We start from the raw sequence: 1,153,433 nt of genomic DNA, 5'->3' as shown, positions 1-1,153,433 counted from the left end.
TTAATATCTCTTAGAACACAAAACCATTATATAACTTTTATACAACCACTATAAATAAAGTATATGCTAAAGCTAAATTTGTTAATATATGAATTTTTAATTGCCAAACATGCTGTTAATTGAACAATCTATTGTTCAACATAGGGGTGTGTAAAAAACTGCAAGATTTGACTGCATATTTTTCTCTTTTTTTGAAAAAAATATATATCAAACCTTAATAATGCAGCTTACTGAGTATCCAATTTTTAACGTGTTCCGAAATGTAGTTTCGTCACAAGAATTTTTCAAAGTTGGGTCATTTTGTCTATATGAATGTCGGTAAATTCGTATGATCGAGCACACCGACAAGTGTATCGTTAGGACAACTCGATATAATGTAATCAATATACGTGACAAATAACCTAATGTGAAGTTTATTAAAATCATCATAACATAATTGATCAACACATTATATTTGAAAACCATGAGTCCTATAATATAAGACTTTAAAGGTTCATATCATTTACATTCAACGTTTTTATTGGATTTGTTTTACTACAATGTAACCTCGAGGTTAAACGTTGGTAGTAAAAAAAAATCCCAGAAAAATGTTGATTGATATTGTCAATGATATGAACCTTCGAATTCTTATAATATCGGAATAGAAAATATGTGATCCGAATTAACCATGCACGTGTATTGAAGAAAACTTTGCACTTTTATGAAGTACAGGTAGTAAGGTGTTTTTCTTAAACAATATCATGATCCCAAATTTGACACATTCCGAATCTGTCTATGACTACTGACATCACACTGCATCACAAACTACAATGATATATTATAAAATTTCAAACCTGGTATATATGGTTTAGTTATTATAACAAACATTATTGCTGTTATTGTTATTTCAATGAAATGACTTTGATTTTAACCAACAGTTCATGTATTTTGTCGTTTAACACAATATATAGACGAGTTAACCAACGTCCCACAAATGTATAATAATACTTCATGGAGAATGATATGAATAATTTTGCATTTTCTGCAATGAGAAAAAAATGAAAATATACTTTATCCTAAAATTTAGAATTAAAGTTAAAATTCAAGGATGCTGTAACATCTATCTCTTAAAATGACAGTATTTCATTTTATCTGTCTATGAATAATTTACACCTCGCAGATCAAAGCAAAGGCAAAATATATGTTTAATTGTATGATAGATTAACAATTACAAAAAATCTCCGTGTCTGACATAATCAATCTGTTTTGATTGATTTGTTTAATTATTTGTATACATCTAAAAAGGTAACTAATGAAAGGAAATAATTAGATCCTATCTAATATAAATGAAAAGTACACCACACAATAATACCAAAATACTAGGCTTGCGGAGAAAATTAAATTCATAAATAATTTGTGCGGAATAACTTTTAGATATGAAAATCTCGTTCTGTTTAAACAAGAATTTTAATTGGTGAAACAGATAAAGTAAAACGGCATCCAAATATCAAACAGTATCATTAGAATCATAATTGTTTTTAAGATAAAGAACAAAGGAGTATTTCAAAAGTTGCGTAACAGAGAAAAGGGTCATAAAGTTGCATCGAAGGACAGCTGGCAGTCACCTCAATCGGCCAATCAACCCGACTGTCATTTTTTATGAAATGTCTGCAAATCCGTACTTTATGTGTGCCGAAACATATACAGTATTAAATATGATCCCAAACGGTTTTTTAAAATCTGATATATTATAATTAAGTCAATAAAATATATAGACATCTGCATACAGAAGCCAATTGTTTAGAAACGTGCACATGGGTTCTTCGAAAGGGAACGCATAGATAAATGCATTGTTAAAAAGTTATGTCAAAATGTGATTGAATAAATCAAAAGAACAATAAATTAAATTCCAAGTCAAAGAGGAAAAGCTACTAATCTAAAATAAAGTAACAACAATATCGAACTCCATGGAAAATTCAAAATGAAAAATCCTTTATCAAATGGTAAAATCTACAGCTTAAACAACCTTAAAAAATTGGAAAACATCTATCAAATTCTTGACTAGGTACGGGCATTTCCTTTTAAAAAAAAATGTTGGATAAATCCTGGATTTATAGCCAGCTAAACAGTGACATAGAAAAAAAAACGTACAGGCAAACAATTAAAGTCCAATTAACGACAATGCAAGCATTTTTATAATCGTTATCTTTATAAAAAAAAAAAAAAAAAAAAAAAACTATTTGCTGGTCCTCAACCCATACATTGCCTTTTTCAGTCAATTTGTATATAGTTATCAAAGGTACCAGGGTATGTGTATGTTTTGCGAAATAACAATTAATCATGTCAATAGTAGGTTTCGTATAATAGCGTTGGAAAATAAGAAGGGTACAAGTACAATATGTCTTGTTTATTTATTCTAATATATTCAAATTATTCTTAAATGAACTTAGCTTACATAATCATACTGGCCTAGTATTTTAAAATATTAAATTTGTTTTAAACGAATATAAGTGAAAATAAATGTATTCTGACATCACAAAGACTTTTTCATACTATTACATCAATCTTCAATTCCGCATCTGAACAGTAAGTTTTCAGGTTGATAACAAATAGTATTAATATATGCCCAAATTATATGCTTTGTTAAAAACAAACATTTAATAAAAAAACTTCAAAGAAATTATCACTATACGCTAAAATGGGTCATTCTGTATTTTGTTAAAATTAATTAATGTTGAAATTGTTTGCTGTGGTTTTTCTTATTGTGTTGAATATCGTCTCATGGACTATTTAATAGAATTATTTTTCTACTCCGAACACTAGTTGTAAAATGGTATGTTAAAGGGTTAATCGTTTCAGTGAGAAATTTTTAATTGATGTTTTCATATTTTTAAAGATACATATATAGTTCAATCTTGTTATATTCGTACTTTTGAATTTTGTTTAGTGAGTAAAATTTCCTCTTTTATTTGTTCACTATTTAAGTCCTAAATAGTCAAAAATAACATTAGTCAATAATTGTATAATGATTCTGCGTAAGTGGAAAAATAACAAAATGCTTAACCTACCACTTATCTCATCAGCTATTGTAGTATACCATTGGAAAGTGGTATAGTGGGAGTAGGGTCAGGTCTGTAACTAAGTTCCTAATAATATTAACCTCTTAATAGTTTTGTTTGTGTGCTACTCTTTGCCTTTTCAAATTTAACTTGTAAAGTTGCTATAGTGGCATCGTGCTATCACCGAGTTTGAGCGGTTAATGGTTAGATTGTCTACAGGGTTAAACCAAAGATGTGCTTGTTCTCCTCTAAGCACACGGCATCTCGGAGTAAGTCAAGTCAGAATAAGGAAATATTTCCGTGAACAGTGTGTGAATTCTAATAACCTGTATACAAGCACGTCAAAAATTCCAGCTGAAAGAATTGGTCTAGCAATAAGAAGTATTCGTATTTTATTTCTTAATTACATAACGTAAGGGTACCCAAATAGCACCGAGAACCCAAATTGCACCTATTTAGAAAAAATAGCAACGGAAATCTTGCAACATTTCCTAGAGACTAAACCATTTGTATTTTTTTGATTTGATACTATGCACGTCTTTCAACATAGGTAAACATATTTAGATATACACAAAACGTTCACAGTATTTATCAACAGATGGACTGTTTACTGAAAAAGCAAAATGTTCGAAAACGTCACCGTACGACGTCATCAAAACGTCATCTTTTTAAAATTAGCAAAAACAATATATTATAAGCATCCATTTTGTAACATATGAAGAGTAAGCATGGACTAATATCCAATTGTTCAAAATATTTGAAGAAATTAAACAAAAGCTCGGTTATTAGACTTTTGACGATGTGAATTTAAGCATGGATGCAATTTGGGTACTCCTCATTACAGAATCCTGGATAGTTTGGAGGTTGATTCAAACCCATTTTTTTTATGGACTCAGTATGGATTAAAAATCAAATTAGTGTACCTATACAATGAAGAAGGATAGGGCTACAAAATAAACACAGTATGGACATATTTTACTTGATCATAAAAAAACGTAGATGAAAAAACTGTCAAAATAGGTGCAACTTTGGTACCGTCACGTTATACACACATGCGTTTCTATAACACTTTGCTTTTTCAGTTGATTTGTAAAGTTAGCTTACTAAGTGTTACTGCTCTCGCCTCGAGTGATTTGTAAAGTTCGCTTTACTAAGTGTTAGTGTTCTTGCCTCAAATGATTTGTAAAGTTAGCTTTAATAAGTGTTAGTGTTCTCGCCTCGAGTGATTTGTAAAGTTCGCTTTACTAAGTGTTAGTGTTCTCGCCTCGAGTGATTTGTAAAGTTCGCTTTACTAAGTGTTAGTGTTCTCGCCTCGAGTGATTTGTAAAGTTCGCTTTACTAAGTGTTAGTGTTCTCGCCTCGAGTGATTTGTAAAGTTCGCTTTACTAAGTATTAGTGTTCTCGCCTCGAGTGATTTGTAAAGTTAGCTTTACTAAGTGTTAGTGTTCTCGTCTCAAGTGATTTGTAAAGTTAGCTTTACTAAGTGTTAGTGTTCTCGTCTCAAGTGATTTGTAAAGTTAGCTTTACTAAGTGTTAGTGTTCTCGCCTCGAGTGATTTGTAAAGTTCGCTTTACTAAGTGTTAGTGTTCTCGCCTCGAGTGATTTGTAAAGTTCGCTTTACTAAGTGTTAGTGTTCTCGCCTCGAGTGATTTGTAAAGTTAGCTTTACTAAGTGTTACTGTTCTCGCCTCGAGTGATTTGTAAAGTTAGCTTTACTAAGTGTTAGTGTTCTTGCCTCAAGTGATTTGTAAAGTTCGCTTTACTAAGTGTTTGTGTTCTCGCCTCGAGTGATTTGTAAAGTTCGCTTTACTAAGTGTTAGTGTTCTCGCCTCGAGTGATTTGTAAAGTTAGCTTTACTAAGTGTTAGTGTTCTCGTCTCAAGTGATTTGTAAAGTTCGCTTTACTAAGTGTTAGTGTTCTCGTCTCAAGTGATTTGTAAAGTTAGCTTTACTAAGTGTTAGTGTTCTCGTCTCAAGTGATTTGTAAAGTTAGCTTTACTAAGTGTTAGTGTTCTCGTCTCAAGTGATTTGTAAAGTTCGCTTTACTAAGTGTTACTCTTCTCGCCTCGAGTGATTTGTAAAGTTAGCTTTACTAAGTATTAGTGTTCTCGCCTCGAGTGATTTGTAAAGTTAGCTTTACTAAGTATTAGTGTTCTCGCCTCAAGTGATTTGTAAAGTTAGCTTTACTAAGTGTTAGTGTTCTCGCCTCAAGTGATTTGTAAAGTTAGCTTTACTAAGTGTTAGTGTTCTCGCCTCGAGTGATTTGTAAAGTTAGCTTTAATAAGTGTTAGTGTTCTCGCCTCGAGTGATTTGTAAAGTTCGCTTTACTAAGTGTTAGTGTTCTCGTCTCAAGTGATTTGTAAAGTTCGCTTTACTAAGTGTTAGTGTTCTCGTCTCAAGTGATTTGTAAAGTTCGCTTTACTAAGTGTTAGTGTTCTCGCCTCGAGTGATTTGTAAAGTTAGCTTTACTAAGTGTTAGTGTTCTCGCCTCAAGTGATTTGTAAAGTTCGCTTTACTAAGTGTTAGTGTTCTCGTCTCAAGTGATTTTCAAAGTTAGCTTTACTAAGTGTTAGTGTTCTCGTCTGAGTGATTTGTAAAGTTAGCTTTACTAAGTGTTAGTGTTCTCGCCTCAAGTGATTTGTAAAGTTCGCTTTACTAAGTGTTAGTGTTCTCGCCTCGAGTGATTTGTAAAGTTAGCTTTACTAAGTGTTAGTGTTCTCGCCTCAAGTGATTTGTAAAGTTCGCTTTACTAAGTGTTAGTGTTCTCGTCTCAAGTGATTTTCAAAGTTAGCTTTACTAAGTGTTAGTGTTCTCGCCTCGAGTGATTTGTAAAGTTAGCTTTAATAAGTGTTAGTGTTCTCGCCTCGAGTGATTTGTAAAGTTCGCTTTACTAAGTGTTAGTGTTCTCGCCTCGAGTGATTTGTAAAGTTCGCTTTACTAAGTGTTAGTGTTCTCGTCTCAAGTGATTTGTAAAGTTAGCTTTACTAAGTGTTACTCTTCTCGCCTCGAGTGATTTGTAAAGTTAGCTTTATTAAGTGTTAGTGTTCTCGCCTCGAGTGATTTGTAAAGTTCGCTTTACTAAGTGTTAGTGTTCTCGTCTCAAGTGATTTGTAAAGTTAGCTTTACTAAGTGTTACTCTTCTCGCCTCGAGTGATTTGTAAAGTTAGCTTTATTAAGTGTTAGTGTTCTCGCCTCGAGTGATTTGTAAAGTTAGCTTTATTAAGTGTTTGTGTTCTCGCCTCAAATGATTTGTAAAGTTAGCTTTACTAAGTGTTAGTGTTCTCGCCTCGAGTGATTTGTAAAGTTAGCTTTAATAAGTGTTAGTGTTCTCGCCTCAAGTGATTTGTAAAGTTAGCTTTACTAAGTGTTTGTGTTCTCGCCTCGAGTGATTTGTAAAGTTAGCTTTAATAAGTGTTAGTGTTCTCGTCTCAAGTGATTTTCAAAGTTAGCTTTACTAAGTGTTACTGTTCTCGCCTCGAGTGATTTGTAAAGTTAGCTTTACTAAGTGTTACTGTTCTCGCCTCGAGTGATTTGTAAAGTTCGCTTTACTAAGTGTTAGTGTTCTCGCCTCAAGTGATTTGTAAAGTTAGCCTTACTAAGTGTTAGTGTTCTCGTCTCAAGTGATTTTCAAAGTTAGCTTTACTAAGTGTTACTGTTCTCGCCTCGAGTGATTTGTAAAGTTAGCTTTACTAAGTGTAAGTGTTCTCGTCTGAGTGATTGTAAAGTTCGCTTTACTAAGTGTTAGTGTTCTCGCCTCGAGTGATTTGTAAAGTTAGCTTTACTAAGTGTTAGTGTTCTCGTCTGAGTGATTTGTAAAGTTAGCTTTACTAAGTGTTAGTGTTCTCGTCTGAGTGATTGTAAAGTTAGCTTTACTAAGTATTAGTGTTCTCGCCTCGAGTGATTTGTAAAGTTAGCTTTACTAAGTGTTAGTGTTCTCGTCTCAAGTGATTTGTAAAGTTAGCTTTAATAAGTGTTAGTGTTCTCGCCTCGAGTGATTTGTAAAGTTCGCTTTACTAAGTGTTAGTGTTCTCGCCTCGAGTGATTTGTAAAGTTAGCTTTACTAAGTATTAGTGTTCTCGCCTCGAGTGATTTGTAAAGTTAGCTTTACTAAGTGTTAGTGTTCTCGCCTCGAGTGATTTGTAAAGTTAGCTTTACTAAGTATTAGTGTTCTCGCCTCGAGTGATTTGTAAAGTTAGCTTTACTAAGTATTAGTGTTCTCGCCTCGAGTGATTTGTAAAGTTAGCTTTACTAAGTGTTAGTGTTCTCGCCTGGAGTGATTTGTAAAGTTAGCTTTACTAAGTGTTACTGTTCTCGCCTCAAGTGATTTGTAAAGTTAGCTTTATCAAGTGTTAGTGTTCTCGTCTCAAGTGATTTGTAAAGTTAGCTTTACTAAGTATTAGTGTTCTCGCCTCGAGTGATTTGTAAAGTTAGCTTTACTAAGTGTTACTGTTCTCGCCTCGAGTGATTTGTAAAGTTAGCTTTACTAAGTGTTAGTGTTCTCGCCTCGAGTGATTTGTAAAGTTAGCTTTACTAAGTATTAGTGTTCTCGCCTCAAGTGATTTGTAAAGTTAGCTTTACTAAGTGTTAGTGTTCTCGCCTCAAGTGATTTGTAAAGTTAGCTTTATCAAGTGTTAGTGTTCTCGCCTGGAGTGTGGAGGGTTATGAGTTCGGTCCTTATTCAGGTCAAACCAAAGTCATAAAATTGATATTTGACGCTTTTGAACTGAGCACAAGACTATAAGGAGTAAAAGGAAAGAGTGGTCGACTCGATCGGAGTTCACGGTTGAGGTTTGGGGACAAAGTGCCGTTATTTCTTCTAAAATTGAGAATGGAAATGGGCAATGTGTCAAAGAGCAGACAACTGCCGGATGCCACCAATGGGTTTCAACACAGCGAGAAAATAATACCGCACCCGGAGGCGGGCTTGGGCTGGCCCCTTAAAAAATGTGTACTAGTTCAATAAAAATGGACGTCATACTTAACTCCAAAGCATAATGAATTAAAAATTGAAAAAAAACATACAAGACAAACAAAGGCTAGCAGCACTTGACTCTGGACATGCGCTAAAACGGGACAGGGTAAAACGTTTTTCGTAAGTACTCACAACTACAATTTTTAAAGTAGCACGTTAAAAGTCTTGCTCAGTGGTCGGTCTATAACAACCAAGGTTTCATATCGCATTGACATGTTTTCGTTCTGAAATGTATGTAATACTTTTCACATTTGACGTTTAACACATTTTCCATATTCATTTATGTATCCATTTAAAGCTAGTTCATATTTCTCATTACTTCTTTCACAATTTACCTACATTTGTAACATTTGGTCCATTTGAAGTCTATTTGTAGAATAACCAAATTGAAAGAAACTGTATCGGTTTTGGAATTTTGGGTCCTCAATGCTCTTAAACTTTGTAATTGTTTGGCTTTATAACTAGTTAGATCTGAGCGTCAATGTAAGTCTTATGTAGACGAAACTTACGTCTGGCGTATTGAATTATAATCTTCGTATTTTTGATAACTTTTAGCACTTCCTAGAAGTCGTGCAATCAGCCCTCATAATCCAAGTATATAATTTCATAACAAAATTAAAAGTACAAAAAATATGACGATTTTGGGTAATACTGAATATATTTGTAACGCATACATTTTTTCTAATATTAGTTTTATTATTGTACGCCAAAATGTTTAATTATGATGTTATCTAAGTAAAATACTTCATGCTGCAATTGATTCGACCACCAACAATCAATAAACGTAGATATTGCACAAGATATGCTTTATAACGACTGCCTATCTACGTATAACATCTTTATGAAATCTAATGTTATTAAATTTCCAAAGGAAATTGTAAAAAATAATCAATATGATTTGAAAAAGCATGTGTAATCTTCCTTTGAAGATCAATTATTTGAAACCGGATGGAATTTATAAATAGGAAAAGCATTACTAGGAATGAACTTTTGTGTAATCTTCACCATTTTCCTAGTACTGAAAATTCTGTTGCAAACCATTTCGCTACTTGGTGGGATAGCATATAAGACAGGCGGAAGATGTCAAAAGAATAGTCATACTCATGAGTCGAAGACAAACTGACAATGCAATCAGTCAAACCGAAAATGACCAAAAGACAAACATCAGAATACAAAAAACAATCAAAGAAAATAAAGAAGGAGACTCACGAACCACACTTAAATACGAGGTGGTGTCATGTGCGCCGGAAGGGTAACCACCACATATGGCACTTTTCGGGTTGATCACTTCTGGACACTTTTAAATCTCGGTCTGTTTCTGAAATTAATTCTAACATAAATATTGATTTTTGAACCTTGTATACCACCAAATATATTGTTTAATAAACATTGAACGGCAAACTTTCTTCCTGTGTGACGTTTACATTTTCTCACATCAGACATGTGAAGCAATAAAAATATGTTTTTTAATTTGATAGATGCTTTTGTGGTTTTATGTAAATGATTGTTTTTGAAATTGTAACACAGGGATGACTGCTGTACCAATATTTTGACTATTTTACCTATTACATCTATATGTTAGCGACAATAAGTGAAATTAGGCATAAAGCTTAATTCCTAGGCAATAAGCTAACGCCTAGGCATTAAGTTATTGCCTGAAATTTTCAGGCATTAAGATTATTTCCTGAATTTTGATAGTTATTATCCATCCTATTGCCGAATATAATTTTAGGCAATAAGTAAAGCCATATCTTCATTATATTTCAAATATTACATGTATAAATATACATTAATTTGCCAAATCTTCAAAAGTATGTTTAAATTAGTAATTTTAACAGTAAAAAAAACAGAATTAACTCATACTTTTTTCATGTTTTTGTGGTATTACAAAATATTAAAAAGATTTAAAATCAATAAAAGCGATTGTATCCAATTAAAAGAGGGACGAAAGATACCGAAGGCACAGTCAAACTCATAAATCGAAAATAAACTGACAACGCCATGGCTAAAAATAAAAAGGACAAACAGAAAAACAAAAGTACACATGACACAACATAGAAAACTAAAGAATAAACAACTCGAACCCCACCAAACATAAGGGTTGATCTCAGGTGCTCCGGAAGGGTAATCAGATCCTGCTCTACATGTGGCACCCGTCGTGTTACTTATGAGATAAAACAAAATCCGGTAAATAGTCTAATTCGGTAGGTCACATTTATGATAGGGAAGGGGAGTGTAGTTACGACGTTAGAAACATATCCGATATCATTTGTGAAAAAGTTATTCCCTAACGGTCAGCCAACTCATGATGGCGTCCGTAAAATTTACAAAGAGATGATTTCAACTTAACCATTTGGAATTCTTGATTAAATAGCTTCCTTTTGAGCAACAACCCTCTTTCAAGACAATCACGATAGGAAATGCATTCACGGGAATATCGTATCAATTGGGAGATATGTACACCGTATGCAGGTGCTGCTGGAATGTTGCTACCTATAAATGGAAAGTTCACAATCGGAAAGCTGAAATCGTCTCTTTTGTCGTAAAGTTTTGTTTTCAATCGACCCTCATTGTCAATTTCTAGATGTGAGTCAAGATATGAGGCCGACTTAACTGTATCTGTTGTATCCTTTATCTCTAGTTCAAGGGGATAGATGCGTTCGACATAGTCACCAAATTTTGAATTATTTAGTGAAAGAACATCATCTATATAGCGGAAAGTAGGATATTGCGAACTTCTTATCTTTCTTCCTAAGAAGTTCCTGTATGAAGTCAGCCTCATAATAATAAAGAAACAAGTCGGCAAGAAGAGGGGCACAATTCGTTCCCATTGGAATGCCGATTGTCTGTTGAAAAACACGTCCTCCGAACGTAACAAATATGTTGTCAATCAAGAAATCAAGCATCTTGATAATGTCAGTTTCAGAGATTTTTTTGTTTGAATCAGAGTGATCCTTTACAAAGTAGGATTTGTCCCTTCCTAAGACGAGATACTTGTATCTTCGTGTGCCATTCTTTTTAATGAAACAGAGCAAAACCAACTCTTTCAATTTGTCTTTTAGTTTGGAATTTGGAATACTTGTAAATTTTAAAGTTGTATTTCCAATTGATGGATTTCGGCTCACGACATTTTGGACCTTTCGATAACACATTTCGAATGTTGAGGTCACCGGTACTAACGTGGTCAAAGGGGGCAATTCTATAGAATAATTATAATATTTATTTGAAAATGAGTACACTTCCCTAGTCGAGCTGGTTTGAACTGCTCAAAAGGAGACAAAATTAAGATATGATTTTTTGCTCACACCATTTTCCAATTTTTTTTTTATTGGATAAGTAAATTTTCTTTGTTAACATAACTTGTGATAACAAAATGATTTCAGCACAAATTTCTATCAAGTTTTCATATTTTTAAATTATTATTTGATGCGTTTTAAAATAAATAACATGTTTTATTAGGGATTCTATTTCCTGTCTCTTGTGGACAGTTGTCTCATAGGCAAGCATACCCATCTTCTTTTTTTATATTAAGGATGAAACTTGGCCCTGTAGTTTTGCATCAGTAAACTATTTTTGTTCTTTTGCAGTAATAAAATAAAATATTTGAAGTACTCAGTATTTATATGAAAGATGTCCGATTATATATTTAATTTAACTATTTACAATTCAGTTCTAATATAAAACGTAGTTATTTTGTTTTGGCTTATTTTTTGTTTCAAAGAGTTTAAATGTACAATTATAGTAACAAAAGTATTTATTACCCTTAAATTTAAAATTAATAAGTATTTTCTAATAAATAACCAGTTTTTAAATTAAAGTTTTTGGTTAACTTGGTTAAATTTGATACAATATTTCATTTTTTTCATTTGCTATTTTCTTTAACGCTTATACTTAGGACAGCGGTTAGAACATCCTAGCTAAGATTATCCTCAAAGATAAAGCTCAGATAGCTTCGATGTACATGCTGAGACATGTCGTAATTCGGTCCTTACTTTATCATCATTTCTGTCCTAAGAATATAACTTTAAAGGACCAATCTTAGGACAGTTTCGACAAACCTAGTTAGCTGATTGCCTAGGATTTTAAGTTTAATGCCTAATTTCACTTATTGCCGCTAACATATATATAAAAAGAGAAGATGTGGTGTGATTGCGAATGACTCAACTCTCCACAAGAGACCAAAATTACACAAAAAATAACAACTATAGGTCAACGTACGGCATTCAACAATGAGAAAAACCAATACCGCATAGTCAGCTATAATAAACCCAAAATGACAAAGTGAAATAATTCAAACTAGAAAACTAAAATCCTTATTTATATAGAAAATTGTCTGTTTTGTTCACGCATCGTTGTAAATATAACGTAATTTGATGTGACTGTCACACATTTGAGAGGGTTAGCGCTATAAAACCAGGTTCAATCAACCATTTTCTAGATTTGAAAATGACTGTACCAAGTCAGAAATATGACAGTTGTTGTCCATTCTTTCGATGTGTTTCGTCATTTGATTTTGCCATTTTATTAGGACTTTCCGATTGAATTTTCCTTGGAGTTCAGTATTTTTGTGATTTTACTTTTTTATTTTATGAAGTAGACAACACGGTTACCTAATATATGTTATATCAATATCCGTGGGTTTTTTTTTAAATAAGTTGTTTCACTTAAATGATATGTTTCAATGGAGTATACCTAAAATTTCGAGCGTGATAAACAATAAATTAATATGTTTCTTTTTAAAAATAAAATGGAAAGACCGCGCGATTGGGTTACTGTGGAATTTATCATATGTAACAATTCTAATAATGAATATGTAATCGATCGGTTGAATGAAGAACATTTATTACAACTTTGGAAAAAAAGTATGTATAAATATAGTTTTCTACACTTTTATTACAACACGACAAATAACACTTACTTTTATGATTTAATTGTTTATTTGTCAATTAATAAAAAATAATATAAACTTTTCCACATTTTCAAAGGAACAAAAATCCATAACGTTGGCTATAAACACATATTTACACATTTGCATGAAATTTTCTAATAAATCACAGTGAAATTGATTCAATGGTTAGAGCAATTTTAAATAACATAATTCCATTTAATTGAACAACTTCAAAGAGTTAAAAGGCAAATCAAACAACAAATGTTTCCTTATTTACTTGATAGAGAGATTGAACAAAAGTGAAAATCCAATTTCTGATATAATAGTGGGTAATAAGATTTGGTTTGTAACATTACCTATTGAGGACGTTGATTAATTCACATTAACCTTGTAGTGTATAGAGAAGGAAACCTTCGGAGAGCAAGAGTTGTTAAATTGAACAGAACGGAATTCTACTTCGTGTTCGGTATATAACAACACAATCGAATTGTAAAAACTATCGGAATGTATATGGCTTTTTTTAATGCGATGACATTATTAAAATATCCATCTGCGAATAATAGGATATTACCTAACAGTTTCAATCTTTGACAATCTTTTCTGATATACAGAGACGGACATTTTGCAAATAGTGTCGTCCCGAATGTACTTTTGTCTCTAGAAGGTGAACTAAGATCAACAGAATAGTGGTCAACAGATCTAGAACATTGGAAGGGACATATTTACACTCAATTTTCTATTAGCAAAATGGTCTGTCCTCAAATGTACGACCGGCTTTTGTCACCTTATCGATTTAGATGGTTGTCATTTTATTAAACAGATCTTATAGTCTTTTTTTTTAATTTATTCACTTTTTTTTTCTAAAAGATAAATGATATTGTATAGACACGTGTCAATTGCTGAAGGTCGTATGTTGACCTTAACATGGTTTTTTTGCGTTCTTGTATTGTTGAGATGCAGTCTCCTTTTATTCATATTTAGTCCTTTAAATAGATTTTGATAATTCAAATTTAATGATACAAGAAATTAATGTTAATATGAGCATTTTTATCTCTTTTAAGACCTCTCAATAGAACATCTCGTTAATAAAGGTGCATAGTATACCTATCATACTTATAACGTTGTGTTATTTCGATTTACTGTAATTTATCAGAATCTAAATTTCAATGCATGCAAGCTGTTTGTTATACTATTTACTTCCAAAACCAAATCCGCTTCGTACTATGACTTTTAACATTTGCTTGGAAATAGTACAATTGTCTTTTATATTTGATTTTCTTATTTTTCATGAGAGTAATACAAAACCATCCTTCTTTTTGTTACTACATGTAATATGTTCAAATATCTAACATACAAACAATCTTGAAATATTAAACGTATTTAAAAAATGTGAAATATAATTGTAAGACGCAAGACCACCAGCCAACAGTAAAAGCAACCTGTGTTTGTCGAGCCTGCGACAATTTGTCGCATAAGTGAGAAAGATGTGATCTTACATTCCATTGTCGTCGACGGCGTCAATATTTAAGATTCAGTCGGTGGTTGAAGATGGGTATTTTCCTTCATAAACAACTTTATCAAATCGTCATGGAGTTTTATGAAACATGAACAGAATGCCTTTTTCTGATCTAAAGGCAGTTTTCAGAGCAAAATGTTTGAAAATATATTTTTTTCTTTCATTTTCCATATTTTACTTGAAAAAAAGTTGAATACAAATATGAAATACTGTAAAGAAAGCATACAAGAAACTTTATTTAAGGTTACAGAAAAAGAAGTTTACAGTTGTAATTGATTATTTCCAAACACCCTTTACATTCATCCCAATACCTATCTCTATTTTAATCGCTGTCAAAATATCTAACGATGGCAAATATTGATAAAGATTGACAATTAAAGGACTATTTTTATCAAATTTACATTGTATTTTACATCATATATATTGCTCCGTAGTCTGCTTACGGTCATACAGAATAATTCGGTTGTAAAGTCAAAACACAAAAGGCAAAATGATCTTATAAATTATCTCTATGTTCATCAGTCCGTGCTTGTGATAAATTGAAGCAATTTCAAAACGATTTGTATTAAATTGTTTGCAGAGCGACGCGTTTAAATAGAAACATTGTAACGGAAAATCTGATATGCTTTATTGTTATATTAGTAGTAGTCTGAACCATTTATTTGTCTACATTTACAAGTAATATACATACCACATATTTATTTATTTTTTTGGAATTTATAAGAGGTAACAAATTTTTTTTATTTTTTTTTAACAAGTAGGTATTTTATTTAAAAAGTTAATTAAAAAGGTATTATAAAATCAGTTAACAACGCGATAAAACAAGGTATTTGTATTATAGCCTCTCTTTGCTTTACAAGAATTATTACATCACAAATAGAATTTAGACACACATAAAATTAAATCTATAAAATAGGTAAATTGTGATCAGTAATTGTTTAATTTCCTCATATTCAAATGGACTTGATTGAAAATATTGTTACCTCCCAGGGAGAAGTCTTATTTGTATACAATGGAAAAATACCATAAAATTATTGTTGACTTTTAAAAAAAAAGAATAAAAGTACATTGTAAGCCAGCCATTTTGTTACATAGTTACGTAGATTTGAGAAAATCATTTTATACTCGTGCTGAATATACTTGAGAACAGTCAAACGAAATAGCTAGTTAAATGTTTAAATAACATTTAGCAATACATTGGTGCATAAAGTATATTCGTTGCAAGATTTATCTGTTCTGAAGTGTTGAGTCCTTCCCCTAATTTGAGACAGCCAAAAAATGGAAGAAACTATATGTAAACTCATCATAGATACCAGAATTATATTTGTGCCAGACGTGCGTTTCGTCTACAAAAGACTCATCAGTGATGCTCGAATTCAAAAATAATAAAAAGGCCAAATAAAGTACTAATTTGAAGAGCATTGAGGTCTACAAATTCCTACAAAGTTCGCAAAATACAGAAAATGCAATCCATTCCTGAGGTAGAAAAAGGCAATTGAGACGGACTAGACTTCCCTCTAATTTGAAAAAAATAGAATCACATCCTTTAAACCCCAACTGTGTCTCTCATATAAAAGCTTTAGACAATATATTTTCAAGCAAAAATGTTTTGAGAGTTTTTTTTTCCAGAAATTTACCAAACATTCTAATAACTTTGAAAACATTTGTTTTCAGACAATTATCGAGGATCAGTTAATGACACAGAGTCAGAAAAATCGAGAATATACAGAAGAATAATTAGAAACAGACCAAAAACTTAGTTTTGGAGACTTACTATCATCCTAATTCCAATTTTAACTCATCAACTCAGAGACAAAGGGGAAGACATGTTACTGGCCATATATTTGCCACAACAAAAAATAAGTTAAATATACCAGGCTAATATTTCTGTTCGCCTGACGCGCGTTTTATCTACATAAAACTTAAAATTCATCAGTGACACTTTGAATCATATTAAGAATTAAAAAGGTTAAAATGACAGAATTTGATGATCTATTTCGGACCAAAAATTCAGAAAAGTTTTGCAAAATACAGCGAAGGTAATCTATTCCTGAGGTAGATACCAAATGACGTCAATGTATGGGCTTCAATAATGAACAAACCCCATCAAATGAAGAAGGTCCGACATGACGAAATGTCAAACAGAATAAAAGGAAAACTATTATCTACAAAAATAATAAACGAACAAAAAAGGTTATACATTAATTTCCTGCATGAGATTTATAATAGAACTATAATTTAATCTATAAGTTAAATAGTGTAACATGCTGCAGAACAGACACTTTGTCAAACGTTTAAAAATTCTAAGATGAAATGACAAATTGATTTATACATGTTTTAGTGTTTAATTAAATGTAGTGATCTTCTTTTTTCAATGTTACAATAAATAAGGATTTTTGAATTATTGGCTGTCGTTTTTGTAAAAAAAGGTATCTCATCAATTTTAGAGACAAAAATAAAGATGTTTAGATGACATGAGTTTTTCTTTGAATTTACAATATTACAATATAACATAGGTCGTGTAGGTATAGCATACACTGCACAAGTTCACTTGGTTCAAAAGGTAAAAAAATAACAAAAACACAGAACTCCGACGAAAATTCAAAACGGTCCGTATTAAAAGGCAAAATCAAAAGCTATAACACATCAAACTAATGGATAGAAATTGTCATATTTCTGACTTTGTACTTGGTACCTGTTAAAAAATTGTAAATGAAACATGGTTTTATAGATAGATAAACCCCTCACTTGTATGATAGTCGCATTAAGTTCCTTAATATTGACAACGATGTGTGAACAAAACAAACTGACATAATAGGTAGAAATATCAAAACTTTGCGTACAGCAGTCAGCATTATTTTATAACCTTTATCACTATAAAACAAAATATATAAAAACAAATATGAAACAAAAAAACACAAAAAGGCATATAGTGGTACTTTTGAAACACAGATATCAAGTTTTTATCCATATGCGCATGTGCAAAATTTTCTTTGGATTAAAAATTTTGACAAGAATGGTCTATTTTTCATAGTAATTCAAAATTTAGTAGTTAAAGAATCACGACAAAAGCAAAGATTTAATGAAAAACATGGCTATTTACCAGAAAGCGTCAAATTATTGAATACTTTTGTATAAATAATTATATCTACCTCAAATATAAGCTCTTGTTTTATTCTGAACTCAAAACTGTTTGCTCTGATATCATAATACTTATTACAGTTGCTGCTGAAAATATCTACCAATAATACTCATAACTTTTATGATTTTAACCGAATTCTTGAAAACAATACGACTTCGGCTTCGAAATATTTTTTCTACCTCAGGAATAGATCATCTTAGCTGTTTTTGGCAAAACTTTTCAGAATATTGGGTTTTCAATGCTCTGCGACTTCGTTCTTTATTTAAACCTGTTTGATTCAGTCGTTAATTGTGATTATTTTGTAGGCTGAACACGTGTTTTGTGTATTTTTTTTTAGCCTGGTATCCTGATAGTTTATCTTTATCGAAATTAGGAAAGACGATAAAACTAATTCAATCAAGTCTACCTCGTAGAATGACATATCTAGAAATTGACAATGAAGGTTGGTATAGCACAAAACAAACGTTATGATAAAAAAGATGATTTCAGCTTTCTCATTGTGAACTTTCCATTTCTATGAAGCACATTCCAAAAGCGACTGCGTAATCAGTATACATCTACCGTTTGGTACGATGTTCCAGAGATTATATTTCTTAGAATTATTTCATTGATATACTAGGATTGATGTATACATGGAGATGTCTGTTCCAAGCGGTGAGTTGAAGTCATCCATTCAAACATTTACGAGTTTATGGACCGTTATTGAATATCTGTTTCACAGATAACGAAGTTAATTTTCCAATTGTCATAACAACAATCACGTTCATTTATCCTCGAATGAAACACGAACCCATCAAAAATCAAAATGAAGGTGATACCAGGCGCTCCAGAAGGGTGAGAATATCCTGCTTCACATGTGGTACATGTTGTGTTGCTCCTAAATTATCAATTTGTAACCTGTGAGACAAACTTTCCATCTGCACAAATACACATCCAGTGGTAGAATATCAAAGTAAACTGTTCCATATAGTTTTAATCATTTGAATCATTTATATTTTGTTATTTTACACTTTTAGTCTTCAACTGATTAATGAGATTCATTATTGAAATTTTGTATTTGTATTTTTAAACTTATAATTAAAAGAACAAGGTTAACATATAAGAAGATTGGATAGTATGAGTCTCTATTTAACTTTTAGATTTTATCGCAAAAATTTATTAAATTATAAAAACTTGTAATTTTTTTGAACACCGAGACCATGCTTTTTAGTTTTTAATTTTTCTTAGAATCATCCTTAAAGTTTGCATCTTTATAACGTTAATTCTTGTCCCCTTACTTTTGATGTTCATTGTAAAAGCATTTCTTTTAGAAATCACAAGACTCATCCTGATTATCTTTTTGTATTTAAATGAAACTAATCATCTGTAACAGATAATAAACGTAATAAACTCAAAATTACCAACCACTATAATTGAATATAATTTGTCTCAAACTTGCTCTTGATAAAATAATCAATTGTTAATCTACTTTTTAAGATGACATAAATAATCAAATTAATTTCGTCTGCATTTAAAGTGGCCCAATTGATGCTTTATAGCCATTACAGGGTCCAAAACAAAAATTAAGATGGAAGACATTATCATAAAGGAAGGAATGATGTGCGCTTAGCCTAATGTAACAATAATTAATTAATCGAACATTAAGAAGGTGCCCGAACTTGAAGAACTAATCACACGAAATCTTAACATTAAATTGTAAACCTATAACGTTAGGATGTGTTCCCTCGGATTGAAATTCAATTAATCACGCAAACTAAGAAAATGATATTATTTCAGCTATATTAGATTGACAATATTTATAGATCAATTGATCAAACGGAATGTCCTTATTGTAACTTCGAATAGATTAGGATCATAGATTGTTTTTGTTCAATTTTAGAAACACGCAATGCACACAGACAATTATAACTTGCTAAACTTAATAATGGACGGTGTACAATCAACAATATTTCTGTTGCTTTTTCTCTCGGTTTTGTAAAACATCAACTGTTATTTACAAAATTAATTATAAGTCAAAGTTCATTAAAGAATGGACTTGAAATATTCTATGAAATCTAATTATTGTTCTGTTACTTTGTCTGGGACTAGTATCTTACCAAGTCAGTAGGTTTTCGATTTGTTAGTTTTCTTCTGTTTTCTTGTCGCTTTGCATGCTCCAAATTATGACCAAGATTATGACAACATAACGTTGGATCATTTGTGGTTTTGTTTACTAGTGTATGGTTTTGAGAGTTCTGTATATGGCTTTTAATGTCTACATAATTAGAATAAATAGTATGATGATTATTGAATATCGTGTAGATGTAAATTAAGTGATTTTTTTATACATATCATAACATGTTACCAGTAGCTTCTTTTTTTCTATCTTATATAGAAAAAAAAGAAGGTGCACGATTGACACTGAGAATACTCTCCACAGAGGACAAAATGACACAGAAATTAACAACTAAAGGTCACAGTACGGCCTACAACAATGAGAAAATCATATACCGCATAGTCAGCTTTTAAAGGCCCCGAAAAGACAATTATGAAAAAATTCAAACTAGAAAACTAACGGCCTAGTAATTTATGTGCAAAAAATGAACGCAAAAAAAATATGTAACACAGCAACAAACGAAAACCACTGCTTAACAATGTTCTGACTTGGGAGAGACACGCACATCTTATATATAATGTGGCCGGGTTAAACATGTTAGTTGTGGTACCCCAAACCCTCCCCTAACCTGGGACAATGGTGTAACAGGAGAACTAACCATAAAAATCAGTTGAAAAGGCTTAACAAATCGGATTTAAACAAATAGAATGTGTCGTACATGTTTGGTCATTTGTTTGTCCATAGCATTGATAAGTATATTTTGCTGCTTCGTTTTTAGTTTGCTATGTTGTGTTTTGTATACTGTTGTTTGTATGTTTGTATGTTTGTCGTTTTTTTGTTGTTTTCTTTCCGGTGACAGTGTGTCGCCGACTTGTATCTTCTGCTATTATTGAATAAAAATACATTAGCCTGACTAATTGCCAATTCGATTAAAGTAATCATCTTTTTAATACCGGAAAAAACGAGACTACAACAAAGAAATAGGCTGGTGACTTTAGTGGAATTTCTTGCTTTTTTATCTTTATTTCTGTTTGACTATTTACTGGAACAATGAATTTATTGCAATGATAACATTTTATTATGCAGAACTTTAAAGATACAAAGGTATTTCAAAGATACAAATAGATAAACGTCAGTCATCAATCTTTTATCGCTATTTTTTACGGATGCTTCAGAAATAGAAATAATCTCTTTTTTCTTCTTTTTTTTCTTAAATTGATCAACTACTGTCGATTCATTATAACAAAAAAGTAAAACAAAGGTTTTTTTAGCAAAGAACAAGGTTTAAAAAAATTCATAATTACTACCTCGCGGGTAAATGAACCTGAGACGTAATGAGTGTTTAAACGAACGATAGCTGACGAAGTGTTCTGGTATTTTTATTTGCGTTCACGCAAACCCTGTTTATTCAGTTTTCAGAATTTCAGCACTTTCTTTCAGAACTTTGATATTTCTGCTGAACGATATAAAATGGATTTATTCTATTTGTTTGACAACAATGCCAGATCGAGATTAAATATAAGGTTTGCATTTACTATCGTCCAGTCTGAATTGATATAAATAAAACTTTTAAACAATATTTCTGTGTTTCCTTAAAAATGTATTTCATAATTTATTTTGTGACAAATTTTGAAAAGCATCTTTTACGTATTCTAATTATTAACCTTACTTTTGTTCATACTTGTCTGAACTCAAAACTTTATTTTGTAGGTATTTTTTCTATTCATTAATTTCTTTCTCATGGGAACTATAAACTTTTTTCAATCATGACTAGCATATAGTTACCGTTAAGATGATCTTGATGTTAGATAACAATGTAAATAATTGTGGGTTGATATCAGTTTACTTTATAAATAAACGTACACTTAATATCTACATTTTAAGTTTTATTTTTATGCTGTTTCACAACCGATATTGTTCTTAGTATACTTATGTTTAATTTAAATATGCAATTTCAAGAGGAAAACTATTTCAAAAATGTTTTCCTTGTATCGATTACTAGTAATTCATATATGTAAACCATTCAATTTAAAGACGTGTTACAAACAGAAAAATATTGATTGGTCTGGCTTATTCTCATCGGAAACGATTTTCAATCATTCGGAAAACTTATATGGGATAATAAGAAAAAAACTCATCAAAAATACAATCATACGCTTTTCTATCTTTTAGCCTATTACTTTGCACTTGTTAAGTTCTGTTCAGAGCCATATTTCATAATTTTAAACGGCGGTATTTGAAATTCAGATGTAAAATTTCGTAAACTAAATATTTAAGGGATTTAAGTGCTACTTTTATCAGTTTTGAAACAACCACCTTTATTGAGTTTGTGTGTTCCTTCTATCTACAGCAAAGTATAAGGGGGTCGGAACATTCTTTTTGAAATGGCTCAAATAGTGTTTTTTTTTATTATGTCGAAGTTGCATCCAGTTTTTAGCTTGTGTCTGCTATCATGGATATTACCTTAAACTTACGTGCAAATTTTACCTCAAATTACTTCAACCAATCATTCCGAGACTCTCTTTGTAAAACAAACATTCCTGTATACTTATCATTATGTTGAATAGTGACGCATACATTGCAATTGACTCGTAAAGTCAGCTTCAAATTAATTGATCGGAATCAAAGTTTTATCGTGCGTGCAGATTATTGTCTTTTCAGCCATAAACAAATATTTATTATTGTGTTTACCAAAACAGACAATTGGAAGACTATCGTCCAAAAAAAACGATAACAGACATATTGGCTTACTGAATCGGAGATGTTTTTACAGACAAAAGATGCAGCTTAGAAATTTTCAGTTTGAAAACTTGATACAACTCATCTTCTAATTTTTTAAAGATATAACATACTTATTATACTAGGGGACAATCAAAACATAATTATGTACTTTGAAGAAAATATTATAGCAAAACAAAAAAACAGTACAAATAAGTCCAAAACAACTTTAAAGAATGGTTTAAACACTACTCATTTTGGCACCCTTTATAGCTTGCTGTTTGGTGTGAGACAAGACTCCGTGTTAAAGACCGTAATAAGTTTAATAATGGTTTAATCTAACAAATTGTCACTTGGATGGAGAGTTGTCTCATTGGCACCCATACCAAATCTTCTTATATACAATAACCAAAATCTGGTGTTGATATCTAGTGCTCCGAAAAAAGAAAAAAAAATTTGTTCCACCAATGAACTTTTTCTGAAGTGGGAATACTGATACTTTTGATATTCAAACGTTTACATGAATATTAAACAGTGTTACGTACTGAAAATGGTTAAATGATACCTATCAAAGATTTTAATCCCCATAGGCAACGGAAAATACCTTGGAGTGAAGGGTCATTCCATGTTTTAAACAAGAAACTGTAAGATTCTATCAAAAAAAAATTATTTATTTTTCGTCGATTTGTTTTATCTGTGCCATGGCTTTGTTAGACTATTTTCGACTTTGAGTCCTACTAATCCCTTTATTATCTAACGCCTCTTTTATCATTTTTTATGTGATTGTTAAAAAGACTCTCTTCTTCCTCTCGCTCCCCAGTCAATATATTCGTTAATTTAAATCTCTAAAGATGGCTTTCACGGTGTCAGTTTTGAACGGAAAATGTGAAATAAATAAGTTCTGCGGTAACTTACAGTTAGACAGCGGAATAAATGGGTCAAAGAAAAAATACTATTTTCCGTAAACCTCTGGAAGTCCCTTTACAACGCATCGCTAGTATATTTTTTACTAGACTTTATAGATTCCAAGCTGATGTTAGTGATAAAATTTAAGCATTTTAATAAGTGATGTTTCAAATATGTTCAATTTCCTCTTGTGTTAATTCACTTGAAATTTTTTTATTATTATTATTTCTCATCATTACAGGGGAGGTAATGACGTTGCTAACGTAAATTGTTATTTTCGCGACGTCAAACTATGACTTTTCGGGAAAAGATTCAGTTTTGGACTGATTTTTATCCTTCAAACTTATTTAACTTAAGAACGAGTTCATGGACCCCAATTTTTTAAAATGCCATTTGGTTTGATAATGATGTTTTTTTCTACATTCATGAACATTTGATAAATATGAGTTATTTCTGAATAAAAAATGTATAAATTTTCAGGATACTCATAAAATACAGAAATTAAAAATTATGTAACAAAAAACAATTTGTGTTTATCTTTTAAAACAAAAAAGTTATGTTGTTCTTTCGAAAGGGAAACTAGGGCCACAAATCCGAATTTTAAGCAAATATAAAAAAATTCGACCTCATTTAACTCAAAAAGTAGCACATGAAGGTATATTTTTTATTGCATATTTGATTTCATCAGGTAAAAAATAGTCTATATGGAAATGTTTATCAAAATGTAAATACGGGATCAATACTGTATCGTATGCCCTTAACGTCTTACATAGTCTGGAGGAATTTCTTTACAGAGGTACAAATTATTAAAGCCCGATGGCTATATAGTTTTCCAGATGCTTATTTATTCGTTTTGTTTAGCAACATCCTTCGATGCCATATGTTACAGATTTTTCTTTTTTTAATTTTGTATCAAAATGTCGTTACCTAACACATGCAAAGCAGAATATGATTTTACAATATCTGTTTGAAAGACTTCAAAGTAACGTCAAACCGTACATGTATATTGATGCTACATCATAGTACACGAAGCAGAAAACTTGTCTTCCATTGTGTTGTCGACCAATGAAAAACGAGATATTGCCAGAAGCGGATGCTGATTCAATATTGCAATGATTAGAATTAAGAAGACTTTTAGACAAATAAAACTTAGGAAAGCAAATTTATTTTTCCCTTTTGTTTGGTATATACGTGAAAATAATTATCATATTTCAATGCATTACTGTGACAAAAATGTTTATGTTACATTGAACAAATACTCTCTATTGGTTTTATTATTTTATTCGCCTTTTAAAAGACTGTAACGCCCAAACTGTTTTATCCGAAAATTTATTCCATTAAATTGAAAGAGCCTTTCAATTGGTTTATCAAAAATGTGTTGAAAGTGATTAATTGCGTCATTACAATTATTAAAAGGATGAAATAAAAGACATTTCAGCACATCAAACAAACAGCGCCTTTCCATGTGTAAAGCTACTATCGACTTCCGGTTTAAAAACATGTTGAGTGGCAGTGAAATGCCAAAGTTCAATGAATTGTTGTACCGGCTTTGAAAAGAGTTTACCATAGAGTCAAACATAAAGAAAAATCTATATTATTATATTAATTTATATCACACATCGGAAAATAGTTGGTACATTACAAATGTCACCCGTTCATTTGTAAATATATACACGGTAATAAGAATAAAAGTAATTGATCCATCTATGTTTCATGTGGATTTCTATAAAATTCACATTTGACATTTGAACGTTGGGTTTATGTATGTATCATTGGGATTTTTTTTTTCAAATGCGACATGTTCTTCACCCAAGAACAGATCACAGCGGAATACAAATATTTACTTTTATTTCAACCTTTGGATAGCATTCGGTTGATGATTTGTTTTTGCCACAAGTCATAAAGGCCCAAATTATAAAAAATGATGACGCGACATGAAATTGACTTTGCACGAAACACTTGTTACTATATTTGGTAAGCACAACATGAAGTGCTCTAGCTGCAGAGTAGACTATATTATTTTCCCCAGCAGACGACAAACAAGCACTTGTATTAGCAGTATATTTTTATAATTTTGTATATTTATATGCACGAACAGAGACAGTGGTCGGGTTTACGTAACCGAATTAAAATTCAATATCTTAAAATGTTGATACATGTTTGCATAACAATAACATCAATTGCAGACTTTACATGAAATCTAACAACGACAAGTTTTCATTTAAACCACGACGGACCAGGTCTTTGTGTTTACCATCTGATTAGGTAGTATCCTGGTGTGGCGTCAAATTAGTTGGAATGTGAAATCAAGTTCGATGAATAATTTTTACAACTCAATTTCTTCTTGTATTAATTTTTAATTTGGCCAGCTACAGTTGTTGTGGATTGATGTCTTGGTATACGATGAATAATTCATAGATTTTCCGCCGTTGTCAATTCTAAAGTATCTATTTTCATACAGTGTATGTATCTTTATTGACAAAAGAATAACGAATTTGATGTAAGCTTCGTTTCATCTAGTAGTAGGAAGTAATATGATCAACCTTTAAACGAGACTAGAAATTGTCTGAATAATTGAATACATTCCATAAGCTGCATTGTTTTTCCTCGCTTTGCATTTCCTAAACTTTACGTAGGCCAAAACAGTTTGATATAAGCAACTAAGCAATAATGAATATAAAAAAGAAGATGTGGTATGATTGACAATGAGAATACTCTCCACAAGAGACCAAAATTACACAAAAACTAACAATTATTAATGTCTATATAATTAGAATAAAGCCCATACCGCATAGTCAGTATAAAAGTCAGCTACATTTTTCTACACTAAGATATTGCAATTGGGTAATAAACGCATGGCTTTATTTGTCCATGTTTTCATTAATTGCATGATTTAGAAATATATTGTTCATTTCTCTCTCCTGAGGTCGAGGGTAAGGGGATATGCCAGTATGTTCATGAGTGTTATTTCTGACATGTATTTAATGATACATATAAGTAATTTGTGAAGTATCACTTTATGAAGTATGAAACCGTTTTACAATTACTCTTGCACGCAAAAGCCAACCTTGACGTATATTCTGTTCATATCCTTTCGGTTTGGTATTTCCAAAACAATATGTAGTAGTGTGTGCAGTAAATCATCCTTCCCATAGACAGTTTTCTAGTATTTTGTATCATGGATGATGATGGAAGTTCTTATAAAGACCTTGATAGTCGGCTACTATAGGGACATCACCGCTAATGGTAGACTATTAGTAACAGAGGGTGGCATTTATCCAGTGGTCAGGCGCTTTCGTTTAGAAATTTGATACGCATGTAATGTAAACTTGTATTGTCCGTTAATGATTAATTCTGGGCCCAGTTTCACGAAGCTGTCTTAGGACTAAGACATGTCTTAGGATGGTCTTACGACATATCTTAGTCCTAAGTGGGTTTCACAAAGCGGTCCTAAATTAGGACATCTCTTAAAGTTGGTCATAAAGTTAGGACAACGCGAGAGGTGTCTTATGATGGTCTTAGGATAGTTATACGTTTATTTATATAAATTACACTCGTTTTTTATATTAATTTTGAAAAAAAATATCTTATTATTATCTAATTATCTATTCTCCTGTTCCTGCTTAAAACATATATACATTGACGGATTATCAGGATTTGTCAACAATGAAAATTCGATGTATTGATACAAAAATTTCACGATTTTATCTCTTAACCTTTTATAACCAATAAAGTCGAAATTGAATTCAACTCACTTGTACCAAAACAATGTCATAATTTTATATTATTTTTTCTTAATTTTGCAAAATTTAAAGAACTTGCGACAGGTTTAGGATGTCTTAGCTAAGATGATCCTAAGACAGCTTCGAGACGAGGTCTGAGATATGTCCTAGGATAGTCATAAGAGGATCATAAGACATGTCCTAAGATATGTCTTATGACATGTCTTAGGATAGCTTCGTGAAACCGGCCCCTGATATATAAAGCCCCATTTAATTTTGATACCGTCCAAAACTAAAAACTGTATATAGTTTCTTGTTCTTGTTGAACCTTGTTTCTGAATGCATGATATTGCACCAGAGATCGGCGGAATACCGTCATATTTATAATGATATTAAAATAAATTAAGATGTCGGCACACTTAATTTAAGTAATCCTCAAGATCGAAACCTTTCGACAATATTTGATATATTTATGTTAAAGTAACATTAATGATTTTTTAATATTTAAAAATATTGACTGGTGGTAATTTCACCCTTTTTTGTCCATGTCTAAATATTGACATAATGACAGGTATATTGTGACATTTTAACATAAATCAATTTTACATTGCATGTCTTGAGTGTAGACTAAAGCGTCTTAAGTGATCTCGGATGGAAGTTCTATTAAAAGCACTTTACGTAAACAATACGAATTTAATACCTATTTTACCAGCGACTTATTACACATTCGCGCTACATGAAAAATTGTCGTAAATAATTCTAGTGATAAATTTGTTCTTTAAATCATTAAAAGAGTACTTATTTCCCAAGACGTTGCTGAACAACAAAAGCAAATTATGTTCAATCAATTCCTGATTCTTGTCAAAATATGAAGTCATAAGACGAAAAAATTGTTTATTGCGGTCCACTCATGGTAATGTGATGAACATGGATCATCTGTTTTATTTTACTAGGGTTCATCTTATTTCTTTTATCAAGCTGAAACATTGTTATACGAACTCGTTATGTTTGAAAGTTGAACAGTTGTCTACTTTCGGTTTTGTTTTGTTTACATTGCTATGGATATTTATAATATTTAGAATCAGTAACGGACCGGTCGTGGTTAGAATACCCGGAAATATTCCGATCGGTAGTCGTATACATAAGGGCCGTCATTCAAACGTTTTAGCATTAAGGGTTAGGTAATTATAAACACTCATATGAATAAGACATATGGTATCGTCCAAATTAAATGGTATGGTCCAAAACCTTAGTATATAAGCTGATGTGCTGTCAGAACAGGGTCGCTTGATGGATAATCCAGACGCCTTAAAGAAGGGAAAAGGTAATTATTTACACTTTATAAAAGAATTAATAGAATCTGAATAAGAATCTATCTGCGTACCTGAATAAGGTTGCAGGAGTATTAAAGTTGTATTTACGCACCGGGTAATAGGTGCATAGGCGACTGTGCGGAAATACGTGCACTGGTTAGGCAGTGCACAGGCTGAATAAGCCAGATAGTGCACAGGATAGCGGTGCACAGGATAGTAGCGCATAGGTAGACATTAGCAAGGTTTGGAATAGTGCACAGGTTAGCACTGGTTGTTGCTTAACACAAGGTCTGTTCAAAGACAGCAACACGTCCCACAAATTGTTATTGTGTGTCAGAGACAAAAGTTAACAAATTAAAGATAAAAATATAAGAAACGGTGCAGCTTCCAATATCCAGGGGTGAACTTTGGTACGATACCCAGAAGTCACTACCCCGAGTACGTGACATAATTTTGGTGGCAGCGGTGGGATATTGGCAAGTGCACCTATACTTGATTAAACATGGACGATTTACAACAGCATATAAGTACGTTAGAGGAAGATGTAAAGCAAAAGATAGAAAAGTTGAGACAAACTCAAAATCCTAGGTTTTTGACACCAAAACACTCTACCCCAAAAGAACAACCTAGAAACCTGACAGATTCTGGTATTGCTCAGACGAGGCGCACGGATTTCGGCTATGTCAAAGAGCGCACAGTCCAAACACAGCTTCAACGAGCTGATGATGCACCAACATTGTTTGGACCTTACGTAAGTGAGCACGAACAGGGAGCCCGCTCTAAGCAAGGGCATTACAAAACAACTAGCGCAACGCCCGGCACCAGTAGCGGAGGTTCAGTGGAGATTTCTCCTATCTTAAGACCTAGCCAAAGGAATGCAAAACAGGCTGTCAATAACCAGGAAAAAGTACGCACGCCTGGAAAGAATACGAGAAGAGAAATCAAACTGGCCAATTATGATGGGTCTGGCGAGTGGGTTGATTTTAAATCGCACTTTGAAGCATGTGCTATCATCAATAACTGGGACGAATATGAACAGGGGCTTAACCTTGCCGCTGCCCTTCGCGGGCACGCACAGAGTGTCTTCAGCGATTTACCAACTGATAAGAAAATGAATTATGAGACCTTAGTTAAATCATTAGAAGAGCGATTTGCTCCTCCAAATCAGACCGAACTTTACAGAGTTCAGTTGAAGGAGACACGCCAGCGCGCAAGTGAAACCTTGCCAGAACTAGGACAAACTATACGGAGATTAGTTAACAGAGCATACCCACTAGCACCCACTGAAGTAAAAGAAACATTATCAAAGGAATATTTCTTAGATGCATTGCACGATAGTGAGATGAGGATAAAAATTAAACAATCCAGACCGCAAAACTTAAACCAAGCAATCTGTTTAGCTGTCGAACTTGAGGCGTTCTACAAAGCAGAGAAAAGACAAGATTTTGTAAAACCTCAGATGCGGGCTACGCATGCAGATACTAGTGGACAGGAATTATCTAAGGACGATAAGTTCACAGAAATGATGAATTCTTTCAATAAGCAACCAGAATCACTTCGAATGGAGTTAAATGAATTTAAAAACAGCGGACAAAGAAACACTGCCGATCCGGAATGGAAACGGAATCAGCAATGTTACAATTGCGGTAAATATGGACATTTTAAGCGAGAATGTAGGCTACGAAAGCAAGGTGGCAACGGGAACGGTCAATACAGGAACCACGAGAATGGCTCTGCAAGGCCAGTACATTCTCGAACAAGAAGACAGCGGAGAAAACAAATCAAGCTCAATGTTCAAAATAACTCGACGAAAGAAGCAGGGGCATATATAGACGTAGCTATAGGAAATATAAAAGCCAGTTTTCTCGTTGACACAGGCGCAACTGTCACTCTTATATCAAATAAACTATTCAATAGTTTGAGAAAAGAAGAGATGCCAAACCTCAATCAAGTGGTTCAAACTATTATGTCAGCAAACGGCTCTGAACTAAACGTTACGGGAAAAGGTGAATTTCACATCTGGATTGATCATAAGGTATATTTAGCAGAGGCAGTAGTAGCGGATCTTGCTTTAGATGGCATAATTGGTTTAGATTTTCTCAAGAAAAATAGATGTCTGATTAATTTACAAGAAGAACATATGGTTTGCAATAACCAGGTGATACCACTGAACTTCACTGGACAGCTTGGTTGCTATAGAGTGTCTGTAGTTGAAGATACATGCGTACAGCCAGGCACAGAAGCTTTGGTCCGGGGTCACATTAACGAATATCCGTCAACAAAGAATGAAGTAGGCTTAGGAATCATTGAACCCTGTGACAAATTTGTAGCAAAGGACAGTGCCTTAATGGCAAGAACTTTAGTTAAAGCCTCAGAAACCGTACCACTGCGCTTTATGAATGTATCAAATGTAGTGAAGATAATAAGAGCTGGGACAATTGTAGGAAATATAAGCCCTATCCAGGACGTGATAAGCGACGACAAAAATATTACTGATATACATAAGGATCAGAACCTAAGAATTGAATTGCAAAAATTACTGAGTAATTGCAGCGAAAATCTTAACCAGGAGCAAAAACGTGGAGTTGAAAATCTTCTCAATGAATACAAAGATCTTTTTGCAGCATCCGACAGGGACTTAGGTAGAACTAATTTGGTGCGCCACACCATAAATACAGGAAATAATGCACCAGTAAAACAACCGCCTCGCCGCACCCCCATTCATATGCGAGAGGAAGTCGATAGACATATCGATGACATGCTTGAACGTGGAGTAATTGAGTCAGCCGATGGTCCATGGTCGTCTGGGATAGTACTGGTAAAGAAAAAGGATGGTACTACACGCTTTTGCGTTGATTATCGCAAGGTCAACGATTTAACAGTAAAAGACGCATATCCATTACCCCGCATCGACGACTCATTGGAGCAATTGTCCGGAAATAAATGGTTCTCTACTTTAGACCTTTGTTCGGGATACTGGCAGGTGGAAATGGCAGAGAAAGATCGCCCGAAAACTGCATTTGCCAGCCGAAGGGGACTGTTTCAATTTCGACAGATGCCATTCGGCCTTGCCTGTGCACCAGCAACCTTTGAAAGATTGATGGAAAGGGTATTAGCGGGACTACAGTGGAGTATATGTCTAGTTTATCTAGACGATATAATTGTGGTTGGAAAATCGTTTGAGGAAATGCTCGAAAATCTGCGATCGGTTTTTGATCGACTAAAGGGAGCTGGCCTAAAGCTCAAACCCAAGAAGTGCACACTGTTTTCAAAGAAAGTTAACTTTCTTGGACATGTCGTCACTGCGGAAGGTGAAGCCACGGATCCAGAAAAGATAAAGAGCATAAAGGATTGGCCCATTCCAGTTGACGCGAGCGAATTACGTTCATTCTTGGGTCTCTGTGGATATTACCGGAGGTACATAGAACATTTTGCAAAAATCGCCAAATGTCTCCATCAACTAACAGAAAAAGGACGGAAGTACTTATGGACAGAAGAATGCCAGGAAGCTTTTGGAGCCTTGAAAGGAAAACTAACTAAAGCACCCATTCTTGCGCATCCAGACTTATCTAGACCATTCATCCTAGACACTGACGCGAGTAATAACGCTATCGGAGCTGTGCTATCACAGGAAATTGATGGTAAAGAGAGATTCATTGCTTTTGGAAGCAGAACATTATCAAAAACAGAACGGAAATATTGTGTCACTAGAAAGGAACTCTTATCAGTAGTACACTTCGTCAAAAGTTTTCGTCATTTTCTGTATGGCCGAGCATTCATCGTTCGAACGGACCACAGCTCATTGCAATGGTTGTTAAACTTCAAAAACGCAGAAGGACAATTAGCAAGATGGCTTGAAGTGTTGAGTACATATGACATGAAAATTAAACACAGGCCAGGAAGTCAGCACCAGAATGCAGACGCGTTAAGTAGGATACCTTGTAGACAGTGTGGATATAGCTCTGATTGGAAGGCACAACAACTTGTACAGACAATGTCATCAAAGCCCGATGAATGTGAAAGAGACAAGGAGGACGACACAGAAATATCCCTCAAACATCTTCAAGACAATGACAAAAATTTGCAAATTGTAAGACAATGGGTACAAGATGGGCACAAGCCTAACTTGAAAAATCTAGGAGAGTACAATTATGTTATTAAAAGCTTATGATCGCAGTTTGATGACCTGAAGATTCAAGATGGAGTACTTTGCAAAGTGCACAGAGACGACCACAAAAGTAGAGTGATAGTGCCCCTTACAGAAAGACGTCGAATACTTCAGCAGTGCCATGATAACAAGACGTCAGGCCACCTTGGCATCAAGAAAACGCAATCTAGAATCAAAGATAGGTTCTACTGGCCTGGTGTACGACATGACATAGTAGCCTATATAGCCGGTTGTGAAATCTGTGCCAAGAGAAAAGGTCCAAATAAACGGCAAAGGGCTCCTATGCAGTTGCAAAAATCGGGTTACCCAATGGAAAGAATTGCTATGGATATATTGGGAGAACTACCCGAAACCGAGAGAGGGCACAAGTATATCCTAGTCATTAGTGATTATTACAGCAAATGGACGGAAAGCTTTCCAATGCCTAACATGCTTGCATCAACTGTAGCCAATATATTAGTAGCAGAGGTTATTACGCGTTTCGGCGTGCCTACTGTAGTTCACTCTGACCAAGGCTCGCAGTTTGAGAGCGAATTATTTCAGGAAATGTGTCACTTATTACAGATAGACAAGACTAGAACCACACCCTACCATCCGCAGTGTGACGGAATGGTAGAGAGATTTAATGGAACATTGGCCAAAATGTTGACGGCTTATGTTGACGAACACCATTCGAATTGGGATTGTTTATTGCCCTACGTTATGATGGCATATAGATCAGCTCAACATGAGACCACAGGATGTACGCCTAATCGCATGATGTTAGGTCGCGAAGTTGCTACACCTGTGGACCTCATGTACGATGTACCTGATTATTTAAAGAAAATTCCACAAAACAGATGGGCATGGGAACTTCAAGAACGAATGGAAGAAGCTCACCACTTTGTTAGAAAACACGTAGGACAGGACATGGTGCGTCAGAAAAAGTATTATGACAAACAGTTAAACTGGTGCAAATTTAGGAAAGACGATCAAGTATATGTCTTCTTTCCAATTCGAAAAGCTGGTCATTCTCCCAAATTCACATCTTACTGGCGTGGCCCTTTTCGAGTACTCAAAGAATACTCGGATGTGAATTATCTCATTAATTGTGGTAGACGTGGTCGACCACAGGTTATACATGTCGATAGAATGAGGTTGTGCAAGGGCCAAAATCTGAGAGGAGAAACAGAGATGAATGAACTCGAAATTCAAGATGATGCTTTTGTGCCGGAAAGTGTGTTGCCTGAAATTTTCAATGAGGAGCTTGATAGTGCTGACAACATTGTTGATCAGAGTGATTCAAGGGATGAATCAGTATACACAGGGCGTCCACGCAGGGTTACCAAACAGCCAACATGGCTTCATGATTTTGTTCGATAATTTGGATCTCATTGTTGTATATATATTCCTATCATGTATATAAATATAAAAAAAGTAGTAATGGAAAAGTGAAGGAATCGCTATCTAAATGTTATTTTGTTGTATATTTTAATATGTATGTCCGTCGGATGGGGACGTTAAATCCGAGGTCCCGTGTTCATGGAGTACCACGCTTTGTGCACGTTAAAGATCCCTCTCAACAAGCTCTTTGAGTGGTCCATCAGTGGCCGGTTGTTAGGCAAAATTATTTCATACCGGTTTTGGCTTTGATATTTTCAGTGGTTTTCAAATGTAACATTTGGCTTGTTGGTTTTAAAGGTTAAAAAATGGTGGCTCTAAAATATGTCAGCATACATGTTTCAAATAAAGATGTAAAACGATGTACTTATGATTAAGTTGACGTGTTTAACGTTTCCTCCAGTGTAAAGACAATAGTATACAGTTGAGTGGGAATCTTGTCATGTCGGGTAGATCATACATCTACGAGTTGTTCTAGTGGTAAGCTACTGAAGAAGTAACGGTTATAATTGTGGTTTTTAAATGGCATGGCTCGAGGCAATACCCGGATAGAGTTTGGGACTGAAAAATGTCCACTTGATGTAGATGTGCTCAATTGATTTCGATAAATGCGGGGACGCATTTTTGGAGGCGTGGGTAATTTGATGAACATGGATCATCTGTTTTATTTTACTAGGGTTCATCTTATTTCTTTTATCAAGCTGAAACATTGTTATACGAACTCGTTATGTTTGAAAGTTGAACAGTTGTCTACTTTCGGTTTTGTTTTGTTTACATTGCTATGGATATTTATAATATTTAGAATCAGTAACGGACCGGTCGTGGTTAGAATACCCGGAAATATTCCGATCGGTAGTCGTATACATAAGGGCCGTCATTCAAACGTTTTAGCATTAAGGGTTAGGTAATTATAAACACTCATATGAATAAGACATATGGTATCGTCCAAATTAAATGGTATGGTCCAAAACCTTAGTATATAAGCTGATGTGCTGTCAGAACAGGGTCGCTTGATGGATAATCCAGACGCCTTAAAGAAGGGAAAAGGTAATTATTTACACTTTATAAAAGAATTAATAGAATCTGAATAAGAATCTATCTGCGTACCTGAATAAGGTTGCAGGAGTATTAAAGTTGTATTTACGCACCGGGTAATAGGTGCATAGGCGACTGTGCGGAAATACGTGCACTGGTTAGGCAGTGCACAGGCTGAATAAGCCAGATAGTGCACAGGATAGCGGTGCACAGGATAGTAGCGCATAGGTAGACATTAGCAAGGTTTGGAATAGTGCACAGGTTAGCACTGGTTGTTGCTTAACACAAGGTCTGTTCAAAGACAGCAACACGTCCCACAAATTGTTATTGTGTGTCAGAGACAAAAGTTAACAAATTAAAGATAAAAATATAAGAAACGGTGCAGCTTCCAATATCCAGGGGTGAACTTTGGTACGATACCCAGAAGTCACTACCCCGAGTACGTGACAGTCCTACAAAAGCCAACTTAAGTGTGAATCAAAAATAAGAATTAAATTCGGAAATTTGAAATAAAGTGTCGCATTCAAAATGTTTTATTTTTGACCTTTTGAAGCACACGATTTTGATATAAAATTGAAAAATGGAAATGGGGAGTGTGTCAAAGAGACAACAACCCGACCATAGAACAGACAACAGCAGAAGGTCACCAACAGGTCTTCAATGCAGCGAGAAATTCCCGCACCCGGAGGTTTCCTTAAGCTGGCCTCTTTTAGCTTTCATTATATGTTAATCCAATTGAGCAATTTGTTTGTTAGCTGTTCATCTAGTGTTGCTTGTCCGTATATCTTTCTCTTTGTCTCTAGTTAAGCTCGTATTCTATTATATGATTCCATCTTTAACATGGCTTGTTTTTGGCATCTTATGCCTGTTGCTTTATTAATTGTTTTAAAGTCTTCTAAAAAAGAATGCCAATTATATTAACGAAACGAAACCGGGAAGGAGATACAAAAGAGACAATGCAAAATTGTCAGTAAAAATAGACTGACACTACCGTTACACAAAGAAAGACGCACAAACATAAACTTAATATTTACTAACACGAATCCAATCAAAATCCGTGGTGAACTTCGTGATGGTCAGTTGTTTTTTATCCACTGATGACATCCGTCGAGTTTATGACATGTGTTCAGTGAAAGTATGAGATTCAACTTTCATGCTAGAAAGATGTAATACCATTGTATTGATATTTATATAGAAGTGTTATCATTTATTAGCAAAAAGTTCAGATTTTGGCAATTAAACCACAAAAAGGCAAGATAGTACAGCCTTTCATGTTGCCATACAAAAGCGGTGATAAGGTATTAATTTGATGACAGAAAAATCGTTGCAATTACAAATTCATTCCTAATCCATAGCTATGAAACATCACATGAAAGCGTTACTGCACCTGGAAATTTAAGATAATAACTCTTTTCCTGTTTCATCAAAGCCAATCGCCCTTTTTTAGAGAAAAGAGAAAATAATTATTTATTACTGCTATGTAAATCAGATATAGACGCCCCTTAGATATGAGAAGCCTACATCCCATACATGTCTCTAGTTATACCAATGTATGTGCTTTTATGACTATAGATGTTTATCTGATCCGATATCATACTGTGTGGTCTAGTTACTAAATTGCACCATTCCATAGTAATAATTAAATTAATTTGCAAGTAGTTTCGTATATCATTTTTAAATTATTGTTAAAAGTGCATTGTATAACATGTTTTCACAATAGTTTGCTAAACCATAATTGTAACTGATATATCTTTAACAAACCTTAAAAAAAAACAAGAATGGACCAAGTTCAGTATATAAATGACACATTAGATATACAAGAAAACGGTAAACAAAAATATGTTAACAAATCGTTAAAAAAATTGTACATGTATATTATATAACATGAATAACATTGACCGACTTGTACTTGTATGTATCTGATATCATAGTTTCAGGCTGAAATTGCTGACTCAGTAATATACATCACAAATGATTGATATGGTTAACAAAAAATGTCAATGTTTTCTCAATTTTTCTCAATGAGTTCAATAGAAGAGTATGTTTGAAAATTGAAAGTAATGTTTTAGCAACTATTAGAAAACATATGAATAGTCATATTAAGTGACTAAGTGATATTATTCAATATATATTTGATGTACAAAATGTACAAAATGTAATATGTATTTTACAACCAATCACTACGCTGAGTGATTAGTGGATTGTAACAGGGAACATCAAGAGGAGCTTGGACTCCTAAAGGATATTGTAACAAGCCAATATTTAAAATAAATAGTTATTTATGTTGTTAAAAAAAAAGGAAAATATAGATATGGTTAACTGCTGTTTTCTTATCGTCCAACGTGGATTATTTCCAATAATACAATAAGTAGGTTCTGTAAGGAAGGCCGTCCAGCATGAAAGACATATGATGGATACGGGGAAGGAATTTTGCCTTGTAACAGGGCACAGATAGATCTTATACCAGTACTTTGTCTTTTGGTTAGTTGTCTTTTTTACTCTTTGTAGATCTGAAGAGTTGAGTCTTTTTTCAACTGAATGTTATTGTTTGTTCTTATGTTGTGTTCTTATACCACGGTTATATATTCAGTTATGGTACTGAACGTTTGATAGAACTGCTAACCCCATTTCATTCTATGGCAATGTGACAACTCAAGCGTCTCTTATTCTGTCGTTTGTTGTTGTATGTCGTATTTGTTTTTTGTCAATTGCTTTGTACACAAATCAGGTCGTTTATTTTTTTGTTTGAATTGTAACAATTTTACATTTGGGTTCTAGTTGATAGTTGTTTCATATCGCATCCTCTCAAATTGTTTTTGCCTCTGTTATATTTCATTAAGTACATAATATCCTTTTACATGGTTTATAACTTTTGCTTATTTTGTCAGTTACGGTACGTACATTTTCAATAAAGATATGTTATGAATGAAAAATATGCAAATTCGAACACATATTATCAGTATTTATTGCATTCTTTAGTAATACGACTATTACATGTACTCTTATCTATTTTTGGTAGAATTGGTTGTACTTGATATATTAGCTCTTGCATACTTTTGTTAAATTGTAACATTTTAATATACCGGTATTCGATCCTGATCCTGATCAGGATCAGTACGGAAATAAAGATCAAATACGAGCAGATATATCATATGACAATAAAAGACTGTTTATTTAAAGAAAGCAATCTTTATCAAAAAGACAGCAAACTTAAGATCTAGCAACATGAACCCAACGAACTCTACCAAAACAATTTGGTGAGCCTAGATGCTTGGAATGGTAAGCAGTCTATACCACTTTACATACAAGGTAGAAAATCGGTTATAAGTGATATTCGGCGTCACAACCGAAGAGAAGAATACGGGACTGTTCCTACGACCAGTGAAACAAATATGTAGTCCTCTGTCATACAAATATTCTATTACAGTTGACAAAATCTTAGTTAGGTCAGTTATTATCAATGGAATTACGTCAATTTAACCTTCGAGGCCTTTGTTGATAGCTTCCATTCATGTAAGCAGCAATCATTGTAGTTCATAGGAAACGCGAGGCCTTGTTTATCGAATCAGACGGGAGATATATGGCGGTGCGTGAAAGCTGCTGCTTATAGATAGAAAGATCACAAATTGAATGAGAAACCTACCAGCCGTCTAAAAGCTTGCATTTAAACTACTTACTATATCGCAAATTAAATCGAAGCCGTGATCGAAGTCCTTGTAAAACTATACTAAGGAGTTGTGATATGATTACCAAATGCATGTCCTATTCTCTATTCTTTATTTATTATCTCATCATTCTGTGATTAAATACCCCTTTTCTCGTTATTCTTGTCCGTTTTTTCTTTATTCTTCATTATTTTTTGGCCTTTATTCTGCAATGTTTGTCCATTATTATCTTTTTTGTAAAACCCATAACTTCGTGTAGTATCCAGAAGACTAACAAGTTCTTATTTGTCATCAACTTTGCAGAATGCATACATTAATTTTAATAACTCCAGACACTGAGGATTTTTGGGAGAACATGTACTACATGTAGTATCATTTTGTAATGAAGTTGTTTTTTTCAAACCCAAGACATTGAGGCACATATACTTCATGTAGTAAAATTTCGTACTACCAGTTGTTTTAAATGTACAGTGCCTTACCTCTTTTCTCAAATTGAGAAAATATGCAACAAAGATATTCCATGTGTTAAGACTATTTCATCAAACTTTAATAATACTTTTTGATATGTGTTTGGTTTTTTTTTTGTGTATTGTGTTAGTTTCAGTATACTTGATTTGTTTTTATTTTTTGTTTATAATGAGAAAAAAAGTTAGGGGGGATGGGGGATGGGGTGACTTATTGTAAAAAAAAAGTGGCTGCGTATTTTTTATAAATACCGTGATGGTATTTTTTCTTCATTTGTGTACAATTCAATGGAAATATTCTACTTGGTGTTCAGTTTCGTCTGATTCTTGAGATACCTGATTTAGGTATAACATAAAGTATTTATGGTAATTTTAACGTTAGTGATACAAATTTTATCTTTAAATTTAATACTGAAAAAAATAGTCTACAGCTCTAGAATTTGAAATCTATATTTTCACCTTTTATATTAAATGACTAATCATATAGAAACAGAATACAGATCCGTTGTCATCACTTTTTTTAATTCTTTTATCTATTTACTAATTTTGGAATGTTTAAACAACATTCTATTCTTTATGACATCTTTAGATACAAAGAAAAACGAGAAAATTCACACCAAACAGTTTAAGACATGTTTTTCTCTCTCTTTTGCGACTAAAATTATACAGTTAATTATACCCTTTGTCGTTCTGTATAAAAATGACAAATTTGGACAGCAATTGACAAATTTGTGCTTTCTTTGATAACAAGCCATCCATTTATCGTGACAATTACATAGTGATGTAGGTGTGCTAAAGAACATATTATCCGTCATTTCAGTAATTACAATGTTCAGGTAATTTCTTTCAACTTGTAAGGAAAATGCTTTCTATTTAAATCATCTTTTATTGATCGGGTTTGTTTGTTGTAATTTTAGAGTTATGTTATTATCGTCTTTAATCTTTTTCCCAGTGAGTGAGAAATAAATTTCACGAACAATATAAAATTAAAACCCGTAGGATACAAACAATCTCAATGTGAAAATTGTCAAATAAAAATATTTTAAAGCGCCCTTTAGTTTTTATATAGTGAGAACATTGACCATTAAAGGGAAGAATGAATTCGCATTTTTTAAATATGTTTTCAGGTGGGAAACTTTTAGCTTTGACTTTTTAATAATAAAAAAAAATGTCAGTTTACTTCTTTTGAAAATTGCGAAAGGAAACAAGGGATGGAAACTTGTTAGTTCATCCGTATAGTTGTGCTTTTCAATTCATAGACATCTTAAACCATAAACAATAAAACATGCACTGTAAGTGAGATACATGCATTAGTGATTGAACCATGTTAAGGTTTTAAACTAACTTACTTAAAAACAAAAACTTTTATTTTTTCTTGGTATATAACTGTAACAATCTTTTAAACACAATTTTATTGCATAATCGGGTATATAAAATGTACTTAGCTTTCAGCATTTTTAAATTTATATTTTTTTTTTCATTTTTTATTGTGTTTTTGTAGATGTCCGGATTCTCTTTGATGGAGTATGTTTTTTATTTTTATTGTGTGTTCAAAGTATAATGTAAAATTAATCATCTGTTAGATAAATCACACGTTACAAAGACTTATATAGATGTTTAAAGAACTTTTGATATATGCGAAATTCGTTTTACAACCACTTCACCAGTCGTAATTAATTGAAAAAGAGTACAGTGCCTTCTAATTAAATCTACTTTTAACATTTTATAGTTTAAATAACTGACTTTAGTGAGAAATTACATAACACTTTCAAAATACAAAAACGATAGTCAAAAAAAGAAATAATATTTATCAGATTTGTTTAGATTGCTTTAGTGTCCTTATTTATAATAGGTTTGTCAGAAAAGTTCCGAGTGTGTTGAGATTATTGTCAATAATTCCGAACGGCTAAACAATCGAAAGGTTCACAATCATAAAGTAGACTCTTATTATAAAATAGAAGATATGGAATATTTGCCAATGAGACAACTCTCAATAAAAGACAATATGACACAGAAATTAACAACTATATAGTGTACCGTACGGCATTCATCATTGCACATAGCCTATACCATATAGCCCCGAATTGACCATAGCCTATACCATATAGCCCCGAATTGACCATAGCCTATACAATATAGCCCCGAATTGACCATAGCCTATACCATATAGCCCCAAATTGACCATAGCCTATACCATATAGCCCCGAATTGACCATAGTCTATACAATATAGCCCCGAATTGACCATAGCCTAAACAATAAAGCCCCGAATTGACCATAGCCTAAACAATAAAGCCCCGAATTGACCATAGCCTATACCATATAGCCCCGAATTGACCATAGCCTATACCATATAGCCCCGAATTGACCATAGCCTATACCATATAGCCCCGAATTGACCATAGCCTATACCATATAGCCCCGAATTGACCATAGCCTATACCATATAGCCCCGAATTGACCATAGCCTATACCATATAGCCCCGAATTGACCATAGCCTATACCATATAGCCCCGAATTGACCATAGCCTATACCATATAGCCCCGAATTGACCATAGCCTATACCATATAGCCCCGAATTGACCATAGCCTATACCATATAGCCCCGAATTGACCATAGCCTATACCATATAGCCCCGAATTGACCATAGCCTATACCATATAGCCCCGAATTGACCATAGCCTATACCATATAGCCCCGAATTGACCATAGCCTATACCATATAGCCCCGAATTGACCATAGCCTATACCATATAGCCCCGAATTGACCATAGCCTATACCATATAGCCCCGAATTGACCATAGCCTATACCATAAAGCCCCGAATTGACAACTGTAAAACAATTTAAACAGAAAATAACGGCCGTATTTGTATAAAATAAAATGAACGGAAGATATATATGTTAAACATAATTGTGCTATTGGTTTCACTACGTTTGGACTGTTCTAATCAGTTGACGTTTAGCTTTGCTCATCATAAATTATAATAAAACGATTTGAAATTTAAACCGACATAGTATTTTGACTTATGACCGGTTTAAAAATGTACCCATTTCTACTGAACTTATAATATACCTGTGATTCATATTTACATAAAATGTTTTAATAATTACTTACTAATCAGCAGGTGTGCGTATCATGTAACTTATTCATTCAATTTTATCCTTTTATTCTTTAGAAATAGAGAGGTTAATCTTATGAGTAAAAAACAACCCAAACTGCAATACACCTTATAACACCTGGATCCAAAGATAAAAATCGGATGAAAGAATAAAAATAGCGTACCTAATACCATTGACGCTCAGTGTGAATACAAAATCGGTTTTAAAGGTATGAGCAAACTCAAAATTCATTTTCTGGTTTATAATTTACTTGAAAAAGAGATGTTAATGTACTGACATTGCACACAATATTAGTTAATTCACAAAATAATCCTGATGATATACCCGTTAAAGGTACACAGATTCTTTAAAACACGACTGATATTTACAATGTGTTTTCTTATCGTCTCCGTCACTCTTTTGATTCTGATAAATGATTCGGGAAGCATCATTTGTTTGACTACGCACTTCACTTCTTTCAGTTCTATGAGAAGATTTATTCCCTGACAAACTTACATTATTAATGTTATAATGTATTTTTTTGTTATTTTCTGACACTTGTTGCTCTGCTTCACTGAACCACAAGTCGCTGTCAGAAAACCTCCCGGAATCGTAACTGTCCGAGGAACTCCGACAAGTTTTATAATCCTCTAAGATGTTTTTCACTGCAGACATTGCACTTAATCCAGGCGGAGTCTGTCTCTGTGTAACCGGGTCCGTTTTCAGTTGTATTTTATTTCCGTCTGGATCACAAACATTGTATGTAATATCATCAAGTTGTGTAATAACACACTGCACTGAAGCTTTGATACTTTTCATACATTGTACTTTAAAGACTAGAATCACATTCTCTATAGGTACGGGGTCGATGTGTTTTGAGTATTTTAAAGCCAGCTGACAATCTAATCCTGGCTGTGTATACATTGGAAAGATACAAAATCCTGGTTTTGAACTTTCCATTTCAGCATTTGTGATTATGCGATAAAATTCCACCATTTCTTTAAATTTCCTCACATGAAGTAAGAATCTGAGATGTTCGTTGCCACAATGAATTGGACATACTGACCATAGCGGCATATCGTCTGCTAACCCATAAAACTCCTGACAACCAATAGTTCGATCGGGGGATATTTTACTTTTTAATTCCATTTTATGATGAAGTTTCCAAGGTCGTTTCTTTAAAACTGCCTTTAGTTCATCGTATGTGACGGCTCCACTTTCTGACAAAAACATCATAATGCTGAGTGCTGGAGTTATTAGCATTTCATCGTCACTATTTTCATCATTGCATGTCATTTTTTCAGTGTTGATATGACTTCCTTCAGAGATCTTTAGTATCTGAAACGATGGATCTATCCATTTAGTCAGAGGCGATATAATCTTACATAGAACTTTCGACTTTCCTTTTGGTGCCATAATTCGGACTGTACAAGTATACGGATCGGCAAGATTGGCGTTTTCCATTGTCATACACGCAAATAAATTGTGATCAAACAACTCATTTAATGTTTAAGATCGGATAGATAATATCGTAAAAAATATTTTCACATTTTATCAGATTAAATTGCGTGTCACAAAAATGTTGATGTAGCATTCCTTCTCTCCTGTGAAAAGAGTTGATTAATCCAAATAAGAAATTCCAATATTATCGTATGTTGCTAAAGAATCCAATTTCCTGGTAAATATAGTCAAGTTCTGTCGTTCGCTTGATTCAGGTAATTTCAGGTGATCAGCTTCTTAAATCATATTTTTTCTCGTTTATTGACATCAAACTCCACGTGTTATCCGTGTTAAAAATAAATGTATGAATGAAGTTAATGGTATTTTGTAGGTCTTTTGTAGAGATCCACCCCTATGTTCAGTAGCGTAAAATCTCTTCTATCTGATTGGATTAAAATTTGTTCATTTAAATCTGATTTATAATGGATACTAACACCATACTGTGATGTGTAAGTTCACAATATCCTATGATAGCTTTGATAATAAAACCTGTTCAAAAATTGACATTTTAACTATTTTATAATAAAAACCTCTCGCAACGTTACGGATGGATGAACCGAAATGGGTGAATCAAAATAATCAACATTTAATATCTAGTACGGTTCCGTTTGATTAGGAAATAAATGTGGAATTTAAGAGAGCAATACATCACGGGTAAATTATACAAACGTAAAGGTTTTAAGAGATTTAATTGATTGAAATGCTATTTCTATGCTTGTTTGTATAGAAGTTTATATAACGATGGAAGTATATATACAGGTGGTCGATGATGGATTACAATCAATAATACACCTTGCAGACGTAAACAACAACTAAAATAATAATAATAATACTTTATTCCGTAAGCAAGTATAATAAAGAAATAAAAAATATCTGCATATCCATAAAGATAGATGGAGATCTTGGATCATCGGTAAAGATAAAATCAAAGACACAAACCTAAAAAGACATTTCGATTGGTTTTCCTGTTTGAATGCTTTGACACTAGTCATTGGGCTCTTTATCGCTTGATGTTCGATGTAAGCCAAGGATCCGTGTTGAAGGCCGTACTTTGACCTATAGTGGTTTACTTTTTTAAAAGTTGTGACTTGGATGGAGAGTTGTCTCATTGGAACTCATACCACATTGTAAGGAGAGTTGTCTCATTGGAACTCATACCACATCTCCGTGAGTTGTCTCATTGGAACTCATACCACATCTCCGTGAGTTGTCTCATTGGAACTCATACCACATCTCCGTGAGTTGTCTCATTGGAACTCATACCACATTGTAAGGAGAGTTGTCTCATTGGAACTCATACCACATCTCCTTGAGTTGTCTCATTGGAACTCATACCACATCTCCGTGAGTTGTCTCATTGGAACTCATACCACGTCTCCGTGAGTTGTCTCATTGGAACTCATACCACATTGTAAGGAGAGTTGTCTCATTGGAACTCATACCACATCTCCGTGAGTTGTCTCATTGGAACTCATACCACATCTCCGTATTTCTATCTAGATGTTACTTAATTGGAATGAATACGTATTCCTGATTTGAAACCAATTAAATTGCGTCTACATTGAATACGTATTCCTGATTTGAAACCAACTATATTGCGTCTACATTGAATACGTATTTCTGATTTGAAACCAATTAAATTGCGTCTACATTGAATACGTATTCCTGATTTGAAACCAACTATATTGCGTCTACATTGAATACGTATTCCTGATTTGAAACAAACTATATTGCGTCTACATTGAATACGTATTCCTGATTTGAAACCAACTATATTGCGTCTACATTGAATACGTATTCCTGATTTGAAACCAACTATATTGCGTCTACGTTAAACTAGGTTTTGTCATCTCAACACTTGCCGTTTTAATGTCGACTGTCACCATTGGAAAAACAAAAGGTACAAGTACATTTAAAGTCGTACAATGCAATTCAGCTCCGACAAGCACCGACTCTTTAATACCAACATAAACAGCAAAATATATACAGAAACCAACAAAACAATAAGTTCATATCAAGGATGATCACAAGCTCTAAAAATAACCTGTCCTTTTCCCTCTGCATAACTAGAAGCAAGTTCATAGATTTTATCCTGCTGATGTTCAATCACACCGTCTTTCACTCGAGTCATTTCGGTGTATATTGTTATGATTGATTTCATAGAGAGAACTTTCATTAACAATGCATGAAGACGCCCTGACTCGCTTGCATGGAGTATAATTTTACAGAATTCCAATGATGAAAGAAAATAAAGAAACTTTGTATTTGAAAATTGATTATAAAAATGTCACGCACACATCGAATCAAATAAGAAATGTACAGTCCATCAAAAAAGAAAATTTGACATAATAGAAATGAGCTTATATCCCCTGTGAACAAAGAGGAAGAACAGAATGGAAAATTGAGGTGAAAATAGGATACTCCAGTATAATCAAATTACTATTCCGACCTCATATATAATAAAGGTGTCATACCACCAATTACTCCCTCAAATTTAGAACGTATGTGAAAGTAGGCCTACTCGGACAAAAAAAAGTGCATTTGATGTCATTGTTCACCTAAACTAACTGACAAATTTGCAGAAATGAAAGTTTTGTTGATAGAGAAATATATTAAGACCATTTTGAGCTAAAATTTACCTGTCTATGAGTTTGCATTAAAAATTGAGGATTAATGCGCTCCATAGTATACTAATTTAAGATTTCCAGAAAACCAGGGGTTATTTTTAGTGGTACCTCCTTTCGGAAGCTCTCTGCTTTCTTATATGATTTTGAATGTATGTTGAAAATTGGCATGCAGAAAGGTGACACCTGTACAATTCAGGATATACCTAGTTTCTATGAAGTTAAACTTAAGGTAAAATATTTAGAAAGCTGTGAAAATTGCAATATTTGGTTGAACAGATAGGGACTTTTAATTGGTGGTATGACACCATTTAAAGGCTCATATTTCCGGGTAGTGCCCTGTGTCCCATGAGACATCTTACAATTGCATTATAGTATCCAAACAACATAATTCGTTGATTTGTCTAGATCCAGACATTATAATCGTACTTTAGATGGATCCATATTGAGTGTTTCAGTCAAATTAATAGTGTATTAAAAATATTAAAGGAATAAAGGGTTATTATTAATAATTCACACACAAAACTAAAAAAATGCAGTTCAATAATGAATACATAAAGTTAGTCCATTATTCCTTGAATCTAATTTACCTAGTAATATACATTTATTCACGAAGCCATTATCAAATTAATTAAAAATTGAAATCTTAATTTTCTCTTCACTGGGTCTTATAACTTACTCATACAAATCACCTGCTTAAAACTTATTTACATTTTCTGCATGTAAATCATTTATACATCGAGCTATTAATGTGCAACTACTGAGATATCATAACTTAAAAAGTATAAATTATTAATAAATAACTTGCATGGTTCTCCGCATTCCCTGAATACATTAACTATTGAGAGTACATCAAAGTAAGTGCACGACCATAAGACATATACTCGGTATCACACTTTCGAGATGGTTTCATTTTTTATGCAGTTTCAGTTTAACATCATAATCAGTTTAATAAAAGTACAATTTTCGAAAAGTTTTAGCAACATTTCGCAGAAATGTCGGTAGCTTTGAGAATTTGACAGACAAGTTTTATATAGTTTTACATTACTTCTGGATATCCTCCAACGGCATTACACTTACATCACCATATTTGTAATCACACAACTTGATAGCAGATTGGCAATGTATTTCTTGGTCAAAATAAAACTTAAAATTTAAGAGAAAAATCTCTCTTGATATATATTTTGCAATTTTGGTGCCAGAATAATAGGAACAATAACAAATAAAGGCTACAGTAGTATACCGCTGTTCAAAACTCATAAATCCATTGACAAAAACAAAATCGGGGTTACAAACTAAAACTGAGGGAAACGCATTAAATATAGAATGAAATTCAAAACAGTGTGGCTGTGGCCATTGATTGACACATTAAATTCATCCATTGACTGGGACAATTTAGGTGAACGTTTGTATGTTACGACCACTGATCACTATGTACTTTTTAAAGACACTTAAACTATGGGGTCACCAAAGGTTCTCAACACCTCAATAAAGTAAGTCGAAAAAAATAATCAGAAATAACACGATGTTTTGATTTATACCAATTATATAAATCAAAACATAAAGGTTATTCCTGATTATTTTTTCGAATTACTTTATAATTAAAGGCGTTTAGAAACCTTTGGTGACCCCGCAGTTTAAATGTCTATCGTAGGTAAGTCGTGAACAGTGGTCGTTACAGACAAACGTTCACGTAAATTGTCCCAGTCAATGGATGAATTTAATGTGTCAATCAATGGCCACAGCCACACTGTTTTGAATTTCATACTAAGAGGAGAACAACGACACAACATTAAAATGTAACACACACAGAAACGGACTAAGCATTAGACAAAATCCTATGAGAATAACAAATATAACATCAAAACCAAATACATGAATTTGGGATAGATAAGTACCGTGACACGTCTAATAGTAATGTGAATTCACACTAAAATATAAGAGAAAACAAACGACATGACAGAACGTTCAAATGTAACACACAGAGAAACTAACTATACTGAACACTGTGCGGGACAAATTTGCCATTCCGGTATCGGCAAATCTGACTTTGTCGGTTTACAAGATATCCAACAAAAAAATTTGCCCAGTGATAGATTATTGAAAAATTAAAAAAATGCCATATGTCCCAACTTGTCACTGTTGTCACTCTTGTCACTGCAGCTGATTAAAAGTACATTTCCCATGGGAAATTTGATAATTCCCATGGGAATATTAGAATTTCCCATGGGAACATTGGAAGTTCCCATGGGAAAAATTACTTTTCCCATGGGAAGTTTAGAGTTCCCATAGGAACTTTAAAGTTCCCATGGGAAAAGATGAATACAAAAAGTTCCCATGGGAATTAATTCTTCCCATGGGAACAAATTTTCTTCCCATGGGAACAATTTTTCTTCCCATGGGAACAATATTTCTTCCCATGGGAACAAATCTTCTTCCCATGGGAACAATTTTTCTTCCCATGGGAACAATTTTTTTTCACATAGGAACAATTTTTCTTCCCATGGGAACATACTATATTACAACATGTACAATACAAACATTATTTTCCATTTGAATTTTTTTCTTCAGAAAAATTACAATTTGTTGCAAATACTGGATATATGAGAATAAAAGAGAATATACTTCTGCCTTAGCTGGATGGAAAGCTGTAGAGGATAACACATTTTTGGAACCTTGTAAAACATCTCAGAAAAGCAGATTTGTCTCCGGGACAAGTTTGCAATTCCGCTGAGTGCAAAAGTTGTTCACCTCAATTTTTGGAGTTAAGTCAAAATGAAGTTGATAACTTGGTTGGTATTGGTTCCCTGATATTTGTCCTAAAATTGTTTGGCTCTAGCACCACTGTTGAAAAAGTTATGCCCCTTTTTCAACAATTTCCTTAGAGGAATAGTTGTTTTCCTCAAGGGAAATCAAATTTCCCTAAAGGAAAAAGATTTTTCCTCAAAGGGAAATTGTTTTTTCCTCAAGGGAAATTGTTTTTTCAAGGGAAAAAGATTTCCTTCAAGACAACAAATTTCCTCTAATGAAATCATTGTTCTTCAAATTTCCTCTAAAGAAATTTCTGAACATCAAATTTCCCTTATTTGTTCTTGTTAAACATTTCTTCGCTATACCATGTATACAAACAGTATGAATATAATTATTACAAGACTGTATAGTTGATGCAAATGATATTCAAAACTTTCATAAATGTTTGACTCAACATTTTAATGACATTGAAAATTGATAAAGTCTGACTGTTTATATCTAGGTATTGTTCATACTTTTTATAAAATTTAACTATGATTTATAACAAAAATTTGTAGCAAATGATTCTGTTTTCTTTGTAATTCATGTAATTGTTTCAATGCAATACATTAATAAGCAACCAATTTGAATGTTATACCATTTGTGGTGTTCTAAAGAATTTGTTTATATATTTGCAGATTAAATAATAAAATATACACTTTTCGTGTTATTTTAAATTAAAATTTTCTTCTGTTTCAGCTTGTGTACAGTTTTCAATCCACTACGTAAGAATTCAGTGAATACATTATTCCATTCACTTAACATTTTCCTTCAATTCTAAGAGAAAACATTTTTGCAAATTGTTCTTCAATGATCTTCTTCCGTATATTTGATATGAGGGAGCGATGTAAATGAGTGGATAAAACTGGTGTTCCTTTTTTCAACAACAAAATAGTATTTGTTCTGCATTCTCCTTTCTTTCGAATAATATATATAATATGTTGTTGCTTTTATGCAATAGTGTTTTTGTGTATCTATGATAGAACTCCATTTTGTTTATTGGCATTATCATGTGATAATGATGAAATTTCCTGTTTCTTTTTTGCAGGAAAGCACACATTCCAGTTCAAATTAATCCAATTATGCACTTTGTAAATAAATTTCAACTTTAAGTTTCCTCTTCAGTAATGACCTATTGATCGTGAAAACCAAGATGTCTGATCACCTATAAATACACAAAATAAACAAATAAAATGTTATAAATGGAGAGAGAAACAGCAATAAATGTTTTTCATATGTAGCTTTCTTTATTAAAATTCATTAAGTAAACTTGAACCTTGCGAAAAATAATTAGCTGTGATGTAGACTAGAAAGTATAAAACGCAAAATAAAGTAGTCGCGAAAAATTAGTTGATTTACATTAGTCCAGTCTGTGTTTGCAGGAAATTTACATCATAGGTTGCCATATTCCTATTGTGCCTGTCCAAAGTTCAGAGCCTGTAGTTTTTGTAAGTTTAGTCTGACACTAAAATTTAGTGGTTGTTGTTGTTGTTGTTTCATACTGGTTATATTTATTTTTTGTAATTTATTTTGTAATAAACTAGGCAATTAGTTTTACACTTTGGACATGTTGGATTGTTTCAATTTTTCATCTTTGGGTCTTTTATAGCTGCCTACTTTGACTATAGGGTATGGATTTTCTCATTATTGAAGGTCGTCACAGGCCTACAATTGCTTTCTTAAAGCCATGATAGTTTTCATATTTAATATACCACATCTTTTAATTTTTATAGTAATCATGATTATCATCTTTCAAGTTCAACAACTTTAAAAAAATAAATAAAAGTGGCCTTACCATTTAGGTTTAGTTTGCTTCTGCAAATTTTAAATTGCCTATCATTTCTGCTGTTTATAATTTCTCTGTATCTTCTATAGTTCTTGTCCTATACATAAAAGAGTAAAAGTTATTATTGAATGGCATCTTGCATCAATATTTTTTTTTGCTGTTTAATGTACATGATGTATATTAATGTGTGTTTAATAAGAAGAGTGCACATGCTGAAATGTCTCGCCTTCTTTTACTAATCATTGATAATATGTTGATAGTCCTAAGTATAAAGCTTTATCACAACTGTCACATAAACTTAACATTAACCAAGATAAATAAATAAAGACTAATGAACCATGGGAATGAGGTCAGGCCTAAATTAAAATATTGTTTGTTTGCCCTTTTCCGACCCTATTTTTTGAAACAAGGTAGGTAGGTAGGTAAAATATTTTATTTTTCTTTCCCATAAAATAACTTGGCTCGGTACATTTTTTGTCATGGGTAGGCAGGTAGGTATAATATTTTATTTTATAGATACAATATCTGAATGATATCATTTTTGTCTGTATTTGCTCTTGTTTTAAGAATGATCGATTTTACTAATCTTTACTTTTATTAAAGTTTCTAAATAGTCCCAGGAAGTTATGAAAAAAAATTATCATGTATAATGTGAAGTTAATTTATATGCACTTCTATTTGTTTTTAAATATCAAAATATAGGGCTCGAGCATATTTTCAACAATAATATGCCTGGAACTTTTAAAGAGTTTTAACTTGCACTGATATTCTGTACTACGTACATGTACCTTGTACGCTTAACTTGACCGAAAGATTTATTAATATCATATATATCTCCCTAGCATGGTTTGTGAAACAGCTTTACTATGTGCAATCTATTAGGGGGTAGGACCTTTATCGGGACTTCGGGATTGGGTGTTTTTAAGCTCAGGATTTCAGGATTTCCAGGAATTGTTTTTTTTTTTAATTTTTGGGATGCAGAATTTAAATTTATTTAAATTCGGGAGCTCAGGATTTCATGTTTTAAAGCCCGGGATTTCAGGATCCGGACCCTCCAACCCCTATCTATAGTATGTGTCATTCCGACATTCTACCAATTTTATCAAAATTTGAACTGAAATTATCAGAGATGATATCTGTGAAATAAAAAAAAAAATATTTGACTAGAATATAAAGCCACTGCCCAGCAGTGCATTTCCCACCATCGTCATCATGCAACCAGTTAAAAAAGCTAAAACTAAGCATTTATCTTACTTTATTTACAACCCTAGAGACTGAGTGTGTCCGGGTGTTATAAAAAAAAAGCTAAAAGACTTGAAACTCAAATGTCACATATTTTACATCGCATTTATAAATGGTCTGCAAGGAAAACTTGGCGATTTTACTGCCAATTATTCTCCAATTTACAGGACTTCGGTTCATTTCAGATATAAATAAAATGTCAAAGCTGGTAATAGGCAGCAATAACATAATCATCCGGATATACGAATCACTAAACGTCATCCTTATACATGTTATATAGGATACAACATCCGTTAACAAAATATTTTGTACACACGTTGATAATTTTGTATTGGACAAACTTTTTTGAATGAACCCTGCTCTTCAAGTATAAAGGGCAACGTTGGTTATACTTTCAACATCGACTTCAATCAAAAGCTTTGAATCTCTAAATGCAAGTGTTCATGCCAAACGCTGACGTGATACCAAATGGACTTAACCTTATACGGGGAAGATAAAACCTGTGGATTCCGGTAAAAAAGTTTTGAGCAGGAAATACAAATATAAGATTTTCGGGAGGAACAAAAAATAATTAAAACAAAATATTGCTGGTAAATACAAATAAAAGATTTTCAGTCGGAACGAATTTATAGAGTCGGTCGGTAAAGGGCAAACAAATAATATTTTAATTTAAGCCTCAATGTCAGATGAACCATGCCAGGCAGACATATACAGCTAACAAGGCTTCAATGCAACAATTATAGTTGACCTATTACTTATAGTTTAAGAAAAATAGACCAAATCACAAAAACACTGATCAATGAACCGTGAAAATGAGATCAAGGTCAAATAAAACCTGTGCCACTGACATATAGATCATAAAATATTTCTATACACCAAATACAGTTGACCTATGGCTTATAGTATTTAATAGATAAAGACCAAAACTCAAAAACTTAATTTTGACCACTGAACCATGAAAATGAGGTCAAGGTCAGATGACATCATCCCACTAGACATGTTCACCTTACAATCATTTCATACAACAAATATAGTAGACCTATTGCATAAAGTATGAGAAAAACAGACCAAAACACAAAAACTTAACTATAACCACTGAACCATGAAAATTGTCATAAATAGCATAGACACCTCTTAGTTTTGAGAACAACATGCGTTAATTGTGCAAGTATAATCATTGATAAATCATGCACAAGATTGGCTTTTTTTAAAAAGCCTATATATTGAAATTTTCTGAAAATATTGCATGCATTTATTAATATGACCAATTTCAAGAAATGCGCAAAGATGTGAGATGATTTATATAATTGTAATTTCAGGAATTTACAGTAAAGGCTTTCATCCCCACTGCATTTTGCACTTTTCCCACGTCAGGAGCCAGATTATGGCCTTTGTGACCTTTGTATGATTTTTATTTTAGTTTCTTTTTTAATATCAAAGAGTTTAATATGACGTCCATTATCAGTCTACTAGTATACATTAATGGCAAGCTAAAGCATGCCTCACAGGCAGGGATCCAGGAGGGTCTGAGGGTTGGACATGTTGGAACCCCCCTTTCTACATTGTTCTTTATTGGACGATCAATGCATTTGAATTTTTAAATTAACACCATTCGAACGTAAATATATTTCAAAATTAAGATGCTGCAATGTAAAATCCCAGTAGAGCTGGGAAGATGGTATAAGTCATTCCAAAAGAAGAAAGGACATGCAATCTGTGTTTGACTGCAATTGGCAATGAATTCCATTATTTATTTGAATGCAATTCTTTATTAGTTAAAAAATATCAGAAATCAGCATATTCCAGAGTACTATGTGAAATATCAGAATTAAGCAAAAATGAAAGGACTAACTGTCATTGACAAATATTAACTTATTATTTTAAAATGTGTCTATATTCATTTCAAAGTTAACTAAAATATTATAATGTTAAAATATTATAATATAAAGTAATTTTCCATATATAATTATTTCTAAGTTTTTTTTTTTTTTTTTTTAACTGTATGTGATTGTATTTTGTAATTTACCTCTTGTTTCACATGTCAATGTGACGGAGTGTTTTTCAAATAAAGCATATTGTATTGTATTGAATGGGGACATGTAGTTGGACCCCCCCCCCCCCTCCCATTTGTCTTTGGTTAGGAACCCCTTCTCGGGTTGTGGGATTTTCTCGTTGCATTGAAGACCCATTGGTGCCCTTTGGCTGCTATCTGCTCTTTGGTCTTTTGATACATTCCCCATTTACATTTCGATTTTATATTCAGTTCTATTATAGATGTTAGACTTCTTGTTGATTTGGTTTCACATTTCGGCTTCGTCAGAGGAAAGCGTTCCAGAAATAAAATAGCCTTGCAAGACGTAATAATTATTTGGACTAGATTTTCACCACCATCAACATTGTAAAGCTTGTCTCACTGTGGAAGAAATGAGTTTGGCGCGTTTACAAAAATATAATTGTCTGTGCTGACAGGGGAGTGTGTGTGCATACCATTATTTAAATTTTCTAAACCTTCTTTTTCAATATTTTGTGCATTTCTTGGTAATATACTGTCAAACCTCGAGTGCTGCTTTACAAAAACGACCAACTTACAAGTAATGTAGAGGAAGGAAACTAGCTAAAAAGACCAAAAATAAGCCACAACTAATGGGGTCTCATTTGGGGTTCTGTTCACGGATCTCGCTTTATAGTTACTATTTAATTTTTTTAGATTCCCGTATCCCGCTTACACTATGTAAGTAAACAATTCTAATATTTTTGTAATTTCCTATGTCCCGCTAAACTTCATTTCCAGTTTTCACGGCACAATATTTTGACTATTAGTGACACTAACACTGTGGTATTTTCACGTGGGTATTTTACCAATAAGGCCATATATTTCGGTGTGTAGAAATACCGCAAAGGAATTCTTAAAGGCGCTGACTAAGAAGAAAGTTTTTGCATTAAGGACACTAAAACGATGTTTTAAGATCACAGAGAATATGGATATATAGGAGGATATGATTAAATACCTCATATCTGTAAAGTTAGGTATCAATAGATATTGTAAATCAGAAAATTAGTTAGATACTCTAAAATATATCAAAATTATCTCCCCTTGACCACTGATCCTTTCTTCATGCATTTGAATTTCAATTATTATTTTATGTTTCTTTAATCACTCTGTAATGTTTATGTCATGTTGTAATTAATGTTATGCTCTTAATGGGCCCTTTAATTTGGAAAATAAAAATATTGTATTGTATTGTATTGTATTGTATTGTAATTTTGAAGTTAAATGACTTTTTAATCAACGCGTGCCACTCGGCACGTGACCAACGGCTTATTGCAAATTCAATAATCATCATGTTCAATCAACCTAATCCAATACACAATTGTCTTTTTATCGTTACTTATTGATTAATTAATGGTTGTTGTTGAATAAACTTAACGGTTTAGCGTGGTAAATTTTCAAGTTTATGAAAGAAAAATTAAAAAAAAAATGAATTTTGTGTTTTAAAACTTTGCCTTTGTTATATTTTGTTTTAAGGAAATTGCTATGCAAGCTTTTTTTTAAATTAAAGAACCCTATTTTGAGATACAAATTGAGACAAAAATGCTTTTGAGATTTCGTTTCCTTGTTAACAACACAAGAGTTTACATATATTATCATTATACCTTGAATGAGTGACATATGCATGAGAGTATGTGGTGTCCGTGGGGTTTTTCAAAATCCGATTACAGAAGTAATGTAGAAAAACTCCAAGAGGTAAAATTATATTACGTTTTTAAAAGAGACTATAAATCATAACTGTCTCCTATGAACAATAACTTTAAAACTGATGTCAATGCTTTTTTTTAGCAATTCATCTTTATTTCAACAATTGAAGATGAATACCATTTTATTTTATAATGTAATAAGCATCGTGATGTAAGAAATATAATTCACAATGTGCAGGCGCGAATCTAGAGCTTGAAGCGGAGGTTTGGGGGAGGGGGTACGTGATAAATGTTTAGAATACTAGAGAAGTTTTCTTGTTATATAAAACCATATGTTTTTCAATAAATGGCAAACTTTTTGTTCATCCGGCATATGGTTACTCTAAATAAACTTTTGATTAGTTTAATTATTTGATTACAGATCGTATCTACCCGTTTTGCAATTGCTGTATCACCCTAAATGAGGCTAATAAAGATATGTATAATAAAATATAGAGGTAGCAGTCTTGGATTGTCTTAATTAAATCCTTTGATCCTCTAATTATCAAGTTACCCTCTGGCCAATGTAATTATGACTTGTGTATATTTAAAGAAGTTACTTATATATCTTTATTCTCATAAAGCAAATGCATTACATCGGTACAGAGATAACAAATACAATTTGTATTTTTTTTTTGATAATTGTATTCTTAAAGAAAATATTATTTGTATTGATTTAGATAAGGAAATTACTATTGATGAGGTTCATAAAGTTGTAATGAATGCAAAAAATTGTAAAAGTGCAGGAATTGACCTTATTCAAGCTGAGTTTTGTAAAAATATCTCTATTATTTCTATTTTACATAAATTATTTAACTTATGTTTCAGTTCTGGTAATGTACCAAATATATGGAATAAGGGAATTATAACCCCAATACCAAAATGTTCTACATCAGATCCTAGAGACCCCTTATCTTATAGAGGCATAACTCTAGCTCCATTCACATACAAGATGTATTGTAGTATTTTAAATGAAAGATTAGTCAAATGGTTAGATGAAAGGGAGATAATTAACGACGAGCAAAACGGTTTTATGAAAGGCAAAAGTACAATTGATCATATAAGCACTATAACATCAATAATAGAAACCAGGAAAAAGTGTAAATTATCAACATATGTAGCTTTTATAGACTTTAAGAAAGCATATGACTCAATTAATAGAGTTTTTTTGTTCAACAAACTAGAAAATCTAGGTATAAGTTCAAAGTTTATGTATTCTTTAAAAGCTTTATACTCTAATGTAGAATGTAGTGTACGTATTAATGGTAATATGACTGACTGGTTTAATGTTGATTCTGGATTGAAACAAGGTTGTGTTTTATCATCTATAATGTTTAATATATATATAAATAATTTGGTTGATGACATTAATGCTTTGAATATTGGTATTAACATAGATGAAGAAAAATTAGCTATATTGTTATATGCTGATGATGTTATTTTAATGGCAGAGAATGAAGAAGATTTACAAAAAATGTTGAATGTGCTTAATACATGGTGTCTCAATAATGAGCTGACAGTTAATATAAATAAATCTAAGATCATGCATTTTAGAAATCCAGCTGTTTTACAAACTAAATGTATTTTTTCTATTGGTGGTAATAGTATAGAATGTGTAAAGAGTTATCAATATTTAGGCTTATTACTTACTGAATATTTAGATTATCAGTTAATGGCTAAGGCAGTAGCGAAGTCAGCCAGTAGAGCATTAGGATTATTAATTGTAAAGAGTAAAATGCATGGTGGTTTCCAGCACAAAATTTTTTCAAAACTGTATGATACAATGGTATGGTCAGTTATTAGTTATGGCGCAGGTATTTGGGGAACAAGAGACTTTTCCTGCATAAATGCAGTCCAAAACAGGGCCATGAGATTTTTCATGGGTGTTGGCAAATACACACCAAATGATGCCATAGCTGGTGATATGGGCTGGAAACCTCCATGCGTTAAACAATGGTCAAGTGTCTTGAGACATTGGGCTAGGTGTTCCATAATGGACCCACACAGGATAAATTTTAAAATTTTTAAGTGGTCTATACGAAAGTGTAATACTAGAATTAAAAACTGGAGTTTTAGAGTTATAGAAATGTTAAAATTGTATAATTATGAGCAATATTGTAATTTTGAATCAAATGTATTAAACAAAAATTGTATTAAACAAATTGAGGAGGATGTATTTGATAATTTTAAATCAAACTGGTGTACAAGAGTTGCTGCATATGCAGAGGGAAGTAAATTAAGAACTTACAAATTGTTTAAAAATAACTATTGTACTGAAAATTATTTGCAAAATATTATATCTTTAAAGAACAGAAGTTCATTTGCTAAATTTAGATGTGGGGTAGCTCCACTAAAACTAGAAACTGGAAGATATGAAAAGAAAGAAGTCCACGAGAGGACATGTTTTAACTGTAGCTCTATTGTTGAAGATGAAATGCATGTCATTTTAAAATGCCCATTATATGTGGATCTAAGACAAATCATGATACATGAAGCTTTACATTTTAATGAACATTTTAACCTTTTATCAGATAATGAAAAATTTATATTTTTATTTAGTAATGACAATGTTGCTGCTATAGTTGCCAAAACCTGCAACAACATTTTATTAAGAAGAAATAGTATTTTATTTCACTAGTTTTTAAAGAAACAAATGTTTTAATATCATTTAGTAAAAATGTATATTATGTCAGAATTTTTAATTCTAAATGTGTAAAAATAAGTTTATATGTATATAGTATATCTTAAAAGTCTCTCATAAATCTTTTTAAGATTGGTACATGCAATGCAAATGTTTTAATGTTTTAAATCTATGTATGTGAATCTCATTTTATGTTTGTATGTGGTGAGACTATAATAAAATATTGAATCTGAATCTACAACAATAAATATTTACAATATGTACAAAACAAGCGAGAGAGGTTACAAAAGTTACAAGCCAGGAGTACAAGCACGGGCCGACAAATACAAGTATTTATATTTTCTACTATAAAAAAAAACAAAGCTTCTTCAGAACTGGTTTTCTTGTACTTGACATAACTTCAGAGAATTTAACTGTATTTTGCCGTTTTGTAAAATATGCAGTTAAAAACTCTTTTCGTTTTTGATTGAAAAATTTGCATTCATAATATAAAATGATATTCGTCCCCTATTTGTCGATTGTTACATAGACGGCAAAAGCGGTTTTCTCTGATTACGTTTTGCCATCTTCCTGTTTCAATCGGCAACTTAGTATTAGTCGTTTGAAATCGACAAAAAACAAAAGCGTCTTTGAAGTCCAAAATATTAAAATATTCTTCAATTTCAAGTTTTTTTTTTTAAATTTTTATAGTTTATACCTTTTGACGAATTTTGAATGAGGGAATTCCAGTTCTGAATATATTGATATAGCAATCTCTGCTTTATGACAGTTTTTAACCATTCTTTATTAACAAAATTTTGTGACTCCCATATGTTTGAGAAACCACAATCTTGAAAGATTTTTTGTATAAACAAGATCCATTTTATCTGGTTATTATGTAGCGACAACGTGTCACCCTATTCAATATATATATATAGTAAAGATAACATTAAAAAATATTTTAAGATTTTCAAGCGGTGTGGTTGGGTGTCATGTTGACAGGGGGGGTGGGGGGGGGGTGGGGGGGGGGTTCACCTTAATTATGATTAAAACATGTTTTTTGTACTGCCTCTAATCAACAGAAACTAAAATCTCATTAAAAATGAAAAATCAGAATATATTTTAATATAAAATTTGTAGAACAGAAGTTAAGTATCCCATAAAACATAATGAATCATTATACATGCAGAGACCAAAGCAGCAAAGATATAGTCAATAGAATCTATTTGCATTTGCCTATGTTCTATCCTTATAAAACCTTGCTGTGAGGCATGGTCCCTGACATCAGAAAAATGAATGAAGTATTGGCAACTGGACGTTAAGCAACCAAATATAAATCCTCACTTTTCCGTGAAGTGTTCACAATTATTTGTCTTTTTAAAATTAAAAGGATTAAAAATTCCCAAACTGAAAAGAGTTGAAAATACTTTATTACTTTAGAAGTAAAAATTATAACAGACAGAATAAATACGGCAGAAACAAACAAATGGGAAAAAAATAAAGAACAATTTGAAATACCATATATACATGTTTAAACAGTTTACTAGCAGATTATGAACGGGTCAAGGTTGAGCGAACGTGAATTTCTACCTATTACACTAAAAAGGTGACAATCAATTTTTTGCGGAGGCACGTGTCGAATACACATTAGATAACTTTCTAATTAAAAAAGGTATAATTGTAAAATTTAAAATAATGAATTTTTACAAAGTCTATTTTATATGCCATGTCCTTTGTAACAGTTGTATCATTCCATCAGGTCCTTAGTGCACATTTTTGTTCTTAGTGCACTAAGGAGGTCCTTTGCGGTATTACTACGGACCCCATATATTTGAAGCTGTTCAAAATATTGTACATTAATATAGGTACGTGTATCAGATTAAACAATAATTGTCATATATATAAAAAGAATAAGTAATCTGGTATGAAATATGTCCACTGGAACGACCGTGCAAGTGCTATATATATATTATAGCCAGTCAAGGTCGTTAAAAACTCCCATTTGTTGTTGTCCACTGAAAATAAGCTTTGAATACACGAATCCCCGTTTTATTAATGCCAAATTTATTTGTTAGTATTTCTTATTCTTTTTCTTATGATTTTATCATATTTTTTGTGTGAAATTTTCTGTGTGGTTGAACATGAAATTGCCTCCGATGCTACAAAGAAAATTTGTTTAATGTCAAATGTTGCAATATATGCCAAGTATTACACGTGGACAGGATGTTCCCCAAAAAATAAGTTATACACACCCCGAGGGTACACGCTAGTGTCATATGGAAAATTACTGGGTCACCTGTAAGATGGTAATCAGCCATGCAACTAATCAGGTTACTTAACTGACCATGTCACTTCAATTTAAAGTTTATCGGTAGATCAAAATGATAAATTCGTTTTAATTAAACATTTCAGATCTAAAGGATTTATCATTATAATGAAGTGAAATAATTAAACCATATCGTATTATTTTCAAAAGATTATTTATTTTCATATTTTTTTTTTATCTATGCCGGGAAAGAATTGAAAACTGTATATAATTTTATCTTTATAATTTTTAAATTTATTTTATAAAAAATCCGTGTAGGTCTCATCAGAGACATATAATACAAGAGATTGGCAACTCGGCGAAATCCCGTTATATCACACGGCCAGATTTGAACCTCGCGAGATCTCTTTGGGTAATAGAGTCATTATCAAAGTATTAAAAGTACTCGAGGTAATGGTGAATGTTTAAGCATAAATTAACTGTTTCAATCAGTGTTAAATTTAACATAATTAATTAAATAATTGAGTTCATACATTCATAATTATTTATTTCAATGTCCTTTTAATTTTGATTTGTATTATTGAAAAAGAGACATAATTTGATATTGAATTAAAAAAAAAAACCGATATTAAATAATTAACACTTCATAAATTGTATCAGAGTTCATTTTATTTGATACTTTCACAATGGGTTTCTATTAAATATACACCTGTCTCGGAGACATAATTTCACAGTGTAACATGTATATTAGGCTTGAATTATTCGATGGTCAGGTAAATCACAACATGCTAAAGAGTTTTATTTGACACCTGGTACACAAGAAGTTGTTACACCACAGGTGTCCACACTATTTCCGAAAATACTATTTACAAAATATATAAAATTAATTAATGTGTAGAAGAAAAAAAATTAATTTGTTTGTTTATTTATCGTTAATCATGTTCGACTTCGTCTTATATTCATAATTTGTATAGATCATTAAAAATTGAATACTTATTGTGTTCATTATTAATTGGGCTTGTATTAAGTTTTTGTCTATGATTGTCGGTAAATTGTTTTCTAAGTGTTTTTTTTTCTTCAAAATTTACATTATGAGCTTGCATTGAGTTTTTTTTTTATGATTGTCGGTAAATTTATGGTTTCTCCTTTTCACGGATTGTGTATTTAGGACTTACATTTAATGATCATTTAATAGAAAATGGCAATATAAGTCTCACTTTTGAACTCGAATAGAAAGAGATTAAACCATATTTTAAGTGTAAGGAACTGCCAAATATACGATAAAAACTCACAGCAGCAGGTATTGCTGCCTTTTCATGTAACAATTTTTGTAAGAAGAAACATTTTACTATCTTATACTTCTGTCAGCTTGGCAAGTTGACTTCAAAGCATACACCAGTTTTAATGCCATATTGATATCTAAATGTTTCGAAATGTACACGTTTCCCTTCTTTCTTTTTTTTTTTACTTTTGAACTAGTTAAAATCTCCTTTAAGTTTTGAAACGGACATGCACATGTGTAAATAGTTTTACAACTATTTGACTTGATTTGTAAGTTAAAACCTTTTTGTTTTACTTTATACAAACTGCACGAAAATGTGTCTACCTTTGTTATTGATCAGGCTGATTTAATTGATGGTTGCCTAACGTCCAGTGGAAAATATTTCATATTTTTAATATATTGATGTGCGAGTGTATGCATTTCTTTTCTGTACAGTATATGCAATATAATATTGAACTCTCCACAAGAAACCAAATGATACAAACATTAACAACTGTAGGTAACCATAAGGCTCTTAGCAATGAGTAAAATTCATACGGCACTGCGAACTATACAAGGTCTATTTATGAAAAAGGTTTAACAATTCAAACAAGAAAACTAACCGCCCGATTTATGTACAAAAGAATCCAAATATGATATACAGCAACAAACCACAAGTGAATTACAGGCTTCTTACTTTGGAAAGACACAAAGATAATAAAGGCATGATAATATATTTCACCATTATCACATGCTGTACAATTTTATGTTCTTGTTTTTTTTTTTTTTTTTATGTCCTCCCCCCCGCCCCCCACACACAGTAAGCATATCTATAAAGCATATAAACCAATTAATTTGGTGTGGCTTTTGGATAAACCAAATTGCATCATTCTGTGAAAAAACACCGGCATACATCCCATTATTCTGAAATGAAAAGGACCAGTCGGACTGAGAATCAGAACAAGTATTTATGTATACAATATATCTAGACTATCACTACACATCATTCCATCCTTTTTCAATAATTAAACTAAGATATAAGAGAACAAAACTCATTCCAGGTATAAATAATATTTTTATTATCAAACTTTCACTTATAATGTTACTGTCAATGATAACTGAGAGCTTCATGCTAATTTCCCTGCAACTGATCTGGTACAGTTCAACTGTATGCAAATTTCGGTATCTGTACAGCTAAGGATATATGTACATGTATCATTGATGCTAACTTGTAATAAATTGCATAAAGTCTGAAACTCAAAGGGAGAATGGGAGAAAGGCAAGATTCTTCATGTTCATTGTGTGTCTCATTCACTGCAAATATCTCAATTATTGTGTAATCAGTTGCTCTGTGCCTTCCAGTGGTGCAAGAAAAAAATCAGCATGACAATCAAATTCAAGTGTACATATTTTTTCATTCTCAAATGGCTGTTCTTTTGCTGCATAAGTGTGGTCAGAGTGTTCATCTAACAAGAGTTCTCCTTTGTCTTCTTCTGATGTAATAGAAATTTCCTCAGAACGTACAAACTCGACCAGAGATGTGTCATAATTGGATGATCCTTTTCATCTTCAGTGTGGATTGAAACTGCAACAGATATCTCCTCCATAATGGTACCAACAGCTGTCCATGGTCGAGGATTACTTTTCTTTTTAACTCCTTTTGTTAATTTCTACTTATTTTCCTCTTTGGCATTCTAAATGAAAAAAAAAATATTTTAGAGTTGAAAAGAAATTTGAATTTGTAGAGCCTATTATACAACATCTAGTTGTCTTACTTTTAAACTTTACTTCCTACATGTATGTCATACAACATTCTGCAAGTTTTTATTATGCTAAATCTATTTTAAATTTCATTTTGTCATGTATGGCCCTTTCAAGCTTGCTATTAGGTACAAATATTTGATATATTTGTCAATTGTTAAACATCGTACAGTTAACATACAATGTAAGTTGCTGACATCAACTTTACTTAGTCTCTGCTTCTATCTCATGAGGGTCTGGAAGCAGGGGCGGATCAACCCAGGATAAAGGAGGGTTCCAACCACATGTCCCCATTCAAATTCATTGATCGTCCAAAAAAAGGGGCTGGATCCGCCAATGGGAAGGTGTTTACAAAAGGTAAACGGACAGAAAGTCACAGGACATAAAGTCACAAATTTGGTAGGACAAAAAGTCACAAATAATCTGTTGACAATTGTTTGTATATATAAGAGAAATATCTTTAAATATTTACTTTTTAATACATATATTCATATTAAAGTTTAATAAATGTGTCATTATATTTGAAAAATGAAAATTTATTTAATTTTAAGCATGCAAAAGAAAGATTTCTTGGCACCATGAAGCCATTTAAGTGCCAAACCAGTTTGACATTTTGTTTTTTCAACAATTATTTGATCATTTTTTAATTGTTTTTGATAATTTTTGTTTACAAAGTTGGTTTATATACAATAGTTCAAGAATAGAAATAAACGTTCTTTGTTCAAAGAAATAATCAGAAAAAATGAATTGTGACTTTTTTGTCCTGTGACTTTCTGACACTGTCCTACATTCATACAATAGGAGTATTGGAATAACTGCATAAATTGAAATCAGAATAGTAAAGACAAGAGACATTTGATCAAAATATCAAGATTGGAGAATGATGGGGTGCTAAAATAAATTAAGAATAGAGAATAATGGGCAAAATTTATAAAGAAAAGAGGAATATATTGGGAATGTGTACATGTCCATGGTATACACATATATGCCCCGCTGATCTTATTTTAACAAGATAACATTTGGAATTAATACAGGCTCATTAAATTGCATATTTATTCGATAATTTCTAAGTTTTACGAAAAAAAGGTAATTCTCGCATAGCTGGATTTGGGTATCAATGTGAAAAAAATAAATCACCTTCGATGGTATTTTATGAAAACACTATTTGATCAAAATATACGAAAATAGTATCATTTTAACGGGATAACAATCGGGAGTAGAATAACACTTTAAAATTGTATATATAATCGTAAATTTTAAAGTTTTATGAAAAAAAAATGAGGGGCCACACCGGTTCTACAGCAATAAAGAGGGGAAGCTGAATGGACCGAATTTAAATCGGTCTGCATTTGATTATTATCATCATCTCAGCACATTATAGTATAAACAAATTGATAGAACTAGTTAGATGTATCTTTTGAATATACTTACATGCTTTAGCTGTGAAAGCAATCGACATAAACGAGAAAACAAATCTGTAAGCGTATCGTCTCTCTTAACAACAATGGCGGAATTTTCTCATCTCGATCCTCCTTCATCCCAGGTCACATCATAATCCCAAGCACTTCCGGTAGCCAAGTGATTTCATTGGCCGTTATATAGACTCTACTGGAGTTGCCAATCTCTTGTATTATATGTCTCTGGTCTCATGAAATGGAACCCACGCATTCCTACTTGAGATTTATAAAGGAGTAGGTTCAGTAAGACCCCTTTTCGGCCCCAAAATATAGCAGTTTTACTAAATTGTATAGTACTAGAACCGAACACCTGTTTTGGGATATATATAACGTTACATATAGTTAATTTACCGTAAATAACTGCGAGAAAATGAATAATACGCAAGTTGATAATTGTCTCTTCTCTGCTTATTAACTTGCATGCAATATTTTCTCTGATTTACTTGTGAGATCACCGACACTAATAATAATTACCTAAAAAAATAGGTGCTCCTTACTGGGAAGATCATATCGGATCCTATCAATTTATTGGTTCCATTCCCCCAATTAAATGAGTCTACACGTCTCCTTAGAAAAAATGCCTTGCAATGCGTCTGAACTACTAAGTACTTCCATATAATTTCGAAAACAGATAATAATCTATTTCACTGGATGAGATTGGGCTGACGGATTTTTAAATGGAAATGTATTAATTTTTATTTATAGCACAAGTTTTACAAGGCAAGATTATTCACCCTTTTCGCCCTACAAATCAAATGGTTGCCTCCTTACACCTACACGAGCTAAAACATATACATAAGAACATTTGATATAATTTATTTTGTGTGACAACTCTTCACCAATGACCTGAGTGAAAGGTTGACATGGGCAGATCCAGAAATTTCCATTTTTTAATTATTTTTTTTTTGGGGGGGGGGGGCAGAGGGGGATGCTTGCTCCAGTCATGCTTCAGTGATTCCCTATATAATCAACAAAATATTTCACACCAAAAAGGGGGGGCGGGGCTTTCTCCTTAATAAGAAATCTCTGTTTTCAGGCATAGGCTATGAAAACGGCTAATGAGTTTTCAGATGCTTTACATTAAAATACATCATGTACATACATGTGACATACACAATTATATATAAATGTAGAATCAAATCTTGATAAATGTATGTAGTTGAAATTGTTAGCTTTAAACATTAAAAAAATGAACTCCCAAAGTTTAAACACAATTAAGAATGACCATGTACATGATGTAGTCTGTAATGTATGCCATTGCCATGAAGCTAGATCATTGTAGGTAAACTGTCATCTATTTCCTTAAATCTTTGTCGCCAGTCACCTCAAGTTTGATTTAAATTAGGGAGCTACCATTTGATTTTTATGGGGGGCTAGGATGAAATTTGAAAAAAATAGGCAGAACAGGAGTTTTGACAGTCAGGGGACTTACTGAAATAGGTGATTTTTAAATCACTTATTCGAGTAGCAAAATTGTGGTTTTGTCACAAATTGAAATTTTGTATTTTTTTCCAAATTTTAAACACATCTGGTTTAAATAATATCTTTTAATTAGTAAAATTAAAAAAAAATAAACTTTTTGCTTCTTTTAAGTAGAAAGGTTTCTGCCTTTGATGCAATCATTTAGCTGAAAATTCTATTTTAGTTGAAAAAATGCTATAATAATGGCTTTACATAATGAACTGATACTTTCTTCAAAGATTTTTCCCAGCAGTGGGAGTATTTTTCCTGTGAAGTTCAAGGTTTCATCTTTCAGATTATGTAATAAAATTCTACTGTTGCGATAAAAATCTCACTGTTCGGGGGTGTTGAAATTAGTAGGGATAATTAAAAGAATGATACTTAAAGAAGTGATTTTTGGGAAGGAAATTGAGGTCTGATACTTAAACAAGTGATTTTTATGTCATTATCCTAGATTCAGTACAAGGTCATCACCTGAAATGACCTGGTCATCCTAGACAACACAGATGTTGGTTCTGATAAGTTTAGAAACATAATTAGTCCCTGGATCATTAGTATTCTATATTTAAAGCTACAATAAAATTAAATCACTTCTTCTAGTGATTAATTTGTACTACTTAAATAGGTGATTATTAAAGAAAGACAACTCTAACTTCCAACCTTTATGGAAATAATGTTACTTAAATCAGTGATTTAGAAAATCACTCATTTAAGTAAGTCCCCTGACTGTTTGAGAAAAAAAAAAGGCAGGATGAGACACTAGCAAAAAAGTCAGGACTACAATTTAGGTAAAAAAAGTCAGGATAAACTAAAAAAAAAAAAAAAGGCAGGAACGAACAGAGTGAAAAATAAAAAGGCAGGACAGAGATTACAGCTAAAAAAAAATGCAGGATAAATTTTTTATCCTAGCCCCCCCAGGGCCGTAACTACCTATGAGGCAGGGGAGGGAGGCTTTGCCTCCCCTGAATTTTGTGCACCAATTTTTTTTTTTTAAAGTAATAAAATGAAATATTGACAATATGTACAAGAAGAACTTGAATTTATATCATAAACAACACAAGTTTACAGTTTTAACAGTGTTATCACGATACATGATAAATCTGTCATTGTCTGGATTTTTGATCGATAGTGAACCGTTTCAGTATTTGTTTTATCTTTATATTTTCGTGTGGCCGTCCGTCTGTTATTCAGTATTCGTACGAGAACACATATGAAACTTTGCTTCCGACAATTTTGAATAAAACCTTACTATTCACATTTATTTAGGGGCTCAATTAAGCAGAGGAAGTTCTCTTTGTATTGAGATTCTTTTATGATATCGGAAATTCGTTACCGGCTGAATCAGCTGTTGGATCATTTTTTTTTATCATACTAGAACATTATGGTCAATGCCTTAGTTACTTAGTTAAACACTCCCATTCGTTGTAGCAGGGACTTTCTATACTAAGTATATACTAGTAAAGAAAGTCCCTGGTTGTAGTTTATACATGTCTGTTCAGCTTTCGACAATATTGAAGTTCGAGGTCCTCGATAAAAAAAATCTTGCGTTCTATGATCTTGCTTTATATGTTTGGTTTTTTTTACTTACCAGTTTGATTTCTTACAAAAAAATATCTTTAAATACAGATAATAATTGTTTGCATAAAAATTGCTTCAATAATCCACCAATACTGATGTTTCTTAAAGTAAGTAAATTGAAGGAAAACGGGTATAATTTTTTTTAAGAAATAAATCCGCGGTCACATTGTATTTAATGTTAATAATTATAGGTCAAAGTACGGCCGGCCTTCAAGACGGAGCATTGGCTCACCCCGAACAGCAATATCAGCTTGTTTTTGCATAAAATTGCTTCAGGTTCAAGCAATACTGATGTTTCTGAAAGTAAGGAAATCGAAGGAAAACGGGTAATTTTTAGCCATTTTACTGAGAGAGAAAAAATCGGCGGTTCTAGGGGGCCTCAATCGGCGGCCCCCAAACCCCTGCCTCCCCTGAATTCGAACCCTAGTTACGGCCCTGCCCCCCCCCCCCCATAAAAATCAAATGGTAGCTCCCTTAGTCAAGTATATATCTACTCTATTAGGTCTCTAGTTTGGATAGTGTATAACTTGCAAATTAAAATCATACTCCTTCCAAATTTCTTTCTTTAAAATATTATGGATGAAATAGCAAGTAAAGAATGAATTAAATTGGATGAAATGTGTCAATTTTTTTGGTAAAGTAGTATGTCTGAAGTTGTCAAACTTAATGATAGACCCTTCAGGGGCGGATCCAGTCATTTTAAAAAGGGGTTTCCTAACCCAGGACAAAAAGGGGGGGGGGGGGGGGTAATTACATGTCCCCATTCAAATGCATTGATAGTCCAAAAAAGGGGGGTCTTTGACACATTCCCCATTCCCATTCTTAATTATATCATGTAGTCGTCGTAGTCCGAAGACACTTGGTTTTCGCATAATTACTTTTAGTATAAGTTAACAGAAATCTATGAAACTCAAACACAGGGTTTGTGACCAGAGTTTTTGTCCAGAGTTTAGAAATTACATGAATTAGGGGCCAAAAGGGGCCAATATTAAACTTTGTTTGATTTTATAGAAAATTGAATTATTGGCCTGGGGTTCTTTGATATATATATTCCAAATCTAACTGTGTATTAAGCTTCCTAGTTTTTTGGTCCTGTTTTGTTTAAATTGGTCTATCTTAAGGTTCAAAGGGTCCAAAATTAAACTTATTTTGATTTTAATAATATTTAAATTCTTGGTGTTCTTTAATCATGTTAATATGCTGAATCTGAATATTTACTTAGATTTTTAGTATGGGCCCAAATTTCAAGTTGGTCCAAATTGGGGTCCAATATTTTACTTTGTTTGATTTCCAAAAAATTGAATATATGGGGTTCTTTGATATGCTGAATCTAACCATTCATTTAGATTTTTGATATTTTGGCCCGTTAACAAATTGGTCCACATTGAGATCTAAAGGGTCCAAAATTGAACTTTATTTGATTTCATCAAATAATGAATTATTTGGGTTCTTTGATCATGTTGATATGCTGAATCTAACCATGTATTAAGATTTTGAATATTGGACCATTTTAGAGGTTAATTGTCAATTTAAAATTTTTAAGTACTTCAATGTCAGAAACCTATGCTGCATCAACTATTGAATCACAATCCAAATTTACAATTCAGAGTTGTATCCATAAAATTGAGAATGGAAATGGGGAATTTGTCAAAGAGACAACAATCCGACCAAATAAAAAAACAACAGCAGAAGGTCACCAACTGGTCTTCAATGTAGCAAGAAATTCCCGCACCCGGAAGCGTCCTTCAGCTGGCCCCTAAACAAATATATACTAGTTCAGTGATAATGAACGCCGTACTAATTTCCAAAGTGTACACAAGAAACTAAAATTAAAATAAAACAAGACTTACAAAGGCCAGAGGCTCCTAACTTGGGCCAGGCGCAAAATGCGGCGGGGTTAAACATGTTTGTGAGATCTCCCCCTCCCCCTATACCTCTAACCAATGGAGAAAAGTTTGAATTGAATGTTGTGTCCATACTTGCTCCAACTGTTCAGGGTTTAAAGTGTACGTTTGTATCAAGCTGAGCCATGCATAGCATTCTTATTCATGTTATTGGTTATTTATATATTAATTTGAAATTTTGACGAGTGAGACACATACAGATTATACAGTGTAAACAATATTTCAGAGTTTAAGGTGGTTTAGCAAAACAAATCATAGAAGAATAGTTGAATCATGTTTTTGTTGTCCAATGAAAAATTAGTACGAACACCAAGAAAAAGTATGGGAATGTTTGTTTTTTAAACTATTGACCAGGGTGAAAGTCTTTGAAAGTCATGACTGACAAAAAGTTTGTGAAATGAAATAGCACAAATATTCCATTCTTATTAAATATTATTGTATATAAAGAAAATACTGATGTTTTATAATAGTTTTTACCCTTTTTATGTTTTATAGGACAAGAAATATAGAAAAATAATGAAAAATATAAACAGTTTCAATAGAAATGAGCGACAAAACAAGATAAACAGAATACAACAAGGCCTAAATGGTAAGACCACTTCTATATACTGTAAATTCAGAAATTATTGCTTGCCTTTATTATTGTGATTTTTCAGGGAATGGACAACTTATTGTGATTACAAAAAAAATCTGCATCAATTATATATATCATGTATATATACATGATATATATATGTTTCTGTTATCAAAATATGATTTCTTATTTTTGCGATACTCACCCAGTCACATTAATCGCATTACTAAAAACCTCTGGATAATTTCTGAATTACAGTAATAAACATGATAAAAGTAATTGCCTTTAAATGATGACTCTTATAAAAATAAGAAGATGTGGTATGGTAAATGAGTGACTTATCCACCAGAGTTCAAAGAAGTGGATGCAAGAAATTAAAGGCCAATGATGGGCTGGCCTTCAATAATGAGATAACACTTCCTTTATAGGTCAGCCAATAAAGATCCCAACATGAAAAGATTTAAACAATCCAATTTAGTTCAACATGTTCAAAAACAATAACAATTAATAAAAAAATATCATGTCTGTGAGCACTCAACCTCTTACCTGACCATAATATAGGACAGTGGTTCAAATAAACCAGCATATGAACATTCTATAACAACTTTTGCAAGTGGCTAAACTTTAAATATCACTGCAAGGCACTAAACAACGAATATTAAATCTTGGACACAAAGCACTGAAATAAGAGAACTCATATAAAGCATGACAAGTAAGAATATCAAATGAAAGTTTCTCAAATGTTAAAGTCATATGAAACGAGTGAGTGATGAAAAATAAAGTTTGTCCAACTTTTGAACCAATGCATGTATACATCATAAACTTAGTCCTCTGTGCACGATTTTATCATTATTTTCACAAGTATATCATATAAATCGTCAATTTTTTTTTCTCTCTGTTTGTTATGATTTAACAAATAATGCTGCTCATTAAATGCCGTGTTTTGAAGCTGAGTTTTACCGATTGCCACCTTATAGTAAACAAATCACAAAAAGCATGGGTATTGAGCACGTGTTTAACATGTATAATCAGCTATTTGTTTATTTCAATGACAGATCCTTGCATATTGTGGTCACCGGATTTTTACGAGGAGGGTTACGCTCGGGTCACTATGTATATGGAAAATATGTATCGGCGAATTGCTTCCTGGAAGCAAGCAATTAAAAATAAGTAAAAAAACAATTATTATACATATTTTTTTTTAATTTGAGGTTTCTTATGACTTTAATTAAAACATGATAAAATAAGCCTATTTATATTGCTGTTTTTTTCTCCATTTATCATGTTTATAACTTTTTATTTTTATTTTGTGTATTTATAGGTCAGATATCTTGGTTTTTATGATCATCGTCAGGTCCTGCAAGTCTATACTGAAGAGGAAACTTATTTGTTAATACTTTTCTACATAATGTGCTAATTGGATTAATTAATGTGAAATGAACTCAATTGTGTGTTTTTCTGGAAAAAGAAATAGAAAAAATTCTACAAAATTGCTATAAACAAAATGGAGTACTATCAAAGATGCACAAGGACACAATGGTGTAAAATGTAACAACCTACATATTCACTGATGGATTATGGAGAAATTAAGAAAAAAAATAGTGTCTTTGTCATGTTTGTTGTCGAAATAAACACATGCGTTATCCATTTATGTACATAATATTATGTACATGGCTCTCCATCATATCAAATATACAGAGAAGATGTTTGAAGAACAAGTTGCCAAAATTTATTCAACCAATTGAAGGAAGATGTCTTGTGAATGGAATTATTTATGCACTGAACTGTTATGTAGGGGGTAGAATAATTATACACAGCAGCTGAAACAGAAGACAAGTTAATTTGACATGAAAAGTGTTTATTTTATATAATCTTTTGTATCAACATGATCAATAATTCAGTCTAGGAGAAAATATATTTATACTGTTTGTCAATGTTTGTACTGTTATGAAATTTTTATAGAGGAAAAACATTTCCTTAAGGGAAATTTGATGTTCAGAAATTTCCTTAGAGGAAATTTGAAGAACAATGATTTCCTTAGAGGAAATTTCCTCAAAGGAAAATTTGAAGCGGCAAATTTCCTCAAAAGAAAAAGAATTTCCTCAAAGGAAATAATTATGCAGCAAATTCCCTAAGGGAAATCTTTTTCCCTTGAGGAAAACTCTTTCCTCTGAGGAAATTGTTGAAAAAAAGGGGCATTACTTTTTCAACAGTGGTGCTAGAGCCAAACATTTTTAGGACAAATATCAGAGAACCTTAGATATATTATTGCTGTATGTTTATGCTTATGAAATTAGATATATTATTGCTGCATGTTTATACTTTTGACCTTAGATACATTATTGCTGTATGTTGATTGTCACTTGCTTATGACCTTAGATATATTATTGCTGCATGGTTTTTTTTAAATGCTTATGACCTTAGATACATTATTGCTGTATGTTGATTGTCACTTGCTTATGACCTTAGATATATTATTGCTGCATGTTTATGCTTATGACCTTAGATATACTATTGCTGTATGTTGATTGTCTTTTGCTTATGACCTTAGATATACAATGTATTATATTGCTGCATGTTTATGCTTATGACCTTAGATATATTATTGCTGTATGTTTTATTGTCACTTGCTTATGACCTTAGATATGTTATTCATGTTATTTGTGCAGGTTTATTGACACTTGCTTGAGTTATTTTATTGCTGTTTGTTTAATTTTCTGTTTTTGTTTTACACATTTTACTTGATGGTGTTATCTCAGTGAAAGATGAAATATTAAAACACAAGTGCCTTATTTGTTATACCAATTGTAATGTTTTGTCTTTTTGAAAATGATATTCTCAAATGTATATAACTTAAATTAAGAAGTGTTGAAATTAAGTAAGGATATGGTATGTGATTGCCAATGAGACAACTAAAAACCAGAGATAAAGGTATTTTCAGCCAGTGACTGAACAGCCGTCAACAATGAGCAAGACCTATCAACATTTAAATGTCTGCATGAAAAAAACACAAAAACATTCAAATGGATAAACATAAGACACTGTGTGCAATGGTGTGAAAGCTATATATGCAAAACTATATACTGAAAATTCAGAAATTATTGCTAGCAATTGTAAGTGCGATTTTTCTCAATTTCATCATTTTTTTGTGTGCAAAATTTAGAATAATCCTGTTTAGTTCATAAAAAATTTCAATATGCAAGTGTATATTATTGTCACTATTTTCACAATAATAAAAACAGCAATAATTTCTGAACTTATAGTAGTTAAATTTTTGACACGTAGTGATTTACTTTCAATTAAGCATGCCAAGACAAAAATCGTAGAACACACAATTATATATTTCTACAATTAAGATTCAAAGAAATACTTGTACCCATAATAACTTAGTCCGTTTTGTGAAATTGCTTCACTCATGCAATTAGAGGATTTTTTTTATGTTTTCTTTTTAGTTATATCACTTCCCATGTGAACAATTATTGTTCCCATGGGAAAACATATTGTTCCCAAGGGAAAAATTATTGTTCCCAAGGAAAAAATTATTGTTCCCATGGGAAAAATTATTGTTCCCATGGGAAAAAATATTGTTCCCATGGGAAAAAATATTGTTCCCATGGGAAAAGTATTTTCCCATGGGAAGAAAAGGAGTTCCCTTGGGAAGAAAAGTTCCCTTGGGAAATTTAAAGTTTCCCTTGGGAAATTTAGAACTTCCCATGGGAACAAACAATTTACTTATGTTCCCATGGGAACTTTAAAGTTCCTATGGGAACTCTAAACTTCCCATGGGAAAAGTAATTTTTCCCATGGGAACTTTCAATGTTCCCATGGGAAATTCTAATATTCCCATGGGAATTATCAAATTTCCCATGGGAAATGTACTTTTAATCAGCTGCAGTGACAAGAGTGACAACAGTGACAAGTTGGGACATATGGCATTTTTTTAATTTTTCAATAATCTATCACTGGACAAAATTTTTTTTTTGATATCTTGTAAACCGACAAAGTCAGATTTGCCGATACCGGAATGGCAAATTTGTCCCGCACAGTGTTATAATATAACCATGGCCATATTCCTGACTTGGTACAGGACATTTTTAAAGGAAACTAGAGGCTCTCAAGAGGTCACCTTGGTCTATGTGCATATTATCAATGGACACAGATAAATTCATGACAAAATGGTGTTTTTGTGATGGTGATGTGTTTGTAGATCTTTCTTTATTGAACATTCTTGTTGCTACAAATATTTCTCTCTATAATGAACTTGGCCCAGTAATTACAGTGGAAAATATTTCTCAAAAACATGACGAAAAAGTTGTTAACAATTGACTATAAAGGGCAATAACTCCTTAAGGGGTCAACTGATAATTTTGGTCATGTCGACTTATTTGTAGATCTTACTTTGCTGAACATTATTGCTGTTTACAGTTTATCTCTTTCTATAATAATATTCAAGATAATAACCAAAATCTGCAAAATTTCCATCAAATTACTTATTTCGGGGCAGCAACCCAAAACCGGTTGTCCTATTCATTTGAAAGTTTCAGGGCTGATAGATTTTCACTTGATGAACAATTTTACCGCGTCAGATTTGCTCTAAATGCTTTGATTTCAGAGTTATAAGCCAAAATCTATATTTCACCCCTATGTTCTATTTTTAGCCATGGTGGCCATCTTGGTTGGTTGGCCGGGTCACGCCACACATTTTTTAAACTAGATACCCCAAAGATGATTGTGGGAAGTTTGGATTAATTTGGCCATGTAGTTTCAGAGAAGAAGATTTTTGTAATAGATTACTAAGATTTACGAAAAATGGTTAAAAATTGACTATAAAGGGCAATAACTCCTAAAGGGGTCAACTGACCATTTCGGTCATGTTGACTTATTTGTAAATCTTACTTTGCTGAACATTATTGCTGTTTACAGTTTATCTTTATCTATAATAATATTCAAGATAATAACCAAAAACAGCAAAATTTCCTTAAAATTACATATTCGGGGGCAGCAACCCAACAACGGGTTGTCTGATTCATCTGAAAATTTCAGGGCAGATAGATCTTGACCTGATAAATAATTTTACCCCCGTCAGATTTGCTCTTAATGCTTTGGTTTTTGAGTTATAAGCCAAAAACTGCATTTTACCACTTTGTTCTATTTTTAGCCATGGCGGCCATCTTGGTTGGTAGGCGGGGTCACGCCATACAGTTTTTAAACTAGATACCCCAATGATGATTGTGGTTAAGTTTGGGTTAATTTGGCCCAGCAGTTTCAGAGAAGAAGATTTTTGTAAAAGTTAACGACGACGGACGACGACGACGGACGCCGGACGCAAAGTGATGGAAAAAGCTCACTTGGCCCTTCGGGCCAGGTGAGCTCAAAATGGGTCGAACCTGGTTTTGTGGCATGCCAAACCTCTCTCTTTTATGGCCATGTGAAATATAACATTAGCTAACAAAGGGCAACAAGTTTAAAAATTTTATACGCCAGAAGTGCATTTTGTCCACACAAGACTTACTAGTGACGCCCAGATACAAAAGTTTGAAAGCCGAAACAAGAACAAAGTTGAACAGCATCAAGGACCAAAAGTTCAAAAAAAGTTGTGCCAAAAACGACCAGGGTTTTCTGTTAGGTACCAGCTAGAACATCCCTATTATTTAGAATAATTTATACTTTTGCAAACAGTAAATTTTATAAAATGACTATACAAAAGATATATGATAAAACTGAAGTATTAACTAATTACAGGAAACAACCGAAATACATTACATAACCCGATAAAATGCATCACAAAAAATAGACACAACCGAATAAGTTAAAACCGCAACGCCAAGTGACGTCATACAAAACTTACATTTTCTGAAAAGTTAACATTAAAAATAAATAAGACTATTGTAGAAACTAGTTTGCTTGTTTCGTTACTAAATGGTCCCGAATCGTTCGTTGGTATTATAATAATGTAATGAACTGTATAGAACTGCTGTCTGCAGGAAAGCTATACTATATACATATATTAGTGATTGATAGCAGGACTTTTCGTGACAAAATTGGAACGAAACATCTTATGACATGGAACGATGCTGCATTCTTCGTGATGATATGTTTAACATATTTACAGATAATTTCTTATTCCTCTGAAAAGTTACATATATAATTTAATTGTTCCAAAACTTTGCATATCAAATATATACACAAAGCGAAGTCTGACAAACTCCATACCAAAGACAAAAGCTGCTGTGCTTCGCTCATTAGAAAGAAAAAAAAAACTTTCCTCAACATATAAGGTTCTGTCTGAGTGAGATGAATTGTCTAATTATCAAACGTTTTATAAATAACAGACGTATATCGGATTCAAAGCGACGTCGTTCAATATTATTTGAAGCAAATTAAAGGAAAATATACATTTTTAGATTCGTTTACGCGGTTTTCTGGAATGTTGTTCATCTTCAACAGGACCGCTTTGAACAAAGCGTGTAGAAATAGTTAAAATACCTTCTGACTTTTTTCCTCAACCTTTATCTTTGACATGGACATTAATCATATTTACCTCACATCTTTCAAAATTCAACATTCTCTGAAGATTATCTCTGAACATGAAAAAAATGATTTTTTTTTTAATATCCCAAATTAACGATAATTGATTACTTTTAAACTTGAAAAGTTACTACCAGGGCAATGCAGATGATTCATACGGTTACAGAAGCATACGGTTAAGACTGACAATATCGTATCTTAAACATAACATATAGATCATGATGTGTTATTCTTCCACAGTACCGGATCATGATATTTATGATTTTTTTATGGGTTCGTCTTACTTAGTCTCTAGTTTTTTTGTGTTTTGTTTTGTTTTTACCACAGCGTTGTCCTCGCTAGTTTCATCGACTCTCCTTGATTATCTTCAACCTCGCTCTTAAATTAATAAATGAAAGAAGAAAATCTGTAACACGCCTGGTAAACCATCTAATCTCAACCAAAATGTTGAGACGGAAAAAAGTATTCTGACACTTCCTGTTGAGTCTTTCTGGTTCAAAATATCCAAAATAAACACAGGGTAGGTCGACTGTTCGTCAATATACTGAAAATCGAAGAGTTTTTTGTAAAATAGGAGAATGTCATGCCATAGATAATTGAATTAGGATTTGTTTCGTGTATAACACGGATCAATATGATTTAAAATGACATTGAAATGACTTTTCTCCTGCAGGTAAATGTGGCCAGTGCAGTCAGCTATTGACAAAATGACAGTGAAATCATTGATAAACTACGTATATATCAGTAAATTAGTATTTTTCTAAAACCTTATAAACATAAAATTACAGTTTGCTTCTTTTCTTTACTAATATAATTTAATTAAGCTAAATATGTAATGAAGTAGATCATGTTGAGATTTTCTGGTATCGGTTGAGATATTCTGGAACAATGTTGAGATCTTCTGGTGATTGAAATTTTCAACTAGCTTAGTATCAATTATTATACATACAAATGTACAACCGCCAAAATTCATAAACTTGCCGTATATTGTTTGACATTTCAACTGTCATTTTAATTAATCTTATCTTTTTCAACTGTCATTTTATTCGTGTCTGTATAGTTATGACAGGCAGCTTCTAAAGAGACCTTTGGTTGTAATAAAGTGAATAGTTAATAGTGAATAGCTGTGTTTTTTCTGGCGCTGGAGATTAATAGTCTAGCGCTGAAGATTAATAGTCTAGCGCTGGAGATTAATAGTCTAGCGTTTGAGAAGCAGTTTTGCACAGAAGCTATAAAGTCAATAATGTTATTATTCATATCTCCAGCGCTAGAATGTATTCCTACATCGCTTAACTTGACATCGCAATAGCTAGCTTTTCGAAATCTACATCGCTATACTTTACATTTGCAGTGCTGGGGGTTAACATCAGCACTAAACTTTATCTATTCACAGCTACTTTTGCATAGGTACTATTTCTAGCAATTTCACAAAGTAAAATGTCAGTGGGTCAGATATTTTTCTATAACGTTTTTTTCTATGTTTATAATCAACATGAACAGGAGTAAAACTGCGCAGATTGTAGTATTGATGTTTTAATGAGTCATTAAAATACTCATTTTCTAACTAAATACATATTCAGGACGAGTACATGAAATGTAAACATGAATGTTATATGAACATAAACCCTCCTTTGTACTAGATTGACACGCCGTGTGTGCTTTTGAAAATGAAATTGATATATACATCCACTTGTATTTTTGTCCATCTGATGAATTAAGCATTTTCCAGCTGATTTTTATAGTTCGTTCCTATGTTGTACTGTTATTCTACTGTCCAATGTTAGGGGAGGGTTGGAATCTCGCTAAAATGTTTAACCCCGCAATATTATGTATGTATGTGTCTGTACCAAGTTAAGAGCCTGTTCAGTGGTTGTCGTTTGTTTATGTGTTACATATTTGTTTTTCGTTCATTTTTTTTTTTTATATAAATAAGGTCGTTAGTTTTCTCGTTACTATTGTCATTTCGGGGCCTTTTATAGCTGACTATGCAGTATGGGCTTTGCTCATTGTTGGAAGGCCGTACGTTGACCTATAATTGTTAATCTCTGTGTCATTTTGGTCTCTTGTGAAGAGTTGTCTCATTGGCAATCATACTTCATTTATATATATATTTATAGTATACAAGGTATTATCCCGCAGTTAAGATTTGTCACTCTTTAAGAACGCATGCACATCAATAAAAAAACGGACGACTACCGGATGTACAATTGAATGTCCGTTTATTCAAAATATTGAACATGCTCGAAATTCTCTACCGGACAGAAGGGACATTGATGGATATTACGGATTTTGAACGGACATGAAACGAAAATTAACGGACGTCTTACGGACATGAACGGATTGTAAAAAGTAATCCGTTTGCGCTATCCGTTAAGGTGTAACATGCAATAAAATAGTTGTTATCGTTAAAAAAAAAAAAGGTGTAATATGTGCTTAAATCTCCGGTCACACCTTACCAGATAGCGCGAACGGACGCCGCACGGATAACTTTTTTTAAATTCGTTCGTTCCGTGAAACGAGTGTTGTTATCCGTTAGGCGTCCGTACATATCTGTTTCATTCCGTTCAGTATAAACTTTATCAGTCGACGTCCGGTTGGTACGGTGGAAAAAATTTTAGCATTTTTGTTTGTTTGTCCTAAATCTATGATAGTAATATGTGACTTCAGCCTGGTCTTTGTGGAAAAAGATTTGCAACAAGTATCACAATCAAACCGTTGCCTGTTCATTATAGGTGTATCTAAAATAAATATTAACTACGTAATCTTAAAAAATGAATCGGAATTGACAATCAGCATCATGGTAGAATGATTAAGTTATTGCAACGACGGTTGTTTGGAAAAACGAGGTGGACATCCACGAATAAATAACCTATGTTTCGCCCTTTAAGGTGGTACGAGAGTCTAAAATAAAAATGATAGAATTTGTTCATACTTTGCCAAAACGTAGTATCTATTGATATATGTTGAAAAATATAATAAAAATGATAGGTCACCGTGCATTTTCTCAAGCTACAGGACGTGACAAAATGACACATTTTGTATGGATTATACAGGAAAAAACACCATTTTGGGATTAGAAACTAAACAAAATGATAGAATTGTTAAAAACTTAAGAAAAAGATTGCTTTCAGAATTTCAAAAGAAAAGATAAGGTCACCGTACGTTTTCCCAGCTAAAATACAAAATAGGAAATTCCAGGTAGATTCCTTCAGAAAGTGCACTGTTTTAGAGTTACCTCCCCTTAAAATGCCAATTTAATTTTTTTTTTAAAACAACCAAAAATAATCAACAATTGCAAAAATATTAATATTTATAAGTTATAGTCTTATAAATTGGTTCTTTAAAATGAAAATTCACATTAAATATCTGCATTCCTGTATCAAATTTTGCTGACTTGATAGAAAGTCTGGACCTTTGGTTCTCTGTTTTTTACGATCCAAGATGGAGTAAGACACCCATACCACCTTAAAATCGTTTTGAGTTACTCTTAAATTTCCTAGCTGTTTGTTCCCTTTTTTAATAAATGTCGGGCGGATATTGAGAATACCCTCGGCACACTAGACCACGATCGCACAACGCTCACGGCGATCTAAAATAAATTCAAATCGTGTTGAGGTCGTGGTATAAGTGGCATAAAATGTCACGGAAAATTCGTTATTTGCATGGTTTTTTTCTGCTACAACGCCCTCATTACGCTTCTATACAACGATCCTGCTACGATTATACCACGTTCTCTTCTCACCACTTTTATTCTGCGCATAAGTTCTTGTGGACAGGCCCCCCTTTTTTCAACCAAAATCCGGTATTTTTTTCGTTTTGTATTGATTTCAATAATTTTATCGTTTTTCTGTTTCATTGGAACAAAAACATACTAGTAGAAGTAGTAGATATATATATATAGTGGTAGAGACAGAGGTCCTCGGGCGTTATCCTGATCCAGTAAAAATGTTGGACCGACCAATCCAACCTGAATCACAACATATTGCTGGTCAATGTAGATCAAATAACGATGTTTTAATGAAAGATAGTGGAAATGACACAATGAAATGTGTCATTCATGGTTGAGCCCGTTGGAAAAAAGAGACATGAGGTCCAAAATACATACATACAAAACCTAGAGAGCTTTTATATCTTTATGTGAAAATGACAATGAGCACGACTATAGAGCTGGAAATCGTCGTAGTAATATGATCGTAGTCAGGTCTTAAGAATAGCGTGATGAGGACACCGGGCTTGATCGTACTAGAATCGACTTTTGTAAAGGATACTGTCTTGAACTGCTAAGCATAACCGTAGAATAGTCGTAGTGGTTGGGTCGCATTAATACGGTATAGTCTAGTGGTTGTATTAAGGTAGTAGTAACATCGACGTTAGATCGTTTAGCGCAGTAAATGTATCTGCGACTTGAATCGCGCTCACTTAGCGTTCTTTGTGGACTACGACCTTTACGCGCTCCTACTTAGACATGATTTCGCAACGACATATCACGATTTTTTTTAACATGTTGGCTACTCTCAATACGATCTTCAAGACCTCAAGACCGTACCACGACAATACTGTGATCTACACAATCGTAGTACAATCGTCAAAAGCATTATTTTTTATAGAGATCGAAGTGCGATCATGGCCTAGTGTGACGGGGCCTGGGGTATACTATAAATGTTGCTGAATATTACCAAATATGAAGGATGTGCCCTGAATACAGTTGTAAACAAACAATGTAAGTTATAATCATTTCAATACAACACGTGTTATTACGCTAAGTTGGACTGCATAAAGCAGTTTCAAAATCGATAATTTGTTTTGTGATAAGTAATATAATGACAAAAATGACATATTTTACTAACAAATAGATTATCACCACCATTATGAAGTCATCCTGTATGAAAAATTAAACCTAGAAAAGGGGGTCTGTTCGATTGAATAGTTTTTAACTATTTTATTTCTTTATGAATGTAAGCATTTTCGACATTAAATAAAGTCTTTTAGAAATCGAAATCATCTAAAACATAATAATAAATAAAATTGTAAAATAATCTTATTTATACTTGTAAAGCATGCATTTTTCTATCGGCAATTCTTGAAATTGTATAAGTATTTAGATTTTTTAAACTTACCACAGACAGAAAACATATATATCAGGTTAACCGCAAAAAGGTAAACTCGAATAGTACCGCTCACTGATAAAGTTTCCAGTTGTTCATTTTGGGAAATAACTTTATTTTTACAACAGAAATTACATTTAATTATTTAAATTAAACTTTAGCATAGCTATTTTAGCAGTTTTTGTCTTTATATAGTAATAATCCATGCGTTTAGGATTGCTAGTCGTAGTTAATTTGAACTTTGAAACCTCAGCGCCAATATTTTAACAATAATATACTTTATGACACAAAGTCACCAGAAAGTCTCAACATTGTGACAGAAAGACTCAACCAGTACCTTTATATCTCAACCATTTAGAATTTTTCATTTTTCTGCTTAGAATAGGCTTGACAAAAAGTATTTTTGCAATTTACAGACGTGGTTATCGTAAAGCATAAAAAAAACACAAATAATTGACATATTTTCTTGCTATGTCATTAATATCATAGCAGTTTTATCGGATTCAAAGAAAGTAAACATGATAATCCGTAGGAGAAAAGTGATTGTGACTTCAATTTCAGATATTTTGAACCAAACAGAGACATATTAGCTACAATTATCATTTATCTATGGCATGACATTCTCCTATTTTACAAAAAAGTCATTGATTTTCAGTAAATTGACGAAAAGTCGACCTACCCTTTGTTTATTTTGAATATTTTGAACCAGAAAGACTCAACAGGAAGTGCCAGAATACTTTTTTCCGTCTCAACATTTGGTTGAGATTAGATGGTTTACCAGGCGTGTGTAAGATATCGATCTTTTAGTACTTAAATATTTGTCTTAATCTTCTAATGAAAGCGGTGGTAATACATATATTCGGAATTCTCATGCGAGCGTTGGCACATGTGCCATTGCTTCTTTTAAATTGACAAACGATCTATAAATCAGGTTAAATGTTGTTGTTTTTTTTTTTTTGGTTTTTTTTTCAGAATGAAAAATTAACATTCTAAGGACTTGGCAAGAAGCCCTTCATTTTCATGAAATATTCTTCTAGTCTCATAGTGATAGTTACATGTGTCAGTTGGATCATCAAAGTAAATTTTACGCGTGCCAAATCAGGCAAATGTTTTACGATTTTTTACAATCATTAATTTATTTATAAATGTTAATTATTTAGCGGTAAGACCTAGGGGAAATTTAGTTTATTGTTATATATACGTTTATCAAATATTTTTATAAATGCAATTTATTATGATAGATATTTGTTTTAGTTAAATCTACTGCATTTTTATAAAAAAAAAATAAAAAAAATACATGTTGACCGAGTTAAAAATCGGTTTATGGATTGTCTATGTTTTGTTATTATATATATAAAAAAAAAGATGTGTTAGGATTGCCAATGTGACAACTCTCCACCAGAGACAAAGTAGTATAGTATATAAAATTCTTCTTATATGAATGATATTTTTCTTAATTGATTATTTTAATACTGCACCACATAATAAATATTTGAACTATATGCAGTATACATTTGCGAATAATTTACTCACAAACATGAGAAATTCCATTTTTACACCATCTCATAGCAATTGTACCACGCCTTAGAACCCCGTTTGACGATCAATGGTTACGTAGATACCTACAAAATCCTTTTCAATATTGTAATAATCCAGATAATAAAAATTTTATAAGAATACTCATTTATGATTAGGAGATAACTGTATTGTATTTTAAGCTCCGACGGCATCAATTGGGGATTTGATGGTTGCAAATTAACTTTACTGGCGACGCGTTAGGCGTTGACTCCGTGTTGAAGGCCTTAATTTAACCTATAATGGTTTACTTTTACAATTTGTGACTTGGATGGATGGTTGTTTCATCGGCACTCAAACCACATCTTCTTATATCAATATAAACTATTTGTTTTGCTCCACACTTACTGTTTCTCTCTTAACAAAATGTTTTTATTCGTTACTGATGGTCGAACATTGACCCATTGTTGTTAACTTCTACGTCACTTAGGGTTTAAATTCATACAACTGTGTTCAGTGCTCGGAGCACAAAACCCATGCTCGAAACAAGAAATCCAACGTTTTGATTGGTTTATTTTGGAGTATGAATACACAAAACTGACTCGAAAGTCTCATGTAGATAATTGTTTCCTTGGTAATCATAAAACATAAATTTGTATATATAAACAACAGATTGTGCAGACACATTATTATTTTACTATGACAAAATAATAATAAACAGTGATATTGATAAAGATATTGATAACCTGCGAGCGTAAACAATATCAGATGAACGGACGAACTCCGTTGTCCCTAGCGTGCCTTATTAATTGGGTACACTAAACAGTTATTCAAAATAAAAGAAGTTAACAAATATTGAAGCAGCAACGAAATGTCGTGTCCGATTGATAAAGTTTTGTACAATAAAATACAAGGCTTGGAAGTTGTTAAATTAGCCAATAATCGCTATGGGTATATTTTCATCACTTAGTCTGTCAAAATGTTTTACTGAAACAAAAAAATTACATGACTGATTATTGACAAAAGAATTGAGATAAAATGCTTGGAAACATTACATTTCCCGTCTACGTAATAATTTATTTAGAATAGGATATTGAATAATTAAAAGAAAAATACTTTTTATGAATCAGTGATAGAAGTTGATCCAAAATCTAAGTAATCTAATACATCCCCTGCAAAGTTTAAGCACGATAGTTAATCATTTGATTTCTATGACTGGTTATATTCTGAGAAAGCCTTTTCTTACATAACAAATCTAAAAATATATATCAAGCATTTTTTTCCTCGACACTGTTTGAAGTTTTACAATTATTGTAAAAGTACTGTAATTTTGTTAAAATGATTTGGTAATAATTAGCCTTATCTAATCAGAATATGTTATTATATAAGATACTAGTACATGACTATTTACTACATTAGGTGTTTCCACTTTTCGACGAAAAACCTAGTTTTTCTTCTGATTAGGTCTTTCCACTTTTCCACTTTTTGTGGAAAGACCTTTTGTTTTTCTTCTGATTATTTTTTTAAGACATCTTATGGGAGTCATTTCCCTTTGAAAATTTAAGATAAGCGATATGTTGGATAAATTCATACGTCATAAGACGTAGAGGCCTACAGTCTTTTGATATGAAGTCGTCCTTGGTCCATTTGAACGAAATTGAGGTCATGGTCAAAGGTCAAGGTCATGTTCTAAATTTTGTATTTTGCTTGTTATCGTTATTCAAAAGAAACTGTAACAGTTAATGATATGAAGTGTTTGCCAAATAACTGTTTACAATAAGGCGCAACTTCAGCATATTTAAGTCGGAGTGTTTTTGTTAACCCTTACAGGAGTTTTCTCCCCTTATGTATTTGAAATCAGTATTTCTCCACAACCACACAAGTGATTGACTTTAGGTCTTTCGATTTGAGTTCATTGACCTTGAAATTGAGGTCAAGGTTGAAGTTCAAGGTCATATTGTAAATTTGGATATTTTTTTTGTTATCTATATTCAAAAGAAACTGTAATATGTAATGATATGATGTGTTTTCCAAATAGTTGTTTACGATAAGGCGCAACTTCAACCCATTTAAGTCGAAGTGTTTTGGTTAACCCTTATAGGAGTTTTCTCCCCTTATGTATTTGAAATCGGTATTTCTCTACAAACATACAAGTAATTGTCTTTTGATTTTTGGTCAATTTGACGTTCTTGATTTTGACCTTTGCATTTTGACCAAAGCATTTTTTTCCTCGACACTGTTTGAAGTTTTACAATTATTGTAAAAGTACTGTAATTTTGTTAAAATGATTTGGTAATAATTAGCCTTATCTAATCAGAATATGTTATTATATAAGATACTAGTACATGACTATTTACTACATTAGGTGTTTCCACTTTTCGACGAAAAACCTAGTTTTTCTTCTGATTAGGTCTTTCCACTTTTCCACTTTTTGTGGAAAGACCTTTTGTTTTTCTTCTGATTATTTTTTTAAGACATCTTATGGGAGTCATTTCCCTTTGAAAATTTAAGATAAGCGATATGTTGGATAAATTCATACGTCATAAGACGTAGAGGCCTACAGTCTTTTGATATGAAGTCGTCCTTGGTCCATTTGAACGAAATTGAGGTCATGGTCAAAGGTCAAGGTCATGTTCTAAATTTTGTATTTTGCTTGTTATCGTTATTCAAAAGAAACTGTAACAGTTAATGATATGAAGTGTTTGCCAAATAACTGTTTACAATAAGGCGCAACTTCAGCATATTTAAGTCGGAGTGTTTTTGTTAACCCTTACAGGAGTTTTCTCCCCTTATGTATTTGAAATCAGTATTTCTCCACAACCACACAAGTGATTGACTTTAGGTCTTTCGATTTGAGTTCATTGACCTTGAAATTGAGGTCAAGGTTGAAGTTCAAGGTCATATTGTAAATTTGGATATTTTTTTTGTTATCTATATTCAAAAGAAACTGTAATATGTAATGATATGATGTGTTTTCCAAATAGTTGTTTACGATAAGGCGCAACTTCAACCCATTTAAGTCGAAGTGTTTTGGTTAACCCTTATAGGAGTTTTCTCCCCTTATGTATTTGAAATCGGTATTTCTCTACAAACATACAAGTAATTGTCTTTTGATTTTTGGTCAATTTGACGTTCTTGATTTTGACCTTTGCTAAAAATTCTTTCTTGTTCATTATAAAAATAATAAGTCTTCTGCATATACCTATTAATCTTATTTTTTTAAATCAATTTGATGTACCAAATTACATCAACAAGGAGTGACATTCTCTAACATCGTTTTTTAAATTTCATTCTTATTATCGAGGTGGAAAGACCTTCAATTGTTCTCTAAAGAATTGGTTTTTAATTGTTTTTAATTCTCTTTTTCAAGTTGACGGTTAAAACCATTGGGACGCCCAAAAGATTGCAATCACATGAAATATCGGGAAATTTGGAAACTTTTCCTCAGTACTACGCTGGTTATTTCACCTTGATACTCGAGGGAATGTCTTAGATGTAAAATGCAAGGAGGCAGGGGTGGTGTCAATCTCACATTTGAAGATGAAATGCCAACATTATGGTCAGAAGAGAAAAATATAAAGAAACAGTGTAAACAACAATGTAAAGAAAATAAAAAAAATAATAATTAACAAGAGCCCCAGAAAAAACGGAAGTTAAAATTATGCAGTCCGGAATGGTTATGGTAAACCGTTTCTTATCATTAGAGCAAATGAGTAACCTGTAAATATCTAAAAAGTAAAGTCACAAAAATACTGAACTCCGAGGAAAATTTAAAACGAAAAGTCCCTAATCAAATGGCAATAGAAAAGCCCAAACACATCAAACGAATGGATGTAAAAGAGGGGCCAAAAATAACTGAGGGACAGTTCAACTCATAGATTGAAAATAAACCGACAAAGCCATGGCTGAAAATTAATAAAAGACAAACAGACAAATAATAGTACACATGACACAACATAGAAAACTAAAGACTCAATACTTAGTAACTTACAAATGTATATAGTGTAAAGTGTGGGTCAAATGCATTATGTTATTTTTAAGCACTACATCAAATAATTTTGTAAAGTTACTCATGACTCATGGCTTTAGAGTATCACATTCACCCTATGAAAATTTGAATCATTTAGATATATTTCCAAATATTGTTACAACTACAATCCCCTTCCCTTTACTGAATGTGACCTACCGAATTAGACTATTTACCGGATTTGTTTTCACATAAGCAACACGACGGGTGCCGCATGTGGAACAGGATCTGCTTACCCTTCCGGAGCACTTGAGATCACCCCTAGTTTTTTGGTGGGGTTCGTGTTGTTTATTCTTCTGTTTTTCTATGTTGTGTCGTGTGTGCTGTTGTTTGTTTGTCTTTTTCATTTTTAGCCATGGCGTTGTCAGTTTGTTTTAGATTTATGAGTTTGACTGTCCCTTTGGTATCTTTCGTCCCTCTTTTACTCTTGTAACAACTGATTTGTGCTGAATTTCCAACAAGTCCGATATATTTTGTTATCATTAACCTTTGACATACAAAAAATAGAAAAGTTAAATCCAGAAAAGTGTTCATACAATGTGCAAGAGAGCCTATTATATTAATTTAAATGCAATATTCAAACAGCACTGATATTTATATCATTCATTATATTGTTGATCATACAGTTCATACATTAAGACATGAGAACTGTAGGCTGTTATACAAGGTTGATATTTTGTTTGATTGACAAACTTTATGCAATAAAATGTGGGAATTGTAAGTTGTAAAAATTAAATAACAGAGACATCAATCTCTAAGGAAAATTTAAAACGGAAAGTTCTCTACCAAATAGCAAACTCAAAAGCTTAAACACATCAAACGAATGGAAAACAACTGTCACATTCCTGGCATGGTACAAACATTCCTTATGAGAAAATTGGTGGATTAGACTTGATTTTATAGGTAGCTTAACTTCACTGGTGGTAAGCGGATGGTCGTAACCTAAAGTTACGACCATCTGAAGATGGGAGACAACTCTAGGGATACATTTTTCTTTTCCGATTTTCGTGCAGTAAAACAATGTTTCAGTAAAACCGCTTGTTTCATACATACTAATCGTCAGTGCGTTGATATTGAAACAAAATTGGATACATAAAAATATTCCAATTTTCGTAAAATGATCATTCAATAATTCGAGCATGATGGTCGTAACTAAAAAAACAAAAATGTTCAGGATGGTCGTAACTTAAAATTGTGATGGTCGTAACTCTTTATTAAATAGGACATAATAAGACAAGTCAATAGTTTTAAACGTGTCTTTTGTTATATGAATATATTATATGATATATTTGTGAAGTTGATTTCACTAAATGATAAAAACTAAAAGAGGTGAAGAGAGGGATACCTGTAAAGTGCGAAAGGAAAGAAAATTGGAACGAATCGAAAAAAAAACAACAATACAAAATGAAATGACCAGTCACTGTTGCTTAAAATATAATGTATAAAATCAACCAAGAGGCAACTAATTATAAGCTGTTAAGTTTAATAACAATATAAATTCTCAAAAGTGGAGAATTCATTTTAACACACAGCTCTGGTTATGATCATTCTTAGTTACGAATTAAGAAAAGGCGATTTTAACAAATTTGACATCACATGAAATAACAGTATCCTGATTTATTTTCTTCATATTTTGCATGTATTGAAAAGATAAACTTTTTTAAAAACTAGTATGTACCTACTAGGTAGAATTTAAAAGAAAAATCTACAATTTAAAATTGATACTTTAAGACGAAAGAGCATAAGTAAGGAGTCAAAATAATCTTATGTGGATCGTTATCGAGACAAGACCATATCCGCGAATTCGCAGGTCCGTAATCGAATTTAACAACATACATCTTATTCTTAGCCTGGATTTTGAGAAGTCGTATTGTCATTTGGTATATAGTCAAGCTGATTATAAGGTGCAAATTCGAAGTTCAGGTATAATTATTACCCGTGGTTTTAGAAAATACTGAAAACGCCTATTGGTACCATGCTATCCGTTATACATCTTTGTCTTTCTTATGGAAAATACCATGAACCCTGGACCATACGTTTTTTATTCCCAATTCATAAAGGGAATGATGCATCCGATCTTAATAACTATCAAGGAATTGATGAGAGCCAAATTTGGTTTACCAAAAAAAAAAAAAAAAAAAAAAAAAAAAAAAAAAAAAAAAAAGCACGACCATCTGACCATATGTTCATTCAAAAAACTATTATAAATAAGTATTGTAATACAAAAGAAGGTAGGATGTTTGCCTGCTTTCTTGATTTCCAGAAGGCTTTTGATACTGTCATTCTCCCAGGGATAAAACTTAAGCTATTGAATATAGTTAGAGTATGGTAAGAGATCTCTTTAGAACTTGGAGTAAAATAGGGAGACAATTTTAGTCCGAATTTTTTTAATTTTTTTATAAATGAACTTCCTGATTGTGTTAAAAGTTCCCCTGATCCAGCTGTTGTTTATTCACGACCAGCCTATTCTTTACTTTACATATGCTGATGATCTTGCCATTTTTTTAACTTCAGCAAAAAAATGTAGATCAGGCATACCCTAAGATTCTTTCAGAAAGACTACGCATTGAATTTTGTAAACATTTACTTGGTGTTACCAAAAGAGAAACACATTTTGCCAATCTTTCTTAGCTCGGTAGATTCACTCTGTATTTTGTCATTGCAAAGTCTATGATCAGATACTGGCACAGGCTTGACATTTTGGGATCATCTTTCCACTACTAGAGGAGGCATATTTAGAGTCAAAATTTCTACACGAGTTAAAAAAAATTCCTTCACAGTATGGATCCTTAAACTTCTTTCTAAGGAATATGGGGGTCAGCAATTCACATTGTTTACTATGTGCTGATGATAATGTTTTTTTTTTTAATTTCAGCAAAAGGACTTCAGTAAACAGTATTCATACATAGCTTGTAGCCAGGGTAATATTTAAAATATAGATCTTTATGCTTCAACTCAGCGTGCTGGTCTTTTAAATCTGAGTACATTCATACAATATAAACATATAACATAAATATTATTTTCAACCTGCATATGTATGTGATAGTTGCCGCAGTACATTTAGTTCTACCTTGTAATATTATCTTAGCTACAAGGCTGGCTATTAACTACTAATATTTGATCTTACTCTTAAATTCAAAGCGTGTATCATTGTAAAATATATACCTGCATATATGTATGTAATATTTGCCGCAGTACATTTAGTTCTACCTTGTAATATTATCCTGTCTACAAACTACTGATATTTGATCTTACTCTTAAATTCAACGCGTGTAGCATTGTAAAATATCTCAACCTTATTCATACTTTCTAGGTTAACACAATGTTCATTGCGACACCATGGATTAAGTTTTTATTCTGAACCAATACTTAGAACAATTATCAATGATATACCGCAAGATCGTCATGCAATCGATAAAAAATAAAGACAACACGATAAAAACACCAGGCATTTGTGGATTTTCATTAATCATGATTCACCAAAAGCCGAATATTTGAAAGCCAATGGTTTATAAAAGCTGCAATAGCTGATTAAAAATTAAAGAAGATTGTTCAAAATTGTACGGTCAATAATTTCATCTGCCGACATGATCGCAGAAAGTAAATAGTCGTAAATAAAAAAAAATCTGAAGGCAATTATTCAACAATTTTATGCCTTAACGTACAGTAAAAATATATTAATACTCAACCCTAACATATTATTTGGCTTAATGCGAGTTGATTAGTTTTCACTGTTTCTCCTAAATGATGGTCGTTTGGAACATATCAAAAATGTATGATTGATATTTCTTTAACTTAATTTCTGCATACCATTATCAGAGTAACAAATGAAATAATATTTTTTGTAGTAAACTTTATATAACAACTGAGTTTATTAACATGGTTATGCATGAGCACAGTACTTTTAAAATAGCTTGATAAAAGTTCGTCTAAATACTTGAGTTACGGTCATCTTTCAAAGTTACGACCATCTTGTGTCGGTTACGACCATCATCCAAATTACTACAGTTGACATTACGACCATCACAAGTTAAAGTTACGACCATCATTCTCGAATTTTTGAATGACTATTTTACGAAAATTGGAATGATTTTATGTGTCAAATTTGGTTTCAATAAGACAATATTTTTTTGTAGTAAACTTTATATAACAACTGAGTTTATTAACATGGTTATGCATGAGCACAGTACTTTTAAAATAGCTTGATAAAAGTTCGTCTAAATACTTGAGTTACGGTCATCTTTCAAAGTTACGACCATCTTGTGTCGGTTACGACCATCATCCAAATTACTACAGTTGACATTACGACCATCACAAGTTAAAGTTACGACCATCATTCTCGAATTTTTGAATGACTATTTTACGAAAATTGGAATGATTTTATGTGTCAAATTTGGTTTCAATAAGAATGCACTCACGATATGTGTATATGAGACAAGCGGTTTGACTCAAATGAACCTTTTACTGCACGAAAATCGGAAAAGAAAAACTTATCCCTAGAGTTGTCTCCCATATTCAGATGGTCGTAACTTTTAGTTTCGACCATCCGCTTACCACCAGTGAACTTGTATGACAATCGCTCTACATTTAATAACATTGACAACCATGTGTCAAAAGTGTCCAAAACTGGGACACTGCAGTCAAAACTGTGTTACAATCCTAATCATTATCAAAACAAACTACACCACAAATAAACAAAGACAAAAAGGCTTGAAACACTCCACATACAAATCACATACGCAAAGACGAAAAATAAGAATATCAAAAATTCTGATGTTTATTGCATCAATTCCTTTGTTTGAAAACAGAACCGGTACGAATTTTCATTGTCATCATGCAAGGTTTCTGATCCTTGGTTTGAATGGACGAGAAAAAACAACATTACTAAATTATACTGACCCGTCTGTTTTTTGGAGAAAATGTATTGATGCATCCTTTGTCATAATCTCTCAAACAATTGAGAAAATTAAAATGCAGTAAAAAAAAGAATGATTACATACATTTTAGATAGATTGATGATATGTTTAACTTATTATTATGAAGATTAATTCTGCTTATTATGATAATATAACATATATCAACATGACAAATCTTCTTTTTAACAATCATTAACAATCAGTTAAAGGGGCAGTAGTTACAAGATATATTAAAAAAAACTAAAGTAAGATTTTTTTTTGTGCAATCAATAATGAAAGTGAAATAGTGAAATAATAATTCGCTTTTAGCAGCCAAAATGGTTCAATTTTGTCAAATTAAGCGAAGAAACATTGCTAATTACTCATTCACTTGCAAGTAAATTAGTCGACCTCATTAAATCCGTATTCATGTGAACTTCAATTTAACCCCTTGCTAGAGATTGACAACGCATGCATTGTACGTGTACTGGTTATTTAAAGAAAAAGAATGTCAACAATGAAAGTGAAACTACGGTAAATCATTTGATTACTGATTCGATCCATATAAAATCATTCTTAGACGGTTAAAACAATGAGAAACATATATTTTTACTCAATAAAATAAACTCAAACAGACCTAAAAAAAAATCCAATTGCACGTGTTGGTTTAATCTATTCATATCTTCATTCATGTTTACATCGCTTATATGGTCATCTGAGGTCAAATCGATAGTTAATTAGATGGTGTCTGGACTAAAATACACACGAAACGAACCTTCATATTATCTACCCCATGCTCTGTAAACTGTTTATTTTAGACTTTAAAAAATTTGGTAGTTTGGATACATGTTTTACACTATTATAAATCAAATATGAGAATTTGAGTCAAATCGGTGACCACGAATTTGACAGCTAGTGCCCCTTTAAAAAAGTAAATAATTGAATAACACACTTTTAACAAGAGGTCACATTTGTTCTAGTAGCACAGTAATTCAAATATGAAATCATCATTTAATAGTGGAAAAATGACAATTTCATTGAGAAAAACAAATTTTACGATTCAAAATACATAATACACAATGAGTAAAGATGACATGTAGAAATCAACAAACATCAGATAACCTAAGCACAAAACAATAGTAAGATGAAGACTAAAAGCCCAGAGGGAAATGAAAGTAACTGTAAAAAATTATCACTAAAGGGTACCAAATTAACTGCATCAATATTTTGTCAATCATGTTTCATCAGTTATGCCAAAATGTTTGAAATCCAAAACCCAAAAAACAATTGTTGAAAAGCCGATGAAACTGAGAAGGACTAAAAGTAAGACAAAACATGAAAGCTATGCACGATGGTAAGATATTCCTAATTTTATAAAGGATTTGAAGTCGCAGTAAACTCAAATATCCGTATTTGTATGGCATTAAAGAAGTTCTTGCTACTTAGCTGGGGTTACTTTCGGAGAGTTACAGTCAACTAGCAGAGGTATTGACTTTACGGTATTATTAACATTTATCTAAAAAATTCAAACAATAGATTTACATATTAAGTATTCATTAAAACTTGCTAGATACAAAACTCATCAAGATTCGAAGCTTATTTTGTGTAACCTAAAAACTGTTGCCATGTTTATCATTGTCCTTAATTAAGACTAGTCATTGATAAACATATATTTTAATTGAAAATAACGTTGGCGATATTAATATTTAAAAAATTCTGCAGAAATTTATTGCTGAGATACATGGTGGGATTTTTAGAAATAAGGTTTGGCTAGCCATTCAACCAGGTTCAATCAACCATTTGTTCTTAAAATGTCCTGTACTATCTCAGGAATATGGCAGTTGTTATCAAATAGTTCGTTTCTATGTATATTGGCGAGTTTTTTGGGTTTTTTTTTCACTTCGGTCTTCCCTCTTATAGTTAATGTGTTTCCCTAGGTTTTATTTTGCAGCCCTAATTTGTTTTCTCTCATCTTTTTATGACTTTTGAACAACGGTATACTACTGTGGCCTCATTTAGTGCGTACCGATATTTTAAATATACCAGAGGAGTTGTCGATCTATAAATTAAGATTACCGATTTTGTATGTTATAATTTTACCCCATGGTTACAATGTGAGTAGTCTTAATTGGGATGGTAGGTTCCTCTCAAAGACATGTGTACTGTTCCGTTTGAAGTTTATTCGATTCACCGAATTTTTTTTTATCTTTATTTATGTATTTAATTTAAATGTATAAGTGAGAGGAGATTTAGCTAGCTTTAAAACAAGATTTGATCCACCATTTTCCTACAACAGAAAATACATGCCTGATGAATTCTCCTCGGAGTATAGTATTTTTTGTGATTTTACTTTCTAATAAAACTTTAACACCTGTAAACGACTGTTAATTTTGCTTTCTCTTGTTGTTTAACTTCTAGAAACGAAATACATAGGAAATAACTGAAATAAAACACTTAGTCTAAACAACAACAAAACTGTAGCAAGTTTTTTTTTATTGTATGCGTTTAAAAAATATGTGAGTAGAGAGAGACTACTGCATAGGAAATATTTACCCAACATAGAAATATTGCATTGAGCTCAAGGGAGATACTGTTCATGGAATATGATTCCGTTAATTATCTGCAACCTGTTTTCCATTTATATAATGTCATCGCATTTTTAGGTATCAATGGTCTAGTCTAAATATTCCATTGAAATTTCGGCAATTTTACGATTTCTTCTTCAAATTCTATTTTTAAGATTCACCACTTGGTACCTACTATTCATAGATCGAAAATAAAAAACGAAAATAAAAAAAGACAAACAGACAAATATAGATGCCAAATGATGCAGGAAAATTGTAAACTAAATACGGTAATTACAATTGTATTTATAATGAAAAATCCATTAAGTAATTGTCGCTTGTTCCCTTTTAAATTGAATACAATATTCAATGCAATTTTTATTTTTTCTTATATTCTTTTACATTTTTAATAATGACTTTTTTGGAACCATAAGGGCGTTTTACTGCGCCTATTCTTTTGTCATTTTAAAATACTACTTTAAACAATTATTTCATGTTATTGCATGATACTAGTCGACTTCAACAATGTGTCGTCTTAGATCTCCTGGTGGTTACTTCAAGTGTAGTCAACGCATTAGCTAAATATTTGAAAGTTATATCTTGAAGTGACATACTCTTAGAACTGAAAATTAGACAGAGTTTGCAGTTTGTGTTCCTGGAAAGGAACTTTGTAAAGACTTAAAATTTCCCACAAAGTGCAAATAGAAAGAATGTATATAAATGACTTATAATAGTATATCAATGACAAAATACAAACAAAAAAAACATGTAGAGGTCAACAAAAGGATTTTTTTAAAAGAAAACTCATCATAAATTTGTCATAATCACACAAAGTATAAAAATTGTTCCAACTAATCTATGAATCATCTACAAGTCTGTTTTCAAATAGGAAATAATATCTATTCTATTTAAATCTCGTCAATTTATTTGAATAAACTAACAAAACGAAAATAATTATGGAAACTCCAAAGTGAATCAAGACTTAGTGAAAATGAGAAAAATCAGATGACTGTTGCGCTGTTTAAAGATCTTTGGACATACATACCTTAGCAGTGAACCATCTTGAGATGATGGACTGTCAATTGCAGTCGTTCAGATTTTTCTGCTTCTATAATCAGAAAAACTGACATCACGATATAGCCAAGTGTGCTTATATAACCATCAGCAATTCTGACTCAATCAATTAATAAATATCATAATCCTCAGTTGCACATGACAAGAAAAAATATAGTGACAAGTCATATTTTGTATTCTTATAAACTAGGAAGAAGGTACGTATAGAAATGCAACCTTTAAAATAAAGTAGATAATGATTGAATATAACAAGGCAAAACTTCTATATAAGAATATAATATAGACACTGATGATTGGTCACTAGAAAAACATTGACTACTAACTATCTAAATCATTTAGAATTATCTTCCTCATTGGTACAGTTCTTGTTTCTTGTTTCTTAATCTTTATTTTTTTATAGTCTTTTATTACCTTTTTCACCTTTTTCTTTCTGCCATAGTGTGACGTGTATAGAATTTAACAGAAATATAATGGATTAATTAATTATGAAGAACTAAAACTAATGAGAGAAAGCGTATATTTGAAAAACAAGAAAACAAGTGACAAAACTTGGTACAAAACAAACATATTTTATTAATCAAATGCAGACTTGTTTAAGACCTGTTTTTAGCCCACCTGACCTGAAGGGTCAAGTGAGCTTTTTTCATCACTTGGCGACCGTCTTTTGTCTTCCTTCGTTATCGTCGTTGATGTTATCTTTAATAGTATTATAGATATAGATAAACTGTGACCAGCGATAATGTTCAGCAAAGTAATATCTATAAATAAGTCAACATGATCAAAATTGCCAGACGACCACAAAAAGTTATTGCCCTTTATAGTAATTTTTTGGCAATTTTTCGTAAATTTTTGTGATATTTTACAAAACCTTCTCTGAAACTACTGAGATACATTTAACAAAACTTGGCCATCATCATCATTAGGGTATCTAGTTTAAAAAATGTGTCCGATGGATCTGCCTTTCAACCAACATGGCCGACATAGCTAAAAAAAAATAGCACATAGGGGTAAAATGCAGTTTTTGGTTTATATCTGAAACTTAAGCATTTAGAGCTAATCTGATGGATGGCAAAAATGTTCATCAGATTTGAATTTCTCTGCTCTGATGTTATCACGTATCTGACAACCCACTGTTAGGTTACTGCCCCATAGTTAGTACTTCACGAAAATTTTGCAGTTAATTGTTACTATCTTGGATATTATTATGGTTTCTAATAATATTTCATATCTAATACTATTAATTATGTTTTGACCTTATTTTTCATGATTTCCAAAGCATCCGTAAATACAGGTGAGCGACACAGGCTAGTTTAACTTTATTGTTCATATTGAATTTAATACAATGGACTGTTGTCATGAATGTGACAGTTGTTTTCCATTCGTATGAGCTTTTGATTTTGCTATTTGATATGGAACTTCCCCTTTCGAATTTACTTTGGAGTTTAGTATTTTTGTCACTTGATATTTTACACAAACGTTTATTTGGGTCATTCGCTATTAGTACTACCTTGGACTTGGGCTTCTTTTGTGGTAACAACCTAACATGGCACTACTTCTAGAATGTGTTTCTTCTCAAGTAGTTCTTGTAGTTTTGAGAACAGGTGGATAATATATAATTTTATAATTTTTCTCTTAATTTATACACATATTTTTACGACTAATAGTTTTCAAATAAATACATTAAAATAGCTTAAAATCAAATTTATAGCTTAATGATGAAACTAAAACCAGTGTCAACTTTTAATTTGAATAGAAAAAAGATGACCATACTTAATACAGAGTGTCTATTTGTCTGGCCATACGTAATTTTCAATATAAATAAAAGTGTCATGTTGCGCGGAAAGTGTCCTGGATGAGGTGTCGACTAACAAACGCGCGTATGCAATGGACGTTTTGAGAATTTGAGAGGTTGATTTATATTTAAAGATGACATAAAGAAAGCTAGAGAGAATGTGAGTGACTCCAGGACAATAGCGTAGACATGTTAACTGAGAGGATTAAGCCTGAAATCAAACTGAAATTGCTGATTTACCCACAAGTACCTTATGCTAGCATAGCGCATTCGGAAAAATAAAAATTGAGAATGGAAATGGGGAATATGCCAAATATGCTTGGATGCATTATTTCTAAGTTCTACTACAACGGAGATCTATGAACATGCACTGATATGCTTGGACTATACTATAAATAGGATACCAGGGTTGGGGTAACCCCTTTCTTATTCTGTTTTATCCAATACACAGTTCTTTTTCATAAAACGGTATAAGACAATATTTTTTATAACTACTCGGCCTTTATTTATCTCCATAAAATCACCATAATTACATTTATGACCGGACTATTAAAGATGCTATTTGTCTGGCTTAACGGAATAATAGACATGTTTTACTATTGAATAGCATCATCCTTACTTCCAATACAACATCACTATCATTGTTTGTGAATCTGGAAATTTCCATAGTTATTATTTCATGATCCTGTTCTTATCATGCGTATGGTTCATGGGGTGGTTTTTACATTTGAAACAGATTTTGCTATTTATTGATCAGATTAATCGGGAATAGCGTTTTGATTTATTTCTGAAATAATTGCCTTTATGTTAATTTTCGAATCACAAATTGGCATATTTTCATAAATTATTTCCTAATAATCTGCTCTTTCAAAAACATCTGTAATATTGATTTCCTTACGCTTTCTGGAATAGCCTTTGATGAAGTGGTTTGCCGGTTATAAAACGAATTGAAACCTTATAAGATTATCAATATCGTGCTAGAGTATTGAACGAGCACCATGATTTTTAACACCGGTTACTCGTTGAAATCAGCGTGAGATTTGGTACAATTTATAAGAACAGGGTTACAATAAGGTTTGTAGTATTTTCTTTTTATATATAGGATCACAAATCTATCGTTTTTTTATTAACTATTGTGAAGATAACAGCTCCTGGTACTAGGAAAATACATAAATAAACAACTTGATCAATAAAAGGAGAAGTGTAGCTGTCTATATGTAAATAACAAGATAACCAGTTAAAATAGAATTTCGAACGTTTCATTAGTTTTGAACCTTAGTAATACATCTTTATAGATTGGGTTATGCGCCCTTAGAAAGCTAGTCGGTGTTTATATCGGTGAGTGAAAAATTGCAAAAAACTGTAATTTAAAAGCATTTCATCAATTTATTCTTTCATGAACTACTACAAGTGTCTCTCCGGATTATTAATATCAGCTGAAATATTTAATATGTGACTCCGAAAAGACTTTTGATGATTGAATATGTTTTCAATACTTAACAATGATAGTGAAGGTTGAAATCTACTCACATTATATACTGTAGTATTATATGTACAAACGTGTAAATAATGAGTACTTCATCAAATACGACAGATCTAACGGTCATTCATGAAGATATTCAAGCCAATGATGACTTATTTGCAGATGAAATCGAAAATCAAAATAATATAAATAACATTAATTTAACACAATCAATAACCTATAGTCAATTCAATGATGACGACATGTATAGAATTATTCAGACAAAGTTTGGTCAATTAGATCGATATAATTTTAAGAGCGAATTATAACAAAATACTGACACAGATAATTTAAAACCTATCAGAAGCTCCCTATTTGAATTAACAAAGAAAAAAGAACATGCACTATTAGAATCTAGACTCATCGAACGCACTCATCGTGAAAACGGACCGTCAATAGAAGAAAAGCTTTCTGATGACATTTACACCTTGCTTAATTTCTTGAGGGCAATCTCACAAGTAATGAACTAAAACCTTTAATTTCTCGAGACAGACGGAATACGAATGCTCATTTCGATACTGGCGATAACAGTGTACATGAGGTTCTCAACAAAATGACAAACCGTGAAACAAGCACCCAAGGCAATTCATATATACTTGCAACACTTCTCGAAATCAAACAAAGTTTCAATGAAAATCTAAAAACTAATTAAACGATAAAATTGAAACAATAACTGAGAAATTCGAATGTGAGATCAAGCGTCTTGTTAATGTGGTTCATGACAAAGATAGACAAATTTATTCAATAGAAACAGAATTGTATGATGAAAAAGAAAAAGTAACTCGCCTTAGGTCAGAAATCAAACTGCAATCTCAAGATTTGAAAGACCAAGAAGATAAGATACGCACGAGTGACGAACAAAGACAAAATGTTTTCAATAAAATAGTTAACCGACTAGAATCAATAGATGGGAAATGTAAAACACTTGGAAAAAATACAATGTCTTATAGTGAGGCTTTAAATCGAAGTGCTGGTGAAAAAATACATTCACAGACGAAAACTGCTAACTCTGAACTTGATAATCATCAGAGTTTACATTACGAAAACAATAGTATAAATAGCACAAACAGGGATCATGTATATAATCAGGAAAACACAATGACAAAAAACACTTACGTACATAAATACGCACGACCAAATACAGTGGAGATACAAGTGTATTTCGTGGTGTTGTAAGGAAACGTTCCAGAAGAATCGTACTTTACAATGTAACTGCTGATAAACCTTTCGAACTAGTTGATACTGCAATTAGAAACTTTGCGTCAAGTAAAGGGGTTAATATAACTTTTGTAAAACTGCTAATAAAGCGACAATACAAAGACATTGCAACATATACTCTTCGTGCTAACATCAATGAGAGGGACTTTGCTGCAGTAGAAAACGATGACTTCTTTTGGCCAGAAGGCGTGTACTGGCGAGACTATATCCCACAAAACAAACATCAATAATATTCATGTTCAATCTGTTATATATTGTATATTTTATTTTTCTCATGTTGTTACGAATAACAACATAGAATATGAGAGGCGCTATGTATGGCACCTCATATTTTAAAAACTTGCTTAAAGACTCTGATATATGTATTGTAACTGAGCACTGGTTAAATAGAACTAATATTACATTTTTATATGAGTTAGCAAATAATTTTCGAGTATTTTCATGCTTTAGTTCTAGTTCAGTAAATTCAAACAGAGGCTTTGGTGGAGTAGCTATTCTTGTAAGGAAAAAATTTAGTTTTAAGACTTATAATTTATTAGTTGATAATGACAGAATTTGTGCTGTCAAATTATCCAAAAATGGTTATGAAAGTTTATGTATCATAGGTACTTTACTACCATCAACAAATCATTCAGCTGAAGAGTATTTACAATATTTTCAAACTGTGTGCAGTATTTATGATAGAATGTCAGTTGATTGTGTAAAAGTAATTGATGGTGATTTTAATACTGATATTGCAGTAACAAGTTTAAGTAGTAAATCAAAAAGTGTCATAGACTTCATTACAAAAAATAATTCATCTCCAGTCCCATTGATGTCCGGTCGTAAAGGCCCTGATTTTACATTTAGGTCTAAAGACATGACACGTAAAACTATGATTGATTATATTTTCATTGCAGAATTCTTTTGTAACGGCTTTACAAATTTAGAAGTCAGAAATGACTGTCCATTTAATGTTTCAGATCATTATCCTGTTTTGATTTTCTTAGATATGAATTTGTTATGTAAAACATCAAATAAATTTCATCTTTATCGTAAAGTTCTAATGTGGTCGAGATGTGATGAATGGGAGAAGAAATATTATCAAAAAAACTAGACAAATTACTAAATTTTTTTAAGTAAAAAATGTTTTATCTTTGAGCTCGTGTGAAATAAACGAAAATTACATAGAACATATAAACTCAAATATTGTAAATATTGTGCATATCGCTGCAAATTCTTGTATTCCCACTGGAAAATTTAGACACTATCTAAAACCGTACTGGAAAAGTAACAGCTTAGATTATTACCATAATGAGCAACGACAAGCTCGTAAAACGTGGCTGTCAATGGGACAGACACGAAACAACGACAATAATTTTTATAAACAGTATAAAGATAAGAAAAGAGAATTTCGAAAGCATAAACGTAATGCAGAGCGATTATGGGAATCTGAAATATTTGCTGATGTGCAAAAAGCAGCCGAAATGGACATAGGGCTATTTTATCGTGTAGTGCGAAAGCATAGACAACAAAAATCGCCAGCAACTTGTTTAAATTATGATGGAAATACAGCTACTAATAACGGGGATATTTGCAAGTTGTGGAGTACTTATTTTAGTGATTTGTATACTCCTAATGAACATGAAAATGACAATTTTGATCAATCTTTTTATATGGATGTCACAGAAAAAATTCGTGAATATAGCAGTCAAATTAGAAAACCGTTTAATGCTTTTTTCGATGTGCCCTACACTGAAGATTAAATATATGAGCAAATTAAAACTTTAAAATGGGTAAGGCTCCAAGACCGGACTATGTATGCAACGAACACATAATATACGGTGGTAATACCTTGTTGAAATGGATTTGTTATATTTTCAATATTATACTTAAATGCGAATATATTCAATTACTATATCGACATGGCATAATTATTCCGTTATATAAAGGAAATAACAAAGACAAGAGTAATCCGAATAGTTACAGAGTTATTGTCCTTACATCCGTATTTGGAAAATTACACGACAAAACAGTCCTTCATCGAATAAATAAAATGCTTACTGCACTTGATAAGACTTTTCCTGATCCTTTACAGTTTGGATTTGTTCCTGAACATAGTTCTATTCCCGCTTTATACACACTCAAAGAATGTATTAACGTGTTCATGAAAAGTAAATCTAAACTCTATGTTGGTTTTCTAGATAACGAGAAAGCGTTTGACAAGATCTGGCACGACGGACTTTTTCTGAAATTGAAAGAAATCGGTGTAACCGGTAAACTATGGAACATACTTTTTATGTCTTACAAATCTGCTAGTGCACATGTGCAATATAATGGACTTACTAGTGACAATTTTTCCATTTTGCAGGGTGTAGTGCAAGGGAGAGTACTCTCATCTTGGCTATTCTCTTTGAACATAAATGACTTAATATTACAGCTGATTTCGACAAATTGTGGAATACGAATTGGTTATTTAAACATTCCTGCCATTCTTCTTGCGGACGACACAACCCTTCTTAGTGCTTCGCCAAAAGGTCTACAAGGTCTTCTCGACTGTGTACAAATTTATGCTTGTAAATGGAGACTTAAATATAACGGAACAAAAAGTTGTGTCTTGGCTTTTAATAATAATACAGATGTTGACATTAAGCTTGGAAATACAAAAATAGCGTGTAAAACTGATACAATTTATGCTGGTACATTGATAACTAACAATAACAAAACGTTTGAAAGGACACAAAATGCGGCTAAGAAGTTAAAGAAAAATCTACACTCATTGTATAGTGCTGGAGAAAACCCGAAAGGCCTTACGCCGATTACAAACACTTTAATATGGAAACGTTTTGTTCTGCCTACAGCATTGTACTCTTGCAAAGTATGGGGACAACTCTCAAATTCTGAAATAGAACTTTTAGAAAGAACACAACGATATGCTGCGCGATATATACAGTGTATGGACAAATATTCACCAACTGACTCAACTACAAACCACCTTGGTTTATGGTCATTGGAAGCTGTAATTGACAAATTCAAACTTTTATTCTTTGGGCGATTATGTAGGAGTAAATCGGGCACAACTCATAAAAAATTGTTCAACATGTGCATCAGTCAATTTATTCTGGATGAAAATGCCGAACACTCTATAAACTATAATCTTATAACAACTCTGGTTAAATACGATCTATTTTCTTTCCTTGAAACCTATGTAAATGAGGATTACATACCAGAAAAAGTGCTGTGGTCGAAAATTGTCCGTCAGTCTATTGAAATTTATGAAGAGAACAGATGGAAAAGTAATTTAGAAAATAGAAATGAACTCAAAAGGTATTCCAAAATTCATCCTACCCTCTGTGAACATAGATTAATTCGGTTGACAGTTTTATATCCCGACGCAAAACTCGAACTGCTAGTACTTGTGGCTTTAGGATCGGCAGCCATTAAGAAAGCTACATGTACTCTATGTAACAAACAGTCTTTTGATATCGTTAAACATTTAATTATGGTGTGTCATGTTCTATTAACAGAGAGAAATGTTATGTTTTATAAAATTGTAGATGAACTTCCCATTCAAAAATCTGTGGACATTTTCAATTTAGACGACGATGATCTTCTTGAAGTACTATTAGGAGCTGTTAATGATATAGTATACGATCTCGATCCTATAGATTGGTCTAGAATGATGTATTACATAGCAAAAAATGTGTACCCCATGTTTAAGAAATTCAGACATGTATTATTTGAAAACAGGTTTAATTTTGATTTTTGAATAGACTTTGATTGAAAAACATTGTGTTTTTGTTGTGTATACTAGAATATGTGTATTGTGTGGTTATCTAAATATGTTTTTGTTTTTCATTTGGTATTTATCTCAAAATGTATGATATTTTGTTTATTGTGTAAATAATTATTAATTTCTTTTTGTATGCAAAATCTTCATAAACATGGAGGAAATAAAGATTCATTCATTCATTCATTCATTCATTCATTCATTCATCTTTAGATATTGTTATCATTTTCTGTTTTTCGCATTTACTATTTTTTTATCTGCTACATTATTAACATTAGTATAAACATTTTTTTAGCATTAATAATAAAAAAATCCTGTACAATAAAAATGAAATCATACACTACTAGTTCTTCTATTAATATGTCTTCTTATTCAAATATGTTGTAATGAAATGGCAATAAAACATATGTTTGTCTGCTAAGTACCGAACGTGACCTATTTCCGAATATGACTGTTTTACTGTGTGTTAATTTGCATTGCGATACGACGTGTCTCGGTATTTTAAACATTCAAAATTTATGTACCCGGTATTTATTTTTGATTTTTCTGTTATGGTTTCGATTGAATAATGTTTTATGTCTTGTAGTCCAAATAATTACAAAATACCCATTTAATACCGTCATTGTCATTATAATTATTTGGATTGGTATTGTGAAAATAATTGTATGAAGTCCAAGATTACATATTCGTTGCATAAGTGTGTCACTGTTTGTGATGTCCTGTGCTGTCTGTTGTTGATGGAAGATGTTCGTTGAATTTCTGCGGTTTGCATGTTGTGTCGACTTTTAGAGTGTGTGTTTCTGTTGTACTTCTGTCACGTAGTGTTGTTATTTTAGATAAACGCGCGTCTGGCGTATATACTAAACTTAGTCCTGGTATCTATGATGAGTTTATTTTCAGCATTGCCATATAAGCGTGAGGGTTGGCTAGCCATAAAATCAAGTTCCACCCACCATTTTTTTCTTAAAATGACATATACCAAGTTAGAAATATGGCGGTTGTTATCAAATTAATAGTTCGTTTATATGTATGTTGGCGTTTGTTCTAATCTCACCTGACACCAAAGTGACAGTAAGCTTTTCTAATTACTTGGCGTCCGTCGCCGTCGTCCGTTAATTTTTTACAAAATCTTCTTCTCTGAAACTACTGGGCCAAATAAACAAAACTTGGCCTTAATCATCATTAGAGTATCAAGTATTTAAAATGTATACATCAACCAAGACAGCTGTCATACTTTTAAATAGAACAAACGAGTAATATGCAGTTTTTGGCTTATACATGTTTCTCTGAAACTAAACCATTTAGAGCAAATTTGACATGGTGTAAAAATGTTCATCAGGTCTGCCCTAAAATTTTCAGACGCATCAGACAACCCGTTATTGGTCTGCTGCCCCTGAATTGTGTAAATTTAATTCTGCAGTTTTTGGTAATAATCTTGAATATTATAATAGATAGAGTATTACTGTAAACGACAAAATCGTTCGCAAAATAAGATCAACAAATAAGTCAAATAACCAAAAATTGTAATTGACCCCAATATTTGAATTATTTGTGTTGAAAATTTGCAAAAATTTTGAAACTGCTAGTCTCCAACATACTAAGATGAATATTTAAACTTCATACAAATATAAGAAAAAAAATTGAAATATATGAGTAATTGGTTTTTTTTTTATTAGATACACTATAGATTTAATACATAATATATAAATGTTTATCAAAAATTTGGACCAAATGAAGCTTAAATTAATAAATATTGTTGACCGTATATTCTTCTTGGCTTGAGAACTTACGGATACGAACCGTAAGAATTATGTCTTGGAACATAGTTGTTGTGCTTCGATTTTCGTTTTTATATACATATAGTCTCTGGTGTGGACATATAATAGGTTATATAAGGTTCATGTGAAGTAATATCCGTTGGGTCAGGTTTATATGCATGTTTACATTTTTCAAAGTAGCAGAATATTTTATACGAATTGCAGTAAATACCCTTTTGTAAACAAATTGTTTTGAACTGAAAGTTTTTGAATTGTAATGAGAAAATGTTTGTTTAATAAAACTGTGTGATAAAAGAGAGGCAAAAGATGACCAAGGAGACATTCAAACTCATAAATCAAATATAAACTGACAAAGTCATGACTAAAAAAGAAAAACAACAGTACACAATACATAATACACATCGTATAAGTAAGACTGAGCAACACAAACCCCACCAATAACTGAGAGTGATCAAATGTGCTCCAGAAGAGTAATCGGATCATGGTCCACATGTTGGGGTGTAGTGTACAGGGTCGATAAATCATAACTACCCTCAGAATTGAAAGGAGCATCAAAATTGTTTGGTATATTTGTGATTTAACTTTTAGGTAAGGAGTCTGAAAGGCCTGAATTTTGCCAAAAATAGGCAATATTAAAAAACAATCTCAATAATCTTAAATATGCAAATTGATTCTAGACAAAAGGTGTTGTTTGTTTGCTTTTCATTTCAGGGATACTTGCTGTTCTCGTTTTATTCATGCAGTGCAATTAAAAATTGGCCAGCCTACATTTACTATTCTTTTTATAACTTATATTGATTAAAATCTGTTGTTCAAAATCTTATTGAATCCTTCTTATTTTGTTCATAACTTTGAAAGAAAAATGGTATCGATGTTAAGTTGAATCTAAGAGATTTATTTCCCGCCAAATATTCAATTCCTTATATCTTAAAATTAAGGACACATACCTATATGTATAGCCAGTCAAGGTCGTTAAAAACTTCCATTTGTTGTATTTTTTTTTCTGCGTCTTTAGATCTGTTATTTATATACTACAAGAACCGTCGGTCCGTGACTGAATCAAAGTACCTATGCCTTATTTTTAGTCCAGACTTTAAGAATTCGCATTGTCATCCGGAAAGATTATTAATGCTGATTCTAAGGTATACAGCTTTCTCTCCTTTTAAAATCTTTCTATTTGAATACAACGACCTGGAGCATTACCAAACTGGTTTATTGCATTGTTTCGTGCTTTGAAAAGTACTTTTAACTAGTTGAACTTTTTCAATGTTTTTTTGGAATTAAATGTACTGGCGTTTTACATTTTAAACCATTAAAATTAAACAAGGACGCACTTGAAAAAAAAAACACGATCTTTCTCGAAAAAAACACAGACATTTAAAAAAATGATGTTTTGTCCAAAATGTAATTTTAATTTCAAAAAACAAGAATTTTAATACTAGTACTATGTTTGTTTATCTTATTTAAAGTGTACATGTATTCCATTTGGAAGTTTCAGTTTTGTCCTTTTCATATATGTTTCTGTTTTTTCATTCTTTAATAGGCAGATATATTTTAAACTTGCATATTTTTCCAAAAAGATAGATCAAGATTCAAAACAGTTTTGTAATAATCTGATAGCATCAGTACTTAAAAAAAATTAGTATGTACCTATGATTTGGAGCTATATGGTTCTTAAATTATTTTAGAATGTTTAGACATATATCATTTTTCGATTGCCAATAAGTGAAACATATCTTTTTATTATCATATGATTGTACATACTATTAATATTTTCGTAGGACACTAACATCCATACAGAACATTTCAATGGATCTTTGACAATCTTCTGTATGCTGTTGAACAATTTGACATTAAGCAATGATTTATAATTAATAAAATGAAAACAATCCAAGAATAAATTAAGACGGTATTAATTCTGGAGACAAGCCATCTATAATTGTACATTTTGTTGTAAATGGACATTCTTTTCTGTTTTCTTCAGGGCAATATGAGTGATTACTGCAATATGTCATTTCCATTGTACGACTATTTATGTTAGCATATTCACAATGGTTAATAATTGGACTGGATCAAATCTGTTTTTTATAAGATTGTTTTTGCTTATGAAATAATTAGGAAGAATTTCAAAGTTTTTATTGTATTTGGGTATGAATCAGATGTAAAAACAAGGAGACTATGTTATGTGATATCAGAGTTTTTAAGCCCAGTGAAGGGACTTATTCCTAGTGGTAGAAAAGCTGAAGGGCTCGATTATTTTAAAGGAAGCGATATGATATAATGTTTGTGAAACACTATATAAACGTATCAGAACATCCCACAAATGAACTTCTATTTAACTCTTTTGATATATCTACAACTGAAACAACACCAGGTTATGTTCGTTTAATATCATATGGTAAAATTGAACCTGATGTTCGTTTATTGTGTGTAGAAAAAGACAATAACTATCTATTGTTATCCAACAAACTTCTTAAACTTGATTGGTTATTCCATGTCCCGGTACCAGCTGGTGTAATTCATGGGCCTTGTATTACAGATCCACAGGTACTAGTGGACAGTGCTTTTTGTTTGAGATATGCGTCTTGAATACAACAGGCTCATCAATGGGTCCACAGGAATCGAACATGCATGTGGCCCTCTCCAGAATTGATCAATGAAATAGGTAAATATGGTATTTTGCTTGTGCCTATCGGCTGTAAAGGTTCTCCAAATGAGGATATTGATTGGCGAGTTTCATTCTCAGTTGCAGAGAAACAGCTTATATATTTATTTTCTCATACGCAACTTTTATGTTATGCACTAATGAAACTATTATTGAAAGAAGTGATTGATTTGCGCCAAGATTGCAAAGATTTGTTGTGCTCTTATTTTATGAAAACTGTAGTATTCTGGGCATCTGATGAATTTCCGGTCCATGTTTGGAAACCAGAAAATATGATTTCCTGTTTTCAGCAAGTATTGAAACGTCTGATTTTTTTCATGAACTTTGAAATTCTTCCTAATTATTTCATAAGCAAAAACAATCTTATAAAACACAGGTTTGATCCAGTCGAGTTATTAACCATTGTGAATATGCTAACTGAACTATATGAAAGAGGTATTTACTGTTTCCATCTGTTAAAAACAATGTCGAAATTTTTTCAGACCAACTCTTTCCATTGGAATTTCATAAGAGTTTCCAAGATGGATCAAGTAAACAGCCAACTAAGAATAATTTTTTGTAATAGTATTTTCAAAGGAAGTCAGTTGGTCACTACTTTAGATAAACCACTTCGACTTTCAAACCGGTTCAAACTGAAATCGCACCGATTCTTCTACTCAATTTTAATAGCAAGGATATCGATGCATATGAGTATGCGGAGTATAGATATTAGGGAATTTACGAATAAAAATCTTTACAAAAGACATAAGCATAATGTGCCCTACTTTATAATTGGGCTACAAAGTGATGCTATGTCTGGTTGGCTTAATCTAATTTTAATGCTTGAAACAGTATAGATTTTCGTTGTATATAACCGTGAATACGTTAAGTAAATGCCATTCAAATGGAATATTATCCTTGCATTGTATGGATGTTTGTTTAAATAGTACATTGAGTAACATTGAACATGAAGCACTACACCATTGTGTAATAAATGATTCTCATGTTTGTAAACGACATTGCACGAACCAGTTATTTTTTTCTATTATTTCATACGTTTATCCGTTGGAAATGCAAAGGGAAATTCAAATGAGATTATCATGTTTCAAATCACCGGTCCTGTACGGTTTCTTTTTACGCTTTCTGTCTTTACACCACCTCAATGAACATACCGAAGTTATATATGCTTTACAAGATTTATATGTTCTAAGGAACTATTTGATCCGAATGTTAGATCTTTTAGATTTGAATATTTTCATGGGTCAAGCAAACTGTACGCTTGGAAATTTCAGATCCGCTTTACAATTTTTCACAACAGTTGCAGAACTAGCGCAATCTGACTATTCATTTAAACTTTTAAGATACAATAAATATGCAGAAACAGTGATACATGAAATACAACAGAAATTATGATGATGGAATTGATTCAAAAACTGTTAAGTAATATATATATTTTGAAAAATTCTACTAAAGGGTTTCATTTTGTTAAGCTCTCAGAATAATTGAGACAAAAACGTACCTTTGTGTACCTCATAACATCATCTGTGTGCACTTAAAGTGAAACCTTTTTATAATGTGTAAGTCATGACAAAGGTACATTACTGTACTTGTAACTAGACAATATGCATATGCATCAATCACTGCTTAATGATTCCTATTTGATATGACACTTTAAGGCCTTAAAATTTAATTTTAGACTTCCATAGAGTCTAACTATCTTACCAATTGGAGCTACATACATAGTAATAACATACATATCGGGGACTGATGGGTTTCCATTCAGGCTTGTTCTTAAAAAATGAAATATATTTTGTTTTTTATTTTTTATTTGACATAAATAATACAATTATATCTCCATATATTACTGTTAATTAACTATTTACTAAGTGTCATCACTTCATGTTTACCAGAGTAGTTTATTTTTATCTTGTTTTTAAAGTATAAGTCACATTTTATAAAAGGAAGGGCAAAATATACCAAAGGGATATTCATACTTATAAATGGAAAATAAACATACAACGACATGGCTAAAACAAACGACAAACAGACTAACAACAGTATACAAAACTCAACATAAAAAAGAAAATCTGAACACCAACAAAAACCGAGAATGATCACAGGTGCCCTGGAATGGTAAAAAGATCCTGCTCCACATGTGACAACCGTCGTGATATGTCGTAATTTTGTTCTCATCCGACCCTCATTGTTAATGTCTAGCTGTCATCACGATATGAAGCATACAAGAGGTGTGATATAGGTTTACGTGATTGTAATGGTCTGATCTTTTAAGCAGGTGAATCATCTATTGCCAATAGAACAAGGCCGTTTTGGGGGTGTTGAACGTGGGGACCGCATCTGTTTCTTATAATACTACAAATTATGTAAAATTAGTGATAAATTTCACTATCTGTTTAAATGTTCATTTTTCCCCAAGGACGCATAAATATATATGTTATATTTGTTATTCTCGTGGGATTTTGTCTATGTGTGTTACATTTTAGTGTTATGTCGTTGTTCTCCTCTTATATTTAATGCGTTTCCCTCGGTTTTAGTTTGTTATCCCGATTTTGTTTTTTGTCCATGGATTTATGAGTTTTGAACAGCGGTATACTACTGTTGCCTTTATAAATAACATACGTCCTCGATTATTTCCCGAATCAAAAAGACGTTTCACTTATAAAGTAAAAAAAGCCCAATACTATAAATATTTTGATTTTAATTGTCAAACTGGATTGTTTGAATCAAACTTGCCTTCCACTACATATTCCATTAAACTATATACCAGTGCTGATGTGATCATGTCTTTGCATAAATTTCATTGTCTTTTATATATGTAATTATTGTTACTGTTCTCATATCCCTGATGAGGTCTCGAAAATTTCACCTTTCGAGTTTCAAGTAAGCATTGTCGATTGAATTCATTTAGGATAAATAAAATATTCGCTTAATTAATAGCATCATAACATTTGCTAGAATAGGTATTTGTGGTAGAAACGGCTGTAAGTGTTTCTCTGTTTCTTCTTTCTCCCATTACAACTGTCTGAAAATTCTATGACGGACAGTATCAGAGATGGTTGCAGTTATTTTTAAAATTATGCTGTAGGGTGTGGTTATCTAACCCAATAAATTAAGAAACTGATAAAATCGAAAACCATGTTGTCCTCGTGTAATACATTTACGCAGTGTTTTGTAAACACCTCCATTCATTATCGCAGAGGACAAGAACGTGCTGCTACTATAAAGAATTTTCAGTGAAATAATTTTGGATATTCATTTTATTAAAACCAACGCAAAGAATTACATGTAGTACTAGTGGATGTACATAGCTTTTAAACTGTCCGTCTATCAGTCAGTCAGTTTCTCGGTCATTTTCGTTTCCCGGAGCTAATTAACTTCTGAATACAACCTTATATATGATATATGGTCTTCATAATGAGAAGATTGCTATTAAGACTTGGGTCTCTTTTCAAAGGCCAATGTTAATTGGAAGATCCTTATTCGTCTTAAAATTAAGTGACCAGAAGTCAAGGTCATCGTTGCCAAGCCAGATTTGTGTAAGGCAGTATAAATCAACACAGAAATTAGTTATATTAGTATCCTCAAAAGAGAAAAAAAGCTATGCCACCATATTATCATAAAATTACATGTTTATAGGATTGATAGCGCTTAGTATTGCTCAAAAACATTTTTTTTTCATTTTAAGATTTGACTAGGATGTCAAGTATATTTTCGATAAATAAATTCAGGCAGACTGAAGGAAAAGATCTGAAAAGGACAAATAAACCAGTCTTGTTTTCTTGTTTTCTTCTAAAGACATATATTTCAAAACTTTTAAATCCATCAGATTTAAGAGTCATAACTTCTGAAGATGTGCATTATCCTTTTAAAGGGTATCATAAAATAGTTTATTTTGTCTATATTAAACTTCAAAGATGACTTTATCAAGAACAGATAATACATTGTTATGCTTTTAATTCCAGGAAAGATCTATTTTATTTCACATTTTGAATTTATCCGATTCCAAAACGCTACTTGCAGTATACTGCAGGACTATGTAATCATGTAGTATCTGGTTATAACTTAGCAATTGGGGAAATCAGATTCAAGGTGGGTTTTTTTCAGAAAATTAGCGTGAAAATCCCAATTGTTACATTATACTTCCGTATTTCAGATACGTCATTTGAGATTTGTGGGAATTTTTCATATTTCATATGTTTGATACAACATTATAGAGATCTGACAGACTTATGCCCACTGAAATTCTGTTTAAACTATATGAATTTCAAGGCAGGTCCTTAAAAGAATCCTTAGTTTTGTTATCGTTTTCTCGAAAATGTAAAAAAAAAAAAAAAAAAAAAAAAAAAAAAAATGGTAACAGAAACTCCTGTTCACATCACGAATTCAAGTTTATAACCCTTATACCTCTAAATTTTATGGAAAGGATATCTTTGCTGCTAACGATCGGAACTTTATCTGGCCCATGACAAGTTCAAAGTTTATTGACAATAAATTATTTGGATGCAAACAAAATTTAATGTTATGAAATAAATTTAGTTATATCATTTTTTTTTTTGGGGGGGGGGGGGGAATTTCAAGATTTCACTATTTGGCCCCCTGCTGAAAAGGTAAGCAAGCAGAGTTTGGCGATAAGAATTACAAAAGCAAGAACGATACCAAATAATATAAAAATACTAAAAATATATTGTAATCCATAATAGTGCGCTCGTGAAGAAAATTAAAAGATGGAAGAAAGTGCATTTCGTAAAAACATATAGTTAAAAATAGATTACACAATGATAAAATAATTTCCTTTTAGAGATATCGTAGCAAAAGATACAATGTACGCGCGATTGCAAAAAGAGATCTCAAAAAGATAATCATAAAAGTCAATAAAACTCTTTACACGCTACCAAAGACAGTAGCATATAACACCACCTGCTAATGGTGGTTTATCATGAGCTCTGTACGTCTAGTTCTACGAGGATCTTATAGTAGCTGCGACGTAGTTTGAAACTATAGCTGCGTACATCAATGACATATATGAAAAAATGTCATACACAATTGGGATAAACATTCTGTGACAACTCGGAATCGGCCATGCCAATTCGATGAACATAATATTGGATTGTGGTTTACAATTTATAGAACATAACTTTAGTGGTCATCTTTGACATCAGTTTTCGATAATGGTCTGCAACATTGTAATCATGATAAGGTCTTTACGATGACTTCAAATTTAGTGTAACGAGTTCCTGACCCCACAGCTCCATCATAAGCAGCAAACCGCGATTAAGAAAATGATGGTCAGAAAAGTTTTTATATTTTAAATTTCAAAAATTATTCTTTTGACTTTTGATTATGAAACTCTTCAATTGATGAAGCATATATACAATCTTGAGGACATACGAAAATGCTATTAAAGTGCAAGAAGGTTAACAGAAATACTGCGATACTGTTTACTTTCAAAGTGGCATTAAATAAATGTGTATTCTGAAGAACTTAAATGCATTTCTGAAAAAAATTAAAACCTCGGTTTGTCCATCTTTTACACCACCATACCACATGTAATTTAAATAGATGTAAGAAGATGTGGTATGAGTGCCAATGAGATAACTCTTTATCCAAGTCACAATTTGTGAAAGTAAACCATTATAGGTCAAAGTACGGTCTTCAACAAGGTGCATAAGATCTAACCGAACAGCAAGCTATAAATGGCCCCAAATAAGACTAATGCAAAACCATTTCAACAGGACAACAAACGGTCTAATCTATACAAAAAATATCTTAAAGAAATAATCCAAAATGCTTTCATTCATAAAACAGGTGTCAAAGACTACAAATTTATTGTTTTGGGGTATAATTCTACATATTTTGATAAAAATAAGGCCGAAAATAAAATATTCTTCACCAACAAACAAGTGATCAGTATCTTAGAGGTTCACATTGACCAGATATTCATTGAATTGAACACCATTCTTGGTCGTCCTTTTCTTATGTTCAAGTTCCCTCAGTCCCTTGAAGAAAAAAAAAGATCTAAGTAGCTAAATTATTTAATTTCATATATGGTATATTGCCACATGTGAAGCAGGATCAGCTTACCCTTTCGGAGCACATGAGATCAACCCCAATTTTTGCTGGGGTTCGTGTTGCTTAGTCTTTAGATTTCTATGTTGTGTCTTCTGTACTATTATTTTTCTGTTAGTCTTTTTATTTTAAGCCATGGCATTGTCAGTTTATTTTCAATCTATGAGTTTGACTGTCCCTCTGGTATCTTTTGTCCCTCTTTTTAAAGATATTCTTTCCTTTAACTATCAAACTTTTCAGAGTACGTCCCATTAATATATATTATCCTGAAGTAGATATAGCTTCCGTCGCACGATTTTTAAACATTTCCAGAATCTATAACAAAGGAGATGATTTTACTTTTGAAATTAAATATTTTCCTCACCTTACCATGCAATATACCAACTTCTCCACGTGAATAGTAGACCTTTCTCAACACATACGATATTGAATAACTTGCAGCTGCTAATCACGCTTTAAAAATCGTATTCGGAGTCTGAGTAAAACATTTTTAAAACAAACCAGGATTTTGGCAAACAACGGTTCGTCCTTTTTCTCCAAAAAACTCATCGGTAAGTAGCAATACCTAATAGATATATATTCAGTGCTACTTCAAAAACAATATAAAAGAGGCGAAAGATACCAAAGGGAAATTGAAACTCATTAGATTAAAATAAACGGACAACGTCAAGGCTGAAAATGAAAAAGACCAAAAGACAAACAATAATACACAAAACAGAACAACTAAGAACTGAGTAACAGAAACCCTACCGAAATTCGGGATGATATCAGGTGCTCTGGAAGGGTAAGCAGATCCTGCTCCATATGTGACAACCGTCGTGTTGCTCATGTTAGAACTAACATAATAAATCTAATTCGGTAGGTCATCTTCGGGAAATTCGGATGGGATTGTAGTTAGGGACATATTATTAGTTACATAGTGTGCTAGTGACCTTATACGGTATATGGAATTTACTTACCCTGTATATATCATATTAAGTCACTAACACACTATGTAACTAATATTATCTTATAGATTTATGGATACATGATTGGTTAATAGACTACATGACTATACATATTTGATATATGGTGCCCACAAAAAACGGTTAGTTACTATATAGGGTTAGCAACCGTATGGGGTTAGTAAGGAGTTACCTCCCTTTCAAAACAAAAATGAAATCTAAAAGGTTTAAACAGACGAAAACACTGATAATGAACGATTGAAATACATTCATGATACAAATTTAAGGCAAACATGTTGTTATTGTTGTCATTTGGTTTTTGCAATAGAAGTAGGTTCTTAAAACTAATTATTGAAGACTTAATTGATTTCATATGCCGCTAGTATGAATACCATATGTGAAGATAGTCGGTAGGATAAATTCGTTACACGGTGTAGTAGTGACCTAATACGATATATATGTAAGTTAAAAGATACTGATAACTTCTTTCCTTTCTTCCTAAGAAGTTCCTTATGAAGTCAGCCTCATATGAATAAAGGACAAAGTCGACAAGAATAGAGGAACGGTTGGTTCCCATGGGAATACCGATTGTTTGTTGAAAAACACGTCTTCCAAACACTACAAATATATTGTCAATCAAGAAATCAAGCATCTTGATTATGTCAGTTTCAGAGATGTTTTTGTCAGAATCAGATTTTTTTTTACAAAATAGGATTTATCCCTCCCTAATGCAAGATACTTATACCTACGTTTAACTTAATGTAACGATGAGTGTCAAAGGGAATACAAAACAAATTCCAGATAAACGATACAAGAATAAGTCAAATGTAGCAAGAGTGGATAACAAGGGCGATGCGAGAGTATAACGACTTTGGCTATCCATGATGTTATCGTATGGTCGGTATTGGAAAATGAAAATTAATAGCAAGATATGATTTATATATACAGAAATTCTTAAACTTAATTTGCAGGTCATATAAATTCTACCGAAAAAAAGAGTTATTTTATTTAGTCTAAATAGGGAAAATGTCTTTTCGACAGGGTTACTAGCAGGTTGAAAAAAGACGATAATTTTTGTTGTCGACTATTATTAGGTGGTACACTCATAATTATAATTACGAGTCAAATATTGATTCCAATAAATATAATGTGAAAAGTTATCAGTTAATCAATGATACCATTTACCACTGAGTATTCTGGTAAAAATGTACTGGCTATGTAAACACTCAAACAACATATAACATGATGTGCTAAATAATTCTAAATAGCTCATTCTCATTTTTCTTCTTTTTTGAAACTTGCGAGGAGTTTGAAAGTGGTCAAGAACAATTCCCATATGCGTTTGTCAAAATAGAATCACATGTTTGCGTTCAAACTTTTTACAGAACAATTATACTAGTTAACTTTGATGATATAATCGTTGGGTTGCTACACCACATCATCTTAAATTCACATTCGGAAATAAATGTTCAGGTATTAAGCTGAGAAAAATATACCAATCGGTTCTTTAAATTGCTAGTTTGACATTTAAAAAATGTAGGTTTACGAATGGAGAATCATCAAAGTCTAAATCTGATATTCTCAGTTACCAACTATGAGAAATAAATCTCTCTTTCATCTACATTGTATTTCAGCTAACTATATCATGAGGTTATCAACAAAGCATTTGTTGCCTAATCCTATAAGTAAGACTTAAAAATAAACTTATAATGATCTCATTAAACATTATCAATGACTAACAACTTTGGTTTTTCTTGCATAAAACATTTTAAAATTCCATATTAGTGCATATCTTAATGATTAATATAAAAGTGTGATGTAATCTTGAAATAACTATAACCATGATAACTGCAAATGTATTTCTTACATTTAATGTTTTAAATATATATATAAAAAAGCTAAGACCCAACTTTATGTCTTTACACGGTATATGTTCTCCAGCCAAAGTTTTCAATGCAATCAGTTTATAAGTAAGTTATAAACAAAATCTTGTATACATCAGGCCTTGTAATCCTTTAATTAATACAATGTGTTACAGCGATAACATTTATCGGTTTGTCAAGGATTTAATACGAACGCACACATTTTGCTCTTCTAAAAATTGTGTAACAACGCCAATCTAGACACACTCGCCCACATATAGTATAATGTAGATAACTATTTCGAAGTTATATGACATGATTTTAAGGATCTTCATGGTCACAGCTCAGGTTTTGAGTTTGAACACCGCACGTGGCATGTGCATAGACTCCAATCTTGATTGACTAGTATTGTCAGGTTTCCTACTGAAGGTTGGTTCGTTCTTTCTGGGGACTCCGGCTTCCTCTGTCACTCAAAACTGGACACCCTGAAAAAGCTAATAATATTAAAAATGGCCTTATGTAAAAAAAAACGGTCAATGACATGTTTCTTTTTATCGATAAAATCTATGATGTCGAAATTCGTATATATATATATATATATATATAACATTATTTGTCCATTTTAAAAGCGCAGACTTGTTTCTGCGTCACAGTTTATAGCGGAAATTTGTGTAAAGGAACTAAATAAATTAATTTGACAGCAATAGTCGTCTTTTTATTTTTTATGATTTTTTAATTATAAAATAATTGAGAATGAAGGCAGGGAATGTGTCAAAGTGACAACAACCCAATCAAAAAAACAAAAACAACCCAAGGCCACCAACGAAGCAAATCTCGCACCCTGATAGGGCTTTAGATGACCCTTAAACAAAAAGTTAAATCACAAAAATACCATACTTCGAGGAAAATTCAAACGAAAAGTCCCTTATGAAATGACAAAATCAAAAGCTCCAACACATCAGACGAATGGATAACATTTGTCAATGTATACTACTAGTATTTCAGCCAATCAAGACTTACAGCGGTTAGAGGTCCATGACATAGGACTTTTGTACAAACGCAGCAGGGTTAAACATGTTTTGTGAGATTTCAACCCTCCCATATACCTCATGAATACTTTCATATTTTGTCATCTCGGGGCTCTTTATTACAAAATAATAACTCGTGCGCACAAATTGTGTACGCACAAGACAGTAACTCGTGCTCAAAGTTGTAATTGTATTTTTGCGTGGCACGCTCGGGTTTTCGTACTTTATAACCTTATAATCCGTAATAGATTTTCCTCATTATTTAAGGCTATACGGGGAAATTATTCACACAGTCATTTTCTATTTAACCATAAAGTGCAAACATATATTGCATTGTTTATTAGTTGTTGATTTTACCCATATACAACCATACTAATATTGATTCACTTATAGGGTCTTTGCATCGGAACTAAACACATTTATTTAAAAAAAAAACAGTTGTTGGCATGACACGGGTTATGTTCTTCTCATATATTTTATGATAGTATGGTACTAAACCCCTAACGGGAGGGATTGTGCCTGATATTCATATGATGAAGACATAATCATTCAATCAGTTTAATTGAGATCTGGAGCTGGCATGTCAGTTAACTGCTAGTAGTCTGTTGTTATTTATGTATTATTGTCATTTTATTTATTTTCTTTTGTTACATCTTTTGACATCGGACTCGGACTTCTCTTGAACTGAATTTTAAATGTGCGTATTGTTATGCGTTTACTTTTCTACATAGGCTAGAGGTATAGGGGGAGGGTTGAGATATCATAAACATGTTTAACCCCGCCGCAATTTTGCGCCTGTTCCAAGTCAGGAGCCTCTGGCCTTTGTTAGTCTTGTATAATTTTTAATTTTAGTTTCTTGTGTATAATTCGGAGTTTAGTATGACGTCCATTATCACTGTACTAGTATACATATTTAGGGGACAGCTGAAGGACATCTACGGGTGCGGGAATTCTCGCTACATTGAAGACCCACTGGTGGCCTTCGGCTGTTGTCTGCTCTATGGTCGGGTTGTTGTCGCTTTGACACATTCCCCATTTCCTTTCTCAATTTTATAATGCATGATAACTGTAATTTCCTCTTCGGGAAGGGGTTGTTGCATATGTCATAGTTGTCATTAAAGCCCCAGTCCCACTAGACCACGAGCGCACCACGCTCACCGTGATCTAAAATAAATTTAGATCGTGGTGAGGTCGCGGTATAAGCGTCATAAAAATGTAAATTTTCGTTGCTTTCACGATGCTACTACGTCCTCATTAGGCTTCTACAACGATCCCGCTACGATTATACCACGTTCTCACCGCGCTTATTCTGCGATCTTTCTACGCTCTTCATGTTCTCACAACGACCATACCATGAGTTATCCGATTGCAACACGATCTAACTGCGATTATAGCACGTTCTTACCACGATTATACTACGTTCATACCGCGATCTTACTACGTTCTCAGCAATAACGTCAACACCGTGTTTCATATCAAAACAGTTCCATTCCTTCTATTTCTGATTAATACTCGTAAACAATACCAAAATCTACTAGAACACGTGGGCGTGGTGGTAGGGGTTGATGTAGAGGCAGAGGGAGCAAAGTAACAAATCCTGATCAAGCAGAGATATCGGACCGACCAATCCAACCTAAATTACAACTTATTGCTGGTCCATTAAGCTCAAATGACTATATTTTAGTGAACGATAGCAAAGATGACAGCAGATGTGTCTATAGATATAGGAAGATGTGGTATGAGTGCCAATGAGACAACTCTCCATTCAAGTAACAATTTATAAAAGTAAACCATTATATGCCAAGGTAAGGCCTTTAACACGGAACCTTGGCTTACACCGAACAGCACACTATAAAGGGCCTCAAAAACATACTAGTGTAAAACCATTTAAACGGGAAAACCAACAGTCTAATCTATATAAAAAAGAGAAGCATGGTTGAGCCGTTTGAGCAAATAGATACATTGTACATCAAAATCTAGGGAGCTTTTTAAATATGTTATGTGAAAATGACAATGAGAATGATGGTAGTAGTGTGAACGTAGTCAGGTCGTAAGAAGAGCGTGATGAGGACGGCAAGGGCGTGCTAGAATAGTACTATGATCGTGAACAGCGTGGTATAGTCGTAGTGGAAGCGTAGTTGGGTCGCGGTGAGAACGTGATGGTCGTAGTGAGGTCGTTATAACGTCGCTGTGAGATCGTAACGCAGCCTCTCCGAATAGAATCACGCTTTTGCTACGATTGTACAGCGACCTTTGCGATCTTGCTACGATCACGATTCTACTACGACCTGATTTCGCCACGACCGCACCACGATTGTTTTCAAAGTTGGCCACGCTCTTCACGATCTTGAAACCTCACCACGACTATGATACGACCTTACTGTGATCTACACGATCGTACTATGATCATCAAAATTTTCATTTGTTTTTTCACAGATCGTAATGCGATCGTGGCCTAGTGGGACTGCGGTATAACTAACCAACAGTACATTTTTTTTGTTAATGTACACAAATTTGAATTCTCTATTTTCAAATGTAAAAGATAGAGAAAAAAAGGACAAATATGAAGTGTATACCCCCCAAAAAAATAAAATCACAAAAAAAAAATGAACTAAAAAAAAGAGAAAACAAAAAAAAATACTGAACTCCGAAGAAATATCAAAACGGAAAGTCCCTAATTATAAGGCAAAATTAAAAGCTCAAACACACCAAACGAATGGATCGCAACAGCCATAACCAGACTTGAAACATGCATGTTCTAACGTAGAAAACGGTGGATTAAACCTGGTTTTATAGCTCGATAAACCACGAACTTATACAACAGTCGCATAAGATTCCATTATATTGACAACGACGTGTGAACAAATCAGAAAGACATAATAGGTAAAAATGTCAAAAAAGGGATACAGCAGTAAACACTGAGTTATAAGCTGTATCAATATGAAAACAAACAAATATTTAAACAAATAATTACATTTTTGATGTAACACGTCTTTCAATTGGCTGAGAAAAAATTGTTAATTAGCTTATAGACATAATTTTATCATGTGATGGTGACGTTATCAACGTTTTTTATGATTTACTTCTCAAAAAGGGATTATATAATTAAGTTATAAGGCATTCTTGTGAAAAAAATCTGTAATTTTCGAAATAACATAAAAATGCGGTGCATAATGTTAAATAACCCGCTACGGGCTCAATTCAGTGTACACCACATTTGTTATGTTAATTCTTCATAGACAGAAAAATATTAAAATCATTTCTAAAAGAAAAACGAAAGGGCATATAGACAAAAGCACATTAGTAAAAACGAAAGACAAGAATACAAAACTCCATAACATAATAACAGAATGACATGGTGAATAAGTACAGAGCCATCTCAACCATTACATCATAATTAAAACTAAAAACACCCTTATTTCTTCTTATAATTTTGGTTAAATATTAAAAAGAATAAAATGACTGACTGACCTCAAAATAGCTCTTTAAACGGAACAGTTAGAGTACTTTTCCTCCTTGTTAATAAAATCTGTCGATCATTAGCTTGATAATACTTTTGTGTTTTACCTTATCTTCAGTAGAAATAAGAAGAACAGGGTGTGATGGTATTATAATATCTAAACTACTGAATATTTAAAATTTATTGGTGACATTTAACATTAAAACAGAACATGATTTTTTTTTCCACTGACATTTAAACGAAATTGTATATGAAGCGACTTTAATCAGAACATTCTTGTTTAAGTAACCAACTGCTTACTAGTCTATTAAACAATTCATTATTTTTTGCCTAATCTTCCGTACAAAAACGAACAACAAGCTTTATGACCAATGATTATTTAAGCATACCATAGTATTAATAATGACCTTTTGAAATGCAAGTACAATTAAATTGAATACTACCTTGTTCATATATAAATGAGTATATGAACAGTTACAGATATCAAAGATACAATAAACGTTTGAGGATTTATAAAATATTTATTTTTTACTTAAGCATAAAAGGTAGGAAACACTTTTCTTTTAAGTTAAATCTTAAACTTCATTTGGAATAAGGCTAATGTCTTTTAACAAGACGAAAAGAGAAATGACGAGAAAAAGTTTGACCAGTACTGACGCTACATGTAGAGTGTATGTACCTGAATTTGAAGGGAGTGCTTCCTTTCAATATGAGTTTCTGCGTCAGTCGTCTGCGGTTGAGTTAAAGAAGTACGTCTTTAGCTCAGTTGGTTAATGCGCGGCCTTGAAGCACCGAGGTCCTGTTAAAGTCGAAACAATAGGGTCAAAATTCTTTTTTCGACCCTTTCTAACGTTTTAGTCGGTTGAGTTGGGAAGGGGGGCTTGATTGATTTGTAATATAAAGACAGTTTAATTTTTTCTCTTTGTTTAAATTTAAATAGAATAAAAGCATAAATTATCTGCAAGAAAAAAAAGTAAAATCACAAAAATACTGAACTCCAAGAAAAATTCAAAACGGAAGTCCTTTATCAAATGGCAAAATCAAAGCTCAAGCACATCAAACGAATTGACAACAACTTTCATATTCCTGACTTGGAACAGGCATATAATAAGTAGAAAATGGTAGATTGAACCTCGTTTTATAGCTAGATAAACCTCACGCTTGTTACACGTTCTTACTGGGTGTTGTCTATATTATCAGATTTTCTACGCTTGTAAATCATGAGTTTTTGGTATGTTTTGAATACTTTCCTTCCATATACAAATAAAGATATAATGCTTGAATGCCATCAGAGGCGAAATTACGCAGAAGTAAGTAACCACATATACCAGTACGTCCCTCAGCATTAGAAAGACCAAGTGCATTCTATTTTTGTATTCTATAAAATTGACAATGGAAACGGGGAATGTGTAAAAGAGACAACAACCCGACCATAGAGAAGGTCACCAACAGGTCTTCAATGCAGCGAGAAATTCCCGCACCCAGAAGCGTCCTTCAGCTGGCCCTATAGAAAAATTTTTAAAAAAATGCTTACAATATTGGAAAGCTGAAGTATGTACCTTAGTAAACATACATCAAACAATACATTAATGGGATTGAACTGTGCTCAGGCCATCGATTTCAAATTTATTGTTCCTGATAAAAGATTTACTTCAAGGTATCTGTAGATTGGTTTGATTGTCTGTTACATTTTATCATCTTTTTAAATGAAATTGAAATGACCATAAAAGAGGGACGAAAGATACCAGAGGGACAGTCAAACTCGTAAATCAAAAATAAACTGACAACGCCATGGCTAAAAATGTAAAAGACAAACAGACAAACGAAAGTACACATGACACAACATAGAAAACTTAAGAATAAGGAACACGAACCCCTCCAAAAAGTAGGGGTGATATCAGGTGCTCCGGAAGGGCAAGCAGATTCTGCTCAACATCTGGCACCCGTCGTGTGGCTTATGTAGATTATTGCGTTGCGTTGTGTATTTGATCGTAAGCTAACTAAGGCGTTAAAGATAGAACTACGTCTGCCATTATACGTTTCTATTCAATACAACATAAAGTATTACAATTACGCGACGTCACAAAGATAGTGGCCGTACCGCAAAAAGGTACGTTAATATTAGCGCAATTCTTTACATTCTGGGGCCGCAGAAAATGATATTTAACTCAAATTTGAAATACAATATGAAAAATTCGTAAATTTGAAATTAAATGTCTGATCAATTGTGAAATAAAATGAAATAAAATCATAGTTAAAGTCTCTCAATATTTTTTAACAGTTCACGTCTGAATAATTTAACACTACAAGTCTATCTAATAACCGTAGTTAATTGAACAGTCTATACATCCACTAATTTCTCCAGGGCAGAAAAGTTCATTTACTGTCATCATTTGTACTGCGAATTTCCAACGGATAGAGCTTCACAATCGGACGGTTGGTGATTCCTGTGTCGGTCTTGATAACAGCTGATCGAATGAGTCCATCCTTTCCACGAACTAAATCTTGTACAACTGCTAATTTCCACATTATACGATTTGTGTCATTGTGTACTTGTACAATGTCACCTATTTGTATTGTTTGTTCGTTTCTTCCAGATGTACGGTGGAATTCACGGAGTGACGTCAGATATTCGTGTTTCCATCTTGAGCGAAAATGGTTGATTATTTCATTATTTCTCTGTAGATTTTTATTCAGTTTCACGTGCAAATCTTCGGTAGTAACACTGTCAATATTCTGATCCGATCGGTTGTCAAGTCGACGACCATATAAGAGGTGCGCTGGCGTCTGCGGTTCGGGATCTTTAATATCAGTAGAAATGTGAGTTATAGGACGATTGTTTAGAGTTCCCTCGATTTCGATTATAATTGTATTCAACATTTCCGTAGAGACACATGACTTTCCTAGTATTGCTTTAATTGACTTTTTCGTGAGTCCAATTAGGCGTTCCCAAAAGCCTCCAAACCACGGTGCACGGTTGGGTATGAATTTCCACTCAGTTCCTTGATCGGCAAGTTTTTCTTGTATTCGGTTGTCTTGGCTTGATCTTGTAATCTTTTCGGCGGCTGCCTTGAAGGTTGTTGCATTATCGGACAACATAATCCTTGGTGTAGATCTCCTAGCGACAAATCTTTTAAAAGCAAGCATGAAAGACTCCTCGGTTAAGTCTGTGACTATCTCCAAGTGTATGGCTCGTGTAGCGGCGCAAGTGAATAAACAAATATATGTTTTGCTTAATTCGTTGTGTTTTCCTTTTGTATACAAAGCTCCTGTGAAATCAACGCCGGTTACTGAAAAAGGATAATCGTAGTTGACTCGATCTTTAGGTAGCGGTGGCGGATCGGGTGCACTATAAGGCATTCCTGATATTTTAATGCATTGAACGCATTTACGAATTTGTGATTTTACGCACTGCCTTATTCTCGGTATCCAATATTTCTGTTGAATATATGCGATTGTACTGTTAAGTCCGGCATGTAAAGTCTTTGTGTGTGCATCCATTACGATTAAGGACGTAAGACTGTGGTGTGTTGGTAATAACAACGGATATTTAGTACTCTCCTTCACAGGTGCGTTTTGTATTCTCCCGGTAGAACGTAGTAATCCATTTTTGTCTGTATATAGTTTAAGTTGTCGAACAAGTGGCACTTTTTTCTGTGACGATGAATTCAAGCTTTCAATTTCATCCTTAAATGTTTCCTGTTGTACTGTTACTATTAGAACTTTTAATGCTTTACATCGCTCCTCAACACTGATAAATCCGATTGACCGTTTATCTTTTGAATTCCGTAAATTCTGTATAAAACGCAAGACGTATGCTGTTACTCTAATTGCTTTTTCTAAACATCTGTATCGTTGTATATCTATACATGAAATTGTATGTGTTGAAGCATTTGTACTTTCATCGTCTGTATAGTCATCACTAACAGTTACCATCGTGCTGCAGTCTTCAATTTTCCTCGTCCATGTTGGCCAATTTTCACGATTTAAAATCCATTGTGGACCGTTCATCCATAAGCTGTTATTATAAAGGTGTTTAGCGTAAATTCCGCGAGTTAAGTAATCAGCTGGATTGTCATCTGTTGGACAATAATTCCATTCAGCATTCTCTGTTAATTTTCTTATTTCTTTAAGTCGATTTGCTACGAACGGTTTTAAGTTTTTTGACGATTTAATCCAACTCAAAACAATTTGACTATCGCTCCACATATACACATGTTCTGTTGTTATGACTTTAAGAAGATGTCTTGCTAATCTGGCGCCGATAAGCGCGCCCATAAGTTCTAAACGTGGTAATGAAATCGGTTTTACGGGTACTACTCTGTTTTTAGCCATGACGATGACCGATGAATTTGCTGTAACTAAGTAAGCACAAGCTCCGTATGCTAACTGACTGGCGTCTGTAAAAATATGTAGCGACGTTTTCTCGTTAATAACTCCTTCCGTTAACATTCGTGGAAATACTATTTTGGTAGCCTCCTCGATATCTAAAGTTATTACCTGCCATTTACTTCTCAGTTCGTCGATAACAAATCCGGTAAATAGTCTAAGTCGGTAGGTCACATTCATGAAGGGAAGGGGATTGTAGTAAGGAACATATCCGATATCATTTGGAAAACGGTTATTCCATAACGGTCAACCAACTCGTGATGGCGTCTGTAAAATTTTCAAAAGGATGATTTCAACTTCATCATTTGGAACTCTTGGTTTAATAGCTTCCTTGTGAGCAGCAATCCTCTATCAAGAAAATCATGATAGGAAATGCAAGCACGGGACTATCGTATCAATTGGGAGATATATACCCCGTATACAGGTGCTGCTGGAATGTTGCTACTTATGGAAATGGAAAGTTCACAATTGGAAAGCTGAAATTATTTCTTTTGTCGTAAAGTTTTGTTATCAACCAACCTTCATTGTCAATTTCTAGATGTAAGTCAAGATATTAGGCCGACTTAACTGTATCTGTAGTATCCTTTATCTCTAGATCGATGGGATAGATGCGTTCAACAATAACGTATTACATACCTTCACCAATTTAACTTTGAACCCATATTGAATCATAGACAAATTGGTTTGAAACTATCCACGATTCTGTAATGAGGAGCACCCAAATTATATTCATGCTTATATTCTTATTCGTAAAATTCAGATAACTGATGTTTTGCTTTATTTCTCCAAATATTTAAAATTTGACAATAGTCCATGCTTACTATTCATTTTTTACTGAATTGATGCCTGCAACATATTTTAATTGCTCAATATCAACGTTTGACTGTTGTGTGCGTTGTATGGCGTCGTTTCCGTCGATTTTACTTTTATCAGTGAATTCTCCATCAGTTGATGTCTACTTTGAACGTTTAGTATTTATTTAAATGAATTAAGCTATGGTGAAAGACGTGCGTTATTTCAATTTATGAAAATACAAATTGTTAAGTCTAATAAAACGTTTTGCTAAACAGACTGCCCCTTTGGTATCTTTCGTCCCTCTTTTATACTAATTGTTCTAAATTTTCTACTTGATCATACACATCCTTTATCACTCTGAATTAGAATACCTGAATATGCTGATAAGGTTAATGATTGCATCAGCCCTCTCTTCTAGCCACATGCATCACTCCCTATACAATGATGTTGAACATGAGAGGTACCAGGAGAGGCCACCAGAGATCATTAACAGATAACATGTTGGAAAACATGTTGGACAGAGTCACATAATAAATGTCAACCTAGGTCAAGGGGAGATAATTCAAATACAATCAAACAAAAACTAGTATATCAATATATATATATAACAATAAACATAGATAGTACTTTTAAGATGCACACAAATCACTGTCCAGTAGTGATGTGCATCAACATATTATTAATTCTACATGAACTATTATAAAGCCTTAAGTAAGTACATAAATAGAAAGATCTCTCCTCACATGTGAACTAAGTTTTTAATTAATTCCCATTTACTATCAAATTTCTCTCTTGCTCTAGGGGATCTGTAAAAGGAGGTAGATATTTTTTCTATTTGGTAGGAATTTTTAATCATAGCTATGACACCTGTAAGAGTCGGTAATGCAGTATTAAAGCGACATGTATAAATGTAATATTTAACCAGAATAGTGAATAAGTTTAGGGAAATATCCCAAGACTGACCCAAGAACAATATTTTCCACATTAAGATTTAAAGGTAAATTATTTTCAACTAGAAAAAGTGCTGCAATTTCTAACCACAAATTTCTAACTAGGATACATTCCCAGAAAAGGTGACTTATAGTTTCTTTAGTTTCATTACAGAAACTACATAAGTTAGTTTCTTTTAACCCGTATTTCTGCAATAATGCATTTGTAGCGAGAGTTCTATGTAAAATCTTAAACTGGAACATACTAAATTTGTTGTTTTTAGTGCAACAAAAGGGTAAACTATAAATTAAATTCCAACTATATGAGTGCCTAGTTCCTTACACATTTTGTCGTCTTGTTTTGTAGGACGTTCTGTATACATTGACAAGAATTTTTTATAAAAGAACTGACATGACTTTTTATTGTTTTTTATAAATTCAAATTTATCGTTAGATATGTGAGTAATTTTCTCTGAAGTAGCGATTAAATTTTTCCAGTCTTTTGGTATCATATGCAGCAAAGAATGGTATTCAAAGAAATTAATATTAAGATTATGTTTTTCGCGGAATTCTTTTAAAGTAAAAAAGTTACTGTTTTCATCAAGTAAATCACCTATAAAGAAAACTCCTGATTCAACCCACCTCTGGTAAAAGACAGTTTTATTATTAATTTTCAAACTCTTGTTTAGCCAAATGGATTGTTTCATGATCCCTTCAGCAGTGCCATTAGTGACAGTGTTTAGGGTATTCCAGTTAAGTAAAATATCTTTCCAGAAATTATTAAAATTTGAAGAAATTTTTTGGATACCATCAGGGGTCATCAACCATATTTTGTCTGCTCCTAATCTGTTGCATTGATCTATTAACAATGTTTTCCATGGGGATATATTTAAGGGGTCTAAAAGTTTATTTATCCATGTCATCTTTAATGAATAACAAAAGGATCTTATATCTGGCATTTTCAACCCCCCATTTTCAAATAACCCTATCATAATTTTTCTTTTAATCTTGTCTGGTTTTCATGACCACAAGAAACTAAAAAAAATATTTAGAATTTCTTTTATTTTATCATCCGGCGGATTTGGCAAAACTGTCAATGATTGAATTAGAATAGGTAGAGCTAGTGATTTAATGACAGTGATCTTTCCCATATATGTTAAATCTCTATAAACCCAGAAATTTAGCAGGCTCTGTATTTTTTTTTTTTTTTCTTCAAAATTTACAAGCGTTTTATTTTCACTGAACAGATCAAATTTTATTCCTAAAAGTTTAAATTTTCCTGAATGATTCCAGTTCGAATTTCTTGTAGTTGTTAGTTTATCCCTTGAGTGAATCTTTGAACCAATCCATATGGCTTCCGTTTTATCAAAATTAGCCCTAAGTCCCGCACACTCAGAAAAAATTTCTAAAGTATATAAACATTTATCTAAAGATTGCTCATCCTCATCTAATAAGAGACATGAGTCATCTGCATACTGGCTTAGTAGATACTCAGAATCATTTATTTTCATACCATTTATATCTGGGTTTTTTTTAAGTGCAGCACTCATAAGTTCTAAAGATAATATAAAGAGATATGGAGATAGAGGACAGCTTTTCTAACACCCCGACCAATATTAAACAATTGAGAGCAATGTCCATTACTTATAATACAGCTCTGAGATTCTGAATATAAGGTCTTGACCCATCTACAAAAAATAAGACCAAATCCTAGAAAAGACAAAGCCAAGTCTATAAATGACCACTCAAGAGTATCAAAAGCTTTCTCAAAGTCTAATAAAAGTAAAAGACCTGGTAGATTATCATCTTCTGCCTTTTCCATAATTTCAAAAATAAGCCTGGTACATTTTCCAATATACCTTCCCTTTATGAAACCTTGCTGTGTTTCACTAATTATAACCCCAAGAAATGGTTTTATTCTATTTGCTAATGCAGCTGATGCAATTTTTGTATCAACATTTAATAAAGTGATAGGTCTCCAGTTTTTTTAATTGAAATTTTGATTTACCCTCTTTTGGAATGCATATCTGACTAACCGAAAAAGATCCAGTTTCTAAGCTATAATTAAAAGATTTTATAATAAACTCATGGAGGTCTATCCAAAAAAATTTATAAAATTCTGTTGTAAATCCATTCTGTTGTAAAACCATTTTTCATATTTTTCAATGTTTTTAAGCATTCATTAGTATTCAAATTACCCTCTGCCTGTAACCTCTGTTCATCAGAAAGTTTGCGGATAAAAGGATTATTTTCATCAAAAAATAGATTTTTATGTTCTTGATGAAGAATAGGATTTGTTGAGGAGTACAGTTTTTCATAAAATGATTTTTGTTCTTCTAAAATTTCACTTTGGTTGAAAATTTCCTCCCCATTATTATTAATTAATTTTGGAATTATCTTTTCATTATAATTTCTTTTTTCAAGATTACAAAAATAGTTAGTACATTTTTCACCTTCTGCTACCCATCTTGCCTTTGCTCTGGCCATTATACCTGTTACTATTTTCTCTCTGTGTTGAACAAGTTCATTTTCTAAAATTTTATTTCTGAATTTAATAATTCTGAGGGGTCTATTTCATAATTTTCAAGTAATTTAGCTAGCTTGAGTTCTAAATCATTTTCAGTTTTTGTGTTTTACTTTTTTATATAATTGGCATATAAGATTGTTTTCCCTCTTATCATACATTTTAAGAATTCCCAAAACATGTGTGGGTTTACTGATAGTTCTGTTTCCAGGTCATTCCCAGGCAGAGAGTATTGATTTATAGTTTCCCTAATGCAATTTTTTATTTCAGTTACATATACCATATCATGTAGTAAGCTATTATTAAAATTCCATGTGCCTTTACCTTTAATTTGATTGTAAAACTGTACGGTCAGGTACACTGGAGAATGATCAGACCTGTAACTTATATCTATGTCTACATTTTTTACAAATGGTTCAAGATCAGATGAAATCAAAAAGTAATCCAAACGGCTTTGCTTAAGCCCAGGACCACGCCATGTAAATCTTTTTGTATCTGGATTTAATGCTCGCCATATATCAACAAGGTCCAGGGACTCTATCATATCTAAAATTTCATCATGTGCTCTTATATTGTTTTTAGCTCTATAATTTGAGGTGTCCTTATCAAAGTCTTGCACCACATTCCAGTCTCCAGCCATAATTATGGAGCTATTTTTTATACCAGATACTAGCCCTTTTATATTTTCAAAAAAAAGTTGTGGAGAGTCCCCATTGGGACCATATATTGCAACAAGAGAATCTTGAATGGTCATATCTAGAATGATAAAATTGCCTTCCTGGTCCTTTTTTTCTTGGTGAATAGTAAATGTAAACTATTTTTTATCAGAATTGCTACCCCTCTTGAGCGGCTGGAACCAGAGCTAAAGAATGCCTTATACCCCACTCATGTGCACCTGCTTTTCTTTTTCGTTAGTACAATGTGTATCTGTTAATATAATTATATCATATCTTTTCCTATATCTTGAAAAAAAATCTCTTCTCTTCACCTCCTCTGACAGACCCCTACAGTTAAGAGATCCTATTTTCAAACTTGTCATTTATCAAACAGTTCAATAGGTGTGATATTTAACTCTATCCAACAGTCAAAGGTTTTAAGTATACTATGATGGTATGTCATTCCTGATTTTTTAACATACTGACAAATAAACAATATCATATATTTAGACATCTGTAAAAAATATATAAAGTAAATAAGATCACAATAAGCTTGGTAGCAATTCAGGGTTTTCAAAATAATAACTCCCCACCCTTTTGAATTCCCTCCCTTTTTACTCCCCCCTTCCGGGTCATTATAAATAGTAACCAAATTTGCAAGACCATGAATAATTTGTTTAAATTCATTAAGTAATAGTTATGGTCCTGGTATAGTAAGAAGTTTGATAACAGATCTGCAGGTAAATAATTTTCTCCTCATAAACTGTAGAAAACTATATAGCCAAAATTAATTAAACATATATACAATTCCCCTAAATCCCTACTATTGTTGGTATAACATAGTACAAAATTCACTTTATAATGAATGTGCAAATTTTACAAGCCCCTTAAGCATTTGTTAAGGTATGATTTAATAACTTTTAAACTAAACAGTCAATTTTAGACAAAGCAAATACATGTAAAATATGGACAATACACACATGTAAACAGAACTTTACTACTACTCGTCATGCATGAGCAACAAACAGTTAAATAAATCATAAGCATAACATGCAGCAAGCAAATAAACATATCAAGCAACATGCTATCACAAAAACAAAGCTTAAACTAAAGCAGCAGAAGCAGAATGCAGTAAACAGCTCAGCATTTTGTCAACATGAAAACACAAGATAAATAATGCATTTAAGCACCAAAAGCAAAACCAAAGTTGAGCATGCTGACTGTTAATTATAAAATTCATGAAGTATATCGCTGGAGTTTGTAAAGTACATTTCCTTCCACTGTGCCATGGATTGCCATCTCAATTTTTCTCTAAACAAAGTATGCTTGGTTACATGTTATGAATTTACCGGCTTAGAATTTCGGGATTTTTTTTTTCAAAACAAATTTAACTGAAAAAAAAATCACGCTATCCTTAGTCGAATACCTAAAACTTGCGAAATAAATAAAAAGGCACGATGAGCAACTTGTCAAAAAAAGGCAGGATGACGATCCATTTTTTTTTAATCCGGACAAAAATTGTGTTCTGCAAATGTTGCACAACAAGTTACATTGTATTCAGATAATATCTAGAAAGGGGGTCTGGGGTTTATAACTGGTTTAGAGTATGTGACCTTGTTTTTGATTATTTGATATATATAATTCGTTTAATGACACTATAATAAGACAAACTAACACCTTTAATAAATTTGTATATTTTTTACACAAATAGGGTTTCCTGGCTTTTTGTCAGACTGAATATACTTTACTAAATGAATAATTGCTAACTTTTTATAAATTGTCACTTGGATGGAGAGTTATCTCATTGGCACTCATACCACATCTTCCTTTATCTATATTACACTTTTTTGCTAAGCAACCTTGTCAGATGTTTGATTAAGTATAAATAAAAATATAATGCTGGACTTACTGCTGGAGACGTTTAGTGCTATAAAACCAGGTACAATCCATCATTTTCTACGTGAGAAAATGACTGTACCAAGTCAGGAATGTGATAGTTGTTATTCATTCGTTTGATGTGTTCAAGCTTTTGATTTTGACATTTCATTAGATCAAGAAATTGACTATGATGGTCGATTGAAAACGCCTTTACCAAGTCAGGTTCATTCATGACAGTTGTTGTCCATTCGTTTGATGTGTTTTATCATTTGATTTTGGTTAGTGACTTTCCGTTATGAATTTTCCTCGGAGTTCAGTATTTTTGTGATTTTACTATATATCTTTATAGAACTCTTTGAACGGACTAAAAGTCGAACCGGTTAAAGTATTTGTCCTTCTTGTTATTTACGTCTGTCGAGCTTGATGCTTCTTTTGTGCTTTGCCTCATCTTAAAACCAAAATAAAGAAGAGGAACGTGGTGTAATTAATTTGAATACTCCTAAATAATTGAAATTTATTTGGGACTTTTAATATTTAAAACCATGGTCAGAACATGAATTTTGTTTCACTGATATTTAAACGAAATTGTATATGAAGCGACTTTAATCAGAACAGTCTTGTTTACGTTACCAACTGCTTTCAAGTCTATTAAACTGTTCATTATTTTTTGTGTAATCTTCCGTACAAAAAAGTAAAACAAGCTCCATGGGCCATGCTTAACTTGGCGCATCAATAGTATTAAAATAGACCTTTTTGAATGCATGAATAATCAAATTTGATACTACCTTGTTCATATAAAATTAGTACATGAACAGATTTGATACCAAAGAAACAATAAACGTGTTATTTAGGGAACTGGAGTTTAGAAGTATAAAATATTGCTTTTTACTAAAGCATAAAATGGAGGAAATTCTTTTCTATATATTAGAATCTTTTAACTTCATTTGGTATAAGGTTAATTACTTTTTTAATTAAATGAAAAAGGAAAGAGAAAAGAGGAAAAGAAATGTAGAGATTTATTTTAACCACAATTAAAAGTTCTAAAATGTATTAACCTACATTTTAAGAAGTAAAATATAATTAAAATGCAAATATAAGTTCAAAAAAGAGGGGCGAAAGATACCAGAGTGTCTTTTAAACTCGTAGATCGAAATAAACCGACAACGCCATGGCTAAAAATAAAAAAGACAAACAGACAAAAAAAACCTAAAGACTGAGCAACACGAACCCCACAAAAAACTGGGGGGATCTCGTGTGCTCTGGAAGGGTAACCAGATCCTGATCCTCATGTGGCACCCGTAGCGTTGCTACAGTTATTACAAACCCGGTAAAAAGTATAATTCGGTACATCACATTCGTGAAAAGAGAACTGGGTTGTAGTTCCGACATAAGGAACATATCCGATATAATCTTTGAAACGAATATTTTATAACGGTTAACCAACTGGTTTAGCGTCCGGAAGATTTGGACTATTTGCGATTAGAAATAAATTAAATAAATAAAATTTTAAGTGCTATAGTGACAATTTATTAATCCTTTTATTAAACCTTTTACATTTCTTTATGTCTAATTAATTCTATTGTTAAATATATGTTTGTCGTGATGGAAGTCACTCTGACCATGACAAGTTAATCCGTTGGACACTAATCCTTTTCTATAGTAACTGTTTTTGTATATGCTTTTGTATGTTATTTTGTAGTCAGTTAAGGTTTTAGGTCTGGTACTGTCCGGACCTTGCTAATAAAGTTTAAAGTATTGGTATTCCGTCTTTGAATCACTATAACACGGAAAACGCCCGGTTATAGAATCACAAGCATATCACATCAATCAATTTGATTGAATCAGTAGACCTTTAAGAACGATCAAACAATGAGTACAATACTATACTATCAGCTTTTTTTCATATTGCTGTAGGTTAGTAATCTATAACGATGCTATTTTCGTTACTGGCGAATGTTATGTCTCAATAATAAATACAAGGTGACAGTCCAAGTTTGAGTGATGTGTAATAATCATTCAGCTAAGTGTTAGTAATTTTATTCAATTCGACCATTCTAACGTTTCAGTCGGTTGAGTGAGGATGGTTTAATAGATTTGTAATACATTTGTATGACGACTGCTTTGATTTTTTCCTTGTCTAAATTTTAACAAAATAGAAGCATAAATTAGCTGGTAGATAGTTTTGATTGCAAAGAAAAAAGTAAAATCACAAAAATACTGAACTTCAAGGAAAAGTCAAAACGGAAAGTCCCTAAGCAAATGTCAAAATCAAAAACTCAAACACATCAAAAGAATAGACTACAACTGTCATATCCCTGACTTGATGTGGTACTTGGCAGGCATTTCCTTACTAGAAAATGGTAGGTTGAACCTGTTTTTTATAGCCAGCTAAACCCCTAACCTGTATTACAGTCGCATAAAATTTCATCATATTGACAACGATGTGTTAACAAAAACAAACAGACAAAATAGGTAGAAATGTACAAAATAGAGGAACTGCAGAACCCCTTGTTCATCATCTCTCTGCTCAGACACTGGAAGAAAGAAATGCACTGCAATAGTAATTGTGGTACAGACTATCAAAACACAAAAATCAGAACAAAATATAGCTAAAATTATAAGGTACCATATCAAAGAAGCCTATCAGTTATTGTAAACAAGTTCAATGATCTGAATTTTGATAGTGTTGATTTGTGATTTATTGTTTACATTCCTTCTGAAATGGTTCTACTTGGGTAATGTTTTTAATAGATTATCTACGCTCGTAAATTTTATGTGTTGGTGTTGGTATGATTTGAATACTATCTTCCATATACAAATAAAAATATGAATGTAAAAAAAGAAGATGTGGTATGATTGCCAATGAGACAACTCTCCACAAGAGACCAAAATGACACAGAAATAAACAACTATAGGTCACCGTACTGCCTTCAAAGATATGAAGGATTAATGACAACTTGAGACGAAATGACGCATACGTTATCAGCCCCATATACCCATACGTCCCACAACATATGGAAGACCAACTGCATGTTATTTTTACATTCTACATAACATTTTTAAAAAATTGCTGACAATATTGAAAAGTGGAAGTATGAAGCTTAGTTAAAAAACATCAAACAAAATATTAATAGGGTTTCACCATGCTCAGACCATCGATTTAAAATCTATTGGTTAAGGTAACATACTTGACCTTTGGGTCGATGCCACTGCTGGTGGACGTTTCGTCCCCGAGGGTATCACTAGCCCAGACGTCAACATTTCGGTGTTGACATGAATATCAGTAATGTGGTCATTTTTATAAATTTCCTGTTTACAAAACTTTAAATTTTTCGAAAAACTAAAAATTTTCTTATCCCAGGCATAGATTACCTTAGCCGTATTTGGCAAAACTTTTTGGAATTTTGGATCCTCAATGCTCTTCAACTTTGTACTTGTTTGGCTTTATAAATATTTTGATATGAGAGTCACTGATGAGTCTTATGTAGACGAAACGCGAGTATGGCGTACTAAATTATAATCCTGGTACCTTTGATAACTATTATGATGAGCATATTTGTATTGTCCTTTTGGTGATGAAATCATTAAAATTAATTTGAAATCATGCGTACTTACTAAAACGGCGATTCCTTGGGTGACGTCGCAGCATAGGAACGGAAAAGCAAACAATGACGTTTCGAATGTTTACGAGCAAAGGATTGTATCAAAGAGCCGTGTTTATACACACAGATGAATGCATTCTTTTTCCACGTGAAGTCACATAGGCTTGACATGGTTTTATTATTTATTCGTCATTAACTGCCCTTGTGTGTGGAACTATTCAATGTACAGCCCAGTAGACATGAATATCAATTATATGGAGAGTTTGTCTGAAAATTTTAGATGAATCAGACAACCTGTTGTTAGGTTGCTGCCCCTGAATTGGTAATTTTAAGGAAATTGTGCCGTTTTTTGTTATTATCTTGAATATTGTTATAGATAGAGAGGAAAACTGTAAACTGCAATAATGTTCAACAAAATAAGATTTAAAAATAAGTCAACATGACCAAAATGATCAGTTGACCCCTTTAGGAGTTATTGCCCTTTACAGTAAATTTTTAACCATTTTTCATAAATCTTAGTAATCTTTTAGAAAAATCTTCTCCTCTGAAACTACTGGGCCAAATTAAACCAAACTTGGCCACAATCATCATTGGTGTATCTAGTTTAAAAAATGTGTCCAGTGACCCCGCCAACCAACTAAGATGGCCGCCATGGCTAAAAATAGAACATAGGGGTAAAATGCAGTTTTTGGCTTATAACTCAAAAACAAAAGCATTTAGAGCAAATCTGACAGTGGTGAAATTGTTTATCAGGTGAAGATCTATCTGTCCCGGAATGTTCAGATGAATCTGATAACCGGTTGTTAGGTTGCTGCCACTGAATTGGTAATTTTAAGGAAATTTTGCCGTTTTTTGTTATTACCTTGAATATTATCGTAGATAGAGATAAACTGTAACAGCAATAATGTACATCAAAGTAAGACCTAAAAATAAGTCAATATGACAAAAATGGTCAATTGATCCCCTAAGGAGTTATTGCCCTTTGTAGTCAATTTTTAACAATTTTCATAAATTTTGTAAATTTTCACTAACTTTTTCCACTGAAACTACTGTGCCAAGTTCATTATAGAGAGATAATTGTAAGCAGCAAGAATGTTAAGTAAAGTAAGATCTGCAAGCACATCACCAAAACACAATTTAGTCATGAATCCATCTGTGTCCTTCGTTTAATATTCACATAGACCAAGGTGAGCGACACAGGCTCTTTAGAGCCTCTAGTTTTTGTTTTTTATCCTATTTAGATATAAAACAATATGAATATACTGAGTTTAATAGATATAAGAAGATGTTGTATGAGTGCCAATGAGACAACTCTCCATCCAAGTCACGATTTGTAAAAGTATTTTGTACATTAATATCCAGAGTATTTCTTTTACAATGTAGTTTAAGCATAAATTATAACAATATCCTGAAATTTATTTACTTTCAATCCCTTTTCTTCTCCACTTTGGTCGACATACAGTAACAAAAATTGAATGAAATTATTAACACTAGTATAAATGATGTAGTAATCTTAATACATGCATAAAAAAGCACCCTAACAACAGAAAAGCATGAGGCGATAATTTAATTATGAATGAATAATTTTAAGTGCTCACGTAATTTTTCATGCCTGTTTATGTTAAATGTTTAATAATGTATTAAACTCGTTCCAGAATCGTAGCTAGTTTACAGTTTACCTCTCTATCTATAACAATATTCAAGATAATAACAAAAAACGGCACAATTTCCTTAAAATTACCAATTCAGGGGCAGCAACCTAACAACAGGTTGTCTGATTCATCTAAAATTTTCAGGGCAGATAGATCTTCGCCTGATAAACAATTTCACCACCTCTCAGATTTGCTCTAAATGCTTTGGTTTTTAAGTTATAAGGCAAAAACTGCATTTTACCCCTATGTTCTATTTTTAGCCATGGCGGCCATCTTTGTTGGTTGGCGGGGTCACCGGACACATTTTTTTAAATAGATACCCAATGATGATTGTGGCCAAGTTTGGTTAAATTTGGCCCAGTAGTTTCAGAGGAGAAGATTTTTGTAAAAGTTAACGACGACGGACGACGACGAACGACGGACGCCAAGTGATGATAAAAGCTCACTTGGCCCTTTGGGCCAGGTGAGCTAAAAATAACATCTTTGAAACATAACGGTTAGTCATAAGTGTAAAAACCCCAATTTGCTCGATTGATAATGAAAGTAATACAATTTTAATGTAAATATCTGATATGATACGATAACGCATTTTATTAATAAGTCTATTGAAAATGTACTATTTGTTCTATCATAGGTTCGAGAAATAAAATTGTCATATCATAATTATCCAAATATCCAAATTGTGTCGAGTACCCAACTTGCACCCATTTAGTAAAAACAGGCAGCAGGGATCTAAGTTTTCTCAGAGACTAAACGAATTGGTTTTATTTATGATTGACATTATACAAACCTTTTAACATATGGAATTATATTTAGATTTACACGTTCAAAGTATATATCAACAGAAGAAGGATTCACTGGAAAATGTAAAATCGTCGGAAATGAAAAGTGTGAGCATGGGTTATTGTCAATTGTTTTGAAATATTTGATGAAATAAAACAAAACATCAGTTATTAAATTTTTACTTTCAATATTATAATTGATCGCTGTTTGACGAAATTTTCTTTTAATCTTACTGACTGATGATTTCTTTTCTCAGAGCACAGTAGAGTGATATAAAAAATTATCGCTAGAAACTAAGGGCATCCGGCCGTTGTCAATGAAACTTAAAACGTCGCTATCTATACTACTAAAGGAATAGACCGATTTCATTGATCTACAACTCCTCTGAAACCATACAAAGTGGGAATGTTTGTAATGTGATGTCACGGTGGGTATGGTTGTCCTGCGAGAGAATGTTCTGTGCTGGTGATTCGGTCCTGACGGGTGCTGGTGATCAATGAAAAAATGTAAACAAAGACGAAAATGATGATTTTTGACGTTTTCACTCATAAAAAATAGAAGAAAACAGTTGAGATTTTTCAATTTTGTTTCTAATGGGTTCATATGTAAAGCATTAAAAAGTTGACCCTCTAAACTGTTTCAGTAAGCGTAACACAAAAATGCTCATTTTCAGAAAATCTCGAACTGAAAAAATAAAACAAAAATGCTCATAGAGTCCGCTTTCTATACCGCAATCCACACGACAAAACTATTTTGTGAAAAAAACATTGCAATTTATTAAAATTTAGCATTTTTTCAATTTATTCATGTCCTGATACTGTGCTGGTGGGTCCTGTCATTGTGCTGGTGGGTCCTGATACGGTGCTGGTGATTTTGGATAAGAAGTTGCTCATATTTGAAACAAATGTTACAAAATCAATAAAATTGGGCAGATAATTATTGTCAATAGGATCTATGACTCCTATTTTAGCTCTTGTGCATCCATTTGGCTGTTTAATATGTGTTTTCAAATGATCGTTACTTATATTACACAATTACATAACAGGGCAACCTCTTTCGTCCAATATCATTAACAAGTTTTATTAAGATATTAAATGCCCCTTACATTGATGCTTCAACAATGATCAAAGCCCATGCTGTATAGACATGTTTGTTAGCGCTCCGCATACCCCTCCCCACTTACTCAAACACCCCCCCCCCCCCCCCCCCCCCATTTCCTCCTTCATTGTTACAGTGGTGTAGCAACACAACAATTTATCACAAAAATAATAACACAAAGACACACATTATTGAACAACAAATGCTCACAGGGTACTGAAAGCTAGTTCAAAGCCGCATTTTCAACTTATAGATAAACCATGTTCTCATATGCAAAAATCCCAATCGTGTCGATTAAAAAAGTCTCAAAACTTAAGTTCACATTTTAAAAGTGTGCAGTGAATCTTGTGCTCACAAAAGTTATTGTCATAATTATGTTTACATAAGACTTATAAAGGAATTAAGAAGGTACCAAGAAATATTTTACAGTTCAATTTAATGATCATGACTGGAAGGAAATGGTACGGAAGTTTACATAGGACAAAAAGAAATTGATAGTATTTTTTGGCGAAAGACTTAAACGCTTCTTTGCATTATATAGTAAACTCTTCTTTAAAAGCATGCAAAAAATAACTTTGATTGACTTGCTTGCTATGTTTGCTCCAAGGATATTTTCAAACAATAGGTAGGCGGAGTTTCAATACATACTGGGATTTGATTGGACAAATACAAACTGACAGGAATTGAAGTTAATGTTTATTGTCCAAACAAATTCTAGTATATAGTAAACATACTACTTACCTGTCGTTTACAACCATCCAAACAATCATAGCAAGCAATTTAATCAAGGTTTGCTTTGCATGTATTTATAGAAGAGCTGTAAATTCTAAAAAAAAAATCTTGTTGTCGTAGACGGTTAAATCCTCAACAAAATATCATTAACTTTGTTGGAACGAATAAAGGTTTTAAATCAAATTTTCGTGGACTTTTTAGCTTCCACCCTGACGAGGCATGTTAGCTGTTCGTATGCTGTTGCACCTGACGCACCGAAACTTTCACATTTCCATCTTTTTTTCTGAAATATTTTACCCAGCTCATACTTGACAGGATTGTTATTCTAGTAAAAGGTGTAACCAATGAATTGAACACAAGTTAAAAATTCCACAATACTATATAATTCATTTTATGTGAAAATTTGTTCGAAAAAAATCGAAAAGAAGAGAGTTTTTTTAATGTCATGGTTATCTGTCGCTATCTAGATATATGCTTAGCATTTATTTCAGATGACATGAACTCCTCACCCAGGTGACCCTGCTGCCTTTCATAACTTTATTCGTATACAATTATTTTAAAATAGATAACCAAAGGCTGCAACTCGTATTTTTGTATTAAATGATTCGTTGTAACGAGAATATTTGTGGTGAATGGAAACTGTGAGGGTCAAAATCTTAGATTGCTTATAAATGTTGCTGAACCCAGTTTCGTTATCTGATCTGAATTTTCTAAAATGTGCAAGGTAGATAGACATTTTGATTTTTTTTACTCGGTAAGTTTGCCCCAATCGCTTGAACTTTTGCAATATTACAGCCAATTTCAATGAGTGTGTAGACAAAGGGATTACTTTGGTTATCTTGCTTGCTGAACAGAAAAGTCATTGTAAGTTATGTAAACTACCCTACTTTAAGAATAGACTAGTCCGACAAATGACACATCTTTCTGTCTGTAGGACCAGGCTACTTCGAAAGGAGGGTACTTTACCTTACCTAACAATGACCTCACGGTTTAGCTAACAAGCTATTTTGGAATTTTGAAATGAAAAAGCTAAGAAATCTTAGTTTTGTTAGTGTGTACTAGGTTTTCGAAAAAAAATACCTGATAACCCTTCAGACAAAAAAAAATGTTGAAAATATCTTACAGATACAGCAAGCTATAAGATACATTTTTCTTTTAAAATACAACTTTTAAATCTTACGGGAAACTATTCCAAGCTTAAAACTTTCACTGTAACCTCGCTTTAACTTATCCCCCATCCCCCCCCCCCCCGAAAAAAAAACCAAAACAAGCAAACCCGCAATACTATTGTCATTCTTATAGTCAGCACTCAATTGTTCACAAACAAATGTGTTTAAAGCTGCTAAAGACATATGATTCAAACGCTCAGTAAGTCCTTTGTTCTATATTTTTGCTCTCCAATTTTATGCAAAACCTTTTACATTTTTATTTTATCGGTTATTGTTGAAGGTCGTACGATGACGTATGGTTGTTAACACATACTTTCTTTGGTTTCTTATGGAAATTTTTCCATTGACAACAAACATACCACATCATCTGCATTTAAGTATTGTATAAATTACAACGTATTTTGGTAATCTTGCAAAATGATCGTAATCCCGAAAATCGTTAACATATTTTCTTATCTTAAAAGGGGCAAGAAGGGTTCCATCAACAGGCCAATAAATAAAATTACAGTTAATTTAAAAAAAAATAAAAAAAAATAGGTGTATTTTTTCTCTCATAATAACAGTAAACAGATTCACAACAATGTCAATTTCAAGAAAGCAGACAACAGTTAATTAGTCAATAACAATGCAGCATCAATGATCTTGAATATATGCTTCTTTTAACTTAAATATAAACGCACAGAACCAGGACATTGGAGCACAGTACCAGGACCGTTTTTCTTATCACCAGCACAGCGTCAGGACAATTCCGTTTAACGAACTTGTACGACTTTTGCAATATAATATTGTTGTAATATACTTTGCATAGTACTTATGACGCATCAGAGAAAAATTAAGCAACAAAACAGTCGTTTTATTGCCGTTCTGATACAATGTAAACAAACCCACCAGCACAGAATCAGGACCCACCAGCACCTGACAGGACCAAATCACCAGCACAGTACGTTCTCTCGCAGGACAACCATACCCACCGTGGATGTATAAATGAAGTGTTTTTTACTTCCTTAATTTGTCTTTGAAACAATCTTGTTTTCCAAAGAAAACGTCAACTTTTAGAAATTATCTAAATCCATAAACCATTATAGATCCGCGTCTTATACGCTTTCGCGCATGCTCAGTCGGCGTACTTCCTACAAAATTTCAAAACTCTTTGTCTCTAACTCGTCTAATTGTACCGCGATTTCGCGGGAATCTACTAGTTGGTCAAATATATAGCAATAAACAGCTATCATTGGTCATCTCAACTCGATTGCTTTTCTTCCTTTCGCTGACTCAAGCGAGGAAACCAATCTAGTTGTAATGAGATGACCAACGATAATTTATAAGTATATATGCAAATGCAGGTTACAAAGATTTGTTTTTCGGAAAAGGATTTTCAATTTGTTGTAATTTAAAAAGGAAACGAGAAGCCTTTTTGTAATTTAGTTTCAACCATTTACATTGTATAGCTTACTTTAAGGTTTGTGTTTTGCTCATGATTGAGGACCGTGTTCTCACAAATATTTTCTGCGTTCAATGATTTGAAAAAGTCGAAAATTAACATATTGTTTTATTGTCCTATGGGGAACATTTAACCGAATTCCACAGGTATTTTAACCGTTATATGTACTAAGTATTTAAAATAAACAGCTTTCTTTTTTATAAATTGAATCAAATTTATTTCTCAATGACTTTTCATTTATTGAGAGCCCTTTTAAATTCATCAAATGGGGCTTTAGCTGCACTGATAAATCGTCATTATTTAGTTATTTTGCAATGCACACTTGTAATACTCGAAACTTTGAGTAATTATATTTCCCAAACTGCATACACATTTAATAGCCGTTCATTCAACCTTTTTTACAAGTTTGATTGTAAAAAAAACACCTCAGAAAAATGTTGATGAAGGCTTTCTGAACAAAGATTTTTATTGTTATTGATGCATTGAATGCAAGTGGGACCTTAATTACATATTTTTTATCGGTTTTTTATTAACTTTTCATCATAATAAATATCCCACTGTTTGTATCATTAGTCAAAGGTAGACATTTAATTTGTCATTTCTTTTAATCAGTTGCCTTGAAGTAAAACGAATTAGAAAAATCATCAATAACCTAAGTTTTATTTATAGAATTTAATTCAATAATTTATTAGAATTCAAGTCTTATATAATTTGAACCAAAATTGGAATTTCAGCAGATACGTTAGCCGTAACCATGAAGGTATGATGTTTTTACTGTAATTTCACCAACTTTTTGGCATTGGGCATTATGTTTCAATAATTGTTGTTCTTAATTTATTCCCTCTTTTATGTACATGAAAAAGGGATACAAGATTAAAGTAAATGTAAAAGCTTCCTGATAATGCAACAAAAGCACAATTACTAGAGAGCAACATCTAGTCTTTGAAGTAAAACAAGTCAGTCTTTTAATGTATTTATTAGATATTTCTAGTCTTGAAGTTGAATGTTGATTGGACATCGCTATTTTTTTTTTCACTTTAGTAGTTGGTAATTATTTGGTGCAGCTGAATTAAGTACTAGAATAAATGATTGTAGGAATTGTGGAAAATTGGTAATGACTTTACAATATCTGATGTATTATTTCTTCGGACTTGGTTTAGCATCATCAAAAATCGTGCAGTCATACAATACTTTGTCTATCTTTTACCGTAGCTTTATTTGGCAAAACTTTTAGGAATTATGGTCCTTAATGCTCTTCAACTTCGTACTTTATTTGGCCTTTTTAACTTTTTTGGATTCGATTGTCACTGTTGAGTCTTTTGTTGAGCGCTGTTGACGAAACGCGCGTCTGACGTAAAAACAAAATTTAATCTGTGATGAGTTTATTTATTTACTAATGTCTTGATATTTTTCACTTGACATCGGTCTTCCAAATTGTTTTAAAATATCTTATTTTTATCATTTCTGTTAAATTGTAGGCAATGGTATATCTCCAAGTTGCAGTTTCTCTTGCTTTGGCTTTCCAGTCACATGCCTGGATGAATGGAGGCGATTTTTCAAAGCAATTTGAAGAATGCACTGGTGTCTACAATAAGCCTTCCGACGTAAATGCTCTCTCCATGGGAGGTTATGAAAGACAGTGCACCGACCTTCTAATCCCATTGGACTCATCACACCAACGTATTGGAAACTTCACTGATGATCAGATGGGCTATATCAAAAGCCTGGTCAGGAAGTCTTTTATGGAAATGTTAAACAATATGGGAAATAGAATTAAACGTACTACCAAATCTGTATGGAGAGTAAGAGAAGAAATAAAAGCACGTAATGGTGCACCTTTCCAAAGGTACGCTGAAGCAGTGCGTCGTCTCAAAAAGGTAAGAAGGAAATATTTAACAAACTAAGTTATATGTCAGTTATTTCGTGTACAAAATTTTTTTCCAATAGTATTAATTTTTTTTTTATATTACGAACTTATAACATAGTTTTAAATAATAGTGGCTTACTCCAATGGTAATGTGTTATACATTTTATACATGTGAGTATTTGGACTGTACGCGTACGGTCCGGACCTATGTGTATACTCGTTTTGTCCGACCATACGCGTACGGTCGGACCGTATGAGTATACTTGTACGCTCTAGTACGAGCTGGGTCATTTTCATAGATTCGGGGTTTTTTTCATAATTTCCAGTATTTTTGTCTGTTTTTGTAGTAAATTAAATATTCTCTACAAAAATTTTCCAACATTATGATTACTTCCAATAACTTTAATTTCAATGAGTGAAGGTTTATTCCATGTAATTTGCTAAATACAGGAGATAAACAGATTAAAATAACATGTCTTTTTTAAATAGTTAAAATAATATTTTTTTATTTAATTTACAATTTAACTGTTAAAATTGATTCGATATTTCAGTTATTTTGGTCCGTAATATATATTCGCATCTAATCAGTAAGCTTGACCAACTTCATAAAAATATCCAGACGGTATGAGTATTTTGACGCGCACGGTCCAAATACTCATATAGTCCGGTTCATGTCTAATACATTCTAAAACGAAATGCTATTCATACTTTAAAGAATTACCGTTGCATATGTTACATATTTCAGCGAATATTCTGGGTATATTCAAAAACTTTTAAGTTATGTACATATAAACGATACTTGCCAAATTAATGGTTTAGATCTAAGATTAATGGGTATACTAAGAAAAAACTGCAAACCATGACCGTCATGAGTGTATTTCAAAAGCTGACATGTGGAAGACCTTTTAGACTAGCTACGAGATATATAAAAAATCTAAAGTTTGATTTTTTTTTTTGTTCAATCAATAATGAAAGTGAAATAGTGAAATAACAATTCGCTTTTTGCAGCCAAAAAGGTTCAATTTTGTCAAATGACGCTAAGAAACATTGATAATTAATTATTCACTTGCAAGTGAATGAGTCGACCTCTTTAAATCCGTATTTATGTGAACTTCAATTTAACCCCTAGCTAGAGATTGACAACGCATGCATTGTACGTGTACTGGTTATTTAAAGAAAAAAAATGTCAACAATGAAAGTGAAACCACGATAAATCATTTGATTACTAATTCGATGCACACAAAATCATTTTTTATATGGTTAAAAGCAATGAGAAACATCTATTTTTAATCTATAAAATAAAATCAAACAGACCTATAAAAATCCAATTGCACGTGTTGGTGTAATCTATTCATATCTTTATTTATGTTTACATCGCTTATATGATCATATGAGATCAAATCGATAGTTAATTAGATGGCGTCTGGACTAAAATACACGAAATTAACCTATATATATACACAGGCAAATTTCACTCACATCAATTTCACGTGAAATTTAATTCATGTGAATCTCACGTGAAATTCACATGAATTTCACCTCAAACGAGCTTATACGTGAAACTCATGTGAAATCAGTTTTTGTGAGTTTCAAGTGAATCTCGTGTAAAACTCATGTGAATTTCACATGAAAATCACGTAAAATTTTTTCACGTGAAATTCACATGAATTTTTAAAATAAAGTATTTCAAAAAACATCTAAATTTTTAAATTTAATCAAAATCATGAAAAATATTAAATTTTTTTGTTGTAAATTTCACGTGAAATTCATGTGAAAAATTTCACATCAGATTCATGTGAATCTCAATTCACGTGAAATTCACATGAACATTTTCACGTGAGTTTCATGTATAAGCTCGATTGAGGTGAATCTCACGTGAAATTTTTCATGTGAATTTCATGTGAGATTCATGTGAAATTCATGTGAGCAAATTTTGCCTGTGTATTATCTACCCCATGCTCTGTAAACTGTTTATTATAGACTTTTGATAGTTTGGATAAATGTTTAACATTGTTATAAATCAAATATGAGAATTTGAGTCAAATCGGTGACCATGAATTTGACAGCTAGTGCCCCTTTAATTAACGTTATCAATATATCGGTATCACTCAGACAGCTATAAACCATCTTCATCTAAAACACACGTTGTGTCAACTAATTTAAAACATTACGTTCGCCCTAATTACATAATAAAATCTTATTTTTCATCACCAATTCAATCTGCAAAATGTATTTTTACTTTTTAGCTAGCCCCCAGCATTTATACATAACTGTTTTTTTTTTTTTTTTTTTGGTTGTTTCAAATCAGTCGGGAATGTTTTACAATTTACCAATATTTAACCATTTTACTATACTTCTGTACAAACAATAAACAGGACGCTGTCTAGTTCAAAAACACTATGTAAATTGTAGTACCCTTTTCAAAACAGTCTTTTAAAAATATTTATAAATAGTTTCAGTTTAGTATTTTGGTGTTTATATTTCTATTTTATCTGGCTACACAATCAAATTTTGTTGTCTTTTAAAAGTTCATTAGGTGTACTTATTTAATTACCTTTCGCTCAAGGTATTAATTGGTTAAAGACGTCGGTTTCATTTGATCAAAATGACTTAGCCTGACCTTAAATGCATGATCATAGATGTATAAAATGTCGAGCGTATCATGGTCAAGTTCTACCTAAGTAAAGTAAACATTACTGTACAATGCTTCGGATTTGAGAACTCGATGAACTGACTATAGAAAAAACGGATATGTAGAAATAAATATTAGTATCCACTATCCCTTCATGAAATTATTTTTTTAAAAAGCCATTAAAAAAATTTGGGAGTATAATAAGCAAACTTATGAGTGTGTTATGGTACTGTGTAATGTATAGTCACTTGATCGGTCAATGTGTAAATACAAGTTATGGTACTGTGTAATGTATAGTCACTTGATCGGTCAATGTGTAAATACAAGTTATGGTACTGTGTAATGTATAGTCACATGATCGGTCAATGTGTAAATACAAGTTATGGTACTGTGTAATGTATAGTCACATGATCGGTCAATGTGTAAATACAAGTTATGGTACTGTGTAATGTATAGTCACATGATCGGTCAATGTGTAAATACAAGTTATGGTACTGTGTAATGTATAGTCACTTGATCGGTAAATGTGTAAATACAATGTTATTGTTTTTGTTGTTGTCTTCATTACACAAAATAGATAGATCATATGACGAAACAGGTTGACTAGTTAAATGAAACTAGTTAAATTTCATTTAACCTGTCATTTAAAACAAAAAAATCTGTTTATCCTACATTTTAGTTTTTATACATTCTTTTGTAGTCCGGTGAATATGATGTGATAGCACAGATACACATAACAGTTGTTCCTACAGCACATTTTGGACCAAATTTCCTTCGCTGGCACAGACTTTATCTTTTTATGTAAGTTTTTATAATTCACAACTTTCTATACTTTACGGACGTGCTTCACTTTTATGCAGATAATTTTAACGTAACTGTACTACATTTCAATTTTCTATTTTCAAATAAGATGGCTTGTAAATGCATAAATAGAAAATGTTGACATTGAAGGAAACATTAGCTGTTCCTTTTCTTTGGTATTTTTGGTGTGCATGTACTGATTGTGTGTCATTGATGGATATCCTTGACTTTTCTATAGAAATTTATTTTTGATAATGTTTTGTATACCACAATGTATTTCAGCTTGGAGACAGCTTTAGGATGTCCAATACCATACTGGGATTCATCTGAAGATTACGTCATGAAGAAACCACAAGACTCTGTTGTCTGGTCACCTAAATACTTCGGCAACGGATATGGACCCGTAGTCACAGGCCCTTTTGCAAACTTCCAAACACCAATTGGCCCTTTATTCCGAAAGATCAATGCAGATGGCTCACTTATGGATCGTTATGCTATAATCAAATATGTTCTTTCCAAACGTCGCGTGGGGGATGTTTCTTCTCCAACAGCAAAACCAATCTCCAACATGGAAGGTTACCACAATAATATGCATGCCTGGATTAATGGGTTAATGGCTAACCTTGCCTACAGTGCCTACGATCCAGTATTCTTTTGTCTTCATTCAATGATTGATAATGTCTACGAGATATTCCGAAGGCAGCAAGTAAAAGCTGGTATCGACCCGGCTACAGATTTTGTCAAAACTGGCCAGAAGGGTCAATCTCCAGGCGATTTGTCCAAAATTAATGGCTTTATTAACCGCTATGGACAGTCCCACAAATTAGCCCTCCAAGTCCAATATCAACCATTGTCCCAATGTCCAGTCTGCCACGGAAGTAAAGATAAATATTGTGACAATTACAGAGGTGTTTGTGTCTCACGTGCAGCAGCACCACATACTAATGCAATGGAAGGCATACTAATTGCTGATTTAATGGCTAAGAAGTCCGGCTTGGCAGAGGGAGCGTTTGGTGATGCTTTCCCTATCTTCTCACGTGATCCTCGAACCAGAGGCGATCCAGTGCAACCGGTCATGGAGAAAAAATATAAATATTAAAAGTGCCTTATTAAAGTTATAGTTACGCTTTGTATTGTGTTTATTTTATTCGATAGTACGTATACACTTCAAGAAATATTATAACGAAAAAGTTAAATCACAAAAATACTGAACTCCAAGGAAAGTTCGAAACGGAAAGTTCCTACTCAAATGACAAAATCAAAAGCTCAAACACATCAAACGAATGGATAATAGTAACAACTGTCATATTCCTGACTTGGTACAGGCATTTTCTTAGGTAAAAAATGATGGATTGAAGAAAGGAGATATAATATTCATATGTTAAATGCAATATGCTTTATAGAAAATCAAAGGATATTGTTTATTTTTGATGAATAAAATAACTACTTCAACATAAAAAAAGAAGATGTGGTATGATTGCCAATGAGATAACTCTCCACAAGAGACCAAAAGAGACAACAACCCAACCAAAGAGCAGACAACAGCCAAAGGCCACCAATGGGTCTTCAACGCAGCGAGAAACTCCCGCACCCGGAGGCGTGCCCCAGCTGGCCCCCGAACAAAATTGTACACTAGTTCAGTGATAATGGACGGCACACTAAACTCCGAAGTATACACAAAAAACTAAAATTAAAAACCATACAAGATTGAGAAAGACGAAAGGCTCCATTTACATGTGACGTCACTTTTGTGGCGTTGATACTGTCATGTGACGGACAGTGGTTCTGTGACCCCCTTCTGTTGTGCAGTAATTGTGTGCTGTAATATGTTGTTTAACGTGTTCATTGTTATTCTGGTTAGCATGACGAAATGTACTATTGTAGTGTTTATTTGTGTATTTCTCTGTCCTAAATGTTGTTGCATTTATCAAATCAGGAAAATGGAAGTTGTTATCTTATAGTTCGTTTCTGTGTGTGTTGGTCAGTGTAACACTTATCAATTCAAAGTTTTAAAAAGTTTTGACATTTTAGATTTTCGGAATTTTGATTAAAGTTTTAAAATATCAAAATTCCAAATTGTGTAAAAGTTTTGAAATTTTGAAATTTTAACCAAATAATTAAAATATTAAAATTCTAAATATCGTTTTTAAATTTGATAGTTTAGACATTTGATCAAACTTTAAAAATACTAAACCTAACGTGCAATTTTGATTATTTCACTTTTGAATTTTTGATTTTTAAACTTTTGATTAAAATATCAAAAATATAAAAGGGGCAAAAAGAGGGGTAAATGTACCTGTAAACTGCGAAACGAAACGAAACAGAATGAAATGAAAACATGCTGATACATAAAAGTTAATGTATAAAATAAAACCATAGGTACGGACAGTTCTATGAGGTGAAAAATAGGATGACAAAATATTTCTCAAAAGAAGAGAATTCATTTTGAAATAAGACACACGGCTCTGATAATGACCATTTTACATGATGGTTTACCCAGCACAAATATTTTAGGAGTAAAAGTAACTAGAGGCTCTAAAGAGCCTGTGTCGCTCACCTTGGTCTATGTGCATATTAAACAAAGGACACAAATGGATTCATGACAAAATTGTATTTTGGTGATGGTGATGTGTTTGAAGTTCTTACTTTCTGAACGATTTTGCTTCTTACAATATTATCTATAATGAACTTTGCCCATTAGTAACAGAGAACTATATTTGGTAAAAATTTACATAAATTTACCAAATTAATGAAAATTGTTAAAAATTGACTTTAAAGGGCAATAACTCCTTAAGGGGTCAATTGACCATTAAGGTCATGTTGACTTATTTGTAGATCTTACTTTGCTGAACATTATTGCTGTTTACAGTTTATCGCTATCTATAATAGTATTCAAGATAACCAAAAACGGCAAAATTTCTTTAAAAATTACCATTTGGAGGGCAGCAACCCAACAACCAGTTGTCCAATTCATCTGAAAAATTCAGGGCAGATAGATATTGACTTGATTAACAAATTAACTTCATGTCAGATTTGCTCTAAATGCTTTGGTTTCATAGTTATAAGCCAAAAACTGCATTTTACCCCTATGTTCTATTTTTAGCTGTGGCGGCCATCTTAGTTGGTTGACCAAGTCATGCCACACATTTTTAAAACTAGATACCCCAAAGATGATTGTGGCCAAGTTTGGATTAGTTTGGCCCAGTAGTTTCAGAGGAGAAGATTTTTGTAAAAGATTACTTTAATTTACAAAAAATGGTTAAAAATTGACTATAAAGGGCAATAACTCCTAAACGGGTCAACTGACCATTTTCGTCATGTTGACCTTTTTGTAGATCTTACTTTGCTGAACATTATTGATGTTTACAGTTTATCTCTATCTATAATAATATTCAAGATAATAACCAAAAACAGCAAAATTTTCTCAAAATTACCAATTCAGGGGCAGCAACCCAACAACGGGTTGACTGATTCAACTGAAAATTTCAGGGCAGATAGATATTGACTTGATTAACAATTTAACTTCTTGTCAGATTTGCTCTAAATGCTTTGGTTTCATAGTTATAAGCCAAAAACTGCATTTTACCCCTATGTTCTATTTTTAGCCGTGGCGGCCATCTTAGTTGGTTGACCAGGTCACGCCACACATTTTTTAAACTAGATACCCCAAAGATGATTGTGGCCAAGTTTGGATTAATTTGGCCCAGTAGTTTCAGAGGAGAAGATTTTTGTAAAAGATTACTTTAATTTACAAAAAATGGTTAAAAATTGACTATAAAGGGCAATAACTCCTACACGGGTCAACTGACCATTTTGGTCATGTTGACTTATTTGTAGATCTTACTGTGCTGAACAATATTGCTGTTTACAGTTTATCTCTATCTATAATAATATTCAAGATAATAACCAAAAACAGCAAAATTTCCTCAAAATTACCAATTCAGGGGCAGCAACCCAACAACCGATTGACCGATTCATCTGAAATTTCAGGGCAGATAGATCTTGACCTAATAAACATTTTTATCCCATGTCAGATTTCCTCAAAATGCTTTGGTTTTTGAGTTATAAGCCAAAAACTGCATTTTACCCCTATGTTCTATTTTTAGCCGTGGCGGCCATCTTAGTCGGTTGACCAGGTCACGCCACACATTTTTTTAACTAGATACCCCAAAGATGATTGTGGCCAAGTTTGGATTAATTTGGCCCAGTAGTTTCAGAGGAGAAGATTTTTGTAAAAGATTACTTTAATTTACGAAAAATGGTTAAAAATTGACTATAAAGGGCAATAACTCCTAAACGGGTCAACTGACCATTTTGGTCATGTTGACTTATTTGTAGATCTTACTTTGCTGAACATTATTGTTGTTTACAGTTTATCTCTATCTATAATAATATTCAAGATAATAACCAAAAACAGCAAAATTTCCTCAAAATTACCAATTCAGGGGCAGTAACCCAAAAACCGATTGACCGATTCATCTGAAAATTTCAGGGCAGATAGATCTTGACCTGATAAACATTTTTACCCCATGTCAGATTTGCTCTAAATGCTTTGGTTTTTGAGTTATAAGCCAAAAACTGCATTTTACCCCTATGTTCTATTTTTAGCCGTGGCGGCCATCTTGGTTGGTTGACCGGGTCACGCCACACATTTTTTAAACTAGATACCCCAATGATGATTGTGGCCATGTTTGGTTTGATTTGGCCCAGTAGTTTCAGAGGAGAAGATTTTTGTAAAAGCTAACGCCGGACGACGACGGACGACGGACGACGGACGACGGACGACGGACGCCGGACGCAAAGTGATGAGAAAAGCTCACTTGGCCCTTTGGGCCAGGTGAGCTAAAAACTGACCAACTTGCAGTAGGTCAAACAGTATGGTTAGGTTGAGTATATATATGTGTTTTCTGTTGGACTTTAAGCAATACAATGGTTCAATACACGTTGTATTATCTCATTTGATTTCAACTTTTTTTGTTTTGCTCTACGATTTCTTACTTTCTGCAATCATGTCGGTAGATGAATAAATCTTTAACGATCATCTTTAACGTTTTAATCAACAACAATTTCCTTTCTATATTAATTATTGGCCTTAGATATTCAGCTTTGGGCGTTCCTGATCCAGAAAAGCGCTTCGGTCGTAACTTTAAACGTTTTGTATTCATTTTTTTTATCGTTTGAATGACGATCGTATATTGCCTTGTATCAATGATTTCAGTTCTAAGTATTGGTACGGTAGGAAATCTGAATTCATGGTGTCCCAATGAACGTTGTGCTAGTCTGGAATGTGGGAGGTTTTCGATATCTTTTTACGCCGAAATTAAGAGTAAGATCAATTATTGTTAGCCTGGAGTCAGGAAATTTTTATAAGGTATCTACATAAACTCTTCATAGATAGTTACCCAGGTGTAAATTTTGTATTTGCGCCTGACGCGCTTTTCGTCTACAAAAGACTAATCAAAGACGCTTGAATCAAAGTAAGTTTAAAAAAGCCAATAAAGTCAAATTAAATTAAAAAGGCAAAAAAAAAAAAAAAAAAACGTTAACATTCAACTTATCGTTCTGGTTTTGTAAAAGCTGAACACATTCATCATATTTATTATAAATGTATACCATAAACATTATTTCCAGCCTTCATATTTCTGTAAAAGTTGCCGCTGTACATTATGCCCCATCTATCCATCTGTAGGCGTCGGCATTTTGAAAATTAAAAAAATATTGTGAATAGTTTATATCAGCGATAAATGGTAATCTTATTTGGGAATCAGATATATAAATATTGTCACTAAGGTGTCACTTTTTTGTATTTATTTATTTTACTTGGATACTTCCACGAGGGGCTTCAATAAAGGTACATAAAAATATTCTGAACCCCAGTTTGATGGGAAAAAAATCTGCAAGCAGAGGACAAAACAAATATCTGAATCCAGATTTCCCCCATACCTTATAGTGTTAAATTTTGAACCAAATAATTTGATCAATAGCGATGAAAAACTTAATAAATAAAACTAGAGGCTCTAAAGAGCCTGTGTCGCTCACCTTGGTCTATGTGACTATTAAACAAAGGAAGCAGATGGATTCATGACAAAATTGTATTTTGGTGATGGTGATGTGTTTGTACATCTTACTTTACTGAACATCCTTGCTGCTTACAATTATCTCTATCTATAATGAACTTGGCCCAGTAGTTTCAGTGGAAAATGTTAGTAAAAATTTACAAATTTTATAAAAATTGTTGAAAATTGACTATAAAGGACAATAACTCCTTAGGGGGTCAACTGACCATTTCGTTCATGTTGACTTATTTGTAAATCTTACTTTGCTGAACATTATTGCTGTTTACAGTTTATCTCTATCTATAATAATATTCAAGACAATAACCAAAAACAGCAAAATTTCCTTAAAATTACCAATTCAGGGGCAGCAACCCAACAACGGGTTGTTCGATTCATCTGAAAATTTCAGGGTAGATGGATCTTGACCTGATAAATAGTTTAACCCCATGTCAGATTTGCTCTTACGGCTTTGGTTTTTGAGTTATAAGCCAAAAACTGCATTTTACCCCTATGTTCTATTTTTAGCCATGGTGGCCATCTTGGTTGAATGGCCAGGTCATCGGACACATTTTTTAAACTAGATACCCCAAAGATGATTGTGGATAAGTTTGGATTAATTTGGCCCAGTAGTTTCAGAGGAGAAGATTTTTGTAAAAGATTACTAAGATTTACGAAAAATGGTTAAAAATTGACTATAAAGGGCAATAACTCCTAAAGGGGTCAACTGACCATTTCGGTCATGTTGACTTATTTGTAAATCTTACTTTGCTGAACATAATGGCTGTTTACAGTTTATCTCTATCTATAATAATATACAAGATAATAACCAAAAACAGAAAAATTTCCTTAAAATTACCAATTCAGGGGCAGCAACCCAACAACAGGTTGTCAGATTCATCTGAAAATTTCAGGGTAGATAGATCTTGACCTGATAAACAATTTTACCAATGTCAGATTTGCTCTAAATGCTTTGGTTTTTGAGTTATAAGCCAAAAACTGCATTTTACCCCTATGTTCTATTTTTAGCCGTGGCGGCCATCTTGGTTGGTTGGCCGGGTCACCCTACACATTTTTTAAACAAAATACCCCAAAGATAATTGTGGCCAAGTTTGGATAAATTTGGCCCAGTAGTTTCAGGAGAAGATTTTTGTAAAAGATTACTAAGATTTACGAAAAATGGTTAAAAATTGACTATAAAGGGCAATAACTCCTAAAGTGGTCAATTGACCATTTCGGTCATGTTGACTTATTTGTAAATCTTACTTTGATGAACATTATTGCTGTTTACAGTTTATCTCTATCTATAATAATATTCAAGATAATAAGCAAAAACTGCAAAATTTCCATAAAATAACTAATTCAGGGGCAGCAACCCAACAACGGGTTATCCGATTTGTCTGAAAATTTCAGGGCAGATAGATCTTGACCTGATAAACAGTTTTACCCCATGTCAGATTTGCTCTAGATGCTTTGGTTTTTGAGTTATAAGCCAAAAACTGCATTTTACCCCTATGTTCTATTTTTAGCCATGGCGGCCATCTTGGTTGGTTGGCCGGGTCACCAGACACAATTTTTAAACTAGATACCCCAATGATGATTGTAACCAAGTTTGGTTGAAATTAGCCCAGTAGTTTCAGAGGAGAAGATTTTTGTAAAAGTTAACGACGGACGACGACGACGGACGACGGACGACGGACGACGGACGCCGGACGACGGACGCCAAGTGATGAGAAAAGCTCACTTGGCCCTTCGGGCCAGGTGAGCTAAAAATTAAGCTCTTAGCGCGATTTTTTTTCCACTTCAATAAAACAACTTTTGAAGGTAAATGGTTGCTCACTAAGACAACGTTTGGACTAGCTGATGCTTGTAAAAAGTATACGCATTTATCATATACGTACATGTAGCTCCATTAGGGGCTCTAAATCAACCTCTGTTTTTAAATAGCAAATAAAAGGAAAAGGTTGTTTTTTTTTGTATCAAGGGATATCATTTTTCCGTATTTGTTATTTATGCATTTTTAAGTTATCGTACGATAATCAACTTTGATCAAAGTAAAAGAACACAGGTACGTCCAATCAGGATGAGACGTGTAAAGAGAGTGCCACGCTGTCAGCTGCATGCTGGATTTTTCCATTTTTGGCCATACACTAATGTTGCTCTCGAAAAACCAGTACTTGTAAAATGCTGAATTTCAAGTCAAGCATTCACCTACAGAACGCTGAAAACTAAATATTTGAAAGTGAAGTATATATAAGAACCGAATCAATTGAAGAGGTGTTTCGCCAAATTGAAGTTAATCTGATGTACAGTGGTTAACAGATGTAGTTCATACGTGTTTCTCGTTTCTCGTTTTGATATAGATAAGACCGTTGGTTTTCCCGTTTGAATGGTTTAAACTAGTAATTTTTGGGGCCCTTTATAGCTTGATGTTCGGTGTGAGCCAACGCTCCGTGTTGAAGGCCTTACCTTAACCTATAATGGTTTACTTATATAAATTGTTATTTGGATGTCGAGTGTCTCATTAGCACTCATACAACATCTTCCTCTATCTATTAAACATATCAAAATCCATCTATAAGGGCTACTTTGCCCGAGCGAGCTGAATCCTAAGTTTCTTTGAAATTTGTTTGTAAAGAACCTATTTTGAATTATCGATTTTTGGTTGTCAGTGACAAATATTTCATGAATGATAGCAATAAATACAACAGGGAGTATTTGTGTTTGTTCTTTATTTGATGAAGACATTATCTTTCAATTAGTTTAATTAAAGTCTGAAGCTGGCTTTATATATATATGGTAGTCCTTTGTTAATTTATTATCATTGTCATTTTGATTAGTTTCTTTTGTTTCCTATTCTGACATAGGACTTGTATTTCTTTTAAAGTGTGTTTAACTGTGTGAATGTTAGTTCATTCTACATTTGTAAGGTAGAGGGGAGGGTTGTGATCTCACGAAACATGTTTAACCCTGTCGCATTTGTAGACCTGCATCTATCCCAATTCAGGAGCCTCTGGCCTTTTTGATGCCGGTTTAAATAGGTTTGAATATTTTTTTTAATAGATGCACAATCTTATAATTTCAATACTGTTATCCCATGTGATGTTTAAAATGTTAAAATAAAAAAAAACAGATTTCTTCTTTTTATTTTTATTTTGTATTTAAAAATGATTTGATATATTTCGTGCTATTTATTCCTAACTAAGAATGATTATAATCAGTGCCGTGTTTATATGTTTCCCTATTTTCGTCCCTTTTCTATTTTTGATATTTCAATCAAAAATTTAAAATATCAAACTTTCAAAAAGTGAAATAATCAAAATTGCACGTTCATTTCAGTATTTTAAAAGTTTGATCAAATTTCTAAACTATCAAATTTAAAAACTTTATTTAGAATTATAATATTTTAATTATTTGGTTAAAATTTCAAAATTTCAAAACTTTTACACAATTTGGAATTTTGATATTTTCAAACTTTGATCAAAATTCCAAAAATCTAAAATTTCAAAACTTTTTAAAACTTTGAATTGATAAGTGTTACACGGACCGTGTTGCATTGTCGTTTGTTTTTTGTTGCACTTCAGTGTTTTGTTGTTTCGTTGTTTTCTCTTATAAATGATGTTTTTCCCTCGGTTTTAGTTTGTAACCCGGATTTTTTTCTCTCAATCGATTTATGACTTTATCAACAGCGGTAAACTACTGTTGCCTTTATATAACATGATAAGATCAGATAACTTTATTAACCAATTTTGGTGCCCAAAATTTGAGGTTTACAATTGCAATCAAATGAACACAGTAAATAATAAAAATGATAAGATTGATTCAAGTATATTTAAACTAAGTAACACAATTATGAACATGTAATGGACGAAACATTAAAATTGAGAAAGGAAATGTGTAAAAGCGACAACAACCCGACCATAGAGTAGACAACAGCCGAAGGCCACCAATGGGTCTTCAATGTAGCGATAAACTCCCGCACCCGGAGGCGTCATTCAGCTGGCCCCTTTAAAAATATGTATACTAGTACAGTGATAATGGACGTCATACTAAACTCCGAATTATACACAAGAAACTAAAATAAAAAATTATACAAGACTTACAAAGGCCAGAGGCTCCTGACTTGGGACAGGCGCAAAATTGCGGCGGGTTTAAACATGTTTATGAGATCTCAACCCTCCCCCTATACATCTAGCCAATGTAGAAAAGTAAACGCATACCAATACGCACATTAAATTCAGTTCAAGAGAAGTCCGAGTCCGATATCAGAAGATGTAACATAAGAAAATAAATAAAATGAAATTAATACATAAATAACTACAGACTATAGCTACTAGCAGTTAACTGACATTACAGCTCCAGACCTCAATTAATCTGATTGAAAGATTATGTCTTCATCATATGAATATCAGGCACAATCCCTCCCGTTAGGGGTTTAGTATCATACTATCATAAAATATACGAGAAGAACATAACCCGTGTCATGCCAACAACTTTTTTTTTAAATAAATGTGTTTAGTTCCGATGCAAAGACCCTATAAGTGAATCAATATTAAAGCCAAAATATGCAATCTTTAATGACCTGACAACAGTATCGTAACTTTATCCCTTCTTAATAAGTCTGTTTGAAGGTTTTGTAAGCGTTTGAGATGAATACTGACATTTTTGTGCTTTGTAAAGAATATTACCATAAAAGATTGGATGTGAAATACCTGAACGTTTAAGATGTCAGCATGTTTAGTTATATTTACGAATTATTTCCTTATACCGATGATAAAATTTAGTAAATGTTTTGACTAGTTTGTGATATCGAAAACCCTGGTGTAATAATTTTTCAGTAATACATAAATTTCTCTCGCTAAAATCTAATACGTTGTTACATACACGAGCGAATCGTACAAGTTGAGATATATAAACACCATAAGATGGTGACAAGGGAACGTCACCATCTAAAAATGAATAACTAAGGATAGGAAATGAAAAATCATCTCTTTTATCATAAATTTTTGTATTCAGCATCCCGTTAATGATATAGATATCAAGATCGAGGAAAGGGCAGTGATCATTGTTAGTATTAGCTTTATTTAAAGTAGGTTCAACAGGATAGATTTCTTTAGTATACATACTGAAGTCGTCATTATTGAAGGTCAATATATCATCCAAATATCTAAAAGTATTGTTTAATTTTTGTTCAAATGTTGTTTCGATGGGTCTTTGCTAATTTTAGTCATAAATTGTAACTCATAACAATACAAAAAAAAGTCCGCAATAAGTGGTGCACAGTTAGTCCTCATTAGAATTCCAATTAACTTATTTTGGAAGCCACTGTGACTTGGAGAAATTACATTTATTTATCAATTTATAGCCCAAGGCCTTTTGGAGACAACTCCTAATAGTTACATTAGATGTATGTTTCATTATAATACGTGATTCTGATTGGCTACTCTGCAATCTCGCGTTATTCCTTAAGCAATTTCATTACACAATAAAATTTATCATTCACGATGACACGGTCGATGACACGTGGAACCACAATATAGTGCACAGGAAAATTAAACAAAAACTTGATAAAAATCGTGTTTTCATGATCCTAGCTAAAAAATGTAATTATAAATATTGGATGCTTCTTTTTGTTTCTTCATAGGGTTGTAAAGGCGTTGACCGTGCGCACTTTTTTAGAATGAAGCGCTTCCGCGCTTCATACAAAATGTACTTCGGTCAACGCTTTTACACCCCAATGAAGAAACAAAAAGAAGCATTCAAGTCATAAATGAAAATATACAGCGTTTACAAATAGCAACAGCTAACACCAGTTATCTAGATGTGGATAAAGGTAATATTTATTGATTTGATAAAGACATCGAAATAAAATTATATAGATGTCTAAAATGTTACTTTATTACGCAAACGAATTTTATAAAATTAATTGTGAAAAACTTTCTATAAATGCATGCAAATATTGCTAGACAAACTAGATTTGCCAAACGTGTTTAATTGGCACTCATACCACATTCTCTTATATCTAAGGCACAGGATTGGGAGGATTCTATTTTGCTGTGCATGATGTATTGATAGATATGATCAGAATTTGGAGGTTAACTCTGATGACTGGTGTTGGATAAAGGTCACCCTCACTCACGCCAAAGAGATCTAGCAACAATTCCTTGAGGGTATGCAAGTGGCCTATTGCTAAATGTTACCCTTTTCAAACATACGCCTTTTCTATATAAAGTCGTTCTAAAAGAAGAGAGACGATAGATACCAAAGTGATATTCAAACTCATAAGTCAATGAAAAACTAACAACGCCATGACAAAACAAAAAAAGCAGAAATAAAAATAAATAGTAAACGTATACAACACACAGCATCGTAGTCCACTAATTTGAAAGAACCTTCTTATTTAATTTATTGTATAGTCCGTTTTTTGTCTTCATATGGACATATTATATGCCACTGGACGTTACGAAATAAAGTTACTGGAGAATGCCGTTGGTGGAGAAAATGGTACATATTGTGCATACAGATGCACTTTCCTAAACATTCGTCATTAAGGTCACCAAAAGAACTATTTAATGTTTTGCAATGTGATCTTCCAAATTCTAGAATGTTAGGTTTCTTTGTGACCTCAAATGTTTTAGTGAGTTTATGTAGCCATTTCACAAACGCCTCTATAGGAGAGATATATCTAAGAAATTAATAGAATTTATGTAATATACATGAATTCGCTTATTCTAGTGGAAAGTTTTAATCTCGTCCGTTGTAGTGCATTCTTTTATAAATTCATATATTGTCGTTAAGATGTATAGTTGTGACGTCAATTTGACGTTAACGTTCTTTTTAACTTTGAGCTGCAAGAGGGCAGACGTGTATAATTATAGAGAGAAGTATTTCGAAAATACCCGCCCTCCCTCCACTATGTATCGTTAAACCCTGTTTTTTGTTTTGGGTACTGCTCTTTTGTTCTGTACATTTTCAGTTATCTATTTACTAGTTGTCTTCCCCAATGATGATTTACCATTTGGATAAATAATAATAACATCTCCATGCCTAATATCATGTACTGTAGTACGACGCTAGATTAAAACTGACGTGGAAAGGTAACCTCCGACCACCGAAAGCTTCATTTTAATGAAGCCCAGGTGGTCGTGTGGTCTAGCGGGACGGCTACAGAGCAGGCGATTTGGTGTCACGATATCTCAGTAGCATGGGTTCGAATCCCGGCGAGGGAAGAACAAAAGTTTGCGAAAGCAAATTTACAGATCTAACATTGTTGGGTTGATGTTTAGACGCGTTGTATATACATAATATACACAGCCATGTATCACTATCACTGCTGGTGATCCGATGGATAAATCTGTTGTAGAGTTGTCATTGTATGCTTCTAAAAATAGATTAGCATCCTGTAATTATACTGAAGAGATGAGTAGATGGTCATTTCTGTACACAAAAAGGAATACTTCGTGTATTGTATCAGAGATCCTTGTTTAATTCCTACGACAAGATAACACCTCCCGAAACGAAAGCTTATTTTTATAAGCTAGAGTTAGAGGAGGGGATAAGATCTCTGCGCAATATATGCTAGGCGGTGTTGTAGAAGTTAGAAATAAAAAGTACAGGTTCCAGCCCCGGCGCCGGGGAGGAAGTTACGAATCAAATCTGGGCACTTTATATATAACATAATCGGTTTGTGGCCTCCAATATGTTGGCGAGTCAAAGCAGCCTTTCCACAAACGCTTCAATGGCCATAGGAGTGATATCTCTAAGAAGCTACTTCTCCCAGTTTCTCAGCACTTCAGACAGTCGGGTCACAAACCTGGTGACTTTAACCGCATGAAAATTCTTGTGATTGAACAGAACATTCACTGGAGTGATGCCCAGCGACAGGTTCGGGAAAGCTTTTGGATAAAGGAACTTAATGTACATCATCCAAACGGCATCAATAAGAAATACTAACAGTTTTGTTTTTCACTCATTTTTATTGTTAATATACACAGTTACGTATATTGAATTATAGTGTTTTGTTTATATTATAATATTCAGGATTTTGGATTAAAATCAATCGACCAAAACTTACCTGTATTATTACTGATCTATTTTTACACCTTATACATTATGTATCAGTATAGTTAAAACTTGTGACACTTGAAGAAGGCCATTTGTTGAGCCGAAAATATTGTTCACACGATTTAATAACAACATTTTCGTATTATAACATCTTATATCAGTGCCGTTGTGCAAATCTTTAGACTGATATATATATATATATACATATATACAACTCGTCTAAACATCAACCCAACAATGTTAGATCTGTAAATTTGCTTTCGCAAATTTTTGGTTCTTCCCTCGCCGGGATTCGAACCCACGCTACTGTGATATCGTGACACCAAATCGCCTGCACTGCAGCCGTCCCGCTAGACCACACGACCACCTGGGCTCTCAAAAAAGAGCTTTTGGTGGGCATGTGTTACCTTTCCACGTCAGTTTTAATCTAGCGGCGTACTACAGTACATGATATATAAGGCATGAAGATGTTATTGTTACAGATCAGCTAAATTATCTATAGTAAAGGATCCTACAAATTAATGTAAGATACAGTCACAGAAAATAATTATATTCATAAGTACGTCTGAGTCAGTGACAACCCTACAACAGATGTATCCATCGGATCGCCATCAATGATGGTGATACATGGCTGTGTACATAATGTATATACAACTCGTCTAAACATCAACCCAACAATGTTAGATCTGTAAATTTGCTTTCGCAAATTTTTGGTTCTTCCCTCGCCGGGATTCGAACCCACGCTACTGTGATATCGTGACACCAAATCGCCTGCACTGCAGCCGTCCCGCTAGACCACACGACCACCTGGGCTCTCAAAAAAGAGCTTTCGGTGGGCATGTGTTACCTTTCCACGTCAGTTTTAATCTAGCGGCGTACTACAGTACATGATATATAAGGCATGAAGATGTTATTGTTACAGATCAGCTAAATTATCTATAGTAAAGGATCCTACAAATTAATGTAAGATACAGTCACAGAAAATAATTATATTCATAAGTACGTCTGAGTCAGTGACAACCCTACAACAGATGTATCCATCGGATCGCCATCAATGATGGTGATACATGGCTGTGTACATAATGTATATACAACTCGTCTAAACATCAACCCAACAATGTTAGATCTGTAAATTTGCTTTCGCAAATTTTTGGTTCTTCCCTCGCCGGGATTCGAACCCACGCTACTGTGATATCGTGACACCAAATCGCCTGCACTGCAGCCGTCCCGCTAGACCACACGACCACCTGGAACCATTGTTCATCGTACAAAACGAACAAAAACTGTCCTCTTACAAGACATCTTCGTTCAACGAAACATCCTTTTGATAATGTCACTTTCCAAATTATAGAAGTCAACACCGAATGGGACACCACGGCGAGAAGGAGAAGAGAAAACTTTTGGATCCACCAACTCCACACTTTAGAACCTGATGGTCTTAACGAAAAAGACGAAAAAAGATACAGGAAAGATAAAGAATAATTTAAAACAAAGCATCGTCCTTTTTATCCCGTAATATTGGCCAATGGACGTTGCTAACTTCAACTACCAATTATGTATTTTTAAGGTAGCTAAATCCAAGTGCAACATGTACATTGAGCTGCAAAATTTTCTTATTTTCAAAGCAGCTAAATGCAAGAGGTCATAGACATTGAGCTGCAAAATTTTCTTATTTAAAAGGCAGTTCAGTGCAACATAGACGTTGAGCTGCAAAAGTTTCTTATCATCTACATCCGATTTCACCTGGATAGATGCACGCTTGATAAAGCTAGTTGGTCTAGCGAAATATTGCGTTTATTTTCATCATTTTGTAAATATTTTAAACATTCTTATATTTACATACTAAATAGTGTGTTAAAATTACATTGTTAGGCAATCTATAATTTTATTTGTGTAATTGAATTAATCTCTGTACTGATTAATCCACACTCCCATAGATTTGTATGTCATGTGCTGCTATTTATAGGCACTTATATATAATATATATATATATATATAGCTAACTGCAGGTTGTCAGAGGTAACATACAAATGATCTATACAAAAAATTAGTTATCTTTGAATCTTAGTTATCTTTGAATCTGTCTAGTTGAACAACATATATCGTTGAATCTATATGTGTGTAAATATTTAAATTTTAGTTTAATTATAAAAAAGCTGTGGTCAATACTGGCAATTAATCTTAGTTTTACAAGCCATCTCGAATAATCTCCAACATTTTAATCAGACAGTCGGAATACAAAGCTGACGACTTAAACCGCATGAAAGATCTAGTAATCAAGTTGAACGAAATGGTACCAACCAAGAGGCTCGAGAAAGTTTTTGGGTAATAGAACTTATATATTTGCAATTCAAATGGTTATGTATGAAAGTTATTGTTCGCAATGAAAAATCATAGCAATCTCTTTTATAATAAATCCTAGTATTCAATCGATAATTATTGAAAATTCCGATTTCATTTTGTTAAAGTTCAGGTAAAAAATAAGATCAGCATGGTCATAGAAATGTATTCTTCATCTGTCAATTAAAGGATTTTATTTTCATAGCGGAACGTATAATAGTAGTCAAAAGACAAAACTTCTTTTTCTCCTTCAAAATTGAAAATTTTGCGATTTAATATTATAATCATTAATACTAAAACAGGGAGATAAGGTATGATTGCCAATGAGACAAATATCCACAAAAGTTAAATTTAAGTGGATGGAACAAATTATAGGCAATCTTACGGCCTTCAATAATGAGAAAACCCCATACGGTATAGTCGGCTAAAAAAGGCCTTTGAATATAAGAAACAATTCTAGTGACAAAAACAATGGCTTAATTCATAATAAAACAATTTATGTAAATCAAATATGACAGACATGAACCAACAACGACCACTTAACTACATGCTGCTGACTTGGAACAGGCGTACAAGCAACCTGTCTTATAAATTGTTTTTGTTTGTTGTACTTTTATCTAATGGGTAACTGTATTGAACAATACAGGGTAGCCATAGGGTTATTAGGTCATGTAAATTTCATTTTTCCGGATCAGATAATTTTTGTTTCAACGGAGAAACTTTCTCGGAAATTCTACTTACCAATTGTCGTTGTTCATTTCTCGTCGTCTCCTTGTCGCTTCTCCAAAGCCTTGATCTAAATATAAATGTTTTATTCCTTCTATTTGTGTTACATTTCATCCTTATAATTGGAAACATTGAACAAAATCCTGGTCCAAATGAACATGAAAACGATTTTTCTCGTAAAACTGATAACTCCATATCAATATTAGCATTCGTAGTTTACGAAATAAGATTGAGTTCATTCAAAATTTCGCAGAAGAGTTTGATATTGTAACAGTCACTGAAACGCACTTAGATCCAAACATAAATAACGAAGAATTAATGATAGATTCATTTTCACAAAATATATTCCGTAAAGATCGTAATAACGCCGGAGGAGGCTTACTCATTTATACAAAAGATGATATTATATCAGTCACAAGAAAAGGTGTACTCGAAAGCCACATTGACGAAACTATCTGGGTGGAGATCAGAGGTAAAGGTCAAACTTTTTTATTATGTTGTACTTATCGACCGGAATGGTCAGGTGTTGAATATTGGACATGGGTAAATCATGCTATTGAACTTGGTTATCAGTATACAGAAAACATTGTGATTTCTGGAGACTTGAATGTACCTGCTAACATCAGTGATCACGATGCCTCTGTTATTTTTTTACAATGTTCATAGTCCGAAACAAAGTCGTTTAAACGGGAAATATGGTTAATATGAAAAAACAGATGTTGATAAGTTTTCAAATATGTTGAATGCAATTGAATGGAATGAACTCTTGTCCAATGTTGAGGAAGTAGACGAAATGGTCACTATATTCACTGGAAAAATCCTCAGCATTGCAAGAGAGAGCATTCCAACCAAAATAGTAACTATACGTGGCAATGACAAACACTGGTTTAACAGTAATATCAGAAAAGCAATTCGAATAAGGGGTAGATTACGAAAAAAATCAATTAAATCTAAAAAAGAAACGGATATTAATAAATATAAGAAACAGAGGAATAAAGTGAATAATATGAAAAAAGAAGCGAAAGAAATTTTAAGAAAAACTTGGAAAATATAATACTAGATAACGCTTCAGATTCTAAGACTTATTGGAAAATTATGAAGATGCTGATTAAGCCAAATATATATCTTTATTCTCAATTACATAGGTATAGAGAAGACATGCAATTTAATTATGTACAATATTTACAACAAGACAGAACAAACAAAGTAGTTGCTAAGACAATATATGAAGTCCATTTTAGCCAGGAGCACATACACCTGTGTTAATAATCTTTATGAATTTACATAATTTAATCAATACAGATTTGTTTTTTGCAGACATAATCTGTTTGTATTTGACAATATTTGCATTTTTTAAATAATAATGTGACAGACAATGCTTCCTGTTTTCTTCAAAGTATTTACATTTTAATATATAATGCAATTCATCACCAATATCATTTTTGTTACATAGAAGACAAATTCTATTGTTTCTAACTATATTGTTCCATCTACCCTGTTCAATAGAGGATCTAATAACATACCCCCATTAAAAAATATTCTTAATGATGATCGTTTCGAGGAGTTCGCCGATAGAGACGACGGGAAATGCGACATTCTAAATAATTATTTTTGTTTCATTTCATCGCTAGCAGATGTTGATGCTCAATTACCCGATTTCGACAAAAAAAACTAACAATATATTGAATGATATAGTGATTAGTACTAGTGAAATTGTTGACATCATAAAAACTATAAATCCTAAAAAAAAAAAGCGTCAGGCCAGGATGTCATTAGTCATAAGATGCTTAAAATTTGTCCCGAAAAATTGCAATTCCATTATGTATTCTATTTAATAAATCCTTGCAGCAGTGCAAATATCCATCCAGCTGGAAAATTGCAAATGTTATAGCCTTATTTAAAAAGGGGGATAGTTCATTATCTTCCAATTATAGACCTATATCACTCATAAGTTGCATAGGCAAAGTCATGGAACGTGTTGTATATAAATATGTTTACAACCACCTACAAAGATTTAAATTAATTTATGAGTATCAATCGGGTTTTCTTCCTAAATGTAGCATATTAATCTATTGTAATAAAAATTCATAATATCTAATAAAATTTGTAGATTTAGCTAACAAGGTCCTTATATTTGTATAAAGTAACATTTGTTTATAGTGGAAAGTTGTTTTAACGTTAAATAAGCTACAATTAAAAATGTAATCATTTTAAACGTTTCAAATTTATAAAATTATATTCGTACATCAATGTTTTTGATACACCAATAACAAAAACTGAAATATATTGAATAGATACATTTTGTAACTATTCAAATTTATATCAGAAACCTAAACTTAATTATAAAATAATGAACCTGTTAAAGGGAGACAATACTCGCATAACTTTTTTCGAATTGGCACATAATACAACGGAATGTCACTCTTGCATACAAATGGCACATCAATATAATTAATTAACTCTGCAATCGCGCTCCACCTTCAATGATGATTCTAAATTATAAATATAACCAAAAGTTGTTAATCTATAGATAGTAAAGACTAATGAAATCTGACCCACTGTTAAAATATTTCTTTGCATTTTTTTAAAACTTCCTCAGTAAAATGCTTGAGCCACTTGACCTTATAGCTCATAATTAACGTTTTTACACAATTTTTAAATAAAGTAGCTAAAGATTATTCGCTTCTCAAAGTGTAAGACGCAATAAAAATCGTATGCTTGCACCATCTTACCCAAAAACAGATTAAATTAAGTTCTGAACATTTCGACATTTCTTCGTTAAGGTTCATCATAACAGATAGTCCGAGATTACTCTGACGTCCAACGGCTGTTTTGCCAGACAAGCTGGGGCCGTGGCACGTCAGAGCTCGTCCCATATCAAAAAGTGGATATTTGCCCACCAAAAATAGATGCGCTGCTTCGTCGCTTCTGGTGCCGACTGACGGCCTTGGAATTATATAAATCGGGCATCAATCTGTTCATTTTTCATTTATCTTTTCATTTATGTAAGTTTCCCCTTACCAAATGGACGTCAAGTTACGAGAGAGTTCGTGGCCTCGATACTCAAATATGCAAATTTTGTAGGAGATCGATGTTTAACATTTAGTAGCCAACCACGATTTTTCACCTCCTTTACAGGAGATCGGTATTAAGCATTTAGTTCCGACCACGAGAACAATCGGAAGCTCTCAGACATTTAGATAACTTGCATCGTAAATGAACGAGGTGTTACATTATGGTCATTTGCATAAATCATCACTGTTTTCTCGTGGTCACGTGATAATCTTTGAAAATGAAAGGCAAAATGCAGAAATGGATGGGTCTCTGTGAAAACTGTTAAAATATGGAAAAATAAAGGTTGGCAGGTGGGTGAAACTTACATAAATGAAAAGATAAATGAAAAATGAACAGATTGATGCCCGATTTATATAATTCCAAGGCCGTCAGTCGGCACCAGAATCGACGAAGCAGCGCATCTATTTTGGGTGGGCAAATATCCACTTTTTGATATGGGACGAGCTCTGACGTCCCACGGCCCCAGCTTGTCTGGCAAAACAGCCGTTGGACGTCAGAGTAATCTCGGACTACATAACAGATGGACAAATATGGCCGTATTTTCACCTTAAAAACTACTCTGTGTACAGACTTACCTGTGCTGTTTGGAAAGTTTAATGCCTAGCATCCACTAGATATATAAAAGTTAAATGCATTTTATGTTAAAGAAAGATAAAATCTGTTTTGGTTTTTGCTGGGCATTTTTTTTCCTTTCTGCAGAAGGTGTATAGCATATTAATCCTGAATACACCGTTTGGTGGTGCGCCTGTCAGATGCGGAACGTACAGATAAGGTAATAGGTAACAGGTGAATATACTATTGGTATCGGTATCGGACTCGACCCGGAACTTCTTAATTATTGGCAATATTGATTACGTGGAAAACAAAAGGGCCTGGAGTGGTGTAATTTTTAATCTACAACTTTGTACTATATTAGTTATATATTAAGTTGAATTCTGTGATTCGTCGTTTTTACGTGATGACGGCTGACAAATTGGACCTCGTAATTTTAGTATTATAGATGCTAAGGAAGTTGAAATATAAACTGAGCAGGAAAAATTTAGAAAAACTCTATTTAGTTTTTATAAGACCTTTATTTGAGTATGCAAGTGAGGTTTGGGATAATATTGGGGTAGGTTATGTCAATAAACTGGAGCAATTACAGCTCCAAGCTGCTAGGATAGTTACGGGGTTACCTATATTCACAAGCTCAAGGGTTATTTATTAAGAACTTGGATGGGAAACATTAGCTGAAAGAAGAGAGAAAAGAAAAATTCAAATGTTTTATAATATTCAAAATAATAATGTTCCAGAATATTTGTCAAATTTAATTCCCCAAAAAATACAAAGTATGACGGTCTATCCTCTCCGCAATGGAAATGACATCATTATTCCATTCTGCAGACTAGCATTAACTAATGATTCTTTTATTCCATCAACCATACGTCTTAGGAATAATCTTGATGATTCAACTCGTGATGTGGAATCAATTAATAAATTTAAAACTGAACTAAAAAAACCGTTATCCTCAGAGTAATATACTTGTACCGAAGCAATATGAATTTGGAAATGAAAAATTAAATATAATTCTCACCCAACTTCGATGTTTTGCATCATCCTTAAACTATGATCTATATAGGGTCAATATTATTTCTGACCCTTCTTGCCGCTGTGGTGTTAATCGTGAAGATTCCTATTATTTCTTTTTTAAATGTATATTATATTCAGACATACGAAATAAAATATTTGAAAGTCTGCGCTGGCTTCCAAAAGATTGTAAAATTAACATATAACTACTAACCTCGGGTAGTTGTCTTCTTTCTCTAGAGCAAAACCAAACCATTTTCAAAAATGTCTGAGTTTATTAAAAGTTCGGAAAGATTTTAAATTGTCTAGATAGCAAACCATGATCGCACACGCATCATTTATCTAAGTAAAATTCTCCCCCCCCCCCTTTTTTTTTCTTTTTTTTCTTTTTTTTAATTTTGTATTTAATTTTTTTGTGTTTCTGTTTTCTAATTATTCATTTATTTATTTATATTTTTTTTTCTCTGTATTATTATTATTTTCTTTTTCTTCAATTTTTCGTCTTTTGATCCATATTTATATATATATATATATAGAAAAAAGGGATTATTAGGGTGGTAATGAAAACAGAAAAAGAGGAATATTTTTCAAATATATTTATTCGCCCTAAGAAAGACAATACAATTCGAATGATTTTGAACTTGAAAAACTTCAATGAAAGTGTGTCAAAAATTCATTTCAAAATGGAAACATTGGTACGAGCTTTAACAAACATACAACAAAATGATCATTTTGCATCGATTGATTTAAAAGACAGTTATTTTAGTGTACCAGTTCATGAACAGGACTGCAAATATTTAAAATTTATGTGGAATGATATCGCTTATCAATTTTGTGTATTACCACAAGGATTATCAACCAGTCCAAGAATTTTTACAAAATTACTTAAACCAGTATACTCTTTTTTGAGAAAAATGGATCATATAAATGTTCCTTATATAGACGATAGCTTACTTATAGCACGCTCTTATGAAGACTGTCAGAACAATGTAAAACATACTGTGGAATTAGTTGATAGTTTAGGCTTTACAGTACACCCAAAGAAATCTGTCTTTACACCAACTAAAGAAATAACTTTTTTAGGATTTATAATTAATTCTGAAAATATGACAGTTAGATTGACACAAGAAAGGATTTTAAATTTACAAGATTTATGTGTTAATGCATTGCATTCGAAGGAAATAACAATTCGAAGTTTTGCTACAATTATAGGAAAAATGGTTGCCAGTGAACCAGGTGTACTATATGCTCAATTGTATTACAAAGATTTAGAAATATATAAAGAGAAAGTGTTAAAAAAGTTTTATGGGAATTATGATAGAAGTATTTGTTTACCAATTCATGTGAAAACAATATTTAATTGGTGGATAAAAAATCTTCCTTCTAGTTACAAACCAATAATTCAAAATGATCCTGATATTATAATGTTCAGTGATTCAAGTAAAACTGGCTGGGGTGGAATTAATAAAACCACTGGGAAGAAAACAGAAGGTTTTTGGTCAGCAGAAGAAAGAGAAATGCATATTAATGTTTTAGAATTAAAGGCAGCTTTCTTAACTTTACAATCATTGGCTGGGAATATTTCACAAAAACATATTCGAATGAACTTAGATAATACAGTAGCTATTTCTTATATTGAAAATTTTGGAGGAAAAATTACAAATTTACATATTCTAGCAAAAGAAATATGGTTCTGGTGTTTAGAACGAAAATTATGGATTAGTGTGGCACATATAGCTGGAAAGCTAAATATAGAAGCCGATAAACTATCTAGAAAATTAAATGACGACATGGAATGGACATTAAAAACAGAATTATTTGAAAAATTACAGAGTACTGTAGGGACAATGCATATAGATTTATTCGCTAGTAGGCTTAATAATAGGACAACTCAGTATGTTTCATATAAGCCAGACCCACATGCAATAGCAATTGATGCTTTTACTATAAAGTGGACTAATAATAATTTTTATTATATCTTTCCTCCTTTCAGTGTCATAGGACAGGTGCTTCAGAAAATCATCAAGGACAAGTTAGACAAAGTAGTATTGATAGCACCACTTTGGCCAACACAAATATGGTTTCCGCAATTATTACATCAGATCAGTCAACAATCATACATCCTGCCGAAAAAACAGTCTCTTTCTACCACAGGATCTGAAACGAATTCATCCAATTTCAAACCTCCGCCTGGGAGTTTTTATCTTGTCCGGGAAAGCTTGGAAAATAAAGGACTTTCAACACTCACTGCCGACATCATTTTACAATCTTGGAGGCAATCCACAGGAAAACAATATGGGACTTATTTCAAAAGATGGATGTGTTTTTCAAATAAAAGACAAACTGATCCACTTGATCCATCTATAAACACTGTGCTGTCCTTCTTATCATCACTTTATGATAGTGGATTAAGTTACAGTGCAATCAACACTGCTAAATCAGCAATATCTTCAATTTGTTCTGTGACAAGTGGGATAGACATTGGGAAACATAAACTAGTAACTCGATATATGAGGGGAATTTTCAATGCTAGACCGTCTCTTCCCAAATATACAGAAACATGGGATGTAAATATAGTTTTAGATTATTTGAAAACATTACCTGCAAATGAGGAATTAACATTATTACAACTATCACAAAAGCTAGCATTATTGCTTATGCTGCTTAGTGCGCAACGCTGTCAAACTGTTCATTTGATAAAACTGAATAATATTACTATTTCTAATGACAACATGAAAGTGTACATAGTAGACTTAGTTAAACAATCCAAACCAGGGAAGCACATTGGACCATTGGAATTTAATAGACATGATGATAATAAACTATGTGTTATTGTAGCAATGGAAGAATATTTGAAAAGAACTTCAAAACTCAGGGGACAGGAAAAATCCCTTTTCATTTCATGTGTTAAACCTTTTAAAACTGTAACAAAAAGTACAATATCACGTTGGATAAAACATTTATTAGGAAAAGCAGGAATTGATATAAAAGTGTATGGGACACATAGCTGTCGATCAGCTTCATCGTCTAGCGCTGCAGCACATGGGATTCCATTAAACAATATACTGAAAACAGCCGGTTGGAGCTCAGCACAAACTTTTTACAAATTTTATTTTAAACCTATTCAAACACAAACATTAAGTGATAGCTTATTGGAAAACAAATAATAACATTTATTATGTTTTTGTTATAAATGTATATTCATGTACATATATATAGTTGGAATAATAGAATAGTACATAATTAGAATTTTTATTAGTATCCAGAATAGCCTACACATACATCCTGGTGTGAATGATCTAAAATGTAGAACTCTAAAGTCTCGTGGAAGCCTCTAAGTCATCTATTGTTCAATAAAATTTCCAAATTAATCGAAACTTGTTGAAGATTGATTATAATTTTATTGAGCAATAGATGACTTAGGGCAGTATGTACTGTAGGTTTTTATGGCTTTATGAGATGTGGAGAATTTAATGTCTTGAAAGCCAACCAATTTGACCCATCTGTTAATTTATGTATTGGAGATATTATTTTGCATAAAGATATGATAATTTTGAAATTGATAACATTTATCATCTATTGCTCAATAAAATTATAATCAATCTTCAACAAGTTTCGATTAATTTGGAAATTTTATTGAACAATAGATGACTTAGAGGCTTCCACGAGACTTTAGAGTTCTACATTTTAGATCATTCACACCAGGATGTATGTGTAGGCAATTCTGGATACTAATAAAAATTCTAATTATGTACTATTCTATTATTCCAACTATATATATGTACATGAATATACATTTATAACAAAAACATAATAAATGTTATTATTTGTTTTCCAATAAGCTATCACTTAATGTTTGTGTTTGAATAGGTTCAAAACAAAATTTTAGACCATCTCCAATAGTTTTTAATGAACAAGAAAACAATTTGATTACAATGGAAGTTAATAAATTCTTGAAAAAAGGGATTACACCCATCCCTCAAATCTTGTATAGATTAAGCTACAAAAATATTTTTCTGTCATGCATCCGATTTCACCTTGAGAGATGCACACGCCTGATGAAGCTAATTTGTTTAGCGAAATATTGCGTATTTCTATTTAACATCTAATAGAACTTTTTAATGTATCAATTAGTGTGTTTTAGTTATATTCTTAGACATTTATATAATTTTAATTCAGTAACTGTATCAGTTTATTTTCACAAACTGATCCACGCTTAATTAGATTGAATGTTGATTGTTGCTATTTTTAGACATTATATATTATTCTCGCAGGCAACACGCATTACACATATTTTTGTGTGTAATCCTTTCATATCTATTTCCTGTTAAGATCATGGAACAAAGAACTTATTTTAACAAACTACGAAGTTTAACAAAACAGAAAATACAAGTTGAACATCATGTTTCAAACATTAAATCATATATTTATAACAACAAAATACCAAACGGGTTAAATATTAAATTGACACCACAAACACCGGGTGTAAAGTCCTTCAGATTTCTGAAACGTTGGGACGAAACTTTATTCAATTGTTCTTTTCGGCTTCTCCAACTTTTACTCTCCTTTTCTATCTATTCATATAAACAAATCAACTCTGGAATAAATGAAATGATTTCTACACCACCAATGTCCATTACTAACGGAGACATGGATTTAATCAAGAAAAGATTATCCGATATTGAAAGAATAGAAAGTCAAAATTACAAAACCAAGCAACAAAATAAATTTGCCAGAGATGGTCTTAAACAATTTTCAAATTTTGATACAAATAATATTTTAAAAGAGAGTAAGTTAAAACAACCAAGAAAAAGACGTTTTAAAAAACGGACACGACCTGCGGAGAATAATTTAGTTGTTAATCTATCGTCAACAGAATTAACCAACTCCGAAGAAAAATTATTAAGTAGAGGTCTTAACTTCTGTCCTATACCAGCAAACATTAACAGCCTACAACTGGAGACAGATGTGGATCAATTTGCTAGACGCCTTCGCCTAAAAGAACATTTTAATAGGCAACACAAAAAACCTTACAAGAAGCCGGAATGAATGATTCGGAATATGAGAGTGATAAAGAGGACAAGTGCATCCCAAGATTTAAAAAGAAAAGCGAATGGAATCCACCAAGGAGTAAGAACGACAATTTAGAAACCTTTATATCATCAATTAAAACTGAAGTAAAATCATCAGTCAGTGGCAAACGTTTAAGGAATCTCTCTGAACAAGAAAGCCAGGCCATAAATAATTTAAAAAGCCGTGATGATATTGTTATTAAACAAGCAGACAAAGGAAGTGCAGTTGTAGTGATCAACAAAACCGACTACATTGAAGAAGGGAATCGTCAGCTTTCAAATACAAAATTTTACAAACGTTTAGAAAGTGATCCTACAAAAGAAATAAGTAAACAAATTAATGAGGTCCTTTCAGACATGAACAGCAAAAAACATATTGATGACGACACGTACGACTATCTACGACCTGATGAAACCTGCACAGCCGGTCGATTTTACTTGCTCCCAAAACTCCATAAAGAAGGGATTCCGGGAAGACCGATAGTATCTGCAAATGGCCATCCAACCGAAAAAATATCTGAATTCGTGGATTACCATCTCAGACCACATGTTAGAACAATGCCATCTTACATTCAAGATACTACAGATTATTTGAAGAAAATGGATTCATTAAACCCCTTACCAAACAACACAATTTTGGTATCGATGGATGTGTCTTCTTTGTACACAAATATTCCCAAAAATGAAGGAATAGTCGCTTGTGAACAGGTATGGAACAATCGTAAGGATAAACATCCCCCAACAGACTGTCTGGTTCAGTTGCTGAGACTAGTGCTTGAAAACAACAATTTTGTATTCAACGACCAGCACTACTTGCAGGTTGACGGTACCAGTATGGGAACCAAAATGGCACCTTCTTTTGCCAACATTTTCATGGGGAGTCTCGAAGAACGCATCCTTTCGAATGTACCATACAAACCCTTGTCTTGGCTCCGTTATATTGATGACATCGACATCAAATGGAACGAAACTGCAGAACGCCTGCAAGAATTTCTCGATTTCTGTAACAACTTTCATCAATCGATCAAGTTCACATCTGAAGTTTCAAATGAGAAAATTGCGTTTCTCGACACCACCATAACTTTAGAAAACGGAGTCATGACAACAGACCTTCACACCAAAAAAACTGATAAACACCAATTTCTCTCTCCGAAGAGTTGTCACCCGAAACACTGCTCCCGGAGCATTCCGTACAGCCAAGCCATCAGGTTAAAACGGATTTGTTCATCGGAATCAAAGTTAAACCATCGTTTAGGGCAACTCAGACAGCAACTCAAATCAAGAGGTTATAAGAACAAAAGTATTTCAGAAGCTTTCGGAAAAGCAAACGAAAAAGAACGAACAAACCTACTTGAATACAAAGAAAAGACGGCCCAGACAAATAAAATCCCGTTTGTTGTTAGCTTTCATCCTCATCTGACAAATATTTCATCAATTGTCCACAAACACTGGCGTCTTATTGAAAATGATCCTTCCTTAAGCGAGATTTTTCCATCACCTCCCGTTATGGCTTACCGCAGACCAAAAAACCTCAAAGATATTCTAGTATCATCCAAAGTATCTAAACGGGAGATATCAACAATCGGAGGTTATAAACAATGCGGAAGGGGCAATTGTAAGTGCTGCAAAGTCGCCAATATAGAAACCCAGTTCATCAGCACAGTCACAAAGAAAAATTACAACATATTTATAACATCAAATTGCAAAACGCAAAATTGCATTTATGTTCTAACGTGTGGAACTTGCAAATTACAATATGTTGGTGAAACAGAAACCCCATTTAACATCCGACTAAATAACCATCGGTCATTTTATACAAAAAAAAAGGAACTGCCCAATTACAAGACACCTTTTAAGAGCAGGACATGATTTTGAAAACATCACATTTCAAATCATTGAGAAAAATCAAAATTGGGATACACAAGGAAGACAAAAAAGAGAGAGATTTTGGATGCACCAGTTACGAACTCTTGAACCTGATGGACTCAATGAGAGAGACGAAAAAAGATTTCAAAGCAAATCAAAACCATAGTTATCTTGAAATCATACAAATTAATTTATAAAAATTCATACAATTAATCGAACATCTATAAATGTGTTAAACTTTTATTCCAACTTCATGTAGTTGTAGCTACAAACATATTTTATGACCGAATTAATATGTTACACCCATCCCTCAAATCTTGTATAGATTAAGCTACAAAAATATTTTTCTGTCATGCATCCGATTTCACCTTGAGAGATGCACACGCCTGATGAAGCTAATTTGTTTAGCGAAATATTGCGTATTTCTATTTAACATCTAATAGAACTTTTTAATGTATCAATTAGTGTGTTTTAGTTATATTCTTAGACATTTATATAATTTTAATTCAGTAACTGTATCAGTTTATTTTCACAAACTGATTCACGCTTAATTAGATTGAATGTTGATTGTTGCTATTTTTAGACATTATATATATATATATATATATATAGGTATAATTTGCAGTTGTCACTACACACAGGCAGACATATAGATAAAGATAAAGATAAATTTATTTTATTATAGTGTCACATATTGATTGTCATAATAAAGTACACAATATACATATCATCACATAAAACATTCAATCAATACCCAGCCATAAAATTGACTTATGAGACACTTTTAAAACTCTATATTTACACTAAATTCTTATAAAAATTCTTATAAAAATCTGTATTAACACTAATTTACAAATACGTTATAAAAATAAACTTGCGATTAAAAAGTAATGAATAAAAATAAAGTAAAATAATGTTACTACTAGATCTATCACAGTTAATAAAATTGCAATCCATTAAATAAAAATACTTCAGTATAAAGTTATAAATTAAAATTAAAGAAAAAATCAGGTTAACCTTAATCTTGTTTTAACACTAGTTAAAAGTGAAAAGTTTTCGACGTAAAAAGAATTTATGCAGACTCTTACAAAAATAATGCTGTATTTCTTCGCAGTTCATGATATTAACAAATTGATCATTTAAACTCATACTGTTAAAATTTTCAATATATTTAACGCATTCGAGTAAAAAGTCATATCTCAAATCTGAATATAATGGACATGTCATTAGAAAATGTTTTTCTGTTTCTATTTCATCTAGTTCACAGTATCTACAAAGTCTATGTTCAAGCGGAGTAGGCGGCCTGGATTAACGCCCGGTCTCCAGGGCTAGCGGCAACGAGCCAGCGCGAAACATTGCCATGCATCGTCTCTGATATTTTGGAATGTTTATTCTGGTATATGTTTCAACATTAACATTGTCTTTATAAAGTCGATAGGTACGAAGTTTGTTTCCATTTACTTGGTTGCCTTTATCATTTAAAAGTTCATTTCGCCATTCTACATTGTCCAAGTTGATGAGTTTTTTATGGACCACTTGCATTGCATTGTTCACAGAAACGCCAATGTCCTGTACAACAATATTACTATCCACCTTGTCCACAATTTTATTCACCTCAAAAGTCCAACCTTTTCTTCTTCTGGATGACCATCTCCAAATCTTACTTAGGAGACGATTCTCATCAAGTCTATAACGTTTACATAGTAAGCGTACACACGATTTTTTTAGTTTAGTCTTGGTCGAGGTCCAGCCCATATCTTCGCGCGTCGCTATATTCGAAGTGTGTTTTCCTACACCCAAGAAGAGTTTACATGCTTTATTTTTCACGGTCGAGATTTGGCTAAAGTTTTTAAAGCCCCAAATTCCACTTCCGTAGAGGAGTATAGGCTCTACCATAGTTGAATAAAGTTTGCTAAATACACTGTGGGTCACACCACCGGCTGATATCACTTTTCCATATACCGCTCCAAGAGCTCGACTAGCTGACTTTGCGAGCTTATTTGCATTCTTTTGAAACGTTATATGCTCATCAAGCCACACACCTAGATATTTGTACGAGTCTGTGAACTGTATCGATTGACCACCACAAGAAAATGTACTTCGTGAGATTGTCATTGTAGAAGGTCTGAAATGGACAACTTTTGTCTTATCACCATTTATAGTTAACTTCCAATTTTCACACCATTCGGTAACCGTATCCATCATTCGCTGTAAACTAATTTCATCAGGAGCCAGCAACATTATGTCGTCTGCATATAATAAAACACTGAGCATAGAGTTGTCCATCTGTAAACCACATTTTAGATCGTTGATTTTGCTGGCTAAATCGTTTATGAAAATAGAAAACAACGTGGGAGACAATATACAGCCCTGTTTCACACCGCTAGAAACGTCAAACCACGGGGTATTGTCACTGTTAACCCGTACAGTACATTGTACATCTGTATAAAGAGATATACATATATTTATTTACAGTGATTGTATGCTTCTAAAAATAGATTAGCATCCTGCAATTATACTGAAGAGATGAGTAGACTGATGATCATTTCTGTACACAAAAAATAAATACTTCGTGTATTGTATCAGAGATCCTTGTTTAATTCCTACAAGAAGGTAACACCTCCCGAAACGAAAGCTTATTTTCATAAGCTAGAGTTAGAGGAGGGGATAAGGTATCTGCGCAATGCTAGGCGGTGTTGTCGTAGAAGTTTGAAAATAAAGTACAGGTTCCAGCCCCGGCGCCGGGGAGGAAGTTACGAATCAAATCTACTCTAACATCGTTAGGTTGATTTTCTAGGCACTTTATATATATATATATATATAACAAGTCTAAAAGGGTACAACATCACCAAAAACACAATAAAACGAACAATATGTTAGATATTTAGGATAACAGATATCCTTCCTCGGTAATTGCACGATGAAAAATGAATCATGTCAATTCAAATTAAGACTCTATCAAAATCTTGAAATTTATACAATTTGAGCGAACTCTGGAACAATTTTAAAATTTTCAAACACGGCGCAAAGACTACAAAGATATGCCAAAATAAAAATAGTTATTTACGATTTGAACTGGCACAACTCTAAATTCCCAAAGGTGGTGACAGTTGAGATGTTAAACAACTGCGTTGAAATACAGTCCCAATAAACAGTCCTGACAGATGTAAGCTGGTATAATATTTAGAATATGACAACGGTGGAGCAATTGCAACAGAGACTGCGTTTTTAAACATCCCAAAAATATAGTAATTAAATGATAAGAAAAATGAGTAATACATTTTTACCAAGGTTAAGTAATAGAACGTGGCTGCGTATTTACACATCCCTGCCAACTGTAATTAAAACTGGAAGAATTCAAAAATTCCTGAAAAGTGTAAGAGTCCAGTACGGAAGCCGGAGTTACTGGACACAAGTGATGGCAGGAAATTAGTGATGGTAGGGAAAATGAGTGACTCTTCTATGTTTTTTCGTTAATGCCCTCTGTCCTGAGCTTTCTTATCCAAAAACTTTCCCGAGCAAGTCTGTCGGCCTTTGACCAGGCCTCGTTGTGATCTATGATGGTGATGGTAAGTTTTTTAAGATCAGCTTGGGCGTGCCCATGTGATCTTAAATGACGACTTACGGGGAGGTCGGGCTTGCAGGTGTAGTCACTACGATGACCATTCATGCGTTTGTTGACTGGCTGTTCTGTCTCGCCAACATACTGCATGCCACATTGACACTGAAGAATGTATACAACATTCTGGGTTTTGCAAGTTACATTACAAAATATTGTGTACACAGACCCAGTGGAGTGGCAAGTAAATGTTCGAGTATTCAGTATTTGTTGGCAAGTCAGACATCGTTTGTTACCACATGACTTGCACCAATGCTGTAGTTGAACAGCTTTTATTAGAGGAGACGGCAGCTTTCACAAATAAGTCTTTTAGACTTGCTGGTCTCCGAAAAGCTAAGACAGGAGGATCGGGAAAGATTGATGTATTTGGTTTTGATGTTATATTTGTTATTCTCGTGGGATTTTGTCTGTTGCTTGGTCCGTTTCTGTGTGTGTTACATTGTAGTGTTGTGTCGTTGTTCTCCTCTTATATTTAATGCGTTTCCCTCAGTTTTAGTTTGTTACCCCGATTTTTTTTTCCATGGATTTATGAGTTTGAACATCGGTATACTACTGTTGCCTTTATTTGTAGTCTTTGCGCCGTGTTTGAAAATTTTAAAATTGTTCCAGCGTTCGCTCAAATTGTATAAATTTCAAGATTTTGATAGAGTCTTAATTTGAATTGACATGATTCATTTTTCATCGTGCAATTACCGAGGAAGGATATCTGTGATCCGAAATATCTAACATATTGTTCGTTTTATTGTGTTTTTGGTGATGTTGTACCCTTTTAGACTTGTTATATATTATATTTTGTAGTGTACTGAATCGTTTTTATGATCCATCGCCCCGTAAGATTTATCGTTGACTATTTATTCAGTCATTTAATATATATATAAAATATGTTTAAACTAAAACTTGGAACAGGCACATACCGAATCATGGAACGGTGGTGTTGCAGTAAAACATGAGAACTAAACGTAAAAATCAGTTGAAAATGGTTTAACTCATTAGATCTATACAAAGCAGAAAAAAACATAACAAAACACAGACCGAACGTGGCAGAGTATTTAGACATCCATCATAGTACAAAAATTAAGGTTGTTTTGTCTGATTCGTTATCAACGGTCCTTACTTCTTCGCAAAACAAAGTTGTCCTGGCATACATTTAAAGTTGTCATTACCTCATTGAAATGATGGTGCATTCAGTATATTCAGTACGGTTATTTTTTTATATGTACTATACTACTGATTTCTAATAAACCTTTTTCTACAGACAATTTAAATTCGAAAATACTCAGTGGCCTCGCGCACATGCTTTTGGAGAATGTATCTCCTTTTATTTTTGTCTTGCTTATAAAAAATTTCAATCTAGACGCTTGTAGAACCAATCGTGGATGAAGGAGGAAAATAGTTCTGTAACTTTTAGCCAAGAAAGGAGCCTTGTTCATAAATACTAATAATTTATCAAGTTGTTTTATTATGACAAAACTGAGAATTAAGTGCTTCTTGTTGCATTCGGTAAGTTTATATACAATGTGCAATTTGTTTAATTAATGCGTTATTTGATTGATTTCAAAAAGAAATAACTTGTACAAAGTCACATTTATCTGCAGTGCATCAGTAAATATGATTTAACTTTGGGCATATCTCTTAGATCAAACGCATGTTGGTTATAGTTAATGAGACATGTACCTTCAATTACTTAGAAAAGTCAGACATAAAGACTTTCAAAACAGAAAAAAAACAATTGTGTGATTTATAACACTCCTTGAAGAAATGTATGTGCCAGTAAGTACAAAAGTCTACCAGGTCAGGACGGAATAATTTACAGTCCGAATGAATGTTCAGGTAAATGTTTTATTTCAGATTTATAGCCATGCAATTTATTACCAACAAATTGTAATGAGATTTCTTTTACATAAAAGACACAAAAACTTGTCAAATCAATACTCATTGGCAAGTTGATGCTGTGACTGCGCGTGCGGTTGTGATTTCTTGTGATGTTGTGACTGCTAGTGCTGTTATGACTGCTCGTGCTGTTGTGACTGCTAGTAGTGTTGTGACTGCTCGTGCTGTTGTAACTGTGCGTGCTGTTGTGACTGCTCGTGCTGCTGTGACTGCTCGTGCTGCTGTGACTGCTTTTGTTGTCATGACTGCTCGTGCTGTTGTGACTGCTCGTGCTATTGTGACTGCTCGTGCTGTTGTGATTGCTCGTGCTGTTGTGATTGCTCGTGCTGTTGTGACTGTGCGTGGTGTTGTGACTGCTCGTGCTGATTTGATTGCGCGTGTTTTTGTGACTGTGTGTGCTGTTGTTAATGCTCGTGTTGTTGTGATTGCTCGTGCTGTTATGACTGTGCGTGGTGTTGTGACTGCTCGTGCTGATTTGACTGCGCGTGCTTTTGTGACTGTGTGTGCTGTTGTTAATGCTCGTGTTGTTGAGACTGTTCGTGCTGTTGTCACTGATTATGCTGTTGTGTATAATACAATAATATGTAGAAATAATGAAAAACATGTGACTTTTTTTTAATATCAAAATACGTAAGACAAACATTTCAATATTTGCATTTTAATGAAAACGTGTACCTCTGAACTGTAAAAACAGTTCCATATGGACACAATTTCATGATTCTTTTGATTTTAAAAATAAATGAACTTTTAAACTCGAATTAAACCAGTATTGCAGCAGAAACATATTCGAAAGTATTAGTTTGACAAAAAATTGAAATTGGAATTTTGTTATTTGATTTGAAAATATGTTTTGTTTTCTAATTCTAAATCAATTCTGCATTGTTCTTGTTTGTCCAGAATACATTTGCCGAAAGTTCAGATTAAAATGAGAAAAAGATAGCTTTGGAAACATGATTTGTTTATTAATTGTTATTGGCTTTGAACTAGCCTTTAGTAACTCTTAGATCGTTATTTTGTTTCTTTTCTTATTTTTTAAGCTGTTTTGTGCTTTTTGACAATCTTATGAGTCAAGTCATTTCCAACGGAGTTTTACAGTCTGCACATATGTTCTATAGGTTTAAGAGGGAGGAGTTATACGCCAACACATATGTTATACCCACCGCAATTACAGATGTGCTGGTCCCTAATCAGAAGCCTGTAATACAGCAGTTGCCGTTGGTTGCTATGTGATATATTTGGTTTTCGTTTTTTGGTTGTTTTATTATAAATCATGCTGTAGTATTTTATATTTTTATTTTCTTGTTGTTTGTTTTTTTTTGTTTTTTTTAATGTTACAATTTTTGTTATATCGGGGTCCTTTATTGCTGAATATACGATATGGACTTTGCTCATTGTTTAAGACCATACGATGACTTAAAGTTGCTAAAATCCATATCGTTTTGGACTTTGTTGGACAGTTGTTCCATTGGCGATTATACCATTTATACTTAATTCATATATATTTTTTGTCATAATCTACGGACAGTACTTCGAAAAGGATATACAGTAAAATCTTCAAAATTATATTGAAATTTAGATAAACTGGTATTTATTAATTAAATTTTAAGAATCAGAGGAGGTTAATTGAATAAATGGTCCGAGAACACAATTATTTCGTAGTGCATTTCTTTTAGAACATAAATGAAAATAAAAAAAATCCCACCTGCGCTTTCTCAAAGAAACTTTTACAGTGTGTTGTACTACTTTTGGGACAAATTATATCAAAATTATAGAAAACTTCATCGGCTCTAACTCAAAATATGGACAATTTTATGTTTAGGGCGTCTTGAAATCTTTTGACAGCTTCCGAAGTGCTAATTTTCAACCTTTTTCAGCTGGACCAAATCACTACTTTCCTTTAAAATTCTGGACCCAAATTTTTTTACAGTGTAATTTCGCCCCCCTACTTGCAATTTGAGGCATTAAACATGGAGAAATAAATTTGGAAGGGGTATAAAAATTAATGGCAAATAACCCACTGTCAACACTAGGGACTATATTTGTGAACAACGAAAATCAAGGGACGACAATTGTGAACAACGAAAATCAAGGCACGACAATTGTGAACAACGAAAATCAAGGGACGACAATTGTGGTCTCGGACCAAATAAATACATATTATAATGCAATAAATTTTGCTTAAATTTTATCAGATATTAAATTAACAAGTGAGAACGAAACATCTGAGATCTACAGAGAAGATGGAACGAAAATTGATTTAATGAGATCAAAAACTCTTGAGTAGAGGGTGATAAAAATCATGACCTTACCACAAGAATCATGTGCTTTGTAAGATTTAGACACTTTGTCTAGTGGTCACTGATGTAACTATAAGACTATACTTTTGATCATATTAAAAAAAAAGTATATATATTTTAAATGATACAAAGAACTCGGGCTTTAGGATTTATTATTTTAAGTTATCTTATCTGTTATTTAAACTACTTTGAAAACTTAAGGTTTTTAGTATGAAAATAAATGTGGTATGATTGACAATGAGACAACTATCCATCAGGGTTCAAATGAAGTGAATGTACGGCCTTCAACAATGAGAAAAATCCTTACCGTATAGTCGGTTTTTAAAGGGCCCGACATGGGAAATATGAAGCAATTACATTGAGAAAACTAACAACTTAATTTATAACAAAACAATTTGAAAAAGAAAGTATGACATAAATGAACCAATGACAACCACTGAGCTACATGTTCCTTGCTTAGGATAGGAACATACAGAATGTGGCGGGGTAGTCTATCTTGTTGGCTATCATGACATTGCTATGGGGAAACATCAACTAAAAAGGATGAAGGCACATTTATTTTCTTCTTTTTTTTCTATAATAAATTACATGTTCTTTGTTTTCAATTGTATAGATGTCAGGTTGGCTATTTCTGGTGACTCTCTCATTGCTTGCATTGAACACAGTTGCCTGGATACAGGAAAGTTTAGACAGATCGAATGATTTTGAGGAATGTTACGGAGTACATGCATCAAATATAAGTGGAAAACAACATTTGGCAGGCAATTCATTCGAGAAAAGATGCACAGATTTATTAATTCCTTTCGACTCATCTCGTGAACGTATAGGCAATTTTACCGCAAAAGAGATCAATTATATTCAGAGTATATTTAGGAAAATAAACAGCGAAAATTATAAAATTCAACGAAACCGAGTCCGAAGGCAAGTTCCTCTTGTACCAAACAATCCAAATAATGTTTGGAGGTATAGACAGGAAGTAAGAACCAATAATGGATATCATTTCAATTTATATGCAACCAGAGTCAGGGAATTGAAAGCGGTAAGTATATATTTGATATGTGAAGCGGAATTGGACAATTGAATTTCTTAAACGCAGAGAGATGTAGAGTTGAAAAGGCTTAGTCTTTATTCCCGTATACACAGCTACTTTTGCATAGGTACTATTTCTGTACCACAAATATGTAGTATTGGAAATCTACTTTTAAAAATTAGGACTATGTTGTTACTTTAAAATTATTTTAATATTTAGGTACCTGTATTATACAGTACTACAGGTTTTTGGTTACACCGTTACAATTTCTGCATTTTTGCATTTTTTCTATTTCAAATCTTTCAAAGTTATAGTTTCCAAACATGGAATATTGTTGGTATTAATTCTGTACCAAAATTTTAGGTACAACCAGGTACTGTAAAGTACAGGTACCTAAATATTACAATAATTTTAAAGTAAACAATTAGCACAAAATATTAAAAGTAAATTTCTAGTACTACACATTTTAGGTACAGAAATAGTACCTTTGCAAAAGTAGCTGTGTCCTTCCAAAAAAAATATATATGCTGTTTATAGGGATTATTTATATACTACCACCTTACGGAACTGGTTTCAATTTACTTTTTTAATATATCCCAAAATAATTCGAAAATCAAAAAAAAAAATGGAATATGAGTTTTGTTCATTGTCGAATGCGTACAGTGCCCTAAAGTAATTTTGTTGTTAACATCATTGTTTTGTGGGTTGTTTTGGCCATTGGTGAATAGGTATCTGATATACATATGTGATAATACAACACATACTTATTTTTATAAATTTACTAAAACTATCTACGGAAGCGTATTAGGGACATGGAAAAAATAAAATTGGCAGTGAACTTTTTTTTCAAAGTCGAAATTTTGACTTTTCAAATCTCGAAATTTTGACTTTAACTTGAAATTTTGACTTTTCAAATCCCGAAATTTTGACATAAACTTGAAATTTTGACTTTCAAAAATCTTGAAATTTCGACTTTTTGAAAAGTCGAAATATTGACTTTTTTGAAACTCGAAATTTTGACTTATGAAAAGTCGATATTTTAACTTTAAACTCGAAATTTCTACTTTTTTAAACTCAAAATTTCGACTTTTATAAAACTCAAAATTTCGACTTATTTTAAACTCGAAATTTCAACTTATTTTAAATTCAAAATTTCAACTTTTTTAAAACTCGAAATTTTGACTTATTTTAAACTCGAAATTTCACCTTTTTTTAAATTCAAAATTTCGACTTTTTGTAAACTCAAAATTTCGACTTTTTTAAAACTCGAAATTTTGACTTATTTTAAACTCGAAATTTCAACTTATTTTAAACTCAAAATTTCGATTTTTTTTTACAATCGAAATTTCGACTTTGACCTCTTTTAAAACTTTGATGTTAGTATTCAAACACAGTTATTACAATTTTAGAAGGAGTAGACATGGACGCAAATTATTAAAGCGTCATCAACACATTTTGGCAATTTATATTTTGAAATAGGTTTTGTTCCATGTTTTAGTTCCCACGACACAGTCATAGAATCGTCATATCTGAGAACATATAGCATCGCAGTTTCAAAGGCCTGTTTGGTTTCCCAATAGCAAGTTACTGACTTTGCCTTGTTTAAACAATGGTAAATCAAGTAGCAAAAAATGCCATGCATATTCAGAACGACAACTGAGCAGCTCGGTTTTCTAGTTTTGGAATTTTGAAATACATAAATGGTTCTTTTTTCTGGAATATTGATTAAACTCTACAAGTTGACATTCTTATGACACAACTATTAACCCTTGTCTTTATATATCAGACTGTTGAATAAAAATAAGTCGTAACATGGGTGTATCGGAATAACGGGGTTGTCTTGATACACATATCTGAAGTCCAGACTTGAACGTGAAACATATTTTATTTATTCTTCGGCAAGAACAAGATTTTCTATCTAGAATAACCTCTTTAAAATGGTTTAGTTTATTAAAATGTGCTTATTAAGTTGATGATGTATATGGCTCTCCGCTTGCTGATATAAATGACTGTGAATGTGGAAATCGCAAACGTATAAATACTTAGGAAAATTCGAAATTTTGAGTTTAAAACAAGTCGAAATTTTGAGTTTAAAACAAGTCGAAATTTTGAGTTAAAAAGAAGTCGAAATTTCGAGTTTAGAAAAAAACGAAATTTCCAGTTTTAAAAAAGGTCGAAATTTTGAGTTTAAGTCGAAATTTCGACTTTTTATAAAGGCAACATTTCGAATTCTAAAAAAGTCAAAATTTCGACTCTTTGAAAAGTCGAAATTTCAAGATTTTAGAAAGTCAAAATTTCAAGATAAGAAAAGTTAAAATTTCGAGTTAAAGTCGAAATTTTAAGATTTGAAATGTCAAAATTTCTACTTTGAAAAAAAAGTTCACTACTACTTTTATTTTTTCTATGTCCCTAATACGCTTCCGTAACTATCATATTTATTATTTTTATAAATCCCAGACTTGTCACTCAAGAGTTAAGGGTAATCTCACCTCACCTCACATATCATCTTCATGCCGATCGGCATTTAAGGCCCTGACTTAGGGGTCATCTATTGCTAAATATTCGAAAAGTTCCCCCAAAAATTACCCACTGTTCAGTTTTGTAAAAACTTGGGTATTATGTTCCTTTATGTATAATAATTTACTTAAAATAAAAATAAAAAGTAAAACGATACTGTGGCAATATTGTATCGTTCACAATACCAAGGGGACATGCGATACTCATAAGTTGACAATATCGAGCATGTTTCTTGGTTCAAGTTTTTTTCTTTTTGTCTTATTTCTTTGGGAGAGGGAGATAAGATAAGATAAATAATAGTTTATTAAAGTGTCACATATTGATCTACATTAAAATACATAAAAACGTTAACATCATAAAAAAAAGGATCAATACCCAGCCTATAAAGACTTACGAGACACTGTATATACAAATAAAAGCTATAACAGTTATACTGAAGGAAAATGTTTTAATAAAAAGGCATAGTCATGCATTACATGATTTAAAACTCATTAAATATGTACACACAATTATAAAATATCTATTCATGAATGCTTCAAAATAATAATATAGAACTTACTAATAAAAATCAACAATAAATACAAAAGAAGTATAATTACAGTTTAGTTCGCTTAAAAACGCCACTTGGGTAAAAGTTTTAAAAAAAATCAGTAAGAATTCAGTTGTAGTTCAGTAAAAATTTTAGTAAAATTTACAGTAAAAATTTAACGATTAGTTCAAAATAAATTCGTTTGGTAAAGATTTACAAAGTAAAAATACAAAAAAGGAAATTTAAATCATTTAAAGCATTTCTTTGGGAGAGGGAGTAAATGGTTTTACAAAAAAAGTTATTCTAATTAATTTTTATTCGTCACATAAATAGTTTTAAAAAGAGCAAAGTGTAAATTTACATTTCTTTCACTTTATCACTTGAGGTAATGTGTAAGAAAAGATTGACATGTAAAATGAAATCAAGTTTAAATAATCTTTTTGTTTTCGATATTCCAATATTAATCATTTATAACAGGAGATCAAGGATGATTTATATTTTACAAACATATTGTATTTGCGTTGTTTTTTCAAATCTTAAAATAGATTCTGCAATGGTACATTTTAATTTTTTGCAATGATTTCAATTATTTGCCATGAGTGCTTCTTATGCCAATTGGTTTGAACAGCATATATTTGGTGTTTATATTTGTGTGTTAGACATTCGACATAAACATACAGACACACTTGCGTTCTGACTTCAAATGTTTAAATATAAATTTATTTTCACTTTAACAGTATTCTATTCCCTTTCAGACAGGTCAATATGATATTATAGCCAATATCAACCGAGTGTCAGTATCAAAGGCTTACGTCGGCATCAATTTCCTTCCATGGCATAGACTTATACTGCTCGTGTAAGTAAACTAAAATAAACTTTTGAAAAAATATATGGAACCAACGTTAGATTTTTTTTATTCCAAATGAAACCATAAATGAACTTTATTCATTTGAAATGTTTCACACATTGTTATTTATTATTTTTCCTTGATCTAACCAAAAACAAAGTTACATGAGATTGCTTTTTTTTGCTTTTTCATTAGTTTGTAGGAGATTGTTACAGTAGCATTTTGTGTTCCTACGAGCGTATTTCCCAAACAAAATGTAAACGTGGAACGACATTATTTATAACTATATTAAGCTATGCTCGAACAGCTCAATTTCGATGGCCTTCAGTATAGTTTTTTTTAATCCGTTTGTTGTGGATAGGTGTCACATTGATAATCATACTACTTCTCCATACAGGTGGATAGGTGTCACATTGATAACCATACTACTTCTCCATACAGGTGGATAGGTGTCACATTGATAACCATACTACTTCTCCATACAGGTGGATAGGTGTCACATTGATAACCATACCACTTCTCCATACAGGTAACCATACTACTTCTCCATACAGGTGGATAGGTGTCACATTGATAACCATACTACTTCTCCATACAGGTGGATAGGTGTCACATTGATAACCATACTACTTCTCCATACAGGTGGATAGGTGTCACATTGATAACCATACTACTTCTCCATACGGGTGGATAGGTGTCACATTGATAACCATACTACTTCTCCATACAGGTGGATAGGTGTCACATTGATAACCATACTACTTCTCCATACAGGTGGATAGGTGTCACATTGATAACCATACTACTTCTCCATACAGGTGGATAGGTGTCACATTGATAACCATACTACTTCTCCATACAGATGGATAGGTGTCACATTGATAACCATACTACTTCTCCATACAGGTGGATAGGTGTCACATTGATAACCATACTACTTCTCCATACAGGTGGATAGGTGTCACATTGATAACCATACTACTTCTCCATACAGGTGATAACCATACTACTTCTCCATACAGATGGATAGGTGTCACATTGATAATCATACTACTTCTTCATAGTTTAGATGTATTTAACATTTATGGGTTTTATTTATTCTGTCGAAGTTCATCAAAAAAAGTACCACAAAAACTTATTTTTTTTAAATATATCATACTTATAATGATAATTGAAAATAGAAATATCTATTTGTTGCGATTGTAATTTTATATATCTGTAAATGTTTGTTTTCTTCAGATTAGAAACTGCTCTTGGTGTTCCTATTCCATACTATGATTCATCCTTAGACCATGAGATGGAAGATCCGACCAATTCTTGTGTGTGGGAACCAAGATATTTTGGAGAGGGCATTGGTCCCGTACTTCAAGGGAGGTTTGCCAACTTTATAACTCCCGCAGGACCACTGTTCAGAAAGATTAACGCCGGTGGTGTTCTCATATCTAGGCCAATGATTATTAGGCATGTGTGGTCACAGAGATACCTAACCGAAATATCAACACCAACTGCAAGATACAAATCTAACTTAGAAGGTCAAAGCAATAATGTCCATTACTGGATTAACGGTATTATATCAAACTTGGCGTTAAGTGCTTACGATCCAATCTTCTTTTGCCATTATGCCTTTATCGATTATATATGGGATATTTTTAGAACAGTTCAAAGTTCAAAAGGAATAAACTCGGAAACAGATACTGGGAAAAAGTATCCACCAGGTCAGAACCCAAGCGATTCGTCCGATTTAAATGGTCTTCTAAACTCCGAAGGGTACAGTTTTAAGACGTCCAATTTGGTATCATATCGTCGTTGGGCTCAGTGTCCTTCATGTGATGTTTCCGACGATGTCTATTGTGATAAAGTCAGATGGGTCTGTGTTTCTCGACAAAAGCCTATTCCATCTGCAATTCCACAACAAATTGCAATCCACCAAACCGACAGACTAGCAAGTATATCCGCATTAAAGGATGGCAAATTCGGACCACCGTTTACGCCATTTGCTAACGATTCTCGAACAAGGGGAGATGCTGTGCAAGCCTCGCAAATGGAGAAGGATATGGTTAAGAAAAATCAGAAATTTAGAGTGTCTTAATTATGACCATCTGACCTTAAGTTTAATAGGAGATGGGCTTATGTTTGTCTTTGAAGAACAAAATTTTCATTTTTATTAACAAACCTTATTAAAGTAACTGTCAATGTATTCATCTTGAATTGTTTTATCGATAACAATAAAATCATAATCTGTTCAAATCCAAAGTGTTGATTCGGGTGAAGTTATGATTTCAAACCTTGACTTCCTGTACCCGTCTGAACACGTGCAAAAGAGGAACATTTGTATGGCTCCGAGGAATGTATAGATATACAGCTACATCCCATCAAAATGGAGAATTTGATTTCGATGCCTCGAGTAGGGCCACTTCCTTTCTTTCTAGAAGTATAAAAACCCTTTGATTAACTCTTGGAGGGAATTGTTTCAACTGGTTGCAGGCAAACACATCTGTCCATATCCAACATACCGTCATCTTCCAGTTATGGTCTTAAATCATGACACACTGTGTTAAACATACTTATTGAATTAATTGTTAACTTGTTCTCGTCCTAAATATTAATGAAATATCGACACTGAACGTTTATGTTCAACAACCAATCTCTCATTTTCAGCTTATTTCACTGTCATATTATGAACAAACAAGTTTATTACCGACATTATAATGACCGAAAATAAAGATAAGACGTTCCAAAAAAAAACTATTACATACATGTATATGTTTAATATTACATTCATGTATATATAAAAAAATCTAATGCTGCAAAATAAGGATTGATTATTAACATAAAATTCCATCAAATACATACTTCAAATGAAAAGAATGTGAGTTGTATAGATAAAAGTAAAACAAAATACCGAACCCCAAGGCTGATCCAATAAAGGATGTTCATAAAAACTGAAATTTTGATATTAAGTAAATTACATTGTAAACATTGAATGTAATTTGATAAGACCGCAATTACTTGTATAATAACCAAACAGGTTTATTACCCTTTAAATTGTAAAAAATCAGTATATTTTTTAACAGATAACCCACTATGTAAACATATTTATCTTCAATTTTTTAATCAGCACGTGCAAATCTTTTAAATGGTTATATTCACGAAAAAGCAATCTTTCTACATTAAAGTACACGAAAACTTAGATATGGAAAATAAGTACATTTAAGGAAGTAGTAGCATGCTAAGGACCATGAGGAAAGCTTCGAAATTTGATGGCTTGAAAGATCTATAGATAGATTGTGAATATGCATCACCATGATTGATTTTTCTATATCATATGCAGCATAGATTAACATTTTTTTGTATGTAAGTTTCACAAGCTTTTAATGCAATTATCATGATAAAGGATGACAATATCACTGCCTTTATTTGGATGTATTTTTCTCATAACAAGGTTTTACAAACCGTTTCTTTAAAATATATTTTTTTTCTTATTTTTAATCAGTATCGTTACCGGTATGGTCTTACCGTTGACTTTTGTCGATTTTTCATAAGAGAAGTGACCTTTCTATGTAGTGTCATCGGTTTTGCCACTCTGATTTGGATCAGATACTTAAAAATGTGCCGGAGTTCACTTATTTTTTTAAGAGATTTCATCCCTTCGTTTTTTCTTGAGGAGTTCAATCATAACATGGAAAAGTGAATATAAAAAAGAAGATGTGGTATGATTGCCGATGAGACAACTCTACACAAGAGACCAAAATAACACAGAAATTAACAACTATAGGTCACCGTACGGCAATGAGCAAAGCCCTTACCGCATAGTCAGCTATAAAAGGCCCCGAAATGACAATGTAAAACAATTCAAACGAAAAAACTAACGGCCTTATTTCATAAAAATAAAATGAACGAAAAACAATTATGTAACACATAAACAAACAACAACCACTGAATTACATGCTCCTTACTTGGGACAGGCACATACATACATAATGTAGCGCGGTACAGTGGTATTACAGTACAACATAAGAATGAAGCATGTAAGAACAATAACACCTATTTGAATTAAAATATTCGACGTCATAGTTTTTATTGCACGAATTTACGTGTTCGAGTAAATCTATTTTTTTTGTTATAATGTATACTAATATTCCATAAAACTGGCTTCACCAAGTGTGTTATATATCATTCTGCTCTACTAAAAATATCGACGTGTTGAATTCTAAAAATCTTCACCAGTCTTTTATTTCGTAAAACAACAAAATTTGGTTAACATGTGCTCTTTTTTTTTAGTAAGGTACATGCATAAAGTTACGAATTGGTCGCTGAAATAAATTTTGCTATAGTCTATTTACAAATTAATCCTTAGAAATCATAGATGTCATGCATATTTATTTTTTTTCAACTCTAGTCGAAAGAAAAATTTTACATAAAAATGCCAGGAAACATCATGGAGCACAAGCGTGCACCCAAAAAAAAGACACCGTTATCTTAGATCTATTTACATTCGTCTTGGGGATTTAGTGATAGTAATTGCGATGGGTACTGATTGTTTCCTTATCGTCTCAGAGTTGTACCTTTACTGATACGAATCGTTGTCTATTGCTTCCCAACGACACACAGGTTGATGGAAATGTTATCACAAACCCTGTAAGTGTTTAAAAGATCTGAATTCTATGAAAAATTCCGTTTTCTATAAATCTAATATATATTTTTATACGTCCGTTCAAAAACCTTTAGGAATTCATAATATTAGAACTAAATTATACTCCATTCCATTGTCAAAACTTTCTTTACTATTTCAAGAAGCCCAAAATACTTCCGTTACTGATTCTCGTTCTGTTTTGTATAGATTAGTTGCAATAAACATGGACATTGCTAACCATACTATTCAAACCCGTATCGACTACATCCAATAGTGAGAAATAAAGGCAACAGTAGTATACCGCTGTTCACAACTCATAAATCCATGGACAAGAAACAAAATCGGGGTAACAAACTAAAACTTAGGGAAACGCATTAAATATAAGAGGAGAACAACGACACAACATTCAAATGTAACACACACAGAAACGGACTAAGAAAACCGTTATTTTTGTAAGGTAGAGTTCGCCAATAAAGGTTTAGATGCTGTAAATATTAGCAATATTTTCCATCAAAAATCTGTACAAAAAACTATACCCGATTACTTCAAAAATAAAGCTACACCTGTTATTTCTTATACTTACACCAGGTCTATTGCATCCAAGATTTTCAACCACAAGAGAGTTTTAGAGGCTTATAACCTCAAAGATACAAAATCCAAGCCTCCGGATTGCTCGTGTGCATCGTCACAATACAATTATAGTCCAGCTGGTCATGTAACTACTGGTGACCTTGGCATCGTTACCAATGAACAACTAAGAGAGTTGTTAGCCAAGGGACAAACATATATAGAATCCCCCGGCCCATCAACTGGAAAAAGAATTTCAAGTTACTGATGGATGCAGTTGAGGACTATGCAATAAAATGGGTAAAGAGCGAACCAGACGAACCGGAACTGGACACTTTGTCTGAATGGATCAAAGCTATTCGATCATGGATTCAGAGGCGCATACAAAAACTACGATGTTATATGAGTACAAGAATTACTAACCCTTTCAAGAATCCGGATGTTGTGGATGCTTTATCCTCTTTGCATATACAAATACAAATATGTCGTTGTTCCAGCAGATAAAGCCTCCAATAATATTGTCTCCATAAGTAAAAAACATTATTTGCAATGTTTCACAACAGAGCTTGGAATAAATCAAATTACTGGTAATCCTACATATTCTTTAACATCATTTACCAAGGACAAACATTTTACAAAATCATAAATCTGTCCTTCTTTCTTTTGGTATCAACATCAAATAAAACGAAGAAAACTTACCTTCATTATACTGGATACCTAAATTACACAAAACTCCATATAAAGAACGATACATAGCTGGGTCTTCAAAATGTTCGACGAAACATCTGTCTAAAGTACTGACTACTATTCTTTCTACAGTTAAAGATGGGCTTCAAAAATATTGTGATGAGATATATTCTACCAGTGGTTTTAACCAGATGTGGATTCTCAAAAATTCGAAAGATCTACTGCTTAATTTTCGATCACAATCTTTGCAATTTTGCAGCAACATAAAAACGTTTGATTTGTCTACGCTATATACTACTATTCCCCATGCTCAGTTGAAGATCGACTTCACCATCTCATAAAACAGAGCTTTTTCTATAAAAATGGGAATCATAGATACAAATTTCTTGTTATGGGTTACCATAATTCATATTTTGTGAAGAATCACACTGAATCTTCCAGAAAATATACTGAAGATGATATTATCAAAATGTTGGACTTTTTGATCAACAATATATTTGTTGAGATGGAGGATTTATATTTCAACAGACAGTCGGTATTCCAATGGGTACTAATTGTACACCCCTGCTGGCGATTTGTTTGTGTACTCGTATGAAGCAGAATTCATTCAGAAAATTCTAAAATACAAAAAGAAAAAGAACCTTGCGAATATCTTTAATTTTACTTTCCGATATATTGATGATGTTCTATCATTGAATAACCCATATTTCAGCCAATACTTACATCTCATATATCCCGGTGAACTTGAAATTAAGGATACTACTAGAAGGACTGCTTCATACCTTGATCTTTTCCTCAATATTGACGCAGATGGACGACTTCACACGAAAATCTATGATAAAAAGGACGATTTCAACTTCCCAATTATCAATTTCCCATTTCTCAGCAGTAACATACCCTCTGCTCCTTCGTATGATGTTTACATATCACAATTGATACGTTATTCTCGTGCTTGTTCACACTATACGGACTTCATATACAGGAGTGTGCTCCTTACGCAGAAACTGCTCCAACAAAGTTATGAGGAGGACAGATTAAAATTGACACTCCGTAAATTTTATGGACACCATCACGAATTGGTGGATCCATACGATGTGTCTTTGACCAAACTAGTTAAGGACATTTTTACCCGACGGTAGATTGTGGTTTGTCATTACGTCGTCTAATCTTTTAATTACCAAACGTGACTTATTACCGATTGTGACTGTTTTGCTGAATGTGAATTCGCATTCCTATAAGACGTGTTACGGTACTTATCTATCACAAATTCATGTATTTTGTTTAAATGTTTAATGTTATATTTGTAATTCTCATCGTATTTTGTCAAATGTGTTCACGTCTTTTCTATTATATTCATGTGTTATGGTATAGAACATTAATCACCGCCTTCATTAATTAGATTTCATTTTGTTCAACGTAATCTGTACGATGGTTTACGTTTGAAGTTAGATTCAAAACAAACCGGACATATCATATATTTAATTGATACCTTAGTTTGCTATCAATAAGTATTGAAATGTGCATTGTTATTAAATGTAATATCAGTATCTAGTTCAAATATAATCTTAAGTCAATCCTTATTCTATCTTATTCATTCAAATGTGACGTCATTTTTCATTTTTTGATAATCTGTTTTACAAATTCAAATGTGACGTAATTTTTTTGTCATTTTTTACAATTTCAAATATAACGTCACTTGGCGTGGAGGTTTAAACTTATTCGGATGTGCTGCATTTCTTCGGGTTATGTAGTGTATTTCGGTTGTTTCCTGTAATTAGTTAATACTTCAGTTTTATCATATATCTTTTGTATAGTCATTTTATAAATTTACTGTTTGCAAAAGTATAAATTATTCTAAATAACCCTGGCCGTTTTTGGCACAACTTTTTTGAACTTTTCGTCCTCGATGCTGTTCAACTTTGTACTTGTTTCGGCTTTCAAACTTTTGTATCTGGTCGTCACTAGTAAGTCTTGTGTGGAAAAATGCACTTCTGGCGTATAAAATTTTTAAACTTTGCCTTTTGTTAGCTATTATTCGTGTGTTTCTTTGTCAATTATGTTCTCTTATTTATTTTTATTGTAGTCCTGTAATTTTGTGTTGTCATTTTAATGTTATATTTCACATGGCCATAAAGGAGGGAGGTTTGGCATGCCACAAAACCAGGTTCAACCTACCATTTTTTTCCTTTAAAAATGTCCTGTACCAAGTCAGGAATATGGCCATTGCTATATTATAGTTCGTTTCTGTGTGTGTTACATTTCAACGTTGTGTTTCCGTTGTGTCGTTTGTTTTCTCTTATTTTTGAGTGTGAATTCACATTACTATAAGACGTGTCACTGTACTTATCTATCACAAATTCATGTATTTGGTTTTGATGTTATATTAGTTATTTTCATAGGATTTTGTCTAATGCTTAGTCCGTTTCTGTGTATGTTACATTTTAATGTTGTGTCTTTGTTCTCCTCTTATGTTTAATGCGTTTCCTTCAGTTTTAGTTTGTTACCCCCGATTTTGTTTTTTGTACATGGATTTACTACTGTTGCCTTTATATATAGGGCATTTACACACCTCAAAAACCTTTTTTCTAGTTTGTAATACAATTTCCCTTGATATGCAGTTTTGTTGTAGATTTATGAGACTGAAATTTTATATGTTAGGTTTTTAAATTGTACTACGTTCATTACATTATATTGTTTTAGAAAAGCCAGAATAGATTGATAGGATTCGTTTTACATCATTCTGATGCAGAGTATTTGTTGTCTGAAATATTTATAGATACTTTTATTTTTAATATTAGAGTTGATTTGTACTTTTTAGCCGTAGGGTTTTTCTTGCCGTATAGCACACACTTAGGTGTTAGGATTGCACAAAGAAATAGTTTGATTCATTATGACACTCTTCGGTTTGTTATACTATAACATAATTCATGTATATTTCTTAAAATACAAAAGTTTAATGCAATATACATTTATCATTTATCTATTCAAAACCACCTTTTTAATAACTCCAACTCATTTGAATCATTGTTTTCTTATCAAATATTTGGACTATGGTTCCACTATGTGATGTATATCACGTTTATATTTCATTTTCTTAACCCAGACTATTATTTTTTTCTTCTTTGGCTGAGTGACAGAGTCATGACGAACTCGTTTGTCCCATCTAAAACGTTTAAATACTGGACCGAATTTGCCTTCAGCGAGACCATTTTCCCTGGCAATTTTTCCTGCTAACATTCGATTTCCTTGATAGGTTCCTGAAGGTTGTTCTCGTGATACACAATACCCAGTGTTCCCGTTACAATACAAATCTGTACTAAACCCACAATATGGACATTTTGGCGTTGGGTCGTATTGTACAAGACGTGCAATGCTATTTAGATATCCATCTCTGTTAGTGTATCCTTCAATTCCAAATGCTTCTTCATCTACACCGTGTCCTGTCCTGTTTGACGGAACGAAATCAAATGCTGGATTAATGCCACGTGACATCTGAAGCATTCGAAAAACTTCCCAAATATAATCAACAAAACAGTGATGTAGCCAGAATATCGGATCGTGAGGGGCCAGAACGAGACTGTCCATGGTACCATCGACCCATATATGTACACCATTATGTTGCTCCTCCAAACCGTCATCGGGTGCAGATGTTGGATCTGATATTTCTCTCAGCCTTGTTTTTGACCAAATTCTTGGAATAAGCCTTTTATCGTACAACATTCCGTCAGAACCAATATTTCGGATGAGAGCGCCACCTGGAGTTTGAAATCCTGCAAACGGTCCAGTTTCAAGTGCACCAAATCCATTTCCAAAATATTTTGATGTCCATAAAATAGATTTAGTCGGGTCCGCCATTTCTTGGTCAAGTGACGAGTCCCAATAAGGAATCGGTACACCCAATGCAGTTTCGTATCTAAACAAAGACAGAACGAAGGACTATATTGTGTGGTAAAAGAAAAGTGATATCGACATATAAACTGGACACAGCTGCGGTACTCTTATGTCAGTATTTTGCATCTATTGTCTTTAAGGTAGATTTTTTTGTGATTCGTGTCGATCTGAAGGGTAAAACCATGTTTCTAAATTTTCAACTTTCTAAATGTGAATGAAGTCATGCTCCTGTGTTTAGTGTTTTTTGTTGGTTACGACTGTCTGTCATGTTTTTTTTTCGTTTATTGTTTTGCCATAAGTCAGGCCGTTGTTTGTTTTCTTTTTTCACTTTGTGTTATGGCTACCAATATGGTATGTTTTTTTATATTATTGAAGGCCGTGCTGTTACATAAAATTGCTTAATATTGATTCATTTTGGACCGTGTTGGACAATTGTCTAATCGGCTACCATGCCTCATCTCCTTATTATACAATGACAAAAAATCATTACTAATTCAGAGGTTAAATATAATCGTTCATCGTTCCCTCTGCTGCAACGCTTTTTCAAAAGGATTAAGTATTCAAAAAGAGTTCAGCTGTCATTGTGCATGCTCTTTTACTTACATTAACAGGTAAAGTCTATGCCATGGCAAGAAGTTTGGTCCACTGTGAGCCTGTATCATCGCAAGTCCATGTATATCTGCTATTGTATCGTAACGGCTTCTTCCCCCACCGCCACTCTGAAATACCATAAGGTTTATTACACAAAAGATGTTATGGATTATCTGGTAATAGAGAATGCTTATCAACGTACATAATTGAACAAAAAGAACATATATTTAAAGTTCACTATAAAATAAGCTAACTGCGTGTCTTCGACATTTTAGTGTAAACTAGAACCTTACGTATAGCCAATAAAATGTTCCATAAAGTAAAGCATAAAATATTATATGAAAAAGGCAAAATATTCAAATTATATTTAGATTTTTATAAACAAATAATGAAAAAAGTAAAATAGAAAAAAAAACGACCTCCGAGGAAATTCAGAACGGGAAGTCCTTTATCAAATGGCAAAATCAAAGCTCAAATACATCGAACAAGTGAAAATAGATGTCAGGTTCCTGACTTGGTACAAGCATTTCTTTTAAGTTGAAAAAAAGGGTTGTTAAAACCTGGTTTTATAGATAAATTGACCTCTCACTTGTACGACTTGTAGTTCATTAAAACATGTGTTTAAACATTAATTTATGATTTTTTGCGTTAGAACAATAATGTGGTTGGAATACTGTGGATTCTTTTATTTTTCGTTGATTGAGGAAAATATGTATTTTCGCATTCAAAGCCTAGAAAATTTGCAATTCGTTTAACATTTGAACTTGTGATTCACCTGTACACACGAAACCCTCAAAAGTTAGTATCAAACGAGCATTAATGAAGCAACAATAGCAGATTGGCAAATTTCCCGTTACTTACTGAAAAATATCATTTAATTTCTTCTTTTTTTCTTAATTTCTCTACATATTCTTCTTCTCAAAATTGTATTATATTTATTTTCATAAATCAAATTATATAAAATACATTAATTTTATAGCGTCTGACTCTATAAAATTAAAGCCTATGCGTTATATTTACTAGTCCAAAATGTACGGTACAACACGGAGAAATAAATTGGGAATTAGTCATAGTTTATGATCCTGAACATTCTTTTTTCCAATTGAAATACTAGTAATGAAATATGATTTTTATTAGCCAATTAAATGATTTTGAAATGTATTCAAATAATATTTCTACAGTACTGAATAGGTACAAATTCTACCCATGAAAGTAGACATTGCAAGAGGATAAAATACAACCACTGACGCAGGACACAAAGTAGCAATGTACAAACAACATTTTTCCCAATCACAGCCCTCCCTCTTTCTCGATCAAAAAGGTTTGTAAAAGAGCAAGAAAAATATTCAACACTGGAAAATAATACCGCCCATAATATTCATTGAAAGATACCAACATAACCTTCTGTTGAGACAATATTAAGTATGCTGTTTCATTTATTTTTATTATTATTATGTATTTACCATGTCGAACTTAAGTCTTCTGACTCCAGCGGCGTATCTCTCCCAATGACGATATGGGGCACTTCGGACTTCTCTTCTGTATCGAGCACGATACTTGCCATGTCTTTTGAACCTGTTTGAATGTTGCTTATTTTCGGTATAAGTCCACGTTTCTGCTGTTAACTGCCGAAATAAAGAAGAGATATAAAGTCTCTCTTCGGCAGTAAAGTTACTTGGTGTATGATGAGTTGGTTTCATTCTGAGCAGTTGTTCTTCACAATCATTTTGCAAATCTTTTAATGCAATACCGCTATCTTTTCCACTCAATCCATAAAAGTCGGAACAGTCTTGTATACTGGTTGGTTTTTGTTTCCCAAAAATTGAGACAACAAACAGTTGTAATGTGATAAACACAAATAGCTTATTCGATACAATTAAGTCTGCAAATCGTTTTTCTGGTTTCATTATTGCTAAAATAAAATAAAGATATTAGGGTTAGTACCTTCGCGTGTATGTTCGAAATAATACTATTTAAGTCTGATAATATCATTTTGTATTTAAAACATTATTTTGATTGTCTTCTAATTCTATAAAGGCAATGAATCATTTTATAAAACTAATTCCTGCAACATGACTACATCAAATTATTTACAGTGAATTGTAGAATTTTAAGTCGTCACAAATCACGTTTTGAGCACACATGAACTTAAACATATGTTCCTCGTGCTTAGTTTGCTAGGATGTAACATTTTAATTACAACTAAAACTAAGATAATGATTAGTTAATTGATGTTAGTGAATATTTAAAAACTTAAAATGACGCTGGTTCAAGATTTTTTTTTCTCTGAAATTATTATTCATTTAAAACTCACCAATATTGTTCTCTATGATAGTTAGTTACTGTCTTTTTATATGAATGGAAGTTTCATTTTTAGTTCTTTATTTTATTTAAACGTATGTAGTACCCAATGCGATAATTTACATGTTCGGTCAAAGGTTAGTCTTTAATATCAGAATTTTTCTTATGTCAAAATTTGTAAATAAAAAATCTATATCACATGAAAGCGTAGTAACAAGATGTGTTTTGTTTGAATTCGTGTTAAAGAGTGTAAACCTAACAATTTACATACAAAGGGAAATGTAATCAGTGCTTGACATCTAAGAGGATTAGGTCAAATTGTGATCATAACCATAAACGATTAATTGTTTAATTCATTTTATTGCTATTTTCCTTTTGGAGAAATAATCACCAATATTACGAATACATATTCTTGTTACATCGTGACTTAAACGTCGATACGTCATAATGGATATTGTATCGGTACCTCTCCATAGCATCTACGGGAACAGAAAGGGAGTAGCATTCACAAAAATCACTTGTCGGCTGAAATGTCAAAATGCTTTGATGTCAACTTGAACATTTAATTTTATGAATAATAATTTAAGGTATTTATAGCAATGAAAATGGTTTCTGTATATCAACTTTTCGCAAAGATTTTAATTCTATAGATAGTAGACGAAATTGTAATAATTAGCACCTGCAAGTATTTGTTAAAAAGTTAATTGTTAATGCAACACATAAAGAAAAGCATCTGAATATATTACAAATTAAAAGTCCTGCGCTTGACGATAACAATTGTTGATAACGAACTAAAAAGTAAAATAACAAATATACCTAACTCCGAGGTAAATTAAAAAACAAAAAAATATTCAAATGACAAAATCAAAGCTCAAACACATCAAAACGAATGGATAACAACTGTCTGATTTTCTACAGATATTTTACTGTGTAGAAAATGGTGAATTAAACCTGGTCTTGTATGTAGCTAAACCTCTCACTTGTATGACAGTCGCATAAAAATCCTATTAACGTAGGTTTTGCATGAGTCTTGTCCTGATTTGGCTCTTATTTCAGTTTTTTTTAACGTTTGTATTGTAGATTTTTAATTTTCAAATATTTTGATCCGAACATCACTGAAGAGACGTTATATGTCGAAATGTGTATCCGATGCATAATATTGACATCTGTATCGTAATTGACACGTTTTTGTTTTTTGTTTTTTTATTATAACAATAGTTTCGGCCAGCGTGATGTAGATGAAATTCATATTAACGTTCATTAAAATATTAAAATATTTTATCATTTTATTTAAAAGGAAAATAATCCTGAATTTGTTTTATGTTAGAGTGTATGATAATTATCAAGAAAATTTTTCAGATATTTCGATTTAGTGAAAACATTAAAAGTTATGAGCAGTAAAGTACTGCAACGGTACAAAATATACATTTATATCAAATGTTTGACTATAGATGTATGTTGAATAAGATATTGTATTGTCTTTTATTTAAAAGTAGTTAGTGTTCTCTAGCATCATAATATAGACACATCGCTATAGAGGGAAATCTAAAGTGAAAAATATGCAAACACTTACAACTTGATATTTAATTTGTTTGAAACATTTTAGGAAGGACGACATCAATTATATTTACAAAACTTTGAATTTTTCGAAAAACTAAGGATTTTCTTATCCCAGACATAGATTACCTTAGTCGTATTTGGTACAACTTTTTGGAATTTTGGATCCTCAATGCTCTTCAACTTTGTATTTGTTTGGCTTTATAAATATTTTGACATGAGCGTCACTGATGAGTCTTATGTAGACGAAACGCGCGTCTGGCGTACTAAATTATAATCCTGGTACCTTTGATAACTATAAAGATTCCCAATTAAATGTACTGATAAATAGTATGTATGACTAAAATTAAATTGAAGGAAAAATACTTCAGCCATATAATTGTATTATTTCCCTCCTAATAAAGCAAACGAAGAGGCCAAAGGAGCTTTGTGTAAAATCATTTTTAAATATTTCTTCGAGTACCAACTAAGGTATATTTTTCGACTGCGTCTGTGCACATATCTTGAACATGCAAATTATCAATAGATGCATGTAACTAGATCAGAGAAGTTCAGTAAATTATATTTTCGAAATGGATTGATATGCACCAAAGATTAACAAATTTATAATAATGTTGATAAGCAAAATTAAACACAAGTGATCCCAATCTAAACATTTATTGCGAAAACATCAAAAAGAGTACAAAACAATCATTTACAATAATCGAGACGATCTTCTCTATAAATTGTCAAAACAATAAGTAAAAAAAATTAAACGAGTTACCTACTTTTAAAAAAATATATACTTGCACAGCCACAACTTTTGAGTATAAATATTTAAGAAAAGACAAAATATGAAAAATTCACGTGTCAAAGACGACGGAATTTAGTTTTGGTATGTCTTGCTCCAACAAATTGTTTCGAAGATTCGACGAAAAAATAAATAAAAGAATTTCGTATCATTAAGAAAATGGTTACATAATAGCAACCTAATAAATTGGATGCCAGATGCTTAAAAGATGCGTTTACATAAACCATCAGAGACGCTCCCATCAAAATAAATGTAGGTAAAATCGAATGCATACCAACTAATTTTCACGATTTAGGAATGAAATACGCGATTTTGACCCCATGTTACTTACACGATCGTGATTGTGGGGGAAAAAAGCTCTAAAACACGATTTTGTAATATTCTACACGAAAACATTATTCACGATTTCAAACTTTTTTTCCAATCGTGATCATTCATAGTAAAAAATTCAAACTTATTTGGAATTTTTGAGTCTTATTCCTCTGTCTGTACGTTAGAACTGTAAACCTCGTGATCAAGGCAGTTGACTTTCATCTGTAAATAGGTTCATACACATTTCAAGAATAAAAACATGGTCGAAAAATATCAAAGATGCATGATACATAAAATATTATAGACCATGAACTTCTTGTAAAAAAATGCAGTGTTGTCATTCTTGATATTAAATTATCAAATCATTTTAAGTCAATGTTATGTCCTCTAATCAAGGACTGAGGAATCAGATAATAAACAAAAAAAAATTTTGTTTAGTGAACCAAATAAAAACACGGTAAACAATCCAGCAATATTTTTACTTTTGAAGTTGTTGTTGCACATTTTCAATCTTCAAAAGTTGACAGGTATGCAAATTCTTGAAGTTAAAGTGCATGAAAAAAAACAATATTTTTATAATGGTGTGTAAATAACGACTAAGGTAATCCAACTATCTTTCACACATGGATGTCATAAAGTGTTTTTTATTGGTACCTCTAATATGTTCCATTTACATTTACAGTCAATGAAAAAATGTCCACTGCACTAAGTAATATAACAGTATATGTTAGTTTTAGTTATAAAATATACCAAACATTTACTATTGATAAACCGTCGAAATTGATTCAAAAATGTGTCCTAAAATTACCTTAAAGTAATTCATTACTTTAAAACGAATGTTATTATTCAAATAAGCATAAATTTTTACCAACCTTCCCTATTTGAAGGTTTAAATTCAATGCATTATTGACACGAAAAAAAAATTGAAACAAAAAGAATATTAATTACTTCCTAAATGTGTGCTGCCAAGAGCTATGTTGTAGGTCGACATCATGTTTTCAACATCCTTTCTGTCGTTAATTAAAGAATATATGAAAAAGTAGTTATGAATAGAAGTAAATAAATTTGGAAGTCAACATTATTCTTTTTCTTTCCCTTTTTGTTAGTCTGTCATACTGTCATAGAAATAAAGTCAAATATTTTAGTGTAGACATGTATGCATCAATTAGATACAAAAGAACAGGATGAGAAAAAAAAAAACAGCAGTCGCAAAAACGTTACACAAGAAAATAAAGATTCAGCAAGACGAACCTCACCAAACATACCGAAGGAGGGGACTCATGTTATATTCTTTTTGTACTAGTTACAAAAGACATCAATAAAATGATGGATCATTTTTATCAACAAAACAATCGTCATGCTTGGAGGACATGGTTTCTAACAGACAAATTGCCATGCCTATATTAACTGACGGTACATAGTGTTCTATATTTTACGATGCACAACCCATTAACTAGTTTTTAAAGAAAAAGAATCTAGTAGTGTTCTTTAATTTCCTATTATGTCCTTTCACGGAATATTTCAAAGTGTATTTACTATGAGAATCGCGTATATCCCCATGAAATTGTAATAAAGGATGCAACAGAAACAGTTACGTCTGCTACATATCTTGAATTACATCTAGGCATAAACGTTTGCGTCGGTTTATAACACTAATAAACGATAAAAGAGATGATTCCCATAGGAAACTCTCCATTACTGTATAGTATTCTTCCAGCTTCGCATGTAATATGTGGAGTTTGAATTGGGTTTATCAATGTTATTATTGGATAATTCCTATCAAAACATTAACAAATGATTTGTTACGGATGTTTGTGAACGATCGATCCTGTTTGCTTCCTCCATACTGTCTTTTCTACCTGCTTTAATTGAGAACACGAATGAAACACATCTAAGCGTCATATTCTCTTTTCATTTTTTTATATTTACTCTGTTAAGCAATAGCCCACATTTCAAACATAGATTTTGCTACTTCTTCCCTTCCCTTTGTGTTACTATTTTCAGAAATTAAAAGAAATAGTTCAATGAAGTCACATGACAGACTTGCGTAGTCATTATTAAGTTGCTTAATCATACCGTCTAACCACGACGATTTGTTTCGTTATGTGCCTTTTCCAATACATCATACAGATCAAATAGAAAACTTTATTTTTTAAATTTTCCTTATTATTTACTTTAGTTAACAACCTCTCAAAGCGTCCAACGGTAAAACTTTCGGACATTTTTTAATGGTATTTGTCTTCTTTGCTTAGGGTTCTAAAAGTCAAGTCTTTGCCAGAAGATAATTGTACGTCTGTTTTGGTAATATGTTCTTTGTTTTCCCTGATTCAAATCGAGACCTCAAAGATTTAAAAAGTAGACTTGCTGTCACTTAAATAATAATAATCCAGTTTAAGAATTGAAAAAGTTGTGTTTAATTAAGAAATTTTCACCCTCAATCTTTTTCTATTATATACAATCAATTGTTTATGACTATTAACGTTTGTAATACCACAAAGAAGTACGAGTTCATTCTGTTTAGCATATAAGAAATATAATAGAATTGAAACGAAATTCAATGTATTCGAAACATGCAACGAAAATTTCAGTTCACTAGTTGCCAGAAATAATGTTCGATAAAAGCTCGCAAAAAGCTTAATTCCTCAAATATAAGGTAATAAGTGTATGTCTATGCGTTAGCTTATTGCTTAGGATTTAAGCTAAAACCTAATTCAAATTATTGCCGCTACCATATACAAAATATTCATCTTTTTTCTTAAACCTGAAGGAGCATTGGACTTTAAATAAATCTGTTTAAAAAGCTCGATAACCAAATGCCGCTTGTTAACTGTTCTTATATATCCTAGGCTTTCGAATAATCGACTTTGGGCCGATTCTTATGTAATAAAATTCAGCAAAACCCTTCGAACGCTTGAACATTTTTTAATATTTATATCAGATTTTGTAAAGCGAAATCTTGACATCTAACGCATATAATGGTATATGGTTTACATATATTACATCGTGTAAATATACATTTCATAATTTCGTTTTGTATATCATATACGCACATTCCAATTGCAAAATGGAGACCTCAATTTATATATTAACATGTAACACATGTGACATTCAAATGTGGGAGAAACAATGGACAATATTAACATTCGGCTTAATTACATCGATCAACTATTCAAGATAAAGTTACTTTTCAAATTAAAAGAAATGAACACTGAGTCAGACACTTTGACGAAAAATGAATTAAAAAGGTAAAGGTCAAGTTTAGTATGTTGCAGCGTCCTTAATATCACTATTATGGTGGAAAATGGACGTTAGAAATTTGCATCCTTTAAACAGATTTTGTAAATTAGACAATCCTAGGCTTTGTTAAAAACTGTGTTATAATTATTATTTGTTTTAATGTTTCACTGGATTTTATATGAGAAGAAAGACAACTTTAATTTCATAAGAATTGTTTATATCCTTATTCACTTCTTAATCATAATACATTTTCTCGCGTGTGTGCATGTTTTCTTTAATACCTTCATAAATGGTAATTTAATAACTCTTGAAAATGTATTCTGTTAAATTGAATTTCTTCATTTTCTTAAGTAACTGATACTCAAAAGATATGTTTAGAAATACTGATGAGGTTTCCTTTTTTTCAAATTTGACTCTGAGTGAATTTTCTGATATGCATGATAATCTCATGAATAAACCCAATATCGTTGATTGTTGTTTGCTGAAACGTTCAGTGGCAAAATTAATTACATCGATCAACTATTCGAGATAAAGTTACTTTTCAAATTAAAAGAAATGAACACTGAGTCAGACACTTCGACGAAAAATGAATTAAAAAGGTAAAGGTCAAGTTTAGTATGTTGCAGCGTCCTTAATATCACTATTATGGTGGAAAATGGACGTTAAAAATTTGCATCCTTTAAACAGATTTTGTAAATTAGACAAAAAAATAGTCATCCATTCATTCTTTTTTATCGAGCGTCAAACGCATCAACAATCACCTGTATAGACGCATGTTCGATAAATCTAGTTTATTTATTATCACAAAGTAATTTTGTTTTTTAACATTTAAATATCTGCATACTACAAACTGTGTTATAATTATTATTTATTTTAATGTTTCACTGGATTTTATATGAGAAGAAAGACAACTTTAATTTCATAAGAATTGTTTATATCCTTATTCACTTCTTAAAGTCATATGAAATGAGTGAGTGGTGAAAAATAATGTTTATCCAATTCTTGAACCAATGCATGTATATATCATAAACTTAGTCCTCTGTGCACGATTTTCTCTTTTTTTACGCAAATATATCGTATAATCGTCAATTGTTTTTCTCTCTGTCTGTTTTGAATTAACAAATATGGCTGCTCATTAAATGACGTGTTTTGAAGCCGAAAGTTACCGATTGTCACCTTATAGTAAACAAATAACAAAAAGCACGGGTATACAGCACGTGTTTAACATTTACAATCAGATAGTTGTTTATTTTAATGACAGATCCATGAGTATTGCGATCACAAGAGGGTTACGCTCAGGTCACTATGAATACGGAAAATGTGTCGGCGAATTGCTTCCTGCTTCCTGGAAGGAAGCAATTAAAAATAAGTAAACTTCTTTTAAATGTGGACAAATTAAAGAATTTTCCTCAGAAAAAAGTATACGTACATAAGTTGTATAATGACTATCCTTTTAGTAATTAAAAAACATATGGATATTTTTTTTTAATTTGAGGTTTCTTATGACTTTAATCATAATATATTTTCTCGCGTGTGTGCATGTTTTCTCTAATACCTTCATAAATGGTAATTTAACAACTTTTGAAAATATATTCTGTTAAATTGAATTTCTTCATTTTCTTAAGTAACTGATACTCAAAAGATATGTTTAGAAATACTGATGATGGTTTCTTTTTTTTTCAAATTTGACTCTGAGTGAATTTTCTGATATGCATGATACTCTCATGAATTAACCCAACATCGTTGATTGCTGTTTGCTGAAACGTTCAGTGGCAAATATCAAATATCCTTGGTCGTATTCAGACTATGAGTATGTATTGTCCACCATTGTAAATAATTTGTTTAAACTGTATCGAATTAACTCATCATAGATTTCAGGATTAAATTTTGAACTAACGCCGCTCACGCGTTTCGTCTACAAAAGACTCATCAGTGACGCTCGAATCCAAAAAAGTAAAAAGGCCATATAAAGTACGAGGTAGAAGAGCACTGAGGATCAAAATTCCTAAAAGTTTTGCCGAATACAGCTACGGGTTTTTATTCCTGAGGTAGAAAAGCCTTAGTATTTCAAAAATTCAAAAGTTTTGTAAACATTTAATTTATAAATATAACCATATCATTGATAATTCATGTCGACAGCACCTATAACAATATCTGGAGATGGCTTTCTTTAATGTCAGAAATTATTGATAAAATGGTAGAAAAAGGATCTGGGTGGTGTATTGCGCAGATTAAACATTTATAAAAATTAAAATAACTAAAATACCGTAAAAACTCCGAGAAAATTCAACACAGAAATCCCCTAATCAAATGGCAAAATTAAAAGCTCAAACACATCAATCGGAACGATAACTACCGTCATTGTCCTGACTTGGCACATTCATAAAACACAACTGGATAATTTTTCATAACTTTGAACCTGTTAGGTTTGTGACATCGATGATTTCAGAAACGAAAGTTTTAAATTCAATTCTAACACTACTTTTAAAATGCATTTGTAAATCAACGCAACATATTAATTGTTTGACGACATTAACAGTACCCAATTAGTAATGGTCATTGCCAAATTGTTATAAAATCAAAAACCTAGTACATCGTTAATGAGCTGGATAATACAAAAAGCAAAACAAATAAAAAAAATCATAGCCATTTTGTATTGTATATGGAATATGTTTTATTTCCTTGCTTCGTAAATATATTCATAATTAACTTTAAAAAACCTGTCTTTTTAAGAACAAGTCCTCGAAATTTTATATTTTTTCAGAATTTAAAAGTAGCTTTACAAATTATCATTTAACAAAAAAAAGTATATAAATACTGACGTTTCTTCAGGTTAATTTCAAATTGTATAAGTTACAATAATTAATTACCAGTAATTTTCTGTCACACACTTTCACAAATAAATGATTAAAAACCAATTCCTGACTGTCTAATATTTAAACTTCCATTTTGCAACTCAAACATCTTAGCTATTGTCTCATAAAATTTCTGTATCGAGTCAGGAATATGACAGTTGATATCCATTCGTTTGATGTGAGCGTTTGATTTTGTCATATGGCTAGGGACTTTCTGTTTTGAATTTTCCTCAAAGTTCGTATTTTTTTTTTTTTTTGTTATTTTACTATTGTCTTTACTTTTTAATCGTTTATACTAAAATGGAGAAGACATCATTGAGGCAATATCGCTGTTGCATAATTTTTCGCTAAATAGTTCAAATACTATTTTTAAAAACTCACCATTTCTTTTGTCTTTACTTAATTAAATAGATACTGTCTGTTCTGGATGAATGAAGCAATCTGTGGATATTCTTTATTTTATTTTGAAAAATGCCTTACCTCATCGTTAAAATTTTTCACGTTCGGTCAGAGGTTGTCCTTTTTTATTTCAATTTACTTTTATAAAAACTTGTAAATATAATTCCACATCACATTAAAGCGTAATAACACGATGTAGTTTGTTTGAATGCGTGTTCAGGAGTGTTAAACTTTCAGTATTACATAACAAGGGAAATGAAATCATACATTAACATCACAGAGATTTCGTTCGAACCCTGTTATTAACTATAAAATGTTTACTGTTTATGATATTTTACAAATATTATCCTATAACTGATGTTTTCAACAATATTACGAGATACATTCCTCTGTGACGTTGCAACTAAAGAACACATTTTTAATTACGTCAGTATCATAATTATGAGCAAAATATAACAAAAAATTCTTTTCAACTTCATCTAATACATCTCCTTAAACACAAACTCTATCATCTTAAAATCTTAAAAAGAAAATGTCACTTTTGACATTATTTTCAATCTGAACACTGAATTTAATTTAATAAAGGTTTGGATATTCGATTGCATTAACACGGATTTTATATGAAAACCCTTGTATAGTGGGGCGGCTTAGTACCAAAATTTCACAAAATCATGCAAATGGTGATACAATATTTATCATATGAGGGAGGTAGCCAACATGTTTTTGATTTTTTTCCCAGCGGCCATCTTGAATTTAAAATGGACATCATTTTGCTCAATCGTGGAGATTGAAAAACTGTCCTAACCATTTTCAACGCTATATATGTCATGAAAACTATTTGAAATACAATAAAATGATATGAAAATATGTCAAATAGACAACAATTGTAAAAAAAAATCACAACTTCCGGTTTGGGTCGAAAAAGTTCGTACACTCGAGTGAAATAATAGTGGTATATATATACGATAAAAATATCCGTTTGATATATCGGTAATTATGTTAGACATGCTGGAGGATTGATCAGTGTAATAATCTACGATATTTTCCGTTTTAACAGCTACATGAACACAATGTTGTACAGGTCAAGCCAGCTTTGTAACACTTACATCTACCAGAACAAGTTTTCTTCCAGCCACATTTGTGTAACTCCTGGCAAGATGCAGCAATTGCTGCTAATTGTGTCCAATGATGAATCAACATTCCATCTGCGTTCTCCTTAACCCATCCCCAATCACCAGAACTAGGTAGATGTTGATCTTGTGTGACTGTCTGTCCCAATACATGGCCACCTTTGTATGTAGCTCGTTTGGTATGCTCAAGCAGTGCAGCTCTAGTGAGTGGAATGGTGTCATACTGTCTTTGTTTGCGTGCAAACAGTTCAAGTCTGAATTCGTTGATGTCAAATGGTGCTGTAGTTATGTTAAGAAGGGATATAGTTACTATACTGTTGTCAGGTCATTAAAGATTGCATATTTTGGCTTAAATATTGATTCACTTATAGGGTCTTTGCATCGGAACTAAACACATTTATTTAAAAAAAAAACAGTTATTGGCATGACACAACGGGTTATGTTCTTCTCATATATGTTATGATAGTATGATACTTAACCCCTAACGGGAGGGATTGTGCCTGATATTCATATAATGAAGACATAATCTTTCAATCAGTTTAATTGAGGTCTGGAGCTGGCATGTCAGTTAACTGCTAGTAGTCTGTTGTTATTTATGTATTATTGTCATTTTATTTATTTTCTTTTGTTACATCTTTTGACATCGGACTCGGACTTCTCTTGAACTAAATTTTAATGTGCGTATTGTTATGCGTTTACTTTTATACATTTTAACAATAGTGTTCTTCTGTTTGGTCATGAGCCTGGTCTATCGCAATATTTGAGAAAACACGATTTTATTTTTTGACAGTGAAATGCCCTTTAATAAATTCTCTGAAAATATATGGGATTTTTTTGTTTCTAATGAAGCCATATCGCCAAGATGAATAGAAGCCATCCAGCTTACTTGATATGATCTAGTCCAAAAAAATATGGGATCAAGGAAGACAACGTTTGTTTGTAAAGCTCAAAATCCGCTTCTCGTTATGATCGAATGTACGAAAAAAACAACAGCTGAATTTCAAGAACCGAATACCAAAACTCAAAATGAGGTCTACCAACTTTTCTTTCTTCACACCATTGTATAAAATTGTCAAATTCTATTGATCCTCAGGATCTTCGTTATTAGAAGATTCATAAGCAGACATCGGTAAATCAAACAATACACATGCGGTTACTTGGTGTGCTACTCTAGTTTTAGGAGTATTAGAACTTGACAAGAACGATTCTGCAGTCCAAGAGGATACAACATCTGCTTCTGATAAAGCCTCTATCCAACCGCTATCCCGCAATAGATCACCCAAAACCTTAAAACATGCCATCTCAATATGTAATCCACCAAACATAACAACGAATTTGTTTTCACCGTATTCATTTGGCCATTCCCATTGAATTTGCTTTGCCAATATAAATAGCGGTTGGTCTGCTGTAATCACTAGAGTTTGACCAGGATTCAAAATCGACACAACATTCCTGACCTTATCCATTGAATGTTTTATGGTTGAAACTGAGTGATCTTTTTCTTGAAATAATGGCATTAAGAAGCTAAGACTCACTTCAACAGTTGGTCCACGTTTCTCTGAAGAAGAAATGATAACCATGAAATATTTTCGGACGTAATATCTTCACTCGTTAACCTGACCGTATTTAACCACTCAAAATCATTTTGCAAACTCATGAATGATAATCGTGGTTAAGTATATTATTAATATCGTCAGGCAGAATGAGAGGTTCTGGTTTTGTTTTAAGATATGCAGTTTTCATATTCATAAAAGCAGCAGGAAGTTCAGGTACTACCTTTTTAGATTTTGTTTTATGTGTAAGTAATATTAACTCATCCCTTCTAACGCTGATATTATCTTTCATTGGATGTTGAAAAATAGAGATTCCGGTCCCATGAAAAGATGATCTTGATGTTGTTGAGCTTGGATTGTGATCTATGTGGTCGAATGCAGCTGTGGTAAACACTTTGCCCTTGTCGCCATTTTAAAAACTATGTAACTATTATATAAACAAAAGTAATCAACAATGAACTTATAGAACAATAACGCAAATATTATCTGAGCAATAAATAAATGCAACAGCAAACTAGAACCGAGTGAAACTAATCAACTATTAGAGAAGTGCACGAAGAGTGTGTGTCTGTAACATTAATAAATTTACGCAACATAGAGTAACGTCACAGGTAAAAATCTAGAAATTGTATAATATTCAAGATTACTTTTCTAATTATGTTATTTGATGTATTAACAACAATATTATTATAGAATTGTGTTAGTAATAGGAATAGAATTTCTTCAAATCAATATCCGATCAGAATTCCAAATAACACTTTGTAACTAAAAATATGAACGGTGGATAGACAAGTACCGAGACACGTCTTATAACAATGAGAACACACACTCTCAAAAAGATTAACTAGAATAAAATTTCGCCCTCTATTGCCCTATAACCTATTGAACCTAATGTAGCAATCGAAGATTTGTGGAATATAACGACTGACATTATTCGGGTTATAAAACAGTCATATTCAGGATATTCATAAAACCAGGAGTGGGTTATCGTCCGATAAATGACCGAAAGTGAAACGTTATCGTGTATAACAATGATTTACTCCATTTTGTAACATTTTGGATACAATACCAGCAAAACGGACCATACATTTTCGAAAATCCAAGATGGCCGCCATAATCGGATGATTTATTTTTCGTGGCTACCCCCCATAATATGATTACATACACCTAAAGGCATGTTCTTACAAAGTTTCATGTTTGTATCACTATTTGCATGATTTGTGTGGTAAGCTGCTATCTATGTAGTAACGATTGTAGAAATCGGATAGCTAGCAAGTTACTTGAGTAATTAATTATATCATTATTATGATAAGAAATGATTCTATTAAATAAAGGACCCAGTAGTATACTGCTGTTAAAAAGTCATCAATCGATTAAGAGAAATCAAATCAAGGACTTAGGTTACAAACAAAAACCGAGGGAAACACATAATATATAAAAGAACATCCTAGGAACAACAGAAACACTGACCTGCAACAAAAACAAACGCCAACATAAATAGAAACGGACTATTTTATTACAACTGCTTTATTCCTGACTTGGTACAGAGCATTTTAAAAACAAAATCGTGGGGTGAACCTTGTTAAATGGCTAGCCAAACCTCTCGCTTATATGACAATGTTAAAACATACCGCTAAAATAACAATACCAGTCAGGAGTCTACTTCGTCAAAATTATTTCCCCATTACGCCAGTTAATTTTCACAATCGTAGAAATGGAAGCCATTGTAGGGATGACGCGCTACCAATTTTGCTCTTTGAAACCGATAAATTTATCCACATTGCACCATTACGATCCGTATATGTCAGTTGTATTTTAAAAGACAAATGTATAAACTAGCTAATGAGCATCAGTTAATGATCTTGTCTGCATTGATTCAACTTAAAACTATTGTCTAATCGGTTGTCAGGTGGAATTTTCGAAAATTAATAAACATTTAAAAAAATTCTAATTAAATATTTCGTGGAAGAGCAGACTAGATTTTTTTAGTGGTTGAAGACTATAAACCCTAGGTATCACACACAAAAAATTATAATTTTTCGAAGATATGCATTTTCATCATCCAACTTGAAAGACTGTCGTCAAGTACTTAGAGTAAAAAAAATAGCTATTCGAACCCACCTACTCTATTTTTGTGATTCATTAGATAGGTATTTCACTTGACCCATATATTGCATCTTTTAGTACTGTGATTTTTTTATGTTATAAAGTCAGCCTGTAGCTTTCATATAGAAAAATAGTAGAATCTGAAGCGAGACGATGTATGAAATATTCTTGATTTGTACGATATCAAGACAAAATATTCAACTCAAACACGCTCTAACATAAAAAGGTGCACTCGAGTTTCCTCTTTCGATACTATTGTTACTCATTTTTTGGAATTTTTTCTTGAGTCACATAATGGAAGGGCAGACACGAAAATACTGAACTGATAGATTGATATGTTTTCCGTCCGTGGTAAAAAAAAATAAAAATCGGAGGTTATGCATTTTTTTCATCCAACTTGAAAGATACCCATGTCGTCGACTTGATATCTAATTGTTCTACTTAACTATGTACTAGATAAGTGGAAAACTTATGCAAATGGTGTTTTTAAAATAAAACACTTCGTAATTGAGAAGAAAATTGTAATTTTGTTTGTTTCTATTAACTTTTAAATTTTTTGTCACTATAGTAAACATTACAGTACACATTTATCGCCTTCTCTAACAAAGAGCTTCGATTCTTTTGTTCTATTTCAACCTGGTTTTCGACTGAATACTACGTGACATGAATAATGTATAAACAAATGCAGAACACTCAGCACAGATAAATACATAAATAGATAATATATTAGTATATTACAACTTGTAAACCGCAGAATGATTAAGGACATTTGCATGAATAAACGAGAGCAGGACAACACAAACTGCATATGAATGGACCAACACCACAATAGGTGACCTTTATCTAATAAAACGTCATCTTGAAATTCATAGAATTATATGGAACGTGATTAAAAAAAATAACAATTATATTCACAATACTTACTCTAGTCCAAATAATTATCATGATAATGATTATCTTAAAAGGCTATTTTAAATTAATGCTGCAATAACGTCATAATTATTTGGACTAACACAATTTTATATCCATTAAAAATGGAAATTAACCCGACTATACTGAAAATAAAACATATGTGAAATGTCAGAAAATACAGAATTCAAACCACAAACGATAAGACATATAACACAATGTCAAACCGTATTTACAAAAGAAACATCATAACTTAAAACATGAAATGATGAATGTTGGATGTATAAACACCGAGACCCGTTGTATAGCAATGCGAATTCATCCTTAGGCTTGGCAAAACAGTCATTCTCGGGAATAGGTCGAGTTGAATACCACGTGATTAGAACAATAAGTTTAACGCGAATATAAATCGTCGCGAATATGTAAAACTTAGATCTTTCCTTATCAAAATACATCAAGTTAGTTAGAAAAAACGCGAAATTAAAAGCCGCGAACGGACTAGAAAGGATAAAACGCGAAATAACGTATCCGAGAAAATATGTTGGTTCACAGTAAAACAGTCGTGTTTTGAGCTTATAATTACAATATTGAAACTAAGTGGCTGCTAATAGCCGATTTTTATTTCCGTATTTCGCTTTCAATAGTGTTTGAAACCAAATAAATATCAATGTTTTATTGCATCGTCAAAACGTGTCAATTTAAATGTACTTTCGTTAGTTTGTATAAATAACATACAGAATGAAAATAGATTTGAACTTAAAAAACAAGCTGAAAGGCGCCATCAAACTTGTACTTGCTAGGTGCAACAGAGCCAAAGGTGGGCTTCTTTATAGAGAAGGATAAAAAATGCAGTGAGGTGTTTGCAGTAGTCAGCACTTCTTGGAATTTTGAGTCATCCATGTTCTACAACTTTTTTCTTGTTTGGCCTTATAACTATTTTGATCTGAGCGTCACTGATAAGTCTTATGTAGACGAAACGTGCGTATGACATACTAAGTTATAAGTCTGGTACCTTTGATATCTATCATGGAATGTTTTTTTAGACCGAGAATTTTTGTTTTCGTCTGTCGTACAAAATTAATCAGGCTGGTGTATATGTGACAAGGGACCGCATTTTTATACTTTTATATCCTTCTCATCGTACTCCAGATTTAAATCTTGAACATAAAGTGGACTTTCCTTCATGAAAAGAAAAACAACTCTGGACTAAAACCTGAACTAGCTACCCGAGCTTTCATCAGAGGCGTAAATCGATTTTAGGTTTAAGTAGTATAAGCGACCCTGACATGATTCTTAAAATTGCGCCACTTCAAAACAAAGGCTTCTTTAAAACCAAAAGCTAAAGGAATACCAATATTTTGAATGCTGCCTTACATCCAATACTTGTAAGCTTAAAGAGCATAATTGGCACTCACACCACATCTTCTTATATCTATATAATTCACAGCATCATTATGATGCATTCCGATCAACAATATATACATATTAGGCCGATAGACATAAACAAGATTATTATTTTTAAAAAGTCGAGGAAGACGAATCTACCCGTGAAAATAATGTCAATATCTATAATCTATATCTATAATTATTTAAACCAAATATTGTTGACCAATTAATTTTAAAAGTCAAGTTAGTTGATTTTCCAAAACACAAAACATTATAGAGAAACACTTAACTTAACAAAGTACATAAACGATGAACACGAGGTCAAGGATGACCTTCAACTTTCTTAATACAGATAATGTAACGTGTATAGTCGTCAACAGACTATATATTATAAATTCCTTGAAGTTTTAAAGAGGAGTGTACATGCTGAAAGGTCTCGCTTACTTTATTTGCAATTGATGTTGTGTAAAAAGTAAATGAGAAAGGTTTTTATTCAACTCGTATAACATAAACATAACATTCTTAAAGACTTGTGACAATGAGGTTAAGGTCGGCTAGCACTCACTCAATTACACCGTATAATTATTCAATACAGTTGACCTATTGCTAATAACACTTGATAAACTGACAAAAACACAATTACCTTACAGGGAAAGATCCAGACATTTTAAAAAGATGGGTTTCCAACCCAGGATAAAGGGGGGGGGGGGGTCCAACTATATGTCCCCATTCAAAAACATTGTTTGGCCTAAAAAAAATGGGGGGTTGCACAATTTTTATGTCTTCAAGGTAGAAGGGCAATAACTAAAACGAATCTTTTTGTTCGTTGCGACACTGAGAAATGAAGGCTTCATAAAAAATGCAATGTGATTTCCATTATAATTGATATTTCCAAGGGGCATAATTCTAAATCTATTTTATCAGCACTTATAATCGTAAGGGTCAAAGGCCTTGCTGATATAAACCTATCATAAAATACGGAAAGAGTTGTACACGTGAGACCTCTAACAAGACTATACAGGCGGACGGAATGTATGTATATGTCACCCACAACTTCTTGATTCAGCAAGAAATCAGCATGAATTTAGTATAGAATGAAATTCAAAACAGTGTGGCTGTGGCCATTGATTGACACATTAAATTCATCCATTGACTGGGACAATTTAGGTGAACGTTTGTATGTAACGACCATTGCTCACTGTGTACTTTTTAAAGACACTTAAACTATGGGGTCACCAAAGGTTCTCAACACCTTAATAAAGTAATTCGAAAAATTTAATCAGAAATAACACGATGTTTTGATTTATATCAATTATATAAATCAAAACATTAAGGTTATTTCTAAATAATTTTTCGAATTATTTTATAATTAAAGGCGTTAAGAAACCTTGGTGGCCCCACAGTTTAAATGTCTATCGTAGGTACGTCGTGAACAGTGGTCGTTACAGACAAACGTTCACGTAAATTGTCCCAGTCAATGGATGAATTTAATGTGTCAATCAATGGCCACAGCCACACTGTTTTGAATTTCATTCTATCTAGGTCACCATAAAAAGATGTTTTTTTTCCTAAAATCTGCCTTAAAATATATATATGTATTCACATTGTTAATGACTTAATGCAAAATCAGAACTTTTCGTTTCCCTATAAAAGTTTAAATGGTAAATATTATCTTACCTGGATTCCTTTGAACCAAGGATATCAATACTTGCTATGTCAACAAAATTTATCATTCTGTTTTAAATCACAGGAAGTTCTATTTTGTTTTCCTAAATATGGCCGTATCCAACCCCCAGTTAGGAATACAATCTCCAATTCAATGCCAGTTATGTGTACAGGATAAACAAATATCCTTTAAGTGTTTAAAATGTGACTTACTGATGTGTAGTGCATGTAAGAACGATATTCATCCTAAAATCAAAACTGCTACGGAGCATTGGATTATACATATAAAGGATATTGGGAAAACATCAATATCCAGAATAATTACACCTTATGTAAGAATCCGGGTTTTTGATTGGTTAATAGCCAGTGTATTTTTCACCAATTTACTGTTATCAAATGAATATCGTTCATTTTTAACGCCGCCGGGGTATTTGCTAAAAGGATATGCCTTTTTTACCCTCTCTGCCGTGGTATTAGTCTCGATCATCCAGCCGCTTTATTTTTCAAAGTAGAGCGTCTGGATGACAAGTGATATAAAAATGGTAATTTATGACATTCGGAATAGTATCGGCTTTTTTAGCTAGTTTTTAAAGATAATGTCCAAGACGAATAACCAAGAAGTTGGTTATTGACTTCGGAAGAAATTATATTACGATAATACTATTGAAAAGCCCGAGTGTACCGATTGTTGTTTAAAGCTATTTATATTTTGTTTGTGACGACATACAAGTCGTGGAAAACACCAGACAGCATGGCTTCCATGACCGCGAAGGAAAATAACAGCACATCAAACCTTGGTAAGATGATATAACACCACAAACTGTTACATAAATTTTAATGCAAACTGAAACAACGAGTAGTTATATATTCTTTCATGCATGTCCGTGCTACGTAAGCAAGTTAATAATCATACAATAAATGGCAATTTTTGTATTGACTGGGACCACTCGAACAGTCGTGTGTACGCTATAAATACATTTTGGGGTTGTTAACTTTAAAAATACTTGATGGAAAAGTAATATGACGCCGAAATATGAACTTCATCCAAGATAAGGTTGTTGTATTTATATGTAGTGTATAAAGGAGTTTGCATTTTGATATGTGTAAAAAAAAGGGGGGGGGGGGGGAAGGAGAGATGCGCAATGTTGTACACATTTGAAGGAGGGAACGCAATTCAAAAACATAAGCAGACGAAAAACAAACAAAGTATATCTAGAAGATGCCACTGATTTTGTACATACACCAAACGGTCAAAATGATTTATGCTCGATTTTTTTTTTAAACAAATGCATTTAGCTTATACAAACATTTAAGAAGTGCGACACGTTGTTATGAAAAGTAATTTAAATATACTGTTAGTAAACAAAGTCTGGACTGGTCAACTTAAAAACGAAAAATATTTTTTTGCACTTTTAAGAGGCATTTTTTTCACACTAAAAAAAGTCCTTAAAAGAATACAAATGTTGTCAGTGAATATATACCAATTGGCTATCTAAACCTTGAAACAAAACCATGGCATGAGGAATACACTGTAAATTTGTTTTTGATGTAAAACAAGACAGTAAAACAATAGATGCAGCATCAATGAAAGGAGGTGTCAATGAGGCAGCAACCGGTGAACCCAATGACATACATTACCAAAAGTAGACATCAACATGATTAAGAGGACATCTTGTTGACTTAAACAAAAATTGAGAATAAAAGTACCAAAAGGTCAACATTATACAAGCAAGAACATGCGGTATGAATACCAATGAGACAACTATCCACCCCAAGTTCAAAGGAGGTGGATGAGAGCAAGTATAGGCAACTGCATGTATGGCCTTTAACAATGATAAAAATTCATGCATAATTTTGATAGAGAATACAGACAGGGAATGTGTCAAAGAGACATTAACCCGACAAGAGAGCAGGAAACAACCCAATGCCACCAATGGGTCGTGTCATCACCACAGCGAGATAATCTCGTATCCCGTAGCGGAATTCAGCTTGCACCAAGACATTTCTAAATGTATATTTCTATATGATTTATGTTTTTTTCCTAACATTTTGTTTTTCATATATGCTATGCTGGTGACCAAAAATTAATATGATTTTAACATTTACTTTATTTTGTAGAAAAACCAATGATGATTTCGGGACACAGTTGTTATGTGTAAAATGTGAAGAATTAAAAAAAACTATATAAATATTCGAATTTTCATTGTATCATAAACAGCTTCAATTTTATAAGAAAAAAGATTCAAAGATTTTTTTTTAATTACTGCAGCAGCAATCATTATAAATAAATCACAGTATCAAAAATGTTGGGTTAACATTATTTTGACAGCAACCACAAAGCGAAAAAAGGTACATAGACATATATTAAGTAAATGAAACAAACATCAAGAAACACATTGTTGTCAGATATGTCGGAGAATTTTAAAGATTTGTATTAACAAATTAAAAATCATATAAACAATTTAACAGTTTTCATGTTTGCGTTGTATCTCATTGACATGTCTGGCCCTTCTCAGTTAACTATATGGTATGGAGTTTTCTTAATATTGGAGGCCGAGCAGTGATTCTATTTGCGAATATCTATGTCATTTGAACTCTGCTGGGTTGTTGCCTCATTAGCAATCTCCTTATTTTATATAAAGGTTCACATGTACAGGAGAATTCGAAGTTGTTGTTTTTGTGAAGCTGCCCTTTTATACAAAAGTCATGATGGATATTATAATAGTTTGTAGTAGGAGAATACACTTTTCAGTTATTTTTTGTATAAGTTATCATGCAGTATGGGATAAATCCCATTCCACCTTTTCAATGTGATTGATTCAAACATGCATTCAAAGAGTATTGGGTTTCATGAATGACTGGTTAACTTCTGTATTTCTTCATAGACACGGAGACTGGCAAAGTGGTATTGTGTGAAGGTTGGTCCCCAAATGTTTTCTTCCCAAAAGGATTAGGCGATATAGATTATTGGTGAAACATTCAGACTATTCTGTCGTTAGCAATTTTAAGATCAGTTAATTTTGTAAATACAAATTGAGTTGACTCATTGTGTGATCTCACTGATCTGCCAGTGATAAGTTGTTAAACAGGGTTTTTAAATTTTACATTGTAATCTTAGAGTTGTTTTTCTTTCCATAAACGTAACTTGATGTGTGCTTTTCGAGTAAGGTCAGTGCGTCAGATATTTGAAAGATTATTATAAAATGGAAAGCATAAATTATAACAAGAATTTACAGAAATAAGAATGAGACAAAACTAAGAAAAATGGATAAAAATTAAAATTAAGGAATACAGACTAACGTGGCTACAATATACCGACTGTTGGTTGCTTAACGTCAAGTGGCAAATATTTCATGCATGTTCAGGACGATGTGATACAATATAAAGAATAGAGAATATATATAGTGGTGTGCTATAATATGAAAATAGAGAAAAATGGTAGTTTATAGTATGAAGATAAGAGAATATTAAACGTGGTGTGTTAAAATATAAAAATAGATCTTCAAGTTGGGTTGCTTGGTTATCGTCTTGTGGTAAATAATGGTAATGTTCAGGACGAAAAAAAAATAACAATAATTATAAAGATGAGGTCCTAAATTATAGCCCGTTGGGGATACATGTTCGAGAAATTATAACTCGCCAGAAAATTAAGGTATATTGGATTATGTACAACGGTCCACCTACAGATCCCTCTCTTAGCGCACAGAGAGCGTGGTATCCTCTATACACGACCAGTGGCGGATCCAGAACTTGTTATAAGGAGGGCACTATACAGTCATGCTACAGTGTTTCCTTATATGATATAATCAACCAAATTTTTCCCACGAAAAAAAATCATGTCTTTAATTTTTTTTTACATGTGACAAAAATTCAGAAAAAAAGATCGCCGCTAATTACAGTATTTTTTATCGTTCTTTTAAGATTGCCCATCTGCAAGTTGGGCAACAGGATCAGCCACAAGAATGTCAGTTTTAATAGATATACATGTAACGTTACACTGTTTACTGATCTTTACTGTTGTTATTATTTTTTTTAAAAATATAATGGGGATAACGGAAGTGCTATTTATAGATATGTTCTATATTTAATTATTTGTTACGCCCCCTATAAATTTCTGACCAGTCCGGTTAATCACCCCAGACGCTATATATATATGCGTCTGGGTTATCGAGACTACCGTGGTATTTGCCAAAAAATACTCTATCCGACTGGACGCTTGTAACGTCACGATCATCAATGCGTTTTAGTACATTAACATTCGGTGTAATTAAACAGATATATCATGTTATTGAGGGGTATTTGCGAAAAATACCAGTCTTGAGAATGAATTTCCCTCGCCTTACGGCTCGTGAAATTTAACATTCTCTCGACTGGTATTTTTCGCAAATACCCCCCCTTAACATGATATATCTGTTCACAAATATAGGTAGTGCATCATCCTCCAACAAGGATAATAACCAAACCTCAGACCCCAGCAAGGAGTGTACCAATGTTCATGTAACTGTTGTTGAAGAATATCAAACTAAAATTAAAGAAGTTTCTCAACTGGCACTAGGTTTAGATGATTCATTTTGGCTTGGTGATGGAGACCATCAAAAGGGTATGAGATTATTTACTTCTCATACAGGATTGCAGAAAGTAAAATGCGAAAGAAATAAACTAAAGGTATTATCTAGTTTTAATATTGATATTTGTGGCCTGGCAGTTACTCATGGTAATGACTTACTTATAGCTACTGATGGGCCAATACTGAAACAGATAAAAAATGGAAAAACTAAAATTGAAGACACTGCTTATAATCTGAATCCATATAATCCACAATCAATTTATATAACCAGAAAGAACAAGGTTATAGTAGGAGCTAGGAATAATACGAAAAACAAAGGTGTGGTGATTGTAATGGACAATTTGGGGAATCATGAGAGGGTGTATGGTAAGGACAAGACTAAAGATATTTCATTTACTCTACCATGGAATATAACTGCAACTAACAATGATAATATTTTTGTGATTGATGTTATAAATGATAAAATGGAAGGACGAGTAGTTTTGCTAGGCCAAGTTGACATTGTTAATACCTATTCTGGACATCCAGACATCAACAGTAAAGCTATACCGTTTACACCAATAGATTTAACAACAACACCAACAGACAATGTCATTGTGGTAGAAATGATCAACAATACTCTGCATATCATTAATAATTCAGGACAGCTAATAACCTACATTAGCACTAAATACAAAGGTATATTACTTCCATGTTCCATAAGCCTTGCAATGGTAGGACATTTTTGTATGCTATACATTGGAACTTATACTGATGAAAATAATAAAGACAAAGCCAAACTTTATAAACTGAATTTGATAGGTTGTTAATCATCAAGATTAAGTTGTTTATACCATATATATAGTTTCTTTATTGACATTGTCATATATTCAATGATCATCTGTACTTAAAGCCGATAAGTGCTTTGATGTGTTAACTATACATTCGTTTGATGTGTTTGAGCTTTTGGTTTTGTCATTTTATAAGGGACTTTCCTTTTTGAATTTTCCTCCGAGGAGTTGAGTATTTTTGTGATTTTACTCTTTACCAACCAAAAATTAAGCAAAAAGTTAGGTTTTACTGTCAATTTCTGCTTGATTTATATTATTTTGTTTATTTTGTTTATTTTTATATTCAGACATTATACTGCAGATAACAAATCAATACAATCATTCTTTGAACTTTGAATTCTACAAAAATAATATCACCTGATAAATTAGAGTAATTTTCAGATCTTTCAGACATATAAAACTATAGATACATTCAATACTAGTCAGAGGAATCTGTCAACCTTATATTCAAGAGAAAATGTATTCTCTTACACTTGAAATCTTTAATTTTATCAAATCTGATGTTTAAAGATTTTGTCCCCTGACATTATAATTGGATTTGTAATATTCTTAGCTTTGTTACTTACAAATTAGTAATATGGATTGTTTGATGTGTTACTCATGACAAGCAATGTATTCTTACCACATGGGCATCTACTAATAACCATTTGTGTGGTGACCATATGTTTTTATGCCCCACCTACGATAGTAGAGGGGCATTATGTTTTCTGGTCTGTGCATCCGTCTGTTCGTTCGTTCGTCCGTCCGTCTGTACCGTTGCAGGTTAAAGTTTTTGGTCAAGGTGGTTTTTTAACCGGATTTTTGTGACAAAAACGTCGGTTATTGATTTGGGGATGTACGGCGGGCGGCAACCAAATGTTGTCCGTGCATTTACTCATGAACCGTTCATCAAAAGCTTTTAAAATTTTAATATGTTGTTACTGATGACAAAATAGAGGTCAAGTTTAAGAATGACGATTTTGACTTTTACCGTTCAGGAGTTATGGTTCTTGAAAGATTGAAAAATGGCGTTTCCAGTCGTGTCCATGCATTTACGCATGAACTGTTCAACCAAAGCTTCCCAAATTTTAATATGTTGTTACTGATGACAAAATGGAGGTCAAGTTCAAGAATGACAATTTTGACTTTTACCGTTCAGGAGTTATGGTTCTTGAAAGATTGAAAAATGATGTTTCTAGTCGTGTCCGTGCATTTACTCATGAACTGTTCAACCAAAGCTTTTCAAATTTTAATATGTTGTTACTGATGACAAAATGGAGGTCAAGTTCAATAATGTCGATTTTGACTTTTACCGTTCAGGAGCTATGGTTCTTGAAAGATAAAAAAAATGACGTTGCCATTCATGTTATTGCATTTACTCATGAACCATTCAACCTAAGCTCTTTCAAATTTTAATATGTTGATACTGATGACAAAATGGAGGTCAAATCTGATATTGACGATTTTCACTTTCACCGTTCATCAGTTATGGTTCTTGTGATATTGCCAGGACACAAATAAATGTCAATAAATCCGGTTTGCTGTCGTTGTGACAGTCTCTTGTGATGAAGTTGAAGTCCAATAAACTTCTAACTTAGTACACATGTTCCCTTTGATATAATATTCCTAATTCTAATGCAAAATTAGATTTTTAACCCCAATTTCACGGTCCACTGAACATAGAAAATGAAAGTGCAAGTTTCAGGTTAAAGTTTTTAGTCGTAGTTTTTGAGGAAGTTGAAGTCCAATCAACTTGAAACTTGTTCCTTATGATATGATCTTTCTAATTTAAATGCCAAATTAGATTTTTATCCCTCTTTCACGGTACACTGAACATAAAAAATTATAGTGCGAGTGGGGCATCCGTGTACTGTGGACACATTCTTGTTATTTTGTAATAAAACATTTGTACCAGATATCTTTTTTTGACTGAAACAGTACATAAAGTTTATAAATAGGATGTCATGTTCTCTGGCACCCAACAACACAATTATCTATCACCTCCAGTTTTGATTTAATATAGTCTCTCAATAAAGTTTGTGCTATATAGAATGTATTTCTCCCTTATTTCGCCAAGAGAATCAAGAAAACACAACACATCTGGTGCCAAAAAAATAGGTATACCGTTAATGTTATACTATCAAAAGTAACTTAGCTTTGTTTCCCATCTGATTCAACCGAATTGCAGAAGGACACCTGGCATTAATTATTCCTGTCTTATCTTATTCACATATTGCAAGAATTCTCTAAATCATTAGAAGTGTATTTTTTGTAGTCTTATTCCTAAAAGGTAATCATAAGTAAAATTGAGAAAGGAAATGGGGAATGCGTCAAAGCGACAACAACCCGACCATAGAGCAGACAACAGCCGAAGGCCACCAATGGGTCTTCACTGTAGCGAGAATTCCCGCACCCGTAGGTGTCCTTCAGCTGGCCCCTAAAATATGTATACTAGTACAGTGATAATGGACGTCATACTAAACTCCGAATTATACACAAGAAACTAAAATTAAAAATCATACAAGACGAACAAAGGCCAGAGCCTCCTGACTTGGGACAGGCGTAAAATTGCGGCGGGGTTAAACATGTTTATGAGATCTCAACCCTCCCCCTATACCTCTAGCCAATGTAGAAAAGTAAACGCATAACAATACGCACATTAAAATTCAGTTCAAGAGAAGTCCGAGTCCGATGTCAAAAGATGTAACGATTTTTACAATGTTGAGTCAATATAGTTTCAGTTGAGATCATTATTATTTCAAGAATAAAAGTTAAACTTCCCTTTTTTATTCATTTTGTTTAAAACGATGTTTTTGTTATTTTGCTCTGCATTTATTATTTACTTTTCCCGGGCATTGGGGAGAAATTTTACTGCAAAAGATGTGTCAATAATTGGGGAAACAAGCTTTCAGAAACAATTTTTAAAATTTTATTTTAATTTAGTCTGTTAATCTCATTACAATTTAATTTTAATTTAATTTAATTTAATCTCATTACAAGCTACATTTTGCACAATGAATGCCAATTCAGAGAGACAATGTTTGATATGTCAGCCGATTATTAGGAAAACTGGTAGTTTCAATAATTTAAGACGAAAGTTATCAACTCCAAAAGATCATTGTTGCAAGTTTAATCCGTATTCAGTTATTCACACATGACCATTATCAGGTATACAATAGTTTTCTCACGTTTCCGATATCCTTATGTGGATTTATTTCCCTCTAAGCACGGTACCTTTATTTTTAGTTTCAGTTGGTACATAAACAAAATGCTGATATTTTACTAAAATAGGAACTTTTCATTCGCGAGTGTATTTAAACTTAAGTGGTTTACATGCTTATTTATTGATTTTGGTGCCCTTTGGTGCTTAACATTAGATGTCATTATTGATGCCAAGATGATGACTGTTAACACAGAGAAATGTCTCGCTTGTTATTTTGCTTATGCAAGTGTTGAAATTAAAATAGCAATACTTTAATATGCAAGTTATACAAATATTCCCAATAAATGAACCATGAGTGAAGGTACAAAGATAAACAATCTCCACGGAAAACGGATGTGATAATGCTGATATAACTGCATACCAAATACCATTGACTTTCCATAAGTTATTCCCTTTAAACAAACCTAAACACAAACATTTACTTGTAATCTATGTAAAAGTTTCAGTCAATGAACCATAATGTGTAGTTTTGTCTGTATTGGTATGTCGTAGTGACCAATACTGGCTTTTATACAACTGGGTGAAGGCGGGAGATGATTTAAAGCTCTCCGCACTTCTTGTGCGCACAATAGTGTCTTCTATGTGGTTCACTTATTTATTGTGAACACAAAGAATGAGTTGGGATGATATTGTGATTTACTGGTGGGAATGTCAAAATACCTAGTACTGTTTCTCTATTATGCTAGTTGCTTGATAATTGTCAAACTTTTTCGCCGTGATGGTTCGTCTTAAACTTTCTGATTTTAAGAAGTCGTTTTGATTAATAACAGGAACTAGCCCTCAACCACCTTGTCCAAAAGTATAAGTTTTTAGCTTGTACGTCTAAGTTGTAATTCTTGAAGTTCTAATTTGGTAAGCATGTTTGTTATGCAGCCATATTCTCTTGTTTTGTAGTCACCTCTTATAAAGCGTGCATGCATGCTGCTTGTTGTATTCGTTCCAAAAGGTTTGAATCTGTTACTGATGGGGTAATAAAAATCAAATAGAAGCATGTAGTGATGATTTGATGTGTGCGTCAGGTCATTAATATGACATAAAAAGAGTAATGGTCCAAGTACTGTACCTGTGGAACTCCCGAGTCCACTGTTACTTCTTCCGGCTGCTATTCTTCCTTTACTACTACTTTCAGTTTCCTCTGTCTGTGTTAGAAACATATTAAGCCAGTTGTTTAGGTGCTACACCACCAATTACTCACTCCAATTTAGAACGTAGGCCTACTCGGACAAAAAATAGTGCATTTGATGTCATTGTTTACTTAAACTAACCAACAAATTAGCAGAAATGAAACTTTTGGTGAAAGAGAAATATATTGAGACCATTTTGAGCTAAAATTTACTTGTTTATGAGTTTGCATTAACAATTGAGGATTAATGCACTCCTTAGTATACTTATTTAAGATTTCCAGAAAACCAGGGGTTATTTATAGTGGTACCTCTATTCAGAAGACCTCTTCTTTCTTATATGATTTTAAACATCTGTTGAAAATTGGCATGTAGAAAGCTGTTACATGTACGATTCGGGATATACCTGGTTTCTATGAAGTAAACTTAAGGTAAAATATTAAGAAAGCTGTGAAAATTGCAAAATTTGGTTGAACAGATAGGGACTTTTAATTATGACACCTTTAGTTGTCCTTGAATTCCGTATTCTCCAATTTATTATAGTAATTTCGGTAGTGTCAAAAAAATTTGAAAAATCAAGAATTGCTATGACAGTTTATAGCCCGGCGTCGAATGCGTTCATTAAGTCATAGGGTGGACTAGCAGTTGTGTTTCACATGAATGGCAATATCTAAATCCGTGGTTGTGATGTTAGGACTCAGTGCTTTTCAAGATGTTTAAGGATGTGCTTCCATGTGTTCTAAAAGTTTGCAAGGTATCGTTGTTAATGAGACTGGTATTTAGTTCTCTTTAGCATGTCTCCTTTTTTGAAAACACATGTAATGTTTGCGTTGTGCCAGTCTTCAGGTATTCCAGTGTCTATTGGTGTTTGGAGGATCAAATGGCAGTTAGTTCTGGTGCAATTTCGGTTGCATTATTTAGTATTGTTTGGAATACCATCTTGTCCAGATGCTATATATAGATGGGTTTATATCTTTTGAAGTTTTTCGATGACTTAGTGGTTATAAATAGTTCTGGTATTGTTTTTTTATGTATTTTGGGGTTATTTAATCTCCGTGGAAATGCATACTAAATATTAATGACTACATTAGTGGTTCATCTGAAACTGACCAAATTACAAACTATTGCATGAAAACTACAAGTTTTAAAGTAAACACACCATAACTAAGGGGGTGGGGCTAAATTATCTCCCATGTAAATGAAAGATGCCAATGTCAATAAAACTGCATACCAAAGATCATTGGCCTATCACTAGTGGTTTCCCATAAAATTGACCTGATCCCAAACTAATTCATGTAAACTAATCAGTGAGCTGGTAATTCATTGGTCGTCATTGCTACTGTGTAACCTCTGTTTATCATTAAAAAAAAATGTCCTTTAAATAGGCTGTTAGTTTTTCTCATTTGCAGCTTTCATTTGTGATATTTTGGTGCCTTTAATAGTGTACTATGTGGGTTGGCTTTGCTCATTGTTGGAGGTTGTACAGTAAACTATAGCTGTTAATTTTTGTGTCATTTGATCTCCTGTGGATACAAGTCTCATTGGCAATCATACCACATCTTTTTTATAAGTAAAGTTTCAATGTCAATAGTTCATGACTTAGAGGGCAGGGCCAAATAATCTCCATGGTAATGTGATGTACAAATGCTAATACAACTGTAAGCCAAATATTATTGACCTACCAATATTGGTTTACCATAACCTAAACCTAATCACAAACTTATACATTTTTACTGCTGACGGAAACAAAATTCGTCTGGCTTTTTGACTCCATCAATGAAGGACAAACATCACCCAATTCATGATTGATGGACATTTGAGGTAAAACCTTTACAAGAATACAAGCCTTCAGGACATATTGTGTGAGTATCAATATTCACAAACTTACTTCTCAACTTAACATTACTTTCATGAATGCAAATCATAGAATAAAGCACACAATGAAAAGCCTTTGTAATTTTTAATTCATTTGCTTATAGAGGCATGATATATGAAATTGATAAACATGAAATGACAATGATATAATGTAGAAGCAATGAATTGAGTGCCAGGTTATAGTTGAAACCTGATTTACAAAATACATTTCAAAATGTTACAAAGGGGTAAAATGTATAAATTTTACCTTTAATTATTCTATGCAGGTTTTGTTTTGTAAAGAACTGACAATTTTGTAGTGAGCATTATCCATTACCCAGAATTTTGAAGATCATCAGTGTCAACGGTTGTTGGTCAGTTTTCCATGACAATCGGTAGTTAGAAACTACACCAAGTGAGTATTACACTTGTTTTCTGATTTACTCACATGTATGTCTAAATTTAAGCAAAATGTCATAATATATATAATGATACAGATCTACATTTGCACATCAACAGCCCAGTGTCTTTCCTGCAATCTGCTACAAATACACTCAGGATTTCTCTAGTACATGTACATGCAATTTGTTCAAAGTTATAACACAATACTGACATATTCAAACTAAGTAAATAAACAAGTATGATTATATAACACAGTTACCGGTACTATTTTCAATATAACAGTACAAACATACTGTGAAGTCATTGTCATTTTAATGTCACATCATTTAAGTTAATGCACTGAATCAAAATAATGTTGAACAGGGATTCCAAAACATTAACTCCTGAATGACTGTTTTTATCACAAAACTATGTCACATCCACTGTTACATCCGGACAGATCAAATTCAGGAATTACTTGCATAATTCATCATATTTATTTCATATATGATGCAACATTTGAAGTTTGACTGACAGGGTTACAATAAAAGCCCTTTTAGACCAGTGAATTTGTTCAGGGTCAGAAAATGGGTCAGCAATCACCCTTTTGAACAGGAAGGCAAGAAATTTCAACTGGTCTACAGAGCAAATTCAAAGTAATTCCTTGTTTAGGACTCTTGAACCGACATATATGCAACTAACTGGTTAATTTCGATCATGATATTCACAAAATAAGAGCGCTTTGTCTAACACAACCTTTGAAAGTATACATACATTTACAAGAAAATCCATTAACAAGCAAAACATATTATTTCAGTGCTGACATAAAATATAAAATTATTTTTTTTCATAATTTTTTCATCGTTTCATAAAACAAGAACTGTTGATGTAAAAAATTAAGAGTATACAATATTAAAAATATTCTAGTTTTTGTTTCTACATTTGAGCTGGTGATCTGGCTCTTTGTATTGATGTTCAAACACACATTCCAGTAACTTTTGTTCCTGCTCAACAAGAACACAAAGGGACCACGCAGAGTTCAGCACGGCCGTGATTTTATCAGCCGTAGGTTCACTCCTTACTGTTTATCTCATTTTGTAGACCATTGACTCCTTCATTGCTGAGATTTCTCCCTTGAAGTCAACATCTATTTCAAAATCAAGATCTCTCTGAAAAATACAAAACATTCCTTAATTAAACATCATATAAAATTAAAGGCATGTTAAAAGTTAACAGGATTTTTTTAACAATTTAATACAAATAAATATTGACCATAGCACTGTTCAATACCAAAAATATACTGAAACTTATTTATAACCAAGGCATATTCAAATCATCCCTCCAACTTGCTATATTTATATCACTGACATTTCGCGATTTAATAATTTCAGTTTTAAAACGTACGTAATTCAAACTCTTAAAATGCTCACTGATAACTATATTTGTTCTTACAGTTGTCTATAGTTGCTTACATCTACTTTATTTGAACTTTGGTGGATGGTTGTCTCAATGGCAATCGTACCAAATATCCTTAATTTTATATATTTAAAAAAATTTATTTAAATATTGTTTCAGACTGTATTGAGATGAGCCCCATGAAAAGAGACTAACCTCACCCACAATCTGATCTTGTATTTACTTCTTGTTGATAGCGGCCATAGCTGTTATAAATTTAACAGTATGGTGCTTTTGAGAAGAATCACTGAAAACTCTATTTGCAAAACAATGAAATGAACATCATGTTTTAGATACTGACGTTTTAGATGTTGAAGGTCGTAGAGTTGCTATAATTGCTTTCATCCACTTTATTTGAACTTTGGTGAATACTTGTCTCATACCATACCATACCACGTAACCTTAATTTATATATTTTTTTAAAAATATGGAAAACCTCATTCTAATAAAAATATAACAACAGACAAATCTTACTTACCACATTATTTTTATTTGGTTTCACACTTAATGTTCCATATAATTCTTCTCCTTTCTTAACGGTCAGATCTAACTGGTCAAAATAAAATACTGTCTGTTTCCAATGGGTGTATGGTGCTTCTGGTGCTAAAAAAATATATATACCTTTTGTTTTAGTTTCACACAATCATAAAGAGGATAAAGTAACTTAATTATTCTAAATTGCAAATAAATTGTATATATTTTGCAAGAGCTATTCTAGGAGTTGTATGGAGCACAAGGATTGTTATTGAAACTATTCTTTTCTTGTTTTATTTGAATTTCTTATCTGTTAATTTCATAATTTTCTGAAATTTGAACTAAGCAATTGAGAGGTCACTTTTAATATGTTCAGTATAAGATTTTCCACTCATTCATCAAACAGTTTATATTCATATAATTCATCTTTAGCTCATGCATATTAAACAACAATATGGTTTTAAGAAGACTCGAGTTGCAGTTCCTGATTTAATAACTTCCTGTTTTAAAATACAATTTAAAATCTTAGAACACTCATTGAAAACTGTTTGCAAAACCATGTCTCATGACTGTATTGAGATAGGCATCATGTTCTAGATACCAACCTCACCCACAATCTGATTGATATTATACTTCTCGTTGACGGCCATAGCTGTTATGATATTAACAGTACGGTGCTTTTGAGAAGAAATTTAATAGAATAAGATAGAATTTGATTATTTACATCTGTAGTTCACAGGAGGGCCAAGACAAAATCACAAGTCACAGGTTTTAAAGAAAAGTTTAAGACCAGAAAAATAATTTACTTGATGTTCAACTATTCTTATGTAATATATTACATTTAAACTTATTTCCACAAAAAGAAGCTGAGTCAATTACAAACAAATAGCATATGTATAAGGTAAAACGAAAGAAGGTCTTGTTTTTGTCTAGGTTTAATCATATTCACTACAGATCATAATTTTTACTTCTGTAGTTATATTTATCCTAAAAGACACAAAATGTAACTTTTTTATAATAGCATCATTCTTAATTCTTAAATGGGACTTGCAGCTTTACTTTATTATCACAAGAAGACTTTGTAAACATTATATCCTGATATTAGAATAAAGTAAATATGGCATGTATAGGGAGTGAAAGTTAACTTTTAATTTAAAATATTGTTTCAGACTGTATTGAGATGAGCCCCATGGAAAGAAACTGACCTCACCCACAATCTGATTGTTGTTTTACTTCTCGTTGACGGCCATAGCTGATATAATTACAACAGTACGGTGCTTTTGAGAAGAATCTGCAAATTAAATTTAATTTTTATGACTTTTCTCCATCTTTATATCTTGCAGTTGTTTCGAAACAGACTTACTGTGAATTTAGAAGCCAAACTGTGAATAATACCCATTAAAGATACACAAAATTATTTAGTACAAAACAGCAAACAAAGTTTTGAATCCATAACTTAATTTAATGTTGCTAAAATAACTATACCTGTTGAGAAGCCAGTTCGTTTGTGACATTTCGTAAATTCAATGTTGAAATATGTGACAAGAGCATGAATATAATCACTTCTACGGCACTGAAGGTGAAAAGGAGCTGTGAATGACAGGTCATCTAACTGTACTGTATATATGTCAACCTCCTGAAAAATTAATAGAATTTTAATTGGTTTCCTAATAGACAATCGATCAACCTTGTTTTTTGGCATTTTCATTTGTAGGCATAGTCGGTTACAATACACTTTAAATTCAGAGATAGCTGGCGCATTTAGAATTGTGATTGCTGAATAACAGACCAATATGCGAGTCTTTTTCAGAGATTTATTATAACAATATCAAGAAAAGCTGCATACCAATTCTTTCTAATTTTTTATTTTTCAAGTGTAACCAATCTTGTTGGATTCTTTTTAAGTTTTTAAAAAACACAACGAAACTTTCTTTTGAGGTAAATTGGTTTAATAGTGAAATTTGCATGCTAAAAAAATATATTTACAAAGTCTTAAAATATTGTTTCAGACTGTATTGAGATGAGCCCCATGGAAAGACACTAACCTCACCCACAATCTGACCTTGTATTTACTTCTCGTTCAAAGCGGCCATAGCGGTTATAAGTTTAACAGTATGATGCTTTTAAGAAGAATCTGCCAAGGATAAATCTTATTAAAGACTGTTTTGCTTACTTTGACAAGACAGGCATTGGTAACAACCATATTAGGGTCAACTACATCTACCAAAGGTTCTGCAATGGCAGTCTTTCTGATACAACTCATATCAAAGCCATATACGTTGTCCCACCCTGAAAAATAAAGATAGGACTCATGAGGGGAGCCATTATACATACAGAAGGTCAAAATCACACTATGTATTGTGCGTATCTTTTAGAATGTATACTTGATTGAAGTCTGTAGCTGGCATGTCAGTTAACTGCTAGTAGTCTGTTATTTATGTATTATTGTCATTTTGTTTATTTTCTTTGGTTACATCTTCTGACATCAGACTCAGACTTCTCTTGAACTGAATTTTAATGTACGTATTGTTATACGTTTACTTTTCTACATTGGCTAGAGGTATAGAGGAAGGACGCCTCCGGGTGCGGGAATTTCTCGCTACATTGAAGACCTGTTGGTGACCTTCTGCTTTGTTTTTGTCTATGGTCGGGTTGTTGTCTCTTTGGCACATTCCCCATTTCCATTCTCAATTTTATTGATTGAAGTAACATTTTTTTCCCACTTTTTCAATTGTATGTGTGTTCTAAGGTTGCTTTATCAACACAACAGTGCCCACATGTTTCATTTGCTTTATTGGTCATAGTCAAGTTGATGTTGAAAGTCTATGTTGAAATCTTTTAAGGTCAAGGTTTTACTGAAGGCAACTAACTACCTCTGTTGGATAGTTGTTTCATAAGCAATTATACCACATCTACTTGTTTTATATCACATAAACTAAACATTATAATGATTCTATACACCAAATTATAAACTGACTTATTGTTTAAATAATTTACTTAAGAACCATGAAAACTTAAATCACTCAATGAATATTAACTTTATTTGCAAAACCATGTCTCATGACTGTATTGAGATGAGCATCATGTTTTAGATACTGACCTCACCCACAATCTGATTGTTATTATACTTCTCGTTGACGGCCATAGCTGCTATAATTATAACAGTACGGTGCTTTTGAGAAGAAATTGAAAACATAGTACCTCCAGTTGAATTTGATCAAGACAAATTTACAAAATGATACGCCAAGACGATTGATTTTGTAAGAAACACTGCTAGCAAAAATAAAACTGCACAGGCTAAAATGTCTTGCATGCTTTACTGATTAGAATAGTGTTAGAAGGCTATAAAGTTTTGCTACATGTATTATATAACCTTAACATTATCAATGATACAAGAAAATTTGTTCAATGTCCTATAACCCTACTATCATCCTGACCATGCATGAAATATTTGCCACACAGTATATTAAGCAAACAACAATCAATATGATCCTTCTGGACAGACAAACTCACCATACAAACAATCAATATGATCCTTCTGGACAGACGAACTCACCATACAAACAATCAATATGATCCTATTGACAGACAAACTCACCATACAAACAATCAATATGATCCTTCTGGACAGACGAACTCACCATACAAACAATCAATATGATCCTTCTGGACAGACGAACTCACCATACAAACAATCAATATGATCCTTCTGGACAGACGAACTCACCATACAAACAATCAATATGATCCTTCTGGACAGACGAACTCACCATACAAACAATCAATATGATCCTTCTGGACAGAGGAACTCACCATACAAACAATCAATATGATCCTTCTGGACAGAGGAACTCACCATACAAACAATCAATATGATCCTTCTGGACAGAGGAACTCACCATACAAACAATCAATATGATCCTTCTGGACAGACGAACTCACCATACAAACAATCAATATGATCCTTCTGGACAGACGAACTCACCATACAAACAATCAATATGATCCTTCTGGACAGACGAACTCACCATACAAACAATCAATATGATCCTTCTAGACAGACGAACTCACCATACAAACAATCAATATGTCCTTCTGGACAGACAAATAATCATTACACATACCAAATGAAGTCCACAGATTGCCTATGATATTTGAGAAACAGGGCTTAGCCACAAACATTTTGATCAATGCACCAGAAAGTGATGTCTAGTTCATTGACTGATTGATTGATGGTTGGTATTTTTACACCACTTTCAACACTATTGGCAATATCATGGTGGCTACTTTTATAAGTGGAGGGAGCTGGAATGCCTAGAGAGAACAATCTACCTTTGATGGCCAAGTGGTCCAACTAGTTATCTACTGGTATTGTGAGTTCAACTCATGCGCATGCAGCAGTTGCATTCAAATAATTGACTAGGATTTACCTTCCTACCAACATACCACTAAAAACTTACTATTGACCAATGAAACATGAGAATTAGATCAAGATCAGATGAACATTTAAAACTTCCACAAAAACTGTATTTGTAATTAAATGTTTCTAGACTGTATTGAGATAAGTATCATGTTTTAGATACTGACCTCACCCACAATCTGATTATTATTATACTTCTCGTTGACGGCCATAGCTGATATAATTAAAACAGTACGGTGCTTTTGAGAAGAAAATGAATAAGTGTTAAGTTCAGTGAATTACCAAAATGTTTTGATAAGAGTAACTGCTATCATAAACAAAAGGGCACATGTTGAAATTTCTCCCTCGCTGGACTGATTATAAGGCCATGGAAAATTAATTGTTGGTTTCCCCTAACATGGGAAAATTTAAAAGCCCCGGCAGGCAGGCTTTTTTTCTTCTTTTTTTTTCTTGTAACCATGCATAATTTTATATCTATATGTTTTGTTTCTACAGTGGAACTTTAATCTTGCATATTTCCAACACTTTTTGTTGTCTCTGCAAAAATAAAAAAAAACATTTTTGGTTTTTTTTCCAGAAAAATTGAATGACCTGGTCGGGTTAGGGGAAACCATGAATTATTTTTCCATGACCTAATTGAATTTTATGAAGGTTTTTTTACATCGGTTAAAACAAAATTAAACATTATCAATGATTCATGAAATAAAGTTCTGATGATCTTTGGAAACAGAGCTTTCAATATTATAATGCAAAGAAACCAATGAACCATGAAAAGAAGTAGTCAGTGATTTTGCTAGCGCTCGTCACTTTCGTATTTTACGAAAGGGTTTTCTCATTGACGAAAGTATTTCAAATCAATTTCGTCACTTTAATTTTGAAAGTGTAAAAAAAATTCGCAATAAAAACTATAAATCTACCTGTCTTCATGTTTTTGACAAGTTTATGACCTCCAGGTAATTAACATTTTTAACAGGTGTTACAAGTTGTGATTACAACTAATCCGCTTATCGCCATCGGATGGGTCACTAATCCGTTAATTATTATTAAACCCCATAATTGAATGACCATCATAATTATTTCCCCAGGAAAACCAGTCAGTCGGCAAGTCATTTCAACAACCAGCTAGGAGTTTAGTTTCGTCAATTAATCAAAAATGTAACAACCCGGTCAGTTCGCATTTGAATTTCAATATTTTTCCAACGATCTGAAGTTCATTTGTCGTAGATTCGTCATTCGAAGGCATTTTCGCATATTTGATTTAAATTTTCATCAAAAAACTTTCGACAATTTCCATTTAAAATAAAGAAATTAATGTGTTTATTCAAAACTTTCACGAGTTAAACAGGTGCTTCCTGTATTGTGTTCTACGCATGCGTGAAAGTATTCCTTTGACTATTTATAGACTTTAAAAAAACGTAAAATACGAAATCATTTAATTTAGAATCATTAAACGAGAGAGACAAATATCTCTTACTAAAGGAATTTAAATCAAAAAATGATAATTTCCTGATGAATCCGGACTCGTTTTGAACTTATTGTCCACGTGTCACTTCCCGTTTTCGTTTCATTTTAAAACCGAAAGTAGTAAACGTGATCTATTGTTGATTTGTTTACAACCTACTTTCAGTCATTATTATAGTTCCAAAAAGGATTTTACACATTTCCAACTTGAAAGAAATGATTCCAAATATCGATTTAGACCTTTTATATGGATAATGATTATGCAGTGAAATAATCATTGCAAGTTAATTTCTGCTGTGATTCCTTGTTTAAAAAAAATAGAATCCAACTTTTGTTGATCAGGAAGGACCCCTGGAACAAACTGAAGAGAAATTGTGAACTAAATTTCTGGATTCCATGTCAGAATCTTTCATAATAATGGCCAATACAGTCAAATCATACAATAACTGCCAATCATGCTGGTGCCTCAATCCCTTAAAATCTGACAAAGTCAAAAGATGAAGCTAGTAATATACATCATTGGCTCCTTGCTTTTACTCAAAATAAGGTTGATTTTAATAGCGCGCAAAAGTGACTAAAGCCCTCAAAATCCTAGCTTAAACCCTGGTAGTTAATATCATATGAATCCTGCCAGACAAACCAAAATCATCATACAATCATTCCATACATAGTTGACCTACATGTATTACTTGAAAGAAGTGTTGACCAATGGACCATGAAAACAAGAACAGGTCAGATGAACCCTTCCAGTTTCAAATACTCATATCACATTAATCCCATACACCAAATATGTGTACCTTTGGGGGCTTTGCTAAAGAACCAAGAGAAGTAGATCGGAGGATCAAGGTCAGATGATCAATTAAAACACTCACTAATTCTTTATTTGTAATGAAATGTTTCATGACTGTATTGAGATAAGCATCATGTTCTAGATACTGACCTCACCCACAATCTGATTGTTATTCTACTTCTCGTTGACGGCCATAGCTGATATAATTAAAACAGTACGGTGCTTTTGAGAAGAAATACTTATTGGGAAATTAGATTTGTTAAAGTCAAGGAAGCAATTCAACCAAAAGGAGATTCCAGAAACAAACAACAAGAAGTCACAGTATCAGTAAAATGGAAAATCTTATAAGAATAACAGTACGGAGCTTTTGAGAAGTAAATGAATACATAGCAATTATAAATGAATTCATTTAAACAGACAGAAACCCTTTAATACCACCTTTTACACCAAATATATTTGACATATTGAATAATCTAATGAATCCGAGATACCGACCTCACTCCTTAAAACATTTAAGTGGCAATTGATCAATGATCAACGGTCTTACAAATATTCTAGATGGACTGGTACAACTAAATAATTCATATACAAAATGTACATTTACCCATTACAGTCATTAAATACACCAAATATATGTGACAAATTGCTTACAGAATCTGAAAACCTAAAGATTGGCTTATCACAAAATCTTAACATACATGACATAGAATCATGATATCAAGATGAAGTTCAGATGAAAACTTAAATTAAACTTAATAAGAAAATGAGTCCATAGTAAACTGATGCCCCACTGAAGCCAAAGCAGAACAGACAAACGAACGTATGAAGGAACAGGCTGAAAAAACATAATGCTCTTAAGTTGGGCATAAAAACTTTATTTGCAATAAAATGTCTCATGACTGTATTGAGATAAGCATCATGTTCTAGATACTGACCTCACCCACAATCTGATTGTTACTATACTTCTCGTTGACGGCCATAGCTGCTAAAATCATAACAGAACAGTGCTTTTGAGAAGATTATTACAGAATACATTTAGTCAAGTTGATCATATACTTTTGGAATTCAGACATGTGCAGTAATAAAATTTTTCAAGTATCTGTTGTTCCTGCCGGACACACTGACTCACCTTCCCATCATTATATACACCATATGAAGTTGACTTGTTGATTATAGTATTTGAAAAACGAACCTTTCACATGAACTTAACATCGAACGATGAACCATGAAATGAGGTCAAAGTTAGATAAACCCTGCATGCTCTGAAAAACTAACCCAACAGAATTATTCATATGAAACCAACCTTTACTGTGGACTATTCAAATGAACCTTGCCAGACAGACATGTTAATCTTAAAATCATTCCATCACAGACCAGGATTTTGTACAAAAGTTGTCTTATTCAGACATTGACTTCATATATATATATGAGAGTCATATTTTTTTAATAAAGCATATTGTATGTATTGTATACAAAAACCAGGATTGTTTAGTATATTTCATGCCACTCATCAACTTGAGGTAGAAGAGTACAAATGTCATATATATTACTCAGGACTTCATTAAATGTTTTAAGTATATTTTTTATTTCTATATATTTTTTACAACTGCAGTCTCCTTGATCATACTAATTTCTCAAGCTACAGAAACATTTATTAGTAATATAAATCCAACATTGTCAAAGCTACACATCAAGCAGGTTGTATGTATCCATAGCAACCTATCAAGCAAGTTCTATGTACCCATAGCAACACTTACAATTGATTTTCTCATCTTTGTATTGCCTATCTTCAATGGCACATACATACAATGTAGCTCTGTCTGGGAAAATCATACCACCTGGATTCTACGGAAACAGAAAGAAAGAGGAGTGTTATAGACGACTTACAGTTAATTTTAGTATCCTTATATTGTCTGTCTTCTATTGCAGTTACATACATAGTGGCTCTGTCCGGGAAGATCAATCCACCAGGTGCCTAACAAAATAATTTAAGGTCACAAGGTCATGAAGGTAGTGGATGCAGATTTTACTGAAAGCACTTACATTATAGTTTGCAAGGTTTTCAGGGAAAGCACTTGTAAATTGTTAGTACATTTGTGATGTATAGCTATAGGTGTTTAGATCAAAACATAACATCAGGTATATATTGCTTTTTTTAATTATTAATGTAATTTTTTATTACTGGACAAAAACAGGAGGCTTTCAAATGCAATTTCAGGAAAAGGAGTTTTAAATAAGTGCTATATAACAATTCAAAATATTGGTGATGCTTTTTGATATTGTGTCTGACACACTTTTTCTGAACTAACATGTACAGTATACAATGTAACCATAAAGAATGTGAAATTACTTCTATGAGTGGTTTGTTTTATATGGGTGACTTGCTTGCATGTTTTAAAGGTGAAAAGACACACACTTGTACTTTATTCTTGTCTCTAGACTGTATTGAGATCAGTATCATGTTCTAGATACTAACCTCACCCACAATCTGATTGTTATTTTACTTCTCGTTGACGGCCATAGCTGATATAATTAAAACAGTACGGTGCTTTTGAGAAGATTTTTTTCTCTCTCCGACATTCAACGTGAGGTAAACAAACAATTCTACTAAAAGCAGCTTCCAGTAACAACAAGTAACAGTATCAGTAAAGAAACAAATGTAAGTAGTTATATAAAACCATTACTTGTTGCATCATGGAAAGATAATGTAGATATCGGATTTGTTCTTGGTAAATCTAAATTTCCAAACCACGTAATCAAGGATGAGAAGGTCAAATATATTTCAAACTATGTAGGAATCTTATGATATGAGCTTATGTAATTGTTTCATGTATTGCCATAATCACAAGAACAGAATAGTTCAAAGAGTACATTTATGAAACTGTTAAGGACAAGTAAATTTAAAACATTTCTTAAGTGTAGGTGTATTAAGTGCATTTTCTCAAATTAAAACTTTGGTTTTCTTCATTCCCCCATCGTAATAATGTAAAATGCATGTATGAAATTGCAGGTATTTATATAGAACATGCTGTTTCTTTTAACTTGGCTATATTTGACATTTGAACAATTTTAATATATCATTTCAACTGTTTACAGCATGGCAACTTCATAAAATTTGCTCAGTTCTACTTTGTCAAGTGAACATAATTATTTTGTTTCAGTAAATTGTCAACATGATTATATAATTAATGCACTTTGGGCTTGTGACTATTTCATGGATTTTATTTAATGCTCATTTGGGATTGTGACCATATCATGAATTTTTTTATTGAAAATATTCAATTATTGTTTTTGAAGTAGGGTTATATTCTCTATGAAAAGTTTTACATATTTCATTGCTGTCTCTAGACTGTATTGAGATAAGCATCATGTTTTAGATACTGACCTCACCCACAATCTGATTGTTATTCTACTTCTCGTTGACGGCCATAGCTGATATTAATACAACAGTAAGGTGCTTTTGAGAAGAAATAATTATTCAGATATCAGATTGGTAAACATCAAAGTATTTTAGGTTTCTTTAGGGAACATCAATTGTTATTGTACAGAGTATTACTTGGCCTAAATTAATATATTGTTTGTTACCCCAATCCCGACCCTGACAAGCCAGGTGTGGCTAGGTAGGTAGGGAAATGATTTTATTTTTCCAAAAAGCTTGAACATTATCGGACGATCTGGTAATCCTGAAAATCCAAAATGAATAAAATAATACTTGACTTGGTTTTGACAATAAAATTTTATGAGTAGCACCATTTTTGTGGGGTCGGTTGGGATTGGGGAAACAAACAATATTTTACTTTAGGTCCTATCCACAATGAAATATCTCAGTAAAGATGAGTGTGTCTATAAATGAATTCTTACCAGCCATTTGTCCCTGGCAAAGATAACTGTGTTTAACATAGATTCATAGAAGAGACAATAGCCCATCCATTCACTGATGATGATGTCTACTTTTTCAATACCATCAGGTAATTGCACCTCTTCCACCTTTCCTTTGATCAAAGTTACCACTGAAAAGTATGACAATTGTCAAAATATATAAATGTATGTATATTCAATGACTTAATCAAAGTGCTGGATAGCACCTGTGGAAAGTTTGCAACTGTAGATTGTAAATGTGTAGATTGCGTGGTTAACTTTTTGAAAAAAAACTTTATCAAGAAATAATTGTAACAGGTGGATGCTGCTTGGAAGTCTCCAAAAAAAAAGCTCTCAAAATTAGTATTTCCAACAGTCGCTGGACATTTGGCAGAGTCCAACAGAGATGCAAACAGTTTTTTTTTCCTGTCAGACATTGGGGCCTACAGGGTACGAAGTTTTGCCAGACCCATCACATTTCTGCCAGACCTATATTTTCACTCAAAATAATCTATGTAAAAACTTTGTAATATGTCTATAAATAACAATGAAATGTAACTGTTTCCTGTTAAGGGGTTTCCCGAATTTTCCCGCTAAAAAGCACATGGCTTTCAACAATTGTAAACAAAGCATTCAATTTGTGATCATGGATTTACAGCTTTAATTAATTGAATTTGGATATAGATATTCAACTTAAGGTACAGTCAGGCAATGTTTTTACCTTTTTCTGGATTAAAACTTATTTGAAAGAAAAGTTTAAAAAATAAATATATTGTGAATATTCAGTGACCCATAGATTTTTTTAACTCTGCTACGGAGGTTAAAGTTACGTCATTTTTCAAACCAATGGTGTGTATTCTCTGTTACAACTAAATAACTGCGTTTGATATAAATATTTCAATAAATTAACGATGTCAAACATACAATTTCAAAACTGAAATTTATACTGCAAAAGGTTTTATTTTTATTTTTTAAGGAAGGATATTTGGAAGGTGTCAGGCTATAATAGTTATCATTAAAACAGTTTGAACTCCCGATTTCTATTATGTAATCGAAGCCTTGAATGTTGTTCTATCTAAGGCCAAAAAAAAATATGTCTGTTTCCTGTTTCCCGACCGACCCTGACTCAAAGCCCCCGACCCTAGAACTTTTTATTCAATTCCGGAAAAAAAATCGTTTCCGGTCCGATCCAGATCCGTATTTTACTATACCCAAACAATCAAAATGGCTGCTCCCAGCACAAATGTGCTACAATTAAGGTTTAAAAAATGTCGGCACTGGGAGGATTATTCAATTAAAGCTTCTTTAAAGAGATTAAATGATTTTAGGGTACAGGACCCTAACCAAAAATGACATTTAACCATCTGCAAATCTGACAGGGAGTGCAAAAATAATAATAAAAAAAAAAAAAAAAAAAAAAATCCCGACCTACCGACCCTGATTTTTTTGCCTTGGCAGCAGGAAACAGACATATATTTTTTTTTGGCCTAATCATGCAACGTGGTTGTAAATTCACAATTTTATAAACAAAATACTCTGCCAGGACCGACGGGGAATTAAGTTTTGGCTGACCCAAGCAGACTAAATTATTGACGGCCATCAGGTCCTGCACAGCAACGAGTTTTGCCGGACCTGCATAAATTCTGCCCCTTAGGTCTGACAGGTCCGACGATTAGTTGCATCTCTGGTCCAATACAAATTGGTCTGGTCTAGTAAAGTGATATGCACAAGTGAGGAGTGATATGCACAAGTGAGGTATAGGTATTACACCTGTATGTCATTCAATCTTCTTAAAATCATGTACAGTAATATTCATGACCGTTTACTAGTTTTCAAAAAGGAGGGGGGGGGGGGGGGGGGGGGGGGGGGGGGGGGTATCACCCTGGTGGACTTCTATATTTGATTTGATTTATTTATTGTCCCATACAAAAAAATATATATATGGTTTATGGGTGGGTATCTCAACCGTTTAAAAGTTCTCAAACAAGGGGGTGGGGGGACTCACCTTCAATTTCATTTGATTTGTTTTATTGTTCAGTACAAGAAAATATATGGTTATGGGATGGGGATCTTGACCATTTCCAAGTTCTCAAATAGGAGGGGGTGGGGCTGACCCAAAAGGACTTCCAATTTATTACATTTGATTTGAATTGTTGCCACATACAACAAGATGCTCCACAGGGCGCAGCTTTATACGACAGCAGAGGTTGAACCCTGAACGGTTGGGGCAAGTATGGACACAACCTTCAAGCTGGATTCAGCTCTAAATTTGGACTGTGGGCCGAGATTAGATGAGATACTATGATACTTTCGATACTCTAGGGCTTTTACGTATTGAATAAATATTTGTAAAAATCGTAGTCGGCGTCGAAAAATGTTCATTCATGAAATATTTTAAACACGGTATAAAGGATAACGTAGAAACTGCTGTCTAGTGTGTGTATTGATTTTACTTTCCGCGAAGCGCAGATCTGCGAAGTATTGTATGTTCGCCATTTTCAAAATGAAGTTGAGTTATTTGATTTATTGATAAAGTTTCAGTATATTTTAATTCAAGCTGTATGCCATCAAAATAGGAAAGCTCAAAATTTCAAAAGTAAGAAAGTTTATTGCTATAGCAAACTTTCCAAAAAATATGGTGATGTTCAGGAAATGAATAAAGTGAAATTACCCATATAATACATTATATTACAAGTGGTCATGCATTTTAAGACTTTCTAAAACAAAACCAATTTATTATGTTTAACCCCCAACATTCTTAAAGTTAAAGTCAGCGGTTGTCGTTGGTTCATTTGTAGTAATCCTGATAAGTGTAATACCGCCAAATCATTGTACATCACCTCCGGTTGTATACGAAAATAGGTTGAAAAAAATATTGCCTTGAATTCGACAGTTGTAGGTAACTAATCCTACATTTTATTGCAGTTAAACATTTCTGTGACATAAACATATGTCTTGGGTATTTCAAAGCACCATTATTTTTTCATTAGGGGTTTCTATAGAATATTTTGTAAACTTGAGGGTACATGGTTACTAAAGCTTGTACACAGGTTAAATAGGGGAGAAATTTGATTGGTTAACTTTCAGTGATGGTTGTTTTCTCATATACAATGAAATGTTATGTGAAATTTTTTCTATAGTACTGGACAGGATAAAACTTTACTCATGCCAAGTATTTCTTCATTTGAAACAAAGATAAATTTTTTGAAAAGTGCAAATTTAACAAAGACTAATAGGGGAAAATCAATGAAGGTATTACACCTGATGTACATGTAGTACAAAGATTGAACTTTATGTTGTAGGGTATGTTTAACATTTTCTATACACATTTACTATTTATGTTTACTTCAATATCCAGGAAATGTTTTAAAAGAAATTGATATGTGGCAAAGTTTTCTTATGCTGCATGCTACAAAAGTGCCTACATTTAATTTCTTTCTATTTAAGTTGTCCTTTATAAAATCTTACCATCAGAAAACTTGTTAGCATCCACAATTTTCTGTGCATACTCTATAATGCCAGAGCATTCAATCTGAAATGAGATAAATTCACTTATAATATTATAATACTACAACTTCATGATCATTGTTCTACAAAAATTAGAGGGTTTATCAGCACTCGGGGGGGATAAAGATTTATTTTGTTCTATCTGTATTGTGAACTTAATTATCAAGCAAAGATTAATTTTATATCAATTATAAAGCTTAAACTATTTATACATCCAACTTGGGTTTGATTAATTAAAATCCTTTCTATGTGACTTTGTGTACTTACACCAATAACCTTTGAAGCCCCTGCTTTAGCTGCAAACATGCAGAGTATTCCAGTTCCACAGCCAACATCCAATACTACTTTTCCTTTGAACAAATGTTTGTTGTGGATCATGGAGTTTCTGTACGTCAAAGTTCTTACTTCATCTTTCAACATTTCCTGTAGGTCAAAAAATATAGCTGTATAAAAGAAACTAATACTTTGTCTTTACAAAATGCATGGTATACTATTTTATCCAAACTCCACCAAAAACAAAGAGAGTGCACTTTACTGTTTATGTTTTATTAGTGTAAAATTGTATATCCAAATTTCCCCCCATATATTTATAAGTCAAAAAATTGTAGTCTTTTAATTGAGATAAACAGACAGCACAACCTTTTTTTTCTTTGTGTGTTACTGCTTAACTTTCAATTGTTTTGCAAAAAAGGAGTCTGTGTATTCGATCTGTTCTTAGTGAAATGAAATGTTCTAAAAGTCAGCTATAGATATATAAAGTTGTGCTTGATACTAATTTTCCCAACCTTTTTACATTGATACAATGCATTTCTTGTGTGCAACAAATAAACAATTGTAAGTTCAATAATTATAAATACCTCATGGATGCCAAAATGTGCATAGGAATCAAAATAATAATCTTTTGATGTCATCTCCTCTGGTGCAACATTTCCATTAGGCGTTTTGGTGGCACTGGCCGTGTCTGAACTTGTCTGTGTGGTCTGCAAGTAAAATAAAATTTCAAACTGTGTTTAATAGTACAAAAATTGATTTAACTGAATTAAGGGTAGAAGCTCATAGTTTGATATATATGTGAAAAGAATAAAAATATATATTCCATTCTATTCATAATACCAAGCCACTTTCATGATATCTGTATTCATCTTGTGTTTTAAAAAAAAGATAAAAACTTTTGTGGATTTAGCCTAACATTTTCTTTCCTTGCCACAGGTGGTGTAAAAATAAACCAAGTCTGGTAAAATCTTTGAGATGGTCCCCCTCAGGTAATGATTGTAATTTAACATATTGATTGAATTGGATAACAGAAACCAACACAACAAAGGTTATTTGAATTCATTGTAGTATAATATAAATGTCAGAGTGGACTGTCTCAAATAAAACTCAGCTGTTTGTTTATTTTACCATTTTCAGTGGCAATGAAAGAAAATGTTCATCAAAATCTAGTCCAAATAATTATGACGTCTGGCAAGGCTATTTTAATTTTTTTCTGGGACGCCTTCGTCCCAGAAAAAAAATAAAATAGCCTTGCCAGACGTCATAATTATTTGGACTAATCAAAATCCATAAGGGTTTAAAACCTTTTAAAACATAAAATGAATGTAACATTTATTAATCTAGGTGTTGTCAGGCTTTGAAACTTTTCAAATTGCAGTTTTATCTGTACTCAGAGAAAATTTCATGATGTAAACACATCTGTGTTCAATCTGGGATTTATCTAGTCCAAAAAGTTATGATGTCTTGAAAAGCTTTATTTATCTTTCTGTGAGGCCTTCCTTTTTAAGACAAGGACTTATCACAACAAATGTATGCAACCACATAATTCTGAACCGGGGCCATAAAAAGAATGTTTGTTTGCCCTTACCTTACCTACCTAGAAAATGACTCAAAAGCTTTCATTGTCCTGATGTAAAAAGTTTTCGCATAATCAGATATATTAAAGACTTAAACAGTTAAAACATCACACTTCAATTTCCCTTTATCTAGATGACATTATCCACAGCTTCTTCTCAAGAAAATTCTTCCGCAATGGAGGACCCGTGTCACACGGTATAAAAAAATCCCTTATTTTTATTTATTGCTGTTTAAAAACATGGAGCAGACTAGATTAGAATATATACAATCCTTAAAAGATTATTGTTGACCTAAAACCAAAGCACGAATGAAAAAAGTTATGAATAGAAATAATAGAATGGCAGTAAAACATTCTTTATCAAGTAAAATAAATAATTGGAACTAAATACATATTTTCCTGTAGCAATGAGACATATTTAGTATATGTTTCCTTGCCTATAAACTGTAACCATAAAATGATGTGCGACACCGCGAGGGAATTTGCAAAAAGTTCACAAATCAATGAAAATAAATTTCCTGGCTACCTATCGTTTTAAATATTTGTACATAGCATTAACATCGACATTTTCTAATTAACTGGTGTTGTTATTTTTTCCTAGTTTCATCACTAATGTGATTAATACAGAAAAAAATTCACAATGAACATTACCTCCATGTGTTCCGCCATTTGCTATTGTGCGTGTGAGCACATGGTTGTGTAGAACGTCACGAAAATCTGAGTAGGTTGTTCAACATGAATAAAGGTAAGATTTTTTCAAATGAATGTTGGAATGTCCATTGCTTTAGTGCTTTTCTAATGTTTTCTATATGATCTCACATCGCTGCAACGCGGTGCGACATATAAATAGCGGGCATGGATACAAGTCAAATCGGTACCTATTTAAAGTCATTTCGGCCAGGGACTTTCTATACTAACGGGACTGATCACTTATTAGTATAGAAAGTCCCTGTTTCGACATTTGGTTTATAATAAACTGGCACCTAATAATATTTTTTTGTTCTTCAAGTCAAGTTCCATTTCGCTGGAGTATATAAGTAACAAAAAATTTGTTCCGGCGTGACATTTGTTCCACTGGAACAAATTTCATAGGAAATATGTCACAGAAAATATGTTCCAGCACTATAAAATTTGTTCCGGAACTAATTTTTTAAACAAGTGTGAAATAAGTTCCGGAACAAAAATCACAGCACCATGAGTTTTGTTCCAATATTAAAATTTAAAAAAAAGTGAAATAAGTTCTTTTGATATTAGTTTTAAACGAAGGTATTTTATAGAAATCAATGAAAATGTTCTGCGCGAAACCTATTTCACAGAAAATAAGTTCTGTGCTTGCATAGGGTACATTTGCAATTGAAGGAATGACTGTAGGATGAAGATAAGAAAATGATGCGATGATAATGTATCTGTGTTTTATCGTTTATGTGGTATTCAACCTCCTTGTTCCTAATGACCTGTCATGGGTGTTCTAATCATACATGTACTTAGCTATGGTCATTGCACATTTTTAAAAGATTGTGTCTTTTGTTTCTTTATGTCTTTTAATAAAATTGATCAGTCACTTTGTCCTTTTTAAAAAAGTACAAATGTTCATCTTTAACTATAATACTTTTTTTCGGAGTGACTTTTATTATTATTTCTTATTCTACTTTTTCCTGGCTTATAAGTGCCATTTTTAGTATTATTAATTGAGCATGTTATTAAAATTTTGCTTTACTCCACATGATCCAATTGGATGTTTACACTTTTTATTTATTACATTATCAATATAATACATGTTTTTTATAATGAATTTAAACTCACTGATGACAAGTGCTCAGTATATATAAGATAACTTGTTTAACCAGTGGAACACATTTCACAGACAAGGAACTTATTTCACCAGGTGAGGAACAAATTTCACAAATCCAGAACTTATTTCACCAGGTAAGGAACAAATCTCACAAACATGGAACTTATTTCACTAGGTAAGGAACAAATTTCACCAACCCAGAACTTATTTCACCAAATAAAGTGTGGAACTTATTTCATAGAGATGGAACAAATTATATAGAAATTGTCTGTGAAAAAAGTTCTCCCAGAACATATTTCCTGTGAAATTAGTTCCACTGGAACTTTTTTCACAGGAACAAATTTTGGCTCACATAGACACTCAAAAAAACGAGTCCACTCCTTGACGGGAAGATAGATAGATAGATTAGGTTTTCAGGGTTTTTTGTTAAAGAAATAATTCTATATCCTGCCATGCTCTATGCTCATTTTAACATGGGTAGGCATTATATTTGTTAATATCTTAATACCGAGCGTTAGCGAGGTATTAAATGTTTACAAATATAATGCCTACCCATGTTATTTAAAAATGAACATAGAGCATGGCAGGATAGAATTATTTCGATTCTAATAGGAATATTTGAACTTTTTCACTTCGAAGCGGACCTATAGTAGACACTCGGAATGTCGCCATTTTGATTACATGAACCAAAAACGTTATAGAAAATCAGCAGTTTATCAATAAAAAAAGAACAGAAACATTTAAACTTACTTTTAGAATGTTTTTATTTAATTTCCTAGCGAGCAACACCAACAAAAATGTCCATTTTGATCTCTGGGGTTGTTCAAAATTCATCTGACGTTGCAATTTCTATTGTGACGTCAATCACGTGCAGCCCATGTTCTATTTGAATTAGAACATGGCTTTGTACCCAAAGCTTAAAAAAAGAACGTCATATTAGAATAAAATATATGCATTTATATTTTTTGGCCAAAATTACAATTTCAGAGGTTTATTTCTTAAAACGTTAATAAATCAACACCCGTATTCACAGTATTTCTGTCATAGTTTGTCATATATGTAGGGGAGAATGGGGTAAGTGGACACATTAAGCGTATACACACGTTTCAGCTCGCTGGGACATGGATGATATTTTCCACCTCCGTTCCAATAAATTATGTGTAGACCTTTCTTCATATTTTTAGGCATTTTTTTCAGTTCCTACCACGGGCTTGTTGGAAATCAAGGACTAGATCAAACAGCGAAAAAGGACCACTTACCCCATGTATTGGGGTAACTGGTCATATATGAGTAAATGTAAAAGAAGTGCTCTAAGTCCATTTTCTTGGGTTAATCGCCTCGATTCCACCTTTTATTCCGACCTCCGAACTCTGTCAGATTGATTGATCATAAAAAAATGTATTTGCGCCCAACTTCCGACTGCCAACTGCATGATACTAATATTAGCCAATATATTAGCTTTTCATACACCATGTTACGTTTTATCAATTCAGTGTCTATCTCTCCCTTTCAGAAATTTTCTGCAAATTTAGCAAGAAGAAATTCAGAAATTTTGCTTTCATATTTCAGTCATTGTCGGTTTTTTTGAAAGGGTATGTGTGGGATGATTTTCGAATATTGCAAATTTTGATTGGTTTGGGAATTTTTTTTGTGTGTTTTGGATGGAAATTTAATCATGGTTATTTTTGTTTTTTTGTGACTTCTTGAAATATCCCAATGGGAACAATGGTTTCGTCATGAAACTCTTCCCTTTTATTGGTATGCTATTCTGTTCTGTTTAATTTGTGTTTTCGTCCTGATTATGCATGACACGTTTGTAACTAGATGTCAATCAATCAATCTTACAAATACATGTATGTATAGTTACAAGGGAAAATTTAAAGCCCTTCTGGAGAACCTGAAGTCGCCTATTAAAGTGTTTTCGGGTCCGTGTTTCTCATTTGTTTTTAGTTTCGATGTTATATGTTGTTGTTTGTCCTTGTGTGTCTTGTCTTATTTGTTCCCGGGTTTGTCTGTTTAGTGTTATCCACTTTTTTTGGATAGTGCTTCAGAACTTCTTTTTTTTTTATGAATGTTTTGATTTGGTAAATCTCTTAATTAATATTCAACGATATTAAGAGGATATAACATATTTAATGATCATGATAACTATTGACAACACAATCCACTATATTAATTGGTCATATTTTGAAACATGTCAATGTTTGTTACACACGAAGTGTGAATGTTCATGCCCAAACTTTCCAGTACACGACTCATGATACCAATCGCTACATCTCGTACATTTAACCCAGTCTTCATCGTCAGAGTTGTCATCCATGTAGTTCCCGTTACAATAAGTACAGGTGGAGTCAGACTGGTCTTTAGCTAATGACCTGTCATTCTCCTTGTTTTTAGCCAAACGCTTCATTGTATTCTTATTTGCCTTAATTCTCTTCTTCAATGTTTGATCCAGTTCTTTTTTCTTCTTCTTTTCCTCCCTCTCCATTTTCCTTTGATCCTTTCCCTCTTGAACTCTGTTTTTCTCTTCTTCTTTTCGTTTCAGTTCATTTAAAAAATCTCTTTCTGTTAGACATCTAGCCTCTGTTACTCGTCTAGTCTTTTTCTCCGTTCTTTGTTTGACGACTTCAGGGGGTCTTAGAATTTCTCTCAAATAAGTTTTTTCGGATGAAGTTGATGGAACTTGCGGGTTTACGGCAGAGACAGATTGCTCTTCATTGGCGGTTGTAGTTAGTCGCGACTGGTTCTGGTCTTTGCTAACATCATGGCCAGTCTCTATTGATGCTTCAACCTCGACTTGGAGCACAGACGTCTTTGATGGTCCATATGCCTCTATTGGGATAGCATTCGGTTTAAATGGAAATATCCCAGTAGCTCTGAAGCCACTGAATATATTCACTAGATTCATTTTTTCATTAAAGGCTTGCTTGAATAAGCCACAAAAATCGTAGCGCGTGACTATTCTTCCTGGATTCTGCCTAAGAAATGCCTCACAGCATAGATTGTACGACCTTTTCAGCGGTCCAAATACGCTTCTATCGAGTGGCTGTGTCCAGTGCGTTGTATGGGGAGGAAGACAGAACATTTCTATCTGATTGGATACGGCTGTTTCCAACAGATCCACTGTTATGTGTGAAGAATGTCCATCCAGTATGAGCAGCACAGGTCTCTGAGGAGGAAGATTAGGTATAAACAGCTTTTTAAACCAATTATTGAATAAATCTGAATCAATAAATGAACTCTTACTGCATGCAAATAATGTGTTTGCTGGTGCATTGTCCATCAATGCTTGGCTTACTCTTTGTCCCTTAAAGATGAGCATTGGTGGTAGAACTCTTGCCTCTGCGTTCACACAGCATAACGCGGTTACATTTTCGCCTCGTTCTCCGCTTGTTTTGGAATGCACACTCTTTTTGCCTCTTTTCCCTACAACCTTTGATGGATCATGTACAGTACTCACGCCAGTCTCATCCGCATTGAAAATTTGCTGGGGTTTATCCTTAATGTTCAGTTTATCCATAAAACTTCCAAGCTTTTGAAAGTAAGCTGAAATGACATTTGGATTCAGCATTGAACTTCGTGCTGCGCTTAGACCCTCTGGTATGCGTACAGATAAACATGGATATCGATCTCTAAACCCTTGCCACCAATCATAACCGGCACTTTTCTTATCATTGTTAAAACAATGCTTTCTCCCCGACCTTACGGCTATCTCGTAGGCTAGCTTTCGGACATCTGTGATAGTTAAACCAAACCCTCTTTCCTCCATTCTTAGTATATGCCCGACCAAAGCTTCTTCATCCTTTATGGCAAGTACTGTGGGTTTTGTTGCTGGTGAATCCAGATCCATAGTTTTCAGTCTCCGAAGTAGTGTTGTTCTTGGTATATTATACAACTTTGATGCTTTCAATTTAGACATGCCCCCACTCTTTACATGGCGAACCGCTTCTTTCAGACCCTCTTTTGACCACTTTCCTTGCTTTGGAGTCCATCCTTTTTTCTTTCTAGCCATTTTGCTGAAATAAAAAAGATGTAGGTTGTATTGCTGCCGTATATGAGTGTTTTATACACTACTAGTATATATATACATATTTAACAATTGAGACTGCCGTCGATATACAAAATTGCGAGAAACACATATTGTTTACAAACATTGGCTAGTATTTGTAACTTTTTATCAGATTCTCGAGCTCTTTGAGATGTATCCAATTAAACATGTTATTTAACCCCCCCCCCTTTTTTTTCTTTTATGATTTGTTCATATGTACCTAAAAATCCTCTGGAAAACCTTTTATAACCTTTTTGTAAGTTTTCATAAATTTTGATGCACAACACAAAACAATAGAAAAGTAAAGACACATACCAAGTATGTTTATTTTTTTTAACAATACGAGTTGTCCACTTTCACCATGGTAATGGGGTAAGTGGACACCTCGGTTGTTATCGTGTTTTTCAAGAAACGGAAACAAATTTATTCCTTGTCGACCATTTAAAGTGATACATTTTATCATGATGCATTTGTTGTGGCTATTGAATTATAACTAAGCATAAAGGGGGATTGTGTGCACTGATCTGCTTTAGGATATGTTTTATGCAAATTTCTGGCTTTTTTAATGAATGCTATGACGTCATATTGAAAGCTACTTGCAACACGGCACCGCTTCTTCTATTTTACTCAAAGCAGCAATTTTCCGCACAGATAAATAAGTTTTTGGGTTTGAATCGTATTCCTTGATATCCAAGTTAGATCATGTCAAGTTATTTTCAACGGAATCCCACATACATTTATTGTAAAAGACAATTTTGAGAACGTACATATTCGGCGGGTATACGACATGTACGCCGCCATATTGCAGAAGCAGGATGTTTTTATTTAGCTAGTTGTGTATTTTTTATGTCATTGTACTATCAAAAGAATCATTGAAAGTCTCATTTTAAGGCCATATTTGTCGTTTTAAGAATCTCAAGTATGCATTCACGAACGTTTGTCGCCGAACGGGACAGATTTCTGTGTGTTATGTTATAAAAACAAACGTATCGTCGTGTCATATGTTTTCGTATGTCATATGTTTTCGTATCAACCACATTTCGTCGGTTTCGACTGCATACGCGTACATTGTGGTATGTTTTTCTGTTTCTATATTTAGAACAACAACACCACTACAACTTGATATATTTAAAACATATTCAACGTCGCTTTTTAAAGACGTTAGAACAAATTAAATAAAACTGACCTATTTAGCCATTTTTATTTAATGTCAAAAATACGCATCACTAGAATAGTTGTGGAAAAAAATTCTGAAGGGTTAAAATAAAGTCCAGATATGTTTTTTGCAAGTCAGACACCGGATCTTCAAGACATATGACTGTCATGTGTTTTTTTGACCGTTTTAATTACAAACCATCGAGTTAAAATTAGCAGGGTTCTTATATAAAATGGTTGTTCAAAATCCAACTATTCAATATTTCATTGACAATTTTTTTTTTTATACATCCTTGATACATGAAGATGAAAACAGTCTTAACTTTTTATATTTAATCATAAATTTTGAAAACTGCATTTTATTTTAGAAAAAAATAATGTATTTTGTACAAACCAGGTGCCAATCTGAAAATTAATCAAAATCTAAAAATTTCATCACACGAAACACCAACCTTACACTATTTACTAGTAATTTTTAGTACTGAAAAGTATTTAATAACTTTTTTTATGATTCAAGCGATCACCAGAACCACGACTTTAGAAAAAAATTATTTCCGGATTTTGTAGTCATTTCCTGTCCGTGTACTGATCCAATTTTTATTTCATACGAAAACATATGACGCCGGTTTTATGACATACAAAAATCGCAAAGTAATCGGAAACAGTAAAAACTCGTAGAAATCATTGACAAAAAAACTAGATACCTAAAATCAATCTACAGGACATGCTTTTTAAATCTGAGTAAACACCTAAATAAAAACTCAACAGTAAAAACCGTAAGCAGTGAAAATTGTTATTAGTACGAAAACACATTACACGATGATATGATTCATTAGAACTACTAATTATCTCTCACTTCCATTATCGCAACCAGCAAAAAAAATAATATGCCTGAATATTTACTGCTAATGTCCATTGACCTTCAATTTACCTTTTAACTTTTCTTTGACTTTGTCCGTTGTGTTGATAAGCTACGTGTCCGACGGGAGACAACTCGCATTAAGACACCTACCGTAAATAACTAACGCGGTGACCACTTACCCCACATGTCCACTTACCCCAATCTCCCCTATATGAATTCTAAAAATATTATGCCGATTTGACTATAACTTCGCACGGTAGTGCCGATTTGACCAGATGCTAATTTAACCAGGTGCCGATTTGACTAGTACCCATGTATATACCTTGCTATTTTGCTAAAGCAATGTTGTTATTCAGTAAGTCAGTCGGTCAATTAAGAATTGAATGCTTCTTTTTGTAAATTTATTGGGATGTAAAAGCGTTGACCGAAGTACATTTTGTATGAAGCGCGGAAGCGCTTCATTCTAAAAATGTACGCACGGTCAACGCTTTTACAACCCTATAAAGTTGCAAAAAGAAGCATTCAATACTTATAATTACATTTTTTAGCTATGATTATGAAAACACGAATTTTATATATTTTATTATTTAATTCACCTGTGCACTTTATTGTTGGAGCACGTGTTATCATGAATGAAAAGTTGTATTGAGCATTGCAATTGCTTACTTCTTCTTTGGTATGTATTATCCACCACTATATTGGTGCACCCCATAAATGGGTAAATGTTCATTAATGATATGTATAGTCACATTAAAGGGATTATCTTATCAATACTATTTACATAGAAATTCAATATAAATTCAATATAAACATTTGGGTTAAGAGCCTTAGAATATGTACACCCTTGATGTCTCTTGAGTTTAAAGTCAATGTTCTGAGCTTACGGAATAACACGTGATGTGCAGTTAGCCAATCAGAATAAAATATTATAATGAAACATACATCCAATGTAATTATTTACTAACAATAACCTGTTTGTTGTTTTATCAACTTTGATGTAGATCATGCCAAGAAATCCTCGCTAAAAATTCGGTTTATTCCCGATTGTCCCACTTTTAATTTTTAGAGTTCTGATTGTCCCACATGAAAAGTTCCCACATTATTTTTTTATGTGAAATGTTCTTAAATAAACAGATGACTTTGTGTTTATTATGTTAAAATAACAAGAATTAATTAGTAACTTTTATATAGTATTATTTTTGGATTATATTCATTTTATTAAGACTTTAGTATAAGATATGATTTTTTTTTAAATTATGAAATTAATGCGCTTTTCATTAAACATGATAATATAACATGTCGTATCTAAAAACATATCTAAAATATTATTTTCAATTATAAAACATATACAAATAACAACATTTATAATTTTTGTTTTGTTAAGATTCTAAATAAATATCAATATAAATAAATGCATACATTTAACATGTTTAAAAAAAAAAAGAGTATAAATAAATTTAATATTTTTTTGTTAAAATTCTAAATAGGTATTAAAATAATGCACACAATCATAATGTATTTGGCGTAAAGTGTAATTAATAGGGCTTGTCACAAACTACAAAGGGGAACCAGACATCCACCAACTGATATGCAGGGCAGCAGTTCTCCCACTCGTACCAACAGCAGAAGTAGAAGACGTCTGGTTTCATGCACTAGAAGAGTTGGAAAACTCAGACTCAACTGCAAATACTACCCCTTTTACAGATTATGTCACTACTTACTGGGTTGAAGCAAACAGACAGCTGTGGAATCACTACCAAACAGAAGGACCAAGAACAACAAACCACCTAGAAGGTTGAAACAGCGGCTTGAAGAAAATGATCCAAATGCCACCCCCAATTATATATACACTACTAAATTACCTCAAAGAAGAACAGGCCTTTAACGAGATAACTCTTATCCAGTACCATGCCGGGGGAGTAAGACCTACAAAAAGAAGGAAATATACCCAACTCAACCAGCGCCTTCAACAACTAAAAGATCAACTACAGAATGGTGATATTACTGTATTTCAGTTTGCAGACACTGCCTCCTATTTGTTACATTTGGACAAGATTTGTTTAATGATATTTTGTGCTATGTATGATTAAGCTTTAATGGTATAATTATGTATTGTGTATGCTTTTTTGTTGAACCTTCTACATTATGTGTGCTTTATATTATCAATTGTGTTCCAAAATGCTTGATTGAAACCCATTATCATACATTAATGAAGAAATGAGTAGTGCTTGATGTATTATATTTTATGACTTTGCATTACCTACTTCACACTATAAAACAGATTAATCACAATCAAAACAATTCCCTATTGTCCCACAATTAAACTTCCCAATTGTCCCACAAACATCTTCCCGATTGTCCCACAAAAATTCACTACCTTTTTTCGTGTAATTTCAAAAAGTGGGACAATCGGGAAGACACCATTTATAGTTGGTTAATAAAATGAAGGAAATTAGTGTGCTATAGATATATGAAAGTATAAACTTATGCGATTTTTTCAACAAACCTATCAAATACAAAATGAATACTAATTGGAAATTAAAAAAAAGAATTGATGACCCCAAAGGATACCTAACCTTACAATATATGGACCACAGATAAAACATAAGATCTATACATGCCCATCCTTCAAAGTTTGATCAATTTTGGTCAGTGTAAACCTAAAAAATAAAATAAAATTTCCAGTGCGTCTCAAAATTGCAACTAGGAACTATAATACAACAATATAAAAACAAGAATATGTGGTATGATTTCCAATGATACAACTCTCCGAAAGAGACCAAATAACACAGAAATTAACTACTATAAGTCATCGTATGGCCTTCAACGATGAGTAAAACCCATACCACATAGTCAGCTATAAAGGATCCAAAATGCCGGACAAATGTGAAGCAAATTCAAACGAGAAAACTAACAGCCTGATTTATGCAAAAAATGAAGAACAAAAACGACAACCATACTGAAAAACAGGCTCTTGTCGACTTTGGACAGGAACATATAGAATGTTGCGGGGTTGGTCATGTTGGTAGTCACCCAATATCCCCCCTAACCTGGGAAACGCCTTATTAAATATATAAAGTACATATCTGAGAGTACTTACACGAGTAACTGACAGCTAGTCAGTCTGACAAAGCCAATAACTACATCAAAGACTAAATTATTAATCAGTATTAGCATAGGCGGATCCAGGGAGGGGGGGCCTGGGGGGCGGGCCTTTTTTGGGAAAAAATTGGTTGATTATATAGGGAATCATTGAAGCATGACTGGAGCGGGCCCCCCTTAGGGAAAGTTCTGGATCCGCCACTGATTAGTATATGGCAGTGAATATGGGGAATGTTTCGTACTGATTCAGATGCATGTAGAAAAGATAATTACTATACATAAGAAACAGTTTTTTGGTGAGGAATCTTCTGAAAATGCTCACAATAAATTTACGAAATTCTTGGTATGAGCCAGTTACAGGTGACGTGGAAGATGAAGTTATTTTTTATTTAATTGTGACAACCATTTATTTAAAAGAGAGGAATTGATGCCTAGTGGTCCGGAACATAAGCATAAACAATTCGAATTGAGACGTACATACATATCTATAATACTAAAATTACGAGGTCCAATTTGTCAGCCGTCATCACGTAAAAACGACGAATCAAAGAATTCAACTTTATATATAACTAATATAGTACAAAGGTGTAGATTAAAAATTACACCACTCCAGACCTTTTTGTTTTCCACGTAATTAATATTGCCAATAATTAAGAAGTTCCGGATCGAGTCCGATACCGATACCAATAGTATATTCACCTGTTACCTATTACCTTATCTGTACGTTCCGCATCTGACAGGCGCACCACCAAACGGTGTATTCAGGATTAATATGCTATATACACGGGTCATAATCACAGGGTTGACACTACTAAATTGTCAAATTGATACCTATTGTAGTATTTTACTCAGTAAGACTTTCTAAGATAACAATACGAATACTAAAAATCTGTGACTAAAAATAAGGCGTATAGGTACCTGCGCATAGTTATTCACGGACCCGCGATATCACGGGTGTGTTCTAGTATTGTATGAGATGATATGTATGTTTGTTCTTAAAAGAGTATACATCTTAGATATTTCATTATCTATTTGTCTTGTATCTTGTATTATTTATTTTATTGTTTAAGAAATGGAAACCGGGAATGACTAAATGCTACAACTGTGAGGAGGAGCCTGATTATACAAATATAATAATTGGTCATACAGCAACTAAACACCATGATAACTTCCTTTCCGTGAATAAAAGAAAAGTGTCTAAAAAGTGGAAAATATGAATATTAATCAAGACATTACAATGTTGTTCCTGTTGTCGTTCGAAGCACTGGACAATCTAGCTGGTGATATAGCATATAATATACACATTTTGTATTTGTCTATCATTGCTAAAGCATCATATTTAGGCTAATGAATTATTCATTTCATTGTTGATTTTATCTGAAATGAGTTCACCACAAGAAATATTATTAACTGTAAAATCAAAAGTAGCATGAAATGAAGTTAAAATGAATATGAGTGCTAGACACCGTTTTGTTAAGGATCAAGTTATTTCTAAATATTCACTGAAAAGTAGTTGTATAACGCTCTCCAAACAGAATATTTGCATTAAATTGAAAAAAATATTCATTTTGATATGTTTTTGATGACTTATTGGGAATATATGATATTGTCCTTCACTTAATTACAGTTATAAACTAGAAAAAAGACATTTTTTAACGTCTACGTTTACCTTCAAATTTTCTGTCAAAAACCCGGACCATTTGTCTAAAAACCCGGACGATTTCACAGTTGCTCTCGAAAAAACCCGGACAATAACAAGCACTGATTGTTTTGATTAAATAAAGGGAAATTTAGCCTCTTTATTGATCAACACATATATAGTATTCAATATATATTTTGTAAGATGAGTAGAAATGTTAAAAGCTGTTATAATTACGAAATATCCGTTAATTAAATTTATCGCATGTTTTATCACTCGAAAAAGCCCGAACTACACTCGAAAAAAATGGACCAAATCACCCGAAAAACCACGATCCTAGTCGGACACTATACACCTTATCGCTATTTGTCCGCAATTACTGGATATCACACAGGTTCCCGTAAAATTTTGACGTCACAATACAAAATATCTGACGCCACAATGGAAAAGTGATTGTTGTTTGCGTAAAAAGTTCAAGCGGCCGGGTCAGCCGGGATTAGCGATAAGGTGTATACCTACCGTGAAGTAGATTATAAAAAATATCTCCTCGTAGTTGATATTTAAATTCTCAGTACAGTTCATCGTTCTTCCTATCAAACAAAGCTGTTTTTTTCCATTTATCAAGACTAGTTTACAAATTCTGACAATTCTTACACAACCTATAGATTATAATGTAAATTATTAACTGCATTTTTGCAAGTTATAAAAAAATTAGATTGATCTTAATTTAAAAGGAGGGGGGTTCCCCAACCTAGGATAAACATATATGTCCCCTTTCAAATGCAATGATCATCAAAAAAAGGGTATTCCAACCCCATACCCCAACCCCTTGGATCCGCCACTGACCTAAGATTTAAGACTAATATCATATGCATTGCAAGGGATACAAACCAATACTTTTTTTTAACGTAGTTAGATCATATTCCAGATGTCATTTGCCAACAAATGAATATGTGTTCAAAGGAAAACAATGTTATCAGAAATTTGTCCCAAATGGCTGTATGACTTGGACAGAAATGTTCACAGGGAACTGTCTTGCAAGTGTAACTGATGATGGATGGGTATTGGCTGCTTAAAATTCAGCTGCAAATAAATATGCATATTTAAGGATGAGAACACGTGTTAATCTAATATGACTATTAACCCTGCTTTGTACTAGACAAATATGTTGAAAAATGATGTAAATTAAATTCTATGTTGAAAGTCTAAGAACAATAATGCAGGTTTTAATCTAGGTATAACAGAACATTTACGATATCAATGACCCATGAAAATATAAGGTCAATTTCAGATAAACCCTGTCTGATGCAACTTTAAACCAAATTAATTTAAATTTTGAAGTTTTATTTTGGACCCTTTGGACCTCAATGTGGACCTGTTTGATAACGGGGCCCTATATCCAAAAGATTCAGCATATCAAAGAACCACAAGAATTCAATTTTTGGTTTGAAACAAAGTTTATTTTTTTAACCCTTTGGACCTCAATGTGAACCAGTTTAAGAACAGGGCCAGAATTCCAAAATCCAACATTTTAACAAAAAAATCAAACTAAGATTAATTTTGTACCCTTTGGACCCAATTGTGGACCATTTCTAAAACAAGACCCAAAATCTAAAATCTAAATACACAAAACATGGTAACAAATTCAGCATATTAAAAAACCCAAAGAATACAAGACTATTCTCATTAAAATTTAAAATGGTCGAGAGGTTAGTAATTTATACAAAGTATTGGTGCATGTTTGGTTCTTAATTCCTAAATGGTTTGGGCAATAACCACCAACTGAATCAATTCCAACATTGCTTTTTTGGTTTGAAATCTTGTATGACAATTTGATAGAAGTCAATGAATATAAAAAAATTATTCTAAAGTTATCGTCTGGAAACAGGAAAATCCTTTTTTTTTGGCCTTTTATTGCTAAACTGTTAATCAATCCATACCATTTTATTGGGTATGGAAACTTGTGGTTCTATTTCATTCAGATATATAAAATTATACTCAAGTAACTGTCTGGAAAACATGTGTCTACAGACCACAATGACGACATAGCTATATAATTATAAGACAGCAAAAGTTTTGCAGTCATATAAAAAGTAAATGTTGACAATACATCAAAATAAGGCCAAGGTCAGAGGTTACTCATTAGGAAATCATATTCACATTACAATCATTCTGTACACCATCTCAGAGTACACCATACATTGTTGACCTAAAGAATCTGATAAACAGACAGAGAACAGAACAAATCATGAAATAGAAATGTTGATCAAATGGTGCAGGAAACTCAAATTATCAAACGTTTCATATAATTTTTTCTTATTTAGATCCATGCAATGTGATAAATAGATCACAGACAAGAACCATTAGAAAATTGTCCTTACAACATACAAAAAATCATCTGATAAAATAAATCAAAATGTACAAAAAACCTTAACTATATAGCGTATAAAATGTTCCTCTCGACGAGCTCTACATTTTATATAATAAACCCAAAAATGTCCGACCGTCTGTACAACGGGATGATTCTTCTATATAGAGGCTCTTAAGAGCCTGTGTCGCTCATCTTGGTCAATGTGCATATTAAACAAAAGACACAGATGGATTAATGACAAAATTGTGTTTTGGTGATGGTGATGTGTTTTTAGATCTTACTTTACTGAACATTCTTGCTACTTACAATTATCTCTATCTATAATGAACTTGGCCCATTAGTTACAGAGGAAAATATTTTGTTAAAATTTTCAAAAATTTACTGTAAAAGGCAATAACTCCTTAAGGGCTCAACTGACCATTTTTCTCATGTTGACTTATTTGTAGATCTTATTTTGCTGAACATTATTGCTGTTTATCTCTATAATAATATTCAAGATAACAACCAAAAACAGCAAAATTTCCTTTAAATTACAAATTTCAGGGCAACTAGATCTTGACTTGATAAACAAATTAACCCATTTGTCCAATTTGCTCTAAATGCTAATTTGGTTTCAGAGATATAAGCCAAAATCTACATTTTACCCCTATGTTCTATTTTTAGCCATGGCGGGTTTGCTGCCCCTGAATTGGTAATTTTTACCAAAAATGGCAACAAACAGTTTTCCGATTTATCTGAAGATTTCAGGGCAACGAATTCTTGACTTGATAAACAAATTAACCCATTTGTCCAATTTGCTCTAAATGCTTTGGTTTCAAAGTTTTAAGCCAAAATCTTCATTTTACCCCTATGTTCTATTTTTAGCCATGGCGGCCATCTTGGTTGGTTGGCCGGGTCACCCCCACCCCCCCCCCCCCCATCCCCCATATTTTTAAAACTAAATACCTCAATGATAATTGTGGACAAGTATGGTTAAATTTGGCCCAGTAGTTTCAGAGGAGAAAATTTTTGTAAAAGTTACAAAAATTTACGTAAAATTGGTAAAAAATGACTATAAAGAGCAATAACTCCTTACGGGGTCAACTGACCCTTTTGGTCATGCTGACTTATTTGTAGATCTTACTTTGCGAACATTATTGCTGTGTACAGTTTATCTCTATCTATAATAATATTCAAGATAATAACCAAAAACGGCAAAATTTCCTTAAATGCCAATTTAGGGGAAGCAACCCAACAATCCGGTGTCCAATTCGTCTAAAAACTTCATGGCAGATAGATCTTAACTTGATAAACAAATTAACTCCTTGTCAGATTTGCTCTTAATGCTTCGGTTTCAGAGTTATAAAGCCAAATCTACATTTTACCCCTATGTTCTATTTTTAGCCATGGCGGCCATCTTGGTTGATTGGCCAGGTCGACTGACACATCAATATTTTCATACATTTAATTTTTTAAAACTTATTCAAACTTTTGAGTGAAAATGATAAATTTTGTGCAAATTGATTATGTATAAGATGAAGAACAGCAATTAAAGCACTGTTCCTTTCTTTTGTTCGTTTATTTATGCTGTCTATGTACTGATTTTGTGTTCTGGATGGATATTCCTGTGTTCATATTCTTTGTTTACCTAGTAGTCAAATATGAGAAAAGTTTATCAAAAAGAATTTTTTGAGAAATTCATCATAAAAAAACTAATCCAGAAGCTTTCGGTCTCAAACAATTATGAAACAAAAATTTAGGCATATTTAGTTTAGATCACCACAGTTAACAAAAATACTAAGTTCAAGTTGATTACACTTCAACTTCTTCAAAAACTACCTTGACCAAAAACTTTAACCTGAAGCGAACGGACGCACAGACGGACAAACGGACGCACAGACGGACGGACGAACGGAGGCACAGACCAGAAAACATAATGCCCCTCTACTATCGTAGGTGGGGCATAAAAAGTTATACATTATACTTTAAACTGCATAATAATTATCAGTATAAGATGTGCAAAAATGCAACATAATAGAAAATCATGAAAGTCTTCTTACAGGAATTATTGTCCTTAATGATGATATTTGTCTCTTTTAGGATTTTGCAGAGTCATTTGAAAAACTATGATAGATAGCTATAAACTATATGCAACAAAATGATCAGCAAATCAAAAATATCAAAAAAGACTACAACTTGTTAGAGGTTGTTGCCCTAAATTCAGATTTGACCAAAATTAGCAATTTTTTTAGATATTCAAATAAAATTCTTATAGATAGAAGTAAAACTATACACAGCAAAATGATGAATTAATGCCCTGAAAAGACAATTTTTAACAAATTCTGATGGTTTAATAATATCTTTAAAAGACACACAACATTCAACAAACCGCTACACAGAAGGCTAAAGAGACACATTACCTAATTATTTATACATTTGTATTTGTTTACAGGGTTGGGGTGCAGGATCTCAGCTTCCATTCACATCCAGAATACCTGTAAATGGTGGTTGGTCAAGCTGGTCAGCATTTAAGGAATGTTCCGTCACATGTGGAGGTATTGATAGCTTCTTATGATAGAAATTATTTGAGATCAGAAAATCATATTGAACATAGCTTGTTGAAGTTGAAAAGAAAGTATTAATAGAATAATTAATTTTTCATCATAATTCTAATCACTTTGTTCTTGTAAAGCAAGGTGTCAAATGTTGTACATTTATACATGGTAAACCAAATTTGCATAACAACTTTACCATGATATATATATATATGATCTATGAACAAACCAGAGTAAGATAAATCAGTTTTGTTAGTTACTTGACTGAACATATTTACCATAATGATTTTTGCACTGCAGAAAACAGCCCAAGGTCACCACAGCTAAAAAACATCCTGCAACCCAAGGCTGGCTTCATTGTCTACTCTAAATTCATACTTGTCTACTTTATATTTATTCAATGTTACAGGTGGAAAGCAATCTCAGTACAGAAGTTGTAATAATCCTGCCACTGCAATTGGCGGCACAGACTGTGTTGGAGATGGTGTGAATTCTGTCAGTTGTAATGAGCATCCTTGTCGTAAGTATATTGAAATATAAAAATGTGTCATACCACTTAAATGTTCATAGATGGAAATAAAAGTTTTGTTCTTTTAGACTTCTTGTTTAAAGAGGTTTTTTTTATCACTTGAAAGAAATTGAAAATGTTGCCAGACATTTAAAAATAATGTTTAAATAAACCACGAGCAAAAGATACAGGAACCATATTGTGGATTATATTTGTTTACATACAACTCAAATAAATAATTGCTTTTTTCTTGACAGCTGTCAATGGAAAATTTAGTGATTGGGGACAATGGTCATCATGTATCGTCAATTCTGGTTGTCAAGGTTACAGAGAAAGGAAAAGGTCATGCAATATTCCAGCTCCTCAACATGGGGGAATACACTGCACTGGTTCAGTAGAGGATCAAGAAGCTTGCAACAATTGCACCTGACCAGCAAAAAATGACCAAGGACTATTATAATCCTTTTTAGCATTTAGTTTAATGACATTGATTTTAAAAGTTGAATGAATAAAAAAACTTTCAATATCAACCTTGTGTCAGTTCTAATTTTTTAAGAAAATGTAAAAATGATTTAGCATTTCCAGTGACATAGCTACAACTTCTAGCTGCAACAAATTATGGAAATCTGATATATAACATTAAGAAGATGTGGTACGATTGTCAATGAGACAACTCTCCACCAGAGTCACTAAAGGACACAAATTAACAACTATAGGTCACTGAATGGCCTTTAACAATGAGCAAATCCCATACCCCAAAGTCAGCCCAGAAATGACAAATGTAAAACTGATTTAAACGAGAAAACTTGCCGCCTAATCCTAATATGTACAAAATAATGAATGAAAAACAAATATACTACACAACAACATACAACAACCACTGAATTACACTCTTGACTTCGGACAGGCACATACAGAATGTGGCAGGGTTAAAAATTAATCAGAAAGTATGAGTAAGGCAGCAACCATTTGATTTTCTGGGGGGGGGGGGGGGGGGGGGCTATGGGTTTTTTTTCTGGACAAATTTTTTTTTCCGCCTGCGGCGAAAAACAATCTATTTTTTTCACGACAAGTCGAAAACAATTTTTTTCTTTCAATTTTAGCATTACATATAGTGGCAGCTGAGGGTGAAACAAACAATTTTTTTTTCTCAGAATCAAAAACAAATTATTTTTTTCTCCAAAAACTGGAAACAAACTTTTTTTTCCAAAAAAAACCATAGCCCCCCCCCAGAAAATCAAATGGTTGCTGCCTAAGGCAAAAGGTTGGACATGAATGAGGCAGAAAATAAAAAAAATGAAAATGAAAAAATGTAGAGTAGTCTAAAATGGAAAATAGTATTCATCTCTAAATCACTCCAAAGACTTAACAAGCTATAAATGATTAGACCATAGTAAGTATTTTAAAAAGGTCGGGTCCATCTGTCCACCCTTGGTTCCATGGATATTTTTTGTCCTATCTTTCTCAGGAACTAAATTACAATGATTTCTGAAATTTGGGTTCAAGGTTTTATGAGTCAGCTATACCCATGCGTTTTCAGATTCATCAATCAACAACTTCCTGTTTACCAAACAATTACATCTTTTTATACTATTGATATAATGCAGTCACAGCAGGGGTATCATCAGACTGAGTGAGCAGTAGCTCATAGTTTTACTTGTTTATTCTTTGCCATCAATATCAAAATTATAAGTGAACAAAAACCAAAGGAATAGCAAAAGGGATGCCCCACTTGCACTGTCGTGGTAAGAAGTTTCAAGTTGATTGGACTTCAACTTCATCAAACACTACCTTGACCAAAAACTTAAACCTAAAGTGGGACAGACTGGCAGATGAGCGAACTAATGGACGCACAGTCCGGAAATCATAAAAACAGCTATTTCTGAAGAAAATTCTTCTAAAAAGGAAAACGATCAGAATAAGATCTACAAATATGTCAACATGACTGAAATTGCAGTTAACTCATAAATACAAATATTTGGTGTGCAAGTTTTACTGGTCTTGTAGAAAACTTATTTCAAATAAAATGGAACATCCTAAATTTTACATTGTTGTTAATCAAGCCTGGAAATTTAAATACAATTTGAATAAAAAAATCTAAAAGGTTTACCTATAATTCAACACAGTAGTTAAATCTTTGGATAATGATTTTGTTGGTATAAGTATTGATTTTTTTATTAGTAAATTAAAACCATATAAAATATAACACATATGTACTTTCAGGGTACTACAATCTGTAGATACCTATATTTTGGCTGTGCAACAAGGTCATATTTTTCTATGACTGGTAATGGTGTCTTTATATTTAATTCTTTGGATGTTGAATGTGTACCGATTGATATTTTAGTCTTAGATACATAATTTTTTTTATTAATTGTTTTGTCACTTAAACTGTGAGTACTCTCTGATCTGTACTGTTTATCTCACAAGGCCATAAGGGCCAAGCGAGCTCTTCTTGGTCACTTGGTATCCGTCTAATAGTTGAAAGTCTTTAAAAAGAAATAAGGTATAAAACAGGCAACATTATCAATTGCAATGACCTATGAAAAAAACAGAAATTTTAGATAAACCACCTTACAATAATCTGATACTCACATTAGTTAATTGGAACCGTGTCATGAAAAGTCAATGCAGACCAAAACAAATGAAAATAAGGTCAAGGTCAGATGTACCTCATCAGACAAACATGTTAACTTCAATCATTCTGTATACCAAATACAGTTAACCTATTTTTGAATATCTTTTATAACTTTTTTTTACTTCTAAGAGAGTGCACACGCTGAAATGTCTCGCCTTCTTTACCAATCATTAATAGTATGTTGATAGTCCTAAATATAAAGCTTTGTTACAACTGTCATATAAACTTAACATTAACCAAGGAAATTAAACATTGACCAATGAACCATGAAAATGAGATCAAGGTCAAATGAACCATGCCAGACAGACATGTACAGCTAACAATTCTTCCATACAACAAATATAGTTGACCTATTGCTTATAGTTTAAGAAAAACACACCAAAACACAAAAAAACTAAACACTGAGCAATGAACCGTCAAGGTCAAATAAAACCTATGTGACTGACCAAATATAGTTGACCTATTGCATATAGTGTTAGAAAAAAAGACCAAAACACAAAAACTTAACTTTGACCACTGAACCATGAAACTGAGGTCAAGGTCAGATGACACCTGCACGCTAGACATGTACACCTTACAATTATTCCAAACAACAAATATAGTAGACCTATTGCATACAATATAAGTAAAACAGACCAAAATACAAACACTTAACTATAACCACTGAACCATGAAAATGAGGTCAAGGTCAGATGACACTGCCAGTTGGACATGTACACCTTATAGTCCTTCCACATATCGAATATACAAGACCTATTGCTTATAATATCTAAGATATGGACTTGACCACCAATCCTTAACCTTGTTCAGTGATCCATTAAATGAGGTCAAGGTCAAGTGAAAACTGTCGACAGGCATGAGGACCTTGCAAGGTACGCACATACAAAATATAGTTATCCTATTACTAATAATAAGAGAGAATTTAACATTACAAGAAATCTTAACTTTTTTTCAAGTAGTCACTGAACCATGAAAATGAGGTCAAGGACATTGGACATGTGACTGACGTAAACTTGGTAACATGAGGCATCTATATACAAAGTATGAAGCATCCAGGTCTTCAACCTTCTAAAATATAAAGCTTTTAAGAAGTTAGCTAACACCGCTGCCGCCACCAGATCACTATCCCTCTGTCGAGCTTTTTGTGACAAAAGTCGCAGGCTCAACAAAAAAAAAAACTATGGACTAAAATATCCATGAAAATAAGGTCAAGGTCAGATGAACCTTGTTAGATGTGTGAACCTTACAATTATTCTATTCATTGAATAAACATAATGAATTACTTAGTTTCAGAGAAACAAATACCTAATCCCAAAACTGAACATTAATCACTGAACCATGACTGTAAGGCTAGGCGATCTCTCATGATGGTAATGATGGACAGCTGTTAAAAGTCCTGTGGCAATTAAATGCATATTCAGGATAGGTACATGAATATTAACCCTGCTTTGTGCAATCCACAAGAAGAGCAGCAGCAAATACCAATTTTTGAGTCTTTAGGTTTTAACATGCAAGAGTTCCAACTTGAGGCGAACACACTGATGTTATTGTATAAAAGACTCCTTAGTTGTGTCATTTGGTCTCTTGTGAAGAGTTGTCTCATTAGGAATCGCACCACTTCTTTTTTATATGTATACCTAGCAATGAATCCATATACATTTGTACCAAATATAGTTGTCCATATTACACATAAAAATGGGGTAACTAGTCAAATAAAAAGACCATTTGGCATCTTCATACAAATATGGAGCTATCCAGCACCTTTAAAGTTTGGACAATAAAGTTTTAAAAAAGACAACCCTGTTAAGTATCCCTAAGTTCTGCTGATGATACACTGCCAAGCCAATGATGATGATAGATCTCAATGTGTCATCCCCTCGATCACAGAAACCTCTTCCCCCTTTACTTGTCATCCAGATACAATATAAGATAAGATGATTTTCCAAATAAATTTTAATTACCAATTATTATGATCCTACATGATACAAAATAACCAAATGAAACCAAACACAATCTGCTTCTTTTAAGATGTGTGTAAATATCAAACAAACAGTTACTTGTGATATGCTTTTGATCACGGTTGTAAATTATCTTTAAATAAAAAGGAGGAAAAGGATCTGCATCATGGGTTTGGTATCAGTAGAAAAATATTACAATAATGCAAAATAAATGACAGTACTGAGGATACTATCTATTTTCCTAGTTGTTTTTATTATAGGGGAAATAATCCTAATGTAATTTCTTTGTCTATATTATTACGTATAAAAGTTTATGAATTAAAATAAAATCATGTAAATTTTTTGATACATGTAATAAATTTTGTAATCATTTAGTGACCATTCTTTGTTTAATATATAAACTAAAGGCAATCTAGTCCTTACTTAACTTATAAATAAATAATAGAATTCCATATAAAATAAGAATCCTCAGTTTGTCTCAACTTTTAAAATGACATCCAAAAACTATACAATTCTTATAAAAAGTAAAACTGTGGTAAAAGCTATAATATAAAAATATCAAAACATGCATGTACAAATTATTTTTTGAGAATTACTCAACTTATTTACTGGGAAATTAAAACAAACTAAATATCTTGATCGGTGCAAAAATGATTAGATTACCAATGAAATAGCAGAGGTGGGAAAAATTTGGTTGATTATTTAGGAAATCACTGAAGTACCACTGGAAGAGGCCCCTCTAACAATCGGTGAGCACCCCCTTTTTTTTTCCTTTATGAAAATTTCTGGATCCTCCAGTGAACCGATTACATTTCATTCATTCACATTTTTAACCTCAAGCTGTTTTAAACTATATAGTTTCTTTACTCCTTCCAAATTTCTAAGCTGTTTGTTTTTAAAATTAAGTAGTATATATTTTGATATTTATTTATGGAACCCAGGAAGGGAGATAACTAGTGGTCAGTTAATATTTTATAGCCTGATTTATGCCTTAGGCCGGAATGTGGTATAGTGATTCAGTGTATGATATGTTTGCTCATCCATCTACAACTTTAACCCACAATTATCAAGATTAAATGGGACTTTCCCTATACTTTCAAATAATCTTCAGTCTCTGCCGACATTGTGTACTATTTTTTATAACTTCTAAAGGTTCTCTAATCAAAGAATGGATTTTTTCTTTTTTTATATCTTATTACTCATATTGAAGGATAGGTTAGTTCAGCTGATATCAACATAAATTTAGTTAGAGCAGATTCTCAACTTGCATCCACAAATCTAACAATTTGATCAATCTTCCAAGGACTGCATCAATAGTTGAAGGGTGAAATAGAATGGTTATGAATTTAACAGAGTTAAAAGCATAAAAATGTCAGATCTCATTATGAAAATAAATATCTGCATGTGAAAGTATTTTTTTTTTAGTTCTGAACAAACCCAATCAAATTAAGGCTTGGTATAACAAGATTTTACTGTTACTTTTTCAACCCATAAAAAATGGCCATCAAGATATTACAAATTGGGCTGAAAGTGGCATTATACACCAAAATTCAATCAATCAATCTTTTTTTCACCTGAATATGTTCCTTTACTCTGCTTATTGTGAAATAATTGTAATTTGTTTAGCTAAAAGCACTGCAAAAAAATAACAAAAAGTTTTAAAAATATCTAACAATTCAGGAAACTCCAAAAACACAATACATTTTGTTTTTCTTTCTTTTTTTGTTTTTAGATTCTCCATTCTGAACTGACTGGAAGCCATTTGGACTGAACAGACCATTATTAAGTTTACAAGTAAAATTGGTCCGTTTCATTTCATTTCATTTTCAAAGTAAAAATGAAATACAGTTACAGGGGGTGGGGAATAACAAATAAGATCTAAATTATGAAACAGTCTCCATAAGCACGATAAGAAAAGTAAGAGTAATTTTGAAATTTCAAATACAAGCCTCCAATCTAGTTGAAAATGGAGAATCTTTACACATTTTTTTTTTTGTGTAAAAAATTACATTTTTTGAAACATACACAAAAAAATTCTGAATAACATTCTTCACTATCACATAATCAATGTATGCGGCAGCCAGAGTTTCCTGTAAAAGAAATTAACATTCTTAAACAAATGATCAAACCTATATAAAAATTTAAACATCATCTGATACAATTATTAGCAAATAAGGATGAAAAAGTAATCAATGTGTGTCTTAATTTTCGTTTATTCTTTTTTATGAATCATTGCGTTGGTTTTCTTGTTTGAAATTGTTTCACATTTTGTCATATTCAGGGCCTCTTACTGCTTACTTTAAAACTGATACTGTAAAATCAGAATTATTGCATGCATCTATTCTTGATTTTTTAATAAATGGATAAATATGCAAGATTAATAATCCCGATTTCAGAAAAATCTACCTTCAAAGTTATGCATCAGGGATTAGAGTGATGAATATGAGTACCTATTGTGATATTCAACCTGTTGTATTATTAAAATTCATAACGATTTTGCTCATTGCTGAATGTCTTATTCAGACTGTAAGTTGATTCTCTTATTGATAGTTGTGTAGTTGGCAATCTTATTACCTCTCTTTATTCTTATATACCCTTATGATTACCGGTATCATTAAAACTTTTAATTTGGAAAACATTTAAAAAATGTTAGATCTTCATGTGTACATAATAAAATCCATGGTGCATTTACATATTCTTGGATGAATAGTTCAATCTGTTTTTTAGTTCTTACCATAAAATTCAGCTCCAATGGCCCTTTCCCAGCTTCAATCCTTACAGACAAGCTGTAGTGCTAATCTGAAATATAAAATGCTGAGTCAATCAAAATTGTTTTAAAGGATCACTTGGTATCATTATTGATACAAAATAACCACATCATCTGTTTGGCACCTCACAATATAAACTACTAAGTTATGACCTGTTGAGTATGCAATTCTATTGTTTTCGCAAAAGCCCCAATGAAGGCCTAATTTTTCACAATTCAGAACTTTTTTTAGCATAATTCACTTTCCCTGATCCAGAAATAGTTTATGTCTTGTAATTTAAATATTACCCTTAGCACCTTTAGTTTATTAAACATTTTGGACCAAAGGTATTCTTAAAGCTTTTAGGTCAGAAAATCCATAAAATCATCGCATTTTGATGATATCTCCCAATATAAAATCATGAAAAACGTTGCTGACGTCACGGTCACATGACTAAATTATGTCTATGGGCTGATAACAAAATAATGTCAGCCAATCAGAAGACGCGTTACATCCAAAATTAAATTATTTCCAAATAATATTATTTATAGAATTATTTTCTTTTAAACAGGATTTAAATATTACTGGTACCTACCTACATATTAGCTGTATTTGACCACCAAGTCTTATTCCCACACCATGAAAACATGCCACATAAAGTATCTAAAAAGAAATTAATACATTTATTAATTTTACAAACTAATTTATACATCAACCTAGATTACTTTACAAATTGTTCTGATTTCTTACTTCATGTACTAATTATGTTTAACATTCACATATTTTGTAATATTTATATAAAAGATTGAAAAACAAACAAAAATAGTCAAAGGTTTATGATTTGAATTCTGCACTCAACTACTTTGAATAATGAAAATGAGTTGTCTCCCATTGAATAAACAAATCTTGCTGTTAATTAAACTAGTCTCCCCTTGAAAGTGGATTCCTATCTCAGGATTCACTCTCTTAATTGTTATAGAAATTCTTGTTAATGTACCTGCTTTCTCAAAATATTAAACTTGTAAATAAATTCTTCAAAGATGATTTTCTGCAAGAAAGATGAAAATGTACTTTTTCACCATTATACACATGTATTTCTAGGAAATGTATAGAAATTGTTTGACTTCAAAAAACTTGCCTTCTCAATTTCATGGTTAAGCCTCAGACTTGGTTGAAGATTTTATTGACCATCTTCCTTTGAGCTGCTGTCCTGGCTGCCAGGATGGCTGTCATCATTATCTTAATTGCAATCTTTCAGTTTCTGGTCCATATAAATCCTTCTAATATAAACCAAGTGAAAAAAAAAAACAGGTTCCTTTATAAAACAGTCTTTAGAGCTGAGGACAGGGGACTCTTAGTTAGTTTTACTTGTATATATATAAATATGTGTGTGTTCAACTCAGTTATTTTATTGTTGTTGTTACTTTTGTTTATGTCACAAGTATAATGTTACTTATATGACAAATAAAGATTATTATTATTTATAGAAATAAATAAAAAATATCAGATGCACTCTCAATTAATCACATATCTTAAAAATTTCACGAAATCAATTCTACCCGTAATGACCCATGATTTCTCCCACCCTCAAAACTATTATTTAGACCTCTGTTTACATTTTTTTATTTACAGAACTCTGAATAACAGTCAATACATGTTTTTGTATTAGCTAGTATGCATCTGATATCAAAGCAAAAACAAATGTGAAAATCAAGTAAATAGTTATATATTCCCACTATGAGGAAATTTTAAGAATGAGGAGTTAAACAGGGGAATGATTTATTACCTCCCATTGCCAAAAAATTTCACCTGTTGGGACTCCACATCATTGCTATATCTAACAAAAATTACAAAATGGTAGAGCTATAATTAAAAATAAATAATTTGATATAAAATATTCAAACATTTACAAAAAATATTTAGCACCTTGGTGGTTCTCTCCCATTACTCTGACTTTCTCAACCATGAAAAAAATGGTCACCAAGATATAATCAATATTGCTGAAAGTGGTGGTTAACATTTCCAACCAATCAATCTTTTTTCACCAGGATGTTTCTTTACTATTATTTTGAAATAATTTGTTTGAGCTAAAAACAATGCTAAAAATAACAAAACATTGGAAAAATATTTATATCATACAAATAAGAAAAATACATTTCTTTTTTTTTTTTTTTTTTTTTTAGATTCTCCATTCTTAACCTACTGGAAATGTTTTGAATACACTACATGTACCATTATTAAGATAGTCTCAAGTAGGTCTACAAGTAATATTGTAAAATTCTGAAGTATCAATTTAGCATACAACTTCCAGTCTTGCTGAAAATAAAGAATCTTTACATATTATTTTTGTTTTTTATTTTTAATAAAAATTATCAACATTTTTTCAAACAACATTACACAAAAATAGTCTGAATTACATTCTTTTTTGTTTCAGTCGTATTGCACAATAATTTCCTGCAGCCACAGTTGAAGTCACCTGAAAAAGAAATATGCATTCTAACATCTGTCAGAGCAATATTGGAATCAGTAACTGGTTATTGCACTGATGATGCATAGAAAATTGATTTACTTTGTTTTAAAGTGATGTGTCCACATGAATTTACAAACAACCAGTCTTCTTTAGCAAACAAGGGATGACAAGTAGTTGGTTGTTGTCCAACATATTTGTTATTATTTCATTGTTTTATCATAAATCTAGCTGTTGATGTTCTTGTTTGAATTGTTTCACATTTTTTCAGGTGGCCTACTTTCTGTTTCATAGTTAATTGTAAAGTATATGTTTTGCTCATTGTTGTAGGCCATACAGTGACCATTAGTTGCTTACATCCATGTCATTTAGTCTCTGGGAGAGTTATTTCATTGACAATGATCTTCTTTACTTTTTATATGGGGACAATTTTAGAAAACAGATTTTCTAAGTAACAGTATAATTTTTTATTTCCTTTATTTATCTTCGTACCTCCTAATGTCCTCCTTCCAGATTATATATACGATTATAGTTTTAAGAAAATTTAAAGTATACTACTTCTCTGCATAATTAAAATATAATACTTCTTAGCATAATGAAGAACTAGGTTTGGACATGCTCTTTGCTGAATAATTCATTAATTTAAGTACTGATTCTTACCATAAAAGCCAGCTCCAATGCCCATTCCCAACTTCAATCCTTACAGACAAGCTGTGAAGCTAATCTGAAATATAAAATGTTGTCATATTATTAATAAAATGGTTAAAAAGGATCACTTGTTACTGTATTAAAATTAAAAAGAAATGGGTTATATTCATGTACTAGATGTTGAGAACATATAGTCTAGACAGCAATCCAACAACATAACAAACCAAATAATCATGTTAGATCCTTCAATTTACACTATACATTGTATTTGTACTGATATCAAAAGAGGGGGTAGAAATAAATAACAGAAATTTAGTGTTTGATTATTTCAAGGCAAGGAAAGAAAAAAATGGAACTAATTATTTTTATACATGTACTACATTTATCTTTTTTTTCTTTCTGCTTTTCGAAACTGTATACTGGTACCTACCTACCTATATATTAAGCTGTATTAGACCACCAAGTCTTATTCCCACACCATGAAAACATCTTACAGAAAGAACCTAAAATATAAAAATTGATAATTTATATACTTTATATTTCCATTTCCTCTACATTCACCAATATGGTTCAGATTTCTGTACACAAAAGTATAACATCAATAACTGTAAAATCAATGTAAAAGATGAAAAATTTTAAAAAAAGTCTTATAAATTTACTTAGGGTTTCAACTCCTCAAAAATAATGGTTTAAACATATTTTATTGTTCATAAAGGTAAATCATCTGCACATTTTACAATGAGTTATCTCCCATTGAAAGGCAAAAAATAACATTTTACGTTAGCAACATCACTTTCTGCACTGTAACTGCATTGTAAGCTCTAAATATATACTTTTTATCAAATAATGTATAAAATGTATAGAACTTGTTTGACTTAATTAAACTTGCCTTCTTATTTTCTTTGTAAAGCCTCAGACTTGGTTGAAGATTTATTTAACCATCTTCCTTGGAGCTGCTACCATGGTTACTTTTTCATGCTTTTCAACATAATTCTTTGTGCTGGTCAGTTCACTGAATCTAATTTATGCACTTAACGAAATGTCCTTTCCATTGTATTTTATCAAGTGTACAATTGTCCCAAGAATGTTCCAAAGCATCTCACAATATTTTCTTTTTCCATTCATTCCAGTTGAGGTCATTCTCAATGTAATATACAAATAATATTTTTAATTCATACATAAAATACAGTAAAAATACCAGATGTGCTTTTAAATTGGTAACCTGTATTTTCTTTTATTTAGAGAGCTCTAAATAATAGCTCTTATATTAGTTTAAAGACATCTAATATGTAAAGACCTAAAATAAGGAGTTATAAAAAAAGAACAGAATAGTAATTGGCTAACACCTGTAAATCACAAACATTTTCTAATATTTTGAAGCATAGTTTAATAAAATATCTCTTCTTTTAAGTTTATCATCATGCACATCATACGCATGAAAATTATACTCCAAAAATTGACCATAGCCTGAAGTAGCTCAGTTGCGCAAATTCATATTTTTGCTTTAACAATGGAGAATGGTCTTTTAAATACTGAAATTTAAATACAGTATATGGAATTTTAAAAGTTCAAAAATTGGTGATGACAATTAATCTTAATCAATTTGCATGCTCATTATGAGAGTTCTAAAGATGTGAGTTCGAAACAAAATTTTTTACCTTCTTAAAAAGATTTTAGATAAAAAGCTCCCAATTCAAGAAAAAATAGAAAAATTATAAACATTTCAAACTGCAGTAGTTATAATTACACAAAACTGGTACCGTCTGTAAATTTTAATAAAAGTGGGGAAAATTCCTCAAACAATTTCATACTAGGAGTCACACAACTTCAACATGAGTGCAATCTTTCATTGTAGTTTTGATTGTACAAAAAACACTGAAAATATAAAATACAAATTTATAAAATGCAAAACAGTGGTATGAAGTAGAAAATCTTTTTATGAACTAAAGAAATGGTAAAAAAATGCTGATTCTTTAGAATAAAAAAACAATTTTCCAAATTCAAATTGCATGTGATAAAAATCATTAAATTTTAAACTTTAATAACTGAAGAAAAAAGTTCCAAAATTTACAATTCAAAAGAAACATTTTTGTTCCCAAATCAAGTTTGATACATGTATCATATTAATTGGTGATGTCAAAATTTTGTTTTTCATAAGACTGCTTCCAAAAACCTGTTTGAAAAGAAGAGAAATCACTGATATCTTGACATTAATAAAGATAGACTAGCACAAGGTAATTCTTGGAATGACTGGTTCCTTAAATGGAGGTTAACAGTCAGAACTAGCTCCAGTCAATACACAGACAGGGAACAGCTCTTTTTGGTCATTTGTAGAGGAAACAAATCCCATGTAATAATGTAAATAGTTATTTTTCCATCTTCAAATGATAAAAAAGCAATTATTTAAACCCCAAGGGGTGGTTTAAGCCATTACTAAAGAGAGGGGACTCCGATCCAAGATAAAAGGCAGGGTTCAAACTAGTTTATGTTCTGATTCTATTGCATTGATCATCAAAAAAATTGTAAGGGTTCCCCAGAACCTAGTGTCTCAATGACTTTTGCTGTTAATCCCAGGCTCAACAAAAATGAGGGGATAAAAATCAATAAAAATATTCCTCTAGATATTATCTTTTGATTGTAAGAAGCTTCTGTCCAAGTTTGGTAAAAATCCAGGATAGTTTATGAATCTAATAAATGTTTTAAAACTTTAACTTCAGATTGAATTTAAGGTTAACTAAGTCCATTTATAAGTAAAATACGGAAAAACAGGAACAAAGTTTTGAATATTTTTCCTTCTAGATACTAGATTTTGATCGTAAACAAGCTTCTGTCGAAGTTTGTTACAAATCCAGAATATTTTAAGAAGTTATTAAAATTTTAAAAACTTTATTAAACCACAGAGTGAATGTATTGTATCCTGGCATTTATAAGTAAAATATGGAAAAATTGATTGGTTTTATTTACAAAATTTACTTGTGGATACTATCTTATGATCATAAACAAGCTTCTGTCGAAGTTTGGTAGAAATTCAGAATAGTTTTAGAAAGTTATTAAAATTTCAAAAACTTTAAGCAGAGTGAATATTTGTGATCGCCACTGACGACGCTGCTGACAGAATGTAGGATGGCTAGGTCTCATTTTTTTCAACTAAAGTTGAAGGCTGGACAAAAAGTATTAATGGTATTTTACATTTACAGTTACATTAAGTGAAATTCCCAGAAAAATATATAACCAGCAAAATGCACAGTATTTTTTTTATTTGAATTGTCTATAAAAGATTCACTTATGATAATTCTTTTAACAATACTTCAGGGATTGTTGGAGTAATAAAACTATATATTGGCATGTTTCTACGGCACCTTCATCAGAATAAAAACTAAAGAGTACAAAATGGTGAAGTGATAATTTGTACTTCATTATGTCAACAGGAAGAAAAATAATAAATAAAAAATAAAAGAAGGTAATAATGGGAGTAAAGTTTAAAAAGAATGTTAAATAAAATTTGTTGAATAGTGTTTAATCAAATTTTGGAGAGGTACATGCTTCCAGTTGGCTTCGCTCAGAGTTACTGCCTCTAATTGGGACCACTCTGCCGGGGGTACTGCTTCTAATTAGCTTTAGCAGACAGTGGTATATATGTACTGCTTCCAATCCGGCAATGGACATTTGAGCGCATTGACAGGACATTTGAGCGAAAAAAAAAGGACGTTTGAGCGCCAAAGTATAGGACATTTGAGCGCCTAAATTTTAGGACATTTGAGCGAAAATAAGAATAAGCGTAGGACATTTGAGCGAAAACAAGTCTTGGATAGAGAATTGTCTTATTGGCAATCATACCACATTTTCTTACGAATATAGTTCATTAAATGAGGAGTTTACCAACAAAAAGATTAAAACATATTTTAATTGTAAAAAACAAAGCACTAAAAACAAAGCACAGTCATAAAACAGGAGTTTACCAACAAAAAGATTAAAACATCTTTTAATTGTAAACAAAGCACTAAAAACAAAGCACTGTCATAAAACATAAAACTCGGCAACGGCATTATTTACAAGTCTGTTCGGGCTTGGAACTTATATCCCAGGCTTCTGACATAAAAATCCCTCGTAATTTCCTGCTGGCAGTATTTCGAATGCAAATCCCGGAGATTCTGTTCCTTCTCCTTTTCTGTTCGGCTCTGCGGTGCATCAATGTTCAAACTCCGAATTTTTATGTAAGTCACAGATTGCAATTTGATAATAGTGTCAAGGAAAGTATAAATTGATGGATGACTGTGATAGAACTGCTCGTTATAATGGGCATGAAATGATTCGGGCCCATTGTTAGTACGTTTTAACGAGGATGGAACTTCGGCCCAGAGATGAGGGGGAAATAACGATTCATCTGTTATATAAGTATCAGTCAGGTAATCTGCAAATTCTATACAAGGCTTGTCGTTAGGTACAACGGCCATAAAATCTTCTACGAAACAGTCGGCTACTTCGTCTGGAGCTAAAAAGGCTATCCCAAAAATCCCTTTAAGCCATTTACTAATGTCTGAATCAAGCTCTTTGTATTGTTGACTAAGTCCAACTTTCTGGATTTTTCGCCACCAGGCTTGGCCTAAGTGAAACCTACAGCATTTGATCTCTATAGACGGGAAAAAATCCTTCATAACTTTCATTACCCGTTCTTCAAAATCGACGTGTACTGCTTTCGGTTGAAGTGTGTGACCTTGATCGGAACATAGCTTGACAATTGAGGAAAAGCAATTCACGTAAATTTCTTCAGACTTTCCAGGAAGTAAGCAGAATACAAGAGGGACATAATTTCCTTTGTTATAGCCATGAATAGTATATAACTGTTTAAAGAACTTTGGGCAATATTTGTAAGTACCATCCATAAAAATTTCCGGCACACTGCATAAACATTCAAGATTGGTTGGACACGTAAGAATAATTATACCAGTTTGTTCATCATTAAACTGCACAAAATTTTCAAATTTATTTGACTGAATATTAATCTTCTTTAATGATTGGTGTGTTTCCTCTCTAGATTTAGGAAGTGCAGGGTGAGATTTACGCCTCTTTCTATATATAGCCTTTGAAACGCTGCCAATGTCTTCAGACTTTAGATTTGCTTCATCCATGTTCTGTAACTCTGTACGGATAATTTTTGAAGGACGTTGAGCAATATCATCATCCGCTTTTCTTTTTGATCGTACCCGCAGCAAGTGACGTTCATTGTCACGATCACTGGTATCATGGTTATGAGTATTTTTCTGTTGAATTATAACGGTTCCGGTACAATCCGTCCTCAGTCTTGCTTTGCAACCTTTTGCCTGAAAAATATTGAAAGGACAAATACAATTGAAGTGTTTAAATGCTTTTTCATTTGCTATTGCAAGACATAAAAATAAGATGTAGTATGAATCCTAAAAAGACAACTCCTCATCCAAGACACAATATAATTAAAACAAGCAATTATATATTGTATATATACACTGTAAAAATTGTGTTTAGGGCCTAAACACTTTTCTATACACATTTCAACAGACGAACAAGTAGTTTACATTAACATTAAATTTGTAAAAAAAGGTACTTACTGTACATCTCCAGGATATTTCTTCTCCTTTTAGTGTTTTGTCCACTCTATATCGGAAACTGTCACAAACAAGGCTTCTTTTTCCCTTATTAGTCTCGGTCAAAATAATATCCATTTTAACACGTACATGTATTATTAGTATTAAGATTTCAAGTGCCAAGGGACATTTCACTTAATAGATATATATATAAGAATTTTAGAACAAAGAAAATTTGCATAGCCAATGAATTATAGTAGAATTGATTGGTAAATAGAGATCAACTTAGGATTTCACTTACATAAACCAGCCAGAACCGGTCGAATTACTCGGGTGTGAAATAAAATAAAAAATATTTATAACTAAATCTTACTTTTTTTTCTTACTTTTAAAAAAAAATCTTAATTCGTGTAAAATTATCAGGGAAAATTTCGCTCAAATGTCCTGTCTGAAAACTCAGGTAAGGTTAATATCCCGGCGCTCAAATGTCCTATGAAGTCGGCGCTCAAATGACCCTATGTGCTTTTTTCTTTTTCGCTCAAATGTCCTATGCCCTTCCAATCAGCTTCGCAACAAGACAGAGGGTATGGCTCCCAATTAGCTTCACTAAGAGGTACGTGCTTCCAATTGGCTTCGCTCAGACAAACATACTTCTTCCAGTGTTGAAATAGTATGGTAAGCAAGTCTGTACTACATCCAGTATCGTAAATGGTACATAATTGCAAGTCAAATGTCGTCCAAATTTATAAAAACATATTTTATTTAACATTCTTGATCCAGTTAAAGTTCACATCTACGTTCACTCCATATTTCTAATTTATCCTGATGGTGTCAATGTGAAATGCAAATTATCATTACAGAATTCTGTACTCTCCTTTAGTTTCAATCCTGTTGAAGGACCCATATGAACCAAAATATGTCTATCTTATTGATTCACTGTAGCAATGCCTAGTATTTTTTTATCTTTTGATTGAAAGAAGCATCTGTTCATGTTTGGTAAAAATCCAGAATAGTTTATGAATCTAATAAATGTTTAAAAAACAGCAGACTGTATGTAATGTTAACTTGAAGAAAAACTAAGTCCATATATAAGTGAAAAACAGAATAATGGAATTTTATTTTTACTTCTGGATACTATCTTATGATCATAAACAAGCTTTTGTCCAAACTTGGTACAAATCCAGGAGAATTTAAGTAAGTTATTATAAATTTTAAAACTTTAACCACAGAGTGAATGTAATGTTTCCCAGGAGAAAGCTTTTGTCCAAACTTGATACAAATCAAGGAGAGTTTTTAAGAAAGTTATTAAAATTTCAAACTTTCAAACAAAGAGTGAATATTTCATGATGCTGCCAAGGACGACGCCAATGACGGAATGTAGAACTGCTATGTCTCACTTTTTCAACTAAAGTCAAAGGCTCGACAAAAAGGGGGATCCAACACCAAAACTCCCACCCTCTGAATCTGCCACTGCCCTCAAAGTATGGTACATGATCCAATTGGAACCTGCTTGGTTAATATAACTGATTGTGTGCAATTTTTGAAAGAAATTTATGGGGAATTTCGAAAAGAAATGTCAAAATCTTATCTACAAATCATGATGAGCCATTGTTAAATGTGATGAAAAGGTTTAAATTAAAAATAGTTGTCAATTATGTACTGATAATTATAAACCAAATAGTTACTAAATATTTTTAAATCGAATACAAATTACACTGATTTTAGAAAAATATGATGTTGAATGGACAAAGAAGACATAAACAAATAGCCTGTTCCCAGAAATTATTTTTAGAATTTTCATCATAAAATTAAAATTTGTTATCTCCCTTGCTTAAAAGTAATGGATTTAAATTGTGTAAAGACAAAGAAACAAACAAGAAATGTTGCTTATATACAACATTTGAGGATTAATGATAAAACTTGATTACAAATTTTTTCAAGCAAAAAGTGAATACTGTGGATTCATTATTATTGACAGTTTTTTTTAAATTTTTTTTGAGAACCACAAATTTTAGTTTTTCACAAGATTATTTTTTTGGGATTTGTATGGATAATTTGTAATATGTCTGAATGAAAGCATATTATTGGGGATTAGAGTTGAAATGTTAACCCAAGAATGAGATATCTGAAGTAAAATAGATTTTACTACTATTTAATGCGAGGGATGATTATTTAAATTTCTCTGGGAAATGATGATAGTTTTAGATAACTCAGAATGAATTTTTTTTTTAGGGGGTTGTGAAATGATTTAATTGCTTTCCAATTTGGTTAAAGATTTAAGTGATTTTTATAGATAAGAGATACATCCAATTAGTTTATAATTTTGAAATGTTACTTTTACTTCACCTTTGCCTTGTTCGTAATAAGTGCTTTAAAGAAACAGATACCCTGAAATAATTTTGTTGACGTTCAAGTAAATAACATTTTGGGACATTTTTCACAATACTGTATTGGAATTCAATCTAAGATACAAATATACATTTAATTTTTTGGTTTCCAAAACATCATAATATGTCAAATACAATATAGAATTTTATTTAAGACATTTGCTTTTGACATTGTTTCAAAAATTATATAAAGTTCAAAGTAGCTTTAAGCTTTGATAGATTTAAATGACCTTACAAATATCAAATACTTTCATTTCAGAATTACATATGAAGATTCCTTTGAAAGCAGAACACTTGAAAACCATAACACTATCCAAAGAACAAATGAAAAAACAGAAGTAATAACCAGACCCTAGCTACTACAAGCTACACCAAAAAGAAACTATGTTATATGTTAGTAAGAGACGCAGCGCTCAAAGCTCAATGTATTTCTGAAATGATAATTTGATATTTATTTAATCTTCAAAAACAACTTTCAAGATGAACATTAATGTTCAGCTATGAAACTTTAAATGCAGATGACTTTGACTTAAATTTAGTTTCAAGTACAAATGTACTATGTTATTCTCCAATTTGACAATCAAGATGTATTGAAAACAGTAAAAAAATTGGGGAAATTGTTTAATTACAAATCTGAAATTTCAGTTTTTATCCTTTTAAACTGGTGTACCAGCAAAAATTGCATGAATTGCTATGCAAACCCAATTTCAACCACCCAAAAGCACTGGCAATGCAAACAAGACAATGTTTAAAAATGTTTTATTAATATCAGTTGATCATTGGACCCAACGACCTAAAATGTTTTACAACTTAATAAACCTCATCTAAAGTTATTTCAACTATCACCATTTCTACATTAATCAATTTGACAAAATATTATAAACAAATCAAATAAGCGGGCTTTCCACTCTGGGTTAATCTCCAACCTCTTTTTTTAGCTTCGACTGTTGTTGCATATTAAAGTATGCCAAATTGAACTACTGAAATTGATGGGCAAATCATTTTACTGCATTCCGGAAGAAATTTTTGTTTAATGTATTAATAAACGGGGACGCTTTTTGTGTATGTTGTAATCAAATCAAATCTATCTTCTTTCTGAGTTTTTTATTTGATTTCCATTTTTATAGTACTTTCTAAATTGTATCTATACATCACTATTGAATGCCCGAATTTTTTTTATTCATTTTTACGGTCAAAATTCTAACTACGTTGTTCTCATGAAATGCTTACTAAAAATACTGTCATTTATGTATTCAAACTGAATATGTTCTAATTGCTTCTGTATAAAAATGGCTCATCATAATCCAGAAACATTGTTAAAAATTTTGATGGTGAATATTTGTGAAAATCATAAATGATTTTGTTTTATATATAAATATTAACTAATTTCAGAAAATCAGAAATCAAATTCAATCACATTTTCCCAATAACTAAATGCTTCTACCATAAAATAGTGGAGGAGGCTTTTTCACCTGGGCAAACTGATTTCAATTCAGATAGCATCACATTTAAGCAGTATATTGTATATATTAATAATAAAATACCCTAGGTTTAATAATGTAACCCCTCAACTTTCTCAAGAGTAAAATATACATGAATTTTGATCATGGCATAGTGTACCTGAATTTTAGTTCACAAATTTAGAGCAAAATTGCATCTATTAGTTGAATTACGATATTGTATTGAAACCCTCATTTCATACGAGTTACCTCCCCTTCTAATTTAGTGAATTTTTATTTCACTACTCAGTGGCGAATCCAAATCTTTTCATGAGGGGGCCCGCTCCAGCCATTCTACAGTGATTCCTTATATAATCTTCCCACAAAAGGGGGGGGGGCAAGGCTCCCTGGATCCACCTATGCTACTGTCATTCAAGATATCAGTGTTTTCATGTAAACCCGAGTCATTATTTGTTATTTTACCTTATATTTTCTGTAAAAAAAAGATACATTATTAAATTTTGGAACAGTTCAATTGTAAAAATTCTTAGAAGCATATCTTAACTTTTTTACTCCAAAAAATATAGAAATTTGTTATTTATAATCTTTTATTTAACACATTTAATAATTTGGTTATGCATGAAAAAGGTTTGAACATTTCTTTTTTCATTCATTGATTAAAGTAAATTAACATTTCCAATTTTTTTTCTATTCAAGAAATTATTTACCTATTATATTAAGTAAAATATTTTGAAGAAAGAGATGAAAAAACACATAAAAAATTCATGTTGCATTTTGACAATTTTTGATAGAAAAAATAGAGCAAAGAATGAAAAAAAAAAGACATTTAACTTAAACAATAAGTATATAAGTTAACATATCAAATACTTGCTACCATTCTTTGGTGCCTGGGATCACCCTTTTTTTTGTTGGTGCTTGGTGTCTGAGATCATTCCTGGTCTTTGGTAAGGTTGGTGTGTTATGCCTGAAATCATCACTGCTCTTTGTAAAGGTTGGTGCTTGGTGCTTGAAATCATCCCTGGCTCTTTAGTTTGGTTGGTGCATGGTGTCTGAAAACCTCTTAGGTCTTTGGTTGGGTTGGTGCTATTTGCCCTAGTTCATGCCTGTTCTTTGTTTTGGTTGGTGCTCGGTGCTGGAGATCATCCCTGGTCTTTGGTTGGATTGGTGCTTGATGCCTGAGAACCTCTCAGGTCTTTGGTTGGGTTGTTGCTGTACAATATTTTGTTATCAGTGTAGACAATTTTCCGTCACTTCTTTTGTTTATGTTGTCATGTCTTTTTTCACCACATGGTTTTAGATTGGCCCTTTGGTATCTTCCTTTTTTTATGTATGATCTTGTTAATCATTATACCTCACTGTTTGAATTTTGAGGATTATATTATGGAAATACCATTAGAGATATGCTATTCCAAGATGTTCCAGGATATGGATACCTTCTTGATTACATTGTGTGTGCTGCTTCATTGAAAAAAGGTGAAAATTAAGATGTCTGGTGTGTTAAATTTTGTGAGGTAGGATATTTCTTGTGTTCCTTCTCAAATTTGTACACCAGTTAATACTTCTGATTGATTTTTTCTGTGTGTTTTATCTCATTGACAAAAATACACAAAAAGACAAAAATAATAAATACTGTATACCTATACATCTTTGTAAGAACTCTGAAATGGATAATTAAGTAATTAATTAATTAATAATTAGTAATTTATCACTTCCATCAAAGAAATGGACATACAGAAATCTATATGCCACTTTTCTTCATCTGCTACAACATAGCCATACTCTAGGGTCTATGACTGAGGTTGCATCTACAACAAAAAAAAAATGTAAATTATTAGTGTTGGAGAACGTTGGTGTCACTTCCATCAAATGGGTCCATGACTGAAACATCCTCTCAGCTGCATCTGTAAAAAAAAATCTGTAGTGTGTTGGAGAACGTTGGTGTCACTTTCATCAAACGGGCCCTTTAACAAGCTCATGGTAGAGTGATCTTGTTACTATTGTATAGTGCTGCGGAAACTATGCGCTACCCTCCCTGGTCTAGTACAACGGAGTCTATTCAAGGTCTATGACTGTAACATCCCCCTGCTGCAATCTGCAAAATCAAAATTTTAGAATTAAACATCTGTTGGTGAACTCTGAAATGAAATATAAATACATATACATCATTACACATATATAAGAATAAAATCAATTAAACTTTATTTTCTTTTCTCTGAGGTAAATTTCAAAAATTAAATATATATTTTTTTCAAATTAACTTTTTTTACTTTATTTTTAGTGTAGATCTAGTTGATCATTATACCGGACTGTTTACTATTAGAGATATTCATTTCTAGATGTTCAAGGACATGCATACATTCTTGATTACACTGTGTGTGCTGCTTCAATGAAAAAAGGTGAACATAAGATGTTGTGTTAAATTTTGTGAGGTAGGATATTTTTTGTGCTCCAGGGTTTTCTGTCTCAAATTACACCAGTTTTAAAATACTTTGGATTGATTTGTTCTGTATGTTTTCTCTCATTGACAAAAACACACAAAAAGACAAAAATAATAAATATTGTATACCTATACATCTTTGTAAGAACTCTGAAATGGATATAAATAAGAAAGATTAGTAATTTGTCACTTTTATACAAAGAAATGGACATACAGAAATCTATATGCCACTTTTCTTCATCTGTTACAACATAGCCATACTCTGGGTCTAAGACTGAGGTTGCATCTAAAACAAAAACAAATTTGTAAATTATTAGTGTTGGAGAATGTTGGTGTCACATCCATCAAATGGATCCATGACTGAAACATCCCCTCGGCTGCATCTGCAAAAACAAATCTGTAGTGTTGTGGAGAACGTTGGTGTCACTTTCATCAAACGGGCCCTTTAACAAGCTCATGGTAGAGTGATCTTGTTACTATTGTATAGTGCTGCGGAAACTATGCGCTACCCTCCCTGGTCTAGTACAACGGAGTCTATTCAAGGTCTATGACTGTAACATCTCCCTGCTGCAATCTGCAAAAATCAAAATTTTAGAATTAAACATCTGTTGGTGAACTCTGAAATGAAACATAAATAAATATACAAAATTACATACGGATATATAAGAATAAAATCAATTAAACTTTATTTTGTTTTCTTTAAAGTAAAATCAAAATTTAATTTTTTTTTTTAATCAACGTTTTTTACTTTATTTTTCCATGAAATTTAGCATTGTAACTGCTGTAAAAATACCAAAACTATTGCCATTTGGCTTAGTTAGTCTGTTTATTATGTTACCTTTTCTGACATGGGACATAGACTTCTTTTTAAATGAGTTTTACTGTGTGAATTGCTGTGTGTTTGTTTTTTCTACATTGGCTCCTAGCGGTATAGGTGTGGGTTGAGATCTCAAACCTGTTTAACTCACTGTATTTATGCACCTGTCTCTAGTTAGAAGCCTCTGGCCTTTGTATTAGTCTTGTATGTTTTTTAATTTTAGTTCATTTATGTTTTTGAGTTTAGTATGACATCCACTTTTACCGAACTAGTACACATTTTTGTGTAGGGCCTGCTGAAGCCTGCCTCCTGATGCTGAATTTTCTGGTTGAATTGAAGAGCCATAAGTGGCCTTTGGCTGTTTTCTGCTCTTTGGTTGGGTTGTTTTCTCTGACATTATTTTCAATTTTGTGTAAGATTCATATTTTTTGTTGGAAAAACCAGTCACCAAACCTGTTGTGTGCGGTGGCTCCCCTGTTTCATTTTTTTATTTTGACATTCTGTTCTTTTTATTATCTGACCAAGCTGAGCAACCTTCTACTACAATGGTACCTATTGAATGTTGCATGCATCCAGACCAAAATGAGGTTAAATTATAGTCTTGGAAAAAAATAATAAATATGCAAAGTTTTTAGCTCATTTTTACAAAATTTAACTAAACAGACTGCTACCCGTTGTTTTTCCTGTTTAAATGGTTTTACACTAGTAATTTTGGGGCCCTTTATAGCTTGTTGTTTGGTGTGAGCCAAGGCTCCGTGTTGAAGGACGTTCATTGACCTATAATGGTTTACTTTCATAAATTGATATTTGGATGGAGAGTTGTCTCAATGGCACTCGACACACCACATCTTCCTATATCTACTTGCTAATTGCAGGTCGTTACTTCATTATTCCGCTTTAATTTATGTTTATCAAAAATGAAGTGCTGTTATTGTATTTTTTTTTTTTTATAGCAAATGCCTCTTTAAGTAATAAATTATATTAATGTATTTTTTCAGACTTTTAAAAAGTGAATGGAAGCTGACTAAAATACACAAAATAATTCAGTAATTTTTTTTTAACAATTTCAAGCTCCTATGCGTGTAACATATCAAACCTTAAGCTTATCTTTACAAATTTGATGGATTCTTTAATGTTTTTGAGTGAAAGTGACAAGCTCCTTGTGAAAAAAAGCATATTCTAGTATTTCATAAACCATAAGCCATGCTATCAACAGTAAATTTGGTGAAAATATTAAAATCAAATCTTCTTATCATGTAGAAAAAGTTATGCTGCATTTTGTTCAAACTCATTTATACTCTTCAGAAACTTAAAAAAAATCAGTCAAAGTCAATCAAATGTTTAGCATTGACAATGCCTTGAACATTTCAATGGAACTAACATACATAAGGTCTTTATGACTCAAGAGGTCAAAGCCCATAAAACAACCAACAATGACAAAATGCTTTCCATGTCCTCAACCAAGTCATCACTAAGGCCATTCAACTTCAATAAACATTTTGCTTGTCTTAGTCAAAGTCAAAGTCAAAGTGCAGTGCTAGTGAAATAGTCTCAACAGAGTAGAAATGAGTAAAAAAAAAAAATGTTTTTGAAGATATTTGAACATTTATAAAATAATATTTTTTTCAAGATGTAGGACACACATTGGACATTTTAGTGTGCTGATTTGGGTCTCCATGCTGTGGTATTTTGTTAGAAAAATGGCATCCTACATCTTAGCCTTGGAATTTATTTTGGAAAATGAAAAAAAAAATCTTTTGTTGATGCAAGCATGGCAAAAGGCAATTTAATGTAAACAATTTCTGTATTTCTTTTATCTTAGTTATCAATTATAGATATGAGGGTAGATAGGACTTTTATCAGGACTCCAGGATTGGGTGTTTTTAAGCTCCGGATTTCGGGATTGACCCTTTCAAGATCCGGGAATTAATTTTTTGAATTTCGGGATGTCCGGATTTAAATTTATTTAAATTCGGGACCTCAGGATTTCAAGTTTTTAAGCCCAGGATTTCAGGATAAGTTTTCAGAATTATGACCCATGTGGTCACAGTTATCTCCCATTGATTAAAGGTAAGCTTCATCAAAACAACTCCATTCACTTGTTAAATTTTGAAAAATGACCAGAGCAACTGAATTAATTTTAAAGACCATTGAGGTAGTGGCCATTTTCCTCAATAATAAGAGTGACATTTTTCTCTTGCGGGGCAGTCAAGATTTCCAAATAGTTTGTTGTTTGTTGTATAGTTGAAGACCTGTAGATGTCTTTGGTTATTTATTTTCATTGGGTAGCTGCCTTGTTGATTTATACCCTACATCCCCCTTTTTTCATAATGATGCATAATATCTAACCTGAACAAAAAGAATACTCACCAAGTTTGATTAAAGATGAGGTTCTTACCATAATATTTGGTAACCCCAGATATACTTAACAGCTGTCTAACTGTTCACATTGCTTACTCTTCAAGGTCATCAATCTCTCTTCTGCTCTCTGCTCAGTTGTTGGCTCCTCTAAAACATCATTTCTTTTTAATAAATATGAAAGAATGGAACTTAAAACTCTATATTATTTATCATTCTTTATAAATCTTGGTTGGTTGGCCTGGTCACCGGGTGGAAACTTTATAATTTATATTATTTTTGTTTTTTTATAAAATGTTTTGTTTTTTTTGTTGATCTAAGAGAGTCATCATGGTCATATGTTTTCTTTAATGCATCTTTAATCATTGCTATAAACCAACCGTATCACAAACTAATACATGCAAACTAAGCAAAAGTTTAAAAGTCAATAGACTATGACTGAGGGGGCAGGTCCAAATAATCTCCATGGAAATGATATATGCTGATACTTATACAACTGCAGACCTATTATCATTAACCAACCACTAGTGGTTTCCCATTACTGACCTAATCAAACTAATACATAACTAAGCAAAAATTTAAGTCAATAAACCATAACTGAGGGGGCGGGGCCAAATAATCCCCATGGTAATAAGAGGTGCTAATGCCTATAAAACTACATACCAATCATCGTTAACCTACCACTAGTGGTGCCCCATAAACTTACAGTCACAAGCTAATACATGAAAACTAAGCAAAAGTTTAAAAGTCAATATAAAACCACAACTGAGGGGGCAGGGCCAAATAATCTCCATGGTAATGAAATGTGCTAGTGCTAATACAGCTGTGTACTAAATATCTTTGACTGATCAGTTCACCATCAACTTACATAATCACAAACTAATACATTGTTGACGCCGCCGTCAACAGCATACCTATGTCTCGCTTTTTGACTCCAACAACAAAAATAATGAGGGGAAATGTAATATTCAACCAATACAAACCTTATAGATGAACGTGACTAGCCAATTCTTTTATACTGGTGTATATACTCTACAGCCTAGGTTTTCTGTAGGTCTTTTTTAAGTTTCTGTGGTTTAACAATTCATCAAAATGTGAATGTTGTGGATAGTCTTGTAAATTCTCTGAAATACAAAATTCAATGTACTTTTCCATATCTATATATGCCTTTTTCAGCTGCACTGTTTTTTTTGTTATCAATATGCTGTGATATTTTTCAAAAGCATACACAAAACATTATGATTGGTTTAAAAAAATCTTAAAAATGGAAATTAACCAATGATGTAACTTTATTTTTATTGTGGTGTACAACCAATGAGATTACCCGTAGTCCTTGGATTTTGAAAATTAAGGAAAATTATATTTGTTGTGTAAACACAGCCAAGTTTGCAATATGATTATGATGAACTAAAACCAAAGGTACATATAATAAGAATGTGTCCATAGTACACTGATGCCCCTCTCGCACCATCATTTTCTATGTTCAGTGGACTGTGAAATTGGGTTCAAAACTCAAATTGGCTTTACAGTTGGAAAGACAATATCATAGGGAACATCTGTACAAAGTTTCAAGTTGATTGAATTTCAACTTCATCAATTAAGAGCTGTGCCATGGGGGCATGATACGCCCGTCGCTTTTTCAACGAATAAAGTTTGATTACTCCTCAATGTTATATCAGAAATTTATAAAAAAAACTAAAGGGAGGTTATTTTTATAGATATAAACTAGTCACCAAAGTTTCATGAAATCTGTTCAAAGCACTTTTGAGTTATTGTCCGAAAACTGGAAAATCCCACCTTTTTTATGAATAAAATCTCATAAACTTGGAAACTTAAAATCAAAAATTTATAAAAATCGAAGGGGAGCTTAAGTCAATAAAAATAAACAATTCTACAAATTTTCATGAAATCTGCTCAAAGCACTTGTGACTTATTGTCCGAAAACTGGAAAATCCTCCCTTTTTATAGCACGGAAACGTAAAATTTAAAATTTATAAAAATTGAAAGGGAGCTAGGACTGTGACAGACTGATGGATGAACGAACGGACGGACAAACGAAAGTATGAATGGAAGAATGAACGGACAGACGAACAAACAGACACACAGAACAGGAAACATAATGGCCCTCTACTATCGTAGTTTGGGAATAATAAGCTTTCAAAATAAATACATGGTCCAAATTTATTAGTAAATTGAAGCAGATGATGCATATAACCTCCTTGTTTAACTTAATGTCTTTTACTGACTTTTGTGGCATTTTAAATAGCTACAGAAAGTACAAGTTTATATTAACATTTTTTAAACTTCATGCTTTTTTTGTTGATGTTTCTCTGGCTTAGGTCCACCCCTGCAATATCATTTGGATAGACATACAAACTATAATACATAGCAAATATTTGTAACTCAAAATCATAGTAGAGAAACAGGCAGATATTATTCAGTTATTCATTTAGGTCTCTGAAAGGTAATATAACAGGGTTTGCATCATTTTTGTTTTTAATTTACTATTGACTATCATACCTATATGCTCTGCGTCTTTCATTGTTTAAAATCTATATAATAGTGTTTAGTGTCTGGTTTTCCTAAATTATACCAATTTAGATGATATAACTGTATAATTTCCTAGAAGCCAAGAACTGAAAAGAAACATTTAACATTAAAACAAGTCAATGAAAAAATGTTATACATCTCAAATAAATAAATTAGCATGAAGAAATGGTTAAGAGTTATCATTGTGTTTCACATCCATCCTTATTATGTATAAAAAATTTGTGAAAGTTTTAATTCTTTAAAAGTAATTTTCTGGAACTTAAATAAAGTTTGAAATCCAAAATAGATATTTACATTGATGTAATTTTTACTGCTTCCTTACCTTAAACTCCTCATGAAACTTTAAACTTTTTCATGTCTTCAAAACAATTTCAGGAAAAAATGCAAGTCTTTGTCCATGTAAAGATCAAACTAATTTTCAAAATTCAAATTTTCACCTGTAAATCACATGATCATATGTACAGGTAAAAAACTTTTTACTTGAAATCTACTCACTTCACACTTGAGTAACTGACTGGGTAGAAAAATATAATAAATGTAACCTATTTCACAAAATATGTAACATAATTTGGTTCAGATAATAAAGAATTCCCCTAAGAGGAAAAGTATTAATTTAACAAAGAGTAAAACCTAAAAACATGAGGCTCCAAGAACCTGCATAAATTTTGTAAACTTATGCATGAGGGGGGGAAAGGGGGGGGGGGGGGGTTCTAATAACAGCAAAACAATATGGATCTGGTTAGGCTTTAACAGAGTCATATATATTCACTTATTTAAAGGATATTTTATCGAGGAATTAAACTTCTGAAGCTGTTAAAGACACATCTTTAAATGTAGCAACAGTTTCTGAGCTTCACTTTTCACTAAGTGAACCAGTTAAAAAGCATTTGAAAAATTTATAGTCAGGGTTCTATTTCATGTAAATACAAAGTTAAGGAGTAGAACTTCTAAATATGAATGCTAAAAGCAAAAGATGTTGTGTAATTCCCAAAGGCAATATTTTACTCATATGCTCAAACAAATGATACATATATACTATTTCTCCAAAAGAGACAAAAAGACAAAGAAATTAAGAACTATAGCTCATCATACCACCTTCGACTATGAGCAAACCAAAACTGCATAGTCAGATATAAAAGGCCTTGAAATGACAAACGATAAACAATTCAAACGAGAAATTAACAGCGGCGAGCCTGATTTATCTGCAAAATAATAAACGAAAACAACCACTGAATTACAGGCTCCTGACTTGGGACAGGCACATACAGAATGTGGCGGGGTTAAACATGTTAGTTGGTGCCTAACCTTGGACAGTAGTGTAACAGTACAACATAACGTTTATTGTTTGGTCATTGAATTAAAATTATATACGGTGTATCAATGCTTTTTTTTATAACAAAATCCACATGATAAATTATTGTAATAGTTATAAGTGAATTTTAGTCAAATTTTATACAAATTGTTATTTTTACAAATTATAATTTGTACAAAAAATGTGTACAAAGTCAAAATACAAATTATAATTTGTAAGAAAAATGTGTACAAAGTCAAAAAAACAAACTATAATTTGTTCCTATTTTTGTACAAATATATAAGTTGTACAACATTATTTATTACAAAGAATAATAATTTATTCTGGAATGGTCCTGGACCCGACTGTTTTTATGTCAAGTTGTTACTGGAATCCTTCTGCAAATACGTGGCCTCCATATCACCAGTGGAAAGACCCCAATAGTGATAATAAGAAGATGTGGTATGAGTGCCTATGAGACAACTCTCCATCCAAATCACAATGTTAAATTTTCTTCAATTTCTATTTAAGATTCAATGTGGCTGTCAAAATGCTAACATTCCAATTTTCAATAACAGTTAACAGCAAATACAATCTCACAATAACAGATAACAATAAAAATAATAGTCCTATAACAGCTAACAAGGAATAAGACAATAACAGCTAACAGTAAATATATTTTCAGAATAACAAATATTTGTTTGGCTTGCTTGCTTTGTTTGTATCAGTGATTGCTCAAGCATGGTAATTAAGATAGGCGGGGCTTCAGCTTGTATACATCATACTTAGATTTTATTGGACGTTATGTCTGAGGTTAATATTAAGGACACTTACTTTTAAAACATCACATGACAAATACACTTTTTTCTTGTATGAGGCTGAGAAACTGGCCTTCAACATTAATTGACTTAATATTGTTTTTATAACATATCAATCTATTAGTACAGTCAGTTATTTCCATGTCTGTCCTTAGATTATGCAACTCCAGAAAATATTCTAAAAAATTGTATTGAAAAGAAAATCGAGTGCACCTTTTTTATGTTAGGGTGTGTTTGAGATGAATATTTTGTCTTGAAAATGTACAAAACAAGAGTATTTGATACATCATCTCGCTTCAGACTCTATCATTTTATATAGCAAAGCTACAGGTTGACTTTATAACATAAAAAAAAATCACAGTACTAAAAGATGAAATATAGGGGTCAAGTGAAATACCTATCCAATGGATCACAAAATCAGAGTAGGTGTGTTCGAATAGCTATTTTACTAAAAGTGCTTGACGACAGTCTTTAAGTTGGATCTCTGAGAAAAAAAAATTGGCTTCCGTTTCTACGATTGTGAAAATGAACAGATAATTTCGACGAAGTAGAATCCGGTCTGTATTGTATATTTACAGGTAAGGAAACATGTGAGAATATGTGTCACGTGAAGTTTTAAAATGTAGTGTCCTTAACCTCCAACATAACGTCCAATAAAATTTAAGTATGATGTATACAAGCTGAAGCCCCGCCTATCTTAATTACCATAATTGAGCAAACATTGATACAAACAAAGCAAGCAAGCCAAACAAAGATTTGTCTTGCTAGCATTAATGTAAAAGCTGTAATACGTTAAACTGTTTAAACAATGATATTTATTATTTATCATTATAACAAGTATTATTTAGTACATATGAAAGAATTAAGCAACAAAACTATAGAAGATTTAAGTTTAATAAATCTAGCGTACATTGCTGTTTTTCATGTAACAATAACGCAATGTAACTGTAGCCTCAATAATTATTGTTACATTCGTAATTAATCAGTTCCTTACCCAACTTTGCATTTCGGCAATTAGTCGGCAATGTAACAATAATATTTTTATTATTGTTACATTTCCATGTAACCGTAGCCAGTGCCAAATATATATGCAATATGGAGGCTTGTATAGGGTATATTGGGATACGGGATATTTGCCATTTTAATTTTAGGGATATGGGATATTTGTCCTTAAAGTAAATGGGATATGGGATATTGATGCATTTATAAGGATATTGAATTTTTAACATGAAAAGAAATAAGTGGAATTTAAAAGTTCAGTACAGAAATATTAACATCTCACTTGATAAAATTGCCCAAAAAAGTTTAATATTAAAGGTCATTTTAGTGCTTTGTTGATTTATTTGAGTTTATTGTTGTTTTATTTTAAATTATCCTAACCCAAGTGAAAAGTATTGATCTATTTTTGATATTTATATGCTCATATGTACTGATAATATTAAAAGTATTTGTTTTGCTTTCTATGGCAAGCCGTTCTCGTCAAAACTATGTTTAAACCATTTTTCGAGAAATTTACACACTGAGAATTATAAAAAAACACACTGAGATTTAAAAACTTCAAAACACACACTGAGAATTAAAAATTACACACTGAGAATTAAAAATTACACACTGAGATTTCATAACGACGCACTGAGATTACAAAAATGAAAAACACACACTGAGAATTGAAAATTACACACTGAGAATTGAAAATTACACACTGAGAATTGAAAATAACACACTGAGATTTCAAAAAGACACACTGAGAATAAATAAATTGAAAACACACACTGAGAATTTGAAATTACACACTGAGAATTTAAAATGACACACTGAGATTTGTACGCACTTTTTATGCGCACATATCTAATTAGCATACTTATGATACTAAACCCCTAACGGGAGGGATTGTACCTGATATTCATATGATGAAGACATAATCTTTCAATCAGTTTAATTGAGGTCTGGAGCTGGCATGTCAGTTAACTGCTAGTAGTCTGTTGTTATTTATGTATTATTGTCATTTTATTTATTTTCTTTTGTTACATCTTTTGACATCAGACTCGGACTTCTCTTGAACTGAATTTTAATGTGCGTATTGTTATTCTTTTACTTTTCTACATTGGCTAGAGGTATAGGGGGAGGGTTGAGATCTCATAAACATGTTTAACCCCGCCGCAATTTTGCGCCTGTCCCAAGTCAGGAGCCTCTGGCCTTTGTTAGTCTTGTATGATTTTAAATTTTAGTTTCTTGTGTATAATTCGGAGTTTAGTATGACGTCCATTATCACTGTACTATTATGCATATTTTAGGGGCCAGCTGAAGGACACCTACGGGTGCGGGAATTCTCGCTACATTGAAGACCCATTGGTTGCCTTCGGCTGTTGTTTGCTCTATGGTCGGGTGGTTGTCGCTTTGACATATTCACCATTTCCTTTCTCAATTTTATTTTTTACAGAGTTTGTCTTTAGTGCCGTGTGGAGACAGTAGAGTGCCTCCCCGTGCTTAAGGTTTATGCTCTTATATTATACTAGATTATGGAGTGTGTGTCCGAGCGAGAACTTCTCTATGTTCATTACTTTAGGAATATCTATCAAAAAGTAGTATTTTAATATTCAGCCCCATTCATCTATTTAGTCAGACGTCATTCGCTACCTTGATATACCCTATCTTTTGTTAAATTTGTCGGGTAACTTATGACAATAAGCATTTGACGTCTTGAGCCGAACAGTTTTATCATTTTTACACAATTTAATCTACTGTGTGATGGTTCATATTCTGGACGCCAGTCTTTGCTCCTTTGTAATAAATCTACATACCAAAAAACAAATATGAAGCTTAGAAATGGAAAAATATTAAATACTAAACTCGTTCAAAGGGTATCTACACGTCTCAATCTTCAGAATCGCTTATCTAAAAATACTACCATAGCTAACGTTTTTAACAATAAAAATCGTGGTTACCCTTCTATCGATAAGTGTCATGCCAAAAAATGACTTACGTGTCCCCGTCTTTCCACCAACAATACAGTAAGGTCCACATTTAATGGTCGCACATTTTCTCTAAATTTTGAAACTGATATTACTTGAAAAACAAACAGTATTATTTATTTACTCACATGAAACAAACCGGGATGCGGTATTCAGTACGTAGGTGAAACTGGGCGATATTTATCTAAACGCACGCAAGAACACCTGTATCGTTTTAAAAGACCCAATAAATTCAAAAGTATCATTTATCAACATCTTAAGAAGCACAGTCATCCTATTAAATATTTAACAGTTCAACCTTTAGAAGTAGTAAATAAGCAACCTGGTGAATCTCATTCCAAGTTTGTACGATCACGAAAAATAAATGAATTAAATTGGATTAAAAAATTACAGACAATCTACCCTCTCGGTCTTAATGATAATATCATGGGAATTGGCAATATATCAAGAACCGATTCTGTTAACATTTTGGATATAGTTTCTAAAACTGTTCGTAAAAATCGTTCTCATGGACGCAGAAAAAATCGCAATCAAAGAAAATTTCGGACCAACCATACAAATATTTCGGACCTAATTTCCATTTCAAAAAACAACGGCAGACATTATCTGTTAACCAAGCTTTGTTCTTTACCTATAAATAAATTAAATAAAATTTTAGAGGATTGCAACACAATTTCATATTACAGTCCTAAGTATGAAATTGTCCAAATTATAATGGCATATTGTTATTCTAAACTGTTTCCAAAAATTGATCGCCCTGAAGATCATAAAAAACATTTTATTAAAATAAAGTATGTCAATAAAGGTTTTGATTTTGTAAATATTGCCGGTATTTTTAACGACCATTCTGTTAAAGACCAAATTCCTGGATATTATGATAATACTGAACTCCCTCTCATTTGTTATATTTACAAGAAATCTACCCGAAAATATGTGTTTAATTATAGCCAATTGTGTAAAGATGTAAATATCACTGAAAATACACCTATGTCGTGTAATTGCAGTAATTCAGAATACACCTATGGACCAATTTCCCATGTTATAACAGGAGACCTTAACATCGTTCGCGACCGAGAGTTAAAATCATTCCTCAGTAAAGGACCTAAATATCGTCCCCCGTCAACTATTAACTGGAATGAGTGTCGTAATATCATCAACGACTCACTCCGCGCCTACTGTTTGAAATGGGTAAAACGGGAAAAAGCTGACAAAAAATCTTTGGACTCTTTTTTTAATTCAGTAATGAAGATAGTTGATATTCGAATACAACATTTTAAAGAACATTTTACCCTCAACAAAAACAATAAAAACCCTATTTCGCGTATCAAAAATAAACTAACAGAACTAGCCAAGGAATTTGTTTTTGTCCCGGCTGATAAAGCTGCGAATAATATCATTATTGTTTGACGTAAATTTTATATAGAGGTTCTGCAAAAGGAAATCACGAATTCACCAACATTCCAACTTACTTCATTTTCAGAAAACGACATCTGTAACAAACATAAACTTTTAGCTACTTCTTTACAAGCAGAACCAAACACAATGAAAGTCCCAACTATGTACTGGCTTCCGAAGCTGCACAAAAAACCTTACAAATATAGATTTATTTCATCTTCCAGCCATTGTTCAACTACTAAATTGTCTGTTTTACTTACTAGTACACTTGGTACAATAAAAAACCTGATAATAAATTGTTCAAATAAGGCCTTTGAAAATAGTGGAATTAATTACTTTTGGAGTGTCAAAAACTCGTTGGAAGTACTTGATAAATTGCATGCATATATTGGTGATTTTGAATCTGTTCAAAGTTTTGATTTTTCTACCCTATATACCACTTTGCCTCATATTCTTATTAAGAAAAAATTCACATCCCTAATTAACTGGGCATTTAAAAAGTCGGAATGCGAGTACATATGTTCAAACTCTTTTAGATCATTTTTTAGTAGCAATAAACAAAAGAACTATGTCAATTGGACATGCTTTGATACTATTTATGCACTTGAATTTTTACTTGATAACATTTTTGTTCGCTTTGGAGATTCCGTATATCGTCAAGTTATTGGAATTCCAATGGGGACTAACTGTGCACCACTTATTGCGGACCTGTTTTTGTATTGTTATGAGTTACAATTTATGACTAAAATTAGCAAAGACCCATCAAAACAACATTTGATACAAAAATTTAACAATACTTTTAGATATTTGGATGATATATTGGCTCTAAATAATGACGACTTCAGTATGTATACTAAAGAAATTTATCCTGTAGAACTTACTTTAAATAAAGCTAATGATAACAATGACCACTGCCCTTTCCTCGATCTTGATATCTATATCATAAACGGGAAGCTTAATACAAAAATTTATGATAAAAGAGATGATTTTTCATTTCCTATTGTTAATTATCCATTTTTAGATGGTGACGTTCCCTTGTCACCATCTTATGGTGTTTATATATCTCAACTTGTACGATTCGCTCGTGTATGTAACAATGTATTAGATTTTAGCGAGAGAAATTTATGTATTACTGAAAAATTATTACACCAGGGTTTTCGATATCACAAACTGGTCAAAACATTTACTAAATTTTATCACCGGTATAAGGAGATAATTCGTAAATATAACTCAACATGCAGACATCTTATACGTTCAGGTATTTCACATCCAAAATTTTATGGAAATATTCTTTATAAAGCACAAAAATGTCAGTATTCTCCTCAGAAACTAACAAAACCTTTAAATAGACTTATTAAAAGGGGATATAGTTACGATACTGTTGTCAGGTCATTAAAGATTGCATATTTTGGCTTTAACATTGATTCACTGATAGGGTCTTTGCATCGGAACTAAACACATTTATTTCTAAAAAAACAGTTGTTGGCATGACACGGGTTATGTTCTTCTCATATATTTTATGATAGTATGATACTAAACCCCTAACGGGAGGGATTGTACCTGATATTCATATGATGAAGACATAATCTTTCAATCAGTTTAATTGAGGTCTGGAGCTGGCATGTCAGTTAACTGCTAGTAGTCTGTTGTTATTTATGTATTATTGTCATTTTATTTATTTTCTTTTGTTACATCTTTTGACATCAGACTCGGACTTCTCTTGAACTGAATTTTAATGTGCGTATTGTTATTCTTTTACTTTTCTACATTGGCTAGAGGTATAGGGGGAGGGTTGAGATCTCATAAACATGTTTAACCCCGCCGCAATTTTGCGCCTGTCCCAAGTCAGGAGCCTCTGGCCTTTGTTAGTCTTGTATGATTTTAAATTTTAGTTTCTTGTGTATAATTCGGAGTTTAGTATGACGTCCATTATCACTGTACTATTATGCATATTTTAGGGGCCAGCTGAAGGACACCTACGGGTGCGGGAATTCTCGCTACATTGAAGACCCATTGGTTGCCTTCGGCTGTTGTTTGCTCTATGGTCGGGTGGTTGTCGCTTTGACATATTCACCATTTCCTTTCTCAATTTTATTAATCTGAATCTATTACAAGCTTAAAGCAACTAGGGGACAGAACTCGTTAGTCCTTCGATTTGGTTCCAAATTATTCATAAAAAAAACTTTAGAAATACAAGGACAAGAAAAATACCCGCTTATTCTTATTACAAAATATTTATACCAAATGGTGAAAACTTTATATTAAAATTATAAGAAAACTTGGACCAATTTGCACTGAAAAACAAATAATGCAGTGAAGTTTTTACTCAAGTGTCTATAATAGCATATAAACGTAACAAAAATATAAAAGATTAACTTGCGAAATCAGGGTAACAGTTGGAAGACTTTTTAAAAGGGACCCATGCTATTTAAAACGGTTTTAAGTCCCGATACACTGGTAGTAATGATATGAATTATAGGCAACAAACTTGTGAATATGAGCGATGTTAATAAGTCATGAAATTTATTACGAATGTTAATCGGTTGAAGGAATCTCATTTCACTATAATGACAAGAGTTTTTGAGATCAAGATATTAATCTGTTGAATTATTCATCTCATGAATATTCATTAGTAATTTGCATATTAATCTCAGTGTTTTTTTTTTTGAAATCTCAGTGTGTAATTAACAATTCTCAGTGTGTGTTTTTCAGTTTATTTATTCTCAGTGTGTCTTTTTGAAATCTCAGTGTGTTATTTTCAATTCTCAGTGTGTAATTTTCAATTCTCAGTGTGTAATTTTCAATTCTCAGTGTGTGTTTTTCATTTTTGTAATCTCAGTGCGTCTTTATGAAATCTCAGTGTGTAATTTTTAATTCTCAGTGTGTAATTTTTAATTCTCAGTGTGTGTTTTGAAGTTTTTAAATCTCAGTGTGTTTTTTTGTAATTCTCAGTGTGTAAATTTCTCGAAAAATGGTTTAAACATAGTTTTGACGAGAACGGCTTGCCATAGCTTTCCATACTTCGTTCCTTATTGTTGATTTTCCTTTTTTTGATAGTGATGTTCTTTTGGCACTATCTTATGGTGTTTGTATATCACAACTCCTCCGCTATGCCCTAGTCTGTTGTAACGTTTTGGATTTTAATGAACGAAATCTATGTATTCTTGGTAAATTATTAAGTCATGGATTTCGTTACCACAAATCACTTAAAATATTTACTAAATTCTAGATTTGGTTTTGAAGTTTGGTTCTACCTGTAGAAAACTTATTTCAAACGGGATAGCACATCCTCATTTTTTTACGGAGATGTTGTTTAATGTGCCATTGGATGCTGGATGTGTAATGATTGATAATTTAGTCTCAGATGCATTACTTTTTATTAGTTGTAATTGGCTTTGAACTAGCTGTCAGTAACTGCGAGTACTCTCAGATCTGTACTTAGTGTCTTTTTGTTGATGGGATGTACAAGTACTCGGTCACGTCCACTCTCTGTTTTTGTTAGATGTATTTCTATTTGTATCCATCTGATGAGTTAAGCCTTTTTCAACTGATTTGTATAGTTCGTTCTTATGTTGTACTGTTACACCACTGTCCCAGGTTAAGGGGAGGGTTGGGATCCCGCTAACATGTTTAACCTCGCCACATTCTGTATGTATGTGCCTGTCCAAAGTCAGAAGTCTTTAATTCAGTGGTTGTCGTTTGTCAGTGCTGTGTTACATATTTGTTTTTTGTTCATTTTTTTATACATAAATTAGGCCGTTAGTTTTCTCGTTTGAATTGTTCTACATTTGTCATTTCAGAACCTTTTATAGCTAACTATGCGGTATGAGCTTTACTTATTGTTGAAGGTCGTACGGTGACCTATAGTTGTTAATTTCTGTGTCACATGGTCTCTTGTGAAGAGTTGTCTCATTGGCAATCATAGCACATCTTTTTTATAGTATATGCTCATATGCATTGATAATTTTCTTGAAATAATCATAGATTTTTGTTAGATGTACAAAATGTATCCATCTGATGAGTTTTGGCAGCAACCATTTGATTTTCTGGGTGGGGGCTATGGTTATTTTTTCTGGACAAATCTTAAGAGGTCTCCACGTTTCACAGATTGCTCTGATGTACAACGGCTGTTTTGCCAGACAAGCTGGGGCCGAGGGACGTCAGAGCACGTCCCATATCAAAAAGTAGATATTTCGCGATATAAACTATGTTAATAACGAATAATTACTAAATAATCAATGTAAATTAATATATGTTCTTTCTATTACTGGTGTTGTGAGGAAGGAAATTAAAAAAAAAGTAACAAAAATATTGGGATCTATGTAATTCATAAAGTTCAAGATCACAGAGTCAAATGTTGTGTTATTTCTTTGCAAAACAAGGGCTGTGCAAATTTTGCCTGCTGTAAAAATATTGCAACAGTTAAGTGTAATGTAGGTACATTAGCAGAAAGCTTTCTTGTGTTTATTTTGAGTTATTAAACTTGCATGCTAAATATCCACTTTTTGATATGGACGTACTCTGACGTCCCACAGTCTCAGCTTGTCTGGCAAAACAGCCGTTGGATGTCAGAGCAATCTCGGACAAGAGACAGGTTTGAGTCCTTCTGTTCTTTCCAACATAGGTTAACGTGTAGGATGAAGTTTCTTATCAATGAAAGAAGAATGCTATCAAAATGAAATTTTACAGTCATAAGCATCACGGTTTGAACAATTAAAAAAAAAGTCTGAAATTAGACCCCTTACACTAAATTTGTCGTTTAAGATCACATAAAAAGATATTGTTATACAAGGCTCTAAGATGGAACACTTCATCTTTTGGACACATATATTCTTATTTAACACAGGAAGTATGCACTGTAAATTTCCTTTAACACCATGAACACAGTTTGTTTTCCCAGTCAAAATTGTTGACGTTGTGATGATGAGGAAAAAAATGGGCTTGGGAATGAATTCATAATGATTTTTTTGGATATTTCAAAATAGTTTAAGGGATATGGGATATTTGTAAAAATTATTTATTGGGATATTAGGGGTAAACATTATAGGGATACGGGATATTGGGATAAAAACTTAATAGGATATGGGATATTGATACCCCCCCTAAACAAGCCTCAATATGAACAAAACTTAACTTTGGACCTTTTGGACCTTTAATAATGTGGACCAATTTAAATACTATGTTCCAAAATCAAAAAAACTAAATACAGTTAAATTAAGCTTATTAAAATACATCAATAATTCAATTTGGCTAAAATCAAACAAATTTTAATTTTGGACCTATTAGACACAAATGTGGGCCGATTTAAAAATGAGACCCCAAAAAAATGCACAGTTAGATTCAGCATTTTAAAGAACCCAAAGAATTCAAGACTTATTGAAATCATTGATAACAATTTCATTTGCTTCAATTAGAGGTGGAAGTTATGCTCGCTCGTTTATCTTTTTGTCTCTTAAAAGTTAGAATACATATGCAGTGGGTGTTGCTAAACGGCGGAAACGGAAAACGGAACGGAAACGGAAAGAAATATTTATATGGACGGAATTTCATCGGGAGAAGAACTACGAAAATCAATAACGACTGAAATAACGAAATGACACAACAATTATGTTGACAATAGGATAGTAGCTAGATATCAAAGAAAATAGTAAACAGTTTTTTAAATAAATAGCAGCTAAAAAATACAAGAGGCTATATAAGCACGTGCCACTAATCTAGGTCTATGTGCATCTTAAACAATAGGAAATCTCCAACATTATAGACTTGAATAGTTGATGAAAACCCTAAACACAAGAGAGGATAAAAAAAAGTCGTCCTTTAAAGGCAATCGATCTTTACTTTAAAAAGACTACTTATTTTTATTTTGACTCGTTTGTAGATCTTGTCTTGCTGATTATTTATGTTTTAAAATTTTCTAGCTATCGCTTAAGAGTATGACAAATAGATTGGTTCGCTGTCGGACTAGTCTACTCTTAAAGGAAAGTAATTGACCTTATCTAAATAATGACTTCGTGGTTCAGCTAGCAAGTAAGCTAACCAAAGTTATTAAATTTGCCTATACACACTCAATACAATCGGCTGTAATAGTTTATATACTATTATACATAATAGGTTTTTGTCATTGTTGAAGGCGTTTGTGAATTGTGAATTCTTACTGCTTGACGTAATCATTTTGTAAAGGTGAGTGATTTCAGAGACCGATATAATACCGATTAGTTATTTTAAAAAGTCTTGCAAAAAAAATAAACCCCCTCTAAAAAAAACAAAAAACTTGTACGAAAATCATTATTCTCCATATACCCCAAATAAAAAGGATAGAAAAGGTTAATAATATAATAAATATGTATTGATTTGATTTTTTTCCATAAGTGCCGAATTGACCAGGTGTCGATTTGACTTATTCTCAAATAAACCCAATTTACCCAAAACCATACAAGTTCGGCCATGAAATGCATAATACATGTTTTTTGTTTGTTTGTTTATTCAATTTCTTTCTGAATATATAGTTGTTCTCAAAGTACAGAGGCCTTATTATATAGAACTTCTGAATTTCAAAGAAACATTAAACATCTTTCCTTTATTCATCTCCTTAAGGTGAAGGGTTAAGTCAGGTGAATTGGTGACACAGGTAAATAATGAAATTTTAACTGAAAAATTAGAGATACTTGCATTACCAAAGTGGAATTGAAATTGCAAGTTCAATTTTTATAAACGTTTTTGTGAAGTGATGAATATTTGCGCTTCGTAAACAAAATAAACGTGCCTTTTAACCACGTGCATGACATGTGGAACACCTGAGTACAAGTCAAATGAATGACAAGATCTGCTGTGCCCTTCTCCGCTCCTCTGCATGAGAGAAACACAGATACAACAACCAAAACCCCTCTCTTCTCTTCTCAAAGTGAACAGAAAAGAGCAGATAACGAGGACACAGCTGTTTTTAAATATTTACATTATATTCAATTCAATTCAAAGTTTTATTGCCATTTAAACTATACAGTTTGTGACATATAACAACAACAAAAACAAATAAAGACCATAACTAAGTAACTCATTATATATACACAAATTCAGGTAAATATTAAAGGGTCCCCTGTCCTCAGTTCCATTGACTTTTTTTATAAAGGATCCTAGTTTATTCACTTGTGTTGGTGTTGATGGGTTAAGTATATCTATAACTTTGTCATTGTCAGTGAGATTAGCAAATGAATTACTTTCTCTGTTAATGCAATTAAAATATGTTAATCTAATATTTGAATTATGAGAACAATTTATTATAGTTATTTATTTACATCTCTAAAACTACACCAATTATATAGACAAAAACTGAAAAAAGTCAGCTTAGTAGTTCTATCTACCATAAAAAATATGTAAAAATTTGAACAATTAGAAGTTATTGACCCTTAATCAGCTAAAAATGTTGATTTGTATCTTTAATTGTTAGATACACAGACTAGAAAACATAATGCTCATAAATGATTCATTGTTGAAAGTGAAAGTAGTGATTTGGCAAAAATGAAAGTAGGGTAGAGATTAGGGGGAGGCAGGACCTTTTTTCGGGACTTCAGGATCGGGTGTTTTTAAGCTCGGGATTTGGGGATTGATCCTTATGGGATTTTTCAATTTCGTGATTTCGGGATATGAATTTCTTTATATTCTGCATTTCGGGATTTCATGTTTTTAAGCCCGGGATTTCGGGATCAGGACCCCTCCGACCACCCCTCAAATTAGCCTAAGTCGGACTTAGTCATTTATACAAGATTCATATCCTACCATTGGCATGTTAATAAGTCTCTCAAAAGTAAAAGCACTGATGGATTGTCATTGAAGAATATTTCATTAGACTAATAATGGTCTATATACATGTTATATATAAGCAGTTACATTTATTTCATGTTTGAAGCGGTGCAAATTTTTATCGGACACAATACATAAAATATTTTACAAAAAATCATCCTACAATAGTTCACAAGCTGTATATGCCCGCAATTTCGCAGGTGTGTTCTAGTATTTTTTATAACTGTTACAGTAATTATTTGAGACCTCTTACTAATCAATTCAAAATGATGCGTTCATATGTAAGGAATATATCTGTTCTAAAAAAATATCAATGATGTCACTGCAAGTTTTAAATAATATTTGAAATTGGAGTTATTTACCTTTGTTCATAATTGTAGTTTAGTTGAACAACTACAATTATGGACTAAGGAAGATATCTCCAATTCAAAATATTGCCTTCCAATGCCTAATTCCTATACAATGCAATGTTCGAAATTTAAATTTCTTCTGATAAATGCATGCACTTTACCCGTCAGTGCTCTCTAGGACTTTGATTTAATTTCCTTTAAAATTATAATGGAAATATTGATACTAGACAGAATTTTTTTATATACATATTATTCACTTTAGCTTTGGCTTATATCATCTTGGTGGATGTTATTTGACTCTTCACCTAAGTGACCTTTAATTATGGCTGATTGATAATGAATGTTTTACATACATGTATATAGTTTACATGATCAAGTAATGCCATTTAATTTCAACATTTGATATTACTATAGTAACAAAATTACATTATACAGACAAGCCATACATGTATCTCTGTATCAAAGGTAATAATTCAAACGTACATTAATATGAGCATGCACTTATACAACAAAGGGTTTTGAGGCTAAAGTTTTTCAAACATCATATTAAGCATGCACTTATATACCAAAGGTTTTTGTACACTTATTTAATGTCTGGAATATTATAATACACAAGATGACTGAAAATCATACGGTACGTTTTATGTAATATTCATAAAGTTTTACTGTCGTCTTCAAAGGATATTTCCCTGTGTTTTTTTCTTGATGAGAGCTATATGGCAACAGATTACAATCAGGGCAAGATCCAGCCATTTTAAAAGGGGGGTTCCTTGCCCAGGACAAAGGGGGTGGTCCAACTACATGTACATGTCCCCATTCAAATGCATTGATTGTTCAAAAAAGTGGTTGGTTCCAATCCCGGAACCCCCCTGGATCCAACACTGATAATTTCCAACATTTTAGCAAGTTATTACAGATCAATGGACTGAAATCAAACATACTGGTAATAGGTGCTTAATATAAAATTGATCAGTGAAATCCTGTTATAATAAGTGTTGAGCATAATACTATATCCACACTTGCTTTTAATGAGCTCTTGTTGAGCTTTCCTTTGTTGACATTCTAAATGATACAAGTATAGTCTGTTATCAATTTACTCTTAAGTTCTTATCAGGTCTTTATTGCTCACTAGTATATTTTTGGTTTTAAGATCTTTATTGATCAGTTTATTCCAGGTGATATTATGTAATACTGCTTTGAACAATGATATACTTCAAACAGAGGTAAACAGTTACTATGATAAGTTTTTATTGAATTCAGGTAATGATACATGATAATAGGTGACATAAGGTCTCCTTGTGTCATTTAAATTGTCCTGGGAAAATTTTCACTGCTGGAGATAATTAGGCTGAAAGCAGGTAAAAGTTTTGTTATCAGTTTTCATTTTATACTAACATACATGTACATGTAGTTTTTCTGAATGCTGAAGTAAAATGTACATGTAAGCTTTCTGGAAATGAGAAATATTAATAAAAATCATGAATTAATGTTTTCGATATTTGTTTTTCATTTATAAATCATGTTAACATTGAAGGGTGGTGTAAATCAGGCCATCGATTTTTGCTTTGAAATGGTTTCAATTTTTTTAAGTGGTTTCTTAATGTTTAAGGTTTTACTCGTTGTGTCCTTCAGTTGTTTGTTTCCTGGTAATTTTGGATAGTCGTCTCATTTTCAATTATACCACATCATCTTATTTTTATATTTAATCAAGAATATGTACCCACTTAAATATATATTACGGTAATCCACAGTTTTACATGTAACTGTTTGTTCTTTCATGTACAAGGATCATCATTTTTCCTCTTTAAATATTGAAGTTAAATTATCAGATGTGATATCTAATTTAACACATATATTGGACTGAAAAGAAATCTGTTCAACTTTGATTATGGCTATGATACATGTATACTAAGTGGATTGTAAGTACTAAGTGCAATAGTTCTTTTGAAGAACATAGTTTTATTAAGTTTTAGCAAATTGCTTTTCTAAAGTAAAGTATGTTTTTAATTAATGCATATGTTCAATGGAAATCATAATACTGTACTTTTAAAGAGGCTCAGAAATGTTTTAGGTGGAAGTAACATTCAGTTTAGAAGGGACAGCAGGCCTTCTCCCACCCTCTTGTAGAGCTACATATTATCAGATGTGGATTCAGGAATAAGGAAAAGTGGAGGAGGGGTAGGCTAAAAAACAAGCAACCTTTGGACATGTGAAAAATCTTTGGTTAAACCAATGAATGTTGCTCCTTGAGGTGGTGGCCTGGCTCCCCTAAAATCTGCCTCTGTATATGGTTGTGTAGAAAGTTTCAATACATATTTTTGTCTTCAAACACTTTAAGATTATGAGCAGAGCCAGAAGCATCCTTAGCATTTTTATTCTCAAATGTACAGGGGCAGATGCAGGAATTTTCGAAAGGGGGGGTGCTAACCCAGGGCACCCAGGGCAAAGGGGGGGGGGGGGGGGTGCAAAACATATGTCCCGATACAAATGCATTGATCGGCAAAAATAAAGGGGGGGTGCGCACCCCCGGAACCCCCCCCCCCTGGATCCGCCACTGAATGTACATCAGTATATATATACTGAAGTTTGAAAAAAAAATGTTATCGTAACAATAAGTATATGGGTCAAATTGTGAGAGTTGTTTTCCCCTAGACCTAAGCCCTCAAGAAAAACAAACCTTTTAAAGTTACAACTTTGGATATCCACTGGCTAAGAAGGCCCTAGTTGTATATTATGTTCAGAATAAAACATACTAATTTACTTGCATTGGATTGACATAATTCGGACCCAACGATAGCTATTATAGATAATTGGATTAAAAGTAAGAATTTCACTTTATGGAACTGTTTTCAGGGTTTTTTTTAACCACTAGCTTCAAGTTCCATAAACTGAAGAATAATTATTTCGCTCTGGCTTTCAATTACTTTTCCAATAGCTGTTATAGTTAGTTGACCTTTTACCCTACTGATCTATGCTAACATTAAATTGAAATGAAATTGGTCTTGAGAGACTTGGTCATTGATATGGTAATTAACATCCTTCTAAGGGCGAGTAATTACCGCCATAATAACACGGACTGGTGTATTAATCAGGAAACGTACAAATGATGTCCAGGTCTAATGATGAAATGAACATCTGTCTGTTGTATGAAGATGTATTGGCCTCTAGGCTTTGTCAATGTACACGTGATGATTCACCAAACAATTAAGATTTAAAGTCAAACTAATGTCACTTTTTGGTTGATTTTAGAGGATGTACTGTGAAGGTTGACAGATTACTATAGGATATAATACAGGTAAGACAGTCATCATATTTATCATCAAAACAGTTTGTACTTTTATAGATAAAGTGAAAATAGCTTAATATCATGTTTGTAGTTCCTTGATTTATAAGATTTCATCTGTTACAGTATTTTGAAAATATGTTGTCTTCAATATTTCGATAAGCTTTATCTGTCTATCGGTATATGTTTCTGTTTTCTTCAAATAGATTATTTTAAGTGCAGTTATAAATTATTTTAAGTATCAGTGTATGTTTAAAGTAAAAAAAATAAATATGTTCGTTATTAGTTTAACAAAAAAATAAAGTGTGAACAAAAAGATACACTAGAGGCTGCTTTTATACATAAAAAAATGAATGTGTTAAGATATTGTGCAAAAAATCTGGTTATTTTGAATATTTTCAATTAATACAATGTAATATATCATATGCACTGTAGTGCATTTGTAATATATATATATTTGAATGCATAAATTGAAGTTTTGTCAAATCGCTTAGATTAGTGGAAAAGGTATATTGTAGAAACATATTATAGTTTGGCTTTTCTTTCCAGTGTCTAGACTGAATGGATATATTATGATTTACACCCACAATATTTAAACATTTTAATTCATTTTATTTTATTTTATTTTTTGAATATACAGATATTGCATGTAGACTGATTGAACTTTATGTTTAGGAATTTAATTCAAAACTTGATTCCCATATAAATAACCTATATCACTGTAGATTTGAGCAATTAACTATATGTACAATACAGAAAGTATTTGATATTAAATTCTCATGAACATTCTTTTTACTTAAAAATGTTTCTTTTATATCTTATTTATTTCTCCTGTGGGGTGGACATAAAAGGCAACACAGGTATATTATCTATTGATAGGACAACTCGTTAAAGGTATGAGATTCTTTCTTTTATCTAGATGTACACTATAATGATAAGGTATAACTCCCTTAAGCAACCAATGGATCATTGCTCTTTGTAAGGATGAGACAGCTCAAATTTTATTTGGGATTTTTTTTTCTATTTGGTAATTACATGGTTTGAGTAATCGTTTATATTTGTGCAAATAGTTGTTTTAAGTAGGTTGAAAAATGTTCTAATGTTTTTATAGTTTTTTATATAATTGATTAAAAACCGGGATATGTTGATTTGTCACACTGTACAGTAAGCAATATCCAGTCTAGACACTTGAAAGTTATTTCTAACAACAAACACTGACATTTTCACTTATCCCAGTAATTAGAATAAAATCTGCATATTGTGCATTAAATAGTTTGACAAAACTTCTATAAATATGTAATATCTGGCTCATATTCTGTCCTGTTACAAAATTGGGTACTGGAAAATTACTGGGAAACCACTCACTGTGACAGTAAAAAATACAGATATATGTTTGCAAGTATTCTAATAAAAAATAACAATATTTTTTATATGATTTTGTAGACTCTACTGGTATTTACAATCTGTTCATGTATTTTTAGCCTACACTTATTTTTATTTTTTGATGAAATTAGTTATCTTCAATTTAGTTCTGAAGTTTCAAAATAAGTTGATGTACTTTATTATCAGACAAAGTAAAGGAAAGTAATCTTTATATAGACAGGTGTGACAGCCAGTAATCAGTCATAAACTATTTCTCTTATCAGGATTATGTTGTAATTGATTTTCCTAGGTAATAAAAGGAAATAAAAAACTACATATCTTATTGAGTCAGGAAAATTTATGGGTATTATTTTTTACTTTATGTTTACATCAATATTTGAAGATTTGAAGGAATCAAAGGGGAAACCAGGCATTATCTTGCATAATATAAAAAAGAAGATGTGGTTCGATATCCAATGAGACAACTAGCCACAAGAGAGCAAATAACACAGAAAGTAAAAGCTATAGGTCACCTTATGGCCTTCAACAATGGGAGCAAAGCCGATACATATATGTTCTTTTAGTCATTGAACATGGCCTAAATACCTGCGCTTACCATGATAAAAAGATAAATAAAGGAGATAAGGGGTATATGTCAATGAAACAGCAACCTTAAATGACACAAAAAGTAAAAAGACATTTAAATATCAACATCAAAGTCCCCTTGAATTGTACGAAAAAGCCACAGGGTTAAGATTTTAAATACCTGGTTAAACTGTTGTATAACATTTCGAATACTAGTGATACAGAAATTATTGTATGGTTTTGTCAAGCCTTTGACTTTAGTCTAAAAAGCAAGACATAGCGATCCTTCATTCCGTCATCAGCGCCTTCCACAAATATTCACTCTGTGGTTAAAGTTTTTGAAATTTTAATAATTTTCTTAAACTATCCTGGATTTCTACCAAACTTGGACAGAAGCTTGTTTATGATCATTATATAGAATTCAGAAGTAAATTTTGTAAAAAAATCCTGTTTTTCCGTATTTTACTTATAAATAGACTTATTTTTTCTTCCAGGAAACATTACATTCATATTTTGATAACTTTCTTAAACTATCCTAGATTTGTACCAATCTTAAGCATAAGCTTGTTTATGATCAAAAGCAAGTATCTAGAAGGAATTTTGTTAAAATTTTGTTCCTGTTTTTCCGTATTTTACTTAGTTTTTCTTCCAGTTGACATAACATAGTCTGCAGTTCAAGTTTTTAAAACATTTATTTGATTCATAAACTATCCTGGATTTTTACCAAACTTGGACAGAAGCTTCTTACAATCAAAAGGTAGTATAGAGAGGAATTTGTCAACAGTTTATTACATGATATTTAATCATGTTGAAAACTTCCATAGCTTGAGTATCTTATGAATTAGACCGAGTTGTAATTATGATTCTTGTGCTCAGTAATTAGAGTGAATTTGATTACTCAATTGAAGTGCTAACAACTTGCCTAGGAGATATGATATAAATTTATTGTAAAAATGAAAAGAAATTAAAGAAATAAAGTAACATTAGTAACTTAAGAGACATACTAGTATATCTACTTAAAGCATTGGACTTGGCTGAGAAGAAAACATAAAATCCTAATAGGAGTTTGGTACATTTAGTTCACAAATTTTTGACCCCTAAACAAAACATCCAGTGGCCTCTTTGTTACATGAACAATAGCTTTTCATTGTGTTGGATTGACAAATATGAAACTTCTTTTCTGGACGTGTGCACATTATTGATTCATAGCTATAGATGGCAATAATGTTAGGTTGTCTATTGACAAAACTGATATTGGAAACAGTTTCAAGTCCATGTAATATCTTAATTTTGCCAAAAAGTGTTTCCCATGTCAGAATTGCTAGGTAGGCCTGGAATATATGAGGCTCCCAATGAAAGAGTTAGATATGTAGGTACGACTTATATTTACTAGAAAAGATCTGTTAGGTACTGGTAAGGAAAACATTCCATTTAAAGTCCTTAATGCCATAATGGAAGGTAGGATAAAAATTGAAGAACACACATGGTGCTTTGTTTGACAAAAACCTTAATCTATAATGAATAAAAAGTAGTTAATGTACACCATATAGGCATTAGTTGTAGCATTTAAATAGTATACAAATAGAATTTTAAAAGAAGAAATTGTTCAATTTAGCATTGCCAGTTTTATTTAATGTGTAGTCTTCAAAATATTTTGATTTTTAAATTAGACCAATAGAATAAATTGGTATAATTTCAAAACATAATATTGAATAATTCTTTAATTCACCTATCTGAAGAATCTTGAATGACAAGTCCATGAATATAAAGCAGTTTCAATAAGGAAGAATCGATTATAAAGGAAAGTTAATAGGATTTGATATAATGACATTACTTGGTCTGGTTATTGGGAGGAATTTAAAGCCCTGCATTATAAGTCTGTTATAGTCATTATTTATTATCTGACCAGGTAGGCAATGTCAATTAATAAAAAAACTGGTATCAGCCCTCTTACCCCTGGAATTCACAGTTATTAATAGGTTATATGTGGTTATTGAATGTATCTGAACATGTATCTTTCTGTATGTAATTAATCTTAGCCCTTTCATGTTCTTTGATGCAGACAATTTGCTCATCTAATTGCAGGAACACTTGGTAGAAGCTGTGAAGATAATTGTAGATGTCACATTACTGCCATGTGACTTGTCAATCAAACTGTCAGGTGATCACCTCTAAAACACCAGCCTAGTTATTACTGAATGAAGTAGATACTGCACAAGAATAAAACAGCAGAAAATTGAAAAATAAATGAATTTGTCTGGTTTTTGGATAGTATTTCATATGTTTTAATGCACTCTAAGTGAAGCCAAGAAAATTTAAGTTTTTAATAGGTAATAACACAGACAAGATCTTATGTAGTTATTAGCTTTCTCAGGACTATAGCATTTCATTACATCTGGAAATAATATACAGATTCAAATTGTGAGATGAAGCATAGCCAGACAACTGCAGTTTATTACGTTTATTATATGCATTAAATTATAATTACTTTTTCATGTGATGGTGAAAACTTTATAAAGTCATGAAGTAAAGATTATGTGAAATTATCTAATTGGTTTAGTCAGGAAAGTGACTAAAGTTAACTTTAAGTGCAGTATATCTGTGGACATTGTTTGTTCTGATATTAATATTTTCTTTCTCTTTCACAATAGATGGATGGTAACTGAATCGATACAAATAGCCACATTAAATTTGAAAATAGCTGCAAATGATATCTGTAACAAAAGATTGTTAGTGTGCAGTGTGCAGACAGTAGTCGAACAGATTTTATATTCTATTAGTTTGGGGATATTACAATCAAAGCCAAAATGAATCATAATGCTAGAGGAATAAATAGGAGAAAAAGGGACATGTGTGGTAAAAACTTCCTAAAAGTCGTCCTTTATGTGTTCAACTTTTTCTTTTGGGTAAGTGTATTATATATGATTAATTATAGAAAAGGCAACTTATAAATATTACTATTTAAATGATTTATTGATTATGGGTTGTTTTAAATCCAGTGGCAAATATTTCATGCATGTTCAGAAGGAACTACAATGTATTTAAAGTATAAAATTTGTAAATGTAATAAGATACAAGAGAAGAGGTAGATACATGTTAATTGAATTATCTCATTTTGTTCTTTGTTCAGATTAAATGAAATTTTTGTTTCTTTGTTTACTGTATTATAGTTTTTGCAAGTATGTTTATAGTTTGGCACTGTCAAAGTGTCTTTTTTTCTCTCGCGCCTTAATATATTAATAAAATGAGATATTGGGTAAACACCAAAGTTTATTTCATTATATTTGCATCAACTTTTGTTTTACCATTTTTATGCCCCACCTACGATAGTAGAGGGGCATTAGGTTTTCTGGTCTGTGCCTCTGTGCATCCATCCGTTCGCTTCAGGTTAAAGTGTTTGGTCGAGGTAGTTTTTGAAGAATTTGAAGTCCAATCAACTTGAAACTTAGTACACATGTTCCCCATGATATGATCTTTCTAATTTTAATGCCAAATTATAGTTTTGACCCCAATTTCATGGTCCACTGAACATCGAAAATGAAAGTGCGACGTTCAGGTTAAAGTTTTTGGTCAAGGTATAGTTTTTGATGAAGTTAAAGTTACATCAACTTGAAACTTAGTACACATGTTCCCTATGATATGATTTTTCTAATTTTGATTCCAAATTAAGGTTTGACCCCAATTTCACGGTCCACTGAACATAGAAAATGATAGTGCAAGTGGGGCATCCGTGTACTATGGACATATTCTTGTTGTTTATACTTAGTGAATAGACATCTTTCAAGAAAGTTCATTTTCCCATCACAATACTTTAATATGTTATAAATTCACAGTAAGAACCTATACTTCAATAAGGCTATACATGCTGATTGACCTAAGGTCAAACTGTGTAACTCGTTTATAAAAAAAAAACTTGAGATCATTCTGTTTTAAAATAATCTAAAATTGTCATTATGATGCATGTAATTGAGAGAAATTTTGTTATTCTTTATGCAGCTTCTTCTTACTGTGGTTTCCTAAATCCCAGGGTTTTTTTCAAAACAGTTTGACATTCAGAGATTTGCCAATTTAAATATCAACAGAAATGTCAAAATAAAACATTTATTTATGTCTAGTAAATATGTAACATGATTTTCTAATATGACATTTTAATCTAATAATATTAGTGATAGGGCATCATTATATAAAAGGAGCATGGGAAAATTCTATCAAAATATTCAGAAAAAAAGTACAAATATTTATATTGCAGACAATCTTTAAAAGCTAGAGCAAACAAATGACATTTTCTTTCTACAAAATATACTGTCTGTTCTGTTGTCGGGTTATTGTCTCTTTGACACATTCCCCATTTCCATTCTCAATTTTATTTGACATCCAAAAGGATTAAAGATCCCATATTTTAAATTATTTTTTCAGCCGACAATGGTAGCTAACTTCAAATTACAAAAATAATCTGTTCCCGGACATTTCTGAAGCATGTTCTGTCAATTGATTAAATGTTTCTTTTTAAATTCAATTGGGTATTTATGCATAATAAATTTTATTTGTCTTTTCTAGCTGACAGGGTTAGCTTTCCTGGCATTAGGATTGTATATCAAGTTCCAGAAGCATACCTATATCAGTCTGCTAGGGAGCAGTACTTTCCCTTTATCAACATACTTGTTACTAGGAACAGGAGCCTTTATTATCTTGTCAGGAATCATTGGTTGTACAGGGACATGTATAGAAAATAGATGTTTTATGGTTATGGTGAGTTATTTCCCTTTGTTGACTAAGATTACATCCCATCTTTTATCTTCACTAGCAAAATCAACAACAAACTAAAAAAAATTTGATTGCTGCTAATTCCAATTACATTTTATATTATTGCCAAACTTATGATGTCCTAATTTTATACATCTTTCAAATGAGGCAAAATTTGTTTGGTTATTTACTAATGAAAATTTGTCTATACTTAAATATTTAGGGAGCTATATTATTACATGTCTAGAAGTTAGACAAAATGTTAATTAATGTATGTAATAACAATGATAATTGTAATGATTTTATGGTTCTCATCCTGCCTGGAACTAAATGTATTTGATTTTTATAGAATGAAGATAATAACACCTATCTGAACTTTTTTAATGTTTCCTTTTATTATATGAAAATGTTTTTCTGTTACAAATCATGATGTATTGTTCTATGTGTACATGTTATGCTGCCCATCAAGGGCCCTTGATTGGAATAATAAAATATTCTTATTCTTCTTATTCTTATATGATCGTAATGGGTATTATGTTTTATGGTCTGTTTGTCTGTCAGTCCAATATCAGATTCTTTTTTTGTTTACAATGAAGTTGTGGTCTTAAATAGAAAATAAGGCCACATTATGTGAAATTACTATGGTATTTAGGCATATTCTACGGTTCACTAAACATTGAAATCATTACATTCTCAAGTTTAAGTTTTCTTGTTATGAATAATGAAACCATGAAATTGTAGTCACATAAACTCGAAACTTGTTCATTTATGATTTGAAATGTTTAACCTATATGCTTAATTACAATGTTTACCGTAATTTTGTGGTTTAATGAACATATTTTTGTTTTTATTTGAATCACTAAAGTTTGGTTGAATTCTTAAGATCATGATTACCTAATGTTGTGATCTATTAATGACACTCTGGTGTAATGTTTTTAGTTGACCGTTACTTTCATTCTTGCTTAAATTAACTTTTATTTTCATTGTTTTCAAAATTCCAATAGGGAACATACCTTTTATAATTGTATAAATAAACCAATTGTTCAGACGTTTCGGCCATTGGCCTTCTTCAGTTATTTATTATTCCTCTAAACTACATGGCTGACATTTCTTTTTTCAAACATTGAAAAGATGTTATAGATAAATGTCCTTGGAAACATCATGACGTCATAATACTCTAACGTCATAATAACATGACGTCACAATACTTTTGTATGAATGAAAGTTAAATTATATAAGTTTTGATCAATTAAAGTCATTCCTTTTTAACGTTAATTCCAAATGGTCTAATTGTATTTAATTTTTGCATCCATTGTGCCTCAATATATCTCCTGTAATTTGCGGATTTATCGTAAATCTGTTGCAGAACCTGAACTGTGATGTCCTCTTTACAATGATCCTCTTGGTTAAAATGTTCTGCCACAGCTGTATCTCTATCATGTCTGATATCTGCTAGATGCTCTTTTATTCTTTCGTTGAGTGATCTTTCTGTTTCTCCAACATAGACATAGTGGTTACATTTTTCACAGTGAAGTCCATAAATAAGGTTCACCAGTTGACATCCATGAATGTTCTTTTTGAGGTTGAATGTTTTATCTCCGAGTATAATTTTTTCTTCATGTCTTTCAATATCGCAAACTTCACATTCTTCTTTACATGTTTTGTTGCTGTTGTAGTTAGTACATTTTTTGGTGATCTTATTTAGTTTTCCATGTACAATTATGTCTGCTAAGTTTCTATCTCTTCGATAAGCTACTAGTGGTGGTTCTGGAAATATTTCTTTCATCAAGTTACAGTTATGTAAAATATTAATTCTTTTTTTCACAATGTCATGAATATCAGGTAGTAAATCAGTAAAGGTTACAACAAGAGGTATGCGTTCTGATGTTTTTTTAATTTTATTTTTTCTCTGTAATAACTCTTTTCTATTTAAGTCGTCTGCTCTTTTTAGTTGGTTTTCAATAAATTTTCCATTATAGCCTCTTTTTCGCAGTTGTAATTTTAGTTCTTGTCTATGTTTTTGATAGTCATCTTCATTTTCACAAATTCTTCTTAATCGTAATGCTAAACCATAAGGAATTGCCTTTTTTACATTTTTTGGATGGCATGATTTGCTGTGAACATATATATGTTTATCAGTTGGCTTTGTATAAAGGTCTGTTGTTAATTTACTATTTTTTATTTTCACAAGTGTATCTAAGAATTCAATCTGATTGCTGTTGTACCTAAGTTCCACCTTTATTTTGTCTTTTATTGAGTTTGCAAAGTCCATAAATTCTTTGAGTTTTTGTTCGCCATGAGTCCAAATTCCAAAACCATCATCAATGAAGCGTTTATAAAACAATGGTTTCTCTTTGAATTTTTCCAGTGCTTTGTCCCATTGTCGCACAACAAGTTTTATTTGGGTTTTTTAAGACATCCCCTGGCAAAAACGTTTTGTGAGAGATTTTTGAAACTGTGAAGATTGAAAGTTTTAATTTTTATATATATTGATTTCTGTTATTGATACTGTAAATTCTTATTGAATAAACTTTATTCCGTAAGATCTAATTAATAGATATAAGTAGATGTGGTATGAGTGCTAATGATACAACTCTCCATCCAAGTCACAATTTGTAAAAGTAAACAATTATAGGTCAAAGTACAATCATCTATCTGACTGTGATAATTTTCTTACACTTTTCAGTGTCTTTACTTTAAGTTTACATATCTTTTTCTACATTTATATCTTTATATTTCTGTTTTATTTTCAGTATGCCTTATTTTTGTTGATAATTTTCCTGACAGAAGCAATATCAGGAGTACTAGCTTATATGTATGAAGGCACTGTAAGTATTAACATTTCCAGTGTATGGTACTTCAGATTATTTGCTATTAGTAGATACTTATATACAAGACTTATGTATAGTGGTACTTATACTCTCTATATCTGATGTATTCTGACCCTGTTAAGTATATACATGCTCTAACACACTTGAATACTACAAAAGATGGATGTTAATTGAAACAATTAAAATGGTTATTTAACATGTTTAAATTTTCAAAGATGAATAACTTAAAATTAATGTTTGAGAGTATTGGTTTGCTTAGGTTGTAACTTGTATATACTACTATATGGATATCATTTTTCAAGGATTGAGGAAAGTAAGTGTTTTCTTACATGTCTTATGCCAAAGTCTACATTCAAGCCTTTAAAAAAAAGCACTTCATAGAACATTATACATTCATCTATACACACGAAATCCATCAAAATTGGTATCCCTAAAAAAAAACATGAATTTATAGTAATCTGGTTACATAAATGTGCATTGCACTTTTTTTTGCATTTTCACATTTAGTTGCAAATGTTGTTGGGATTGATTTGACAATACCTTATTATATTTTAGGATTCAAACCCTTTACCCTTTTTGGTTGACAGTTTAAGAAATTGCTTCACCCAAAATCTAGAAAATATATTAATTTAAAAAAAAATAAACAACACTTTATGTATGTATTTCTCAAATCGCACTTCATCATGTTCATAATACATACCAGTTTCACTTGTCAGTTTGAATAATTAAAGGGAAACTTTGCAAAAAAATCAAAAATTGATATTATGTTCATTCTGTATAAAAATGTTCAAATTCATAGATATTAAAGTTTTATTCCGCTAGATAAGCGATCACCATCGATTTTAAATTTAGAGTATCAATTCTCCGAGATCCGCCATCTTGTCTTCTTTCCCGATGAATAAAAACGATATGTCTATAAACCACAAAGAAACAAAACTACAGTAACCGATGTAGTCGTAATTGCGTGTCGATATCTTGTCAATTGTACGGTTGTTTAATACGACTAACTAACTTGATACGGAAAATATTCTTACTTTTTTTAAATTACCATGGTCTGTTGTTTTTAAACTGTTGATATTGGAATTAGGTGAAAAGTCAAAGTTGAAATCATAAATAAGTGTTCTGTGAAAATTGTTTTCGAAAATCTAATTTGTTCATAATTCTTTAAAGTAATAAACTTTTTTCAAATATATTTTGATCTTCCCTTATCTGATCACCAGCATGGCTAAAGGTATTACTTCCAAAGGTATTGTGAGGGGTGTGAGGTGACACGTCCAGGTATTCAAGCGATTTCCTGTCGGGCTTGCAAGTTCATGCATCGTTTCACTTCTGCAGGTATTGATCAGTGTACACGGCTGATAACTTATAACTTATAACTTTCCATTTTGAACTATCAGATGTATAATATACAACTCTGTCTTACTTGTCATTACTAAACTCATACGCTTGTTTATAAATAACATTTCTGGTGTAAAGAATATAATTCATAATATATAAATAATACCCAAAAAATAAGATTTGATGAAATTAAAATCTATTTAAATATTTTTTCCAAGGGTGAATTTGGGAAAATGTAATATATAGTCATTGTCAATAGTGAAGGACAGATTGGAACAGACCAGAAATATTGATTTAAAAAAATGTACGCACTTGCCGACGATTCATTTATACGACTGGATATAAAGTTACGGAACTATAGCGCAATTTAAAATATATACGTGTATACATTGAACATAAGAAAAAAACATATATTTTGAATAAATAGGGGTAAAAGTGTTGTAAATAGACTAGCCAACGTATGCCAACAGTATGTAATCATCGAATGTCGATAGACTACAGTTGTATACCAAAAGAAGAAGAGAACCAATTTGATTTAAATACAGGTCGATGTATAACTTTTGCTTTGGTTCATTGAAGCTGTGGACCTAGGAAAATCACAGATTTATATTTCAATAAGATTGTTCTCAAACAAAGGAAGGAATTCGTCATCACAATTGTTATATATGCCACTGGACGAACACTAATTATCCCCAGGGGATGTGAATATTTTGCTGGGAAACTTTTGAGTATCAAAGTTTCAAATTAATTTCGGGATTTATTTTCTTTCTTGGTATTCAATAACCGAAAAAAGAATAAATTACTTGTTCGCTAAATAGGGATATTCTTGTCAGATAAAAGAATTTTAGTTATATTTAAAAAATAGGGAAATATGACATTAAATTGGTTCTGTCTTTTTTTAAACATCGTTAAAACGATGTGTGTCTAAGGTGAACGCCACAAGAACCCTGTAATACTAGTACGAGAGTATAGCATGTAAACATTCCTTCTCAATAATATGGTTGTATTGGAAAACTTTTCATACAGATTGACAACTCATTGTCCGATATGCATGTAATATTTGCCACATGACGCCCATAGTTCTTTCTACCATCATCACCTTATTCCTTGATATTGCTGTAAACATCGATGGTTCACACCCAAACAAAATGGGAGTAATGAACCTTCAGAGCTTCTCCGTGTTATACACTTGTGAAATATATAGACGAAATTTCTGTATTGAAATGAATCTACATCTCACAAACAGGATTTTCAAATAACGATTTTGAGTAATCACCTTACAAACCAATATAAACGTATGGCAAGATATAACCATGAAGGAATTTAGTTTTTGTCAGAACTCATCACTATATCATAAACGTATACGTATATATATGCATACAGTTTCAAATATCAAGAACAAGCGTTCGATGTCGATAGTCTGTTCTCTAACTGTTCAGAGTTAGACATGTCACTTGTTCATTCTTGGAAGCCTTCATATTCCCCGTCTAACGATGGGAACTCTTTCTGATTGTGTTGACTATAAATGCTTGTATGGTAATTCTGTCGTTTATCTGTACAAGCGGTTGCATTTCCTCTCCTTTCCCAACAAACAAACGAACGAAACGCAACTAGTCTGATTTCTCTGGAGCTCATCCTCAATGGCTCTTATACGTCAGGAAACTTACATGTATACTAATAATGATTGTTTCATGAACAACGATGTATGAACGAACTGTTATAAATTCATCAATATCTGTAATGCATGACTAAAGTATAACTTTTATTACAACTACTGTATTACTTATTTGGATTAATGACGGCTATCATGTTCAACATTGCACAACTATTATCATAGAATTTTAAAAAAAATCCTCAAAAATCCTCAAAAGATATAATGTCTTAGCTTAGATAATTAGTATTCTTTTCACAAAAAGTTCGTGTAAATGATTGTTAAATGAATTTAATTATGTAAGAATAAAATGTTAAAAAGAAACAAAAAAAAATTATGCATGTTTTATGTTGTATTTTTTTGTCAATTAAAAACTTTAAAATTGCAATAGTTTTATTAGCATTTAAACACAGCCAGATTTGAATACAAGTTAAGAAATTCCGGTAAAGTCAATGATATCAAACAGATGTACAATGGTATATCAAATTGGGTAATATTGCATTTAGTTTTTATTAAAGATTAAAACTACTATTTTTTGCTTCATATTTGAATCTTTACGCCAATTGCCGCTAAGAAAGTAATAAAAAATTGTTTCCTTTTATTTTTATACTCTTTCGGAATTACGAATCTGAATTTTATTTTCAATTAATTTACACAATTTAATTATTGTATCTTTATTCTCATCGTGTATTTAATCTTAGTGTATTAACATCATGACAGCATATACTCTAATCCTTTCTATTTATCCTTTCCAAATAACAACATTTATACCTGTGTACGCTTGAACTCACACCTGCGGCTAAATAGCTACAAGGTAAACGAATTGACCTCAAGCCGAGAAATATACAGTGACCTTTACAAAATAATATACACACTCTGCTCACACATTAGTTGCATTGAAATGATTATCAAAACAATAACGGTAATTTTCAGTTCAATATCAGTAAAAATGTTCAATAAATATTTTATGAAAAAAATCTCAACAATAATTAATTAAATTTATTCAAAAACATTTACTAGAGATAATTTTATAGGAGTTTAATTCAATCAATACAAAACGGTATATATATGCATATTTTTACTTTCGTTCATTCTTATATTGTGGTTTATAACTTCGACCATTCGTCAGCTGTGCGCTTTTAATTACGTATATTGTCGATAAGCTATAAGAGTTAAACAGATTTTATTTTTTCCCAGAATTCAATAAATCGGGCTAATACGTCACGACCCACTCGAGAATTCAACCAAAAAAGTTACAAATACTTGATTTTCTCCGTTATTAGAAGGAATATAAATTTAAAACTTTGCAAATGTGTTTTTTATGTTAAGATGAACATAATTAGATGATAAGTAAAAAATCGCGGAATTTCCCTTTAAGACTTTTGGAAAGGATTTTGTTAATGGGTTTTAAGCGTTTAGCATATATGTTTCTGTTTTTCAGATAAAAGAAGAATTATCACGAAATTTAAATTCTACAATGATGAATAATTATCATTATGATGCAGTCATTACCAAAGCAATAGATGATATGCAGAAAGAGGTAATTGTCATAAGCATATTCCACATATTTTTTGTCTTATCTAGGAAGATTGGCCCTTGCAATAATATCAACCTGTAGATTTTTCAACAAAAATTGAAAATAATTGGATAGTTAATAATAATGTTTAAAAAGAAAAATAATTTCAAAAAAGATTGACAAAATATACAATTACAAAATACAAAACAAAAGTAGATAAACCAGTCAAACATGATATACCTGTAGTTATTAGTTGGTTTTTTTTTTGGACTAGCTTTCAGTAACTCAGATAATACCCATAGATCAATGCTTTGGTATCATTTTGGGATTCATGTCCATAAAATTGAAAATGTCTGATGACCTAAGCGACTGAAAGCGAGTAACGTAAACAACAGGGTGACTTGTTTTCGCTTTCGGGGGTCTGGGAAAGCGAAGTGATGGTCAGTTATACCATTTCAAAATTCAAACTTAATGCAACCATAAAAATTATTGGTTATTTCTTTGTTTCTGAGCACTCATAGCCTGTAGAGTCAATTATTTACATTTATTTCACAGTTTGAATGCTGTGGTGCAACAGAATATGAGAACTGGGAGAGATCTAAATGGATACAAGAAATGATAACAGGAGATCCTTCAAAGAAAAATAGGGTACCAGATTCCTGTTGTCTGACTGTTTCTACGAATTGTTCCACATTTGGTAACGGTCCATCAAATATAAATCCAGAGGTATTTATCTGATAGTTTCTAATATAAAGAACTTTATGATGCTACCATATCAGTTGGTGATGTTTTAAGTGAACTTGTTAAAGAAAGGTGATTCTAGTTCATTGGCTGGGCTAAATCATTAGTTACACGTCTTAGGCTTAGAATGGCCAGAAAAATGTTCACAATGCCTTTTATTTTGCATTTGTAAATATAAAAAAAAGAAGACTATAGGTCACGGTACAGCCTTCAACAATGAGCAAAGCCCATATCACATAGTCAGCTATAAAAGGACCCAATATGACAATTGTTAAACAATTCAAAAGGGAAAACTAGCGGCCTAATTTATATACAAATAAAAGGAACGAAAAACAAATATTTAATGCATCAACAAGCGGCAACCATTGAATTACAGGCTCCTGACTTGACAGGCACATACATAAAGAATGTGGTGGGTAAACTTGTTAGTGGGTTCACAATCCTCCCATAACCTGGGACATCTGGTGTAACAGTACAACATAAGAACAAACTATAAAAACCAGTTGAATCAGTTGTAAAGCTTCTTGTTAATCTATCATCAATATCAGTATATAGAATTGAAATTATATTCTGCTGTGAAAATATAAAATGTGATAACAATAGATTTATATCATTGCATTATTTTTAGGGTTGTACAAAAGCATTGGAAAAGAATACAAAAGATTCTCTAATTCTAATAGGAGGAATTGGTTTAGGACTTTGTTGTATACAGGTATGTATCATATAGCAGGTTATTTTCATGGGTGTAAGATTTTCATTCAATAAGGTATACAAAATATTTTGGTGGTTATTATTTTTGCGGATTCAAAACTATTAGCCAAACCTTTGCATGTGCACCATTAAATTGGCAGAATTTATTTTAGCGATTTTGTTCTATCTGTGAAAATTTACAACCTGCGAAAATAACCCGCTATACAGTATAATATATTGACAGGGGTAACTTCATAAGTCAAAGTCAATAGTACTTCACTTCACTAAATTATTTGGAGGTCTCAAGTTGCATCATGATTTTCAGTGTATTTTTTTTTACAGGAGTCTCATTGGAAAAAAAATCTTTGGAAAATTGCATTGTAACTACTCACAAGCCTTTGCTGTCAGATTTATATATAAGTTTTATATCAAGTTCTTGGATGAGTTCAATAATCAGCTCTGATCAAAAATTTAAACATAAGTTATGACCTTGTGAACTGTCTTAAGCCAACATTTCTTTTTATATCTATATTTTGTTTATATCATCAATGTCTAGAACTGATGAGTGTTTTGTCGAAATTTAACGTGCGTCTTAGGCAAATACAATTTTAATCTAGCTATCTATGATGAGTTTATAGATACACATCAAACTTATAAAACATTTTCTGTTGCCATTTAATTAACCAAATTTGTAGGACATTACAATTTTCATTACAAGGAGATAGTTGATAGCTATTTGTACCAATACATTTATGCTAACAAATTAATGTTCTGTAATACTATATAAATGAAGAAAACCATGTAAAAAAACCTTTACAGATATCAGGAACATATATATTGACAGGAGTTGACACTACCTAATTGAAGCCAATTTTATCCTCGTGGACATAGGTGATAAAGATAAGATACAGAAACAGACATGTGTTAAAAACCTACTCACTCCCATCAGAATAATTTCTGATAATATCATGCCATTCAAACTAGTTTAACAGTGATGCCAGTGTATCAAACTTGTATTCTGTCACTTCAAATTTGTCATAATCATATTCATTTTATCATAGATTGTTTGTTACAGATTACAAACAGGGTAATAAAAAAACGAAATTTCAAAACATTATATAACACTTCACATTGAATAAATCAAACTTACTTTAGTCATTTATATGACAAAATATATCTACTTTCTGATAAAACATGTATTAATTTATGATTAGGCTTATTTGGTGAATTTATTGAGCCGTCCCGATAGTTTTTCAGTCAGATTCCACCAAATTCCACAAAAATCATGAATTTTACACTGAAAAGTCTATCAGATTCATTTCCTGTTAGATATACTGTTCCCAGCATTGTATTAATTGTCACAAATGATTATTTAACATTGTCATCTTGTTCTTTTTCAGTTGCTGGGGATTATATTCTCTTGTTGTTTAGTAAGAAAATTCAAAGGACGAAAAGCCTCATCATATCTTTGAAACAAAGACATTTACATTTGTGTATGAGAAAGTTTGTTGGTTTCATATCCATGACATTCTCTTTCTGGGACCAATAACAGTTTCTTGCCATAGACCAAAAGTACATTTACCGTTTTACAATGAAGATGATTGTGTTATTGAGCTGCAGAATAAAATGATGAAGGATTTTTGCCTGAACGTGATAGTAATGTTTTTGACATAAAACATCTGTATTGTATGATTATCGTATGTATGTGCCATGAAGTGAATATTGACTAATTTTATGATGTTATGTAAAACAAAAATGTTTTTTTGAAATTCTGTATTTGACATGTTGAAAAAATCATATTCATATTTTTCATTGCACTTTTATTTTGTTTTTTAAATTTTCATATATTTGTGAGTAAATCGTTGCCAGTGTATTTTTTAATCAAAGGCTAGCACACTTTTTCTAATTTCTGCAAATGAATGAAATAATCTTGACTTCGTAGGTTAATTATTTTTCAAACTGGTTTAAAAAAATTAATAGTAGATTTGACTACAAGATTAACACTAGTAGAAATTATTTATTTTTGTATAATGGGACCAATCTAATTTAATTGATCATTTGTTAGAAATTTGTTACAGCACTTATTCAATTTTTATTTTTTTTATATTTATTGCACCAATGGTATGGCTTTGAACCCCCATTCATAAATTTCTATGCTTATTCTGTCAACAGCGGCAGCTCAAAGAGAATGTCTTCTGTTCAGAAAAATTGGAATTTTAGAAATATCAACACATTTTATGAATAATTTTTTTCAGATATTATAATTTACTTGTAACAGATCATGTATAACTATTATTTAAACAAAACAAGCAGTTTTACAGAAAGCATTTTTGTCTTTTTTTTTTTAAAGAAATGTAGTGTTGATCAGTGCTTGTCTATCAGTAACAATCTATATGGTAGCTATGTGTACATTAACTTACAGTTAGGTTGCTGTCTCATTGAGATCTCTATTTTTATATTAGATTATTTGTATTGATATCAAAAGTCAGTTGTTGAAATATAACTTCATTTTGTTGTTATTTTCACTAATTTTTACTAATCTGAGGATAACTAGTCAATTTAATGCATATGAAAGATTTCACTAATGTAAATTGTGTTTTTTTTGTGTGTGGATATTAAAGCTGTTTATCTACACGTCTCTTATCCTAATTTGTTTTATCTTGTTTTATAATTTTATTGTTTAGCCTGAAAGCAAAGCTTTAAAGACAAAATAGGGTCACTGCTGTCTTTTGGGATATCAGTGTCACAAAACTTATTCCTAAATTCCTTGGAAGACCAATATGTAACCAAAAAAAATATGAACTTTGCCAGTATGATTACATTTTGATTTTAACATATATTATTATTAAGTTTTTTATTTACCTCATTAAAAGCATTAAATTACAAACAATCCATTATCATTCATCATCAGTATTATATATTTTTTTTATCATGTATAAAGCTTTTTATTGAATGTGAATTTTAAATGTTCAATTGAATTCAATTTTAAAATATTGTGTTGAATAAACTTTATTATAGGCATGAATTTGTTTAAAGGTTGTCTTATGTTTATTTTAAATTTGATGAAAATAAAAAAGAAAGAAAGAATTTTGTTTTATTAATGTAATGGCCAATAAGTATTTTTATATGCCTTCAGTTCCATTTGAAAATATATATGGTTGCCAGACAGAATCATTGTTTCTGATCATGATTAGCCATTTTCAAAAATCTTCTGAAATGAAAGAGGAAATTTTTGAAAACTTAAAAAGTAAAATCACAAAAATACTGAACTCAGAGAAAAATCCAATCTGAAAGTCCATAATCAAATGGCAAAATCAAATAACGAAACACAGCAAAAACGAATGGACAAGAACTGTCATATTCCTGACTTAGTACAGGCATTTTCAAATGTAGAAAATGGTGGATTAAACCTGGTTTTATAGCGCTAACCCTTGTCACTTTGATGACAGTCTCATCAAATTCCGTTATATTTACAATGATGTGTGAACTAAACAGAATAGTCAAAATATGGGTACAGCAGTCATCTTCGTCTCACAATTTTAAAAGGAACAATTTAATAGAACACAAAAACATCTATCTACAAACACATTCATTGATTCGTGTGTCTGACGTCAGTAAATTTTATGTATCGCATGTTTTTGTCTTTCAATGTATATACAAACAATTTCAAAATATCACATAGGCAATGTTAGCATACAGGGTTAAAAAATCTAAAATATGTAAGAATTAATTTCAGAAATAGACTGAGATTTAAAATAGTCCAAAAGTTATATAGAAATTTATAAGAATTAAGGTGGACCTCTACAAATAATTCCATCACTTTTGACTAGCAACTTTTAGAAAGACCCAATTGTAAATTTCATGTTGTTCTCTTCATCCATACAACGTGGAAAAATTTAACCAACTTTGCAGAATAAGGTATGGAAAGTCAAATACAAAAGATCCTCATTTGGTAAATTGGATGAAAACATAGCTGCAATTGACAATTTTTGGTTCTGATTAACCAAATTTCAATTTTTTTTTCTCTGTAACTACAAGGCTAAATACAGAATGTTTTCTACAACAGAAAGTGAAACAGAGTGTTGTTGAATCCTTGTAAGAGGCATGGACAAAGAAACTTCATTTTAAACAAGTTGCTATCCTGGAAACAAAATCTGTTAACAAGTACATGTCCTACTAAAACTTGGTCCTCCATTTCAGATTTTTCTGATTATTATCTCATTCAAGGTTCGATTCTAAATTTAAAGAGGACCTCATAAAAAATGAAGGCAATGTCCTGGCAACAACAAAACAATAAGATTGATCGAAAATGTAAATTCCATCAGGTATTAAAATGGCTATCATAAGCAACCCTTTTTTTATTTACCGGATTTTCAAAGGAAAAATCCGTGATTGATTTGAGGATGTATAGCTGGCTTGCGGCTACAAAACAATGTAACATGCAAACATTATTTAAAAGATGTTGTTTCTGGTGACTAAATGAAGGTCAAGTTCAAGTTTCATAACTTCAGCTTTTCTCTTGGTTCAGTTTTAGACCTTTTCAGTAGCCAACATTGATACTTATTATTTAATTGAGTTATTTCCCTTTCAATAGACATTTTAATTTTTTTGTAGATATTATCTCAGGAGTTGTCAAAAAATAGTCATGTGTGTTTTGAAGGTTGAAGTCACAGTTGTTATGTGGTATTTTATATTTCTTGTGTTCCTTAATGTAAGATTTTTACTTGATCCTGTTTGGGTCCAGATTTGCAAATATTGGACCATAATAAAATAATAAAATGTCCAATTTCAAATTTTTCAGTTCTTTGACCACATTTATTTTTTGTCTCAAACCTATGCTGTATCAAATATTCAATCACAATCCAAATTCAGAGCTGTTCAAAGCTAAAGTGTTGTACTCAACTGTTCAGTGTTCAACCTGTGCAGAAAAAACTGGTTTACTGTCACTTTGACACCTGTTGTTTCAATTACAACAAGCCTTGACTTTTATGGTGCTAGTTCACAAACTTAAGATTCAAGGGGAAGAGATGTCACCCTCTCTAGTCACATTTAAACTTTCAGTCAATCAGTCTTTGGGTTTGCTCCTTTAATTGCCTTTCAAATGCAAAGTAGCAGCCAAGTCCAATCTTAAAAGTTTTCAGTTCGACAAGACAAGTTATAAACCAAAGACATCATGCACTATGACAAGTATTGAAGTCAGCTTTATTTATCTGAATCAATTAAAAAGGATACTGTACCGAATATCGTTTAAAAAAGGAAGCAAGGACAAAAAAAGATTTTAAAACAATAAGTATATTGTAACTTGAATTTTAAAGCTCATCTGATCAGGAAAAATAACTTGATTTGATGTTATTAATCACTAAAATTTCAGCGTAATATGACGGCAGAGTGAGTTTTAACCATCTCTTGGAAATGATACTTTCACATGCTAACTGTGGAACATCCTAAAAATCAATGACATTATCATGATTTTTTTAAGAAGATCGAACCATATAGTTCTCTGACAAAGAAGACGACTGCAACATTCTGTATTAAACTAAAATACATGCTTACGCAACAACATACCAACTATCAATGACCTATTGTAAAATCATTATTATGACTAAGTGGTAAATATGTTTACAGTATAGGAAATCAATGTCAAACATTTCATTGAAATTATTAGTGATAAGTGTTATTTTTTTCATTGTTATTGATGTATTAAGCTATTAATTCTGCCTTTCAATTGGTTTAGTCTGTCAAGTTTACACATCAATATAAATCCTGAAATAACCTTGACTTGGATGTTGATAGGCAAAATTAATAGCTGTAGCTGAAATAGCCCCCTTTTGCCTAAACTGACTATCTCCTCTCAGTGTTACATGAACAGGTTTCTTTGTCATCAAATCCTTTGGCAAGCCTGTTCTGTTGTGGTGGACAGTTCCACATGCTCCAGTGTCAAAATTTTCAAACAAACTGGTGAACAATGCAGGACATAAAAAATAATTATCCATGTAAACATGGTAATCTTGTCTGGATAAATTGGCTCCTTCAAGACAAGAGATAACAATAGTTCTGGCCAACTCTACATATGTTTGATCTGTCTTACCCTGGTAGGTCTCACAATATGACATATATCCAGTGTCAGACTCAGCCAATGCCCAATGTTTTATGCCCCATTTTGTTGGTTTAGCAGGCATGTATTGTTATGGTTAGAAAGTAAGGTCCTCTAACACTGAACTAGATACCAAAACGATTACTAGGGCCAAGTTTGGTTTAGTTTGGCCCAGTAGTTTCAAAGGAGAAGATTTGTGTAAAAGTAAACCAAGAAGATCAATGTCATGTGATAAGAAAAGATCACTGGGCTTTGAGTAATTTATATTCCAGTTGTATTTAGTTATATATGCAAGTTCATGCATCTCTATAACAATACCTAACTGTTATTTAAGTCTTGGAAACCTTAAACTCAACTTATTCATTAGTTGTAGAGTAATTTGCTTTGTTCCAGTTTTTTAAAAACTATTTCAGTTGTATTTTAGTACTTGTGTAATTGTTTTCGCAATCGTATGTTGGTATTACTTTGTACGAAGACATTTGGTTTTCACACAATTACTTTAGTAAAACTAAATAGAAATCTATGAAATTTAAACACTAGGTTTGTGACAACAAAAGGAAGGTTGCAATTGATTTTCGGAGTTTTGGTCCCAACAGTTTAGGAATTAGGGTCCAAAATTAAACTGTTTGATTTCAACAGAAATTGAATATATGGGGTTCTTTGATATGCTGAATCTAACCATGTATTTAGATTTTTTATATTTGAGCCTGTTATCAAATTGGTCCACATTGAGGTCTAAAGGGTCCAAAATTGAACTTTATTTGATTTCATCAAAAATTGAATCCTTGGGGTTCTTTGATATGCTGAATCTAACCATGTATTTAGATTTTGGATATTGGACCATAAAAGGTAAATGTCCCATTTAAAATTTTATAAAGTTCTTAGACCACATTCATTCTGTGTCATACACCTATGCTGTGTTAACTATTCAATCACAATCCAAATTTAAAGCTGTAGCAAGCTTGAATATTGTGTCCATACTTGCCCCAACTGTTCAGGGTTCGACCTTTGCGGTCCTATCAAGCTGCGCACTGCAGAGCATTTTATTGTATTATGTTGTTACACCATTGTCCCAGATTTATAGGATTCAGCATTTCCAATAATATTCATTCAGCCATATTGTGTATGTGTCTAACCAAATCTAATTCACTAAATGACGTTTGATATTGTTTACCATATATGTTTTTTTGTTCATTTGTTGTTTTGTATATAAATCATGATTTTGGTCATCTTGAGTTTTTCTTTTTTTTAATTTTGTAACAGCCCTTTAACAACTAATCATGGTACATATTAGTATGGGTTTTGTACATTTTTAAATGACCATATGGTTACCAGATTGTTACCTTTAGTTTCTTACATCTATATATTTCATCTTGTTTCTGATGGATAATTATCTGATTGGCAATCATACATTTGAGGACATTCTTGAATGATGTATGGTCACATATTATATGGTTTCTTACATTTATGGCATCTTGTCTTTGGCTGAAAAGTTATCTCATTTGCAATCATACATTTGAAGACATTATCGTGTTGTAAGGTTACACCTATAGTTCCTTACATCTATGGCATCTTGTCTGTTGAATAATTATCTCATTGGCAACCATACACTTGAACCACATTTTTTATATAATGCAAAATGCAAAAATCCAGTCAATTTTATAAAAGTTCTGCAGGAGTCAAAAGCAAAATTTTAGTAATGGCTGAATATGTACATGGACAAACTCCTAATACTGGTAATTATAATTTGAAACCACTGAAATAAACTCTTATCACAGAGATACAATGTATGTCTCACTTTAAAAAAAATTAAAACAGCAACACAAGAACATGCAAGTTTTGCAAATATACAAAGTCAATAAACCATGACTGAAGGTACATGGCGACAAAATCCCCATGGAAATGAGATGTTAGAATGCTAATACAACTGCATACCAAATACCATTGACTTATCAAACCTAAACACAAACTAATACATGTAAACTAAACAAATACAACTGCATACCAAATTTCAAAGACCTACCACTAGTGGTTCTACATAAACCAACCTAATCACAAACAAATACATGGCAAAAGTTTCAAAGTCAATAGACCATGACTGAGGGGGTTGGGCCAAATAATCTCTATGGAAACGAGATATGACAATTCTTATACAACTGCATACCAATTACCATTAACCTACCACTAGTGGTTCCCAATAAACTGACCTAATCACAAACTAATACATGAAAACTAAGCAAACGTTTCAAAGCCAATAGACCATAACTGAGGGGGCGGGGCCAAATAATATCCATGGTAATGAGATGTGCCAATACTAATACAACTGCATACCAATTATCTTTGACTTACCACTAGTGATTTACCATAAACTAACCTAATCACAAACTAAAACATTATAGTAGCCTCGGCCGGAAACAGCATACCTACATGTATTTCGTGCTTTTGACTTCGTTAAGGGAGACAATGACTTCTTGATTAATTTTAGTCATTTGGTATGAATATTGTATGTTCTAACTTAACCTATTAGATCTAACCTGTATTTCCATACTACATGTAGTCGAAAATAATACAATTAAAAGTAAACATTTTTATTATTAATTGGTGAATGTTAAATTAACACAATAAAATCTTGCATTACAATATGTACACTCATAATTAAGTATAAACATTACCAAAGCTATGGATTTCAGAAAATATTAACTTGACTTAAATACAAACAATATTTGTTGAATTTTTTTTTCAAAGACAATTAAATTGCAAGGCATAATAGCAATGTTTAAAGTTAATACAATCTGACTAAATTTAGATCCTATGGTGACACTATGTTTACAAGGATCCCACAACACCTGTTTTACTTTCTATTCTAGTTATTATTGTATCAAAAGCCAATGAAATTGCAGCCCTCAATTTTTGAATGTGTATACTAATCTGAGGATCCCAAAATGACTTTAAAACAGAAAGTAGAACAGGTTTTTTTCAGATCCCTGTAAGCAAAGCTTGGGACACAGGCTGTAAAACAAGACAAGACATTTTAATTTTTAACACTCGAAAAAAATAATTATATATATATCCTAATTTAGAGGTATATTATTTATGATTTTAATTTACTTGTATGAACTTAATCAAATGTTCAGGTATTGTAGTTATTTCAAAAATTAAGACCATTTTGATAAATGTAAATTGATCTCATGATTAAATAAATATTTTACCAGGCATATCCAGGTATAAGTACTGTATATTACAGTATAACCATCTAGTTAGGCCATAAAACCAAGCATGTTACATTTTTTTTCCTTTTATGATACATGTAAAAAAAATTAAATCAGGAAGAGAACAAATCAAAGGCATCGGCAAAAGCTGTGACTTTTTTTGGTCAAATAATCAACATTATATTAGATCCCCACCCCATTATAAAGAGTCAAATTGAATGTGTACAGTTGTATTTATGTAAATTTACTGTTGCTGTGACTGAAGAAAAAGATACAATATTTTTGTTAGCTATGCAGAAATGTATGCCCCCATGATAACAAATTCAGAGGGAAGATTGGATGTTTGGAACATCAACATTGAATGAGAAAGCAAACAAAAAAAGAAAGATTCAAAACATGCTTGTTACTGATGTCGATTTATGTACATTTGTACTTATCTCTTTACAATAAATAAGTACTATAATTTATCATGAACATTGTCAAATTCTGTTAGTTTACTGAAAAATGTTACATTCACAAATGTACAATATACCGGTAGTAATTAACAGGTACATAAAAAGTCATAAGAAATATTTTCTAAAGGATCACTCAGAGGTAAAATTCTCTGATACATGTAGTTTATTTCCCAGTACAGTGTACTAAAAAAATTAACCATTACAATTAATTAAGGAGAAAAGGTTTTAACATTCTTAAATTTTGAAGATAAAAATAAACATTCAAAACTTTGGTCTATATCTTTATAATTAACATTTATTTAACAAAAACATATGTACATGTTAATTCATTAATAATATAAATACAGAACTCTTTTAACATGCTAAATATACTGCCCCTTTTAATTCATAGAAATGAACATAAGATTACAAGATGTTGTTCACAAGTCAATGAGCCAGCAACTAAACCACAAAAAAATCAAGACATCAAGAGGTCAATACATGGTCATCAAAGTGTTAGTAAATAGCAGGCCGAAGGACAAGTGCCTGCTTGGCATGTTTAATTTTGAAATAAATCTAGAAACCCCACTTCTTCCCACTAAAAAATGAATTAAAGCTAAGTATGTCTACAAGTTTAATCTTAAAGGTTATATCCTTATGACAGTTGGACTCTAAGTGTTATTAGACTTTTTATGCCTTACTATAAACAGTAATGTTTAGAACTCGTGAGATGGTGTCATTAAAATGGACATGGAAAACTGATTAACCCTTTTTCAAAGTTTTCAAAAAAGAAATTTACTACACAATGTAAATGTATATCAATTATATGTATATTTTAATAAGAAATTAATTGTTGATTTACTTTTGTGAAGTTGGCAGAATTAACAGTGATTTTAAAGCATTATTGCAACTGTATTTGGAGTGCTTTTGAAACAAAATTTCCATACTATTTTTATTCTAAATATAAAATGTTTCTGCACAAATTTTTTTCAATTTCGAGTAATTTCCTATTTAAAAAAAGTCTTAAATATATTAATAAATTTTTGACATTAGACACCTTGATAGTTAATTGTTCCTCTACTCATTCTACTTCCATCCCGTATGGATTCCCTTTACTGTTCCTCTACTTATTCTACTTCTATGACATTTCTATCCCTTTTACTGTTGCTCTACATATTCTACTTCCATGACATAAGTATTGCCATCCACATACTGTCCAGTAACACTGTCAATGACTTGTTCTGTGGTTACCTGAGTATCTCCCATGGATGTGATGACTACATTCTCGTTACTAGTGCCAATTTCTCTGCCATGTTCATCAACAAAGATGGTTTTAACTTCTTGCATACTTCCATCCTCCATGACCGTATCTTGCTGCTGAATCTGTGTTCCGTCTGAAGTAGTTATGATGATATTTTGCCTCTGTGACGGGTCATCGATCTGTACATTAGAAAGATCGACATGAGAATTGCCATTGGCAGAAGTAGTTGTGTGAGCATCTTGATTAGAACTAGTGATCATTTCTACGAGAGTCAAGAGACTATTTGCAATGGAATTTTCATCTTGTCCGTCAGTAACGACTTCAGCCACTTGTTCTTCTTTGATGTGATGATCTTCAACATTCTGTACTTGTATAATTTGTCCTGCCTGTTCAGCTTCGTGGATGTGTGTTTCCACCTCGGCAATTGTTTCTTCAGTGATTATGTCAGTTTCTATGTTGGAATTGTCAAACGACTGATTAGATTCTGCTTCAATTTCTTCCATTAATTTCTTCTTCATCAACAGTTTACGTTTATACTTCGGAAGATCATCAGAGTGCACACACATGTGGACATCTAAATTCTGGGATCGAAGAAAACCTTTCCCACAGATGGTACAAATATATGGCATACCATTCTCATGGATAAGTTTATGTTTCTTTAATGTCTTACTCTCTTTAAATGCTTTCTCACACAAGTCACATTTGTAAGGTTTCTCACCCGTATGTATTCTCATGTGAGCCATCAAGTGTGCATTCTGGGAGAAAGCTCTACCACATTCCTCACAAGGATAAGGACGTTCACCGCTATGTGTCCTATAATGCTTCTCCAGATGAGGTTTTGTACGGAAACATTTGTGACAGATCTCACATTCATAAGGCTTTTCACCAGTGTGTGTTCTACGATGTTTAGGAAGCTGGTTTTGTGTTGTGAAGGCTTTTCCACAAATGTCACAAACATACGGACGTTCACCTGTGTGTGTTCTCATGTGGACCTGTAAGTCATCTTTTCTACGGAATGTCTTCTGGCACTCGGTACAGTGGAATGGTCTTTCCCCAGAGTGGATTGTCATGTGAGAGATTAGATTGTGCTTGTAGAGGAATTCTTTCCCACATACGTTACATTTAGGTAATGTTTCCCCATTGTGATATCTTACATGAGCAACAACATGAGATTTTTTGCGAAAATGTTTACCACAATGTTCACATTTGTATGGTCGATTTTCAGCACTGTTATTGACATTGTATATTTTTGGTGCTACAGATTGAGGTACTCTAGTTTCTGTACCAACACTGTTTGTTGTGACAATCTCTGTCTTGACTGGAGGAGGGGGTGCAGCCTGTTTTGCCACTGTCATTGCATTACCTACGTATACAATTTTTTTCCCATGAGCGTCTTGTACTTGAATTATAGTTGGCTGATTCTGCTGTGAGTCACCTGTATCACTCATCTCACCATTTTCTTCCTCGTTAGTTTCATCCAGTAAAGCCTCAGCATTTTCAATGGCTTTTTGGCAGATGTGGCATGTTGGAGGATCATCTCCACCATTTATACCTATCCCACAATTCTCACACTTTTTGGCAATTTCTGAAAGCAAAGCAAATCAAATTCAGTCAAAAAATACTGTGCTACAAAACAAATTTTAGGTTTCAAAATATGAATGCCTCCTATGATATCATGTATATGTATTATAATTATGTACCCAGTACAAGACATACAATATATTTTTAATAGGGAGTCAGTTAATTGTTTCACTGATTTTCACTTTGTCGATTTTGTATTGATGATCATATTTACTGTTTGCTGGTTCTGTCTATCTACAATAGGTTTTAAGATCCAATACAGAAATTATAATTTATCATTAGCTGTCGTATCAAGACAATAACTCCTCCAACATGTCCAATGGATCAATTAATGGTTTCAGTCATATCAGCATTTTTGAAGGTTTGTTTTGATTATGATACATATTTATATATTTTTGCTGTTTACAGTTCTGTCCATTAATAACAATTTTTATGTCAACAGGTAAAATATTAAATTGGCTTAAAATTGTTATTCAATGAAAAATTAACTCTTATGAGGACATGTGTCCTCATCAGAATACATGTATCTTCATCTGTTACAATATCAGAATAAGAAGATGTACATGTAGGATTATTTCCAATGAGACAACTCTCCACCAGAGATCAAATGACATATAAAGAAGTAATTGTATGGTTTTCAAGATTTTAGACAATTTCTTGTACATATTGTACATATACATTAATACCCTCTATGTTCTTTTTAAACTATGATAGTCATGTCGGTTGATGGACCACATTACAAATTCTAATGCAGAAGCTAGTATCTAGACACCTTTAGGATCAATATTTGGTTCAGTAGTTCTGAGGAAAATATCTATGATTTTTTTTATAACAGATCACTTCACAGATACAGTACATGTACCAAACCATGCTGATGGCAAAGCCTTTTGCCAAGATGAAGTAAAAATGTACATGTATAATTCTCTTTAATAGGAAACACATGTGTACCTTCTGTAACTATTGTCCAACCATTTATCTGGAAAAAGGCATAAATGGCAATCTCTTGCTCTGGGGTCACTCGAAGGGCAAGTAATCTGGTGTCGCCACCTACAGGAGCAGTAATCTCTACAGTTGTCATTATTATCCAGGGTTAAAGTTCAATTCTGAAAGATATATAAGATAAATAATACTTATAATATAAATATATAAAATAAATAATCTGTACACAACTTATCACTTGCATTTCTATTATTTCTTTAAAAAATTCAAAGAAACATGATATAAAAAAGAAAATGTGGGATGATTGCCAATGATGCATGTTTTATTGAATTTTAATGACTAAACATGAAATGTTAATTTCTGTGTCATCATGTCTCTTCTGTCTCATTGGCAATCATACCTCATATTTTTGTTATGTACAAGTTGGTTTGTGCAAAAAAGGTCAAGAATGTCGTCTTTCCAACTACGAAAATCAACCACATGATATGATCAATGGCTTAGTTAATTAATGTTATTCAACATGTCTGTAAATACTTCAGTTTGTACAGCTTCTAAGTTTACAATGAGCCAGATATAATTTGCATAGGCCATTTTATATGTATACCTGGAATGTTAAATAAATAATTTAACCACCCAACCAGATGGTGGATTTTTCAATTTTAAATAAACTTAAAGCTTGAGTTCATTATTTTCAATGATGATTAATATTGTACAAGATAGTCAATATCAGTTTTATTTGGTGGTCTTTATGCAGAAACAATAATTTAGAATTTAGCATCAGTTATATAAATGGGCAGCAATAGGTTTCAGTGACGGATCAAAAACTTTTCCAAAGGGGGGCCCGCTCCAGTCATGCTTCAGTGATTTCCTATATAATCAACCAAATTTTTCCCACGAAAAGGAGGGCCGGGCCGGCCACAAACAACTAGTGGGCAGGATTCCCACAACCTCAGGATATTATTTTTTTAAGTCTGGGATTTCAGGACCAGGACTCCTCCTCTTTTATTTCAAAATAAAAAAAAAATCTTTATTTCATATACAACTTCATAATTTATACTTAAATTAAGGTTCATCATAACAAACGGACAAATATGGCTGTATTTACAAGCCAAAAATTACTCGGAGTACAGACTTACCTGTGAAGTTGGAAAAGTTTTAATGCCTGGCATCCACTAGATATAATAAAGTTACATGCATTTTGTGTTTCAGAAAGATAAAATCTCTTTTGGATTTTGATGGGCATTTTTTTTCCTTCATGCAAAAGTGTGAAAATTAACTAAGTTGTGGAACAACTATGAGATGCTCCCTCAGGTAAAAAACCGGTTTGTATTGTTTTGATTGTCCTTAATTGACATGGACAAGAGTTATCTTTACAACTACAGGTGAGTTAAAGAGTTTGCTGTAACTGAGTCAGTGAGTGGACAGTATCAAAGTAATTCAGGTGTTTGTTTATTTTTACACCTTCTGCAGAAAGGAAAAAAAAGGCACATCAAAAACTAAGAAAGATTTTATCTTTCTTAAACACAAAATGCATTTAACTTTTATATATCTATGGATGCTAGGCATTAAAACTTTCCAAACAGCACAGGTAAGTCTGTACACAGAGTAGTTTTTGGGGTATCCGGTCGTTCCGGCCCCAAACCGATCCGGCCCCAAGTCAATCCGGCCCAAAGTTGATCTGGCCCACGTCGATCCGGCCCCATAATAAAATATGAATTAACTAGATTTTGGAGGAATTTGTCACAAACTTTAACAGTATAAATAGAATTTGAAAAAGTGTCCGATCGATGATGGATGACAACAGGTCAGTGAAGTATTAGAGTACCAGTTAACGAACTATTTGAAATCCATACGAAAATTAGTGTTATTGTGTCTGTTTGTATCGCAGTTTCTACAATTTTAAATTATGAAGTTATTTTCCATGATAACTTTTACTTTGAATTTCATGGCGATTTTTATTTTATTCAGTTCACACACAGAATAGCTAAATAAATATTTACAGTCCAATGGACCTATAAAATTTAATGCATAATAATGACTTATTTAATCAAATCATTATTCTATAATTGGTTTGTATATTCAACAGTTGTCTGATGATTGTGAACTAATGTAATGCCACTCGTAATCACTTAATTCAATCCAATGCTGATTTTTTAAAGTTACGCAATCTGTTCTTCAACAAGGTCTTTATAGTTTGATCTTCTGGTTGGTGTATATTATAATAATTATTTGTATTTTTTTTCAGGTTACATCATAGGCTTCTATAACATATAAAAATATTCTATTCTATAACACTTTTTTTTTTGTAACATCGGATATAGTCAATATATTTTTCTTATTTTGACAATATTTTGAATAGTGTAGATAAAAAAAAGTCATATGAGTATCCATTATTCTTTATTGCAAGAAAACAACAAAACAATGACATTGAATGCACGTTTTCACTCTCTAAAATATAATATCAGCACTCTTTTATAGAAAGGATCCGGCAAATCAAACAACATTTCTCAATTTTAGAAATTTTAAGAACTTAAAAAGAAAAACAAAGTTTATATGTATCAGCTTGGGGATCGGCTTGTACCGTTCATGTATGTAACTATTTGTTATTATATGTTACACAAGATGAAAGACTTGTTAGGATCACAGTCAATTGAAAGAAAATGCTAATTACTGCTGATTTATGTTGATGTATGAATTCTTTTATATACGTTTTAATATAATTATACCCAATAATCTTGAAAACTTGTTATAAAGACATAATCAACCTAGTTGTTTTATACTCATTTAAAGAAAATATTTTTCAAAGGCCTTTTTTACTTTTTTTACCGAACACCTTTAACATTATTTAGACAATATACGTATAGTGTCTTGAAATATGAAATTTATTTGTATGAGGCTTTGAAACGGGAAAATGCGAGGTTCTACCGAGCATTTTCCCCTTTTGGGCCGAATACAAATAAATTTCATATTTCAAGACACTATACGTATATTGTCTTTATACTGAAATCGAAAAAAAAATTTAAAAATGAAAAAAATATGTAACAAAAATTGTTAAAAAAAGTGTTTGGAATTTCCCTCTTGGGGTACCATTTTGGGGTATTTCCCTATGAGCGTAGTCCAGGCGGTAAGACATTGACATGTTAAGGAATTAGAAAGGGAAAATGAACTTAATTAATAACATTTGATAAACATTGTATATCAATAACCAATTTGAAGACATAAAAGTTTAAATTCATAAAAGTTTGACCATTGTTACTTTACGTTGTCATGGTCGTGACGTGACGTTGTTGATGAAATACAATAGTTCCGGTAAGGAGGCGGGGCTTATAGGTTAGTTGAGGTCATTGACGTATAAAGCTAACGTTTATACGTATAGCTTTATCTGTGTAGTAAAATAGCTGATTGCAGTATAAAATAAAAATAATGAACATTTATGAATTACAATTAATATATATTTATTTTTATTCCTTAGAAATATTTTTTTTTGTTGGGGCCGGATCGACTTTACATATGGGCTGGATCGACGTGGGACGGATAGACTTGGGCCGGATCGACGTGGGGACGGATCGGTGAAAATACGGCCATATTTGTCCATTTGTTATGATGAACCTTAAGTTGCTGCAACTGAATTTCCCTTTTTTATCCTTTTTGTTATTTTTGAATAATTTGTAGAACCAAGGATTTGTATAGTTTTACAACTATATACAAATCCTTGGTACAACTAAATAGTAAAATTAGTAAAAACAAGGATTTGTATAGTAACTATACAAATCCTTGGTAAAAACAAAACCGAAGCATTTTCTCATTTCCATTTCACAATTTATGTTGACTCAAGATGGGAATCGTTGAGAAACCTTTGTTTCAACCCTTGTAGATTTATATTAATAAATATCAAAAGAAAATTAAAACGTAAAAGTTGAGAATTCCCGCTTTAAGAGGACAATAGTTGTACTCTGGACATTATGGACGCGGGAAGAAGTGTGACGCCCACCATTTTGATTTCCTTCTTTCAAGGACATGATGTTGCAGTGTTTATACGTCATTTTTTCTGTTGTTTTCAGAAAAAAAATACAAGATCAAAACGAGAAAAGTGAAACAGCTAATCGGCATCACTCGGAATACCTACATAAAGTGGAGTCCGAAAGCCACGCACTTTGAAATTTTGAGTTATCTTCTTTCTGGGGTCTTCAGTCACGGAAAGCACCGAGGCAGCCCGGCCAAAGAAATCTTTGTTGGAAAGATGCTTGTATTGCATGTAAACCACCAAAAGACCAAGCGCAAGAATGATAAAGACCTAAAAATTGGGGCACCTTGCAGGGATCACAGTTTTACAATTAATTAATAATTTTTTGTCAGAGTTATCTCCATAAATTATAATGCAATAGTTATGAGAAAAAACACCAGAAAACTCATGCATTTTGTACTTCAGTTTTGATAGTAATTCAAAGCTTCAGGAATAACAACGAATCAACAAGTGAGACTACCTGTTACTATTTTTAGTCAAAATAATTTCTATTTATAGAAAGGTAACCCCCTTGAAAACCGTTGAACAGAATGCTGTTGAATTCCATTTTTGTTTAGATGAATAAACTTGATTTTTCAAAGGTTTAAATTTATAGTCATAATAAATATAACCAGATCTAGAAAACAGATTAATGAATATTCTTGCATTTTAAGAAAGACGACAAGATTTAATTTCGGAAATGACAAATATCCCTTACGTTTCTAAATAATTTTGGGGTATATATAATGCGACTGACAAAAATTGGGTCATCAATGCCTGTTTAGTGCCTCGCTTCAAAGAACGGAGGGTCACTGGGTTAAAAATCTTTGTGTGTGGTGAACATTTGTAATATTTGTGCATCTTATTTTGAGTGGATTTATGAACTGGTCTTTCAAATGACAGAATACAAGCTTGTGGTTGTTGGAGGTTTGTATTTTTAATAAATTTAAGGGACGAAATGGGTGACAAACTGATACTTGATGTGTGTCAGCTGTTAAATTTTTGTTGTATCTCAGAAGACACCAAAACAGACATCGCCCATGAGAGCATTGTTTACTTCGCAATAAAATTCATGACTAATTTTCCTCACATTATCAGTAGAGGGACTAAATCATTTCGAGCATTTAGTGATAGGGAAATTACAATATCTTGATCAAATGTTGTAGAAGCAACACATATTAACCATTGTCATGATGACAAAACATTTACACTGAGTATTATAAGAATGCAACCTGTTGAATATTATGCATATATTTCACAAAAAATTGTACTACCAGAAGACATACAAAAGATATATGGGCAGGAATTCACTAATGCTACTTTAGTGTGACATTGTAAGAAAAAAATAAAAATCATTATAAGCTTCTAAATTTTTTACAAATTATTGCTACAAATGGTGTCCTTCTATTTGTAACCAAAAAAATCATTTTTAAACTTGCGTCAGTTTGAAATCAAAGCAAATAACGTATTTGGAGCATGTAACATAGACACTTTTTCCAAATTGAGATTAATGATTCCTTAACTTATTCAACATTTAATATCATATATATTGATCACAAAACCTTGTCTATCATCAAAACTCTAAAATGTATATTTTCATTTCTTTCAGAAATTTTGTGAAAACAAGTTTCCTCTTCTTTTCTGTCAATGTTACATGCAATGTTTAAGAGATAAATACAGTAAGAATCATTTTCTTTCTGAACATGTAAAGGCTCTTTTTCATTGTGTTACCCTCACATTAAAAAATTGTATTAATATTTTTGCAATTATCTCATTTCTGTCATAAAATAGTGACTTAAATGTTGCATGTAACGTGGACACAAAAAATATGAATAATGAACCATGCCAGAATTGACCTTATAAGATATAAAAAGCCTCCAAACAACCATCTGAATGTAAATTATACAATTATACTGCCACATTTCTCATATATGATATTATTTAAATAGTGGTTAATACCAAAACCATTCACCTAAATTTCAGACAGCAGACATATTTTTTTTTAACTATACCAGTAGTTATGCTTGTTCATGGTGGTACACTATGGAAGGCTAAATTAAAAGATATTCAAATGTCAAAATAACCAGAAAAATAAAATTAAGACCAAAGATAGATCAATTGATGAAGGAGTCATCCAAAATTTCCACAACATGAAACATTTTTATATCAGTAAGTAAGCAACCTGTTTTTTTTATGCACGGGGATGAGATTGATAAGAAGACAACCACACAACCATCAGCATCCACAAAGTTTCTCACTCAATAACTAATACTGACAAAGTAAGGGTACAAAATGATTACATGTATCCCTCATTCATGTGACACAGTTACACTTAAAACTAATAGTATGAAAAACCAAGACAAAATATGGACAAATCTACGAGAGGTTGATACAGCTGCATTTATTGAGAATCTTATTTTCAATCGATTACATAACTTCTATAAAGAACAATTTGGGTTTCATTTTTGAGGTTGTTGTCTGATAGACATATTACCCAATATCTCGTTTTATTTCTGCTGGTTAATCTTACATTTATGATAACTTTTTAAGGTTTAAACAATAAATTTTATTTCAAACATTCAAAACAAGTTTCTTGTTTCTTGTTTCCTGTCTCCAACATCTTCAACTATCTATCTGAAAAAAAGAAAAAAACAAAACAACAATTAATCTACCCTCAATCAGAACCAAAATCCATGCATAGATTATAAAATTTACAATAATATAGAAACTCTCAAATATCTTGCTTCGATTTTTCAATGCCATTTCATCTTGAAAACTTGTTACCTAAACTACAGGAAGCCACAATTTAAAGGGCTCCATAATGACCAGTGTAAAACAATTCAGAAGAGAAAACCAACACCCACTAGACCATAGTCCTGTTTTCATCTTTATTTGGCCTTCTTTTACTTTTTTGTTTCATTAGCGTCACTGAAGAGTCTTTTGTAAACGAAAAGCGTTTCTGGCCTACAAAATTTCAATTCTGGTATCCATGATGAGTTTATTATTATTATTTTGAAATCAGAAGGAGCCTGAACCTCTTATAATGCAAAGATATTCTGGAATGTCATTATTGGCATAACAATTAAAAAAAAATGTTACAAATTGAATTCCTCATGATTTCTATAATGAGCATCAGTAAATACACATGATACATGTGTTGACTGGTGATTGAAAATGGATAGATAAACAAGATTTTGAAATAACTATCTTCTACACTGCTGTAGAATGGTCAAATTGGAGATCACTAGTATGTCTGCATACACAGTCACCATCATCTGGTTTTCTGACACAGACAAACACTACTATCTGACTGGCTGAAAGGACCGTCACCACCTGACTCACTAATAGGGACCTAATCAGACTGGCTAACACAGACATCATAATCTGCCAGGCTGATAGGGTTATGACCATCTGACAGGCTGAAAGGGATATCACCATCTGACTGGCTGACAGGGACATCACCATCTGACTGGCTGACAGGGACATCACCATCTGACTGGCTGACAGGGACATCACCATCTGACTGGCTGACAGGAACATCACCATATGACTGACTGACAGGAACATCACCAACTGACTGACTAATATGAACATCACCATCTGCCAGGCTGACTAGGACATCACCATCTGTTGGCTGACAGGGACATTACCCTCTGACTGGCTTACAAGAACATCACAGACTGACTGACTGACAGGAACATCACCAACTTACTGATTGACTGATATGTACATCACCATCCTCCAGGCTGACAGGGACATCACCATCTGTCTGGCTGCCAGGGACATCACCATCTGACTGGTTGACAGGGACAGTATCTTTTTGCAGCATCTTCCTGAGAGTTTTCTTCATCACATTTATTGCTGATCATTTTTTTCTTTCTTAGGTTTATATTGCCTGTAGATTTTTTTTATTAAAAATTGCATGTAAATTTTCAAGACTGACACCAATTTTGTTGTCAATGAAGAAAATACACTTCTAAAAAGAATATCTATATTTAGAAATAAAGATGAAGTTTGATGGTGGTAAAACAAGTTAAATTATCAATAATCTCTTTATAGAGCAAATAAAGGAGTTAGTAAATGTTATCAGTTCTGTTCATGCGTGTAACATTGACAGAAAAGTAAAAGGTTGTATGTCAATGTTACATACATGAAGACCATAAGATGAAAGTGGTGTGCTTAATAGTCAACTTTGGAGAAATAATATAATTGCTGCCCAGTAATATCTAATTAATCATTTAGGTTATAAAATGTTATATAAATGTCTGACTTTAAGGAAGTAATACCTTTGCATGTAACATAAAAAAATCTTGACACAAAATATTGTTGTCAATGTTACTAACTAGTGTTAAAAGACAAATTAAACAGGAAAACATGAAAACGCTTTAATTTTGTAAAATAAAAATAAGATAATAGCTCCATATGGCAGTAAGTTTTGCTTACGCATGTAACACTGGCCTGAACATGTAAAATTCTAAATAATAGACTCTGTCAATGTTACATACACAATTTCTTAATGAAAAAAAAGTTTAATTTGGGTTTACTTTATACATTATTTTTTAAAATAAGTATCATAATAATAACTTTGAATATTAAAAATTAGATTAACTGTTGATTTCAACACAGTAAAATCTTCTCATGTAACACAAAAAAGACCTGATACAAAAATCGTAGTCCATGTTACTCATAAAGTTATCATAGGAGCATCAAAGAAATTGTGTGATGACAATATTCCAGATGTTAGTCATTTATAAACTCAGATAAACTCATTTTAAAGCTCATAAAAGAGGTTTGGAAATCAATGCTTTTAAAACATTATAATTCTGGGTTATGTATGTAACATTGACAGGAACACCAACAAATGATGAGGAAAAATTGCTAGTCAATCAGGAAAAAAATAAACACAAATAATTAAAACTCATTTATTTCTTTAATATCATTTTAATGAAGCAAATTTAAATTTCAACAAGATTTTATTGATTGAATAATTGTATGCACATTTATTAGGTTGTAGCATGTAACCTGGACGCAGAAGATGTGTCAATGTTACATGCCTTTAAACGATAAGAATTACAAGGAAATATTGTAAAGTCTAGAAATCAAGAAAGATCAACAACTTCTCAGTGTTAAGAATTCAGCATAAATTTACATTTGATTTAATATTATGCACTGGCCAATTATGCTTTAAGTGTAATAAAGTAATATTGTTTTTATTCTGGTGTCAATGTTACATTTTATGTTTTCAAATTAAGTGGCCAGTTATCTTTATAATGCTGAGAATGAATACAAGTACTAGTTAATCAAATTGGCAATTAATCTGTGGTATTTCATGTAAAAAATTAGATTGATAAGGCAAACCGTACAAAAAAAAGCTTTTGCATGTATCATAGACACCTTTCCTTGGTAAATATTTTCGTGTCAATGTTATGTACAGAAATCTCTCCAGCAATAAAATGAATATCGTAAGGGTCAAACCTGTTTAAATACAAGATAAACTTATATTTTTTGACAAAATTGCAAAGCAAGTCACACATCATTATCAAAGAACCTAATTTACACAAAAAGTGCATGTAACACTTCATTGTGAGGTCAAATTAACCTGGTCCCACTCTCTTATCATCTGCTTGATCACTGGTAGATGCCAAGTGTGAAAGATGACAAAGCCACATTTTAATGTAATTGTCATTGGGTTGAAATGTGAAAAAAATAATTAGGTTAATACTTACTATAAAAAGTATACAACTGTTATAAAAAGATGAGTATTATTGGGCAGTATTGACACGAAAATGAAATAAATTTTCTTACCTTCTATATTTTTCAAACTTCAGTTGATTGATAAAAATCATGAAATCCAAATTGTAACCATTGTTGACACCTTTCAAAATTTGCCATGCTGGACCAATAACTTGTTTCCAAAGCTAATCAGCTAATGAAAAGGTGCATGTAACATTTGTTGACGGGAAAAGTTACATGCACTTGTTCATTTTCAAACGTATTTTATTTGCAGCAATAATCGGATTCTGTACAAAATGGGGTTTCTAAATGATAGACTGATCATTTTGCAGTTGATTTTCAACTATTATAGTAGAACAATTCTTCAGGCATATTCTAAATATGACTAGGGGTTTTGCCACTGCAGAAATGTCACACTTTTTGTCTACAGTTTTCAACTGCCAGCACATAACAAGTGCTGATTTTTTGTTGATTTTTTTAATTGGATCCATTTTTTTTGCATGTGGCAATAAAGACTAACCCACTTTGATATTTAAACAATGTTTATTCTCCATATTTGCATGATTTCTTTATTTTTGAATTGGATAAACACTATTGACCCTAAAATTTCACTAGCGAATTCCTGCCCATATGTAATAAATGATCCAGCTGTTATGGGGTTTAATTAACATAATTGTAAAATCCCCTGTGTACCTATGGCTAGTGATATAATTATTGCACTTAAAAACCGATTCCTTCATATCCACAATGTAACTTAATAGGATTTTTTTTTACTTGTTTTTAAGTCTTTTGCATGCATAGAATTGTAAGACATAAAATTTGAAAAAGCCCTGTCAAACCAGGGGTTTGGTTAATTTGAAACACACATTATACATGTTATATAAATCTTCAGAGTGAAGTTGTACCTATAGAAGATGTCATGATTCTGAAATATATGTATTTGTCACAAAACATAATCCTATTATTGGAAGCTTTAAGACATTATGACCAAACAATCCAATATAAGTACATGTATTGGTGATATACATGTAACTATGACCCTAAGGACTTCATGTTTCAATCAAATCAATAGAATAGCTCAGAGATAGTTGTTGTTTCTATTTCTAGGTAGACAAAGTCCAATGACATTTGTCTATGCATCTACTTATTAAAGTTTTCAAACAGCCAACTTAAGCACATTTAAGTATTCTATCACCGTTTACTTGTTATAACCCTTGCCTTGTCGGAACCTTATATATAATAGTAAGCTGCAGGGTTTTCAATAAGGACTGTTGAAGCCGAGTTCAGGGACTCCTCTTTTTTTGCCACAGTAGGACAAACAGTAAGAAGAAGATATTTTATTGCAATATGATTTATTATTTTAGTCTCCTTGACCTATATATTAATTAATAGAGCAATGAAATGACATTAAATTTTGATTACTTTTAAACTTTTGCTATAAAATGATATGTGGTTTACTTTTAAAAATCGTGACTTGGATGGAGAGTGGTCTCATTGGCACTTATACCACATCTTTCTATATCTATGCGGGTTCAGTTAATACAAAATTTTACATTCTTGATGCATCTTTGAAAATGGTGAGTCCAGACATATTTGCAGGAGTCCAGGACTCAGGACTCATGGACTCACCTAAAGGAGAACCCTAGTAAGGTGACATTACACAAATCCTAACACTGCATCTGCCATCATGTGAATACATGTAGATACATGTGCATATAAATGATATATATATGTTTATAACATTATCAAATGACTGGAGTGCGTAAAATGAGATCAGACTGTACATTTGTAACACTACAAAATTATATTACCATCTTTGAACTAAACTATACATGTATGTCATGTATGTGTAAACAAATTTTGAATTCATAGATATACATTTTAGGAAGATGTGGTATGCGTGCCAATGAGACAACTCTCCATCCAAGTAACAATATATAAAAGTAAACCATTATAGGTCAAGGTATAGCCTTCAACACGAAGCTTTGGTTCACACGGAACAACAAGCTACTGTATAAAGGGTCCCAAAAATTACTAGTGTAAAAACATTCAACCAGGAAAACCAATTGTCTAATCTACATGTATATAAAAACGAAAAATGAGAAACACTCACGAACCACATAAACAGATGACAACCACTGAACATCAGATTCCTGATCACTTACATGTAGGACAGGTGCAAACAATTGCAGCAGGATTAACATGATTAAATGTTTTAATGGTACCAAACCTTCTCCCTTTTCTGAAACAACAATATAACATCACACTATAAAATATCAATTGGAATGACTTACATCAATAAAAAACTGTAGTAAATCTTTATTTTCCTGAACATTCCAATCCCAAACTTACATGTTGGTCTAAACAAGAAATACATTTGTACCTGTGTTTCAGTGTTTCAGATAACATGTTATTGATAATATGAGACAGCTTCTATAAAAGTATTCACCATCATGACCATTCCAAATTAAAGAACAATTGAAAGAATTTTTCCTGCTTTGTTCCTTAGAAAAGAATGGTCAACATAGATACAAGATAGATACTTTTTTGTCTTAATAGGGAAGAGATAATACATGTAAATTACATGTACATGTACAGTTACAATGTACTGTCGTGTCAGACTGTTCTTTGTACAAAAAATACTGATTTAAAAAAAAAATCTGTAAAACTGACATTATCAGGAAGTTTGATTTCCTGACTGAAAACATATTTGTTAACTTTGGGGACAGACAAATCCATGAGAACTAACTGTGCTCCTCATCTTGTCAACTTTTTTCTTTATTCATATAACATGTATAAGGCAGACTTCATCATGTTCATAGTTCATATACATGTACATGTAGGAGCATCTTAAGTAAAAGAATGAAAAGAAGCTAGCATTATCCTTTAACTTCACTTTTAGCTATAAATGTATGTAGATGATGCATGTCCTCTCACTATGAAAAATAATTCAAAGTTTGGAGAATATGTTTAACACATCTGTAGTTAACTACATGTAACAGTGGCGGATCCAGAAATTTCCTAAGTACAGGCCCTCTGACTAACTTGTTCCATTGTAAGCCAATTCACACTTTCATTACATGTGGGTTTGAAGCTTATTTTATTTATATACGGTAGTTTATGTGTAGCTTTAAAGTTTAACTGTGCTCAATATCAGGTAATTTCTATTTTTCTTTTAGCTGGTGGTGTTGGTAAAAGTGCCCTGACCATACAACTTATTCAAAATCAGTAAGTCTATTTTCTCTCTTTCAGCTGGTGGCGTAGGCAAAAGTGCATTAACCATCCAACTTATACAGAATCAGTGAGTTTATAAAATAACAGATGTGGTATGATTACCAATGAGAGAACTATCCAACAGAGTAAAAATAACATGTATTTAAGCAACTACAGTACGTTACTGTATGTTCTTCAACAATGAGTAAAATGATTTACCCATACACTTTATGTGTAGTCACCTATTAAAACCTAGACAAGAAGAAATGCGAAAAAGAAAAATCCAACGACCTGATTTATGCAAAACAAAAAAATGAAAAACAAATATATTAACAGAAACCAGCAAAAACCAGTGATCATGAATGAACACTCTTGAGTCGACTTGGCACAGCCACATACAAAATGTGGAAGTGTTAATCGGGCCCGTGAGCGCTGATCTCTCCCCTAATCTGCGACAGTGGTGTAATAGTTGTACATAAAAACAAACTGTAAACATCCAATGGTATGAAGTAAAAAATAACTAACTTAAAAGTACTCAGTTAATAGTTTAAGCTAACTCAAAGCTAATAACACATGTAACAGTTAAAGGATAAATTTTTTTTTTCAATTCTAAGTTCTAGTCTTATTTAGTCTAGTTTAATGGTTAATCTCAATACTGTGATCAGCATGGGTGCCGCTGTTTCATTTTAAAATTTAATGTGAAAAAAGGTTTACTGTAGTACAGTGCTGTCTTGAACACCCAATGTTACATACCTACATGTACAGTAATACTGTGTCAATTTGAGTATAAAAGGTGACAATGCGTTTAAATTTTACACAAAATCATGCATCTTTGGGCCCAAATAAACCAAAATAAGTTGTCAAAAAATCATGATATATTTGTACATACAGCTTTAATTTAGAGCTTAACTTTTTAGTCCACAAGCTGAGGAGCTCAATTTTTTGAAAATTTTAGTTGGATTTTATAAGCCTGAAAGCAAAATTACAAGCAATGGCCTTAGGAGTTGTTGTTAAGCGTGAACAGTGAAGACTGTACTGTACATACATTTGTGTACACACACATTTAAGAATATCACAAAAAGAATTAAAATTATAAATTTTAAACAGTTACATGTAAAACTATTATTTTATAAGCTCAACTCTTGAATTATATTGTGCTGATCCCTATAAAATACATCAAAATCAAAGTAAGAATTAGATTTGTCGTATACAGATGGAAATAAGCCATCAATGATGAAAACTAACAAATAGGGTTCCTTGTAGACAATGGTAGAAGCTGTCCATAATTTGATTAGTAATACTACATGTACTTTTATTTATACCCAGACATAAACTTTTATACCTAGTCTTATACTTTTATACCCAGACTTAACCTATAGATCAGATTAAGATACCTACTACAATGTACTAGATCAATATTACGTTCACCAAGTTGACATTCAATTTTGTTTGCCTAAATGATAACTGAAATGGTCTGTTAAAAAAAGGTGGTGTGTATCAATGTTGTTAGGTAGATGACCTTTCTATAGTATGAGCTATCATACATTGAAAACAATTACCATGATTAATAACAGCCCATGGAATGCTCAACTTATAGATATAGTTTATATTAACACATATTTTCTGACAGCTATATATACACATACAATATTAGGTCAATGTTGGAAAAATATAAAAAAAAAAAAAAAAAAATGGGTGAAGCTGAGAAACTAAGGAAGGGCAAGGTTTTAGCGGATCCCTTCCCTGGTTTTGTGCGCAATAAAAAAAAATAATTGTTTTAGAAGTATTCCATGATGAAAAACTACATTGTAACCTATGATATTACACAGAAATAAAAGAGGATGGAGAATAATACAGTTTTACTGCCATTTCCTGATTGACTCTAGTGACAGAGGTTCCAAGAAACAGTTCTAAAATAAGACTTTTAGTTGCTTTCTTCTATAGTCAGTGAAAGAAAACATATCCAATCTGTTTTACTGTCTCGAAAAAAAGAGAAATCTAATGTATAACCTGACAAAGGAAGACTTTTCATAAATGATAAGAATACATGCATCCCTTTTGAAAGATGATGGATTTTTTGATAAATGAAATTGAAAAAAATTAAAATACCATTGGTGTGGAGGTACAAAAAATGTACATGTAAATTAATGATGTAATCAGGAGCCCAAAAGAAATTCCTATCTGGTCTGGCATTTATTCTTTTATTTTATATGATAAAATCCTGTTAATTATTGTAAAATTAATTTCAACCTGAACATGCTGAAAGTATCTGGTGTTATCTATAGAAATCCTAAAGTCTTCATTTGATGGATTTGAATTTGTACCCTTTAGAAAAGTTGTGTAGGGCCTAAAATAAAATATTGTTTGTTTCCCCAATCCCGACCGACCCTGCAAAAACAGTGCTACTCATAAAATTTTATTGTCAAATTTAAGTCAAATATTATTTTATTCATTTCCGATTTTCAGGCTTGCAGGATCATCCAATGTTCTTTAAGCTTTTTGGAAAAAATAAAATTATTTCCCTACCTTCCGACCCACACCTGGCTTGGCAGGGTCGGGATTGGGGAAACAAACAATATATTAATTTAGGCCTAGGAGCAAGTAGATATAACCTCCTTGATTGGACCTTTACAATGCCAGTCAAAATGTTCTTTAATGGCCTTTATCACAGATTTAGGTTTGATTTTGCATACTCCATTGGATTGTTGAACTCGGTGGCGGATCTAGAAATTTTCATAAGTGGGGACGCCAACTGACTGCCTAAGAGGGGGCCCCTCCCGCCAGGCTTCAGTGATTCCCTATATAACCAACCAAAATTTTTCCAGAAAAGTGTCATTTTTATTTGTCCTTTTGAAGACTGTTGCCTATCTGTTTTCTGAATATGCCCGTACGAAGTCTGGCACCTATTTATCAGTCTTACATTAACCACAGTAGAAGATCCAGAGGAGGTGTTATGGGGTTGGGACAATCAATGCATTTGAATGGGGACATATAGTTGGACCCCCCCCCCTTTTTTTATTCTTGGTTGGGCACCCCCCCCCCTTTTTAAAATGGCTGGATCTGATCTCGAACCACTAATGGTGAATCAATGATATTTTGTTAGTAATTGCATTAGTATATATTTATATATTGGCACATCTCATTTCCATTTTAATAATTCAAGTGTTGTTTGCACTTTAAACCTGGAAGTAAACAACTTTTAAATAATTGCTTGCCAATGAGGGATGACATGCACTCATTGTATAGTTGTTTGTTTAAAGATCTTACGATATAACACTTGTCTTGTCCTTGTTAGTACGTAGTAGTCAAGTCCTTAGATCATTTAAAAAATTATAAAGAATTGAAAAATTGCATTAATTTCATGGCAACTAGCCACATGATTTCATTTATAACTCGTGTTTGAAAGGAGTAAAAAAAGGCATATCAATAATGTTAACACATTCTCCATTTTCTCTCAATTTAATGTCAATAAGGGTCTTGATGGGGTTGACAGACGAGAGAATAATGAGCTAATGGTGCAGAATAAAGCCAAAAAAACAAAAAATACACAATTCCAAATAGACCACAAAAAAGGACAGAGAATAATGGGGTGTTAAAATAAAAAGAATAAAGTATAATTGGCAAAACAGATAAAAAAATAGAGAGAAACCGTCTGAAATAATAAAGAACAAAGAAACAGGGGATGATGCCCCCTCCCATTCAAACGACCAATGAGATACTAGCAAACCAAAAACTCAAAACCATGGAAATAAAATGAGTGGTCAAAAATGGTCTTTAAACAAAACAAAAACATGTGTCTATAGATAGTGTTGAAATTTTGAAAATGTGCAATATAATAATAACAGATACTAATGTCAAATTTAATAAAAAGAAAAAAAACATAATATATAACTAGAGAAAACTAGTGACAAAGTCAGCATGTTAACCTGTGGTTGTGGTCAAATTTGTTCTATTAGTACATGTACATCTAAATCTGTTAAGCAGATTTATCTGACAAAAAGGTGGATATTATAAACATTTCCAGAGGGTAGGATATATACTAGTAATAAATGTTTGGTAACAAAATAAAACAAAACGTGATAAAGCTAACAAATTATGATACCATTCTTGATTTAATATTGAAATTCAATAAGTTGCCCACTCTTATATCAATATTTATATAAAAAAAAATCTTAGTTGTGAAAACATGACGAGTCAATCCCAATGAAATTGGATAAAAAACAGAAAAAATCTCCCACTGTTTTTTAGTGATTTATTTTCTGTGTAATGAGGGTATTTGATAACAGATTTATAAGCTTCAAGTTTTAATGAACTGAAATTACTGGTGTGTCAAATATGTTTACACTTGAGTTTTAATGGAGAAAAACAGGCTTTGCAGGAAACACTTTTATACTAAATAGAAATATGTGTTTGGAAGAAAAAAAAATAATTATAAAAGCAAAAATGTAAAAATTGATTTATGAACTAATTTTAAGATCTAAACAAATAAGAGACGTTTGATAAGCATATGCTACATGTAAGTATCTAATTCGCAAAAAAAATAGTTTCATGCATTTGTAGAATTTGAATAAAAGTGGGCTATTGTACATCAATGAGAAAGCAAAATAAAGACAACAAATATAACCATACATTGCCATAAGACAGGGCAACATAAAGTCTTAAACAAAACATCTACAAGGCAACATAAAGTCTTAAACAAAACATCTACAGGGAAACACACAGTCTGCAACATGTACATGGTCAGATGTGGATCCAGAATTTTGAATGCTTTAATTTATTATCATACTTTTAGATCCTAATTTGTGTTGCAATGCACTTACAATTACATTTGTATTTGTACATTCAAATCTAAGTAAATAAAATGGCAAAACAAAATCCATAGATTCAGAGATGAAAATTTATAGTAAGAATGAATGAGATTAATTTCTAACAAAACATGCTAAACACCTCAATACTTAAGATTTTAATGATAAATACATTGACCTTTTTATTTGCTGATGTCAAGAAACAACTGCTAGTCTAGATTATAAATATGTGATATAGGTATGTCTTATACTAGGTAGGGTAGTTGTTTACTTGTAGTATTTTGTTTTTATCTTTTTGCTACTAATATTGAATGAAGAAATTTCCATTCATCAGACACATATTGTGATTACATTTTGAAATACATGATTTATTTATTTATTTACAGTACTGTAACATGTGGTTCTTAGTCATTGATCTGGTTTATTTCTCTTTTCAGTTTTGTAGAAGAATATGATCCTACAATAGGTATGTAGCAGATATAGGTACCAGTCATTATTTAGTCTGCTCCATGTTACATTAGTCTGAAACAGGAACAATGAAAGATATCATCTGATTTTCTTAAAGTTCAAGCAGTTCTTCATTGCAATTTGAATCTCTGTACTCTATTCCATTCTAGATGAGACTTTTAACAGTTTATCATTCTTAAATAAACTTTAATATTCAAATTTTAACTTTTGCTAATTTATTCATATATCACTCAGTATTTAAAAATATTAAGGTATACTTATTTACATTGAGAGAACACATGTTCGTGTTGATATCTTTTATATAATAATGTTTATTGATTTTGAAAGATCATATTACTGTTTACATTTGTCATGCTTATGGAGTTTAATATCAATAGAATTTGATGAATGGGTATTGCTAAACAAGATTTACCTCCCCTTACTCAATAAATGTTTGTCTAATTATAGAGGATTCCTACAGAAAACAAGTGGTAATTGATGGAGAAACATGTCTACTAGATATCCTAGATACTGCAGGTCAAGAAGAATACAGGTACAAAAATAATATACAAGTAAGGCAATGAGGTATGATTGCCATCGAGGCAACTGTCCACCAGATTCCAAATGACAAAAATACATGTATAAGTAATTCTAGATAACTGTTGGGCCTTCACCAATGATTAAAAACTATACTGTACATGCTGTATAGTTTCTTATATTATTTATATATATATATGTCGTATTATGTCCAGATAATGGTAATGCATGTCAGCTACATGTATAGCACTACCTCAGAAATCTTAAAACAAAATGATATTTTATGCATTATTTAGGTTTGTTGATGTGTAAGACTAAGATAATTCCTTGTTGGAAAGAAAACTTGTTTAATCAAACCAAATTTTTGCTTCAGCTGTGAATAAAGCCAGGTTATCATGGACCATGGATCTCTCATGGTTTTTGTAAAAGTTTTTTTTCCATTATGTCATTAAGTACTATATTCATATTTGTTATTCTAAATCTAGAAGTATGAACCAATTTGGAGTTTATTTGACAATGAATACATTAAAATATTTATCATAACTTTTTGTGTGTCATAATAGAAAACTTTTTTGACACAACTCAGAAGTGATTGTTTTAAGGAAAACACCATTGGTCAATCAATTGTAACGAAAGTAGATAGATACATGTATCAGTTGCAGTAAAATTCTTTAACTCTAAAGTGGTGTTTTTGTCTCGCTTGACGGAGTCAAACTAGACATAGGTATGCTTCAGTCACAACAGTGTCAACAATGTATTAGTTTGTGATTAGGTGTAGTTTATGGTGAACCACTAGTGGTAAGTCAAAGATATTTTGTATGCAGTTGTATTAATATTTGGCCCGCCCCCTCAGTTATGGTCTATTGACTTTGAAACATTTGCTTAGTTTTCATGTATTAGTTTGTGATTAGGTCAGTTTATGGGGAACCACTAGTGGTAAGTTAATGTTAATCGGTATGCAGTTGTATAAGCATCATTCATGTCCAGTGCACAATGTTTATTCAATATAGTCAACATCGCGATATCTACCATGTTAACACGATATCGTGTCAATATTCGTTTACATTGTTTGAACCTTAATATATTGTTTACATCATTGACATTGTTAACATTGCAATGTATACAATGTTGAAAAAAAATTGTGTTTACATCGTTCACATTGCGACGTTTACAATGTTAACACAATGTCGTGTCAATATCGTTTACATTGTTTGAACCTTAATGTATTGTTTACATCGTTGACATTGTTAACATTGCGATGTATACAATGTTGAAAAGATATTGTGTTTACATCGTTCACATTGGGACGTTTACAATGTTAACACAATGTCGTGTCAACATCGTTTACATTGTTAAGGCCCCGCCTTTAGGTGGGTACCCTATAGTGATCAGTCTGTCTGTCCGTCCGTCCGTAACACTTTTGTGTCTGCTCCATATCTAGAGAACCATTATGATTTCATATTTTATACTTTACATGTTTATTAACCACCATTAGAGGGCGTGTCATGATATATGTGCAACTTCCTAGGTCAAAGGTCAAGGTAAAAAAACTTTGGTTTCAGTTGACAACCCTGTGTCCTGTGGTGAAGATCGTGTCCGCTCTATATCTTGAGAACCGTTATGATTTCAAAGTTTATACTTGACATGTATATGAACCAACACCAGAGGGTGTGTCATAATTTATGAACGACTGCCTAGGGCAAAGTTCAAGGTCAAAAACCTTGGTTTCAGTTGACAACCCCATGTCCTATGGTAAAGATTGTGTCCGCTCTATATCTTGAGAACCGTTATCATTTTGAAGTTTATACCTGAAATGTATATAAACCAATATCAGAGGGTATGTCATAATTTATGTACAACTTCCTAGGTGAAAGGTCAAGGTCAAAAACTTTGGTTTCAGTTGACAATCCCATGTCCTATGGTAAAGATCGTGTCCACTCTATATCTTGAGAACCGTTATCATTTCAAAGTTTATACTTGACATGTATATAAACCAACACCAAAGGGTGTGTCATAATTTATGTGCAACTTCCTAGGTCAAAGGTCAAGGTCAAAAACTTTGGTTTCAGTTGACAACCCCATGTCCTATGGTAAAGATCGTGTCCGCTCTATATCTTGAGAACCGTTATCATTTCAAAGTTTATACTTGACATGATAATGAACCAACACCAAAGGGTGTGTCATAATTTATTTACAACTTCCTAGGTCAAAGGTCAAGGTCAAAAACTTTGATTTCAGTTGACAAACCCATGTCCTATGGTAAAGATACAATTTTTTAATGCACATTATTCACAGCGGGGCCCACAGAGATGGCTCCCAACTCAATGATATCTAGTTTGAACTCTTATATATTGTTTACATCGTTGACATTGTTAACATCGTGATGTATACATTGTTGAAAAGATATCATGTTTACACAATACTGTAATCATCATGATGTATACGATGTAACCAATGTTAACAGAAAGGTAGAGAGTCGATATACAACATAAACACGATGTTGACACGATATTGTTTACATTGCGATGTATACAAGTGAACGATGTAAACAGAAAAGTATAGACTATGAATAAAACATAAAGACGATGCTTATTGACACAATATTGTCAACATTACATCACAATGTATACAGTGTGAACGATGTACACACAAAGGTAAAGACTAGGTTCACAAAATTTATACGATATTGACGATGTAAACACGATATTGTCAACATCACGATGTTAACGATGTAAACAGAAACGTAGAGAGTTGATATACAACATAAACACAATGTTGACACGACATTGTTAACATCACAATGTATACGATGTGAACGATATAAACAGAAAGGTATAGACTACATGTATACAACATACACACGATGTTGACACGATATTGTCAACATCATGGTGTATACAATATGAACGGTGTAAACACAAAGGTATAGAACACATAGATAGGATACAATGTAAATATCGAAATGACAATATAAAGTTGACTTTGCGATGTTGACAATATCGACAAAACATTGTGTACTGGACATACTTTATAAGCATTGGCATATCTCATTTCCGTGGAGATTATTTGGCCCTGTCACTCAGTCATGGTCTTTTAATTTGAAAGTTTCGCTTAGTTTTCATGTATTAGTTTGAGATTAGGTCAATTTATGGGGAACCACTAGTGGTAGGTCAATGATATTTGGTATGTGTTGTATTAGCATTGGCATATCTCATTACCATGGAGATTATTTGACCCCGCCCCCTCAGTTATGGTTTATTGACTTCAAATGAAATTTTGCTTAGTTTACATGTATAAGTTTGTGTTTAGGTTTGTTTACCTTCAGTCATTGTTTGTTGACTTTGAATATTTGCAAAACTTACATGTTAAAGTCTCCAACATTTGCGTTATCGAAATTACAAAAAAGCGAGACATATCTCTGTGATAACAGTTTATTACAGGTTATTACATAAATGGTTGGATTAAGAAAGAAGGTTTATCATGCTTTTATGGTGAAGCTTATTATTTATATCATACTTTCTGAATTACATAAACCTTTATTAGAAATTAAAAGAAAATTATTTCACAAGAATGATGTTTGTGTAATGTTTCATTATCTTTTTTTCAGTGCTATGAGAGATCAGTATATGAGAACGGGAGAAGGATTTCTTTGTGTGTTTGCTGTAAATAATACAAAATCGTTTGAAGACATTAATCAGTATAGAGAACAGGTAGATTATATTACTATTAAATTAAGGTAGCTGAGATTTTGTCAAACTTTGATTAAAAATGGATATAAGTTTTGAATAAAAGACATGATTGATGCTAATGTATCATCTTTAACTTACTTAACTGTGAGTAATGCATTTAACACCTTGCCCTTACTGTCAAGATACAAACCAACAATTCATTCTTTATTTAATAATATACTGTCATGCAAAGAATTTCATTAGTTTGTGTTATGTAAGTTAACCTTTTAATTTTTTCTCTGACTTTTGCAAATAAATGATGGCCACATTATCATTTACAACACAAAAGAAAAAATGCAGTTTACTCATAATTAAAAATGTTCATGATTATTGTAATTTATTTAGGTCCTAACATATAATGAGTGTTTTGATATGATGTTGTTTGTTACTTTTCTGTTACAACTAAGGAGTAAAAGCTTACAATGTGTTTTCTACCTTAAACTTAAAATAATGTGTGGTGTTTAGTTGATACCGTTTAGTTTCCTAATGAAGTCCAAACACTAAGAAACTATTTATGAGTCATATGTTGTGAAAAAAATAACAAATGTTAGTATTAAGTAAATGTACTTCCCAAGAATTAAGAGACTGTTTATTAGTCTATCATGGCATTGACAAGTACTCTATTGAAGCATTAACTACCACCTTAACTAAATAAATGATATAAAAAAAAATTAAGAGAAAAAATACTCATAATTTATAGAATGGAAATGGGGAATGTGTCAAAGAGACAACAACCCGATCAAAAAGCAGAAGACAGCTCATTTGTATATTTATATTTAATATAATATGATTATTATATGGTATTTTTACATTATAGCAACCACACATATATTTTATTTGTTGTCTAGTTGCATTGTGATGAATACATATAGTTTCTCATGCAGACAATGTTAAAATACATGGACATGAAATGAAGTTTTGAAATCTTCAGTTATTAAAGTTCAAATATTTTTATTGAGGAATAGCTTTATATATTTTTTTTTTTACAGATCAAAAGAGTTAAAGATGCAGATGAAGTGCCAATGGTCTGTAAGTACATTTCATAATAACTGTAAACCCACTTTATTTAATGTGTGATTGTGTTATTACAAAACTAGGGTCTTGGAGGCCTAGTGGTCTTAGTAGTAGAACCACTGTATCAGAGTTGAATATACCTGTATTGTGCCAGATTCGAACTCACAAAGTAGTGTTAATAGGCTACAATACAGGTATATTCAACTCTAATCTTCATTGACTAGAATTGTCAGATTTCATACTGAAAGGTTTCCTCCACCAATAAAAACTTAATTTTCACAAAATAGTGCAATAGTGGAGAAAATGGTGTCAATCAATATATTAGAAAAACTAGTGGCAGACAAATAAGAAAGAATTCAGTTTTCATGACAGTTTGTGCATTCTTAGAGAAAAAGAAACGAGGAATTATTAATTATTTTCTTTTAATTTTCAGTGGTAGGAAATAAAGTGGATTTACCGACACGGACAGTAGATGCAAAGCAAGCAAGGCCAGTAGCAGATAGTTATAATATACCGTATGTAGAGACCTCAGCCAAAACAAGACAGGGTGTTGATGATGCTTTTTATACTCTAGTGAGAGAAATTAGAAAATATGTAAGTCAGCTTATTTAAGAACTATTTATAACTTGAAAATAAATGCCGACTTTTAATAGAAAAACAAAGGATACAGGGTATCCATCCATGACACAAATTCAGTGCATGCACAACAACAAAAATACACAAAAAGCAAAGGAACAGTGGTTATACTGCTATTAAAGCAAAGGAACAGTGGTTATACTGCTATTAAAGCAAAGGAACAGTGGTTATACTGCTATTACCATTTTCAAGATAGTCAATGTAAAAGGCTTAAAATCATATTCTAAAATTTATAAGCAATTATTTATGTTGTATACAGAAATTTGCTGTTTGTCTGTTTGTGGAAGAAGATTTTATAAGTTTGATTATCTTGAGTCTCAACCCCTTAGCATATTTCAGCAAGTAAAATATGTGTAGCCTCATCATGTTGTCTTAGCTCCTTCTTACTTCTGTGAACTAACCATACAAAGGAATGCACAAGGAAATGGTTTTGATCTATGATATGATATACAAAGCATCTATTGTACTTCAATCAGTATGATGAAAAGCTTGATAAGGTGAAATGCATCTTGAATAATCTATCTAATAGGAGATATAACGTAATACATCAATTTGTGATGTCAGTGTTATTTGCGTTGTAAAAAGCAAAATGTTCAGAGGATTTGTATGAAGCTACACACCTAACATACTAAACCATGTAGAGGTATGCATGACGGACTGACCCTGAAAATAAATTGGATAATTCATTTTCTCTAATTCTTCATCAATGTATCCTTTTCTGCGCCCATTGTATAAAAAAATTTAATCAGTGTGTGGTTCGTTTGATCTCAGTTCTTCATTGGTTAAAATTCGATTATGAGGTCGAATATTCTTGATTTCCGCTGAATTTCCTATTGTGACGGCATGAAAAAAGGTGACCATGCCTGATGACGTCACATAGAAAGAACACATCTTTTTGCAGATCAGTCACAAAAAAGCAATAAGTTTGCCTGCGTATTGTTTGAAAACCATTAGAGAAACAGATTCCACCACCAAATCTCGTGTAATACAATATTTATCCACTCTCGACAGTTAAACTTTAAATATTTAAAACGCTCGGCAAGCCTCGCGTTCTCAAGTGGATAAATATCGTATTACACACGATGCAGTAGTAGAATCTATATGCATGATAGAATGAAGGCATATTGATAAAGTTCACAGAGATTTATCTTTCAATTAAATTATATTTTCCCCTCTATTTTACAGAAAGAAAGAAAAGGTCCTAAGAAAGGGAAAAAGAAGCCAAGGTGCTTATTAATATGAAGACAAGAACATTTTAAATTTTTTCTGTCATTTATGTAACATTTTTTTGTAATATTATGTTTAAACAGCTGTAATCTGTTCCTCAATGTTGATTTGAGGGATTTTGATTTTTATCAGAGAAAAATATTTATTTCGGGGGCATTTTTAAGTAAAAAATAACAATTTTGTCTGCAGGCACTGTACTCAGTTTTCAATATTACTGTTATTTCATAGCATAATATCATTTGCACATTTATGTATATATGTTTTATACATTTTGTGTTATTTTTCTTAAGGAAACATAGGTGCCTCGTTGGATGGGTGGTCTAAGTAGTTCATCTACACCAATCACTAACCTGTCAACACTGAGGTTGTCAGTAAGAACCCTGACACATCAGGTGCTGTCAACTCTGACCTTTATTGACTAGGGTGATTCTTACTGAATGTCCATGGTTTTCTCTGGACACTCAAGCTTCCTCCACCAATTATGGTTTTTTTCTTGATGTTTTACTCCTTTGTGAATATTTATAAAAGAGCACCTTTTTACACTAGTCCCTACTGTGTAACTAGTCATGTGTCTGTAGTGACGTCCTGTGTCCCTCATTTGTAAATCGTCACTTCATCTTTTAAGTTTTGAAAATTTGTATGGAAAATCATTACATATATTAAAGTGAGATCTTGTAAACGTCAAAATAGGCGATTGAAGGAAAATAATTTGGTCAAAGTAAACACATTTTTGTTAAACTATAATAGGATAGGACATAATCTGCAGCAGCATATGTATGGTCAACATTTTAAATTTTTATTGCTTATTTGTATATGCAATAGGTCTCAAATTTAGATGCATTGCTGCTTTTATGAATGAACTACACAAGTTAAAATCATAACTTGTGTACGACTTTGTAGTTGAATGTTGCACATTCATCAAGAAAATAATATTTGACGTACATGTTCCTGTTAATTTTCAGCTAAGGTATATAAAATTCCAGTTATACATACAAATCATTAACATTGACTTATTATAAGGCAAAAAAACTTAGGTGAACAATGGCAAATATTTTTCATGTATTTTGTTTTTTTGTTTTTGGGTTTTAATATGCGAATGATTTCAAAATGATTCAATATTATGAACTTTAGTATGTTCATTTTTTACTCCTGATCATTAGAATATCAGACAAATTATTGAATTTTCTTTAATTTTATATTTATATAACTTATATTTACATCAGATAGTTCTTAAATTAGAAACATATTAATCTAGACTCATTATCGCACAAAAAAGTTTTTTTCTATCTGCTTCAATAGCATTTCTTAATTAAGTAGTATATATTTTGATATGAATTATTCTTATGTTAAGTAGCTGTTTCAATATATTGTTATATAGAAGTAGAATTTTGATACAGTTATTATTTTACAATAGTTAACTTGAATGAGCCCTAGGTTATTAGATGTGGGTTTGGGTTTTTTTTGCCCTGTAAACTTTTTAAGTTTGAAAAGAAAAAGATATTTGAAATATTTTCTGTTTTTTTAAAGGACTAGGTCCGGTAAGGACCGATTTTGGCCTCAAATTTCAGGTTTATCTAACGAAAGTTTTTGGCCACTTTTTAAACACTTAAGTGTCTATTTCAATTGATTCGATTAGTTAATGTGCAAGATTTTAACTGATTTAGTCCTTAAAAACGCTCTGATCCAAGCGTAAATAAGAAAAATCTATCAAATATGCCAAAATACGTCACTTTTTAGATGGTTTTTGTCAAAAATGAAAGTGGCCGCATCCGTGTTCATCCTCAACCTTTATATATGTTGTGTATTATCATCAAATACAACTTACATTTCAATATTATGAATGAACACGAATGCGGCCACTTTCGTTTTAGACGGAGACGGAAACCGTCTAAAAATTAACCAAAAGTTACAATTTTGAAGATTTCAGTAATTTAGCACGACTTAATGATGCTAGAACGCAATATTTGTGCATTGTATTGTCAAAAACAGCTCATATTTATGTAGCAGAAGCATTTTGCTTTCCAAAATATAGCTTAAAGATTACATTTTCACAATTTTCTAAAACTGCTATATTTTGGGGCCAAAAAGGGGTCTTACTGAACCTACTCCTTTGGCAATATTGAAAATATGAATGAGTTATTCAATAATATACATTTAAAATGTTTTAATTGTTTTAGTAATATTTCTCCTTCTTTTTTTGGTTCGGGTTCTTATATTGTATGTGAAAATGAACAAGATAATGACATTTCTATAATTACTTGGTAGGTAGGCCAATTAGCACCTGTTGATTGTTAGAATATAGTTTTCTTTCTAATGATGCGGTAATAACAAAACGTAAACCTTTTGACCATGTGCAACCTTAAACGTGTTAGCTGTTTTTTTGTTAAGAGTAGTTCATTGGACTCATAAATGACCAATTATCACTTAGCTTACATTACCTGCTATGCAGCTGTTGTTAGCTTATTATAATATAGAAAGAGTTTATTACAGCTCAGTGGGCCTCATGTTTTTTTTGTAGAATTTGATTTATATTTATATTCAATTTGTATTTTTCTAAGACTGACCTTCTTAACTAAATTTTACAACCTTTTTTTTTTTACATTTGTTTTCATGTATTTTATATTTTGTATATATTGGATCAAATTTCAAAATTTCTTTAAATTTTAAAATTTAGAATAAATACAGATGGAATAATATTAATATTTAGTACATTACAAAATTCACAAGAAATAGATTAACAATAGAGAGGTACGCTGTAATCAGATAACTTATGTACTAAAATTTTCATTTTTATGATTGAAGAGGTTGATTTTTGATTTTTCAACTTTAATGCCTCGTGTTAATAAACATTGAAATTAGATGATGGGTGAAATCTGTTAAAATACCAGTATTCTGTATATATCTGTTGAAATAAGGTCAATTGAAAAAGAAAATCAGAGGAAATGTACATCATGATTTTAATGTTAATCATGATTTTTATGTTAATCATGATTTTTATGTTAACTTGTTGGATATGGTTTGTGGTTACATTTTAGTGTTATGTTGGCACATATTATATTTGTGGATGCACTGATATTTAAATGTGAAAGTATTTGTTATTATACTTGTACTTTTTTTTAATTCGTCTATTTATCAGATGAAATCATATTTATTGATTTATTTAGCTTTTGTATAGTGAAATGGTCATAGGTGTATTAATAATCTAATATCACTTTTGATAGTAACAACCCATAATTACGGGAAGAAAGTCTGTAGGTTAAGGTCACATCAAATTAATTTACCATTCTTACCTATCCTCATTCCAATGGTCAAGTCCCAATCTTTATCAATTTTTTTTTTTATCGTTTTAAAACCATTTGTATGCATCTACATTCGCATTTTCACTTGTCTCTTTGTTCATTCATTGGTCGGTTCTCTTTATCCCTAAAATATCTAATTCTACTTGTTGTACACTAAACAGAACTTCGTCAAATTTATGTCATTTTTTCGAAGTGATAATTATTGTGATTTAAATTGTATGAAATTTGTGATTACTGGCTAAATTTTGGAATTTCTTCATTACTGGCTAAATTGCATGGGGAAAAAAGCATTTTTTAACTTAGCTTCCAGTTATTTAATTGAGAATTATTCACAAATAAAAAACTGAAAGGAGTTTATTTAAGATAAAATGTTTTGTCCTAATTCCCTACAAAGGAAAATCCTTACAATTCCCGAAATTTTTCTGGTGATGGGAGACTGAAAATCTACAAATTATTTTAATGTGGCCTTAATGAATTTGCTTTTAATTAAGTATTACTTTGTTAAAAGTAGCACAGATGAAAGAAAGAAAAACAAAAATATTAAAACTGTTCATTTTTTCACGATACTGTAACAAGCATTTATTTCGACAATTTTACTTCAATTTTTTTCCTTAAGATTGAAGAGAAGAAATAGAAAGATAAATTAGATCCCAACATTTATATTCTTATCTATTATCTTAATGTTGTCTTACTTATAAACTTTATAATTCATTTATATTAACTGAGAATACCTTTAAAAGATGATGACATCAGTACGGCTGATTTGAGTGTTTTTGATATATTGTATATTTATGATCTGATTTGAGGATGTTCTATTACAGCTCAAATAAACATTCCTCATCATTACATCACTGTCAAGTTTTATTTTGTTCACAAGTTCATGTTCAGTTGCAATTCAGTTAACTTTTGAGTTAGATGCATTTCCGTCAAAAATATGGTTGGAGTGAACATCATTCATGCATTTAGGGGCGTCGTCATTTCCGTTCCAATGTTGAGCAAGTGGTTGGAAAATTATGATGCTATTATGAACAAATTATTCAGCAAATTGAATTCTCATAATTGAAAATCAGCACTGCTGTTATTAGGAAATTGTGATTAAGTACATACGGATCAAACATTATTTCTAGTTTATCCTGCACAATGACGATCACTAAGACGCTTGATGAAGGTTAATAGTGCAGGGAAACAGGTGATTACCTCTATCTGTTAAATTTGTCATAAAGGTACGCATAATTGACGAGTTTTTTCCGGTGAAGGACAAACTCGAAAGTGGTCCAGTGGAAAACAGGAAACAGTAGTTGAATGACAGAAGAATTGAGGTATAATCAGTCAGACAGCAAACAAACGATACACATGCCTAAAGGAAACACCAAAAAATAAGAGTGGACAAGTGAAATGTATAGCCTGTTTTACTGACCATTATTTTATGTTGATAGTCCTAAATATAAAGTTTTACTTCAAGAATTTCATAACTGAACATGATCCAAGAAAGTGAGATCAAGGTCAGATAAACCAACCGGAAATACATGTACACTTTACAATCAGTCCATATACCAAATATATTTCAGTGACCTAATGTATATAGTTTCTAAGAAACAAACGAACAAGAAAAGCTTATTTTTGTGCAGTTCTGCAGAACTTTTATTCAGATTTATAAACAAGAAGAAACATGCTGAAGTGCTTCACATGCTTTACTGATCATAATTGAATGTTAGGTTGAAAGTTAATAAAATAAGGTTTTACTTAAGTGTGGCTCCTTCATGTCAAATCCAACCTGGAACCTTTCACAATGAACCATGAAGTTGAGGTCAGGGTCAGATGAAATCTGCTTTACAGAACACCTTACAAGCCTTCCAAACACCGATTGTTTATAGTACTCTTATCTGAAAAACAGACCAAACTATACTGTAACTCACCATTGACCAATGAACCACTAAAGTGCAGTCAAGCTCATATGAACACTTCCAGACAGACAATACACCTTACAATCAATCTTTGCATTACATATAGTTGACCTATTACTTAAAGTATGAAAGAAACAATCTTAACCATGAAAATGTGGTCAAGGTCATACACTGAGTGAGACATGATACACATGACAATCAATAGTTGATCTATTACTTATAGTATCCTAGAAACAAACTTAACCATGAAAACTTAACATTGAACAATGCACCATGATAATGAGGTCAAGGTTAGATGAAAAATACACCTTACAATCATTCCATACAGTTGACCTCTTGCTTCTAATTAAAAAAAAAAACAAAAAAAAACAAACTAAACACTAAGCAATGTATCTTGAAAATCAGGTCAAGGTCAAATAAAACTAGCCAGACTTACATATACATCGTAAAATATTACCGGTACCATACAATCATTTCATACACCGAATGTAGTTGACTTATAGTATATAGTATTAGAAAAAAGACCAAAACACAAAAACTTCCCATGAAATTAAGGTCAATGTCAGATGACATTTGCCAGTTTGACATGTACACCTTACAATCAATCCATGCACTCTATTGCTAATAGTATCTGATATATGGACTTGACCATGCAAACTTAACCTTGTTCACTGATCCATGAAGTGATGTTTGGACAAATGAAGACTGCCTGGCGTGCATCAGGGCATTGCAAGGTACGCACATATTAAATATTGTTATCTTAAATAATGGTTATTAGTCTTTATAAGAAAGAAATTAAAATTACAAAAAAACATTTTTTTTAATAGTTACTGAACCAGGGTTCAGAACACTGCTGCGCGAGTAGTTACAAGAAAAAAGAAATACGAACACTTTACTTCGACACTTGAGTCTCTTCACTGGCTGCCTGTGCGATACAGGGTGCAATACAAAATATTATTATATGTATTCAAGTCTGTGAAACATGAAGCGCCATTATATCTTAGTGAACTTGTAAATTTATACAGGCCATCAAGATCATTAAGGTCTGAAAACAACTTAACACTCGTAACTCCTATTGTGCGAACCAAAACCTACGGCAATTGAAGATTTGATCAAGCAGCGGCCATCCTTTGGAATGCATTACCAAAAAAACTTCAAAATGCAAAGTCGGTGCCTGTATTCAAAAAGAACTTAAAAACTCACTTTTTTCGACAAGCATTTTTAATCCCTTAAATTCGTTTCTGTGATACATTGTGCCATAGACGTACGTTAGCCTGCTTTTGGTTTATCGAACCTTTCTTTTAACTGGAGATATGTTTTATTTATAATATGTACATTGTATGTTTTTTTTAGTAGCACACATATTTTTCATTTCAGTAATTATATTTTTACATGGTAATATTCCTTTTTCATCTTTTGAATACGTTTTCAAATTTTTAACTTATATTTGATAATTTGTAATAGCAATCTTATTTTAAACTTTTTTGGCTATTTATTTTACCAATTTTATTCAGTATAATTTTTTACTCGTTTTTTATTTTGATTCATTGATATATATATTCCACTTTTTTGAAGAAAAAAAAATTCCACATTATTAATCCTTTTATCTAGAAAAGTTGTAACACTTAAATATTTATTTTGTGGGTTCATGTTTTATATTTTTATCACTGTCTGTGTGTATATTTCGTTTAACATGTGATGTAAAGCGCTTTGAGTAATATTGTTTTAGATTTAGCGCTATAGAAAAATTGTAATAATAATAATAATAAATAATAATAACCATTACCTTGTGTTTACGCTAGGTTTGGGACATCATATATACATGCAGTTGTCATCTTACATGGCTAATTCAATTCTAAAAAATCCGCCATGGTAAAAAGTAAATCACAAAAATACTGAACTCGGAGGAAAATTCAAAACAGATGGTCCCCGAACAAATGGCAAAATGAAACACTCAAACACATCAAATGAATGGACAACAACTTACTGTCATATTTCTGACTTGGTACAGGCATTTTCAAATGCAGAAAATAGTGGATTGAACCTGGTTTCATAGCGCCAAACCTCTAACTTGTACCACAGTCGCATCATTGCAAAATGCCAAATGACCTTTTATTGAATTCATAAAAAACAAGATCTGGGTTCAATAATAACATTAACTTTATTTGGAAATAGACTACATTGTTATGATTTACATATTTTTCTCGAATCAATTTTTAATTTTTTTATTATAGATAGTTTACATATTTTTTAAAGGTTTAATTAATCTCGGAATTGCAGGGAATACTGGAGTTGACGCTGTGCGATCGATCTTCTTATTCATCTCACGTGAGCGCGTGAAGTTTGTATTGCGAGGAATGCTCACGTGTCTTTTACCCAAATTTGGGTTGTTATCCGGTAAGTTATAAACAAGCCCTAAATTTCCAACTGCACATTCGAACTGTTGATACAATTTATCATTTTGAACGTCAGGTTGTTGCGACTTAGTTTTCTTTTGAAGTGTTCCAGGGAGCCCCTTCCTTTTATATACTATTTTTAGCGGTCCAAGTAAACTTTGATAAGCAGGCTCGAAAATCTTGTTTAATGGTCTACATTTGGAATGTATTCCCTTTTTGTTTGGCAAATATAACTGCAAATATCGCGCTACTTTTGCCACAGAATATTCCATATCGGGAGTGTTGACAGATTGTATTGGTCTGTGCTCCGAAGACGGATTTCGCGTTAACGGTGAACCTCGCAACGGAGAAGGAGTAGGAGTTGTGGAAATTTTGCACTTCTTTTGTAAATCCTTCTTCTTACTTAGCTGTATATTTGATGACGTATCTTCTTCTTGTTTCCGTTCTCCATTTTTGGTAAATTTGTTGTAATAATCATGTGAATATGCCAATCTGCTGACAACTCGATCATAGTTATTGTAAGCATTTTGGTCCACTTTAATTGGCTTTGTAGTTGCTTTCTGGATTTTACATATAAGACATTTCCTCTTTTCATTTTCATCAACAATTCCTTTTCTCCATTTAATAACACGCTGAAAGTACTCTCTTCTAGAATGAGAACCTATTCCAGGACAATGTTTACACAACACATTCCAAGCAGCATCTCGTTTCAATAGTTCTGGAGATAATTCCCGCCAGTCTTGTATAGTTGCAATGGGGGGCAAACGCTTTTCTGCTGGAATCTTCTCAAATTTCATATTAGGTGTTACACTTAAACGTCCACATCCTCCTTGAACCCCAGTCTGAGAAGAAGGACGAGCATGGTTTTCAATATTTGAGGTTGAATTGCTTTTCAATATTGGAAATTTCCGCCAAAGCACTGATTCTGGACGTTCGTAGCCATTTTCGCGTGGTGTATTTTGTGGAACGATGCATTCTTCGGGAAATGTACCACGGAATTCTGGTGTTTGACGTCTGTTGGCCTTGTAGTTAGGCGACTGAACTATTTTCTGCCGACTAGGTAAGCTGCTCATCTTGTCGTCTTTAGTTGCATGATCCTAAAATCACTGTAGGTTACATTTGTGACGTCGTTGTCGAAGACGTTACTTTGACTGAACACGTTTTTAACGTGACTAAAATTTTGAAGTCTTGTCTTTGAAGTCAGATACAATACTAGCTTGCAGTCTTCCCCGTCAAAATAAAAGAGATCATTCGGTTGAAGTTTGTGTACCATGTTTAATACGATAAAAGGTAAAGTTGATTATTTCAAATTACGGTAATACTTGTAATTCAGAAAAATTGGCGTTTCTATGGAAGCGTATTAGCGCCACACATTTTTCCCCCTATCTTTGCGTTATATTTGCGATATAACGCAAATATCTTGATTTCAATATTCATTAAGTTTTGTATAAATGTCATTCATTTCGGTTGTGATTTACTAGTAGATAAAAAAAGAAACATACATACAAGGCCAAATCATTATAATAAATATGCATAGGAATAATGGAATACTTGAAGTGCAATTATAAATAAATTAAGACTGATTTGTGCATCAGAAAAGTATATAATTTAAGAAGAAAATAGATATAGCGTAGTATATAGGCATATTTAAATTGAAAGATCAAAAATAATGTCATACAATTGTGAAACTTCAAAGTCAAATAGACAAAATGATCTTTCTGCTTTAAAATGAATTATTAATAAGGAAAACTTTTTTTTTTTAATTTTGATGCAAGAAATCGGGTTTTTTCTTTCAAATCTCAGAATACGATAAAGATTCTTTGATAGAAAGTCATTGAATTTCATTTCAATATAGAAGAGTCTTTTTAAGATGCTTGGGTAGCAATTTCAATGGAGAGAACATAATTTTATTAATAAAACATCTTCATTCTATACATTTATTGCCAAAGGGTAGCTTGTTTGAATCTAATCAGCTTTACACAGTTCTCAAACGAGAGCTTACTTTGGAAGTATATTTTTATTCGGTTATAGCTATATTAGCAGGGTTGATTTTTTTCTTCGGTATAACCTCAATTTACTCAATTTTCTTTGTAATATATATACTAGTAGTAACATGGATATCGTTTTTGGGGGCCTTTATAGATTGCTGTTAGGTGAGAGCCAATGCTCCGCGTTGAATACCGTACTTTGGCCTATGATGGTTTACTTTTACGAATAGTGACTTAGATGGAGAGTTTTCTTATTGGCACTCATACCACATCTTCTTATATTATTCTGCTCATTATTAGTCAATGATATGTTCTAATTATTCAAGCATTTTACTTTGCAATGACTACAAAGGTAATAAATTTTAATATATACAGCCTCCTCCATTAATAACTGCTGTTTCCTTTGAATCTTAAATAAGAAATAAGATAAAACAAAAGTTTGCGTTATAACGCAAATGTTTGCGTTATATAGCAAAGGTTTGCGTTAAACGCAAAAGGTATGCGTTATATCGCAAAGGTTTGCGTTATAACGCAAAGATAGGGGGATGTGTGGCGCTAATACGCTTCCGTACGTTTCACTTATTCCGGAATTTCTTCTACAATTTTGAACAACGTCACCGATTTGAGCTAGACATATTGCCTTCCTTTCTATTATATGATATAATGTCAGAAAGAAACGAAAAACTTCAAATATTTGAAAAATGAGGAATTAACTTTGTCCTTTACTGGATGTATTCAATCTCTCTCACTCGCTCACTTTTTAATGCAGCGACCAATCATTAAGGAATGAGCGAGTGAGAGATTTAATTTTAATTAGATTGTGGATGTATTAGAACTACCGAATGTGCAGGTACTACGCTAGCTTCAAACCAGGCGGCGATTCAAAATCGAAACGCAGTAAACGTCAATACACTGTATAAATCAATCTACTTCTAAACAGAACTGTAAAGCAACTGTATAGATTATCCAATAAAAAATGACATATAAGACAAAAAGTCAGTACAATAACCGCGAGATAAGCGCTAGAAAAAAACTACCAACAAACGTATTACTTCTACACAGAGCTCATGACCATGCAATCATACAGAGACCCAAATTGTGTAACCACAAATGATTGGTAGATATTGACACACACATTTTGTTATTATTTACGACAAAGTGTAAACATATTTCAATTCCAATATATAAACGTGTATAAATCCTGAACGTGAAATACGATGTTATAATTGATAGATTGATTGGTTGTTTAACGTCCAGTGGCAAATATTTCATGTATGTCCATGACGATAACAAATTGACAATTACTACACTAGGTAGGTAGATGCCATCCGGGATGAAGATTGGGGAAATTTGGACTGGCACGGGAAAAAGAAGGTATAATGGAGAGGGACATGAAGAAATTTAGCCTTGCAACATGCCACCTATGGATCCCTCGAAGAGCCGTGGCCAGGGTTCTTAACGTTCAAAAAGCGTGGCACTCACTTTACACGAGGCAATAGATTTAACGTCCCTACTATGTTATAAAATATGTATCAATCATCGTTAACACTGTACTAACTTTTTTTCATAATTATTGGAAAATAAGGATACAACACTTGTGGTAATGTACGCAGGAGTAATGAATAACCGGCGGGAGTCAGTATTACATTATATTATTATTATTCAATATTGCGTTTTATATCTATTTTGAAGTCATATAAGTGAGGTTATTATTAAGGTCACTATTAACATGCGACAGATGGATGATTTCGAAAAACAATATCCAACATATGCTGTAAATCAAAGGATAATAGTGATCCATGTCGAGGATACATTATATTTATTTTTTGTGTAAATATCTATATCTTATTCTTATATTGGATTTTAATTTCTACTTCAAATTCTATGATCCTTATGAGTAAAAAAGTGTCGAAATATTCAAAAGTAATAGTATTTTTGCATTGTTTTGTATTGTTGGTTATAGGATCAATATAAAGCATGAAAAGAAAAAAACTGTGTTCTCCCGAAGGCAATGTAAGAAACGGAGAAGTGCTGTATACCTTCTTAGATTGACAGTCCCATCTTTTTGAAAATCATATTTTCACTTCAGTTAAAAGTATTCATATACCATTTATTGATTAAAATCTTTAAACAAACATTTGCCCCCTGTTCCTTAAAAATCCAAAAATCTGCCTACACCAATGCTAAACAAAAAGTACAAATTCGAAAATAGAAAGTATAGATTGAGCGAGCGACACTTCTTTGCCGTCAAAACTTAACTTCATCTACGAGAAATGGCTTAGCATGTGACATACGTTTCCAAATAGTGAATGCTTTATCCGTTGATTTTGTGTAAGTAAACAGTAGGGCACATGGGTGTAACTGGTTTATGTGTGCTTAAACACCTCCCTTATTTACCGTTGATTCTGCTTGAAGACCAATGCTGCTACCGGCAATGTAGAAAACCCAGTAATATTTAATAATGTAAATTAAATAGAACTTTCTGATTTGATTCCTTTACATCATATTGAGACAACATATGTGCATTTGTACATGTACAATACAGCTTTGATCACTTGAGTATATCTTGACTTCTGCATGCCAGATTAAACTTTTTATCAATAATTAAGATACACGCGGGAAAGACTTGAACTGTTTGATGCCAACACCAAATGTAGCTTATCACCGGATTCATAATCGTTTTGATCAGCACGACAGTCTGGTATCTCTACTCACTAGAGGATGGCCTTCCGCGGGACATGAGTCTCAGACCTGTCTGACGTTTGTTTTGTACTAGAGGATGGCCTCGGAAGTTCCGCGGGAGTCTCAGACCTGAGTTCACTAACGTTTGTTTTGTACAAGAGGATGGCCTTCCGCGGGACATGAGTCTCAGACCTGAGTTCACTAACGTTTGTTTTGTACAAGAGTATGGCCTTCCGCGGGACATGAGTCTCAGACCTGAGTTCACTAACGTTTGTTTTGTACAAGAGGATGGCCTTCCGCGGGACATGAGTCTCAGACCTGAGTTCACTAACGTTTGTTTTGTACAAGAGGATGGCCTTCCGCGGGACATGAGTCTCAGACCTGAGTTCACTAACGTTTGTTTTGTACAAGAGGATGGCCTTCCGCGGGACATGAGTGTCAGACCTGAGTTCACTTACGTTTGTTTTGTACAAGAGGATGGCCTTCCGCGGGACATGAGTCTCAGACCTGAGTTCACTAACGTTTGTTTTGTACAAGAGGATGGCCTTCCGCGGGACATGAGTCTCAGACCTGAGTTCACTAACGTTTGTTTTGTACAAGAGGATGGCCTTCTGCGGGACATGAGTCTCAGACCTGAGTTCACTTACGTTTGTTTTGTAATAGAGGATGGCCTTCCGCGGGACATGAGTCTCAGACCTGAGTACACTAACGTTTGTTTTGTACAAGAGGATGGCCTTCCGCGGGACATGAGTCTCAGACCTGAGTTCACTAACGTTTGTTTTGTACTAGAGGATGGCGGGACATGAGTCTCAGACCTGAGTTCACTAACGTTTGTTTTGTACAAGAGGATGGCGGGACATGAGTCCCAGACCTGAGTCCGCTAACGTTTGTTTTGTGGGGTTCGTGTTGCTCAATCTTTTATAGTTTTATGTGTAATATGGTATGTGGACTTTTGTTAGTCTTTAAATCCTTACCGCTTTTAATCAAAGACCTCTTTCCGAATAGTGATTTTTATTTTTTTCGACAAAATTTCAAGTTGGATACTAGTAAGCTATAGATTTTATTACAATTTTGTAAATGTTTTTAAGGATTTTTCTACTTTAGTTATGGCAGCAATCTTGGTTGGATCCATACTAATAATATGGTGTACTCGAGTGGATAGTATTGTCTCATCGGCAATCATACCACATCTCTACATTTTCATACCAAGTGATGACAAAACATCACTTGTCCACAATATACTAGTCATGACTAGGTGAGCTAAAAAAAAAAACAGAGTTATTTGTCTTTAACACTGATGAGTGAAAATAAGAAATAAAACACTATTTTTTTAAAAATTTTTTTATTAATAATAACATTTTAACTTTGGCCGAAGTTTTATCACAGTAACTTGACACTGAGAGATTTCTTTATAGTAGACATATTCTTTTACTTAAAACTTTGATTATTACTATTAAGAAAGACAAAATCGTTTATTAACTCTAGATATATCAATACATAACAGGGGACATGAAATTCTTTCTAGGTTAATTTCTTCTTTTTCAAGAAAAACACCTAACTCTCTCTTTATAAACATAAACATTTTGCTTTGTATACTATACACAATTCCTTGGTTTGACGTAAGACTAGTATGACCATACTCGTATGTTACTTATTTTTGACCCAAAAAAACTTGACCATACTCGTATGTTACTTATTTTTGACCCAAAAAAACTTATCACTGAAAATAAAAAACAATAGATACATTGTACAATTTATTGAGGGGATACCGGTAATGACTCATATTGTGTACAATTTATTGAGGGGATACCGGTAATGACTCATATTGCCGGTATTATTTTTCTTTTGAGTACCAAATGTTCAACTTATGCATACATTGTAGAATTAATTTAACTCATATTACATACTCTTGCTTGGAGTATCAAATGTTCCAACTAAAACAGATACATGCAGTTTACATGTACGCAGTCAAACCTGTATATTAAAGTCACTCATGGTACAAGTGAAAACTGGCCTTATATGAAAGATCTGAAAGGTGACTTTTGAATTGATGTTCAAAATGCATAGGTATTACTACAGCTGTAAAATCAGACGTTTATTGTACAGGACTTGTTTTGTTTCATAAATTTGACTGATAAAGATGGGTTTCTGCTGAATAGAGGTGATCTTTATGACAGGTTTGACTGTATTTGATTTAATCAACTATCTTTTTTGATTTCTTCAGCTGAAAGTTGTTCTGTCAGTCTATCTACAAGTTCATGGATTTTATCATCTTTTTGTTGAGCTTTGCCATCTATTGATTCTGCTTGCAGGATGTCTTTGGTATCAGCTGATTTTTGTTGAACAAATGTCTTATATGGCTTTCTGGCAAGAGGGTCGATTTTCTGTACCAACTTAATATTAGAGGGTGGTCTAGCCCATGGCTGCTCATTACCTTAAAATGTGAAGAATACTTCTTATTTGTTTATGTTATGCTACTTTTTAAAGATGTTGATTCATAAATGTTCGAAAAAGTTACGTATACAATTCATGATTTTAAGAGTCTGTTCGATCATAATTTCTGGTGATTAAATATACAATTTAGGTAAAGATTCTTTTTTTTGTAATTCCATTATATAACACATGAAACATTTTTAACATAATTCCGGTCAAAATATTGAAACAGTGTTGTTCCTAAGTAATATTTACTACCAAAACCTTACCAGATCCAAAAATAACAAACACCAGTGCACTGAATAAAAATATTGCCATGGTAACGTAGAAAATGTCATCCCATCCATCAAGAGTCTACAAATAAATATATAAACTGTTTCAGTATAAACAAAAGAAGATGTTGATTTAAAACAACAAAAACCAATGAAATCCCTTAAAATAAAATATAAGATACAATGAAGATACCCGGGTCCAATCCAGAACATTACAAACAATTATACACTTCACATTTCCAAAGAACATATGTTACTGATATCAACTACACCATTACAATGTCCATCCAACAACTCAAAATAAAAAAAAAAATTAGGCAAGAGCGCTGTCATTTAAAGTTCATCACAACCTCAAATACTGGGACATCTCGTATCATAAATGAAATACTTACTCTATCTTTCGTTAACTCTCCTGTTACCAAAGGAACGGCAATAGCACCAAGTGTACCAAAAGCTGAGGTGACGCTCACCAGAATACCTGCATATCTAGCTGAGAGATCATAGTGATTAATTTGCCATCCTAGATAAAAAATAAAATTAAAATAAAAGAGAATAAAACAAGAGTAAATAAATACAAATCATTTACTGTTATCATTTAGCTAAAACCATATTATGCTTCTATATTTTTTCCTCCATAAAAATGGTTTCTGTAGAATATTATGACACCGTTTATTGCAGCGATTATTATGATAAGTATATGGTCTCACAAAACTTGTTCAACCCCGCCACATTTTTGCGCCTGTTCCAAGTCAGGAACCTCTGGCCATTATTAGTCTTGTATGATTTTTTAATTTTAGTTCATTTATATATTTTAGAGAGTAATGACGTCCATTATCAATTAATTGGTACACATTTTTGTTTAGGGGCCAGCTGAGGCACGCATCCGGGTGTGGAATTTTCTTACTGTATTAAATACTCATTGGTGGTAATCAGCTGTTTTCTAGTATCATGTTGGGTCGTTGTCTCTTTGACATACATTGTATAATCATTTAAGTCAAAATTGAAATTTGGGTCACAAATGATAAATTATACTAAACAACGTTTTACCTGAAATGGAAACAGCAAAAAATCCAGCAGCTATACAAAGAACCAAAATAGCACTAACTCCTGTCTCACAAAATGTCAGGATAAAGAAACTCAAGGCTACAATACTGAACCCTGTAAAATTAATATAACTTGCTTGAGAAACATAGTTAAATACAATTAAAAGCAATGTCTAGCTAAATAAAATCTATGAAAGGTTGGTACAGATCTAAAGTAATGTCTCCTTCATGACAGTCTTGAACATTAAAACTCAATATTAAATAAATAACGCTGCTATGTTTAGTGTTTAGTACAGGTTGGCTGTCACTGTGCACAACATAGAACCCTATGGGGAAAACTAGAGAACTTTTTTAGTCAGAAAACACTGTCAAACATCCAAACATACTATCCACACTGATCTGTGTCCACACTTGTTAATTATAACAAATAAACATCTCAAACTGTCAAGTAAAACGGTATAGAATATTTGTCATATTAAGAAAAAATAATATGGCATGGTCTATAACAAAGATTCAAGGAGAACTTTTGTTAGGCGGAACTAATGTACATTGACAAAAGATTTATTATCACTACCTTTATTGCTCGTGATATACTTAAATAGATCTACAGAGATTCATATTGAATACAACTAGAGGCATTAAAGATACTGTGTCGCTCACCTTGGTCTATGTACATATTCAACAAAGGAAACTCTCCAACATTACAGATATGAATAGCTAGATACCCCAATGATGAATGTGGTCAAGTTTGACTAAATTTAACCGAGAGGTTTCAGAGAAGAAGTTATTTGTTGTAAAAGTTAACAGACAACGACGGACGTCAAATGATGAGAAAAACTACAAGTAACAAGATCTAGTATGACTGCCAAAGAATCAACTAGCCACACACGTCCAAATTCGTGGATGTCGGCAATTATAAGCTTTCAATAATTAGAAGAAATAAAATACCGGTATACCTTTTAATCGACTATACAAGACCCGACATGAAAAATATGAAACAATTCATTGAGAAAAATAACAGCACAAGTCATAACAAAACAATTTATTAGCGTACATAATTCGAACAGGAAAACCAACGATCTAATTTATAGTATGAAATTCAAAACAGTGTAGCTGTGGCCATTGATTGACCCATCAAAATCATCCATTGACTGGGACAATTTACGTGAACGTTTGTCTGTAACAACCACTGTTCATGACGTACCTACGATAGACATTTTAACTGTGGGGTCAACAAAGGTTTCTTAACGCCTTTAATTATAAAATAATTCGAAAAATTAATCAGGAATAACCTTTGTGTTTTGATTTATATAATTGATATAAATCAAAATATCGTGTTATTTCTGATTAATTTTTCGAATTACTTTATTTAGGTGTTGAGAACCTTTGGTGACCCCATAGTTTAAGTGTCTTTAAAAAGTACATAGTGAGCATTGGTCGTTACATACAAACGTTCACCTAAATTGTCCCAGTCAATGAATGATTTTAATGTGTCAATCAATGGCCACAGCTACACTGTTTTGAATTTCATACTATATCCAAACGGGAAAATACCAATGAACAACATCAACAAACGATAACTGCTGAACGACAGGCCCCTGAATCAATCAGGACAGGTGCATAAACATGCAGCGGCTATAGATAGTTTTGTTTTGCCAGCATACAATATAATTGCAGTTGAAGGCAAATCCTTCAGAAGTTCTTTGTACTTTATTCTAACAACAAACATGTTTTGATAGGGAATATAAGTAAGGGGGAAAGAAACCAATGTTGATATCTTTTTATAATATTTACAAAAAAAAACGGTGCGGGAAATAGACATGATTACAGATCATTTTGCTTTTTGTCCGACACTTTTGCTTTTTTGGCCAGTGAATCTAATGGCGAATGGTCACTATGTCTAATGGCGAATGGTCACTATGTCCAACGGCAAATGGTCACCATGTCTAATGGCGAATTGCCAGTGAACCTTATGGCAAAATGTCACTATGTCTAATGGCAATTGGTCACCAAGTCTTGTGGCAAATGGTCAGTGGACCTAATGGCAAATGGTCAGTGGATCTAATGGAGAATGGTCACTATGTCTAATGGCAAATGGCCCGTGAATCAGATGGCAAATGGTCACTATGTCTAATGGCGAATTGCCAGTGAATCTAATGGCAAATGGTCACTATGTCTAATGGCAAATGGCCAGTGAATCTAATTGCAAATGGTCACTCGTGCATTAACTTTTTTTTTGCCACACAAAACTGTTTTTAAAAAGCATTCTACATCTGAACTAGTAGAATTCGCTTAATTATGATTTGACGAAAGGTTTATTTTTTGTATTCAAAGTATGGTGGGCAATGAAATTATTTATTAGCTTAAAAAAACTTAATCCGTGCTATACATTAACTTGTAATTTTGATCAAGTAGGCCATAGATCTCTAGCTTACGTTTTCACCTAGTGCAGATAAAAGTATTGCCACAGAATATTTTTAATTAACTGTTACGGTTGGGTTGGGTGGGGTATCCGACCTCAACTTAGACCTACTTTAGAAAAAAACACTAAGCATAACAACACCCTGTATTTTTTCTACTGTAGACCTCAGCTACCTACCTTCCCTTTGCACCTAGTGCGGACAAATTTTATTACATTTTCGGTAAGGGTGGGGCTGGGTGTCCGATCCCAACTTTGGACCTATATTAAAAAAAAAAAAGCTGAACAGCAACCTTGGTTTTTTTTCTCTAGTAGACATCAGCTATCCAACCCCCCTTTACACATTGTGTGGACAAAAGTATTGCCGTAAAAATTTGTTTATTAACTTTTCTGTAATGATGGGGTAGGGTGGGTAGCTGAGGTCAACTTGGAAAAAAAAAAAATACAGGGACTCCAATGTGGTTTTATGCAGAACAATTACCAGAAATCTATGGTAGTTTGCAAAATAATAGTCTTTTTTATAATGTGATATGTAATATGTTGTCAAATAATGAAAGCTCGCATCTTAATTAATATACATAGAAATAAAGAGAAACCGTATGATAACCAATAAAAATCTCTCAGAGACAAACTAACGTTCATTAAGGCAACTAGTATGATGGTCTGGATTCGGGGTTCTTAATTTCTGCATTATTTGATATTTTAGGCCATATTTCTCTATTCTTTATACTTTTTTATCCTCTTCTCGTTATATTTTATAACACCAATATTCTCGCTATTTTATTTATTTCTTGGTCCATTATTTATATTTTTGTCCACTATTCCCAATTCCATAATCCCCCATCAACGCCCCAGCTCTAGTTAAAGTCACCATATAGCCTTCACAAATAAGCAAAACTTATACCGAATAGGCTCCGAATGGCAAAATAATTGAATGCTTATCCCAGTTTGAATTGTGAAATCGCGGAAATTTGTTTTTTTATCTATTGATCAAGCAAAATTGTTCGTAAAATACTGGCAGATGCATAGGCGGATCCAGGGGGGGGGGGGGGGGGGGGGGGGGTCTGCGGGCCCCTTTTCGTGTGAAAAATTTGGTTGATTATATAGGGAATCATTGAAGCATGACTGGAGTGCCCCCCCCCCCCTGTTTAGGTTAGTCAGCGGCCCCCCTTAGATAAAGTTCTGGATCCGCCACTGAGATGGACCTTGGTCATCAATTCTAATAATCTTAGATCAACCTTTCTAAACTTAAAAGTAAAGTTCACGCACCCTTATTGTTCAGATTGTTAAAGATTTTTGCATTCGTCGACATTTTCTTCGATTAAAGTAGTATTGATCTGACAACCGCTGTTCGTGTATACTTTAAGGATATAAAGTACTAAATGGTGGCCCCATTGCCGGCAATGCTATTTTTAGCAATTATCTCCTTAAAAGGCGCTTTTAATAAACTTATTATGGAAAAACTACTGTTGTCTAATTGAAGCTCGATATCTATTCGCGATTTTACCGCACTCAAATATATATGGTCCCATGGCTTTTCTTGGTGAATTTTGGGGTTTTTCACGATACCTGACGATTTCGCAGAAACATTTCCCTAATTTTGAGCAACATAAATAAAATATTTCCGGCCCTTCATACCATACATTTAAGGACAAATTTGTGCTTGCATGAAACTTCATTCATAATGCTTTCCAGAAGAAAAATATATAAAAGATATAACAACCAATCACAGAGAGCCATCTATTTTTATCTCTATGTCATGTCCCTTCATAAAATGGCTGCGCCCATGTAATTGTATTTAGTACATTGTAACCTATACGGTAATAATTTTTTTTTGAAATTTGATTTTTTTTTGCCGCATTAGTTACTTGAACATTGCTTGACTTCATTCTACTATGCAAAATATCTCATTGAAAACTGTATAATACACAGAAATTAATTTCTGGAGCCTACCCCTGTTTAAAAATTGGTTAAAAATGTCACTGATTTTTATAGACATTACGGTACTGTTTGTTGCAGGTGTAATATTTTGTCTCTTTGTTAGTATTGCCTTTTCGAAGTAATCATGTGCTTCTGATATTGATCAACAGAAAATTTAATTTGAGTGACGCTGTGCCGAAAACCAAATTAAAAATTCGGACCAGTTCAATATGAAATAAATTCACTATTTTGAAACGGACTATGGCTTTATAAATCAGATACATGTGCACACTTTAGCTTCTTTTCGTAAAAAACAGCTTCTGGTGGCCTATATTAGCTATACAAGTAGTCTGGTAAATGTTTTGAATGATGCGAAATCGTTTAGCGTATGCATATACCCTTGGAGCCGTTTTTACCAAAAAAGGGGAGGGTTAAATCCGAAGATTTCTGTGTCATGTGATGTGACAAGATCTAACAAGTATCGCCAAAAGTTAGGCCCATATATGGCTATCAAGCCTGTAAGACAAATTTTAGATAAAAACAGAAAAGACACATCAAGGCGATGTAATCCTGTACTTACCCGTATTTTGAATGCAAATAAGAAACAGACTATACTAAGCATGAAAACGGAATTATTCACACATATCACAACATTAGTTAAGCGTTTTTGATGTCTAAATCTTTCTTTAAATACAATTTTTGACATATTTTGAGACCATTATAGGATATAAAGTACTAAATGGTGGCCCCATTGCCGGCAATGCTATTTTTAGCAATTATCTCCTTAAAAGGCGCTTTTAATAAACTAATTATGGAAAAACTACTGTTGTCTAATTGAAGCTCGATATCTATTCGCGATTTTACCGCACTCAAATATATATGGTCCCATGGTTTTTCTTGGTGAATTTTGGGGTTTTTCACGATACCTGACGATTTCGCAGAAACATTTCCCTAATTTTGAGCAACATAAAAAAAATATTTCCGGCCCTTCATACTATACACGGATGGACAATAGTATCATTTTATTATAGATAGCCTATAACCTATTAGAAGATACAATCAACAACTCATGTTACTTCATTTAATTTACTGATGATTATGTATAACATATCAAAAAAATATACATACAAGTTTTTTTTGTTTTTTTTTTTATTTTGATACAATCATCAATCTTTAAGTGTAATTATTGTCAATTTTTTTAATATATCTTGTGCGTAAACAACACAACCTGTTTCGCCAATTCTTTTAAAACCTTTTTTTTTCAAATTGGAAGGATAATATTAAATTGACTTCGATTGACAAATACGTACCCGAATTCGTCAATATATCTGATCAATGTACGTGTCCACACGTGGGTTTATTAAGGGTATATAAGCAACTTTGCATCACATGAGACTCAAACAGCCGGAATCATGGATGCAGGACTGGGAGTTTTCCTTTTCTTGCTTGTGACAGTCCTACAGACAGTAGTAATGTTGGTAAGTTGAAATTTTAAAGATGTTATGTAAATATTATCTGTATGTAGATATCCGAAAGGTTTGTTAGTTTTACTTCCTTTTTAAAATTAAATACTTTTGAAAATTTGTTGATGGAAGAGTCTACACAAATACTGTACACTTATACACAGCGAACATAGAAATAGGAGCTATGTCATGTGACAAATGGAGGACGGCAGTGTTTTTCCATGAGAGAAAGAAAATGTGAAAATTTTATGGTAAAATGCCTCGCAGAGGTGTCAAAAGAACAAATAACAGTAACAGTAATAGCAACACAAGTGATAATACTGCATTTGATGAATCAGATACGAAAAAACTGTCTAAAAAGGAAAGAAAACAAAGGAAAAAAAACAAGTTATCAAACGTAAACAAAGGTGAACACATAAGTGAACACTTGAGTGGTTCAGGTGAAGTTCGGAATGTAAACAATGAAACCTCTTCTACAGTAGACAAAGGGAATGTAATGTCTAGCTCTAATCAACCACGGTACTTTAACGATACAAATTTAATGTATTCACAAAGCCCCAGTCCGATGTTCCAAATGCAGAACCAGAGTCAACATCTTTGCTCTACACGGTACACCTATTAACGGTAACCCCGGTATGATGTCGTATCCTTATCCTATACACCAAGTCCATCACACATCACCGCACGCCCAACAATTTCCAGAACAAAGGCCAGGGTGGGTTGACGAAATGTTCCAAAGAATGGATAGATTTGAAATTAAGTTGGGTAAGCTCGAACAAATTGACTCGGTAGTTACGTCTATAAATTCTAAAATAAATAAAATTGGAACATAATGCCAAATCGATAGACGATCGAATGGACCAGGTAGAAAGAAGCGCCCAGCTTATAAGCAACGATTTTGATAAACAGAAAGTTGTTTTTTCTAAATTTAAAACTGAACTTGACACGATTTCGAAGCAAATTAAATCTGGAGGAACACATTCTGTAGATGGAATAGGGGAAACCTTAGATGTTATTCGTAAGAAAAATACCAAACTGAAGAGCGAGTTAATTGACGTTCAAATGAGGTCCATGCGGAATAATTTGATATTTTACAATATACCGGAATCGGAAGGTGAACAATGTACCCACATTATATTGCGTTAAAAATCTGAAAATAGAAAATGTGGACACAAAGTTATCTATTGCTGAGGCCTATCGTCTAGGAAAGCATGGTGAGAAGACTCGTCCGATACTAGTGAAGTTTTCAAATTTTGAAAGCCGGGATTTGGTGAAAAAAAGCGCAAACAATCTAAAAGATACTTGTTTCGGTATTTCAGAACAATTACCTTTGGACATCCAGAAACGAAGAAAAGAAAAGCTGCCGATTCTAAAGGACTTACGCGAACGGGACATTAAGGCTTACTTTGTGAAAGACCGTATATTTGTAAATGGGAAGGTATATTTGCCATAGGACAAATCCAGAGAACAATTTTGTAAATTAAAATGTCTATGTTGGAATGATCATGGTTTAACTTCAGTCTACAAAGATAATGACTTTTTGAACTTAATAAATGATTATAATATTTTATTTCTCAGTGAGACTTGGTTAAAAGATAATAACTTGTTAGTTATAGATGGTTTTGACAGAATTTCTTGTGTATTTCGTAATAAAAATATAGGTACTAGAAATGAAGGAGGTATTGCTGTTTTTTGTAAGAGTTTTTTATGTAACGGTATTATTGTTGAAAAAGAATTAAATGATGGTATTATTCTGTTAAAACTTGACCATAGTTTCTTTGACACTGATAAAGATATTTTTATTTGTTTTTCTTATGTACCACACGAAAGATCTAATTATTACCAATTATGTGATATAGATTTTCACGATATTATTGAAAGTATTGTAAATAACTATAGTGATAAAGGTATTGTTTTGGTATGTGGAGATTTAAATAGCCGCATAGGTGAATTAAGTGATTTTTACATCAGAGGCCCCTGAGGGGCCTCGGGTGTATTGCCATCGCCTACTTTTCAAAGATCAAAGAGGTGCATATATAATTAGTTTTGGAATGATAACCGACATTATAGACCCGCGGACCTATATAGTGCAGAATAAAATTCCGTATCGCTTCTTCATAGCCAGAAATTAGTAGTGGTTTTGCTAATTAATATTCATTATATGTAAATGAGAATTGTACCACGTGATAGTACTTTGAACTGGACTGGCTTGATAGGCTTGATATCATTAAAATCTTTAAAACACGGATATTATAAGTTGCCCGTCACAGAGTCCTTATTTACAATCACTTTGATATTTCCGTAAAGTTGTCAGGCGGTCAAAATCAAAACAATGAACACGAATTTAGTGAATTTTTCGTGCTTTCGTGAGTTTATTCTTTTTGAAATAGTGACATTTTAATTTTACGTGGGAACCTAGAGTTCAACGACTACACATACAAGGTTTGGACTTGCTCATTCTTTGGAAATTCAAGTTTTATATTTCACCGCGGCAACCTGTTTTTGTAATGACCATGTAAGCCAATTTTCAACACGAAGTTTGCAAATTTGACGTTTCAGCCATTTTAGCCTGTATTTTACACTGCAATGTTAAAAGCCTCTCGTTTCGATTTTTAAAATAGCTCAGGAACCTGTATTTTTGCAACAACAGTCATTATGTTTCGTTTAAATGGTGCATATTGTTGTGTATATTAATTTTCTGCCCCGGCAACCTGTCTATCACTTAAATTAAAATTAAAACAGACCTTTTTCATAATTCCCTATCATTTTAATGTAATTTCCGTGACCCGTATCCGATTTCTTTAGTATAATATTCAAATAAGCAAAGTGGCGTTGATTTCTGGATATGTTTAAATTCATGTTTTCAATGGATACTCAGTTTTTTTTAATTTTTCTTAATGCAAAATTTATAATATGAAAATGTTTTGTCGTTAGAAATATTTTTATATTAATCAAACGATCTTCAATACCAATGACGTGTCGAAAAATTGTTGTTGCGGATGAATACCACGAGTGCGCAAGAGGGCAAAAGCGAGCGTGTAGAAAATCGAGAGGAAATCAATTCACACATTTATACACAGAAAGGTAATTATATTTCAATTATTTGATAAGGAGTAACCTTTTTAAACCGTTTGTAGCATATTTGTCTATAATATTAACGTAGCAAAACCAGGAAAATTTAATCTGTCATAATATTAAAATAAATTATCAGGTCACGTCCCCCGCAGCCATTTTGAAAATACCAGCAGATTGGGTAGGAGTAACAAGAACCTGCAAGGCCTTTAAAGATAAGGTTACTATTTGTGTATATTTTATAACAACAATTTGTTTTCATAAAGATCTCAACAATTTTTGGAGTTAAATTTGTTTTCTTCGTAAATTACAAGTAGATTGATCACTTTGACACACACACGGGACTATTTTTTGTTTTTTAAGATACTGTTTCGGATTTTCGCTCCTTCTCCGACTTAGTTAGTTGGAAGGCAAACGCCTGAATCTGACAGATAGAGGTCAATTTGTCGACAAAAAAAGAACCCGTATGTAAAATGTTTACGCCCACAAACAGCGCCACCTATAATTTTTTCTACGGCATCTTTGAGAACGATGTCCCATTCTGTAGTAAATTAAAACATTAAATTAACTAAAACATAGAAAAGTAATTGTAAAACACAAATTAAAAGATATATTTGCAGATGACTGTTTATGCATGATACGCTGGCAATGTGCGCAATGTCCTTTAATCCAAGACTGAAAATTAGTTTGTTTCCTACGTCAAGATGGCGGATTTCAATGTTTACATTTTTTCACCTATTTATAATCTGACACAAATTCGTATCCAATCATTTATTAGCAATTTTATTATTGATCTTTAAATATCATCCAATTACATTTGCCGTTAGAAAGTGGCTACACGTTACCAGCCGTCGTTACAAAGTAGCCATGTGTTTTGTGGGGATACCTTGGGAATGTTGTGTATTCAAAAGTTACGGTAAAAATCAATGTTATCTTCCTTATATTTCCATGCATACACAATTTATAACAGCAAATTCATTCTTAACAGACCCCACAAGGTAAACGGACATATTTAACTGTCTGATTGAGCAACAATTCGTGTAAATAAGCCTGATGGGTCGTTTTGAATTCAAGCACAGCAGACAAACACGTGGTAGATTGTTTATGTTTGACAGTTTGTTTACCTGAATTACACGTTGATGTTACTATATACTTACCAATAACCTTTATCGTGTTATACTTTCAAGAGTAATATAATAAATCTTACTCAAGAAATACGTCTAGGTAGGCGCAGGGACTTCCTTTTCTTGGTCCTTAACTAATGAGAGTGTAATGATACATTACAGCATTTTTTTGCATTTGATATATTTCATGTACATGTACATTTTATGTACACAAAGAACAATAAAGTAAAAGAACGTACATGGGTTTAATTCCCACCCTAGGTATACGTTTTGACTCTCATAACAGGTTGGAACAAATAGAGCAGATAGCAATTGACAATAATGTAATGCTAAAATGCTGATTGATGGGGTCAAATCATCAACATCATTTTTTCTAGTATACATCAACTCCCCTAAGGATAAGTCATACTTTACTAAGAGTCCAGTGGCTAAGTCCTGTCTTTTTTGCCTCTGATATTTACTTATTTATATTTTAATTTCTAATATTCTCTTGTGCATGCAGTAAGGCAAAAGCTATTGTTACTCTTATTTTCCTCATTTGCCTTAAAACAATGGAATGTATTGATTGTTGATGTATGTAAAGTGACTTGTAATTTAACTGTCACTGCTAAAAGAGACTTGGACTCTGATGATAAGTGTCCAGACTGTTATCTCATTGGCAACTATATCATAAATGTCAGTTTCCCCTTTATAAGTTAAATTTTTTAAGAAAAGAATTTAATAATAATATAGTAACAAGTTGTAAAAAATTTTGAAAAGTTCAGCACAAGGGCCAAATCTTATTGGCTTTTCATTCAAGAAAACCTAGAGGCATTGAAAAGTGTTGCAATTTAAAATAAATGGTTTGAACTCAGAAAACTATCAATATATAGAGTACAGATATTGTTTTAATTGGGCTTTTGGGAATATTTGCCAGTTAATTGAAGATATAATTGTTATATGCCTTTTCAAATACATGTGTGGCTCTGCACTGGCTGTGGTTAAAAATCTAAGAATGAAGTTGGTTATCTTCATATTTATCTGATTAATATCAACATAATTGTTCCATTATATAATACATATACTATATATAAATCATTGTAATACATGTACATTACTTTGCTCTTCATATGCCCTATAACAGTGTTTAATTTGAATAAAGTATCTTGTCTTAACCACATTTCTTTATTTTAGTATTGACAGGTTAACTTTTAAAAGCATTTAAAGTCAGTGAGTTGATGACAAGCTCAGTCAATGATTGTAAATCCAGATAATATGAGTTTTTTTATAAAAATAAATAATGTGATTAAACTGGTTATCTCAATTAAAAGAACTGACATTCTGCTTTGATACTATGAGATTATTTCTGATATATCAGAATAATAAATTTCCCATTGTTGTCCTTTTTCAATAAAATTCTAAACATACTGTTTTTAAGTCAGTTTTGTTTTTGTCTGAGACTACTATAACATGGGAGGTGACCACAATCTCTATGTTATACATTGAAGTATAGTCTCAGGTTTTTGTAGTCCAATTGACTGCATTTTAGAGCAGGTAAATGTGAATTTGGATTAAATTTAAAGTCATTCAGTATATCTAATGACATCATACCACTATTTTATTTCATCAAAGCATTTTCAAATTTTATTTACTGGTCAGCTTAGGTTATCATCCAATCAATAATTTAATTGAAAGGACTTACAGTTGGTTAGTTGGTTGCAGGACTTTTGAATTCAAATATAAGAAAGAAGAAAAAATATAAAGCAAAACTTCAAATATTACATATAATAGGATTTATGATAACTGCAGGATAGCAGATTGCAATGCTGCTTTTGTTCAGTTATCTTTGTGTTGATTATTATGTTTTAAATCCCTTTCTGGGTCTTTGAATTTGATTTGAATGTTCAGATTTTTTTCTCTTGTCAGATTAAGACAAGCAACAGAACTTGTACAACTTATGTAGTTTCTTATCTCAGGGTGAATCCAGAAAATTTAAAACATAAGTGGTGATATTCTCAACCATAATAACAGGGATAAAAAGGTGGTTCCAACTATATGCATGATCCCATTCAAATACATTAATCTTCCATAAAGATGAGGTTCCAATCACCAGACTCCCTGAGATCTGCAACTGTATCTTAAAGCAGCTATAATAAAACAAAAATTGTACATGTACTTCTGGCCACTGCAGATTGATTTTATTTTCAATCTATGGTATTAAATGCTCACAATTTTGAAGACTATTTCCCTTTTTCCATATTTTTGTTTAAATGTAATCTTCTGCTTCTGCATCTATTGTAACACAGGTTCTTCTGACAAATGACTGATAAACCCATCTTGTATCCTTCTATCTACCAAAAGGGTGTTTGAGAATATATATATACAATAAGTTCAAGTATTTTGTCAAGAAAAAGTCAGTCTGTTATAAAATGTAGGTAATTGTCTTCTATGGAAGTGTTCAAAAACCTGTAAGAACTTGAAAAAAAATGTCATATTCAACCTTTCCATGGCTATTTTAATGTTCCAACAGTAGAGGAACATAGAATATTGAAAGGTATTCAAGAACTCGTCGAAATAGATCTGCAATCATTAATTTTACTCAAATTTACTGTTGTGAACTTGCAATATCATACGATGCGCGTACCGAGTTATCTCCCTTTGATCTCCGCTTCGCCACGAATAAACTGACACAATTGCGTATCCGGGGTTTTTGTGATCTGATATTGAAATAGTAGGAGCAAAAAATGGTTTTACTTCATATTTTATACCCCTCAACACGTTACCAAACCTATTTAAGGATTTATTACGGATTTTCCGTGGACCTACGCAAATTTTCAGAAAAAAAGTTTCACTTCACTCGTGAATTTATAACATTTTAACAATACTTTTTTATTATAATTATATAAAATAAGAAAGCTTATTCAATCTAGAATGGAACACTTTGGTTTTTATTAATGTACGAGTTCAAATAAGACGATACGAGTCCAAAAACCACGAGGCATGCACGTTTTCAAAAAAATCGTAAACTCTGACCTTTTATCACGTGACCAATGTCTTGAACTTAGAAGCCATTAAATCGTTTGCCGTTCAACTATATGATATGTCCCTTGACTGGAAAATACGCGGAATTTGTAATGAGGCCACAGACCACAATTAATTCCTCTATCAGTTCTTTATAACCTTTTGCATCATTAAAAAAATTGCACCATGCACTTTTGTCCAATTTTTTTTGTGTGTAATGTATTGTCCTAGTCCAAATATATATCCAAAATTCAGAAAGATTGAAGCAATCACTTTTACAAATTTAGCCAATACTCATCCATACCCCTATTGACAAGTCAAGAGATGTTCCGAAAACTGTAAATATCACCTTTTTGCACTTGACCTAATCACTCATTCCATATCAAAATCAGTTAAAATACAACCTCCAAAAATTTATTTGACCTCTCTTCTTTCATTTCCACCCAAAAAGATTTAAGGAATGAGTGAGGAAAGGAAAGAAAAAAAATTAAGGAAAAATACACTCTAATTAAAAGGAACTATATTCGTGGACAACGAAAAGCGGGGTCATTAATTGTGGTCTTGGGCCATGACTTTGACTATGTCTATGTAAGTAATTCTAATATATAATTATTGGTTGAATTTATTGTTTATATAATATTCAGAGAATCTTCGACTTTTTCTTCTTCCAATAGAGTTGGACTCTTTTTGAGTGTATAAAGACTCTTGCTCGTAAAATCAAGAGTCTTACTTTACACTGAAATGTCAGAATTTGGGTTAATCACATTTACTGAATTACTATAGATATATTGGGAGAAACCTTACAGTTTTGGAGATATAAATATAGATTAACTGTCCTGTTTTTTAAGTCTTCCTTAGCTTGTAGTATTGTATTATTTTGACCATACATGACATGTATCGCCAAAATTATATGACATACTTGTGCTTATCATACTCTACAGCATTATTTAATTTAAATGTGTAACCATATCCATGTCAAATTTTAGTAACTTATATTAGACATTTGTTCACACAAACATGCATATGAGAACTTGAATTGAGCAAATATGATTAGTTATATCTATGAGAAATACAATCAGTTAACTTTATCTATGAGCACCCATGAGATCTTAAATTGAGCAAATATGATCAGTTATATGTTGAATAAAATTTGAGCTAGATCTACTCAATTGAGTTAGATATATATCAATATTGAGACTAATCTAAATGGTTATTTGAGCACACATGAGGCTATTTATACTATTGAGAGCAATATTGGGATACTGCATGAGCAAACTAAGCAAATCTTTATTGAGACAAACCTATGAGCGCTATATCTAAAAAAAAATATAGGGACAACAGAGTTGGTGTATGTGGGTTCGATTCCCACCCTAGGCATTCATTTATATTGGCTGGTGCAAAGCGGGCAGTTTAGCTTAGTGGCCCCACACTGACTCTGTTGTTCATATGTTACTTAAAAAAATTAGGCGGCATTGTTCAGGTCTTGCCATCTTTATTTTTCTATTCGAAAATCAGACACAACAAAACCATTGAATAATTGTGAAAATTATACCACAGATAACTATGGTAAAATTTTAATTGTTTTTGGCATAATTAAACTTGGCTGCCATCCAAGATCTAAAAAGTTTTTATATTGATGAATTATATATATCAGATTTGGATTCTTTTGATTACAAAACATTTTGGATGGTACATGTAGGTAGCGGCCAAATCTTTATTCCTAAAAGCTTAAAGCTTTCAGATCTGAAAATTGCCCAAAATCATCACATTTTGACAAATTTGAAACATAAAATGTACTTTTATGAAAAGAACTGATTTATTGAGTGTTAAGACTTTGAAATAGACCCAAATTACGAACCAAGTTGAGAACTTTTTGGAGTTTTATAGTTTAGGCTATTTTGGGCAGTAAGTGAAACTTGTCCTTTGAATCAGTGGTTTCACAATAACCATTATATACTAAGTATCTGTTAGAAGATAGCTCTTTCACAGTACATTGTTAAACTTAAAGATAAACATATACCGACAATGACCAATATTAATGATGGAATGAGATTATACAGGTATATATACTGTTTTATATTGTTACATGTACATACATAAATGAAAATTAAAACCAAACTGTTGTCATTATTCATAAAAAAAAAGAAAAGGGAGGTATGATTGGTATAAATCAGACACCAGCTCTAGACAAAATGATGAAAAAGAAATAAAGCTTATAACCATACAACATTTTTACAATCAGAAAAAAACTATACATAAATCAGTTAGAAATAGCCATGAAATGTCAAATGTTAAACAATATATACATGTACAAGAAAACTAATGGCCACATCAATGTACAATTGGGAAATCAAGATATACACCAAAAAATTACAAGGCCTGTTTTACAGGTTTCTTACAAATGACCGACACATTCATATGGTAGTTGTGTTCTATATGTACATGTATAGTGCAAAATGTTCTCATTGCTATACCAGTGGTATCCAAAGTATTAAATCCAGAACAAAGTAAAAAAACCTAACAGTTGAAAAACTATCCAAATGTGATATTCAATTAACAAAAATACCATCATTAGCAAATGGCTATCTACATATAATACATTGTAATATTTACAATGAACCATTTAATAATTAGAAAACAGAACCTACAATATACATGTATAGCTGCTGATTTATACAAAAATATAATGGATAAATGATTGACTGTGTTACAATAAAACCAAGATACAAATGTAACTCAGTGAAGCTATTTATGAACATTTAAAGAGTTTGTGTTGACTGCAACAAAAATCTAGAATAAGGGATAGTAATCTTGCTGTGTTAACATCCATTTAATTAGCAATTGATCCAAAAGCTAAATGTTTCAGAAAAAAGACCTGGATACTACATGTACAAACATTGTTAATAAATGCCATTTGTAGAGCAGGATCTGCTTACCCATCCGGAGCACCTGGGATCACCTGTTTTGGTGGGGTTCGTGTTGCTCAGTCTTTAGTTTTCTATGTTGTTTCTAGTGTACTTTTATTTGTATGCATGTCTTTTTCAGTTTTAGTCTTGGAATTGTAAGTTTATTTTCCATTTATCATGTTTATGAGTTTGCTGTTCATCTGGTATCTTTAGCCCCAGGGTTTCCCCTGGGTCAATTATTTTTTTCGCCACCTCTTTCGCCAAAACAATGTATTTTTCCCCACTTTATTTTTTAATTAGCCACAATATTACAATTTATCTGTTTTGATATGATTGTCTTGAACCTCTTTTTCATAGTTCAGTGAGTGACTATATAGCTACTCGAAGAATTGTTTGCTATGTTGATTTTCTATTATAAGTTATATGTTAGCGATTTTTGTATGTGTGCAACTATATGGTCATAATGCCAATCTAACAGTTCTCATTTGACCAAGTAATCATTGATAATTCACAAAGTTAAGTTTCCTAGTTCAAGTCAGTATCTCAGGTATGATAGCAAATTATATTTAATATTTGTACTATATTGTATGGTGAACATATCTGTCTGGTAGGTATAATATAAACACCTGTCATTTATCAATAATTCAACACAACTTGAGGTCCTCTGATGTTCAGTACTTCAGTACTTTGATTTACTTAATGACGATCTAGATAAATATGTCGAAAGTGTTGAGCACGTTGTAAACCCCATTATTTCTGACAGAAGTTCAATGGACAAAACAGTTAATGCATTTGGCCGTAAACTATTACAAATGTGTTTTAACACGGGTTTAGTTGTAGCCAATGGCAGGCTTTGTAATGACAAAAATGGTAATTTTACGTTCTGTACAGACAAAGGAAGAAGTGTAAATGACTACCTACTAGTGCCCCCGAGCGAATGTAGATTAATCAATGATTTTAAAGTGCTACCTATGAACGAATTTTCTGATCACATGCCTGTTTACTTCGAACTAGACTTATCTGTTATTCGTCAACAAAACCTCCCCCCGAGTCCATAAATTCATTAAATGGGACCACAATAAGTGCGATGAGTATATTGAAATTTTACAGTCTCATCGTGACAGCCTCTTGAGTTTGGTGAATGATCTATCTTCCGAAATTGATATTAATAACGCAGTGAAGGAGATAACCCGAACTATCTATAAAAGTGCATATAAAGTTTTTGGACACTCTGTTTTATCTCGAGACGATATATATGTTAAACGACCAAATAACGAATGGTTTAACGAGAAATGCGCAAATTCACGAAAAGAATTTCACACTGCTAGAAATTTTTATATGCGTCATCCGACAGATACAAATAGACATTCATATATAACGACTAGAAACAAATTTAATAAAGTCAAACGTAATGCACAGTTTAACTTCAAGAAAAGGAAAGGAATCGAACTTTGTAATATTGCAAAAAGGGAACCTAGAAAGTTTTGGTCCGCTGTAAAACCGAAAAACAGATCAAAATGTTTAGTTGAAAATAATGAGATGTTGAACTATTTCGAAAATATTTTGGGATCGAACCCACCAGAACTTTGTGATGAAGTTTTACATTTATTAAACAATACCGACTTTGGTGAAATAAGTATTGATATTCTCGATTCAGAAATTACAGAAGATGAAATTATAAAAGCTATACAGAAACTTAAAACTGGCAAAAGTTCGGGAAACGATGATATAATTGGTGAAATGTTAGCTGCGAATCCTCTTTTCTTTGCGCCTATTTTTAAAATTCTTTTCAACTCTATGTTTGACAATGGAATATATCCAGATAATTGGACCGAATGTATAGTTATCCCTGTACCCAAAAGCGGTGATTTGTCAGACCCTAACAATTTCAGGCCGATTGTGTTGGTGAGTATTCTTTCTAAGATATTTACTAGCATATTAACGGAACGTTTGCTGTCGTGGTCGGAAGACGAAGAGAAATTAATAGACAATCAGTTTGGTTTTCGTCCTGGTCGTTCAACTGTTGACGCCATTTTCACACTGCATGGAATTATATCACATGTTTTAGTACAAAAGCTTCAGCTTTTTTTGTGCCTTCGTGGACTTTCGCAAGGCTTTTGATAAACTACACAGAAGAATTTTGATATACAAACTGCTAAAGAATGGCATTAGTAACAAATTTGTTTCTATTATTAAAACTTTATATTCATCAGTGCATCTTCGTGTACGATCTGGAGGAGTGCTGTCAGATGCGTTTGACAATTTTCTTGGTGTAAAACAAGGGGAACCTTTATCGCCTTTGCTGTTTTTGTTTTTTATTAACGACATTATTCAAGATATTTCCGTTGAAACAGATAAAGACATCGTGTCTCTAAATGGATTTTTAATATATTTGATCTTATTTGCTGATGATACCGTACTTTTTGGAAAATCAACGAATATTTTGCAACATTTACTGAATAAATTACTACTATATTGTAATAAATGGAACATAGAAGTAAACACGGAGAAGACAAAAGTTGTTGTTTTCCGAAATGGATGGAGGCCTGTGGTAAACCGTTTTTATTACAACGACAGAGAATTAGAAATTGTGAACTCCTATGTATACCTCGGTGTATTGCTCCACTATAATGGAAAATTTTTACAAACTCAAAAGCGTTTATCTCAACAAGGATCAAGAGCTTTATCTTCACTAATAAATTCATTGAAACAAATATATGTGACTACTGAACAACAAATTTTCCTATTCGATAGTATGGTTGGATCCGTTTTAAGTTATGGGTCTGAAATATGGGGTTTTCATCGTGCTGGTGATATAGAGCTTATATATAATAGATTTTGTAGATTTATTTTGAAACTTGGTAAAAAAGTCTCTACAAATTTTTTATATGGTGAACTTGGGCACCTGCCATTGCATATTTTGAGAAAATATAAAATCCTGAAATATTGGATTCATATTGTAACTAATAAACCTCATATTGTATATGAAGTTTATAAACTTTTGTACAAAGATGCAAATAATGGTAAAATTAATTGGGCGTCTAACGTAAAAAAATTGTTATGTAACCTTGGATTTTATGATGTATGGATTTCACAAGATACTAGTAAATTATCATTTGATTGTATAAAAACACGTATTAAAGATCAATTTTTACAAAGCTGGAATACAGCTTTAGAAGAATGTAATAAACTTTGTATTTATAAACGATATAAACTAGAATTTGGTTTTGAAAAATACTTAGATTTTCATTGTAATGTATCTATATTAACAAAACTACGTAGCGGCACACTTAAATTAAATGTTGAAGTTGGTCGTTATCTAAATACTCAAAGAGAAAACAGAATTTGTATGTGTTGTAATATGAATGTTTTAGAGGACGAGTATCATTTTGTTTTATCATGTCCAGCGTATAGATCTGTGCGTATAGAATTTTTACCTTTATTCTACTGTTCTTGGCAAAATCGGCACAAGTTAGATAATTTATTACAAGCTCATTCTAAATCTCTGACAGTAAAACTATGTAACTATTTAAATGCAGCTTGGAAAATTAGATCGCATATATTGTCATAATATTATTGTATACTCTGTAACTACTGTTCTCTGCTGTCTTTTGTTTGTCATATATTGTATATATTTTCGTTTGCCATAGCATGTATATGCTTCTTGCAAATAAAGTATTCATTCATTCATTCATTCAAATTACCGTAAATGACCTAATCAGAATCGAAATAATTGATTATCACTCTGGCAAAAATAATCAAGAATATAATGCCTACCCATGTTAAAACTACAATAAAGTATAGCTGGCATCAATTATTTCTTAAATAAAGTACAATTCTTAAATAAGTACTGGAGTTTGAATTACGATTTTTACCCATGTCTGTGTTGTTGGGGTAAAAAGCATGATAAAAGAGAAACTATCAACAATAACAAAAGAAAAAAAAGGGAAACAAAATCAGCAGCAGTAAAAGATCAATCAACTGAAATTCTAGTCATGAATATATTCTAGCGTAATACATTGAAGCTTGGCTTTCTAATTTCCATAAAAACATACTGCATTCTATTTCAAAAATGAAATGCCGACTAGCGGTATTTTTTAAATACATTGTACTTATTCAAGACGAGAAAAAAAATGAATAAATAATAATACAATGTATAATAGTGCACAAATATAACATTCATTTCCTTTTCCTGTTCTGGTAATTCAAAATATATTTGGTTGAAATGCACTAGAAATTACCAATTGAGGGGAACTAACTCCGTAATTTGCTATCATTCTAACCAAAAGATATCTGGAGATTACTCGAATTACCAGACAGACACACAGAAACCAAAGAGCTACCATTCCTACCTCAAGATGAACGTTACTTCAAATTGGATGATTAAGTTGGTTTGGTTATTTTTCGGTCAAATTTGAACTTCTTCTAAATTGCCTGACGTTTACAAAAAATTAAATATATATAGCACAGTTCACACAGACTATAAAGATGAATAAAACAAATTTTCGTTTTTGGAAAACTGCATGGAATTTTTCAATTTCAAACAATATTCTCAAGCTTCAACTTATTAAAAAATTTTGTTTGACCTTATTCTACATGTGTAACTTCCAAAAATTATTTTTCGAATAAAAAGAAGCAATACACTATTCAAATTCAACATGCGTCGGTGTAAGTTATCACATCGGTGAAATATAATTGTATTTAAAATACAATTAAAACATGTGTTACGTAGCCAAAACAAGGAGATGCAATATTCGGAAATAATGATAATTTCAGATATATGAGAAGGTATATTAGACATGTAATTACAATGTTTAAATTAGTATTTACGGATGGACAATAGTATCATTTTAATATAGATAGCCTATAACCTATTAGAAGATACAATCAATAACTCATGTTACTTCATTTAATTTACTGATGATTATGTATAACATATCAAAAAAATATATATACAAGTTTTTTTTGTTTTTTTAATTTTGATACAATCATCAATCTTAAAGTGTAATTATTGTCAATTTTTTAATATATCTTGTGCGTAAACAACACAACCTGTTTCGCCAATTCTTTTAAAACCTTTTTTTTCAAATTGGAAGGATAATATTAAATTGACTTCGATTGACAAATACGTACCCGAATTCGTCAATATATCTGATCAATGTACGTGTCCACACGTGGGTTTATGAAGGGTATATAAGCAACTTTGCATCACATGAGACTCAAACAGCCGGAATCATGGATGCACGACTGGGAGTTTTCCTTTTCTTGCTTGTGACAGTCCTACAGACAGTAGTTTGTAAGTTGAAATTTTAAAGATGTTATGTAAATATTATCTGTATGTAGATATCCGAAAGGTTTGTTAGTTTTACTTCCTTTTTAAAATTAAATACTTTTGAAAATTTGTGCCTTTGCACTCAATGATCATATAATTATAAAATCAAAATTATTCTTAAAATAAAGGTCAAATTAGAATAGAGGATGTATAAAATTTAAACATCGGTTATGTACTATTGCATAGATGATATTTGCTGAGTTCTAATTAGGTCTTTCCACTTTTCTGTGGAAAGACCTATTGTTTTTCTTCTGATTAGGTCTTTCCACTTTTCTGTGGAAAGACCTATTGTTTTTCTTCTGATTATTTTTTTTTTCTTCCGCCTAATTTTGTTCTTGCGATAAATATTTGTTTTGCAATATGTCGCTTAGATATTTGGATATGATATGGAACAGTTTATGCGCTTTTGAAATTTACCCTGCGTAACCGAATACTTTTCTTTGTAGGAGTTATCTCCCCAAACACTGTTTTCCTTGTGATCACGACTCCTTCGCAACCGTAAGAGATTACAACAAATTTATTTTATAAAATTGCTCGTTATATCCTTTGCATGATTTGTCCAATTTCGAACGCTCCATATGAGAGTTATTTCCCCTTTTGTAATTGAAATTTTGAAATGTATTTTAAACTGGAACACCATAAGTGATAGAGACCTAGGATCTTTTGATTTGAGGTCCTTGGTCCAAAAAAATGAAAATTAGGTCAAGGTCAAAGGTCAAGGTCATATTCTAATTTTTTAATTAGGCTTATTTCCACTCATTTCCAGAAACTGATAAGATATCGACAAAATATTTTGACTAAATTGTTAGTTGCGACATGTCGTAACTTAATAATTTAAGTTGAAAGGGTGCGTAGACAATGAATGGGAGTTTTTGCCCCTATCATATCTAAAATTATGTGTAAAGTGATATAACTTATTAACCATACGTATTAGAGACCTAGGGTCTTTTGATTTGATATCCTCAGTTTGTGACCTTGAAATTGAGGTCAAGGTCATAAGTTAATTTGACGTTCTAGATTTTGACCTTTGCTTTTAATTCATATCTATACATCATAAAGCCATATGAACTGACATTTTAGACTGATTTTAATATTTGATATTAACTGGTGGAAAGACCCTTCAATTGTTCTCTGAACAATTGGTTTTTAATTAGGTCTTTCCACTTTTCTGTGGAAAGACCTATTGTTTTTCTTCTGATTATTTTTTTTTTCTTCTGCCTAATTTTGTTCTTGCGATAAACATTTGTTTCGCAATATGTCGCTTAGATATTTGGTATATGATATCGAACAGTGTATGCGCTTTTGAAATTTACCCTGCATAACCGAATACTTTTCTTTGTAGGAGTTATCTCCCCAAACACTGTTTTCCTTGTGTCCACAACTCCTTCGCAACCGTAAAAGATTACGACAAATTTATTTTATAAAATTGCTCGTTATATTCTTCGCATGATTCGTCCATTTTCGACCGAAGCAATATGAACGCTCCATATGAGAGTTATTTCCCTTTTTGTATTTGAAATTTTGAAATGTATTTTAAACTGGAACACCATAAGTGATAGAGACCTAGAATCTTTTGATTTGAGGTCCTTGGTCCAAAAAAATGAAAATTAGGTCAAGGTCAAAGGTCAAGGTCATATTCTAATTTTTGAATTTGTCTTATTTTCACTCATTTTCATTAACTTTATAAGATATCGACAAATTATTTTGTATAAATTGTTAGTTGCGACATGTGGTCATTAAATAATTTTAGTTGAAAGGGTGCGTAAACAATGAATGGGAGTTTTAGCCCCTATCATGTCTTAAATTATGTTTAAAGTGATATAACTTATTAACCATACATATTAGAGACTAGGGTCTTTTGATTTGAAATCCTCAGTTTGTGACCTTGAAATTGAGGTCAAGGTCATAGGTTAATTTGACGTTCTAGATTTTGACCTTTGCTTTAAATTCATATCTATACATCATAAAGCCATATATATGAACTGACATTTTAGACTGATTTTTTATATTTTAATATCGATTTTTTATATTTTAATATCAAAATAGATATTAACTGGTGGAAAGACCTTCAATTGTTCTCTGAACAATTGGTTTTTAATTATTTTTTTTTTTCTTCCGCCAAATTTTGTTCTTGCGATAAACATTTGTTTCGCAATATGTGGCTTAGATATTTGGTATATGATAATGAACAGTTTATGCGCTTTTGAAATTTACCCTGCATAACCGAATACTTTTCTTTGTAGGAGTTATCCCCAAACACTGTTTTCCTTGTGATCACAACTCCTTTGCATCCGTAAAAGATTACAACAAATTTATTTTATAAAATTGCTAGTTATATCCTTCGCATGATTTGTCCAATTTCGACCGAAGCAATATGAACGCTCCGTATGAGAGTTATTTCCCTTTTTGTATTTGAAATTTTGAAATGTATTTTAAACTGGAACACCATAATCGACAAATTATTTTGTATAAATTGTTAGTTGCGACATGTGGTAACTAAATAATTTTAGTTGAAAGGGTGCGTAAACAATGAACGGGAGTTTTAGCCCCTATCATATCTTAAATTATATTTAATCTTAAATTATATTTAAAGTGATATCACTTATTAACCATACATATTAGAGACTAGGGTCTTTTGATTTGAAATCCTCAGTTTGTGACCTTGAAATTGAGGTCAAGGTCATAGGTTAATTTGACGTTCTAGATTTTGACCTTTGCTTTAAATTCATATCTATACATCATTAAGCCATATGAACTGACATTTTAGACTGATTTTTTATATTTTAATATCAAAATATATATAAACTGGTGGAAAGGCCTTCAACTGTTCTCTGAATAATTGGTTTTTAATTATTATTTGTTTTTATTCTTTACTTTGATTGTTTTATAGTTTTATTTTTGTTGGAAAAAGGGGTTAGTGTTGGGGTCGTTGTTCCAAGTAAAAAAATATTGGTTTACAGACTAGCAGAATATGTTTCATACATATCAAGTTTAAAAAAAATAATACATAATTTACGCAGGGTTTTTAAGAGAAATATGATAAACATTAAGGTCCAGCTCTCAGCTTACAGAGGATATAATGTTATGTGCAAAACAAAGTGTATCATGTCGCTATTACAAACAAAATTCTAACTTTCTATTCAAATTTTTCTTTTCCTACTGACTGTATATTTTTGTCAAAATATATTAAAATTGTTCACAATTATCATTTTATTTTCGGAAATCAATTTTCTTTTATCTTTTACACATCAACACAGACTACTTAAAACTTTTTAAGGGCTTTCATGGCTAATCAATGTGTCGGATTTTTTTTCAAAACAAAATGGCATATAGACAAAGCAAACAATCATATATGATTCCATACATGCGCATTGCTTTCGTTTTTATATTTATTAAATGATTTTAGCGAGTTTAAGGTTCATTATAACAAATGGACAAAAATTGCTGTGTTGAGAGTACAAAAAACTACTCCGAGTACAGACTACATTCATCTTTCTTTGATGGTACATGCATACTCTATTAATAAAAAATATACCGAACATTTTATCCCATTTACGGATTAGTATTAAAAGTATTGCATTTCAGTGAAGAAAACAAATAACAATTAAAAACCAATGGTTCAGAGAACAATTGAACGTCTTTCCACCAGTTAATATCTATTTTGATATTAAAATATAAGTCTAAAATGTCAGTTCATATGGCTTTATGATGTATAGATATGAATTTAAAGCAAAGGTCAAAATCAAGAACGTCAAATTAACCTATGACCTTGACCTCAATTTCTTCAAGGTCACAAACTGAGGATATCAAATCAAAAGACCCTAGTCCTCTAATACGTATGGTTAATAAGTTATATCACTTTACACATAATTTTAGATATGATAGGGGCAAAAACTCCCATTCATTGTCTACGCACCCTTTCAACTAAAATTATTAAGTTACGACATGTCGCAACTAACAATTTAGTCAAAATAATTTGTTGATATCTTATACGGTTTCTGGAAATAAGTGGAAATAAGCCTAATTAAAAAATTAGAATATGACCTTGACCTTTGACCTTGACCTAATTTTCATTTTTTTGAACCAAGGACCACAAATCAAAAGATCCTAGGTCTCTATCACTTATGGTGTTCCAGTTTAAAATACATTTCAAAATTTCAAATACAAAAGGGGAAATAACTCTCATATGGAGCGTTCATATTGCTTCGGTCGAAATTGGACGAATCATGCGAAGGATATAACGAGCAATTTTATAAAATAAATTTGTCGTAATCTTTTACGGTTGCGAAGGAGTCGTGATCACAAGGAAAACAGTGTTTGGGGAGATAACTCCTACAAAGAAAAGTATTCAGTTACGCAGGGTAAATTTCAATAGCGCATAAACTGTTCGATATCATATACCAAATATCTAAGCGATATATTGCGAAACAAATATTAATCGCAAGAACAAAATTAGGCGCAAGAAAAAAAAAATAATCAGAAGAAAAACAATAGGTCTTCCGACAGAAAAGTGGAAAGACCTAATAACTTCTACTTTTTTCCGCCCTACAGACTTGACGAAGTCTAATGGCAATTGGTCACGAAGTCTTGTGGCAAGTGGTCACTTTGTCTAAATTAAATGGCAAATGGTCAGTGGATCTAGTGGCAAATGGTCACAAAGTCTAATTGCAAATGACCAGTGAATCTAAGTAGACATGGTAACTATTTGCCATTAGATTCACTGGTAATTCGCCATTAGACATGGTGACCATTTGCCATCAGATTCACGGGTCATTTGCCATTGGACATAGTGATCATTTGCCATTAGACATAGTGACCATTCGCCATTAGATCCACTGACCATTTGCCATTAGGTCCACTGACCATTTGCCACAAGACTTGGTGACCAATTGCCATTAGACATAGTGACCATTTGCCATTAGATTCACTGACAATTTGCCATCCAACATGGTGATCATTTGCCATTAGATTTACTGACCAATTGCCATTAGACATGGTGACTATTTGCCATTAGATTCACTGACCATTTGCCATGGTGACCATTTGCAATTAGATTCACTGGCCATTTACCATTGGACATATTGACCATTTGCCATTAGATTCACTGGCAATTCGCCGGCATTAGACATGGTGACCATTTGCCATCAGATTCACGGGCCATTTGCCATTGGACATAGTAACCATTTGCCATTAGACATAGTGACCATTCGCCATTAGATCCACTGACCATTTGCCATTAGGTCCACTGACCATTTGCCACAAGACTTGGTGACCAATTACCATTAGACATAGTGACAATTTGCCATTAGATTCACTGGCTATTCGCCATTAGACATGGTGACCATTTGCCATCAGATTCACGGGCCATTTGCCATTGGACATAGTGACCATTTGCCATTAGACATAGTGACCATTCGCCATTAGATTCACTGGCCAAAAAAGCAAAAGTGTCGGACAAAAAGCAAAATAATCAGACAAAAAGCAAAACGGACATAAAGCAACGGACAAAAAGCAAAAGTGTCGGACAAAAAACAAAATAATCGGACAAAGAGCAAAAGCGAACAAAAAGCGAATTGCGGACAAAAAGCACCGTATCACGCGTATTCATTGATCACAATTTTGCTTTTAATTGGCCAGACGCTTATAATATTTCACTGATTTAACACACTCAAAATGTGCCTTTTGAATTTTGTCTTAATTTCCAGGGTTAACTGGCATTGTTTTCATATAAGAATATAACATTGATAAAAAAAATTATGGAAATATGATTGCCAAACTCGGAGACAACTATCCAATAGGGCTCAAATGAAGTGGAGGTGAGCAATGACTGGCAACCGTATAACCGCATCTTATTCTGTTAAGAATTTAAAAGCTGCTTAAATGGACTACGCTCTTTTTTTATTTCGCTAAATTGGCAAAATTTAATATCATACAAACGCCTCATCTATTCTCTGACAATCTCTTAAAATCTTATCTCGTATTGGAGCACAGCTTGTGCTTCAGAAAAAATTAACGCATCACCTACTGATGTAGGATATCTGTGACAAAATATATAAGTAATATAGTCCCAGAGGATATCAAATATACATATAGTCTCGATAAACACTTATATACCCAACAACGGTACCACGATTTCCCGAGAACTACGAGAACAACATAATAACCCGAAAACAAGATTATATATCCCGAGAACAAGATTTTTAATTGTGTTATAGGTGTTTTTATTGTGTTTTTACTACTTTTTACAATAATAAAGAATATTAATAAGAGATAATACTCGTTTTTATTCAATAAAAATGCAATTTCAGGTCAAAAAATCATTTTCTATGTCTTGTATGCAAAATCCTTGTTGGCACAATATGGCGGACATTCTAAAGGTAGACAACTTAAGAAAATCAAAGTATTAGAAGATCTTAGAAGAACTGACAGAAAAGAAAAGTATCAAATGTACTGAAAGAATAGATTTTATTAAAAAAAAAATGTTAAACATTCATATAAAACTGATTGTTGTTAATTAATTATATGTCTCTATTGTTAATAAATTTTATTTATATCGTTATTGTTATTGTTAATAAAATGAAATAAATTATGATTCGTCAAAGTTTTTACTAAAATAACATGTTTTCAAAATGATCCAAAATCTTAGTAATTATATTGTTTTCTTATTAAATGCTGTAATTACTGGACAATTTTCTCCAAATATCTCCTTTTAAACTAAAGCTTGGTGTTGTTTTAATACAAAATACAAAAATTTCAATTTTCTCAAATTTTGTTCATCAAAGAAATATGAAGACAACGGCTTGGTATTATTTTAGTAACATTTTGCATATAAAAAGTAATTTACGATTTTGGTGCTTATTCTTCCAAAATGTCAGAGGAAATGAAATATCCGTGTATAAAATGTACTGAATGTACTGATGATTGTGTCATTGATGCAATTCAGTGCACTGGCTGTGAGAAATGGGTCCATACCAAATGTGTACCCATGAGTGATGTATTGTTACAGAAATGGTCTGATGCTAACCTGTCTTTTCTATGTGAGAATTGTTGTTTCACTAATGAAGAGTTCGACGGGGTAAAATCATTGAAAAGGTAGGCATTTTTTTTTTACATATATTTCGATAATGGCATTTAATGTGTCCTTTGTGTTATTGGTGCTGATTTGTATCTATTTTAGGAGTAATATTTTATGTGTAAGTAATCTGTGATATATTTATTATGACCTATGATCTTTCCAATTAACAACGATTACAGGCACGTGTCCACCAACTTTTACAATAACTTGTTAATTAGTATATCCACTTATGACATGTATATTCAAAGCCTAGAGATAAGATTATTAATTTATTACCAATTCAGGTCTATAACATTTTAATACTATTAGTTATAGTCGGCATTACAAAAAATCACAAGACATGAGTTTCAAGGTTCAAGCAATGACAAAAAAATAAATTTATAAATATACATTAATCAAACAGTAAATACAACGCTACACAGTGCAATACATTAAACAAACAAACGCTACACAATGCAATACAATTCTACTTTTTATTACCCAACAATAATAATAATTAAACTCTTACGATATAAATAAATAATACAAAAAAATTAAAAGCGTATTTACAGCATATATAACATATTCACATCCTACTGACTGTCATTTGAACGTCGCTTTAAAAAGATCAATCAATTCGCTTACTAACACGGTTAATAAACCAACTGAGTGATTTTTTCAGAGCGAGAAGAAAGGCCCGGTACCCTTTCTCCGTGAAGTGCACTCCGTCTAACGCCTCGTACTCCTTTCGATATACATTAACCGGTACCACGATTTCCCGAGAACTACGAGAACAACATAATAACCCGAAAACAAGATTATATATCCCGAGAACAAGATTTTTAATTGTGTTATAGGTGTTTTTATTGTGTTTTTACTACTTTTTACAATAATAAAGAATATTAATAAGAGATAATACTCGTTTTTATTCAATAAAAATGCAATTTCAGGTCAAAAAATCATTTTCTATGTCTTGTATGCAAAATCCTTGTTGGCACAATATGGCGGACATTCTAAAGGTAGACAACTTAAGAAAATCAAAGTATTAGAAGATCTTAGAAGAACTGACAGAAAAGAAAAGTATCAAATGTACTGAAAGAATAGATTTTATTAAAAAAAAAATGTTAAACATTCATATAAAACTGATTGTTGTTAATTAATTATATGTCTCTATTGTTAATAAATTTTATTTATATCGTTATTGTTATTGTTAATAAAATGAAATAAATTATGATTCGTCAAAGTTTTTACTAAAATAACATGTTTTCAAAATGATCCAAAATCTTAGTAATTATATTGTTTTCTTATTAAATGCTGTAATTACTGGACAATTTTCTCCAAATATCTCCTTTTAAACTAAAGCTTGGTGTTGTTTTAATACAAAATACAAAAATTTCAATTTTCTCAAATTTTGTTCATCAAAGAAATATGAAGACAACGGCTTGGTATTATTTTAGTAACATTTTGCATATAAAAAGTAATTTACGATTTTGGTGCTTATTCTTCCAAAATGTCAGAGGAAATGAAATATCCGTGTATAAAATGTACTGAATGTACTGATGATTGTGTCATTGATGCAATTCAGTGCACTGGCTGTGAGAAATGGGTCCATACCAAATGTGTACCCATGAGTGATGTATTGTTACAGAAATGGTCTGATGCTAACCTGTCTTTTCTATGTGAGAATTGTTGTTTCACTAATGAAGAGTTCGACGGGGTAAAATCATTGAAAAGGTAGGCATTTTTTTTTTACATATATTTCGATAATGGCATTTAATGTGTCCTTTGTGTTATTGGTGCTGATTTGTATCTATTTTAGGAGTAATATTTTATGTGTAAGTAATCTGTGATATATTTATTATGACCTATGATCTTTCCAATTAACAACGATTACAGGCACGTGTCCACCAACTTTTACAATAACTTGTTAATTAGTATATCCACTTATGACATGTATATTCAAAGCCTAGAGATAAGATTATTAATTTATTACCAATTCAGGTCTATAACATTTTAATACTATTAGTTATAGTCGGCATTACAAAAAATCACAAGACATGAGTTTCAAGGTTCAAGCAATGACAAAAAAATAAATTTATAAATATACATTAATCAAACAGTAAATACAACGCTACACAGTGCAATACATTAAACAAACAAACGCTACACAATGCAATACAATTCTACTTTTTATTACCCAACAATAATAATAATTAAACTCTTACGATATAAATAAATAATACAAAAAAATTAAAAGCGTATTTACAGCATATATAACATATTCACATCCTACTGACTGTCATTTGAACGTCGCTTTAAAAAGATCAATCAATTCGCTTACTAACACGGTTAATAAACCAACTGAGTGATTTTTTCAGAGCGAGAAGAAAGGCCCGGTACCCTTTCTCCGTGAAGTGCACTCCGTCTAACGCCTCGTACTCCTTTCGATATACATTAACCGGTTTGAAATAGAAAACTAAAGGATTTTGAACAGCTTTGTTCAACATCATTCGATTAACTACGTCTCTTCGGGCATTGTATATTTCGGGAGTGAGTCGGACGCGAAATCTAGACCGCTGCAAAACGGACATGAATACAATTGCAACTCCCCTCGAAAGGCAAGCTCCAATAAAAGTATTTAAGTCCTTTTCGAAAGCAGTCTCATCAAATTGTAAATTACTGCAATCGTTTGAGCCAATTTGACATATGACAACATGAGGCGCATAATGTACAAATAAGCCTGATTCAATTTCAGTAATTAACCTTTTGATAGTAGCACCCGGATAGCCATGCATCTGCACCGAAACTTTTCCACGAGCATTGGAAGGGATATATAATCTTGTTTTCGGGATATTATGTTGTTCTCGTAGTTCTCGGGAAATCGTGGTACCCCCTCAACAACGGTACGTTTGACTCTAATTAAGGTTTATGTACCCTTCTGTAGCCATTTTTGTACGAATTTTTCAAACCTCAATTGTATCAAAGCTAAAGATATAATAAATAATAGAGATAGGCCATTTAGTACATGTTCCAAGGGGAAACTTGATGCAAAGCATCATTTTTTACTGTTTCATTGCATTTGATAGAAAAAGAGGACTTTGTGGCAAATAAATCAAGATTTTTATAGAAAATCCACAGCCTTTAATACAGAGATTTTTGTTATAAAATTTGAAACATAAATTACTCACTTGATTTTCTATGATGTGCTAGTGTTTATTTTTTACAAAAAGTTCTAAGTAACCTGTAAATTCCAAAACACCTCGTGCTGAGTCACTAAAGTCGGGCGCACCCTAAAAGGTGTACTTGATTTTGGCCATATTTATACTTGTCTTAACCAATAACTACATTTATAAACTTATTTTATGGAAATCAATGCTAGCACTGCATGCAATAATCCTATATCTATCAGTCATCAAATTGCCAAATATGAGAGTACAAGGATAAAGGCTGTGGATTTTCTATAAAAATCTTGATTTATTTGCCACAAAGTCCTCTTTTTTTTATTAAATGCAATGGAACAGTAAAAAATAATGCTTTGCATCAAGTTTCCCCTTGGAATATGTACAAAATGGCCTATCTCTATTATTCATTATATCTGTAGTTTTGATACAATTGAAGTTTGAAAAGTTCGTACAAAAATGGCTACAGAAGGGTACATAAACCTTAAAATAAATACGCATATATATGTACGGTAAATATTAGCAGCTTGGGTATTACATCTATGGTGCAAGGAAGTATTCAAATGTTCATTAAAGTAGCTTGCGTCATAGTTTTTTCTCATCAAGTGTAACATATCTCTATAGCAACTTAAAGATGCTAATGCTTATTCAACAGGTCAATTAATAATTAAGCTATTGCGCATGTATATGACAGGTGGCCATAGAAAGAACAGATGTATTCCGAATAACATCCGGTGTTCCGAAAGACTACGGACATCGTCCAATATATACTGCGTAAACCCTCAGGGGTTTACGCAATAAGAGCGAACTCTAAAAATCAGTCGAAAGGGCTTAACTGATCGATACCAAGCAGACAAACATTTAACAAAAACTCTACCGGACGTCGCAAGGTATACATACATCCTTCACAACAACAAAGACACAAAGACTGCTGCCATTAAATGTAGATACTACTGTGCACCGCTTAATTTGTTAAATTTTTTGAATTAACGGGGACGTTTATCTTAAATTTAGTATATTTAACTTCCACATATTTACTAATTCATTATTGTCTTTTTTTAAAAAAAACATTAACGTTCCTCGGTCGTACGAGATAAATTTGACGTCCGTCGGTCTGTTTGGGTACTGAAAGAGGACACTCATTTAGCATCATCCACACCATTGATTTTGTCTCATACATTTAAAAAAAGTTCTGATTAGTAAAGTAAGTAAGTCAACACAAACACCTGTTTCACAATTGTGTTTGAAGCAAAGTTTATAATCCTTGGTTGACGCCTGCTACATGTGCTATTCAAATGTTCATTAACCAAATGTTTTACAACATAAAGGTATACTTAGTAAATACGTATTACATACATAAAAGATCATGATAAAACAGACGGAAGTAGTATATATACTAATGCTATTCGATATAACAATATGATTCAAAATAGCAAAGTTATGTAACCAATGGAATATAAATTAGACTTAAATTCTGTAAGATATAAAACCAAAAACAGTTATTTCTAAGATTCATTCCCCAGAAAAATGAATTTCCCAATGGTTCACAAGTCTTTAAAATCAGTAGTGCTTAAACAATGTAAACAGATTATAAACATATGGATTACGTCAATAGTATTAAAACTAACTGAAACTAGTACATAGAGCTTGTAAAACAATCATTCTTTCTAATCAAATATAATGTAACTAATGTTTGAGCAGTCTTACCTATACCAGTTAACAGCTTTCTGACAACAGTAGGTGAACATCGCAGTAGTAACAAATCAGCCATGTAACCACTTCCAAAAGCTACTAAAACTTTCACTATATGAGGTATTGAAGAATAGGAACCTGACTAAAATATCAATTTTAAATTCAAAAAATGTTCACAGTCCCTCAGTGGTAAGAACTTCATAAAATTATGTTCTCCATTCAAATCTAAGATGGTCATTCGTATCATGCAATGATATGCTTGTTGGTCCAAGAGTGATCAGAGTTATTGTGTAGTTGATAACATATAGCAATGAAGGTATGAGAAATGTGTATCATATCACAGTAGATTTCGCTTTTTTTAACAAACCAGACACAAACTCGCAGCCAGTTTTAGCATTCAATTAAGCCAGCAACCTCCGTAAAATACGTTGTGGGTACAGTGTCAAGCTCGCAACATTTTTAATGAAATAGGTGACCTGTTGTATGGAAACAAATCTGCCTCTATCCTTCATATTCTATCTATCCCGTTTTCTTCTTTCAAGTAAACAATGAATTGCCCATTTTCTCAATTTATATACTGACTTCATATCCAGTAACGAATTTACTTCATATTTGGTTAGAATAGATATAGGAAGATGTGGTGTGAGTGCCAATGAGACAACTCTCCATACAAATAACAATTTAAAAAGTAAACCATTATAGGTTAAAGTAAGGCCTTCAACACGGAGCCTTAGAAGTTTGAATGGCAGTGATGAGTTGTACAGTGTGAGCTCTTTTTTTATCTGTTAGATAATGGATTTCTGTTTACTGATACTGTTAATTTCTATTCTTGCTCAAGTCACATCCATTTAAACATGTTTACCAATTCATTTAAACATGTTAACTAACCCATTTAAACATATTGGCTAATCAATTTAAACATATTAAATAACCAATTTAAATATGTTGACTATAGTGTTGAGCTGACTTAGATTTTCAAAAATGAATTTTATTTCAAGGCATAGAATAAGAGAAACATAACCAACTTACCTCTGCTATAGAAAATCCAAAATTATTGAGATAATATGGTTCATTTGTTAACATAAACACGAAAATCCAGTTTCTAGCAAAATGGCATATACAGAGAGCTATAACGGGCAGTGATGTTAAAATCTGAGCCCATGGTATTTTTAAATTCTGAAGAAGAAAAAAATGACCCTAAATATTTGTTTAATACTTTCATTTAAACGACTGTTTGAATTTTAAAGAAATGTTGATTATTTCCTATCCATTACATTCATTACTGAGCAACATATTGGTTTCATTTATTCATCGAATATAGGTTACATTGGTATTCAAATTCATGAATACTTGCTATATTTCAATTATTATAATGCATTTCTTTTAAAACATCGAAGGTAAATGAAAGATGCAACATTTTGTAAAACTTTTCATACCGATCTTTTGACTGAAATTTGATTAAAAAAATTATCTAAAACTTTTTATATATATAATGGAATGATAAAAGTACTTAGATATATATGAAAAGCAATATACATATTACACTTACAACATAATCGATTACGTCACTTCCTTGTGCGTCACACAGATAATTATACTCTTCATCACTTATAGAAGTGTGATGTGAAGGCTTTTCATACACCAAACACAGCCAACTGAAATACCATACTATACAAACACCTCCTGAAAAACATACTCAGGATTCAGATACGTTATCAATAGCTTAAAAACCAAAATAATTTGAGCAATAATATATTTTTTGTTAGATTTTTTTTTATCTCATTCACCTGCGTCCACACTTAAAGGTATTCATAGTAACCACATACACAGTACACGTTCACCTGTGTCCACACTGAAAAAATATTCATACTTACCACATACATAGTCCACATTCACCTGTGTCCACACTTAAGGGTATTTATACTTACCAAATACATAGTCCACATTCATCTGTGTCCACACTCAAAGCGTATATATACTCACCACATTCAGTCCATATTTACCTGTGTCCACACTTCAAGCATATTTATACTCACCACATAGTACACATTCAGCTGTGTCCACATTTAAAGCGTATTTCTTCTTACCACATACAGTACATATTCACCTGTGTCCACACTTAAAGCGTATTTTTTTCTCACCACATACAGAGTCCACATTCACCTGTGCCGGTCCACATTTAAAGCGTATTTATACTGATCACATACATAGTCCACATTCACATGTGTCCACACATAAAACATATCCATACTGATCACATAAATAGTCCACATTCACCTGTGTCCACACATAAAACATATCCATATCTATCACATACAAAGTCCACATTCACCTGTGTCCATACTTAAAACGTATCCATACTGATCACATCCATAGTCCACATTCATCTGTATCCACATGCACTTAAAACGTATCAATACTTATCACATACATAGTCCACATTCACCTGTGTCCACACTTTTAAAAAACGTATCCATACTGATCACATTCACTTGTGTCCACACTTAACGTGTATTCATACTCACCACTACATAGTCAACATTCACTTGTGTTCACACTTAACGCATATTCATACTCACCACACACATAGTACACATACTGCCAACCAATATAATGTGTTATAAATCCTGCCATCGGGAAGCCAATAATAGCACCTGCATAGCTACCTACAAAACAGAATATGTACAGCTGCTTGACATAGAAAAGGACATATTGGATTATATTGAAAAGGATAGTTTCAAAATAATAGTTTCTAATATCTACATGTAGCTAGGACATGCTAGTATTAATGTGTACTATGCTATTTCCAGATAACATATATTACCTTTAAACCAAACAAATCATTGTTAAAAAGAAGAAAAAAATCCTAAGCTATGGACTAAGTCTGACAAATCAGTAAATAACGAACCTGTAAGCACTGCAGAAACAAGCCTCCCTCTTTCTTTTGTATATGGACTAAGTCTGACATAAATCAGTAAATAACGAACCTGTAAGCACTGCAGAAACAAGCCTCCCTCTTTCTTTTGTATATGGACTAAGTCTGACATAAATCAGTAAATAACGAACCTGTAAGCACTGCAGAAACAAGCCTCTCTCTTTCTTTTGTATATGGACTAAGTCTGACATAAATCAGTAAATAACGAACCTGTAAGCACTGCAGAAACAAGCCTCCCTCTTTCTTTTGTATATGGACTAAGTCTGACATAAATCAGTAAATAACGAACCTGTAAGCACTGCAGAAACAAGCCTCCCTCTTTCTTTTGTATATGGACTAAGTCTGACATAAATCAGTAAATAACGAACCTGTAAGCACTGCAGAAACAAGCCACCCTCTTTCTTTTGTATATGGACTAAGTCTGACATAAATTAGTAAATAACGAACCTGTAAGCACTGCAGAAACAAGCCTCCCTCTTTCTTTTGTATATGGACTAAGTCTGACATAAATCAGTAAATTACGAACCTGTAAGCACTGCAGAAACAAGCCTCCCTCTTTCTTTTGTATATGGACTAAGTCTGACATAAATCAGTAAATTACGAACCTGTAAGCACTGCAGAAACAAGCCTCCCTCTTTCTTTTGTATATGGACTAAGTCTGACATAAATCAGTAAATTACGAACCTGTAAGCACTGCAGAAACAAGCCTCCCTCTTTCTTTTGTATATGGACTAAGTCTGACATAAATCAGTAAATTACGAACCTGTAAGCACTGCAGAAACAAGCCTCCCTCTTTCTTTTGTATATGGACTAAGTCTGACATAAATCAGTAAATTACGAACCTGTAAGCACTGCAGAAACAAGCCTCCCTCTTTCTTTTGTATATGGACTAAGTCTGACATAAATCAGTAAATAACGAACCTGTAAGCACCGCAGAAACAAGCCTCCCTCTTTCTTTTGTATATGGACTAAGTCTGACATAAATCAGTAAATAACGAACCTGTAAGCACGGCAGAAACAAGTCTCCCTCTTTCTTTAGTATATGGACTAAGTCTGACATAAATCAGGAAATAACGAACCTGTGAGCACTGCAGAAACAAGCCTCCCTCTTTCTTTAGTATATGGACTAAGTCTGACATAAATCAGTAAATAACGAACCTGTAAGCACTGCAGAAACAAGCCTCCCTCTTTCTTTTGTATATGGACTAAGTCTGACATAAATCAGTAAATTACGAACCTGTAAGCACTGCAGAAACAAGCCTCCCTCTTTCTTTTGTATATGGACTAAGTCTGACATAAATCAGTAAATTACGAACCTGTAAGCACTGCAGAAACAAGCCTCCCTCTTTCTTTTGTATATGGACTAAGTCTGACATAAATCAGTAAATTACGAACCTGTAAGCACTGCAGAAACAAGCCTCCCTCTTTCTTTTGTATATGGACTAAGTCTGACATAAATCAGTAAATTACGAACCTGTAAGCACTGCAGAAACAAGCCTCCCTCTTTCTTTTGTATATGGACTAAGTCTGACATAAATCAGTAAATAACGAACCTGTAAGCACCGCAGAAACAAGCCTCCCTCTTTCTTTTGTATATGGACTAAGTCTGACATAAATTAGTAAATAACGAACCTGTAAGCACCGCAGAAACAAGCCTCCCTCTTTCTTTTGTATATGGACTAAGTCTGACAAATTAGTAAATAACGAACCTGTAAGCACTGCAGAAACAAGCCTCCCTCTTTCTTTTGTATATGGACTAAGTCTGACAAATTAGTAAATTACGAACCTGTAAGCACTGCAGAAACAAGCCTCCCTCTTTCTTTTGTATATGGACTAAGTCTGACAAATTAGTAAATAACGAACCTGTAAGCACTGCAGAAACAAGCCTCCCTCTTTCTTTTGTATATGGACTAAGTCTGACATAAATCAGTAAATAACGAACCTGTAAGCACTGCAGAAACAAGCCTCCCTCTTTCTTTTGTAGTAGACCAATGTCGGAGTAGACCATAACACGCCGGGTACAGTAAACCCTATTAAAAAAAGTGAAACATCATTGTAGAAACCATCAGTGAGAGCAATTCAAATATTTGAAGTGCTAAAATCTTCAATGATGAGGGTGACACAGGGGTGCTCATTTGAATTTTTAACACTTGGCCCTTTTCTCATCACTTTGCATCCGTTGTCCACTTCGTCGTAGTCGTCGGTTAACTTTTGCAAATATCTTTCTTTTTTACAGAATTTTTTTTATTTGCAACCACATATATAAGATGTGGTATGGATGCCATTGAGACAAATCTTCGTCCTAATCAGAATTCAGTGTAAAAAGTAAACCAGTATAGGTCAAAGTACAGTCTTCAACACGGAGCCTTGGTTCCCACCGAACAGAAATCGTATAAAGGGCCCCAAAAAAGACTAGTGTAAAACCATTTAAACAGGAAAATCAACGATCAAATCTATATAAAAAACGACAAACGAGAAACACTTATTACAATGCTACACTGCTGCTGCGCCATTACATAATAACATCGCAAGGATGCTTCATTCTTCAGGATGCTGTAAATAAAACAAAAGAGAGAAGAAAAAAATCATGATTTACCTCGTGATGGTTTGTCCTAAACTTTGAGATTTGAGGCAAAATAATGTATGTGTGGTTATTTTCTGATAAAAATGTGTCTGTCCTAAAGTATTTATGTAAGTTAATATATTATCAATGGTTAGATGTTAGATGAAACGTAAATTAATATAAGTAATTACGATTGTTATTATAATGATTCTATGGTTCTGGTCATGTCTGAAATAAAATTACATGATATATATAATTAAGATGAAGAGATAAGTGTGGGTGTATAACTATATGAATATTTAATATTTCATTTCAATGTCATAGTGTATTTTATTGTGTATAAATGCTCTAAATTGGAACAATACTTATTCTTAATCTGTTTATCGTTGAATCTTGACACATCGTCTATAGATATATCAACAAAAAATTCCTAATAAGAATATGTCTAGAAAATACTTGCTTCTCCCATGCCTTGGATTCCACGGAGACAACACGTTCCTATGTAGCCAACCTCCTCAACAAATACTGGTAGTAATAAATTCATAACGGCCGAAAACAGAATACAGCCACCAAATATTCTGAAAGTTAATTTGTTAATAGTTTTACTAGTGGAGGACACAGATCAGTGTGGATAGTATGTTTGGATGTTTGACAGTGTTTTCTAACAAAACGAGTTCTCTAGTTTTTCCCCTTTGGGGTCTATGTTGAACTGTTGTGCACAGTGACAGCCAACCTGTACCAAACACTGAAACAGCAGTGTCTTTTATTCAATATTGAGTTTTAATGTGCAAGACTGTCACGGCACGGAGGAGATACTTATTCAAATCAGTGCCGACCGGTCATAGATTTTATTTAGCTAGACATTGCTTTTAATATCAAATTTATATATTGTAATAGTTTTATAATATTGAATAATCATACGAACGTAAAGTTTGATAAAAAATAAACCCAGTAAAACAAATTAATATTAACTCTCTGCACGCAGTTGAGAAATATATAAACAAACAAAATAACAGCGCAAGTGTTGATGCGCTTCAGCTCAAAGGCACAGTGAAGTGAAAAGGATCAAAAGCTCACTCATTACTGTTAGTTTAAGATAATCCTAATATTGTTCTACCGAGCCCTTTGATTCATATCGATATTCACTACATCCGAACATTCGAAGTATACACTGGTAGCTCTTTCAGTATTTCTGTAATGCCATTCCAAACTTTATGTGTATCGTAAAACCATTTTCATAAAGATATTTATCAACAATTCATTCCGTTTTCAGTCAGTGTACAGTACATTTTAAGGGGTTCTGGCCGATTTGTAAAGCCCTTACCTATGACTAGCCCATATAGTTGTCAGATAGCCACCGGGGATGTGTGTTATTATATATCCAATATAGAATACAGCATGTAAAAACCCGATCTCTCTGGTATCCCACTGCACTGTTGGTAACTGAATGTATAAAAAGCAGCAATAATAGTAAATTTCTGAAGAAAGGAAATGATTGAAATAAGAAATAAAAAGCATGTACATATCTTTCTAAAAAACGTAAACATTTCAATAAAGTTCTGCTTGCCTTTTAAATGCTATTTCTTGATTTTGAAGATTAGCTTATGCATGTGTAAATTTTATAAATAAATAAAGAAATGAATGTTTTCACATTTATTATGTCAAAAAAAAATCCAGACTGTCCGTAAATTTATCTGCAAAAACTTCGTCCATCTATCAGCAAAATACTGAAAAATGAAGAAGAGATGTACTTTCAAAAGTTGCTTCAGCCATTATCGCTTATATGTTAAAAAAAAACTTTTATAAAATTCTATGTAGGTTTGATATACATGTAGTTATTGATGTCTCCCAAATGTTACAACTAGATATTTACATGTCAACTACACACACACACACACAAAAAAACAAGTCCATTCATCGGTTAAATACTGAAAAAAGGAAATAAAATAAGAAAAAAATATGTTTATTATGTCTTTGCTGAAAAAAAAAGATTGTCAAATTTACGTAAGATTCAAAGAAGGTTTGACAAAGCTATTAATGTAGCGATTATGGAAATACATATACATAAAAGTAAAACACAAGAAGATTTGTATGCGAAAACTAACATGTTCAATCGAAATAAATTATAAATGTTTAAACAATATGTTGCTGTAAATATTGACAAGAATCCATTAGAAAGCTTTTTGAATTAATGTATTCGGCTTGAATTGTGAAGTAATTAAATTCCATGACCTTCATTTCAAAGAATTTGTAAAATTAACTTTCCTGGATGTGTTCTCTTTGTATAAATTTTCAAATTCAAACAGACCAAATATAAGGGAGAAAAGGTGGTATATTTGGTCAATTTATAATGCATATTTTCAACTCAAAGCGAAACGAAGAGTTCTATTGAGATGTTGGTGTTTTTAGGAACATAGGAACATATGAGAATAAAAAAAAAAACTTTCCTTCTTAAAAAAGCCTGGCACGATTCTTTGATTATATCAATAGGAACATGAACGGATTTATTCAACATCCTTCAATTCATCACTGCATTTGTCAATTTGTTTCAACATATAATTTTAATTTGGAAGTTTTTTTATTAAAAATAAAGAAACATAAGTGAGATTTTGTATGATTGTGGAATTTCAATTTCTGTTGAAAAAAGACCACACGAGTATAATCTGAGCACCTTAATAACGTTACATATATATAGAATAAGGATTTAAGATTATGAGCAATGCAAAAAACATTTAGGTCTATATCGCTAAACAGTTTAAGCGTTTCACTTATATAAAATTAATGTCAAATAGAGAAGGGGGATAACCCCAATTTATGCATATGTAATTTGACATATCAAATTTCCTTTTTTGTTATATCAAATTATTAAATTATTAAATTGTTATATCAAATATTTATAATCTGTTACAGCTAATGTCCTAATGATTGTAGAGTAAAACGTTGTTTGGCTTGCTTGCTTTGTTTGTATAAACATTTACCCAAGTTTTGTAATTAAGATTGACATCTTCAAACAATATATATAGGCATTGTTAAACATTTATATATTATATTTAAATTATATTGGAAGATATACAAACAAAGCATGCAAGCTAACCAAAGTCTTGCTCTACATGCTGCAGGAAATTAGCTGTATATCAAATTGATAATCTGTTTATCAAATTGATAATCTGTTATATCAAATTGATAATCTGTTATATCAAATTAATAATTTGTTATATCATCTAATTGTAAAATGTAAATTAGCATGGCCCTAAAAGGCTTCCGTAAGTGTCGTCTCCGGTATTCTTCAAACGTTGATTTTGTCGAGTTTTTCATAAAAAAAAAAATCTTTTCTTTTGTTCTCGCGTCATCGGTCTTGCCAATGTCAATTAAAAATAACGTGTTTATATAGTTTTATCCGTGCAAGTAACTTTGACTGGTTAGAACTAAAATTGCCTAGCATCTAAGGATAACCAAGAAAAACCATAAAGGCTAATTTGCAGAGTCTTTCTCGACTCAAATATTTCATTTCCCCTCAATTTCTTGTTGTTTATGTGTATATGATCATGCTATTTTGAGAGTATATAAAGTTGTTAAGTTCATGATGTGAATTGAATAAACCAAGCATAACGTTATATCAACTATATCACAAACCTGTTCCACAGTTCATGTCGAGTTCAATAACATCTAGTGTATGTATTTACTATGTATGGAAATCGTGCAGTTTATAAAGATATTTTTCACTGTCATTTAACAGACAATATCATTTTAGGTTAAACTTGATGATGTGTTGCAGGGGCGGATTCAACCATTTATAAAAGGGGTTCCAACCCCCATTCAAATGCAATGATCGTAAAAACAAGCCCGGGGTGGGGGAGTGTTTCAACCCCCTGGATCTGCCACTGCCTCAATTCGCTCACATGAAAAACTGATCGGAAGACAATACCTTTTCGAGGATAATATTTGAGGGTGTCGTACTTACATGCCAAACTGCTTCCATTGCCTGAGTGGTCCCTACTTTTGTATGAGGAGCGAAGTCCAAAATAAGAATGACTGTTACTGCTAGATTAGTCCTCATGGCATAAACCAGCATCATACCGATACCCGTCAATATAGTCACAATAAAACGTTTAGGGACATAACAAACTGTCGGACAAGACCGACGGCATGGTCGACATTTACCACACATTATGTGTTTGGACAGCATTTCCGCACGATCTTCATCATCACTGTCTTCATTCATATCTTTTTTATCCATACTATTAATATCCATCGTTTTACTATCTAACTTTTTAATAACCATCTTTTTAATTTATCGGTATTTGTAATGTTTTCATAAAATCACAACAATTAATAGAGAAAAACATGCCCATTTTGTAGATATTGACCGAAACAGCTGACATACATGCAGCAGATTGTATAATATACTTTGTAATACAAGGGGGTCTCGGAAGGGTGGGAACTCTATTATTATAGCTATATTGATGAAGGAAAAAATGCAAGGCAGTGAGTGCATCAGACATATCATTTAAGAAACTATATTATATATGTTGATATTATTTTACTCAGGTACTGACAAAAGTTCTTAACATACAAAATATTATATTAAGTATATATAAAGTTTTCACCCTTGTAACCTCAGTGAGTCGTTTTACGAATCTATACTGAAATGTCAAAAATTTAAATATATTCAATTACTAAAATTGGTATATTTGTTCATTTCACTTTATTATTTTTTTCAATTATGTAATAAACCTGTTCAAGGTTGAATTTAATCATGTATCACACTTTTGGTCGTGAGTTGTAACACATCAGTGATGTGGTATCCAGAGCTTTTAAAAAGAGTCATTCAACTTGGTTTATCTTTTCAACTGTACAGTTTGGTTATTAAAAAGCTGGCCAATAACGAGTGTCAATTTTTTTTTATAACCTCAAATCCAAAAGTCAGTTACTTTATTATTTTTTAGCTGTTTCAAATGATTTCCAAAGAACATAGAAACGCCAAATTTGTCATTTGATGGCCATTATATTTCTGAATACATATATAATATTCACTGGGGGTAAAGCTGATGACCGTAACTGCATTCACTTGTGAACAATCAATGGTGTGGTATGGAGTTGCATTACTATCAATGCATATCAGTTTGACGACTATTTTGAGGGCCTGCCCACAGGACCATGGTACAGCTACTTTGAATTTATAAGCTATGTAGCTGTCCATCAGATTACCTTTTTATGATGATTTTTATGCAGACAGGCGAGACATATCACTGTGTGAACATTCGTTTTTTATGTGGTTAACATTTTTTTGCAATACGCTTTTCACCTCATTGGTATATTTTGAAAATAACGGCAAAAACTAAAAAAAAAAAAAAAACGGTTTGTAAGATATTCTAATTTTTCAGAGTTTCTGTAAATAATTTTTTACATGCACGTTTATTATTGAAGCAATTTACACATTTAATCTCGTTTTATAGTTTTGCAGATAACAGCAAAAAACTGCAAACATTTAATAGATGGATGTTTCAGGAACAAGAACTAATAAAACAAGTTGATTTTTTTTACATTTTTAAGGTATGAAAATCTTCAAAAATCTTCAAAAATCGTATTCTATTTGCGATAATTCCTGGCACTTGGTTATTTCTCTAATAGTTTTGATATACTAACAGCTTGTTGTGATGGTATTTTTTTATTTTTTTTTATTTTTATAAAAAAGAAGATGTGGTATGATTGCCAACGAGAAACTGTCCACAAGAGACCAAAATGACAGACATTAACAACTATAGGTCACCGTACGGCCTTCAACAATGAACAAAGCCCATACTGCATAGTCAGCTATAAAAGTCCCTGATATTTTGTTTGTATTTTACACTTTAAGCGTACATGTAGCTAATAGAGTTTATAGAAAAGGCAACAACTGTGATGGATATTGGTAATTTATATTTCAGGAGCAATGATTCCAGATCAACTTTGCATTTTATACTTTTGACCTTAAGCTAGCTCCACAGGCACTTGTCTCAGATTTATTTTCATATATACTGTACACTTATATAACATTATATATACATAATGTTATATTAAGGTATATATAATTGGTTTTTTTCTGAGACAAGTGCCTGTGGCTTGCTCCTATAGTTTTCTAAACAATAGAAATAAATTGCCAAAAAAATTTACTGAGTATATGCCAAAAACAATATAAAAACAAAGTATATTGGGTATCCATGACCCATGACACTAAATCAGTACACGCTAAACAAAAACCATACATACAGCAAATTTAGTGCTGTTCTTCGTCACCAGTATTTGTTTCAGTGGAAAACCTATTGACAATCAACAAGATCAGAATTCAGTAAGCAGTAGAAAATTTATATGTGCCACCAACAACAAAATTTAGTATGAAGTAGAAAATATGGGCCACCATCAACAGAATTTGGTATGGAGTAGAAAATGTGGGTCAGCAACACAAGAATTTAGAAAACATTGGCAACCAACAACACATATATGGTATGCGGTGGAAAATCAATACCTCACAAAGAACACCGGTATTTGGTATTCAGAGGTAAATCTATGTGCCTCTATCAACAAACGAATCGGTAAAGAGTATTTAACTTATATAATTAGAAGCCACCAATTACAACAGAATTCAGTATGTATTGGAAAATCTATGGTTAACCGACAAAAAATATATGGTCTACCAACAACAACATGATTTGATATGCAGTGGTAAACCAATGACATTGTTCTGTATGTGTGTTGTTGTTGTTGTATTCAGGTGTTTGGTTATTTTAATAACTAGCGCTCTTTCTCATAAATGGATTTTTTGAAATCTAGGAGCCGTTTTTCTTCGAATGAGTCATCGAAATTATATAAAACTAAATCTTACGTTAAACATTGCATCTTCGTGTACTTTCATATGGGCACTATTATCTAATATGGTTATCACTGTTACTCCAAAATTTGATCTCATGGCATAGGTTAAGAGCATTCCCAATGAGGTCATAGCTGTCACAACAAATCGTTTTGGAACGTAGCATCCTTTGCATTTTAAACAGCTAGAATTCGTAGCCATTACACTATCATCTTCTGCCTTTTTCTTTTTATTTTCATCTACATTTTGAATTTCATCTTCATCTGTTGTTCCGTAATTATCAATGGCATTCCTCTGATCCAAAAATTTAACTTCATCACTTTTATTTTCCATATCATTCCACTTTCATCGTTCCTTTTATAATTCGAAAAATAATCGATACAGAATGAAGATAATTGATTGTTTTGTTCCTTAAGAAATTGTTGATTGAATGAAGTTATAGATCCAGAGTTGGTGAAAGAAACATATGTTGTCTATGTAGCATCGCTCTTCCTCAACTATCTATGTTATTCCTGAACTATCTATAATGTTGTAATATCAATTTCATAAATGTCACGCTAAATTGGAAAAATAGATATTATAAAATCTAAAATGTAAAATTGGCGACACGTCACATATGTCATTATCATGAAAATTGTCTATGTTGTTTTGAAAAGTTAGTTAATCAGTTTAAACCGACGAGTATATTATATATTGTATAGCTAAAATGACAAAGGATAAATTTGTATTTTTTGAACTGTCATTCAAATGTGTGTCGGTTTTAACAAGACAATGATGAATTATAAATATTGGTGTAAAAAATCTTCTTAAGTTCTTCCTTCTTTAATTTATTAGTATTTAATATAAACATACGTATGTACAGGGATTAAAATAATCATTTTTGTTTAGTTACTTGTACAAATATTTCAAATTGACTAAATATTGGTGTATTTTATGAATAGTACATATAATGAATCAAAAGTAATGTTGTTACATTAGGGGGGAAAAGGAAAAATCTAGATACGGATTTAGTGCTTTAGTAGTCATGTGTTAAAAAGGTTTACTTTTACACGTCATGGGTTATGATTTCAATATTAGATTGAACCATCATCAACAATCTAACAAAAAAAATACAATTTTCAATATTTAAGACAATCTTTTAATCTAAGATAATCCAAATGAAAAATCAAATCAAATAATAAAAAAAGATCATCATTCATCCGGTAAGTTAAAGTTTAAAAAATATTACAACCGATTTCATTGAGTGTGTAGGCAAAGTTAATATCTTTGTTTAGCTTGCTTGCTAGCTGAACCGTGACGTCGTTGTTATGTTAGGTAAACTACCCTCCACTAAGAGTAGAATAGTTCGACAGATAACCAATCTATCTGTCTGTAGGACTAGGCTACTTCGAAAGGAGGGTAGTTTATCTTACATAACAATGACTTCACGGTTCAGCTAGCAAGCAAGCTTACCAAAGATATCATCTTCAGCTTCACACTCATTGAAATCGACTGTAAAAAGAATAATTTTTATTCGAATTTAGTATAAGAACATACGTTATACTAAAGGACATGATATACATATGTCATGTTTGAATAGTCGTCTTATCCCCATATGAGTGATGTAGACTAAATGAAAGCAGACACGGGCGAACAAATGTTGCATGAAGCGTTTTTTCTTTCTTAAAAAACAGAAGAAGTGCACTGACTGCGTGTGACCTGATACAGATGACTAATGATGCGTGAAAAAAAAATGAAAAGTCGTACATATATATATATGGTGGGGTTGAACTAATTTGAAGGCGCCAACCCTTCTCCTAACCTGGGACAGAGGTGTAACAGTGTAACATACGAAAAAAGTATAAAAATCAATTAAAGGCTTAACTCGTCAGATGGATACAAATAGAAAAACATCTTGCAAAAACACAGAGTGTACGTGGCCGGGTACTTGTACATCCCAACAACAGAAAGACACTAAATACATATCTGAAAGTACTGGCAGTTACTGACAGCTAGTTCAAAGCCAATAACAGCTAATAAATAAAATCGTGCATCTAAAACTAAATTATCAATCATTACAAATCCAACATCCAATGGATTAAGTGTAAAGACTTCATAGACAGTAAGAGAAAAACACGACTAGTGCAATGATAGGAGACAGGTATCGACAGATTGTAGAGCCATAAATTATTAATGTGCATATGTATAAACCAATGATAATTAGTTTGTTTTTAATTTACTGATAACAAAATCAATATTTATACCAATGAAAGTCCTAAAACAATATTCAAAGCAAAACGTAGAACTTAAGCACTGTCTTTAATAACTTAAATTGATGTAAATTTAATTCGTTGTCCTTTAATTTGTCGATTTTTGACTAGTCTGAACGAGAGGGTGACATTCAAAAAAATTGTAACCCGCTGAGCCATGTGATAGAGTAAATTAACACCCTCGTATCAGCCAATAATATTATACAAAATGTCATCCTACTCTACTCCGATTCATTGAGACTGGTAAATGGCAGTAGATCAAAATAAATTTATCCACAATACTAATGGATCTATCCAAGGCGTTCGACTGTCTTCCTCACGATCTTCTGCTGCTTAAGCTTGAAATTTATGGTCTTTCAACTTCTTCTTTACAACTGATAAAAAATTACTTATCTAACAGGAAACAAACAATGTGTTCAAGTCGGCTCTAGTCTGAACAATTGGCAATACATGTATATATATATCTTGGTCCTATACATGTACTTTTCAACATCTTCTAAATTGATATCTTTAACTTCACCACACACAGTTCACTTTACAATTATGCTGACGACAATGCACTTTCTTATGCAAATAGAGATATAAACAAAGTTATTATAATGAAGGTAAATTGAGGTAAAATATACTAAGAAATAAATTTTAATATTTCATATTTATGTATTTGATTAATTTACTCGTATGGTTGGACTCGAAATAAACATATATAGACATCTCTGTTTTATTCACCAGGAGGCCTCGAAAGAACACGAACGACAGTCCCCCAAACTGTTGTAGTTAAAATAGAGAACACAGACATGTAAACAGCAGACCTACAACACATATTCCCTTCAACGGGAAAGGGTAGGCAACTGCCTTAGTCAGCCTTTTCCCCCTCTTTCCCGCATAACATTATTACCACACTTGAAAAAAGACAGTTTGGCTCTGATAGACTGGTTCTCTTCCAATCAAATGAAGGTAAACCCTGAAAAATTTAAGCGTTGGCAATTGGATGTGGATAGTGTCAATCAGTGTTAATGACGGCGGAGGCTGGTCGTGGCTACTTTTCACACTAAATAATAATAATACTTTATTTCCGGAAGCAAATACAGCTTATTGGCTTTACACAATATAAATATCCAATAGATAATATACAGCATAATATAATATTTATACACAAATTATACAAATCAATGAAAGAATTTAGCGGAGTATGTAATATATACGGGGCGCCGAATGGGACTCTTGTGGTTTTGTACAAAATTCAATTCTGTCATAACAAAATCATTTTTGTCTTACAAAACTATGTGCTACAGACTTGTTTTGTGAGAACTTCAATTTTGTGATGACAAAATTCATTTGTGTAGACAAAATTAATTTTTGTCATGACAAAATTCATTTTTGTAGACAAAATTCATATTTGTCATGACAAAAGTCAATTTTGTCTAAAAGGTATGCAAATATAAACATATTTGCATACAAAATTGACTTTTGTTACCTGATATGGAAATTAAATCATAAAAGTCAATTGTGTGAGGTAAGATTCAATTTTGTGAGACAAAATTGACTTTTGTGAGACAAAATTGACTTTGGTGAGACAAAATTAACTTTTGTGAGACAAAATTGACTTTTGTGAGACAAAATTGATTTTTGTGAGACAAAATTCAATTTTGTCAATTTTGTTGAGACAAAAGTCAATTTTGTTAATTTTGTTGAGACAAAAGTCAATTCTGTTAATTTTGTTGAGACAAAAATCAACTTTGTTGAGACAAAAATCAATTTTGTTGAGACAAAAATCAATTTTGTTGAGACAAAAGTCAATTTTGTTAATTTTGTTGAGACAAAGGTCAATTTTGTTAATTTTGTTGAGACAAAAGTCAATTTTGTTAATTTTGTTGAGACAAAAGTCAATTTTGTCAATTTTGTTGAGACAAAAGTCAATTTTGTGACGACAAAATTCATTTTTGTGACGACAAAATTCAATTTTGTAACAACAAAATTGACTTTTATGAGACAAAATTGACTTTCGTGAGACAAAATTGACTTTCGTGAGACAAAATTCAATTTTGTCAATTTTGTTGAGACAAAAGTCAATTTTGTCAATTTTGTTGAGACAAAAGTCAATTTTGTCTCACAAAAGTCAATTTTGTCAATTTGGTTGAGACAAAAGTCAATTTTGTCAATTTTGTTGAGACAAAAGTCAATTTTGTTGAGACAAAATTCAATTTTGTCAATTTTGTTGAGACAAAATTCAATTTTGTCAATTTTGTTGAGACAAAAGTCAATTTTGTCAATTTTGTTGAGACAAAAGTCAATTTTGTCAATTTTGTTGAGACAAAATTCATTTTTGTCAATTTTGTGTAACAAAAGTCGATTTTGTATGCAAATTAGTTCACAGAAACCAAACTAAACTAATTTGAATACAAAATTGACTTTTGTCGCCCAATTTTCAAATTAGGTAACAAAATTCAAGGTTGTGTAACAAAAATGAATTTTGTCATGACAAAAGTGACTTTTGTCCGCTGATAGATAATTTTGTATGACAAAATTTTAAATTTGTAGTATGATACAAATTTTGTTAAACTGAACTTATTTTTGTTGAACAAAAGTCACTTTTGTCCGTACAAAATTTAATTTTGAGTACAAAACCACAAGAGTCCCATTCGGCGCCCCGTAATATAGACATATTAAACTAAAAATAAACATTTGAAAAGTTACCCATTACGTGCTTTTAATGCAGAAAATAAATATGTTCCTAGGTTGTTAAGCTCTTTGACATTTCTTATAGATAACAGTTGCACTAATTTAAACGTAGCTGGTCTCTCATATAGTAATAACTCTTTATATATTTACATCTGATGTCGTTTTATTTATCACATTCTAAAATAAAATGATACTCATCTTCAATAGCATTTTTTTTTATTACACATACTACACAAACGTTAATTTCTGGCTATCCTATAGTATCTACCTGTTTCTATACATAGTGCATGAGCATTTGTTCTATATCTAAGAACAATACAAACTGTTTAATGGACGACTAAGGTAAAATTGCATAGTGTGGCCATCGTGTAAATACTGATACAAAGTACATTTCAGCGAATTTTCAAAATATGATAACCTTCAGATATATAATTATCTATAACTCTTTGTTTAAATTCACTCAAAAATAATTGACTCCTTCTAACTCTCTGTGAAAACCAAACATCACTAAAACCGTATTTACATAATATATCTCGTACTTTACAAGACCAATTTCACGGTGGGTATGGTTATCCTGCGAGAGAACGTACTGTGCTGGTGATTTGGTCCTGACGGGTGCTGGTGATCAATGAAAAAATGTAAACAAAGACGAAAATAATGATTTTTGACGTTTTCACTCATAAAAAATGGAAGAAAACGGTTGAGATTTTTCAATTTTGTTTCTTATGGGTTCATATGTAAACCATTAAAAAGTTGACCCTCTAAACTTTTTCAGTAAGCGTAACACAGAAATGCTCATTTTCAGAAAATCTCGAACTGAAAAAATAAAACAAAAATGCTCATAGAGTCCGCTTTCTATACCGCAATCCACGCGACAAAACTATTTTGTGAAAAAACATTGCAATTTATTAACATTTAGCATTTTCTCAATTTATTCATGTCCTGATACTGTGCTGGTGGGTCCTGTCATTGTGCTTGTGGGTCCTGATACGGTGCTGGTGATTTTGGATAAGAAGTTGGTCATATTTGAAACAAATGTTACAAAATCAATAAAATTGGGCAGATAATTGTTGTCAATAGGATCTATGACTCCTATTTTAGCTCTTGTGCATCCATTTGGCTGTTTAATATGTGTTTTGAAATGATCGTAACTTGTATTAAATAATTACATAAAAGGGCAACATCTTTCGTCCAATATCAGATAACAATATATAGTATCTCAAATAAGAATAGTTTTATTAAGATATTTTAAATGCCCCTTACATTGATGCTTCAACAATGATCAAAGCCAATGCCGCATAGACATGTTCGTTAGCGCTCCGCATACCCCTCCCCACTTCCACCCAACCAACCCTCCTCATTTTCTCCTTCATTGTTACAGTGGTGTACCAACACAACAATTTATTACATAAAATAATAACACAAAGACACACATTATTGAATAACGAATGCTTGCAGGTACTGAAAGCTAGTTCAAAGCCGCATTTTCAACTAATAGATAAACCATGTTCTCATATACAAAAATCCCAATCGTGTAGATTAAAAAAGTCTCAAAACTTAAGTTCACATTTTAATGTTTGATGAAGCCGAGAACTTTAAAAGTGTGCAGTGAATCTTGTTCTCACAACAGTTATTGTCATAATTATGTCATAAGACTCATAAAGGAATTAAGAAGATACCAAGCAATATTTTACAGTTCAATTTAATGATCATGAATGGAAGGAAATGGTACGGAAGTTTACATAGGACAAAAAGAAATTGATAGTATTTTTTGGCGAAAGACTTAAACGCTTCCTTGCATTATATAGTACAGCTCTTCTATAAAAGCATGCAAAAAAAAACTTTGATTGACCTGCTTGCTATGTTTGCTTGGATGTTTTCAAACAATAGGTAGGCGGAGTTTCAATACATACTGGGATTTGATTGGACAAATACAAACTGACAGGAATTGAAGTTAATGTTTATTTTCCAAATAAATTGTAGTATATAGTAAACAGACTACTTACCTGTCGTTTACAAACATCCAAACAATCATAGCAAGCAATTTAATCAATGGTTTGCTTTGCATATATTTATAGAAGAGCTGTAAATTCTAAAAAAAAAAAAGAAATTTTGTTGTCGTAGATGGTTAAATCCTCAACAAAATCACAATATCTTTGTTGGAACGAATAAAGGTTTTAAATCAAATTTTCGTGGACTTTTTAGCTTCCATCCTGACGAGACATGTTAGCTGTTCGTATGCTGTTGCACCTGACGCACGGAAACTTTCACATTTCCATCTTCTTTTCTGAAATATTTTACCAAGCTCATACTTGACAGGACTGTTATCCTAGTAAAAGGTGTAACCAATGAATTGAACACAAGTTAAAAATTCCATAATACTATATAATTCATTCATGTGTCAATTTGTTCGAAAAAAGTCGAAAAGAAGAGAGTTTTTTTAATGCCATGATTATCTGCCGCTTTCTAGATCTATGCTTAGCATTTATTTCAGATGACATGGACTCCTCACCCTGGTGACCCTGCTGCCTTTCATAACTTTATCCGTATACATATATTAATAGATAAACAAAAGGCTGCAACTGGTATTTGATTCGTTGTAACGAGAATATTTGTGGTGAATGGAAACAGTGAGGGTCAAAATCTTAAATTGCTTATAAATGTTGCTGGACCCAGTTTCGTTATCTGATCTGAATTTTCTGAAATGTGCAAGGTGATAGACATTTTGATTTTTTTTACTCGGTAAGTTTTGCCCTAATTGCTTGAATATTTGCAATATTAAAGCCGATTTCAATGAGTGTGTAGACAAAGGGAATATCTTTGGTTATCTTGCTTGCTGAACAGAAAAGTCATTGTTAGGTTATGTAAACTACCCTACTTTAAGAGTAGACTAGTCCGACAAATGACACATCTTTCTGTCTGTAGGACCAGGCTAATTCGAAAGGAGGGTATAGACCTTACCTAACAATGACTTCACGGTTTAGCTAACAAGCAAGCTAACCAAAGATATAACATTTGCCTGCATACTCAATGGAATCGGCTGTAACTAAAAACTCGAATACATTTTAACAGACAGTGGTCTGGTTTGTTGATGAATATTGTTTTTCCTAGATTCACTCTTGAAAAAATCATTTGGTAACATTTGGTCATTGTAATACGGACGCCAAGACAATAAATGAACCTCACACGATCCCTCGACACAGTTGAGCTTATATATGATCTTATAGCGATTCGGGTTGAAAATCAGTTGAAATTAAGCCAGTTATTTGTGTGTGTAGATTTGTATTGTTTTAAACTGTTATGACTTTTTAAAGTTAAATCTAGGTGTTTAATCTAAGAATTTCTTTTTTAAACTTATTTACTTGTTTTATACTCAATTGGTAGTATGAATTTACGAGATATTTTGATTTTGAAATTGAAGGCACAATTAACAAAGCAAACGTTAGTTTCAAATACTTTTAAATAGATTTTTAAGGATAATGTACCCTTGTGTTGATCCCATGCTAAACATAACAAAAATTTCTGTACAAAGGTCTGTGAATTTTCTACAAAAATAGTGATTTTATTTTCACCAAATTCTCTTTTTCTACTAAATACAATAATGAACTATAAATAATAATGCTTTGCAAGAAGTTTCCCCTTGATACATGTATATGTACAAAATTATATCTATAAGTCTGTGCTGTTTTGATACTATTGCAGTTTGCACATTTTCGTAATTGACAGGCCACAGGAGGGGGTGATAAACCATACACGAAAATATAAAATATTGATCTAAGTACTTAATTTGCATCTCTGAACCCCCACCCCGGCTTGTTTTTTAGGAGGGTGTCTAAAAGTGGTCGATTACAGACAGCCGAGTACGCATTTTACTTTCCAGGCGTGTTTACGTTGATTGTTAAAGTCCTGAAAACGGATAGATAGAAACAAAAATGTTTGATTTATCTGGCTTTAGATTCAGTTTTTTTAAATATAAATTAAGTCTACATTTTAATATAATAATACTAAGAATTCACAATATAAAAAAATGCAGAAAAAAAATGGAGATGTGAAATATCTTAATAAGGAGTCATTACTACAGAGATGGTGTGTTTGACACACAAAACTTAAAAGCTTAGTGATATTACCAATATTAAAATAAAAATGTATTTTAGCTTGGTAGTTTTTCCATTTACTCATTTTCAATCATAATTAAGGCACATTTGATTTTTTATTCATAAAAATATTTAAATATAGAAAAGTAGGACACATTGTTCACTTCCTCTCCTGTAATTCTTTATCAAAAATATTTATTTATTTTGGAATTTTGAAATGAAAAAGCTAAGAAATCTTAGTTTTGTTAATGTTCTCTAGGTTATCTCGTCTTCATTCTCTGACATATTCTCTGACATATTCTAGTCTGCCCTTTCATAAAATAGTGATTTTTTTTAGTGTTCTATCGAACTTTCGAAAAAAATACCTGATAACCGTTCAGACAAAAAAAATATGTTGAAAAAATCTTACAAATACAGCAAGTGATTCTTAATAGCTGTAAGATACATTTTTCTTTTAAAATACAACTTTTAAATCTTACGGGAAACTATTCCAAGCTTAACACTTTCACTGTAACCTCGCTCTAACTTATCCCCCATCCCCCCCAAAAAAAACCAAACAAACAAACCCGCAATACTATTGTCATTCTTATAGTCAGCACTCAATTTTTCACAAACAAATGTGTTTTAAGCTGCTAAAGACATATGATTCAAACGCTCAGAAAGTCCTTTCTTCTATATTTTTGCTCTCCATTTTTATACAAAACCTTTTACATTTTTATTTTATGGGTTATTGTTGAAGGTCGTACAATGACGTATGGTTGTTAACACATACTTTCTTTGGTTTCTTATGGAAATTTGTCCATTGACAACAAACATACAACATCATCTACTTTATATAAGTATTGTATAAATTACAACGTATTTTGGCGATCTTGCAAAATGATCGTAATCCCGAAAATCGTAAACATATTTTCTTATCTTAAAAGGGGGCAAGAAGGGTTCCATTAACAGGCCAATAAATAAAATCACAGTTAATTATAAAAAGAATAAAAAATAGGTTTTTTTTCTCTCATAATAACAGTAAACAGATTCATAACAATGTCAATTTCAAGAAAGCAGACAACAGTTAATTACTAGTAGTCAATAACAGTACAGCATCAATGATCTTGACTGAATATTTGCCACTTTTAACTAAAATATAAAGGCACAGAACCAGGACATAGGAGCACAGAACCAGGACCGTTTTTCTTATCACCAGCACATCGTCAGGACAATTCCGTTTAACGAACTTGCACGACTTTTGCAATTTTATATTGTTGTAATATACTTTGCATGGTACTTACGACGCATCAGAGAAAAATTAAGCAACAAAACAGTCGTTTTATTGCCGTTCTGATACAATGTAAACAAACCCACCAGCACAGAATCAGGACCCACCAGCACCCGTCAGGACCAAATCACCAGCACAGTACGTTCTCTCGCAGGACAACCATACCCACCGTGAATTTAGCATGTCATTTGGCTTCACACAACTAGATTCGTACATATCTTTATATACATGTTTTAAAATACAGTTCTCTGTGTCTAACAGTCTCAACCAGTAGGTTACCATTTTCACATATCTATTTACATACAAGGAGTAGAGTTGACAACCACATACCAGTGAAAAAAGAAAAACTATATAGGTGTCAGACCACCAATTACTCCCTCCAATTTAGAACGTATGTAAAAGTAGCCCTACTCTGACACAAAATAGTGCTTTTGATGTCCTTGTTTTCTTAAACTAACCAACAAATTTGAAGAAATGAAACTTTTGGTGAAAGAGAAATATATCTAGATCATTTTGAGCCAAAATTTACTTGTCTATGAGTTTGCATTAAAAATTGAGGATTAATGCGCTCCATAGTATACTAATTTTAGATTTCCAGAAAGACAGGTTTTTGTTTTTGAGTACCTCTATTTGATGGTAAGTTATTTTGTTAGAAGGCTTTAAAGGTATGGTGAAAATTGGCATGTAGAAAGCTGATACATGTACAATTAAGGATATACCTGGTTTCTATGAAGTTAAACTTAAGGTAAAATATTTAGAAAGCTGTGAAAATTGTAAAATTTGGTTGAACAGATAGGGATTTTTAATTGGTGGTCTGACACCTATATACAAACCAGTACCATTTTATATGAACATACATCTAAATAAATTGGGAATGTGTCAATGGGACACAGATGATGCTCCCGCTTGCATATCATTTAAAGTTTCTAACATTGAACATTGCCGCATAATTCATTGCCATTTGGTTGTAGTTGATATAACTACAATAAAAGCCATTTGGTTGTAGTTGATTTAACTACAATAAAAGACAAAGGAAGATAACTCCAATTTAAAAAAATTTACTATTTACAATTACATCATTGATATTTTTAGAACAGATATAGATTCCTGCATTTTTTTTTCATTTATAATTCGGCATAACTTTAATATCTTTCAAGTGAGGCCACAAAAATTCAAACTAGGTCTAGGGTTTGTGGTTATGATCATTGTGTATAAGATGCATATCATTTGGTTAAGGCAAACTTAAGTAAAAGAACGGAAACTAAAAATTCTGCAATTTTATAAATTTTTAAGGGGCATAAGTGTAATATAAATGCTACACACCAAATCATATAGTATCTTTGTTTAAGACAAAAGAAAAATTGGGAGTCATATGGCCAGCAACGAAACATTGTTACCAAAGTAGCAGTGTATCAAACATGCTGAACACACGCAACTGGTCTCTCAACACAACGCAGACTGCGTGCACGCCTGCCCAAGTTATGATGTACAAGATCACACATCACGTCATCATCTTGTTGCTATATATTAATACAATCTAGCACAATTCTCATTTCATCAGACTCGAGAACCAGAAAACATCATTATCACACCTTCATACACATTGATACATCACATTGAAAGACTCGTACAGATTTTCATTTTCCCCATACACAATAACTCAATGGAATCTTTTACCAACATCAGTAGACTAGTAAATACACAGACAGTCGACTCTTCCAGAGATCAGCTTACATATGCTGTTATCTCCACTATCATTTAAATAGCTTCATCTCCTGTACATAGTTTTAATCACATCTGTTCTCTGCACTGTTTTGATATAACTAAAATGTCAACTGGTTTTAAATAAATAGTCCACGTATATGCACCAGTTATTAATCATCCTTATTTATACCATAGGCGGATCCAGGGGGGGGGGGACCCGGGCCCGCCCTTTCGTGTGAAAAATTTGCTTGATTATATAGGGAATAACTGAAGCATGACTGGAGCGGCCCCCCTTAGGTCAACCAGAGCCCCCCTCCCCCTTTATGAAAAGTTCTGGATCCGCCACTGAATACAGATGGAAAACTGGAAAACTTAAAGAAGAAGAAAGTGAAACTAAGACGTCAGTATTGTATACTTATTGACTGGGTATGAGTGGAATAGTAAGTTTAATGTCCCGAAGAGCAACTATTGTCATGAGGCGTAGCCGAGGGCAAATAGTTGCATGTATCCGAGGGATAATAAACTTAATAATTATTCCACAAATATCCAGTCAGTAAGTGTTTTAAATAATATTATATCCAGAAAAAAAACCCAGACAATAAATAGCGGTGATAAATAAACTATCGTAATATAAAAAGCAGAACCAAGCCATAACGCTTTTATACTTCATAAATATGTTAAAAATTAATGCTAAGGCTATTTAGTAAAACTCCGCGAAATATAATGACGCTTGGAGTTGCGGTAAAATAGTTTCATAATGTAGCTTAGTTTTATGTTGCTCAAACTGAGACTACTGTAACAGTTATTCAAAGCTGAGATTCAAAGCTGAGACTACTATGTGTTATAAATCACCCTGTATAACCCCGATACAGATGAAACCGGACGTTGACGCGTTCGAATCGAACACATCGTGTAACACGGAGTTCAGAAAGTAAGAAATTAATACTTTTAAAGAAAATCCAATATTATTCTTCGGATATTTTGCTCCTATATATTCTTTGCCATAATACTCATTAGTTACTAAAAGGTTTTTCAAATATGTGGAATTTTTATATACAAACATCAAATAACGCACGACGATAAAAATGATAAAACGTGCTTGGTATTTTTAAATATTCAAAACTTAATGTTTCTTGTACCTCATAGTTTTTATAACATACATTTTTGAAAATTTCATAGTTAAAATTAACAAACTTATAAAGGTCGTATGTTTGTGTTGTGTCTAGAAACAAAAAAATACACGTTTTAAAGTGTCTTTATTTTCATGTTGTGTACGCTTCGTTGTAATTACACCTTTTTATACTGTACGCTTCGTTGACACAATATTGCGTTTGTCAATGAATTTTGCGTGTATGAAATAATGCTTTGATATAATTATAACCAATATGCATGTTTAAAAGATAAATAATTTACCACTATAACATGCAGACAGCAACCCATAATATCCGTTGTATTGTCGAAACACTCTTGGAGGTATTTTGTACATGTAAAAAAATCCTTATGTATATACGAAAGTTGAATTGGTAGAAATACATATATCGACAGATGCAAATATGACTAAGCATACAGATACACACGTCCGAATATCTAATTTGATAGCATTTTAGAAAATGTTTACCATACGACAGTCAATGTACGGTTAGGGGTGGGTTAGGTGCCCGCTAACATGTTTAATCCCGCCATATTCTGTATGTGCCTGTCTAAAGCCAGGAGCTTGTAATCAGTGGTTATATATATTTTTGTGTTCACTATTTTTTGCAAAAATTAGGCTGTTAGTTTTCTCTTATGAATTGTTTTACATTTGTCATTTCTGTGTGATTTTTTAGCTGACTATGCGGTATGGGCTTTGTTCATTGTTGAAGGCCGTACGGGGACCTATAGTTGTTCATTTTTGTGTCGTCTGGTCTCTTGCGAAGAGTTGTTTCAATACCACATCTTCTTTTTGATGTAGACGGCAATCAAAAACAATTAATGAATTATAGGCTTTTGGACTGAATCTCAGAGGCGGGTCCAAGGGGGTCATAGATTACAATAGAGTTACATTAAGGCTAGAGAATATGTGTATACAATGAACATGTAACTTACAGCCGTCAAAAGTTATACAGTTTCTTTAATGTAAAGATATAAAGATGAAGAGATACTTCTTAATATAAACTGAATTGCTTTCTTCGATTATGTTTTTTTTGTTTGATTACTTTTTAAGGTATAAAGATTATGCTTAGTTTCCTCGAACATTACAGTCTTTCTACTGTGATGCCAAAATCTACATGATTAGTAATTCTGGTACTTTAAGCACCTTGAAGTCTATAACCACCCATATGCATTTCATTCAAATTTTGACTTATTTCGGAGAAGACCAAAAGGACCATATTTATCATGTTTATATTCCCCAGTTATTTTGGCGTCATCGGTAAATTATGCAATTGAGCAAAGCATCAATTATCAACCATCAACCTAACCTTAGACATTTGCTTTGTTTCTTTTATCATGTCTTAATAGTTCTCAATAAAAAATTGAAACGTTTCACAGTTGATACTTAACAATTTCTGGACCCCTTTATTTGTTAATAACACGCCTACGTAATAGCTGATTGTTGGCTGAACGTTCAAGATAAGCACAAAGTAGCAACTCATACTACATGTAGGTCCTGGAAGGAGGCCCTCCGGAATTATGTCAGGGAAGTTTGGACTGCCACTGGATAAAATGAGGTATATTGAATAAGGACACAATGTTGCCTTTCAACAGGCCATTTATGGACCTCTCAAAAAGTTTTTCAAGGGTTCGTAAAGTACACGAGACATTGGATCGTATATTCCCATTCGTCCTTTGTCGATATTTTATGTATACTTCTTAATATTAGTCAGTCCGTACGCGTACGGTCCGACCGTATGAGTATTTTGAAAAAGTACGCATACGGCCAAGACCGTACCCGTACGGTCCAAATACTCAAACGGTCTGGAACATAATCACTGACTAATACTTTAGATACACATGATTTAACTTTTAGTTTTAATTCGCTTTGAAATAACTATCAGTTACTACAATTACTCCTTTGTCGATATTTTATGTATATGTTTTTTTGCCTTGTACCGACATTTTGAGTTGAGCCAATTGCAACTGTACAGGTTTTTTTTAAATGTTTTTTTTTATAAGTTGTGCTGTTACACCAGTGTCCCAGGTTAAGGAGAGGGTTTGGGGCTCACATGTTTAATCCCGCCGCATTTTTTTCGTGTCGGTCCTACGTCATGGGCCTGTATAACATAGGTTATATAGATCTGTCATTTTTTTTTTCTTCGATAAATAATCCATAAGTTATGAATAAATAACCGTTAGTTTTCTCGTTTTTATTTTTTCACATTATTTACATTGGTGTCTTTTATAGCCGACTCTATGGTATAGGTTTTCCTCACTTTTAAATGTTGTACATTGGACTATAATAATTGCTTTATTCACCCACTTCATTTAAACTTTGCTGGCAATCACACCACATCTAAAAAAACTTTATATGTATAAAAAAAAAAATAAAAAAAAAAACAACCCATAGATAAAGCAGTTGGAATGCCATCTAAGGCATTCGGCAAACTAAGTTCAACGAGTTCCTATGTCTGCTTTCGTCTATGCGAATTTGGACCAACATCAGCATATTGAAGAGCCTCAAATTGTGAAAAGGAAGTCATTAATGTTTTAATGACTGTTCTATACTTTTTGAAACTTTATTTCCTCTGGAATATATTTATTAACTGTTCATTTCATCTGGTATAACGTTGAAAGTCCCAATTTTCAATAGAAACATTCCTATCAGATGTACGCTGGTTAAACACTGCAATTTTGGCTTTGGTGACTGGTGATTTTTAAGTTCAACTATTCTGACTAATTTAACGGGTAACCATTTACAATATAATACAGAAAAAGGGTCGCCGACATCATCTCGAATACCTTGACAAAAAAATGATTTGTGACGGTTTTTGTCAACGAACTGTACAGTGTTTTTTTTAAAACGCACAACGAACGCGACACATTTAGTGGAACGAACAATACAGTAAGAGAAAACTTATTTACAATGATATTGCGTTTATTCTTAGTTCTAGGGAACATTTGAAGGCACGTAGTAATTCAAAGTATAGTTATTTGATATTGCTTAATGTATTAATACGCAAAGGTGTATGCACGAAAAGATATTCAGCATTGTTTATCTCATAAAACGTATGAAATTGCACCATGTCTGTGCGTTTTGCATCTAGCAGTTTTATCAAACGTTCTATGCAATATCTAAAACTAACAACAATTGTATAATTGAATAAATAAACTAGCATGCACATTGACATATTTATATATACTCAAATAAGTTCAAGAGAGGCATTCCAAATTGTTGTCATCCTAAATATTGTCCTGATTATCGCTTCGAACGCGTCAACGTCCGGTTTCATTTGTATCGGGGTTATACGGGGTGTAAATAGTAGTCTCAGTTCAAAGTCACATTGACATTATCGTACCACATGGAAATGGCGGGAAATATTAAACCAAGTAAGGTCATTTTAGTATTTCCGGTTCACGAGAAACACGTGTTCCAAGACAATAACATTGCACACCACATCTTGCTGAGCAAGTAAGTTTATAGTCCAAATAATTATGACGTCTGGCAAGGCTATTTTAATTTTCTTCTGGGACGCCTTCCTACGACATTTTATAGTCCAAATAATTATAGCCACTGTTTCTATTCTCTGAGTTTTCATGTTCTACACACGAGTAGCCTAAATGCGAAGTACTAATTCGTTTGCTTGTTACGGTAAAATGAGTAGTTTATAATTTTCAGACAGCCAATAAACCCCAATAGCCTTACAGGCTTACTCTTCTAGCTGCCGCTTGTAATGTATTGAAATTGTTTATCTAAGGTCACTACAGAAATTAATTACTTTAACAGATGTAGACCGTTATAATCGCGTCTTATCATGTGTGTAACTTGTATTAGTTGATCAGTTGTATTAAAACCATGAAACTGTGCAGACGACTTTATTACCTCTCTAGCAATTAGTAGCTATTTTATAATGGCGACGAGACAAATTGGATTAACAAATGAACAATTGGATTAATTAATAGTATTGATTAGTTCCATTATGGCATCAGCACTACCTGTGTTTCCACCTTTCAGTGTACATGAAAGTGCAGCTGATCAGCGCTGGAAAAAATGGACAAAACGACTTCAAAATTTACTTGTTGGAATGAATATCAAGGATAAAGTGAGACAAAGAGCGTTACTTTTGCATTACGCAGGGGAAGAAGTAAATGACATTTTTGATACCTTACAAGAAACTGGAGAGGATTACGATACAGCACTTACGAAGCTTACTGAATACTTTGCACCGAAGAAAAACGTTGAATACGAAATATATAAATTCCGTCAGGCAAAGCAAGAAACAAATGAAACAATGGATGCGTTTCATACAAAGTTAAGACAATTATCCGTCAACTGTGAATTTAATGATGACAATCGGGAAGTAAAATCTCAAATCGTTCAAGGATGTTCATCTTCAAGACTGAGGAGAAAAGCTTTAAGAGAAGATATGACTTTGGAACAATTGTTATCATCAGCAAGAGCTCTGGAACTATCTGAAAGACAAGCAAACGAAATCGAGAACAAAGAAGAGAAACTTGAGACCAACGCTTTACACAAGAAGAGAAATTTTCGGAAAAATCAACCAAGATATTTACAACAAGATAAGCGTCCGGAACAACGTGTGAATGACCAACGTGTGAATCGAAACAACAAATGTAGGAATTGTGGAGGTGAATTTCCACACCGAGGGAAATGTCCTGCTCAAGGAAAATCCTGCAACTTTTGTAAGAAGCCTAATCACTTTGAGAAGATGTGTAGGTCAAAAAGAAATAATCATACTAAACAATCTGTCAATACGCTAGAGAATTCAGATTTTGAAAACAATTTCGAATGTCAAACAAAGATAGATAGTAGTTCAGATGATGAATATGTTTTCGGACTACAGGCAGAATCGCTAAAAGGAACCGTGAATTCTATCAAACGTGAACAACCAAGAATTGTGTCAAAATCAATGAATCGGACATCAACGTTCTTATCGACACTGGATCAAGTATCAATGTAATTGATGAGGATACCTACAACAGGATGAAGATAAAACCAAAATTGATAGCTACAAAGACCAAAGTTTTCGCATATGGATCTCATCAAAACTTAGAATTCGTGGGAAAGTTTGACACTGTAATTGAAACGAGAAATAAGCTAACACGTGCAACTGTTTATGTTTCTAAAGGGACAAGCGGTAATTTACTGTGTTATGATACGTCATTAGAACTACAGATAATCCCGCAAATATCGAGGCTCTCAACAGGGAACAAACACGAACAATTGTGTGAACAATATAAAGATATATTTCATGGACTGGGCAAACTTAAAGAAACGCAAGTGAAAATTCATGTTGACAAAACCGTAAAACCTATAGTCCAGCCACATAGAAGGATACCGTTTCATATAAGGAAACAGGTAGAAACCGAACTTGAAAGGTTAGAGCGGTTAGACATTATAGAAAGGGTACATGGACCAACTCCCTGGGTATCGCCTATAGTTGTAGCACCCAAACCTAAAAGTCCAGGTGAAATAAGAATATGCGTAGATATGAGACTACCAAATCAGGCAATACAACGAGAGAGACACATAACTCCAACTATAGATGATCTAATAGTTGACCTTAATGGAGCAAAGGTATTTTCCAAAATGGACCTTTTAAACGGGTACCATCAGTTAGAACTTACACAAGAGTCACGAAATATTACTACTTTCACAACACATGTTGGACTAAGAAGATACAAACGTCTAAGCTTTGGAGTCACGTCTGCTGCTGAAATATTCCAGAATACGCTGAGTACAGCATTAGAAGGTCTTAACGGGGTGAGAAATATCTCCGATGACATAATTGTGTTTGGAGCATCTCAAGACGAACATGATACACGACTGACAGCCTTATTTCAACGTATAAACGAAAAAGGTTTAACACTTAACAAAAAGAAATGCGAATTTAATAAAGACAGCTTGGAATTTTATGGACACATATTCAGTTCGAAAGGAATATCAGCAGATCCGAGAAAAGTTGAAGCAATTCGTAACACCAATATACCGAGTGACATATCGGAAGTACGTAGTTTTTTAGCGATGACTAACTACGTTGGAAGATTTATACCAGAATATTCTACAATAACCGAACCATTAAGACGTTTAACTAAGCAAGGAGTGACATGGACATGGACTTCAGAACAACAACAATCGTTTGATGCACTTAAACAGGAATTAATGAACAATAGGATAATGGCTTATTTTGATCCAAGAAAGGCCACTGTTCTTATAGTTGATGCAAGTCCAGTAGGTGTTGGTGCGTTACTTACTCAGGATGGCAGAGTTAACGCATACGCAAGCCGTGCGCTTAGTGATGTAGAAAAACGATATAGTCAGACAGAGCGAGAAGGACTAGCCATAGTATGGGCTATAGAACACTTTCATCTTTACCTGTACGGACACAAATTTACACTCGTTACCGATCATCAACCACTGGAATGTATTTTCAACAATCCAAAATCGAAACCGCCAGCGAGAATTCAAAGATGGAGATTAAGACTGCAAACGTATAATTTCGATGTTAAGTACAAATCAGGAAAATCAAATGCCGCAGACTACATGTCAAGACATCCGAATATTAACGAAGCAAATCGAACAGATCATTCCGAGGTAGCAGAAGAATTCGTGAATTATATATCAGAGAACGCAATACCGAAAGCAATGACAATTGAAGAAATTGCATTAGAGTCCGAAGCCGATATGAATATTCAGTATGTTATCAAGGCCGTGAAATCGGGAAACTGGGAAAATTCATATGACAATAAATCTCTTGATACATTTGCTCGTTTAAAGAACGAATTAACGACAGTGAACACAGATAAAGGAGAAATATTGATGCATGATAATAGAATTGTCATTCCGCACAAACTTACAGACCGAGTTATAACATTGGCACACGAAGGTCATCAGGGAATTGTGCGAACAAAACAGTTACTACGGGAAAAAGTTTATTTTCCTGGTATAGATAAACGTGTAGAAGATACATGTAAAGCTTGTATTCCATGTTTAGCAGCTACGCCAAAGAAAACTTTTGAACCGTTAGCTATGTCAAAACTACCAGAGGCACCATGGACATATCTTAGCATGGATTTCTGTGGACCATTTCCTAGTGGACATTATCTCATGGTGATAATGGATGAGTATTCACGATATCCAGTTGTAGAAACACTAACAACAATTTCTGCAAAAGCGGTTATACCACTACTTGACAAAGTATTTTCAACATTTGGAATACCGAATATAGTAAAAACCGATAATGGAAGCCCGTGGCAAGGAAAAGAATTCAGAGACTTTGCGACATATATGGGATTTACGCATAGAAAAATAACACCATTATGGCCTCAGAGCAATGCAGAGTGCGAACGATTTATGCGAAGCATTGGAAAATCAATCAGAGCAGCACACACGCAACATCAAAATTGGAAACAGGAAATGTTTACATTCCTCCGTAATTATAGAGCGACAAAACACGCCACAACGGAAGTTTCACCAGCAAAACTTTTATTTGGGAGAAATATCAAAACCAAATTACCAACTTTAACACAAAAATATGACGACAAAGAAATTCGAGAAACTGACGAGAGGAAAAAGGATAAAATGAAGGACTATGCAGATACAAGAAGAAATGCCGAACCGTCAAATTTACAAATTGGTGACACTGTATTGGTCAAGCAAGACAAACAAAACAAACTCTCAACTCCGTATAACTCAAATCCATACAAAATAGTTGAAAGGAATGGTACAATGTTAACAGCTAAAAGAGATAATGGACACACGATCACTCGAAATTCTTCGTTTTATAAGCAAGTTAAAATACCACTGACAATTGTAAATGAAGAAAAAAAAGGAGAAGAACCAGCAACACAACTCAGGACGTCAGGAAGAATAAACAAAACACCGGCGTACTTAAATGATTATGTAAAGTCATGTTATGTAAAGTAATGTGTAGCTAGTGAACAGGCATAATAATCCTGAGCTCACATTTAACTAGGCATCACGCTTAGTATTTATGATCAAGTGAATAAGTTTTAATTTTCTGCGTATCGTATGATGTCTTTAGTACTATTTAGACTGATAATACCAAAGAATTTTACACATTAATTCAGTTGTGATTCATTCATTCATTCATGATATTAATTGCTATGTTTACCGCACTGAGAACTGTGTATACAACATTTGGACATTATTACACCGCTGTTTTATGGACATCGTTAATGTATTAAAGAAAAATAATTTTATGGCTAATTTCACAATTCATTAATTTTATTTCATTTTATTATTCTACTGACTGATAAAGATTAAATCTAGAAAGGGAGAGATGTAATGTATTGAAATTGTTTATCTAAGGTCACTACAGAAATTAATTACTTTAACAGATGTAGACCGTTATAATCGCGTCTTATCATGTGTGTAACTTGTATTAGTTGATCAGTTGTATTAAAACCATGAAACTGTGCAGACGACTTTATTACCTCTCTAGCAATTAGTAGCTATTTTATACCGCTGTGAAACCATAAATTGTGTCCGAACATACATGTATCCACAGTCGCTTGAATTTTAGTGATATACACAAATGTATGTATGAAAAAAAAAAAAATACTGTTAGAGTGGGGTGCTCATTTTCGCCACATCTTTCCATGTTTTCTACAGTTTATGTTCAGGTCTAAATGTATTTGAAGTATACTGATATTTCTATATGAAGATAGCTTCAAATGCAAAATATACTTAAGCTTGAAAACAGGTTTGTTTTAAGGAAATCATCTGAAAAGTTAGCTAAAAGGGTGTTTGAAATTTCCGGATGTTTTGTCAATGGGGGACACATATTCGCCGTTTTTACACATCTATTTAAAACCAAATAACCGCAGCTTTTAACAATTTTTATCAAATCAATTGCATTATAGATGAATAGCAGACATTTCAAAGGTATAAAGAATTCAAAATTAGGGCATTCAGTCAAATATTTACTTAGAAATACTTCTTTGAAATCGTGTTTTTTATTCAGGAAATTGTCCGAAAATCGTTGTCCGTTTTTAGGTCATTTTCGGTAGGAGCCACAATTTTGTCTCAGTTTAAAAAAATATTATATTTGTTATAAAAATATAATTTACAGGCACATTTCTTCCATTTCAGCCATCCTTTGAAATTTTTACACCTCAAAATCCTTAAACGGCGAAATTGTGTCCCCGGCGAAAATGAGCACCCCACTTTATATGTATAATAACATATAACAGTATTTTTTTTTATCTTTTTTTCATAACAGTATTTTTTTTCTTTTTTTTTCATACATATATCACTAAAATTCAAGCGACTGTGATGTATCACAATGACCTAATTTAAGAGTAGCTGCAGAACCGTAGCTCTTAGGTCCTTATGTTATTTTTTGACTATTTGCGGAAGCTGCGGAACCGTAGCTCTTAGGTCCGTATGTTATTTTTTGACTATTTGCGGACCATAGAAATAGTCAAAAAATAACATAAGGACCTAAGAGCTACGGTTCCGCAGCTAATTTAAGAGATAGGGGAAATTCGCCTAATTGCGGACAGTTTCTGTATTCCCCAGAACCGAGAGTTCCATTACGCTAATTGCGGACATGTAGATGGTACAAGTGCATCTATAGTCTAGAGGGGTTGCAAATGGATGATTTCCCGCTATTTAAAGCTCGTTTAATTTCATTGGTTGGTATATAATTGTGAGGAAACGCAAACATGTGGAGTAGTGTTGATGCGGACAGCATGTCTGTCAAATGCGGACATCTGTTACACTGAAATATGACTAATTCTTTAGTTTAATGCAAATTGTGACTTGCAATAATTGTTACTTACTGTACCACATGTCACATCTCAGCAATTCATCATGATTCAATCATGGCGATTGCAGTTTAGATAAAATAATAAACTAAAGATCTCATTATTTTTGTATTTTTTGTATTTTTTGGGGACTGCCCTAACGCAATTTTGATATGAGAAAACGTATAAAAACGGTTTCCAAGGACAAAATTGTAATATCAACATATTCAAAAGTACTGATAAACACGTTCCTCGAACACGAGGTGCAGTGGAGGATCTAGTGGAGGAGTCGTTTGGTTGCAACCCCCTTATTATTTTTTTTTTTACCGTTAATACTTTTGAATAGGGAAGTATGATCTATTGTAGGAATACAAATGGCTAAAAAAATCGTCCTTGTGGTATTGCGTTTTGGTTAGATACGACGGTCAATTAAGAATCATCTCATGTGTGATATCAATTACCTAATCACTTTACATAACTTATCCGAATTCCCGTTTGAATGGTTTTACACTTGTATTTTATGGGTCCTTTATAGTTTATTGTTCGGTGTGAGAAAAGGCTCCCTGTTGAAGGCCGTACCTTGACCTATAATTGTTTACTTTTATAAAGGGTTACTTGGAAAGTACCACTCATACCACATCTTCATATACACATAGAACAGCACGACGGATGTCACCTGTGGAGCTGAATAAATGTTACATATCGAAACCCATCGTTTCTGTTGAGTTTCTTGGGTTTTTTTTAAGCTGTTCTGAAGAGTTCTAACTTGCTTGTCCTAGTTTGTTTTTCGGTATTTTTTTTGTAATGGCATTGTTTTTTTCCGACTTATAGTTTAGCCTTAATTCCCTTTACCGGTAGTATATTAATTCCGTGTCTCTTTCGAATTATGATGTTGGACAGTTTTTACACCCAAAAAAATATTTTGACCTTGAAAAGAGTCATATCTTCAAGAATAGAATTTTAACTGAAAATTGTCAGTTTGTCTGGACAAATATCGGTATCCAATTTGTTTTTCTAATATATTCCACTGTATTAGCGCACTAACTGTCGGTATTTCTGCATGAACTAAAAGGTTATCATGATATATTGATCCAAAAACGAAAACAGGAATAAAATATGTAATATTACAGTTCATACTATAAAGCTCCTCCTATGATGACTTATTTCGGTATATGCAGGCTACTATCTTGTCTAACTAAATACACAAAAGCCGTTAATTTGAAATCATCAAAACCTTACTTGTACAAGTATAACTTTAAATCTTTACATGGATGAAATAATTCATCACTGTACCTGTAAAGGTACCAGCCAAATGAAATTTACACCTATGAAACCAGTAATTTTACAACAAAAACAAGACGATCAGAAACAGCCAAATTTTGAAGAAAATAAAACAACATTGACTTTGAATAACAATATTCATTTTCAGAATATTGTATAGGATTAAAATTCATTTATTAACTTTTTTGTCCAATGTTTGTTGATCAGGTAAGTTGCAAATATTCCAACTTGGGTTTTTTGCCTTTACTAATTTTACATTGATTGCTCTTTTTTAATACTTGTTCTACTTTCTTCATTTCTCTTTCAGCTTTTTTTAGTTTGTTTTCAAGTTTTTTGTTTTCTTTTTCTTCTTTTTTTTTGGCAAGCAACAGTTTTTCTTGTACAACCTCCTCACTTGTCAGCAAACGATGAGATTGGTGTGACGCAGTCTTTGTCTTTTTGACTTCAGTTGGTTTTTTATTCTCACTTACATTGCTGAACGGTAGAAATAAAGAGGTCACCTCTGCATTCCACATATCAGAGACTGCTGCAACTCCCTCCTCATTTGCAGTAGCCACTACCTCAATTTTGTTTTCTAATATTAACTCTAGTAGATGTTGCGGGTCGTCTATTTCAGGCTGTTGTAGACTATCAGTAATATCGGCAATTAGTGGTAAAATCTGGCTATGGTTGACATTTGAAACCGGTCCATCACCAGATGGAACCATTGTCTCTATAGCTTCAATTTCCGTTGACGTCCCCAAGGCAGAGGCAGAGGTGCTCGGCAATTCAGCTTCAGTCGATTTCATGACCGAGTTGCTTTGTTCAGTATATTGTGAAGGCTCACTTGGTAGGTAAGCACACTCTGGAATTACTAGCGGATTGAAGGGGTAAATTCCGCAAGCTCGGAATCCGCTTTTGATGTTTTCATTTGTTAATGCAGAATTCCATGCTGTATGGAACAAAGTTGGGAAAGTCCACTTATCCACTTTGTGCAGTATATTTTGTTGTAGAAATTACGAGCATGCTCTGTCATACTGTTTGCTAAAAGGACCAAATACAGTTCTGTCGAGTGGTTGTAAATAGTGTGTAGTGTGCGGCGGCAGTGACAAAACAACTACATCTTCTTTAATTCCCTCTTGTATTAGTGCCAATGATTCATGTGAGGAGTGCCCATCCAAAATTAGAATCTGTGGCCGATCGTTACCACATTGTTTCAAAAATATTTCCTTAAACCACCTTTCTCCTATCCTATCATCCATCCACCCACTTTCCTGGTAATCCCACATGGTCCCAGATGGAGCCTCTTGTGTATTGAAACCAAATATCGATCTTTCTGTTTTACCTTTAACAACCAACAAAGGACTCATCTTATCCCCCATAGCATTGACACAAGCAACTATCGTCACATGTGTGCTGATAGCGCTTGTGCGTCCTGGTACATTTTTTGCACCCTTTTCTGCCACTACTTTCACAGGGTTGTGTTCAAAAGATTTTCCGCATTCGTCCATATTCCATATCATTTTTGGTTTCTCTAACAGATTTTTCTGTGTTAGGATTAATCCTAAGTCTTGGAAGTAGGCCTCAACTTTTTGCCGGATCATCATTCGGCACCGTAGGGCACCTGTTTTTTCTGGTTTCCTAATGGTTAAATCTGGGTGTCTATCTTTAAGGCTTTGCCACCAGTCTTTACCGGGCGTTGAGTTCTTGAACGGTGTTTTTATTTTTAATTTTTTTACCAGTGCTCCAGTTCTTGTAAGAAGTTGTTTACGTGAAAGTCCAACGCCCAACTGGGAAGCTCTCTTAACTGACTGGACAATTGACTTCTCTAACTCTAGAGGCAGTGCTGGTTTCCGTACCCTGCCGACTTCCAAATCCCTCTTCCCAGTTACTCGATCCCCGACTGTAGATTTAGGAACATTAAAATGCTGTGCCGCTTTTCTTACAGACATTTCCCCCGATTTTACACTCCTTATAGCATTTTCTAAAGCTGTTATATCATATTTCAATTCTTTTGACTTAGTTTTTTTCACCCTTAACATTCTGAAAAAAAAAGAACAAAAACAAAAGATAATAGAAAGCCACTTTATTTTCTTGCATATAAATTAAGTGAAGCATTTAGTAAGTGTAATTCTAAAATAAATCTTTCAAAAGAGTCTCTACATAACATTGTAACTGGTCTGTTTCTGCTTGCGAGATTAAACATGTGCCTCTTCGTACCAGTGTTCTTGCCACAAATACAATACTTCCGATATCATTGGTTTTATCTTCTTCTATTATATCAATTAAAAGCTTTGCGATGTATTTATTTCTCGATAAATCAAACAGTTTAAAGCATAGTAAGAATGTCTGGTCAGTGTCAAACAAACATTCATTTTTGACACATTCTTTCAATTTGTTACGGGCTATTAAAGTTGACAAATTGGATTTTATCCCTATTTCTCGTTTGAACAATTCTGAGCATGTAGACATTCTGGAAAGAAAAAAATCAACAATGTACATTTAAAAAAAATGTATTTCAATCTTATTCAACCACCACGGTTCGAATTGTGTATATGGATAGTGTGACATCATCACCATCATTCTTATTTGTACGGATTTGTATTACTTTTTTGATTGCCTGTTCCGTATTTGACTTGAAAATTTTATTTCATTTGTGCAGTGTAAATATCAACAGTGCAAGGTTTGTATCTATTTTCACGATATATACATTTTTGAATGGGTAAAGAATGTGATAAAGTTGACATCTATACATATCATATGAAACTACTTCCATGAGGTATTTACTTTTCTAGTGTCCGCATTTAAACTACCCCCCAAAAAAGGGTGGTGCAAATGCGGACATCCAATAAATGACGTTTTTACAGAAAATATGTGAAGAAAAAAATAAATCAGTAATTATTTTAAATCAAAATATACATGAGTACACCATTATTCATTTCATCTTAAATAAATAGCCATACTTACGTGGAAAAGTGTAATAACTGTGTAGACTGTCAACTATGTAGATTTCAAAAATTCCCGGGTTTATAACTTTAAACTTAGATACGCAATTAAATGTATTCATTTTGTTATTTTAAACAGAATAAGTCAACAACCATATAATTAAAAAAGAAAATACATTCACTACAATTTTATTTTATTTATTTATGAATTAATAAAATCAAATACAAGACGTGGACTTCCTATTCAGTCCGCAATTAGACACCGTCCGTATTTAGACGAATTTCCCCTACTGTTCTGTAGCAAGCCATACATGTAGTCCATATTGTAAAGTTGCACATGTTTCTGTCTATAAAAGAAAAAATAGGTGCAAATGATGGGTATTGTCAGTTAATTGTCCCAATAGACTAGTGACAATACTTTATGCTATAACCATTTATATACATGTAGCATGCGATAGATACAAATTAATTGCATTTGATGTGTTAGAAAATTGAAGACTTTTTTTTTTCTATTAAGTTGGAACTGTATAAAATCCTTTTAGGAACAAGAAACAAATCAAGAATAGATCACGGGTAGTGACACGTGGATGATAAATTCAAAACTAGTCCTTATTCATCAGGAAATTATAATATTTTGGTTACATTTCTTTTAGTAAGAGATATATATTTGTCTCTCTCGTTTAATTGATTCTAAACGATTACATATTTTACGTTTTTAATCAGGGTCTATAAATAGTCATAGGAATACTTTCACGCATGCATTGCACACAGTACAGGAAGCATCTGTGGGGGGGGGGTTGAAAATGTTAAATACCTGGGGGGTCATAAACTTGTCACAAACATAAAGACAGGTAGATTTATAGTATTTTAATGTGAAAATATTTTTACACTTTCAATTAAGTGACAAAATTGATTTGAAATACTTTCGTCAATGCAAAAACCCTTTCGTAAATTACAAAAGTGACGAGCGCTAGCAAAATCACTGCTTAATGTCCAATGATGGGTAATGGTTTCCCCCAAATGACCCCAGGTCAAGCTTGGCTGTTTATTCATAAAATGGAATTGGAATGTCTTGTACATGTATCTATTGTTTTAATTTGTGATATACATTGTTGGTAGATTATAAATGACAGAAACAGTTCTGGTGATTGGTAGTGGAGGAAGGGAGCATGTGTTGTCGTGGAAACTGTCAAAGTCACCCAAAGTCAGTCAGGTTTATGTTGCACCAGGAAATGCAGGAACTTGTCAAGACAAGAAAGTAGAAAATGTTGGTAAGGTTTACACATATTTTATTACACTTAAAGAGTGAAGCTGGTGTGAAAATGAAGACTAAACATTTTTTGCATATTACTAGTTTTTGATCTCTGTGAACTTTCAGTTTAAAGAAATTGATTAGATTCATTCTTGGGATAATATTACAGAATATAAAACAATTTTGTACCTGATAGATAAAACTGTCCTATACATGGCCTAAACCCATCCAGCTGAATTTTTTCTCTCGATTTTTATACAACCTTGACTGATGAAAATTGACTAAACTGAGTTTCTATGTCATTCAACTATTACCTTGGAGTAACGTTACAGCAACCCATCCATACGGACTGAAAGCAAATGTCACTGGTTGTTTTTTTGGTGAACCATGTCTTGCAAAATGTCTGATGCGTCAGAAATTGTTTTTGAAGATTTCTGTCGGACAAAACAGTGACTTTGGTTTAACAGACCAGATTTTTTTTTGGTCATATGATACTTCCTTGTGTTGCACTGTTCCTGAATAATCTAATGCATTAAGGATAATAGTTAGTACCTATAATTTGCGTGCAATTTTTAACCGGATTTTTGTGACAAAAATGTCGGTTATTGATTTGGGGATGTACGGCGGGCGGCCGGGCAGTCGGGCGGCCGGGCGGTCGGGCGGGCTGCAATAAAATTTTGTCCGTGCATTAACTCATGAACTGTTCAGCCAAGGGTTTTAAAATTTTAATATGTTGTTACTGGCAACTAAATGAAGGTCAAGTTCAATAATGGCGATTTTGACTTTTACCGTTCAGGAGTTATGGTTCTTGAAAGATTGAAAAATGGAGTTTTCAGTCGTGTCCGTGCATTTACGCATGAACTGTTCTACCAAAGCTTCCCAAATTTTAATATGTTGTAACTGATGACAAAATGGAGGTCAAGTTCAATAATGACGATTTTGACTTTTACCGTTCAGGAGTTATGGTTCTTGAAAGATTGAAAAATGGAGTTTCCAGTTGTGTCAGTGCATTTACGCATGAACTGTTCTACCAAAGCTTCCCAAATTTTAATATGTTGTAACTGATGACAAAATAGAGGTCAAGTTAAATAATGACGATTTTGACTTTTACCGTTCAGGAGTTATGGTTCTTAAAAGATTGAAAAATGGTGTTTCCAGTCGTGTCCGTGCATTTTCTCATGAACCATTCAACCAAAGCTTTTGAAATTTTTATATGTTGTTACTGATGACAAAATAGAGGTCAAGTTCAATAATGACGATTTTGACTTTTACCATTCAGGCATTATGGTTCTTGAAAGATTGTAAAATGGCGTTTCCATTCACGTTGTTGCATTTACTCATGAACCATTCAATCTTAGCTTTTCAAATTTTAATATGTTGATACTGATGACAAAATGGAGGTCAAATTTGATATTGACGATTTTCACTTTCACCATTCATCACTAATGGTTCTTGTGATATTGCCAGGACACAAATAAATATTAATAAATCCGGTTTGCTGTCGTTGTGACAGCCTCTTGTATTATTTAGATTTAAACATTATCTTCCTTTTAACAAAACTTCTATAAATATTCTAAATGGTTTTACATATATATTTTAACAGATTTAAATGTGAAAGATTTTAATGCAGTTGTCAAATTTTGTGATGATAAAAAAGTTTCATTGGTTGTTGTTGGACCAGAAGATCCACTGGCTGCTGGGATAGCAGATACCCTGCAACAGCATGGTAAGACAAATATTTTTTTAAATATACATGTAGTCTAAAAATTATTCACTGTCAAGAAAGGGGTTCAAGGTCTATCATTGTTGTTGGAATAACAGCAAATTATTCTTGAAAATGTATTACAAAATGAATTAAAGATATCTTTTTGAAATTGAATAGTTTTCTGTTGATTCATTATTACTTGCACTTGTTGGATACCATTTTTGGGGGGGGGGGGGGGTTTGTGGGGACCAGTGAACCACAAATTTAAATGTTCAACTAATTACAAATTCTATATATGCTTGAATGGAGACATTGGCAAAACCATGTAATCAAATATAGTTTTCCTTAATCCACAAAAGCTGGTACACTGTACCCACAAAAATAAAAATTCATATGAAATATATTATAAAGTGTAGTTTTGAAAAAGGAATGAATTGTCCTTATAATATTAAACTATGAATGATTGGTTATAATCAGAGTGCTATTAACTTTTGTTTGATGGACATGGTAGGATATTGGTGAATATATGTTTTCTAGGTATATGTTGTTTTGGTCCCAGTGCTGCTGCTGCACAAATTGAAGCGAGTAAAAGTTTCTCTAAAAAGTTCATGGAGAGACATAACATACCAACTGCCAGATTTCAAACATTCACCTGTCCAGAGGCTGCTACCAAACATATCAAGAGGTATTGTAAAAAAATTTAGATATGAAAATGAAAATAATTTTTTTTAAGGGTTTACCTTAATCATGAATGCTCAAAACCAAGCATTTGAAAGAGTATGATGTATAAACATGTCAAAACCTTAGGAGCTATGAGACTAAATAGACCTAAAAAGAACAACCAAATTTACCTAAAGTTAAATTTGCCATATGTAGTTGGAACTCATAAATAGAATAAGAAAAAAAATATGAATATGAATGATTTATTTTGAAAATAAAAATTTTGTGAAAATCATTCGAGTGTGAAAAGGTGAAACTAAAAGTTGCACACAATATAACAGAGATACCGGTAAAAGGAAATACCTGTGGGCTCAGAGTTGGAATTTGAGTACAGCGACATGTCATCCTGTAGACTGTTTCCTTTGAAATAGCACCTTTAAATCCATCTCAACATGTACTATTTTTGTAGGTTCAGTACAAAGCAGGGCTAATATAATATCACATTGATATGAAGAAAATTTTCCACTAGACATTAAGAAGCCATCTATCCGCAATCCATCAACTTTTTAAAAAAATTTCAGAATGTCTTACCGGGTACCTTATACTGTAAACAAATTTATTTTCGTAAGCGATTTATTTACCAGATTTTCATGAGTAGAGAAATAATGTGAATATTAATCATTGTAAATATGCTAAACTTGGATCTTTCCTTATTAAACTACATCAAGTACACTAAAAATATTGCATAATTGAATAGCGATGAAGTAAACTAGATAGGTAAAACACGAAATAAAGTATCTGCGAAAATAAGTTGGTTTACAATTTCTCTCTGGAGTATTTTTATAGTTTTCAATAGTTAGTTTATTTGTAGAAATTAGTATCAAATTTGAATGAATTATTTTCCCTCTTTTTAGTGCTACTTACAAAGCATTAGTTATAAAGGCCAGTGGATTATCAGCAGGTAAAGGTGTAGTAGTAGCACAGAACAGAGATCAAGCATGCCAAGCTGTTACAGATATTTTAGTGGTATGCTAAGTTTTATATATTTTGGTGGTATGCTAAGTTTTATATTTCTGGGGATTCAGTTTTTTTGTGAATTGAGGAATTTTGACATTTTATTATATGATATTTTACTATGTCTGCATGTAACCTACTACATCTGCATATAACCCAATTATAATATGCTTGATGTGAGCAAGCTTTACTGTGTTTTCAGAGTTAAACCTCGTCATCTTTCTGTTTACTGCTTTCTTATAAACTCTAACAAATGATGACCAAGCAGGAAATTTTGGTCACATTTTAAAAAGAGCTTCAATTAAGAGCATCTGTAATATGTTATCGGGCTCTAAGTGAACATGCTTTTAAAAATGTAGTCAAATTCAAGAAAAGTAAACAGAAAAGTATTATTGAAGAAATCCTTCTACATACAAACTTATCCAGTTGTTATCTGTCAGAAATATTAAAGAATTGAATAACTCAGGTATATTTTTAAAATCAGCAGAAAAACTTTGAATTTAATTGCATTATACATGTATAGTATAATTGTTATCACTTTATTTAAGTATTATATCATTCTGTGCTCATATTTCGTATTTTGTGTTATGTATTATATTTTCTTTCATGCACACCTCTATATTTATATATATTATATATCTCTTGTAAAATTCTTATATTGGTGTAAAATTGTGTATATGTATCCTATAAGCTGTATTGCTTTCCGAATAAAAGTATTATTATTTGGGTGTGACATGTTTTTAGATTTGTTACTTGTCAACTTCCTGTTTACCGACAGAGAAGTCATTAATTTTTAAGTTGTTTAGATCACATTATGTGGCTTTATATTTATCTTGAAGACACATTAAAATTGTATACTTCTAACAATCTGGTATTTCTGTAAATTTGTTTCGAGGCATTCTTCAGTCTTATTTTGTTGTTTCTGACAGATGGGCAATGAACAAAGGTTTGTATGACATGCAAACAATTAAGTTTTCTCAGGCAGGCAATGCATATAAAGCTTTGTCAGACAAGCAAGGAATTCAGCTTTGTCCGACCAGCATACTTTTGCTAGAAAAACAGAATTACTAACAAGACCACCAAGGCAGTTATTTGTTTGTGTCCTTATTTTATAGTTCCAAAATAAAATGACCATAGTTTTACTGACATTGACACTAATCGAAATATTCTCACACTATCAGTCTTTTGTAGAACAAGAAATATGGATCAGCTGGTGAAGAGGTAGTAGTGGAAGAATTTCTGGAAGGAGAAGAAGTTTCGGTATGTACTGAATAGATAATTACAGATCATAAAATTGTTAGTCTTGGGTTGGAAAGAGAAGTAGCACTATGCTCTGCTATTTATGGATTTAACTCACCATAAAATTGTTAGCTTGGTTTGGAAAGATTTGCTGGAAAGAGAATTTACACTATGTTCTACTATTTATGGATTTAACTGATCATAAAACTGTTGACTTGGGAAGAATTTTCATTACACATAACTTAGTTTCATTGATACAGATTGTTGTTATTATTAGTAGGGTATTTATTTAATACTTTTTATTGGTATCACGTCGTCGTTGTCGTCGTCGTCGTCGTCGGCAGCGTCGTCCGAAGACGGATTGTTTCCGGATAATAACTTTTGTAGAAGTGAAAAGAAATTAATAAAATTTTAACACAATGTTTATAACCACAAAAGGAAGCTTTGGTTATGGTCTCAAAGGTTTAGGAATTAGGGGCCCAAAGCGGCCAAAAACAGCATTTATCTTGTTTCATGACAAAAAGTTGTGTATTAGTATTTCAATTGTTCTGAAATTGTACCACAATGTTTAATACCATAAGAAGAAGTTTGGGATTTATTTTAAGGGTTTATTGGGCAAACAGTTTAGGAATAAAGGGCTAAAAAGGGGCCAAAAAAAAGTATTTTTTTTTAGTTTCAAGACATTAACTTGTGTGTAACTATATGGATCTCTCTGACAGACATTGTACCACAAGTTTCCAAATAACACAGGGAAGGCTGGGATTCCGTTTGGGGTTAATTTTCCTGAATATGGAGGAATAAGGGGCCAAAAAGAAGCATTTTTCTAGTTGACAGACAATAACTTGTGTTTAAGTGCATGGATCTCTATAAATTTTTACAAGAAGGTTTAATACCACTAAAGGAAGGTTGGGATTGATTTTGGAGGTTATGGTCTTCCTAATGTAGGAATTATGGGCAAAAAATGGGACCCAAAATAATCTTTTTTGTAGTTTTCAAACAATAACTTATGTTTAAGTGTTTGAATCTCTCTGAAATTAAACCACAAGTTTCCATACATGAAGGGATGGTAAGTATTGACTTTTGGGGGTTATGGCTCAAAATGTTTAAGAATTAGGGGCAAAAAAAGGGAAAGACTAGGTATTTCTGGTCAATGAACAATTGAGACAATTTAAAAGCAGTGTAAGGGAGGTAATTCTAAAACATTTAGCATACAATGTTGGGTATATTCAGATTTACCTCCCTTACACTAATATTGGAGGAAACAGAAATCTAAATAAAATATTGATCTCCAAGTAAATTGCAGCAACTTATTACATAACAAACTCATATTCAAGATAGAAAGCACACTATAAAATGTATGGTATAGAAAGCACACAAACAATGAAATATATGATATGAGCCCAGATAATTACATGTAGTTGTAAGTGATTGATAATTCAAACATGAAACACTTTTGAAACAGACTAGAAAATAATACTATAATTTCAATCATGCGAGAGGATGTACCTTGTTATAGGGAGAAGGACATATCTAATTTGACAACAGCCTTTATATAAAAAATATTTTCTCATTGTGGGTCATAGGTTATTAATAAGAAATTAGAAATGCTACCAGTCAAAATAAGTTCAACATGATCAATTATTGTAAGTTTGTCATTGCAGGTGTTGAAGGCAAACATGATTTGGTTTATCAAGGGCTAATGTTTTATTTCTCACCTTACAATGTTTTAAATATGCAAACTTAAATTCAATCATTATTTGGTTAACAGGTTTTATCATTTTGTGATGGAGATAGTGTTGCTCTGATGCCACCAGCCCAAGACCACAAACAGCTAAATGAAGGGGACCAAGGACCCAACACAGGAGGGATGGGGGCTATATGTCCTTATCCTCAGGTAAGACAACTGACCAATCAAAACAGAAACCTTGAGTTGTTAACAGTACATGTAGATTGTCCATGCTGCGTAAAAAAGCACAAATAATAAATATAAAAAATATTCACATCCAAAATGCTTCAACAGTTGACATGCTACTTCTCAGAAAAATGGTTATGGCAAAATTCTTTAAAGATGAAGAAATTGAATATGTTTGGAAATAATTTTTTTCTCTAATGCTTTTAATTTCCCTTTAATACTATAAATAGGAATACCATGTCAATGTTTATTGGTAAATTTTATATACATTCCCACCTGGCTACACCTTTAATCAGTTGTTATTCTTTATGGATGTTCAACCTTTGCACGGGTGTTATACAAAATAGAATGATAATATTATCTGAAAATATGCAATATTCTGCATGAAATTTGTCACTCGAACAGAAAAGAAATGTAGAACTTTTACTATCTTTTTGATATATTAATTCTTGTTTGAATTATTAAACTTTGATTAAAGGAAATTCTATTGTAATATAATACTCCTTGTAAATGCTACTCGTCTGAAGATGTTTTCCTTGTAGCTTACTTAAGCTTTGTGAATGCAACCTGTCTTAGACCATTTATTAGGTATTGTTATGATGCCACTTAAGCTTTGTGAATGCAACCTCTCTTAGACCATTTATTAGGTATTGTTATGATGCCACTTAAGCTTTGTGAATGCAACCTGTCTTAGACCATTTATTAGGTATTGTTATGATGCCACTAAAGCTTTGTGAATGCAACCTGTCTTAGACCATTTATTAGGTATTGTTATGATGCCACTTAAGCTTTGTGAATGCAACCTCTCTTAGACCATTTATTAGGTATTGTTATAATGCCACTAAAGCTTTGTGAATGCAACCTCTCTTAGACCATTTATTAGGTATTGTCATAATGCCACTAAAGCTTTGTGAATGCAACCTCTCTTAGACCATTTATTAGGTATTGTCGTAATGCCACTAAAGCTTTGTGAATGCAACCTCTCTTAGACCATTTATTAGGTATTGTTATGATGCCACTTAAGCTTTGTGAATGCAACCTGTCTTAGACCATTTATTAGGTATTGTTATAATGCCACTTAAGCTTTGTGAATGCAACCTCTCTTAGACCATTTTTACAGAACCCTCTCATATCTGGTAGGATTGTTGACACCATGTGCAGTTGACCATATTATACTGTCATCTTTTTCCAATCATATTTACGGGTGTTATGGGAGTTTTACTACTTTTGGGTATTTTATAAAGGTCACTTTGAGACTTGCACAACAACTCTTGATATCATTAGACAGAAAGCTCTCTCATACATGTTATGCTTGCTTACCATCAATTGTAGTTAAGTACAGCTCTTTGTAAGAACCAGGCAGGGTGCCATATACATGTGATTAATGAGGGTTTCAGATTTCATCTATAAATGGCCTAAAAGTAACTGAATACTGCTCAAAAAATAAATATGAGTGGGAAAATACGAGTGGTTGCCATGGTAACGGACACTCTATTTTTTGGTTGTGAAGCATAGTAAAATCTTCCAAAAATCAGCTAAATCACTACAATTCAGAGCCTGAATAGGAATAGAATCAAGCATTTTTCATTAATTTTCATATGTAACTTTGATACAACTTGGTTTTAGCATCATTTTAGTTCAGATTGCATGTAAACCAAATTTGTAAATTTTTTGAAAATTTTTGCCAAAAAATGCATATTTTCAACTTTTCTGAATTTGGGATTTTTGCGAAATTATCAAATTTTCTGTGGTGTTTTTCAGAAAAAGAGTAACTGTGTATAGCATAGTTAGCACTTTAGTTATGAAGTTTGGATACTACTTTACGAAATTAAATAGAAAAAAAGATTGGGACTTTCTTTAGTTTTATCTCCATAGCAACCGATTTTTTTCTTGGAAACGGAGTTATTATTTGCAGAATATTGCAGTTTTAGAGCTTTAATGTACTGAATTGTTCTATAACTGATATTTTTTTCTTACATTTAAGCATAAGCTTACTCTAAATTACCATCGTTAATAGTTGCTGACTTCAATAGTTACCATGGAAATACATATTACCCATAGTAACATCTATTTTAAAATGTATCAATAGAAATTTATGTAAAAAAATACATATATTATATATATATAGACGGTGTTTATATTCAAATTGGAATATGACTGCATGCTTTGCTTCACTCACAGTCTTGTCTGTATCTATAATACTAAAATTACGAGGTCCAATTTGTTAGCCGTCATCACGTAAAAACGACGAATCACAGAATTCAACTTTATATATAACTAATATAGTACAAAGGTGTAGATTAAAAATTACACCACTCCAGGCCCTTTTGTTTTCCACGTAATTAATATTGCCAATAATTAAGAAGTTCCGGGTCGAGTCCGCTACCGATACCAATAGTATATTCACCTGTTACCTATTACCTTATCTGTACGTTCCGCATATGACAGGCGCACCATCAAACGTTGTATTCAGGATGAATATGTTATATACACGGGTCATAACCAAAAGGGTTGACACTACTAAATTGTCAAATTGTTACCTATTGTAGTATTTTAATCAGTAAGACTTTCTAAGATAACAATACGAATACTAAAAATCTGGACTAAAAATAAGGCGTATAGGTACAGTTTTCAATTTGTTAGTGCGCATGACGTAAAACAGCGAAGCAAAAAATTCAACTTTATTTATAACTTATATAGGACAATCCGATTGATTTAAAAATACTCCATTCCAGAACCTTTTGTTTTCCAAATAATTAATATTATTGTTTCAGTTCGACGGGTTCAAACAGAAAGACTTGAAAGCAGAGAAAAACTGTGTATCTTATAATCGGCATGACTTTATCAGATGACAATACTAATACTAAAATAAGGCTTGCGCATAGTTATATACTTAAATTCAGTCACGGACCCGTGATATCACGGGTGTGTTCTAGTATAATATATAATGAAACATTGAGGTTAGAACCGAAGGTTAGGAAGAAAAAAGGGGGGTAGGTTTATTTAAAAAAAAATCATACATGTAGATTCTTGAAAAGATAATGTTTGGTCGGAGAGCCTGATTATGAATAGAATAATGATTATGAATAGAATCAATTGTATTTTCAGAAATTTCATATACATGTATAACATCGATATAACTTGGTTTTAGCTTCAGAGCTTAGTTAGTATTGCAGTTTAACCCCGACTTTTAGATTTTTTTGTTAAAAAATACTAAAAAACATTCATTTTTTTCGAAATCATGAAGTATTGTGAAATTATCAAAATTTTCTCGTGTGTTTTTCCGAAAATTGAAAATATGTAAATCATAGTTAGCATTGTAGTAACAAAGTTTGAATACTACCTGACCAAAATAAATAAAACATTGCGTGGGGCTCTCTTGAATTCTATCACCATGTTAACGTATTTTCCCCTTGGAAACAGAGTTATTACTTATTGATTTCTGTGGTATGGGGAATTCAATGTTCTCAATTGTTTCCAAACCTTTATGAAAAGACATGCATTGAAGCATATATAAGCTCTAAACTGCAATCGTTAAGTATTATTACAACAGTTGCCATGGTGACAAATATCACCAATAAGTCTGCCCATAACAGTCAATCAAATGATATATAATATAGTTTATGTAAAAAATTACATATAATTATGTTTATAATGTTCATTTTTCTAATGGGAATATAACTACATGCTTTGCTTTGTTTCACTCTCAGTACGGTCATGACTGTCTTTGCTCATTGAAAAGACTTAACAAATTTAAATATATACACTGTTGCATTTTGGGGGAGGAGTGGAGGTTGGGTAGTTTTTGTTTGAATCTTTCATAGATCAGGATCATGCACAGATAAGGTGTGCATTAACTACCTCAGATATACTGTAAAGTTCAAATGTACTCTTAACTGATTCTAGACTTTGAAAGGGGTGTAATTCCATAAAATAAAAATAAACAGTTGTGCCATGAGCGCATGTTACGCCCGTCGCTTTTTCAAAGAATAATAAAAGTTTGATAACTTCTCAATGTCATATCACAAATTCATGAAAAACTAATGGGAGGTTATGTTAAAAGATATAAACCTGGCGTCACCAAAGTTTCATAACTGCTCAAAGCATTGTCTGAGAACTGGAATATTCCCCCTTTTTATGATTAAAATCACATTTATCCGTGACCTAAAACGTATACAAATTAAAAGTGAACTCCCGTCAATAAATATAAACAATTTATTGAACGAAAAATGGAAAAAATGGGGAGAGTTTAAGATTGGAAAGTGAAACTTTTTTTCTTCAGTTTATTTAACTTTCTAAATTGAGGTACATTTCTCATTGGTTCATCTTTCTCTAAGCATATTACCTAGGGGAAGAAAAGCAATACATCTATATTTAGTTATATTTTTGCATACACTTTTTTTAAAGTACACCAAAATGGAACCAAAACTGTAGGAGATGTAGGTTATACGTTAATAACACAGCAATCAACATAAAGATTTCAACAATACTAGTAGTTATAGGTGTCTACACAATATGTCAAATTCTTAATCATTACTAATTTATCTATATAAAGATTTTCTTGAGGATTAATTTATATATAGTTGGGATCCTGCTAACATATTTAACCCCGCCACATTCTTTATGTATGTGCCTGTCCTAAGTCAGGAGCCTGTAATTCAGTGGTTGTCGTCTGTTTATGTGTTACATATTTGTTTTTCGTTCACTTTTTGTAAATAGATAGGTTTTCTTGTTTGAATTGATTTACATTGTCATTTCGGGACCTTTCATAGCTGACTATTCGGCATGGGCTTTGCCCAATGTTAAAGGCCGTATGATAACCTATAGTTGTTAATTTTCTGTGTCATTTTGGTATCTGGTGAAGAATTGTTTCAATTTGGCAATTATACCACATATTTTTTTATTTTCATTTAAGGTAAACTATAGTTTTAAACTCAGTGGCAGATCCAGAACTTTGTGTAAAGGGGGGGAGTTGGGGGGCGCTCAAGTCACACGTCAGTGATTCCCTATATAATCCCTATATAATCAACCATTTTTTTCCCTCGAAAAGGGGGGGGGGGGGGCTGTCCCCCCAGGATCCGCCTATGAAACTGATCTGGCTCTCGGTTTTAACAATTTTTAAAGTATCAAACAAAGAAAAGTAAGGCAAAACGGGCATAACTCGGGAACAGTTAAAGTGACGCCAACTAAATTCAAACTTGATCTCTGTTTTGTGGTAATAAGCATTGTGTATATGTTTCATAACATTTGGTTGAGGCAAACTAAACTTAGAAAATGGAAACCAACTTCGTGACGACTAAAGTACTAAAGTAACAAACAAAGAAAAGTAAGGCAAAACGGGCATAACTCGGGAACGGTTAAAGTGTCGCCAACTAAATTCAAACTTGATCTCTGTTTTGTGGTAATAAGCATTGTGTATATGTTTCATAACATTTGGTTGAGGCAAACTAAAATTAGAAAATGGAAACCAACTTCGTGACGACTAAAGTACTAAAGTATCAAACAAAGAAAAGTAACGCAAAACTGGCATAACTCGGGAACAGTTTAAGTGAGGCCAACTAAATTGAAATTGATCTCTGTTTTGTGGTAATAAGCATTATGTATATGTTTCACAACATTTGGTTGAGGCAAACTAAAATAAGAAAATGGAAACCAACTTCGTGACGACTAAAGTACTGACGGACATGGGTGAAACTTATGATGTGAGACAAATCTTCACAAGAAACGAATTGAAACAGAAATAAATAACCATAAGTGACCCTACGGCCTTTAACAGTAAGTAAAGCACATACCACATAGTACCATATGAAGCAGTGTATATAAAGTGCGAATCCAGCTAGTTCATTTTCAATGTCATATGCGGGTATGTCTATTGTAGAATAAAGGATCATGGGAAAACTGTATTTGTTTACGTTTTGAAAATACCAAATTAATTGATTTGATGGAAAGTTTTTACATATTTTCATTGTGATATGTCTTTATTATGTACAAACATAGCATTAAAGTTCAAATAAGTGTTATAAAAGCAACATAATATAGCATATCGATTTTTGAAAGCGATCCATTTTAACTATAGATGCGATGAATTATCACTGTTAGTGCAGTCATTTCTGATGTGGAATTTTCGAAGATGTGAGGAATTTTTATTGTAGAATTATGTGATAAATGCACTTGAAACAAATGAAAAAACTTAGTTGATGACTTTAGAATTTATGATAAATGTATTTTCAAATTGAAATACAAACTCCTCATTCATTCTTTATCAAATATATAGCTTTTCAAACTTGTAACAAAAACGCTTCTCAAAATGTCATATTGTATTCTTCAAATTACGTTTTTCCTTGATTTAAAAAAAAAATTAAAAAATATTTCTGTATTTTTTATAAGTTAAAGATTGATATTGCGGAGTTTAAGTGCAGTCTGTGTAAAATTAAAATGAGTTCATTTGAGGACGTTATCTTCCACGCAATACATACACTTGCGAACAGAGAAATATGCATCTTGAAACGCAATGGTGACAGAAAAGCTTATAAAAGACTAACTTTCCCCAGTTGTACCCTCAACGGCTTCAATTTCCATATTCTGAAAAAGACAGTTTTGGTAGAACAAATGTTCATGACTCGATTGTTGCTTGCATGATTTTAACTGTATAAGGTGAAACGGTATGTGACATAAATTATCCACAGTCATTAAAACATGAAATGTAATGTGTGGGCAAACTTTTTTGTTTGCATTGGTACGTGAAGTAGAGCACCCTTGATACAAAAAAAATTATCCGTAATGAACAGCTCGATACCAGAGGAGGATTTAGGGGGACAGGGGGTTGCCCCCTTTTTGGGAAAACATTTGGTTACTTTTATATGGAATCACTGGAGCGGGCCTCCTCTTAGGTAGTCATTGGACCCCTACTTATAAAAATTTCTAGATCCGCGAGTGGATACTACCACAGAGGTCAAACAATGCACATTTGAGTAATTGTACACAGCATGCATGCTACAATTCATGTTTGATGATCTTAGACCCTTTGGACCTCTATGTGGGCTAATTCGGTAACTTGGTAAAAATCCCCAAACTGGATACAAGGTTAGATTCAGCATGTCAAAGAACCCCAAATATCCATAAGGTCTTTTGTCTATAAAAATGCATGCATGGGATACATTTGTTATTGAAGGCATGACTGTAACAATAGGATGAAGATAAAAAAAATATCTTATTCGGGGTCTCATTGGGGGGGGGGGAGTCTGATCCCTGATACCGCTTACTGCTTTATCAGATTCCCGTATCCCGCTTATACTATGCAGTTCTCATTTTTTAAAATTTTCCATGTCCCGCTATACTTTATTTCTCGTTTTAACGACACAATCATTTGACTATCACGTATCACGCTTACAAAAAAATCAGCAATTCCGCGTCACGCTTATACCCCAACGCGACCTACTATTCTACTCTTTTCTGACTCATATTAAGCCCATTATAAATATATTAAAAAAGTATGTTTTTTATCCCTTTTTATACCGTCTCGTTTCGGGTTGAGCCATAGATAGATAAGATGTCATATGTGACAATGAGACAACTCTCAAAACGAGTCACAATTTATAAAAGTATACCTTTATACGTCAAAATACGGTCTTCAACATGGAGTCTTGGCTCACACCGAACAGCAAGTTATAAAGGACCCCAGTGTAAAACCTTTATAACGGGAAAACCAACGATTCAATCTTTATGAAGATGTACGTAATTAATTGTGAAGTGTCATGGAAATGGATAAAAATGGATAAAAAAAAACAAGGATATGGAAATGGATAAAAAACAAGGATAAAGATCCATATACGATTCATTTTAAAAATGGAATACATTTGAAATAAATGTTATTTCTATTGATTTTATTTACTAGAGTGTTTTAAAACCAAACTTTCCTCCGTAAGTTAAATTTTATCAAATCCGTCTCTTACTTTATCTATTGTTTGAGCAAGTCGGCTAAATTAAGGCTTTACAGCTAATTTCCTAATGCATGTAAAGCAAAACTTTGGTTGACTTGATTGCTTATTTTTTATAATTGTTTATACAAACTTTGTAAATAAGATTGACATCTTTAAACAATATGTATCGGCATAGTTTAACCTGTATTTATATAATTATTATATTTGAATTAAATTGGGTGTTATCATAATGATTGTACAAAAAAAAATACAAGCACGCTAACTAAAGTCTTGCTTTACATGCTTAAAAAAATATGCCGTAATAGATAAAAAAATAAATATATCATACAGTGAAAATGCGCTGCATATACAATTTTAATGAATCGCTCTACAGTGAAAATGAAAGAATAGTATCATTATTCGACAGTAAACATGACTCGCATAAAGAAAGCATCATAGTGGAATTCAGTTCAATATGAAGAAACTGAATGACAAAACCTATTCTACGTTATACAACTTTAATAATTGTGTTGAAATGAATATTTTTTCTGCAACAACATCGTACCTGTTAGTTATAAAACACCTGCACGATCTGTTCGTGAAATGTCCTAAATATTCACCTATTTTTGTATATATTTCACAGCTATTTGGATTTAGGCGCGAAAAAACCCCGTTCGCATCTCTTACTTTGTTTTATTAGTATTATGTGTTTCTTAACATATACTTTTTAACTAATTTTCTTCATTTTCTTCAAAAATAAAAAAAAAGTTGTCTGTTTATTTATCATTCTACATCAAAAATTTCTGGCATATACAGTGAAAATGATATTTTAGGATCCGCACTTTACATACACTGTGAAGGCTTTGTAAACAGATATCAAACTAGTTGAAAAAAAAATTACTTAAAATAAAAAAGATCATGATTGTTTAATCAGTAACTGTTGTTATGTTATTTGGCACGTGTCAGTCGGTTCATTGATTTTTTCGGCATATCAAAGAAAAAAGGGCACGTGTCTAAATGGTGTATTCCTCCTATTCACACTTTTAAAAATCACTATTCCTTCAATAGATGGTTTGATTAATTATAAATTGGTTTTATAACATTCAAGGTTAATTAAAAATTCACCTAAGATTTACCTGTATTTTTTAAAAGAAAATATAGTTGATACACTGTTCAGTGGCGGATCCAGGGGGTAAAGGGGTCGTCCGGGGGATGGAAACCCCCCCTTTTTTTTTAAGATCAATGCATTTGAATGGGAGCATATAGTTGGAACCCCCCCCCTCCTTTACTCTGGGTTGGGAACCCCCTCCCCCTTTTTAAAATGTCTGGATCCGCCACTGCTGTTGAAGTATATTACTTTAATAAAAAATTGATACACTGTTTATTTGCAAACTGTTTTTTTTTCTTCAAAGCATACCTTAAAATAAAGAATAAGTCAGATAGACAGAGGTATACGTAATATATGATTTAAAAATCATTGAATTTGTTAATCTAAAATTAGAAATGCAGCATATAATAATTTATCAACACAAACCACTGTTGTCTCCAAAGTATCCGGAGAAAAGCACAAGGAACAGGAATTTAGGTTCCATACTGCTATATGTCACTGTACCGCCTTCAACAATAAGCAAATCCCATACTGCATAGTCAGCTACAAAAGGCCCCGAAATCACAAATGAACAAAAAAATCAATTTGACAAATATATTTTTTTTATGTAACACAACAACAAATGACAACCACTGTATTACAGGCTCCTGACTTGGAAAATGCACACACATACAGAATGTGGCAAGGTGAAACATGTAAGTGGGATTCCAATCCTCCCTGTAAAACATAAACACAAAGTGGACATGGCCGGCTACTTGTACATACCAACACAAAAAGACACTAAGAACATATCTGAGAGTACTTGCAGTTACTGAAAGCTAATTTAAAGCCAAAACAACAAATAAAAAAATTACACAACTAGAACGAAATTCATAACAGTGTGGTCGACAGTAAAACGTTTATTAGTAATTGTACTGAAAAGTTTACCTTTAACTTGTTTGTCGTGGGCGATGATTTTATGCTCACTCAGTCTATCGGAGGCCTTCAAGTGGGGATTTAAATAATCATTTGTTACAAATTCTGATACATAAAATGAAACTTTCTTTTCACAAATCATTTAAGGAATTTATTTTAAATAATTGTTATACCATCACTTACAACAGTTTCACTTTTAAGAATATTAATGTCCAGAGCTGATATCAATAAATAATAATAATAAAAAAAAAGTTTATTCATGGTAAAAAAAAATTTCAGAAAATATCTTATTGATTAAGAGAACAAAAACTTCTACGTTGTGATCATTTAAGAGTGGCCTTGTATTTATTCAATGCTAACCATGTGGGCTTTTTTTTTTTTTTATATACCATAAATCGATTCGTTCATTCAGATATTTGTCAGTTTGCCTTGGCTCTTCAAGTCCAACACACAACTTCTCACGAAATTGGTATTTTTCTTACAAAAATTACATCCATGTGATGTATTCTTTTCATGGAGACTGAATGTTGCACCTTATTTTATTTGTTATCGTGTTTTTTGTGTGTATCATTGACGTATAAGACAACCTGAATCTTCTTTATTCAAATTTAAAACATACGAGATTGCAATTATGACACAAAATAACTAAATTAAACTTACAGCAGAAGAAAGATAATGAACATCGCTTTTATAGTCTTTTAAATATCGAAGACGCGTGGTCTTTTAAAAATGATATAAATTTATAAAGGAAACAACAAACAAAATAGTTCGAATATTTATATTGGAAAAAGTAACGGTGTGTAAATCATAACAATTATTTTATTTCAATGAAAATCAAAATGTTGAATTTTTTCCGCTGCGAGCAAATTTTTAATTTTGGTCGCATTTTGAAAATCAATTAATCTTGTATTCTTGTTGGAAGCTGCACTGTGTAGTTTATACCCGTTTTTTTCAATGCATGGGTAGGCATTATATTCGTGATTATTTTTGCCCGAGCGATATCGAAAAACTATTATAAAAAGTGTCCTAGTTCAGTGAAAATGTACGTCATACTTATTTCCTAAACAAATAAATAAACATTAATTAATTAACATACAACACTACCAAAGGCCAGAGACTCCTTACTTGTATGATTTTGTAAAAAAATGCATCTTTTTAAAACAGTCGAAAACAAAATTGTCTGTCCAATGGAAAAGTCGAAGCCCAAAAAAGATGAACAGTGCATTATAGAAACATAGAAGCTGGTTGTAAAAGTTGACGACAAGATCTATTTTATAACTTGAGTATGGCCTAATACTATTAACCTGAAATAAATATATTTATAGCAATTCCCTTGATACGAAAGATCTACATGTTGCCTTGGGCTTTTTTTTTCTTTTTTTTTTTGCTCTTTGGTTGGGTTTTTGTCTCAATGACAATTCAATTTTCATTCTTATCATAGATATAACTGCATGTTAAAATAAGAATATGAAGTGTGATAGACAATCAGACACATTCTTTCCAGGGACCAACAGGCGTTATCAAGCTATAGGTCCCCGTATGGCCTTCGACCATTAGCAAAATACACACTTTATAGAATGAAAGCTCCAAGAGGTCTTGGGATGAAAAAAACAAACATAAAAGATGAGCGAGAAAAAAAATAGGGATACATCATGGAAATTGGAAAATGGTCCGCAACATTAATTTAGTCAACTCACTTGGTTGAAATTAAAGACCTGGCGAATTTTAGCCTTTTGCAATGGATGTGATGTATGTTTAAAAAAAAATCATGGTTTGTTTGGACATTTATATAAATCAAGTCTTGTTTTTAAATTATTTGCAAGTAAGTTTTAAGTCATGAACAAATAATCACTCACAGAAAGACGTCAAATCCATCAACAAAAGAAAAAAATTAATAGACGACCGACAACGCACAGAATATTATGTATGTGTTCCGGACCAAATGAGTATTTGGACCATATGCATATATCATGACCATAAGGGTATACTAATATGGTCCAACCATACACGTATGGTCCAAATACTCATAAGGTCCGGAACATATTTTATTTGCGATCACAAATGCACGAAGACGTCCATTTCTATGTAAATTGGGTCGATTTTTTTTATATAGATAAGATGAATGCGTTTCTGTTGCCAAGTGTTTTTCACAAGTATAGTAGCAGTATAGCAGAACGGTTTAAGTTTCCTATATACACCAAATGATACAGTTTGCCAATACAATAACGTAAATGCATGCAAATTTCACAAGGTTTAATCCAAATAGCTTTCTTACTATCCAATAACTTTCAAGTACGAAAAAGACAGGGCAGAAGTATATTTTGTCTTTATGTTTCGTATTTGCACAACTTTTGAAAGTGGATTATGCATTCGTTCTAAAATAAAATTAGACCAGATAAAAGTTAAAAGATTACATAACTCGACAATCGAAATTGTTAAATCCGAAAAAGATAATCAATCAATACATGCATTCAGTAAGTCATTCTTTTTTCTGAAAGAACATGGCTTTGCGATATCTTATTATGAAAATTGATTGTCGAAACATAACAAAAACACAAGTAAAGGACGTTTAATTAATCAATATAAATCAAAACACAAATTCCTGATTAGTATTTCGAATTATTTTATATAGGCGTTGAGAACCTTTGGTGACCCCACGGTTTAAATGTTTATATTAAGGACGTCGTGAGCAATGGGCGTTATAGACGATCGTTCACCTAATCTGTCCCAGTCAATGGGATATTAAAGTGCGCCAATCAATGTCCATAGCCACACTGTTATGAATTCGATACTAATTAGACTGCATGCTCTTTACTGACTATGTAACAAAATACTGATGGGATCATTACACAATACTGGGACTGAGACTACACATCATCTAAAGGGATGGCAAAGCAAGTCGACGAAACATTCCAGCACCCGCGATCAAACATTTTAAACAAATAAAACTACTGAAACATGAGGAATCTAGGCCTCAACCATGATTCACTATGCAGCATTAATGCCCCACTAAGAAGTAACAACAGTACAGTTTGGCGATGTAGCCACACACCTTATTCACGTTGAATAGATTAATAAACTTGAATAGGCTAATATGGTGGATTTCTGATGTGTGTGCTACAATGTATGATTTACTTTAGTGTTGTTTACTTGTATTGTTTGTTTCATATTATAATGCTTGTGTGACTTTACTTTTGAATTTGAGTTATAAAAGAAATATTAGATAATTTGCTATATTTCTTTATTTCGATTGTTTTATGCTATATGGTCACGTTTTTGTCTCTTTCACTTATTCAGAATTTCCATTCTCAATTTTATTCCATTTCTTTCATTTTTATTTGAATTAAAAACACAAAATTCAAACATATACAAAAATAACCTATTTCCTATCCAAAAAAACATTGGCCAATTAAAAGTTGATTAAGTATAATCCTTTGTTTGCATAAGTTTTCTTCCTATTCCCACATGAAATTTTAACTTTTCTTACCAGATTTATAAAAAAGTGGGAATAGGAGGAATGAACCGTTTAAATAATGTTGAATATCTTATTTATTTATGATTATTTTTCTATAAAATTTGAATTTTTTGCATTAAATATCTATCTCTACCATAATATGTAAAAATAACATATATAACAGCACTCCTTCTAGTCCTTAGTGGAATTGTATAGGTCTTTAGTGCACTAAGGAGTCCTTAGCAGTGTTAAGACGCACCGTTTACTTTTACGATTCTAGACCAAATAAAGGAGTAGGTTCAGTAAGACCCCTTTTTGGCCCAAAAATTAAGCAGTTTTGCAAAATTGTGAAAATGTAATCTTTTAGCTATTTTTTGGAAAGTAGAATGCTTCTGCTACATAAATATGTGCTGTTTTTGACAATACAATGTACATATATCGTGAACTAGCATCATAAAGTCATGCTAAATTACTGAAATCTTCACAATTATAGCATTTTAGTTAAATTTTAGACGGTTTCCGTCTTAAATGAAAGTGGCCGCATTCGTGTTCATTCATAATATTGAAATGTAAGTTGTATTTTATGATAATACATAACATATATAAAGGTTGAGGATGAACACGGATGCGGCCACTTTCATTTTTGACGAAAACCATCTGAAAAGTGACGTTTTTTGGCATATTTGATAGATTTTTCATATTTAAGCTTCAATCGGAGCGTTTTTAATGACTGACTCAGTTAAAATCTTTTACATAAACTAATCGAATCAATTGAAATAAACACTTAAGTGTTTAAAAAGTGTCCTAAATATCTCGTTAGATGAAACTGAAATTTGGGGCCAAAATCGAACCTTAGCGGACCTACTCCTTTGAATTTTGAGATATTGAGAAAAATCCAGGAATACAATTTTTTGAGGAAACCATGCACCAAATTCAGCAGTCCTACATTATTAACTCTGTCTCTCCATCTAAAATTTCTATGCCATACTTTGTTATTACAATAAACAAATGACCTTTCATGAAATCAAGAGATATGAGTTGTAAATATAGAGAAATATGATTTTTGTTGATTATGGTTGAAAAAAGTCCATTTACAGGGCTGCAAAACAGATATTATAAGGTTCATAATGGTTTGTATCAAATCTGAACTTTTTTGTTCCAATGGTAACCAAAAGCAGATCAAGTGTAAATTAACTATCTAACTGTTGAGTATATTATTCAAACTCAATTATTAATATGTATCCAATACCTAGAAAACCATGTATTTGATGCTGATTCTGAATTAATTCAGCAATTTCAGATCGGTTGCTAGGGCTTTTTTTTTGGTCGCTATGGTCTTTCAGCCACTTAAATTAAAGCTTATATATTTTTTATCATTTTCAAACAAATCATAAGTTTTATTGTCTGTTAAATTACATTTATATGAAAAAATAGCAAAAATTTTGATAATGAACAAGTATTGTGTTTTGTCATTTTTATGAATTTTATCAATTTTTGTTGCCATGGTAACAAAAAATTTCAAAAAAACCCAGATGTTTTTTTCCTGTTTTTAATAATTCAATGTATGAACTTTAAGATGCAATCATAGTTTATAATGAACTTGTCTGTTCAATGTAAATTTTTCTTGATTTAAAGTATGATATTTAAGCTATTTTCAGAAAATGTCAAAATACAGATTTTTGCACCTTTTTAAATACCATTTTAGCCTAATATCATAAAAAAATTTCACAACCTCAACATCAAAATATAAACTTCAATTAATGCCTAATTATATGTTGAAATTATTTTTTTTCTTGAAATTGTCATTATCATGAAATTGCTGCAACCAAAAAGTAGACATTTTCCAATTTTCACGCCTGATTTCATCATAAATTCCTCAAAAAAATGGCTGCGTGTTTCCATAGCAACCGTTCAACAAAATTTAAAAAAAAGCTTGCAAACTTTATTTCAATCTTAGCTAACTATTATATAAAAAAATAAAGCAGTTCTGAGACATACATGAATCACCCCCTGCCTGGATCTTACAAATAGCTGTACTTAACTATATTGGACCATCATTTTGATTTGTTGTATTTTATGGAATAAAAGATTGTCAATTGTATTGGAGGGAGACATTTTTCTAATGGTTTTAATTTTATTTTTGATACAATCCCATTGAACATTATACAATTTCTCCATTTCTTTTCTCCCTATACCTTTAATCAGTTGTCATTCTTTATGTATGTTCAACCTTTGCACGGGTGTTATATAAAATAAAATGATAATATTATCTGAAAATATGCAATACTCTGCATGAAATTTATCACTCTAACAGATTTTAAATGGAGACCTTTAAAGGGGCTACAGTAGAATCCACTTCACGCTACTCCCTCAGTTTATTAAAAGATGTGTATGAGATAGCCATTGTATCTTGTAGAACCTGTATTATAGCTCTAGGATTTTCTGTTATTATGTATAGTTGACCATTCTGTGGAAATTATTGCATTTTTACTATTTTTTGGTACCTCTGTAACACAGTGACATCTTTGAATTGACTCAGCCATCTGACATACCATTCAGAATTGGTAGTATGGTTTATCATGTGTAGTTGTCCTATTATACTTTTATATATATTTTGATTTGTCAATTCTTGCATGAGTTATTTGAGACTTCGATGAAAATAAATTTGATTGAAACAGAACAACACTTTGAATGTAACTCCTCTGAGACAGTTTGCCTGAAAGATTTCATACTTATAGTGCCTACCAAGATTTTGTGAGGTAGACGAAATTGACTTTAAAACGATCGTATTGACTTTTGATGTCCAAAAATAGGCAGATCGGACATATTTTGACTTCATATACCTACTACTTAAGTTTGGGAGTTATTGTAATTAACATATTCCAATGAGACTGAATAATGCTCTTTTTTTGTTATGATAAATAATAACTTTACCTGCCGTAGCTGTGCGTAAAATGTATTTCGGCATTTCTCTTAAGAAAATGACTTGTTTAATGGAACAAAACGTCTTATTTTTAAACTTTCTCTTTTATCTCCACAATAGGTTTTTAAAAAATAATCTATCAACTGTGTAGTCGGAAAATTTTGTGAAAATAGAAGAAGTGGCAATTCTTACCTTTCATACCTTAACTTTCATTGATAAAACATAATATTGACTCGTCCAGTGTCCAGTTTGAAGGTCATTTTAGTTACCGTACACATGCATGCACGTTCTTATTATCAATAGTCATGTATGAAAAGCATAAACAAGTTTGAAGGTAAACTAATTACAAGTTAATCCAATCAAATTGCGTATGAATTAATAACAATGACCAGTCCACATCATAAAAAATAATAGGGGTAAACTGGGTAGGGAGAAAATGTCAGATATTTTAAGTTCATTATTTTGCAATAATGAATAAAAATTTGTAAACCAAAAGATTTGCTATAATTCCATAAACATGTCGTTCTGTATTGGTATAGTTTTTGGATCTTTTATTTGCGTATTTAAGGCTGTAGAAAGTTTGGGCTTCAAAAGTCAACATAATTATTGACTTTATACAGAAAATTCGCCTTTTTAAAACATTGAATGTTTCAAAAATAATACGCGACAACAAAGTAAAATCATTTTTTAAAACACTGCAAAAATAATCATACAGATTGATGCAGTGGTATTGTCATAAATTGTGTTGGAGTGAACAGTGGTACAGCAAACGTCGAATTCCCTCACACAATGTTATCACACACTATAGTAGGATTGATTTTCACCATGTTGAGTGGAAAATACTAAACTATCATTTCACTTTTCTGATGGAGTAATTGGACTTTGACCATTGTCAGATTATTGCTGCATAATCAAACCTAGGTCATGTATTTCACAAAACACATGAGTGACAGACATTTTGGTAAGGCTTAGAAATATTCTTGTCTCCAAAGTGTCTCACCAAGGGGAATATGCCATTTGTCTCTTTCCCTCTGAAACACATCAATACTTGATAGTTTGACGTACAGCTTTCATACTAGGTAGGATTATTTGATAGTTTGACGTACAGCTTTCATACTAGGTACGATTATTTTCTTCATATTCTCTTGTATTTGCTATTTCATCAGTTTGGTTTGTCAATGTTTAGCAGAGCTAATGGACTTTGATGAGACTTTTTGTATTTTAATATTGACACCTCGTGAACATAACTCCACTGACACTATATAACAGAAACATCTCATATCTTGTAGGATTGACATTATGAGCAGTTGACCATTTCGTAATATCATTTTTATACGACCGCAAAAATTTTAATTTTTCGTCGTATATTTCTATCACGTTGGCGTCGTCGTCGTCTTGTGTCGTTGTCGTCCGAATACTTTTAGTTTTCGTACTCTAACTTTAGTAAAAGTGAATAGAAATCTATGAAATTTTAACACAAGGTTTATGACCACAAAAGGAAGGTAGGGATTGATTTTTGAGAATTTTGGTCCCAACATTTTATGAATTAGGGGCCAAAAAAGGGCCCAAATAAGCATTACTCTTGGTTTTCGTTCAATAACTTTAGTATAAGTAAATAGAAATCAATGAAATTTCAACACAAGGTTTATGAACAAAAAAGGAAGGTTGGGATTGATTTTGGGAGTTTTTATCCCAAAAGTTTAGGAATTAGGGGCCAAAAAGGGGCCCAAATAAGCATTACTCTTGGTTTTCGCACCATAACTTTAGTATTAGTAAATAGAAATCTATGAAATTTAAACACAAGGTTTATGACCGCAAAAGGAAGGTTGGGTTTGATTTTGGGAGGTTTGGTCCCAACAGTTTAGGAATAAGGGGCCCAAAATTGAAGTTTGTTTGATTTCATCAAAAATTGAATAAATGGGGTTCTTTGATATACCGAATCTAACTGTGTATGTAGATTCTTAATTTTGGTCCTTTTTTCAAATTGGTCTACATTAAGGTCCAAAGGGTCCAAAATTAAACTTAGTTTGATTTTAACAAAAATTGACTCCTTGGGGTTCTTTGATATGCTGAATCTAAAAATGTACTTAGATTTTTTATTATTGGCCCAGTTTTCAAGTTGGTCCAAATCGGGGTCCAAAATTAAACTTTGTTTGATTTCATCAAAAATTGAATAATTGGGGTTCTTTGATATGCCAAATCTAACTGTGTATGTAGATTCTTAATTTTTGGTCCCATTTTCAAATTGGTCTACATTAAAGTCCAAAGGGTCCAAAATTAAACTAAGTTTGATTTTAACAAAAATTGAATTCTTGGGCTTTTTTGATATGCTGAATCTAAACATATACTTAGATTTTTGATTATGGGCCCAGTTTTCAAGTTGGTTCAAATCAGGATCCAAAATTATTATATTAAGTATTGTGCAATAGCAAGAAATTTTCAATTGCACAGTATTCAGCAATAGCAAGAAATCTTCAATTGCACAGTATTGTGCAATAGCAACCAATTTTCAATTGCACAGTATTGCGCAATAGCAAGAAATCTTCAATTGCATAGTATTGTGCAATAGCAAATATTTTCAATTGCACAGTATTGCGCAATAGCAAGAAATATCTAATTGCACAATATTGTGCAATAGCAAGAAATTTTCAATTGGAGTTATCTTTCTTTGTCCAGAATAGTAGTTGAATCAACTTAAATCATTGTTTTATACAATATACAATGTATATTCACTTTTACTACCAACTGAAAAATTAAAACAATCTTTACCATTCAGTGATAACAAGCACTTTATTTTACATTTTAATATTTTATGATGTATTTAAATGAGTAGTTATTGTTGCAAACTCCATTAGGAATTTGAATTGAGATCAGTTTTGGAAAAAGGGAAAGGGGATGTGAAAAAAAAAACGCGGGGGGGGGGGGGGGGGGCGTGGGGGGCGTTAAATTTCTCATTTCAGATTTCATAAATAAAAAGAAAATTTCTTCAAACATTTTTTTGAGAGGATTAATATTCAACAGCATAGTGAATTGCTCAAAGGCAAAAAAAATATTTTAAGTTCATTAGACCACATTCATTCTGTGTCAGAAACCTATGCTGTGTCAACTATTTAATCACAATCCAAATTTAGAGCTGAATCCAGCTTAAATGTTGTGTCCATACTTGCCCCAACTGTTCAGGGTTCAACCTCTGCGGTCGTATATAGCTGCGCCCTGTGGAGCATCTGTTTTTTTATCAAATCATTTTACAGGAGTTATTGGTGTTTTACTACTTTTTGGAGTATTTTCTAAGTGTCACATCTCCTCTGATATCATTAGACAGAAAGCTCTCATACTTGTTAGGATTGCTTCATCATATTGCAGTTGACTATATTGTATAATCATTTTGATTTGACTTTTTTCATGGGATAAAAGATTCAAGTAAATTGTATCTAAGGGATAGATTTTAATAATGGTTTTAATTTTATTTTGAACTAATAACTTTAAATGCAATCCTATTGTACTGTATACAATTTCTCTGTAGTTTTTCCCCATATCTTCCCACCCCCCATACACCTTTATACAGTTGTCATTCTTATTTTTATGGATGTTCAATCTATGCTCAGGTGTTATACAAAATAGAATGATAATATTATCTGAAAATATGCAACATTTAGTATTCTGCATGAACATTATCATTCGTACAGACGTGAAATGGAGAACTTTTAAAGAGGCTACAACAGATTCTCTTCCCAAACTTCTTAGTACCCCCTGCATTTGTTAAAGGTTATTTAAGAGATAGCCTTTGTATCTTGTAGAAAAGTACTGATTGAACCTTTGATTATCTTGTAGGGATTTTATGTCAACATGTCTAGTGGACCATACTTTACAGTTACATGTATTTGATGAATTTTATGGAAATAATTGGACTTTTACCATTTGTTTTATCTCTGTAACACAATGACATCTTTGAATATGACTCCATTTGACTTTTAAGATTTCAGAATTGGTAGTATTCTTTATCTGACATGTGAAGTTGGCCATTTAATACTTTCGTTTTGATTTGTCAATTCTTGCATGACGGGAGTTATTGGACTTCATTTAAAATGAATTGATTGTAACAGAAACTTAGTTTGATTATCTGGCCACATATATAATGACCATACTTTACAGCCAATTTAATATAACTCTGTACATTTTCTCCATATCTTTTCCCCTTTACACCTTTAATCAGTTGTCATTCTTTATAGATGTTCAACCTTTGCACAGGTGTTATACAAAATAGAGTGAAAATATTATCTGAAAATATGCAATATTCTGCATGAACTTTATCACTCTAACAGATTAGAATCACTTCCTTTAAACAGTCTTCTGCAATTCATTTGCACAATGCAGTATATATATATACATCTTCCTCCCCATAAACCTCATTTCAGAATCAATAAAATGCAATTATGCATCTGCTATTTTTTTGGGAGTAGGGTTTGAAGGTGGCGTTGTTTAACTTACCAAAGGATGAACTGGCAGGGGAAGGGATATAATTTTGTGAACTTTGCTTGCAGTACTTCCAGTTATGTGTTTTCTGTCAGAATCATGTGCAAAATATATCCCTCCTAAAACCCTCATCATAACTTTAATCAAGAATCTTTACAATGTAATGCCATTGTGCACCTCTAAATTTTGATTTTTTTCATCTCAATTATATTTAGATTTTCTCATACCATAACATGGACTTCGGAAGGGTGTGTGGAATTATATCTATAGCACTACAAATTTTTATTTTTAAAACTTTTATAATCTGAAATACAATCACATTATAAGTTGGAAATTTTCTCTTTACATTTCCTCCATATCTTTTCCCCTTTACACCTTTAATCAGTTGTCATTTTTTTTTTATAGATGTTCAACCTTTGCACGGGTGTTATACAAAATAGAGTGATAATATTATCTTAAAATCTGCAATATTCTGCATGAAATTTATCACTCTAACAGATTTGAGACAATTATGATTTATTGATTTTATTCTTAGAATCACTTCCTTGGTAGTCTTCAAGCAAATCAATTTTCAATTACTAAAGCATGGACTGCAAGGGGCGAGATATGATTTTGTGAGCCTTGCTTGCTATACTTCCTGGATTTTTTTCTCTGTCAAAATTATTTCAAGGTTTTCTTCAGAAAAATAGGTGCCCACTGCAGTACACAACTATATCCCCTCCCCCTATTCAACCCCTCTTCTAACTCAGAATCTTCATAATATAATGCCACTGTGCACCTCTAAATTGTAGTTATATTTAGATTTACCCATACCAAACCATGGAATTTGGAAGGGGTGTGTGGTATAGCTTTCCAACTTTTTATGGCATTAATTTTATTTTAAAACTATATAATCTAAAATACAATCAAATAATAAGCTGGGCATTTTCTCTGTACATTTTCTCCATATCTTTTCTTGTCCCCCCCCCCCCCCCCCCCCTTACACCTTTAATCAGTTGTCATTCTTTGTGGATGTTCAACCTTTGCACGGGTGTTATACAAAATAGAATGATAAAATTATTTAAAAATATGCAATATTCTGCATGAAACTTATCATTCTGACATATTTGAGACTTATTAGAATTAATTTGCAGTTGGTTTGTGGTTTAATATAGCACTTCAAGTTTTTATGGCATTAATTACATTTTAAAAATTCATAATCTTAAAACAACAATAATAATTATTGGGAATTTTTGCTGTTATTTTCTCCATATCTTTCCCCCTTTTTTGCTGTTATTTTCTCCATATCTTTCCCCCTACACCTTTAATCAGTTGACATTCTTTGTGGATGTTCAACCTTTGCACAGGTGTTATACAAAATAGAATGTTAATTAGGGCCCCGCCTTTAGGCGGGTACCCTATAGTGATCAGTCTGTCCGTCCGTCCGTCCGTCCGTCCGTAACACTTTTGTGTCCGCTCCATATCTAGAGAACCATTATGATTTCATACTTTATACTTTACATGTTTATTAACCACCACCAGAGGGCATGTCATGATGTATGTGCAACTTCCTAGGTCAAAGGTCAAGGTAAAAAAACTTTAGTTTCAGTTGACAACCCTGTGTCCTGAGGTGAAGATCGTGTCCGCTCTATATCTTGAGAACCGTTATGATTTCAAAGTTTATACTTGACATGTATATGAACCAACACCAGAGGGTGTGTCATAATTTATGAACGACTTCCTAGGGCAAAGTTCAAGGTCAAAAACTTTGGTTTCAGTTGACAACCCCATGTCCTATGGTAAAGATTGTGTCCGCTCTATATCTTGAGAACCGTTATCATTTTGAAGTTTATACCTGAAATGTATATAAACCAATATCAGAGGGTATGTCATAATTTATGTACAACTTCCTAGGTCAAAGGTCAAGGTCAAAAACTTTGGTTTCAGTTGACAACCCCATGTCCTATGGTAAAGATCGTGTCCGCACTATATCTTGAGAACTGTTATCATTTCAAAGTTTATACTTGACATGTATATAAACCAACACCAAAGGGTGTGTCATAATTAATGTGCAACTTCCTAGGTCAAAGGTCAAGGTCAAAAACTTTGGTTTCAGTTGACAAACCCATGTCCTATGGTAAAGATACAATTTTTTAATGCACATTATTTCACAGCGGAGCCCACAGAGATGGCTCCCATCTCAATGATATCTAGTTTTAAATGAAAATATGCAATATTCTGCATTAAATTTATCATTCTAACAGATTTGAGACTTATCAGAATTTATTTGCAGTTGGTTTGGGGTTTAATGTATAGCACTTCAAGTTTACATGGCATTAATTTAATTTTAAAACTTATAATCTATAATACAATCTCATTGTTCAGTGGTAATATTTTTGTATATTTCCTCCATTCCCCCCCCCCCCCCCCCCCCCCTTACACCTTTAATCAGTTGTCATTCTTTGTGGATGTTCAACCTTTGCACGGGTGTTATACAAAATAGAATGATAATGTTATCTGAAAATATGCAATATTTTGCATTAAATTTATCACTCTAATAGATGTGAAATGTAACTTAAAGAGACTGCACCAGATTCCTTACCCTTCTTAATTTATTCTTGAAACAACCATTTATATTGACTGTACTTTATAGACAATTTGAATTGACTCTGTACATTCTTGCTTATACACCTTTAATCAGTTGTCATTCTTTATGGATGTTCAACCTTTGCACAGGTGTTATACAAAATAGAATGATAATGTTACCTATAAATATGCAATATTCTTTTTTTTTTTTTTTTTTTTTTTTTTTTTTTTTTTTTTTTTTTTTTTTTTTTTTTTTTTTAAATTATACATACTTTATTGAAAACTTTCACATTTGTTAGTTTGATACAGAAAGTACCGGTACCTTATCCCGGCCTCGTTAAACATTAGATTGTATATTTAGAAAAATTGTTAGTAATTGTTAGTACTCAAAATTACAAAATATATATACAGTATATTATTGTGTATCAATTATTTCAATATTGATCAATAAAGTGAGAATTTTATTTAAGAGAGAGTGTGAGAAGAGAAGAGAAAATAATAAATAATTAAAACACAAATACAAAACAAAAAACAAAAAATAAAAACTAGAGAAAAAAAAATAAAAATAAAAAATAGAAAGTCCTTGAAATTTGGAATTTGGCAGCAGTATTTTTTTTGGCAACATTAAATAGATTTGGCAAAGTTGGTTTTCCATTGTAAATAAATCATACAAACACAAAATAGATATTAGAGAATGTATATGCATTTTAGGCACAAAACAAGAACAAAAGACAATAAACAATAAACAACATATAACAGTATATTAAATAAAAACATATATGATGGTGTGAAAAGGCTAAAATAAAATGCACAATAACATTACATAGGGTAATGCTAATTAAGTTGCTTAAGTGTAAATTATTCTAATAATGGAAGCCAGGGGTCCCAGTAGAGGTTGGCAATTTGAAGAGGCTTTGTTTTAAAAAATATATTTTTTTCTAGTATTAGATTTTCTTTTAGATAGTTTTTCAGCCCTGCAAAATTTACTTGATTTTCACACAGTTTTGTTCTATAGATAAAGAATTTTGATAAAAGTATTATTAAGTTTTTTATTTTATTATTTTCTGTTTTTCCTAAATTTCCAAATAAAATTATATCCATGTTAAATGGAATAATTATTTGTGTTTGGTTATAAATCCAGTCCATGAGTCTTATCCACAGATCTGCTATTTTATGGCATGTCCAAAATATGTGTTCAATATCTTCAGTAACTTCACTGCAGAAAGTACATTTATCGCTTTGTTTTATTTTTATCTTAAATAAAAATTTATTTGTGCCCAATATTCTGTGTATTATTCTATATTGGAACCAGTGGAGTTTTGAGCTTTTTGTGGAGTAAAAAGACATATTATGCACAGTTTTCCAATCAAAATTTTTGTTGAGTGTTAAGGACCATTTTTCTTCACATCTAAGTTTAGTACTGCTTTTTTCAAATAAAACATTATACATATCTTTCGAGCCTTTTCTTGATAAAAAAAATATTCTTATATTATTTGGCATAATTGGTCCTAGTGTTTTATAACAATTGTTTATGGATATATAGTTTTTTAAAGCCTTTTTATATGATTTTATTGATGAAATGACCCCATTATAAGTAAGAAAGTTTGACTTAATTTTATAAATGTTTTGGAATTGTTGAAAAGTCATTAGTTTTCCCTCATCGTTTAATAAATCATTTATCAAAAAGATCCCTTTATCTATCCAGTCTTTATAGAAAATGGATGTTGTTCCTATTTTTATGTTTTCATTATTCCAGAGCGAATCTGATAAAAACTCCTCTTCATTTTTTGGTATGAATTTATTTTGTAAATCTGTCCAAGCTTTAAAAACTTCTTCCCAAAAAGGGTTTTTACATCTTTTTGTTGGGCCTAAATAAATAAGGTTTTCAATACTAATTTTTTCAGTACTTTCTAATAGCTTATTTAGTTTTGGGTTGTTTTTCAACAACCGTCTTATCCAAGTTAGTTTCAATCCTTTTATATATTTGTCAATATCTATCATTTTCAGCCCCCCTAATTTGTGTTCAGAACATAATATTTCTCTTTTTATCTTGTCAGGTTTGTTTTCCCAAATAAATGAATAAATTTTGTCAGTTAGTTGTTTTAAAGTATTTTTGCATGGTGCTTGTAATGTTAAAAACAGATGGTTCAATTTTGAAATAATTAGTGTCTTAATGATAGTTATTTTTCCAACTGGTGTTAATGTTTGTTTAGACCAAATTTTTATTATATTTTCAATTTCTTTAATTCTTGGACCATAATTCAACAGTTCCATTTCATGCAAATTGACAGAAAAGTTTATTCCTAGTAATGTAAACCTACTGGAACCCCATTCCAATCCCCATTTTACACACATTGTGTCTTGACTATATTTTTTTTTGCCTATCCACACCACCTTTGTTTTGTCCAAGTTCATATGGAGACCAGACATTTCAGCATATTTTTGGAGTAAGCGAAGAGATGCATCTAGAGATTCAGGTGTACCGTCAAGTATTATTGATGTGTCATCTGCGTATTGGGAGATAAGATATTCTGTGTCATCAATTTTAATTCCTTTAATTTCTTTGTTTTTTCTGATTAAAATTCCTAGAATTTCAGCACATAAAAGAAAAATATAAGGTGATAAAGGATCCCCTTGTCTACAGCCTCTTTGAATCTGAAAGAAATCTGATAAAAAACAGTTTTGGGATACTGATGAGCTTATATTTGTGTAAAAAGTCTTTATCCAAAGTTTTATAGAGGGTCCAAAATTGAAAAAGTCTAATACTTCATTTATGAATTTCCATGATACCGAATCAAAAGCTTTTTCAAAATCTATGAGAAGGAGAAGACCTGGCAAATCATTTACCTCTGTATAGAATAAGATATCATATATGAGACGAGTGTTTTCTCCAATATATCTTCCAGGAATAAAACCTGTCTGATCATTGCTAATAATAATGGGTAGAACAGATTTCATACGCTCTGCTATACAACTTGATGCTAGTTTATATGTTGTATTCAAAAGACTTATTGGTCGCCAATTTTTCATAAACTGTCTAGGTTTATCACCTTTTGGTAAACAAGTAATAATACCCTGTTTTTGAGTTATTGATAATTCCCCCCTTTTGTAACCATAAATTATAGATCTGAAAACAAATTTTCCTACATTTATCCAAAAGAATTTAAAGAACTCATTTGTAAAGCCATCTGACCCTGGACTTTTCTCATTTTTCATTCTACGCATAGCTGTTGTCAATTCATTATAAGTTATCTCCCCCTCTAAAGATTCTTTTAAAGTATCATTTAATTTTTTAATATCAGAATCAGGTATTTCACTATTAAGATTTACTTCACTCAAGCTTTCTGTTTTAGTATACAGTTTTTTATAGTAATTTTTAGCCTCTTCTAATATTTTATCTTGTTTACAAATTGTCTCCCCTTTTTCATTAACTAGTTTGGGGATGGTTTTATTTATAAAATGTTTAGTTTCCATATTCAAAAAAAAACTAGATGGCTTTTCCCCTTCTTCAATCCATTGCATTTTTGACCTGATATAGTATCCCCTCATTTTTTCTTTCCTTATTATTCTAAGATCAGATTTATGGTGTTCAATTTCATTTAATATTTCCTCTGTTAAGATGCTTTCCTCTAATTTCTGAATTTTTTCTGATAGTATTTTTTCCTCTTTATCTCTTTCCTTCTTTTTATAAGATGCATAGGAAATAGTTTTTCCTCTGATTTCTGTAAGTAATATTTCTAAAAAAAGTTGGTCATTTATTGTAAAGTGGATGTCTAAATCATTAATTTCTTCTAACGTTTCTCTATTATATACTAATGATGCATATTGGTCTTTTACTTTAAGTATAGTGTCTTTTATAGTTTTGGAGTATTCAATATCATGTAAAAGTGAGTTGTTAAATTTCCATAATCCTTTTCCAAGTATGAAATCATTCATCTTCAGATTTAATATTATTGGGGAGTGATCTGATCTATAGCTGTTGTGATTTTGTACATCAACTACATTTTGATTAAGGTCTTGGGATATTAAAAAGAAGTCTAATCTTGCTTGTTTTATGGGATTAGCTTTTCTCCATGTGAACTGTTTTAAATCTGGATTAATTTCCCTAAAGGGGTCTGTTAAATTATAAAGATCTTTTAAGTCTAGAACTTTCTCCTTAGCTTTTGGGTTATTAATATTTTGATAATTATATGTATCAAGACTTTGGTTTTGTACTAAATTATAGTCTCCAGTTATAACAACTGATGGATTGTTTAAAGTTTCTATCATTCCACTCAGTTTTATATAAAAATCTGGTGTATCTTTGTTTGGACCATATAAGGTTATTAGGGTCATTCTCTTTCCTTCGATTTCCATATCAATTCCTAACAAATTTCCTTGATCATCTTTTTTTACTCTATGTATTTTATACTCAAAGTTTGTTGTCAATAAAATTGCTACCCCTCTTTGATTTGTAGCAAATGAATTAAATATGCACTCTCCTCCCCATAGATTTTTTATTGATATTTCATCATTTTCTGAAAAATGTGTATCCTGTAAGCAATATATATTACAGTTTTTTGATTTAAGATAATCAAAAACATCTCTTCGCTTCTCTATTGAATTAAGACCTTGACAGTTGTATGAGAGAAATTTTATACTATTATTACTCATTTTCAAATGATATTTCTATTTTAAAAAACAAAAATATGTATTTTGTTAAATGCATAAAAGAAAACCAAGAAAAAACCCATACAGCTGTGTACCTAAAGTGTGTGAATGTGAAAATATCTTTGAGATGTCTGATCTCACCTGCCATGTCTGAGAAGAATTCAAATTGTAACCAGAATACACCAACAATGCTGCATAATATATTATACATTACTGTGCCAATAACATGAAATAGAGAAAAAAGACATACAATTTGTAAAATGTAAAAATAGAAAGAAGAAAAAAATGAGATCATATATAATCAAAAAGAGACAAAGCAAGAAAATCAAATGGTTAAAAACAAATTATGTTGTTCAAAAAGCAACATATCCACTATTGTTCTATTTTCTTTTAAATAACAGAAAAGATGTTCTCTATGTGTAATATCTTTACCATTAAAACTAGCTAGAGATGATTATCTCCCTTACATCATAAATCAATATAATGATTTGTGAGAGTCATTGATTGATATGATAGTTAACTTAGTCATTTAAATATATATATATATATATATTTCTTATATTAATTCATCCAAATATATATCCAAATACATTGTAGTAAAGTTAAAAGTTAAAGATAATGAAGAAAAACAATTTATTTCTTTTTTATATCAAAAATCAGACATCTATGTATGATTTGTGTGTACAGAGATTTTACTCTTTTGCCCAGCTGTATATGTTTTAGAGAGAAAGAAAGCTGGTACTTTATGCATTCAGGTTCATAGTTTGTTTACCCGGTACTGAATTTTTCTTATCTTAAAACAATATATAGTTTGATTTTGACCAGACTATAAATAGTGCAAGTATATATGTAGTCAAGAAACTTGCAAAGTAGTGGCTCTTGTCAAATGCACATGTTAAACCTAAGTACAGCAAAATAGCACTAAATAGTTAAAGTGAAAGCTAAACATACAGCATAAGGAAGCATTAAATTATGTTAGAGCAATGAGTAGAATTTCAAAAATCCTGTTAAAACTAATAATTCTAACAGTATATTTTTGTACATTTTTTGTACATTTGAACATACATGTATCAAGGAGGAACATGGTTGGTACATACAGTACTATGTAGTCTTAATTTTGATAAAAGGGTGCAGATACTGATGTAAAACATACTAGGTAAAGAAAATTTAAAGTTTGAAATATCAACAATTTAGTCCAAAGAATATATCCCTTTCAAATTCCAAAAACACTACAGATTTAACACTTTGTGTTTGTTTGATTTAAGGCGTGTTGTTGGGTTGTTGTCCCTGTAGTTCAAATCTCACAGGATTGGTCATTATGAAAGCACTAAATATTAGAATGCTAAAATATTGATCTAAGTTTATTTCTTTACTCATCTATAGATAATTTTTACATCATTTTTTTTCCTTTTTCCTTTTTTAAAACATCTGTTTTTATAATGGACTCATAAGGCATTTTCTTCAGTATTCGGGTCTTCCTGTATGTACCAAAGAAAGATGATAAGTAACACATGTATTTATGGTTTAAACTAAAGAAGAGAAAAAATTAAGCTTAAATAATAAGACTATGAACTAACATGCAGTCTATGTATATATGCATTGTACTTTATGATTGCAACTTCAAACAAAAGCATAAATGAAAATAAAGCACACAAGCAAAAACAAATTCAAAGCAGCAATATACTTACTGACAAGCAAGTCCTACAAAAGATTGAACAAATATAATATGTATAAGTTGTATGATAAGTATTTCAGTCATAGAAACAACAAAGAAAAGCACAATATACTATCGTGTAGCCTGTATTTACAGTTTCCATAACTAGTCACAGTCATACATGTACTCGTATCATCTCACACAATGAATTGTTTTGCGCGTGTTCCACACATCCTTTGAGTTGAGTCGTGTTTCTAGGACCAGGACTATGCCTCTTACTTTTATTCTGGTTTGTAATTTCTCGTCATTTCTTATTTTAAATGCAGCTTTTGCGAGATCATTTCGTGCCTCTTTCATTATGACAGGTAAATCATCAACTATTCTGATTTTTTTATTTGCAACTTTGTATGCATTTTGCATTATCACTTGTTTGTCTTCGTAATGCATAAATCTCACAATAATAGCATCTGGTCTTTTTTGGCCAACAACTGGGGCTCTTGATGGGATCCTGTGGGCATTTGCAAGGGGGAAACTCTCTGCTTTGAACTTTTCTATTCCCAAATCTTTCACAAAGAAATTGTCTACAACTTGCCATATGTTTTCATCTTGTTTTTGTCTTATACCGTAAATGAGAATATTGTATTTACGCTCATGTTTCTCAAGAAAAAGTTGATTTTCTTTCAATGCGAAAAGTTTGTCGTCAAGGTTTTTTTTCAGACATTCCATTTTTTCCATTTCTAGAGTATTGAGTTGTGACTCTATGTGCCCTATACCTCTCTCTAGCTCGTTATGATCTGTTCTAAGCTTTTCCACCTCAGTTTGTGTAGTACTAAGATCTGACCTTACTTGCACCACATCTGACTTGACCTCAGTAATTAGATGTGTTAAGTTTTGTTCGACAGAGTCTAGCCTTGATGTAAAGAGTGTTACCTTTGAATCAATAATTCAATAAATATGCAATATTCTGCATGAAAATTTATCACTCTAACAGATATGAATTGGAGAACTTTAAAGAGAGTATGTACAAATCTTTTACTTCTTGGTACCATCTAGATTTATTAAAACACAAGCAAGATAGTCATGGCATCTGTAGAAAAGTACCTCTTGTTTCTGTATGGTCAGATGATTATGCAATTCTTGGTGTGGAATACTAATGATAAGAAAAATTATTCCTAATATTCTGTTACATAGCAATATATAGAAACTAAGCAATACAATTTTCTGTTGATTTGGCATTTAAAAATTTAAATTATTCTTTGAAATCATTACTGTCATAAAAAAGTGGACCTCTAAACATTGTTATTGGCAATTATGTTATCAGACTTTTGGTTCACAAGGCATTTTAGAATCTTAAGCATTTTTCTAAATTGTACATCAAAACTTTGTGATAGGTTTATAATAATAAATAACATACAAATTCAAATCCATGTATATTTAATTAATGACCTAACATTACTTACTGTTTTGTGAACACATGTGTAGATTTCTCACTGCCCTGTAGATTCTGGTCAGATGCAGTAATTCTTGGTTGATCTGTTTTAACATCTCCCTTTCATGTTGGTTTGGTCACTTCAATCAGTGATTGGTCATCAAGAATGATGGCTGGCCACCTGAAAATGGCTTTTTTCTTTTGCCTTTCAACATTCTTATGATTAGACTTTATTGTAAACCTTAAAATAATTGTCAGTTAAAAAAAAAATTGTTTTTATTTACTCCTCACTGTTGCTTTTCTCTGCAATGAACAAGTATTATACAAGTTTATTTCCCCAGCAAGGAAAATAATTTGTATTCAAATGCGATTCTAATTCATTCAGTTAATTTCTTCAAAGTGTGTATGGTTAATACTTTATTATTTCAGATCTCAACACAAGAATTACAAGTTATAGAAAGAGAGATAATACTAAAAACAGTGGTTGGATTAAAGTCAGAGGGCAGGACATATAAAGGTAAATTAGTGTTCAGAGAGATGTTAGAAAGATAGTTCAGATATACATGTAACAAAATCCAGTTCAATTCCACAAATCCATAGAATAGCTATCACTGATCTTACATTAGAGTTATGGTATCATTTTAGACAGGAAACAGACTGCACTAAGGTAAAAATGTAACATTTATTTTAGAATAGGTAGACTGTAATAGGTACATGTCATTAATACTTCTGTCCATGGTGTGAAATGGGGTTCTGATGATTTATAGTAGAAAAAAATCACTTTTGGTTCCAACCCCAAAGAGCTGTTAAAAAGATTTCTACTCCCAAATGAAAAAAAACCCAAACATTTTCATACCATGAAATTCAAAAGAAATTGTTAAAAAAAAGTTCTTTTGCAAACTCTAAAGTTTTCACATCTTCATTATATTATCTTTTAAATTCTTAAATATCACTTACAGCCAATTTCATTGAGTGTGTAGCCAAAAGTAATATCTTTGGTTAGCTTGCTTGTTAGTTGAACCGTGAAGTCATTGTTAGGTTAGGTAAACTACTCTACATTAAGAGTAGACTAGTACGACAGATAACCAATCTATCTGTCTGTTGGACTAGGCTACTTCGAAAGGAAGGTAATATAACTGACCTAATAATGACTTACCAGTTCAGCAAACAAGCAAGCTTAACAAAGATATTACCTTTGCATACACACTCAATGAAATCAGCTGTAAATAATGATTATGTTTTGACCATTCTGTTAAAAATAGCAACCTGTCCAATCCAAAAAAAAAACATGAATTTTTGTTGCATATTAAAATTGTGTCACTGACTTCAAGACACATTAGGGATAAAGAAATGCATGGTTAACATAAAACAAAATTATATATTTTGTATAGGTGCATTGTATGCAGGATTGATGTTAACAGAAAATGGACCAAAAGTTTTAGAATTTAATTGTAGATTTGGAGATCCTGAAACACAGGTACAATTTTGGTTTTAAATTAGGTTAACCATAAATGTTATTGTTCACCAAGGTATACATTTCTATAGTCTTGGAAGAGAGGGGACAGCACAGCTCCAGATTAGAAATTCTCAAATTGGGGTTTTTGCCCACCATTTTCTTATGTAATTGGGTGATTAAGTTTTTTATTGCATTATCAATTCAAATTCACCCCTCAAGTCAATATCTAATTGTGTTTTTCACCACCAAGCTCCTTAATGTATTGGGTTTTTACATCAACACAATATTGAATATTTAGGCAATATCAACCCCAGATGTTTTTCCATCTTAAATATATTTATTTCTTTGTATACGTGCTAGCTATTTTATTTGGTTTATTCACTGAAGAGCAATTGTAGGTTTAATTTGTGTCCAGTTTCAAACCTTCTGCTAGTTTTGTATTTTCTCACAACTTATATAAACTGTAAAAAATGGATAACGTGTTTTCACAGGCACTCATCTCAGAATTTTTTATCACTCATTAACCGTAAAATGAAAAAAAATAGTATATAAACTCTAACTATACTTGAATGTTTTTGTTTTATTCAATTTACAAAAATTTGGGTTAAGTGATCCATTATTAGAACTTTTGGTTTCCGATGCTTTCCAACTACATATCATGATTTGGCCTTTCACTTTTTCCAACTGAGTTTGTTTTTGATGAAACCCCATGTTTATTAGCAATGTTCTCGTTAAGTTACGCAAACACCCCTGTGCGTTAGATGGACGCTTCCTAAAATCACTGGCTGAGTCTTGTTATCATCATAACTTTCCCTCAGCTATTCAAAAGAAGCTGAAAACATGCTTCTATTCAATATTTTTACCGGACCTTCACTTTCGTTTTAATTCAATGTATGTTATGATAAATCCCGAGCAATTCGCAAAAAATATGTCAAAATGACACACGCTAATTAGATAAACGCCGAGAAGATTGAAATGTTTTCAAAAACATGTGTACCTTTGGGCAACGGAAAATTCCAGCAGGGACCCATTTCAGCTACTTGATGCAGGGATTTATTTTTAGAACAAAAGGACATTTCCAATTATAAATATTATACAAATAGATTTACGCGACGACTAAACAGATAAGGGTAAATAACGAAAATGGTAGCCATTAAAAGGGTTGAGCACTCATGGTTTTGGCATATATGATTGGGTTTTCCTTTGAACTAATTGGGTTCTTGAACCCTGCAATGGGCAATTGCATTGGGTTTTTTATCATTTGTATTGCGTGATCACGCAAATACGCAGCTTATCTGGAGCTCTGGGACAGATACCAGAGAGACATTTAAACTCATAAGTCAAAAAATAAACTGACAGTGCATATGGCTAAAATAGAATAATAGACAAACAACAGTAAACACAACACAACATAAAAAACTAAAGATTGAGTAACATAAACCCCTGAAAAACTGGGGGTGATCTCAAGCGATCTGGAAGGGTAAGTTGATCCTGCTTCACATATGACACTCATGGTGTTACTCCTATCAAATATGTAGAAACATTTATGCAGACTTTGTTAAATCAAAAAAATCAATATTCAGGAAAAGACAATTTTTGTCAATCCATAAAAGTTGGTTCTCGCTAAAATAAATAAATCCAATAGAAAATTAGGAAGGGGGTTTAATTTTATTACGTTAACACTTCTACTGTTTTTTCTATTTACTGTTTCTGTATTGAATTTTAGACCATACTTCCTTTGTTGGAATCTGATTTGTATGACGTGTGCAAGTCTTGTGTTGATGGGACATTAAAACAACACCAACCTGTATTCTCACAAGATAAACATGTGGCTGGAGTTGTTCTTGCTAGTGGTGGCTATCCTGGATCATACCCTAAAGGTTTAGCTATTACAGGTAGGTTAAATTAGTACTAATCAACTTAAAATACCAACCATGTGTCCATGCTTTCAATGATCTAACAACAATCTGTTCTAGTTTTGTTCTTGAAATTAAAACATTGGCCATGGACATAAATGAACCGTGTAGGACCAGGGATGGGGTAATTGAAAATGTAATGGTAATTAAGTGTAATGCATTACAATTTTCCATGTAATTGAATGTAATGTGTAATTGAGCATTTTTTTAATTACATGTAATGGTAATTTAATTAATTACATTGAAAAAAGCATGTAATGCTCAATTACTTTTGAATTACATTTCAATTACATATACTTTTATGGTGTTAAAGATAAGGATTTGTGTTTAATGATATATATTATAAAATAATACTTGTTCTTCAAACATTGACATTGCATACTTTTTTTAATATATGAAGTCTATAATTTATACTGAAGTTTCAATGTATATTAATATTTATTTGACCTACAGATGTTTTTTTACTAATTATTATTTAATTATAAATTAAAAAAAACTTCCATGTTCTGATCAAGGAATATCAGCCACATTAGCTCCTGTCGAAAAGCTATTTAGATTTGATGTCAAAGTGTTCAGACCAGAGAGATTCAGACTAAACGACAAAACATTAAAATAGCTAATGATTATCAAATGCAATGCTTAAACTATGCTTACATGAATATTTTACACATGCATTATTTATACATGTATACTATTGTTAAAAAATACCATGACGAAATGTAATGTGTAATTTAATTAATTACTTTACTAAAGTAATTGTAATTAATTAATTGTAATTTAATTAATTACATTTCAAAAACAGTGTAATGTGTAATTGATGTAATTGATCATTTTTGCAATGTAATGTGTAATTTAATTAATTACATTCCAATGTAACTGACCCCAAGTCTGTGTAGGACAAACTCTATATCAATCAGAGTTCACCTTGTTTTGGACTTTTGAATATATACATGTTCTAAATCTTTTTATTTTGCATGTTATTAGTTAAGCATTTTAAGATATTTCTTGCCATGATAACTATACTTGTGAATAGGAGGAAATAAAAGTGAATTATTTTGTTTTTGATCTGTCTCTCTAAAATAGACTTACCTTCTTATGAATAAAAGGAAGTTGAGTCAAAAAAATATTATAGATCTGTTTGAGACTTAAACATATGTACTTATGAACATATAATCCTTTCAACTTTTAGGTATAGATGTGGCTGAGAAAACTGGTTTACAGATATTCCATGCTGGTACCAGTTTAAAAGATGGCTCTACCGTTACAAGTGGTGGACGAGTGTTAGCAGTAATTGCTGTTGATAGATCCCTGAAGACAGCATGTGAGAGGGCCACAGAAGGGGCCAAGTTTATACAGTTTCAGAACAGTTATTTCAGAAGTGATATTGGATTTAGGGTACTTACTAGGTATTTATATGTAGTTTAAGCCAATTAACTTTAGAATTGTTTTACATACACTTAAAGCGATGATCAGTTTCAATACATTAACCTGACCAATGCAAAAATAACCTACCAACTGACCAGTTTAGCCAACAGAAATTATCAAAATTTGTCATTGTGAGATTGGTTATTTTTATGCTCCACCTACGATAGTAGAGGGGCATTATGTTTTCTGGTCTGTGCGTCCGTCCGTCCCATTTCAGGTTAAAGTTTTTGGTCAAGGTAGTTTTTGAAGAAGCTAAAGTCCAATCAACTTGAAACTTAGTACACATGTTCCTTATGATATGGTCTTTCTTATTTTAAAACAAAATTAATCTTTTGACCCCATTTTCATGGTCCACTGAACACAGAAAATGAAAGTGTGAAGTTTCAGGTTAAAGTTTTTGGTCAAGGTAGTTTTTGATGAAGCTGAAGTCCAATCAACTTGAAACTTAGTACACATGTTTCTTATGATATGATCTTTCTTATTATAAAACAAAAATTAATCTTTTGACCCCATTTTCATGGTCCACTGAACATAGAAATTAAAAGTGATTTTCAGGTTAAAGTTTTTGGTCAAGGTAGTTTTCAATGTAGTTAAAGTCCAATCAACTTGAAACTTAGTACACATGTTGCCTTTTGGTTGATCAATTTACTTTTAAGGCCAAATTAGATTTTTTACCCAATTTCACGGTCCATTGAACATGGAAAATGATAATGCCAGTGGGGCATCCGTGTACTTTGGACACATTCTTGTTTCTCATTAAATCCACAGCTGACATGTAGCTGTTGGTTATGCTTTGAGGGAATTGCCAATTGGATTTTTGAAAGGCACTTTAGAATAAAATAAAACTCAAGCTTACTTTGATTAAAGTTTAAAAAAAACAATTATAAGGAGATATATAAGATTTATCAATAAAATTGAGAATGGAAATGGGGAATGTGTCAAAGAGACAACAACCCGACCAAATAAAAAACAACAGCAGAGGGTCACCAACAGGTCTTCAATGTAGCGAGAGATTCCCGCACCCGGAGGCGTCCTTCAGCTGGCCCCTAAACAAATATATACTAGTCCAGTGATAATGAACGCCATACTAATTTTTTATCAATGTTTACTATTGATTTATGTGCCTCATCAATAAATATGCAAGAGGGCCATTGTTGACCCATTAGGTATATAAATAAATACATAACTTCAGTTGCAACAGTATGCCTTTAAGCTTTATCATTGCTTCTATATACTATGTAAGGGTTTTGTCATTTGGTATTATATATTGAATGTGAATAAAAAACAAATCTGAAATATTTGGTTAATTGTGTCGACTGATGTAAAGGTATTTTTGATTTTTGATTTATTTAGAATATGTTTATTAATTAGAATATGTTTGAATTGATAAGCTTATAACAATTGAATAGAAATGTAATCTATATCGCAAAAATTTATTTTCAGAAATCGTTTACAAGTTCAGATGACATACAGTGATGCAGGAGTAAGCATAGAAACTGGGAACAGTTTGGTTCAGGCCATTAAACCTCTGGCTAAGTCCACCACACGGCCAGGATGTGATGCACTCATAGGAGGATTTGGTGCTTTGTTTGATCTGAAGGCAGCAGGATTTGTGGACCCAGTTTTGGTGTCTGGAACTGATGGGGTTGGCACAAAATTGAAAGTATGTCATCATTATTCATTTTATTTGTTAAACTTCAGCTGTACTTAACCACATATTTTGAAAAAAAAGATAACAAAAATTATATAAAATGCAGACTTTGCCAAAATTACTAAATCAAAATATATCTATAAAAATAAAAACAATTTTCAGATGGCAAAATCAAAAGCTCAAACACATCAAACAAATAGATAACAACTATCATATCTTCTCAGACACTGCCCAGTCAATTTAAATCTAATTTCTCAACAGCCATCCATAGCCAATTTAGTGTAAAAAGTATTGTCAATTGTGTCTAACTATTTGCTTACATGGCGGCTACTATTAATAGAATCAAAATAAATGATCACAAAAATCGCATTAATAAATCACAAAAACGCAAGATTTCTGCTTTCACAGAACTCCCCAAAATAGATGATTTCTGATTTATTACTTTGATTACAGATAGCACAAGAAGTTGGTCGCCACGACACTATAGGGATTGACCTTGTTGCTATGTGTGTAAATGACATCCTGGCCCATGGTGCTGAACCATTGTTCTTCCTTGATTACTTCTCCACTGGTCAACTTAGTGTTTCCATGGCAACAGATGTCATTACAGGCATCACTAAAGGTTGTAAAGAAGCTGGATGTGCCCTTGCAGGTATGAAGTATTCTTACAGCTTTTCCCTAATTAGACCAGTCCTGATAGCAGTATTAGCTCATGATTTATATAAACAGGGCAACACCATCAGTATTGCACATCTATACTATTAAACGAGAAGACCACATTTTGTGTGTCACCTCTCTTCCTCCCACAATAAATTGATCATCATGCCTCTGTGTCCTATAGGTACCATGCATAGTCGCATTTGCATCCATTCTTATGACTATTCAGTTATTTTGGGAGAAATAAAGGCGTCTGGATATTCATTCCGCCATTAGACGGACTTTTATGTCAAACATGACTACCGGTTTAAACATTGAGAACCAATCGTACGATAGATAACAAAAATGAAAAATAAATAAGCCAATCAATTTGTTGTCCATATTGTGGTTTTTAGATCGTAAGAACCACTACTATTATACCTCGGTTTTAATTTACACATAATTTTCATAAGTACTCAGACGGGGACAGGACAATTATTTTTGCGTTCATCTGCATGTACTGTATACTATGATTAATATAATATGAGCCAGTCCATGCGAAAAGGTACAAAAAGTCCTTTTGGTAAACTTTACAGGACACGTTATCAAAGTTTGTTATAGTATTTTTGAAAAACGATTTTATCCGAAAAAAAATTACATTAATGTAAACATTCATAAGATTGTCAATTCTATCCCGAATTTGTCAACTAAAACCGAAAAAGACGTAGAAATATCTGAATTTTTGGTATTTGAGCAAGTGTAAAATCATTTGTTCCCCGGACTAATGCTATACCGACCAGAAACTACAAAAAATTATGACACTACAAAGACAAAAGTCAATAATTTCCGTCAGTTCTACAGGTTTAAAGAAAGAAAGACAACATTAAAGCATGAGGGAAAATGCAAAAACTATGACAGCTTGTGTTTTAGAAATTGAAATTTAAGTTAAGTTAAGTTATTTAATATATTATATAAATCAACCTTAGTTGCACGGGATTCGAACCGTTGCCCGGTTTGATTGCATTGATATCCGCATCGTAAGCGAGAGCCTTATCCCCACTGCTACCAGGTTTAACGTTATCAATTGGCAAATCAAGCCATTTAAACTGTACTTTGAAAATGATTGAAATATATGAAATAATTCACTAAAAATCTTGATAAAACTAGGGGGGGGGGGGGGGTCTCAACACTCGCAGGTGCGTGTAGCTCACAGCTTGATGATATGAGGGAAAGTAAATGTGTTTTATAAATCACAAGTCTACTACCAATAATTATGCACACTTTTTAGAATTTCGTAAATTTTTCGTTTTTGTACCTTTTCGCATGGACTGGCTCATATAGGTAATAACGGCGAAAGTACCAAGCAAAGCCTATGTATAGTAAAAGAGTGATTTCGCCCTAACTTTTTAAAAAATCAACATATTTTAGATGTGTTTTTTGCAAACTAGATGTTTTGATAGATGCCGAATCCATTTGAAACTTCAAATCGTTGCTAAAATATTTGGAATATGGACTTTTTGCTGATTGGTGTACGGTTGCTAAGGGGAGAATTTTAGTTGCTAGGGATAATTATATGTCAATATTTGCATTAAATTATAACGTTAGATATGAAGTATTATAAGTATTTCGATATTTCATTGCTTTTTGGCAATTTCGATTTTTTTGTTTTTTTGTGATTTTGAAAATGATATGAGCCAGTCCATGCGAAAAGGTACAAAAAGTCCTTTTGGTAAACTTTACAGGACACGTTATCAAAGTTTGTTATAGTATTTTTGAAAAACGATTTTATCCGAAAAAAAATTACATTAATGTAAACATTCATAAGATTGTCAATTCTATCCCGAATTTGTCAACTAAAACCGAAAAAGACGTAGAAATATCTGAATTTTTGGTATTTGAGCAAGTGTAAAATCATTTGTTCCCCGGACTAATGCTATACCGACCAGAAACTACAAAAAATTATGACACTACAGAGACAAAAGTCAATAATTTCCGTCAGTTCTACAGGTTTAAAGAAAGAAAGACAACATTAAAACATGAGGGAAAATGCAAAAAATATGACAGCTTATGTTTTAGAAATTGAAATTTAAGTTAAGTTAAGTTATTTAATATATTATATAAATCAACCTTAGTTGCACGGGATTCGAACCGTTGCCCGGTTTGATTGCATTGATATCCGCATCGTAAGCGAGAGCCTTATCCCCACTGCTACCAGGTTTAACGTTATCAATTGGCAAATCAAGCCATTTAAACTGTACTTTGAAAATGATTGAAATATATGAAATAATTCACTAAAAATCTTGATAAAACTAGGGGGGGGGGGGGGGGGGTCTCAACACTCGCAGGTGCGTGTAGCTCACAGCTTGATGATATGAGGGAAAGTAAATGTGTTTTATAAATCACAAGTCTACTACCAATAATTATGCACACTTTTTAGAATTTCGTAAATTTTTCGTTTTTGTACCTTTTCGCATGGACTGGCTCATATAATATAGCAGTGATCGCCATGGAAAAGAAACTTAGAATTAATGTTTAATAGAAAATTAAATACAAATGAATACATATGTTCATAGCAGAGACATAGAATATATTGTATGTCTCTGTTCATAGTATACAGAAATGCGAAAATAATGGAATATAACAGAAAACAAAAAGATAACGGACTTTGAAAAAAGAGAGAGGGCTTAAAAATATTGTCCTGTATCCATGTACCTATATGACTTTTGATATCATTTCTTAAATTCTCCACACATTAAATCTTTTACAAAAATTCTTCCTAAAAGCTTTCAACCAAGCTTAAAATGCCCGTGATTTTGCTAATTTTAAGTCAAACAGCACTAACAGTTATAAACTTGGACATACATTTCATAAGAGTACTCTGGGACAGCACAATAATTATCGGGTTGATATAGAGACTATAATATAGCAGTGATCGCCTATGAGAAGAAACTTGAAATTAATACTTAATAGCAAATACACTTTATTTATAGGATACATGTGTTCATAGTGTACAGAAACGCGAAAATAATAAAAATTTAACAGAAAAAAAATAACAGACCTCGGAAACAAGGGAGAGGGCTGAAACTGTTTTCCAAGTACCTATGAGTTTTGATATCTTTTCTGAAATTCTCCATCTAGACACTGAAATTCTCCAGACACAAAATCTTTTTCAATTTCTCCCTACAACAGTATACATACTTTCAACCAAGTTCTAAATTCCCACGATTTCGCGGGTGTGTTCTAGTGCTGATTTATTTGTATTAGGCTGATTTGCTCATATCACTTTATAATAATGTGTATATGACACGATATATATGGCTTATTCAATATCGCACACTGAATCAACCCTTTTCCAATATTATCACTTGAGCAGTGCTTTTGGGATACAGTTGTGATATTAAAAAAGTAATTTAATATTCCCTTTATATTGCCACAATCATTCTGATGCTATACTAATTTTTTTTTCAGGTGGAGAGACTGCTGAAATGCCTGGGATGTACACAGGGAGTGAATATGATCTGGCAGGATTTGCTGTTGGAGCAGTTGAAAGGTCTTGCATTATACCACGTCTTGATCAGGTTGAGACTGGAGATATTTTAATTGGATTACCATCTAGTGGTCTCCATAGTAATGGGTTCAGTCTTGTGAGGAAGGTTATAAATAAACTGGAGATGACCTATGACATGCCTTGTCCTTTTCAAAGAGGAACTACATTAGGTATATTGTCTTTATATGTTTTTGTCATAAAAAAAAATCATGCTTTTACGTTTACATTTTACAATAAGTTTTATACTTAAGTAGTGATAAGAAAATCTAGATTTTATTTAATTATTATTTTATAATCAAGTAATACAGTCCATTCCGGTTATTTGCATAGCCTATTTGTCAGACAAAATTATGCAATAAAGGGGAGTATGTTTATATCCAAAATGGCTAATAACAGAGTCAAATAAAATCAATAGTACAGATCAATAAAGGAAATTACAGAAGAAATTTTACATTGTGAAAAAAAATGTATTTTCTTAATTGAATATTGACCTTGAAATGATTTTATCATGAATTATGACTATATAAAAGATTATTTTTAGTTTAAAAAGATAAGATTTTTTTTAAAGGAGATGTATTACTTACTCCTACAAAAATCTATGTGAAAGAGTTGTTGCCCCTGATGAAGGAAATGAAGGTCAAGGCCTTTGCCCACATCACAGGAGGTGGACTTACAGAGAATGTGGCTAGAGTTTTACCATCAGAGTTAGCAGCATCTATTGATGCTAACAAATGGAATATCCCTGCTGTGTTTGGTTGGCTGGCTGATAAGGTAGAGACTACAAATGGTTCAGTATTCAATTGTATTTGTAAAAGCAAACTGTATAGCATTGTTATCATTTAATAATTTAATTTTGGATGTAACACGTCTTCTGATGGCTTGCAGTGTTTTGTCTATCATCTAATAGACATGAATTTGTCATGTGAGCGTAACGTCATAATTTACTCCGGCTTGAAATGGAAAGTTCTTAGAAATAAATTATAAGGAATGACTGTAATATTTTTTCTGTCTATTCAAAAAATTATAAAAAATGTGGTGCACACCTAAAAATAACCCGCTGTGCAGGTTATTCAGGGTGCACCACTTTATGTTATTTAAGGAATGACTGTAATATTTTTTCTGTCTATGAAGAAATAACATAAAAAATGTGGTGCACACTGAATAACGCGTGTAGGGGGGTTATTTAACAGTGTGCACCACATTTTTTATGTTATTTTGAATAAACAGAAAAAATATTAGTCATTTCTTATAATTTAATTCTAAATTCCATTTTAAACCGTAGAAAAAACGTTGATGACGTCAAGGTCACATGACTAAATTATGTCTATGGGCTCATAACAAAATAACGTCAGCCAATCAGAAGACGCATTACATCCAAAATTAAATTATTTATTCATATACAGAAAAAAATATGACAGTCATTCCTGAAATATTTTTTTTAAATGATATGATTTTCCTGTGCACAACATATTTTTCTACAGTAAATCTGATCAAATACTCTTTAAGACCAAAGTTTGGAAAACCAAAGATTATATATATATATATGGAAATTATATTAAAGGGTTATTTAAGATTTGTGTACTAATGTGCAAGAAAGTTTGTAGTAGTTATAACTGAATATCAAGAATACTGCTGGTGGCTATCATGGTGATTTTTGTGCAAGTTGTTTGTTTTGAAGATAACTGTTGAAGACCTTTCATAACTGTCAAAATAAACAGTATGATAAAGTATTTAGATTTAACATTCATATTATGCAGCCATTAGGATGATGATGTTTTATATATTTAGGGTAACATAAATGCAAGAGAAATGAGTCGTACCTTCAACTGTGGTATTGGTGGTGTGTTAGTGGTTAGATCAGAGGAATCTAAAAGTGTGTTAAACAGTCTTACAAACAGTGGAGTCCAGGCCAGTGTAATTGGGGAAATTTGCAAGAAAGAAGGTAAGATTATTTATATTCATTCTAAAACCTAATTTATGACTGAGACAGTTGTCTATTGTAGTAAAGTTTCCTTGCCACCAGAGGACAGGCTAACATTAAGCTATAAATATTCCTGTCATAATGGGTGTTATTCTAGGTTATTCTAGAAAGCTATTAGGATGAGAATCTTTCAGACAATTCCCATTTTATAAGTCGCTTGACAGAAGAGAACAGCTATTACTCAACATTGGAGCCAAAACCTGGATGATGGTGAAGGCTGTCATGGTCAAGAAAGAAAAAGTAAAAATATCCCTTAAATACATTGCCACCAACATTGGAAGTCATTGCAATGTGACATGTTTTATTGTGAAGCCAAAATGAAGCAGATTCATCTGTTTATCTCCTATTAGAAATGCATTAATTAGTAGAAATTTCCAAAAATAAATTACCAAGTTAAAGTTTTAATAGAATTTGTTTTTTAATGTGTTTTTATATATTTTAGACAAGTCAGTGACTGTACACAACCTAGTAGAAGGTCTAGATAGAAGCTGGCCCAGGACACCTGTTCTGCTACAGAGGAAAAGGGTTGCAGTGTTGATTTCTGGCTCTGGTAATTATTTTAATTTGATGTTATGACTTTTGATTTTAACATGTGATGAAGTATCTTTTGATAAATGATTTCTACACTAAAGAACTTGCTATAAGCAATACTACTGTACATTCAGAAAATTATTGCATGCATTTTTCATTGTGATTTTTTTTTCATTTTAGACTAAAATGCCATATTAATTTTTGAAATATTGAGAAAAAAATCATGTTTAATTCATATGAAAAAATTCAAAATGTGAGTTGTAAATTATTGCAATTATGACACTTGCAAATATTGCAATAATAAGACATTGCAATAATTTCTGAATTTACGGTTCTCTATTTTAAGGGATGCAAAATCGTAAAATAAAAAAAACTGATGTTTGTTTCAAAATATATTTTCTGATATTCATATGTACAAATACAATTGAAAGTCCCAATATAAACAAACTAAAAAGTAAAGGTTGTTCTTCTAGACTAAAGTATCAATGAGTATACATTCATCAAATTTACATTAAATACATTATAAAAAGTCTGAGAAAAGTATGACCTTGTGCAATTCCAAAATGAAAGTACTGTGAATTCATTGTTATTCCCTGGATACAAATTTTCATGGGTTTCGCGGGTACAGGTGAACCACGAATTTAAATGTTTAATGAAAGACAAATTTCTATAAAGTTGTATTCAGACTTTGGAAGAACCTGGAAATCACAAATCCACCAAAATGTACGGTGCAGTCCGGTGTATCCGCACCCCTAAGACTTATGACTTCACTTCATGCAACTGATAAAACCAATAATTGGATAAGATTGTGTGAATTTTATTTGTGTTACTGTGTTGATATGACAAAATCAGGTAATGCGCAATATCACTGGCCACACGGACACCGGGGACTCCATTGTAATGTTTCCGCAATCCATGAAAATTGGTACCCATGAAAAAAAATTAATCCACAGTATATAATATTGACAGCATGTCTACACATAAGTTTTCTAAACCTGTTTCATACCTTCTTATCCTGATTTTCATGTAGTATTTACCACTGGATACGAAATGGCCATCCATTCATGCTTTGTTTATTGATAACTTATTTGTTAAAAAAAAATGCTGTCTTTTTAAATGTGTTTCTCATCATTTTAGGGACAAACCTACAGGCTTTGATTGACCATACAACAGAACAGAATAGCAATAGCTCAGCTGAAATAATCTTGGTGATCTCTAATAAACCAAATGTACAAGGTCTAACAAGGGCAGAAAAAGCTGGAATTGCCACAAAGGTAATAAACTTAACTTACAAGGGCTATCTAGCACAGAAAAAAACGAAAAATTGCTACATATGTAACAAAACTAATGCATTGGATCTTAACAAGGCAGAAAAATATCGAATTACCACAACTGTAACAAAATTAATGCATATTTGTATTAATAGTAACAAACTATATAGGTAAGATTATGTCATGTCAAATAGTCTTACTGTGGTTGTTTTGACTCACTTGCTAGTTTCAAATTCTGAGGGGCATTGGTGGCCAATTGTCTAGGTAGTAAAACTACTGTATCGCTAGCTTGTCAAAATTGAGGCTGAGAGTTTGAATCTGGCATGTGGCAGGTGTGTTAAACTCCAATCTTAATATTCTATGATTGTCTGTTTTCCTGCCGAAGGTTGTGGTTTCCTCTGGGCACTCAGCTACATCTACCAATAAAAACTCACTGTCATACTGCTGAAACTTGTGTTACACACCTATCAATCAATAAATTAATTAATTATACCCCCGCTTTAAAAAAAGGGGGGGGGGGGGGTTATACTGTTTTACCTCTGTCTGTCCTGCCCTCAGTCCGTCAGTCTGTCCGTCCCATGAATATTTTTCATCGCATTTTTCTCAGGAACTACAATACAAGGATTTCTGAAATTTGGTTTCAGGGTTTATCTAAGTCAGCTATACCGTGTGATGCGTTTTCAGATTGATCACTTGACAACTTCCTGTTTACCGAACACTTGTATGATTTTACACATGATAGCCAAGTTGAAAATTTTCGTCACATTTTTCTCAGGAACTACAATACAAGGATTTCTGAAATTTGATTTCAGGATTTATATAAGTCAGCTATAACCGTGTGATGCGTTTTCAGATTCATCACTCGACAACTTCCTGTTTACCGAACACTTGCATATTTTTACACTATTAATATTATCCACTTGCGTGGGAGGGGTATCATCAGTGAGCAGTAGCTCGCAGTTTCACTTGTTACATCAATTTAGTTCTGAGCACCATAATTATGTCTTTTACTAAATTTGAATAGAATCAACAACTTAAAAAATGCTGTATATGTTATTATGCCCCACCTACGATAGTAAAGGGGCATTATGTTTTCTGGTCTGTGCCTCCGTTCGTCCGTCCGTCTGTGCCTCCGTTCTTCCGTCTGCTTCAGGTTAAAGTTTTTGGTCAAGGTAGTTTTTGATGAAGTTAAAGTTACATCAACTTGAAACTTAGTACACATGTTCCCTATGATATGATCTTTCTTATTTTAATTCCAAAGTAAAGTTTTGACTCCAATTTCATGGTCCTCTGAACATAGAAAATGATAGTGCGAGTGGGGCATTCGTGTACTATGGACTCATTCTTGTTGATTTCTGCAATGAAGAGCACTATTAATTCCTATGTACATTCAAAATATTTGTCAACAGGTGATATCCCACAAAGATTATAAGAGCCGAGATGATTTTGATGAAGCACTGCATGCTAGTTTGATGTCTGCTGGTATTGATATTGTCTGCTTGGCAGGATTTATGAGAATATTAACAGGTATGTAAGACATCTTCAAAACTCTTCATAGATGTTATAAATCTTTTAGAATTATAAATCATGGTCATGTCCCATAACATATACATACCACCATGTAAATAATAATGTCATCATTATATGAAATTTTTTGACAGTTTATTTCAATTTATTTACTAAAACTAAATTGAATACACCTTTAGATACTCTTTGTTGCCCTTAAATGGCCTGATGTATGTACAAAACAGTAAAAAAAATTATCAAATATAATAAACAGAAACAAACAACAACCTCTGAGTTGAGGCACCTAAATTTGGACCAACACATACAAAATATGGTAGGAGTTAAACTTGTTTACTGATGTCAAACCTTCCCACTTACCTGAAACAGTGGTATAACAATACAACATTCGAACAAGCTATAAAAATCAGTTGAAAAGGGCTTAACTCATCAGATGGATCTAAAGAGCAAAAATACAGAAGAAAATCACAAAAAGATACTAAGTACAGATCTTAGAGTACACACTGAAAACTAGTTTGAAGCCATTGACAACTAATAAACATCAGTGCACCAGCTTAAATGTCTTGTCTTCTTTACAAACCATTGATATTTATATGTTGATAGTCCTAAATATAAAGCTTTACAACTATTACATAAACTTTTTATGATCCAAGACAATGAGGTCAGGGTCAGATAAACCAAAATTGAAATAAATATACACCTTACAAACATTCGATACAATAAATATGCTTCAAACATAGTTGACCTAATTTGCACATCTAAGAAACAAACTTAACCTAGAATTAAAACTTAACATTGATTAATGAGCCAAGAAAATTTGGCCAAGGTCAGATGAACCCTGCCAGAGAGACATGTACACCTAACAATCTTTACATGGTTTAAATATAGTTGACCTTTTGCATATAGTATCTAAGAAACAAACTTTTAACTAGGAAAACTTAACATTGACCAATGAACCATGAAAATTAGGTCATGGTTAGATGATAATTGCCAGACAGACATATACACCTTACAATCATTCCATACAAAAAATATAGTGGACCTATTGACTACAGAATTAGAAAAACACAAAAAAAACAAAAAAAACAAAAAACCTTATCATTGAGCAATAAACCATGAAAATAAGGTCAAGTTCAGATGACACCTACCAGTTGGACATGTACACCTTACAAATATTCCATACACCAAATATTGTAGACCTATTGCATACAGTAGAGAGAAAAAACAAGAACAAAACACAAAAACTTAACTATAACTGCTGAACCATGAAAATGAGGTCAAGGTCAGATGACACCTGCCAGTTGGACATGTACATCTTACAATCCTTCCTTACACCAATTATAGTATCTGAGATATGGGCTTTACCACCAAAACTTAACCTTGTCTCTAATCCATGAAATGAGGTCAAGGTCAAGTGAAAACTGTCTGATGGGCATGAGGACCGTGCTAGGTAGACACATACCAAAAAATCTTTACTTTTTTTCAAGTAGTCACTGAACCATGAAAATGAGGTGAAGGACAGTGAACATATGACAGACAGAATTTCATAAAATAAGGCATCTATATAGAAAAGTAAGAAGCATCCAGGTCTTTCACCTTCTAATATCTAAAGGCTTAAAGAAGTAAGTGAGTGCTGCCGAATCACTATGCCTATGTCAAGCTTTCTGCCACAAAAGTTGCAGGCTCAACAAAAATGCATGTATCTAAAACTGAATATATGTTCTTTTTTTCAAGGGACTTAACTCATGATTTTTGTACTTGGTGGTTTTGTGAGTAAGTGGCATGGTAAAATGTTGAATATTCATCCATCTCTCCTCCCCATTCAAGGGACATAACTCATAGTTTTTACTTCTTGGTGGTATTGTGAGTAAGTGGCATGGTAAAATGTTGAATATTCATCCATCTGTCCTTTACTCATTCAAGGGACTTAACTCATTGTATTTGTACTTACAGGTGGTTTTGTGAGTAAGTGGCATGGTAAAATGTTGAATATTCATCCATCTGTCCTTTCCTCATTCAAGGGACTTAACTCATGATTTTTGTACTTGTAGGTGGTTTTGTGAGTAAGTGGCATGGTAAAATGTTGAATATTCATCTATCTCTCCTTCCCTCATTCAAGGGACTTAACTCATGATTTTTGTACTTGTAGGTTGTTTTGTGAGTAAGTGCATGGTAAAATGTTGAATATTCATCCGTGTCTCTTACCCTCATTCAAGGGACTTAACTCATGATTTTTGTACTTGTAGGTGGTTTTGTGAGGAAATGGCATGGTAAAATGTTGAATATTCATCCATCTCTCCTTCCCTCATTCAAGGGACTTAACTCATGATTTTTGTACTTGTAGGTGGTTTTGTGAGGAAATGGCATGGTAAAATGTTGAATATTCATCCATCTCTCCTTCCCTCATTCAAGGGACTTAACTCATGATTTTTGTACTTGTAGGTGGTTTTGTGAGGAAATGGCATGGTAAAATGTTGAATAATCACCCATCTCTCCTCCCCTCATTCAAGGGACTTAACTCATGTTTTTTGTACTTGTAGGTGGTTTTGTGAGTAAGTGGCATGGTAAAATGTTGAATATTCACCCATCTCTCCTCCCCTCATTCAAGGGACTTAACTCATGATTTTTGTACTTGTAGGTGGTTTTGTGAGTAAGTGGCATGGTAAAATGTTGAATATTCACCCATCTCTCCTCCCCTCATTCAAGGGACTTAACTCATGATTTTTGTACTTGTAGGTGGTTTTGTGAGTGAGTGGCATGGTGAAATGTTGAGTAATCATCTGTCTCTCCTCCCCTCATTCAAGGGACTTAACTCATGATTTTTGTACTTGTAGGTGGTTTTGTGAGTAAGTGGCATGGTAAAATGTTGAATTTTCATCCGTCTCCTCCTCCCCTCATTCAAGGGACTTAACTCATGATTTTTGTACTTGTAGGTGGTTTTGTGAGTAAGTGACATGGTAAAATGTTGAATATTCATCCATCTCTCCTTTCCTCATTCAAGGGACTAACTCATGATTTTTGTACTTCTAGGTTGTTTTGTGAGTAAGTGGCATGGTAAAATGTTGAATATTCATCCGTCTCCTCCTCCCCTCATTCAAGGGACTTAACTCATGTTTTTTGTACTTGTAGGTGGTTTTGTGAGTAAGTGGCATGGTAAAATGTTGAATATTCATCCATCTCTCCTTCCCTCATTCAAGGGACATAATGCACACGAGCAAGTGATCAAAGCCAATGTTAGGATATCTGGCTGTACAGTACATTTTGTAGCGGTAAGTAATAATTAACAGATACAACTTACTTTGTCTTATCTAAACCTAAAAGTTTTAGTGTCAATCTTTAAATTTTTTGAGAACTCTCAGTGTAAAATAGACAGAATATTAGCTGACTTGGGATAATCAAAAGTTGAATGTGATATTTGGTTTTTCTTGTCAGTCATTGTAGGGTATCATTCAACCTTAACTACTTTAATTGAATGATGTTTGCTCTATGCCACCTGAACAATAAAGGTACATCAAGGCAAGAACTTTAATTATGGAAACAATTTGTAATTTAAAAGTCATGCATTGATGATTATTCATTTTGATTGTAAAATTGTTTTTTTTTAAATGTAAGAATTTTTCAAATATTTGATTAATCTGTTTACATTTTACTTGATTTTTGTAGGAGGAAGTAGATGGTGGTGCTATTATAGTTCAAGAGTCTGTACCAGTTTACCATGGTGATACTGAGGAGACACTAGCTGAACGTGTCAAGAAAGTAGAGCATACAGCATTCCCTAAAGCTTTAGAGTTGGTGGCTAGTGAGAAGGCTTTGCTGAATTCTGATGCGTTTATCAGCTGGAGATAAATTTTCTGAAACATTTTTATATAAAATAAAATTTACTATGCAAAGTTGGGTAAAACTTCTGATCAAGATGAAATCTTTAAATAAAACTTGTCTAAAATTATTCTGATGATGAGGCTTAATAATGTAATATGTTTATACAATACACAAATGTAGATTAGCCATATGTATATCATTTGTCTATCCATACACAAGTACACATGTAATTCAAGCATGGTAAAGTTTTCAGGTTCAGCTTGTTTTTGTCAGATATACTTAGTGATACCAATCATGTTGATTAGTGCAACAGAATGAAACTACTATAGAACTACTATGGCAGAATTTTATGCATTAATATTTTTGATAATATTCTGTCTTTATAAGCCTCATTATATCATTGATATTAAAAACAGTAAAATGATATAATGTTCCAAAAATCACAGCTTTCAGTCTACATATGACCTACATTACAGTCCCTACTCAAAAGTGATGTTACCATTGTATTTATCCTTATAACATTTTAGTTATCATGATGTACATTTTTCCCATTAGAGACTTGTCTAAAGTTTCATAATTTAGGTTCATGCCTTTCAGTAAAAAACTTTTATTCAGTACTAGAGTACAAAGTCGGTGCTGAAACCACCAAGTTAAGTAGATTATTAGTCTTGAGTACCATATATGTACTCAAAAGTAGTTTATTCACATATTTCATATTTTGGGTAAGACATGGATATATATATCATACAACCACATCATCTTATCCAATATCCAAATCCTTTCAGTGATGCATCCTTAAAAATGTGAATTGTATATTTACTTTACATATATCTCATATTATTGTTGTCCTTTTTGGTTGTGCATATATAGCCCTGGTATCTTTTTTGTGGCATATTTTTCTATTAATGATGTATCTAGTATAAAGACTGTTTTATTATTGTAACATTATATATAGGTAAGCAACTTTTTAATTTTTTATAATGCTTGACATTTTTTTTGCATTTTCACAAATATGAATAAATCCAATTCCACAGTCTTTCCTCTTTAATGCTGACAATAATATTAATTTACTCTATGAGCCTTGAAGTCAGGTATTCTGACTTGCATAATTACTAAAAGTTATCCTCTTTAATCAATATTTTATATTTGTTGGTTGTAGAAATTTTTATCTCAGAATTTATTTTTTGAAAGCTTTTGCTGCATATGTTGTCTAACTTGATATAGTTTTAACAGCTTCATGTAAAAAGTAACTGTACTGGCCTGTCTGAGACTAAATGCTGGAACTGAGTACGGGTAGGTGAGAATGTGGTAGGGGTCTTTCATTTCTGTATTCTTTACACCTTTTTTCTCTCTTATGCCTTGTTTTTTTTGGTAAATTATTCTAGGGTCTTTATTTTTGTTTTGGCTCATTATTTTCTATTTTTGTAAACCCCAAACCACACCTTCATATAGTTTCTTTTGCTAACATTCACTAAAATATGTAATATATGTATGCTGCATAACTTTTTAACCGGATTTTTGTGACAAAAATGTCGGTTATTGATTTGGGGATGTACGGCGGGCGGCCGGGCGGCCGGGCGGGCGGCAATCAAATGTTGTCCGTGCATTAACTCATGAACCGTTCAACCAAAGCTTTTAAAATTTTAATATGTTGTTACTGACAACTAAATGAAGGTCAAGTTTAATAATGGCGATTTTGACTTTTACCGTTCAGGAGTTATGGTTCTTGAAAGATTGAAAAATGGAGTTTCCAGTCGTGTCCGTGCATTTACGCATGAACTGTTCTACCAAAGCTTCCCAAATTTGAATATGTTGTTACTGATGACAAAATGGAGGTCAAGTTCAATAATGACGATTTTGACTTTTACCGTTCAGGAGTTATGGTTCTTGAAAGATTGAAAAATGGAGTTTCCAGTTGTGTCCGTGCATTTACGCATGAACTGTTCTACCAAAGCTTCCCAAATTTTAATATGTTGTTACTGATGACAAAATAGAGGTCAAGTTAAATAATGACGATTTTGACTTTTACCGTTCAGGAGTTATGGTTCTTGAAAGATTGAAAAATGGTGTTTCCAGTCGTGTCCGTGCATTTTCTCATGAATCATTCAACCAAAGCTTTTGAAATTTTTATATGTTGTTACTGATGACAAAATAGAGGTCAAGTTTAATAATGACGATTTTGACTTTTACCGTTCCGGCGTTATGGTTCTTGAAAGATTGTAAAATGGCGTTTCCATTCACGTTGTTGCATTTACTCATGAACCATTCAATCTAAGCTTTTCAAATTTTAATATGTTGATACTGATGACAAAATGGAGGTCAAATTTGATATTGACGATTTTCACTTTCACCATTCATCAGTAATGGTTCTTGTGATATTGCCATGACACAAATAAATATTAATAAATCCGGTTTGCTGTCGTTGTGACAGCCTCTTGTTTATATATAGTTTGGAACGCACTTAGAAGTACTGACGATTGAACAAACTCCCTGCTTTCCAAACTGAACAAAATACTCAATGTCATCTTTTACAATTAATTAAACACCCATATTCATTTGCAATGCTTTCAGTGTTTTTCAAAAACATTTGTTTGTAATTTTATATTTAAATGTGTTGCTTATGCTAAACATAAATAAAGAAAACTATTCCTGAAAGAGAGTAGGACTCAGATGTCATTTTGGGGACACAATTTTGATTTTGTTATTCATTTTGGCAAATTATTTTTATATGTCTGATATATTTGTTATATTCTAGTAAAAAAGGAATGAAATGGTTAGTAAATAATGTTTTGTTTAGTTGCAGATCTTGTCTGTTACTATACAGAAAGCATTATTTGAGTGAGATTTTTTTTTATAAAGTTAAAAAAAAGTAAGCATGAACTTGCTTAGAAATATATACAATTATAATACTCATGTTTAAAAAAAATCATGTCTTCACCATTAGATCTTTTTCCTGTTAAACATTTACATAAATATGAAGTGCCATAATTTGAAATACTGTTAGAATACTTAGTGCTGTTGTAATATTCAATATGTGCCATTATACATTTATGTAAACATTAGATCTCAGATATTTTGTTAATGAATTGGTGCCTTATAACACATGAATCTCTTTATTCAATATTTTTACACTTTATTTTGAGTTTATATTTCAATAAAATTTTGACAACTAACCTTTTGTTATAATGAAAACTTATCTTCATACTTTCGTTGAAAATTTAAATAAAAACTGTGAAGATGGAGACCATACAGTAATCGGTATCGATTCATTTTCCCAACATTTAGTCTGCAACGGATAGTTGTGGACAATGAACAGGGACACAAGACAATGACCACTACAGGTACATATCCTTTCATTTGATCTGTGATGTAGACAACATGGACCACAATCAATTCACTTTTCAATCTTTTGTTTGCCGTTGGATGGTATTTTCATAGCAGTCATAAAACAATTCCTTGTACAAAAAAAAATACTGTGAGATTAGGGAAATGATAAAACAAGCAAATCAATTTAATCTACAAAAGATCACAAGGTTGTGAAGAATTTACTTCCAAAGCGGAATCTGAAAACTGACAAGTTTTTGTTATAATTAATGCTTTATAGATATGAAAATGTTCACCAAAAATACCAGACGGACAAACAAATGACTAGGCTAAATCACTTAGTGTTTCTAAAATGAAGCACCTCATTATCTAGGCTACTTTTTAGTCCCCTACCGACAAAGTTAAAGGGGTCTTTAGGTTTGCACTCTGTCCATCTGCCTGTCCGTCTGTCCATCCTTCATTCGGGCAAATCAGTTTTCCAGACATTCTTCATGCTTGAAGATATTGATTTGATATTTGGTGTATTGTTTTATCTTGACAAGTTACTGGTCAAGTTCGATTTTCACGATTTTAGTTTTTCTCCTTGTTCAGTTAAAGCCCTTTCCCTAGAATCGAATTTTGATGAAATACTTATTAAAATTAGTAGATTTCTTTTCAAAGGGAAATAACTCAATTTTTAAAAGACATTGAATTAAGATAAACGACATTTTGGATTTTTTTGCCTTTTCTTTAGTAAATTGTTATTTTATGTAGTTTACACCATGACAAGCTATAGATCAAGTTAGAATTTCGTTCCATTTCAATGAATTTTTAACTGGTAGGGGACTATGTATTGCTATGCAATACTCACAGAATGCTTGCTACTATTAATTTTCATAAACTTTTTAATCTCCAGTAGTTTAGTTCTTTTTTAAGGATAATATTTTATCAATAAAGCTTGTGGTACCAATGTTGTATAGTATGTGTCTTACACATCGTTGTCAATATAATGGAATTTAATGCAACAGGAATATGACAGTTGTTATCCATTCGTTTGATGTGTTTGAGCTTTTGATTTTGCCATTTGATAAGGGATGATTGAATTTTCCCCGGAGTTTGGTATTTTTATAATTTCACTTTTTACTCTGACGATGATATCAGTCTGACATCACATGTCGAATATCAGTGTCCACATTTTCTTTTCCAGTAGTAAAGATCAGTATATTCTGCTTGCCATCAATGTATGTCTTCAGTAATCATTTTAATCTTCAAGGGTAATGTTTGGTTTGTATTGGATTTGGCTTTCTAACTGTGTTGCACTGATGAATCTTATGAATACGACACACGTGTTTTGCATACCACATTAAAGGTCTGGTATAGTTTATAAGCTTTTACATGCACTGGATCAACAACACTGCTTGGTTAAGATTTCCTTCCGAGGTTATCACTACCCCAGTAGCTAGCTCTATGGATTTAATTTCGATCGGAACGTTGTTATGAAATAACGTTCCATCTCTTTTTCTATATGCTTCATCCCGTCTACATTTAAAAATAGGCATTATTTGAAAATGCTTTTTACCACAAGTGTCAAGATGGGCACTAATTGGCGAATTTCTGTATTGTGGGTGTTTTATTTGTTCTTTGTGAACTCGCACCCGTTCACAGAGGCTATTCCCGGTCTGTCCAATATAATTTTCGTGACAACCAGGACATGTGATAGTACGGCGGCTTTGTGAAAAATTGTGCACATCCTGCTACAAGCATGAAATTTGGCATAGACCTTCCTCAACTATTTCTCTTTCATTTCAGATAGGGAGGCATTGAAAAAAATGTCTCACTTCCGGTAAAATTCTCAAATACTCCGACACATGTACACCTGTCCTATGTGGAGACTGGAACTGTGATCTGATGAAAACAACTAATAAATCAGCATGAATAAAGGAACTTGAAGACTTCATAATTTCTAAAAAGCTAATGTTTAAAGCAACCCCATTAACATTCATTCATCCAAATGGCAATGAAACATCAACAATTGACTATATCTTTGCACATGAAAGTCTAGCCGAAAAAGTTTACAACATCATTAGACTGGATATGTTATCAAACAACACCTCTGATCACTATCCTCTGTTAACGGAAATTGAAACCGAGATTGTTAGCAAGAAAAAACAAGACCAACCAGTAGTGTCAAATAAAATCAAATGGGATAAAATAGATTTACAACAATACCAAGATAGCTTAACAAAATGCCTTGAGGAAAATCCCATCGACTACTTGAATGATTCGACCGCAATAACAAGACTTATGGAAACCATAGTTACAGCTCAAAATAATATAGTACCATCATCTAAAATATCAACTCAACGAAACAGACATATCTGGAATGATGAAATTGAACACTCACTGAAAATGAATAAATCATCACTTGATAAATGGAAACTTGAAGGAAAACCAACGGCTGGCGAAACTATGCAAGAGAGGAAAAAAACTAAAAAGCAACTGCGCAAAGCGCGAAGACAAGAAATTGCGCGGCAACGAGATGAATCGCTACAGAAGATCATGAACGCTAAGCAAAGAGATAGCAAAATATTTCGTAGACTTGTAAATGCACAAAGGAAAGCCAAAAAATCTTCCATATCAGACCTGATTGTAGAACACAAAACCTATTCTTCTCGGGAAGAAATACTCCAAGGTTGGAACGAGCATTTCAGCAGGCTCGCAACACCTGAGTCTAATACCACAAACTCGGATCATACCAACAAAGAATTTGATATAGACATTATTGAAGAAATTTGCAAACAAAATGCTGTACCATTAACTTTCACTGCTGAAGAAATTGACAAAGCCATAAACCAACTGAATACCAACAAGTCACCTGATATATACGGTATTACAGCAGAACATATCAAATATGGTGGAGATACATTACTGCAGGCAATAACATCTATAATCAACAACATCTGTTCCTCTGCAACCATACCAGACTGCATAAAACATGGAATTTTAACACCAATATTCAAAAACAAAGGACTACCAAATGAGGCAAAATATTATAGGGGAATCACTGTACTCCCAATTATTGGAAAAATCCTTGAAATACTACTGAGGAAATTGCTAAGAGACATCATTGATATTCTCCAAAACCGATTACAAAGAGGTTTCACTCCTGGGGTATTAATGTTATATTTGTAATTCTCATCGGATTTTGTCAAATGTGTTGATGTCTTTTCTATTATATTTATGTGTTATGGTAAATAATATTAATCACCGCATTCATTTATTAGATTTCATTTTGTTCAACGTAATCAGTACGATATTTTACGTTTGAAGTCAGATTCAAAACAAACCGGACATAGCTTTATAATATAGTTAATTGCTACCTTAGTTTGCTAATAATAAATATTAAAATGTGCATTGTTATTAAATTCAATATCAGTATTAAGTTCAAATATAATCTTAAATCAATCCTAATTCTATCTTATTCATTCAAATGACGTCATTTTTTTTATTTTTTGATGATCTGTTTTACAAATTCAAATGACGTCACTTGGCGTTGGGGTTTGGGCTTGTTCGGATGTGTCTACATTTTGTGTTGCAAATGTCTGGTTATGTAATGTATTTCAGTTGTTTCCTGTAATTAGTTAATATTTCAGTTCTATCATGTACAGTTTTTGTTTAGTAATTTTATAAATTTACTGTTTGCAAAAGTATAAATTATTCTAAATAATAAGGATGTTCTGGTAACTAACAGAAAACCCTGGCCGTTTTTGGCACACCTTTCTTGATATTTTGGTCCTCGACGCTGTTCGACTTTGTGCTTGTTTCGGCTTTCAAACTTTTGTATCTGGGCGTCACTGGTGGATCTTGTGTGGAAAAAATGCACTTCTGACGTATTAAAATTTTCAACTTGTTGCCTTTTGCTGGCTGTTGTTCGTGTGTTTCTTTGTCAATTGTATTCTCCAATTTATTTATATTGTAGTCCTGTGGTGTTGAGTTGTCTTTTTAATGTTATATTTCACATGGCTATAAAAGGGGAGGTTTGGCATGCCACAAAACCAGGTTCAACCCGCCATTTTTTTCTTTAAAAATGTCCTGTACCAAGTCAGGAATATGGCCATTGTTATATTATAGTTCGTGTCTGTATGTGTTACATTTTAACGTTGCGTCGTTTGTTTTCTCTTAATTTTGAGTGTAAATTCACATTGCGATAAGACGTGTCACGGTACTTGTCTATCCCAAATTCATGTATTTGGTTTTGATGTTATATTTGTTTTTCTCGTGGGATTTTCTCTGATGCTTGGTCCGTTTCTGTGTGTGTTACATTGTAGTGTTGTGTCGTTGTTCTCCTCTTATATTTAATGCGTTTCCCTCAGTTTTAGTTTGTTACCCCGATTTTGTTTTTTGTCCATGGATTTATGAGTTTGAACAGCGGTATAGTACTGTTGCTTTTATGTATCTCCTCTATACAGTGCCCTCATACTTCTAGAATCCATAGCAGAATCAATGAACCAAAAGATGCCTGTTTTTGTTGCTCTGCTAGACGCCAAATCTGCATTTGATGTTGTCAATCTTAACAGCTTACATCGTAAACTCTTTCTATCAGGAGTAGGTGGGACCCTCTGGCTACTTATCCGCCAACTGAGTACATACGCCACAACCTCTATTAAATGGAACGGTCTAATGCCAAAGCCATTCCCTGTACAACAAGGTGTAAGACAAGGTGGGATTTTAAGCACCGAACTGTACAAAGTTTACATCAATGATGTATTGGACCAATTAGAAAACAGCGTCCTTGGTACCTATATCGGAAATATATACTGTGGATCCCCGACTTGCGCAGATGATGTTGCCCTCATTGCCAATTCTCATAATGACCTCCAAACAATGATTAGTACGGTTGAGAATTATAGCATGCAAGAGAAACACTCACTCCAACCAACCAAGTGTTATATTAAAACATGAACCACCTTCAAAAGATACAGGCTTCAACTTCAAAATTAATAATATAGAAATGAATGAGTCAGATTCAGCTGTGCATATTGGCATAATACACAGCTCTGATTTAAAAAAAAAACTATCAGCATCCATGTTGATGAAAATATCTCAAAGGCAAGACGAACTATGTATAGCCTGATGGGGGCTGGTCTGCATGGAAAGAACGGGCTAAACCCAATAACATGTCTTCACATCTTCAACGTTTATGTTCTCCCAGTTCTGATCTATGGAATTGACATTCTTCTTCCAGACAATAAACATCTAAAGCCACTAGAAGTATTCTATCGAAAATCAATCAAACAGATCTTGTCGCTTCCCAACAACACTGCGGATGCAGCTATTTATACTATATCAGGAGTTATACCACTCCAAGGCATTATACACAAAGCAGCCTTAAACATATACAACAAGATTTGTGGTATGGAATCATCCGTCGAAAAAGATCTGGCAGAAAGACAACTCTCGATATCAGGATTTTACTCCAAAAACTGGTTCTCTAAAATACGTTGCTTACTGGCACAATATAATCTACCATCAGCTCATGAACTTATACAGAACCCGGTCAGTACATACAGATGGAAAGCAAATGTTAAGAAGGCAGTGGACAACGTTTGGCATGAACAACTCAGGACAAAAGTATCTTTATTCAGCTCTCTTCGCAATTTATCTGCAAATAATATTCTATGGCACAATATTCATCCATGTCTTGCAAGTGTTGGTACCTCTGCACAAGATATTAACCGCCTACAACCAAAATTAAAACTATTAACAGGAACTTATTATCTGCAAAGCAATAAGGCTGCATTTAACCAAAATTCAATAGATCCAACTTGTCTTCTCTGCAATGAAAATTCAGAAACTGTTGAACATTTTATTCTAGATTGTAAATCTCTGAATAATACTCGTATACCATACCTGCATGAATTAGACTGCTTTCTTCGTAGCATTAAAAACTGTGATAACCGATTCTGAAAAGAAGTGCTCCTTTGAAGGAGGGAATTCCTTATACAGATACAGATACAGAATGGCGGACATCATACTTAAATTAGCCCAATATCGAAGGCTAGTATGTGAAAAGGTGTTATTATCATGCTACTATCATAATATTTGGCACACACCTTTGTTTTTTTTGTGCTACTTTTGGATATATGATATAGATAAGATGTCTTCAAAAACCCTACTTCCGGTAAAATCCAACATGGCGGATATAGTACTAGAATAAGCTGGTTTTTAGGGAGGGTAATTGAAATGTGTTTTAAAGTATTGCTACTATCATTATATTGTGCAGGAACCTTTCTTTGGTGCTTGTCATGGATACAATGTATAAGACATATGTCTTTAAAACCCTTACTTCCGGTGATATCCAATATGGTGGACATAAAAATATTGACAATTTTTCATTTTGATATTCAACTTTTTTCAAAATATAAATAAAATGGGTTTTTTTTGCTGGTCATTAAACTTTTGGCTTCAAGTCATCCTCAAAACCACTAATTCTATTCTGCTTTATATGTTTAAATACAAAATTAACATTCCGGTAAAAAAAACACAATATGGCGTAAATTACAAAGATGAGTCCATATCTTCGATGTAGAGTTTTGGATAGATTGATTAAAACAAAATAAAATCACTAAAGTTCTTAAACATCTTTAGAATGACTTATTTATGGCCGCAAATACATGTTTATTCACAATCGGAGAGCTTATTTACCAAATTTACAGAGTTCGTGGTATTGTTTCTTATATCTATAATGTACAAGCTCCTGATAAGATGAAGAGGCCTCACAAAGAGTTGTTCAAAAGGGTTCCCATGGATCATATTTTCCCCTTCGTCATTCATAAGCGATGGACTAGTTAGCATAGGAACCAATACCAAGCTTGTTACTCATTAGCACCCGCCATGGTATATTGCACGTTTTACTTGCTGAAAAAGACTAGACCGAGTCGTGGGAATAGCCTCAATAAGTATTTCCTCTTCCAAAAACACATTTTTTTGGCTTCGTTAATCCCATCTGATAAGTTTGTTCGATCTTACAACAAAACCACGTATCGTTCTATCAATGACATTGTCAAATTCATATCTGGTGATGTTGGCTGATCAATCATCATTCTAAATGATAGAGTCACATCTTTAAACACCATCCATGTCACCAACGCAGTTCCTTTTCCAGCAAACGTGTAATCTCTCAATGCCTAGTGTATTTGAAAGGTCATGGATAGATATATATCTGAAGCTTTTCCCACTTCCAAATGCAAGCCAAAGTTTGTCTGCCCCTATGTGAAACAGCAATGAGAGCAACATAAGTATCGACTGTTCGAGTCATGACTCAATTAAGTCTGTGTTTCACTGCATCAGACACTTGCATCTTAATTCAAGTGTCAGCCTCTTCATGTGAACATGATGCTAAGCTTGAAACGTCACCATGTGGTGGATAACACAGAACATCCTGAGCAATTGTTGCCACAACTACCTTTTTCTCAAAATCTATTGAGCAAGCTGTTGCGAATGAAAACTTAAAAGTTCTTTCTTATTGTCGTAATCTTGTTTTGGACTCTGGATTCGTCTGTGTATTCCCTTTCCCCTAAATGTAGCTCTTGTTTCTTATAACAAATGTTCATGATATTCTATCTTATTACTTTGGGATTTCATAAAGCATATTTCGTTAATAGTGACAAACAAAAAGGTAAATCATGCTACACAGAAGAACAAGTAGTCAGTATGCTGGAGTTTCTTATCGACAACATATTTGTTGAGTTTGGAGGTAGACTTTTCCAACAAGTTGTCGGCATTCCTATGGGAACAAACTGTGCGCCTCTTCTTGCCGACCTCTTCTTATTTTCATATGAATCGGAGTTCCTCCAGACACTTGTCAAAAACAAGAGGATCAAAGAAGCCAGATTATTTAATTTCACTTTCAGATATATTGATGATGTTCTTTCCTTAAACAATCCGAACTTTTCTGATTGGGTTCCATTAATATATCCCCCAGAACTCGAGATTAAAGAAACAACGGACACGGCTTCCTCCGCCTCATTTTTAGACTTATATCTCGAATTTGACTTACACAGTCATCTCAGTACCAGAATCTATGACAAACGAGACGATTTTAATTTCGAAATTATAAATTTCCCCCACCTTAGTAGCAATATACCAACTTCACCTGCATATGGGATATATATTTCCCAACTTATTCGATATTCAAGAGCTTGCAGCTCCTACTCAGACTTTGTAAAACGTCATCAGTGTCTGAGTAGAAAGTTGATGAACCAGGGGTATGTCAAAGAACGTCTCGTCCTTTTTCTAAAAAAAGTTCATCGGAAGGTACCAAGACCTTGTTGATAAATATTCCGTATCAACTTCTCAAATAATACACGATGGTCTTGATGTATAGATTCTGCGTACTGATGTTGTGTATCATCTTAACAACATGTTTTATTGTTCTTTTATTTGTTTTTGTTCTATTATTAAGATTACTTTTACTGTTGAATGGTTTTATGTGATATCCGTTTGACGTGATTCGGTACTTATACATCTCGTCAATGTGTTTGTATTGGCTTTCATTTTTTGGTGATTTGTTTTGTATATGTGACTCTTTGTATTTCTTTTGTGCTTATAACGTGACTCTGTACTTTAAAAGATCCCGTCAGTATGATATTTGTCTATAATATGTCATTATGATATATTTCTATTATGAATTACTTGTATACGTTGAACCACAAACGTCAAAATCAATCAATGGCGTAGTGGAATTGACAATTTTTGGATTCTCATAAATTCTATGTATAACTTTTGAACTAGTTTGAATCTCGGTCTATTTCTGTAATTTATTCTTACATACTTTTGATTTTTTAACTCTGTATGCGTACATTGCCTATGAAATTTTTTTTTTTAAATTGTTTGTATGCACTTTGAACAACAAATTTATGTGACGTATATAATTTTTCTAACGTCAGACACTCAAATCAATCCATGTGTTCTTAGACAGTAGATGTTATTGTGTCCTGTTAAATTGTTCCCTTTAAAAAGTTTTGGATTCTCATATATTCTATGTATAATTTTTGGACTAGTTTGAATCTCGGTCTATTTCTGTAATTTATTCTTACATACTTTTGATTTTTTAACCCTGTATGCGTACATTGCCTATGAAAATTTTAAAATTGTTTGTATGCACATTGAACGACAAATTTATGTGACGTGTATAATTTTTCTGACGTCGGACACTCAAGTAGATCCATGTGTTCGTGGATAGGTTTTTGTGTCCTGTTAAATTGTTCCTTTTAAAAGTTTTGGATTCTCATAAATTCTATGTATAACTTTTGGACTAGTTCGATTTCTGTAGTTTATTCTTACATACTTTTGATTTTTTGGCCCTGTCTGCGCTCATTGCCTATGTGGAATTTAAAATTGTTTATAATCCAGGTACTTTTGATAACTATTGTATGCACATTGAACGACAAATTTATGTGACGTATATAATTTTTCTGACGTCAGACACTCAAATCAATCCATGTGTTCGTAGATAGTAGATGTTGTTGTGTCCTGTTAAATTGTTATACGATGATGACTGATGTTCCCATATTTTGACTATTTTATTGATTGTGACTGTTTATTTAACGCATCATGTAAATGTAACGGAATTTGATGAGACTGTTATTAAAGTGAGAGGGTTAGCGCTATAGAACCAGGTTTAATCCACCATTTTCTACATTTGAAAATGCCTGTACCAAGTCAGGAATATGACAGTTCTTGTCCATTCGTTTTTGATGCGTTTTGTTTTTTGATTTTGCCATGTGATTATGGACTTTCCAAATTGATTTTCCTCTGAGTTCAGTATTTTTGTGATTTTACTTTTTACTTACCTCGAGATGTATTTGAAGTTTATCACAATATTCACATTATGAGACGACAATAGAATCATGGTGCATGTGTCTGATGCAATGAAACACGAACTTGCACGAGTCATGATTCGAATAGTCGTTACTGTTTCGCTATTCCGTGACAGGAACTATGGATTGTGTTTGGGAGGGCAAAAAGCTTTGGATAAATATATATCAATGACCTTTCAAATGCACCTGGCAATGCGTGATTACACACACTTATTGTGATCCATGTCTTTACCAGTTGATATATGGTTCTCTGATTGCTTGAAAAGGAAAAAAAGACTGCGTGGGAGACATTGATGGCATTTGAAGATGTGACTTTGGCATAATGAATGATGATTGACAGCCTAAATCACCGAGGTTTAACTGTAAGATCACACAAACTTATGAGATGGGGTAAACACGGTTAACGAATCAAGAAAATAACTATTTGCGCAAAAGGGAAGACTAATTGAGGGTATTCTCTCAACTTGGTCTAGTTTTTTCCAGCATGTAAAACGTGCAATATAATAAAAGCAGGTGTTTAGGGGGACGAGCTTGGAACTGACTCTTATGCTACCCAGTTCAGGCGCTAATGGATGGCGAAGGGAGAAAGAGGGTAACTTTTAAATAACTCTTTCTAAGGCCTCATTATTTTGTCAGAAGCTTGTACATTGTGGATGTACTGGGGAATGCGGTTCAATGCTAAAAAATGCTACATCCTAAGCATCAGAAACAAAAGCCATACAATCTACAGTTTAAATGGACACATACTACAACAAGTCAAGCATAACCCGTACCTAGGCCTACAAATCTCGAAAGACCTCAAATGGACCACCCACATATTAAACGTGGCAAAATAAGCAAATTCAACACAAGGCTTTCAAAGAAGAAACATGAAATACTGCACACAAGATTGCAAAAAAAAAAAAACAGCTTACATCTCGCTCGTTCATCAACGATGGAATATGGAGCCATAGTATGGGACCCCTACACGGTAACAAACATAAATAAGCTAGAAATGATACAACGTCAAGCGGCAAAAGTTATCACCATAGATTACAAGTTAAGAGAGGACGGATGTGTCTCCAATATGCTTGCCCAACTGGAACTACAAGACCTCCAGACAATTGCAAGACGAACAAGCTAGAAGTTGATATTTATGTACAAAGTGGTTTAGGGACTGATTCCCGCTATTGAACCAGAAAAAATTCTCAAAAAAGCACGTCCTAAGAGAAACATAACTGCCAAGAAGTTCGAAAAATACCACCCAACAAATATTGTGGAAAAGCAAGTAAAGAATCACTCTAAGTGTTTTGACATTCCACTAAGCAAAACATCACAATACTCAAACTCATTCTTTGTAAAGACAGCGATCGCGTCGAATCAGCTAGACGACACTGTAGTGCGCGCATCAAGCGTAGAAAGCGTCAAATCTACTCTTACGCCTCGTCAATAAATCGGCGTCGCTCTCTCAAACTGTTATATTAAAGCCAGAATTGGTATTGACAACGTATTCATAGAGATACAGATACAGATACATAGGATGTCGCGGTCGTTGTTAATGTGGAAAATCGGGTCTCCCGTGCACTGCTTATATATATATATATATGTATACTGTGAATAAACATGTATTTTAAGCAAAATAGTAGTAATTTGAAAAATGTTTTAGTACTTCAGTAATTTTTATTTTGTTTTAACCAATCTATTTAAAACTTTAAATCCAAGATATTGATTGAGGACTCATTTTTGAAATTTACACCATATTGGGTTTTTTTTTTTACCGGAAGTGTAATTTAAAAATTTACAACAGAATAAAATTAGTGGTTTTGAGGATAACTAGAAGCCAATATTTTAATGACAAGCAAAACAAAGAACAAACAAAAAACATTTTCTTTAGATTTTGAAAAATAAATATTAAAATAGAAAATTGATATTTCTATGTCCGCCATTCTGGATATTACCGGAAGTAAGGTTTTTAAAGAGATATGTCTTATACATTGTATCCATGAGAAGTACAAAAGAAAGGTTCCTGTTCAATGTAATGATAGTACCAATACATTAAAACACATTTCAATTACCCTCCCTAAAAATAAGCTTATTCTAGTACTATATCCGCCATGTTGGATTTTACCGGAAGTAAGGTTTTTGAAGACATCTTATCTATATCATAAATCCAAAAGTAGTATATAACAAAGGTTGGTACCAAATATTATGTTAGTAGCATGATAATAACACCTTTGCACATACTAGCCTTCGATATAGGACTGATTTAAGTATGATGTCCGCCATTTTGGATTTTACTGGAAGTGAGATATTTTTTTCAAATGCCTCCCTATCTGAAATAAAAGAGTAATAGTTGAGAAAGGTCTATGCCAAATTTCATGCTTGTAGCAGGATGTGCACAATTCGTCTGAAATATGCTTGTAACCGCCGGATTATGATGCAGTAAATAAGATTTGTTGTCTTACAAGTCATATTGGCGTTCACATGGATTTTTTGCCATCTTTAAATGATTTCATTTTACCCGTTTCTAAATATTTTATATCTTGACCGCAAACACCGCATCTTGAATCTCCGCAAGACTTTATTTCAAATTTCAAATAATGCCTATTTTAAATGTAGACGGGATGAAGCATATAGAAAAGAGATGGAACGTTATTTCATAACAACGTTCCGATCGAAATTAAATCCAGAGAATTTTAATAACGAACAATGCCGGAACGTCACAAACCTCCTTGACGACGTCGCCTATAGCGATACTACATCAGTTATCCTGAAGAGTCCCAATGGAAGGATGAAATCGATAGAATGGAACTGTTAATTTTTTACTTATTTTACTATTTTATTTAATGAATAAATATATATATATATATTCATGTTTGGGACAATATAACAAGTTGAATGAAACATATTAGGAGTCCCTAGGGTCACCCTACCATCTCCTGTTTAAGAACTGGGAAACGGTCAAGGTCCCCACCCCATAAATATATATATATATATATTCATGTATGGGACTATATAACAAATCAAATGAAATATAGAAGGAGTCCCTGAGGTCACTTCATCACCTCTTGTTTGAGAACTTGAAAATGGTCGAGGTCCCCATCCCTAGACCATATATATTCTAGCATGGGACAATATAACAAATCAAATGAAATATAGGGGAGTTCCTGGGGTCACCAAAATCCCTCATGTTAGAGAACTTGGAAACAGTCAAGATCCCAACCCCTGAACCATATATATTTATGTATTCCCCATGTTTGAGAATTTGGAAACTGTCGAGATACCCACCCCTTAACCATATTTATTCATGTATGAGACAATATCACTAATCAAATGAAATATAGGAGAAGACCATGGGCTCACCCCAACCCCTCCTGTTTGGGAACTTTGAAACGGTCAAAATCCCCATCCCTAAAACATATATATTCATGAATTGTACCATATAAAAAAATCAAATGAAATATAGGGGAAGTCCTTGGGGTCCCCCTGTTTGAGAACTTGGAAACGGTCGAGATCCCTACCCATAAACCATATATATCCATGTATGGGACAATATAACAAATCAAATGAAATATAGGGGAGTCCAAGGGGTCAGCCAACCCCTCCTGTTTGAGAACTTGAAAACGGTTGAGATCCCCACCCCTAAACCATATATATTCATGTATGGGACAATATAACAAATCAAATGAAATATAGGGGTAGTCCCTAAGGCCACCGTACCCCCTTCCTGTTTGATAACTTGGAAGCAGTCGAGATCCCCACCCCTAAACCATATATATTCATGTATGGGACTAAATAACAAATCAAATGAAATATAGGGGAGGTCCTTGGGGTCACCAATCCCCTCCCGTGTGAGAATTTGAAAACGGTAGAGATCTCTACCCCTGGGATCACCCTACCCCCCCTCCTGTTTGCTAACTTGGAAACGGATGAGTTTCCCAACCTAAACCATACATATTCATGTATTGTTCAATATAACAAATCAAATGAAATATAGGGGAGTCCTTGGGGTCACCCCACCCACTCCTGTTTGAGAATTTGAAAACGGTCGGGATCTCCACCCCTAAACCATATATACTTATGTATTGTACAATATAAAAAATCAAATGAAATATAGGGGTCCTTGTGATCACCCAACCCCCTCCTGTGTGTGTTTGAGAACTTGTAAACGATTGAGATACCAACTCCTAAACCATATTTATTCCTGTTCGTCTTTTCAAAAAGATTTGAATGAAATACAAGGTCAATCTCCTAGACGTCACATATGCATATCACTTTACTAGACCTAACCAATGTGTACTAGACTTTGCCCAATGTCAGGCGACCATGGGAATGAATAATTATGGGAGCTTTGTTTGGGAGACTTCGTCACAGCATCCTGTTACAATTATGTCTTGTTTATTATAAAATAATTTATTGATGCAAAAAATGAGTAGGTTCAAAGAATTAACTTAATTATATTTTGAATAATTTCTGATCCTTTAAAAATTTTCATTTATGACTCATTTTAAAGAAAACTTAAATCTTTCAAGCCCAAGAATGTTTGACCAACTGTTTTATAATCACCTGTCATATTATTCCAATTTTAGACATAAAGGACTTGGCGTGAAGGTAGGGGTCATTTACATTTACTATGGGCATGTCTGTCAGACCTCCCCTTTGATCCATGTAGTAGTAAAATTGAGAATGGAAATGGGGAATGTGCCAAAGATACAACCACCCGACCATAGAAAAAAAACAACAGCAGAAGGTCACCAACAGGTAACATTTGTCTGATTTGTGTCTAATACTTTGTACTGTAGAACACAAACTCAGTTTTCTTTCCAGGGAAGCAAGTCCATTCATACTATTACAAGCTCGTACTAAGTCAACTTGTACTACTAGCAGTCAACTAATACCAACGTTAACTATCAACTAGAACAACTGCAATCATTGCGAACTTGTACCACTGCAGACTCACGATACAACATATACATTGATATTGCGTTGCTTTTGAAAACCTTGATAAAATATAAACCATTTGCCTTAATAATTAATTCATTAAATAATTATAAATGTACAATATATGAATTTTTAAGTTTTGTTCATTTATATTCATTTAAAAAACAATTGAAGCAACATTGCCACAGTTTTCATAATTACGTTTGCCTTGGTTTTTGGTTAACTGCCTACAGCGCTTACAGTGCTTTGATTCTTGACAAATTTGTTGTTTTTATAGTGATAATAACACAATGTTGATTGATGTACCCCTATTTTTGATTTTTTTTTTACATTTTTACATTTTATATCTGTTCACGCATTGTTGTCAATATAATGGAATGTTATGCGACTGTCATACACGATAGATGTTTTTATAGCTAAAAGACCAGATCCTATCCACCATTTCCTACACAAGGAAATGCTTTGACAGTTGATTTCCTTTCGTTTGATGTGTTTAAGATTTTGCTATTTGATATGGGATTTTCCGTCTTGGAATTTTCCTTGGAATTCGGTATTTTTATTGTTTTACTTTAAAAAGGGTGTGTGAAAATGTGTTATGTCAACAATGCTACCCTATTTCTATCGATCTATTATTACCATTTCTGTATTGAATTTCAGACCATGTATCAATTATTGGAATCTAATTTGTATGATATGTGCAAGTCATGTGTTGAAAGGACATTACAACAACACAAACCTGTATTTTCACAACATAAGATGTGGTTGGAATCGTGCTGGATTTGTTATTGCTGATATACAGTGGAGATCACTTCTAACCTCTCATTAGAACTGTCAAAATAATCTGTCATAGAACTGTTATAAACTGTCAGGATCAGTTCTAGGGTAGAACTGTCTAAAACTATTCTAGGTGGAACTGTCCGAATCAGTTCTAGTCGTAGAACTGTCAGCAGAACTGACCAAAATCACTTCTAACCGTAAAACTGTCAGCAGAACTGACCTAATCAGTGCTTACCGTAGAACTGTCAGCAGAACTGTCTAAACTTTTCTAGCCGTAGAACTGACCAAACCTGTCAGGATTGTAAAACAGTTCTAAATGACGTTCTTAAACTGTTATATGGATAGAACTGTCTAAATCAATTCTAGCCATAGAACTGACCAAATCAGTTCTAATCGTAGAACTGTTCTAGCCTTAGAACTACTATAGTCGTAGAACTGACCAACGATTTTGTCAGTTCTAATCGTAGAACTGTTCTAGCCTTAGAACTACTATAGTCGTAGAACTGACCAACGATTTTGTCAGTTCTAGGTAGAACGGTCTAAAACTGTTCTAGGGTAGAACTGTCAGGATCTGTTCTATTTAGAACTGTTAGGATCAGTTCTATTTATAACTGCCAGGATCAGTTCTATGTAGAACTGTCTCAATCAGTTTTAGAAGAGGGACGAAAGATACCAGAGGGACAATCAAACTCATAAATCGAAAATAAACTGACAACGCCATGGCTAAAAATGAAAAGGACAAACAGACAAAAAATAGTACACATGACACAACATAGAAAAGTAAAGAATAAGCAACACGAACCCCACTGTTCTAGCTAGAACTGTATTAAAGGTGTCAGAATAACAGTTCTACATACTGTCCTAGAACAGTTCTCCTGACAGATTCTGACAGATTTGATGAGAGGTTAGAAGTTATCTCCACTGTCCTCCTGAATCTTACCTCAAAAGGTTTGTATTCACAAGTATGTAAAATATGGACCAATATCATTAAAATACAGATCCGGTGTCCATGCGACACGAATCTCACAAGATTGATTTAGTTTTTGTTCTGGTTATAAGAACATCGGCCATCAAGTGTATGAAGATGTGTATGATTATCACAAAGCCAGTGAATTCAAAAAGGTCTTCTAAACAGAATGTAAAACAGAAGGTCCGATCCTTTAAATCAATGGATGGACATAGGGGTCTCTTTTTTCATCGTTATGAAAAATTCAGGGTGTTCCAAAGGGTCTTTTGAACAGAATATTGAACAGAACGTCAGATCCTATAAATCAAAAGGTGGACATAGAAACTCTCTTTCATCGTTATGACAAATCCAGAGAGTCCCAAAGGGTCTTTTGAATAGAATGTAAAACAGAACGTTAGATCCTTCAAATCCAAGGGTGGACATAGGGTATCTATTTCCATCAGATTGCATTTGGAAAAAAAGACTGAAAACAAGGCAGCATGAAGAAAAATAGCAAGTTTTATTGAAGCTTTTCGATTAAGTCACTGATACTTTATTGCAGAAGACGGCCAGAAAAATATGAATGTTTGTTGCCTTGGACAGTTTCTCTCCTTCCTGGAATTCGATGTTTGACATATACCTTGTCTCCTTTTGTCAACTCCATCAGTAGAGAAACAGTGTTGGAATTATATTCTCTGCCAGGTGTAAATCCATAGGCAAAAACCTGACTGTTTTTGTGTATCTGGAAGGTGACTCTGGAGGCTGTTACCCCATACAGAAGACAAGATATTTCATACAATCCTGGTTTTGGAGCTGTAAAATGTCCAGTGGTAGCGTCGTAGTGATTCCCTATGTTTGTTTTCACATCACCAAATTTCAAAATGTCATGACCAGTGAATGTAACATGATTACCCTTGACAAATGCGAAGAATGCTGGTCTTTCTTTCAACATATCTAAAAAATATATGTTGTTTTGTTATTAAATGTATTTGTTTGCTTTATTATGCAAAAATAGTAAAACTGGATACATTTTAATCTTGGATGACATAGCTGGATTTAGTTCACATAACAAATTTGATAATTGAATCCAATAGAAAACCAATTATAGAATAAAAACATATTTTTAAGCATGGAAACATATTTAAAGAATGACTGAACAACACAAATATTCAGGAATGTTCGTATAGTATCTGTGATGAGTTAATAGTTAGTGTTTGTTAAGTTTTCTATGTTGTGTCTTCTGTACTTTTTATTTTTAGCCATTGCGTTGTCAGTTTATTTTCTATCTATGAGTTTGACTGTCCCCTCTTCGTGACTATTTTACCATTATTAGATTAGCTAAAAAAAAAAGATGTGGTATGATTGCCAATGAGACAACTCTCCACAAGAGACTAAAATGACACAGAAATTAACAACTATAGATCACTGTACGGCCTTCAACAATGAGCAAGGCCTATACTGCAAAGTCAGCAGAAGACATTTTCATTTCTGGGCCTTTTATAAGGCCCAGAAATGAAAATGTAAAACATTTCAAAGGAGAAAACTAACGGCCTTATTTATGTACAAAAATTTAACGAAAAACAAATATGTAACACATAAACAAACGACAACCACTGAATTACAGGCTGTTCACCTGGGACAGGCACATACAGACAGATTTTGGTGGGGTTAAACATGTAAGCGGGATCATAACCCTTCTCCTAACCTGGGACAGTGGCATCGTAGTACAACATAAGAACGAACTATAAAAATCAATTGAAAATGGCTTTACTCATCAGATGGACAAAAATACAAGTTGACGTGGCCGGGTGCTTATACATCCCAACAACAAAAAGACAGTTAAATGACAGCTAGTTCAAAGCCACTAAACACTTATATAAAAAAAATCATGCATCTAAGACTAAATTGTCAATCCGTACACATAAGGTATCGCAAGGCAATACTATGAATTCAGGATATAATTGTAATTGTTTCAACTAAAACTATGAATTGAAGATATAATTGTTGTTGTTTCAACTAAAATTATGTCTTAAAAAGGTGTCTTTAATTTTGAATATAACTTTACCAATGACATCATTGATATTAAAGGAACAGATGTTAGATTAATACACAGTGCACAATTTATACAATTTTCAAGACAATTAATTATTTAAGGTTATACCCACAAAAATCATTTTGTAACTCGAATATCGGAGTATATATTTCATTGAAATACTCATAGGTAGAATGAATGTAAGGTTGTGATCAATGCACAATATTTTGTGGTTATCTAAAGAAGAGATAAAATCTGGAAAATTGATATATAATAATATATATCATGCCAACCACATAAGGTTTTTAAATCTTTCTGTTTCTTTTTTTAGAGTGTTCGTGAAAACAAAATGTATTGCCTAGAAGGATGATAATATTTACTTAAGAGCCATTCAATTCGATACAATTAGAAATAGCATAACATGTGTGAATATAAAACTAATACGTCGACATAATAGCATGACATTACTAACAAGTAATATCAAAACCTAGGGAAAATGCGTAGCAAAAATTTAGTTCTTTAAATTTCTACTTTATTTTTATTTAAAAGGTGTATAAAAGGCCCAGAAATGAAAATGTCTTCTGCTGACTTTGCAGTATAGGCCTTGCTCATTGTTGAAGGCCGTACAAGTATCTATAGTTGTTAATTTCTGTGTCATTTTAGTCTCTTGTGGAGAGTTGTCTCATTGGCAATCATACCACATCTTTTTTTTTACTTTTCACTCTTAACCTTTCAGTGGTTTTTTAAATCATCGATTAAGTACAAGAAATATTTGACATTCAAATTTAAAATGACCTAATAATTGTTTTGTATAAAAATGAAAAATACCTTCAATTTTCTCCTGAATGACATCATCAATTCTGCAGCCTTCAGCTTGTGGAGTCGCACTTATCACAAACAAAATTAATATCAGTTCAAACATTTTAAAAATTTGTCAACTTGTTGCCTCTCATATTGACAAAATAATGATTTGTCCTAATCTTTTATAGTATATGTATAGCCTTGTAGAAGATAAATGCAGTTCATCTATCAGGTTTGTCTTTCCGTTTTATGTTGCGCAATTGTAAAACAGGAAAAAAAACATTTCCTTAAACATCTATTTAAAGTTCAGAACATGGTCAAAAGTATTTTTCACTTGCAATTTTTCACTTTGTATTTCATATTAAATTACGATTTTCAAAAAAATATTGTGAGGTCATTTCTGGTCAAATTCCAATTTTAACAAACTGATTTGTTGATTTTGTTATATTTTTTTTTATTTAAAGTGTTTTCATTTGATAAAAACACCGAAACACAATTATAACTTATTTTTCATAAAGTTAAAAGGTATATCAACCAAATTGAATAATAAACAATCAGGTGGATGAAATATATTGTAAACTTCAAGAATAAAAATAATACATTCATATAATCCCTTCGTCTGCATGCTTCACACAAAATCATAACCAGATTAAAAAAAACCAAGGAATCTACGAAATTAAAACAAAGTAAAATATTCCCCTCATGACTTTAAACTCATGACCTACAAACATTCTTGAATTATTGTGTTGTTCAGTCCTTCCTCAAATGATAAATATGCGTCACAACAAAATAATAAACAAATAAAAAAAAACAACCTGTGACAATTCTATTTGATACCATATTTAATAGAATCCAACCAGAAATGACTTTACATTAAAAAAAACAACAAAATATGAAGTATAAAGGTACTAGTTTTATTTTGGAATTCTTATTGTATAACACAATATGAATAAACAAAAGTAAATGTATGTCAAGGAGACAATTATCAACAACTTTTTTTTCTAATTAGATTTCGAAAGGTCAGCATATGACCTGGAATGAAAATAGGCCTGATACGTATGAAATGCTCTTAATAATTCATAGCTCACATTATCTTGGACTTGTGAACTTATACGCTTTTAGACACTTTTTATTTTTTTATGTTTTAGATGAATATATTCAAATTAACCGGTCATGATAAATAACTTGTATAACGGAGAAAATTAAAAAGAGTTGAAGGTTCTTTCGTTTTTAAGGCGACTCACCTTATGAAGAAAAGGAGAGGTAGTATACAAAAGTACTACGGACTTGTTTGAGACTAATGGACATGTATATGTCATTTTTTCAACTGTAAGGTATAGATGTCCCTGGGAAAACTGATTTATATATATTCCGTACTAGTACCAGTTTAAAAGATGATACTACAGTAACAAATTATGAACGAGTGTTGGCTGTAATTGTTGTTGATAAATAACTGAAGATAGTTCAGCGGACCACTGATTTGACCAAGTTTATACAATTTCAGAGCAGTCATAACATAAGTGATATTAGATTCCGGGTACTTGCTAGATAGATATAGGAAGATGTGGTGTGAGTACCAATGAGACAACTCTCCATCCAAATGACAATATAAAAAGTAAACCATTATAAGTTAATGTACGGACTTCAACACGCAGCCTTGGCTCACACCGAACAACAAGCCACAAAAGGCCTCAAAATTACTAGTGTAAAACCATTCAAACGGATGAAAGGCATTTATGAATAAAAATAAAACACAAGCTATTTAAAAATAAAATACAAAAAGAAACAGTTTAGATGATATTTATTACATTAATAAATGTGTACAATGTATAGGTTTTTTTAAATTGTATAACCTTACACTATATTTTTCTTTACATGGCTTATTGATTCATTGTTGCTTGCTTAACATCTAGTGGAAAATAGTTCAAACATGTTCAGGATAATAGCAAATGAACCATTAATCAATGTAACCAGGGGGTTGACCGTCATTGGTGGTTGAATATTTAGAATGTTACTAGAAAAAAGGGTATATTTGATAGGGAAAGAAGTTAATTTACTAATACCACAAAGAGTTGTTGCAAGGATTATTTGACAAAAATAAAAAAAATGTAAAAATTCTTCCTCTACCTAAGGCATCGGATTTAATGTCGCTATTCATGTTACACATTGCTTGTAATTTGTACATCCAAAACAGTCAAAAGGACGACCCGTTATGCAAGTGTTTAAACTACAATTTTGACAAATACCAAAGGTAACAATACACAGTTAGAAGTTTAGTTTCGCAATATGGACCTGTGATTTTTTAAATATGAAAGTTTTTGTACAATAAAATTGATTTTTAGATAATTGAAGAATAATATAGGCTTCTTTGTGGGTTTATGTAAACATTTAGATTTTTTTAACATGTTTTGTAGGCCATTTATATGATTGACAGTCCGTATTTTCCTATCCGTACCGTCCATAGGTCCATAAATTAGTGTAGTGTTTATCAACAAAGATTTTGCGCTCGATCTTTTCAATTTAATTTAATGGAAAAACGAGCAGAAATGCATATGATGTTTTTGCACCTCTTGATTGATATAAACCTATGGATTCAGGAAAGGTATCACTGTAATTGATTGAAATTTTCCTTTAGATCAAATTTTGGAGACTTTTGTGACATGTTCATCCCCTTTTTTGCTATATTTTGTATCTAAGAAATGCAGATTGTTGCCATGGTTACACCATAAGTGATTATATTTACCCTTATGGCCATAAGAAATCAAATCTATGGACGATTCTCTTTCTATAAGTATATACAGGCATAACACACACATAAAGCCTTCTTTGTTAGAAAGGAGGGGAAAGAGGGTGTTTAAAAATTATGAGTGTCAATTTTAAGTTTTTTTCCTAACTGTGTATTGCTACCAAAACCGTTTTTCTTATCCAAGTTACGGTTACGGACGAGAGATTATCCGAGTAACTGGTTAGGTAAGAATGCTCAATTTGACAAAACTGATAAATACTATCACCCTTAAATCTTGCAAGATTGATAACTATTTTTTCTACAAAGAATTATGATTCATCTTAATTAGTCATTTGATACTTTATTGTAGAAGACGACCAGAAAAATATGAATGTTGAGTGCCTTGGACGGTTTCTTTCCTGTTTGGATGTCGATGCTTGACATATACATTGTCTCCTTTCTTTAACTCCATCAGTAGAGACACAGTATTCGAATTCCATTCTCTACCTGTTGTATATCCGTAGCCAAAAATCTGACTGTTTTTGTGTATCTGGAAGGTAACTGCGGAGGTTCCAAATCCAAACAAAAGGCAAGATATTTCATACAACCCTAGTTTTGGAGCTGTAAAGTATCCAGTGGATGCGTTGTAGTGATTCCCTATGTTTGTTCTCACATCGTCAAATTTCAAAATGTCATGTCCAGTGAACGAAACACTGTTGGCCTTCACAAACGCAAAAAAAGCTGGCCTCTCTTTCAACATATCTGAAAAAATAGATGTTGGTTTATTTGTTTCCATAATTGTCAGTGATATTTTACTACGTAATTAGTAAAACTGGCTACAATTAAAACTCTTGAATGTTATAACTAGATTTAGTTAATATAACCAATTTGATTGCTGAAACACCTTCTCGAATCTAACTGTAAAGTGATGATATAATAGCAAATCTTAGATGAACCAAACTTGAGACGAATAATCCTTATTGTAGCTAGTATTAAGTTTGTCTTTTGTATTTCAGTCAATCAACATGCAAACACGCCATGGTGAAAAAATAGGTAAAAATAGTTTTAAATTTATATTTTAAAAAACTAAAGCAATAAGACAAAACTGACAGTTAACCAAATCAGAAGTTAAAGATCTATTTGTTTCTGATTTTTCAATTTAATTGGACACCCTTATTTAGACTTATTGTCTCTGCAATATAAATTCTGATGAAATTTCTCAGTAATTGGTTATCATCTTTAAAGCCATTTTAGATCAAGAGGAATTTTATGTATAAAAAATGTTCAGCAAAGTAAAACACACTTCAATAGATCCCCTTATAAGAGTTATTGCCCTTGACAAACATTTTCGTAAATTTTTTAAGTCCAATTCAGAATTTTTGATAAGGAGTACAGAAAAGTGAGACCATCGGATAAGTCATCATGACAGACATTGTTAATTAATCTTCTCTTAGAGTGTCTGCCCTTGAAAGACCAACACGAAAAACATAAAAAAGTAAAACTTAAAGATAAGTTAATTGATTTAAATCATCAAATGATCACCAATAAGTGTTATACTCTGAAAAGATGTTTTTTCTTTGGTACAAAAACTAAGACAGAGAGAACTTGACAAAAAACAATACAGCAAAGTACGACCTAAAAAAAATAAATCAGCATGAAAAATATCATCAATTGATCTCTCATAAGAGTTATTGCCCTTGAAAGATAACTTTACGAATGTTTTTAGTTTTTTCACAGAATCTATGAAAGATGGAGAGCATCTTTTAATGCAGAATTGTTCTGTAAATATCCAAATAGTCAATTTATCACTTAAATGAAAAAGTTAGTTATATGACAGTTGTTTTCCATTTGTAAGATGTGTTTCAGTTTTTGATTTTGTCATTTTATAAAAGACTTTCCATTTTTAATTTTCCTTAAAGTTCGGTATTTTTGTTATAATTATTACTTTTGAAAAAAAATTAATAGATGATTTTTGTCTCGCATCGAGGAGAATGGTGTGTCAAAATCTGTATTAATTGTAGAATTAGGTCAGTTTATGGTAAACAACAAGTGGTAGGTTAATGATATTTTAAACAGTTGTATTAGCATTGGTACATCTAATTACCATGGAGATTATTTGGCACCACCCCTTAGTAATAGTCTAATCGACCTTGAAACTTTTTCTTAGTTTACATGTATTAGTTTGTAATTAGATCAATTTCTGGGGAGCCATTAGTGGTCGGTCAATGGTATTATGCACGAAGTTGTATAAGCATTGGTACTTCTTATCTCTATAGATTAGTTTGTGATTGGGTTGTTTAAGATGAGGAATTAATGTAAAACCCCTCATCATTGTTTATTGACTTTGAAACCATTACATAGTTTACAATTTATTTTTTTTCTTTTGATTACTTTAAATTAAATAATATTAGATGTTAAGTTAGATATTACAGTTGGCAACTAGCTTTAAACAAAAAGCTATATTGATATTCTTGTAATTGTTATAAAATTCATCTTATAACATAATTACAAACCTAATCTCAATTTATGTCCAATTTTTGAAATTTACATGTGACGTCATTTTTTTTAAAGGCGTTGATACATTGGTTGATTAATTCTAGTATGCTGTTTTTATGTACTGTCCTAAATAAATTTTAGGTATGTTTGTTGTTCTGTGGTTAACATGCCGAAATGTATTATTATATTTATATTTAAATTTATGTTTTGCTCTTTTCTGAGTGTTCTTGCATTTATTTGTACAGTATTCCTGTCATGTTATGTTGTAATTTTAGCGGCATATAAAACATTGCCATAAAGCTGTACTTCAGTGTTTCTGTGTTTACATCGGTTCTAGCTTGTAACCCTGATTTGTGTTTTCTCAATCTATTTACGAAACATATGAATAGCGGTATACTAATGTTGCCTTTATTAGAGTATAATGCAGTGTATAATGCAAACAAGCTAAAGCCCCGACTATCTATTGTTTGAAGATGTCAAAAAATTGTTTTTGAAAATTCTAGAATGTAAGTAGACTTATGAGATATCTGTATTGTATTTAAGGCTATGCATAAAATTCATTATATTTTTCTCTAGTTTAATGCTATATATTCAAATTAATTCCATTTAGTATTCATTTTGGCTAAGAAATGCCTTAATTAAAAAAAAACTGTGAATCTGTTACGCCGTCTATTGTATCTAAATAATTTAACATTATAGTTCTACTCCCGATTTCAAACATATACACAAGACGTATTTATTCTTTTCGTAAGCTTCTGAATGGTTTAAATATTAACAAAAGAAAGATTGTGATGCACAAAATGTGTCTTTTTGTTCTTTTTTTTTAGAAATTACATTTAAAACTCAGTATTCAAAATGGTAACTTTCTGATAGAACGTCTTATCTTCCTGGTACCTTTGATAACTATTTATCTAACCTTTCCAAAAATTTGTCAACGTCCAATGAAAATCATCATTCAAAAATAATTGCATGAGAATTTCCTCATATATTTTGTTCTTTACAGCACAGACAACTCTATATGTTTTTTTCAATGTCAAGGTACTTTGATCAGATATAATGTCTTTTTAGTTTTTCGTCGCACCCAAATTGGCACCGTCCTGAAATGTAAAAAGATTACCAGTCTTGAATAAGAAAAGAGAAAAAGTATCTACCATTTGAGAATTTTAATGACACGTTGAACATTTATCAACAGAATGGTTAAATACCAGGTGGTTGAGGATAATGTAATTAGCCATTCAGTATTCATTCAACTTATGTAATTGGAAGCAAAACAGAAAACAATGTTTTATTTAACGTACCTTGGCATTTCTGTGGTGAGGGACTGTTACGTCCAGCATTATAAATCTCCATCTGCCAATTTATGTATTTCGTGAGATCAGATTCTGCTTCCGAACATTTTATCGGCTCAGCTAGGCCTTCGGTCAATACAAAGATATTGATGAAAAAACAGAACCAGGGAATATTCATTCTGAAAGAATTAACATGGCTTTTGTTATATGGAGCAATGTTATAAACAAAATTATATGAACGATAAATCAAAAAGAAGTAAATGAACGTTCTTCACAAAATCTATTACAGATAGAACTTATTGTCCTTTTTGGGATATTTCAGATTGACATGGAAAACTCTCTACTTAATTTAAGACAAAAGGGACTGTTAACCGTTCCTAATTGAAGTTTCAATTTTCCATTTTTGACCTTAATCATAATATTGAAAATCTATAATTACTTTGAAAAATGTCACATATGTTCAGTCTTTAATTTTTGGAATATATTAGTTTTGTTTTTCATTTTACATATTGTTTATATTTTGAGTAAATTGCATCTCAAATCTAGACTTTTAACCATTAAGTTCTGCAAATTGTAACACGTTACCATGGCTAAAACAAAAGAAAAGTTTAATTGACGAATACTTATTGTATAACACTATAAGTATAAATAAAAGTAAATGTACATGTCAATAAAATAGTTATAAGAAACACATTTTAACTAAAATAGACTACTAGATTGATACATATGACCTAATGTGGATATCTAGGTGGACATAGACTTACTAAATATCTAAATATGACAAGCTTTATATCAAACAGAATTCACATTATTTTGGACTGGTTAATTATTGATGTCAAGAAGAGAAAACTTACCTGATGAATAACAGTAGCTTCAATGGAGAAAATATATATGAATCCGTTTGAGATTTAACATATTTACGTATAAATCTTTTAATGAATAGACATAGATGTTGCTGAAAAAACTGCTTTATAGATAGTCAATGCTGGTACCAGTTTGAAAGATGACACTACAGAAACAAGTGATACCAGAATGCTGGCTGTCATAACTGTTGACAGATCCATAAAGATAGCTTGTGAGAAAGTATGTTTATACATTTTCAAAACAAATTTTACAGAATAAGGTATTGTGGCTCAACACGGTTAACTAGAATATCTTTGGAAAAACTGTTCACTTACAATTCGTTATTTTATCAAACAAAAAATCTTCTTGTTATTGATTATCCCTGAAATAATTTTTGTCTGTTTCGCAATAATTCTAACCATTTTTAGTGATTATGTAAAAATATTTATGGTTTTCAGGGATTACATATAATCAATAACGATTAGCAAAGTCCCTCAAAGATCTGGAATCCTACATAATCCCTGATTGTAAAACTTCACTGTTACATGTACATATCACAGAATACTTATCAGAACTTGTAGTTTTTCACCCTTTAAATACAAGATAAAAGTGCACTAAATAAACCAAATATATAATTGAATTTATGAACTATTCTCAATTGATTTTATTTCTGAATATGAGAGAGTGCGGGGGAATATATATTCAAGAACTTCGTTGGTTACATAGTTTTTAAATACTTAACCTTTATAATCATCGATACAATTTCGAAATAACTATCTTTGATCACTCTACATATGTTACAAAGATTATGTAAACGTTTCAAAAACTCTTTATAGGATTAGCATTGTGCCTCTTTGGTTGACAGAATTACTATTAAACCTTAGAATATAAAACCAAGTATAAAAGCTTTATATATCTGTGATTAAACATTCTCATGTTAAATTATTTCTAGAAAGCTTGTCATGCAAATAATTTTACATACCATATACCTGATACATTAGAAACAATTAGTTATTCGTAATCGCTCACCTGGTAAACGCATACGTGATCAGTTTGTAATATGAATGCATTTTGATGTATATTTTGGTAAAATAAAAGGTAAGATGTTTTAACAAACCAAAGGCGAGAACTGATTCAGAAATCGCTTGACCCTATCAGTCCGTTTGACCGCCAAAAACACTTTTGGTAGAAAACTTTTGGCAAATAATACTTGGCTTCTACAAAAGGGATTGATTATAAATTTTGTTTTGTTCTTTATGATTTTAAGTTATAGCGGGTAAACAATTTTGACATCTGCCGCCGTATAGCCGATTCTGCATGCCGATAGTTTTTATAATACTCGTACAAAGAATCCCGTCAAATTTGGCCTGTCGTTATAGAAGGGAAAGATTAAGATTTGTTCTTAAGCCTGAAAATGGTGAGTTGTTGCCTGAAAGTAATTCTAAAATTTGAAGTTCATCAACTTCCTGTTTGTCGATAGTCTGAAATTTAACAAATTTTTCTTCGTTTCAATGAAGGGCAACGATCAGTCATGCAATAATATTATGTTAGCTCAATCAATTGCATTAATCGATTGAGGGGGAAACAAGTTTATTGGTCTTGTTTAGCATCAATTTGCTTTGGTGAGAGCTTTATATTTGAATTTCTCAATTAATACTGCAAATTCATTTATTTTCGTAGGAACGAATTTTTGTGGATATATATTTTTTATGTATATTTCAGTATAATCACAGTAATGTGAAGAAACATAATTTTAAAGGTTCATTTAAAAAGTCCATAATTGTTGTTCCTTTCTTTTGAATAACCATGAAATGCTAAAAAATGTAAACAACATGATATTATGTTATTAATTTCATGCGTCCAAAGTTATAACAATAATATCCTCAGGAACTGATTATCCACAAATAGAGTTATCGACCCAGTACTGTAAAAAAAATGAAAACTACACTTTATTAATTTCATGTTTCCGAAGCGCTTTTCTGGATTTAGTTTCATTACCGGTTTACAACAATCTGGTATGGTTTTGTCCTTATAGTGCTCGTAAATTTATTCAGCCCTCTATATTTCTAACCATGATCCTCGGATGTGTGTAATACAGAAAAAAACAGATAAAAATGTATACAAACACCAGTTTAAATCCAATAACAATAACCATATCTTATGCACCAGGTGAGCGTTGTGATTCCTTTATATCCGGAAACGATTATTTCATCTGAAAAGTTGAAACTAATTCGATTAAGGTTAAAATAAAACTGTTTTTAACTTCAATAAACTACTGTCGCCCTAATTTCTGCAATATCGTTGGAACTTTATTTCCATGGCATTACATATGTTGATGATTGTACTGATTATCTGTTTAAAGAATACAAATATTGATAGCTTGAGCGAGTTATCTAAACTGACGTATGATCATTTATACACAGAGGGATTAAAAGCGTTAGAAACAGGAAAATGGTTTCAGTGTGTTGGGTTTCTCAAAACAGCTATCGAAAGCAGGAAATTATATAAGGAAACAGTGTTTACCTGTAAATTAAAGTGCCGGTCAGAGTTTGTTGATAATCCAAACTTGAACACCATAGATGACATTTATGATTTGTTGAAATGGAAATCATTTTCAAAATTAGTTAAGGAATACCAGTGTACGAAAAGCTGCCAAGAAAATCAATTAGGGTTTGAACAGATTGAAAATTCTGAAGAAATCGACACAGATTTTGACAACCATGAACCATACAGACATCTTCAGATTTGTTATGAAGAGGTATTTATTTTTTCAAGTTAGAAATAATATTTATCGATCACTTTGTTACCATGTGAACTACGTTTTCTTTAATAGTATTATTTTTTTTGCGTACTAGTAATCAATTTTTTTTTAATTTTGTGTATGTTGATCAAGGAATATTTTTTTCTATAGAAAGTCGACTTCCCCTATATCACCGCCTTTTTCATATACGTATGAAGCAGACGTCACGCACGGCAGAAACTTTAATAGTCTGATAAGGAGTTAGCATTTTCGTTTAATGTCATGATTTTTTTTTACAGATGATTTCTAACTGTAATAATTTAAAGTTTGGTACAAACTTTGATGGCACTGACCTTATTGAACTTGAAGATATACTTATATATATATATACCAGTTGTGAAAAGGGAAGCGTTTTACAAGCAATTGAATAAGATTGTATATACAGGAAATATCTATAGAAAATTTAAGCGTACACAGCTTATTCACAATGGAAGACAACATAAACATAAAAAAGAAGATGTAGTATGATTGCAAATGAGACAACTCACAACCATGTTTGACAAAAGTAAATTTACGTTTCATGTATGACATGTAAAGTTTTTAATGTTTCAGTTAAAGAGATATACGGATGCATCATGTGCTGCTTATACATATTACCTAAGGAATCCTACAGATGAGGAAACTATTGATAGTATTAATACTTACAAAGAAGAGTTTAATGTTAACGAAAAAGACATCAAGAATTTAGAGACTAAAAAGTATCAGGTAATGGGATTCACGATCTGTTTTCAATAGGTATATAACTTGCACCAGAGCAGAGTAAATATCATTTCAAATTGCGAAAAACAAATTATCTGTAATCAACTTAATGCAAAAATAAGCATTATACAGTTTGCTCTATAGTAAAATACAGAATTTGTCTTATTCGCCGTTTCAGAATCTAATGCATCCTGAGTAATATTTTCAGATGTGGACACCAAAACGTTGTGATTGATTAGAAATGCCATAAACAATGGAAATTCAACCAATGACGTGGCGTTATTTTCATTTTGGGGTACGAACAATGAAATTACCCATGATTCTTTAGATTCTGAAACGGCCAATTACAACATCATACCACTCATATTTATAAAGACAATTTGAAACATTAGCTTCTTTAGTCTGTAATTGTGTAATCGGCAGAATGAGTTTTGGAATGATATTTGCATATATTATCCAATATCTTAGAGAATAGCACTAATAATGCATATTTAGATCTTGTAATTAACAATGATATTTTGTCCGCGCCAGGAATATAGAATCAAAGGTGAAGAGGTTTTTGATCAGAATGATTGGACTAAAGTAATTGAATGGATTGAAATTGCAACTAAGGAATACTATCAAGAGGAAGAAAGGTGCCGAGTAGAATGTGAAGATCATTTTAACCACCAATCTGCCGTAAACTTCATTCAGGCTATAGCTGGTAAGTGTTTATATTATTACCGTTACTCGTCAACAGCAACTTAATTAAACGTAACTACATTTGATACAAACATTATGTTACGGGTTAACATATTTGCGAGCATTCAATCCCCCCTCGTACCTGGAATAATGATGTTAAAACAAAACGTAAGAACAATAACATTAACGGTACCAATTTTTCTGCACCAAATGCGCATTTATTTAGCAAATAGTAGAGACGACCTGACATTTAGCACACACGGCTAAAAAAAGTAAAAAGACTTAAAACACGGAGTACTGACGATGCATACTAAAGCCATCATGACAAAGCTTGAGCTATGTCGGCTAGACAAAAAGTGCATATTAGGTAAATATGACAGTGATAAAATTGATAAAATCAAAGTACTGAAACGGTCAACAAATTTGTGATCGTGACTTTATAGAACTTTGTTTGTACTATCAGGAGCAACACGACGGGTGCCATATGTGGAGCATGATCTGCTTACACTTCAGGAGCACATGCGATAACCGGTTTTTGTTGGGTTAGTGTTGCTAGTATTTAGTTATATGGTTGTGTCTTGTGTTATGTTTGCCTGTTTGTCCTTTACTCTTTTTTCCATGGCGTTGTCAGTTTATTTTCGATTTATGAGTTTGAATGTCCCTCTGGTATCTTTGTTCCCTATTTTGTTATAAGCATATTGAGGTAAATGGAATGCAAGGGAAGAAAGAATTGTTGACGCTCATAGGGAAAAGAAACAACTTTAAAAATAGCGGTATGAAAAACGGAATATATACCAAATGTAATGCATATTTGAAAATACTATTTTTGTGTTTTTTTACTACTAGTAATTAACGGTTCTTAATCAAAAGGAAGTAAACAATTTGCATTTAAGTTTTAAAATCATATAATACTATAAAGATTATTAACTACGTATGACAATTCTATATATTGCTGGCAAATTACATTTGAAACATGTGGTGAAGTATTTTCAAATAAGGGCGTCATATATATAAACGTTTTTTACCGGATGAATACATCGAGTTAATTCATGCTTGTTTGGGGATTAGTTGTACATATACAAAACTAATGATCGGTAAAGCATGTGATACTTTTGTTAAACTTATGTTTTTATTTGTAATAAAATATCGTAATAAGCATTTATTTTTTCTAATATTTTTTTAATGTTTATTTTATACAAACCGAAAATTTAATAGTTAAATACAGTCTTATTCTTCCTCCTAGTCGGGCATCCTACAAATTTTGAATTTTTTTTGGTATACAAATATACGAATAATAGCATTAGACACTCATTTGAAAGGGGAAAAAACGACTGTAAACCAATTTGATAATAATGCAACTCGAACATGAAGATTTTATTGAAACACAACATATATACTAAGATATGAACGTTTTCGTGATCACTACTAACATTTATTTGGCGATGAATGTATTTTATTTTTTCTATTACCAAAAACGTTATATTCTATATAGCGTTATTTTCTTTCAGATCGATAGGTCATTGTTTCGAAGAATCAACCTGGACGATATCATATTTCAATGCAATATGCTTCCATTCTCAATTTTAGTCAAGACATAAAATAATGACCTGTGCGAGGTCATTATTTTCCTTTATATAAAAAAAAACAACTATAATTTAATTGAACAGTTTATTCGTATGATAGTTTATTTTGTGTTGCCATTTGGGGAATTTTTGTAAAGTTCCATCTTTGATAGGTTGAACAAAAAATCATCATTGACGCGCATTTTAACTTTAAAAACAAATAATGTAATGTTTTGTCAAATTATCGCTACAATAAATGGACATTATCATATATGTGAGATGAATTTAAAAGTAAAATTTTCATAACACTTTTGAAACAATGCATAGTCGTATGCAAGATATTTGAAAATCTTATTGACTCACATTGAATAGGAAATCATGATGTGACCTACATGTGTTGATATTCGTTTGAGTGTTACGTGTACATGTATTACGAGTACGTGCTATATTTGTGTCAGTTCTTAACCTTTTAAATAGAGATTAATACATGGCCTTTTCCATATCAGCCTGGGTATCATCCCGAGACCCCCATATCAGCCCGAGACGGAGTCGAGGTGCTGATATGGGTCGAGGGATGATACCCAGGCTGATATGGAAAAGGCCATGTATTAATCGCTTTATCATATACTTCCGACAATAGTTTTATGTAAGGCGAATAAACTAATGCAATAACTAAAACAGTCAAACATTTTATAAAGAAAATTAAAATTATGAATCAAATATACTATAGTTGTCCAACAACAGCATCATTAACTCGTTATATATTTATGGTAACATTTCCTATAGGTGTAATACCACCATTGATTTTTCCCTATTAGTCTTTGTTAAATTGGCACTTTTAAAAAAAATTGTATAGTATTTACCTTAATTTCAACCAAAGAAATACTTTGCATGTATAAAGTTTAATCCTTTCCAGTGATACAGTGAAAATTACACACTATATTTCATTGCATATAAGAAAGTAACCAGCACCGGAAGTAAACAACCCAATTTTTACACTGTTATTTAATGGTTACCTCCAAAATATTTTATAAGACCATCAAATAAAAAAAGAATGCTGCTTTCAGACATCCAACATACATATTTACGACTCAGAAAAAATTTAAGTGCACTGAAATGCAGGGTTAATTTTCTACAACTGTCAAATTCAAGGGAATATTTTTTTAGGCCTACTTTCGTATGCAACCGGATGTGACATACCATGATTTGGTTGTATTACACCTATAGAGGCATTTTGAAACATTGAAAATTTGGAAGAGTTTTACGATCATTACTACTCCATGTTTGTTGTACTATAAAATGATTCATAATTGTCAATGGCATTTGTTAGCAAGTATTAAACTATCCCCACAAAAGTTCCCGTAAATTTTGACGTCGTCATAAAAAACATCTGACGTCACAATGGAAAAGTAAACAACCGATACCGGAAACACCGGAAGTAACTTGCACGAGAGGCACTATTATGGGTTTTGTGCACGAGATGCACCTGATATGGGTTATCAGCCCGGGTGGGAAATTATGGCTTGTGTACTTCCGCTCATTACACATATGCAAAAGCTATCATATCAATGCTAAGTATATGATAAATCTATATATTCTTTTTACTAGTTAAATAACAGGTTAAATTCTGACGCAGTTCCACTGCTGATTTGTCTTTTTCTTTTATAGGTCAGTATATTTCTGTGTTAGAATGTCAACTGAAATGTCAAAGAAAGCTGAGCTTTATACATACAGATTACTTCCCAGATTTTGTTGGACAGAATTATCATCTTCTACAAACTGCATATTACAAAAGTGAGTAAACTATCACTAAGGTAAGCCTTTCCTTCTTCTGTTTTTAAGTTTCAGAAACAAACTAACTGCATTTATCTTGCACATGACTATATCACAAATCATTCAAAACCAATTTGTTGTAAACATAAAACAAATAGTTTTAAACATTTAACCATACAAAAACATGACCATATCAAAACCATAATGAAGTTTACTATATAAGGTTTGTTTTAATCATTTAAACTATCGCATTTGGTAAAGTTTAACAGTTTGAATGTCTCTTTGGTATCTCCGTTTTTTTATTCTTTCACGATCAATCACATGACTTTTCGCCATTTACTTATAATTTTTACGATCACGTGTCATGATATACCGAATGACAGTATAACTATTATCAGACCGGTCAAAAAACTTATCTTGACTTTTTAAAGATATCATTGAAACAACAGATTGTGTTTCTACTCTCACATTCTGGATTACTTTTGTTAGTAGATAAGTTAATACGTTTTGTAATGTTTAAGAATACTATTCGGTCGATTGACACGCTGTTTGTCAATAACAAAATGTACCTTTTATTGGTATTTTGTAATCTTATTTAGGTGGAAACGATAAAAAGGCCTTGGAATGCGCAGTTACTTATCTTGTTTTTAATCCAAACGACGAGGAAACTTTAAACAACAAAACATACTTCATGAAAAAACTGGGATATACAAGTGAAAAATTGAAAGCTCGTCAGGTAAAGAAGAAAAAACAGTTTGGAAAATTTGTTTTTTGAAATGCTTCTCAACTTATATTTTGGTTTCAACTATTATGAAATAAGCTCGATGGGTGAATCTTACTAATGTATTTTTGGCGAGACAAAAAAATTATACACAAAATTAAGCATAATGACTGAGCAACACGGACCATAAACGTTGCATGGTATGCAATATGACATCAAAATACACGTATTGAAATGAATTTCTCGGTAAACACATATTTAAAGTAAATTATAAGGAAAAGACTACCTCAACATCACATTAATATTTTTGCATAATACTTTTTGCATGTTATCTATCAAGGTTAGGCTGTTCAAATCGTAATACTAATGACCCAACCTGAGAATTATGGCTTATTTGGATTGTTTCCCGGTCCCACTTTTCCCTAACTGCAGTACTACGATTTATGACTAATGATAAGAAAATGAGAATCAAAGAAATTATAACTAAGATTGTTTTTTTCACTGGACGATTCATAAACCATATTATATTTTCATGCTTATAAAAAATAGTTCTGTATACTTATTACCTCTTTTTATCACTTGGTTAAAGGAAGCTGTAGAATATGAGAAGCGCAGAACGGATATGTTACAGTTGTTGTACTATATACAAGACGAACTCAATGAGATTAAGGAACACGGAGATAATGACGAAAACTTAAAGAATGTTGATGGGTCCGACAACAACCATGTAAGCTAGAGATTTCAAAAGTTCAGTTACAACTTGAATCTGATAAAAATAACTACTTATATTGCAGAAACAAAAAAAATGTGAGTTTATTTAAATTTTGATTTCCAAATGTATAGTGGAAAGGTATGCTAAATGTCATCGAATTTCAGGGTTGTGAGAGTATAATTCCTTAAAATAAGAATTTCATTTTCATATTCAAATCTTTAATTTTAGCTGATTACGCTGCTTATAAAGGTTATGACTACATTGATGTTATATTATTTTATCAGTCATTTGCTCGTTTTTCTATTCAAATGTCTGCTATTTTAATATTTTTGTTTTATTTTAGAATTTTATTAGTTTGAGCAGAGTCAGAATGAAGACATTTCTTTTATATTTTCAGTATTGATATGCTTAAATAATATACCTTAGATATTTCAGGAATAAGGATGGTACGAATTCTATATCCTCATTTTATGTTGCACTTCTGTAAATGGACAATGCAATTTCCCCTAGAAACTTTAAGGCTAAAACTATGTCCGCTTTTACTATGAAAATTCGTAAAAAAATATATCATAGAATGGAAAATTAATAGCACTTCTATTTTATTCAAAAAGGCGACAGTAGTATATCAGTGTTCAAATGTCACAAATCGATTGAGAGAAATCAAATCCGGGTTACAAACTAAAACAATGGGAAACATATCAAATATAATAGGAATACAAAGGATTAATAGGAACACTGAAAATCAACCAAAAACAAACTCCAACAAAAATAGTAAAACAAACTATTTGATAGCAACTGCCATATTCCTGACTTGGTACAGGACCGTGTTAAACGGCTAGACAAACCTCACGCTTTATGACCATGCCAACACATAGGGCTGTGCTGCATTTTTTTTTAAACTTATAAGTCCGAAATTCTAAGAAAAAATCAAAATCACAAAAATTCCAAACTCCGACGACATTTCAAAACAGAAAGTCCCAAATCAAATGGCAAATTCAAAATTTTAAACTCATCAAACGAAAGGATAACAAATGTCATATTCCTGACTTGGTACAGGTATTTTTTCTTATGTAGAAAATGGTTGATTAAACCTGATTTTATAGCTAGTTAAACCTCTGACTTGTATGACAGTTGCTTGAAATTCCATTATATTAACAACGATGATGTGTGAAAAAAACCAAATAGATACAATAGGTTAACACATCAAATTGGGTTACAGTATTCAAATTTCATTGTGTTAAAACCTTAATCACTATAAAACTAAGTTTAATCTTATACTTAAATGTTGTACTACCCCTAACTTTACTTTTGGTTTTCCATAGAATTCTATTTTCGCCGCTACCAAGTGTTATGATACTGGTAATATACCTAAAATGAAACATAGAGATCATACCTTGGAACCAGTGCGTAAACAAAACAAAATATCTATGAATATTAGATATCATGTATATCTCCTCAAAAAAGGTGTGATATGGGAAACAGCTGATTTACAAAGTGCAACCTATACTAACATTAATTCAAATAAAAAATCTATTTTTTTCACAACAAAATTTTAGATATCACAAGCATAGCCTTAAAGAATCACTTGATGGTTTGTGAACAGCTGTGTTTACAAAGTGCAACTTAAAAGTGTTTATTTCTAGAGTGTTGATTATGAAAACACATTTAATTAGTTTTTTATCATTTGTTTTTCAGGAGACCAAAATTCAAAGTGAACTAAGTTCCGGTACCTTAAAGAAACACGGAAATCATGTGAAACTTAATGAAAAAAATGGTTTCGGAGAAGCAGTGATTGAAAATGACAGAATCATAGCTGATGGGTTCCTAAATAAAAACCAGTGTCAACAACTAATAAACTTTACAAATGTATGAATCACCTTTCCAGAGACATTTAAATGAGCACCGTGACATAGGCAATATATATTGTTTTAAAAATACAAAATAGTATTCAATAAAGATGAAAAGTCTTTAAGATTTCCAAATTTGTCTACTAAAAACAATTTCATTTCCTATCACATACTCTTTCTTTATAACACTATCGAATTTTTTTTTTGAATCTGCCAGTCCTGTAAAAAGTAAAATCACAAAAATACGGAGCTCCGAGGAAAATTCAAAACGGAAATTTCCAAAACAAATGGCAAAATCAAATGCTCAAACACGTCAAACGAATGGATACCAACTGTAAGATACTGCATGTGTTGTAATTTCATAACATACTCGGCCTTCTAACAATGTAGCCTTCAAAAAGATTTGAAGTATGATAAACATATAATGATGCTTGGATTGAAACATTATCAGAGTGTTTAAAACAAAAACAAAAAACATATAATGCTATATAAATGTTTTATGTCTGTCGCATAAATCAAGCGTTTGCCTTAATTTCAAATTTTCATTAATTATTCATCGGTTTAAACAACTATTGTCTCTTTTGTACTTTTTATTCCAGATAGTGGGACCGAATTCTGATGGCCTTTGCATTCTGAATATAGCTGATAGCTTAGAGGTACAATATTTGTTGCTTTGTTATTCAATGAGTTGGCATTATTGAAAGGGACAGGCAAATTGAAAGCTTTTGGTTATTTAATGGTAGTGAAAGAACAAAAACCTAAAAATATAAGTATCTGTTGTATTTGTTGACAATCAGGTGTCATTTAGATTAAAGAGCAAACATTGCCTCGAGGTCACTACAATGTGTACACGTCCGGTTATAGTTATATCATTTTATGTGTTACCGTGTACTTTGAAGTTAATTTCGAATTAACGTATCGGACTTATACACACTATCATATATAAACATCAGTTATGATTTTGAAATGTATGCTATCTTTGTCATTGGCCATATTGTTACTATAAGTCTTACATTCAGTAATCATTAATCATTGTATTCGCATTGTAACTATGTGATATTTTGGTAGAGAATTTTCCATATTGTAAGATTTATGCAAACTGTATACTTGAATTGTCTCTGAAAAAAATTTGGTGCATATATACTCATCACAGACACAACAACCAAAATTCCGAACGTCAAACTCGCGTTTCGTCAACAAAAGACTCATAAGTGATGTTAGAATAGATCTGCATCAACCCTGTGGTTGTATTTAAACTCATCACAGACATCAGGAACTGAATTAGGTTCACAATACGCTTTGTATGTCCAAAAAAAACCTCACGATTTAGGCTCGAATCAACAAATTGAATGGGATGTGTTTCTCACAAAGACGATGTGATACACCATACCAAACTTGATATACCTGACACTATGGTAATAAGGAGCAATTGATAAATAATATCATTACTGTGTTTCAAATAGAAATGTCAAACTTTGATTCCTTTGAAAAAAAATCCATGCCTTTCGATAAAAAATGAAAATGATAAAGAACACACTATGTTTTAGTATGAATAAATAAGCTACATATTGAGTTCAGCGTTGAATTAAAAGCAACATCCTTGTATATTCTGAAACTTGACATTATTATAAATTTTATTCACAGCATGCAAAGAAAAACACAAAGTTGGAAAATTCTTTAAGATTGATTTCATGGGCTGGTGATCAGGGTCGAAATGCCATGGCCAATTTGTATAACAAGACAAAGTTATTTGTTGAAAATTCTTTCATTGTTTGTGATGATCCTGAGAGAGATGATCAATGTACGTATTATCACTACAAATTAAATAGTGCAATATTTACATGAAATACATTTCCGAACCACATAAGCAAACGGATAACTCTGCAAATACTGTTTACAACAGGGTATCAGAGTCATTTAATCCATGAGTATACACTTCGATTTTCACAACATTGCAAAAAATGGTGGACGTTTCGTCCCCGAGGGTATCATCAGCCCAGTAGTCAGCACTTCGGTGTTGACATGCATATCAATGATATGGTCATTTTCATGAATTTCCTGTTACAACACTTTGAATTTTTAGAATAACTAAAGATTTTCTTATCCCAGGAGAAGATTACCTTAGCCGTATTTGGTACAATCTTTTTGGAATTTTGAGTCCTCAATGCTCTTTTTTTACTTTTTACTTGTTTGGCTTTATAACTATTCTGATCGGAGCGTCACTGATGAATCGTGTGTAGACGAAACGCGAGTCTGGCATATTGAATTAAAATCCTGCTACCTTTGATAACTATTTACACCACTGGGTCGCTGCCACTGCTGGTGGACGTTTCATACCAGAGGGTATCACCAGCCCAGTGGTCAGCATTTCGATGTTGACATGCATATCAATGATATGGTCATTTTTAGCTCACCTGGCCCGAAGAGCCAAGTGAGCTTTTCCCATCACTTGGCGTCCGTCGTCGTCGTCGTCGTCGTCGTCGTCGTCCGCCGTCGTCGTCGTCGTCCGTCGTCGTCTGCCGTCGTCGTCGTCCGTCGTCGTCTGCCGTCGTCGTCGTCGTCCGTCGTCGTTAACTTTTACAAAAATCTTCTCCTCTGAAACTACTGGACAAAATTAAACCAAACTTGGCCACAATCATCATTGGGGTATCTTGTTTAAAAAAATGTGTGGCGTGACCCGGCCAACCAACCAAGATGGCCGCCATGGCTAAAAATAGAACATAGGGGTAAAATGCAGTTTTTGGCTTATAACTCAAAAACCAAAGCATTTAGAGCAAATCTGACCGGAGTAAAATTGTTTATCAGGTCAAGATCGATGTGCCCTCAAATTTTCAGATGAATCCGACAACCCGTTATTGGGTTGCTGCCCCTGAACTGGTAATTTTAGGGGAATTTTTGCTGTTTTTGGCTATAATCTTGAATATTATTATAGATAGAGATAAACTGTAAACAGCAATAATGTTCAGCAAAGTAAGATTTACAAATAAGTCTACATGACCAAAATGGTCAGTTGACCCCTTTAGGAGTTATTGACCTTTATAGTCAATTTTTAACCATTTTTCGTAAATCTTAGTAATCTTTTACAAAAATCTTCTCCTCTGAAACTACAGGGCCAAATTAATCCAAACTTGGCCACAATCATCTTTGGGCTATCTTGTTTAAAAAATGTGTGGCGTGACCCGGCCAACCAACCAAAATGGCCACCATGGCTAAAAATATAACATAGGGGTAAAACGCAGTTTTTGGCTTATAACTCAAAAACCAAAGCATTTAGAGCAAATCTGACGCGGTAAAAGTGTTTATCAGGTCAAGATCTATCTGTCCTGAAATTTTCATATGAATCGGACAACCTGTTGTTGGGTTGCTGCCCCTGAAATGGTAATTTTAAGGAAATTTAGCTGTTTTTGGTTATTATCTTGAATATTATTATAGATAGAGATAAACTGTAAACAGCAATAATGTTCAGCAAAGTAAGATTTACAAATGAGTCAGCACGACAAAAATGGTCAGTTGACCCCTGAAGGAGTTATTGCCCTTTTTAGTCAATTTTTAACCATTTTTTCGTAAATCTTAGTAATCTTTTACAAAAATCTTCTTCTCTGAAACTACTGGGCCAAATTAAACTAAACTTGGCCACAGTCATCATTGGGGTAACTTGTTTAAAAAATGTGTGGCATGACCTGGCCAATCAACCAAAATGGCTGCCACAGCTAATAATAGAACATAGGGGTCAAATGCAGTTTTTGGCTTATAACTCAAAAACCAAAGCATTAAGAGAAAATCTGACAGGGTTTAATTGTTTATCAGGTCAAGATCTATCTGTCCTGATGTTTTCACATGGATCAGACAACCCGTTGTTAGGTTACTGTCCTGAATTGGTAATTTTAAGGAAATTTTGCTGTTTTTTGTTATTATCTTGAATATTATTATAGATAGAGATAAACTGTATACAGAAATAACGTTCAGCAAAATAAGATTTACAAATAAGTTTTACATGACCAAAATATTCAATTGACCCCTTAAGGAGTTATTGCCCTTTATAGTTAATTTTTAACATTTTTCATAATTTTTTGTAAATTTTTAGAAAATATTTTCCACCGTAATTACTGGGCCAAGTTCATTATTTATAGAGATAATTGTAGCAACAAGAATGTTCAGTAAAGTAAGATCTACAAACACATCACTATCACCAAAACACAATTATGTCATGAATTTATCCGTGTCCATTGTTTAATATGCACAAGACCAGGGTGAGCGACACAGGCTCTTTAGAGCCTCTAGTTATAAATTTCCTGTTACAAAACTTTGAATTTTTAGAAAAACTAAGAATTTTCTAATCCTAGGAGTAGATTACCTTAGCCTCATTTGGTACAACCTTTTTGGAATTTTGAGTCCTCAATGCTCTTTTTCACTTTTTACTTGTTTGGCTTTATAACTATTTTGATCTGAGCGTCACAGATGAGTCTTATGTAGACTAAACGCGCGTCTGGCGTATTAAATTGAAATCCTGGTACCTTTGATAACTATTCAAGTATATAGAAAGTTTACTTCATAAGATCAAGAATGTTTCGTTTTCAGTATAAAATTAAAAAGAGATGTGGTGTGATTACCAATTAGACAACTATCCATCAGATTAAATATAGATTAATATTATAAAATGATTATATGCCACCATGCAGCCTTTAACAATGACAAAAAACACATATGTCGTATATTCGATTATAAAACGCTCCGACATGAAAAATGTAAAACAACCCAAGCTAGAAGTCAACGGGCTTATTTATATAAACAATATATGAAAACCAAATATTCAGTGTCAGATTCACTGCATATAGACAGACAGTGTTTATTGTCATTTTTTATTAACATTTATACAAACTTTACTGATTCTCTGATTAAACCGTAAAAGATATACACTTTTTAAGAGTTAGACAATGATCATACATTTATAATCATGATTCCAAAGTTTTCAGAATTATTTACAGATTCAGAAGATTGCATACCACAAGAGTATGGTAGTTGTTTAACTGCAGAAGAGATTGACGACCAAGAACTCATAAATGATAAGTTTGTGTAAGTTGGATCTTACTTCTGATTTACATTACTTAGTCATCAACGTCATAGTTTTGAAACGAATGATTCCAGTAAATTTTGTTTTAGATGTATACGTTTGAAATAATTTTGTACAGTTGTATAATTAGTCTGAGTAAATACTTTCAGGCTGCCTTTGATTGCCCGTTCGATGCATCCTGGTTCAAAACTCGTCGCATGAAGTTCTAAGCAACAGTAAAGTTCCAATCATGTTTTTTCAGCAATTTGCAAAGGTTACAAAGGAGTTCAATACATCTGGGTTTTTTTTACACCAATTGCATTAACATATACTAATATATTATATCAACATACTAATGAAAAACCACTAATACTACAAACTTATTACAACTGTCATGGGATTAAGCAGCTTATTCGAAAGTGAAAGGAAAGGGTTTATTTTTTTGTTTTATTTGCATTAAAAGATGTTTTCATAACTTTTGAAAGGCCATATTATGACACCAAATACTAAACATGCACATGTAACCTGAAAACACTGCACAATATCACTACAAAACATATCTTCTCTGATTAGCTGTAGATATAGAACCCGGTAGTCTCATTAGAGTACATGTAAGGTCGATTTTGTTTAGGAGGTCTTATAATAGGTCTCAGATAATGTAATGAAACCATGCTATCTGCATATTTTGTTACCACGCTTGTAAAGGCATTTGTACCTTCTCAACATATCTTATCAATAAAATCTATGTCCTTCTCTTAGTTCCGTTTTATCATTTTGTAGAGTTTCAATCTTATTGACTGATGAAAAGGAACCAGGGCATTTTAGTTTTCTTGACAGAAGACACAAAAGAGAAGTATATAAAATTATTCAATTTGATTTTAATAAAATCACAAAAGTACCAAACTCAGAGGAATATTTAAAACGAAAAGTCCCTTTTCAAATCACAAAATCAAAATCTCAAACACATCAAAGAAAAGATAACCACTGTCATATTCTTGACTTGATACAGGCATTTTCTGAAGGATGAAGAGTTGCTGATCCACAACTGCTGCTGGCAATGGCATTAACTAAATCACTCCATTGCACTAACTTATATTGTGATGATCAAATTATTTGTATCGCTCTATTTAGGGTCAAGTCACTACATTGCCTAGCTGACTTGGTATAGGCATTTTCTTGTGTAGAAAATGGTGGATTAAACATGGTTGTATAGCTAGTTAAACCTCTCCATTATATGAAAGTCGCTTAAAATGCAAAGAAGTGTTTCCTTCTTTTGCATTTATTTCTAAGAACATATATCAAAAGGTATTTCTGAGGACTTCTATGAAGTCTAGAATTCATTACATTTGAATAATTTATTTCCGATATAAAGTGGCACTGCTAATCCAAATCAACATACTCATCATACATTCTCCCTGCATTATTAAGATATATTATCAAAATCATTTTACTTTGCTTAGAATAAAAAAAAACATTGTCATACTCCATAAATGAATCATCTACAATAATCTTTATTTTTTTGAATAAATGCATTTTAAAAAAGGGTAGAAGCTACGAAATATTAAAAAATATACTATTTTTTGTTTGTTCAATTATCAATGGAAGGCAAAATTGTGAAATAATAATTCAATTTTAGCAGCCAGTCTTGTTCAATTTGAACACTTAGCTAGAAATTGGTTATGCATGAATTAGGCATGTTCAGTTGTTTACAGGAACAAAATTAATGTCAGCAAGTATAAGCCATGTGATTGAGTGGTTCGATCCATAAAACTCATTTGTATACAGGTAAAACGATGATCAAATATTTTATACCTATTACATTACATGAAATCAAACTGACCTAGAAAACTCCAATTGCACGATTTAGCTGTCTATTTACATCTTTATCTGTGTTTATATCGGGTTATATGACTACCAGCCATCGTTGGGGTTGCCTCGATGGTTAAATATATGACGTCTAGATTAAGATACACACGAAATGCTGTCATATGTTATCGAGCCAATGCGATGTAAATTGTTTATTTTAGACTTTTTTTAATTTAGATATACGCTTTTGTATGTTATAAATAAATATCAGAATTTGAGTCGAATCGGTGAACATGAATTTGATAGTGCCTGCTCCTTTTATATAACAACATTATTGTATCAGGAATATTTATTCATTTAAAATCTGTACTTAACTATTAACCTTGTTTGTCAATGCAAAATGAAAGTCTTTTACGTAGTTTAACTTAAAAAACATAACCGTACAACAAAATGTGTTAATGAAATATTGTGATGAAATTGACAGATGTCTGTAGTGGCAAAATGTGGACGAGTTGTTGGCTTTAGATTATCCGACAGACACAGATCAGAGAGATCAGAATCAGAGAGATGTTCCATGGTTTTCATTTATTCATCTAACAGACAAGAGGACAATGCAATAAAAACCTATCTTATGGACTTAGATAAAAGACGTAATGAAGTTAAAAAAACGAACACAGAAGACATGCGGGAATTTTATGAGAATGGTACAAACAAATTTATATGTATGATTAAATCAGAACTTAATAACACAAAAATGGACATCGGTAATTACAGCATTGTTTCGAAACTAACTAAGAAAGTTTAACAGGTTTTTCTATTAAAATAAAGTAACATAACTTAATGGAAAAAAGACTTTAAGCTAATTGATTTTTTTACAGAATATTAACATGTTTCGTTTAGAAAGGTTATTCCGTTTCTTATAAATTTGTTACTTCTTTTCAAAAAATTCTACTCGGGAAAATTCACATTACAAATAGACATCTCGACGACCGTTTAAGAAGTGTAACATTCAAATTAAGTATGGTTATATAACTTAAAATTAACTATGCGTTGCTGGTATCGCAAATTTTGATTGCAATTCTTACATTTTAGGTGTTAGAATTATCATGGGTGAAAAAGAATTAGGAAGTAATCTAAAATTTGCAGCTGACGGACTTCTAACTGAAGAGCAGTGTCAAGCACTGATTGAGATCAACCAGGTAACGAGAAAGAACCAATCTCCCTGCATTAAATTTGCACTGTTGCAATTCCAAAAAAGTATACAATATCCCAATGTTATGTGTGTACTTTGGGGTTGTAGAAAAAATACGTAAAACTAAAGTAGTACTAACTTTATGATAGATTCATACGGATTTCAACAACTTGAAACTTTTGAGTATTCATTCAATCAGGCAAAATAATAATGTTCTTAAAAACAATATTTTGTTGGAAGAGAAGCTATATACATTTGTTTAGATAGTTTTATTCATTTGTATGCTCCACCTACGATAGTAGAGGAGCATTGTGTTTTCTGGTCTGTACGTCCGTTCGTCCGTCTGTTCGTTCGTCCGTCCGTTCGTCCTTTTCGTCCGTTCGTCCCGCTTCAGGTTAAAGTTTTTGGTCAAGGTAGTTTTTGATGAAGTTGAAGTCCAATCAACTTGAAACTTAGTACACATGTTCCTTATGATATGATCTTTGTAATTTTAATGCCAAATTAGAGTTTTTATCCCAATTTCACGGTCCACTGAACATTTAAAATTATAGTGCGAGTGGGGCATTCGTGTACTGGGGACACATTCTTGTTGTATTATATGTTTCTCGTTGTAAAATTAACATAAAACACAGATTATAACAATAGTGTCTTCAGCAACAATGTTCAAGGCTGAGTAAAATTTTAGTTTTATTGGTAAATTTTGTGTCTTTAATCTTTAAGTATATTGTTTATCAGTGATATAATCAAATTCTCCAATGAAGAATTATTCGGATCTCGATCCCTTGTGTGATACAGATGCACGAAGAATTTGATGGACGTCTTAAAGGTTCACTTATTGATTTGCAAACGCCTTTATGAGTTTGGAAAACTTGTAATCAAGAATAAAAGTCTGTCCTAGTTCGTCATTAACTTTTTGATTTTTATATCTTTTCCTGTCACAGAAATTCAATCTTAGACTAATTTTTTATAAGGCTGACCGTGATATAGTGTTGAAGTGAAGTCAATAGAATTGTTTATTCCGAATGCTTGTTATTGACAGAGTTCAATTATTTTATCGTTATGTCTATTCAAAACTTATTCCTTTGTGATATATTCAACGCTGTAACAGAAGTATGAAATGTATAGGTTTTGATGTTATATTTCTTCTCATAGGATTTTGTCTAATGCTTAGTCCGTTTCTGTGTGTGTTACATTTTAATGTTGTGTCGTTGTTCTCCTCTTATATTTAATGCGTTTCCCTCAGTTTTGGTTTGTTACCTCGATTTGTTTTTTGTCCATGGATTTATGAGTTTTGAACAGCGGTATACTACTGTTGCCTTTATTTATAAAAAAGGAAATTTCCATAGGAATTATTTGTTTTCAAGCAGAAGAGGAAAGAACAAAGGACCAATCAAAATCATGATTTAGAGAAAAACAAACAACACGAATATCAGTCGAAAAAGAAGACAAACAACATCCCATTCACAAAACTCCACACTGTAAGCATAAATTGTGTAGCATTTGATAGCTATGCCGTTTATCTAGTAAACTTAGTTACAAATATATTTCTTTTTTAGGAAGGAGCTATTGGTGGAGACGGATTTGATTATAAAAAATCTCCTATGACTAAAAGTGAAATATTTGCTGGACTTACTCTTAGTAGAGCTGCAGAGGTAACTCTCGATATATTAATATAAAATAAATCGAAGATTTATCATTTTATTAAATGTATGGATCATCATGTCCCCTATGAGAATTAGACCCCAGCAAGGATTTGAAAATGAGTCTATTTCAAGCAATAAATGTAAACTAATAATACATCATGACATATAAAAAGGCAACAGTAGTTTACTGCTGTTCGAAAGTCATAAATTGATTGAGAAAAAAAATCTGGGTTATATTTTATAGAAATTAGTTTAGTTGCATACATAGTTGTCGCAATTTGAAATTTTTAGATTAGATTCACAGTTCTTTTCAGAAAGCATGCAAAACAAAACATTGATCAACTTGCTTGCTATGTTTGCTTGGTTGTTTGCAAACAATAGGTAGGCGGAATTTCAGTCAGTTTTTATATATATTGGGATTTGATTGGACAATATGAATTGATATGACATGAATGTAATGTTTATTGTGCAATCAAATTCCAGTAAATAGTAAACAAACATCCAAACAAATATAGCAAGCAAGTAAATAAATGATTTGTCTTGCATGCTTTTACAGAAGTGCTGTAATAAATTAGATACTATCTAGCTGAACCTTTAATCATTGTACCAGGAGATATAAAAGGTTTTTTTGTGTTTCCTTTTCTGGTGATCAATTTTATTCAAAAGACTCATTAATGTAAAGCCAGTTATGGTGTCATTTCTGATATTTCCTATTAAATTTGTATGATTTCAGCTATTCTTCTGTTGTAGTTGGCGTACGCTGGTATACTCAGTAAGCAGGCACTTCAGCTATTTCTAGATGCAAGTGATTATGGAAAAGTTTTGGTAGAAAAGTACTTCAACTTGACTCAGCCATTATACTTTGATTATACTCAGTTGAATTGCAGGACTGCTGTAGAAGGTATTTTTTTATCTTGAGTTTTGTGTGTTCTTCATATTTCGAAAATGAAATTTTACTTTTCTGGATTTATATTCATTAGGAGCAATTTAACAAAACGATTGAAAGTCAGGGATTTCTGATAACATCGAAACGGATGAAGCCATATGATGAAATGTCCTGACTTACCAACAGGAATGTTATACAAATATACCATGCTTACAAAGAGTAGTTGACACAAATACCGGTTAGAGGTAAATTTATTTTCACATCAGTTAGCGAAAGAAAGTTGTTTACATTGAAACCAGTATTTTTGGTAAATACCCTCTGTAAACGTAATACAATCGCTTAATTCCATCAAATTCTCTTTGTATCCATCTAAACGAAAATGTTGCTCTCTGTCATTGACTTAAAGTATCTTCTTAACATGTTGTCTTAAATAAACATCAATCAATAAAAAAAAAAATAAGCCAATATAAAAAAAGAACTATTCTGTTTATAATGTTTTTATTCAGCATGGTTATTATTTCAGGTGCACAAACGGGTAGAGAGGATTTGAGTCACCCAGTACATGGAGATAACTGTGACATACAAAAAGATGGATCATGTATACGAAACCCTTCTGGATATGTACACAGAGATTATAGGTAATCCAGTTAACATATTCTCTTATTCTAAACGGACCTTAACTTTATTCTGTAAGTAAATCATATTTGTATTACCAGTTTAATTTTTTACTATTTCGACATCCATCAGAAACCGGGATTTATTACACTAGTATTTTGAACACATGATAACACAATATAATGCTTTATTTTCGAATTAAATTTTGATTACTATTCTAATTTTTACCTATTAATTTATGTAAACAAAACAATGATATCAAGAACAACACTTTCATACTATTTACATCCAATATTCTCTAGTGAAAAACAGTTACCCGGAATAAAAACAGGGTGGAATGAATTTACGCTTACATATAACTAGCGAGTAGTGATAGTTTAGAAAAATAAATATTTTATAAATGCTCCTTTTGAAAAGGTATCCAAAAAAGATATCTATATTACAGCTCGCTTTTATATCTGAATGGTGACTTTGAAGGTGGTGAATTCTTCTTTGCTCATAACAATTGGTCAGCGCAGGTACATTTATTGTAATAATTAAGTGCTAGTCAAACTTAGTTTACGGTAAACATAACATTAAGCATTATGAGAAATGTCATTGTGTGTACCCGAAAATGTCATGAAACTGGTTAACTTTCAATTGTTAATGAAGTTGTTAGGCACTCGCTACGTTTTGATGCAAACTTTTAAAATATTACTCAGATTCATCAGATTCTGGAAAGGTGATCAGAAATAAGACACAAAACTACAACTTGAAGTTGTTATTTGTAACTTTTGATGTTATCGACATGTGGATGGACATTCGTACATTATCAATATGGAGCCTTCATATTTTGATACGTGTTATTTCAAATTGTTAGAAATGTGTCATTTAGATATTTTAAATTCACTTCATAGATCGTATAAAGATAATCGTACATGTAACATGGAGATGTGATTTGATTGCCAATGAGACAACTATCCATAAAAATGCGAACAATCAGGAATTCATACAATTGCAGTCTTTTTTCCCCGAGTTTTACTATAATCTCCTACTAACACAAACCAGTGAAAAGCAACGACATACGATAACTTTTTAAAATTATACATTTCTTAGTCTAGTAAGGTTAACAATATAATGGTTACATTTATAATATCGAAATAGCATTTTATCAAATAAAAACAGATTTTGTTTAATATGATCACGTGGATGGGTACTATACTACAGAATTTAGAAATAAAAATTGTCAACGAAACAGAGACTGATTCTGAAACGTTCGTTTGCTTATCAAGCACTTCTAAAGAATACAGAACTCTCCAGAAAAACCTTGTTGTACTACTAGCTTACTTCTCGCAAATTTTGATGGCGAGCTGTATAACGGTTAAAAATAACATAACATGATATTAAGATTCCATTATTGGTCTCGATAATATATCATACTCTGAGTTTTAATCCGTTTTCTAAGTTCTTGCCATTTAGTAAAGACATTTGATTTGAAACAAATGATTTTGAAAATCTAACATGTAACATATATTGTAAGAAAGGTTACAATTTTCTTTGTGGATACCTGAATAATTACAATCTGCCTTCCTGTTCTTTGTAGGTTTCCATCAAACCCAAATGTGGCATGATTGTAGGGTTTGATTCTGCTGAATTCCACGGTGTTAAGGCAGTAACAAAGGGTAAACGTTGTACACTAGCTATGTGGTATACCCTAGACAAGCGATTTGAGGAAAAGACTAGAATACAAGTCAGAAAAATATTAGACAAAATAACAAATGAAGTAGATGCTCAAGAACACAATCAATATACCACAATTGAGAATAAAAACAATAATGAAAAAGTGAAAATGCAAGAAAAAGAAGGACACAACACAAAAGAAAAGAATATACATTACCAAGAGAATAGTGATAACAAAGAGGCATCGGTTCGAAAGAAACCCTTCGACAAACATAGTAAAGAATTTGAACAAAGGGTAAAAAATAGAAAAGACAAAGAGTTTTATAATCAAATACATTTAAATTCACATGCAGACAATGAAATAAAGAAAGATGACGAACCAGACAGAAACAATTCTGTCCAAGAAACTGAAGAAAATGAAACACCTGAAGAAGATGACGGTGTAACGATTGAAGTTGTTGAAGATGATGATATAAATGAACCAGAAACTCCTTATGACAAGGGACAAACTTTGGATGCAAAACATAATGCACATACAGAGTTATAATAAAACGTGATTTTTTTTATTTCTGTCAATAAAAAAACGACATTTATCTCATTATACATTGAACAAATAACAGGAATTACCCAGATTATTGTACAGTTACAACAATCTATACCTACGACCAACACCAAACTCTTCTCAGAAAAAAACCCCAGGCGTACAGAGAAACCAAATGTAACAAATACGAATACTGTACGCCAGACGCACGTTTCGACTACATAAGACTCTTCAGTGACGCTGAGATCAAAATAATTATAAAGCCAAAACAAATACAAAGTTGAAGAGCATTGATGACCAAAAATTCCAAAACGTTGTGCCAAATACGGCTCAGGTAATTTATTCCTGGGATAAGGAAATACTTAGTTTTTCGAAAAATTCAAAGTTTTGTAACAGAAATTTATATAAATGACCATATAATTGATATTTATATCAACACCGAAGTGCCGACTACTGGGCTGGTGATACCCTCAAAACATAGTTAAGTTAAATGTTTTTTTCTTGAAAAAATTTCGTATGATCAGTTTAACTGAGCTGGCAAGTCAGTAACTGTTTGTAGTTTGTTTTGTCAACTCACGTTGATCATTGTTACTTTCCTTAGTTTCTTCTTTTACCTATTCTTACATTGCAATCGGACTTCTTTTAGTCTGAGTTTTAATGTGCGTATTGTTGTGTGTCTGTAAATTCCCCATTGGCTAGAGATCAAGGGTAGAGTTGAGATCTCACAAAACATCCTCAACCCCGCCACATGTATGTACCTGTCCCAAATCAGGTACCTACAGCCTTTGTAAGTCTTGTGAATTTTTTGAATTTCCGTTCATATGTATATTTCGAAGTGAAGTGTTGGGTCCATTTCGCTGATCTAATTTACATTATTGTTAAAGGGCTAGCTGAAGTTCGCCTCCGGTTTCGGGTTTCCAGCTGCGTTAATACCCATTGGTATCCTTGGTCTGTTTTCTGAATCTTTTGTTGGGTTATATATATATAAAAAAAAAAAAAGAGGATGGGGTATGATTGCCTATATGACAAATCTCCATAAGTGACCAAATGACACAGAAATTAACAACTATTTGTCAACGAATGGCCTTTAACAATTAGCAAAGTCCATACCGCATCATCAGCTATAAAAAGGCCCCGAAAAGACAAAAACAATTCAAAAGAGAAAACTAACGGCCTAATATATGTACAAAACAGTAAACGAAAAACAAATATGTAACACATCAACAAACGATAACCACTGAATTACAGGCTATTCCGCACTCAGTATCTTAAAATATGTTATACAAGGACACAATCGGTAAATTTACAATTGAATAATATGCCAGGAAACGACATGTACGATGAAACTGACTCACATTTGAACGATATTATACCGGAACCAATGTCATAAATACTTACAACACATGGTCATTAAATGTTTAACAACATATTCAGTATTAATTTAAATTTCAACAGTATACCAGATGTGCATTTTGAAATCTACTGTCCCTTCCGTTATTTTCTGGCCCAAAAAGTTGAAATCAAATACATAATACATAAGCAGATAAAACAGAACACTATCCCTCTGGTATCTTTTTCCCTCTTTTATGAAAATAGCATAAAGAGGTATTTGCTAATTAATGTGCAATAATTTCTAGATAGATATGACAGGTATAGACAGAGACAATTACTAATACCGAGCATGTTTTATCTATTATAAATGTTGCATCCATGGATATGAACAGGCGTAAGTTTAAGACAACAGTAGTTATCGATGTTTAAATATCGAAAATCCATTAGAACATTCAAATCAAGATCGTACCAATAATTGAGGAAATCGTGTGGACTCTTAACGGAACTAGAACATGTGCGTCGACAGTTTAATCGTCTCCAGCTATATCTTCAAGGGACACAATCGCACTCAATATGTTGAAATATGTTATATTAGGACACAATCTGAAAAATTTACACAATAAATCTATATTGCTGGTATCTAGCACAACTAAATGTTTGTATTAAGTTGAAACAGACCTATCGTGACCGTAAAACTTATCTAGGGTCGATATCAGTCGCTCGTTGTCCTCTTTACCCTACTCGGCCTTTTTTTGTTTCAGAATCTTTTACCTGTTAACGCAAGTATATTTAAATAAATGTGAATATACACGCGCGAAAGTATCCATCGCGATAAAAACACTACATGATGCATATAGAACAGCGGATGTGTTATTTCTGAGAAATGTGATGCTTCAATAGGAAAGCTAAATCGTCACATTTGTCACCGATCTTAATTGAATTCGTTCAACTGTACCAATATCAAGAAACCAATCATGTTATTATCGAAGGACTTCTAGTGTCCTTTCTTTAAGGTTCACTTTGATATATGAAATGCAAACTCTTACTGAAACTTTGGGCTATTGATTACTCAAGACATCATTAATAGGGGGCAAGGGGTTTAACTGTTATGCTGTTATGGGGCAATTTAATTCTTTGTTATCTGTTATTTTGAAAATATATTTGCTGTTAGCTGTTATTGTCTTATTCTTTGTTAGCTGTTATTGGGCTATTAGTTTTTTTGTTATCTGTTATTGTGATAATGTATTTGCTGTTAACTGTTATTGAAAATTGGAATGTTAGCATTTTTTTTTTGACAGTTAATATTCGGTATAAACTGAAGATCATTGGACATTGGGGTCTACCAATACTACAATGTTTGTACCGTATTCAGAGAAGGATTCCATTACATTTACCTATCACAGAAGTGAGGTCCAGGACAATTCAAGTATATCTTATGATTATCCTTTGTAATAAATTCCATTTTTTTATGAATGTGTATTTAGAATTATCTTAATTTTTTGTATGAGAATAATGTTCCTGGTTTCCCGTACGAACATATTAAATTAAAACAATTCTTAATATGACAAAAAGGAAAACATATGGCCAGGAATATCTGACAAGGATCTCAATTAAGCACTAGGTCCTAACAACCAGTTATCCTTTTATATAATATGGTTCATCGACTCAGCTGTGTGATTCTTTTCAAAGCAGAACCAAATGCATTGTACAATGAAAGTTCCAACGATGTACTTGGGTCCGAAGCTGCACATAACTCATTACAAACAAAGATTTCTTTCGTTTCAAGCCATTGTTTCCCTACTAAACTATGTATTCTACTTACTAGTTCACTTGGTTCAAATAAGGCCTTTGAAAATAGTGGAATAAATTGCTTTTGGAGTGTCAAAATTCGTTCGAAGTACTTGATAAATTGCATGCTTATAATTGGTGCTTTTGATTTTGCTACCCTATATACCACTTTGCCTCATAGTCTTATTAAGAAAAATTCACACACCTCATTAAATGGTCATTTAGAAAAAGTCAGAATATTCAAACTCTTTTAGGTCATTTTTTATTAGCAACAAAAGGAGCTTCAGTCAATATATATAAACAATACACCAACGTTTCATGAGAACTGCTGAAAGCATTTTTGAGTTATTTTTGAAAACAAGAAAATACCACCTTTTTCTAATGAATAAAATCCCTGAACTCAAAAACATAAAATCTAAATAAATAAAAATCGAAAGGGAGTTTACAACAATAGTTATAAACATTTCAGCAAAGTTTCGTGAGAACTGCTGAAAACATTTTTGTGTTAATGTCTGAAAACTGGAAAATCCCCCCTTTTTAATTAATAAAACCCGCTAACTCGGAAACGTAAAATGTAAAATTTATAAAAATTGAAAGTGACCTCATGTTGATAGATATAAACAATTCACCAAAATTCCTTGCTTTGTGAAAGCATTTTTGAGATATTCTCAGAAAACTGAAAAAAAACCACCCAATTTTATTGAATAAAAACCCATTACCCAGAAACTTAAAATCTAAAATTTATAAAAAAAAAAAAAAAAAAAGGGAGCTCATGTCAATAGATATAAACAATTTCCCAAAGTTTAATGCAAATTGGTTAAAGAGGTTTTGAGTTAATGTCCGACATGTTGACAACAGACGGACAACAGTATACCATAATAGTTACGTTCCGTAAACGAGCGTGTAAAAAATATTATAATGTATTGAGTAGTAATTTAAACACATTCTAGATACATAAATTAATACTAAAAACATAGTCATAGAAAATGGAATGCATTACAAAGGATTATATCCGTAATAAGAAATACTGATTTGTCAAAGACCGAATTATTTTAATATTTCATTTACTGTTATCTGTTTTTGTACATTTTAATTCCTTGTTATCTGTTATGAGCCAAATCAATTTGCTGTTTTGCTGTTATTGGGACCCACCTTGCCCCCCTCATTAATATATCTGAATAAGTTGACCGGATGCTTTTTCTTTCTATCTTTGAAAATGTATTGTATGAACCCTGCTTTGAAAACATACATAAAACAAGTCGGCCAGTTAGGATGATACTACCCGTCTATGTCATGAAATAGATAACTGCCAATCAACTAATAGTTTGTCGATCTAATAGACCAATATGCTGATTATTTCGTTTTTAGTTTTGTTAAAAGACCAGACAATGTATGTAATGCAATTTTCCGAACCTCATGTATCAGTCACATACATGTAGTGATTCTTGCAAGATTAAGTACCGTTGAAATTTATCATAATTCTGATGTTTACATATGTACTTGTCTTTTGAAGTGTATACAAGTTTAAGGCTCCTTTTGTTGTATCAATAAACAGGTTGAAACGACTTGTGTTGTTCGGAGAAACCAGCAGAAATACCGGGTTCAGTATTGTCATCAATGAAAATATTCCTATAGCATGCCAATCATCGTCCTTGAATGCATCGGTTGTATTTAGCAATGGTTTCACTATTTTAAGCTTCGTTCTTGCAATTTTCTGCATATTCATATATCTGTAATATATTTGGGCTGATGAGTAAATATCTTCCTATTTGACTGTTTTGCAACAAAGTAACGACGTTTCTAATGTTTGACCGTAATAATTTGAGATTTCATTGTTACATTTCTATTAATTTATATTCTATTAAGAGAAAACGTTTTAATTTCAATGGTCTAAAATAGCAGTATTCTCGGAGGGTTTAAATTAACTTGTTCTATTATTGTTAATTTTTTATCGTCATTTATATGTAGCTATACATAGAGTGATACCATCGTAAAACCAGCCCTTTCCCATATCATCCATGTGTATAAATTTCGTTCCAATCAAGAATGTTTTTTTTTTAGTAACAATGACCTTGATCTTTAGATGTGTTTCTTCTTTATAACTTCCACCTGTATGTGTTTCGTTTCAATTCTGCAATTGAAACTCAAGTTGCCATCTAGTTACCACATTTAAAGAAAAAAGTGACCATGACGCAAAGACCATACAATCAATCTGTTTACGACCCTTCTATATTTCTTCCACATGTATAAGGCTATTGCAATTTAAGCCAGGAAATCTCAAGTTACCACCAGGGAACCATCATTTACAAACTAGACAAAGTGATGTCATGCACTCCTTTCTGAAGAAACTGTTCTATAACAAAGTCAAGGAGGACTTTCTTTGAAATATTGTTATCTCTAGGAGACTCAAGTATTGCCCCCACAGATGCAAAGTGTTAATTAAAATAGAAAGAGTTGAGCATGGGAGCAAGAATGTCTACGGTTTACTGTAGGAGTTATCCAGAAACACCTAGCATCTCTTATGCAAGTATATATGAACATGAGTAAATAAACTCATCATAGGTACCAGGACTAAATTTTGTATATACGCCAGATACGCGTTTCGTCTACAAAAGACTCATCGGTGACGCTTGAATCCAAAAAAAGTTAAAAAAAAAGCCAAATAAAGTACAAAGTTGAAGAGCATACTTCAACTATCGCCAAATATTAATAATATCAAAACCCTGACCACATACACTATTTCAATATATGTACACACAACCAGTGAAAACTTCCTAGCATTCAAACTGTACAAGGAGTTATCTTGACCGTCCAACTATATAAAAATGTACCAATGATGGAATGGACAGATGGACAGGGCTAAAGCAACAAGTCCACAAGTTTCAGTCAGAAAATTATTAATTTTAGGTAACAGCGAACTTGAGCTTTAACCTATCAACTCCAAAATAATTATCTTACTTCCCTTCGATACACCTTTGTATAACTTTCGAATCAAGCAAGGGATACTCAAGTCAATATTTAGAATAAATTTGTTTTGGACACAGATAGAGATAAAGAGAGACCAACAAAGTGATAATAAAATGTGTTTCAGAAGGCATTAGAATGTGAGAAAATGTAGTAAGATTTCAGGAAATGCTTCATATACAAATAGATATATATATATATATATATATATATTCATATATAATTATTAACACTTATGGAAAGGGCTTAGCAAAGAGGTACATATAGGTCCAACCATTCAGTAATTTCATGATAAAGTGAAATTACAAATCAACATTATGAGTAGTTATGGTGAAATCTTTTTCAAAATCAAAATCAATTATAGAGCAGATATTTTTTGAAATATTCTGGTTAGAGAAAGAGGAGATAGAGAAATTTAATACTATACTCAATTTCTTTGAAACACTGTGATAGGTAGGTCCTGGGAAATCTATGACAAATTTTAGATGGAACAAAAGACACACAGCAAACTTCTCTTAAGCAGGGTAGTAGATATACAGATTGTTGTATGAATAATGTCAAATTGAAAATATCAAGAATTTTCATGACAAGCAGGTGAATAGATATATTAATTACATCTTTCAAACACATTTTGTTAGAAAAAAAGTGTTTACAGTTGGCTGTACAATTGTCATATCCATAGGATAAAATAGAACAAGAATCAATAAAAATAAAGTTGATTTATTTCAATATTCTAAACAACAAACATCATAAAATGTCATATTACAAAATAAATAGTTTGTAAAAGAGTGTAGTTCGCCTTTTTAAAAGATCAACAAATATATATAGGAAGACAAAATCAGCCAAATTCTTGACTCCATATTGCAAACAATCGTAAATAAATGATGTATTTCAAATATATAAATAAAACTGTCATTAGTACTTGCACACATTTTTATGTGTGTACAATCTTACTAATAAGGGAGACAATTTAATCATTATAATTAAGAAAATAAATTCAATTTTATCAAATATTTTTAACAATAACAGCACTATTTTCAAATTACAAAAATTGTTCTTTATATTTGTAGTTCACCTTAAAAAAAAGTGTATGAATTCTCTCAAATCTAGTCTATATAAAAGAACTAAGTACTGGGGATCTATTTTTATTCATTTGGGTACTAACTTCTGAAATTCTGAGGATAAAGAATATTAAATTCAAATATTCAATGAAGTACAAATTATATAAATGATTATATGCAACTATGAATTTCAGTATACAGGAAAATATAATTTTTCCTACAAAAAATAAATGAATCCACAGTGTATAAGAATATTTGGTAAACTTCATTAAAACTTAATAACAAAAATCAGTATTTACCTAGCCATAACAGAAACATAAGATCTAGTTTATTATTTATTGTTTGCAACTGTAAGTCTTGAAAGTTATCACCATCCAGTAATATAAGCACTCTCCTTGGCTAATTTATTTTAAACATTTTGATTAACTGTCAGTTTATAATTTTTTTTGTCTATTTCATTGTGGCTAGGTTTACAGCTTCTCTGGCTGATATGTGTCAATTGGCTTTGTTCTCTTTAGAAATATGAGATTTATTGGTTTCTATCTTTTAATATTTTGGCCTCCGGAGTATCACTGAATGTCACATTAATTGTTCGAGTGTGCAGAAAAAAATGGTATTGTAGAGTAGATAAAAAAAAATTGTGTGTAAAAAATACAGATGCAATATATTATAAATTGTAGCAGGAACATAAAAATATGCATTCTACAATTTTAAGTATATAACTTATATCAAAGCATCTGCAAGATTCAAATCACGTTCAGATATATGCTGGACTTGAACCATACAAAACTCCTACAAGGTATCCAAATGTGTCCTGTTACTTATAACACATTGTAATATACTCGAATGTAGACTGCAGAACATTGACTTCACAAATTATGGTATCATCCCAGTTTACGGCCAAATATGACCCTTACCTATTTTTAATTTAAATGAACAAATAGAAATGAATGAAAAATTTAAAAAAATAAATTATTCTGTGATGATTTTTAATAAAGGTCACGTTTGGTAAAGTTCAGCAATAAAACATGACAGTTAATAAGCAGGCAAAGTTATCACTGAATGAAATATATTTTTCTATATTATGTGTTTGTAATAAATGTTATTAAAAATCCTGCAAAAAGGACTTACATACACTTCGATATTATTTCTTTCATTTTGATGCTTGCATGCTGTTGTGATTGAGAAATTTTTTCCTTATAATAGATAATGCTCATGTGATGCTGAATATGATGGATGGCCATTCCACCTATAAATCAATTGTATATTCTGGAAGAGAATATAAAGGGATATGAAAATAACTATGCCATGTAATAGAACCAAAGACTGAGACAGGCAATTAACATGCTAGTTAACAAGGTTAAAGCCAGACTTCGAGCCATTTGTAGTACATTTTCCCTTACTAATTTTATTTCCAGCTGTTGTTCTTGTAATCCTAAACATTTTAACATTTACAAATATTGGGCTTGTTTATATAAATCTGCAGAAGACTCTGACATTTACAGAAAATAACCTTGATATACAGATCTGCATACTGCAAACAGTGCTTAAAAGGTCAAAGTAAACATGACTTAGTAAAATGAGATTCAATATAATTGGATTTCCATAACAAATATATGTACAAAAAATATGTTCAAAAGTTAAGCACTCTCTAGTTTTAAAGAGTTATTTATGCATAAAAATGGTATTAAGAAATATCATTAGTTTTTTGTTGTCTGGCAAAAAATGCTACATATGTATACTTAGTACATCTAGTATTTATTTTTTCATCTAAATTTATACCAGGTGTTTTTTCCCTAAATGAAGCTTAAATTCATAAAAAAAATTGTCAACAAAAAAATCTAAAACAATGCCAATACAAGACCAAATTCTCATCATGACAAACACAATACACTAATGTATACCACAATCATTCTTATGCTTGTACTATGCAATTTCATGTGATATACAGACAGTGACTCTATAATACTGTAAGCTATGCAAGAGAAATTGTATGAACACAATATAAATATCTTTTTAAAGTAATTCAGTGCTTAACTTTTGACAAGATTGTTTATATAAAATACCCATCAATAAAGCACCATAAACAGATTTTATAACATATATGAAAGATAGGAATGATTGTCTATTAAATTAATATTCATTCTTTTTGGCTTATATACATGAAATTGCAGCAAACATAATTATTATTTATTATTCTTGACTAATATACATGTAGTTTGTAGCAAATATACACAAAAGCACATTGACTAAAATATCAATAAACTTTACTGAGCAAACACACATGCTCATAGCATCAACTGTACAGAAAACATACAGATTGATATCTGGTTATATAACTCCCTAAATGTTTTAATCAGTGTAAACCTTCATCACAGTTGGAAGAAAAATTAACTGCGGTTTATTTGAAAGATTTGAACTTGTTACTATCAGTACATAGTTAAAGATTTGAACTTGTTACTATCAGTACATAGTTAAACTACCGTCAAGAGACATGTTCAAATCCTAGAAAAAAAAGGTCAGAAAAATTAAATTTTTCATCAAATAAAAAACAAATCTTGGATAAATATTGGACGAATATCAATTAAATCTTTTGTCAAATGCAAAAGTGATGATTTTGGTTCAAATGTTTAAAACCATGAAACACAATAAAATTGTCATTTTGCAAGTGATGATGAATTTCAAAATTGATTTCAATGAACAACCAGTAAGATCCAGTTTAACTGGACATGTCCCAAGGTCCAATGGAAGGACTGAGATTACATATAAAAAAAAAAGCCCAAAATATTTAAACATGGCACCATCCACTATCATAATTCTTCATGAAGTTTCTGTTCTTCTTTTATATTCTGTCCCTTCTCATGGATAGCTGTTACTTCTTCAGGACTAATATTATCGTCAGTTAAATTTTGTCCCTTTTCAGTGAGGGCTTCTCCCTCTTTTTGGTTTACTTCATTTTCACTTTTTTCTTTACTTTTAATTTTCGTACTTTCTTCCGATTTAGTTTTTAGATTTCTGTGAACATCTTCTGGTACCTTGTCAATCATTTTTTTAGCTTCTATTCTGGCTAGCTCTTTAAAGTTTAAGTCCATTGTATACCACATAGCAAGGGCACAACGTTTACCTTTTTTAACTGCCTTAACTCCATGCAGCTCTGCTGAATTGAAACCTACAATCCTTCCACATTTAGGTTTTATGTACATCTGGAAATGTTAAAAGATAATAAATAACTAGTAATATTTCAGTAATATGATTGAATATGACATGATTTATAACAATCCTTTCTGCCCACTTATAAATTACGATTTTAATTCCCTCAGGCAAAGTTGGCTTTATATAGATTTGGCTATTTTATTAGGTTATTTTTGGTCATATAGCTCTTCAATTGTTTTGGTTTTTATAAATCCTTGGTTTCCAAATATTCGCCTTTGAGAGTTCCTGATGAAGGTAACTTCAGATAAGCACTTCAAATGCATCTAAATTTATATAATGTGTCATTTCCTTTTTTTAAAACTCTTTAACTCATATTGCATATAAGGAAATATATATAAATGGTGTCATATTTCAAAATAAGAATTGTTGCAGGCAATGTCAACTTTAGTCTTTTGTAAATGCTTTTATTCATTTCTTCTTTCATATGGTACTTTGTTTGTCTTGCCTTACTTTCAGAGGGGAATATGACGTTTTGTTTGACGTCACGTGGGACAGTTTCAAAGCAAATGTTGATTTCACTATCAAAATCAACATGCAGTTTATTGATACAATATTTCATACAGTACCTGGGCTGATTTATTTCCATGAGCAAAGAAGAATTCTCCACCTTCAAAATCACCATTCAGATACATGATTGAGCTGCAAAAATTGACAAACACTTTGATTATTGATTAAAGTTAAAAAAAAAAACCCAAACATTTTCAATACCATCATTCTAATGAAAAAAAACCAACTTTTTTTTCTTAATATCTGTTATTAGTCAACATCGAATGTTTAAAAAAATATTGGATTAAATTATTTACTTTTAGCAGCAAATGGATAATTATTTCCAAAAATCTTGAAACAAATAAAACTGTTTTAAGAGCCATTGGTGATTCTGATGTCTATGAAATACGCATCTGGTGTAAAAAATTACAAGTGTGGTATCTTTCACTTGCTTTTTTATTACACATATTATGTACTTGTAAATGTCAACAACTCAGATACGAACAATGCATACCTGTCAACCTGTGACGATGAAAATGCAGGTCATGACTTGCATTGAAGAATCAAATCTCAGGTCATAACGCGTACAAACTTTTTCGAGCTGAATAGTATTTATGGTACTATTTTCTTATAATTTAAATCAAAGTTACCAAAACATCAATGCATGTTCACTTGGTTAAGTAATTTTAAATCTTATAATTATTATTTCTTTGAAGATTTTTTATAAATTTGTGTATCACAGTCTCGTGTTCTTTATTTTACCCTCAAACATCAGGATATAGTTTTTGAATAGTAATTTTAAACTGTCTCAGACCAGCTAATCAGCCTTCAAACACATCATCCACATCATTCATTACAATCCAACATTTTCAATGAAATTATACTATAATAAAATATAGTAATACAGTTAAAGGAAGTATAGATGTACAAAGTAATTTTCAACTTTTTTTTTCAAAATTGTATAAAGGTAGAAAAATAATGAAAAGTTATATTTCAATTTGTATTTGAATTTTTTTTTTTTTTTTAAATTTAATCTTTTCCCCCAAAAAAACGGAAATATAAGGAATAATTTTGAATGGTGACAAATAAGGGGAAGTAACTCTAGTAGAAATATGTTTGTAAAACAACAGTGCAATTTATTTACGACCTAAAGCTAAGGTAATTGGTGTTAATTAACAGTGTGTTTGACACCAAAGCTGTTCAGTGAAGCCATGCACTTAATGGGTCACTTCATTTGACAGTTTACACAGCTAGATGAACTTCCTGTTTATGGAACAATTACGAAATTGCCGGTATTTCAAAGGAATATTACTTATGAAATCAATCTCAAGGCTGAGAAATACGGGTGAAAACGGGTCATTTTCGGAATTCCCGGGTTATTCAATGACCTGACGGGTGTCCCGGGTGATCCCTAAGAATTGTGAAAATCTTGGGTCACACCGGCAGAATACGGGTCAGTTGACAGGTATGAAATAGAACTGAGGTATAAATTACCTGTACTCTCTCTGTACATATGAAGGAAATCTTCTTATACATGAACCATCTGGCTGTAGTTCACAATTGTCTCCGTGAACAGGGTGACTTAAATCTTGTCTATCTTCTTGTGAACCTACAATTCATAGAGATGATAGTTTGATGTTTAAATCTATATGTTAGCATTTCAAGGAATTTATACCACCTTTTTTGTCTCGCTTAAACTTAAGGCCAAGGAAAACAAGTTACTTGCTATCATTCAAACAAGTAACTGTGGATAATTCATTATTCATCAGACAGTAATTTTGTGGATTTTATAGATATAGTTGAACCACAAATTGAAATATTTAACAAAGTACAAATTTTGATAAGCTTCAGACTTTGACAAAACCATGAAATCAAATATCCAAGAAATAGCATTTTTTCCTCAATCCATAAAAATTGGTAGCCACAATATTTAATGAATCCACTTTGGTTTAGTTTAAACATATTTTATTTGCTATAAAGCAAAATGGATGAGACACAAGTAAATCATACTTATGAAGTCTTCTCCATGAAACTTTGGTAGACCACCAAGTGACAAAGTAATGTAAATTCAGAAATTATTGTGAGCATTCATTTTTGAGATTTAAATATGACTAACCAAAGTTCAACATTTGATTTCACCAAAAGCTACATACAGATATATGAATCAAATTTCAGAATGTGAGTTCTTTTTATTGCCATACTCACCAAATGGCATTATTTTCAAAAATAAAAATCTCACAATAACTTCTTAATTTTCAGTACTGAATGAGCAGTTTTTTTAAATAAATGAAAACAAGAATGTGTTCCTAGTACACAGATGCCCCATTCACACTTTCATTTTCTATGTTCAATAGACTGTGAAAATGGAAAAAAAATCTCTAATTTGGCATTAAAATTAGAATGATCATACCATAAGGAACATGTGTACCAAGTTTCAAGTTGATTGGACTTCAACTTCATCAAAAACTACCTCGACCAAACACTTTAACCTGAAGCGGGACAGATGGACACAGACCAGAAAACATAATGTCCATAAATGGGGCATTAAAATGTGAATCTTTCATCCACTTCAGGTTCTAGCAACAACCACATTAGAAATTACAAATCATCTTTATTGCTTCTCATTTGTTTATATGAAACTCAGTTGGAATAACTAGGAAGTAGTTTGCTGATTCAAGCTGTTTTGCATTAATGGTCCATTTCAAAGATTAGAAAAATTGCAAAAATGACTATGTTGACTGTTTTAATAAAATACCTTCAACAGCAGTCCTACAGACTAGATGTGTATAATCAAAGTGTAATGGTTGTGTCAAGTTAAAATACTTTTCAACAAGAAGTCTTCCATAGTCACTAGCATCCAGAAACAGCTGGGCATCTTTTTTACTTATAACCCCAACATGGACCAACTACAAAATAATAGAGTCAAAATTAAAATACTTCCTTAAATTGACAAAGTCTGTGATCATAGGCAAAGCTCCTTATAGACATTTAAAAAAAAAAAAAATAAATTTGTCCATTCATTGAACAGAAAGAATTGTATAAAAACTTTTTGTAACATTTTGTTTGTCTAAGCTTTGATATATGGATGACACATTGTAAAATCTATATCAAGTGCCATCCATATAATAAATTCTACATAAAATGTACTAGTATAACTGGTATTAAGATTATCAATAATAATTAAAAAAAAACCCACACATATCTCGTTTCTCATTATAAAATCAAACTTCCATTTCAAAAGAATGATTTCAAATTTACATTACAATCAAAAGGATATTTAGATTACATATTTAAAACATCTCACTAAATTTATGACAAAAGAAATTAATGACAACTGAATAAATATGATTTCTGTACATATTGTAGAAGAATATTCTATATCAAAATCAAATTTCTTAATGGCACTATTCACCATGTCACATTTTTAGATTTAACAAAATAAAACACAATTAATTTCTGAATTCGCAGTATTATAGTTCATGCCTGAGTTAATAAAAAATCTTTTCAACTTTTTTGGGATATAAAAAACCAGCTAACAGGTAATTCAAATATTCCAAGACTGGAAGAATTGGTGTGCTATCATTAAAACAGATACAAGTTCCAAATCTGAAAATCTTTAGTACATTTAAGATCCAATGACATATAAATCTTTGAACAAGTGTACACATGCAGTTAAGACAATGCCACTAAATTTGATCACAGTGCACTATTCAGCATTCATCAATGCATATTTTTTTGTATTCATCTATTTTGATATTTACATGATTTGCAAGATGAGAATACATCAGAACTATTTTGATACCAGAAGCACATGTTTAAATGCATGCAAAAGTAGTAAATGCTTACTCTTATTAATCTGCATAATCAATTAAAAGTAAACATACTAGATGATGAATTAACGGAGGTTTAACAAATAAGTTCCAAGAGATGCAGCAACCTCCAAATGATGATAAACATATAGACACAAAAAAACTATTGACAAAGTTTCTGACTTAGAACAGGCAACTAAAAATGGAGTCAGGGAAAAAAAATTGTTTTTATTTGCCAAACTTTTATGTCTAGATCTGTAGAAAAGAACAAAAAAATATCTTGTAGGACTACAAGGTCATCACAGGATTCAGGGTTCACATGGAAAGTATCACATGTGTGTAAAGGGCAAGATAAATTAAAATCTTTACTAAGCTTTGTTGAAGCAATTGTATAATGTCATTTGGAACAATCAGTTAAGAGAATGGCAGTAGATTAATCTGCAGACATTTTAGGTTTAAGCATTCAAAGAAATTTTTCATGATTCATTGCTATCATATTCAGCAGGAATTCAAGCAAAAAACATTGAAATGAAATTCCTGAGGAGCAAAATGAGTCATGCTGAAATAAATTCATCAAATATATAAAAAAACAAAAACACGCAAATTTGCATTACTTCTTTCTCAAATACTAAACATCAAACACACAAGCATGAAATTAATATTTTAAAACTGCTATCAGTCATACGAAAAAGGATAACTAAAAAATTCTCATACATATTTTAAAAGACCATAATAAAATTATATATTAAGAGTAATTGGTTAAATTATTTTCCCAATGCCATTTAAAATACATTCTTAATTCCCTATTTCTTGTCTTTTCAGCAACTAATACTTCCAAAAAAATAATTTAAATATTATTCTTTAGCTAAGTATAAAACATGTCTTTTTTTCTAGATGAAAAACATATGAGAAAATTTCAAAAATATCCATAACTAACTACTAATTAAATAGAACACATACATGTACTGGCTGAATTTATCATCAGTACCTCCCCATGTAAAACATATAACAGGGGACAGTTGTGAAAGATTAGGGATAAACAAGTAAAGAGTGACAATTCTGTTAATTGGTAAAAACATAAAGTTTGTTAATAAATCCAAAGTGAAAGTAGAAAACATTTTACACACATATTTAATAGATTTTCCACCTTTACCCCCAGTGAGAGTGACGTATACAATCTATGATTAAGTGCTCTAGGTATTTGTTAATGCATATTGTATTTGATGATACAGGGACTTTGTTTACAAACCTCCATTGTACGCCAAATATTTAGGCCTGTAAATAGCTCATTTTTTGTGTGAGGGGAAAAATTTCCAGCTTTCTTGCTGCTGCCATCTTCAAACGATTTCTGTGGTAAACGAATAGTCAAAACGTTTTGTAGAATGTGTAATGCTTCATTGGTACAAAATAAAAATTTTGAAAAATGTCAAGAGTAACAAAAAAAAAAATGTTTAAGGTTCTTTTTGACATTTTTAAAATTCATTGTTCACCTCTTAAAGTGAAAAAAGGAGATTTGAATAAATTAAGGTAAACATCTAAGAAAAATACTTTGAAATAAATATAAATATTCTCATGGCAAAATATCATTGGGCATTTCAACAGATTATTAAAGACTTGTTTAGAAATGAAGTATTCATTTCTTGTACTTCAAAGTAATATTTTTATCAGATATATTAGGTTCTTTAGAACATTATTTTAATAAACTAAAAGTATAAACAAGTAATTACGAAGAGCTGAAACTATGTTTCAACATATAATGAAATTTTCTAAAAATATGTAAAAGGGTTAATGACATTTTCTAACACTCATTTTAATTTTACACAGATTGTCTGGTAGTTACTCACCAAATTGAATGTAAGTTGAACAGATATTTTTTTTCTTATTTTAATTAATCAACAATTCCATCTTATAAAAAAAAAATCATGGCCATGCCTAAAGCTGCTGTTGTATAAAAAGCTGGCAAAAAGAAATTAAAATTTCAATAATAAATTAAGAAATATGAGTGCAGACTGAAATAGCTACCTCTGTTGCCCTACTGATAGTAAGACCATCAAATGTTTCACTTTTGGTATGAGGTGATCTTCTACGGTCATAACCATCACCACCAATGGCGCCTTCCTGCAAAATAACAGTTCAAAATAAAGAAAAATGATGATTCATTTTTCTATGAAAGGAAATATTAAATGAACTAATGAAATAGTCAACACACCCACATTTCACAGTAAAAAGATAGAAATTCGGTCTTCCTATTCAATTCAATGAAAGGTTGACCCATGTCTCTCAGTTTCAAAATGGTATTCCTATAAATTCCATAAAAAATGTGTTTAGAGAATAAAATTTCATTTAAACCAATTACAGTGAGATGCTTATAGGTGTTACTGTAAAATTTTACCTATAGCTCAACCTGTTTTTTAAAATTGTCAACACAACAGGGACATTTAAATTGACCAGTTGGTATTGTTAGATTTAAAATATACCTTGATTCTACCTGTACAGATTTTTATTCACCTAACCCAAAGTTTCAGCATGCTTTTTTCCTGAAGATTTTCTTACCTAGGATTATTCTATTAAAAATTGATAGGGAAGAAAATAGTTTTGGTTTTCATTGTTTTAAATCCCTGATATATATGATTCATCTATTTTTTACCTAAAATTCTAAATCAGTAAAAGATTAAAATAAATATGTATTAATTTGTTTGAAAATTTAAACTGTTTTTACACCAAAATGCCTCTTTAAAATTCCAACCCTTATACATAGTATTGTCCAGCTGCCAGTGAAACAAGAAATAGCTGCTCAGGTGTTTACAGTTTAAATTTTCAGAGGGATATGTTGTTCTTTTCTTCACATGACCCTTCAAGATTCTCATTTTGGATTATTATTTGCAATATTTTAAATCTTTTGGTGTCATTGTGTGTACAATATTGGATTTATTATATTTGAATTCACTACTCAGACTTTTTATAGCAATTTTGCTTCTTAAAATGTGATGTGTTTCTTTCAAGATTTTATTGTCATGAAGGACATCAAGGAGGAAATAATTCATTCAAACCGTTTTGTGGGGCTTACATATGATGTTGTACATATAAAATTCAAAATAATTTTGGAGTATACCTTGATGTGTTTTTTATTTGAAATCTATTATAATATTAGTGGGAGTTTTGTGCATAAAATGCTGTGTTCACTAAAGGAAATTCAATTTTTCATACGATGGGATTTAGTTATGTTAAAGATTTAAAAATTTCAAAACTGGAATTCAAGTAGGAGATATAGTGTGTGTTCATCCAACATGTTTCTGTGGCTTTAAATGTGATTTTTGAAATATTCATTATTAATTTTGGGATCTATTACAAATTTAAGATGATTCCCTATTTAAATGGGATCTTGGAAATGAAATAAAATGTTGAAGTAATGCAGTGGATATAGTCTAATCTAGTGATAAAGTGAAAAATAAAAGTAAAATATTCTAAAATATTCTTAACGTGAGGAAATGTTTTTTAAAAGTGAAAGTGAAATTGAAAATAGTCATTATAAAATTCTGAATCAAATATTGTTTGATTTGGAAATTATTATAGGAAATGAAATAAAATGTTGAAGTAATGCAGTGGATATAGTCAAATCTAGTGATAAAGTGAAAAATGAAAGTAAAATATTCTAAAATATTCCTAACATGAGGAAATGTTTTAAGTGAATGTGAAATTGTTAATAGTCATTATAAAATTCTGAATCAAATATTGTTTGATTTGGGAATTTATTATAGGAAATGAAATAAAATGTTTACTGTGGATATATTAAAATCAGGTGATATACAGTAAAAATATAAATAAAATTTTACAAAATATAAGTGAGGATAACTATTTGGAATATAGTAATGGAAATGATTCTGAATTATGTATAGATTCTGCACCTGTTAAATTAGGATGTATATCATTGGAAGTTAATCAGAATTCATACTATGGATTTAGAAAAAAATCTAGTGAAGTAGTGAAAAATTAATAAAATTGGGAATTATTTAAAATCTTTGGAATTCTGGATGAGATGTCAAATATTAGTGTAAAAAAATAAATGAAATTGTTTATTCAAATATGATTTTGAGGTTTCATTAAAGTGAGTGAAATATTACGACTGGATTATTTGGGGTATTAAACACTGCTAGTAGTGGCTATCCAAACATTTAGATGAAATGTAGTGCATTTTAGGTCATGCAATTTTGAATTAACTGCAAGAAAATAAAATATACGATAAAGTCATTCTTGTTTGGCTTGATCACTCATAAGATTTTGAATGACAGTAAAATAAAAATCTCTCAATAGAATAATCCTAGGTAAAAAAAAAGTTCAGGAAAAAAGCATGCTGAAACTTTTGGTTAGGTGAATAATTTTTTTTACAGGTAGCATCAAGGTAGATTTAAATCTAACAATACCAACTGGTCAATTTAAATGTCCCTATTGTGTTGACAATTTTAAAAACAGGTTGAGCTATAGGTAAAATTTTACAGTAACACCTATAAGCATCTCACTGTAACACATGTATAAACTTTTTTGATGTCATGAAAAGTAAAATCACAAAAATACTGAACTCAGAGGAAAATCAAATTGGAAAGTTCCTAATCACATGGCAAAATCAAATGACAAAATGAGGCTCCTCACTGATATGACTATACACACCAAATTGGATTAAGGAATTAACATCTGACTAGGTATTGTGCAAATTTTACCTGATTCATATTTATCAATGCTTCGCACTGTTCTTCAGTTATCAAACCATCTGCTGCAAATCTTTGGTTACTTTTTAACTCTTTTTCACCCATCACTATTCTTACTCCTAATTGTGGGAAAAAAACCAAAGGGTAATTAAAACTATGATGATTATATACTGTTCACTGATCCCTAAATGTCTATTGTCTTCTTTTTTTTTAATTTCTGGTCGCAATCTCATTAGTTGTATACCCCAAATCTCTTTTTAGTTATATTTAACCATAACCAAATAACTACTCTTAAACTATGTGAAATGTCAATCAGATTTCATTTGCAACCTTAAATAAATAAATGATCTCCTTTAGTGACCTAACTAGAAACTGAGGGTAGAAAGAAAGATCTTAGAATAAGATTTTTAATAACTTTAAACTTGCAACAACAAAAAACAGTTATCATGATTTATAATAAATTACCAATGACCCAGTAGAATCTTGCAACCAATATTTAACAAGAAAGTATTTTATTTGATTGAATCAACATAAATTATATACATGCATTATGGTCAATATCAATAAAACATGCAGCATTTGCTGTCACTCAAAATCCATCCAAAATTACATTTGCATATTGGTTTCAACTACAGAACATGAAGACCATTCAGGTGTAAAAAAAATCTCTTTAAAAGAACAAATATCATGAAACCATATGATGTTTCAGTTCCAGGAAAACATTTTATGAAGGTGGAAATAATATTATGTTATGTTTGTTTCCAAGAAATTCTATAATCCATTAATGTTTCAGGGGAACAAGTATTTTGTCGAACAAATATATGTTCAAACTGTTAATGATATACCTGCCTTAATAAGAAACCTGTTTTTTTTCAATAATATTGTTTATTTAACTATTTTTTATACTATACAAACTATAAATCTTACCATTGTCATAAAACTTTTTCATGTCTTCTGTATTATTAACTTCTTTAACTTCAAGCCGACTTTTCTCTAAATCCAAAAGATATAATGAAGCTTCTCTGTGAGCCGGACTATCGTCCTTTCTGTTAGAAGTAAAAGTTAAAATCATGGAACATCTCTGTGATTCTGATCTCTCTGATCTGTGTTTGTCAGATAATCTAAAGCCAACAACTCGACCACATTTTGACACAACTGGCATCTGTAAATTATAATTAGTTTATAATCTATGAATTTTCTGTTAGTGCTTGGCATTCAATGGATGATAAATAAAATCAAATTCTCTGTAAACTTATGAGATTTTAATCCCTGAAAAAGGCACTGATTCTATTGTTGCAATTGATTTTTTTCACCACTGTCAAATAAAAATCAATAACACATCTAGTTACAATTTTCAATATTACTTTTTCTAGTAAAACAAAAGTAAAAAACAAATTCTTTATATGATCTACCTCTTTCTTGTGTCTTCTGTTTAGGAAACTAAAATGCCCTGGTTTTTCATCTTCTGTCAGGAATGATATCAATCTGCAAATACAAAACAGGGAGTTACCATCACATGTACATTGAAATGTTTGTATGTTATAATATTTGAATTATTAATATCTGTTATATGCACATTTACTTTTTATTATAGTTTCATATATTTCTTACCTACATGCATTATTTCTGCAGTAAAACAACACATATAGAAAAAAACTAAACAAAATGTCAGACATTAATGACTTGTCAATATTAACAGAGGAACACACCTAATCTTGCACACTTAACAATGAAAATATAGCCAAGAAAATTTACAATGACAGGAGAAATTGTTCTTTTCTTACAACTATCCAAATCTTGAATGTGTTGGTATGTCAAATAAAGTTACAAAGGAACAATCTTATTAACTTTTCCTGACCTCCAGAGCTTAAAAATGAGATCAAGAAAATATGACATATATGTCAGATAGGCTTACACTTGTTTAATGTTTACGATGTATACTTATTACCGCAAGCAACAGCTTTAAAAATTAACCTGATCAATGAAATGTAAAAAATCATGTCAATGGCCACATTCCAGTATGACTCAATACCAATAATGTTGCCCTGTCATGTGAATTATTGGGAAATAAACCTCACAATTAAAACTTAATTTGAACAATTGTTTAAATGAAGCCAATGTCTTATGGCATAAGTATTTACAAATCCATATACCAAATATTGTTGACTTGTCATAAATAGATGGTGAGGAACAGACGACTTGAACTTTTCCCATTACTGCAATATGAAAATAAGGTCATTGGCTGACTGAAAAAAGTATACAACTGTTGGTTACATAAGTGAAAGTTTAGGAAAGATATAAAAATATTCCTAAATGTTAGCTAAGCCACTAGAAAAGTTATACCAGTAACATTCATTGTTAGTGAGCTGAGATCAGACAGTAAAATATGAACAAAAGGATGGAGATTTCCCTACCAATTACTTTTAGACATTGTTACAAAAAATAGCTTTTAATTGCATTGCACTGCAGTGCTGTGTGTTATGCAATTTATACAACACAATGAAAAATGCTTGTTTTTCATGAAAAATGGCAACATATTTCATCGAAAAATATTGTACAAAAAAAAAAAAAAAAATCATAATTTCCAATAAAAATTACATATCTGTTTTTTACAAGTCAATTCTCCATAATCATTCATGTTAGTAAGCCATGTAATTTTATACATTTAACAAGAGTTGAAGGATACAGAAGATTAAAAGAACATATTCAAAATTTACAACAGCTTTAAGACAATGATTTTTAAATGTTCCTTGATCATAGATCCATATAATTTTACATATTAGAAACTTTCATTTATCACATGCAATTCAAACATAAAAACTAGAAATGCTGCTGATTTCATAAAATATGTATCCTGTGGTACCATTAAGCTGTGAACTATCTCAATTATGTGATGATTAAGACAGCTCTCTTCCTGTCAATATAAAAACAAAACCAAACTACTATATACTGTTGCAGGAGAAATAACAATAAGAGAAGAAGTAGAAGACATGATGTACTTGAAAATATGAAGAACAAAAATAGTGTAAAAGAGAGGTGAAAGATACCAAAGGGACATTCCAACGATAACACTCCCAATGCCATAGCTAAAAAAGAAAACAAGAGTACACACAACACAACATAGAAAACTATAGACTGAGCAACACGAGCTCCTAAAGGGTAAACAAATACTACTCCACATGTGGCATCAGTCTTGTTGCTTATGTTAGTATAAACAAGGCAATAAGTCTAATTTGGTAGGTCACATTCCCTCGTTATATTAGAATGTATTTTAAAATGCTGGTCACAGATACAGAGGAAAAGTAAATTCTTAGTTCAGATTTCTCGACTTTGACATTGGTTTGTTCAACAAAAATGTGATGAAGGGAATAGAAACAGGGGATATTAAACAAATAAAGCAAAATAATTGTAAAACACACCATCACTTTAATGAAGATTGATTGATTGGTGTGATCTTTATGCCACATCAGCCAAAACCTTTGCATTTTGAGCACTGTATGGATAATCGTTCTATTAACAAATTAAAAAAAAAAGACATGTCCCATTCCAACATAAAACCTTACTACCTGGCGAAATGAATGTATGTCATCACTGGGCATGGACACAAAATATAAAGTACTAATGAAGGAAGTACACCACTAACCCATGGCCCCATTGCTTTCTATGTTAAATTCCTCAATTTCAAGCAGACACAGCTCTTTCATTTAAAGTTCAAATAAAGTGATATTCATTGCACGTCGAAGCTACACTTAATGGTGTCTTGTACTGAAAAAATCAACATACCTTTAATGGCATATAAGAGGGAACTGGTTCCTGGAACTTTGGATATACCAAAACAGGTACTTCAGATCTGACAAACAGGCAAATGTACCCTCTTTATAACGTTTGGTGCAGTTTTTTAAATATCCAAAATTATAAGTCAACAAGAATGTGTCTATAGTACACAGATGCCCTACTCACACTAACATTTTCTATGTTTATTGAACTGTAAAATTGGGGTAAAAACTCTCATTAAAAAACTTTAACCAGACACTTGCACTATCATTTTCTGTGTTCAATTGACCGTGATATTGGGGTCAAAACTAGAATTTGGCATTAAATTTAGAAAGATCATATCATAGGGAACATGTGTACTAAGTTTCAAGTTGATTGGACTTCAACTTCATCAAAAACTACCTTGACCAAAAACTTTAACCTGAAGCGGGACAGACGGACGAACGAACGGACATACAGACGATTGGAGGCACAGACCAGAAAACATAATTCCCCTCTACTATAGTAGGTGGGGCATAAAAAGTGTTCTACAATGATCACCAGTCATTCAGCTTTCATTTGATACCAAAAATACATAAATATTCTACATATTTAGAAAGTTACACTCATGTGTAGGAACTATTTTGTGTTAAATATGTACTACTTTCTGGCCGGGCCGGGCCTGAAAGGGACAGACACAAGGCAGCCTTAAATACAAAGTAGTCAATTTGAACATTTTAAATTATGTTTTGAACATAGAAAAGTCCAGCTATATTTAGAAGTGCTAATGCAAGTTTTGCAAGAACTGACATGAAAACTTTGTAGAACACTGCTTCACTTTGAAAAGGATCATCCAAAACATATAATGGTGACAAATGTCAATTAAATATAAAAGTCTGAAAAGGCAGTCTGTCAAGTATTTTGAAGGATAGCATTTTGAGGTACTGTCTTGATTATTGTTCCCTTAATAGACTGACCATAAGAGACTAATTTCCCATTCCAAAATTGAACTTTGCGTTGATAAACTTGATGGAAATGAATTTATGTCATCACTGGACATGGCCATTGGATATAAGCAGCTACAGTTATGTTGATGACAAATGTCTTTCAGGTATTAAACTCTGAAGGGCATTTTGTTTGGTATTAGTATTATAAAAGAAAGACTGCATTTTGAGAGTGTGGATTATTTTTCCCTGGACAAATTGATGATATAAGACACATTTCCACTAAAACATTTAATCTAGCTCAAATACACTTGTCGGAAATGAATGTGTGTAATCACTGGACATGGACATGTATAAACAGCTACAAATATGTTGATGACAGATGTCATTCAGGTATCAAACTCTGTATAGCATTTTGTCAGGTATTAGTATTAAGAAGATTGATGGCATTTTGAGGTAATGTGTGGATTATCTTCCCTTAACAAATTGAATATCATAGATGTATTCTTCATTTTAAACATATAATCTTCTTTTGATGCAAATGTTACTATGTCAGCTCTGGACATGGCCACTAGGATAATAGCAGCTGCAAATTGATGAATGGAACAGACACAAGACAGCATTAATTAGGGCGGTCAATTTGAACATCTTTAATATTTTTTGAAACATGACAAAGTCCAACTACATTTAGAAGAGATAAAGCTAGTCTGGTAAGAACTGACATGATAATTTTATATATCACCACTTTATTCTTAAAAGGACATCCAAAACATATAATGGTGACAAATATCATTCAGGTATCAAACTCTGAAAGGGCAGTTTGATTGGTAAAAGCATAATGAAGGATGGCATTTTGAGGTATTGTGTGGAGTATTGTTCCCTTAACAAATTGACTATAAAAGATGTATTTCCTATTCCAAACATTAAATCTTGCTTTGATTTACTTGTTGGAAATGTTACTATTGCTTCACTGGACATGGCTACAGGATATTAGCAGCTGCAAATTGATGATTGATTGATTGATTGTTGGTGTTAAATTTCTAAGCGCCACTTTCTGGCTATTTCATGGCGACTAATTTTTATTGGTGTTAGAAGTCTGGGTGACCAAAGAAAACCATCAATCTTCGATAGGAAAACTGACAATCCTAGTCAATAAAGATTGGAGTCAATTGCACCCTTACAGGCAGGGTTCGAACAAAATGCCTCAGTGTTGACTGGCTAGTTATTACTGTAGTAGAACTTCTTAGACCACTTGGCCTCCAAGGCCCCTGAAAAATGATGAAAGGGACAGATGAAAGACAGCCTTCATTATGAAGTACAGTCAATTTGAACTTGTTAAATTATCATTTGGTCAGTGGAATATTCCTGCTATACTAAGAAGTATTACCAAGATTGTCTTACAATGACTAACAATATTTAAGAGTTTTTGCACTGTAAATATTAGAGGTCATTAGAATATAAAATTTAGCTGAACAGAAACAATCTATTTTAATAAGTCAATTTCCCGAACCATTGATGTTTACTAGCTATGTAATTTTATATATAACAATAAAAACTGAAAGATATAGGAGATTAAGTACTTTTTAAATATTTACAAAAGACAAAAAAGACGATGATTTTTAAATGTTCCTTGGTCATATTTCCATATAACTTTACAAATTAGGAACTGTCATTTATCACATGCAACTGCATGTTCATGGAAAATATACAATAAAAAATATACGACTTACACAAATTGATCATTAAGAAGTTCCTTATCATCAATTTCATCCTCTGTTAAGCAACTACCATCTTCCTGTGGTATACAATTTTCTGGATCTGAAAAAACATTAAAACCATATACATGTCTTCATTTACAATTTTAACTTTTGATATCAATGTGTATGTAACCCAGTAAAATTAATTTTAATCTGTTGAACATGTTCAACACAGCCAATCCTGAAAAAGCATAAACAAATAAATGGAGGTCTTTGGACCAATGATTCCTCAGAAACTTCAATAACCTTATATTTCAAAATAAGTATGTCCACACCCAAAAAATCAATAACATTTGATATCAAAAGGACTATAAAGACCCTACACTATAATTATTAACAGCCCTGATTAATAATCAAAGATGTTGATAGTTGTGAAGAAAAAGATAGCCATTGTTTCCATTGATATAGGTTTTCTTCACCCAAAAAAATCAAACTGCACATGTATTTGCTATTTAATTCAATCTGTTATTCCTGGGTTCTTATTGTAAACTGTTCATAATATATGAAAGATCTTGAGGTTTGTTTTTGTACATTCTAATTGTCTTACACAGAAATCAGCTGATTTGAAATGTTTCATTTTCTTAGGCTAAAAATTGTGCCTTAAATCATTCATCAAATAAATTAGGATTCATCTTGTTTGTTAAATATCCAGGAAAAACAAAAGAAACAGCCCCCATTTTTATAAAACTTCAATCATATTTGATAACACATGTCTATTCATATTTAATCTTGAAATTCAACATCTAGTTTAAAAACTGTTTTCTGTTTCAATAATACATACACTGATTTTCTGCTCCAGGGTCTATGCAGACTATTGCAGCATTCTTTATAAAGAAACTTGTCTTGTTATAAAAGTGAGCACTGAAATGACGTGCTAGCTCACTGGCTCTTAAAAACAATCTCAAGGAAATTTCCAATTCTGTATTTTCTTTTATTCGCTGTTAAAAGAAAAGAAATTCTGATTTTAATCAAACAAGGTTGCAATATCTAGGGACAAAACCACAATAGACAATTTGTGATCATGATGATTTTTTTGATTATTTTCTGATTCAGTTTATATCTGAATTGAAAATACTTTTGCTTCACATCGTTATAAGTATTTGTCATTTATTAGTGATTAACTATTGGGAGTTATGTCTAACATATGTGTTAGTTGGTCAAAACAATAAATACAGGTAAATTTCTAATCAAACTGAAAGGTAAGCTTTGCATAGCTTGACCTACCAAAAAGAGGATCACAGTGGAATTCCACCAATGTGCGACATTGATGAAAACTATGTATTTTAAGATTTAACAAGTTGACATTATCTTCATTATAAAAAAAATCATTGGAATTTACAGGTAATCAAGGATCTTAACTCAAACGTAATTTGATTATAAAAGCAGTTATTTTTAAGTTAAGAAGAAAAATAGGTAAAACACAAATATATGCCTTGCTTAATACCAGTTGAATTTTTTAAAGCAAAGGAGTATGTTCAGTAAGGTCCTAAAATGGCCCCCTTTTTTAGCGTAAATTTCAAATTCGGTTTTATTGACCAATATCACAATTAATTATAGCTAATACAGTGATAGATAGAAAATAAGCCATTTTGTTGAAAATGTTACGTTTCTGCGTTTCATTTTGACGTCACAAATTGTACTCATATTGATTTTTCACGAAAAAATCAATGAAAATAGGTAAATTTCAATAGATTATTGGACAGGAAACATAGAGCGCATACGTCGACAACAAAGATCTTTTAAAATAATGTTTGTGAAGACATTTCAAATGTCTTATTTGAATATTAAGTTTGTCAACGTCTGCCCTCTATGTTTCCTGGTCCTTAATGTGGTTGAAATCCAGCTGATTTTGTCAAATTTCGCCAAAATCCCTTAACTTGACCGTTTTGGGACGTAAAAATCATCGTGTTAGAATTGAACTTTGACAAAAATAGTTCTGTTTTACTTTCTCACATCTCTTTAAGGCAACTTAAAATATTTATTGTCTTGTAACTATGAACTTTATAATTGGGGCCAAATATGGCCCTTACCGACCTTACTCCTTTCAAGGTTGATTTGAGCAAGGCAGATGATTAACAGAAATTGGTTCTATCAGAACTAGTTCCAAAAGAAAAGGACTCATTTCATCCAAACAAATGTAATTAACTCTTGACGGTCAAAATAGTTGTACCTTATCTTTTTTTAAATAAACTTTGAGCAAAAGCCATAAGTAATTTTTGTTCTATTGTTGTGATTAACTGTGTTTCAATGTGCCTGCCACTCTGCATTGGTTTAAGGCTACAAAAGTTCAGGCATTAAATGAACTTTATTTAATTATTGAGTTGATATAATATTACGGAAAACCTTCTAATGAAAATTTCAGAATAAATCTCTAGAGAAATGGTAGGATATTGCTACATGAGACAACATATACCTGTAAACCTTCAGCTACATTTAAAAATCTGACTCCATTTGAATTAGGTTCCAATATCTAAAATAGAAAATAAAATTGAATGTAATTAATTATTAGAATTTTATCTTTAATTTCAAATTTAAGTTTTATTAAATTAAAATGTTTTCTTACAGGGACTACAAACTATATTCTTTGTTCTAATTTTACTAGGTTCTATTGTAATGTCGGGTATTTTTGGTACTTTGTGGATATAAAGTGTGATATAGCCCATACACTTTCTTTCTTCATTAAGTAAATGAAATTTTAAGTATTATTTTGAGGCACACAAAATGAATAGGTTATTTTAGAAATTTCCTCCTTTTTTTAAGATAAGAAAACTGAAGGAAGTCTTTTTTTTTTTAAACTACTCATAAACAATCAGTCATGAGCTGTTAAATTCATTACTTATAATTTACAATTCCTTTCTAAATTAAAATTAAATACTGTTTTCTTCTTATAATTTGGTCCCACAAAACCCATATATACTGGCTAGGATTTGTTACAAAATAGTTATGACTTCACTGATCTTGATCAGTTTTAACATTTGAAATCAAAACTTATCAGTAAAATAAATTATGAAATATAATTGTGGTATCCTTATAATTGGCATAAGTGTTTATGATTTTTCCATGCACGAAAATCCTTTATGACTTGAAAACATAGAACAGATAATTACATTTGCAAAATTGGCAAGTTCTCTACATTGGTCTTGTCTGTAAAAATCATCAGCAACAAATCTGTCATTTTTTTCTTCTTTTACTTTGATTCCAATCTTTTCATAAATTGCCATGTAGTGTTTTTTGGTCAGTTTTTCAGGTTTAGATTTGGTGCTGTTCATCTAAAAACCAAATAAAATAGCCATATGTCACGTTTTGAGCATAGGTAAGATCAGTTAATTTAAACATATCTGATAATATATATATAACTCAGAAACAACAGTTGTTATCGCTCAGTTCTATGGTGAAAGAAGCCTGACCTGCTTATCCATATTTCCTTTTTTTCTTTTTGTTATACATATATACAGATTAGATAAATTTAAATCACTAATATTTAACATTTAAGTTACTGTAAGTTCAAATATTATTGTGTGGTTTTAATTGGTGCAAATGATGTGACTAGATGAGAAAAACAAAAATAAAAACTCTCATTTTTTTTTTTAATTCTTAACTAGAGGCTCTAAAGAGCCTGTGTCGCTCACCTTGGTCTATGTGCATATTAAACAAAGGACACAAATGGATTCATGACAAAATTGTATTTTGGTGATGGTGATGTGTTTGAAGTTCTTACTTTACTGAACGATTTTGCTTCTTACAATTATATCTATAATGAACTTTGCCCATTAGTAACAGAGAACTATATTTGGTAAAAATTTACATAAATTTACCAAATTAATGAAAATTGTTAAAAATTGGGACAAAATTGTATTCAAGATAACCAAAAACGGCAAAATTTCTTTAAAAATTACCAATTGGAGGGCAGCAACCCAACAACCGATTGTCCAATTCATCAGAAAAATTCAGGGCAGATAGATATTGACTTGATTAACAATTAAACTTCTTGTCAGATTTGCTCTAGATGCTTTGGTTTCATAGTTATAAGCCAAAAACTGCATTTTACCCCTATGTTCTATTTTTAGCCGTGGCGGCCATCTTGGTTGAATGGCCAGGTCATCGGACACATTTTTCAAACTAGATACCCCAAAGATGATTGTGGCCTAGTAGTTTCAGTGGAGATTTTGTAAAAGATTACTTAGATTTATGAAAAATGGTTAAAGATTGACTATAAAGGGCAATAACTCCTAAAGGGGTCAACTGACCATTTTGGTCATGTTGACTTATTTGTAGATCTTCCTTTGCTGAACATTATTGCTGTTTACAATTCATCTCTAACTATAATAATATTCAAGATAATAACCAAAAACAGCAAAATTTCCTCAAAATTACCTATTCAGGGGCAGCAACCCAACCGATTGACCGATTCATCTGAAAATTTCAGGGCAGATAGATCTTGACCTGATAAACATTTTTATCCCCATGTCAGATTTCCTCAAAATGCTTTGGTTTTTGAGTTATAAGCCAAAAACTGCATTTTACCCCTATGTTCTATTTTTAGCGGTGGCGGCCATCTTGGTTGGTTGACCAGGTCACGCCACACATTTTTTAAACTAGATACCCCAAAGATGATTGTGGCCAAGTTTGGATTAATTTGGCCCAGTAGTTTCAGAGGAGAAGATTTTTGTAAAAGATTACTTTAATTTACGAAAAATGGTTAAATTTGACTATAAAGGGCAATAACTCCTAAACGGGTCAACTGACCATTTTGGTCATGTTGACTTATTTGTAGATCTTACTTTGCTGAACATTATTGCTGTTTACAGTTTATCTCTATCTATAATAATATTCAAGATAATAACCAAAAACAGCAAAATTTCCTCAAAATTACCAATTCAGGGGCAGCAACCCAACAACCGATTGACCGATTCATCTGAAAATTTCAGGGCAGATAGATCTTGACCTGATTAACATTTTTATCACACGTCAGATTTCCTCAAAATGCTTTGGTTTTTGATTTATAAGCCAAAAACTGCATTTTACCCCTTTGTTCTATTTTTAGCCGTGGCGGCCATCTTGGTTGGTTGACCAGGTCACGCCACACATTTTTTAAACTAGATACCCCAAAGATGATTGTGGCTAAGTTCGGATTAATTTGGCCCAGTAGTTTCAGAGGAGAAGATTTTTGTAAAAGATTACTTTAATTTACGAAAAATGGTTAAAAATTGACTATAAAGGGCAATAACTCCTAAACGGGTCAACTGACCATTTTGGTCATGTTGACTTATTTGTAGATCTTACTTTGCTGAACATTATTGCTGTTTACAGTTTATCTCTATCTATAATAATATTCAAGATAATAACCAAAAACAGCAAAATTTCCTCAAAATTACCAATTCAGGGGCAGCAACCCAACAACCGATTGACCGATTCATCTGAAAATTTCAGGGGAGATAGATCTTGACCTGATAAACATTTTTACCACATGTCAGATTTGCTCTAAATGCTTTGGTTTTTGAGTTATAAGCCAAAAACTGCATTTTACCCCTATGTTCTATTTTTAGCCGTGGCGGCCATCTTGGTTGGTTGACCAGGTCACGCCACACATTTTTTAAACTAGATACCCCAAAGATGATTGTGGCCAAGTTTGGATTAATTTGGCCCAGTAGTTTCAGAGGAGAAGATTTTTGTAAAAGATTACTTTAATTTACGAAAAATGGTTAAATTTGACTATAAAGGGCAATAACTCCTAAACGGGTCAACTGACCATTTTGGTCATGTTGACTTATTTGTAGATCTTACTTTGCTGAACATTATTGCTGTTTACAGTTTATCTCTATCTATAATAATATTCAAGATAATAACCAAAAACAGCAAAATTTCCTCAAAATTACCAATTCAGGGGCAGCAACCCAACAACCGATTGACCGATTCATCTGAAAATTTCAGGGCAGATAGATCTTGACCTGATTAACATTTTTATCACACGTCAGATTTCCTCAAAATGCTTTGGTTTTTGAGTTATAAGCCAAAAACTGCATTTTACCCCTTTGTTCTATTTTTAGCCGTGGCGGCCATCTTGGTTGGTTGACCAGGTCACGCCACACATTTTTTAAACTAGATACCCCAAAGATGATTGTGGCCAAGTTTGGATTAATTTGGCCCAGTAGTTTCAGAGAAGATTTTTGTAAAAGATTACTTTAATTTACGAAAAATGGTTAAAAATTGACTATAAAGGGCAATAACTCCTAAACGGGTCAACTGACCATTTTGGTCATGTTGACTTATTTGTAGATCTTACTTTGCTGAACATTATTGCTGTTTACAGTTTATCTCTATCTATAATAATATTCAAGATAATAACCAAAAACAGCAAAATTTCCTCAAAATTACCAATTCAGGGGCAGCAACCCAACAACCGATTGACCGATTCATCTGAAAATTTCAGGGGAGATAGATCTTGACCTGATAAACATTTTTACCACATGTCAGATTTGCTCTAAATGCTTTGGTTTCTGAGTTATAAGCCAAAAACTGCATTTTACCCCTATGTTCTATTTTTAGCCGTGGCGGCCATCTTGGTCGGTTGACCGGGTCACGCCACACATTTTTTAAACTAGATACCCCAATGATGATTGTGGCCAAGTTTGGTTTGATTTGGCCCAGTAGTTTCAGAGGAGAAGATTTTTGTAAAAGTTAACGACGACGGACGACGACGCCGGACGCCGGACGCCAAGTGATGAGAAAAGCTCACTTGGCCCTTTGGGCCAGGTGAGCTAAAAAATCACAATAATGAATAGTTCAAACATTAACAATTTTCCATTACATTTAGAAAGATGTCATGAAATAAATAAGCATTTAGAAGAAGTCTAAATATCAAAAACAATTCAATAATTTGTTGCCTGATTTTTTTTGTACAATATTTTTATTTGATAGATTTTTTTTTAAATACCATGTTTTTTAAATATTGTTTAAAAAAAACATATTGTAAACCTTACAGTCATTTAATTACTCTTTTACATTAATGTGAGTTATCTCCCTTACATGTATCTTTTCTAATTCTGACTCAATTTCTCTAAGGTAATCCCCTTTCATGGTATCTTCTTCACTATCTTCCATTACATTATACTCATCTCTAATGAAGTACAACAACTCCAACATTTTATTTCTACGGTTTTCATATTCTTTGGCATCCTGAAAATAATCCAACTTGATAAGTCATTTATATTTAAGTACCAATTAAGTTTATTTGAAACAGACAAAACAATAAAACCCTGAATCAATGAAAAAGTTGTCTAAAAGATTTCTTTATGTGTTACAGTCTAAAAAAAAAAAAAAAAAAAAAGCCTCTTCAATTTATGATACAGTAATGGACTAAAAATCAGCTTCAGATCTAAAAGCATTACACTAAATTTCTGGACTTTTCAAATTACAAGTGTCATAATTCAACCGAAGTTAATCTACCAAAAGAATCTCAAACTTGATTTGAGAAAAAAAGGAAAAAAATGTACAAATTTTATGAACTCAAAGTCTCTTAAGTCAGAGCTGTAATTCTGCCATAACCAGATTAACTAACTGGTACAAAACCCGACCTTGATCGGTTAGTCATCTTAATACACCAAAAACAAAAATATATGCAGGCAAAAAAGCTTATTCATTTATTTGATTTCTGAATGAAGGACATAGATAATAAATGCAGTATGTAGTGGGGCAAAACAAAAATAATTTGTTATGGGGATGATAATAAAAACTGTATCTTCAAAGATGATGCCTGTTCCTTGAAGTGACATGCATATCAGTTATTATTTACCTGCCGAGGTACAAAATGAGCTTCATGATATCCAAGTTTCTGCATATAAAATGCTTTATTACGTAACATTTCTTCATCGTTTGGATTAAACAATAGGTATGTGCCTGCACACTCCACAGCCTTGTCATTATTGCCATCTTAAAAAGAAAGATATTTCTTATATTCTTTTAACAACATCTCAAATCAAAAGCTATAATATATAAATAACAAAAGAATGCTTTGAACTATTATAAATTTTAATAAAGCAATGTTTTATTCAAAAAGACTTTGTGTTCTTGCCCAGGTTTTGTTCTTTTGTCACAATTCATACTTTCGACGACTTAGAGAGAGCCTGACACATATATTGTAAAGACAGTTGTTGAATACTGTATGTTGCCCTCAAGATGTATTTTGGTTATTCTTTATATTTAGTTGTTGTCTAATTGATATGTATCCGACAACTCCTTATTATCATATGCATTGCCACGGCCCTTTATAAATTTTTAAGAGTTGAACAAGTGTTCTTATCTGCCAAAAATAGGTTGATTTGTAACAGGAAAGTAGAACTTAAACTGATAACTACTAAATTCATTACAAAAATGATTTAAATATATTTAGACCTGACCTAATAAGTCTGACTGACTTTTGGAGTTCAGAATGGAGCACATGGGTTATAACTAAATGCCCTGGTATCTTTAGTGTAAAATATGTCCTTTTCCCTAATACAAAAAAAAAAAAATTTCTGAAAAAATTGTCAAGAAATTATTCCGCTATGGTTTTTTTTATTGTTCTTTGGTTTACAAGCAATGAAATAACAAATTATTTTCTTTAAAAACTACATCTTTCTTCAAAATGTAGAATTTTTTTTTTTTCCATTAGTGTAATGATGTTAAAATCTTGAAGCAGCTTATGACTAGAACCAACCCATGTACAAGCTTAAGATACTATAGGAAGGTAATTATAGCATAAATTAACTATCTATTATAACTATAGTAACCAAACTCACTTTGGTGATATGCAAATTGTAGAAAATTATAATGCTGTCCAACAAAATCTGGTAAATAGTCTTTATAGAGAATGCTCAACTTCCTTTCACATTTAAACTGGCACTGTAACACAGAGATGTAGTGATCTGTAAAAAAATAAATAACATACATTTATAAAGTTGTAAATTTTCAAAATCTATGTATATGCATGTATATCTATATATTTCAATGGTAAAACTAATAATAAAAAATACATTAGCATGTAATGCATGCACATCAAAAATCAAGTTGTTAATATCAGATAAATGACAGAATAAATCCAATTAAATTAAAAAGAAAACCTAGTGTTTCACTTACAAGTCCATGACATTAGTTGGATTTTATGTCTGTCATGCTGTGAAGAAATCTTTAAAATATGAAGTTAGGTGACAGTTTTCTTTTTAGTAGGATTACTAAAGAATTTTTATCATCAAAAGTAATTCTGGTAGGTCTAGTATTTTCTGAGAAAATAAGATTGTTCAATTTTCCCTACTACACATGTGTTATTAGTTATCTTGGTGTATTCAGGGGATGTACACAATTTTACACTGTTGAGAATTCATACAGCCTGAGACACAGCCAACCATGTGCTCTGCAGGGCGCAGCTTTATACGACCGCAGAAGTCGAAACCCTGAACAGTTGGGGCAAGTATGGACACAACATTCAAGCTTGATACAGCTCTGAATTTGGATTGCGATTGAATTTTTGAAATAATATGAGTTTCTGACACAAAACAAATGTCAAGATCTTACAAAGCTATTGAGCAATATTGAACATTAAAGATTTCTTCTTTTAACTTTTCAAAAATTTGGAATTTGAGAAATTTGAAGAAAAAAAAATTGAAAACAACTACCACCCCCCTTTTTTTTGCAATTAGTCCAAAACCTGACATTTCTTTATACATAATATACAAGTAATGTAAGCGAGGTAAATATGGACATACCCAACATTGTATGTTAAATGTTTTAGAATTACCTCCCTTACACTGCTTTTAAATTGTCTTAATTGTCCATTGACCAGAAATACCTAGTTTTTCCCCTTTTTGCGCCTAATTCCAAAACACTTTGAGCCATAACCCCCCAAAGTCAATACTAACCATCCCTTCATGGTATGGAAACTTGTGATTAAATTTCAGAGTGATTCATACACTTAAACATAAGTTATTGTTTGAAAACTACAAAAATGTTTATTTTGGGCCCCCTTTTTGGCCCCTAATTCCTAAACTTACCTACATATTTAGGAAAATTAACCCCAAACGGAATCCGGGACTTCCCTGTGTTAAATGGAAACTTGTGGTACAATATCATAGAGATCCATACAGTTACACACAAGTTATAGTCTTGAAATAGAAAAATGTTTGTTTTTAGCCCCTTTTTGGCCCTTAATTCATAGACTGTTTGCCCAATAACCCCTTTAAATAAATCCCAACCTTCTACTTATGGTTTTAAACATTGTGGTACAATTTCAGAACAATTGAAATACTAATACACCACTTTTTGTCCTGAAACTAGATAAATGCTGTTTTTGGCCCCTTTGGGCCCCTTATTCCTAAACCTTTTAAACATTGTGTTAAAATTTTATTGATTTCTTTTTACTTATTCAAAAGTTATTATCCGGAAACAATCCGTCTTCGGAGGATGCTGACGCGGACGCCGACGTAATACCAATATACGACCAAAAATTTTTTAATTTTTGAGGTCGTATAAAATGTACATATATATGAAGCACTCCTGTACTCATTTTATATTACAGGGTGTAAAATTGGAAAATTCTGATGACTTATAATGTAGAAATTGAACACTGAATTTGCTGCACGTTGTCAAATATTACTTTTTAAACAAATCTTGTGTTTTAATTTTGTTTGGTTGGTACTTTTACAGTCTGATTTTTTCTCTCCACATTTTGGCACCACATTTTGACAATTTTTTAATAGTTTTTTATATATTTTTGTTTTTTTACCCAGGGGTTAATAGTTGCACTTGGACGGGGTGTTGTTATTTCCATCCATGTCATTTATCAATAAGACCATAAGATTCTTGCGTCATAAGAAATAATGCAATCATTTTAGTTCATCTGAACTGGGTGTTATCAGACAAAAAACAAATGAAAGTTAGCATACAAAGGATAATGAGAAAAAGATTGACTCAAAGTATTGAAGTCATTCTTGAAGAAAAAAATCAACAAAATATTAATAATGGACGAATGGAATAAACACTGAAAACAAGTAAGGGCTCATGTTCTTGTGCTAATAATAGATTTGTCTTAACAGTACTTTTAAAGATGTAGAAAGGAAGTGACAATTGTTTTTTTTTTTTATAAATGTTTGTTTTCAATTACATAAAGGGGTAATTGCATCTTCTGATTTAAAATTTAACAACAGTGAATGGTCAAGCAGAGGAAACAAACCCTTCAAATCAACATAAATCTTCATAAAACATTGTCTTTTTTCTTTATGGTCATACTGAAAACAGTTCTTTTTTCTAATCGCGGTGTTGCACAGGACTTCAACTTATGGGATTAAATTGATTTATGAATATTTTTTTCGAATTACTGAGCATTACATTGCTGGTATATGGCATAAATATCGTGTTCCATGTAATGCTGAATAATATGATGGCAGACAGTTTAAGTCTGTGTGAACATTGATCATGTTTTGTCAGGGAAACAGATGTGTAAAATAGGTGAAGGTTTTTTTAGTGACGTCATCTTAACCTTCTTTTCCAGATAAAAAAACATTAACCAACATCTAGCAGTCCAGTATATATTTCTGCCAAATCAACAAAAAAAAACTGTATTTATAAATTTAGAAGTATTGGTCCAAACTGCGATATAACTATTGGGTTGATGGTGTCTGATAGCTAAACATTATCTGTGTTCTGTCATATTTACTTTTGTAAGACTGTGTAAAATTTCAAGAATTTCATAAAAAGAAACCGGTATGGAATATTTCACAAATTTTGCTCAAATTTTGCATACAACCTTAACATACTTAACTCCTTGAAATATAGCTGAAAATCGAAAAAATAATGCATTTATCTCAACAATTATCTGACATATTACTGATTGAATTCTTTTAAAAAAGTTAAAATTTGTATAAAAAACACATAATATTGCTGAAATACCTTCTTTAATTTGTCCGAAATAATTTCTAATACATAGATTTGTCTTTAAAAAAATCCATATGTTCTTGATACATAAATTTTCATTTTAAATCTGCTTTTTGGCTGCACAGACGTTCAAAGTATTTTTTTTAACAATTTCAATCTACCAATAGACCAGTTCCGGGATACGCCATAACAGTTTTTTAGCTGAATCTGTCATTTAACTTCCATCACCACCTGATTTAATGTAGGCATTGTCACTTCCAACACACGTTGAATAAAAGTGTGAATAAGTTTAATCTTATACTGCACAAAATATTTTGAAAATCAAAATCAAATGAGTTGGTGACCATCAATTAAGTAGTACAGTTATTAAGATTATTAACTTACAAAAAAAAACTTTAATAGAGTAGGGATACCTGCGCGACTATATGGTAAAAATATGTCATAAAGTCATTTCCCGTGAAAGACATTACGTAAAGTTTATATGATATCTCCTCAAGTTTATAAGATATCTCCTAAGGTTTATAAGATATCAAATATAGTTTATAAGATATCTCATATAATTTATCAGATATCTTATATAATTGTCTTTATAAGATATCTCATGAACTATATAAGATATCTTATAAACTATATAAGATATCTTATAAACTATATAAGATATCTTATAAACTTTAGAAGATCTCTTATAAAGTATATAAGATATCTTATAAATTTGGGGAGATATCTTAAATAACATTAAAGATATCTTATATATACTATATAAGATATCTCATATAATATATAAGATATCTCATATAATATATAAGATATCTCACAAAAATGAAATAATATAAGATATCTAATATATTATAGGTGATATCTTATATATTATAGGAGATATCTTACTTAGTTTATAAGATATCTCATAAAGTTTATAAGATATCTCATAAAGTTTATGAGATATCTTTTATAGTTTATATGATATCTCCTAAAGTTTATAAGATATCTCCTAAAGTTTATAAGATATCAAATATAGTTTATAAGATATCTCATATAATTTATCAGATATCTTATATAATTGTCTTTATAAGATATCTCATGAACTATATAAGATATCTTATAAACTATATAAGATATCTTATAAACTATATAAGATATCTTATAAACTATATAAGATATCTTAAAAACTATATAAGATATCTTATAAACTATATAAGATATCTTATAAACTATATAAGATATCTTATAAACTATATAAGATATCTTATAAATTATATAAGATATCTTATATAACAAGAGGCTGTCACAACGACAGCAAACCGGATTTGTTAACATTTATTTGTGTCCTGGCAATATCACAAGAACCATTACTGATGAATGGTGAAAGTGAAAATTATCAATTTCAAATTTGACCTCCATTTTGTCATCAGTATCAACATATTAAAATTTGAAAAGCTTAGATTGAATGGTTCATGAGTAAATGCAACAACGTGAATGGAAACGCCATTTTACGATCTTTCAAGAACCATAATTCCTGAACGGTAAAAGTCAAAAATCGTCATTATTGAACTTGACCTCTATTTTGTCATCAGTAATAACATATCAAAATTTAAAAGCTTTGGTTCAATGGTTCATGAGAAAATGCACGGACAGGACGGGAAACTCCATTTTTCAATCTTTCAAGAACCATAACTCCTGAACGGTAAAAGTCAAAATCGCCATTATTGAACTTGACCTCCATTTTGTCATAAGTAACAGCGTATTAAAATTTCGGAAGCTTTGGTAGAACAGTTCATGCATAAATGCACGGACCCGACTGGAAACTCCATTTTTCAATCTTTCAAGAACCATAACTCCTGAACGGTAAAAGTCAAAATCGCCATTATTGAACTTGACCTTCAAATAGTAGTCAGTAATAACATATTAAAATTTTAAAAGCTTTGGTTGAACGGTTCATGAGTTAATGCACGGACAACATTTGATTGCCGCCCGCCCGCCTGACAGCCCGACCGCCCGCCCGCCGTACATCCCCAAATCAATAACCGACATTTTTGTCACAAAAATCTGGTTAAAAATTATTTATAAGATATCTCATATACTTTATAAGATATCTTATAAACTTTAGAAGATATATTATAAAGTATATAAGATATCATATAAACTTTATGAGATATATTATATTACATTAAAGATTTATAGTATAACTAATCGCCGTATTTGAATGTAAAAAATAAGACAACGCGTGACCCAACAACGCATGGATTAAACGATGTGCGCAGCACGAGTTTAATCTATAGCGGCGTTCGGTCACAAGTTGTCTTATTTTTTATATTCAAATACGGCGATTAGTTATTCTTTTTATTACATTGGTAAATGGCTTTTTTTTTTATGAAATTAATGTAGAAAATGTAAGGAACTATATCTTTTTCCTACGCATTGACAATTTGTTTTGATCCGACGTTATCGACGTCTTGACAACGCCTATTGTTGTAACCAATGTAATAAATCTCATATAACATTAAAGATATCTTATATAATATATGAGATATCTCATAAAAATGCAATTATATAAGATATCTTATATATTAAAGGAGATATCTTATATATTATATAAGATATTATATAAGATATCTTATATAATATATAAGATATCTTATATATTATAGGAGATATCTTGAAATTCGAATAAATAGTAAAACCGCTTGCCATAGACATAATTCTAAAAATGGCCCATTTCTTCTGTGCCCTTGAATAAGAACTAAGGAAAATGAACACAAATAGGATTATTTGAAGTCCAATGGGACAGTATCAAACCAAGAAAAGTAATAGTTGGGACATGGTTTAAAGATATCATCTGAAGAAAACAATTCAAAATTTCTGTCAATTAACAACTACTGTGACCTTGACTTTTGAATTACCCAATTTTCACCTTTGAATTATTGATTATAATATCATAAACAATCCTCAAAGCCACCATCATAAGTTTTTTTAACATATTTTCTTTTGGACCTCTTGTCCAATGATGGGTTTTACTATTCTTACTGCTTTTAGAAGATGCTCAACAAGGGACCAGTGAATGTCAACGATAAATAGCCTACTTTGGGAATGTGAGGCACACAATTGTAGATGTTCTAAAACTTTTTTCTGCAGTTAAAAGGAGGTATAAAAAGTAATCAGTCTCTTTGTAAAAGATTTCAGTGACTATTTCTCAATATTTTTCTTGTTTGAAACGAGAAACACCTACATGTCCTATTGATGTCAGAGATTTTACTTTTTTTGTACTTTTGCTAAGAAAAATTGCATATCATCAAAATATAATCTTTAATACTACAACACACACGTATATATCATTTTGTTATTTCAGTCTGGTTGAACTGACTGCATTCATCAGTAAAATTGTTCATGTTTATTATGTTGCAAGTAAATAGTTCACCACATGTTTCAACTATGAATGAATTCATAGGAAATCCTTTTGTTTACATTATTACATTCTTTAACATTAAAGGCGTAACTATAAAATTTACAATTTCAGAACATTATGCATTCTGGGTATTTCTTTTAAAATTGTACACCCAAACATAAATAGTCAAATTCCTGAACAATGATAATCAAAGAATCTAAGTGAACAAGCTCTAAATACCAAATGTCGTAACCTTATTTCAAGCCAGCAACAACTAAGAGTTATAATGACAGAGTTGTCTTCCATATAATCAAAACTTATTTCATAGCAACTAAAACATTACTACTTCTCACATTATAATTGACCTAACATTACCAATATGCACCGGTACAGAAATATTTTGGAACACTTTCAATAATAGTAAATAAGTGGAATTAAAATCTTCTAGGTTTGTAGTATGCTTTATCACATTGCACAGTCATTAATGAATAGTCTTATGTCATTCCTTACTAACAAGTTATAATGTATATTGAAATGTTCATTGTGTATTTGTCTCTAATATCAATGCAATAATTTAATTTTTGATATAACAAATCTTGTGATTGGCTGAAAGATTTTGTGTCCATCAGCTCACATACATACTTTTGTCATGGGATCGTGACGTCATCCACAGTTTTTCCATAATTTACTCCTCATAAATGGAATTAATAATTAAATTATAAAGAATAAAATTGAAAATGGAAATGTGGAAGGTGTCAAAGAGACAACAACCCGACCATAGAACAGACAACAGCAGAAGGTCACCAATAGGTCTTCAATGCAGTAAGAAAATACCAACTGACTGTAAAAAAAAATTCTTTTGAAAATAACCTCAAAAATGTGGTGCATAATTTTAAATAATCTGTTTCTCCGGTTATTCAGTGTGCACCACATTATTAATACTATTTCTTCATAGACAGAACAAATTTAAGACTTTCCTTAAATATTGAAATTATCCTGTGGTCAGCTTATTTTATATGTATTATGCATCACTTTTCTCAATAACAGTTATGCTTAGCATTCCTTCATTCAAAAGATATGTTTAAAAAATCTGGCAATACAATTAGACAATATACGTATAGTGTATTGAAATATGAAATTTATTTGTATGAGGCTAATTAGAAACAGGGGAAATGCGAGGTTGTACTAAGCATTTTCCCGTTTCGTGCCGAATACAAATAAATTTCATATTTAAAGACAGTATACGTATATTGTCTTTATACTGAAATCGATAGAAAATAAAAAATAAAAAAATATGTAACAAATTGTTGTTAAAAAAAAGTGTTTGGAATTTCCCTCATGGGGTACCATTTTTGGGGTATTTCCCTATGAGCGTAGTCCCGGCGGTAAGACATTGACATTTTAAGGAATTAGAAAGGGAAAATGAACTTAATTAACAACATTTAATTAACATGGTATATAAATTACCAATTTGAAGACATAACAAGTTTAAATTCATAAAGTTGCTACACGTTGTCATGGTTGTGACGTGACGTTGTTGATGAAATACAGTAGTTCTGGTAAGTAGGCGGGGCTTATAGGTTAGTTGAGGTCATTGACGTATAAAGCTAACGTTTATACGTATAGCTTTATCTGTATAGTAAAATAGCTGATTGCAGTATAAAACAGATTAATGAAAATCTGCACAATACAATTGCACTTATCAAAATGAAATGAGAACTGCAAATGGAGATAAAATCAAAGAAGGGGTAATCAATCCATAGCAAATTGTACTTAGTAATTCCAAATAAATTAAACAGTACAACATAAGCTGTAATAAGCCTTTAAAATGGACACATCTAATTCATGTAATTACCTTAAATACAAACCTAATACTAACAAAGTTACAGGTGGTCTGTATTATTTGTTTTGTTGTTTAGCATTTACTGGGGATTTATTTATTTTCTTGAGAATATAAAAAAGAAGATGTGGTATGATTGCCGATGAGACAACTATCCTCAAAAGACCAAAATGACACAGACATTAACAACTATAGGTCGCTGTATAGCCTTCAACAATGAGCAAAGCCCATACTGCATAGTCAGCTATAAAAGGCCCGATAAGACAATGTAAATTATACTTATTTTTGTAGATCTATACCGATAACAATTTCCATGAGCTGAGAAAAATATTAAATTGTTTATTTGATAGCATGGTTTTGCCAATGTCTGCCTTCAAGCCAATAGAAAACTCATACTTTGTTGACCATTTAAATTTGGTTAACCTATACCTATGAAATCTGCAAAAAGTTGGTATCAAACAAATAATAATGAATCCATAATTACAATTTAAGTGCAAGTTTTTGTAAGAATAATGCTATTTAAAGAATTTCAAAACTTGTCAGAAACAAGAGGCTGCCAGAGTGACAGCAAACCAGATTTTTCTGTGTCCTCGCATTTTGCAATACCACAAGGACCATAAATCCTGAACAGTATAAGTGACAATCATCAATATAGACCTCCATTTTGTCATCAGTAACTGTAAAAACACCTTAAAATTTTAAAAGATTCGTATGAACAGTTTGAGTAAATGCACAGACACTGTACATCCCCAAATCAATAACCTTTGAAAAACCAATTAAAGACAAGTTGACCGAACAATTCTATTTTGAAGTTACCTTAATCCTGTTTGATAATTTGAGAAATCTCTCCATAACTTTTGGTTAAAATTATGGAGTAAATTCCCTTAATTCTTTATTTCTAGAGCGTTTCAACTTAATCAGATCTTGAAATACCAGAATATCCCCATTTTAAATTCTGAATTTAAGTTAATGAGAGGGTTTTTGTAGGTCATGTTTTTACCAGTCTTATTATAAGACATATAGGCACTTTTAAGAAGTTCAAGATTTGATAAAATACGTCATAAAATTTGAAGTCCATTAATTCTACAAACTGTTGCAAGTTAAATGATCCAATCAACAGGATCAAAAACCAAGAACCCCTGTACTGACAAATCATGTTATGCAGCTTCAGTACCTTACTCAATAATATCACGTAATCCACAACACAGATTTTGGATATTATTGTCCATTTGACGTCTAACACTTCATACAAATAAAATTAACATAGAGACCTAAGGGGAAACTTTTTTTAATTATTAACCAAAAATTATGAAATTAATAGTCAATATCATATATTAACATACATCAAGAAAAAAATATCAATTTTAAAAAATGAATTTTTAAGATTTTTTTCTGCAAATATATAGAAGTCAAATGGACTTTTAATAATTATAAGTAAAGGCCAATAGTTCCTTAAAAAAATTCATAAAGAGTTAGACAGTCTTAACATCAGAGAAAGAGAGAGAAATATATACTGTAACTAAATAATTTATAAAAAAGATGTATTCTCAGTGAAACTGATATTCAATTGCATACAAATATTTCATCTTCCTTTTGACTGAGTAAATAATATTGATAGTTCTTTGTTTTTTAATGCGGTATTATAAATATATTGTTTTATGATATTTAAAACAGTATTTTCTGCATTACAAAAAGTAATGCAGAAAATAGTGTTTAACATTTTTGCAATTTTACTAAACAAAGAAAAAAAAAAATCTTTTGTAAAAATTACACTAAAATTAATTCAATAAGTGAGAGACCAATCTTCAATCTGTTCTAATAATATTTGTGTATGTTCACAATCCCAAAATAAATGTTCTATGACTTTAATTTCTCTATTACAAAATGTACAACTTGGATTATCTTAATTTTATAAAGAAATCTGTTTGTTGCTAAGATTCAATGATTGAATCTATACTGCAGTCACTGTAGCCTTGTATTTTTTGTAACAACAAAAGGCAGTTTATAAATTCTTTTTTAATTGATTTTTATCAAAGCCATAAATTTAGTCCATCTTCACAGACTAGTGGGAAAACATTTATTTTTATTTAAAACAATATACATCTTTAGATCGTTTTGAAATTTTATCAATTCTTTAAGTATTGATTTGATTTAAAGGCAGTTCTTATAAACTCGTGTTTTATTTCTCACAAAAACAATTTGATCCTTGACATACAGCAGATTTAATACTATTATATCTCATGGAATTCACATTTAACGGACATGTTTCTTCAAATTTTTGAAGAAAGAAAAAAGTCAAATCTTCATAGATGTACAATCAAAAGCCTTCAGAAAGCTGTCAACAAAGACATTAATTCAAACAATAAAAGATCATAGACATTTTTCTTCAAATATTACTTTCAACTGAATTTCAAAGGCACTTGTCCTTGATTTCTTTTTAACCTATATACTTAAATATAGCAATTGTATTTTTTTAAAGAATGACTGTAATATTTTTTCTGTCTATGAAAAAATAACATCAAAAATGTGATGAACACTGAATAACTGGCGTAGCGGGTTATTTTAAAGTGTGCACCACATTTTTTATGTTATTTCGAATAGACAGAAAACATATTACAGTCATTTCTTATAATTTAATTCTAAAATCCATTTTAAACCAAAATAAACCATGAAAAAACGTTGATGGTCACATGACAAAATTATGTCTATGAGCAGATAACCATAACAACGTTAATCCAATCAGAAGACACGTTACATCCAAAATTAAATTATAAAAAAATAACAGTTGGGTTTTTTAGAATCTAGACAATTGCCTTTAATAAAATCATAGAAACTATAAAATATTTTTATAAATGGAAGAAATTTGTTAGTCTGAATTTTTTAATGCAGACAAAAAGAAGATTTTTTTTTCTAGGACAAAAAATTGCTTTTGATTAAAAAGACAAACACAATTTGACATTAAACTCTTTTCATCTATTATGAGGTATTTTCTCATATTTTTTATTTTCAATAACGCTTGATTGAAGTTTGTTTGAAAAATTAAAGATTGTCTATGTTTGGTATGGAAAAAGTTTGGATGCAGGATAATTGAAAGCATTTGGAATTATTTTAGAAAGTCACAAGATGAATATATGCAAGAACAATATACTGTAACAAAAAAAAATCAAATGAAGATAGACAGACTAACAAACTAAGTTAACTAGAAGCTTAGATATAACGATTATCCTCCATCTGATGAACATGAAGTATGTCCTATAAACTTTGTAGAAATGCAGTGATTATATAAGTAAACAATATTGTTTAGACATCAAACAGTTGAAAATTCAGCTTTGGTAGTCTTGAATCTTATTGTTCAAATTTTTTTTTAATTCTTTTTTTTTAATGTGTTTTTATGAGCTATTTTGTGGCTGTCAGCTTTTAATTAGTGGAGGAAAAATACGATCTTGGATTGGAAAACTGACAATCCTAATCGATTAAGATTGGAGTTAAGTGCACCAGTATGAGAGGGGTTGGAACTCACAACCTCCAAAATTTTAACTTACCAGCTATAGCCTGGATAAAGTCTGGGAATGACTGGTGGTCAAAGTGTCCTTCACATTCTACTCGGCACCTCTCTTCTTCTTTGTAGTATTCTGTAATAGCTAGCTCAATCAATTCTATTGCATTAGTCCAATCATCCTGGTCATAGGCATTCTCTCCTTTTATTCTGTAATCCTACAATAAATTTACCACTTATCTTATACATGTTATAAGAGATTTGTCTTGTTATAAGTTAAAAAACAAAAAAAAATGAAACAAGGCTTTCAAGCAGTAAGTATTTATTTCAATTTTCAAAAGGAATTGAAAAGTAAATTCATATAACAAAGGGGTATAACTTTGGAATATTATTAAACCTAAGCCTTCTATCAAAATTCATTTAATAGTAACTGCGACCTTGACATTGGATGTATAGATTAAAACCAAATAGGGATCTCCCTACTCTTCTATTTCACAATATATTCCTATTAACTTGACATAATGAACTATAATGAACACCAATATTCTTAAGTGTGACCATATATATGATTCTGATTTCCATATAAGGATATTGGAGCTATAATCCAGAAACTCTTTTACAGAAATTTGTCTTGGTCTATTCTTAGTAAGTATGACCTTGACCTCAAATTTAGTGACCACAAAATCAAATCAATATGTCTCAATCCTCTTATTGTATGTAACCACATGAACATGTAAAGATGTAATCATATACAGAATTTGATTCAGAATCAGGAAACCACTTTCCAGCATAAATTAGTTTTATTATAACCCCATGACCTTGACCTTAGACATATATATATATATATATATATATATATATATAGTGTCCTAAAAATATCTTATGTGATCAAATATACTAACAAGGTGGCAATCTGATTAAAAGTTTTTTAATAAGCATGAAAAAAAACCAGTTCACTGACGAATGGGTAAAAAACTTTATTCCTCTGCATCTTTACATATTTAATGTATCTTCTCATCTTTACATATTTAATGTATCTTCTCTATGACTTATTTAACATACTGTAGATGACACTGAATTTATCAGGTTGGAGACTGAACATGACCATACTTATGTGGTGCTAATATGAATATAATATACTGAGTTTTGATTATAAAATCTATAATCTTTATTCCTTTACATGTGTTTTAAATGTAAATTTATTTTATCCTTTTGACAAATTTAGATGGACCAGATAATTTGATTATGTTACATGAACAACTGAAAGAGAAAATCTGGTAAACTTGTCCCCCACAACCATTAAAATTATACAGGAGACTTAATTTCTCTTTCTTATAATGGTTGCAGTCTTGTAATTGACTGCTCCATGTGCTTACATGCAAAACAGCTGATTTTTATCTTTTTTCTTAAATGCTGAATAGAAAATGTTTTCCATTAGCATATCATGTACGTAGTAATATGCAATTGTGATTTAATGGGGAAAAGTGCATCATGACATGAGGAATACCAGTATTAAAACATACATGTAGCATTCCACTTTCCTGGTTTGATGTCCCAAAAGATATGCAGCCTTATTTATACATACAAATAGATGTTTTAATTCAGCATAAACTTTTAATCAAACAGAAAACATAAGAGTCCAGAAAAAAAATCTAAAAAGGACTTTTTTTTTTTTATTTCACTTCATATTTTGATATGCACAAAAAAAAGATATGTGTTTCCTATTACTCTACCCTCCCTTTCTTTTAAACTAAACAAGAATGTGTCCCCAGTACACAGATGCCCCACTCGCACTATCATTTTCTATGTTCAGTGGACCGTGAAATTGGGGTCAAAAGTCTAATTTGGCAATTAAATTAGAAAGATCATATCATAAGGAGCATGTGTACTAAGTTTGAAGTTGATTGGACTTCAACTTCATCAAAAACTACCTTGACCAAAAACTTCAACCTGAACGAACGAACGAACAGATGGACAGAAGGACGGACGGACGCACAGACCAGAAAACATAATGCCCCTCTACTATCGTAGGTGGGGCATAAAAACATAGCCTACCCTTAAGTTTTTTTTGTTATTTTTTTCCATAAGCACTGTTGAAGTCAGAATGTCCCTCCCAAAGACTTAATGTAAAACAAATGGTCAAATAAAAAAAAATCCTACCTACCCTATTTTTTCAAAGATGTAATAAGAAACACACATATTATATTTTTTGGCCTTAGAATTTTTTTTCTGAGATTTGGACTATTGTTTACAAAGAAAATAAACTACCGAAAATGATTTAAATAGTAAACATAATTACTAAGAAATTGTTTATGATCTTTTAGATGTAAAAAATCTTTTTTAAGGTCCCTGAGGTCACTTTTATTCCATACCTGATAAGGTTTTTTCTCCAAATCCTTAAAGTCCTCATCTTTAACTTTGAAGTCTTGTCTGTATGAATGGATATTTGCTACTGTATCTTCATCTCCTGGGTTCCTCAGGAAATAGGTATATGCTGCACATGCTGCATCTGTATATCTTTCTAACTGAAAACAGATGATAAAAAACCAGATTGACCAATATTATTCATAGTTTGACTGACTTTTTCATAGTTTTTTTAACACATAAGATTGAAAATGGCAGTGGACAAACTTGAAATATGCCTGAAAAAAAGAGGCAAAGGACACCAAAGTGATAATCTAACTCATAAGTTGACAACAAACTGACAATGGCATAGCAAAATCTAAAATGATCAAAAAGTCAAAGAAATTGGAGTTTGGCATTATAAATACAGCTTCATATTTTCTTCTTTAATTCTGATTTTTTTCTTGTGAATGGAAGTCTTTCATAATTTTAATCCAATGGGAATGAAAAAAAAAAGTTCAGTAGGAAATGAAGAGTTGTAATTGTTGAAAGAATGCTTTTAATTTAAGTTCAACTTTTTTTTGCTGTAGTTCAAATCCAAATTACTGATGTACTGGATTTTTCTTTCAATTTTTATATCACACCACTTATTTAATGATTTGAAAAAAAACTGTTAAATTTTACTATATTTAAAATTCCAACAGCCTTATAAATACAGATTCTCGAGGATTTTTTTTAATAATAGCCTGGGTTTGAAAGGACTAGCACAAAGAAGCAAAATTCTAACATGCTGTAAAAAATATTACTTAATGAAACTAAAGAGTTAAATATTTTTTCAAACATCGAGCATGAAAATGAAAAATCAATTATTATTTCAAGGGTGTATGTGGACTAAAGGTAATTCCTGTTGGAAATCCTTTAAACACCTAAGAAAACGTATTCAAATATAGAAAGAAAAATGAAACTTTTGGATAAGTAACATTTTATTTCTTATTTTTAGCATTATAAAATATAAGGTATAAATATGCAAGTAAGCTTAGGTCAACACTATAACTTTTAATTTTAATAAATGTTATATATATATATATATATACCTGTTTATAACACAATTGAAGATAGATGTATGGTACAAAACTTTCAAATTCTTTGTCAAATTCAGAATTTACTATATTTTCAATGCCTAACTCCTGTGCCTGGCACTTTTTCAAGCAATGTGACTCTTGAACCATCCTTTCAAAGAAATTCGCTTTAAATAAACTGTTAGAATCATTGGAACTTTTGAAAAGAAAATGATCGTCAATCATTTGGCCTCCATTGCATTTCAATCGGCAGTCAATTATTGTTCCCTTGTATAGTTTTCTACTCTCTATAGCCTTCTCAACAAATCCTATACACTGAAACCATTTCTCAGACCTAATAGCTTGTAATCCAGACAGGTAAAAATTATCATATGTCAGCCTGGGAAAATCACTGTGACTATGTGTGTTCATAATTAAAAATGTCAGTAAGATAATTGAAATATGCAAAGCAGCAATTTTTCCCAATTTTCCTGTGTTCAAATGATTTATCCAATAGCATAAAAAGCTCCTGATTCCCAATATGAAATTCATGGTATTGCTTATTTGACTTCAACTTTTCAAATGACTGAAACTGAGTCTCGATTGAGTATTATAGAAATAATGTTATGTAAAATAACTCAGTTGTAAATTTCAATAATAGGATCGAACTGTATTAATAACTTCTTATTTATATCAACTAAACAAATAAAGTCATTACATAAAATCTTTTAACATCTTTTTAAGAATATTTTTATGGTACCATGTGTCAGTGTCAGAAGAAACATGTGTGTTTGACATATGGCAAAGTTCAAAAATAAATAATCAACATTAATTTATACTTTTTTATACTTAAATTGATGCCTTACTGTAAAAATAAGTTATGGGTTAGTTAATTATTTTCCACATGGTAAAACATTCTAATTTAAAAGTACATTTTGATTCATATACAAACTTTCAACTGCATTTTATATCAGAAATGAATTTTGTTCCATGGGTGTAGAATACTGAAAAATCTAAATTTGTTGAAAATTACCCATATAATGCTATATTTTGTCTCTAGTGATTCTTAAAAAGTTATTTCTTTTCTAATGACAAATAGATTACACAATACATACTGACCCTTTATTGTAACATTTTTCAAGTCATAAATATTTGACAAATCAATTGTTTTAAACTTAAAACATGAATCAATGATATTCTGTTCTCAGCATACAAGTTTATGTGTTTTTGCCCAATCTGGCGGAATTTAATTATTAATTTTAGTTAGGAAAATATTGATTTCAAAAACTGTAAACAGTTTATATTCAATCAAAGAAACAACAAACAGCCTTCAGATTATAATGATTAAAATTAATCCAAAGGAATATTTAAAAGATTTCATGACCTAAAAACACTCATTTTTTGATAAAACTGACAATATAGATTTGTATATCCAGTAGTACCTCAAGACTGTTGAATGATCTTTAGGTGGGTTTTTTTAATGTCTTGTTGGATTTCTGTCTCACTGGTTTAATCTACATACTTCCTTATATATTCAATAATGATAAAAAATGTACAGTGCATCATAAGCCTATTTGGCTGGCTGAAAATTACTTGTATATATGAATGTAATTTTTGTTATAATTCAGGTTGCACTTTAATATTAAAATATTCTATTCTATTCTATTCTATTCATGTCAAACAAAACTATTTGAATAAGTTATATAAAACTGCGGAGAAAAGAGTGGCAATAGTCATGATAGTCTACAGAACTATATAAATATTAAAAAAGAAATAAAATAAAGAACAAAAATCTGGATAAAATTGGAATTAAAAGATAAATAATAAGATATTTGGAGTGCCTTCACCATTAAATTGACGTAAGTGTCTTACTATCTGATGGTATTTATATTGACTTTGCTGGAGAGGTTGTAAGTCATCTGAAATTATTGACAAAATTTATCATGTTGAACTAAAATCTGCATCTATACTTATGCTATAATGTAAAATGCTAAGTTAATTGGGATCAAGATATATATATAGAAATTTCTTTGCAGCAGCCATTTACAGTTAAGGTACAGTTGACACAAAACATATATGTGACTGAACACTATCATCATGATCATCAAATTAAATTTGTTTCTAGCCAGGAAAACTTTAAGCGTGACACATGAAAGTCGAATAATTAAGCGTGAAAACCGGAAACTAAGTAGTGGGACACGGGAAATTACAGGCACTTCTAATACTATGGCAGCGAGAAGTGGGATACAGGATACTCACTAAATAATAAGCGGGATATTGGATCAGACCCCCCTCCCCTATGAGACCAACATTTATAAAGAACTTCAACTACAATTCTAAGACTTGAATGTTTCTGAACTCTATAATAATTCATTAATGTAATCAATAAGATTGTAGACAATAATTTCAGGGCCTTTTATAGCTGACTGTGCATTGTGGGCTTTGACCTTTGTTGAAGTTCTTATGATGACCTATTATTGTTAATTTCTATGTCATTTGGTCTCTAGAGGAGAGTTGTCTCATTGGCAATCATACCACATCTTTTTATTCTTATAATAAATAAATGCTAGGAAAACTACATGCACCATGTAAAACTGTTCAGATAAGTAAGTACCGATTTATTTTGAACCAAATAACTAGATAAGCCTTGACCAACTCTGAATTTCATCCACGCAATAATTTATAAATAATTTCTACAGTTGATTAATACCAATGTCATTGAATCTGGTGTTAGGACTTATCTATGTCTTCAACTAGAAGACAATGATATTCATTACACATGCTATTGTAAAATAATGTAAAACTTCTCCTTGACTACAAATCAATTAATAGTTCAATGAAATTTCTGAACAACAAATTGATATAGCGGAATACGAATAGTTTAGCTTATAGAAATTTATACCTATATGAACATAATTTGTGTTTGTTATTTCTTTTATCAAGATCTATTAAACAAAATATTTGACAAATTATCCTAGCAGAAAAAATCACATAGATATGTTGCTACATGTTATTTCTCACTGCAGCTGTTATGACTGTTCATGACGTGTTCCGTGGTTGTCCCATACAATGGAAGGTCTCGGTCTCAATATACTGTGGAAAGTAAAATATTTATTCTAGGATACCAAATTTTCATGGATTTCATGCAATTCCTGGTAAAGGTGAACCACAAATTTAGATTTGAATTTCATGTATGCAGACTGTGGCAAAAATTGTGACATCAAATATTGATGAAAATATGATAATTCCTTAATCCACATGATCCATGAAAATAAATGAATCCACACAAAGTATTCATGCATGCATTTCAGTAATGAATAGCTATTTGCTGTTAATGCAAATTATCAAAATATATTCTATCTTTTTTGGGGAAATAACCAATAAAAGAGTTAATAATCATGATAATATTGTATATGTATGCGATTTTTCCTCCTTTTTCAGTTCCAGTTGTTTTCCAGATTATAACTTGTACAAAACCCTTGGGTTGAATGAATTATTTAATATTTAAGACATAAATTATTAATATTTACTTGAACATGATTATTGTTTCAGTATCCTGACTTCATATATTAAGCCTGTTGGCCTTGGTAAGTCAAACTAAACATGTAGTATGTTACACCTTTAGTAGGCTTACATTTTTGGTGAAAAAACTAATACCATGAAAATGCTCTAACTTGAATTATTTTGTTCCCTATAGTTATTTATAGCCTGTTAAAGTCAATGAAGTCATCAATAGTAAGTAAAATACATATTGAGGGGGGTTGAAGGCAGTAGAGACCAAACCAGTTGTTCATAGACTAAATTCATGACTGACATGAGTAAATCATAATTACTGAATAGTTAAAAGCAATTACTCATAGATTCACCTTGTAGTAACAAAACTGCAGATAAGAATATGGTTTGAGATTGTCAAAATCCTCTTCTACTTCAAGTAAGACACGGTTTTCTGAGATTTGATATCCAAGCTTCTCTGTTTTGCATGTTTTCAGACAATGGGATTCTTTTACTAGATTTTCAAAGAAATTGAGCCGTAAAGCATCTACAGATGTATTAAGATCTGCTGGAATGAAAAAGTCTGACAGCACTGAATTACTGCGACAACGAAGTCTGCAATCAACTATGACAGTTTTATAAGATTTTCTCTCCTGAATAGCTTTTTCCAGAAATGCTGAGCATTGAAACCATTTTCCTCCAACATATGCGTTTAAACCAGATGTGTACATGTGATCATATGTTACTGATACATCTTTACTGGTGCTATTTGTTTTTGCAACAAGGAGTGAGAGGACAACAATGATACTATGAACTTTAAATAGATATTTTAAACTTCTAAGAGAATATTTGACGTCTGCATCTTCCATCTTGAAATTTGATATAGGTGATAGGATAAGTCTAAAGAAGTTCCGAAAAATTTATTTAGATGACAATCTCAAAGATTAATTTTGATGTAACTAAAAATAGGGACGATATCAAAACACAATAGCAGACGATAAAATGCACTTGCACTTATTCCATCAAATATACTTCATAACAGGACAAATTCCAACAGATTTAGACAATTTATTAACAATCAATTTGCCAAATGCAGAAAGTATCAATCAACTATTAGCAGAGTACATAGAGGAAACAAACCGTTTTAGTGGATAATTTAATAGAAATTTCTTTTAATTTTTAACATTTTTTAATTTTTCATGCCATTTCGATAACCCAATTAACCATTTTTTTTATTTTTTTTTCACTTGATACATTTATATAATTCTATAATATTTTTAAAGCGCCACCTACAATATCTAAGTACAAAGGAGAAACTACATTAGTGATATTAATTTTACAAGAGAGGATATTATTCACAAGAGAGATTACTCTGTCATCACAACAAAGATTGAAGATTGAAGACTTACAGACTTATTATTTATTGGAGATTGTTATTTTGAAAGCTTACCTTTATCTAATAAAAAAAAATCAAAATGATTTTTAGTCACATAAGAGTGACAAGAACTTAACCTAAGGTGTTTTAGGGAGCATCCATTTAACTTCAAAGACAAAGGGGGTGGTGAGGGTTTTTACTAAGGGGGAGGGGTTTAGGGGGATGGGGTGTAACATTATGTTTTTGTCAAAGTCAGATTTTTTTTTTGCACTTAAACTAAACATTTTTTTGTAAATTTTGGAAGCTATCAAACATTTTTTTTTTCTTCAAAATTTTGTACATTATCATTCATTATTGAGAAAACCAAGAGCCAAAATCCACTTCATGGAATAAAATATAACTGGTCTTATCAACTTGGAGATGGAAAAAGTTGTTTCATGTGACATTTATTTTTGCATCATCCTAGTCTTTGTATAGTCAACTTGATCATTTAGTCATGTTTCAAAGAGTTTTTCACTTAAATCATTCTCTTATTTTCCAATTTATTGATGCAAAAGTTGTTAATTCTAACCATGCCTTACTTTCTGGTGGACTTTCTCTTGTGTATCTTCATGGGTTGTGCTGTGTATTACTAATTGCAATTTGCGCTGTGTATTATTAATTGTGATCTGTGCTGTGTATTATTAATTGTGATTTGAACTGTGTATTATTAATTGTGATTTGAACTGTGTATTATTAATTGTGATTTACACTGTGTATTATTAATTGTGATTTGAACTGTGTATTATTAATTGTGATTTACACTGTGTATTATTAATTGTGATTTGAACTGTGTATTATTAATTGTGATTTGAACTGTGTATTATTAATTGTGATTTGCACTGTGTATTATTAATTGTGATTTGCACTGTGTATTATTAATTGTGATTTGAACTGTGTATTATTAATTGTGATTTGCACTGTGTATTATTAATTGTGATTTGAACTGTGTATTATTAATTGTGATTTGAACTGTGTATTATTAATTGTGATTTGCACTGTGTATTATTAATTGTGATTTGCACTGTGTATTATTAATTGTGATTTGAACTGTGTATTATTAATTGTGATTTGCACTGTGTATTATTAATTGTGATTTGAACTGTGTATTATTAATTGTGATCTGCGCTGTGTATTTTATTAATTGTGATTTGTGCTGTGTATTGATTATTGTGATTTATGCTGGGCATTGTTTATTGCGATCTTAAGTGTAATTTTTAAGGATGTACACCTCTGAGGAGCCAAAAATTTCTAGAATTAAACTTTTTTTCTTAACAAGATTTTGGGGTTTATAAGACTGTAACAAAATAATTGGTGAAGAAAAAAACATATGGTTGTGCACTTCTTTTTTTGCTACAGCCCTTTGAAAATGCCCAATTTTGATGATTTTCCCATTTTTCATTGATTTTTACCTATTTTTTGGACTATTATCATGAAAAAAATCACAGTTCAACAATTAAACTTTTTTTCATACTTTCTATAAAGATGAAATGGACCAATCTGAATAAAACTTACTTAAAAAAACTATAGGTAGGTGTTAATATAAGAAAGTTTTATCATATTTTGATGCTTTTTTTGTGTAAAATTTACCATGCTGTCAATTTTGAATTTTTGTGATTATTCTCAGTTTAAAGAACAAAATACATATTATTTCAACTTTTTTGTTATAAATAATTGAAAAAATACATATCTAAGAAATTTGAAAAGACCAAAATGGTATGGGATGTACATGATTCTTGTAAAATCATTTTTTTTGTATCCCTAACCCATTTTCTCAAAATTTTGGCTAAAAATACTGACTTGATTGGTCATAAAATTTGAAAACTGGATTACTCAAAAACCATTCATTGTAAATACACAATTTTTTCACAGAGTTATATTTGATTATAATATTTTTAAAATTCATTGATATTTTCCACTTGTATCACATGTTTTGGAAATATTCAAGAACGAGATTTCAACGAGACTGAACGAGACTGAAAAGTCAGAAGAATACATCCTTAATCAGAAACTTTAAAGATTTGCATACTGGAAATATCTATCTATGTTTTGCCTACTTCACAAACTTCATCAAAATTAATGCAAACATATCATTTAATAAAAGACACATTTATAAACTAATTATATTCACATTCTATAATTACTCTTTGTGTTGCTTCTTATTTTTTCACCTAGCTATTTAGGTTTTTAAATAACAGCAAAAAAGGGGGAAAAAAACCCCAATAAAAATCAACATTTAATCAAGGGCAATAACCAGTTGTCAAAAGCAAATAGTCTTGTCATGCTGATATTTTTATTTTACACTCTTCACCAAGCTCCTGTAGTTTTCAAAAGATCAGCAAAAAATGAGAACTAGAGGCTCTTTAGAGTCGGTGTTGATCACCAATGGCCACTTTTTGGTAAAAATCATCATGCAAGGGCAATAACTCTTTAAAGACAATTTCCATTATAATGATGGCTCATTTGTAGATCATGTTTTGCTGATAATTTTTGCTATACATGTGTATAAAGTTTCTTTATATATCTTGTATGATTTTCAAGATAATAAACAGAAATTCAAAATAAATCGATAAACATCATCATTAAGAGCAATATTTCCAATATAAGAGTCCTTTGACATACTAGTAGATCTTGTCTAGCTGATCACTTTTTTCTGATTCAAGTTTCTCTTTATATTATAGTTTTCCAAATAAAAGGCAATATGAAGAAAACATGGTAAAATTAGACATTTAAGAGCAATAACTCCTATAAGAAAACGTTGACGTAAATGAGCAGCTTATATATATCAACGTTCTGCCCCTTCAATTTTTCTCCATTCAAGTTTTGTTTATTATCTTGAAAATTAAGTAAGAAATATAAAGGTTGGTACCTATTAAAATGTTTTAACCTGCTGCAATTTTTTGCACCTGTCCTAAGTCAGGAACCTGATGTTCAGTGGTTGTCTTTTTTTGATGTGGTTCATAAATGTTTCTCGTTTTTTATATAGATTATACAGTTAGTTTTCCCTTTTGAATGGTTTTACTCTAGTTATTTTTTTAAAGTTCTTTATAGTTTACTGTTCTGTGTGAGCCAAAACTCCATGTTGAAGACCATACTTTAACCTATAATGGATTACTTTTACAAATTGTGACTTGGCACTCATACCACAAATTCTCATATCTATTTACAAAATAATAGACAAAACTTGCATTTTATTCCTGTGTTCTATTTTAGCCATATTGGTTTGCAGGCAGGGTTATTTGACAAAAATCACAAACTAGATAAGTAAATAATGGTTAACTTTGGCCAATCAGTTTTGTTTAAGAGAAGATTTTTGTAAGATATTAGAACAAAATGCCAAAAAAATAGTATTTTTTTTTTATAAAACAGTGACCTGTTGGTAGAACATGGCTTGCTGATTATTTGTGCATTTTAAAGTTTCTCTTTTTTTAGATTTCAAAATAATACGGAAAATGAAAAACTCTTTTAAAGAGACTTTGCCTCTCACCTTGGTCTATGTGCATATTCAACAAAAGACTCTCTCAAACATTATAGACAAGGGTAGAATTCATGACAAATCTGTTGTTGATCCTGTATTTCTGATCTTTAGTCTGTTTAGTTTCTTTTTATTTCTCTGTTTTTGCTCAAAACACAAAAGAAGGTAAGTTAGGCAGAAAACTTAACAATTGTTGAAGCTGTCCTCATCACCAGAAAAGCAATACCTATGTCGCAGGGAAGACAAAAATCACTCATTTCTATCATGAAAATACACCCAGATCAACTCTTTCTTGGCCAGTCTGAACAGAATAGACAAAAATAATCACATTTTATTCCTGGACTGCCAGGAAATTTATTTATTTAAAAAAGGCATACAAAGTCATAAATGTGCAAACACTAAACATGTGGGACACACAAAAAACAATCTTTATATTCCTATTGTGATGACAAAAACAAATGATTAACAATAATGATATCATAGTAAAGTTACATTGAATTCATATCAGTTTCAATTCAATCACTAGAATTGCATCAAAAACCTCTTTGATGGAATATTTCAAACCACAATAGTGAAATTAAAAATTAACTGTACAACATTGTCATAATTTATTAACAATGAAAGAAAAAGTAGCGTTGCAACATTACATTTGCATTTAGTACATTTAAATAAAATATTATGCACAAAAAAACCATTGGAAGATCTAATCTAGAAATTAAAATAAGATATGTGGTGAACTCTAAACAGGTTATCTCAGTCTTTTTCTTGGTACATATTACATACAAATATATTCTATTTGTTTATTTACTATTCCAGGAAAAAATTAAATGTAGGTCAACCCCTATTACTCTGAAAATAATATCATGTGTAGGCCAACTCTCCCATATTTTATTCCATGTAATAAGAAGCCCTAATAGCTCACTAAACAATAGATATAAAAGTCATTAAGTACATCTATTTATGGCATTGTTAAAAAATACTGTGAAAGTACTTTTGTTCGTGGAGAACCAATTTTCATGGTTTTCGTGGATGACTTTATCCACAAATTTAAGTGTACAACGAAATAAAATAACCATTGTCAAAATCAAGACATGGAAATATCCTCATGTAGGTTTGACTTCTTATACATTTATAGCATTTGTTTATGTAATTGTTTTCTTTAGCTGACATGTTTATGACCTAATCAACACCTTAAATGATCTTTAATCTGTTGATCCCCCTATCTCGGGTTAATTAGTGTGGTCAAAACGATTTAAACAGGTCAATGTTTACTTTGCATTTCCTTCAATCCAGATAATTTGTAACCTTCGTTTCTAATGGCTTCAATTTTTCCAATTTTTTTTTCATAGAAAACTGAAATCCACGAATTTAAAAACCCATGAACATGTAAATATTGCTCAAACCATGAAAATTGATACCCACGAATTAAAGTACTTTCACAGTAGATAAAAAGGAGAAATTAACCTACAGATATAACAAGATGCTATATTTTTAAATTAATGCTGAAAATAATTATTATATTGTATTTTATTCCAAAGATATCTAGCTGAACAAACATGATATAAATTGATTGATTGATTGATGGTGTTAAATGCCAACTTAACTATAACGTGGTGGTCAGTTTTATTTGATGGAAGAAGCAGGAGTTCCAAGAGAGAACAATGACCATTGTTAGGAAAACAGACAATCCTAGTCCTTTAAGATTGGAATCTAACAGTCTTGCAAAGTCAGTGTTGATTGGTTAGTGATACAGTAGATGGAGAACAACTTGACGTTCAGCTTGTTTGTTTGGTTGATTTCCTTCTGGAGACCACATTTTTGATTTTTTTATCCAATCAGAGCTAAATGTAGAATTTGTTTTCAACAGAGATAAAAACAATATTTAGTTGAGGAAACTATAGAAATAGAAGTTAAGACTTGTATTTAAACTGTCAGTGACGGTTGCATTCATTTAAAAAAAATTGTGATGGAATGTAACAACAAATCAGCATTTAACAAATAAAAAAAATAAAATTGTCTCACCATAGGAACTTCCATTCAGGGGTGACAACAAAACTATTCTCAAAAGTACAAATTTTAACAATGCAATATTCAACTACACTTCAGGGCTCACGCTACCAGGCGACTTGGGCGAAGAAGTCGCCTTCCCGACCGTCACTTCGCTTTCCCCGACCCCCAAAAGCGAAAACAAGTCGCCCTGTTCTTGACGATAGTCGCTTTCAGTCGCTTCTGTCATCGGACATTTTCAATTTTTACCAAGTTGATGAAACATCAATTTTTTTATTGATAATTAAAGAAATTCAGACATAAACTATTCATTATCTTTAGAAAACAGGTTGAAGCATTGTCTTCGTAGTGTGTAGCAGGTTATTTGATAAAAATACAACTTTTTATCACTTCGTGCATTTTCTGCAAGTTCCGGTGCTTGTTACTCGAAAACGTACATCAACCTCAAATTCGGCGGCAACATAAGTTTGTTACTTCATTTAAACGTGATAAAAGTTGCCTCCAGTAAATTTTTAATCCATTTATTGCATTAAAAACGTCATGTTCCTTTCCAAATAACTTGTCAAACATCGTTTATTTTTGTAAATTTTCTTGCATTCGTCCGCCATTGACCGATTTCTAAACTCCGGATCTGAACCGGACCAGCTATGACCGAAATCCGTACTTTTACAATAACTACTACGGACGCAGGATGGAACAGCTGACAGAAGAATATTGATCCCAAAGGGGAAAATTACGCATTCCACACGCATTAAGAGACTTTTTGTAACATCTAATTGATTGGTGTATATAATTCCCTATATTTTTTATGGATTGTTTCAAACTATTGATTAAAGTTGCTTAACTCTGAGACTATTATACTAATATCAATATATTCTGGCCCAGCTTAATAACTTTTATATTTTTTTTATGAGAAACACTGAATGTCATACACAATATAATTTTAAATTAAATTGTTATTGATATATTATAATTTCTTTACATTTTTTAAAATAATTTTTTTTTTGTTAGTGCTAGATATTTAGTTGGTAGTTTCTCACAAGAACCTTAGTAAAACTTAAACAACTTTTAATTTCAAATGATACTTTAATTGTAATTTTTTTACTCAGATATGAATTGAACAATATAAAAAGAACATTATTTACATATGGCCCTTTATACTATTGTAAAATTCAAACATTGTATCGCACCGCGTGGATGAGCACTTCTCTTTCAAATCTCACCACTTCTCCCTATAATTCTGAAGTAGTGTGAGCCCTGCACTTAGTACAAATTATCAAAATAATTGAGCAATTTTATCTAATATAAAACCAAAATAACTTTTTGGCATGTGATCAACTTCAAGATAATATAAAGTTGGATATTTACAGTTTAATATCTCATGCCATGTACACATTTGTATAATTTTAACAGATAAGAAATCATCCATAACATTCTATTTTTTTACATCAGCACAAATCCCATCCTGATGGGATAAAAAAAGGGGGACAGAGTGATAATATTGTTAAATTTCATAAGCTGGATAAACATTGGCCTAATTGTGTTCATTATATAATACAACAAATGTAAGTTTCTAACGACCAAATTGGCTATACAGCCTTTGCATGTTGGGTTTATATAATAAGATGATATGGTGGTCTTTTATAGATTAATTCAAAATATAATTGCTTTAAATCAAATATTTAAAAGGAGAAATTTTTTATTCAAATTGAAACAGTGTTCTCCCAACAACATTCATATAGCATCCTGGAAAATGGGGAATTTTGAATACCATCATGTTTTTAGAAATTATAGAAAAACATCATTTACACAATCTATTAAAAAAAAGAATTCAGAAAGCACCACATTATAATAAAAGGCCCTGAGGAGAACACAGGTATTTGGATGGAATTTGTTTTACACTCTGGTTATATAAATGCTGATAACAAAGGGTGATGGCGGTGACTAGGTATGTCTTTAGGAAACTTACAAAATGCTGACAAACTGTCAGTAACTACATTTTTTAAGGAATTTATTATGAACACATGATAAAACAATCTTCTTCATTAATTGCTCAGCCATTATATTTCAATAATTAATTTAGATTATTTAAACATCAAATTCACACAAAAATGATCTGTACAATAAATGATCTATACAATTTCACTTTCACACTTAGGCATAAGACATAAGGTAAACCATTATTTTTTTCATTATTACCTTTATAGAATTGGTTTGTCTAAATATGGGTAATTTGAATAAAGGTTGATAAACAAAATTCTAAGTAACCTTACTTCAAAGTGCACCCCCTCCCCCCCTCCCCCCCCCCCCCAAAAAAAAAGTCAATAAAAAAATCAACAATTATTAACACCCCTAGTACTGAAGACAATAAAATGTAACTTCCTTCGTCACTTAAGAATAATACATTTCAATGCTATTTGTCCCCAATTACTAGAGATCACAAACCTCCCCTATTAATTTTGATGACACGACACAAAATAATTGTAATATGGCGTTATTAGCTAAAGTGTCCCAGCTTCACAAATAGTGATTAGGTCTTTTGTAATGATAATTGTACCTGAATCAGCACTGCAAATAACAATTACATCTGCATAATATGAAATGATTATTACATTGAACAATTCTAAACAAAGTCGTCTTTCTCTTTAAATACTGAAGTTACATAGAAAAAGATGCAATAATATGCCATTTTTCCCTATAATTTTGAGACTATTAACTTCATGCTTGCATTTCCTGACAACTTCACTTGCACAATGTTCCTTACTGGTTGCTATCATTTGTACATAATATGAGCATTATTCCTATGAGAGTTATTCATCACATTGGTGAGACAGGTCTGTTCATGTATGGTGATCTCCGTCGTCCAGGACTGGACCCATCCTGAGGATGATACCCTGGTGACCAGAGGTATGGTGATTGTGATTTAGATGGTGAATAAGCTGGTGAATACGCTGGTGGTGAGCCTGCAATAAAACAGATTCAGTGATATTATAGTAATCATGTTAAAAGAATGGTATGCTTCTTAATTTCATTAATATTGGATGAAAACTGATTTGTTTTGTTATAATTCTAAACTGTCAACATCACTAAATCAGTTTAGTATTTTATTTTCAAAAGTTGAAGTGGGAACAAATATAGTTGGATCTTTTTTTCGTTGTTTTTTATAGCTAGATATGAGGTTTTACTTTAACACCACATTTCCAGGTTTGAGGGAGTGTTTAGGTCTTGAAAACCGGTATAATTCTGCTACATAACTGGTATACAATTGAACAGAAAAGATGTTTAATCCTTTACATGATGTAATTAGAACCATATACTGTTGATTAATTAACTTTTGTTTGGTACCAATTTTCATGGATTTCCTGGGTGCAGGTTAACACAAATTTAAATGTTCAACTAACATCAAATTTTCCATTAGCTTGAATGCAGACTTTGGCAAAACCACAAAATGAAATATTGACCAAAGTGTAAGCTTTCCACAATCCACAAAAATTGATACACACAAAAATATACAATAACTGATTCTGTACAATAAAAATGAATAGAACTGTATTCCATACCTGATAAATTTTGTATGTTATAAGGTGAGGAAGCCCCAGCTGGTCCAGGCATAAATACTGCATTGGGTACAGCTGTATATTTTTTTCCAAATAGATAATGAAAACCTGGAATATATCAATTAAAACTTCATATGTACAAAATGTATGAAAAATTGAACAATTGTCACATAAGAAAGAGGCTCCCAAAGCGATAATAAGAAATCCAACATGGTAAAAAAATATGCCATTTTGATATTTATTTCATTCCTTTATTGCAATTAGAAATCATTATTTAGAGGAAATAACTTCAGTATTTTCGCACAATAATATCTATATATGAGTCAATATGGCTCATATTGTTAACTGACTCATTCTAGAGGTTATTCACATCCTCCATTAGTGTGTAAAGTTTCTTAATCTATTAATGTTGTGTTACAGGTAGGACTAACTGATTCCTAAATACCTCAAAAAATTCCAGTGGTAAAATTATTCCATACCTGTCAACATAATTCAATAAAAGTGTGTATCAAGACTTACCTAGAAGTGCCAGTAATGCTGTGGTAAATATCATGAAGAACATAAACAGCCAGTATGGATAATTATTAAATAACTGTCTAATCAGAGTTGTCCAACCTCTATGTGCTCCATAATCATCTGGAAATAAGTAGAACAAAAGTTTGTCTTATGCTTTTATTTATGTCAAATTCAACTTATTCATGGTCTATTCATATAAGAATGAGGAAAATAGGGTTGATGTACCTGAACCAATCAATTGTATGAATAACTTGTATACCCAAGAAATAGACCTTTTATTACTGTTTGTCATCTTAAGTGTTTACTGGGTGCCTTTGGCATAGCAATTGTCATGTTTTGGATGAATAGGGCTATTTCAGAGGAAATCTATAAGTTTGGACAACACATCGAAAAATTCTTTGGGTAATAGTAGAGAAATCAAATCAAAGGTAGTTTACTTTAAATTGTAGATCTCATAACCACCATTTTGAAGATATGTTGTTCATCAAATTATGACTTAACATCATTCATTTTCATAGCACTGCTTGTGGACATGTACATAGACATTAATATAGATGATAAAAATAAGATATTTCCTCATTTTTGTTGAGGTGAGCTTTCAATTATCAATCTTAGTGCATTTATTCTTCTGCTATCTCTGAGTTTTGGGAAGAGTTTGTATTCATAACAGAAAAGCTCAATATGTTTCTATATATGGGATCAAATGATACTTTCAAATAAATTGTACTTTGGTTGTTATTCAAATTACATGACTTTGTTTAATGGTCCTTTATACATTTTTTTCATGAAAGGTAATTACCTAAGTATTCTGGCTTCTGTCCGATTAATCTTATGCTAACAGGAACCTTAACTTCTTGACCTGTCTTTGCACAAATCATATTTACTGACATATCAAGTGTTTCTCTGTCCCAAAGTGCAGCAGAGTCAAGCAATTTGATTGGATAAAGAACAGATTTAGACTGTGTGTCTTGTTCTGGTTCCAGAGCTTCTAGAATTGATGAATCACTAACCACTGCCTGTAAATAAACAAACATTCCTTACTATTCATCATAGAAAGTCTTTCAATCCATAAATACCACTACTACACAAATTGAATATTTTCATCCCCATAACAAGTAAGCATTGAATCCAAAAGGCTAAACTCGAGATGAGTTATATGCATGAGGTACAAGTCAAATTGACCCTTTTGTTATATAAGTGTTTTACAATATAACAAGGATGGTTTTCTACAACATTGATTTTTAAATGTGTAATAGAAGTACAGTTGCACAATCAAGAAATCCAGGTCATGCTAAAAATTGTTGTTATTAAATTGTTTTCTTCAATACAAGACAACTGTAGATAAAGTTTATCATTCAAATACCACCACAGCTTTTTGTTTTGCTATATGTATATGAATATTTTTATGGTGGAAGAAAGCAGTGTGGAAACTTCAACCTTGACCACAGGTTTTTGTGAACCTAGATGCTAACTAGTTTAAAATACTATGTAAGCTGTGTTTTATCATATTCTTATACTGTAGTAGTAAAATAGTATGATACATCATCAATGATTGAAGAATCTACATTCCTAAACCTCTCTCTGTGGCAGGGCAACTATAAGTATTTTATTGTATATTATTACCTTAATACATCCTGCTAATGCAGGTATAGATGATATTCTGATAGGATACACTGCTGCTACTGTAGACAGATGTATCTCAGAAGTTTGTACAAAGAATGCTGGGTAAAGTTCAAACTGTTTGGATTCAGATATGACCTCTGATTGACCGTCCTGGAAAGGAACTCTTACAAGCAGACGGATATTGGAAGTCATTGTACTGATTTGCTGTGACATCTTGTCCACTTCTTGTTTCTCTAGCTGGCAGCCATATTGTCCTAGAAAAAAGATTAAACTAAAGTTAAACTCAAAACTAAGAATAAAATTTCTTAAATAACAAAATACTAGTATGCATTTAACTCTTTGATGAGGAATCAAGTAGTCCATTTTTTTTATTTTCCTCATAATTCTCAGTTTTTGTTAGTTTTATTTATCATCTAAAAATTCAGAGATAAACAGTACCATTCCATTCAAATTGATTTCAGAGGAAAGTAAAAGATCTATCCTACTCCAACCCTGCCAAACATGCTTTCTATCAGTAATGAACAAACAATCTTAGATCATCTTAAGTGACTTGTAACCAATGTTCTACAACAAAAGTTTACTTCCTATTCCTAATGCCACATAAATAAGGTGACATAATTAAACTTGTAAGGGGGCCCCAAGTAGTTTTCATAATCTAATATTAAGTTTGTCTCACCTGCTTTACTGTCAAATATGCCAAAGACAGAGAAGAGGTCATCAATGGATATTTCACTTCCTTGTTCAGTTAGGCTAAGCTGACAGCTGAATGGAATGGAATCAGGGTGAAAATCTCCTTCCAGCACTTTGTTATAACAGTTATCGCCTATAAATAGAAAATAGCATCTATATAAACATCTGTTTCAAGTGATCATCATCACAGAATGAATAGCTTGTAGTGAGCATGCTCACATACCCAAAACCCCTACATAATTAACATGGAATATTTTTATTAAATGTCCTCCTCCCAAGAGGATGTCCCCTTTTCAGATTTTTTAGTTGAAACCTTCATACAATTTGAAAAGATCATGATAAAAATGAAGATGCTATATATGCCTTTCAACATGAAAAATATTTAAAACAGTCATCATATAACTTTAATTGTACACTTATATATGTAAATTTTCCTGAATTTGGAATTGGTCAGTACAATATCAATTTTACAAATAGCTTACACAAAAACTTATGGTTCTAGTAATGAATAAAGAGTAAATGCTATCAATACAAAAATAAACAAGAATGTGTCCAAAGTACACGGATGCCCCACTCGGACTATCATTTTCCATGTTCCATGGACTTTGAAATTGGGTAAATATCTAATTTGGCATTAAAATCAGAAAGATTATACTATAGGGAACATGTGTACTAAGTTTCAAGCTGATTGGACTGTAATTTCATCAAAAACTACCTTGACCAAAAACTTTAACCTGAAGCGGGAAGAACGAACAGACGGACGGACAAAAGAATGAGCGGAGCCACAGACCAGAAATCATAATGCCCCTCTACTATCGTAGGTGGGGCATAAAAAGAAAATATGTTCTAATATGCCTACCCATCAGTTTTCTGAACATGTGAGTCCACTTCACACAATTGTGAGCACAAACTATCTACTTTTGTAACTTTTTAAAATTGAGATTGGATATCTTTAATTTATTCAAAATGACAGTCCTTAGTGTTAATATCTAACCTTGGAGTCCATCCCCTAGTCTGACTGGTATAAAATATCCACTAGATCTTCCCTTTACATTGGTCAGGAAGGTTAAAGGTGTGTCAAATGTTACAGATTTTATTGGTTCTACTGTTACCTGTAATAAATTATATTAACAGTCAATCACATGGTAATAACAAGAATGTGTCCATAGTACACGGATGCCCCACTCGCACTATCATTTTCTATGTTCAGTGGACCATGAAATTGGGGTCAAAACTTTAATTTGGAATTAAAATTAGAAAGATCATATCATAGGGAACATGTGTACTAAGTTTCAAGTTGATGTAACTTTAACTTCATCAAAAACTACCTTGACCAAAAACTTTAACCTGAACTTTGCACTATCATTTTCTATGTTCAGTGAACCATGAAATTGGGGTCAAAACTATAATTTGGCATTAAAATTAGAAAGATCATATCATGGGGAACGAATGGAGGCACAGACCAGAAAACATAATGCCCCTCTACTATCGTAGGTGGGGCATAAAAATGCCTCTTTTCTCTCAAATCTTTATATCAAAAGTAGTGACTTAGATATATGCTTTTTTTCTATCCTTAACAAATATTTCATTCCATGTAAATTTTCATGAAAAAAAGAGGAAAGTTTTTGAAAATAAACTCTAAACAAGAATGTGTCCGATGCCCCATTCACACTATCATTTTCTATGTTCAGTGGACCATGTTATGGGATAACAAGAATGTGTCCATACACACGGATGCCCCACTCGCACTATCATTTTACATGTTCACTGGACCGTGAAATTGGGGTCAATACTTTAATTTGGCATTAAAATTAAAAAGATCATATCATAGTTAACATGTGTACTAAGTTTCAAGTTGATTGGACTTCAACTTCATCAAAAACTACCTTGACCAAAAACTTTAACCTGAGCTTCACACTATCTTCTTCTTTGTTCAGTGGACCATGAAATTGGGGTCAAAACTATAATTTGGCATTAAAATTAGAAAGATCATATCATGGGGAACATGTGTACTAAGTTTCAAGTTGATTGGACTTCAACTTCTTCAAAAACTACCTTGACCAAAAACTTTAACCTGAAGCGAACGGACGCACAGACGGACAAACGAATGAACGAACGCAGGCACAGACCAGAAAACATAATGCCCCTCTACTATCGTAGGTGGGGCATAAAAACTCTAATTTGGCATTAAAATTAGAAAGATCATGTCATAGGGAACATATGTACTAAGTTATAAGTTGATTGGACTTTAACTTTATCAAAAACATCCTCGACCAAAAACTTTAACCTGAAGCAGGACGGACGAATGAACGAACAAACGGACGGAAGAACGAATGGGCACACAGACTAGAAAACATAATGTCCATAAATGGGGCATAAAAATTAAGTTGATTTGTTCATCAAGGAATATTTACCAATTTAATCTGTCGGCATATCTGCACAAGAATGAACATCAATTTCAGTTTGGTTTTACCAAGATTAAACGTTCTAACATGTACAATGTTTGCTATCATGTTACAGCTTTTCTATAAAAGCATGCAAAGCAAACCTTTACTCAACTTGCTTGCTATGTTTGTTTTGATGTTTGTAAACAATAGGTAGGTAGTCTGTTTCAGTTTGTTCACTATATACTGGACTTTGATTGAACAGTACACATAAACTTGAGTTCAAGGTTAAGTTCAATATTGTATGCCATTTCTTATTGTCCAATCAGATCCCAGTATATATTAAACAGACTGAAGCTCTGACTACCTATTGTTTGTAAACATCCAAGACAAAGCAAGCAAGTATAAAGTTTATTTTGCATGCTTTTAAAGAAAAGCTGTAAAGTAAAAGTAACTGACCTCTGTATAAGTAAATATACCACTAGATATTTCATATGTGATCAACGATGATCCAACTTTAGTGGCCACAGCGATACCACTATCACTGGTGATCTTGACATTGTTGTTATTATTCTGCCATACACCATTATAACCTGTTTTAATAAAGTAAATAACTGTAAAATAGATGTGGAAATTAAAACAACACTACTTACTCTGAATTTTTTCCTGGATTTACCTTAATTGGTCAAGCTCAAAGATGATAATTTGAAAGCTACTGAAGTATAAGTACAGTTGAATAGCTATATAAACAATGAGAACCTAAAAATAATAGCCAAATTCATCTAAGGTCAACTTTGCCTGAGGATTTGAAACCTTAGTTTCTAAATAATTTCAAAATTTAATGTAAATGAAGCCATTGAACAATCTTCCTGAACTAAATAACATAAACATTGTGACATCAGAAATATATGGGGAAAACAAGAATGTGAGAGACGTCTGTTAATTAAATAACAAAATAATTCAGCTCTTGACAATGCAATATATTTTAATACTATTGTTTACATTATGTATTAAAGTTAAAGTTTGGGAATTAAATTTTCCCAACAGGGTTCTTGGTAAAAAAAAAAAAGCAAATATTTGGCAAAGATATAAATAGACTAAAACAGTCAATGTTAGCCCTTCTTAAACCTTCATTTAACACAAAAAATGTTATTCCTTCTTTTTGGTGGTACAATGTATATAAAATTTTATTAACCTGGATCTATGACTGTTCATACCTGTTTCTGTAACTAGAGATGAAGTGTAACACACAATTTGTCCTAAGAATACTGTATGACTGTTTGGTGTAATGGCATAATCTACATCAATGTTTATATAATCTGTTATCCAGGGGCTGTGTTTGTCCCAAACCTACAATTAAACATCAATAAAAGCCTAATAAATATTGATATAATTCCTGCTTTATATTCAATTTTCGCCTCCATAAATCATTACTTAAGCCTTTTATAGCTAAATGCATATTTGTTGTTAGAACTCTATGAATCAAGTAATTCTAAGAGAGGTTTTATCTTACCTTAAGAACAGTTTGTCCAACTTCGGCAGCCTTCATTACCAATGTATTGTTGTCTGAACCATGTCCAATTTGTACCAGATCGTACCTAAAATCAGTAAGAATTTAATCTATTTTTTTGTCATGACAGTCCTACCAGCAAAAGAAAACTGTGTAGAAGATGTAGGTATGGATATATTTAGACCACCAAAAATTAGTAAAGAATATTAATCCATAAAGAGCTTTAAAATAGATGTCGATAAAATATTCTAATGTTTACAGATTTACCATTGTCTCTTTGTACTACTTTAAAATTAAAAAACAATTTACCTGTTTAATCTATAATACATCTTTACATTTGTTGCAAAGAATTCCTCTCCAACATCATCATGGTAACTGACAGACAACTGCAAGGTAACACCCACTGGAATCTTCTTCAGTTGACCACTGTTTGTTCTCAGTGCAGTATTAGAGTTTATCATCATGTATGCAACCGTCTTAACCTATAGAAAGAAAGAAATTTTCAATTAATTTTTTACATAAAAAACAATGGTTATTTTTTAATAAATATAATGGTCTGCTATACACTACCAAACTATCTTATTTTTTAAGGTTCTTTAAATGTAATAGGGATATATACATTCAGACTCAAATCAACCAAATTCATCTAATAAGTAAAGTATAATAATATCCCAATGAAACCTCTGTATATCTGAATGTATATTTTAAGCTCCTATATTCACCCAAGCAAACAGTATCTAGTCAATGAAGAAAAAAGTATTGTTCAAGGCATCAGATATTACAATTTACCTTCATTAAAAGTATTGTTCAAGGCATCAGATATTACAATTTACCTTTATTAGAAGTATTGTTCAAGGCATCCGATATTACAATTTACCTTTATTAGAAGTATTGTTCAAGGCATCAGATATTACAATTTACCTTTATTAGAAGTACTAGAACACACCCTTGATATCACGGGTCCGTGACTGAATTAAAGTATATAACTATGCGCAAGCCTTATTTTAGTATTAGTATTGTCATCTGATAAAGTCATGCCGATTATAAGATACACAGTTTTTCTCTGCTTTCAAGTCTTTCTGTTTGAACCCGTCGAACTGAAACAATAATATTAATTATTTGGAAAACAAAAGGTCCTGGAATGGAGTATTTTTTAATCAACAGCATTGTCCTATATAAGTTATAAATAAAGTTGAATTCTTTGCTTCGCTGTTTTACGTCATGCCCACTAACAAATTGAAAACTGTACGGCTATACGCCTTATTTTTAGTCCAGATTTTTAGTATTCGTATTGTTATCTTAGAAAGTCTTACTGATTAAAATACTACAATAGGTAACAATTTGACAATTTAGTAGTGCCAACCCTGTGGTTATGACCCGTGTATATAGCATATTAATCCTGAATACAACGTTTGGTGGTGCGCCTGTCAGATGCGGAACGTACAGATAAGGTAATAGGTAACAGGTGAATATACTATTGGTATCGGTAGCGGACTCGACCCGGAACTTCTTAATTATTGGCAATATTAATTACGTGGAAAACAAAAGGGCCTGGAGTGGTGTAATTTTTAATCTACACCTTTGTACTATATTAGTTATATATAAAGTTGAATTCTGTGATTCGTCGTTTTTACTTGATGACGGCTGACAAATTGGACCTCGTAATTTTAGTATTATAGATTGTTCAAGGCATCCGATATTACAATTTACCTTTATTAGAAGTATTGTTCAAGGCATCAGATATTACAATTTACCTTTATTAGAAGTATTGTTCAAGGCATCCGATATTACAATTTACCTTTATTAGAACAGTCGGAAAGCAAACCCTTAGAAACGACCGTTGTTGCTACTTTCTTAAGACAACAATGGGACTGATATTAAAACCCGCCATTCTGAAATTGCGTTAATTTCGTGGATTTTTTTTTTTTGGCGCCAATTTGGAAGTTTATCTTTTTTTCAGTTTCCCACTTGCCATTAGGGTCTGAAATAGATTTATTTCGATTTGTTGAGCATGGAGTTTATTATCAAAAGGAAAAAAAATCTCAAACACGTCAAATTGGCCAAGTTTTAACGATCCCGTAATGCCATTGATCGTCGTTTAAAATTATTTTCTTCTATTTTTCACAGATTAACAAAGACTATATGTACTATAAGTTATACAAACAATTAATAATACGTATCTCAAAATTTAAAAAAATCATAAAGTATAACGTTCTATTACCCCTTGGGAAACCCCGTTTGAACTAAATTCCAAAAGAAAGACATTTTTTGACATTGTAGTTTTTCGGTCTTACACATCGATGTCACCTGGCATCTGAACACAGTCAATGTACACATTTAGTATGTTTGTTTGAAAAAGTAATGGCGAGATCAGCTGTGAATATTTGACTGGATTAATTATTCTCTTTAAGTCAGTGAAATGTATGACTTAACTAAACCAAGGTAAGGAAATCTTATACTGCCTTTGCACAACCTTAACTGCTTTAATAGATGCACTGACATAAAACACATTCGTTGTTTAAAATAATACTTGTTTTTTGTGATAAAGGAATCCTGCAAAAGTAAATGAGAAAGTATTGTCCTAAATTTCAACTTAGGCAGCCAACAACCATTTGATTTTCTGTAGGGGTTAGGGGGTGGTGGCTTTTGATTGTTTTGAAGAAAAAAAGTTTGTTTCCAATTTTTGGATAAAAAATAATTTGTTTTGACCCTGAGAAAAACAAAATGTTTGTTTTACCCTCAGCTGCCATTAGATGAAATGCTAAAATTGAAAGAGAAGAATTGTTTTCAACTTGTCTGGAAAAAAATCCATAGTCCCCCCCCCTCCCTGAAAACAAATGGTTGCTGCCTTCAAACAATCTCTTTCAGAGTATCATTTTAATCAATCTCATTCAAAGAATTATCATATGATACTGACATGAGGTGTGACTTAATTTTGACTTGTGATCTAAAACATAATTGTTGACTTAGCCCCCAGAAACTGCTCTGAAATACTTTAATAAATATAACTGTAATTTGTAAAAATGCATAGTTTTTTTAATGATATTATTATTTTTTTCAAATAGAAAAAGAAAAATATTACTAAGTCTATTTTGTTCTTATTTATTTTCAAGTTCATGACCAGCACCATTTATTTATTGGTTTAGTGTGTTATTTTTATAATTTGAGTTCATTCATTAGAACTATAACTTGCATGAAATCAATGAGACAACATGGTTATATTTAGTTTGTTCATAGTATACAAGGATTGCAAACTAATTTTCCTTTTATAAATTTAAAATAATGAAGATTTTACATTCAGAATACTTTCATTATGATCTCTTTTATGTTTAAATGAAAAAGGTAGGACCAACTTGCAAGTGTCAGTAATGAAAAGGAATTTCTGTTTTTTTATCATTTTAATACTGTCTTGATCCATTATTCATGAATATTTAGACTACCCCTTGTATTTCTGTGTTAAAATAATTTGGTTGCAGCAGTAAAAATACTTACCAAAACATGAATATTAAATTAACTCTTGGAATATTAAATTAATATTAAATTATTAACCCTATTATGGCACATAGGGACACATAGGGCCTATTTCACAGGGACTGAGTTCTGAAAAGTGATAAAATGTGTTTTTCTAGTTTTTGGCACATGTTTACAGTATCAAAATATATTTAATAAGATAATTTTTAATAATTTCCACATGTAAATAACAGCATATTGCTTGATATAACAATAGTTAGTTCATGATAGTGTCAAACAAAGGGACGTAACTCGTGAATTGTCGTCGGCCCCGCTTCGTCAGAAATATCGACACATCTAACTGGCACATTTGCGTATCTTAGCATATCAACTGGCACAAATTTGACATATCATAGTCCAAGTTATGTTACATAACATAATTTAAATTCAGCATAGCTTCCCGAGAAGTTAAGAAAGAAAATTACGATTTTAATTTTCTGTGACCAATTTTTTTCGTCAACACCTTGACTTTGAAGACACATTTTGAGAGAAAAAAATGAGTTTAATCCATAATTGAGTTGAGTAATATATTTCTTATATACTCAAGAATGTTCACTTAAAAGGAAATTAGTTTTAATTCATGCAAAAAACTACAAATTCCAAAAAACGAGCTTCACTTTTTTTGGTTAAAAAATGCCCATATATGGTAATCACATGACGTCCATTGTTGCTTTAAGAAATGGGGTCAAACAGGGGTCAGCTTTCCGACTGAGAAGTATTGTTCAAGGCATCGGATATTACAATTTACCTTTATTAGAAGTATTGTTCAAGGCATCGGATATTACAATTTACCTTCATTAAAAGTATTGTTCAAGGCATCAGATATTACAATTTACCTTTATTAGAAGTATTGTTCAAGGCATCGGATATTACAATTTACCTTTATTGTTCAAGGCATCAGATATTACAATTTACCTTTATTAGAAGTATTGTTCAAGGCATCGGATATTACAATTTACCTTCATTAAAAGTATTGTTCAAGGCATCGGATATTACAATTTATCTTTATTAGAAGTATTGTTCAAGGCATCAAATATTACAATTTACCTTTATTAGAAGTATTGTTCAAGGCATCAGATATTACAATTTACCTTCATTAAAAGTATTGTTCAAGGCCTCAGATATTACAATTTACCTTTATTAGAAGTATTGTTTAAGGCATCAGATATTACAATTTACCTTTATTTAAAGTATTGTTCAAGGCATTTGATATTACAATTTACCTTCATTAAAAGTATTGTTCAAGGCATTTGATATTACAATTTACCTTTATTAGAAGTATTGTTCAAGGCATCGGATATTACAATTTACGTTTATTAGAAGTATTGTTCAAGGCATCAGATATTACAATTTACCTTTATTAGTAGTACAACAGTTTGATTTGTTCCAAATTCTTCAAATGCTGTAATTTGTAGATGTGCTTCTCCACAGGAGGCACCACTAGTAATGACTCCTCCATCTTTGACAGTGATGATGGCCTTATCTGAATTAGCAGATAATACCTGATAACTCATTCTGGCTGATCCATCTCTGAAAATAATAAGGTTATATATTGATACAAGGTAAAAACATGGTACAAATTAATTGTGTTCACAACGTCATTGAAAACTAGTTTAAAAAATCTATAACTTTAGTGTGATAGAGGGAATAACGGAATAAGAAACAGTTCAGAAAACATAATTCTATCATAGGCAGGGCGTAAAGTTTATGTTATGTTAATATCAAATGTAAAATGTGCATATATTTCATCTATTTCTGCTATATGTAAACAGTAGCATTATCAGTATAAATAGATTTTTGGTTTAACATGTAAAATGTTTGATATCATACCTGTTTGTTTTAACAGTAGCGTCACTGTTAGGTGATATCAATAGTTTTCCATCACATATCTTTGGACTCAACACTTCCATTTTCTGGTAAACCTGTAATTAAAAAAAATCATTATGACCACATTGTTAATAATTCATATGTTTATCAAACAAAAAAAGTCCAACAGAGTTCGAATAACTTCATATTTTTTGTCACACTTAGGACTGACAGGGTGCAAATTTTGTCTGGGCCTTCAAAAGATTTGGTGGTTTGCCTTTGTTCTAAATTACTCACATGTGTCACAAATTATTACAAAAGAAAGGAAGTGGTATTCTTGTAACAAAAATATTTTCTTTTCAAATCCTTTTTAATATTTAATCTTGATGACTGTTCTAGAAATAATATTCTGTGTAAACACTGTAGTAAATACCTGTATTTGAAGTTCATCTGTTAACTCAGCTTGCTTGAGTATCTGTGATCTGGAATTCCTCTGAGGTCTGACGGTTAACTTGACCGTTACCTGTCCTGGAGATTTGGCAAACAACTGAGTAGCAAAGTTACTTTCATCCACAGGTTTAATATTACTCTAAAAAATATAATTTGTACAGTAGATCACAAGTCAACATATCATTTTCAAGGAAAAATTATGATAGGGACACTTTTCTGGGCCCCTTGAAATTTAAAAGCATGAAATGTTATCATCCAAAAAATCCTTCAAATTCTTAGAACATGATTATGTCATTTGTCTTATTTAATATTCTATAACACAGGCCAACAAGAATTTTGTTTAGATTGCAAATGGTCTAATAGAATAATAGTTATCTGGACTTCTGGATTTTTTATTCCTTTTATTCCATCCACCTTGTATGATAAGATAACATTATTGCAAATCAGCATATAACAAAATGCTATAACATCAATAACATATAAAAAGTAAGCTCCAGTATAGAAAAGAAAAAATAAAGCAAAACTATAATGTAGATAATACATAATCAATAGTGTCCTTAGTTTCTAATCTTCAATTAAAAATTAACAACGTTCTTGTACTAGTTAGAATGATGATACAACTTTAGACCTATCAAGCAATGACTGTGAGCTCTTGTCACCAATAAAATCCTTGCTCTAACAAGTATTGTGTAGTAAAACAGTATATTGATGAATAATGTGAAAATGCATCATACAGTGAAGCATACTTATATGAAGTTTGATACTAAATATAAGGGTGCTCTTATCCATCGTTCATGAGAAAAATGTGACACTAAGTTCAGACATGGTCATCTTAAGAATATATAGAAATTAGGTAAATAGTAAATTGATAAGTGAAGAATCTAAAAATGCAACAGACAGTAGTGCATTCTCAAACAAAGCTTGATACCAAATTTCACATTTATTTGTAGTTTAATGTTTAGAAGTACATGAAGAAATCTTCAATTTTCAATATTAGTTTTTCTGAACCATATCTAATTGTGCTTAAAGTTGTAGCAAGTATTTTTCTGAGCAAGCATCAATTCAATATTTTTTTAAAGAAATCTAATTTGCACATTTTAATAGAATACCAGTTTTGGTTGAATTGGTCGTGATTTTTTAATTCTAAAACATTATATGAAAAGTTAAAACTCTCTTGTTTATACCAATACTAATGCTAGCTAGTGCTTTGTTACCTTCGTAGGATAATCACTTTTTGATTTAGTTAAACTTTCCGTAGTAGTAAAACACTTTTCCTAGATAAACATAAGATGTTACAACATTAAGGCATATTAGTTTAAATTCCAACCTTAAGGCATATTAGTTTTAATTCAAACCAAACTGGTTGCTATCCATTATAAAATATAACTCTTTCAGTTTTATCTATGTTCACTTCAATGTTTCATTTTTAACAATATAGTTTATCAAGTAACAATGCCATGTGCCTCCTTAGTTTCTAGGGATAATTTTCCATCTCAAGCAAGGAGCATGAAATGAAAAATTATCACTTAAAAAGATCAAAGGAAAAATGCACAAAATAGCGATAATAACAAGTACAATTGTTCTAAACTCATTAAGTCACTTTTTTTTTCTGCACAGACTTATATCACTAACTAGGACTCTGGGTTAATATACTAACCTTATGGAAGACATTATTTAGGATAACAACATTTTTGTTGTTGACCGACCAAGTAAAGGTCAATGGAGGTCTGGCTGCACCAAATGTAAATGGTGTCTCCTGGTCAGTCTGACCTACAGCATACATTGGCATCTATAATTAAAATGGACTCTATTACTATAAGTTATTAATAATTGATTGACTTTTATTCAGTGACAAATATTTCATACACATAAAGGAATATCTAGATCTTCACCTAAGAAAATGGAAATGTATCATGACTTATTGTAGTAAATGAACAATTTTTAAGATGTTTCAATTTGTTTATTATCCTTCTTATGGTAGACATTTCACTTTTACAATCATTAAGCCAGACTATAAGTATTGTTTTAACATGAATAACTGCTTAACAAAAACGTAAGACAAGATGGTTATGTATTCTAAAAATAGAAAATTATAACATAGAAGCAATGAGGCCATGAATTAGTAGTTTTACACCTTTGAACATATAAAACATCACTTCACAATCAGTGAGGAACATTGTTTGAACTTTGAAGTGTGAATCACATTTTATCTTGATACTTTTCTCACTCTCCATTGTCAATTTTTTATAGGAATATTGTCTTTGAGAATGTATATTTAATATTTAACACCTTTTGTCCACAAACTTATGTCTCTCCTATGTCTATTTGGTACAGGAATATAACACTTATAGGTTATGCCTTATACATGAAAATATGATATATATATATTTTACTCATAGGAAGCAAAATATACATTTGATGTTACTGGTCTAAAGTTTGAGGCTTAAGTTTGAGATATAATTTTCAATATAAACCAATTCCTATACAATTTCAAATGCAGTATTTCAAAGAAAAGATCTATTTAAATATAGTACCTTATACATGCACATGCTGATATATGGTCATGGAAACTCAATGATATCTATTTTGTGAAAGACTTATCTTAAATACGGTTCTGGTTTTATATTCATAACCTTAATTTATCAAATTAATACACATGGTTATTTTTCTTCGATATAAATTTTGACAACCACTATCACTGTACCTCTTTTTTCCTTCTACATGACACACCTTCTAGAAGTGGTGAATAACCCTGCCAAGTTGCATGACCCAACTCCAAGGGATTTTAAAGTTAGTGAACAGAAATATGTGTATTATTATATAAGCGAAAACAACTTCTAATGGACTGACATACACACAGGTTAATTACTATATCCCAAACACTTGTCAATTGGCATAGCCTTACTTTATATTAATCTGGTGAAGCATTTTGATTAATGAGAGATTCAGACAAAAGCTTCACCAAGATGTTTTAATCAGCAACATTTTCCTTAAATTTGGCATGCAATAAATACTTAATCAAATAGAATAAAGTGATCACCGATAACCCTGTCTCCTGCACAATCAGAAATGTTTACAGATGGAAAGGTCATTACTCATATATATTAAAGCACATATCAAATTATAGCTCTTGTAACTGCCTCTTGTGTAGAGATGTGTCATTGGCAATTATACCACAGCTTCTTTTTCATATAAATTTAAATGTTCATGACATTTTGTAAAAGTTTCAGTTGTTCAAAGTGTATGCTAATTTACAGATGGAAATAAAATGATGAAGAATACACATTAATAATAAATACAGAACTAAGGGCTATTCCATTAAACGTATGTGGGAGGGTATGAAGGTTCTTTCGAAATATCCCTACAACCAAGAAACATTTTTTAGATATTTTGCATAATGGTAAAAGATGCATTCTGAAAACCCATGACCCACATTCATTTCACACTTCCATTCCTACCTTCCAACATACATTTTAATGGAATAGCCCTTATGCAAGAAATTAAAGCTCTACAATTAGCAGCTCTTCATACCTTAACATGTAAATTGATCTAGTAATAAACATAAATTGATCGGTACTTTTATTTTTTTTTCTATTATCTTTAAATAAAAACTTAACATGCTGAATTCTTTTTCAGAAAATGTCTTAGTCTTACTTTTTTTTGAAAAGTTGGGACTCTTGGTGCAAAAGTGAAACTTTAACCATTTTTCTTCCTGCTTTATTACCAACTGAAGCATCAATTCAGAAATTAATTGTCAGGTTTTTATTAATCATACATAAACAATATTAACAATGTAATTCATTTTCAATTATTCAATTTTGAAGATTTATAGAACTCAAATAGTCTAGACTGAATATAAAGTGCTTGGTATCAACTATCACTAACAATAACATCACTAACAATAACATCACTAACCTGAGTTCCAGTTTCCAGTCTGGATAATGGAGCGAATATCTTTATTTCACTAAGCTGTATAACATTCACTACAGCATCATCCTGTAACAATTGTAATCATATTGTAAGTTTCCATCTAGTACTAACATACCTTTACATGCATCTGCATCATTCAATGTAAACATTGCATTTAATGAAATAAAGTGTCAATGCAAAATAAGAATTATAGTATGCTGGAACAAACCAAGTTAGTAATGACCAGCCACAATTGATTTTATTTGATACAGAAGCAAAACATATTTTAATATGTATTGTTTAAATTATCACTTCTCCAACTGTTTAACACGTGTCCAAGGAGAGCATAGAACACTTTTTTCTGTTGTTTATTGTGACATTCAGATCTAATGGCTGTTGTTTGTAACTAGATATATTCTTGGCTCTGCTTATAACATATTTTACACTAGCTGCATACATACCATATAGCGGGTTATTTTTGTGGGTGTAAAATTTCACGATTTTCATTGAATAAAGTATAAGAAATATTTTGGTGTAATCAAATTTTTTCATCAATACCTTTGCATGTGGACTTTTAAATTGGCGGAATTTATTTTGACGATTTTGTTTTATCAGCAAAAATAAGCGAAAAATTCACACCGCAACGAAAATAGTCCACTATACGGTTATATAGTTCACTGGTTCAATATAGGACTTTACTTACCAGTTAGCATTGTCTCATATGCTCAGTGGACCCTTGTTTAATTACTTTAATTAATTACCTGGCTATATACAACTGTTTCTCCAGTCTCTGGGTCCTGTCCTACAGCCTGGCCTATGACGACAGTAGACCCTTGTTTAATTACTTTAATTAATTACCTGGCTATATACAACTGTTTCTACAGTCTCTGGGTCCTGTCCTACAGCCTGGCCTATGACGACAGTAGACCCTTGTTTAATTACTTTAATTAATTACCTGGCTATATACAACTGTTTCTCCAGTCTCTGGGTCCTGTCCTACAGCCTGGCCTATGACAACAGTAGACCCTAGTTCCATGGCCTCCAATACCCCACTTCTGGACACTGAAGATACCCTGCTGTTCTTAATGGAGAACTGTACTGTACATTGTGGTGTTGGTCCTCCTTTACTTAAAACCTACAAAACAATAGTATGATGTATGGTCATGCTTCAAAAAATAGACCATTAGGTCATATGAAATCCGTACAAAATTAAACAGTTATATATGGTCAGACTTGATGAGATCATTAAGTCATGAAGCACATTGAAACCTACAAAATACAAGTATTATGTTGGATTATCTTCTAATGATGATCATAAGCTTGATTCATATCAAAACATAAATTTAAAGTATTTAGACCCCTACAAGGAACTTGAATCAAACATTCCTTCTAAGTTAATCACAATACATAATGTATGTATAATTTTTCACTATTTTGTACATTTGTTTTGAGTTATTTTACTGTTTAAAGATGTAATGTACTATGTACTTACTTGAAACAAAGCACCTGTAATGAGTGTGATGTTCTTTGGTATTAACTGTAATGGTGGGAAAACCTGGAAAATAGCAAAAGAAACACTAAAATTGAAATTAAGGTTTGGATACTTAAAATAATGACCCTGCGATTGATTGAAATTTCACTGCGAGCTACTGCTCACTGATGATACCCCACCCAAATATTTTGGTTAACAGGAAGTTGTTGAGTGATGAATCTGAAAACATAATCACACCATATAGCTGACTTATAAAAACCCTGAAACCAAATTTCCAAATCCTTGTATTGTAGTTCCTGAGAAAAATGTGACGAAAATTTTCAACCAGGCTATCATTTGTAAATGATAGAAGTGTTCGGTAAACAGGAAGTTGTTGAGTGATGAATCTGAAAACGCGTCACACGGTATAACTGATTTATATAAACCTTGAAACAAAATTTCAGAAATCTTTGTATTGTAGTTCCTAAGAAACTAGAGGCTCTAAAGAGCCTGTGTTGCTCACCTTGGTCTATGTGCATATTAAACAAAGGACACAAATGGATTCATGACAAAATTGTATTTTGGTGATGGTGATGTGTTTGAAGTTCTTACTTTACTGAACGATTTTGCTTCTTACAATTATATCTATCATGAACTTTGCCCATTAGTAACAGAGAACTATATTTGGTAAAAATTTACATAAATTTACCAAATTAATGAAAATTGTTAAAAATTGACTATAAAGGGCAATAACTCCTTAAGGGGTCAATTGACCATTTAGGTCACATTGACTTATTTGTAGATCTTACTTTGCTGAACATTATTGCTGTTTACAGTTTATCTCTAACTATAATAATATTCAAGATAATAACCAAAAACAGCAAAATTTCTTCAAAATTACCAATTCAGGGGCAGCAACCCAACAACCGATTGACCGATTCATCTGAAAATTTCAGGGCAGATAGTTCTTGACCTGATAAACATTTTTATCCCCTGTCAGATTTCCTCAAAATGCTTTGGTTTTTGAGTTATAAGCCAAAAACTGCATTTTACCCCTATGTTCTATTTTTAGCGGTGGCGGCAATCTTGGTTGGTTGACCAGGTCACGCCACACATTTTTTAAACTAGATACTCCAAAGATGATTGTGGCCAAGTTTGGATTAATTTGGCCAAGTAGTTTCAGAGGAGAAGATTTTTGTAAAAGATTACTTTAATTTACGAAAAATGGTTAAAAATTGACTATAAAGGGCAATAACTCCTAAACGGGTCAACTGACCATTTTGGTCATGTTGACTTATTTGTAGATCTTATTTTGCTGAACATTATTGCTGTTTACAGTTTATCTCTATCTATAATAATATTCAAGATAATAACCAAAAACAGCAAAATTTCCTCAAAATTACCAATTCAGGGGCAGCAACCCAACAACCGATTGACCGATTCATCTGAAAATTTTAGGGCAGATAGATCTTGACCTGATAAACATTTTTATCCCATGTCAGATTTCCTCAAAATGCTTTGGTTTTTGAGTTATAAGCCAAAAACTGCATTTTACCCCTTTGTTCTATTTTTAGCCGTGGCGGCCATCTTGGTTGGTTGACCAGGTCACGCCACACATTTTTCAAACTAGATACCCCAAAGATGATTGTGGCCAAGTTTGGATTAATTTGGCCAAGTAGTTTTAGAGGAGAAGATTTTTGTAAAAGATTACTTTAATTAACGAAAAATGGTTAAAAATTGACTATAAAGGGCAATAACTCCTAAACGGGTCAACTGACCATTTTGGTCATGTTGACTTATTTGTAGATCTTACTTTGCTGAACATTATTGCTGTTTACAGTTTATCTCTAACTATAATAATATTCAAGATAATAACCAAAAACAGCAAAATTTCTTCAAAATTACCAATTCAGGGGCAGCAACCCAACAACCGATTGACCGATTCATCTGAAAATTTCAGGGCAGATAGTTCTTGACCTGATAAACATTTTTATCCCCTGTCAGATTTCCTCAAAATGCTTTGGTTTTTGAGTTATAAGCCAAAAACTGCATTTTACCCCTATGTTCTATTTTTAGCCGTGGCGGCCATCTTGGTTGGTTGACCGGGTCACGCCACACATTTTTTAAACTAGATACCCCAATGATGATTGTGGCCAAGTTTGGTTTGATTTGGCCCAGTAGTTTCAGAGGAGAAGATTTTTGTAAAAGTTAACGACGACGGACGACGACGACGACGACGGACGACGGACGACGGACGACGACGGACGACGGACGCCAAGTGATGAGAAAAGCTCACTTGGCCCTTCGGGCCAGGTGAGCTAAAAAGTGACGAAAATTGACAGAGGTAAGAGTATACCCCCACTTTTTTAAAGCGTGGGTATAATAATAAGCATTCAATTAAAATACAATTATCTTTAATTTATAAAAACACTAAAAGAATAGTGGGATGAGGGAATTTTATAAAATGATCAACCTAAAAGTATTACTGACAAATACATGTTCCCTAAATGCTCTTTTATTAAGGTGAAAAGGTTTGTAATTACAAATTTGCTTCAAGTACAATAAAATGTTTGAAAGTTATTATTGACCATTTACCTCTACTGGTTTGCTCTGACTTCTAACAACACCTGTTTGTGGATGTGCTCTAGGATGGAGTGTGGTATGTCCAACCTGGGCTGCGTATAAGACCTCTTACCTCTACTGGTTTGCTCTGACTTCTAACAACACCTGTTTGTGGATGTGCTCTAGCATGGAGTGTGGAATGTTCAACCTGGGCTGCGTATAAGACCTCTTACCTCTACTGGTTTGCTCTGACTTCTAACAACACCTGTTTGTGGATGTGCTCTAGCATTGAGTGTGGTATGTCCAACCTGAGCTCCATATAAGACCTCTTACCTCTACTGGTTTGCTCTGACTTCTAACAACACCTGTTTGTGGATGTGCTCTAGCATGGAGTGTGGTATGTCCAACCTGAGCTCCATATAAGACCTCTTACCTCTACTGGTTTGCTCTGACTTCTAACAACACCTGTTTGTGGATGTGCTCTAGCATGGAGTGTAGTATGTCCAACCTGAGCTCCATATAAGACCTCTTACCTCTACTGGTTTGCTCTGACTTCTAACAACACCTGTTTGTGGATGTGCTCTAGCATGGAGTGTGGTATGTTCAACCTGAGCTCCATATAAGACCTCTTACCTCTACTGGTTTGCTCTGACTTCTAACAACACCTGTTTGTGGATGTGCTCTAGCATGGAGTGTGGTATGTCCAACCTGAGCTCCGTATAAGATATATACAGCTGTAAACTCATCTATATATGTATCAGGATCTGGTCTGAAAATATTGATAGCAACAGATTTGGTATAGGAAAAAATGTTTCAACAAGAAATATTATAGGAAAAGGAAATCAGACAGTTAAGGTTTTTTTTTTTACTAATGACAAAGTTTTTAAAAGACTTGATATTTCTTTGAATTCTGCATCCATTAAATAAATTGGTAGAAAATGGTGTTAATAGGGAATTATCAGATTAAAGAACTAACTGTAAGTAGTTTTCAACATATCTTACATTATAAGAGCTTATGGAAGACATAATGGACTTAAGATCCATTACCTTTTTAGATGGGTCCCAATGAAACCAACTAATCATTATAGTTTTAAAAAATGCCAGCAGTAAGATTGAAAAAGTGTGTACTCAAGATGTTAAGACTTACCTAACAGTTACAATATTAGAAGCTGGTATAAGTTTAAGGTCCATTAAACTGAAGAAGCTGGCTCTGAGTGGTTTGTTATGAACATCCATTACTTTAACTCTAGCCTTCACTTCATGGTCAACTTCCATCTAAAATAATACAAGGCATTCTGATTAAATCATATTCACTTCAATATAAAAAGATCTTAATGTAAAGTTTAGGATTTTTTTCAAAACAATTATGTGCTGGTCTGTAAAAAGTAGTTACCTGTTATTGAATGCTTTCTGTTGGTTGCTGTCTATCATATTTGTCTTAACCTGTTATCAATTGTTATAGCCGGCAACAAAGTTGTCAGTGCCATATAGTTTTACCCTGGTCTGACATTCTGTCATTCCACAACAAACCATTATACAAAGTTTTTTCTAAACGCCTTCAGATATTGGGCTGATTTTTGGTATGTGAGTTAATCATGATGAGTTACAGATCAAATTTAAATTTCGTTCTGCTCCGCTAATTTTTGCCAAAATTACAGGCTTTTGGACTTTGATAAATTGTTCAAAATCACAGTAATACAGACTTTTTTCTAAACGCTTTCAGATATTGGACTGATTTTTGGTATGTGAGTTAACCATGATGAGTTACAGGTCAAGTTTAAGTTTTGTTCTGTTCAGCTAATTTTTGTCGAAATTACAGGCTTTGGACTTTGATAAATTGTTGAAAAATCAGTTATATAAATACAGATTTTTTTTTCTAAACACCTTTGGATATTGGGCTGATTTTTGGTATGTCAGTTAACCATGATGAGTTACAGATCAAGTTTAAATTTTGTTCTGCTCCGCTAATTTTTGCCAAAATTATGGGCTTTGGACTTTGATAAATGGTTGAAAATCACAGTAATAGACTTTTTTCTAATGCTTTCAGATATTGGGCTGATTTTTGGTATGTGAGTTAACCATGATGAGTTACAAGTCAAGTTTATGTTTTGTTCTGCTCAGCTAATTTTTGTCAAAATTACAGGCTTTGGACTTTGATAAATTGTTGAAAATCAGTTATATAAATACAGATCTTTTTTTCTAAACACCTTTAGTTATTGGGCTGATTTTTGGTATGTCAGTTAACCACGATGAGTTACAGATCTATCAAGTGTAAGTTTAGTTCTGCTCTGCTGATTTTTAAGGGTTTACAACTTTGAAAATTGTTGAAAATCACATATCAGACTTTTTTTCTATACACCTCCAGATTTTGAGTTGATTTTTGATATGTGAGACTACCATCATGACTGTGTCCACATGTTTTATTGAAATTGCAGATTTTTCAACTTTGAGACGGGCCATTCGTGTCACTTTGACACATATAGTTTTTATCTGCATTGCATTTTGATATAGAAAAACTCATGTTATAGCTTACCTTGTCAATAACAGACAAAAGTACACTGCCCACTCCAGACACATAAACAGAGGCTGTCAAAGGTTGTGGCATGGTAATACATAAATCATATACTGTCAGACTTAGGGATCCATCTTTAAGGGGATTAATCTGTATCCTTTTATCTTTCTCCTGATAATCTACACTCACTATATCTCTCTGTTCTGGTACGACATAGAAATAGCCTGATCCTTTCTCTACAACTATTGTAACCTGAAGAAAGATAAATAAAAAATTATACATCTTTATTTAAGTAATTAATATAAAATTACAATATGAAGATCAAATTTAAGATAAGGGAGTCCACTATCCAACAACTATGGAATACTAGAAAGATTCGCAGGTTCAGAATCTAGGAATTGATATAACAATTGGGAAGGAAAATGAAAACTTTGGAAAATTAGTACATGTTATTAAAATTAAACTTTTAAATTTTATTCTGTGCTCATTTGTAAATAAATGTCTCCTCCTATTATAACTTAGCTCAACACTGCAAACTTTGCAAGATATACAAACCAATTGATTGACCTTATACTTACTTTATTTGATGGGTGATTGAAAATAGATATTATGTTGGGTGTCAACACAGCTTCATCTACCAATCGTATGTCTATCGTCTTTGTCAATCTAGGATAAATTCTGTTCTATAAAGAAAATATAAGTGTGAAGATATTTTCTTTAGTCTGTGTATCAATTAAACAAATGCATTTGCTTACACCAAAGGTTCCCAAAATCAAATAACCTTGTCAGACAGAAAACAAACCAGACTTTTATTTCAGATCAACTCATTTGTTCAAGCGCATTGAGATATTTATTTTATTTATAATATTAAAAGCTGAAATTTCAAAGGATAAGTTATAATTAATACTAATGTCTTACATTCATATTCCATTTTCTTGTCTAAGTTTCATACACAACTTTTCTCTTCAATTAAGAGACAGTATCTGTGTAAGTCAAAATATCCAGTCCTGCAAACCAAAAGTTTGCCTTAGCCAATGGGACTTTTAAAAATACTCCCGACTCAAATAGATATTTACAAAAGAACATTTAACCGACATAAATAAAGGAAGATGGAGCCACTTACTGTTATGGTTGAGCCAGCTTTCTTCAAATAGTCATCACTGTAGTATGTCACAGTACCAGTGACCGACAACTGACCAGTCTTTCCTACAGGTACTAACTTCTTGTAACCTGAAAATTAAATATTAAACAATTCTTACAAACATGCATTTAATTCAAGATATATAGTATACAATTTGAGGATAGAGGAAACTTTTTTGAAATATCTTCATCCCAACTTTTGTATCTGACGGTTAACTCTACTTTATTCTAAAAAGCCCTAAGATAACATGCATGGATAAACTGATTATAACATTAAATATCATTGGATGAATTATTCCAATATGAAAGATTTACAAGAACCTAAAATACTTTCAGATACTCATGCATAGTGGGTTTGTGAATAGGACTATCACGTTTATTGTCAAATTTTTTGCTTATAAATATTAAGTTTATTTAAATTTACGTCGTCATACAATCTCCCTAAGCAGCCTAGGAAAGCAATTACTTTCATTGACTGATACTTACTGTTGACTAATTTGATTCCATGAACAGTCTCAACTGATGATGCAATTGAATCAGAAAAGGAAGCCAATGATTGGTCACTTAATGTCCAATCAAAAACCAGTGATGAAAAGTTATCAAACTTTCTGCCATTTGAATCTGTGACAGTTATTAGAATATCAAGGTCTCTCCTACAATGAACTGGTATCTGAAAATATAAAATTAAAATGGTAATTAAATGAAATGGCAAAACAACTTACATCATAGTAGTGTGCTGGTACAAAATATCTGTAACCCCATCACCGAAAAAATATTGATATTTAATATGAAGATCTCCTACTTGTGTCTAAATAGCCAGGGAAGCCATTATCTCAGAGTAGCATTTGTCAAGGCGGCTATCAGTGAAAGGGTTAAATAAAAAACAAATGTTTTTAAGAACATTATTGCTCCTGCTCCAGTTTGCTTTTAAACAAAAATTGTATGGAGGGAAAGACATTTTAATGTTGCAGGGGCATCAAAATAATCATAATAAATATCCCTCATTAGACCTGATCAAGTTGCATGTCTAAACATCCCAAAGAACAAAACAAAGACAACCTTTGCACATAAGTTTGAGTCAAAATGATATAGGGAAGAAATTAAAGTGGTCATATCTCTGTCTCCATGTTACTTTTTTTTTTTTTTAAACACATTAATCCAATGAATTATTTAAGAAACAGATTCTACCAATGTAACACAGTTCATTTCAATCTGCCCTTGAAAGTTAAATTTCAAGGTGCTTGGCTACCCTTCCAGGTCAAGTGATAGAATCTATATTTACTCACTGGTTGTGACACTTCCCTACTGTTGATTGGACAGGGAGGTAACCCTTCTGTATAGCCCACGGACGGCTGTAGATGGATTTCAACAGGAGCTGCGCAGCTAAATCTGTAAGTCAAAACAAAAATGAACAATACTTAAATATAAGTTTATCGAAAAAATATATCCTTATAATACACATGAAGTGCCATCTTCATCATCTTCATAACATTTTCTTCCATGCAAACACACCTCCATTAAATTTTTTTTTTGCATACTTGATTCGCATAAGGATTTTTTAATAAAATGCTAAAAATATGCTTTAAAGTATTAATGCATTGCGAAAAACAAATAATTCATTGAATAAATTAAAGTCCGTTATTCCTACGATATTCCTTTTCATATTGGATACAAATTTTATTAAGTCTACTGCAGACACTTTGTAGTCAAAGTGTTTCAACTGAGGTACTACACAGGCGTCAAAAGGCGTCATTATGGAGTAAAGGGGTCTGCGCCAAAAGGCGTCACTATGGAGGAAAGGGTTAAAGTTGTTGTGAATAATAATGCTGTGTTTTTTTCCTATTCTCCAAGTGTTACTGTGGATTTCATTATTTTTTGTGGGTACCAATTTTCATGGATTGAAAAAAAAAATAACATTTTTGTGGTTTTGCTAAGTATACATATAACCTCATATAAAATTTGAAATTTGTTGAAACCTAATATTGTGGGTTCACCTGTACCCACGAAATCCATGAAAATTAGTATCCAATGAATAATAATGAATCCACAGTATAAGTTTGGAGAAGAAATGGATTTGTACATTTGCACAGGGTTAGCCAAGTTGAATTTCCTTGTTCCAGACACACCTTCTTGTAATGGTGAATTATCATGACAAGTTCACCACTAAGCTTCTCTGGGGTTTGAAGTTAGAGAGGAAAACAATTTGTGTCAACTGGATGCAAGGATGGACACACACAGGTGGACAGACAAGCTGATTACTATATGCCTTTTGCAGATTAATCAACAGGGCCCTTTGCAAAATTTGCAAAATAAATGCAAACATTTGATTCCAATCTCACCTAATACTAGCTTGTTCTTCAGCAGGAAACTGGTTCTTGGCTGTCTTCTCATTACCAACTTTTAAGGTTAATTTCTAGAATAAATAAAAAGTAAAAATGAATGAAAACATTTGGTAATGTATCTGTTTCTAATCAAGAATGTCTCTGATTAATCTAGTATTCAAATTTAAGTCTGGGAAAAGAAGGAACAAAGATGGTGAGCATTCAATCTTCTAAAATTTCTTCTAACACAACCCTCATATATTAATATATGCATAAAAGCAAATGTGAGTTACATGTACATTCGTTTATGACCACAAAAAAAATCATAACACTAGGGGTTAACATGGGGTCTTCAATATAAGTTAGGTGTGGAAACAATATCTCTAGATCTAAATCTCAAATTCTAAAGAAAAAATCAAATTAAAAATATTATGCAAAATCTACTGCAGAAAATGACTACAATTAATAACAGAACTGCTTCTTACCTGAACACCAAAATCTTCACAAGTCACGTAAAAACTATGTAAACCACCTGTAAACATATAAATTGTTATATCTAATCAGTTGTCTTTGTAATTTCAATGGTTTTGAATACTAATTTTACCTACGATACTTAAAATTTGTGCAGTCTTTCAATTTAACCGATATCAAATTTTCTTTAATGTAAGTTTGATACTGATAGATTTTTTTATAAGTTATTAGTGGCGTTGAACAAGCTCTCAGTAACTGGGAGTAATTTCAGATCTGTGCTTCGTGTCTTTTTCTTGCTTGGATGTACAAGTATGCGGCCATGTCCACTTGTATTTGTAGTATTCATATTTTTATCCATCTGATGAGTTAAGCCTTTTTTAACAGATTTTTATAGATCATTCTTATGTTGTACTGTTACACCACTGTCCCAGGTTAGGGAAGGGTTGGGATCCTGCTAACATGTTTAACCCCGCCACATTCTCTATGTATGTATCTCAGGAGCCTGTAATTCAGTGGTTGTCAATTGTTTATGTGTTATAATTGTTTTTCGTTTATTTTTTGTACATAAATTAAGCCTTTAGTTTTATCGTTTGAATTGTTTTACATTGTCATTTCAGGGCCTTTTTATAGCTGTTACTATGTGGGATGGGCTTTGCTCATTGTTGAAGGCTGTACGGTGACCTATAGTTGTTAATTTCTGTGTCATTTTGGTCTCTTGTGGACAGTTGTCTCATTGGCAATCATACCACATCTTCTTTTTTTATATGCATATAGTGAAATCTGCATATATTATGTTACCAATGCATTGAGTGTGGTGCAATATTGCTCTTCTTGACACAGGTATATTTAAAGTAGTGGAATTTGGGTTTTTTCAAAAGATATGTTTTTCTGTAAAAAGATTGTGATCCTTGTGTTCTGCATGGATGGTAATAAGACAATAGTCTTTTGACATTCTCAAACAACGAAAATATAATCAATTAACGATCCTTTTATCAGTGTTTGTAATATGTAAATGTTGGTAACTGCTATGACTACCATGTAAACGTAAATAAACTTACGAGTATTTCCATACAGTTTAACTTTTTCTATGTTAACTATTTCTTCTTTCTCTTCTGACACTGAAATGAATGAAATGTGTCATAAGGGTAAGGATGTATTTATTTATTGTATATCTTTCTGTGTATGTGATTAAAAAAAACAATACATTTTCTCCCCAATGAATGAATAAATGCATTTAATCAAATACAAATAGAATTTTCAGAAATGAGGCTCATCTATCATCTAAACAGCTTGATCAGTTTAGAGTTTAATCTTTAAAATGTACATACTGATTTCACTGAATAACAAAACAATAGGCAATCAGAACGACAGCAAACCTGATTTATTAAAATTTATTTGAGTCCTGACATTTTTCAATATGACAAGGACCATAACTGATGAACGAACGGTGAAAGTGAAAATCGTCAATTTCAAATTTGACCTCCATTTTGTCATCAGTAACAATATATTTAAATTTGAAAAGCTTTGGTTGAATGGTTCATGAGTAAATACACGGACAGGACTGGAAACACCATTTTTCAATCTTTTAAGAACTATAACTCCTGAACAGTAAAAGGCAAAATCGTCATTATTGAAATTGACTTCCATTTTGTCATCAGTAACAACATCTTAAAATTTTAAAAGCTTTGGTTGAACAGTTCATGAACAAATGCACGGACACGACTGGAAACACCATCTTTCAAGAACTATAACTGATGAACGGTAAAAACCAAAATCTTCAATATCAAATTTAACCTCCATTTCGTCATCAGTAACAACATATTAAATTTTTAAAAGCTTTGGTAGAATAGTTCATGAGAAAATGCAGGAACAGAACTGGAAACGCCATTTTTCAATCTTTCAAGAACCATAACTGCTGAACGGTAAAAGTCAAAATTGTCATTATTAAACTTGACCTCCATTTTGTTGTCAGTAACAACATATAAAAAGCTTTGGTTGAACGGTTCATGAGTAAATGCACAGACAACATTTGGCTGTCGCCCGCCCTACCACCCGCCGTACATCCCCAAATCAATAACCAACATTTTTGTCACAAAACTACGGTAAAAAATGTGTTTTTTTCTGATTATCGTTTATTTTTTAATCCAATCTCAATATAAAGAGAAAAGTGTTTTCCCCATTATTTCTTTGTTGAATATGACACTTTTCGTTAGAAACTGATACATAGTTAAGATGGTTGTTGATCTTATAATTTTTGTCCCATATTTCCCTCCAATTGTCTAGAGCTTTTTAAACTCATTGAAAAATTAAACTGTTATGCCACCTCAACAAAAACTCATTTGTTCCACATCTCGTTTCATTTATACAACTGTGTCTCTTAACATTAATTATTAGATCAATTTTAAAGAACTTTATAGTCAAATGAAAGAAAAATCATATTTTAGGATGTGAAATACATACTATCTTGGAAGTATTTTGATGTATCGAGCACCCATGGCTGTGGTCCACCAGTGAATATTACTTCTTTCAGAGAACCAATAGTAACTACAGCTTCCTTCTCTGGATCTATTGGCTGTGAAAACATATTGTCAATAATCAAAATTTGGTATTTATTCTATTGAGTATCACAGAAAATTAAAACAGTTACATTTTTCTGTAAATTTGTACCATTGGGGTATCATATTCTTCTCTTTTATAAAATCTTCCACAACAGGCTCCAACATAAAAGATTACAAAGATATAAATTGTATGATATATTAATTACTTTCTCAGGGCTCACGCTACCAGGCGACTTGGGCGAAGAAGTCGCCCTCCCGACCGTCACTTCGCTTTCCCCGACCCCCAAAAGCGAAAACAAGTCGCCCTGTTCTTGACGAAAGTCGCTTTCAGTCGCTTCCGTCATCGGACATTTTCAATTTTTACCAAGTTGATGAAACATTAATTTTTACTGATAATTAAAGAAATTCAGACATAAACTATTCATTATCTTTAGAAAAGAGGTTGAAGCATTGTCTTCGCAGTGTGTATCAGGTTATTTGATAAAAATACAACTTTTTATCACTTCGTGCATTTTCGCAAGTTCCGGTGCTTGTTACTCGAAAACGTACATCAACCTAAATTTCGGCGGCAAAATAAGTTTGTTACTTCATTTAAACGTGATAAAAGTTGCCTCCAGTAAATGTTTAATCCATTTATTGCATTAAAACCGTCATGTTCCTTTCCAAATAACTTGTCAAACATCGTTTATTTTTGTAAATTTTCTTGCAATCGTCCGCCATTGACCGATTTCTAAACTACGGATCTGAACCGGACCAGCTATGACCGAAATCCGTACTTTTACAATAATTACTACGGACGCACGGATGGAACAGCTGACAGAAGAATATTGATCTCAAAGGGAAAAATTACGCATCCCACATGCATTAAGAGACTTTTGGTTACATCTAATTGATTGGTGTATATAATTCCCTATATTTTTTATGAATGTTTCAAACTATTGATTAAAGTTGCTTAACTCTGAGACTATTATACTAATATCAATATATTATGGCCCAGCTTAATAACTTTTATATTTTTTTTATGAGAAACACTGAATTTCATACACAAGATAATTTTTAATTAAATTGTAATTGATATAATTTCTTTACATTTTTTAAAATAATTTTTTTTTTTAGTGCTAGATATTTAGTTGGTAGTTTCTCACAAGAACCTTAGGAAACTTAAACAACTTTTAATTTCAAATGTTACTTTAATTGTAATTTTTTACTCATATGAATTGAACAACATAAAAAGATCATTATTTACATATGGCCCTTTATACTATTGTAAAATCCAAACATTGTAGCGCACCCGCGCGAATGAGCACTTCTCTTTCAAATCTCACCACTTCTCCCTATCAGTTTCAAAAAGAGAAGTCACTTCTCTCTATAATTCTGAAGTAGTGTGAGCCCTGCTTTCTCTTTTCTCTCACATATACATTATTTTGTTAGTATTGGTTCAATTTATGAGTTTTGTCCCTACATTGGTTATCTTCCTCACAATTTTTTAGTGTGTAAGAAGAACATTAAAGTTAATATGGTTGTTTACTTTCAGTATATATGTCAAGCAATATACAAAATTGGACATTATATTTTATGAATTTTTCTATTTGATATGAGGACATAATAATATGCATGCATATTTTAAAAATGTTCCTGAAAAAAATTATTAAAATATGTCACTTCTAACATACCACCAAAGGATCATAGGCTGCTATGGTAACAGTTGATTCTAATTTGATATTTTCATAGACATAAGAGGCTTTGACTTGTGTGTGACCTTTCTGTGCAGCTTTAACCTTAATAGTTCTGCATCCCTCTTCAGGTAAACTTGATCCTGTAATTAGTATAGAAGTAAATAACTTTAACAGAACATCCATTACCACCAAGAAAATTCTTATATCTGTTTGCTTCTTCAGTAAATCATTATGCTTTGATTCAACATCTCAATACAGCTGCCATTGACTGAACTATTATGCAGACTAAGCTTAAATAAATCTGATTATCCTATTTTGTATTATTATAATAAGTTTACCAATAGAGAAGGTACAAGAGTCCCTGGACATCTTTAAAATCTACAATTTCTTCTAAATAAAGTAACTAAATGATAAATAATACCCTTCAGTGCAAATTTAACATTTGTGATGTCATTTAGATTTTATGTCAATAAATACGTTACCATCATAAATTCTGAGTGCATCCATCTGCGCAAGTCTGACAGGCGGAAAACCCCAAAATAAAAATATCATCCAATGAGAAGAGGGATGACCAGTGCCCGTATAACCATGCCTTTATATCATCCATTTAATTTCCGCCTGCGCATCAAGACACACGTATTTTTGTATTAGTACATAACCTACAGAGAAGACTGAAGTTTTTTGTTTTTTCTATATTGAATATCGTAGGTATCCCCATACCATTATTTATTTGACATTTTTTGTTATTATATTGTTGTTATAAGTGTTTAACTTCATACTTATTTAATTATGGAGTTTAATGCTCCCAGTCCTTACGAGGCCATTACAGGTAATGATGTTTTCTTAGACGGTTCATTACCCTTTCCTGTGACCGTAACAGCGGTAGGGCAGGGAACCCCTCCTATAAGTAGTCAACTAACCGACGTTTTTACTTCGGTGACTACTAAGACCGGTCAACAGACCCTGCATGCAGGTTCTGTCGGTTACGATGGAGGTGTCCCTACCACTGCTACGGTTACACACACTTTTTCTAGGCCAGTTGACACCACAGGGTCCATTTCATCTTACCCTGGTATCTCTATGGGTTTGAACTTACCTGGTTCTAGAGCACCAGCGTCCTATTGTGGCTTAACTTTACCGGCTTCGGCTAGTAATGCCATGTCATGGTCTAGACCTCCTTGGTCTCAGGGTTATCCTTATTCAGGCTTTTCTGGTCAGGGTTTTCATGGTCAAGGGTTTCCTGGTCAAGGTTTTCCTAATCAGGTTTTTCCTAGTCAGCCCTTTCCAGGTTTCTGGCCTTATTGTGGACCAACACCAGTTATTGTTCCACAGAGTACTACTCCTAATCTATCAGTTCCTGCTCCTCCTGTAGCAGTGTCTAGTAGGGGTAGTAGTATATCTGTACCTGCTGCTCTGCCTACCTCTTCTGTTGGGCATCAGTCTAATCAGGTAGCTAACTCTGGCCCCTCCTTAGATGGGTTCAAGAGTATTTTGGATGATTTTCGTCAATCTATTTCTTCGGAATTGACTTCCTTCTCCAATCGCCTGTGTACACTAGAGAACATTGCCAATAAGTCAAGTTCTCCAGTGATTTCACTCCGTCCAGATCATGACATTGGAAGTGACCTGGAAGACAGTGATGAGGAGGAACGTTTTTCAGTTGCCCCAGGCAGCCAAGAAGAAGGGTTTACTTCGGATGAAGATGACAACTCAGTTCAGGTTTCTCAGATTGTTTCGCAACCTTCTGTTCCTGTGTCTTTATCTTCATCTGTAATTGGTCAGTCTTCTACCAATTCTGGTAAAGAACCAGAGACTGAAGATGCCCCTTCCTCCTTGAAGGATCTCAGAGATTCTGTTTATACTATCATGAGAGATGTCAACAAGGTGCCTTTTCAGTCACCTCCCAGACCCAAGAAACTAACCTCCACTTTTGAGGCTTCATGTGGTCTGCCTGTAGATGATAATAAATCTCATAGTAGTTTTCCACAGTCTAATCATATGTCCAACTCTTTGCAGATCATTAATGATGGGATTGTGTCTAATGAGTCCCAATTTTCCCAGGTTAGTGGTTTCGGTCTGGCCTCATTCTCTGAGCAGTTCCGCTCTAAGGATTATGAAATTTTTGACTCTACTTTGGGCAAACTAGTACCCAAATGTGACAAAGTGTTATCATCTACTATTTCTTCTAAACCCACCGATGGACTGCGTCTTACTCAGTCTGTTTGGTCTAAAACAGAGAATCTTCTTAGAAACGCTTCTCATGTTCTAGGCACTGCTGAACATTTCTTATCAGCAGTTGCCCCAGTTCTTAAAGACTCTTCTCTTCCACCAGAGGTCAAACCTTTCCTATTACAGGTAGACAAGGCTTTGGGTGCCTCCCAATTGCTGATTATGGGTTCCATCGCCAACTGCACCTTATCCAAAAGATCTGAAATTTTGGAGAAGGCAAAGGTGTCAGATAATCTTAAGGATGCTTTAATCAAGTCTCCTTTGGATGAGAAGATATTTGGGTTACCACTTGATGAGGTACAGAAACATCTCAATCAAACTCCAGTCCCAGTGAAGGTAAATGTATCTGTTTCGGGAAATAATTCTAAGCGAGGTAGTTATTCCTCTGCTGGAGGCTCATCTTATAATTCTCAGGAGAAGAGGAGGAAAATCACGAATGATGGAGGTAATAAACCGAAGAAATCTTCAATCCCTAGGTCTAAACCTAACAGTTTTAAGAGAGGTGGCAAGAGGGCCAATCCCTCTTCCTAGGAAGTTGCCCCCTCGTACGTTACTGTCAGAACCCAATCCAGAGATGTACTACAAAACTCCTCTTTCTCAATTACCAGTAGGGGGGAGGTTAACTCATTTTCTAAAAAAATGGATAAGTATTACCTCAGATTGTTGGGTTCTGTCAGTAATTCGAGGGGGATTGACTCTTCAATTCAAAGAACAACCACCTCTTTCACCTGTTCCTATCCCACTGTCCAATACTCAAGATCCACAGAAATTTCTTCTTCTGTCAACAGAAGTAGAGACTCTTTTGACAAAGAGGGCAGTGGAGGAAGTCCCTGTATCTTCAATAGATCCAGGTTTCTATTCTCGTCTCTTCCTTGTATCGAAGAAGACCGGAGGAATGAGACCGGTCATCGACTTGTCTATCCTCAACTCTTATATGATTATTCCCCATTTCAAAATGGAGACCAATCGTTCAATAAGAGCTTCTATTCTTCCAGGTATGTGGACAACATCCCTGGACCTGACGGACGCCTATTTTCATGTCCCAGTTTGCCATTCATACCGCAAATTCCTTCGGTTTGTTTGGAACAAAAGGGTTTACCAGTTCAGGGCTCTCCCTTTTGGTCTGTCAACTGCACCACTAGCTTTCACCAAACTTATGCAGGTAGCAATTGCTCACCTTCATTCACAGGCTATTCAGATTCATTCTTACCTGGACGACTCACTGATCAAGGAACTTTCTCCCGAGAAACTCTATCTCAATACAGATGTAGTCATCAGATTGCTGCTCTCTCTGGGGTTTCTCATTTCTTGGAAAAAGTCGGACCTCATTCCGTCTCAGGACTTTATTTTCCTAGGCGAACATTACCTTACTCATCAGTGCATAGTTCGACCTCCTCAGGAAAAGTTTCAGAATCTTTGTTCAAAAATTCATCTGTTTCTATCTCAAAAAACAGTCACTGCTCGCCAGTTTTCACAACTGCTAGGTCTCTTAAATTCTCTAGCCGATGTTGTTCCACTTGGTCGCCTTCACATTCGACCTCTTCAATTTTATCTACACCAACATTGGCTCCCAGCTTCACAGAATTGGGAGTTTCCAGTTCCAATCATTCATCAGGAATTGTGTCCTCATTTGGTTTGGTGGACTTCTCAAGCAAACGTTTTGAGAGGCCAACTTCTGTCCTCTCCAGTCCCAAATCAGACTCTGTTCACAGATGCCTCCAACCTCGGTTGGGGAGCTTATCTGGAAGGTCTTTCAGTGTCAGGAGTGTGGACTCCAGATCTTTTGAAGGAACACATCAACATACTAGAAATGAAGGCAGTGCTTCTTGCCCTGTCTCATTTTCAGTCCCTACTGCAGAACAAATCTCTGGTTCTAGCAACGGACAACACCACTGTGGTGGCTTATTTGCGAAACCAAGGGGGAACTCATTGTTACGAGCTGTATCTTTTAGCAAGAGAAATCCTTCTTCTTTGCAATCACATTCATCTACAGATTGTAGTTCGTCATGTCCCAGGGAAACTCAATGTGTTAGCAGATGCTCTGTCAAGAACACTTACTCCAGTCAATACAGAGTGGGAACTTCTACAATCAGTATTTCAGGCAATAACACTTCAGTGGGGGTCTCCCCATGTAGACCTGTTTGCAACGAGCCTCAATTACAAAATTCAAGTGTTCATGTCTCCTGTACCAGATCCGAAAGCTTACGCAGTGGACTGCATGAGTGTTCCTTGGGACGGGATGTTCGCTTATGCTTTCCCACCGTTCAGATTTCTGTCACAAGTTCTTCGGAAGATCTCAGCAGAGCAAGGTTTGATCATTCTTATTGCTCCAGCTTGGCCCAAACAAGCCTGGTTTCCAGATCTTCTTCATCTATCCTGTGCTCGTCCACTGGTTCTACCAGTACGACACAATCTTTTGTCCCAGTTCAAGGGCAAGATACTTCATCCCAATCCAGAGAAGCTACATCTGTTCGCGTGGCTTCTCTCAGGGATAGCTTCAAGGAGAGAGGTTTTTCTGAATGCGCAGCCAGACATCTCTCCAGGGCAGTCAGAGATTCCACTAACATCGTCTATGATGCCAAGTGGACTATCTTCAGTAGTTGGTGTAGTGGGAAGGAAATTGATCCTTTCCAAATTTCTGTACAACAACTAGCAGACTTTCTGATCCACCTTTTTGAAGAGAAAGGATTATCTCCCTCTACTATTAAAGGCTATAGATCAGCTATTTCTAGGACGATTCTACTGTCTGGAGGTCCAGACTTTGGTAATGATGAATTCATTTCTCTTTTAGTTAAGAATTTTACTCTTGAACGCCCTAGACAGAGAGTTTTAATCCCGTCTTGGAATTTGAGTCTTGTTTTATCAGCTTTAAAAAACCATCCTTTTGAACCTGCGGAAAAGGTTGAAATCAAGTTTTTGTCGTATAAGTGTTGTTTCCTTCTTGCCTTAGCTTCTGGTAGAAGAAGAAGTGAAATTCATGCTTTTTCCACTGCTGACTACTGCCTTCGTTTTAATAGGGATAAGTCATCTGTTACCCTATTAACGGATCCAGCTTTTTTAGCCAAAAATCAAATTCCTGGTAGAGGTTCAGAACCGATAGTGATTCCAGCCCTTCCTGTTGATTCAAGTTCTAAAGTACTCTGTCCTATCCGAGTCTTACTTTTATATCTTCAGAGAACTCAAAGTCTCCGCACCTCCTCAAATTCCAGGTTATTTATTCCTATTAACAAAGGAAAACAAGATTTGTCTGTTAAAACCATTTCATCTTGGATCTGTAAAACTATTCAGTTAGCTTACAGTTTTTCTAATGAAGAACTTCTGAATAGTATGCATATTAAAGCCCATGATGTTAGAGCTATTTCTACCTCCTGGGCTCTGTTTAATAATGCTTCTTTAGAGGAAGTCTTATCTGCAGGTTTCTGGAGAACTGAAAATTCTTTCATTTCTCATTATCTGCAGTCTTTAGCTACTCAAGCTCAGAGTTTGTACTCCTTAGGACCTTTAGTTTCCGCACAAAGAGTTGTTTTTCCTCCTGCATCTTCTGGTTCAGGGGATTCAGCTTTGTGTTAGATTCTATATTTCACTCAGAATTTATGATGGTAACGTATTTATTGACATAAAATTGTACATTTTTAAAGTAAAATGAGATTTTATTAAATAAATACTTACCATCATAAATTAAAGGTCCCTCCCAACCTCCCCTTCATCCCCTGTTTTTTTCCTATGGCTTCATGCTTATGTTGGAAAATTAAATGGATGATATAAAGGCATGGTTATACGGGCACTGGTCATCCCTCTTCTCATTGGATGATATTTTTATTTTGGGGTTTTCCGCCTGTCAGACTTGCGCAGATGGATGCACTCAGAATTTATGATGGTAAGTATTTATTTAATAAAATCTCATTTTACTTTAAAAATGTACAATTTTATATGAAGAATATGAAGCGCTAGCAATTTTCCATGTTCAGTGAAATCAGGGTCAAAATAGTAATTTGGCATATAGTTTTTAAAATTAGCATCATAATGAACATGTGTACTACTGTGATAAAAAAAACTTGAACCCTGTTCAGGATGTACAAAACTTTGTCCCTGTTCAGGATGTACAAAACAGACCTACTGAATTTCAGACAGAAAAACATGTCACTCTACAATGGTAAGGGAGGGGGAAACAAATTTCTTCTGTAACTACCACCTGATCTTTTTAAGGAAAATGAGTAAAATTTATGACACAGTCTTGATGATTTATAAACATACCTTTTACTTTACTGAACACTACATCATCTGTTAATGTCACATTTAATCTCATCTTTCTACAGTCATTGAAGCTAACCTGACGACCTGAAACAAAAACAAAGCAGAAATTTAACAAAATATAACATCTGTCTACTAACAATTTTTTATTGAAGTCTTGTTTTGAAAACCTGAATTTAGCCTCTTGCATGTGTAACATTTGAAACTTTTCCAGGTAGCTAATTGTAATTATTTTATTGATCATGACATTATAAGTGGTATTTTTTCAGTATTGTATATCAGTATACAAATTCAAGTGTATACAATTTCATAGTATTCCAAAGGAAGCAAAACTTGAACAATTTCTAAAGTATTATTGGTTTTCAAAGAATATTTTAATAATTTTTAGTTTTACATGTGTATTTACTTTCAAGTAAATGCAATTTAAGCTTGAAACTTTTGCAACTGAAAAATTATGTAAATTTCACTTTTCAAAAAAAAAAGTTTGTGTAAATAATATTTTTTATTATTCACTTTGCCTGCGATTTTTGTTTGATGTCGGAATACTGTTGTTATTTCTACAATTGATAAAAACTGACTTTGAAGTATCCAAAGAACCACAATTCAATAAAAGCCGGTTATGTATGATATAATCTTTTTTTATTGACTTAAAAAAAAACAACATATAAATTACAAACGCAGATGCAACTATTGATAACAAACTAACCTTCAAGTAAACCAAAAACAGCAAGAGGTAACTCTAGTTCTGTGTCAACCATGGCCTCAACACGTTTTGGTATAAACTCAATTTTCGATGGTGGCAAGACATGTATCTGAAAAGTTAGGAATTTCTATCAATTGTATAAATTAATATGATACTTTTTATGTCTATTATCAATGTATTAATATTTTTCTGATTTCAAAATTTAGAATTACACATTGTCTTACCATATAAACTATTCAGAGGGTCATAGGGATGATACTGGACCTGGCATGATGTAGGTTTGTTTGGCATTGCTACCTTTATTATATAATTAAATTTGAATAAATTGGATTAAAAAGGAGTTCCTGAGAAAAATGCAATCAAAATTTCATGCATTACATTTATCAGGGGCAGATCCAGCCATTTATAAAAGATATGTCCCCATTCAAATGAATTGACCATCCAAAAAAAAAAAGGGGGTTCAACCCCCAAGAACCCTCAAACCCATCCAATTCTAATGAACGGAAGAAATTCATTTACTAACTGTAGAAGATCCTTTATGAGCCTGATTTCTGGTGTCTGCTGCTGTAACAGTAGATTTACCCAAGTTGCTGGTAGTTATCTCCCCTCTCACATTAACAGAGGTCGTGTCAAGGTTATTTGATGACCATATATAGTCACCACTGCCACCAGTTGCCTGTAAAAGTAGATCATATACAATTAATAATATGCAATGATATATTTGACTGCCTGAATTCTAGATATACTTCCACCTTATGTAATAATGCTGGTTCTGAAAATCTGTTTACCGCTCAACCGTTTGTTTTTTTTGGCAAATACCCCTTATAAGCATAATATATTCAAAGGTTTCATAATGAGTGAGAATGGGATATAGCTTTGTATCAACTCCAGTTATCTAATTTCAATATATTAAGAATCGAGCCTTCTGCAAGTTTATTATTTCTATTCAAATTAAATAAAGAGAGTCGATTTCATGAGATATCCATTTCTCACAAGTTTTTATCTTATTTCACTTATGTTAAACACTCTCGATGTGTAAATGTCCATGAATCGTTGATCAAGTATTTTGCACATGCCAGTAGGATGTCCTATCTCCTTTTCTGGCGTCAAACTTTAACATCAGACATTTAAAGACTCTTTGTTTGCTTCACAATGTACTATAATTTGACAAAATATAAGATTGTAAGGTGAAAAGTGTGAGTGTTTTTTTTTTATCATTGAAGAAATCAAAGATGTCTGTTGCCATGGACAAAATGCACATAGTCTTAACCTTTGAAAGTCATCACTTACCTAATGATTAGCCAATGAAAATTGTGTGATATTGTCTAATGATGTTGAATACGCCAATAAAATAACCCAGATTTCCATATCACACTCTGTACAGTGGTTTTTACCTGTACAGAGTGTGATATGGAAGTCTGTACACACGGTATTTCTTCCTGATGTTACCTTCAGCTGGTATCTGTGATTAGTCTCTTTGACAGGATCCCAAGGGAAGTATAACAATGGAGGGTTTACTTTAATAGGATCATAAATCTCCACATCCTGGCTCTGTTTGATTACTGGATTAATGGCATACTCTGAGCCATCCTGAAATATAAACCAGATAACAGACAATTAAAGATGTTGGCTTCCTATAACAGCTTCATATTTTTTTACTTTTCATAATTAAATTTAATTTTTCACAAACACACGTCATTGCATAACAATTAAAGTACTTTTTCTTGTGTCTCCTATATTCAAAATACTGTCTAAAAAGTATACCACAATGAAAGCAAAGCCCCAATGTAATTCAGTTATAAACAACTCTGCTGTATATACACCTTCATAAAAAAATTAGTTGATAATTAAATATCAAATGTTGAAGTAAGACTTACAAATATTGATTAAAATTATATTCATATGTAGTTGTTGAATCCCAAAAAACTAAGACAATTTGACCTTAAAAATACACACAGAAAATGATAAGATTTACCTTTCTAATAATGGTTGTGAGAGCGCCATCTATGTTTGTTTTCCCTTTCTGTAATGTTGTAACTGTGTGGTATGTTCCATTTTTAGTAGAGTAATGTAATTTAAAATAAGTATTTGGGAAGGCAGCTTCGATAATTATATTCTGAAACGACAGTAAATTATATTAGCTAAATACATCATTTTAACAAAATGCAAATATCTAAACCAACTTTCCCAACTTCCAATGAAGTCCAATTTATTTAAATTTTAGACATTTGGTCATACATATAGAAACTTTAATATATCAAATCTGTATATATCTATATTGCACCATAGTTTAAGAATATATATTTTTTTTTAACAATTTCTTAAATAAGATCTTAGTATCTTGAAGTGAAAGTCAAAGTTAATAACTCCTAATGAAGTAACCTTTTATCTTAAATCAACAAATTTTGTCACAAGAAACCCATCCGAACCTTCAAGGGGAGGAGGTGGGGGGGGCATAGTATTTTCTGGAACAGTCCTTAGAGCACAGAAACTGTTTGTGTAAATGTGCATAAGGGTGATAATGTTGAGTCTCCTATCATCACAATAATGCAGGTAGTATAATACCCATGTTCATACATATAAAATCTTACATCAGAGGGATGGATTCTGTGACTATCTTTATCATACAACTCTATAAGGATCTCATATTTTCTTCCAGTTTCTAGCACCCACTTTCTGTGTGGCAGGACAACAAATGCTAAAATCAAACACATTATCTTTGGCTTATTAAACATATAAAATATTTTATAAAATAACAATGGAATTTTTACAGCTGTTCTTAAGTTATGGTATTCATTCATAAAATTTCAATGTCAATTGCAATTTTGAAAGCAATATCAGTTCAAGGTTAATTTGACATCACAAGGAATAATGAAATCTACAAGTGCTGCTATCAAATTTATGATAAGGGTGATAAACTTTTATTTACATATTAATTGACCTCATAATTTAACTTACCCAAATAACTTGCAGTAACAACATACAACATAGCTGTTGGTTTTGTCAAACTATCATTTTCTTTAATATCTGAAACAAAACGATAAAAACATTCATATTTATTTATACAAACAGTTTTTAAATCAAAATTAATAAAAGGTAATTTAAAAAAACTTATTTAAGTACAAATCAACTTAATTTAATCTGTGAGTACAATCTCAGTAGATCCTAGTTCTAATGCTGTAAGAAGTCTTCTGTGCAAATCAACTTACTTTTATCTGCGAGTACAATTTCTAATGTTGTAGGAAGTCTTATGTGCAAATCAACTTACTTTTATCTGTGAGTACAATCTCAGTAGATCCTAGTTCTAATGCTGTAGGAAGTCTTCTGTGCAAATCAACTTACTTTTATCTGTGAGTACAATCTCAGTAGATCCTAGTTCTAATGTTGTAGGAAGTCTTCTATGCAAATCAATGTACTTTTATCTGTGAGTACAATCTCAGTAGATCCTAGTTCTAATGCTGTAGGAAGTCTTATGTGCAAATCAACTTACTTTTATCTGTGAGTACAATCTCAGTAGATCCTAGTTCTAATGCTGTAGGAAGTCATGTGCAAATCAACTTACTTTTATCTGTGAGTACAATCTCAGTAGATCCTAGTTCTAATGTTGTAGGAAGTCTTATGTGCAAATCAACTTACTTTTATCTGTGAGTACAATCTCAGTAGATCCAAGTTCTAATGCTGTAGGAAGTCTTATGTGCAAATCAACTTACTTTTATCTGTGAGTACAATCTCAGTAGAGCCTAGTTCTAATGCTGTAGGAAGTCTCATGTGCAAATCAACTTACTTTTATCTGTGAGTACAATCTCAGTAGATCCTAGTTCTAATGCTGTAGCTGTTGAAGTACTGGCATCCAAAGTACAAATCATTGAATCCTGTACTTCTAACAAGAACTGTGGAGATGGCATATTTATTTCTGTAAAACAGATTAGAAACTAGTTAACATGTTGAAGTTTTGTAGCATATGATTATACATAAGCATAAGCAGATTTCAACTGAGTTAAAAAGTTTAGCTGTTACAATAAAAAAAAACTTTAAATAACCAATTTCAAAACTATTGAAAAATAAAGGGGAAATAAATATTATTCAAAACAAAATTTTAATTATCTTTATTTTAAGTATAGATCTTTTTTATCATGTTTTAGAAATGTGAAATTGAAAATATTTGTTGTTAAATATTTTTTAATTGGTATATTTGTAATGTCAGTGGTATGTTTCCACAAACTATTACTCATGTTGCCTTTGCTTTAATCTGTTAATTGTGGTGCATTGTGCAGTTCTCTGCATCTTTTTTCTATGCTGTGCTCAGTCAATGTTAGAATATTTTTTCTGGTTTTTTTATTCATGTCAAATATATTTTCTTCTTTATATTTAGTATTAAGGGAATATAAAAATCTGTCTCAATTTCAATTCTTTTTTTGGAAGATTGGTATTTCTATGTTTCTATTAAACCCTTGCACAAATAAGTGTTTCATGGTTAGACAATTTACTGGTTTTTTTTCCATATGCTAGCAACAAAAAACCTACAACTAAGTAATTTATTATACCTATGATAGATGTAGCCTTGACAAGTTCTACTGTGTACTTTACTGTAGCAAACATCAGTACATAAGATTCTGTAGGTTTGATGTTCAAGTTAGCTACTACCATTATCTTTACTATTGAGGTAGGAACATCCTGTAAATAAAATTGAGCAAGGCATGATTTAACCATGAATTACAAAGAGAGTAACTTCCCTTATAGGTTATGGTATCAATCAGATTAAAGAATAAAATACAATAGGGGCAATAGAAATTCGTAGGTGAAAGACATTACCATTGATGACAGAAAACAAGACAAGTATATTATGCCACAAAACCCTTAAATGTGAAAATAAAGAGACTATATTTCAATAAATCTCTTATTAAAATAACTTGCAATGACCAAGTTGTAGTCACTAAAATCTAATATAAATACAAGTGAACAATAGCTATGTTTTTTAAATTGATATAATGCAGTATTTTAGTAATAAAAAGTTCTGGATATAAACAGAGACATGAGGTGAATTAGAATCAACACATTTCAATTCGTTACTTCAAAAATACTAATCAGAACCATAAAGATATATCTATTTTGAAAATCTGACATGCATGTATATAGTGAATCAAATTAGCAATATCATGATAAAAGATTTTTTACTAACAATACATTGTTTTGCAAACAAATTTTTGATAACTCAATGCAAATATAGCCTTCTTAGATAAGGCAAGACAGTGTCATTATCAATTTATAGAGCACATGTAGTTTTCTGTAATTTTTTCCTTCAAATTAAAAAAAAAATACTTTAAATAACAAGTTGTGAATAAACTCATCATAGATACCAGGACTAAATTTTGTACATACGCCAGACGCACGTTTCGTCTACAAAAGACTCATCAGTGACGCTCGTGATTTATACCTTATATGCTGCATCTTTAATTCTTGCTTTGACCTTTGCACTGCCTGTTCGTATGCCCTCCACTAATATTATATCTCCTTGTACTCCCCTGTCCTCTATTCTACGAATATGTTCTGGTGCTGAATAATCAGATTCAAAGAATCTTAAAATCCTTTAAAAAAAAAGTCACTTTTAAAACATTCTGAAAATGGCTCATACGAACTTGTACAAAAATGGAAAGTTAAGTTTGTAAATACATACATAATGTTAATATCTAAAACTTTAATGGAACCAATCTAACTGCACCAGATGCACACTTCAACAATAAATGTCTCTTCAGTGATGTACCATGCAAAAATGTTTCAAAATCCCAATCTATTGACTATAAAATGACAAGCTTATTTAACTAAATAGGGCACTTCTACTACAGCAAGGAACACATCAAAGGTAATAACATTCAGAGTTGTCTAAGTTGAAACACAACATAAATATGTGTTATACTTTCTTGGTTGATGTCTCATTAACCTTAATCAAACATCTCCATGAGCTGTAAACATTTTCAGTTTACTAATAATCAAGTATTTACACACCTTAATATGTTATATGCATCAAAAGCTTCACTTTTTTCAGCATCTGATAAAAGGCTCCATTCAAACTCTAATCCTGCCAAGCTGGAAAAAACATTCCCTGTAACAAATTCACAAGTTATATAACTCAATATGCATCAATACCTTAGATAAGATAAACCTGTATTCTAGCTTTTCAATATATGTCAATTAGAATTTGTTAAAGTTAATATAAACTGTAAAGGAGAATATGACTGATAACTAAGCTAATTTGCAATTGTATATTGGAAAAAAAAAGTTACCGCAGTATTTTTGTATTGAGTAATTTTAGCCTTGTGTTACGAAGTAAAACTAGCCAGAATGCATCTGGTCTTTTTTTATTCATAAAATTGAAACTGGTATCACCTACTCAGTCATTTAAAATATAATTATAAAAAAAAATAAAAATACATACATGACAGAGAAAAAACATAAAATCTTTTGCTTTCAATGGTGTAATATAATTCAAATAAAAAGTAAAATTTAAATACACTACTTTTTCTGGTCATTTACTGTATATTGCATTTAATGTACATTTATAGTTTTGACTTCAGAATCATATTTACCTGCATCATCATATCCTTGTATAATAAGTTCTTCAGGAGAATCTTCCAAATACAAAGCTCTGGTTGTTGTCTGTATCTCAAATTGAGATATAGCTTTTACAATCACAATACATTTCAATTTCTCACCAGTCACTGCAAAGTAAAACAAGATTAGTATATGGCATGGGCCAAGAGTCAAACCAATGACACCAGCATTACAGGTGAACATGCAACCCTTATATCATTGCAGTATTTTGTAAACAATACACAAGTTTTTTTTTACATTATAATTATTATTATTAATAAAATGAATACATTTTTACTGTTAAGAAGAAATAACTGCATAGATTAATACATATCAGGGATGGGGTAATTAAAAATGTAATGGTAATTAAGTGTAATGCATTACAATTTTCCATGTAATTGAATGTAATGTGTAATTGAGCATTTTTTTAATTACATGTAATGGTAATTTAATTAATTACATTGAAAAAAGCATGTAATGCTCAATTACTTTTGAATTACATTTCAATTACATGTACTTTTATGGTATTACAGTTAAGGATTTGTGTTTTATAATATAAATTGTAAAATTATATATATTTTTCAAATATTAATATCAATGCTTTTTTAATATATGAAGTCTGTAATTTTTTCTTAAGTTTTTATATATTTTATTTGACCTACAGATTTTTTTTAATAGTCTTATAATTTAAAAAATGTGATAATCATATATATTAGGGTTGTTCAGTTTTTAAGAAAGATCTTTAACTAAATAAATTGATAAGTAATAAACACCTTATTAAACACAAACAATGAAATGTGTCACTGTGAAACATCTTTCTGAGACAGTTCATTTAGAATTTAAAATCACTGCATACAATCATTTTGTCAAATTAGTATACACAAAAGGATTACAGAAATAAAAATTAACAGCTATAAAAACAAACAGCAATTAATCAGATTAAAATGTCCAGGGGCAATGCCACTATTGCAGATATTTTATCTAATTAGCAAAATATTGCTAATATTGAGACATTATATACATTGTTTGTACTAAAAGTTATTTTCAATATTGTGACAAGCACTTTTTTATATTTTTAAAGTAAAATAAAAAAAAATATTTTAAATTCATTTATAATTTCCTTATTCATATTATGTTTAATTCAAATGAGTTCATTTCTGAGATGTCAAAATACCCCTTGATGTATTGGCAAGTTAATAGGATCAAATTCCCTCTCCTATCAATATAATGATCATCTAATAAAAAAACTTCCATGTCCTGATCAAACAATATCTTATACCATATTAGCTCCTGTTGAAAGACTATTTACAATTGCTGTTTTCAGACCAGAGAGATTCAGAATAATTGACAAAACATTAAAATAACTATATTAATGATTATCAAATGCTTACATGAAAATTTTACACATGCATTATATAAACATGTAAATCATTGTTAAAAAATATCATGATGAAATGTAATGTGTAATTTAATTAATTACTTTAGTAAAGTAATTGTAATTTAATTAATTACATTTCAAAAACTGTGTAATGTGTAATTAGTGTAATTGACCATTTTTGCGATGTAATGTGTAATTTAATTAATTACATTCCAATGTAATTGACCCCAAGTCTGATACATATATACACAACATGAATTCAAAATAGTGCCTGTCTGAAGTTTGGGACCTGTCTTTTCAAGCAGAATTACAAAAGTCAAGGACCTATCATTCTTTTAACACATTTGCTTTAAACAGAACCATTGAGTTCCTTATATTTAATGCAAGTTTTAACCTCTGCACAATGAAACATTCAAGCTTATATATTACAATAATATATCCAATATTCAGCTTTACAACCCAGACTATATGTATAATACCTGATCTAAATATTTAGAGAAACTTAAATTCTACACTGAACATTTAAGTATATGATTTTTTACTGATGAATGGAAACTTGAGCCTATTATATAATCATACCATAATTATTGGTTATATACAATGATATCATGCTGGAATGTGATAAGGTGATTTAATTTACATATATAGAAATAAAAGTGAAGATTGCATATATTCATATTTCCATTATAGTTTTCTGTCAATATAATGGCAGACTTAAGATGTAGTCATTTAGACACAAAAGAAACAATAGTGGAGATGGCACATTACCTTTATTTTCTGTCATAATGATAGCTTGTTTACGATGAGGTGATTTGGACATAACAGAAACAATGGCAGAAAATGCACATTCTCCATCAGTACTGTTAACCAGTGTCAAAGATGCAGTTTCTGGTGTATTTGTACTCCTGAAAAATAAACTTAAAGTTATAGTTAATTTTCCGGAATTTGATGTCTTATCCTGGACGAGAAAAGTCTGTAATTCTTTAACTCATCTAAGCCAAAAGCTGTTGCTGTATCTCAGCCTCATTATAATCAGTCAGGAGAAAATTGGAAAACAATGAACTTTTTCCTTCTTTTATGTAGCAAGGTTTATGCCTTTGATGCTATCATTTATCTGCAAATTCTATTTTAGTTGCAAAATTTCTATAATAATGGCTTTGCATAATGAACTGATACTTTCTTAACAGATTTTTCCAGCAGTAGCAGTATTTTTCCTGTAAAGTTCAAGGTTTCATCTTTCAGATTATGTAATAAAATTCTACTGTTAGCGATAAAATTTTCACTGTTCGGGGGTGTTGAAATTAGTTGGGGTTATTAAAATAATGATACTTAAAGAAGTTATTTTTGGGTAGGAAATTAAGGTATGATACCTAAACAAGTGATTTTTATGTCATTATCCTAGATTCAATACAAGGTCATCACCTGAAATGACCTGGTCATCCTTGACAACACAAATGTTGGTTCTGATAATTTTAGCATCATAATTAGTCCCTGGATCATTAGTATTCTATATTTAAAGCAACAATAAAATTAAATCACTTTTTCTAGTGATTAATTTGTACTACTTAAACAGGTGATTATTAAAGAAAGACAACTCTTACTTCCAACCTTTATGGAAATAATGTTACTTGAATCAGTGATTTAGAAAACCACTCAATTAAGTAAGTCCCCTGACTGAAAATGCAACCAATCAGAATCTATACAAGATAAGTAATTTATTCAAGATGATGTGTATTTCGATTGAAACTAATAGCTCCGCACCGTGATGCGAAGCAATAATTTAGAACGTGATCTTATATCTTTTATAAATTAATGTAAATTAAGGACAAAGTCAAATATAACTAACATCTAATATGTTAAATCCACAGATAACATGTGGCATCAGCTATTTTTTACTATGACGTCAAAATTTTAAAGGGACCTGTGTGAAGTCCAGTTAAGTAAAAGGCAGTCAAATTGGGATGAGGTGTATAAGTAAAAAATGGTTTATTATGGTAGAAAAATCAATCAAAAAAATTCTTCTAATGAACTCAAAATCGTTAACTTTTTTTTTTTAGATCTACTTCCTGTTCCTGTTTTCCATGCATTTGCGCAGAAATCTACTTTCTTTTCTGGTCTTGTTTGCATGAGACTTTGAATAAAATATATATTTATCAGTCTAGTAAAATATAAGATTGGAACTCAATACAAATTCATTTTTAATAATTGTTTGATATGAAAAAAACGTTACCTGTTGAAAGCGTTTCTTTTGTTTACATTGAATATGACGTCAAAACTTAAAGAACGACACAGCTAAATCCCTAACAACAGAACCAAAATCGGGAACATAACGGTGTTTCGGTTTCTTTTATTAACATGTTTGAATTTTAAAAAAATACATACGGAGTTCGTCCCCATTCACAAGTTATGCCTGCCTCATATTAAAGACAGCATTTAATTGTTTGAAGATATATAAACTGGACCCAATGGACCGAAAATTCTTGTTTTTTAATTCTTTTTTCCAAAAAAAAATATTATGGGGATGAAGTCCCCTATTACAGTAGAAAATTCAATAAAAAAAAATCGGGAAAATTTCCCAAATTTTTCATTGTACAAATGAACTGAAAATCGTTCAATTTTTTTTTGTCGAGTTTTTGAATTTCCGGATCTGCACAGAAATCTACTTCCGTTTCCGATCTTGTTTACATGAGACTTTGAATAAAATGTATATTTATCAGTCTAAGAAAGGAACTAATACTAATTCATTTAAAAAAAAATGTTTGTTATTAAAACTACGTTACCTGATGACAGCGTTTCATTGTTTACATTGAATATGACGTCATAACTTAATAACGTCACAACTAAAATCCCTAACAACAGAACCAAAATCGGAAACGTTACGGTATTTCCGTTTCTCTTTTTAACATACACCTTATCGCTATTCCCGGCTGACCCGTCCGCTTGAACTTTTGACGTCAACAACAATCACTTTTCCATTGTGGCGTCAGACATTTTGTTTTATGACGTCAAAATTTTACGGGAACCTGTGTGATTTCCAGCAATGGCGGACAAATAGCGATAAGGTGTATTGTTGATTTAAAAAAAAATCATAGACTTTGTCCCCATTCACAGGTAATGCCTGCCTAATATGGGGACGAAGTCCCCAATAACAGTAGAAAATTCAATAAAAAAAAAAATTCGGGAAAATTTCCCGAATTTTTCATTGTACTAATGAACTCAAAATCGTTCAATTTTTTTTATGTCATGTTTTGAAATCCCGGACCTGCGCAGAAATGTACAATGTACTTCCTTTTTCCGATCTCGTTTGTATGAAACTTTGAGTAAAATATATATTTATCAGTCTAGTATAAAATAGGAAGGAACGCGCAATACCAATTTAATTTTTAATAATTCCTTGATATGAAAAACGTTACCTGATGATAGCGTTTCTTTGTTTACATTGCATATGACGTCATAATTTAAATAACGTCACAACTAAAATCCCTAACAACAGAACCAAAATCGGAAACGTTACGGTAGTTCCGTTTCTTTTTTTTAAACAAATATTTAAGTTACAAAAAAATAATTCATACAGACTTCGTCCCCATTTACAGGTAATACCTGCCTCATATTATGGGGACGAAGTCCCCAATAACAGTAGAAAATTCAATAATAAAAAAAAAATTCGGGAAAATTTCCCGAATTTTTCATTGTATACTTATGAACTCAAAATCGTTCAAATTTTTTTTTGTGGTGTTTTGAAATCCCGGACATGCGCAGAAATTTACAATGTACTTCCTTTTTCCGGTCTCGTTTGTATGAAACTTTGAGTAAAATATATATTTATCAGTCTAGTATAAAATAGGAAGGAACGCGCAATACTAATTTCATTTTTAATAATTCTTTGATATGAAAAAACGTTACCTGATGATAGGGTTTCTTTGTTTACATTGCATATGACGTCATAATTTAAATAACGTCACAACTAAAATCCCTAACAACAGAACCAAAATCGGAAACGTTCCGGTATTTCCGTTTCTTTTTTTTAACAAATATTTAAGTTACAAAAAAATAATTCATAGACTTCGTCCCCATTTACAGGTAATGCCTGCCTCATATTATTAATCATTTTGTTAATTCTGGGCGCCGAATTAACCATGTTCCTATTTGATAATGTGCCGAATTAACCCAAGAACTCTTTACCATGTAAAGCAACTGGACTCTGCAAATTTTACTTCATCCCTGGTCAGATTTACATGAAGCGTATAATTGACTATAGCAGAACTGTGATAGGGAAGCAATATCTTAGGGTCACTTAAACGGGCAGCGTGTGTTGATGTGATACAGATAAACAATGTTAAAATAGTCAAAAAATAGATCTTCATGTTGAAAATTGCCGCCATCCTTTTGCTACTGGAGGCTGCCATTTTTAATTTGTAGCCTCGAAACCAAGAACAAATATAAAATATCTAGAATAAAAAATATAAATTGTGCGCAAGTTTTATACAATATAATGTTTTTGATTTTGTTTTTTTGCCAAAGAATTTCATTTTATAAAATGTATATGAATTTTGTTTGGTTAGAGACTTTAACAAATGCCCGCCGCCATATTTGTTTTGAGAACTCGGGAACTTCCTGATAAACCACGAAAACAAGTCAAATGCGACACTATTTACGTCTTGACGTTCTAGTCAAAGGTTGCTAACATGGCAGCAGACTTTGACCCAGAAGACAAATATAGGTTATTCTTAAAAATGATACTTAAATGACCGTTTTTGCAAGAAAATTTCAACAACCCCCCTTTTTGAGTCCCATTCGCCTCTTTTTGCCAAATTTTAGTGCTCATGATTCACTGAAAAAATACTCGTGATGGTGATTTTCTGCTTTTGATAATCAAGATTGTGTGTATTTTATTCGGCCAAAAAACTCTCTGTATATATTCTACAAGCATGATAAATGAAGATATGCTGCAGTGGTTACTTAATGTTGTCTCTCAACTTAAAGTGTATTTTGGGAGTGTCAATATACCAGTCCAAATTATTATGACATCTTGATAAATTTTCCGTTGAAGCCTTCCATCCATGAAAGGCGTCAAAGAAACAAATAAAATAGCCATCCAAGACCTCATACAGTACCCTTCAAGAGGACCAACTCTCCCACACCCTACACCGAGGAAAATGTCGGAGCCACTCCGAAAAACTCCGATATTCCTCCCAAAATGTTGGGAGGAATTTGGGAGTAATCCCTCCCAAAATCAGGTAAATGTTTATTGTGATAACAAGCTCACTCTCTACACCGAGGAATTAATTGCCCTTATCCTACTTTGATCTCTACCGGCACAAGACTGAATGGGTAATTGGATTACCTGACAGGTAAAGGTTGAAGTAATAAAGAATTATATTTCCGGTCTACTGTATCAGTTTAAGTGTCAAACAGGTGTATAATTTTAAATGTCTTCTATTCTTATTAAATTTAATTTGTGGTAATAAAAACTAAAGTCAAATTTATCGTATTTTTTGTTAGCCCATCTAAAAATATCTTAACCTTAATGTACTTTATTCACCATTCATTAGGCATAATAATAGCCCCGTAATAATTGTGTAAATCTACGGCTGTTTTTTTTTTACGATTATCTAATTGCTGGAATGAATAAAAGATTTAAAAGCAAAATGTTGTTGTTAATTCTTTCAATTGTATTTAAGTTTAATAGAAAAATGAAAACTACTTAATTTTGACCTCGATGTCTTCACCAGTAAATTAATAGTTTATTTACGAAATGAACATACTTGTGTAAAAATAACCGGAAACTTTCGCTAAATTAATCTGAGCAGTTTAAAGAAAATTATAAAATTACGTGTCTGAAAGTTTTGTATATTCAAGTAAAAAGGAAAATATTATTCACCATTCGTTATGCTTAATAATAACGGTATTTTCGTTTTACGATTTGTTGGCAGTACAGTAGGATAATAATACATTTCGGTTACAACAGGAATACTTCTACGGCTGCATTAATTCTTCTTTGTATAATATTTATTTTCGCACAATGAATGTAAATTTGTGTATTTTAAACAAAAGATTTTAAAAACAATTATTTGCCGTGAGAAGACAATTCCACGATACACATCTCAGTTATCAACAGTTTGGGTTGAACTTGAACTTGACTTACTTTACAATGTTAAATGCTAAAAATAGTTAACATCAATGTTATCCAAGCACGAGTTTTTTAAAGGGCGGGAAAAAATATCGCGTACTAGTAAACTCAGATGACCTTTCTAGACGACCGTGGGAAAGTCCATTCAAGGTTTCTAAAGTTGCAGAACGACATTTTTGTGCAATCGTATTGAGGCTCCGGAAGGTCCTTTTACAATTGATTAATCGAAAAAATATAATTCTTATCCGAATAAACAAGAACACATCTTTAACTATTTGAATGTTAATGTTTTATCTTTCAAAAAAGGAAGTAGCCTGGACATTAGTTATATGTCCATGGTCAATAATATAAATTACGGTTGATGAAATATTGAAATTATGATGGAAATTGTCCGGGTGAATAATTGTATTCAAATGACAATAATACGATAAAGAACTGCCAATTGTAGGCGTTTGGGAAATTTTGAAAATAAAATGATGACTGATTTAACTGGAATAGAATATTATGATGGGCAATTTTGAGGTTTGATATTAATTAAAGGATTAGTGACCTATCGGATAGCGATAAGCGGATTACTTATCATCACAACTTTTAACATCTTTTGTAAACGTTTACTGATTGAGCGTCATAAACTTGTCAAACGCATGAAGACCGGTAGAATTATAATACTTTAAAGTGAAAATATTTTTACACTTTCCAAATTTAAATGACGAAATTGATATAAATACTTTCGTCAATTTGAAACCCGTTCTGTAAAATGCGAAAATGACGAGCGCTATCAATATAGCTTGAAGTTATTTCCTTTGTTCAACAGAGCTGTCATTTTACAGTTTCTGTTCGTAATTTAAATTATTCTAGTCTGTATAAATGTACCGAGGTTGTGAAACATAATATTTTACATTGCTTAATAAATTAAGTTTATTTGATGATCCGATGAATCGTGTTACCGAAAAAACAACATGATTTTATTAGCCAGTTGATTTTTTAAATAATGAACAATTAATGCGCCGATATTGCTTATTGAATAAGTTATAAAAGATGCTAATTGTGGCAAAATCGTCCTTGTTGAAAGAACGCAATGTATGACCTGACGGGATTGTAATAGAAACACAAAATAACAAGTATTTTCTTCATACTTTTTCGTATGTATGTTTTATTTCAAAGATAATGGCATAGGACAAAAACATATAAGATAATAATAATCTTATTCTAAATGATATTGTCACATCTTTATCTGTCAAAGAAAGGAAAACATTTTCAATTTTTAATACCGTGATTTTAAAGCACACCTGTGCAACCAAGATCGTTTAATGTTCATAGGTAAATTATCTGGGTAATCCGATTATGTTGTCAAGCGTCGTTAATTTTTAGTAATTCCGATGGCCAATAAACCAATTAACAGCCACGCGGTGATGGGAGAGAATCTTTGGAGGATTTTAGGAGTGAAATCTGCGGTACTCGGTGTGATTCCGAGAAACAAGGAAATCGGAAAAAAAACGAAATCGAATCGATATTTTTGAAGGGTACTGTAATTATTTGGACTATGTCTATGTGTAAAGCTAAATTATATCCGGAGAAAAAATGTCACAGTAATTGTTGTTATTTTTTTATCCAGAGGAAAATATTTCCCTGGGATATTTTTTCCTTTGCAATGAAATTATATCTGGGTAGTTAACTTATTGAATAGTTATTAGAAATAAAAGTATCCTTTACCATGTTTACAAATACACAACAGTCCGGGTGGATTTTGCTTTTTCCACCGGCCCACCGTGGGCAGCCCACTCGTGCCCACCCTAGCTATAATCTCTTTTTTTTTTTAAATAGTGATTACAAATGCTGATCTGCTTTTTTCAATTGACTGTACTTAATTTGCCAGTCTTTTGATTAAACAAAAGAAATTGCTTGCCCACTCTAATATTTGTAACACCTGGATAGTATTTACCTGTGAAATGTTATCTGTCTTATTAAAAATTCATGTTGTAAGTCATCTTGTTATATAAATGAATATACAAAAAACAAGATGGAAGGAAAAATTTCACTATGAAATAGATTCAGCAATATATTATATTAATATCTTTAAAATATAAATTGCTCATAATTACATCCCTTTGATAAATTATGCAAATTTGTTCTACCTTTGTGAAACATTTTATAATTAAAGTTAGGTATATATTGATTGCGAGTAACTTACATACTAGTTAATGGGACTATATTTCACAAGGTTCTGTGAAATATGATATGCCAAATATATACCGGTACATACTATCCACATAACACAGATAGATTTTCACTCCTCTGGAAAAATTCTACCTGTGAAATATCATGCCTGGAAAAAAATTACCGTGACAAATTATCCTCAGGATAAAATATCACAGAGGAAGAAATAAACTGTTACATATGCATGCATGTCAATGAATGTAAGTGTATGTTTAGTTTCAGTCTGCACGGTTAGCCACTAGTCCGATGCCCCAGACTAGTAAAATTTCATTCGGACTAGGAAGTTTTTGCAAAAATTTGTTTTGACCAATAAGAAAAATGTCAAAATATTGGTCTTCGGACTAGTAGTTGAAAAAGTTTTTGGTGCAGACTGAGTTTGACGCTGCTCCCCTCAGAAGTTTCATTGTAGAACACTTTTTTGAAACAATTTTAGTTTAATCTGATAAATTTCATTTTTTTGGTCAATCTGTTCTTTATAACTATATTTGATAACTTACCTGACTTATGAACCAGATGAATGAAGTTACTGGATTTGGCCAAGTTAGGGATAAATAAGAATGAAGGACAACTCGGCAAGGAAACACCTCAAACTGAGTTAACTCAGAATGGCAAATAGGTCAACACAGATTGTGTATAAACATTATCTTTTATAATAACTCAAAAGTATTGTAAGATGATTTGAACAATAATATTTTTTATGACAATTTCATTTAATTTACATGTTGGCATATTTGCGTAACAATCTCGGCGTAAATGTGATATCACTTACTGCAGTTATGAATATTCAAAGATGATGGACAATATTTCAGGTCAAGATTTCATTTTTGGGACACGATTGCTTTCAAGCAATCTTTAGACTTTTACTGTCGACTCAGGGCTGCATTCCCTCATGTCAACCCTTTTATTCTAAACATTCAGCAACATCTCAGATTCTTATGATTATCTTGCTTTAAAAGGTAATAACAAGCAAAAGGATTGAACATAAACAACTTTCCTGTAATGTTCTTCTCATAATCTTCATGTTTGATATTTCCCTTGACATATATGCCTGTTTTTAACAACACGGAAAATCAAAATTAAGCAGTATTTATATTTAGTGGTTTTATAAATTTAGAAACACTTCAGAGGGAATTCCCCAGTTTTGATAAATGGGAGAGTTCTCTGAATTCCGATAATTCTATTTCTGTCACATAAGAACTGATGTGGAGTTTTTACATATTTTACCGTTATGAAACTGATATTTGATACTGTACATGTACTCCCATAAAGAAATGAAGAACAATTCATCATATCATTTAATAAACGTTCTTGTTCCAAATCGCAAGTCTTGGGTTTGTTTATGTGTTAATGCGCATGTGTATAGTTTTCTTGATTTCAACGGGTATCAGATTGAGTGGTTGCTCTGGATTCCCAGCTTCATTGATTTATTTGAAACTCATGGGATTATTTCTATGTCTGTCTGCTATTGAGGGTTATTGTTGTTGCATAATTTTAAATCATGAATATGCGTCATTTAAATTTAAATAAATGTAGTGTTTACCTATAACACCCCTTCAGCCGAAATGGAGTCTTCCATATTATCGTTTCGAGTTGTCTCCCTTCCGGAAGTATTTTCCGTCAAAATAGAAATACAATATGACTCGTCAAGAAAAATTAACTTGTTAGATGTCGCAAGGATTTGTATACTATACAAATCCTTGGATGTATATAAATGTTGTATTATATTAATAACGATCTCAATTTAAACAGAGGAGTGTGTACAGAAGGGAGTCATGCCCACAGACACAAAGAAAAATTAATATATAAAGAGTTAGAAATGGGGTTCCTCCTAGAATTAACGGTGATAAGATACGAAGTGAAATACCGTCTCCCACTTTCCGTGACTGCTGTGGAAAGTAAAGTTGGAATTGATAGTACAAAAATAAAACACAATAAGTACATTGCTCATACACTTGTATCCGGGATTGGCTATTTTTTTAAGTTGAGTGACTATTCAGATTATTACATTTTGCATGTGCAGTTGAATTAGTTTTGAAAATAATACTATCCAGCTGTACCAGGGCTGCCAAAAATGCGTGAGACTCACGCATGTTCATGCTTTTATGCGGCAGTATCCTTGGATCTATATTTTTCCCTCTTTGATCTTTTCAATTTTGGCCAAATCTCACGCATTTGCTTAATGAAAAGTTGGCAGAACTGCTATACATGTGTCAATGAAAACTATGGCAATCGTATCTCTCAGAGCATTCTGCTCTTTGATTCAATTTTTTAATAATTATGTACCTATTTATTCTGTACAATTTTGTGTCTTTTTAAACTAATTTACTAAATTTGAGATTGAACTACTGTTTTTATCATGATCATAGTTGAAATGCTATATATTAAAATGGAAAAAATGGCTGTTCAAACAAACACGATGGGTGACTAAAGAAAATAAATTGCCGTTGATATTCATATTTAACTGGAAATATTGATTTCCATATATATAACTGATTTTATTCCTATTCAATTGTAATTCTTGTTTGAAATAAATATCTGTCTCCCATTGTCGAAATTTTTATAAAACTGAACCTGAATTGTTTTTGAAAGTCTTTACAAATATTGTGTAAATACATTGCTAGGCTACCGATTCTGTATTTCTATATATAGTGAAGCCAGCAGCATGCCTAGATAGCTAGAGAAAGGAACTTCTGTAACTTATTTCAGATGACATATGGTTGGCAACCAAGACATGTACATGTATATTACTTATTACTAATTATAACTGAAAAAAATAATTAACAAAAATACCAAAGAAAAGTCAGAAAGTCCTTTAGCAAATAGATAAATTTAAAGCTCAAACAACATCAAATGAATTGATAGCAACTGTCACAATTAAGACTTGGTGCAGGCATTTCCAAATGTGGGAAATACTAGATTAAATTTGGTTTTACAGCTTCCCTAAGCCTCTGTCTTAATTTTACATTCAGAATTAACATCAGTACTTACTTATTTTTTTGCATTTTAGAAGGTCCATGTTCATTTCTTTTTCATCAAAGAAATCATTTCTTATTCTTTAGTATAAACTCTTATTTTATATTTTGGCTGGGTTTGTATTATGAACTGTCCCAGTTGACTTATTGATGGTCAGAGTTGCCTTCATACAGATCTTTCCAAAGTAGCCGATAGACGACAGAAATCTGCCATTTACAGTAGCTTCAAGTGCCTGCAACTTCTCTGACTAAAATATTAATTCTAAAAGAAAATAATATCTTTTTTAAATGTTTACAGGCAAGTGGCAAGAATCCTATTGTCGCAAAGTCGCTGTCTCGATAAACAAGGATGTAAAATTAGTGTTTACCTTTTGCTAAATATAGTTCACGTGAATTCAGGTCACTGATTGGTCATCTATATAAAGTCAAAATGCAATGTACAATGTATTTTTGCAAGGATACCAAGAGAGATATTCAGATGGTCATAAACAATATGAAGCGATCTAATACCCTGTTCAGTTTTGGCTTCAAGAAATCGAAGAAAGTCCAAGAGGATGACAATAGTATTTTACGAAATAATATCAGTCAAATAATAGAAAGTGAAATTTATAATGTTGTTAAGAATCTGGGAAACAGTACCTGTTGTAGTTCCTTTTTAAATGCCTATGTGGTGTTCAGAGAATGAAGATAAAAAACAAAAGTAGAATATTGTCGACCACCCATAAATAACAATAGTTTAAATGATTTTAGTATCCTACTTTCTGAACTGTTTACAAGAAAAGAGAAAATCAGAGCGACATCAGTTTTATGACAATGCTTGAGATTTTGAGAAATAATTGTTTGATTGAAATACGTGTACAAGTTTCATAAGAAAAAAAGTGGGGGTCATTTGTTTATAAATATTCATAGTTATGCAAATTAAATCAACTAAGATATTAAATAAATCTGTTTATTATAGAAATAAATTTTTTTTATTTATCTATCATCTACATGTATTCAAGAAAAGAGATGGTATCATACAGAAAGACCAGGTAAATAATGAGATATTTAAACTATATACTGCTTACTAATTACAAATAAAATATGGTACATGTACCTTAATTAGTATTACTGGTGTTGGTTGCTTACTATCTATATTATTGCTTACTTTAGTAAAACTGGTGTTGGTTCTTTACTTTTATCCCTTTTATCAACTTAAACATGTTTGAGAGAGGGAATGAGTTGCATGATACATTCAATTTTGAATGGATACTTTTAAAATATCATGTTTATGAATTACTGGTTCAAGTACACCAAAAGAAGTATATACGAAAAAGGGAAACCAGTTTTTAGTATACAATATTAATTTCAGCAATTTTTTATTTTAATATAGGGCCAATTATTCACTTTTAAAATGCTATGAAACTAATTTCGCATTGCCACTGATAAGATTTTATGTAATCACACTTTCTTAAATTCTATATAAATTCATTTATGAGTACACACCATTCTATTGTTTTCAGTTTCTGAGCCTGTCTTTCCAATGATAGTATCTGTCAGTGTATTTATGTGAAGATTTTATTGTTTTTATTATTTATAGAGCTAAAGGTTGACCTATTTTATTATTTGTCATAAATGTAAAACTCATTCTACAAAATATGAAATATACAGCTGACTTGATCAGTTGATGAAACCCTGTGATCATATTTAACTGTTCTCTAACATAAGGTCCGGCATTTATATGCAGCGCTCTATAGTAATAACTGTCTGTCTGTCTGTCACCGCTACCTGTGTTGAACGATAATTGAAGTTTACTTCAACTGATAGGAATAAAATTTATACATGTTATACTCAACAATATTCATGATAATATAAGCATCTCCACAGGAAGCAACCTTTTCAATCTTGAAGATCCTTTATGATGCACAATTTTTTTTTAGTTTGATTCCTATATAATTATTTGGTGTTTTTTTAGTCTTACTGAATGAAATATTTGTATTGCAGGTCAACACAATGAGCATGAAAGTGAAATTAGTATCCAGTAATCAGAGACTTGTAGTTCTGAGTCACAGCCTGTGGTCACCTGTGGTACTGAGTCACAGCCTAAGGTCACCTGTAGTGCTGAGTCACCACCAAAGGTCACCTGTAGTACTGAGTCACCACCCAAGGTCACCTGTAGTACTGAGTCACTGCCTAAGATCACCTGTAGTACTGAGTCACTGCCCAAGGTCACCTGTAGTACTGAGTCACCGCTTAAGTTCACCTGTTGTACTGAGTCACCACCCAATGTCACCTGTAGTACTGAGTCACAGCCCAAGGTCACCTGTAGTACTGAGTCACAGCCCACAGTTGCCTGTAGTACTGAATCACATCCCATGGTCACTGGTAGTGCATATGTACTGAGACTCTGTAAGACGAGCTGGTTATCATTCGATTATTCTGTTAAATCAGCATTTGGGAATTTACCAGCAGTGCTTCAAACCCTCTGAGTACTGACTGAATGATGCCCAAACAGCTGATGGTTTGTTGAAACGTATGAGACAGTTCAAATTTATTGGGGATCTTACAGTATTGAGTCATATACTACCAATTCTGGCATCTCTCAGTAAAGCTTTTCAGCAATGCACCATAAAGGAGTAAGTTCGGTAAGGGCCATATTTGGCCCCAATTATAAAGTTCATAGTTACAAGACAATAAATGCTTTAAGTTGCCTTAAAGACATGTGAGAAAGTTAAACAGAACTGTTTTTGTCAAAGTTTAATTCTAACACGTTGATTTTTACATCCCAAAAAGGTCAAGATAAGGGATTTTTGTGAAATTTGACAAAATCACCTGGATTTCAACCAAATATAGGACCAGGAAACATAGAGCGCAGGCGTCGACAAGCTTAATATTCAAATAAGACATGTGAAATGTCTTCACAAACATTATTTTAAAAGATCTTTGTTGTCGACATATGCGCTCTATGTTTCCTCTCCAATAATCTATGGAAATTTACCCATTTTCATTGATTTTTACGTAAAAAATCAATACGAGTACAACTTGTGACGTCATAATGAAACGCAGAATTGTGAAATTTTCAATAAAATGGTTTATATCCTATCCAGTCAATGTATTAGCTATAATTTATTGTGATATTGGTAAATAAATCCGAATTTGAAATTTACGCTAAAAAATGGGTCCATTTTAGGACCTTATCGAACATACTCCTTTTCCATCAGTCCAGCCTGCTATTGGTCACATTATGGATAGCCTTGATGATCTCTTACCAACTGATTCTGACATCCCTTTAACATCAAATGGCAGAACAAAGCTGTAAAGGAAATCATAAATTACTGATTTTCGATTTGAGTATACATGTACCAATTTTTAGTGCCTCAGCATCTTTGATCGGATCATCCATTTAGTATGCCTTTGAGGGGAACACTAGAATTCAAAACCTATGGTAATGAAAGTGTTAAAAACATGGCGATCACTTCTACCAGGCAGATGAAACTAGAACAGACAGAGGAGAAAAAACTGCTAGCAGAGTTGGGAAGCTTTAAATATATTCTCAGCAAATGGAAAATAGACGTACCTTAGAATGTGAAGCACCCTGATCCGAAACATATATTGTATCAGTCCATTAGAATAGAGCTTGCAGAGAATGGTAAGCCACCATCATTTAATGATGAATTATCAGGAACTTGTTCACATTTCCAAGATTGTGATAATCTTGCCAGTGAGCAATGCATGTCCTGAAATAGATGGTAGTGCTATCAAAAGAATCAAACAAGAGTTACAAGACTTAGAAATTTATCAAGAACGATATGCTCACTACTTAACATCAGGTGTCTGTTAATGAACCCGAAGTAGAGGAAGCTGATAGATGGTTCATGACTGCTGGAAAATGGGTCACCATGAAGAAAAGGAAAACAAATATCAAATATAGTATTTGAAAAGGCTTAGTCAGAAGAAGCTGGAAAGACGGTTACTCAAAAGGAAGTTGAAACTGAAGATGCTGGGATACAGACTGATCTTGGTATCAGTTAGTTAGAAGAAAAACAATGACATGTAATGAAGCAAGCAGCAAAAATTGTGAGATTGAACATTGAAGACATTTAAGATGAAATGAATATGATGATAATGACAATGAGGATGAGTTTGAAGATGAGGACCTTTTAGAATAAAACTTAACAACAATTAATCTATGACAAGTTTATTGATTGATGCATAAATGCATGGCTGCTTTGAGCACACATAAAGAATAATGAATATTTCTTCCAGTTTTATCTTTGCCATCCAGATGATCCTGGTACATTGTATAAAGTCTTTTGTTCCTAGGTTCTTTCCCATAATCATCATCACATTCTCAGGGCTATAACAAAGCTTTCATAAAAAATTAAGTAGTTGACAGTGAGACTTAACTTCAAATTTTATAACAATTATATTTCTTATAATTATCAAAAACATCTTTAAAGGCTAATGTTATCTCAGCTTAAGGTAAAGAAAAAAGTGAAGAACTGACAATTACACCCCAAAAAAATGAAATTTCTTTGAGATTTGTTTTCTTTTATTTTCATACAAAAAAAAATATGGTAATTTGAAAGATGAAATTAGGTGCCAGGAGATTGTGAGAATGGAGGATTTTGATCTATTTATCCCCAGACCCCTGCTGTAAGGCTCCAAGCTTACAGCTTGATGGGCGTCCAGCTTCACATGATGTATGGGACAGCCAATTATAATCATAATTTACCCTACCACCTCAATTTTTAGGGAAAACCCTGCTTTATAGTCCAGGGTTACGACCCACTCCTCTCTACTACAGGAAAGGAGTGGATCATCACCCTCGGCTAGTTATAGATATCTTAGAAAGTTTGAGTAATCTTTTTGTTTATGGACCACAATCTTTCATCCATCTGTTTGTGTATGAGCATGTTATGACACCAATTCTAGCTTTGATACATAAAGATGATGGTGTCATCAATAAATAAGAGATGATTAAAAGATCTATTTCCTGAACAACAGTTCCTTCTCTATGTTCTTGGTAGTTCTTAGTAGTAATTAGATTTTTGGTAGACTGCTTACCAACTGGTATTGCACACTGCTTACATTATTTTATCAAAAACATTCTTTATGTTGATGTAATTTTTGCTTTGATATAGATATATACCAACCAAAAGGCAAAATTTAGGACAAATGCTTTACTGAATAAATAACTACAAATATACATAGGTTTATAAAAAACCTGAATTCAATAATAATTTATACATTCCAGGTTTTGTTCTTTTAAATAGACTGACCCTACTGATTTCAGTTAATTGTCTGGACTATAACCCCTTTGGATAAATTCACCTGTCTAAATAAATAGCACTATTGCAGAATTAAAAAGAAAGAAAAATTATCAGTTATAAATTTTAATTACACCTTATGTAAGAATCCGGGTTTTTGATTGGTTAATAGCCAGTGTATTTTTCACCAATTTACTGTTATCAAATGAATATCGTTCATTTTTAACGCCGCCGGGGTATTTGCTAAAAGGATATGCCTTTTTTACCCTTTCTGCCGTGGTATTTGCCAAAAAATACTCTATCCGACTGGACGCTTGTAACGTCACGATCATCAATGCGTTTTAGTACATTAACATTCGGTGTAATTAAACAGATATATCATGTTATTGAGGGGTATTTGCGAAAAATACCAGTCTTGAGAATGAATTTCCCTCGCCTTACGGCTCGTGAAATTTAACATTCTCTCGACTGGTATTTTTCGCAAATACCCCTCCTTAACATGATATATCTGTTCAAAAGTCTAATGTGGAAAACTATTCTCTCTATAACCATGATAACAATTGCATGCATTTCTCATCTGATGTCATAATGTCTCAAAAAGTCAAGTGGATTATGTTAGTATTGAAAATAGATTATCTATATGTTTTCATATTGTACAAAAATTTACTGTTATTGAAAAAAAGTATACCCAATGTGGTTTTCCTTGATGTAATTTTATTTACTGTATTTCAGTTGGTACTTCGGTCCACTAAACAGAGAAGAAACCAATGAAATATTGATACCAGAAAAAGAACCTGGTGTGTTTCTTGTCCGAGAGAGTCAGTCTATAAGAGGAGATTTTGTATTATGTGTAAAGTAAGTTTCAGTACCTTAAAAAAACCAAAAAAATGTGTTGATTTATTGAATTATGTCCTCTTATCTTTGTGATATCAGGTGTATTTACAATGTAGAAAAGTGAAATTTTTCTGAAAGACATTGAACACCGTGTATCATTGTTACAGTGGATATAGGTACTAAACAAGCGGACATGATCGATTTTGACCTGACACAGTAACAACATTTTTGTTTTGATTACATAAGGGACGACATCAAAAGTTCAATGTAGGATAAAAATCTTAATTCATATAGATTTTTCACTGACCCCCTCTTCACTTAATTTTGGAAAAATCGATTGACCAATAAGGATATATGTAAAATCAATGTAATTGCAGCAATTTTGACCCCACCCCCAAGCTATTTGAATTAAGTTTTTTATCCTTCATTGATTTGTTGATGTTGTCCCTAATATTCAAAAATGTGTACTTCAATTTAAACATAATTGTTGTTTAAAGAAATGATTTGGTCGTAGGTTGATGATAAGAGAAGTCTCATTATTTTCCCAAAACAAGTATGATTACTAAAAACATGTGCAAATACTTGTCAAGGAAGTTGGCGTTTGTCTCATCGTATATATGATTCCATATTCATTGAAACTCTTTTTCTGATAAAAGGCCACTGTGTGTGTGTAATAGGTATAGCTGTTTCATTAGATATCATTGAGATCTTTCATACTTATGTTATTTTTCGATATTTTAGTCTGAAAAGAAGCGTTTTGTACAGTGTATACTATATAGCTGACCACATAAATTCTGTACGGTGCATAGTTAAGTTGCTGCACACCATACCAGAGGCGTAGCATCCTAATTTATATTGGTACGGCAGAAAATCATGATGGGTCGCGAAGCGACGCATCCCGCCTCGTAGAGGCGGTTATTCGGCAAGAAAGGCCCCCGAGAAAATTTTAATAAATAGTGCAAAATCCTGCATTCTGACAACCTCCAGACACACAAATTTGGTTCTCTAAAACCCTAGTTTTATGGGCAACAATTTAAATTATGACTTTTTTTTTTTTAAATCAAAATATAAAAATTCATGATAAAAAGTGCAACTTGAATCCTGCATTCCTGACAATCTCCTGACACTTAAATTTAGTTCCTAAAAAACTTGTTTTATGTGCAATTATTTTACTCTCTTGTGTTAAAATCAATTTCAAAATATAGAAAACATAATTTGAAACATGAGTCGTGTCGGAAAGGTAGCAATTAAACTTTATCAAAAAAGTTGAAGGCCGTTGAACATCTTAGCTAAAATAAATACACGCACTTTAACTTTGTGTTGGACACCTTGCCAGGCTTTGGCATGCTCCTACAATACTTGAAAATTTTTTACAGAAAAAAAAGCGCCATTCCGAATATGCATACCGGTTGTAGGAAATTATTAAACTATCAAATCTTCGCTAATAGTATTCAGGAAGTAAAGGGAACTATGAACAGACCGATGAACAGATTTTCAAAATTCCTTTTACAAAGACCAATAAATAAACATGATGGATAACTTTCAGAATTTCTCATACAATATCAAGTAAGGGTAAGACAAACGACGAATCTATGACACTGCGAAAAAATTTATTTTCATTGTGAATATGGTTTCATCGCAATAACGATCAATAAGTTTATGACGACAATGCTAGAACTGCTAAAGCGATAATATAGTAGCAACATAACAATGTTCAAACAACTTAGAACAAACAAAGTATAAGAACATTTCCAGAGAGGACATCCCAATTTACAAGTCATTTATAAAGGCATCGTGATTACAGATTAGTTTGTATATATTGTATCACCATCACTGCTAGCGATCCGATGGATAAATCTGTTGTAGAGTTGTCACTCGTTCAAACGTATTTAAATATTCTAAACATCAACCCAACAATGTTAGAGCTGTAAATTTGCGTCAGCAAATTTTTGTTTTTCCCTCACCAGAATTCGAACTGAGATATCGTGGTACCAAATTACGTTGCACTATGATCGGCGCGCTAGACCAGTCAACCACTTTGGCTCATATCAAAAGTGATAAACTAGAAAATATGCAACTTGAAGCGGCTATGCTAGTTACTGGCGGTACTAAGCTATCACCCATAAACAAATTATACAATGAAACAGGATGGGAGTTACTATCAGAAAGACGTAAAAAACATGAAATGTTTCACAATAAGACCCCTGATTATTTAAGCGATATTATCCCTCACAACTGTTTAATATTCATAAGTATGACACAAGAGGAACGAATGACACACAACATATAAAGTGTAGAACAGCATTGTATCAGAAATATTTTCTTACGTCAGTCATTCGATCCTGAAATGCTTTTCTGGACGATATCAGATTTGGTCCCATCTAAGTTTACACTTAAACGTTACCTTAATCAAAATGTAAGTAAAATACCAAATTATTATTTATATGGAGAAAGGAAAGGACACTGAATACTTCATGCCAGACTTCGGATGGATTGCAGTAATCTAAACGAACATGTATTAAGAGAAATCTTGAAGAAATTTAAAACTGTACTTGTGGTAGAATCGAAAGCAGTAAGCATTGTCTTCTCGAGTGTACTCCCTTGTCCGAAAACGTACAATAGAAACTATTCCGTTCCCATATACAATATAAAACATTCCTGTTTGGCAAAATAACCTCAGTCAAGAGGAAAATCTACTTGTGTTTAAACAAGTTCAACAATTTTTAGCAGATTCAAAGCCATTTGGAATATATGGTATTTCATGGTTAGGATTGTAATTGGGTGAGACAGTCTTGACAAAGTCCTAGACACACATCAACCCGGTACATATCATATAGGAAAGATCAGACAAAAAAAATCAACTTTTTATTTGCAGTTATTTGCCTTTTTTTACAGGGAGACTGATTAATATATGAAGGGAAATACTGATTCGAATCCCTTAGTAATGTATTTCTGTAATTATATGCATATGACATGTATATATGTACATGTTTTTTTTTAATATGATATGTTTTAAAGAAAAAAAAACCCAGGTATTTCAGGAGGAAAGGTTGGTAACCGGGGAAAAAATACATAACAGTTAGATGCAGAGAGTTCAGGGAATATAATGGAATAGCATTTTTTAATAGCATTAAACGTGTTTGTAAACCGTCGAAGATCAGACTTGGGGCTTCAGTGACTAAAATCTAAAAAAATCACTGTGACTAGGACTGGTCTATCATTATGTACTTTATTTCTAAGGATCATGCAAAGGTTGGCACGTCTATGTGAATGCTAGATTTATATCCATGGCGAATTTTCGTAACACTTGCTTTCAGATTTTAGCGTCACGGAACGCTAAATACTTTTAGTTTTTTTTTCGATATTACACAGTAGGTTGCAGATTTGTAGAATGTAAAACTCCAAAATTACGAGAAATAATATACAACCAAGTGTCGCACGGAACTTTTGAACATTTAGTTTATTATATATAAAATTCACACTATAACTGTTAAATGAAGAACAAAATTCGTTATTTTCCAATAAAAAATGTGTTAAATTACAAGTGAAAATCGCATTCAGTTTTTTTCGTATGTTTTGTTCAAAATGCAACATTCTTTGCAAACACTTCTTAAAATCTTGAAGGAAAACAAAAAGCCGTATATACAACGTACATTAGCAAATATGAAAGACGCGATCACAAAAATTTACCATAGCACAAATGATATCACACATTCACAATGGCGGGACGTATAAGTACCGAACCACGTCAAATAGATATTACCAAAACATGACTATTGATAAAACAGTAAAATGTGTTACTGTATGGTGTTGTTGAAGTTGGATTATATTCCGATCGTCATGGTGCCTAGAAGCAGAATGTGCATTTTAACAATGTGCAGATCGTTTATTTGTCTCTGTAGCGGATAGATCGGCACGCAATAAAATTGGGACAACTCGTTTATATTTTAGTCATGATTACTTAAACTTTATGGTGCATGCATACAGAGTAACTGACAATATTTTTGTTGCAAAAAACTAAAATAGCAAAAATACCGAACCCCGCCCAGGAACATTCAAAACGAAAATACCGTTATCAAATGGTAAAGTCAAGAGCTCAAACACATCAAACGAATGAATAACAACTTTCATATTCCTGACTTGGTACAGGTATTTTCTAAAGTAGAAAATGCTGGACTAAAACTGGTTTTATAGCTTGCTAAACTTTAATATATTTGTATGCCAGTCGCACAAAATTCCATGCTTGCCGCACAACGTTTGTTTCTCCATTTGAGAGTTCTAACTTTGATTCTTCCATGCCATTTGTGTTTAAATCAGAACAATTGTAGAAGGCAGTAACATGCTATTGATAGCACTATGACTGTTCAAGACCATATGCATGGTCAATTAAAATCTTTTGTAAGTAAAAAAATCCGTACTTTGATTAATACAGGGCAATTATTCGTTATCGTATATACTACGTATACAAGTTTTCGAACTTTGCTTATGAATGTATACCGTATATTGCTATGACTTCTACATGGACCTTTCTATCATGATTTTTTTCTGTAAAATCTTTATTTTCTTTATTTCCGTTGAAAACCCTTATTATTTTATATTTTTTATATAAATTTTAGGTACGGCATGCCGTACCAACGAACATTATTGGTACGGCGAGTGCCGTACCTGCCGTACCGGCTGCTACGCCCCTGCATACACACAAACATTATTTTCACACTTGTGTATTACCAAAAATGTTTCATGGAATGAGTAAGTACAGGTAGGTTTATGATTGGTAACTATTACTTTTGCCCTGTATTAGCTTTCACTCAGATAAAACATGTAAATTTGTTGACAACTGTATCCAAATTAAAAGTTGATGTTGACATTCACAGCTATTTGCGAATGTAAAATTTTATTATTCATATTAGAATATAAAAGTTGTCTTGTAAATAGGAACAGATCGTTGCTAAAATTAATTTTGAGCAGTAATTTCAGATGTTGAGAAATGTACGCTGAATGTTGATAAAACAAAACAAAGATTTTCGTTACCGTGTCAGGTCAAAATCGATCACTCCCCCTGGGTTAGTACCTATATCCACTTTATTGATGATACACAGTGTTGAATTGTTGCAAATTAAAAAAACTTGTAAAAAACGAATACATATATGATATTTTTATTAGATGCAAAATCACTTCACATATTTAGTACTTGGCAGAAACAAAAGCAAAAAACAGCTTATATTGTGATTTTCCAAGACGCAGTGATCCGGTCAACACAAGATGAAGCAAAAGATAAGATCTCACTACAACTTCCTTATTCAGAATTTATGTTCCATAATGCTAAATCTGTTTAAACAGACCTCTATTTCTATGGAAAAGAATCATTGAAAATGCTTGGTTTCCTTTAAGATTTCAGATGCTAGATATTGAAGCCTTTATGTATACTTTAAACAAACATACTCGTTGCAGATACTTTTTAAAGTTTAGCCCTTTTAACATTAAAATGTACATTGTATATAATAATAGTGTTCTTTTTCTTTTCAGGGAAGAAAATAAAATAAGTCATTATATCATTAACAAGATAACAAATCCTGCTGGAATAACAAGGTTTAGAATTGGAGACCAGGAGTTCTCAGATATACCTAGTTTATTAAACTTTTATAAAACACATTATTTAGACACAACATCATTAATAAAACCGGTAGGTATATTTGTATTGATAGAGTTATGATTTACCATTACATGATATAAGATACAACCAGAAATGTAAAAAAAAAGTGCTTTATTCCTTAAATATAAAAATATGAAGATATCATCTTATGACCTCAAAATTTCATGAATATTCAGTTTTCATGAATTATTTTCCTTCAAGGTTGTTGATTATACTATGAAGGTCAGGAAAAATAAAGGAATCTATCTATCAAGTCTATATCATAATGTTTGATTGACTTGTAGGATAATGGCTTTATGATACTTATTCTATTATCAAAATTCATTTGTCAAGGAGAAAAAAACAAAAACAGTCAAAAAGGTTATATCTTCTAGAAAGTAACACATAGTTTTTGAACAGAAGACAGGCTTCTATACAATGCCAAGCTCTTAATTTTAAGATGAAAGTTGTAAAGAAATTGTACAGAAACAATCAAAGATCTGCCATCAACACCCAATCCTCCATATAACAAAAATATCCTATTATTCAAATATACAGAGTTATGTTCTGAATTCGACTATGAACTTTTTGATAGCGGTATAGTATATTAATGACACTTGGTTCTATTTTTATACGACCGCAAAATTTGAAAAAATTTTCGTCGTATATTGCTATCACGTTGGCGTCGGCGTCGTCGTCGTCGTCCGTCGTCCGAATACTTTTAGTTTTCGCACTCTAACTTTAGTAAAAGTGAATGGAAATCTATGAAATTTTAACACAAGGTTTATGACCACAAAAGGAAGGTTGGTATTGATTTTGGAAGTTTTGGTCCCAACATTTTAGGAATTAGGGGCCAAAAAGGGCCCAAATAAGCATTTTCTTGGTTTTCGCACTATAACTTTAGTTTAAGTGAATAGAAATCTATGAAATTTTGACACAAGGTTTATGACCACAAAAGGAAGGTTGGGATTGATTTTGGGGGTTTTGGTTCCAACAGTTTAGGAATTAAGGGCCAAAAAAGGGCCCAAATAAGCATTATTCTTGGTTTTCGCACAATAACTTTAGTATAAGTAAATAGAAATCTATGAAATTTTGACACAAGGTTTATGACCACAAAAGGAAGGTTGGGATTGATTTTGGGGGTTTTGGTTCCAACAGTTTAGGAATTAAGGGCCAAAAAAGAGCCCAAATAAGCATTATTCTTGGTTTTCGCACAATAACTTTAGTATAAGTAAATAGAAATCTATGAAATTTTAACACAAGGTTTATGACCATAAAAGGAAGGTTGGGTTTGATTTTGGGAGTTTTGGTCCTAACAGTTTAGGAATAAGGGGCCCAAAGGGTCCAAAATTGAACTTTGTGTGATTTCATCAAAAATTGAATAATTGGTATTCTTTGATATGCCGAATCTAACTATGTATGTAGATTCTTAATTTTTGGTCCCGTTTTCAAATTGGTCTACATTAAGGTCCAAAGGGTCCAAAATTAAACTTAGTTTGATTTTAACAAAAATTGAATCCTTGGGGTTCTTTGATATGCTGAATTTAAAAATGTACTTAGATTTTTATACGACCGCAAATTTTGAAAAAATTTTCGTCGTATATTGCTATCACGTTGGCGTCTGCGTCGTCGTCGTCGTCGTCGTCGTCGTCGTCCGGCGTCCGAATACTTTTAGTTTTCGCACTCTAACTTTAGTAAAAGTGAATAGAAATCTATGAAATTTTAACACAAGGTTTATGACCATAAAAGGAAGGTTGGTATTGATTTTGGGAGTTTTGGTCCCAACATTTTAGGAATAAGGGGCCAAAAAGGGCCCAAATAAGCATTTTCTTGGTTTTCGCACCATAACTTTAGTTTAAGTTAATAGAAATCTATGAAATTTTGACACAAGGTTTATGACCACAAAAGAAAGATTGGGATTGATTTTTGGAGTTTTGGTTTCAATAGTTTAGGAATAAGGGGCCAATAAAGGGCCCAAATAAGCATTTTTCTTGGTTTTTGCACAATAACCTTAGGTTAAGTAAATGGAAATCTATGAAATTTAAACACAATGTTTATGACCACAAAAGGAAGGTTGGTATTTATTTTGGGAGTTTAGGACCCAACAGATTAGGAATTAGGGGCCAAAAAGGGACCCAAATAAGCATTTTTCTTGGTTTTCGCACTATAATGTTAGTATAAGTAAATACAAATCTATGATATTTAAACACAAGGCTTATGACCATAAAAGGAAGGTTGGTATTGATTTTGGGAGTTTTGGTCCCAACAGTTTAGGAAAAAGGGGCCCAAAGGGTCCAAAATTAAACTTTGTTTGATTTAATCAAAATTGAATAATTGGGGTTCTTTGATATGCCAAATCTAACTGTATATGTAGATTCTCAACTTTTGGTCCCATTTTCAAATTGGTCTACATTAAGGTCCAAAGGGTCCAAAATTAAACTTAGTTTGATTTTGACAAAAAATGAATCGGTTGGGTTCTTTGATATGTTGAATCTAAAAATGTACTTAGATTCTTGATTATTGAAGTTTTTTTGGTCCAGTTTTCAAATTGGTCTACATTAAGGTCCAAAGGGTCCAAAATTAAACTTTGTTTGATTTCATCAAAAATTGAATCCTTGGGGTTCTTTGATATGCCAAATCTAACTGTGTATGTAGATTCTTCATTTTTGGTCCTGTTTTCAAATTTCAAATTCTACATTAAAGTCCAAAGGGTCCAAAATTAAACTAAGTTTGATTTTAACAAAAATTGAATTCTTGGGCCTCTTTGATATGCTGAATCTAAACATGTACTTAGATTTTTGATTATGGGCCCAGTTTTCAAGTTGGTCCAAATCAGGATCTAAAATTATTATATTAAGTATTGTGCAATAGCAAGTCTTTTCAATTGCACAGTATTGTGCAATGGCAAGAAATATCTAATTGCACAATATTGTGAAATAGCAAATTTTTTTTTAATTAGAGTTATCTTTCTTTGTCCAGAATAGTAAGCAAGAAATATCCTATTTGTGCAATAGCAAGAATTTTTTTTAATTGGAGTTATCTTTCTTTGTCCAGAATCAACTTAAATCTTTGTTATATACAATATACAATGTATATACACTTTTTACTACCAACTGATAAATTTAAATAATCTTTACCATTCAGTGATAACAAGCAGTTTTTTTACATCTTAATATTTTATGATGTATTTAAATGAGTAGTTATTGTTGCAAACTCCATTAGAAATTTGAATTGATATCAGTTTTGAAAAAGGGAAACGGGGATGTGAAAAAAAAGGGGGGGGGGTTAAATTTTTCTCATTTCAGATTTCATAAATAAAAAGAAAATTTCTTCAAACATTTTTTTGAGAGGATTAATATTCAACAGCATAGTGATTTGCTCAAAGGCAAAAAAAACCTTTTAAGTTCATTAGACCACATTCATTCTGTGTCAGAAACCTATGCTGTGTCAACTATTTAATTTTAGATTTAAAAAGTTTGAAGAAGAAATCTTTAATTGATTTGTAAAATCTTGGCATTTGTTTTGTGTAAAAAAAAACCATGTAATGTCAAAAATTTGATCACAATCCAAATTCAGAGCTGTATCATGCTTGAATGTTTTGTCCATACTTGCCCCAACTGTTCAGGGTTCGACCTCTGCGGTCGTATAAAGCTGCGCCCTGCGGAGCACCTGGTTAATTATTGGCCTAGTATTCAAGTTGGTCCAAATGGGGGTCCAAAATTAAACTTTGTTTGATTTCATCAAAAATTGAATAAATGGGTTCTTTGATATACCAAATCTAACTGTGTATGTAGATTCTTAATTTTTGGTCCAGTTTTCAAATTGGTCTACATTAAGGTCCAAAGGGTCCAAAATTAAATTAAGTTTGATTTTAACAAAAATTAAATTCTTGGGCTTATTTGATATGCTTTATCTAAATATGTACTTTGATTTTTGATTATTGGCCCAGTTTTCAAGTTGGTCCAAATCAGGATTCCATATCAAGTATTGTGCAATAGCAAGAAATTTTCAATTGCACAGTATTGCACAATAGCAAGAAATATCTAATTGCACAATATTGTGCAATAGCAATTAATTTTCAATTGGAGTTATCTTTCTTTGTATAGAATAGTAGTTGATAATATATGTTGGAAATTTGCCAGACATGACTATGATGTCATTTTCTATTTTTATTTGCCAATAACTTTATGTAAATAACTTCATTGGAAATTTGCCAATATAAATTGTTGCTGATGAAGCTTTTTTTCCTTATCTTATCTAAAATGTTTTAGATAATGTATGTTGGAAATTTGCCAGACATGACTATGATGTCATTTTCTATTTTTATTTGCCAATAACTTTATGTAAATAACTTCATTGGAAATTTGCCAATATAAAATGTTACTGATGAAGTTTTTTTTATTGTTTTATACAATAAACAATGTATATTCACTTTTACTACCAACCAATCTTTACCATTCAGTGATAACAAGCACTTTATTTTACATTTTAATATTTTATGATGTATTTAAAAGAGTAGTTATTGTTGCAAACTCCATTAGAAATTTGAATTGATATCAGTTTTGGAAAAAGGGAAACGGGGATGTGAAAAAAGGGGGTGGGGTTTAAATTTTTCTCATTTCAGATTTCATAAATAAAAAGAAAATTTCTTCAAACATTTTTTTGAGAGGATTAATATTCAACAGCATAGTGAATTGCTCAAAGGCAAAAAAAAAACTTTTAAGTTCATTAGACCACATTCATTCTGTGTCAGAAACCTATGCTGTGTCAACTATTTAATTTTAGATTTAAATAAGAAGAAATCTTTAATTGATTTGTAAAATCTTGACATTTGTTTTGTGTAAATAAAACCATGTTATGTCAAAAATTTGATCACAATCCAAATTCAGAGCTGTATCACGCTTGAATGTTTTGTCCATACTTGCTCCAACTGTTCAGGGTTCGACCTCTGCGGTCGTATAAAGCTGCGCCCTGCGGAGCACCTGGTTGCTGACTTAAGGTGTGTCCAAAATAAAGTTTGAATGTATTTTTGCAAGGTGAAGGTCACAAACATTTCATGTCTGTAAATCCAGAGGCGGATCCAGAAAATTACAAAAGTGGGGGCCCACTGACTGCATAAGAGGAGGCCTGCTCAGGTCCTGCTTCAGCAATTCCCATAATAATCAACCAAATTTTTCCAAAAAAAGGGGAGGGGCTGGACCCCCTCTTAATCAGCCTCTGGAATATACCTAAAGAATATTGATGATGTTTGATTCTTGCCCACTGCCAGTGGGTATGTTACAAAAAAAAGTAAAATGTCTGTCTGCAATGTCAAAGTCAATACTGGATATAATATACTAATATGACTACTAGGACAGGCTTTAATAAGTAGTATCAGTGTTTCCCCTGGGTCATTTATTTTTTTGGCTATCTCTTTCGCCAAAACAATTTATTTTTCGCCACTTTATTATTTCTTTTTGCCATATATAACTTAAATCTGGATATAATATACTAATATGACTACTAGGACAGGCTTAAGTTCTATAAGTGTTTCCCCTGGGTCAAATATTTTTTTTGCCACCTCTTTCGCCACTTTATTATTTCTTTTCGCCATATATAACTTAAATATATTTTTCGTTTAAAATTTTCCTTTTTTCTACTGGAAACAAAAAGTCACACATGCCTTTGTCAATGTAAACAACAACAAAGTTATATGCAAGATAGTGATAAACAGAATATCAAAGGTCTTTCAAACTCTAGGATGTTTTTCTGCCAGCTTCACATCCTAAGGCTGTCGTCCTCTGATGATATTATAGCTGAGAAACACCCTCTTGTTAAAAGATCATTGATAATCAAAAAAATGTTTTTTAGAATTACATGTAATACAAACCTTCTAAATATATGTGCACAACTGAACAAGGAAGTAAAAACTATAAATAGAAAGGGAAATTATTGTACCTGTAAATAGTATGGGAAACAACTCTAAAATATATCTATAAATCTTATCAATGAAATAAAGAATTATTACAGCTATTTTTCTAATGCATGTAGTTTAAAGGTTTAGTTTGTTTGCTTCCTTAAGTTTGCTTAAGCATCCAATTGCATTATACAAACTGATGCCCAACATATCTATTGACTAGAAGTGTAAAACTGAATTATAATGCTTGATCAAACTGTTATATAAAGCAAGCAAGCCAACCAAAGTGTTAAACTACATACCTTGGGAAATTAGCTATAATAGATATAAAAAACTTCTCTACCTTCCAAATAGTTTATATAACAATATTATGTCCTATCAATCTCCATTATTTGTACAATATAATGACACCAATGGCTCTCCATAAGTATCTCAAGTGCCTATCTTTAACAATATACTTACTATCCCCCTTGTCTTACATGTGAATTAATACTTTTATTGAAGTGCAAGTAATTTGTGATTGTTTATGTTTATTCATCTGTTCACTCTATTTTTTTGGCATTTATTTGTCCAGGTTTTATATCTGCACCTCCTTTTAAATCAGAGACAATCATAGATGTTTGAGTATCTAATGTCATGGTGCACATATTTATTATTCTTTTTACTGGTACATGTACAAACGATTAATGAGGCTTTCCAAAAAAATAATAACTTACAAATGTATCTACGCAAGACAAAAATATATTATAAAGGAGACAAATTTCATCGAAAATGTCATTATAAGAATTACTTTTACATAGTACCCATTCATAATCAACCAGAATACTTATGGGGATTCAATTCAGTATAACATGGACTTTACAAATTATGAAAGTCGGGTACAAACTTATTAGCTCTCCTTAAAATCTTTTAGTTTGTCTTATATCGTATTTTCTGTTAATAAAATCCGAAATTTTTGCAATGTGATTTAGGTGGTACCTAACACTACAGCAAAATAACTCTGTAAAATCAGCTAAACATTTTAATTACGTTGCGTTGTAAATGCAATATTAAGCTTCTCAATGTTCAAAATTAGCATTTGTCAAACTGCTATATAACCAGTGCAATTTTTCTAATAAAACGGTTGGTTCAAATTTTTTGAAATTTTTATATTTTTATCAAAGAGTCAAATTATAAAATTGAGAATGGAAATGGGGAATGTGTCAAAGAGACAACAACCCGACCAAATAAAAAAAAAAAAAAAAAAAAACAACAGCAGAGGGTCACCAACAGGTCTTCAATGTAGCGAGAAATTCCCGCACCCGGAGGCGTCCTTCAGCTGGCCCCTAAACAAATATATACTAGTCCAGTGATAATGAACGCCATACTAATTTCCAAATTGTACACAAGAAACTAAAATTAAAATAATACAAGACTAACAAAGGCCAGAGGCTCCTGACTTGGGACAGGCGCAAAAATGCGGCGGGGTTAAACATGTTTGTGAGATCTCAACCCTCCCCCTATACCTCTAACCAATGTAGTAAAGTAAACGCATAACAATACGCACATTAAAATTCAGTTCAAGAGAAATCCGAGTCTGATGTCAGAAGATGTAACCAAAGAAAATAAACAAAATGACAATAATACATAAATAACAACAGACTATATATATAGCTACTAGCAGTTAACTGACATGCCAGCTCCAGACTTCAATTAAACTGACTGAAAGATTATGATTTCATCATATGAACATCAGGCACAATCCTTCCCGTTAGGGGTTTAGTATCATACCATTGAAATTGAATACTTCGTCAAAGTTTTATGAAAATTAAACGAGCCAAATTAATTTTAGTGAAGGTGTTGGGTACCACCTTAAGAGGTGATTCTTGAGTATTTTGGGAAAATGAATTTACCAAAACTAAATTTAATTAAATTTGCTTAACGCACATCTATCCACCATCCAAGATTTGAATGGGCACAAACAATGAATCTAATGATAAAATTAATTGAAGCTGAATAAAATAAATTGATGAAAGTAAATTAGTTTTTTTAATAGCAATTTGCAGGTTATTTCATTGCAGATATGTTAGTTGATTATTTCTGTTTATTTTTTTCCTGACTTTTAGACTCAGAATAATATAAAGTCTGGCATAATGTATAGATTTCTGTCTAGTGTTGAAGTCTAGGTGGCCTTATAGATGTCGTTTGTATATTTTCATCATTGGGTTAGTACTATCTCATTGGTGTAAACCTTACATTTCCTTTTATTTATATCTAGACAGAAAAATAAAAAGAATCCACTTCAATTAAACTCTAGTGATAAGTTGTCTCATTGGCAATCATATGACATCTCCTTATTTTTATAAAGAAATTGTGTCTATATGTACAATAAAATTGAGAATGGAATACAAGTATTTATTTGACATTTGAATATAATGACCAGGAAGGAAAGGGGGTCTTCCTCAATATTGAATTTCACATGAAATTAATTGCATTGGGTCACATGTATATACTTGTAGGGGAATTTTTATTTGGAAAAACTTGGAATATTTTTCCTATATTAAGTTAAGGGAATTGTTTTATTTGACATACAGTGCCTGTTTACCATTATTAAAATCAAACTATGAATGTCATCATGATTGTCACAGACAAATAATGGTTGACTGGAGTAGATTGGTGAGTTCAAATACCATACACTCATTTAAAAATATTCATGCTCTTAATTCAACAGTTTTGGGCAATTATTGAATATTCTTGATATAACTCGCTTTTTTGTTTGAATTGAACATGTTGAATTGTTACATAGTCCATCATATTATTTGTTTACTGAATTGTTACAAAATCAATTCTAACATTTGTTTATTGAATTGTTACATATTTAATCTGATTGCTTGTTTATTGAATGATATGTAGTTCATCCAAAATGTGTGCCGCCTTATACATGTATATAGTTTCCAGCCAAGTAGTTGTCCATATTTACGAAGTGTTTCCTTATTTTGGAGAGAGATCGTCAATTTGTCAGGCAATTGATGGCAGTATATTTTAGAGTTCTTTTATAGATATAATTTAAAAATAAAAAGATGTGGTATAATTGCCAATGAGACAACTCTCCACAAGAGAACAAATGACATAGAAGTTAGCAACTATAGTTCTCTGTAGGCTTTCAACAATGAGCAAAACTGAACTTGTTGATACATGTATTATCCTGCAGCTGTGTTCTTCAATACAAAGATAAAGTATGGATGACATCCACCAAATAATTCCATTCAAACAATCATTGAATTGTGGTGAGGTGTGAATTCCACATTGAAGGCCCCACTGTGACAGACAAGAAAAAACAGCAATAAAAGTGCTGATCTTTTGACTGTGTTGTGATATTATGTCATTTATTTTTACACACCCTCTTTTTTTCCCAATTATACATACACATTGTGAACATGTAAACTAACAATACATGTAATAATGTTTCTGGAATGTTAAGTGATGACACATTTGATGACCTTTAATTCCTTTAATTCCTCTTTTTTTTTGCATTCAAGTATATGTGTAATAAAACTTTTTCCTCTGACTTATCAAATTTGTATGTTAAACCACTTGTACATGGTTTGTGGATTGTAGAATTAGTTTGATAAGTGTTTTTTACATCCCATTCCCTAGGCCATGGTCCAGTGACTTTGAAATTAATTAACAATTTTCAATGTTAAGTTTTTTACTTATGTCAGTTAATAAGAACTATGTGTGACAGATCAATGATATTTTTGTATGAAGTTGCATTTCTATCAGTACATATCAGTTGGACCACTATGTCAAGGCCAGTCTTCTAGATCATGGTCCAGTGACTTTCAATTAACTAACAATTTTCAATGGTAAGTTTTCTGCTTACGTTAGTTTGATAGGATCTACTTGCAATAGACAACAATATATTCTGTCGGGCTACATTGATGTCTGTACATCTCTCAGTTTGTCCACCTTGTCCAGGCCTTTCCCACTAGTTGGTACAGCAACTTTTAATCAATTAGCAATGATGCTGTACATCAGATGGTCTTTTTCTGAATTTTATGCAGACAGATGGGACATATTTTTGTGTGAACAGTTTATTTTATTCCCAGACAACAACAATGAAACAGGATATAGCAGTTAGTGCATCTCTCTATATGGAATACCTTTGTGATGTGATTGTTGATAAATCCATATATATCTTATATAACTTATATGTAATTGTGACAAAAACTATTTATTTATATGTAGAGGATAATACTGTTAGTACAAAACTTATTTCCCTTGAGACCTTCATTGAATAAGAATTATAAACACATTTTTCTTGACTGGACTTGTTCTACAGGCTTGAACAATTACATGCACAAAAGTATTCATTTCTGGGGCTGGGCTTATAACATTTGTTTTCCTGTTTGAATTGTATTACACTAGACATTTTTGGGGCCCTTTATAGCTTGCTGTTCAATGTGAGCCAAGGCTCTGTGTTGAAGGCAGTACTTCGACCTATAACGGTTTATTTTTTTACACATTGTGACTTGGATAGAGAGTTGTATCATTGGCACTTATACCACATCCTTGTATTCATGATGTTATTTCTGTTAATTGCTAGAAATTTGTAAGATGAACAACTTCTAAATTAGTGAGTCTGATTTACAAGGTACTGATTGTACCATTTTGAAAATATTGAAACGCTTATATATGTAATAGAATAGTCCAAAGGTTAACCCTTAGTTATAAATAGACTGGACAGGGAAGGAAAGATACCAGGAAATAAAAGCTTTAATTAAAGTGGTGCTTGTGAAACCTCAGATTTTAGGCCAATAAAAGTGATTTATTAATTTCACAAGCTATTTTTATTGAAAATATAGCATGTCTGTTACATAACTGGATGAATATTGATTAATTAAGATAGATTTTCTTGGCTGCCATGCATCAGGGTGCAACTGTAAACATATTATTTATAGTGATAACCTTTTCCGGCTACAAGGAAAAAAATTAACATTTGAAGTTTTTTTTTAAAGTTGTTGTTTTCAGTTGTAATCTTGAACTATAACATGTAGAGAATGGGGCAAAACTTAAAATTATATATTAAAGATGTAAGAAATTATATTTCAGTATATGCAGTTATTAGAAGTCAGGCTTTAGATAAAGAAACAATTAACTTAAAACAATTTATATGATCTTTGATATCTTACACAATTTTTTTTCTTTATTTAAAGTACTGTAAAAAAACACACACTTTTTTTATCTTCTTTATAGACAATTAAAATGAAAACAAATTTTCTTGTTGGAAAGGCCTATTTGTTTTTGTCAATAGTCCTATATCATTTACAGATATTCATATTTCATTATGAGGGCAATTTTATAGAAATTGCTCTTTTAAAGTTTGTGTTCTTCTGCCATGTCTTGATTTCAGTAAAATTAATGGAATATAAATTGAATGAAAAATGAGTGAAATTTCTCAAAGAAAGGTAAATATGTATAAGAACAGTAAACAATGCAATATTGAAAACTTCGAACAATTAAAAATGTCATTGACAAACAAATTAATATTTCCTGGATTTTTGATGATCATGAACATGATGAAGATAGCAAAGTAAAACTGAAAAAGTGACATTACTGTATTAAACATGTACCAGTTTGTGTTGTAAAGTTGTGCTGTGATCGACAATAGTATATTGACTTGCCTTGAAGGAGTCAAAAAGTGAGACATAGGTATGCTGTTTCTGGCATAGGCTACGGCTTCAACAATGTATAAGTTTGTGATTAGGTCTAGTTTATGGTGAACCACAAGTGATAGGTAAATCATATTTGGTATGCAGTTGTATAAGCATTGTCACATCTCATTTCCATGGAGATTATTTGGCCCTGCCCCCTCAGTCATGGTCTATTGACTTCAAAACTTTTGCCTATTTTACATGTATTAGTTTGTGATTAGGTCAGTTTATGGGGAACCACAAGTGGTAGGTCAATGATATTTGGTATGCAGTTGTATAAGCATTGGTATATCTCATTTCCGTGGAGATAATTTGGCTCCGCCCCCTTAGTCATGGTCTATTGACTTTGAAATTTTTTCTAAGTTATCATGTATTAATTTGTGATTAGGTTAGTTCAAAGGGAGCCATTAGTGGTAGGCCAATGTTAACTGGTATTCAGTTGTATAAGCATTGGCACATCTCATTTCCATGGAGAATATTTGGCATCGCTTCTCGGTCACAGTCTAGTGATTTTGAAACTTATCTTAGTTTACATGAATTAGTTTGTGATTAGATCAGTTTAAGATGCACTGCTAATGTTTAGTCAATGATATTTGGTATGCAAATTTATTTGCAAGTACCTGGTATTGTTTTCATGGAGATTATATAGCCCCACCCCCTCTTCATGGTTCATTGACTTCGAAACTTTTACATAGTTTACAAGTGAATGTTTGTATTTAGGTTTGGGAACGACTTATAATAAGTCAATGGTATTTGGTATGCAGTTGTATTAGCATTGGCACATCTCATTTACATGGAGATTGTTTAGCCATGTAACTCAGTCATGGTTCATTGGCTTTGAATATTTGCATAACTTGTGTAAGATGTTAAAATATTGCTATTTTGATTTCAACATTTGCATATTCAAAATTACAAAAAAAGGCGAGACATATCTGTGTGATAACAGTTTATTCCGATTAAATATAGTTTTTTTGCCACTTGACTTCAAATAACTTACAATAAATCAGTAATGAGTTAAATTGTAATATTAGTGAGATTGTATGTATTTGAGTTATGAAGTAATTCAGGTAGTTATGGAAACACTACTTGCAGAATTTGCCTGTATTAACAATGTTGTATTGGTCACAAGCTGTATGAAGATCATATTGGATAGGGTATTTTCCATATTCAATTCCAAGTGTTCTGTGGTTTTACAAATAATTGCGATTTTATTGCGAACCCTATTATAGTTTTCCATAGATTCACCTGCAAGTTACCTGTCCATTTAAACTTTTGGCAGTTCTATTGTCCCATCTAACAAATACAACAGGTATTGTTCTCTGTGTAGTTTATTCACTCAGACCTTTAAATTTCTTCTAGGAGAAATATATCACTCATTGATTAATCTATACCTGAGTAAAAAATTGAACTGTCAATGAAGAAAAAATACTTATACCAATACTAAGTAAGGACTCACAAAACTGCATGTGGTGTTGTATTTATTCGGTACCTGGAGTAACTCGTTTTTAATGTGTTCAATATTACATTTGTAATACTGATTCAAAAATTAAAAGTTGATTTCTGATCAAATATTCAATATTTTTGTGTGTTTGATAAATAAAAAATTGAATATTATTATTTTTAAATTAAGGTCTTCATAAACATAAGTCTATAAATGAACAACAACAAAAACATGTAAATTCATTGGAAAATACTAAAAAATGTGTCTGAAATAAACTTTTTAGTATTAAACCAGATTTTATATTGAACAGATTGAAAATATATTAATGATAATATTGAATAAATACAATATTGCATACAGTTTATGTGAGTTATTAGAAGTATTTCAATAAAAAAGAAGATAATTTTTTGGTCAGGTAAATTAATCAATGAGTGATATATTTCTCCTAGAAGAAATTTAAAGGTCCCAGTGAATAAACTACACAGAGAACAATACCTGTTGTATTTGTTAGATGGGACAATAGGACTTACAAAAGTTTAAATGGACAGGTAACTTGCAGGTGAATCTATGGAAAACTAAGATAGGGTTCGCAATAACAAGACCAACATTTGAGATTAGTTTTTGCGATATCAAGAAAAGCTGAATAGACATAATAGACAATGATATATGTGTAACAGATTTTAGAAATACAGTTAAACCTGGCTGAACTGAATCCTACATAAACCAAAAACCTGTATACCCCAGACATGTTCTTAAGCACTGTCATATCAAATTGTATGCATTATGAACCTGATAAAATCCTGAAGAGGTTTGGTTTGTACAGGTTTTACTGTATAGCAATAAATTGTATATACTCATGTCTCATTACTTTGACAAAATAGTTCAACTGTATATTTGAAACAAAAATTACATTGCCTTAATGTCCATTTTTTAGGCTAAAAGAGCTAAATATGTAGCCAAGTTTGATTTTACTGGTAAGGACCCTGAAGATTTACCATTTAAAAAAGGTGATGTGTTAGAACTTATATCTAAAGATGAAAAGGAATGGTGGACCTGTCGTAACAGTCATGGGGATGTAGGACAAATACCTGTTCCTTATGTAACTAAGGTTAGTATACAAACAAGAAATACATATCGTAACTGCGTTAGGGGGAAAAGTTGGGCTAATATTTCTTTAGTACATAGAAGGTGAAGGGACCAAAATATGGTTAATCAGGACATTCTACTCAATTTTAAGTACTAGGTGAAATCCTAAATTGAAACAAATAGATTGTGGGGTTTTACCTTTATAATTTCATGCTTCCCTGAAATAAAACGAAAATTAAAGTAAATAGATGGGTAATGTGCATGTTGCCTGGCTATTATAGAATGCCATTGGTAAACCAGACCACTTTCATTATAGTTGAGGGGATTAGTTTAAGTTTAAAAGCTAATCTATACACAAGTACTGAGAGTGTATGAGTAATTAGCCATATAAATGTAATAATCAAGGTGATAAAAAACATTCACTTGTACCTTTGCAGCAATGCAACTCACAACACTTATAAATTTCAAACCTTTCTGTCAATCAGAAAAAAATATATGACCTGGGAACACCAGTGGATAAAAGTTTGACAGACACTTTGAAATAATGTACACTTAAAATTGATAAACAAAAATTGAGGACCACTCACATAAAGCTTTTATGAAGTACTTGTCCTGTAAAAATGACCAATGTCATGTAATTTATATTTCTCTTGAATCTGTTTCATATTTTCTTTTTCTGAGAAAAAGGTTATGGATGCAAATGCTGTCTTTAGCTGGAAAAAAATCACATAATCTTCATATTGGTTTCTAAGAACCAAGATGCTAATGCCATTCTTTTGTAACCTGTTCCATGATGTGATCAACGTTTACTATTAATGCCAGTTTTTTCTCAGCAGATTGTAAACTAAGAAATTCAGATTTCATGTTCAGTATAAGAATACATGTATGTGGTATGAGTGCCAAAGAGACAACTCTCTCTAACATGCATTCTGACTTGTTAAGTATCTTTTATAGATGGAATTCTAAATCTTGAGTATTAAAACAGTTTTAAAAGTGTTATGTACTTTATATATAGATATAAATAGATGTTGTATTAGTGCCAATGAGACAACTCTCCATTCAATTCACAATTTATAAAAGTAAACAATTAATATGTCAAAGTAAGGTCCTCACCACAGAGCCTTGGCTCACAATGAACAGCAAGCTATAAAGGACCTAAAAAATTACTAGTGTAAAACCGTTCAAACAGGAAAACCAACGGTCTAATTGTTATATAAAACTAGAAACACTTATGAACCACATCATATCATTTATGCCATTCAATTATATAAGTTAACAAAATTCATGTGATGATATTTTTATGAAATAGGCAACTGAATATAGCTTATATAAGGCACATATTACTATTACTAGAAAGCGTCTTTAGCCATTAAATTTCATACCAGTTTGAGTGAAAAAAAGATTTAGTAATTTGTCATATTATATTCAGGATCATACCTCAGTCTTATTTCAACAGGTAAAATATGTTTTTAAGTAAACAGGCTTTAGCTACATACTGCTGAACAATTGTAAAGCAATAATAGAGATAAATACTTGTAATCTTTTGGTAGCCACTTACTAGCAGGTCTATTTTATGTTGTATAACATGATATTAGGTATCTTTAATGACATCTAACAGTTTACCAAACTGCATTTCTGCAGCTTATTTCATGCTTGAATTGATCAAATATGAAAATTATGCATGTCAAAACTTGCTGTTTAACTACTTGATAAGAATTTCTTATTATATAGCTGAGATGCTTTTATTAAAAAAATAACTATTCTTTTATTTATGGCATTTTGACAATTATGACGAAAAAAAGACCTTCAGGGACTGATATTTTCCAATGTTGGTACTGTTCTGTCATCACCATTAACAGCTACTTTTCGAATAAAGTCTACTTTGGAATTTGGATTTATTGTATAGAATTGATATTTTCCAGCAGCCTTTTAAAATCATGGCAATTTGATGCTGTATTGCTTGAATATGATTCTATCTGAAATAATTTTCTTATGGATAGTGTTATTGAATGTGATTCTTAAATTGTAGAAACAAGATGGTATTTCAAAAAACTTTTGTTGACCAGGATGTTAAATGAAATGACAAAAAGGGAAAAGATTTCTGTTTGGACAAAATTTTGGAAAACAGATGCATTAGTTTTATGCATATCTGTTGTAGTTCATGCCATATTTGAGATTGAAGCTGTCAAAAGGATCCTCCAGTCAAAAATTAAAAAAAAAATTCTTCTAAATCTTATTAGAGATTTTTTTTCAGTTCTTTATGTTAAAATGAGTAGGTCCAGTAAGACCCCTTTTCGGCCCCAAAATATAGCAGTTTTACAAAATTGTTAAAATTTAAACTTTTAGTCATTTATTACACAGAAGAATGCTTCTGCTACATAAATATGGGCTGTTTTTGACAATACAATGCACATATATCGGATACTTGCACCATTAAGTCAGGCCAAATTACTGAAATCTTCACAATTCTAGCTTTTTAGTTAAATTTTAGACGGTTTTCGTGTAAAACAAAAGTGGCCGCATTTGTGTTCATCCTTTATATTGAAATGTAAGTTGTATTTTATGATAATAAATAACATATATAAAGGTTGAGGATGAACACGGATGCGGCCACTTTCATTTTTGACAAAAACCATCTGAAAAGTGACATTTTTCGGCATATTTGGTAGATTTTTCATATTTGAGCTTGAATCGGATAGTTTTTAATGACTAAATGAATGAAAATCTTTCACATAAACTATTTGATTCAAATAAAATAGACACTTAAGTGTTAAAAAAGTGGTCAAAATCTTTCGTCAGATGAACCTGAAATTTGAGGCCAAAATCGGTCCTTACCGGACCTACTCCTTTCAGCTACTGGTATACAATGGTTCTTAGATTCCTTCTCTCTTTCTCTAGAATTGACATGTATACTTTTTAACCTTATGTTGGTGACATGAAGTTGTAGTATTACAGTAATCACCATAGCCTTTTATTCACTATTATATTTTTATTGTTTATTTTTCAGTTTGATCCTAACAACCCTCCAATACCTAGTCAGCGGCCGATATCAGAGCCTCCAGGTTATATAGATCCTCAAAAACCATCCATCAAAGATGTAAGTTATTTTTTGTTTTATTCTACCTTTGTGTGATTTTATTCTGCTTTTATTTATGATTAAAAATCAAATGTGTTCAGAAAATATCTTTTTAATATTTTAATTGTATAAAGTCCAGCTGTATTTGTCATATTTGCTTATAACAACATAAAAATTTCTCAGCCTTTGAAAGTTTTTTCAACACTTCAATTTATTTTGAAACCTACAGATTTCTTCCATATTTTGAGAGATATATATATATAAGAGGTCTAATTATTGCTATATTACGTATATATATATATATATTATTATTATTCTGATCAGTTGCTTATAGGAGATATTCAAAAACAGAGAACCACTTGTTCTTGTTTTGTAAGTATTTAACAAATATGACAGCTGGTTTATTCAGGAAGAATCAATTTCCTTGTGGCTAACAGGTAAAATCACAAAAGTACTGAACTCTGAGGAAAATTCAAAACGAAAAGTCCCTAATCAAATGGCAAAATCAAAAGCTCAATCACATCAAAGGAATAGAAAACAACTGTCATATTCCTGACTTGGTACAGGCATTTTCTTATGTAGAAATGGTGGATTAAACCTGGTTTTATAGCTAGTTTTACCTCTCACTTGTGTAACAGCTAAAAGAATTTTAAATGTATTATTTTCTTTATAGATAACTTTACCTGCTAGAGCTCAAGTGATTCAACAAAGAATACCAAATTTATATGATAAAACACAATTAAAACTTGAGGTAAGAATACAGAAAACATTTATATGAATACAAACTTGTGGTAAGGTACAAAATTACAAAACACAAGATATATCTCTGTGTCAACAGATTATCATTAGAGTTATGACCCTTTGAAATTAAACTTATATGAAAAACAACAGTTAGTGACCTCAAGGCTACATTATTCATACAATATTATGAAAAGCTATTATGCTTGGACTGATGAAATATGTTCAGCAGGAGACATTGTAACAATGTACATTTATTAATCTGATTAAAGCTGTTGAGAGGGTTGTTGATTTTATAGTTCTCTTGATTTCTGGAGAAGCAAAGAACTGATAGACATGGTTTCAGTGCTATCAACAATCCCATGTTAAAAAAAACTTCTCTTTAATTTGAAAAAAGAAATAAAGTCTATTTAGCTGACACAGTTATGAATCTTCATGCATATAAATAAAAAGATGTGGTATGAGTGCCAAGGAAAGAAACTTTCAATCCAAGTCATGATGTATTAAAAAAAAAATAACAATTATAGGTAAAAGTACATTTTCAACATGGAGCCATGGCTGACACCAAAATAAATCATTCTTTTATGATTGTTTGACATTGAATGTGCTATACTAACTGCCATTAAAGTACCCCTCCAACTGCAGTCATATTAATCTCAGCATAAACAACTCTAAGATCAGCAGTCAGTGCAATTTAAAATGTGTCAAGTCTGAATGACACACTTTTCTTAAGAGTTGTCAAGCATATCAGTGTTTAAGTTGTTCACAGCATCTCTGCAAATTATTATATTCCTTAACGATATTTTATAATGTATTGATGTATGTCTTTTCAGAAAGGAGATATAGTACTTGTGACTAAAATGAATTCCAATGGCCAGTGGGAGGGAGAAATCAATGGAAGAAAAGGGGTTTTCCCTTTTACACATGTACGATTTACGGACAATGAAAATAGTACTAGCTAGTAGATAATATATGTAAATGATTTGTTTTAAAATCTATCTTTTATCAGAAACCAAACTTGTTAAGATGGATTTGTCTACAGTAACCAAAAAAACTTACAATTATTGACTGTTATGTATTGCAAGACATTTAAAAACTTACAATTATTGACTGTTATGTATTGCAAGACATTTAAAAACTTACAATTAATGACTGTTATGTATTGCAAGACATTTAAAAACTTACAATTAATGACTGTTATGTATTGCAAGACATTTACAGAGTGACTGATTTTAAAGGAAATATGTATTTTGTATTTGAGAGTATTTTTAGATTGTCTATTTTTCATATTTATTTCCTAGGGTTTAAGCAATTTAGAATATTTAATATTATTGTTTTGGATTATATATAACATGTCAGATTGTTTAAAGACATAGTCAGTAACTGTTGTCATTTAAACCATTTTTTATGCCATAATCAAGTTATTTCGTTGGGTAATTTTCATAAAAAGAAAAAGAGAAAATGCATAAATATTACTATTGTCATAAGTTTTGTTCATAAAATCACTGTAGGTTGAGCAGCATACATGTATATATTAGATATCAATATGTGACAGAACTGGAAGTTGGTGAAGAAAATTTAAATGTCAATTCATAAACTTAAGCTTACAATTTCTTTTTGTCTTTAAAGTATGTCTTAGATAATGATTATTTATTGTCTCAATATTGCTTTTTCACCTGCTGCAACATTTTTCTATTGTGGAAAAATGATCTTGCTGCCAGTCCCCAGTTTTGTCACCATTGTAAATATCAGGTATGTATATTGAATACCATACATGTAAATGAATCATTTTAATGTTCATTATCTTTATAGCATTTTCCCTTTGTGTGTCAATCTAGAAACTGATTGTATGAACTCATATACAGGGGTAATACAGTGTTTAGACTTAAATCTCAGCATTTTCCCCCCCTAATTTCTGTTGATATTTTGTACGAATGTATTTTGTATTCAAATATATTTCTAAGTCAATCTTAGATTTCAATTTTTGTATGATTTTCATTTGCATTTTATATGGTTAAAGAAGAAATGAAATGAGTGACAATCATAAGAAAAGTTTTGAAGTCTTCCATTGATATTTACAAGTTCATAGAATTTGAAGACATAGATTACTTTGATAATGACAAAGTAATAAGTGTAATTAATTGCTGCAGTATGTATAAGATCATGATAATTGTAACCAGCAATCTGAATAAATATGTTTTAGGTGCTTTATTTAATTTTTCACATCCAATAAATCTATTTATATGTATGTTGCAATTCTGCATTATACTCTTCAAGAAATAGAGGAATACATGAAAATAAACTTTTCTTTGTATGTATCAGTTTATACTATTTAAGGTGGTACCTAACACCTTTACTAAAATTAATTTGGCTCGTTTAATTTTCTTAAAATTTTGATAAAGTATTTACTTTGAACCTTTGACAAAAATATAAAAATTTCAAAAAAATTTGAACCAACCGTTTAATTAGAAAAAATACACTGGTTATATAGCAGTTTGACAAACACTTGTTTTGATCATTGAGAAGCTTAATATTCCTTTGAGAACACAACGTTATTAAAAAGTTCTGCTGGTTTTACAGAGTTGTCTCCCTGTAGTGTTAGGTACCACCTTAAAGGGGACTGCAGAAGCAAGCAGTAAGGTATAATTTGGAAATAGGGTTTTTATAAAAGCTAAGATTGTATCATTTTTTATTAGCATCTCCAAAGTAAAGGACATCAACTTGATATGATTTCAAGTTCAAAATAAATAAAACATGATTTAAATAAATGTATTATTCACAAATTTAAACAATAACTAAAGTTTTAAAGCAAGTGTGATGTAAGATAATAGTGATATAATATATTACATAGGTGTACTTTTATTGCCAATTATTGTATATACAATTAGAATGTAAACGCTACTATAATGTAAATCAAAATCGCTATTGAATGTGCTGTATTTTAAGTCATTGAATGAAATTTTGTCAAGAATGCTTACGACCAACAATTTTGGAATGCCAAGAGGATGCTCAAGGAATTTGTTTGTGATTTACAAGTAAAGAGAGAATGTAAAGTGTATATCAGGTAATTTGGTCTCTTAATCTTTACCTAAAACTGTATTGCAAAGATATAGAAACAAACATTTATATCCGCTTCAATTATTTTAATCTCATAGTTTTCATAAATTTCATATAATCAGAACAGATCAAACCAATTGTGTGTATGAATGTTAATTTCATGATGACAATATCAATTGCTCTACACTTTGAGCTCTACTGCTTACATTGGTAAATAAAATTTGATGTGCTGGGAACATTAATAAATATAATTCAGAATAATAGGAGATATGAAGTATATATCAATTAGACAGCAACCAAGACACAAACATTCAATCTACAATATTAATCATGTGTCTATATGATTTGCAGTGGCGGGTCCAAAAATGTTCATAAGAGAAGGCCCACTGACTGCCTAAAAGGGGGCCTGCTCCAGTCTTACTTCAATGATTCCCAATATAGTCTTCTAAAATTTTCCCCACAAATGGCGGGACCTGGGGCCGCTATTAGTCTGCCTCTGATTTGTCAAGCTATAAATCAACAAGAGTATGACAAAGTTGTGAATAAATTAGACAAAGTCGAAGGTGAAGATATCTCTTTTAAAGCATTCAATATGCTTGTACGTTACAGTTTTTAAAGATGCTTTATATAAAACTTGCATCAGGGAATATTTGAGCATGCTTGAATGGTAGTTTGATCCAGCATTTTAGTATAATGCATTTAATAAGACAAAATGGAATTGTACAAAGTAGAATTTTGTAAATATTGTACATGTAATTGTAAAGCAATACAAGTATATATACATATATACATATAAATAATTCAGACTAGATGATTTTATTTTATTAAGTTTTGAGGTTACATATTGTGAATGGTATACATATATATATATATATTATTTGTTTAGTTAGATACATTGGCACTGTTGTAAACAAATAGTATTCTTTTTTGCAAATCCTACAGTTGGAACTTTTGACTGGATTAATTTTTCACAATTTTTTTTTCAATTCTGATTTAGAACAATATGGAATGACTGTAAAGTACATATGAAAGTATATAACAGTCAAAGCACCTAAATGAAATAGCTCTCAAGTTTGTCACTTTACAACCAGGGTACAAAATTATTAGCTCCTTATTTGAGTTTGAACTTGTAGCAACACGAATATAAGTGGTAGATTTTAGTTCTTATATTCACTTTGAAATCCATATGTAATTGACGAGAGAATTTTTAAATGGGAGTGCATTACATTTTTTTTCAGAATAGTTTTTATTTAACAATGTTTTTAAAAGTTCTGAATGTGGGAGGAAAAGCATAATAAATTTTCTATGTGACAGTTACACATTTTTAGTCGCATTCATTTGGGTTAGTCGCAACCATTTTCTTTTTGTACAAGTGCAGAAGTATTTTTTAGCAAGAAAGTTAAGGATTTTGTTTTCAATTTGATTTGGTTTTTTTTTGACAAGTACCATTAAGTATTGAAAATCTTTATACTGACAAATTACCTCAAATGACCAAAAGCAGTGTATTCTAACATATATATCCTTGTCAGCTTCTTTCTTCAAGTTCTTTCATTGGAAGTTCCATCATTCTCAAAAAAGACATTATTGTTGAAACTTGTTGTACATTAAGTTAATGATGTACAACCTTTTCCCATTTTTGACTACTGCATATTTCTGTTTATCAAATTATCACCTTATGAGTCTTAAGATAAGTAACTGGATGACAGAAATTCTTCAGTTTATTATTTTGACAAGACAGAAACACCATGCTTTCCGATGAATTAGTAGTTGAGAGATAATATAAATTGTCATTGATTTATTTGATAAGGGCAAATCATTAATTGTAATGCCCCTGGAAGTAGTTATTTTTTTCTCAAAACAAAAAAATGTACGTAAGTCTTTTTTGTATAAAGCTTCTAAAGAAAAGATAATTTTCTTTCAGGGACATTTGTATTATATACAGATATATTTTTCAATCAACCACTCAGCAAAGTAATCTCAATCACCAGTTGAGTTACTTTATGAGTGGTTGGATGGGGAAATCAAGCTGGTTTATCACAATATATTCTTCAGTTTATATCAGAAAAATGGTTGTTCTAAGTTGTCATACTGTAAGACTTCTGTAGAATAATGATCAATTTAATAATGTTCATTCTCTTATAAACAAGAAATATCAAATTATTCTCCTTTCTACCTGTATCAAGTCAATGCCAAAAAACAAGAACCTGTGATGCTTAGAAAATAAAAGCAATCAAAATATTTATTGTTTTGTTTGATTCGTTGTCATAGAGTTAGATCTCGGTCTTTAATATGCCTGCAGTAAAAAAATATGTTGTCATTTCGAATGTGTAACATATTGAAGGTTAAATAATCAAGGTCATTGTTTCTAAAAATAGAATGAAATTTATGCAGAAAAGTGGTTTCGGCACACAATTGAATACTACATATGGTATTGCAATCCTTGCTAGATATATGATCACACATAATGATAAGAAGAACTTTACTGCTTTTTACTCCACCAAATTCAAAGTCAAGGAGACAGTAACTTAAAAAAGGCAGTTTTTTTTAGGATCAAAAGGTCAGTCAGATAATAACTGTCATTAGATATAAAGAGATGTGGTATGAGTTCCAATGAGGGACAACTCTCCATCCAAGTCATAATTTGTAAAAGTAAATATTGTCAGTCTGACACCTTTTAGTCATTCCTTAGTTTCTGAGACATTGACCTAATCGGGCAACTTTAACCTTGATCATAGATTCATAAAATGAGGTCAATGTCAGTTGAACTCAATCTGACAGAATTGTTCACCTTTTTAGCTCACCTGACCTGAAAGGTCAAGTGAGCTTTTCTCATCACACGTCGTCCGTCGTCCGTAACTTTTACAAAAATCTTCTTCTCTGAAACTACTGGGCCAAATTTAACCAAACTTGGCCACAATCATCCTTGGGGTATCTAGTTTTAAAAAAATGTGTCCGATGACCTGGCCATCAAACCAAGATGGCTGCTATGGCTAAAAATAGAACACAGGGGTAAAATGTATATTTTGGCTTATATCTTTAAAACCAAAGCATTTTTAAAAAGCAAATCTGACATGGGGTCAAATTGTTGATGAGGTCAAGATCTATCTGCCCTGAAATTTTCAGACAAATCGGATAACCTGTTGTTTGGTTGCCGCCCCTGAATTGGTAATTTTAAGGAAATTTTGCAGTTTTTGGTTATTATCTTGAATACTATTATAGATAGAGATAAACTGTAAACAGCAATAATGTTCAGCAGAATAAGACCTACAAATAAGTCAACATGATCAAAATTGTCAGTCAACCCTTTAAGGAGTTATTGCCCTTTATAGCCAATTTTAACAACTTTTTCGTCATTTTTGTCAAGCCTGCAACTTTTTTTGCAGAAAGCTCGACATAGGGATAGTGATCCGGCGACAGCTTTAGCTCACTTCTTAAAAGCTTTATATTTTAGAAGGTGGAAGACCTGGATGCTTCATACTTTGTATATAGATGCTTCATGTTAAGAAGTTTCCGTCAGTCACATGTCCATTGTCCTTGACCTCATTTTCATGGTTCAGTGACCACTTGAAAAAAAAGTTCAGATTTTTTGTAATGTTAAATTCTCTCTTACTGTAAGTAATAGGATAACTATATTTAGTATGTGCGTACCTTGCAAGGTCCTCATGCCTGTCAGACAGTTTTCACTTGACCTCGACCTCATTTCATGGATCAGTGAACAAGGTTAAGTTTTGGTGGTCAAGTCCATATCTCAGATACTATAAGCAATAGGTCTAGTATATTCGGTGTATAGAAGGACTGTAAGGTGTACATGTCCAACTGGCAGGTGTCATCTGACCTTGACCTCATTTTCATGGTTCAGTGGTTATAGTTAAGTTTTTGTATTTTGGTCTGTTTTTCTCATACTTTATGCAATAGGTTTACTATATTTGTTGTATGGAATGATTGTAAGGTGTACATGTCTAGCGGGTAGATGTCATCTGACCTTGACCTCATTTTCATGGTTCAGTGGTTATAGTTTAGTTTTTGTATTTTGGTCTGTTTTTCTCATACTTTATGCAATAGGTTTACTATATTTGTTGTATGGAATGATTGTAAGGTGTACATGTCTAGCAGGCAGATGTCATCTGACCTTGACCTCATTTTCATGGTTCAGTGGTTATAATTAAGTTTGTGTATTTTGGTCTGTTTTTTCTCATACTTTATGCAATAGGTTTACTTTATTTGTTGTATGGAATGATTGTAAGGTGTACATGTCTAGCGGGTAGATGTCATCTGACCTTGACCTCATTTTCATGGTTCAGTGGTTATAGTTAAGTTTTTGTATTTTGGTCTGTTTTTTCTCATACTTTATGCAATAGGTTTACTATATTTGTTGTATGGAAAGATTGTAAGGTGTACATGTCTAGCGGGCATCTGACCTTGACCTCATTTTCATGGTTCAGTGGTTATAATTAAGTTTGTGTGTTTTGGTCTGTTTTTCTCATACTTTATGCAATAGGTTTACTATATTTGTTGTATGGAATGATTGTAAGGTGTACTTGTCTAGCGGGTAGATGTCATCTGACCTTGACCTCATTTTCATGGTTCAGTGGTCAAAGTTAAATTTTTGAGTTTTGGTCTTTTTATCTAATACCATATGTCATAGGTCAACTATATTTGTTGTATGGAAGCATTGTTAGCTGTACATGTCTGCCTGGCATATGGTTCAACTGACCTTGACCTCATTTTCATGGTTCATGTTAAGTTTATGTGACAGTCTTAATAAAGCTTTATATTTAGGAGTATCAACATAATATCAATGATTAGTAAAGAAGGCGAGACATTTCAGTGTGTGCACTCTTGTTGAACTATGAACAATGACCATTTACATCAAAATAAATTGTCCAAAGTGGAAACATGATAGTCAGGAGTAAAACACTGAAAATTAGTTTACTCAAAATGAATTTTAAAAGGTCATAGAAGACAACCAGATCATCCAATTTGGAGAAAATTGAAAACAGAAAAGAAAAACTCTGTAGCCAACAAAGAAAAGATCATGCTTCAGTAAGGGACGACATCAAAAGTTCAATGTAGGATAAAAAACTGAATTCACACAGTTTTTTCACTGACCCCCCCCCCCTCTTAACTTAATTTGGGAAAAATTGATTTTCCAATAGGATATATATATATATATGTAAAAATCGATTTTAGATATACAAAACTTGCAGAATTTTAACCCCCAAACTATTTGATTTAAGTTTTTTATCCTACATCGATCTTTTGTTGTCGTCCCTAACAACAGTAATATCTGAGTCTTATTGGCAAATTCGGCATTGTACCCAACACTGTGCTACAATTATTTGGATTTACAGAAGTTCTTTGTTTATTTATTTATTTCTTTGTCCTGAATGTTGTTACTTTTAGTTGTACTGTATTCCTGTCATGTAATGGCGTCATTTAAGTGTTATATTTTACATTGCCATAAAATTGGGATGTTTGGCTAGCCACAACACCAGGTTCAACCCACCGTTTGTTCTTAAAATGTCCTGTGCTAAGTCAGGAAAATGGCAGTTGTTATCTTCTAGTTCGTTTCTGTTTGTGTTGCATGTCTCGTTTGTTTTTTGTTCACTTTGGTATTTCTGTTGTTTCGTGGTTTTCCTCTTATAGTTGATTTATTTTCCTATGTTTTAGTTTGTAACCCAGATTTGTTTTTGTCTCAATCGATTTATGACATTAGAACAGCGGCATACTACTGTTGCCTTTATTTGTCCACTATTTACAATCCTTATTATCAAAACGCGAATGTGATCATTACATTATGCCAAATCCGCCTTCGATGTAGTACAGCATCTAATACTCCATGATAAACTAATAGATAGGAGTATTAACTCAGATCCACGTTCGTCATTAAAAACCTGTGCTCAATTGGAAAGGTATTATTCAGTGATAGCTTTACGATGCTGATATACTCCTAGGAATCGGGCAGGTCGGAATTAGATCAACTCATCTATGTAAGATATTTAGAGAGGACCTCTAGGTAGAATTGGAGTAAAATCGATAGCTAGTTTAGGAAATATATACTGTATTCATACATGTGCCGATGACATTGCCCTTCTGATTTCAAATCCATAGAAAAAAAAAATAACAAAAAATACTGACCTCCATTTAACTGCAAGTTATGCACAATGCATAGATCATCATTGCAACATCCATCCAACTAAACCTTAAGTTATCTGCTACTACGTATGTGTTCTCTAAAAACCATAGCACAAACTAAGGGCGTTTATAAGACAACACAACTACTCTTTCAGAAGGAGCAATACAATGAAAATCAAGTATTAATTATAGATCGTTTAAAATCTGATAGGAGAACAACATATGCCATCATTAACTCAGGACTTCAAAATACAAATACATTGGGCATACTTCCATCACAGTGTACGGAACATACGTACTATCAAGACTACTATATGATTTTGAAACTAAGATTCATATCCAAATATTTGAGATATTTCATATTGATTCAATGCCTTCAAAATACAAGTTCTTGCTAAGAAAACAGCAAAATCGACTGTACACCTGCTACTTGGAATTCTACACCTAAAAGCAGAATTACACAAGAGGGCTCATGAAGTTCTACATTTCTTCACAACATATACCGTTACCATTAAAGATAAAGATTAAATTATTGATCATTATAAATATACAATTCACAGTGAATTACGATAACAACTTAGTATTTATAACATGAGAACATAAACCTGAAGCACGGGGAGACGCTCTGCTCTCTCCACACTGCATTAAAGACAAAGCATCTTTTATCGAACTGCCTTACTATTGTCATAATACAATCTACCGGACATTCTTTGCTCTTTGCAAAAATACTACTTATACATCGAATCATTCCTGAAAGAAGAAAAATACAAGTAATATGATATTGAGAATGCTGACATAAATGGTTCAGACTGACAAGAACAAGTTCAGCCAATATACAATTGATCCAAATTTACTGCATGTGTCACAGGGAAACAATTGACATTGCACACCTACTAACAACCTGTCCTGCTCTCAGAACTTAAATGAAGGAATAATTTATACCTGTTCAACAGTTTGTTACAGAAAACACTACACTCATTGGGAATTAAGAAGGAAATTACTGTTTTATCGACAACGTGACATACCGAATTAAACTTATTACCGATTTTGTACTAATATAGCAACACGACTAGTGCAACACGTAGAACAGGACCTGCTATCCCTTCCGGAGCACATGAAATCACCCAGTTTTTGGTGGATTCTTGTACTATTGTTTGTCTGTTGTTTTTTTTTCTTTTTTAGCCATGGTGTTGTCTTCGACTTATGAATTTAAATGTTCCTTTGGTACCTTTCGTTTCCCTTTGATAGTTAAAGACTCTTGCATCGCTGCAGTAGTACCACACATATGAAGATCAGCAAATATATGTCCAATCTCTATGAAAGGAAGCAATTTGAAGCAGTGAATTATAGACCATAGTCGCCGAGTTATATTGCCTGCAAACGTACGGAACAAATTGGCAATAGACATCATGACTCATGAATGCTGATCAGCATAATATCTTAAATCCATTTTAACATGGTGTTGGTAAGGATCGCCCTGTGACACCTAGCAGAAGGAATTTATAGCTGAAGTATCAAAACACGTGGACATAATTATGTTTAATCATGGATTACAGCATACAAATCGACAAATTTTCCTATAGCCCCTGCCTTAACACATAAACGTGACCACTATGGGATAAAAGGGAACATCAACATGTGGATGAATTTATTCCCGCGAGACCAGAAACAAGTCGTAGCCATTGGAGAAATTTTCGGGATACAAATGTAAAATCTGTGATGCCACAGGGGTCATTATTAAGCCCTTCATCAACGACATACCATAAAACAAAAGATCGACTGCAAGATAATTTGAAGATGACACTATTGCATTTCTGGTTACTATAACTTCCGATGTTAACAGAATCAACCGTTAAGACAACGTTAACCCTGACCTGCAATATGGGAAGAGACCAGGAAAATGAGCGCCCAGAAAAATGGGAGAGAACCAACCATAAACAAGCATGTACTTTATGGGCACGAACTACATTTAATAGCAGCCAAATATCTAGGTTTTTTTTACAACATCATATATGAAGTGGAGTGACCATTACAAGCATCTGTTGGAAAGCAAAGAACAAAACGAAGTTCTTACAGGGAAATCTTAAAAAGGTAAAACAATACGAAAAGAAAGAGCATCATATAAAGCATTAGTTCGACCAATTGTGAATATGTCTATACAGCTTATCCATTTATGAAGAAAGATATTCGAAAGATGGTTTGACTAAAGTGCTGCCAAATTCTTTTAAAACAGATACCATACCATCTCATCTGTCACAGACATGCTAAATTTTTTTAGAATAGACGCCACTCATAGATCGAAGAATATCAAGATAAGTACTTATAAACAAAATGATCATTAGCCATGTTCAGTGAGAATGTGTCAAGTCAAATTTTCCAGAAAACTAGATAGTAATCTTTGTCTTGCATACTGCAACTTTGGTCTCACCCGTCACAAAATGGATAAAAACAAAAAAAATCTGGATGGATAAAGAAAATTCTTGGGATAATAGTGCTATATTAGTGTTTTTTTGTTGCACTTCCGTGTTCTGTTGTGTCATTGTTTTCCTCGTATAGTTGATGTGATTTCCTTCGGTTTTAGTTTGTAACCCAGATTTGTTTTCTCTCAATCGATTTAAGACTTTTGAACAGCAGTATACTACTGTTGCCTATATCTATAGAGGACTATATAATGTGTACAATTTCAAATGGCACTAGACATATGTATTCTATTAAAACCTTAGACAACAAACACAAGTATTCCAAACAAAGTAAATAAACATTCCCACGAAGAATCAGGATATATTCTGGAAATTCTGTAGAGACATTGCCCAAGACGGACAAACTTCTGTCTTTACAGACACATGCAATATAAAGGTAAAAGTTGTGTTATTGTGCTATGGTAATTTTTGTATTGTTATCCTCCGTTTTTGCTGATGTGCTTTGTATGTCCACCTTTTTTTCTACATAAGAAAATGTCTGCACAAAGTTAGGAATGTGCAAATACGGCTGTTATGCATTCTTTTGATGTGCTTGTGCTTTATATTTTGTCAGTTTTGGATGACTTGTTTGTAGGTGAACATAATACTGCAGTGGCAGATCCAGAACTTTTCCTAAGGGAAGGCCGCTCCAGGCATGCTTCAATGATTCCCTATATAATCAACCGAATTTTTTCCACGAAAAGGAGGCCCAGGCCCCCTGGATCCGCCTATGTACTGGTTTAAACTCGTCACATTTTTTTCCTGTACAAGCCATTTATTGTTGTTTTATCATCAATTTTTGGGAGTTATTGAAGTTTTATGGTTGATATGAACCATAAATTTTTTTTTTTTCTGTTATCCTTTGTGTGTATAATAATACATATAGAATGACAAAGATTTAACAAAAACTGTAGTATCATGTAATTTATTAAACATAAAGATGTCTCAGATGGTTTGTTCTATTTATAGCCAACAGTTTCTATAGTAACAACTTACAGATAGTAAATCTGATACCTTTCAAATGGTCTTGTAATCTATATTAAGTACACTGAAGTAAAGGTAACCCATGAAATAGTTACATCAAGTCAACATTAATTCTTAACTCAAATTCATCATTCATTCTTCAAATTATCCCCATTTATTTATGCAATGAAATAAAAGGGATTATTAATGGTTGCAAACGTATCAAAAGGAATACATTAAAAAAAAAAAAAAAAATTGCCATGCAGTCGGCTAATGACCTTAAGTGAAAACGTATCCATGACAATAAATAAATAACCAATATTGAGTCTCTAAAAAAGATAAAATAATTATTACTTAAACTGGAAAATATTGTAACAATCATATTTTTGATATTACTTTTGAAATAAATGATATAAAATTGGATTAGAAAAAACAATCCATTAAAATTTAAAATTTCCAATAAAAGTTAATTAGTATTTGATTTCAAAATGAACAGCGTCAATTTTACCAATACAGGTAATTTTTACTACTGAAAACAAATTTTTTTATTTTTTTTCTCCTTGAAAGGATTTAGCACTATTTATAAACATATCCAACTGTAAACTGCACTTTGCCTTTCACAAAAATGTTGTGCTTTACTTAGCTAATTTTACAATTGTGACTGAAAGGCATGAGTGCAACTGGAAATAATTTCTTATTTATCATTCCTTAAGTTAACAGCCATTAGAAATATCATTCAAGGTTTTTAAAGCTAACGTATGAAATAAAATTACCCTTCAACATTATTTAATTCATGTATAGAAAAATTCAGAAATATCAATTGTGTCAATTTTACATCCTTTACGATCTAGAATGGTATGAAAAATAAACCAAATAATTTGTCTTATTGTCTTAATCATAGATAAAAGACTACAAGACCATTTCATCTCATCTTACATTTAATCTGTCAGCAGTCACATATTATATAAAATATATCAAAAATAGACTTTCCAACAATTTTTGTAAGTTTTAAATGAACAGGTTTTTTTTCGTTCTTTAATACTAAGACTACAACCTAATATTCTAAATAACCACAAATAATATACAAAAAAATTAAATTATTTACAATTTGTTCTTATATTTCAATGCTTGGTTTTAACTGTAAAATCGTTAATGAATTTCATTTTAAGTTACAAAATACTGTACAACCTTGATGAGAAACGTAATCTACAAATGTACTATAAACAGATGATAAAATGGTATAGAAAAATGAAGGTAAAAAATGTAATATATACTTCTGTACAAAATGTCATAATAACTTTACTACCAAAAAATTAATTTCAATAACATGAAATTTGTCAATTACAATAAATATTATATTTCATGCACCCAGGCACTTAGTAAATAAAACATTCTCATGATTAAAGCAACCTGACCGCGAGCTCAATGGTCTAATATCGCCTAACAAGGAAAGGGATTACCCATAATGCAATGCAATGAAGATATACCACAACATTTAAAACATGTCAATTAAGGTAAAGAAATTAAACCTTGAAAATTCCATTTGGTCAAAATAAAATTCTAACTGGATATACCCAACTTGAATATCAAAGTGTCACCAAGTTTCAGATGATCCAATATCTTATTACATTTTATGTTTAGGGTACAAGACTCTTATACATTTAAATAAAAAAAGAAGGAAGATTATTGAATTTAAATATAATTCTGAACTTATTCAACTGAATCTTTGTCATTGATCTTATATATCCGATGTTATTTTGCATATAAAGAATATAATTGAAAATGGCTCAAACAGAAGCCAAAATGTTTGATATATTAATGAGATCATAATGAACAAATCCATATTTTCTAGTGGAAATCTGCTTTAAAGCAGAATAGAAATACCTCTGTATTATCAAATCAAATATAAAATCTTGTTTTGGTAAGATACAACCATTTGGTATGTAACATTAAATTACAAAAAAAAACCACTTTACAATCTATTGAATTAAGAAAAAATACAACAGTTTGTGTCATTACCTGGTTTTGTAGTTAAAGAATCATATTTTGTCACAACGAAATAAGTTTTTTCTAGCCATATAAACATTTGACCTTTCAGTTTCTCTGCTAATAGTACAAATTGAATAACGAGTAATTCTCATTGTTACAATACTTAGCAATAATGTCATTCTGCAGAGTTTCTCTAGTATAAATTAAATAGAAAAAAAATACAAGAAAATGTAAGTTTAGTGGAATTACTTAAACCATAGTCACATGACCAAAATAACCCTTGCATGAAAATTGTTAAAGATGACTTTCAAGGTACATAAACAAAGAAAATAACACTAAAATGGATAAGAGGAACCCTGTATGTGCTAACTTTTATTTCTGAAAATACAGTTTTGGTGTGTTAAGGTCCCTTATATACAGGGTATAAAGAAAGACACATTTTGTTAATACTGAATCATGCTTAGGCACACACAATTAATCTTTCTCTTTGGTAAATATAGCAAAACTAAAGATAATTATTTTGCAAGTATCAATAAAATAGAAAAGAGAAGCAGTGCTTTCCACACTACCAACATAAAATGTTATAACAGTAGAAGGAAAGAAAATAAAAAAACAAGTTTTACTTAAAAATATAATACCATGGATTTTTGTGACATACTGTTGAACAATTAATAACTAGAATTTATCTATCATTGAATCTTATTTGGTTGCTCATTAGATTTTTAAGGTAATAATGTTAAATGAAATTTATAAATATAAATAACGATTTAATTTTTTACATAAAAAGGGTTGTCATGTATTGATTTTTATAAATAATTAAAAAAAGGTAATATAAATTCTTAAAAATAGGAAAAGAACTATACAGCACTCAAGGTTTTGATTATCAACTTCATAAATATTGAAACACAACTTTATAGTCAAATAATGTTTAATGTGACATGATTCGAGCATTTAAGGTATTAAACATCACATATATATTGATGATATGTTAAAGGTGTGTTACCTTGGAAATCAGATGATATAAGATGCAAAAAATAACTACTTGTAAAAGACTATTTTTGCTATTTAAGCAAATACAGTTACATGGTTTTTAAAATACTATAAAAGCTGCCAGTCAAAGATTGAAAATATAATGAAAGAGTTGATAATCAAACATTCAAGTTCTGTGGTAATATCATAAAACCTTGTTGTTATAAAATACAAATTATGCTTCCAGTTTAAGAAAATACTGCTATGTCTTACATCTAAAGCGATTGCTTTGGAATATCTTGTACAAAAACTGCTTCAATCAAATTCAGTTATATTCATTTAAAGTTGTAAATTGATCGAAAGTTACTGCATTTGTTTTAAACAAATTATAAACTGTTCCCAAAGAATAAAACAATTGTCAATTATGATCTAGCAAAATAATAGAAAATTATCTATGTGTGAAACAACTGTTTATCTTATATGTATCGTTATTTTTTTGTCAAAGCAAATCAAAAATAGAATAACCTTTTTAAATATAAAATGGAAATTTTTCAATTAACAATTCGTTTTGTTAGTACTTATCCTAAAGCAAACTGGAAGCATTCTCCTATTGTCATGCTTAAAAGTGACAGAAAATTAAACAAATAGTAAAGCATTGATTAACATTTGATCATGGCATATTTGGCATCATGTTCATATACTGTGGCTGTCCTGGACCAGGCATCATTGCACCTCCCATTGGAGACATTTGTCTTGATCTTCCTTGAGAATACAATTGTTGCTGAAACTGCTCATACTGAGCATTATACCCTGGATTATGACCAGGAGGTCCATTTGGTAACATATTTGGCATATTTGGGTTTCCAGGGCCTGACATTCTCATGCCACCTTGCCTAGACATAGGTCCATAATTTCCCATCGGATTCATAGGAGGTCCATGACCTTGACCAGACATCCTTTCCATGCCTGGTCCAAAATTCCTTCCTGGCATGGGACCACCATGCATCATTTCCATCATATTTTCACGCCCTCCTGGGAAAGGTGGAGAGTTCTGATGAGCCATAGATGCCATTCCTTCCATTCTCATCATATTTCCATTGTTAGAACTCATCATTGCTCCCTGTGCACTCATTTGACCGTAAGTTCTAGCCATCATTTGTTCAGACATCATGCCCTGTGGAGGCATACCTCCCTGCATGGATGCCATTTGGTTTGACATCATCATAGCCTCTTGTTGGCTATGCATTTCTGAATTCATCATATTCATTCCACCACCTCCAGGCATATTTGGGTGCATTTCCTGAGGCATGTTTCCACCCCTTTGCATTGGATGTGGACCTACCCCAGGGTTCATTGGACCACCTGGACCACCTGGTCCAACTGGGCCAGAGAAAGGAGAACATCGACCACTAGGTTGCATTCCTGGACCAAAATTTTCCATTCCAGGTTGGGGTTGATTTGCTTGAGGAAAATATTGCATTTTGGATGTCGGCACTTTATTTTCTATATTTCCCATTGGAGAGGCAAATCTTTGCATGAATTCAATGTCGGGTCTTTTAGTGGACACTTGTGGTCCAGGTTGATTTGATGGAGGGTGTGCAGGTAAGTATTGTATAGTATTAGGTGCTTTAGCCTGAATTTGAACATTTGCATTTCCCATTGAGCTAGCAGCAAAACTAGGACTCATTCTTCCTCCTTGAGCCATCATATTTGGTGGGGCACTTGAGCTAGTATGGGCTGGACCATGGCCCATTTGTTGAGGGTTATTTCTCATTCCTGGGTGTCCCATAGCAATGGGAGTTTGTTGTGACATTCCCCCTGATGATGATGTTGGACACGTTGATGACATAGGCATACCCTGAGACATCGAACAAGGCATACCTTGGCTTTGTGCACTTGGCATACCCTGAGGACCATGTACACCACTGTTATTCATAGCGGTCATTTGAGAGTGTTGTTGCTGTTCCATGTTCATTTGTTGAACAGACATTGTTGGATTATATCCGTGCCCATGTGGATTATTTACACTTTGAATATTTAACTGTTGAATTGACATGGTTGCATTTACAAATGTATTGTTTACACTAGGAGCACTCGGATTTTGAGAACTTGTTTCATTGCTACTTGTCACTGAAGCACTATTTTGTGAATTAGGATTGGCACCTCCTTGTTGTCCCTGCATCTGAATACTATGAAACGGTCCTCCTTGCATCATGTTCTGTTGCATTTGATTCGATAAATGTTCTACACCTTTGGCTAAATTTGCTAAACTTGCAGACGTGATATTTGACATTGATGAGGATTTTGTTGAAGGTGTTAGATGTGGAGGCCCAGCATTCGGTGGCATATGTGGCCCATTATTCGATGATATATTTGAATTTGATGAAGGATCAAAATGTGATAGCCTCATTGAAGCACCAAATGCAGGATTTTGACCTGGCATTGGACCAGGACTTGATAAAGGTCCACTTGATGTCTGACTTGAGTTTGACATGGGTCCTCGATTAGATCCTGGCCCATGCATTGGTGAATGCGGAACCTGATTTTGTGATGAATGATTTTGGGACTGGTCATTTGGAGGGATAGGCTCACGATATGCTGCATTTAATTGTTTTGTAATAGTCAGTTCTTGTCCTTCGAACTGATTTAAATTATAATTAATTTGTTGAGGAGATGGAGTCGGTTGTAAGTTTTTGTATAGTTCCTCCTCTAAGTCCACACGTTTTCGTTTTTGTGATTGTGCATAGCTGGGTGGCGGTTTATTAGATCCTGGTATTGGTGAAGTACTAATTTCTGGTATAAACTGTTCAGGATTACCTGCCCTTTGAATAGTCACCTGAGAATTCTTCCTGTTCATCATAGGTCCCATTCCAGGATGCATTGGTACACCATGTGGACCAAATGATTGTTCAAAATTTCCTGGACCTCCAGTTGGTCCAGCCATGTTCATGCCACCAAACTCTGGATGATTCATTCCAGTAAAAGGTGACTTTTGTTGTCGTGGTGGAAATACACCTCCCAGCGGATCATTTGGATCAAATCCTGGAATTGGTGATCCAATTGGTCCGTTGTTATTAGGCGAGGTAGATAAACTTCCATGTGAGCCATGACGTTTGGATATTGTGGAAGAATATGACGGTGGTGGTGGCTGCCACTGCTGGCCACCAGACATTTCCATATTAGGATGTCCCATTCGTTGAGCAATTTGTTGCTGTTGATGCCTACGTTTATCCATGTAATATTCCTGCTGCAGACGTAACCATTCACGTTGAGGAGGTGACAAATTCTGCATATTTTGTGGACCAGGTCCCATTCCTTGTGGACCTGGGCCTCTCATATGTGACATCATCATATTAGGTGGCCCTCCTGGCATCGGACAACCTTGTGATACAGACATCATTCCATCCGGTCCCATCATGCCTGGTTGATTACCCATCATTCCATCTGGTGACATCATACCTTGCTGCATCATCATTTCATTAGGCATCATTCCTCCTGGACCAGGCCCTTGTCCAGGCATATGTACAAACCCAGGATGCCCACCACCTCTTTGTTCAGGAAATAACATTTGCTGAATTTTTCGCAAATTAGTTAAAGATTCCTCACGTTTTTTTAATTGTTCTGGAGTCAAATTTTCATCTGGAACTTTATGATGCGATAAATTAGTGTTTTGAGAATGAAACATCATCTCTTGTTCAAATCCCTCTGGAAACATGAAACTCTGTCCATGAAATCCTTGTGGAGGTCCACCACCTGACGGCCACGGATGCATCATACGCATGCTATTATTTGGCATTCTAGGGTTCATACCACCACCCATGTTAAAGTTTTGATCCTGTATATGTGATTCTTGTTCTTGTACCCATTCTGCAACACGTGATGGGTTAGGCTGATAACCTGGCACACCAGGTCGAAAGGGGGGTTTAACCATTCCTGGACGCACTCCCATCATACTTTGTGGCATTTGAGGTCTATTTTGTATCGGCGTAATCTTTATATTGTTTTTCTGAAAAATAAACAAAGTATTTATCAGTTTCAAATTGAAAATATGCATCAAATTTTTTACCAAACTTTTACTATAACAACATATTACCGACTTTATGTATATTTCTACCTGACTTCTATTTAATTTATCATTGTTGTCATATAAAGGTTTGTTTCTTGCTTTGATTTATTGTTGAATATTGCTAATTATATTTGTCTATGTAAGTTCTTACATTATTAAATAGCTGTTTTCAAGTAGATTCATGATTTCTGTTGTTGTCAAATTTGAATTCAAAACATATTTTAAGATAAATATCAAGCTATAATGCTCATCAAAATTGTATTTTCTTTTTAAAGCACTGCAAAACAATGTATAAACTACAAAAACTAATTGGTTGATTGTTAGTTTTCTTGTTTTGTAGTACTGATGAAACTGAAAGTATTTTGTTTTAACTCAAGGTCCTTTAAACATCAAACAGTATTTTAATACAAGGTATTCTTTTGTAATTTCTATTAAGAATTTCCACACACCATCTTCCATTTAGTTTGCATTTACACATAATTTTCCTGTTCATGACAAACACAGCACTTCATATTATTTTTTAATGATTTTGGCTTATTGTAAAACTTGTGAAGTGTTCTAGAATCATAACAAATACTTTCAACTCCTTCATGATGAAAGAAAATGGTGTTTTCCATAAAGATCCTTCAAAGCACATACATGAAATTACCTGAGTTTCACGGGAAGTTTATAACAAGACAAAAAGTTTATTCCTGAATTTCAATGTTGTTGGATGTGAGGATTATGTAGTCAATTATACACTACCTAATAGAGTACACAGCCTGTTTAACAATCCTATTATAAACGAATATTTTGAGACCTATGGTCTCCAAGGTTCACACATTGTAATTTTATTTAAAAGACAAAAAACTGGCAAAAGTCCAATAACTCCAGCAGAAATGGTCAAACCTAAATAGTGGTACAATGACAACACACCGGTGAAAACCTTACAAATGTTATATTTGTGGCACAGTATAATCAAGCATACATGATGACAAACAATCTTACCAAGTATGAAAGATTTCAAGTAAGGGCTGACTGCTAGGGCTATTCCATTAAAATGTATGTGGGAGGATAGGAAGGGATGTTTTATTATTGGTCATGGGTCTTTTTTCAGTATGCCTCTATTACCATTATGCACAATCATCTAAAAAATGGTTCTTGGTTGTAGGGATATTTTTAAAGTCCCCTCCTACCCTCCCACATACAATATAATGGAATAGCCCTAGCAGTCAGACAGAAGTAGATAATTGAAGATGGATTAACAGGAGAATGCAAACTTTGTCTATGTCCTTCAACACAGCATGGGACTATTGAAAAAATTGCAGCATGTTCAGAAAAGCCTATGAAATTGAAAAAAAATAGTGAAAAACATCTTTTCTTATGTAAAATAGTTCATCAATAGATAAACATGTTATCAATGATGATCAGAACTATAATCTAATAATATAATGTGATAATTTAGTACATAGATTATAACCAAGCTGTTTCTCTTCTACAAACCATTGTCATAAAAGTGCTTTTATATTGTATTTTAGAATTAGTTTTACTATTGTCAAGATACACTATTGTTGTGAGATAATATATTGTGTAACTGTTTTATTACAAATGTATGATGTTCTAACTTATAAAATCTGCTGTATAACCTGGATTTAAGATATGTAAAAAAACTTGTTATTTAAAAAAACGGAAAAAAACACAAACACCACTGAATCTCAAAATTTTCACATAAAATACATGCAGACTTTTAAAATAGATATAGGAAGATGTGGTATGAGTGCCAATAAAATGTCTGCTTCAATTGTTTACTTGCAACCCTATTTTTAAATCACCAAAATGCTATTATCACAGGTGGACAAACAAATACCGATATTTTTTAAATTTTGCCTATAAAAGAATTAGTAGTAAATCCCAACTTTAATGTCATTGGTTTGACCAAACTATGGAAAATATCCACAATCTTACAGTAGTCTGCACCAAAATCTTTGCCTACTACTAGTCTGAAGACCAATATTTGAAATTTTTTTTTATGTGTCTGAACAAATACTCGCAAAAACTTATTAGTCCAATTAAAATTTTACTAGTCTGAGGTATCTGACTAGTGCCTTATGGTGCATACTGCTTACTGCTTGCCTCCTATGTAGATAGAGGTTTTAATCAATCATCACGTAAACATATAACCCAAACTTTGTTCACTAGTCCATGAAACAAAGTGTAGCAAAAATATTTGTTTGACATACTAAAAGATGAACTGACAAGGTGATAGCATTATAGCCCCTATTACTCGAGTGTTAGTATTATAATAGATTAACAGAATTCTCATTCTTCATTACCTGTAAAAAGTTCTGTGTTTCTGGTTGATCCGTATGAAAGTTAAGAATATTTTTGTATTTTCCCGCCATCACTAATTCAGCTGCATCATTCGCCATTCTAGTTGAGAACACAAATATCTGACTTTGTTGTTGTAAGAAATGACTATCACTTGCCATTGAGTGAGCCATAGAAGTAGTGTTCGACATTACAGTTTTACTAGATGACGACACAGATGCTCCTTGCGGTGATGACACAATCGGCTGTTGTGATGACGATGGAGGTTGCTGCATGCTCTGAGTAGTGGGAACATTTTCATTCGGTAATTTTGACGAACTGTTATCTGTACCAGGTCCTGTCAAAATATTAATACAATTAATAAACTTTTTTATCTGGTCAAGTTTTTTAATTTACAATTAAAACAACTATAATATCTATAATAAAGTAAAACGTATATCAATTTTTTTTATATAGTTTTTTGTCAATGTAACTTGTAAACTTCCTTCTCTGACCTTTGTTATTAAGTATGCATTAAATTTTGCTGATGACAGCTAAGACAAGGATAAATATAAATTTCTCTATTTTTTGTAGTTTGAGAAATCATTGTATTCATGTACATTTTACTGCTAAAACAAATTTGTATGTTTTCATATCATCTTCACGTTTACTGAGCCTATTACAATTATTATTTTTTTTGTATTTCTATAATTAATAAGATTATTGGGGATTCAATTTACCATTTTTTTCATTATTTCCAATTGATAATTTTGTAATTAATGCAATTGGTTCTCACATTATATTAATTATGACATTTTAACCAAATAAGTTCTAAATTTAGGATATTGCATTGAAATAAACTATGTAATACAGCTAAAGAAAGTAACATGTTTTTTCAGTTATTTTTGGTATTATACTAGTATTATACTATGTAAGCATATTTTGTGTTTTCAATATTGATCAATATTCTAATGTATGGTTTTATCAAGGATAGTAAATATAAACAAATGACTGATAACTCCTGAAGGAAATTTCTTCCAAGTATTTCCAATACCCAATATAAAAGACCATACCTTGCCCACTACTCTCCTGTTTAACATTGGCACTCATTTCTCCTTTCTGGTTGTTATTTTCTGAAAACATACAATATTTTTATTTTAATAAGACTCAATGTCAAACACATATAAATGTATGTTCTGACCAGTTCAGTTTCTTTTCAAGATAAAACTGCTTTCAAGTAGATTTAAAACCACCTTGCACAAGCTGTGCTGCTAAAGGGTACTTCTTTAGCTCATTTGGTTTCGTTTGTGTGTTGTTCTTTAAATTTCTAATTTTACCATTCTTAAAGTTAACATGTGTATTCATTTAGTATGATGGGGATAAATTTTGCATGGATTGAAGCAAATTAGTAGTTTTGTGGATACATAATTTTGTGATCTAGATAACTTTATCATGGTTTTGATCATATAGTTCTTTAACTATTTTGGTCTTTATACATCCTGTGCTTTCAAATATTGGGCTTTGAGCGTTACTGATTAAATTAAATCCAGAAAAGAACTTTGGACGTATGAAATTATAACATGTTGTTTTCACTTTTTGACAAATTTTGCATATATTATAAGCTTGTAGAAAATTTTCACTTCATTAAACATTTACATTCATTGTTAAACTTTACCCCTGAAATCAATAAATATTAGAACCCAACATATAAATATTTGGTTTTACTGTTGCAAATTCAGCTTAAAAACATCAACTACATGTCACTAAGGAAATTCATTTGCAACAGTAAAACCTGTTTTATGTATGCAAACTTAAAATACAATACAGCTTCATGTATCTCTTTATAAGTTCAACACTGTGTAAGAATTGTACACAATATTTTGAAAATTCTTATAATTTTAATTGTACCATAAACTGAGTTACTTGGAATTCATTATAAATTCTAAAGCTTGAAGTCATTTCAACTTTGTAAATATATACATATATATGGATCAATATTCCAGTTAGACTTTTAATTCTTCATTTCTCAAATGAAGTCATAATTTCTTGAAAATAACATTTATAGATTTAATAAGGAAATGTTCACAAAATGAGATTTTTTTCAATTTTAAATAGAAGAAAATGTTTTGATAAATGTACGCGGAATTGACATTATTTTACAGAGCTTCATTAAGGACAAAAATAGCAGAAAAATCAATAGAAAAAACTTCACATACATATATCTAAGTGACAAATCTTACATAGAAATTTGAAAAGCAATACTTGAATCTTGTCAATATGCTGATGGTTATATTAGACATAACTGATTACGCCATCTTAAGTTTTCATTGTTGATTTTAGCAATAAAACGTTATCACAAAGACATGTACGTCTAAGCAGCTTTGCAGTAAACTTATTTGGTCTCTGGTGGTTGTCTGCCTTATTGACAATTATACCACATCTCCTTAAAACAGCAAGTAACATACTAATCATCAAATTTAGTTTAGAGTAATTGATTAAATTCAGACCTGTTTCACCATTTGTTAATTTATTACTGGGTGGACCTGTATGATTTTTCATCAAGTTTTGTTCAGGTGGATTTTCTTCTTTTATTTCTTCCTTTATTTCAGTAGAGGGTTCTGACTTGACAGTGGAACCATTCATTTTCTCTGATTCAGGAAGCATGATGTGACAATCCTTTTATCAATGTCTTATTCTACACAAATTATTATACAAATTCATCTGAAAAGACAAAATATTATCTGCATCAATAAAATGTCCAAAATTATGTTGATGTCAATGGATCTTTCAAAAGTCATAAGGTCAATAGAAAATTCACCACTCCATGGCAAAAAACAACAACAAAAAGACTAACAAGTCTATAAACACTGCATAGAAAACTTAAGACTGAGGCCATAATAAATAATAGGTTTGTTTGCCCAAAGGCTACCTACCCAGAAAAAAGCTGCCTACTCAAATTCTTTTATTGTCCTGATTTGAAGAAGTTTTTTTTTTTAATCAAATAGGCATGAAGACTAATAAACACCCGATACTTCAATTTCTTTTTTTGAAAAAAAAAAGAAAATGCCTACCTACCTACCCACTGTCTCAACCTTTGGGTAGGGTTTGGGCAAACCAAAATATTTTTAAGTGTGGCCTGAGCAACTACAACATCACCCAAACCAGCTGGGTTAATTCAGGTGCTCTGGAAGAGTAAGCAGTTCTTTTTATATCAGTTATTCTAAATTTCTTAACAAAGACGAAGAGATGAAAACACATAGAAATGCAAGGATATGAAGAACGGGTTTATTATAGTATCAACATGTATATTTATGTCAAAGGTACATGTAGAAACAAGTTGAAGTGTTATTACAAATATTTAACAGTTTTTGGCTGAACAATTCTGTTAACATGATGTGTTTTTTTAAATTTTACCATCCTGTAGCACAGTAACACAAACAATTCATACTTTTCCTTCTCTATTTCAGGGAACACTATTCGTACTATTTTTCATGAATCTTTATTGAAGGTAAATTTGATTGTAATTTATTGATCTTCATTAACCAAGTATCACCCATTGCATGGTCTTTACATGGACCCCATCTTATTTAAAAAAAAAAAAACGCCATTGGTTGACTACACCCCCCTTTTCTATACAAGTACATATTGTGAACTTAGTTTACTTTAAGACATTATAATCAGATGTTACAAGTAATACAGACTTCTTACAATGTAAGTTTCTGCCTCATTTCAATATGTTCAACTAATGTATCTAAAACCCAGAAATCAATTTGTCCCATGTAAATAAGTCATATACACACTACGATATATTACTCTATTGAATTAGCTGAGGGATGGTTAGTCAAATTAAATTGGTCAAACATTTTACGTATAAATATAGGTTTTCTGTCTATATTATTGAAAGTACAAAGTCAATTACCTAGAAAACTTTGAATGTGTTACTAAATTAATAATACTGATTGTTATTTAGGAAATGACTTTATCATGAAAAACTTAATGTTGATCATTCATTCTTTTATTTTTAATGAACTATAAAAAAAGATGTGTTCTTTTTATGTGACTTTATAAGTAATGGTCCACTTTTTTACATGATGACAGCAAGACAATTTTACTTTATAATTATACTCTGATAAATGAAGAACTATGTCAAAAGAACCACATTGACTATAAAATAATGAACCTATAGGGTATAGTATAAATTGGCTAAAAGTTAGAGAAAAAGTTTTATTTAAATAGTTTAGGCAGTGAACTCATAGGCACATTTTCGTTTTTATCACTTTGCAGGCAAGACAAAAATTTGTCTAATAAAATTGAGAATGGAAATGGGGAATGTGTCAACGAGACAACAACCCGACCATGCATGGACCAGACAACAGCAGAAGGTCACCTTTCTTTTTCTAATTTTTCTCGTTTCAGTTGTTTTACATTGTCATAAGGGGGCCTTTTATAGCTGACTATGCGGTGTGGGCTTTGCTCATTGTTGAAAGCTGTACGGTGACCTATAGTTGTTAATTTGTGTGTCATTTTGGTCTCTTGTGAAGAGTTGTCTCATTGGCATTCATACCACATCTTCTTTATTATAATTAGTATCTTTTTGTTGTTGGGATATACAAGTACCCGGCCATGTCCACTCTGTTTTTGTTAGATTTATTTCTATTTGTATCCATTTGATGAGTTAAGCCTTTTCTACTGATTTTTATTGTTCGTTCTTATGTTGAACTGTTAAACCACATTTAGGGGGAGGGTTGGGAACCGGCTTACACGTTTAACCGCACCACATTCTGTATGTATCTGCCTGTCCCAAGTCAGGAGCCTGTAATTAGTGGTTGTGGTTTGCTGATGTGTTACATATTTGTTTTTCTTTTATTTTTTTGTACATAAGTTAGGCTGTAAGTTTGAATTATTTATAATTAATATTTGTCATTTTGGAGCATTTAAGAGGTGAATGAGCAGTACAGGCTTTGCTCATTGTTGAAATCTGTACGGTGACCTATAGTTGCTAATTTCTGTGTCATTTGGTCTCTTGCAGAGAGTTGCCTTTATGGGCAATCATACCACATCTTCCTTTTAATATTGTAGTTTAAACAGTGAAAAATACTGAATACTTTGTTTAAAATATCAGTATGGTGTTATATACAAATAAGAAAGTTTTTATTTGGATTCACTTCATATCTTACAAAACCAACATACTATAAAACGGAAAAAAACATGCCCAGATGGAAAACCACATCTAATAGGTGTCCAACTTTCTGTGCAGACAGCTAATATTTTAAAATTATGTATTTTAATATTAAAAGGATCTATGTATATGAAGACTGCATCTTGCCTGTACTAAATAACACCATTTAAGATTTGTGGTGATGTCGTTTGTTACCTCAAAAACAACAGCCTACACATATTGAAATGAAAAATGAAATTTAAATCACAATTTTTTTTTTATTACTTGGAGCAATTTAGAGCTTGACATATTATTTAGACATCTTTAATTGTTGAAGACTGTATATATGTGTTAGCCTTGAGATGTCTTTTGGTGTTTTTGTGCCGTTGGGTTCCTGTTGATATTTATGAGCGATCAAAAACTGAGGGTAACTTTTGGTACATGCTTGATACTTGAACAAAATATCCATGAAAAGCGACCTCCAATAGATCATGGGACAGACATCATACAAAAAGATCAGTCTACGTACATTAATCTTATTATTATTTTACATGTAAATCAAAAAACGTAGTAGGTTACATTAGCATATGAACTCCATTAATTTGTTGCATACTGATGTGCATAACACTTCATAAATTATTTAGATTCTGTTTATTTCATCAGCAATCATTTTTTAAAAGTTATGGGATCAATTTAATGATTATTTAAATGACTTTTAAACATCTGACTTTTGAAAAGATTCAAAAGTTCTTTTCACAGGTAAAAAATTATCAATATTATGCATTTGTGAGTTACAATACTTTGATAACCATCTAAATAGTTAAAGATAGTTCATTAAATAATCACAAAATTTACTTACAAGGTAAAACATATTTGTAATCTAATCCATGTAGAAGGGTTTTCTACTGGTTAATTTACGAGCAATAAATCAAATCATTTTTCCTCAATACAGAATTCAGCTGTTGCCTTGATGACCCAATTTGTCATAAAAATGTACATGTTCATTGTACAATAAAATGCAATAATCATTATATTACTTGCAATTATTAAACCATTGTTACAAACATAATGTAAATGTATGTCCAACCAATGTTTATTAATTCTAAAAAATAGTGATGGTCAGATACAATGTAGTTCAGTCAGCTTACAGTATACATGTATACATAGTTTGAATTGTTTTACACTAGACATTTTTGGGCCCCTTGCTGTTCGATGTGAGCCAAGGCTCCATGTTGAAGACCTACTGTGGATTCATTTTATTTCGTTGGATACCATATTTCGTGGGCACACGTGAAACACAAATTCAAATGTTCAATGAATTTAAAATTTTCAGTACACTTGGTATGCAAAGATTGGCAGAATCACGAAATCAAATATCCATGAAAATAGAAGTGGCCTGATGACAACGAAAATGAATCCACAGTATAATGGTCTATCTTTTACAAATTGTAACTTGGATGGAGATTTGTCTCATTGGCACTCATACCACATTTTCTTATACATGTATATACATGTATATACAGAATCTGATACGGGTTAATTTCTTAGACAATATGAATAGGAGGGATGTGGGGTATATGTTAAATACACTGCAATGGGACGACAAATAATGTAAACCAACTTATTCTCACAGATACTTTATTTTGTGTTTAGGCCATTCTAGTCAACTTGCCATTTTTCAAATTTTATTGATGTATTTATGAAAGGAAAGATCCAAGTGTTGCATAAATGCAAATATTTATAGTCATGTTGTGTTTCTGCTTGCATAAGAAAACATCTGAGGAGGTTCTTGACTTAGGACAGACATGTGACATAAGGCAACCACTGCGGAGGTTCATGGCTTGAGCAGACATGTGATATTAGGCAACTAATGAGGAAGTTATTTACGACTTTGGACAGACATGTAATATTAGGCAGCCACTTGGGATGTTCCTGACTTGGGACAGACATTGGACATAAGACAACTACTGAGGATGTTCTTGATGACTTTGGACAGATGTGTAACATGAGGCAGCCATTTGGGATGTTCCTGACTTGGGAGAGACATGGGACATAAGACAACCAAAGAGGATGCTCTTGACTTAAAGACACACACATGAATATGTACTCTACCAAGGTGCAATAAGATGGTTTCTTCGCAGGCTTCGCTTGCACATCACCAGAAGATAGTCTTATAGTCAACAAACATATTTTGTATTTTCTTTTTTGAAATAATTTCTGAATTTACAGTACTAGTCTCTTATGTGTCTACTGTCATAAGAATACATACCATTTTATACTGGAAGTCAAATTCAACAAATCATTTTCTTTTAATATTGGTAACCTGAAAATAAAGATGATACAATAATATAAATTAAGCTTAAAGGGAAAAGTCTGTACTTAAAATGAATAAACAATAAAACTATTAAATTCTAGAGGTCAACATGGCCTTCAAACTTTTAACATATAAATAATAGTTTATGCTATCCATAGATTTGTTGGTGATTTTCACACTGCCCAAGTCATGTGAAAATGACAACAAATCTATGGCTTGCATACATTATTTTGACTCTAGTAGGCCAATTTACCTCAAGCCATGATAAGTGTGCCTTGTGTGTGCCTCTTCTATAAACTCCCTGTAAGTTAAAGCTAAAAAAATGTCCTAAAAATCTATCAGATGAATTATTTTGATTCTAATAGGACAAAAACCTGAAGCGATGATAAGTGTGCCTTGTGTGTGGCTCTTCTATTTACCCCCCTGTAAACCTGTGAAGCTGAGCGTTTTCAACTAAAAGAGGGACGAAAGATACCAAAGGGACAGTCAAACTCATAAATCTAAAACAAACTGACAACGCCATGGCTAAAAATGAAAAAGACAAACAGAAAAACAATAGTACACATGACACAACATAGAAAACTAAAGAATAAACAACATGAACCCCACCAAAAACTAGGGGTGATCTCAGGTGCTCCGGAAGGGTAAGCAGATCCTGCTCCACATGCGGCACCCGTCGTGTTGCTTATGTGATAACAAATCCGGTAAATAGTCTAATTCGGTAGGTCACATTCAGGAAAGGGAAGGGAAGGGGATTGTAGTTACGACGTAAGGAACATATCCGATATCATTTGTGATACGGTTATTCCATAACGGTCAACCAACTCGTGATGGCGTCCCTAAAATTTACGAAGGGATGATTTCAACTTCACCATTTGGAACTCTTGGTTTAATAGCTTTTCAACCGACCCTCATTGTCAATTTCTAGATGTAAGTCAAGATATGAGGCCGACTTAACTGTATCTGTAGTATCCATTATCTTGATCTATGGCTTGCATGAATTATTTCTTAAATAACTTATATCAAAACTCTGTAACCTGAAAATCAAAAATAAAAAATCTTTAAAACAGTAGATTGATGGAACTTGTTCACATCAAACACTGAACTTATTAGTTTACTTATTTTTATACCGCAGTCTTTGAACTTTCTTCAGACGTGAGAAAAAATGTCTACTTTTAACTTGGTATTTAACGCAAATAACAAAATCATTAAGGGAATTGTCTTCATTCAATCTGTATCAATGTTTCATCAGGACTGGCGTAAGCAAGCTTGTTTCAGATATGTTATATAATGTACATTTTTTACTGCACAAAGTCTTGTAACTACCTAAAGGCAAAGTAAAATTGTTAAATGGAATGGGAGGTTGTCTTAATGAAAGCTAATGAATTATTGAAAAAGGATTGGTTTACAATCTTCTTAAATGTTTTAAATATCTTTACCCATATTGCATGAAATCTGACAGACAAATTGACTGATTTAATACAAAGAAACCAGCAATACTCATCAAGTGAAAAGTTGTAGTCCATTAATTTGAAAAAATAATGAATCAGTCATTTATCACCAAACTACTTTAAACAGATTCTGTCAATGCAGAGATAGAAAAAAAAACTTAAACCAAAAACAAAACAAAGGCCTTACTGTGGTAAAATGTCCAACAAACCACATGTTGCCATAAATTATTTCTAAAATACAAATTGTAGATCAAATTCACAAATGTGCAAACATTACAGGATGAAATTGAGTACAAGATGGCTTAAACCACTGGCATACTGGAATGATTTCATAACTGTATAGTACCTTAGCAGTAACAAGTTTATTGGACTTGGATCATGTAATTTTAATATAGAATCAATAAATGAAATGTTAATAGTGGTGTTTGATTTAATCATCTGATTTCCATGCAGACTTTAGATTTAACCCCAAATCCTGTATTCAACTACAGCAATTAAATCCCTAGATAGACCATTTATATGTCCTTTCAAATATACGCTTTAACAGCAATTCAATAAAATGACGTTTTCAGCGCAGTAAAAAGTAATTTCCTGTCGCAGAATGATTCTTTACAAAATGACTTAATGCTACAATTGTCCAATGATACTTTTCATCAACTCAATCACACATGCAGAACATTTCAACGCCATATATGACACAGTAAAAAATAAGCCCTTCAAAAAGACAGAAACAAACATATCTGGTTAATCTAGCTGTAAAACACAAACTACAACAATTAACATTGATATAAGTACAATTTAACTCAATCAATGTTACCCTATATTTAGCATCTGAATTAAAATGACCAGATCGCTATACAGACCATCTCATGGTTTAAAAGTAAATTATTCAATTTATACCAATTATGAAGTAGAAGGAACAAGCTAGTGGATTACTATGGATCAGAATACATGTTATCATTGCATTGATGATAAATAATACATTAACTTATCCAATAATCAGATGATTCTTAGCAGCCAATACAATTAATAAACAATAGCGGAATGTAGAAAAAAATAATGAAAAACAGACGACATGTGATAATAACGATTATATTTTTAAAGGCGAAAAGCAGCATAGTGCAAAGAGATCATATTAATGCTTCTTTGGATTTCCAATAATTCGGTAATCAATCAGACAATCTTACCTTCTGTTTGATGACCAGTCAAATTCTTTCACTCTGCCCCGACCAATATTGGTTTAATTCCGAATAGTCAATTGACATTTTGTCTCCTGTTTTTAACATGTGTATTATCAACAGAAGCAGTGGGCCGAACGTTGACTTTTGTTTAATAGAAGAATCAATAGGAGGATAATGTTCTATCTTTTTCTCTGGCTGTTGATCATTTTCATGTATACAATCATTGAGTCAATATCAATACAAGACATTGTACAAGGGGAGATAATCATTGATTTACTAAATATACAGCACCAGTTAATACAGTAAACATAGAGGGAAATTTAATTTTAAGTCAATATATTGGTAAATCATATTTTTTTAGTAATGTAAAAATCATTTTATTGATATTTGAAGTGTATTTTAAAAAGCTGTATTTAATGGACAATTTACTAATCAAAAATTATGTCAGCTAAAGTTTTAAGTTAATAGACTTTCAACTAGACCAAAATAATCTATAAAAAAAAATTCAAAATATGATCATAACTAGCTTATGATAATAGTCAACAAATGATAACAAGGCTTAGATAGACAAGTCTAGTGGTGAAAATTACAAACTTAATTCTGGCTTAATAAGAAAAATAATCACCCACTGATACTTAATTAAGATCTAACCAACAACCAACTCATAACTAATTAAGAGCTAACTAACACAGAACAATATTTACCAATGACTGAGTACCTAGGGAAACTTTGCACACACTTACAAGATAAATCTTTTATTATCAGATGATTAAGATCAAACTTTTTCAACAACTGATCACTTAAGCTTGATTAACTGTAGGAAATGTACACAAATTGATGTCTTCATTCTAAATAGGTAAGAAATCATTAAATTAAGCTGAATGAAACAAAAAGTCAGATCAGCAAGGGAAAGTAAATATACAATGGTAATAATGGTGAAATTTAATTATATCTTTCAAACAAGAATGTGTCCAAAGTACACGGATGCCCCACTCGCACTATTATTTTCCATGTTCAATGGACCATGAAATTGGATAAAAAATATAATTAGGCATTAAAATTAGAAAGATAATATCATAGAGAACATGTGTACTAAGTTTCAAGTTGATTGGACTTCAACTTCATCAAAAACTACCTTGACCAAAAACTTTAACCTGAAACATGCACTGTCATTTTCTATGTTCAGTGGACCATGAAATTGGGGTCAAAAGTTTAATGGCTTTAAACCTAGAAAGATCATATCATAAGGAACATGTGTACTAAGTTTCAAGTTGATTGGACTTCAACTTCATCAAAAACTACCTTGACTAAAAACTTTAACCTGAAGCGGGACAGATGGACGAACAGACAGACAGACAGACGGAAGAACGGACGCACAGACCAGAAAACATAATGCCCCTCTACTATCGTAGGTGGGGCATAAAAAACCTTCCTCAGATATATACTGCAACTGATCATGTGGTATTAAAAGTCATTAACATTAACCCTTCCTTCGATACTGCAACTGATTATCAGGTTCCAAAAAGCCCTGGACATAAGTATAAAATATGCAACCGGACTTAGGTTAATTTGGCTCTTATTTGTTAAACTTTAAGACAAATATGTAATGATTTGCATGCAGTAAAATGACAGCATTTCAATAGAATTCCTTATATATCATAAACAACATTTAGGGTCTACTCCAATAGCTAAGACCAATTTGGTTTAATTACCTTGTCAAATTCAAATGAAACAACAAAATAATTGCCAAATGATAATTGTTGCTAAATAGTATGATATATAGTTTAATGGTGACAATCCTTGCCTAATGTACAGACATGACTCAGAGCTGTTTTGGTTCAAACCAAAAGCTGAATTTGCTATACATACAAAAGTTACTTGTTTACATTAACTAGGCTGGATAGAAGTAAGAACATAGTTAAGCAACAGGATCCAGGGGGACGATTTGGAGGGATCAATGCATTTGAATGGGGACATATATTTGTGAATGGAATGAAGAAAAAAAATCATCTAATGACTGATATTGTAAAATAGAAATTGTGGTATCTCAGTCTTCTTTTGTTGTTGTGGGGTTATTTTTTATATGTACTAAAAAGAAACATTAATTCCTACTGTTTGACAAAACCTAATCACAGATCATTATTGCTGGAGGTGGGAATACTGTATTCATATCACATTATAAAACATCTGCAATTCTATCTTTAATTATTTAATACCGGGAGAAAATAGAGGAACTCATGTCTTCAGTTTAGTTCATAGATTTCCCCCTCAAATCCATTAATCCAACCAAAAAGAATTATTGTACATGTAACACTATCAAAACTAATTCACCAATTTTGTGTGTTTGTCATTGAGGGAAGTAAGTTTTCCTTCAATTAAAAGTGTAATATCATCTCAAAACTATTGCTTACCAAACTGGTTTTGTGACATCGTTGGGCAACCAGCACATAATTGAGTAATGTCCTAAGACTTGAAATTGGCCTATTCGCATTTTACTCATAAAATGTGAATTTTCCGTTATCCATATATATATATATATATATGTATTAAATATACTCCTAAATAAACCAAACAACACCAAACTTCTGATCTTACCATTTACATTATAATGATTCAAGGAACAAAATCCCAGCTTAAAATCATCATGGAACTTCTCAAGTGTTTCTCTTCATCTGAAAAAGGATAAAACATTAATGTAATAATCAATGGAACAAATTAAACATGAAAACTGATGTCTTTTCATTCATAGATAAATGTTTGGTACCTCCTCATTAGTAATATGTTCTTAAATTAGAGCAAGCATTAGGACAAGCCTGTACAATAACAACAATCTATAAAATGTATGCATGCTCAATCCTACATGTAGCTTATCATTCAAATCAATTTTGTTCGATTTTAGAAGAAATTCAGTTAAATGTATCACAAATGACTTTAGCTTCTTTTCCGTCCATTGCTATCTGTTTAATTCATCCCATATTTTTGAGAAGGAACATGATAACACCTTCTTATTTTTCTTTTCTTCAGGTACTTCAGAGTTGGATCAGTACTGATACTGACCTAAGATATTTCCCTGTGATGTCATAGAAAGTATTCCCCTCTGACGTCACTGAAGGTATTACCCTCTGATGTTACTTCAGATACCAGTATCCTCTGATGCCCTTTGATTTCATAATTATATTTTTCTAATATTGTGAATCTGAAGTTTCTTATCATTTCACAAATATTGCATGGAATAAAATAATTTTATTGCCCATTTCAATGTATTTTCAAAACAATAAAATTTAATGAATTTGAAGACACATATCAAAGTTCAAAAGATCCATCAGTATATAACAAAAAAAGCCTATACCAGTAATAACCTTATCTGTATGTATTTCCACTGAAAATACCTTTATGGTACTAAATTCAAATAAACTTAATGAATTAAGCATTTGTAGTCAATTTCCAAAGATTTATCCTTTAAAACGTATCTATTAATACATCCAAATGATATATGGCTTTAACAAATTAAAAGTGGTAAAGTTGACTCATATCTTTACTTTACCAGTTCTTTGTTAGATGTTTAATACATAATACATTATTTGCAGGTTTTTAAAAATCATAAAAATCTATGTGAAACGTGATCCGATGAACAAGAAAAGTTTTCCGTCTATTGTATCTAACTCGTGTTGTGGGACATTTTTCCGCTCTGATGGTATCAAGTTTGTATAGACTGAGCAGGTATTTTATTTCATATATGAAACTGACTATATAGTAACAAGTTTAACACTTCAGTATATCATTTGAATCAATGATAAAACAGATCAAATTATGGTACTCTGATTATAATATGCATTCATAGAACTTTCACCAAAATGTGTTGCCTTTTTAACCATAATCTAAAGCAAGTTATTTCCCTTGCTAGAAAGTACTATTGACTAACGGAGAGAACAAAATACATGTAGACATTTTCTTCATGTTATATAACAAGTTTATTCAAAGCTATAAACTGCTGTGCTAGGAAATATAAAATTTCAGAATTCCAGAGAGACAAACATGAAAATAATCCAAATTTGAAAAGGAAACACTTAATTGAATGTTTAGCTGAACTTGTTTTTCCTACTGTTGTACTGATGTGCTTTTTTCCCATATTTGCATTTAGGCATTAATTGCATTTTGGACATAACAATGTTTTACCCTAAATCTAGTATCTCCTCAATAATATTTTAACAAAAGTACAACATTCTTAGAAGAGAGGTCAAAACAAAAAATTATGATGCCAGATGGACACTATTGGTATATCCCATCATTGAATACAACAGGGGATACAAGTTAACTGTTGATATTTAAGCTTATATCTATTGGCTGTTATATATATTCATTACAAACAACCATAAAATTTACAGAGAAATTTTCTTAAAACCTTGAATTAACCACAAATATTCAATTGTCATTGGCCAGAATTAAAATTGAGGAAATTATTAGGGAAATACTCGATGATGAATTTCTACAACCTTTAAGAGCTTTTACATTAGGAAATGAGTGATGATGTTGTTAGACCATTCAAATTAACATTACATATCTCTACATATATTATTCATGTGGTCATTTTCAAGTGACATGAAAACCGCTATAATTAGGGCACAAGTGTGAGTGGGTAAACGATGAGTATGAGTTTTTCTCATTGTTAAAGGTGGTATAGTGACCTATAATTGCTTCTTTCTTCCTCATTTGAACCTGTAGATGTAGATAGTTGTCTGACATTGGGAAATTCATAAAGCATCTCCTTACTTTTATAGCAGAAAGTTAAAAGACATGTGGGCTTTATCTTACCGAGAGACAGCAACCGAATGATACTAGAAAACATAATAGACAACTGTCAACACAATTTTTCAAGCTGTTAAAATTATAGTTGAGAAAAGCTGTGCACATCAACAGAAACTGTCAGAGACCTGCTAACGATATACTTAATTCCCTAGTTATCATTTCATTGCCACAAACTTATTCTCAATGAATTTGATTGAATTAGAAAGAAGCACCCAAAAATGTTTTCCTCTATCAAAAATTTATGACTTATATAAACCATGAAACATTTAGTCTTGAAATTTCAGCTCATAATAAAATAAAATTAGGGCAGTATATTTTTCATGTTTTACCCTTACATGACAGTAACATTGGTATTTTGTGAATGCATCTTGGCAAGACCTTAAAAAGACACTGAGACACTGGTTTAGGCATAGCCAGAAATTAGTAGTGGTTTTGTTTATTAATATTCATAATATGTAAATGAGAATTGTACCACGTGATAGCAGTTTGAACTGGCATGGCTTGATAGGCTTGTTATCATTAAAATCTTTACAACACGGATATTATAAGTTGCCCGTCACAGAGTCCTTATTTACAATCACTTTGATATTTCCGTAGAGTTGTCAGGCGGTCAAAATCAAAACAAAGAACGCGAATTTAAATCATGATAGTGTCTCTACCCCCCTTTTTGATTAATACATTGATTGTTGTGTTTGCAGAATTCCAGTGACAAATATTTCATATAAATAAGAAGCTGTGGTATAATTACCAATGAGACAAATATACCCTAGCTAGAACACATATTAAAGTTAGTGATATAAGGTCCCTGTCCTCAGCATGATATGCATTTCTAATGACATAACATTCCATCACATACATAAGTGTCCCCCCTATTTCCCTCAGATAACAAGTCTTCTCCCCCCTTTTTCCTGGAACAATTTGATCATCTTGTATTTAAGTGATTCTCCTTAACTGATGATCTGACCTTTCTAATCAACTTTTTACAACAATGACATTCAATCATTACATTATAAATTTTGTCCTCATTGAAAATAAACTAGGTCTGTGTTGTCACAGGTAAAAATTAAATGACATATGTTTAATGACTAAATATAAAGGTCCAAGGTCACCAACATCTTCTGATGTAGCCCAAGGCAAATCTCTAGCTGCCATTAGTAGTACAAATCAACTTAAATTTCTAGGTGTGAAATCATATCTTTTCACATGTTTAAATGTATAAAGCTATTTCTAGATGTGCAATTGGTTTTATGGCTTTTATATGGCTTTAGTGGAAAATCATACTTAATAAGTATTTAAAAAAGGAGATCAGAAATAGACAATTGGTTGTTTAGTTGAGAGAAGGATGAATAAGAAACATCTCTCTGAGATGTACATATATGAAGTAAATAGTAAAGGGGGACAGAAGTGCCATCCCTTCTTTACTCTTTGCATTCTGTCTCGGCCACTGATTTTTTTTTATATTCGTAACTTTAAATACAAATTTCAAATCAAACTTTAAACAGAAAATGAAGCAATAAAAAACAAGAATGTGTCCATAGTACACGGATGCCCCACTCGCACAATCCATTTCTATGTTCAGTGGACCGTGAAATTGGGGTCAAAACTTAAATTTGGAATTAAAATTAGAAAGATCATATCATAGGGAACATGTGTACTAAGTTTCAAGTTGATGTAACTTTAACTTCATCAAAAACTACCTTGACCAAAAACTTTAACCTGAACTTCGCACTATCATTTTCTTTGTTCAGTGGACCATGAAATTGGGGTCAAAACTATATTTTGACATTAAAATTAGAAAGATCATATCATGGGGAACATGTGTACTAAGTTTCAAATTGATTGAACTTCAAATTCTTCAAACACTACCTTGACCAAAAACTTTAACCTGAGGCGAACGGACGCACAGACGGACGAACGAATGAACGAACGGAGGCACAGACCAGAAAACATAATGCCCCTCTACTATCGTAGGTGGGGCATAAAAAAACAATCTTCAGCTATTTACATCTACAAATATTATGAAGCTATTCTACACTTCAAATCGATACATACAATGACATTTGACCTCATGATGTCATGAAACAACTGGTTTCTGTTTACAAAATGTGATTCAGTGAAGTCAGAAAGTTTGCTTTATGATGATGTCAATGTCCACGAGTTTAATGGAAAGATAAATAGGGTTAAATCTATAATGTTCAACAGTACACAATGTCCGACTTGATCAACAGAATTAAATTAAACCTCCAGTGAAAGCTACTAAGTAATTGATCTGACATTAAATACATGTGTTTTTCTAAAAATAATTTCTGTTGTCAAAAATTGTCAAATTTACTTCTAACCTTGTATATTTACTGTATTAATGACTATAAATCAATTAAATAGATGTGTAGATGTATTAGTTTTATTAAATATTGCTATTGCCTCCTCACTGAATGATAACACAACTTGTATTTATCTACTAGTAATGATTCCACTAACCTCAAACCTTTATATATTCCATAATCTTGTCCAATATCTAGAACCAACTCAGATAAATATATACAATAGCTATCAAAATTTCAAAATCCGACTGTAACACTGATAAAATAAGATATTAATCCATGACTGTTCACACACTATAATCATACACGTTGATTTTACACATGAATCAAATTTCTGTGGTTTGTCAAAAAATAGGAAATGATAAAAAAGGGAAAGGTTTATGCTTCCTACATTGTAGGCCATTACTACACGGTATTAAAACATTACATCACATGAATAATTAAACTCCACGACCCTGTGTACTTAATATCTGAGGGGGTTTGCTTTGTTGTTCTTAAATCATTTATGTCAATTCTACATTTTTATGTGACAAAAAAATATCAGTCAGCGTATTTTCCATCTTTTCAGTGATGTAAGTTGCATTTAAATAAATTAGTATTAAATAAAAGCATACTTAAAATATAGGCCAATGAACAAGCTCTATGATATAAAACATTTAAAATTCCTACATTGCAGAAAGCAGTTATTACAATGTTCTTATATTAAATTAGGGTATAGTGAAAAAATATTTCTATACTTTATGCATACTTTAAACATTTGATTAATAATCTTATGCTACATTCCCCCCCCCCCCCCCCTAAATCATGTCCACAAATATCACTTCTACTTGATTGAAAATGCCTTTACTTGGTTATGTAATTTTTCATTAAATAGAACTGTTAGTCCAATTTTATGATTTTCTTAAAATGAATAAAGCAAGTATTATTTTGGTTCCATATTTTTTAGTCAAACAAATGAAAACAGAAAGTGAACATTCCAATATTCTTTCTCTTTCAAAATATATATCATATCTTAAGATTGAAATGCAACTTTTTATATGACAGAGAATTAAACTCATTAAGATCCTTGTCCCATTTAGCACATCTGGAATTAAGAACATTTATTGGCAAACAACTAAAAATGCAATAATTTATAAAATGTAAAATAGCCTAGAAACATTTGTCTGTTCTTCCACTTGTAATAATGCCAAAGCAGAGAGAAAAGTTTAGATGATCATCACCTACATACAAACTGTATATCTGTTTATTGGAAAACATGTTACTAATATTGAGTAATTAATTATTTGTTGAAGAGTGTCAAGGTCGCTCAACATGTGCAACTATAAAACAATTGCTCTCAATACGCATCTGATGGTTATCCTCATAAAGATTATATAAAAACATGCACCAAAAAAAATCAAACACACGGTCTCTTATCGTGACACAAAACAATATCAATTAATGCAGAAAACCTTCGACTCTTATCCTACCACAAAACAATATCAAGAAATGAAATACAAATCCTGTCTTATATCATGGAGAAAAAAACCTTTATATATCAAATTGTACAGAAAGAAATTACATCATGTGCAGTCACAAATTTCCTCTTAACATGGGCTAGGTTAAATCATGAATTTGAGGTACCTTATAACTCCTCAGTATCACTGTGGGGAAACTTGTTTCAGTTTACCTTCAAATTTTAAATGATGTATGATTTTGGTGTCTGTTTTATACTCATTATGTGTATTTTTATTTTTGGCCACTCCTCAACCATGTTTTTGCCCCATTTTTATAAGTTTCTTTTTTGATGTTTTTTTGCTGAAATTTATGATATATCTCAAAAGAGTTATTAGAAAAGTGTGATGTCAAAAAGTAATCCATGCATCAAAATCTAACAACTTCATTGGACAGAAGTTTTCCCCAATACTCCTTTTTGAGGTCTAGAGTTATTGCCCTTGAAGCATCTTAGATTTGTATTATACAGATAATGTAAAATGAGGGAAAAGAAAAAATAATGTAGGGACATTACTACTGGTAATATTAATATTCCAGAAATGACCTTGTTTAGGAAGTGTCTGCTATGAAGCCAGCTAAGCATTTTCAGCTCCTGTGAGCCTCTAGTTCCTTTATGTGCATTGATTTGTATGCTTAGTACTTATAGGATGTTACCTATCCTTTTCAGCTGAAGTTTAATAAGGTTAAGTTTCAAAAACACTCATATTGTATTCTGATTTACAATCATGTTATTACTGATAGATCCTTTCTATGACGCTGTTGAAAGAGTATAAAAATACTGCAACATTCTTTATACAGGTATATAATTGTAATTAGTCCTACCTGTAGTATTAACAGGAAGCTCAGATGTTTACATACATAATGCAAGCATGTGTATATAATTATGCCACACGACACAATGAACCATATCCTTGTAAAATTTTCCTAAATACAATGCATGTAGATTTGTACCTGACCTGTCACTGAAGTACAGGTAAATCTTCAAAGTTGAAAGCTGACCTCAGGTACCCCCAGATTCACATCTGTTAGAATAATACATCACCATGTATATGTTGTCATATCATTCTAAAATTTATCTACTCATTTTTGACTTATTCCCAGCAGGTTTATATAAAACTGAAGAATCATTTATGTATTTCTCCATTACAATGTAAATGTTCTTTCAATGATATTCTTAGCCTTATTTAATTAGAGGCATATTTACTCACTTGTCCTATATACAGGGCATGTACATGCAAGCAAAGAGGATTGATTGCAGTTTTTTTCTTTTCTTCAAAGGGTCAATATTTCATGCTCAAAATAAAGCAGGTTATTTCCCAGGGTGTTTATTTTTTGCGAATATCAGGATTATCCTAAAATCCCCTAAAAAACCACTTGCAAAATAAAGATCAAATTCATGGTTAAGTAAAATGCGAAACTACTACCTCACAAACAGATTTGCTCTACAAATCTTAAAATTTAAACCCTTTAGAAGTAAAACACAGTATACAACACAATTGTGGCAAATTTGAAAAAATCCTTGCAAAAAACACGTTTTTCAAAAAATCTTTCAAAATACCTTGACCTTTGACTAATCACTTGTTTTTCAAAAAATCTTTCAAAATACCTTGACCTTTGACTTATCACTTTTATATCATATAGAAAGTTCAGTCCCTTCTGATTAGGAATTCTGACAAAATAATAGGACAGCCTGGTGGTTTATTCTGTTTCACTACATGTATCAAAACAAGAGTGCACACGCTGAAATGTCTCGCATTCTTTACTAATCATTGATATTATGTTGATAGTCCTAAATATAAAGCTTTATCACAACTGTTACATAAACTCAACATTAACCAAGAAAACTAAACATTGATCAATGAACCATGAAAATGAGGTCAAGGTCAGATGAACCATGCCAGACAGACATGTACAGCTAACAATTCTTCCATACAACAAATATAGTTGGCCTATTGCTTATAAATTAAGAAAAACAGACCAAAATACAAAAACTTAACACTTAGCAATGAACTGTCAAAATGAGGTCAAGGTCCGATAAAACCTGTGCCACTAACATAAAGATTATAAAATATTTCCATACACCAAATATGGTTGACCTATTGCATATAGTATAAGAAAAATAGACCAAAACTCAAAAACTTAACTTTGACCACTGAACCATGAAAATGAGGTCAAAGTCAGATGTGTCAGCTAGACATGTACACCTTACAACCATTCCATTCACCAAATATAGTAGACCTATTGCATATAGTATAAGAAAAACAGACCAAAAAACAAAAACTTAACTATAACCACTGAACCATGAAAATGAGGTCAAGGTCAGATGACACCTGCCAGTTGGGTATGTACGCCTTACAGTCCTTTCGTACATCAACTATACTAGACCTTTTGCTTATAGTATCTGAGATATGGACTTGACCACCAAAACTTAACCTTGTTCACTGATCCATGAAATGAGGTTGAGGTCAAGTATGAAACTGTCTGATTGGCATGAGGACCTTGCAAGATAAGCACATACCAAATATAGTTATCCTATGAAAATGAGGTCAAGGACATTGGACATCTGACTGACAGAAAGTTCGTACCATGAGGCATCTATATACAAAGGTATGAAGCATCCAGGTCTTCCACCTTCTAAAATATAAAGCTTTTAAGAAGTTAGCTAACACCGCCCCTGTTGTACCCGCCGCTGGATCACTATCCCTATGTCGAGCTTTTTGCAACAAAAGTTGCAGGCTCGACAAAACCCTAAATGGTAACCCTAACTGACAGAGAGTGTTCATCCTTTACTACAGGCAACCTTTGTACCAAATTTGATAAAGATAGTAAATACACATGTACAAACACTAAATAATGAGCTTGGCTTTGACTTTAAAACTTGACATACAAACTTTTTTTGGTTCAAGTGAAACAGAAAGTGACTGAAAATATATAATATCCTACAGAATAGAACTAACTTGTATCACTCAAACTAATCAAATAGTGTCATTCAACTGTCACTTTCATTTTATGTTTGATATACTTTTTACAGTTCTTAAAATATCTAGGACTCTAAATTTAAATTTTCCACCTAGTAACAAAACAGCAAATCATAAAGTGTTTGATCAACAATTTGTACATTTTTCCTTTGATCATACTGCCTTATATTTGTATAGATCATGGACAGGACTTGATATTTAAAAATATTAGGCATTAACATCAGATACAAGTACCAGTGCAGCAACATGGCCTGTTCATGTCCATCCGTGCCAGTTAATCAATGAAATGATCTAGACCTCATTCATACAATGGAACAACTATTGCAACATTTTGTATGCATAAAAGAAGTACTAACTAATTTATTCTATTTCATATTTTCAATCAAAAAATTTTTGTTCCTACAAATTGCCTATAAAAAGATTTACAGAATTTTATTTTTGATTTGATGCTGACTTCATCAGGTTGAAAATCAACTTGCCAGTGTGCTTACTTGACATTCTTGCTGATATTCATTCAGTATCGAAAACAAAACTGCCACTACTTTATATGTGTCAAGTGGCACCAAAGCCTATATTTAGGGACTTTAGACGGTTTAAGAATGAGTACATCTTTTGGTCTCCAGTTGATAGTTTTCTCATTGACAATCATATCATATTTCCTATTTGTTACTGTTAAATCTCCTGATGATTCTTTTTTTATAATATTACCAAAGTGATCCATTTTATCCAAACACTCGGATGAACGATAAAAGGCTGATATTTTACATCCTCAATGACAATCAAGCATTGACAACACCAAACAAATAAAGAGTCCTACAGATTATGATTTGCATCACCTGAGTGCTTTGAAGGACTCTTCTTATCCAGTGATTGCTTTACAATCTCATACACTTGATGTAAGGATATTAACACCTTATGCCACTTTCCTTAATCAATTATCCAATTATTTCTTCTGTATAAACACATTACAATCCTGGAATGGCAACACTTTTTAAGGGAGATTAGTCTGTGTGTGTAGATCAGACCATTGTTTAAGTTGTCCACTTTAGTCAAATCTGATAAGATTAAGATTTTAAAAGTTAAATGTTAATCATGGGTAAAATTTTATAACTTTACCTCAATAGGTAAATTTCAAAGATATTTAAAAAAGATCAGTGGTGCAGTACAAAAATGTATTTAATTTCTTTATCTCAGACAAGGGGTTTAAAAAAATATTAAGGTCAGCAGCAAAAATTTCTGATGACCTCATCTTATTGGGATTTTTCCTATGCATTATGTTTACTTCAATTATATTGATAATTGTGCAAGATTTATGGATTCAACATTATGATCGGTTGAATTGTTGACAAAATATATCAAATATCAATATCAAAATTTACTTGTACAATGTACATGGAATTTGTGTAAACAGAAGATAAAGATACTAACATTTTCTATCATTGGACATATTAGACAAACAGACAAAACTGGCCAGGCAGCAGTAACTGCTATTTCACAGCTTTTTGTTATAATAATAGTACTAAATTATTCTGATAAAAAGTTACTTAATTCTGTCAAAAATATGTATAGAGTGGGGTGCGCATATTCGCCGGGGACACAATTTCGCCGTTTTATAATTTTGAGTTGTAAATACTTCAAAAGATGGCTGAAATGGAAGAAATGTGCCGGTTACTAAGATTTTTATAACAAATATGATTTTATTTCAAACTACGACAAAATTGCGGCACTTACCACAAAATACCGAAAAACAGATAACGATTTTCGGCCAATTTTCTGAATGAATAACATGATTTCAAAGAAGTATTTCTTAGTAAATCTTTGACTGATTGACCTAAATTTCAGTTCTGTACACCTTTAAAATGTCTGCTATTGTCATCTATAACTAAATTGATTTGAAAAATATTGTTTAAAGCTGCAGTTATTTGGGTTTAAATAGATGTATAAAAACGGTGAATATGTGTCCCCCCATTGACAAAACATCAGGCAATTTCAAACACCCTTTAATCTAACTTTTCAGATGATTATTTTCAAACAAACAGGTTTTTAAGCTTAAGAATATTTTGCATTTGAAGTTATCTTCATGTAGAAATATCAGTATACTTCAAAAACATATAGACCTGAACATAAACTGTGGAAAATATGGGAAGATATGGCGAAAATGAGCACCCCACTCTAAGTTTTTCAAAAAGTCTACCAAATGCCACATTTTTACAAAATCACTGTATTGTCCCTAAATATCACAAGAGTGCACACACTGAAATGTCTCGCCTTCTATACTAATCATTGATATTATGTTGATAGTCCTAAGTATAAAGCTAAGCTTTATTACAACTGTCACATAAACTTAACATTAACCAAGATAACTAAACAAAGACCAATGAACCTTGAAAATGAGGTCAAGGTCAGATGAACCAAGCCAGGCAGACATGTACAGCTAACAATGCTTCTATACAACATATATAGTTGACCCATTACTTATAGTTTAAGAAAAATAGACAAAAACACAAAAACTTAACACTGTGCAATGAACCATGAAAATGAGGTCACGGTCAAATAAAACCTGCGCAACTGACATAAAGATCATAAAATATTTCCATACACCAAATATAGTTGACCTATGGCATACAGTATTAGATAAAAAGGCTGAAACTCAAAAACTTTACTTTGACCACTGAACCATGAAAATGAGGTTAAGGTCACATGACATCTGCCCGCTAGACATGTACACCTTACAATCATTCCATACAACAAATATAGTAGACCTATTGCATATAGTATGAGAAAAATAGACCAAAACACAAAAATTTAACCATAACCACTGAACCATGAAAATGAGGTCAAGGTCAGATGACACCTGCCAGTTTGACATGTACACCTTACAGTCCTTCCATACACCGAATATACTAGCCCTATTGGTTATAGTATCTGAGATATGGACTTGACCACCAAAACTTAACCTTGTTCACTGATCCATGAAATGAGGTCGAGGTCAAGTGAAAACTGTCTGACAGACATGAGGACCTTGCAAGGTACGCACATATTAAATATAATTATCCTATTACTTATAATAAGAGAGAATTCAACATTACAAAAAATTTGAACTTTTTTTTCAAGTGGTCAATGAACCATGAAAATGAGGTCAAGGACATTGGACATGTGACTGACGGAAACTTCGTAACATGAAGCATCTATATACAAAGTATGAAGCATCCAGGTCTTCCACCTTCTAAAATATAAAGCTTTTAAGAAGTGAGCTAACACAGCCGCCGCCACCGCTGCCGCCGCCGGATCACTATCCCTATGTCGAGCTTTCTGCAACAAAAGTTGCAGGCTCGACAAAAATGGTATACTGATGAAAGTCTAATTTCAATAAAGAAATACATATTTCAACCAAGAAAGTCAAGGTCCCTTTCTTAACAAGAAAATTTTAAACATTTCTTCCTATAAATGTATAAAAGCAGATAACTTGTAAGAAATTTTCATCACTGACCAAATATCCTTCAATCACACAATAACACCAATAATAGCTTAGTAAAGTCTCAGATTCATTTGCTAGGCCTTTTACAGGTCATAATTCTACGGGTCTGCTATTGACTTATTTTGTGCCATAGATTTTTATCAGCCATACATTTGTATATCATTTGACTTACCTTAGAACAGATATCAAATCTTATTTCACATGCCTTTCTAACCAGCTTATAAATGATGAAGATGTGGAGAACTTGTCTAACTGTTGCTCAGATATATATATAAATATGTTGAAAGCCCTGGAATAAAAAAAGACACAGCTTCAGCTAGATTGCATATTTTTGCAAAGAGTAAGGTCGGTACAGATCTATTGTCCATCCGTACTAATTATACAGTCATAGGAAAAAAGTGAGTTCTCACTCAAAAAATTTCATATCATTTCAACTAAAATCGATAGTTTTCAAAACATTATTACCATTTATAAAATAGATACCATTACATGCAGAAATGTCTGAAGTTTTTTTTATCTATTTGGCTATAATTTTGGTGAGGTCTGTATATTTTATATAACAGGTTAAACACAAATGCAAATGTTTATGATTTTAATTTGGTTAGAATACATAGCAAACTTTTCAAGAAATATTTTTCTTCGTGTTCACCTCGTCAGAAATTTAAAATAAGCATGCATAATATCATGGTCAAATTAACAATAAAACTTCAGACATTTCTGCATCTTATGGTACCTAATTTATATAAATCGCTCAAAAGCTACTTGGTAATAATTTTTTGAAAAATATTGATTTTGGTTGAAATGATAGGACATTTTTTTAGTGGGAACTCACTTTTGTCAAACGACTGTATAACATATCATTTAAAAACTCAAAATAAGTCTTAATAATTGGTAGCCATAATATAAAACTTATTTTTCAAATGTGAGTTTGAAATAGCCTTAAATCAACTAAAGACACAATTGTTCATTTTGAAGACACTAGTACTACATATGTAATATATTAAATGCATCACACGACACATAACTTATATAACTTCAAACAAAGTGATATAGCTTTGACAAACATATAAAATAAACCACCCAAAAAAATGCAAACAAAATATATATTGCACTAAATATAGACAATTAGACTTAAAAACTTGTTTTCAGCAAAATGTATTGGTCTTTTTTCCTACAATAAGTTTAATGCTTACTCACATATAAAATTGTCTATATGTAGATGACATTAATCAAACTATATATGATGACACCGTTACATATAAATATTGTGTAATATTTGTTTCAAAACAGGATTTGTCTTCTGTTTAGAACACACAAATTCTTTGCATATTTCAAATCAGTCTGAATATTTGTCCTTTTGACCTGATTATAAGGTCACAAGCATTTTCCATAACATTCCATTTTAATGATTAAACTGATAAGATGTTGAAGATTTCTTTGTTAAGCAAATAGAATAATGATTCAAAATTTTATTTAAATTTTCTCTTTTATCCTATAGTGTAAAAGCACTTTAAATTTCAAGATGTTTTTTTGCATATCTTGCTATTAATGATTAAGAAAGATAAAATGCATAACATTATGTTACGAAATATGTGTAAGAGCCTTGATGTGCATTTACATCTTACAACAAACAAAACTAGAGGTACAAGGAGCCTGCATTGCTCACCTGGCATTATTGTATAAAATGAACAATGTATAACACAAATATTTGGTTTAATTGAAATTGTGTGGGCTACAAGAAACAACATTTGCAAGTTTCGATCATTTTACTTATTTGCAGATCGTGTGTGGTTGATACATGTAGTGTTACTGCTTAGACTTCTTTCTACAGCAAATAGTTAAAAGTTTGTCAAAAGTCGTCAATTAAGGGTAATAACGAGCTCACTGGAAATTTCAACTATTTTAACTTATTCAAAGATAATATTTTGCTGTTAACAATTCTTTCTCTCTATCTTCTACATTAATAGGACAAAAACTAATAAATTGAGACAAATGATGTAATTTAAGGACAAATTGCAATAGCTCTTGTTAGTAGTTGTTTTAGTTGCAGCCATGTTGACTGACATTGTACTTGTGAAATTTGTCTTGCTGATTATTTTTGCAGTTTACTAGTTCATACATGTAGTTTTCAAGAATATACATGTAGCTTATAACTCAAATAAACATTTTAAACGATGTTCAATTATTGGTATATCTTTCTTTCTTGATGATCAGAGTATTTGGAGATCTCGTCTTGCTGAGCATCTTTGCAGTTTAAGTGTTGGTCTACTTAATTTGCCAAAGTGTTAAAAGCCTCACCATTTTAGGGCAATATGAAACTCCTATCATTCACATCGATGTTTGACTGTTGTGTAGATCTTTATATTAATTACACAAGGATAGTTTTATCTATAGAGTTCCAATTGTACTCTGAACATTTCTTATTTGACTGATTTTCTTTTAACAGATCTTAAGAAATTCTTATTTTTGTAGACTTTCTACTTGTTGACCATTCTTGCAACATAAAGGGTAAAACATTGGTTAAAATCATCCATAAAATAGTGTGACAGTCAGAACACTAGACAGTAGATGTAGATCTTAACATTGGTACACTCTGTACATGTACAGTCTGACAGTCTTGGTGAACACTGGACAGTAGACGTAGATCTTAACATCGGTACACTCTGTGCAGTCTCACAGTCTTGGTGAACACTGGACAGTAGACGTAGATCATAACATTGGTACACTCTGTGCATTTCTACTTTGTCATATTTTCTTTTCAATCTTTAACAGATTTTAAGAAAAAGCAAAATCTTGTATTTTACCCAAATTTAACCTTTGTTCTGTTGGTGCATTTTGCCAAGTAGTTTCAGGAGAAGATTTTTGTATTCTTATTATCTTTTATTTGGTTGGTAGATTGGGGATGGGGTGGGTTAATGTCAGTAGTAATTTTCAGAATTCTCCTCAGAAAATGACTGCCAGACTGGGAAAAGATGTTAATAGCTCCCATGGGCCCTTTTTTTGCACATATACAAATGTAATCTACATGCAAGTTGAAGTTCTAAATAGATCAATCTTACTGGATCACAAAATAATTTTTTTGGGGGCAGTTTTTTTAGGGTTTTTATTTTTTTTTGGGGGGGGGGGGGGGGGAGGCAGCGCGGGGGGTATTATGTTTGCAGTACTTTGCAGAATTCAAACTGAATTAAGTGCAAAATCTGGTCATTTTTTGGAAAACCAATTCTCTACAGTTCAACATGAACGCTAACACATGTAGTCAAAAATGTGATTGAAGTGTAGATATTTACATAAATTGTGATTCACAGCTGAGATTTAATATCAATTGATACTGTGTCATTTTATCCTCATATACTCTAATTACAATATCATAATATCATTCAATTGATTTTCTGTGCTAACTACAAATTATTGTTATGGGTACTAACTCTATCTTATTATCTCTTGCCAGTAAATAAAAGCCAGTAAAGAATAGTGATTACTTTAACAGGTATCATCCAAAATCATCAGAGTAATTTGTTTACATATGTAAATAACACATTAATGTCGTTAGTATTATACTTAACAGGTAAATTCAAATACTTCTAAGGCTAAAAGGGACGAAGATGACCTCTGGGTCAATCGTCTTTTTACGATAAATATTTTATAATCTATTTGATAATTCAATAAACATGGCTGACAAAGGTTTTCAAATAAACAAATAAATTTCCCACTAACAAACAAAAATACCTGTTTAAAGTCCTCATATCGTGTTGTCCTTCTCGTTTAAATCTGTCTCAAATCAACTAAAAGTCAGTCGTGACCCTACCACATGATAGCTACTACTTCCCCCTTTTGTTAAAAATCTCTCAAACACAGGTAAGAGATTGAATACTCGTCTTTTGTTCAAAGCAATACCTTTATATGTACAAAACTTCAATATTATTTATGCATTGATTTGGCTCATTTAAATGTCCGCTGCTGTGATGGTTGGTAGTAAATAAGTACCGCTGTGTGAAACGAGACTTTATTGTTAATCAAATAATAACAAGTTAAGGCTCACATCCATATCATATTGTGTCAACAAAACGTACAATTAAAAACCTTTTACACAAATTCACTAAAAGTTTCAATGATATGACAATTATTTATCACTATATGTATTTTTACTTATTACTAAAAATTATAAAACTACCCATCTTTCTAGTATATATATATAGAGATATCAGTCTGTAGCCCTTTTCACAAAAAATCTTAAGTGTAAAATTTATCAAACATGCAAGTCTAAAATATTCCTTAACAATTCAACTAAATATTTTTATCTTAATTAAGATTAATTTTCGCTTAAGATTTTTTGTGAAAAGGGCTACTGGGCATGAGAGCAAACCCCCAAATTCCACTGTCGCTCTTTCATTAAGGAAACATGTACAACACCCCAATTCCCCCCGAAAAAAATAAGAAATTACCCCCCTAAAAGATCAATACTGAATGTGCCAAATTTGATTACAATTTTTAAATTTATTCAGAGGCAATTTATAAATTAAATCAAATTTAAAGTAGATGAAGCTCCTGAAACAGACCTGAAATGTGGATATTGACTCATTTTTCCAGAGCAGAGAAATTGTCCCATACATGTATATAATAGCCAGGTCATTGCTCTTTCTGTCATATCAACACTGTCAGAATAAGACTTAATGAACTAATATCCTCCTTTCCAATCAGATTCTTATTAGACCTCAACTATTCAATAAAAGTCTGGGGAATACTTTGAATTATAACTTATTACAAGTACAAATATTTAAAATCGGAAACCTATCAGACTAGCCTTTTTTTTTAAAACCATGTCATGGAAACATAATAATATGGATCTGATCCTTACATTTGTGTGTGTGGGTTATATTAGCTTATATCAATTCTAATGATATTTGAGTCCACCTGGTACTTTATCCAGGTTAAGCAGTTGTTACATATACATATATATATCTATGTCAGAACATTACCAATTTCAGCAACTCAGCTATATTGTTACATAATTGTCTGAAGACATGAAAGAGATGAGTTTAGGTTAAAAAGACGTGAAGTTCCATAGATTAAGTTAGTGAATTATTGTGTTATTCCATATTAATTTTCAACAAAAATGTATGTGTACATGTATGTGTAGTAATGCTAAGTAGTGTACCCCATTCATAATTCAGTGGTAAACAAGATGACAGTGTTGAACTCAGTGTTCTCCCAAGGGCCTTTTAGCAGCATGGTAATGTGATGCTATAATATAAAATGTAACACTATCTGAAGTGGTTTTCTTATAATTTTGTAATAGCTATATAGGGGCTCTGAATTTTTTTTAATTTGAAATAAAAGTAGAGAATATTTACACACTCATTACTGTGGATTCATTTATTTTCGTGGATATCAATTTTTGTGGATTCAGTAAACTTGGCATTTTCGTGGAAATTTAATTTCATGGTTTTTTCTTAGTCTCCATCCTAGCCCATGGTTCACCCACGAAATCTACAAAACTTAATATCCCACAAATAATAAATAATGAATCCAGAGTAATGTAAATGTATTACATTGTACATATAATTCTTACCGTTATATTAGTACTTTATTATCCAGTCTTAAAAGTAGGATCACAGCCAAGTCAGTATCTCAATTTTTTTACTCTTCCTTTAAGCAAGTCCTGCAAAGAAAAGAACACAAATGAAGATTTCAAGTACATGTATTAACAAATTATTCTGTTTATCATGAATTCAGCACAAACTATTAACATGACACCACTTACACTGAAAGTCAATTCAATGGACCAATTCAGAATTGTGCTCACTGTGGCATTATGAGGGATATTCCGTAAAAAGCCTAGATGTCAAATATAAGGATGCGGAGATAGAACAGTATCATTCAGAGCAAAAAGTGTCGTTTGTGATTGAGTTGAATTTCTGATTTGGTCCATTTTATATGTATACCTGATTTTAAATATATACCAATATAATGTATTTATATCTGTAAGCCAATTTTGATTGGACTTCCTAAAAACATTTTGCTTTAGGACCAGTGAAAGTAAGCACAAGTTGATAGCTTATACACTTCAAGCCAAGGACTCCCATACATGCAGATCATTATCTCAATTTTGTCTTTAAGTGCAAGGATACAATGCATTACATGTACATTGTACTACATATATCATATAAAAGGTAAAATTGTCAAGATTGGTGGACAATATACAATATATCTGAAAACCTACATATATGTGGGCTCAATGTACTTATGTTATAAATATGTACTTCACACTATGAACATGAACCATATAGCTTGCTGTTTGGTGTGAGCAGAGGCTTCGTATTGAAGGCTGTACCTTGACCTATAATGGTTTACTTTTATAAATTGTTATTTGGATGGAGAGTTGTCTCATTGGCACTCATACCACATCTTCCTATACCTATGGCTGCCACACACCAGTATTAAAGTAGAAAGATTTACAATGTATCTTCTTGTGAATTAAATAATTTGTGTATACCCTAAATGTGTTTGCTGTAAATTTGTATTATAACATTGATTGATTGTTGGTTGCTTAACATCCAGTGGCAAATATTCCATGCATATTCAGGACAAGAACAAGTTCACAATAAATACAATAGGTAGGTCTTGATATAATAGAGGCCATCTGGGATGATGGTCGGGGAAATTTGTATTATATTGTAATAATGTATTATAACAGATGACTGACTTATTGATTGATTGTTGCTGTTTTAAGTCACTTTTAGCATTGGCTATATTGTGGCCGTTGACTTGTATTAACGTACATGTAGGAGCAGGAATGAGAGAACAACCAACACCACCGGTAAAACTGATACTCCTAGTCAGTTAAGAATTGAAATCAAGCTCATCCTTCAGGACCCTCAACCTCAGTGGTGACATGCTACATGTAGCTATAGATAATAATAGTGATACAATAATAAACCACTTGGCCACAGTGGCTCGTACATGACTGTTGTTCAAAATATATTGATTCATACATGTAAATATACATATACAAATAATATATGGTACATGTCTAATGGCATGATGAGTGGAAATTCAAGCTCCAGACTTTGGACAGGTACATACAAAATGTGGCAAATGCAAAGTTAAAATAGTTCAAGATGGTGCCCAACCCTCCCTGGACCTTTGATTATAAGTGGTGTAACCCATTTCCCTTCACAATACTCGTTCTAGCCTAATGTATATGGGTTACCTAGTTTTGGGATAATGGTTGCAGCTTATGAAAAGTGCATAGTGTTTTTGAACTATAAATGTGGGGTGTGGTTTAAAGGTTTTATACACTCTAACAAGATTTTTAGCTGAATAACCTGTAAAAACCAAGCATAATTTTATACTTGATTTATTTTCCACTAAGTTAATTCATATAACATACACAATCATTTTTATAGGAAATAGCCTCCAGGCAAATGTTTTACGACAGCCTCACTTATAAACCAAAACTTCTAACAAAGAAAATAAATTGATGCTTAATATTTAAATTACTTTTTATCTGATTTTATTCAACTAGAAAAAGTTATATATCTAAGGTGTCAATGTTAAAATCTTATTTTGTTAAATGATTGACAGACACATGTATGGGAAACAAATTTTAAATTATACAAATAAGTTTGCATCTTTTACTTTAAAGTATGTCCGTTCATAATAATGTGGGTTGGTACCCCAACTCGGAAAACAATCATTTCAAGTACAATTAGGTAGCAATCAGTACCAACCAAACATACATGTACAAATTATGTAGGTCACTGCTGACACTACATGCACTAGCACAGAGTTATACATACATTTTGTATTTCTAATTAAATCGTAAAATGTACAAATGTACAATGATGATGCATTTGAGTATGTAATGTTAATAGTGACCTAGCTAAGGTGTCACCCTAATTTTAACACATAAAGAAGCATGCAATTGTTCAAAACTGTGTTAAATTCCCCTTGAGAACAAGGTACATGTGCATGTACAACCATCAACATAAAATTTACAGAAAAGTCAGTGTTCTTTTTTTTAAATTTCAAATTAAACATTTGATAAACTAATAAAATAAAATCATGATATTCAGAAACTTAATTGAACAAAACAGATATCTCGGCATAGGAATAAAATACTTTCTGTAGATCTATTTATTGGTGACACCTTTTTAGCTGTCATGCAGCTGTGTTCAGACTTTCACTTTTAGCATTTTTGATAAAAACATTAAAGATTACATCTGGATGTACACATGTACATGTATACAAATTATCTACCATAATCATGATAAAAGTCAGGACTATAATGTATCTTTTTGGACTAGAAAATGCAAACTTGCAGTAAGGTGTGAGTTAGCACTTACTGTCAAAGGTCTTACTGTGAAATTGAGTTAAAGAATAGCATCAAAGGTGCTGTTTCTTAGACTTTTGGTTTTGACAAATGCATGACAAGTTTATAATTATATGTGCCAATAATTGCTTAATTGTCGCTCTTTTTAACAATTATATCCAAAGTCTGGTAAGACATTGCCATGCTTATCATTTTGCATAGAAGGTGCTGTTCCATGGCCATATTTGACTTTTGAGTTTTGTCAAATGCATGTGGAGTTATAAATGTGTCAAAAATTACTAAATTGTCGCCCTTCTTAACATTTAATTCAAATCTGATTTCTGGTAAGCCATTGCCATCATTTTGAATTGAAAGCACTGTTCCTTGGCTTTTGCGTTTTGTCAAATGCTTAATAAAAAATAGTTAATGTGTCAAAAATTACTAAATTGTCGCCCTTCTTTACATTTAAATCTGAGGTCTGGCAAACCATTGCCATGCTTATCATTTTACAATCAACAACAAGATTTGATCAGCCTGTCTGTAGCCTCATTTCCTTTTATCCTGGACACAATAGACCTCACAAGTCTGGGTTTATCTTATTGATAATGAACACTATAAACTGGAAATCTGCCAACGGGTAAAAATGAAATATATTCTTACTCCAAAGAAATTCTATTACATTATTAAAGTCAATATAAGGTAGTCTAATACTAATTACAAGCTAAATCATGATGTGTATTGTTTGTTCTATTTATACTGTTACCAATCATCTACCATAACTGTTCATTTTAATGACGTAACTATAATTCTTAATCGGAAAATTACAGAAAGATTTAAATCGTGCATTTAAATGAAAACTTACTTCTATAATGACTTGGATTCTATTTGAAAGGGAGAAGATCAAAATCAATAATTTCAAACTTATTTCGATTTACTGAGCCATGTTAAATGATGTCAGTGGTGTGGCTTTTATTGGCTTTCCATTTTTGGTCGTGATAAATTAATGAAATGATAAAAATAGAACTGAAGTTCTGTATGTACAGAAAAATCATTATTAGATATTCAGAACCTGTCTTCTGGATAAACACTTCAAAAATCTGAAATACGGCTATTAAATATTACAAATGTATGTTGTTTTCCATAAGGAGTAAGCTTCTGCACTGTATGAAGGCAACCATTGTAAAATATGCACAAAAACACTTTTTTATTGTTCATAGGATGTTAAATTGTTTTTATATATCATGGAAGAAATCTCCAAAGACTAATTGTCAACCACTAGTGAACATATAAATATATAGCATTTTTAGTATTATGGTACACATTTTGATTGGCTTATTATTTTTACATACATGTACAAATGTATACAAACACGTGTACATTTATACTGTATAAAATTAAGAATGGAATTGGGGAATATGTCAAAGATACATGTACAACAACCCAACAAAAGAGTAGACAAAAGCCAAACGCCACCAAAGGGTATTCAACGCGTAATTATGTACAAATTAGTCTGAACCTGCCACTTATTACAAATATACATACAGACCAGGGCTCCCAAAAAATATTTGAGCCAGCCAGACATTTCATATCTGATCCCAATTTTAATCCCTCAAGACTTAGTCACAAAAGGCAATTATGGTAATCAGATGGCCAATCCAATGATTGACATTACATGAAAAAAAAAAACGATTTTAAACTTTACTTTGATATGAATTTGATGTTTGGATGTAACTGTTAAAATGGCAGTGCATCATTCAAAGTGTGCACATCAGCGTGCTCATATCTGCCTTAGACTTTTTATTTGTGCAAAATGATGTTGTCAAAAACTTTACTTTCGTTTTCACATTGTTCTAACCGGATGTTGACTTGACAATGGTAAAACATGGACCATAAACGGATACGTAAAATCTGTGTACGTTTACAAAGCACGACTGAGAGAAGAAGCTCTTTCCATGTTATTTCTTCAACAAAATACTTGAAATGAACGTTAGATACAAGTATCAATGATAATTTTAGCATTTTTGAAGAAATGTAAGATGCATTATTAAATTTCCCACCAGTGCACATGCGCACACATGTTCTAGTTCATACGACGTAGTTCTGACGATTTTTCTTTTTAAAATCTTTTTAAATTTTTCATCAAATCATGTTGATAAACTAATTTCTAATAATTTTAATCTTTTGGACTACATCAATTGTGAATAAACCGATCAATTTATACGATGTCCGGTACTGAACATAGTTCACCTGTCACCTGAACAGGTAGATTTCAGCTGTCCAACTACTAACTAGCCTTGATTGAAATTAGAAAGTATTGAAGTAGGTGTTGTGTTGATAGTAATTAATCATCATGTCACATTTATGACCGGAAATGTGTTGATGTTAAAGGCAAAAGGTTGGGTAAAAAAATTCGTGAATTATGTAAAAATGACCCAAAAAGCCTTAAAAACTAAGAAGTATATGACCGTTTCATGCTTTGCCCAGCCAGACTTTTACCGGACATTATACAAATGACTGGAATATATGACCGTTTTGGAAGCCCTGATACAGACCTGCCAACTACACTCTGTTGGACTTTACTCAAAAACGGTGAGTGTGTGAAAAAAAAATTAAGTGGTCCATGGAACTCAGTGTCTCGCCTACTTTTGCTGTTAATCGCTGGCTCAACAAAAATGAGGAAAAAAATAAAAACATTCTTCTCAATACTATTTGATTGTAAGAAGCTTTTGTCCAAGTTTGGTAGAAATCAAGGATAGTTTATGAATCTAATAAATGTTTTAAAAACTTTAATTGCAGACTGTACATGTATGTAATTTTAATTGGAAGAAAACCTGTCCATTTATAAGTAAAATATGGAAAAACAGGTACAAAATTTTAACAAAATTTCCTTTCAGATACTAGCTTATGATCATAAACAAGCTTTTCCATTCTCAATTTTAAGTACAAACATGTATCTGTATTTACCAATTGTTAGGTCAGCTTTTCTTCTTTTATTTTTCCATTAAATATTTTGTTCTGGGAACATATATATAGTTACATTTTTACCACGTGCACACTATCACAATTGCAATGTTTTCCATATTGGACATGTTGGATAAAGAAGAAAAATTAAGTTACATGCAATATACTGTTTTTACATTAATGTACATTAGCATGATTACCATCTAAAGAAAGGCTTGTATAGTCCGCGGTTTTATTCTCCAAAATTGGACCTTTCAGACGGGATGCGGACTATAGAGTACAATAAGCAAGAAATAAGAGAAAAATTTAAATTTCATGGGCGAGGTGGTTTGTTAAAGTTCATAGGCGGATCCAGGGTGGGGAGGGGGGAAATCTGGTTGATTATATAGGGAATCATTAAAGCATGACTGGAGCGGCCCCCCCTTAGGAAAAGTTCTGGATCCGCCACTTACGTTCCACCATCTTTGTTATTGATATTGTAGAGGGTGCTCTTATCATTTTACAAACAAATAATTTTCACTCATCCATATTAATAAGTTATTTCTATTCAAACTCAATTAATACTGATAAATTTAAAAACTTAACCTTTCATTACAAATTTTTGTTTCTTTTCAATGCATTGGTTGAAATAAACTGGAATCTGCTGGATTGAAACGATACAAACATAGTGAAAAAGACAACTGTAAATCAGCTTAGAATTTGTAAACTACAAAACGTAATCGGTTATTGTTCTTTCCGTTTTGGTGTTTCATACTGACTAATATGGTTTTTATTAGCTTGTAAGACCTCTCAAACATTAATGTGATAGATATACGTCACGTAACATGTATTAAAGACTGTTTTACAAAAGGATGGAACTGTTTTACTTTCAAAGTCGTATTATAGTGATACATGTATCTGTTATGTACGGATTTCGACTCTCATCGGTTAATTTCTTCTTTTACACATGCTTTAAAACTTCGTTTAAACATACATTTTGTACACAAGTTTCTAAATTGTTTTTTAAGTGAATTAAACTTATTTTAACAATCATGAAGCGTTTACAAGCAGTTTCAGCTTCTGTTTGATGATGGAAAACAGATTTTTCCATGAAAATACCGCAAACGACTGCACAGGATTTGAAATTACTGAGTTTCATCAGACCTTTTCTACATTGTAACAGTTACAAAAAGTTTTTTTACCTAAAATTTCGTGGGGAGAAGGGGGTGGGGACTATGTACATATGTACCAGTGCGGAAATTACAAGCCTTTCTACATTAGGGGTCAGGACTATCATAATAATTTACAAGAGAATTTTGTATAAAGAGAGATAACTCATTCATTTTCCAAATACAGTTCAGTTAAATTATGTGATTATTGATTTAACGCTGTCAAAAAGGTATCCCCTACATGTATGAGAGGGTAATTATTTAAGAATGCCCTTTTCCGTCAGTCGCCAAATAGTCAGTACTGGAATACTGTTAGCATGGTAGGTGTCAAATTGGTTAAAATGTCACTGATTCGTCAAAATATCCCTATCTTGATTTGTCGAAGGTGTCAACTTATTTCTGTTACCATTATTTTTTCGGAAAAACTAATGTGGTTAGTCAACACAGTCCTTTTTTTTTATCGTATTAAAGAAAGTGTACATTTTATCTTTATGCACCGAAAATTACTGTTGACATCATTTGGCAAGATTTTTTGCCGTTATTCGTCATGAAAGTACTACCATTACGACACTCCTATGACTCCATTGGGGTCTGTAGAATTTTATATGGTACATATATCATGATGTCACATCTACTATTATTGTAGTTTATTGTTTATACAAAACATGGCACAAAAAGTCATGTGCTAGATAAAGTCGTAGGTTTTGCTACTGGGGATATGAATAACTGCTTTCAATCGGGCAAACCCCATGGATTTTCCCGTAATTTTTTATGTCATAATGCCAATGTTGAAACATCAGAGTCAACTGTTCAATGACAAAATTTCTGCAGAGCGACCTTGGGTCAACCGTTAAAACTCATTTATGAAAATAACTGGAAAGTGGTTCATTATTATTTGTGTTGTACAGAAATAAAACAAATACATAAATATATCTCATAACTGTGTAAATGTGTAAAAATGTATAAACTGCAATGGAAATCAAGAGTTTGTTAGTTTTGAATGCTAATATAAATAAGGAACTTTAAAAGAAATGCTGAATTGGTAGCAATTCAATTTCTTCCTTAGAAGTATTGAAGAAAGGAGTCCAGAGCTGAGTCACTCAGTGTCCCTTTCTGTGATTGTGAACAGAAAATGTATCTCCTTTATCTTATTCATCTGAAATTAGTGAAAAAAAAGAACTGCTGCTGACAATAACAATCAAATTTGGAGTGTGAACAAACAGTGATTTAAGGTTTCTAAGACATTCTTGAGTGTACCTTTACAAACATAAACACGAGTATACGTTATTGTTTTGAAGGCCGTCTTCCCTTTTCACTCGAATTTGAAGCTCAAAAACAGTGAATTAATGTCTGATTAAACAAAAGAATCAACATTGAATAACGCAGATACTATGTGTATATATTATTATTGGGTAATGAATGCATACCTACTTGGTACAATCGTTTATATTCGTGAAATTGCAGTTTTTCGTTTCACTTTATGAGTTCAATATCCATGCACATTTTTTGACCTCCATATTGGAATAGTTTAAAGTCACGTGATCAGAAGTATTGATTTCATTGGTGATAACAATAAAATCGAATTTCGCGCAAAAAGAACAATAGACCAAAAACCTTAAAAAAAATAGACAAGATTATTACTTCGAGGTTAAATCATTGTTATGCATTTTAAAGTACAAGACTGAGTCAAATGGAAACTGCTCGACCTTCCAGAGTACCTGATTCAACATAATATTTAAAATGAAGTCTAAATACATATATAATACTGAAGCTTATTAATGTTTTGTATTCATGGCTACGCATTTTAATAAATAGCTGGCGGATATAGCCCGCACAAAAAGGCTTAATATAAGTTTAGTATAAAATTGAACAAGTTTTTAACACAGACAACAAAGTTCTACTGTGCTTTTAAAGAACGGGACAAGTCGGCCTGGAGACATTTCGGACCCAGTAAAATCGGACATTCTTATGTAGGTCAAATCGGACAGACAAATAAGTGACCAAAAAGACAACTGTCTTGGACCGTTTACAAAGTCGACTCGGAACCGGTCTATAAAGTCAACTCGGACCGTCTACAAGATAGTTGAGTCACCTTCTTTAAATAAAGTCCTTACTTTAATACTTATACCGGCTTACTTACTTACTTACTTACTTACTTACTTACTCACTCACTCACTCACTCACTCACTCACTCACTCACTCACTCACTCACTTACTTACTTACTTACTTACTTACTTACTTACTTACTTACTTACTTACTTACTTACTTACTTACTTACTTACTTACTTACTTACTTACTTACTTACTTACTTACTTACTTACTTACTTACTTACTTACTTACTTACTTACTTACTTACTTACTTACTTACTTACTTACTTACTTACTTACTTACTTACTTACCAGTGGCGGATCCAGAACATTTCCTAAGGGGGGCCCACTGACTGACCTCTCCAGTCATGCTTCAATGATTCCCTATATAATCAACCAAAACTTACTTACTTACTTACTTACTTACCAAATTTATTATTTTGAATAACTGACTGGAGACCATTTAATTTAATGTGAGACCTCTAATGAATGTTGGAGTTTATTACCTGGAATATTAAAACTTTGTTTATCTATAATTTTTCTTATTTTCCTGAGTTAAACAATTTGAAGCATTCTTAAAAGAGTCATACTTTTGATCTGAGCAAACTATTTGAAGTATCATTCCAGTCAGCTAAGAGGTATTTTTGAAAAAAAAATAATTCTGTTTTGTCATTATGTTTGTGTATGTGTTGCTTTGTTTGAATGTGATATATTGTACCTTGGTTTGTGGAGAGGGCTTACATAGGCTATGCCTGTTGCCCAATCCAATTCAATTTATTTGAATGAAATATTGTTTAAACTAAACTATCATTTATGAAAATGTAAAGTGATTTCAAATTTACACGTACCTTTATCATTTTTAAAAAAATTAACTTAAGAAAACTGATAAACGTCAGGGCCGTAACTACCTATGAGGCAGGGGAGCCTCCCCTGAATTTTCTACACCAAAATTATTTTTTTAATTAGTAAAATGAAATATTGACAATATGTACAAGAAGAACTTGAATTTATATTATAAACAACACAAGTTTACAGTTTGAACAGTGTTATCATTATACGTGATATATCTGTAATTTTCCGGATTTTTTTTATTATCGAAAGTGAACCGTTTCAGTATTTTTTTTTCCTTGTGGCCGTCCGTCTGTTATTCAGTATTCGTACAAGAACACATATGAAACTTTGCTTTCGACAATTTTGAATAAAACATAACTATTCATATCTATTTAGGGATTCTATCAAGCAGAGGAAGTTCCCTTTGTATTGTGAATCTTTTTAATGATATCGGAAATTCGTTACCGGCTGAATCAGCTGCAGCTGTTGAGTCATTTTTTTAACGTCTCCCGGCCGATCGTACGAGAACCTTGGGCGGTGTTGGATGGGGATTGTTCTGGTGGTGGAAAATATTGTAAAGGACACATCTCCATTAATCCTTCGGGAGTGAACATGGATCCGCTGTACCCTTGCAGTCAATCAAGGGGTGCGTCTTAATTGGCGAAATCTAGAAGTACATACATACATACGTATAGGGTCAATGCCTTAGTAGTAAACATTCCCATTCGTTGAAGCAGAGAGTTTCTAAACTAAGTATATACTAGTTTAGAAAGTCCCTGGTTGTAGTTATATACATGTCTGTTCAGCTTTCAACAATATTGAAATTCAAGGTCCTCGACAAAAAAAATATCTTGCTTTCTATGATCTTGCTTTCTATGTTTTTTTTTAACTTACCAGTTTGATTTCTAACAAAAATATATTTTAGCCATATTGAGAACAAAATCCGCGGTCACAATGTATTTAATGATAATAATTATAGGTCAAAGTACTGTCTTCAAAACGGAGCCTTGGCTCACCCCGAACAGCAATCTCAGTTTGTTTTTGCATGAAAATTGCTTCCAGGTACAATCAATACTGATGTTTATTAAAGTAAGTAAATCGAAGGAAAACGGGTAATTTTTAGTCATTTTACTGCGAGAAAAAAAAAAACCATGCCTCCCCTGAATTCGAACCCTAGTTACGGCCCTGAACGTAAAGATTGAATTTGTTTTATTCATTTGTTTAATTTTTCATTTATTATTTTAAAGTTAAATCGGACCTTCTACATGTATACTGTCAACTAAAACAAAGTATAAACATAGAGTTTGGGCTATTCATATGATAAATTGAGACAACTCTCTACCAGAGACCAAATAATATGATAAGTTAAAAACTATAGGTCACCATAGATTTTTTTAATCAAATACCTACATTATATTCCAACAGGAAATTTAAGGACCAGAAAATGATGACATTATCTGTCAGTACTTTCCATACTTCGTCTAATGAACGAGTTATCAAAGAAAACACCAATGGACTACAAACGGCAAGTCAGGGAGGCACAGCTCCGAGGTACCAAAGAAAACAGGCAACGAAGACACAATTAATGAATGCTATTTAGCGCATGGAGTCCGTATGACGCGACAACATAGACATAACAGTCTTATGTGAATGACATATGTGCTACGTTTTATTGTATATACAATGTATTATAGTTATAGTTTTATTTTAATAAACGGCGTTCGAGATGGATTGGTTATGTACTAAGGATGGATACAAATAGAACATGTTCAGTTGCACTGACATGGAAACCAGAGGGAACAAGAAAAGATATACGTCCCAAAACCACATGGAGACGAACTGTAGAGACAGAACGAACACCACTCAAGTGGAACAGCTGGGCTATAATAGATTAAGACCATGTGAAATGGAAAAAATTACCGGCATGAAGAGACATGATAGGTGAGGTGAGCTGATGTAATAGTTTTATTTTAAAATTGGAGTCTGCTTGAACTAAAAAAATGTAATAACACAGTAATTTAATTAGAGACGATTATATGTCTCTGTTTAAGATACTCAAGCCGGATATAAGATTTCTGGATATTAGTACAAAACAACACTAATAATAAAAAAGGGAAACATTGAATGTAATTATATATTAATATTTCGGATAACAGATATCCTTCATCGGTATGATTATGATGTAAAATGAATCATATCAATCTATTCTGATTTTCCTAGTAAAATATGCCAATATTTTTAGGAGGAAATTTGAACAGTTAATTATCAATTCTTCTCTTTATCAACCTCTCTATTGGTTCCGATTCATCGAAGATGTTGACACGAAGAGGAATACTACTAAACAAGAACTAAATGTGTTCATTCAACATGCCACCGATGTTCATCCCTCAATACAATTCACTTATGAACTCTCTGACTATAATATCACATTTCTTGACACTGCAACTCAAGTGAAGGATGAAATCGTATTTACAGACCTGTTTTGCAATCCCATGCAAGGTCTTATCGTTAAACTATCAAAGCAAGGTGATCTTGGGAATTGTGACAACTGGAGAAGGATAACATTACTCTCAATCCCAAGTAAAGTGTTTTGCAGAATACTGTTAAACAGAATAGACTCCATACTGGATGACAGGTTGAGACAGGAACAAGCTGGGTTTAGAAAAGGGAAAGGATGCATTGATCAGATTTTTGCGCTTAAGAACATCATTGAGCAGTGTATAGAATGGAAGACATCAACTTTATCGATTTCAAGAAGGCATTCGACAGTTTACACAGAGAGACTCTTTGGACAATTCTTATATCATACGGAGTACCACAAAAGATCGTCACAATGATAAAATGCTTTTATACCAACTTTGCATGTGCTGTGATACTCAACAACAAGGAAATTGACTGGTTTGAAGTACAATCTGGAGTACGACAGGGCTGCATCATCTCACCCATCTTATTTCTGGTTGCCATTGACTTGGTGATGCGGAAGACCACCAGTGACAAGAAAAGAGGCATCACATGGTCCATGTTTACAACCCTAGAGGACCTTGACTTTGCTGATGATATAGCACTCCTTTAATCAAAACAAGATCATATGCAAGAAAAGACAGATCGGCTCAGCCATTTTGCAAGCCAAATTGGACTGGAATTGAACGCAAAAAAGACTCAAGAAATGCGACTCAACACAACATCAAACTTACGACTAGAAGCTGAGGGTACAGAAATCCAAACAGTAGATAAATTTACCTATCTAGGAACTGTAATAAGTACAGAAGATCCAACGAAAAAAGATATTAAAAGTAGGCTAGCCAAGGCAAGATCTGCATTTCAAAGACTACGACCCATTTGAAAGTCCAGCAAATACAACAGAAAAACAAAGATCAGGCTATATAACAGTAATGTTAAATCTGTCCTTCTGTATGGAAGTGAATGCTGGAGAGTATCAAAAACAGATATGAGATTGCTCTCAAGTTTCCACAACAATTGTATGAGGAGAATTTGTAAAATCTTTTAGCCAAACCGTATCTCAAATGACCATCTGCTCGAAACGACCAAGTCCATTTGTATCCTCAAAGAAATACAACAGAGGCGCTTCAGATGGCTGGGGCATATGTTCTCAGGATGCCTGTATCCATTATAACCAGGACAGCTTTTGGTGGACACCCCAGGGGAAGAGACCAAGAGGAAGACCAAAAACTACCTGGCGTCGAACAATTGAGGCAGAACTAAAGGATCTTGACATGACCTGGGGAGAAGCCGAAACAAAGGCTAAAGACAGATCTGGATGGAGAAAACTTGTCGCGAACTTATCTCCACAAGGAGCGAAGAGGATAGGAAGGTAGGTATTGCAATCCCGCAGACAAACATCAAAATCATGAGTTGTCATCCTGAACATTGCACCAAGAGCATTGCCTACATCCATGCCGTACGAATAAAACGGATTTGCTCCACCAACGATACTGCAAAAAGAAAACTAAAAGAACTTTAAGGTCACCTAAAAAAATCGGGGCTACAGAAGAAAAGGCGTTGATAAAGGTTTTTCTCGTGCAAACAACATCAGCCTAGATGAACTTATACAATATACTGTGGATTCGTTATTTTGTTGGAACCAATTTTCGTGGCTTTCGTTGGTACAGGTTAACCACGAAATTAAATGTCCAACGAATAACAAACTTTCAATAGGCTTGTATGCAGACTTCGGCAAAACCACGAACTTTAATATCCACGAACATGCAAGTTTCCCTCAATCCACGAAAATTGGTACACACGAAAATTAGTGAATCCACAGTAAAGAAAAAGGGAGTGCCGTTTGTATTGATTTTCCATCCCAAAGTTATCATACATAATCCGCGAAAATTGAAAAGAAATAAAAACATTCTAAATTATCCAAGATCTTTCCCGAGCCACCTGTACTGGCATTACGTAGGCCCAAAAGCCTTAATTAAAGACTTGCTGGTGCGAGCTGATTTATCCTCTAAAGCAGAATCTTCGTCTGTGGGCTCTTGCAATGGATGCTGAAATAAACGATGCCTGACTTGCAAACAAATACTGAATACCCAGACTTTTTACAGTAACTCCACTGGTAAGGAATACAACATATTTTACAATGTTAATTGCAAGACTACAAATGCTGTGTATTCTCTAATGTGTAAATGTGATTAAAAATATGTTGGCGAGTCATTTCACTAAACGAAGGAACGGCCATCGTAGCGACTATGAATGCAAGTCAGAACTTCCTCTTATTCGACATTTAAGATCCCCTGGCCACATTTACGCAGATCTCAATCGACTGACCATTACAATCATAGACCACAACACTGCTTGGTTAAGGAAGGATGGACTCACTCGGGAAAGATTTTGGATAATAAATTAAAAACTTTGGCATCACTTTATAAATTTCATACTTCCGATGCGCTTTTCTGGATAAACCTTCAGCAGGAACGCTCAAAGACGAATATTTGAAAGCCTAGGATGTATATGGACCGAAACTGAAGAGCAATATGACTAAAAATGGACATAAACATAATAAACACCTTTGCATGAGTTATCTAACAATATATCGTAAGGAAAGATAAATAAATGGATGAGTAAAGCAGCTGTTTTCCAATCTTCGACAATTTTGAAAGAGGCAACTTGGCATCCGTAACCAACCTGAAATGCTGAAAAAAAGATGAAATATTTCATCAAATTATACGACGAGTTCATTATAAATCTCTCTCTCAAAAAGTAGAAATAACAAGTTATTTGTATTTTTTTTATGCATTTTCTAAATTTAGCCGTTTTGTAGAATGCATGAACACTTTGGGCACTTTCTAAAATTACTGTAAGATTCACTGATTCAGACATTCGATGCATGCTTTTTTCTAAATACCTAAAGTGTTTTATAGAATGAAATGTTCACAGAATTTGATCCACTGAAAGTTTCAAACAGAAGTGCAGTTTTATCCGTGTTGATAGCGGAATTTTAACACTTATACAATGAACGATGAAAACAAAATTCTTCTGAATTATTTAAAATTCCCACAAGCGCTTAACTCGACAAATGTTTGTTATTTCATATAACGTTTGGAAGGCAGAATCTGTTACACATTTGTGCTCATTTTTTTCTCCAAAATACATCGTTTGGCTATAAATCAGATGTGAGCACTACAACCCAATTTTGAGAAACCCAGCTCCATTACACATTCGGTTTGGTCAACACATTTTGTGATTAAACACTTTTCGTTTGAAAAACCAGAGATTTTGCAAAAAACACACATATGATGATATTTTTTAATGCGAAAAGATTCAAAGTAACATAAGCATGATTAGGTTGACTTCCAACGTTCTTCATATCGTGAATGACCTGTCGACACATCTGCTTTCGCTTCCTATGAAGTTTCTTTTGGAGTTCCTTCAGCTCTTAAAAAATTGCATTAAAATTCAGTCACGGATTTTACAAAATGCCAAAATTAATAAAATGCTTATAGCATATATGCATATAGATACTAACTAGTTTGTTTTATTCATACGTTTTTATTTTGAGATTAAAACATGGTACTACTAGTGCCTTTTTAAAAATTAAAATCAAAAGCCGAACAAATCAAACGAATGGAAAACAACTGTCATATTCCTGACTTGGTACACGCATTTCTTTATTCAGAAAATATTGGATTACAAAAAGTTCCCTGAAATTGACACAATCAAGATACCTGATTCTAATGCAATTTGGATGTAACAATGTTTTTCATTGGCTAAAAGTTGCCGTCAAATCCACAGTTGACCGGGTGTAACTCAAGAGGGACCCGCCATTTTGAATTGATTGAATCAACAAATGTTCGATTACTACTATATAATCGAAAATAAAACAACACCTACCTCGAATTCGCCGTTTTAATGTAATTTTATCCGAATTTGAAGCGTACAGGTAACATAATAACCTCCAGTTTGTAAGTTTTCAATTGTATGACGTCACGGTTAGCCATGACGTCTTTGTGCCAAAATCATTCTTGAAGTTTCGCGGATGTTTTCTATTTGTCAAATTTAGACATTTTTTTCAAGTTTTGTCGTATTTTTTCTTTTTGTAATGCATTAGAATCGGAATAACAGCACTGTAGTTGAAGAGTTGCCACCGTGAATTTTGATTTGACGGTCACAAATCTCCGTTTTACTGTCTCCGCTACGCGTCGCTAGTAAAACTGCATTTGCGACCGTCAAATCTACAATTGACGGTGGCAACTCTTCAACTACAGAACTGTTATTCCTTAATTGTTTTAGTAACAATATATTTGTTTCATCGGTTGACATGATTTGTTGAAGACAGTCCGCATTGTTAAGGGGACGAGCTGTACTCTCTGGCTTGGTCAGAAGATGCTTACATACTGTGATTACTCAAGCAGAATAAAAAGAAGCTGCCAATTACTTTTAACTTTAAGACAACGACCTCTTCAAACACTTTATTCAGTTTTGTTACAGTTGAGAGCATCTTTCAAACCAACCTTGAAGTATACATACAACAGAAACGGCTACCCTATTAATACTATCAATATTATCCTGGCTGTAGAAAAAAAAAACCCGCGCATATAGCGCATTAATTTTTTAGCTTGGTAATTTTAATGAGTTTTTACAACTTTACAGAATGAGAGATATAGATGTTCCAGACCGTATGAGTATTTGAACCGTACGCGTACGGTCTGGACCGTATGCGTACATTTTCAAAATACGCATACGGTCGGACCGTACGCGTACGGTCTGACTAATATTAAGAAGTTGGTCACGTATATCAGATACAAATGTATATAACAGATCAACATAACTTATATCTCAAATTAATGTAAAAAGTTCAATTGTAATTGAAATAAAAAACATCAATATTATAACTTTTAAAAAAAATCACGTTTATTTAATCTGTTAATCTCCTGTATTTAGCATGTCATAAACTGAAGCCAAGTATGCTAATTGAAATTGAAGTTATCGGAAATAAACTTAGAGTGGGAGGACAATCGTTTTAGAATATTGAGGAACTTTACAAAAAAAAATGCAAAGGAACGTGCATGAACAAATTATGTTACTGTAAAAAAAATATGACGTTCTTTGTGGAAGTCAGTGTCACCTTGAGTACCAAAATAGGATTCACGGATATACAAATAAACACACATTTAATTTCAATTGTTCGCTTAATCATTTTATCCATATACATGTAATAATAACAATTTGTATAACTAAAAATAATGATTTTGATGATTATTTGTTTAAATTTAACCCATATGATCCCAAAACATCAGCTGGACCGTACGCGTATACTCATACGGTCCGACCGTACGCGTATGGTCGGACCGTACGAGTATGGTCGGACCGTACGAGTATGGTCTGGAACAGATACAGTACATGTATATTTTTTTTCCATTTTTCTCTTTTTTTTATAATTTCTTTTTTTTTAAAGATTAAAACAGTTAATAAAGACGCATTTGCGTATGGGGTCTACATATTTTTATTAGTACGCTATCCAGGGCTGACGTTTTCTATCTGAATTTTCTTTAAAAAAAAGATTGCTAATCACAAGTAAACGATTTCAAGCACGGCTTTCCTTTGGGGTTTAGTTGAATAAGTTGCCAATGTAATGAGGAATATATGATTCAAAGTTGGTCGCTGTTATCTTTCATTTGATTTTAGCAATAAACTGCACTATATCCCACGTTACGGCAACACTGAATGCGACATATCGCAGGGTCTTTGTGGTAGATTGTTTGCTGTGCAATCTCTTTTGCTTTGTGTGTGTCTCTTTTGTAAACTGTTTTTTGTCTTTTGTCTTCTTCTTTTTGACATGGGGTTGTATATCTTCTATCTTTCTTCCAACTATTGGTTTTATTTGAGCCCCGGAACAATCTCACTGTTTATTTGGTATACATATCACTGTTTCGCTTGGTGTACATTTTTCAAACAATTGCAGATTATTGAAATCCAAAAGTAGAAGGCACGAATCTGGACAATGACAAATTCAGAATTATTGTTTACTGTAATTTTTTATGATGGTTTGGACACAGACAATTACCACTAATACGTTAATTCCAAGTAAGTTTTTAATACAGTTTTTAATACAAACATACATACACAATTTTTAAAATAGAATTCTATAGACGCAACGTCAGATATTGCTACCATTTAGCGTAACAGAAAAATGACGTTAACTTGGAAACTATAAAATTTTTCCTGCTTTCCTTATTGGGTAAATGCAAAGTATAACACACAAGTAGAAATGTCATGAGATTCCAATCCAATATGATTTTATAATTTACATTTTTTTACTGCTAGTAATTATGTGTTTTTTGGAAATATAGCTGCATTATATATCCAACACAAGTATGATTTTATTCAAGCAGTTGTTCAAGAGACAATACAATGGCTTAATATTTATGATGCTGAAGTTTTCTTACTTTTTGATTGTCTAATAGATGTGTAGTTTGTAATATGTGCATCATTCCGTTTTGCTGAAAGGAACCCGCGAATGCAGTTCATGCTGTCCCTAGCATATTACGGCGACGTCACATACTGTTAACGAACAACCTTGGAAGACATTTTCATTAACCCCTATTTTTTATAGACACTCCTGTAATCTTAATACAATTTGGTGTACCAACTTAAACTTTTAAAGTACTTTTTATTGGTATAGAAATCAAAGCCGAAAAATAATATTCACGAAATCAAATCTCTGTTTTTTGGCCGTAAAGTTTCGTGAAGGTATGAAAGTTTAACTCTGAAATTTCCGCAAGACATTGCAAACCTATTGTTTTGAATTGAATATGTAGCTCAATTTATCTATCAATTTGAGTTTTTATAGCTAACACTGAGTACAAAACGATCGTGCTTACAATTTAATAAATTATCTGTCAAAATTTAATTTTTTTAACTGAAATGTTTCAAGTTTCCAAACAAAATTTAAGGTATGAAAGTTTAACTCTGAAATTTCCGCAAGACATTGCAAACCTATTGTTTTGAATTGAATATGTAGCTCAATTTATCTATCAATTTGAGTTTTTATAGCTAACACTGAGTACAAAACGATCGTGCTTACAATTTAATAAATTATCTGTCAAAATTTAATTTTTTTAACTGAAATGTTTCAAGTTTCCAAACAAAATTTCTCATGGGACATTTCCGAACAACATATTCATTTCAAAATGTCTATGCATATTTTAAATGGAGACATCCATGTAAACCAATACTGAAATATTTCACGTCATAGAACATTTATGCAAAATTTTTAAGAGTTGCGTGAACATTTCGCGAGTTTTATGTTTCGAGTGTGTTACATGGGACAACACTAAGTAAACGTTTTTTTCTGATAATCTGTGTCTTTTGAACCCTATAAATATTATATTTTTATTCTTTCTCTATCTTAATGTGAAAATTTACGAAGCAATCTTTATTTTTATGTATAATTTGAAATATTTATTTCAGCATTTCTAAGAAAATTTCCTCATGAAATATTTACTTAGCGCTATTTTTCGTGGTAGTAGCAATATCTAACGTTGCGTCATACTTTATTTTTACTAGGTTTTCTAGGATGGATAAATCATACTTTGAAAAAAAAAAAACCCAGAAAAATCCTTCAGATTCATTGACATTACCAAGATGCTTGTTTTCTTGATTGACAGCATATTTGTTACGTTTGGAGGACGTGTTTTCAACAATCAACGAGCAATCCTACGGGAACCAATTGAGCTCCTCTTGTTGCCGACTTGTTCCTTCATTCATATTGGTCTTACTTCATATAGGAACTTATAGTGAAGAAAGAAAAGAAGTTAGCAATATCATTCAACTTTACTTTCCGCTTTTAAGATGATGTTCTCTCACTTAAACATTCCAAATTTGGTGACTTTATGGAAAGCCTCATATCTGGACTCACACCTCAACAATGACGTTATGGAATATCTGTTTTACATATGACGACGGATATATTTCAATTGTCTTAACTTCAATCGCATCCGGTTTCCCCATATGTGACCTACCGAATTAGACTTATCACAGTGTTTTAACTAACAGGAGCAATACCACGGCTGCCAGATGTCGAGCAGAATCTGCTTACCTGAGATCACCAAAAAGTGTCTTATTTGCGATTTTTAATATCTTCTATCCGTTGTCATAAAAACCCAAGTTTCAATGTAAAAGAATCACTTTCGGGCAAGTTTTAGGGTTAGGAAATTTTATATGACCGATGGTCTAGAATTTGGTCTTTTATCCGCTATTGCGTGATGTCTAATCACTTGACATAACTAGAGTAGCACGATTAATGTCACATTTGAAGAAGGATCTTCCGAGGCACATAATATTATCCCCAGTTGTAAGTAGGGTTCGGTTTGTACAGTCTTTTGTTTTCTATGTTGTGTTTTGTGTACTTGTGTTTGTTTGTTTGTTTTCATTTTTATCCATGGATTGGTCAGTTTATATAAGACTTATGCGTTTGAATGCCCACTTGGTTTATTTTGCTTTTCTTTTTGCTTCATTTCTGATTGAAGGGTTAATTAACAATGCATGAATTTGAAACACAACTCAAGATATGCGCTGGAGTTACCTCTCGTTACATTGTACAGGAATACTTTTTGTTTTAACTATAACTGCCGACAAAGCACTCGTAGATATTGAAAACAAGTCCGAATGATCCCCGTATTTCCTTCCCTGGGCAACTTATGGTTGATGTAACAGGTGATTATTAATAGAAGATGTTTAGAATTAAAAAAAAAAGTCCGAATGATTCAACTTGTCAATGCAAATAATATGATATAGGTACAAGGTAAGTTGCGATAATTGACACTGGCTTTATGAAAGAACTGTTTGTATCACTTGCACAGAATTGTAATTATCGAGATATCATAAGTTGATTTTTCGACATCGTCGAGGTTTATACAAATGTCTTATCAACGTGGATAGATTATCATTCGTTGGATACCAATTTTCGAGGAACTCGTCGGTACTGGGTAATCACGAATTTAAATGTTCAACGAAATACAAATTTTCCAAAGGAACATAGTCATAGCCAAGCACTACAATGAACACGAAAACGCAAGTTTTCCTTAATTCACGAAAATGAGGTCACACGAAAAAAATGATGCCACGACCATTTCCCAAAAATACTTTCTTATCTTTAATATAAAACTACTTTTATGTTTAGGCGGCGTAAAGTGCAAGACCAATACGTATGACGGATGTCGGTTTATTTCAACTGACTTTGGAACCGACTCCCTAAACTGTAAATCAAGATCATTAATTTATTGTAACTAACTTGTAAACGCATCGAAATTTTTCATCTCTCAATCAAAATAAATGTTGTTTTTTTTTAAATTAAAAGATTTGGTAACTTCTTAAAAAAGTTGGAATATGGCACATGGTACGTGATATTATCTTTAACGTCCTCTCACTAAATATTCTAAAGTTTGGTGTACACATCTATTCCATCGAACTTGAAATAAAAGAATAAAATTAAGTTTGTCTATTTTATTGACTTACATCTTGAAATTGACAATGAGGGTCGATTGAGACAAAATTAATAACAATGTTTAAAAAAATATCTCCATAGCGTGTTGTATCAATATTGCATTATCTGTGAAACGGATATTCCGTAACGATCAATCAACTTGTGATCACGTAAAATATGATGGAATGATTTCGAATTCACCACTTAGAACTATTGGTTTAATAGCTTCCTTGTGAGCAGCAACCTTTTCCCATGGAAATCATGACAGGAAATACAAGCCCAGGAATATCGTATCAAAGGGGAAAATATACTTTGTATGCAGGCGTGTTGGATCGTTTCTACATAGAAATGGAAAGTTCACAGTTGGGAAGCAGAAATCATCTGTTTTGTCGTTAACTTTTGTTTTCGACCGACCCACATTGTCAAATTGGAACATATGTTAGTCTACCTAGGCAATATCCTTCATCATAAATTAGTTCAATCGAAAATACCTCCTTATTTCAAAGACCAGTCTGTACCAATAATTTCTTATACCTATACCAAACCTATTGCAACTAAAATTTTCAATTACAAACGCGTTTTGCAGAATCTCGATATTGACGACTTCAAGTCTAAACCTCCTGATTACACTTGTGCTAGTTCCCAATTCACATATAATCCTGCTGGCCACGTTATTACCGGTGACCTTAACATTGTTAATAACACTTCTCTACGAAATGTTGTTATCGAATGGTCCGAAATATCGTGAGCCTAAATCCATCAATTGGAAATACAACTTTAAAATTTTGATGGATTCAGTCGAGGATTATGCCAGGCAATGGGCTTAACGTGAAGGAAGACGTAGACACTCTATCCGAATGGATTAAGGCAGTGAGGTCGTTAATACAAATCAGAATTAAGAAACTGAATGGGTCCATCAATGCCCATGCTACGTCAATCTTTAAAGACCCAAATGTTGCTTAACAGTTATCCGACCTCCATGATAAATATGTTGTTGTCCCCGCAGACAAACCCCAAATAACATTTTTTTGTCTGTAAAAGTCACTACATTAATTGCTTGATAAACGAATTAGGTATAGACAATTCACTTGGAAACTCAACATATACCCTCACGACACTTACCAAAGAGGAAATTCTGGATAATCATAGGTCTGTTCTTTGTTCCTTTGGTATTTCAACCAAAGATGAAGAACTGGATCTTCCATCACTGTATTGGATACCTAAACTACATAAGTGTCCTTACAAACAACGGTATATTGCTGGGTCTTCCAAGTGCTCCACGAAACCTCTTTCTAAATTATTAACATCTCTTTTATCAGCAATCAAAGACGGGCTTCAAAGTTATTGTAAAACTGCCTATTCTAGAGGTGGCATGAATCAGATGTGGATACTTAAAAATTCCAAAGATCTGTTAAAGTACATACAATCTAACTCTCTTTCATCTTGTAACAGTATTAAAACATTTGACTTTTCTACCCTTTACACAAGTATTCCACATTCCAAACTAAAAGACAAATTGAAAGAGTTGGTATTACTTTGCTTCATAAAAAAGAATGGCCAACGTAGATACAAGTATCTTGTCTTAGGGAGGGATAAATCATACTTTGTAAAGAATCACTCTGATTCAAACAAAAAATTCTCTGAAACCGATATTATCAAGATGCTGGATTTCTTGATTGACAACATATTTGTAACGTTCGGAGGACGTGTTTTTCAACAGACTGGTGGCATCCCAATGGGAACAAATTGTGCCCCTCTACTTGCCGACTTGTTTCTTTATTATTATGAGGCTGACTTCATGCAGGAACTTCTTAGGAAGAAAGATAAGAAGTTAGCAATATCCTTTAACTCTACTTTCCGCTATATAGATAATGTTCTTTCACTAAACAATTCAAAATTTGGTGACTATGTGGAACGCATCTATCCCATCGAATTGGAGATAAAGGATACTACAGATACAGTTAAGTCGGCTTCATATCTTGACTTACATCTCGAAATTGACAATGAGGGTCGGTTGAAAACAAAACTTTACGACAAAAGAGAAGATTTCAGCTTTCCAATTGTGAACTTTCCATTTCTAAGTAGCAACATTCCAGCAGCACCTGCATACGGGGTATATATCTCCCAATTTATACGATATTCCCGTGCTTGCATTTCCTATCATGATTTTCTTGATAGAGGGTTACTGCTCACAAGGAAGCTATTAAACCAAGAGTTCCAAATGGTGAAGTTGAAATCATCCCTTCGTAAATTTTACGGACGCCATCACGAGTTGGTTGACTGTTATGGAATAACCGTTTCACAAATGATATCGGATATGTTTCTTACGTCGTAACTACAATCCCCTTCCCTTTCGTGAATGTGACCTACCGAATTAGACTATTTACCGGATTTGTAATCACATAAGCAACACGACGGGTGCCACATGTGGAGCAGGATCTGCTCACCCTTCCGGAGCACCTGAGATCACCCGTAGTTTTTGGTGGGGTTCGTGTTGTTTATTCTTTAGATTTCTATGTTGTGTCATGTGTACTATTGTTTTTCTGTTTGTCTTTTTCATTTTCAGCCATGGCGTTGTCAGTTTGTTTTAGACTTATGAGTTTGACTGTCCCTTTGGTATCTTTCGTCCCTCTTTCAGTCTAGATATGAGACAGACTTAATTGTGTCTGTTGTATCTTAAGATAGACAAGCTTGATGTGTTCAACATAATCACCAAATCTTGAGACAGCATCGGAATGTTAAGTTATAGGATACTGCTAACTTCGTTTCTCTCTTCCTAAGAAGTTTCGTTATTAAGTCAACTAACATTTCTATTGCATATATAACATATTAGAGGCGAATATATCAAAAATTGTTTTTGTAATACTTTTTCATGTGAATAGATAATAATTTTTACTCTATTTTTGTTTGCAACCCGGACTCCTAATCGATTTATGACTTATGAACAGTGGTATACTACAGTGGCCTTTATTTACCATATAAAAATTGTGTTTCGTTCCGTTCAACCAATTCTTTATTTCACCAAATTATAACAATAAGACCAAATATACAACTTGAAAACAAAAGTTTTTTGCTCAGTTTCCAGTCACTTATTTTAGACATTGTCCTGATTCTTAGCATATAATCATATGGTGAGTAGTTGTCTGTGTTTGTGATCACATTGGTCTATTGTACATACTATCACAACCCTTTGATTAATATCATTTCATAAAAACGTCGAAGTTGTATATTGAAAAGTTTATATGATAATTTAAAAATGTCGATGCGTTCAATTATTTTTTTTTCAAACGCAAGCTAAAAACAAAGTGACCAAAACATCAGTTTTTTTTTTCTGACTACGGTTCCAAAAGGTGTGTGAAGTTGTTGTATAAAATATATTTGTATATTGACATATATATATTTCTTGGTTAATTTTTTTTAATACAGGATATTAAATGTAATTGAATGAAGCTGGCAACCCCAATTGACACCACTTTGCCTTTAAATCAGTAGTCAATATACTCTTTGGAAAAATTGTTTTCCATAGTTAGTTTATTTGTGTGGTTTATTAGACATGTATAAAACCTTATGTAAAAATCGGTTTGAATTTTTAATCATTTCATTGTACATGAAACCGTTTAAATAAACGTAGTAGTTTCCACTTTATCCGTTTACCCGGAAGTATTGCATTGTTTTGGTTACGCAAATGAAACAGTATTAAAAATGCAAAATGGCCGAATGTTTAAAAAGTAAGCCAGACGCAGATAGCTTAAAATGTGGAATTTGTCTGTCTGCATTTACCAAACCTCTCGTATTGGACTGCTTTCATATATTTTGTACACCATGCATAGCAAAACTAGCGGAAGATAAAGACTCATTAACTTGTCCTTTATGTAGAGCTGTTCACTTAATTACATCAAATGGAGTCGAAGATTTTACGGTATGTACATACATACAAGAGCAAATTTTGTCTGATGCAAAAGTATTCTTGCAGTGTCAAATGTGTGATAATGGACAAAATATCGTGTCAAAGTGTGTCGATTGCGACAGTAATATGTGTTTTGAGTGTTCCACATTTCATTCAAGACACAAACAATTTAAAACACACGTAACAGAAAAGATCGAAAGCAAAACTATTGAAACGTCAGATGAAGGTAAACTTTGTGAAGACGTTTGTGATGTACATAAGAAGGATTTCACGATCTTGTGTGAGTCCTGCAATAGCGCAATATGCGATGAATGTGTAACACAAAATCATAAATCTCACAAACATTGTCGACTAACATTTCAAGGTGACAAAAGAAGGGACTTCTTTCGATTGGGAATCGGTGCATTAAGATCGAAAATAACAGAGATAGATGGCACAATTGAAATGTCAAAACATGAAGAAAATAGTTATAATAAGTTTTGTAGACAAGGAAAGGAAGAAATAGAAGCACATGCAAAAAGATCGAAAGAAATGGTCTGCAACATTATCGACGTTATGGCAAAATTAAATATACAAAAAATTGATGATATACAGAAAAGGGATATCAAATTAATGACAAACTATCAAGATGAACTTGAAACAAAGAAACTTTCTTTTCAATGTATTCTAAGAAGCACGGATGATGCAATAAATTTAAGTCGTGATGGAAAGCTTTTCAACAAATATAAATTGCTTTACCAAACACTGCGAAATGAAGTACTTCATGGCTCTAAATCACCCAAGGTATTTGCACCACAGTTCTGCTCCGGGAATCCAATTGAAAACAAATACGTTGAAAAGTGTTTTGGAATGGTACAAAGAAGGAAAACCTCAAGTAAGTGTAGTACATCCGAGTTTCATATTTACTCTCTCCCGTTAATTTGCGAAGCATCTGAAATGACTAAAATTTACTCTTTCTCTCTGGATTATCCTCGGAGTTTGCTTGGATTCTATGATAACCAGACGTGGATACAATTGCGGAACACAATAAATTTATATTCCTCAGATGGTACAGTAATCCAAAAGGAGAACGCTGATCCTGATGATGAACAAATATTATTTGCAAGCAAACATGAACTTTGTATCAAGTCTAAGGAATTGATCAAGGAAATAAAAACTGGTAACGTCGACGAAGCAGTGGATATAATGAGGTTTCCCGAGTTGGAGAACTGCACATGCTGTATTCTAAAAAACAATGACTTCATTGCATATTCAAAAAGAAATAAGTGCTTTTACGAAGTAAAACTAAACAGCAATAGGTGTCAGATCGAAACCGAAACATTATTGAAGACTATCCCGGTTGAGGACAAACTTGTTGATTTAATAACGATTCAACCTCTTCGCATAATTGAAACCACATCAAAATATATTATGATGACAAGCAAAGATAAAGTTATAACGCTTGATAGAAATTTCAAGATCTGCAATGTTTATGTAGACAAAAATTCAAACTTTAAGGGCATGTGTGAAGATGCATATGGCAATGTATTTGTAACCGATTTTTCTGCTGGTAGAATTTGCCTTTTTACTTCTTATGGTGACTTCGTACGTACTGTTTTGACGAAAGATGTATCGTATCCGACAGACATAGCTCAGGATCATGTTGGTAATCTGTGGTTTTTAGATTGTCCAAATCGTGTGCAAATATACACTTACATTTAACATTAGAATAGTTATCAAAGATACCAGGATTATTAGAATGTAGAAAACAATCGAAACCCTTACATATACGTTTATTTGTGTTCTAGTGCGTCAGCTTCTATTATCTAAGATAAACTATATTGTTATAACCTTTGCACGTTTGATCCTTTTTTAACGCATTAACCATAAAAACACATTTCTTGTAAATTTATGAGTATATGACTGGTTAAAAGACTGCACGTGGTGACTACATATATTAGATATGTACGGGGTATCCTAAAAATATGGGATTTGTTACAATAAAGGGGTAGTTACCATATGGGGTTGGTAAGGTTTTCGTGTTCTTTTCAAAACACAAAAGAAATCTGAAAGGCTCTCTGAAAGGTTTCAACAGAGGAAGAAATTATCACTGAACAATTAAAATAAGTTCATAAAACAAATTTAAAGCTAGCAAGTTTTAATGGGTGGCATTTTTTTTATTGTATAGACAACGTCAGTAGGTTTAATACTTTTTAAGTATTAGAGACTTCATCACTTTGATAGGCCTCTAGTCTAAATACCACATTTGAAGGTTAGATAAATTCGTTACACGGTGTACTAATGGCCTAATGTTATAAATGGAGTCAGTAAATTCCATTCAGGATTCGAACTTCGCTCTCACCCACAATGGAATTTACTGACCCTATATATATGTATATCAGATCACTACCACATCATGTAAATTGCATGATATACATTAAAGACATATGTACAAATATTTCAAACGAAATTATCTCGAAATAACACTCAAACCATAATTTTAAAAAGACCTGAAATACCTTTGTTTGTATTTAAAGGAAGTTCTCCTTAAAAAAAATAACACCATGTTATTTCATAATATGATAATATTACGGTACGTTAAATGAAGATATGTCAATTGATTTTATGATTTACTATACAAATGGAAATTGAAATGGTATTTTTGTACAGTTTTATTGTACAATAGTATTTGATTACGCCTCTTTTGTGATTTTTTGAATAAAATATTGAATAACATTGCATTTATTCAGTTGATCATATCCACGGTTTAGTTTTTCACGATGAACAATGTGTACCAACAGAGAAAAGTAAAATTGAAAAAAATTATGAACTCCGTGAAAAATTCAAAACGAAAAGCCTTTATTAAACACGGGTCGTGCATACTTCAATTAATACCTTAGTCTATTTATATATGTCTAATGCAAATAATCGACTTGGTAGCATTTTCTCACCAAAATTATCAGCTTTAACATTCAGGATTAGTTTGTTTATGTCCTCTTCATTGTAGGGCCAATGCATGTTTGTTATGTCTTTATGTTGTGGGTGGGGATGCTTTGGTGATATTCAATTGTCAGAATGAGTTTGTGTCTCGCATACTACATCTAAAATGTCTTTATGTCGTTGGGAGGCTTTGGTGAGATTGAATTGTCAGAATGAGTTTGTGTCTCGCATACTACATCTAAAATGTCTTTATGTCGTGGGGAGGCTTTGGTGAGATTCAATTGTCAGAATGAGTTTGTGTCTCGCATACTACATCTAAAATGTCTTTATGTCGTGGGGAGGCTTTGTTAAGATTGAATTGTCAGAATGAGTTTGTGTCTCGCATTATACATCTAAAATGTCTTTATGTCGTGGGGAGGCGTTGGTGATATTCAATTGTCAGAATGAGTTTGTTTCTCGCATACTACATCTAAAATGTCTTTATGTCGTGGGGAGGCTTTGTTAAGATTGAATTGTCAGAATGAGTTTGTGTCTCGCATACTACATCTAAAATGTCTTTATGTCGTGGGGAGGCTTTGTTAAGATTGAATTGTCAGAATGAGTTTGTGTCTCGCATACTACATCTAAAATGTCTTTATGTCGTGGGGAGGCTTTGGTGAGATTGAATTGTCAGAATGAGTTTGTGTCTCGCATACTACATCTAAAATGTCTTTATGTCGTGGGGAGGCTTTGTTAAGATTGAATTGTCACAATGAGTTTGTGTCTCGCATTATACATCTAAAATGTCTTTATGTCGTGGGGAGGCTTTGGAGAGATTCAATTGTCAGAATGAGTTTGTGTCTCGCATACTACATCTAAAATGTCTTTATGTCGTGGGGATCCTTTGTTAAGATTGAATTGTCAGAATGAGTTTGTGTCTCGCATACTTCATCTAAAATGTCTTTATGTCGTGGGGAGGCTTTGGTGAGATTCAATTGTCAGAATGAGTTTGTGTCTCGCATACTACATCTAAAATGTCTTTATGTCGTGGGGAGGCTTTGTTAAGATTGAATTGTCAGAATGAGTTTGTGTCTCGCATTATACATCTAAAATGTCTTTATGTCGTGGGGAGGCTTTGGTGATATTCAATTGTCAGAATGAGTTTGTTTCTCGCATACTACATCTAAAATGTCTTTATGTCGTGGGGAGGCTTTGGAGAGATTGAATTGTCAGAATGAGTTTGTGTCTCGCATACTACATCTAAAATGTCTTTATGTCGTGGGGAGGCTTTGTTAAGATTGAATTGTCAGAATGAGTTTGTGTCTCGCATACTACATCTAAAATGTCTTTATGTCGTGGGGAGGCTTTGGTGAGATTGAATTGTCAGAATGAGTTTGTGTCTCGCATACTACATCTAAAATGTCTTTATGTCGTGGGGAGGCTTTGTTAAGATTGAATTGTCACAATGAGTTTGTGTCTCGCATTATACATCTAAAATGTCTTTATGTCGTGGGGAGGCTTTGGAGAGATTCAATTGTCAGAATGAGTTTGTGTCTCGCATACTACATCTAAAATGTCTTTATGTCGTGGGGATCCTTTGTTAAGATTGAATTGTCAGAATGAGTTTGTGTCTCGCATACTACATCTAAAATGTCTTTATGTCGTGGGGAGGCTTTGGTGAGATTGAATTGTCAGAATGAGTTTGTGTCTCGCATACTACATCTAAAATGTCTTTATGTCGTGGGGAGGCTTTGGAGAGATTCAATTGTCAGAATGAGTTTGTGTCTCGCATTATACATCTAAAATGTCTTTATGTCGTGGGGAGGCTTTGGTGAGATTGAATTGTCAGAATGAGTTTGTGTCTCGCATACTACATCTAAAATGTCTTTATGTCGTGGGGAGGCTTTGTTAAGATTGAATTGTCAGAATGAGTTTGTTTCTCGCATTATACATCTAAAATGTCTTTATGTCGTGGGGAGGCTTTGGAGAGATTCAATTGTCAGAATGAGTTTGTTTCTCGCATTATACATCTAAAATGTCTTTATGTCGTGGGGAGGCTTTGGAGAGATTCAATTGTCAGAATGAGTTTGTGTCTCGCATACTACATCTAAAATGTCTTTATGTCGTGGGGAGGCTTTGGTGAGATTGAATTGTCAGAATGAGTTTGTGTCTCGCATACTACATCTAAAATGTCTTTATGTCGTGGGGAGGCTTTGGTGAGATTGAATTGTCAGAATGAGTTTGTTTCTCGCATACTACATCTAAAATGTCTTTATGTCGTGGGGAGGCTTTGTTAAGATTGAATTGTCAGAATGAGTTTGTGTCTCGCATACTACATCTAAAATGTCTTTATGTCGTGGGGAGGCTTTGGTGAGATTGAATTGTCAGAATGAGCTTGTGTCTCCCATACTACATCTAAAATGTCTTTATGTCGTGGGGAGGCTTTGGAGAGATTGAATTGTCAGAATGAGTTTGTGTCTCGCATTATACATCTAAAATGTCTTTATGTCGTGGGGAGGCTTTGGAGAGATTGAATTGTCAGAATGAGTTTGTGTCTCGCATACTACATCTAAAATGTCTTTATGTCGTGGGGATCCTTTGTTAAGATTGAATTGTCAGAATGAGTTTGTGTCTCGCATTATACATCTAAAATGTCTTTATGTCGTGGGGAGGCTTTGGTGAGATTGAATTGTCAGAATGAGTTTGTGTCTCGCATTATACATCTAAAATGGCTTTATGTCGTGGGGAGGCTTTGTTAAGATTGAATTGTCAGAATGAGTTTGTGTCTCGCATTATACATCTAAAATGTCTTTATGTCGTGGGGAGGCTTTGGTGATATTCAATTGTCAGAATGAGTTTGTGTCTCGCATACTACATCTAAAATGTCTTTATGTCGTGGGGAGGCTTTGGTGAGATTGAATTGTCAGAATGAGTTTGTGTCTCGCATACTACATCTAAAATGTCTTTATGTCGTGGGGAGGCTTTGGTGAGATTGAATTGTCAGAATGAGTTTGTGTCTCGCATACTACATCTAAAATGTCTTTATGTCGTGGGGAGGCTTTGGTGATATTGAATTGTCAGAATGAGTTTGTGTCTCGCATACTACATCTAAAATGTCTTTATGTCGTGGGGAGGCTTTGGTGAGATTGAATTGTCAGAATGAGTTTGTGTCTCGCATACTACATCTAAAATGTCTTTATGTCGTGGGGAGGCTTTGGTGAGATTGAATTGTCAGAATGAGTTTGTGTCTCGCATACTACATCTAAAATGTCTTTATGTCGTGGGGAGGCTTTGGTGAGATTGAATTGTCAGAATGAGTTTGTGTCTCGCATACTACATCTAAAATGTCTTTATGTCGTGGGGAGGCTTTGGTAAGATTGAATTGTCACAATGAGTTTGTGTCTCGCATACTACATCTAAAATGTCTTTATGTCGTGGGGAGGCTTTGGTGAGATTGAATTGTCAGAATGAGTTTGTGTCTCGCATACTACATCTAAAATGTCTTTATGTCGTGGGGAGGCTTTGGTGAGATTGAATTGTCAGAATGAGTTTGTGTTTCGCATACTACATCTAAAATGTCTTTATGTCGTGGGGAGGCTTTGGTGAGATTGAATTGTCAGAATGAGTTTGTGTCTCGCATACTACATCTAAAATGTCTTTATGTCGTGGGGAGGCTTTGTTAAGATTGAATTGTCAAAATGAGTTTGTGTCTCGCATACTACATCTAAAATGTCTTTATGTCGTGGGGAGGCTTTGGTGAGATTCAATTGTCAGAATGAGTTGTTTCTCGCATACTACATCTAAAATGTCTTTATGTCGTGGGGAGGCTTTGGTGAGATTGAATTGTCAGAATGAGTTTGTGTCTCGCATACTACATCTAAAATGTCTTTATGTCGTGGGGAGGCTTTGGTGAGATTGAATTGTCAGAATGAGTTTGTGTCTCGCATACTACATCTAAAATGTCTTTATGTCGTGGGGAGGCTTTGGTGAGATTGAATTGTCAGAATGAGTTTGTTTCTCGCATTATACATCTAAAATGTCTTTATGTCGTGGGGAGGCTTTGGTGAGATTCAATTGTCAGAATGAGTTTGTGTCTCGCATACTACATCTAAAATGTCTTTATGTCGTGGGGAGGCTTTGTTAAGATTGAATTGTCAGAATGAGTTTGTGTCTCGCATACTACATCTAAAATGTCTTTATGTCGTGGGGAGGCTTTGGTGAGATTGAATTGTCAGAATGAGTTTGTGTCTCGCATACTACATCTAAAATGTCTTTATGTCGTGGGGAGGCTTTGTTAAGATTGAATTGACAGAATGAGTTTGTGTCTCGCATACTACATCTAAAATGTCTTTATGTCGTGGGGAGGCTTTGGTGAGATTGAATTGTCAGAAAGAGTTTGTGTCTCGCATACTACATCTAAAATGTCTTTATGTCGTGGGGAGGCTTTGGTGAGATTGAATTGTCAGAATGAGTTTGTGTCTCGCATACTACATCTAAAATGTCTTTATGTCGTGGGGAGGCTTTGTTCAGATTGAATTGTCAGAATGAGTTTGTGTCTCGCATACTACATCTAAAATGTCTTTATGTCGTGGGGAGGCTTTGTTAAGATTGAATTGTCAGAATGAGTTTGTGTCTCGCATACTACATCTAAAATGTCTTTATGTCGTGGGGAGGCTTTGTTAAGATTGAATTGTCAGAATGAGTTTGTGTCTCGCATTATACATCTAAAATGTCTCTATGTCGTGGGGAGGCTTTGGAGAGATTCAATTGTCAGAATGAGTTTGTTTCTCGCACTATACATCTAAAATGTCTTTATGTCGTGGGGAGGCTTTGGTGAGATTCGATTTTCAGAATGAGTTTGTTTCTCGCATTATACATCTAAAATGTCTTTATGTCGTTGGGAGGCTTTGGAGAGATTCAATTGTCAGAATGAGTTTGTTTCTCGCATTATACATCTAAAATGTCTTTATGTCGTGGGGAGGCTTTGGAGAGATTCAATTGTCAGAATGAGTTTGTTTCTCGCATTATACATCTAAAATGTCTTAATGTCGTGGAGAGGCTTTGGTGAGATTCGATTGTCAGAATGAGTTTGTTTCTCGCATTATACATCTAAAATGTCTTTATGTCGTGGGGAGGCTTTGGAGAGATTCAATTGTCAGAATGAGTTTGTTTCTCGCATTATACATCTAAAATGTCTTAATGTCGTGGGAAGGCTTTGGTGAGATTCAATTGTCAGAATGAGTTTGTTTCTCGCATTTTACATCTAAAATGTCTTTATGTCGTGGGGAGGCTTTGGTGAGATTGAATTGTCAGAATGAGTTTGTGTCTCGCATACTACATCTAAAATGTCTTTATGTCGTGGGGAGGCTTTGTTAAGATTGAATTGTCAGAATGAGTTTGTGTCTCGCATACTACATCTAAAATGTCTTTATGTCGTGGGGAGACTTTGGTGATATTCTATTGCCAGATTGAGTTTGTTCCTCGCATACTACATCTAAAATGTCGAGACCTCTGCTAGTTAACTACTAGTCCTTTAAAGTATATCAAGCAAAGTGGCATGAATGTCGTTACTGGAAAGAACATGCAGATATTATTTTATTGAAATTTACTTTTATAAAATTTTCAAACATGAGAAATGATAGAACGTAAACTATCCCCCTCACGCATTACTATGGAACGCCAACACTGTCTTATTATGCCCATTTTTCATTATATGTTGTGCATTTACCTTTATATGATGTGCATTTACCTTTATATGATGTGCATTTACCTTTATATGATGTGCACTTGTCATCATATGATGTGCAAATATCCTTATATGATGTGCAAACATCCTTATATGATGTGCAAACATCATTATATGATGTGCAAACATCATTATATGATGTGCAAACATACTTATATGATGCGGATATATACTTATATGATGTGCAAATATACTTATATGATGTGCAAATGTACTTATATGATGTGCAAACATTATTATGTGATGTGAAAATATGCTTATATTATGTTGTAAGATCCTTATATGATGTGCAAATATACTTATATGCTGTGCAAATATACTTATATGCTGTGCAAATAGACTTATATGATGTGTACATATCATTATATGATGTGCAGTTTCCCTTATATTACGTGCAAACATCTTTATATGATGTGGTTGTGTCATTATATTATGTGCTTGTAATCTTATATTATGTGGTTAGGTTTACTTCATTATATGATGTCGAAACGTCATTATATGATGTGCTTTCATCGTCGTTATGGTCAATGAACATGATTACGATTAGAATGATTACTGTCTACGTCATAACTGATTCCGATCTGCGTCTGCGGAGTAACCGTTACTACTAATTAGGATCAAATCTGTTGCTACCGTTTGGAAAATGGTTGAGACTTGAGATAAACCTTAGCATGTTAGTACATCGTTTTAAGATGCAAAAAAATCACATCTGATATTGTTGGAAAATTGTAAAAAATATATATGAATTGCAAAGTTTTGTTTAAATCGCAAATCTTTAATAATAAACATACGGAGTCTTCAATACGGTTAAGGTTATTGAATTGAATAAATATTTCTTTTATGTCATGCTATATGATCGTTTTAACGAGGGAAGGCATTATATTTGTCAATTTCGGTATACCTAACATTAGCAATTTTTCTATAAGAAGATAATACACGAAGTTTAGTATTTTCATTTATGTAAATATTGCCTTTCTGATCATGGTTAGCTGTTCGAGTTTCTCTTTATATATTCTCAAGATAGACACAAACAATTGGGAATAAATCGGACTCTGATAGAGTAATGGCTCATATAAGGAACCGGTCATTTGTAACAAAAAAAAGAGGGGATAGGAAAAGTGGCATTCAGTTTTATATAGTTATAAATTTGCCGCGGTATAATGCAGGCATCAATCTTTACGCCTCGTTTCGCTCATCTGAATTGTTAAAACCTGAAAATTAAGTTTCAACAATTTCTTCTAGCAGAGAATTTTTCATCTGATGCTATTATTGAATGAAGGTGTGGTAAATATTAATGAAACCACAAACGGCAAATCCAAACTAATATAAAAAAGAAGATGTGATATGATTGCCAATGAGACAACTATCCACAAAAGACCAAAATGACACAAACATTAACAACTATAGGTCATCGTACGGCCTTCAACAATGAGCAAAGCCCATACCGCATAGTCAGCTATAAAAGGCCCCGATAAGAAAATGTAAAACAATTCAAACGAGAAAACTAACGGCCTTATTTATGTAAAAAAAAATGAACGAAAAACAAATATGTAACACAAAAACAAACGACAACCACTGAATTACAGGCTCCTGACTTGGGACAGGCACATACATAAATAATGTGGCGGGGTAAAACATGTTAGCGGGATCCCACCCCCCCCCCTAACCTGGAAAGTGGTATAACAGTGCAACATAAGAATAAACTAGTTCCCTGAAGTCGCAAACGATTTTCATACTTCAGTACTTTGATTATATATGTTCTTGTCTATACCTTACAAGAAAAGATTTCTCTATTATTAGTTATCAAGATAATAGCCAATAAAACAACAAAACTCTGAAAAGCCAAAACTACCCAAAAAGTACCTTTACTATAGAGTATATTCAGACACATTGCACTATTTGTTTTTTTTAAATCTATTATGTTTCCAGGATAAACGCAAAATATTAAAAGCCGCTGCCGTAAATCTTCACTTTGAAAATTCAAAACACCACTCTCTATATGTAAGAGAACAACAGGTCTCAGTAAAAAATAAATAAATGCAGACTGAGTGTTTTAAGTTCATTTAGACACCAGATTAAAAACGCTCAATTCTCTGGTTTTGTTGGATTGATACACACCTTCAAAAATTTGAAGGCTGAAATGTCATTGGCTGATGTAATATATGCAAGGACAGAAAATAAAATGACGTGTTGTCAGATCCTTGTATCCAAAGCTGAAACAGATGATCTGTACATTATATATTAATAAATAAATGTGTTAGACACCGACTCTAGTTTGAGGGAAGGAGCACGTGTATTTCCTTTTTCGAAATAAAAAAAAACAACAAAAAACATGGTTTATTTTTTTTTTAAGTTTCATCATTGTTTTATTTTTTCCTCATTTTAAATAGAAACAAACTATTTCGCTTCCCTTCTGAAATAGATAAAATCTCTTTCAAGAAATTTAGAATCAAACGTTTAAAAAACAACTTGCCCCCCACCCTCACATAAAAATATCAATGGTCGGTAAGTTAGCCCTGTTTAATTGAGTCTAGAGGTGAATACTAGTATATGAGCAGCTTCCCACGAAACCTTTTATATTGCGGGTTACTGCATGTCTAGTGGTGGTACTTTCGTCGTAGTATGTTCGCCTTGAGTGAGAGAGGTCGTGGGTTCGAACCCCGGCCGGGTCAAAACCAAAGACTTTAAAATTCTTATTTACATGCTGCTTCCCAGCTAATTATATAAGCACGCGGGATTAAGAATTAAGAGCAAAAGCTGGTCGGCTCGGAATCAGAAAAATGTGTCCGAGTAAGGTGAAATACATGTCTTCCTTCGGAATGCTTCCTTTTGAACTAGCATGTTAAAAAGTCCGGCTCAGGGTGTCGGTCTAGTACAAAACAGGGTAAATATTCATACCACATTAAAATTGAGAATGGAAATGGGGAATGTGTCAAAGAGACAACAACCCGACCAAATAAAAAAACAACAGCAGAAGGTCACCAACAGGTCTTCAATGTAGCGAGAAATTTCCGCACCCGGAGGCGTCCTTCAGCTGGCCCCTAAACAAATATATACTAGTTCAGTGATAATGAACGCCATACTAATTTCCAAATTGTACACAAGAAACTAAAATTAAAATAATACAAGACTAACAAAGGCCAGAGGCTCCTGACTTGGGACAGGCGCAAAAATGCGGCGGGGTTAAACATGTTCTTGTACGAATATGCATATATCAATTTGCTGCTGGACCTCAAGAATCCACCCATAATCATCTATAGTTGAAACTGTGAAATATATGCACAAAAAACATGATAAAAAGCTGCACGTTAATGTAATACACCGAGTTCAGGTTCATTCCATATCTCCTTTCATCCATTTCGGGTGAAAGTGATGGGCGCTGGGTGGTCGAGTGGTTACATTGTCATTTCGTGGCCTTTTATAGCTGAATATGCGGTATGGGCTTTGATCATTGTTGTAGGCCGTACGGTGACCTTTACTTGTTAATTTCTGTGTCATTTTGACCTCTAGTGGAGAGTTGTCTAGACTTTAGCAGTCATACCACTTCTTCTTTTTTATAAGTAGTCGAACTGCTGTATCACTAGCATGTCAACCCTTAGGTGTGCGATTTCAAATCCCGCACGTGGCAGGTAAGCTCGATTCCAATCTTAATTGACCAGAATTGTATGTTTTCCAAACGAAGGTCAGGGTGTCTCTCCGGGCACTTCTGCTTTCTCCACCAATATAAACTCACCGCCACGAAATAGCATGAAAGTGTTGAAAGTTGCGCGAAATAACGGTCAATCAATCATCCATACCGGTATACTTATGGCCTCTAAATCTATATAATAGCAATGTCAATGTATGACATCAGTATACAGAGATAAAAATAATAACTATTTACAGTATATACAAAACAAGAGAGAGAGATGTTTCAAAATTACTAAGCCAGCTGGAGGACAAACGCACGTGTTTATATATTTTTTATAAACGAACAAGCTGAAGTTGACATTTTACAGAAATCTTATACATCCTTCCTGTTTTCAAGTTTTCGTACATGGCTTAAAGCCTTATCGGATAAATGTTTTTTGTCATATTGAAATTTCCCGTTTTAGTAACAACAATACCCAAATAGTTATATTGTTTTATCATCTCAATGTTAGTATCATTGTAAGAAAATCGGAGATTTTTTGGCATCCGTCCAAAAAAAAAACTCACTAAGACTTTAATTTTGACAACTTTCCTTTCAAGTTCCAAGCCTTACAATAATCATGGAAAGCATTGAGTTGAGTCTGCAGGTCCTGTGCTGTTTCAGCCAGCAACACCGTGTCATCTGCAAACAATATAACAAAACACTTAAGATATATTTCTAATTCTCTTTCCAGATCTTCTGGTATAGTTCTGTTAAGTCATGTAATATTTCTAGTCACTAAGAAATTATTTTAGTCAATCAAAAGTAAATAAAATAGGAAAGGTGATAAGTTTTCTCCTTGTCGAACACCATTGTCACAAGCAAGCAAAGTATTCCGAATTATAATTACTATCGTGTATCATCGGTACAGCGGATATAGCTTTGTAGGTACTTCCAAGCATGAAAAACTATATACCGTACATTCATTTAACTATGCACCGTACAGAACGATTCATGTGGTCAGCTATACACAACGCTTCTTGTCGGAATAAAATATCGAAAAATAACATATGTACAAAATATTTCAATGCCAATTATTGAAACAGCTATACTTATTACGCACAAACAGTGGCCTTCTATCAGAAAAAGAGTTGCAATGAATATAGAATCATATCGGATGAGACGAGCGCCAACTTCTTTGACAAGTATTTGCACATGTTTTTAGTAAGGATTCTTGTTTTGGGCAAATAGTGAGAGTAATCACCAACCTACGACCAAAACATTTCTTAAAACAACAAATATGTTTAGATTGAAGTACACATTGATATAATGTAAACAAAACAAAGATTTTCGTACCGTGTCAGAAGAAAAATCGATCACGACCCCTTGGTTAGTACCTATATCCGCTGTACCGATGATACAAGGAGACGCCAGCGAGTGGGCAAGTGTTGAAACAAAGAATGATGATACAGTAATAAGGTGGACACAGTAATGACAAAGTTAATGCTTTTTATTCTATTTTTTGTTAAAGAGACGAAAAAGAGGAACAAAATGCGAAAGACGGGCGTCACCCCATTCATCTCGGTTGGAAAATAAAAATATTAAATACCCTAAATTGGAAAAAGTGTGGCAAAGTGTGATTTTCAGTGTTTTTCCCCCCTTTTAACTCAATAACTGTATCGTCTACGTAAAATCCGTTGCCATTACCGAAAAGGATCAAAATAAGTACCACAAAGGTAAAATCCGATCTAATTGGACGAAAAATTAAATCTAAAACACTTCATCAGGAATCAATCAACCCCTTATATCTCAGAAATCGTTAACGCTACTCCAAATCTGTTGACATACTAGTACTAATGTTTCAGAATTTTATTAGCAATTAAAAAAATCTTTATTAAAATAAGTTGAAAATAAACAATCTGTATATGCCAATATGTGCTCATTGTTGAATACCGTATGGTGACCTATAGTCATTAGTTTCTGTGTAATTTGGTCTGTTGTGGAGAGTTGTCTCATTAGCAAAGATACCACTTTTTCATTTTTTATAATTTCCCACATAGCCATTTCGCATTTTGTGGGCACTACGTCGACTAAGCTTGCAGTCTTCGAAATTGGGTATTTTCTCACATAATTGGCGTTTTCTGTGGAAAAAAGATTGGTTCAAAGACAAATTAAAAGACCTATCACACATATTTCCGACTTGGTATGGTTGTAGAGGAGTTGCGACTCAATGAAATCGGTCTACTCCTTTAGTAGCACAGATTATATGATATACTAGATGTAATATCATTGTACATATTCAATACTACATTATACATCTTACCATTTACAGATTAATATTATTCAATAACATTTTATAAAACAAACCATCTCGCCATAGTATGCATCAGTAGATAATTGTATAGCTATTGTTATGAAATATTTTTGAAACAGACTGTGATTTCAATGGTGTCTTTTGCAATAAATAGAAATAAGCAGATGTGGTATGAGAGCCACTGAGACAACTCTCCATCCAAGTCATAATTTGTAAGAGGAAACAATTATAGGTCATAGTACGACCTTCAACACGGAGCCTATGCTTAAACCGAATAGCAAGTTATAAAAGGCTCTTATTTGTTATCATTTACTCCACAGCCGGAGATTTCTTCAACTAGATCCTGTATCAACTGATTTTAATCTTCAACCGAAATGTTTGAAACGTTGATTTTGTTAAATTGCTTTGTCTTATTTTCCCTATCAATTGCACTTTCGCTAGCGATAGACACATATTTGAGCCGGGTTAATAATTTACAGAAGCAGATCGGAATCAGTTATGACGTAGACAGTAATCATTCTAATCGTAATCATGTTCATTGACCATAACGACGACGAAAGCACATCATATAATGACGTTTCGACATCATATAATGAAGTAAACCTAACCACATAATATAAGATTACAAGCACATAATATAATGACACAACCACATCATATAAAGATGTTTGCACGTAATATAAGGGAAACTGCACATCATATAAGGATATGTACACACCATATAAGGATCTTTGCACATCATATAAGTATATTTGCACATCATATAAGTATATTTGCACATCATATAAGGATCTTTGCACATAATATAAGTACATTTGCACATCATGTAATAATGTTTGCACATCATATAAGAATGTTTGCACATCATATAAGAATGTTTGCACATCATATAAGTATATTTGCACATCATATAAGTATATTTGCACATCATATGAGTATGTATGCACATCATATAAGTATGTTTGCACATACTATAATGATGTTTGCACATCATATAAGGATATTTGCACATCATATAAGGATATTTGCACATCATATAAAGGTGTTTGCACATCATATAATGACAAGTGCACATAATATAATGACAAGTGCACATCATATAAAGGTAAAAACACAGCATATAAAGGTAAATGCACATCATATAAAGGTAAATGCACATCATATAATGAAAATGGTCATAACAAGACAGTGTTGGCGTTCCATACATTACTATAATTCCTTGTCTTGGTTTGACTCTACTATAAAAGTGGTATGTTTATGTTTAATCAGATATTCAACGTTTGCATACATCTTTGATTTTCAATATTTTGGCCTGACGCATCACTAAAGAGACACTAACGATTAAAATTAGCTTCTAGTGCATTAACATTGGTATCATTATTGTGATATATTGTAAATAAATGCACCAGTAGTATACAGCTGTTCGAAATTCATAAATTGATTGAGAGAAAAAAACCAAATCCGGGTAACAAACTGTAACTGAGGGAAACGCATCAAATATAAGAGGAGAACTACGCCACAACATGATGACAACATTAAAATGTAACACACATAGAAAAGAACTATAATATAATAATGGCCAAGTTTTTGATGTGGTACTCTTGTATACAGCAGTTAAGGTAGATCATAAGTATACGTTTTTTGAGACAGAATTTACTTATAATTTGCCAAAATGAAGATTTTACTATGCTTTTTTCAAACATATGATAAAAAGTATGGGTCACCGTGCTATTTTTCAAGCTATGAGTCGTTGAAAATTGCCTAAATTTGGTTAGTTTGTTCATGAAAAAACACATAAGAGTGCATAAAAAAAATTCTATGAGATAGAATTTTGAAATAAATTGTGAGAAGATAGGTTTCATAACATGCTTTAAGAAAATAAAAAGAAAACATGGTGTCACCGAACTTGTTTTCTTGCCACAAGTAAAAATAAAAAGATTTCCTATTAGCCCAGTATAAATTTTGTACTAAAAGAGTTATCTCCCTTTAAATGGCTCATTGAAAAAAATGAATTTAAAAGCCAAAAAGGTTGATATTTGTTAAAATATTTTGAATAATACAATAAATCAACAAGTTTTCTTTATATAAATAAACAGTCTAACCATTAAATTGCAAATCTGTTTCCAAATTTGCTGATTTGGAAAAATAGCTAGACCGATTTTGTACTGTGATTGTACAATCCAAGATGGCGGTATACCATGAATCTACCTTAAATATAGAAAACAAACTAAAACAACATCAGTATTTCTTGAAAGGTATGACTGTTAAAATACCATTAGTCAAGATCTTTCAAAATTAAAGCGAACATTGGTCAAACGCCAGGCGTATGATTGATTTCTAAATAAGATGATGTGATATGATTTTCAATTAGATAACTATCGACAGGAGACTAATTATCTTAGATATATAGTCGCCGTCATGTTAAATAAGCATAGTGTTTTTGTTGATTTTTTTATCAATTGCTATCCGCGCCCACTCGAGATGGCGTTTTTCATTTGATGGAATCAAAAACCAGTGCTGTCATACTTTTTATTGTGTTTGCACTGTATAATCATAACCTTCCAAAATTATTTTCAATGGGGGAATTCAATATTGTTATTACTGGAAGTATGGCTGTGGAGTTTCACGAGGAGTCTATTATCGCGGGCCTCTCGGATCTTTTCATCATTTTTTTTACATGCAAAAAACCCTTGAAAGCGCATCGCATCAATGACCGTAGGGTAACAGGTGTTATGCAAACAAAGTAACTTCATAGAAACCATGATTGCGTATTTATAATAACATATAATATTGGATAATGTGAAGGTCAGAATTGTACAGTGCAGTCACAATAAAAAGTAAGATACTACTGTTTTTTTTTGAAAGATTTTTTATTCCGCTAATTGACAAATGTCATCTCGAATGAATGCGGTTGGTAGTTTATTTTTTTTCTCTCGACCAAAACCACAGTGTCAATTTTACCCGATAAAGGTCATCATATGGCAGTCACCGACGATACCGATGGTTTGAACAACTAGTACAGGGTACTTCAGACGAGCGTTCTGTTTACAAAAGACTCCTCATGGGTGTACAATTTCATCAATTGTAATGCATAATAAATTATGGCGTTAAATATCATTGAGAATCAAAACTTTCAAACGCTTGTTTCAAATAGAATTTAAAATGTAGGTAGGTCGTGGTCACATCTAAACGGGCTACTCTATCAATCATGGTAGGCTGTCTGCACTTTAATTAATTAATATAAGAAAGTTTCAATTTTGTCTTGAATCAATACCATGAGACCAAACATACAATTAGAAAATAATAGCAAGTTTTCAGCCACTCTATTAAGATATGTTGCTGATCTTTTGCATACAATTATACTTCGAGCACCAGTCGGTGCTTGTTAATCTCTTTGATCAATTATAGATATTGTCGTAACCCTCTGATTGAGAAAAGTTCATAAAAACGGCAGTTTTCCGCAAAGTGTTATATTATCCACTGGAAAATGAAATCTAGTTTAAAAGTTAAAAGTTGTTCAAATACGCATTTTAAAATAATTTCATGAATCATAGTTTTTTCTGCATGTTTTTCGACCATCATTTAAGAATTGTTAATCAAGTCCTTAGAAGTTCCTGTATGAAGTCAGCCTCATAATAATAAAGGAACAAGTCGCCAAGAAGAGGGGCACAATTGGTTTCCATTGGAATGTCGATAGTTTGTTGAAACAAACATGTAATGTTATTATAGCATTGTTCCTAGTTATATACCAGACAGTCTTATATTAATATCATTTAAACGTGTCGGTACTGTGAACTTAATTTTTTCAATACATGTAAGAAAAAAGAATGCAACCCTTATTTATCTTTATCCGATTAAGGTGACAAATTTGAGAATGTCATTTGTTGTAAATACACAAGGAATTTGATGCATACTGACAAATATTTATTCGAAAGATTTTGATAGTTCTGTTGTAATTGAAGTTTTTTTCATTTTGGGACATTTCCGATTGAAACTTCTATGCCTTTTAAATCTGACATAATCAATAATCAAAATGTTGTCAGATGATCGAAATATACTCTACGGAGCCTTTTATTAAATTAAGGTTTTCGTCAATTAATTTATTTTGCATTGTTTATCACCGAAAAGACAAGGTATGGATGTCAGGAATAATTTTAGTAACTAGTTATTAGGATCATAACAATATGCTTATTGTTAATGGTAAAATTTGTGACAACAGAGGACTATTTACTTGCAAAAAAGCTAATGTTGTCGATCATAAAATAATGCCTCCATGTTTTCTCAAACTTATCGAAAATTTTACTGTATTAGAAACGAATACTTTATTTTTCGGATATACATAATCTGTTATCATTAATTCCTCATGCCGAAATAAATGAAAATAAAGTGGTTTAAGATGATCCATCGTATGAAATAAACAGCAGTGAGAGTACTAAAATTGCAGATTATATTCATCAATTTAAAAAAAAGAGTTAACTAAATACTGACACATGCTAAGAGGACTTTCGGCACATATACAAAAGGAAAGCGTTATCCAAACCTTAAAACATATTAGAAGGCATCCAAACCATGGTTCGACGTTGGTTGTAAAGTCAGGTAAAACATAAATCACCAAAAACAAAATTAAAATTTTAAATCGATCACAACTTCAGGAAGCCGAAACTAAAATATAACAGAAAAAAATATATGAGGATTTTGGATATAGGTATGAGGACACATAGGCAATATAGAAATAGAATGAATACTTTGAAATCCACTGACCGAAAAGAATATGGAAAAAATGATATAGTGGAGAAAATACCCAAAAAAGCATTTTATACTTATTATGAATATAGTGTTAGATTGATTTAAAAGATTAAATGCTGGTAGCGCAAATGAAAATGAAAAAAAAAAATACAAAACAAAACAGTGTTGAGAGATCAAACATATCATTGAATGTATCCATAAGTGTAGATGAAAGTGAGAAAGCAGTTAAACATTTGCAAATAGTAAAGCCTCTGGTGTCGATTTAAGGAATGACTGTAATATTTTTTCTGTCTATGAAGAAATAACATAAAAAATTTGGTGCACACCGAATAACGCGTAGCCGGTTATTTAACAATGTGCACCACATTTTTTATGTTATTTCGAATAGACAGAAAAAATACTACAGTCATTTCTTATAATTTAATTCTAAATTCGATTTTATACCGTAGAAAAACCATGAAAAAACGTAGATGAAGTCACGGCTGCATGACTTAATTATGTCTATGGGCTGATAACCAAATAACGTCGGCCAATCAGAAGATGCGTTACATTCAAAATTAAATTATATTAATATACATGAGTATTTGAAGCATTCATTTAAAATTATATTCACTATAAGTCAAAATGTTGTCAGTAGCATTATTCCTGAGATTTGGTTATAATGAACTATTAAACCCATACAGTTATATAAAAGGAAGAGTTACAAATTGGGCCCTAACATTTTTAGGCCTATCACTATTATTAGCTGCTTTGACAAATTATTTACCTCCGTTTTGAATATATAAGATAAATCAACTTTCCTGATGATTATCAGATAATTTGGTTAAGAAATTGATATAGTACTACAGTTAATTTTGTTGTTCTGAAAATGTTATTTAATTTCATGAATGAACTGACTATTCACCTCGTTTTATTGGGGGAAAACAAGTACTAAATCTCTCACCTCGCTTATTATCTCTATATCTGAATGATTTGGACTCTTTTTTTTATTTTATTTTTACAAATGCATGAATTTTTGAAAAGAATATCTATATTAAACCATATGCAGATGAAACAGTTCTGCTTCATGAATCAGCCGAATCTTTCAGTCCCGAAATAAAACTTTCAGTGAATATTGTAATATTTTGAAACTGTAGTAAGACGAACAATTATGATTTGTAATGGACGTTTATCGCAAAATTTTCATAATAATAAAGAATTAGAAACATCAAAGAAATTCCATATTTGGGATTGACTTTTCAAGGACAGATAACTTTCCAAGTACCATAAAGATATAAGTCATTTAGGCATGTTTTACTTTATGGATGTTAAATCTGGGGGTATATTAATACAAATATTATAGAGAGAGAAATCTTGAGATATTTCAACCTACTACTGAACTTGAAAAAGGGGGATCCAAACTTTATGGTTTACAGCGATCTTGATATATATCCCATGACATTCTACATTAAACTGCATATGGTAAAGTATGTGTCTGTAATTGTTCAAGACAAAGTCAATTAGTTGCCACACATTTTATGTAACTGTATGTTTTTTTAAATGATTAACAACCAAAATTACGTCTGAATGAGTTGATATTTGTGGTTATAGTAATATCTTATTTGTACAAACTGACTTTAGCACAAAGTGAACTAAATGATAGTTTAAAAAACAAAAGTCATTTGGTTTTTTTTCAACAAAATTGGCGTTCAGATACATGTTATTCGTCAAATGGTTTATTATACAGGTTATACATATAAGTTTGAATTTGTAAAATTACAAAATATGTTACCAAATAGAGATAGGACTTCATGTTGTAGGTTATGAACTTAATATCAAAGATTACCAATTGAAACTGTTATATAAATAGTTGTATATAGACAGAAAGAAGATATTGTAATTTATGTCAATGTCAAGAACTATGTGACTAATATACTTTCTTTTGAATTGTAAATTCTAGACAACTCAAGAAAACTGTTTTTGAATAAATGTTATTGTAACAAAATAAAGGCAATAAACTATTACGAACAACACATATGTATTAAGTGTAAAATTATATGCAAATTTGTAAAGGTTATAAATTCACTAGCTGGTATACACGGTTAGCATTTTCCTATTTTTTCTATTACACAATAACTGACTGATCTTGTATAGAAATTGTAGCATTCTTATCTTGTCATGTGCAATGTATTTTGTATATTATGTATTATCAATTCATTCTTCTAACAAATGCATATACAGTGGTTATTTAAATAATAAGATTGTCTTGATTTGTAATTGTCAATTATTTAATTATAATAATTATGCTTAGCAAACAACAATGTGAACAATCAGTGTGAATCTTTGATTGTTTTCTGGAACGCTGAACCATTTAACAGAACATAATAGTTTAACCTTTAACATTATCATTGTACTTCGAAGTGTATCATTGTTTTTGGTTACTCCAATAAACAGTATTTAAAACATAAAATAGCCGACTATTCATAAGTAAGTCAGACGATAGCTGAAAATGTAGAATAAATCTGCCAGCTTTAACAAACCGCATTCTATTTGATTGCTTTCATATATTTTGTACACCATGTTTAACAAAATCAGCTGAAGTTTAAGACTCGTTGACTTTTGTTGTATGTCGAGGTTTTTGTATAATTCAGCAAATGGTGTCGAAGATTTTACGTTACATCCATATATACAAGCTGTGTATAAAGTTGTGTGTAAATCGAAAGTAGTTATGCAGTGTCAAATGTGTGAAGACGGAAAAGATATCGTTTCAAAGTGTGTCGATTGCGACAGTACTATGTGCTTTGGGTGTTCTACATACCATTCAAAACACAAAATATTGAAAGTACAAATACCGAAACGTCAGAAAAAAGTATACTTGATGAAGAAGTCTGTGATTTACATAAAAAAGATATCACGCTCTTTTGTGAATCCTGCAACAGCGCTATATGCGATGATTGTGCAACACAAAATCATAAATCTCACAAATTTTGTCGAATTACATTTCAAGCTCAAAAGAGGAGGGACTTCTTACGATTGGGAATCGGTGCATTAAAATCGAAAATAACAGAAATAGATGGCACTATCGAAATGTCAAAAGATGAAGAAAATAGTTATAATAAGTTTTGTACTGAAGGAAAAGAAGAAATTCAAGTTCATGCAAAAAGATCAAAAGAAATAGTCTGCAACATTATCGACGTTTTGGCAAAATTAAATATACAAAGAATTGATGAAATTCAGAAAAAGGATATTATATCAATAACTAACTTCCAAGATGAATTTGTAACAAAGAAGCAGTCTTTACAATATATTCTAAAAAGCACAGAAGATGCAGTAAATTTAAGTCGGGATGGAAAGCTTTTTAACAAATACACATTTCTTTACCAAACTTTGCGAAAGGATGTACTTAGTAGCTGTAAATCACCAGAGGTATTTGCATCACAGTTCTGTTCTGGAATTCCAATTGAACACAAATATGTGGTAAAATGTTTTGGAAAGGTACAAAGGAGGAAAACCCCTATTAAGTCTAGAACGACTGAGTTTCATATTTACTCTCTCCCTTTAATTTGCGAGGCAAAGAAAATGACGAAAATTTACTCTTCAACTCTGAATAATCCCCGTAGTTTGATTGGATTCTATGATAACCAGACATGGATACAATTGCAGAACACAATACATTTGTATTCCTCAAATGGTTGTGTGATCAAAAAGCAGAACGCTATTACTGAAGACGAACAAGTATTATTTGCAACTAATGATGAGTTTTGGATCAAGTCTAAGGAATTGATTAAGAAAATTAAAATTAGAAACCACAACGAAGCAGAGGATATCATGAGGTTTCCCGCGTTTGAGAGCTGCACGTGTAATATTCTTAAAAACAATTGCGTCGTAGCAGATTCATTTTGAAATAAATGCTTTTACGAAATTAAACTAGATGGACATATGTCTCCAATCAAAAAGGAAATAGCAATGAAGATCATCCCTGTTGAGGAGAAACTTGCAGATTTAATACTAATTCGACCTGTCAAAATAATTGAAACCGTGTCCAACTACATCATGTTGACAAGCAAAGATAAAGTTATAACGCTTGATAGAAATTTTAAGATCTGCAATGTTTATGCAGAAAAAAATTCAAACTTTAGAGGCATTTGTGAAGATGCATATGGCAATGTATTTGTAACAGATTGGTAGAATTTGCCTTTTTACCTCTTATGGTGACTTCGCACGTACTGTTTTGACGAAAGATGTATTGTATACGACGGAAATAACTCGGGATCATGTTGGTAATTTGTGGTTTTTAGATTGCACTAATCGTGTGCAAATATACTCTTACATTTAACATTAAGATGTAGCAAAGGATCGAAACCCTGATATCAACGTTGCATATGTCTTCGGTTTATACTATATACGATATAACTGAATAGTATAACCTATGCAATTTGATCCTGTGACAACCCTTTCACTTTTAATACATGTACATATTGATAGGTTGTAACTGCTGACTTTTGTTGTTGTTTTACTCGCCTGATTTGTTAGGACCAAAATCTTAACGTTGTTCAAAAGAGTTTTCCCTCTTTAATCAAATTGTAAAACATTCTTCCTAGTTTGTATGCAAATTCTTTATACTCGTGTTAATCACAAAATTATACTTCTAAAATGACAATGGTTTTGTTTGAAAATTACATAATTCCAGGACCTTTTCTTGTCCTAATAATTGATATTTTAAACATTTAACAAGTTCCAAATCAGATCCGATATCGATATCAATAGTATATGTCCCATGTATGCATGTTCTGTATCTCCTCCTTTAAATAGGAGCACAACGTGGTTAATGGTGTAAATGAGATATTTAAGACTATATACCGGTACAATAAATAATAAGTACAATGCAAGTAACAATATGAACACCCACTCACCTGATTAAATCCTCAAAATAATTTAAAAAAAAAATACATACCAAATTGGGGATTTGAATAGCCCGCAAGAAGATTGGAATGACAACCAAGACGGTCTCAATCAGAAATATTTTGAAAATTATGAACCTTATACACTGTGTATCATCGCCACCGGAAATTGGGTACTAACGAAGCGGAGAGAAATAGAAAAAAAGTAAACAAGTTAAGAATTCATTCAATTTAAAGCATTTCCACTCATTTGATGAGGGTGCCGCTGAAGAAATGATTTTCTGATATATAATTCTTTAAATTATTAGGCCGATAAGTACAAAATTAATTCGAGATTTTGTGTAATACTCCAAAACTTGCCACTTAGTACCGGAAAATTTCGAGGTCGATCGTCCTCTGACGCCCCATTCTCAAGATATTGAACTGTTTTTCATTATTTTTCCGGACACGTTTTTAGATTATTATAGTGTGGCATCATATTTACTGAAATTTGTTGTCAAAAACATGTTTTTTAAAGAATGTGGACAAAAACATTGTTTGTTTGTTGTACGGCGAATTGCAGGACGTTGTACGGCGAATTGCAAAATAACAACTTTTGTCTGTACGGCGTCTTGCAATATATGATAATTTTAAGAGTAAATTAATCACTGTTTAGATGATATCAAGTGACGATATTTTGTTGATATCAACGCTTTACAGGCTTACAAATATACAAAATGTCTTACTTATCAAATATTATTAAATATATGCCGGTAATTCTGTTCAGAAGGCCTCTTTGCGTACCAATTTTGTACAAACAGTTTTTTTTTCAACCATATTATCCTAAATACATCCATTGATCGTTATACTACTAACGACTGTTGTCTTATTTGTTGTTAGGGTAAATTTTGTAAGTTCAATAAAATAAACCGTTCATTCTCCTTTTGTTGGTGTTAGCTGTTTTAGATAAAAACAGTGGAGATGTGGTATGATAGCAAATAAGATAACTATCAATCAGGATCAAATAAAGTGTATGTAAGCAATTATATGCTATCGTACGGCCTTCAACAACAAAAACTCGTACCTTATAGTCGGCTATAAAAAGCACCGACCGAAAAATGTGGAAGGACTCAACAAGAAAACTAACGGCCTAACTCATAACAAAACAATTTATTAAAACAACAAATAAGATAAAGAGATGAAGCAACGACAACCACGGGATCGGGAATTCGGACAGACACATAAAATTGTTTAATTATTAAATTTCTGAAATGATTGATTTGTAAAAAGAAAAATTAAAAAAAATACTTTGTTTTCACCGAAAGTAAGGAGAAACAAATCGTGAACTGCATTTTTAATTAATTTTCTTGTCAGTTTCTTTTTGAAAATATATAATTTGTACACATCTTAAATTCTGTCAAGCAAATGGTATTTCTGTCTAATGCATTTTATCTAGTGCATAATTAGAAGGGGTAGGGGGTCCGTTAACATGTTACATGTTAACAACACCTCGATTTTGGCAAAAACAGTTAACAACAAATTTTAAATGCTGATAAGAGTTGACAGCAACTTTAATTTACCCTTAAGTGCATATCTTCAATGTATTCAAAAATTTTAAAACCACTGTACAAAGTCGCAGAAATGCCAAGCTCCATAAGGAATCTTTTGTAAAGCTGACTAATTTTCAGAATACATACGGAAGTACCATATTTTTTTATTGACACATGGACAGATAATTGAACGGATGGAAAATCAGACGGAGTGATTGACTCCAAGAAAAAAGACTATGTCATGAATAATCAAATGCTCCAAACAGCAAAAGGCAGGCTTCTTCTGGTTATGTATATTGTTGAGTAAATGTTTTATGTCAATCAGTCGTAGCAAACTTGGGTTATCGTCATGACGTAGGAAAGTGTAACAAACAGATAGAATGAGTGAATACTATAGGGCGCGAACATTATTTCTTTTTATGGCAGGGGCTCTTATAAATTATTGTTACACTCAGTCAGGGTATTCATACGACTCATTACTTTCATGGTTTTATTAAAAGGAATTACGAAGGTTTACTAATTTTTTTTTAAATCATCAAAACCAGTGTATAAATCAGAAAGTAGCATGTAAGGTGTCACATGTTAAAGCACTCTTTCATCTCCAAGTCCCAATTAAGAACTCTGAGCTGATATAAAAATGCCTTGGTCCATCTTTACATTTCTGAAGTCTTAGACTAGCAAATTTGACATCAATTTGAGAACCAATGCAAGTCCTCATTTTTCGGCCTCTTCTAACAGGCCACACTGTTCAGTTATTTTACGTATTGCAAATTAAAAAGGTACTTTATTTTTGAAAATTCCGTCCAGGTACTTTAATATAACATTCCATATACATCTGAATTATTTTCATCATAGGACTGACCAGGGTTTTAGCTGGATAAGAAGTGGCCTTTCCTTTTCACGTTTTGGATACATTACAAATAGAAGCCAGAAATAACTACATTGGTTAGACGTATAGAGGGGCATGAGATATCCCTTAACATGTTTAACACTGCCGCATTTGTTGCACCTGCATGACCCAACTTGAGTCCGTAACCTTTGCTATATAGTCTTGTATTTATTTCATTTTTAAATTTTGGTTCATTTATATGTTTCAAGAAACAAACATTGAACTTCTACCCCCTTTTATTATTTTAATGATTGCTCACTTAGGAGACAGCTTCAGGTATACCAATACACAGTTACAAGTTTAGTTTCGCATTATAGCCATTGTGAATTTTCTATTTCATATTAAATATGAAAGTTTTTGTAAAATTGAATTGATTTTTAGATAGTTGAATAATAATATAGCCTTCCTGGTGGGTTTATATGAACATTTAGATTGTTTTTAACATGTTTTATAAGCCATTTTCCAGTTTGACCGTCCATACGTTGCTATCCATACCGCCATAGATTTAGAAATTTTGTATTGTTTTTCAACAAAAATTTGAGGCTCGATCTTTTCAATTCAATTTTTTGGAAAAACAGCAGAAAGGCATATGAATTTTTTTTACCTCTTGAAAGATATATGTCTATGGTTTCAGGAAAGGTATCACTCTTATTGATTGAAATTTTCCTTTGGACCAAATTTTTTGAGATCTTTGTGACATGTTCAACCCCCTATTTTGCAATATTTGGTATCAAATAAATGCTGACTGTTGCCATGGTCACACAAAAAAAGAGATTATATTTCACCATTATTACTATTGGAAATCAAATCTCAAATATTAAGCCTTATTTATTAGGAAGGAAGGGAAAGAGGGTGTTTCAAAATTATGAGTGTCAATTCTAAGTTTTTTCCTATCTGTGAATTGACACCCCACCCTAGTGCATAACTTTCTCGTTGCGTTGGGTTGTTTCTTCTATTTGGTCGGCCTTCTGTTTCTTTGACCTTTTCATCATTTCCATTCTCAATTTTATCAAGGATTTACTATACTCAAAGATTTTTTAAAGACATGTACAGTTACATGTATGCTGTTTATGTTTATGAATTTTAATGTGCGTATTGTTATGCATTTACTTTTCTACATTGGCTAGAGGTATAGGGGGAGGGTTGAGATCTCACAAACATGTTTAACCCCGCCGCATTTTTGCGCCTGTCCCAAGTCAGGAGCCTCTGGCCTTTAATAGTCTTGTAATATTTTAATTTTAGTTTCTTGTGTACAATTTGGAAATTAGTATGGCGTTCATCATGTTCATTATCACTGAACTAGTATATATTTGTTTAGGGGCCAGCGGAAGGACGCCTCCGGGTGCGGGAATTTCTCGCTACATTGAAGACCTGTTGGTGACCTTCTGCTGTTGTTTTTTTTCTATGGTCGGGTTGTTGTCTCTTTGGCACATTCCCCATTTCCATTCTCAATTTTATGTTTATGTTACTCCTTTGCGGAAGCAACGTAAAGAAAGAGATGGACAGCAAATTTTAATGTGATTCTTGTAAATAACTGTTAAGATCAGTTTACAGAGAAAATAATGTCAAAAACAGAGAGCCCTTTTAGTATTAAGTAACAGATAACAGGAATCGCAATTCCAAATAAACAGTTAACAACATTGCAAATTTTAACAAAACACATTACAGAAAGTGGGTCGAAAACAGTTAACAGTTTTTAAAATTTATCAGTCAAATAACAGTTTTAAACAAATTTAAACCTTGAAAAGGACAAAAACAGTTTAACATAAAAAGGTACCCCCCCTAAAAAAAAAACCTTAGATATTTGAACTTAATACTTTATTTTCTTTAAAAGGACGGTTAATAACTATTCTAAAATTAGCAAGTTGCCATACAGTTCAACACAAGTTGCCATACAGTAAATTTGTCAACACGAGCAAGTTGCCGTACCCTAGACTTTATTTTTTATGGTCTACATTCTTTAAAATACATCTTTTTGACAACAAATTTCAGTAAATATGATGCCACACTATAATAATCTAAAAACGTGTCTGGAAAAATACTGAAAAACAGTTCAATATCTTGAGAATTGGACGACAGAGGACGATAGACCTCAAAATTTTCCGGTACTAAGTGGCAAGTTTTGGAGTATTACACAAATTCTTGTATTAATTTTGTACTTGTCGGCCTAATTATTTAAAGAATTATATATCAGAAAATCATTTCTTAAGCGGCACCCTTATCAAATGAGTGGAAATGCTTTAAATTGAATGAATTCTTAACTTGTTTACTTTTTTTATATTTCTCTCCGCTTCGTTAGTACCCAATTTCCGGTGGCGATGATACACAGTGTTATAATCAACATGAATTTATCAGAAGACAATCCGAATACTAAAATGCCAGGCTAAAAATAAGGCGTAGGTAATTTTTGATTCAACCAAGGACCCGCGGATACGTTCAAATATATTTTAAGTTTCCGTCCGCTATTCATTGAACTATAATCAAACATGAATATCATTTAAGCTCTAATCTATTTGCATTTCTTTTAGTGAAATTGGAAAATACTTTGACACACACAAAAAACAAGCCTATTTATTTTGCACAATCTAAATGTTAACCATATTTGAATGCTGATTCGTTATTGAATTATTGCATTTTTTTTTATAAAACCTTCAAAAATAATAATATGTCATCTCAAGTTTCGAAACATATGAATATCAGCAAACACGTTTTGCCATTAGTTTCAAGATTAATACTTATCCAAGATTATCTAAAATCACATTTTTAAACATGTATTTTAAACGAACATTTATGCGAAAAATTAACGGAAAAAAATATTTATACTTATAGACCATAAAAGATTTGAAAAGTAAATAAGCATTAGCCTGAGAAACTTGTCAGCATAAACTAAACTAATGACTTCCTCTGTTGAAAGATTTTTGAAATTTTCAACAAAACAAGTTGAAGGATGGCGAGATCCATTCATTATTCCATCCAGTGTTTTAAAAAAAAATAGGTTCACATAATTCAAGCGATTATATCTTCAAAAATATCCAACCATTACTTTGAAAAAGAACTGCAATCTTCTCGTATGATTAAATAACAATCTTAAAAAGTGACCACCATGCTGGAACACCAAATCTCGGTCTATTATAGACAAAATAATCATGTATGTTTGTAACATCTTGAACATTTTTTCTATGATAAGACTTCGGTAAGTAAAAAGAAAGTATAAATTGATAATATGATTTTTATATACCGAATGGAAACTGAACTTGAAATGTTATGTTTGTACAGTTATTTTGTTTTGTATTACTAGTATTGGATCAAATTTCTTTTGAGCTCTTTCAAATTCAATATTGATTTACACTGAATTTTTCAGGTGAATGTATCAAGAGTTGAGTTTTTCATGATGAGCTATGTGTACCAATAGAAATAGAATAAATAGCAAAATACCGAACACCAAGAAAAAAGGAAAACGGATAGTCCTTTATTAAATGGCAAAAATCAAAAGAACAGAATGAGAAGAGGCTTATAATAAAAAAAATTAAGCGGATTAAATTTCAAATAAATAAATTATGTACATGATTTGTGCTAATCGATATATATTCCAAGAACCATGGGTCGTGCATGCTCAAATTGGTATTATAGTCTTTTTATAGAGCTATATGATGTATGATGGAGATATTCGACTTGGCATAATTTTTTCACTAAAATCATTTGCTTTAGTAATCAGGATTAGGTATGTTCCTTTACTCTATCGTAGGGTCAATACTATTTGATATCTCTTTATGTTGTAGGGATGCTTTGTTGAGATATAAATTTCAGAATGATTTTGTTCCTTGCATACTACATCTGAAAGGTCAACTGTAACTGGATGATTTATGTTTACGTCTGTCGAAATGTCACATTAATGTTTGCTGCACTTTCACGCCCACGTAATTACTTAGGTATTTTGATCGGACATGTGGCTCAGTTTCATGTATGCTAAACCATATGTAATAAATAAAGTGATCTCAATTTTGGAGTATTTTTTTTATTTCAATATTTTAATACTGTTTTTCTTGTTTTATGCTTATCATTTAATAAGTACGTATTTTTTTTTATTGGCACATTTTTTTTGACACAAAGTGACAAGCATGGCTTGACATTTGTCCGGATCAAATATTCTCTAATTTTGGTGCTATTTTCACATTTCCTGACCGGTGTGAGAAAAAATATTTCTCCTCACTAGTGAAAAATCTGTTCTCAGCAAATGATTGGTTGAAATTTAATTGTGACGTTAAATTCTCTTGTTTTCTTCTGAATTTTCTTTTTGTGACGTCATGAAAATGCGACCATGTCTGATGACGTCACATCAAAAGTACACAACTTTCCTCAAATCTTTGAAAAGGAAGGATAAAAATCATACGAAAAACAAATTCCACAACTGTAACTCGTGTGTTACGATATTTCTCAACCCTCAACAGTTAAATTTTAATTATTCCAAAAGCTTGGCAAGCCTAGCGATTTAAATATTCAAATTTAACTGTCTAGAGTGGAGAAATATCGTAATACACTTGTTGCAGTTGTGGAATCTATATTTAAAAAACACTATTGACAGGTTTTATGTAGGTTTAAGTAGGACTATTTTAATTCATAACAAACTTTTTTTTAGAACTATTTGATTATTTGTCTATTCAGATTTGGAACACATCCAAATAAAACCAACACGCATTGTAAATTCGAAGAAATACTAAGTTATACTTATGTATAGTTATCAGTTGATCAATACATACTCTTATGAGACTGTAAATAAGTAAACTTTTGGGCAAGTATTTTTTTTTTGTATTGTTTATGTTTTTTTTATAAATCCATCTGTCAACATCCGTAAATTACCGATGCCTATATATAATAACCTACTGTGAATGCAGTCAATTTGAATCTTTAATAAATTCTTGGAAGTTAAAACATTTTCATTACTTGGAAATTTAAACTTGTTATTTACCCGCGTACCCGGATGTGTAAATATTTTTTGGTAACGTTCATGGCATATTATTCGGAAAAGCAAAATGGCCGACAGTTTAAGAGGTAAACCAGACGCTAATAACATAAAATGTGGGATTTGCCTTTCGGCTTTCACCAAACCTCTTCTATTGGGCTGCTTTCATATAGTGTGTACACCATGTATAACAAAGTTAGCTAAAGGTAAATGTTCATTGACTTGTCCTGTATGTAGAGCTGTTCATTTAGTTAAAGTTGATGGTGTCGAAGAATTTACCTTTAATATATCCATACATTCATGAGCGAGTTTTGTGTTTCTGCATTGTCTGTTAGATTTCAGAGTATGCTGAATTCGAATATTTCTGGGAATATTTTTACCGAAGACGATGAAATTTACCACGTATTTTTTTTTATAAAACTATATGTGTATGTGATAATAATTTCATTACCTGCAAAAGAAATGAAAGAAAAGATGGCTCCCTTTTGTTTTCGGACATCTATTTTCTGATGTTTCGTTTATGTATACGCTGTGAAAAGTAAAATCACAAAAATACTGAAATGAGAGGAAGATCTAATCGGAAAGTCTATAATCACATGGCAAAATCATATGACAATACACATCAACAACGAATGGACAAGAACTTAAATGTTCTATGTACTAGCCGATTTACTTTCGCCAATACACATTGTTGAGATTAAACGATAGGGAATCTTATATGATTGATGTTAGTGAAAATTATCTCATTGCATGTTAACTTTTCTACCCGAAAAAAGTATATTCAAATTATTAAGCAGTCCCGATAGTGCGGTTTATCCGGCCATTTTCGTGACTATTTTATACCAAGAAATATTGATTCTACGAATGCTAATTTTCATGATTTTAAAATTGTATATAAATTTGCAATATAGAGACTTATTGCCGTTGACCGTGCATACTAATTCCAGTTTAATTTCTCTGATTATGAAAAACTTGCTGCTCGTCTTCATTCGGGGTATATTCCTACAAACATTCATCAGTGTTTCCTAACAATAGTGTCCTATTCGAGTCATCACAAATAGATCCTGCTGATGAACCAAGGATGATCACCGCTTTTAATTTTGTTTCTTTGTCGGACAACGAAGGCAGTTCTGTTTCAAATCGAAAATAAGAAATGAAAGATATTTTGCAAAGATACAGTTAAATGGGAAATGCGATATCTAAATCGACGAAGTGCAATCAAGACTAAAGGCATGTATTGAAATCAGGATCACCGCCGATGCTTCAATTGAATTTTGTTTGAGAAATGTATCTCATGACTTCGCAACACGAAATTTAAAACACTATGTCAATTTAGTTCTGGCACCGCTAAAACTTTCTGAATAAGATTTTTTTTTTTTATCTTATTCATTAATGTTATCATAATAGCAAATTTTGTTCACGAGCATTACAACGTATGTGAAACTTTATTATATGGATTCAGTTTCGTGTTCATTGTTTAAGGAGATGTATTTGGATTTAAGGAGCTTCCATTTGATTGTTATGGGTTGAAAGAGGGTTGAGGGGGAGGGTGTGGTGGGGCTAAGAAGAAATAGAAAAGAGGGCAGAACAGGAGTTTTGAGTAGAAAAAAAGGCAGAATGAGCAACTTTGCCAAAAGATGATAATTTATGTAAACAAATGTTAGGATAAACTAATAAACAAAGGCTGGAACGAATAGAGTGAAAAATAAAAAGGCAGAACGAACAGAGCTTACAACTAAACAAAAATGCAGGACACAGTTATTCATCCTAGACCCCTCAAAATCAAATGGTAGCTCCCTAAGATGATCACAATTTCCATAAACATACATGTATTCGACAAATGGTGAATGAGCATACTGCAGGAAATTATTATATTTTCAGTGAAAGTTTTCACACGCATTCATAAGTTATAAAAACGTTTCTATTTAATAATTATATGCGAACGTTAATCGTAGCTTCTTAACAACTGTTAAAATATTTTTGTATTTATATGTTGTATTCGTGAGTAATTTAACTATAATGAGTGAGATGTCATGTGTGAAACTGTAACTGTATTTTTCTATTTTTATGACATCACATCCGACCTTCATGATCCTTTTAATCCTTTTCATTTTAGCCATTATTAAAAACGGTTAGGCTAATATTGAATGTAAACCATTCGTTTCTTGTTTAGATTTAGTTCGTATACTTATAAAAAGACACAACATGCAGTTGCCATACAATGTTTTCTTTTTGTATTTCAAGATGGATAATGGTATACTTTAAAGTTTGCAATATTTGAAAATTTACTTCTTGAGAGTAAAAAGCAAAGTTTGTCGGCTTGATACCATGCGTTTTGTTTGAATTTGATTGAAAGCAAAAAGCATTTTTTTAACCTTATCTTTGCAAAGTAAGAACCTAATTTTGAGTTTTGTGTGAGTGGTATAACTGATGGCTCAGTAAAAAAGACAGCGCTACAGGGTGTTTTTTTAATCATATGGATTTCTCGTTCATTATAAGACATACAGGACTCCACTGAATTTAATCTCGTACTGTATCTGTGATTGTGAAAGGTGTTGACTATTGTTTATAACCATTTTACGGCTTCTACATAATATTTATGTCGATTGCGACAATACCATGTGTTCTGAGTGTCTTACATTTCATTCAAGACAACAACACAATAAACTCACGTGAGCATAAAGTAATCACGATCAATAAAAATGTTAAGTTATGCAATGTCATATATTAAAAAGATTAAAATTTTCAAGGCATATAAGACGATTCAGATGGCAATCTATTTGTACTGAATATGCTTTTGTTAAAATATTGAGAACGGAAATGGGAAAAATGTCAAAGAGACAACAACCCGACAAAAGAGCAGACAAAAACCGAAGGCCACCAATTAATCTTCAACGCAGCGAGCAAATCCCGCCCCCGGAGGTGGTCCTCAGCTTGCCTCTTAACAAATTGTGTACTACTTTAGTGATAATTGATTAGTTTGCCGTTTTACCTCTAACTGTGCCTTTAGAGTATCGTACAGCAGGAAAGCAAATCTCCTAAAGGTGTTGAGTTTATGATTCTGGTCACGTAATTTTCAGTAGAAAATTGTCATCTTGACAATTGCAAAAAGTAGACTAACAAAAATACCGAAATCCGAAGAACATTCTAAACGTAAAGTCCGTTCTCAAATGAACTGTCATATTCCTGACTTTGTATAGGCAATTTCCTATGTTTTATATCTAGCTTAACCTCTCTCTTGTATGACAGTCGCATACACTTTGCAACGACACCACGAAATCGACGACATAAAGACATTTTGTACATTTAACCATAGTCAACCGAATGTATAATTTGATATGGCAGGTTTCAATTTTTCACTACGTTATTTTTTAAGACTGCCGGTACGTTAAAATTAATTGAAATGGCACGTAGTTATATGGGAACGTTGTTTAATTAAGATGGATGGATGATACCTCCTAGTATTATGTACATGAAATGCCAAATGTTATCAACATTCACGAGAAACAATTAAACATGCCCTAAAATGACGACTGGTCAAAGGGAGATAAATCAAATGATATTTCATTCACTGACGGCTTATAAGAAATGAGTGAAAATAAGAATTTCTCTCAATCTGAGTAGGGAAACATTGATTCTGATGTATAATATTCAATATATATCTCTATGTGGTAGTAAAAAGTGCAAATATCAAAATATCGTGGAAATTATTATTAGTCTTTGGCACTAAATCCCCAATGTATAAATATTTATGTGTTATAAATGGATATAGACTAGCATTACCAGGCTAGTACAATCAATATAATCTAGACTTTACTAACTCTATAGAATACGGAAATCTTAAAATATTTATTTTAGAACATCATCGCAAACTAGTATTAGTTACACTCTCCAGTTGTATTGTTTAACGAAATAACATTAAAGGTATTTTTCTGCAAGGACAAATGCCAACATACAAAGAAACGGACTATTTGATTTGGTATAGCTATTTTAATTGACATTCTATAGTGTGTTTTACTATGTTGTGACGTTCACTATTATTCAATGTTATGGTGAAAGTTCGACCCTCTGCATTTGTTTGCATCTGTCATACGTCAGAAACCTGTTGTTCTGTGGTTGTCGTGTGTTGATATGGCTCATAAGAGTTTCTCTTTTCTCGTTTTTATATATACAAAAGACCGTTGGTTTTCCTGTTTCGAAATAATCAAACTAGTCATTGTTTGGGCATTTCATTGCCTGCTGTTCAGCGTAAGCCAATGCTCCGTGTTGAAAGACGTGTCTGACCTTTAATGGTTTAAGTTTCAAATTATGAATCGGGTAGAGATTTGTCGCTCATACCACATCTTCTTATATCAATTTGATAACAACTGCCATATATTTTTTACAGGTCATTTTAAGAAAAAAATACTTTGTCTAACCAGGTTCAATGGCAAGCCAAACGTCCCACGTATATGACAACGTTGAAAATACCGCTAAAATGACATCATAACGTGAAAAGAATTCAGTACAAATAAACGCAAGAACGCTCAGAACAGAGAAATACATAAATGAATAATATGAAAGTGTATCAAAACATGTAAACCACAGAATAACAACGGACATCTCACATAACTTTACGACAATACACCACTACACCACAATAGAATCAAGAAATCTGTGTCACATGAACGTATTACCGCCACACACAGTTACGTAAGAAAACTTTCTTAAAATTAAAAACCAATTGTTCAGAGAACAATTGAAGGTCTTTCCACCAGTTAATACCTATTTTGATATTAAAAAAATAAAATCAGTCTAAAATGTCAGATCATATGGCTTTATGTTGTATAGATATGAATTTAAAGCAAAGGTCAAAATCTAGAACGTCAAATAAACCTATGACCTTGACCTCAATTTGAAGGTCACAAACTGAGGATATCAAATCAAAAGACCCTAGGTCTCTAATACGTATGGTTAATAAGTTATATCACTTTACACATAATTTTAGATATGATAGGGGCAAAAACTCCCATTCATTGTCTACGCACCCTTTCAACTAAAATATTAAGTTACGACATGTCGCAACTAACAATTTAGTCAAAATAATTTGTCGATATCTTATACGGTTTCTGGAAATGAGTGGAAATAAGCCTAATTCAAAAATTAGAATATGACCTTTACCTTTGACCTTGACCTAATTTTTATTTTTTTGGACCAAGGACCTCAAATCAAAAGATCCTAGGTTTCTATCACTTATGGTTTATAAGATAGAAATGCATATCACTTATATCAGATGTATAAGGGGAAATAACTCTCATATGGAGCGGTCATATTGCTTCGATCAAAATAGGACAAATCATGCGAAGGATATAACGAGCAATTTTATAAAATAAATTTGTCGTAATCTTATACGGTTGCGAAGGAGTTGTGAGCACAAGGAAAACAGTGTTTGGGGAGATAACTCCTACAAAGAAAAGTATTCGGTTACGCAGGGTAAATTTGAAAAGCGCATAAACTGTTCGATATCATATACCAAATATCTAAGCGCCATATTGCGAAACAAATGTTTATCGCAAGAACAAAATTTGGCGGAAGAAAAAAAAAAAAAAAAATAATCAGAAGAAAAACAATAGGTCTTTCCACAGAAAAGTGGAAAGACCTAATAATGTCATTAAAAACGTTGAAAAAGATGAGTATTGCGTTTGATATTATATATCTTTCATGGATATAATGTATGCTGATAAAATTTTGATCAGTATTCAAATCAATATCTTATATGAAAGAAATATGCGATGAAAAAAAAAACACTCAACGAGAAGTAGAGTAGGAAAATGGTTAAGTTGCAATTTTAGACCCAACAAAATATTACTATTGCATTGGCACATGGGATAAACTCTGAAAATGCGCATCCAATACGTATACCAGTTGTGATTTAATGTCATTTGTAAAAATATATAAAGCATCTTTCTAGTAGTTTTGGAGTTTAGTTTGTCTACAAGCGTGCGTTGTTTTAAACAGTTATTAAAGCTTTAAATTAGAACTTCGTAATTACATCGATGACTTGATATATATTTAACATATAAGATACATTTTGTGTATCAAATGTAAGCATAAGCTATATTTTCAACTCAATAAACAATTCTCAACAGCTTGTTGTTGTTGTGTCTCTTCATGGCGCTTGATCATAAAATATTACTCAGAACTTTGAAATACCAATTCTGTATTTTGATCGGTTGATGTTATGGTGTGAGTACGATAAGTTATGAACACAAAGCCAGATAGCAAAACTTCAGGAATGAGCTGAACAGCTGTTATTTTCTGTGTTTCTAGTAATGAAATATAGTCACAATCTGCATATGTTTTCCAAGATTTAAAAAAAAATGGATATACATGTATTCATATTGAAAAGTCAATACCATGTCACGCAAATAACTCATTATTGTTTACTGGTATATATAACAACTTATGATACTGTTATAGACATAAAATATTTTAACTGCGTAATAGTCCAAGGGCTAGCACATAAAATAGAGAAGGTATGTTTAGTTCGTTTTCGTTACATTTCAGATCAGAATATATATATATATATATATTTAAGCGATATGTCACGCATTGTCTGGCACAGTCCTCATGCTATAAAGACAGGATGGTTTGATACATGTTAACGTCTATGTCATTTGGACATTTCTTCGGTTGATCTCTGGTGGAGAGTTGCAACTTTAAAGTAAAGTATACATTTCAGTTTATCGAAATTTTACATTATTGAATAATTTTGCAAGCAAAATTGGGAAGACATCGAAAAGGTTCATTAAGAGAATCATATATCATTTATATAGTATTTTATTTGTAGAATGAAAATGACATGGAAGTATATGACAATTGTACTATCAACTGTCGTTATAAATGTCGACAACCATGAATGTAAAGACTATGATCTGTCAGCATCAGATAAGTCTCTGATAGACATGATGAAACATTACTTGCATAATTCAAGGAAAGACGAATGTCCACCACCGAGCAAAACATTTAATTCAGGTTTGTATATTATTTTCAATACTTGATATGTTTATGTTTTCATATTGTATGCTCAAAAATAATCTAAAACGAAAAAAAGGGAAAATCTGGAATAAAAACCAAGGTTCTTAAGATGACAACAAAATAGTTAGCTTTATAGGAACCATATTGACCAGAATGATGACGCAAACATGCCAAATTTTGATATACGCCATTGAACATCTGGTGGCACTAAGAACTCATGATTAGTAAGTAGACATAGTAGGAGCGCCAATGAGACAGCTCTCCGTCCAAGTAAAAATTTATAAAAGAAAACCATAATCGTTCAAGGTACGGCCTTCAATACGGAGCTATGGCTCACACCGAACAGCAAGCTGTAAACCATTCAAACGGGAAAACCAACTGTCTAACTGTCAGAGGACAACCACTGAACATCAGAGTCCTCACTTAGGACAGGTGCAGCCGGATTAAACGTTTAAATGGTACCAAACCTTCTCCCTTATCTGAAACAATAGTATAACATCACAATATAGAAAGACACACTATAAAATATCAGTTGGAATAATTACTTAACTCAATCAAAAAACGTAGTTGCATAAATTTACACACAATGAACGAATAAATTTGATATGTGATACAATGTAAATACATAGTTAATAAAAATATGGGACGATTAAAGTAAAAGTATAAAACCGCTTTGAAATGTTAAACAGTTTAAGAAAAACATCAACTGAGAAAAAAATTAGGTAAATGAAAATAATTTTGTTGTTAAGTATACTACTTTTTTCTGTTTATGTAATCTTCCGTTTAGGAATACCAAGAAATTTCTTGTATGTCAATAAAACCAATCTAAAACTTGGTACATGTGGGATGAATATCAACAAAAAATCTATAAATTAGTGCTCGATGAATTATTAAGTATAATGACATGAGCGCAATTTCAGTTACTCTAACCTTAATTTTGTGTTTGATTTTTTTAATATAGTATTGCTTGGCACCTTTTTGTTACTATCTATTGTATTTTTGTGTTCTATTAATTAAAGGAGTAACTTATGTACGCTGGGGAAAGAAAGGTTGTCCAAAAGATGCTGAAATAGTATATACAGGTAACAGGATTTTGTCTGTTCATCGACGATCTTTGATTTAGATGACTGTATGTCTGCTTTATGATTTTTCAGCCATTGTATGCTCAACAATAGTATAAAAACGAAAAAAAGGGAAATCAGGAATGAAAACCAAGGTTCTTATAAAGATGACAACAAAATATATTATTTAATGGTTATCATATTGGCCGGAATGATGACGCAAACATGACAATTTTAACATAAATATTATGATTTTGTTTATATTGTTTTAAATCATGTGGAAATGAGTAATGAACTTTTAAGTATGGGATAAATCTCCAATAATACCGTTGACACATTTTGTTGACATACAGATCATATTCTGTTGGTCTATCGTAAATTAGTTTGACGTGTTTGTTGTTGTTTTGTGGTTTATATGCTGTTCCTGCATAAAATAACTATAAGAGGGTTTAACTATAAATGAATGGGTACATTTCAAAATCATCTATCATTTTACAAGCACGAATTGCTTGATGTTCCAGAGGTTCAATTATAAGAATCGTACATATCCCCAACCAAGTGGTTAGTACTTCTGTGTTTAAATGATCATTCATTTATATGATAATAATTTTAAATTAGATGTTAACAAAACTTATTTTTTTTTCAAAACGCTTGACATTTTCTACCCAAGGAATAGATTACCTCAACCTTTCGGAATTTAAGAGCTTCAAATCATATTCATGCTTTAACTTTGTTGATTCGAGGTTTACTAATCAATTTACGAAACATTGTTTTGGCATATAATTTATTATTCTATTCTCTATGATGAGTTTTTATATCATTTGTGTATGTTAAAGACTATGACCTGTATCCATCAGACCTGTCCTGATATATATGATGAAACATCTCCTACATACTTAAAGGTCAAACAAATGCCCCCCCCCCCCCCCCCCACACACACACACAAAGCAAAACATCAAATTCATGTTTGCTATACATGTATAATGCACAATGATACAAAAGAATGACATTTTAAACAGATAAATTATGTGCTTATATTTATTTGTACTGTAAGCGAGTTTTATGGTAAGGTAAATGTTAGCATTTTGTACATGTTCCCATTTCATTTTAATACAATTTGCTCTAGGGCAAGTCGGTGGGAATGAATACCACCATAAAGGAGGCGGTGTGAACAATTTATGTCTCCCAAACAATCCTGAGAATGGACAGCACCAATCATATGACGATAACCAAGTATATGGAGCTCAATATGTTATTGGTTCATATCACAAACCATTCGGATGGTCAGAAAGTCTGGCTGGTAAGGAAGTGCCATGTTCTGTATGTTACCAAAAAAACAGATCAACGGTTCTGATGGTACCAGGTAAACAGAATTATTCCATTTTAATTAATTTAATATTTGACTGAATCGTAATTATTGTTATAACGATTGTTCCGGACCATATGAGTATTTGGACCATACGCGTATGGTCATGACCATATGGGTATATACTCATATGGTCCGACCATACGCGTATGGTCGGACCATACGCGTATGGTCGGGGTAATTAACACTCTGTTACAGTTTACTTTTAATACTTCTAAACTCTTCATATGGTATGACCGTTCATTCAAAAGACGCTATCATATAGGTAATTTTATCGTTATATTATAATAAAAAGATAAGCTAAATAAAAATAAGAAGTTTCACATTGTTAATTTTACTTAATTGTCAAATTAAAAGTAAACACATTTTATACCGATGGTCATTACCGATGGTCATAACCGATTTGTTATTACGAGTAAATGGCAATATGTCGACTAAAAAATTAAATTCCAAAAATTTCTTAATGAACTGTTACATAAGAAGTCACTGGAAAGTAGCATACTATTAGTTTATTTAAGTTGTGTTGTGAAGATGGTGTATTGCAGTCAACCATTTTACGATATTTGAGATCTAGAGCTTCTTAAAAACACTGTAGACATCAGAATTGCCAAAGACCTCGGTATCACTGTACGCAGCTGCAAAAAAGGCTTGTTTTTCACTCGCAAACAAAATGTGTAAATGAAAAAGATCGTGCACTTGCAAATGCAAAAAGCTATGATACCGTGTGGAAGTGAATGTCATCCAAGCCTACATGCACTAATGTAACTAGCGATGAAAACTAACTATGGCATCAATATTAAATTTTTACGTAGTTTTTTTTATTATAAAATTAAAAAATTGTCATGTTTTAAACCATCACTGTTTTTTTAGATAAAGTTCTTGTATTATTGAAACGTTTATAATGTAATTTGGAAAAATAAATATACCTATATGGTCCAAATACTCATATGGTCCGGCCCGTTAATAACCAAACGAGTATTATACTCATATGGTCCGACCATACGCGTACGGTCGGACCATACGCGTATGGTCGGACCATATGAGTATACGCGTATGGTCATGACCATACGCGTATGGTCCAAATACTCATATGGTCCGGAACATAACGATTGTACATAATATGCTACTTATATAAAACTAAGAAAAGGCCATTAATTATTTGCTCTTTATTGAGAGCATAAATAATTGTTAGTAAATAAATATTTCAGCTGGAAAACAAATTGCTTTAAAGGATGGACATTTGATACAGAAAAATTATAAGTCTCACATTCATTGTATAGAAAAAAACATTAATATCAATGCATACATGTGCCTAATTAATCTACATTCTACTCAAAGTATTTTGTGCGGTAACGAAACGTGGAATACAGACGTAGAAGCATACGTATATATTATCGTTGACTCAAATTGTTTGATTACATAAATCACTATCCTTAAATATTTTAGGTCGGAAGACTTGTTATAAAGGATGGAACAGGGAATATAATGGTTATCTGATGAGCGATCATATAAATAATTATCGACGGGACTTTGCTTGTTTTGATATCAATGCAGAACCGCTGGACAATAAGAATGGAGTAGGAGTTGGCGCTTTGTTTTATCCTATCCGAACCAAATGTGGCAGTTTGCGATGTCCTCCGTATACTAATGAAGCAGATGTTCTTTGTGTCGTTTGCACAAAGTAAAACTTTTGATATTAAATAAAGATACTGAAATATTTGCTTACGATATACCAGTACCTTTTTTCTGCGGAGCATGTTTGGTAATTTAAGAATAGTGCATCTAACCAATTTAACTCAAAATATAGGATACTAAATATAAATGAAGAAATATGGTATAAGTGTCAATGACACAACTTTCTATCCACGTCACAATGTGTAGAAAAAAAAATGATTGGTCAATGTACGACATTCAACACACTGTTTAACACCGAGTAGAAAGCTATAAAAGGGTCCAAAAATGAATAGTGCAAAACCATTCAAACTGGAAAACCAAATATTTAATCAACACGACGAGTGTCACATGTGGAGCAGTATATGCATATCCGTCCGAAACATCAGATATTAATCAGGTTTTTTTTTACTCTGTCTTGAGTTTTCTATATTAGGTTTTGTACTGTTTATCTTTTTGTCGGATTTCGTTTTCTATAAAGGCATTGTCACTTTGTTTTCTAAAGTATTCGTCTGCCTCTGTAGCATGTGACAGGTTATGAAAACATATTGCAATGGATCTTTCACGTACTGTATCTATATCTGTAGTATACTGGAAATGAACTATCATATTGCCGAGTCAAACTTATCCAGGAAGTGGGGTTGGGCCACTGACTTAATTAATTGCTCGAAATAACTGCCTTAAAACCTTGAACCAGAGTCTTAGACAGTAAAAGTAGTTCTGAACATGTCGCTGTTTATCCCCTCCAAAATGTGGACGAACGAGGTATCCTCTATTAAACAATAAAGCAGGTGTTCCTTATGCGTTTTGTTCTAAACAAAGCACTTATACAATAATTAATAAAAAAATATTTGTTTCTGCTTATAAATGGCCGTATCGTTATATTATAAATATTTGAATCTCCATCTTAGGTTCTATCACAATATATTAAAGAAAAGGGGGGGGGGTCCGAATAAAAAGATTAGAATTGCATTGTGAAGGCAATACAGTAAACAATAATCGATACAAGTGGTTTAAACCATTCAATCTTATATTGTTTAACTAACATTTATTCTCTCTTTTAATGAGCAACTTCAGTCAAAACAATCACGTGTTTAATTTACTCAATGGTTTACATGTTTATACAACCGGTGTATTGATTGATAGTTGGTTGTCTAACGTCCAGTGGCAAATATCTCAAGAATGATGATGAGGAGAAAAAAATAACAATTCATACAATAATAGGTCTTGTAATAAAGGCCAATAGGGAAGAAAGTCGGAATATGTTTGACAGCCGATGAATAATGATAGGAGGATATTCCAGTTTTCGAACTATAACTCAATAACGCTTTGAGTTTTTTTCATGACTTGTTTATATGAATTGAAATAACAGACACCTTTTTTTATATAAATTTCTGATATGGCATTGTGGAGTTTTGTCTAATATATCTAAAATATTCGAAAACCTTTGTTGTAAACCAGACTTTAAAAAATGATACATTTCAGTGCTGTTGCTGATTTCATGACTTAAAGGGATATTTTAGCTAGGATGTTCCTTTATGTTTTTTCAAACAAACAGCACATTATTATAGTCAAAACGCGCACCTAACGAACAGTTAAAAAATCAACAAATAGTACATTTTGGAAATTATGAAGATTGCGATTGTAGAAAAAAAAAACACATTACAAATACATGAGCAAAAATTAACCAGATGTTAATTCATGTTATTAGAAAAAAATATTTAAAGCATGTTTCCGGTAGTTTGTGCTTTTAGTTTGCAAACACACAAACATTTTTACAGCTCAAATTGAAGTTGGAATTTTTTGATTGTATGCTAATTTTAGCAAAACAAAATGGCTTAGACGATTATAGGGCACTGTATGACAATTAACAAAGCTCATACCGTATGGTTACCAATAAACGGTCATGGCATTACAAAATAAAAAAAAAAAGAGATAACCGATAATATGATTTAGTGTAAAAGCATTGTCATTATGCTGTTTTATCGGTAATTTGCACATTTTTCCTTTGATGTGTACTCGCTGATAATGTCAGTATCAGTGGACTGGCCGTGATATAAAAATTATTGGGTTAGTACGCAAATGACATGCGCGAATGCAACGCGTAAGGATCTACTTTCCCCTTTCATTCACAAAATTGCGCGTGATTTTTATCGCAGAAACGCACGAGATTTTTGGCGAATGAAACACTTGACATTGATTATAACTTTCACAAAGTTAGTTTAGCCTTTTTTGTTGTGAAAATGTGAACAGAAAATGCATGAAAAAGCCGACAGACTTCAAAAAAATGCGTTATCTATAATTTATATATGAAGCACAACTAACACATGGTCCATGGTGTTCCAATCCGAGTTTTTATTCATACAATACCAATATACATTCCCCTAGCCTGGTGCTGTTCCAAGTAGTATTCTTTTTCTGTTTCTTGAGAAGTATTTGTTTTACCTGTTCAGTCACTATAAAGTGTTACAATTCATATTTAAACGCAACACATAAATAGTGACCAAAAAGGTACCGCTATCGCATGAGTGAAGCTAGAAAAAAATGAAATTTACGCATTTTCGACATTTTTGTGGGACCATCATATACAATTTTAAAAGATGTGGTTTCATTGTCAATTTAAAGACAGATATTCATAGAACAAAGAACAAAAAAGTGAACTTATTCTGCGGATCTAGGATAAATTTTAAAAACGGGGTAACCGGGGCACCATCTATTAAAATGTTTGAAATAATTATGAAGTAGACAAGAAATGAGCTTGTTCAGGTTATTTACAAATCAGTCAGCTTTAAGTTAGCTGCGGAACCGTAGCTCTTACAGGTCCTTATGCTAATTTTTGACTATTTGCGGACCATAGATGCGGAACCGTAGCTCTTAGGTTCCGCAGCTAGCTTTAAGTATAATTATATTACTTGACGTCGTTGAACTTAAAAAAGATGATCGGTGAAAATCTGCTGATTCATATCGTTACTCGTATCATTCTAATGTTCTGACTTACTATGCTCGAAAGGGGGGAGGGGGTAGCGGACCTTCATTGGGACTGCGGGATCGGGTGTCTTTAAGCTCGTGATTTCGGGATACCGGGGTTTACTTTATTTAAAAATCACGGGAGTTTGAAATTACCAAATTCGACTATCACATTGGAGCTACTCTCGAAGAGCTCTCTTCGAGAGAATATACCAAAGTCGACTATCACAATTAAATCACAGGAGTTTGAAATCCTATCAATAAGGGGTTAAAAATATACCAAAGTCGACTATCACAGTAGAGCTTCTCTAGAAGAGCTCCTCTTCGAGAGAAGCTCTAATGTGATAGTCGACTTTGGTATATCCTCTTCTAGAGAAGCTCTACTGTGATAGTCGACTTTGGTATATTTTTAACCCCTTATTGATAGGATTTCAAACTCCCGTGATTTAAATTCGGGACCTCGTGATTTCGTGTTTTTAAACCCGGGATTTCGGGATCAGGACCCTCCTATCCCCCCTGTATGTTGATGCTTTGTGAAAAATAAAGAAATCTGACTTACCGGTATGCTACCATTATATTTGCCATTGTTAGAATCATGCCCAAAGCAGAATATTAATGGAACACATGCAATAATTCCTTTTCAATACTTTGTGCAAGAGAACGCCATGTTTACTGCATTGTGACAAAATTTCAAATGACGTAATGCAGCCTGTGACGTCAAGTGTGATTCGCCGTGATTCGACGCGAAAACGAAGTTCGTTTGTTATTTTCTCTATTATTGTAGTAATTTTTATTTTTTTTTAATTACCGATAAACAGAATAAAGGACTTTTTGTTTTTGATACTGACTTTATCACAGAAAATATCAGGCTCGCCCTTCGGGCTCACCTGATATTTTACTGTGATAAAGTCAGTATCAAAAACAAAAAGTCCTTTATTCTATATATACCGTAAACAGTTTGGGAACACACCCTCTATATTTTTATTTACCCTGTTTAGACAGGTCGAGAACTCTAGATTTTCTGACGTCAGAATATATTTGCATAGTAATTTCAAAAACACAAGGCCAATATGGCCTGGAAAAACTGACCAATCGACTCAATGAACTACAATGCATTGTGGGCTACTACGAGTAAACTACTACATAAGACATAAGACATAAGACATAAAGCTTTATTTAGAGTCGGTATAAGCAAGCAATTACAAACATAAGCTCTGAAGAGCTTTTAAAACCGACATAACAACAAATAAAACAAAACATACATATCGAGTCATGCACACAACATTAAACATATAAAGCAAGAGTTCAATCAGTATATAAACATGCAGCACAAAAGTTCTTTAAGCATCTTACAAGTTTAACACATACTGATACATGCAATTATGAGATAAAAACACAAAAGCACAAATGAAATGGTTTGCACATAAAAAGCATAAAAGCACATTAAGTTTCTAAAATTAGCACAAAAGCAGCAGAAGCACTATAGTAAAAATATTAGAATAAATTTGCCATGCTGAAAATAAAGCAACAAAACAAAAAATAATAAGCAGAAATTAACTGGTTTTGCAGGCAAAGCATTGGCATGAGCTGCCAGACCAAGAATTTATCAAGTTCTTGAATTGATTTAAAGATGATTGCTTACGAAGCTCATCTGGCAGCTCATTCCAAAGCCTAGCACCTGCATACCTGAAAGATTGAAGGCCATATGCAGTTGTTCTTACATGTGGTAGATCTGCTGTATTCTGGTATCTGAAAGAGTAAGTTTTTTCCTTTAAGTGAATCAAATCATGAAGATAAACAGGACAATCTTTATTTATAATTTTGAAAACTTCAATCGCCAAAGATCGCATTCTTCTTACTTTTAAAGATGGTAATTTTGATTTGCAGAGTAGATCTTCATAACTTGCTGAATGGTCTTCGTAGATAAACCTTAGTGCTCTCTCTTGAATTTTCTCTATCTTTTTTGTATTTACCTCCCCACAAAAGTGCCAAACTAGTGGGCAGTAATTAAAGTTGGACATTATGAAAGAATAATAAATTGTTAATTTTCCGAGTTTAGTCAGGTGTTTACCTATTCTTTTTAATACATTTAATTGTTTGGATGCTTTTTTACATATTATAGAGACATGTTCATTGAAATTTAGTTTAAAATCTATTGTTACACCTAGCAGTTTAACGTTATCTTCACACTCTATTTCATTACCTTCTAATTTAAATTTTAGGTTTTTGTCTTTAGTTTTTTTACCTACAGCTATTGCCTGAAATTTTTCTGGATTTGCTTTCATTTTATTTATTGAGAACCAGTTTATCAATATTTTACTTTCTTCTTCTAATGTTTTACTTACTTTTACTACTTAAAACACGTGGAATTAGTGGGAAAACAGTCAATTAATATATTGTCTGGGACTCTCATTACCAAAGTTTTTATTCTGCAAATATATTTAATGTAAAATATATAACGTAATCTTCAATTTGCATGCTCAGATTAAAAAAATATTGTTTATTGGCTTCACGATTCGACTTTCTTTTTCGCCTTGCAAAAGTAGTTGAACCGGTTTTGTGCATTGTTATGAATTGAACCTGCATTAATTTCACGACATGACACAGTGAAATATCCAATGAAGTGACCACTGTCCAGTAAGAAAATCATTTGAGATCTTTTAAACCTGTATAATGTCATTGCAAAATCATTTCTGCCTAGAAAAACACGAAACTTTCATTGAAACACTTCTTTCTGTACTGAATGTGTATTATTTTTTATCAGGACCTGAACTAATAGTAAGAACATCATACTATTCAGTATACTAAAAAGAAGTGTTATGAAAGCGGCAGGGGCGGGTCCAGCCATTTTAAAAAGGGGGTCCTAACCCTGGACAAAAGGGGGGGGGGGGGTCCAACTACATGTTCCAATCCAAATGCACTGATCGTCCAAAAAAAGGGGGTCTATCCCCCGGAACCCCCGCCCCTGGATCCGCCACTGATCGGGTACGGTATATAGCTCAATACATTTTTCAGTATAGTTTCATCCATCGATAATATCCGTTTGTTGCTAATTTTATCACAAAATATACCTCAGAGGTTTTTTTTATCGTTCGGCTGCTGTCCTGTTGACATATGTAAAATATCTCCAATATTAAAAGTCTCTGAATCATAGTGGGTGCCATATAACCTATTATTTTTTTTCAATAATTTTATCTTCAGAAACTTCAATTTAATTAAAATTAAGAATTTTAGGTACACTATTTTGTTGTTGAGATATAATAGAAATTTCTAATTGAATTGAATTTAAAAGAAATAAACTTTTTTTAAAATTTTAAAATTTAAAGTGGTTGTCGTTAGTTTATGTGTTACATATTTGTTTTTCGTTCATTTTTTTTTATATAATTAAGGCCGTTAGTTTTCTCGTTTGAATTGTTTTACATTGTCATATCGGGGACTTTTATAGCTGACTATGCGGTATGGGCTTTGCTCATTGTTGAAGGCCGTACGGTGATCTATAAATGTTAATTTCTGTGTCATTTTGGTCTCTTGTGGACAGCTGTCTCATTGGAAATCATATCACATCTTCTTTTTTGTTATAGATCCAACGCTGCAATTTTCACAAAACATATCAAATTTTCCACCTTGTCGCACATACATATGGTTAAATCATTACAGCTTATTTCCTACTGCATGTGGAGCAAAACTTTGGTTAGCTTACTTGCTTTGTTTGTATATTGTACAAAATATAAAATATACAAGTTAAACTATGCCTATATATATATATATTGTTTAAAGATGTCAATCTTATTTTCAAAGCTTGTATAAACAACTATACAAACAAAGCAAGCAAGCCAACCAAAGTTTTACTTTGCAGGTTTAAGAAATCAGCTGTAATGATTTTATTCAGTTTGGCGGCAAATGACCGAGCCCGTTAAAAAAAAGAACAAACTGAAACTACAGTTGCTGACTTAACTACCTTAAAAAAAAAAGGGAACAGTTTGGAAGTCCCATATACTGAAATGTGACCAACAAAAATACTTATAGATTTTGTTAACACTGCCATGTATGTAAATATTTCTTCACCTTTTTTACGAACACAAAATTCAAGGATCCCACATTTGCCTTTAATTATCTATACGAACATTGCTGTACTATTGAATATCAGCACCGGCTGTTATCGACGGCTTACTTTACACCAGTAAGTTTGTCTCATGGATAATTGTGTTTTTTCGCTGTTGTTTCGTTGCTTCTGGTGGACAAATACATGAAATATCTGTGCCATCATCAAACATGTTAATGGCTATGTATCGGGTAATTCAAACCCTTTTTTCTTCGCATAGAAACAACTCTTCGTTAATCTGAGCATGGAAGTAATACTTTATATCACGAACTATAAATGACGATACACAAAATGAAAAACTAAGCGAAATTGTGAATCCCGCATTGCACGAAAAAATGTGTTGTATTTCAGTAAATAACACGTGTTTTTTGTTGATTGTAAACACGTAGTAGTCCATCATGCATTGTGACTCATTTAGTGGATTGGTCAAAAACCTAGGTAAAAATAAATTGCGTCACATGTAAATAAACAATTACATGTGCGAGAACATAAGTATGCTAATTTATGCATTTCCGTATAAGGTAGTGGTCCTGACCTGTTAGAGGGATTGTCCTTCTATAGAGGGATACATGAAGGATATATTTGTTTAGAATGGAATTAAATCAGCGGGATGGCATATTGGCATTTCCTAGTTAAATTGACTATAATCTGTACCTATATATGTATTAATTATTGCATTTTACTAAAAATTCGGCTGCCCAGTATTCTGCTAAAGTGACATAACTTGCAATCTTTTGTTAACATATCCGAACACCTGATCAACAACAAAAGGGACAGTTGATCTTTAAATTTTGTGTCAAGTCTAAAGAAAGAAAACTGAGTGGAATTTACCTGATCATAACAGCTTTCAATTATGATGAACATTAGAACTTACATCCAGTCAGGTTAGATGTAAACTGGACATATGCATATTAAAATAAGTATAGCATTGTTGCATCAAATGTTGCAGGTTAATGCCATAATGAGCAAATAATACGGATCTATCATGTTTTGCTTAAAATCCAATCTTTACAAATATACACCTCTACGGAGGAATAACTGTATCCGTATACAGAAGTATTATCCATTTATACATATTTAAAAAATCATATAAAGAGGTTTGTTCCCAACCTTGTTAATCTTTCAAATTAAAGGAATCCTATAATATTTGGAATACTAGCTACAAGCATTCAAGTTTCTCATGATTATCTAGTTTATTTCAAAGTTATCGTTGTCATATTTGAAGAAGAACATTTGTTCACATTGCGATCCGCCGATGAGGGCCCTACATATCCGAAGAATTAGATACAACTTTCAAGATTTAACTAGTTTTCTTTTAATTCATCACATATGAACCACTGTCAGCATGTCAAGCCGACTATCTTGTGATGGTATGAGACGAGATTTATTGGGCGCATTGCATTGCGCTTTCCAAACTTCAATCTTTCATTTGCGCCACATCATTATATTTCATTTGCGCCACATCATTATATTTCATTTGCGTCAAAAAATAGAAACTACATTTTTTACAGGTAAGATATAAAATATCATTGTATATTTTTTACACTCTCCCATTGATTTAATACTGTTGTATTGTTTGACGCAATAATAGTAACGGTATTTTTTTCTGTACATGATGCGCTTTTCGACAATAAAAATATGCAGAATGACCAGGTGTAGAATTGTTGAAGATGATTAATTCGAATGTTTTAGAAAAATGAAGTTTTTCTCTTTTAGCTCGGAAATGTCGTGGCTGGTCAAATAGATGTTCTTTGATATTTTGATTATTAATTTGCTTTTTTTTTAAAAAGCATTTACAGTATTGTTTTTACATTGTTCATACTGCAGAAAATACATATCGGTATTTTAAGCATGTTTTTGTCCTTTAATATACACAAAAATATCAGTTTTAACAATGAGTTAAACCTAATTAAAATTTGAATTTAAAATTGATAAATTTTAAGCAACTATTATTACAACTAAATAGACTAGTCTAAAAGTAATCTACTTCCTTTACTGTCTATCATAAGTGCCATATCGACTTAAAATTGGAACTCTACAGATAGAAGTCCGTTGCAAATTTTAATCAAAATGAATTTAAAATAGATACTTTCATTATAATGTTGTATTTAAAACAAGATTGGGAGATAAAGATCATAATATAAAATCAGGAGATGTGATATGATTGCCAAAAAAAGTAAAATAACAAAAATATCGAACTCCGAGAAAAATTCTAAACGGAAAGTCCCTAAGAAAATGTCAAAATCAAAAGCTGAAACACATCAAACGAATGGATAACAACTATCACATTCCCGATTTAGTACAGGGATTTTCTTATGTAGAAAATGTTGAATAAACTTTTGTTTTATAGCTAGCTCAAACTCTCACTTGTATGTCAGTCGCAAAAAAAAATCATAATATTGACAACGATCAAAAAAAAAAAAAAAAAAAAAAAAAAAAAACAGACATGTAAAAATGTCAACATTGTGGTGTAATCTTGATCACTATAAAAGAAGCAAATATGTCAACGAAAAGGCACAAAAAGGCATATACTTTGAATTCAGTTCTCGTAATATGAACAACAAAATGATCTATTTTGTCAAAAATATTTCCGTTCTCCATTTAAATTATATACCTGACAACAGAATTCTATTTGGCTGCATTTAGTTTAGTAAAGTTGATGTTTTTCTGAGTTTATTTAGCATTTGACAGCGGTATAATACTTTCACTTTAATTATTCATCCCTTTTTTTCTATTAACTTTGTATCAAAATTGTTTCATAGGTCAAATTTATTCGTTTAGTGTATGTTCATTTGTTTGACTACGTGTTTTGATTGAGTTAAGCCATTTTTATATATCTTTTATAGTGTATCTTTCTATGTTATGATGTAACACTATTGTTATAGATAAGAATGATGATTTGGTACCATCAAAACGTTAAAACCTGCTGCAATTGTTTGCACCTGTCCTTAGTCAGAATTCTGATGTTAAGTTGTTTGTTGATGTGCTTTATATGTGTTTTTCGATTCTCGTTTTTTTTTTATATTGATTAGACCGTTTGAATTGTTTTACACTAGTATTTTATGGAGTCCTTTATAGCTTGCTGTTCGGTTTGAGTAAAGGCTCCGTGTTTCGAACCATACATAGACCTATTAAAATGGTTTATTTTTAACAAATTGTGACATGGATAGAGATGTGTCTCTTTCGCACTCATTCCACATTTTCTAATATCTATATCCAAGTTCGTTAGGAAAAAAGAAAGACCAGAATACAAACGTTTACCATAGCACAACAGCACAATGACGGGATATATAAGTATCGAACCACGTCAAATGGATATTGCCAAGAGACAAAATGACGTAGATGTAAGCATCTATAGGTAACTTGAATGGCATGATATGTGTACTTGTTTCTCAGTCATGCATCGAATGAATGAAGAATAATCGATATTTTTTTTATATACTAGTAGTAACACATAAAAAGTTATCAAAGGTACCAGGATTATAATTTAGTACGCCAGACGCGCGTTTCGTCTTCATAAGTCTCATTAGTGACGCTCATATCAAAATATTTATAAAGCCAAACAAGTACAAAATTGAAGAGCATTGATGATCCAACATTCCAATAAGTTGTGCCAAATTCGGTTAAGGTAATCTTTTCCTGGGGTAACAAAATCCTTATTCTTTCGAAAAATTCAAAGTTTTGTAAACAGGAAGTTTATAAAAATGACCACATAATTGATATTCATGTCAACACCGTAGTGCTGACTACTAGGCTGGTGATACCCTCGGGACGAAACGTCCACCAGTATTTTGGAGTTTATATACATATCTTACCTGCATCCGAATCAACAATTTCCTTTATAGAGTAAATTTTTCACAAATCTGACGACTCTTCAAGAAATGGATTTGAAAAGTAGTTCACCACTTTACAAAGCCTTTGATGCTTTTAAAAGAATTATGTTGTGTTTTCGTAGCGCCTTCATTATGTTATTTATCTATTGTAAAATAACTCAAACGACTAGGATCTTTCAAATTCATCTTCTAGTCTACTAACTTCTGGGCTAGCTACCATCCATTTGTCTAAAAGGAATCTTCGGTTTAACCTATGACACCAACATCACCCTTCACAATTGCATCATTCTACATGATTTGTGACTGATCAGTTGTGCTATAAGAAAAATAGTTGCTGGTCTTACGTACAGAGAAATTATCATATTCAAATTCCATTGCCACCTGTGAGTGATGTTCGGGAAAGGAAGCCACATTTCAGAGATGGATCAGTAACGATCGATCAGAATTTACACAATCAAGACCTAAAAAATTACGGTATCATGGTTTTTATAGACTGTTTGTAAAGTAAGAAATCTGAATAATAAAATAAGCATTCTACCAAAAACAGAAGAAGCTCTTAATTTATAATTAGACACAAGGAATTCAACTGTGGTCGAGATGGCAATATTTCCTTACACCAATCTATCAAACCATTGAACGTCGCAGAGTCATGAAATAATTATATTTTCTGCGTTTCGCTTTCATAAGCCGACATTTACAATTAAAGCAAAACACATGCAGTTATCTGAAGCGCGTGTCTAGTCCTTGGTACATTTAAACATACATAAAAATGATCTACCGTTCTTGGTGTTGCAATATCGGCTTCAGTGAAGGCACTTGACAATCCATTATCACGCAATTTATCGCCCAGAAGTCATTTTAAAGGGCAATCCACCAAACATGACGATAAACTTATCTTCTCCATACAAATCAGGCAATTCCTACTGAATTTGCGTAGCCATTACAAAAAAGTGTCTGATCTGCAGTTTCAAATGATGTTTCTCCGGAATCAACCACATTTGTCTCCTTATCCATCGAATTCCTGATCATTGCAACCGAATGAGCATGTTTTCAAACGGTGGCATCATAGGAGTTAAACTTATTTGAACAGCTCTGGAAGAGCCTTGGTTTTTTAGAGTAATGAGATGAACTATGATTTATACCGGTATGTCCTGGTAGTGCATGCAAATCGCTCTTTCTGTCTTTAAATAGTTTGCAATAGTTCGCATTCGCAAAACTGTTAAACGCATGTGTATCATAACCTTGTAAATTGTTATCAACAAATTCATTATATCATTAAAATCCTAAAACACTAAATATATAGTAAATAGTTCAAATGTTTTCAAAAGAATTTTGTTATATTTTCACACATGCGCAAACTCTGGATATGTCAAATATTAATTTCTAGTAAATACCTCACATGTAAGGTAAGTAGCCAGAAAAAAATCAGTATTTTAAACTGAAAAAAAACCCCAGCCATTCTAGAAAAAAGGCCGTGGCCATCTTGAAAGAATGATTTTTTTTTAATGGCCAGCAGTTGTTTCTAACGAAGTATATAAAAATTATGCTTTGTACTAATTTTCATGTTTGTATCATCATATGCACAATTCCATCGATTTTTGTTGATAATATCTTCCACTATTTTGTGAATTTACTTTTTTGTAATAGACAACGAGTATAGATGAAAATCTAACAAACATAAAAGAATGATCATGTTAGTGGAAGATCTTTACAGAGAAGTTACCCAAAAGGGTGAGGATAATGTAAACTATTCATCGGTACAAAAATAGCAATGATACACAAGCCAGAAAAATAGTTTTACCTTCCTAGCAACCAAGTCGCTTTTTCAACGGTGGCAGCAGTTATTGATAATCTTTCTGTTCATCCTTAAATTATGTAAGGGTTCACATTGTTACATGCCATATACATATTTTTATTTTATGTAATGTTATGTTTTGTTATTATTGTTTGTATCATTTTTATTTTCGAAATATCGTTATCTGTTGTATATCGTTTTTTTTTATTGTGCAGTTGGTAAACAGATAATCTCGGTTGGATTATTTATGTTATCATTTTTCCTATTTTCATGGCTGGAATGTTTAGAGCATCAATTTCTTCTACAGAAATCTGTATTACATTAATCTTTTTTTGTACTTCAGTATGTTAGTTTTTTTCTCTCTGTAAATGACACATTCTGATCAATTAAAAGTTACTTTTAATCAGTTGTATTTAGGTTTACCTACAAGAATAACAGATTTAACAATAGCAGAACAAAAGTTTGGTTTAAATATGAATATAAAGTTGAAGTAAAGAATATAAAGAATCATATTATAGGGAGGATAACTTCAAACAAAAAAGTGCATGATAATTTATTGCAATTTTTTTCAGTCTCGTTTAACTTTTCACTAGTCATTTTGGGGCCCTTGATAGGTTGCTAGATGTGTTCAAAGGCTCAATTTTGAAGACCGTTTTTTCCTATAATTGTTTACTTTTTACACATTGTTTCTTGGATAGAGAGTTGTCTTATTGGCGCTCATACCACATCTTCTTATTTCTGAATATGGGAATAATCTGCATAAAATACGCGTGCAAAATGTATACCTAGTTGTATTTAATGACATTTGTATAAATATCTAAATCATCTTTCTGGCAGTTTCTGCTTTTGGTTTGTCAACAGACGTGCGCTTTTAAAAACCATTTATTTTGCTTAAAAATGTTAGAATTGAAACTTTCTAATTTATTTAACGACTAAATACATATACATATTGTGTATAAAACGTAAATATAAGCTGTCTTTTCATTCAACATTATATAAAATCCACATCAGTTTGTTCTTATCGTTTCGCTAAATTAACTCATCATGAGAGAGCTTTCACATGTTTATTAGATATCTATCATCATAGATACAAATATTGAAATTATATATTTGCGCTAGGCGCGCGTTTCGTGGTAACAAAGGACCAATACAAAAGTCAGCATTTTGATTAGTTGATTTGTAGCTGTACGATAACTGTCCTCAATTTTTTTATGACCGCAAAACCAGATTGCACAAGTTCCAGAATTAACTAAACAGCAAAAACTGTTTATTTTTTTCCAAGATATTTTCCTGGAAATTGACATATAAGTATGCATTTAAAAAAATCTATATCAAGTAACGGAAATCACTCGTTTTTATTTACTTTGAGATAATTAATATATAAAAACAATTGATAACACTGATGTAGATTTAAAACATGTCTGATTAACCTAGGACTAATATTTCAACTGAGTTATTGTCAAAGATTCAGCTTGGAAAATAAAGAAAGGTAGTGTAAACTTTTTTTTCATCACGTTTTATCTCAGAATGTTTTCGTTTTAAAATTTTAATAGCGATATATATAAAGGCTAGTCAATAATCTTAACCACTACCATGTACCGTTGTTTTCCTTGTGTCGTTAAGAATAGATGATTTGATACACAAATAAAACATGAAGTTGTTAACTTCTTTTTTTTTGTCATTTGGTTATTTGGTCTCTGATTGAGAATTGCCTGAATGACAATCATACCAGTCTTATGTTTACAATAACGCTTTTACAACTATCAATTCAGATACCTTTCAGCTTCTCTAACTTTTTTTGTTTTTCTAGATAGTTTTGAAAGATAAATGGTTTGCTATTCAACAGGTTCAGTTATAAGAAATCATATACCTCATTCGTATTTCAGTGCATTTGCAGAATAATTTGACAATTGTGCTGGCAACTGCCATAATGAATGTAGAAAACCATGAATGTGAGGACTATGTTCTATCAGCATCAGACCGTTAATTGATAGATATTATAAAACATCTTCAAAATTCAAGGAACCACGAATGTTCGCCACCAATCAAAACACCAAATAAAGTTTATACATCATGTTTAAGGTTGGATATATTCATTGAAATTGTTTCATTGATTTAAACAGCACGCCCTGCAATTATCAAATAAAAAGGGAAACAGAGATTGACAACCAAGGTTTTTAAAAAATTCAATAGGTATCGTATCAATTGGAAATGATGACGCAAAAATATTAAAAAAAAACTTGTTGCGCGTCACACTCATGATAAGAGCCATGATAACATGAAAAAAACTTTCATTTACCATTGTGTACATTTTGTATTTGACTTTGTTTTGATAATTTAAAGAATATTTATCATTGCTTGGTACTTTTTTTTTTATCTATTTTTTACGTCTATTTGTTGTATCATTTAAAAGAGTAACTTATATACGCGAAAGAAAGGTTGTCCAAAAGGTCCTGAACAAGTATACACAGGTAAAAGAAAACAAATTACATCTTTGAACTATTTAACTTGTTCATCTCTAACTCATTTTATTAGACGAGCTGTATCACACGTAGAGTAGGGAGTAATTACTCTCCCGTCGTATTTGAGCTCGTCATTTTTAAAAAATCGGAATTGAATAAGTTTTCTGTAAAAGAGAGGCGAAAGATACCAGAGGGATATTGAAATTCATAGATTGAAAATAAACTAACAACGCCATGACTAAAAAAAAAGACAAACAGACAAATAATAGTACAGAAGACACAACATAGAAAACTGAAGACTTAGCAATACAAACCCCACCAAACACTTAGGGGTAAACTCAGGTGCTCCGGAAGGGTAAGCAGATCCTGCTCCAAATGTGGCACCCGTCGTGTTGCTTATGTCATTACAAATCCGGTAAATAGTCTAATTCGGTAGGTCACATTCGTGAAAAGGAAAGAGCATTGTAGTAATACATGAGGAACATATCCGATATCATCTGTGAAACGGTTACTCCATAACGCTCAACCAACTCCTGATGGCGTCCGTAAAATTCACGAAGGGATGATGTCAACTTAAATTTACGAAGGGATGATGTCAACTTTACAATTTGGAACTTTTGGTTTAACAACTTTCTTGTGAGCAGCAATCCTCTATCAATGAAATAATGATAGGAAATATAAGTTTCGGGAATATTGTATCAATTGGGAGATAAATACTCTGTATGCAGGCGCTGCTGGAATGTTGCTACATAAAAATGGAAAGTTCACAATTGGAAAGCTGAAATCAACTCTTTTGTCGTAAAGTTTTGTTTTCAATTCACCCTCATTGTAAATTTCTAGATGTTTATCAAGATAAGAGGCAGACTTAACTGTATCTGTAGTATCCTTTATCTCTAGTTCGATGGGATATATTCGTTCAACATAGTTACCAAAGTTTGTATTATTTAGTGAGAGAAAATCATCTATTTAGCGGAACGTTAAATTAAAGGATATCGCTAACTTCTTATCTTTCTTCCTAAGAAGTTCCTGTATGAAGTCAGCCTCATAATAATAAAGAAATAAGTCAGCAAGAAGAGGGGCACAATTGGTTCCTATAGAAAAATACCGTACCACGTCGTATGATAATGCGAATTCACACTCAGCAAAACAGTCACACTCGGGAATAAGTCACATTCGGTAATTATAAGATTAGACGACGTTATGACAAACCACAATCTACCATGTGGTAAACATGTCCTTAGCTAGTTTGGTCAAAGACACATCGTATGGATCAACCAATTCGTGATGGTGTCCATAAAATTTACGAAGTGTCAATTTTAATCTGTCATCCTCACAGCTTTTTTAGAGCAGTTTCTGGGTAAAGAGCACACTCATTTATATGAAGTCCGTATATTGTGAACAAGCACGAGAATAAAGTATCAATTGAGATATGTAAACACCATACGAAGGGGCAGAGGGTATGTTACTGCTGAGAAATTGGAAATTGATAATTGGGAAGTTGAAATCGTCCCGTTTATCATATATTTTCGTGTGAAGTCATCCATTTGCGTCAATATTGAGGAAAAGATCAAGGTATGAAGCAGTCCTTCTAGTATCAGTAGTATCCTTAATTTCAAGTTCACTGGGATATATCAGATGTAAGTATTGGCTGAAATATGGGTTATTCAATGATAGAACATCATCAATATATATGTTAGTAAAATTAAAGAATTTCGCAAGGTACTTTTTCTTTTTGTCTTTTAGAAGGTTCTGAATGAATTCTGCTTCAAACGAGTACAAAAAATAATCGGCCTGTAGGGATGCACAATTAGTATCCATTGGAATACCGACTGTCTGTTGAAATATAAATCATACAAACTCAAAAAATATATTGTCGATCAAAAAGTCCAGCATTTTGATTCAGTATATTTTCTGGAAGATTCAGTGTGATTCTTCACAAAATATGAATTATTGTAACCCAAAATAAGAAATTTGCATCTACGATTCCCATTTTTATAGAAAAAGCTCTGTTTTATGAGATTGTGAAGTCGTTTTTCAACTGAGCATGGGGATTAGTAGTTTATAGCGTAGAAAAATAAAAAAATCTGTATGTTGCTTCAAAATTGCAAAGATTTTTATCGAAGCTTTAGCAGTAGATCTTTTGATTTTTTAAGAACCCACATCTGATTAACACCACTGGTAGATTATATTGCATCACAATATTTTTGAAGCCCATCTTTAACTGTAGAAAGAATAGTAGTCAGTACTTAAGAAAGATGTTTCGTAGAACATTTTGAAGACCCAGCTATGTATTGTTCTTTATATGGAGTTTTGTGTAATTTAGGTATCCAGTATAATGAAGGTAAATTTTCTTCGTTTTCTTTGATGTTGATACCAAAAGAAAGAAGGACAGATTTATGATTTTGTAAAATTTCGTCATTGGTAAAGGATGTTAATGAATATGTAGGGTTACCAGTAGTTTTATTTATTCCAAGCTCTGTTGTGAGACATTGCAAATAATGGTTTTTACATATGAAGACAATATTATTGGAGACTTTATCAGCTGGAACAACGACATATTTGTCATGCAAAGAGGATAAAGCATCCACAACATCCGGATTCTTGAAAGGGTTTGTAACTCTTGTACTCATATCACATCGTAGTTTTTGTATGCGCATTTGAATGCATGATCGAATAGCTTTGATCCGTTCAGACGAAGTGTCTATTTCTGGTTCGTCTGGTTCGCGCTTTGCCCATTTTCTTGCATAGTCCTCAACTGCATCCTTCAGTAACTTGAAGTTCTTTTTGCAGTTGATGGGCTTGGGGACTCTATATTTTGGATATGAACTTCTTTTCTTTTCTCTATACAATACAATGACTTCAACTATAATACGGTCATCATAATTAGCAACCAACAATCGAGGTAAAAAATTAAAAGAAAAAGAATGTTATTTTTAGCGAGGAAATATGTTTTCCATATGCAGATGTTATATAATGTTTTGAAATAAGAAAAAATCATAAAAATAGAATAAGATAAATCCTTGTTGTCGTTCAATTAATTTCGCCTCTAACTCTCACTGTGGTTTTCTAGCTTTAAGTTGTAAGCAGAATATATCACATCCTTTTCAAGTGACAAATGAAAATAGAAAAAGCTACCTAATTTGAAATATTTTCGGAACAATAGAATTCAGACACAACATCCGGACAATTTACATGTGGACATTGATAAGTAGAAACATAAAGTCGTTTTATCAATGTATAGATAAAGCAGAAACAAATATATTTAGTCGTTTAATCAATTTATAGATAAACACAAATAAATGGTCGTGTTATCAATGTAACTCATAATGTTTTTATTTTGAACAAACGACACATAACACATCCGCTGCATTAGTATATGGAGGACATCTCAAACTACCACATTGGGTTCGGAGTGGATAAAAATAAGCGCCATGTTCATCTACTTTCTTATAGTCCAATGGACTTGCTTTTTTGTCAACACAGGCGTAGTCCCTTCTATAATGAGTTGAATGATCGCTCATCAGATAACCATTATATTCTGAGTTCCATCCTTTATAGCAAGTCTTCCGACCTTAAATATTTTAAAAGTAGGATGCTGATTATAATCCATCTATTCGAAAATACATTTGTAATGTTTTGAATCTGTATTTCACATTTCTACCGTACAAAATTCATTGAAAAGCGTAAAAATAAAGTGGGACATAAGTATGAGTTATCATGAAATGTCTTTCAGTACAATTGTGAGACTTATTGTCTTTTCTCAATGACTTTTCAGTCTTTTGTTTATGAATTTAACGCAGCATTTTATAATTTTATTGGGTGTAAAATTGTTGCACAAGGCACATGTTGTATGAAGCACAGAAGCGCTTCATGTTAAAATTATGGTCACGATCAACGCTTTTACAAACATATAAATTCTACAGTTGTTTATAACGAAAATATTTAGAAACGAAAATATAGCAATTATAAGGTGGATCATTGAGCTCTAAAATAAATAAGTCTTATAATAGAATACCCTTATGCATTATCTTCTTCTGCGAACAAATAATAATGCAATTAACGTTTACTTTGACCACTTGCTTAACAGAGTTCTCGGTCAATAGACTTTGATTTATACATGGACAACAAAATTTGTACTCAAAACACCAGTTTTTTTACTGGATAGATCTGATCACAATGATCGTGCTCGGAATGTTTATGACTGTAAGGCCAGGTTTCGAAAACTTTCTTCATGAGGTTTTATAAATAAACTTCTTTGGTCTGTGGTGGACAGTTGTAGTATGGTAACATACCTCGTCTTCTCATTGTTATGAGTGCCAATGAGACAACTCTCCATCCAAGTAACAATTTATAACAGTAAACCATTTAAGGTCATTGTACGGCATTAAATGGAATAAGTACCTGGAATCATCAAAACCGTTGATCTGCGTTTTTTGTAACATACAGAACATGGCACTTCCATGTTGGCCATAGATTCATACCATCCTGACGGTTTGACTGATGAACTAAGTCGATATTCACTACCATATACCTGGATATTGTTATATGATTGGTGTTGTCCATTCTCTGGATCATTTGGGAGACATAAATAATTCACACCACCTCCTCTAGTATTATAATCACTTCCGCCGACTTGCCCTAGAATAATGCATTCAAGCTTTTCATGGTGGTAAAAGCTAACATTTAACTTGATCATACAATCAATTCATTAATATAAACACATGCATATTATATATTTAACTTAGATGTTTCTTTTTGGTATCATTGCGTTGTGTTCTTTCTCTGTCTCATTAAGTTATAAAAAAATCAGTCTATTTGTATAAAAAGAATTTGCATGATTATTGTAAAATGTATAAATTTTAATATTCAAAAGAATCTGGCAAGTCGTTAAAGATGTATCTTTTTCTATAAAAAATAAAAGGTTTCAATACAAAAAGATATAAATAAGGGAGATAATTTTCTACTTCCGGTTCAAAATATGTTACTTCCGGTACTGTCTTATAGTTTACTTGACGCTGATTCCAAAAATATATGGTTTTACATACTTTTACAATAATTTATCACACAAATTAGCTACTTCCGGTTTACAAAAGGTCACTCCCGGTTAGCCTGTCCAAAATCAATAGTATTACCTACAAGAATTTTCAGTTTGAAAATAAATTACCTGTATAAACAAGTTCAGCACCACCAGAACAACCTTTTCTTCCCCATCTGATATAGGTTACGCCAACTCCTGTTAAAAACGACAAAACCAAAAATCTATGAATACATAATATCGTTCATTACAATAAAGGTATACTCTATGCTATAACAAAAAAGTACATGGAATTGTGGCTACAAGAGAAAAAAAATCGTGTTTTAGATTATTGACATCAACATGGCTAAATTGTCAACCAATTGATAGCTTTTGAAACCCATAGTTTAATATGTACTTTGTAATCAGAAACCCACAAGTACATTTAGGAAAATATGCAATGCAACGCATGACTTGTCACAGTATATCAAATAGTGGATATGTGCTTTGGGTGTCAGACAATCAATTACTGCCTCCAATTTAGAACGTATGTAAAAGGAGCCCTTTTCTGACACAAAATAGTGCCGTTGATGTCCATGTTTACTAAAGCTTACCATCAAGGTTGCAAAATGAAACTTTTGGTGAAAGAGAATTATTTAGACTATTTTGAGCGAAAATGTAATTGTCTATTTTGCATTAAAAATGAGGATTAATGCGCTCTACAGTACACTAATTTTAAGATTTCTAGAAAACCAGGGGTTATTTTTGGAGGTCAGTTTTTTTCTTAGAAAGCTTTAAATGTATGTTTAAAATTGGCATGCAGAGAGCTGATACATGTACAATTAAGGATGTATCGGGTTTTTGTGAAATTGAACTTAAGGTAATATATTAAGCTGTGAAAACTGCAAAATTTGGTTGAACAGATAGGGATATTTAACTAGTAGTCTGACACCTTTAACAAAGGCGAAGGCGCAGTTGAAATGTTACACATAAAGGGAAAGTGTACAATATTTCATGTAAAATCGAAAAAATATTTTCGACATTGTCATCATTTTTTATCCTTTATTTATAGTATTTCATTTTATATGATGGATATAAAGGATATTGATTGTTTTTTACATTCTTCCTTCGAGGTCGGATTTATTTAACAACAATGCCTTAACATTTTGGATAATATCCTTCCAACTATTTATTTTAACATGCAATAAAAATGTCTTCTATACTCTATGAGGACCAGAAAGAGAAAATGATTTTTATTTGACCACGCTTTATAATAAATACAGGTTTTGTTTGTTGTAATAACATTAACGGTACCAATTTTCCTGCACCAAATGCGCATTTCGACAATACATGTCTCTTCAGTGATTCTCGTGACCAAAATATTTGAAATCCAAAGCTTATATAAAAGATGAAGAACTATAATCCAAAAGGTTCAAAATTATAGCCAAATTGTAATTGTGGAATTATTAAATCTGCTTTTCAACATTTTTTATCTTGACCATGCCTAATGTTCATCTTGCTCATTATATTATTACTTTTGAAAATCAATAAGATCAATGCATGAGTTGAACGTCATTTTTATGTTCTTAATTTTTTTATCCTCTTCTTCTTTGAAACCAGGGTTTTATTTGTAAAGAAATATTCCTCGACATATCAATGATTTCATTGTTAAATCTTTCCTGTCTATCCTCTTGCATCTAAAGCCGCACCTAGTATGAAAGTATTGTACAATTGCCCTCAAAGCGGAAACTCACAATTATAATTCATCAGGAGAGAATACTGAATTATGTTGGTTGACTGCAATGTGTGATTAAAATGGTATTTGATAATAATAAAAACATTAACTGTATCAAAACGTATAAACACACTAACATAAAGGAAAAAATAAGAAAATAATAAAAAATAGTATTGAGGCTAATAATGTACTAATTGAAATGTATCTTTATTTTCAAATTTTGTTCAAGTTTAAACCATTGTTGTGCAATAGTTGGTATATGTCATAAAAGGTACGAGGTATTTGTGCATAGTATATTTTATAGAAGTGGTCTCATCGTGTATAAATCTTGCCAGATTTAAAAAAAAAACTTATATCATAGGATTATATCAGTAATTTCTTGGACAAAATTGCTTTTTGTATATGACATCTACACACACAAACTCCCTTGCATATACTTGCTTTAGATTCAAAATCATACAAACGAAGAAGCTTATTTTTTATCTTTAGTTTCACGTACATATAGCCAAACAAAATTATTGTTGTGTTCTCACGAGAAATAATCACGATCGACCGAAATCGGCGTGTGTCTTAACTTAACTAAACCATTGTGTTATGATTGATATTAACTACAAAATGATTATAGGAAAGAACTCAAATATTAATGTACATACGTTTAAGCTCTTTGAGAATTGTTGATTCTATTTTAGTATTGATTTCTTTAAGTTTGGTATCCATCAACTGTTTCATAACATCTGTCATAGCTGTTTCAACACCCTTCTGTGTCTGTTGTTCGATGTATGCCTTCAAATGATTGTTCATATTTGTAACATCTACATCAGCCTTCAGTGTAGCCTTCATTTTATCCATTAACGGCATGGAAATGAGGTGTCCACAACTGTCACCACTGCATTCAGAAGCTAAGGATGGTAAAGCTCCGACAGCCAGTAAAATATAGCAAAAACCAGTGTAAGCCCCACTACTGCTAGCCATGGCAAAATTTCTGTGAAATTAACTGTTTAGTGATGAACAATATTTTTGCAAATAAATTGAAACTTTGAAGTGTACGAGAATCACAGTTTTGAAGAAAAAAACAAATGATTATTTTCCAAGAACTACTTAAAAAAAGCTAAATTAGCAACATATGATATTGAATGGTTTATCAATTGTTGCGTGCTCAGCATCGTGTTTCACTTTTAGGTATTTCATTTTATTATAAACAAGATTGTACAGATGAATATATCTAATGTCAATTTTATAGATTTGTTGAATTATTATTTATATTAGTCACTTCGTTAGAATTTCAGAGTATCTAGCTATAATCGTGAAAATTAGTCAAAGAAGCTTTAAACCATATAGTTTTAGATATTTATTAATGCATTTAGTATATTATTTATACGCATGTTAAACATAAAATATCGATTTTTATAGAGGATGAACATCACTTAATTTCAATTTTTAACAGTAAAGAAAATAACATATAGTCCGACAAAAATCCCACTTTTAATATGGTTATTGTGCATTTGTCATATTTCCGACGCTATTAAATGTTTTTACAGTTCATAACATTCCTATCTTTTCTATTTGTAGTTTCTTTTTATAAAAAAGGAGTGTCAAAATACGTTAGATTAATTACATGCCTATATTGGTGTTTTTGAATCTGTTCAAAGTTTAGATCTTTTAATAGATACCATTTTTGTTCTCTCTGGAAATCGGGAAATCGTCAAGCTATGGAATTTCAATGGTGACTTACTATGAACAAATTATTGCGGACCTACTCCTGTATTGTTATGAGTTATATAATAAGAATCTGCAAAACCCATGGAAAAACATCTAATACCAAAATTTAAAAACACTTTGAAATATTTGGAAGATATATTAGCTCTCAAGAATGACAACTTCAGTATATAAAGACTAGATTTATCCCCTATTAAAGATTATACTTACAATGAATACTGCCCTTTCCTGGATCTTAGTATATATATCTTAATGGGAAGCTTAATATCAAAATTAACGATAAAAGAGATGATCTTTCATTCAGTTTAATTGAGGTCTGGAGCTGGCATGTCTGTAACTGCGAGTAGTTTTATTTTTTATTTTTGTGTAATTTACTTTACAGAACAGCCCAGATTTTCCTTGATATTCAACATTGAAACCATGTAATTGATTGTTTATACAAGCAATTAAATGATTAGGTTAAGTGCTCCTTTCACAGTTGGTGTTTACTGATGTTATCAAATGGACACAGATGGTTATCTGGATAGATTATTTATATTCTCTACACTAAATATATTTTATATTCTAGTCCACAAAATCTTCTCACAGTCAAGGCATTTTTTTAATGAAAAAAAATCTCATTTTTGCAATGTGTTCATCAAAAATTCAATTAAAAAATATATAAATCTAATTTTTCTTTAGGATTTCTGCATTTAGTTTGGAAATGCTATGATTAATTATTTTAAATTTAGCAAATGTAATATGTTTTAATAAAACTTGCCAATGTTATTATATTATTATCAAAATGAAAATTAAACACAACAGCTGAACAAGAATGTGTCTACAGTACACGGATGCCCTACTTGCACTATCATGTTCCATGTTCAGTGGACCGCGAAATTGGTAGAAAAACTCTTAATTTGACATTAAAATTAGAAAGAACATATCATAAAGACATGTGTACTTAGTTTCAAGATGATCAGACTCAACGTCATCAAAAACTACCTTGATAAAAAAACTTTAACCTGAAGTGGGACAGACGGACGGACGGACAAATGAAGGGACAGGCGGACACACAAACCAGAAAACATAATGCCCCTTTACTATCGTAGGCGGTGCATCAAAAATAATAAACAGCTGCGCCATGAGCTCCAGTGCATGATACGTCTGTCAGTTTTTCAAGAATTCAGTTAAATAACTTCTCAATGTCATATCAGAAATTTAGGGAAAAAGAAGGGTATCTTAATAGACATAAATCAGTCAAAAAAATTTAATGAAAACTGGTCAAAGCACTTTAAGGTTATTGTTTGAAAACTGGAGAATCAACAATTTTTATGAATAAAATCCCATCACTCGGAATTGTAAAATCTAAAATTTATCAAAAGCAAAAGGGAGCTTAAGGAAATAGAAATAAACAATTCACCAAAGTTACATGAGAACTGCATGCTGTAAGCATTTTTAGATTTTTAGTCCAAATACTAGAAAATCATCTTTTATTAATGAATAAAACTCCATAACTCAGAAATGTAAAATCTGAAATTTATAGAAAAAACCGAAAGAGAACTCGTGTCAATAGATATTTAAATTAATAATTCACCAAATTTCATGCAAATTAGTTTCAGCGTTTTTGAGTTAATGTCTGACATGTTAAAGATGGACGGACAAAGATATACCATAAGACGTCCTGTTTTTTGTATTCCTTGTACATAGATAATGTTACATGTAGTAGAAATATTTATTTTTCAAGTAAAGACAGAAAATGCCTAAATGTTGACTTTCTTAACAAATGATCTATGTGATCTGTGGTCAGTTTATTGGGAAGAGTGATATATAAATTACAAGGACTTCAAACTGTGAAGGTAATCAGTTGTGAAATTTCAGATTCTCTCAAATCTGAGGGGGAGGGTCGAGATCGCAAAAACATGTTTAACCCCGCCGCATATTTGCGCCTGTTCTAGTCAGAAGACTCTGGCCATTATTAGTCTTGTATCATTTTTAATTTTAATTTCATGTGTATAATTCAGAGTTTAGTACGACGTCCATTATCACTAAACTGGTATACATATTATTTAGGGGCCAGCGGAAGGACGCCTCCGGGTGATGGAGTTTCTTGTTGCATTGCAGACCCATTGGTTGCCTTCGGCTGTTGTCTGTTCTGTGGTCGGGTTGTTTTCTCTTTGACACATGCCCCATTTCCATTCTCAATTTAACACCTGAGAATAAATGATGCAAATGTGAAACGGTACACACACTGTAACCCCGTCCCTTTTGAAATTTAAATAGTCATTGTATTTGTATTCCTCAAAAGAGTTCAATAAATAAAAGAAGATGATCTCCATCCAAGTCACAATTTATAAAAAGTAAACAATCACAGATCAAAGTACAGCCTTCAACACAAATCTTAGCTCATACGGAACAACATTCTATTAAAGGCCCAAAAATGACTAATGTTAAACAATTCAATCGTAATACCTTGAGTTAATAATAGGTGAACCGCCTATTCGGTTTTATTCTCTTTAATAGTTTGAACTCATTTAAAACATGTGCATCAATCAGTTGTGCACTTAGCGTTTACAAAAGACGTACGTACAAGCAAATATGTGAAATTCCATTTCAATTCCAAGGAAATAATTAACACACACATACACGCCCTCACAAACAGATTTGATCTGAACGTAGAATAAGTATTTAAGAGATGAAAGCCAACCACCAAATATATAATATAAACAAAATGCAAATAAAGTCATAGTATGAACGTTATATAGGCTAGATTGTGGTCCAAATCAAGAGATTACAAGCAACATGACAAACCGAAAAAACCACGGCAAATTTAATTGCTGTAGAAGGTTGGATCGACTCTGTCTCTGTTTGTTAATATAATAGACCAAGGCTAGGAAGAACTTGAGTGCGAGTAAAGACATTCCTGAATCCATTATCAAAAGACCAATGAATATGGTTCTTGTTTTGTTCATTTTTATACACCTTTGAACATCAGGATGATTAAACAAATCCCGTTACAAATTTTGGTGTCATTTTTTATTCACTTTCTATTCAATTTGGTTTTTTAAGGTTTTAAAATTTTCACTTTTGGAAGAATGTTTTAAATACTTGATTTTTTACAGATGGTTAGAGGAGTTTATATATTTTTTCATAGGTATTTTTTATGGTAAGTCATTGTTTTATGCTTTTAGTTATTTTAAATTTTGGAAAGGGCGGTTGATTTTGAGTGATATATTTTTACTTTTGACGAGTCTAATGTTCAGTAGAGAAATCTCCTTCACTGCTTTTCTTTTTACATTTTTTTTACATCGTACGTCACAATACGCCTATGAATATCAATATGTTATTGCATGCATTTGTTTGTTCTTGATGATGGTCAAACACTTGAGACAAAACATCATCTTAGTCCCATGACAGCCCTTATTAAATGACTTATATATGTCACATTTTTCGTGTTTTGCCATGGGGATTTCGATTGACTATGAATTTTGAATAAACGTTTTTTTTTATGATCAACCTATTCAAACACAAAATTTTCTGTTACTCTTTAAGTTATGTACTGATTATGTATTTGCATCGGCTTTGAAGTAGACGTATATTATAATGAATTAGAATGAAATTCATAACAGTGTAGCTATGGCCATTCATTGACTGGGGGAAATTAGGTGAACGTTCGTCTGTAATGCCCACTGCTCACGACGTACTTATCATAGAAATTTAAACTGTGAGGTCACCAAAGGTTCTAAACGCCTAAATAAAATAATTAAAAATACTAATCAGGAATAACCTTTGTAATTTGAAAATAAATAAAAATGGTCTTCAACACGGAGTCTTGGCTCACACCGAGGTTGAATACTTAAAATTCTTTACTTGATTTTTTGTTATGGTTTGACCATCAATTTTCCTAATATGATATCGCACGTTCTTTCAGATTTTTTTTTTTTACTTAATTGGCTTTAAAAGTTACAATGCATGATGTCGTCTGTTTATGTAGTTCATATGTGTTTTTCGTTTCTCGTTGGTTTTCCCGTTTGAATGGTTTTACACTAGTAGTTTTGGGGCCCTCTATAACTTGCTGTTCGGTGTGAGCCAAGGCTCCGTGTTGCAGGTCGTACCTTGACCTATAATGATTTACTTTTATGAATTATTACTTGGGAGGAGAGTTGTCTCATTGGCACTCATACCACATCTTCCTATATCTATTTATATCAATACATTTTTTTTCCAACACAAGAATACATCACAAGAATATAAGTTTTGTAAGAAACGTGAGAAATTGTGTTGGACTTGAAGATAAGGCAAAGTGACAAATATCTGAAAGAATGAATCGTTTTATGGTATTAAACAAAGAAATCAAATGATTTTTTAATTATCCAGAACTCTTCACAAACAAAACCCACATGTATACGTATTGAATAAATAGTAGGCCATTCTTAAATGATCACACCGTAGAAGTAGTTGTGCTCTTAATCAATGAAATATTTTGTGAATTAACCCCATCAACTTAATAGTTTTTTTTGCAATGGATAAACCTATTTTTTTATTATTATTAAATAATATCATCTCTGAACATTATTATTCTTATAAATGACACGGTTGTATGTGATGATTATAATAAATATTTAAAACAAATTCCTTTCAAGATTTGTAAAAAGAAAGTTTCATTTTATGTATCGGAATGTGTAACAAGTGAATATTTCAATCCCCACTGGAAGGCCTCTGACAGACTGGGTGATCATAAAATCATAGCCGTTGACAAACAAGTTAACACCTACAAACGTTATACTGTCGACCACACTGTTATGCAATTAATTCTAAATTCAAATGGCTTTTGTTTTTTGTTTGTTTTAACAACAGTTTGATTCTTGTATAAACACAAACACATGATAAAAATAAAAAAATAGATAAATATACCCTCAGGACAAATGCCTGCCTGCAATAAGGATTATGTACCCTTGTTTTGATTCAATGCTAAACATATGGAACTTTTAAAGAAAATCCGCAGCATTTATCCTTATACTCTCATATTTTGCGATTTGATGACTGATAGATATAGAATTGTTGCATGCAGTGCTGGCATTGATTTCCTTAAAACAAGTTAATTAATGTAATTATTGGTTAAAACAAATAAAAATATGGACCAAATCAAGTACACCTTTTAGGGTGCGCTCAACTTTAGTGACTCAGAACGAGGTATTTTGGAAGTTACATGTTGATTAGAACTTTTTGTGAAAAATAAACACTAGCACATCATAGAAAAGCAAGTGAGTAATATATGTTTCAAATTTTAGAACAAAAATGTCTGTAATAAAGGCTGTGGATTTTCTATAAAAATCTTTGTTTATTTACCACAAAGTACTCTTTTTCTATTAAATGCAATGAAACAGTAAATAATAATGCTTAGCGTCAAGTTTCCCCTCGGTATATGTACTAAATGGCCTATCTCTATTATTCATTATATCTGTATTTTTGATACAATTGAAATTTGAAAATTTCGTACAAAAATGGCTACAGAAGGGGTCATAAACCTTAAACATAATTTATAATGCTATTCTGGAAGACAATGTGGACGTCTTAATTACTTATCGATTGTTAGATATTCTATATGATTCAAACATTGTTCCAAATGTTTGAAATGTCAAAATCATGTGACTTTATTACTAGAACCATACACACATTCGCGTCATTTGAAATCCCTTACTCTATTTCTGATTCCATGTCCAGGTTTAGCAGTAGTATAGGTTGTACTTGTGTAAAACCAGCAATGCAATTTTCCATAGGAACTGCCTAAATTGCATATGCAGTCACTCTTCATTCAGGAAGTTTTGAGGAGAATGTTATATTTCCCTGGAAAGGAGACATGCACTACTTTTTTGCACTAATAAAAACATATAGCTGTGCGGCATATTTTCAAGTTTTACTGCCCTAGGCCTCCATTTATAAACATTGCAGGTTCGCACTGTATTTTTCATTAAATTTGACTCAACGTCCCGAAAAATAAGTTAAATACAGAGACATTTTTATTTATATCCATTTAATTCTCCAATCAAGTCTTAATTAAAAAAAATACTTTGCATCCATGGCAACAACTATGTAAACAGTAGCAGTATTTAATGCACATTTAATTTCTCCCCAAAAGAGGCGTGACTTGCAAATCACACGTGATTTACAACGTGCAACCTTCAGGACTTTTTTGGTTTTAAGTTCCAACGTTTGTAATGGATTAAGGTTTCCAAGATTGTTTGTTTTAGATTAAGAAAATCTTCTTTTTTTTAGAAATAAATTTAAATGAAATCGTTGTTTTGTTTAATTTCTAAATCAAAATAACAAATATAGATTTATGTATAATAAAACAAAACTAGTTAATTAGATATGAGTAAGTACTTTCTAAAATATATCATTGTTTCTTTGTTCTTGTATATCTGTTCAATTTGTTTTTATTCTGGGACATTAATAATGTAAAGGTCGAAACTATCAGCCTAATTCATTTGTATATGTCTTGTCATTTCATCACTTATTTTGTAATTCGTAATTTCGTAAGAAACGTTACGATTGTAAGTTATTCTAACATAGGGTAATTTAAAATTTATTAATTTTACGTACAGGTGTAATAGTTCTTTGTTAATAAATATGCTTTCTTAATTTATGTTTATTATCGTAATTTACTTTTTCAATAAAAGAACATTCCATCTCTATGTACATTTTAATTTAAACTAACCATATGTAAGCATGTTTAACAAGTACAACATAATTTTGATTTTGCATAATACATGCAGTATCCTATTTTTTCTATTCTAATGGTCCGTATTTCACTTTGTGCATACCACACAAAACACGTCTGCATCGGCTTTGTAAGGAGGACACCTCAAACTTCCACAGCTGGTTCTAATTGGATAAAAGAGGGCGCCATTTTCATCAGATGCTGATTTATTGTCAAATGGTTCAGCATTGACATCTACACATGCGTAATCAGTCCTTTTGTACCTGATATCACCGGCCATTAAGTATCCATTATATTCAGCGTTCCAGTCTTTGTAGCAGGTTTTTCTTCCTGTAGATAATCATATATAATTATATCAACCAAATAAATAAATAAATATATGTCACTGTTATATAATATTTTTAATTTTATATGTATTTACACGACATTTCATGTTGAATGATTAAAACAAATACAGCAACCGTTCTGCATCCTAATCCGCTTTCTCTTCAATTTTATGATTATGTGAGTCCTTTACCAATTATTTGCCGCATGTAAAAAACGATTAATTTGTTGGTGTAAAAGCTTTTATAAAATTTTCGATAATTTATGAAAAATAATTACTGGACTGTCCGTACGTCTGTATCTCATTTGCGAACATGACCAAATTGTTATTTTACAACCGATCTTCACCTTAGTTGATGTACATATTCAATTTCTGGAGGGATAATCACATATTTTTTTTGAAGGTCTAAGGCAATTCTCCGCTTCAAGATATTTTTGTTAGAGTTGATGTTTTTCATGATAAATTTTGAAAAAAGATATAATTGACTTCTCGTTTTAATGTTACAACATTTTGAATGCAGTAGATTTTTTTTACGTACCTGCGTTTGGAATTTATATTTCAAGTTGTTAGTTAATACTACAGGGCTTGTTGCATTTGACATTGCAAAATCAATATCGACAGTGCTAAGCAAGGGTTTGGAGACCGACGACTGATGTCCCGAAAACAACATACATTGTCTCTTCGTCATAGTGTCCTCCCCCGTTCCTGAAAATGACCTATCGGTTTCTTACAAGAATTTGATCAAATTTCGTTAATTTTATTTATACACTGTTATTGTTATATTATGTTTTGTTTTCATGGGGTCAGAATTTTTTTCTCTATATCCAATTTCCGGATCAAAGTTTTGTACCTTTCTCAAGTTTTTTCGTACTTTAGATTTTTTTTGTATCTCATCTATGACTATACATAAGGGAGGTTTTGAATCAAAACAGGGAGAAATAATCCGCTGCATTTCCCTTAGAGACTAAGTTTATCCCCACGTCATCCTTTAGTTTTACCATGTATAACACCTCAAATTAATCGTAAAGAATAACATTTGAGAGAAAGAGCAGACAATTTAATCGCGTGATTGGTGAATACAGAATTCACGTGGAACACCAAATTGGTGAATTAAAAATATACAAAGTATTCAGTACATTACGGAGGCACACAAGGCCAAAACAAACAGACGTTGTGGAAACATGTGCCGCCTTTGTCAACAGACATAAAACATTGTCTAATTAGATATCAAATACAATTAAAAATGCTTTGTTCTTTTCATTTTCCAAATTCCATCAGGACAGCTAGAAGCTCAACGTCTAAAAAAATGAAATGTGACATAATTTTCTTTATAATAAATTTAAAAAAAATCCATGTTATTTGAACTCTGTAGAAAAGTTCCATCATTGTCAATGAAAGCAATAAAATCAATAATGATTTCATTTTTTTTTAAATTTTGAGACGACCCCTCACATTTTACCTGTCGTAGTCGTTCTCAACTGTAGGTGTCGAGCGATGTTGACAAGGTCTATTTAAATCTTTGGCCAGACACATACTACATGTAATGTGACGGAGAGGGGGTATGGTTGCAGGAATTTCAACACTCATCCATCAACTGTTTCGTCACTGTATACGAAAACTAAAAAAAAAACTAAAAAACTTGTAGTGTTTTTTTTCTAAAATGGAATTGTTCTTACATGCAACTGTTATACCTTCGGAATATTTTGTTATATAACTTTTTAGTAATATGCAATGTCACTTAAAACAAACTTCGATGACTTATTTATAGCTATTTGATTTCATTTTCTTAAGTAAATCATTTACCAGGAATCGTTATGACTGAAGATCTCCGCTTCCTGCGGCAAACACCACATGGTACCTCCCTGTCCCCCAAAATACCCGACATTCCATGAGGCTTCCGGTTTGAAAATACCTGGTATTCAGCACCATAAAGCTGTGAATTCTCGTATGATTGGGGTTCTCCTATTTCTGGATCATTTGGAAGACAAAGATAATTAGCACCACCGCCTTTATGATTATAATAGTTACCACCAGCTTGACCTACAACATCAAAATAAGAGATACATGTATGCAGTGTTATGGATAATAAAATTGAGAATGGAAATGGGGAATGTGCAGTGTTATGGAGTACACTACGAACGATTATTCAGAAAGAATACGTGAAGCAGTGGAAACACGTGTCGCCTGTGGTTACTGCTTTTAGTCGGAACTTGTCTGCCGCCTGTAAAAAGTCCACTTATCAGTAAAAAACGGTTTACTAATTTTAAATTTCTCCTATTTGCTATTTGTGATCAAGAATATTAGTTTCTGTTGAAGTTTATTTGTTCACAGTATTTTAATTCCTGACCGTCTACAAATGTTATCTGACAAAAATCCAGCTATCAGTAAACTACTGGAAAAAATATGTTTTCAAAATGTTGAGGCATTTGCTTGCTACTGAGAAAATTAGACACAATAAAAATGCGTTGATGATGGTAACTCTAAGGTGGGTTGGTGGTAACTATCGATCAAAATAGTTTTGGAGATAATGGTAACTTTTATATTACATGAGTTTTTTTTCCAGGCATTCTGCAGTGTTTAACATCGCTATATATGGAATGAAACACAATAAACCTTCTTAACTGAAACCAATATATTGGGGTATAGACCAATACTAGCACAAAAAGGTGTCGGAAAAACTAATTAAAATGTTTATCAAAATGAAACTTTCTTTAATGCAACAATTTCACAAACAGTGTTGTAATAATACCAACTAAAAACTATATATGTTACTGCATTGTCCGTTATTTCTTTAAAAGTGTGATTTGTTCCAGTTAAATCATCCTCTTGTACAGAGCAATCAAAGACAATTAAGTCGCCTTTAACCTGTTTATTTCTTCAAGTTTATATAATATGCCAGTGTCTCTTACAGATATTCTGCTGTTAAGATTTTAAACCAAAATCAATCAAAGTTCTGACGTACTGAACATATGATGACTGCAAGTTCTTGTGGATGGCCAAAAGCACTTGTCACAGAAAAAATCACACCTCTATACATGAACAGAGGTTAATGTACACAGATTTTTTTCTGAGACAAGTTCGTGCGTTGATGATGAATAAATGACAGGAAATTCAACCTCACCTCAATAACTATTATATTGTAGTGATACAAATCAGTATACACTGGCCATGGTTTGTTGTTATATATTATATTCATATAACAGTTACATAAAATAGAGAATGGAAATGGGGAATGTGTCAAAGAGACAACAACCTGACCAAAGAACAGAAAACAGCAGAAGGTCACCAGAAATCATTGATAGAGTAAACTAAAGAAGTTGTAAATGACGTTTATTAAAAACTTTATATGAAAAACGAACATTACCTGTATAAACAAGTTCAGCACCATCAGGACAACCTTTTCTTCCCCATCTTACATAGGTAACACCATATCCTGTTAAAATTATTAAACATAATTATCCTTAATCTTGATAGTATATGTAGTATTTTCAATTACAATAAATACATACCCAAATTAAGGCAGAAAAGAGGAAGAGATTGTGACTACGACTATATAAAAATATCTGTGTTTTCAGATCTGTGATAACAAGTTTTCCTTATTGTTTCCTTACTTATAAAACATTAAATCTTAATTTATCCATACATCTTTCTAAGAAGGGACTTTAATTTTAGCTTAAGAAACTAATATTTTTTAGTGTTTTGTAAGCAACAACCCAATCATAAAAGAAACAGTGTAATTAAATGCAACCTAAGCATATCGTATGAATTAGTAGATATTTATATTGTATTCAATATGAAGACGTTGCTGGAATGTTGCAAAAAAATGGAATATGAAAGTCTAATTTCTATTGAATATATTATCTCCTGTAAACGGGCGTATAAAAACACAAACTGGCAATACACTAAATTCAGAAATTATTGCAATGTTTTTATCATTGAAAAAAAAATGCGACAGTTACATGTTTGCAATAATCAAAACTGTACTTTGTTTGTGATTTTCTTACATAAAAATACAAAGCTATTTCCCGCTTTCATATATAATTTTAACATACGAATAGAAATACTATCTACATTTTTTTTGAAAAAGGAAAATAAGAAAAGAATTTAAAAAAGACATACGTTCAAGCTCTTCAATGATTGTGGCTTCTATTGTAGCATTGACAACTTCTAGTTTGTTATCAATCAACTGTCTCATAATATCGTTCATGGCTGTTTCAAAACCCTTCTGTATCTGTTGTTCTATGTATGCTTTCAAATGATTATTCATGTTTGTAACATCTAAATCAGCCTTTAATGAAGCTTTCATATCATCCAATAACGGCATTGTAATCACATCTCTACAACTATCACCATTGCATTCAGAGGCTAAGGATGGAGGAAATCTGACGGTCAATAACATACAGCAAACGCCAATGTTTATCCAACTAACGTTCTGAGCCATTGCAAAGTATCTGTGAAATGTACTGTGTAGTGATCAGCATAGATTCTGCTTTAGTTCTGATTTACACATTATACAAGTTTCCCACGAACTACATGATACATCTAAATTCCTAAAAGAAAATAAACAATATATGATATTAAACGGTTTACCAATTGTTGCACGTTAAACATCGTGTTTTACACCATCAGTGTATACGAAATGGGAATCGAGACAGTTAATTGTAACTGTACGTGTGAGTATTGCTAGTGTAGAATATAGAGAAAATAACTGGGAATTGTATTTAACTATGTTTTGAAAAAGAAAACAAAATAATTGCATATGAATATGATATTATAATGTGCAATAACTGGATTATAATATACAAATGAGTGTTATTAAAGCAACATAATTGATAATTGAAAAAGAAAGATACCAAAGGGACAGCCAAACTCATAAATCGAATATAAATTGACAACGCAAAGGCTAAAAATGAAAAAGACAAAGAGACAAACAATAGTACACACAACATAGAAAACTAAAGAATAAGCAACACGAACACAATTAAAAACTAGGGGTAATCTCAGGTGCTCCGAAAGGGTTAGCGGATCCTGTTCTACATGTGGCACCCGTCGTGTTGCTTATGTTATAAAAAATCCGGTAAAAAGTCTAATTCGGTAGGTCACATCCTTGAAAGGGAAAGGGATTGTAGTTACGACGTAAGGAACATATTATACCCGATATTATTTGTGAAACGGTTATTCCACAACGGTCAACCACATCGTGATGGCGTCCGTAAAAATTACGACGGGATGATTTCAACTTCACCAATTGGAACTCTTGGTTTAATAGCTTCCTTGTGAGCAGTAACCCTCTATCAAGAAAATCATGAAAGGAAATGCAAGCACGGGAATATCGTATCAATTTGGAGATGTATACTCCGTATGCAGGTGCTGCTGGAATGTTGCTACTTAGAAGTTCACAATTGGTAAGCTGAAATCATCCCTTTTGTCGTAAAGTTTTGTTTTCAACCGACCCTCACTGTCAATTTCTAGATGTAAATCAAGATATGAGGCCGACTTAACTGTATCTGTTGTATCCTTTATCTCTAGTTCGATGGGATAGATGCATTCAACATAGTCACCAAATTTTGAATTATTCAGTGAAAGAACGTCATCTATATAGCGGAAAGTAGAGTTAAAGGATACTGCTAACTTCTTATCTTTCTTCCTAAGAAGTTCCTGTATGAAGTTAGCCTCATAATAATAAAGAAACAAGTCGGCAAGAAGAGGGGCGCAATTGGTTCCCATTGGAATGCCGACAGTATGTTGAAAACGATACATTTTAACTGTAAAAGAGGGACGAAAGATACCAAAGGGACAGTCAAAGTCATAAATCTAAAACAAACTGACAACGACATGGCTAAAAATGAAAAAGACAAACAAACAACAGCACACACGACACAACATAGAAAACTAAAGAATAAACAACACGAACCCCACCAAAAAACTAGGGGTGATCTCAGGTGCTCCGGAAGGGTAAGCAGATCCTGCTCCTAATATGTCATCCGTCGTGATATCAAATCCGGTAAATAGTCTAATTCGGTAGGTCACATTCATGAATGGGAAAATGCGCCAAAATAATTAATATGTGGGATTATCGTAGTTGAAATGATTATCAACAACTGACAAATTAACCCTTTAATGATTTTAATATTGTTGATTTTTTACAACTTAAAATACAAACTTATCATAAAATTGAGAATGGAAATGGAATGTGTCAAAGACACAACAACCCGACCATAGAGCAGATAACAGCGGAAGGTCACAAATAGGTCCTACTTGAATATAGAACAATAAGAAATTTTACGATACACTGTTCTTGATGTGTCATTGTGTTCTTAAAATTACACAGTTGGTTGTTTGTAACAAGTTTTAATAAGACATTCAAACCTAATGTAAAACTAGGTTGTCGCTTGAAAGGAGGGACGAAAGATACCAGAGGGACAGTCAAAATCATAAATCGAAAATAAACTGACAATGCCATGACTAAAAATGAAAAAGACAAACAGACAAACGATAGTACACATGCCGCAACATAGAAAACTAGAGAATAAGCAACACAAACCCCACCAAAAACTAGGGTTGATCTGTAAGGGTAAGCAGATCCTGCTCCACATGTGGCACCCGTCACGAACTTGTGTTTGTGTTTTTTTACTGTCAAAGATGTAGACACTTTTAAAGATTCTCACGTGACAGAAACCGTATCCAGTCATTTAAGCGTCAAATGTTAATTCAATTGCATTGACAGATCTTATTATGTCATCACTTCCACCTCCATACGCTACTACGAAAGCTAGTTTTTGTCACAACTGTACAACTTATATGTTGATATATGTTAAAAGTTGTTCGTGAATATCAAAGACTATGAAGACCTTGGCAGGTCCCTACAACAATCTTACCACAACCTACAAGATCTTACTACGACATCCATTTGTTTTTTCATAATTTCTGGTCGTCTTAGCGGGATCGTGATCCTAGTGTGATGAGGTATTAGTATATGATTAAAGAACCCTAGGCATACTGAAACTGAAGACTTTTAAATCACGAACTATTAGTGAAATATATTTAATGTATTTTCTTAAACTTTCTAATGAACACTGATAAAGGGTAACAAAACCCCAAAATGCTTTGCTTACATCGTTCAGGTATTTATTATAACAATATATTTATTATTATATATATTTTGTGTTATTTTATTCAAAAATCATAAGTGTTTTTTTCTGTTTAAATTTAATTCTACATTAAAATTATATGGCAAATACAATACACATTTTGTTTAAAGACCCGCCTTTTGTATACAGTGTTTATGTTTTCATATACAAGATTGCACACGTGACTGTTTGTTATTGATGTCATGTCGCTACAACTGCTTTATAGATTAGAAGAATCTACTGTTGTAAACACAAGTCAGATCAGCTGTACAACAAGGTGTTTGTATGCATTTGTAATAAATCACTGTTATTTATAAACAGTCATATACAAATGAAATTTTAATTGATATTTTTTGTAAAACTATAAACCATGTTGTTTTATTTAACAATATAAGAGAGTTACTTCAGAAAGACAGACAAAACATGTCTATAAAGCAGATTGAAGACCAATATTTGATTAAACGTAATAAATGCAGAACATACAGAAATATGATCAAAAGAATTTATATAGTTTTTGTCAATTTATTTACATGATTTTATCTGAATTGTGTCAACTTCAATTAAGACTTCATTTACTTCATCATATTCCCTGTGATAACAGTTTGAATAAAAACATGACTATCATTTCTTCTCTACTCAGTTATGTTTTGATTTCTTGCCAGTAAAATATATGTAAAACGTACCCTTAATATTTTTATCAAGGAATAGGACTACTGGCTTTTTAACAAATGAATTGTTAACATTGATAGAATATTACTGATGAATTTCTACATTGCAATTCATCTTTTAGGCAACTTAAAGTAAAACATTTGAAATTTAAAGATTAGAACATATACAAAAACAAATCCATGAATGTATTGCCGAGGGATTATTTAAAACGTGAAGTTTTAATTTTTTTAACTTTATTTTACTAATGTATAATCTACCACACAACATCACTATTCCTTGATTATTGTCAAACCTGATAAATGTATTTTGCGAAAGCGAGACAGAGCGATCCTAATTCCGTCATGGACTTAGCTTTTTAACATTTAAAGTTTGGTTACCTTCTTGTTACGAAACTTGCTGAGACGCTAATCTTCAAGACCAATAAATATCATATAAATAATTTTTAAACGTTCTGTATTTTACTAATAAAAATAGATTTTGTCATGTACTCTCTTAACTTGAAATGTAATCTTTATTATTATACATGGTATACCACTTCTCAAGGATTTCGTAGAAATGAGATAATAACAAACTTAAAAAAAAATCTGAATATTATATAGGCCTGTTAGATAAGACGAAAAATATCAAAGGGCTACTGGCAGCTAGGAGAAGAAATCTTTGAAAAAGGTTTAAGCGGATGACAGACAGACACACGGACACAGCGGAATGGCAAATTATCTCATAGTCTTTCAGGGTTTTGCTTCGAGTTTTCTTAAGCCCTTCGATATCTTATCTTAGCTATGTGTATCAGAATCTGTAACACATACGACGTTTTTAATATTGAAATTATAATTTTACGCACCTAAGCAGCAATATACCAACTACATTTGTATATAGGATATACATTTCCGTACTCATTTGGTTTTCATGAGCTTGTAACTGCTACACTGTGCAGAAAGTTGATGAACCAGGGTTTTTTCAGAGAATGTCTCGTCATTTTTCTCAACAGTTCAATGGAAGACACCGAGACCTTGTGTTCTGTGTCAACTTTACAAATAATACGTGATGGTCTTGAAGTATAGATTCTATATACTTACGTTGTTTATTATCCTTATTACCGGCTATAACGTTAATTTTATTTGTCTTCCCGCCATTGTGTTATTGTGCTAAGGTAATTTTGTATTCTTCTTTTTCATTTTGCGTATGTGCTTTTGCTATAGAGTGTCAATCAATTTGTTTTCCTTGTTTACATAAAGGTTACTTGCAGTATTTATAGTTATTAAGATTAAAGGAAAACTTGTATTCAATACCCCAATTTTTGACATATTTACCTATTATGTTTTATTGTTTTGCTCTCACATTGTTGTCAATATAATATAATGGAATCTTTTTAAAAGTTTAGCTAGCTACAAAGCTAGGTTAAACCCACCATTTTCTACACATGGAAATGGCTGTAGCAAGTCAGGAATGTCACATTTTTTTTCAATTCGATTCGTGTGTTTGGGCATAAGAGTTTGCCATTTTCCTTGAAGTTTGGTATATTTTTTTTTATTTTTGGTATTTAGGTTTCTAGAGTGTTCCCCCCATTTTGGATTTTGATTAAAGAAAATAAAAGGCCTAGATCTTAACTGAGATGTTCGAATTTTAAGAGTAGTATGACATTCACGTGTAAGAGTCTCCGTGTTAATTTAGAAAGTGATATGTTTTATTACATTTACGACTGCATGTTGCAGAAAAAACTGAATGTCTTGTTTGTGAACAACTTTTTTCGACTCTGCCACAGAAGGGGAGGTAACTCAGATATAGAATTTTTTATAATAGAATGTGATGTGAATTTACTTAGTTTATTGTGTATCAAGTAAATAAAGGCAACAGTAGTATACCGCTGTTCAAAACTAATAAATCGATGGACAAAAAACAAAATCGGGGTAACAAACTAAAACTGAGGGAAACGCATTAAATATAAGAGGAGAACAACGACACTACATTAAAATGTAACACGCACAGAAACGGACTAAGCATTAGACAAAATCATATGAGATTAACAAATGTAACATCAAAACGAAATACATGAATTTGGGATAGATAAGTACCGTGACAAGTCTTATAGTAATGTGAATTCACACTCAAAAATAAGAGAAAACAAACGACACAACGGAAATACAACGTTAAAATGTAACACACACAGAAACGAACTATGATATAACACTGGCCATATTCCTGACTTGGTACAGGACATTTTTAAAGGAAAAAATGGTGGGTTAAATCTGGTTTTGTGGCATGCCAAACCACCCTCTTTTATGGCCATGTGAAATATAACATTAAAATGACAACACAACATTACATGACTACAATATAAATAAATAGGAGAACATAATTGACAAAGTAACACACGAATAATAGCTAACAAAAGGCAACAAGTTAAAAATTTTAATATGCCAGAAGTGCATTTTGTCCACACAAAACTAGTGACGCCAAGATACAAAAGTTTGAAAGCCGAAACAAGTACAAAGTTGAACACAATCGAGGTACCAAACATTCCTATTATTTAGAATATTTTATATCTTTGCAAACAGTAAATTTTATAAAATGACAATACAAAAGATATATGATAAAACTGAAGTATTAACTAATTACAGGAAACAACCGAAATACATTACATAACCCGACAAAATGCATCACAAAAAAAATAGACACATCCGAATAAGTTAAAACCTCAACGACAAGTGACGTCACATTTGAAACTGTGAAAAAATGACAAAAAAGGACGTCACATTTGAATTTGTAAAACAGATCATCAAAAAATGAAAAATGACTTCACATTTGAATGAATAAGATAGAATCAGGATTGATTTAAGATTATATTTGAACTAAATACTGATATTACATTTAATAACAATGAACATTTCAATACTTATTAATAGCAAACGAAGGTAGCAATTAACTTTATTACATAGCTATGTCCGATTAGTTTTGAATCAAACATCAAACGTAAAACATCGTACAGATTACGTTGAACAAAATAAAATCTAATAAATGAAGGCGGTGATTAATTTTTTTACCATAACACATGAATATAATAGAAAAAAAACGTCAACACATTTGACAAAATACAATGAGAATTACAAATATAACATTAAACATTTAAACTAAATACATGTATTTGGGATAGATAAGTACCGTAAGTAAATGAGTCCGGTGATCCTGTTTTTAAAGAAATTTTAAAGCATATCATTAGAGCCATCTTTTCATATTTTATCGTTAAAATACAGTGTGTAGTTTTTATCTTTATCACTTAAAATGGGGGTTTCCATGCATAATCTATACAAAATCTGACAATTTTGCACAACCTGTAGCAAGACAAAAAGCCAGGTGATCCATACTTTTTATTATATTTTTGTATAAAGCATGATTTAAACTTCATTCTGACAAGTATTTTAAAAAATCTATAAATCTAAATGTAGAATAGACCAAGGCTAGGAAGAACTTGAGTGCGAATAGATACACTCCTGAATCCACTATCAAAAGATCAATAAATATGGTTCTTGTTTTGTTCATTTATATGCACCTTTGAACATCCGGATGATTAAACAAGTTCCGTTACAGATTTTGGTGTCATTTTTTATTCACTTTCTATTCATTTTTTTTTAAGGCTGTAAAATTTTCATTTTGAAAGAATATTTTAAATACTTGCTTTTTTACAGATGGTTAGATGAGCTAACATTTTTTTCATTGGTATTTTTTGGTGGTAAGTCATTGTTTTATTTATTAAGTTATTTTTTTAATTTTGGGAAAGGGCGGTTGAACTCTATTTTGAGTGATATATTTTTACTTTTGATCAGTCTAATGTTCAGTTTTTTTTGTAAAGAAATCTCTTTCACTGTTTTTCTTTTTACATTTTCTTTACATCCTATGTCACAATAAGCCTATGAATATCAATATGTTATTGCATGCATTTTTTTTTGTTCTTGATGATGGTCAAACACTTGAAATAAACATCATCTAAGTCCCATGACAGCCCTTATTAAATGACTTATATATGTCATATTTTCAGTCTCTTTTTCGTGTTTTGCCATGGGGCTTTCGATTGAGTATGAATTTTAGATGATCGTTTTTTTTTATGATCAACCTATTCAAACACAAAATTTTCTGTTACTCTTTAAGTTATGTAATGATTATGTATTTGCATCGGCTTTGAGGTAGACGTGTATTATAATGAATTAAATTCAAATGGCTTTTGTTTTTTGTTTGTTTTAACAACAATTTGATTCTGGTTTTATAACACACAAAAAAAAAAAATATACCCTCAGGACAAACGCATGCCTGCATTACGGATTATGTACCCTTGTGTTGATTCAATGCTAAACATATGGAAATTTTATAGAAAATCCGCAGCCTTTATCCTTATACTCTCATATTTTGCGATTTGATGACTGATAGATATAGAATTGTTGCATGCAGTGCTTGCATTGATTTCCTTAAAACAAGTTAATTAATTTAATTATTGGTTAAAACAAATAAATATATCGACTAAATCAAGTACACCTTTTGGGGTGCGATCAACATTAGTGACTCAGAACGAGATATTTTGGAATTTACATGTTGATTAGAACTTTTTGTGAAAAATAAACACTAGCACATCATAGAAAAGCAAGTGAGTAATATATGTTTCAAATTTTAGAACAAAAATGTCTGTAATACAGGCTGTGGATTTTCTTTTAAAATCTTTGTTTATTTACCAAAAAGTACTCTTTTTCTATTAAATGCAATGAAACAGTAAATAATAATGCTTAGCGTCAAGTTTCTCCTCGGGATATGTACTAAATGGCCTATCTCTATTATTCATTATATCTGTAGTTTTGATACAATAGAAATTTTTGAAAATTTCGTACAAAAATGGCTTCAGAAGGGGTCCTAAACCTTAAACATAATGTATAATGCTATTCTGGAACACAATGTGGACGTCTTAACAACTTATCGATTGTTAGATATTCTATATGACTCAAACATTGTTCCAAATGTTTGAAAAGTCAAAATCATGTGACTTTATTACTAGAACCATACACACATTCGGGTCTTTGAAATCCCTTACTCTATTTCTGATTCCATGTCCAGGTTTAGCAGTACTATAGGTTGTACTTGTGTAAAATTAGCAATGCAATTTTTTATAGGAACTGCCTAAATTGCATATGCAGTCACTCTTCATTCAGGAAATTTGAGGAAAATGTTATATTTCCCTGGAAAGGAGACATGCACTACTTTTTTTTTTTGCACTAATAAAAACATATAGCTGTGCGGCATATTTTAAAGTTTTACTACCCTCCATTTATAAACATTGCAGGTTCGCACTGAATTTTTCAATTAAATTTGACTCAACACCCAAATGTCTTCCAGTCCTCCTGAAAAATAAGTTAAATACATAGACATTTTTATTTATATTCATTTAATTCTCCAATCAAGTCTTAATTAAAAATAATTACTTTGCATCCATGGCAACAACTATGTAAACAGTAGCAGTATTTAATGCACATTTAATTTCTCCCCAAAAGAGGCGTGACTTGCAAATCACATGTGATTTACAAAGTGCAACCTTTAGGAATTTTTTGGTTTTAAGCTCCAACGTTTTTAATGGATAAAGGTTCTCAAGATTGTTTTGTTTTTTGATTAATAAAATCTTCTTTTTTTTAGATATAAATTTAAATGAAATAGTTGTTTTGTTTAATTTCTAAATCAAAATAACAAATATAGATTTATTTTAATAAAACAAAACTAGTTAATTAGATATGAGTAAGTACTTTCTAAAATATATCATTGTTTCTTTGTTCTTGTATATCTGTTCAATTTGTTTTTATTCTGGAAAATTAAAATGTAAATGTCGAAACTATCAGATACAATGTAGCAGCGTTCACCCTAATTCATTTGTATATTTCGTGTTATTTCATCACTTATCTTGTTAGAAACGTTACGATTGTAAGTTATTTTAACAAAGGATAATTTAAAATTTATTAATTTAATTGGTTTAATAGTTCTTTGTTAGTAAACATGATTTCTTAATGTATGTTTATTATCGTAATTTACTTTTTCAATAAAAGAAGGCTCCATCTCTATGTACATTTTAATTTGAACTAACCATATGTAAGCATGTGAAACAAGTACAACATAATTTAGATTTTTGCATAATACATGTAGCATCATATTTTTTCTACTCTAATGATCGGTAGTTCACTTTGTGCATACCACACAAAATACGTCTGCATCGGCTTTGTAAGGAGGGCACCTCAAACTCCCACAGCTGGTTCTGATTGGATAGAAGAGGGCACCATCTTCATCAGAGGCTGATTTATTATCGAATTGTTCAGCATTGACATCGATACATGCGTAATCAGTCCTTTTGTAACGGTTATGACATGCCATTAAGTATCCATAATATTCTGTGTTCCAGTCTTTGTAGCAGGTTTTTCTTCCTGTAAATAATCATATGGTAAGAGGGTAAAGATCATGAATAATTCCTGATAACTTGATATAACTTGCTATAATATTTATTCCTTATGGTATAACATTAAATAATATGTTTTCTGTATGGTGAAGGTCAGCAACAAAATGAAGTTTGTTGATCTTCAGATATTTGTTAAAACCATCATAAATCTGAAAAATAACGTGTTATGCATTTAGCCTGATACATTCTTATCGCCCCTGATGAATGTTTTGCAGAAACCCTTTTGGTGGACTAAACTAAAATTTAAAGAAGGAGCATCATATGGTTTTCCGCTTTCTTATATCTCATTACTAAAAGAATAGTAGCGGGTAAACAATGAAAATAAATGCTGAATCATTTTGAAATGGGTCTATTGATTACTCAACATATTTGACATAAAATTATGTTTACTTTATTAATTGTTAAAGCGGTTTAAGGGAAAAATATACGTAACATTCAAATTTGAAATACGTAACAATAAAATTTGAAATATGCATAAAATATAGCTTCATGTATTTAGAAGTGTATGACCCCATTCTGATCCAAAAGATCTTTCTCCTTGACGAGACATGAATTCATTCGTTTGTTCTCATATTTCTACAATTTGATACAAAACCACATGCCAGCGAAATCTTTCTTTCATATTTGCTAAATTTAAAAATGTAGAAAATACGAAAGGGATCACAGCAATTCGCTAGACTTATCAATCATCCAGATTTTAATATCTAATACACGAATATGCATAATGCACAGTCTTCATTTTTCTTTGTTATGTTTTGCTCTTTTTCTTCTTTCTATTGCCATGGCGATGTCAGTATATTTTCGACTTATAAGTTTGAATGTCCCTTTGGTATTTTTCGACTCTTTTTGAATGATAAGCCGACTTTGTATCATCGTCGATTTAAGGTATAAACTATGATTTTTGTCTTAATGAAACTTAAAATAATAACCTAAAGATAGCGTTTTTTGTTGACATTAAAATAACATCATTACTAAGGCAGCAATACAGTTTAGAGTAGGATTTTGCATGGTGATCAAGATAACTTTTTTCTAATATGAAAGTAATTGTGCAATATTATAACTTTCAAATAGTAGAAAATTAAATTAGCCTTCACAGAGGACTTATAAGAACATCAAGACTGTTATACACATGTATTCCGGCCATAGTTCAAGAAAGGTTTGGGTGGCAGCTATTGATATTCATTTTATTATAGATCGGAAAAGTTGATAAAGAATTAATTTGTCGCAGAGGAATGCAAATATAGGATAATTTTTGGAAAGTCTAAGGTTTTCACAGCTTTTACAATAAACATTAAGCTGTGTTTGAGCAAGTAACCGTGTCTGTTATTGTCTTTTGTAAATGCAAGCAACTGAAAGACATATTTTAGAAGCAACACTTAACTCAGTGATATTATTAGTTATCTACGTTCAAATCCGTAGATATGTATTTTTGAATATCCTGAAGTATCAAAGTACACCCTGAGACAAAGTATATAACATTTACCCTCATTTGTCAACAAGCGAACATAAATGTGAATGATACACTTACACACTGAACACCAATGTTTTATTCATTAGCCTTTGATTTTTATTTCAGTATTTACCAGGGATTGTTATTACTGAAGATCTCCGCTTCCTATGACAGACCGCGCATGGTACCTCTCTGTTACCCAATATGCTCGACATTCCGCGTGGGTTCCGATCAAAGATCTCATATTCAGCACCATAAAGCTGTGGATTGCCATATGATTGGGGTTCTCCATTTTCTGGATCATTTGGAAGACAAAGATAATTTGCACCGCCGCCATTATGATTATAATGATTACCACCAGCTTGGCCTACAACAAGAAAAACATTGCCAAATGTTCATAAAAGTAAACAAAATAAAAACCTATTGTTTTTCAATCTATGAGCCATCGGCGAAAACAAAATGTATAAAAGATTCCACAGAACCCCGTGTCACAACTATAAAAAAGTATTTTCATCTCACTTTTTTCTTTAGATACTATTAATGTTTCTTATTGTAGGACATTTGCTCCTGCCATATTTACAACAATCTATGAAGATTTACAACACTGAAAAATTGGCTTCAGAAATTGTTTAAAAATAAAACAAACAAAAAACAAACAAAATGCTTCTCGAGTTTAAGGGCATACGATACAGTTACAGGGAAGGTAATGACGTTGCTAACGTAATATGTTATTTTCGCGACGTCAAACTGTGACATATCGGGAAAAGATGCATTTTTCGGCTGATTTTTATCATTCAAACTGATTTAATTTGAAAACGAGTTCATGGGCCCCTATTTTTCAAAACGGCATTTTGTTTCATTTTGCAGGGAGATTATGTGACCCAAATTTTATAAAACTGTAAATAGAGGATTTTTTTTAATTTTGATAAACATGCAGTAAAAAATGACGTTTTTTCATCAGTTCATGAACATTTGATAAATATGAGTTATTTCTGAATAAAAAGTTGCACATTTTTTTAGGATTCTTATAAAATACAGAAATTTCCGATTATTTAATAAAAAACAATTTGTTTTTATCTTTTATAACAAAAAAGTTATGTCTTTCTTTCGAAAAAGAAATTACGGCCCCAAATCTGAATTTTGAGCAAATATACAAAATTTCGACCTCATTTTATTCAAAAAGTAGCACATGAAGGTATATTTTTTATTACATATTTGATTTAAACAGGTAAAAAATAGCCTATATGCAAATTTTCATGAACTTGTAAATACAGGATCAAAACTGTATCGTATGCCCTTAATAAGCCCCTATGAATAAACTGCGTTCTAACAAGTTCTTGATAATATCGAAAAGTTAATTGAAATAAAAACTAAGACCATTTACTATGTTTTCAAATTTCAAACAAAATGAAAACACGTTTTCTTCTTTTTTTTGGGCTTGATAGTGTTATTTGGTTAAAAAAAAACATCTCATAATTCATAAAATTCCACAAATAAAAGGTTTAACTATAATTGTTATTGAATTTGTCCACATGCTGAAACTATACGTTAACGCCTCTGACAACGATAGAATTTAGATTGGCTACTTGCTTTTGTGGCATTAATGTCACCTACCTACCTATAACACGGCTAAATGTGGACCTTTGCATAAACTATTGAATTGAACTATTTACCGGATTTGTTATAACATATGCAACACGACGGGTGCCACATCTGGAGCAGGATCTGCCTACTCTTCCGAAGCACTTGAGATCTCCCACAGTTTTTGGTGGGTTCGTGTTGCTTACTTAGTTTTTAGTTTTCTATGTTGTTTCTTGTTAAGTATAATTTGTCTTTTTGTATCTATATTCTTTTGTCATGGCGTTGTCGGTTTATTTACAATCTATGAATTTGACTTTCCCTCTGGTATCTTTCGCCCCTCTTTTGTTAATGCTGTGATTTTTTTTTTTTAATAATTGAAACGTTGATTTACAGTGATACATTTATTTTTCAATACGTGCATAATTAATTCTTCATTTTGTTGTTCGTTTAAACTTCATATTCAAATCCGAAAAGATTATATTCTAGACGTATAAATGACTAACAGCTTATATAAAAATTAATAGAAAATCATAAATCATGATGTAAAATTCAATTGTTTATTTAAAAGATATAGAATTGATTGGTCATACATTTCAAAAAATAAAATCACAAAAATATTGAACTCAGAGGAAAATCAAATCGGAAAGTCCAATAACCTCATTGGTTGATATCTTTGGCGGAAGTACATGTGATACATCCTCATTCTTTCAATATCCAAGCTGTGGGAAGGTCGTGCTCCACGTGTTGTCGGCAAAGTAACTATATTCTTTAACTTTTACTTACATTTGCCTTGGTGGCAATATAGCCTTGGTGGCTTTAAGACCTTGGTGGTCATTTATATATGCCTTGGTGGCAATAGACCTAGGTGGTCATTTATATATGCCTTGGTGGCAATAGACCTAGGTGGTCATTTTTATATGCCTTGGTGGCAATAGACCTAGGTGGTCATTTTTATGATTTTTTACATTTGCCTTGATGGCAACAATGAATTAAAAATACTAGCCTTGCGGGCGTCAAGACCTTGGTGGTCATTTATATTCGCCTTGACGGCTTCTTGATAGAACTAGATGGTAATGTTTGACCTTGGTGGCAAAATGTTTTGGGATTTAGACCTTGGGTAGTTATTATCAACCCAGGTGGTCAGATATTTGTTATGCCGTGCGCCGGTTAACGCAGGGCAAAGTGCTATCGCCATATAAAATATATGTGGAAGTGGGGGCTCTGGCCATTTTGGAAAATTGTAGTTGAAAGGAGAATAATAAATTGTTTATAGGGTAAATAGTTTCTTATGTTACTTTTGACTGTGTTGTGGACTTTTCATTTATTTTTACATCGTGCATACTGATAGAAATGCTATTTAAAGACTTTGTTAGAAAAGAATAGCATTATTGAGAAAGTGGAATAAATTAGTGTGACATGTCACTTGATATTCATGTTTTTTTTATCAGAGTGATGTGTATTGAATTATAAGGTGTCTCCGTCGAGGTCCGCGTTCAGCGGTCTGTTTGATTGTACGTAGAATTGAATAGAAAGTTTTTGTTTTCAGATGGTGTTACCTACACCTTTGACAGGGTGACGAATGAAGGAGAAGTAATATGACATTGCACGATGATTCATGTCAATGAGTTCGAACAACCTTTTTAAAAGGAAAGGATTTTTTCTAATCAGAATATGGTGAGAACAAATTGCAATTGAAGTAATGTTTTGATTTCTGAAAATAGGAAAATAATGAATGGGGCAAATATTGATACTACACTAAATTATGTATGTCTGTGTTGAGAAAGGCAGAAGATGCCAATATGGCACGGTACTAAAAAAAAAAAAAAAAAAAAAAAAAAAAAAAAAATCTGTAATGGAAGCAGCTTTATGTTCAAATGAACCTATTTGAAAGTCATGCTAATAATTTTCCCGTAATTTCATGATGTTTTCTATTGGATGTGTATTTAATTTCATTGATGTGTTGAAATATGTCACAAAAATCTTTTTGTCATGGGAGATTAAATAATGGTTGCAATATTTTTGTTTTGTTTTGTTTTATCTAGATTAATAAATAAATATAATGTTGAATGATTTTATATACTAGTGCAAATGTATACTTATATTTTATGTATCATGGTAAAAATTTTTAATTTAAATTTCTTTGTCTACAGTTCGAGGACACTGATTCCCTAGTGGTTTTCCACGTGGATTGTAAGCAAAGGGATTTTTCCTTTTCAAAGTGTGACTAATGCTGTCTTTAGTACAGATAAACAATTTGTTATTGGTTAATATATTTTCAGCAGACATGTGAAGAATCGAGTGGAAATACAATTGTCAATGTTCATGATTATGAAGTAAAGAGTGTGTTTGATTCAACAACAGTAAAGAAAGAGACAAGCCAGCATAATTTACACTTGGAGGTTAAGTCCCTTTGCTTACAAGCTTTCCACATGCTGAAGATGTTATTTTTGAATAATGACAATGTTCATTTTGATATGAGTTCATTGCCTTAACTCAACTTTTAAAAGTCCGTATGTGGTCCAATTCATGAGAATTTATTGAATTATGAACGATTTATAAAGAACTGTTTACATGCATTTTTAAATGTTTAGAAGTGTTTTAAAGTAATTTTAAAAGGAATAATATTTAATAAAAGTGTTGAATTTGTTTTGAGTATTGGGAATACTATTCCTTAAGGGAAAGCCTTGCTAGTGGTGTATTTTGAGATTGGCCTGCAAATATGCTGTATGGACTATAGAGTTTTCTACGCCCATAACTTAACATGAACTGGATGCAAGATTATATCAATCACTGAGGATATGTGTATAACCTCATTGGTTGATATCTTTAGCGGAAGTACATGTGATACATCCTCATTCTTTCAATATCCAAGTGGTGGTTGGTTTTAGGTGCTATGTTTGGTCAGGCAATACATATTGCCTATTGCCTGCTTGGGTTGATGAGGTTCTTGATAAGTTCCCCCCTCTCCCACCCATAAGTACCAAAATGTGAATATGTTTTTATATTTATATTTTAATATTGGTATTACATGTATGCATTTTGGGCTGATGAGCACGAGAAACATTAGAAAAAGATAAGCATTACCATGGGATCATGTTGACAAATCAAACCTTCGCTTTATCGATTTTCAAGGGAAAGGTCAATTAAGGCAAGTGTATTGGCATGTTTGTGTTTGCTTTTTCATTACAATGGTAAAAATAAGATTATATATCTCGGATGACAATAATGTTGATTATAATGCTTCATTTTATGAGCTCCAGAGTAGTTTTATAACTGAAAAACAACTGTATCCAGTGAGCTCTTCTGCATTGCATTGTGCATGGTAGTCCACATTTTGGTTTATGAAACGTTAAGATATTATCTTGTATTCGGTTCTTTCCTCTAGAGTTTTATATGCCCATAACTTAACATGAACTGGATGCAAGATTATATCAATCACTGAGGATATGTGTATATCACATGGCAAAATTAAAAGACAAAACACATTGAAAAAGAATGTACAAAAACTGTCATATTCCGGACTTGGTACAGGCATTTTCAAAATCTGATTTTATAGCGCTAAACCTCTCACTTTGTTGACAGTCTCATTCAAATTAGCAAAGAATGATAATTGTTCAATGCAATTAAAAGCAAACATTCTGAAAGACATACGTTGAACTGTGAGCTCCGCGGAAAATTTAATTAGGAAAGTACTTAATCAAATGGCAAAATCAAAAGCTCAAATAGATTAAACAAATAAACGATGAATGACCACAATAATAATACTGCATTGTACATTGACAACATTAAAAAGGTATAAATAAAGATAAAACTGAGAATGGAAATGGGGAATGTGATAAAGGATATTTCGTGAATAAAAAAGCCAACATTACCTGTATAAACAAGTTCAGCACCACCAGGACAACCTTTTCTTCCCCATCTGATATAGGTAATACCATATCCTGTTAAAATTATTAAACACAATTAACACAAATCTAAATATACGTAATATAACTAATTAGAATTAATTTATACTAAAAGCCAGTAAAACTATGAGGACGAAATTGTTACTTCGACAAGATAAACTGTTTTCGGATCTGTGACATAAATATTTGTTAATGGTCAACCAATTAAATCTTGATTTATCAGTAAGTCTTTCGAAGTAACGATTTCACTTTTGGCATTAGAATCCATAGTTTAATATGATTACTGTAGGCAACAACCACACCATATATTAAAGAACTCGTGTGATGAACAATAGTCATATAGCGTATCAACCGATTGATATGTACATTGTATGCAATATGAAGACGCTGCTAAAATGATGTATATAAATGGATAGTGCACAATGTGAAAATTTGAATCATCTAATTTTTCGTTCAGTAAAAAGATTTCAAGCAACTTTCATTTGAATTCAAACAGATGAAAATCAAGCTAAAGAAGACTTTTGTATCTGTGGTATCCTTTATTTCAAGTACACGTAAACAGATTTTTGAATTATTCAGCTAAAGAATTTCATAATTGTTTATATAAGAATTAATATAACAAAAATGCCTAACTGAGAAATGCCAAATCCAAAATTTATAGAAAACCAAAGCTCACGTCCATAGATATAAACAGTTCACCAAATTCCACGAAAAATAATTAACGTGAGTTAGTATCCGACAATTTGACAACATGTTGACAACGGACGGACAGACAGACAGACAGACAGACAGACAGACAGACAGACAGACAGACAGACAGACAGACAGACAGACGGACGGACGGACAGACAGACAGACAGACAGACACACAGCAGACGGACGGACGGACGGACGGACGGACGGACAACAGTATACCAGTATATGTCCCGTAAACGGGCGTATAAAAAACCAAACTTGCAATATTGTAAATTCAGAATTTATTGCAATGTTTTTATCTTTTTGTTTTTATGTTTTTAAATTCAGTTACGGGTTTGCAATAATCAAATTTCCTACTTTTTCTTTCATAAATAACAAAACAATTTCTGATTTTAATTAAAGAATAGAAATACTATCTACATGTACTTAAAAAAATGAAAATAGATATGAATTTAAAAATAAAACATACTTTCAAGCTCTGCAAGGATTGTTGTCTCTATTGTAGCATTGACCATTTCTAGTTTGTTATCAATCAACTGTCTCATTACATCTGTCATGGCTGTTTCAACACCCTTCTGTATCTGTTGTTCTATGTATGCTTTCAAATGATTATTCATGTTTGTAACATCTAAATCAGCCTTTAATGTAGCTTTCATATCATCCAATAACGGCATTGTAATCACATCTCTACAACTATCACCATTGCATTCAGAACCTATGGACGGTAAAACTCCGACCATCAATAGAATATAGCAAAATCCCTGGTAAGACCAAAGAAACGTCCGATCCATTATAAAAATTCTCATAACTGCGCAGTTATTAAGTATGGCAAGTTATGTGTTGCAAATGTTTGACAACATTGAAGGTTATCATAATAACAGTTTGAAAAAATAAATCTGTTCAACAAACTACTGTAACATACATATGTAATCACTATCTTAGAAAATAAAAATAAACTGCAAATGATATTTAACAGTTTATCAATTCAAATTACGCTTTCAAGATGGTTTGATATTTGTTTTCTTATAAACAAGATAGTTCAAAGTTCAGTTTGTTCTCACAGTTTAGATGATGGATGTCCTATATTAATCAAAGCCAATAGTGTTCAATTTGATGTAAGAATCAGTTTAAAGCTTTCATAACAGCTTATAGATTGAAATATTTATACAGCTTGCATGTAGCTTGTAGGATAATTAAAGTTTAAATAAAGATATGAATTGATATTTGTTTCCATCAAAATTTTATTTTCTGTTCATTTTCAAAGAAAAACGGATTTAATTCCTTTAAGGGAGTTCGCTTCTCAGTTTCAAAATAATTAACTTTTAAAAACACTAGTTTATATTGATAAGGGATTGATAAAGGAATCAAAAGAGCAAAAAAATATATATAGGTCAATATGCTTGTTTTTGAGATATTAGCAATTTAAATTTTGGCGGGAAAATATACTCTCTTGACTTTTCATAGCTTTATCAAAAACTATTAAAATAATTTTTTTTTTATAAGACTTTTACAGATGGCTTATCATACATGTAAAAGATTTATAAGAAAAAAATTGGGGGTCAATGGGCAAACTTTTTTTAAGGCATTCAAATGGATAAAACCAGAGGATTCCGAAAATCTGACAAAATCCCAAAACATGCCAAGCGAACTATCTTAAGGTATGACATGATAGCTGTGAAACTGTACATTTTTTCGGAAAAAAATTGGTGAGAATTATCATGCAATGAAAAATATAGGACACGGTGTATCAATTCATGACACAGAAATACTACACGTGCATGAAACAAATCAAAGGAATAAAGCTTGTATTACTATTCTTCATCTTAAGGGCATACGATACAGTTACAGGGGAGGTAATAACGTTGCTAACGTAAAATGTTATTTTCGCGACGTCAAACTGTGACATATCGGAAAAAGATGCGCTTTTCGACTGATTTTTATTATTCAAACTGTTTTAATTTGAAAACGAGTGCATGGACCCCTATTTTTTAAAACAACATTTTGTTTCATTTTGCAAGGAGATTATGTTGACCAAATTTTATAAAACTGTAAATAGTGCAATTTTTTTTAATATTGATAAATTTACAGCAAAAAAATACGTTTATTTCTCAATTCATGACAATTTGATAAATATGAGTTATTTCTGAATAAAAAATGCATAATTATTTTTGAATACTTATAAAATACAGAAATTACGAATTATTTAACAAAAAACAATTTGTGTTTATCTTTTAAAACAAAAAAGTTCTGGCTATCTTTCGAAAGGGAAAATACGGCCACAAATCCGATTTTTTAGCAAATATACAAAATTTTGACCTCATTTAACTCAAAAAGTAGCACATGAAGGTATATTTTTAATTACATATTTGATTTAATCATGCAAAAAATAGCCTATATGGAAATTTTCATCAAATTGTAAATACGGGATCAAAACTGTATCGTATGCCGTTAATGTTCAAGTAAAGCATTCGAAATGTTCTTCCTACACCGTCAAGACTTAATCTAGGACAAGGTATGAGCGGTATGAGTATTTGCTTTGTGAGGCTCGATTGTGAATATCGTTTGTAACATACATATACTATATGAATAAAATGTATTTGCTATCTGCTATAATTTTCAAGTTTACTATCCACGGTGGTCACATAGTTTTTTTTTTTATATAGAGAGGGTCTATATAATATATCAATAACCGCCGTGGACCGATTAGTAAACTGAGAATTGATAGTAAAAAGCAAATACACATTATTTATAGTAATGAATATTCATAATATACAGATAAACGCTAACATTATTGAAATTATTTGAGAAAAAAATGAGTATTTTGAAAGAAAAGAAGGAATCGGGCTAGAAAAACAATTTTCCTGTCCGAAAGTACCTATGACTTTTGATACCTCTGAAATTCTCCAGTCATAAAATCTTTTTAAAAATTTCATAGGGTCACTATAAAGTATATTAAATAGAGAGGGTCTATATAATATATATCAATGACCGCCGTGGGATGATTAGTAAACTGAGAATTGTATTAAGTAAAAAGCAATATTTATTTATAGTACTGAACGTTCATCTTGAAATTAATAGAAAAAATGGGAATCATTGGTAAACAAAGGAGGAGGGGAAGAAAAACAAGTGTCCTGTCCCCATGTACCTATGACTTTAAATGCCTTTCTTGAAACTCTCCAGTCTATAAATCCATCTTTTACAAAAACTCATCCTAGCACAACACTTTTCATACTTTCAATCACGCTCTGAGTCTGATTGCCCGCGATTTCGCTGGTGTGTTCTAGTGTTCTTTTTGTATGTTTAGTTAAAGCTACTGATTAAAACGTAAGTTTGAGATCTAAGAATACTTCGTCTAGTTTAACCCTGTGACATTGTCATGTGTCCAAATTGAGAAACCTCTTTAGTACTTGTCGGTAGTCATATGTTGATGTTTTCGCTATTTGAATAGTGTGAGTTGATGTCAGATCTTTGATTATTTCAGTTATATTATTCACAACTTGTATGGACTCGCTAGACAATGTAATTTAAAAGCTCGACATATTTATTGTACAGACATGTTGTTATCTGGGGTTTGGACTTTGCTCATTGTTGATGGCCGCATGGTGACCCGGCTATAGCTGTTAACTTCTGTGTCATTTTGGTCTCTTGTTGAGAGTTTTGTCATTGGCAATTATACAACATCTTCTTTTTTATATGTAACAATTATTGAAGTGTGTACTGTGTGCTCTTAAACGAGGTTCTTTTATGGGTTTTTTTTTTATGTCGCTTGATTGCTGTATCAGTGACATATACCACACGTCTTCTTTTATTTATGGCAAATGTGAGATGTTAAACAAATCATTTCCCCTAAAATAAATACCGATACAGTTTTCAAAATTATTCTATTTTCTTATCACCAATAAGATGTGTCATGAGTTCTTATATATTTTTTTTATTTAGAAGATTAAAGTATTTGTCTTTGGCTTTCATACCCTTTTTACAAACGAAAACGAAAACTTACACAATAACTTTTTGTTATTATCGACTAGAATTATATTTATGCGACGGACATATCCCCGTGATTAAAATATTGTTTTGGTCATTGTTGTTATTTTTTATGATTTGATTTACCCTTATAGAATATCGGTTTTACATAGAATACGACGAATATTTTTCGTTTTTGTAACATGAACAGTCCACCTTTTTGTTTAATTTACCGAATACGTCTCATCGCTTACTTCTACACTACAAATTTTTAGAAGAGCCATAATCAAATCCTACAAGATCTCCCGAGTTAACACTCGGTTTATGGTGGGATTGGTGAGGTTGCTTAATTTTAATATAGAATAAAGATATTTGGTATTATTGTCTATGAAATAGCAATCCACCAGAGACCAAATGACATGAGTGTAATCAACTGTAGTAAACCTCACGACCTTCATTACTGAGCAAAACCAACAAAGCATACACAGCTATAAAATGCTTCGAAAATTGAAAAATAATTAAAAAAAAAACAACCGCAAAACAAGTGAAACTGCGAGCTACTGCTCACAGATGATACCAACCCAAATGTTTCGGTAAACAGGAATTTATTGAATAATGAATCTGAAAACGCATCACAAAATATAGGTGATTTATAAAAATCCTGACACCAAATTTCAGAAATGATTGTATTGTAGTTCTTGAAAAAAATTTCTTCGGTAAACAGGAATTTGTTGAGTGATGAATCTGTAAATGCATAACACGGTATAGCTGACTTATATTAACCCTGAAACCTTTCAGAAATCTGTATAATGTAGTTCCTGAGAAAGATGCTACGAAATATATTCCTGGGACGGACTGACGGATGGATGGAATGACGAATAGATGGACTGGCGGACGGACAGACAGAGGAAAAAAAGTAAACGTATACCCCACTTTACAGCGTGGGTATAAAAACCAAACAATTGTCTGAGTTATATTAAAAAAACCAAAGTAAACAAATATGATATACAAAATTCATTGACACTTATGGAATTACAGGCGCGTTAAACATGTCTGTGAGCTCACAACCCTTTCATTAATCTCGGACAGCACAAAATAAGAACAAACTATAAATATAGCTTGGAAAGGTCTTGCCAAAGAAGCACCAAAAAGGCGCTATAAGAGGGACAAAAGACACAAAGTATGTGTTTAAATCGTTATTGTAATTATGACACTCTCTTGATATAACTTCTGTTATTTGTCATTTTGGTTTGATAGAAATGAAGACATCATACCATTAAAGGTTGTTCAGGAAAATAAAAACCATAGAGAAATCACCAATCTCATTAGTCGAAAACAAACTAACAATGCAATGACAAGAAAAGAAATACGACCAAAAGACAAATAACAGTACACAAACCATATCAAATCAAACAAAAGACTTAGGAACAAGAACCCAGTTAAAACTTCAGATAATCTTAGGTGATCGTTAGGGTAACCTACGTCTCCAGCATTTTATAAATCTATATAAAATTGACGAGGTTAACGTCAATGCAACAATAGCGGTGAAACACATTGAAAAAGAAAGTTGTCTCATTGGCACTTATACCACATTTCTTATACCTAATTATTGGCTTTTTTCTTTAATATTCAATCAAAGTGGGTATCAGTAGTTGACCAGAAACAGATAACCTTTCGGAAACCTCTGAGTTTTTTTAGCTTCGATTTGCTCAATCTATAGTTTACTTAGTAGTGTTTTCCTCTTGTTGCTTGTCTTTTCGTCGTTTTTTTTTAATATTTTTTGTCGACTTATGGGTTTCGATAGTCCTTTGTGTCTTTTCTGGACTTTTTCATGAATGTAGAACTTTTATAATTTATATCAGATGCATTCCTTACTCTTTTTAGACTTCGGCAGATTGAGAGCTAGACTTTTTTTATATTGTTCATTGGTATTATTGAAAACGGTATTTTGATATCTTCTACATGTATTATTGTATTGTTGGGTTGATATTTCAATGGGGTACCAGATGAAGCATGATTGTAGCAATGATATTGTTTATTATAATAATTAAATATATATACATGCATACTGAAAAGAAATAAATAAATGAAAAAATGGCACAATGCGACACATCAAATTTATACTTTATAACAGGAAAAGGTGAGAAGGGCAAGATCTTAATATTTAAAACCATTTTCTCTTCAGATTTCTATTTACCATTTAAAAAATTAAAAAAAAACCAAAAAAACAAAAAGAAATGAACAGAACAAATTAAACAAAACAAAACAAAAAACACTAATTTTAGATGGCTCCGAAAACATAATGCAAGGATGAAATATTTAAAAGGTTTAGTGAACGTGAAAAAACACAACTTGTTTTTACAGATACAATTAAAAGCTAGGGTTTATGTGAATGAAAACGACAATAAATGTAGATTTTTGGTTAAATAAATTCTTAATCTTTAAACAGATAATAGCAAACCAAAATATCAAAACAAATATATAAATACAGTTTTCGTATGCCGATGTCTTAATTTGTGCAAACTACACAGAGTAAATCTGCTTCATTTGTGTATGGGGGGCATCTCAAACTACCACATTTTGTTCTTATTGGATAAAACAAAGCGCCGTTCTCATTGGAAGTCCTGTCGTCGCATGGTTCGGCATTTATATCGACACATGTAAAATCTGTTCTTTGATGGTTCTTGTGTGAGCTCATCAAATAACCATTATATTCGGCGTTCCAATTACTGTAGCATGTCTTTCTTCCTATAAATAATGAAATGTTGACTATTATTGCTGAAAACAATGCTTCATTATGACAATCAAGGGCGAAGGTACATATTTGGTCATAAGCAAGTTCCTGGCATATTTCGTTTGAACAATAATCGAGCACATACATCGCCTAAAATATAATTGCACAAGCGAATAGACAAACAAAAAAATAAACAATTCCTATATGAATAACTGTCTGAATTATTTTCGAGCCTAGCAGTGAAGATTTTGTGTAGTTTCGACACTGCACTGAATTTAATGTCAATTCAAGGCAATACAATACACGATCCGAAAATATTTAAACTAAAACTATAGTATTTCAGATTGATTAAAGTGCATAGCAAATTCAAGTCAGTTGAATCATTGCTTTATTGATTAGAGAAATGGTCAAATATATTTTAATCTTAGGACCAGTTTGGTCTTAAATCTTAACTTTTCCATCTCGAGTAGTACCGACGAATATCATGTTAAGTGATCATGGTGCGATTATCTTAAAATACATTGTTCGATATTTACTTAAAGATATAACTTTTAAACAATACGCCTAAGATTAATTGTGATGAAGTTTTGTTCCAATTTTCCTATATTAAGATATTAAAGATGAGGTATGAGTGTAATTAGACAACTCTCCACCCAAGATACAATTTGTAAACGTAGAACAGTTGTTTTATAGTTGTTTTAGTGAAGAAGGTTTACGAGCAAGGAGAACGAAATACATGATTAGTTCCAATATGAAGTTGAAAAATATTTTTTGAAATTTCTTCACAAACAATTAAAATAATTACCTGGAATCATCACTACTGTTGATTTGCCTGACTTCCGGCATACAGCACAAGGTACTTCCTTTTGTTTTAAATTAGTAGATGACCATCCATATGGCTTTCGACCTTCTGATATTTCATATTCAGAACCATAAATCTGATCGTTGTCAAATGACTGTTTGTTACCATTTTCTGGATCACTCGGCAAACAAAGATAGTTAACGCCACCACCTTTATTATTGTAGCTATTACCACCTGCATTTCCTGGAGAACAAAAACGGAATCAGTAAAATAAAAAAAAAAAAAAAAAAAACGAACTGCAAGGGAAATTCAAAACGGAAATTCCATAAGCAAATAGCAAAATCAAAAGATAAAACACACCAAACGTAAGGCAAACAACTGTCATATGCCTGACTTGGAACTTTAATCGGTTTTGCATTTCAAAGATTAACACAGATGATGGATGATCATTTGATGACGTATACGTAATTACATCTTTCTTTTTTCTTATTTTTTTCTTATCAGATATCACAAGGTATGTCCGATGCAATATCTAGATTTTGTGAAACATACGAGTACATGCAGGAATTATCGGAGACGTAAAAAGGTCGAATTAACCTTGAACTTTAGAGTTTATTGAAATGCAAAGTGTGTTTTTAAAAATAAATATGATGATATATAAGATTTACCAGAATAAACAACATCAGCTCCAGCAGGGCAATCTTTTCTTCCCCATCGAATGTACGTTACACCATAGCCAGCATCTGTTAACAAGTGAAAATATATAAAGATAAAGTGAATAGCAAAATTCATCAGATCAATTTAAAAAGAATGTATAAAAAGTATTTAATTTTGCGTCTACTAAATTGCTAAAGCGATGTTCTAATGAATTACAAGATTTCAAGTTGGGACTAGATATTAACAAAAAATACATTATTGGTCACAAGTTTTAGTTTTCTAAAAGCTTTGGAGTACTTTGCTGTGTCATTCTTTTATTTACGTAAGTTTTCTAATTTTTTAAGTATATTTTTTTCTCATCTGTAAATAACCGTCTCCCGTTATTCTATGTGACCGTCTTTTATATATTTTTTTATTATTTAATCAATGTGCTTTTGACTCCTTTGTAAAAAGAGGACTGAATATCAAATGGTGTATTGTACCTAACTAAATAACAGGAGTGTTAATAAACAAGATACTAAAATTGAAACCCTTTAGGACATTGTAAAATGTTAGTAAGATTAATGTAATAAACTTAACAATATGTCCTTGGGTAATAATATCAATTAGTTATCAGTGAAACATTTTAATAGTCGACATAAAGAGTATCGCCACCATTTACTTAATAATGACACCCTTATGTATATCTGTTACTAAATATGGACCTTTATAGTGGGTTAAAAGTGTCATCGGACTTATCATATATATACGCATTACGCATTTAACAGATGGTAAAACAGGTTACACATTTGAGTTATTGCCCGTTAACAGAAACAAATCTCAAATTAAAACACCATGTTATATCTCCAAACACTAAAATACCTCAGGATGAGTCAAATGATACTGTTTACAGTGGTTCATCTACAGGAGGTCCGGGGTTGGACCCCTCCTTTTTGACGTTCAATGCATTTGAATGGGGACATATGGACGACATGGTTGAACCCCCTTCATTAATTTATCCTAGATTGGAAACCCTCCCTTTTAAAAGGGATAGATCCGCCCCTGGTTTACTCTAGTTTTGTAGCTTAAGCATTACAATTCTTTAATAAGCAACATAAGATTCAAAATGTGACTACATTTGTAGATCCAATTTTGATAAAAGAAGAAAATATCTACTAACTAGCAAAATACTTCAAATATTGAAATCCACACCATTGATAAGCCTGCCGGGCAAAACAAATAGATGTAAGTATTATATAAAAATATCGCTGCAGTCTTGCATTTTTCCCCAATAAAATCTTTGAAACATTAAAGACAAAAAATATCTTGCAACGAATAATGGGTTTTTCGTGACTATTATGTGTTTTAAAAGGTTAACATACATATAAGATCTATTATTACAAAATTTATAAAAATCACCATAATACACGAAGAGTCTTGAACGCTTATGGAATGTATTATTGAGAGCGACACGACATTTATTTTCATTACGATGTTTTTTTTTCTTCAGATTTTGGAAAATATTCCATTAAAAAAAAATATATTTCTACCTATGAAATTAGAAAAAATCAAAGGATTATGATGTATTTATTTATGACATAAAATCAAATGCCCTGGCCCGAAATTGTTCTGTTCTCCCGTTGTTTTGATCTATATAACATTTTGTCCTTCACATTCACGAAATCATACGTCAATAAATTAAAATAAAGCAACAAGAAAAAATGAACCAGTTATTACCGCATTGAAAATGTAGTGCTATATTGACTATCCGTCACGCAATATTTTTCTTCTTCTTGTAAAATAAATTATTGTGAACCTTTTGACAAGTAAACTTACGGAGCCCCGATAAGGACATGCAAAGAAGAAAATGCATATTTTGTGCGCACAATATATATTTTTTTCTTTGCATGTCCATAGCGGGGCTCCGTATTGAGAAATAACACTATCATGACTTTCTTTATACATTCCCAACTATTTTTAATTTTGTTCGAAAGTGTTTTTTTAATCGTTGCACGAGTTCGTACAGTTAAACAAATGCAATTTGCGGATGAATACAGTCATGTAAAATAATTTAATGTTATCAACGTTTTATTCGTATGCCTTTACTTCTGCCCCTAAACCCCTTGATCTTTGCAGGAAACTGTTTTTTTTTTTGTCTAAGGACAAGAACTGTGTTAAATTAAATCAGTCATGATAAAAAATAAGGTATTCCTCATTGTAAAACCGATTTGCGAAAAGATGTAGAAGTGGACCAATGATCATGAAAAAGGACAAACATTACTTATGTGGCATTTTTGTGCTAAGATAGCACTCATGTACTTTTTTTTTTTGCTAATGACAAAGTTGAAAACAAAATTTCAAACATTCAACCATTACTATCCCAATTGAATAAACATCGGAGGAAAAAGAAATCATATAAAATGTCAGAAAAAAGTTTGTCAGAAAAAGTTATAAATACCTGTGACCCTTTCCTCAATTGTAGATACTATTGTAGCATTGGCCTCTTCCATTCCTTCGGCAACCAGCTTTTCCATTGCGGTTCTCATTGCATCTTCCACACCATTCTGTATTTCCTTCTCAATGAAAGTTTTCAGTTGTGCGTTCAGACTGGATACATCGAAGTCAGCTTTCAATACAGCTTTCATTGCCCCTGTCAACGGTAGACCAACCTCTTCGTCAGCATTGCAGGCACAGAACAGCAGGATTCCAAACAGGATAAAAGAAGAGAATGTTCGGAACATTGCACTTTTGACAAACATTGATACCTTAACTTTTAGTATGTGATCACTTTGATTTTGTAACAAGAGTTTGACTGATAGCAACTTATTGTCACCTTAAATAAGCTATAGATAACAATCGCAAATAAATTCTTGAACAGAAATGTGTATTACCGATTGATTTTCTAGTGTTAAAATCTAAATTTTATGTCAATTATCACAAATAAAAATTGACCCCGTAGTATCATTGGGTTATCCTATCTTGGGAGGAACGACACTTTGAACAAAATTTTATTATGTATTTATTGATCTATTTACAAAACAGGACAGTCCTTTTATATTTTGCCTTACAGTTATAATATATGGACGTAACTGACCTTTGGTCACCTGAAATGGATATATGACGCATGGGCAACTGTGCCATAACTTCTAACTATTATGTGTATCAAGAATATCTAACAATTTCAAAAAAATATCGGGGCATACAATCGGTAAAAAAATCTGCTTGGAAAGGTAGCATCTTGCATTGTTTTTTTCAAACTGTTAAAGCTTAAAGTTTTAATCCTGCTGCTCGATAAATTTCTAAAATCAAAAGAACAAACTTGACTTAATATGTCTGACCGGAATATGTCAATTAAACAGCAACGTGAGAACAGAAAGGACATCAATCTGTTATCTGCTCTTTGGTCGGGTTGTTGTCTCTTTGAAATATTCCCCATTTTCTTTCTTAATTTTATTACTCACAAACTTAGAAAAAATTGATGGAAATATAATTTATATAAGAGAAGGCGTAAATGCCAACCACTTTTATTTTCAAAAATTGCTGTCAAGTTTTTTTTTATAATCAGTTCAATATTTTAGAGAAAATTAGAATAATCATATCCAGAAATCAACGCCACTTTGCTTATTTGAATGTTATACTAAAGAAATCGGATACGGGTTGGAAATTATATTGAAATGATTGGGAATTAAACAAAAATGTCTGTTTTAACTTTAATTTAAGTGATAGACAGGTTGAAGGGACAGAAAATAAATATACACAACAATATACACCATTTAAACGAAACATCATGACTGTCGTTGCAAAAATCAAGGTTCCTGAGCTATTTTAAAAATCGAAGCGAGAGACTTTTAACATTGCTTCTACTTCTACTTTTACCAATATACGGCTACCATCAATATGTTGATTATTTTGCCACTTTTGGTTGCGCATTTTAAATTTAGACACAAAAAAGTATTTAATTGATTTGAATTGTGCTATACATCATATATACAGTGAATTTAAAAACATCTTGGCGTTGATCTAGTTCATCTCATGTAGGTAAGTCTTGAAGCATTCAAGGTATTAATTTATACCTGCGTTGGTGGCAGTATGTGGTAGGGCATTCCAGTCTCGTATCGTCCTTGGGTAAAAAGATTCCTTCCGCACTTCGGTCCTACAAGATGGTACTTGGTATCCATTTGTGTTGATGTTTCTGGATATCCTATCTGGTGGAATGAGAGTATTACTGGTGTCAACTTTCACCATCCCGTTGGCAATACATCATTGTGAGCCTTGATGTCCTCCTACAGTCTTCGAGGGTTTTCCATTCTAGTTGGTTACGCATGTCACTAACAGATGATGTGTTATCGTATCAATTAGTGACATATCTGGCTGCTCTCCATTTCCAGTCGGTGTTTTGTTGTTTTGTTGATAAGGATCTCAGACTGTACATACGTATTCTAGAGTCGCTCTTACAAGTGATTTGTATGCAGTTTCTTTTATTGTGTTGTTATTGGTTTTCAAGTTACGTTTGAGTATAAAATACAGGCTTAAATGGCTGAAACGTCAAATTTGCAAACTTCGTGTTGAAAATAGGCTAACAATGTCATTACAAAAACGGGTTGCGGGGATGAAACTTGAATGTCCAAAGAATAAGCAAGTCCAAACCTTGAATGTGTAGTCGTTGAACTCTAGGTCCCCACGTAAAGTTAAAATGGCCCTATTTTAAGAAGAATAAACTCACGAAAACAAGAAAAATTCACTAAATTCGTGTTCATTGTTTTGATTTTGACCTCCTGACAACTATATTGAAATATCAGAGTGATTATAAACAAGGAATCTGTGACTAGCATCTTATAATATCCGTGTTTCAAAGATTTTAATGATATCTAACCAGTCCAGTTCAAACTATCATCACATGGTACAATTCTCATTTACATATTATGAATATTAATTAGCAAAAGTACTACTAATTTCTGGCTATGTAATGCGACATTTTTTCCTCAACGCTTTTGATACTTTAATCCCTTTGTCTAATAATTTTGCATCTGGTTCGTTGATTTCGGGTTGTTTTGTTTTTTGTCCGCTTATTTTGCTTTTGGTCCGACACTTTTGCTTTTATTCCGTTGCTTTTGGTCTGTTCTGCTTGTTCGATGATTTCGCCTTATGTCAGATTTAATAAATTACATTGTGTTTAATTATATAATATAGTAATGGAAGCATCGATCTTCTGCAGCAACACTTTCAACTGTTAAATTGCCGATTATATGAGGATCTAAGACTATATATTTACTTGTATTGATATATTGTATTAAAATGATATGTTCCAAAATTTGTCTGATGAAGAAAAAATTCATCTTTTTGAACCTATTGGTATTTGCAATATTGTTGTCAAAACATGCACTAACATTTCATCAAGGAGAGACAGTATATATATTTTATCTCATTAATTGCTCTTTGTAATATTTTTTTATATATAAATTGGTCAACCTAAATATGTATCTTAATAGTCTCTCATAATTATTTTAAGAATGGCACATACATGTACATAGATTTTTTTTATGTATTTACTGTATATTCATATATATATTAAATATTGTTTTTAAATGTATGTTGTATGTGGGGAGACATTGATAAAGTCACATAAATGGTAAATTTCTGCCTGAAAAGTAAAATTTATGCGATTTCAAAACATTTCAAAGGAGGAAGTAATAAAAATAATTAAACTTGATTAAAAAGTGCCAAAAACACAAGACAGTATTAATTTATAGTTTCCAAAACTTAGAAATATGGTTATTCCAGAAAAATCTAACTGGATAATTCAAAATTTCTGATTATATAATTTTTATGAAATTATGTTAGTATGTTTCAAAAAACAATTTAACTGTAACGTTTTTGCATATATGTATATGAAAGATTATTTTGTTTACAATGGATCAGAGATTCAATAACATACAATATATATATATATATATATATATATAACATGGCACTTAGTTTAAAGTGTCCTAGATTGAATAATTTTAAAGTTACATATATTCTTCCGTAAACATTATAAAATTAACCAGAGTGCTCGCTAAAGGGCACACCCAATGTCACTGACTAAAAATAGAATTTGTCCTCTACGGGACAAATATTTAACATCATTATTATTCAAACAAGCAAATAATAATTAAAACAAAAATATTCGGATGTTTTATGTGATTTTACACAGCCATGGTACATTAACAGTTGGTATCAGTTCTCATCTCTCTTATGGACTGTAAACATGCCATTGCATGAAATGGTCCGGAAGAAAGTTTGACAATGTAGCATCAGTTAATTAGAAACTTTCTTACAACAAGTGTCACTTGTGTGGTAGTTTTTACATACAGGATATAAAAAAATATATTGTTATATCTGATTTTTTTAAAAATTGATCTACCCGAAATAAGTCTTGTAAGCATACAAGTGGTTGAATTTATCACTGTGTAGAAATGACATTCTAAAGGACGAAATGTTTAAGGATATTCATTTGATCGAATGCCTTCTTGCAAATTTTACTAATATGTACTGTAATGTATAAGATCTCTGCAGGAGGGTGGTAATGCCCTTTACCGTCAGGCGTCAAACGGTAATTTTCGGCTACCGTTAGCCTCAAATTGGTAAAAATTTTAACGTGATTAGCCAAAATATCCTTATCGTGATTCGTCAGATGTCTCAAATAATTATCGTTACCGTTCTTTTTGTGGAAAAAATAGCGCGATTCGTAAAACTCAGCTGATTTCTTTATCGTCTAAACGAAAGTGTACGTCATGCACTAAAAATTACCGTAAACGTCATTTGTAAAGAATTTTTACCGTTAGACCTCATAAAAGTACCCCCATTACTACCCTCTTTCAGCACGATAAACAAGTAATGGGAAATAAACTGAAAATACTTTGGATAAAAAGATTAAAAATAAAATTAATACAATCAGCGTTATTTTTCATGAAGTCCCTTCCCTGGACTTTGTAAGGGTGTAGTTATAGAAATAAGGAGACGTGGTATGATTTCCAAAGAGACAACTATCCAACGAATGTTAATGCAAGTGTCTGCCAAGTGAGTAGTATTTGGCCAGTGTTTGTGCCTAATAATAGTCTATCTGCATTTCACTTACGCCGATTTTTTCTTCCACTTAGGTCGATTGTTTCTTTCATTTGCGCCAATTGTTTTACATGCATATTCCAGGTGAAAACTATTTGTATTTCTCCTTTTAAACCTCTTCTGCTAGCCAGATATACATATGCCAAGACTTATTAATTAACACATGTATATTATAACTGTTGCCCCCGCCCTCCATGGGTAGGTGGAAGTAGGATTTCGAGCAAAACAAGTCAATTTTTAGATTAAAAGTGTTGAAATCCACTAAAATAATTGAGTACAGTAATAAAATATCAAACGATTTACAAATCTATTTACAGCCTTTAAACTATCGGAGGACAATAAAACCTCTTTAAGCCAAGAAAAGAGCTGGCACTTAATGCAATAAGGAGCAAATGGAACTCGAAATTATTAAATCGGCGCAAATGAAAGACTGACATTTCATAAAGTCGGCGCAAATGTCATACGCCCGTATTTGGAACAAGGGACAGGACATTTGAACGAAAACTGGTACAGAAGAACTGTCTGAAACTGTTCTTTATGAAAGCGTATATTTCTCACTTTAAGGGCCATCTTTTCTTATTTTTTTCTTCAAATTGTCGACTTTAATCTTGGAATTAAATTTGATAATTCCAAGATTAAAGTTAATAACTCTAAGATTAATGTTGATAATTCCAAGATTAAAGTTGATAATTCCAAGATAAATGTTGATAATTCCAAGATTAAAGTTGATACTTCCAAGATTAAAGTCGACAATTTAAAAAAAAAGGAAATTTCTAATAAGCTTCAGTAGTTATGAGAGGATACATGTAAGAAGGAGAAAATCAAAAAGTCTAATAAAACTGAAACACAAAAAAACAACAACCAACAATAACAACACAACCCATAGTAAACTCGAGACTGATCATGAGCACTACAAACTACTCCAACAAACGGTGTTGAACTCATATGCTCAACAATCGGTGTCTACCTCTTTAAACAAAGCACCACTTTGACGAGCTTGAGACTCATCTGTTGATTTGACATCGTATGATATCATATTGATACATGTCTCTTGTCTAACCCAAAGACCCATAAAATTAAAAAAAAAACAACATTTGTGCATGTTCACCTTACACTAAACCTAATGCGAAAGTTTGAAATGCATACAAGGTTTGCCGATGACAAAGCATAAATGAGAAGTTTGTCGGTAAAGACGAGACAGACCTATGACAAATGAAATAACACGATACACAACATTGAAAATTAAGGCATGCATTACTATGAACTCCTTTAAAACAAAACTTTGAATGAATTTAGGTGCTCTGAAAAGGTTATAATTGTTCCAATAGTGCAATCCGTCGTGTTGCTCTGAAAAGGTTATAATTGTTCCAATAGTGCCATCCGTCGTGTTGCTCTAAAAAGGTTATAATTGTTCCAATAGTGCCATCCGTCGTGTTGCTCTGAAAAGGTTATAATTGTTCCAATAGTGCCATCCGTCGTGTTGCTCTGAAAAGGTTATAATTGTTCCAATAGTGCTATCCGTCGTGTTGCTCTGAAAAGGTTATAATTGTTCCAATAGTGCCATCCGTCGTGTTGCTTTGAAAAGGTTATAATTGTTCCAATAGTGCCACCCGTCGTGTTGCTCTGAAAAGGTTATAATTGTTCCAATAGTGCCATCCGTCGTGTTGCTCTGAAAAGGTTATAATTGTTCCAATTGTGCCATCCGTCGTGTTGTTCTGAAAAGGTTATAATTGTTCCAATAGTGCCAACCGTCGTGTTGCTCTGAAAAGGTTATAATTGTTCCAATAGTGCCATCCGTCGTGTTGCTCTGAAAAGATTATAATTGTTTCAATAGTGCCACCCGTCGAGTTGCTCTGAAAAGGTTATAATTGTTTCAATAGTGCCACCCGTCGAGTTGCTCTGGAAAGGTTATAATTGTTTCAATAGTGCCACCCGTCGAGTTGCTCTGGAAAGGTTATAATTGTTTCAATAGTGCCATCCGTCGTGTTGCTCTGGAAAGGTTATAATTGTTTCAATAGTGCCATCCGTCGAGTTGCTCTGGAAAGGTTATAATTGTTCCAATAGTGCCATCCGTCGTGTTGCTCTGGAAAGGTTATAATTGTTTCAATAGTGCCACCCGTCGAGTTGCTCTGGAAAGGTTATAATTGTTCCAATAGGGCCATCCGTCGTGTTGCTCTGAAAGGTTATAATTGTTCCAATAGTGCCATCCGTCGTGTTGCTCTGAAAAGGTTATAATTGTTCCAATAGTGCCATCCGTCGTGTTGCTCTGAAAAGGTTATAATTGTTCCAATAGTGCTATCCGTCGTGTTGCTCTGAAAAGGTTATAATTGTTCCAATAGTGCCATCCGTCGTGTTGCTCTGAAAAGGTTATAATTGTTCCAATAGTGCCATCCGTCGTGTTGCTTATGTAAGTAATAAATTAACGATAAGTCGCAGTAATTCTAATATCATCAACGTGAAAAAGAGGAGGGTATTGTGGTTTCGACAAGGGTAACAAACCCATGATCCTTCAAATTATGGCAGATTTTTCATAACGGTCCACCAAATCATGATTGCTCCTGTAAAAACTCAGAGAGAATAGATTAGTTGAATTTAGCCATTTGGAACACTTGATGCGATATCTTTCTTTCAGAAATATCGTGATTGCATGGAAAGGCACGTATAAAATGTATTTACTCCATATGCTTATTACGTCGGCTTCATCAGATCAAAAAACAACACATTGCATAATCTAATTATATTTAATTTGAATTTAACTAAATTATTCTTTGAACACATATTTATTCTCGCGTTATAGGAAAGAGGCATATTCCAACAACTCACTGTGTGAGTGGACTTCATACATCGTAACAAAAAAAAAAAATGATAATCAATCTTGTATGACTCATTTTGTACACACAACACACAACACATCCGCACTATTAGTGTACGGCGGACATCTTAAACTTCCACATTTAGTTCTGATTGGATACAGAAGCGCTCCATTTTCATCAGAAGACCTGTTATCGAAAGGTTCAGCATTCAAGTCGACGCATACAAATTCATTCCGTCCTTTGTGTCCTTTATACGAGCTCATCAGGTAACCGCTATATTCGGCACTCCAGTCACTATAACAAGTATGTCTTCCTACAAGATAACAAGAGTTTCATCATTAAGGACATATATATAGTCTATACCTAGATTTGTTACATTTTGCATTTCTTCAATCTTTGAAAGTGATATCAATGATTGTATACCCAACATTATGATGAGACGCGTTCGCGCAAACACGTTTCCGGACTTACGAAACTTTTAAATTCAAATATAACTTTCAGATCTTTTGAATTTTAAGGTGTACTACTACCAAAAATATGACACATCCTTGGACCATTACTCTTCTAGTGTTACAAAAATGACCTGCCAGACGCCTCAAATATTCAGAACCGCTGTTCGCCGATGACTCTCTACTGCACAGAACCATTCAAACACAAAAAGACTACAAACGAATACAAGAAGATCTAGCAAACCTAAAAGATTGGACAAAAATAAACTACACCGACAAGCATCAAGATTCATAGCAGGGGCTATGAAATAAGAGAAAATGGATGCATCACACGCATGGCAAATTAGAACTTCAAGAACTACAACACAGACGCATGAGCCCAAAACTTTTGTGCTCAAATGTGGTTGAGGGGATGGTTTCAAGTCCAGACGAACTTCTTAAAATCAGCAAGACCAAAAAGAACCAACACAGTCAAAAAGTTTGAAAACAACCAAGTTCTAACATACTGAAAATGATTGTACACGCACTAAGCGTCGAAAGCTTTAAATCTGCGAGATACATAGAGATACGTTAAATCAAGTTACATGCATGTTAAAAATAGTGTCGAAAAAGATATTCCATTTCATTACAGACGCACTTTTTTTAATAATAAACATATATCTTGGGTGTTTCAAAGCACCATTCTTTTTTTACTTGGTGTTTCAATAAAATATTTTTGAAAATTGAGGTAACTAAAGCTGGTAAACAAGGGGAAAATGGGAAAATATTGCATGATTTTTTCCAGTGATGGTTATTTTCATATAGCAATGAAAACTGGCGTGAAGATTATTCATGCAACGTATTTCATTAATTGAAACAGGTACATTTTGCAAATCTTTTGGAAAAATGCCAATTCAACAAAGATAAATATAAAAATTTAAAATGGGTCTCGGCTGACGACTTTACACTTTGTTTGAGTGAGGCGTTCCAGTTTATAAGTAAATATTGGTGGTATTACCCATTAAGGCACAAAAGACAAATGTTCTGGATAGGTCTTTATAGAATATACATATACGGTTGCCTATAATTTCTTACATCCACTTCGTTTGAACGCCGGTGGATAGTTGTCTCAATCATTGGCAATTATACCTAATCTGCTTATTGTAATATATGTTACCTTATTTACATTATATAAATAGTATATACAGTAGGACTTGACAGTCTTTTGGTTTTCCCGTTTGATTTTTATATCCCCATTCACACCATAATGCATAGATGATTTATAGTTGTTTGTATAATTGTAAATAGTTCATGCATATTCAGAGATAAAGGTTAACGATGGGAAGTTAGGGTTTGAAGGTTAGGTGCAGACTTTTTACATATTGTATTGTACTAATTGTATGTATGTAAATGTTGTATGCCTCTTGTTACACGTTTGTTATGTGTCTGAATGATCAAATAAAGTGGTTGTTGCATCGGCCATTTACGAATCACATCAAAGAGTTCTTTATAGCATAGAAAGCGTGTCACTATCTTCCTAAACGAGACATTGACTTTCACGTCCCTATTTTGAACGGATGAGACTATTCATTTATTCATACACCGCACAGGCAAACGACCACCCCTCTCAAGCATGATGGTTTCTTTTCGGATAGAAGTTCAGAGATGATCACATTTCTATATTCAATTCAACCTTTTGAGTCAATTACAAGAAAAAGAATAACATAGGTAAACAAAATTAAAGCACAGCTCCTGGGCCTTTTTGTGTGTGTTGATTTGTTTGCTACGATGCTTATACTGATTTTGTATCATTGATGGATATAAAATATACTTTGTGATTTATATACATGTACCTGGGATTATTATTTTGGATGATTTGCCGCTACTGTGACACACAGCGCATGGAACCTCCATATCAGTCATAGTACGCCATCCGTGTGGCTTAATATCTGCATAAATTTCGTATTCAACACCAAAAAGCTCGGGGTTGTTGTATGACTGTTGTTGTCCATTCTCTGGATCATTTGGCAAACATAAATAGTTGGTTCCACCGCCTGAGCTATCAAAATGGTTACCGCCGGCTTGCCCTAAAAATATAGATTTATAGCATGAAATATACGTAAATCTCCATTATTTTTACTCTAAGAATCTTCAATAGAGAAACCTTGTTTTTCATTTTTACACATGTATCTACTGTCATTTCTCATTCATTTTTTCGACATCCACAAATGTTCCTGTGCAATGCCAAAAAGATGTCAGAACTTATCATCTTCTTATAATAAAGGTCAGTCATCAGTGATAGGAAAAGCTTTCCCACTCGCTTTAACGCTATGCCAATACTTGAACGCCTAACATATCTTTTTACATAAACTAAACCCACATGAAAATAGGATATTCAATATGTACAAAAACAAGACGTGAACAACCAAGCACAAGTGATTCAATACCACTTTCACATAACTAAGAATTCAAAAATTTGATAAACCAGTATTAAGAAAAACACAAATGATTTTAATCTACTAAAATTTCAGCCAATCGAAACCGTCCAAAAACTGCCAGAATAATCACATAACAATTTGAAGTTTCCCGCAAAATAATAAACGATTCAACTTCGTTCCAAGTTTACCTACATTATAAGTTCTTTCAAATTGTGAACTGATAACAACTGTATATTTACTTTAAAAGTGAATGGATTTTGATAATAACATGTCTTACTATATTGCTTTTTTACACCTTTTTACATTCTAAAATAAAATGGTATTCATCTTTTACATATTATTATGAAACAGTAGACACATTAATTACATGTACCTGTATAAACAAGTTCAGCACCGGTAGGACAAGCCTTTCTCCCCCATCTTGTATATGTCACACCTATCCCTTAAATTATAAAACCATCAATAATGTATAAAATAAATGGATCTAAAAATATAATTTGATGATTAAAGCTACTATATAATAATGGATATTCAGGACTTTAACATGCATGGAATCAAATACCAACCAGATACGAGCACGCTTTTATAAGACCACCGATAGAGTTGTGTAAATAAATGAAGAACTGTAAAGTGCGATGAGGAGCCTTGTTAGAAACGCTAATTTTTTTAAGACTTGTTCAATCTAAAGTTTAACTAAAGGTCATTCAAATATATCAATTATTTTACTTTTGAGTCTTCAATTATTATATGGATGAAAATTAATAATGATGAAACTACGAAAAAACAATGTTATCAAACTATTAAACCTCACATTGATAAACACACAAATAGGTTTCCTTTCCCACACCGCGAACATGGATTTGAAAAAGGGATAACATATTAGTTTTCTTGTTTGAATTGTTTTGCATTGTCATTACATCTTTTGTTTTATATAAAGTCTAGTAAACGTTAAATCGTTAGTAAAATTTCATTGGAAGTAGCCAGATGGCGAACCATTCAAACGAAAATAAAAAGCAATGCGCTCTCGTAGTGAATTTCGTATTATTTCAACCTTACCAAGAACTTCTTAAAGTTTATCTCATTTTAACTCATTTACATATTTTCGGGACCGCAAATCAGATACATTGTACAATCGATTTTTTATTAGTTATTCACAAAAATTGTTCACCATATTAAAGAAAAAGTTAACCATATAAAAAAAAGATGTGGTATGATTGCCAATGAGACAACTTCCCACCAGAGACCAAATGACACAAAAATTATCAACTATAGGTCACCGTACGGCCTTCAACAATGAGCAAAGCCCATACCGTATAATCAGCTATAAAAGGCCATGAAATGACAATGTAAAACAATTCACACAAGATAACTAACAGTCTAATTTAAGTTGAAAAACAAATTTGTAACACATAAACAAACGACAACCACTGAATTATAGGCTTCTGACTTGGGACAGGTATATTCATACAAATAAACTCATCATATATACATTTCGTGATGACTAGTAAAATATCAAAAACATAAGTCCATACCTTTTAGATGTTCCTTAACTGTGGCATTAATTATAGCATTAGCCTCTTCCAAACCATCGTCAACAAGTTGTTTCATAACATCTTTCATAGCAGCTTGTACACCTTCCTTTACGTGTTGTTCAATGTATGCTTTCAGATGGTTGTTTAAATCTGTTGTATCCAAATCGGCCTTTAAAGAAGCTTTCACGCCATCAATTAAAGGCATGGAAATCACATTAGGACACTCTTTATCATCACAGGTAGCAGAAAGAACAGGATTCGTCAACAAAACAAAATAAAACATAACAACATGCACGATATATATGCAACCCATTTCAACGTACATTTTCTGCTTCAAAACAAAGACAAACCATTATATATCAAGCAAATAACAAAACTCTTATTGTCTATTAACGTTAAAAGAAAACACTTCACATCTTTATACGACATACTTAACGTTAATTGCAAAATAATGAATACAATTAAAGATTTTGCACGTACACAAACTTTATATATATAACTGCTGTACTAGTCAATCAGTACTCTTCTTGTATTTGTACCCTTTTTACTTACAAAAGTGTTCGTATTTCATTCACTTTCATGTATTTAAAATAGAATGTATGAAGCAAATGAAACAAGACATCATCTTAAAACACAAACTGTAGAGCAAAACATTTAAGTCAAGCTCTGAGTTTAGAAAAAGAAGATTAATTAAAAAAGAAAAATAATTCTTTAATCAAAGGCCATTACGAATAGCCTACATGTATATACATGGGATCAGCTGACTCGATAGGGTATGTATAAACATTGCAGCTACCATACGACGCCAAAATATTGTCATAATAAACTCTCAAATATAAAAGAGGGATAAACCAATTCTTTTAAATAACATTTACTAATAACTGAAAGCTCAAATCAGGGGCGTAGTTTGGCCAAAATGATCTGTATTGAAAGCCGGCGAAGGAAGCCATACGACAGGGTGTTGGGGGTTTATGGTGCAAAATCCTGTATTCTTGCAATTTCCTAAGACCTATAATATATGATCTCATGGAAATCTTATTTTTATGAGTAATACGTCACCTTTTAAAAATGAATTTAAAAAAATGTTAATTAGAAAACACCCAAAGTACTGTTGGTGAAACATTTGCTGTTTCTAATGTTTAGTGGGTTTAGTTTGATTAGGTATTGAGTACACTCCAAATGATTCTCTTTAGAACGTCATATTTTATTTCGACATTTTAAAGTCTACAAAGAAGATTTCAGGGTAAGGAGCATAGAAGAGGGTATAGAAGGGTTCCTACATTTCTGCGTACAGGTTGCTTCGCAAATGCTTTTTTGTACTTATTATTTCTAAGTTGGCACCAACATAATATAGTGTATATAATTTCGGCAAATGTCAATATTCAATCAGCATAAACTCTGGCGACAAAAAAAAAAAGACGTGAGGGGCAAAAAGCAGGAAACAATGTCAAGTATCCAGCAAACACTCGTAAACGTGATGATCATTAGAATCAGTGCAAAATGTTTATTTTATTAAATAGTACTTAGTATAATACTAATCTGGTTGGCAGTCATTCGAAGAAGTGGTGAGAATACATTTGGCGCTAAAATCTTATAAAAAAATCTAGGATCAACAATGTTTTGTTATATTGGTTGTATTTTGAGACCATACAATACAATTTATATAATACAACCATTTAAATCAATAGCAATGACGAAAGGGAAAATCAAATGTTTCCTGGTTAACTCTCAAATTGAAGGCTGATTACAAGCAAGCTATATATATATAATTATTTTCTGTGACTGTATCTTACATTAATTTGTAGGATCCTTTACTATAGATAATTTAGCTGATCTGTAACAATAACATCTTCATGCCTTATATATCATGTACTGTAGTACGCCGCTAGATTAAAACTGACGTGGAAAGGTAACACTTGCCCACCGAAAGCTCTTTTTTTGAGAGCCCAGGTGGTCGTGTGGTCTAGCGGGACGGCTGCAGTGCAGGCGATTTGGTGTCACGATATCACAGTAGCATGGGTTCGAATCCCGGCGAGGGAAGAACCAAAAATTTGCGAAAGCAAATTTACAGATCTAACATTGTTGGGTTGATGTTTAGACGAGTTGTATATATATATATATATATATATATATATATATAGCTATTATATATGTAGGACTCTAAAGTGCGATTGGGACGCTTAAGTACGATGGTCACGCTAAAGTGCGATGGTATACGCTAAAGTGCGATGCCACCATACGCTAACGTCCGATGGTCCGCAGTCGTTTATCCAAACGTGCTGGAAGATAGATTGACAAGCACAATTAGTTATTTTTTTGAGTGCTGGAAGACAGATTTGTATCCTACAGTCGACTATTTTACTAAATAGATACAAATAGTATACGCATACGTATATATCTTTGTCCTGATACTATTTGAAGCGAACGGATACATTTGAATGATTTTTTTAAGTGGCAGTTCACTGTCGATTTTTAATAAAAAGTACTGTACATAACGTCGGTAAATAGAGGTACATGTTTTCATACGTAAATTATAAATTGTCTGCTAAAACATTATTTTGTACATTACAGGAAAATAAAATATGTAATAATTTTGCATTCGCTACAAAACAGTAGAGCTCGACGGACATTGCCTTTCTCTTGCAGTTAAATTAAAGCTTATACAAATAAAATATTACGACAGTGAACGAATTTTGTATTTGTAATTTTCAATGACGACTGTAAGGGAGGTTGTAACATTATAAGGCCTATCACATATGTTTTTTGCAAAAATACTTTTGTTAAGCTCGATGCAAACGTTTGAATCCCTCTAAACTTACACTTTTGGTCCATCGCACTTTAGCGTGATATACCATCGTACTTTAGCGAACAAATAAGCATCACACTTTAGCGTGAGACATCATCGTACTTTAGCGTAGACCATCGCACTTTAGCGTGACCATCGCACTTTAGAGTCATATATATATATATATATATATATATTGTTACACAATCTTTCAGACTCATATAATTTTTCCTGTTTGTGTAGTATTGTCAATTTTGATGATCCAATACCTATTAAGTTTACTGGTTGGTAGATTCGTATAGACTCTCTATATATATATATATATATATAGCTATTGAGCCAAGAATGAAGTTGAAATCATCCCTTGGTAAGTTTTACGAAAGCTATTACGAGTTGGTTGGCCGTTTATGAAATATCCGTTTCACACAGATAGCTACTATCCCGTTCCTTTTCGTAAATATGACCTACCGAATTGGACTATTTACCGGGTTTGTAATAGCATGAGCAACACGACGAGTGCCACGTGTGGAGCTGGATTCGCTTACCCTTCCAAAGCATCTTAGATCATCCGAAGTTTTTTTGTAGGGATAGTGTTGTTCAGTCTTCTATGTTTTCTAAGTTGTGTTTTTTAACTATTGTTTGTCTGTTTGTCTTTTTACTTTTTTAGCCATGGCGTTGTCAGTGTATATTCGAATTTTGGGTTTGAATGTCCCTCTGGTATCTTTCGCCACTCTTTTTGTTAAAGTCCGAATGACATTTATGTAACATTTGTTAATTAATCTGTCCAAGTTTACTTTAATAATTTTATACAAGTAACCTCTCGAAACGTTGTGTTAAATCTGTACAATTCTTAACCAAAATCTTCCCGGCTTCTTTTATGTTTCAATTTTAAGTCTCTAGAAACCTATTTCTCCATTCATAAGAAATTGTTAAGTGCCATCACTCTGGAAACAGTAAATAAAACAAAGAAAATCTAATTTGACCTGTCTTTAGTCATCAAAAACATATCATTACATTTCAAATAATTTAAAAAAAGCGTGCATCTTTATATGATTTGAAAACCAAAAGAGTTACAGACGAGCGGACATGTAAGTCCTTGATGTTTATCTTAGACTATAATGTTTGTTGGCGGTAGAGAGGCTTTTTACGGAACAAAAAGTCATATTGAACTGGAATTAATTTTGAAAAGTACTGTCGACTTTTTGTACTTTACAGGCTTACTACATGCAGAATAATCGTACAGTACACTTGAAAATTGTAACATGTATCAACGAGACAGTGAAAGCTTTGCGTTATTAAGCTTATGAATATCTAAAAGCAAGATAATTTGTTACTTAATTGCTGATTGAGTATACTTTAAATATGACCTTTGAATAACATATACACGACGCAGTTTTATAACAAACTATGCATGTCATGTCCGATTTTCATTTTCACAGGAAAACATAATTTATATTGACCCCAAACTATTTGATGTTCAAATACGCTGTGTCTTTTCATAATATTTATAAAAAATGATTAATCAATATCAAATCACTTATTTCTAAATTGTTGTTTAACATTTTCAAAAAAAGTAAGTTAGGCAGTCTTGTTCTTGCGTATTACATATATTTGTTTGAGTGGATGTTAATCCGTTTTGAAAGTACATTGGAGATGTGGTAACGTTTTGTCATAATTTGATTTTAAGAATACATTAAATATCTACAAAGATATGAATATGTGTCACTTTTTTATTTAAGAATTTTGATTTGAAACGGGAAATAACGCGCTATACTTTATGTGCATTCTATGCGCTTTTCTAGATTTACCTTCACCCGGAACGTTCAAACTAAAAAAAATGAACGCTAATGATATATAAATACTTGAGTACTTAATTATTTCATTTGATTAAGAAGGAAACCTGTTTCACACCGTTTTACTTCTTTAAATATAGGTGTTCCAAAGTAGGATTTTCTGGAATTGTTTTTTTTTTTAATAAAATATGAAAAATAATTTAATGAACTGTCATATTTCTTGTTAGTAGTGTGATAAAACATTCGAAAATCCCACGGAAGCAATTATACACGAAACCACGATTACCTCAAATACCACAGTCAAGTAAAACCTTAATTTAGAAATTCAGCAGTACGGATCATTATACTTTTTTTTAATCTATAATAAAGATAAAAATACATGTAGTATCTATTTGGTGCAGACAACACACTGAACGTCAGCATACTTAGTGTAGGGTGGACATCTCAGACTACCACAAGCTGTTCTTATACCGTACACAAGAGCCTGATCGTCGTCAGTTGATCTACCGTCAAATGGTTCAGCATCTTTATCGCAACATATATAGTCCATAGAGTTATGTGTTTTGTATGTACTAAGTATATATCCGCTATATTCCGCTGTCCATTCGTTGTAACATGTTTTTCGTCCTACAAAACAGAACTAGAACATGTGGAACGTAGTTAGGGTTATAAGTTGTAAAAGAGGGACTAAAGATACCAGAGGCAGAGTCAAACTCATAGATTGAAAATAAACTGACAACGTCATGGCTAAAAATAAAAAGACAAATACACAAATAATAGAACAGAAGACACAACATAAAAAACTAAAGAGTAAGCAACACGAACCCCACCATGTAACATGCATGTAAGTGAAAGTAAGAGGTAACTTTGTGCATTATTGTTTTCATTGGAAAGAAAAAGGTCCAGAGGATACGCTCAATGGAACTAACTTTAATACGAAAACACCTTCCTTCTGCAACCACTTAATCAAAAGAAGACGTTTTTATAATGTTTACCCCGCGTTAAGATCAATAGACACCAGTGACTATAATACTTTTCATTATCAAGACTTAAGCCGCTCAAACCTATCATTCTAATAAGTTGAAGCTTCATTTGTTGGTACTTTAACGACCTTGAAAAAATTCCATAACAACTTATAATTTTCCGGATACGTCATGAAAGCTAAAAACACATTGCTTATAACAAGATCTACACTAATTATGAACATTATTGTAGAAAGTTACCAGGAATCATATAAGAACAGACGATTTCTTTTTTCTATGACAAACTGCGCATGGAAGCTCTTTGTTTCCTAAACTATTTGACCATCCATGTGGCTTCGAGTTATAAAATGTCTGGTATTCCACACCAAATAACACGTGATTGTCATGTGGTTGAAACTGTCCATTTTCAGGGTCATTTGGAAGGCAAAGGTAGTATGATCCACCACCTTTGTGTAATGGATGATTTCCTCCGGCTTGTCCTAAAACAATCATACCATGGTGTAAATATTTGTACTGTTAGAATGGCAAAAATGATTTAGAATTATATAAATAGCTATTAAAAAATCCCCAAACATAAACAGGAAACCAAGCTAAGAGTAGGGACACACAAATTTATCAGGAAAATATAATTAGAATGTGTATAAAATCTTGTTCAACAGTTTGGGAAGCCAATGTTTTAATGCGCTAAGGGAAATAACATTCGCACACTTAAATAGACACGTGAAGGTATAACTGGTGCCACATGTATATATGTAATATTTCATTCATACACATTTACAATAACACATCATTTAGACATTTTTGTTTAAATCAACTGTTTACCACTTGCTATCTGGCTCTTGCAATATCGTAAACAGACGTTTGGAAACAAGGTTTGTTGTAGTGCTTAATGTGGTACCCAACACTTCCACTAAAATTAATTTGGCTCGATTAATTTTCATAAAATGTGGACTATGTATTAACCTTGACCCTCTAACAAAAATATAAAAATATTTTGAACCAACCGTTTTGTCAGAAAAGTTACACTGGTTATATAGCAGTTTGACAAACACCAATTTTTATCATTGAGAAGCTTAACATTCCCTTTACAACACAACTCAATTAAAACATTTAGCTGACTTTACTCAGTTATCTCCCTGTAGTGTTAGGCACCACCTTAAATTGTCGTAAACAGACGTATGGAAACTCGGTGTTTTATAGCTCCTGTAATTTTGTTAACATATGGACGTATACATCTAAGTGTGCTATAGCTTTTATAGTTTTGTTACATGTAACAGACGTATAAAAACTAGGTGTGTTACAGCTCCTGTAATTTCGTTAAGAGACTAAAGAGTCTCTGCTCAATGTAACCTTATAGTATTTTGGTCAAAATTTAACTGGCTATTTGTTGTCTACATATCAATATTCATGTTAGTCTATACTAATCTATGATGTTGTAAATATACGGGGACGCATATTAAGACAAATCAACTTGTAACAAATCGCATGAAAAATCTATATCTAGTTATCATGACAGACCAATTAAATATGACTTCTTCCCAATATATTTATAGACGGCAGATACATGTTGGTGGGGCAATAAAACTGTCACTTTCAAATAAATCATAATAAATATATACCCCTTTTTTGGACATGTTTACCTATTACCTCTGTTTATTTTGTTCACGCATCGTTGTCAATATAATAGAATTTGATTCGACTGGCATACAAGGGAGAAGTTTAGCTAGCTATAAAACCAGGTTTAATCCACAATTTTTTACATAAGAAAATGCCTGTCTCAAGTCATGAATATGACTGTTGTTATCCATTCGATTGATGGTTTGAGCTTTAAATTTGATTTTGCCATTTGATTAGGAACTTTCCGTTTTGAATTTTCCTCGGAGTTTTTAATTGTGATTTTACTTTCTATCCATATGTCACATTTCAGTGGTATCTAATGTCAGATACGAACGGTTTAACAGTAGAGCATCAAACTAATAGTTGTTATTAAAATGGCCTAGTTCAACAGAAAAAAGTTATATAAAGAGTAATATTTGTTTCAAATAGTATTTAAGTCAACTGAAAAAAAAAACAAACTCGCAGGTTATTTGTTATACTCGCAGAATATTTAAAGGGGCACTAGCTGTCAAATTCATGGTCACCGATTTGACTCAAATTCTCATATTTGATTTATAACAATGTAAAACATTTATCCAAACTATCAAAAGCCGAAAATAAACAGTTTACAGAGCATGGGGTAGATAATCTATAGGTTCGTTTCGTGTGAATTTTAGTCCAAACTCCATCTAATTACCTATCGATTTGACCTCAGATGACCATATAAGCGATGTAAACATAAATAAAGATATGAATAAATTAAACCAACACGTGCAATTGGATTTTTATTGGTCTGTTTGATTTTATTTTATAGATTAAAAATAGATGTTTCTCATTGTTTTTAACCGTATAAGAATGATTTTATGTGCATCGAATTAGTAATCAAATGATTTACCGTAGTTTCACTTTCATTGTTGACATTCTTTTTCTTTAAATAACCAGTACACGTACAATACATGCGTTGTCAATCTCTAGCTAGGGGTTAAATTGAAGTTCACATGAATACGAATTTAAAGAGGTCGACTCATTCACTTGCAAGTGAATTACTAATTATCAATGTTTCACTTTCATTGTTGACATTCTTTTTCTTTAAATAACCAGTACACGTACAATACATGCGTTGTCAATCTCTAGCTAGGGGTTAAATTGAAGTTCACATGAATACGAATTTAAAGAGGTCGACTCATTCACTTGCAAGTGAATTACTAATTATCAATGTTTCTTAGCGTAATTTGACAAAATTGAACCTTTTTGGCTGCAAAAAGCGAATTGTTATTTCACTATTTCAATTTCATTATTGATTGAACAGAAAAAAATCAGACTTTAGATTTTTTATATATCTCGTAGCTAGTGCTCCTTTAAAAAGACAAATAAAAAAGAAAATGATTTATAGAATCTGCTCTACCTTTTGTTTTTATATCGGCTACTATGTTGGACAATAAGCTCATTACAAAAATTACAACCATAATGATTATTTAAAAACAGTCCTTTCGGTGATTGAGGTGAAGTTTGATCACATAGTTACTAGTAGTTCTAACTTTACAACGACCAAAAACTGTCAGTGCAAACATTTAATTCTATATTTTATAGTTAACATAGTTGCATATTTGAAGTTATGTGTATCATGCAAGTGGTCTTGGTAACCAGTTGCTCATGATGTATGATTTGAATGTATACCCTATTTTGGTTACATTCGTAATGCAATTGTATAGTTTTTAATTCTAAAAACGCATAATTATATGCGAAGTTCGTTTTCTTCAACATTTCGAAATTCTCTACTATCTATAGTATATGTTCAGTGAGTACTTTTAAGTAACTTTGTAATCATTATTAGATATTATTTTCGATTAGTCTAATTTCATTGGAGTGGGTAGGAAAAGAATTCGCCTCTAAGAGTGAAATTCAATCGCTTGTTTGAAAACTTAATTTTGTCGGGTGTTGTGTTAGACCCGGACGAGTGTTTATTTCTCGAATACTTAATTGGTTAAGATATATTTATCAAGATGTAAAAAAGAGCGAGGCGCCTAAACTTGTTAAAAAAGACATCAAATGGTGGAAAAAGTTTTTAACTTTATATAATGGTGTATCAATGATGTTAATAGAGGAATGGTCGAAACCAGATGAAATATTCTCTTCTGATGCATGCATGACAGGTTGTGGTGGCATGTTCAAAGAACATTTTTTTCATGTTGAATTCCCTGATGCAATTGTAAAGTAACAGCTTCATATTAATGCATTAGAAATGTCAACAGTAGTGGTATGCCTGAAATTATGAGGAACTAAATTGAGAGGAGAGAGAATTATAATTAAATGTGATAACCAGGTTACAGTAACAGTAATTAACACTGGAAAATCAAGGAATCAGTTTTTACAATCTTGCTTGCGTGAGATTTGTTTTGTAGCCGCCATTAACGAATTTGAGTTGAGGGCAGTTCACATTGCAGGTGTTGACAATCGTTTAGCTGATATGTTGTCTCGATGGCATTAAACATAGTAATTATGCTAAAACATTTTTTGAAGAGACAAAATATATACATTTAGGAGAATTTGAAGTGCCAAATGAGTTGTTTCAGTTTATTCACGAATGATAAATTATGTTTTCAGATAGACAAATTAGAGAACTAGAAAGGGATGTAAAGATATCGACTTTATCAGCCTTTGCTGTATGAACAAAAAAGAATTTATTGGTTCAGTGGCGAGCCTTTTTGCTTTTTTGTACATTTTTTATTTTTAAATGAATGTCCTGTTTCATTAAAAACGATCTGTTTGTTTATTCAATTTTTGAGTAGATCGTTCAAATCAGTAAGTTCTATAAAAAATTGTGTATGTGGGGTTAAAACTATGCATTTGATGTTAGACAAACCTTTTGTTCATTTAGATGAATTTTCTGTCAAGTTATTATTGAAAGGGATTACTAGAGAGAAGCAGCATTTACCACAACAAGCTTTAGCTATTACTGTAGATATGTTATTAGATATTAATAGAGTTATAAATCACAACGATCCAAAGCAGTGTACTAAATGGTGTTTATTTTTATTTGCCTTTTTCTTAATTACGCGCTAATCTAATTTAGTACCTTATTCTAAAATGTCTTTTGACATAGATAAACAGTTAACTAGAAATAAAGTAATTTTGGAGGGTAATATTGCTATTGGAAATATGTGTAAATTTATTCCTGCCGCCAGAGATAGTCCAGCCTTTTTATTTCCTAGTTAGTTCCTGTGACTTATACAGATTTTCAGCAGTATATTAAGGAGTTTATTAGTAAGATAGGCAGGAATCCACGACTACACTGTATTTTCTACCCATAGTTTCCACCGAGGGGGTGCGACGTTTGCCTTTGAATCTAAGGTGCCTGCAGAGTTAATACAAGTTCATGGTGATTGGGCAAGTGATGCCTATAAATTATATCTTCAATTGTCTTTATCCGAAAAAGTCTCTGTTGTTAAGGCCATGACTAAATTTATCCCTTAATTGCAGTAAAGAAGAAGATGGTGTTAATCTTGTGTGACTCTATTGGGAAATATTTGGATGGGATGAAAGACATGGTTGTACAGAGTTTTAGCGGAGCTAATTTAGGTTACATTAAATATGTTATTGATAAGGAGTATATGTATCTTCATGATTTTGATAGCTTTTCTCATGTTATTTTACATTTTGGTACCAATGATGCAGAGAAACATACTCTAGAGATTATTTTATGTAAATTTAGAAATTTTATCTATAGTATAAGAAATAGAAATAGAGACATAAATATATTGATATCTTCTATTTTACCGCGACCAGTTGATTTTGTTCAGTTAGGAATAATTTTCAGAAAACGAAATCTGTAACAAACATAAACTTTTAGCCACCGCTTTACAAGCAGAGCCAAATACAATGAAAGTCCCAACTATGTATTGGCTTCCGAAGCTACACAAAACCCCTTACAAATATAGATTTATTTCGTCTGCAAGCCATTGTTCAACTACTAAATTGTCTATTCTTCTTACCAGCACACTTGGTACAATTAAAAACCTGATAATAAATTGTTCAAATAAGGCCTTCGAAAATAGTGGAATAAATTACTTTTGGAGTGTCAATAACTCGTTGGAAGTACTTGATAAATTGCATGCTTATATTGGTGATTTTGAATCAGTTCAAAGTTTTGATTTTTCTACCCTGTATACCACATTGCCTCATATTCTCATTAAGAAAAAATTCACACACTTAATTAAATGGGCATTCAAAAAATCAGAATGTGAATATATATGTTCCAACTCTTTTAGGTCATTTTTTAGTAGCAATAAACAAAAAAACTATGTTAATTGGACATGCTTTGATACTATATATGCCCTTGAATTTTTACTAGATAAAATTTTTGTTCGCTTTGGGGATTCCGTATATCGTCAGATTATCGGAATTCCAATGGGGACTAACTGTGCACCACTTATTGCGGACCTGTTTTTGTATTGTTATGAGTTACAATTTATGACAAAAATAAGCAAATACCCATCGAAACAACATCTGATAAACAAATTTAATAATACTTTTAGATATTTGGATGATATTTTGGCTCTCAATAATGACGACTTCAGTATGTATATTAATGAAATTTATCCCGTTGAACTTACTTTAAATAAAGCTAATACTAACAATGACCACTGCCCTTTTCTCGATCTTGATATCTATATCACTAATGGAAAGCTGAATACTAAAATTTATGATAAAAGGGATGATTTTTCATTTCCTATCGTTAATTATCCGTTTTTAGATGGTGACGTTCCCTTGTCACCATCTTACGGTGTTTATATATCTCAACTTGTACGATTCGCTCGGGTATGTAACAATGTTTTAGATATTAACGAGAGAAATTTATGTATTACTGAAAAATTATTACACCAGGGTTTTCGATATCACAAACTAGTCAAAACATTTACTAAATTTTATCATCGGTATAAAGACAGCATTCGTAAATATAGCTCAACATGCAGACTTCTAATACGTTCAGGTATTTCACATCCAATTTTTTATGGAAATATTCTTTATAAAGCACAAAGGTGTCAGTATTCACCTCAGAAACTTACAAAACCTCTGAATAGACTTATTAAGAAGGGATATAATTACGATACTGTTGTCAAGTCATTAAAGATTGCATATTTTGGCGTTAATATTGACTCACTGATAAGGTCTTTGCATCGGAACTAAACACATTTATTCTAAAAACAGTTGTTGGCATGACACGGGTTATGTTCTTCTCATATATGTTATGATGGTATGATACTAAACCCCTAATGGGAAGGATTGTGCCTGATGTTCATATGATGAAATCATAATCTTTCAGTCAGTTTAATTGAAGTCTGGAGCTGGCATGTCAGTTAACTGCTAGTAGTCTGTTGTTATTTATGTATTATTGTAATTTTGTTTATTTTCTTTGGTTACATCTTCTGACATCAGACTCGGACTTTTCTTGAACTGAATTTTAATGTGCGTATTGTTATGCGTTTACTTTTCTACATTGGTTAGAGGTATAGGGGGAGAGTTGAGATCTCACAAACATGTTTAACCCCGCCGCATTTTTACGCCTGTCCCAAGTCAGGAGCCTCTGGCCTTTGCTAGTCTTGTATTCTTTTAATTTTAGTTTCTTGTGTACAATTTGGAAATTAGTATGGCGTTCATTATCACTGGACTAGTATATATTTGTTTAGGGGCCAGCTGAAGGACGCCTCCGGGTGCGGGAATTTCACGCTACATTGAAGACCTGTTGGTGACCCTCTGCTGTTGTTTTTTTATTTGGTCGGGTTGTTGTCTCTTTGACACATTCCCCATTTCCATTCTCAATTTTATTGTTTAGATTAATAAAGCCTTAATTGGTATTTGTAAAGATGAGAAAATAAGTTTCATTAAGTCTTATAGACGATTTTTATTAAAGGGCTCTCCTAAAAGAGATTTATTTGCAATTAAAGATGGAGGTTTGCATTTAAATGAAGATGGAGTTGCCCAGCTTAGAATGTGTTTTATTCATGTCATTTCGCATTTGTAAATTGTATTTTTTATGTTTAATTATGTAGTTGTAATTTGTAGTATGTTACTTTTTCTTTGTTCATATTTTGTAGATAACCATTCTAGTATGTGGCTTACAATGAAGTTCTTTATTCGTTGAGTCAGAAGATTTTCATAGAAGTAACATATTCTTTGGATCTTCAGTAGGAGATTTACAAGAAAATATCGTTTTGATTTCTTGAGTCTCGTCAGCGTAGTAGTTTGTGGGTCTGTATTATTGCTATTCTAAAGAGTGTTTTGTTTTGTTTTAAGAATTTATTCTTTTTTAGTTATTTTTCTTTTCTTTTTTTCTTTTGCGGGCTTGTTTGGCGGTTTATTTTTGTAGGGCCCGCAATTGTGTATACTCTATGTCATGTATGTGTATAAATTATTTGTTAAATGAACTTTGTAATCATTATTAGATATATTTTCGATTAGTTACCCTCCCACCCATCCCTAATGTTTAATTATTGTACTTGTGAGTTATTGCTATTTTTTTTTCTTTTTTTGACAGATTTAACTTGTGCGGGTTATTTTTGTAGGGCCCGCAATTGTGTATACTCTATGTCATGTATGTGTATAAATTATTTGTTAAATGAACTTGTTCAATAATTTTCGGCCAAAAAGTTTTATTTATCTCGTTTTATATTCTGAGCCAAAGATAATTATGATTTTCAAAATCATTTCTTTGTACAGTAACAGTAAAACAGTGGGTATTTTGTAGTGATGATCAACTCAACTGTTTGTTTTAATTGCTTATACTCTTCCAGTTTCCTACAAGAATGAATTTTTAAAGTACACGAAACTTAGGGCAGATGATTAAGTACAATATAAGAGACATTAAAGATAAGACACGAAACCCACTGTGTCAATTTAAACACAAAGATTCGGTTGGCGACCCCACAGAGATCTAGAAAAATGAAGGTTTTAATTCCCTGTTTATTTGTGATTATTGGAATAATATACGTAAATTGTCAGATTCCAGGTGGTTGGAATAAAATAGACGCTGATACGATCCCAGATATAGTAATTAAGGCTGCCAAGGACAAACTCGACTCAGAAAACATTTTATTCAACACCACCACCGTTGTGAAAGCAGAGGAACAGGTATGTAAAACATCAGCTGTTCTACACTAACTTCACTCTGAATAAAACACCTGGAACAACATTTTCAATTTTTTTTATCAAACGACGCCATTCAACATTTTTTTTTGTATGATTATGTCGAACGTCTAAGAATGAAGTAAATATATTGACGAAGATCTAAAACAATAACACGAAAAAAAGGGGGAAAATAGTATTGCTCGGTAATTAGGTCCGGTCCATTGCCTTAATTATAGAAAAACGGAAAGTCAAATGTTTTAACGTGTTCATTATTGTTGCACATTATTCGTTCTTAGTGAAAGAAATAATCATGGACTATGTAAAATAACAAAAATATCGATCTACGCGGAAAATTCTAAACGTACAGTCCGTAGGATAATGGCAAAATCAAAAGATCAAACTCATCAAACGAATGAATAACAACTATCATATTCCTGACCTGGTACAGACATTTTCTTATGATGTAGAAAATTGTGGCTAAAAGATCGTTTACTAGCTAGCTAAACCTATCACTTATATAAAAGTCGCATAAAATAATAATGACAACGATGTGTTAACAAAACAAACATTATATTAGGTAAAAATGTCCAAAATGAGGGTGCAACAGTGCGTTATAATCCCAATCATTATAAAAACTGACTAATATGTCAGACCTTGTTGTTCATCAGGTCTATCTACAAGGTTAACGTGTGTATAGGATGGTTCTGATACCTGTAGTAATCACTTCTTTTTTTTTACTTCCAACCATTTCAATCAAGACATATAAAGCAAGAAGTCGATAGTTTAAGAATGAACATGATATTACAAATTTTCAATCTCTGTTGCATGTCATTGAGAAAAAAGCCGAGAGAAAAAAACAACCCAAAAGACTATGAAAAGGAGAATAGCGACAAATAGACAAACAATAGTTCAAAAGAGACTCTGAGGGAAACAAAAGACCAAACAAACAGATATGGATTATTGAAACAAAATTGAAAGAAAAATTAGGATTATTTTTTATCTGATATAAACTTGATACAGCAAATACAAATAAAATCCAACAAAATGTAAATAGGCAAAAAACACATTAAAACCCTGTGTAGGTAATATATATCATATATAGTCATAACAATTTAACTGAATAACTTGTCGTTTTTAGGTTATAAGTGGATGGAACTTTAAATTTACAGTCCGACTAGACAATGTGAGTGTACAATTACACGAATTACTGTACTGTTACTTTCTAAAAAAAAAAGTATAACAAAATCACTCCAAGGCATATTCAAAAGGGGGATATCTATAAAAACTGACAAACTCAAACGTTATCAACGAACGAGTGGGTATATCATTTGTCCTGACATGGTACGTTATCCCTAGCGTTAATAGCTTACGAAATATCCCACTTGTATGACAGTTGTTACAGAACTTTTTTGTTATATTGAGAAAACTGTATGAGTACCCAAACAGACAACAATTTGTTAATGAGAGAGGTCGTTTAAATTTTATACAAATGAATTGACATCTTATTCTATCTGCTAATTTTTTTTTTAGTTTTTTTTCTGCGTTAACATTTATCAGTGTTATACTATTTTAAATAAGATATTGAACAGTAATATCCCGATGATCAGTTTAACTAAAAGATAGTGTTTTATTATAGGAATATTTCAAACTTATGTTTGTCAATTGAAATTTAAAATTGCACTTTTATCATTTAGTCAAATGTTTTTTTCCCTTCAACTTTAAGGAAATTAAAGCAAAAATTACCATGAAGCGCTTGGTTGTGATGGTCACTTTCTTTCAATTCGCAAAATTTAACACACACAAACACATCATGTAATTCTTATATTTACATATTTTCGATATAAACAAAGATGTTTCATTCACACATTGATTCTAAAGTAAATCTTAAACACAAAGCTTCGACAGAAAATGTCTAATCAGAGGAAGGCTATATCATTTCGAGTAAAATCAGTTACAGTTTGTTTGACAATTTTTAAATTAAAAGACTGTAATTCTGATCAACAGAAACGACATTTTTTGTAAGCAAACATAATTTACTCATTTACCAGAAATTTGATCAATATCTACAGGCGTTAATAATATTGGTAGGTCAATTTGTAGATTTAAAAGGAATGACATGTTGGCCTCGGTCACTGTTTGCAAAAACCAAAACATACTTACTGATATTTTGATTTTTTTTTAGCAAAAAGAGTGCCAGTTTTTCATATTTTACAAATGGGATTGGACAACGACTATACGAGAATTCCATTGCAGTAACTGATATAATAATGTAAAGGCGTTCGCTTTTAAATCAACAAAATGTTTTAATATTTCTATGTCTGCTATTTTGTGCTTCATCAACTATTACTAAATGTGTCACTTAGAACTACATTTAAAACTACAATGTATATATGTTATTTCGTACCTCATGTCGGTATTTGTAATAATGCTATATGAGCGGGAGGTTTGGCTAGACATAAAACCAGGATCAGTCCACCACCTTTTTCTTAAAATGGCCTGTACCAAGTCCGGAATATAGCATTTGTTATCAAATATTCCGTTTTCATGTATGTTTGCGCTGGTTTTTTGTTGCAGTTCAGTGTTTCTATTGTTTCCGTTGATTTCGTCTTATAGTTGATGTGTTTCCCTCGTTTTTAGCTCACCTTGCCCAAAGGGCCAAGTGAGCTTTCCTCATCACTTGGCGTCCGTGGTCGTCGTTAATTTTTACAATAATCTTCTTCCCTGAAACTAATGGGCCAAGTTTAACCAAACTTGGCCACAATCATCATTTGGGTATCTAGTTTAAAAATGTGTCTGGTGACCCGACCAACCAATCAAAATGGCTGCAATGACTTAAAATAGAAAATAGGGGAAAATGTAGATTTTGGCTTATATCTCTGACATAAAAGCATTTAGAGTAAATCTGACGGAGTAAAATTGTCAATCAGGTAAAGATATATCTGCCCTCAAATTTTCAGATAATTCGGACAACCGGTTGTTGGGTTGCTGCCTCTGAATTTGTAATTGTAATTAAGATTTACAAATAAGTCAACATGACCAAAATGATCAATTGACCCCTTTAAAAGGAGTCATTGCCCTTTATAGTCAATTTTTAACAATTTTCCGTAAATGTTTGTAATCTTTTACTAAAATCTTCTCCTGAAACTACTGAGACAAATTGAACCAAACTTGTCCACAATCATCATTAGGGTATTTAGTTTAAAAAATGTGTCCGATGACCCTGGTTACAAACCAAGATGGCCGACACGGGTAAAAATAGTACATAGTGGTAAAATGCTGTTTTGTGCTCATATCTCTGAAACCAAAGCATTTAAATCTGACATGGTGAAATGGTGGATTAGGTTAAGATATATCTGCCCTGAAATTATCAGACCAATCAAGCAACCCGTTGTTGGGTTCCTACCCCTGCATTGTTAATTTTTTGAAAATTTTGCAGCTGTTGCTTATTATCTTCATTATCATTAAAGATAAAGATAAACTCTAAACAGCAATTATGTAAAGCAAAATAAGACCTTCAAATAAGTCAACATTTAGGAGTTATTGCCCTTTATAGTAAATTTTCATCAATGTTGTAAATATTTTCCCCTGTAACTATTGGGCCAAGTTCATTATAGATAGAGATAATTATAAGCAGCAAGAATGTTTAGTAAAGTAAGATCTACAAACACATCACTATCACCAAAACACAATTTTGTCATGAACCCATCTGTGTTCTTTGTTTCATATGCACATATACCAAGGTGAGCGACACAGGCTCTTTAGAGCCTCTGGTTTTTAATTGTTACCCAGATTTAATTTCACTTACCCAATTTATGACTATTGAACAGCGGTATTCTACTGTTGCCTTCATTACCCATGTCAATACAAGCAACTTTCTTACATTATTACTTAAGGGAAACTTAGTTTTTCTTTTGGCACCTTCTGTGTGAACAAAGAAAAAGGGACTTCAAAGTCCATAAACTGTACAATTTTCTGAAATATAAAATGCTTTTAAATCATCTAGTACCTGCCATTCATTAAAACTATACCGATTGTACATGCTTGTCTGATTATAATTTGTAGTGTAAATACGACCATATCATTGCAAAAGGTTATAATTAACCTTTAGGCATTTGTAAGCCATTATACAACCAATATTAATATTTTGAATGTGAAGGCTCAATTATGCTTTAGTTTTGGATGCATGATTATGCTAGTTCTAAAGGTTTGAAGCAAGCAGCTTTTGTGTAAACACAACAATAGTATAACGGTTCAGATAATGACAAATTTGAAATTGCTATATTTTATAAATATACACGAGAACGTTAAAATGTCGGAACATAATCGATAGAAAATAAAAGTATTTTTACCCAAAATTTAAAATATGTGATGAGGCTTGTTATGAACTAGCCCGTGTTAAATTTGTGCCACTTAATGTCCTTTAATACTCGTGTGTGCCACTTCGATGTGTCAATAACTTTGACGTAGCGGGGCCGAAAGTAATTTACGAGTTACGTCCCTTTGTTGACACTTTGCATGAAAAAACTATTATTATATTAAGCACCATATGCTGTCATTAAAATGTGGATATTTTTAAAATAATATTATTAAAATAATTTTACTAATCATAATTTGATACTAAAGACATATGTTAAAAGAAAAAAGAGAAACACAGTTTATCGCTTTTCAGAACTCGTGCAGCAGTCTTAGTGAAATAGGCCCTCTCTGCCATAATATCATTATTCCAAGAGTAACTTTAATATTCATATTCTGGTAAATATTTTTACTGCTGTAACCAAATTATATCAACACAGATACTTCTACATAAATACAAGATGTAGCCAACATATGCATGGATACTAGATCTACACAGGATTAAGATGATAAAAAACAGGTATTCCTTTTCATTACTGATACCTGCATGGTCCAGGGGCGGATCCAGCCATTTAAAAAGGGGGGGGGGGTCCCAACCCAGGACAAAAGGGGGGGGGGTGTTCCAACTATATGTCCTCATTCAAATGCATTGATCGTCCAAAAAAAGGGGGAGTTCCAACCCCCGGAACCCTCCCCCTGGATCCGCCACTGTGGTCCTACCCTTTTCATTACTGATGTGTCAGTATGAAAATGCTTTGAATAAGAGGGACTAAAAAGTCTGAAAGAGATCGTTCTAAGTTCAAAGGACAAGACTTTTGCATTTACTTTTGCGGGATGCCTTTATCACAAACAAAATGATATTTTATAATCAATGAATGAGATTTTTTAAGTCATCTTAAGGTTGTGCACAGACAGTTTAATATTTCCTTACCTTATTGTTTTAGTTAACGTCAGACATTTCACTGACTTAAATTAAGAGAACAATTAATCCAGTCAAATATACAAAAATCGAAAGAAATCTATATCTGAAGTCAAAGGCAAGTACGAAACAGAAAAAAGAAAAAATTCCAAATTGACGCCAAATTATTTTTTCCGCGAAATTTACGAAATTTCAGTATGGTGGGTTTTAATGTCAATCCTTTTGATGTCTTAAGAAAGTACCAACAACGGTCGTGTCTAAGGGATAGCTTTCCGACAGTTTCATTTTTACACACAAAACCAGTTCGTTCAACAATTGGTATATTCTTGTCCGGTTTTTATTTTAAAGGGCGCAACGCCACATCTTAATTTTGAAAGCCATGTTTTGTTTTATATATAGCTCTGTACAATATATGTATTGACAACGAAGCGATTTAAGAGTATAGTTTATATAACGATTTATCTAAGCCCTTATAGTGAAGTGGTGTCACGTATTGTCTAAATAATAAAAACAAAACAATGCATAGATTGAAGATTGTGATGATTTACGTTAAAAATACGCGATAAATCATTCTTCATATTTCAACTCTTCATAAGAAATTCGGTTTTGAGAGAATATAAGATTCTCAGTTGAAATATAAAAGTTATACAGTGGTCATTGGATCCTTTCTACAGCTAGAACAATAAACTGACGTCAGGGAAATGAGTTAAATACATCTATCTTTTTAATTTAGAAACACTGTTTTTGAGATATCCATTTGACGTAACTCTGTGCTTAGGGTGCAATCAACAGTTTTTTTCTATGACGTCATATTTTGAGGGACCATGTATAAGTGACCCTTAGTGGTGGACTGATTAATAAAGATACTTGTATAAAACTAGATATCACTGGAATCAGAATGTTCTCTAGTTTATAATGGAATAAAAAAAAGTGTACTTTTAATAGTATAAAAAAGTTTTATCCAGAGAAACTGGGAAAAACTTTGCCTAATTTAAGCTTAAAAAACCTGAAATCAGGTCATGTGCACACCCCTGAAGACATGATACCTGCACATTTTTCATAATCAAAGTTGTATGAATTTCATAGCTTTTTACCTGGTCTTTCAAAAAATTCATGCTTCAGGGTACGTTCGCCTGCTCCGAAAAGAGCTACAGTGGCTGCAAATAAGTTTTCAATTTTCACTGCCAAAAAAAACAGACTGTTTACAGTGTTGTCTCCCCTCAAAACATGTATATTTAATCTAATTTTTTTAATTATTTTAATCATTCAACCTGTTTTAATTGAAGTTAATTAACATATCTTTACAACCAAATACAAAAAAACATGATACTTTTTCACCAATTATGTTGATAAAAAGGGACTTCCCTCCATGTCCATTTTTAGTTGGGGAATAACCCCTAGTTTTTTTTTTTATACGAAACTGTTTATAGCACCCTTATGTATCCCATCTTACTCTTACCCTTACCAGGAAATCTTTCTCCGTCCACTTCGGGACAACCTCATTTGAGTAGTTAATATTCCACCACCACATCTATTTACACTATTTTACACACATTATCGGTAATTCACTTGAGTACGGAGATATCAATGTTTTATATTATCCTCCATGTATCACTGAATTAGCCATGTTTAAAATAATTTCAACATTATACGAGTATATACAGTACACTATTTGACAGGTATGTGTGACAGGGCAAAAGTGGACATCACGTCTTATTAACTTATTTATAAAATTTACAATTAAATTTTATTTTGAAATGAAATCACGTCTTATTAACTTATTTATAAAATTTACAATTAAATTTTATATGAAATGAAATCACGTCTTATTAACTTATTTATAAAATTTACAATTAAATTTTATATGAAATAAATAAATTCAATTATTTAAATAAAAATTGGATAAAGAAATAAATGTGTCAAATTATTAACATGTAACGATTTTCGTTTACAAAGCTTTTTGTGTTATAATTTAAAATTAAGCCATGTAAGTGTCAAATAGATTTTCACAAAGAAGGAAATAAGACTGTTGATAAATAATAGATAAAGTCACAGCTTTACATAGTCTTTTGATTTCTCTTATGTAAAGAACAATTAATCCTAGAGTCTTTTCAATTAGCGCTTATTCAGCCTAAAACCCAAGCGATAGATATTTATGATGTAATGAGGCATGAGGACCGCCAAGGGACCTCAATCATCACGTCTTATTAACTTATTTATAAAATTTACAATTAAATTTTATATGAAATGAAATCACGTCTTATTAACTTATTTATAAAATTTACAATTAAATTTTATATGAAATAAATAAATTCAATTATTTAAATAAAAATTGGATAAAGAAATAAATGAAACTTCCGGTAATGGATGCGCCCATGCCTTTCACATGCTGCACTTAAATACACATAAAACCCATGGTATTTGATGAATGGAACTTCATAAATTAATGAAATAGTTGAAAATAGTTACAGTTCTCAATTTAGAACACAAAGTCCGATAATTAAACCTGACAGTCCTTGAAATATTTACACCTAACATAACGTGATAAAAATGGCGGTGCCGAGGGAAATTAAACCACCATTAAAATTCCAAAATTGTGTGACAGGTAATGAATTTGACGAGTGTACAGATATAAACTCGAATAACAAATACACAGACTGTCAGTTAGAAGAACCAATGCCCTGCCATCAAGTTAATGGTAAAACAAACAACGTTACGTTCAGAACACTGCCTGAAAAGATTGAACCCTTGAAAAATGCAATTGTGCAACATTTTGGAACAGAAAAAACTACCTTCTTAAAGGAAAAAACAGTTATCAAAATTTTATGTGACTGTGGTACTGACAAAAACTGCACCATTAAGATAAACTTTTATAAATCGGGCTCCGTTGTGATTCAGGGTGCCAAATGTGTACAGTTTAGCGAAACATATTTCGAAACTCTGAAGCACATAGTGAAATCACAAGACAGCTCCCTACTACAAAAAAGTGGAAATGATGACAGTTTTAATGATCATAGCTTAAGTTTAGACAATACTAAAATTGAACAATCTACAACTGGAAAAAATCTTCAAAATGAAAACAATCTTAGTGACACGTCTTTAACATTTGCAAAATCCCTTGCAAATGTCAACAACACATCTACCCCAATCAGGAAAGAGGGTACAAAAAAAACCCAGGACAATCAAGTAGAAACACCTAAGGAAAAGATTTCAAAACACGGCCAAATGTTGAGCTCCAAACTTGACACACTTACAGCAACTTTGACCACTATTGACATTTCCTTTAAGTTATTTGTAAATAAATTAAACGACCTCAAGAATGCAACAGACACTATTGTGCCAGACATCAAAGGATTTGTTCCAGAATTAATATCATCAAACCAAAAAATCAAATATGTTTCACAACAAATTGCAAATTTTGACAATAAAATAAAACACTGCAATCAGACTCTGGAATCTCTTCATTTGAAAATAAATCTTCTTGACACACAGTTTAAAGAATCAGCATTTAATAAAGATATCATAATTGAGAAACTGCAAAATAATGAAAAAATTCTTATCGATTTCCGAGAAGAGAACAATGACAGTATGGAGTCAATTTCGAACAAAATTGCAGAATTCAATAATCGCATTTCACGTTTAGAGGAATTAAACACAAGCATGAATTCAAGATGCAATTCAAAAGAATCAATTAATGAACGAAGAGAAAAGAGAACAAGTGAATCTCATACTCAAAATGTTGGAGTGTCAGAATGCGATTATCTCATTCTCAGTGACTCGATTCTCAGAAGAATTATTCCTAAAAAATTTTCTCCAGATGGAAAAACAATAAAACGATACATTAGAGGGGGAGCAGAAACATGTTCCCCTTTCATAGAGAAAAACGGCAAAAACATAAAACCACAGCATGTCCTTATCAGCATAGGAACGAGGGATTTGCAGAACAATGCAGTTAAAAACAAGGAATTTGAAAACCTTTTTCACACTACAACACAAATTTGGCCAAATGCTAAAATATTTGTTTTACCTATAATTCGAAGAAAGGACATGACTGATGCAAGAGTACACGATGCCAACGAAATCCTAGCCACAGAATGCTTGAAATTTCAAAAGATAACATTAATAAAAAAGTTTGAACCAACAGATGAAATGTTCTACGACCAGGTTCATTTAAACAGTAAACAAGGTTTCCCTGAAATCGTAAAACACCTTAAAACAGCAATGAACATGTATGGGAACAGACCTTCACGTTCTAATCATGCTAACCAACAACCAATCGCTACAGGAGGTATAAACTTTTCTCACCGGCAACCAAACACTAGTCAAAGATTCAGTGCATTTGACAATTCTATGGATAGACCGCCTCCAATTCTTCACAAAAACACGATGTATCCGCCGTGGGGTCAGATGATACCAGAAAATCCCCAATATCCAACGTGGGGTCCGATGCCACCAGGAAACCCCCCAAGTCCACCGTGGGGTCCGATGCTACATGATAAAACTTTGTGTCCCCCATGGGGTCAACCGCCGCCCAACATATTGCCGTGGCAAGTCCCTTGGTTGTGGCAACCTTATCGTCAGTTCAATCAAGTACAACATTAACTGTGTTTTACCATGATTTATTCATTAGTACATGTAAACAATAGATCATTTTACAAATTATGAAGTTAAAACTATAGATTATATAATTTTTTTACATTTGATTTTTCAAAACAATTTAAAAAAAAAAAAAAATTTCCCCACAGATTAATTCACCCTTTTTGCAAGTTTTTAATATTCATATAATTTTCTTTCTGATAATAAAAAAAACCAAAAAATATCTTTAATTCTTTGAATTTCATTTTATTAAATTTACAAATCATTTAAAAATGTTAAAGATAAAAAAAAAAAAAAAATTTACAGATAAACATCAATAGCCAATACTCAAGTTGTTTAACTAAAACACTTGATGTTAAATTTTTGTTTACTTTTTTATTTTAATTGGAAAGTATCCAAAGAACCGGTATATGTTTTAAATACCAAAAGGTTCATATATGTTTTCCTTCTTTTATTGTACATAATCTCTTTTATATCTTGCATCACTATAGATGTATCATAAAGTATGTCATAATATTACATACAACCAATACATATAAACAAATATATTTAAGTTATACATGCATGTAGAATTAAGAAATATCATGCATCAGATCACTATAAAAATGTTTAAAGCATATTTGCATATATGCTACTTAGTATAATGATTTTGTTTGTGTTGTTCCATCATCTTAAATTAATGGGTTTTATCAAATCAATATTGTAAAATGTGTACAAATTTACTAAAAACTGCTGTTTGGAATATTGAGGGTCTCACCACTGACAAGATAAATGACCCACATTTCAACAAAATTATTTCACAGTTTCAGATTATAAGCTTTATTGAAACTTGGACAAATGTTGTTGATGTTAATGAAATAAGTATCCCAGGTTTCTGCTTTGTTGACAGTAATAACAGAAAAAAGCATCATAAAGCCAGACGCAATTCTGGTGGAATAAATATTTTTGCTAAAAATTCCATTTCAAAAGGAATAAAAAAATTACCAAAATATCACACTGATATCCTTTGGATCAAAATTGACCATATTTTTTTCAAATTAGATAAGGACATACATGTATATATTGCTACAGTATATATGTCTCCAGAAAGTTCTAGCATGAACACTACCGGGTAAGGAACCCATTTATGACAAGCTACTAGCTGATGTTGTTAAATACTCTAATTTAGGGCACATTATAGTTCAAGGCGATTTCAATGCCTATACTAATACAAAACCAGATTTTATTGCCTTTGATAATTCTTGTACTTCAAATCAAGATGATTTACAATATATTTCTGATCAAAATATACCAAGGAATAACCTTGACACCAAACTTGTCAACAATAGTGGAAAGTATCTACTGAATTTATGTAAGGAATCAAGTCTTAGAATACTAAATGGTAGAACCATAGGTGATTTACATGGTAAACACACTTGTATTACATACAATGGATGTAGTGTTGTAGATTATATGCTTGTGTCTAAAGAATTATTACATATAGTTGGTTATTTTGAAGTACATGACTTTACTTCTTTGTCAAATCATTGTATAATAAGTTGTTCTTTATTAATAGGTTTTATTATGCCTCAAAATACACCCCAATATCAGTTGAATCCTATCCCAAATAAATTTATATGGACACCTGAAGCAATAAATCTCTACACATTAAATAGTAATAGTATAGAGAGTAAAAACAAATTTGAACAGTTTTTGAAATCAACATTTAAAGACTCTGAATCAGCAGTAAATTCATTTCTAAACTCATAAAACATAATATCCCCCAAAAAATGTTTAATGTTATTTATTCAATGTATACTGATACAGTAAGTAGAATAAAATTCTCTAATGGGTTGAGTCCTCCATTCCTATCAGAAAGGGGTGTTAAACAAGGTGACGTATTGAGTCCCCTTCTTTTTAACTATTTTATAAATGATCTAGTAGGTAATCTTGATAACAAACATACGGATCCAGTTGCTATTGGGGATACCTCTTTGAACATTCTTTTATATGCAGATGATATTGTGTTACTATCTGAAAGCAAAGAGGGTCTACAAAAATCTCTTGATATTTTACATGAATATTGTTCAACATGGAAACTACAAGTTAATACTGATAAATAAAAAATTATGATATTTAATTCTAATGGCAAGACATTGTTAAACCATTTTACTTATGATAATGCATATCTTGAAACAGTAACAAATTATTGTTACTTGGGTATTGTTTTAAAGTATAATGGCAATTTTTGCCTTGCTGTGAATACTCTAATGGAAAAAGCCAGGAAGGCATACTATAAAATAAAGAAAACTATAGGTCTCAACAACCCATGTAGACTTCTTGAAAAATTGTTTGATTGTTTAGTTACTCCCATTCTTACATATTGTAGTGAAATTTGGGGGGTGGATTCACATTTTAAAGACTCTAATCCATTTGAAAAACTTCATGTTAAATTTATAAAAGACATATTAGGGGTTCACTGTAAGGCATCTAATGATGGATGTCGAGCTGAACTTAATAGAATTCCCTTGAAAAATAAAATATTATATTCAATATTCAACTACCTGAACCATATAGTTTCTTCGGAAAATTCTTTGGCATATGATATATTCACTAAATCTGTAGATTCAAACCATTGGGTCATAAAGGTCAAGAATCTTTTGAATGAACTTGGAATGTCTTATATCATCAATAACTTTAATTATGTTAAAGGTAATTTAAATTCTATTAAACAAAGAATTAATGACCAATGTTTGCGAGTTCAAAATGCAAATATATTTGAATCCAAAAAGTTAGACTTTTCAAAAGTGTCTACATAATGGGCAGAAGACCACCCTATGTTGATATATTAAAAAACAGAAGTGACAGAGCTGCAATATGTAAGATCCGTATAAGCGCTCATACACTGATGATTGAAAGAGGGAGACATCTAAATATTCCCAGAAATGAGAGATACTGCTCTGTATGTAATTCTGGTCAAATTGAAAATGAAAAACATTTTCTTTTACATTGTGAAAAATACTCAACTAAGAGGGACATATTTTACCATAAAGTTTCAAATATAATCGTTGATCCTACAAAATTTCAAAAACATGAAAATAATATAATCTTTTTATTAAATAATAATTCATACACAATCCTAAAATTAACTTCCTCTTTCATCTCAGACAGTTTGAACCTGCGTAAAGCAGAACAAACTCTATAAAATTGCTAATAATCATTGTTCATAATATTACATATTAATATTGTCATTATTTTCAATACTTAATATGTTTGACCAACTATGTAATTGATATATTTTTTTTAATCATTTACTGTTGATGATATTGTTCTAAATATGCCTATTGATATTCTATGCATTATTACTATTTGTATACCAGTTGTATGGGCCATTGCCAATTATTGTAATTGTGTTTGTGCCAATAAAATATTTGTATTTGTATATTTGTATCTTATTAATAAATTCAATTATTTAAATAAAAATTGGATAAAGAAATAAATGTGTCAAATTTATTAACATGTAACGATTTTCGTTTACAAAGTTTTTTGTGTTATAATTTAAAATTAAGCCATGTAAGTGTCAAATAGATTTTCACAAAGAAGGAAATAAGACTGTTGATAAATAATAGATAAAGTCACAGCTTTACATAGTCTTTTGATTTCTCTTATGTAAAGAACAATTAATCCTAGAGTCTTTTCAATTAGCGCTTATTCAGCCTAAAACCCGAGCGATAGATATTTATGATGTAATGAGGCATGAGGACCGTCAAGGGATCTCAATCAGTTAATGCTTTGTTAAATTAAGAAATAAACTTTCTTGTGCCTCACCTGGAAACAAAGTCACATGACCTTAGTATTTTTGGTGGCGTTTGTGGTCACTTGCAAAGCGACCATCAACAAATAAAGTTATATATTTCGAATTGTCTGTATTTTTCCAGGTGAGTGCAAATATTAATAGTTATTTAATATTTCAAATATAAGAAGTTAATTTATATTATGTTTAGTGAAAACTAATATTCTAAATTATTCAGATACTGATTTTAACAGAGTTCATATCTAAACTTAAAATAATCAAGTCATTTTATAAATCTCTAAATAAAAAAATAAGTAGCGTGGCATCATCATAAAATCTAAATAATGTAAATAATTATGATAATAATTGTTTCACGTTTCTATCTAAGTAATTCAAGTTAGGTCTTTTTAATGTTAAATTAAATAAAACGTTTAAGTAGATTTGCATTCGTAACGTATTTCAATCTTCAGCTAAGGAAGTGTATTAGTTATTAAATGTACATATGTAATTATTGTTTTTATGTGTATGAAAAGGACAAGTTATTTGTCTTATTTTAGCGTAGTTAGTTTTCTTACTTTATTCAATGTATTTTATTAATGAAAGTATCAGTGCGCTGCTGCAAGGTATAGTCAGGTTTTTAGGCAGTTCAATAAAGAGTTGCCTCCCATTTGAAAACAGCGTTTTCAGTCAAATCAGATATTCAGTCAACATGGGTTTCTATTCTTATGTCATGTTTATCATAGACTCTGAAGGTACATTCAATTCATAATTCAAGCATAATCATGCAATCAATATTCTTGTCATGTCGAAAGGTTGAGATGTCTCCTAATCGAGGGTGATCCGAGTCAAACATATGAAACTGCAGCAAGCCACTGTTTTATGTTCATGTTTATGTAAATAGCACATGTTTTGTTAATTATTCCAATGTTTTATAGTGTCTTTATTGTTCGTGATCATAAGTCACAAGCCCTATTGTCATGTTACAGCTATCTAAGCAAGTTTTATAAAGTGTGTATGCAAAATACAGTCAGTCTAAATTGAGCATTGAAACTTATAGTCAAAATCTATATTTGGTATTAAATGAGCTATCATATATTGAGATCCGTTTTAGTAAGTAAGGCAAATGACTTTAGTCATTCTTTTATTATGTTTCAAGTTAGTTTCCCCCGTCATTCAATATTCTGCTAGTTTCCCCATTCTATTTCATAAATCAGTCATTAATGATGTCATATCATTATTCAGATTAAATGTGACTTTTGCTTGGCCCGGTACAATGTTTCAGTCATTTATTTGTATCCGTGTAAAGAATTGTGTGATTGCTATTCAAATGTCATTATGTTGTGTATTATATTATATATCATTCTATCATGTCTATTGTGTAATGTATAATATATTAGCACTTGCAAAGCGACCATCAACAAATAAAGTTATATATTTCGAATTGTCTGTATTTTTCCAGTCAACCAGTCAGAGGTTATTGTATGTCAGAATCATCAACCAGTCAGAGGTTATCATTCAGTACATTGGTCAGACACAAATTGGTCGCACACATTATAACTGCACAGTCACAAGTAGTTCACATAGCAAGTACACACAACAACAAACACGCCAAGTTACAAGCTCAGATATGCTCTCGGCACATGTATATCAATGGAAGAGACTTCCTTTTGGTATAGCGTCAGCCCCAGCTTCATTTCAGCATATGCTCACTCATGTGTTACATGGTCTCAATTATCAAATGGCTTTGGTATATGTAGATGACATTTTGGTATTCAGTCGAAACTTTGAGGAACACATGAGACATCTGCAGTTGGATTTTGATAGACTCTTATCAGCAGGCTTAACTCTGAAGCCAAGCAAATGTGATTTTGCAAAGAAAGAGGTTATATCTTAGGTCAGTTTGATTCGGAAGGTAGGGAAAGAGTCTGTGCTTACAATGGTCGTTCTCTCTCACAATCTGAAAGTAAATGGTCTATCAGTGAAAAAGAGTGTCTAGCTGTCTTAAAAGGAATTAAAAACTATCATGTCTATTTTGCTAATAGTCACTTTAAAATCTACACTGACCATCAAGCTCTCAAATGGCTTTCTAGTATTAAGCAGTCTACAGGTAGATTGGCTCGTTGGTCTGTCTTATTACAAGGATACGACTATGAAATATGTTTTCGAAGAGGCAGTAAGAACACAATTGCAGACTGTCTGTCCCGCAGAGAGTATCCCCATACTGATAACAATCTTCCAGAGCCAGAGGACAGCATTCCTTCTATTGAGGTTAATCACATTTCAACATCTGAACCAAATAATTCTGATCATATAGAGGTTACATTTTTCTTCACTGAAAATCCACCTATTCAAAGACCTCTCTTAGCTGCAATAGACACGCCCACAGAGTTTAACATCACAACTGAAAAAATAGGAGATTGTCAAAAAGATTGTCCTGATTTTAAAGACATGTACACATATCTTTCAAACGACATCCTTCCTGAAGACAAAAACATGCAGACAAGGTGAAACATGAGTTCCAACAATATTGCCTACTAAATGGAGTACTTTATCACTTCTTCCAACCACGTTCTAGAGGGGTAAAACACAAAGATCGTTTCATTAAACAACTGGCTTTACCTAGAAAATTTAGGAATGATGTACTAGCTTCTTACCACAATCTAGGTCATTTTGGTTTCGATAGGACATATTTTGCCATGCGGCAAAAATATTTCTTTCCTGGTATGTACAAAGCAGTTGCAGACTATATCAGAGGGTGTGATATGTGCCAAAGAGCTAAACAACCAGCACATGCAAAGAGAGTACCACTGACAAACATGCCAATTCAAGATACTTTCAGTAGATGGCACCTTGACATCATAGGACCATTCCATCACTTACAAAAGAATCATACCGTTATATTCTCATAATAGTTGATTCTTTTAGTAAATGGACAGAAGCCTTTCCAGTTAGATCTGAGAGTGCTGAAGAAATATCTACAATACTTCACAGAGAAATCTTTTCAAGATATGGAACATGTCATAGTCTTGTTACAGACAGGGTCAGGGTTTCGCCAGTAAACTTGTTGCTGCAATCAACCAAATCTACAATGTAAAACATTCTTTTACTAGTAGCTACCATCCTCAAACTAATTCTGTAGCAGAACGGACTAATAAAACTATTATTCAGTGCATGCGAACTCTTGTCGATGAAAATCAGCTTAACTGGCCTGAACTTCATTAGAGTTCAGTCCTTTCTATCTTGTTTTTGGCAAGGAGATGAATCTTCCACTTGATACAAGTCTTATTCCAAAACCTGATATTAACAAGAATCTTGTACACCATATCAAAAACGTGCTAGACAACCTGAAGATAGCAAGAACTTTAGCTACAGAAAATCTCAAACATGCACAGGAATACCAGAAATTGCATTATGTCAGACAAAAATACAGAAAAACCTACATTTGAAATACAAGACCAGGTCTTAATGTACACACCAAAAGTCCCTGTAGGATTGTCATCAAAACTACACAGAAAATTTGATGGACCATTTTACATTGCTAGAAAAGGCCTAAATCATACATACAAACTAAGAAGATGTAGCAATAACAAAGAGCTAAAAAGTATGATCAATGCAAACAGACTTAAACTATATCATCCTCCTGACCATAGACGAGACCTTGGTGCACCAGATGATGATGTTCCTCGTCAAGATCCAATGCGCATTGTACCGCCAAACTTTGTGCAACCTCAACAAAACGACCCACAAATTGATCAAAATCCCCACGTAAATGATCAAGACAACACTATCGCCGATGCTGATGTTCCAAACGATCCAATTCAAGACATTGATCAAAACAAAACATACGAAATCAGTCGTATCATCAAGTCTAGAAAAAACCAAGGAAAACCAGAGTTTTTAATCAAATGGGCTGGTTATACAGAGAAAACATGGGAACCTGAAGAACATATACCTACTGAAATCGTCAGACAATTTTATGCCACCAGGACACAGAAAGGCACTCGCCGCAGACGTCCAGTCAAAAATCCATTCTTTCAGTAGTCATTTAAGGTTGCTCCATATGTAGATATTGTACAGGGTTTCCTCCAGTCAAGATATTACATAGTTTCTTTCAATGGAAATATGTTTTATTGTCATTCTTATAGTCAGTCATGTACATATTTTTTTTTATAGTCCACATTTTTCAATCACTTGTTATTGGTTTTTTTTCATGTCTTTTATATTATTGTATGTCATTTCGACCAGTCTAGGGTCTAATCAATTTAAAAATACTATATATATACTGAGCCGTATAAAATTGAGAATGGAAATGGGGAATGTGTCAAAGAGACAACAACCCGCCCAAATAAAAAACAACAGCAGAGGGTCACCAACAGGTCTTCAATGTAGCTAGAAATTCCCGCACCCGGAGGCGTCCTTCAGCTGGCCCCTAAACAAATATATACTAGTCCAGTGATAATGAACGCCATACTAATTTCCGTATGTATAGACCAGTCATGGGTCATAGTCACTTGGACCAGTCATAGGTCACTGTTATATTGACCACTCAGGGGTCATTCTCTTTTTCGACCAGTCAAAGGTCATGTCTATTCGACCAGTCAAGGGTCATCGTTTTTGTACCAGTCAAGGGTAACTTTCATCGTGATCAATCATAGGTCATAATCAAACCAGTCAAAGGTCTTCAAAGTCTTAAAAATTGGTTTATTTTTTTATGGCAAATCAATAATCATATTGATATCAGTCTGGTATCAAATTTAAAGTCTTCATTGACTAAAGCAGACACACACCATATCTCTCAAATGTAATGTAAGGTTAAGTGTTTTCCATTTGTTATGGCATAATTTAGAGGTAGGCACTTAAAGTTAACCATCGAGAGACGTTAACCACCGAGAGTCGGTTTTTAGACCCGCCCAGTGCACCTAAGCACGCCTACTTTTGGAGCTCTTTAGTATGAAGATAAGAAAAATATACGAAATTACGGAACTGTGTACCCTGTTTTATCCTTGTTGTTGGTGTTTCTTACGCATGCGCACAAAGCACGGGGATAGTTACGGTTACTGACTCAGGAACCTTGTATATTATATACCTCGGTTTACAGACGTTTAATAAACTGGATCACTGTTGTGTTCACTTATCGATACACTACGATGGAATTACGGACCAGTTTAACATAAACATGGTAAATAGATAGACAGCTGATAATCATAATTGATTAAGAAATAACCTGGAAGAAGAAATGAGTTAACTATTGATTATAACAGAGACGAGAATGCCATCGTGTTTGTTCTGCTAAAAATTCAGGAACATTGGAGTTTATGGTTAGATTTTAAATATTTATTGTCTCCAAACTGGATAAATTTGATATAGTAACAACCCAACCCCCCCTTTTTTTTTATAAATAACTCGAGAACTACACATCGCGCTCGCTTAACAAAGTAACAATAAGAAATAATTATTGTTAGTTTCAAGAATAATTAATCGTCAAAACTTATCCCCTCCCCGACATCAAAGGAAGTTAAATGTATTATCCCAACATTAGACCAAATTATTATGATATAAGGACGTCTTGACAGGCTATTATTTTATTTTGTTTTGTTGGTTTTTTTTTGCTTTGACGTCTTCCTCCTGTATGAAAAAAACATAATAGTCCCCCCCTTTTCCCCCATAATATAGCTTTTTAAGAAGTCATAATTATTTGGACTACCCCTGAATATATTTCAGACAGACTCTTCTCTAAAAAAATGTAAACATGATTTGAGAGAAATCTTTGGAATAGTTTTTTAAATGATTTAATTATTATGTCATGTATGTAATTAACATTAACATAGTTATAAGCTGAGGCTACTAGTATAACACATAGTGTTATAGTAGTCTCAGCTATAAACTTTCCATTGTATTGACCAATTTGACTAACTCATATGCTCTTTCCCATAAATGTCACAATATCAATATATTACAGTAAAACTGATAGTTTGATGACATTGTTTAAGACTATTGACCTCAGGTCAGCCTAAACTGAGTTTAAAACTGTAATTTATTCATTAAAACAGTTCAAGACATGTACCTTCTGAAATGTGATTGCATCAAAATTAAACCTAAGGCATAACATACTTAGTGTGCAGGAAGTGCCACCAAATAAATACTGATTTGTAAAATTAGATGATGATATTTGTGAAGTCAAAGATATTATAGCTAGTTATAACTGGTTTTAGATATAAATCTGAGTAAAAGGTTGATTTATATGTGCTCTTTCATGTTTAGATTATAATTTAAATTTAATCTTTTGAAGTTTTTTTTATAATATTAAGACATTAAAATGACAATTATTTATTTATACACAAAAAAATAATTTTTGTCCTTTTCTAGTTGAATGACTGTACACAAACATTATACACACATAATTTTGATGATTCTGTAATGTTTTTTTTTCTATAGCCCCAGAATGTGACAAAAGACTTATTAATCCAGATTTACAAAAAATAGAAATAGTTCAGCTACCATAAGACTGCTATGACAAAAATTCTGTAGTTTCCAGAATTTGAGGTAGAGTATAGTTAGGAATAGTTTGATTATGCAGATGCTTAGTTTGCCATAAACAATTATGCCCTTGATACAAAAGCAGAGGAAACAAAAAAGTATGAAAATAGTTGAAAAAAGTAATCATTATTACCTAGTCATATACTGTAAATAGAAAAAGAGAAAAGCACTGGTTATGATTTGGTATTTTTAATAGCATTATCATTTGTCCATAACTTAAAGCTTGGAATATATACTGGATTGAGCTTGATATTTATTTAATATCATTGACACATGGTTGCAAGAAATGAAAGATGGTAATTTAAACCTAGCAATTTTATTAAGATTTAAAAAAAAAGCTTTTGATTTGGTAGAATATGGTCCGAGTACACAGTTATCGTCCTTTGATTTTCGTTGTCCCACGAATATAGTCCTTAGTGTGGACAGTGTGTTACTTGCCAATTTTTGTTATACCCCTTCCAAATTTATTTCTCCATGTTTTATGCCTCATATAGCAAGTTGGGGGTTGAAATGACACTGTAAAAAAAATTGGGTCATAAATATTAATGTAAAGTAGTGATTAGGTCCAGCTGAAAAAGGTCAAAAATTAGCACTTCAGAAGCTGTCAAAAGATTTCAAGACCCCCTTAACATAAAATTGTCCATATTTTGAGTTAGAGCTGATGAAGTTTTCTATAATTTTGATATAATTTGTCCCAAAAGTAGGACAACACACTGTAAAAATATTATTGAGAAAGCGCAGGTGGGATTTTTTTAATTTTCATTTATTGTCTAAAAGAAATGCACTACGAAATAACTGTGTACTCGGACCATATGACTTTCTTTGTTTAAAGCTCGACATGTATGGATTTAGTGAGACTACTGTTAGTTTTTTTAAGTCGTACCTGAATAACAAAAGGTATAAATTTGTAATGTTAACTCTGAACAACAACATGTAAAATTTGGTGTTCCCCAATGTTCTATACCTTGTCCTCTATTGTTTGTGCTATTTATAAATGACCTTCCCTTATGCATTAAAAATTGTGAAACAGACCTATATCGTTGTATATGCTGATGACACCACTATTCATAAATCAGGGGGAAACATCTAGAAAATATAAATGATGATGTTCAAGAAGATTTATACAGGGTTGAAGAGTGGTGTAAAATGAATAACATGTTCATAGATGTAAATGAAACAAAATGTTTGATTACTGGAACAAAGCAGAAACTATTCAGACTTTTTAACCAAACTTGATAATAAATTAAAGTATTACAAAATTCTTCATGTGAAAAAATATTAGTTTCAAAATTGACAGCCCACTAAGTAACTGGAGAAATAAAATTGACCAAGGTTGTGCTAATATATCATCCAGAATATACCATCTTTCTTAAATACATTTTTTTTTATATCTGCAAGAAAACATAATACAATGGGTGTTCTGCCCCTAATTGACTACTGTTGTATTATTTGGGATGAATGTAAAAATTGAGGGATAACAAGAATTTTAAAAATCCAAAAAAGGGCAGCATGATAAATTCTAGATGCAGATCCGTTATCCCTCTTGGTATATAGGAGCACTATATTCTATGTTAACCTCCGATAGTAGGTATAAACAAATACTGTTGATAGACGGTATATAGGAGCACTATATTCCATGTTAACCACCGACGGTAGGTATAGACAAATACTGGTGATAGACAGTATATAGGAGCACTATATTCTATGTTAACCACTGACGGTAGGTATAGCCAAATACTGTTGATAGACGGTATATAGGAGCACTATATCTTATGTTAACCACCGACGGTAGGTATAGACAAATACTGGTGATAGACGGTATATAAGAGCACTATATTGTATGTTAACTACCGACGGTAGGTATAGACAAATACTGTTGATAGACGGTATACAGGAGCACTATATTGTATGTTAACTACCGACAGTAGGTATAGACAAATACTGTTGATAGACGGTATATGGGAGCACTATATTGTATGTTAACTACCGACGGTAGGTATAGATAAATACTGTTGATAGACAGTATATAGGAGCACTATATTGTATGTTAACTACCAACAGTAGGTATAGACACATACTGTTGATACACGGTATATAGGAGCACTATATTGTATGTTAACTACCGACGGTAGGTATAGACAAATACTGTTGATAGACGGTATATGGGAGCACTATATTGTATGTTAACCACCGACGGTAGGTATAGACATATACTGTTGATAGATGGTATATAGGAGCACTATATTGTATGTTAACTACCGACAGTAGGTATAGACAAATACTGTTGATAGACGGTATATAGGAGCACTATATTGTATGTTAACCACCGACGGTAGGTATAGACAAATACTGTTGATAGACGGTATATAGGAGCACTATATTGTATGTTAACTACCGACGGTAGGTATGGACAAATACTGTTGATAGACGGTATACAGGAGCACTATATTGTATGTTAACTACCGACAGTAGGTATAGACAAATACTATTGATAGACGGTATATGGGAGCATTATATTGTATGTTAACCACCGACGGTAGGTATAGACAAATACTGTTGATAGACGGTATATAGGAGCACTATATTGTATGTTAACCACCGACGGTAGGTATAGACAAATACTGTTGATAGACGGTATATAGAAGCACTATATTGTATGTTAACTACCGACAGTAGGTATAGACAAATACTGTTGATAGACGGTATATAGAAGCACTATATTGTATGTTAACTACCGACAGTAGGTATAGACAAATACTGTTGATAGACGGTTTATGGGAGCACTATATTGTATGTTAACTACCGACAGTAGGTATAGACAAATATTGTTGATAGACGGTTTATGGGAGCACTATATTGTATGTTAAACACCGACGGTAGGTATAGCCAAATACTGTTGATAGACGGTATATAGGAGCACTATATTGTATGTTAACCACCGACGGTAGGTATAGACAAATACTGTTGATAGACGGTATATAGGAGCACTATATTGTATGTTAACTACCGACAGTAGGTATAGACAAATACTGTTGATAGACGGTATATGGGAGCACTATATTGTATGTTAACCACCGACGGTAGGTATAGACAAATACTGTTGATAGACGGTATATGTAGGAGCACTATATTGTATGTTAACCACCGACGGTAGGTATAGACAAATACTGTTGATAGACGGTATATAGAAGCACTATATTGTATGTTAACTACCGACAGTAGGTATAGACAAATACTGTTGATAGACGGTTTATGGGAGCACTATATTGTATGTTAACCACCGACGGTAGGTATAGACATATACTGTTGATATACGGTATATAGGAGCACTATATTGTATGTTTACCACTGACGGTAGGTATAGACAAATACTGTTGATAGACGGTATATAGAAGCACTATATTGTATGTTAACTACCGACGGTAGGTATAGACAAATACTGTTGATAGACGGTATACAGGAGCACTATATTGTATGTTAACTACCGACAGTAGGTATAGACAAATACTGTTGATAGACGGTATATGGGAGCACTATGTTGTATGTTAACCACCGACGGTAGGTATAGACAAATATTGTTGATAGACTGTATATACATTGTAGGAGCACTATATTGTATGTTAACCACCGATGGTAGGTATATACAAATGCTGTTGATAGACGGTATATGGGAGCATTATATTGTATGTTAACCACCGACGGTAGGTAAAGACAAATACTGTTGATAGACGGTATATAGGAGCACTATATTGTATGTTAACCACCGACGGTAGGTATAGACAAATACTGTTGATAGACGGTATATAGAAGCACTATATTGTATGTTAACTACCGACAATAGGTATAGACAAATACTGTTGATAGACGGTATATAGAAGCACTATATTGTATGTTAACTACCGACAGTAGGTATAGACAAATACTGTTGATAGACGGTTTATGGGAGCACTATATTGTATGTTAACTACCGACAGTAGGTATAGACAAATATTGTTGATAGACGGTTCATGGGAGCACTATATTGTATGTTAAACACCGACGGTAGGTATAGCCAAATACTGTTGATAGACGGTATATAGGAGCACTATATTGTATGTTAACCACCGACGGTAGGTATAGACAAATACTGTTGATAGACGGTATATAGGAGCACTATATTGTATGTTAACTACCGACAGTAGGTATAGACAAATACTGTTGATAGACGGTATATGGGAGCACTATATTGTATGTTAACCACCGACGGTAGGTATAGACAAATACTGTTGATAGACGGTATATGTAGGAGCACTATATTGTATGTTAACCACCGACGGTAGGTATAGACAAATACTGTTGATAGACGGTATATAGAAGCACTATATTGTATGTTAACTACCGACAGTAGGTATAGACAAATACTGTTGATAGACGGTTTATGGGAGCACTATATTGTATGTTAACCACTGACGGTAGGTATAGACATATACTGTTGATATACGGTATATAGGAGCACTATATTGTATGTTTACCACTGACGGTAGGTATAGACAAATACTGTTGATAGACGGTATATAGAAGCACTATATTGTATGTTAACTACCGACGGTAGGTATAGACAAATACTGTTGATAGACGGTATACAGGAGCACTATATTGTATGTTAACTACCGACAGTAGGTATAGACAAATACTGTTGATAGACGGTATATGGGAGCACTATATTGTATGTTAACCACCGACGGTAGGTATAGACAAATATTGTTGATAGACGGTATATACATTGTAGGAGCACTATATTGTATGTTAACCGCCGATGGTAGGTATATACAAATACTGTTGATAGACGGTATATAGAAGCACTATATTGTATGTTAACTACCGACAGTAGGTATAGACAAATACTGTTGATAGACGGTTTATGGGAGCATTATATTGTATGTTAACCACCGACGGTAGGTATAAACATATACTGTTGATAGATGGTATATAGGAGCACTATATTGTATGTTAACTACCGACAGTAGGTATAAACAAATGCTGTTGATAGACGGTATATGGGAGCACTATATTGTATGTTAACCACCGACGGTAGGTATAGACAAATACTGGTGATAGACGGTATATAGGAGCACTATATTGTATATTAACCACTGACGGTAGGTATAAACATATACTGTTGATAGATGGTATATAGGAGCACTATATTGTATGTTAACTACCGACAGTAGGTATAAACAAATGCTGTTGATAGACGGTATATGGGAGCACTATATTGTATGTTAACCACCGACGGTAGGTATAGACAAATACTGGTGATAGACGGTATATAGGAGCAACTACCAACAGTAGGTATAGACAGATACTGTTGATAGACGGTATCAAAGAGCACTATATTGTATGTTAACCAGCGACGGTAGGTATAGACAAATACTGTTGATAAATGCGTACGGTATATAGGAGCACTATATTGTATGTTAACTACCGACAGTAGGTATAGACAAATACTGTTGATAGACGGTATATAGGAGCACTATATTGTATGTTAACCACCGACGGTAGGTATAGACAAATACTGTTGATAAATGGTATATAGGAGCACTATATTGTATGTTAACTACAGACGGTAGGTATAGACAAATACTGTTGATAGACAGTATATAGGAGCACTATATTGTATGTTAACTACCGACAGTAGGTATAGACAAATACTGTTGATAGACGGTTTATGGGAGCACTATATTGTATGTTAACCACCGACGGTAGGTATAGACAAATACTGTTGATGGATGGTGCAAAGGAGTACTATATCGTATGTTAACCACTGACGGTAGGTATAGACAAATACTGTTGATAGACGGTATATAGGACTGTATTGTATGTTAACCACCGACGGTAGGTATAGACAAATACTGTTGATATACGGTATATAGGAGTATTGTATTTTATGTCAAACATCGACGATAGGTATGGACAAAATACGACAAATACTGTATACAGACAGTGTATAGAAGTACTGTATTGTATGGTAAACACTGACGGTTGGTATAGACAATTTATCATGCATCAATTGTAAATAAAAGTATCATGTGAGTGACACAGGCTCATTGAAGCCTCTAGTTTTGATATTATTAATGTGGAGATCTGGTCTAATTTATCATTTTCTCTATTACATGCATGATAACTGCAACAATTGAATTGAAATAAAAGTGATAATATTTCTGTTGTAGGTTATCAAGATTTAGTGTTTCCATACAAGTGACAAAGATTGAACAACAAAAACATCTCAAACTTTACAGGACAGAGTAGACTTTTTTCACTGTGCTTAGTTTTGTCTTTATGTCTAAATTATGATACCTTTAAAAAAACCAATAAAATATGGAATAACATTTATTTCTATCTTGTGAAGAAATAAGGGGTCATTCAAAACATAAGAATATATTGCTATCATATATGCAGATCAGCAGCCCATACATTTGCTATAGCACATAAATATGGGACCAATAATTTCAAGTTGCCTTTTAAAAAAGACCTTATTAATGTTATGCGAGATACCACCAAAGACCACTAGGTGTTGATCAAATGATATTGTAAATAAGAGGGTTGTCCAAAATATATCCAACAGCTGTTTGATATACACTACCTTAATCAAACCACAATGGTAAACAAACAGTTTTGGTCAGTCTTAAAAGAAGCAAATATAATTTAGAAAAAGTGCAAGCTGTTGATAAAAACTACAAATAACTGCCAGTCCTAAATGTGGGTGGAGATTACCATTTAGCACAAATGAGTTTCTGGACTAAAGAAAGTAATTTCGGCACAAACCGATTATACCCTTTCAAAAACTATGTGTAGTCCCTTTTATAAAAGTGGCAGATTATCTTTCTATCTAGAGTATCTATGACAACTAACTGCTGCTCCTAGTGACGTTAGTCTTTGGTTTATGAAAAGATTGGATATATTGTCACAATTCTTTTCTAAGGTACCGGTCTGATAAACAGGAAGTAGCCAGATTAGCTACTAAATATATGCACACTGAAATATAGTCCCTTAAAATTCCCATGGCTGTGTACATGTTCAGATACGAACTATGAAAATTTTGTTTATATCTTTAGAGAAGTAAAATCAAGTATGTATGTCTTTAGTTTTGTCAAATTGCTGTCTTGTTTTGTCCTGTTATTAGGTAACAGTACTGATACAATACTGTAAAAATACAGAGATGTGGTATGATTGCCAATGAGACGCCTACATGTATCCACTCAAGTTCAAATAAAGTGGATGTAAGCAGTTATATGCAACCATACAGCCTTCAACAATGAGAAAAATCATATCAAATAGACCCTTGTAAATAGGTGTTGATCAAATGATATTGTAAATAAGAGGGTTGTATATTTCATGACGGTATAATACTAAACCCCTAATAGGAGGGATTGTGCCTGATATTCATATGATGAAGACATAATCTTTCAATCAGTTTAATTAAGGTCTGGTTCTGGCATGTCAATAACTGCTAGTAGTCTGTTGTTATTTATGTATTATTGTCATTTTGTTTATTTTCTTTTGTTTCATATGCATATTCTGACATCGGACTCGGACTTCTCTTAAACTGAGTTTTACTGTGCGTATGGTTTCGCGTTTGTTTTTTCTACATTGGCTACAGGTATAGGGGAGGGTTGAGATCTCAAAAAACATGTTTAATCCCGCCGCAATTTTGCGCCTGTCCCAAGTTAGGAGCCTCTGACCTTTGTTAGTCTTGTATGATTTATAATTTTAGTTTCTTGTGTATAATTCGGAGCTTAGTATGACGTCCATTATCACTGAACTAGTATACATATTTGTTTAGGGGCCAGCTGACGGACACCTCCGTGTGCGGGAGTTTCTCGCTACATTGAAGATCTATCGGTGGCCTTCGGCTGTTGTCTGCTCTATGGTCGGGTTGTTGTCTCCTTGACACATTCCCCATTTCCATACTCAATTTTATAGTATGATTTACATCTGCAATAATCGCGAAACAATCAGAGACAAGTTTGGGTCTAAATCTGTATGTCCCACATAATCAAATTGACCGAAGAGAGAGGCGAAAGATACTAAAGGCTTATTCAAACACATAAGTCAATAATAAACTGACAAAACCACGGCAAAAAAAAAGAGAAAGATTAAAAAACAAACAACAGAATGTAAAACACAACAAAGAACATCACAGACTGAACAAAACGAACCTCGCCAAAAAACGGGTCTGACCAAATGACTAATTTATCCCAGCCTTACATTATTTAGCAGACCCTTTATTATACCAAACCAAACAAAGTTCTTTATGGTACAATGTTTTTGATCCATCGGTCTGTCAGTCCTGTTCTCGTTATTGCAACTCGTCTGAAACCACATAACAGAGTTTTATAAATCTTTGTAGATAATGAGGAAATTATGAAATTATCAATTCATTGATTTTCTATATACTCCTACAACAGTTTGTCATAAAATCTGTCGCAGAAAGTTCGACATAGGAATGGTGATCCGGCGGCGACGGCGACAGCGTTAGTTCACTTCTTAAAAGCTTGATATTTTAGACGGCGAACGACCTGGATGCTCCATACTTTAAATACAGATGCCTTAAGTTTGGAAGTTTCCGTCTGTCACATGTCCATTGTCCTTGAACTCATTTTCATGGTTCAGTGACTACTTGAAAAAAAGTTAAGAGTTTTTGTAATTTCTAACATATTATGGGTAACTATGTTTAGTATTTGCGTACCTTGGTCAGCATGCCCATCAGACAGTTTTCACTTGACCTCGCCATCATTTCATGGATCAGTGAAAAGGGTTAAGTTTTGGGAGGTCAAGTCTATATCTCAGATACTATATGAAATATGTCTTGTATATTTGGTGTATGGAAGGATTGTAAGGTGTACATGTCCAACTGGCAGGTGTCATCTGATCTTGACCTCATTTCCTTGGTTCAATGGTCAAAGTTAAGCTTTTGAGTTTTGTTCGTTTTTTTCTAATACTATATGCAATAGGTCAACTTTATTTGGTGTCTGGAAATATCTTATGATGTCAGTCTCGCAAGTCTCATTTGACCTTGACCTCATTTTCGAGGTTCATTGTTCAGTGTTTAGTTTTTGTGCCAAGTGTCATCTGACCTTGACCTGATTTGTATTGAATGATTGTAAGGTGTAAATGTATTCCTCATTTTGGTCATATGACCTTGATCTCATTTTCTTTGGTCATGTTATTAATAAGTTTATGTGATAATTGTAGTAAAACTTTATATTTAGGTCTATCAACATAAATAAGGCGAGAAATTTCAACGTGTGTACTCTTGTTAGGAATTAGGAACTATGCCTTCTGAACTTAGAATTTCGGCCTAAATATACTTTTGCATATCTTCTGAAATTACACAACAGAATTTCATGCGTGTTTGAACTAAATAATCTGTTGAAATTTTGTTTGCTTAGTGACAATGTCGGGCTGTGAAGTATGTGAGCGTGCTCACAAAGGTTCTTTGATTACACACAGTCAATGCATTGTCTGTGCTTCCCAGATACAGTCTGTATGCATTTTCTTTGTTGTAAATTAAATTAAGTTTATGTATTGTACGTCGTTCTTAGTCTTTATACATTGTTTATATGCTTTGACTATGAGTCTAAGATACTTCTATTGTCGGTATATCTTAGATTTAGTCGGTTAACACTGTCTATGGATCAGAGACACAGTATGTATGCATTGTAAGTTGTTCCAAGTTGAAATAAAAGTCTGTATGTTTTGCCTGTTACTGCAAGATAAAGTGTGTGCACTGCCTGTGGCTCTTATATACAGTCTGTATGCATGTTCTGTATGCTTTATCTATGGGTCTAATTTTTATATACAGTCTGTATACAAACTGTATCTCTGACCCATATACAGTGTCCAAAAAAAGTCTGTATGTGTGAAAATGATCTTTGGTTCTAAGATGCATTTTGTTTGATTGGCTGAATGCTTAGTATATATTGGTTTCGATATATGGTCTGTATGTATTGTATGGATCTTATATATTTGTATTTTTTTCCCATCTGATGAGTAAGCCTTTTTCAACTGATTTTTATAGTTCGTTCTTATGTTGTACTGTTACACCAAAGTCCCAGGTTATTGGAGGTTTGGGATCCCGCTAACATGTTTAACCCCGCCACATTCTCTATGTATGTGCCTGTCCCAAGTTAGGAGACTGTAATTCAGTGGTTGTCGTTTGTTTATATGTTACATATTTGTTTTTCGTTCATTTTTTGTATATAAATTAGGTCGTTAGTTTTTTCGTTTAAATTGTTTCACATTGTCATTTCGGGACTTGTTATAGGTGACTATGCGGTATGGGCTGTGTTCATTGTTGAAGGCTGTACGGTGACCTATAGTTGTTAATTTCTGTGCCATTTTGGTCTCTTGTGGAGAGTTGTCAGTAGTGTTTGTGGGACAGAATGAACCCATAAAGGTGGACGTCGGACGCTGACGCTATATTTGGACCTGGGTGTGAATGCCGACGCCATATTTGGGCCTTAACGCGGACGCCATGGTCGACCATGAAATCGGGACGCGAATTTGAGGTTGGACCGTATGATTCGGACATCGAGACACCGACGCCATATTTGGGCTTGGACGCTATACCTTAATGTTATACCAGTAACGAATTATAAAATTCGTAATAACGATTTAAATTCGTGATTTCGAATTCAAATTATATTTGTGGGAGGTCCTATGGGCGTCCGTAGCTTTCCGACTTATTTGAACCACTTAATTAATATCCTATGGTCCTGTTTAACCTGACATCTCAAATAATTAGATTAAAAGATAAAGCACATCTGGTGATTAAAAATAAGTATCTTTATACACTTTCAATAACATGTTTACAGGTGTACACTTTTTTATTTGGTTCTAATTAACGGACACCAATAATAAAAATATAGTCTGTGACATTAAATAATTATCTTTATCTTTTAGATAAGCATGACAACCGTAAACATTGAGTAGTATTGCATTCCAACTCATTTCAACCACATATAATTACTATCATATGATTAGGATTTCAACCCAAATGATTAACTAAAACCACGTCTGGTCATTTAAAATTGTTTCTCATTTAACATAATCTTAACTATATATTTGAAAATTCCACGGTCGTAGTTGGTTTTTATCTTCAAAAATTACACGGATAATATATTTAATCAATCAATATTTATATACAAGGAGTTTGGATTGGGTTTACAGAATAGAGAATAATGGACGAAAAAATAAATAAAGAATGATATGGGCGAGAAAAATAAAGAATAAAGAAATATGACCAAAATAAATATAAAGAATAGTGAAATAGGGACTGGTAAAATATATCGAATAGAGAAATATACGGCTGCTTAAATATAAGGAATTAAGAATTATGGGATGTTAAACTATAAAAAAATTATAAAGGAATACAAACAAATACGACTGTTACAGTATATAATTGCAGTAGCATTTTTTGTTTGTTTGTGCACGTGCAAGAATTATCTCCGTGCAGAGAAACAAGAACCGGTTTGAACCGGTATAAATGAGATGATTCTGGCTCTGTAGGTGGCCGGCTCTTAGCATACGGTCCAATCAAACAAGTTTTATGTCTATATAGTCCTTAACATAAAATTATGATGAAGATTACTAAATACTTAAGGAAGAAAGATGATCAGGAGGATTCATTAATTATACAGAAACACAAAAAATTGTATTGACTATAATAATTATTTCAACCGTATAGAAGATAAATTAGTCTACTGTACTTATATAGTTATACACAACACATTTTAGCCTATTGCAAGGCAACATTTATGTTCCTATCCAATATACCCTTTATCCCGCGGGGTGGCCTCTTTTACAAGACCTATATCTATTGTATTTATGGTAACGTGTTCTAAACATTCATGAATTATTTGCCACTGGACGTTAAGCAATCAATTACTATTTCCGTTTATTTCCTTAAATACGGCTTTGAGTATAACAAAGCTGTAAGAGAGATACTAAAGGTTTCACTGGAATTAACACTATGGACGAGTTTTGTTTATTTATTAATAGCGAAAACTCGCTTTCATCCATCGTTTGAAAATAACGTACGTGGCAATTTCAAAGTGCGCCTTGCAAAACGCTATACGTTGGATGGATCGTGGGAATGTTCATTGAAGGTGTCGTTCATACCGGAATTAGAAGCCTAAACGAGACGTATGTACTACTGTTCCGATTTCGTGCACCAGTCGTACGTTAGGGAAAATCTCTCCATATTCTCCAGTCGATACGATTAAATAAGACATTACGGACGTGACGTTTGGGAAACCAGTCTATTTCACGGTAACCAGGAATGAATTGTATCACATCGAATTTGTTTTGAGATACGATCATCTTCAAATATGTCGTCTAAAAGATGACCATGTATTTCTCTTGCTATATTTTCGAAGGAAGTGAAGTAAATCTATAAGAGGAAACTACTCACTGTCATTTAGGAAATTACGAGTATGTTTAATTGCAATATTTGCTGTTAAGTGCATGTGTGGCCGCACGATCTTCAAAGACATATAAGAAGTAAGCATTCTTCCGATGAGCCACTATACCACCCAGGTGTTACCCAGCAGCAGCAAAAGCAGCAGCAGAAAAAGAAGCAGCAGCAGCAAAAGCAGCAGCAGAAGGCTTTCGTGTTTAGACACCCTTCTACCATGATTGTGTCCGGTCCAACCTCCTGCGATAAAACTTATTTTATGTTATTTGTTTCAACACATAAAAAAAACTGTGAAGTCCTAGTCCAGACAGGATCGTTTTGGTTGTATAAAAGGTGGCAACCTCTTTACGAGGAAATACAACGAACATGCAGTGCTTCCACGCGTTGAATTCATTCGTGGAATTCCTTTTGATCTCGAAAGGGACGATGTTTTCGATCCCAACATTCGAAACATGATCCTATTAGATGACCTCATGTCGACATCGGACAAAGACTCCAGAATAAATGATTTGATTACGGAAGGGTGTCACCATAGGAAATTATCGGTCGTCGTTTTTAATCAGAATTTATACTTTGGCAAAGACCCCACCCAGAGACGAAACTGTCATTATCTCATTCTCTTTAATAACCCCATTGATCGACAGCCCATCGTGACTCTTGGCCGACAGATGTATCCTTCTCGAGGGGACTTCTTTCTCCGGAAATTTGAAGAGGCAAAGAGGACACCTTTCGTGTACTTTCTTGTTGACCTAAAAGCTAGAACCCCAGAAGCCTCCAGATTGCACACAGAGGTCTTGCAGGTCGGTCAAGGAGAGACACCAGACGGACAGAGGGATGACGACCGTCTCTCGAATACTTTTAAAGAGGATAGTTCGGTCTCATCAGACGAAGATATTGCCGACGAGACAACACATAGTTCGTCAGAGGATGCTGAAACACGGAAAGATCTCATCGCCTGTCAGGATTGTGGAGTACTTAGTGTTTGCTCACCTACGTGGATTAGAAGCCCAACGTCAGCAAGGTTGTGGGAATAAAAACGGCATTGCCCTTAACGATGACCGGGAAAGATGTAGAGGATGCTTTGAGTGGATTGCCCGTGACCGTTTGCTGTGCAGAAGACTTGCCTATATATGTGAGCGACAGGCGTAGAAGGTTTGTGGTCAATACGGACAACTGTGATCAAAAGGGGAGTCATTAGGTTGCATTTCATTTCCCCGTATCGGGTCCATCAGAATTTTTCGACTCCTTAGAACGATTACCGGAAAAGTACCAACGCTATTTCAGAAATGTACTCATCGTCAATGGACCGAAATACTTTGTGGTTTGCAATCAAATCCAACCCAATGATTGAGATACATGTGGCCTGTATTGCATTTATTACGTCAAATTGAGATGTCGGGACTCGAGATGAAGGACATTATCAACAACTTTTCATCCACTGACACGATTCAGAATGACAGTAAACTCGTAGCTCTATTTGGTTAAATGAAAAATAATGATACAAAAAAAAATAATGAAAAAAGAAAGAAAAAAAAAATCTTAAAACACCTACATGGATGTATAGTAGGTCTCAAGTCTTGAAAAACTCTTTCTAGGGTCACTAAAAGTATCCACCCTGGAGGGTAGCCTGGTCAAAAATTAAGATATAGCGTCCAGGATTTAAGCCCAATATGGCGTCGGCGTCTCGATGTCCGAGTAACATGGTCCAACCCGAAGTTTGCGTCTTGATTTCAGGGTCGACTATCGCGTCCGCTTTAAGGCCCAAATATGGCGTCGGCGTCTGCGCCAACTTTCGAATATGGCGTCAGCATCCGACGTCCACCTTAATGGGGGTTATTCTGTCCCACAAACACTACTGTTGTCTCATTGGCAATCATACAACATCTACTTTTTTATATTATATATATATTATCTATACGTATATATTTTCTATATACGAATTTTACATGTTTAGATGATGAAATGAAAATTCAGAAGATATGTGGTAATATTGCCAATGGGAAACTTATCCACCAAAGACAAAAAAATGTGAATCAGCCATGAGTTACACATATGTATTCATGTAAAATGCTATTCAAACCCATTCCTGACTAGATGTGACGAAAAACGAAAACTAACAGCCCGATTAATGCTGAAACGATAAACGTAAAATCAATATCAAAGACAGCAACCAATAACAATACAGTGCTCCTATATATCGTCTACCAACAGTATTTATCTATACCTACCGTCGGTGGTTAACATGCAATACAGTACTCCAATGTACCGTATATCAACAGTATTTGTCTATACCTACCGTCGGTGGTTAACATACAATATACTGCTCCTATATACCGTCTATCAACAGTATTTGTCTATACCTACTGTCGGTAGTTAACGTACAGTATAGTGCTCCTATACACCGTATATCAACAGTATTTGTCTGTACCTACCGTCGGTGGTTAACATACAATATAGTGCTCCTATATACCGTCTATCACCAGTATTTGTCTATACCTACCGTCGGTGATTAACATACGATATAGTGCTATAATATATACCGTCTATCAAGAGTTTTAGTCTATACCTACTGTTGGTAGTTAACATACAATATAGTGCTCCTATATACCGTCTATCAACATTATTTGTCTATACCTACTGTCGGTAGTTAACATGCAATATAATGCTCCTATATACCGTTTATTATCAGTATTTTTCTAAACCTACCGTCGGTAGGTAACATGCGATATAGTGCTCCTATATACCGTCTACCAACAGTATTTATAATGAAATTCAAAACAGTGTGGCTGTGGCCATTGATTGACACATTAAATTCATCCATTGACTGGGACAATTAAGGTGAACGTTTGTATGTAACTACCACTGCTCACTATATACTTTTAAAGACACTTAAACTATTGGGTCACCAAAGGTTCTCAACAACTTAAAAAAGTAATTCGAAAAACTAATCAGAAATAACACGATGTTTTGATTTATATCAATTATATAAATCAAAACATAAAGGTTATTCCTGATTAATTTTTTGAATTATTTTATAATTAAAGGCGTTAAGAAACCTTTGGTGACCCCACAGTTTAAATGTCTATCGTAGGTACGTCGTGAACAGTGGTCGTTACAGACAAACGTTCATGTAAATTGTCCCAGTCAATGGATGAATTTAATGTGTCAATCAATGGCCACAGCCACACTGTTTTGAATTTCATTCTATCTATACCTACCGTCGGTGGTTAACATGCAATACAGTACTCCTATTCACCGTATATCAACAGTATTTGTCTATATCTACCGTCAGTGGTTAACATACGAATTAGTACTCCTTCACACCGTCTATCAATAGTATTTGTCTATACCTACCGTTGGTGGTTAACATGCAATATAATGCTCCTATATACCGTCTATTATCAGTATTTTTCTAAACCTACCGTCGGTAGTTAACATGCGATATAGTGCTCCTATATACCGTCTACCAACAGTATTTATCTATACCTACCGTCGGTGGTTATTATGCAATACAGTACTCCTATTTACCGTATATCAACAGTATTTGGCTATACCTACCGTCGGTGGTTAACATACAATATAGTGCTCCTATATACCGTCTATCAACAGTATTTGTCTATACCTACTGTCGGTAGTTAACATACAATATAGTGCTCCTTTATACCGTCTATCAACAGTATGTGTCTATACCTACCGTCGGTAGTTAACATACAATATAGAGCTCCTATATACCGTCTATCAACAGTATTTGTCTATACCTACTGTTGGTAGTTAACATACAGTATAGTGCTCCTATACATCGTATATTATACCTACCGTCGGTGATTAACATGCAATATAGTGTTCCTATATACCGTCTATCAACATAATTTATCTATACCTACCGTCGGTGATTAACATGCAATAAAATGCTCCTATATACCGTCTATTATTTTATTTTTTTCTAAACCTACCGTCGGTAGTTAACATGCGATATAGTGCTCCTATATACCGTCTATCACCAGTATTTGTCTATACCTACTGTCGGTAGTTAACATACAATATAGTGCTCCCATATACTGTCTATCAACAGCATTTGTCTATACCTACTGTCGGTAGTTAACATACAATATAGTGCTCCTATATACCATCTATCAACAGTATATGTCTATACCTACCGTCGGTGGTTAACATACAATATAATGCTCCCATATACCGTCTATCAACAGTATTTGTCTATACCTACTGTCGGTAGTTAACATACAATATAGTGCTTCTATATACCATCTATCAACAGTATTTGTCTATACCTACCGTCGTGGTTAACATACAATATAGTGCTCCTACAATGTATATACCGTCTATCAACAGTATTTGTCTATACCTACTGTCGGTAGTTAACATACAATATAGTGCTCCTATATACCGTCTATCACCAGTATTTGTCTATACCTACTGTCGGTAGTTAACATACAATATAGTGTTCCTATATACCGTCTATCAACAGTATTTGTCTATACCTACTGTCGGAAGGTAACATACAATATAGTGCACCTATATATCGTCTATCAACAGTATTTTTCTATACCTACCGTCGGTGGTTAACATACAATATAGTGCTCCTATATACCGTCTATCACCAGTATTTGTCTATACCTACTGTCGGTAGTTAACATACAATATAGTGTTCCTATATACCGTCTATCAACAGTATTTGTCTATACCTACTGTCGGTGGTTAACATACAATATAGTGCTCCTATATACCGTCTATCAGCAGTATTTGTCTATACCTACCGTCGGTGGTTAACATACAATATAGTGCTCCTATATACCGTCTATCGCCAGTATTTGTCTATACCTACTGTCGGTAGTTAACATACAATATAGTGCTCCTATATACCGTCTATAACCAGTATTTGTCTATACCTACCGTCGGTGATTAACATACAATATAGTGCTATTACATATACCGTCTATCAAGAGTTTTAGTCTTTACCTACTGTTGGTAGTTAACATACAATACAGTGCTCCTATATACCGTCTATCAGCAGTATTTGTCTATACCTACCGTCGGTGGTTAACATACAATATAATGCTCCCATATACCGTCTATCACCAGTATTTGTCTATACCTACTGTCGGTAGTTAACATACAATATAGTGTTCCTATATACCGTCTATCAACAGTATTTGTCTATACCTACTGTCGGAAGGTAACATACAATATAGTGCACCTATATTCCGTCTATCAGCAGTATTTGTCTATACCTACCGTCGGTGGTTAACATGCAATATAGTGCTCCTATATACCGTCTATCAGCAGTATTTGTCTATACCTACCGTCGGTGGTTAACATACAATATAGTGCTCCTATATACCGTCTATTGCCAGTATTTGTCTATACCTACTGTCGGTAGTTAAAATACAATATAGTGCTCCTATATACCGTCTATAACCAGTATTTGTCTATACCTACCGTCGGTGATTAACATACGATATAGTGCTATTACATATACCGTCTATCAAGAGTTTTAGTCTTTACCTACTGTTGGTAGTTAACATACAATACAGTGCTCCTATATACCGTCTATCAACAGTATTTGTCTAAACCTACTGTCGGTAGTTAACATACAATATAGTGCTCCTACATGTGTATATACCGTCTATCAACAGTATTTGTCTATACTACCGTCTATCGCCAGTATTTGTCTATACCTACTGTCGGTAGTTAACATACAATATAGTGCTCCTATATACCGTCTATAACCAGTATTTGTCTATACCTACCGTCGGTGATTAACATACGATATAGTGCTCCTATATACCGTCTATCAAGAGTTTTAGTCTATACCTAATGTTGGTAATTAACATACAATATAGTGCTCCTACATACCGTCTATCAAGAGTTTTAGTCTATACCTACTGTTGGTAGTTAACATATTCAGGTTTACCCTGTGAGAAACTTCATATAAAATTTTGTAAATTTATACTTGGGGTACACAAGAAAACAACAAATGCTGCAGTGTTATCTGAACTTGGAAGATTTCCAATATATTTCAATATTATAAAAGGAATGTTATTGTACTGGTATAGATTAGAGAATTTAGGTAATAATTTTCCTCTATTAAAAGAGGCATATACACAATCATAGACACTACATCACATGAATATAACATCATGGTATGGTTCAATAAATGTTGTTTTTAAAATACTTGGTATTGACTATACAAATGCCATAAATGCTCCATTTTGTGAATCCTTATACAAATTTAAGAAATATATACAAACCAAGCTATCAATATTGTTTATTAGCTGTTGGAAAAAACAAATAGATAAATTTTCAGACAGTAAACTGAAAACCTACCTTTAATATAAAACAAATTTTGGTTTTGAAAAATATCTAACATTGATCAAGAATTTTGAACTTAGAAGAAGTTTTACTAAATTACGTGTATCTTCTCATAGATTACAAATAGAATTAGGTAGATATCAGGGTATTCCCCGAATTAACAGAATATGTAATAAATGTTCTTCCAATACTGTCGAAGATGAGGCTCATTTTCTATTTGATTGTAACAAATTTGAGGATGATAGAAATTGTATGTTAGCTAGTATTGCACAATATAATTCTTATTTTAATCATATGAACAGTCAAAGCAAAATTATCTGGTTATTTAGTGTAGAAAATGTTGAGTTACTTAAAATAATATGTAATTTTATATACAAACATCTTCCTTAGTGAAGATTAGTTAAAGGAAATCTATGTGTGTATATACATTTGATTGAACATAGAAAATTATATTCATCTGAATATCACAAACATACTAGCCGATTAAAAAAAAAAATAATTGTTAAGATATATTATTTATTCAAATGTTCTCTTATATCCTTGAGGCATCGTCCCCTGGTATCAACTGCATTCAAGTTATCTATGATGCTTCCTTGTTTGCTTTTGATACAGGTAGGAAAGAGACATTTACACACATTTTACATGCCTATGGCCCATAAGGTATCGTCCCCTGGTGTCAGCTGCCTTTAGGAAACCATAATGCTTTCCTATTTGCTGCTGACACAGGATGAGTCATGGACATGTTTAATTTCTACTTTCTTTTTGGCTAATTATTATATATTTAATTGATCCAACTTTTTGTGTACTATACATATGTGGATATCTATTTTTCTTTTTTTTTTCTTTTTGGGCTGCTTGTTTGTTATCTATATCAACCACACTTGTAATAAAATGCATTAGTATTAAAAAAAACCAACATACTATAGATTCTTTATCTACGTATTCTTTAAGAACTTAAATAGTTCTCGTTTAACTTTTTTTTTTTTTTATCTCATTGTTTGTATTGTATTATGAAAAAATTATTGATGTTGTAATGTTTATGCCCTTTGGGGCCCATAATTGGAAATAAAAATATCTTATCTTATCTTATCTTATCATACCATATAGTGCTCCTATATACCGTCTATCAACAGTATTTGTCTATACCTACCGTCGGTGGTTAACATGCAATATAGTCCTCCTATATACTGTCTATCAACCGTATTTGTCTATACCTACCATTGGTGGTTAACATGCCATACAGTACTCCTATATATCGTCTATCAACAGTATTTGTCTGTACCTACCGTCGGTGGTTAAAATGCCATACAGTACTCCTATATGCCGTATATCAACAGTACCTGTCTATACCTACCATCGGTGGTTAACAAGCATTACAGTACTCCTATATACCGTCTATCAATACTATTTTTCTCTAACTACCGTCGGTGGTTAACATATAATACAGTGCACCTATATACCGTCTATTATCAGTATTTTTCTAAACCTACCATCGGTGGTTAACATGCAATAGAGTGCTCCTATATACCTTCTATCAACACCATGTTTCTAACCTGTTTCTATACCCACCGTCGGTGGTTAACATGCAATACAGTGCACCTATATACCGTATATCAACAGTATTTGTCTATACCTATCGTCGGTGGTTAACATGCAATATAGTCCTCCTATATACTGTCTATCAACAGTATTTAGTCTATACCTACCGTCGGTGGTTAACATGACATATAGTACTCCTATATACCGTATATAAACAGTACCTGTTTATACCTACCATCGGTGGTTAACAAGCAATACAGTACTCCTATATACCGTATATCAAAAGTATTTGTCTATACCTACCGTCGGTGGTTAACGTAAAATATAGTGCTGTCTATTAAAATCATGTGTCTATACATACTGTCGGTGGTAAACATACAATAAAGTGCTCCTATAAACCGTCTATCAACAGTTTTCATTTATACCTACCGTCGATGGTCAATATAACGTATTATATGGTCCGTATATAGTGCTCATATATACCGTCTGTCAAAAGTATCTGAATTTACCTACCGTCGGTGGTTAACATACAATAAAGTGCTCCCATATACCATCTATCAACAGTATTTGTCTATACCTACTGTCGGTAGTTAATATACAATATAATGCTCCCATATACCGTCTATCAACAGTATTTGTCTATACCTACTGTCGGTAGTTAACATACAATATAGTGCTTCTATATACCGTCTATCAACAGTATTTGTCTATACCTACCGTCGGTGGTTAACATACAATATAGTGCTCCTACAATGTATATACCGTCTATCAACAGTATTTGTCTATACCTACCGTCGGTGGTTAACATACAATATAGTGCTCCTATATACCGTCTATCAAGAGTTTTAGTCTATACCTACTGTCGGTAGTTAACATACAATATAGTGCTCCTATATACCGTCTATCACCAGTATTTGTCTATACCTACTGTCGGTAGTTAACATACAATATAGTGCTCCTATATACCGTCTATAACCAGTATTTGTCTATACCTACCGTCGGTGATTAACATACGATATAGTGCTATTACATATACCGTCTATCAAGAGTTTTAGTCTTTACCTACTGTTGGTAGTTAACATACAATACAGTGCTCCTATATACCGTCTATCAACAGTATTTGTCTATACCTACTGTCGGTAGTTAACATACAATATAGTGCTCCTATATACCGTCTATCACCAGTATTTGTCTATACTTACTGTCGGTAGTTAACATACAATATAGTGCTCCTATATACCGTCTATCACCAGTGTTTGTCTATACCTACTGTCGGTAGTTAACATACAATATAGTGCTTCTATATACCATCTATCAACAGTATATGACTATACCTATCGTCGGTGGTTAATATACAATATAATGCTCCCATATACCGTCTATCAACAGTATTTGTCTATACCTACCGTCGGTAGTTAACATACAATATAGTGCTTCTATAAACCGTCTATCAACAGTATTTGTCTATACCTACTGTCGGTAGTTAACATACAATATAATGCTCCCATATACCGTCTATCAACAGTATTTGTCTATACCTACTGTCGGTAGTTAACATACAATATAGTGCTTCTATATACCGTCTATCAACAGTATTTGTCTATACCTACCGTCGGTGGTTAACATACAATATAGTGCTCCTACAATGTATATACCGTCTATCAACAGTATTTGTCTATACCTACCGTCGGTGGTTAACATACAATATAGTGCTCCTATATACCGTCTATCAAGAGTTTTAGTCTATACCTACTGTCGGTAGTTAACATACAATATAGTGCTCCTATATACCGTCTATAACCAGTATTTGTCTATACCTACCGTCGGTGATTAACATACGATATAGTGCTATTACATATACCGTCTATCAAGAGTTTTAGTCTTTACCTACTGTTGGTAGTTAACATACAATACAGTGCTCCTATATACCGTCTATCAACAGTATTTGTCTATACCTACTGTCGGTAGTTAACATACAATATAGTGCTCCTATATACCGTCTATCACCAGTATTTGTCTATACCTACTGTCGGTAGTTAACATACAATATAGTGTTCATATATACCGTCTATCAACAGTATTTGTCTATACCTACTGTCGGAAGGTAACATACAATATAGTGCACCTATATACCGTCTATCAGCAGTATATGTCTATACCTACCGTCGGTGGTTAACATACAATATAGTGCTCCTATATACCGTCTATCAGCAGTATTTGTCTATACCTACCGTCGGTGGTTAACATACAATATAGTGCTCCTATATACCGTCTATCACCAGTATTTGTCTATACCTACTGTCGGTAGTTAACATACAATATAGTGCTCCTATATACCGTCTATAACCAGTATTTGTCTATACCTACCGTCGGTGATTAACATACGATATAGTACTATTACATATACCGTCTATCAAGAGTTTTAGTCTACCTACTGTTGGTAGTTAACATACAATACAGTGCTCCTATATACCGTCTATCAACAGTATTTGTCTATACCTACTGTCGGTAGTTAACATACAATATAGTGCTCCTACATGTGTATATAATACGGTCTATCAACAGTATTTGTCTATACCTACCGTCGGTATTGTTAATATACAATATAGTGCTCCTATATACCGTCTATCAAGAGTTTTAGTCTATACCTACTGTTGGTAGTTAACATACAATATAGTGCTCCTATATACCGTCTATCAAGAGTTTTAGTCTATACCTACTGTTGGTAGTTAACATACCATATAGTGCTCCTATATACCGTCTATCAACAGTATTTGTCTATACCTACCGTCGGTGGTTAACATGCAATATAGTCCTATATACTGTCTATCAACAGTATTTGTCTATACCTACCGTTGGTGGTTAACATGCCATACAGTACTCCTATATATCGTCTATCAACAGTATTTGTCTCTACCTACCGTCGGTGGTTAACATGCCATACAGTACTCCTATATGCCGTATATCAACAGTACCTGTCTATACCTACCATCGGTGGTTAACAAGCATTACAGTACTCCTATGTACCGTCTATCAATACTATTTTTCTCTACCTACCGTCGGTGGTTAACATATAATACAGTGCACCTATATACCGTCTATTATCAGTATTTTTCTAAACCTACCATCGGTGGTTAACATGCAATAGAGTGCTCCTATATACCGTCTATCAACACTATGTTTCTAACCTGTTTCTATACCCACCGTCGGTGGTTAACATGCAATACAGTGCACCTATATACCGTATATCAACAGTATTTGTCTATACCTATCGTTGGTGGTTAACATGCAATATAGTCCTCCTATATACTGTCTATCAACAGTATTTAGTCTATACCTACCGTCGGTGGTTAACATGACATATAGTACTCCTATATACCGTATATCAACAGTACCTGTTTATACCTACCATCGGTGGTTAACAAGCAATGCAGTACTCCTATGTACCGTATATCAAAAGTATTTGTCTATACCTACCGTCGGTGGTTTACGTAAAATATAGTGCTGTCTATTAAAATTATGTGTCTATACATACTGTCGGTGGTTAACATACAATAAAGTGCTCCTATAAACCGTCTATCAACAGTTTTCATTGATACCTACCGTCGATGGTCAATATAACGTATTATATGGTCCGTATATAGTGCTCATACCGTCTGTCAAAAGTATCTGAATTTACCTACCGTCGGTGGTTAACATACAATATAGTGCTCCTATATACCGTCTATTAACAGTATTTCTTTATACCTACCGTCGGTGGTTAACGTAAAATATAGTGTTCCTTTATATACCGTCTTTCAATAGTATTTCTTTATACCTACTGTCGGTGGTTAACATAGAATTTAGTGCTCCTATATACCGTCTATCAACCGTATTTGTCTATACCTACCGGCGGTTGTTATCAAAACAAACTATTTTCAATCGACGGTCCAAAGTTTCGTATCTATACTTCACTCTGAATGACCGATGACATTTATTTGAACAGTAACATTCCCTATTGTATTCATTATTTAGTTTTCTCCCTGAACTTGTCTGAAATATTTGCGGCTGTACTGATGGCAAACAACAATCAATCAATTTCTTAAAGTACTTCTTAATCTAAATAATATATTATTTTTTAATCTAAACAGTAATATGTGATCGGTGAATGTACGTATGACAATTACGCCAATTTTGAAAAAGCATATTTTTTTTCATTTGCGCACATTGACATTTTTTAATTTGCGCCAAATTGATTCGAAAGGTTAGGTCTGATAAATTTAGATGATAAAATTAAACTTGTTTAACCAAACGCAGCAATTCAATGAACACAAGCTACAATATAGATAAATGTGTGTATAGACGCATGTTGAGCTCATGGGTATCATCATTTAATCACACTTCTGGTACCCGAACATTTACTTTCATATATGGAACCGATGCCATAAAGAAATAAAACAGGCTTTAACTTCTACAAATTTTGATAAAAAAAGGGGATGCTTTATTGTAGGGAAGATATCACAAGGTTGCAGTTCAACAGAAGTGTTGCATGACAATACTCAGTTAAAAAAGATTTGTGCATATGCAAATGTGCTTTTTATGTCAAACTGTTACAATCTTATTTTATAAAGTGCTACTTCAAGTGTGATGTACACTTGCAATAAACTTATCCTGCTTTCAATCCCCCTCCTCCTCCCCGTCACGTGTGAGCAAGTGGCAGGTGGCAAAAGGCCAGAAGGAATATTTTGTTATTATATAAATAAATTCTATACATCTTATATGCCTCATGACTTGTGTTTACCTGTTAATTTGTGCAAATGAAGAAAATAAATTTGGCGCAAAGAAATAAAAAAAAAATAGGCGCTAATTAAGTGCAGATTGGCGCAAATGGAAAAAGCCGAAGCAAATATAATCTTTTCTTGTATCAAGATTTCAAGATTTTATTCATAACCTCAGACACATACTTGTGTACAAGAGGACAATAATATATACAACCATATTAAGATAATACATAGCGAGACAGGACAAACGAAACACAAATACATAGTATATTTTAAAAGACAATTGGTATAATTAGATTAAGTATTTTATAATTTTCTTCACGAAAATTGATAATTTCCTTCGAACTTGTACGTTATAGACAACAAGCCAGTGAATTTCTTCTTGCTTGGATTCATTACATAGTAATTTGGTACACACTTTGATCTAAGAGCAGAAACATCAGCATTTTTACAGGTAAACAATATATGAAACTCATCCCCTATTCCCTCATTACATAATGTACATATTCTATTTTCCCTCGCGATCCCCGCCCATCTACCCGTGTCAATAGGTAACTTCAAATTCGAGCATCGAAGTTTAGATATGTTATATCTGTCCTTGGGTAATAATCGCAATAGATACGGTTCCAAACCAAACTCGAGTTTGAATAAAGAATAGAATTCACCCCTATCAGATCAAATTGGTGTTTTCTTTCTTTTTTTCGTTCAGTTTCATCTAGTCCATTTGTTCATTTGACTCTGTTTCCATCACGACTAGGATGCATTTTAATTTATAATGTAAAGTCGTTCAGGTTTTTGTTTTATTATATAAAAGAAGAAGATATGGCATGATTGCCAGTGAGACAACTTTCTAAAAGAAACAAAGTGACACCGGAATTAACTATAAAAAAAAAACCTTTAACAGATCACGGTACGCTGACGGTACAGATGTCTGTAAATTCAGAAATTAATGCGAGGTTTTTATTATTGCGACAATAATTAAGACTCGCATTATGAAGTATTGCGTTTGAATTAATCAGGATTTTTTCTTAATCGTTGTAATCAAAATCTCATTTCAGGCTATAATGACACTCATCGCATTAAATATTTAACAAATGCACGCAACAAATTTATATTCAAAGACTATGAATTTGATGTATATTTGACAAGATTAGTTCGTTTTAAGTTGTCAAAAATTCTATAATTAGTGTATTATTCTCCCAAGTTTATTTGAAAAGGTATAATTCCTCTATACAAATGGCAAAATCTTTCATAAAATATCCAGTAAGTTGGATAAACGTTTACCAAATCATCCCAATACAGTTTGATTTATATATTCACTTTGCTATTCCGTTCTTGCACAGTGATATAGTTCATTTTGCGTCATCCCATATTCTAGCAAAGGGAGATTATCTCAGCATCACCGTTACATTAGTAATAGCTCTCGTACATAAAATAGTTAGCTCGAACTGTATGATCCTGTGTGAATCTGATCTTTATATTAAAAGTGCATAAATGGTTCACATATTGGTCTTATTTAAACATTAAACAGTATCAAAACAATTAGTGCATTATAATATAACCAAATAGGCATGCAAAAAAGAATCAATAGGCAAAATATGCTTGTCTACCGTCTAATTCTAATTGCTATTATTTACTGTATTGTACATAGCTCAATATCATTCCATTCCATTCAATTTTATTTATTTTTTAATTTTCAGAAGAAAACAGTATTTCTAACAATTAAATTGAATTAATTTGATATGACGTTGACACACGGTAATCACTCTCATGTTTTTATTTACATCGCTGTCAATCATCCGGTAAAGATGAATATTCATTACTACCCTCGGTAGTTAACGTCCCTCGATGGTTAACTTTAAGTGCCTACCTAATTTAGATCATGTATAATTCTATCGCTTTCTTTTCCTCTTCAATGTGACATGGTGTCAAAATAATGAGTTATCTCATGTCAATAGTGCTATTAGGAACTCGCTATTCCTATCTCGACACTGTTGCACATTATCTACAACATTCTTACTTTGTTTTCTGTAGGTGCTTTAAGTTATGCCACATTCATCTGGATTATGCTGCTTTGCATTCAACAAGTTGAGCCAACGAGAGAAATTGTGCAACGCATAAATTATGGAGTTGTGTTCTCCAAAAAGTCCAACATCATCTTTGGACAGAAATTCTGGCATCATACATTTCAAGTCCCAATTCCCAAGAAAGAAGAAAGTCAACCATATCCGTCCTGTGATATTGTTCATCAGCATTGTTATATATTGAATCAAGCAATATCACAACTATCTGCAGTACGAGCTCATATCTCATCCAACATCAATCATACTGTCAATACCATTCATAAACTTGTTCCGAAAGAAAATTTATTAGTGCAGTCAAACATAAAAAGCAAAAGCAAAAGAGGTCTGTTCGATTTTATTGGTTCAATTTCAAAGAGTTTGTTTGGAACGGCTACAACCGCCTTGCACGTCATATGAACATTCTCTCTAGAAACAGTCATAAATTAGCCAAATCCATGGCTCATCATGATGAGTTATTATCATCATATATGTTCAAAGACAGATAAGCGCTTTGGAAATATAGTATCAGAAATCAAAAATAATCATGATTTCATTCAAAATGTAACACAAGAAACTGCCAAATTCATTACCGAATTCAAAAAAGTCAGTGCAAAATTATCATCTCTTTCACTCAAACAATTGAATGATACTTCAGAAATCAATAAATATTTAGAAGAAATCACAATTGGAGTACACGAGCTTGTGAAAGGCAAATTATCACCTTTCCTCGTTCCTCCACATGTTCTGAAACATACTATTTCTCAAATTCAAATTATACTTAATGAGAAATTCAAAGGTTTTTATCTTACTCATTCTGACCCAACTCATCATCATTCTAATACAAACATGTTATATACACGACAACATTCACATTTGTATATAAGTCTCAAATTTTCTATATCTACTTTTTCTGTACAAATGTCAATGTATGAAATATTTTCATATCCAGTTCCAATAAATAGCACAAGCACTCATGCTACACAAATTCTAGATTTACTTAAATACTTAGTTGTATCAAATGATAATCAATATTATGGTTTCTTTTCACACGAAAAACTACAATCATGTACAGGATCTCATATCCTTTATTGCATAGAAAGTCTGTCTCTAATAGGATCTACATCACCTGATTGTGTATCAGCCTTATTTTTTAATTCAAAAGACAATATTCATAAATTTTGTGATTTTAGATTTTTGATAGATGTAGTAAAACCCTCATTACAACCAATCTCAAACAATGCTGTTTTAGTCTATAAAACAAATACCTTAGCGTTCGATTGCCAAAATTTTAATAAGATTGTAAAAGGTTGCAATTTTTGCCTTTTAAATATACCTTGTATGTGTTCAGTTTCAACAGATATGCTATTTTTACCCAAGAAAGTAGATCAATGTCAAAATAATTTAGATAGTGTTACTATACTTCATCCTGTCAATTTAGCACTGATTCAGAGTTTCTTCTCATCAGAGACCTATAATTCAATAATGGGTGACACAACGTTTACAAACCCAGCTGTTCTGAATCTTCCCAATTAAAATTTTTACAATCATTCATTTTCACAATTTATTGCCCAAGATCAACAGTTACATTTCAGTTTGAAAAGAATCGCACAGGCTACTAAAAAAAAGATAAAGTCATATTCAAATCATTGTCCGAATCCATGTTAGATGGACAGATTTCAGCAATCGAATCATGGCCAGATTTCAATGGCATTATCTCCCTTATTGCTTTAGGATTATCAATCATTATGACAGTAGCATGTGTACTTCTTTTCAATAAAGTGAGAGCTTTAACAACTGCGTTAATTCTCTTACAAAAATCACTATCAATTTCAGCATTTGTTACTCCAATAACTCCACCCACTTTCAATTTTGTTCGAAATGTACAATCTACAACTCCAGAAACTTACAACATATATTTTATTTCACAGTTAGGTCAATGGCCATCACTTGTTTTGACATCTATCACCATAATTTCATTTTGTGTCTTATTAGAAGTTAGCAATGGTCTACATTGTGTTGTTATCCCAATTCTCAATTTACCCCTTTGCCCTTCAGATTGGGAAATTTCCACACCAAGTAACATTGGTAATCTAAGAATTTCAGGAACTTTTATAACCAGATTTCATGTCGATTGGTCTGGATTTTGTATAGTCAATATCAATACAAAACAAGAAATCCCATCCCTGACACAATTCAAATCAATCCGATAAAAGCCAGAATCTTGAAAAATGTTATGTCAACCACGTTTACCTCATATATTTTGATCGCACACCACAAATATTTTAAAATTGTTTAATTTATTTATATAATATACATATATTGTCATGTATTAACAAGCTGGACAAATGTTTTCTATCATGCAGGACTTATTCATATCAGTGTCTGTACTCATGTGTTCTATTCTTTCATATTTCAGATGTCATAACCTGTATCAATAAAACATTTCATTTTGGATAATTTCATTTATTTTCAAAATTCATTCGTTGGGGACAACGAATTTCTCAGCGGGAGGGATATATGTGACAGGACAAAAGTGGACATCACGTCTTATTAACTTATTTATAAAATTTACAATTAAATTTTATATGAAATGAAATCACGTCTTATTAACTTATTTATAAAATTTACAATTAAATTCTATATGAAATAAATAAATTCAATTATTTAAATAAAAATTGGATAAAGAAATAAATGTGTCAAATTTATTAACATGTAACGATTTTCGTTTACAAAGCTTTTTGTGTTATAATTTAAAATTAAGCCATGTAAGTGTCAAATAGGTTTTCACAAAGAAGGAAATAAGACTGTTGATAAATAATTATAGATAAAGTCACAGCTTTACATAGTCTTTAGATTTCTCTTAAATCCTAGAGTCTTTTCAATTACCGCTTATTCAGCCTAAAACCCAAGCGATAGATATTTATGATGTAATGAGGCATGAGGACCGTCAAGGGATCTCAATCATCACGTCTTATTAACTTATTTATAAAATTTACAATTAAATTTTATATGAAATAAATAAATTCAATTATTTAAATAAAAATTGGATAAAGAAATAAATGTGTCAAATTTATTAACATGTAACGATTTTCGTTAACGAAGCTTTTTGTGTTATAATTTAAAATTAAGCCATGTAAGTGTCAAATAGATTTTCACAAAGAAGGAAATAAGACTGTTGATAAATAATAGATAAAGTCACAGCTTTACATAGTCTTTAGATTTCTCTTATGTAACGATTTATTAGAAAACACTCAGACACATATAAACGTGTAACATGAGGTCAAATATATAATACAATATATGCAAACAACATGACAGAAGAACGATTAAACATATTTAAATCAATATATACAGCTCATTAGAACCAAACAGTGTGAATGATTTTAGAGAAAAAGATATACAATATATATATATGGATCGATATGACATAAATCAAAGAAATACATTAACTTTTCTGATGAACAATGATAGCTTTTTGTATAGTTCAGTATTACAATAAGAGAGTAAACCTTCAAACTTGATAATGCTCGGGTGAGCTGTGTAGTACATAGGTATGTACTTGTTTCTTAATAAAACAATATTTTCATTTTTACATATAAACATAATATGGAATTCATCTCCAATACCATTTGTACATAAGTTACATGTTCTTTCTTCCCTTGGGATATTGAACCAACGGCCAGTTTCTATAGGTAAATGTAAATTAGATGTACGCAGTTTGGTTAACCACGTTCGATTAAACTCACTAAGTCTCAATAAGTGACTTTCCAAACAAAACTGTTTTTTGAATATCGAATAAAAGAGGCCACGGGAGGAGTTTTGTATATCACTATACCACTTTTGTATAAACTGATCACATAAAATTTGCTTCACAACAATTTTATCACAAAATGCATACTGGTTTTTAAAAATGTAACTCATCCCAACTTCATCAAAAATAGTTTCTACATATTTAATCCATTTGAAAGTATATTTAGTTTTACTTTGTAAGGATAACATCAGTTGATATAAAATACTACTTAGTTTAGTATCATTTTGTACAAGTCTTGTCCAGAATGATACCATTCTAAGTTTAACTTTAATTTCGAGGGGAAATCTCCCAAGCTCACCTAAAACCATAAAATTTGGCGTAGTGTTCCTTACTTTGAGTACTCTTTTACAAAACTTCAAATGGATTTGCTCAATAGTTTTGAGGTTTTCGTATCCCCAGATTTCTGAACCATACAATAAAATTGGTTCTATCATCGAGTCAAAAAGCTTTAATTGGATATCAACAGGTATAGACTCATTTCTGATAAGTTTATAAACACAAAACATTGCCTTTTCTGCTTGTTCTACAAGTTTTTTTTGGGTCTCAATAAATGTACCATTATATTTAAATATAACACCTAGGTAAGGATATGTATCTACAATATCAAGAATTTGACCTTGTAATGTAAAACTGAAATTGTGGTTTACTTTTCTTTTAGAGAAGATGATAACCTTGGTTTTATTTACATTTACTTGTAGTTTCCACAATGAACAATAAGACTGAAATACATCAAGAGCTTTTTGTAAACTATCTTTACTCTCTGCTAAGATAACTGTGTCATCAGCATATAATACAATGAAAATTTTATAAAAAATATGTAATTCACTTTCAAGTTTCTCTTTAATTAACTCTAAGGGCAGTCCATCAAGCTGACAAAAATAGTCTTCAAGATCATTTAAAAAGATCGAGAAGAGAAAAGGCGATAAATTCTCCCCCTGTCTAACACCTGTTAGACATGGAAAGAATTCTGACTGAGAGTCATTAAATTGAACACAAGACTTAATGCCACTGTACATATTATACACAACTTTAAAACATTTCCCTTTGATTTCACTTTTTTGTAATTTTTTCCACAGCCCTGTACGCCAAACAGTATCGAATGCCTTTCTAAAATCCACAAATGTACAAAAGAGTTTCTTCCCAAAAGAAAAATACAGTTCAATAAGTGCATGTAATACAAAAATATTATCTTGTGTAGAATATCCCTTACGGAATCCAGTCTGGTTCTCAGATATAATATTCAGTTCATTAGAAAAAATATTCAGTCTAGTATTTATAATGCACGTAAAAAGTTTCCCAAGGCAACTGATGAGAGTAATTGCTCTATAGTTATCAGGATCAATTTTACAACCCTTGTTTTTGAAAACTGGTTTAATAATACCAGAAGTCCAATTTTCAGGTATAATACCTGTATTCTAAATGATATTGAACAATTTACAATAGATAGATACTAGACTAGGAGGCGAATGTTTCAAATATTCGTTCAAAATTTTGTCCAAGCCCGGTGCTTTATTGTTTTTTAAGCCTTTAATAGCTTCACTAACTTCTAGTTCAGTTATGACTCCGTTTAAGATCTCATCACAAATTGGATTATTACAAACATCGTTTATATTAAAGTCCTCCTCTTCATCATCACCGACAAAGTCACCAGCGTTTAATTTTTTGAAATATTCATAAAATAGTTCAATATCTATATCAGGATTTTCTTTTCGCCTACTAGAATATTTATGTAATGTTTTCCAGAATGCTTTAGTGTCCGATCTAGATAAAGACCTAAGCTCATTGGAACATTTCTCAGAGTGATCTTTGAAATTTGTGTTCAGAACCTTTCGGTACTCCTTTGCTATTTTATTCATGGAGTCTTTATTTTCAGTTGTCTTGCGTTTTGAGTAAGAATCCCTGGCTTTGTGAAATTCATTACGTTTTATCTTACAGTCAGTATTAAACCACGGTTTAAAATCACTTCCTTTTTCTTGCTTTCTTTTTCTCGAACCAAAGACAGAAGATGCGGTATTCATCAATGAGTTACCAACATCATGCAATATACCGTTAATCTGTTCAGGCGTGACATCGTCGATATTTACATGATCGAGCACACCGTTCACCTGTTGTAATACTTGATCTGTGTCATCACTGAGCATCTGTTCAAACTCGGGTGCCTTTTGAGGGTTCCATTTGATGTAAGTATTACCTTTATTATTATTTTGTTCTGTCTTTAGTGCCACTGTAGGTGCACTGTCCATCGAAAAATGTAATCGACAATGCACATCAGAGAACATGGGATTGAATTCAATTACTTCAAAATCTACAATTTCATCAAATAAATGCGGAGATACAATTAAATAATCAACGAGGCTTGCATCTTTGCAAGTAGTTTTACCAATACATTTGTCTTTACCAATACGACCATTTGCAATACAAATTGAACATCGTTTACATAGTTCCACAAGTTTTTTACCATATTTATTGACACGTGTATTGTCTAAACTAAATCTTTCAGTAGGAATACCTTTTTCTGTCATAAGATTATATAACATAAAATTTTGATCGTTTGTCACTTCATTATCAATGTCTAGGATCTCAAATAAGTGTTCATCTATTTCAACAATGTCACTTAATTTTCTGGTTCTTGAATTAAAATCGCCGACCAAAGCAACTTTTTCAGTATTTTTTGAAAATTTTAACAGTTCTTCTTCCACTTCGGTGAAGGCTTCATCTGATGAATATTTAGAAAATTCAGGTGGAATATATAAACAACCAAGTAAAACAGAAGAGTTCAAATTATGAAGTTGTGTAGGGTCTTTAAAAATTTCAACCCATAAAACAAATTCTGACTCTGATTTTAAAAATTTCAAAAATGTTGACAAACTTTTTTTATAAATAATTATTATACCACCAGACTTTTTGTTACATTTTTTTCTGTGTTTGGCTACAAAAGTATAATCATCTGGTAAATTCAAATGGTCAAGTTCATCAGTTTTAGACTCTACAAAAATTGAGATATCATATTGTTTGATAAGCAGTTCAAAATCAGGGTTCAACAATTTCGACTTAATTCCACATACATTTAGAAAGGTAACTTTGAGTTGATTACAATTGTCAGTAGAATGACCTTTTTTTTGTCTGATGTGTTGTACTAACTTTCATTATTCGAGCGCACCGGTTGTCCAGGTATTGTGTAATTCTCTTGATGAGGATGAAATTCGTTATAGAGCTGGCCGTCGACATATAGCTTATCATAAACAAGTTTGACTTTCTTCTTCTGACGTTGAAATTCTTTAAGCTTCGGTATGAGTTGCTTACGTCTCTCGTAAATTTCTCGTGGGTACTGTTGATACACTGAAAATTCATGTTTATTTTTCAATTTATCGACTGCAGCTTTTCTAACTCTTTCGTGGTCATTATAGGATATAAAACGCGCAATTATACTTCTATGTTTTCCATCCTGTCGTTCACCGAGTCTGTGTACATTTTGAAAGGAGACATTATTTGAATCAGCAATACCCAGCTCGTAATTAAGAAAATCACGAAGTACATTTTCGGTGTTTTCTTCATACCCATGAACATTTGGAATGCCAGCAAAAATTAAATTGTATTTCATTGAGTGGGTTTTGAGTTCTAGAAGTCTTTCCGAAATTTCGTAGTTTTCCCTTTCAAGACCCATATTATTTTGTTCTAACTGTCTGACCCTTTCTTCAACATTATGATGATGCTGTTCTTCATTTTGTAGTATTTTGGATTGATTTTGTTGAACTGTTTTAATGTTTTCGATTTCTGTTTTCATTGAAGAGATATTTCTTTCGAAATTTCCAAGCCTGGCATCTAACACATCTAACATATCTAACTTTGCTAACCTTTGATTTAATGTCATTTCAAGTCGTTGGATACGTTGGTTAGTGTCATTGATATTATTGAATATCATTTGTTGTGAAAGATGTGCTGGGATGTCTGATGGTAAAGGTGGAGGTGGAGGTAAAAAGTTTGGCACCAATATTTGCTGTGGTGGACCGTTTGGTAAACCCGGGAGGGGGGTGCTCTGTAACATCGGCCGGCTCGGACATTGTAGTGGAATATTTGGACTAAATGTAAACGTTTGGTCTTTAGAACTCATTTGAATATTGTTTGTGTTTTCTGGTTGATCAATATATGATCCGTGAAGTGATTCGTGTGCTTGAGTGAGAACATCTGAAATGTTTTGATTGTGCGTCGCCATTTTGGACGCGGCTTTGTTTGGTGGGGTCAAACCTGTTTTCGATGAATTATTCCTAGTCTTGCGTTTGTTTCCCATCAAAATGAATAAATGTCAATAAATGTCAATCATCTGATCATATCTCTGATCGATTTGCACAACTATAATGTCAAGAACCACATTTAAATACACTAATATTACTTTTGTGTCGGAGCAAATTTTCTTACGTCGTGTTCATTCCGTCATGTTTTTTTTTTTTTTTTTTTTTTTTTTCATGTAAAGAACAATTAATCCTGGAGTCTTTTCAATTACCGCTTATTCAGCCTAAAACCCAAGCGATAGATATTTATGATGTAATGAGGCATGAGGACCGTCAAGGGATCTCAATCAGTTAATGCTTTGTTAAATTAAGAAATAAACTTTCTGATGCCTCACCTGGAAACAAAGTCACATGACCTTAGTATTTTTGGTGGCGTTTGTGGTCACTTGCAAAGCGACCATCAACAAATAAAGTTATATATTTCGAATTGTCTGTATTTTTCTAGGTGAGTGCAAATATTAATAGTTATTTAATATTTCAAATATGAGAAGTTAATTTATATTATGTTTAGTAAAAACTAATATTCTAAATTATTCAGAAACTGATTTCAACAGAGTTCATATCTAAACTTAAAATAATCAAGTCATTTTATAAATCTCTAAATAAAAAAATAAGTAGCGTGGCATCATCATAAAATCTAAATAATGTAAATAATTATGATAATAATTGTTTCACGTTTCTATCTAAGTAATTCAAGTTAGGTCTTTTAAATGTTAAATTAAATAAAACGTTTAAGTAGAGTTGCATTCGTAACGTATTTCAATCTTCAGCTAAGGAAGTGTATCAGTTATTAAATGTACATATGTAATTATTGTTTTTATGTGTATGAAAAGGACAAGTTATTTGTCTTATTTTAGCGTAGTTAGTTTTCTTACTTTATTCAATGTATTTTATTAATGAAAGTATCAGTGCGCTGCTGCAAGGTATAGTCAGGTTTTTAGGCAGTTCAATAAAGAGTTGCCTCCCATTTGAAAACAGCGTTTTCAGTCAAATCAGATATTCAGTCAACATGGGTTTCTATTCTTATGTCATGTTTATCATAGACTCTGAAGGTACATTCAAATCATAATTCAAGCATAATCATGCAATCAATATTCTTGTCATGTCGAAAGGTTGAGATGTCTCCTCATCGAGGGTGATCCGAGTCAAACATATGAAACTGCAGCAAGCCACTGTTTTTATGTAAATAGCACATGTTTGGTTAATCATTCGAATGTTTTATAGTGTCTTTATTGTTCGTGATCATAAGTCACAAGCCCTATTGTCATGTTACAGCTATCTAAGCAAGTTTTATAAAGTGTGTATGCAAAATACAGTCAGTCTAAATTGAGCATTGAAACTTATAGTCAAAATCTATATTTGGTATTAAATGAGCTATCATATATTGAGATCTGTTTTAGTAAGTAAGGCAAATGACTTTAGTCATTCTTTTATGTTTCAAGTTAGTTTCCCCCGTCATTTAATATTCTGCTAGTTTCCCCATTCTATTTCATAAATCAGTCATTAATGATGTCATATCATTATTCAGATTAAATGTGACTTTTGCTTGGCCCGGTACAATGTTTCAGTCATTTATTTGTATCCGTGTAAAGAATTGTGTGATTGCTATTCAAATGTCATTATGTTGTGTATTATATTATATATCATTCTATCATGTCTATTGTGTAATGTATAATATATTATCACTTGCAAAGCGACCATCAAAAAATAAAGTTATATATTTCGAATTGTCTGTATTTTTCCAGTCAACCAGTCAGAGGTTATTGTATGTCAGAATCATCAACCAGTCAGATGTTATCATTCAGTACATTGGTCAGACACAAATTGGTCGCACACATTATAACTGCACAGTCACAAGTAGTTCACATAGCAAGTACACACAACAACAAACACGCCAAGTTACAAGCTCACATATGCTCTCGGCACAACAACAGTATAAATACGGGAGTATCGATGTTCGGAACATATTATTATTCACAACAATGAAAACTCCTCATTTTCTTTTAATGTCTAAGGATCGGTATCTTGCTATTTGTAACGCATACGACATTTGCCTGCATATTGCATCTAATTTAATAATATTTTCACTATTTCCTTTTAGTCCAGGATAGTGTAACGACCAGTCCAGAATTATTAGGATTTTATCATGACTGGAAAGTGTTGTAAAATTTTCTATCGATATTAATTGTAATATTTCATCGATCTGGTGAAAATACTTTCGTCGGATAGGTTCTAGAATTTGACAGTCCAACAGGAAGTGACAGAGAGTTTCATCGCCATGATCGTATAATTTGCAGATTGGTGTTTCGTTTTCTGTATATCTAAATCTTTTATTCTGTAAGATATAAGTGCCTGTTACTAATTTTAATTTAATTGCCAGTCTTGTTGTTTTTCTGGTAGGATCATTAGTTGTATTTATGTCCAAAAGATGGTGAAATTTCCCAGGATTGTATGCATCTATATTAAGATGTCGTAGGGACGCATAGCTTTTTCCGGATGAAATTATTGCTTCTTTCCAGTATTTATAAATGGCAATTTGAACAGTTCTCTTCCATTGAAACTTTTTTGGCGCACAGTTTAGAAGTTGTAACGGAGATGGTAGTCCATAGTTGAATATCATTTTCTTAATTGAAATAAACTAGCTGTTGCTTGATTGATCTTTGATGGATAATTGTTTAATGGCCAATTTCTTTTCTAAATTTGAGTTGTCTTGCCTACATATGTTATTAAATAATATTAGTGCTTTTTGATCGATTTGTGCTTCTATAGGTAAGAATCCGGATAAGATGTAAATACTCGGATCTGGTGTACATATCGGTAAAGACATAATTCTTTTAAGCAACTGTTTTTGGAACTTTTCTAATTTTAGTAAATTCATACCCAACTATATCAGTCATATTCAGGACCGATAACTCTGTCGATAGATATTATAGGGTATACAATATTGTTGAAATCAGAGCAATCGTATTATAGGTCTCTGTTGAAATGTAATCAATAAACTATTTTTTACATATGTTAAACTTTATATCGATTCATTGAATGCCTGGATTGAGCTTAAAATATTGTATAAAAAAATCTATTAAATTAAATGCAATGAAATCTCGTTGAATTTCCTATAAAATCAAAAAAAAATCCATTTGAATTAAAATTTGAATCATAATATTTCTTTAAAATAATTATGGAAAAATAAAAATATTTGAATATCTTTTAAACAAAAAAATATTTTTTAAAGACATTTTCATAATATTCATATTTTCTTAAAGTTTATTATGATAGATATTTCTTCTGATTTGAAACGGGAAATTAAGAGAAAGTTTATTTGTACATTTATGAAAACTTATGTATATCGCAAAATTTAAACTCTGGTAATACATGTATACATAGGATGTTTAATGTCACCTGGTTGCTTTTGGTTTGCACGTCTACCTGACGATATCTTGTCCGAGTTCACCTGTTCTGTGAAGGAATGAAATTTTAAAGGTATAGAATATTTATCTATATTAATTGTTGGGCATTGGGTTTTTTCTCATGGGATGAAAACATTTTTTGTTCCAAAAGGGATGTATAAAATAATATTTCCAAAGAAAGATAAAATATACAGAAAAACACCTTTGAAAAAAGAAGAGAAAAATTTTATTATAATTTTATTGTAAACTATTTTCTGGTAACAGTATATCCTGGATATCTGTCAAGTAAATGTTCCCGTGTCACACTTAAAATACTTTGTTTTTTTATCAAGAAATTTTGAACTCAGTCATATCGAAATATCACCAAAGAAAAGAACAGAAACATCAGAGTCTGCATGAAAATATTAATATAATCAAGGAAAGTCTTACTATACAAATCGTTGATTTGTTGCAACATTTCCATATTATGGGATGTACATCATCCGCCATTTTGAAAAATCCCGAATAATTCCCTTTTTTAAATCGACATTTGACCGACTTTGACTTGAAATTAAACTGTTTTAAGTAGTATTCTTCGCCAGATATATGTTTAATATACTTAATCGATTTGCAAAGTTTGTTTTTAATGTACGGAATTTCTTTATTTGTTGTACAAGTAAACATGGGTATCGGTAATTTAGCATGGAGGCAACGGAGAAATGACTAGAAAAGTGCATGTTTTTACAAGTCTAAATTGACCGACTTTAATCAAAAGTTAAACTGTTAGGACCAACATTGTTTGATAGAAATATGTTTGAATATCAAGGATTGATTTGCAAAACTTAGAAAACGGGTCAGGTTTATGAGAAAATTAAACTTTATTGAATCATCTATGCATTTTATATGGGGAAATATAATACAAAATGGCGGCTAGAATACGTCACAAAAGTCACGTGATGTCTAACTTAGTTGGATATGTGATGAAGTAGGTAATATAACTTCTAATCTGTAAAAGAGAATAGGTTGTATAAAGGTTTTGATCAGATGTAGTGATGTAATCGGATCAAGTTCATTCTCACCATGCAGTCCTGCTGACATTAGACTGTATGCGGCTCTCCTAGATTTAGTAATGTTTTGTTCAGTGGTTTCATTTTGAGAGTTTTTTTTGAAGATGTTGATCTAAGAATTCCAAGATGAGGTGATTTGTTTTCGACTGGCATAGGACTTTCGTTCAAAGTTAAATTGCCTGATTCAGACTGTTTCTTGCGGTAATTAGTTGGTTCTATTTGTAAGACAACGCTTTTTTGAGGCTGTAGTAGATAGTGATGGTTTTGACTATATTCAGCAGCTATATTTATGAGAAGTTGTAGTTCTGCTGGATTTTCGCTCATCAAGGCAACATCATCCGCACAGGCTATTGCATTAACAGAGGTTTCTCAAATTGTGCATCCCTGTGAAACATTTTCAAAATTATGAAGTAAATCTTCAATATATATTTTATACAAATCTGCACTGAGAAGACCTCCCTGCTTAACTCCTTGTTGGACTGGAAACTTTTCTCATACTTTGAACGACAAAATTATATTATGATGTGACTCTGTACCTACTTTGAATGACAAAATTATTTTATTTATTAGTATTACTTTTACTGTTAAGTCTGTTTTTTGTGATATACATTTGACGTGACTCTGTACTTATATATCCCGTCATACTTTGAACCACACTCTTATTTTATTTATTATGATTACTTTTACTGTTAAGTCTGGTATTTTTTTATATCTATTTTACGTGACTGTAGTTATGTATCCCGTCATACTTTGAACGACAAAATTATTTTATGTTTACCTGTGCGAATTTCAAACGCTCAATTTTACACTAGTACTTAAAACCTTCCATCCTTTATGGGCGCATTTTACATAGATAAATACAATCGTATAATATAAGCAAAATGAGGATGTTAAATTTGATGCATGCCTTTTTGTGCTTCTTCGTTACATTTGTTGTTTTTATAGTGATTAAGATGATAACATAATGTTGACTGCTGTACCCCTATTTTTGACATGTTTACCTATTGCGTCTGTTTGTTTTGTTCACGCATCGGTGACAATATAATGGAATTTGATGCGACTGTCATACAAGTGAGAGAGGTTTAGCTAGCTATAAAACCAGGTACAATCCACCATTTTCTACATAAGAAAATGCCTGTACCAAGTCAGGAATATGACAGTTGTTATCCATTCGTTTGATGTGTTTGAACTTTTGATTTTGCCATTTGATTGGGGACTTTCCTTTTTGAATTTTCCTTGGAGTTCAGTATTTTTGTGATTTTACTTTTTATTGTCAAGATATTTTGTAAACATACATTTTCTGACGTCACGTATTATAATTCCTACATATTAGTAATATTTTGTAATATGCCATATGTATGTACTGTATTTGAATACATCGATGAGCCGTAAGTCTCATAGTAAATAGAGAATTTAAACAATAAAATTTAATGCAGATAACTAATCCTTTGTTGATAAATTATACTTATATTTTTAGATTTGTAATATCAATTAAGGACACACCCTGCAAACAAACAAATTGTTTTTCGAACAAAATGTTCAATGTTCTTTTTAATCAAACCGACTTTGTTAGGTCTTTAGGAATTTCTACTGCGCTTGAAGCATCTTATATTTTGTAATTTTTATTTTTCATTAAAATCATATCAAAATGTTTTATAACATATTTACCGATTTACCTTGGAAAAAAGTTAATAACTAGTGTCATATATCTTATTTAAGGACCAGATTAGAAATAAAAAAATATGGATAAGGCAGTATGAAGCTTCCTTCCTTTTTTTGAATTGTAGTGACTTATATATACATTTTGAAATAGTTGACATGTATCTATGAGGTACGAAATGCTATATTCAGTTGACCCATTTGGTACGAAATAGGTTTTGAATAATGTTACATAATGGTAAATGTAGGGTATGAAATGGTGATTTTTGGTACGAAATAGTGGTGTTGCGTACAACTTACAGAGGTACGAAATGGTGGATGAAGGTGCTGACTAGCTAGCTTATTGCAATCCGCATTTTGATTTCAATATGTGTTTTTTTTTGTGTTTATTGGGATTTTATCTGATATTTGTAGGTAACATATTTGCATTACACATACCAAAAGGCAAATCAATTTCTTTTTGCAATTGAAAATCCCAGTTTGTATTTCAAACTTATATATATACATCAAATTTCAAGCATGTTTGAATATTTTACTTCATTTACACCATGAGGAAAGTTAAATGAAGATTTGATAAAGTCAACAATATATAACTATTATTATAAAAAAGGAAGAGGCGGACGATGATCTATGATTGCCAATGAGACAACTCTTTACAAGAGAACAAATGACTCAGAAATGTCTAGAATAATTCAAAACTAAAGTCAAACTGTATACCTTTGTAACGTCCGAAAAGTGTGTTGGATTTACCTCCTTGACTTTCCAAAAATGAAAGCAAAGAAGTACACGTATCATATGTAATTATTGAAAACATGATGATCTTTATGACAAACCAACTAATCAAAAGGGATCTATAAACAGACTAGCCAAATAAATACATGTATAAAGCCACCTTTACCGGATGGAGCTGCAACCGCAGTTTCTTTAGATTTCTGAATTTATCAGCGATTTTAAAAACGGAGTGTCTATTCGTCCGGCTAGCCGGACGAATAGTTAAAAATCTCTATTCGTCCGGCCATCCGTCTGCGGATGCGCAAATCTTCAACATCAATAAAAGTGTCATGTGACGCGGAAAGTGTCCCGGATGAGGTGTCGGATAACACACGCGGTGTCGGATAACACACGCGCGTATGCAATGGACGTTTTGAGAATTGGAGATCGTGATTTATATTTAAAGATGTCATAGAGAAAACCAGAGAGAATGTGATTGTTTTAAACAAATGTCTATAGGAGTGATTCCAGAACAATAGCGTGTACATGTTAACTGTGAGGAATAAGCCTGAAATCAAGTTGAAATTGATGATTTACCCCCCATTTACCTTATGGAGGCAAAACGCATTCGGAAAAAATACTATATCAAACTTGCTTGGATGCATTATTTTCAAGTTATACTACAACGGAGATCTATGAACATACTGATATGCCTTGACTGGGAATAAGACACCAGGGTTGGGGTATCGTCCTTTTTTTCTGTTGTATCTAATACACATTTTGTTCTAAAAATAAATTTTATCGAAAACTTAATCCTACTTTTGGGGACACGTGCCTGCCCTTTTCTCTAATTTCCTATGAATAAAAAAATCGCCGAACGATTTAAATGAAGAATCGTGCATAATCATATGAGGACCTTACTTTAACCAAACTTCACAGAAACAATAAATTCAGGATCTTTTGGAATCATAGATGAAGCCAACAATGATTGGCCCGACTATCTACCTTACAGGAAGTTCATAGGCAGAACAACAAAAGAGAGAATCATGTTTGCCCCCCTCCCCCCCACTAACCCAAGTAACCCAAGTTCCTTTAGAATATTAGAAATTAGAATAAAAAAAATCTAAATCAAATGTATAGTTGTTTTTTTTTTTATTATAATGAGTTCTTTTTCATAAAACGATGTTAGACAATATAATTATTTTAAAACAACTCGTTCTTTATTTAAAACCTTCAAAACACGATGCTACAGTACTACCTGTGACTTTATCTTATTAATGGTGGCCATAAAAAATATGTTCACCATGGTGGCCCTATATGTCCATCATCATACCCCCTGTTGCTTTTTTAATACACAAGGTATTACAAGGATAAAGGGAAATCTTGAATGCATTGAAGTGTTAAAATTATATAACTTATAGGTCAGGTGTCTCAGGTAAAATATACATGTATGTGTTTGTCAAATTTAATAACTGTGATTATGACAAGAAATTCAAAAATAAAATGAAACAATAAAACTAGTTGAACAAACAGCTTAATTAAAAAATAATTGTCTCCTGACTTTTAGTTTTGATATTATACCTTTTAAATAATTTTTGATCAATTTAAGTTATTTTTTATATTAAGTCTATTTTTTGGTAGTGAAGAATAAATGAATCTCATTTTCAAATATACTGCAAACATTTACAATGCCTGCCTTTTTCTAATGACAAGGTGTTTCTCGAATTAATTTTCTAAAAATCAAAATGGTTTATTATTGTAGATAGACTGATCTTAACATAGGATTAAGATTGTCTTTAGGACTTACGCTAAATAAAATTTATTATTTCTTTATTGAATAAAATATTTATAAGTATTAGAAATATTCAGTACAGCAAAATGTGATAATATTTTTATTGTCATATGATATTTTAAACATGATCCATGTTTAGAGGTTAAGCATTTCTTTTACTTTTTGTTCTTGGGTTAGAGACATTATAATGAGAAGGTAAATAATTTTCAAATGGATTTATATCTCAAAGTTGTTTTGTTAATTTTACAATCAAGGAATAGGTGTTCTTCATTGACCTACAAGAGGCACAGTTTACACATTCTATCCTTTCTAGGAATTTTATATTGTCCACTATTTTCTATTTCTAAATGATGACCAAAAATTCTCTACCTTAATTGACACAATCAAGTTTACAGTTTTTATCATAAGTTATTATTTTTAGATTTTTCTTTAAATTCATTTTTTATTAAGGACTTTAAAAGTCTTAATTCATTCAAGTCCCTGCAGTTATTAACTTTATCTAAAAGGCCTAGGTTGATTGAAATATTCTTTGTAAATGTATACCAAGAATATGTATCATGCCAGTCCAGCACTATCGACAATATAATACACTGGAAAAAAAATGATTTAATTAATAGACCATTAAAGTGTCACCATCTTTAGAAGTGCACTTTATTTTTTCTGGAGACAAATTTTGAAAGAAATTAACCAAACTGAAGATAACATATTTAATAAGTTTCAAGACAATTTCTTTAAATAATTTCTTTTCATAAGATTCACTTGATTCAGATATATAAGAACATTTTTCATTATGATTAGCATTTTTAATGAACATTTATCAAAATTTGAAGATGACTAGGTGGACATTTGGAAAATAAGTCTTTTCGGTGATTGTTTGTGCACAACTCTTGTTTTGAGATTTGAAGAAAATTTAGATAAACAAAATTAGTTTTTTCCTAAACCATATAATGGTACTTGTAGTTTTCCTGAATAATATTAGATGTTATCAAAATCTATTGTAAAAGGATTGATATTGATCATCTTATTTTGTTAAGAAACCAAATTGTTTAATTACTTTCATTTTTTTTATTTAAAATATCACTTGCATGATTATTAGTTATTATTAATAGTAATAACTCATTTAATAATGTTAACAAACAATTGAATACAATGTACATCATGTACATTTATATAAACCTTAAAAGTTTTACTAAAAAAACAATTATTAAAAGTCTGTTTATTTCAAATGCTAGTCAATAACTTTAGCTTTGACTTTAATCCATTTCGACTCAAGATTCTTACTAAGAAGAAATTAAAAGAATAAGAAACAAAACAAACAAAAATGAAAAAAAAACAATTAAAAAATAAAAAATTTAAATAACATTAAAGACAAAAAAATAATAATAAATTAACAGATAAACAATATTTAATTCTACATTTTCAAAAAAAGGTAAAATGTCAATTTTAAAAGAAACCCAAGTTACCTGTACAGGTAAGTTTTAATGAAACATCCCAGCTGAAAACTTCAACCCTGATTGATTTTCACAGGTAACATAATTAGATAAAAAATCTGCCCATGATTTATGACCCCCAATAAATGGCCAACATCTCAAGATTGAAAACCCCAATAAATGTTCACCATTGGATGTTGACCATGCAAGAGGGTGGACATAACTAAGAGGAAGTCACAGGCTGTACTGTATATCTTTATCATTATATATTTGGCCGGACAAATAGCGAAAACCCGTAAAAATGCTATTTGTCCGGCTTGCCGGATGAATAGACATTTTTGACTATTTGTCCGGCTAGCCGGACGAATAGCCACTGCCTTTTAAAAAGGTATGTTAAACATTTGTCTATATAATAAGTTCTGATTTGATGATCATGATGATAGCAGCCTACCAACAACATAACGAAACAGCTGGATATGGAAAATAACATTTTATAATTTTGGTGGGACAGAAGTACTTGGTTGAAATAAACTTCATTCCAAACGTCAAAACTAAAAATTTGTTGAAAAAAGGATGAATAAATACATGAATACGTGACGAGCGCTGTCATTAAAAAGCAAATTAACAAAAATACTGAACTCCGTAAAAATTCAAAAAGGAAAGTTCTCTATCAAATGGCAATATCAAAAGTTCAAACACATCGAACGAATGGATCACATTATACGAATATATTACGAATGATTGGACACTTCATTGATGAGTTAATCCAAAAACTCCTGTCTATAGATGGACTGGGCTTTAAGAAGCGAACCGGTTAAACCACACCCAGTTAAGTTAAATTAAGAAAGCAATAGTGCATACAAATTTGAACAAGAGTAACAGATCAAGGGTCAGCAGTATAGTTCCAAAAAGTAAAATAACAAAAATACCGAACTCCGCAGAAATTTCAGACCAGAATGTGCCTAATCAAAATGTAATAGCAAAATCAAAAGCTCAAACTCATCAGACGATTGGATTATAACTTTTATATATCTTATTTGGTACAGGCATTTACTGATGCAAATCCGGTTTTATAGCTGTCTAAACCTCGCACTTGTATGCGATTGATGACCTTACTGCAGCAGTTAGTTCAATAGTTGATTATGGTTTGTTTGTATTAATTGTCTATACGGAATTTTTCATTGGTCATGGTGTTGTATGTATGCATAAACAAGATATTTAAGACAACGGAAACACATGTCCAAGATGGGATAAATTTGCACAGATACAAAAAATAGTAAGGTTAAACTGGTTATATGAGTACAAACTTACGTGTTGGTGATATTGACGTTTACCGTGTAGTTATATTCATAATATAGAATCGACAGAACAAACCAAAGATAGCTTGAGCCCGATTTTTTTAAGGATCAAAATAGTTCATAATTGTGTCAAATACCAAAATAAAAGACAACCCTAACTTTTTCTAGCCGATAATTATTGACAGATGGGGATTTTTTTATCTGTTTATCTATAAACAATTAAATTGCATGATAATAATAATAATAATAATAATAATAATAATAATAATAATAATAATAATAATAATAATAATAATAATAATAATAATAATAATAATAATTATTATTATTATTATTATTATTATTATCAGATGGGGATTTTTTATCTGTTTATCTATAAACAATTAAATTGCATGATAATAATAATAATAATAATAATAATAATTATTTGTCCTCAGTGCTCTTACATTTCGTACTTTATTCAGCTTTTTTAAACATTTTATATTCAAACATCACTGGTTGGTCTTTTGTAGACGTAACGCGCGTCTCTTCTCTCACTCGTCTTGATCTTTTTTAAATGAATAAACAGATTTGTTATTTTTAGGAAATATCCTTTCCATCGTTCAGTTTGGGAAGACATCAGACTCTATGTCGGTTGTTGTGTCGTAGTCGTCGTTGGTGTTTCCTTATAAATAGTTATCAAAGGTACCAGGATTATAATTTAGTACGCCAGACGCGCGTTTCGTCTACATAAGACTCATCAGTGACGCTCATATCAAAATATTTATAAAGCCACACAAGTACAAAGTTGAAGAGCATTGAGGATCCAAAATTCCAAAAAGTGGTGCCAAATACGGCTACGGTAATCTATGCCTAGGATAAGAAAATCCTTAGTTTTTTGAAAAATGCAGTTTTGTACACTGGAAATTTATAAAATGACCACACTATTGATATTCATGTCAACACCGAAGTGTTGACTACTGGGCTGGTGATACCCTCGGGGACGTCCACCAGCAGTGGCATCGACCCAGTGGTGTAAATAGTTATCAAAGGTAAAAAGATTTGTTATTTTTAGGAAATATCCTTTCCATCATTTAGTTTGGGAAGACATTTCGGTTGTTGTAGTCGTCGTTGGTGTTTCTTCATAAAACTCACACTCAGTTATTTGACTCACTTTACAATTATCAAATTATTAAATGCAAAATGTATTTACTTGATTGTGATGGCATTATTTCGAGTACATTTAGACGAACACAGACTGCATGTTGATATGATGTATTATTAAGGCTCTGTAAACATTTTTTATGTATAATAAAATATTAGAATCTGAGATAGTGATCAAATTAATCTCTGATCTGTGTTATTTACTGAGTTCTTAAATCCCTTTATTCGATGATACGCAATTGTAATACATCTGTGCACATTTCTATTTCTTGATTATACATTGTGATTTGAATAAACTGTTTAATATGTTCATGTTAAGTGTCACTATGCTTTGTACCTGACAACCTCATAGGTGACTAGCTAGTGATAGAGTGATTCGACTTCGATTTAGATCACCCGGTAAACGATACCCCAATAATAATAATAATAATAAATAATAATAATAATAATAATAATAATAATAGTGTGGTCATTTTATAAATTTTCAGTGTACAAAACTGCATTTTTCAAAAAACTAAGGATTTTCTTATCCTAGGCATAGATTACCGTAGCCGTATTTGGCACCACTTTTTGGAATGTTGGATCTTCAACTTTGTACTTGTGTGGCTTTATAAATATTTTGATATGAGCGTCACTGATGAGTCTTATGTAGACGAAACGCGCGTCTGGCGTACTAAATTATAATCCTGGTACCTTTGATAACTATTTATAAGGAAACACCAACGACGACTACGACACAACAACCGACATAGAGTCTGATGTCTTCCCAAACTGAACGATGGAAAGGATATTTCCTAAAAATAACAAATCTGTTTATTCATTTAAAAAAGATCAAGACGAGTGAGAGAAGAGACGCGCGTTACGTCTACAAAAGACCAACCAGTGACGTTTGAATATAAAATGTTTAAAAAAACTGAATAAAGTACGAAATGTAAGAGCACTGAGGACAAACATTGCTAAATGTTTTGCCCAAAACACTCAAACACATTTTCAGACCTGAGTAAATGTCAATCATGTGCAGCTTTGTTGCATTGTATATCAAAAACAAAATTAACACAAAAACAGCAGAACTAATCCAAACATGTTCTTGATTACAAACTTAGAGAATTGATAGGAGAATTATGTATTTGAAAATGTTCATGAAAGCGAAAAAAAGGTAATCAGAAAATCCTTATTTAGTATGTTCGAATTCGATGGGAACTTAATTTGCGACGTTGATCGATGGCCGCATCATTCTTTAATGAATAAACATGCACTGAGTCAACATTTGTTTTTAGAAAGAACTAGTTCAGAGTTAACATTTACTAGAATTTTATATTAGTCACGGGAAATCAATTGTATTGAACAAATAATTGTTCAGCAAGCACTCATTGCATAATTTTAATGAAAATGTATATACTTTCTGGAATTGTTTCAAATAAAATAACTAATTAGTACATATATTGGATGGTATAAATATGACACACGACTTAATTGGTTTTCAGACATCTACCACCTCTATCGCACATCACTGTACAATCAACTAATGGAATAATGTGATATCAAGAGGTACTTAACTTCTGTTATAACTGTAAGTTTATTTGTTATATAAAACTTTTTTGAGGTCTATATTGATTGAAGGTTTATATCTTTGAAAATACACAGGAGTACAATGAAAAACATAAGTTGAAAAGAGATAAAAGGTAACAAAAAAGGTTAACAATTGAAACAGCTATACAAAGAATTATGCACCCCTAACTTAAGATGATAATTATATATTTATACATTAGTTTAAGGATATTCCTATACTAGGATAACTGTTATCAGTGGACTAATTTAGCATTAATGGTACTAACTGTATTCTTATTTCTTAAGATGTGCTTAAAGAGCAGCATATTTGAAAATATAAATAATTAACCTACTTTCTCAATATTTAATTAATATTCTTCAGAAAACGTGAGGTTATTGTGAAAGAAATACGAAAATAAGCTGTCATATTTTATGATGCCTTATTCGCTTTGCTTATATAAATAAAACTATATTTTACCAAGTATAACATTGAAATCACGGAATTGAAACTCATTATAGAGATCTTTAACTTTACACCATTGTTAACGAGACGTAATGTTCACTTTGAGTATCCTCGTTATATCACAGACGCGAACATGATGGTACGAAAATTGCACTTATTAGACAGTTTGTTTCACCTACATATATTTAAGGAGGCTCGGGGGTACAAAAATTTCAGCAAAATTTAAAACTATTTTTTTTTCATTACAAATCTTTTACTAGTTGTAACTTTATGATATTGTATAAAACTGAACGAAACAAATCGATTCGTTTTGACACCAGATGACTTTTAAAGTGTTTATATCATTGAAAAAGCTCCGAACTATATCCCTTTGGTGCAAAAATGCCATTTTTGGCATCAAAATTGAAATATCATTTTGAAGTCATCGGAGACCTATCTTTATTTTTTTTTTATTATTTTTTCAAAATAGCTGTACTTAAACTAAATACTTGTAAAATTTAAGCGATTTCTGTAATTTAGTTCTTTATTTATTTTGGATATTACCTCTATTTCTCCTATGAGTTCAACAGAAAAAAAAGTTCCTTAACAAAAATGCATGCTTCTTTCGAAGGCAAAGTAAGAGCTTAAATAAACGGTTACTTCGTTTTTTTTATTTTATTTTCTATTAAGTATATGATAAAGTTCATTTATAGAAAAACATAGCGAAATCCAATATTTGAAAAAGGGACTTTCCGATTGAATTTTCATCGGAGTTCAGTATTTTTGTGATTTTACTTTTTTTTTATACCCTCGAGCCCCCTCAATATATAAAAAAGATTCTGTATAGTTCAACAAATTTTATATTAATTTTGGATCCAGACTGAATTATAGTAAAATAAATTTTAACCGACTTTAAAATCACCCACGATTCTACAAAGATGGGTGCCTAAATCACACACTTGCTTAAATTAACATACGTAAAAATCAAATAACAGATGTTTTGTTTCATATCTCTTCGCTTTTTTAAAACAATTTGACAATTGTCCATGCTTAATATTCATTTTGTAAGAAAAGAAAGCTTTGAACATATCTTTATTGTCATTTTCATAAATGTAACGTTCCAGTAGATTTTTTTCACTGGGAACTCCATCTGTTGATATATACTAGTCAACAAATGCAACGATACATTTCTTATATTTTTCAATTTAAAGTTTCTGTATAAGCTTATTCCTGTAGTAAACACCAAAACGCATCTGTGAATTATTTTCTTTTTTTGGTTTTAAATTCCGAAACGAATACGACGAAAATCTTGAATGTTACTTTTCCGGCCAGTAATCGAGTTTATTGTGAATCAATGAAGCATTTTAATTATTTGATGTCAATAATTAGGCCACTGCATCAAGTAAACCATATACCATCGTAAAAATTTGAAAACAAATCCAGAAGTTAATGCCACGGTTTCTTCAAAATGAGCATGAACAAGCTGTTGGCATGGTCAGAGCTAGGTTGGCGCACTCTGACGTCGCAAATCATTTTCATTTGTCAAGAATATTAATATCGAGACTGATGATTCGTCTGAGGCAAACTGGCTCAACAAATGATAGACCAAGTAGCGACAGACCCCATGAGACGTCACAACGTCAAGACCGCGCCATATGTCTTTTGCACTTGCGCAACTGCACATTGAAATATGACCAGAGGAATACCTGGTCGTCCCAACAACAGAATTGCGGGTCAGACAGTTCGTCGAAGTCTCAGAGCGCATGGACTTTATTCAAGACGTATCCTGAAAGAGCCGCTCTTTAAACAGCGTAATAGGGCTGTAAGACAAGATTGGGCCCGTGCAAGACGACGTTGGAGGTTGCACATATGGCAGCATATCCCTTTTACAGATGAGTCCCGATTTCCTCTCTGTTCTAGTGATGGACGCACGAGAGTATACCGTAGTCAAGGTTAACGTTTGTCTGACTCTTGGTCATGGAAACGGCTCGTTTCGGAGGCGGGAGTGTGATGATAAGGGGTGGAATATGTAACAACGGACGCACACAGTTCAAAATCATAGATGGTAACTTGAATGATTTAAGATATAGGAATGACCCTATTGTTCTGCCTTTTATTCGACAACGCGGTTTCAACCACGTTCTCCAACAAGATAACGCTAGATATCACGTGAAAAGGATTTGTATGGAGTATCTTGAACAATATCAAATTCTAGTTCTCCAACGGCCAGCATTATGACTGAATTTGTCTCCTATAAAACATTCAACTTGGTAGACGTGTTTGAGAAAGGTAAAATCCACCGGAAACGCCACAAAATTTGCGTTTAGCTCTCATAAAGGAGTGGAATAATATAACCAAAGTCAACAATGTGACTTTGATAGGATTTATGCGTCGTAGGTGTGAAGCTTTGGTTGCTGCGAGAGTCGGTCATACTCGATTCAAAATTCCACAAACTGAAATTCCGGTTAATAACTTTGATCCGTCTTTATTCGGTTTAGGAAATGACGCGGACGTTATTTTTTTGTTACAGTGTCACGTAGAACGTTATCATAAACATGTTTTTTCTTTTTGTTATTGTTTTCTACTAAACGGTAAAATATTATTTTTGATTAAAGTGGTGCATCGTTTCTTTTGTTGACTAGTATAAAATGTGACAATTGTGTACATATTTAAACATAGTTAGTTATTCAAACGACGTACATAATGGTAAATTTAAAAAATGAAAATTTCTTGTCACAAATATAGATTGAAGATTTCCGCTACTGATTTTACAAAATAGGTGCAATTAGGGTAATCTTTCAGTAACGCCGAACATTAGAACAAACTGTGATAAATAACTGACAAAAAATTACTGTTTTTTTTCAGAATTACCTTTCAACGGTAACATGATTTTAATAAGAGGACTTTTTCCATTACTGGTGTTTAATTCAGTTTATTTATTGAACATTACCAAAATAATGATAGAATATTCTTCAATGTGTGGACATTATAGTTGCAGTAGCAGTGAAAAAAACAGATCTACATTAGTTATGGGCAAGTTTGGTCTTTGTCCGTTATGCAGCTGTAACACTAGGTGTATTCAGTATGGTAACTGTTGTCCAGAAGTGTTTTATGCGCTCAATATTTCATGTGTAAATCCAGCAATACTTGAAGGAGAATGGTGGAACGTTAACAATAGATATCCAGTCAGCATCAACAAATATAAAAATCCTCCCGTTTTAATGGTTACATCTTGTCCACAAATTTCCATTGAAAATGAACATAATGTTTGTCATGTTGATGATAGTTGGAACAGTCTAATACGAAACATGCCCCTAACATCATTGAAAACCGGTCTTACATATAGGAACAACCTTTGTTCAGTGTGTCACAATGAGACTCCTGTAGATCTATTAGCATGGGGAATTGGTATTGATTGTCGCGAATCAGTAGACTTTAATTTCATGTCGTCATATGATGACCTTTATAATGTTTCAACTGATAACAATTGTAGTATAGCCTACATAAAAGGGTTGTCGAATGAATTGAATCCCCCATCATGTAGCATTGAAAACTCAAGGCTTTTCTATGGCATTAATTCATGTAACATTTCTGGTACATGGAAATTGTACGATTTAGACATAGATCACGCATGTCAGACTTACGACAATCAATTCGATTATTTCAAAAACATTTTTTGTTATCTTTGTAATCCACCACTGTATGATGGACAGTCTATATCAACATGCAATGACACAGGTTTGTGGTACCCATATGACCCAGAGCTGGAAAAACTATGTGCGGAGACACCAATAACTCAAGTGATAGGTAACTTTAAGAATATATACTGTTACTTTTGTAATAGAAATAATGATCAAACAGCGCAATATAACTTCAATGATGCGTATGTAACGTATGAAGTAGACAGAAAAAGTCATTTCGAACATCTTTTCAAAATAAGGAAACTCAGATTGAAATATATACTTCACATGCTGACCAAAGAATCCGGCATTGAAAGTTCAAGTACTGTTAATGAATCTTTGGTACATTTTCTTACTACACCTTTGGACGATTTTTCAAACTCAAGACAATTCGACCTGCATAACGATGAACTGTTAGACATCTATACTAAGTACCTGGCATATTCTGGACTTGAATTATTTTGTAAAAACTATTCAACGTTTACAAAACTAGAATACTGTGACTGCGATGTCCATTGTAGCATAAGAAATCGGTATTATTATAATCCGTGTTGTATTGACAAACTTATTGAGCGGAGTAAAACCTGCACTTTGAATGAATACTCACTGAAAAGGAAAACATACATGGTGTACGATGAGTGCTCCAATTTTCCTCAGTCTCGGTTACACATGCTTTGTAAACAGAACTCTAACAAGGACCTGTTGAACATTTTACCAGTGACATTTATTAAAGATGACATTCCATTCAAAAATATATTTTGCTTCTTATGTCAATATAAAGAAATAAACACAACGTTCATAGAGGAGCATATTACAGATGATATAGAAATATGGGAGTTTTATATTTCTTGCAGAACATATATTCCGTATATCGTTCACATTTCTTTACAAGAATATTTCAAATTTGCAATGCAAAATAAATGTACAATAGATCTTAAACCATCGGATGATACAGTTGAGTGTGAAGATGAAAGTTTCGGTAAATGCAATTCTACAGGAAAATTGCAAAAGTTGGACCATAATATCAGACGGGCATGTGAACGTTTAGTCGTTCCAAAAGATACTGAAAATCCATTCTGCAAAATATGTAATCCGGAATCTAACACAGAAATAGTATATACTACTTGTAATCAAACTGGAATGTGGCCAGAATTTCTGTACAATGAAAATGCTGTGAATAACTGCATTAATCTGCCTGAAATTGAATATTATGCTCCTTATAAAAATGTATTTTGTAAAGAATGTAACAATCCACTAGAAATTCCACCAATTCCAGAAGATTATTACATAAATTTTGAAATTAAAATCAAAAATGATACTCACATTAATCCAACCTACATATTTCTACCTACGTTTCGGGTGTTATTTTCTCTTTTGAACTACGAAAGAACATCTATAGACAAAATATTCAAGGAGGAGTGCAGACCGGACCAATTTTACAACTCTATTATGGTAATATTTACGTTACATTTAGCATTTCACCTCTAATTTGAAAAATAACCACTTTAACGTTGATAACAGGGTAAGTCATGCCGGGTTTGGTTTATTTCAATGCCTTTTTCGCTCAAAAGCGTTTAAAAAAGATTCAAGAGTGAAACTACCCATCTGTTTTACTTCAGCGGTTCGTTTCTCTTATGCAAAATGTTCAATTTAACAATTCATGTCTGTTTGTAGAGAATTAAGATATCCTTAATTTAGTTTATGCAAGCAATAAGTAGGAAATTTCTTATATTAAGCGTGTATTTTGTATTTTGTTTATACAAGAGTCATGACATATAATGAAGATTTGTCGTTTTAGTTTTTGCATTTGGGATCATCAGCGGTACTGTAGTTGTGTTGTCTTTAGCTTATTACAGATTCCTCTAATGAAACGTCAAAAAGAGCTTCGTGTCTTATACATCCTCGGCATATTTTAGCTTTGAGCGTGCCTTATAAAGATATATCCAGAAAGCGTTTTGAATGTAACTAATTTATCATGTGTTATTTTCATAGAACAAATGACACCGATAGGACATAGGACTATTGCCTGGTATATTTTATTTTCAATACGCGTTTTTTCCAATATTAGCGAAAGAAATCCAACCTTATTTATAAATTTTCATAACAAAGTTTTCATATAAAGAGTGATCACATCTTCTGAGGTTTAACCAATTATAAATCTGCTTTTTACAAGAGTGTGTAATGTCATTTAAAATTAATAAAATTTTACACTTTCATGGAGGTAAAAAATCCTCTATTTGACTTTATGAGTTGAAAGTTTATAGAAGATTCAGTCACAACACAATGAATGGCTTGAGAGAAGTATGAAAGAAAAGTTTATACATGAATATGAATGTGACACATCTAATTTTATAAGGGATATGTTCTGCGTTGAAATACACCAAAGTGTTCATAATCATAATTCTAAGTCTAACAAAAAGTAATATGTTGATAATTATGTGTTATTTTTTTTTTTAAAGCAAACTTGTTCAGACCTGACTTGTTTTCCCGGTAGAGTATTAAGAAAGAATGCATGCGTTCCACTGATAGAAATAACGTATGGACTGGGATACATTCTTACACTTGGATTGGAAGGAGTTTTATACAACGACAATGTTACTAGTGCGGAATTCTTACAAAGTTTTAAAGTCAGCTTTATATCACACATTACCAATATTACGACTTTTTTCCAACAAGATCTTCTTATTTTGAGATTTAGATCTTCATGCTCGGACGAGTTAACATTTAAACGAGGAGACAGCATTAGCTTATCAAATTATATGAAGATGTCATTTCCGTTGGAGATTTATGTTAATCGTACACAGATTGAAGACAATTTATTAAAACTGACAAACTCAACAATTGACATTTCACATGGGAATGTTATGAATAAGTTTACAGTAACAGAACAGGTTTACCCTTTACTGTCGCCAGAAACATTAAAAACATCGCCTTTGAATGGAACCTGTTTTATTCATTCAGAAGAAGGTACTAGGATGGAAACGTATATACTAGTATCTGAACTGCTTATTTGTAAACAGATTGAACTGAAAGATGAAGGATTCACCGTAGAAAATAATACGAGAAATTTAATTGTCGGATTTTCAAGAAAGAAATTAGGTCCTATGAAATATATTTTAACACCCACAAATAGGGCAAGAATATGTAAAGATGATTACGAATGGCTCATTAACGAAGAAAGCAAATCAAGCATATATAAGGATGTTTCTGGAATTGTTTTGATGATTTGTACTTGTATTTCCTTGGTATGTTTATTTTTGACGTTTTTGACCTATTTGATAATTCCGTCACTAAGAACCGTACCAGGAAAAATGAACATGTCATTAGTGTTTGCCATGTTTTGTTCCCATACTGTCTATCAATTTGGGTTATATCAAACAAACAATCAGAAACTATGTTCTGCTATAGGAATTTTGATACATTACTTGTGGTTGGCTACCTTTGGATGTTTGAATGTTTGTTCATTTCATATGTATCGCATGTTTAGTAGTATCTGCATTACAAGACAACAAAATGAAATTGCCAAGCAAAAACGGACAATTCTTCTGTATTTGTTATACTCTTATGGAATTCCCTTTCTAATTGTTTCTTGCAACGTTGGATTGACGTCCATTGTTGATAGTGACAACGAGATTGGTTATGGTGGTCACGTGTGTTTTTTAAATAAGCAAATAATTAGTATGACGTCCATTATCACTGTACTATTATGCATATTTTAGGGGCCAGCTGAAGGACACCTACGGGTGCGGGAATTCTCGCTACATTGAAGACCCATTGGTTGCCTTCGGCTGTTGTTTGCTCTATGGTCGGGTGGTTGTCGCTTTGACATATTCACCATTTCCTTTCTCAATTTTAAATATCTATCATTATCACCTTTATTGCACCTATCGTTCTTGTATGTTGTAGTAATGTAGCTCTGTTCTCACTCACTGCGAGAACTATAGCTTCTAGTTGCAGGGTAACAGATGAACAGCTTGGACCAAATCGAAATCAGTTCACAGTTTACGTCAAATTATTTACGATAACCGGAATAACGTGGATTTTCCAAATAGCTGAATCTTTTTTACCGTCAACTCTCCAAGAAAATGCATTTTCTATGATTGTGTGGCTCTTAAATGCACTGCAGGGAGTGTTTATATTTGTCGCATTTATTTGTAATAGTAAAACAGTATCTTTGTATAAGGCAAAATGCGGGTTTCAACACCAAACTCCAGAGCGATATATACAATCAGTCGAACAACTAGGGCACATTAAACTGACTTGTAATAATAAAAAAAGATAGACTGTGTATTACGGTTACCAATAAGCATGGAAGTAAGATCCTTAAAATTGTCTTTATCGGTTTTAAAATTTATTTCATTTTTATGTTTTACAACAAAACAATTTCGATTAAACATATATTAACACTCATGGTCCTGTATCTTGTCAATTATTATAGTTATATAATGGCATCGCATATAGTAATTTCTTATAAATTAAGTCTTTGCACACGGGTGTGTCCTGAAAGACGTGGTTTACATTAGTTGATGTTAGTTTTTAAACTCGCTTTCAGTAATTGTAAGTACTCTTAGTTCTGTAAACAATCTGAGGGGACAATCACTTTCCAACTAATTATTAATATTTCGTATGATATGTTGTAACGTCACAGTTCCCATGTAAGGGGGAAGGGTTGAACACTGACGAGTAGGTTTAACTCTATCGCATTGTTCATTTCCATGCCTTTGGCCGGGAGCATGTATTAAATATGAACTCGATTGCTGTCTGTAATATTTGATTATTTCATTCATATAAAAAAAAAGATTTTCAAAGTGACAACTCTTCACAAAAGACCGAATGACACAGAAGTTAACAACTTTAAGTCATCGTACGTCCTTCATCAATAACCAAATCCAAAACCACATAGTCAGCTATAAAAGGCCCCAAAATGGCAAATGTAAAACAATTCAAACGAGAAAAGTCACAACCTAATTTATGTTCAAAAAAATAAATGAAAAACAATAATGATACACAACAACAAACGATAACTACTGTATTACAGCCTCCTGACTTGGGACGGGCACTTGCAGAATGTGTCGGAGTTTGCTAGTTTGTTGACGCAAAATCCTTTACCTAACCTGGGACAGTTGTGTAAAAATGCAAAATAAAAACTCACTATAAAAATCAGTTGAAAAAAGCCTTACTCATCAGATGGATTCAAATAGAAATACTTCAGACAAAAGCAGAGTGGATGTGGACGGTTACTTATACATCCACACAACAGACACACACTTATAACATATCTAAGAGTACTCGCACATACTGACAGCGCAGTTAGTTCAATGTCAATAACCACTGATGAAAAAAATCATGCGTCTACATGTAAGACTTAAAAAATATTCAGTACACATCCAACATCCATCAGATTTACTGTAAAGTCGTCATAAACAGCCAAGATACAGGTATCAACAGATTGTAGAGCCATGAATGTGCAGATGTATATATATGAAGTATTTAGTTTGATTTAATTTACTGATAACAAAACCAATATCAATACAACGAAAAACAATATTCAAAGATCTGATCACAGCTTTGAATTGTAAGCTTTTAGAGAAAAAAAGTTATTAAAAGGATCGATAAGTTTACCCAGGTGATATCGCAACTTCCGGTCTCGGTAAACAACATCTCAGACTTATCCCGCTTGAAATAATTTTCTACAGGTACAAACAAACATCCAGACCAAATCTCTATATATATACAAGAATTTAGTAAAGGTATTAATTAATTTGTGGTAACGAAATCCCTGACTAAATAATTTACCAGTATAAAGTAAAATCACAAAAATACTGAACTCAGAGGAAAATCAATTCGGAAAGTCCATAATCACATGGCAAAATCAAATAACAAAACGCATCAAAAACGAATGGACAAGAACTGTCATATTCCTGACTTGGTACAGGCATTTTCAAATGTAGAAAATGGTGGATTGAACCTGGTTTTATAGCTAGCTAATACATAAAAATTGAAATGCATAACGTTGAATGCAAAACGTCAAAACAGACGTTGTAGTTAGATACAAACAAATCCGCTGATGTTTTATTTTCAATTGTTTTACAATTTACACATTGTTGAATGTTGTAATGGTGACCTTTAATTGTTTACATGTGTCCCTTTTGGGTCTGAATATTTGTGAGATTGCCAATCATGCATCATCATTATTTTATGTAGATGACCTTTTAATAATTGATTTTGGACGAAGAAAATGTGAACTATTGCCTTAATCTATAATTTTTAAATTAATCTCTTTACATGGTTACTAGATCATATAACACTTTGAAAAACAAAAACACTCGCAATGAAAATTAATCAACAAATCTATGGACCAATTAGTCATTTGTCAACACTTGGTAACCTTTTTGACTGTACGATAAATCACAGATTTTGTGTTAAATGTTGAACTTGTTTCTCATAAATGAAGATTAGCAGGTTTATAAAAAACAACTAAAACTTTTGATCCTATCTTTACTTTTCATCTTTTTTAAATTATTGTTATTCAATAAAACATAATTGGTATTTTATTCACTTTAAAGGCGTATGAATTTGATTTTATGTAAATTTCTTGAAAGGAGCTTTATTGTAGCATTCTCTAGAGTAATAATATGATGTGGGATAACACAACATGGTGTTTGATGTCTGACTTTGTTCAATGTAAAAAAAAATGTCTTAGATATTAAAGAAGAAAAAAAACCTTTAACCTACTTCGTTTTCAAATTTAGAAAAGCAATGGGGGATGTTTCAAAGAGACAACAACCTGACCAAAGTGCAGACAACAGTCGAAGGCCACCAATGGGTATATATTTAAATTCGCTTTAGTGATCTGACTCTAAAAAGGAGTTGACAATATAGATTGGAATGTATACTTTTTCATTTTTCTTATAATAAACGATAGATGATACTGTTGTAATGTGAAAAAAACTTGTAAAGATATGCTGTTTATGCTGAATGAATTTACCATGTATTGTGAACGTTAGCTAGAAAATAAAGATTATTATGACTTAAGGATGTTCGCTTCTGTATTTCAAAATGACAAGCTTTTAAAAAGACTGTTATTAATTGATTGTACAGTACTCTGCCATAAGAAGTCGTAAAAATAACAATGACGGTCACGTCACGGAAGGGTAAACAAGTGTTTAACCGTCTCCATAGCACAATCCGGATAGCAATCAATCTATAGAAGAAGAAAAACTTGTGGTTGTCTGTGACACGTGCGTGATGGCGTCACAGTCGTCTGCATTTACGTTGTAGCTAATGTAAAAAAACAAGGGTCACAAGGGGAAAAGAAGTCTGAACTGACATCTGAGATCTGTTCTCGCTGTTTTAAATGATGCAGGTGACAGAAAAGGTGATATAGGCAAATTGACCGGCATCTAACAGGGTATACATCATATACAGTGTTTTTAAAAAAAGGTATAAAAATCGGAGTGATATCGAATATAGAAGAAGACTAAAATCCTTTCATTGTAGGCTGCGTAAATCTTTAACTGAAATTTCTTATTTTGTTAATGACAGCATTGATGGACTTTTTTTTCAAAACGAACTGTTGAACGTAACTTGCATTCTGAGTGATTCCACAAGCGGTCAGTTAAGGGGAAAAATTGTATAAGGGAGGTCATGAAGAAAAAAAAAGCCGAGTGGCATGATGAAGAGAAATATAAATAACGGGAACTAAAAAGCAGAAAAATACGAAAGGTCCGCATTTTTTTTTTTTTTTTTTAGATAAAATCAATTGAAATTTTGACGGGAAATAATCCTCTTTAAAAACATCTTTTATTAAACATTGGCACCTTTTTTCTTTAAAAAAAATAGAAAGGATATTATTAGAAATTTAAAAAAAAATGGCTTTTTAAAACTATATGTAATAAAATTATAAAAAAAAAGTAAGGGTAAGTAGGCAAATTTTTACTGGAACAGCATGGATAAAACGGAAGGAATCCGAAAATCTGACAAAAATGTTTGTGGTAAATTATGCCATGACACAATCAGATAATTATGTTCATTGGCGAATACTACTGTATTCCTACACTGATACGTTCTTGTTGTAATGACAAAGTTGATGATATAGGAATTAGAATTAAAATCATCCTGTAGTTGTAGAATGTCAGTAACTTACCAGCATATGTCTCCCTATTTAATTATGTCCTGATAAATATATCACAGGAAGGTTCTTTTAAAAATAATTTCACAAATGTATTGTGTAATGTCTTTGCTAATTCTTTGTACTTTGTCAGAAACATTTCATTCGATTCTTTCTATGCGATTGGCTGTATTGAAGAAATACACCACAAAACTAACCCTCTGCATTTCTCCATATGCAAATGGAATACTAGTGTATTTCGACACTGACAATTTCTTGTTGTTCTACAAATGACAAAGTTGAAGATATTAAAACTATCCTGTTTTTGTTGAATGCAATTGATATTTTCAACTTAGCTGCTCGGCATGGTCATCTTTATACATCACGTTATACTTGGATGTTAAATCAAATAAACATCAGTACCATTTATACAGAGACCAATAAGAATACATCACATCCGCAAAATCTATATACATGATAAGCCGCCAAATCTATATACATGATATAGCAGAGGGTTTGTTACTACTGTTACACCCCAGTTCTATTGTTATACTTCATAGTTTCTATTTTTGAAACACATGTAAATTGAATAAATCTATTGTTACGAATAACAATGGATTTTGATCACAGGCTGTGACGAGCGGGGTTTCCAGAAACCCCTGCTTCTACATCCCGCAAACAAAGTCCATTGTTATTCGTAACAATAGAAATTGATTATTCCTTAAATAGCATGAACATAAGAAATTACTAATAGCGTTCACTACAAATTGTTTAAAAAATCATTTTAAGAAATTCCAATAGCGAAAAAAAATAAGCATCTATTTTGAATACAAAAATAATCCTTTAATTACTCCTTTGCTGAAAGTAATATTTTTTATCTCAGTCATATGTCTCTATTCTGAAGCATTGATCTTTTTTTTTAAAAAAAAGTGAATTTCATCTCTCGATCCACCCCATCCCTCGTTATCCAGTGGCCGATCCGGGGTAAGGGTTCCGCGGGTCGGACCCGATTTAAAAGATCAATGTATTTGCCTGATTGGAACCCCATCCTTTTCTGTTGAGTTGGGACCCCAGCTGGATCAGCCCCTGCCCCGAAAAGAGAGAGTTACGAAATATTTAATCTGTATCTTTGTATGCTGAGCGTGTCTGGTAGTCCGGTTTCTATTGCAGACACACTTATCCCTTTGTAGGTCCGAATATGAATGTTTATTTATTCTCGAGAAAAAGGGGGCTTTTTTCTATAAAACCGTAAGATAAAAAATATAGTTATGATTACCTTTATTAAACTGATACAGGTAAGAACTTTGGGTCATAATATTGCCTTTATCTTTGGTCTCTTCTACCAAATCCAACGCTTGAAAAAAAAATGTCGTCCGTCTCATACCCTTTCATATTGACAACTGCATACAATGAGCATGACGTATTTTTTGTTTGTAATATGAATACACGATACGGCCAACCTTGACCTGCTGATCCATATTTACCCATGGATTTAATAAGAATATGCAAAACAACCTTGACATACTCACTTGTCAAATACACATATCCTCAGTGATTGATATAATCTTGCATCCAGTTCATGTTAAGTTATGGGCATAGAAAACTCTATAGTCCATACAGCATATTTGCAGGCCAATCTCAAATTACACCACTAAAAGGCTTTCCCTTAAGATATATTATTCCCAATACTCAAAACAAAATTATCTTCAACACTTTTATTAAATACTATTCCTTAATTCCTTTAAAACACTACTAAACATTTCAAGATACGTGTACAAAGTTCTTTATAAATAGTTCATAATTCCATAAATTCTCATGAATTTGACCACATACAGACTTTTAAAAGTTGAGTTAAGGCAATGCACTCATATCAAAATGAACATTGTCATTATTTTAATAACATCTTCAGCATGTGGAAAGCTTGTAAGCAAAGGGACTTCACCTCCAAGTGTAAGCTATGCTGGCTTGTCTCTTTATTTACTGTTGCTGAATTAAACACACTCTTTACTTCCTAATCAGGAACATTGCCAATTGTATATCTGCTGAAAATATATTAACCAATAACAAATTGTTTATTTGTACTTAAAACAGCATTAGTCACACCTTGAAAAGGAAAAATCCCTTTGCCTACAATTCACGTGGAAAACCAATAGGGAATCAGTGTCCCTCGAACTGTAGACAAAGAAATTTAAATTAATTTTTTATAACCATACATAAAATTTAAGTATATATTTGTACAAGTATACAAAATCATTCAACATTATATTTATTAAATAAAACAAAACAAAACAAAAATATTGCAATTATTTAATCTCCCAAGACAAAAAAAAAATTGTGACATATTTCAACACATCAATGAAAGTATATACACATCCAATAGTAAACATCATGAAATTACGGACAAATTATTAGAATTACTTTTAAATAGGTTCATTTGAACATAAAGTGCTTCCATCACTAATACCTTGTTTTCCTATTTTCAGAAATCAAAACATTACTTTAATTACAATTTGTTCTCACCATATTCTGATCAGAGAAAAAAAAATCCTTTCCTTTTAGGTTGTTCGAACTCATTGACATGAATCATCGTGCAATGTCATATCGCTTCTCCTTCATTCATTGCTATAGGTAACACCATCTGAAAACAAAAACATTCTATTCAGTTCTATGTACAATCAAACCGACCGCTGAACGCGGACCTCGACGAAGACACCTTATAATTCAATACACATCACTCCGGTAAACAACATTAATATCAAGTGACATCGCACACTAAATTATTCCACTTTCTCAATAAGTCTAATTTTTTCTAACAAAGTCTTTAAAGAGCATTTTCTATCAGTATTTAGGATGTTATAATCAATGAAAAGTCCACAACACTCAAAAGTAACAAAAGAAACTATTTACCCTGTATAAACAATTTATTATTCTCCTTTCAACTACAGGTTTCCAAAATGGCCAGAGCCCCCACTTCCACATATATTTTATATAGCGATAGCACTTTGCCCCGCACGGCATAACACATATCTGACCACCTGGGTTGATAATAACTACTAAATCCCAAAACATTTTGCCACCAAGGTCAAACGTAATGTTGGCGGATCCAGAAATTTTCATAAGTGGGGGCCCACTGACTGACCTAAGAGGGGGTCCGCTCCAGTCACGCTTCAGTTAAAGTATTTCCAATATAAGCAACCAATTTTTTTCCCAAAAAGGGGGGCCCGGGCCCCCTGGGCCCCCCTCTAAATCCGCCTCTGATTACCATCTAGTTCTATCAAGAAGCCGCCAAGGCAAATATAAATGACCTACAAGGTCTTGACGCCCTCAAGGCTAGTATTTTTTAATTCAATGTTGCCACCAAGGCAAATGTAAAAAATCATAAAAATGACCACCTAGGTCTATTGCCACCAAGGCATATATAAATGACCACCAAGGTCTTAAGGTTCATCATAACCTTTTGGCTAAAATGGCTGTATTTACACCCCAAATTTTACTCTGAGTTCAGACTAACCTATACACCTGCAACAGTTTTAAGGGATGGCAGGAACTAGATATATAAATTTTAAATGCATTTTATGTTTCAGAAAATTATAAACTTTTCTAGATTTTGCTATCCATTTTTTTCGTTCCTGCAGAAGGTGCAAAAATTAACTAAGTAGTGAAAACGATTGAGAAGCTCCCCTCATATAATCAATGTTGTGAGTAGTATTGATTTAAATGGACAATAGATGGACAATAGACACCTGTAAACAATAGGTGATTTAACAGGTTTAAACTGTGTAACTGAGTGGACCGTATCAAATGAAACTCGGGTGTTTGTTTATTTTGCTATCTTCTGCAGACTGGAAAAAAAAATGAACATCAAAATCCAGGTAAGTTTATAATTTTCTGAAACGTAGACTTCATATAACTTTTATATATCTAGTTCCTGCCATGCCTTAAAACTTTCCTGGATGTACCAGTTTGTCTGTACTAATAGTAATTTTGGAGGTGTAAACACGGCCATATTTTTCAATTCCTTATGATGAACCTTAAAGCCACCAAGGCAAATGTAAGTAAAAGTTAAAGAATATAGTTACTTTGCCGACAACACGTGGAGCACGACCTTCCAACAGCTTGGATATTGAAAGAATGAGGATGTATCACATGTACTTCCACCAAAGACATCAACCAATGAGGTTAGTTTGAACGAAGATAGCCAAATAAAGGTTACTAGTGGAGTTTCATGTAATAAGAAAACGGGTTTCTTATCCAGACACACCTTTCCCTCGGTGTATAACTATTACTACAGAAATAGGAAGTTAACAACTCGACTCAAAGGGGGTGGGGGCACTTCAATACTTCAATACTTTATTGATATGGGGTATCATTGGGGTTCTATTATATATCCCACCCTTTTCATATGATTTAGATTTTAAAAATGTATACCTTTTCATATCTTGCGGCATAGGTAAAAATGTAACCTTTTCCCATATTGGTTGTGTTTGGTTTTGTGCGGTTTGTTGAAAAAGTGGAATACCAAAGTCTCAAAAGTGTAAAAATTTGTTGATAAAACACAGCCCGGAACAACAAGAAAGATGACAGATTCACCGTTTGAAGAATGTGTAGGCAAATGTTCAGAAGCAGCACAGTCATAATAGTCACATCTGCATTATCCTTCAAATTCTTTTCATTCATCATGAATTTCACATTCCGGCATATTGAATAGAGAAATATCAAATTTGCTTAGAGCGAGGCTCATATCTGACGCTCAGATTTCTAATGGTTACACTTACAGCGATACTTTTGGCTGTGAAAAATACAGGGCTTTTCGCATTACAAGTAATGGGAGCTTTATTATCATTTATCATATATTTCTGATAGTTATCCCCACCTATTTACATATTTTCAACCTGAAAAAGGTGACCTATTCCAGCGGCACGTCCTATCACTTTGTGCATAGGAAGCGTCCCCTCCCCCAAGTTTATATTGATTAATGTTCATGTGGACCCTTTGGCTAAATTGGCTGCATTCAAACTTTTTCAGATAAACATGTTTGTCTATACTCAGAGTAAATTTTGAGATGAAAATGCAGCCATTTTAGCCAAAATGGCCATATTTACCTTAATACGGGTATGATTTAGAGGAGGATTTTGCGCTGGGCTAGACGATGCAGACGAAAATACTATTGGCATTGGTTTACTTGAAAATTGATGTTGTCGAGAGTAATTTAAAACCATGCACATGTAAACACATAATAACACTATGATAAAAGAACAGACAGACACCTACATGTCAACATATTAAACGCTCTCCCACGAAATAATATTTTATTTCAGTATGTTTAGCTTTGAAGGGAAATTACGATAAAAGCCTTATTTCCCCCTCAATATAAAATTTTGTCGTACGCTTAGAATATTTCCGTTGGAATGTATATGAGTCATAAAACAGACTTTTAGGAAATTTTCCAAAACTTATGGATTTCCACGAAATTTAGACTTGAAAGCTTAAGGTATAAAGCGCTGTATTCGACAAACTCACTATTTTAGTCAGATATTTCATTTATTTTATAATGTATTATAAGCATAATGTCACATGATCGTTTTGTCGACGTGTGTGCTAGCGCTTTTTCCGGTTCTGAAAACGAATGGAATGGAAAATGTCGTTTACTTTTTTAAATTACTATCCAAAAAACATTTTCATTAGCTATAAGATGGCTAGCTTTTTCGAAAAGCTTTTACATGTTTGTGCTGATGTTTTAAAATAAATGAGTCGTAAAGTGTGCGTTCACAATAAGCTGTGATATTGACAGAAGAAATGAACAGTCTATGGAAGAAGCGATCGATAAAAGCTTTTCTTATATCAACGAGCGATTTTGTCTTATATCAACGAGTTGCATTGTGGGAAATTTCAGACGAATGTTAGCATTTGTACGAAGAAAGGCAGATTTCTCTGTATAAAGTAATGACTCTTTTCTTAAAACAGGTCGACATTTAACACGACATACGTCTGGTGTATAATTTTCATGAGATATTTTATGTAATAACAAGTAAGGTGTATTTAAACGAGAAAATTGAATTATTGAATAAATGAAACATAAATGCACGATTTATCATTTGTAGATGTACACATTCTATCAATATCATGTAGCAAATTAAGTGGAATGCAATTGAGATGAATTCAATTGTTTGCTACGCCAAAATCCCCTATAAGTCAATGATACTGCTATATTTTAAAATATCAATGCGATATTTGTCTTATATCATTGCGAGGATTTTTTAATATCAAAAATTTATGAATGCGATACTTTTCTAATATAACTGCTATAGTTTTCTAATATAAAATGAATACGATGACACGTCACAATGCATGTCTAGAAAACTGCAAACATAATTCACAAACTTAGATCATGACCGGTTTAATGTTTTAGGATCAATATCACTAAAATTTCGTAACTGTAACAAAATTAACGCTTACATGAACTTATCATTTCAAAAATGTTTCTTGACCCTAATGATAGATGAAAGTGTTAATAATCTGTTTAGTCTATTGTTTTCAATCACATGGTTTAACCGACTAACTAACATGTTTAACATCGCCACATTATTTATGTATGTGCCTGTCCGAAGTCAGGAGCATGTAGTTCAGTTGTTGTCGTTTGTTTATGTGTTACATATTTGTTTTTCGTTCATTTTTTTTTTATATATAAATAAGGCCGTTAGTTTTCTCGTTTAAATTGTTTTACATTGTCTTATCGGGCCTTTATAGCTGACTATGCAGAGTGGGCTTTGCTCATTGTTGAAGGCCGTAGGGTGACATATAGTTGTTAATGTCTGTGTTATGTTGGTCTCTTGTGGACAGTTGTCTCATTGGCAATCATACCACATCATATTTTTTATAATTCTATTTGAAGTTATGATGCAATGGCGGGATTTAAATGCGGTTGCAAATACGTCTACCGACCTATTAGATTATAATCTACTGGTCACACTGCTATAGCCTATCCACCTTGGTAATATCGAAATAGACAAAAATTATCATTACTTAAAAGAAACATTCATTCAAACAATCCAATCCAATACAGCTCCAAATAACAATAAATAGTCAAATGGTAAAATCAATAATCCAAACAAATTAAAATGTACAAATGCTGATGTCCCGAACTTTGAAGATACCAACTGAGTAGCCTCAGACTATACATTGGACAACTTCAGATACAACGAAAATCAAAAATCTTGTCAAACAGAAAATGTATTTATTGCTAACATAGAAAAAGATATTGAGAGGGAAAACAGTTCTTTTTGGATATCAAAGACTTTTCCCGTTGGTAAATCGATATCTTTATGAACATAATCAGCTCGCCGCGTGGACGCTCTTTTACATCGCGATGACCGTGAGGGTATTCCGATGTATTGTTGCCACAGAGATTTGACTTTCGTATTTGGCTAGTAACCGATCGTATAAATACGCGAACTTTTCTTAGTGCAAAATAACAATCCGTATCGCTTGTCATAAATTCATTTCTTCAATGAGTAATAAAAAAAAATGTTTAGAACACAAATAAATAAGATGTAAATGTCTTTTGACGTTAGAAATGTGTATATATCTTTTTTATATTCATACATTTAGATCGTTCAGTTGGAGGACTGGAAAGCAGTTATTTATAAGGGGAAATTTTAAAGATTTATAGATATTAGAAGGTGGTGCATGAGTTCGATTGAGACAACTTTCCATCAAAGTAATAATTTGTTTAAAGTAAACCATTATAGATCAAAGTAGGTCCTTAAACACGAACACCACGCTATATATAGGAACAAGAACATTACTAGTGTTAAACCATTCAAACAGGAAAACCAACGGTGAAATTTGTAAAAAAAAAAAGGAGATTCAAAAGTATAGGTCATATTTTGTCGAATCAATCTGAACAAGGACAGTATGATTCATCTTTGTCACAAGTTAGTTTTATTGTTATCCAATGAAAGTCTTCCATGCGTGCGTCGCAAGCATATCGGATATATATTTTTTCGGTGCATTTATTACGAAATTTTCTAAATGTTATATATGTGAACGATCATTTTGATACTTAGCGATTTGATTACGGCATTGTTTATTAAACCCTTATTTGATAAGTTTTGGTTTTGCTTCCAAAACTAATTGAGAAATTTTTAAGATGTTACCAAAAACAATTTGAATTTAAGCAATGGTCTTAAAACTGCTTTTTAACATACAATACTACTAAGAAGTAAAATCACAAAAATACTGAACTCCGAGGAAAATTCAAAACAGAAAGTCTCTTATTAAATGGTAAAATCAAATGATAAAACATGTACCAAACGAATAGATAACAACTGTCATATTTCTGACTCAGTACTGGCATTTTCAAGTTTTGAAAATGGTGGATTGAACCTGGTTTTATAGCGCTTAACCTCTCACGTGTATGACAGTCTCATCAAATTCTGTCTAATTTACGACGATGCGTGAACAAAACAGACATAATAGGTAAAATTGTCAAAATATGGGTACAACAGTCTAATATTAATACTAATCGGTACCAATTTTGATATAAGAAAAACACTGCTATGATATTTTAAAAGTATCGCATTGATTTTTTTTTTAACAACATAATAATATTTATTCATCTTATCTTGCTTGTTACAAGTTTCACCAAGAGTCCAAGCTTCTCTTGATTTACCCTGTTACACTCCACTGATTATCCAGGGAAATAAACAGCTGATCAAACTTATTAAGTTATAAAAAATAATATAAAGTTGTATAGTTGTCTTATGCAGAGATTTATCAATGCTAAAAATTCTTTCTAATTGACAATAATATTGGACATCTTGATTTATATGCATCTATTCTTTTATTAAATTCATTTTCAAAAATGCTAAAGACATCAACAGTGTGTGTTCTCTGCTCGGATACATAGTATGACTTATATATAGAAAAACTTAATACTGTTAGTATATAATTCAGAAAATAATAATTACTATCTGTGATTTTATATCCAAATACCAGATGTTGCAATTTAATATCAAAATCTATTTTACTTCTTCTAAAGAGTTCATAGATTTTTTGCCAAAATTTATTCAAATATCTACACTTCAAAAAATAGTGAGCATAATCTTCTTCTTGCTTACAAAAATTACAATTATCTGTCTTAGTTACTTTCCACTGCAATAACAGTTTTTTAGTTGGAACAATATAATGTAATAATTTCCATCTAAATATTTTTAATTTATTTTCAGTCATATATTCAAAAATAAATTTGTACAATGAATTCATATTAAGAGTTTCTTGTATTGGTAGGATTCTAAGCCATCTGTTTATTCCTATTGACGACTCTAGTTTTGTATTTACCAAAGAGTTGTATAACATTTTATTTGTTAATAATGTAGTCTCAATAAAATTATTTTTCCATACGATTTTATTTCTCTGAATATTAATTGTAGTTTTGACAGAACTCTCTTTTTGAACAATTTGAATCCATTCTGCTGGTATAGATTTTTTTAATTTTTGAAATTCGGCGATCCAGTTTATTTTTAACTTTAATTTGTTTAGAATGTAGATTTCTGATAATGACATTTTATCATCTAAGATATCATTTATGTAAATTAAATCACTCTTAATCCAGTTCTCAAATATGATTGGTTTATTATCAAAATTTATAGATTTATTTCCCCATATTACTTGCTTTCTAATATCAAAAAAATGTGTCTGGTTGTTTTGTTTGCCCCCCGCCAGTCAAATTCCAAGACTTTATTACTTCTTTATAAAACACAGGAATATCTTTAAGATATCTTAAAGATTTGATATCACTAAAATTTAGTATCGCATTGATATTTTAAAAGTATCGCATTGTTTATTTATGTATATAAGAAAAACACAGCACTTCAAATTTTACACGGACATAAACTTTAGCTTCTAACTAACTTCTCAATGTATATTTAGACTCTATTGTTGTTTATATTTGAACAATAAGTTTTAAAATTAGTATTTTCTTAATTTTTCGTTGCCGAAAACAACATTTTCCGCATGGAATGTCTGCATATTTACAATTGATATTAGACAATATCGCTTTGTGATATAAGAAAAGTTTTTATCGATACGCTTCTTCCATAGACTGATGAATATATTCATCAAAAGCTTGCACTTGCTACGGGTCCAAAGTAAAACGAAAGTTAATACTCATGCATGTATCATGTTTTTCTCTAAAACGGTACATTCAGTTATTAAGTTTATGTGTATAATTTATTACATTAAAAAAAGCAAATGAGACCCCCCCCCCCAAAAAAAAAAAAAAAAACAAAAAAAAAACAAACCCAACAACAAACAAAAATAAACAACAAACAAACAAGGCTTTAGCTTACAACAAAAAACAAAGATTATCCCTGGCATTTGATTATTTTTTTTTTGAAAGGAGGCGTCTTTATCAATTTTCAGATCATTGACCCCATATGTGATATATCTTTGCTCATACTCTTTACAATCTAAAAATTAAACCATTAATTGTCGCACCTATAGAATAGTTGAAAATAAATGATTGAATTGTCGTTTGTTTGAAATCAAATTTGAACCTTGTATTGCTATAAAACTGGTCAGGTTTCATCATACGACCTTCTTTAAGAGAGGTTCAATTTTTAATCTAAATGTTTTATGTATGTATACTCATATTAGACCATTACCGGAAACCAACAATAAAGATCTTAAAATAGTGTAGTTATGAGAACTTTAAGTAAGATGAACGCTATTAGATTTATCTTTTATTGTGTTTTATGGGATTGTATTATAATTATTCACTCCTATCCTTACAGACTGCCAGAAAGGAATCGTAAGTTTTCATATTGAGTTTCTATACTACTAAAGGGAGAGACCAATTTCATTGATCCGCAACTCCTCTGAAACCATACAAAGTCGGAAATATTTGTAATATGACGTATAAATGTAGTGTTTTGTACTTCCTAAAATTGTCTTTGATAGCAGAGAAAACTATGCACCTTATAATCACGACTTTATCAGATGACAATATGAATACAAAATTCGAGGCTTAAAATAAGGCGTAGGTACTTTAATTTAGTCACGGATCCGCGATGTCGGGGGTGTTTTTCTAGTTATTATTAATTTATAAGTGCTACACAAAAATATCGTAACATAAAGTAATACTATGTTCTCTTGTAATCTGAGGAAATGCTTGAACTAACGAACAAGTGTACACAAATCTATTTCTTTTAAAGCACTTAATATAATAAGATTACTTTGAAAATATAATTTGTGTGTTTTGAAAATATAATGTTACCGTGCGTCATATATGATACTAAAACGATTTAGCTAACTAATCATACGTCTAAACGAACTCGTTATCATAAATCAATTAATTCGTTATCACGAATCAGATAACTCGAATTCATGGCTTAGTAACTCGACATTACGATTTAGCTTAATCGTCATAAACACATTAAGACTAATGCTAATCTAAGGTTAGCTAAATAGTTATTACGATGGAATCAATCATAATAACGAGTTACCCAAGTTGTGATAACGAATAGCCTAGTTGTGATACCGACGTAGCTAAGTCCTGATTACGAGTTAGCTAAGTCGTTATAACGAGTTTCTAAGTCGTGATAACGAGTTACCTAGTCGTGATAGCGAGCTCCTAAGTCGTGCGAGTTCGCTTTTAAAGTCGAAAATAAATCAACACACTGACTCTAACCGGCTTCGTAAACATTTGACTGTTTGTGGCTATTTCATCTTTAAAGTTAATTATAATTTCAAAGTTTTAGAATTGCCTGGTACATGAGTGGTTACTATTCCAGAAGGATTAAAATGATAAGATACATTTCTTTCACTGAAAAAATTTGTCCTTAATTGAAAAACACTGAAAAAAACTTTTATTCGTAGATACCACGAGTTTATCAGGGTTAGAGTTTTTACCTCCATACTACAGCAATTACGGTATTGGTCAAAACAAAAATGTTGCTTTGAGGTGTAAAGTGAGGACGTCTAGTGCTGAACAATCACCAACATTTATGGTATGTGAGATTAAATAATTATTTACTCATAAGAAAACTATTTCAAAAAGACTGGACTAATTTGTAGAACAGGTAGATAAGTATGGTAGTGTGTGCTTACATGCATCGTGAAAACGAGGCAATGCTCATAGTTCATTTAAAAAATAAAATAATTTGATTATGTGAATTGATGATCAACCATATTTTATACACACTTTTTAGATGCAAAATAATAAAACGTTGTTTATTTTTGACTTTATAAACTCTTCGTCTCAAGCGTATACCAGAAACACGTGTTATGGGCGCGAGAATCTGTACATAAAAACACTTATTTTGGGCGCGGGAATCTGTACATAGAAACACCGTGTTATGAGCGCAGGAATCTGTATGTTAATTGATGTGAAACTCGACCTACTCACTCGACTTCAGTTTTCTGTGTACTGTTTGTGGACTGTTATTTGTCTTTTTGCTTATTTTTCTTATGGTTATCATATTTTCTGCTTTTTTCAGCTTTGATTTAGGTTGCCCCCTTGGTATTTTCTCTGATTCTACGGAAGTTTACAATAAATTGTTATAAACCAAACAAATTAAGAATTTAACCTGAATTATTTAATAGATTGTTGAGTTCACATTAAAGATTGAATTACATTAATTTATAAATAGTTTATAAATAATTGAAAACAACAAGTAGTCACGGTAAATGAGATAGTCCGTAGTTCATCCTGATTCAAAATAAAAATAAAAATTGGAAAAAGAAGAAGTAATACACATCCATTAGAGGTAAACTATACTACAATAAACACATACAACTAGAACAAAGGTATACTAACACCAATTTCACTTAAAAAAAAACCAGCATTGAACTTATGTGCTAAGGTGAATCAAAGAATTAAAAGTGAATTGAGTGTTATGGATGTCTTAAACTTAGAAGTTAGACTATCATATACGACTATTTCATAATTGGCATCAGTCGGTGCAGAAAGTTGACGATGCCATCCTAAATGGGAAAACTTAGATTATCATGAAGTCGTTTGAAAACGCCAGGACTGTGTACCAATGTCGTTTTGTATTGCTGTTTATACCCCTCCCCTCACCATAAAAAAGAAGAAGAAAAAAAGAAAAAATAAAGATACTTGAATATTAACAGAACATGATAAATGAGATTATTCAGGCCATTAAAATGATTTTGCAAAAGTGAGATTACGATAACAATCAAGTAATTATGTAAATGCTGACAAACCTACATTGATATTACCAAGAATTTGTATAGTAAGAACTTTGAAAATCCTTGATATGACGTTGCCTTCGATGTTGTACTTAATTTTGAAGCACACTCGAAAAAACTTCTCTGAATAAGTAATTTTGAATTCATTTAATATTTCAGTGGGAAAAGATGTCCAATACAAATACTGAAAACTTCAACTTAATCAGTGAAGGCGCAAAATATCTGATACGACAAAAGGAATGGACACGTGATATCTATAACCGAGGTCGCTATATCAGTAAACTTGTCATCAAACAAACAGAGACTTCAGACTCTGGACTTTACAGGTGCCGCGTGACGATTACTGAAGAGGTCAGTCTGCAACGGCTGTTCGAAGTCTACGTGAATGGTAAAAATCAAACTAGTTAGTTAGTCATAACCTTAGAATATTACAAAGAATACATTGCAATTTTTGTTGATACATTTTTTTCACCTGAGGTTTGTTCAAATTAGTCTTTATTGGAATAACTAGGATTGTTTTATGAAAATTTTATAGCAATGGATTTACAAAAAAATTGGTTTGGAAGCAACTGTTGCATTATTCATTAGAATTTTGTTTTCTTTAAAAAAAAAAAATTGTTTAATACCATACTAAAGAATAGGTATGTCAACCATATGAACAAAAATTACACAACGTCCAAGTTGAATAGTTACTATTCTATATTGACTTCGATATCTAAGAAACTTGATAATGTGTGATTATGATCATTCTAGTGTTTACTAAATAATCCATTGATAGCTGTTTCAAATCCAGTATTTCCACAAATGACACTTTAGCTTAAACTTTTATATAAAATAATCTTGAATACTACAATCTTAGCATCCAGTGTAACTCCTGTACGTCTAGTTACATCCACAACACATGGAGAAGGACTGATTGAAGTTTTTCACAAACACAAATGGGGAGCTATCTGCGTCAGTGGGTTTACAACTATAGAAGCTGCAGTTATATGTCGGTCACTTGGATACCCGTATGTAATCTTTACTGTTCAATCTTTCTTTTATTACATCTCCAACTAGTTCATGTAGGTTGGAATGCATATGCAAATTCTGCAACAACAAAAAATATATCAATATAGTTGTAATTAAAACAGTTTTGTTAAAAAAAAGAAGCTAAAGGGATCACGTAGTTGTCATATTTTATAGAAAAAAATCAATGGCAAATTCAAATATAGATATTTAAAACTGTTTAAAATGCTTTCTGATATAAATACGTACCCAGAAACTTTTATATTTTAGTCATGGAGGGCAACCATGGAATGCATATGCAGATAAGTTAATTTTCCGTAGACCACATCGGTATGGGTCATTTTGGATGAACAATGCGCATTGTTCTTTGAACGCGACCGATATCAGTCACTGTTCCGGATGGGGAGACAACGTTGAATGTGAAATATCATCGATTGATTTCAACGTTGGAGTCACGTGTAGACAAGAACCATTGCAAGGTGAGCACGTAATATATTATGATTCACTATTGATTAACATTAAAGTATGAATGCACAGTGCATGCGTCTTGACTTGACTGAACGTAACAGAAAATGTACCGTGAGTTTATAGAAACGCAAAACAAAATATTCCAGGCCCCTATTTGCTGCTTTTTAAATAAAAATACGTAAATATTCTTGAAATACATTCCTAAAAAATTTGGGTAAATGTTACTACAACAATTTGTTCTTGCATTTATTTTTTTTCATTTCATAAACTGATGATTCGTCCAGCAGGGGTCAAAATTAAAACTGACAAATTTTAACCATAAACGTTAACAACGAAATCGAAAAGCTCTTAAAATTGCTTCTGTATGCACATCATTAGAAGTCTTCAAAAAAAGTTAGAACGATTGGTCAACTTCCAAAGAAAATGCGTCGGTTTGAATTTGATCAACATGATAAATGTTCGGGTTGCGTTTTTAAATAAATTACCATACAATACATGTGTTTTCAGGTGACAGCGTATGCATATTACTCTTTGTTGTAACCATAATCCTGTCCTCTTTTCGTAGTTTAAGATATATTTATTAATGAGTATGAAGTATCGCATGAATATAATTGAAAAGAAATAATGAAAGGTGTCGTTATTAATTGGAGATCTCATTATAAACCGGAATATTGAACCAGACTCCAGCTGACAACCACTTTTAGTAGCCAATCAAGATATCAGCCTCCATTTTCCAGCAAAAAAAACCAAAAAACTGTTTAAGACTAAAACGTTTCAAAAGTCTCAACATCTTAGTTAAACTTTGACCGCGGAATTCGACATTTTCACATCTTGGCTTGATTCTCCAAAAAAAATGACAATTCAATATTTATCATAGTCTCACTACTTGCAATACATAAATATACAGTACATACAGAGTATATACACAATATAAAACAGACATTACACAAATATAAAATACAAGAACAATTCTATTAAGAATTATGAGAGACTGTTAAACAATTTCTATATAAAACTAGTTTAAATACATACGATTATTAAAATAATTTCATTTTAAGAATATACAAAGGTATTTCTTCTACTTAAAATATCAAAGCAGGTTTTGGCAACCATATCATAACAATTTATGTTTCTTAATAAATATACAAGTTTATCGTCATCAGACAAATCATTAAAATCTGCATTATATTTCATAGCTTCGCTATATAAACAAAATCACAAATCTGCATATAAAGGGCATCATAATATATCATGTTTTTCGTCTTCTATGTTATAATTACACATACAACACACTCTTTCGTCTACATTTTTATTTTAATACCGATATTTATATTCAAATGATGCCAGAAGGAACAAATTAAATACAATTACAATTGTTAATACTTGATTCATGTAAGTTGTGATGAATTGTGTCATATATATACATATTCATTAAACTGAATATGAAAATTCAGTGTACATGTACGTCAGAAAAACTACATACAGGCATACCATACACTTGACATCCTCAAATATACCGTATATCATTTAAAATGATTTAATATAATATTCTACTTCTCTTGACATGAAATGAAAACATTTCGATATACATGTACATGTTATGTTAATCTCGTTCCGATTATTTTTGATAAAAAAGTAAAATGATATCAAAATGAAAGCAAGAATCGAAACTAAAAATGTCGAAAAGAGACAGATAAATTCGTGACGAAAAAAACGAGAAACGACAAAAAGACAAACAATACAAACACAACATAGAAAACAATAGTCTATAAACACAACATAGAAAACAATAGTCTATAAACACAACATGGAAAACAATAGTCTACAAACACAACATAGAAAACAATAGTCTACAAACACAACATAGAAAACTAAAGTCTACAAACACAACATAGAAAACAATAGTCTACAAACACAACATAGAAAACAATAGTCTACAAACACAGCATAGAAAACAATAGTTTATCATAGAAAACAATAGTCTACAAACACAGTCAACATAGAAAACTATAGTCTACAAACACAACATAGAAAACAATAGTCTACAAACACAACATAGAAAACTATATTCTACAAACATAATATAGAAAACAATAGTCTACAAACACAACAAAGAAAACTATAGTCTACAAACACAACATAGAAAACAATAGTCTACAAACACAACATAGAAAAACAATAGTCTGCAAACACAACATAGAAAACTATAGTCTACAAACACAACATAGAAAACTATAGTCTACAAACACAACATAGAAAACAATAGTCTACAAACACAACATAGAAAACAATAGTCTACAAACACAACATAGAAAACTATAGTCTACAAACACAACATAGAAAACAATAGTCTACAAACACAACATAGAAAACAATAGTCTACAAACACAACATAGAAAACAATAGTCTACAAACACAACATAGAAAACAATAGTCTACAAACACAACATAGAACACAATAGTCTACAAACACAACATTGAACACAATAGTCTACAAACACAACATTGAAAACAAAAGTCTACAAATACAACATAGAAATATAGTCTACAAACACAACATGGAAAACAATAGTCTACAAACACAACATGGAAAACAATAGTCTATAAACACAACATGGAAAACAATAGTCTACAAACACAACATAGAAAACAATAGTCTACAAACACAACATAGAAAACGATAGTCTTCAAACACAACATAGAAAACAAAAGTCTACAAACACAACATAGAAAACTATAGTCTACAAACACAACATAGAAAACAATAGTTTGTCATAGAAAACAATAGTCTACAAACACAGTCAACATAGAAAACTATAGTCTACAAACACAACATAGAAAACAATAGTCTACAAACACAACATAGAAAACTATAGTCTACAAACATAATATAGAAAACAATAGTCTACAAACACAACAAAGAAAACAATAGTCTACAAACACAACATAGAAAACAATAGTCTACACACACAACATAGAAAACTATAGTCTACAAACACAACATAGAAAAGAATAGTCTACAAACACAACATATAAAACTATAGTCTACACACACAACATAGAAAACAATAGTTTGTCTTAGAAAACAATAGTCTTCAAACACAGTCAACATAGAAAACTATAGTCTACAAACACAACATAGAAAACAATAGTTTGTCATAGAAAACAATAGTCTACAAACACAGTCAACATAGAAAACTATAGTCTACAAACACAACATAGAAAACAATAGTCTACAAACACAACATAGAAAACAATAGTCTACAAACATAATATAGAAAACAATAGTCTACAAACACAACAAAGAAAACAATAGCCTACAAACACAACATAGAAAACAATAGTCTTCACACACAACATAGAAAACTATAGTCTACAAACACAACATAGAAAAGAATAGTCTACAAACACAACATATAAAACTATAGTCTACACACACAACATAGAAAACAATAGTTTGTCTTAGAAAACAATAGTCTTCAAACACAGTCAACATAGAAAACTATAGTCTACAAACACAACATAGAAAACAATAGTCTACAAACACAACCTAGAAAACTGTAGTCTATACACATGATATAGAAAACAATAGTCTACAAACACAACATAGAAAACAATAGTCTACAAACACAGTCAACATAGAAAACTATAGTCTACAAACACAACATAGAAAACAATAGTCTACAAACACAACATAGAAAACAATAGTCTACAAACACAACATAGAAAACTATAGTCTACAAACACAACATAGAAAACAATAGTCTACAAACACAATTTAGAAAACTATAGTCAACAAACATAATATAGAAAACAATAGTCTACAAACACAACATAGAAAACTATAGTCTACAAACATAACATAGAAAACAAGAGTCTACAAACACAACATAGAAAACAATAGTCTACAAACACAACATAGAAAACTATAGTCTACAAACACAACTTAGAAAACAATAGTCTACAAACACAACATAGAAAACAAGAGTCTACAAACACAACATAGAAAACTAAAGTCTACAAACACAACATAGAAAACTATAGTCTACAAACACAATATAGAAAACAATAGTCCACAAACACAACATAGAAAATTTTAGTATACAAACACAACATAGAAAACTAAAAACTAATTAAAACAATTTTTGAATATGCACGATGCATGATACAAACCAGATTTGGCTTTGTCCAATGAGGTTAGTGGACAAACCAGATCTGACTCTGTCCAATAAGGCTAGTGGACAAACCAGATTTGACTCTGTCCACTGAGGCTAGTGGACAAACCAGATCTGACTCTGTCCAAAAAGCTAGTGGACAAACCAGATCTGACTCTGTCCAACTAGGCTAGTGGACAAACCAGACCTGACTCTGTCTGATGAGGCCAGTGGACAAACCAGATCTGACTCTGTCCAATGAGGCCAGTGGACAAACTAGATCTGACTCTGTCCAATAAGGCTAGTGGACAAACCAGACCTGACTCTGTTTAATGAGGCCAGTGGACAAACCAGATCTGACTCTGTCCAATGAGGCTCGTGGACAAACCAGATCTGACTCTTTCCAATGAGGCCAGTAGACAAACTAGATCTGACTCTGTCCAATGAGGCTAGTAGACAAACCAGACCTGACTCTGTCTAATGAGGCTAGTGGATAAACCAGATCTGACTCTGTGCAATGAGGCTATTGGACAAACCAGATCTGACTCTGTCAAATGAGGCAAGTGGACAAACCAGATCTGACTCTGTCCAATGAGGCTAGTGGACAAACCAGATCTGACTCTGTCCAATGAGGCTAGTGGACAAACCAGATCTGACTAGATGTTCTGTCCAATGAGGCTAGTGGACAAACCAGATCTGACTCTGTCCAATGAGGCTAGTGGACAAACCAGATCTGACTCTGTCGAATGAGGTTAGTGGTGTTTGAAGACAATTTTCATGAACTTACTCCAAAACTTATATTATGTCATATTTTGTATTGATATATGTTTGACACGTCTGATAATTGTTAACATTCTGTTTATTTTGTCCAGTTCCTGTCCGCCTTATTCAATTACCACAAAATCTACCTGAAGGAACTGTCGAAGTATATTACAACGGACAGATAGGCAGAATTTGTGATCATGGGGTCGGACATAGAGAAGTCAATGTTCTTTGTAAAATGCTTGGACATAAGTGAGTAAAAACTTCTTTTGATTTTAAGTTTTGTAAAGTGTATTTAAAACTTTTTCACTAATTATCTTTATAAACGTAATTTTCAGGCATTCAGTTATTGCAACCATTCAAATATGCCTCTGTTGGGGGACTGTTAGTCCCCAAGGGTATCACCAGCCCAGTAGCCAGTACTCCGGCACTGGCATGAAAATACGGATTTTTTGTGTTATTAAATTTGCTGTTACAAAATATTAAGAATTATAATAAATTAAGGAATGTATCTCCCTCATGCAAAGCTCTGTTTCCTTTCACGGATTTGACTATATTTTTTGGAACTTTTTGATTATTGCTCTTCATCTTTTATATAAGCTTTGGATTTTACATATTTTGGCCACGAGCATCACTGAAGAGACATGTATTGTCGAAATGCGCATCTAGTGCAGAAAAATTGGTACCATTAATGTTATTCCTACCACTGGGTCGATGCCTCTGCTGGTGGACTGTTAGTCCCCGAGGGTATCACCAGCCCAGTAGCCAGTACTCTGGTACTGGCATGAAAATACGGATTTTTTGTGTTATTAAGTTTGCTGTTACAAAATATTAAAAATGATTATTAATTAAGGAATGTATCTCCCTCATGCAAAGCTCTGATTTCTTTCACGGATTTGGCTATACTTTTTGGGACTTTTGGATTATAGCTCTTCATCTTTTATATAAGCTTTGGATTTTACATATTTTGGCCACGAGCATCACTGAAGAGGCATGTATTGTCGAAATGCTCATCGCATGCCTTTTTTCCGTTTTAAATTTGTTTTCACTTTTGTTCATAACTAATCCCTGCATTTTGTGTTAAAGATTATTCATTTTCATCCTGTATTTGGCAAAATCATTTATTTTCAGCATACACTGAGGATTTTTCATCGAAACACCGATTTGAACAGATAATTGCGATGATTATCATTTATCTTATAAATCAAAATATAGTTCTATTGAAATCATTATTCGCTTTATGCGACAACTCTCCGCAATAGACCAAATAACACAGAAATGAAGAACTATAGGTCACCATACGTCCTTAAAGGGGAACTGGCAACGAGATGTATAAAAAATCTAATATCTTTTTTTTATTTGCCCAATCAATAAAGACATGCAAACAGTGAACTTTTAACAGCTAGTATATATGGTTCAGTTTAGTCAAAATAAGATAAAAAACATTGATTTTGAATTATTCACTTGCAAGTGAATAGTTCGACCTCATTGAATCCGTATTCATGTGAACTTAAATTTAACCCCGTAGCTTGAGATGGATAACACGTGAATTGTATGTGTAATGTTATTTAAAGGATAAGAATGGCAACATTGAAAGTGAAACAATTTTTTTTAAGGTAAATCATTTGATGGACTGATTCGATCCACAAAAAAAATCATTTTTAAATAGGTAAAAACGATGATAAACATTTATTTTTCATCTATGCAATGAAATTAAATAAACCTATGATAATCCAGCAGCACGAGATTGCTAAATCTATTTATATCTATATTTATGTTTTCATCGCTTATATGGTCATCGCATGATTATAGAGGTCAATTCGATAATTAATTAGATGGCGTCTGGACTAAAATACACACGAAACAAAGCTTCATATTTTTATGCTCGTGCCCTGTTTATTATTTATTTTAGACTTTTAATAGTTTGGATAAATGTTTTACATTGTTATAAATAAAATATGAGAATTTGAATTAAATCGGTGAACATGAATTTGACAGCTAGTGCCCCTTTAAACAATGATCAAAATCCATACCGCATTGTCAGCTATGAAAGGCCCCGTAATGACAAATGTAAATTAATTCAAACGAGAAAACTAACGGCCTTATTTATGTACAAGATAATGAACGAAAACTGTTATGTAACACAGTCAACAACAAACGACAACAACTGAATGACAGGTTCCTGATTTGAAAAAGGCACATACAGAATGTATTCATACCCATTTACGCTTCGCACGCTGCTCAAATATTCTAATGAAGACTATATAAATTTTTCACTTATTCTTACAACATTTGTATAAACTTCAAGATTATAAAAAAAACGTTTTTTTTCTAAAGTGAACATTGATTGGTTAAATATTTCTCAGTCATGTCCTGTGTTTGAATTTGTTTGTTAGCTTTTTGGTCATGAATGTTTGTCTCTAATATTTAATTAACTGTGCATTTGTATTCAGATATCGCAGATCAAATTTATTCGTTCATTGTTTAATCATACGTTTTTTGATTGAGTTAAGTCTGCCAATTGATATTTTATCGTATGTTTTTCTTTGTTGTGATGTTATGCTATTGTTTCAGAAAAAGGAAGAAGGTTTGGATCCATTAAAACGTTTAATCCCGCTGCAAATGTTTGCACCTGTCCTAAGTCAGGAATCTGATGTACAGTAGTTGTCGTTTGTTTATGTAATATATACGTGTTTCTCGTTTCTCGTTTTGTTTATATAGATTAGACCGTTGGTTTTCCCGTTTGAATGGTTTTACAATAGTAATTTTGGGGCCCTTAATAGCTTGTTGTTCGGTGTGAGCCAAGGCTCCGTGTTGAAGGCCGTACTTTAACCTATAATGGTTTACTTTTTAAATTGTTAGTTGTATGGAGAGTTGTCTCATTGGCACTCACACCACATCTTCCTATATCTATATAGTTTTAATTTCTTCAGCTTTGGTGGCGTTAAATTCAATCCAGATGTCAAACAAATGTTCTTTAGAGAGCTTATACAAAATCTGACATGTCCTGAAAATGGTACACATCTGGACCAGTGTTCACACGAGGAATTGGGAGAGCAATGTACATCCTGTCAGTGTGACGGATATCATTCAGTGCTAACAGTCAGATGTTGGACAAAAGCAGAAAAAGGTTTGAGAAATTAAATTATTCATGTATATGTACGTTAAAACCCTAACATGTGAGTTTTACCTGAAAACTAATGAATAAAAAAGAGATGTGGGGTATATGCAATGAGGCAGCAACCCAAATACAAAATGTCAAATTCTAAATCGTCCCGTGACTAGAAAAGTACAGTGTCCGATTTCGCTTAAAATATTTGTTCCCCCGAGAATGTCCTCCAAATAATATGAGAATCTATATGAAGTCATTAGAATAGAGAATGATTGGCCAAAAATAAAAAAAAGAAACAAATGGGTCAAATACTAAAGAATAGAGAATAATGGGTCAAATACCAAAGAATAGAGAATGATTGTCCAAAAATAAGAATAGAGAAAAATGGGTCAAATACTAAAGAATAGAGAATGATTGGCCAAATATGAATAGAGAAAAATGGGTCAAATACTAAAGAACAGAGACTGATTGGCCAAATATAAAAAATAGAGAAAAATGGGTCAAATACTAAAGAACAGAGAATGATTGGCCAAAATAAAGAATAGAGAAAAATTGGTCAAATACTAAAGAAAAAAGAATGATTGGCCAAATATAAAGAATAGAGAAAAATGGGTCAAATACTAAAGAAAAAAGAATGATTGGCCAAAAATAAAGAATATAGAAAAATGGGTCAAATACTAAGAATAGAGAATGATTGTCCAAAAATAAAGAATATAGAAAAATGGGTCAAATACTAAAGAATAGAGAATGATTGGCCAAAAATAAAGAATATAGAAAAATGGGTCAAATACTAAAGAATAGAGAATGATTGGCCAAATATAAAGAATAGAGAAAAATGGGTCAAATACTAAAGAATAGAGAATGATTGGCCAAAAATAAGAATAGAGAAAAATGGGTCAAATACTAAAGAATATACCATTCGTCTCATTATTTTAGAGAACTCAAATGCAAGTTTACGACTAGCAGCTTCTAATGTTGAGCATGAAGGACGGATTGAGGTCAAACATAACAACACATGGGGTACTGTGACACCTAGAGGTTTCGGATTTGAAGAGGCAGATGTAGTGTGCAGGATGCTGGGATATAGGTCAGTGTAAATTCCCGTATAAACAATTGTATTATTAACAATGATCTTATGACCAATTCAGCATCAGTAAGAAAGAAAGATATTTGTTCGAATCTATGAAGAAGAGTTTGAACATTTGTTTATTGGATGTAAGTTAAGAAATGATATCCAGAATAGAAAATAGCAGTCGAATGAATTGATATTACAAACAAAAATAATAGTGCAAATGTTTATGGAAAATTCTCGGCTCCGCTGTATAGATTATTAATCATTTATATGATTGAGAATGGAAATGGGGAATGTGTCAAAGAGACAACAACCCGACCAAAGAGCAGAAACAGCTGAAGGCCACCAATGGTGCTTCAACACAGCGAGGCAATCCCGCACCCGGCGGCGGATTTCAACCGGCCCATAAACAAGGTGTACTGCTAGTAGTTCAATGAAAATATTTTTTTACATTATACTTTTTGTTAGCTACATGAAGCTAGCAGTTCTTAATTATATAATTGCAATTACATGTAACTAGTAGTTCTTAATTATATACATTGCATTTACATGTAGCTTGCAGTTCTTAATCATACATTGCATTTACATGTAGCTAGCAGTTCTTAATTATACATTGCATTTATATGTAGCTTGCAGTTCTTAAATATACATTGCATTTACATTATGTATAAACATGCATACATACGAACTCCGAAACAGCTGTTACGTCCTCTTTACTAAGCAACGTCACCACTGTTTCGGAGTTTGGCATACATATTCACGGACAGTTGTAGTGTGTTTGTAATGAGTGAAAGTGTGAGATGTTTTCAGTATTTACTTCTTGTTTAAATCAAATGAATTGAAAATATCATACGAGGATATGTTTCGTAAGCATATTGATTAAAAGGACGACTGTAATGTTTTGTCCAAACATTTCACAAAAGTAGAAATATGAAGGGTTCCCAGACCATTGATTTATTTCGTTGTTATTGCGAACCCAATTATACCTTATCACCGATTCACCTGATAGTTTCCTGTCCATTTAAACTTTTGACAGTTCTATTGTCTCATTGAACAAATACAACAGGTATTGTTTTCTGTATAGTTTATTCACTTGGACCTTTAAATTTCTTCTTAGAGAAATCTATCACTCATTTAATAATTTTACCTGAGTAAAAATTTTATCTGCTAAGTTGATGGAAATAACATGTTTAACATTTAAAAAACTGCATGTGATTTTGTGTTTATTCATATTAATAATATTGTTTTCAATCTGTTCACAATAAACGCTAATTTAATCATAAAAAGTTGATTTTTGAAAAAAAATAATTAATATATCTATCAAAATTTGCATTTTTTAGTTTTTGTTTAAATATACATAGTTATTGAATACTTTCAAGAAGGCCTTTTATAAACAACCATTTTTGGGGTCGTTTTTGTCAATTTTATTTTAGATAGGAATAAAGTTAAAAATTTTGTCGGATATAAACTTTTATTAAAGTTTGAATCAGTGTTTCCATCGACAGATTGAAAAAATAATAAATACAAACTCACATGCTGGTTTTTAAATGTTAAACATGTTATTTTCATCTATTTACATGTAGCTGATAAACTTTTTACTTAGGTAAATTAATCAATGAGTGATAGATTTCTCATAGAAGAAATTTTAAAGGTCCTAGTGAATAAACTATACAGAAAACAATACCTGTTGTATTTGTTCAAGGGGACAAATGAACTGCCAAAAGTTCAAATGGATAAGTAACTATTAGGTGAATTTGTGGTAAGGTATAATATTACGGTTTATTCCCGATTGTCCCACTTTTTACAATTTCAGAGTTCTGATTGTTCCACATGAAAAGTTCTGATTGTTCCACATGAAAAGTTCTGATTGTCCCACATTATTTTATGAAGTAAACTATTCGTAGATAAACAAGGTAACTGTTGTTTGTTTTACTTAATAAACAAGAATTAATTATTGTCCATTTAATGTTAATTTTATAAAAGCATAAAATAATCATTTTATAAAAAGTATAAAATATTAATTTTATAAAAGTATACAATATTAATTTCATGAACGTTTAAATTATTAATTTTATAAAAGTATTAAAATAAAATGTTTTTTTGAATCATAAGATAAAAGACCCTTTTCTTTGAAACCAATATTTTATCTATGATTTATGAAATATACCAGTCAGGAATCTGATGTGCATTGTTGTCGTCTGTTTATGTGGTTCATAAGTGTTTCTCGTATTTATATATAGATATAATGCATGCAATTTAAATGCATGCAATTTAAAAAGGTATAAACTTTTTCATTTTACCCTCTATCTGGTAACAGTATATCTGACAGTCAATATATATAATTGTTCCTGCCTTTATGCCAAATTTTTGATGGAGAAACGTTTCCACTAGTACCTTTGGAATTTTATTAGGAAAGTTTAGAGGAATTTTTACAACATTCTCTGCGCTATTGAAGACTGCTAACACCCAATGTAAGATTCACCTGAACCAACAACTTTTTTTTTAATTTATAACGAAGCTGTTTTGTCTTTCAAATAATCACTTTTAGAGATTGTTTTACCAATATTCCTATTGTTTTTGCCATAAAGTGCAGTCAACAAGACTCTTCACCAACTATATAAAAATGATAAAGAAGAACCAGACTTTAATAAAAATAAGAAGATATGGTGTGATTAAAAAATTATAAATCTAAAGTTATTGTCCGGAAAACCTAGTTTTTTCCCTTTAGTTGCCCCTAATTTCGCCTTTTTTAGCCTTTAATTCCAAAACATTTTGAGCCATAACCTCCCAAAATCATTCCTTTCCTTTCCTTAATGGTATGGAAACTTGTGGTATAATTTCAGAGAGATTCATACACTTAAACACAAGTTAATGTTTGAAAAGTACAAAAATGCTTTTTTTGGGCCTCTGTTTTGACACCTAATTCCTAAACTATTGGGACCAGATACAGAATGTATATCGGGGTTAAACTTATTCGAATGCCCAAACAAAGACACTAAGTACAGATCTGAGAGTGTGAACTCACAATTAATGACAGACAGTCCAAAATCAGTAAAAACTATTTTTAAAAATTATTCAGCTAAGACTAAAAATTGTAAATATTATTATTTGTTTATTATTTTTTCAGTATTTTAAAAGTTACATTGAACAGTTACCTGTAATTTACGGAAGCCCTGGAGTGCCATGCAAAAATAAAATTACAACTTGTGCGCACGAGTTACACGTGATCTTATAGACATGCGCTGTTTTGCTAAAGAGACTACTTTATGGAACGCCGTAGCTGCCGAATACGAATATATGTATATATACATGAATGCACATACTTTTCAATATCTGTACATGTTTTTTCTATATGTACACATACTTTTCATATATATGAACATAGTTTACTGTATATGCACTTACTTTATATATATAACTCAACTAACAATACATTAAAGTTCTATATGATAAAGTAAAACTTTTGAATATTCCACACTATGTTTTAATTGTTTTGTGGTTGTGGATAACACCGATAGCTTCTACTGTTCAAGGGCATACGATACAGTTTTGGACCTACGGTGAATTTTGACGAAAACGTGCATGCAAGCTATTTTCACCTAGTCAATTGAAGTTTGTTAAAAAAGTATGCCTTCGTCGGTTACTTTTACAAATAAATGGGGTTGAATTTGTAGACATTTACTGAAATTTCGGTTTCTCTGACATTTTTATCGTTTGGAAAAACTTAACTCTTTCTTTCAAAAGAGCAGGTTTTTGTAAAAACCATCGTGAATATTTAGTCTGTTTAAGTTTGCTTTGAATTTGTGTAACAATGTTTTGGAAATTTATCATATTTTCATGATTTTATTAAAAAAAACGGCATTTTTTTGCTGTATATTTGTCTAGTGGCGTATTCTCGGTTACATTGATTTTAATTTCTTTGTTTGTTTTAGATATTTAAAGACTTCAAAAGTTTAAATAATATTCAAGGCTGACTGTTTTCTGTTATTTTTTCATTATTTTTACTTTAATGAATCTTATATTTTATCCTTGTAGATTGAATCATTCTTTATAATTTGAAATATCAAATTTTCAACATTTTCTGAGGAGGAAATGTCATCTAGAACCAGCCTGGTCTTGAATGTACAACATGTATTATCTGATTTTTTGTTGGATAAGTTAATAAAAGTACAAACAACGTATACTTTTTTGTTATTTCCGACAATTTGAAATTAAATACATACCTCTCTCAATGATTCTCACTTTATCTTTAAAATGTTGAGAGTCTTCAATAAAATAATATCAGGAAAGAATATAACGACGACTTGTATACTGTACTATACGATACCAATGTTCTATATTTAAAGATATGGTGGAACTCCAAAGTTAAACACATTTCCACCGGGACAAGGTCCAATCTGGATTGATGACATCCATTGTCCTTTCACGGCAAATGATATGAACGACTGTACAATCAGATGGGGTCCTCACTTTCGTTTTTATCACCACAAAGATGATGTTGGTGTGAAATGCAGAACGGAACCAGAACCAGGTAAAATTAAACACTGAGGACTATTATTGATTGAGGACTATTGTTGACTGATGACTATTGTTGACTGAGGACTATTATTGACTGAGGACTATTGTTGACTGATGACAATTGTTATGTAGCATTTTTTTCCGGCTCAAATAAAATATACATAATTATTGTGTAATATGAGGCAGGCATTACCTGTAAATGGGGACGACGTCTGTATGAATTATTTTTTTGTAACTTAAATATTTGTTAAAAAAAAAAGAAACGGAAATACCGTAACGTTTCCGATTTTGGTTCTGTTGTTAGGGACATGAATATCAACTATGTTGTCATTTTAAGAGATTTCCTGTTTACAAATTAAAACTTAGAATTTTTCGAAAAAGTAAGGATTTTCCTATCCCAGGAATAGATTACCTTAGCACAACTTTTTTTTGGAATTTTGGATCCTCAATGCTCTTTAACTTTGTATTTGTTTGGCTTTATAAATATTTTGATATGATCGTCACTGATGAGTGTTATGTAGACGAAACGCGCGTCTGGCGTACTTAATTATAATCCTGGTACCTTTGATAACTATTCCTTATAGAAAACAGAAACAAAACAAATATTTAATCTACATTAACTATCGATGCACACCAATATATTCGTTTGATAACCTACAAGGAAATATTAGTTAAAATGGACAAATAATACAGATGAACAAGCTGATAAGCTCGATATAAGTCCAAATGAAAGAAAAAAGTGAAGTTATTTCAAGAATAAATATAAAAAAGTGTAAAAATATATAAAAATATACCTCCAAACAAACGACAGATTAACTTTTTGTCAAAGTAATGGCTTAAAGACATAGTGCTTGTTTTGTTCCGTGTCTGTCATGAGTCAAGCCATTTTGAGTTAATGGTGTGCTGTCACAGACCTGTCTCCGGAAAAGGGTTTGAGCCTTCAAAAACATGTCTTTAACATTCTTTATTGGCCTATACCTTTAGGTCAAGAGCCTGTAATTCATTTGTATGGTTGGTTGTTGTCTGCCTGGTTTGTTCCCCGTTTTGTCATACCGGAGCCTTTTATAGCTTACTATACGGAATGGGTTTCGCACAATGTTGGAGGCCCTACGGTGACATATTTAAGTTGCTAACCTTTTCGTCATTAAGTCATTTAGATGGATCTTAGTCGCCTCATTGACAATCGTACCACATCTCTTTATTTTTGCATATGATGTATCAATTTCAACACATACATCCCTTCTTCAACCACTTGACAAAACCTTAAGAAGAGGAATCTCGCTTTGTTTATGTTCTTCATCTCAAAATCACAGTTTACACAAAAGGCTTGTTTGATCTTTGATGTTATTTCTACCCGATCACGGGCCTATCTTGATGGTCATATACCAGTTTTTATAATATAACATCGTACATATGAGGACAATGGACATAGAAGATAAGCAATCGAATTAGCAGGATCTACTTAATACACTTCCGGAGCTTCTGCTATCATCCCGGGTTTTCGATGGAGTTCATGTTGCGTATTATTTTCTTTGTACTCTGTAGTAGAGTGTTGTTTCTATGTCGTAATAACGACATCGCTATATATATAAAATAATATGTATTATGATTGCCAAGAGACTAAATGACACAGAAATTAATAACTATAGGTCATTATAATGCCCTCAATAATGAGAAAAGCCCCCGCATAGTCAGCTATAAAAGAGGGATGAAAGATATCAGAGGGAGAGTCCCCGAAATGACAGCTTTTTAGCAATTTAATTCAAACGAGTCACTATGTCGTAATAACGAAATCGCTATACATATATAAAATAATATGTATTATGATTGCCAAGAGACTAAATGACACAGATATTAACAACTATAGTTCATCATAATGCCCTCAATAATGAGAAAAGGCCCCGCATATTCAGCTATAAAAGTAGGGCGAAAGATACCAAAGGGAGAGTCCCCGAAATGAAAGCTGTTTAATAATTTAATTTAAACGAGTGAAAATAACAGTTTTAATAATGTACAAACAAATAAAACCAAACAACGAATATGTAAATCAGCAACAAATGACAATCACTGAATTACAGACGCCTGACCGCTATGTGATAATAGCGACAACCTTATAGTTTAACTTTTCACTTTTTGAAGCGATAGTAATTTAAAAATGGTCGTCAGTATATAGGCAAAGTTTGTAGCGTAAATAAATTCTTTTTTTGTTTAGAATAATGAACACTATATGCAATCAAGCTTAATTAAACCTCAGACTTGAAGAGAAAACTGAAAAAAGGGTTTCTAACCTCAGGAATATTAATCCTTGGCTATCTTAGATTTAATGCAGTTTCTAACCTCAGGAATATTAACCCTTGGCTATCTTAGATTTAATGCAATCAGTATGCATCATCATCAGGGTACAGCTCATTTGTATAATAAAATTAACGGTACCAATTTTCTTGCACCAGATGCGCATTTCGACAATACATGTCTCTTCAGTGATGCTCGTGGTCAAAATATTTGCAATAACAATTGCATATTTTTGCAAATACTCGAAATTTAGATAATTTCTGAAAACAATTCAGCATGCCAAGGTTAATATCCCTGAGGTTAGAAACCTTTTTTTCAGCTTTCAGTCCAATTTTGATGTGTTTTCGTCTTATTTGGGGCCAACAGAGGGTATCAAGGCCTTGGGATACGCTGGTTTGCTAAAAAACGCAACAATCCACAAGAAACCAAATGACACAGAAGTTAACAATTATAATTGGTCTTCGTACGGACTTTGACAATGATCACAGCCGATACCGCATAGTCAGCTGTAATCGGCCCCGAAATGACAAATGTAATACAATTCAAACGAGAAAACCTAGCGGCCTAATTTATGTTAAAAAATAAACGAAAAACAAATATGTAAAACATCAACAAACGACAACCACTGAATTAAAGACTTGGGACAGACACATGAAGAACCTGGCGGGGTTAAACATGTTAGCGGGATCCCAACCCTCCCCCTAAGTTCGTAGGAATAGTTGTCCTGGGGAACAGTGGTTAAAAGAACATGGGGTACAAAGTTTTAATAGGGCTTCAATGGAGAGGACGCTTGAAGAACCTCATTAAGAACCAACAATAGCAATGCAGTTATAAGTGCTACAAGCCTCATTAGTACATTAAGATTCAAGTGTGTACAAATGAAGGTACAGAGATCCGTGGATCTGAGCACTATGAGTTCAAAATGAAACATAGTCTTTATTAGGGAAAGCTTAAAATTCATATTATTCAGAACCTGCAATGTAAATGCAGGACTTCATAATTCGTTGTTTGATTTTTGTTTGTACATTATTAAAACCGTTATTTTTACTCGTTTGAATTAAATTGTTAAACAGCTTTCATTTCGGGGACTCTCTCTCTGGTATCTTTCGTCCTACGTTTATAGCTGACTATGCGAAATTACGACAATGCGATGTTATGTCGAAATAACGACGTAAAATTTTTTTTTTTGAATGGCCCTTATTGGCTGCCGTAGTTTCTCTTTATCTGATGAATTTTGCTTGTCCCTATGGTATCTTCTATCCTTTTTTTGTTTTTCTCCTGCTAGTTTCATAATCAAAGTATTTATGTATTGATTTGTTTAGAGCCAGAACGAAAGGTTCGATTAATAGGACCACTGAGTACAGAAGGAGAAGGTAGATTGGAGTACTTTAAACATGGACATTGGAGAACAGTATGCAAGGCTTACATGGGCACATCCGAAGCTTCCGCATTTTGTTTCCTGCTTGGATATAGGTATGCTTTAGAGGTTCAAAGGAATTAGTATCACTGACCTTGTTTAAGTAAGATGGCGTAATTGCTACAAGTTCATCATTATGTTATCACTATGTTATTTAGGCAATATGCATTTCAATATGCATGCGTGAATGAAATTATTTCAAATTTTGAATGTAGAACAAGCAAATTCCCCAACAACCAAAGTGTGGTGTCTGAAATAATAACAAATGACGTTATTTTGCTACATATCTGTATGGTTAACAATATTCAAGATAGGATTTCGATCTCTATTATACAAACAATAATGTTTTCTATGTGTTATATCTATTTTACGTGACTCTGTATTTATGTATCCCATCATACTTTGAACGACAAAATAATTTTATGTCTACCTGTGCGAATTTCAAACGCGCAATTTTACACCAGTACTTCAAACCTTCCATCCTTTATTGGTGGATTTTACATAGATAAATAAAATCGTATAATATAAGCCAAATGAGGATGTTAAATTTGATGTATGCCTTTTTGTGCTTCTTCGTTACATTTGTTGTTTTTATAGTGATTAAGATAATCACACAATGTTGACTGCTGTACCCCTATTTTTGACATTTTTATCTATTGTGTCTGTTTGTTTTGTTCACGCATTGTTGACAATGATATTTGATGCGACTGTCAGACAAGTGAGAGGTTTAGCTAGCTATAAAACCAGGTTCAATCCACCATTTTCTACATAAGAAAATGCCTGTACCAAGTCAGGAATATGACAGTTGTTATCCATTCGTTTGATATGTTTGAACTTTTGATTTTGTTATTTGATTGTGGACTTTCCCTTTTGAATTTTCCTCGGAGTTCAGTATTTTTGTGTTTTTACTTTTTTCGTCAGTTCTTTTCGTGTGTCATATTGAAATGGTTTTAGTTATTTGCAGAATTTTATGTTATTAAAATAGCAGGTCTTTAATTGTTTCTTTTAAATATTATTGACTGAAACTGTCTATTTTTGAAGATTTATTTTTATCTTTGGGTTAGTCTTTGTATCATTGACATCTACCAACAACTCCACGATCCATCAAACCAGATTTATGTTTTAAGACGTAATAACACATTTGAACCCTAGAATATAAAAAACCCGCAAAGCTTTATTCTCATTTAAACAGTATCTGCTTTACATGCGGTATCAGTTGTATTGCTAATGATAAAGAAATTATTGGCGAGCCTCCTCATGGGGTTCTTGATTATGCGATTTTATAGTGATTATTAAATTCTGATTACCAGACCAAACATTTCATGATTATTTCATCATTTCATAATCTGTATTTTTGATTATTTGATTATTTGATTATCTTGTTTAGAATTTTTTTAATGATTCTGTGATTATATTGGCAAACAATTTGTGATTATGTGATTACCTAGACACCCCAATGAGTGGCCGCATTGGTAAAAAGTGGTAAACGTACCAAGGAGCGCGTATATTTGTTTGCGAGGTAACGAATACAACTGAAAACACTTAGTTACAATACATCTTTTCACGTCATTTAAACCCACAAACCAACTAGTTACATTTTGCTGATTGCCAAAATGCCTATCCTACTCTAGGAGCCTCGTCAGTGATTGTTTTTTTTTTGCCTTTCCGAAGTCAATCAGAAACCTCGTCAATGATTGGTTAATATGCCTGTCTTTGGTCGGGAACCTTGTCACCAATTTTAGTTGCTTATTAACTTCTAAATTAAAGCTGATCAATCTTCTGAATAAAGTTTTGTAACTGCAGAATGAATTCCTTACTTGTAAAGACTAGGGATAATTTAGACCTTGTTATACGATTGCGACGCGTGTCTAGACTAGAACTCGTTTAATTTGTACTACGTTTGTTTGTCCTACGTTAATTAGTAGTGATTGTATAGACATGGAACGATTGATAATTTATAATTGTTCGGATGGCACGCTTGTCTTGAATTGGTCGTATTAAGAATTCGTCAATCAGACAATGTTCTATCGTCAAACCCTGAAAATTGACGTTTTAATAGATGTTCTTTATTGTTGTCAATTAATGTCTCAGTACCTTTAATCAATCGTTTCCTTTTTTAATAATAGATAACTATGTCCTATCTAACTCATACCGTCAATACAAAGATATATTGATTAATTGTTGGTGCTTAACACCGACTTCAGCACACTTGACTATTTCATGGAGGCCATATTTTTTTATTAATTAGGAAGCCGGAATAACCAGAGAGAGCCACTGAACTCGACAGGAAATCTGAATCACCTTTCCAAGAGCGGGATTTGAACTAACAACCACAATTTCAGTAGGCTAGCGATGAGTGTAGATGAAATACTTAGCTAAAGACCACTCTGCCATCTAGGCAATTTTCATACAAAGAAGGAGTAAATACAAGTTGCTCTTCTTTTCTACTTCTATATTAGTATGTTTTGATTATATTATTATCTTTTTTCCAGGAATGGTGGTTATATCTTACAAAATCGAGATAGTTTGAATGCATCCAGATTTTATGGACCTCCTTGGAATGAATATTTGGATTGTCCTTGGAACACAACTGATATTGAAACATGCCTGACGCGGAACTGGGCATATAAAGATTTCAGAAAGACGTGTGATGCGCATACCAATGATGCAGCGCTAAAATGTAGATCTGATGAGTATCCTGGTAAGGAAATTAAATCCCGTGAGATTACATTGCCATCACCGTCCGTCCCTCTGTTCGTCAACAAATATACAATCACACTTTTCTCTGTAAACCGGAATAATTTCTCATTTGGTCATCAGTGATGAGCTGTTACGCTTGAACACTTTTCGGATTTGTCAGATACCTACTTCCGATTGCTGATACTTTGATACTTTTAATATACTGAATAAGCTAAAGTTTTTCATCACACTTTTCTCAAAAACTGCTCAACAGAATGTTTTTGTTTTTGGTCAGCCGCTCAAAAGTGATAAACTGTAACATATGTGCGCTTACTTTCGTACCTGTTCGATATCTACATCCTGTTTCCGATACTTTGAATTACGAATGTGGGTATGCTTACCATGACAACGAATTCTTTCTTGTTGAATTTAATATCTATTTTTGTTAATCGGAGGAACTTGTTCCAAATGTTGTAGACACACTCCCGTTTTCTATTCCTATATTGTGAAATCCCTGTGATATTTAACAACTTGCAACTTGTTTATCAGAATCTACGCGTACCCGTCCTAAGCACCTGGAATCACCCTTGGTTTTTGATGGGGCTTGTGTTATTCAGTCTTGCTTTTGATATAGTGTTTTGTAGGCTGTTGATTGTCTTTTCGCAGTTTTTCATTTTCTGTCAATGGTTCTGTCTCCTTTTGGTATCTACCCTCCCTTTTTTATAATGAAAATAAATATTTATTATTTCCATTGAAACAGATTTTGAAATGATACCAATTTTATGAAATGGTTCAAAAGTTATGGTTAATTATGTATTATAAAACAGAATATAGTTATATTTGCCAAAATAAAATTAATTGAAGGAACAATTTCATATTTCATCTCAGAAATTATAAAAATTAGTGAAAAAAGATGGTTAGAATGAGTGTGTCAAAGTAGAAATAAGAAGATGTGGTATGAGACATCTCCAAGTCACAATGCGTAAAAAAGAAAAACAATTATAGGTCAAAGTACGGCCTTTAACAAGGAGCCTTGGCTCACACCGAACTACAAGGTACAACGAGTCCCTAAAGGAATAGGGTAAAACAATTCAAGACTTATCTTATTAGTTTTTTATAAAAAAAAAATAATACGTTTTGTTCATAATAATAAATTAGCTGTTAACAAAACTTTGAATTTTTGAAATACTAAGGCTTTTCTACCTCAGAAATAGATTACCTTAGCTGTATTTGGCAAAACGTTTAGGAACTTTTTTGGTCTTCAAGTTTATTTGCAGTCCCATTTAAAGCATGCACATGTCTTCACACTGTTTATTTTAATACTAATTCAACAGAATTTGTTCTTTTTTTTTGTGTTGAAATTCATGTCCTAATGCAGCACCAATCTAATACTTTGTGCAGAAGGAAATCGTATCATAGAATTTTTACATATGCAATTGGCATTTTCGGTCAAGTTTTGTTATATCGACAGTAAATCTGTCATGATACATTTTGGGGGGATTATAGTTCTTAGACGCAGTCACTTTTGTCTGAGTCTGAATTCACAATGACGATTTATGCATGCAAACATGTAGCAGCACAAGCTTGTGGTGTTCAAACACCCGGTACGGTTACGGTTTACAATTATATATTTTCCATTTTGATTTTTCTCTATGTTGGAATATTCTAAATAGATTTACAAGTTGAGAATATCAATACTCTTCATTTGCTTTTTATTTGAAAATTTTGATGTATATTTGGCTTCAGTTTGCATTTGGTACTGCTCTGTACATAATAGAATTAACTTTGTATTTTTTTCACTATAAATGTTAATTCATTGGAAAAATCATTTCAAAGACAATAAAACAAATTGAGAAAGTCGTCTTTCTTGCGTATGCATTTAATGTATTGCTATATAAGTTTTCGACATTCAAATATTATACCTTACGTTATGTAGATGTAAATCAACATTAATGTAGATGTAAATTAACATTAATGTAGATGTAAATTAACATAAGTATAGGTGTATCCCAGACTGCATCAGCATATTCAAGTATAAGCCTATTTTAAGAATATAAAAATATATTGTATATTATTCCATGAAAATCTGAAGACGTTACGCGCGATGTTCGTACCTCATTGGAAAATCGGTGTAGTTGGCAAGATGCAAGTCCAAAATACACAATTTTGTGATATCATATCCATTGCTAATTGTACGTATTTTAAAAAATAATGTGTTTTAAAATAAAAACGAAAAAAATAATTGTTGAAACTATGTTTTATGCTGCATGCGACAAGCTTCATTTTTGAAAAACGGCTATTTTTAGGTTGTCCCGCGTAACATATTTCATTAATTGTAACCACTAAACTATAATTTTTTTTCCATTATTTAACAGAATGGTTCCTTCAGTCTTTTATGCATTTTTTATGACGTTGTGATGACGTAATAGAAAATATAAGCGTTCCATACTACAAGGGCAAATCTGTCTCACTGGGGAAAAAATTGGGATTCCAGATTTGAGAATCAAAAAAACATTATCTCAAATGGAAAAAGTTTAGTATTTGTATTTACTACATCAATGTTAATTTGCTTAATTTTATGAATTTAAAGACAAATATCCTGAAAAATGATATATATGGTAATTTATGAGCGATTTTCAAAAGCTTACAAGGTTGTCGCACCGCCTTTTTTTGACGTAAATACGAACTCAACTCAAATTTACGTCAATTGTTTGCTTATCAGTGCTCTTTTAATGGTAGAATTTTATGATTTTTCAAAAAACTAAAATACATCAATTTTCGATAAGTAGTTAAAAAGCAAAAAGCACCATCGATTTTGCGGAGTCTTACAAGAATGTCGCACTTGCTTAAAACAACGTTTCAGTCGAATTTGTGTTTGAACGTTACGAAATATTCGCGACGATGTGTTACGCTTACATGTACGAACATTGCGCGTAACGTCGAAATCTTATAAAAACTTATAACCATGTATTTTAGAATATGAAGTTAAATTGATTGGTGGAAGTTTGAATGAAGGACAACTGCGTATCGAGTATAACAATTCATGGTACAGTGTATGTAGTTTGAGGAACAATTGGCGAGACGTAAGAGCTACAACCGCTGCAGTTGTATGCAGACAACTTGGATACACGTAAGTATATGGTTTTGAACGAGATTTTATTAAACTATTTTGGATAATTTAAGGCGGTTCGAGTGATCATGAATAAGAGATTTGAAAAAACTAACATGCATTAATTGATATGTCGTGAACAAATTAATTAATTAGAAATGTCAGAAAATATTAGACCTATCTAATACACCTTATCGCTATTTGTCCGCCATTACGGGAAATCACACAGGTTCGCGTAAAATTTTGACGTCACAAAACAAAATATCTGACGTCACAATGGAAAAGTGATTGTTGTTTGCGTCAAAAGTTCAAGCGACCGGGTCAGCCGGGATTAGCGATAAGGTGTATGCGTTGTTGAATGTATAAAACCTATCTCTGTTGAACTTTTTTTGTCTCTATCTATCTTTTATCCGTTATGGATACAACACAATGTAAATTAATAATATTTCAAATTTATTTATTATAAGGTTTGTATAAAAGTAATTGATTGTTTGTTCAATTGTTTTAATATCTTTAAAGACATATATTTAGTGCATTGCTGTTTCAAAAGATGTCTTATTCAGCAGTAACAGAGTATTTCATGTTTTCAATCAAGGAAAAGCTTTGTAACGACTGCAATTTTTAAATACTGTAGGAATGGCGGTGAATACAGATTTATAACAATTGATCAACCAGACTTGTGGATAGGTCTTGATTGTAATGGAAAAGAAATGAATGTTGGACAATGCAATTACTTCATGACATACACTTACTGTGGTCCAATCGGCTACTCAAATGCTGTGTATATCAAATGTTACGAGGTGGATGATGCGGGTGAGTAATACATTTAAGTATTTGTCCATTAAATGGAAAATATCTCCGACAATTTACAGTAAATATTCATGAAATAATTTGACGCAATGCATTAAAGATATAAGAAGATGTGGTCTGATTGCCAATGAGACAACTCCCCATCCAAATCACAGTTTTATACACGTCTTACTTCCAACATTTCACATGTAATATGATTTAGCATTGATAAAGGTTAGCAGCGTTACACATAACGCAAAAAAACTCATTCAACTAAGAACTGTTAAATTTTTGTAACTACATTTTTATCCTTCAACCATATGCAATTATGAGTAAACCGGTATGTCAAGCTTTTCATTTGTTTACCAATACATTGTTGTGACATTGTCATGAAAGGTACGTGCAGTGAGGAAAGTTGCATTTTGGGGGAATATAAAATATAATTTTGAAATGCCTTGCGATGTTTTACTTCCAATAAAATTTACGAATTCGTATGAATGTAAAGTATTTTTTTTTTTATAGTTATGCGAGCCATAGAAAGGAATAAAAAGTTGTTTTTCTCTTGTTTCTAAGCGGGTACAAACAAAATTGAAAATTATCTACAATTGCGTATATTGTTATAATCCTGCAGTTGAATCTTCACTATTATGCTCCTATTATAGGCGAGTGTAATATTTGAAAAAGACGTCTAGTTAAGGACTTTAATGCACCCACCTAACACACGGCTATTTTTTTTTTTAAATGAAAGAATAATGATTAAACTTTGATTTTTGCCCGGTCGTCACAAAATCGTACGGTGCAGTTTTTGTAAAATTGACGTTTATTTCAGAAATTAGTTGAAAATTATTTTATTACGACATGTTTTTCAAGCAAAAGAAATTAATCGTATCTCTTCTTTTAGACAGAATAATTAAGTGAATTAGATTCTTAAAATAATGAAAAACAACATTTACAACTGTAAGTCCGCATGCTTTTTTATTCCTTCTAAATATTTGACATTTTGTACGAAAATTTTCATAATCCCGACCTTTTCGGATCTACAATTAAATTTTTATTAAATGTTTTTGCAATCTATCCGTTTTAGATGACACCAAATTACTCATCAGTTATCGTTTTTTCATTCAAGATCAAGACTTTATCTCAACATTTCTTAAAATCACGAATTTCTGTAATTTTATGATGTTGGGTAAAATCACTATAATTTCCGGAATCCCTTATCTATTTCGTTATCGTTTTTTACTGAATATATTAGTCGATTTCCGTGTACGTAATAGTGCTATTAGAGTACGATAAATCATATTTAAACGGTTCTATTTCTATCTTTAACTTCAGTGTAGCTTGAATAGATATAAAATCGTCGAAAATAAAGATCAAATAAAAGTAAAACATAGTTTTTGAGTTCTGTAGAATTCACCTCTTTCTAAATAAGGAATCGTATCGGAAAATTGTAGAAAATCTTCCGAGTCGTGTCAAATTTTCACAGTCCAGTTCACAATGAAACCCTTCCTTTGCTAAAAAGCAAAAAAACTATCCATTTATTGACACAGATGCATAGTCTGTCATATATTTACTGCATAGAAACTATGTAGTTAACACTTAAATGAAGATACAGTTGTATTGCCGCAGTGGGAAAACGAAAAGATGAAGTTTACAGAAGACTGGTCGATGAATATGAAAAAAATGAAAACATCCCATTTGAAAATACAAAATATCATAAGAGTTGCTATAAATATTTCAAAAGTAAGCACAACCTATCAACTTCTGTTTTGTCTGTACAAAGACTTTGTACTACATGTACCAATTCTACCGACCAGTAGATCTTCTCATATATTAACGAGGACAGTAGATCTACAACTCATTCTGATTTGTCTGTGTGTATATTTTGCAAATGTATAAAGCCTATAAGCAAATTACACAACTTCATAACGTATCCTCTGAGGAGCAAACTCAAGCTGTATTGAGTGTTACTACATATATCTCCTACAATGATCTGATTTACAAAATAACTCATGATAATTTTACTATTAAATCTTTATACCATCGAGCTTGCATCGCTAAATATTTGCTACAAAATTTGAAATCAGAAATTAAAGAGCTATTTAGTTCTTTTAAAACATAAAACAGCTTTTACTAACATTTTGACGATTAAAGATGACGTGCCTGTACACAAGGAAGTATTCTGGTTAACAACTTCAATTACTTGATCAGTTAACCGGGCATAATTTCTGCCCGGGGATCGCCGCCGAGAAAACTACACAACATATTATCAGCTTCATAGTTACATGTATACAGCTTCAACAAGGCCAAGGTACATCCAATATTGTATACAGTAGCTCTATAATTTTGTCTTATGCCGTAATGACGGAAAATTACTCGTTTAAAATGACTGTGATATTCGGTCTGTAAAATTTAAAGATCTGAGCAGTGACTGCGAAACTGGTTGCAAGCACTTAGTGCAGCTACTTTACGGAAGCAGATATAGGGTAAAGTTGTAATCCAATCAGATGAATATCCATTATCTAAAACTATTTCACTGGATTATTCAAATGAAATTATGCCACCTGCTTTAAAAACATTTCTGTGTTGTCTTTTGGATGATGGCACATCTGCGGCAGTTAATAAAGCGTACGGTATTCCTATTGACAAAGTTCTTAGATGTATGGCTTTAGTAGAATGTATATTATCTATAAATATTTTTTTTACTCTTTTTCATTTAGGTTTATCACTACCAATGCACCGTGTTTATGGACACACCTTTGATAACTATTAACAAGTTTGACTGATCAGGAGATTAGAAACAATGAAAATGGGGTATACATTCTACATGGCATTATTTTTCTTCTGGGGGTTAAAATTTTATCCAAGACAATGTCGACCCAACTACAGAAACAATAAAAGATCTCCGTATGACTTTGGTTGGCTAAAAGGCAACATCGGTCCGGTATGATGTCATCCAACTTTGTACAGATTTGATCTGTTCACGCATTGGTATAGGTATAGGGGGAGGGTTGAGATTTCCAAAAACATGTTTAACACCGCCGCAATTTTGCGCCTGTCCCAAGTCAGGAGCATCGTGCCTTTCTTAGTTTTGTATGATTTTTTATTTTAACTTCTTGAGTATATTTCGAAGCTTAGTATGACGTCCATTATCATTTCAAAGTAGTACATTTTTATTTAGGGGCCAGCTGAAGAACGCCTCCGGGTTTGGGAGTTTCTTGCTGCGTTGACGACCCATTGGTGGTTTTTGGCCGTTGCCTGCTTTTTAGTGGCTTGTTGTCTCTTTGACAAATCCCTCATGTCTATTCCAAATTTTTAATTCAATCTGTATATAGTAGATCTTGTGTCCGCTTTGAGCAAAACCTCTGAAGATGTATATTTAAAAGGGCAAAGCGTGTACTGATATATGCCCATGCCAAGGAAGTTGTCTTTGTATTGATATATTGACCGATAAGAATGATGAGATTACAAGTTAAAATGAAGCTATAATATTCCGATATCGCAATATTCCGACACCTAAATGGTCCAACATCCCATTGGTCCGACGTTTCGACTACGGGATTTTAACATTAGAAAGCCAAATAAAATGTTCAATATTAGGATAGCCTTGTCCTCCGTTTGAAGCGGTGAAACACGATAAAAAAAAAACGTAATACTTAGTGCCAAAGTAGCCGAACGTCATCACTAGTGTAATATTTAAAAAGAGTACAAACTACTTTGTCAAGTGTTGTTTGATTAATTATATATCTCAAGATACACGGCGGCCGACTGAAGTACAATTTTGTTGATATAAATATACCAGTAGCACTTTACTCATTTTAGTTATGTTTGTTAGTACTCTTATCATATCTGATTTAGTGATGTATGAGTTGTTAATGTCTGTGTCATTTTGGTCTTTTGTGGATAGTTGTCTCATTGGCAATCATACCACATCTTCTTTTTATATATCAACATATTGCAACATATATAAAAGAAAATCTGCTCTATGGTTGTCAGGCTTTCAAACTAACAGGAGACCATTCGCTTCCTCAATTTTAATAAACAGCTCATCATGGGACTTTTCTAAACAATTAAAAATACGTCATATGTTATATTTTCCCCTTGCTTCAAATATTTTGTTTCGGATTATTTATATCAAATTTGCAGATATATATGTTTGTAAATACGTGCAATCAAATGATATGGAGGTATTATATGATTTAGATAATGCAAGGGCGACTACAGATACATTTGTGTGACTTAAATGTTGATTTTCAAAGACTCCGAGAGAAAACGTTATATTTAACATGCGTTACCGTTAAAATCAACCAATATTAATTAATATTATGATAGAAATATATTTTCCCAACAGTAATACAGCATTCCTATAAAATTGTTTCGTTTTTGCATTTGTTTTGACTCGATTTTACAACTGGAAGTATCCGTGAATTGAAATTGCACCCATGACCTTTGACCTCGATTTAAAAAAAAATGCACCATAATTTCTTTTGACGACCGGGATATTTAGAAAGTACACATTCTTAGCTTTCTAGTGATATATAATTTAGCCGTGTGTTAGGTAGGTGCATTAAAAATGTAAATTTGGCTCTCATATCACTCGCCTATTAAGGACGTATTGTCGACCTCGCAGCGAGTTATCCAACACAGTTTTATGGACTATGATTAGTATACTCCATAACATAGCTCAGTGAAATACAGGCTCACTAAAACTATTGAAATTTTAGAAGTTTACTTTAGATAAGATATATTCAGAAATGATTTTGATAATTCACATGTTTGTAGAGGCAGCGATGACTTAATTATTAACAGTTGCAATACTAAAAGTTTTTTATGTCATTAAACAATAGATAACGATTTTTTTTTAACAAATATGTATTATTCTCGTTATGCTGCGCATAAAAGTGTAATTTCCGATTTGTTGAATGTTTTACCTTGATAACCCATTTGATCAATGTCGAATATATTTTCTTGATAGTTCATGTAACACATGAAGTAAAAATGTATTTGTATACCTGTAATTGGCTGAATAAAGTATAACACAATATAAATTTAATGTACAGTGTTTACCTGTCCCTAGTCAGGACCCTCGCCAGTAGACGTATTCAGTAAAAACTTATTGTGTATGTCAAACTGGGAATTGGGTGTTGCAGTTATTTCGTAATCGTTGTTTAATCTAATGACTGGAGTGATTTTAAGCCGCACACCTGGTATAGAACCTTATCTGGTATGTGAATGTGTTTTCTTTTAATGAAAGTCATAAATTTTAGTTGATAAATGCATGAATGCCGTTTTGATCAATTTTCAGACCGTCAGATGTCAACTTATATTGAAGATGATGGAAGAGCTCTTATTCATCGGAATGGGATCTCATGGGAAATTTGCTCTAACACATGGGGAGATATAGAAGCAGATGCATTTTGTCGAATGTTAGTGAACAGGTTAGTTATGAATTTGACTTCCCTCTGGTATCTTTCGTCCCTCTTTTAGACTAGTTTGACAAGCTTTGAATCTATTAATGCTCTCTTTATATCCGCGACATAGATGCTAGTGTTTATTTATCATTATTTAATTGATGTCATTTATTGTTTTCAGTGGTGGAGTTGAAACTTATCTGCCGTATGGACGAGTCCAACCTAGATCAGGAGTATATAATGTAATTTCCAATATGTTTTGTCCACGAGGAACGCATCATCTTGGTGACTGTTTCTATGGTCCTACCCACGGAGACGGAAACCATTTTTATAATCCATGGGAGCCTAGTATATGTAAAGCTACTGGTGAATACCGTGCTCAACGTATTGTTGTGGGTGGTGTTTCATGCTCTTGATAACATTGAAACGGACATTTCATTCTCTTCGATAATTATTGTCGCAATGCATGTGAACTGTTTTTGCACAATGTCGGAATTTGCATTTTTATTTTTTTTTTAATTCTAATTTGCATATTAAAAATAAAATCATAATTACATTGTTCTGTTTATTTGAAAATGATAAAAATAATTATAAAGGAAAAAACAACATCTTTTTAAATTATTTCATTGTGATAATAATGAAATTGAACTACGCATAGGTTTAATTTTGGACACTGAAATATCTTAACTAAACAAATGTAGCATATAGATATACATATATATTAGTAACATTGGTTTTTTTTTGTGTTTGTTTGTGTGTGCTTCAATTGTAGTCTGTAATTATATGTTGTTCATTACTTGTAATTAGTATATTTGTGTTATAAAATGTAAATCTTCAGTATAATGGAGGAAATAAAGAGAATCAATCAATCAATCAATGTTCTCGACTGAACCTGCCGGAGTTTATACCAGAAACAAACTAACAAAAATTGCTAGGCAAACGGAAACCAAATCACTTATCATATATGTGCCATGGTAGTAAAGCCATCGTATCTTTTCTGTTGTAATTTATGCGTCTGTACTACAATTCTATTCGCATTATCATCTAAATTGACTAGCTTAGTACATAAGTTGTTTTTCAATATATGCATTTTTGAAATTAAGTCAACATCAACCTTCTTCTTCGCCGAAACAATGCCTTCAAAAGTATGTTGGAAACAAGTATATTAATCAACGAAGTTGAAATAAAAAGAGAATACAAATTACACAACTCAAATTCAAAGGCAAGCGTTTTTACCAAAACTGCGTCCCCTATAGTTATTTTTAGCAGATAACCATAACCATAATCATCCAAAATCCATAAGAAGTTACAATATTGAAGCATTACGTAGAATTCAAACAAACTGAGATTTTTAATCATTGAACTTTGTTGCTTACCAGGTCAGCTAAGATTAGATAATATTTCACCAAATAAACCATTTACGAGAGATAATTGTATTCGCATAAACCTCTTTATGAAATCAGTACTTCTCAAGTTCACCAAAAGCTTCTCTAAACCGACATTTGTGAGGCCGATGACCGTAAAAAACGTGGTTTTGTCGCCTAAATCAAGAGCACTGGTAATTATATGAGTACTTAATATAATTAGAAAGTATGTTGAGATTCCTAGGAAAAAGCAGTGTAAATTAAACATATCATACCGTGATTATTTGTGTGTAAGTTAGTAGGAGAATGTTTATAACCTATTATAGCTGACTATGCGGTATGGGCTTTGCTCATTGTTGAAGGCCGTACGGTGACCTATAGTTGTTAAAGTCTGTGTCATTTTGGTCTTTTGTGGATAGTTGTCTCATTGGCAATCATACTACATTTTTTTTTTATATATTATATCATTTTAGCATATATACTATATTATAATATAGCAAATGCTAAAATGATCTAAGCAAATGCTAAAATGATTTACGCATATGCTAAATTATAATATAGCATATGCTAAAATGATTTAAGCAGATAATAGATTCCAACAAAAACTACAAGTTGAAGAGTTTGTTAATAATCAAATGAAAAGATTCCCGATCACAGAAATTATATGAAATGTCATTAGATCAAAGATACAACAAGATTAGGAATCATATCTTCATGTACAATATACACTTTGTATATTTTGTATGTAGACTAAGATACGTAAACAGTGAACATTATCACACTTGGTAAATTGAACGTCACTGTTTTTAAAACGTATCAGTTTTGGTTTGTTTAATGATAATAATTTGAATACCATTCATTAGCTTATAAATATGGTAATGTCTTAAGGTAACACTAGAAACTTTAACCATATTTATTACTTAATTCGTTTATATAAATATATACATCATATGTTTTGTGGATCTTTTATGTATAAATTGTTCATTTGGCTGAGTGTCAATCAAGCACTGCACATGGAAACCTACAAGAACTTACCAGAAGAAGGATAGTATTCATCGGAATTCCCATTATAGGTAATGATATTATTTAAGCAAAATTGAGAATTATGCAATAAGCATAGTACTCGGAATTTGTCATTTATGCCCGGGGCTAGATGCATGTTTCAAATAATTTGACATTTTATTAACAGTAAAATCACTTTTGGAGTCTTTTGAATCATGTGTAATCAATCGAATATATTAATATCTTTTTGTTATGCCCCACCTACGATAGTAGAGGGGCATTATGTTTTCTGGTCTGTGCGTCCGTTCGTCCGTCTGTCTGTCTGTGCGTCCGTTCATTCGTCTGTTCGTTCGTTCGTTCGTCCGTTCGTTCGTCCTTCCGTTAGTTCGTCCGTCTGTCCCGCTTCAGGTTAAAGTTTTTGGTCAAGGTACTTTTTGATGAAGTTGAAGTCCAATCAACTTGAAATTAAGTATACATGTGCCCTATTATATGATCTTTCTAATTTTAATGCCAAATTAGAAAATTTATTCCAATTTCACGGTCCACTAATCATAGAAAATGATAGTGCGAGTGGGGAATCCGTGTACTGTGGACACATTCTTAATTAATTTATTTTTTACGTCAGATTTTAAAAGCTTCAAAGATCCTACGTAAAATAATAAAAAGCTACACCAAATTAAACTAGTTATTGTTTACTACGTGGACGTCAAAAGAACGTTTCTGGATTAAGGGAGTTCGCTTCTCAGTTTCAAAGTAATAAACTTTTCGAAACACTAGTTTATATTGATAGTGGATTAATAAAGGAATTCAAAGAGCAAAAAAATATATAGGTCACCTTGCTCGTTTTTGATATATTAGCCATTGAAATTTTGGCGGGAAAATGTTCTCTCTTAACTTTAAGTTAAAGTCCTCAAAAACTATTAAAAAGTAATTAAATTTTCAAAGGACTTTAACAGACAGCTTATCATTATACATGTAAAAGAATTATAAAAAGAAAAATGGGGGTCACCGGGCAAAACTTGTTAATGCATTCAAATGGATAAAACAAGAGGATTCCGAAAATCTGACCAAAATTCTAAACATGACAAGCCAGCTTCCTTAAGCCAACGATATATAGGAACTGAAACACATAACGAGCTATATAACCAAAGGGGCCATAAGATTCTTTTTGTTATGATTTGAGTTAATACATTTCAATTGATATTTTATAGTGTGTCCTTTGTGTTGTAAGGTTACTGTTAATGAGTAGGATGAATGTTGACGCCTGTTTTAACGTGTATACCCGCTGCATTTGTTTGCACCTGTCTTTAGCCATGTACTTTTTATTCATTGGTTGTCGATTGCTAATGTCTGGACTGTTTAACAGCAGTCGTTTTGAGGTCCTTTATAGCTTGGTGATTGGTGTGAGCCACGGCTCCGTGTTAAGGGCCGTACTTTGACATTTGATTGCTTACTATTACACATTTTGACCTGGATTGTGAGTTTAAAATTTAAATTTTAAAAGTAATACCTTGCAATATTAATCCATCAAAGCAAGGAATTGTGTGTCTAAGAAAAAGCAAATGTCGTTGGATATTTATTATGAAATTCAATCTCCAGAGGGTCATTTTCTTCAAAGGTTAGATTTTTTTCTGAAAACCTGTGACACCTCCATTAAATGATCTCTGTTGACATAAAGCTTTTCTTCGCCTATGTTGATGGTTAAATCTGGCATATTGAAAGGGGACAATTTTTCCTTTGGCGGCCTGATTTCTGCATCCTTCTTTTCAGTCATCATTTCGTTGTCTGGTTCCTCCGTCGATCAGAATATCTACAGTAGCAATAATAAATAGTGTCTTACTCATACATTTGACCTGTGAAATTTTATGAATAATGCAGATTTTACGAATATCATATGTGATAACAATTTAGTTATAGCTTTCTGGTGAAAATTGACTAGCGCTAGATAGCAACTGCATTAAACTAATTTCAATTTAACTATGAACGAGACCTTTTCAAGTTTATTATTATACCTATAGTTGATATCAAGAGATACGCCTTGTTACAATAACAAGAACATGTTGCTTATTCAGCTCTAAATACTTTCAACCAATTTGCTTTTACATAAGCACACAATATTGGTATCTTTAAGGAATTATCTAATGTCTAAAAAAGAGATGAAAGATACCAGAGGGACAGTACTAGTCAAACTCACAAATCGAAAATAAACTGACAACGCCATGGCTAAAAATGAAAAAGACAAACAGACAAACAATAGTACACATAACACAACATAGAAAACTAAAAACAAAAGCAACACGAACCCCACCAAAAACTAGGGGTGATCTCATGTGCTCCGGAAGGGTAAGCAGATCCTGCTCCACATGTGGCACCGTCATGTCAGACTTACATTTGTTGTCTCTTTTAATGGCGTCGGTATGGCTTATGTTTTGTCGTCGACTTCCTCATAACAATAAAAAATAATTTTAATGCGGTACATAACATAACAGAAAAATAACTTTTGATCATGTTCTATTGTTATTGTAATATAAAGCTTCTCAGTGATCACTATTTTTTTTGTGTTTGTCAAACTGCGATATACCCAATAAGGTGTGTGGTTAAAGTTATTCTATATATATTGTTGTCAAAGGGTCAAAATAAAGATTTCGTCAACATTTAATGAAAATTAAACGATTCTAATCTAAGTCAAGAGTTTTGGTATCACATCAACAGGAAAATTGACTTACTTTTTCACAGACATCGCAAGATACTAAAGAAACTTTTAAGTCGAAAATATACTGACAAAGCCAAGGTTAAAAATGAAAAAGAGCAAAACGACAAACAACAGTATCCAAAACTTAACATAAAGACTGAACAACTTGAACTTTATTGTTAAAAGTGAAAATTGAATAAAACGGCTTTACCGTAGAACTTGTCAATTTATCAGTTAATCATATTCATTGAAAATGTGTTATAGAAGTAAGAAGATATGGTATAAGTGCAGATAAGACAACTATCCATAAGTCACAATGTGTAAAAGGTTAACAATTATAGGTCAACATGTGGTCCTGAACACAATGACTTAGCACACACCCTCATTACAACATAGAAAAACACATTTAAAATGTCAATTGGAATGGCTTAACGCAATCAAAAACATATAAACAAATACAGGTTAACATGAACAGAACGAAACAATTTGATCTATAACACACTATCAATTCAATATCAATAAAAAAAAATAATATAAGGAGCTGTAAAACAGTTTAAAAATAAGACTACTATAACATATATCTAAATAAAAACAAATAATATGCTTTATTTATTTCCGGATTTACCTTCAGCTAGAACGACCGAAGCCGAATATTGTAAAACAAATCATGAGCGTTTAATATTGATATGGTTGCCATGAGAAATGACAGTAACACTACACTTTGAAGATAATGTCACAATAGACTTCATTTTTTGGCAATTGTTACACACGTAATTCTTAATTAGCAATAAACGGTTAAATTTAACGAAAGTTTAATATTATATATATATATGTTAATTTCTACAACAAATCGATATAAAGTTTAAGAAATCATTCTACTTTCTTAACAAGAACAACACTAGTGTTATGAAATATCAGATAGTTATCAAAGTTACCAGGATTATAAAAGAGTACGCCAGACGCGCGTTTCGTCTACATAAGACTTATCAGTGACGCTCATATCAAAATAGTTACAAAGCCAAACAAGAACAAATTTGGAGAGCATTGAGGATCCAAAGTTCCAAAATGTTTTGCCAAATACGGCTAAGGTAATCTATTCCTGGGATAAGAAAATCCTTAGTTTTTCGAAAAATTCTTATTTTTGTAAACAGAAAATTTATAAAAATGACCACATGATTGATATTCATGTCAACACCGAAATGCAGACTACTTGGCTGGTGATAACCTCGGGGACGAAACGTCCATCAGCAGTGGCATCGACCCAGTGGTGTAAATAGTTATCAAAGTTACCAGGATTGTAATTTAGTACTCCAGACGCGCGTTTCGTCTACATAAGACTCACCAGTGACGCTCATATCAAATATCAGAAACTTGCAAGATAACGGAAATGATCATATATCTTATAAACATACTTTATATTATACGCATGATATTGCTATTTTTTTTCTCAGAAGAAACAGCTTGTCTTAATTTACCATTGGCATATGAGTTTCAGGTTGAGACACCTTTGTGTAAAATATACGGTATATAAGGGCATGCATGAAAGGAAAGAAAGATATTGATGCAAAGACGTTAATTGATGAACTAGTGTTTGCCGAACTCTATATTTTATCGAAATATTTACCAGCATGCATAGGAAAGGCGTCTACATGTTCCCATAAAAAGTTTAATGATATATCAGGTGATTGTGAAATATTCAAGCTGTTATTGTGATGAATGCGGTTCCCGGGAAAAGATAGACAAAGCTTATAGCATTCTAAATTGCTATTAAAGAAAAGGATAACTTAATCAGTTCCTATTCAGAATTTTAATTTGTACGGTAGTTTATAATGTTCAATTTTGCGAAATCACACAAATCTTTGCGAAATAAAGCAAAACATGTGCGTAATAAGACAAACATTTGCGTTATAAGACAAACTATGCGATAGAACCTAAACTTTCGCAAAATAGCGCAAACCTTTGCAATATAACTAAAACTTTTTCGAAAAAATGCAAACCTTTTTTAATTATTCATCAAGTTTTTAATATTTTATAATCGATATTGCATTTATATTTATGTTTATTATGTATTTAAGAATAGTAATTTGCCACTTTTTACTGCATACTATCTCACATATATTCCAAAAAAAACCACCACATGATAAGCCAACGATAAGCAGATGAAAACAAGTGTGCTTCAAAATTTTAAGAAAAACATTTGGTAATTTATCAACGTACTTATGCGTACTTATTGTTCCCTTGTATTTGACAACCTTGTATCTGTAGATTTGGTGATAAGTTTTTTAAGTCTCAGACACTTTTTGATCCAAGAGTTTTTTTGAAAACCCAGAATGATCGAAAGTCTATTTATAATTTTACCTGTTATGTCTGTTTTGTTCACACGTCGTTGTCAATATAATGGAACTTTATGTGTCTGTCATACAAATGAGGGGTTATTTAGCTATAAAACCAGCTTTAATATACCATTTTGTACATAGGAAAATGCCTGTACAAAGTTTGAAATATGACAGTTGTTATCCATTCGTTTGATGTGTTTGAGCTATTGATTTGGCTATTTGACGACCGACTTTCCGTTTTGAATATTTCACGGAGTTTGGTTATTTTTTTTTGACTATTTGGAAGTTCTTGTCAAATGCTATCATCATTACACAATTTACGGAACTCTTCGAAAGCCAAACAATTTGTTCAATATGTCCCCTGAGTATTCTCTGATACTGAAGAATCCACTGGTTTGTTAACTTCATATCAGTCTCGAAAAAATTTCGCGGTTTTGTTGTTGGTAAAGCATCTGCCACTGGATCTAAGCTTCAAATTTTCCCCACTGTTATGTAGTTGAGTTGTCTTTCGATAAAGCATGCTTTGAATTGCATATCAATCAGACACCATTGTTTGAATTACAGAGGTCTAATAAATTGTTGATCTAGCAGATCGATCGTCTAAAATTAATTTCTCGATAAGTTCGTCGATTATCAATAATTTTTGATATCTATTAGTGAGTGAAGATATATGAAATTGTGTTGTTTTTTTATGTGTAACACTGCCTGCACAACAAGGATAGTTTGTAAAGTATCAGAAATAAACACGAATATTGTGTACATCTAAAACAAATCAAGTAGTTGATGATAATATCACACCTATGTAATAAGAATCACTTTAATAAACAGATATTTACTAGATAGTTGTGAACTATACGTCGCCAATTAATCAAGTATTTGGTATTAACAAATGAAATATAAGCACTTCACATTTTGTTGTTTTTCCAACTTTGTCAGTTTTGTTTAAAGAAAAACGCTTTTTTTGTAAAAAATGTGTACAATTTTGATACAATATAAAACATAAATTCTTACAAGTTTAATACTGTATAAATGGTTTCCTGACGACATGTTGAATTGATATTTATAATGTTTACAAAAGAGAAGTCCAATGCATAATATCATTAAAAAAAGACATCTACCAAAGTCCTTCCTGAAAATTATTGAAGCAAATCATATCAGAGAATTTCAAATTTAGGAAATCGATTTTTTTTTAAAGCGTGCATAGAGTATTCTCAACACACTGTTGTACCAGCGCTGACAAATTTTTTCAATAAAATCTTACAGGAAAGAAAAATCCCAATTGACTTCAAATCCGGAATCTTGACGCCAGTCTTAAAGAAAAAACATCCGTCTCTAGTTAATAGTTACCGTGGCATCACCATGACTCCAGTACTCTCTAATTCACACGAATTCTGCATTCTGCATTTTTGGCATACTCTGAAACGGACTTACAAGTTGGATTTACTGCAGGTCTTTGGCCACACTTCGCAAGTCTCATATACTCTCAGAGTGTAAAAAGTAAAATCACAAAAATACTGAACTTAGAGGAAAATCGATTCGGAAAGTCCATAATCACATGGCAAAATCAAATAACAAAACTCATCAAAAACGAATGGACAAGAACTGTCATATTCCTGACTTGATGTGAGATAAGCAACGCATTATCATTATACCTTGCTACTGTCGATGTTCAATAAGCTTTGCATGTCGTTCAACATACCATTCTTCTTGACAAGCTTCTAGATCGTGGAACTCATCACCAGGCTCAAGCTAGCAGTCACTCGCTAGCAGCCACTACGCTAGCAGCCAGTTTTCGGATATGTCTATGAACCCAAAAGTTGCATAAGATTCAAACGTACTCAAAATGTTTTTATTGATATACATGTATAACCAATATATTATCAGTTTTTAATAGATAATAAAGCAGTCGGAGAACTATTCGATGATTTAAAAAATATCTAGTCCTGTTCATTAATTTAAGACAATAGTAATCGATGTCAATATACCAAACAGCGTGCTCCCCGCTTTTAATTTTAATAGTCAACAGTTTTTAGTGTACATAGAATCGTAAATATGTGATAAATTTATTGAAATGCTTAAAAAATTGTTTGTAACAGGGAATTGACATTGAAATCATAAATTAATTTTGTGATATTGTGTCAAATAGCTTTCCATATTCATGGCATCCTGTCAAATAGTTCCTGAAAAGTTATTATTGTTCTGAATGACAAGAAAAGAAAGTTGCACTCGTGCATTAATATTTTTTAATATGACAAATCTGTTTAAACGAAACATTCTAATTCTGAAGCAGTGGATATCGCTTACTTTTGATAAGAGGAAAGGTTTATTTTTTGTACACAAAGTAGGGTGTCCGAACCCAACTTTGGACCTAATTAAAAAACAAACCTGTTTCTACATGAGAAAATATCTGTACCAAATGAGGAATATGACAGTTGTTTGATTTATTTGTGCTTTTGATTTGCCATTTGATAAGATTTTTTCTGAATGTAAAAGTTTGATAACGTATACGTAGTATATATTATCTAACACATAAAAGCACATATGAAAACTATTCAACTCCTTCATGCAGCTCATTTGCATATACATTAATTAAGTCATATAAGTTACAAACGTTTCAAAAAATAATTGGTTTCTCTAAAATTTCAACGATACACATAGTGTGTGTCCTCTTTAACGTTAGTACACTGAATATGATAATCTCTCAAGGTTAAATTATTTTGAATTTTTCCATTAATATTAATATCAGTCTTTTGCATAAACCTCAAATGCAAATACTTCTTTTTTTTCATATCTGAACGAAAAAAATCGTTAATTGTATTTTTGGTTTTTTTTTATATCAAATTAATTTCAATTTCAAATATATATGGCTTTGGTGTAAACTTTGTTTTAAGTTTACAGTGGTCACGAAATTATTCAAATCTTGAACACTTCCAAGTATTTTAGAAAATGTTCTTTTAATCACTTTTGCATTGCTTTCTTTGTATTCTGTATTCCACAAATAAACAGGACAATATGTAACCTGTCGTTCACATATATCATTTGTTAACAAAGAATATTCTTGGTCCGCATTACTTAATTTTCAATTCTTTTTTGGCAAAATTAGAAGGTTGAAAGATATATTATCTGAAAGAATTCAAAAGTTTTCTTTTATTATTTTTAGATTCTAAAACTAGATTTATTATCATGCTTTGTTTTCATTAGTTCATTGAGCAAACAACCACCAATCAATATGTAAGAAATGCATAAACAAAAGATTTTAGTTATCGATTTATATGTCTTTTACCTCGTTGCATTCCACTTCAACATGACTGTAATTTGTTGCAATATCAACTATAACAAGGGGGGAATCTACGTCATCACGCAGGGTGTCGGCGATTGAAATTGGACCACCATTTTGCCGCTTCAAGGTAAGAATTTTACTTATTAAGCAAGTTATATGAGGGTTATGATTATACAAAATAGTCCACCAAAGACTATATAAAGTAGGAAAATAAATGAGCCATCGCTCAATATTATTGGTTATCTCAATTTTGCAAACACTTCGATACCAGTTTTAAGAATTAGGTCAACATGCAGGATATCGGCAAAATTTTTTCACAACAACATCTTGATAATCAAAAACCGCCTACTTTATCAACAAATGAACATGTCCGAATTATTTATTGTATTCGGGAAAATACTTGTTACTTACAAATATCCGTCATTATAGTCGAAAAACGTCTTATTTTTAAAAAACGGAAAAAGGATGTCGGCAACATATCGAATATCGAAGGATGTCGGGGACACACTAATTGAGTAAAAATCCAGGGAGTTTTTAGGCTTAGTTTTTTTTTATTACGTCCAAAGTTGGGGTCGGACACCCTACCCCACCCTTACGGAAATGTTAATAAACAATGTTCTACGGAAATACATTTTCGCCACTAGGTGCAATGTGAAGCTGAATAGCTAGGGTTTACTTGAGTAAAAATCCAGGGCGTGCTTAGGCTAAGTTTTTTTTTAAATTAGGTCCAAAGTTGGGGTCGGACACCCTACCCCACCCTTACGGAAATGTTAATAAAAAATGTCCTACGGCAATAATGTGTTCGCCACTAGGTGCAATGTGAAGCTGAATAGCTGAGGTTTACTTGAGAAAAAATCCAGGGTTTGCTTAGGCTTAGTGTTTTTTTTTAAATTAGGTCCAAAGTTGGGGTCGGACACCCTACCCCACCCTTACGGAAATGTTAATTAAAAATGTTCTACGGCAATACTTTTTTCGCCACTAGGTGCAATGTGAAGCTGAATAGCTAAGGTTTACTGGAGTTTTTTTTTTTAAATTAGGTCCAAAGTTGGGATAGGACACCCTACTCCAACCTTACGGAAATGTTAATAAAAAATGTTCTACGGCAATACTTTTTTTCGCCACTAGGTGCAATGTGAAGCTGAAATCCAGGGAGTTCTTAGGCTTAGTTTTTTTTTTAAATTACGTCCAAAGTCGGGGTCGGACACCCTACACCACCCTTACGGAAATGTTAATAAAAAATGTTCTACGGCAATACATTTTTCGCCACTAGGTGGAATGTGAAGCTGAATAGCTAGGGTTTACTTGAGAAAAAAATCCAGGGTGTGCTTAGGCTTAGTTTTTTTTTAAATTAGGTCCAAAATTAGGGGTCGGACACCCTACCCCAACCTTACGGAAATGTTAATAAAAAATGTTCTACGGAAAAACTTTTTTCGCCACTAGGTGCAATGTGAAGCTGAATAGCTAAGGTTTACTGGAGATAAAATTCAGGGTGTGCTTAGGCTTTGCTCTTTTTTTAAATTAAGTCCAAAGTTGGGATAGGACACCCTACCCCACCCTTACGGAAATGTTAATAAAAAATGTTCTACGGCAATAATGTTTTCGCCACTAGGTGCAATGTGAAGCTGAATAGCTGAGGTTTACTTGAGAAAAAATCCAGGGTTTGCTTAGGCTTAGTGTTTTTTTTAAATTAGGTCCAAAGTTGGGGTCGGACACCCTACCCCACCCTTACGGAAATGTTAATAAAAAATGTTCTACGGCAATACTTTTTTCGCCACTAAGTGCAATGTGAAGCTGAATAGCTAAGGTTTACTGGAGTTTTTTTTTAAATTAGGTCCAAAGTTGGGGTCGGACACTCTACCCCACCCTTACGGAAATGTTAATAAAAAATGTTCTACGGAAAAACTTTTTTCGTCACTAGGTGCAATGTGAAGCTGAATAGCTAAGGTTTACTGGAGAAAAAATTCAGGGTGTGCTTAGGCTTTGCTCTTTTTTTAAATTAGGTCCAAAGTTGGGATAGGACACCCTACCCCACCCTTACGGAAATGTTAATAAAAAATGTTCTACGGCAATAATGTTTTCGCCACTAGGTGCAATGTGAAGCTGAATAGCTGAGGTTTACTTGAGAAAAAATCCAGGGTTTGCTTAGGCTTAGTGTTTTTTTTTAAATTAGGTCCAAAGTTGGGGTCGGACACCCTAACCCACCCTTACGGAAATGTTAATAAAAAATGTTCTACGGCAATACTTTTTTCGCCACTAAGTGCAATGTGAAGCTGAATAGCTAAGGTTTACTGGAGTTTTTTTTTAAATTAGGTCCAAAGTTGGGATAGGACACCCTACTTCACCCTTACGGAAATGTTAATAAAAAATGTTCTACGGCAATACTTTTTTTCGCCACTAGGTGCAATGTGAAGCTGAAATCCAGGGAGTTCTTAGGCTTAGTTTTTTTTTAAATTACGTCCAAAGTCGGGGTCGGACACCCTACCCCACCCTTACGGAAATGTTAATAAAAAATGTTCTACGGCAATACATTTTTCGCCACTAGGTGGAATGTGAAGCTGAATAGCTAGGGTTTACTTGAGAAAAAAATCCAGGGTGTGCTTAGGCTTAGTTTTTTTTAAATTACGTCAAAAGTTGGGGTCGGAAACCCTACCCCACCCTTACGGAAATGTTAATAAAAAATGTTCTACGGAAAAACTTTTTTCGCCACTAGGTGCAATGTGAAGCTGAATAGCTAAGGTTTACTGGAGAAAAAATCCAGGGTGTGCTTAGGCTTTGTTCTTTTTTTAAATTAGGTCCAAAGTTGGGATAGGACACCCTACCCCATCCTTACGGAAATGTTACTAAAAATGTTCTACGGCAATACTTTTTTCGCCACTAGGTGCAATGTGAAGCTGAATAGCTAAGGTTTACTTGAGAAAAAATCCAGGGTGTGCTTAGGCTTAGTTTTTTTTTTAAAATTAGGTCCAAAGTTGGGGTCGGACACTCTACCCCACCCTTACGGAAATGTTAATAAAAAATGTTCTACGGCAAAACTGTTTTCGTCACTAGGTGCAATGTGAAGCTGAATAGCTAAGGTGTACTTGACAAAAAAATCCATGGTGTGCTCAGGGCTAGTTTTTTTTTAAATTAGGTCCAAAGTTGGGGTCGGACACCCTACCCCATCCTGATGGAAATGTTAATAAAAAATGTTCTACGGCAATACGTTTTTTTCAATAGATTAATAACTTCCTTGCCCACCATACTTTGTGTACAAAAAATAAACCTTTCCTCTTATCAAAAATAAGCGATATCCACTGCTTCAGAATTAGCATGTTATGTTTAAACAGATTTGTCATATTAAAAAATATTAATGCACGAGTGCAACTTTCTTTTCTTGTCATTCAGAACAATAATAACTTTTCATGAACTATTTGACAGGATGCCATGAATATGGAAAGCTATGTGACACAATATCACAAAATTAATTTATGATTTAAATGTCAATTCCCTGTTACAAACAATTTTTTAAGCATTTCAATAAATTTATCACATATTTACGATTCTATGTACACTAAAAACTGTTGACTATTAAAATTAAAAGCGGGGAGCACGCTGTTTGGTATATTGACATCGAGTACTATTGTCTTAAATTAATGAACAGGACTAGATATTTTTTAAATCATCGAATAGTTCTCCGACTGCTTTATTATCTATTAAAAACTGATAATATATTGGTTATATAATATCAATAAAAACATTTTGAGTACGTTTGAATCTTATGCAACTTTTGGGTTAATAGACATATCCGAAAACTGGCTGCTAGCGTAGTGGCTGCTAGCGAGTGGCTGCTAGCTTGAGCCTGGTGAACTCACCCAGATATTTGGTTACTAATCAAAGACCTCTATAGCGGACTTACCTTCAAAGTTGAATGCCAGGGAGAATTCAGTGACAGCTTTAATATTCAACAGGGAGTTAAACAAGGTGGATTTCTATTAAACCATCTATATAAAATATTTGATGAGGATCTTCTCAAAGAACTAGCAGAAAACTCCATAGGCTTTATATTAGGCACAATATACTGTAGAGCACCAACGTGACTGTACTGATGATGTAGCACTACTGAGCTCAAACCCAGAAGAGCTATAGGTGATGCTTATCATTTTACAAAGATATGCAAAACAACATCAGTATACTATTTATCGAACTAAATCCAAAATCATCCAATATAAATCATCAAGAACTCCCGAACCATACTCCTGTAACATGTCAGGAAGAGTTATCTCTGCTTCAGAAGAAACTGTACATCTAGGTATAAAACGAACCCCTAGAAAAGAATGTGATATTAACATATAGGAACTAATTAAATCTGCAAGAAGAACCAAGTATGCTCTAATGAACTCAGATCTACATGGAACCAAATAAAAAAAAATATCCGTTACAATATACAAAAGCTATGTATTGCCTAGACTCTTTTATGGCTCGGAAGTCCTCACTCTTACCAAAGCTCGAATGTAACTATTGGAAAAGTTTCACAAAAAATCTCTCAGATCCATGCAATCTTTCTCTAACAGAACGGCTATTCCTGCCATTTTTTCTACTACTTGGTGTCCTGCCTGAAGAAGGAGAAATCCACAGAAAGAAACTGACTCGCTTACATGCAATTCTGTCATGTGACAACTCTAAATTAAAGAAAATTCTTAAAAGACAAATCCGTCAATTTCAAAAATCCTAAAAGCTTGTTTCATCAATCAATCTTACTGCTACAACAATACAATCTGCCAAACATTCTTGACCACAATAGAAAACTGCTTTCAAAAGTTGTATGGAAAAAACCCTGAGATCCACAATCAATAAATACTGGATTTTTGAACTGCAAGAAACAGCAGATTCAAAATCTTCATTAAAATTCCTCAACACAACCATTTTAAAAATATATTAGATCATCAAGTCTGGGAATACGCTTCCCAAATCTTATTAGATGCACGGAAATGCATGACCAAAGCTCGTATACTCACTGGTACATACTTGGTACAGGCCGAAAAGTACAAATTTAGCCAATACAAGATAAATGCAACATGTCTGCTGTGTCATAGGGAGGACGAAGATCTAACGTACGTCTTAACATTCTGTCCAACTTTAAGGGAAACTTGTACGAAGTATTTTCCTTCCCCTCAAAGTTCTGTTCACAAGTATCATAGGCTGCAAAAAATGGGAACAACTCTTCAACATTAACCAAAACATTATGGCACTTCTGCTTGACTTTTCAGTGTTCTGCGATCTGCAAAACACAGAAGATGAATATTGAGTCATTGACGAGAGACCTTTGTTATAAAATACATATCTATCGTACACACTTCACTGCACCAAAACTGAGCTTTGAATGGTCAAGCTATGAAAATGTATTTCAATGTTAACTTATACCGCGAATGACCAGTCCGTGCTGTCATATAAAGAACTTTAAACTCTTAACTTTGTTAAGGTGACTTATTGTTATGCTAACATAATTTAAATATTATTGTAAAATTCCTAACAAACCTATGTGCTATCGATAGTTAATAAATGCAGATAAGTATCTACATTACATATGTTAGATAAGATGTTTTTAGATTTAATTTCCAAACATGTACATTTTCGAATCCTCTCTTAATATATTGCCAATCCCAATTGTATTTTTTTTAACCTTGTCACTATCTGTACAGAGCACGTCTACTGGACCATTTTATTTTCGTTTTTAATTTAACCCATATCTTAATTTACCTTTAAAAGCCAAAAAATCCACGATTTACCCATTTATGTAAATATTCCCTATTACCCTTTAAGGGGTGTGCCTAAGATAGGCAGCTTATACATAAGAAAGAATAAGAAGTATTATACTTTCCAAATTCGAGACCTTATATTTAGCGTCTACGTTCTCATTGGATTAATTTTTTTTTATTAGTGTTAAAGCCACTTTCACCATTAATGTTTTATTTCGTGGCGGTTCGTTTTTGCTGGTAGAGGAAGCAGTATGTCATATTATAAGTTTATAGTTTATCAGAATTTCGAGTTAATATTCAAATAATTTGATATTTTAGCGACTTTATTACAAAACTTCGAGATACAAATGAACAGTATCATAGTCATTTATCATTATATGACGAAATTTATGTTTGAACACATATCTTCTTTCTTTCAATATCCTATAAGGATTTTTCTAAATATATAATTCTTTTGTTTTAGGAGAGCAATCACGAGTATATTTACCAACCGAAATACATGAATGGTTTGATGCTACTTAGTTTTTCTAACTTGTGTCAGATTCTTTTTCTTAATATATTTTCAGATTACTCTGCCATTTTCTTGAGTTTTACATAGACAAAAACTAGATAACGTCGAATTTTACGTCCGTCTGTTTAGATAATATAATAAGAAATATATATATATATAAAAACAAAGAGATATGGCTATGGCAGTATGAGTGCAAATCGTCTAATGATTCACTCATGTCACTATGACCAAACCAAAAGAACTTCTATGTTGAACGCCTTCGACAATGCGCAAACCGTGAATCAAGCTATCAAAGGGTCCGAAATGATTAAATATAAAAGCCAGCAACTACAAATAACTTATCTAATCAACATTGATCACAAACAAAAAAAAACCAAACATTGTTGCTATTTCAAGGACAACCGTCTTAACAGAACTTTACATCATAAAATGTCTTATAAATAAAAAAAAGGAAACTTTAAAAAATATTTTGGGTGATGGCTACTGTGAATTAACATGATATGAAATATGTGACTTACATTATCCAGTATGACAAGTCCTTTACCCAGTATCTAAAAGTTCATGATAAAAACAAAACTATAACTTATTTGTTTGTATGCTGTTAGTATTTTGAAGTGTAATTTTCATTATCACTAACTTGGGAATACGCCAGCATCTTTTGTTTCAGGTGGGAGTAATTTAAGATATTTTATGTTGTACAAATATTCAAAAATATTGTCCCGATCATTACATCATATTGTACTCGCTTGAGAGCTTATACTATACTGTCCTGAATATCCTGAATTTCGAATTCTGAATGAATTATTTGTTTGAATTACTCTATAATATGAATCCTTATTAGCTAGTTCATATTTAGCTAAATTCAACATTATAAACTGATATCTGCAAATAAGTTTGTTCTATCTGTTTATAGTTAATAGTCGGTTTAGACAGCTCAAGCATGCGCACCAAATTATCAATACTCCACAGCAAACGGAAGTACATCAGAGCTGATTGAACAGTGATCAGAAAAAAATATAGTTGCATAAAATAAGGTGGTTCTGACGAAAAAGAAAATGAATACATTTTTCATTTAAAAAATAATGTTTAGGAATTATTTTTAAAAATCAATTTGTACTTTTTGCAGCAAAGGATATCATCGCAATTATAGCAGCAGTAATCCTGGTAGTCCTCGTTATAAAGCTAACGGTTGTGTTTTGTAAAAGGTACTGTAGTCTAACTTTTTCATGTTTGTTTATTTTTTTATTTAATCGATATTTATATTTACAAAATTTAAGTTACAGTTTTTATTTCAAAACCAGTTATTTGTCATACTATAAACGGGTCAACATACCAATAATTTTTGTGAGACAATTATGTGTATCAAATTAAACAGCATTTACAAGTGTTTTAAAAGGGCAGTTAGTTTTCTTGTTAGAATTGTCTTACATTTGCTATTTTTGAGACATTATAGCTATATATATACACTATGCAGCATGGGCTTTACTCTTTTTTGATATGTGACTTTTTACAAAATTATCATCAATTCATATTAAATGCATACTAACAACATCGTTTCGTTATCTGTACACATTTATCTATTTAGAAGTAGAAGCACACAATTAACACGTTCTAACGAACCAATGACAACTGTCGGAAAAGAAGTAGTGTATGCACAAGCAAACAAGCCGAGCGTTAAACGTGAACAAAGCACGTCAAGCCAAAAATCAGACGATACATACGACCACATAGATCATCGTCAACTAAGTTAGACCCACAATCCAACAGAAAGCAACTATGACAATATGTGCAGTATTTGGATCGAAGGAGAAGAGGAAAACAGCTATGATCATGTTATCGGAACAAATATGGAACCTACACATGTTATAGTTGATATTGCAAAAATTACAGTCATGTTGAAGTGGAATGCAACGAGGTTAAAGACATATAAATCGATTAATAAAATCTTTTTTTTATTCATTTCTTACATTTTGATTGGTGGTTGTTTGCTCAATGAACTTATGAAAACAAAGCATGATAATAAATCTAGTTTGTAGAATCTAAAAATAATAAAAGAAAACTAGTCTTTTGAAATCTTTCAGATAATATATCTTTCAACCTTCTAATTTTGCCAAAAAAGAATTGAAAATTAAGTAATGCGGACCAAGAATATTCTTTGTTAACACATGATATATGTGAACGACAGGTTACAAATTGTCCTGTTTATTTGTGGAATACAGAATATAAAGAAATCAATGAAAAAGTGATTAAAAGAACATTTTCTAAAATACTTGGAAGTGTTCAAGATTTGAATAATTTCGTGACCACTGTAAACTTAAAACAAAGTTTACACCAAAGCCATATATATTTGAAATTGAAATTAGTTTGATATAAAAAAAAAAAAAGATACAATTAACGATTGTTTTCGTTCAGATTTGAAAAAAAGAAGTATTTGCATTTGAGGTTTATGCAAAAGACTGATATTAATATTAATGGAAAAATTCAAAATAATTTAACCTTGAGAGATTATCATATTCAGTGTACTAATTGGTAAAGAGGACACACACTATGTGTATCGTTGAAATTTTAGAGAAACCAATTATTTTTTTAAACGTTTGTAACTTATATGACTTAATTAATGTATATGCAAATGAGCTGCATGAAGGAGTTGAATAGTTGAAAACATTATCAGATTGTTTTTGTTTTTGTTTTCATAGATTTTTAATTTAAGAGTTTAACCAAATTGTTGTTTACTACTTAAATATGTTGAGTGTTCTCGTGTTTAAAAAGTAACTACGACTCAAATCTGTTATCAAATGTACTGTCAAAACGTCTATTTACTCATCACTAAAGGTTTGGGAGTGTTTTATTTTTTTTTAAATGTGCGAGAATATTTTTTGTGTGTGTGCATTCGATGTTGCTTTTATGATATGATTGGAGTGTGCCCATCTATTGGTCAGGTTTTTTATACTGAGGCTTACAATTAATGGATTCAATACTTCTTTTAGAAAAACAAAACTGATATGGAATATACACATCTATCTATACAAGTATATTTATAAAAGTATTCTTAACCATACAACTATATACTTAGAAAATCTACTAACCTTTCCGGAGCAACTGAGATCACCCGTATTTTTTTATGGGTCTCAGTCTTTAGTGTTGAGTGTTGTGTGTGTGTGAACTATTGTTTACCTGTTGGTTTTTTTTCTTTTGTTACAATTAGGTTGCCAGTTTAATGCCGACTTATCGTCGCTGTTATGCAAAAACCTCGTATCTAAGGTTTTGATAATTTTACACCAGGCAGTAAAATCTGAAATCTTTTTTCGATTATTTAGAATTTAATATGTATGTTCCGCTGTATGCGAAAATATCTGATCTTCTAACTAATCAATTACCAAGACGAGCAAAAATTTCTGCACCTATATTGTATTTTCATCATTTTTAAGCTAATATATTAGCTTTGAGAACCTAAAATTGATAAAACTGTACCTGTAATAATGTCAGCTGCCGTGCAAAATTTTTTTCTTTTGAGATACGATATTTTTGCACAACAAAATGTCTAACCAATCCGACTACACTTTTTCGTCACATGTCAGAATTCGGGTTGATGATTGGTTAGAAGGTCAGATATTTTCGCATATAGTGGAACATACATATTTAATTCTAAATAATCGATAAAAAGATTTCCGCAAAATGTTGAGATACGAGGTTTTTGCATAACAGCGACGTTATAAGTTTGAATATCTGTCTGGTATCTTTCAGCTCTCTTGTAAATTATATCAAACAGACCCTGTTAAGGCATTTTGAATACAGTACTCGTTTTCTAAGAGTGTATTGGAATTGAAAATCACTCGACTTCTAAAGCCACCTGAAACTTGATACTGCAGGAAATTTGGAAACCTGTTTTATTTAAATTCTTTGACCATTTTACTTTTCTGGGTCCATTGTTTAAAAAAATCATGGCATTGTTGTAAAAGATCTCAGTATATGGTTATCTATTGGTAATAACCTTTTATTGAAAATCTGGATTAATTGATATGTGCTTTTAGGTGTTAGATGATAGATGAAATGACAGCTTCAAAAAACTTTAACTACGTTTTCAAACTTTTACATTCAGAAAGAATCTTATCAAATGGCAAATCAAAAGCACAAATAAATCAAACAACTGTCATATTCCTCATTTGGTACAGACATTTTCCTATGTAGAAAAAGGTGGATTAAACCTGGTTTTATAGCAAGCTAAATCTCTCCCTTGTATGAGTGTCCCATAAAATTCCTTTATATTGACAACGAAGTGTAAACAAAACAAACAGACATAATTATTGATAGGTTTAAATGTCAAAATATGGGTTCAGCAGTCAATATTGTGATTTTATCGTAATCACTATAAAAATAAACATTTGCATTGTCACAGGAACACAATTATTGGATGTAAAGGTACAGCTTTACGTCATATGTATTAAAGAAACAACAAGACATATAGACAAAACATATCAGCAAAAATGAAAAAATAAGAATACAAAAATTATCATAGAACAATGACAGAATGTACAAGTACAGAGCCAACTGATTGTAACAAAGAAAATTTAAAGGCATATAGACAAGGCAAATTAGCAACGATAAAAGATATGAATACAAAAATTATCATAGAACAATGACATAATGACGGGATGCATAAGTACAGAGCAACGTCGAATAGAAACCACCAACAAAAGAATAAACAGTAAATTGTTATCAAAGCTATTAGGCTCATAATTTGATACGCCAGCAGCGCGTTTAGTCTGCATAAGACCCATCCGTGACGCTTAGTTCAAAATTGATTACAAGCCACACAGGTATAAAGTTAAAGAGCATTGATGACCGAAAATTCCAAAAGGTTGTGCCATATACGGCTAAGGTAATATATGCCTGGGATAAGAAAATCCTTAGTATTTCGATTAGTTCATAATTTTGCAAACAGTAAACTTATAAAAATGCCCATATAATAGTTATTTATGTCGACACCGAAGTGCTGACTACTGGGCTGGTGATACCCTCGGGGACGGAAAGTCGACCCAGTGGTGTAAATAATTAGAAAAGATACCATGCTTATAGTTTGATACGCAAGATGCGCAAATTTGAGGTATAAGTCAAAAAATGAAGCAGAGGAAGCCTTGTCTGTTGTTCTTATATATATCTTGATCTTTGGGATATATTAAAGGAACCCAATCATAACATTTGGATTGTTAATTGACAGAACATCATCAATACATCTGAATGTGAAATGACTTGGCTTATTTGATCTTGTTGTTTTTGAAAAGTGTCCAAAAGAACTCCTATTCATATGAAAAAAGAAGCGGCCCAAAAGGAGAGGCGCACAGATCAGCCATAGGAATGCCGCCAATTTGTTGAAATGTCAACCTCTAAATTCAACAATTATGCGGTATAGAAACTCCAGTATACGGATCACTTGTTCCTCTGGGTAGCATGTTAAACCTTTTTGTTCACTAATAACAACACACGCGGTATGGTATCCCAAATTAGCAGATTTATAGCGTATACTACCAATTTATGTTTGAAAACATTGTGGATTAATTTTAATAGACGATTTGTTCAATTCACATGGAGAATGGTGGTATACAGGGTTGAAAAATTAAAAGTTTTGATGGAACATATTTCCGAAAAAGATCAAGATTTAAAATTAAAAAGAACTTCATTAGAGATTTCTAGTATCCACATATGGTTAATACTACTACGCCAGTAACCAGATTTACCGTATTTCTGAAGACCCTCTTTTACTGCCGACTGAAATTTTGTAAAATCTAATATTTCTAATGGACAGTTCTTTAGTTATTTTGTTTTATTTGGGAAATAAAGTTTGTTATATTATTGAAACGTTTGTAATGCATATCTGAAATAGCCAAAAAAAACAAATGGTCCGGCCCGATGATAAACTAAGGATTGATATGATCCATTTTACATCAATATCATACTGAAGAAGGATATCTGTCATCCGAAATATTTATAGATACTTACATTTACTATTTCCTTTTTAAATATTGGTGTTGTTATCTAAGCTTTTTAAGCGTTTACCTGTGGTTTGGTGTTCTTTTCTCAAGCTATAACAACCAATTGACTAATTATTCTTTTCATTGTAATATCTTTTCTCATCGATGAAAAAAGTCACAGTATGAATAAATTTTGAACAGACACACACTTGTCATAAGTAAACAACAATGTTCGTATATTAAAGGAAGTATACATATGTGTACATGTACGTATAATATAAGAACTAAATTGGTAAAATTTATTATGCAACATAAAAGATTTAAATAAAACAGATTAAACTATGTATGTCATTAAGGATACAAATATCAAATAATCTATAAAAAGTATAAAACACTAATGTTATAAGGAGTTAGAATTGAAATGAAAACGATCTTACTTTTAAATGATCTTAATGTATTTGAACGATCATAACATGGTAGACTCTCCCTTACAAAGATTCATTCGTTGGACATTGAAAAATATTGAAACCGTTATAAAAAGCTTTAGATTGTGTTTTTTTCCTGGAATGTACATATTTTCATTTTCTTGTTTTTTTCCTGGAATGTACACATTTTCATTATCGTGTTTTTTCCTGGGATTTACACATTTTCATTTTCAAACATTTACTTGTTCCCGTTCTTTTTGCGGATGTATGTAGTATGCATTTTTTTAAAAGCCAAATTATCCTTGTAAAAGAATATTCGAAGATTCTGATACGTTGAATTGTGTTGTTTTTATGCTAAGAATAATGAAATTTTTATACCAATATAGTGAATAAATATATACATTTTAGGATATTATATGCTTACTGTAAACACCAATTCCACCAATACACTGTTAGTTTCTTCTTTTATTTAACACTTAAGCATACAGATTCTCCCAAATATACATTGTTGAAAATCTGAAAATATCGGACCCCCCTTCCCCAAAAAATATGTTCACGTTAAGAGTCTTAAGTTGCGTTCGCCCACATTTTTTGTCAATGTATCTTGAATCTTTATTATACTGAGAGGATGTCTCTTGAAAACTATAAATCATATGTAGGTACCATAATAACATCATCTAATAACTTATCATAACGTAAAAAAGCGTAGTATAATGTAAAACATACTAATAATGCTAAATTAAAAACAATGAACAACTAAGACAAAGAAACAATTTTCAAAAATTCTTATTCTATATGTTACTAAATGAGTCCCTCGTCCTTTTCCTCCTCTATTATAATTCTAGCGAATTCTTGCTGTCGCTGTAACATTTCTTCAATACCATGGCCTAAAAAACAATCGTGTTTTTTTAAACTTACTGTTTTACCCCAAATTTATTAGACAATCATTAAGATATGAAAAAAAGAGCTTGTATAATTCTTTTCACAGATAGACTATAATCTTTTCGGCCTTTTAAAAAAGACACGCACATCTGACGTACACGATTTTTACCTGGTATCTATGCTTCGCTTATTTAGGACAGCAACTCGTGCTTTTGATGTATTATTACTTATAGAATAATACATGGCAAAATCTGTATCGCATGCTGTATCACTACGAGAAACCAATATCAGTCCCGAATATAGAATAATACATCGCAAAATCTGTATCACGTGCTGTATCACTACGAGAAACTAATATCAGTCCAGAGGGCTGATTTTGCAATTTATTATTCTGTTTATGATATATTGTAATAGAATCAGATTCATTCGATATATATTTTTTTTAAATCGTCCGAAATCATAAGCTAGAAAAAAAACATTAAGACTTTCCTGTTGACTCGTTTTTTTTTTATAGACTTCCTTATTTGCTTAATATCCACATCGTAATGTCATCTATAACCTTATTACATTCTCATAATACGTCTTATACCATGTACTAGTATTACAATGCATCCACTAACAATAAGTACTGTCTTATAATTTCAACTAAAATTAATATTTATCAAATAAATATTATAAGGTCCGAGACCACAGTAACTTTTGGTCCTCGGCGATCTTCAACTTTGTAGTTGTTATGGCTTTCAAACTTTTTACATTTGAGCATAGTTTTGTGTGGACGTTGAGCGTGTCTGACGTATAAAAATATTTTTAAACCTGTTACCTTTTGATGGCTATTATTCGTTTGTTTCTCTGTCCTATATTTTCTCCCATGTATCTGTTTATTTATTGTAACCCTGTCGTGTAATGTTGTCATTTTAATGTTTTAATTAAAGCGGTTTTTTTTTCATAAAAATGTCCTGTACCAAGTCAGGAAAATGGCCATTGTTACATTATAGTTTGTTTCTGTGTGTGTGTTACGTTTCGGTGTTGTGTCTCTGTTGTGTCATAGTTCTCTTATATTTGATTCTTTTCCCTCGGTTTTAGTTTGTAACCTGGATTTGTCTTTCTCTATCGATTTATGAATTTTGAACAGCGGTATACTACTGTTGCCTTTATTTATTTAGTAGTGCATTTCCTTTTAGACAATAAATGAAAATTAAAAAATTCCAACCTGAGCTTTCTGCATAATACTATTATAGTGTGTTGTACTACTTTTCGAGACAAATTATATCAAAATTATAGAAAACTCCATAGGCTTTAAGTCAACATATGGACAATTTGTGTTAAGGGGGTCTTGAAATCTTTTGACAGCTTCCGACATGCTAATTTTGAACCTTTTTTGGCTGGACCAAATCACTACTTGATTTTCAAATGCATGACCCACATTTTTTTACATAATTTCATCCCCCTTCCTGCTTTTTGAGGCATACAACATGAAAAATAAATTTTTGAGAGTATTAAAAAGGGCAAATAAAACAATGTCCACACTAGGGACTATATTCGACAACGAAAATCAAAGGACGATAACTGTGTACTCGGACCATAAGATATGGAAATGTTTAAAGTTAATTATTTATTTGGCGATGATATCATTTATGAACATTTTAATTTCTGACGAGGTGAACAGCAAGAAAAATATTGTTTGAAAAGTTTGCTATCTATTTTAGCCACATTAAAATCGTAAAATTTGCATTTGTGTTTGACCCAACTGTTAATGAAAACAAACTTCACGAGAATTATGACCAAATAAACAATAAACCTTCAGATATTTCTACATCTTATTATAGCATATTAATCTATTGTAATAAAAATTCATAATGTCTAATAAAATATTTAGATTTAGCTAACAAAGTCGTTATATTTGTATAAAGTAACATTGGTTATAGTGAAAATTGTTTTAAATAAGCTACAATTAAAAATTGCTTGCTAGTCCCTCTCTTTGATTAACATTAGATAACTCAGGTTAATTTCCGAATCAATCTATCATGAAGGGGAGATAAATAATTCGACTTTTATTTATAGTCGTTTTCAGAAATGATGAACGGTTCTTTACATTGGTATGTAATCATTTTGAACGTTCCAAATTTATGAAATTATATTCGTATATCAATGTTTTTGATACACCAATAACAAAAACTGAAATATATTGAATTGATACATTTTGTAATTATTCAAAATGATATCAGAAACCTCTAATTAATTTTAAAAAATGAGCATAACTTTTTTCGAATCGCCACATAATACAAAGGAATGTCACTCTTGTATACAAATTGCACATCAATATAATTAATTAACTGTGCATTCGTGCTCCACCTTCAATGAAGATTCTAAATTATAAATATAACGAAAAGTTGTTTATCTATAGGATAGTGAAGACTAATGAAAGCTAACCCAATGTAAAAATATTTCTTTGAATTTTTTTTTTAAAACTTCCTCCGAAAAATGCTCGAGCCATATCTCATAATTAACGTTTTTAAACAATATTTTAATAAAGTAGTAAAGTATTTTTTGCTTCTCAAAGTGTAAGACGTAATAAAACTCGTATGCTTGCATCATTAAGTCCTGAACATTTCGACATTTGTTTGTTTATTTTTAAAAATACCGGTTTCTTACAAATCACAAGTACATGTTAAGAGCCGACGAAATATCGATATCCCGATATCGTCAGGAAAATATGCCACTTCTTATTATTCTTTTAATATAAAAATCTTCCGTAAAGTTATATATTTTTGTAAAATATCGATTTTAGTTGAAATGATGGGCCATTTTTTTTTGTTGGAACTCATTTTTTTCCTATGCCAGGAAATACAAAAACTAGACGTCATATATCAAACGTTGACATCATTCGAATTTTGACGTCATGACAGGTATGCGATACGGGTTTTGCTATGCATGTTTTGCTAACATGAAAAATTGTCATCAGCGAGTATAACCTGCATTGCATGACGACCCCTATTAAATACTTCAACTTGGAGAACATTTTTAAATGATTTACAATTTTAAATCAATCAATTAAGTAACGTATGCGTTGAAACAATATCATTAAAATTTGAAAATCTTCGATTCCTGAGTTATTCGTGGATACAAATGAATCCATATCCTATACCAGCCAATCCGGTATTCAAACCCATAATCGAAAAGCATTGCAGAAATAGCTAATAAACACGGGTCTATAGTTAAATAAAACAGCTACATTTGTATATTTGTGTTTTGTTTTTATAAGAAAAACGATACATAAAAACCGATACATTTGAAAATTTTACAAAAAGTTTTAGCCATTTAATAAGACAGTAGTTACGTGATAATGAATGAAATGTGATTAGTTATTGAAAGAAAACAAATTTAAAAAAGAATAAAATACTACCTTGAATGGTTTCCTTTGTACACTCATTGCGTAAGTAGAAAGGAAGATAACACATAACATAAAAGAGAATAATGAGAACTCTAAACGGGATGTTCAGTGGTGAAGGTATCTTATGTTCGTATTCAATCACAACTGAGTGTCGATGGTACCGCCATTTCTGACTGGACTTTGTCTTTATCAAATCAAATCGTGCACTAAAATAAAACAAATATAATCAAAACATAATGTTAACATATTTGTTTATACTGAATAAAATTGAGAAGGGACGTGGGAAATGTGTCAAAGAGCAGATGACAACAAAATGACTTCAATAGGTCTTTAAAACAGCGCAAAAATCCCGCACCCGTAAGCAGGCTTTAGATCGCCCGTAAAAAATGTGTACTAGATCAGTGAAAATGGACGGCATACTAAACTGCACAGCAATTAGATAAGCTAAATTAAAACAGATTACAATGTCTAGTGAGATCTAATCCCTTCTCCTATACATTTAGCAAACGTAGAAAAACAAACACACAGTAACAAGCACTATAAAACTCAATTTAAAAGAAGTCCGAGTCAAATGCCGGAATAGATAATACAATGAATTAAGTAAAATAACAATGATACATCACTTAAATATGACAATAAGTAGTTACTGGCATACAAACTCCAGACATCAATTACATTGATTGAAATCTGATATCTAAATTATATGAAAAACAAACACTATCCCTCCATTTAGGGGTTTTGTATCATACAATCATAATTTATATGAGTTGAACAGAAATCGTATCATGCTAACAACAGGTTTTTAAAATAAAATATATGTGTATTTCCAAACGCAAAGACCCTATGAGTAAATCAATATCAAAACCAACGAATGCAATCTTTAATGACCTGTCAACAGTCTTAACTATATCCCTTCTGAATACGTTGGTTGAAATGTTTGTGCTTTGTATAAAATATAAACAAAAACGACTGGATGTTATATACCTGAAATTATACGATGTCTGCATGTTGATTTATATTTACAAATACTGTCCTTGTACCGATGATAAGATTTGGTAAATGTTTTGACTAGTTTCTGATATAAAAAAATTGGTGTAATTGCTTTTCATTGATACCGAGATTTCTTTCGTCAAAATCAAGTACGTTAACGTTGTTACATACACGAGTGAATCGAAGTTATATGAACACCATAAGAACAATCATCTCTAAGATAATAAATTTTGGTATTAATCTCAATTTGTATAGAACTTGTTTGCATTTATGATTTATTATTCATCATACTCTCTGATAACAGACATATATACTTGATAATTTATCACTGTTTCACACTTTGAAATAAAAATCGCCTTTTCAGTTGTCTCAGAATTAAAATCTATACTTTGTCGAAGCAAACGATTATTTAAATGAGGTTTAATTCTAACAAATAGTGTGGCAAACAGTACAAAATGTAAAACAATAAAAAACAGCAAAAATAAAAAATAAAAAAAAATAAAAAATAGAAATGAATTATCAAACCTTCATAATTATTTTATTTTTAAAGTCTCCCTTTTTTTGGTAAACAGATGAATACAAGTATTTAAGTTTCATTCGTGAACTAGATTGACATATTAAATTGAATGCCAAAAAGCTTTATATTTTACAGTGTTGCAATGTTCTGTTATTGTAACTTTTCAAGTTTCTTTATATGAACTGTTTTTTTTATGCATTTTGTATAAAAGTAACACAAAAATGTGTTTTACGATGCTAACGTTTAAGAATGATTTGTTAATTTTCAAACACAGTATAAATTTCGACATCAGCTCAGACATACTGAAAATTTGTCTATAAAAGATCCATCGAACTGTCTGATTGGTAAAATAAGAATGTTAAACACAATCGGACACAACAAGGTTTTAACGTTTTTATTTCCGTTAACAGTTATCTCCCATCAAATGATATCGAATCATTTTTCATCGGCATACATTCCCACTAAATGAAAGCTGCAAGGAAAAGAATACATATTACCGGATTTAACCATAAGTATTCTCACCTAAACATTGCGATAACAATATTCAGCAGCAACCAGTTCGTTAACATCATATATGTAGCAGCGATTACAGGGGGAAGCCAGTCGGATGTCGGGCATCTGTTTAAGGACGGATCGTTCATCCATAATGTACTATTAGTTGTGCATCCAGTATCATCTGAAGCTAAATTTCACAAAACTTAGCTTAATCATAAAATCTCTCTCAAGTGTTAAAATGTTTAATATGTACATTTTGTATCAAATGAAATAGTTTGCGCATAAATATATTGTGACCGGACCAATCCAATGAATACTTTTATAAAATAAAACGAAAAATCTTCCCTCTGAATCCATATTTGTATTGTATTTGAGTTATTTAAAGCATCATGAAACCAGGAAAATAGACATTTCTATTTTGTGTCATGTGTGCTGTTGTTTGTTTGTCTTTTTCATTTCTAGCCATGGCGTTGTCAGTTTCTTTTAAATTTATGAGTTTGACTGTCCCTTTGGTATCTTTCGTCCCTCTTTTAAACAGTATGTAACATTAAAGATTAAGTAAAATATTTAAAACAAACTAATCACAGCTGTCAGAACTTAGATGGGTACCTTAAACTTGCACTCTGTCAGCTAAATACTTATCTGTGACACTAGACCCAGACATAAATGTATACAAACAGCATAATAGAGTATGAAGCTCGTCAAAAAGAAGTGTAAATATCACTTGCATCATTTGAAACTCAAGTATGACAATATGTTGTAGAGAGAATTGAATGAGCATACAGAGATGAAATGAATGGTAGCCACTTTTACGCAGTTGGAGTGAATTCTCATTGTATATATTTGAATTTATCCATACCAGTTTTATTTTCATTGTTATTTGTTTTACTTACATCTAATACAATATGTATCATCCAATTTTAAAAAAAAACTCTCGGTAGTTAAAATGCCAAGATCAAATGAAACTTTTAATACACATTCAACTTTATCACATATTTTTTTTAGAAAAACATCGGTTTTTACAAATACAATAAATGCAAATTTGCCGTAGTCATATTTCTGCACGGATCAAACATCATGTTATTGTGCCCTGTTATGACATCATAAGTGTTTCTAACATCAACAACGGACGAGGAACATCGATTAAACTGACAGCAAAATCATTACATTAATAAACCCAATAATAAAAGAAAATCTAACTTGACATTCAATGACTTTAGTTTTAAACACAATAAGGAAGCTTCATAATAACAAGTATATTAGTAAATGACAACAAATGCACGATCTTATTAGACAAAATGATAAAACTTTGCTGTTATTTTAATCATATGTACAATTTGTGATCAATATCTTCTGATTTTGAGCAATATAACCCCTTGGATACCGTTTAAGTATTATATGGGAGAATTTGAATGATACTTATGGCCGATATTGAAAATGGCATGTTATAATATATTACTATTAACCAATAGGCCGATTTGAATTCGTATTTTATAAATTAATATTGCTATCTGTTCACAGCTATAAACATGTTATATAGAGTTGAGATGTCTATACTGGATGGATTTCAACAAAACATGTGCATGCTCATTTGTAAAAATTGGATTATCATGCTAATGTACAATGAAAAAAAGAAAGTAAACCTTACGGATAGAACTCGCTTTGTTCGAAATTTACAAAATAATAACCACAAGCTATCATGTGTACCTAGACCAGTTGAACATCATAGAGAACACGATTTTATGTTGGTTTTGAATTAGAACCTGATTGTCACTGCAAGCAATTCATATTAAACTTGTCATTACCAATGCATTGACCCATCTAATATGTTATGCATTACAAATATGTCTAAGAATCAGTATGGTTATATGTATCTGAATTATTGAAATAGGCATATCTTATATAGTTAGCAAACCTTCTAGAACATCCAAATACAACTCTCCGTAGACCTGCCAGTAAGGTATTTTTAGGATTGACCAAATTTGCCAGTTCTGTATGTCTCTCGGAAATGCTGTAACTGTATGATTTGGGTAAATATTTGCTTGATAAACTATACCAGCGGCGAACATCAGTATGATTAGAATCACTAAATATTCAACGAGATCCACAAGCTAGAATACAAAGAACAGATGATTGCCAAAAAATCCACGTTTAATTTTCTTCAATGTAATATAAATTGCAGGTTCTACTAGTGAAGCATAAACTATTCATGTTTACAGATCTGGAAATGGCTCCTCCAACATTTGTTGTGATTTTTTATTTAATTGTTGTCTTTCGTTGTTATGTTACCACTAATCAGCCAATTAATAAGACAAATCACTCATTGTTAATACTCATGTAATAGAATAAAACATCGAATCAATGATTATAATGTTTTTCTTCTTCTTGTAAATGGATAGAACATATTGTTTTGACACTAGTTGTTTTTTTATCCTTTGATATGGTCTTTTCATTACCATTTTATCAAACGGTTTATATTCACATAACCAATAACTTTATCATGATTATCTTCGTAAAACCAATAAGAATATAAATTTGATTAAAATCAAAATGAAATAATCATTTGAATATGTAGTTTATATACATAAAACGAAACGTGAAGTATACCTAAACGAGGGACCAAGCTGACGAAAAGAATAACATAATTATATTTGTTGCAAAATACAGTCAACAACAATATACATGTGTCCTTACATCATAACAACACTAAATAGTTATCAAAGGTACCAGGATTATAATTTAGTACGCCAGACGCGCGTTTCGTCTACATAAGACTCATCAGTGACGCTCATATCAAAATATTTATAAAGCCAAACAAGTACGAAGCTGAAGAGCATTGAGGGTCCAAAATTCCAAAAAGTTATGCCAAATACGGCTAAGGTAATCTATTCCTGGGATAAGAAAATCCTTAGTTTTTCAATAAATTCAAAGTTTTGTAGACAGGACATTTATAAAAATGACCACATAATTCATCTTCATGTCAACACCAAAGTGCTGACTACTGGGCTGGTGATACCCTCGGGGACGAAACGTCCACCAGCAGTGGCATCGACCCAGTGGTGTAAATAGTTATCAAAGGTATCAGGATTATAATTTAGTACGCCAGACGCGCGTTTCGTCTACATAAGACTCATCAGTGACGCTCATATCAAAATATTTATAAAGCCAAACAAGTACGAAGCTGAAGAGCATTGAGGGTCCAAAATTCCAAAAAGTTGTGCCAAATACGGCTAAGGTAATCTATTCCTGGGATAAGAAAATCCATAAAACCGTGTTTATACTGATTTAACGATTTAATGTGAAGAAAAAGAAAGTTTTGTTTTTTAATTTGAACAACTCACCATTTCTTTGATCATTATAATGATAATACCAAATCGTTTGATTAAAAGTAATAAGTTTAACAAGCGTAGAAACATTATGAACAAAGCCACGCTGTAGATTCGTCTAGTATGCAAAAGCAAATCAGGATAATAGTAGTGTAATCCAAAGCCGACGATGTATAAAATGAAGCATACAAAATCCAAAATGTTCCATACATCAAACAAATGCAGCAATACTCTTTGAAAAGACCAGGAACAATCTTCAGGTCGAATCTGTAACGATTTTATAAGAAAGAAAATGTCAACACAAAACATGGTATATATGTTTGAGTTTTTTTCAGCATTTTATAACGACAGATTCACTTATGTTTAAGAGCAAATGGCCTACACTTTTCAGAAATTTATTGAAATCTTAACTTCTAGAGTGTACAACTAAAATTATTGCGGGATAGCTAGAACTCCCTCGATTTTTCTCCTTTAGTACATGTAGATGTCTTTTGACTGCAATGATACAACTTTTCACCATAGCTCAAATAAAGTAGAAATTAGAAATAAAAGGCAATCGTACTTTTTTGTATAAGAAACATCTAGATTAATTTGTTATCGTTTGTGTTTCGATTTGTTCTCGGAAGCAATTACCTCTTTGTTATTGAAAAGATTATATTCATCAGTAGTTGCTTAAATTTAATTAATTGAAATCAAAAGGAGATGTATGATGAATGAAAATACACAACTGGCCAACAAAGCCCAAACAAACTTTAGAATTGTTGGAAGCTCAATTGTACCTGTTAAGAATGCAAATTATTTCCTTTTTCGCCAGCCATTTACTTTTTTTTAAGCAAATTTCATGAATTCTATATAAGCAAGTTTCACAAACTTAACTTCTCAATCCCTTAATAGCTTGTTGTTCGAAGTTAGTCAAGGCTCCGTGTTGATTGCGTACGTATTACTTATACAAATTGTGACTTTGATGGAATATTATCTCATTGGCACTAATACCACATCTTCGTTTATTTAGGTAGAACATTTAAGGAATGAAATTTACTCACCATACTCCATAGTTCCTCCAAGAAATCTCCACAAATATAAATGAATATCATCCCTTCTAATACCGAAATCTCTGTTTTTAAATCACGGGTGAGAAAAATGCTGAACATAACTAAAGCCGCAACAAAAACTATCTGAATAATCAAAAGTATTGTTATGAGTTCATAAAAATGTTTAAAATCGTAAGATTATGATAGTTTGATCATTTTTAATTGTATATGTATAGTGAAAGTTTTTATGCACTGTGACGAATGAATCCTAAATGTCTGCATTTCTTCATAAGAATAAGCACAAGTTTCAAACATAATATGGTAAAAGAAATTTTAAATTTAACAATGTTTAACTAAGAAAAATATAAGAAGGATGTGTTGAACATACTTGCTTCTATACGTAAATAAATATCAGTAGTGAAGAGAACATCAAACTTTTGTTGGCATGATATATTCACTAATTCAGAAAATTTCTTTCTTTCAATGATCTGAGAATTTTATTTAAATCTACTGGCTAATAGCTTATATGACTGATATACGAATATTGGAGTGACGGATCAAGAAAAGGGTACTTATTTTACGACTTTAAGAGATCGTCATACACCAGCAGAAAATTTAGCTTTAAATGCTGAAACAATGGATTTTAAAAATACATTTCACACTATGGCTAGAGTTGTATTTCAGGTTCTAAACGAATCATTATATTTTGTTGCTAGTCAGAATTCCCTATAATATGTGCATATGGTGGTTTCATTATTTTCAAATTAAGTTAATATGAACTTACGGCGTGGATAGAAAGCTTTGCAAAAGGTGCTGTTAATAATGTCCATGCCGAATCTAGGTGAAGATGGTTCTAAAATATATATATGTATTTTATACTAAAATAAAATTGACTGTAAATGGATAATGCTAATTAATCATATTTTTTTCTCAAAATAAGGTCAAATAATTAAAAGAGTGCCTCCTATCATGTGATGTTGCATCAACAATAACATCTTTGTATAAACCAGACACCACCAGTTAGGACAGCCCCTTCATGGGTGTATCTAATATCTAACATCAAATAGTAGTCATACAGTGTATATCAATAAAAAAATTGATTCTCTGACACGAGTATCAAGATTTTAGTCTGAAACGATAATTCGTATGTTCAAGTTCTAATCGACGGAATTCACAGCAAATGAAAAACAGTAAGATTTTTTCAGACTTTCAGACGCTGTTTAAATTGATTGTGTGCAGTCTAAGCAATCAAATTTAACACAACATTTAAGCATTTCAAATTTGAAGATGCTAGTTCTACTCCATGGTTCTGGAAATGTCAAAGTACAGAAAAATGAACAAACTGTATGCAAAAGAAATACACACAAAAAAAAAAAAACGTTCAAAAAAATATATTAACATGAAAATGATGTGTTTGTGATGTCATTCTTAATTTTTCAAAAAAAAAAAATGAAAATTAGAACAAACCCATTGTATTCGGGTTTTCGTAATTACGTGTATATATTAATGTGAGCTCTCAACTTCGTGTAATACATATATATATAATTATATAATGGTTTACTTTTATAAATTGTTATTTGGATGGAGAGTTGTCTCATTGGCACTCACACCAAATTTTCCTATATCTATATACAATCCATATTGTAAATGTTTACTGGTACTTTATTAGTAATGTTATCTGTTATCATGCAAGATTTGTTATTATAAAACACATGCTAGTATTTTGAATATATTCAAACCTTTATGTATGGCCAACATTCCCGACTTTTGAAATTCTTTGTAGTACTTCTATCTGTTGGTTTGTTCATAGTAACTGTAGTGTCGTCGTCGTTGACGTAAGGGAACATCCGTTTGCTGGCATCTTTCTGCGCAGATGGATGAGATATAAATTCTTCCATGTTGAATTGATGTCCGAAATGTAAAGGACTTTCTTTATGATCCCAAACTTCGGAAACATAGTCAAGAGCTTTAGTAGCCATTGTTTCCTTGTGAATAAACAATTTGTCTAAAAGTTTTACAGCACGCGAGGTAAATTTTCTAAAAATGAACAAAAAAAGCTCTGAAGCATTTAAAAAAGTAACGTTAATTATGTCTAAGAAACAATATTATAGTTGATTCATGCTCATGATGAATACTGCGAAAATTGAGGTCTCATCTAGACAATATGATGATATGCTTAGGGATCACAGTTATAAACGAACTTTTATAGTCGAGCTATAGAAGTTTTAAACTGATCTGATCTCAATAATTAAGTTAACAATTATAAATGTAAAACACAATATCAAATCTACAACAAATTTGTCTTTATAGGAATATTATGTATGCCTACCAAATTCTGTAAGTGTCTGTTCTACGTCAGGAGCTTGTAATACAGTAGTTGTTGTTAGGTCATGTTTAACATAGTTGTTTTTCGTAAATTGTTTTGAAATGAATTGGTTCTTCAGTTTTCTCCTTTAGTCTTTTTCACATTTTCATGTTGAGATTTTAATCGCCGACTACATGTATATGGTATAATTTGTGTTTGCTGATGAAGACCGTACGGTGGCTTATAATTGCTTGCATCCACTCCTTTTGAACTCTGATAGATACATATTGTAATTGTTTTATTGGCAATCAGACCCTATCTCAATATTTTATATATACTTTAAAATAAAACTTGGACTTTCGATATTTGAACTTCTTCCCTCGATGAAGGAATATTTCGGTATTTTTTTCAAAACAAATATATTTTAGTCTTACCTAGAATGAGATAAAATATCAGTTTGAAGTGTTTCCTCAAATAACTGTTCTGCTTTGTTTGCCATAGCAGACAGGTAAACGATTGAGACAAGAGCTGTAACTAAAAATTTGACAGAAATAAGTTTATTTTTCTGAAACACATTTTGTGTATCAATGAAAACTAATGTTTAAACTGTAAATTCGACAATTTTTAAATACTAGTCGCAACTTCTGTTTTTTTATACCGACTGCATAATGGAACGGCCTTTTTACGTCTGTAGAGGCACTTCCTTTTTATCTGTATTGGATTTTGAAGTAAGAAATTATTGTGTGTCTAATACTTTTTCGTTTGACAGACTCTTACTGTAAAATATGGCTGTTCCATAAAATAACCGTTTATGAGAGATATTATCGGCTTTAAATCAATTTCCGGGTTTTGTTTGTTTGATTCTGTTACCTGTCACTCAATGGTCATTAAACGTGGCCGTTGTTATTTCGTTTACTTGTATCTCTGATATTATTCATTGCAATGGGGGATCTTTTGTGTAGAAATCAAGAAGCCGCACAGGTAACTCTTGACGGTTGTTATCTATTCGTTTATTGTGTTTGGGTTTTTTATTTTGCCATTTGATTAGGAACCACATGTACCGTTTTGAATTTTCCTCAGAGTTATTTTTTTTTGTGATTTTACGTGTTACAAGAGACTTAAGTGATGTTCGAAAGGAAACACACAAGCAAACTAAACGCTTTTTTAAAAGGCGTAATATAATTTATCTTTTTTTTTCAACCCAAAAACACAGTTAATATCTTTTTTAAACTGAGATTTCATTGTCTACAACTTTTAATTCTTTTTTTACTCAAATGTAATTCAAATGTTTACATAGGGGTGGAAAACATATACAGTTGAATGCATTTCAATTTACCGTGAAAATATTTTTGATTTTGTTTTGATTATTATTAAGCCTTTCAATTTTGCTGTGCACGGTTTTTTCATTCTGTTCTGATTATCATAGTTATCTAGTCTTCTTACTTACTGGGGAATGACCTTTTGATTTTGTTCAGATAATTATATTTTTCTTCCTCTACCTTTTTTTTGCAACAAGAATTTGTTTCGAAAGACGTTTCTCATATATTTATTTTAAGAATAAAGCATAACTTAAAAAAGACCCGCTGTATTAGCAGCTATATAATTATTCAATCATATTGAAAATTGACATAGGGTTATTAAATAAAGTTACTTGCTTTTTGATTATAAAAAAGAGTTCAGGGTCATAAACACATTTGACGTTGTAGTGTCTGACTTTAGCTATACATTCATATTTATACATGACTAAGCTGCAGGGTATTTTGTATGAGGTTGGTAGACCTATATCCGGTTTTGTTCAGTCGGAAGAGATTTTTAATTAACCGTAAATAGCCATTTACACCGAATTCAATGAATAGTACGTACAGAAAACTATATTGGTTTAGAATCAAGTTGAAAAAAAAAGGTAGTATAGAAAATAAATATTTTCAAACCGTAAGTTGCAAGTTATTTCAAATAAAAGTAACTAGTACACTATATCATTGGATTAACTAAAATATGTTCTGTTGTGTAACCAGACTGATGGGAAATAAGTTTCTCTCAAATTGATCATAAGATGTTTTACTTTTTTTTTAAATCAATATGAGATTAACACCAGACATACCAATTTTAATAAACATTTTTTTTTATCTTGAAGTAAATTTATTTGGAAAGACCTTCATTCGTTTTTTTAACTATTCGTTTTTGATTTATATTTTTTTCTTGCGAAATGTATCTTATATGAATACGAACATATTATACACTTTTGAAACTGACACTGTTCAACCATAAGTGATTGAGACCGCAGGTCTTTTGATTTGAGGTCATTGGTCCACAGAAGAGATCTTTCATCCAAATGATGACCTTGCTTTTTTACTTTTTAACTTAAGTCAAGATCAATGGTAAATACTATATTCTAGATATTGACCTTTTCTATAAATTCACATCCTATTTGTTCAAGCTATGGGTTTTATGTAAAAGATTTGTTTGCATACTTTTAAAAGAAACTAAACATGTACCTTTTAAGAAATTTTGAAAACAAAAGCGACTCTTTATAACTCAATGACAGGAACGTCTCACACTGTAAAAAATTTATACTAAATTAATATAAACATACATTTTCTAGAAGATATGTTTTGTTTTGAAATATTGCCAAAAACAAAAGTCGACAAGCAAAGAACAAAATCTTACGCATTGGATTATCACAGTTGCTCCACAATTCAGCTGCTAGTTCAACATTGTTACCCATAATAGCAACTCTCAAGGACTCAATGACAGGAATTTTCTCCGGTAAGTGCACAATCGCCTTTTCATCAGACTTCTTGGACTTTCTGCAGCAAGTTACCAATCCAAGTTTTGCAAAACAGAGTCCTAGAATTAAGATCCAATTTTAAGAAAATATCGATATGACTCTACCGTTCACAACTTCGCAGGCAGATGTATCCAAATGAAAGTAAACAAAAGAAAGGGACTTGGTTATTAGATAAAGTTTAATAAATGTGCATAATTTAGTATTGTATGCATCTTGCATACGTGTTTTCCCTTAAAATTACAGTATAGAGTTTCAGGATATCTGTTTACTCTTAAGGAATAGACAAATTTCACTAAACAGTCAATTGCGTTAGTTGCAAATACATGATCCTTTTTGTGCATAAACATACAACAAACATTTTTCATCCAATGATTACTGGGGTAAATGTGAATTCCGTAACTGCAGTTACGTATATCCTAAGATGGCGAAAGATGTTTCTAGTCAATATGTTTTTTGTAGCTTTGTAATAATTATTTATTATTCTTCTGTATTTCGTTTCTCTTTTTCGAATCGGTGAATTTGAAACTGAAATACTCAGGGATTTTCCACATTCCTAACGCGGAACGGAGACATAAGCCATTAAAAAACGCGTTGATATAGGTGACTGAAGAAGATAATTTATCGTTGCTATAAGTAACCAAAAATATCGATGTCCGTAACTGTATTCCTAAACATTGGGATTCTCGTTTGAAATGCACTTAAAGTCTCTGGTTATCGTGTATATTATACATCGGAATTTACATTGTTCTTTTAAATCTTTATAATATTGGTTGAACATATATATGTGAGCAAAATAAACACAATACTAGGTAGAAATGTCAAAAAATTGGGGTTCAACAGAAAAATACTGTTTTAAAAATTTTAATCAAAGTACATGAGCACAAAACAAATAAAAGACAAGGGTTCAAAAAGGACCATAGGACGATGAAAAAATGGCGGGATGTATAGATACCAACGCACGCCAAACAGTATCCTTCCTCATTTACATCTGTACTACAACTAATTGGTATTTAGATTTTCCAAAACATGCTGTCAGTAATACCGTGAAACTGTTTACCCACGTAGTGGCATTAACCATATGTTGGTTCTAAAACAACTCTTTAGTTCTTAGGAATAATTTCAAATCTAGATCTTTTTTTGCTATAACTTCTATCAAATCGATTGGTGTTTATACCACCGTTGGGATTTACAAAAATTCTTTCAAAAATAATACACAGTGCTATTTTATATAAAAATAGTAGCATACGCATTATATATTTAGTTATTTTCCATACGACAGTTTGTTAATAGTAAACAAAAAGGTAAAAACATGCTACATAAAAAAACCACAGTATAATATTGTTTCATATCGGACTATAGTAAATGTTCTGCAACTATTTTTCTGTGATTTTAACTAGTTCCTCAACAACTATCACTCACTCTATGTTTCGTAAACTTTTGTGATAAAATATAGGATAAAAGTATAGTTAACTGTTTTGGGGTGTAAAAAAATCTTTGGATGTTCTAGATGAATTGCGTGCTTTTGATGAATCCTTTGATTCTGTTGACAGTTTAATTTTTCTACGCTTTACACACTTGCACACAATCTTATCAAACATCAGTTTTCCTATTTAATTCAGTGGTAAATCTGAATCTAAATACATTTGCTGAAACTCCCTTAAAGCCTTCTGCTCTAATGAGAAAGGTGCATGTGCTAGATATACCTACTGGAGGTGTGATGATATAACTTAGGCTGTCAATTTTCTCCTTGATAATATTCGTGTACGTTTTGACAACGAATTTTATCGACAGGTTGTAGATATTCATATGGGCACACATTGGACTCATTTTATAACATACTTGTTTTTGTACTGTTGTGAGGCTAAGTGTATGAACTCAGTGAAGGCCTGTTTCAAATGCATTTAAAGTAAAAAATAATAATTATACTTTCGCTTACTAGGCGGAAAATACCGAGGTGTTGAACAAATCCTGAAAATTTTCCGTAGATCTTTATTATGAGTCGGATACCTTAATTGATACATTCAACAACACTCATCGTTATCTTGATGATATGTTTCCGTTAAATAATCTACAATTATCTACATATACTGCCAAAGTTTACCCAAAGAAATCTACTTTAAATGAAAAAAAAGGTATACGATAATAACTTTCCTTTCCTAGATTTAGATATTTCGATTTAACACGGAAATATCCATACTAATATTGACGACAAAAGGGGCTATCGTTCGTTACCTTTCATTTTCTCTATTCAAGTATCTGTTGTGACGTTTTTGATTTATATGACGGTAATTTATGTATTACTGCTTAATTAATAGACCAGTGATTTTGATTCAATAAATTGCTTAAAACCTTTATTAAATTCTTTCATAGAATATTTGGTTATGCAGTTTAATGAAACTGTAACCAAAACTTATCTAAAAAGGGAAATCACATGCCCTTTTTATCGATCCTTTATATAAACTTACCCATTCAAAACTGAAATTAGATATTTGAATGTTGTTTTTTTGGTATTAATATTAACTTTCTTATCAGTAAATTAAAAGAAAACTAAAATATTATTGTTTTTTACATATGGACATGCATGATTACTTTAAACACTCACCTTGAATGAGTTTATTTGCTATGCTCCTTACGGCATCTTGTGTGTCTTTAAAACCTTTTCCTTTGCCATTTGCCAAATATGAAACCGCTTCTGGGTGCACATTCTGGAATTACAAAAGTGGAAGTTTGCTAGTGTAATTGTTAGCAAATATTTTAATTTTTTAATCTTTTAAACTAAATCATAAACATGATACATGTATGCTTCCTAATAAAATTAATACAATACTGAAACTACCACACGTTCGTGTAACTGTATCATTTCAATATTGATGGTATAAGTCTTATCGGAACTTTGTGCAAATAACATATATTTTATTGTTTTTCGGTTGTATCATCAATGATTTAACATGTTTAGTCCCACGTGGCTGTATAGAGTTATACTATAAAGTCATCATTCTGGTCTGTGTTTTAATGTAAGAAGTCGTTATTGGTTTGGGGCGTCGTTTGTTTACTGAAATTTGCAAACACCAGCAGTCATTCCGTTTATTGACAATTGCATTAAAATATCACAAATATAGATATTAAAAAAATATTGTTGTTTAAAAATAAAAAAAAAGAATCTATCCTTTTACCTTTAGTGTTTTTATAAAACTGTCACCATAAGCCCTTTCCCACATATATTTTGAACCTTTTACTACAATGAGTGTAAGTATATGTGTGTTGAATTGTGCTTCTATGTGCTTTTAGTTTATTAGCTGGCATTTGTTTATTAGCTGGCATTTGTTCATAATAATAACTAGAGGCTCTAAAGAGCCTGTGTCGCTCACCTTGGTCTATGTGCATATTAAACAAAGGACACAAATGGATTCATGACAAAATTGTATTTTGGTGATGGTGATGTGTTTGAAGTTCTTACTTTACTGAACGATTTTGCTTCTTACAATTATATCTATCATGAACTTTGCCCATTAGTAACAGAGAACTATATTTGGTAAAAATTTACATAAATTTACCAAATTAATGAAAATTGTTAAAAATTGACTATAATTAGGTCATGTTGACTTATTTGTAGATCTTACTTTGCTGAACATTATTGCTGTTTACAGTTTATCTCTAACTATAATAATATTCAAGATAATAACCAGCAAAATTTCTTCAAAATTACCAATTCAGGGACAGCAACCCAACAACCGATTGACCGATTCATCTGAAAATTTCAGGGCAGATAGTTCTTGACCTGATAAACATTTTTATCCCCTGTCAGATTTCCTCAAAATGCTTTGGTTTTTGAGTAATAAGCCAAAAACTGCATTTTACCCCTATGTTCTATTTTTAGCGGTGGCGGCCATCTTGGTTGGTTGACCAGGTCACGCCACACATTTTTTAAACTAGATACCCCAAAGATGATTGTGGCCAAGTTTGGATTAATTTGGCCAAGTAGTTTCAGAGGAGAAGATTTTTGTAAAAGATTACTTTAATTTACGAAAAATGGTTAAAAATTGACTATAAAGGGCAATAACTCCTAAACGGGTCAACTGACCATTTTGGTCATGTTGACTTATTTGTAGATCTTACTTTGCTGAACATTATTGCTGTTTACAGTTATCTCTATCTATAATAATATTAAAGATAATAACCAAAAACAGCAAAATTTCCTCAAAATTACCAATTCAGGGGCAGCAACCCAACAACCGATTGACCGATTCATCTGAAAATTTTAGGGCAGATAGATCTTGACCTGATAAACATTTTTATCCCACGTCAGATTTCCTCAAAATGCTTTGGTTTTTGAGTTATAAGCCAAAAACTGCATTTTACCCCTTTGTTCTATTTTTAGCCGTGGCGGCCATCTTGGTTGGTTGACCAGGTCACGCCACACATTTTTTAAACTAGATACCCCAAAGATGATTGTGGCCAAGTTTGGATTAATTTGGCCAAGTAGTTTCAGAGGAGAAGATTTTTGTAAAAGATTACTTTAATTAACGAAAAATGGTTAAAAATTGACTATAAAGGGCAATAACTCCTACACGGGTCAACTGACCATTTTGGTCATGTTGACTTATTTGTAGATCTTACTTTGCTGAACATTATTGCTGTTTACAGTTTATCTCTAACTATAATAATATTCAAGATAATAACCAAAAACAGCAAAATTTCTTCAAAATTACCAATTCAGGGGCAGCAACCCAACAACCGATTGACCGATTCATCTGAAAATTTCAGGGCAGATAGATCTTGACCTGATAAACATTTTTACCCCATGTCAGATTTGCTCTAAATGCTTTGGTTTTTGAGTTATAAGCCAAAAACTGCATTTTACCCCTATGTTCTATTTTTAGCCGTGGCGGCCATCTTGGTTGGTTGACCGGGTCACGCCACACATTTTTTAAACTAGATACCCCAATGATGATTGTGGCCAAGTTTGGTTTGATTTGGCCCAGTAGTTTCAGAGGAGAAGATTTTTGTAAAAGTTAACGACGACGGACGACGACGACGACGACGGACGACGGACGACGACGGACGACGGACGCCAAGTGATGAGAAAAGCTCACTTGGCCCTTCGGGCCAGGTGAGCTAAAAATGAACAATAGATACAATCCTAAAAAAATCTACTTACATGTAACTCTCATTTAAATAATCAAAAATACAGAATATTTCTCTCATATTACTTTTAAATAAATCATCATATATTAATGAGTCAATGAAAAATAATTTTAAAGAAAGAAAAAAGAAAAGGGAATCAGTTCTCTTTTTCAAACAACTTTCTGAATATGCATTTATATATTTATTTTTTATTTGGATATTAAACCACGGGCCGAAATGTAAAGGTCTTAATTGATAAATTAATTCTGAGAGAATAGTTATAGTTTAGGGTTGAACCCAAGTTTTAATTATTGGCTACAGCCTTTTTATTTTATTTGCTTTAGACTTGGAATGCTTACATTGTAACTCTTGAAACATGTTTGGAATTGCTTGTGTTCATTTATATGAAAGTGCATGCTACTTTATGCTAAATAGATTTTTTGTGTTGCTTTTTTCAATTGGTTGATTATTTTTTGTTGCTATTGTAGTACACTTTGTACATGAAGTTTGCATCCTCCTTATATATAATTAACCATCATATATAAGAAAAACATTTTAAAGTATCCATTTTAAGGTTATGAGACCAATGTCTTTCTTAGGACAATAGGGGAAAAAAAAATTCAAAATAAGACTTTGAAAATAACCATAATGTACTGACGAAAACCTTGACAAACACATATGGTTTGTAATCTTACAATACAGGGGAGATAATATTTTGGATTGTCTCTCTTTGATTGTTGAAATTTAGTGTGAGTGGGTATAAATTTGTTAGGTATTTTCTCCATTAACCCCTTTCTTCGAAACAGGTAATCCAAAATTAAATAAAAAAAGATTTATTTATGCATGAAGGTAGATTTATATATCAACTAGTTTATTCAGATATAATATTACAGCTTTGTATTTTCATAGACATTTGTATGAGTCAAAGTATAATTAAAGGAATGGAAAGTTTATGCTTTATCTAAGCTATTTAAAGGATTCATTAAAAATTTTCTCATTCGACTGTCAATGTTTAAATTCTAGAGAGAAACGGAGAGATGTGTTCGAATACTTGAAATCAAAACACTGTCATATTTACTGTCTGCAAGACACACACTTTACTGAAAAAGATGAATCATTTATTAGAAACCAATGGGGAGGAGAATGCATTTTAAATTCTTTTGCTTCCAATCGAAGAGGAGTTTCCATTTTATTTGCAAATAATCTTGAATATAAAATAAATAAGATAAAGCAAGATGAAAATGGAAATTTCCTTGGTGTAGATATTACAATTGATGGTAAAAATATAACACTTGTTAATTTATATGGACCATGTTATGACTTCCCATCTTTTTATAATAAAGTAAATGAAATAATTGAAAACTTTAACTACTAACAAGTTATTCTGACAGGAGATTTTAACCTAGCTCAAAATCAGTCATTAGATACATACAACTACCTAAATATAAATAATCAACGAGCAAGAGAAAAAATCTTTTAACTTATTGAAACTTATGATCTAATTGATCGCTTCCGAGTATACTACCCCGACAGAAACGATTTACATGGAATAAAAGTTAATCCTCTGAAGCAATAAAGGCAACAGTAGTATACCGCTGTTCAAAACATAAATCCATGGACAAAAAATAAAATGGGGGTAACAGACTAAAACTGAGGGAAACACATTAAATATAAGACGAGAACAACGACACAATATTAAACTGAATCACACACACACACACAGAATCGGACTAAGCATTAGACAAAATCCTATGAGAATAACAAATATAACATCAAAACCAAATGCATGAATTTGGGAAAGATAAGTACTGTGACACGTCTTATAGTAATGTGAATTCACACTCAAAAATAAGAGAAAAAACGACACAACGGGGAAAAAACGTTAAAATGTAACACACACAGAAACGAACTATAATATAACAATGGCCATATTCCTGACTTTGTACAGTACATTTTTACAGGAAAAAATGGTGGGTTGAACCTGGTTTTGTGGCATGCCAAACCTCCCTCTTTTTATGGCCATGTGAAATATAACATTAAAATGAAAACACAACATTACAAGACTACAATATAAATAAATAGGAGAACACAATTGACAAAGAAACACACGAATAATAGCTAACAAAAGGCAACAAGTTTAAAATGTTTTAATAAGCCAGAAGTGCATTTTGTCCACACAAGACTTACTAGTGACGCCCAGATACAAAAGTTTGAAAGCCGAAACAAGTACAAAGTTGAATAGCATCAAGGACCAAAAGTTCAAAAAAGTTGTGCCAAAAACGGCCAGGTTTTTCTGTTTGGTACCAGAACATGCTAGGCTTATTTTTTTTCTAATATCTCGGAGTTTCTATCAAAATGAAAAAGAAGTAGAAATTCAAAACAGCTGCAGATCTGATCATTCACCAATAGTTCTACACTTTAAAATTAGTGATTTCAATATTGGGAAGGGTTTGTGGAAATTTAATTATAGTTTATTGTATGATATAGAATATGTTGAATCTTTTATTTAAAAATAAAACAAGTAAAAGATCAATATGCAAATTTAGTATACTTTAGTATACAATAGAGATTCACTAGATCAGATTGATTCACAATTAATGATCAGCTGTTCTAAGAAACATTAATGACAGAAATTAGGGGTAAAACATTTTCCTCTGCATCATATAAAGAAAAATAGAAAAATAAATTGGAAAATGCTTTAGTAAATGAAATTCAAAAATTAGAAGAAAATATGCAAACCACAGAAGCTCTTGAAGATATCAACCAAAAGAAAATTGAATTACAAATTTTAAGACAAGAGAAAATGCGTGGTCATTATGTTCGCTCAAAAATGCAATGGGTAGAAGAAGGAGAAAGATCCTCAAAATATTTTCTCAACCTAGGAACAAAGAACTTTGTTAATAAAACAATTCCAAGATTAGTCAATAATGAAGGCTGCTTAATAAACAAAATTAACATATTTTATTGGAAGCTAAAAACTTCTATAAGGATTTATATTCAAAGAAGGATACAATAAATAGTGTTGATCTAAATAAGGAAATTCCATTTTTAGACGTTCCCAAGTTAACAAGTGAAATAAGGGATACCCTTGAGGGGAAAATCTCCTATTCAGGATTAACACCTGCTTTTAAAAGAATGAAAAGTAATAAAAGCCCAGGATATGATGGGTACACCAGTGAGGTTTTTTTAAATTCTTTTGGATAGATTTAGGTAACTTTGTTCTTAGATCAATAAACTATGGGTATAATATGGTTGAAATGTCAGTATCCCAAAAAGGAGGGATAATTACTTGTATACCAAAGGGAGATAAACCAAGACAATATAAGCAAACTGTTGACCAATAAGTCTTTTAAACACAATATATAAACTTGGGTCTAGCTGTATCGCAGAGCGTTTGAAGTCTATTTTATAACTTTTAATAAGTAATAACCAAACAGGGTTCATTCCTGGAAGATATATATTGGTGAAAATAGTAGACTTATTTATGATATGTTATTGTATACAGAAGAAAAATAATATACCTGGTATTCTCCTTATTGATTTTGAAAATGCGTTTGATTCAATTTCATGGAGTTTTATTGAAAGTGTACTAGACTTTATTAATTTTAGACCTTCTATTTAACATTGGATCACTATTTTTTATACAAAAATTCAATCTGCAGTAACTCAAAATTGCCATCTCTCAGACTTTTTTGAGATTCAGAGGGGCTGCCTTATATATTTTTATTATGTGCAGAAAAACTTGGTATACTTATACAAAATACTGACAAAGTGAAAGAAATCACTATAGATGACCCAGAGTATCTCATCCCACAATATGTAGATGATACCTCTCTTATACTTGATGGATCACCTGAATATTTGGATGCATTTCTTCGTTTCCTTTATCTGGGATAACAAACCAGATAAAGTCAATAGAGACACCTTATCCAAACCACACGGTTTAGGAGGACTAAAAATGATAAATATTGAAAACTACATAAAAGGTTTTAGGTTAACCTGGATAAGAAGAAATAATAGAAATAATTCAAAACTAGTGAAACTATTCCTCTTTTCAGAAAATTTGAATTTTTTGGAAATGCAATTTCTTGGTACTTGGTAAAAAGTTAAATAATCCATTTTTGAAAGAAGTATTTGATGCTTGGCAAGATCTTTAAAATGTACAAAATAACTCTCAAATTAACACATGCCCTTTATGGAAGAATGATGGAATACAGATTGGTAACCATTCAATTTAGATAAAGATCGCGCTACAAAAAGGGTTTGGCTGATCAATGACTTGTTACAGGGAGGTGGAAATTTTATGACTTTTGATCACTTTAATAATGTATACAATATTAAAACTAATTTGCTCACATACCAAGGCCTAATTTCGGCAATAAAAAAGTATTTAACAGAAAATCAAGTATGTCCAAATGACTTAAAGAGAGAAAACGGACCAGTTTTGCCCTCAGTGTTAAAATTTATGACCCCTTCTGTAGCCATTTTTGTAGGAATTTTCCAAACTTCCATTGTATCAAAACTACAGATATAATAAAAAAAAATAGAGATAGGCCATTTTGTACATATACCAAGAAGAAACTTGATGCAAAGCATTATTTTTTACTGTTTCATTGAATTCAATAGAAAAGAGTACTGTGTGGCGAATAAACTTATAGATACAAAGATTTTTAACATCAACAGCCTTTAAAACAGAGGTTTTTGTTATAAAATTTGAAACATCGATTACTCACTTGCTTTTCTATGATGTGCTAGTGTTGATTATCTTTCAAAAAGTTTTAACCAACCTGTAAATTCCAAAATACCTCGTGCTAAGTACCTAAAGTCGAGCGCACCCTAAAAGGTGTGCTTGATTTGGTCTATATTTTTATTTGTTTTTAACCAATAACTACATAAATAAAGGTGTTTTAAGGAAATCAATACTAGCACAGCGTGTAATAATCCTATATTGATCGGTAATTAAATTGCCAAATATGAGAGTACAAGGATAAAAGCTGTGGATTTTCTATAAAATTTCCAGATGTTTAGCATTGAATCAACATAAGGATACATAGTCCTTAAAGGTTTTTTTTTTAAATCTCAGAAAGGTTCAAAGGATATGTATAATATTTTGAATAGTAAAAAGTCAAATCCTAAACAAAAATGTGAACAAAATTGGTCATTAATTCTCAATACAAACTTCAATTGGAAAAATATCCATGTATTGCCCTTTTATATAACAAAACAATCAAAATTGCAGTGATTTTAATACAGAATAATACATCGAATTTTATGCACGAATGAACTTATCCTTAAAATAAAAATGAAAAAAAGATACAAATATTTGTAGTTTTGGATGCGGTGGGGTCGAAACAATAGAACACATATTCTGGACGTGTCCATATATAACTAACTTTAAATATATATTTTCAAAACCTGTGCATTTGTTATACATGATTATTATTGTAGGTATAATACTTACAACTGTATAAATATGTTTATTTACTAATATTAACGAGGCTGGGATAAGGTACCGGTATTTGATGTTTTAAACTAATAAATGTACAGATTTCAATAAATTTAAAAAAAAAAAAAAAAAAAAGATATTTTGAACTGTATATGGTAGACTTTGAAAGCCGGTAACCTATGGTTTGCTTGTATTTATCTTTAACAGTGTATGCGTACGATCCTTTATTCAAAAATCTATTATTCTTATCCCCTTTTTTGTGAAGATCAAGTTTGCAAATGTATTGGTTTATATATAGACTGTTTTAATGATATATTTACATGTTGAACGTTTAAAGTAAAACAAAAACAATGTCGAGAAAGATCAATAAAATTGAAAATAATGACTTTTCATGGTTGCTCGATTGATTTTTATCTTTCATTCTCTTTTGGCAAAAAGCCTGTATGTATTATATTATACAGTATACACTGTAATTGAAGTTTTAATTAGTTAGCATTCAAAATACTGGAAGTCATAAAAAGTAAAATCACAAAAATACTGAACTCAGAGGAAAATCAATTCGGAAAGTCCATAATCACATGGCAAAATCAAATAACAAAACGCATCAAAAACGAATGGACAAGAACTGTCATATTCCTGACTTGGTACAGGCATTTTCAAATGTAGAAAATGGTGGATTGAACCTGGTTTTATAGCTAGCTAAACCTCTCACTTGTATGACAGTCGCATCAAATTCCATTATATAGTCACCGATGCGTGAACAAAACAAACAGACATAATAGGTAAAAATGTCAAAAATAGGGGTACAGCAGTCAACATTGTGTTATCATCTTAATCACTATAAAAACAACAAATGTAACGAAGAAGCACAAAAAGGCATACATCAAATTAACATCCTCATTTTGATTATATTATACGATTATATTTGTCTATGTAAAATGCACCCATCAAGGAAGGAGGGTATGGGTACTGGTGTAAAATTGCGCGTTTGAAATTCGCACAGGTAGACATGAAATAATTTTGTCGTTCAAAGTATGACGGGATGCATAAATAAAGTCACGCAAAATAGATATAACAAACACTGACTTAGCAGTTAAAGTAATAATAATAAATAAAATAATAGTGTGGTTCAAAGTATGACGTGATACATAAGTACAGAGTCAGGTAAAATGTATATCACAAAAAAAGTTGGTTAACAGTAAAAGTAATATTAATGAATAAAAAAATTTTGTCATTCAAAGTATGACAAGATACATAGGTACAGAGTCACATCATAAAATAATTTTGTCATTCAAAGTATGACAAGATACATAGGTATAGAGTCACATCATAAAATAATTTTGTCGTTCAAAGTATGATGGGATACATGAGCACAGAGTTACGTCAAAAGGATATCTCTAAAAACAGACAACAGTAAAAGTAATATTAATAAAGACAAATAAAAGAATAATATAACACGTAATTAAGATGATAAACAACGTCAGTACGCAAAATCTATACTTCAAGACCATCGTGTATTATTTGTGAAGTTGATACGGAATATTTATCAACAAGTTCTGGGTACCTTCCGATGAACTTTTTTAGAAAAAGGACGAGACGTTCTTTGACATACCCCTGGTTCATCAACTTTCTGCTCAGACACTGGTGACGTTTTACAAAGTCTGAGTAGGAGCTGCAAGCTCTTGAATACCGAATAAGTTGGGAAATGTATATTTCATATGCAGGTGAAGTTGGTATGTTGCTACTAAGGTGGGGGAAATTGATAATTTCAAAATCAAAATCGTCTCGTTTGTCATAGATTCTGGTACTAAGATGACTGTGTATGTCAAATTCGAGGTATAAGTCTAAAAATCAGGCGGATGAAGCCGTGTCTGTTGTCTCTTTAATTTCTAGTTCTGGTGGATATATTAATGGAACCCAATCAGAAAAGTTTGGATTGTTAATGGAAAGAACATCATCAATATATCTGAAAGTGAAATTAAATAACCTGGCTTCTTTGATCTTCTTGTTTTTGACAAGTGTCTGAAGGAACTCCGATTCATATGAAAACAAGAAGAGGTCAGCAAGGAGAGGCGCGCAGTTCGTTCCCATAGGAATGCCGACAGATTGTTGAAAAAGTCTACCTCCAAACTCAACAAATATGTTGTCGATAAGAAACTCCAGCATACTGACCACTTGTTCTTTTGTGTAGCAGGTTTTACCTTTTTGTTTGTCACTATTAACGAAATATGCCTTATGAAATCCCAAAGTAATAAATTTATAGCGTATGCTACCATTTTTATGTTGAAAGGCATTGTGGATTATTTCTTTTAGGCGATTTTTCAATTTCACATGGGGAATGGTGGTATACAGGGTTGAAAAATCAAAAGTTTTGATAGAACTAATTTCAGAAATAGACCGAGATTTAAAATTGTCTAGAAGTTCTTTAGAATTTTTAAGAATCCACATATGGTTAATATCACTACGCGAGTAAACAGTTTCACAGTATTTCTGAAGACCCTCTTTCACTGCGGATAAAATTTTAGTCAATCTAATGGACAATTCTTTAGTGGAACATGAAGATGAGCCAGCAATATACCGTTGTTTGTACGGAATTTTATGAAGCTTTGGTATCCAATACAAACAAGGTAAGTCCTCCGATTTGGTGTTCAATGTAATCTCCTTGCTGACCTCTTCTTGTTTTCATATGAATCGGAGTTCCTTCAGACACTTGTCAAAAACAAGAAGATCAAAGAAGCCAGGTTATTTAATTTCACTTTCAGATATATTGATGATGTTCTTTCCATTAACAATCCAAACTTTTCTGATTGGGTTCCATTAATATATCCACCAGAACTAGAAATTAAAGAGACAACAGACACGGCTTCATCCGCCTGATTTTTAGACTTATACCTCGAATTTGACATACACAGTCATCTTAGTACCAGAATCTATGACAAACGAGACGATTTTGATTTTGAAATTATCAATTTCCCCCACCTTAGTAGCAACATACCAACTTCACCTGCATATGGAATATACATTTCCCAACTTATTCGGTATTCAAGAGCTTGCAGCTCCTACTCAGACTTTGTAAAACGTCACCAGTGTCTGAGCAGAAAGTTGATGAACCAGGGGTATGTCAAAGAACGTCTCGTCCTTTTTCTAAAAAAGTTCATCGGAAGGTACCCAGAACTTGTTGATAAATATTCCGTATCAACTTCACAAATAATACACGATATGGTCTTGAAGTATAGATTTTGCGTACTGACGTTGTTTATCATCTTAATTACGTGTTATATTATTCTTTTATTTGTCTTTATTAATATTACTTTTACTGTTGTCTGTTTTTAGAGATATCCTTTTGACGTAACTCTGTGCTCATGTATCCCATCATACTTTGAACGACAAAATTATTTTATGATGTGACTCTATAACTATGTATCTTGTCATACTTTGAATGACAAAATTATTTTATGATGTGACTCTGTACCTATGTATCTTGTCATACTTTGAATGACAAACTTATTTTATTCATTAATATTACTTTTACTGTTAACCAACTTTTTTTGTGATATACATTTTACCTGACTCTGTACTTATGTATCACGTCATACTTTGAACCACACTATTATTTTATTTATTATTATTACTTTAACTGCTAAGTCAGTGTTTGTTATATCTATTTTGCGTGACTTTATTTATGCATCCCGTCATACTTTCAACGACAAAATTATTTCATGTCTACCTGTGCGAATTTCAAACGCGCAATTTTACACCAGTACCCATACCCTCCTTCCTTGATGGGTGCATTTTACATAGACAAATATAATCGTATAATATAATCAAAATGAGGATACGTACCTCAAGTAATTTAAATCCGTTCTTGTCATTGCCTGCTGGTGTGCTTGTTGATGACTTTACTACCTACAATATAAATGGTTGGATTCACAGCAATATATTTAACATAATGAATAAAAAAAATAAGTTGACACATTTTGCACCCTTTTATTTTCCTGTATCAATGGTCTAGAAATACACTAAAAATCAAAATTAAGTTCAAAAGAAGTAAGATGACAAATAAAAATCGTCTCTTCACGTTTGTTTATTGGTCATTATTATAAAATAAGGAGATATAGTATGAATAAATCATATATAATGATTAAATTAACTTTGTTATGAAGTAATTGGAACCCTTTGAAAAAATTTCTTCGGACCTGTAAAAAAACAAAAGCATTCTAAATTATCGAATAATTCCTAATATGTAAATTTAAACTGAGAAGATGGAATTTTGCGATCGAAACAGGCATGGATCAGTAGCGAATCTGGTGTCTTTTGATAATCATAGTACAGACTGTAGCATAACCCTTTATCTTAGTACATTTTTTGACTTACTTTATTTTGACTTTTTTTTAATTTGTTGACCTAAAAGTGATAATCAATCGTTTGTTTTATACGTAATTGAAGTGTACCTTAAAACATAATTACCTCCTGACATAATGCTGTGAATTCTTGTTTAGATAATGCAAAATTTTCGTTGCTGCTTAGTATTTGTTTAATAATATCTGTCCTTTTCCCAAGAAAAGCATTTACAAATGTAAGCTGAAAACAAAACAAATTAATTAATACATTACTTTTGATGTAATTCCAAACATTTGGAGGAGCGATGAATAATCCCGACACATTAAAGCCTCTTTTGAACAATCCTATTATTCCTGGATGAATATATGTTAAGCCCTTTGGCTTTTGCCGTCGTTTACGCCTCTAACCAAACTCACTTTGGCCAGGTAAGAAGCACATCGCAGGTTTAAACAAGGGTACAAGATCAAACAAGGCACGGACAATCATCTGCTTAAGATGGTATATCTCGTCATTGTCAGAGCTATTAATATCTTACAGAAAGTTTACCGTTCTTTATATCAGAAATTTATAGATACAATGACTTTCTTACGATAGTTTTGTTTACTTCTGCTATGCAGTTATGATACTCTATGTTATTTTCTCACTTAGAACAAATATATATCACAATAGGGAAAGGAAAAAATCGGTAAATTTTCAGATAAGACGACCTTTATGGTGTGTCCAGATATTTCAAGACCGTATATCACTAGTCCATAGACTAATGAGTATTAGTCCTTGGAAGGCTATTTTATTATTTTTAAGCTCTAAGCTTTGACGCCATTCTGTGACGTCATAACGTCGAACTTTTTCAGTTGGATTTTCAGAAATAATTTACTGCTATATTAAAACGTTAGGTTGGATTACCACTAAACCCGGAAAAATTCGACGGATCTGAATATCCGGTCGGATTAAATTAATCGAACGTTCTCGAAATCGGGTCAAATTTTACTGAATTAGTTGCAACGATTTATTTTATACTCTTCTAAAGTGAAATTAGTTGAACTTTAAAAAAAACCGCAGTAGATTATCGTCTGCATCGCATCGAATTGCAAATTATTTTTTCATTAATTTGGGAAAATATTTGAAATATTTTATCACAAACAAACACACATTTCTAGCCGTCAATTAAAATTTTATGGCTAAATTAGTTCTTAAAGGTACGAGAGACATTCCCTTTCACAGTCCATCCCCTAAAAAATTGCTTCAGCGTTATGAAGTCACATGGAGCTGTCAAGCAACAAACTAGAGGCTCTAAAGTGCCCGTGTCGCTCACCTAAGTATATATGAGTATTTAAGAAAGAAAGCAGATGGATTCATGACAAAATTGTGTTTTGGTGATGGTGATGTGTTTTTACATCTTACTTTACTGAACATTCTTGCAATTTACAATTATCTCTATTCATAATGAACTTGGCCCAGTAGTTTCAGTGGAAAATGATAGTAAAAATTTACAAATTTTATGAAAATTGTTAAAAATTGACTATAAAGGACAATAACTCCTTAGGGGGTCAATTGACCATTTCGGTCATGTTGACTTATTTGTAAATCTTACTTTGCTGAACATTATTGCTGTTTACAGTTTATCTCTGTCTATAATGATATTCAAGATAACAACCAAAAACAGTAAAATTTCCTTAAAATAACCAATTGAGGGACAGCAACCCAACAACAGGTTGTCCGATTCATCTGAAAATTTCAGGGCAGATAGATCTTGACCTGATAAACAATTTTGCCCCCATGTCGGATTTTCTCTAAATGCTTTGGTTTTTGAGTTATAAGCCAAAATTTGCATTTTACCCCTATGTTCTATTTTTAGCCATGGCGGCCATCTTGGTTGGTTGGCAGGGTCACTGGACAAATTTTTTAAACTAGATACCCCAATGATGATTGTGGCCAAGTTTAATTTAATTTGGCCCAGTAGTTTCAGAGGAGAAGATTTTTGTAAAAGCTAACGACGGACGACGACAGGTGAGCTAAAAATATCCGTTCGAGACGTCATAACTTAGGATTTTCCTGTCCCAGGAATAGATTACCTTAGCCGTATTTGGCACAACTTTTTTGGAATTTTGGATCCTCAATGATCTTCAACTTTGTTCTTGTTTGGCTTCGTAACTATTTTGATATGAGCGTCATTGATTAGTCTTATGTAGACGATACGCGGGTCTGTCGTACTAAATTATAATCCTGGAACTTTTGATTACTATCATTCCAGGTGTCCTCTTTGAGAGATAAAATAAACACACATGATCTGTCAATCAATGTATGGTAGTGACCATAAAATGTATGTATCCATTTTTTTTATTGTAATCGCTGCTTCTGATTTTAAACTGATATAATTCTTATAATGTAGAACGATCGTTTCTCATGAATTGATATACTTTCTTATACGCTAGGCAATGGAAAGGGCTAGATTCCTGTGGAGCAGTAGGGATATTTTGTTGTCGTTTTTGTTGAATTACTAGACGTTATAGAATTGACTATATAATGTATTGATATGTGTATATCTCTACCTGAACATGGTGAATATCAGCTGGATTGTTATCCAGTGTTTGCATATCATAGCCACCAAATAATTCTTTCTTCGATAAATTGTCTATTCCAGCAACATACTTAGAAATACAATCTATTTGGCTCATGTTCATAAGATCTGTGGTCAGAAACGATTCATCTGCAACATATAATGAACATTATTTCAAATACGTATCTTGATTTATATAAAAATCAGCCAACAAAGATTCAAAAATGAGATATATCTATGGCCCTCATGTATTCCAATGAACTTAGCTTGCAGTTCCTACAATATATATTTCCGATTATCATGCCAATACTTATACACATAACCGTTTAAAACAACTAATTATTTTTGAAATTATTCACTTTTCGAACAGTAGCCAGTGACTAATTTGAAACAGATAAACACGACACATTATCATAACTCCTCTTAAGAAATTTAAAAGGGCTAAAATTATAATCTTTTCCCCTTGCTTTGAGGTTCCAATACGTCATAAATTGATGTATTCGGTGTCAAAAATATATGGTTTGAAAGCAGCTGTTCATGGCTATTAAATCAATATATGGTATATAAAGTTAGAACATGCAGCACAAGACTGTCCTGAATGATATCGATGACAAATGTTGTGCTATTCGCAGGCAAACAACTTGTATTCCTGACATAAAAAAACACAACAGCTGCTAGTCAACCAGAAAATACAGAAAACCACATTGTTAAATACTCGAGATCAAAAGGGTTTCTACAAAAATTAAATATGCATTAGGACTGCAACAAATTGACTATTTAGTTCATTTTTTTGTCGAACATAAAAAGTGACGCTACATGATAACGGAGGTCACAGAATCAATGTCTCAAGATGGAGCTATTAAACGACGGATGGTACAGTGATGAAATTGTAATTAAGAGTATAAATAACATTTTGTGCTTTGAAATTGTTATGTTTAAATTTGCAACTTTTGTATAATAGCACCTTTTTTCTCTTCAAATGACCATGCTCGTATTATGCCATCAGTTAACTTTTCCCATAGTTCCTTGTGACTATTTTTCTTTACATTGAATATTGAGATCTGCAACAAAAGTTAAATAATATCAAAGTATGTTCACAGATACAATTCAATTCACATTAGATGGGAAATGACTGCACTGACCTACAAAACAAGGTTTAAAATAACAAACCATTTACTTATATGAATCATATAGATATGTCAGTTTTTATTAGCGGTGATTATAAAATGTATTCAAAAATACTAAGAAAGCAGTTTTCAAAATAACATGTTTTACTTTTTCTTGTAATTTAATGTTACTTAAGATATCCAATATATCTTATAATCGTTTGACAATGTATGTGTTGCTTTCTCTATCTCAATAGGGATACGATATTATAGTTTGTTTTCCTCCTAAGTGAGAAAAAATATAACAACAAATGACATATAAATCCTATATTTCGAAATAAAGAATTGGTATTCCTTTTGGACAATGGATCAGTTTTTGTACTATTGCATTTACTTTATTATAATGCGGTCAATATCAACAGTACATCACTGGTATTCTAATTGTTATGTTTTTTGTAAACTGTTTTTGCTGCTTTTTTTCTGTTGGCTTAAGCTCTGTATTTAGGGATTTATTTACGTGTGACTTTTAAATTCGTCATTTGATCCATTTATTATTGCTGCATTTGACTCCCATCTTCACCGGTAACACTATTTATAATTTACAACTTATCATATTGCAATACATTTTTTTTCAATAAACAAACTGCTGAAGGATACAAATAAACTTATCTAAATGTTAAACTAAACTTGTGTGTAACTGGTTTTATTTTTTTTAATGGATGTTTATTTTTTGGGAGATGAGTATTTTTTATCCATATATTTACGATTGAAGCGCGACTTGTAGTTTTCTGTATTGTTTATGAAATTGTTGTAAATATGAATCCTTCTCAGATGTGAGGCTATTGATCTTATAATGTTTTAAACGACATGATGTTATTTGTAATTCTGACTGTAATTTATTTTTCCAACCATTATGCTAAAATTTTTAAAGTTTTCAAATACCATCCAATCTCTTTTGACAATTCGATTGAGAATTTCTTCAACTTTTTCATACATGTCATCACTAAACCGTTTTGCAAACATTACTGGTAATTTCCTTTTCACTTTTGACATGCTAAAAATATACGTAAAGATTTTTGCAACAATTATCAAGTATCAAACAAGGCACTGATAAACTACTTACAATTTAACTTGTCTGGAAGAGTAAAACGAATTTCATAGTGAGTGATACACGAATATACATTAATGATCGGTATGATATTTTAAAGGATATAAATAAGAAAAACAAAGGAAACACACCATGTAATTCCGTATTACAATGATCCCTATTTAACCATTGATTTCACCATTTCCAAACTTCAATTATACAACTCGAACGTACTATTCATATGTAGATATTTGAATCCCTTGCGGTATATTTTTCATACATACATATACATTCTACATTGTCTAGTGATATAGATGAGGGTACATATATAGAAAAAAATATGAATAACTCCAACGCTTCTGGCCTTTGTTAGTCTTGTATGATTTTAGTTTTTTGTTTCTTTCAAATATTTAGGAGTTTAGTATGATCTCAATTATCACTGAACAAGTACATATTTTTGTTAAGGGGAAATCTGAAGCACACCTAAGGGTGCGAGATTTTCTTGCTGTATCGAAGACCAATTGGTGACCTTCGGCTATTTTTTGCCCTTTGATCGTGTCTTTTCTTGACACATTCCCATTTTCATTCTAAATTTGATTACAAATGTTATATAAAAAAGAAGATGTGGTATGATTGCCAATAAGACAACTATCCACAAAAGACCAAAATGACACAGACATTAACAACTATAGGTCACCGTACGGCCTTCAATAATGAGCAAAGCCCATACCTCATAGTCAGCTATAAAAGGCCCCGATAAGACAATGTAAAACAATTCAAACGAGAAAACTAACGGCCTTATTTATGTAAAAAAATGAACTAAAAACAAATATGTAACACATAAACAAACGACAACCACTGAATATACAGGCTCCTGACTTGGGACAGGCACATACATAAATAATGTGGCGGGGTTAAACATGTTGAAAAAGGCTTAACTCATCAGATGGACAAAAATATAAGTGGACGTGGCCGGGTACTTATACATCCCGACACAAAAAGACACAATGAATAGATTTGAGAGTACTCGCAGTTATCCGACAGCTAGTTCAAAGCCACTAACAACTAATAAAAAAATCATGCATCTAAGACTAAACTATCAATCCGTACACATCCAACATCCAATGGATTTAATGTAAAGACATCATAAACAGCCAGAGAAAAACATGACCTTGTGCAATGCCAAGTTACAGGTATCGACAGATTGTAGATCCATGAATATGTATATATATAACATACTAGTAAAATTCAGTTAGCTTTTTATCTACTGATAACAAAATCAATATTTATTCCAATAAAACCAATATCCAATGATCTTATTACGGTGTTGAATAGGTAACCTTTTAGAATAAGTTTTTTTAAAGGAGCGACAAGTTTACATGGATCATTTCTAAATTTCCGGGCACGGTTAACAACATTTCCGTAAAAATGAGGATGTGCTATCCCGTTTGAAATAAGTTTTCTACAGGTACATCCAAACTTCAAAACCAAATCTTTATATCTATGAAAAAATTTAGTAAAGGTTTTCAGTAATTTATGGTAACGATATCCCTGGTTTAATAATTTACCAGTTATACATAGGTTGCGTTCGTTAAAATCAAAAACGTCACAACAGACACGGGCATAGCGAACAAGTTGTGAAATATAAACACCGTAAGATGGTGCCAAAGGAACATCACCATCTAATGAATGTTTCATTTACTTAGCTTAAAATCAATATGCAAAAAAATCCCTAAAATTGGATAATATTTCATCAAAATTCACATAAAGGCATTACAATGTACCAAGATATAAAAAAAATGTGGTATGAGTGCGAATGAGACAACTCTCCATCCAAGTCATTTGTTAATCAAGTAAACCATTACAGGTTAAAACACGATTCCAACAAGGAGTCTTGACTCACACCGAACCGCAAGCTATGTACATTAAAATGTTTTTAATCTAAACGGCAACAATTGTATTTCTTTATTAGATACATTTGAACGGCACCTAATATGAAACGATGATTCACTCAGAATTATCAGATATCAATCACATTTTTGAGGATGTGATTTTGTCATGTAAAGACATTGTTGTAATTTGTTGTAACAATATCTTACGAAGAACTGTATCAAATGTAAAGACCAAACATATAAAAATGTAGATTGTGGCTTATTGATTGTCTACACGATATCTGTAGGCGCTATTTCTTTTTCATATTTTTTTTTTTTTTTTTTTTTGAATGATACAGATAACATCAATAATGTATGAGCTATGCTGTTGAGATCGATTGTGAATATATGTTTCTTACTAAAACAAATTTGAATTTTAGAAGACGACTTATTCAATGATTAAGAAATAATTTCTTCAAAAAACTAATAAAGAGATTTGAAGAGTTTGTAGTTTTATTTACGAATTGGAATTATCTTTCATTGGTACAATTCCTTTATAATGGACTCTTTCAACCATTTTGTTGTAGTCTAAAATTTCGTATGCACGCATATCTAACATGTCTTATCATTTCAATTATATCTTAAACTTTACATTCATATTAAACGTTGTACAAAATTAATACTTGTAAACTATTGAGAAGTGTTAATATTCGAGTAAAAACAAAACTAATAAACTTACTCTTTAAGACACAAGGCAATAAGATCAGCTGTTCCACCAGTGCCTTGAACAACTACAACCGATATGTTTTTGTAGATAGCTCTAATGACATGTTCGAGTACGTCTAATCCACCATTTATTACAAATAAAACAACCGGAACTCTAATTTCTAAAAAATTGAGGGTAATAAATAATAAAAAAGCCTCATAATATATGAAGCTGAATCATAAGTTCAGGTTACAAGAGCGCAATTATGTGTTTACATTTTGCCAGCACGTTTCTGTTTATCCAAAAATAGAATACAATGCATTATAGTGTATCCTGATTGAATGATACAGGGTAATATCATTTTTAATTCAAAGCTTATAAGATTTTTCAATGCCAACAATTAAATCCCTATTCTAGTGCAACATCGTTCGACCCTCTTTTGTAACTTTAATTTTTATTAAAAAAAGTCATCATTAATATTCATGACATGATTCATAATTGACGCAAGCGCAATCGCAGACAACATATTTCAATGTATCATGATTCTATATTTAATGACAGTTTCATAAAAATAAATATTTTTCATTATTCTATTTTTAGCTCCGACGTCATCTATTGATGATTTGATGGTTGCAATTGCTCCGCGTACACATCGCCAGTTAACTTAATTACGACCATCAAATCACCAATTTAAGCCGTTGGTACTTACAATTCAATACAGTTATCTCCAATTTTTTTTTAAAGATATGGAAAATATATTCATTGTTTTAACAAGATGACTTAAGAATTGATTTGCCTAGTTTAGTATTTAAAGACAAGAATAAGAAAGTTTAGTGTGATTGTCAATGAGACAGCTCTCGGTAAAAGACCAAATGACTTTCGGTTACAATACGACCTTTCACAATGAGCAAAACCAATACCACATAGCCAGCTATTAAAGTCGAAGATTACCAACAAAGTCATAGCAAATGTTCTCTCTATGAGTATGTAATAGCAGTAGATTTTGTGAATTCCTTAAACGTGTAATACTGTTCACTTGTCCTTGAATATCAAAACAAAGAACTAATATACCTTTGACAATCCCAGATGGTTTTATTAAATTTTCTTTTTCTCTCAAAGTTACATCTTCGAATTTAACTCTCCCCTCTGCATTGATGTAATTCTCTATTTCTAAAAGCTAAAAGAGGTATAACAATAATGTTTGTTGTGCAGTATTTGCTTTATTCTTTCATAACTTACTCCACTTTACCCCAACATAACGCCATCTGAAACATCTCTCAACACTTTCAAATGATTGTTTAGATATACATCAATTCATAAGCTATTTTCATTATGTACAATTTCGAAGTTTTTGTTTCATACATCGAGGAAAGTATTTTGACGATGTTGCATGTATATATTCCAACCAAACATATTAAACGTTAAGTCAGCTACTCCAGCTTTGTTCCCGTTATTTATACATCAGTTAGGTTATTTTAGAACTACTTGTTTTATATTAAAAAACAACAACATTTTGACTATGTACCTGGGCTAGTGTTATCTAAAAGGATTGTTTTTTTTTATAAGAATTACTGCTTACAATAAAGACGTATAAAGAATATGTATTGATCACGGAACCATGAAACTCTTGAAAGATAAAGGCATTCCGTTATGTTGGTCAAGTTTTTTCTGATTTAAAATACTTTCCTTGTATAACCTTATTTTATTTGTAACTGATCACTGTTCTTATGATTTTTATAATTTTGGACATCAGCCGAAAGAAACTCCGCCTAAAATGTAAAATGAGTATCAAATCAAACGTTTACTCTGCATGATAGTGGAGAGATTCATAGTGTTGCTTTCGTTTTTCAACCGTACTTGTAACTTCTAAAATAGTAAACTTCTCATTTTTATCTATCTGAGCGTCACTGATGAGTCATATGCAGACGAAACGCGCGTCTGGTGTAAATAGTTTTCAAAGGTACCAGGATTATAGTTCAATACGTAAGACGCGCGTTTCGTCTACATAAGACTCATCAGTGACCGTCAGGTAAAAATAGTTATAAGCCAAACATATACAAAGCTGAAGAGCATTGATGACCCAAAATTCTAAAAAGTTGTGCTAAATGGAGCTATGGTATGCCAAGCCAATTTTAATTTTCTGATCAATATGAGTATTTTTGTTGTTTACAATAGATGCTTACCTTCATTAAATCGATTTTATCATTGTTTGCTTTTGCCTACAACGATAAATAGAAACGATGACAATTTGTTACAACATACGCTTTAAAACGTCACCAACAAGACACGTTTGAATCTGCGTGTAATTCAATGTTTGAAAAAACCATGACTGAAATGAATTACAGGATAATAACAAAAAACTTGTCTTGAATAGAACAAAATGCAAAAGAAAATATAAATCGATCTTTACTCTTTTTATTCGATCGGTAACCTGTGTAATGGCAAACTAATGCAATGTGAAACCGAATTAGTGTTTAAAAAATTAGTATTTAGTACCGTGGTCGCAAGACTTTTCAAACACATGTTCAGTGCATACATGTATAATCCTAAAACCGCATCCGCATAGTATCAAATTAGTATGTCAGCTGTAATGGTTTAATATAAAAATACAAAAAAGAGATGGGATAACTTAGGAGTGAACTAAAATGAACCTACCATATATCATATAAAGAGTATGTAAACAAATAAAACATGCATATTAACATGATTAAATACGGTTGTTTGTCTGTTGATATCTGACTGAATAGATTATATGCTGACAGACAATTTGTTTCAAAATCAAGTAAAGGATTTTTGTTTCATAATCATGTTTCATTTTTTATTGTTTTAATTACTCACTGTAACCTTCCCTGAGCCTGCATTATTAACGTCTCTCTGTAATCATATAAATAATGAAAAGAATAGATGAAATGTATACAGACATATTATAGACTGTTGTTCATTTGATATTATCGTAGTACGTTTAATTGCACAACAATGTATTATAAAAATCCGCGAATTCACGGTATGACTTACAAAACAGCGACCATTCTGCAAATGATATTATCAGAAACACGTTGTTAGGTAAATCCAAAGTGGGAGGTGTGATACCTAATGCAGCAAAAAATTTAGATGTTTATAATGACATTTTTTTAATAGTTTGCCTTTGTCTATATAGTAATAGATTGGCCAATATATTTCTGCATTTGAAGCAAGTAATTTTAATGTTTGCCAATTCGAACAATCATTAAAGGCTTCACACAAAGAAAATAGTAGCAATATTGATAAGATTTACAGCAAACTTTTAGAAATTGATGGATTTCAAACGTCAAGTACCAACTAGTACACGCATATCTAGGATAGATGTATGTGATACAATAATGTATATTGACACTGCCTTAAAATTAACTTCCAAATTTCAAGCGTTTGATTTGAACCTATTATTGATAAACCTACAACAGCTGGGATAATGACTAAAACGGTATTAATATCATGGTTTAATATAAAAGCGTGTTCTACTTACAAATTTATACCTTCTTTTTGAATTTTTGACCGATATTCGTAGTCTCTATTTTTTATCAACTCACTGATACCATTTTTGTTTTAGATAAAAACAAGGTGTCAGTCTTAAAATTTGAAAAATCGAAAGGAAAACATTTTCCGTAAAATTTTTAGTTGATTAACAAACAAAAAGACACCAAACAATCATTGTTTCTATTCTTTAAGTTCCGTTGTTTTTAAACTATAAAGATATCAACTCCTTAATATGTTTAAGTTCCGTCGATTTCAAACTATTAGATAATCACAGTCCAGAAATAAACTTTGTATACGACAGAGGATCGAACTCCTTCAGGATTTACTTACAAACCAAAAAAAGTGGTAAGACTATCATACAAAGAATGGAAAGATGTAAATTAGAGGATTACATTATATTATGTGTTTTTAAGTTATCCATTTCTAAATAAAGTGATCCCAAACAGTGTATACAAAAATAGGTTGGAAAGGTATTCAAGTATGACAAAAATGGTAAATTATAATGGTTAATATAAACTTAATGAACTTCCAGATTTACGGATATATTTCCTTTTTTATGTATGTATACATGTATGTGCCCTTCTCGCTTTGAAATTATTCAACCACGGTTCTTATTCAATTCAATATGGTACCTTCACATTAATGAAGTAACAAGGACGTGAAGTGAATGTTTCCGCAAACCAATAAAAAAATATCCCATATTATTTCCAGTAGCTATTTTTAAGTCATATCGCATGATGTTTTTATTCCAAACTAGTTTTTTTTATTCATCTTTGGTTTGAGTAAAGCAAGACTAAATCCTATTGTTTTTGTTTCTTTATATTATTTTTTTCGTATTATGATCATACATTTTCATCTAGACTTTTTATAAAGATAGATGGTCAACGAAAATAGTTCAGTGTTTTTTTCGAGATAACTTGCATACTTTTGCTTTTGGTAGATATTTTGTGTTACACTTACTTTTATGTTGGAAGTGTATCCATACGTTAACTGTGGTAAACTTTCAATATGACAACTATCCTTGATGATTGTCGTTGCAATTTTAATATCCTGTTCCTTGTAAAGAAATCCACATCCTATGATAAAAAGGAATATTGTACATTTATGTTCCTTGTCATCAATATTATCAGGTAATGTTTTATTAAATGGCTGAAATCGTGTTTTATTGAATGTCACTTTGAAAACAATTTAAATAAATTTAGAATGATTTATTGTAATAGAGTTGAAACAAATAATGTGAATGTTGAGTTTTTATTTTGGTTTCTAATTGTATATAATTGATCAAAAGGACGATAACTGAGTTTGATGTTGATGTTGAGCATACATTTTAGTAGGTTTAATTTTTAGATGTAAAATCACAAAAAGTTCTAAACTTCGAGGAAAATTTAAAAAGGAAAGTCCCTAATCACATTGCAAAATCAAAAGCTACAACACATCAAACGAATGGATAACAACTGTCATATTCCTGACTTGGTACAAGCATTTTCTTATGTGAAAAATGGTGGATTAAACATGGTTTTATAGCTAGGTAAACCTCTCAATTTTATGACAGTCACATCAAATTCCATTATATTGACAACAATGCAGTTTTTGCAATGATACGGGTTATGTTCTTCTTACATATTTTATAATGGTATAAATTGAAACCCCTAAAGGGAGGGATTGTTCTTGATTTTCTTTTGAGAATGACATAATCTTTCAATTGAAAAGAATTAAACTCTTTGTTTTATTTCTGCGTTAATTGCTACGATACATAACCGCTTTTAATTTGGTCTACAAAACAACTGCAAAAAAGGCAAATAGGCCTTGGTTTGTACATAGAGATATATATTTGTTCATTGTTTTAAAAAAGAAATTATTTACTTCCTGCATATCTTGCAACATGAGTGAGTGCTTCCTTTAACAACATCTTGTGTTTCCATTTATACGTAGGAATTAACTCATTGTAAGCGCCAATCAATGATATCATAATTCTTGGTTCCCCTAATTTTCTGATATTATCCCATATTTCAAATGCATCTCTGATAGGCTTCTTTTGTGAAGGAAGATCCGGTTTAGTAGGTGGCTTTGATGATGAAGGTTCAGATGTTACAGGCGATGGTTGCTTTTGTGATGAGGGTTTAGATGGCACAGACGATGGTTGCTTTGGTGCTGAGGATTCAGATGGCACAGGCGGTGGTTGCTTTGGTGATGAAGGTTCAGATGGCACAGGCGATGGTTGCTTTTGAACGATCATTAGTTGCTAGTAAAGATAATAATCTTTGATGATTATTATTTGTAAATAAAAACAACAAAATACATTTGTTATGTCCGAACAGTATTCATCAATGCTAAAACCAAGCCATTCATATATTGACTATTTCATTATGTACAAACCAAAATTCAAGTATTTTATTCGCAACAAGCAACTATCCAGTTTCAATATTATTATCTCCTTTTGTAATTTGTTATAGTTTTTAAAGGTTTAAAAAAATTGTACACTGCATATATTTGCATCGTGAATGAATTGACATTAATTACTTACAGTCAGTTCAACTTGAGGTGGGATATCTATCCGTTCCTGCGTCTGAAAATAATTGTATGGCTAATTTGAGTTTCGTTTCAATCATACATTTCTTAAAAATCAACGTACCGTAATAACGATTCATAGAACAACCAATCTATACACACATGTACACATTTACATACATACATGTTTATACTAGTATATAATTTTTAGGTCTTGAATTCAGTGTATAATGATAGAAGTGCAATTTAAAGCTGAAATTTGTGAATATCCTATCATGATTTCCTTGATAAAGTATTGTTGCTCACTAGAACCTATTAAACTAAGAATATCAAATGGTGAGATTAAAATCATCCCTTCGGAAATTTTACTGACGCCATCACGAGTTTGTTAACCGTTATGGAATAACCGGTTTACAGATGATTCGAATATGTTCCTTATGTCCTTACAACCCCCTTCCCATTTTACGAATGTGATCAACCGAATAGATTATTTACCGGGTTTGTAATAACATGAGCAACATGCCGGGTGCCACATGTAGAGCAGAATCTACATACAATTCTGGAGCACCTGGTGGGGTTCGTGTTGCTAAGTCTTTAGTTTTCTTTATTGTGTCTTGTGTACTATTATTTGTCTGTTTGTCGTTTTCTTTTTTAGCCCTGGCGTTGTTAGTTTATTTTCTATCTATATAATTTACTGTGCAAATGGTATCTTTCGCCCTTATTTGTTTTCCGTTTCCACAGCGAGATTTGAATTTATGCTGGCTAGACACCGTTACCAACTATGCTGGCACGCTTTATATCACTAGCCATTCGATAAAGGACTTTCGGTGTTGAATTTTCCTCGGAATTCAGTTGTTTTGTGATTTTTCTTGGTTTCAGTATATCTTGTTCAACTGTAGATTAATTCGTATTGGTATGCATTTCAACGTCGTCATTATCTAGAGTTGTAGTAACACAGTGCGTTGTCATAATTCATTGTCGAAATTTTCATAAAGATTGCAAACCTGATCATTTTATTGAACACGTGATGATTGGGGTTGGCCGAAATGAAGCAAACATGAACAAGTTGTAAAATTATACATCATGTTTTTACGGATACAGGGTATTATATTTACTGGTTTCAAAAGTGAATAAAGTCACCAGGTCGCTACCAATGCTTTTTTCACTATAAACATAGTCTTATCGTAAGAATACAGACAACTTTAATGTTCCTTATAAAAAAAAAGCAAAAGTAGTATACCGCTGTTCAAAAATCGTAAATCTATGGACAAAAAACAAAATCGGGGAAACAAACTAAAACTGAGGGAAACGCATTAAATATAAGAGGAGAACAACGACACAACATTCAAATGTAACACACATAGCAATATAACATCAAAACCAAATACATGAATTTGGGATAGAAAAGTACCGTGACACGTCTTATAGTAATGTGAATTCACACTCAAATATAGGAGAAAACAAACGATACAACGAAAACACAACGTAAAAATGTTACATACACAGAAACGAACTATGATATAACAATGGTCATTTTCCTGACTTGGTACAGGACATTTTTAAAGAAAAAAATGGTGGGTTGAACCTGGTTTTGTGGCATGCCAAACCTCGCACTTTCATGGCATTGTTAAATATAACATTAAAATGACAACATAATAATACAGGACTTCAATACAAATAAATAGGAGAACGTATTAGGCAAAGAAAAACATGAATTATAGATAACAAAAGGCATCAGGTTTAAAATGTATACGAGGGATTTACAATACAAAATTGTTTTGCTGATTTTTTTTTTTAATTATGTAACACTTTGTCGTGTCCGGGAATTATAGGCTGACGCTGTGAAATTTGTTGATGTTGAAATCCGCAAGGTGACCTGTATTTGTCTAAATCGACGTCATTTGGATTAGGTTTGATAGTTGATACATGGTAGTAATTCCACATGTATGATTTATATGTGTCTTAACAATAAATACCTGAATAGATAAATTGAGTTGTGTTTCCTGAAACTAAAAACATTCACATAATTTAATATTACACATTGCCATTGCAAGAAGAATACAAATGCTAAAACAACAGATATGTTTACAATTATTTTAGGCTTTAAATATATGGTGATCTCTAGATCTCATAATGCTATTTTCGACCAACGTGCTATTCATCAAACTTTTTTTTACCTAATGTGGTCAATATAACTGGTGTCACAGGTAGTCCCTGAAATGTATTTCTGGTCATTTGTGTTAGCACTTAGTTTATAAGACATTTTGTCTTGCTCAATATTAAATTGTGTATTTGTTTGATTTGTTTTATCTTTTCTTTCTGTCTCTCTTGTCCTAAATCCATTCCTTTTTTTTTTGACATATGTTTCCGCCTGAAATATTTTTTAGATATTTTCATTACTATATTTTAAAAAACAGCAACAAAAATCTACGTTAACGCTTAAAGTTCCAGTTACATATGTGCAGTATGATAGTTTTATCTCGCAAGCAGCAATGTTTATATTTCATCATGAAACCTCATAAAGTAGAAAGACAATTTCATACAAAATATTGATACCTTTGGTGAATCAAAACAAACTTGGACTGCCTTTGATTTCTTCTTTTTCTATAACAAAAATTATAAAAATCGTGTTTTCATAATCCTTGCTAAAAAAATATATTTATAAGTATTGAATATTTGTTTTTGTTACTTCATAGGGTTGTAAAAGCGTTGACCGTGCGCACATAGCCTCCGCGCTTCATACAACATGTACTTTCGTCAACGCTTTTACACCCCAAATGAAGTAACAAAAGAAGCATTCAATTCTTAAATACAGTACAAATTATTAGCATTCCTACTTGTTATGATCAAGAATTGATAACTTTGCTCAGTGTGAGTGTTTCATCAATGCTAAAACCAAGCCATTCATATATTGACAATTTCATTATGTACAAACCAAAATTAAAGTATTTTATTCGCAACAAGCAACTATCCAGTTTCAATATTGTTATCTTCTTTTGTAATTTGTTATAGTTTTTAAAGGTTTAAAAAAATTGTTCACTGCATATATTTGCATCGTGAATGAATTGACATTAATTACTTACAGTCAGTTCAGCTTGAGGTGGGATATCTATCCCTTCCTGGTTCTGAAAATAATTGTATGGCAAATATGAGTTTCGTTTCAATCATACATTTCTTAAAAATCAACGTACCGTTAAAACTCTTGATAGAACAATCAATCTATACACACATGTACACATTTACATACATACATGTTTATACTAGTATATAATTTTAGGTCTTGAATTCAGTGTATAATGATAGAAGTGCAATTTAAAGCTGAAATTTGTTATATCCTATCATGATTTCCTTGATAAAGTATTGCTGCTCACTACAACCTATTAAACTAAGAATATCAAATGGTGAGATTAAAATCATCCCTTCGGAAAGTTTACTGACGCCATTACGAGTTTGTTAACCGTTATGGAATGACCGTTTTACAGATGATTCGAATATGTTCCTTATGTCCTTACAACCCCCTTCCCATTTTACGAATGTGATCAAAAAATAGATTGTTTCCCGGGTTTGTAATAACATGAGCAACATGACGGGTGCCACATGTAGAGCAGAATCTACATACCATTCTGGAGCACCTGGTGGGGTTCGTGTTGCTAAGTCTTTAGTTTTCTTTATTGTGTCTTGTGTACTATTATTTGTCTGTTTGTCGTTGTCTTTTTTAGCCCTGGCGTTGTTAGTTTATTTTCGATCTATATAATTGACTGTGCAAATGGTATCTTTCGCCCTTATTTGTTTTCCGTTTCCACAGCGAGATTTGAATTTATGCTGGCTAGACACCGTTACCAACTATGCTGGCACGCTTTATATCACTAGCCATTCGATAAAGGACTTTCGGTGTTGAATTTTCCTCGGAATTCAGTTGTTTTGTGATTTTTCTTGTTTTCAGTATATCTTGTTCAACTGTAGATTAATTCGTATTGGTATGCATTTCAACGTCGTCATTATCTAGAGTTGTAGTAACACAGTGCGTTGTCATAATTCATTGTCGAAATTTTCATAAAGATTGCAAACCTGATCATTTTATTGAACACGTGATGATTGGGGTTGGCCGAAATGAAGCAAACACAAACAAGTTGTAAAATTATATATCATGTTTTTACGGATACAGGGTATTATATTTACTGGTTTCAAAAGTGAATAAAGTCACCAGGTCGCTACCAATGCTTTTTTCACTATAAACATAGTCTTATCGTAAGAATACAGACAACTTTAATGTTCCTTATAAAAAAAAAGCAAAAGTAGTATACCGCTGTTCAAAAATCGTAAATCTATGGACAAAAAACAAAATCGGGGAAACAAACTAAAACTGATGGAAACGCATTAAATATAAGAGGAGAACAACGACACAACATTCAAATGTAACACACATAGCAATATAACATCAAAACCAAATACATGAATTTGGGATAGAAAAGTACCGTGACACGTCTTATAGTAATGTGAATTCACACTCAAATATAGGAGAAAACAAACGATACAACGAAAACACAACGTAAAAATGTTACATACACAGAAACGAACTATGATATAACAATGGCCATTTTCCTGACTTGGTACAGGACATTTTTAAAGAAAAAAATGGTGGGTTGGACCTGGTTTTGTGGCATGCCAAACCTCGCACTTTCATGGCATTGTTAAATATAACATTAAAATGACAACATAATAATACAGGACTTCAATACAAATAAATAGGAGAACGTATTAGGCAAAGAAAAACATGAATTATAGATAACAAAAGGCATCAGGTTTAAAATGTATACGAGGGATTTACAATACAAAATTGTTTTGCTGATTTTTTTTTTAATTATGTAACACTTTGTCGTGTCCGGGAATTATAGGCTGACGCTGTGAAATTTGTTGATGTTGAAATCCGCAAGGTGACCTGTATTTGTCTAAATCGACGTCATTTGGATTAGGTTTGATAGTTGATACATGGTAGTAATCCCACATGTATGATTTATATGTGTCTTAACAATAAATACCTGAATAGATAAATTGAGTTGTGTTTCCTGAAACTAAAAACATTCACATAATTTAATATTACACATTGCCATTGCAAGAAGAATACAAATGCTAAAACAACAGATATGTTTACAATTATTTTAAGCTTGAAATATATGGTGATCTCTAGATCTCATAATGCTATTTTCGACCAACGTGCTATTCATCAAACGTTTTTTTACCTAATGTGGTCACTATAACTGGTGTCACAGGTAGTCCCTGAAATGTATTTCTGGTAATTTGTGTTAGCACTTAGTTTATAAGACATTTTGTCTTGCTCAATATTAAATTGTGTAGTTCTTTGATTTGTTTTATCTTTTCTCTCTGTCTCTCTTGTCCTAAATCCATTCCTTTTTTTTTGACATATTTTTCCGCCTGAAATATTTTTTCGATATTTTCATTACTAATCTACGTTAACGCTTAAAGTTCCAGTTACATATGTGCAGTATGATAGTTTTATCTCGCAAGCAGCAATGGTTATATTTCATCATGAAACCTCATAAAGTAGAAAGACAATTTCATACAAAATATTGATACCTTTGGTGAATCAAAACAAACTTGGACTGCCTTTGATTTCTTCTTCTTTTTCTATAAAAAAAATTATAAAAATCGTGTTTTAATAATCCTTGCTAAAAAAAAATATTTATAAGTATTGAATACTTGTTTTTGTTACTTCATAGGGTTGTGAAAGCGTTGACCGTGCGCACATAGCCTCCGCGCTTAATACAACATGTACTTTCGTCAACGCTTTTACACCCCAAATGAAGTAACAAAAGAAGCATTCAATTCTAGAATACAGTACAAATGATTAGCATTCCTACTTGTTATGATCAAGAATTGATAACTTTGCTCAGTGTGAGTGTTTTTTTTTTAGTAATGCCAGATTTTATTACGGGTTTTTTCTTGTTTTGGACTACAAAAGTCAAAAGTGATGTCGGGTCCTTCTTCCTATTTTGAAAATTTTAATATATAAACACGTTTTATGGGTTTGCAAAATCTTGGATTCATAAATATGCCGGAGCTATTATAGTTATTTAATGGATAAGATTAATATATTGGTTTGCAATTTTTTGTAAACAATTTACTGTTTTCTGATAAAATTGATCGTAAATAGAAAACATGAAACATTTGAGAGTCCTCAACTTGCATCGATTGTGATTTTAATTTTATTTCTTTTTGTTGAGCCTATTTGTACACAATTTTCACGTTGGTAGCTTGTATAAAGAAAATTATACTCCGGAGTCAAAACTCGTAACTTGAAAAAGGTCTAATTGCATATTAGAATGCACTAATTGCCGGATATTTATCATACAAAAACATGATTTACTTAGAAACAATTTATTTAAAATATGCATGACCTTCTAAGGTGTTCCTTCTGACCGGGCACAAAATGATATATTCTGGTAAAAAAACGTTACACCGAAGAATAACTATGAACACGGGTTTGATAACTGAATTTTTATCAATACAATAGTTATCAAAGGTACCAGGATTATAATTTAGTATGCCAGACGCGCGTTTCGTCTACATGAGACTCATCAGTGACGCTCATATCAAAATATTTATAAAGCCAAACAAGAACAAAGTTGAAAAACATTGAGGATCCAAAATTCCAAAAAGTTGTGCCAAATACGACTAAGGTAATATATGCCTTGGATAAGAAAATCCTTAGTTTTTCGAAAAATTCAAAGTTTTGTAAGCAGGAAATTTATAAAAATGACCAAATTATTGATACTCATGTCAACACCCAAGTGTTGACTACTAGGCTGATGATACCCTCGGGGACGAAACTTCCACCAGCAGTGGCATCGACCCAGTGGTGTAAATAGTTATCAAGGTATACGTACCAGGATTATAATTTAGTACGCCAGACGCGCGTTTCGTCTTCATTAGACTCATCAGTGACGCTCATATCAAAATATTTATAAAGCCAAACAAGAACAAAGTTGAAAAGCATTGAGGGTCCAAAATTCCAAAAAGCTGTACCAAATACGGTTAAGGTAATCTATGCCAGGGATAAGAAAATCCTTAGTTTTTTCGAAAAATTCAAAGATTTGTGAACAGGATTTTATAAAAATGACCACCATATTGATATTCATTTCAACACCGAAGTGTTGACTACTGGGCTAATGATACCCTCGGGGACGAAACGTCCACCAGCAGTGGCATCGAGCCAGTTGTGTAACAATACGAATTTTATTGATCATTACATATGGTAATTAGTTAATTGCGAGTAAAAAATGTTTTTTTGTAACGCAGCATATTCTAAAAATGTTTCTTAGATGAAGTTTTGCTCTGCCATCTTCTGATACAAATATATTAAATTGTTTGTAACGAGATGAATGTAAGTACAATGAATGTAACTAGCATACAGATACTTACATATACTTCATTATTGTAAACTTTCCTATGATCAAATCCAGGTGTATGGTTAGGAAAGTATTTGGAAAACATTAAAGACTTGGAACTCTGTAACAAAATACAACTGTGTTAACGCATTCAGACTTTTCCTTGCAATAATGTTTTTTTAACTTGAACTTTGTAAACCAACAGATATCAATAAAAGCATAAAATCTGTAAATGTGTTCAGCATTATCAATTTCTTGTACGAAAGTAGTTAATATTTGTCTATTAAAATTTTTTTCCAGTAGCAATGTGAACAACTGCGAGACAGATTGAATTCGATGAGCGTAACTACATGTATGTATATAATCCCGCCTCATGATTTTATCGTTGTGTTGAAGACCTAATGGTAGCCTTCGTTTTCCCGCCCTTTGTTCAGGTTGTTGTCTCTTTGACTCATTCCCCGTTTCCATTCTCAAATTCATAATTTAACTTATACCACAGAACTTTGTATGGAATGTTTGTATTTGAATTTAAAATTTCCTTGTGAAACATACCGGATTTGACTCTAATGAAGCAGAATCTGCATTCCCTTACAGGAGACATTCTATCCAACCTATAATTTTTGTTGCTGGTTTCTTTAATAGGTGACGCAAATGCGCGTAATTTGTCTTCCTAGATTTTTTGTTGTGTTTCGTAAACTTTGTTTTCCGATGGTTATGGTTTTATTTTTGCCGGAACGTTGTCAGTTTTTATTAAACTTGTCAGTTTTTAATGTCCTTTTGTTCATTTATGTTCTATCCTATTTTCATCTCTATAATTCGATTTTTCTATTTTGTTTCGCATCTACATTTAGAAACACGGCAACACTAAATTAACAATTGAAATTTGGAGACTATCAGCAGATGTTCATACAAATGTAAGTGACACAATAACTAGCACATGCTAAACATATACTTGGTAGAAGTATGGTGATATCCAAAGAGGCAAGTATGACACAGGAAATAATATGTGATTGTGAAATAATAACATAAACATTACTGCATAGCGATTCTATTATGATTGGATATGACATTAAAGGAAAAAGTACGAAATCGTCAGGAAAACATTTAGTTTCAAAATTTAAGAATATTTCTGAAAATTATTAGTTATTATTGGAACGCGTTTGTCCTTGATATTTTGAATTACAAGGTTGAATAATATCAAATCGTGTCGAGACAATTAAAAATTTTAAATTACACAAGAAACTAAAATTAAACATCATACAAGACTAACAAATGCCTGAGGCTCCTGACATCGGACAGGCGGAAAATTGCGGCGATGTTAAACATGTTTTTTGAGATCTCAACCCTCCCCCTATACCTCTAGCCAATGCATAAAAAACAAACGTACAACACTACGCCCAGTAAAACTCAGTTTAACAGAAGTCTGAGTCCGATTTAAGAATAAGTAACAAAATATAATGTAGGTTTACAGCGTTTACCGGAATTTATGTTAAAAAAAACTTTTCATTTATATTTGACACATTAGTCATGTGTATTCTATAGCAGCCATACATTTACAAAACATAATATTTATATATAAACTTGAATCACAAAGATATAAAATTTTCACTTACCCCAATTGAAGTCATCTTCGTCAAATTTTCATTTTTTCCAACAAAATCTATATAAGATTAAACAAAAAAAAAGATTCGTATATGTATTTTTTATCTTGTAAACCCGTATGGAAGTCAAAACGTATTGCATGATACCGTAATGCTCAATATTTATGTTGACGGATTTGAAAAGAAAACATGGGAATAAATACTGCAAATCTTCGAATTGTTTCCTGTCTTATAGTTCCAACTTTTACAATTTCGATTTTTAATTCTAATCGAACTGTTTAAGTGGCAAATTTTAAATATAATTTGTGCACGAAGCATGTATAATGGTTGAATAATTGAAAAGCTTTAAACTTTATCGGTTCGTGCGGCAAACTTATTAGTAAACCACGTGCAAGGACCAGACAATTATCTATAATTGTATATCAATGACTGTTTTATATCTGTTTTTCAATTATATTTCATCAAAAACGTTTAATTAACCTTGTATGGTTAGCTTAAATAAATTGGATAGAGTACTTAAATGTTGACCTTCTTTGGCCATATACTTACAAGTATATCACAAAATGTTTAATGTCCATGCTGACTATGCATTTTTGAAAGCAAATTTGATATTGCGGCATTTCATACAGTATGCATATACATGTACATGTTGCACAATATTCTATAATTCAAACGTGAACCAATTAATTTTATTTAGAAATTTGAAAATTTAGGTATTGGGATGACACCCACATATAAAATTATAGTGGTTAACAAAACATGCATTAACAAATTAATTAATTCTTTCTGATTATATTCTTTTTAACATTAAAAATCACATAGTTATCAAGGATCATAAACGACAAAAGATGCAAAGGTGAAATAAGAAACCAGTATTTATATTTCAATACATAACATTCAAAATATCAATGACCAAATATGTCACTTAAATCATAGCAGTATGTATGTACTAGCGCTTAATTTAGTGGACACAGTCAAGGCCAGTGTCTGACAATGATGCTGAAATTGAAGTTTGAGTGATTTAAGTAAGTGTTTGCATTGTTTGCATCAGTGATACACACAGTGAATTCGAGTACAATTCAACTAAATGGTCTACATGGGGTATCTGTATTCTTTACTTTTTTTAGCATGAAGGCATTTGTCATTATTTTTAATATGTACTTTTTAATTCTGTAAATTCTAATCAAAATAATTGTGCTACAATGTATTGCATGTTCGTGTAATTTTGTGATTAATCTATTTTGAACATAGTTTATTTCTATAATCTGCGCTGGCTTTGTAATTCTGTTTTATCACAGGTATTATTATGCTTTATCCTTATATTCTTCTGGATGTTTTTTCAATGTTTGTTTGCTTTTTGCGTCTATTCATTATTTAGAATGTCAGTATCCCACATTCTGCTTTTCCAATCTCAATCCTCACATCTATTATATTTCTTCTTTATATGTTGGCCCTATCCTAAGATTTTCACAGACTGCAAATTCAAGCCTTTAATTAACGACTCGAAAAGATGACCATTATAGAAGTATGACCTTATCAAATTATAGTGAAACAAACAACAAATGGTATTTCGATAGTTAAACATAGGAATGTCAATAATTTACATTCAACATTTCAACAATGACTCGTCCTTTTATAATTTTTAAAGGGACCACAAAAATAATGTTATCATTACAATTAAATCTGAACCATTTTATATAACTTTTTATCTCATCCATGCATTTCATTATTATTTTCCCACACGAGTAGGCTGCACACATTCTTATCAAAACTTTGAAGCATACAAATGTCTATTTATTGCGAAAGTCTAACAGCATATTTTCGGTTTTTATATAGGGTTTATGAAAAATATCTAAAAGAGATGTAATATTGAATCATGCATGATAACATTGTTTAGAAATAAGAATTAGGAATTTTATAAACATTCTCAAAAACTATTTTAAAATTGTCCAAACAACAATATTAAAATACATTTGAAAGAGTTCGAACACTGCAAAATGTATAAATTATGTACTCGCTGCTCTGAAGCAGTCCTTCCTAGAACTGTACTGTATGTGTTCGTGTTCTTTGGTATTCGCAAAAAGAAGACACAATAATCAACTATATATTTACTTAGATTACATTATAAGTAATCTCTCAACAGAATATTTGTATTTCTGTTTGCTTACAATATATTAAAATCTGCACTGTCACATAATGATCTATTTTCGGTAATTGATGTAATTTCTGTTTGTTTTACCAGTGTTGTTTTATTAATTTGCATTTATATTTCTGTAAAGAAACATTAGAAATATAACTCATAGATACTGTTGACGTTCTTGACAGGTATTAAAAAGACATTACATCTTTTTTCATTCTTTCTTTATTTCTATCCATCATAATTTTTTTTTTCATTTCTTCTAGCATAATGAAAACAAAATATTTTGGGATATTGTATTTTTTTTTCATGAGTATATCACAGGTTTAGGCTATAAGGTGATATGAAACAAAACATGAAGGTGTGGATAGGGGTTTAAGGAAAAAGGAATAACGGGCAAAAATTTACAGATAAGAGAAAAATGGGGAAAAAAAGAAAAAAAATACAGTGAATATGCGTTGTCATATATAACAACTAGACAATTATAGGCAAAAATTAAAAATGGTATACAAATAAAAGAAATGAGGTTTTAATGACCCCATCCATACCTTATGTTATCTGATTGTTCTGAAGCAAGATAAGACCTTGACATAACTATAAATGTATACGACCATCGTCAGGATAAGACCGGTTCACAATAATAAACACAATACATAATTTAGATTATATGTTGTGATGCAAAATCATGTACGACCAATTTTGGCAAAAGAATTGGAACAAGGGCGCGCTGATACTCGTGTTTTGTCAACGTCCTTCAAAATGTAAGTAAATGGTTTAACAACAACAAAGAATGTATGTTCCTCTACAACTCTCATATTTAGCAATAACTATAATCATTAAATAAAGAATAACAAGGCAAAAACAGCCAGTATAACAAGATCAATACATCGATATCTGCTACATAAGTTCTATCTTTAAAACAGTCCCCTAAATGTTTGAATGGTCATTTTTTTTAAATAAAATACGATGAAGGTGGGTGCGCTTACGAGACTTTAGTTGCCTATACCATGTTTTGTAAATTTCTGTGTCATTTTGGTCTCTTGCGGATATTTGTCTCATTAGCAATCATACAACATCTTCTTTTTCATATTGATGGCGAGAAAGTAACATGTTTCCACAATAATTAAAATTGAAAAATGTCACCGTTGCTTTTTCATATATTTCAATTTTTACCATTAAAATCCAACGTCTAATAAAGGAGTGACCAATCAATAGTTTGGTTAAAGTTACAAATATCTTTAATAAGAATACAATTTCTTTTTATATATCTAGATATCTCTCAGAGGAATATGGTTTTCCAAAAATCCAGAAATCGAAATAGATAAAAGAAATGAGTTTATTTAGATATTCACATATTTTGAAAATCAATATAAATACTGGTCTTTGTACATAGAATTATTGAACTATAAAGGTTACACGAGTTTCATTGATTATAATTCAATCGAAGACAATGCTAGTCAAGTAAAGTTTTTATAAGAATATTATTGATAAATATAAACATGACTGAACACGCTGAAATTTAAAGTGACATGAAAGGAATAATACATATAACATTTGAACATTATTAAGTTGAACATATCTACATAATGCAATCAGTGGTATGGATTTTTTTTTTTTTTTATTCATATTGTTTTTAATTTGTATTTTTCAGGGGCAGGTGGTTGTTTATATTTTATTTTCGCTTTTTTAATGCAATATTGGTATTTCCGTTCAAAGATTGCAGACGGAAAACAAGTATTTCGTTTTTAAAAGCAGTCAATAATAGTAATAATCGTTTTTTCGCCTAATTATATTGTATTCATGACAAAAACAATATACAAGACTATATGTTATACAAAAAAAGTAAAATAAAAAAAATACTGAACTTATAGGAAAATCCAGTCGGAACATCCATAAACACATGGCAAAAACAAATAACAAAACACATAAAAAACGAATGGACAAGAACTGTCATTTTTCTGACTTGGTACAGGCATTTTCAAATATAGAAAATGGTGGATTAAACCTGTTTTTATAGCGCTAACCCGCCCACTTTGATGACAGTCTCATCAAATTCTGTTATATTTACAATGATGCGTGAATTAAAGAGACATAATAAATAAAATAGTCAAAATATGGGTACAGCATCATCGTATAACAATTTTAAAAGGAACAATTTAACAGAACACAAAAACATCTATCTACAAACACATTCATTGATTGACAATACTGTCAAAACCTTTATTTGTGATATATTGTGATAAAATATTTTTGCAGAAACAGCATGAAATCATGTTTACGGTCACTATAAGATTGATGATTTTCTTTCAGTGGGCGTCAGATGAATATTATTTGTAATTATAAGTACAAAGAATAAGGAGATGATTATTAAGAACACAACTACAAGAGCACAAACATGCCAAAAGACTCAAAAGATACAAAAAATGGTACAGGTTTTAACAGAAAACAAATTCAAGACTACGCAAAAAGTCATAGAATGCCCTGAAATGACAAATGTTAATCAATTTGATTGAAAAAATGTAACGGCTTGAATTTTAATACCAAACGGTACATGGAAAACAATATAATAAACAGTAACACACGACAACCGCGCAGTCTTCAGAACTGACTCTCCTGACAGATTGATTTACTCTAAAACGAATATTATGCGATAAGTTAAACTGATTACTGCTTCTTATGAAAAGAAAACCGGCTTTCAAATTTGTTAAGGAACTTCTGTTTTTACTAGTTGGTTTGACGTATAAGAAAATCACGTTTTTGTCGGGCACATAGTTTTAATCCTGAAGTTTTTTTTTATTGTAAGTTACTTCTACACAAACATGACAAAGGAAATGTCATGGTATCCATCTCGATTTGGTGGCTATTACAGAAGGTTTATTTTACAAGGGTTTATAAACATATAACCTTTTTTAATTTTCATAACAAATTCAAGTATATTTGTCAGCGGGAAAATGACAGATGATCATCATTAATCATCTTAAAAAAACGAAAAATTTGAAAATGAAAATTGATAAAAAGTTATCAACTTGAGATCTTCAAATTATTGAAATGTCAAGCACGTGGCTTATAATGGATTTAGAATGTGACAATGAAAAAATGTAAATAAGGTGATGATATATTGTTAGAATATTGTGATACCACTTGTCTCATTGATTGCTCTACATGTTCAGTTCACGCACATATGTCGTTACGATTAAACTTATTCTCTGGTTAGAAAAAAAACTAAGGGAAATCTGTCTGTACGTTTAATGTCCGTCCGATAGATAATCGACTTTCTAGTTCACTATGTTAACGGAATTAAGTGCCATAATTCATGGTTTTTGTGTTTAGATACTTTGTTCGCAAATTTACATTTCCTTCTTTTCTATCAAGAAGAACTTTTTTGGTAAAGGATACACATAAAAAAAATGTATCACATACTTTGTTAAAATATACCCCAAGCCATGAAATTTCATTTTAATTATTCTAAAACGGATTTAAAGTTAGAAGGAAATTCATGTCCATAAGGCAAAATAGATTAACAACTGTAGAAACAAGTAAAATCCCCAAAATACTGAAATCCATGAAAAATTCAAACAGTGAAGTCCCTAATCAAATGGCAAAATCAAAAGCTCAAACATATCAAACGAATGGATAACAACTAAAATATTCCAGGCATTTTTTTATATAAACAAATTGTGGATCGAAAACGGTTTTATAGCTAGCTAAACCTTTCACTTGTATGAAATTATGTCATTATGTTCACAATGATTCGTGAACAAAACAAACAGACATATAAGTAATATATACAAATGTTAACAATATGGTACAGCAGTCAATATTGTATTATAATCTTAATCAAGATAAAACAACAAATATGTAACATAGCAGTACAAAATAGCATATATCAAATGTCAAAACCTCATTTATTGCCTACAGTTATCTATAATACGATGTTATTGTCTACGTGAAATCTACCCACAAATTATTGAAATATTTTAACTACTGGGATCAACTCCTCACCGCGACAGGCACATGGTAAGGTTAACTCCAAAACTGTGTACAGACAAGCCAATGTTGTATAGTATTTAATCACGTAATATGAATAATATGCGAGTTTAAATAGAAGAAACATGGAAGGTAGCACACGGCTTAGAAGATTTGTATTTAATCAATTTAGATGATTTCAAATAACTACATAATCTATTTTCGAAATATATAGATAATGTAAACAATATGTTTTTAAACTGAAATTGAACCCTCGGTTGTGTTCCATTGTGTTAACATTCAGCTCTTACCTTTTTTTCAGTTTTCATCAAAATTGCAAGTACATTTGTCAGCAGGAAAGTGCCCGATGGCTATCATTAATCATCTCAAAAGGTTAGTTCAGATGAAAACAAATAAAACATATAAAATGTTATCAACTCGATATTGTTAAATTATAAAAATGGCAAGCACGAGGTTTATCCTGGGTTTTAAAACCTGACAATGAACCAATCAAAAGGGGCTTACTGATAAAATATTGTGGAGTATTGTGATATATTACTTTTGTTTTACCCCCTTCTTTTTATATCGTTGTTTAAAAAAAAATGAGGGTTCTTTGTTAGTAAAGTAGACTTATTACAGAAAGAGTTTTAAAAATTTGACAAATATACTAAAAACATACACATTTTGTCTCTAATTTTGTCACATTTTTCTAAAAATTCTTAATTTAATGTACTATATTTTCTTTGTGTAAGGTCGGTAAGCAAATGCTTAGACAATTTTGAGAGGAATGTGTTCCAATATTGTTATAATGTACCACACGATTCGGGTGATCATTTATTTTCTTCATAACCTGATGTTTATATAGATATGAAAGTTGGGATGACAAATCTTTCCAATGAAGACTACAAGACGATAATGTCAGCAACATGCCAACAAATCCATGGTTTTATATGATTTGTTTTGTATACTATTGATGGTCTTTGATCGTTTTTTTTCTTTTTTTGCACTGTCAGGATCAGTTTTTCGTCGACTGAATCATATCATCCCTTTGGTATTTCAAACTATTTTTAAAAAGCTAGCACATTTTAGTTTTCATTCCATTTTATAAGAGTTTATATATGTTTATTGACTAGTGTAATATATTTTGTTTATACTTGATATTTCAAAACTACAATACTACGTATACACCATCGAGATATATAACGTTTAAGTCGACACTCGTATTTTTTTTATGAAAAAAGTAACGATAATTATTAATACCTGTATATCTGGACATATTCCAAATCAAAACGTGTTGGCCTGATTTTAAAATTTGGAATCGTCCCCATAATTCTTAATTTTGTTAAAAGTGTCCTTTTTGTACATTGAGTCTTTGGAAAAATAAATACTCACAATTTGCCACAAATAATCTGTCAAATCAATGTTTTAACATGTTTAACATTATTTTGCTGATAATTTAACAATCTGCCTAAGTATGAAGAGTAAAATTACCTAACAATAGACGTACAAATGATCTATGCTAAACATTTACCAATCTGTAAATAGTTATCACAGGTACCAGGATTATAGTTTAGTACGCGTGTTTCGTCTACATAAGACTCATCAGTGACGCTCATATCAAAATATTTATAAAGCCAAACAAGTACAAAATTGAAGAGCATTGAGGATCCAAAATTTCAAACATTTCACATTCTTAATTTTAGACATTTGTATGAAATTTTATAGCCCACTCTTTTTTTTATAATTATAAGCAAGAAAATGTTGTATGATTGCCCTCGAGACAATTGTCCACAAGAGACCAAATGACACAGAAATTAACAGCTGTATAGGTCACCGTACAACCTTAAACAATGAGGAAAGCCCATAATGCATAGTCAGGTATACAAAGTCCCCTAATGACAATTGTAAAACAAGTTTATCTAGAAAACCGACAACCTAATTAAAGTTAAAAAAAAAATGAATGAAAAACAATATTTGAAAACTGTTTTCTTGTTGATTAGATTCGAAGTTGTAGTTCTAGTTTTCAACTCTTCGTTCAAATGATTGTTAACTATTGAGCAATATAATGAATGGATATTCTTAAATGTTCAAATAAACGTATTAGTGAGATCAGGTTTTGTTGAATTTATATGATACAATTACAAAGTCAATTATTATTTATTTCTATTCAAAATGTGCTTTTAAATAAATTTTTAACAGTAAATCAGCGACAACCAACAACCAACAACTTGATAGGATGGTCAGTGCAAATCATTCATATTAAACTTTGGTTGATTAAACGGTATCTAGAATTTAAATTATAGTCAACGACAATAGATCAAACAACACATGTTGGGTTTTGAAATAATTATTTACTGTTTAGTCCTTCATATGATATAATTATCTTTTTAAAAGAACCGCTTAAGTAATATTATAATTACAAATAAAACTGAAACATTTTATATAGTTTTTTTTTTCACATCGTACGATTGACAGCAAGTATATTTGATCAGTGCATTAAATTAATTCTTTCCCACACGAATATGGTTTAAAAATTCTGTAAAATATTTCCAAGCAGAACGCAGTTTCTCTATTTATCAATAAGCATAAATTGTTGATAAATAACTTTTTATAGATGCTTTCTGGATAAAATCTAAATAATATTTAGCAGAAGAATGATGAATAATAATATTGTTTGCTACTAACAACATTTTTTTTTTAATACGTTTTTCTTAAAATTGATCATTTATAGAGCGAAACTTAAAAATGCAAAAATCATATACACTACAGGATCTACGAATCAATAAAAAAAATCTCACGGGATTGAAATATTGGTCGAAACCGATAAAAGATAGTATTTAATATTCATGTATTTTGAAAATCATTATGAAATGCAGGTATTTTGACATAGAATGATGAAATTATCAATATTATACGAAGGTAATTTTTATAACATAATCGAAGACAATGTTAGTCATGCAAATTTTTAACCAGTTTATCTTCGATGACTTGAACAGTCCTTAACAATTTGAATTCCTAAAATTGATATGAAAGATTTAATAGCAACTCGGGTCGTTAATTTTTTTGAATGACAATATCAGTCAATTTAATTTACATTTTTTTCTCATTTTAAAGAAAAGTTGTTGTACATACGCTAGATAAACTAAATTAACTTTACACCGGTTGTTTGTGATATTAATTTATTATTTATACCATAATATTTATTGATATAAAAGAGGGACGAAAGATACCAAAGGGACAGTCAAACTCATAAATCTAAAACAAACTGACAAAGCCATGGCTAAAAATGAAAAAGACAAACAGAAAAAAAAGAGTACACATGACACAACATAGAAAACTAAAGAATAAACAACACGAACCCCACCAAAAACTAGGGGTGATCACAGGTGCTCCGGAAGGGTAAGCAGATCCTGCTCCACATGTGGCACCCGTCGTGTTGCTTATATGATTACAAATCCGGTAAATAGTCTAATTCGGTAGGTCACATTCATGAAAGGGAAGGGGATTGTAGTTACGACGTAAGGAACATATCCGATATCATTTGTGAAACGGTTATTCCATAACGGTCAACCAACTCGTGATGGCGTCCGTAAAATTTACGAAGGGATGATTTCAACTTCACCATTTGGAACTCTTGGTTTAATAGTTTCCTTGTAAGCAACAACCCTCTATCAAGAAAATCATGATAGGAAATGCAAGCACGGGAATATCGTATCAATTGGGAGATATATACCCCGTATGCAGGTGCTGCTGGAATGTTGCTACTTAGAAATGGAAAGTTCACAATTGGAAAGCTGAATTCATCTCTTTTGTCGTAAAGTTTTGTTTTCAACCGACCCTCATTGTCAATTTCTAGATGTAAGTCAAGATATGAAGCCGACTTAACTGTAACTGTAGTATCCTTTATCTCTAGTTCGATGGGATAGATGCGTTCCACATAGTCACCAAATTTTGAATTGTTTAGTGAAAGAACATCATCTATATAGCGGAAAGTAGAGTTAAAGGATATTGCTAACTTCTTATCTTTCTTCCTAAGAAGTTCCTGCATGAAGTCAGCCTCATAATAATAAAGAAACAAGTCGGCAAGTAGGGTAAAATCTAGGTATGATTCAAGATGTGAATATGATATTCAGCCTATTTATTTTTTCTCTGATTAACTTCTCAATTTGTTGAAATGTGCACTAGTTAATAGATGTCAAAGGATTTAAAACAAAGAGATGTGCAATTCGTGTTTTCAAACTAATTATTTAAAAAGGTCTACAAATGATAACAGTCAAAATATGATTTATCTTGGCGTGAATCAGCTTTAAGCAAAGCTGATGCGGTGACTGAATTCAAAATATATGAATGTCTTTGAGGGCAATTTTTCAAGCATAATTTTAATTGATTTTTTCTTGTGAAATCTTAGCTGATCTTTTTATTTTGAATTGACATTATCACAATGTTTCACCGTTTTGTTTCTGTCTCATCGCAACTTCTTTCACTTTCATCTAAACAAGCATTTCCAAACTCTTTAGTCAACTTCAAAAATGGGTTTTCTTTAGTTACACACTCAGTACACATATTTATAACAGACATTGCCAAATTTTTCACTTATTTCTAACAACTTCAACACTACAATATTTTATGTTGCAAACAAAGCTAACATCCATGACATTACAGCTTTGACTGTAGAATATGTTACTTCGGCGTACTTTTGCACTATTGTATGAAGGCAACATCTGTAGCATATATCTTCTTGCTAGCCTGTACTAATAGCCAGATTTAAGTCTGAAACGGTCATTTTGGTCTGATCAAGTCTTAATCGACTTAATTTACCGCTAGAGAAAAAACGTTAAGACCTGTTTAGACAATCAGACTCTGTTAAGATATATCGTGTTCTGTCAGATCAGTCGTGTCAAATTAAACAAGTCAGATTCTTCTAGCATTCAACTAAGACTTGTTTAGATCACGTTCAGATCAAATAAGACCAAAGGTGAAAAACCTGTTTAGGTGCTGTAAGATCGTGTTCAGATTTTAAATATTTTGAATAAAACGACGACACTTTTTCTGTTTTTTATCAGGGGTTACTCCCCCTCTATGAATAAAATCTCGATATCTTGGATGATATTCTTTAGTGGTCTTTTAATATGACTGTATATCTATTTCATTAAATAAAGTATGCAAACTTAAAAAAAAAAACAATTAATTTTTTCCGATAGAATCTTTAACATTCGATTGGTTATATGAGAAAAGATTAATTGTTTTAACCGGAAAATATTTAATAAAAACCTTGCAGTCATGCTTTCTGACATAAAGTAGTCCTGTATGTATTTATTCCCCCTCTAAAGATATAATGATCAGTAATATGTCTCAAAGATGTTCTTAAACATTTTTGTTTCTAATGTAGAATAATTGTTCTAATCTTTATTTGTCAAGAAACGTATATTTTAAGTTTATAATTTACTTTATATTTTAAAATTGTATACAGATGACAGATGCTTGCTAAAAGTTATTTACATTTTAATAAACGGATTATCTAAGCAGTCAACCGAAACGGATTACCATAAACTAACTAAATAATTACCCAAATCGTGGACGTTAACTAATGAAGTTCCGTGTTTTATCTTTTACATAAGGTTAAATCGGGTTAAATGTTACATTTACAAATAAAACATTATTGTTTTTAATAAACGCAACAACAATACAAACATATTTTAAAAATTTAGTTGACAGTTTGTATTGACCATTTTATACATATAAAGACCGATGTCGATAACAGTCTTGAAAATTTTTTTATCGTCATTTTTTTAGCAGGAACTTATACAGGAGTAAATCATATCATAGAAAATTATCAAATAACGTTATTTAAGAAACGATTGCTAAAATATAATGTACGGTTTATATTTCTGTTCTGTATCAGATTTTTTAAATTACCAGTGTTATTTTTATTTTTAAAAACAGTCAGATGCTTACTTGCTATTTTGGAATTAACCAAAAAGTTTAAAATAACGTAGCAAAATGACCATACTTATAGATTAGACTTTTGTTTTTCTATTTTTGATTGATTTTACACTAATCATTTTAGGGACCGTTATAGCTTACTGTTCGGTGTAGGCCAAAGCTCCGTGTTGAGGCCGTACTTTTGACCTATAATTAAATGTTTTATACCATGTGACATGTGAAAGTTGTTTCATTTGCACACATACCACATCTTATTATTGATATCAACCGGCAGCAGTTTATAACATTGTCATTTCGATAAAAACAATATGCAAATTCAGTAAGTCATTGGAAACTCATGTCCTTGGATGGTAGTACACGAGTGTATGTTGTACTTTAAAGTTAGTCTGTCTGTTTAATAATTTACAGTTTAAGGAGAATTCTTTGTCATTTGCATATGGATAAAGAATATTATGAAAATTTGCTTACGATTGCATTCCGGCAGAGAGAAATATGTTTTATTTTATTTCAGAAGATTATTAGTACAGATATAAACAAAATCCTAATCTTTTACAATTTAGAAATATAATTTGAAAGTGTTTTTTATGCACATGGTAGATGAAATTTATGTGATCTAACTTTGTCAAAGGTCTGTGAAATATTTAAAATAGGACGTTCCAGAAAACACAAGTTGAAGTCGCTACATAAAATGTTCGTACAATACCGTTATATATGGTACGCTCATATCTAAATACCTTTCAGTTAAATAAGAAAGTGTAAAAACAGTTATTGAAATTCACCTGAAAAGGGTTAACGAATAGTGACTATATCTAACTTATTTTTCAAATATCGAATACACAAATAAATCTCTAAATTACCCACGCTTGCAATTTGTTTTTACTGACAGGTGTCTTCTGGTATTCGATTGGACAGACAGTATCAATGTAGGCGTAACAATCTATCACATTTATCCAATCAGTGTGTCTTGTGTGCGCTGACATACGGTCCACATAGTTAAGTGTTTTTTTTATAATGAATTATAAATTGATTGCAACAAAAATTATTCATACACTATAAAACAAACAATATCCTGCCCAACTATTACTTACAAGACACTATATTATACTAAATAACTATTAACAAATTAAGACAGCGTAAAAGCAAGGATTTGTATATAACTATACAAATCCTTGGTAAAAGTAAAATGATAATAGGATAACAATTACTATTTAACGGTAGAGGTCTGTTTATATTTAACTAGTATGCTATTAGTATAGATAGTCCCAGTAATTTAACAAATTGATCATCAAAAGGACGGCGTTGCTATTGTAGGCCAGGGTCTTGTCGGTACGTCTAAAAACCACCTAGGCCACTTTGATGCACCAAGCTCTCGAACCTGCACTAAGACCACAATGGAACACTATAGCGAACTTTCTATACTAATGAAAAGTCCATGTGCGTGCTTGTCAGATAAAAATAGACAACGCTTATATTTAAGAATAAACAGTGAAGAAAAGAAAAATTACTATACATTTTACGAACATTGAGACTAATTCACTAGCTGTGATACAGCTGAAGCAATAATATCGAGTGTAGCAAAGATACAAACAAAGAAGATTTTAATAATGCTAAACATTATTTATTTTCAAATCATATGGCAAAGCGTACGCAATGTCGCCCGGAATCCGACACTGACTAACTGTCTAGCAAATTACGACATAATTAAACAAGTAACAACTTTGTAAAAGATGTTTTTTCTAAACTGTACATTATATATATTAAATTAGTGTATTAAAGTCATATCAGATAGAAGAAAACAAATGTTGTAATTTCCTCAACAAAAAAATACCCCCGTATTTTAGAATCACGAAATAATCAAAATCGGATTTTTTATAATTTAAATAAAATTTGAAAATTGTAACTGTTCACAGGTAACAAAATTCATGACAAAAGCTTATAAGAAACAAAAAAAATCATATTTTACCTACCACTCTTTAGTATTAACAAACACTTCCAAAGAATTTTATAAATCCAAAAGTATTAACAAAAATTAACAAAAGCATTAACCACGCTGTATCTCATTCATGGTGGCACGGTAGTATTTGCATTCCAGAATTTAGGTTGTTCTTTTGTGTACCCTACTTAGGTAAATGTATCTAAACAGTGTGATTGGACAAAAAATACAGTATCAACTGAACATACTTTCTCAAACTGAGGGATGAATCAGGTGTGAAAAATATGAAATAATTTTACATACAGATGAAAATGAATTTTTGAGAATTTTTTTAAATTTTGTATTCACTGCACCATAAAAGACCTAAAAGTACTAGTGGCCTTAGGTTTTTAAAAATAGCAAAAAAAGTAAACGGTCATGATCCATATTCAAATTCATTTCTGAATAGTAAAATGAAAGTACTTCAATTAACTGTGAATGTAGAGTTTTTTGCAGTGTTAGAAAGTGGTGAAAATTCTAAAAAGGCTATCATTATCCCTTATGGGCCAGGAAATACTACCGTGCCACCTCATACTTTCATATGTTTCCAAATTCTATTAAAAGAACCGATAACGGATTTTTCGCCGTAAATTTCACGACCCAGCGACAGAAACATCTTTAGTACTTCGATACGATTTTATTTGATATTGTGTTTATTTATAAAGTAATTATAGAAAATAGAAATGTATTAAATGGCTATGTATAAAATAAGATACGTTTTACTGTATATTCTACCTGGATATCAGTTATAATTGTATGTAACAGGGATATTTGATATAATGCTGTACATTTTGTAATTTGTTAAAACAGCAATGAGTACAATAAAGAATTGATGAATGTTAAAAAAAAAAAAAAATTGTAACCGTAAGATATTATCAACAAATATTATTTAACACTCAAATATTTATAATCTTACCTTTACCGTTCAAAGTCAGAATAGGTCTGTCGTGTCATTGAACGGAGGGACCAACTTTATACATTTATTGCTATAGTTAACACCAAGAATACAAGTTTTACAGAAAATAGATTTCTTTCGGAATTTGTGGTTTTCCGAAAACCGTAATAGACAAAATATGGTATTTAAAAATATTAACATACTTGGAAATCAATATTAGATGCAGGTATTTTTTAAAGGATGATCGAAACATATACAAGAACCAACCCAACAGAAAACATTGTTAGTCATGCAAATTGATTATCAATATTTCTTCGAGGATGACTAACACATCTGAACATGAATTGAAATAAACAAACATGATCTTGAAAAATAATACACATTACATCTAAAACGTTTTGAATATTTATGATTTATAATCAGTAGTACAGAAATATTTTTATTCTTACATTTTTTTTTCGTCGTAATATTTTTAAAATAAATGGAACATTGGTGGGGTTCGTGTTGTTTATTCTTTAGTTTTCTATGTTGAGTCGTGTGTGCTGTTGTTTGTTTGTCTTTTTCATTTTTAGCCATGGCGTTGTCAGTTTGTTTTAGATTTATGAGTTTGACTGTCCCTTTGGTATCTTTCGTCCCTCTTTTGTCATGTTTCAATACCAGTTTCCTCACTTTTGATTGAAGACCGGGGTTATGATCTTGTAATGTTAATTGAAACAGTGTCTTTCTAGTTGTTCATTAATCTTTATTTAAAAGTGTTAGAAAGATTCGACAGCGATAATGACCTTGCTTATGACTAGGTCATTATCGCTGTCTTAGTCAATACCACTGTCCTGTGGGTAGTCCTTTAATCAAGACAATGATAAGTTTTTAATATCTATTATATAAATGGCCAATTCAACTTTAAGTATTTTGATAAGAGGTTCAAATGGGAAATTTACTTGAATTTTAATATTGGGTAATACAAAGCTTTATTGTTTGCTATATATTGGTGCTAAAGGCAAATTGAATGTGCTAAAACTATTAGGTTTAACATGATTTTCTTTATATTCAAACAAACTACTGAATTTTACATTCTCTGACTTAATGAAATAATTTGTATCTCAAATTCAATTGGAACAATCGATATAATTTTATCATTGGTAAAATTGATCGAAATAGCAGTTCTGAAATTTCTATAGAAAATGATGATAGCATGCTAAGAAATACATGCTGTCGAGAGGTAATTAAGTGAAAACACATGTTCTATTATTTACAAAAGATAATTGGCTACATTGGCTCCAATGACTTACGTTTTATTGTTGGATCTGTCTAAAGGAATAGTCTTATATTTTGTTATCTTTACTATAGATACTCGATAGGTACACATTATTCTATGTAAGCAATATACACATCAAATTGATAATCTTGAATATATAAAACAGGGTATGTTAATTTTTTGAATGACAATATCAATCAATTTAATTTACATTTTTTCTCATTCTAAAGAAATTTTGTTGTACATACGCTAAATAAACTAAATTAACCTTACACTGGTTGTTTGTGACGTTAATTTATTATTTATACCATAATATTTTTTCATATAATCTAGGTATGGTTCAAGATGTGGATATGATATTCAGCCTATTAATTTTTCTCTGATTAACTTCTCAAATTGTTGAAATGTGCTCTAGGTAATAGATGTAAAAGGATTTAAAACAAAGAGATGTACAATTCGTGTTTTCAAACGAATTTTTTAAAAAGGTCTACAAATGATAACAGTCAAAATATGATTTATCTTGGCGTGAATCAGTTTTTAGCAAAACTGATGCGGTGACTGAATTCAAAATATATGAATGCCTTTAAAGGCAATTTTTCAAGCATAATTTTAATTGATTTTTTCTTGTGAAATCTTAGCTGATCTTTTTATTTTGAATCGACATTATCACAATGTTTCACCGTTTTGTTTCTGTCTCATCGCAACTTCTTTCACTTTCATCTCAACAAGCATTTCCAAACTCTTTAGTTAACTTCAAAAATGGTTTTCTTTAGTTACACACTCAGTACACATATTTATAACAGACATTGTCAAATTTTTCACTTATTTCTAATAACTTCAACACTACAATATTTTATGTTGCAAACAAAGCCATCATCCATGACATTGTCAGTTCGTATTCAAATAATGGAATTTGAATATTTATTTTGTATTTCCGATCTTTTTTTCACATATCTGTTGTGAGTAGAGTTGTGTTTAAAGATAAACCGTCTTCCTTATGAATTACAGATATTTATAACCGCTTATGTATCCATGTATTAATATGAAAAGTCACGTTTAAGTGCAAAATGTTGATATTATTGATGACTTATGATTTTGTGATTCATTTTGTATGAATGATTTAACGAGTCTTCTGATACTCATTGAAAAAAATATAATGGATGTTCTTCATCTGTGTTTCCATCATTAGATGCACTGACACTTTCTAATGTAACAATATGTTAGCACTCCGGTACATAAATATATGACAAAAGGAATATCTAGTTTGGCATGTCATGATCCTGACAGTTGTGTATCTTAGTTATTGACCATATGTCCAACACTTATAGTTTGATGTGTACAGTATTTTTGTGTTGTAGGTAGAGTCATGGTTATCTATCTATAGTGTGACAAATTCAATAAAAATTCACGTCAACACACATGTCTTTTGTGTTTTAATAATGTACTTCTGTACTGAAAGTTTTAAAGTAATTTACCGTGGTTCATCTAGCTATATTATGACTTGTTTTCACTTTGATTGATAGCTGTTAAAATGGTTAAATATTTTTATCCTGCTGTATTGTTGCAATCTATTTTAAAGTCTATCTGTGCAAAGTATTTTATCAAAATGCATTTGGGGGCGTTTTGTCTGTGGGATATTTACATAGAACGATTGATTGTGGTTGCACTTTTTTTTAATGAGCTTTGACTGTAGAATATGTTACTTCGGCGTACTTTTGCACTATTGTATGAAGGCTATATCTGTAGCATATATCTTCTTGCTAGCCTGCACTAATAGCCAGATTTGAGTCTGAAACGGTCATTTTGGTTTGATCAAGTCTTAATCGACTTAATTTACCGCTAGAGAAAAAGACCTGTTTAGACAATCAGACTCTGTTAAGATATATCGTGTTCAGTCAGATCAGTCGTGTCAGGTTAAACAAGTCAGATTCTTTTAGCATTCAAATAAGACTTGTTTAGATCACGTTCAGATCAAATAGGACCTAAGGTGAAAAACCTGTTTAGGTGCTGTAAGATCGTGTTTAAGATTTTAAATATTTTGAATAAAACGGCGACACTTTTTCTGTTTTTTATCAGGGGTTACTCCCCCTCTTTGAATAAAATCTCGATATTTTGGATGATATTCTTTAGTGGTCTTTTAATATGACTGTATATCTATTTCATTAAATAAAGTATGCAAACTTTAAAAACAATTCATTTTTTTCCGATAGAATCTTTAACATTCGATTGGTTATATGAGAAAAGATTAATTGTTTTAACCGGAAAATATTTAATAAAAACCTTGCAGTCATGCTTTCTGACATAAAGTAGTCCTGTATGTATTTATTCCCCCTCTAAAGATATAATGATCAGTAATATGTCTCAAAGATGTTCTTAAACATTTTTGTTTCTAATGTAGAATAATTCTTCTAATCTTTATTTGTCAAGAAACGTATATTTTAAGTTTATAATTTACTTTATATTTTAAAAGTGTATACAGATGACAGATGCTTGCTAAAAGTTATTTACATTTTAATAAACGGATTATCTAAGCAGTCAATCGAAACGGATTACCATGAACTAACTAAATAATTACCCAAATCGTGGACGTTAACTTATGAAGTTCCGTGTTTTATCTTTAACATAAGGTTAAACCGGGTTAAATGTTACATTTACAAATAAAACATTATTTTTTTTAAAAAACGCAACAACAATACAAGCATATTTTAAAAATTTAGTTGACAGTTTATATTGACCATTTTATACATATAAAGACCGATGTCGATAACAGTCTTGAACATTTTTTTATCGTCATTTTTTTAGCAGGAACTTATACAGGAGTAAATCATATCATAGAAAATTATCGCACAACGTTATTTAAGAAACGATTGCTAAAATATAATGTACGGTTTATATTTCTGTTCCGTATCAGATTTTTTTAAAGTACCAGTGTTATTTTCATTTTTTAAAACAGTGAGATGCTTACTTGCTATTTAGGAATTAACCAAA

At 32.1% G+C, this 1,153,433-nt stretch overlaps 37 protein-coding genes and 7 long non-coding RNA genes across 73 annotated transcripts; 21 read left to right on the top strand and 23 right to left on the bottom strand.

Moving 5' to 3' along the window:
- Positions 1-42,374: 42,374 nt before the first annotated feature.
- LOC139480900 (protein FAM124A-like) lies at positions 42,375-43,933 on the bottom strand. Its single transcript, XM_071263842.1, has one exon. The coding sequence runs from the start codon at positions 43,591-43,593 to the stop codon at positions 42,472-42,474; it is 1,122 nt and encodes a 373-aa protein (XP_071119943.1). The 5' UTR covers positions 43,594-43,933; the 3' UTR covers positions 42,375-42,471.
- Positions 43,934-49,522: 5,589 nt separating this feature from the next.
- Positions 49,523-54,644, bottom strand: LOC139480899 (uncharacterized). Its single transcript, XR_011654532.1, has 3 exons — positions 54,553-54,644; positions 50,833-50,920; positions 49,523-50,202 (listed from the first exon to the last, which is right to left on the bottom strand). It is a non-coding gene; the product is annotated as an uncharacterized lncRNA (long non-coding RNA).
- Positions 54,645-65,645: 11,001 nt separating this feature from the next.
- Positions 65,646-73,493, top strand: LOC139480897 (uncharacterized). Its single transcript, XR_011654531.1, has 3 exons — positions 65,646-65,850; positions 70,604-70,697; positions 72,004-73,493. It is a non-coding gene; the product is annotated as an uncharacterized lncRNA (long non-coding RNA).
- Positions 73,494-124,867: 51,374 nt separating this feature from the next.
- Positions 124,868-127,060, bottom strand: LOC139482993 (uncharacterized). Its single transcript, XM_071267023.1, has one exon. It carries the CDS (start codon positions 127,058-127,060, stop codon positions 124,868-124,870), a length of 2,193 nt encoding a protein of 730 aa, XP_071123124.1.
- A 17,714-nt stretch (positions 127,061-144,774) lies between these two features.
- Positions 144,775-150,568, top strand: LOC139480874 (tyrosinase-like protein 1). The gene is made up of 4 exons (XM_071263803.1): positions 144,775-144,899; positions 145,618-146,016; positions 149,339-149,439; positions 149,722-150,568. Exons 1-4 carry the CDS (start codon positions 144,894-144,896, stop codon positions 150,536-150,538), a joined length of 1,323 nt encoding a protein of 440 aa, XP_071119904.1. The 5' UTR covers positions 144,775-144,893; the 3' UTR covers positions 150,539-150,568.
- Positions 150,569-171,946: 21,378 nt separating this feature from the next.
- LOC139482992 (uncharacterized) lies at positions 171,947-174,430 on the top strand. The gene has a single exon (XM_071267022.1). The coding sequence runs from the start codon at positions 171,947-171,949 to the stop codon at positions 174,428-174,430; it is 2,484 nt and encodes an 827-aa protein (XP_071123123.1).
- Positions 174,431-176,308: 1,878 nt separating this feature from the next.
- Positions 176,309-178,939, top strand: LOC139482990 (uncharacterized). The gene is made up of 2 exons (XM_071267021.1): positions 176,309-177,167; positions 178,887-178,939. Exons 1-2 carry the CDS (start codon positions 176,309-176,311, stop codon positions 178,937-178,939), a joined length of 912 nt encoding a protein of 303 aa, XP_071123122.1.
- Positions 178,940-183,549: 4,610 nt separating this feature from the next.
- Positions 183,550-193,038, top strand: LOC139480873 (tyrosinase-like protein 1). Its single transcript, XM_071263802.1, has 4 exons — positions 183,550-183,650; positions 186,621-187,046; positions 190,839-190,939; positions 192,170-193,038. The coding sequence occupies exons 1-4, from the start codon at positions 183,639-183,641 to the stop codon at positions 193,017-193,019; spliced, it is 1,389 nt and encodes a 462-aa protein (XP_071119903.1). The 5' UTR covers positions 183,550-183,638; the 3' UTR covers positions 193,020-193,038.
- Positions 193,039-199,781: 6,743 nt separating this feature from the next.
- Positions 199,782-203,203, bottom strand: LOC139480896 (tyrosinase-like protein 1). Its single transcript, XM_071263841.1, has 3 exons — positions 202,763-203,203; positions 201,312-201,427; positions 199,782-200,730 (listed from the first exon to the last, which is right to left on the bottom strand). Exons 1-3 carry the CDS (start codon positions 202,997-202,999, stop codon positions 199,866-199,868), a joined length of 1,218 nt encoding a protein of 405 aa, XP_071119942.1. The 5' UTR covers positions 203,000-203,203; the 3' UTR covers positions 199,782-199,865.
- Positions 203,204-225,900: 22,697 nt separating this feature from the next.
- Positions 225,901-226,875, top strand: LOC139482989 (uncharacterized). Its single transcript, XM_071267020.1, has one exon. The coding sequence runs from the start codon at positions 225,901-225,903 to the stop codon at positions 226,873-226,875; it is 975 nt and encodes a 324-aa protein (XP_071123121.1).
- Positions 226,876-233,164: 6,289 nt separating this feature from the next.
- On the bottom strand, positions 233,165-252,051 carry LOC139480895 (protein arginine N-methyltransferase 1-like). 2 transcript variants are annotated; one of them, XM_071263840.1, is made up of 10 exons: positions 251,920-252,051; positions 250,277-250,399; positions 249,687-249,842; positions 249,381-249,444; positions 245,916-246,064; positions 243,812-243,899; positions 237,557-237,672; positions 236,869-237,019; positions 235,388-235,512; positions 233,165-234,623 (listed from the first exon to the last, which is right to left on the bottom strand). In XM_071263840.1, exons 1-10 carry the CDS (start codon positions 251,935-251,937, stop codon positions 234,540-234,542), a joined length of 1,074 nt encoding a protein of 357 aa, XP_071119941.1. In that variant the 5' UTR covers positions 251,938-252,051; the 3' UTR covers positions 233,165-234,539. The 2 variants fall into 2 exon arrangements, with proteins under 2 accessions (XP_071119941.1, XP_071119940.1); XM_071263839.1 differs by lacking the exon at positions 243,812-243,899 and adding an exon at positions 243,942-244,029 and having other exon boundaries at positions 251,920-252,050.
- A 3,206-nt stretch (positions 252,052-255,257) lies between these two features.
- Positions 255,258-257,072, bottom strand: LOC139482988 (uncharacterized). Its single transcript, XM_071267019.1, has one exon. It carries the CDS (start codon positions 257,070-257,072, stop codon positions 255,258-255,260), a length of 1,815 nt encoding a protein of 604 aa, XP_071123120.1.
- An 11,569-nt stretch (positions 257,073-268,641) lies between these two features.
- LOC139480894 (uncharacterized) lies at positions 268,642-269,809 on the top strand. Its single transcript, XR_011654530.1, has 3 exons — positions 268,642-268,771; positions 269,181-269,291; positions 269,537-269,809. It is a non-coding gene; the product is annotated as an uncharacterized lncRNA (long non-coding RNA).
- Positions 269,810-273,852: 4,043 nt separating this feature from the next.
- LOC139480872 (uncharacterized) lies at positions 273,853-277,297 on the bottom strand. Its single transcript, XR_011654523.1, has 3 exons — positions 277,218-277,297; positions 276,610-276,674; positions 273,853-275,965 (listed from the first exon to the last, which is right to left on the bottom strand). It is a non-coding gene; the product is annotated as an uncharacterized lncRNA (long non-coding RNA).
- An 807-nt stretch (positions 277,298-278,104) lies between these two features.
- LOC139480871 (uncharacterized) lies at positions 278,105-282,605 on the bottom strand. The gene is made up of 4 exons (XR_011654522.1): positions 280,627-282,605; positions 280,172-280,240; positions 279,750-279,813; positions 278,105-279,098 (listed from the first exon to the last, which is right to left on the bottom strand). It is a non-coding gene; the product is annotated as an uncharacterized lncRNA (long non-coding RNA).
- Positions 282,606-283,623: 1,018 nt separating this feature from the next.
- Positions 283,624-285,571, bottom strand: LOC139480870 (uncharacterized). Its single transcript, XM_071263800.1, has 2 exons — positions 285,323-285,571; positions 283,624-285,058 (listed from the first exon to the last, which is right to left on the bottom strand). Exons 1-2 carry the CDS (start codon positions 285,434-285,436, stop codon positions 283,787-283,789), a joined length of 1,386 nt encoding a protein of 461 aa, XP_071119901.1. The 5' UTR covers positions 285,437-285,571; the 3' UTR covers positions 283,624-283,786.
- A 24,775-nt stretch (positions 285,572-310,346) lies between these two features.
- Positions 310,347-333,757, top strand: LOC139480893 (CD151 antigen-like). 6 transcript variants are annotated; one of them, XM_071263836.1, is made up of 10 exons: positions 310,347-310,411; positions 315,180-315,225; positions 319,246-319,321; positions 319,812-320,066; positions 321,718-321,909; positions 324,657-324,731; positions 329,165-329,263; positions 329,795-329,965; positions 330,609-330,692; positions 332,071-333,757. In XM_071263836.1, exons 4-10 carry the CDS (start codon positions 319,968-319,970, stop codon positions 332,140-332,142), a joined length of 792 nt encoding a protein of 263 aa, XP_071119937.1. In that variant the 5' UTR covers positions 310,347-310,411; positions 315,180-315,225; positions 319,246-319,321; positions 319,812-319,967; the 3' UTR covers positions 332,143-333,757. The 6 variants fall into 6 exon arrangements, with proteins under 6 accessions (XP_071119937.1, XP_071119933.1, XP_071119939.1 ...); XM_071263832.1 differs by having other exon boundaries at positions 319,246-319,490; XM_071263838.1 differs by lacking the exon at positions 310,347-310,411 and adding an exon at positions 312,984-313,153.
- A 5,579-nt stretch (positions 333,758-339,336) lies between these two features.
- On the bottom strand, positions 339,337-348,472 carry LOC139480892 (zinc finger protein 260-like). Of its 2 annotated transcripts, none has more exons than XM_071263830.1 (3): positions 348,315-348,472; positions 344,198-344,352; positions 339,337-343,253 (listed from the first exon to the last, which is right to left on the bottom strand). In XM_071263830.1, the coding sequence occupies exons 2-3, from the start codon at positions 344,325-344,327 to the stop codon at positions 341,566-341,568; spliced, it is 1,818 nt and encodes a 605-aa protein (XP_071119931.1). In that variant the 5' UTR covers positions 344,328-344,352; positions 348,315-348,472; the 3' UTR covers positions 339,337-341,565. The 2 variants fall into 2 exon arrangements, with proteins under 2 accessions (XP_071119931.1, XP_071119932.1); XM_071263831.1 differs by having other exon boundaries at positions 348,180-348,321.
- A 473-nt stretch (positions 348,473-348,945) lies between these two features.
- Positions 348,946-371,027, top strand: LOC139480890 (GTPase KRas-like). 2 transcript variants are annotated; one of them, XM_071263828.1, is made up of 8 exons: positions 348,946-349,118; positions 357,177-357,225; positions 362,380-362,408; positions 362,858-362,942; positions 366,534-366,636; positions 367,644-367,683; positions 368,102-368,262; positions 369,490-371,027. In XM_071263828.1, exons 1-8 carry the CDS (start codon positions 349,088-349,090, stop codon positions 369,544-369,546), a joined length of 555 nt encoding a protein of 184 aa, XP_071119929.1. In that variant the 5' UTR covers positions 348,946-349,087; the 3' UTR covers positions 369,547-371,027. The 2 variants fall into 2 exon arrangements, with proteins under 2 accessions (XP_071119929.1, XP_071119930.1); XM_071263829.1 differs by lacking the exon at positions 357,177-357,225 and adding an exon at positions 357,104-357,152 and having other exon boundaries at positions 348,954-349,118.
- Positions 371,028-383,541: 12,514 nt separating this feature from the next.
- On the bottom strand, positions 383,542-431,579 carry LOC139480885 (vesicular glutamate transporter 3-like). 2 transcript variants are annotated; one of them, XM_071263822.1, is made up of 12 exons: positions 431,070-431,579; positions 425,532-425,650; positions 424,668-424,785; positions 423,587-423,674; positions 421,289-421,375; positions 420,259-420,392; positions 419,739-419,885; positions 418,725-418,851; positions 385,553-385,663; positions 384,898-385,025; positions 384,503-384,587; positions 383,542-384,234 (listed from the first exon to the last, which is right to left on the bottom strand). In XM_071263822.1, exons 1-12 carry the CDS (start codon positions 431,385-431,387, stop codon positions 383,999-384,001), a joined length of 1,698 nt encoding a protein of 565 aa, XP_071119923.1. In that variant the 5' UTR covers positions 431,388-431,579; the 3' UTR covers positions 383,542-383,998. The 2 variants fall into 2 exon arrangements, with proteins under 2 accessions (XP_071119923.1, XP_071119922.1); XM_071263821.1 differs by lacking the exon at positions 431,070-431,579 and adding an exon at positions 428,169-428,621.
- On the top strand, positions 406,527-889,789 carry LOC139480884 (trifunctional purine biosynthetic protein adenosine-3-like). Of its 6 annotated transcripts, none has more exons than XM_071263816.1 (22): positions 406,527-406,748; positions 459,301-459,452; positions 461,037-461,159; positions 461,676-461,823; positions 462,713-462,824; positions 464,004-464,072; positions 465,820-465,945; positions 497,483-497,570; positions 498,445-498,530; positions 500,236-500,404; positions 501,615-501,831; positions 503,294-503,513; positions 503,955-504,153; positions 507,606-507,854; positions 508,253-508,455; positions 509,473-509,626; positions 510,108-510,215; positions 511,334-511,470; positions 512,877-512,994; positions 516,121-516,260; positions 516,655-518,330; positions 519,260-519,981. In XM_071263816.1, exons 2-21 carry the CDS (start codon positions 459,308-459,310, stop codon positions 516,835-516,837), a joined length of 2,994 nt encoding a protein of 997 aa, XP_071119917.1. In that variant the 5' UTR covers positions 406,527-406,748; positions 459,301-459,307; the 3' UTR covers positions 516,838-518,330; positions 519,260-519,981. The 6 variants fall into 6 exon arrangements, with proteins under 6 accessions (XP_071119917.1, XP_071119916.1, XP_071119921.1 ...); XM_071263815.1 differs by lacking the exon at positions 406,527-406,748 and adding an exon at positions 447,566-447,656; XM_071263820.1 differs by lacking the exons at positions 406,527-406,748; positions 516,121-516,260; positions 516,655-518,330; positions 519,260-519,981 and adding exons at positions 447,566-447,656; positions 889,493-889,789 and having other exon boundaries at positions 512,877-513,088.
- Positions 456,253-457,278, bottom strand: LOC139482987 (jerky protein homolog-like). Its single transcript, XM_071267017.1, has one exon. The coding sequence runs from the start codon at positions 457,276-457,278 to the stop codon at positions 456,253-456,255; it is 1,026 nt and encodes a 341-aa protein (XP_071123118.1).
- Positions 537,139-539,707, bottom strand: LOC139480889 (complement C1q-like protein 3). Its single transcript, XM_071263827.1, has 2 exons — positions 539,498-539,707; positions 537,139-537,591 (listed from the first exon to the last, which is right to left on the bottom strand). Exons 1-2 carry the CDS (start codon positions 539,589-539,591, stop codon positions 537,191-537,193), a joined length of 495 nt encoding a protein of 164 aa, XP_071119928.1. The 5' UTR covers positions 539,592-539,707; the 3' UTR covers positions 537,139-537,190.
- On the bottom strand, positions 542,537-546,933 carry LOC139480869 (complement C1q-like protein 3). The gene is made up of 3 exons (XM_071263799.1): positions 546,835-546,933; positions 545,990-546,159; positions 542,537-542,957 (listed from the first exon to the last, which is right to left on the bottom strand). Exons 2-3 carry the CDS (start codon positions 546,156-546,158, stop codon positions 542,557-542,559), a joined length of 570 nt encoding a protein of 189 aa, XP_071119900.1. The 5' UTR covers position 546,159; positions 546,835-546,933; the 3' UTR covers positions 542,537-542,556.
- LOC139480868 (prolyl 3-hydroxylase 1-like) lies at positions 548,768-571,035 on the top strand. The gene is made up of 18 exons (XM_071263798.1): positions 548,768-549,581; positions 550,176-550,328; positions 550,854-551,025; positions 554,234-554,359; positions 554,938-555,074; positions 555,649-555,786; positions 557,467-557,637; positions 558,218-558,274; positions 559,263-559,419; positions 562,604-562,691; positions 563,449-563,521; positions 564,959-565,178; positions 565,567-565,673; positions 567,223-567,318; positions 568,060-568,210; positions 568,719-568,833; positions 569,256-569,328; positions 570,393-571,035. Exons 1-18 carry the CDS (start codon positions 549,141-549,143, stop codon positions 571,014-571,016), a joined length of 3,099 nt encoding a protein of 1,032 aa, XP_071119899.1. The 5' UTR covers positions 548,768-549,140; the 3' UTR covers positions 571,017-571,035.
- LOC139480867 (prolyl 3-hydroxylase 1-like) lies at positions 577,799-625,215 on the bottom strand. 4 transcript variants are annotated; one of them, XM_071263795.1, is made up of 19 exons: positions 624,707-625,210; positions 619,812-619,964; positions 617,486-617,657; positions 605,598-605,723; positions 604,613-604,749; positions 603,847-603,996; positions 599,928-600,089; positions 599,234-599,290; positions 597,602-597,758; positions 596,794-596,881; positions 591,779-591,851; positions 591,294-591,528; positions 590,379-590,485; positions 587,686-587,781; positions 586,913-587,011; positions 584,610-584,760; positions 583,349-583,463; positions 581,935-582,007; positions 577,799-581,358 (listed from the first exon to the last, which is right to left on the bottom strand). In XM_071263795.1, exons 1-19 carry the CDS (start codon positions 625,199-625,201, stop codon positions 580,966-580,968), a joined length of 3,039 nt encoding a protein of 1,012 aa, XP_071119896.1. In that variant the 5' UTR covers positions 625,202-625,210; the 3' UTR covers positions 577,799-580,965. The 4 variants fall into 4 exon arrangements, with proteins under 4 accessions (XP_071119896.1, XP_071119895.1, XP_071119897.1 ...); XM_071263794.1 differs by lacking the exon at positions 624,707-625,210 and adding an exon at positions 620,877-621,425; XM_071263796.1 differs by lacking the exon at positions 586,913-587,011 and having other exon boundaries at positions 624,707-625,215.
- Positions 633,234-685,458, bottom strand: LOC139480866 (nuclear pore membrane glycoprotein 210-like). Its single transcript, XM_071263792.1, has 44 exons — positions 685,226-685,458; positions 681,812-681,948; positions 679,662-679,793; positions 679,081-679,177; positions 678,512-678,662; positions 677,622-677,751; positions 676,862-676,990; positions 676,036-676,104; positions 675,669-675,775; positions 675,053-675,193; positions 674,527-674,667; positions 673,601-673,753; positions 673,081-673,186; positions 672,378-672,461; positions 665,892-666,034; positions 664,121-664,232; positions 662,719-662,778; positions 661,675-661,721; positions 661,208-661,281; positions 660,155-660,257; positions 659,355-659,538; positions 658,852-658,958; positions 658,307-658,411; positions 657,750-657,980; positions 656,364-656,491; positions 655,850-655,985; positions 652,676-652,738; positions 652,139-652,318; positions 651,190-651,270; positions 648,932-649,063; positions 647,258-647,413; positions 646,849-646,940; positions 646,374-646,548; positions 641,818-641,990; positions 641,512-641,596; positions 641,216-641,348; positions 640,458-640,591; positions 638,609-638,726; positions 637,601-637,747; positions 636,925-637,178; positions 636,101-636,317; positions 635,305-635,421; positions 634,789-634,893; positions 633,234-634,191 (listed from the first exon to the last, which is right to left on the bottom strand). The coding sequence occupies exons 1-44, from the start codon at positions 685,447-685,449 to the stop codon at positions 634,046-634,048; spliced, it is 5,739 nt and encodes a 1,912-aa protein (XP_071119893.1). The 5' UTR covers positions 685,450-685,458; the 3' UTR covers positions 633,234-634,045.
- LOC139480864 (adapter molecule Crk-like) lies at positions 685,600-727,302 on the top strand. Of its 4 annotated transcripts, XM_071263789.1 has the most exons (10): positions 685,607-685,763; positions 698,344-698,466; positions 703,972-704,128; positions 718,042-718,215; positions 719,623-719,649; positions 721,201-721,290; positions 721,943-722,020; positions 722,841-724,344; positions 724,624-725,530; positions 725,574-727,302. In XM_071263789.1, the coding sequence occupies exons 1-8, from the start codon at positions 685,729-685,731 to the stop codon at positions 722,967-722,969; spliced, it is 813 nt and encodes a 270-aa protein (XP_071119890.1). In that variant the 5' UTR covers positions 685,607-685,728; the 3' UTR covers positions 722,970-724,344; positions 724,624-725,530; positions 725,574-727,302. The 4 variants fall into 4 exon arrangements, with proteins under 4 accessions (XP_071119892.1, XP_071119891.1, XP_071119890.1 ...); XM_071263791.1 differs by lacking the exon at positions 719,623-719,649 and having other exon boundaries at positions 685,600-685,763; XM_071263788.1 differs by having other exon boundaries at positions 724,624-727,302.
- LOC139480883 (B-cell CLL/lymphoma 9 protein-like) lies at positions 734,568-783,076 on the bottom strand. 5 transcript variants are annotated; one of them, XM_071263809.1, is made up of 9 exons: positions 782,960-783,076; positions 774,682-774,771; positions 769,285-769,401; positions 756,631-756,707; positions 751,359-751,412; positions 746,439-746,652; positions 745,005-745,064; positions 743,958-744,289; positions 734,568-741,585 (listed from the first exon to the last, which is right to left on the bottom strand). In XM_071263809.1, the coding sequence occupies exons 6-9, from the start codon at positions 746,593-746,595 to the stop codon at positions 738,250-738,252; spliced, it is 3,885 nt and encodes a 1,294-aa protein (XP_071119910.1). In that variant the 5' UTR covers positions 746,596-746,652; positions 751,359-751,412; positions 756,631-756,707; positions 769,285-769,401; positions 774,682-774,771; positions 782,960-783,076; the 3' UTR covers positions 734,568-738,249. The 5 variants fall into 5 exon arrangements, with proteins under 5 accessions (XP_071119910.1, XP_071119912.1, XP_071119911.1 ...); XM_071263811.1 differs by having other exon boundaries at positions 782,964-783,076; XM_071263810.1 differs by lacking the exons at positions 774,682-774,771; positions 782,960-783,076 and adding an exon at positions 772,839-773,010.
- Positions 787,181-787,528, top strand: LOC139482986 (uncharacterized). The gene has a single exon (XM_071267016.1). It carries the CDS (start codon positions 787,181-787,183, stop codon positions 787,526-787,528), a length of 348 nt encoding a protein of 115 aa, XP_071123117.1.
- On the top strand, positions 800,073-802,484 carry LOC139480863 (uncharacterized). The gene has a single exon (XM_071263787.1). The coding sequence runs from the start codon at positions 800,109-800,111 to the stop codon at positions 802,005-802,007; it is 1,899 nt and encodes a 632-aa protein (XP_071119888.1). The 5' UTR covers positions 800,073-800,108; the 3' UTR covers positions 802,008-802,484.
- LOC139480862 (uncharacterized) lies at positions 831,879-843,050 on the top strand. Of its 3 annotated transcripts, none has more exons than XM_071263784.1 (5): positions 831,879-831,967; positions 838,708-838,892; positions 839,915-839,977; positions 841,083-841,319; positions 842,769-843,050. In XM_071263784.1, exons 1-5 carry the CDS (start codon positions 831,897-831,899, stop codon positions 843,005-843,007), a joined length of 795 nt encoding a protein of 264 aa, XP_071119885.1. In that variant the 5' UTR covers positions 831,879-831,896; the 3' UTR covers positions 843,008-843,050. The 3 variants fall into 3 exon arrangements, with proteins under 3 accessions (XP_071119885.1, XP_071119886.1, XP_071119887.1); XM_071263785.1 differs by having other exon boundaries at positions 831,900-832,084; XM_071263786.1 differs by lacking the exon at positions 831,879-831,967 and adding an exon at positions 838,322-838,393.
- Positions 861,406-865,934, bottom strand: LOC139482795 (uncharacterized). The gene is made up of 4 exons (XM_071266850.1): positions 865,555-865,934; positions 863,317-863,385; positions 862,554-862,790; positions 861,406-861,723 (listed from the first exon to the last, which is right to left on the bottom strand). Exons 1-4 carry the CDS (start codon positions 865,871-865,873, stop codon positions 861,485-861,487), a joined length of 864 nt encoding a protein of 287 aa, XP_071122951.1. The 5' UTR covers positions 865,874-865,934; the 3' UTR covers positions 861,406-861,484.
- Positions 873,286-878,190, bottom strand: LOC139480888 (short-chain collagen C4-like). 3 transcript variants are annotated; one of them, XM_071263825.1, is made up of 5 exons: positions 877,762-878,190; positions 877,007-877,075; positions 875,446-875,682; positions 874,181-874,347; positions 873,458-873,647 (listed from the first exon to the last, which is right to left on the bottom strand). In XM_071263825.1, the coding sequence occupies exons 1-5, from the start codon at positions 878,081-878,083 to the stop codon at positions 873,597-873,599; spliced, it is 846 nt and encodes a 281-aa protein (XP_071119926.1). In that variant the 5' UTR covers positions 878,084-878,190; the 3' UTR covers positions 873,458-873,596. The 3 variants fall into 3 exon arrangements, with proteins under 3 accessions (XP_071119925.1, XP_071119926.1, XP_071119927.1); XM_071263824.1 differs by lacking the exon at positions 874,181-874,347 and having other exon boundaries at positions 873,286-873,647; positions 877,762-878,187; XM_071263826.1 differs by lacking the exon at positions 874,181-874,347 and having other exon boundaries at positions 875,555-875,682; positions 877,762-878,185.
- LOC139480887 (short-chain collagen C4-like) lies at positions 887,496-896,435 on the bottom strand. Its single transcript, XM_071263823.1, has 4 exons — positions 896,018-896,435; positions 894,820-894,888; positions 889,500-889,733; positions 887,496-887,884 (listed from the first exon to the last, which is right to left on the bottom strand). The coding sequence occupies exons 1-4, from the start codon at positions 896,352-896,354 to the stop codon at positions 887,643-887,645; spliced, it is 882 nt and encodes a 293-aa protein (XP_071119924.1). The 5' UTR covers positions 896,355-896,435; the 3' UTR covers positions 887,496-887,642.
- LOC139482794 (uncharacterized) lies at positions 891,604-893,724 on the top strand. Its single transcript, XR_011654957.1, has 3 exons — positions 891,604-891,702; positions 892,494-892,621; positions 893,227-893,724. It is a non-coding gene; the product is annotated as an uncharacterized lncRNA (long non-coding RNA).
- A 5,130-nt stretch (positions 896,436-901,565) lies between the features above and the next one.
- Positions 901,566-906,951, bottom strand: LOC139480861 (short-chain collagen C4-like). The gene is made up of 4 exons (XM_071263783.1): positions 906,142-906,951; positions 903,716-903,790; positions 903,051-903,290; positions 901,566-902,259 (listed from the first exon to the last, which is right to left on the bottom strand). Exons 1-4 carry the CDS (start codon positions 906,440-906,442, stop codon positions 902,021-902,023), a joined length of 855 nt encoding a protein of 284 aa, XP_071119884.1. The 5' UTR covers positions 906,443-906,951; the 3' UTR covers positions 901,566-902,020.
- Positions 906,952-913,514: 6,563 nt separating this feature from the next.
- Positions 913,515-918,361, bottom strand: LOC139480860 (short-chain collagen C4-like). Its single transcript, XM_071263782.1, has 4 exons — positions 917,999-918,361; positions 916,840-916,908; positions 915,882-916,115; positions 913,515-913,913 (listed from the first exon to the last, which is right to left on the bottom strand). Exons 1-4 carry the CDS (start codon positions 918,321-918,323, stop codon positions 913,672-913,674), a joined length of 870 nt encoding a protein of 289 aa, XP_071119883.1. The 5' UTR covers positions 918,324-918,361; the 3' UTR covers positions 913,515-913,671.
- Positions 918,362-932,039: 13,678 nt separating this feature from the next.
- On the top strand, positions 932,040-934,592 carry LOC139482793 (uncharacterized). Its single transcript, XM_071266849.1, has 3 exons — positions 932,040-932,283; positions 933,419-933,463; positions 934,463-934,592. Exons 1-3 carry the CDS (start codon positions 932,095-932,097, stop codon positions 934,538-934,540), a joined length of 312 nt encoding a protein of 103 aa, XP_071122950.1. The 5' UTR covers positions 932,040-932,094; the 3' UTR covers positions 934,541-934,592.
- Positions 934,593-949,141: 14,549 nt separating this feature from the next.
- LOC139480881 (uncharacterized) lies at positions 949,142-950,207 on the top strand. The gene has a single exon (XM_071263808.1). It carries the CDS (start codon positions 949,305-949,307, stop codon positions 949,959-949,961), a length of 657 nt encoding a protein of 218 aa, XP_071119909.1. The 5' UTR covers positions 949,142-949,304; the 3' UTR covers positions 949,962-950,207.
- A 556-nt stretch (positions 950,208-950,763) lies between these two features.
- Positions 950,764-958,825, top strand: LOC139480882 (uncharacterized). The gene is made up of 3 exons (XR_011654528.1): positions 950,764-951,238; positions 952,356-952,463; positions 958,667-958,825. It is a non-coding gene; the product is annotated as an uncharacterized lncRNA (long non-coding RNA).
- Positions 958,826-1,004,416: 45,591 nt separating this feature from the next.
- LOC139482984 (uncharacterized) lies at positions 1,004,417-1,018,609 on the top strand. Its single transcript, XM_071267015.1, has 4 exons — positions 1,004,417-1,004,471; positions 1,005,048-1,007,314; positions 1,008,322-1,009,107; positions 1,018,532-1,018,609. The coding sequence occupies exons 1-4, from the start codon at positions 1,004,417-1,004,419 to the stop codon at positions 1,018,607-1,018,609; spliced, it is 3,186 nt and encodes a 1,061-aa protein (XP_071123116.1).
- A 6,032-nt stretch (positions 1,018,610-1,024,641) lies between these two features.
- On the top strand, positions 1,024,642-1,058,523 carry LOC139480859 (scavenger receptor cysteine-rich domain superfamily protein-like). Its single transcript, XM_071263781.1, has 15 exons — positions 1,024,642-1,024,782; positions 1,025,850-1,025,980; positions 1,027,344-1,027,572; positions 1,028,044-1,028,194; positions 1,028,463-1,028,671; positions 1,033,687-1,033,828; positions 1,036,510-1,036,706; positions 1,037,625-1,037,775; positions 1,042,107-1,042,291; positions 1,045,893-1,046,043; positions 1,048,480-1,048,688; positions 1,051,643-1,051,796; positions 1,052,410-1,052,588; positions 1,057,867-1,057,999; positions 1,058,154-1,058,523. Exons 1-15 carry the CDS (start codon positions 1,024,674-1,024,676, stop codon positions 1,058,386-1,058,388), a joined length of 2,565 nt encoding a protein of 854 aa, XP_071119882.1. The 5' UTR covers positions 1,024,642-1,024,673; the 3' UTR covers positions 1,058,389-1,058,523.
- Positions 1,058,524-1,081,146: 22,623 nt separating this feature from the next.
- Positions 1,081,147-1,149,300, bottom strand: LOC139480858 (transient receptor potential cation channel subfamily M member-like 2). 2 transcript variants are annotated; one of them, XM_071263778.1, is made up of 31 exons: positions 1,149,212-1,149,300; positions 1,134,290-1,134,336; positions 1,132,711-1,132,797; positions 1,130,866-1,130,916; positions 1,130,310-1,130,342; positions 1,128,354-1,128,395; positions 1,127,827-1,127,874; positions 1,127,247-1,127,279; positions 1,125,287-1,125,328; positions 1,124,626-1,125,004; positions 1,123,723-1,123,838; positions 1,122,088-1,122,123; positions 1,121,433-1,121,468; positions 1,120,321-1,120,426; positions 1,119,283-1,119,430; positions 1,116,528-1,116,639; positions 1,115,444-1,115,540; positions 1,114,472-1,114,629; positions 1,112,049-1,112,162; positions 1,111,425-1,111,487; positions 1,099,614-1,099,716; positions 1,096,891-1,097,070; positions 1,094,658-1,094,757; positions 1,093,658-1,093,955; positions 1,092,703-1,092,771; positions 1,091,931-1,092,062; positions 1,090,903-1,091,154; positions 1,089,477-1,089,672; positions 1,087,589-1,087,748; positions 1,085,572-1,085,765; positions 1,081,147-1,082,173 (listed from the first exon to the last, which is right to left on the bottom strand). In XM_071263778.1, exons 2-31 carry the CDS (start codon positions 1,134,302-1,134,304, stop codon positions 1,082,088-1,082,090), a joined length of 3,486 nt encoding a protein of 1,161 aa, XP_071119879.1. In that variant the 5' UTR covers positions 1,134,305-1,134,336; positions 1,149,212-1,149,300; the 3' UTR covers positions 1,081,147-1,082,087. The 2 variants fall into 2 exon arrangements, with proteins under 2 accessions (XP_071119879.1, XP_071119880.1); XM_071263779.1 differs by lacking the exon at positions 1,127,247-1,127,279 and having other exon boundaries at positions 1,149,212-1,149,299.
- Between the last annotated feature and the right edge of the window lie 4,133 nt (positions 1,149,301-1,153,433).

This window comes from Mytilus edulis, chromosome 7 (assembly GCF_963676685.1).
Source record: "Mytilus edulis chromosome 7, xbMytEdul2.2, whole genome shotgun sequence".
In the NCBI taxonomy this organism is placed as follows: domain Eukaryota; kingdom Metazoa; phylum Mollusca; class Bivalvia; order Mytilida; family Mytilidae; genus Mytilus; species Mytilus edulis.
This window is presented reverse-complemented; position numbering and strand designations above follow the sequence as displayed.

Bases quoted from the DNA above. Each gene is read 5' to 3' on its own strand.
- LOC139480900 (XM_071263842.1), bottom strand. From the start codon at position 43,593: ATGACAATGGAAAACGCCAATCTTGCCGATCCGTATACTTGTACAGTC.
- LOC139482993 (XM_071267023.1), bottom strand. From the start codon at position 127,060: ATGAATGTGACCTACCGACTTAGACTATTTACCGGATTTGTTATCGAC.
- LOC139480874 (XM_071263803.1), top strand. The intron at 146,017-149,338 runs GTAAGAAGGAAA...ATTCTTTTGTAG, and splicing joins CAGTGCGTCGTCTCAAAAAG to TCCGGTGAATATGATGTGAT. The intron at 149,440-149,721 runs GTAAGTTTTTAT...AATGTATTTCAG, and splicing joins CACAGACTTTATCTTTTTAT to CTTGGAGACAGCTTTAGGAT.
- LOC139482992 (XM_071267022.1), top strand. From the start codon at position 171,947: ATGGAAACATTGGTACGAGCTTTAACAAACATACAACAAAATGATCAT.
- LOC139482990 (XM_071267021.1), top strand. From the start codon at position 176,309: ATGAATGATTCGGAATATGAGAGTGATAAAGAGGACAAGTGCATCCCA. The intron at 177,168-178,886 runs GTATGGGAACCA...ATTTTATTATAG, and splicing joins CTTGCAGGTTGACGGTACCA to TGTCACATATTGATTGTCAT.
- LOC139480873 (XM_071263802.1), top strand. The intron at 187,047-190,838 runs GTAAGTATATAT...ATTCCCTTTCAG, and splicing joins GAGTCAGGGAATTGAAAGCG to ACAGGTCAATATGATATTAT. The intron at 190,940-192,169 runs GTAAGTAAACTA...TGTTTTCTTCAG, and splicing joins CATAGACTTATACTGCTCGT to ATTAGAAACTGCTCTTGGTG.
- LOC139480896 (XM_071263841.1), bottom strand. From the start codon at position 202,999: ATGAAACCAACTCATCATACACCAAGTAACTTTACTGCCGAAGAGAGA. The intron at 201,428-202,762 runs GTAAATACATAA...ATGGTATTTCAG, and splicing joins GAAGACTTAAGTTCGACATG to AGTGGCGGTGGGGGAAGAAG. The intron at 200,731-201,311 runs GTAAGTAAAAGA...GTCTTTGTTTAG, and splicing joins CATAGACTTTACCTGTTAAT to ATACGAAACTGCATTGGGTG.
- LOC139482989 (XM_071267020.1), top strand. From the start codon at position 225,901: ATGATATATCTGTTCACAAATATAGGTAGTGCATCATCCTCCAACAAG.
- LOC139480895 (XM_071263840.1), bottom strand. The intron at 249,445-249,686 runs GTAAGTACACAA...ATCTCATTTCAG, and splicing joins GGGCTTCAAAGGTTATTGGT to ATTGAATGCTCTGGCATTAT. The intron at 237,020-237,556 runs GTAAGCAAAACA...TTAATTTTTCAG, and splicing joins CCAATGCCTGTCTTGTCAAA to GAGGTTGACATATATACAGT.
- LOC139482988 (XM_071267019.1), bottom strand. From the start codon at position 257,072: ATGGCTAGAAAGAAAAAAGGATGGACTCCAAAGCAAGGAAAGTGGTCA.
- LOC139480870 (XM_071263800.1), bottom strand. From the start codon at position 285,436: ATGGATATTATTTTGACCGAGACTAATAAGGGAAAAAGAAGCCTTGTT. The intron at 285,059-285,322 runs GTAAGTACCTTT...AATATTTTTCAG, and splicing joins AAATATCCTGGAGATGTACA to GCAAAAGGTTGCAAAGCAAG.
- LOC139480893 (XM_071263836.1), top strand. From the start codon at position 319,968: ATGAATCATAATGCTAGAGGAATAAATAGGAGAAAAAGGGACATGTGT. The intron at 320,067-321,717 runs GTAAGTGTATTA...TGTCTTTTCTAG, and splicing joins TGTTCAACTTTTTCTTTTGG to CTGACAGGGTTAGCTTTCCT. The intron at 324,732-329,164 runs GTAAGTATTAAC...TCTGTTTTTCAG, and splicing joins CTTATATGTATGAAGGCACT to ATAAAAGAAGAATTATCACG.
- LOC139480892 (XM_071263830.1), bottom strand. From the start codon at position 344,327: ATGACAACTGTAGAGATTACTGCTCCTGTAGGTGGCGACACCAGATTA. The intron at 343,254-344,197 runs GTACACATGTGT...CTTTGCTTTCAG, and splicing joins TTGGACAATAGTTACAGAAG to AAATTGCCAAAAAGTGTGAG.
- LOC139480890 (XM_071263828.1), top strand. From the start codon at position 349,088: ATGACAGAATACAAGCTTGTGGTTGTTGGAG. The intron at 349,119-357,176 runs GTTTGTATTTTT...TCTCTCTTTCAG, and splicing joins CAAGCTTGTGGTTGTTGGAG to CTGGTGGCGTAGGCAAAAGT. The intron at 366,637-367,643 runs GTAGATTATATT...TTTTTTTTACAG, and splicing joins TTAATCAGTATAGAGAACAG to ATCAAAAGAGTTAAAGATGC.
- LOC139480885 (XM_071263821.1), bottom strand. From the start codon at position 428,489: ATGGTTATTAAAAAGTTAGATAGTAAAACGATGGATATTAATAGTATG. The intron at 385,026-385,552 runs GTAAAACGTTGT...TTTTTTATCTAG, and splicing joins TTTTGCTGTTTCCATTTCAG to GATGGCAAATTAATCACTAT. The intron at 384,588-384,897 runs GTAAGTATTTCA...ATTTATTTGTAG, and splicing joins GAGAGTTAACGAAAGATAGA to ACTCTTGATGGATGGGATGA.
- LOC139482987 (XM_071267017.1), bottom strand. From the start codon at position 457,278: ATGTTAAGGGTGAAAAAAACTAAGTCAAAAGAATTGAAATATGATATA.
- LOC139480884 (XM_071263816.1), top strand. From the start codon at position 459,308: ATGACAGAAACAGTTCTGGTGATTGGTAGTGGAGGAAGGGAGCATGTG. The intron at 461,824-462,712 runs GTATTGTAAAAA...CCCTCTTTTTAG, and splicing joins GCTACCAAACATATCAAGAG to TGCTACTTACAAAGCATTAG. The intron at 508,456-509,472 runs GTAGAGACTACA...TTATATATTTAG, and splicing joins TTGGTTGGCTGGCTGATAAG to GGTAACATAAATGCAAGAGA.
- LOC139480889 (XM_071263827.1), bottom strand. From the start codon at position 539,591: ATGTTTGAACTGATATTAATTTTGTTTGTGATAAGTGCGACTCCACAA. The intron at 537,592-539,497 runs GTATTTTTCATT...TATATTTTTTAG, and splicing joins CATTCAGGAGAAAATTGAAG to ATATGTTGAAAGAAAGACCA.
- LOC139480869 (XM_071263799.1), bottom strand. From the start codon at position 546,158: ATGAATATTCCCTGGTTCTGTTTTTTCATCAATATCTTTGTATTGACC. The intron at 542,958-545,989 runs GTACGTTAAATA...CTATTTTTTCAG, and splicing joins CTCACCACAGAAATGCCAAG to ATATGTTGAAAGAGAGGCCA.
- LOC139480868 (XM_071263798.1), top strand. From the start codon at position 549,141: ATGGCATTACATATGTTGATGATTGTACTGATTATCTGTTTAAAGAAT. The intron at 555,075-555,648 runs GTAAAGAAGAAA...ACTTGGTTAAAG, and splicing joins AAAAATTGAAAGCTCGTCAG to GAAGCTGTAGAATATGAGAA. The intron at 557,638-558,217 runs GTATGAATCACC...TTTTTATTCCAG, and splicing joins AACTAATAAACTTTACAAAT to ATAGTGGGACCGAATTCTGA.
- LOC139480867 (XM_071263794.1), bottom strand. From the start codon at position 621,392: ATGAATTTCATATTGGGAATCAGGAGCTTTTTATGCTATTGGATAAAT. The intron at 617,658-619,811 runs GTATGGAATAAA...AATTTATTGTAG, and splicing joins TGGAGAAAAAACCTTATCAG to GATTACAGAATAAAAGGAGA. The intron at 604,750-605,597 runs GTGAGTTTGGTT...TTTCTTTTTAAG, and splicing joins ACAATTTGCATATCACCAAA to ATGGCAATAATGACAAGGCT.
- LOC139480866 (XM_071263792.1), bottom strand. From the start codon at position 685,449: ATGGCAGCCTCCAGTAGCAAAAGGATGGCGGCAATTTTCAACATGAAG. The intron at 657,981-658,306 runs GTAAGTATAAGG...ATCTTTCTTCAG, and splicing joins TCAATCACCCATCAAATAAA to GTTACAATAGTTGTAGAGAA. The intron at 656,492-657,749 runs GTAAGCTATAAC...GTATTATTTTAG, and splicing joins TTTTGTCTGTTATTGACAAG to ATGGAAGTTGACCATGAAGT.
- LOC139480864 (XM_071263789.1), top strand. From the start codon at position 685,729: ATGGCAGCAGACTTTGACCCAGAAGACAAATATAG. The intron at 698,467-703,971 runs GTAAGTTTCAGT...TTTTCTTTTCAG, and splicing joins GATTTTGTATTATGTGTAAA to GGAAGAAAATAAAATAAGTC. The intron at 722,021-722,840 runs GTAAGAATACAG...ATGTCTTTTCAG, and splicing joins AAACACAATTAAAACTTGAG to AAAGGAGATATAGTACTTGT.
- LOC139480883 (XM_071263809.1), bottom strand. From the start codon at position 746,595: ATGCTTCCTGAATCAGAGAAAATGAATGGTTCCACTGTCAAGTCAGAA. The intron at 745,065-746,438 runs GTCTGAATTTAA...GTATGTTTTCAG, and splicing joins ATTAACAAATGGTGAAACAG to AAAATAACAACCAGAAAGGA. The intron at 741,586-743,957 runs GTAATGAAGAAT...TTTATTTTTCAG, and splicing joins AAACACAGAACTTTTTACAG to AAAAACAATATAAAGATTAC.
- LOC139482986 (XM_071267016.1), top strand. From the start codon at position 787,181: ATGGAAGACATCAACTTTATCGATTTCAAGAAGGCATTCGACAGTTTA.
- LOC139480863 (XM_071263787.1), top strand. From the start codon at position 800,109: ATGGCCGAATGTTTAAAAAGTAAGCCAGACGCAGATAGCTTAAAATGT.
- LOC139480862 (XM_071263784.1), top strand. From the start codon at position 831,897: ATGTGTAAATATTTTTTGGTAACGTTCATGGCATATTATTCGGAAAAG. The intron at 839,978-841,082 runs GTAACAGGATTT...AATTTGCTCTAG, and splicing joins TGCTGAAATAGTATATACAG to GGCAAGTCGGTGGGAATGAA. The intron at 841,320-842,768 runs GTAAACAGAATT...TAAATATTTTAG, and splicing joins AACGGTTCTGATGGTACCAG to GTCGGAAGACTTGTTATAAA.
- LOC139482795 (XM_071266850.1), bottom strand. From the start codon at position 865,873: ATGGCTAGCAGTAGTGGGGCTTACACTGGTTTTTGCTATATTTTACTG. The intron at 863,386-865,554 runs GTATGTACATTA...CGTTTTTAACAG, and splicing joins AATTCTCAAAGAGCTTAAAC to GAGTTGGCGTAACCTATATC. The intron at 861,724-862,553 runs GTACTTATTCCA...AAAATATTTAAG, and splicing joins AACGGTTTTGATGATTCCAG to GTCGGAAGACTTGCTATAAA.
- LOC139480888 (XM_071263824.1), bottom strand. From the start codon at position 878,083: ATGGCTCAGAACGTTAGTTGGATAAACATTGGCGTTTGCTGTATGTTA. The intron at 877,076-877,761 runs GTATGTCTTTTT...TAATTTTAACAG, and splicing joins AATCATTGAAGAGCTTGAAC to GATATGGTGTTACCTATGTA. The intron at 873,648-875,445 runs GTAAATGATTTA...GATTATCTACAG, and splicing joins TTCAGTCATAACGATTCCTG to GAAGAAAAACCTGCTACAAA.
- LOC139480887 (XM_071263823.1), bottom strand. From the start codon at position 896,354: ATGAGAATTTTTATAATGGATCGGACGTTTCTTTGGTCTTACCAGGGA. The intron at 889,734-894,819 runs GTAATGTTGGCT...TTCTTGTTGTAG, and splicing joins TGCTGAACTTGTTTATACAG to GCCAAGCTGGTGGTAATCAT. The intron at 887,885-889,499 runs GTAAATACTGAA...GATTATTTACAG, and splicing joins TTCAGTAATAACAATCCCTG to GAAGAAAAACCTGCTACAAA.
- LOC139480861 (XM_071263783.1), bottom strand. From the start codon at position 906,442: ATGTTTGTCAAAAGTGCAATGTTCCGAACATTCTCTTCTTTTATCCTG. The intron at 903,791-906,141 runs GTATTTATAACT...ACTTGTTAACAG, and splicing joins AATTGAGGAAAGGGTCACAG to ATGCTGGCTATGGTGTAACG. The intron at 902,260-903,050 runs GTAATTATTTTA...CATTATTTATAG, and splicing joins AACAGTAGTGATGATTCCAG to GAAGAAAGACATGCTACAGT.
- LOC139480860 (XM_071263782.1), bottom strand. From the start codon at position 918,323: ATGTACGTTGAAATGGGTTGCATATATATCGTGCATGTTGTTATGTTT. The intron at 916,909-917,998 runs GTATGGACTTAT...TTATAATTTAAG, and splicing joins AGTTAAGGAACATCTAAAAG to GGATAGGTGTGACATATACA. The intron at 916,116-916,839 runs GTACATGTAATT...CTATATTTTTAG, and splicing joins TGCTGAACTTGTTTATACAG to GGCAAGCCGGCGGTAACCAT.
- LOC139482793 (XM_071266849.1), top strand. From the start codon at position 932,095: ATGAAGGTTTTAATTCCCTGTTTATTTGTGATTATTGGAATAATATAC. The intron at 932,284-933,418 runs GTATGTAAAACA...TGTCGTTTTTAG, and splicing joins TTGTGAAAGCAGAGGAACAG to GTTATAAGTGGATGGAACTT. The intron at 933,464-934,462 runs GTGAGTGTACAA...ATTTTTTTTTAG, and splicing joins TTACAGTCCGACTAGACAAT to CAAAAAGAGTGCCAGTTTTT.
- LOC139480881 (XM_071263808.1), top strand. From the start codon at position 949,305: ATGCACAGGAATACCAGAAATTGCATTATGTCAGACAAAAATACAGAA.
- LOC139482984 (XM_071267015.1), top strand. From the start codon at position 1,004,417: ATGACTGAATTTGTCTCCTATAAAACATTCAACTTGGTAGACGTGTTT. The intron at 1,004,472-1,005,047 runs GTAAAATCCACC...GTTTTTTTTCAG, and splicing joins GGTAGACGTGTTTGAGAAAG to AATTACCTTTCAACGGTAAC. The intron at 1,007,315-1,008,321 runs GTAATATTTACG...TTTTTTTTAAAG, and splicing joins AATTTTACAACTCTATTATG to CAAACTTGTTCAGACCTGAC.
- LOC139480859 (XM_071263781.1), top strand. From the start codon at position 1,024,674: ATGAGAACTTTAAGTAAGATGAACGCTATTAGATTTATCTTTTATTGT. The intron at 1,028,195-1,028,462 runs GTATGTAATCTT...TTTATATTTTAG, and splicing joins TGTCGGTCACTTGGATACCC to TCATGGAGGGCAACCATGGA. The intron at 1,046,044-1,048,479 runs GTATGCTTTAGA...TCTTTTTTCCAG, and splicing joins TGTTTCCTGCTTGGATATAG to GAATGGTGGTTATATCTTAC.
- LOC139480858 (XM_071263778.1), bottom strand. The intron at 1,114,630-1,115,443 runs GTGCTATTATAC...TATATGTTGCAG, and splicing joins GTCATTTGAAGAGAAAAAAG to ATGAATCGTTTCTGACCACA. The intron at 1,082,174-1,085,571 runs GTAGTATTTTAT...ATTGTTTTTTAG, and splicing joins TACAAAGGAAACCATTCAAG to GCCATGGTATTGAAGAAATG.